Source organism: Patagioenas fasciata, chromosome 19 (genome assembly GCF_037038585.1).
Source record: "Patagioenas fasciata isolate bPatFas1 chromosome 19, bPatFas1.hap1, whole genome shotgun sequence".
In the NCBI taxonomy this organism is placed as follows: Eukaryota; Metazoa; Chordata; class Aves; order Columbiformes; family Columbidae; genus Patagioenas; species Patagioenas fasciata.
Window position 1 is genome coordinate 8,673,483 of NC_092538.1, and position 1,001,051 is coordinate 9,674,533.

Consider the following 1,001,051-nt stretch of genomic DNA (forward strand, 5'->3'; position numbering starts at 1 on the left):
TGCGGGCGTTCAGCTCCGAGCTCTGTCAATCACCCGCCTGTCACTGGGAGGGAGCCCGAAAAGCGCCGCCGCCGTCCCCGTTTGCCACGGAATGAAGGTATTTAGGCAGTTTCCAAAGCTAACATCTATTTTGCAGACAGATGTGCGTGCCACAGCCGCCCTCCGCACACGCCTGTAATCGAAACCATTAAGTTCCCGCTCCCCCCGCGCCTGGAGCCGCGTTGCGCTCGCCATGCGCGGTCTGGGTAGGACACAAGCGGCGCGGCAGATTACCAGGTGAAATTGGCTTTTACCTCTCCCCCATCCTTCTCAGACACTTCCCTGCCAAACTTCAGCTTTCAAGTCGGCACTCAAAGAAACTCTCTCTGCGTGTAAAAGGCCTCTTGCTGCCTTTTAAATTGGCTAATGTTTGGCAGAAAAACCGAATAGCGGGTACAGTTATTTAGTGCCTTCATTACTCGCTGCCTGGAGACCTTCTCTGATATCAGCGGCTCCTGTTTACTCAGGGTGTGCTTGTGTCTGCTTCTGCCTGTCTTTTTGGGTAGGTGATGACCTGTAGGAGCTCACGGTGACACATCACAGCCTCACGTCCCAGGAAGGTGTCTTTTCTTGGGACAAACCCCATCCCCTGTGCTGGGAATGAACACCCTCCCTTGCCCCAACGGCTTCGTGTGCACTGGCACCGGTTAAAAGACGAGGAGCGGTGTTCTTCCAACACGCCGTGTTGTTAACATCCAGCTGGGATGTGAAAATCACTTCTAGGTTTATATCTCTAAATATTGCGAGCCTGATACCACCATCTTCAAGAAGGGAAGGAACAGCAAGCCGACTCCTGTCAGTTTGGTAGAGCATATTTATAACTCAAATGCTAATTCTTGCTCTTGACTCATAATAGCTTCTGAATTCTGAATCTTTAAATTCCGGATCTCATGTTTTGAGGTTAATCCATTCAGATAGATTGGGAAGCAGAATTTATAATTTGGAGAAGTAATGTCAGTCCTCCTTTGCTTCAGCCAGTCATTTCATGTTGGCAATAGGTCCCACCAGCAACCCAATACTTGACCCTTCCTTATAGACTAGTCAAACCCAACATATTCATTTTATCTGACTTGATATTGCAGGTTCCTTTGCACTCACACCTTGGCCCGTAAGCTTAAGAGTCGCAATATGTGGCTGTCAGCAAACTTGCCTGATTCCGATTTAACTCATTCAGCTTATTGTGAGCCATAACCTATTTTCCGTGCTGTCTCCAAGTGTAGAGCTTCTGCAAAGAGATTAATAAGACAAAATATATATGTATAATCTTAATTTTCGAACCTCTCCCATGCAGCAATGCAGACTTAAGGGGTTTGAAGAAAGGAATGGTGTTACTATACTGATCAGTGGACGTGGCCTTAGGCATTGGTCCTTAAGCCAGACTTTGCAGTAGGAAGCCTGTATCATTGCACCTCTTGCTGATGCTAAAGCTCCAGGAGCTGCCTTCACCTTTTCTTGACTTGCTCTCGTTATACTTTGGTCTTGTATCAGAGTGCGGGGAGAACAGTTATTACTAAGCAAGACTTAAGAAAAAGAGTAACTGTATTTTGATTAGAATTTCAATTACCATGTTTGGAAGCAAATACAAAAACACAAAGCAACGAACATGAATTTCTTCTGAAACTTTAAAACTTTCCAGTGTTCTGTTTTGTTTTGTTTCCCCCCCCAGTTAACAAAACCGGTGAAAGATCACAGCGTTCTCATGATCCCTGTTAGTGGCATTTCCTATGACTAATGAGATGTCATCTGGAGTTAATGATGGGTCCGGTCCCCAAGCAGCAACCTCTTCTCATGCTCTTGCCTCCTATTTTTTGAGCAGTTTGAGGACTTTTGGGATCTCCCAGCTCACGTTTCTCATTGAATTTGCCAGCTAATCCACCTCTCCTGCTTGGCACAGTTAACTTTTAGTCGCAATATTTTGTGTCTCGCAGAAGCAAGTTTTAATTGTGCTACGGAAGTCCCATCCTGCCAATAGTTCATTAGACTCCATGCGATGCTCCAACTGAAGAATAGTCTCTCTGGGTTAGCATCATCTGCCAACACACCCTTCTTCTTGGATCGCTGTCAGACGAATTGATAAAAGAATATTTCTGGATGGAGCCAAGAAGTACTGAGGGTGAGATACAACAGTCTACAGGCTTCCAGACAAATGAGCGAAAACCAGGGGAAGCGATAATTCTGCATTCAGGAGTCGCAGGCATGGCAGGAGCTTTGGAAGGGCTAGATTAAAATGGAGCTATTTTTCTTCTGGAAATAGGAAGAAGGGATTTGGTGCCCGTCAGAAGCAAAGCCTCCCCTATTCAGGCAGGGAGCTCAATTCTCTGCAACAGTTTCTTGAGGAGCCGGGGAGCAGCCGCAGTGCCTGATCAATAGGCAGAATCCGGAGGTTCCTAATACATCCCTAATACACTCACGGTAATTAACTCTGAGTTACCAGGTGTATATATGAAACCCTTAAAAGATCACCCGAGGATTTAACAAACCCTTTTGTGGAGCTAAATGTCACCTGGGGTCTTTGTAGAGCTGGTGGTGACCCTGGTTTGCATCAGCCGGGCAAGCGAGCTCTGTGCTGCTGTGAAAGCTGAAGGTGATCTGGCAGCGCAGCCACCGGAATAACCCTGGGAAATAGGGGTTTGGGGCTGTAAACCTTGTTTCAGTGATCTCCGAAGAGCTTCTCATCCTGGACGATAAGTCATCATGCCTGTCTTTAAAAAAAAGTCTGGCTCAGCTATTGCCTGCGTAAAATCACCTTTGTTTATCGTGCATTTTCTAATGGATCAAGCAGAGAGTAAGATTTAAATGAGTAATTATCGTGCAGAAGGCGCAGGGTAAATGGACCCATTCCGCTGGCTGCTCTGCCCTTTTGGCCGCTCTCTGAGCACAAGACACGTCCCTGGGCGAGCGGCTGGGTTCAGACCGGCAGATCTTGGCAGCTCCCGCGCCTTTTCTTTAGAAGCGCTGTTGCTGCTAGAGATCTGCCTAAGCAACCTTAAATCAGCTTAAATTATTGGTACAACCCAAGCAAAAACAGGGACTTAGAGTTTATTGATCTTTATTTTATTTGTTGGTGTTTTGGTTTGGTTTGTTTCCTTTTTTTTTTCCTTAACTCAGAAAGGTGAGAAGCGCGGAACCCGGGCTTAGATTTCAATCCCGATAACTTAATACAGGGATTTTTAACTTGATGTCCCTCCAAAAACCGTCCCTTCGGAAAGCCACCGGTGCTTCTTCCGGAGCCAGCAGGTGGAGCTTGAAGAATAGCATCATTTTCCAACCCCATTTGTGCTCCAGCCCATTGAGTGGGAGCTATCTGTGCTGAAATCCTGATTGAATAAAAATTGTTCATTATGCAAACTGTCTGGTTCAGTACACAGAGGCAGCCCCCAGGCACAGACCCCAAGTAGCTGCTTTCTCTTTCCCCAGATTAAAACATATGAACTGCTTTGATGTAATCTTATAACAAAGCCTAATGGAAATTTTATATCCTCTGAAGTTGACTGTCATTTCTCATTGCCCGGCTTCTTCTGTCCTATTAATACTACGATCCATGGAGCCGTAGCTGAACTTGCACTCTTTTTGCTCTCAAACACGGGATGCTTCCCCAGCCATGTTTAAGTTTTTATTTACGTTTAAATACTGTTATATTACATTACGGTATGTTTAATCCCTTGTTTTTTCCATGGCTATTTATCATTTTAATGGAACGCTACAGAATATTACATTGTGCAATGTGTTTAAATTGATAAATTGTATTAGGAAAATATTGGATAGGATTTTTAATGGTAAGTGGGGCTTTAGTAGATATATTTTCTCATTAGTGGACTAACTGCACACAGACTGCATGAGGCTGGAATGTTAAGGATTTTGGGATAAGCTATATTTATGACTTATTTGACTAATTAACGCACCATTTTATCACAAAGTTCTTCCCAGACTTTGCTGAGCGGGATGAAGGAGGAAAACTTGCCCCAGTGCAGTTACTCTACAACATCAGTTGCCATAACAACTTCATGCAATACTATATTTTTACTTGAAATTCCTTTTAAGACTCAGTTGCTGTAATAATTTGTTTCAGCTGCTAAAAGGCATGTTTCTCTTTGTGGTGGTTTCAAGGCTCTCATTACAGTAACAAAAAAGTGGTTGTGTTAATATAGACTCTTTTCATTTCAACATATGCAAAAGTTCAATAGACTCCAAAAATAGAATTAAAGGGTGGAGGTGATGAATCTGCTATAAAATCTCTTCCAGTCTTTAGGAAAGAGGAATGGGCTTAGCTGGGGAAGGTGAACTTTATTAACAGCCTTAAGGAGAGATGCTGCTGCTGCTGCTCCGTGCTCGTAATTATTGCACCCGATGGGAATCTAAAAATGCAACTTCACGTTTTATATCCCACTGCCTTGCATCAGGCCCATGCCACTTCTCTTCAATGGGAGACCGAGGGTGTGTTTGCTCTTCAAAGCAGTTGAGGCGTCAGCCAGTCATTTCAGTGATGCTCTTGCTATTTGAGTAATGGGTGAAGCTGACTCTGAAGTCTTCGTTCAGGAGGAGAACAGCAGAAAAGAGCTTTGGCTTCTCTTAATGTATCTGCTCCTTTAATTCATTAAATAATCACCTCACACCGAATGTATATTGTCTAGGTTTTGGCCACGGGCACACTAGAAGTGTAAAAACAATTTTCAGGCAGCCTGGAGTGTCGTCTGATTTCTGATTCCGACGTTAATTTAGTGGAAGGCGAGGAGTGCATGATAAGACAGTTGCTTGCTTTTATTTTTAACCCTTTCCCATAGTTTCGGTGACTGTTGCTTTCTGCCAGGAGCAGGCTGTGTTGTAGCTGCCTCTGCCCATTAAGCCCAGCCTTGCGTTGTTTTAAATCCCCCATCTGGCTTTTGGCATCACACGGTCGAACCAGTGATTCCTCAAACAAGTTCTTGTTCTAGTTCAGCATATGGAGCCTATTTCTATGGGTACCAGGCAAATAACAAAGTTTTAAGCTATTTGGTTGACTGAGGCGATCAAAATACAGCTTCTTTTCCATCGTCTCCAGGTTTTTCAGGTCCGTGAGGAGATGTCCTGGTGGCATTGCTGCTCCTGGGGACAATGCAGAGGGGAATCTGCTGTCTCCAAAGCTGTGGGAGCTGAGCTGGTGTTTTGATTTTGGCACTATTCAAGTGCCAAAGAACTGTGGCCTTTCTAATAAAGCCCTTTTGGAGCGGCGTTGCGCTATTGGGGGTAATGAAACCGCTTTTCTTCCAGGGCAGAACAAGTGCATTTGCTCTCTGGAACTGGAGAGATGCAGAGAGCCTAAGTCCACATTTACGTCTTGGCTTCAGAGTATGGAGAGAAAGAAAGAGAAAACAGCAAACCTCTTAAAATCTGTATAGATCCCACCACTCCATCTCTTTGACATTATTCGGAACCCTGCTCTGCTGTTTTATAGATCTCCAGCTTCTGATACACTCACGACTCTCTGCTTTTCCCTGCGCTGCTGGTCTTTTTTACCCCCTTTTCTAACCCTGATTGTCCATGCTGAATTGAAATGGCTAAACAGTCGTGTTTTGCATCCGTCCTCTCCGGCCGGTTCCAACCACGACCCTTGGATTTTTAATAACAGCAGAGATGATGGTCATTTAACGCAGCCCCCTGCCTGCAGCAAAATCCTCATCAAGGCTTTCCTGCAGCCTCCCTCAGGCAGCTCATCCCGTTGTTTAATTGTCTTTATGCTTTCTCACAGCTTCGTATTTTTAACTGTATTTCCCTCAAACTGCAACTGTGGTTTGGTTGTGGCTCAGGAGAGTGACCCCTTTACAACTCGGTGTCTGTCAGCCCTGGCTGTGAAATTTGGGCTGGGCAAATTATTTTGGGTGAGTAGAGATGATAGAAAAGGGCATGTCTCACCATGAAAGATGAATCATTCCTTTGCCTTTTACTCCTTGTTGTAGTAACATTATTCCTGAGGAATTTTTTGCTATTTATGTGATTGTCAGATGCAATTCCGTCAGAATTACAAAGGGATTCAGCACGAATTAGTGGCCACTTAACGTTATAGAAAGCTGCAATGTAAATGTACTCCATGATCTCATCTACAACTCAGCCCTGAGCGGATGCTTCAAGGTAGATTTTTTTTGTCTGAAGTGGTCATAAATTGCAACCAGTCATTGGACTCCCTCCAGTCCTAGAGCAATTACTGGGCCAGTTCAGCTGAAGGGTTTCATCAGGTGTTTTACTAGCAGGATTTTATTTCACTAAATGAACATCTCCTAAAGAACCGGGAATGTAATATTTACACGTTAAAGTGCTGCTGTAATGGCACTGCATTTAACTTCACTAGGAGACCAGGAATCCCGTGGTAAAATGCCTGATAACTGCTGCATTTACCAGGGGAATGAATTTATAGCGGTCGAATTCCTCCGGCAGAACAAAGGGCTGTATTATGAAAGCACCTTCTTCTCGCTGACAAAAGCTTTGAGCCAGTCCCAGTTCTTGCTCTAGGAGATGGTGCTGCGGTGTTTTGCATCATTGCAGTTGTTGCCTTGCCCAACTGCCTGGCAATATTTTGGATAAAAAAGGGGAGGGGAGATTTAATCCTTCTGTTTTACCTTCTGCAGGTAGTGTATGACTTGATGTCATCTGGAAATTTTGGGAGAGGTTCTCCATGGAGAGTGGCTCGGTACATGGAGTGGTGATGTACGTGGGACTCAAATCCACCTTGTCCAGCCTGGGGTACCTGTGATGCGGATACAGAGGTTTCCAAAGACCGTCCCTCATCCCTGGACCCGCTTTCCATGGCTGGGGCTTGGGAGGAGCACGGTTGCACCACAACCCCATGCCGTCTTTACTCCTGGCTTGTATTAGCCACCTCTGTATAAATAACTTGTGTTTAGCTACGCAGCTTCCCCTTCCCTCGATTTTTTTCCATTGGTATTAATAGTGGCTAATTATTGCTTTTACTATTGGGTCATGTGTTGTAAATACACTCAATGCGCCGCGCATCCCGTGTGAGCTGGCTTGTGTGCTAATGCCTGGATTCTGCCTCTTAACATGCAGCCTAATTGCCGGCTTGCATGGCGCTGCCTGACACGCTATTTTTTGGGATAATTGCTCCCAAAGTCTTAGCATTTTAATGGAGCCGACATTACGTGGTCTAGCTAAAAATTGTTCCAAACAAACCTTGGGTCCTATCCCAGAAGAAATCATGTCAAAGCTTTCTGGGAAAAGCGGGAAGGTTTTCTTTCCTCCTCCTCTCTTCCTCCTCCTCTCTTCCTCCTCCTCTCTTCCTCCTCCTCTCTTCCTCCTCCTCTCTTCCTCCTCCTCTCTTCTTCCTCCTCTCTTCCTCCTCCTCTCTTCCTCCTCCTCTCTTCCTCCTCCTCTCTTCCTCCTCCTCTCTTCCTCCTCCTCTCTTCCTCCTCCTCTCTTCCTCCTCCTCTCTTCACCTCTCTGTGCTGGGAATCCCCTCGGAGCAGAGCGCCGCGACAGCCCCGGCCATGGCTCTGCTGCATCCATGGATGGCTGCGAGATGAGTCAGTGACAACCTGGTCACTAGTGAAAAATCTTTTTAATTATTTAAGAGGAGGTAAATGCCTGCTCTTATTGGTATGGGCATAAGCTGTAGCTTTGCTAATTTTCCTCTTTAATCTCTCCTGGAAGAGCTGAGCGCCTGCTCTCCATGGCGTTGTGTTTCCCTAAAGAAAGATGCTTTGAAGAAGCTGGTTCCCTGCTCGAGATGTTGATGCGAGCGTGTCCCTCTGCAAACAAGTTTCAGGCTTTTACCCTAAAAGCACTTGAGGGTTATTTGTGAGTGTAATGTCAAGACAGCCTAATGGGAGATCTGTGCCCCGTTCAGTTTTAAGCTGCGCAGCACTGTGAGCTTCCCAGGTGCGATGTTAGTGCTGATTTCGCCTTTTTCTCCCCTTTCTGTCTGGTAGATGGAATGAAGCAAAGCCCCGCTTTGCCTTTCCCAAGGAGACTGTCTCCTCTGCTGACGGCTCCGAAATAAACGTTCCCGTTTATGGGACCTTTATCTTCCCCCTCCCAGGCCAATAACGCAGAGGCTGCTCCTTCGCAAAGGGAGTATTTGTGCGGAGATGGGTTTGCTTCAGCAGCCGATGTGCACGCGTAGCTGTATTGCTGCAAAACAGCTAATTTTCCTGCCTTTCCCGCTCTTTGGGGCAGAGTGGAACATATGTGCTGTTATCTCTTAATTCTTCTGTGGAGCATTAGGACTAATAAAAACCTTTTCAGGGTTTCTGATGTGAGAAGCGGCTGATGTTGCATGCTAAGAAACAAAGACTGGTTTAAAAAAACTTCTTCCAGTAACAGCAATGGCAAAAAAAGCCCGTGACCCCCTCCCGTGGCAGGTGACACTCTTCTTTGCTTGACTAATTGCATCGGGGCTGCGTACCTAGGTGGTAACGAGGGACTTGAGCGCCGGGGCACCCTTTAAATAACAGAACATTGAAGCGTCACTGCTTTCATGTTTGTCTACTTGCTTCTAATTACTGAAGGCAGCTGACTTTAAAGCATAGGTTATTTCCTCCCCTTCCTGCGGTGGGGTCATAACAGCTTGTTTATAGGCTCCGAAGCTGGTTTTGCTGCACAGATTGTGACTTTAAATAGAAGGTTGCTAAGAGTGAGGTAAGGGTGCCGGGAGAAATGAGCTTTCTCCAAACAAGTCACTTGGTATTTAGGGGAGATGAGAGCAGCAGGCAAAACAGCATCAGCGGGGAGGTGAAGGATGGGCGGCTATCGTTGGCGGTCGGTGTAACAAGATATATAAATATATATATGTAGGTATATATGTTCTTTTAGAAAGCAGAGGGTAGTGTGACTGAGCTTGCTGTGTCCTGGGGAAACCTCTCCCAGGGTTTTCCTGGACCAGCTCACGAGACTGTACCATTACGAGTTATTTATTCATCCTCAGTAAATGCCAGTAGCTCCTGTTTGGCGTTGGGCTGAATATCAAAAAAGTTGATTCATTGACTTAAAAAACAAAACAAAACCTACACCGGACAAATGCTAGAAAATATGTGTTGGTAAAGAGGTGGACTGAGTGATGAACATATTTTCTATCTCTTATTTCTCTGACTCATATGGCCCTAGCTCAGCACAGATTTTATTATCTTATCAAACAATTAATTACCTACATCCTTTAATTTCATATATATACAGTTTGAGATTGTTGTTTTTGTCTTCAGATGCCTCTTATCCTCTCCCCAGTAGACTGTTGCTGCTAAATAGATGGGATTATTTTCTTGGTGGCCATGCCATATTTATTTATGCATTTAAGCCTGCTCTAGGAGTTGGGGTGCAGATGACTATCAGAGCATCAAATTTAGCTTTACCCCCTTGGATTTAGTCCCTGGCAGGCTTCTGCTAAAGTCTTGGAAAGAAAAATTCATTAGATGAACCTTAGTATGATTTTTCCATGGCTTTGATTTTAATCAAAGTGCGGATTTGAAATTGTTTTATCATTAGAATCTGTTGACTGGATGTCAGCGCGAAGCAATTCCCCCCTCCTGGTGCAGAGACGCATCCTGTGTGTTTAGGTAAATCCCAGCCCGAGCGAGCGGAACAGCGGGAAGGGCAGAAATCAGCCTCTGAGGCTTGTGAGCGCGCTGCAGGCTGATGTCTTCCTGCGTTTCAAGGACCCAAGTTCAATTGCAAGGCAGTTATTCTGCTTATCCATAATGGGCAAACCAATCAATTAAAATGGTCCGTTCCTAAGCTGCTGCAGAAGGGAAGGCTTGTTTTGAATACCTCCCTTACGAGGTCTGAATGATGTGATTTAAACATAACATCCTTTTATCTCCAAATCTGCAGAATCAAGGCAGTGTGTTTTACCCAGGTACCTGGGAGCATAGGGAAGAGAGAAATTCAGGGGAAGCTCTTTAGTAGGTTACTAAGGAGTGTTTTTGCATAAGGTGATGGAGTTGGTTGTCTCCGAAGACCAATTTACACAAGCCCCAGCGACTGCAGTGAGTCTGTAACTCCCAAACCTCTGGGCTGTGGCTCAGCATCCGAACAGGAGATGCTGCAGGGAGCAGGAAGGGAGCTGGAGGAGGGTTGGCTGCGCCTGATGAACCTGTTCTACCCGAAGAATATGAAGCCTGCGTGTTTAAGAGCTTGTGTGCCTGTGTTTTCTGTAACGCTTCAGATCCACCCTGGGTGTATGCGTTTGAATTTTAAAGGGTTTTGCTTTCCAGGTCAATGCGGTGCCTAACTCAGACCCAACTTCCTTGTGAATGAAAAATAAAGTATATCTAGTAAGGTCGTCTGCGTGCTGCTTCGGTTGAGGCTGTTGGGGTACACTGACCGCAGCAGCATCCTCCGGGTGAGGACAGGGTTTAGCTCCTGAGATTGCAGGTAACCCCCCTGCACGGCCAAAACCCACCGCGTGACAGACGGCAATTTTCTTTGCTTGCGGGAAGGACGAGGTCAGAGCGTCCTGTCCCCAGGACTGGTATAAATAGAGAGTAATTGGGCTGGAATTGGTGGTTGCAGTGATGTAAGGAATGGTGTAAGGCAGAGGTGAAGCCAGACCCTAATGACAGCTTCTGCCTGCTCGCTGAATTCTGCATAGAGATCAGCACTTCCAGCAACAAAAGAAAGTAGGTCAGTGGCAGGTCCCCCTCCCCGCCTGCGCGCTGGAAGCACATGTGTTGGATTACACGCCTGCAGATTGAAGCAGGAGTGACTGTGATGATTTTTCTTTTCCTTTGGGAAGGTGCATGTAAAAGCAATTTGGTGCTTTACGACGTGCTGGTGCAGTCGCTCTCACCATGTGGTTTTTCCTGGAGCCGCCGCATCCCTGATGCTTGGGGAGCTAGGGGACCTGTTTGCATGCGAATATTGGGGGGGTGGGAGCTGCACCTGTTCCCCAGCAGCTCATCTGTGGTTTGGGGAGGGTGCGAGGCTGGTGGCAGCACTCGGGTGTTCTCCTGGTCCCTGCCCATCCCCTGGTACCCTGCTCCTCTGCCTTTCCTCGTCTTGCCGCAGCCGCGCAACTCCAGTTCCACTCGAACGATTACCCGACACGTTAATTGGGACTCCCGCTATGATTAAAAAGAAATTTCAGATTAAACCCGCCATGCTGTATAGCTCAGGAAGAAAACATCTCTTTATAAACACAGCAGGAATGTGGGGACTCCATTATTATTATTTTCTTTTAACTTTGAAGAAACTGGCTCTCACTGCTGTTTTGACCACAAGGAGACAAGTGCGGCAGTCGCTCTGCTATGGTCAAAGCTAAGCGGAAGGGATGCTTGCAGGGAGATAAAATTGCAGGGTGTTTTTTCTTCTTTTTTTTTTCCTTAATGTGATAATCATAATGGATTTATCTCTGCAGACTTCAGATCCTGTCTACCTGGGTCTCTGCAGGCTCCGCCACTCTTGGGCAGAGCTCAGAGGAACTTGTAGGCTGGACAAACCAGGTGAGCGGGCAAGTATGGTCCCAGCTCCGAGGAGCAGAATATGGTATTTGGTATTAATGGTATTTAATTTGCTACACAACCTTTGCAGTGCTGTAGTTGGCCAGCTCTGAAAGCATTTTCAGCTCGTTGTGTCCCTGGGGAAGGTCCTCAGATGAGCAGCGTTTGGTTGTTGGTGCTGCCTTGTTCATTGGAAGGACACGATGGCCAGGTGAAGCGTTTTGAGACTAACAGTGACTTCTTAAACCCTCACATATTTGCTCTATTTACTTTCAATTTGGAAGGCTGTAATGAAGTTTGCAGTTGCAATCCAACCCTCCTCCATCTTCTGATGGAGAATATCATCTGAGGATGTCTTCTCCTCAAAGGAAGCTTTCCGCGTGCCATGTTTCAAGTAGGACCCGCTGTCAATCCCGTTCTGCTGAGCTCCTGCCCAACAGGGAGCCACAGGGATCCTCACCCTGCCCATCACACAGCGTGGACCACTCCAGCCCTTCCACAGCAGGAGATAAGTGTGGACGTTCAATACCCGGAGCATGAAACGCTGCAGGTCTGTGGCTCTCTGTTTTGCCTTCACTCTGCGCTGGACTCCCTGAGTCGGTAGGCGAGGGCAGCAGTAGATTATCCCCCCACTCCCTCTATTTTTTTTCCCTTTAAATTTACCTTTTAGTGTTGCAGCTGAAGCAGCATGAGGTGAGTAAACTCCGCTGCTCAAAGTAAGAGTGGATAAGCTCAGTTTACTTGTATTTATTCATGACTTCCCCACTCCACTGGGGCCTGAAAATCAGAGCCAAAAGGAACTGCAGTGAAAATTGGCCTACATGCAATGGCTTTAAATAATCTGCCCTTTTGCTCTAGTTCTGTGTCGAGATGTGCTGGAAGCCTGAGGAGCTGGGATTTGACTTGATGTAGGAGCTGCTTTTTGTTTTCTTGCGCTGGTGTTCGAAGCTGCTGTTGGTTTTCTGTATATAGTGTAACTTGGGGGAAGTTACACAGCAGGAGGGAAGAAAAAATCTATTTGAGAATTGCTGTGTTTAGTGCATGACTTGAAATTATCAGAATCGGCACAGACAATGAATTAGCTTTTATTTCCAAAGATGTGAAAAATAAGAAAGAGAGCAAAAAGAAATGAAGTGATTAGTGTGTGTGTTGCAAATATTGACACGCAGGGAAAGGGTATTATATCGGACTAAAAAACATAATTCTGCTGTTAATAGTGAATTATTGTTTGCACTTGTGTTTGTGCCGACTGTTAAGGCAAATGTGATTCCCAGATGCCGCATGGCACACGCACGTGTCTGACACTCGCACCCGTCGGGGAAGAAGTCACGCAAGCCAGCGCAGAGCCGGGTGTGCGGGATGAGGCTCAGCCTCAGCATCCGAGCAGAAATAGAAATGGATCCATCTGCAAACCAGGTCATTGCTGCTCTTGCGCTTTTTCTCTTGGGCCCCCTCGAATCACATCATGATTTGTTTCTCCCCCCACAGTTCCCTGCAGCTGGGATTACTTTTCATGTACTCTGCTCACATAATTGCCTCTAATAATTTCTCAGCTGGCTTTCCTTCATTCCGGAGTCAAATATGACCACCTTTTCCTTTTATTTTCCCCCTTTACAAGGCAGCACGCACCCGCTCCAGCCTGCACGTATGCTCTTCTTCCCGCTGTTCCTCATCTCTCACCATTTTAATCTTGAAAGTCCCCATCTCCCTTCCCAGAGATCCAGCCAGGCAATGGCGAGTGGTTGTTCATCCTCGGTGTCCTGTGCAAATCACACATGCCTGGTGTCTTTGACCGTTCCCAGTGCTGCTGCCCACCTGGGTACCACAGAGAAGGGGCTTCTACGTCGTGGGATGATGGAGCATCAGAAGTGATGCTGTAAGGCAGGGTTGCCCTGCATTTCCCAACACACCTGCATTATATCTGGATGCTTGCACCAAAATTTAAGGGCAGTGCTGTGCTGATACTCACAGCACATGCAGAGGGGTATTTCAGAGGTTTCCCATGTTTTCTCTGCGGAAAACCCTTCCAGCTGCCCGAGGAACCCGGTGGTTGGGGTCCCGTTGCGCCAGCTGAAGCACCAGCAAGTCGAGGCAGGCTGTCAGCATCCCGCGGTATATTTAGTGCAGGTTTAACAGGGGCTCCATCTGTGTGTGTTCTCTTGTTTCCTTTTGCTTTCTACGTGCTAAGTAGATGCAGGAAGGAGTCGAGAAGCCTTCCCGCTATGGCAAGGATGCGGTTTCGCCACTCTGTGTGCCGCTCTCCTTTGCAGGGCTGCTTCCTCGAGCAAGAAAGTGCTTTAGAAAAGCATTAGCATGAGAACTGGAGGGGAGCAAGTATCCCAGGGTCTTCTTCTATCAGGAATCCCGGATAATGGGGTAAGGTTTCTCAAACAACAGGGATTCTCCTGGAGCACAGGGGACACAGGCTGTGAAATGGGACCCTGCGGACTCTGTGCCAATGGGTTTTGCAGGTTTGGTCCTTCTCAAGACCCTTTGGCAGGGTACGTGCCAAAAGGGTCTCTCTGCTTTTCCTTTAATTTTTAAAATTTTTTTGTTTTAGAATGAGGTTAATGCACGAGTTGAAAATAATACGGATACCGTGTAAACTCCCAGGAGGGTTACACGGGGCTTATTCTGAGGACATGCAAGGCAGTTCATGAGACAACTCACCTAGAAATGCTTCTGTAGAGAAGACCTGTGGAAACCAAGACCTTTGATTACAGGAAATTCTGGCTGTGGAAGGACTGACTGAGGGGAATAACTATGAAAACCTTTTCCAGAGAGAGCAATTTGTATGCACTATTGAGAAATCAGGTCTGCGAGAAATTTCACTAGGTCTGTAGGAAAAAAAATGTAACCAAGTCACGCTGTTAGGCTTGAAGTGGAGGTGTTAAATCTCGGCTGTGAGGTGGGGACGGTGCAGCACAAAGTCCTGTGCTGAGGATGCTGTGGTACCTGCCCAACGTGGGGGGGTTCAGATGAAGCTGGTGCAGCTCAAATTGAAGCAAACAAACTCCATCTCTGGGGATGGCAACCCTTGGTGGGAGCGGGATCTGCTTCTCCTGAAAATAAAGTGTACGGAGGTGGGGAAGAAACGGAAATCTTTCCAGGCGAGTCAGCAAATCGCTGAGAGATTCGTTATTCTGGAATGGACTCAGAAATCCGCAGTTTGTCATAGGAACAATTTCATATTTTAGTAGAAGTCTTTTGCTTTTGACCCTGCATGGCAGAGCAGCCTCTGAAAAGCAAGAGGTGAACTTTTACGGTTTCCATCTGATTTTGGTTTTCCTCCCTCTCGATTTTACTTTTTTAATCTTCTGACCCCTGGGCAGGTTCATGGGGGTGCAGCAGGACCTGCTTTTGTCAGGATGGAAGTGACAAAGGTGGACACCATTCCCAGAGATGTTCTGGTGGCCAGAACATTATTATTAATCACGATTTGGTATTTAGGCAGCAACAAAGTGTTGGCTGTAAGTACAAAATAGCCCCCATCTCCTGCAGCTTCCTGGTGCCCGCAATGCCTTTTGTCCCTGAGCGAGATCAAGGGCTGGGGTGCGAAACACTGACTTGTTCCCAGACCCAGGGTCACTTTCCCTGGGGGATGACCTGAGTCTTTTCATTTGAATGAGATGTGTAACTTTAAACCTATGATTTAGCATCACCCTTTCGCTGGAAAATACAGAATTTAAAGCAGGGTTTTGTGAGAAAGAGGCTGCCAAAAAAAAAAAAAAGAGAGAGAGAAAGAAAAGAAATAGAAAGGAAATTTTGAGTAATTTTGGGAAGTCTTTCACAAAGCGGATGGAAAACGACCCCTGCCTGACCCTGTGCCTCTCTGCGGCGCAAGGGCTTTGACAACTGAGTCCCTGAGAGCGGGGAGCACAGTAAGCTGTCCATAAATCAAAAGCACCAAGACTATCAAATTTGTTTATTACTTGGGGTTGTGCTGCTGTGTTCCAGTCGTGTAGCTATTTTGTTTCGTTTCTTCTAGCTATGCTCCCAAAAAAAAAACCCCAACAGATTTGTTGGAACATAACTGTACTATTCTTTTTATCCTTTCATTTTTTTAATTATTTTTTTTTTAAATTCTATATTTTTTCCAGAGCTGTGGTAGAGCTGGTGGTGTTAATGTTCTGCAGCAGGAGTGAAATAACCTGGAGATGCGCAGCGCGAGCAGGGGCGTGTGCCCTAAATAGGAGGGTTAAACAGGGCTTGTTCTGAGGAAAGCAGTAATTGCAGCTTGCGTGAAGCTGTAATATTCTTTTGTGCATTATTTACCCAGGAACATCTGCTAATACATATACATTCTCTGGTGCGTGTAAACAACTTGTGCAGGAAGAGGATTAGGAGATTTATAAAAAAATTAGAAGCAAGTTAAAAGGGCAATTAGAAGAGCAGAAAGAGATATTGAGCAGTGAATTAGGGAGGATATTTTAACACACAATCAGAGCTTCCCGAGACGTATTCAGAGCAGAGAGAAGGTAAAAGAGAAAATTGGCCAATTACGAAATGATAGTGGGGAATTGGTGACATGGGAGAAGGTAATGGCTGATTTGTTAAACAGTTATTTTGATTCTGTTTTCACAAAGGAGGAAGAGGATGGAGGGCAGCTCCGGAAAGGACTCGGGTTGTGCGGGTGAGGGTGGGGACGAGCCGAGGAGCCTGCAGAGAGATAAAGATGCGTCTGCGGAGCGGCTGGGCGTGGGGAGAATTCCACCCATATTTACAGGCTGGGAAGGATTTCAGTGAGCGTCTCCTCACAGCAATGAGCTGGGTAGCGAGAGACTTGTGTTAGAACATTTGCTTTTGTTCCCCTAATTGGCTGCTTTTGAGTGGGGGTCAGGGACTGAGGTGGTCACTGAGATGAAAGATCCTTCTCCCCTTTAAAGGAGAGAGGAGGATGAAGGGTATGGTGAGATGCTGAGATGGACGGGGATTCTGGAGGGGTGCTGTTCCTGGGGCTAGAATAATAGAATCACTTTGGTTGGAAGATACCATCAAGATCATAGAGTCCAACTATTAACCCAGCACTGGCACTAACCCATGTCCTTGAGAGCCTCATCTCCCTGTCTGTTCAACCCCTCCAGGGATGGTGACTCCACCACTGCCCTGGGCAGCCTGTTCCAATGCCCAACAACCCTTTCTGGGAAGAAACTGTTCCCAGGATCCAGTCTAAACCTCCCCTGGTGCAACTCGAGGCACTTTTTATTCAGGTAGAGAGTGGGTTTGGCTCACTGGCAATGCCAGCGTGCCACCTTCCAAAAACACATATTGCAGAACGTGAGCACTGCTGCAGTCATCTGTCTCCTGTTTGCACAGCTGCTTTTGCTTCCACCTGGAACCCACAAACTCCACCACGGTCAGCAATGCAGGAGCTGTAATCACCCTTCCCATCGTCTGGTGTCAGTGGTGATGTGCTTCAGGAGTTGTGAGCTTGGGAGCTGCTGGGTGTGTTAAGAGACAGAAGAGGGGCTGGTGGCAGATAGCAATGATATCAACATACAAGTCCTCAGGGAGATAGGGAGAGATGGAAAGGGAAATATTCCTGGTCATGCAATGGAGAATGTGATCTTGGGAAGTGTTACTGAGGGTGTGGCTGAGGCTAAGACAGGGGAGGATTTAAGGAAGGGTGAACTGGAAGTGACACAAAAAGTGTTATTTAGCTTATGAGAAACATGAAGTGATGGTTTTGTTATGCTCTGGCTCTCTGAAAGTGGGTACATGTTGCAGAGCAGCTTTTTCAGACAGAGGAAACAATTTGGAAGTGATGCTGGGGTGGGTTCAAGTGCTGTCCGGGAAGCGATGGGGAATATTGGAGAAAATACTGACTTGTGGTGTTGGTTTAGACTGATAAACTAAAAAATTATTCTCAATATCCGGGAGGTGTTTGGTTTTCATCCTGGCTGGGAGGATAAAAGAGATGCAGTGTCATATGGTTTGTGTTTTGAAAGCATGTATGAAAAGCTCCGTATTAGCAATTACAGCATGAAACTGTGGAAAAGTGTACAATGGAGAGAAAATTGGCTCTGACTCAGGAAACGGGATTCTGCTGCCGGGGATGTGTTTCCAGAGGCACAGTCTGGGGTCTCTTCTGGGTTCTCAGCTGTTTATTTTTATTAATGGAAAGGATTTGTACGAACAGCCCAAAGTTACAGCATTAAAGCTCACTGAGGCAATCAGGTAAATAAGGGCAAGGCAGCCACACCGACAGGGCTCGTCTCGTCTGCCAGAGCCGTGCGTGGTGTGGGCGGCAGCCCAGGGAATGCTAAGGGAACGGGAAACCGATGAGCAAACAAATGCTCAAGTGACACGTTTCCCAAGGGAGGTGTTTGGAGCTCGCAGCCGAGCTGCAGGGAGCTACCGGCAGTGTCTCACCACGTTGGCAATGGGCAGCTTGTCTGCTCGACCCCGGAGAGGGGAATCCGTGAATGTCCAGGTTGAGATTGTGACAGTGAATGGCACCAGTTCACAGCTCATTCCCCTCACTGAGAAGGGGAACGGTGGCGTGGCCAGGGGACCTAGGCAGAGCTGTGGCACATGGAGGGGTTTGGGTTTATAGAATCACAGAATTGTTTAGGTTGGAAAAGACCCTTAAGATCATGGAGTCCAACCATTAACCCAACACTGAGAAGTCCACCTCTAAATCATGTCCCTAAACACCTCATCTACACATCTTCTAAACCTCTCCAGGGATGATGACTCCACCAATGCCCTGGGAAGCCTGTTCCAATGCTCAATTCAGTGAAGAAATTTTTTCTAATATCCAATCTAAACTTCCCCTGGCGCAACTCCCCATTTCCTCTCGTCCTGTTGCTTGTTCCTTGGGAGAAGAGATCAACACCCTCCATGCTCCAAGCTCCTTTCAGGCAGTTCAGAGATCAGAAGGTCTCCCCTCAGCTCCTGTTCTCCAGGCTGAACCCCCCGGCTCCCTCAGCCGCTCCCATCACACTTGTACTCCAGCCCCTTCCCCAGCTCCGTTCCCTTCTCTGAACTTGCTCCAGCATCTCAAGGGCTTTCTTGGTGTGAGGGGCCCAAAATTGACCCCAGAATTCAAGGTTTGGCTTCAGCAGTGCCCAGTCCAGGGGGATGGTCACTGCCCTGGTCCTACTGGCCACACCAGTGCTGATACAAGCCAGGATGCTGGTGGCCTTCTTGGCCAACTGGGCACATGCTGGCTCATGTTCAGCCACTGTCAACCAACACCCCCTGGTCCTTTTCTGCCAGGCAGCTTTCTAGCCAGTCTTCCCTGAGCCTGTAGCACTGCCTGGGATTGTTGTGACCCAAGTGCAGGACCTGGCACTTGGCCGTGTTGAACCTTATACAATTGATCTCAACCCATTGATCCAGCTGGTCCAAACAGGAGCTCAACATGATGCTTGTCATCACCCCGGGGGTTCAGCCTTTCACCCCAGGGACCTCTCTGTCAAACCTGTGGTCTTTGGCAGTGATTCTAACTAAATCCCAAATTTCTCCAACTTATCCCCAGCCTGAGCCAGACTCACTCTGGCAAGTCGTGGTTATACCTGTGTCCGCTCGACTGGAGAGATATTTGCTTTGAGGTTGTGGGAGTGCTGCTTTGGGGATTTATGCCAGCCCTCAGAGCAACATTCAAAATGCATGAAGACATGCTGTATGAAGGGATTGGGGGAAAAACACACAAGAGTGAACCAGGGGCCATGGTAGAGCTGAACCATGCAGATGGGAAGTTAGTTATTGAGGCTAAGTGTCAGAGCATGCCATAAAAATTTAGTTTGTCCTCAAAGAGCTGTGGTCGTGGAGGAAGGATGGGCATGGGGAGGGACAACAGCGAAGGGGAAGGCAGAAGGAACATCAGAAACCTATAGTCCATGTCAAGTGACATCTCCTATTTAGCACTGTATCATGTCTCCCTTCTGGTTTTTAAACAGTAGCCTTTATTGCTAGGAGTTAGAGCGCTTGATTGACAAGGTTTGTAATACACCGTGGAGTTGCCTTTATTTTTCCTACATGTTAAAGGGAAAGATACTAAAAATACAATTATGGTTTTGAGCCAGGCATAGTCTGTTCTAATATAATTCATCTCAAATACTATCCATCGTTCCTGCTGCACCCAAATCATTTATAAAACATTAGCATCTCCTGTGCTGACATTTTACTCCCATATTACAGGAGTTACACACAGACTTAAAAAAATTAATAAAGTGCTTCTCTTCTTCATTCTCCCACTGAGAGCTTTGATTTCCAGAGTATGAAACGAAATAACCAACATAACAACATTCTCCACTTCTAAGGGACAGTGCCAGACTCATTCAGTTGCTATTGGTTATAGAGAGTAGGACGTGAGGGAGCTATTTCGGATCATGGATTATTTGTTCTGGCTGCATTGGGCATCCCTTTAGTGGAGCTTTAGAGCCCTGTAGACACAAAACTTTGGGTAGGAGCTGGAAGGGAGAGCGCTTGATGAAGTAACCTCTTCCTTTCTCCTCCCAGTTACTCCTGCTATTGCCCAAGAAGGATGTTTAAAAGCAAATCAGCCAAGCCCCTGCTCATCTTTGTTTGAGAGATGGACAGAAGATGCCATTCCAGCCCAGTTTCCCACTTCAAAATAAGTGCATTGGAGAATTTTCTTCTTATTTTTTGTCTTGGGAGTTTCCCTTTTCATTTCCAGATACCTCCGGAGGATCTGCCACTGTGTAAACACCATTTCCCTGTCCCCAGAGGGGTTGGGACAGTGGATTTCTGAGCTGGCCTGTTCTTCCTGAAATTAGTGGTGTGTCTGATGGAAACCATGAACTCCTGCCTTTAGGCTTTCCAGCTATGGGCTAGAAATGTGCCACTGCCAGTGGGATACCATTACAAAATGAAACACAGGCTTTTCTTGTCCAAGATCACTTTTATTTCCCTTGTTTCATTAACTTCAGTGTCTGTTTGGTCTCACACACCCACGCTGACAGGGAAGTCACACCAACTGCAGAATTCGGGCAACACCTCTCCGAGCCCATGGGCACCATCGGTGCTGCCGCCGGCTCTGCCGTGTCCCCAACCAGCAAACACATTGCTCCGCCACGGGATTTAATTCGGGATGAGGGGAACAAGCAGATATGCTCCCTCTCCTCCACCTCACCACAACCCCCTTTGTATGACTGTCTTGGACCATTTATTTTTCTTTCCTACCGTGGACCAGAAACCCTGGGCACTGCGCTTCTCGCCGGTCCCCCATGAGCTGTAGTTTCTTCCTTCTCTGACTCTCCCCACGACACAACCTTGTTCCTTTTAAGAAACAAAAACTCTCCTGACGCTGTCAGGACTATCTGCAGCCTGGGAACTGCTCCTTGCTGCCCCAGTGAAAACCTTAGTCCAGCTATAAAGGTCCTCACGCCACTGACATGGCTGGGAAGCCCCTCTCTGCCCCCAGCCCCACGAATGCCCCTCTGCTCCCCGGGGCCTCGCAGCGCTCTCCGGAGACAGAGCTCTATGGCTCTATTTATTTGGACTAATTAATCTCTTTCTCCCCCTGGTTACAAATTAAGATGTAAGGGTGAGTTTTGGCTCTCTGGATATGGACTTTGCTGCATCACATACAACCTTCCCCCCCCACCCCTCCCGAAGTTTAGTGCTCTGAATTGCTGAGAACATTGGTCCGCCGTGGTTCCCCCGCGCGCGCTCAGCCCGCCCGATGGCTTTCAGCATCTGTAGGCACTGCTGCCGGTTTGTTTTCTTCGAGGAAAAACAAAAATCATATACTGGTCTGCTATAAATTCAATGATACAATCCTTAGTTCTGAAGATATAGTTTCCATATAGTTTATAAACATTATAAGACATACATATGGATAATTGAGGGGAAGGGGGGCAGCCTGTGCATTTGTTGGGTTTGGTTGTTTTTCAGATGTGTGAGCATGGTTACAAAAAAACGCACCTCCTGTAGGTACCTCATTTCTTTAAGTGTTGGGTTTCTTGGTTTTTTGTTTGTTTAATTCCACCTCTAATCAGTCTTTCCTTTGGTTGTTGGCTACTCCAAGCCCAGCAGGCAAGCCCTGTTCTGCTGTAATGCCTGAGATATTCAGGGGTTTGAGATTGTCTTCTAAGTGATTCCCAGCCAACCTTGGCCTCTGGGTTTGGAGCCAAAAGGGCTAAAACGTGGGAGAACCAATGTCCTTATTACATCGGTATCAGTGTCCTTGCACTCACTTTCAGAGAAACAGTGTAGGCTTAATTGGTGATCATTTTTTACAGCAATTATGTTCCTTTCGGTAATTGGAGGGGTCATTCAGAGCGCTCTCAAATGAACAGGATTTCACAAGAGCATGGATACAGTCCATTTGTCCGGTTGTTGTCACCAATGAATTGGCTACCATCCCTCTTATCTGGGTTTTTGTAAGGTTGGCTTTTTGTTGTTGTTGTAGGTGCTCGGTTAGGCTGTTTTGTGACAAGGAGTGATAATGCCTTTTTAATCCGCTCCCGCTGCGTTCGGCACAGTCCGCCTTGGCAGCCCGGCCGGGCACGGAGAGACCGTCAAGATGCCGAGACAACGTTCTTCCCTTCACCAGGCCAACGCTTGCCACGTACAAAAAAAGAAGAAGAAAAGAAACTCTGGTCCTTTGTAGATTGGTGGCAGTACAGAATCGCTCCATCCGCAGCCGGGGGCTCAGCGGATGACAGCCGCTAAGACCATCATGAAAACCAGGAGCGATGCCCTGAGCCCCGGGCAGCCGGCTGCCTGCTGGACCCCGCTGGGGGGGCGGATGGGTGTCCGCCGGGTACACTTACCCTTACGTTTAGGGGAGAGCGTTGGCATCACCCCAAAACTGAATTTGTGCTGATAATCAGGCACATAGTCTGGAACCTCCTGCCCGTTTTTCCGTGGCCCCAAGGACACCGGTTTCGAGGTTCGGTTACGGCTTTTGTGGCTGGTGCAGTTCTTGCCGGGTTTGCGATAGCCCGGCCGGGAGCTGGGGGGACCGGCGGGCTGGCTGCTGTGCAAACCATTCTCGGCCCCTCTCTCCTTCCCCTTCTCCTTGGAGGAGTGGTGAGGGTGGTGGGTTTTGGAGGCTCCTCTGTCTGATGTGGAAAAAGTATGTGTTTTTATCTGATGGAGGGACTCGGACCCCGAACAGTTCCTAAAGTCTTCTGCCCTTAGCACCTTGAGGTCCTTGCCGTGCATCTGCTCGGGGGACTCGCAGATCACGCTGGAGCTGGAGCCTCGGAACCTGTGCAGCCATTCCCAGAGCGAACGGGCTTTGCAATCGCAGCTCCACGGGTTCCCGTTCAGCCTGAGAAACTCCAGGGCTCCCAGGTGGGCCAGGCAGTCCCCCTGCAGCTCCGAGAGGCTGTTGTTGAACAGGAAAAGGGTGGTCAATCTTCGGAGGTCATGAAAAGCCCGTCTGTGAATCCACTGTAGCTGATTTTGATGGATGAGCAGCCTATCCAAGTTTATTAATCCCCTGAACGTGTTCTGATGGAGGCTCCAGAGCTTGTTTCCATGGAGAAAAAGATGGCTGAGGTTAACCAAGTCAACAAAAATATCATCCTGAAGGAACTCGATGTGGTTGTCTTGCAGGTAAAGGTATTGCAGGTTGTGGAGGCCACCAAATATCCCGCTGGGGAGGGAGCTCAGCCCGCACTTGTACAGATACAAGGCATGGAGTTTCACCAGCCCTTGGAAAGTGTCTGCAGCCAAAGCCCTTAAGTAGCGGTTGTCCCCCAGGTCCAGCTCTTCCAGGTTGACAAACCCATCGAAGGTGTTGGGATCAATGAAGGTGATGTTGTTGGAGTAGATCCAGAGGGTGACCATGGAGGGGCTGAAGTGGCCCCGGAGCAGCAAGGTGATCTGGTTGTTCTGGAGGAAGATCCTCTCGCTGTCCTCGGGGATGCCCTCGGGGATGGTGACGAAGTTGTGAGCCTGGCAGCTGACGGTCATGGGGGACGGGTAGCACACGCAGTCAGTGGGGCAGCCCAGGGCGCTGGGCACCTTCAGCCCCAGCAGCACCAGCAGCAGCTCTGCAAACCCCCCTGTGCAGAGAGAGGGGACAGCGGCATCAGCGGGGACACGTGCACCCCCCACCCACCCATCGCCGGGTGAAAAACACCCCAAATTGACTCAGCCCTCCTCTCCGTTTGTGAATTACGTGGCTGTGATGGGTGGGCTCATCACCCATGGTAGTTTAAACGTGTTGGATGGAGCACTCCCTGCCTCCTCGCCCTGCCTGCAACAGGCAGGCAGTTGTGCTCCCAGCCTCAAGCAGGCAGGAGAAATTTTCTCCGGGGAATTTGTGCCGGCAGCGCAGGCAGCAAAGCCCTTTGCCTGCAGGTAGGCAGCGGAGTCGGGGGAAATGCCGTTGTGCAAATATGTGAGAGCAAACAGAGGAGATGCAAACCCTCACAGGTGTCTACCCCTCCTGTAATGCAGCTCTTAAATCACCCGCGCTTACGTATCAGACAGGAAAAGGTACAGAGCTTCAGTAATTCCCAGCAAATCACTTAAAATTCCCTGTGAGCAGCACATCTGCACAGCACAACCAACTCCCCCAAAGGCGCAGCCCCATCCCCACCGTCTCCTTTTACTACAGTTGTCAGACATCACCATCCACCCTGAAAACCAAGCGATTTACAGGAAAAATATCTTGTCAGCAGTTGGTGGAAAAGGCTGAGCTGAAAAACTCCGTTTGGAAGTGGGATGCTTAGACATATTTTTAAATGGATGTCCTGTGGCAAAGCATATTGCATCCTCTAATGCTACAGCATGTGCTGGTGACCAGGGCTTTCTTGCTGCGGAGAAGAAGCGGCGAGCAAGGCAATAATCATCCCCTCCCTCTGCTCAGCTCAACGAGTGCTGATTTTGCCGCCCCATTCCCGTCTCGCTCCCACTCCTCGCACCAGGCTTGCTTTCAGGCTATTCCTTCTGCGCCAAGCGGCTTTTCAGACTCATTGCACCAGGCTTGTCATTTCTCATTCAGCTTTTCCTTCTAGATTTGGCTTTTCCCTCTTACACGCAAAATTTGCTCATGTCTAATGAATTCTGCCTCTGGACTTTACAGGGGAAAAGGAGTAACATCGGAGCAGCGTACAGCTGCCGGTGCCATCCTGCCCACGAGTCCTCGCCTTGCACTCGACTTGTAATAATCTGAAAAACAAGAGTGGAAGTGGAGTTCATCTCTAATTACTCCATGTCATTATCACCAGCTAATCCATGAGCCTGGACCCCGTGGGCTTTTACAGTCCCTCTTTTCAGCGCCTACAGCTGAATACAAGTGGAAGGCAAAAAAAACCCTCACTGTTTTCTTGTTAATTGTGTTTGAAATATAACTCTGTGGTTATCGTTGCCTTTTGCCTGGTGTAGAGATCTATTACCATACAGTTAACAGAAGGTGACCCGTCCATCTGGACCCATCCTTTCAACACAAAGTTGTCACATTTTTAGATAAACTAGGTTATTCAGACTCTCCATAAATCACCAGTAAGAGGCAGTCATCTCTGACTGGGCTGTTAATTAAACAAAAAATAGCACTGCAAGCCAAAGTGTTGGACCAAGCCTTGGCTGTGCTGAGAAGGGGGCAACTTCCTCCAGGCGCTGCCCTTCAGGAATTAAACACCGGCTACCAGGAGGGATGTCTCATTCCTGCATGGCTGCCAGAAAGGGGCTGTAAGTCAGGAACGTTTAATTTGCAACAACTCCTACGGCTGTGTAGGAAAAAAAGAACGTTCTCCAAGTCACCGCCGTAGCATTTTGGCTTTGCTGTCGTGCCTTTGTGATGAGAGAGGGGCTGTGCTGGTGGGAGCATCGTGCCAGCGCTGACTACCGAGAGCTCCCTGCCAAAACTGGAGCCCTCGCTGCAACTCGCCGCGCGAGCTCAGCCTGGGAAACAGCGGTATCTTGAGAATACTGTGATTATCTGAGTGCCAGATAACAATGGTGAAGATAAAGCTACATTTGCTGATACATTCTGCTGGGTTTTTTTACTCATGGATGTACTTCGCCAAGGTGGGATGGCTTCACGTTCCCCGTCTTACCTCAGTGACACTGAAGCACAAAACCTTCTGTAGGTCTTATGTTTATTAGTAAAATCCTGCCAGGCACAAGCACTGTGACGATCTCCCACATGCAGAGTCTGTTATTGCAAATACCAAATCACAAGAGCCTGAATCAATAAACCATCTCCCAGCTATAAGCAGCAGGTTGGAAGATTACATATTGCTTCCAAACAACGGTTTTATGCGCTCTTCCGTGACACGACAGTTGCCAGGCTAACGGGATTACTGACGAGAGGTGGAGCCGGGCAGGGATCTCGGAGCAGACACGATTTCACGTCTAGGGACGGCGATGACAGGCGGCTGTTAGCAACGTGTGGCAATGGACGAAGGCAGCTCGGGTCTCTCCCTGGAGCACGGCCAAGGTAGAGGCTCCTGTCGAAAGGGAGCGCGGTGTTTAGCGGCTCCCTGCCTGCAGCGATAACTCGGGAGGTAAAGGTCAGAGGGAACTGAGTCCATCTCTTTAATTAACAGGCATTCGTTAGTTAATAGCTGGAGTTCCCATGGAGAGGGAGACGTGACTCCTGTGGTTGTGGATGGCAGTGGGGAAAGGCCAGTGTGCTACTGGTTCTCAGCTTCCCAAGAGTAAGACAGCAGGAAGAAAGGGCAGGGATGTGTCTCTATGTATGTGCTGTGTCTCAGGGGTAAGGAGAAGGGGGATATAGGAGGATGAATACTTAGAAAAAATAACAATTAGGTGGGCAGGACTTGGAGAGAAGAAACCTAAGGACTCCCCAGTGGATGCACTATGGGCACATGGTCTCATCAAGGATGCCTTCCCTCCGTGACTGTAAAACCTGCCAATTGCCTAGTGCTGTGAGGAGATGCTCCTGGGATGCTCTGGGCTTGGTCACCATTTAGATTTGCAAATGAGACCCCTAAGGAACATAGAGGCTATGGTCGCTGAGCCATGAAGCTCTAGAGCCTGGTGTCACCAGTGTTGTGATGACCAGAAGCCAAGTCCCACCGGGTTGAGCGGTTGGGTGTTGCTGGGCTTCCCAGGCTGGAAAGTGCCATCAGGAGCTTCCCACAAGGTCCCAGCCCAGCTCCTTGAGAGTTAGACCCTACCTAACTGGTTGAACTAGTTATTCCTAACACAGTCCTTTCAGCTTCATCTTGCAAAGGTTGCGAGGCAGATGGAGGGTCACCAGCACGTGTGTCAGGGCTCACTGGGGAGAGAGAGCTTCAAAAGCCACACAGAAAAATCAGCAGAAACCTGCCGGTAAAGTGAATAAAAACAAAGCCCTGCTGACACGGATAAAAACAGCAAGGGGGTGTTTATCTCCTGGCTTTCTCCCACCGATGCGCTGTGTCACCCCGGCTGCTGCTCGCAGTGTCCTTCTGCCGCCTCCTGCTTTGGATTGAGGTTTCAGTGATTGGAATGAATTCGTCCAACTGTCCAAACCATTTCCCATGTAGAATCTCTCTAATTGGGCATTAATTAGGCATCAGTTAATGAATGCTTGAAATAATTTATCTTTGGATACGTCCAGTTTGCAGTCTTACTTTTAACAGCATTAGACTCATTATTAGATTAACATCATTATAAATGTTCTCCATTACCTGCTTGTTTCCATTGTCTTAGCCTTATTACTGAGAGTGAAAATCACTCCTCCCGCATGCATTATTGATGAGTAAGGACTTTCTATATGTAGCACGGGATTAATTGTTATACAGCGTAATGCATTTAGTGTGAAGCCTCAATTTGAACAAGAGCTGAAAGCGGCCAGAAGAATGCAGACGCCCGGAGCCAGCGCGATCGGCCAGACACAGCACATCTCTCCCCAGCCCAAACCAGGTTCCTCCTGAGCCAATGCCAGCACAGGAAGGTTGTTTTTGTTAAAAAAAAAAAAGCTGGTTTGATACTCTGGATAAGAGGGGGGAGGTTTGAAGGGTTACAATACTTCTTTGCCACCACAGCAGGGACACTGGCCCCATGGCACCAGAGAGCAGGGTGCACCTGTGCCAGTAGTCTTCTTGCATTTTAAGGTTTTTAAGGCCTTGGTTTATTTAGGAAGATGTAATCCTACTTATTTGCATTAGGGGTCTCAGGCTCAAGGGGAAAAAAAGAATCACTTAGGACAAGGATAGATGCTTCATCCCCAAGGGGGATGCACCTGCAGAGTCCCCCGAAAGCATCCCTGCCTGTGAGCCCTCGCCACCCCCTGCCTGTTCCCTCTTTGCGAGCTGCTTTTCTCAGATGGAAGCTTTCAGCCCTCCACCCGGCCAAGCTTATACGGGTCATGGCCCATCTAATTCTCCATCCGGCAGGATCTGGTCTGGAGGATGGAGCAGGTTGCTCCTCTTTCAAATCTCCCCTAAACCACCATCTGCTTTGGGAGACCCATCTTAGCTCATGTCTACATGGAACTTGACTGCCTACTTACTGTGGCCATTACCGGTGCTGCTCAAGCTGTTAGATTTATAAGCTCTTTAGAGCAAAGCCCTCGACTTCTGGTTGCTGATTTATGTATCTTTACTGCCATAAAACACTATGTATAGCTACTACATAATATAAATAATAATACTTAACCAGAGCAAGCTACAAGTGGGGACAAAGCATCTGGCTTCTGCTTGCAGCTGGTGTTATCAAAAAGGCAGCAGCCTACTCATCACTCACCCTCATCTGAGGCCAAATTCACACCTGGTGTAACAGCACCATGTCTCTGCCAGTGAGCTCCGGGGAGAGATTTTCCTGCCCCATGCACACTCTGGATCTACCAAAAAAATGCTTCCAGATCCACCCTGAGTGAACAGGGGCACAAAGAGACAACTATGACCCCCAGGGGAAAAGAAACTTTTAAACTTGGGAACTAACTCAGAATGGGACATTCTCAGGGCCACAGAGGTTCTCTAGGGAGAAAAAGAAGCCTCAAATGTTCACAATTTCATCTGCCAAGTGAAGGACGATGACAGGCCAGGCCAGAGCAGTGACGGCAACGGGGCACGAGCCATGATTGAAACTTCCGATCTGGGACGGTTCGACAAAGCGGTGTCAGACCCATGTTTAGTAGCTGCGGGGGTTTTTTCCCCCCTTTCTTTTCTTTCTTTTTGCAACACAGAGGATAAAACAAACAAGCCCATCCTGACTGTCACAAAGACGAAATTCCCCAGCGAGCAGCAGCTTGCTGTCAGCCTCTCCGCAAAGCCCTGTCGGCGCAGCCCCGTGGTCCTGCAGCGCTCGGCAGCAGCATCCTCAGTGGGTTCGCTCCCCGCAGCATCGGCTGCAGACACGGCGCAGGGCTTTGCTTTCTGCATGAGCTGCCTTTCAGCCCTAGAGTGGCAACCACCCATCCACCTTCATCATTACTCTTTTTTTTCCTTTGCGAACGGTGTCATAAATAACTGACAGATCCCAGCTGTTTGGAGTTATGGTTTCTGATGGAGTGACAGCTGCTCCCAATCCCCCAGTCATCACCCCGGCAGTTCTGGAACATTTCAGCAACATAAAAATCATTGGAGATAATTTCGGTTTTGCATAATTTGGTTAGGCAAGCTGTGATTTAATGGCAATTATGACCTCCGAGGCAGAAGATGAGCTTGGAGGCTACCGGCTTCACACAACTTTAGCTCAGGGTGCAGCATCAGGGATGTTCCAGGGAGAAGGTACTACAAGAAAAAAACCCTTCTCCACCAGCTGGAAATTGCCTTTCTTCCCTGGCAAGAGGAAAGGCTGTTCCCAGAGAAAGAAGCATACAAGGAAATTGGAAAGAAATATATCTCAGGAAAGCTTTGGGAAGAGGCTGGTGCCAAAAGATGCCTCGGGAGGGACCTTTTAAAGAAAAGCCAGGAAAAGACTTTAGCCTGGGGAGTGCTGTAGCCCCTACAAACCCGCCTGGGTCACCAGAATCTCATGTGTTAACTGAGATGTTGGGGCTATCCGACAATAAAAGCAAATTCTCTGCATGCAACAGAGACAGGAGAGCCAGCAGCACGGGGAATGGGCCATGCCCTTTGCCATCCTCTCTTACGGGGTTTCTCCTGTTCTGAGCTGTGTTTTCTCCTCTCCAGATGCTTCTCTGCCATCCCAGAGCTCCCTGGTTTGCATTTTTCCAGCAGGGACCGACAGAGCAAACCCTTGGTCAGTTAAGGATGGAGAACTGTGCTCAGGAGCTCCGAGGGCATCATGGTGCTTCTGGCTTGGGGCTTGCAGGGGAGCAAAATGTCACTTTACAGCAGAAGTGGCTTTTGTCTGAAGCTGAGAAGGTCCAATGTTCCTCCCCTCCATCACTGCTCTCACTCAGCCTGGAGTTTGCAGTGAGCTTAAGCTCAGAGCAGGGACCTAGGATCAGCAGCACCCCAAAATCAAGTCCTTTAGGACACTGCAGGTTCATTTTACATTTGCTGACCTGGTATCTGGAGCTATTCACCTTCTTCCACCAAAGTCAAGGCCAAGGTCACCTGGAAGTTTCTGGATGGTGGTCATTAACTCCTATTGCAGTTTGAAACCAGACCATAAATTTCATAGTGTAATAATGTAAAAATCAATAACTCTGTTTGAAACAATAGCTTTGTCTTCCATTTCAGCCAGCTCTGATATCTCCCCACGGACCACGTCCCTCTGAATCACACAAATAAAGAGAGAGGAGCGATGGGTGGTGGGGCGGCTGCTCTCCTGCCAGGTGCCCGGCCCCTCTGTCATTACAGATTCAATTAGTTAATTTATTCCTCTCTCACAGTTAAACTCGAGGATGATTTAAAAGGGAGAAAGAAAAAGAAAGGAGCCTTTTATGCTCAGTCTCTTTGACATCCTGTCCGATACAGCGTCCCTGAGGCTTTCCATGCCAGGGATGCCCAAGCCCCCGCTGCCCATCACCAAAACCCAAAACAATCCTGGGAAGATGGCAGCACCGACTCACACAAGCATTAAAATAAAATCAAGTCTGTTCTTTTCCAGCTCTGGCTTTCAGGCCGAAGGAGGTCTGGCTTCCTTTGCTTGCTTGTTTTCCGTTGTTTGCTGTAGCACCGACTTGAAAATATACATCGAGAGGCAGGATTGTCTTTCACATGTTGGTGGATGTGTGATCCTCAAAAACAAATTAGCACCGATTCACTTCTATATAGAGTGCAGCCATCAGGGAATCACTGCTGAATTCACAGTGAAGGAAAGTAATAATGCTTCCAGCACGCTAATCCTCTCCAAGAGCAGCCCCTGAACTCTCTCCCGGTGCTGGAGGCACCACTGGAAATTACAACTGTACTGAAAAAAATAATAAATAAATATAGAAATTGGCAGGGTTTGTGCTGGTCCAGAGGATTTGTACCCTAATGTGGAACTCCCTGTTTAATTAGCACTCCTCTCTGTGTCTGCATCTCCTCATCCCGCTGCTCCAGCTAACAGAAAGAGGGGGATAAAAGAAAGGAGGGCAACAGTGGAAGTGGCTGTGGGATTGGAAACACAGCTGTAGAAACTTGTTTAATGTAAATGTTTGTTTCAGGACTAACATATGCAGAAACAGAGTGTAGAGAGTGTTTTCCCTCTGTGATCTGCTCTGTTTAACCCTGGTTTGCAGAACCCCTTCCACGGTTGCGATGCCCTGGGAGTGCAGCTGCAGGCAGATGCTGCTGGACCTACAGCTGCAGGCATGGGGCACAAACCCGATACCCAGCATCTGGGAGAAGGTTATTTGAAGCAGAGCCTGGGCTGATAGAAGTTTCAGTTGGAGGTGACCTACAATGATCATCTGGTCAAGCTGCCAGACCACTTCAGGACTGACCAAAAGTTAAACCATGATATTTAGGGCATTTTGCCCAAATGCCTCTTAAACAGGGACAGGTTTGGGGCACCAACCACCTCTCTAGGAAGCCTGTTCCAGTGTTTGACCACCCTCTCAGTAAAAAATTGCTTCCTAATGTCCAGTTTAAACCTCCCCTTGCGCAGCTTTGAACCATTCCACATGTCCTGTCCCTGGATACCAGGGAGAAGAGCTCATCTTCTTTTCTTGACTCTCCTTTCCCTGCTACTGGAGGGTTTATTGTGCCCCTGTGTCTCATCCCATCACACATGATGGAGCAGCATCTCAAAAGCCACTGGGACCTTCCCAGAGGAGAGACAATGCCAGAAAGAAATGACACATTTCTCTTTACACACGGAGGAGTCGAATCCTTGGGTCCTGCCGTGGCTGGAGGTGTCGATGGGCACCAGGATGCTCCTGCTCCTCCAGGAGAGGACAGTGTGGCCCAGGACACCCTGAGCATGGCGTGTAGGGATATCACAGGATTTCAGGCACAGCCAGGGGCTTCACCAGCTCTTGGCACTGCCATCCTGACCCCCAGCAGGCACTGGGCATCCTCTGCTGGTCCCCAGGACAGGGTGGTGGGACACGCCTGCAAAGCCAGGACAGGAATTGGCGAAGGACAGAGACATCTTGAGGTCCTTGAGAAGGGACTAATAATTCCAATTTCCCCCGAGGAGAGAGAAATACAGGAGGATGACTTGAGCTTAGTGGATTGTCTGAGGCATCTCAGGGGATCATCAGATACTTCCACTCCCTTTTTGTCCTGAGGTGACAAGTTTTTCCTTCCCATTCACAGAAATGCAAAGTAGTTCATTCATAGCAGTAATAAGGACGGTGTCCTTTGTAAAACAGCCCGGCAAGCGAGGTGCTTTACAGCAAAACAATTGCAGATGAAATGACAAAACGCACCCAAGATGAGCACCAGCCAGATTGGTATCAAATGCTGAACAAGCTCATGTGTAGGGAAAGCAGATTCACCAGCTCAATTCCCTGCCAGCGGCTGGCTCGGACCTACAGAGCTTCTTTAGGATCAGAAATACAGCCAGAAGAGAGCAAAAGTGAGATGGAAGAGCAAAGTGACAGCTGCCTGGGCTCCCAGTGCACACTTGGCTGCCCTGCCATCCAGCCCACGTCTGCAGGAGATGCAAAAACTGGGATTTCTCATCAGAAAATCAGGGATGCACGGGATGGACCTTCCCCTGGATGGAGCAGGGAATGGATGGTGGCCCGAAACAGGAAGGCAAAGAGCCCTTCTGCGATGTTTTTGTGCTGGCACAGCTAATAGGGAGAGCATCAGCTCTACGAACGTGTAATCCCGCTGAGGTCCCGACCCCAGCGGTGTCCTGTGCCGTTGAGATCCACAAGCCAATTACATACCGTGCCGCGTGGGCTCCCTTTCATCCCCTTTCAGCCTTTCTGCATTTCAGAGTGACTGGATGTCCTTGTGTTTGGTGGAGAAGAGGGCAAATTGGAGCCTGTCATGTATCTTCTTCCCCATTCAGGCACATCGTTCTGCCTGCAGCAGGGGGGAAGGAGACTGACGGGCAGGCATCAAAGCCACCAGCTCTGTCACATTTTCTTCCCATTAAAAAAACAACAAAAAAAAAAAAAAAAAAAAAAAAAAACAAACCAAAAAAAGCAATGGCACCAGCTGGAGCCCAGCCCACAGCCTTGCATCTTTCTCCTGCACCCGAAATGAGCAGCAGCACCTTTCCCCAGGCCCTCAGTCTCCTCTCAGGGTGGATGCACGATGCTACAAGCCCTCCAAGTGAACATCCCCGCGGGTCGGCAGCCAAGCGAGCATCACAGACACCAGCAAAAACCCCGATTCTGGTGGAGACGAGTGTGAGCACGCTGGGTGAGGAGTGCAGCTGCCTTTCAGAGACCTCTCCTGTGCTTTGCACTGAACTTTTTACCAGCTCGTGAAAAGCACAGTGATAAAAGCCGAGCGGTGTGAAGAGCTGCGCTCCATCACCCGCCCCGCGCCTCGCATGGGGTTTGTTAGGAGGTTTAATGAGCCGTTGGGGAGATGGCACATCCCCGGTTAGATGTCGGGCATCGTTGTGCTCCCACACGGCTCTCGGGGCGCAGGGGGATGTGGGAAAGCTCTAGGATGGAGGGACTTTGCCAAGCCCCTGAATCTGTACAGTTGGACGGCTGGAGCGGTGGGGAGCTGGGAATTAATGTGCAAGCGATGAATGCGGTTGGGGCACGACACTTTGCTAATATCCTGCTTTGTCTGGCTCTAATGCCAGCATTTCATCCCAAAATATCCCCCCGCGCAACCCCCTCCGGGAGCAGACTTCATGGAGATGCTGCACATGCCCCAGCACCGCACAAGTGCCTGCATTAAAAGCTTAATAAAAATATCTTGTTAACGGGATGCGTTGCCATCACCAGTGGCTTGCGAGCTCGCTGCCGATCTCTGCACCTTGAACGCAGCAAGGCCAAGTAATTACGGGATGGGGGCTGCAAGGTCTCGACAGTCTAATTTCTATTAATTATAGCCCACGTGCAATCCAGTCACAGCAGAAAGGGGAGATGGGCTGTGATGGTAAATCGCTGCGGGGGCTGGGAAAGGAAGGGGAGATGCTGAAAGATGCTAGGAAGTGGTACTTGCTCTGCACCTGGGGCGGGCTGGAGGGCAAGGAAGGGGATGTGGCCCCCGCCCCCAAACCAGGTCTATTATTTAGGTCGTTTAACTGATGGGGAAGGATGATGATGGGTTTTGTGACTGGAGGGCCAGGAAAAGTACTCAAGATAGAAGAGGGGGGTGTGGGAATTGAGATGATGCTCACAATGGCTGTGACCTGCAACCACGCAGCGGGGCTGAAGGGCAGCGTATGGGCAGGGAGGTGCTGTCTGAGCAGCCAAAACCCCCCTAAATGTGGAGAGGGGCGAGAAGGAGACCAGTTCTGCCTCTCTGCTGGTTCCAGCCATTTCCTACTGCTTTAGGAGCCAATTACAAACTCCAAGCCAATGTCCCTGCTTTCCCCGTGACTGGCAGAGCTCCTGCTCAGTGCTGGGATGCACAGGCTGGACCTCACAGCCTCAAAATTTCCAGTAGGAATAGAAACTGCTGCAGAGAAATGCTGTAAGACGAAGAGAAGCAGGGAACAGCCGAGCAGTGAGAGCATCCGACCTGGCTGTACTGGGGTAGGGCTGGGGGATGCAGGGGGGCATCGACACCCATTTTTTGGAGCTGCCGAGTCAGCAGAAGCCAGGGGCTGCAGGATGGCCACAGGGTTCCCTTCCGCTGGCTCACAGAGCACAGAAGGGATTTGCTTTGGGCGCTGCCTTCAAAAGCAATTCTGCTCCCTGCGCAGTGAACAAGCATCCTTTCCTCCCCCTCCCAGTTTGCCAGTATCCTTCTGGGACTGGGCAGGCCATGCGAACTGGTCTGTGGGAACTGGACACAGCCTGTGGGAACGCAGCGCTGCTCAATGATGCTCAGCCAGGCTGTTCCTAAAATACACAACCCGTCCCCAAAGGAGCACCTCTGATGGATGATGGATGGCTCAGCTCCTGCCAAAGGCACTGGGGGGATGTGGGGGGTCAGATGCTCTCCCCCCGGCCCTGCTGCCCTTCCCAATGCTGTCAGGGGCTGCAGCCACGTCGGTGCGAGGGTCCCAGTGCCAGGGTGCTGGTATCAGGGTCTCGGCCACGGGCACATGGTCCCGACTCGGCAGCAGCCGAAATGGCCACACTGGCTGCTGCGGGGAGATATTTATGGCGAGATGCAACAGGCCTGGCTGTATGGAGCGACGGGGATGTTTTACCCCCGGCCTCCTCACGTCGTGTTGCTTAAATGCATGTTTTGCAAAGTTAAAACAAATCGCAAACAGCAGAAATGGGTTTTGTTGTTGGGATTTTTTTAGGAGGAAAAGAGAAAAAGGAAGATCTTGGCAGAAGGATAAAGGAAGGCAACTGAAATGCTCATTAAAACTGAGGGGCTCCATTTCCCTGTCCAAGTGGCCACATTTTCTCCGGAGGCTCCTGGATGCTTTGAAATGCCTTGTCAGACAAAGCCTTTCATCCTACCTGGTTCTGGCTAAATTCACGGACCCAGACATTTTTGCTGGAAACAGGAAAGAGGGAGCAAGTCCGTTCTGACTTTTCACTTCCCATCTGATCGCTGTTGATACAATTTATTCCTATGACAGCATCTGCTGCTTTCATGGGTTTTTTCATTCTGAAGTACAACTCGTCTTTGTTAGTCCCATTTTCGAGCCTTTCATCATTTGAGTCACAACATAAAAGGCATTTAAACACTCCTGCTTGGAAACCGGGCTGGGGGAGAGGGCGGGAGCAGGGAGATGCCACGTGTCCCCAGCCCCAGCCCTCCACCGGTACAGGATGGGGTGTCCCAGGGTGCTGTGGCCCCGCTGTGCTCCACCCATGCCTCACACCGAGGCTGGTGGTGATGGAGCATCATGTTTCCATTTGACACTGATGCTGTGGAGTTCAGATGTGGCTTTTAGGTGTGGGTTCATGTAGAACCCCACATCCCACGTCTCTGCTGGGGCAGCATCCACCACCCGCCCGAGCTCTGCCCTCCTTGCCGCCGGTGTTCCCAGGGGTCCTGTCCCCTCCTCATCAGACAAACCTCTCATTAAACAACTAATTGCCTTTTGCTGCTGCACTTGCAGCCCAGGCTGTGATGTACAGGGAGTCTCTGCCACCCCTCGCTGTCACCCAAACCCCCTCTGAGCTCGCTGGGGCTTTTTGTCCCTACCAGTGCCAGCAGATTCCACTCTGCCCAGTATCTGCCCAGCTGCTGGAGGCACCGGGGAGTTCACAGCTCCCCACAGAGACCCAGCAGAGTCTAATAATAGCACTGTAGTGTCGCACCAGCAGAGAGCTGGAACAGCAACGTCTGGCAGGGAGAGGCCACCGCTGGCTGCCTGCGCCTGCCTGCGCTCCTGCCTGCTCGGCTGGAAGAGAAGAGATTCCTGGGAACCCCCACCCTGCGCAGCCCCGCTCCCCCTGCAGCCCCCGCTGCAGCTGACAGCGACTCTCACGCTACAAGGATTCCCGGCCAAAAGCATTGTAGCTTACACCGCTCCCCAGAACCCTCCCCACGCAAAATCAGATGGCACTGGGCTCTGCCCCTGTGCCAGGATCCAGCAGAGAAGCCGGCGGAGCCACTGGGTGGGCAGCACCTACCCCACCGTGGCCCCACCTTGGTGCTGGTGAGAGCATCCTTGGGGTACAGTGGCCTGTCCCCCTCCCACTTTAATTCCCCTGACATATTCTTCATTCCTGTAAGTGCCAAGCTCCTGCCAGCCTCCAACAGGCTTCCTTCGGGGGCACTTAGAAGAAACCCCCGCCAAATTTTCTTGTGCTGTCACTCTCCCGGTAAGGGCACAGAACAGCCCCCATGTGCTGCAAGTGATGTCGGCACCAGAGCATCCTTGAGCAACATCCCCCATCCCATCCAGCATCTCTCGTCCTTCCCTGGATCCCGTCCTACAGGCTCCTGGCTCGTCCCCCCGCTCCCAGGAAAGTGAGTGCAGCTGCAAACCGCACTGCCGTTTATTGGAATAACCTTTCAGGTTTCATTTAGCGCCACTCACTTCCCACCCCACCTTCCCACCGTCAGCACTTTGCTAATTGCAACTTTTAACTCGTTGTGCCCAGGAAGCTCGAGAGCAGCCACTGCCATAAGGACATGGGGTCCCTCTGCTCCCCCTCCAACAAATGAAGGGCCAACCTAACGAAGGGTCGTGCGGGCGAACACCACATCAACCGCAGCACATACGGTCCTGATCCTGTTCCCAGCTCACCCCATGAGCTTCCCACTTCGGGAAAAGAGCAACACACCCCAGCAGACCAAAAATCCCAGGCGAGATCCTGGCTGTCGCCTGGGAGCGTAAATCAGCGCATGGCTGGGCGGGGAGGAGGTGAAAGATCCCGACGGCGATCCGAGCGCGCTGTCTGCCTGAGACTTATTACATTATGGCTCTCAAGTTCACCATCTGAGCCCGGCGCAGCGGAGACCGTGGCCAGGAGGGAGGCGGGTTACAGCCCCCTAATTCAATCAAGGGACAGAGGCGATGGCACAGGAGCTGCGGGAGAAGAGCCGTCGCTGTCGATATGGAGAGACTGAGGCTTCGGCAGCCTTCCCGGACAGCTCTGCCCTCCGGACACTCCCAGCCCCACAGCTTCTAGCACAAAGAGAAAACAGGCCAAGAAATGAGTGTTTCAGGAGAGCCAGAGGTGTTTTTTACATAAGTCTGAGAAGCAGGAAAGGAGAAACATGAAGTGTCATTTCCCAACTAATACTGTGAACTGTGAGTGTGACTGAAACTTGGGGAGGGTTTGCATCATGGGGACACATGTTTCTGCGCTGCCCAGGGGTTCAGGTACCACGGTGATGTGCGGGGCATCAGCACTTCGACAGCTACGCAGGGAGATGAGGACAGAGGGACACAATCGGATGAGAGAGAGAGAGAGAGAGGAGGGAGCTGGGAAGGTGGATGCTTTCCCTGAAAGTATTTACAAGGTCAATGATTAAAAGTAGAGCAGAGTGAGGATTTGGTTCAGGTAAGGGAGTCAGACCATGCCAGGATGCTCAGCAGGAGGAAAGCAAATGCCTGGCCCCCGCACCAGCGCTGAATTACCCAGCCGGGGGCTACATGAGCCACCGAGACAAGGTCACGGTCCCACCAGAGCGGCGAGGGCGGCGCAGGAGCTCTGGCTGGGCCGGCTGCTGCCTCTGCGGCAGCAAATTCAATTGTGCTGAATAACCGAATGGAACAAAATCCAGCAAGGCAATAAAACCGCCGGGTGTCTTGTTCACCTGAAGCCAAGCAAGTGTGAGCAGCCGGGTTTGTGGAGGCACTGGCGTGGCCTCTGTGTGTAACCTCAACACTGGGGAGCCCGGCAAGGCACATTTTGAGCAGCCTTTTGGGTGCTTTCCATGGGTGACAGGTCACCCTGTTGCTACCAAGGCTCCCAGGGAGAGGAGTGGGACCAGCGGATTTCTGAGCAAGGGAGCTATACCGATTCCTTAAGAAACATGGAGGCAAAATCCAATGGTGCAGCATCCACAGCTGCCATTAACCTGTCTGTGTCCTCTCATGGATGCCCGTTCCTCTCCACCTGACAGCCGGGCTGCCCAGCACACACTGTCCCAGTCACCCAGGGGTTTTATTTCTGCCTGTGCAGTGGCACAACCACCGCTGAATGGTGCTGCTGTTGTTTCTCTGGTGCTTGGCCCTGCTTCCAAAATGGAAAACCAGCCAAACATCACTTGGGGAGCCACAGCAGGGGTTATCAAAGCAGGAGAAATGGCCACTGGCACACGGTGATGGCTGCAAGAGGAGCTGCTGGAGAAAATTGCAGCTCCAAACCCCAAACCAGAGGCCAGGAAACAAAACGGCATTGGAGGGGTTTTGGGATAGTTGTCATTCAGCTTGTAGCATCGTCTCTGGCCAGCATAGCCGAGCAGGACGGCGCGCTCACAGTGCATGGCAGGGCTCTGAACACTAACCCAACGGCAGCTTTTGCCACCAGTTTCAGACACACGGACAGGTTTGTGTCACAGAATGACAGAATCATTGCAGTTGGAAGAGACTCTCAAGATCATCGAGTCCAATCGTTAACCCAACACTGGCACTACCCCATGTCCCCGAGACCCTCATTTCCGCATCTGTTCAACCCCTCCAGGGATGGTGACTCCACCACTGCCCTGGGCAGCCTGTTCCAATGTCCAACAACCCTTTCTGGGAAGAAACTGTTCCCAGGATCCAATCTAAACCTCCCCTGGTGCAACTTGAGGCTGTTTCCTCTCATCCTGGAGCTCGTTCCTTGGGAGCAGAGCCCAACCCCTCCCGGTTCCAAGCTCCTTTCAGGCAGTTCAGAGATCAGAAGGTCTCCCCTCAGCTCCTGTTCTCCAGGCTGAACCCCTCAGGTCCTTCAGCTGCTCCCATCACACTTGTGCTCCAGCCCCTTCCCCAGCTCCATTCCCTTCTGTGAACTCACTCCAGCACCTCAAGGACTTTCTTGTGAGGGTCAGTGTGTGGCCAGGCAGCTGTTAGTGGGGTCTGCGCCACCAGGCATTCAGCCAGAGACCCCATCAGTGTTTGCAGGGGGCAGAGGCAGCATCTGGACCCCCATCCCTCAGCTCCATCTCACCCCAGCCCACAGAGCGGCTGCAAACGAGCTGATTGCGAGAGGAAGGGAGAGGAGAGGTGGGAAGAGGGGAGGAGGCAGAGCCAGCCCCACCAACCACCTCGCCTCTCTGCATCCCAGCTCCATTTGCAGATTTATTAAATTGAGAGCCAATTTCGACATCATTTCTTTCAAGCAGCTCCACCTCGCAGGTGTGCGGAATTTGTTTGAGATAAAGAAAACTATTACAGAGAGACAGCAATCTTCAAAGACCACCTCGGAGACCTGAGAGAAATAAAAACACTAGCCCGTGCAAATGTGCAATTAAGTTTCAAAATACTCGTGCTCCATGAAAAGCTCCGTCCCTGCAGAGAACAGGCCTTTAAGGCAATTTTCCCAAACCCTATTCAGCATTCACTCAAAAACGCCTTTTAAAAACAACATGTGATTTTTTTTCCCTCCCTGCCTCACTCCTCCTCCCCCTCGCACTTGCTCCATTGCTTCCAGGTGGGACCCAGACAGCTCCGGTGGGAACACAGTCCCTTCCCCTTTGGTGGGGGACGTGGGGTCCCATCTGTGCCGGGTACAGCTCCATCCCATCCTCCGGTCCTGTCAGATCCACAAACCAGGAATTTTTAGAGACGGGTTTGTTATTCAGGGAGAACCAAACATCGGTCCGGCTCTACCTGGGGATGGTTTGCTGGCTATTCCCAACTGCTGGAGCTTTGAATCCCTTATTCATGGGTCACTCTATGCTCGGTGATTAATTAAAAATGCGTAATTAACCTGTGGAACGCAGTGCCACAAGGTATCGGGCAGGCCAAGAGCTTAGCGGGATTGGGGGGAGGATTATATGTTTAAATGGATAATGAGAACATCTGCTGGTACATTAGCAGGGATCAAGCAGAATTAGGAAGAAGAGCCCAGCTCATCGCTGCTGTGGGGTGCGGGGGGGCACCCCCAGGGGTGGCTTGAGGGGGGCACCACCGGCCTGGCCCCCAACTACAGCAGAGATGCCAACAGTGCTGTGCACGCTTGGGAAGTGAAATTTTGGGGCTGAGCAGGTCACTCAACAGGTCCCCGCAGCAGCAGCTCCTTGCCAGAGCTCACAACCCAACAGCCCCCTCTTGTTCCCAGAGGCCAGTGGGATGCCGGGGGCTGACCCCTGAGGACACCCCAATTAATTCAGCCATAACGTCATTAAAACCCCAGGAGAGCATCAACCAGCTGCAGCACCTCCTGCAAACACCACCCGCTTGCACGCAAGGCTTTGCAGTGAGCTCTGAAGTTAAAGCATGCAACCACAACACCAAGGAACGTGCAGGAGACTCACGCCCAAGCCTCGGCCAAGCTGGACATGCAGTGTAGTCCAGCTACAGGGCACATGGCCCACACAGGGACAGTTGCTGGAGGTCTCCAGACACCACATAGCTGAGCCTGGCATGGACCCTTCTGCCTGTCGCAGCACCCTCCATCCACCCCAGGCTCCACAGACATCTCTCACCATCCCCCCTCGTGCGGGTGGCACAGACCACTTGCTTTGCTTTGTTTTGTTCCCCCAGCCCTAGAAGTTTTCTTAGAAAAGCCTGGCAGAGAAGCCAGCAACTACAGAGCCAACTCTGGGCTGACGGCAGGATTATTAAATCCCCATCCGCAATCCTCTCTAGGTTCAAGCAGCTGCTCTTTCGCATCGTAAATCTGCCGCTCCATCATTAGCGCTAACTTATGGTTGTGCAAGGCCTGGGAATCATGACGTGTCAGGATGCAGATGCGCTTGAGGACTCTCAGCAACATCCCCAAGACCTGGGGGGATCCCCAGCCCTTCACCCCATGGCACGGCCAGGGTGATGCCAGGTCCCTGACGTGGCTCCGGCTTTGCAGCAGCTCGGGGCAAGGAGGGAAACATTCCCTGCCTGGGGGAGATGCTGGAGCCCAGGGGATGCTCAGCCTTCCCGGTGGGACCCCAGATGCTCTCACTGTCCCTTTGTAGCATTTTGGAGGTGACGTTGTGGACACAGCACCAGATGGGGCGACCGGTGGCATTTTGGGTGCCATGGTCCCCCCTGGCCTCGCTGCCCGTCCCCTGGGATGTGGCGGCTGCAGCACATCGTGCTCAGCTTGTCGAGTGCGAAAGGGACCTGCTGGGCCAGGGTTAATCTCGTTGTCACACTTTCCCTCCTTCTTGCTGGCTCGGCGCGCTTTGACCCGCTGTGAAATTGTGGCCAACAGCACTGAATATTTTAAGAGCAGCAATGCAGTCATGGCCGCGCGGCGGAGCAGCAAGGCAGGCCGGGAGCTGGGCTGGGCCCTTGCCTCCCCCCTACCACCGCCAACCCATTAGCACAGTTCAGGGAAACCTAAAAAATTCAAAAGACACTGAAATATGCAGCATTTTGCTCTCTCTGGAAATGACGCGCTTGGCTTCCCAGATGCTCCGGAGTAGGAGGTTGTAAATAAGCGGCTTTGTGGTACGCGGGATGTTGCCAATGGGGCTGTAGGTGGCTGCAGAGCCCAGACTGACACCCCGGTCCCTGTCCTGGCCCTCAATGGGGACACATCCATGCTTAGGCTGGGGACTGCTCTGTGCCTGCCAGGCACCGGTGCCCATCCTCACTAGTGTGGTGAGGAGGTATTGGCCACTAAAGGACCTTCATCGCTCCATCCTCAGCCTCTGCCAGCTGCTCTCTGTCCCCTTCTTCCTGGAACAGCCCCTCACCGCTTCCCTCGGCCGAGCAGCCGGCTGGGACGCGGGTGCCGCAGGACCCAATGCAAACGCCTGTCCTCAGCACTTCTGCTATCTGGGACACAGCAGAGCAGCAGCAGCAAGGAATTAAAAAAAAAAAAAAGAAAAAAAAAGCAGCCTTATTTGCATAAATTTCCCAAAAAGAGGAGCCAGAGCCCGAGCCTGGAGAGCCAGGGCAGCAGCAAGCACCTGCCGGGGACCAGCAGAGCTGATAGTGAGTACGATAAGGAATAGGGGAGCATTGCCTGGACAAGGGCACACTTTGCCACTTGGTCCCTGCATGCCCCCAAAGTGCTGCCCTGGGACTCAACACCCCACCCGGGAGTGACATTGGGACATTTTTTGCATTCAGGTCTTAAGAGGGCAGATTAATCGCCGTGTGCTGGATCTGTCACGCGCAGGGATATATATTCTTCTCAGAATTTACAAGTAGTTCTATCTGAGAAATAAACAACCAGAGATAAAAATTACATTGTCACCGTGCAGGTGTGATCGATGGAAGAGACAAGCCCTCGGAGGTGCCACCGGCAAAACCCGCCCAGGGAGCACCGGCCCCCGAGGCAGCCGGGAGATGCTGAAAAGACCTGGGAAAAGGTGGTGGGATGCACTTCACTGACCCAGGCCCTTCGTGTCCCGGTCCCAAAGGCTGGGGTAGGTGGGGATGGCCACCTAGGCCATTTCCAAGAAAGGGAAGACACCAAACACAATGCTGGTGACGAGTGACCATGAGAAGCCCCCGCAAGGCAGCTGTGGGAAGGATGCCCGGGGCAGAGCACTCAGTAGTGGAAGGGGCTGCAGCCTCAGGGTCAGCTCCTGTAAAACCCTCTCAGGTCCCTTCTCAAGCCCTCAACCCTCCACTTGGGCATAATTCCAAGGTCAGAAGCAGAGACGGGCAGGCGGCCACCCACAGCCCTCAGGGACCAAAGTGCAAGGAGGATTCACGCAGTTTACACCAGGTCCCTTTTTAGTTTGATTTCTCCTTCATCTTTCTCAGCTTCCTGTGGCTGCATCAGCTTTGGCCTGGCTTGTCATGGAGCGCATCGCTCGCCTGGGTCACTATCGCTCCCTGGGGAGGGACAGACATCAGCTCCTTCATAGCTTAAATCTGAAGTTGCACTGGAAGCGGTCAAAAAGCTCTGTGCGGATCCTCTGCCCATCTTTTAGCATCCTGAGGAGCCAGGACCTGGCTCAACCTGCCAGGATGGAGATCCCAAAACCAGCTCAGGCAGCCCGGCAGCCGGTCCCACAACTGCCTTCGGTCTATTAATAAACTCGTAGCAGCTGGTGGAGCCTCCGCCAAGCCGGTCCTTGGGATTTATCCACATTGCTCTGCCTTATCAGCCATGGTTTTCACAAGCACTTAAATTCAGGAGGAAAAGGAAAAAGTGAAATCAGATAGAAATGCAGGTCTGTTTGCTGTTTTCTCCAATGAAATGGTTCTGGGTAAACAGCAGACGCCTTTGATGAAATCCCAGCAGGCTTAAACAATAAAGCTGGTTACAAACTCAATCTGGCGCAGATATCAGATCTGAAATTGTTTCAAAAAAAACATGTCAACATTTTCTAATGCTGCTGCAAAAACTTCCTCGGCACCTTGCCACAAACCTGCATCTGTGACGTGGGACCTGCGCCGCTGTCCCGGCTGCCACCGCTGTCACCGCCGTGCTTCCCACAGGGAGCCCTGTCCCGGTCCTTCTGCACCCCCCGCCTGCCCGGAGAACCCCGAGCTGTAAGAAGATGTTCGGTAGCACCTTGCAGACGTGAGATGGTCCCCAGGCTGCCAGGGAAGGAGCTTCCCCACTCCACGGTTGGGTGCACCAGGTTGCTTTCCTGCTGTAAATCCAGTTGCTGTCCCCAGGTGCAGCCTGGCCAGGGCTTCGTGGTGCTGGAGGTCTGGCAGGGTTGGACGAGGAGCGTCAGGCAGGGCAGCCATTACTCTCATCCCATGCTGGGGACAGCATTCAGCCCCAGGTTCATCCCAGGTGCCACCAAGGACAATTGACTTTTCCACAGAAAAACAATTTGCAAAGCGCTCATGGTGGCAGAGAAGCGCAGTCAGATGCTCCTCTGGAGTTTTGTCTCCAGTGTGTCACCTCTGCGTCCCGCTGGGAAAACACAGAATCACGGAATTTTCTGAGCTGGAAGAGACCCACAAGAATCATCCAGTCCAAAATTCACACCATGTGGCTGAGGGCGTTGTCCAAATGCTTCTTGAGTATCGTCAGGGCTGCAGGATGAGGTCATGCGGTGCTGCGAGGGTCCACCCGATGGGATGCCTGGCCAAGGGCACGGCTCAGCCCCACTCCTAAACCCACGGCACAGGCTGGAGGACACAATGGGGGCTTGTCCAGCGGAGGTCAGCTGTGTCAGGGCAACAGATAGTTCAGCAGCTTCCATTAGTGAATGCCCCTCTGTCGGTGTTGGCGTCAGAGCAACAGGGACCATCCGAACTCAGAGCACACGTGGAGCCAGAGTGGGATGAGGCAGGTCCCACGTTGGCATCACCAGGGTGAGCTTGCCAGCCCCTCAGCATCAGTGCTTTCCAAACGGCGTCAGAGCCCGGGGTCTCCATCAGTGCCCAGGGTCTTTGGGGGACACCAGAGGACACAGGTCCCCCACAGGAAGCAAAGCGTGGGGACAAGAGGCGGCGAGTCTGGTTACACCATGAGCAGGGACAGCATCTTGGCACTGGGTAGGAAAACAGCACCAGCTCTGGGGGTGTCTGGGAACCCCACCTGGGCTCTGCACCCCCATCCATGAGGGAGCTGTTCCCTGAGTGCAGGGACAGACACCGGCTTTCCGCATCGGACCCAGCCTTTTGCACACCACATCCTGACCCCAGCCCGGAGCTGATGCCTGACAGATCTTGTGCCCTGTGTGGCAGCAGAACAAGGGAGGGCGACAGCTGCGCTGGAGCAGCAGAGCCCTCATCCCTCCCGGGAGCCTGAGAGGACAAAGGGGATGCAGAAAGGAAAAGCAGGACAGGGGAAGGAGGAGGAGGGCAGGCAGCCCTGGGAGAAGTGGGGGGCCGAACCCCAGCTCCAGGGCAGCATGGGGTGGGGGGGGATGTGGAGGAGCTGCCCCCCCTGCAGAGGTTGCCTTGGCCATCGATCCTCGCTGCACTCAGGCTCATTAGGGCCGGGGAGCTGCTGCGAGCGGCTGGCGGAGGAGACAGACGGGGGGAGCGCTCGCCGTGGCTCCCTGGATCGTATTAAATATTTACTTTGTTTTGTTTTGTTTTTTCCCAGCTATATTGATCAGAGATGGAGTGCGGGGGGGGCAGTCGGATGCTGGGAGGGAAGAGCAGAGGCAAAGACTGAGCTGGAAAATGGGGACTGACCCTGCCAGGGTGCTCCCAAAAGCTGCACCCACCCCCCACAAGAGCAGCCAGTGCTGTCCCCTCACCACAGAGCTGTTCCTCCCAGAGCCCTTCGTGTCCCCCGGGGTTGGGATCAGCATCACCAGCACAGGGGGACTGCAGCGGGACGGCTCCCCCTCCCCATCCCATGTCAGCCCCATCTCAAGGTATGCAGGACCAGGGGATGCCCAATGCAACAGCACCTGGTGGCAGGGGGTGTCCCCCCTCCGGGGGCCAGGAGGTGCCCCCCATGGCCAGGCTGGGCCTCGGGAGCGGCCACGCAGCCAGTGCTGTTTCTATTTTGAGAGGAGCTCTACTGGAAAAGGAACAAAAGCTGAGGGAAGCTATAAATAGCCACCTCCTTCACACCAGCGCCTCCTTCGCCCAAGCATCCCGCGGCCAGGGGTCCTACTGCATGTCCCACACTCAGCCCTGCCGTCACTGCCCCCCCCCACCGTTTTCAGTCCAACATCCCCATCCAAAAACCAGAGGGAATAAAGCGCTGGGGAATATGTGCTGCCGGAGCAGAACTGGCTCTGCACAGCGGTTTGCCAAGTTGCCCGGCGGCCCTGCCAGGCTCCCAGGGGATTTGCTGCTGCCCAGCCAGGTTTTGCACCCAAAAACACCCCATGGGACCAGATTCAGCCTCCTGGGGATGCTCCTCACCCCAGCCCAGCCCTCCCTGGCCCTGGCTGCGGCTGGCAGGGAGCAGGAAGAGCTGAGTGGCTCGGGCAGACCTACTTTCAAGGCTTTAATCCTTTTTGCTTAAAGGATCTTTTTTTTTTTTACCCTCTCTTTTTTTTCCCCTTTTTTTTCCTTTTTTTTTTTTCTTTCCACACGGCAAGGATGGGGTCTGATCAGAGGAGAGACGCAGGGAGCTGACAAGCTGCGGAGTACGGAGAGAAAGGAGAAAGAAATACATATTTATTACCCTCAATTATTAAAAAATAGATAGCAGCAGATCTTAGGCCCTGGCAGAGGCACTGCAGAGCCGTTTGTCTGAGGACTATTTTGTTTTTAAAATTCCATTGAAATTATAATACACCGGCCTTGTTAGCACAAACACCCCGGCACATCCCTACCGAGGAGGGATCGTCCTGGCCCCTCTCCTGGATCTAGGGTGCTACCCGGGGGGGCGGCTGCATCCATCACCCCATTGGATGCTGAATTTGCAGGCAGATAGGAGGCAGGGAGAGCTCCTGGCGGGGCTGGCAGCCTTTTCCCCCCTCTGCCTTCACACCGGGGGATCAGAGGGGCTCTGCCCCATGCAAGTGCATCCCCATGTCCAGATGCTCACTGATGCTCAGCTGGGTGAAGGTCTTGTGGACAAGAGCTCGCTCGGGCCACCCCAATCTCAGCACGGGGCCAAAAAGCACTGGGATATTCTCCGTGTATGAAGACAAGGGTTGAACCCCTCACATGACAACATGGGGGTCCTGTGGCCACAGGGCCGGGGTTTCTCACAGCAAACCAGTGCAAGGGCTGGTGCAAACACAGCTGGAAGAAAAAAAAAGGAAGCGGTTCCCAAGTGCGGCACTCGGCGCTGGCGGAGCCGCTGGCACCTCCCCTCCGCTTGCAGGGCTGCCTCCGTGAGAAGCCGTGGCAGCCAAATTCCCTCCTGCCGCCACTCCCCGGTAAACAACACCCGCAGCCTCCCCGTGTGATGGTGATATGGGGACTTGGGGTGCAACTGGAGCATTTCCAAAGCCCTCCGGCTCTGGTGGCCCGTTCTCCCCATGGCTGGGCACCACTTGGATGTGCTGGACCACCACAGCCCCCCAGCCCGCCATGCCATCCCCTCTCCAGGGACAAAACCCACTGCCGTCCTATATCACCAGAGAGAGAGGCAGCTCCAAGTGCAACCAGCTTTCAGCGCTGGGAGTCAGTGGGGTGGTCACACCACTATCAGTCCAGGCAGAAGTACCACAAAAAGCTGCTCGCCAAAGCTGGGCTGGCTCCGAGCCGCTGTGCCAGCATCGCCGGGAAGCAAGCAGCCGGCGGGCACATGTGCTGTTAAAGAAGAAAAGGAGCTTTCTACACCAAATGGAGCATTTTCTGCTTAATAACACCCCAATCCTAATCTGCGCAAAGAAGATTGCCCCCTGCATCTCCCCATCCTGCATCTGCCGCTTGCTGCTGCCCGCACCAACCACGTGGGCAGCGCCGTGGCTGCCGGATCGGCACATGGTGTGTGCCAAACCATGCCCTGTCCTCAGTTGAATGAGCAGGAGAAAGACCAGCCACAGGCGATGCCCAGCGCTTGGCGCAGGCGCTTCTTCCACCAGTGCCGAGCCCCATCAGCACCGAGCCTCCATCCTTTGTCATCAGTAAAAACAATATTCCTAAAAGTGTCCCCCTTGATTGCCGGGTGGCAGGCACAGGGCTGTGGGTTTCCATGGCGATACCATTCTGCAGGGATGGTACAGGGGATCAGCTCTTCCTCAGTTTGAGAGTTGGGACATAGTGCCAGCATCCGGAGAGGGGACAGCACCAGTGGTGCTGCTGGCGAAGGGACCTGGGGCCAAGCTGGATCGTTCCTCCTTGGGCTCAGGCAGCGTCACCCAAAATAGTAAGGAAGAAGCACCCTCACCAGAGAGGACAAGGATGTTTCTGCTTCCCAGCAGTGCCCTGCACCCTCTCTGCCCACATTGACACATGAAACCCTGGCTCCTCCTCACTGAGCCCCACCAGCGTCCCACTTGCTGCCAGCCCCACAGCTCTGCCCCACAGCTCTGCTCCACTTATTGCCTCCACTCTCAAATCACCAGCCTCCCTGAGATGTCAGGGCAGCACCACACCCGTCCCAACTCGCTGGGAACCCAAACAACAGCCACCATTGCCTGTGCAGCAGCACCTCGCCTGCCTGCTGCTGCCTGCTGCTCCACCAAAGTGCTTTTAAAGACATAATCTGCTGTTAATAACCAGTTTATACGAAATGCAGCTAAACCCTGGGATTGCACTTTGCAAACAAAACCCAAGTTTTCTGCTGTTTGGGGGCAGCTGGAGCAGCTCCCCGGGGCAGGGATGCGGGGTAGTGTCCCCCTGGGGTGCCCCAATGTGAGGCAGCGTGGGATGGGCTGCTTCCCCCAGTGATGTGGGGCTGAAGCAGCCGTGTCCAGGGCCACTCCTCTGCAAGGGGAGGATTTGCCTCTGTGCTGCTCCAGGGCTGTCTGGTGTCACCACCGAGAGCTGGGAACACCCCAATGGACCCCCTTGGGGACACCTTGATGGGGGGTGGCCCTGGCCACACCTGGCCAAAGCCATGTCCCTCCAGGCTCCTGTGCTTCCCTGCCTGGTTTTTGCTTCCAAATTAGGTTTTGGCTTTTGCTGCCAAAAACCAGCAGCTGTGTTCAGCAGCCTGAGTCTCTGCCCAGCCCCGGGGCCACAACGTCCTACCCGTGGCCTCATCCTGCAAACCACGGGGACCCACTGCCCATGGCTCTGGCCAATGCTGCCAGCTCCAGCACCTCCAGGTGCCTGCAGGAAAGGTGGGTGTGAAATCACACCGGAAAAAATGCATATTTTTACATCTCCCTGGCAGGTTCACTGGTGTTTATAGGGCAGCGCTTCGAGGCCACCTGGAGTGTCACCCACAGCCTTTGGGCACCCAGATGGGACTGCGGGGCACCGGGTGCAGCACTTTCGGCAAAAGGTGGGAATAACATTCAGCCGAGCGTGGCCACAGCTCTGACCCTGCCAGGCTCCATCAGTGCGGATCACTGAGCAGCGACGGCTCCTTCACATCCTGGCTCCGGCTCCAAGTCCAGGCAAGTCTCGCCTGCCCGAGTCCCCCTCGTTCCCCCCCAGCCCCACCGCACGGACAGCCTGGGCCACATCCTGACCACCCCCTCCTTAGCCACCCCCTTGTTTCACCGGGCACAGAGAGCTTGTGGCTTCCTCTCAGCTCTTTAGGAAATTAAACTTTTATAAGCAGAAAGGTTTCTGGGCTCTCAGCTCCCCAGTGCAGGAACCGCAGCCCGGCCTGTGCCTGCACTCTGCCCACTGGCTGCTGCCCTGCAGGGAGGGACAGGGGCTGGATGCCCCATCGATGGGCTGAGTGATGACGGTGACAGAGATGTGACGCCCGTGACCTTGGTGTCATCCTTGACCTGGAAATCTCCTTCTCCTGCATCGCCAGCGTTGTGCTCCTGCCCGCGGCCACCTTCGGCAAGGTGCACAGTGCAGTGCTGGTCCCATCATCACCAACAGCCAGGCTGGAGCTGCACCCCATGCTGTCACCCACTGCCATGCCAATGATGACATCCCAGTGCCCTAAATCCACCTTGAATCCCACTTGGGCTGCCTGCTGCTTCTGCAGCTGGAGCTCACAGGGTGCAGGAGGCCAAAAATGTCCCCAGGCACCGCAGCGCTGCCCGGGCTGCACCACCTCCCATTCTGCCACAAGCAGCTTTACCCCACGAGGTACTGCACGAAGCTGTCCCCCTGCAAGCAGGCGCATGGATCTGCTTCCCCTGGCGACATCACCCACAGCTCCCTCAAGCCCTGCCACATCCCCCAGCCCTGAGTCCAACCCTAATTCCTGGCAGCAGGACGGGGATGGTGGTGGCAGTGCCACCATCAGCCTCCCACCAGCACAGCCTCATGCTGATGTGTCCCTCAATAAAACCAGTCACCTCCTGAGCCCCACAGAAGGGTTTGGCCCCAGCCCCACAGCTCAGTGGCAGCTCTCCCCATCTCCACAAGCCCACATATGGGGTGTCCCCTCTGCACCCCACACAGGGCAAATACCGGGGACACCTGGCCATGGCGAACCAGAGAGGGGAGAGGCTCTCGGTGGGACGGAGGCCTCCTCTAACTGCCTGTTGAATTATTCAGGAATGGCATTAACTTATAAATGAGTGTGTTTGACTGATTTTGTGGTTGATGTACAGATAAATTCTAATGAAAGACAGCTACAAGATTTTAAATTATTAATTAGACTGCCACTTAACAAAGCCTATTTGGCACTCTATTTCCTTGCTTAACAAGACAAAAACTTTAAGAATAGGTTTTGCATTAGCCCACAGGCTCCTCAATTTGCATTTTGTTTTTCTAGCTTCAGAAATGAAAGCTGTAGATCTTGACCTTAACAGGCTACCCCTGGTAGGATGAAACTCTGCCAGTAGCTCTTTCGCTTGCCTCCGCCTCGAGCTACCAGTTTCCCAGCCTGGATGATGCTTTTCCTCCAGCTGGCAGCACCGGAGCTGGGAACCGGGTTTGCTCCAAGGGCTTAGGGTTTATTCTCAAGACTGCCAGCCCGGTTGGGTTAATACGCCGAACAAAGCTGAGGCGGGAGCCGGAGAGAGAAGCATCCAAGCGCGAGGCCCCGCAGCCGCAAGGTGACATTCCCTCCAGCGGGAAAAAGCATCCCTGGGGTGGCAGTGGGGGTCCTGCCATGCCACGGGGTCTGTGCCACGATGTGGGAGGTTACGGGGGGCCACAGGTGCAGCGTTTGCACCTTCTCCTGCTGCCAGAGCCTCGCCGCAGAGGAGCATGTGGTGGTGGTGGTGAGGGCTGGGCCTGGGGCTGAGTGGTTGCCCCCTCCCTGGGGTGTAGGACGGGAGTGGAGGGTCTGGCCGGGGTCACCCCACACAGCATCACTGTCCCCAGCATCTCCCCAGGACCTGCCTGGCCACAGCGGGGCTCGAGGTCCTGCCCCCTCCTCCCACCCTGGACCCCCCGGGGAGGGTCAGCTTCAACTCCCGGTGTGATGTCAAAAAGCGCTCCTATGATGTCCCAGGCGGTTGCCATGGAAATAGCGTGATGTCACAGCGGAGCGGATCTCCTCGGGGGGGGCGGAACGGGACGGCTGGCCCCAACTTCCCCGCCGAACCCCTCGCGTCCTCTGGTGAGCCCCGTTTCTCTTTCCCTCACCCCAGTAGATGAGCACCGATCCTCCAGGGACTCACCATGGCCACGGGACTCGCCGTGCCCCGGTGTCCCCCCGCGCCCGCCGCAGCTCCGCTGCCTCCGGGACCCGCCATCCTCCGGTGCCCGCGGGACCCGCCGCGTCCCCGGTCCTGCGGGACCCGGCGCCCGCCGTGCGTCCCCCACACTTCTCCCGATCCCCTCCCTCCCCGCCGCGCTGCGCTCCCGCCGTGCGCCACCGGTGCCGCTCCCCGGGGATCCCGGGGTGTGCTCGAGCCTCGGTGGCGGCGGCGGCGCCGGTAACGCGGCGGCGGCGGGGGGCGCCCGGCGGCGCGGCCCCAACTTCGGCGGGGAGACAAACTTCGGGGCCGGTCCCGCTGCCCCCAGTGCCCGCGGTAGCCGGTGCCCTCCCGGTGCGGCGCTCACCTTGGCGGAGCATCTTGAAGCCGGGGCGGGCGCGGTCTCCCGGCGGCGGCGGCGGCGCTTAGAGCCGCGGGCGCGGCGGCGGCGAGCGGTAACGGCGGCGGCAGCGGTGGCTGCTGCTGCACCGGGAATACGGAGCCGGGGCCCGGGCGAACGGCCCCCGCGGGGGCATGGCGGGCCGAGCCGCAGCGGCACCGGGGAGCGCCGGCCCCGGAGCACCGGGGAGCGCCGGCCGCGCCTCTGCTCGCCGCGCGTCCCGCCGCCGGCTTTTAGGGGGGAGCCGCCCCCTCGGGGCTGGGGCCGCCACCGCCCCCCACCCCCTCGGGACGAGACTATAAAGGGGTGCCCGGTGCCGATGCCGCGCTGCCTGCAGCGGCGGGCAGGGCTGGGCAGGGCGGGGCGGGGCAGCGACGGGGCGGGTAGGGCTGGGCAGGGCTGGGCGAGCCCGACCGGGCCCCCCCTTCATCCGCCGCCGCCGCCGCCTCTCCCGCCTCCCGTGGACAGTTCGTGAAAGTGCCGCTGCTCCCGTTCCCCCCCCGCCCCAGCGCCCTCCACCCCACGGGGCCCATGGCCCAGCGCCGCTCCGCCGGGATTCTGTCGTCCCCCCGGGACCTGCTGTCACCCCCGCCCCATCGCCATCCCCTCCGCTCCCCGCTCGGTGCTCCGGTACTCCACCAGGGCTCTGCCGCCCCTTCGCGCGTGCCGGGATCCCGGCTGTCTCCGCTGACCCGTCTGTCCAGCACCGTCCCTGCCGTCCCCACCGTTCCCTCTGCTCTGCGCCCTCCGCCTCGCGGTGTCCCGGTGTCCTGCCGTGGTTCCGCCGCTCGATTGGGGTCCCTGCTGTCCCCGCTGTCCCCTCCGTCCCGGCATCGTCCGTGCCGCCTCCCACGGGTTCCCTGCTGGTACCCACTGGCCCTTATCGTCTCCCTCGCCCTACCGGGTCCCTGCTCTCCCACCGGGGTCACGGATGCCTCACCGGGAGTTCTGCTGTCCTCTCTGCGCCCCAGCCCCTGCTGTCCCCCCCGTCTCTGCTGTCCCCACACCCCACAGGGCTTCCGACACCCTATCGGGGCCCCGCTGTTTGTGGACGGTCCTCCCGCCCCGTCCTCACTGCTCCACCAGGAGAGCTACTGTCCCCATCGTCTCCCCGGAGTCCCCGCGGGTCTCCGCTGCCTCCTCGGTCCCCTGCCGCCCCCGGGGGTGCCCGCGACCCCCGGGTTCTGCCTATCCCACGCCTCGCAGACACTTGGCTTCTGCCCCGAGACACGGGTAGCGGGGGACATGGACCCGTCATCACGGCCTCGGCGTCCCCGTTAACGTGCGACCGGTAGCCCCGCGTCTGCAAGCACCGGGGCGAAACGCGGCGGGACCACGGCCTCGCCATGAAGAGGGGGAGCCCCGTCATCACAACGTTTGGCACAGCGGCCCGTCGGGACCGTGCCCGGGACCCATCGATTCCCCCGTTCCGTCGGGGGGCCCGGCGGGCGCGCTCCCGCACTCGATCTCTTCGTCCAGCGACTGCTCTGGCCTAGCGCGGGGCTCGCTTAGTGCTGCCTTCCCGCCCTCACGTGCTCCAGAGCCATGGCGGCCTCCGTGGCGGGCGGCAGCGCGGCTCCGGTTTCCACCACAGGTGGGCAAGGCCGGGTCAGCGCCGCGTTCCCGGTGCCGCTACCGGAGGCTATTTCGGTTTCCAGGGTGAGGGAGGCCGGGCCGGCGGCGGGGGAGGCCGGGACGGTGGCAGAGCCACCGTCCCGGCCTCCCCCGCCGCCGGCCCGACCCAGCTGGCCCTTTGCCGGTTGTACCGTGGGCCGTGCGGGGAGGGTTTGGTGGCTCATGAGTGTCGGTGTTGGGCTGGAAATAGTGAATAATCCCCCTGCTGTCACTCCCCCGCCGCTCTCCGGCTTCGGCGAGCTGTAAGGGGGCGGTTGCTGGCGGGGGCCGATTTCGGGTTTGGTTCACCCGCTGCTGTTGCTTTTTTTCCCCTCCACACCCCGGTGGGATAACGGGATCCTCTTGATGGGGCAGAAGGAACCCCCGAGAGTGCCCTGTGGATGGGCCATGGAGTTTGTGGCCAGTGCCCCCCACCTCCAGCTCCCCTCATAGGGCTTCACGTAGTTCCAGTGATGTTCTCTAAGCAAAAAAAGGTGTTTTCCCCCCAAAAGTGCCAGAGATCTGCCCCATTGTGAAGGGCAGGATTCCACCTCCTCCTTCTCCTGCCTGCTCGTCCCCTGGGGTGGCCTGAGGGCGGCAAGAATATCGGTGGTTTGTTGGGATACGGGGTATGCTGCCCTCCAGGTTGCTTCTTCAAGCCACCCCATTTGTCCCGCAGCCCGAGGACCCACACGGCGAGCGGCGCAGCAGATCCCTGAGGAGATACTCGCTAACGCAGAGCTGCAGGAGGCAGCAGAGGCTTTGCCCCGAAACTACAACTTTGAGATCCCCAAGACCATCTGGCGGATCCGGCAGGCTCGGGCCAGGAGGGGTGAGCGGTGGCCCCGGGGACAAGGGATTTAGGGACTGCAGTGTGTTTGGAGTAGCTGAGCTTCGTGGTGGGGAGGGGACCTGTTTGGGACGGGGCGTGGGGCGGGTGAGACATGGGCAGGGATGGTGCTGAGCTGCTCAGCGTGCCCCAGTGTGTTTAGACTTTGTCTCAGTGAGCTCTGCTCCCCTCGGGGGGGGTTAATAGATCTGTATCTCTGGATTATAATCGCATTGGACAGCACAGGTTGAGCTGCGCGGACCTGTCAGCCTGCGAGATGTGTCTGGGATGCCAGCCAGGTCCCTGCTGCTCTCCTCGCTCCCTGCGCTTCTGTGCCATGCTGCCAGGGCTGGGCAGGGGGAGCCCCACACTGCCCAGCTCTGGGGGCTGAGGGGGAGCTGGGCCACTCTGTGCCCTTGTCTGAAGCTTTCCTGGGGGCCTTGGGGGTTGCTGAAGCCTCGGGGGGGTACAGAGTGGCCATGGTGGTCCCAGAACAGGTGCTGCGGTGCTGCGAGGTGACACCAGGACTGTCCCCTCCCCAGCGTGCTCATCCCAGTGCAGCTGAGCCGGCTCTCAGTGTGTGATCCGCTACAGGCATCAGGGTATGGAGCCTCCCCCTCTGTCTCCAAGTGTCACCAGTGTCCCCACCCTCGCTTCACACGCAGGCAGGAGCTGCTCCCAGGGTTTTGCAGTGCAAGGCGGGTACAGGCAGAGCCAGATATGAAATGCTGTGTCCACTGGGGAATGTCTCTGCCTTCTACCACCGAGCTGGCAGGAGCTGGCAGGTGTCACAGGGGAGAAGGGATGCTCTGGGAGCTGCTGTCTGAGCCAGTCCCCGCTGTGAGGCCGAGAGGCTGAAGGCTGCGGGGCCGCGGGGTCCAGCCCGGCTGCGGCACAGGAGGCAGAGCTGCCCATCAGGTCCCGGTGAGGCCACCCAGCCGTGCCACTCTGGCTTTTGATGCTGTGTTTTGCTGCTTGGCACCTCCTAATTAAATGTAAATATGCGGCTGGGATTTAGGCTTCAGAGCTGGGAGCGGAGCCCATCAGGCAGCCAGCCGTGCTGGGATTTAGAAATCTGCACGTTGAGAGCCCAGCCAGGGGCTCGTTGCTGGGGGAACGCAGCCTCCTGCCGGGCTGCAGCCAACCCTGCCTGCACCTTGCCTGCGGGGAGGTGGGGGGGCTGGGGTGTCACCCCCTGTCCCCATAGTGCCGTGCCAGTGGGGAGTGACCCAGCTACCTCCTACCAGCCCCTCGTTGAGGGAGGCAAAGCCGTTTGCAGGTCTGCTTGTTGGCGGCTGTCTGGGCTGGAGGGCCGTCCCCAAGGGGCTCGGGGACACTGGGACCATGAGCTGCCTGGCCTTGCCAGGTCAGGCAGGGGCTGAGAAAGCAGGTGCAGCTTTCCATGGGTTGGAGCAGGGTGAGATTAGCCCAGTTTGGTCCAGGACTTGGGCTTGACAGCGCAGAGATTTCTATTGGCAGGGGATCTGGAGAGGATGTTTGAATAGATATCGCTGGAGCTGGATAGCTTAGTGGGATCGGGAGGTGAAACAACAATAGGATTGTTCACCTCCTCCTCTCATCTCCCCCAGCGTGGTCTCTGCTCCTTCCCACCACCCCAGGGCAGCCTGGGGGGACACACAGCGGGTTCCTGGCTGAATCCCAGGCACGGGGCAGCCCAGCTGGGCTGCAGAGGCTTGTACCCATCTGCGAGGAGGGAGCAAACCTGGAAACATTATTTTGCTGATGAATAAATTCCTGCTAGGCACAACGCTGTGGTTTTGCCAGCCACCGTCCCAAAATGGGGAGAGAAGCAGGGAGGGGAGGTGTGGAGAAGGACAGCAAGGACTATCAAAGGTCTGGAACAGCTTCTGTACAAGGAGAGATTAAATAGATTCAGATCCTTTAGCTGGAAAAAAGGCGAACGAAAGGGGATATGTTGGAGGGATATAGAATTGTGAACGATGTGGAGAGGCTGAATAGAGGATGATTATTCACTCTTTCTTGTACCGGGAGAACCAGGGGCACACGTTTACATTATTAGGAGCAGATTTAAAATAAACAGAAAAAGGTACCTTTTCCTGTGCAGCACATAATTAAAATCTGGAACTCATTACTGCGATAAGCGGGAGAGACCAGCAGTGTCAGTAGGTTCAAAAAGGGGTGAGGTGTGTGCGTGGGGACTGGCGCAAGCAGGGAGAATGGACACGGCCCGCGGCAGGACCACGTGCACCTCAGCTGCCAGAGCCCCTGGGAGCTTTAGCCAGTTTCTGGCTGTTTTGGGGAGGGTCATTCCTGCAGCTGCCGCCCAAGGTGTGTGCATTGTCCCTGGGGTCTGATGCCCAGGTCCCTGTTTCAGGGTGTCCCTTTCGACCCCTCCTAACCCCGGGGCTGTTTCTCTTCCCAGTGGCCCTACAGATGCCAGAGGGGCTCCTCATGTTCGCCTGCACCATCGCAGACATCATTGAGCGGTAAGGCAATGGCTTTTCCATGCTTCCTCGCATGGCTCCTCCAGGGACTGGTGAGGGGTGGAGCTGCTGCCGGGAACGGGGAGGCTGCTGGGCAGGATGAGGTCTGGTGCTACAGCTGAGGGCGTGCAGGGGGCCCCAGTGCCACTGCCCTCGCAGTGAGATTTCTGGGCAGGCACAGAAGGCGCTGCTGCCGTGTGGCGGGTCGCAGGGACCTGCTGCCAGTCCTGGGGACAGGGACACTGCGCTGGCCTGGCCCTCACTGCCGGTCACTGCTCTGCTGGGAGTCACGCTCAACATGTCAAGTCCCTCGCGGGGGTGACGGAACCCAGGAGCCGCTGTGATAACAACTAGCTGATGCCAGCTCAGTGCCTGCGCACTTGCCCTGCTCTGCCTGGAGAGGCCTGAGGCCATGATGATGGCCCAGAGGGGGTGACTGCAAGTGGCAGGTGACCCCTTCCCCACGGCTCCTCTCCTGATTTTTGGTGCTGTTTGGGAAGTGAGGTTGGAGATACCGGAGAGGAGCTGGGCTTTGCAGCGGCAGCGCATGCAGGAACTGGCCGTAATCTCTGCCGAGCGCGTCTCCCTCCCTGCCTGCTGGCTTTCCCCCCACTGCTCCCTCCCCAGCCCCTCTCTGTTTTCGCACAGTAAATTAGTGCTAATGGCACCATGTGCCGCATCTGCCATCGGGGTCATGGCACTCATTAATAACCTGCCTTCCCAGGGTGGGCAGGCTCGTCTCCCCCTGCCAACAGGCAAACAGCCGCTGCTGCCGTGCGGGGTGGGGAGGTTGCCGTGCCCGTGGGCTTTGTCCTCGCTTTGCCATCGTTCCCCCCGTGGGACTGCGGCAGCCCCACACTCGCACTGGGTGAGGGAGCAGTGGGAAGGTGCGTGCGGGCAGGGGACGGGTGTGGGGGGCAGAGGGGACGGGTGCGAGCGCGGGCGGCTCGGCGTGGGCTTGTCCCTTTAAGTGGAGCTGCCGCCTCTCCGGCTTTGGCACCCAGCCGCTTTCATGTCTCCGACTTCAAAGGCAGTGGATTAAGGGGCTCTTTTATCCGAATGAAACCTTAAGCCCCACTTCCCGGTGGATGCCGGCGTGCCGGTGGATGCCAGGGTGCTGGCGTCCTTGCGGGGCTCACCCTCCCTGCCCGGAGGGTTCCGCAGGGCTGTGGGGGTGCTGGGTGCCAGGATGGGGTGTGTGGGTGGAAGGTGGGTGCTGTGTGGGGAGAGGTGCCTGGCTGAGAGCGGGGACATGGCAGCAGCAATGGGTTGGTGGCTGGATCCAGATGGTTTCGAAGCCGTGTCCTTCCCTCACTGCCACCACATAGCACCCAGAAGACACCCCACGGGAGCACTGGGTGCCAGCTGTGATTCTGAGTGGGGACGTGGCTGCGGGCAGGAGTGAGCCCAGCCCTGTCCCTTCTCTCTTGGGGACACTGGGAACCCGGTTACATTGCCGTAGGTGATGTGTGAATCGGCAGGTGTCCTCGTTAGCGCCTGCCTCTTCCTGCTATTAATATTCATCGCCGGCATTAATGTGGAATCGCGGCTCAGCTGCCCGCTCCTGCTGGCCCTCCTCACCCGGCACCGGGGCCGGACGAGCCTCCGACGTGACAGGAATCGCTGCAGCCGCCTGCTCTGGCAGTGGCTTCCATGGCCAAGCTGGGGACAGGTGCTTGGGGTACCATTGTCCCTGGGGTGGTGTGTCCCTTTTCCACTGGGGACAGAAGGGATCTGATGGCTGAGTGTGCCAGGGGTACCTGTGCCCACTAGGAGCATTGCTCAGCAAGCAGCCCCTCTCCCCAGCCCATCCCCGCAGCCTCCTGCCCCCTCCTTGCCGCTGGAAGTTGGGCCCTGGGAGTGCCAGCCCCTGTGTGATCTGGTGACAGCTTCAGAACCAGGGCTGGTGCCCCCAGGGTGACAGTGCCCATCCCCGTGTGTTCTGGTCCAACCAGAGCCGTGCCTCCTGCCACTCAGATGGAATATTTATCCCGTTTGCTGGAGCTCAGGGCAGACCCGGTGCTTTCTGTGGGTCTGTTTGTCCCCATGCAAGGGAATGACAGTGTCACCATGTTTGTCCCCATTGCGGTGGGGACAAGAAGAGGAGTGGGCTGCCACGTGGGGACCCTCCGTCACACCATCTGGGCTCCCCAACGCTGCACTGGCACTTGGCAAGCCTCGCAGGGTTGCGGGGATGAAGATGTAGCTGAAGTGTCAGAGCCGCTACCTCCATAAGGCCGGTGGGGTACTTTAGCCTGGAGCCTTTGAAATGAAGAGTGAACTGACAGCATTGACCGGTGTGAGGCCCAGTTAATTAGCGTTAATAGGTTTGTCATTACCGAAGGTGTGCTGGGGCGAGCGGCCAGCTGAGGGGGGGGCGGCGGAGCTGGGGTCCGCTGAGCTGGCGGGGCGGTGGGCTGCCGAAACCGCATCACGACGCTCTGGCAGCACCTTCCAAATTGGCTCCGTTTGTCACGGCTGATGTAATTTGGCAGAGGGGAGCTCGTGCTGTGTGGAGAGGCGCGTGGGGGGAGCTCGGACTGCGGCTTGGGGAGGGGGCCAGCCCCCCAGCCCACCCACCGTCGTGCTGGGGAGGCAGCAGCAGTGCCCCCTGCACCACCGGCTTCTTGAGAGGGGACGCAGCCAGGAGCAGCCCCCTCCTCTCCCCGCACTGGGGCTGAAGCAGACGGATCAGCTGGGCTTTTGATTCCGTGTTAATAAAGTCGGCTGTCAGGCTCCGCAGCTGCTAATCCTTCCGTCTCCCCGTGCCGCAACAGGGCGAGTGGCTCCTGCTAATCAGCCATGGCTCGGTGGTGGGGACGGATGATGGCGGGGGGGGGTGGACCAGGGACATCCTGATGCCCACACAGGCTGCGCCGCCATGGCCTTGACACCTCCCAGCACCCCAGTGGTTTGTGAGTGTCCGTGCCAGGCGGTGCTGGGGGTGTGCAGAGCAGCTCAGTGACCACGCCGTGGTGTGCCCAGCAGCGTACGGGGACATTTTAGAGTAACAGGGGGTCTTGAATCATCTCTGCTTGAGCAGCAAAGAGTTAAACATCATGCACACAGCCCAGCAGTTCTGGAGTGGCTTGAAATGTCCCACCATGGCCATGGGCTGTGACAGCAAGGATGAAGACACCCGGGTACCTTGTGGGCTGTCCCCTCGTGGAGCTGGCAGGTGGCAGGACAAGGGCACCAGGTTCCCTGGTCAGGCAGATCTGTCCGGTGCCACTGAGTGCTGTGGCACCGTGTGCTGTGGCATCACTGGAGATCCCAAAGGGCTGTCATGGGACACTAATGCAGGTCAGGGTGTGGCTGTGACAGCGCAGTGCCGTAGCCCCCCAGCCGACACCGCCGTCCCTTCTCCCCTTGTCCTTTAAGCACAACCCGGCGGCACTGGCAGCGTGGTGCAGCACGCTGCGCAGGGGAATTTAATCACCATCATTAACTGCACAACATCATCATTAGGGAGAATGAAGTTCTCACTTCATTGGAGATGTTTAAAACCTCAACTCTGGCGGTGACGGTGTCGGGGGGACTGGGCAGAGGGGAGTGTGGGGGGTCGATAGAGCTGTCACCTCTCAGGCCGGGCATGTGCTAGCACAGGTGCAGTGACCTGGGCACACCATGTGCCTGTGCCACCTCCTTATGTCCCTGTGGAGCCTGGGGAGCTGCCATTGATGGGCAATGCCATGGCCCAGCTGTGGGGAAGAGGGGACAGGCAGTATCTGGGTGCAGGATGGTTGTGGTGGCTTTGCCACCACCATGCACTTGGCCCTTGGTTTGCCTTGCTTTGGTATTTTTTGGCAACTACAGGCCTAGCAGAGTTGGGGTGCCCCTGGGATGTGCCCCCTGGGAGGATGGGGTTGGCCCTGGCACCTCCAGTGAGGACAGAGGGGGGTCCCCTGAGGGGAGGGGACACAGCCAGAGGTGGTTGGTTGTTCCTGGGGGGCTATGGAGGCACGCACCTCTCCCCATCCTGACCCCCTTGCAGATGCTCCATGGGGCTCTGCGCTACCCACAGTCGGTGATTGCCCATCCAGCAAAATTGCAAACTCATTATTTTAATTACGTGCAGCCTTCCTGTGCTAATGAAGTTGGGAGTTTGGTAATGGGGCTTGGTGATGGGCTTCTCTGCTAATTAAGCTCATTGTTCTCAGCTGGGGCTGTGCTCAGTTCCTACACCCTGGGCCAGGCTGGGCTTAGGTGCTGCAGGGCAGGCAGAGGCTGTGGGGTTTGTGGGGTGATTGTGGGGTTCTGCCATCCCCGGGGGACATGGCGTGGGCTGTTCCCAGGGCATAACCCTCTTGCTTATACCCAGGCATTTCTGGGCAGGGAGGTGACATCATGCCCCAGTGTCACCGTGCTGCGATGGGCCACGTGCAGGTGAGGCGGGTGGCTGAAGCGAGGGGCAGCTGGCTCCATGTCCCAGCTCCATGTCCCAGACCCCAGTGGGACACACAGGCACCCAGCGTCTCAGTGCTGGTCCCCTCTGTCCCCTCTGTGCCAAGGGCTGGTGCTGCCAGCCACGGTGGACACATCAGGGCTCAGGACTCGTCTTTACTGGGGAGCGTCTCTGCTTCACGAGGTGAGGACCAGCACGGTATCACTCACAGGCTGCTGCGGTGTCAGGGGACCCCATGCTCTTGCTACCAGCAAACGCTCTCATTTATTTGTCGAAGAACCAGGATAAATCAGGGCTACTCTAGCCCGATGCCTGTGCTTGGGTGACAGGGACTGGCTACCCCATGCTTGGGGGCATGCTGGCCCTGCATGTGCCTGTTTGTCCTAGCATTTTCAGCCCCAAAACTTGTTCCTGGGTTGTTGTCGCCTCCATTCTGTGCTGACCAGGGGAGGGGGGACTGGGAGGGTCTGGGGGTCCCTGTGGCTGGGATCGGGGTGCATCCTGCCAGCACTGGGCATGGTGCTTATAAATGGGATTTTGGGAGCCATCTGTTTAAAGGAGGAGATAATGAATTAAGGGGAGATGAGAAAAATGCTAAGGCCGCGCGGTTTTTCAGAATGAGCTGGGGTTTGCGGGACGGAAAAGATGAATAACCTCCCCACGTGTTCAATATTCATGAGCTCCCAGCTGTAGTGAGCAGCTCAGTGCTGGGTGGGGACAGCCCCGTCACCGTGTCCTCCCAGCTAGGCTGGCACGCCTCTGGGACCCATCCGTGGCCATGACGAGCTGTGTGGACACGGAACACCCGCAAGGATGTTCCCATGCCTGCTCCTCACCCGCATCCCAGTCCGGTCTGGTTGGTGAGCGGCTCCCCAGTCCGTGTCAGAGGCAGGTGGCTGCTAATTGACATTTCCTTCCTCTGTAGTTTGATGAAAGGCTCTGTCGACACCAAACTGATTAAAACATCAAGGGGAGGCCCCCACGCTTGCCTTTGATTTGTCTCAGGGGACGATTCCTGCTCCGCTTGACCGGCCAGCGTGGCCAGTGTGGGTGACCCAAGTGCCATCCTGGGGCCTCTGCACCTCTCCTGCCGGCACCCTTCCAACCTCGATGGCAGCTTTTTTGGGCTTCTAGCTCACCAGGCATCATCCCACAATGTCTTTGCTTCTTGCTGGGCTGTGGTTCTGCTCCCCACATCAGGACAGTTCCCCATGGCTGGGCTCAGCCCCCTCTCTCCCACATCCAGCCCGCTGCAGTCCCGCACGGTGGGCAGGGGCCACGGACGCCTCCGCCAGCCTCTGCCCTCCTCCCTCCGCCGTTGCTATTTCACTTTCTTGCTCTTCACCCCCAGGGACTTTCTCTGGGGTTTGGGCCAATTTGCATACATTTTAATCTATAAAAAATTAAGCGGCGCTGGCTGCCGCTCTGAGTCAGACCTCCCCGTCCTGAATCTTAAGGAGCTGAATAATTTTCCACTTTTGCTGAGATGTGTGGAGTCTGATTCATGTTCATCTCATCACCTCTCATTAGAGGAGGGGGCTGGGGGCTCGGGGGGGGTGGGGAAGAGACTTCTCGAACCTTCACCAGTAGCCCCCAGCCCCACAGTGCAGCTGTGCAGGCAGCAGAGGAGCCGTCCTCCCATCCAGGCCACTCTGGCAGCAAGAGACCGCGGGACTTGGGTGCTGGCAAGGATCTGGTCCATCTGACAGTTCCCAACCATGTCCCCAGCCCTTGGGACGCTGTGAGGAGCAGGAGATGCCAGGGCTGGATGCGGGTGGCGGTGATGGCTTTGCCACTTCTCTGGGGCTGCTCTGACAGAGCTGCTCCCCTGTCCCTCTCCCCGGGTGCTGACGGATGGGCCGGAGCTGTTAATATTCAGCACGCTCCGCCATTTCTCCACCTTCTGCCATCTGCCCAGCTCTGCCCACCATTTCTATTCTTGCCGCCGACGTAACGCTCCCTGCCTGGTTCTTGGGGGGGAGTGTGCGGGACCCTGGCCCCCAGCCAGCACCGGGGGGTGATGCTGTGCTGGGACACCCACCTCCCCGGCCCCTTCGCCCCGTTCCAGCAGCAGGGGGGACCCTGCTGGCACCAAGCTACAGCCGCAGGTGCGACCTCAGCGTAAATGAGGAATTAGCATCTGGTTTAAGCAACCCCTCCGGGCGCGGGGCTTTGTCATCGCGATACCTGCTTTCATCCCTAAACTACCACGGAGGCTCCCCGGGAAGTCAGCCAAGCTAATAATCCCTCGAAACGGTGTAATAAAATACCCAGAAAGGTGGTGCCTATAAATCATGCCAGAGCCCTGGCTCTGCCGCCTGGTGCTGGTGTGTGCCCCTCCGCTGGCTGACGAGCACCAAGTGGGCTTGCGCTGGAGTGCCGGGATGCCGAAGCAGGGCTGGGGCACAGGTGGGGGTGCTTTTCCTCACCAAGTGCCAGCAAAACACCTGCTGCTCCTGGAGCACACCCCGCTTGGCCAAACCGGCACCAGGCTGGGGTGCACCAGGTTGCACAGTGCCTGGGTGCAGCGGGATGGTGGCTCAGCCGGTCTGACTGGCATGGCTGGGGACGCCAGAGTAACTGCTCTGCCCATCCTGATGGCGCTGGTCCCCGGGGTCGGCTGGCAGGAGCGGCGGCACCACACTGCACCGGGTCTCCCTCTGCTCCGCTCTCCGCTGGAGCATTAGGAAGCTGGCAGCGTATTGTTTGATGAGCAGATAATCCGCTGAATTGCAAACAGCTTTACCCAATTGAAGAGGCGGATTACCGCTCTCCAGCTTAATCATGTTGACATCTCGGAGAGTAGCCAGTGCTCGTCCTCTTTGGCATGTGGCGAAGGGCTCGATGGCAGCATGGGATCCCCTGGTAGCGGCATGCCACGGGGGTTAGGATGTGGGCTGTGGTGACAGCAGCCAGCTGTGACCCTCACCCTTGTGCCTCCTTGCAGGTTCACAGACGCAGAGGCGGTGGTGATGGGCGACGTGACCTACGGTGCATGCTGCGTGGATGACTACACGGCCCGGGCCCTGGGCGCTGACTTCTTGGTGCATTACGGACACAGCTGCCTGAGTAGGTGACACTGGGCCCCCAGGGCACTGCTGAGGTGGCACTGCACAGGCGGTGCTGCTGCCACCGTGCTGTACCGAGCGGCTCCCCGCTCCGCTGGACGCCAGCTCGGAGACTTAGCACCAACGGCTAATCCCTTCCCAAAATTATTTCAGTTCTCCAGCCGCAGTTACTGGTTTTGGACAGGGCCGGGCTGGCTGGGTTGCTTCCTGCGGGCAGGTTTTAGGGGTGGCTGGTTGTGCTCATCCTGCTTGGCCACGCACTGCCACGGCACCCAAATCGCAGCCTGCATGCCTGAGAGCGGAGCAGCACAGTGCTGCCAGGGCTTGGCACAGCCCTGCTCACCCAGGAGCCACTGATGGGGATGGGCTGCTCTCACCCCCCCACCCTCCAGCTGTGGGCTTTGAGGGGAAGTCAGGAGCCACAGCCTGGGGGTCCTGCTCATGCTGGGGTCCTGCTCACCCCGGTGTCAGCGTAGGACCGGGGAAGGCGGCTTTGCGAGTGCAGCGCAGGCTGGGCGGGGAAGGGAGGAGGAGGAGGCTGTGTGCTCCCCAGGCGGACGGTACTCTGGATCCAGTTGCCATGGAAACTGCGCTGCTGTCCCAGATGCTGCTAACTTTGAAGTCCACCCAGGATGGAATCAGCCCAAAAATAACAATAAGACGCTCTGGGTTTTTTAAGGTGGATCGACAGAATTGCCGTAGCGAGCGGCAGGCGCGTGTATCCCTGCTGCCAGCACGCTCCCGGCACCCTGAACGTTTATGGGGCTGTATAAATGGGTTTGAAGAATTGTGTCAGGCTCCGTATGAAATACTGACTCCTCAGATGAGAACTCAGTCCCGAAAGCCGTGCCAGTGTGAGCATTCACGGTGATAAATATCTGTGCTAGGTGCTTTGTTACGGAAGGAGTGTTATGGGCACCAGTGGAACAGGGAATATAAAACCCCTGGTTTGTAGCCTGTTGTTACAGGAACGAACAGCAGGAAGGGGAGGAAGGGGCCGTATCCAGTGGTGCCCCATGGCCCTTGCCTGCACCGGGCTGGATGAGTCACCCGACACCCTGGGGTGCCCTCAGGGTGCTAAGAGGGTGCTGGGCTCCTTTTGGGCTGCTCATGGTGCTCCTGGCACTGGCTTGGTGCTATTGTCTTCACCGGGAGCCCTGTGGCCGAAGGTGGGTGCGTCCCCACGCAGACGCCTCCTTCTCCCTCCCAGCCCCAAGTGCCCCACGGGAGGGAGTAATTTGCACTTAGTTGTGATCAGGTGAAGAGTACCAAAATGGGAAGTGAACACGGAGCTGTGGATCGATGTGGACTCTGTGTACTTTAATTATTCACTTAATCGTGGTGACACAGGCTTCTTAGCACTGGGGGTAATTAGATTTGTGTTCATTGATTCCCCAGGCTGCCATTATCTGGAGAGAAACGAGCGGGTGCTCTCCACAGCTCCCATCTGCACCCCGTGCCTGGGCTGCCAGGGTGGTTGGGGTGCAGGGAGCCCCACCAACATATTTTATGCCTCCAGCTGCAGACAGCAGCATCCAGGGGCTCACTGGCACCCCAGCTGTCCCCCACACTCACACCCTCTTCCTTACTCTCACCAGTTCCCATTGACACCACGCAGGGGCTGAAGATGCTCTACGTGTTCGTGGACATCAAGATTGACACATCCCATTTCCTTGAGACCATTCGCTTCAACTTCACAGCAGGCACCTCCCTGGCCCTCGTCAGCACCATCCAGTTCGTCTCCACGGTGCAGGTGAGATGGGGAACCCTGGCAGTGCGGGATGGGGCTTGTGTCTCCCCCGCAACTTTGGCCCTGGCTCAGTCCCTCAGTGGCCCAGCTCCAAGTGCTGGTTCCCCTCTGACGAGTCGCTGCAATAATATGCTGCTGCCGTTATGTTGATCAAGTACTTTGTAATAACTCTGATCAATGTTTCATGGCGGCGCCCCTCCCTGCCCCGCTGGGAGCTGCTCTGTAAATGTCAGGGCAGGTGGTGGAGCACTTGGCATTTTGATGCAGTGCTGGCAGTGGCATGGGAAGCTCCGGCGGGTCTGTCTGTCTGCCCCGGAACGGCCGGCTAGGCAGGACGGGAGGAGATGAATGAGCCTCTTGAGCCATGTCTATCTAAACACGGGGCTATCGAAGCGTTAAGCATTTTCCCTTGTCTTTTAATTGATATGTTGGCTGAGCCTCGCTGAGCATCTCGGCTGTGCGGGGCCGTTACCCTCCGTGACGGTGCCGCGGCGAGCAGATCGGCTCCCCCCACTACCACCGTGCTGGGGCATGGCGGCACAGCCATTGCCACTGGTGGCCCATGGAGCTGGCACCGCCAGGACCGGGGTGTCCCCAGGGGTCCCCAGCAGTGCGGGGGGCCACCGTCCTCAGCCACACTGTGTGCTGCGGTCTGACCCCACATCTCCCACAGGCAGCAGCACAGGAGCTGCGCTCCCAGTACAAGGTATCTGTACCCCAGTGCAAACCACTGTCCCCAGGGGAGATCCTGGGCTGCACGTCACCCCGGCTCGCCCAGGACACAGACGCCATTGTGTAAGTACCCAAAACCTCCTGCCTGTACCCCCTGCCTTGCCCTGGGGTGGTTCTGGGGGCGGAAGGGGGATGTCCACAGGCTGGGACGGGCTCCCCTCCCCATGCTGCTTTGGGTGGCGTGTGTTCATAGCACTGAAGAAATAATTGAGTCGTATATCAGAATAGATAATAGATGGAAGGGCGGGTGGATAATTGGAAAAGACAAATGGCTGGGGCCCAACATCACAGCAACATTAATTTTATTTAAGGACAGCAAATTAGAGGGAGCACTTCGCTTCCTATCACCTAATTATTTTAGGTAATGGAAATGCTTAATGTACTGTGAATACAGTGCGCTGCAGAATAAATAAATACAAGGACCCCACCCTTGGGGGGAGCTGGGGAGCCCGGGTGCAGGTTTGGACCCTGCCGAGCCCCTTCTCACCCACCCTGCTGGGAGCCAATGGCACCAGCGCCTTGCCGAGCATGGATGTGCAGGGAGCCAGGGGTCGGTGGGGGCTCCAGCTTCACCTGAGCTGTGCGGGGATCTGGGGGAGTGGTGCTGCTTTCCACCCCTCCCCAAAGAGACTGGGAGCAGGCAGGGACAGCTGTGCTGGCACCGCATCAGTGAGAGTGGCTCCTTCCCAACGCTGGAGGGGCCGCAGTGTGGTACCGACTGGTTGCCCATCCAGGTGCCTGTAGCTGGTGTACCTGCGTCCTCCCCGCCTTATTATTTTCTTCTTTCCCCCGTCTCTGGGGCTAACTTTTGCAGACAAATTAGCTTTGATCTCCCAAAATGTCATTCTCCAATTAAGGGCAAAATCTAGTCAAGTTTTACGTCTGAATTCATTTTCCAAGCCCTCACTCCATTAGGGCAGCTGAATGAAAGGCTTTGAAATGTAATTGCTGACTTGAAATCCGATTAGAAATGGAAGCAGCAACGTCCAGAACCAGCCATTGAGATGGAGCAGCTCCCGGCTGCCCCACGCCAATGTGGGCATCCCTCCTCGCCCTGACTGCAGCCGCCTCTCCTGCCCCGCTGTGCTGGGGGCTGCTCAGGGACGGGCTGTGCCGCTGCTCCCCGGTCCTAGTGCCGGAGCTCGGGCTCCCAGCATCTCCGCACACTGCGGTGTGAGAATCTGGCGGGCACATGGATGATGAGGCTGCACCTCAAATCCTGGGGTCAGTTTTGGACCCCTCATGACAACAAAGCCCTTGAGATGCTGGAGTCAGTTCAGGAAAGGGAGCAGAGCTGGGGAAGGGGCTGGGTGGAGCACAAGTGTGATGGGAGCGGCTGAGGGACCTGGGGGATTCAGCCTGGAGAGGAGGAGGCTGAGGGGAGATCTTCCCGCTCTCTGCAACTGCCTGAAAGGAGGTTGGAGCATGGAGGGGGTTGGGCTCTTCTCCACAGTAACAAGCCATAGGACAAGAGGAAATGGCTTCAAGTTGCACCTGGGGAGGTTTAGATTGGATATTGGGAACGATTTCTTCCTGGAAGGGGCTGTTGGGCATTGGAACAGGCTGCCCAGGGCAGTGGTGGAGTCACCATCCCTGGAGGGGTTGAACAGATGCGGAAATGAGGGTCTCGGGGACATGGGGTAGTACCAGGGTTGGGTCAGCGATTGGACTCAATGATCTCGAGGGTCTCTTCCAACCACAATGATTCTATGGGTGCCACCATTTCCCATGTGCTTCAGCTCTCCCTCCCCTCTCAACAGGTATTTGGGCGACGGGCGCTTCCACTTGGAGTCCATCATGATCACCAACCCAGGGATACCTGCCTACAGGTACGGGCACCCACTCTCCTCCCCACAACCCCACAATGGGGGGCACCTCAGCTCCCCTAGCACGCCAGGGACCAGTTCAGCCCCCCGTGCACCCCAAGAGCACCCCAGGGCTGGACAGGCAGATGCCTGCAGCAGGCACAGGCAGGCGGGGGGGCCGCGGGGCGGGCGAGGAGGTGCGAAGGGGAGATGAACGCCGGCCATTTACTCCAGCTGAATATAAACATTTTGACAAGTACCTGTGAAAGCTCGTGGAGGTGCAGCCATTAAAGCCTGGCTGCTGCAGGCAGAGGCCATAAAGCGTGATGATGAGGCCGCTGAAAGCAGATGAAATATCAGGAGTGAAAGGCTGGGCCCATTTGGCGAAATCTGAATTTCTTAGTAGGTCGTTTGTTACTAACGGGAGGCGCGCGTCAGGTTTATGGCGCTGGGGAAGCTGCTGAAACCCGAGTGGGATTTGATTAAAATTCTCCTCGTCAAACAAAGCAACAAATCAAAGATTTCTTCATAATTGATGAGCCAGGATCGGGGGGAAAGCTGAGTGCGGAGCCGAGCGCTCAGCCCAGGATGTGCCGGGCACTGGGGGGCTGCGGTGGGACACTTGCCTTGTCCCTGTCCTTGTCCCCTCTCTGCACCTTAACAAGCTGGTTGAGCCCTGCATCAGGCAGGGAGAGAGATGCTGTGAGGGGTAATTAGTGCTAATGAAGAACAGGCACCATTAGAGGCCAGCATGGAGGGGTGCAGGTGGATTATGGGGTGTGTGTGACCCCAGCTCTGCTTTGCAGGTACGATCCCTACAGCAAGGTCTTCTCCGAGGAGCACTACAGCCACGACCGCATGCACCGCGCTCGGCAGGACGCCATCCGCACAGCCACCCGTGCCCACTGCTGGGGACTCATCTTGGGCACTTTGGGGCGTCAGGGCTCCCCTGGCATCCTGCAGGTACCGGCCCCCTCCCCATGGTCCCCACCTGGGCACCAGGTGCTGCTCCTGGCTATGGGGAAGCACTGAGGAGCGATGGCACCATCGGCACAACAGCCTCGCTACCAGGGCAAGGGTGGACCTGCTGGTGGCCTGTCGGTTGCCACTGGCTGGGGTCTGCATGTCCCCAAGCCAAGCGGGCAGGGCAATTAGCAGCAGATGAAGGAGACTGGCCAAGGACTCATTAAACCTGCTCCTCGCTGGGCAGAGCTGGCCAGCCTCAAAGACCCCCCTGTGCAGCCAGCTCAGCAATTAATTCCCTGGGTTTGTTTTAATTGGATGAACTTCTGATCGGGTTCACCATCCCTGCTCAGCCACCGTGCTGGTGCTTTCTGCACCCCAGCAGGCGGGGGGAGCGAGACCCTGGTGTCCTGCCCCAGGGCAGTGGGGTGCCCCGGGCACAGCAGCCCTGCTCGCACCCTGAACTTTTTGGGGAGCTGCAGGTGAGATTTGGGGCTGCAGGTGAGATTTGGGGAAGCACAAGGATTCATGGGCAGAGAAGGATGGCAAGGTCCAAGCAGCCACTGTCCCGCTGTGTCCCCGAGGAGGAGGGGACAAGGACATCTGTGGCCCTTCCTGGGCCGCTGCTCTTCTCCTGCAGCCCTGGCTGTGGCCAGCACACACGGGTGTCCCAGGGAAGGCAGCCACTAATGAGAACAGATTGTTGTCATTGAGCAGTAATTACTTCATTAGGTTGAGGCACGCGCTGGGGAGAGCTGCATGTGAGCTGGGGCCACAGCCCACGGTCCCTGTCACTGCCCCTGCCAAGGGGACATTGCCATAGGGCCCCCACAAGGGGTCTGATGGCCAGGAAGGAGTTGCAGACAGGGTTTGGGGGGCTTGCCAGGGGCATCAATCTGTGCCCCTCTGACCCCCTCGGGTGTCTTTTGCTCTGCAGCACCTGGAGTCGCGTCTCCGTGCCCTGGGCCGGCCCTTCGTGCGGGTGCTGCTCTCTGAGATCTTCCCCAGCAAGCTGAAGCTCTTCCCCGACGTGGATGCGTGAGTGGTGCCAGCCCCCCGCCCTGGTGCCCACAGGATGCCCCATCCCTCTCCAGGCCTCTGATTCCCACTGGAAGCCATCCCTGTCACATCTGTTGTGCTGTCACTGTGCCCACTCCACTTCCTTTGGAGGGGGACTCTGTGGGGCTTCATTGCAGCTTGTTCTTCCCAAAATGCTCGTCCCCACCGGTTGCCACGTGTTTCCCTTCCAGGTGGGTGCAGGTGGCCTGTCCCCGGCTCTCCATCGACTGGGGAGAAGCCTTCAGCAAGCCGCTGCTGACACCCTACGAGGTGAGCACCCCCCTCGCATTTTGTGGGACCAGCCCTGGCTTGGGGTGATGCACCAGAGCTGCAGTGCCAGGACGGAGACACCCCTGTATCTCCTGTCCCCTCCTCTCCCCATCTGTGCTCCATGCACAGCCGGGGTGTGCTGCTGGGATTTCCACTCTCTTGAGAAACCAGTGGGATTCCTGGTGCCGTGAGCTTCGCCCCAGCAGTGCCCTGCCCAGCACACCCATTCACTACGCTGGGACCTCTCCCGGCACCACCAACTTCCCCCCGCCACAGGCACTGCACCAACTCAGCTCCTTGTCCCCTCTGCAGGCTGCGGTAGCTCTCCAGGACATCGAGTGGCAGCAGCCGTACCCCATGGACTTCTACGCCAGCCAGTCCCTGGGGCCGTGGACTGTGAACCATGCCGGCACACAGCCCTCGCGCCGTGCCCGACCAGCCCAGGTGGGTAGCAGGGTGTCACCAGAGCACGAGATGTCACTGAGGCAGCAGGTCCCTGCTCTGTCTCTTTGCCTTCAGTGGCTGTGCAGGATGGAGGTGGTGGGCGGTATGAGCATTGATGCCGGTTGAACGCCTGGTGCCGTATTTTGCTGTCCTGGTGCCGTGTGGCCAAAGCGCCACCTTGTGTCTTTGCTCCTGGTGAACGGTAATGGGTCTGGTGCCAGCCCAATGGGGGTACACACAAGCGTCCCCCAGCCGTGTCCCATGCAGTGCTACGGGCTGAGCACGGGCAGGCTCAGCACAGGTTGGGCAGGGGCCCCATCCTGACCCTGCTCTCCCCACTGCAGGCGCAGCCACCCGCACCTCCCAGCACAGTGCGGGGAGAGGAGACACCGAGCACCAGTAGCCCCGCAGCCTCCTGAGCGCAACCTGCACCCCATCCTGCTGCTGCCTTGGAGGGACAGAGGCACCAGTCTCCCCCCAGAGGGTAAGCACCACCGATGCTTCCCGGTGTTGGCACCAGAATGGATGGGGATGCACCCCGGACCTTGACTACACCGCTGTCCGCAAGGACCGTCCCGGCTGCCCGCGGGGAGTGGCTCCTTGCGAGGCCGGGCCGTGCTGCAGGTGTGTGCCCCTGCACCTCACTGCAGCACTGCAGGGTTAACCCAGGGCCAGGCTGAATAGTTCTTTGTAATCTCCCCTTTTTTTTGCAGCTTTGTGGGTGAGATGATGAGCAGTTTGAGGGCGACACTGTGTGCATGAGGTGCCTTCAGAGACTTGAGTAATTCAGATTTAGGGTTCCTCAGCCACCGGCATTGTCTACAGAGCACACAGCTCCTGCAGCTGTTACACCCCAAAGGTTTGTGGTCTTAATATTCCTGGTAAAAGAGATTAAGCCAACCTTCCAGCTGGTCTGGGTCTAGAAAATGATCATGACTCTGGCAGTGCCAGGGCTTGTGTTCATTTTGGGAATGAAATGTCTGTGCTTGTTCAGCGTGCGTGTGTTGGGAGTTCTTTTGAATTTTCCTCTGTGCAAGGTGCCTCTGTGAACAAGAAAATCTTATCAATACATTTTGTGCTCTGATCTTTTCCAGAAACACACGGAAATGGTTATTGTTACAATTACAGGTGTCCTACTTGCCTGCTGCTGGGGCAGGCTGGGCTCCCCAGTCTGCAGCCCAGAGGCTCTCCAACCATGGCCATATAGTTGGTAAAAGAGAGAAATTGGATGAAACTACTTAATTTTTCCCCCTGCTTGCACAGCGCCAGGAGCAGAACAGCAGCCAAGCAGTGTGGTGCCCACACCGGGAGGGATGGAGGATGCTGTGGTGCAGGAGCGCAGGGGACAGGGGACATGTTCATGCAGGCGGAAAGAGGCCTGTGAGCTGCTGCAGGTTAAAACCAGCCTGGGTCTCATGGCTGTGAGCTTTTTACCATCCAGTTTGTTGCCAGTTACACAGCAGGAGGACCTGGCTGTGAGCTGGGGGGGCTGGTGATGCTCAGGCAGCGCCTGCCCGCTTTGTCACTTTGCAGAGCAGCCCTGGGCAGGCTGTGTCACATCTGTGCTACATGCTGGGGTGACGTGGATATGTGGGGTGTCTGTCACTGTCTTGGGGACGCCAGAGGCTGTTTTTAGGGGAGGATGGATGCGGCTTTGGGCTGCACCCGGCTGCAGCAGCAGCTCCTGGGAGCAAGGCTGAAAGCGTCCAGCCATGACAAAGCACCGGGGCCTTTGTCTCTCAGATGCTGGGGAAGAACGGTGGCAGGCAGCGCTTCACCAACTTGCTGCTCGTTAGCTGTTTAATTATCACAGAGCTACAGCTCGCTGTGATGCTCTCCTGGGTCAGCATCCCACACCAACCTCAAGCAGCTCCGCAGGGCGGTGCGGAGGAGGCACTGCAGCTGTGGCTGCTGCCTGCAGCCCTGCGGAGCGATGCTGCCCGGCCGCCCGCACTGCGGTCCCGCAGCACCCGCCGGCATCTCACGCTCCCGGGGGGAGCTCTGCTGCAGCTCGCCGGTGCGGTGGGGAGGGAAGGAACCCCAGCAGGCGGTGAGTGCACGGAACGGTGGCAGCTCTGTAGGAAGCTCTGTCTGGGGAGTTGTGGAGGGGTGTTGAGGGATGGGGTGCTCTCAGCTGGGGTGCTATAGCCCCTGTGTCCTCTTCACAGGGTGTGTGAAAAGATGGTTCCTGCACCTGTTTAAACAAATTAATAAAAACAAATAAACGTGATCCGCGTTGGCAAGAGGTGCCTGTGTGGGCGCTGGGGGGAGAGAAGTGAGTGGCTCCTGCGGCTGTTGGGGGGGTTGCCCTGGGAATCCTGCCCCTCACAGATCCAGGTCTGTTCCTGTGCTGCGCACAGAGGTGGCCTTGGGGACAGACCAACCAAGGTCCTCTCCCTCCCTCAGCTTGGCGCCAGGGTTTTCCTCTTCACCCCGCCCCCCCGCAGGGCCCAGAGGAGTTGTTTTTTTCCCCAAAAACGGTGTGTGGTGGTTGCAGATCCCAAGTGATGGGCACTGCTAGGAGGTTAGAGAGTGAGCCTGGGTGGCAGATGTGACATTGGTCTGGGGCCCAGGAGCCCTGGAGACAGCCACCGGTGTTATCCAGCAGCACCGGGAACCTGGATGTTTTGGCAGGGGTGGGCTTTACCCCTCTGCCCCCAAGACGGGACCATTTCCATCCCCCAGCAGCCATCAGAGCCCCCTGCATGGCTCCAGTGGCAGGTAGGGCCCTGCCCAGGGTTCGGGGCTCAGCAGGATATGGCTTTGCTCTGCCCCCCAAGCTGAGCAGAACCCCCAGGCCTCTCCCAGTGTCCCAGGGAGGGCAGGAGAAAACCAGCAGGAGCAGAGATGCTGCCAGCACCAGTCTCCCTGCAAACATCCCCTGCCTCCTCCCCAGCTCCACGGCTGACTCAGGTCTCCCCCTTCTGCCCACCCTGCGCGGAGGCTCCCGTGGGCAGTGCTGGAAAAGGCGATGTCTTGCCGAGCCCAGCATCGGGTGCGGATTTTACCGGAGTTCAAGCCTTACTCATCTCACGTTCCTCCTCCCCTGTCTCCATGAGCAGGGCCTGGCACAGGTGGCTGGGGAGGGGCACTCCGGGAAGGTGAGGTGTTTGGCAGACGGTGACACAATGCAGCTTCCCCCGGAGCCTGCCCAGCTGCTGCCAGCGGCACAGGCAGGGGAGAGCCGGGGGCCATCCCCAGGCCCCACTGCCGGAGCAGGACCGAGCCTTTGGGAACAGCCCCCCCCTTCCCCACTTCACCCGCAGAAGCTTCCAGTTGTGGCTGAGTCACTCCCGCTGTAGCTCCTTCTCTCCTTGTTTTGGATGGAAGTTTTCCATGGAAACCCACGCTGGGTCGGGCCGCGGGCTGGGATAAACACGGCTGAATCACCGAAGGCCGTTTCGCCAAGAGCTGTCAGATGGCAACAACAGCGCGTGCGGGCAGCCAGGGGTGGCAGGCAGCTGCCCTGCCTGTTGTGGGGGGAGCAGAAGCACTTTGCCCCCAACCAGCCCCCCAGCACACCCCAAATTCCCGTCGTACCAGCATGGTACAGGTGTTCCTGGCAAAGCCGGTAATGAGTCGCAGGCTTCAGCCAGAAGCTGTTTTTTGAGGCCATGTGCTCTCCCGGGAATGCACAGAGAAATCCTGGCATGGGGACCCCATTGGGGACCTTCGCTGCAGCAGGGACTCTGCAGGATGGTGGCTGCTGGAGGTCTCTGGGGAAGAGGCTTCCCACCCTCCTGGCCGTGTGCAGGAACACTTGCCGAAGCGCTGGAAATGAGGCCAAGGTAAGGCAGTGTTTGTGCCGGGCCTGTGCCCTGCTGAGCACCATCCTGCCATAGAAATGGCACGTAACAGCTTGCCCATGGCATGCACCGTGTTCCTTCCCGGCACCACCGCGATCTCTGTGCTGAGGAGGAGCATGGGAGCTCGGTGGCCTCTGCCCCAAACTGACAGCTGGCTCTAGTCTGGCGGCTTGGAAATACCTTTGGAAGCCCAGTCCCGGTGTCAAGAAATCCAGGATATTTTTAAGGACTCTGGAAGAAAAACTAATTCCGGGTTTCAGCAGGAGAGTCTTGGCCTTCAAAACAACAACAGTACAGCTGGAGCCTTCCCGTGGCTGGAGCGTGGGGTCCGAGGAGCTGCGGTGCTGCCCATGGGACATGCCCTGAGGGTGCCTTGGAAGAGACCCAGATGTTGCTGTGTCCTGGAACTCGTTGTGCTGCTGTTACCACTGCCCACCCTGGGCACAAGCAAGAAGAATTTTCCACGAGACAGAGGGTGGTTTTCATGGCACAGCTGTGCCAGGCCGCAGTGCGCTGTGCCAAATGCAGCTGCGGCTTCACCTGAGTGCTGACAAGGCTGCCCAAAAATCCCCTTCCTAGAGGTGTGTGATGCATGGCCCGTCACCAGCGATGGCAAAAGCGGGAGGCAAAGGGGACCCACAGGAGATGGGGCAGCACACGGCAGAGACCTGGTGCCTGCAATATCCCCCTGCCTGTGCCTGCTCTGTCACACCATGGCCCTGCTGGCCCCTGGGGACTTTGCGGTGGCCATACCTGTATGGGTAAGACCAGATGCAGGACCCTGATGGGTGGATGCTCCTAATGGGGCTGCTCTGGGAAGGGGGACCGTGGGCAGGAGACCCTGCCTGGCACAGCTCCTATTGGGGTTTAGGTGGCCCCAGTGAGTGCCGACTGACACAGCTCCTATTGGGGTTTAGGTGGCCCCAGTGAGTGCCCAGGGACACCCATGGGAGCCCCATGCCAGGGTTGCAGCACCCCTCGGGCTGCAGGTCCTTGTTTGGGGGCTGTGTTGCTGTCCTGCTGTGGCCACCCTCACCCTGCCTGGGCCTGTCCTTCCCAGTCCCTGCACCCGTCTCCCCTCTGGGGACTCTGCAGTCGCTGTGCCCTTTCCAGCCCCACCACCACCTTTGGAGCTTTGGGTCCCGGGTGCCCCCTGCGAGGGGCCCTGCCTGGCCGGCACTGGTTGCTGCCGGCTGCCGAGGGCCTGGTGCCCGGTGTCGGGGCAGGCCGGGCCGCTCTGACTTCGCCGCTCAGGAATCTCCTTGGCTGCGCCGGGCGGGTTGTGCAACCTGCGACCGCCCCCGGCTGCCGCCCGCCCCGGCCCGGGCCGTCCCGTCGGACCGCACTCAGTCCCCGCCGCGCCAGCCCCGCCGCCGGGCCGCGCTCCGCTCCCGGGAACGGCCCGTTATCCCCCTCCCCGCCGCAGCACCTCGCACACCGGTGACGTGGGGGGACGGGGAATGGAGACGGGACCGCGGCTGACGCGCTCCGGGAGCTGCTTCCAGATGCGGCGGGACGACCCCGGAGTTGGCAGCCCCGGAGCGGCCCCGCCGGGAGGGCAGGTGAGGGGCTGCGGGGCGGGAGGGCAGGATGGGGGCGTCAAGGTGGGGGTCCCCACCGTGCCCGCTGCCCGAGGAGGAGCCGCTCGGCGCCCGCCCCCCCGAACAGTAAGAGTTGATGTGCGGCGAGCTGCACCCTGCATGTGAGCTCCTACTGCCCCGGGAGGCGGGCCGCCCCCGACGGGACCCTCGCCGACCCCCGCCCGCCCCCTCCTCCGCTGCCTCCGGTGCCCCCGGCGGGTGGGGTGGGGGCCGGTGCTGCCCGCGGTGCGAGTGCGCCGGGCCCGGCGACCATGGCTGTAGACTGTTACCCCCCCAGCGGCACAGTAACAATCTAAAGCCACGGTCGCCCGGGCGGCGTCGGGGGGAGGGGGACGGGATGGGGGGGCAGCCGGTGCCTTGGCGACGGCGAGGAGGCGGCCCCGCCACCGCAGCGAGTGCGCCCGACCCCCCTCCCGCAGCGCGGGGGGAGGCTGCCGGTGCTGGGAGGAGGGTGTCGGTAGCATGCTCCCTCCCCCCCCGCCACCCTCCTCCCTCCCACGCGTGTGGACTCCCCCTACCTGGGCTGCAGCGGGAAGGGGGGGCGTCCGCCGTGGGGGGCTCGGTGTCTGCGGGCGGGGAAAGAGAGAGCGGGTCAGGCGGGCACCGGGACAACCCCAACCACCCCCCACCCCGCCCCGCCACGCCGCCTCTCACCCCCCCGGCGGGGAGCGCTCAGCACCACGGACAGCTCCCGCGCCCCCCCGGCGCTGCGGCTGGGCCGGTGCCGGTGCCGGTGCCGGCGGTGGGTCATGCTTCAGTAGCCATGACTGTAGACTGTTACTGTCCTGTCCCTACGCAGCAGTAAGCAGTCTAGAGCCAAGGTGCCGACGCGCTGACTCGGGCTCTCCTCGACGGGGTCTCCGCGCTCTTCCGATGCCCCGGGAGCAGCACCGGGGTGAAGGCGATCGACCCTCCCCGGGCTGCGGGACTGGCAACACCCGGGGTGCGGGGGAACCCGAGGGTGGTGGGGAGGGGGTGCTGGGCACGGAGACACGGCGGGTTGGGGCTGGAAGGGGGGGCTCCCGTCGGGGGATGGATCCAGAGAGGCTCGGAACGGGAGACAGCGGGCGCCGCTGTCACCCGCAGAGAGGGGGGGGACGGACACACGGATGCGGTTCCTCACCTCTCCTCGCCCCCCCCGCAACCCCCGCAAGGTGCGTGGTCCGGGCCTCGCCGTGCGCCCCCCCGGGGCGGCTCCGCGCACAACGCCCGCCCCCGCGCACCGCCCCCGCCGGCGCCGCGCCCCGGCCCCGCCGCCCCCGCCGCCCCCCCGCCGCCCGGCCCCACACGTGGGGCTGCGCCAGGCGGTACCGCACGGCCCCGACCCGCCGCGAAGCCCCACCACGGCCCCAGTCCTCCCGTCCGTGTCCATATCTCCCGCCCCCGGTGCGGACAGGTGCAGCGCCCGGTGCCGCGGGGCACCGCTACCCGCTCCCGCCTCCGCACCGGGCTCCGTCGCTGCTTACCTGGGGGCCACCCCTGCCGGTGCCTTACCTCCTGCGGGCCCCGGCGCATTCCTGCCCGGGCCCGGGGCCCCGCGGCTCCCGGCGGGGAACGGCGCCGGTGTCGGTGCTGCGCTGTCCGCAGCGCGCGGGGCTTTTATAGGATCGGGCTCGTAGTAACGGGGATCTCGGCTCATTCATAGAAAAGCATCAACCTACACAATGACGTGAGCGCTACGTCAGCGAGGAAATTTAGGGAACGGGAAGACGCTACTATTTATATCAGCGCGGGGGGAGGACAGCGGCCCGGAGTTGGGCAGGGGGTCCGGGCTGCACCGGGAACCCGGACCCCCAGGGACCCTCCTGGCGCCCCTGGGCCCCCCAGGGCCCCCCCGGGCCCCGGCTCCTCGAGGTGTGCAGAGAAGCAGCACCTGACACCCCACATCCCTCCTTCACTTGTCCCAAGACCCAGTGTGCACCCATCCAGGTAGGAGCAGAGGGGCCTCGAGGGCTGCGGTGTGGGGCACCCCCTTTCCCAGCCTCTGGGTGCCTGCCCAGCATACCCACAGGGACCCAGGGCACCCATCACCCCCTCACCACCCCACTAGGTCCAGTTCATGATTTTACTGTAGGGCTGATGATTTGGGGCTTTCTGGGACCTCCAGTTATGGGAAGGAGTTGCACAGGTCCCCAGGGGTGCCCACACATGGGTACCAGCCTGGGGGTGCCACCTGCACCTCCCATCCATGATGAAGTCCTGGGCAGCAACTCCCACCTGCCCCCAGTAAGGACCCCATCTGTCCGATGCCGTGAGCACCCATGGGCGCCAGCCCAGCGCCCTGCAGGAGGATGGGACAGCACAGAGTGGTGTGTGGGGTGAATTTAGAGTACCGGGTGGGGGAAACACCACATTGCATCATTGTTCTGCCCTCACTCCTCCAGCCTTACAGTGCGACCTGGCCCACACTTCCACCAGCACTGGGTCCCCCAAAAGCCATCAGTGCCCCATAGACATGTTGTGACTTTGGGGCTGAATTATTTTGCTCTCCCCCAACACACAAGTGCCACTTCCATGCAAGACTGGTCTAGAGCTGTATCTGGGCAGGGGGGGATGGACCTTGGGGGTATCCTCTCCCCCCCAACCCTTATGCATCCATCCATTCCCCCCCTGCACCCCATTCCTGCTGGAGCCTTCTGACCTCACTCTGCTCTGGCGAAGCATCATACCGGTCGCCACAGCAACAGCGGCGTTGTCATTGACAGCAGCATCCGCGCCCGCCAGCATCCGCCGCTGCGCAAGGCCGCACGCTGCTATGGGGGCTCAGTCCACATTCCCCCCCCTGCACCTTATTCCTCACTTACACCCCCAAAATCCTGCAGAGAGGTTCAAGGAATACACCCCCCCTCTAAAAAATAAACAGCACCAATATGTCCCCCACCCTCCATCAACCGCCTAGTTTAGGATACTGCCATCCCCCAAAACTCAACCCACCCCGCGGATATGGGGAGGGGGTGTCCCCTCCCTTTATTTCCCGTTCGGGGCTCTCCAGTTCAGGTGTGTTGAAGCGAGGGGGGGGCGGCTCGCTGCCGCAGCGCTCCCCGCCGCAACCGTGACTCAGCCCCGGGATTAGTCAGCAACCGGGGCCGGCCCACCCGCAACCGGCTGCGCAGCTTCGCCGCCGCCCCCTCCGGTGCCGCTCCGCCCCCCCGCTCCCGCCCCGGTCCCCCCGACGCGCACCAGAGGTGCGCGTCGGGGGGACCGGGGCGAGAGCGGGGGAGCGAGCGACCCCCGAGTGGGGTATAGTGGCGGGTGGGGGGGGGGGTGGGTCGCATCCCCGCTTGTGGCCCTTTGCTGCCATCTCGTGGGCGGCTGCAGCCGTCGCGGGGCGGGGGGGGGGTGTTGTGGGTGGAGAAGGGGTTGGTCACCCGTGGGGCTTGGTGGATGAGGAGGTGTTGCCACATGAGGAAATGGGGAGGGGGTCCCATCGTGCTCACGAAGCGTCAACTGAAAGGGAAGTGATCCCATCGCTCCAGTAGGTATCAATCAGAAAGGGGCTTCTCTTCCCTCCCTTGTTTCAGCATCACCCCACAAGAAAGGGGTCCCATCGCCCCACCAAACATCACCTGAAAGGGATGGAGAGCTGTCACATCACCAAGCGTCACTCCACAAGGATAGGCTCTTCACCTGCCTGAGTGTCACCCTACTACTGTCCCCATCGCTCCACCAAAACTCACTCCACAAGAAAGGGGTCCTGTTGTCCCATGAAAAATTGCCTCACAGGGATGGGTGTCTTTGACTGATAATTGCTGCACAAGGAAGGGGTCCCACTGCCCTCTGAAGCATCGTCTGAAAAGGAAGGAGTCCCATCACCCCACCAAGTGTCACCCCACAAGGAAGTGGTCCTACTGCTCCACAAAATGTCACTTAGCAGGGATGGGTGCCCTTGTTTGACTTGAGTGTCACCTCACAAGGAAAGGGTCCTACTGTTGCAGAAAGCATCACATCACAGAGAAGGGATCTCATTACCTCTCTCCCCAAGTTATCACCCCACTGGAAGTGTTCCTCACCCAACCTGAGCATTGTCCCACAAGGAACGGATCCCATGAAACATCACCTTGCAGGGATGGGTGCCCTGGTCTGGCTGAGCCTCACCCCACAAGGTGCCCTTGGGGCAAAGGAGGTGAACGGTGCCCTGGCAGCTTAGGAAAAACATTGCCAGCAGGTGGAGGGAGGGGACCCTGCTCTGCTCTGCTCTGGGGAGGCCACTCCTGGAGTGCTGGGTCCAGTGCTGGGTCTCCCAGTACAAGAGAGACGTGGAATATACTGGAGAGTCCAGTGAAGACCCCTGAGAAGATTAAAGAATTGGAGCACCTTTCTTATGAGGAGAGGCTGATAGAGCTGGGACTACTCAACCTGGGGAAGGCTCAGGGGATCTATCAATGCATGTACGTACCTGGAGGGAGGGTGCAGAGGACAGAGCCAGGCTCAGCGTGGTGTCCAGGGGCAGCCGGCACAGACTAAACCACAGAGCTTCTCTCCAACCATTGGGAAACGCTTTTCCAGTGTGAGGGAAGATATGGCACAGGCTGCCCAAGGAGGTGGTAGAGTCCTCATCCTTGGACATACCCCAAAGCCACCTGGGCATGGTCCTGGGAAACCAGCTCTGGGTGGCCCTGCTTTGAGCAGAGGGTTGGCTGGTGGCTTCCTGAGGACCCTCCCAGCCTCAACCACTGTGTGATTCTGTCCCTCATGCACCTGAGCATCCCCCAAAAAGAAAGGGTCCTACTGCCCTGTGAAATATCACCTTGCAGGGATAGGTGCCCTGTCTGACCAAACATCACCCTGCAAGAAAGGGTCCCCCTAGCCTCTAGCATGACCCCACAAAGAAGGGGTCTCATTGCTGCATCAAACATCACTCCACAGAGAAAAGCCCCCCACCCACCATCATCATCACCATCAACCCACAAGGAAGGGGTCCCCTTGCCCCCCAAGATGGCACATCAGCTGTGGGCTGTGCTGGAGGGAGCAGCCACCCCAGTCTGGCCACTCCAGGGGCTGTGATGTGTCAGGGGGGGCTCTGCCCTTTTCACACCTCACAGTGATCTTCTCATGTTGGGGGGACTGTGCACCCCAGGAGCAACCAGCAGGGTCCTGTGGCTGTCCCCATCCTCTCTTTGCAGCAGGCAGGGCTCAGTACAGGCATCCCCACCGCCCTACCTGGCTCCGGGAGCTGGCCAGGAGGTGGGCAGCACCGATCTGCGCCCAGCCTGGTGCAGCTCAGTGCTGTCATGAGTTTCACAGCCTCAGCCCAGCACAGGAAGACGGGACATGCATGCCCCTGCAAGCGCAGGGGCCGTGGCGGTGGAGCACGGGGGACTGCTGTACCCCGGCACCACAGGGAAAATGAAGTGCGAGCTGCCAGCAGGGACTGCAGGCTCCTGGCGGTGCCGGATGCGGCCCGGCTGGCCAACGCGCCGTAATCGAAGACATGTGTGTGGGCTTTGGGGAGAGGCTGCGCTGGGAAACAGGGCCCTGTGGAGACCGGGGGGCTGTATCCTGTCCAAAAGCCCAGGTCCCACATGAAGCCAGGCATGCGAACGCGATCCAAACCACAGCTGGATTTGAACCGAATCTCCCAGCATCTGGGCTAATTTGCTGCAACTTTGATTGATCGTGGGGAGGGGGCACAGGCGGGAGACACTCCAGCTCAGACCTCCCAACAGAGCCAATGACTTAACCAGAGCTGGTTCCAATCTGCTCAGCACATTGAGGCGAAAATGCCCTTTTCCCTGCGCGCTCCCCTTCGCCGGCGCTGGCTCTGCCTGCGGCCCCGCAGCCTGGCTGTCCCCGTCCCTTGGGGCTGAGCATGTGCCACGGGTCCCCAGGGAACTGCAGGCAGGTTTTGAGCTCTCTGGGTGCAGGATGCAGACGCAGAAGCCACATCAGCCCTTCTGGAGCTCACCTTAGGGTCCCTCCAGAAGGTAGAGCAGGGCAGGAGGGGGGAATATGAATGAATCCAACCCCCTTCTACCTGTCCCAGCATCCTGCGGGCACCGACTCATCCCTCTGAGAGGCTGAGAATGAGAGAGGAGCTGCCAAAGAGGGTGGTAAAGGTGAAGGTTTTTCCATTCCGCTCCCTCAGTCGCTGCCCCAAGGGCTCGGCGTCACTCAGCAGGTAGCTGGGGCAGCCCGGGGTCCCGGCCGGCCCCGGGGGAGGCAGCTGTCTGGGAGCCGCTCGCTGCCGTGATTTATACAGCACAGCCCCATAAATTACCAGGACGGAGCCCGCGGGAGCCATCGCTCACAGCGACGTCCAGAGCTCGCTGCCAGAACCTGAAACACTTCCAGCCGTTAATTGAAGAGGGAGAAAAAAAAAAGGGGGGGGGGCTGGAAATTAGCACCCGGGGAGTTGGGATTAAACCACGGCTCTGTAACGAGGAGTCGCCTGTGTCCGGCTCTCAGGATCCCGATGCTCCCTGTGGGCACGAGCCCAGGACGGGGAGTGGGGAGGAGGATTTCTGAGCCGGTGCCTGGGATGTGCACACTGCAGAGTCCCCACGGGCAGTGTCACCCTGACCTGGTCCCCATGGGGGCATTCCCGTAGTGAGCTGGGGCACCCTGGATCCAAAGGGAATCTGAGGAGGAGTTCCAGTTGAGTGATGCTGAGCTGGGATGGTCACAACGACCAGTGACACGCACCATCTCTGCCAGCACCCAAATTCAGGACTGGCCAAACCCTGCCCAGGGGCTGGGGACGGTGGTTGGGACAGCACTGTGGGGGTCCCACAGTGGTGACAAGTGCTCCAAGACCCCCACAGTGCTGTCCTAGTCACCATCCCCAGCCTCTGGACCCAACACTGGCTCCCACTCATCAAGGGACCAGGGTTGTGGGGTGAAAACCCAAGAGCAGCCGGGTGGCCCCAGCTGGGAGGGGTGGCCAACACCTGGGGTGCTCTGCTCAGGTTGGGGGTGCCATCGAGTTCCTCCCCCGGATTAGCGGCTGGCCCGGAGGTGCCCATCGCGACGCTTTGCTGTACAAGGAGGTTGTGTAAGAGGCCGTGAGAAATGAGAAGTGAAAGTGCGAAGCGAGAGGCGGCTCTCCCCGCGCCAAGGGGGGGTCCCCAGGCTGCACCCCTGGCCCTGCGGCCTCTTTAGGGGCGGCTGGAGGGCTGAAGCAAGGGGAAACGTGGCGCTATGTCCCACTCACCTCCTCCTCCTCCCAAACCACCACAAGCCCCCGGCCCACCCCGAGCCGCCGCTGCCGCACATCTGGGCGCCAGCGCTGTGCATCCCCCCCACCTCGCCTTTTTGCCCTCCCTCACCGGCAACAAATTAGGGCCGGCTGCGTCCCCCCCCCAAAAAAAAAAAAACAACCCTTCTCCACATCACCTGCACCCATTTGGGTCCCCCCCAAAGCACGGAGAGCACCCACTCCACCGCCCCCACTCACTGGGTGTTGCCACCCCCACCCTCCCTTGTATCAGCACCCATCCCTCGGGTGGGGCAGCAAACACAGCAGGGCCCCCCCCCCAACTTTTATCCTTCCCCACCGCCCGCCCCGTCGGGTCCTACCGCGCACCTGCGCAGGGAGGAGCCGCCTCCGGTAACCGGGGGGGGCGTGGAGCGCACCGGAGCCGCTAGATGGCGCCCAGCGAACGGTACCGACGGGGGGGTACATCAGCTTCTGCCCGAGCCACCGAGAGGGGCCCGGAGCCCCGGAGGGGCTGGGTCCGGGCCCCCCTCGGTGGCTCCAGGCAAAGGTTGATGTCCCAAGGATGGAGACCCTCGAGGGGACGGCGGGGTGGGGGCGTGAGGAGACCAGGAGGGGGGAAAAGGAGTTCGGAGAAGGAGGAGGAGACCGGGATGGGGAGGGAGGGAGGGAGGGGAGAGAAGAGGGGCGGGGGGGGCCCGGCTTGTCGGTGCCCCGCCCGGGGATGGGAGGAGGAAAACCTCCCGCCGTCCCTTTAACAGCCAGCGGCGCTGCTCGGAGTTCAGGCCGGGGTCAGGGGGAGTTCGCAGCCCGGGTTTCACCTCCGAGCTGGCGGCGTCGGGAACCCCGAGGAACCGCTGCTGCTTCTTCCATCACCTTCTCCTCTTCCTCCTCCTCTTCTTCCTCCTCCCGTTCCGTAGGACCGGCCGGGAGCGCGGGGTATGGAGGAGCAGCAGCAGCAAAGGAGGAGGAGGGTGGAGGGGAACAGCAACCGGCGGCGGCCCCCCCGGGGCTGAGCCATGAGAGTTCATCGAGACCTCGGCTGGTTGGCGGAGGCCACCGGACGCCCAGGTAAAGGGGAGAGGAGAACCCCCTCAAAGAAATTTAAAAATAGGGAAAAGAAAACCAAAACCCCTAAAAAGCAGCTCCGCGGGCGCTTGGCTTTACCCACCTGGGCGGGGGGGGACCGGCACCGGAGCGGAGGCGGGGAGGGGAGGTCCCGCTTCCCCCCACCCCCCGGCTGTCCCCTCGCTTACCTCGCAGAGAGGGGGAGAGGAAACGGGGGCGGGGGGGCACCCGGGGGGGCACGGGCGGCCGCGTCCCGGGACCGGGGCGCATAAGAGCCGGGACAGCGGCGCTGCGCAGGTAACGGCGGGCGGCGGCCCCGGGAGGGCGGGCGGGCGGACGAGCGGGGGGTACCGGCCCGGTTTCCACCGCCCCTCTTTTCCTCCGGCAGGTGGGCGCGGGGGTGCCGGGGCGCGGCGCTGGCGGCGGCGGCGGGTGATGTCACTTTCTCCAAAAACCTCCGGGGGTTTTCACCCCCCTCCCGCCCCCCCGGCCCGCCGAGAAGCGAGCCCCCATATAAGTGGTGGCACCGGCCAGGCGGCCGCGCAGAGCGGCCGGGACGCGACAGCGTACGGGGCTGGGGGCTGAGCCCCGAGCCCCCCACCACGCATGGGCTGAGCTCCCCGACGTGAGGGTCGAGCCCCCCACGTGTGGGCCGAGCGGCCGGGGCCGTTTGCGACGCTGACGGGGCGGTGTGTTGCAGGGCGGCGGGCGAGGAGCGGGATGCTGGACGCCATGGAGGTGCCGAGCCACTCGCGGCAGCTGCTGCTGCAGCTGAACACGCAGCGCACCAAGGGCTTCCTGTGCGACGTGATCATCGTGGTGCAGAACGCGCTCTTCCGCGCACACAAGAACATCCTGGCGGCCAGCAGCGCCTACCTCAAGTCGCTGGTGGTGCACGACAACCTGCTCAACCTGGACCACGAGATGGTGAGCCCCGGCATCTTTCGGCTCATCCTTGACTTCATCTACACCGGCCGCCTGGCCGAGTGTGAGCCGGGCGGCGAGCAGAGCCTGGGCGCTGTGCTGGCCGCCGCCAGCTACCTCCAGATCCCCGGCTTGGTGGCCCTTTGCAAAAAGAAGCTGAAACGTAGTGGCAAGTACTGCCACCTGCGCGGGGGCTACGCGCCCTACAAACTGGGACGGGGACTGCGTGCCACCACGCCGGTCATCCAGGCCTGCTACTCGGGGACGCCGCGGCCCGTGGACCTGCCACCCGTGGAGCCAGCAGCGCCGCTCAACACACAATGCGGGGAGCTGTACGCCTCAGCCGCGCAGGGAGCCCCGCTGCACCCCCATGGGCTGTGCCCCCCCGAACGCCACTGCTCACCGCCCTGCGGCCTTGACCTCTCCAAGAAGAGCCCCACCGGCCCCTCTGCCCAGCTCCTGCCCACCGACCGCCTGCTGCCTGGCGAGCCCCGCGAGCCCTCGCTGCCCCCGCGGCACGACAGCCCCCCGGTCAGCGCCGGCCTCTTGGCCAGTCACGCCGCCGCCTACAAGGACTCCCCGCCGGGCGGCGAGCCGGGGGGGCACCCCCATGCCCCCGACCCCTTCCGCAGCACGCCACCCTGCGCCGAGCCCCCGCTGCCCCGCGCTGACGGACGCGAGTTGATGTACCGCTGGATGAAGCATGAGCCCCTGGGCCCCTACCTGGACGAGGGGGAGGCGGAGAAGGAGCTGGAGCGGGAGGAAAAGGCCGAGTCGCCGCCTGCAGCACCGCAGCCCCGCTACCCCAGCGTGGAGAGCAACGACCTGGAGCCTGATAACAGCACGAGTGAGGAGACGGGCAGCAGCGAGGGCCCCTCGCCCGGCGACGCGTTGGACCGCTACTGCAATCACCTGGGCTACGAGCCGGAGAGCCTGGGCGACAACCTGTACGTCTGCATCCCCTGCGGCAAGGGCTTCCCCAGCTCCGAGCAGCTCAACGCCCACGTGGAGGCCCACAACGAAGAGGAGCTCTATCACAAGGCTGCGGCCGAGCAGGCTGTGCCCTTCCTGGACAAGGGTGGCCCGGGGCTGGGTGACATCCTGCGGCCCTACCGCTGCTCCTCCTGTGACAAGTCCTACAAGGACCCAGCCACGCTGCGGCAGCACGAGAAGACGCACTGGTTGACGCGCCCCTACCCCTGCACCATCTGCGGCAAGAAGTTCACGCAACGTGGCACCATGACCCGCCACATGCGCAGCCACCTCGGCCTCAAGCCCTTCGCCTGTGACGCCTGCGGGATGCGTTTCACCCGCCAGTACCGCCTGACCGAGCACATGCGCATCCACTCGGGCGAGAAGCCCTACGAGTGCCAGGTGTGCGGCGGGAAGTTCGCTCAGCAGCGCAACCTCATCAGCCACATGAAGATGCACGCGGCCGGCCCTGATGGCAAAGCCAAGCTGGACTTCCCCGACAGCGTCTACGCCATGGCCCGCCTCACCGCCGACCAACTGGGGCTCAAGCAGGAGAAGGCGGCCGAGCTGCTCTCCCACACCTCGCACTTCCTCAGTGACCCCAAGGCCATGGAGAGCCTCTACCCGCTGGCCAAGTTCACGGCCGAGCACCTGGGGCTGAGCCAGGACAAGGCGGCCGAGGTGCTGGTGCAGGCTCCACACCTCCACGCCGAGGCCGCCCGGACCATAGAGCGATACTCGCCCCCCTAGCGCCGGCCCAGCCGGGGGGTGTGGGGGCCACTGGACTCCCCTTGCTGCCCCGTGTGGAGCTGGGGTGGGCGAGAGGCAGTGGGTGCTCGCCCCCCGGCGCTGCCGATGACCCTGGAGAACTCGCTTGTAGCGGAAGGTCCCATGAGAGCTGCCCCGGGACGGCTGGACGACACATCCCGTGACGAGCACCCCGGCCTGTCCAGGAGAAGCCGATAATTCAGGGACTGACCTCGCGGCGTGGCCCCCCCCTCACCGCAGGGGGCTGCTGGGCCCCCGGCATCGGGCTGGGAGCGAAGCACAAGCTGTGAGGCCGGGCTGCACCCCGAGGCTTTGGAGGACATGAGCCCGCTCCTTACCTCAGGGCTGACCCCGGGCGGGGGGACGCCCTCGGCACTGCCAGCATCGCCACGGCCCCACGCTGGGACCCGCCGGTGCTCGGTTCTGCTGCGACGGGACCGGACTGTGCCGCCCCGACCGCCGCGGGCCCGTGAGTACGTTCGCCCACCGTGGCCGGAGCAACAGCTCTGAGCTGCCGTCCAAGCGGGAGCAGCGAGCGCGGCCATGCTGGGGTTGGGGGGGTGGGTGCTCTGGCCAAACACCCTCCCCAGGCCATGCTGGGAGCTCAGGACAGACTGACAGAGGGGGCCGGGAGGGTCTGAGCAGCAGGCGCAGGGCGAGGGGATGGCGGTTGGGTCCAGGCTGGGGAATCACAATGCTCCTCGCCCCGGAGCAAGCACTGACCCCTGGGCTGAACCCCGCGGCTCGGCCCCCGGCACCCCATATTTTTGGGAGCTGGGGCAGGGCCTGTCACAGACTGAGCCCCTGGGCCCTGCTCCAGCAGGCACCTCGCCATCAGGGATGCCCGGGGGGGCCCTGGGGAGACCCCAAGGACCCGGTGGCTTCACCCTCAGGCAGCCACTCGCCTTGATGATTTTTTTTTAATTTTATTTTTTTTTTGCCAAAGATGCCCGTCCCCAGCATGGCCAGGCCGGGCCGGGGCGTTCGTGACAAAGACAAAGCGGTCAGGTTTGTCAGCTACAGGGGGTGGGCAGGGGCTGTGGGAGGGGGGTCAGAGCTGAGGGCGACACGGGGCTGTCCCAGGCTGGGCTGTGGTGACCCAGGGCCAAACCCCACTCTGGGGCACCCCTTGCCACGACTGTCCCCCCCTCTCCTGCTTTCTGCTCGGTGTGGGTGAACCTCCCCCGGCCTGGACCCCCCCAGCCCGTGCCCTGACCCCTCCACCTGGGGCTAATGTGAAGCTTCTCCCCTCCCCACGCCCCCTCCTCTCCTTTGCACATGAGGCCCTCGGGTGGCCACCAGCAGCGACTGTCCCCGGCCTCGCAGCCACTGTGCCTTAGCCTGAGCTGGGGGGAGTCCCCCTCGCCCCCCCGGGCACCCCAGGGCTGGCAGGGTCCCTCTGGAGCTGCTGTGGGGCAAGCAGCGGCAGCAGCACCCAAAGCACAGCTGGCAGTGCCCAGCAGGGCCACCGGACCCCTGTATCACGTCCGATTTGTACACGGGCTCCTCGCCCTTTATTTTTTTCTATAGTCGAAACCGAACAAGCAATAAAGTGACATTAACACATGTGGCTTCATGTCCTTCTCTGGGTGGGGTGGGGTGGTTGGAGGGGAGCTGGGGGGCTTTGCTGTGCAGCTGGTTTGCCTGGAGCCCCCCCAGCTCAGGGGGAAGCAGCAGCTGCAGGTGGGACGGAGCCCCCGCCATCCTTGCAAACACAAACGCGTCCCGCTGCTGTCCCTCCCCTAGCCCCCCACACCCCAACCTCGACAGCAACTCACCCGCCGACAGCAAAAGAAACAACACACTGCACGGACAAGTGTTTAATACTAAAAATTATTAAAACCATCTTAACAAAATAGCCCGAACGTGGCTGCTTCCCCCAGACACAGGCTCCCTGCGGGGGCACGGGGCAGCAGCCTGGCACGGATGGCCCCAGGCTCGGGAACTCAAACCCACGAGCCCCCTGCTCCACTCATCCTTGTGCCAGCCGGTCTGGTGGCAGCAACCTGTCCCATGGCACGGTGTCCCGCAGAGCTGGTGGGACCCCAGGAAGGGCCTTGCAAAGCAGCCCTGGGGCAGCTCTGTTCGAAAACAAAACCATTTAAACACACATGGCGTGGAGGAGAAGGCAAAGTCTGTGGGCACCGAACCGGGGTGTGGGTGCTGTGTGTGCCATGGTGACAGCTCCCTGTGTCCTGCATGGTGTGTGCACCACGAAGTCTCTGTCCAACAGGCTCTGCCCCGCAGCACAGACCCTCCTGCATGCTGCCGAGCTCAGGGTGTTCATCTGGCACAGGTCGCGAGCACAAACCTGCTTGTCTTCGCCGCTGTGTTGTGCAGCCCCCATGGGCGCTGCCAAGTCTCCGAGCCCGGCGGTGGCCCTCGCTGTGAGGCCGGGCAGCTGGCGCAGGGGTAACGCTGGGCTTCCTGACACACACACTGGGTCCCAGCCGCCCACGCAGGAAAGGAAAACGCTGGGCTCCGTCCCACCGCTTCCTCCGCCACCTTTGACGCTTCCCTCCCATGGCTGCGGCACCCCAGCGGGGAGTGGGGATGGCAGCGGGGTCACTCCCACCCTATGCTCATGGGACTGGGACTTGACAGAGCTCCAGGGGCTATGGTTTGGGGGTTAATGCTCCCTCTTAAGCTTCTGTATCTGGTGCACTAACTGGGCTGGGGAAAAGGGGACTTGGCGGTGGGACAACATGGTGTGGAAGGGGCTCAGCAATGCCCTGATCCTGCACTGGCTCCTGGTGCCGAGGTAGCGGGGTCTCTTCACAGCTCCCTCCACGGGGAAGGGGCAACTCGAGAGGGGACCCTCCCAGCTGGGCAAGCAGCAGGGATTGCCTGGGCTCTCTGCAGCCCTGCTCGGCCCTGCAGCCACAGGCAGAAGCTGAATCTCACACGCGAGAGGAGCCTGTGGCGATGTGAGGACACACGGGACCTGTGGGACAGCTGGTCGTGGGGTCCTGGGGATTCAGAGGATTTTGTTAGCTGCGCGCTGAGTGTTAGCTTGAAAATGCGCATAAAGGTAGCAGGGTGGGACTCAGGGGTTTGCGGGAGGAGGGAAGGGGCAGGTAATGGTTGGGGTGGGCAGGGGAGCAGAACAGAAAGCAGCTGTGGGGGGAACTGAGGGTATTCAAAGCCTCCCCTCAGCAAAGCAGGCAGGGCACACACCTGAAAACTAACCTCTACTGAAATCTGAAGTGAAACTCAACAAGCAAACCCTGCACCAGAGAGAGGACAAGCTCCTCTGCAAGCAGCACCCCCGGCATGGGGGGGGCACAGGGTGGGGAAAGGAACAGGCTGGGGCAGGAGAGCACCTGCCCCTGAAGTCCATGGCCTCTCCGAGGGGCACAACATAGACTAAGCAATCCCAAAGTCTGCGCTGGCGTGTCCCCATCTCTGCCCTACGCAGCTACAAACCCAAAGAGCCACCAACTTGTGACTCGAGCTCTCTGCAACCCAAGCAAACCAAGCAAAAGGCTGGTGACCCAGCACGGGCTCACCCCAAAGCTTCCCTCACCAGTGGGGCTCGCCTGCTCCGCTCTGGCGCTGCCCCAAAGCTGGTGGGACCCTCAACGGCCCAACCTCCACGTGAACCATCCACAGCAATGACCTTCCCAGCTGGTCTGCCCTCGGGGTGGGGGGCCCTTCGCGGCACGGCCATTCTGGGGTGGGTTGAAGACGTGGCGTTTATTGTTCATGGTGGGCTGGACGGTGGTGGCGGCGCATGGCGAGGGCTGCTGGAGCCGGTCTCCCACCGTAAGAAGCTGCGTGACTCGCTCAGGGGCTGTTCAGCCCCGCTCGGCCCCCTCAGCCCTCCTGGGCCCACTTGAGGAAGGTGGGGATGTCCCGCACCGGCACGTTGCGGGTCAACGCTTTGACTCGTAGGTTCCGGTCATCCGTCAGCAAAACCACTTCCCTGAGCAAACGGATGGGATCATCTGCAACGACAGGGAGAATGGCGTGAAGCTCAGACCTCCCCTCTCTGCCCCGGCCCTTGCATCCATCCCATGCCGTGCTGTCCCCACTCTGCACCCTGGGCATGGCAGGGCCACCCAGCAGCGCTCCCCGCTCCCTGCCAAGGCTTCCCAGCACAGCTCGGAGACGACACTTCATCTCGAAGGCTGTGTTCTCCCCGCCGTGCACTGGCCGGGGGATGATTTGTGATCTCTGCCCACGGCCCCACGCTGCCCGCAGGGGCTGGGGTGCCGTGCCGCGGGCAGGGAAGAGGAGGTTCCTCTGCCTGACCCAGGCCAGGAAGACAGTCCACGACCCTGGCTCCAGCAGGAAGCTGGTGCTATTATTCTGGTGATCTCATTATAAGATCTTAAAACCAACCCTTATTTTTTAAGAAGCTTTTTTTGGAGTCCGCCACTGACAATTGAGGCGTTTCTGGCTGGGGCTCAGACAGCCAGAGAGAGTTGAAGCCTGAGAAAGAACCGAAGGGATCTTGCCCCCAGATGGATAAGCTGCCCTGCACGCAACGTGCCGGGCTGGGATGTGGGAGCCACGCTTACGTGTGTGCGAAGCAGGGGAAGCATATGGGGTATGTGTAAGCAGCTGGGTCCTGTGACCAGAGAACTGTTCCTATGAGCACAGGAAACACAGTGCCTCCAAGCCAGGACGGGAATGGAAAAAACAGAGTTTATGGGAGCTCAACATGGGCCCAGATTGGCTGCACGGGGAGCGGCAGGACGAGGGGAAGGGGAGGGTGGCCAGGAACGCGGGCTACGGTCACAGTGTTGGGGATGAGAATGGTGGGACGAACACCCTGGCCAGCCCGTACTGGGAGGAAGAGGAGCGGGGGCTCGGCCGGAGTGCCGAAGGCTGCTGAAAGCGGGATTGGGAGGTTTTGTGCGGACACTTTAAGAAATGTGTAACAATAAACATCCTCTGCTCCGCGCCGGTGACGCGCCTCCTTGTTACAAACCAGAGGCTGTCAGCTTGTCAGGCCCCATTCCCCATAATCCACATGATTTCAAAATTCAGCATCATTTGCACATAAACATTTGGTGACGGTTTCTCTGTGGATCTGACAAGTTAAGCTGCTAAGAATTCGCACTGACAAATGTGGGTTGATTTCTTGGGCAGCTGCTGATGAGATTCCCATCCCCACTGCCCTGGCAACAGCCTGGGGACTGTCTGGTCCCAGCACACGCGGCCGATGCCAATCGAGCCTTGGGGGAAAAGGGCCCTGGACAGGAGGGCCCAGGGCTCACGGGGAGGAGGCTCTTTCTGGCCCTTTGTCACCACTGCTGGCACCATAAAAGGGCTCTGTGGACATTCACAGTGGGCTTCTCACAGGTTGGGGCATCCCCAGAGTGTGGTGAGGTGCACATTTGGCAAAGTGGTGGGAGGGCCACAGCCTGAGGCTGGCTGGAGGCAGGAGGTGGCACTTGGGTGTCGAAAGAGGCAAAATGTGTGAGAGATAGGCTCCAGGGACCATGAAAGAGAAATGAGAAGAGTCTGTGGAATGCAACAGAGAAGGGACAAAGAGGAGGTGAGGACTTTCTACCTTTGTTGGTGGGCATGAAATCCTTGGCCTTGTCATTGCAATAGTGGAGGCAGCAGGACAGAATCAGGTCGTCATTGTTGCCCTGGAAGAAAAGGGCAACGTTACCCTTGGCAGGAGAAGACCAGCAACCCTGCCATCTCCCGACTTCTGCGCTGCCTCGCGACACTGTGCTGCAGCTCAGGTGCAAAGGTGGGGACAGAGCTCCCCCCTGCCCAAAGCTCACAGACCCCACGGTCCCTGGTTTCCCCCAAGGAGGTGGTGACAAAGACCCTCCAGCCCTTGGCATTGCTGCCCCCCCGTCCTGTCCTCCTGGGCTGCCGATGACCCTCACCTGCTGGCCCGTGGTGTCTTCGCTGCGGAAGGAGATGGACTCCAGCTCATTGCCTCGGCTGGTCAGAGCCCTCAAGCAGTTGTCTCGGCTCTCGAATCGCTCTTCCAGGAACTCGATGGACTTCCTGGCTCTCTCCTGCACTTGGCGGGCATAACCTGCGGCGCGGTGCTCCATCTCTGGGCCCTTGGCCAGGCCATCCAGCTCGTTTATCACTTCAAACAGGAAGAGGAGGTACAGTTACTGTGGGACAAGGTGCTCCCGTGACCGCTGCTGGAGCATGCAAGTTGGCAAGGCCTCAGGGCCGGGGCACTGGGAGCTGGCTCAGGAAATCTGGGTTCAGCTGCCGCAGTGTCCCTGCGCTCCCGGACTTGGCTGTGGGTCTGGAAAAGCTTTGCTGCCTTCCACCCCCGTGGGTCACCTGGCTCAGCCCTGAGAGCGCAGGCACCTCAGCCCTGCAGGTAACACTCCCAACGGGCACCTCGCTCTGCTCTGCAAGACACTGGGACCGCTGCTGTGCCCCCCTCCCCACGCTCCTGCCTCACACCCGATGACACCTCTGTGTGTGCCCGAGGGTGGTAGAAAACCAGTCTCCTGTAGCTGCTCCTCTGCCTCTGGGCACAGCGATGGCCGGCAGCCCCGCGCCTCCTGCCCCGCATCGCGCCTCTCTGCTCCCCACGCTGACAGTAGACACAAAAAGCTGCTGCCCTCCTGACACAGGGTCATGCGTGGGAGCAGGCAGTTCCCACTCTGGCGCCGTTTCCCACGCATGTCCTGGCCCCGTTTTCCCACCTGGAGCTGCCGTCCCAGGCTCCCGGCAGGGGACACATGCTCTCCAACACCTCACCCATCTGGGTTCGCACATCTGTCCTGACACATGCTGATCAAGATGAGCCTGGGACTAGGCAGATTCCCAGCCTGTTCGCCTCACCTAAAGCCCACCAAGCCTCAGAGCCTCCCATAGTCCTGCCAAGCTACCAGGAACCCACTCCAGTCCCCCGAGCCCAGCAGAAGCCCAGGGGACCCCAGCAGAGGGACCCACCCTCCAGCTGCTGGAAGAGCCGCTCTGTCACACAACGAGCACGCTGGTGCCAGCGAGATTCTGCCCAGGAGGCCACCAGTGAGGCCAGGGCACCCGAGCGTGCAGCCAGATATGCGCACCGGCATCCTAGCCCGCGATCGCGCACTGGGCTGTGTGTGCGCGGGGCCGGGCGGGCGAGAGAGCTGGTGTGCACGTGTGTGTGCGAGGGAGCCTCTGCGCGCACAGCGTGTGTTTTAGCCATGGCTTCATTTCTGAAGATTGTTTCCGAGCCTGGAGCCAAGTCCTGAGTTCAAGTGGGAACTATGCATTCCTTGGGGGTTCGGGGAGAGAGCTCGGGGTCTGAGGCCTCTCCCCAGTGCTGTGAATCACTGCCCGGGGAGCCTGCGTGATCGCTCTGTTCCATGGTGAGACTGGCACTCACTGTCTGGGTATTCAAATTAAAGCTGCATGGAGCTGCTTCACTCTTTGCCAGCCGGCAACTCTTCTTGCTACCGACCTGATGCTGCCATTTCCACACAATGCACGGCTGAGCCCGGGGTGGGGGGGAGCCATGCAAGAACGGAACATCAAACAGGAAAAGCTGGTATTCCCTCCCGAAATCCGCCTTCCTGCTTCCAAGCTAAACAGGCTTCAAAGGGGAGGCTTGTTTGTGCTTCTGCACCAGGCCTGGCTTCTCCACGGCGGGGTCAGCCTCAAGGAGCACGGAGCAGGTTAAAGAGCAAGAGAAACAAACCCAACGCGAAGCCGAAGGCTTAACCCCTTGATGCATCTCCAGGAAGAGCAGGGAGGAGCGCCCCGTGCCAAGGGAAGGGCATCGCATGGATCTCCAGTCCGGTGATGGGGTACAGCACCACAGGTCACCTCAGGGGACGGGTTCCCCCTGACCACGCCTGGGTTTCAGCACTGATGGCTTTGCTGGGGGACACCGGGGAATTTGACCGACAGCCGGTGTGGACAAGGGAGTCGCTGGCTTCAGGGTGCTCCAGCAGCAGCAGGGGAGGTTCATGTAGGTAGTGGGAGATGAGATACTCTGTCCATCCCATGATGGGCTGTGCAGGGAGGCAGCAGGACAGTGGAACTTGCCCCAGGAACGCCTCCTGATCAGGCTGCTCACCCCATGGGGACGGGTAGCAGCTGGATGCTGGCTCTGGGGCAGGCAGAGCTGTCTGCTGGACACCAGGAATTGAGAAGGAAGCCTCATAAAGGCTTGGAGGGCAGGTACCCCCGTGTGCCACAGGCCAGGAAGTTGGCACGAGTGCACACGTTGTTGCCTGGATGCTGGAGATGCTCACGGGACAGACCTGCCCCGCACATCCCAGGGCTGTGGCTGGGACAGGGTAGCCTGTGGATTCTGCAAAGCTCAGCCCTGTTCCTGCCCTGTCCTCTTCTGCTGTCCCCGAGGATCCTCAGGATGCCAGGCTGGCACCGGGATGTGCTGGAGTGACACTGGCCGGAGAAACACTACCTCCAGCCCGGAGCGCGATCAAACAATCAGAGCAAAGGCATCTACCCAAATCCTCCCGCCACCCTGGGAGACCACCCAGCAGCACAGCCGTTATCTGCCAGGGTGAGTGTTTACCAATAACGGGAACCAGCTTGCTGTTTTACTGCGAGCTTTATAAGGATAAAATGAAGGGCTGGGCTTGAGCAGCTCTGAGACACTGGGACACAGACCGGCCATTTGCTCCGGCTGCCTAAGCCCCAGCTCAGCTGGGATAAGCTATCTGCTCTGATTGTTTAACAATTCCTCCTCCTCGCTCCCTCCAAAATTCCCTCCAAATCCTGTTTAACACCCATCTGCCTCTCCCAGCCCCTGGCACCCCTAAATGCACCAGTAGGACTCTGCTGAGTGCCGTGGGCAGGAAGGGAGAAGGGCGACACGGGATGAAGGAACCGCATCCACAGCTGGGATGAGATGGGACAGGACAGTCACCAGCCCCATGGCACGAGCCGATCGGCTGCAGACCACACAGGCACTGTGGACATGTGGGGCATGGAGAGAGGGAGCTGGCACGGGGGGACAACCCGCGCCAGGGAAAGGGGGAAGCCCCTGCCATAGCGCTAACCCTACTCACCGATCAGGGGCACCACCAGGATGAATTTCCTGCAGTCCAGCAGCGTCCGCAAACCGCTGAGGTGGTCGATGAAACCATTAGTGTCTGGGACCAGGAAGACGGGTCTGATCTCCAGCTCCATCTGCCTCATTTGACTCTGGTCTTTCAGCACGGCCTGGAGGAGGAGGACACATGATGAGTAAGTGGGATGTCAACCCTACGACCTGTGGACCCTGAGAGCAGAAAATAAGCCTGGCTTATCTTATCCAGGTAGGCAAGTGTCCCACAGCGACGGTATCGAGTGAAGAAGACCCACAGGAGGCTGCATCCATCCCACCTGCACACCTCAAACACTGAGTCTTGCAGGTCCGCAGCACACACGAGTGGGATGGTGAAATCCTTCAAGAGAGCAAACAGCGCTGTCCACGCTCTGGGGAGAACTGGAAGCAGCCTTGAAATGAAGGTGTTTTGGGAATTGTTCCGTTTAGGGGACTGGCAGTTGCCAGGACAATCTGCACCGGTGCCAAGAGACTGACCCTGATAGAGAACAGCAGAGAGGACAGGGGGCTAGAGGATGGGGGTTCTGGGGCTTCACATGGCAATGGCTCAAGGCGGCAACAGCCAAAATAAACCAGTTTGGGACACACAAGTGCTGCCAATGGCATCCTAGCACAGGGACCTCAAGCAGGCAGCCAGAGGGAAGGTCTGTGGGGTGGTGATGCTTGGCTGAGTGTCCCACTTGCTGTCCCACCAGCTTCTGCACGTGCCTGGCCTTTTCCAGCTCCATCCAGCTGGGACACCAGGTGGGTTCCAGCCCTGAAAACTCCCAGTCCTGTCCTTGGCTGAGCCCTTTGCACCCGCTGGAGACCAGAGATGCTCACACTCACACAAGGAGGGTCTGCTGGGTCTCATGAGCAAACCTCCAGGGTTGCACCTGGACCTCTGGACAATGCCGGTTGTCAAAACAGGACCCAAGAGCTCACATATTAATTTTGACGCTATCGAAGGACTTGGGCTCTTTAGAAAGTCACAGGCTTAAAAAACTCAGGATGCTATTCTAGTGCTTCCTCTGCTTAAAAATAGCTTCCCTGGACTGGCTGATGTTTGTTGCCTCTAATAGGAACCGGTCACCCATGGAGCGCAGCGGCACGGCTGCAGAACACATCCACCACACAAACCCTCGCGACAGCGGCCTCGCACCCACAAGACAGGCCTTGGGGACAGGAGGTGACCGCCGACCCTGTTCTGCCCAATGTTCTGGGGAGCTCCCCCCTGCTCGGGGTGAGGATCCCACCCCTCCTGCAGTCATGCCAAAGCCTCGAAGGCGCCCGGGAATGACGAGCTGCACGGGCCAGCAGTGGCCATGGAAAGAAGTGGGTTTTTTTAATCCATTTCCAAGTGTTGTCATCTGGCTTTAAATCAAGGCGGCTTGACGCTGCCACCTCCCACAAGTGTCTCCAGGCAAGAGCGGCAACCAGAACCTCACCACGTGCCTCCCGCCCTCCCCCTGGCAGCGCTGGGGCCGTGGCTCCCGTCATCTTGAGGGGTGATGGGCAGAGTGGGGAGCACGCCGGGTCCCATCTGCTGCACAGCAGAGTGAGGATGCACGTTCCCTATCGCACAGGGACAGCTGTGATGGCACCAGTGTCCCCAGACAGATGCTGCCATGGGCAGCCACATGCCAGATAGCGTCCCTGTCCTAGCCCAGTGAGATGCTGGCACTGCCCAGTGGCACGGGAACCCTGTGTTGGCAATCCCGGCATGGCACTGTGCCTCACGTGGCAGGGGGCAGCAGGTGGGGGTCTCTCCCCAGGGTTTTGGGGTGCAGGAGGTGACGCCCCTGGGAGACACCAGGTGAGCTCCACCAAGCTCCTCCTGCCATGGGGAGATGGAGAAGGGCCCCACTGGCTGAGGCAAAGATCCAGAGTGAAGTGGCACATCCCTCAAAGAGGGTCAATGGCCCCAAACTTGCAGGAACGGGGGGTGAAACCATGTGGCCTCCAATAGGTGACAACGGCCCTATGCCAGCAAGGGCCGGTAGCAGGAGGGGACCCCCACTTGTGCCCCAATACGGCTCCCCAACCCCAGGCCTCATCCCTGTCCATGCAGGCAACCTCAGGAGCACGGTTCGAGTGGGAAGCTCACCTACCCCTCCGGCCGAGGGGCGCGGGGGTGACAGCACCCTCGTGTGTGGCATTTGCCCCGGCAGCTCTCACAGACTGTACCCGGCCAATTCCTGGCAGCCGCAAGCGACGCCTGTGCCGGCCGTCACGTCCCATTCCGCTCGCCGGGCCGCCCGGTGAGAGAAGGACACAGGATGCGCCGGGAGTGAAAGAGCGAGGTCGGCGGGGAGCGTGCCAAGTCCCCGCGCACAGCTCCGGGCCGCTCGGGGAGCCAGAGGGAAACTCGCCTTTGCAGAGTTCAGAGGCCGGCAGTGAGATTTATTTTTGTTTGTGTGAGTAAAAGGCTGCAGAAGCCTCCGGCCAAGGGGTTTTGGGGGGGCTCGTGGGGGGGGAGAGGAGTGGCCTGTGATTCATGCGGACGCTGGCTGGCCCAGTGCCAGGCGTGAAAAGGAGCCCATGTGCGGGGAACCGGGGAGGCGAGTGCCGCGTTAACCCTTCTGCTGGTCTGTGGGGGTCCCGTGGGGAGGGAGGGGTATGGGGATGCAGATTGGGATCACTGTGTCTGGGGTCTGGCTTCTGTGCTGCCACCACTGCCAAAACTCGAGCTGCCGGTTCCACTGTGCCTTGGTTTCCCCGATGTGAGGACAGGGAGATGGTGACCTGTGTACCCCACCGAGAGGTGAGGTTTGGAGAAGACCCTGGCGCGGTTACAACAGTGGAGGTACAGCCTTGCCCTGGCCCAAGTGCTTTCGGACAGCAGGATTTTAACCTTCTTGGGGTTAAACACGCTGCACGGCACAGTGGCAGAGTGACCTCACAGTGCTGGATGTAACAGGGGATCTCTGAGGTTGGGGGCCCCCAGACCAGGCAGTTCCCACTCTCCTGCCTCCTGCACCCCCATGCTGCGGCACCCAGAGCTGCTCCCGTCCCCTGCTCGGCCGTGGGGGCTTCTCCCAGGAGCTGGGCCCGAGGTGGCTCCCCCGGCTGCCCCAGCTGGTGGCAGCACTGAGATCACACACTCCTGCACGCACAGTCCCAAATTCCCAGCTCATCCATCAGCCGGGATCACCTGGAGGATTCCCCGGAAGCCACTACCCAGCCAGAGGGGCTTCCAGCGGAGACAGGGTCCCCCCAAGAGCCAGGCCACCATCTCCTGCAGGGTGACAGGGGCAGAGCTGAGGGGCTCCAACATAAACGCAGGATAGGAGTGGGCTCCACATCAGCCCCCTGGGGTTCCGCAGACAGACCCCAGAGCTGCTCTGCCTGCAATGCCAGGCTGGTGGAGCCGAATCCCGGCAGAACCGGGTGCCCCGCCACCTTCGGGAAGGGTCGCACAGGGTCATGCTGCTCTGCCAGGACAGATGGACTGTCACCTTCCTGCCACCAACCCTCCTGCCCTGACCCGCTCTCCAACCGCAGGGTAACTCCAGCACCGCTGCCCCTTCCAGCCCCGCACGCTCTGCGGGGATCAGCGGTGGATTTTCCAGGGTCGAGAGAACAATGCCTCTCTTCGTCTCTGCTCCGGGGTTTCCTCCTCCCAAGGTTTGTCTCCAGCATCTTCCTCAGGAGTAAACGTGCCCCGTGCCTGGTAGCAAAGCGGGGCCGCCGCCGTGGCGGAGCCGCCGTGGGTGGGTGTGCGTTTTCCGCAGGCAGCAGGCACCGGCTCCCAGGCAGGTGCGTGTCGGCGCGTGTGCGCCCGCGGCATTGTTCCTGCGCGCCGAGGAGAGCGTGAATGGGATCCGGCTAAATTTAGCCACTTACTCACGCTCCCGCCACAAAAGAAGCGGTTGCATCTTAAAGGGGGCGGCCGTTCCGTGGGCTCAGAAGGGACAGGAGAGTGGTTATTTTGGGAAGACATGTCATAATTGGCCGCCCCGGTTAAAGCTGCTTCTGTAATGCTGAGCAAAACAATAGCAGCATCCAGAGGAAGAGCCTGTTATGTTTCAGGTGGGATGTTTTCAACCGGTCAGGAAACTCGACCGCTCCCAGCGCACAGCGGCGGCACAAAGGACAGGGGACGCCGAACAGCATGGACCAAGGGCCTGGCCAAGCGGCGGGGGTGGCCGGGAGCACCCTGGGGACACAGCCCTGCCCGAGAACGCCGCCTGCCCCGGCAGCACCGCTGCCGCCTCCTCTTGTCCACCTGCCTGCCTGGCCTCTCATCCTTCCCAATATCTGGATGGCATCCAGGTACGTGCCTGGTGTTTCACCTCGTCCTGCTGCATGGCTGCTGTCACCAGGCTGTGACATGGGGCTGGCAGGTGAAGGAGCGCAGTGGAGCCCAAATTCCCCTCTCAGGTGTAAAGGTGACCCCAGCACTGGTTGTAATGAGGACCCACAGGGCTGCCAGCTGCTGTAGCAAATTTGGGACATGCGTCGGGTGGTTGATCTCCATCAGCTCCAGAGTTGGGCTGCAAGAGGTGGGGAGCGTGGCAAAGGCAGGGACAGCGCAAGAAAACCCGCTGGGGAGAGGACGTGAATTCAGCTGCGAGAAACACAACTCTGCAAGTCCCAGGTGAGGCCGTGACACCGCGCTCCCCTTGGGCAGAGAAAGAGAACGGATGGCCAAGAGATGAAGGCTCCAGCACACCCTGTCACAGACTCTAGGGGAGGCAGCCGCAGCACCTGGGCTCTCCAGACCCGAGTCCCCATCACCGCACGAGCACGGCCACATGGCCACGCACAGAGAGCTGAGGCTCTCAGTCATGCTGAGACATGAGCCGCATCTGCTGGTCTTGGACAAACACACAGAGATGTGGCTTGTCCCCAGGATAATGAAAGGGGGACTCAGAGAGCAATCGACGCGTGAACTCCTTAGGTGAGCAGTGAATGAGAGAAATAGGCTGTAACAGAGAAGGCAGAGGGTCCCCAGGAAAAACAAAATCTCTTGGAAGAGATCAGAAAGGTCAAGGATCACAGGCCAAGAGAGGGAAAGTGGGGGGACGGGATGCTGAGCTGGCTCCAACCTGGCCTCTCCATGCAGCACTTTCCACCCGAGCTCCTCTGCCTGCGCGGTCCATACCAGGGCAGGAGAGCAGCGGGGCCGGCACACATGTTCTGCTCCGGGCTGTTCCCAGCGAGCTACAGGCTGGATGACTTTACCCAAAACCCCAAGGACCTCTCCTCCACCCCACGCCTTCAGCCTCCAACTGCACCTCAGCTCTCAGCTGTGCAGCCCCTCGAGCTGCCCACACCCTCGATTTGACCTCTCTCCGCCTGCGAGCATCGGCCCCAGCACGGCCGGGGAGGAAGGGAGGAGCACGCCAGGGGAATGGGGAGAGAAAGCCCCTGACAGCATCAGGCAGCCCCCACTCTCCCCGCAGAATGGGCAGCGGCCATCCCGGGGGGGCCCGGCTGCAGCTGGGCTGGTGGCCGGGTTCGGGATCTGCTGCACTGCCCTCCCCGAACACGTGCAGTTCCTGTTTGCTGTGTCTGTACAAGGCGGTGGGAAGTGGGGAATTTACTTACACCTCCCGCTTAACAACCCTGGGAGGCTGGAAGGCTTCAGGCCGCTTTAATTTACAGCCCATCTCTGCAATCTCTCCCCTCGTTCGCTGCTGCTTTTCTTCCTCCTTGTATTAATGCGACCCAGGTACCTGCCAACAATAATGGACTCGCTTGCGGGGGCGGCCCCTTTCCCTCCCGGCACAACTTTCTACCTTTGCCTTGATATGAATTGCTCCAAATTCAAATGAAAAAAAAAGAAAAAAGAAAAAAGGCAAAATCTGCGAGGTTTGGGGTGGGTTTGGAAAAGTGAAGCGCAGTGGTTCTGGGCCCGGCGCCAGTAGCCGGAGGGTACACATGTGCACTCTCCCAGTAGGGCCTTCAGCAGCCCTGTTTTACAACCACCTCGGCACACACTGCAGAGTTCACGCATATGGCCAGACAGATGTGTCTGGCTTACGTTCAAGGCTGGAAAATGAAGAATTATGGAAGTGAAGGGCCCTGGGCATTAGAGAGGGCGGAGGTGAGGGGGAGGGGAGCCAGGGAGAATTTTTTCCTCTGCTGAGAAATCCTCATCTGGGCTGCGAGGCTGGAGGAAGAGGGGTTTGAGTGAGGCAGCCAACAGCCATGCATGTGAGATTGCTCTTAAAGCAACAGCGTGCACCGCCAGGCATCTGCTCCCAGTCCAACCAGTTGACTTCACCAGCTCCCACTGGGAAACGTGCTCAGCTCCAGCCTGGGCCAGGCCAGGATCACCTGTATCCCCTCTGTTTGTCCCCATAACGATGGCAACGCTTTGCAAGCGGCGCTCTGGCTGCAGCAGCCGTTTGCAGACTTATTTTTCCTGCTGCTGGCTCTCACATGAACTCTGCCGTTCACGTCCCACCCTCTCCCCCATCTGCCTGTGCCCCGCTGCACAGAAAAGCTGATTTCTCACTGAGTTTTGCTGCCCCAGGCAGGGGACAGCCCGTTGCTGGGCATGCGTTGCCTTAAAGCCACCAGCCCAGGGCTCCTGGCTGTGCCGGCAGCTCCACAGAGAAGCTATGTGTGGCTTCACAAGGGTCCCAGGAGTCCCCAGAACATTTATCTCAGGGCCTGGAAGGGCAGGTCTTACCCTGGGTGGAGACAGTAACACTGATTTGGTACTTTCCACCAAAGGCAAAGCTCAGCTTGCTGCTGGGTTTCATGGAGGCAGCGCAGGGCACCTACACCGGGCTACAGGACGTCCTGAGAGGCCACTGGTCCTGCAGCGTGGCAGGGAAAGGGCTGCGCACCATCGGCACAGCGAGGCGGGATCAGCCCACACACAAAAGCAAAGCAGCTCCTCAGCCTGTCCTACCTGAATCTTGTCTTGCCGACGCTGCTGCTCAGCGACCTTCCTGGCCAGGGCTTGTTTCTTGGCTCTGAGCTCCTTGATGTCCATCTCTCCTCCACTGCCTTCAGCCTCAGAATCATCTTCATAGGCCTCAATCCTCACATCATCTTCCTTCTTCCAGGAAATGCAGAAAGACAGAAAAAAAAACAGGAGAGAAGTCATTGTAAGGGATGCTGGTGGCAGGTAGTGTGTAATTTCTGCTCTCTTCCTTCCAGCACACAAATCCCTGCCGGGCAGGGTCCATCACCACCTGCTGATGGGCAACTGACTATTTCTAAACATCCAAAAGAAGTAAGCAAAATAAATAAATAGTAAACATCCAGGAAATGACAAGGTTAGACAGGAGGTAATGGGGCAAGGAAGGCAGCAACCAGGCAGGGCAGGGGCAGCCCTGCTTAAAGATCTGTTTCTAAAATCAAACACTTCCTTCACCTTGGAAAACTCTTCCTACTGCCTTGGGTGAGTCACTGATGTTTTATAGGCTTCAGTTCTGTAAAACCACAATATGTCCCTGTCTCTCTCCCTTTGCCTGGTTGTTTAGGTTGCACATGCCTTGGAGCAAATGCTGCTTCTCCCCACCAGCCTGGACTGGGGCTGTATGGGCTGCCCTAACACTGCTGCCTTGTCCCAGGCCAGGCACATGAACTGGTCATCTTGACAGAAAACTTGGATCCACAAATGCACGAGACCAAGGAGCCTGTTCCCTGTCTCCGTTTTCATTTCTGAATAGGTCAGAGTGATTCCTGCACCCACCCCAAAACTTCCAGCTGGGCTGGAACAGATGTTTTAGGAGATGCTCAATCTTGATTTTAAAGCTCCACATGATGGAGAATCTGCTGCGTCTCGAGGTCAGTAATTTCAACAGTTAATTACTTCCTCTGTTAACATTTGCATCCCACTTCTAGTCGGCCTTTGCCACGCTCCTGCTGGCCGGGAACCTTGTCATTGCCGAACTGAAGGGTCCCTGGTTCTCCAGTCTCCTGCCTGCCCAGGCACTTCTGGACTATGTTGCATCCTCTCCTAGAGACCCTTCCCAGGGAGACCTTGCCCAGTATGCCTGAACTGGCGACCACAACATGAGTCATGCTGCTCCTACCCCACCTGATGGCCACGTTGACCCTTCCCTGCGCACCCAAATCTCCATGACACAGGAGAGTGGAAGGTGGTGGCGTGTGTTTAACTGGGGATCAGCGACAAGCCAGTTCCACCTCCAGCTTCGCTGCTCTCCCTGGTAGCTCCTTGCCCAAAGGGGAGACCACAAGTCCCTGTTCCTCAACACGTGTCCCACCGGTAGCTGCCTGCAGGCTTGTGCTGCCCACAAACTGTGTCGCTGATCAGACAGACCCTTGTCTCGCCCAGACCTCCCTGCTCGCCAGTGCGGTGACCATGGACCTTCCCAAGCCCCCGCATTACCGATCTCCCCTTCCCTGCACAAAAGCCAAGGGTTGGGATGGGGTTCGGAAGAGTTCCCAGGTGGGACCTGGGCAGAAGGACCTGCTCTGAGGGCTTCAGGGGATGGATCCTGCACAAAAGGATCCCCTGGATGGACAAGAGCACCGCTACACACCCTGTGCTGGCTGCCATGGCACGTGTCAGCAGGAGGGACTCAGGCAGGAGCTCGTGGTCTTAATTCAGAACAAGCCGAGCACTGCGCAGTTGCGTACCCAACCGTTTCACCCAGACCACACACCCGCCCGGCCACAGAACCACGTACTCTTCTCTCCTTGTGACTTTTTAGCCATGGGAAGGAGGAAGATGGAGCCCTCAGGCTCACTTCCCTCTGCTGGGACAGCCTGGACCACAGGGGACAGGGGATGCTGCCAGAGACAGCGTCGCACAAGGGCCTCGGGATCTGCTCGCCCAGGCTGGTGGTGGTCACGCTGGCGAGCTGGGAGCTCCTGTGTGATTGGAGCCCAAGAAGGAAGCTCCAGGGTTGCACAATGAGCCCACGCAGAGGTTCCCACAGCCAGAGACTGTGGGGATGGGGCAGGAGGGAGCTGTGCTCCATCCCGTGTTTGTTCACAGGAGAACAGGGCCTTCCCTGTCATGACACTGGGTAGAACCTGAAGATCCCCCCATATCATGTACTTTTGGTGGTGTCAACATGAAAAGATCCTGCACCTTATCACTGAATCACAGAATAGTTTGGGTTGAAGGGACCTTCAGAGCTCATCCAGTGCCACCCCTGCCATGAGCAGGGACATCTTCACCAGCTCAGGTTGCTCAGAGCCCCGTCCAGCCTGGCCTGGGATGTCCCCAGGGATGGTTCATCCACCACCTCTCTGGGCAACCTGAGCCAGGCTCTCACCACCCTCAATGCAAAAAATGTCTTCCTCATGTCTGGTCTGAATCTCTTCTTCTTTAGTTTAAAACCATCACTCCTTGTCCTTCTCCAGAAGAGGACGAGGGCCCAGGTCTCCCACCTTACAGAGACTTCTCTTGCTGTCTGGGGTTTTGCTCTGAGCCTCGGTGCGAAAAAAACACCTAAAATCTGCTCCCTGCTCAGTCAGAGCCGGCTGCTGGGACCAAGACGGTGCCGAGCACGTTCTTGCTCTGGGTTCCTCTGGCTATCATCACTCTGGGGTGTGCAGGGCCATGGGTCACCCGGTGCTGGCAGAGGCAAGGTAACGTCCCCTGCACGGGGTGACACATCCTTTGGCTCTGCAGCACTTGGCCCCAGCACAGGGAGGGGACCTGGAGTGAGCTTGGGCAGCTCTGGGCCACCCAGCTGCCCGCTCCCAACGCCTCTGCCCCTCTCTCCTGTTTCCTTGGCCTTTCCAACTGTAAAATTAAACAGAAGAAAAGAGTCAACCTGCAGAGCGGTTGGCAGGGCCCTTAAACACACACATGGAGCCTGGAGTGAAGCAAGGGCCTACAGGAACAAGCAAGGGCAGAAAAACAAGAGTTGAATTCCTTAATCACATCAGGATGTGAGAGGCAGGGGAGGGACGGGGCGCCAATGTCAGCTCTTCCTGTACGTGTGCTGGAGGCTGGAGCTCAGGCCTCCGCCGCAACGAGCTCCACGGCTTATAAACTTGATCCTGAAGCTGAACCCTGACACCCCCTCGCCCACCTCCTCTCTAGGGGCCGTGGTGCTGCACGTTATTAAAGCTCCCCCCCGATTCGGGTATGAAAAAGCAGCATCTGGAACTCATAGAAGATAGAGGCATGCGGGGCGGACTGGCAGGAAAGGGCACGAGCAAAGTACACTCTGGAGACAAGGGCTGTGCACCATTTGCCCCCCCGCTTTGCCTACCCCCATAAAATGCACATGCAGCTATGCCGGCTATAAATAGCGGGAGCTGCAGGGCAGGCAGCGGCTGGGCCCCACAGGGGTGATTCTTCCTTCACCGAGGCGCGCTCTTCCCGCACGGTACCTGATCTTCCAGTTGTTTTCCCTCTTGGCTTCCCATTTCCTTTCCCATGGCGTCTGGGACGGGTGCCACTGACACATATTTTCCACCCTTGAATGCCAGCAAAGGCTCTTCTTGTCCACAAAGGGCTTCCAGGAAATACTTCAGAACTGTGACCCTCTTGCAGTCGGCTGCAATAACCTACAGGGTGAGGACGAGGGGGTTGGGGGCAGAAAAAGGAAAACAAAGTCAGTGCAAAGGGGAGGTGGATGGGCAACGCCTGGGGGAAACATTTGGGGCTAGAAGACCCAGTGGGATGTGTGAGGTGCCTCCTTTCTTCTAAACAGGGATGGAAGGGGTCTGCCCATGCCTCGTGGCCTGGGGACCAGGGAAAAGGAGGCAGGTGAAGATGTGACATCCAGCACTGCTTTGTGTCTTGTCTTGCCCGCTCTGTGCACCCCAGGGTTGCCAGGGGGCAGCCAGCTCCCTGCCCAGCCCCACCAAATGGGGAGAAGTCCTGCTGAAGTGTGAGAAATGAATGATGTGGTCTACCCTTACTGTTTTTGTTTTGCCTCCATCACCAGATTCCACCCTCCCAAAGCTGGGGAGGGATGCAGGTGTCCGAGAGGGCAGGTGGGGGCATTTGAGAAAAGCCAAACCCCTCCTCACCTCCAGCCTGACCCCGGCCTATGGGTCCATCTCACAGACCAACTGGGGAGCCCTGTCAGGGAGGCTGGGATGGATCTGGTGAGAAGGAAACTCAATAGCTTGGGTAATTACCCAATTTATGAGGCTCTTAAATGGAGTTTCCAGAGCACGGGAGCCCGGTGGCTCCACGGCACCGTCCCATGTGCCACAGCCTCTGCCGGCACCTCCACCCCAGCGCAGACCTCGTCCCCTCGCAGCTGGGCTCTGCACCTGCAGAGCTGGCCCTGGTGCTTCCTGCTCACCAGCATCACCGGATTTATGGGGAGAAAGTCAGCAAACGGGGACTGGAATTGACGCATGCTATGGAGACAAAATATGTTGATGCCCAAGTTCCTCCTGTCCCACCAAACCACCCTGGTTTTGTTCTGCAGCCTCAGAGACCCCAAAAAAGGAGGGAATCCCAAAACTGGGGAGGGGCCCAGACCCCACAGAAGCGACTCAGCCACGCACCAGGGACGCTGCCTGCTCTCCCCTGCATGCTCACACCGTATGATACCAATGCCGCATGACTCGGTACCGGCTTAGCAGAGCCCAGCTTAGCAGAGCCTGGCTTAGCAGAGCCCAGCTCCTCACCCTGTCGTGCTGAGCCGAGCACCGGGCTGGCAGCGACACACGGCTGTGCCGCACCAGGCAGCCGTGAGAGGAAACTTCTGCTCTTCCACCACGCTGCCAGTTTCCTCTCTGCGGGCTAATTTTAACCACCGTGCTGCCGTAAGTGTGTGTCAAAAACCTGACCCTCCTCTGACCTCCAACCTCCCACCCCGGCTACCGCCAGAGCGAGACACCCACACAGACCAGAAGCCGGGGCCACCTCTGTTTGAAGCTGTGTCCCCCCTGGGTCCCCGTGTCCCCCCATACCTGCACCCAAAGGCAGAGGGGGAGGACAAGCCTCTTCCTCCCCTCAGGACGCAGTTGATACTGCAGAGGGGTTGCAAGCAGCATGATGGCAAGAAGGTATTATTTCAGGGAGCAAGAGACCCGCAACTGCTGATTCTGCTCCTAAAAAGGGGGACAGAGGGGAGCAAAGGATGAGGTGACATAGCCCAGCAGCCTCAGGAGCAGGTTGGGTTGATGGGGACTTTTCCCAGGAAAACCCTTTGCTGTTTGGGAAGTGCAGTCATAAGTAACCTCGGCAAGTGTCACCGAAGGAACATTTCCACCCTCCTGGCTCTCCTTTAGGAACGATTCTGCGCAGGGGAAAGTCAGAAGGAAAGAGAACGAGAGCAAAGTGGGAATGGCTGTCATGGGAAACATCCCTTCCCGGGCTGCAGCGGCCCTGGGGGAAGTGGTGGAAACCTCAGCGCCTGCTTCATCCCCAGCTCGACGGGCCAAGGCTGCGGAGACCCGGCCTGACTCACACGGGGTGACTTCAGCCCAGGGATTTTCCAGTCCTGGTATAAGCAGTTCCCTCGTGCCCGGGCTGGGCGAGCGAAGCACCCACTGCCGCCGGCACAGCTGCGCGGACGTGCCGGTGCCAGCACCGAGAGCAGCAGCATTGGGAAAAGGGATGCAGGAACCAGCTGGCTAGAGATGGCCACCCCATCCCAACGCCATTCCCGAGGGATTTCTCAAGACGCCTCTAGAAATACAAGCCATTGCATCTAGTTTAGGAGCCGTGAGGTTTTCGCGTGTGCATGAAGGGCTGGGTGCTGACACAGCTGCGGCGCAGCCATCCCTGCACAGCAGAGCCTTAAATCTCGCTGTCAGAGCCTCCTGGATTGGGAGGGATGAAGAGCTGCTTTCACCCGTGGCTGGGGACAAGGGCAGGTGGGTTTGCTGCTTTTCCTCCCCTGAAGAAGAAACAATTAGGAAACATCAGATTTCCTGCCAAGCCAGCACAGCCCGATGTTTAAATTCAGCTCATCTGCTGGGGAGAAAAGAGCCCAGCTGAAGGCCCATGACATAATGCCACAGCAACTCATCTCGTGAACACATTTTTCCAGCCCACATGAATAAAAAAACAGGGAAGGAGCAAAAAAATGCTCCGCACATCCCCGTCACGTGCAGCCCTGCTCGGGGAGGACGCGGCAGAGCCCCGGGACGCCTGCAGCCGGGCTGTCCCCAGCCTCTGAGGTGCTGGGAAAGAAGTGACCTGTGAGTGGCACCCAGGTCTTTCTCGAACGGCGGAGAAGGACCTTGCGTGCCACCGAGCAACCCGCTTTTGTCAGAAACTTCCTGTTTCGGAGTGGAAACGTGAGAGCCCGCGGCAGCGCCGGGATGCCCAGGGTGGCAGGGATGGCCCTGAAGGTGTTTGCAGGCTCTCGTGGCGATTCCTCATGGTGAGGATGCCGAGAGCCATGCCCAACCTTCCCAAAGGAATGGTCATGTACAGAGTGACACTGTGTTGAAGCATTTGGTGGGGAACAGAGCCACTCGGCGTGCCCTTCCCCCTCTAACCATGCAGCGAGGCAGCAGGAACCGAAAGCCTGGCTTCGAGTCATCGCCGGGTATTAAAATAGGCCTGACATGCACGCAGCCGCTCTCAAAGGAAAACTGAAACTGAGAATTGCTGAAGTGGTCTGGTGCCCCCGCCCGTGACCTGGGCTCAGTTCCCCAGGGGTGCGAGCGGCCGAGGCATTGCCGAGCCCCTCGCCACCGCGGTGCCTCTCGGGGACACGTGGCTGGGGACCAGGCGTGGGGCGGAGGTGGCTTCGGCTGCAGCAGCCCCGATTGCCAGCCTGATTTCATCGTGCTCGGAGACAAGAGGTTTCTAATCTCCTGCTGCATCAGCCAGGCTAACCACCAGCTCCCAGCACCAGCCACCACCGGCGGCTTCTGGGGCACGCTGACAAGGCTCCTTAGCGCTGCGAATTCCTGGGTCATACATTAACATACTAATCATTGAGTAAGCCACAGCAGGACACACGTTAACACACACTAACTGCCAGTGGAGACCCACCGGGCTGCGCATTAACCGTACCAGCTGGTGGAACTTCAAAGCCACTTTGTGGGGCCAGTGCTACCAGCACCCCGCGTGTGTCTCCTCCTGCCAATGGCCAGCAGAGTCTCCAGGTCTAACAATGGGTCCCCAGATCTAACAACACTGATCACCTCCACGGCCTTGGCTATTTTTCCCCTGCAGATAAAACAGCTTGAAGGGAAAAGCTTCCTCGAGGGCGAGGACTCCCACAGGCACCTGGCTTGAAGGAGATGCAGCCCGGACTACAACATGTGTCCTCCAGGAGATTTCAGGGGAGGGAGAGGACTGGCTCCAAAAGCTGCGGGTGTTGTGCTGCACGCACCTGGTGCTGGCAGGGTGACACAAGCAGAAACCAGCCACGGTCTCGCTTTGGGTCAGAGATGCGCCTGGAGCCGGGGGGGACACAGCCCCTCTGCCCCCAGCGCCGGCCCCGCTGCTCCGCACACGGTTCTCCCGCAGCTGAGCAAATCGCTGTCACACCCACCGCCGCCTTCAATCAGCTTTTACAACTTGTTAATTTTACGCAGCGTCCTAAAGAGCAAATAACTGGGAGGCAGGAATGCAGACTCCTCCAGTGAGTCCAAAGAGCCTCCGGCAGCCAAATCAGCTGGCCAGGGGAACCCCGCGCAGCCTCGGGGACCTGCCACATCCTGGGGGGACTCAGTCCGGAGAGGGCTGCCCCGTACCCACGGCAGCCTCTGGCAATGCCATGTGGCATGTGGAGAGACCCTGGCAGCTTCTTTCTCAGCAAAATCTTAAATTCCGTAAGCAACCAAAGCTGCGGCTTTGGAGGAGGGTTTGCTTGGAGGACGGGCTGCCATTGCCGGCTCTACATTCCTGCGTTCAAGGGGGAGACACGAGCACATCCTGACAGCTGGATTCAGAAGGGGAAAAGGACATGAGAAGTTTGAGTCATAGCACGGAGAGATCCCATCCCAGATTCGGAGACGGGAACGGGATAGGAGCGGGGACTCAGAGCCAAGCTCCAGCACAACCCAGCGTGGGGATAACACTGTTTTTGCTGCATCGGTTTAAACACAGCTTAGCTGAAGTAGCTGAATGATGCTGAAACCAAGTGAGCCCCAAACAATCTACACCATGCAGTGTCTACACGGCTGAGCTGAAACATTTGCACTGACCCTGCTAAAACATCCAGCCATGGCTAAATGCCTCCCGGTGCCCTGCGCAGCCTCCTCCCGTCCCTGGGGAGCCAGCTCGGAGGCGGCCCAGCGTGCTGGAGGAGGAGCAGAGAGCTCGCTAAGGTCTCATCCTTTCTGGGTTTTCATCTAGCAGGCTGGCACCAAGGCTGGGCTGGGTTTAACCCTCGACTTAGCACAGCTTCTCTGGGCTCGTTCCCTAGGCAGGATGTGGCCCGAGGACCCCCTCACCCTGCCCCAAATTCAGCGTGTGGGGGGGTTTGGCCACCTGGGTCGGGAGGACCGAAGTGTCCGTCATGGCTGGGCAGCGGCGCTCGCAGCTGGATCGCAACCTTGGTTTCTGCAGCTGGGGGCTGACTTCAGCCACAGCTGCTCTCAGAGAAACCTCTGCGACTGATCCCACCAACCAGCTCGGTGGATGCGGCTCCCACATGTCTGCAGCCCTGTGCGTGGCCTGAGAGAGCGACTGTGGCTGCAGCAGGGCACAAATCAAGGAACCAATATCCCCAATGTGTCCCGCTGCTGCCCTGGCTCTGCCCTGGTGCCAGCCTGGCACCAACCATGGGGAAAGGATCCACCACATCCACATCTAACGCTGTCTCACAGTACAGAAGTGCATCAGAAAATCCTCAGGGAGGGCAGAGAAAGTCAGAGAAGAACCACTTCAGTTGCTTTTCACTGCTGGAGAACCATTTTCTCTGCAAAGCAAGGGCTCCTCAAAGAGAAAGTGTTAGGCCATATTTAGCCAAAGCTCTCTCCCAGCAGGCTGAGCCTTGCAGAGAGGCAGAGCTCCAGGCGCTGCACCAAGGCCCTCAGTCTCAAGACGAGTCACGGCAGCAGATGTGCTCTCGACCTGGCCAACTTCTCCGTCTTTCCAGCCCTGGCCCATGTTGCTCAGCCACGACTGGCCTTTAAAACTGGAAAACAGCACGGAAAGGGAGCCAACTGCCCACCATCACTAGGCTTTGCTGGGCTAAGCCCAGCCTTGCTTGTTCCGCACAGTGATGCAAAGACGTAGGGATGATATAAAGGTGCAAAGCGGTAGATCAGAGTCATCCAACGCTTGTCAGAGACCAGAAGCAGCCCTGAGCAGCCTGGGAAGATTCCTACCATGGAAGTCCTCAAACTGCACCCATGGCACTGGTACCTGTCCCCATGTGCAGCTGTAGGACATGAAGGTGAAAACCAGCGACAGGGAGAAGCTGTGAGCAGCTCTGGGGCTTGGAGCTCAACAAGACCCCCCCCCGCCAAGAAGGGGATCCCTGCCCATGGAGCAGAGCCCTCTCCAGAGCTGTCTGTCTGCCAGGGGCCAGTTCTCTCTCCCTGACTGGCACCTAGTGGCTGTGGGGCAGGAATACAGACTGAATTTTTACCGATCTAGGCCAGAAGACACTTAAAAACCCCGCATGGAAAACCCATGCTGCCACAGGTCGCAGCCTACATCCCTCAAACCCTCCACGCTGCGGCACAGCCTGGCACTGCCCCACAAAACATCTCACAGCTCCTCTCAACTTGTCCCTTCCTTGATGACAGCTCAACACAAGGCTGGGGAAAGCTGCTTGTCCACTCTGTGGCTTCTGTGGAAGAGTCAACACTAAAGTCGCCCGAAGCAGATGCTCTGGATGGAAAGTCATTCTCCAGACCCCTCCTGAGCTCAGGACAAGGCAGAGGTCTGGCTGGAGCTGCCAGCCCAGGACCAACTGCTGCTCTGAAGCTACGCAGCCCAGAGAGGAAAGTTTCTGATGGTTTCCAAGCCAAGCTTCTGGCTTTGGCTGATGCTTGGAAAGACTTGCCCTGATGTCTTATTCACCTGTTAAATGTGCTAAAGAACTTTTCTGTCAGTTCCTCTCTCCAGTGAGCAGCATTTGCAGGAGGGAGCAGTTGGCTCCAGGTTGCATCCAACACCTGGTAGGCAGGAGGCAGGTGGTCAGCTTTTTTAACTTTACCCCCAGCAGCAGTATGAGAGAAAACCATGAAGTCCCAGGGAAGGAGATGGGGTACAGGAGATCTCCACAGAGTGATGGAGATGTTTCATCTGGTTTGTGAGCGTGGTTCCTGCCTGGTTCTCATTGTGTCCTCAGGCATCGCTGCCAACAGCTCAGCGAGAGCTACAGGCTTCCCCACATTGCAAAACGTTGCCTCCAGTAAGACACTGCAAGAATTTCTGCAGGAATTTCCATCGGAGAAAGCATTTGCTTCCGCTCCCCATGGTGCCCCAGCACTGGGCAAACTGATCCCCGTAGCTGTGAAACACCCGGAGCATTTCGTTTCAATTGTTTGTCAGGAGAACATGGGGCTAAAAAGTCACAGCTTTGAAAGAGGCCTGTGAAGGAGGTAGATGACTCCAGGAGATACAGCGAGTCACGGCCAGGGATGACCTGTTACAGCCATCTTGATGCTCTCCTCTCTCCCACCCCAGCTCCCAGCACATCCCCAAACCTCCCAGAATCCACAGAATAAAGTGAAGACAAGTCTGAAGGAGCCTGCTCTGCTCCTTCTTTGCAGGTCCTACTAACCAGGGACGAGCAGTCCCTGACGGGCTGCCCCAAGCCCGCAGTCCCAGGCTGGGGAAGGGGGAAGGCAAGATCCCAAGATCCGTATCCTCGGTGAAGCCGATGTGGCACCACCATCAGCTTTCGCAGGGCACGGGCTGTTCTCCCTGCTGTGAGAGTCTCCAGTCTTTTCCTTTTCAGGGACTGGGGGGAATTTATTTCCTCTGCCATTTCGGAGGATGCCTGCCTTGCCAGAGATTGTTTTGCAGAGTTAAGAAAGATAAGAAAGTGGTTAGCAGGCTCTTCGGCGGAGGAAGGGAGGATTGCTTAGTAAGGGAAAGGGGACGGCTCGGCTCTCGGCAGACACACGCTGCCCTTCCTCTGAGGCCACCGCTCCAGGGGACGCTGGGGACGGGGACGGTCCATCCCCACACCTCTCCGTCCCCAGCACCTCTCGGGTCCATTTGCTCGTGGGGCCACCCTAAGACCAGAGAAGCTGTTCCTGTGCCAGGGTTAGGATCTGCCTCTCCTGGAATTCGGGAAATGTGGCTGACAAACGTTCAATCCAACATCTCGACCGCAAATCTCAATGTGCTCTTGCAACAGCAAGAGCCCTTTTTTCACAGGGCGCGTGGAAAACGCTGCAACCTCCCCGTTTCAGAAAGCATCCCTCACCGGGGTGTTTTTATGGAGCAAGCCCTGAAGATGCACAACTGCTGAGCGCGTCCGTCCCTGGCACAGCAAGACATTGCAGCACTATGGGGAGGTTCAGCCCAGCACCCCCCAGACCCTACACCCACCCCCAATCCAGGCACTCTCTGAACAGATAAAGGCGTCGTGTACTGAACAAGCATTTTGCTTTCACTGATAGGACGAGCTCTTACGCAAGGACTTCCCCACGGAGATCTGCCCCGTGATTTGACCCACAGAGCAACTCGGTGATTCCTGTCCCACGGGATAAGACACTGTGGTAGCAGAGGGCTGAGACGGTGGGAAGTTGGGTGGTGGAAGGAAAAGAGTTACAACACGGGAGCCGGGGAAGTGGGCATGAGGTTCTACAGTATGAAAATAGCAAAAAAAAGGTGTAAACCAGAGCTCACCCTTCCAGCATCCACCTGCCCTGCCCGCAGCGGTCACCTCTCGCCCTTCCAGCGTCAACTCTGCCACAGGCAGCGAGGAAACCGCTGCGTTCGTCGGTAACACGCGTGGCACGGTGGACTGTTTGTCAGTAACACCCAGGGCACGGCAGACTGCCACCCCCGAGGTGTTAACAGCCCACCGTGTCCCTCACCAACCTGACTTCTGCCCTCGGCAGTGGGAGCGAGAGGAGAGGTACGAGCTGCAATATTCTGCCTGGTCCTGGCAGAGCCGCCCGGGAAGCCATTTCTGTGAGTTTACACAGCTTATACGTTCTCCATGCAGTTCCTGGACGCCTTCCATCGCAGATGAGAGTTTTATGTCGAATTTTAAGTTTGACCACAAATATTTAAACTTCCTTGGACCACAAATGCTGTATCTTCTTTGTGGTTGAGCTGGCACCAAATGAGTATTTACAGATCCCTATATGTCTGTCTGTCATTTAAATATCTTGCAGAGGTGCCAAAAGCTTCAAAAGTGGGGGGGCTCCTCAGGCAGACCCCCCATTCCTCCTCTCTGCCCTTGGTTACTCGGCCTGGGCAAGGAAGAGGCGCAGACCCTGGCCAAGCCCTTGCCGAGGGCACAAATGCTTCTGGGCTGAGTATTTCGTACTCACACTCTATTAAGCTTTTCAGAGAATGTCATCTGAGATCCTTCCATAACTTCCACGGCTCCTTGCCCTGGTAGATATTTGAACTGGGATGAAAGTCTTTGGAATTTTCTCCTCTTCTTTTAGGAAACTTGGGATTTCTGAGTCTACGGGAGACTGTTTTAACGAGAACCGCCAGAACCCCCTGAAGCAGCTCAGCTCCCACCTGGCCGCTGCTCGCAGCCTCCCCGCGGGTGTTTTCACTTCCCCAAACACAAGCGATTCTCAGAGGGTGACAATCCTGACTTGCTGAACTGGGATCCCACTCTAGGGAAACTGGTTAGAGTGGTTTGTCTCAGTGGCAGAACGATAGCGACTCCAGGGCAGGCCGTTTGGCCAGGAAAACGCAATCAAACAAACACCGTACGAGGTCCCTGTAAGCACCCTGTGCCGAAAGAACTCGGCGTTGCCATCGCATGGAGCTGGATGGGGAGCAGAGAGCTGAGGGTCCCGGAGATGACACCCAACCAGGGGGGTTGTCTTATGGGGACCAACAGCCCGCAAACTTGAGTCAGGTTGCATGTGTTTAATTTCCTTATGACTTTTTAGTCTAAGACACAAATTGGATGCTTGCACCACCGATTTTAGGGGAGTTTTCAACACGTAGCGGTGCGGTAGACACTGCTCCTGCAATGTTACTCTTCCCACCCCAGGGACTCAAGTCACCAGCCAGTCGTGCCAGCACTCAGGGAGCTCCCCTGCATGTCCCACATCCCTGGGAGCCACAGAAAGATTGCATGCCCTGGGGCAAAAATCTGCAGTGACGGCTGCCCACATCAGAGGAAACAGATACCTGAGTCAGAGCAACGCGATGAGAAACCGCTGCTCCACAAACCAGAAGCCAGACTGAGCAATGTCAGCGCCAAAGCTGCCCCAGCACTGCTGGGGGGCTCGGGGCATGCCGGCTGCCCTCGGCTTTGGAAGCTGAAAGAGAAGCAGCTTTGCTTTGAACCAACAAGCAAAGCTCACGAGAACTGGCAGCGAGCAGGGCCAGGGCTGCTGCGTGCAGGGAGGTTCCTCTGACTGTTGGCTCTTCTGCCGGGGCCGCCGATAAATTCCCTTGAAAACAGAAGGGTGGGGATACGGAAGGCAATGTAACACCAGCAGAAAAATGCCACCACAGCTCGGTCAGCTGCGACACCGCAGCCCCAGAGATCTCAGCAATACTGGCATTTCCACCCACCGCAAGAACCACACTGGCAGCGCGCTCCCGGCAGCGCAGGGCAGAGTGGGAAGCAGCTTGCGCCGCTTCCAGCAGCCACTTCAGGGAGGGACAAATGCCGGTATTTTGCTTTACAGTGAAATGCTGCCACTTAGGGGACTCCCGATGACGTTCGTGTGTGCCTGAGAGCCCATGTCCTCTTCCAGGAGGGGCTGCTCTGAGCGAGACACGCTCCGTTACCCGACCAGAGAGGTAACTTCATGCCCTGGATGGGAGCTCCAACCCGTGCGGATCCTGCTCTGCCTCCAAGGCAGCAGCGAGCACAGCTCTGCTACTTATACCCAATCCTCAGCTCTTTTGGCAGATGATTAATGGCCTGAGCCTCACAGTCACTCGCTTCCAGCCGGGCTGAGAGCTGCAAACACACCTAGAGAAGGGAAGGAGGAATTGGAAGGGTGGCTGGTCAGCAAGAGGAAAACTATTCGCTGCGTCTTTGTTTTCTGCAGAGCTCCTCCTCCCGGGAGCGGGATGCTGAGCACAGAGCAGGGCCCCTGCCCCGAAACGGAGCAGCTGAACCAGAACAATAAGGGTGGGGATTCTGGATGGGTCCCGACAAGTGGGGTGGGCTGGAGCGGGGGCACCGATCCATCCTTTTGACTTCATTCACACTTACAGCTGCATTAGAGACATTTCCTGAAAGCACAGTAGGAAGAGAGGGGTATTCGCTCACTCCACCCTCCATCTAACACTGTCCTCGCGATCCAGCCGTGCACCCAGAGCCAATTTTGGCCTCTGGCAGAGCCACAGGCCAGACATTACAAGCGCTGGTGTGAGCAGCGCAGGTCCCCACCCGATGAGCAGCACACAGACTTAGAGCAGAGAGGAGGGGTGCTGCAGCCAGCAAAAAAAAGATAATAAATCATCTATGTAGGGAAATACAGAGTGTCTGAGCATGTCCAAGGTGGCCCTGGAGGTGACAAGGAGGTGTCAACAGTAGGATTGGCATTTGGCTTCGGGACAAGGAAAGGTGCAGCCACCAGTTGATGCCACGTGAAACGAGGCAAAGCTCCTCCTGCAAAAGAAAGGAGCCACAATGCTCCCACCCCGGGGGTGACCGTACCGCCCCGTCTACAGCACGTCACCTCCCGATGATGCCATGACCTGCACCGCCGAGCAGAGGATTGAAAACAGCACAGCGAGCCCTGCGCCTGACTCACCGCAGCCTGGGAGCGCGCGCGGCCCCGGCGCATTGTGATCCTGCATGGTGAGCCTGAAAAACAACTTCTTTTTTTCTTCTGAAAAACAAGAAACCAGCTGCCCTCCTCCAAATCTGGAGTTACTCAGCCTGACTCACACCAAGGCTCTCCTGGCGCTGCCGGCAGAGCCTGCGCGTACCTGGATGGGCTGTGCAGGCTGCGCTGGTGATACCCAGCGCATCGCACACCTGGACCTGCGGCACTTCCCCGAGCGCCTGCGACACCAGCTTGCTGCAGTCAAGTTAATTATTTTCAGCTTCAAACTTCAACCATTTTTGGTGAATCCCCAAATGTAAAAAAACAAAACAAAAAAAGGAGAGTATAATTTTTTTTTTTTTAAATGGGAAAAGTATTTCTTTCATTCTCCCATAACACAAATCCAGCAAACATGAAAAACATGAACTAAAACCAAAGCTCAGACATCACATCTGGGGAGAGACCAAGCATGGAAAATTTTAATCCAAAGGTTAATGTTTGGGAAGCTCCGAGTGTGTGAAAAGAGGGGTTAGATGGGTGCTGCTCCGCGGCTCGAACAGTTGTTGCCGCCAAGTGGTGGCTTTCAAACGGTGCCTGCCCGCCCCAGCCCAGGCACTCGGGGTCAGAAGCTAAAATAGAAAACAACTGAAATCATTGCGAGCAAACAAACAGGCAGATCAGATGCTGGAAAAGCCAAGCGAGGAAGGAGCCAGCAGCGTGAAACGCAGCTCGAGCCCTGTGACTGCAAACAGCCTCTGGACTTGCCGTGGTGAACTGCACCAAACCTTGTGACAGGGGTGGCCTGGCCACCTCCTCCTGCTCCCCTGAGCTCTCCTGTGCTACCTCTGCTGCTTGCAGACCACTTGACAGCCCAGTGCCACCCCTGTCACCTCCATCTCCTTCGCTCGCTGCTCTGCAGGATCACACTCCAGTGGTTATCACAGCTTGGGTTGTTTTTTTTATCACCCAGCAGCCTGAAACTTCACCCTTCTCACCCAGAACAACCATTTCCCAGCCAAGCACAGTGCACCCCACTCTTTGCCTTCACCCCAGCCCATGCACCCCTGCACCTGCCCGGAGCAGCACGTCCCTCCTGCCCTGCACCCCAAACTGCTGGGCTCCTGTACCCCCACTCCCGCTGCACATCTGCCCTTTGCGCTTGTGTTGCTGTTCTCCCCACATCCTGCCTTCCAAATGTCTTTGTCTTCATCTTCTGCATTAGATTATGCCCTTTCCAGGCTGCTCCTTCCAGACACTAGAAATCTCTCTCTCCCCAGATATAACAGAATAGCATCCTAATTGCCTTTGTCAGGGACGGGGCCATGCTTGTGAAATTGCCACGTCTGCTTGCAGGGCTGTATCACCAACAATAGCTTAAAAGCTACAGGAGTTTCAGCGTCGAGTCCTCCCACACTTAACTAAACACAAAGGGAAGGGACCACATGTCTGCAAAGCTGCCATGCCAGGTGGGTCGCAGCCCGGCTCCCCGGGGGTGGGAAGGGAAGGGACGGCACTGGCGGGCGTGAGAGCATCCGGCAGAGCCGCATCGCTCGCCACGGCTTATTTACAGCATCCAGAGGGATGCTGGAGGGGACACGTCCTGGGATCAGCCCAGGCAGAGCTGCCCCCTAAGATAGCAAGAGACAGGCTCCAAAGAGCTGCAGCATCCCTGGGTTGCTATGGTTGCATCCTGCAACATACCTGGGTCCCTACCTGGGTACCTGGGTCTCTACGTGGGTCACTGTCACTTCCTGCAAGTGCCCCAGTAGCTCCTTCCCAGACAAATGCCTCCTGGAGCCACAGCAAGGTTTGATTTTCAGTCCATTGCTGAGGGACACAACAGAAAATGACTGTGTCCTGCTGCAGAGGGAGGAGGAGAGCGATGTCTCCCAAATAGTTGGTACATCACACATTGCTCCCCCCAGGATGGTGGTGCTGGCCACAGAAGCACAATAAGGAGGAGAGTGTGGGTGGATGGTGGGGTTTAGCTCCAAAGATGCAAATTTTGGATGGGCGCAATGCTGCTGAAGACATCAGACAGAACCAGGTTGCTGGGGAACACACAGACATGGACCAGAGAAGGGGAGAGGAGAAATCAGTTGTTAGCAGAGAATCTCTGCAAAAAGGTGGGAAAAGCACAAAGTAGCGTACAAAAATGTAAACGAGCCTTTAACAAACCACTGGATAACCCAGCTCCAGACCAGTTCTGTGTGTATAGGACCCCAAAATCCAGGCACCTCTCACGCAGCTCCTCAACTACACTCCTCTCTCTGCAAGGAGAAACCTAAATCTGCTCATGACTAACAGCATAAGCACAAAGATAAAGAGAGGGGAAAAAAACAGAAGTGAGGTTGAGAGAAACACTAGGGATCTCTGCAGACACTGAATATTTCTCTAAGCTTAGCCCAGAAAAAGGGCTCTGTGAAGAAAACATGCAGAACACCTCCATCCAGGCCAGGGCGGCAGCTGCAGGGGAAGGACCGACAGGAATGATGATGCCAAGGGAAGACCCCGAGGAGATGCTGAAGGGAAATTGTTGCAGGGCTCACCTGCACAGGCAGGGGAAAGGTGTGATGAGAAACACGAACAGAACTGGCAAAGACAGGGCTCGGGACTGGGCTCCCCAGGGGTTCGTGCTCACAGCAGCGTGTGCGAGCACGTCGAGAGGAGTCCCAGCAAAGGGACCCGCTCCAGCTGCCCATGGACCAGAGCTCCTGCTCTTCAGCCCTCCAGCCAAGTCGGGGGGAAATGTAATCAGAGCAATTTCTATTAGCAAGAATATAAAGACTTGGAAGCTCTGGGCTGTCTCTTGACAACTAATTAATTACCAGGTAGCATCCCCTTGAAGCTGCCAACACAGCACATGCAAGTTCCAGCATGATTTAGGGCGAGAGATGAACTTTACAATAAACTCTAGAATTTTACTTCATCTCCCGCCACCATCTGAGATCCTGGGGGAACAGGAAGGGGTGGCAAGAGGCAAACGCTGAAGCCATCTGGGATCATCATTAACTCCTTCACTCGTGGCCTCTGAAACAAAATGCCGACTGCGCTGGGAGCAGCAGCTTCAAGCCAGATGAGAGCTCCTTGTATTCTCAGTTTCTTGAATGTTCTCCTGCCAGTCTCTGCAATCGTGTGCCCACCCCTTTTGCAGCCCCCTCACCCATCTCACAAGGCTCCTGGTTTTGGCTGTCAGGGCAGCCACTATTAAGAGCAGAAATTCTATTTCAAATGGCTTTAGGTGGTATTTTCTTTGCTAACAGCAAGAAAAAGGAGTAAGTGAAGAAGTCTGTCAAGAAAGCAGAGAAAAGGACAAGAGGACACAGTGACTATTGCTGGCAGAGCTTTTTTGGAAAACACAGAAAAACCCCACAATGGCAGAAGGTGTCGTATCTGAACCCCGGGGACCAAGAGCTGGAGCTTATGGACCTGGCTGGTCAGTGCCATGCCTGGTCCCTCATCTCCGACCATGTCCCACCGCCTGCTCCTGTCAGCAGAGCATCACTTTCTAGTTGATTAGTTCCTAATTATTACAGGACTGGTCCATCAGGGCAGTCACGGAGCTATGTGCTATGTCCCCACACAACTACACCGTGCTGGAGGAGTCTCCCCACTTCAGGCAACCAGATTGTGCTGCCATGAGCCTCTCCTCCCCTCTGAGCCCAGGACTAAGGGACCAAAACCTCACACCAGAGGGCTGGTTTTGTCTGTGCTCAGGGTGGTGTGAGATTAACCACCAGCAGCACGTGAGGACAGCGGTAAGTTTGAGGCCTGCCTTGAGGAGACATTTTACCTGTGATAACTGTCCCACCTCACCACTGGAGACAACCCCGGGAGCCAGGTGGGCAGCTTTCGGGACCAGAACCCTCCAACTCCTTGCTCTGGGTCACAGCTCTACTGGCGGCCGTGGATTTCTTCCTTAGACACCACGACAGCCACAGGTCATCTTGCTCAGGTGCAAATGTTCTAGGCTAAGCCAAAACATTTATTTTTCAGACTTACTTGATCTAAGTCCAAAAACTGAGATGACATCAAAGAGCCCATTGAGTAGATCCCCTCCAGAAATACGCAGGGACTTTACCTCCTTAGTACAAACACGGCTCCCCTGAAGACTTCCTGGGAACAGCTGAAGCAGCATCGCACTTCAAAAACCAGCCTGCACATCACAGGGGTGAGGGGGAGCTCAGTTCTGGCCCAGGATTGTTGACAACCATTTCAAAGCCCATGAAGGATCACACACAAAAATTGTCACAGCCCTTGGGGGGGAACAAAATTATCTTTGTCCCCAGGAGATGGGTTGTAAAGGCAATGGCAGGGCAGGAGCTGTCACATGAAGCAGTCAAGGAGAGCATGCAGTCTGATTGAAAGGAAAGAGAAGAACATTTAGATGATGGAGCAGTTTACCCCTTCTGGAAGTGGTTGGTGATGTTTACCATGAGCTACAAAGAGTGATGTCCCTTCAGGATTTCAACCCGTGCTGAAAGAACCCATCTTCTTCTGAGGGATGGCAACCGCCAGCAGCTCTGTTCCTGCTGCAGCCCCCAGCTCGGCTCTGTCACTGAGGTCACTTCCAGAGGGACAGAGGAGACCTGCAGGAGCCCAGGCTCAGCCATGACACCAGGTGACAACCAGGAGATAATGCCACTTCCTGGAAGAACTGGAACTGATGTGCAAATAATGAGAGAAAAATGTGGGGCGAGGGAGGGTTAAGGAGAGATTAGTCTGGGGCACACTCTGGGAGATACACAATGTGAAGTATGAGGGCAAAGGAAATGAAAACTGGAAACTCAAACATAGTCAAGAATCCAATCCCAGCCTGGGCAGGAAGTTTACACTCTGCTTCTAAATATACATGTTTTTAAATCAACAAGCTTTCTTGTTCCTCAACTCTACTGTACAACCACACGGGAGAACTGTGGGGATAAAGGCACTGCCAAGCTCTGCCTGGCGAGGCTGGTTGTCCCCAACAGTGACAGTGCAGGGGATGGACACCCCTGCCATGACTCAGAGCAGGGCAGCAAAGGCAGGATCCCGAGGAAGCTCCAGGAGAGCAGGATTTTCAGCTCCAAGCACCCTGCTGAGCACCCAGCCCCTGGCAGACAGGCTCTCCTGTGGTCTCACGTGCCACGTCCACAGACCACGGGGAGGAGAGGAACCGATAACCTGTGAGCACCACTCAGATGTGGTGCCTCTTTCCTTCCTGCTCTCTGGCCACTGCATTCACGCTCAGCAGTCGCATAGTCACATATTTTTTTAATTTGATATAATTATCTCCTAGAAATTACTGTACACAGCCTCTTGGGATCTAAAGCAATTAAGTGAAGATAAATTTCTTTCATGGAGCAAGCTGTCAAACGATGAAGCAATTTCATTCCCCATTTGAAGTGGAAGCTTTGGGTCATGCATGGTTTATTTGAAACAATGCCATCACCTAAAGCTGCTGATCTTATCTGTCTCCCTCTGTCTCTCCATTTCAAACTGCTGAAGATGTGCAGCGTGGCACTGCCTGAAGTGATGACATCTGGCACCAGGCCAGCTGCAGAAACAAGCTGCTCCTCCCCGAGTCGGAGTGCAAGAGGCCAAACATTCCTATTAAAAAGGGGGAAACCGAGGTGAAATCTGGGAAGAGCTGAAAAGTGGGAATCCTGCCTGAGGGAACAGGAGACCCACGAGCTGCAGAGGAGCGAAGTGGCTGCAGGAAGGGGCAGCGCTGCCCGAGAGAGGACGGGAGCACGTAGCGCATCTCCGAGGGTTAACAGGCAATGATGCTTCCTCTTCAACACCAGACTGTCCCAAAGCCATCTAAACTGGGATTCGAGAACTTCATCACCACAAGGAATGGTTCATGTGCTTCTGGCTGCATGAGGAGTGACACGGCAGGACAGAAATTATACCTGTTAGCACATACATGCTATGTCTCTCGTGAGTTACAGCAAATTCTCTCCTGTCCTCACGTTTCACCATGCCAAGATGTTTCATTTTAGATGAAAAAACCCACATAAAACATAAAATAATTCATTTAAATAAACCGTTCTCCAAAGCAGCATTTTTTATCCTGAGAAGGGGAGGATGGCCAGAGATGCTGTGGAGTAGAGGGGCCATGATGAGGACTCCACTCTCTTCACAGGTTCAGCGCTGAAGATGCTCAGATCCTCCCAGGGGAGGAAGGAATGAATGGTCCACTCCCCACAGGACATGGGCATCAGCCAGGCCAAGCTTTGGATCCTCAGGCAACCTAAAGGTGCCACCCTGCCAGCTGAACAACCTTAACTACTGAGAACAAAAAGGCAGAAGACACCAAAAAGAACGAGTCTTTGCCCACCCTTCTGTTTAACAACTGCTCTGTCTACACACTTGCAATGATACAATCATCCAACGCACCCGTACGGATATTCACTCCCGTTCCCACCTACCCAAATCCATCCACACAACTCCCTTCCAGCTCTCCAGACTACAAGGATTTCTCTTTATCACTCCGGCATTTCCCATGTGATTGAGCCTCTTGTATGTTTAGCGGGTACCACATACATGAGGTGCCCTCCACGCTGATACCTGTGGATCTCTCCTTTCCCGTGCCAGGGTAGTCCCTAAAGAGCAGCTCTCGACCACAGGGAAGGCGGTGAGGACACTTGTGTCTAAAAATGTTGAAGCTGCAGCTGTGATAACAGGCAACTACTGAGCAGATTCAGCTCCCCTGGACCAGACTGAAAGGAGCATTTCCATCCATCAGGTTTCTGCAAAGCTCAGATCAAAATGGATCAAATCATTGTTCATTTGGACAGATGCTGAACTAAAAGAACTACCAGTACTAGAGGGAGCTAACAATGCAAGCTGGCAAAGGGTGAAAGTTCAAGAAGCATCTAGGTGACTTCAGAGTCCCTTCAAAAGGGACGTGCCACATCTCTGGCAGCTGGTAGGCTCCGAAAATGCACATCAGCAGCTGTGTCACGTCCCTGATGCTCTCTGAAGTGCTGCCCCGCAGCCACTTCTCCACGGGAAACATGCGTATGGACCAGGTATCAGGTGAACGGACACAGCGTTAAAAGGATGCAACAAACTCTCTGTCTATAAAATCTTTCCTTCAATAATGGATGCTATCACACACATCACATCATTTCTGCTTAAGGAACCAAAATGTAAATCTGTTCTGTTGTTCACAAACCCAGCAGACCAGGTAGGCAACAGCTTCTCAGACCTCAGAAAACATCTTTGTCTCCATACTAAGAATTCGTGCTTATATATGCATCTACCTATCTCAAGTACAGTGAAGTTTTGGGAAAGCTTAAAAAAAATAAATCAACAAAATCACTAGATGGAAATACTATTATTGTCTCTATTCAATACAAACTTATAGAGAAATATTTGTTACATATGGTGGAGAAAACGTTTTATGTAAAATGCTGGTATGCAAAACATTATGGCAAATGTTGTTAATTTAAATAAATTATGGCTTTTACCTTATGTTTAAGGAAATATATGCAAATATGTTATGGGGAAAATTTTGATTGAGTTATCTGGATTAAATATCCAGCATTTTTGGTGTCCCACCACAGATGCAGTTAGACCAGCAGCAGTAACGTCGCTCATGCGAGGCATATGTTAGGGAAGAATTTTAACGCTTCCCAGTGAACCCTCACTTAATACCCGCTCGTTTTCCTCAGGGAGGCGGGTGGCCTGGGGCTGAAACGCTGGGTATCAGGGGTTTGTTCTCATCCTGAAGCTGAGGCTTCCTGTGGGACTCGGGTCAGTCCCTCGGCCTCGCGTACCTCTGTTGCCAATCTCCAACGAGGAAATTGCTTTTCCTTCTGTCATAACGTGTTGTGGAGATACGTTCATTAATGCCTGGGAAGTGCTTTGACTTCAATGACGGCGAGAAAAGAAAACAATAAATAAGATGGTGGTGGTGTCTTCTCTTTCTGATTTGGGATGTGACAGCACGAGGACACCGAGGGTCACAGCTCCAGCCCAGCAGGACCTGGGCTCTCCGTCCTCGCCCAGATTCAGCCCGGTATCCGCGGATGGATCCGGCATCCACAAAAACACCACAAGGTCCGGCTGGGAGCAGAAACGTGGGGAGCAGACTCCAAGCTCAATGACAGAGGTCACCTTCCGTCTCCCGTAGAGACAGAGTAGATCCCCATCTGTTATTTGGGCTGACCACTCCCTGCATTCCACCCAGTCCACTTCTCTGGCCAGCTTCCCAGGACGTGGATCTTTCTTATTCAGGATAACAATGAGGAGTTATTAATTGGGTCTTTTTTCAGGTTTCCTGAGGTCCTTCCAAATGCTGCGTTGGTGGATACCACAGCCGTCCTTGTCTTCAGCAGGGATGTTTTCAGCATTTCACTTGGTCAACGACAAAAATATAAGTAGTGCTATGAAACAGGATCACCCCAAAGCCAAGGCAGGGTCATAGATGAAGAGTCAGATCCAGGACTGAGTTTAATACCTGAGCGCAAGGTCTGAGCAGTGGATCCAGCAGGCAAAGCATGAGGCAGAGAGGTAACCCCGAGTCTCAGGGCCCTCCTGCACATTAAGTCTTGAGCACCACAAAGATGGCCCAAGGTGAGGCCACGCTTCATGTCCACGGTCTGTCTCAGCCAGCCAGAGAAGCCTTTCCATTTCCTCAAGGTTTACTCTGGGTAGCAATAAGAGATGGCTCATTGGGAGGGGATCCAGCGTTAATGGTGATTTAATGAGGCCTTTCAATGTTCTTGCAGGCTCATCAGCAAATTCCACCAGGTCTGGACTCTTAATATGTCATTCTGAGTACACTAAAGTTAGTGAATACCTCTTTTATAGCCAGAACCATGCACTATCTGTGTCTGACGTCTTGCCAAGGTGTGGTAGGTTTTGTGCCATTAGGGTGCTGGTGTGGCAGAAGTGAGGCCATTACCTGCTCAAAAACCCCAAGGGAATCCAAGGGTGCCAGCAGCGCATGCCAAGGAGGACACTTCATGGAATGATTCTCCTTTCCTACGTCACTCCACTGATGCTGACTCTGGGAACAGGCGGTCAGCGAGTTTCTTGAACAGGACATTTCCCGTCTCTTAAGAGTCCATCCCGAACCTCTGCAGGCAGCTTTTAGGACCGAAGAAGACTGAACACAAATAAGTTCTTTGTCTTGTAACATAAACCTGGCCTGACAATGACAGAAGCGAGGATGTTTGACAACAAGCATCATCTGATCCACAAGAAATGATCCAACGCTGCCTGAAACCAGGCATGGAATGAGGCTGATTTATCCTGTCAGGCTGTGCCTTGAGCTGATGATCACATCACACTCCCAGAAAACAATTTAAAAGAGCCTTTTGCTGACACCAGAGCCAAACTGTGCAGCACTGGCTGAGGAACCACACACGTGCTGGTACACGTGCACAGCTCACGCCCAAGCTGATTCACTTGGAGCCGACAAAGTGGCTAAAGCACCCGATCCAAGCCCAGCTTGGAGGAGTGGTAGAGGTGGATCCAAAGCTGGGAGAAGGCAGGGAAGGAAAGGGTGGAAACGTCACGAGTCACTTGAGCAAATTCCCCATGGCTTCCCCACGCACCGAGGTGTTGCTCGCTCCCTCCGGGTGCCAGGAAAGGCATCACAGGGGCAGCGAACGTTGTTTCCACCAACAGCTGGTTCTTCCCTTCCTGCTTCCCCCCCAAGAGATGGGTCTGCCTGGAAGGCAACACCTCCTACTTCCCTGCAAGCCATGTCCAGACCGCAAAGCCACCCTCATGCTCGCAAACAGGCTCATTAAGAGAACACGTGTAACTGGATCTTAACACGTTGGCAGGTGGTTCCTCACCTTGTAGTGAGACTGCAGTTCCCACACAGCAGCTCTCAGCTTCAGGATGGAGGTAAAGCAGCAGGACCCCAGCTCTGTAGAGGGCTGGCTAGAGGTACTGTTAGATCATAGAATGGTTTGGGTTGGAAGGGACCTTCAAAGCTTCCCCAGTGCCACCCCTGCCATGAGCAGGGACATCTTCACCAGCTCAGGTTGCTCAGAGCCCTGTCCAGCCTGGCCTGGGATGTCTCCAGGGATGGAGCATCCACCACCTCTGGGCAACCTAGGACAGTGTTTCACCACCCCCAGCGTAAAATATTTCCTCCTTACGTTTGACCTGAATCTCCCCTCCTTTAGTTTAAAACCATCATCCCTTGTCCTATCACAACAGGCCCTGCTAAAAAGTCTGTCCCCATCTTCCTTATCGGTCCCTTTTAAGTACAGGAAGGCCCCAATAAGGTCTCCCCAGAGCTTCTCTTCTCCAGCTGAACACCCCAACTCTCTCAGCCTGTCCTCCCAGCAGAGCTGTTCCAGCCTCGGATCATTTCTGGGGCTCCTCTGGCCCCTCTCCAACAGGTCCACGTGTGCCCTGTGCTGAGGAACCAGAGCTGGACGCAGGACTCCAGGTGGGGTCTCACCAGAGGTCCGTTCCTCCTCAGCATCACGCAGGCCTGGCCAGGGCTATGCGATCTGTTAACGCTTGGCTGTGGCAAAGTGGCTGCAGAGCTCTGAGCTCCTGCTGCTTTCAACACTGTGTCTGCAGCTCGGTGCCACAGCCGTGTGTCGTCAGGCAGGCAGCTGTCCCCAGCCCGAGCGCTCTGCACGGCTGGGACGAGAGGATGTGAACAGCCAGTATGCCCCAGAGACTGCAGTGCACAGGATACGGAGTGGATTAAAATCTGGTCAACAGAGGTCTTAAAATGTCAGCGTAAACAGGAGAGCAGTCCTGGCGGGACCACGGGGAAGCTTGCTTGGGCTTATGCCGCTTAACAATAGGTTCAGTGACCTGAACAAAGAAAACCTTTACTGATAAAGCCTGGAGAATAGACACCGTCTCCTACCCTCTCAATCTTTGAAGAGAGCAATTCACCAACAGAGAAAAAAAAATCTCAAAATCACTCAGTTACCTACTCTCGAGCAAACAACGCACTGTCTAGTACAGCTAAATGCAACGTTGTCCCTGTAGGAGCAAAGGTTGTGGGATGCTGGTAGTGTCTGGTGGGGATGAGAAGAGCGGCAGAGCACAGTGGTCACTTGTCCCTCCAAGCTGGTGCAGCAGCTCACAGAGCAACACGTGGAGCCTGGGCAGGCACAGCTCTCAAACACCACGAGAACGGCGCAGGGGATCCAAACCATCACATCTCTCACTCCATCTACTCAGTTTATCAAAAGACGGGGACGAGGGGACACATTTATATACCGGGGTCAGAGATGCAATGGAGGACTTCTCAACCTACAGCAAAACTCAATTAGTGGAAACTGAGACAAAACAAATTTAGCCTGGAAATAACGCATGCGTTTCACAGGGATTAAAATCGGTTCCTGAAGCAATTTGCTGAAGATCTGGATGGGTTTCCTACTAGACCTGCTCTTACTCCCTTGGAAACTTCCCTGTGTTTTCCTGAAGGAGAAGGGATCGGAGGAGATGGCCACAGTTCACCAGGGTCTGGGGGCTCTCCCGGGCTGGGTTTTCCACCTCCAGGACTGACACAGGCTCTTTGAAGAGGGGAGTTTCTGACCTGTACATTCTTCCCAGCAGCTCCCTGATGTTCAAAGCCCCTTGCTGACAGACAGGCAGGTGTGCCTGTGACAGCGGCCACCTCCCCAAAACCCGGCACGGGGGCGGGAGAGCAGCCCCCACCCCAAGACAGAGCCCTAGGCAAGGCACGGGGGAGTACTCCAAACCCAGCTGTGACATTTCCTTTCACCTCTACCTGTACAGCTGTTTCCTACAGGGTTGCAGCCTCGAGTGAGATGTGTGAGGCTTCTGTAGGTGCTTGGGAACAAGACGGAACAGAAACGCTTCACACCTGGCCCCAAAATTGCAGCACGCTGGAAGGGAGCCAACATCAACTGGCAGAGTACCAGTGGCGATGGACATCAATTAAGCAGCCTGTCATCCTCAGACTGCAGGGTTTTCTTTTTGCAATCTGCATCGCTCCTTAAGCCTTCAGCAGCACCAGCGCCGGAGTTTTCCAGATGGGATCATTTCCCTCGGATTCCACTCGCTAGATTTATAGCAGTATTTTTTTTTCTTTTTAAACCCACTCCCCTCTCTTTTAAGAGCTTGAACTATTATTCCACATTGCGGATTTCTCCAGGGCTGTATTCAGTGTCCTCATGCAGCGCTAGGGCTTGTTTGCAATGAGTTCCCTTCACCTTCAGCTGGAGAAACGTAGTTTTAAGAATATGCTCAAAACCCCCTTGGCTTAAAGAGCGACTGAAAACCAGGACCAAACAGTAAGTGACCAGTCCACCTCTCTGGAAGATGCACTGCACAGCCCAAGGAGATGCAGCAGCAGACACCAGGATGGTACTTGCACCCATTTCTGTGAAGATATATTTAAAACAGCAAAACAGACACCAATATACCCTCCTCTGCCACCCTAACCTGGGGACATGGACCCAGTTTGACACATCCCACTGTGCTAATGACACCTGGCAAAGGCAAAGCACAAATGCCAAGGATGGACGAGGACTTCAAAGCAGGTCATGTTCTGCCCGCTACCTTTGCGGTGGCATAAAATCCAACCTCTCCTCATCACCCGATGACATCATCTTCCAACATGGCCCATAATTTAGCCTAATTGCCTTTTACAATCCAAAGGCACCACATGAAAGGGAAGGTCGAGGCTGGGATGGAGTTCAGATACTGGTCAGAAAATGTAAACATTTCTAAATTTGCCGTCTCGGGGCTGCCAGCTCCTGCCAAGTCCCCGCTCCGAGCGGGGCTGCCCGGGGCAGCATCCTTCACTGCTTGTTTGGAAACCGAGGCAGGCAGGAATGGAAGGAGTTTTTCAAGGATGACTCCTCCCTGGACTCTACTGCTTGGGGCTCCGATCTCTGCTCACAGTTTCCCTTTTCCTCTCTGGATCAAACTCCAAGCTGGAAGCTCTCGCTCTCATGGGTTGAGCGCGTTTGCCTGCCAGTTGGAGGGAGATGCTCAAGGGCTATGGAATGGGAATATGGAAAGGATGCTGAGAAAACAGTTACATTTGCTCACTGGGGTTTTCTGTTTGCTTACAAAGAGTTTGTGCTCTCACAGTCCTGGTCTTGCTACCTTTTCTCTGATGCCTTGCAAGAAGTCCTCCCAAAATCACTGTACTGTGGCCACCCTAACGTGGATTGCATCCCTGGCATTCCAGGAGTCATCAGGTCTCAGAAAGGATCAAACGCCTGGTGTTTAGATGTGTGACAGAACTCCGAGAGCTGTTCCTCCTGGGGTGGCTGCTCCAAGAAGCATCAGACAGGACTACACACTGCCGAGAGATATCGGCAAGTTTTAAGAAGACTGAAATACTGTAGATAAGCGAATAATAAGACAGGACTAATTTTAGCCCAAGCCTACTATGAAAGGCTCTTAGATAGCTAATTCAAAGGTTACCAGCTCTGCAGATCTAGAGCAACTAGAGAGAGGTCAAATCTGGAGTGTCCACCTGAGCTGGACAGCACAGAGGAAAGATTTGTGTTTTCTAAGGAGCACAAAGTTTGGATTTTAGGCTATCTGCACTGACAGCTGAGGAGTGCAAAGAGCAGGAAGCAAGTCCTTGTGAAACAAGAACTGCCGCAAGTGTGTGAAGCAAACTGGCCACCCTGGAGCTGGAGGAGCAGCGCGGTACCTGGCTGTAAAATATTGCTGGTTATTGTTCAGAACCTTGCATTTTAGAGCTTTCGTTTGCCTGCTGAGGTGAGGCAGGGTTGAGGCTGAGTGGTGAGTATCTGAGACAGTCCACTCCACACATGAGCATGCACATGAGGGGGAAAAAAAGTGCCTTTCTGTTTCAGAGGAGGGAACCACAGTGACTAGCCCTATAAGCATATGTATTAATCATGCACCGTCTGGTTTTAATCCACACACTGCTGATCCTGCGTCTCACTGTATTGTTATCAGGGGAAGGAGTATTTCTCCTCAATCTTATTCACCAGCCAAAAGCCTGAAAATGCAAAAAACACATTTGTGAAGTGCCTTCCCAAGGACCCTGGGCCCCGAACCTGGTGAGCTGGGGCTGCTGCCTTTTTATTGGCGTTTAAAAACCTTTTATTAACGTGTGTCAGGGCTGGGGGAGGAGAGAGAAGCTCAGGTTTCAGGACCCCCCATGCAGAGAGGTTTATTGTGGGAAGGGACATTAACACTTTCTCCTCCGCGTCTCCCTGGCTGGGGCAGTGCGTGGGCTGCGGGCGCAGGTTTGGGTGACGCACGGGTCGAGCCCATGCAGAGCTTGCAGGGATGCAGGCGATCGTGTGCCTGCGCGGAGGGGAAGGACCTCCCTGCTCTGCTGCGTGCCGGGTGATCCGCGGTCTCTTCCAGCCTCGCCATCACGGAGCAGGACGCTCCCAAGGCAAGAGGGTCCAGCAGGAGCTGAGGAGCCCAGGACATGCCCCAGGGCTGCACAAGACCAGACCCACACAGCTCAGACGCACCACGACTTGCTTAACCTCAACACGACCCAAGTGTTTTCCATTACTGCTGCTCAGAGCAGCACCACCTGATGAATCCACAGTTATCACCATTTTTTCTTCCCGATCCCTAACTCAGCCGTGCTGCTGTTCCCTGCTCTCTCCTCGGGTACAATCCTGGCAGCATCTCCTTCAGCTGCGAATGCTGCAGACACCAGTCTGACAGCTCAGGCACCAGGCTGCATAGTTTGCTGTTGACTGGTACGTTCGATGGTGTTCCATCCCACAAGCTGCAATGGATATCTGCCCAACATACGCCCAGGAAAACATCACCAAGTTCTGCTCACCCCCGAGCCAGCTTTTGTTGGTTACAGCTTCAGCGACAGCGCAGGAGACGATGGGAAGCTCTAAGTGTCACACTGGCTCCAGGAGGAATCCGAACGCACAGCTTCATGGCAGCGAATAGAGTCAGAACATTTTCACTCAAAATAAGAGCCAGGCCAAATGCTCAAAAACTTGCTGAGAAATTCTGGCTGAATACTGCGCTCCATCTGCTAAATGGGACGCGGAGAACAGAAAGAAGCGGCAAGCAGAGTGCTTGTCCTATACAGCTTACAAAACAACCATCCTCCTGGTGAAGCCAATAACCTAACACCATTTTAAATCCAATACTCTCCAGTCTTGCCTTTCAACAGATTCATTTCCTCCAAAATTTTACAAATTCGTTAAAAGCAATACGGTGCAAAAGCACAGAGTAAGGATTTGGAGCATCAGCAAGCAAGGTGAGATATCATCCTTGCTGTAGAAAGCCTACCATCTCTTCCTAGCCATGCAAGTGATAGGAAAGGTGTCACAGCGAGCTTCCCAGAGCCACTCTGGCACACCAGAGCCCTCCTCCCAGCTCACAGACATTCAGAGGTGCCATAGAAAGAGCAGAACGTTTTCTTTGCCTCTTCAGCAAACAACTGTCAGGAACACGGGCTGAAAACTGGGCCAAGACTGAGAACGTGAGAGAAAGATTGGGTGCAAAAAACCAACTCCTGCTAAACGGCAGTGGAAAATCAGCACTGTAAAGAGCTCTTGCTGCACGGAGATAGCATTTCTCACCTGCTCGCAGCTCGGTCAACCGGCAACCAACTAGAAGCACCCAAAAAATGTGAAAGTGCGTGCAATGTAGCTGGATGTGGAATGCGGGAGGCTCAGGGTCCCCTCGTGCCACCACGCTCAGCACGGACACGGCCCCTTCCACTCCAAACAGCCCAGAGGTGCATCTGCTGAGGGGTCACGTCCATCTGGGCTCTGCACGCTGAAGGGAGGGCAGGGAGCAGATGGTGGACAGGGGCACCGCACACAAAGGTCCTGTGGTTAAGTTGAATTTGGGGCTTCTTTACAGGAAAGTGGCTTTTTGTATTTTGCTCACAGTCATTCGTGAAAGACACATGGGTTCGTGTCTCTCAGTTGTACCTCCCTGGCTTGGTCTACACTGCAACATCCCACTTCTGAAGAGTCAAATAATTGACCTCCTTAATACTGCAGAAGGAGAAGGTTTCTGCAACAAGGTAGTTCTTTGACTGTAATGACACAGCTGCCACTCCAGCCCCTTTCTACAGTATTACCGAATCTCAGAAAATGGGGTAGAAGCATCCAAAGAGGTCACTTTGCCTCCTTCTCCAAGGCATTCGCCTCCACCCGAGTTGTACCTCAGAGAGGCACCCAGCCTGCTTTTAAAAATCTCCATGGCTGAAGAGATTCTGCAGAATTGCTAAGGAGGCTGCTTTCAAGTGCTTAACTACCCAAAGGTATGAAGCCTTTCCTAAAGTCTAGCCCTAATCTATTTTGCTGCCATTTGTGCCCATTCCTTCCTGTGCTTTTCAGCATGCAGCTGGACAACAGCTTGTTCTCCTCCTCTCTGCAACAGCTCACCGCATTTTCCCTGAATTTCCTCTAGACTAAAAAGCCCCAGTTCTTCCAATCCCTTCTTGGAAGCCAGGCTTTTGAGATCTCTGCTCTGTCTCACTGGCCTCCCCTTAAACCCTCTTGGGTCTCCTCTGCAAAGTGAATACACACACCTGCTGTTTCACCAGTTTGACCATTAATGAGAACACTGGTCAGTATGGGATTGAGAAGAGACCTTGCGGAACCTGTGGCTTTTGCTCAGCATGTCCTGGGTAGTGCTGGTACCAGTGGGCTCCTCCGTCTACCTGTGTGTGATGTGTTTGGTGTGTAAAGCAGAGCCCAGGAGACAGGACAACACAACTGACACACAATCAGACCTGAGCGAACACCCCAGCTGGGTGGGATCACGGTTCCAGAGTCAACTCCTTTCAAACCAAACAAGACCTACAGAGGTAGCAAAAAAGAATAAAGAAAGAAAAGGAGGATGGACACAGCCAGGCCTGGCTTCTTCTCTCTGGGATCAATGTTGCTGTTTCAGCAGAGCTGAGCTGGTACCACTGTGCCTGATAATCCCGGATCGTGGGGTGGCTGCTGCTGTGCTGTGAAGGGCACCGGCTCCCGCCAGTCATGTACAATTTGTTTATAAAGCACCAGAACCAAAGGGAGCCAAGACAGCGAGAAAACACAGCTCAGGTGTAGCTATAGGACAAAGATATGTCTCTTCTTCTACACACAAGTGCAAGTGCCTGGCAGGGCAGGTAGATGGCACTCCGAATAAACCGGTGTGTGGTTAGAAGAGGCAGAGTGCAGGGAATACCGACCCCCGCCAACAAGTTATGGGGCACCAGACCGGGCCGCTCAGTCACCTACCTGGCTGCTGGGGGCTCTGGGGTGGGGCTGCTGGGGAAGGAGTCCCAGTGGGACTGTCCCAGTGAGACTGTCCCCAGCAGAACCCCACGACAGCCCACAGCACACGCTGGGAGAACAGGCTACCTTAGGGTAGCAACAGCTTGCTTGTTATTTTAACCTGTTCAAACAGAGGCTTGAAAATCCGTTTTTCCACAGTGACTTCCTGGACTGAGGTGCTTCCCCAAACTGGGAGGGCTCTCAGTTTTACTGGGACTCTGTTTCCCCTCTGCCGCGGGCAGCGCTGCGAGCACGGGCAGGGCAGACAGAGAAGTGAAACAGAAATCTGCGCCTCTTGGGTCCCTCTGTGACAAAAGGTCCTAAATTTCTCACCGTCATTTTGGGAAAGCGTCAAGAAGAAGCGGCACACGGGAAGGCACACTGCCACCGTCACACGCTGCCCCTGCACGGAAACCAGCTCCACTTCTCCTCCCGTAGCACCAACCGCTCGGGGAAGGCAACGCTGTGGCTTCCCCAGATGAGCAGCGTTTCTGGTGCTGCGATTCTGCCTCCAAGCAGGAAACTGTTGAGAGCCACTCTCATCCTGCCGTGCCTCGGAGGGCACGCAAAACAAATGCCATTGTGCCTCTTCCATCCCCCATCAGGTTCAGACACACTCTGCAAGTGCAGCCCCCGCCTGGCTCCCCAGGTCCCTCCTGGCCAGGTGGTGGCAGAGAGCAGACCCAAAACCCCACATCAACAAGGGAACTGATTTCATTATTCTAAAAACAAACAGCCAAAGGAAAGTTCAGGCTAGAATGGGCTCCTAGAGCAAAGAAAGGAAAATAGAGAGAGGGCAGTGGGGAATGCTTCATATTCCTAAAAGCCTTTTGTACGTTAACACATGGTGTCTGCTTCTCTCTAGTCACCTATTTATCACTCTCCTCTTTAGAGAAGGAAAAAAGTCCTGGCTGCCTTCCTAAGGCAGAGTTTTGTGGCCGGGGGGAGGGGGAGGGTGCTTTAAGCATGATGCAAACCATTTGGAGTGCACTGAGAGCACTGCCAACACAAGCTGCACTATTTAAACAAGTGAGGAAATGATCGTATATACAACATGCCAGCGAGCACACACACACCAGAGGAAGTCGAGAGGGGTTTTCATGACACAGAGCTGGATGTCAGCGGCTGAAAGGTCGATATTTTCCCTTAACACCCTTCTCAATGACTTAATCGTGTTCCGTTTGCACAGAAAACTTCCCAAGAATAAAAAGTCTGGAGGAATCGAAGGGGGGATGTTTGGCCTACTGCTGACCTTGTCCGAGGTCCTCTCCACGTAGCAGGGCTCCTGGGGGGCGACCAGCAGGGGAACGAAGCCCGAGAGCAGCCGATCCTCTTCCAGGCTAAGCAGGGCAAGGTCGTCATCTGGGTCCTTGTACAAGGGCACCTCCGACTGATTCACTGTGGTCAGTATGTTACAGAAGTCAGCCAGCGTCGCCCACACATCTACTGAGACCCTGGGAGAACGAGGAGAGACGTGAGCAATTTGGGGCTGGAATGCGCTGGGAGTTGCCTGCAACGCTGCAGCGAATACCAGAGAGGTGAGGCGAGGCGAGGCACGCCACCGCCGCGGCGAACCGACCCCACCGGGAGGGCTCCAGCCACAGCTGCACTGGCACCGAACCCGGGAGGGCTCCGAAACCCTCGGCCCCGAGCGCCGACACCAGCCTCCCCATCCCCCGGGATGGGGATGGATCGCGGGATCTCGCCCTTCCCGCTGCTCTGCCCGCTCCCGAGCGGGGAGCAGCTTCCCCATGCAGCGCCCAGATCACTCCAGATGGGAGAAATGCTGCTTTTTACCCAATTTTAAAGCCTGCTGGGAGGACAGACTGAGACCCTGCATTGGGATCGGGGTAAAAGAGGCACCTGGAGGGCTCCAGCCCAGCACACCCTCTCAGCCTGGCTATTTTCTGCTACAATCACGTGTTGCAGCAGGAGATTTTTTTAGTTAAACCCCAGCCACAGGGAGGTTAAGCCGTGTTTTGCTTCTGGCCAGGGTTTCAACACTTTGCGAGTGACCTGCAAAGCTGCCTCTGCGGTGTCTCACCTTGCCGGAGCGGCAGTGCTGGGTGTGAACACAAGGCCCTGGACCCCTCCCCGTGCATCCCCGTCACACGTCGCACACCCTGGGGAGGGCCAGCGATGGGGAATCAGGCAACAAGCACGGGGGCACCACACCGACCAGGCTGCCTCGTACCGCGTTTCCCCCTCTTGTTTCTCAAAGCACTCACGTTGAGGTTTTTTTAGTGCATATACCAGAATAAAAGCAGGGAATAGGGGAAACTGGGGTTGATCTGCTTCTGGTGGTAGTGAGGAAGGCCGGTCCTCCTCCCCACACCCCTGGGGCACTGAAAAGCGTGGAGCGGCCCCAGCATCACCGGAGCCGCAGCAGTGACCAGCCCAGGGCTGGCGGGAGGGAGGCCCCTGCTCTTTGAACCGCTCCAGGTGGACAGAGTCTGCGCTCGGTTATTTACGGGAATCAATGTACCAGGAAAAGCACGCTGAAATGAAACATCTTGTTTTCAAGAGCGTCCTGGGAGCCAGGCAGAATGAGGAGCCATTAATCAAAGCCCGGCACGTAATCAGCACACATGTAACGCAGAGTCGCCCACGTCCCTCCGCCAGCCCCAGCCCGCACGCTGCAGAGAAGAGGTTCTTCAAAACCCTCTGCGCACAGACACCAGGAGCTGGGTTCATTCACAAAGCTCCATCGCTTGGCTCAGCCAGGTCTGGCTGTCAGAAATGTTTAAATATGGAAAAAAATAAACAGTTGCAACACTTTTTTTTTTGGAGGGATCTGTCCGAGGCCCTTTGTGATGTAATGGGAAACGCTGCGTTTGTGCTACCAGCTGGAAAATAAACAGAGCTGCGAGGGTTAAAAGGAACTGAACTTTCCACGACCCCTATCTGCAAAAGAAGAAAATAATAAGAGGAATGATCCACTGCCCCACAGCTCTGATAGTTTATCCTCCGGCCCAGGCTGCAGAGACAAGCACCGGATGCGATAGGGCTGCTCTGGGCCACCTCCAAGGCAGCTCTGCCCATGGGAGATGCGCAGGGCTTGGGAGGCTCAGTCCCCCCCAGTGCCCTGCTGGCAACGGGGCTGGGCTGCCTGAGCACGGTCACATCGCACTGGTGGGACCATGCCAGGATGGAGGAGGTGGAAATGCTGTTGGCATCGGCGGGGAGAAGATTGGGGAGAATACCTGAAGCCACTGGGGAGGGTTAGATGTGAGGAAGAACTTCTGAACAATGAGGATGGTGAGAGCCTGGGCCAGATTTCCCAGAGAGGTGGTGGATGAACCATCCCTGGAGACATCCCAGGCCAGGCTGGACGGGGCTCTGAGCAACCTGAGCTGGTGAAGATGTCCCTGCTCATGGCAGGTGTGGCACTGGATGAGCTTTGAAGGTCCCTTCCAACCCAACTATTCTGTGATTCTATGAAGGAGCGCAGAGGGGTGTTGGGAGCAGGTGCTGATGCAGAGGACACCTCCAGGAAGCTGGGCCAGCCAGGTGCACAGGGCTGGGGCAGAGAAGAAGGGAAAGAAACACATCACTGACACTTCGCCTCTGTTGCCCAAGAAAGAGAGCTGCAGGCAATGGATGGATGTAACCGGTGAGGGCAGCAGTAGGATGCTGGGCAGGACTGGGATCCACGGCGGGGCAGGGGTGGCGAAGCACAGATGAAGCACAGAAGCCGTCTCCCTCCACAGAGCTTGGCACCCACGTCAGAAAAACACCATGTGCACAGTCATCGAGCTGCTAACACCCTTGCAGTCACCCAGCCCAATGTCCCCCTTCCTCCCCCACCACAGCTGCCAGACCCCCAGGACAGCCCCTCACCCCCCTGAGTGTGAGAGCAGTCCCTGTCACTTTACCCCCTTCATCCCCAGCTCCCTACAGCCTCATGGTGCCTCGCCACATCTGTCATTCACACTGGACGTGTTAGGTTTCTACCCTGGGCTTCCTTCAGTCAAACCACAGACGGTGCTGGCTCTCCAGGCAGCAAGATCTCACTGCAGTGCAACCCCCAGCAGCTCCGTGCCAGCGCTGGCAGCACCCTCTCACACACAACACCCTGCAGAGCCTTCAAAAAGCCAACAAAGAAGAAGGTGTTGGTGTTTCTGCTCTGGTTTTCTCCTGCAATACAGAGGGAGCACTGCAGAGAGCAAATCTGGACAGTCTTCTGCCTTCCTCTCAGCTGCAGCTCCTCCTGTGCAGTGAATCTCCCAGCACTGGCCTCACCAAGCTCATTTATCCACCAGCAAAGCCAGCAAGGGCTAATGGCTCATGTGGACACCACACAGCCCAGTGGGACACCTCCTGGGACCTGCACTTGCCCCAGAAGGTCACGCAACCCTGGGGAGCCCCGTCAGGCGCCTTCTCCCTGCTGCCCCTTCCCAGGACACCACCAGGGCCACCTCCAGGCGTTTCTGGTTTATGTCACCCACCAGTGCTGCTCTGCAAAGCCACGGCAGGTCCAGGTGCCTGCATATGCACACTGCCACAACTTCGGGGTCCCTCTGTGGAGGGAGGCCCCGAATTACTGACACCGAGCCCAGGCACACAGCCCCAGGTACAGGGATGAGGCTCCCAGAGCTTTTAACCGAGGAAGTGAGAAGGGGGTTAGCGCGAGGTCTTTCCTCAGAACGGGGGGTTCATTCACTTCCCCGCAGACACATTTTACATTTGCTTATTCCACTAGGAGAGGAAAAAAAAATAAGAGTTAATTTCTTTTTTATTGCCTCAGGATTCCAGGTTTAATGTAGCTGTCAGTGTGAGCGCAGCCCAGCTGCACGCCGACAGGACACAGCCCGGCCAGAGGACGCTGAGAGCGTCACACAAGCGCAGCCGAGCGCGCAGGGGCTGGAGCTCAGCCCCGGGGCAGAGCACGGCCACGGTGAGACCGGGGATGGCTCCTGCCAAAGAGGGATGCCCATGATGGGGATGCATCGCTGCGAGGCAAAAATCACACACCGAAATGTGGGGCAAGCTGAGGCCGGTGCAGGGAGATGGGCATGGGAGTGAGCCTGATGCTCGCCGGATCCCTGCCGGCTGCGGTGCTGCGCCGGCGCTCGCCACCATCTTCAGCAGGGCTGCGGGCTGCCTGGTGATTAATATCAAGCACAATGACCCCATGTTACAAGCCCGCGGGGGCCTGTGGAGGTGGCCGTTTCCTGTGTAATACCAGCTTGTTTAAACACTAACAGTCCAACTCCACAGCTGCAGAACAAACCCGGAAAGCACGGCGCAGAAGAAGCGCTGCATTGTGCTCCCCGGCCGCCCAGATGGCAAACGCCTCGGGCTCCTGAGCTCCTGGGGCCAGGCGATGGGCACCCATCGGTGCCCACCCCAGCTCCTGCACACACCGAGTGCTCCACGTCCCCCTCCTGGGTCTCCTCTTCCAGCCCATGGGAAGCCAAACTAAAAGCAGCTCCTCTGTAAGGAACGAATGAGGTTCGTGGGGGGAGCTATTCCCAAAAGGCATTCACCAACCCTGCCCTGGACTCAGAGCTGGTCACAGCCCCTTTGCCCCGTGGCACCAGTGATCTCCCCCACTCTGCCCTGCACATTGTCCCTTTGGCCGGCCAGGTGTCTGCAAACCATTTCCCTCCTGGGAACCTGCCTTGGGAACCAGAGGGATGCTGTTCTCTCCAGGAAAGGTGCAGAGTCCTCCCAGCCAGCCCTGCCTCACCATAGCCCCCTTCCCCATGGAGCCTTTTCGCTCCAGCTTCACTCAACTTCACCTTCATTCTCAGCCAGGTTTACACCGCCGAGACACCTCTGAATCCTCGCTTTGATGTCTCGATAGGGAAACTCTGGTGGGCCAGCATTACTAATTAAAGCTGAGATCTGCAAAAGGCATTTTTCATTTATTCTCCGGCAAACTCCAGCAAGGTCTTGGCACCCGAGGCTCTGTCCATCTGTCCCAGTGGGAGCTGCCATCTCAGTGACACTTCTCCACAAGAGCGATGTGATGAGAGCGATCTGGCAGATCTCTCTGGGAAGGTAAGCTCTAGAATGTGCTCAGAGCTTTTGGATTTAATTTAATACTTGGTTTAAATTAACCATTTTTAAATGCTTGCAGACAGTCTCCACAAACCGAGAGGCCCTTCACTCCAGCATGGAAGGAGCACAGATTTGCCAGGGTCAGCCCTACGGCAGTTTGTCTGTCTAGCCAGTGGCTTCCTCATCGATTCTCACACTTCGTTTAGCAGTGGATTAATTGCAGCAACAAAGAAGAGTAAGGAGAAGCTTTGCTCTCCCCTGCCCAGCCCTCTTCACCCATCTCAGCCCCTCAGCCAGATGTCCCAAAAGGAGATGGATTCACTTGAACGACAGCAGCCTCCTTGGAGATCTGCCTTGTGCCCCATCTGCTGCTGATATCTCCGCCTTAGGAGATCCACCCTGCTCCTCAGAACGCTGCTTTTCCACCCTAATCTCTACAAATTACTTCTGGGGACAGTTGATCTGAAAGATGCTGCTCCAACCCACTTGCATATGGCAATGCAACTGCTTTAAATGACCTCCTGTTCAGACCTCAGCACAATGTTTGCCATGAAACGTGCACATCTGAATTCATCTTAAGATGCAGAAGTGACTGTCGCCTGCTGCAAGAAAACCTGGTCCAGCCACACAATCCCTGAGCCACAGGACACAGCTGCTCTGAAGCAGAGATGTCCATGCTGAGGTTTACCTTCTGTTCTAGAAACACCTGAGAAAAGAGCCACAGATAATTCACTGAGCCCCTCTCACAAATAGGTAGAAGGAACCTCATCTAGGTGTTCCTGCTCCAGCAGGGGGATTGGACTAGATGATCTTTCGAGGTCCCTTCCAATGCCTGACATTCTGTGATTCTGTGACACCCCCCACCTCTCAAATACACAGAGCAGCCCCAGGGCAGGGATCCAGGCAGCCCGTCACCTCCCCATGGCCTTCTGGCCTCAAAACATGTCCCAGCGCATCCTCTGAGCCACAGTGACCACACAGATGTGGCTGAGAGCTCGATGAACACGCCAGAGCAAGGAGGGGGAGCTTGGGGAAAGGTGCAGCTTCTCATTCAGCTTGAATTTGGAACCGCTGAGCCCTCAGCTAGGGAGGGGATGCCTGCTAGGAGCCAGGGTTCATTCCCAAGCCCTCGCCAAGGAAAGGACCCCGAAGACACAGCCTCCGGAGCCTCCCACCCCACTCCGCAGAGCCCACTCTGCAGCCGCGCGTCGGCTTTCGGCAGCGCTCACCCCTCACACCTTTCCCTCCGCCTCTGTCCAAGGGGGAAAAGCAGCGAGCTGAGGAATTTGGTGTGGGCTTTCTTTCTTTTTTATATTTTTTTTTTATTGTAAGGACTCAAATCCAGCAGTGTGATAAATGCATCCGAGCTACAATTAGGAAGATATATAGCATCAGAACGCGAAGGTCTGGGCAGCGTGGTGAAACGCGGGCTCTCCAGAGCCCCAGCTATGTTTCCCATTATGTAACCCTGGTCATGGGCAGACAGCCAGACTCCAAATGAAAAAGAGACTCTGGCTTGGCACCGTTTCTATTTTCCTATCCTCATTCGGGGTCAGCACAGTGTCATACAGCTGCAGAGAAAGCTCCGGGGATTAAACCTGGGAAAGACTCCAAGACCAGGACCTGGGTTCAAGTACCAGCTGAAAGCAATAAACCAACTGCCACAGCTGGGCTGAGTTTAGACGTTCTCAAAAATCCCCCCAGCTCTCTTCCCTTACTAAAAACGAGCGATCGTGAACATGGCAAACGCGGTGTGAGCGGAGGCCTCGGGACATGCAGCCCCAGGTTTTAGGCTCTGGTGGAGCCTTGACAAGCTGCCCCGCTGGCCCCGAGCCCAGCCCGTCATTCTGGCAGCGGCGCTGGCCCCGGACGAGCTGCACTTTGATGCAAGCTCTGGGCCAGGCCTTTGCTCCTAAGGGGCTGCCAGGTGGGTATGGGGCCTGTTTTTTCCAGAAGCTTTAGCACATTTGTGGCATCATTGCAGGGTGCTTCTGTGCTTTGAGTGGTTTTTTTTTACCATCCCTTTTCTGCGCTCACTGACAGCAATGGCTGCATGGCGCTGGGAGGTGGTTTCAGTGTGTCCAACCAGCTTCTCCAATGGCACTGGTGGGGACCTCGTGGCACTGTGAGGCACAGAGCATGTGTGGAACGACACAGTTCCCTTACTCAATTGTGCAACTTGGCATCTGCACTTGCTCCTCGGATGCTCTCCCCGCTCCCAAGCTCACCCTGCCCATAAACCTTGCCTTACTCCAACACACCTGCTGCTCTGACCCAGGTCTCACTTCCAAAATTTCTTTGAAGCTGCTCCTATCTAAACCCCCAGACCCAGTGACTCTACCTGGTTACTGAACAGCCCCCAGGCTTGTGTCAATAGAGCCAAAACAGCAACCCAGTGCTCCCCTCTTCCCCACCTCCAGGGAAAGCGTTGCAAGCCCCAGGTCATGCCCAAGAGCGGAGCCAGTTCCCTGCTACTCCTCACTACCCACATCTCCAGGGAAGCTCAGCCGCTGCTGTCCCACAGTCCTGGGCCACCAACACCTGGCCATGCGATGCTGGGTGCACACTAGAGATCTGGGCTGGAGAAGCAGCTCATCTCCTCACTAGGGATAAGCCAAAGAGCTCTGGGATGGAGGAGCTGGCAGCCAACATGAGGAAGGTTGTCCATGGCCCAGAGCATGGGCACGGTGGGACAAGAGGGGCTGCTCAGCCACCCTTCGTGGAGAAGACAAGGTAGGGAAGCCATTGGACTCCTGCTACAAGCTGAAGACCCTCATTCCTCCACCCGGCAGACCTTGTAGAGCAAAGCCCCCCAACCCACACTCCCTGTTCCCCAAAAAGCCATGGACCACAGGCTGGGCGGCCACCACCACCTTCTACCACCCTGATGGGTGAGCGGGAGCCGCCGGCACCTGTTCCGGCAGCCCCGGGGGGACACGGTCCCGCAGAATGGGGAGGCAGCTCGTCCCGTGGAAGGCGCCGAGCCCTGGCTGTGCAAACCCGATCAGAAATTCCATCTCGAGGCTGCCCGTCGCCAAGGGCTCAGCAGCTCCCAGCACAAGAGGAAGGGGGGGATTGGTGCAGGCGCTTTCACGTGACAGATCCCAGTTTGAGTTCCTGCCCAAAGATGGGCAGCAGTTCACATGAGCAGGCAGCGGTCCCACACCGAGCAGCCGACAAACAGAAAACAGACTCCATCTCCACAAAATGAGGCCCAGAACTTCCTGTGTGAGATTTCCATTTCCTCAGCCAAATGAAAAAGAACTAGAGTAAGAGGCAATAAACTAGGAGAGCAGGACTGGACCTGACGCATGGAGCGGGGACCCATTAATGGTTAAGCCACTTTGCTGGATTACTCTTAATGCGCCTTCCCATCACCCTGGGTTCTGGCTCCTTTGGATTAACAATAAGACGTGATTTCAGGCTCTGGATCCGGAGTACCGGAGGCAGATGGAAAATCCTGCGGGAAAGCAGTTACGGAGCATGCTCAGACACTGTTTCGCATACTCCATACTTGGCCCCTTCACTTGATTTTCTGTCCAAAAATATGCAAATTGCCTAGTCCGCATTATGGACTAATGGGCTGGAATTGGCCAGTTTGGAAAATTAACCCTTTTGTGCGTTGCAGGGGTAGAGACAAGCTGTTTCTGAAGCAGAAGGGAGGCGACTTTGGAGCTCCAGGAACGGGCAAGCTGCTCCGGGTCAGCCCAGCCTGACTAAGGTTAACCTGATTCTGTTAAAAAAAAGGCAATGACACCTTGTCATTTGTTCTGGAAATGGACTTTCCTCTTGCAGAGAGGAAGGTCCTGCCTGTTCAGCTGGCTGGGCCTGCAGAACGTGTAAAGGAGATGTATCACAACAAAAGCAGAGGCGCATCCTAAGCGGAAAGTAAAAATCCAGCTCATGGGACGTTTTCTAGCACATGGAAGCAAAGAGCACCTGCCAGGCCCCTGCAGAGACACTTCAACCCCACTGACATCAGTGAAGAAAGTCCACACCGAACTGCGTGTCACAGCCAGGAGTGAGCGTGAGCGAGGGGGAAAGGCGGCACGAGGGGCCCAAGGAGGGAGCAGACAGCAGAAGACAGAGCAGAGGATGCACGTACTGTTTGGGGAGCTCCAGAGAGGTCGGAGGAGGATTCCAGGTGTCCGGGTGTCCGAGCATCCAGTCTGACCAGACCTTCACACTGGGGAGCAGCTCCTTTAGGTCCTGGGGCAAGGTAGAGACCTTGATGTCATCTTCCTCATCCTCCTGCTCCACCTCTTGTGGCTGAACTGCAAATACAAGACGTGAGAGCTGAGGCCGCTCACCAAAGCCCTGAGCCAGGCTCAGGCAGGGACAGGGGATGCACAACACGGATCCCAACATCCCAGTCTTGGACACACAAGGGAAAAGCCACAACCCACACCATGTGCAGAGCCAGATCTGTTCTATCTACGTGGATTGGCCTGGGGGACAAGCTGGGACACCTGTGACCCTTTTTATTGAGGGCAGTGGGACGCTAGTGCACCAGTCACAGAGACAGGATCCTAAGGTCCCGGTTTTGGGAAGTTTCCCAATAGCTGGCAGAAAGGATGCCCTGTGTCCATCCTTTTTTTCCAGTTGTTTTTGCCTGCATGCATCAGGGGTTTTCACGCCAGATGATTCAGCTGTAACCTGGGCACAGCTTGGGACACTGCGGGGAAACCCAAGTGCCCCAGCAGATGGGAAGGGCTGTACAAAATAACAGGGAATGAGGGTCTGAACCCCACCGGCTGCCTCGCGAGCAGCTGCGTGGATGCTGCCAGTAACCCCTTACCTGGCGCGCATTCCCGCAGCAGGCTGGTGCATCTCCTCACCAAGAGGGCAAACATGGAGAGCCCTAGGGCCGTGGCCTGTTCCTGGATGACGGAGCGGCAGTCCTCCGAGATGCACTCTAGGAGACAGAGACGGGATTCAGTGGGGAGCAGGGCAGTGCTCCTTCGTGCTTTGCCTTCGCAGCCTCCCCCTCTGCATCGCACACAAGGCAAGGATCTCCACAAGGCTGAGCGATTCCCCAGCTCACACCTCTCCTGGGCTCAACTGCTCCATGTAGGGAGGAAAAAGGTGGTGAGTAGCTGCTCTGGAGCGAGAAGTGGCTGTGGTCATGCTGCCCATGTCATGCCTGACACCACCTTGTGTGCTGAGCCAGCCCAACCGAGCCGGCACTCAGGGCTTCCAGCACAGAAGCCGCTGCTTGGAGCTGATGCTTTCCCCTGAAGGAGGGGGGTATGTTTAAGTGTTAAAAGGGTAATTAGCTGCATGTTTGATCTTTGTCCCTGCTGGAGTTTTAACCTCAGCAGCTGAGGAGGGGGGCTCCTCCCATTAGTTCACCAGTCACACAACAGCTTGTCAAGAAAGCTTAAATTGAAGCTGTTACTCAAGTAGATGCCACACGACCACAGCTCTTCCAAACAGAGCCGGCTCAGAGTGAGAGCAAATCCCCCCGGCACATCTACACCCAGCCAGAAACCACTTCTGAGGCTGCTGGGAGCAGCGGGGAGCTGGCTCGAGGGAACTGCCTGGAGCTGGGCGTGGGTTCCATTTAGTGATGCTGAGAGCAGCGTGGGGCATTGCCAGCCTGCTCGACTCGCTCAGGCACCGCACTGCCTGTTCCCAGAAGGTTTTAAATCCCTCTGGGCAGCCTCTGCCCTCCGAATCCCCTCTGCCCCCCAGTTCACACCCTCCCTTGAGATGTGGGGGGGAGCAGCTGGCTGGGGGCTTGTTCAGAGGGAGGCAGGGAAGCGGCGTGGGGAGAACAGAGATGCTCCCTGGTGGGATGTGATGCTCTGGCACTGCTTGGGGGTCTCCAAGCAGCCCGTGCTCATGCAGGCTCCTCTGCCACAGCCCCTCGCTGGCTTGCACACCGCTTCCAGCCCTCACCCTGCAGCCATGGGGAGAAAAGCTGCTGCAAACCAGGTGAAGGATTTGCACAGGGAACACTAACACGTACATACTGACTCCCCAGCACCTCCGCCACAGCCACGAGCATCAGTTTCGAGGAGAAGGTGGTGGAAGCTGAACTCCCCTGATGCGGCAGAGCAGGGATTTTGGGCAAAGGGCAAGAGGATTAAAGCAAGACATTGAGACCCTGTTCCAGCTGGGGCTGGCAAAACACCTGAGGCACAGAGAACAAACGCGGGGTTTTTAAGCGCAAATTATTTCAGAGCGATGGGGTGGGGAGGTTAAAAACAACCAGAAAAAGACTAAAGCACACCTAGAAAACATGGGAAAAAAATAGGACGGAGGTCTGTAGGCTTGATTTGGCCAGTTCCTACAGCTGCCAGTGAGATCAGCACCCAGTGGGGAGACCCCCAAGGGTAACCCGGGGTGGCACAGAGGCGCCTTGGTAGCTGAATCTGGGTGCTCTGCTCCCCGAACCAGGGCTGAGGCGATGCCGCAGGGCAATGGTAGAAAGCGCCGTATTGTAAGGTCTGTCAACTTTTGGAGGAAATATAAAACTAAAGATGTGACCACTCTGGGACAGTAAATCTCTTTCATGAAGCCTTTCCCACAATTAAGAGTGTTAGTCTCAGTGCTCTGGCCACAGTCCAGTTGAAGAAATTACAGTCGTCTTCCCCATGTTCCCTCCTCCCGTGCTCGGGCAAGAGCCCGGACTCTCTTCACCTCCCACCTTAAACAGGCACACAACAAGACCTCGGCTGCCGCACCTGAGTCTGGTGGTTTCCCCGGGTGGGTAAAAAGCTCTGGGCATTTCAGCAGGACCCCCCCACTTTGGGGGAAGCACCCCAGGGACTCTGGGCACTGTGCTCAAGCCAGACTGGCAGTCACCCCCAAGCTGGGCTGGAGCAAAAGCTGAGTCCTCCCCCTCCAAAAAAGGCAAAGCCTAAAAAGGCGTTCGTGATGCTGAGGGTCACGAGTGCTGCCGCAGCACTGATGGACTTCAGAGGTCAGCTCCCCAGACGCACAGGGGGTGCAGGAGAAGCCAAACTACAGCATCAGGTCCGCAGGCAATCCCGCATCCCATCCCTGCAGGCAGTCACCAAAAACGTGCTGCCAGGGACACTGCGAGGTGGCATCGCTGACATCCCATCATCTAAAGCTGCCATAAACCTGCACTACGCTTCCTCCCCTGAAACCCCAATTCGGCTGTAATCAGATAACCCTCCTGTACCAACACCCAGCCACGCTGCGCAGCCGGGGCACGGTATGGAGGTGGTCAGGCCGACTACAGACACAAATCACATGTAAAAGAAGTCACCACGAGGTCACGGGGCCCGGAGGTGGTCAGAGATGAGGCTCCTCTGTGCCACCAGCAGCCGCAGCAGCGACACTCTGCAGGAAATCGTCCAGCACAACAGCAGGTTGTGCACCAGCAACCACAACACATTCCCCCTCCACCTTCTCCCCTCGCAACCAGGCAAATCACAGAATAGCTGGGTTGGAAGGGACCTTCAGAGCTCATCCAGTGCCACCCCTGCCATGAGCAGGGACATCTTCACCAGCTCAGGTTGCTCAGAGCCCCGTCCAGCTTGGTCTGGGATGTCTCCAGGGATGGTTCATCCACCACCTCTCTGGCCAACCCGGGCCAGGCTCTCACGACCCTCATTGAAAATATTTCTTCCTTATCTCTAGCCCAAATCTCCCTCTTCTAGTTTAAAACCATTACAAATGTCCCTGTCAATGCCGGCACCAGTTAAACAGCTCCTGTCACCACGTCACCTCACAGCTCTCGTCTGCGCAGAACCAGATCCCGCAGCTCGTCGGGGTTAGAAATGTCACCTTTCAGCTGTGCCATCGCCATCAAAGCCGCTGTGTGGGGGGAGAGGAGGGTGGGTAAAGCTGGCACTGCTACCTAAATAACTGCTCGTTAAACCACAGCTTAAGGTCAAGGCTTCAGAACTCGCAGCGTTTGCAGCCAAGACTGACTCGGGTATCGACGTACGCTCACCGCACGCTGCACCAACACATGGAGCCACACTGCAGACACGGCAGGGAGCTGAGCCAGCCTAAAAACCCACCTTCTGGGAGCTTGCTTAAGCTGGGTCTGTTTCTCGGTCACTTGCAGCCCCGTATTAGCTACACCAGCAAAACTCTTGAGGTACGTGCATCGCTGCACAGGGCTAAGAAGGAGCGGGCAGAGCATTTTCAAGCAGGAATATCATCAAACACTTTGCAGCCCGAAACAACCTGGGTAATTTACATTACCGCACACTTCAGAGGCTGAATTTGCCTCAAAGATCTGTCTGTCTGCACCTGAAAAATAAGCAAGAGCCCTGCAGCCCTCTGCAAACCCACCACAGAGTTCGGGGCTCCAGATGCTGGACCGGTCAGCGGGACATGAACTCTGACAGTTTTTTGCAGGCAGGGTTTGAGCACCGTGTTATTAGGCCTGCCTGACACCAAGCCACTCATAAGACCCTTTTTGCAATTGGCTCAGACTTTAACTATCAGAGTTGAATTTTCCGTGCTGGGTGCTTGTCTCAGCCCGAATTCTTCCGGAAATTTTTAGCCAAAAGAGTTCGGCGAGTTGTGAGAATGAGGCTAGGAAACAAGATAGAGGCTTACCCTTGTTAGAAAAAAAGCACAACCTTTTCCTTGAGCTAATCTAGCAACTGCAAATCCTGGAAAGGGGACCTGAGATTTTGCTGCAGAATAACCTTTTTAACAGAGAGTTTTCATGTCCTACTAGAAATCTGTCCACACTTGGCCAAGCTATAAACATCTGAAACACAGCAGTTTTTCCATATTCAATCGGAATTCATTTCAGCAGCTAAAATCTTCTACGATTTCACCTCCCTGAGCATGCTCCATCTTCCTTACATCGAACCGCCCTTACACCTCACCCGCCTTACGCTCAGCACAGCAACTGCCCTGCTCCCATCCTGCACGTGGGGACCTCTGAAAAATTGTCCTTGTCCTCGTCACTGCTGCTTGCTGCGAGCTGGAGATCGGACCCAGACTCCTCCAGCTGGCGCCCAGGCTATCTGCTCTGAAGCAGAGCCCAAGAGCGAGAGGAGGGAGAGGGGATAGGATGGAAAAAATGGGAACTGATGACTGCGAGCGCAGAGAAAAATCACCTGGGAATCTGGGATGGGTGGTTTTTCTGAAGATCATGAAAACCCTCTGAACTGCAGAAGTGTTCTCCCTGTTTCTTTGCATGTAGGAAAGAGTGTTTGGTTTTTCAGAGGGGTACTGGTGTGCATGAAGAGGCTGTTTTTCTACCAGGAGGCAGTTTCCTTTGCGGAGAGCGGGGTGGGTCGGCCGGCAGCGGCAGCACCTTCTGCGAGCCTGTCCCTGGGATCAGCCGCGTCCCGTGCAGGGGCTGCGAGATTTGCTCCGACCCAGCCAGAAGCAGGATCCGACCTGGGCTTTCTGCAGCCATAAATCTACCTGCTTCGCACAGGGTAGGGTGCATGAGGAGGGGGGAGAGAGAGATGGAGAGAACAGGGACTTTTGTAGCGGGGAGAAATTTGTGTTTCTCTGAGAACATTATATTCATGGAAAACATAAACCAACTGTCGTCAAAGTCGTCTGAGCTCAGGAAATGGAGCGGCCGGGAGAAGGCTGCCATGTGGCCGGATGTTATGTATTTCTAATTAGTGCTATACATCTTTCAGCAGCGAGTGTCCTTTTGCTGGGAAACACAACGCGCTGCCCTTGTTATTGTAACTGTCAGAGAGTGCTTAAACAGATAATCTCCAGGAAAAGTGATAAACACATCCCCTCTCCCACTAGGGTGTGCAAAACAGCAATGCCAAAGCTCTATTAGGGCAACGCAACCAGCCGCAGGAAATGGGAATGGGAAAAGAGCAGGCGATGCGAGGAACGGCCGCCTCCGAGGAGAGGGAGCTGCTGGAGGAAGCTTCTCGCGGCCGCTCGAGCGCCATGTGCCGAAGGAAATCCTGCGAGGGACAATCGGGGCAGAGTGAGGGCGGGACAGGTGGCCTTGGCTGGGGGCACCGGTGGGGACGGGGCAGGGGGTGCAGAGGAGGGCAGCGGTGCGAGTCTCAGCAACCCCCGAGCGAGCAGCACACACGCTCCTGCGGCCGTCCCCGCTAACACAACGCAAGAGCTGAATCTTGCACTGTCAAAACAAGCCAATGAGCGTTAAGAGTCCCAAAGGAGATTGGATTCCTTCGATTCAGGCAACCGGACCACTCTAAGCCAAAGTTTGAGAGGATCCAGCGAGTCAGTTTCCATGCTGGCCTCCCTGTCCTAACCTGAGTTGCAGCTCCGGACCAGGACGTCTGGAGTGACAGCGGCAGCAAGCGTCCCCACAGCAGCAGGGATGGGCTTTGCTCCCGGGGAACAACAGATAAATCCACCTTCCTTGGTGACACAGTAAAGAAACAGACGCCAAGGCAACCGACCGAACGGGTCACCAGACACAATCCCGAGGATGGCAAAACTGTCCAGGGCAGTGGTGGAGTCATCATCCCTGGAGGTGCTTAAAAGGCATTTAGACCAGGTTTGTAGGGACGTTTAGTGCTAGAGTTTGGTTAGGTTATGGTTGGACTTATTGATCCTTAAGGTCTCTTCCAACTGAAATGATTCTACGATTCTAAAACAGGAGCCAGGAGGTGGAGGAGCTCGGGGATGGGTGAGCGGTGCCTAAAGCACCAGCTGATGTGTCAGCAGCTCGGGGCACAGACAACTGATTCACCAGCCGCTGCTGCCCTGCGGGCAAGAAGACAGAAGAAGACAGAGGCCAGGCACCTCCACGCTGACACCACCTGAAAGCAATTGCTTTGTTCTCTTATCGCCCAGACACAGAAGCGTTTTCCCTGTGAGTCACCCTCCGCCAGACATGGCATTGGCAGCGCCGTGGGGCAGCCCGCCGGGGTGGGGACGTCTGCGGGGAGCACCCGGTCCAGGCAGCTGGTCCTGCTGCTGCGGTGGAGACCTCACACAGCCGACAGGAATACGAAGCAGCAAAGCCAGGAGGATGCTCACAGCTGTGGGGGCATTTCCCGACACCCCCTCGCAGAGGACCTGTGAGTCATGGGCACTCCCACCTCTCCACTGGGAACTGGCGAGTCACACACACACACTCATCTGCCCCTGAAAGAGCCTGGGAACCCGGAGGCACTCGCTGAGTCCTGGCTAATACCCTGCAAAGAGCCTTGGAATGATGATGGGCAGCTTTCTGGAAAGATGCTCCCCAATTCTGGATCTACAGGCAGCAGACATGATGGCAGCCCCAGTCCTTCCAGTACAGCCCAGCGGCCGAGCTGAACACCACCTGCAGCACGCAGGGCTGAATCCCTTCAGATCGCAGTGATAACCTGGATGCCCCAAATCCACCTTCCCACACTGACCTCTCCCCACGGAGAGGTAAGAAGGACCTGGGGGGGTCTCGGCTGCAGCGCCCAGACACGCGGCAGCACCGGGGAACTCGCCGCATGTGTTCCCAAAGCAGCCGGGGCAGCCCAGGAGCTCCCTCTGCTCCACGCTGAAACCCCGTCTTGTCCGAGGGAGGGAAGGAGGGAGGCCGAGGAGGCGAGGAATGCCGGGGGCCTGGGGAGGATGGAGCAGCTCTCCCTGTGGAAGCCATTAGATATTCAACACTTCATTTGTTTCCAGCCGTCCTGGACTGCAGCGCGGGGCTCGAGGACGGGAGGCTCTTCTCTGACGTAACCAGGAAGCAGCTGCAAAATTAAGGAATCCCTCATGACATCATAAAAAGGGTCGATGGTTTACAGGGGAAGGTATAAAAATTAATGACATATTCCCACCCGAAGCAGCAAGCCTGCCCGGGAGCCACAGGGGAAGCCGTGCTCTGCTGACGGGATGGCTCCGTGCTGCCAGCTCCCTCCGGTTGCTCCGGGGACAGCTCTGACCGTCCCCAAGCCCCGGATTCACATGCAGGGCTGGATTCTTGCACCTGGGGCACGATAACCAGCTCCGTACATCCTTCCTGACCCTCGTGAACAGAGCTTAAGGCTGGGCAAGGGAATGACTTCAGAGACAGCCTTCTTGCCTACTCAGGGCTGGCCAGCAGTCACTAATGAAGAATATCATTTTGAAGTGACTCAGGGAGAGACAGTTATTCATTTTCACAGGGACATGTGCACAGTGTGTCCCCAGCACCCCAGTTTCTGCAGCCCTGGAAGACCAGCAGGTCCTGCAGAAGGAGGTCAGGGTGGTGGCACCTGGGCTAGGACAGAAAGAATGACATTAGCCCTCGAGGACAAGCACAGAGCCATTTCCACTTGAAAAGGGAAAAGGATAGTGGTTTAAAATTAACTGCAGCCTTTTCCAGGAAATATCAGTGGAAAGAAGCAGCCATTTTTAGAAATGTTATTCTCAGAAATTTCCTGAAAAGACCCATCAGTCAAAACACAGATTGAAGCCATTTCCACTTGCACTCAGCAGCACTGGGAGCTCTCCCTCTGCGCTCAGGGTGCCTGACCCGGCTGGCAGGGCCAGGACCCTGCTCGGCACCCCTGGCCCCAGCGAGGCCGCAGGAGTCAGGTTTGCGTGTCCATCACCCCAGGCAGTGTCACAAACACTTCTCCTGCCCAGAGAGCCGGTTCCTACTTTCACCAGCCCCATTCGCACAGGGACACGCCAGTCCCAGACCATCACAGCTACAGCAAAGGCACCTACAGTCTCACCCACACCGGCAAAGCCCGCAGAATCACCAGATAAACTATTATTTCTCAGCGCTGCCTTCGCCAGTGCCGCTCCAAGTGGCTGAGCTAATGCTAGGACTTAGGACACAGGCACAGCAAAACCTTCCCTAGCCTTGAGATTCTGCAAGAGCCGCTGGTTCTGCTGCCAACAACTGACAGCTACACGAATTCGACCTGTCTGGCAGCTAAAAGGCTGGCAAAGCCACACATACGTAACTCCTGGCAAGCTCGTAAGAAAGCGTGTCCCTCCAAGCTGGACAGGCAGCTCATCAGTGTGTATAAAGCTCCAGACCAGCCTGGCACCAGCTGCCTCTGGCACCAGCTGCCTCTTGCACAAGCAGGATGGGCCTGAAGTGGCTGCAAAGGGTCCAAAGGCGAGCAGGGCTCAGTACGTGTGGAAAAAACAGGGAATTCTGCACCAAAATGCGAAAAAATGTGGATGATGGGAATGTAGAAGGGAAGTAGGGGCACTGCAGTGAAGCAGGATGATGCAGCCTGGTACAAGAAAACCCCTGACGGCCTGTCCTCTGTTTGGTAGATCTGTCAGCCTGTCTGCACAGCCCAAGCCATGAACCTCACCCCGAAAACGCCAGGGAGGCCAGCATGCTCTGCGGGACATGTGCTCGGGGGAACGGGCTGCCACGGGAGCCAGCATGGCACGCTGCTACCAGCATCCCACCCAGGAGCTGCATGCGCTCGACTGTAATAGTGTCAGATGTTATTTACAACGGGGGAGGAGGTGTGAACAGAGCTTCCCAAGAGATTTACTCCAGCCCCAAGTGAAGTTTTACTAGGACTATGGCAGCAAATACAAGACAGCCTTTTCCACCCCCCCGGCCCCGTGCTGGAGGTGGGCACGTCTTTGGCAGCAAATGCAAACTGACAGCCCGGAACGTGCCCCCTCTGCTGCGAACCTCGGTGAGCGCTTTAAGCCTGGAGTAAAAGTTAAGAAGAGCCTGCAGACAGGCGTGTTCGGAGAAAGCAGCATTTGATGGGGCAGGAACAGCAAAGCGCGGAGCTTCCATTTCAACACATTCACTGGTTTGCTGCTCTTCTTTTGACCGCTTCCTGAGGGACCAGAGCATCAGTGTGTCACTTCACAAAGCAAGTGCCAAAATGTAAAGTGAAACCCATGTCCCCCCCCCAGCTCCAGGGATTCAGTAAATCCCAGGGTCCCCATGGGATGCCCGCAGGCCTGAACTGTCTCCTCACCTCCCGCCCCTGCCCAGTCTCCCCAGCAGCCCCCCAGCACCAGGACAGCCCTCCGAGCGGGGCACAGCCCAGCCGCTGTGCCTACAGTCAAGCTTACCTAACACTTTCCACTTTCCATTGTGAGACCCTGGTTTTAATTCCTAACAACTTTGCCAAACTTTAACCATTTAGGCTGCAAATCCTTCAGGCCAAAAGCTTTCTTCGAGCTAAATTTATTGGGAAAATTTCAACTACAAAGGTTCAGCCATTTGCCAGAATGAGGTTAGGGAAAATATATTGTTCTTCTCAAGTTAAAAATTCTTTTGACCATTTCAACAAAATCCCTAGCACCTTCACACTTTTGAGCAGGAACCAGAAGTTTGGCAGGGGACAGCAGTGGGGTCTGGGTGTGCCTTCTGCCACCTCCGGCCAGCCTTGCTTTGCCAAGGGAAGCAAGAGCACCCTGTGGAAATTCGGGTGCTCATTATCAGCACTCACGTGCCACTCCAAGCAAAGCAGCAGCTGGTTCGTCTGCTCAGACAGGCGAGGGAAGCAGCAGCCAAAGCAGGACGGAGAGTGGAGAGGGTAGGTAGAAATGGGAGACAAAGCAGCACAACGGAGGTGACAGCATAGCAGCCCCTTCCCCACGTCCCCAGGCTGCTCTGGTGTGCACGGAGGGTGACAACGTTCCTGCCCTGGCAGAGGCTGGTGTGGTGAATCGAGATTTACACACCAGCCCAGGATCCCGGTTGAGGTCAGTCCTGTTCCATGGGGGAGCTTGGTTTTCTAAAAACAATAGGAATTACATGTACAAAAACCATTACATGAACACAAAGTTGAGCACCGTAAGGTCGGGAACACCAGCCCTAGAGCCATCTATGCAACTTTGAGTTAACTCCATCACACTTCTGCATTACGAGGTAGTCCTAATGACATATCACTTTTTCTCCTCTCAGATTACCATTGTCAGTCGGCACAGAAAATTAACAGTCAGCAGAGACCCTCCTGCAGAGCTTTCTGATGTATTCAGTAAAGCTGAGGGTTGCAGGACAAGGTCATGTTTTGGGGATTAAGGTGGCTCAGTGCTATCCTGGAGCACTAGATTCTGTCCTTGCCTTGGTCATGAACTTCCAGGGGGATCCAGAAATCACCTCAACCACTCTTAGCATTCGTGGTCAGTGTTTGCGTGTCCCCCACTCGTTGGCCGGCCATGGTGACACAGAGAGGATGGAATCTGCAGACACTGGGCAACTCTGCTTTGAATACAAACAAATGCAGCTCCTGAAAGACCATGTTTTTAGAAGAAATCTCCTGCATTTCAAGGTGAGCAGTCAAAAACCTGTTATTTTCCTTAAGTGCATTTCCCCATCTGTACAGGCTAGAGGTACCATGCACAAAGACATCCAAACCCAAGATGCCTTAAGACAGACACCAGTGATTTTACACTATCCAATTATTTGGAACCTGAACCTTTTAGCTTTTCCTATGGCACTGAACATGATGATAACACTTAATCAGCAACTTCTCTGGAAACCTCCCACGTGAAGGGAAAGGGATTTTACAAGCGAAAGGACAACAGGAAAACTGAGGTCGGGATCTCTTTGCCACGTCATCATCTCGTCCATCACAGGAGCCTTTATCTGCATTACACCGCACCTCAAGTGCGTGGAGGTGCTGACGAGCAGAGGCTCCGGGGTTTGCCGTGTTTGGAAACAACCCCTCGCAGCCCTGTTGGTGAGGACACAGCCGGATTCACCCACCCGACCTCTCGTGGTGAACGGGAGCTGCTGTCTCCTGCAGAAATTCCGAGTGGTGTCACGCAAAGGGAGGTTTCTCAGGTGTCACGCCAGCAATTCCCTACGGGAAGGGCTGAGACCACGGGCACAAACCCGCAGCACACAGAAACCATTCCAGGACGTTTAACATCCGAGTGGCCACGCTAGAAAACACGATCTCAGTGCTCCAACAACTGATGTGTAGCCGGAGCCTCGTGTCCCAAAACCCCGCGCAGACTGCAGCACGCACACCCACACCGGTTATTGAGCCCCCGCCGCCACGGGACTCAGTAACTAAAAAGCCTCAACCTTCTACATTTCACTAACAAGCATAAGACTTAACAGTTTTATGCCAAATTCCTCTTTTCCCCTGTGATTTGAGAGAGGATTGGCAGGGCCCTGAGGTTCACTGCAGCTCCCGTTGCTGCACAGCTCCCAGCAATGCAAAAGCTGCACCCATGGGTGGGAGGCTCAGCCCCGGGGTGCCCCAGCACCCCCTTTTATTTGCAGCTACACCTCCTGCCATGAGGGCACGAGGGAGCCGCGGGCTCCCGTACAGCCAGAGCTGCTGCGTTTCCTGCAGAGATTTGAAAACCTGTTGCAGTTCCAAAGCGAGCTTCGATTTCACTGTGACCAGCAGCTCCGAGACTCATAGTTACTATACAGCCGAATAAAATATTTTTTCATAAATTTAACGCCAGCATGTCTGTGTTTGGAAACTTTGAAAATCCATGTTGTATGGTTTACTGCACTGGAAAAGGTGCCAACAGAGTTTCAAAGGAAGGGAAGTGTATAACTGTTTCCTTTCAAATGCATTTTCCAATGGGATCCATTGAGGGAAAAGGCTGGAACTAACTAAAACATTATTAAAATCTGTTATGAAAAGAGACAGAGAGATGGAAAAAGATAGACAAAAGCTCCAATACACAGTCGAAAGGGAGGGAGGGAGACAGGCAGTGAGAAAGGGGATATGGGCAGAAAGGCACTTTGGGTGGGGAAAATGGGGCGAGACGGGGAGATTTAACTGGCAGTCGCCCTTCGTGGTTTCATATTATTGCAAATCAATTGATCAGGATCTCAAGTGCTGCTGGCCCGGTGGCACACGGCGAACCACAGAGCTGGCTGCAAGCGCAGCGCTCGCGAACTGCTGACCTTCAGTTTTCAAACCAAAAATATTCTTTGGGAAACAGCTACACCAGGTTCCAACCCTGGGGGCTGCCAAGCAAAAAACAAGCACTACTAACCTGAAGTAACACCCTCATCCCTTTCATCAAACCACCAGGACTAGTAACCTGAAGTAACTCCCTGATTCAACCAGCAGTAACCAAGCGTGACATGTGTGCAGGGGCTCGGCTCTTTCCTCCTCCCCGAGCGGTTAATTCTCCAATCGCTGACACCGACCGTCGCGATGAGCCCGCGGGACGCTCCGACGCGCTGGCCACATTCGAGCTGCTCTAACAAAGTCTATAAACACCAAAGGGATCGGGTCTGTATAGCGTGGTCACGGTCCGCGTCCAAAACCACCACTCCAGGCACAGCCCTGGGTTTGCTGCCCTGCCAGTGAAGGGGGAACTGAAAGAGGCTGAAAACATACATTTTGTCAAGTATTTCAGTGTCCTGGAGATCGGGGGCCTGACCGGGGATGGAGCCGGGTCTCTGCTGCTCTGCCAGGCTTCAAAGAGCCAGGCCAGGGGTGGGCAGAGCTCGGCGTGTGCCTGCAGAGCTCCAGGCCGGGGTTCTGCGGGGCGTAGTAACCGTGGGCTGTAGCACACATGTCGAGGGATGAGGGGAAAAAAATAAACAGACAGACAAAAGAATGAGGATGCTCTGCCAATTCCAATTGTGCAGCTTTTATTTTAAATGCTTATCAAGCTGAGAAAGAGCAGAGTTCTTGGAAAACAAGGTTTCCTTTCTTCCCATGCCAGTGTCAAACGCCCTCAAGGACGGGTACAGCACAGGCGCTCGCTGCCGGCCGCCCGCTCCGCAGCAGCCGCCGTCCCCATCCCATCCCACCGTCCTCGGGAAGGGTTTGCAAGAAACAGCCCCAACCCTTCTGGTAAAAAGATCTGTGATTTTTTTTTTTTAAATATATATATATTTTTTTTTATTAATCTCCAATCTGGCTGGGTTCAAATTATGGCCAATTACCCACCAACACTTCTCGCTAATAAAATAAATTTTTACGGGCCCTAATTACTGCTTTCGGCGAACTGCTCTGCAGGAAGCTGAAAGGCTGCGGCTCTCTCCAGACGGCAGCAGACAGTAAAGCAAAGCACCCGCGAGTAAAAGCGGAGTAAAGCGGCGAGTGACTCAGAGGAGGGCGGGGGGGAAGAAACGCTCGCGCCCGGCTGGAGCGTGAGACGCGCCGGTGGATCGGACGCCGTGTGCCGTGCGTACGGGGCTGCGGGGACGGCCGTCAGGTCCCCGTCAGCCGCGGTACCAACCACCTGTGACGTAAGGCCGGTCCCGGGGACCAGAGCGACGGCCGCCGGGTATCTGCAGACGCAAACCGGCGAGGCCGTTCGATTTGGAAATGGCCGCGGCGATCACGTGCGGCAGAGACGGAGCTGCCTCCTGTCGCGGCTCCGGGGACCGGCCCTCGGAGTGGGGTCACCCCCTGTTTGCTGCGGGGGACGGAGGGGAAGCGGCTTCTCAGCCCAGCTGCCACCTTTGGTTTTCTCCATTGCAAACACACTTAATTGAAGGAGACAGAAATAGCAGAAAGGTAGAAAATTCCTCTAAAAACATGAAATATCCAGCTTGCTCCCAGCTACACACACACTCCTGCTCACCAGTGCAGCGCAGCCCCAAAGGGCTCCCTGAGCGTGAAAAACGAGCAGGAACCCACTGGGTGACTAAACCCGCAGCCAGACACCCCCCGGTTCACCCCCCGCTCCGCTGCAGCAGCCGGGAACACCCTCCGTGGCAAAACCACCGTCCCACGGCGCTGCCGGCCCACGCAACCCGGGCTGCTGGAGTCTCTCAAAGCGGAGCTGCCACGCAGGTATCCAGGCTCAGCTGGGGAAACGCGGCTCTGCGAGATTGATTAATCTTTTTCTCGTTTTTTTTTCCCCTTTCTTAACCAGGATTACTTTAATTTTCGAGGCCTAATGGAGTCCAGCTGCGATGGGGAGGCAGCGCTGCAGTAGTACAGACACAGACCTTACACGCTGGTGCAAACTCGTACAACGTTCGGCACACGCACGCGCGCACACAAAACCCTATAAAAAGGATGCACTGCGGCGGGATATTTTTAGTCTTGACAATACGGCACTAAAAATACAACTTTGCTAGTACATCACTACAGAAATATTCCCAGTGTCCATTCAGGAACGGTTTAAAACATTTATTTTTGTTTCCTTTTGCAATGGTCAGAGAGGAGGGAGAAAATAGAAACTCATTGATAAGAGGAAACGAGAGAGACATGAAAAATTGAAAACTACCTAAAAGCTCATGGAGAGGTTTATTTTATTAGTTCTTAATAAATATCTTGCAGATTTCCTCAGGAAATACACCAGATCACATGTAAAATAGTTTGGTACTGATGTCAACTGTGTCAGCATATGAAATCTATTAGGGTGAAGCCACAGCAGGGTGATCAGCGTGCTGAAAAACTGCACGGCACCGAGGCGAGGGGGGGCGGGGGGAATCTCATGGCCCTTCCAAATTCTTCGAGAGGTAAAAAAGTCAGCCAAGACGCAGAGAGAGAGAAAAAAAAGATCCCACATCCTGCTTTGCGCTGCCAGCAATGTGAAGTGCCCAGAGATTAATTCTATGTCTGGCCTGGAAATGTGACTTTAAAGCATTGGAGGGAGCAGGGAGGAGGAGGAGGAGAGAGGAACGAGAAGGCCAGGCGAAGCGGGACTGGCACCGTGCCACCGACGTCCCCCCCCTCCTTTCCTTTCCCAAGCCGTGTTTCAACGTAGACAGCAGTAAAACCCCAACAGACGGCAGCTCCCGGGGCTGCCAGGGCCTCGCACCAGCTGGGGCGCGTCTCCCGCTCCCCGCAGATGGGCCCGGAGCATCGTTTCCGCCTCGCCTGCTCCCAGAGACGCACACCAGCCCATGTGGCGGCATTTTCGCCGCTCCCCGCCACGGCCCTGCGCGCCGGTGGGGCCCCCCGGGCGGGACGAGTCCCGGTCCCAGCACCAGGCACGAGGTCTTGTCAGACCTTGGCTCCCCGGGCTCCGGTTCTGAAGGGTTTATGCTGTTCCCAACCCACCTTTGGCAGCCGGAGCCTCTTTCTCCATCTCGGTGCCATTACCGGGAGAGCAGGCGCTGCTTACGCAAGATTCGCCCGCTCGGCTCCCTGCACCGGAATTCACCGGGGCTGGGTCAGGGGACCACATGCTCCCAGGAGAGAGAAACCCCAGAGGTGAACCCATCCCTATGGGGCACCTCCCTCCCACCCCACGGTGACACACTCCTGTCTGCCTCTTGTCCCACCCCAGGAGATCTGGAGCACACACCAGAGACTTGTGCCAACCTTGGGGACAGACAAATCACTTGTGCCCTCTCCATGTCACCTATAAGACAGCCCTACGGTCACGTTAACCACAGCCATCATGAGCAACATCAATCAGAAATAAGCCTTCAATGAGAGAAGGGTCATGTACCTTCAGTGCTGTCACCTGGCTGGGGTTTATCTGCCATGGTCCACACTGGCTGTGAAGATGGTCTGAGCATCACGTTAGCCAGGGTGACTCCTGAAGGTAACACGCTCAACAAGTCATAGAATCACAGAATAGTTTGGTTGGAAGGGACCTTCAAAGCTCTCCCAGTGCCACCCCTGCCATGAGCAGGGACATCTTCACCAGCTCAGGTTGCTCAGAGCCCCGTCCAGCCTGGCCTGGGATGTCCCCAGGGATGGTTCATCCACCACCTCTCTGGGCAACCTGGGCCAGGCTCTCACCACCCTCATTGCAAGAAATTTCTTTCTCACATCTGCCTGAACCTCCCCTTTTTTAGCTCAAAACCATCATCCCTTGTCCTATCGCAACAGGCCCTGCTGAAAGTCTGTCCCCATCTTTCTCATTGGCCCCTTTTATTTACTGAAAAGCTGCTTTAAGTCCTCACCTTTCTCCTGACCATCACTTAGCCCAGTGCCGTGCTGCCGAGAACCTGGGGTACACGCAGCCGCGGGCAGACCCTAATCACGGAAAATAGAAGTTTTCCACAGGTAAACCTGTGTGGGGTCACCTCCTAGCTGCAGATACACTTCAGAGTGGAAACACAGCCTTGGCTCTGCCACGGTTCCTGACCTCAGCATCAAGGCAAGAAGAGATGCCAACGAGCCCCTGAGGGTGCTCACTCGCAGCTGAAGTCCCCCCAGCACCGGGCACCCAATTCCCCACGAGCAGACGCAGGCAGGACGGAGCTGGCAGGGGATGAGCCCACAGCACCCATGGGGCAGTCCCTGGGAAGGATGCAACCCTCACCGAGCTGGCAGCCTGCGCCCAAACCCGCAGAGGGCACGGGGCGGGCAGCCCTCCCTGCCTACACCTGGCAGGCTATAAAACAGCCCCGTAAGCTCAATCAGGAGTTTTACAACTTCACAAAGCACCATAATTAGCCTAATTATACAACGTTCTCTGAGAGAATTAAGCAGAAATACAGTAATTGACTTGGTGCTGCTTAGAAGCACGAGGAAATCAAAGGCGCAACGCACATTAAAGAGTCAGAAACATCTCTTTAAAAGCGAGAGGATTTCCTGTCACGGTGCAAACATCTAAAGCTTCAGCAAAGCTGTTGCACCTGGTGCAACCCGGTTCCCTGGCACCCCACTTTTCTCCACCACCAAAGCAGGGGTGAGGCAGAGCCCCAGGACAGCTGCCTTGGGCACCTCCCTTCTCATTTTACAGCAGGACAGACGGACACCGCGTGCCAGCGCTCCATTTCCTGCCCTTCATTTTATACAGCGACGCTGCTTCTTCATCGAAATAGTGGTTTTGTTTCGGCGTTCACAGAGCTGGCCCGTCCCCCTCCGACATGACCTCGCCTGTCACCGGCTCTGTCCCAACTCGCTGCTCAGGCTGCCGAAGCTTGGCTGGAGAGCGGACTCGAGCTTTGTGATTACAAATCACTTCCCCTCTGTTTGTTGCCCTGAAATGAGATCTCAGCATCACTCTGCGTTTGGTGGAACAGCTTCAAGGGCAGACGTAAGGATCTGCTCGTGTGACAGGCAGAGCGGGCAGAAGCCCCCAGCGAGCTCATCTGACACTGCTCGACGGGGACTTCTGCTGTATTTCAGTCCAAGGGCAGGACTAGAGAGTCTGACACACCAGCACGCACTTGGTTTCGCTGGAAACCTTTCCTTTCCCTGCCACAAAGCCCTACTCGATCTTTTTTGCCTCCGAAGCCAACGTCTAGATTTCAGAAACCTGAACTGCGAGTGGAAATTCCCTGCAGCGCGTTGATTATTGCATCTCCTGCTGGCACTTGGGGCAAGGGGAAAAAAAAGTCACATGGCTTTCTGGACACACGTTTCGCTGAGGAGTCTTGCATCAGAGGGCAGAAGCCAGCAGCCAGGAAAATAACTCCAATTACGGTAAATAAATCCCCAAATATGTGACAATCTGCCTTTTAAACAGGAAACAGAGGGGAATAAGCAAAGGAAGACTTTGGTCTAAACATTGCTGCCACCAGCCTCAAGAGCCCAAGAGCGAGACTCTGAAGACGCATCTGGGCCAAGAGCATTTTACCTGAACTTTGCTGATACGTCTCAAGTCCGAGACAGCTTCCTTCCCTGAAAGGAAAGGCGCCGACAGTTCCCAGCAACTGTGCCAACCTCCAACACTCCCAAGGGCTCAGAGGAGAAGCTCTGGAGGGTTTCTGCCACCTCCGGACATGGACGTGTCCCTCAGGAGGCTCAGCATGAGCCAGCAGCTCAGAGCAGGAAGCCTCGCGGCTCCCAAGATGAGCAACGCAGGTATCGCCCCCCGCATCACTTCAACCCTGTTCTGCTCACACGGCCAAAGTCTGGGCAGCACGAGGATGCAGCGAGTTGCAGACATCACTCAATAAGAGGTTGAGTATAAAAGCCCCTTCGCAGTGACATCTCAGCAAGCAGAGAGCCCCACGTAAACCAGGCAGCACAGGGAGGGACGGACACCAGCCCCTGCCAGCTCTCCTCTGGGTTTCCTCTCCCAATTACAACTCAAACCCTAAGCCAATAACAGCAGCAACACAAAGGGAGGGGGGAAAGCAAATTTAATAGCCAATTCTTCCAACCTTAAGGCTTTGGGAAGTGTTATGTCTTAGCAGCACCTCGCTAAAGACAGCACTGCCTGGTCTCCCAGGGAAAGGCAGCAGCGACTGCCAGGTGCACACTGGTGACCTCGGTGCAGACACTTCAGTCCACACTTACTGTATGACAGCCAGAGCCCTGAGAAAACCACTTATGAAACTGCTCAGCTCCATCCTCCTTACAGAGTGGGCCGCGTTTGCATGACAAACCCGAGTCCCCTGAGCAGGTGGAGGGACCTCAGGCTCTGCTCTGACTGCAGATGCTCAGCCTCCCCCTGACACAGCCCTGCAACGCGGCATCTTCATCGATTTCCCAGTTATTGCACCCAAAGCTGTCAGGGCGCGCAGAGCCGCCTGCTCGAAGGTGCCAGCTGGGCCCTCGTGAAGTGCATATTTACCACGGGAATCAGCAGAAAAAGATTCAGTTCTGCCCCCCCAGACAGGGGAAGATCAAGTTGCTGCTTCTGCTATCTACAGCCTGAGGTTTATTAAGCTTTGTCTTGTGCCTAATTTTAAAACCCTACCAAACCACGGCAGCCGTCCACAGTACTGCTTTATTTTTAAACTCGCTCAAATACACTGGACTCCCCTGAATTCAACTCCCAGCACCTTTTATCTATCCTAATATGTAAGATGTGGTTAGAGCCTCATAAGCAGCCATTGACATGCGGTTGCAGCAGAAGAGCAGCACACGCTTCTGCTGAGACGTTTTCTGGTGCCGCAGTGAGCTCTTTGAGCAAAGCTCGGACCAAGCATCAGAAACCAAACAAGAACCATGGAGATGGTCAGAGTTGAGGTTCTGCTGAGGACAGACACCACCACCCTCTGCAGCATCTCCGGGGATATTTTAAGGGTTCACATTTTAGCTCACAAGCCCAAGCAGCTGCGGTCAGCAAAGCGAAACACGCTCCATCCAGCGCAGGGCCGTGCACGGCAGGAGGATGGCAGCAGAGCAGGCTGCTGGTTATAAAAGCACAGACAGATTTCAGGGGGTCCTTTGCGTTTCATGTGTCCTCTCCAGCCAGGCTGGGCTGCTGAACACACGTGCAAACCGCAAGTCCTGTACCTGCTTAGAAGGTGCAGTTGATTTGCGCTAAGCTGTGGGTGCTTTCTTGTGTCTATCATGACGATTTGGGCAAGATCAACATCTCAGAAGCTGGTGTAGGTCTTCAAGGAGCAAGCAGGACCGTGCACATCAGCAAACCCTTGCAAAGGCTGTAGTCAGCGGACACTCACTGTGTAAGAGTGGTTCTCTGTGCAGCACCAACCTACTCTACATTGCTGTGAGGACACTGGTGTGGCAGCACAAAGGGGACAGACACTGCAGGGAGTGGGATGTGAATCCTTTATCTACACGAGCCTTCACAGTTTCCCAGCCAAGCCTATCTCGCACAGAAAACCGAACCACGTTCCACTCGAGATGACAGAGCCAGGAGGGTTGCGAACCAAAGCCCAGCCTGACCCTGCCACCCTGTCTGTCGCCCAACCCTCCCCACGTCCCACAAAAGCTTTGAGACTGCAGGTCTTTCTCCTCACCCACGGGTGAGCAGACACCCTACAGGCAGGTCACCCTGCCGTGCCATAACTTCCCTCCGCTTGAAACACAAACCACTTTCCCAACCTTCAGCTCGAGCCGTGCGCTTTGCCAGAACCTCCCCGTTGCCTCCGTGCCCCGACTCTGCTCAGCCCCAGGGGGATGCAACTTCATTCCCTCCATGTGCTGAGGATGCACATATGGCAGCTCCCTCCCCTCTCCGCTTCCACCTAAGCCCGACCTCCTAACAACCTCCACCCGGCACAACGCGACCGGCCCGGGGAGTGCCAGAAGGCATCCAGGTGCTGCAGCCTGATGCTTCACACCCGCAGCCAGCCAAATTTGCTGGGATTTCCGGGAAACGTCTCTAGGGTGCCCCGTGCTGCTGCACCCCCACTTTGGTGTGCGCTTGTTTGGAATGCGGGGCCGTCAGGAGGGGTGTGGGGGGGGGAGAGGGGAAGTTATTCTGGTGGTGGCCTATGAATAACATCCAGTGATTTATAGGAAGTATAATCCAATAATACAGTAAAATAAAACAGTGTGTCTGAGATGGGTTTGATTCCAGGAATTATAAAACAAATTATTAAAGAGAGAGAGAAAGAAAAAAAAGCCTCAGAGAGGCCAGATTGGAGTAAATTGGGCACAGATGGGCTGGGAGGGGGTTTCTCTCCCCTCACCGAGATGCCCCTGCTGCAAGCACGGCTTCAATTAGTCTTTTCAGAAACCAACGTTTTATTTCCCCAAATTACAGAATTAAAAAAAAAAAAAAAAAATTAAAATTCTTGGAGTGTTTGTGGTTGGGGATAAAGGGATCCATGCTTCTCTGTTAGTTGGTTATGCAGATGGCTACCAAACTGTTAAACGGGCCACCCCACAAAGGTCCCGCCCCAGCCAGAGCCCAGGATGGCCCAAAACATTGGTTGCCACCTCTGTCCCGTGATGGAAAGCTCCAGCAACCGCACATCCTTGCCACAGAGAGTGCCCATCTCTCTCTGCCTCCCTCCCCTGGGTGGGCCCTTCTCACCTCCTGGGTTTGAGGTCTACGAGAAGCTTTTTCACACCATGAGCGCTCCTGCCAGGAGGTCAGGGGAGGCCTCATGACTCCAGGGACAACGTGGAGAGCGGCTCCCTTGGAGGAAGATGCCGTTTGATGCCAAACAGCGGGGGAAGTACTTCATGTGGGAATTCTTTGGCTTCCTCTGTCAGCGAAAACAAGAGTCCCGATCCATCTCCCAGGGTCTTCCCATTGCTGTGCGGCTGCTCAGACCAGCTCCGGCGCGCCTGGCGCTGTCCCTGGGGACAAGCTCAGCTGCCTGTGTTGGGAATGGACCACGGCGCTCTGACTGCACCAGGCACAGACCACAGGGCTCTGCCCGCACTCACCCGAGCCCTTGGGCACATGCTGCAGGGTCCGGGTAGCCGGGGGCTGCAGCATTGACCTGCGTGGGAGGAGGCTGCAAAACGCCACGTGCTGCTCGCAGTTGGTTGGGTCTGAAAGCAGTTTAAACACCCCACTGCACCCCAAAATAGTCAGCCCATTGGAAGAGCACACTGTGACCTCGCATAGACTGATTTACAAAAGAGCGGCAGCCGCGAGGAGCTGGAGACACGCGGGAGGACGCATTGGAAGTGCAATATGGGAGACGCACGCTGGGGCAAGGACACCCCAAGAGACTACAGCTGACCCATGGCAGAGCAAACAAAAATGAGTAAAAAGCAAAAAGCAGCAAATAGAAACTGCTGTGCACAAGTTCCAAACCTCCCATGCTGCCTGTTGCCTCACTGAAGGCATTGGGACAGACTGAGTGAAATCTGCTACGAAAGCTGAGATGGGGCAGGACAGGTGTCTGGTGTAAGCCTGAGGAAGAGAGAGATGCTTATTAAAGCATTTCACTGTTCCAGTTTCCTTTTTCTCAATACCTCAATCTGTGATTAAAAGTCTGTGTTCCTGGACATAAAACTTCGTAGAAGTTCCCCACACAGAGCCTGTTTGCCGGCAACACCACCCCACAACTGCACACACCACTGAACACCAGCACAAGGGATTCATTAGACACCAGGCATGGGGCAAGCAAGCAAGTTTACAAGTTTCTCAGGCGTATCTGGGGCTCCAGAGACCTGGAAATACACGGCAGGAGAGGGAGGGAGCAGCTATCCCTGCTGAGAACTGCCCCGGACAGCACGGCAGAGCCTCTGCTCATAGACAGACCTCCCCTGTCGGCCCTAAGCCCCCAGATCTCCTCCTGCTACCGCAGCTGAAGGTCAGACAGGCCCATGCGATGAGAAGGACACAGACACACTGCACTCCCAGATTTGCAAAAGGATTTCAGTAGGAGGAGATCTCTGGAGGTCGTTCGGTCCAACCGTAAAGTTAGATCCAGGCTTACAGAGCTGAAGCAGCCAAGCTCTGAATACGGCAAGCTCTCAGCTCCCCGGTAAAGCTTCCTGGCAACTGGGATACCGGCAGGGTGGGACCGCTGCTCCCTGCGCCCTCCCACGCACCCGCAGGGGCGGATGGGTCCCCTCGCACCCGCTCCCGCCGCTGCCCGTGCTACCGCAGCCCCGGGAGTGACTCATGTGCTGGGAAATGCAAACCCGCACCTTCCCGACAGCTGCTCCTGCCCTACGCTCCAGCCAGTCCCTCTGCCCACAGCATCCCACATGCTGGGGAAGGAGCCAACATCCTCGCTGCGTGCTGGGCACTTGGTAATAACTCAGCAAATATCCTTGCTTGTCTTTTAAACTCCAGGTCCTCTGCATCTTTTTTTCCCTTCTGCACCCAGCTCTTCACAGTGTCAGCACTGAGCCCGCCCTGGGCTGTGCCAGCACGCCGCACACAAGCGCTTGGAGACCACCAGAGCGTTCGCTTTGCCAGCAATATTTTAGAGTCACCAGAGCAAGGAGCCCTCAGGGAAATCCCCACAGGGCGCAGAGGCATCAGATGGCAGCCGCAGTGCCATCTGACCTGGGGGCATTTCACAACCACCATCACCTGCTCTGCGCACAACCTGCTGTCCCCAGCAGCGACCTGTTTGCTTTCTGCCGAGATCCAGCTGGCAGCTGCCCACGTGTGAGGCAGAAAACTCTGACAATACTTATTTTCCACATCAGATAAAAAGTGCTCCCCTTTTTGTCACTCACACACATCACAACTCGGCTGCAGATGGGAGAGCAGAACCCAGTGGTCCAAAGCTGGGATCGCTTCCAGCTCTGCCACAGGGGCTCGCTGTACGGCACAGACTAACCTCTTCCTCTCTTCACCACCAGCTCCCGTCTGCGGCACAGACACCGCTATTAATATACCTACCGGGGGGCGGCACAGAGGCATTTGCTTATAATCGTAAAGTACTTTGCAGCTTAAAGATAAACACGCCAGCACTGGTTGGCATCAAGCAGGCACGAGGGCCAGGCGGCCTTGGCAGCAGGACTGACGGCTCCCCAGGGCTTCCCCAGGGCTTCCCCAGGGAGGGGAAGGTGCCGGCAAGACTGGCTGGGCAGCGGACACGGCGCACGGGAGCCACTTCCCAGCCCTCCGGCCGACGCCGGTTCGCTCCATCAGCTGACCTTGGCCACTAACCACCAGCCTGACAAGTGGCCAACTGGCTCACGAGGGAAAAAATCTTCCAGCAGCAGCTCTCTGGGGTTCAACCTGACCAGCCGCGTGGTAGCTTTGACTGAAATCCATCAGTTGGAGGCCTTCATCTTTCGGATGTAAATCCCAAGCTATCAGCATGTGAAATGCTGTTCCCTCCCACCAGGGAGTGCATCCCCATCCCTGCTCCTATCGTGTGGCTGAGACAGAGCTGGGTGCCTGCTGTGTGTTGGGGGCACCACAGGGAGAAACACATCCCCTGGAAACACAATTAGGAGAGATTCTGGTTTGGTGGCATCTCTGCTGACCAACACATTAAACCCAACAACGGCTGAGACCTCACACAGCATCCTGGGTGGATGGAGGAGACTTACTGACTCAACTTCCAGGGAATGCGATGTCTGCTCACTCCTCAGACACCTCAGTTAGCTCCATCGAGGCCCAGCCACGATTCCTTTGCTGTCCCTACACACACCAACACCCCCAGGCATCCAACCACCACCTCCGCTTTGCCATCCATCACCAGCTGGTGAGTCCCCCACCCTTCCCCATGAGCACCTCAGCAGTACAAAGAGCGACTTGATCCCCAGCGCGGTTCCCCTGACGCAGCACGTGGTACCTTTGGGCTGGGAGTTGTACACCGCAAACATGTTGATGGCCACAAGTTGGAGCATGCGGGTGCTTCCGATGGGAGGGGGGCTGTGCTGCAGCAGGACCTGGAACTCCCTCAGGACCTCCTCGGCCACCGCAGGGAAAGTCTCCATCCTGCAGACAGAGAGAGGCTGTAGAGTGCAGGCTGAGCCCCAGGGCACAGCTCACCCAGTGTCATGTCTCCCAGGGAAGGGGGGACACCCTGGGGTGATGTCTCCCCTCCAGGAGCTGTGGGGAACGAAGGTGCAGGCTGCGATGCAGGCAGCTGAAGTCTTCCTGAGAGAGGGATTGCTCTGTGACCAACAGGCAGCATTCCTTTGGCAGGAAAACACGGCCTTTATGAGTCATTTCTGACCAACCATTTTTTTCTACTGACTTCTACCAATCTGGGAGGGGTGCCAAGAGGCCAACGGCTCACTTGGACCAGGAGCAGCCCGTGGGACTCGCGAGCAACCCGGGCTGCAGCAAATGGCACACGCTGGTGCCACATTGCGGATGTGGCAATTCCAGTGCACTGAACATTGGCCAGAGCTCTTCCTCCAGAAGAACGGTGCCTGTCCCTGAGTTATTACTGCAGGATCACATCCCATGGCACTGAGCCTCATCCCCTGCAGGCTACACACTCCCTGACAGTGTGATTGAGCCCCTAAACTTCATCACTTAAAGCCCCACAGGACAGGGAGTCGCAGACTAATGACTGGCTTCATCTAGCTGCTGGAAACGACAAAGCTGGAGCGGGTCCCTCAGCACACGGAGCTGCTGTCGCTCGTCAGGACGCAGCAGCTGGGGATGGGGTGTGCTTTCAGCACCGCTCACAAGCGCCCACGGAAATCTGACACGTTTATCCTACTCTTTATCTGACATCACTAAGGGAATTTAGCTGAGGTTACTTATCAGAGCTGTTGGATCCTCAGCAACCTCCCAGCTGAAGTGGGGTCAAAAACTGATTGTAAAGAAGAGCACAGTCAATTCACAGAAATGACTGAGATACAGCTGCCCATAACAGCCCTCCCAAAGAGAGTCCTCACCTCATATCGCACAAAGACAACTTTATAACCAAGAAGCTGCCAAAAACCTTGGAAACTATTGGGGGGTGAAAAGGTCCTCCTGTCCCATTGCCTCCTCCGCTGAGCTTGCTGTGTTCTTGCTCCTACACTAGAAAAAGCCACAGCTAAACCCCGTAAGAATGAATATCCACTTCACAGCAAGTTCCCACTCCAGCTACCAGCGACATTAAACTGGTGTGCCCACATGGGAGCGAGGGAGCCAAAATCCACAGCGGGTGATGCATCTGGAGCTGGGGCAAGCAACTTCAGGGGCCTCCATCGCCATTTCCTCTATCTTCCCCCGAGAGATTCAGATCTTGTGATATCAGCACGCTACAGGCTGGATTAGCAAAGCCACTTCTGGTAACCCACATGGGCAATTCTGCTGGGCTTCCCCAACAGACTTTCAGGAGAGTAATCGGCTCTATTTTTAAAGACAGAAATGGTTTTCTTCTCAGCCATATTTCACAGATTCCTTTCAACAACAGCTCTGCCTGGCACAGGGATACCCTCTCCCCAGGCACTGTTTGCTGGAGCAGTTTAAAGTGTCCGTTACCTTCCCACAAACACGAGCTGTAACAAAAAGGCCCCTCACAATTTATAGCTGTGCACAACGAAGCAGCTCCACCGGTACAAAAGCGCTGCTCCCCCTCGAAGAGGCAACTTCCTTGGATTTGGGGCACAGCCAGAGAACTAGAGCAAACTGCTTCTAAATACTTCCTAATTTTGAGAAATCTCAGACCACATCCAGCAACATCCTCCCAGGGCAGACAGGACACTGGGGATGGAGGAGCTCTTCGCAGGATGGGTTGTAACTGAGGAGATGAAGATTATTGCCATGGAAAAACAACAAGAAGGAGCGAGGGCTTCCTCAGCCGCACCAGCTGTGCTTTGATATCGCAGCACATCTGGAACAGCACGCAGTAACCCCACTGAGCTCAGAACCAGCAGGTCAGAAGCAGAGCGGAAGCTTTTAATAAATTGCTTACCTGTGGTTTTAGGAGCAAAAGAGTCCAATTAGGACAACATCACCTTTTCTGTACCTTTTACAGATAAATCACTGAAGATCTTGCCCAAAGAGGACTCAAACATTCCTCACCTTCTACCTATTTTAAGTGTGGGAGCTGTTTAACAGGGTTGGATGATTTTCTCTTCCCGTGTCATGGTATTACTTTCTAGTTCCTTTCTAAGTACTTCAGGGGATATTCTACCATTAAATATACTTGAGTTTTCTAAATGACTGTCCTGGGAAGCAACCGCCGCATCCTAAATTCACAAAAGTCTCAGGAGCCAAATGTGCAAGCAATCTCTGCAGCATCCCCATTAATCCCCTGCTGGCACGCATTCAACCGGCGCTCGGCCGCGAGCACGGTCCCACAGAGCCCAGGACCAGCAGCTCCCCGGACGCTCTGCCCTCCGGTACAGATGCCCTGCAGTTACCAAACCTTTTTCGTGGGCTTTTGAAGCTTTTCTCCTCTTTGCCTGTGGGCAGGAGGACATCCAGCTCTGCCTCCTCACTGCAGGCAGGTAACCAGTGCCTTGTGACTCTGGGAGAGATCAGCAGCACCGGCAGCAAGCGGATTGCTCTCTCCCTGGCCCTCAGACAATCAGATCGCCAGCAAATTGGCCAGCGCAGCTCCTGCTTCTCATTGCTTGATGAAGGGTCCGATGTCATGCACGTGTAACCGCAGAAAGCATGTTGGATGGAGCAAGCGCTGAGGTTTCAGGATGCACAGCAGGGTCAGTGCTGTGTCCTGCACTGCTGTGCTTCCCTGCTCCAGGGGTGAAAGGGGACAGGTAGAGGCAGGGAACTGTACCTCTGAGTCAAAAAAACAACAGGAGGGACAAGATACCACTTTGCACTGCACTAAGTGGCCAGGAAATGGTCTCTCAACCCTGTAACTTGTAGCCATTAGTTCCACAAGAGACTAAAAGAGCCAACAGAGCTCATGAGATTACATCTGCTGAGGAGGCATTGGCCATCTCAAGCAGAGACCACCACTGCCAGAGACCATCTGAAAGCACGCGAGGTCTCTACGACACCTGCCCCATCACAGGACAGCAAGGGCCCGTCTGGACCCACAGTGGGGACAGACCAATCGGCAGTGAGGCCTAGCTCTGCTCTCTGGGTCAGATGGATGTCCCCTAGGCCAGGATTTCAACCCAAGTCTAAATCAAGCTTGCTCTGCTTCAGGGGTAGCTCTTCAATTCCTTGAAACTAGTTTCTGACAGACGTTGCCAAGGGTACCTTGTATAAACCTGTTCTCACAGCCAGGGCACCTCTCAGCTATGAGGCTTTCATGGAAACGGCAGCGAGGAGGTGAAGGGCAAGGCTTGTCTCGACACGATCTGGATGGCAGCTTTCTGCCACCGCATGGTTCTGTCCTGACGGCTTCGTGCTCCTCGCAGATGGCAGCGACCAAGAGCCCCCCAGAGCCACCTCTCTGCTGGCTAAGAGTGGGGAAAATGGGAGAAGGGGATAAAACCAGAAATTAAGAGGGACAGAGCATGGTTAGGTGATGGGAGAGAGAGAAAACAGCTCCTAGTCGCTCTCGTGTATGTAACACCCGGTTGGGCTCAGCCTCTGCCAGAGCGTCCCGGTGCACGGGCAGGACTGGGCCTTGAGGTGGGGGAAGAAAAAAGCCCAAACAATAACCAGTGCGGATGGGAGGGCGGGTAAGGAGAATAAGAACCAGGAGGCTAGGCCTGCAAGAATTCACACCCTGTGCCCTCAGCTCCAAACACAGCTTAGTTGCTAACAATATTAAATTCCAAAAAGACTTGTAATGTAGGAAAATAAAATAAACATCCTGCACACTTACCCAATCCTGGTAAACAGCTTCCCATGGGCATGGAGAAAACTGAGGATGAACCTTTTGTTCAGCTGCATGGGAAAAAAAACAAAAAAAGAAAGAGAGAGAGGAGAAAACAATTAAACTCTCTCCGATTTCCTGTGAATTAAGAATGTCCCCAGTGACAGAAGAACCTGGCCGGGATGCTGGGGGTGGCACTGGAGATGGGAACCAAATGGACATGCCCAAACTCTTACAAACTCCCCGCACGGAGCCATCGGCAAGTGCCAAACAGCTGGAGCAGCGATGGAGGCACAGCGCCCTCTGCCGGCCCCGGGACACCGGCCCAACAGGTCCGGATCCTCCGCCCCGGGAGGCCGCAGCACAGCCCGGCCTAAGGGCTCGTGTGAAACGAGTCCCCAAAGGGCGAAACCCACAATTAACCAAAGGAAGCCGGTGTCCGCGGTGTGGGGGGAGTGGGGTGTCCGCACCAGAGGTTTGGTGGAGAAACAGCGACGCGGCGAGCTCACAGCACAGCCAGGAGCAGCTTTCGGGAGCAAAGGGGTACTGGGGTGATGCTGCATCCCTTCCTTTAAACCCAGGAGGCCCTGAAAGTCTGCAGCAGCGATGCTGCCATTGAGTTACCTAAGCATCACTGAGCTCAGGAGATGCAGGGGGAGGTGGCATGATGACAGCGCGATGGCACAATGATGGCATGATTGCACCATGATGGCATGATGGCAGCTTCCCACCCTGCTCAGAATCACAGAATCATAGAATAATTTGGTTGGAAAGGACCTTCCAAGCTCATCCAGTGCAACCCCTGCCACGAGCAGGGACATCTTCACCCAGCTCAGGCTGCTCAGAGCCCGTTCCAGCCTGGCCTGGGATGTCCCCAGGGATGGCATTAGGTGCAGCAACACCAAAACCTGACTTGAATAATCACTTGCTGCTGCTCTACATCAGCTCTGCCAGCTCAGGCTTTCCCAGTGCTTATCTAAAAGGCTTTGAAGAAGACTGTGGGTGGTTAAGTTGTCACTTTGCCTGGCCCTGGAGGTGGCTGTGTCACAGCAGGAGTGGACTGGTCTCGCTCTTACCTTCTCCACAGCGAGCAGCTTTCCCTCCCGCGCCTGCAGAGCCTCAGCGTGGTGAGAAAAGCCAGGCCCTGAGCACCGTGCAGGGAGACACTGACCAGAAGCGACCCAGCCCAAGCACCGCTGCTCTGCTCCCATTCACACATGGTTTTTATAGCTTGGATCCCTCTATAAAGGTCAGTGATGCCACCTCCATTTACGGGGGGAACAGGTACGGAGGCAAGGCTGTGACAATGGCCGGACAGACACATGCAGAACAGGCACCAGTCAGTGCCTCCGGGCAGCACAGAGCTCCCCGCCAGGCCTGGCCGCAGGGTACGGTTATCACGGGCAGTCCCAGCTCTGTGTCACCTTCCACCCTCATCTGCTGAACCCCTTGGCTCACGCCATGACTTACGCCAGCTGCTCGGCGAGGTGTAATTAACCCGGGCTGCATTCCCAGAGGACCCATGCAGGAGAATGATGCCCTGCTGCAGAGTCGCTCCTGGGCCATGTGCGAGTTTAAACATAAAACCTGTCTCATAAAACAAGCCAGACCAATTAAACTGGCCCCCGCAGCAAGGGGTTCTTGCTTACTCACTATTTTACTGCTGCCCTAAAGAGCCCTTTCCACTGGAACTCAACTTTATTTGCCACCATTTTATTAACTCTGCAGATGAAACCCAGAAGAGACTGGGGAATACTGGGACAGCACGGCAAAGCCCTTATTCACTCTGTCAGCAAAGCCTGATAGAGCCACTTCTCCACCGCCCTCCAAGGCAGCTCAGAGCTCGAAACGGTTAACATACACTTTTTTTTTTCAGGAAGTAGAAAGCTGGTTTGTGACCAGCCCCGCGGCTCCAGCCGCAATCACATACCCTGACAGAGACATAGCCTAACAAGTCCGAGCCTTGCTGGAGTGGTGGGCAAGAGCTGGAGAAGGGGTCCATGCTCTGGGCTCTCTGATGGGGGATACAGAAAAAGACCTCATGGCCTGACCCATCTCTACTGGAAAGCCTGTCGCCATGCTGATGAGCAGAGCTGCACATGGGGGAAAAGAAGAAATCGGGGCAGAAGTTTTTCTCCAAGGTCCACATTCACCCACAGCCCCAGGTGCCCTCACCCTGCAATCCCCACGCTGCTTTACTGGCAGCAGGGGAGAACCAAAACTCCCCACCTTGAATGGGAAGTGACTCCCGCGCTCGGCTCCGGGAAGGCTCATCAGGATCTCGGCTTCACCCCCGTCTTCTGAGAGCAAGTTTCACGCTCAGCCTTTTCACTCACAATCCCAAGGAGCAACGAGTCACACTCCATAAGAACCAGTGCCGAATTGGGACATAGATATGTGCATACATATACATACAACATACTTTTTTAAAGGAAGCAGGATACCTGCCTCTAGGAAAGAAGCACGTTTCATACCTCTTGCCAACTTAAGCACAAACCCAGCAAGCCCAGGCAGAGACCTGTGTGCCCCAGCACTGTGGCATCTCAAGCAGGCACCTCTCGTGCTCCTTTCATCACTTTTTCTCTCACAGCCTCAAGGTTTTGATGAGCTCATCACTTAACTTTGGACCTTTCATCTCCGAGTTCACGCTGAGGCCACGGGCTGCTTTGACTGGGCTTCTCTCTGAATGACTCCTTCTTTAGTGACTCACCTGTCCCTCAGTCTCCGGGAGCCCTCCCTGCTTCTCCTGTCAAACGCTGCTTCTCACGCCAAAAGGGAAACAGTGACTTCCACCGAGCTGCCCAGATTCGGAGCAGAAAGAGAAGTCCCCTAATCTGCTGTTCTGCATTCGCATGGCGGAGAGGAACGCTTCCCCACAGCCCTGCCGGTGCGCTCACCACCCTCATGGTCCCACCGCAAGTCCTGCGACAACTCCCTGCCTGCATCTCGCTCCCTGCGCAGTCCAAGTTTCCCAAAACTGGTCCTTGTGCCCATGTCAGGGCTCACAGCGCTGCCCTTTGCAGACAGGTTTGCTCCTTGGGATGGGGAAGCAAATCTGGCTGTTCCCAGTCGGTCACCTGGGAAGAGCCCACCAAGCAAGGCTTATACAACAACGAAACTATGTCAAAAAATGGATTTTTTTGGCCCTTCCAGTTGAAAAGTGGGCATCACAGATATGGAAGTTATGAGCATATAGTGAAGGCATTAGTTATAAAAACAAACCAGCTGTCAAGAAGAAGAAGGGGTCCCTGCACACAGTAGTGCCTGAAGCTGAAAACAGCTGTTTGGGCTGTCATGAGTCAGCATGTGCAGACAGACTAAATCCACCTGGGAAGAGGCAACCTCACCAGAGGAAGCAGCCCACTGCTGCTCGGGGAGCATTCACACACCGCGCTGCCAACCAAACTGGATTTGTTACCATGGAAGAAATCAACAGTGACTAACAAACCTCTCACGGAGCAGCTGAGCGCAGAGATAGCAACGGCCCTGGAACAGCCAGCTCAAATCACCACGAGGCCACGCGGAGTACGGCCTGACAGCACGCAGAACAGAGGCGGTCAGACAGCTTCAGGAAAGGTTTCTCATGTCTTGAGCCAGAAAAGACAAAAGCAAGACCCAGCCTCAAGAGACCGACCAAAAAGGGTTGAAAATGCGTCTCCCACCCCAGCACAGGAACACTGGAAACATCCCCGGGGTGCACAGGACAAGCAGTACCACAACCCATGATGTGACACGGAGCTGCCATGTTCAAACCCAGCACAGATCCATTTGGCTCACGGCGAGGAGCTCACAAAGCTTTGGCACCTGAGCATCAGTCCCAGCTGTGAAGGAGGCACCAAATAAGGGAAGGATTCTGGAGCGGCCACTCCTGGGGAAAAAGTGTTTCAAGTTAAAAATTGTTACTTCAGGTTTGGAAGTAAATTTCAGGATCTGGTCTTTATCAAGGGAGGCAAACTTTCTTCAACATCAGCAAAGCATCTGTGGAGCAGAAAGTGGTGTCAGAGTCAAAATAGGCTGCAAAAGACAAGTCCATTAATCAAGAGACCAGATGCAAAGCTGCCTGTAACAAATGCACTGTTTCCACTGGTGTGGAATGGACTGGAGCACAGCGGAACATTCTCCTGGGTCCAGGGGTCTCCTCAGTGACAAGAGGTTGGGACACAGACCACAGAGCCACACAGCTCTGCTCCAAAACATGTAACACACTCATCCCAAGTATTAAATAACATCCCAGCACCCAAACCATGCCACATTCTCACTCACAGCTCAAAAGCTTGATGAACCATGTTAATAATTCCTGTTTTTCACCTGCCCTGCAGCCAGCCTTACAAAGCTGAGCCCGAGCCTTTATCCCACGCTGTCCCAAAGCTGCAGGGCTCAGCTCTGGAGGGTGTTTGCCGCAGCAGTGTCTCACTGACATAACACAGAGCACTGATACAGCTTCCTGAAAAGCCCAGGATGCTGCAGTGGGCTCGACTGGCAAGATACCAGCAGGAGGTTTGTTTTTCGATGCAGTTGCAATTGCACCTGTAACAGTAAAGTGCTGGTGGGAAGTGTTTGGTGCAAACAGCTACCTACACAAAGGAGAAGAGACAAAAGGGCTATTAAGATTGTCTGGCATTTTTGCAGTATTTACAAAGTACCTGCAGAGCTGTGGGCAAATTCCAGTTGGGCTAATTACTGTAATCATTCCTCTTCATATACCACCTGCAACCACAAATGGATACTGAGCTCTCCTTGGCTCCTTCTTGCCACATGCAGGTTTCTGTTCAGCAGTCGCAACGTCCTGCCCTGAACCGGATTAATTTCTATAACGTTAGAAGCAATTCCAGTAAGAGTCCTGAATACTCTATATCGGGCGCTGCACAAATGTCAAATCCAATCTGCTATGACACGGGATAAAGAGGGAACCCTGATGTACCGTGGCCTTGAGGCATGCAAAATGAATTTACAGGTAAAGAGACCTTGAGACACCCGTGCAGCTTCCTCATCTTTTGCAGGGCAGCAGCTCCACGACACATCTCACGGTTGTAAGAGTTACAAGTCAGCAACCCAGCAAGAGAAAAAGAGGCATTTAGGAAGCAACTCAGCAAAACCAACGAGCTTTTGATTTTTTCCTTCATCACTGCGGGGAGCAGGTGAGATGAGACACATAAGCGAGAAAATAGTGCACTTTAATAACGTAAAAATCAAGCAGTAGTAACTTGACTGGTTCCAGAACAAATATCTGACCTATAAACAAATTCAGCATTATTTAATAACAAATTTACTAGCAGAAGCTTTAATTTAAGGAAAACAGGTCGAATAGAATATTTATGTGCGTGTTATTTCCTTTCCAACCAAAACCGTATCTAAGTTTGGTTTCTATGAATTAGTAATATGCAACATTCTTGAAAAATACATTACCATTAAAGAGATTAAAAACTGATTCAGTAAGCCCTGAAAAAGCAGGGGTCTTCAGGGGCCCTCACTGAACTGGATGGAAAGAGGTTGGTAGAGACTCCCTGCCAATGCTTTTCATCAACGAACCGAAAGGAAATTCTGCTGTCAAACTGCCTGTAACACAAAGGCAAAAGGAGCAGTAACGATGGCTACAGCCACAAGGTTATTATAATCGCTTCAAAATCTGCGATTTTCCAGCATCAAATGTCATGTTGTGCCTCTGGGATTATGTCAAATTAAATCTGCAGGAGACTGTGCCCAAAGTAGCTTCTCCGGAGAGGCTCTAGGGACTACAGTGGTTAAATTCCAATGAAAAGTCCAGTAAAAAGGGTTAACGCGTCCCTTAGACGCATGAGTAGAGCACTGGACAGCACATTTACATCTATATACGGCAGCGGCGAGGCTGACACTGAAATACTGCACCCAGTTCTAGTGCCCTTATTTCAAAAAGGATGCTGAAAAATTGGCACGGGTCAAAAAAACAGCCATAAAAGTGATTAGAAGGCTAGAAATGATGTCTTACAGTGAAAAACTTAAAACAGCTCAATCTGTTCAGTGTGTCAAAAAAGACTGGGAGGCGATTTGATTGCAGGGTGTGAAGTGCCTCCGTGGTACTTAAGGGTTCTTTACACAGAATAGCAAAGCACAAGAACAAACTGGAAACGTTCACTCTGGAAACAAGGTGTAAGCATTTCAGAACCAGCACAATTATCACTGGAATGAACTCCCCAGGAAAAGGGTGGATTCTCAAGGTTGGATGTCTTTCTGGAAGTTTAGCTTTAGCCAAACACAAGTTATTTGGCCTCATACAGGAGTAGCAGGGTGAAATTTAAGGACCTGCGATATACAGGAGATCAGACTAGATGATCTAATGGTCCCTGCTGGCTATAAACTCTATGAATCTATGCAAACATGCCAGAGAGTCCTCAGCTGAGATATCAAGTTAACTTTCAACACAAAACTTTGTACAAATTGGCTCTGGTGCTGCAGGTCATTTAGGATACAAGCTCAGCTCTTCCAGGCTGCAGCTGGTTAAGCGCAGAACAGGCGATGACCCAGGCAGAGCCGTTCTCTGGACAGCAGGTAAGCAGGAGGCCACATGCTGAAGCAGCCACAATCAGCAAAAAAACCCAGCTGAAACACGTACCGCTTGCCAGGAGACAGCATCCCCTTCCTGTGACAGAAAAATGACACTGAGCAATGTGTGATGAGCTCTGGTCACAAGAGATCTCCTGTTAATGTAGCTCAGGGTGTTGTCAGCCTTCTTCACTACTCCGGAGTACATTATTTGTGGGGTTGAAGCACAAAGGAGAGAGATAATATGAGAAATTAAGAAAGGTGAAGACTGAAGAGTTCTAACCCTGAAAGGCTTGGGATGGAGTTAGGCCAGCAGAGAAGACATTTGGACGACAGGCTGAGCAAAGGCAGAGCTTTCCAGAAGGATGACAGCATTATCGCACGCAACCTTCGCTCTCCCAGCTGGGCTAACAGCAGCTGCTCCCAGGCAGCCCGTGTCCAAAGCTCCTACAACCTGGAGGTCATTCTGCACCTTGTTGCATCCCTGGAGCAGTTCTGGAGCCTTCGGTCCTACCTGAGCAGCACAACCCAGGGTGTGAAGGCATATCCCTCTGCACTGTGAATCACGCAGCAAAGAAATCTGCTGGAGAGGAAGAGTAGAGCCAAGGACAGAGGAAATGACACAGATTCCAGCAGGTTCCACTCCCTGATCCTCCGGAAGGAAGTTTCTTTCCTAATACCCACCTCCACAGTGGATGCGAAGCCTGTCTGGAAATGGCTCATTCAATATCGAATAGAAATAAACATTCCCCGTGGCAGAATTAAGAGGTTTGGCTGCAGAATATGAGGTGCCCATCCCAAAAAAGCAAGCGTACAGCAGACAGCAGAAAAAGTTGGCCTCGGCCAACTTCGGACAAAGATCAAGGTTAGACTAACAAAAGACAAATCACCGCTCTGGGAAATTTCCCAACTCTGCTATTAGGCATTTTACTTCCTTTACCCGTACTGCCAATTCTGGCAATATTCTCATCCAAAGTGCAAACTCTCCCTCCCAACATCACCCCGCAGCATCAAACCCGCCACCACGAGCAAGGCTCGATGTGCAGCAGCAGGAGGGGGTTTGGTTACACACAAATCCCCAGCTGATCAGCACCAGCAGGAGAGGAAATGAGGAAAGAGTGACTGACAGGGAAAGGCGGTTTCTGGATGATTGTACTTGGGTTTAGAGTCTGAGAAGCTTGTTGGAACTTGAAGTGTTGCCCCCCTGACCACAGCCTCTCTGAGCAGTGGGATACAGCAGAGCCCCTCACACAGGCACAAGCCACTGATGTCCTTGTAGCGCTCCCAGCTCGGATCCACCTCCATACTTCTACACACGTTAATTAGCACCAGATGCCTGTTACCGGAAGGAGAACATGTCAGTGTCTCTTCCATTCAAGTAATATTAGTTCCTGCCTTGTTCTTTACACTTAAATAAAACCACCAACATTGTCTAAAATGAAAAGGAAAAAAGAAATATCATCACCAACTTCTGGAAACTCTTACCAATAGCTCAGCCTTCACTTTCTGGGTAGTGACAAAAGGTCAAGTTGCGCTGGAAAGCAACATGTGGGTTCTACAAGACACGCGTGCACAGGCTAAATTGGTAAAACTGAGCTCTGGGAGCTTCAGTGGAGCAGCACTGAGCAACTACAGCACATCACGAGCCCAGGCAAGGGGCAATGGCATTTCTTGTAGGATCACTAGTGCAGGAACTGCAGCTGAGATTATTTTTTAGCAGCATTTAAAGTAAAAAAAACCCAGCGTTTATTAAAAAAAATTGCAGGGAGGGTGCACAACTGGCAGACTAAAAAAATAAGCCAGTGCTAAGTTGCATGGCTGAATGTCACGTCTCAAACCCCAGAGAGGCTAGGAGTGTGGTTTTAGTGTTTAACCAGTTTCAACTGCAGCCTGGCACTCTTTTACTTCCTCTGCAGAGAAGCCTTCTCACTGCTAGGGGAACGAAACAAAACCTTACCATGTGAAACGAAACGGCTAGAGTAAAAATAAAGCCTCAAGGTGGTTTAGTGACCGAGGTCATATTAGGAGGCAGAGGGGCTGCAGGCTGGGGAAAGCACTGAGAAACACTCACGCTGCCAACCGAGAAAGAGATTACAGAAAACGAGGCAGGGCAGAGAATGAACGCGAGTCCAGCAGCGAAGAGGCTGAGAAATCTCTTTCGCACGGCATCAGCTCCCCCGTGCTCAAAACAGTTTGTAAACCGTTTCCTAAACACAAAGGGAAAAAACCCCAGACCTAGTCCTGACCTCCACGAATGAGTAACCAAATCTGACGGGTTCCTGCGAGCTCGCAGGGTGAGGAAAGAAGGCAGGACTGAGGGAACTGCAGGTTTCTCCCTCTCAGGTCCCGCTTTGGGCACACAAATTCAGGATGCAACATCTCCTACTGCTTTTCCAGGTGGGTGGTGGATAAAGGATGGAAGTAAGGAGGAACAGCTGATTGCTGGTGCCATTCCCATCCTCAAGAGCTTCTCTGCCTGTTTTGTGCCGCAGGGAGGCTCAGCAGAGGCTCGCAGTGCTGCAGAGGTGTGAACAGAATACAGCATCAGGCTGGAGGGGAAGCTCTGCCTTCCTGTGACAGCCAGGACAGACCAAAATACAACAGATGGGGTCACTCATGTCATGTACAAGGGAGCACCTACCCATAGCAAGAGACAAACTTCTCGACTTAATGCAAGGTGCAGATAGCAGCCTGACCCAAGGCCTCGCTGTAAGACTTTGTGTATATCCTGCTACCAGCTCGTGTGCTGAGAAGAGAGGGAACACTCCCTCGTGTTCCCCTCCCTTTGCGGACACACCTATGCCACTGCTCTGGTGCAGCTCAGGTGTTTAATGGGCGTGAGAAATGGTTTCAGTAGAAATAACTGCTGAGCATCTCTGGGAGCTGCTGGTCCGGTGGTTTCCATCCCCTCCACTCTTTGCACAGGCACAGTATTGGGTAAAAAAACCCTGAAAGCAGGCAAGAGTCAGCACTGGTTTTTGGGGCATCATGTGCAGCCCACAGGGTCCCCCTTTTGGGGGGACATGTCTTGGCAGTGGGGGGAACGCAGGCACACCTGCACTTCCACGCTGCCCGTCTAAACCAGGGCACAGCCCCAGCTGCCTGGATTTACCTTCCAGATCAGAGGCTCCTAAAAAAGCACCATTCTGAGCACTTTGCCCACCTGACACTATGGAGGTAGCAAATGGGGGAGCCCAGCAGGGATTATTCACGAGTCTGCCCAGAAAAGGTCAGTCTTTCACTGTCCTGAGGAAAAGCACCCAGCCACGCTGGCAGCGCCGAGAAACCCTCCAAAGCCTGGAGATTCAGGACAGACACTCCAGAAACAACGAGTTCTCCAAGCAGCATCTTATCCACACACCTATATGGAAGAACAACCACCATTATAGCAATATAGCATTTCCACTGTTGCCTGTCACTTATTTCGCGTCACATGGAATGGAAAAAGAGTAACAAGGTGAGAAAAGAGTTGAGTGTGAAGGGAGCCGCTTGCAGTAAACAGGGCTGTCTCTGTGGCGTATTTGCACGAGCCAAGCTGGGCCACGCTCACAGGCACCCGCCTCGCACCACAACAGCCTTTTAACAAACCAGAAGCTCGTAGGGACCACGGGTGGTGACATCAAGGTGAACCCAGCTCTGAATACACAGGTCACCAGCATCCCGCACGTGATCGGTCCCAGCAAAGGACAGGCTGATGGAGCAAAGTGGCCGAGAAACCCCCAGCCTGAGAAACAGGAAGGTTCCTGCAGCTGACATGGAGGGCTGAGACAAGAGATCTCGACTCCAGCCTTAGCTTTTCTAAGAGCTTTTTGGGTGGCCCTATCAAACTTTTGATGGCTCTACAAGACTGACCTCTCACGAAGAGGTTAGACTTAATTCTCTAATGATGCTGAAGTATTCGGACATCTGGAGAGAAGAATTATTCAATTACTGGTGTGGCTGTTGTGCCAAGGGAAAAGCTCTCTTCCCTCATCTTAGCTGCAGTGATGGAGTAATCTTCATTAGTGCACACACTCTGCGTGATAACACGAGGAAATATCCACTGCAGAGCACAGGCAGCGGGCAACAGCAACTGTGGGAACCTTAACTCAGCATTTCCTGACAGGGGTGATTAAAATCTCAAACTCAGTGTAATATTAACACTTTCTCAAGAGGTTGACAGCACGTTTGCCCTGTTTACTTTACCAATTCACCGTCTGCACAGTAAGCTGCGTACGGTACTATCAGATTTAAGATCAATAAGGACCCACGGCAAGTGAAACCAGTGGCAGAGAAGACATGGCAGAGACTCAGCTCTTCAGCTCACTTTGCCCTGTCCAGCTGTTTTTAAAAAAGCAACACAAGCTCATTGGTTCAGCCTCCTTTTTTGCATTTCTGATTGGAATCCCACATGAAGTGACCCAACACTGCCAGGTCACCAGGGCACTGGCTCAGCCTGGACTCCCCTGCCATTGCACACCCAGAAACACGCAAAGAAACCACAGAGAACAGCCACTCACAGAATGAAACCCCAAAAGACTGCAGGTATAACGGACAAAGCCTGATGCACGAAACAGGCAGGCTACAACCCAAACACTCCTTCAGCTCACTTTGAAACTGTCCCACATGTTCGGTGACAGCAGCGCCAAATCCAGATATGGAGGAATGGGCCAAAAGGAGGAGCGTGCCCCTCGGTGTGGACGGATGGTCCGTTCTTACAGTTCCATCTTCCTAGAAAACATGATGTAGCAAACTGTGAAAGCAGTGGCTATGCCAAGCCTCTACCTAACCACAGAGTGCCAGGGCAAAGCGTCAGCACTGCATGTCACCTTCCCTCGTCACAGCAACGGCCACAGTGCGAGCTGGCCTTCTGCAGACTTGCCATCACACTTTACTAACTGCATCCAGTTGCCTCCTAACCCTGAAATAAAGTAATGATGTGTCTTCTTACAGAAGGAAAAATGAAGTCAGCACCGAGAGGAGATGTGTAAGCATGTGCTGAGCAGACGCGCTGCTCGCTGACAGGGACAGCGTGCGCATCAGCAGCTCCTGGGAGAGGAACTGTGCAGCATCTCCCTGCCACGTGTGCCACGTCACAGGGCTGGCACCTGACTGTCTGCACAATCAAGCAAGCGCTCACTGAGGACAGAAAACATCCCAAACCAATACATTGTCACCAATGAACAGCATCTCCACAGTAAAAACACCTTTGGCTTGGGCTGGCTTTGAAGGAAGAGCCTCTTTCCTACACCTCTGCCCTGTACGAGTCCAGCGCAGTCAGGGTCTACACTCGTGGTGGTGTTGCATCTGCTTCTGAAAGCTGAACACTGCCATTCTACCCTGCAAAATTGCACTCTGTGGCCCAGAAATAGCTGCTGTAAAGACCAATACCCAAGGAACTACCTGCAGAGCTGTCAGTACAAACAAAAGAACACGGCTCGTCTCAGTCTTTTCAAGGGCTAAAGCTGTCAAGGAAGGGACCAAGGAGGCGGCGACACAGTTTAGACTCATTTCCCCCAAATGACACATAAGCGCTGGCACACGTCCCCTGGGAGAAGAGCTGTTCCCGTCTGCCCGGCTGCAGGACGTGGGGCAGAGGGGCTGCCAGGACCAAGGCTGCTGCCGGTCCCTGGCGCAGGCAGGGACCTTGCGAGGCCAAACAGTGCCACACCGTGGCAACGCACGGGCTGCTGCGCTCCTTTCTGTAGGAGAAAACACCCAGAGACGTGAGTCAGAGGGTGAGAGGCTGTAGCTTCAAGCAGCGAGGAGTCCAGAGCTTCCTGAAGAGCTGCTGTCTTTATCCAGCCCAGAGCTTCACAGCACGGGAGCTTTGGCAGAGACACAGGCTTAAGGCTTCCTTGTCACCTGGTTATTTTCAGTGCAGATCAGTTGGTGAGATGGCCACACCACGGTCCCATCAGCAATTGTGCCAACACGAGTACAGTGCGTCACCACAGCAGTCAGTGCCCGAACCTGCACCCTCAGCTCCCCCTTTTGCCATTAAATTTCTGATTGTCTGGCCTCTCCACGATCAGAAAGCCTGTGCTTTCAGCGAGCCAACATTTCAAACAGATGAAGAAATCAAGACTAATGGTAGTAATCAGACACACAATCTGTACAGGCATTGGCAGCGACCTGCACTTCAGAGAGCACAGCCCCCCGGTGAACAGACCCAGGGCCAGCTCTAGCAAACAGCACTGCACTATAATAAACAACGAGACATCACCAACCCTCACTTTGCTAAGCCGTTACACCGTCTCACATGGGAGGACTGCCAAAGAGAAACCCCTAGTGCCTCAAAAACACTCACAGCATCTTATGTCAAACCATCTTCATCAATGATTTATGGAGAGGCTAAAGCTTGGCATGCTCCTTTCAATGATGCTGAGGAAGCAAAGGTCTCCAGAAGAGAAGCTGAGGAGAGGGAAAACAACCAAGGGCAGTAACATCTTAAAAATGCTGCAGCTGTGTGCCAGAGCTTATCTTTCAAAGCTCCAAGACTTCACCCCAGTTCCACCCAGCTGAAGTCACACATGAGTTCTAAAAGTGCAATCGTGTCTGAGCAGCTCCGGGCCCCGCAGTGTGTGGAGAAGGTCTCCCCAGCTCTGCTAAACTCGCATCCTTAACAGCCATTTTAGGACAGGCAGCCCAGAGCTCCCTGGCAAGTTCTCCTGCAAGCCGCATGTGCCAAAGCAGCGCAAGGATTCCTAGAGGATGAGCTCCCGACCACCACTGCCTGCGCCTGCATTCCTCTGCCTGACAAACAGAGTTCATGGGCTCTTCTCGCAAGGTACACAGCTCCAACAGACTTGGAGATGTTGTCTTATTTTTTTCTTTGAAATCCTTGCAAAAAAAAGCAATAATCTGGCCTCTTAGCAGAACAGGTAATACAAATAAAACACCTATAATGGAAATTGAACCCACAGTTTTCACATATCCAGTGCAAACCTCGAACCATCTGGCACTGGGACAAGTGATCCACTTCCAGAACAAGCCTCTGAGCTTACAGGGTCACTGTTAACCCCGGTCTGCAGCATCTGACCTTATTTCCCACCAGCAACCTCACCCAAGTTAGAGCCCTCAGCAGAGGCATTTTACAGCTTCTTCTGCTTGTGCCTCTCCTTTTCCAGATCAGCCACGCCAGCACACGCTGCCAAGAAATGGATGGTAACAACATGCCTTAAACATGAGAGGCACGAGGTCACCAGCTCCGCAGCCTGACCCAGGCACAGCTCCCATAGGGGAAGCCAAAACACTGGAAAATTTAGCAACAGGAAAGCAAAACAGATCCAGTGTCATTCCGCTGCATTCCAAACACATGACACCAAAGCCAACTGCCGCCTCCTGCAGTACTCACGTCGCTGGGGCTGAGGTTCCCAAGACCGTTGTCCTGTTCGGAATCCCTGCCGGACTCGTGGCCCTGGGAGGAGCGGGGGTGTGAAGGATGGATCCAGATCTCCAGCCGCGTGGCATCATCTCCAACTTGTCGCAACATGGGTTTCTTGCCCTTCCCCCGGCGGCTGGGGCTCAGATCCAGCACCTGATGTTTTCTCTGCTCCATCTGCTCAGCCTAGGGAGACAGGACAGATTCAGTTCACCCAGGGATCACAGTTCAGGAAAAGTATATAATTTCAATCACATGGAGAAATTAGCCCTTCCCCTTGCTTCAGAACCACAGTAACTCACTGACAGGTCCAGAATTTAGCTTCTGATACTACAGGACAGTGCAGGTGAGAGGTTTTCAACTCCAGTTGCCCCAAGACAGGAGCAGCTGTGTCCAGTTCTAGCAGTGTGTGGCAGCCAAGGTGCTGCATCTTTGATTTGGGGCGACCCTCTGGGGCGCAAAGGGACTTCGGCCTCTCTTGCCCACCCCTGTGGGGCACCTCTGGGATAACGCCATGATCATGCTACACGCCTAGGCCATGCTGCAAACTACAGCAACCTACAGCCCTCTCTGAGCTTAGCTGTTTTACAGTTTTTGAACCAGAAACAAGAGATTGAGCTGCCCAAACAACCCCAAAAGGAGTCTGAGGAGAGGCAGAAAGGTCACCATCATTCTAAAGACTGCGTCTCTCATCCAACTCTCAACACGGAATTTCTTACAAGTAGGTAAGCGGTGACTCCAAGTCCAAAAGCCCCGTCACCCTCCTCTCTGGATTCTCCCACAGCTCTCCAGTATGGAAGAACCAGCACAGGCAGCTGCTCCAAGACTCACCTTGCGTTTCGTCTCTTCGAACAGACTCATGAGGCTCTCCTTGGCCGTGAGGATCGGGTTGCTGGCAGCCAGACTGCGCATGTAATAGTAGACAGCATCCAGCTTTCTCCTCTGCAAAAACACAACCAGACTCAGAGCTGCCACTGATTCTGGGGCATTCAGAGCCAAGCTCCCACATACTTTGCCTTCCTGCCCCTCAAATATACATGGCCTCTCCCTCTGCACCACCAGGGACAGACAGACAGGCTGAGGAACAGTATGAAAAGCAGGACCTTGAACTCTCCATCCACATCCACAGCTACCTACAACCACCAGCACAAAGCACAAGCCCTGTGCCAGGGTTAGGGAGGGTAGGTGATGCTGCAGCCTGTGGACTCACCTGTTTCAGCCCCAAAGCTGCTAGAAAAACCATCAACCCAGTGGCTCACACAAAACAGTCTTTTAGCAGACATCACGATAAAGGACAACAGCTTAAATACTGAACTCCTGATGGCTCAGGAAATAACTCTTTTCAACATTACCATGAATGTGGCAACGACTCCACAGGAGTTTCACAAAGAAGAGGTCCCAGCCTGACACCTCCATTATCTGCTGTCACATCTTCCTTGAAGCAAGTTTTAGGGCATGGCTGGAGCAGCCAGCAAAACTCAAACCTAAGAAAGTCGCATGTGGATGTCGCTTAGACCAGTGCCCATAGGTTCAGCGAAGACACAGCAAACAGGAACAGCATCTTCTTTGGAGCATGGTCTTGAGCACAGAAATCTCACGCACAACTCGACACACAACCCACTTTTAAAACATCTGCACTCTCAGCAGCCCACTGAACAGTCCCCAAAATGCCAATAGCCTGAGGGAGTAGTGTGTACCTAACAAAGCTGCCTGGAGCCACAGCAGCTGTGATTCACACAGCACATCCTGCCATAAGTCTTTTCTTTTTTTTAAAAAACACCCAAACATCTGGGAGCACTGCCCTAAACAATGCCTTTCTCCACCAGATGGAATCTCACAGCCATCCCAGAGGCTCCTCCTGCGCTTGCGACATCCTTGCCTGATGAGCATCTTACCGTGTAGATGGCCAGAAGTGCCAGCTGGTTGTACGGGCGGCCGTTTTTGGGAGCAATTTGCTGAGCCTTCAGGTACCAGCTGAAGAACAGAAGAACAAGACAGAAAATGTTACTGAAAGGACACCAGGCTGCCTTCCTTGCTGTTAAAGGTGAAAATTCCCCCTGCACCACAGCACTGGCAGTCCCGCAGGGGACAGGCCCTTTGCACAAGTGCCCTCTGCCTGCAAGAGCCTGCACAGGCAGCGAGGCTGCACCAGCCTGGGGAGGCACAGCATGAGAGGGGGGGCACATACAACTGCAGAAATAAACCTTCTTGGCTCAGCCTGAAGATGAGCGTTTAGCCAGATCCTGCCAGCGCTCTGCCCCATGCAGCCTCAGGAACAGAGAACAGGCTCTTCAGGAAACATTTCTCCCTCAGTCACCTTTTTAGCTCCATGGCAGCTGGGGCCAAACTTCTTGCTCAGCTCATTCTAGGCACATGGTTTAGTGCTAGAGTTATGTTATGGCTGGACTCAATGATCCTGAGGGTCTCTTCCAACTGAAACGACTCTATGATTCTATTTCCAACATTTTCAAGATACTTAATCATCACAAAAGCAGAGGCATCCATCCAGTGGCAGTCCATTCACCCCTCCATTGTCCTATTTTCCCTCCACTGTATTATCCACTCTCTGGCTTATATCATGCCACACAGATCCACCAACACTGTTCAGGTACATCATGAACCTGCTATGTTTCCGTCAGTCCCCTCGAGATATCACCATATTTCTCGACGCCCACAGACTCCAAAAGGGGCAGCTTTCCCTGCTCTGTTCTCCTGAACTCTACAGATTTCAGGGCTCCATTCCCTACATTGGTCTCATTGGCCCCCCCTTCATCAATTTTCACTTCAGGAAAAAAAAAAAAAAAAATCAGAAAAACAAGAATGACAAGAAACAAATGCAGTAATTCCCGATGCAGCTGGAACATATGGACACATGGGAACCTCTCCTAGCTGTAAAGCTACCAGAAAATACGAGCCATTCTGCCAGCCTCAACAGCACAAACCCTCCCAGCACGGGACAACTTCCACACTAGCTGTCTGCAGTGAGACTGGATCTGCTGGTTTGCTCCCTGGGACAGCAGAACAGGCCAGGATTCATCCTTCAGCTTCACAGGAGAGAGCTCTTTGGCTAGGGGCAAGTTTAAGCATGAAATGAGATGCATCCCTTGTAGACAGAAGAAGAGCTGTGCTCAGTTCCCCAGTCAATAACAATACCTGCGGGCCTTTCCGTAGTTCGCAGTGTCATTGGCTTGTTCTCGGTATCGGCAAATGTCCCCTTGGCAAATCATACACCTCTGAGCACTGATCAGCGCGTACTTCACCTGCAAAGAAGCATTCAGCACATCGTGTGGGACCTGCATGGCCCTGGTTGGCACCCTGGGAGCACCCAGGGACTGCAGAGAGCTACGAGGAGGTCACCGACACACCGAAGGTCTCACAAAAGGGCAGCAGAATGACACGACAAGGCTCCATGGCACTGGTTCAGCATTTGCAGGGGCAAGCCAATCCCCTAAACACCTCCTCTTGTACAACGACATCCCATCTCTCTCCAGAAGAGAGATTTTCAGGCCATGACCAATTTGAAGACAGATGTTAGACAAATCCAGCTCTCTGGGAATGGAGTTGGACTAAAATATCCATTCCCAGCTGTCGCTTGCACCTGCACTCACAGCTCAGGGCAATACGCTGTCAAGTGCCAGGGAGGCAGCGCAACTGTGAGCTTTCCTCATTCATTATTCCAGATTCCACAGGCAGAAATAAGAGATGTTCAGTACCTAAAGCGAAGCCAGGGCACCTTGGGACACTTCTTTCCTTTAATTAGCCCTGGTCACAGAGCTGGTACAAAAAAAGTTGTTCTTTGCAAAAGAAGCTGAGAAATGTTAACATACCAGAGTTTGTTCAAGAAGTTCTCTAACAGCTAAGAAAGATTCCCTGCAAACATAGTGACATCTGCTCCGAGTACAGCTGCCTGCCTCTTGGCAAGGGCAGCACGCTGAGTTCAGCATACTGTATACGATTAACCGGAGGAGAAATCTCCAGGAGGAAGCCGACCTACCATTTTCCTCAGAGGTTTGGTGCGGATGGCCATGCCGTCCATGTAGTCCTCTAGCTTGAACTGGTATGACACTTGCAGCTTCTGGAGCAGCCCGTCAAAAAAAGAAGTGCCCTGCAAAACACACACGTACTCGGGTGTTACACTCCTTCTGAGAGCGAGCACAAAATCACCACACCATCCCTGCCACCTGCAAGAAAGAAGGTCCCTCTCCATGAGGTTTGGGCTGTTTCTCTTGGGAAAACAACGAGGGGGTCAGAGGATCTTCAACCTCAGAGCTTTTTTAAAGACTGAGCAGACAAAATCAAGACAAATCTGATTGAGGAGTCCTGCTTTGAGCAGGAGGTTGCACTAAAACTCTCCAGCAGTCCCTTCCCACCAACCTATTTCTACAAAACACATCCTCTCGGATCACAGACTCACAGATCCGTCAACCTGCCTTCTACTAAGAGTAAACTGAGCTGCACCGTTTAACGGAATGACTTTTAAGCAAATTGGATAAAGATGTCACAAATCTCCAGGAATGCTTCTGTTTATTTCCAGTTCAGGGCATTCATTTCATTTTAGCTTAAGTCAATTTCAAATTAAGGTAAAACACACCAAAACAAGCCTGGTTTAAATTAAAACAGATGTCCACCTGGATCTACACCTGCCACAATAAATCATAATCTGTCTGCGCATTTTCCTCGCACAAGCGTGGCCCAAGGCGCAGAGATATGAGAAAGATCAAGAAGTGTGTCCAGTGACACCAACCCATTCTAAACACCTGCCAATTCTACCCAAAGGTTTAGTGGAGTTTGGGATGTTTCTCTCTTCTTACCTCATCTAGAAGCTGGAGCAGTTTGTTCCGAATTTCTTGGGCATTTTCTCCTTGAGGATCCTTGAGAAGCTGCCGGAATTTCTCAATCACCTGGTAAAACGCATTCTTCCACAGCAGTTGGTCCACGTTCTGGGTATCGGAGAATTCAATATCCATCAGGATGCATCGTTCGTACAGCTGCAGCATCTCCACCCTATGGTGAAACACAATCCACGGTCAACACAACAGCAACTGCCCAACCTGATCCTGAGCTGCCAGGGATATGTCCCAAGTCACCAGCTGCTCTTTGCCCAACAAGCACGAGATGCCAGCAGTTCAGCGGGCTCGTACACTGGGGCAAAGTGATGCTTTTACACGAGTCCATCTGACCAGCAGTACTTGCTTCAAGTAGACATATCCCATCCTGCAGTCCACAGCACAAGTCCCCAAAACACAGTACAAGCCCTGAAATGAGCTCACCTGCTGAATTTGCTGCCAGTCAGCTCTGAAAATAAGTCTCCAGGGAAGCCCCCAGAGACATGGAAGTCACAAGTAAACGTGAAAGATGCCAAGCAGAAATGTGCTGCTGCCACGTTAAAATAACTACCCTCCAGTGCACCACTGTCACTTTCCTCTCGCTAGCTGAGGTCACCAGGCCACTTCCATGGGACTGCTGTATGTCACAGAGTGTCAGGAGGAAAACTACCCGGCGCCTCAAAGGTGCCGTTGCAGTTACACGGCATCAGGAACCCACGCAACGCTTCAGAAGCACGAGCCAACAGTCGCCGCCCCTGAAGCCCGTGATGCAAATTAGAGAGCAGAGAAGCGAGGGCAGAAAATGAAGCAGAAGTCCCCCAGTAAATACTGAAAGCATGTGAGAGCGCTGGAACCAAGAGAGACCAGCTCCAGTAAGGGCAAAAAGAACCCAAGAGCTGCAGCAGGTGCTCGTCCTGCTCCCTCACATCCCTGTGACGCAGGCACAGAATTCCACAACCACAATAAGCCGTGGCTTGGCTCCCAGCTCAGACAAACGATATCTTTGCCTGCAGTTTCCTTCCGATACCCACAGAGCACTGGTACATGACAGTCCCAGCACAGCAAAAGCCAGCGAGCCACTGCCCCATCTCCAGATCTCTGAGACACAGAATCATAGAATCATTTTGGCTGGAAGAGACCCTCACGATCATTGAGTCCAACCATTAACCCAACACTGATACTACCCCATGTCCCTGAGAACCTCATCTCCACATCTGTTCAACCCCTCCAGGGATGGTGACTCCACCACTGCCCTGGGCAGCCTGTTCCAATGCCCAACAACCCTTTGGGGAAGAAATTGTTCCCAAGATCCAACCTGAACCTCCTCAGGTGCAACTTGAGGCCATTTCCTCTCATCCTATTGCTTGTTACTCAGGAGAAGAACCCAACACCCTCCATGCTCCAAGCTCTCTTCAAGAAGTTCAGAGATCAGGTCTCCCCTCAGCTCCTGTTCTCCATGCTGAACCCCCCCAGTCCCTTAGCTGCTCCCATCACACTTGTGCTCCAGCCCCTTCACCTTCTCTCAACTCACTCCAGCACCTCAAGGGCTTTCTTCTAGTATACCAGTATCTCCAGCCTACCAAATGCCAAAGGAGCCCGATTTTCACGATAATCATTCTGATAGTTCATCCTGGAAACTGCTCGGACCCTCCCCTCTACAACATAGTCACAAACCTGAGCTGGGCCATCTTCTCCAGCCCCTCTGGGCTGATGCGGTCTCTGGAAAGTAGATTGCTGAGCTGTTGCTCCTGATTCCCAGCCTCACGGAGGAGTTTGCTGAGCTCCTGCTGTTGCATGCTCCTCATCTGCTGCTCCATCTCAGGACTCAGAGGAGCTGGAGGCACAGGGCCGCACAGGTACTGCCCCGCCTGGCCAGGGTACCCAGGGAAATAGGTTCCTGGATACACGCCGTTGCTTGGACCCATAGGATATGGCAGGGAGTACCCGCCGTAAGGATACTGGGGGCCCTGACCGGCAGCCCGAGGGTAATAGTAGGGGTTGTCAGAGTTTTGGAACTTATAGTAGGACGCCTGGGCCTGGCGGGCTTCCCCCCAGGAGGTGGGGCTCACTTCATCGTCCGTGTCTAGGAAGTGAAGCTGAGCAGTTTGGCTCTTCAGGGCGGGTTTTTGGTCCGGGTTGTTCGGGTCCCACAGCCTGCGAGCGGTGCCGCCTCGGCCCCGGCTTCGGGGGCCTTTACTGCCAGCACCGCCCAGCAGGAGCCTGGGCCCGGGGTGACCAGGTTCGGGGGAGCCGGCAGTGCTGGCAGAGAGGTCCGTGTTGGCAGGGAGGAACAGAATCCCACGGCCCCTCCCTTGGGGCTCTCTGCTCCGGCTCCTCTCCTCGCAAGTCTCTGAGTCATTGCCACCAACAAACGCCTTCAGGGGCTTTTTTTTATCTGTATCTGCCAAGCTGACATCCCTGTTCATAGTCTTGCTGTCAAACGTGACTCGAAAGGGTCCCTTGACTTCCCTGCCGTTGCTGCTCCACTCGTTCTCGCTCCTACAAGCTCGACTCTGCTCTGAATGCTTCTTCTTGTCCAAATTCCTGCTGGAGACGTATGCTTCAGCCTCATTGATTCTGTCATCGTCCAAGGAGTCGGTGGAGGACGCAGAGAGCTGCTTCCTAGGACGGATTCTTTCCCTTGCACGCTCCTGTCGCCTCTCCATCCCATCCACGAGCGAGGCTCCATCTACGCTGTTGTTGCTTCCAGCTGAGCTCGTGCTGCAGGTGCGGTACCGGCTCCGGCGCTTGTCAGAGCGGGAGTAGCGTTTGGTGGAGCCCACTTTCCCCTGTGTCACCTCATCGCTGGTTCTCCTCATCCTGTCGCTTCGCTCTGCTCGTCTTCCTTTTTCTCCCCTGGAGGTTCTGACTCCTTCCCCAGCCTGGCTGCCCTCTCTATCCTCCTTGCTTGATTTGGTTCTCCTGTTGTTGTCTTTTCTGGTGCCTTTCTCGGTTTCCTCATCTCTCTCAATTTTCAGCTGCTCCATTTTACTAGTGACCTCCTCAGCTGCTGACCACAGGGCCGGTTCTTTAGCAGCTGAGTGCAAGCGTTTTCCAGGCTGGTAGATCTGCTGATCTGGCTTCTTGGTCCTCCTGGTGGTCTTGGGACACCACTCATCCGCAGCAGGCTGCTTGGAGGAGTTCTCCTGGCTCTGAAGACCGCCTTTAGTCTCTGTCTCTTCATTTTCCTGCGAAGGACCATTCTGCTTGGGGCCATCACCTTTGCTGAAATCCTCCATGACTGGAGCTCGTCCTCCAAAAGAGCCCTTGTCGCTGGCACTCTCCTCAGCTCTGCTCCACTCCTTCTCCGAGGCCTCGTGCTTTGGTGGCACAAGTTTGCTCCTCAGGCGGGAGAGGCCAGGCTTGTAAATCTCCAGGTCTGGGCGCCTGTTGTCCTTGCGATGCCTCGGCTCCTTCGCTTCCTTCACGTTTTCTGAGGAAAAATAGAAAGAAGAAAGTTATTCCCACCACAAACCACCTAAGGACAAAAAGCTACGACAAATATTCAAGGAAAAACATTAAATAACAGTAAAGAGCCTGATACCCCTAGGGCAGGTCCAAGATAATAGACCTGAAATCCTCCGTCGAGGTTGACAGGAAATCACAGAGCAAGAGTAGGAAATGAGAAACTACAATAATGCTGACCAAATTCTTGGCCTCATTCACTTACATCCCACAACAGTTTTGCTCAAAGGGACAGCAACCTGAGAAGCTACAGATAAAGCACAACGCAAGACTCTAACGCGCACATGCAAGAACCAGGTGTAAAGTTTTAGGTTTACAGCTTTCAGCAGCAGCTATAGGAACCTTTCTGCTGCCTTCCCAAGTAGCAAGTGATGGGATAAGAGGAAATGGCCTTTAGTTGCACCAGGGGAGGTTTAGATTGGGTATTAGGAAAACAACATTTCTGGAAAAGGCTGTTGGGTATTGGAACAGGCTGCCCAGGGCATCGTGGAGTCACCATCCTAGGAGGTGTTTAAAAGGCATTTAGATAAGGTTTTTATGGACATGATTTAGTTCTAGATTTAGGTTATAGTTGGTCTCGATGATCCTGAGAGTCTCTTCCAACCAAAATGACTCTACATACAAAAACCCACCAGCAAGCAGAGCCCAAAGCCGGAGCCCAACGCATCACCCAACGTTTCAGCCCAGCCGGGCCGTTACGCGCTGCATTTCCTCAACTTTTCCTTCCTGCCGGTAACCGGCACCGGCTCCGCTCCGCACACTCGGAGCCGCCGCTCCCGGGGCCGGACCCGGCGCCGCAGGAGCTCCCGAGGGGCCGAGACCGACCCGCCCTGGGGCAGTCCGCTGCCTCCCAGCGGCCCCACTCTCTGCGCGCCCGCGTTCGTGTTCCCTCACCCGGGCGACAACCGTGTCCGGGGCGACGCGGGCCCGGCGGGGGACAGCCCACACCCCAACCACCCCCGGGCAGGTGCCGCTGCAGGGAGGAGGGGAGACCCAAGCAGAGGCTCCCGGCTCCCACCACCGATCCTCCGGCCCCCGCCGCCCCCTCACCTCGCCCGCCGGCAGCCGCGGCGCGGGCCTGCGCCGCCACCATGTCCCGCAGCTCGGCGGCCGAGACGCGGACGCGCTCCAGCCCGTCCGCCATCTTCCCTCCGCCGGGGGCGGGGCGGGCGGGCGGACGGCGGCCGCGCAGGGCCAAAAACACAGCGGCGCGCATGCGCGTTGGCCCCCGCGCAGGGCCGAACACATGGCGGGGCCAAGTCTGGCCGATGTGCGGGCGGCGGAGCGGAGGCTGCGGGGCCGTCTGCACCGCACCCCGGTGCTCACCTGCCGCGGCATGGACCGCCTGGCCGGCCGGAGGCTGCTCTTTAAGTGCGAGCTGTTCCAAAGGACAGGCTCCTTCAAGGTGCGCGGGGGCGGTTCCAGCCCTCGGCCCGGTGCTCGGTCCCCGGCCAGCCCCGGGGCGCAGATCTTTTCTTGCGCTGCAGAAACCCGCTTTCCGCTGGCACCCACCAGCTTTCGAAGCTCCTGCCACCCTACACGGGGACCCCGGCGCTTCCCCGGGCACTGGGTGGGCTGGAAGGCCGGGGATTCCCCGCCTGCAGCGGCACCGAGGGGGCTGCACTCTCCTTGCAGATCCGCGGCGCCCTGAACGCGGTCAGGAGCCTGGTTGAGGACAGCGAGCGCGCTGGACGGGACCTGCCCCGAGCTGTCGTGACACACAGCAGCGGGAATCACGGCCAGGCGCTCGCCTGCGCTGCCCAGGCAGAAGGTAACGCGTCCCCCCAGCTCCAAGCCCGGAGAGCAGCCGGGCACAGGGCTGGCAGAGCAGTTCCCTGGGCAGAGGCAGCACCAGGAGCCCCGTTCTGCCACCCCTGGGGATGAGCAGCAGTGTCCCTCTCCTGAACACAGGCTGGCACAGGCAAGGTACAACCCATTCCTGCAGCTTTCTGGCAGTTGGATTTGTCTTCTCTTCCATCATGCAGGGATTCCTGCCCACATTGTGGTGCCCCACACAGCCTCACGCTGTAAGCAAGATGCCATCCGCTCCTATGGTGCCACGCTGGTGCCCTGCGAGCCCAGTGACACAGTAAGGGACTAAGAAACTGGCCAGGGACACGGCCCAAACAGACTGGAGAGGTGACAGCACCTGCACTCTTTCTCTTAGTCCAGAGCAGGGACAGCTGCTCATGTTGTCCAGAGGACAGGAGGAATCCTGGTGCACCCCAACCAGGACCCAGCGGTGATCGCGGGACAGGGCACTATCGCGCTGGAGGTGCTGGAGCAGGTGAGAGAAATGCACAACCCAGGGCTCTGCACAGCAAAAAGGGGGGACACGACGTGCCAGGAGCACTCGTGCTTCCTTTCTGTGCAGGCACCCGAGGTAAACGCGGTGGTGGTTCCCGTGGGAGGCGGAGGAATGATTGCGGGAATAGCAGTTGCCATCAAGGTAGGTGACAGCTGCATCTCCCCATGTGAAGAGCAGGGCTCCCAGGACAGCTGAGGAAATCTCGGGGTGCCTGGGGTCTGCACAGCAGCAGCGTGGAACACTCAGCCGCTGCACACACACAAGGTAGTTGCAACCATGTGGCTCCTCCCGCTCTGTGCAGGCTCTGAGACCAGATGTGAAAGTGTTTGCGGCCGAGCCGCGCAACGCGGACGACTGTTACCAGTCCAAGGTAAGGGGGGAGCTGACCCCCAACCTTCACCCGCCCGATACCATCGCAGATGCCGTTAAAACCAGCATCGGACCAAACACGTGGCCCATCATCAGGGATTTGGTCGATGACGTCCTGACTGTCTCAGAGGAAGAAATCAAGGTAAACGTTCCCAGCTCGCTTCTCATAGTAGCTGCCAGCAGGCAGCTGCCTCCATTCCTGCCCTGCCCCTCCCCCTCTCACCCCTCTGCCCTCCCAGAGCAGCACAAGCCCCTGCACCCCACTGCAGCTGCACAACACCCCGTCTCCAGCTGGAAGGGGTTGGCAGAAGTTCCACTCTCCCTTCCCAGAGCGCTGCAGGGAGACGTGCACAGGCCGTGCCCTCCGCAGCCCCGGAACAGCCTGCGCTGGCTGCTGGAGTGACAGCTGCTGCTCTGTCCCGACAGCGAGCCACGCGGCTGGTGTGGGAAAGGATGAAGCTGCTGATCGAGCCAACCGCGGGTGTGGGAGTGGCGGCTGTGCTCTCAGAGCAGTTCCAGGCAGTCCCCAGGGACGTGGAGAATGTTTGCATCGTGCTGTGTGGGGGAAACGTGGACCTGAGCTCCCTGACCTGGCTCACAGACCTCCCTGGGAAAGCGGAATGAGAACACAGCGATGTCTAAAGCAACGGAAACCTCGCTCTGGGTTTGCACAGTCTGGTTTGTGCACTACTATAAAAACAGATGAACAACCCCAAGCCTTCGAAAGTTTTTGTGGAGGGATAAGGGAAGCTGGCATTGGTCCCTACAGCACTTGCTCCCAAAGCAGAGTCACTACTGAGAGACCTGGAAACAAAGCAGTGCTTGTTTTCCTCTCCCCAGCTGCTACTTCAATTTTCTTTCTCAGCATCAACAATAAATCCCAGCAAACTCATCCTCAAAACAGCAAAATCCCCGCACCCACCACTATGGCAGGTCACAAGGGACACACAACAACCCCAGAGAGACACAGAGTTCAAAAAACAAGGGGTGCGCATAGCCTCCCCATTTGGCCTCCAGAGCCAGCCACCACCAAAACACAGGCACTTAGCTGTTTCGGAAAACGTTTTCCATTAAAATAAATAGCTCTAGCTGGTACCTGAGCAGCAGCTTGTGAGACAGCCACCCCTGTACAGACCCCAGCAGCAATACGTCCAAGAGGTGAGCACTGTCCTCACTGTGCACGAGCTGAGAACAGTGTTCTGGGAGCTAAGGCACAAACCAGACGCTCATTCCATTTCCACCTCCTGCACCGGCAGCGTGCTCTCACTCCTCACCCATGGTACAGGCTCCGGAACATGTGGATCGTAAGTCCATTTAGGAAAAACACGCTTGTAAAGGTTCAGCAGCACCGTGTCCTGGGACTTGAGCTGTCCATCAAAATGGCACTTCATGTGGCCATGGGTCCCTAGGCAGAGAGCACAAGAGGCCATCAGTTGTCTCTCCTGCCCTGCAGGACCACGTCCTGCTCAGCACCACAGAGAAACACAGAACCAGACCTACCTAATGGCTCCTTGATGTGTCCTCTACGACCCCACTTTGTCCTCAGCTCCACTGGCTTAAACCACATCACGTCCTCTGGGGGTGAAAACACGAGAGGCAGGTAAGAAAACTGACGTGGCTGCACCAACACGACCGCTCCCATGGGGCAGAAGTCCTGCTGTGTCCCATCTTCCCACCACGCAGACAGGCCATACCTCTGTTAAAGAACATGTATCGCACGACAGCTGTCTTGGCAAAGATCTTGAAAGGATGGCCACTGAGCACCAGCCGCTTGATGACGATTCTGTCGGGGTCCACGGAAAGCAGAGAACCCGTGGCGATGAGGTCATGCATTGCTGCAAGGCAGAGTCACTAACACACCAGGACAAGGCGCCTCCGTCACCTCCCTCAACACAACTCCCTTCCCCAAATGGTTCCAGGGCCAGAGCAACCCCATAGCAAGGACAACCAAAGGTGCTAGTGATATCAGAGATGGAAATGCGTTAATCTTCTCAAACAGCACGAAGGGGACAGCTTTTTCAAGTCATAGTTCCTGGATAGATGTACTAAGTGGGGTATGGGAAGGGCCAGCTGATGTTTGTTTCCCAGATGCCACTTCTCAACTCACCATTACTTCTCTGCTTAAAAAGCAGCACTGAAGCAGGAGGGAAAGTGATGGGAGCGTAAACAGTCACCACCAGGGCAGCATCTGGGCGCAGGAAACGCTCCAGCTTGTGTTTGTCAGCTAGGACAGAACAGCAATGGTCAAGTTCAGGCCAAGAGCAATGCTCAGAGCTCTAGGAAACACCCCTGAGCCCATTGTTCCCTGGCAAACAGGCCCTGAGCTTCAAGAAAACAGGTGACAAACACCTCTCCTCTGCTGGCAGAGGGTATCCAGAAGCAAAGATGATCCTTCGAGCTACCAGCTCACTGTGCGGATCCTCCCACCACCTTGCCTGGACCAGGGAGCCACCCTGCCCAAGCCCACCCACTCCTCACTATTTAATTCCTCCCCTGGAAGCCTCAGAGCCTAGAAGTGAGTCTTCAGAAGAGTCCTTCAGCCAGGTTCAGACACCATGGCTAAGACATCACAGGCTTCCTGCCCTAGGAACACCCCCAGCCCCATTCCATCACAAACCTGAGGTGTGCTGGGAGAACAGGGGGGATGCTCGGAAGCGCCTGAACCCACAGTGAAAGATCAGCTCCTCCTTTGCCCTCACTGGCTCACTGTTGCTCGGGTGTCGACGCACCAGGAAATTCAACACGGACATCTGCAGGAGAGGCAGCAGCGTGAGGGGCTGGCGAGCGATGGTGGATGGAGCAGAAAGCAACAGGACATTGCAGAGACGAATGCCCTTGACAGTGGCTTCCCAAAGGAGCGCTGTCACCAAAGCAGACATCTCAGCCAGGCTTGGGCACCCAAGCCTAAACACCCCTTGCAGCTTCAGCCTGCTCTCACCAAAGGGAAGGTCCTACTTGGAAATGCAAGCAATGTGGGGAGATTTCAGCCCAAACCCTCAGCAGCCAGAGCCTCTCCAACCCATGCAGCCTGAAGGAATCAGACAAGGAGCTGCACACCTACAAGATATCAGCAAGGCTGTACTTAGTCACCTTTTGCTCATGGGGAAGCAGCGAGAACAGAACTAAGGGCTTCCCTTCTTTGAAGCTCTCCATCACCGAGACAGGAACGTTGCAGATGTGAAGTGTAACGTACCAGCCAACCTGCCAAGAGAGGATCGGTTGTGAATACTTCTCTCAAAAAAGAAGCATCAGAAGTGCCAGGGTTAGAGAAGGAATCCAGGAGAATAATATCATCTGAACTCATGGCCTCATGCCCAGAACCAGCCAGCTGATCCACCCAGCCTCCTCCCTGATAAGTCTTTCCTATTAGAAGCAAGGGAACGTGGTAGGGGAAGAGATCAGCAAGAGAAAAGGGAGCTACCGAGGCTCCTTCTGTCTCCTCTTTCTCTATTTTCCGGAAGAGGTGCTTTCTGGTTCTGGAGAAGTCCTGGAACTGGAAAATCCTGGCATAATCCCTTGGGAGATTCTCTTTGGGGTCCCATGGAGAAGTCCGGAAGCTCTTCAGCCCCCTGTACTTCTGGAACCTACAGGACAGATAACAGGAAAGACAAACCACTTCACCCATCAAGGTGTGCGGCCAGCACCTTCTGTGGTCTGTCACCTTCAGAGAGGACAAAAGAAGCAAAGCAAAGCTTCTCAGAAAAAGATCTTAGTGCAGAGAGAACTTGAAACAGCAGCCAGGTCCCCAAACAACCTTCCCTTGCATCAGGGCTCTGCCATCCTCTTCCCTCTCCCTGCACAGGCCCATCCACTGCCCCCCAACTTCTGCATCCCCTGGAAGCCTCAGAGCCTGAGGATGCATCTTCAGAAGAATCCTTCAGCCAGGTTCAGACACCATGGCTCGGACATCACAGGCTTCCTGCCCCATCTCACCAAACCAGACAGAAGGGCACCTCCCAGCTCCTCTCCCAGCAAAGTAACCTCTTTCTTACCGGACTCTGGCAGGGACGTCACGTGGCGTGTCCACCTCATCTGGAAACATTTCATCCATTCTCTCCTGTTTGTATTTCTCCAGCATCTGCTCATCTTCCTCCATCTTCTCATCGTACTGGTCATCCCGCAGGCACTCAGAAACGGTCATGGTCTCGCATTCCTCTTCTGCAGGCTCTTCCTCACCACTGCTCTCCCCCTCCTGACACACAGGACAGCACAGAGTCCATGAGCACGCATGCTGTTCATGTCCAGGCAGCACCACAAATCCTACATGAATTGTGACCCAAGCTACACCAGAGTCCCTCATTTCAATATCTAACAAGCCACAGAAGCAACATGATACACATGAGAAACTTAACAATGGAAACCCAGGCAAGTCCTGGCTCTGAGCAAGGAGGAAGGACAGGATTGTCCTGGGATATGTGGTGGTGCCCTGGAAATCACCTGTAGTATCAGCTCTTGGAGGTACCTGGGAAACTGCCTCTTCCATCATGTCATCATCCACGTCATCATCATCGTCGTCGTCATCATCATCTTTTTCACTGCCCTCTTCTCCATCATCCACAATCCAGGCAGCCTGGTACTTGGAAGTGCCTTTGGGGACCTTTACCAACCTCCTGTTTGCCTTCAGAGAAGCTGTAAGATTTCCCACCAATAATTAACCCAGGAACAATTCTCCTTTCCCTCAGAAACTTTTACACCAGGAGAGCAAAGATCAGCTCTAGACCAGAATTGCTGTTTCCCAGCACAGAACTTGTCAGAGCGCAGAAAAGGCAGCTGAAATGTAACTCTGCCAACTGCCAGGCAAAGCACACAGCCTGCTAGTGAAGTGACGGGACAAGGAATGGAAGCCCTGGATTCCCAACTACCATGTTTCTTCACAGCCATCCCAGTAACACAGGGTTTCTAACAACCCTCTTAACAGGGACAAGGAAAAGGTGAAGCAGTATTGCTGCTACTCACCCTCTGCTTCTTGCAGTTCTTCTTCAGTAGGCCATGTCTGCTCCCCTTCCATAGGGTCAGGAATCACTTCTGACTGCAAAGACTCCTGCTTGTGTGGATCCACCTTCATCAGGACTTTAACGTCTTCCTCCATCTCATTGGTACCGTTTACAGAGTCATCCTGAAAGGCAAGAGCAGAGTTCCCAGCTGTGAATACACGTAACTGAAGGTAGCAATCAGTCTGAAATGAAACTCCCTTTGCTGTCATGTTCATTATGTCGTAATATAACATTCGTTACGTGCTGTGGGCAAGCACCAGACACAGCCCTGCTGGCTCTGGTACAACTCCCCCTGACCACATACACCCAGTTGTATTTTCCTGATGGAAGTTCACAAACATCATGTTATAACAGAAGCACAAAGCCCTGACCTCCCCCACGCACATACCTCCATGTCCTGACTCCTCTTCTGTCCTTTAACCACACGGGGGTTCAAAGAGAGAGGGTCAGGGGGCGCATCCACCTGGCTCATCTGGAAGTCTCCATGTCCCACGATATGCACCAGGCTGTTCACGTCAAGGGTCTGTCCCCGGACGAAGCCGGACACCTTCAAGGTCCCAACTAGGTCACTCTCCTGGCCAGGCACAAACTCAGCAGTGTAAGCAAGCAGGTGAGCCCGCCGGTCCCGAAAAGCGAGATGCCGCTGCTTCTGGGTGGCGAGGTGTCTCAGCAGCAGCGAGGATTCCTGCTCCGTGTTCAGGGGGAACAACTTGGCCTCAGGAAAGCGCTTCTCAATGGCTTTGGCAAGTTTCTTCCTGGCATCTATCCGCTTCTTCGGTGGCAAGTCGGTGCCCCCTGGGACAGCAAGAGCTACCAAGCAGCGAGTAGAACAGAGTTCAGGATGGTAAAACTTCCAACACCCCTTTTACCAAGCATCAACACAAACTCAGACATCAGCAACCCAAATAACCAAAGGGATTCACACCACGGGGTACAAAGACAGCATCACCCATTCAAAAGTACAATCAGGACAGAAAAACCTGTCTGTAGAGTTAACACTTTGAGCATAGATGACACCACGGAGATAAGGACCCAGGAACTGAACTTAGCAGGAAAGCACCTGAATTCCTGCGCTCTGCACAGCCGAATAACTGCTACAACACTGAGCACCACCACGCACCCAAAGCACATAAACACCCCTTTTATCTCCAACACTCCCCACCAGGGCAGTAGCACAAGACAGCATGAGAACGGCATTAACCCAGCTGATCAGTGCTCAGAAACAGGTGGTCAAAGACCTGTGATCACCTCTTAACATATGAAGCTTTTAATTACTGCAACAGCAAATTCCCATCAAGCACCCCCTCAGCCCCCACTACAAGCCCTGAATGTTTCTCACTCCCTCACCATAAGTGGGGAGCCCCTGCGCAAAGAGGCAGGAGAGGCAGTGCTCCCCTGCACTGTCCCAGCCATCCACAGCATCCAGGATGAACAGGAGGGAGTCGGCAACCTTCGCTAGGTCCAAGACAGCGTGAAGATCCCCTACACACAAAATACATCTGTTACTGGGGCTGGCAGGGGTACAGAGCCAAGAACCACAGCGACAACAGCGTTTCCTCACCTGTCTGTGCTGTCACGAAGCGCCAGCGCTGCTTGAGTCGGGGGCAGAGGAGTGCAAAGCCGCCAGCTTTCCCCTCATCCACATGGACAACAGCCGAGTCCTGGCTCTGCAGCAGGCGGAGGGTGTCGTGGGCTGCAGCCCTGCAGTGCAGCGGCACCACAACCACGAGGTGTGGGGGCCCATCCCGGCTGCCCAAGCTCCGCTTCTCTGCCAGCACCTGTGGGCACAACTGCAGAGCATGAACCCTGGCCCCGATCCAGTTCCTATCCTGCCTCTCCTATCAACACCAGATCCCTCAGCAGCTCAACCCAAAGCTGCTCTGTCCTGTAACACTTTGCTTGCCTGATAAAAGGAAAAAAACTCTTTTGGAAACCTCTAGGCACAATATAACAAGACTAGGCATAACACGAACTCAATAGAGAAACAATAGCTATGTAGAGACTGGACGTGAGGCAAAGCGCAATGTCCTTGGTTTGCAAGCTGGGAAAGTGGAATGTTCTTGCTTGCCCCCAACCGAACACACCCAAGCAGCCATTCCTCTGCCTAGCGCAGCTCCCGATCCCCCCACAAAGCCCCGAACTGGCCCGGTCCCCAGGGACACCCCCACACGAGGGCCCCCACCAGCCCCTTCACAATGACCAGAACCGACCCGTTTCCAGCTCCCCCTGCAACATCAGCACAGCCCCGGCTCCCCCAGCGCCCTCACCGCCTCCTTGCGCTGCCGCCGGAGCTGCAGCGCCTGGTGCCGCCGGTCCACCCGGCTGAGGTCACGGAGCCGCCGGCGGGGCTGGGCCTTGACGGAGACGCGGCCTGCGGGGAGAGAGCGGTAAGGAAGGAAATCCGGCGAGGGAGCCGGCGGGGAAGGCGTCCAGTCCCGCCCGCCTCACCTCCAGCGCGGCGCTGCGAGGCCCCGCTGTGCTTCCCGCCCTTGTGCGCCTTGTTCTGCTGCTTCAGCGGCCCGGGCCGGTGCGCGCCCGCAGCCACCATGCTGCCTCCTCGCCGCCTCCGCCACGCTTCCGTTGGCGTCACTTCCGGCGCCGCGGGGCACGCCGGGAAGGCGGAGCGCACCCCGCTGAGATGGCGGGGGGGGTTGGGGATGGCTGCGGAGGGGGAGCAGCGGCCGGTCCGGCCCCGCGGGGAGGAGAGGGCGGGAGAGCAGCGCTGCGGGGCCGGTCCGGCCCCAGAGCCGGTGCGGGGAGCGGGGGTGGTGCCCGGCGGAAGGAAGGAGAGACGGGAGTGACAGCCGTTCCGCAGCACTTTATTGCGGGGATTTTACAGAGGGAGCAGAGAGGGCCCGTCCACGCACTGCGGGAAGAAGCGGTTGAGGAAAGGCCCAGCCCAGGCGCGGCTCTTCCCCCTCGGCCAAGAGCCATGGAGGGGAAACGTTCCCACACTCCCCGTGTCACTTCGTCACCGCAGCGCTGGCACCTCGGCTCTTAAGATGTTCCCCAGCGAAGAACAAGACGTTATCCAGCCAAGAACACGTGTTCTGGGCTCAAGGCCTCAGCTGCACCCTGTGCCGGTGACACCAAACACACCTGGCGCTGGCAGAGCCCCAGGCCCCTGCGGTCACTCACAGTGACACTACCAGAAACTCCCCAGCCCCTCTGAAACAAGGGCAGGCAAGGAACAGGGTTAAACATTTACCATAGTGTTGCACTTGGCAGCAAAGCTGCAGTTGGTAACCCAGGGGAGAGGAAGGGCAGCTGCCACCCCGACTGAGCAATTACACAGGAGGGAAAAGTGGGTTCTACAGGTCCCCGCTCCCTCAGATTGGGGGTGTCAGTCCCCCCTTCTCCTCTGCAAAGAAACCAGCATGATGGTGGCAACGTGGGTCTGTTCTTTATGGATCCTTTTCTACCCCTACAAGCAGGCTGACAGCTGAACCTTTCCATTTTACATATTGCAGATAGCATGTCCTGCCTGACAGGAAGGAAGACGCAAAATTCAGAGACCAGTGACATGTAAATACTGTTTAAGCAGTAGAAATGAAGTCCCTCCGTAACAGGGACCCACTGGCTGCAGGACAGCACATGAGTCTCTCCTATTATCACTTCCAAAGGCCGTTTGTCCCTCAGCCAAGGTGGCCCACAGCCATGCCACCGCACTGCCACACACACAGAGGCTGCTCAGAGAGCATAACAAAGCTACCTCTCGGAAAAACAACTGTCCTGGGAGTGTTACACCTTGTTATTTAAGCAAGACCAAGGAAAGGAGCAAGGTTTGAAATGTTTTCTGCCCAGGGGTCCACAAAGCCAACTACCTCTGCCCCTGCAAGTCACCCAGAGGCAGCCAGAAGGGACCCACCAGGGAGGCAGATGTGTCTCCAGATCTCTGCAACTCTCAGAGCTGCCCTGTGTTGTAAAAAGAGCTCACACCTGATCTGCACTATGGACCGGGCCCTTCGCACGTACAATTAGAATTCCCACCAATCCATACATCAAAAGCCTACAGCTGTTTCACTGACCTATGCGGTTCCACAGGGCCCTCCACGCACACCACCAAAACCACCAAAAACCACAACCCGTGAGCTGAGCCAGAAGGAGCAGAAAGCCAAGCACAACCTCATGGCAGCTTAACACAAGCTTTTCCTGCCAAAGCAGGAACCAAGGAAACACGGTCACAGCCACAGCGAGAACGGGGAAGTGCCCCCAGGCAGGCGGGACACGTCCCTGCGGCAACCAAGTCCTGGCAGGGGTGAGACCCCTTCAGCTCTCCCGTGCTACTCCGACATGCAGCCCGGTGCTCCGTGCACACGAAGCAGCGTGACAGCTGCTCAGCACCACCTGCCAACCCGCCTGCCCCCACAGCGCTCTGTTCTCTGACACAACAGGCTCCCGGGCTGCTCTCCCACGCGCTGGCTAAACCCCACAAAGCAGCTGCATTGCGGGAAGGCTGAGCTCCCATTCCTGCTCCCAAAACATCCTCGCTGCTGCCTTCTGAAGTGGCAAGAAGCCTGGGCTGACACTGCTTCGTATGTAAATGAAGGGGGAGCAACAAGCCAGGACAAGCTGGATGCAAAGCCTGGGCCTTGGTTTATAAAGGAAGACTGGTTGCAACTGGAAGGGCCAGTTTATTAGAGAAACCTCACATTGCAGAGAATTCACAACACATTGGGAAGGGTCCGGGGCTGCTGTGGCGCCGGTTTTCTGCAGCAGCACAGGTTTACATCCCCTCGCTGAGGGAAGGGTTAACTGGAACACAGCTTATGTTTACAAGGAGCCTGAGAGAGCCAGTATTAGAGTTCAAAAAAAGCCTCCCCGTTAGACAACAGTTAAAACAAAAATGGTTTAAAATGTTTAAAAGCTCCGTGTTCTTGTTTGCAGCATAATGGGGAGGCAAAGGTCTACAACACACACAGGTCTCTGGGGCTCGGCGCTCGGTCTGCTCTACCAGTGAAGGCCGGAGGGGGGGGTCTTCTCATCTTTGTTGCTTTCCAGAGAAAAGGGTGGGATTCGGACATCAAAGTGGGAGCCATCAGGCCTCTCAAATCGAAAAGTGCCCCTGCAAAATAATGGCAGAGATCACGCTGAGGCCGAGGACAAACACAGCTGGAAGCTAAAGCAGTGAGCTCTTCCATGTCCTGTGCGGGGACTCCGGGGCTGCGTTTGCAAGGCTGGTCCAGCAAGTGCAATCAGTTCAGCAGCCAGGACACCTGCCTGCCAGGGTGACTCATTTATTGGGAGATTCCCGAGCAGTTTACATCACATAGGGACATTTCCCGAATAAAGATGTCACGATTGGAGCCTCCAGGAGGTAAGCGCGCTCCAAGCATCTGTGACAGTGTTTACCTAACTCCCACCCCACAGGAGGCAGAACCAGCTGAGCTATTTTTACAAACTGATTACACGTAAATTCAGATTCGTATTTTTTGGCAGAAGCTCCACTGGGTAAGAAGTCTGCGACAATGCGAAATCCCACCATAGATGTAATTTGGAATAGCTTCTGCTTTGCATTTCAGAACTGAATCTGCCTGTCCTTGTGCAAACAAAGAACTTTTACTGCCCTGAACTACAGACAACTGTACTGCACAACATGAGGTGGGCAGGATGATCATCGAGATAAACTGACAGGTTCTCATGAAGGAGAGGATGCAATTGAACACCATAACTCCAGCTGAGCAGCTTCTGAGCTGCAGAAACTTTGTCTCCTCTTTCAGGATTAATGCAGAGAGGGAAAAACTACTAAATGAGCTGGTTTTATTCCTCAGGGTATGTGATAGAGCAGTTTGAAATGCATTAACATGGAAAACAAGGGTGTATCCTATAAGCAAAGAGCTGCTCCCTTGCTTTTCCCAACTCAAAGGCAGTACCAAGGCAGCTTAACTCAGATTTACTTTAAAAATACAGGCCAGAAAGACCTGTGGCACAGAAGGCAGGAGGTGACTGTGCATTCTTGTCAACTAAGAGATGACACTAAATGCGTTAACCCAGCTGAAACGCAAATGGGGAAATTGCTTCAACCCTGTGGCACAGGAGAAGAACAACTCTGCTGAGCATGTTCCAAACTGCGCTTACAGAAGTGGGGACTTGACCACCAGTTAGACTGAAGGCCTTATCTGACCTAAATGGGGAATAACCTCATGTATGAATTCCTTGTGGGCACAGAACTGCACAGCTTCACTCAGGGACAGAATCGAAGGCCAGACTTCTCTAGAAAGAGATGATACCGGTGCAGACATCCCTGCTGCCCAGGGAAACACCGGCAAGAAGCTTTGCCTCTTGCACCAGGGACAGAAAGGGACAGAAAGGAAGAACAGCAGCAGATGACAGAGAACTGCTTTGTGTCTATTCAAATCCAGTCTAGCACAGACCACAGAATGAGGATAGATCAGCCTGGAACCTCTCTTGGTGCAGAGAACCAACAGACGCTATCGCTAACTGATACACTGCTACAGAGAAGCTCAGGGAAGTTTTAACTATCAAATATATTTCATCCACTTCCACCCACCTTTCAGCCGTAACTCCAGACTGCAAACTGCGTCCCAGCTCAGCACGGGGTCCTATAGCTAAAGCACTACTGCAGTAATAAGCGCTCCTTACCACATGTGACCACTGGATGCCTGCAGGGAGACGTGACTGCTGTACTGAAACGCCGGCTGTTCTTTGGATAAAACTGGCTCCTGAGAAGACAAAAGACCACTCTGCATCAGCAATGGATCTTCACATTTCTCCACAGACAGGCAGCAATGGGAAACTTATATAGCGAGAAGAAAGACGGGGGGAATCCACATCTGAGCATCACTACCAATTACACAGCAAACAACTCACCCAGCGAGTAGTGCCAGAATCAGGTATTATTCTAGTTTTCCCATTACTGATCATTTAGGATCATTCTCTATTGCTCAGTGTGTTTCAGTTCATGCATACTAACAAGAGATTAAAAGCTCACATGATTTTGTTTTCATTGCCAGCTTCCTATTCCTTCCTGCCCACTAACCAACTTACTGGCAAATCAACCCAAGCAAGAGAACTCCAGCAAAGAGCTGCGCTTCCCAAAACTCGCCACACGATACCTACCCTTCCTACAACGCCGCGGCCCCTGACCGTTTCCAAGGTGCCAGACAGGCTAAATATCCTCCAGTGTCGTTCTCGGAGTTGTACAACTTCGCTGTCAAGGTTCTCCAAGCGAATACAGTAGCGCCACTGGACAGAAGAAAGATTATTATCAAGAACTGGAATCAGCCACGAACAGTCGATAACCCGTAGGCAATACTGGGAAACAGTTGCCAGGCAAGGGCTACTCTCCCTCAGAGCTTATCACACAGCAATGATGCCACGGCAAATAAAACTCCTTCCCTTTAGCTGCTTGGTGAAATAGAAGGCACTTACCCAGTAGACATGGGAATTCTGGGCTTCCTGTCAAAAGAAACAAAAGACTTTAGCAGCTGCCCTTCAGTGTTCAGTGCCAAAACCTCTTCAGCTGTCAGTGGGGCACGAGCATGGGGGCTCTCACTCCGTGCCAGACTGACGCAGACAGCTCACATGAGCACAGACAGCTGCTCTGTGAAGCAGTGACAGCCCGCACTGCCCCTGCTCTAGACATGTAATCGTGAGATGAGAGATTTGCAAGGATCTCATGACCACAGAGGGTTGGTCTCCATGTTAATTACGCACTTTCTACAGATCTAGAAACATCCGTTTCCTGGCCTTCGGGCACCTGTTTTTCTGACGAGCTTAGGACAAACATCAGTTGGGCTCCACAGAAGCTGCAATTCCACACCAAGACCTCCACCTGCCACAGTGCAGAGGAACTTGGTGCCAGCCATTACACACATGCCCATTTGTGACTGAGGCAGTAAAGGACCATTTCCTCAATTATTCCTCATATTCTTCAATATCTTGCTAACACTGCTCTGAAGAACAGTACAGGGTATTTCCCATCCTACAAATAACACGCAAAAGCCGAGTTGCAGGAGCTGTTCTCCAAAAATGCACGACAAAACAGTTTCGTGTTCATACCTCTGTTGAACATAATGACAACGAAACCACAACTGTGATTAAAAAGTCACTTCTCCAGTAAGCAGAAGGTCAGTAAACTGGTCATAGAAAAACATGCAAGTTAAACAGATCACAGAACTAAAACAGCAACGTGCAACACAGACCTACCCTCATGCCCATATAGAAGGGGATGACGGTGACACGGATGTTCTCGGTGGTTTCTCGGTGCACATCAGAGAGCTCGAGCCACGGGTGGTTCTTCTCCTGCCACGCACACAGCGTATCCCTGGCTACAAAAGGTGGAACTGTGGGGAAGGAAAGATGAGAGTGGATGAGGAGAGGCGTACTGTAACCGGAGTGCTCTCCCCTCAAAGCAACTCCTTTCTCATAGTTCCAAAAATTATTTAAAGGAGGCTTTACAGCAACAAACTCCAAAACAGACCATGAGTTTTACACCGTATCCAAGACGGTGGGTTCTGGGTACTTGTTATCAAGTACCTCAGGCATCTCCATCTGAAAAGCTTCCTCTGAAGGCAGAATTTACCTTTCGTTTGGTCGTACATGAGAAACCTCTCAAAGAGCTCATGCTGGATGGGCACTTGATCAGTGGAGCTGTAGGGAAGAATATCTTCATGGCTTACGTAGTCTAAACCTGAAAAAGAAACCCCAAAAGTGACTGAATTTGCTAAGCAAAGAGCAGGTCAGATGACCTCTGACAGAGAAATGGATCACACTACTGAGATGTTAAGGATTTTGGTGGCAGCAGCCAAAATCACAGGCAAGAATGGAGGAAAAAAGCCAGTAATAACCCTTGGCAGCGTTTTCCTGCAAGACGTCCACAGAATGATTTCTCTGATAAAGACACACTGCGAGGGAAGGGACCACACTGCCACAAAAGGACTTCGGGCAGGAAATGCACAGGACAGGAGGAAACCTGGTAATAAAGCAGAAGAGCCCATTTGCCCCAGGGTGTGCGCATGGGATCCGTGTCTCAAGACCTCAAAGCAGCCATGCCTGTGTCCGATCGGAGTCTGCCCAACTTCCAGCCGTCCAAAACGGCTTCATGTACGTACTTCAGGTATCTCAGTTATTCTGTTGTTTCTAGCACAGCCCCAAGCCACAGCCAAACCCACTATGGCAGCACCCTGCAGGAGCTGCTGCTTCACTGGCAGAAATTGGCTGTTGGTGACATTTCTGACCTCACCTCAGGATAATCCACATCTGCCCAGAGGTTACAGGTGCGTTTTCCTTACCTGGTATGGCATAGAGGGCTCTGCTGTCATCGTGATTAGCCAGGAACGTCACTGCTTCCGTCTGTGATCTCTGGGACTGAGAAAAAGGGAGGTTCACGTCAGTATGGATCGTTGTGGGCCAGTTTCCAGCCACATTTGTTTACTATTGTGGTTTCTAAAGCATGTAACGTTTATTTTATTTAACCAATTCACATCTAGTTCTCCACTCAAATAAGTGAAGAACATTCTCAGTGCTGCAACCCACATTCATAATGACCCGTGTGCAGCAGAAAAGGAACACTAACTGGGGAAATGTTGTCCAAAAAACAGACATATGACATTCTAATTATCTTTCTAAGGGAAAATATGACTTGAAGAACAAATTTGTTCTAAAATTCTAAACAATTAAGTTAGCCATCAAAGCCATTTTCTTTCAGTGCCTGTCCATCTAAAGCATTTCTATAGAAGACATTAGAGTTTCAATACCAAGATTATTGGTTACTTACTATATGTGGACAATCCCGGGCATCTATTAACACCTGATAGTAAGTGTGCGTTTTGCCCTTGACCTCTTTAGAACCATGGCCTGCTGCGTTCTCGCTTCTAAAAAGAAAAGCAGAGCACTGAGCTCAAGCACGGGAGGACAGCAAAGTGTCGTTACCAGGACCAAACATGTTGATAAACAATGATTAAAAAAACCCCAAAATACATTTCATAGTCTGTAATCATTCAGTTCCAGCCGAATGAAACTCATGTCTGACACCTGCACAATGACAGATGAGCAGAGATGACAATCAACAGTGTTTGTTACAGGCACAACAGCTCTGTTTCCAGACAGAAAGACAGTAACGGTACAACAGCATATAAACCAGTACAAATCCTTACTTCTCTGTGACAGGAGAGGCCACGTCTCGATCATAAAGCCTGGCTTGCCATGGAAACAGGACTATTCCTCGATAGCCAAACACACTGTGAAGAAATAGCTGAAAGGAACAAATAATTGCATTTGAATAAATGGCAAGCTTTAATCAACTTAGATGCAACAGAAAACATGAAGTCAAAAGCCCTCTTCTGATAATGTTTAAAAAAATAACCTGTTAACTGAGGTAAAACTAGAAATATTTACAAAGGGTATGAATGCGTAGGATGGGAATAGAGGGAAAATCACCACTGTGCGAACCCAGAGCAAAAACAAAAAGGGAACATAAACAGTGTGGGATGAGAGCAGAAATTTATGTCACCTCTATCCCAGAAGAGCAAATGACTAAACCAGTAATAAAGTAACAGAATGGCAGAAGTGCAGAAAGGAGATCAACATGGTAGAGACCACTCAGGATCACAGAAACAGATGCATGAGTCACAAGCACAGGAATGACAAGTTTAGTTGTTATTTCTCCAACTCAGTGACTGTCTCTTTTGCTTCTAAAGAAAGAAAACCCTTAAGTAAAACCAGCAGAGCAAATGCCATTGTAGCAGCGGTTGTGTCATGCTACAGATTCTTATCAACTTGCTGCTGTCAGATGACTGACAAACTGCAGACACAGCAGTGACAACGAGCACCAAACCGTGAAACTTCTGGCCTTCTGCTACAGCACAGCAGCCTCCTTGTGGGTAAATCACAGCCACCCGTCTCTGTGGGACAAGCCTGCAGGGTCAGCTCGGCTCCCCAGAACCGCTCACCTGTCCTGTCTCATATTTGCCATGCTGCTTTGGTGCCTCAAACACTCCCACAGGCTCCAGCACTTTGCCCTCTGCCCGGTTTCTAGGAGCAGAGAAGGGGTTTTTGGGGTGTGTAAGGCCAAGCCAGCTCCCAGGCCAGGGAGCACACAGCCCCCCAGGCACAGCCCCCACAGGTACCACACACCCCCCAGGATCCCCAGTACACACTGGGTTGCCCAGTCACCCCTTTCCCTGCCTCTCACCCCTTTCCCAACACCCTGAACGCCCCCTGCCCAGTTGCCCCTTTAGCCCAATCCCCCCACATCCCTGCCCCAGTTACCTCAACAGCCCCCAACTCCTTCCCAGTCTCCCCACAACGAAGCAACACTCCCAACCCCCACATCCACCCCAAACACCCCTCCAAGGCCCCTCACCCCACCTCCAAACACCCCCTCGCAGCCCCCCACCGCCTGCCTTCCCCAGCCCTCCCTTCACCCTCTAACCCGCCCCCCCGGGCCCAGCCCCCCCCAGCCCAGGCCTTACCGCGACGAGAGGTGCCGCCTCGGCAGCAACAGCGGCGGCAGAACCGCGGCTCTCCCCGCGCCCAGGGACCGCAGCCCGCGGGCCGGGGGCGGTTCCCAGAGCGGCAGCGCCCGGGCCCGGCACCGGCCCAGCGCCGCCGCCACGTACCGCCGCGCCGCGCAGCCCGACATCCCGCGGCCGGGCCGACCCCGCCGCCAGCCCACAATGCACAGCGCGCCCCCCCTCCGCTTCCCGGCAGCCCCGGCGGGGCGGGCAGCGGCGCTCTAGCCCGCCGCCGCGCTCTATGGTACTTCGTGTCGCCTAGGCGACGGCGGCCGGGCAAGATGGCGTCGGCGCTGCGGGCCGGGCGGCGGCTGCGGAGGGCGGTGGAGGGTGACGAGCTGGCGGGGCTGCCCGCCGGGCTGCGGGCCGAGCTGGAGGCCGCACTGGCGTCCGAAAGCGCCCTGGTGCCCTTCAGCCTGCTGCGGAGCCTGCACGCCGCGCTGCGGGAGGCAGGTAGGCCGCGCCACTCCGGGAGCCACAGGCCGTGACAGGCCGGGCCGCCGGTAACCGACCCTTCCCCGCAGAGTCCCCGCTGTACCTACACGAGCTCCTGGAAGGCAGCGAGATCCACCTGCCCGAGGTGCCGGTCCCGCCGCGGGTAGGTGAGGGCCGGGCAGGGCCGCGGGAGGTGGCGGCTGCCCCGGCCCTACAGCCGCTCTGCCCATCCCCAGAACCCCGAGCTGGTGGCCCGGCTGGAGCGGATAAAGGCCAAGCTGGCCAACGAGGAGTACCGGCGGATGACCCGCAACGTCACCGGCCAGGTGAGCGGCACCCTCTGTCACCTGCTGTCAGGGTTCAGTGCTCAAGAGCGTGGGCGAGAGCAACATGACAGATGACAAAGGAAACCTGCCCCTTGCAGTGCGTGTGGTATGGAGGGAATGTGGGCAGGGACCTGAGGAGTGCACACTGTAAATGCACGGGGACAACAGATACAGGGGTGAGGGCAGAGGTAACTGAGATGGTGGAACAGGAGAGATACTGACGTCTGGGAACAGCTCTGTGTGCCAGAGACCTCCCTTTTTGATCTGGGAGACTGAGCATGTATGGTAAATGTTTTACTGGGAGCATCTGTGCTGCCTTTTTCTGAACAGTTACGTTTTCCTCATAGTTTTAAAATGAGATCGTTTATGTCAAGGTAAAAGCTGAAAAAACAAGGTAATACTTGGGCACTCATTCTTTCTTTGGAAGCGCTGAGATCTTTTGGCACAGTGAGTGTTTGGACAAGCCAACGTTCCTTCTCAATGTCATTGAATCAGACCACAAACATAAACCCAGACAAACCCGGTGCTGTGGCACTGCTGCTCCCCCACAGCCCAACGAACCGCTGCCAGGGCCCCCGGCAGCCCCCCGAACTTCTGAGTCTTAAGGACAGGACAGGGCATCGGTGTTGCTTTTATTATGCAGTTAACATTAAAATACAACAAATCATGAGTTGTTTTAATTCCTTCTTTTAGGAGATGAATGGGACATTGGCTGAATTTGGGAGGCAAGGTGAGTGGCTGCCTGTCCTGCTGACGCCTGGCAGCGTGTACCTCCAGGGCAGTCCTGGGCACAACCGCATCACGAGCTGTTCTCTCAGACAGCCCTTCCCTCTCTGAGTATCTCACCAAAGGTTTTAATGCACAACAGTGTTGCTCGAGTCAAGGAGCAGCCTGTTGGTTTTTCTTATAAATATTTCTGGAGGCATAAAGCATTCTGGAGCATCGCTGTAGCCCAGCTGAGGCAGCCGCGGGCAGGCTCCATCAGCGGGGTGACAGCTTGTTCCCTACCTGGCTCTCCCAGCCTTACCTAAAGCTTCTCCTCCTTCTCTCCAGTTCGCTCTGTTAAAGCTGTTGTCATCACCATATTCAACTTCTTTGTCACCGTGGCGGCCGCCTTTGCCTGCACATACCTGGGCAGCCAGTACATCTTCGCGGAGACCGCAGCGGTGAGTGAGCCTTGGCCTCAGAGTGGCAGACGCACTCCTCAGCGCAGGCAGCAGCTCCAGGCAAACACGGGGTCACTTCTCTCTCTTTTTGTGTCCCCAGCGCGTCCTCTCAGCAGTAATTGTGGCCTCAGTTGTTGGCTTGGCTGAGCTGTACGTGATGGTGCGGACCCTCGAAGGGGACCTTGGCAAACTATGATCGGACGTGTCCTCCTGAACTATGGCCCTCGCTCTGGAGGCTTTCGCCCTCCCCAGGAGTCATTAATTTGGGGCAGGTTTATCTTCTACCATCTGTTTGTACCTGCTGCTGCTACTGGGAAGAGCCCGCTGCTTTCCTCAGGCCTCGTCCTTTGCTTCCCGCTCCTTAACGTTCCTGAAACGAATCATGGATTAAAAATCCCGCAGCTGCGGAACAGAAGAGGGAGCAGCTGTGGACTCTCATCACCCAGCACAAAGGGACATAGCTGTGCTGTTCCCATTCTCCTGTGAAGCTGCTGTCTGTTTAGCCTGAAAATAAATAATGTTGCGTGTTTGCAACCTTCATACTGCCTGATGGGAGCTGTCTGTTGACCTGATGCCTAAAAGACACCACGGCGAGCTGAGAATCTTCGTTCTCTCTCTGCATCCCACATCCTGCTCCTGCCCGCTCCCTCACTGCTCCTGCCTGCTCCTGCATCCAGTGTCGGTGTTTTGGGGAGGAGCACTAGCCCATGCCGTGGGGTGCAGCAGAGCCCCCCACAGGCAGACAAAGCAGCAAGGGGCACGTGGCTCTACCTCGCCTGCCAAAGAGTGCCCAGCTTTTGTCGGTGGGGTGGGGACATACTGGGGGCTTCTTGGGTGCCATAGAACAGGTCGGCACTGCCGCGATGGCACCACCAGGCACTGTGGACCGGACACCTGCCGGGTGGGCAGCCTGCCAGGGCCGGACACAGTGATTAATGCTCTGATGGCAGCTAAGCCCCTCTGCAAACGCGCTTTAATATCCGATACAGGGGGATCTACCAGCACCTGCGAACGTGCCTGCGGATTAGGGGCGGCCGCGCAACAATCATCCGTGGATACAGCCCCAGATTAAGGTATATTTTTCCAGAAGATTAGTCGGTATTAGGGGGCTGATGAGGAGTTGGGCCCGCCACAGCCGCACCAGCATTTAGGATATTGGATGACATCCTCGGGACCTCTGGGATCACCAGTAATTCCACACCCTGATGAAATTATAGTGCTAAGCTGGGGGGGCCCCCAGTGCTGGGAGGGTCCCTGGTGCCACGGGGGGTCCCCATCACGGCTATGGCTCTCCCAGGTTGGTGATGGCCGCACTGTAGATGAGGTCAGAGATGGAGGCCAGTGAGGTGGGGAGGCTCCGAGCGGGACTGTGGGCTCCCGGCGGAGGGAGGACAGGGGTCGGGCTCATGGCAGTGCCATCGGGGGGTGCAGCAGGGGGACCCCTCTCCCCAGGTGGTGGCAGCGGCGGTAGCGGTGGTGGCTCTGGTTTGGTGCTGCGGATCCTGCGGGCACGGCGGTTCTGGAACCAGACCTGGACCGGGTTGGGGGGACACCGTGAGACACCAGCAGCAGCCCCAATGGGGCAGCCCTGTGGAGGAGGGGGGTCCCAGCCCCGGGAAGGGGGTCCCGTCTGTGCTCACCTGGATCTTGGCCTCGGGCAGCTGGGTGAGCTCGGCCAGGCGCTCCCGGGTGGCGATGTCCGGGTAGGGCACGGCGGCGAAGGCCCGCTCCAGCTCCGACAGCTGCCCCCGGCTGAACGTGGTTCGCCGACGCTTCCGCGGCCCCCCCGGGCAGGGACACGGCCCCGGGGCACCGGTCTTCCCCGCCACCCGCCCACCGCCCGGCCCGCCCGCCCCGTCGTGAAAGCGGAGCAGCGGCTGGGGGGCGCGGGAGGTGCCCGGGGCCGCGCTCATCCTGCCCGGTTGCCCCGGCCCCGCCGCCGCCGCCCCGGCTTTTATCCGCCCCGAACTCTCCCCCCCTGCACCGGGCTGGGACCGCCCCGAGCGGGAGGCGCTGCCCCCCTCTCTAAGCCTTTCCCCGGCTGCTCCCGGGGCCGGTCCCTACTCCACATCCCCCGGCTGCCCCGGAGACGGTTCCCCCCCAGCATCCCCGGGAACCAGTCACCCCACCAGCTGCCCGTACTGGTCTCCCTTCCCGCTGCCGTCTGGCACGATGGGGCCCGTGAGCATCCCGGGGCTCAGAGAGGGCTCGGGGGAGGGCCGGTGTCGGTGGGTCCAGGACCCCCAGCTGGTGCGGGAGTCCGGGGTCCCCAGCGCCCCCTTCCCGGCGCCCAGGGCCGAGGTTCCACCGCCCGCCCCCCCAGCTCCACCTCGCCCCCCGCCGTGCTGCCGCCGCTCTCCCGCGGGGCCGGCACCGGTCAATGTTTAACCGGAGCGGCGGTACCTGTTGTGCGGGGCAGCCCGGGCTGGCTGGCGGTGGATCCTGCCGGGACCGGCCGGGCACTGCGGGCACCCCGATTGTGGGGTGCTGGGGGGCTAATGGAACCGGAGGGGGAGCGGGGTTGGGAACCCCGGCCGGGTGCACGATCCAAAACGCTCCCACGGAGCCAGGAGAGACTGTAAGTTGATGGGGACGTGAGGGGGTGGAGGCCACTCTGCGTTGGAGCAGGCAGGGGCTGCGCAGTGACTGCTGCCAGCTCTTCCCAGCCAGGACAGTCGCCTGGGCAGTCGGCGGGGGGCTGGCACCCCAGAAAGGCTGGGGGGAACGGGACAGTCCCTCTGCAGGGACATGGGGGGACATCTCGTTCTGTCCTCTGCCAGGCCCCAGGGCACAGTGAGGACAGGAGGACGGCGTGAGCACAGTGCAACTGTGGGCCCTGCTGCCCTGGTCCCTGGGGTGCCTGTGGGCAGGTCCCCCAGCTGGGGGGCACCCAGTGCCCCACTGCCCTCTGTTGCCCAAAGGAGCCCTGGAGAGGAGCGGGACGGCCCTGCAGTGGGCAGAGAGACACGTTTGAGAGTGGTGCTGAGGTAAGGGGGGACATGGAGGGCTCGGGGACACAGCGGGGACCAGTTTTGCTCCTGCCTGGGGCAGGGGCACAGTGGGACTCCCCGTGGTCCCCATGCAGTGACACTTCTGTGTCCCCATCCCACCTTACACCATTAGGGTCCGGCCACTGACCCGCACAGAGATACAGCGAGGTGACCGACGGGTTGTGCACAGCCTTGGTGATGGCACCATCCATGTAAGTGTCATCTTCCAACTGGGGTCCAGGGGGGGCTACAGCTCCCCCTGAGCTGCCACCATCCCTGTGCCCAGGTGAGCGCACCCAGGCACAATGCCACCTTCGGGTTCAACGCTGTGTTCGATGCGGGCACCTCCCAAGAGGCCGTGTTCGAAGGCAGTGGGATGAGGCAACTGGTGGAGCTGGCAATAGATGGGTGAGTCCTGTTGAGACTCCTGCAGACCCCAGCCAACCCTACACTCCCTGCACTGCACCTGTCCAGGCCTCACTGTTGCATCTGCACTGCTGGGACTGTGCCGGGAGGTGGCATCCCTGTGCCACCGCCTGGGGCCATGCCTGAGGCTCAGCATCTTCCCCAGCTTCTCCTGCACCATCTTTGCCTTTGGGCAGACTGGCTCGGGGAAAACCTACACCCTGATGGGACCCTTCACCCAGGTACAACACCATCCCGATACCTGACCTGATCCCGATGGTGGGATGGGCTCTTCTCATCCAGTCCTGGGCACTGTGTGGGTGGGAGGAGGTGGGTGCCAAAGCAGTGTGACCATTCACCCTCTTGGTGTCTCTGCAGAATGAAACCCGGCCAGCGGCCCCAGGGCTGCTGGGGCTGATGCAGAGATCCTTTGCCTGCCTCCTGGAGCAGAGCCAGAGCTGCAGCTCTGACCTGGCTCTAAGTGCCTCCTACCTGGAGATCTACAATGAGCAGGTAAGCACTCACCTGGTCACCCAACCCAGCCCCCCGGCACTCCGTGCCCTTGCTCCCCTGCCTCTGCTGTACCCACAGGTCCGGGACCTGCTGAGCCCTGGGCCACCGTGTGTTCTGCCCCTGCGCTGGAGCAAAACCTGTGGCTTCTATGTGGAGAACCAACTCAGTGTGGACTTCGAGAGCCTGGAGACCATCACTGAGCTGCTTCTGCAAGGTGCTGAGCCATGGGCACAGGGCTGGGGCCATTGAGGAGCATGTTCAGGGGGTGCTGGACCTGGTGTGGGGGTTCTCAGCCCCCCCTAGATGTGTGCCTGGGACTGGTGGGGCTCTGACAGCAGCCAAGAAGGGCAGCTCCCCGTCCTGCCGCAGAGCCCAGGCAGGCTGGTGTCTGGCAGGGGTGGGCAGTGTGTGCTGTCCCAGGGCATCATGCCCCCCTGCAGCTGCTTATCCACCTCCTCGGGCAGGATCTCAGAGGCGACGGACCTCGGCACACGCCCTCAACAGGCACTCGAGCCGCAGCCACGCTGTTCTGACCATCCACGTCCGCAGCCGAGCCGTGAGCACGTGTCCTGCTCCAGGCACATGGGGAGGGCTTGGGGGAACCAGGGGTCTTTGTGGGGATGCAAAAAGCCACAGGGTCAAGGTCACGTCCTCCTTCCCAAAGATGCGTTGGTGGGGCTGGGGGGAGCAGCAGGGAGCCAAATCCCAGACACAGGGGTTGGGACGCTGCTGTGGGCCATGGGAAAGGGGTGAGGAGGGACCAGAGCATCACCCCCCAACATGGGTCCCCCAGCCCAGCACCCGCCCCAGCAAGCAGGGCACACTGTGCTTTGTGGACCTGGCTGGCAGCGAGCGGGTGAAGGAGACTGGCTCCAGCGGGGAGCTCTCCGTGGAGGCCAACAACATCAACCGCAGCCTCCTGGCGCTGGGTAAGTCAGTGGACCCCTGCTATGGAAGCACAAGCTGCTGGTCCCCATCAGAGCCCTATTGCACCCCCTGCGGCTCATCCTCCGCTAGGACACTGCATCTCCCTGCTGGCCAAATCCCAAGGGAAGCGGACGCACATTCCCTACCGGGACAGCAAGCTCACCCGGCTGCTGGCCCGCTCCCTGGGCGGCTCAGGAGTCACCCTGATGGTACGTGCACAGAGGAGGGTGGGCAGGGGTGCGTGGAGCTGCGAGGCACCAGGGTCTCGTCCCACGGTGGGGAAGGCTGGAGGGGTACAGGTGATCCCCTGTCTGGCAGCTCACCTCGGCTCTCGCTCACCGGCAGGTTGCCTGCATCTCCCCATCCTCGCGCTGCCTCTCGGAGACGCTGAGCACGCTGCACTATGCCAGCCGGGCCCGGAAAGTCACCACCAGACCCACGGCCAACAGGGTACAGCAGGTGGGAATGCAGGCAGGGTGCTCTGTCCTGCTGCTGTGACCCCCCTGAGCCACCCCCTTTGCTCTCAGGTATCCCGGGTAAAGCTGCTGCAAACCTTGGAGGAAGAAATCCATGCCCTGCAGCTGGAAAACCTCTCCCTGCGCCAGCAGCTGTGCCTGCCCAGGGTGCCAATGAAGAGCATGGAGGTCCCAGGGACCCCATTGAGGCCAGGGGCATGGCCAGGCTGGGGAGGCAGGTACGGCTCCTTGGGGATGTGTAACTGTCCTCTTGAAGGGCAGCTCCTGGCGGAGGGAGCCCCAGCCTGGCCCAGCCTCTATGGCCTCCTGCGGGACTTCGTGGTGGAGAACGAGCAGCTGAGGTATGGGGGGACACACGTGGGACCCGTGAGCAGGGGCTCAAGGGCTGGTGGGGCAGCCAGAGCCCCGGGCTGGGCAGCACTACATCAGCCAGTCTCTCCTGGGGGCTCCCCATCGCTGGGCAGGGCTCAGAGGTTCATCCGAGGCTGCTAATGCTCTGTCCTGCTTCCTCACTGCTCCTCAGGCAGCCCCGGCTGTCCCCAGACCCCAGCAGTGACATCTCAGCTGGCCCAAACCACAGAGCCGCCCACAGCTCCTGTGACAGCCAGCCTTTGCTCCAGAGTGCTCGCACACCCTGTGTCCCCCACGGCCACCCCACAAGGCTCCGACAGCCCGACGCGACACCCGTCTCTGCCACCCGGCTGCCAGCGAGCGTGGGGGGCCCTGGACTCCATGGGCACCCTCATGTGGGGCTGTGCCTGTGGCAGGGTGAGGATGCACAACCCACCCCCCCACTGCCTCCTGCCAGCCGCCCCAGCTGTTCCCAGTGCTGCCCTGGGCTGGCCGATGCCATCATGTCCCAGGTATGGCCCCAGGGGTCTCTTCTGATGGGGGTGGCACAGTGTGGCACAGCAGCCTGACCACCTTGCTGACCCCTCAGACGCTGCCAGGGCCCCCAATACCACAGCCAGTCCCCCCCGAGGGGAGCACCGGTGTCATGCCACCTGGCCAGGAGGACGTGGGTCTGCTTGGGTCCCATCAGCTCCCCAGGCTCTCCCAGCTGCCACAAAGGAAGCGGTGAGAGCCACCCCCCTGGGCATCAGCTGCAGCTCAGGAAGCCCCTGGGGTTACAGGGTGTGGGGGGACAGTGGGCTGGGGGGTTGATTCATGTGTCTTCACAGCAGGAGCCGAGGCAAGAGCAGGAGCTCGTCTCAGCAGCACCAGCTTCCCCGGGAGCTGCTGGGCTCCGTGCGCTGTCCGAGCCCTGAGGGAAGGGTCATCCCTTCGGCACCACCGTGGCCGGGATTTTCAGAGCCGAGAGGTGAGCAGGGCAGTGGGGGGAGGTCTCAGATGGGGTCCCTCAGAGATGGGCACCCATTCCCAACCCAGCCGCTTGTGCATGGGGCTGTGGACCTGATCCCGGGAGATCTGATCCCGCTGGCTCCTGGCTGGCAGCTGCTGGCACCGTCCCTCTCCACCAGTGGGAAGAGGCACTGGACTGGCTGGTCGAGCACATCTGAGCAGCCGTGCCATGGCCGGGGCCAGCAGCGGGGACTTGGCACAGCCCACGCACAGTTCTTACACCTGGGAGAACAAACGCACCCCTTGGGGACACAGGGATCTTGGACTACAAGGACTGCACAGACCATGGGATGGATGAACGGACAGACAGATGGCTCTGCAGCCTGCACAGCGCTCACGGTTTATTTCTGGCTAGCTAGGAGCTGTGCTGCTGGCCGCTGTGGCGGCGGCTGCTCAGGTGCTCTCCTCCCCAGGCTGTGGGCAGTCCAGCCAGTACTGGGCGATGGAGCGTGGGTAGCGGGGATGCACCAGGTCCACACGCTTGGTGCGCAGGTTCACGCGGTAATACTTGTCTGGGAGGAAGGGGAGACGGCAGTCAGGGCTGTGGGGAGCTGCCAGCCCTCGCTGCCAGCCCTGGGCACCTTCCCACCGCATCCTCAGCTCAGGGATATTGCAGAGCAAGAGGAAACCTCCCCCTGCCACGGCAGCCCTGGTTCTGCATCTCACCCAGACCCTGCCGCCCCAGACTCACCTCCTACAAAGAAGTAGACGCTCTGGAGGGTCTCGCACTTGGAGCCCGACAGCCAGTCGCTTTCGACACCCGCGGAGTCGGAGTCATTTTCCAGCCAGCCCCAGAAACCCAAATTCAGTGACCGGTGGTTCTTGTACCTCTTGCGCTGGCGGCGAGACTTCCTCCTGCGGGGCTGGTGGGAGGCCACGTAGATCCTGCCGGCCATGGCGGCATCCAGCCGGCTGGGCACCCCCCGCCAGTCCCGGCTGATGTACCGCGGGCTGCTGGCCCCAGCTGGCAAAGAGACAGAGGGAGAGTCAGAGGGGCAGCGAGGTGTGGGGGTGACCCCAGCCCCATAGGCAGCCCCCAGGACCCACTCTGAGACCCACAGGGACACTCCAAAGGTTCCCAGTGTGGATGGAAATGTGTGATGGGGACACAGACCGAGCAGAGCCAGGAGTAGCCCCTCACTCCACCCTTGGCTGGGATCAGCCCTGTGCTGCTGAGCTCCTTCTCTCCAGTTTTCATTTCTCTTGCTCAGGGCTGGGGTTTTGCTCTGGCATCTCCACTGGGAATAAACAATCCCCAATAGTGACGCTGTGGTGCAAGATGGCTGGTGATGGGCTGGGTAGTGCGTGCAGAGGATGGGATTTAGGATGCTGTGGGAGATGCAGCTGTGGCCAGGAGGATTCCTGTCACAGCCTGGGCTCCTGCCCAGCACAGTGGCTCATCCAGCCTGCCTGCGCCCCCCGCATCGCTCCCTCTCCCCGGGTGCCTGCACTCCTCGCGCCCGGTCAGTGCAAGATGTATTGGCACCAGTTCGGCCCTTACTCTTCCTGCCACCGAAGAGGATATGGAAAACGTCCTCCCAGCTGTCGCGGTTCATGAAGGCGTAGTGGTTGAACACGGTGGAGGGGGAGGACTTCTCGCAGTCAGCCTGCGTCGGCTGCTGGGCAAAGTCGTAGGACCAGTAGTACTTGTCTGGGAGAAGATGGATGCACAGGGCATTAGCGGGGGACACACACTTGAGGAGTAGCAGTATGGAATCACAGAATCATTTTGGTTGGAAGAGACCCTCAAGATCATCGAGTCCAACCATTAACCCAACACTAGCACTAAACCATGTCCCTAAGAACCTCCCCTCCAGGAATGGTGACTCCACCACTGCCCTGGGCAGCCTGTTCCAATGCTCAACAGCCCTTTCTGGGAAGAAACTGTTCCCAAGATCCAATCTAAACCTCCCCTGGTGCAACTTGAGGCTGTTTCCTCTCATCCTGGACCTCGTTCCTTGGGAGCAGAGCCCAACCCCTCCCGGCTCCAAGCTCCTTTCAGGCAGTTCAGAGATCAGAAGGTCTCCCCTCAGCTCCTGTTCTCCAGGCTGAATCCCCCAGGTCCCTCAGCCGCTCCCATCACACTTGTGCTCCAGCCCCTTCCCCAGCTCCGTTCCCTTCTCTCAACTCACTCCAGCACCTCAAGATCTTTCTTGTCATGAGGAGCCCAAAACTGACCCCAGAATTTGAGGTGTGGCCTCCCCAGTGCCCTGTATAGGGGAGCAGTAGCCAGAGGGGTGTCTTGCCCATGGCCACTGGTACCAGGCTCTTCCCGGGAACAGGAGGGCTGCACCCCTTACCCTTGAAGAAGTAGACCCTCTCGTTGCCATGGTAGCTGTGTGCAGGGAGGGCGAAGGCGGCATCGATGCTGTTTGGGATGCCCTCAAAGCCCTCAGAGATGTTGCGGGGGTATCCAGGGTCCAGGGCTCCGTCGTCAAAGCGCCAGTACTGGCTCCCCTGGGGGGTGTGGGGCAGAGGGGGGTCAGGGGGCTGGGTGCAGCATCCCCCAGCTGAGGGTCCGCCAGGGGGAGCAAGCGGAGGCTGGGAAGCCCTGTGGTGAGGCTGTGGCTGCCTGGGGCCCCAGACAGGCACAGGAATTTGGGGATATCTGGCAGCCACTGTGTCTGTTTGCACATAGAGGTGCCAGGATAGGTTCAGGGCTGTGCCAACTGCCCCAGGAGCACCCCCAGCCCTGCAGGCAGGCTCCTGCCTACCTTGAACAGGTAAGTCTTGCCCTGGCAGTTGATGCGTGTGAAGGCTGCATCGATGGGGCCCTCGATGCCCCAGACATCGCTGATGAGCTTGGGGTAGCCGGGCCGCACGCTGGTCTCGTCCAGCTCATAGAAGTACTTCCCTGGGGAGAGAGAAGAGGTGGGAGCGGCAGGAGTGACCACAGCCACCAGCATCGGGTGACAGCACAGCAGCATGTCCCACATCCCCCAGAAAGGTCCCCGAGGTACCTCGGAAAGCGTAAAGGGAACCATTCTTCAGGTCGGTGAAGGCATTGAACGGTTTCCCGCTGCACAGCTCCTCTGGCTCCTCCGTGGGGTCCCACTCCCCGAGCCCATCTGCTGTGGTGCTGGGCGCCTCCTCCACAGGCGCCTCCGTCAGTGTCTCCTCGGGGCCCGGCTCGCTCTCTGGTGTGGGCTGCACCGGCAGTGGGGTCGTGGGCAGCTCTGTAGGGGCTGCCTCGGTGCTCGGCTCCGTGCCGAGGTCGACGGTGAGGTTGTAGTCAAGGTAGTCATCCTCCGGCAAGGCGAACACATCTCCCCGGGTCACTGCGGGAGGGAGCAGGTTGGTCCCCACCAGCCCTGGGGGTCTCCCACGGGGTCTGGGTGTGGGAGGTGTTTGCTCCCAAGAAATACGGATTTGCACAGACGCCCGGGGGCCCACGCTGCAGGCAGCAGTGAGCCGGCTGCCAAAAACCCCCAGTGCCGCAGCACCCCCAGCACCGAATCCTGTCGCTGACCTCCCCCTGCAGACATTGTGGGTGCAGAGCTGACCCAGCACAGACCCTCTGAGCCCCCACAGTGCTGGGCACCCAAAGCCACCCCAGCAGCCCCTGCTCGGCAGTGGGGTGGCCGCGGGGCCAGTACCTTTGGCTTTGCAGGCAGTGGAGTAGTCGCTGCAGCAGCTCTGGTAGTACACACAGAGGGTGTCGCACTGGCACTTGCGCCGCGCGTCGAAGCCATCGTCACAGTGGCCCTCGCAGGAATCTGCAAGAGTCGACGGTCAGTGCAGGAGGAGGAACATGGGGTGGGCAGCGGGGCCTGTGCCTCCTCCCCAGCTGAGCCCCAGAGGTGAAAGTAAATGAGGGTATGATCCTTTTGGGGGGACCCCACCTCTCCACAGGTACCCTGGGGGCCGCAGCAGCACCTCTCAGTGCTCCTGCTGGGATGGGAGCCCCAGACCAGGCTGTGCCAGGGTCCCAGCTCCGCACTGGTACTCCAGCTGTAGCACAGCCAGTGATTTGGAGGTGTAGCCAATGTGGCCAGTGGCCACGGCCACCACCTGGTCCCCTCCTCACCCTGCCCGGTCCCCCGAGCCCTTCCACCAGCCCAGGAGCCACACTCGCTCTATCTCCACACTGATTGCAAGTGGGGGCCACCCAGCACAGGGTTGGTGGCTCCAGCTCACCTTCAGCAGCACGGGCAGCAGCAAGCAGGGCCAGCGCGAGCGCTGCCAAGAGCGGCTTCATCCTGGACAGCCGGGAGCGCAGCCCTCCTGTGACTGCTGCGGCCAGGGCTGCCGCATCCACTGTTTGCTCAGCCTGCCCTGGGGGGAGAGAACAAACAGGCCAAGGTCAGAACAGAGAGGAAGGGGGCAGAGACTCTCTCCCATGGGCAGCCCATGCCGAGCTGGGTGCATTTTGGAGGGGGACAGGGCTCCCCACACATGCAGGCAGCTCTGAGAGCCGCTGGCTGTGTCTTGACTGCCAGAGTGTGGGGGACAGAGCGGGCAGAGCCAGGAACCAGCTCTGAGGTCCTGTCACACTTATTTCACAGCAAAGTCACGATACTGAAGTTCCCAGCCTCCATCTCAAGTGGGGCTGTTTCCCAGTGTGGCCCCAGCAGGACAAAACCCTAAGGAGAGCAGACAAGGGAGCAGCGCTGAGGGGGCAAAGGGAAAAGCCCTGGGCTTATGCTCGCCCAAAATGTCACCTTTTTGGAGGACTTGCTCTTGGGATTTTGGCTGTCTCAATGTCAGCAAGGCTGGGAGCAGAGCTGAGGAGCCCCAAGGCTCAGGCCAGGGATGGGGCAGGTGCTATGGCTGAGCACGGGGACCAGGGGACAGGGGTGAGTGTCCAGGAGGGAGCGCAGGAGCCCTCTGCACTTTCACTGCAGTCGGCAAACAAAAACCTGTGTATTTTGTTCTTGTCGTTCCTGTCATTCTGTTTCCGACCAATCTTTTTGGTTACTAATTAATGTTGACTCAGCTCTTTCGACAGCCCCTGATAACTCTGCGATGTTTATTTAGTCCGGGGCAAGGAGCAAACACAAATGAGGCTATAGAGATAGCACCTCTGGCTGCCCCTGCTGCTGTGGCACTGGTGGGGCAGGAGCTCAGTAGGGTCTGTCTGGGCTCTGTGGGGCCTATCCCAGCCCCAGGGCCGGAGAGGTGCAGCTCTGGGCTTTAACGGAATCATAGAATCATAGAGCAGTTTGGGTTGGAAGCGATCTTCAAAGTTCCAACCACCCTCCCATGGGCAGCGACATCTTCACCAGCTCAGGTTGTTCAGAGCCCCATCCAGGCTGGCCTGGGATGGGGCATCCACCACCTCTCTGGGCAACCTGGGCCAGTGTTTTAATAAGTGATAGGAGATTTAGGGAGAGAAGAAAACCAAGCAGGGTTCCCACTTCTCCAGGGGCCTCACCTCTGCCAGCTCAGACACAGGCAATTCCCGGCATTGGCTGCTCCCACCTTTGCTGCAAAGAGCTTTGATTTGGTGTTGAGAGAGGCATTTAAGGCATTTCCACTCAGAAAGCCCTGGTGAGTCTGGGGTAGCCACCAGACATGGGCTGTGGGGGCAGGACTTCTCCTGCAGCCCCATCGCCCCCTCCTTGTCCCCTGGCCTCAGCTGTGGCAGGGCTGGCGGTGTCCCCAGGTGCACTAAAGCTTTGCCCCATCCCCATGAAATGGGGGGGACAAGTGCCCTGAGAGGGCTCAGGCTGGCAGGAGGCTCGGGCAGGGGCAGAGAGGGGCTGGGCAGTGTCTGAGCTGCTTTTGCTGATCGGCTGAGACAAAGCTCCCTCCTGCTGCTCCAGGCTCCTGATCGCCAGCAAACAGAGAAGCCAAGGCTTGCCCAGCCCGTCCCTGGCTGCCCTGCTCAAAGCACGGCCGGAGAGCACGGGAGGGGGCTGGTTGGGGTAACAGGGTCCTGGGAAGCCCTTGCAGCTGAGGGGAGCACAGGGGATGGGGCTGATCCCCCAGGACAGGGCTGGGAAGCCCTGGTACCCCAAGAGCCCAGGCTGCCAGGGCTGGAGACCCCTCTCAAAAAGCAAACCAAATTAAAGCAAAGCAGAACTACAGCAAAGCTCAGCTTTCTGGGCTTGTCAGAACAAGCCTAAGAGAACAGTTTGAATTCTGCCTGCCACAAAGAGCAGCCTCCTCTGAGGCAGCCAACCCCTCCACTGTGCTGCATCACAACGCTCGTTGTTACCCCCAGTTAATAATAATTTATCAGGAATATCCTTACTGGTTCTGTGCTGAGCTGCTCCTGCAGCACTGGGCCGCTCGGGTCGCCTTGTTTGCCGTCCTTTGTTGCGACTTGTTATCCCTTTCCTCTGTCTGTCCCTCCGTAGTGGATTCAGAGAGGATTAAAACCGACTCTGTGGCATCAAAACATCAACTTGAATTTAAGTCTTAGTCTGAGCTGGCAACAACCTGGCTTAGGAGCCAAGGATTTAAGTTGCTCCTCCCAACAGAGGCAAGAAGTATCCAAAGCTTTTCTGCCCTGAGCACATCCGGCCTGGAAAAAAAAACGAAAAAAGGAAAATAAAAGGCCCCCGGGCTGCCTCTGCTCTTTCTTTTATCATGCAAATCCCGAGCCCACCCAGAAGAGCTGCTCTGAATTTGCATCGTGCAAAGGGAGCTATTTACCCCCCTGCACTGATACCAGAAGAGTTCAAAATGCAGTGGCAGGGCAGCCACAACCACACTGTGCCCATGGCCACGGCCACTGCTGTGCCTGACTCTTTATTTCTACCCTGTGCCCCCATCGCTACTCACAGAGGGTCCAGTGATACCTGCTGCAAAAGCAGCTTGGGGGTCCCTGCTGTTGCAGAGGTGACCACGGCAGCTCGGGCAAGGGGGGACATGAGCCGTGGGGACAGCGGGACAAACCGCAGCTCAGGCTGGGGGCTGTGGAAGGAGGGGTGTGGGGTCTGGCAGAGCATCTGCAGCGAGGAGGGGGATGCTGCTGCCCGGACAGGAGCCCCTCCTTGGCGAGGCGGCGCCTGCGCGGGTGACATCAGCCCCTGCGGACCTGAGATGCTGAGCCTGGCTCTGAGAAGACAGCTCCTGCCACCGCTTCCAGCTCCGCATCCCGGCAGGGCAGGGAGGGGATAGGGTGCTGGCAGCCCAGCCGACCGCGGGCCAGCTCTGTGTCCCCTCCAGCACATCCTCTCCAGTCACGTCGGGGCCCCCCACCAGCCTGGTGGCCCAGCCCAGGTGCTCCCAGTGGGCGGGTGACCGAGGATGCTGCGCTAGGAGCTGCTGATGGTGCTCACCCTGCTCATCTCCCTCTATAAACTCTGCCGGTTCTTCGCCATGGCGGGTGTGGAGCGTCTGGCCGTGCCTGAGTGCGTGAGCCAGGCGGGGAGCTGGGCCGGTGGGGGCAGCTCCTGGGAGCACCGGGAGGTCTCCCCCGGTGTGAACAGCGATGTGCGGGCAGCTCTGGACCGCATCCTGCCTGCTCTGCACCGCGCCATCGCCCGCGCCAAGCAGGCGGCCGGCCCCGCGGAGCTGAGAAAGGCCATCGCCGAGGTCTTCCAGCTGGTGGAGGAAGCCTGGGGGATGCCCACGCTGGGGAGGGACGTGGCCAAGGCGGTGTGCGACGTGATCCGGCTGGAGGGGGGACTGGACCTGCTGCTGAACCTGCTGTACACGGCGGAGCTGGAGACCAAGTGCCAGGCGGGGAAACTCCTGGAGCAGATCCTGGTGGCAGAAAACAGGTGAGTGTGCAGAGCCGCCCCCCGGCACGGGCACAGCCCTCCCCACCGCAGGCCTGAGCACAGCAGGGACTTCCTCACCCATCCCACCCACACCCCCCCAGATTTCCCCGCTCTGGGTGCTCCCGGTGCATCAAACTCCCTTGGTTCCGCAGGGTGTCCCCCCACACTTGCCACCTCTACAAGGGGGTCCCCAACTTGCTGATCACACCCAGCAATGGCACAACCTGCCCCCGCCACCATGGCTGGTGGGAGGAGGATCAGCCCCAGCTCATGGGATGCTGGTGAGGACTGGGGTGTTCCCATCAGCCACCTTCAGCTTGGGGCCACCCAGATGTGCCCAAATACCCTTCATGGCTGAGCTGGGTCCATTTGCCTGGCCCAGAGCATCTGAGCCCTAGGATGAGACATGACCCCCCCCTTAGCCATAACCACAGCAGGAGGGGGATGAAGCCGATTCCCAGAGAATTTCAGCTGCTGACCAGAGCTGGAGTGAGGCCAGAAGGAGGGGGTTGGTCCGTCGGTGGCCCTCGGAGCCCCCCCAGCTTGTGGCCCCTAGTTCAGAGGCTGGAGATGTGGGTGCTGCGCCCCAGGACAGGTGAGAGGCGTTGGGCTGGCTCTGTGTGTGTGTCTGAGGGTGAATGTGCACACGTGGCACCCAACACATCTTCATGCACAGCACCTCACCCTTTACACACCGTGAACACGCGCTACACGCACCGACAGGCAAAAAAACCCAACAGATAAGTCAGGAAAGTCCATTAGAGCGGAATTAATCGCAGGAAACATTGCTGGCACGGTCTTTTTCCAGCACTTAGCTTCCTGGTGAGGGAAAGCAGCTGCTGGAGTCACCGTCTCTGCTTCAGGAGCAGTTCTTGGGCCAGGGTCTCATATCAACCATGGGTCCCCAGCCCCTTGTTCCCCTCCATCAACCTCCAGCAATGTCTGGGAGGTCCAAACCTCTGGCTTAGAGACCTCTCGCAGCATCTGTGCTCAGTCAGACCGGTCCTGGCTCCATCCCACATCCCCAGGGAGTCAGGGACCCAGCGGGGCTGCGTTTGCTATCCAGCCCCATTGCCGAGCCCGGGCCCAGAGCCAGTCCCAGCCTGAGAGCTTTTTTCCCAGAGCTCTGCACAGTGTTTGCTGCCAAATCCACCCCAAGGTCAGCGTGGGCCATGTGGGCCACAGGCTTCCCAGAAATGTTTTTCCCGTGTGCCAGCACGGAGAGGCTGCCGTGCCCTCACCCCGCATCGCGTTGGTGCCTCGGGAGCGGAGCAGATCCATTGCGGCACTAAACGGGTCATTTCTAAGGCCAGAGATGGAGCTGCCCCTTCATCCCGGGCAGGCTCATGGCAAGGCTGGGGGGAGTCCATTGTTTCCCCCTTCCTTGCTCTACACTTTTAGGACCTAGCCCCATGCAGGCATCGTTTCAAGAGTGTCCTCATGGCATGGGGCTCAAGGCATGGTGGCCGAGTGGCAGCTGGTGCCCCCGGGCTCTTCCTGTCCTCTTCTAGGAGAGTACAGGATTGCAGAAATAAACAGCTTTTCTCCAAGCTGCCATCTTGGGACAGGCAGATCCCCATCTCTTGCACGGCCCCATGGCCAGTTCTATGTGGCAGGTGTGAACACCCGGTCCTGGGCTTGGCACCGAGCTGGAGGGCAGCCAGAGGACGGCTCTGCTTAGACACAAATGAGTTTTCACCCCTGAACACCAAGCAGCTCATACACACCCAGTAAAGCTGACAAAGCTGATCAATTTGTAGCCTACCACTAGCCTACCCTGCACTGTTAATTGCTACATATATCTTACCTCGAGCTCGAGCCTCTGGTGTGGTGGCCCTGGGCTATGCACCACTTGTTCTGTCCCATCACAAGCTCTTCCATTAGACCCACACAGGTTCTTTCTACACCAGCCTGTTACCTCTCGCTACCCATGTCCCATGGGGAAACACCTGGCTGTCATGGGCAAATGCCACCGAAGCACAGGGGAGTTCTCACACCAGTCACTGCTCTCACTCCCTTCATGGCCATCTGCCCCTCACCATGCTGTGCATCCCCTCCCTGCAGGGATCGCATCGCTCGCATCGGTCTGGGAGTGATTCTGAACTTAGCCAAGCAGCGAGACGTTCCCCAGCTGGCGCAGAGCGTCTCCGGTATACTGGAGCACATGTTCAAACACACCGAGGAGACCTGTTTCGAGCTCATCTCTGACGGAGGCCTGGATGCCATCCTGTACTGGTGCCGCTGGACGGACCCCATTGTGCTGCGGCACTGCGCCATGGCCTTGGCCAACTGCGCCATGTACGGCGGGCAGGCCAACCAGCGCCTGATGATCGAGAAGAGGACGGCAGAGTGGCTTTTCCCGCTGGTCTTCTCCAGGGATGATGAACTAATCCGCCTGCATGCGTGCCTGGCCATCACGGTGCTGGCCACCAACAAGGAGATAGAGAAGGAGGTGGAGCGCTCGGGGACGCTGGCTCTGGTGGAGCCGTTCATCGCCTCGCTGGACCCGGAGCAGTTCGCCTGTGAGATGCTGGGCAGCAGTGACAACAGGCAGGGCAGGACGGCGGACGATCTGCAGCGGCTGGTGGCCTTGCTGGACAGCTCGCGGCTGGAAGCGCAGTGCATCGCTGCCTTCTACCTCTGCATGGAGGCTGCCATCAAAACCAGGCAGAAGAAAGCAAAGGTAAAGGGTAGGTTGACCTGCAGGAAGCAGGTGTGAAAGGGCAGGGGTGCCACAACCGCACCTTGGTGTCCTTTGCTCCCCTTTGAGCTCACTGAGTACCCTGTTTTTGACTGGCCTGGCACAGGTTGTGCAGAGGAGGAGCAAAAGCAAAGTGTCATCTCCCTGCTTTTCATCCCCAGATTTTCAGTGAGATTGGGGCTACGCAGAGCCTGAAGAGGGTAGTGTGCTACTCCACCAGCAGCACCACCTCCTCCCTGGCCAAAAAGGTGCTGCGCATGATAGGGGAGGAGGTTCCTCGGCGCATCCTGCCCACGGTTCCCAACTGGAAGCCCTGCGAGGTGCAGACGTGGCTGCAGCAGATCGGATTCAACAAATACTGCCAGAGCTTCCTGGTAGGGCTGTGTGCTGGGGAAGGGACACCTGGATGGGCCCTTTTTCCCCATCTTGCAGCAGAGGTGTAAGCATCTCACCCAACAGCTTTTCCTGGGACCTTTCCAGCCTGGGTTTCTCTTGGCAGGACCACCAGGTGGATGGGGACATTCTCCTGAGGCTGACAGAGGAGGAGCTGCAGGAGGATTTGGGGATGGACTCCAGCATCACTCGGAAGAGGTAGGACCCCCAGCAGGGAACGCCAGCCTTTCCCATGGTTATCACCACGGTGGCAGAGCCAGGGAGGAGATCTGTGCCTTTCTTCTCTTGCAAATGCAAGAATAGAGATCCTGAGAACGCAACACCTGGACTACCAGGGCTTTTCCAGTGCCAAATGCAGTCCCAGAGGGATTCCTGCACTGGGGCCAATGCACTGGAGAGGTGTGGGGTGGCAAGAGACCACATATGGCACAGGGGACCTGGGATCCTGCAAGTTACCCAGGAAGATGGGAACTTACCCGAGATTCTCCTTGCTCAGTTGAGCTCCTCATACCTCCATGTCCTGAGGACCAACTCTCCCCCAGTCACACTGTCTCTTTGTCTTTACCTCACTCTTCACCACGACATGTAGCTGCGTTCTCTCCTGTGCAGGTAAAAAACGTGGTACCAAATGTCTCCAGGTCCTGCCTGGTCCAGCAGCCTCCCCTCCCCACTCCACACTTTCATTTCTTTCTCTGCCAGGTTTTTCCGGGAGCTGACAGAGCTGAAGACCTTCGCAAACTATTCCACCTGCGACCGCAGCAACCTGGCCGACTGGCTGGGCGGCGTCGACCCCAAGTTCCGCCAGTACACGTACAACCTGCTGACGTGCGGCATCAACCGCAACTTCTTGCACCGGGTGACGGAGCAGCAGCTGCAGGAGGACTGTCACATCAACACGGGCTTCCACCGCGTCCGCATCCTCACTGCTGCACGGGGTGCGGGTCCTGCTCGCTGCGCCAGAGCAGGAGGGTGGGGACAAGTATTGAGGGTTGTTTGGCATGAGCTGTTGGGTATTTTTAACTTGTGGTTGCTGTTTGTTCTGCCTAGAAACGCTTCACTCCCCTATAACGCTGCAAACTGCCTCGGATGGGACTGATGTATTTATCAGCTACCGGAGGAGCACCGGGTCGCAGCTGGCCAGGTGAGTCCTGCAGGTAACAGCACGGTGCTGGGCTGCAGCCCAGAGTGAAGGCTGGCGATCATAGAATCATAGAATCATAGAATGGTTTGGGTTGGAAGGAACATTCCAAGCCCATCCAGTGCCACCCCTGCCATGAGCAGGGACATCTTCACCAGCTCAGGTTGCTCAGAGCCCCGTCCAGCCTGGCCTGGGATGTCCCCAGGGATGGTTCATCCACCACGTCTCTGGCCAACCTGGTACAGTGTTTCACCACCCTCAGCATAAAACACAAGTTGTGGGAAGAGTGTGGAGCCAGGAGAGCTGCAGCAGGGAGGAAGGAGAGGCTGCCAAAAGCTGTGATGCAAACGGGGACAGCACGTGCCGTAAGCTGTGTGGTGGACGGGCTAATTCCCAGTCCTGTCACTGCCACCCTGTCCCTCTTTGTCACTGACTTACTCTTTTCCACGCTGTCCTCTCTGGGAACCTCTTCACTGCTCCTCTGTCTCATCACAGCTTGGCCAACATAGTGGGAAAGCGTACAAAACCCGGGTGCTGGCATCAGCTCTCCTCATGGTGCTGTGCCCTCTTGCCACCAGCCTGCTGAAGGTCCACCTGCAGCTGCACGGCTTCAGCGTGTTCATCGATGTGGAGAAGCTGGAGGCGGGGAAGTTTGAGGACAAGCTGATCCAGAGCGTCATGAGCGCCCGCAATTTTGTGCTGGTCCTTTCACCAAACGCGCTGGATAAATGCATGGGAGACCCCGAGTGCAAGGACTGGGTGCACAAGGTAGGAGATGCCATCACATGGGAGCTTGGTGAATGCTGGAGCAGAAAAGGGCTGGTGATGGGCTGACATGGGCCACGGGTTGAGCATGTGCGCGTTCCCACAGGAGATTGTGACAGCCTTGGACTCTGGAAAGAACATTGTACCTGTTACAGACCATTTTGAGTGGCCTGACCCAGAAACCCTTCCTGAAGACATGAGGGCTGTCCTGAAATTTAATGGTATCAAGTAAGTAACAGGAACCTGTGCCACGTGGTGCCTTGGTACCTGGAGAGAAAAGCTTACATAAGCAGTAACAAAGAACACAAGGCAATTGGGAGAAACAGATGAGGGAGACAAAAGCGGACAAAGGGGAGGTGAGTCACTTGGAGCATTCCTGAACAGAAAGTGAACAAAGGTCCCACCATAACCCTTTGATTGTTTTTGTCCTTGGGGCTCCTCTGGATAAGGGATCCCCTCACTCAGTCACCGCTCAGATGATATCGGTCCTTGTGCCCATCCGTCCAGGCAGGAGGGGTGCTGGAGGGTTTCACAGCTCACTCGGGCTCTGCTCACCTCACTGCCATCCCAGCCCTCTCATAGCCCTCCACCCCAGCAGGGCACGGGGAAGAGGCTTTCCCGAGACATCCAGCGTTCCACCATTGTCCATGGGGAGAAGGCTACTGGAGAGCTGGGCTGGGGAGAGGGGCCTCTGGCTCCCGACTCAAACACACCGAGCTGTCTCATGGCATCTTGTGCAATGGAAATATTAACTCAAATTTTCCCTTCAAATGCAGATGGTCCCACGAGTACCAGGAGGCCACAATCGACAAAATCATTCGCTTTCTCCAGGGCCGTTCGTCGCGGGACTCCTCGGCTGGGTCGGAGAATGGCCTGGACTGTTTGCCCTCCCTGGGGCAGACCTAGAACCAGCACAGTGGCCTCATCCCCTCTAGAGACCTTCCAGGTGACCCCTTTTTTATGCAGGTCCAAATTTCTCCCTCTAGATTTTTTTCCCTATCTTAGTACCCTGGCTTGAGACGAGGTCTGTGGCTCATCAACCTCCCCTTCACCCTTCAAATGCAAACCCCTGACGCTAAAAGGCCAGTACTCACTTGTACAGTGCCTGGTGAGCCAAGCCAGGATAGAGTCTGGGATGGACAAGTTGTCTTTCAGGAGCTGACACTGTCCAGGCCCCAAAAAGGGCTGCAGCTTCCCCCAGAAGCGTGTCTGAAGAGGAGGGATCTTCCAAGGACCAAAAACTGGGGAATTGGTGAGGGCGCATGGCAAGAGGAGACGGGAGATGGAAGAGCAGTGGAGAGGGAACGGTCTGTAAGCATCGTGTGGCCTCTGCTGGGTGCCGCGGGAACGTCGTTGTGGTCAGGAGCTGAGAGCAGGAAAGGGCAAATAAAAGCTAAGCCATACCAAAATCCCCGTGTTTGGGAAAGATAACGCACAGAGGCCTTTTGAACTGCTCAGCAGCAGCTTTCCCTTTCCCAGTAATGTCCGTTTATCACACGAGCTTACTCGCTCCTCAAGCGCCTTTCACCTCCTAATGCTGCAAAACCACTTTGTGCTCTTAACTCTGGCTATGGAAGTTTGGGTTTAGATCATGTGAAGGTTCAGCAGAGTCTTTGCAAAAAGTACTTTTAAAAACAAGCTCCTTTCCTCCATCTGATATCCCAGCTTCGCCACTTTATCAGGAGGCTGGATTGTGAGTCTGGAAAAACATATATCCATGCACATCCAGAGATGCCGATTGCTGTACTATACTTGTAGCTATTTACGCTGGTTGTACTTTATTCTGTTGTTGGTGCTCCACAGCAGATCTCCTGTGGTCTGTTCCTTCACACAGCATCTCTTTGCTGATGAGCACCCACCCCTTGCTGAGCTCCTCAGGGTTGTTCCTACTCTCTGCTGGATGCACCAACCAGCAATTGTTTCTTTCTGCCAACCTCTTCTCAACACCCACCAGGTCTTTTTGCAGCTACTCACCTTGAAACATCAGGAAAGAGCGAGGTCGATGCGAAGGGCAGGTGGAGGCTGGTAGGTGTGAGGAACCACAGGCACCCTGACCCAGCTCCCTGAATTCTGCACTCCCAGCCCCGTCCCGCTGCTCACACCTGCTCAGAAGCTCAGCAGGCTTCTCAACAATGCCTTGTTTTGTAATTAGGACCAGAAATCGCAGCTCCTACCTGAGCTTGTCTTCTTTTTTTTCCAACATAAAGTAAATAATGCAGCAAGACGTCCTTGTTCAGACACGCGCAGGTAAGGAGAGCGAGCTGTGCCCAGGGCACACCAGCCTGCCCTGACGCTGCAGAAGCAGCAAGTTCCTCTGCCTGTCTGTGCTCAAGAAATCAACTCTTTCAGGAGGTAATGAGGGGTCTCAGCCACCTTGTCCTCCTCCTGGCTCCTCCCAGAGCCTCGCTGCTTGCTTTGACTGTAGGAACACAAACATGCTTCCTTTTGGCTCAGATCCATGAACATTTGAGGGAAAAAAAAAAAGTTTAATTTTTGTGCTTAAGCACAGTTTTATGGATAGTTCTTATCAGCTCACGGTTAATAGCATCTTTACTCTCCACTGAAAGTTTAATGGCTGCATCTGCCCAGCATTTATCAGAAATAAAAATCTATCTAATCTCCAGATTAAATAACAGGCAGGCAGCAGATGAGCCCAAAGGTGAATCTGTGGAAGGATAAAAGGCACTTGCAAGCTGTTTCAGAGAAAGGCTTGAGTACCTGATGGGATGTCAAGGCCTCCATGGCCACTGAGTCCCACACAAACAGTCCTGAGTAAGGTTATTGTTTCCCAGGAGCTCTCTAGCAATTAACCTGCTCACCCATCGTTCAACGTAGGGATTTAGTTCTTCTCAACAGCTGAGGCATCTCACCTGCAACGAGATCCCATCTCACACTCCAGCCACCCAGACGTGCCTCTTCCTGTTTTTCCATCGTTATCTTCGCCTTAATGAACTTGCCCTGCTCCTAACAAAACATCCCACACTCGCCCCTTCCCATCAGTCTCAAGGAAATGAATCCTGTTATCATCCTTCCTCTTGCCTTTGCTATGTCATATCAGAAATGTTTCAAGTTGTTCTCCCAGACATGATTAATAAATTGGGTTTATACTCTTAAATCCCCACTTCTTTTCTGTCTGTGTCACACACTTCTCCCCCTGTAGCCTTCTCACACTGGCTCTTGAACAGAACCGACATTCTCCAGCACCATCCTCACACTCAGCTTTGCATGGATTGGTGTAGCTCACTGCATCCCACAGTCACGACGTGTGGATCGTGTATTTGCTTCATGGTTGTAGTTCTTGGAGAACAGCCTAGAAAAACATAATGGCTCCTATTGAATTTCTCCTCTGCAAGCGCACTGACACAAACAGGCATGCAGGGCCATGACATGGGTCTCCCTTCACTGCACAATGCTGAGCAGCTGCTGGCCCTGGCATCCACAGAGTCTGGCAGTAGAGAGGACGTAGTTCACAATCAGTTCAGCTACAAACACCTAACGCACACTCGCAGAATGTCCCGTTCCCCAGGGAGGCTAATTCTGGCCTCAGCCCATCAATCAGACACCCAACTCCTGTGTCTGCTGGCAAAACCACACAGACCAAGTGGTGTAACAGCATGTTCTTAAATCCTCCCTACTTCACCTCATGCTCCTCTGCTTAATTCTCCCACTTTTATCACACAAAGCCATCTATCAGCATTTCACATTTACTGCACATTGAAGGATATGTTACAGACTAAGTGCTCCCACAAGCTTTGCTGTGGTGGTCAGAAAAAACAAGCTTGGGCTGCTTCCGAGTCCCAAACCTGCATTATTCCTGACTCAGGACTCCCACATGCTCAGACTCGACAAGGCAGATGACTTTCAGCTGCTGCTTCTTTACTGCAGGGTCTTCAATAAAGGAAGAATGAGACAAGGACAAATGACATCAACAACTGTATGAGAAGAGCTATCTTTTTATGAACCATAAAGGAGAATGGAGCGTTTATGCATTCTGAAAGTAACATGTCTGCTAAGCAGTTTCACAGTTAAGGACATTATTGCATGCATCTGAACAGCGGGTACAAAGCAATCTACACAGAACTGCTTCTTTATGGCACTTTGAAGAACACAGGATTGAGGCAATACAGTTAATGTTTTGGAAAGAACAATTATGAACACCATGAACATGGGGTTTGCTTGGTAGCATCAACATATTCCAAGAATGGCCATAAAAGTGAGGTCACTTACACAAAATTATGTCCCATACTGAGTTAGTTCTTTAAGTATTAATTAGTTAATTCCCTGTATCAATATAACCAAAACAATTTATCTCTGTAGACACTAGTCCTGTCCCCATACCAGCCCGCCCTGACAGCACTGTGTATCGATGAGGAAGGATGGCTTCTGGCTCTGCCAAAAGCACAGCAGTGATTCCATGTGACACTTGGGGCCTCACATTTATAACATAATGGTCTTCAGTTAGGAAGGAGTGATTTTGTCAATTTTAGCCTTAACTTCATAAGTTTTGTCAACTGTCAATTCAGGAACCTACCCAGCTCCTTAATTTTTTCCCACAAGTCACCACTTCTCAAAAGGACCTTCAAAATCCTGGGCTGAGCTGCAGACCGTCAGGCAGGACATGCCGCTGCACTCCTCTCTGCAAGCACTTCAGGTATTAGATTCTCTCTCCAGGATGCCTCTGACTTGTGAAGCCAAAGCCAGCTCGGTCAGTAAGGACAGCAATAGCATTCCTCCGCTAAACTGCTGCTCATCACAAGGATTTCTGAAGCAGCCTAGTCTAGCACACAATGTTTGTGTGACTTTTATTGACAATACACTGATTCGGAGCACAGATCCTCCTCAGCAGCACGCTGTCGGACTGCCTCTGCTTCAGACTTGCCCTGCAGATTTTGGTCTGGGCCTCACTCACACCAGCAACTCATCTGCTGCACCCTGTAGTACTGAGAAGGGAATATTGTTTTGTAATTAAACCAGAATTCAGTCTTCTCTCACCACTAAAAACATGCCACAGAATCTTTCCTCCCAGCCAAACCACTAACTGGCCTTGCAAATGGCCAACAACAGCTTTTACTCTTGACTGGGTTTTGGACCTCTTGGGTTTTCTCTGACAGATGAGCCAACACAATAGTGAAGAGGCATTTACATCTGCAAATCAAGTTCCTGTGGGTAGTCAGAGCCATGATTTCCAACTATTTGGCATTTAAAAATCAGTAAGGACAAGCAGGGTGTCCCTCCCACACTAGTCTGTCCTTCAAGAGAAGAATAAAGAGCAGTTTGCAGATGGACGCCACCGAGCTGGCCAGCTCCTTGTTGCTAAGTTGCTGCTCAGCCGTCTGCAGGAGTCAGGGAAGCATCCGAGAAGTGACTGTAGTCATGGTTTGAGTCCCAGATTTCTATCCACCTAAGAAAGAATGAACAGTTAGAGCTTACGAAGGCACACTGGGATCTTACTGAATGAAATGAGTTTTAAAGTTTCAAAGGAACAGAACAAAATGACCCTGCCAGGAGCTGCTGTACTTCTATTGCAAATCCCAACACATTCTCCCTCCCAGGACTTACCAGGGGACTTTTGTTTTCTATCATGACACAACTTTTGCTTTAATTAGTAAAGAAAGCACAGGAAGAGAGACTGCTAAAAGAGCTCCAACTCTCCCATAAAGGAGGACTTTCAAATTCAACTCCAGATTTTGATTCCACTCTGACGGTGGAATGAGACTTTGAAGCATGTTGAATGTTGGCAGCCACACTACTTGGGCAGTAGGTTTACCACTGGGATTCAGATGTCAGAAGACATGGACCTTCACCTCTGCTTACTGGGGCACTAAACACCTTCCCGGAAGCATAATTGCAAATACATCTCAAGAACTGAGAGTCTCTATCTTGAGTAAATAGTATTTTTCATGTTATACTTCCCAGGCCCTATAGCTCAGTTTAGAAATTTGAAGTAAATTTACCCAATAACAGCTGCTGGAATGAGAAGAATTATAGCCCCGAAGAGAAATGGGAATCCCCTCATGAAGTGCAAGGTTGCAGGGTAGAGAGAGTTGAACACTCCTGCAGCCACGAGTGAACACAGCGCTTCCAAGCAGGCAACAGACGCAAAGAGAGCACCTGGAAGAGATATATCAGAGGTTAATGGAGAGACGGCCCTGCCTGTAAACATCTTAAACACATCACCTCCTTCAGTGGGATTCTGAGTTTTTCTATGAGTTTGCACCAGAAAACCAGTGTCTGCGTTACCAGGTGTGGTAAGCCAGAGCTGGGAGCCTGGATCAGGCACACTGTGCTGGCCTGACAGACCAAACCTGGCAAGCTCAGCTCCTCTGCAGCCAGGACTACCTCACTGAGCTCCAGAACTCATTATCACCAGAGCTGGCCAGGGATATTAAATATCGTTTGGATTGCAAATGCTTTTGATAAGGCTATACAGATCTGTTTACTGCCAAGCACATCTTATCACTTGTTAAACATTAAGTGCAGGAGAAGACTGCACTTCAAAAATTTAGCACCATAAATGTGATATCGAGTGCACACCACCTTCACCCAATATAAGAAACACAAATTACGCAAAGGCACCTTTCAATCTTTCCCACCTCGATTCCCTCCTTCCCTCTGCCTGCCTGTGCCTAAACCTGTGCAGTGTTTAACAAGTGCAAGGTCTTGAAACAAATTACTGGAAGAAAGGCAAATACGCTCCTCCTACAGGTTATCCATGATCTTTCACCATGGTCAATGATTTAACCCTCTAACCACATTGGGTTTCTTCCTACTGTTACTGATCTACAGAAAAGTCAGGAAAATCATGATTTTCTGCTAATGATACAACCTATTTTAACTCTCGCTCCTTGTACAAGCTTTGGAAACAAATAGATGGAAGAAAGAACTATTCCTGAGCCTGAATGCAGTACTTTTCATCAGGCTTTTCTTCTCTTGTTCTCATCTTGAAAATGTAGCAAGTCTTAATGGATGAAAACTGACAATTATGCTGAAAAAATAAAATGTTACCCTGGGCCTGGGGGTGAATACAGGGGCACAGGAGTCTAAAGGAGCCAGGGAAGTCCTAACCTCCCAAAGTTGTCTGGTCTCAGTGTTCGGAGAAGACAGTTTCAGGACCTGGGTTAAGCACACTGGCCCACTCCTTACCCTGTTCAGTCTCGCTGACCAGCTTGGAGAGCCTGGCTCTGATGACTGGAGTGGCTGCCATGGAAAGGAACAGAAGCCCATAACCTGTAGGCAAGATAAAGCACATTAGAGAAAGCTCAGCTGAAAAAAAAAAAAAGGATTTGAAGTCAGTCATAGAAATCTGCAGCTCTAGACAGTTTCTCCCTGCTATATTTAGACGCAAATCACACTCCTGCATCTTACAGTGCATTTCAGTCTGTGTCTGTAGTATAATACAGCTTCTGGGAAATCTAATATTCTAGGAACTACGTGGTTGCACTTTCAACTTCAGTGTTTGGTCAGCTTTGCTGTTACCGAGCCACACTTTTGTTGGCACATGGGCTGCACTGGAGGCAGAACTTCCTCCACATGCTTGAACTCCCTGAAGCATACTGCCCTTCTGCATCTACTGGCATCACTAAGCCAAAAACCTGGATATAGGGATTTAAGGACTCAGCATCACCTGTAAACATCAGTGGTGTTGTAGTAGCAAGAGAAATCACCACCAGTCCCGAAATATTGGAGAATAATCCTATTTCTGCCACCCAGGTGTCTTCGAGGCAGAGCTGTAGCAGCCGCAGCCCTCCCAGGCTGCTCAGGTAGGTCAGGTAACTGGCGGCTGAGCCGTACCCGATGAGATCAGCAGCCCAGCAGAGAGGGGAACCAAGCTCGTACAGAACAAAGAGGTCCTTGGTTCCAAAATGTACCGTCACAAGAAGAAAGAAAGCCAGGGAATAAAGAGCAAGCTGCTGCCTGGAGCTCCGGTGTTCTGAGGCCGTGTACAGCCTGTAGACAGCTTTGTAATGACTGAGCGTGAACAGCTTGGCTGGTTTCTGCTGCTTCACCGATTCCTGAAGACAGAAAGCCGCGTAGAGAGCGGCAGCGAGACTGGCAGCAAGCACAAGCCAAAAGGGGTTGATGTACCCCTGAGCCTTGCGCCACTGGCCACCGCCAATGCTGGCCAGCATGCCCGCAATGCCGAGGCACGCCTCAAGGACAGCCACGCGGAATGTACGTGCACGTTTGTCGCTGGTGTCGGCCACGTAGGCAAAGCAGCTGGCCAGGATCAGGTTGTAGTCTCCCATGAGGCCACTCAAGATGCGCCCAAGGAGAAAGTAGGCAACGTGCAGCTGCAGGTACATGACGAGAAGGTAGATGGCCGCTTGCACAGCCATCCCCACTGCTGGCAGGATGAGCGCAGGACGACGGCCCACACTGTCGCTCCATGGTCCAAAGAGAGTCACGGAAAAGAGACCAACGAAGAAGCCTCCTAGGTTGATATAGAGGTTCCAGTGGGAGACCAGCACTTCCACCTCCTGCAAAAGAAACGGGCATCTAAGACTGTGCGCCAGAGGCCCCCAACGCTGCCCCGGAGCACCCTGGACCCCTCCAGCCCCGCAACCACTCTCCCACCTGCTGCAGAGGGTCATCACTGGTGCTGCCATTCCCGCAGCTAGAGGGGCTGGTGGCGTTGGGGCTGTAGCCGTGCTCGGTCCCCAGCCGGTCCCACAGGTACTGTGTGGCAAGCGGGCCCTGCAGGCTGAGGGACAGGGTGGCCAGGAAGAGGACCGGCTCGACGTTGGCGAGCGGCGGGCAGCGGCGGACAGGGGACAGCGGCGGCGCGGCCATGGCGGTGGGGGCGGGCAGCGGAGCGCTCCGCCCGGGACAGGCGGCCCCGGCCCCGCCCCGGGAACCGGGGGCTCCCAGCGGTTGTGGTTCGTTTTCCTGCAAAAGGAGGAAGGGATCCGCTCCGCCTTTGCGTGGCAAACAAGGAGATCCGGAGGCAGGGCTCGGCTCTTGCAGCCCTGTGAATAGAATCACAGAATCATTTTGCCTGAAGAGATCCTTAAGATCATCCAGTCCAACCATAACCTAAATCTAGCACTAAACCATGTCCCTAAGAACCTCATCTATACATCTTTTAAATGTGGCTTTCAACTCCGGGTGTGTTATTTATTGAATTTAAACTTAAAACCTGATCTTTTTCTTATCTCCAAAGAAAGGAAAAGTTATAATCAGCATTTTTAACACACTAGAACCTGATGATGCTGTTTCTTGTGAGCAATATGCCTAAATCAAGCCTGCAAGAGAGCTGTGAGTCTGCAGCTCTGGCAACTGAAACCCCGCTGTTTTCAGTCATAAACACGTTATTGGAAGGAAACAAATCCCAACAGAGAAGGCATAAGAAAGCAAAAGAGCAGAAGCTCTTAGTGGAGTTGACATCAGGTGGCTTTGTGCCTGTGCTTCTCTTTTTCTCTCTGCTTGAGTAAGCTATAAACAGAGCTGAAAAAATTATACCAATAAAATGGAAAGGTTATCATTTATCTGAAGCGTGCACTTGCATGATCTACCAAATAAAGATATCAAAGTAACAATAACAAGACACTCCCTTTGGAATTCAAAACTTCCATTCCATTCCTGTGTATTTACAGAGCCAAGTAATTCAGTGCTTGTATTTTAGAAGAGGTCTTGCAACTGGGACAAGAATTGCTGGCAATTTCACAATAGCACTTGATTTTTTTTCCCCCCTCAATACACCTTGCAAGATAGCAAAGCTGGGCATATAAACCTGGAAGATCAGGTGAAAAAAATAGGCCAATGTTTGCAAAGCAATGCACTAGAGCCAAGTCTTTCCCAACCCACTGAGATATAACAGTTATTAGGTTACATCTTTGGCCTTCAGCCTTTCTTTCAACCCACTGAGCTGTCACGTGGGAGGAACTGAGTTCTGACCAAATCTTCACATTTCCCTTTTTGCTCTTTGAATAGAAGAAAACAGAATTGTCATGAGGGTCAGGCTGGGATTGCACAGAGACGTGTGACCCTGCTCGCAGGGGCTAAGGACTGCAAGTCCCTTTCTGCACAGGGACTTGATGTGACATCTGGTGACAGGAGCTCTGCTCTAGTGGATTTTGCTACCCAAAGAATTCCTCAGCAGATACAATGATGTTTACGTAACGTTTTATGTAGATGTTTCTAATCTCTATATTTGAGTATTACAGGTGCAGATGTGTTGTTCAGTACTCTACATATTTTTAAAACTATTTTCAACCTATTTTAGGGGGAGCCATTTCTCTTTTCTACAAGAGGAATAACAGTACCTATTCAAAGAAGGCATTACTAAAGACAAAAATAGTAATATTTTTTTAAACAAAGCGTCGACCATTTCAGGCTGCTTTTAATAAACCTACTTGGTCCACAAGGAGTTAATTTGCTCCTGGATTTACCGGTTATCAGGAAGATTGTCTTAAGAACGTTCCTGATCTGACACTCTTGCTGTCCCCTCCCTTCTTTGTTCTCTTCCTTCTTTCACCGATTACAGTTCCAAAAACAACACCCAACCTCCTGAGGTCAATGGTTAATATTCCCGAGTGTTTATATAGTCTCCAGCAGCAGCTCTCAAGCCTCTCAGCGCTGGGCTAGGTCCAGCACCATGGCTGGCTTCTGGCAGATGACCCTGGCCTTCAGGAAATACCTGATCATAGTGCTTGTACCCCTCTTGTTTCTTCCTCTGCCTCTGGCTGTTCCTACCAAGGTAAGAATTTTTTAAATTGAATTTGAGAGCCAAATCTCTCCTTGGAGTTGTTCCTTTTAAGTGACAGAGCTGAAGAGAACATAGAGATTCCTTCTCACTTCACAGAATCGCCCTTCGTTTATTGTTCAAAGAGCTTTTTGTCCAAGCAGCCCCCTTTGGCTGGTGGAGCAACATAAAAGCAATAGGACACGGATGAACAGTTACATCTGTGACCGCGTATTCTAGAAGAATGCCCAGTGACATGCAATTTCTTAACTTTTGCTTTGCACCTAACTGATTTAGCAAAGGCCCTTCTATTCTGAAGCTCATACGTGTCAGCCTAAGTTACAATCTAAGGTTCAGTTTTAACCCCCTTTCTCATTTTCTAGAAGTATTCAGTTCACATCTTACTTGAATTTTTTCCTTGTTGTTGTTGCCAGCTAGAAGAGAGATTTTTCTTGGTCAGACAGACAAGTCATTCTAACACATAAGGATAAAATAATGTGTATTCCACTCTGGCCTCAGCCTGCCTGCTTGTCTCCCAGTCCCTGCTGCCTCCCAGTTTCTAGTCTCCTTCACCAAGCTTCATTCTTCACTGGCTCTTCTCTGTCTTTTTGTGCAGCTTGTTCCAAAGCTCCTTCTTCCTCTCAGCTCTTTTTCTGAATGTTATCAGAGATTTTGGAGCTATGACCAGAGGACCACAAGCAAGAATGATAGCGTGGCACTGGTCTGAGGTAAAATGTAGGGACTGATCAGGCGTGTCATCCCATTTCCTTGCTATGCAAATAAAATAGCTTAAACTATCACTTAAAAGCTTACTAAGAAGAAAAACAGAAAAAGTACCTTTTTGCTAGTTAACTTTCCACAGGCAAAACAGTTACAAAAGTTACAAGAGATCTGGATCAGAAAAGTTCTAAGTAGCCAGAAAGAGGGATATACTTTTTTGTCCCGAGGCCACGTGTTCAAACTTACTTGCTAGAGTCATTGTCACCATACAATAAATCCTTGGTGTTGCCTGGGGAATGATTTGGCAGTCTTGGTTCAGTTCCTCTTTGAAAATGACTCTCTCTGGTTTCTATGTAGTCAGCTACAACACAAAAATTAAAAGATCCTGGACTTTTCCCTTTGCAATCTGTAAGAAGATTTCTTGTGTTAGAATTGTGCCTGTGGTACTGCTGAGCAGGAAAAGCTGGTACCTCAGCATGCAGAGCTGTAAGCAGACAAGTTACGGGATACAATTTCACATTTTTCTATTCTGCCGAGCTATTAACCTGTCCTATAATGACACAGTACTGGACACAAAACTATTACAAATGAGAGCAAACAATGCTAAAGATTTTGTCTAAAGCCAAAGGAATGTCGTTACAGGACAACTGACTTTGTGAAATGCCTTATTCTGACTTTTACTGAGAGCCTGTTCACAGCAGGCTGGAGAATACCACTGTGCGTATGATATGTTCCATATGTTGCTAAGGTCTCTCAAAAGTCACCCATTGGCATCTCTTAACAACAGAAATGGGAGAAAAAGGAACATCAAAATGGGAAATTGCTTTCAGTGCTTGATGGGATGTACAAATAAGGTTCTTACTGCTCTCATTCAAAAATAAGGCTCAAAAAGGCACCACTTCATCTCTTCATGAATGTCTTTTAGTTTTACTTCTTGTACCCTGCTCCTTTGGTAATTTATCACCCAGGTTGCTATCTATCTTCCTTTCCCCCAGATTACTCGGTTCCCCTGCTCAACCTTTCCCTTCACCAGCTCTGTAACTTCCACATCATGTTCACAAGTTCCAAGTGTGTTCTAAAGCATCACAAGTCTGATTCTGCCAGACACTATTCCAGCTCCTTGGTTTGCTTCTCTGTAATCTTCATTGTTTTCTCAATAAGCACCACTACATTTTCATTCGTACTGTCCAGTATATTTTTGTGGACAACCTTGATCCAAGACCACACAACCACTTTTTTCATCCCTTGGATTTGCTGGTGCTCATTATCGTGCTAGTTCCAAATCACGGGCAACACTATAACCTGCAATGTTACGTTTTCTTGCTTTCTTCATCAGCCCAGCCACGTAAAAATCTGTTGTGACATCTTGTTTAGAATTTTTTTAGTGTATGAGACTGAGTTAAATATTTTTACGTAGGATTTGGAGTGGTTGTCCAAAGCAGAACTAAATCAATGTTTTCTCAGACCAAAAAAAAGGAGTAACATGAAATAAAGGATCATACTTTCCTCAAAGAAATAAGTCATAGTCAGTGGAAGCTGAAACTGATCTGTGACCGGTTTGTCAGTGAGCCTTTCAAAATCTGTATTAAGCTAAAAATCCAATGAAAAATAGATAAAAGTATTTACGGCACAAGGAATCCAGGCTGTTGAAATTAGTTGGGGTTCATCTGGGTCATGTCCTGAAACATGCAGAGAAAAAAGGTGGAGAAACCTTGACTGGGTCGGTAACTATTTCTGCAACTCAAAGACAGAAATATATAGAAAGAAAATACCATCATCAGCAAAATCAAGAAGTCTGTGCAGGGGCTGCCAATTCCTTATCATGAAGGGTTAAAAGTCACTGATTTGTTTCTTTTCCTAAGCTTCTTGTTTCTCTCTGTTGGAGACCCCAACCTTTTCCTCACAGTTCTGACGAGGTTGTCGAATAATTTGTCATTTGATTAGGATCTGCACAGGTAGGAGGATAGACGGGAAAGATAGAAAATAACATTTTCTCAAATCCCTTTATCAGATAATGAACACAATTATGGGCTGTTGCCTTCTCAAAGCCTAAGTGAGCTGTACAGTCTGTCCTGATTGCATGTACTCTTCTGTCAGGAGGCCCGATGTGGTTACACTATCATCGTCATGGCCCTGTTTTGGTGCACGGAAGCCCTGCCGTTGGCTGTCACAGCTCTTTTTCCTGTCCTGCTGTTCCCACTAATGAACATCATGGATTCAACAACAGTAAGAGATCTCTATGTGTGTTTGCCTGTGTATTTATTGGTCAGCTTCTGTTATTCTGGGAATATTTCCAGGGTGATTTCTAGACTGTAGTGCAAAGAAGAGAAAATTGCACTGTAGTTACAGAGGGAATATTCTGTCCTCTCTGTGGAACGCAACTTGCATGAGCTCAGAATGAACTCTGGGTGGAGGCACAAATCTGAAATCAAAGAAAATTCACTGTCTAGATCCAATCCATACTTACTGCGTGATAATGTGTCTGGGTCAAGATCCTCCATCAGAAGGTGCCTTCTCTCTGAGCATCAGTTTCGTGTCACTATTTTCTTTCCCATGTTCCATGTTCCAGGTCTGCCAGGAGTACCTGAAGGACACCAATATGCTTTTTATTGGGGGACTGCTGATGGCCATTGCTATTGAGAACTGGCAGCTGCACAAGCGCATTGCTCTGCGAGTCTTGCTTATCACTGGTGTCAGACCAGCCCTGTGAGTAACAGTCGTGAAAACGCTGTGGGATAAAGGACTTTATGGCATTAGTTCCTATCTCAGAGTTGCCTGTAGCCTCCTATGTGAATCTGCAAACCATATCCTACAAACGCTTTTCTACAGTCCAAGTAAGTTAGAGCCTGAACAAACCTTGCAAATGAGCATCCTTTGTTGTGTTACAGACCTGGTGCCTTTTTTTTTTTTTTTTAATTCCAAATGGCTTTAGGTAGAGAAATACCAGAGAGTCAATTCTGAGAAGAGAAGGGTGCTGCCAGGCTTGGCCAGAAGCACAGCTTTAGATAATCAGGAAAGACTGCAGCTGAAACACAGAACACACACACTGTCTAGCCGTTACACTGATTGCAAAGAGAAGAGAAAGTGTGGGGATGCTTGTTTTGAAATGACAAATGTTTACCAGACTAGAACTGTAAGCTATGCAGAGGCTACATGGTCCTATTTAATTTGTCTCCGATCAAAAGAGGGAATACAGGAGGAAATTGCAAAGCAATAGAATAAAAATGCATATAAGATAAAACCCTTTTCATTTAATACCTAATCTACATCTCATCTAAAGAATAATTTTGAGACAAATAACAGAGTAATACCAAAACAAGGATTAGACTTTTATATGAGTAAGAAGTGAATCTTGAATAGAGGTGGGATAAAATTACAAAAAAAAAAAAAAAAAAAAAAAGGAAATTAAAAAAAAATAAGAGATCATCTTCCTTATGGCTTAAACTGATTGCCATTTGGGATCAAATTCAGCTTGCAGTTCCTCTTCAGAATATATTACAATACATTGACATGTGTTACTGAGATGGTATGTCTCAATACAGAATGCAGAATAAGCAGGATACTGACTAGATGAACTGTTTGCTCCAAGATACCAGCTTCCACTTTCCTAGTCATAAGAATGTAAAAGCACAATTGGTTGAAATTGCACAAAGGAAATAATGTGAAATCTTACTGTGCCATTCACAAAGCAGACCAGGGTAAGAAGAAGCGCTATGTGTGAATTTAACAACAACAACAACAACAACGAAAAAAAGGGCATTGCAGCCCTGAGTTCTGAGCAGACTATTTAAAACCTTTTCATTTCAGACTTCTCATGGGTTTCATGATTGTGACCGCCTTCCTGTCGATGTGGATCAGCAACACTGCCACCACCGCCATGATGGTCCCAATTGGACAAGCAGTGTTGGAACAGTTGCAAAAGTCTGAAGCGGAGTCTAGTACAGCTGGCCAAGTGTCTGAAAACATCAATAAAGCTTTTGAACTGCAGGAAGAAGCAACTAAACCAGAGAGCTCCAAAGAAACAGAGAAAAAAGGTGAGTGGGTCATGGCGTGTTTTACTCTTTGGAGTAACGGAGGATGACCTGATGCTTTTCTTCACGGTCATTATAGTTGCAAGAAAATGCTAAATGCGGAATGTACCTAACTGTATCAAACAGCATTTACGATGCTCTTCCATGAACCAGACGAAAGCACAATAAGACTTGGCTGAAGTTAGAAATAGATTGAAAATATGAGGCAATGATAATCAATCAATTAAACAACAAAATATATAAAGTCTACTTTATCTGAAGCCTTTACATTTGGCTTGATATTTCTCTATATATTTTAGTTCAATTATTATCTACTGTGTAACTTACCAGATAAAATAGGGAGTTTCCAAGGGAAAATTTCTGGCCTATTTCACGCCAGAAGGTTAGGGATTAAAATGATCTTTCTAATCCAAAGATACAGAATCACAAAATAATATTTCTTTCCCGGCTGCCTTGCCCTCACCCCATCTTTGAGACGACTCAGGTGTTTCTGAATATAAATCTCAGTGCTGGTACAGAACAAGTTCCCCTCAGTCCAGCTCCTCTGACTCTGTTGTACCTCCCTGAATTCTCGCCTCTCTCCCCACCGTGTGCAGTTCGGACCTTGCCGTAGTTCACTGAGAAGTGTCAGCAGTGTGTTCAGACTTTATCACACATTTCAAATTCTATTCCTCTCAAAAAAACAGAAGATCAAATAATTAACAATGTCAAACAACAAATGAAGAAACCTTGCTCCTTCAGCTCTGATCCCATTGTGTCATAGCCTCGAACTACTGAATTATGCAGGCACAAGATCTCTCCCTTTCCGATCTATAACTCTTTTGTTTCTGTCTTGAGATGTAGGAAATAGTCATGTCCTGACAGTCGAGGAAGATAAAAAGAGAAATGAAAATCTGCTAGACGAGAAACACAAGCAATTCAGCAAGGGGATGTCTCTCTGTATTTGTTACTCAGCCAGTATCGGAGGGATTGCAACTCTGACCGGGACAACACCGAATCTGATACTGCAGGGACAAGTTGCTGAGTAAGTTGGGTTGAATTTGGGATTACAGACCCACTAAACTGCCTCATTCTGCTCACTTCCAGCCAGCACAGAGAAGGAAAATATCAGTTCGGTAACTTTGTTGGGAAGTTAGCTTATATTCCTTAGTAGGCGTCTCAGGACTCCACTTCTCTGAATCATTAATTAAATACAGAGGGGAGTGCAGAATCTTGGATACTAACAGCCATCTGCATTTCACAGGCTCTTTCCTAACAATGGCAATGTCATCAACTTTGCCTCTTGGTTCTCCTTTGCCTTCCCCACCATGATCGTGTTACTGGTTTTGGCATGGATTTGGCTGCAGATACTGTACTTGGGCTTTAAGTAAGTAATTTACAGACTGTGATACAGCTGACAGGCCTGTTATGAAGTCTTTATTACATGTTATAACACAAGTGACACTTCTACTGATGAGCCTAAGCTTGAAAGTCAGAAAGTGAGAAAGTCCTCACAGATAACAGAACAGAGACTAGCAGAACAGCATACCAAGTATCTGCTCAAATACTGCAACATTTTCTCCAAGAAACCTGATCAAATCCCAGCTAAATATACTCTGCAGCTGAAAATAGGAAGTTATAACTGCATGTAACTATTCTGCAGAGTTGCTTTCATGTCCTGAAAGATTGTTGTGCTTCAAACCAGGAAACTGATTTCTACATAGAGCTGGTAAATACCTTTGTGACGGGAGCTTCTGCAGACCCAGAGGATTAGTATTGTGCCAGTTCCCGATGCTCATCACTCCACACAACCAGCTTGCGCTACCTACCTGTTTCATACTTAGCCTATCACTTCTGTATTATCCTCGACCTTTCTTTTAACTAGAAAGAGCTCTACGACACCTTTAAGGGGTAGGAAGCTTCTCTCTGATCACCTTGCCAACGCTCAGTACAACGCAGTTACTATACACCACCTATGGCTGCTCATGCCGATAGTAATTTATATATAATTTCTATGTGCATATATCAATACATTTAAAAGACAATACAACTGAGTATAAAATCTGGATTATCAACTCTGAGGATATCTGGCAAATTTCTCTGATATTTCTTGTCCATTTTTTTCTAGTTTTCGGAAGAATTTTGGTTGTGCTGCAAGTGCCTCTGAAAAGGCCAAGGAGCAACATGCCTATAACATTATAAAGGAAGAGAGCAACAAATTGGGCTCAATGAAATTTCCAGAAATAGCAGTTTTGATCCTCTTCGTACTATTGGTACTGCTCTGGTTTACACGAGACCCCGGGTTTATACCAGGTTGGGCAACAGTTCTTTTCAACAAAAATGATATAAGGTATCACCACTTTTCCTCCTCACTTTGAACAAAAATTAAGTAGGCTATATTTCATAAAAATGAAAACAACAGCTCGACTAAATTTCTGACTGATCTGTTGCAGCTATGTCACTGACACTACAGTTGCCATCTTCATTTCAGTTCTGTTGTTCATCATCCCTTCCAAGATTTCTAACAAAGACAGAGACAATCAACCAGGTAAGTTTACCAAAGGCATCAAAAATCAACTGTCAGAATAGCTTTTTGAATGTAGAAGATTTACATTTTAGATTTACAAAGGAAATTTCAAACATTAAAGAAGATTGCAAACTGCTCTTCCTGCATAGCTATATCTGTATGCTTTAGGCTAGGCAAACATGTATCCCATCAAAGTTCTCTGTTTCTTGTAATTTAACTAAGCAGGAAACTCATACCCCAGCAGTGTTACAGACACTAGTATACAGAGATATAAAAGCTTCTGAAGCTGGAATCTACAGGAGACTTAACAGAAACAGATACAGTTCTGTAGAAATGTTGCTATACTTTTAATTCGCTCTTACCTTTATTCTACTACGCCTCTTGGAGCAGCCAGAGATCATTCATTAGTATTTTTGCAAGTCAAGTTTTAAAATCCGTGTTGAGGCTTCCATCACTTGATTTAGGAGATAATTCCACAGTCTACTTGATGTTGCTGACAGAAGTGTTTCCTGATGTTCAGACAAACTCACCTCCCATCAAGAAGTCCTCCTTTTTTCAGGGAATGTAACATGACTTCTAAAATTTTTTTTTTATTTTAGGCAGCAAGTCAAATATCCGAGCACCTCCAGCTCTCTTGGACTGGAAAACAGTTCAACAGAAAATGCCATGGAACATTGTGTTTTTGCTGGGAGGTGGCTTTGCCTTAGCCAAAGGCAGCGAGGTAGCATTCCTTTGCTCACCTGGTATTTCCTGGGCATTTTTCATCTCGCTTTTCAGGCATGCTCTCCCAGAACACAAGAGGGCACTCTAGTAGCACCAAACGCACATTTCCTCAGCTAGTGGCAGCAAGACAGATTTCACCACCCTCAGGAGGAGTCCTGGGATTAGAACAGATCTATTTCTTCCCCAGTCTACTATCCTGACAGCCCTCTTTCCTCTGTTACAGGAATCTGGTCTGTCTTCATGGTTAGGTTCCAAACTGACTCCTCTGCAGCAAATCCCTCATCCGGCTATTGCTCTCCTGTTGTGCCTCCTTGTTGCCATGTTCACCGAATGCACCAGCAATGTGGCCACCACTACCCTCTTTCTCCCTATTCTGGCTTCAATGGTAAGTTCCAGCATTTCAAAATACTCTGATAAGAACAGCTTTTGACTCTGCTCCAAGCATACATTTGCTCAATTATAAAATCTAACTGGCTGACATAGCAAAGCACTGGTTTGTATATATGATCAGACTTAAAAATATGTATGTGCATGCATATATATTCACATACACTGAGCTTTCTAAAATCATTGCTGCTGAAAAACAAAGGGATTAAATTCATTGGCATATGAGCCTTTGCCTTCTGGCCTAGACGACCTCATGAGGTCACTGCCAGCTGTACTTGTTTTTTCTGATTTGTTCTGCATGGAGACAGCAGCAGCATTTCCTTCCCTGCAACATTCCATTACTGTATTTCACTCGACCACTGGCCTTCCAGAAGGCTCTGAAGGCAATAGCATTAGTCAGGCTCTATGACCTAATTCAGACTTTTGCATTTCCACAGGAGATTCCTGTTGCTGGGTTAGACACAGTTCTGCTGTGTGAAAAGCTGTTTCCAGATAGAAACTGGAATAAGTTCCACCAAAATCTTTCTGCATAGGCCACAGACTCCAGCAGACTGCTAAACTGATCAACTCACCTTCAGAGATTGGGCTACCCTGTTTCCTCTGATAACTTTGTTCTTAACCAGTTTGAAGCCACTCTACTTTTTTTTTCATTTATTTGCGCCTGGTTTTAATGTTGAGTACAACAGTTATTATTAATTTATACTGCAGCAGTGATCAGAATCCACAACCAGGAACACAAAGCACTGATCACAAAAATAAATTCTTGCATTTGCTGCAAAAAGACATTGGCTACAATTTTCTAAAGCAGAACCAAAATATGGGTGGCTGCAGCGTTTGCGAAAGAACAAGGTTCCTGACATGGACAAATACAATCAGTCTTCTGCCAAAAGATTTCTATGCATTTTTGTGTATCAAAACCATCATCTTTGTTCTCTTTTCTTGCACAGGCTGAAGCAATCTGCCTCAATCCACTCTATGTCATGCTGCCCTGTACACTTTCTGCATCATTGGCGTTCATGCTCCCAGTGGCCACTCCTCCTAATGCCATCGTCTTCTCATATGGACAACTCAAAGTTATAGATATGGTGAGAAAAAGCACATTCTTTTTAGAGTTGTTAGATCTTCCCTTTTTCTGATATTGGTTCTTCTTGAAAGAGTGTTAGAAAACTCACTGTACTCAGCTAAAGTCGAGTGGGAAGAAGAATGTATGTGTGAATTAATAAAGGGTCACGCTGACTCTACACAGAGCTTTATAAAGATGCTACTGACCTTTTGAAAAAACACCCAAGGCCTCTTGAAGATGTTCCAACAAGAGCTTGCTGTCAATGAGAAATGGCAACGTCGAATTGTTTGAAAAGCCCAAAAGTAAATCATAGGGATACCAAAGAGTCCTGTCATCCTGAGAGCCCTCCTGCAGGGACAGGGGGAGGCCTAACACATCTCACTAGGCTGCCCTGATGCCTTTTCTCAGGGTGTTAAGGAAAGACAGACAAGGACGCCACATCTCTTGATAACTTTCCTAATTTATAATTAATGCAAGAAGAAATCCAAAGTAACTTTAGACAGATGCCAGGTCAGAAGAGAAAGTCCTACATAAGTGGATTAAAAGGACTTCAGGGCTTCTAGTTTAAGAGTTATCTAATGGAAACACATTTTCCCCTAATACAAATTATATTTGTGAAGAAAACCAGCTTAAATGTAATTTGATGGAGTTCTCATGGAATTGTGAAAAAAGGCCAAAGATAAAACCTAACCATACAAACAACTCTAATCAGCAGGGAAGGAAAAAAGTACTCAGTTCAACTAATAATGCTTTTCTTTTATAATTCTAGGCCAAAGCTGGGTTTATGCTCAACATCTTAGGAGTTCTGACAATAAGTCTAGCCCTCAACACCTGGACTTCATCTTTGTTCCAACTGCAAACTTTCCCATCTTGGGCAAATAAGACAGGTAAATGCCCATAAAATGGAGAGGTGAAGGAACCACCAGCTGTTTCTGTCAGAACTGCAATGAGAGCAAGACCATGATCTGCACAAGTTTTGCCAATGCAGCAGTTAAGAGACAGGCACATTCTGTTGAAAAGGACAAGCCACCTACAAGCAAAATCATTCAGTTGACAGCAGCAATAAAATTGCCTAAAAGCGCTGTTTAGCAGGCAATTTTGTTACCCCAGCAGTATGAAAATGTAACCTTTGGCTTTTCAACTGTTCTGGGTATCTTTAGATTTTCTGTCTCTGCAGGGGTACATTTTCCCCAAGCACTAACGACTTCTCAAGCTCTACCTGTGAAGTTTGAAATCTGCAGTGAGAAAGAAGACAGAGGTGTGTATATAAAAGGAAGGAGAGAGACTCTATGTACCTGATTTCATGCACATATCTGTATATTGTCACAACTAAAATGAATATTCGCCTGTATATGAGTATACAGGCCTCTGTGTATACGTACAAAATGTACATGATTGTTATAAACTCTGTGGGCATTCACAGCAAGGCGTGTGTTGGATGATTACAGACAAATCACATCCTGTCAGCCCGTTTTACTACTTTGAAACATATTTATTTGCAGTCCACTTCTGAATGTAAAAGACTGTATTTTCCTAGGACATCTGTCCCATTGTTATTTATGTAAGATTACAGCCTGTAAGGTCATGATAGGAATAGCAATATTGTCTTGAGAAGGGGAGAATCCATGTGTCCTAAAATATATATGATCAAATTAAAGATTTTTTTTTTTATGAACCTCCCGTGTTATGGAGATTTTTCCTGTTATATATGACTGCTTCTACTTCTGTCTTCCATGGAGCAACTGCTTGTCTGTGTGCTTCCTTAAAATATCTTTAAATAACCAGAGAAGATAGCATAATTGATTTTCTCTTACCATTAAGGTAATAATTACTTTATTACTAAGAGTCCAATTTTCTTGGACTCTCAAAACCAAGATCTTCCTTTTCAAAAGTCCCTTATACTGTTTAATTCCTATTCTGCTGGAAGTGACTTTCAGTAGAACATAGACTCCTAATAACCAAACTGACAAAGATACTGGAGTATCTAAAGACACTTTGCTAAATCAAGTGCTTAGTACCATAAAGGAGGCTGGGTTCAGACATCAGTTATGTGGGGCCCTGAACTTTGCACTAAATACTTTGTTCTGTTGTTTCCTGCCTAAGTTTAGCACAAAGTCTATTGCAGTTCTGAAATCCCACTTGAACCCTACTGGTTCAATGAGTGAATTTCACTCTAAAATAGCATACACGCTCTTCAAAATCTTTCTTGTTACTTTCTCTATGCTAATTATTAGGAGACGAGGACAAATTGCAGAGTATATTTTATTTATAAAATGTTAGAACTGACTGACCTGCAGTAGGTTCTTTCCAGTTCCAACTGTCAAGACAATTCCGGTATCTGTTGATAACTGATTCCCTCTCACTGGCCTGAGAAGCACAGTTGCTCTGGAAAAAATCACTGTGTCAGGAAGAATAGTCTGGTAGAAACCCTCCAGTGGCTTTGAAAGATAGTGTTTTGATTTGATATGTGATAGGGATCCAACAGAATATCCACAGCACAAGAAGGAAGGACATTTATTCTGTTTTGCTAATGAGCTCCTGGGTAACTGATTTCAATCACATAATGACTTGCTCAGGTCACTGCTAAACCATTCACCTTTCCCTTTGCATTTACATCTATCAAATAACATCCATAACCATCTAAATATTTTCATTATCCTCCTCACTGTGGGTCTGAGTACCTAATGAAATGACAAACTCAAGCAGATGATTTGCTGCAGACCTCTCCCTTCTTCACTCTTTGTCTGCAGCATCAGGGCAGTGTGCATAGCTTTTGTTTGCTTTTTGCTTTCTTTGAAATACTTGCACATAGTTTACATGTCCTTCTAAACTACTGCTTAGCTAAGCAGGAAATGTTGAATTCTTACAACATTTCCCATCAGCCTCTCCTTTCCAGCCCTTTAAAACTGTGCTATGATTCTTTGAAGTCTTTTCTATTAGTCTACATTATTCAGAGGCTGTGGTGTGCATAAGCACATGCAGGAGCACAGGTGCAATCTTTATGGCAATCTCAAGAAGAAAGCAGAGACACATCAAGTAGCACAGAATGTCATAGGGCCAATGCAATAATGCTGGGTGTTCCATGTTAATTAGCATGTATGAGTATATAAAGGTTGGAGACTTACCAGAAAATGGCTGCAGCGAAAGTTACTCAAGGGGTAGACAAATGCCCAGCTTCCAGAAGAAGACTGGTGAAAAGCTGCAATCTGTAGACAGAGAATAAAAGCTAACAATAATACTGGGACATAAAGAGGACAGAAAATTTCATTAACAGTTTCCACCTCGAAGTGATGGTAGCAGCAAGTACGCACTGGGCAGTTTATTGCCTCGGGTGTGTCTGAGAGCAGGACTAGTTGAGGTACAACTAAATATAGTGTACTTGTGCAAAACCCAATAACACTATTGAAAATGTTAATAATTTTCTAAGCAAAGCAGGTAGAAAGTGTTTCTAAGCCCCATTATTACACAGATCACCTTTGAAGGGTGGTTCCCCATTACGTTTCCAGATATTGCCCTCAAGGAGTGGCTCAATTTCCCATTGTATGATCAAATTTCACAATCTTCTGTGAAACTGCCAGCTCAGCACCTGCTGTAGTTAGGTGTGATTTCCAATGCAGCTCTTCATTTCAGAGTTGACACTGAGTTTGTTTTACATATGGGTTGTAAGTGATAAATTTGTTAACAAGAAGGGGATGTCTGCTTTCTTGCCTCCCTTCTCTAAAGAGCAAGGGCCGTACAAAACCACAAAATGCAGGTTTCCCACAGTATATGCCAGTGAGTAAGTGGGTGACTCGCAGTCACCTCCTCTATTTTCCCTGGAGTTATGGTGCTGCCTTGCCCAGACACACAAACACACACGTTCTACAGGCACACGCATGTACATCAAGAGAACGTGAAGGACTTATCCTGGTAAACATATAAATTTATATAACACAGGACCCCAGCAGAAAACCAGGTGAATCTCAAGCAGGCTAATACAACAATGAAAAGAGCTTGCCTTTGAGGAAGGCACTTCAGAGACATCTTGACAGAAATTTGTACAGTGGCATGTAAGTGATGCAAGAGTCACTTCATTGAGCCCTGAAATCATAAACAGACTTAACAGAACACATGACACTTTTAAAGCCAAAACAGGATAAATCCTGCGTGTCTTTTTAATCTTCCAGTTGGTTTGGAAAAAGCAAAAATGTGCTCCCAGTCACTTAAAAGCTATTAAAATTAATTTCAAGGAAGTCTTATGGTATAGCACTGAAACCCTAAAATATATCCAGATCTTACAATGTAATTCCTAAGCTTTCATTAAAAAACAAACACCACCACAATACAAACACGAACAAACTTGCTTTGAAGGAAGTGTTATATGATGGACGTAAAATAATTCTCAAAAAGATGACAAATATTTTCAGAAAACAAAATACCAGTCAACAGAAAACAAAGGTCCTGTGTTTTATCCAACAGTCATCAGCATGTATGTAAATAAGGACCTTTCTGCAGAAGCTGTAAAAGCAGTTCCACTCTCTGCCCTGGAGGTAATTCCTCCCTCAGTTAACATGTTAGCAGTAGTGTGCATCTTAGTCCAAAACTCAAACTCTCACCATTTGGCATATTTGTTCTAGGAACACAACTCTTTGCTCTCAATAAGCATGTTGGTTTTAGTGCTTCCAAAGGCAGAAACACTTTAGAATTTCTGCAATGATGAATAATCAAATAAAGAGCATAAATAGAAATACAAGGGCTTAGGAAATACATAACTTTAAATCATCAAAGAATTTCACAACCCTCAGTTTTTTTCCAACACGGAACCAATAAAACTATTTACAACTTGATTCACTGAACTTTATGATTTGAGTTAGTAATGGTGAAGGTGCCAAGGTCTGGAAATGAAGTGGTTTGAATATACTAATCACCTGGTGTCCAAAATAACAACTGTTTAATAGAACTTAATCACTACTGTCAATGGCATGCATTTTCTCCTATTAAAGAAACACTTAATATTATTTATCCTTTAATCATACCAACAGACCGAAAACGTGCCATCTAGTGGCTGCAGACACTTCACCAGGCCATGCCCAAGGTTCTTACATCCAGGCCAAGCACCCAGTCTGGCATTGATCTTCCGCAGAAAATATCCTTAAATAGGTACGGAGAAAGTAATGGAAGAAGAGGAACAATTTTCAAAGACAGCGCATGACACCATCACTGCAAAATTAGAAGTACATTAAAAAACTCAGCTAAATAAAAATGTATTCAAATTGTCAAAGAGGAAAAAAACACACAGAAAGCTGACTTGAAAACAGAGAGGGACACAGTTAATTCAAGGGATCAACCCATATATATTGTTCTGCATTATTTGGATCAGACCAGCCACAACTGCTGCAAGGCTCGATCTTGTAGGCCTCCGTAAGGTATCTATCTTGATAAAGCACTAGTCATGACTACTTTTAGATACTACTGTACTTGAAATATTAACTACAATCAATTAAAACATCAAAACTTTACTCTGCTTTAGGTTTATCCTATTCAGCCGACTCCAGCTGAGCATTCAGGTTTTCTTGCCATCCAGCAGCATTGCAGGAATCTCCTCTCTTCCCTTGACCCCTGCCTAGTCTATGAGAGGCAGAACAATTTCAAGTTTTCCCAGTACCCACCACTGGGATGTTGGGCTTTCCACTCTTTGGAAGGGAAGGGAAAGCCCTAGGACACCAAATATCATTAATTCTGCTGATTACAGAGCTCCTAAATTCTTACTATAAAGCAAAAGGAAAAGCGGACAGCGATATCCGTGAAACTAACGCCCATATTAAAATGGAATTGCACAACGTCAGAAGTGGAAGTTGTGTGCAAAAGCAGAAGGGCATAGAGTCTTGGTATGGTTTGCTGTTACGACACCAGTTTTCCTGGTCATCTATCAAAGGGACCTTAGCCAGTGGGTAGTAGTTACTCTGGGGCAGTTGTAGTGACCGCAAATGGAAAGTCACATTTCCCTTTTTGCTGTAGGATTATCCTGATGAGACTTGCCAGAAAATTCAAAAGGATCCTCTTTATTTTTGTCTGTCACCTGAAGGGAGTTTGAATTTTCCTCCTTATTCTTACCTCTGGCAATATCATTCCTGCTACATGAAACATGCAATCATAAATCATTTGCCTGCATTGCAGATAACACGGTTGTACAATACAAGCTTCCTCACACCTGTGCTTTTTCTTTTCTCCTTAGACCTAAGCAAGCGGTGTTGTGGTATCAGGAGCTACAACTGAAGAAATAATAATCTCAGAAGATACTACCTAGCCAACCTGAAATCATTTTTGTAATTCCTTTAGTGTTACCTCTTTATCCAGGCTACATAGAAAACAGCAACATCAACAGAATTTGTTCAGATGACTTTCAGAAACTGGACTGCTCAATGTAACTTGCAAGTGTAGGGATGAACACAGAACAGTTTTTCCTCTAATTAGCAGCACAAGCCAATGACCACAGCAAGCGCTACAGTCCTCCTGAACAGTCACAACAGAAAGATCAGAGAATGAACAGAAAAAACAAACACTACTTTCATGCGCTCATGCAGTATCTCTTCATTTAAGATGCTCTGACAGTTGATAGAAAGCATGGTGTATGGACAAGACAAGAACCAATTTCTGAAATATATTCAGAAGTACAGTTGCCAGGGGGCAGGTGCTGTCTGCCATCCTGGCTCCAGAAACAAGACTTTCTCCCAGTGTACATGGGGGTGTGGAAGTGCAGGAGTTCAGACTGTATGTTTCTATATTTTGGCAGAGATACCATAAGAAGAAAAAACCATGCAGTTTATTAGCCTAGAAGAAAAATCTTTGGTCTGTTTACACTGTAACCACACACCTGTATCTCAGAAATACGAGCCAATTGATGGGGAAAGGGGAGGGGTCTGAAATATCTGGTTTCCTCTGCACCAGGTGCAGTCAAATATGTAATATCTTTCTAGCCACTATTTTGAATCTGTGCCACTTTTGGCCGACTGTACCTGCTGAACAGCCCCTGCAGGGAATGACTCCAAAACATGCCCATGCTCTCTGCTCCAGCAAGATCAGTCCTTACCTGGAGCCCTGGCGGATGCGTACATAAGTCAGCCAAATCCCAAAACCATTCTAGCACAGCTGCAGCTCCACAGAAAGACGAAAATACTAAATCTTGCACTAAACTATGGTATTGACTGATTTTCCTTACAGGACGCACCGCTTTCTGTTGCTGCCAGTTTACATTTTCATTTTTACAGGACATAAATGTGGCATTAAGGAAATTTGTTTTCTTGTCTCAGTGCAGCTGTATGATAAAACATCAAGGTAAGGGACAGAGACAAAGCTGGGCAAGAAGGCTGGCTTGTCTCCTGAGTACTTCAAAGCGTAATACAGTAAAATCCAGTTGGATTAACTGTAACTGATCTAAGTGCCTACTTCTCCGGAATATGATTGTTTCATATTCCTGGGCAAACAGGGAAGAAGCAAAGCAGGTTATATATAAAAAGAATAAAATGGATTTATTTTTTTTTCTACAAGAACGAATTTCTTTGTAACATGAGAACAACAGAAGAACGCGCTTGATGTTTGCTAAGACAGCAGCCACAGGAATAAGAACAAAGCAGCTGCTATTGCAATACCGATTATGTGAGACCAATGTACCACTGGCCATGAAAACAGCAAATTTATTTTCTAGCTCTATTCTTTTGAATTAATTTATTCTCTTTAGTAACATGTGACATGAAATTATCCAGTATTTACTGGAGCAGAATGTGAAACTGTTTAAGAAAGTATGTTTTGCCACACGATACATGACAAAGCAAAAGGCGTGACATGCTTTATCAACTGTTCCATACAGATAGCGATGGGTGGAACTGGACTGTGCTGCTCCAGAGGGACAGATGATATTGCCCATACCAAAATGCACGTGGCATTTCTGTATTTTTTTAAATTATATCCGACTGCATGCAACCCTACAAACATAGATCTTCATTGGGAAAGAATATTTAGTATTCTTAGGTGGTGATTAACATGGACTGTAAGTTAGAGTTTACAAAGATGATAAATCTTTAATTCACACAAAAAGTAGGGTAATAAAGATTAGAAGGAAGAGCTTGAGAGGGAGGGAAAGATACCTTCGTATCTAACTTAGGCTGCTAACACACTCAAATTGCAATAGGTCTGACAACAAAATCTTTCCAAAGTCAGTATGTTTCAGCTAAAGATTTCAAAATAGTCAGATGCCGTACACACCGTGTTAGTGAAAAGAATTATCAAACGTGTGCTACAGCAGAATGCCTGGTTTTTCTTTAAATCTTACTCGGATTATTTTTTGTCATGAAAGTACCACCTGCATCTTTGGCACTTGCAAAAATACCATGTATGGCACCACCTGCCAGACTAATAATAATAATTAGAAATGTAATAAACTGTTCATTGGCAAGGTAACAAATTGTCTTATCCTTTGAAAGTCACACTGGCCTGAGGCAATTCCTCAGAGACATTGGCCACTGATGTCACAAGAGCCTGAGTGAAAGGCATAGTGTGAAAAAAAAAAAAAAAAAGAGACAAAAACAAGAAAGAAAAATTAAAAAACCAAGGGCAAAGAGACATTCAAGCAATATAGAGCAGCTATGAAATACTTCATTAAGACGACGAAGCATTTTTAACTGAATTTAGAATGAAAATTTCACTAGCAATTACTTTTTATGCTCCTTAATTCTTTTCATCTTTTGTACAACTATCTTTCAAAAAATAATTTGCACCAAATGCCTTCTGTAGTGGGTTACTCCAACTCTTGTATCTCATGCAACTAATTTAAAATCTGGAAGTCTCAGATCAATAATTCTCTCACTGAGGCTCCTCTAAGGGCTAAAGCAATCTCGCTTTGTCTGCCAAATAGGAATTAATGGCCTGTTTAGTGTTTTTACCTCCCATTATAACCTTCCATTTGAACAGACCACACAACTTCACATTGCTTGTTTTCTAAGAGTGTTTAAAAGCATTCTCAGCAATGAAAATGTGGTTTCATGTTTTCATGACCTTACAGCGTTTATGTCCCTCTTCAGTGCAATATATTTTAACCCTAAAAATCCATTTTCAGCTTCTAAAATGTAAAAGCCCTCCAGAAATTTGTGAACTTCAAAATTTTCTTCAGTCCAAGCTCTTCTATGAATATATGTAGGCATTCAAAAGAACGCAGCTACCAGGTCCGGGCTTACAGAGAACTGAAGAGAAGAAAATCAAGTCATAAACGCTGCATAAGCACTTCTTTCTGAGGCTTCTGATGATTTCACAGTCCTGGTAAGTCATCTAGGAGGGGCCCATGCCAGGCAGCAGCCTGCTTTTGTTCTTTGCTTTGTACTAAGAAGGGAGGGACATTGCTGAGGTATACCACTTTGAGTATTTATATGATTCATTCCTTCTTTCATTTAATCATTTTCTAGTTTCTAAGATAATACTTCTGGGATGATTTCAACTGCTGTTTGCAGAAGCAAAAGGTTTTATGTTTTCCACTATTGTGTGTGAAGATAAAGATGAAGGAAGAATTGCCTAAGCAAGATGTGAAAAAGTCTTGGACAGGATGGTGGAAACCTCTCTCGCGTAGTTCTGATTACTGACATGATGGCTCTTAAGTCTTGCCTACAGGAGCTCAGAACCCTGACTGACAGCCAGCTACAGCTCCAGAACATCCAGCTGAATGTGTTGCAGATTTCCCCAAATCCAAGCAATTCCCCAGACTGTGTCAAATAATTCATTCCAGGCTGTGTTTGCATTATAATTCTTAGGAAAACCCAAGTATTCCAGTCTTTTTGAATGTCCCAGGCAAACTCTTCCCACTTTTTCTTTCTGTTTCAAAATCAAGATAATATTAATAGCTGGTACAAACTGAAATAACACCTTGGAGTGGTGATGTTAAGCACCGGTCAGCTTTGCCTATAAATACTGTCGATATAACTATGTTCTCTTAATGAGCTTCTAAGAAACACACATTCCTACAACTAAATTTGAGTTGTACTCCTAAAACAATTTTTCCCCAATATGAGCCTACTAATCCTGTTTATGCAGCTCTATTTAATGTTGTCGGTGTATTTTCGGAAGCTTGGGACAAATGTTCCACCAGAGTCTCTGGAAGTGGAGAAATGCTAAAAGGTTGTGCATGTATTGGCACCAGCCGCTTATGGAGCACCGTAGTCAGGAACATCCAAGCACACTCCAAGAAAGGAAGAAGACAGACCAGTTGTACTGGTTGTTAGACATGGTTAAGAGGGGAAAAAAAAATAAAGGAACACAACAGACACACACACTTCTGCCAAGCCAGTTATAAGAAGATAATCATGTGCTAGCCTAAGCCTTTGGCAGGAGCAAAACACTGTTAGCTGTCTTCTAGTTAGCTAAATATTAATCATCCTGTTTAGAATCAATCATGTCACTAACTGGTTAGAAACTTGGTTAAAGGTTGTGGTACAGAGAAGGTGTACTGTTTTACCTCTAGCTGCAGCATTCCTAGACTATACAGAAAATACGCTGAGTAAGGCAAATATAGAAGCAATGTTCCCGTTGTTAGCAAATTCTTAAGGTTTTTGAAAGGGATATAGCAGGTTCTGCAAGTCAAGAAGCACAGCAGGTTCTGAGTGCACCCCGCTGTTCTGAGCACTACACGAGAGATCCTCAAACAATTCTAAACAGATTCTCTTCAGCGGAACGGTACAAGAATACGCTGTGTTTCATCTTGGGTTGCGAAGTATGTAAGTACAGTAAACTGCTAACATGCTTCATCTGTACCACAAAGCAACATCGCATGTCATTCACAAACAAATGTTGTTTCTAAGCTCTGTCACAGCTCCAGAAAGGATGCTGCATGTTCATGACAGAATGGAGGAACAGACAAGCAAATAGCCTGAGAACTAAAAGATGCACACTATTTGGAGTAGGTGTGGGTTATTCAACACCTTTGAAATCATCTTGCAGCTCAAAATAAATGGAAAATAAGAAGAGCAGGCAGCAAGCCTTAGCAGCAATAAGATGAAGTAATGTATGAGTGATCATTTCATTGCTTATGCCTTAGTGCTAAGCAGCCAAACCTGCATAACGTATTCAAAATCATGATTGTGACAGGATTGGGTTTGGAAGACTCATACAGTTCAAAGGCCTCACTTGTAGCTCCACATGTTCTTGAAACTCCCACAGTCCCTCAGGGCCTTAAAACCAGAACGCAATGCATTCTCCTTTGAATCTCATGTGGTCTGACCTTTGGAAAGTCCTATTTAGATAGAGGAGTTAGAGGTGACTAGACAGAGCATCAGCCAATTGTTCTTTTCTCTCCAATATCAGTACCAAAGTTTCTAGTGCCATTGTCAGGTGGCCTAATGAAATACTTCTAGGATTCAGTCACCTGTCTTCTGACATTGGCCGTGCTCTTGTACATTCTTAACTTTGGCAGAGAATGTATTCATCAAATTACCATGCTCCAGAAGCTGATGTAAGGTAGACTTTCTCCTTATTACTGTCATGTCACCAAAACTCCCCCAACAGCCTCGCTCTGCACAACAGCCAAAAATGAAGAAGCTGTAAGACCAAACAAAGAGAGCCTGCCAACCTAGCACTTATCCAGCAGCTTCAGGCTAGGAAAGCTTTCTCTCTTTCTGTTAATCTCATAACAAAAAAGGGAAGAAAACCACAAACAACCGTTTCTGAAGTGCAATGTCAACAAAAAAAAGGAAAGTTGACAGAATGCTGCCAGCTCTTCACAAATCACATTCTGTGAGAAGAAAGTTTATGATACATTACAGGACGTTTCAACCTGATTCTGAGGTCTGAAACTTATTTACAGTGATCAGCTCCAAGGGGGAATCAGCATTCCTCCCTGAGTACAGGAGAAAGGTCCAGCCACCCTGGAATGATAAGGATCCTGAACATGGTATATGATACTGAGTAGTTCTAAGGAACAACTAACTGTGAGGAGAAACAGAGATTAAGACTGAGATGCTGGGCTAATGGAGTAATAAATATCATTCTACTGTATTGAAAATTGCATACTAACAGTAGCCTTGTCAAAAAAGTAAAACAAAACATATTGCTAGAGAACGCTATAACACGTCTAGATCACCTACCTGACTTTCACCCAGAGCAGAAAGGCAGAGAGTCAAGTCTAACATCACATCCTGAGCTCATCATCATTTCTAAAAACAAAACAATAAGAGCTTATAGTGGCTGTCACATTGCTACAGGTGCTATGCTTTATAGACAACACTAAATCACTGGTCAGCCTCACCTCCATCCCTGGGAAACTGATGGAACAACTTATCCTTGGTGCCATCTCAAGGCATATCAGGGATAAGAGGGTCATTAGGGGCAGTCAAGACGGCTTCACCAAGGGGAAGTCGTGCTTGACCAACCTCATTGACTTTTATGAGGACATAACAAGATGGATGGATGATGGCAGAGCGGCAGACGTGGTCTACCTTGACTTGAGTAAGGCATCTGACACAGTCTCCCACAGCATCCTCACAGCTAAACTGAGGGAGTGCAGTCTGGACGATTGGGTAGTGAGGTGGACTGCAACCTGTCTGAAGGGAAGAAACCAGAGAGTCGTGGTCAATGGGGCAGAGTCCAGCTGGAGGTCTGGATCTAGTGGAGTCCCTCAGGGGTCAGTACTGGGGCCGATATTATTCAATATACTCATCAATGATTTGGCTGAGGGAATAGAGTGCACTATCAGCAAGTTTGCTGATGACATCAAGCTGGGAGGAGTGGCTGACAGGCCAGAAGGCTGTGCTGCCATCCAGAGACCTGGACAGGCTGGAGAGTTGGGCAGGGAAAAATTTAATGAAATATAACACGGGCAAGCGTAGAGTCCTGCATCTGAGCAGGAACAACCCCAGGTTCCAGTATAAGTTGGGGAATGATCTATTAGAGAGCAGCATAGGGGAAAGGGACCTGGGGGTCCTGGTGGACAGCAGGGTGGCCATGAGCCAGCACTGGGTCCTTGTGGCCAGGAAGGCCAATGGCATCCTGGGGTGGATTAGAAGAGGGGTGGTTAGTAGGTCCAGAAAGGTTCTCCTGCCCCTCTACTCTGCTCTGGTGAGACCACATCTGGAATATTGGGTCCAGTTCTGAGCCCCTCAGTTCCAGAAGGACAGGGAACTGCTGGAGAGAGTCCAGCGCAGGGCAACAAAGATGCTGAAGGGAGTGGAGCCATCTCCCATGTGAGGAAAGGCTGAGGGAGCTGGAGCTCTTGAGCTTGGAGGAGACAGAGGGGTGACTGCATTAATGTTTACAGATATCTAAAGGGTGAGTGTCAGGAGGATGGAGCCAGGCTCTTCTTGGTGACAACCAATGGTAGGACAAGGGGTAATGGGTTCAAACTGGAACACAAAAGGTTCCACTGAAATTTGAGAAGAAACTTCTCACTAAGGGTGACAGACACTGGCCCAGGCTGCCCAGGGAGGTTGTGGAGTCTCCTTCTCTGCAGACATTCAAATCCACCTGGACGCCTTCCTGTGTAACCTCATCTGGGTGTTCCTGCTCCAGCAGGGGGATTGGACTGGATGATTTTTCGAGGTCCCTTCCAATCCCTGACATTCTGTGATATTTCAGATATAATAATGGTTCTTCATATTTTAAGGCTAAACAATTAACAAACAGAAAATTCTGCAAATGCCAACAAAAAAACATCTTATGGGTGTGCCAGATTTGGAGGTTATAATTCACATCTCCCTGCTGAATTTTATCCTTCAGTCTTTCAAGTGAACACTGCAACGCACTATAAGCTGTAACAAGGACAGGGCGAAAGACAGATATATTTTGTCAAAAGAAGAGGCTCAGAAGGGAATGAGAATGATACTCTCTTAAATATATCAAATGCTAACATGGATAACTTCAGTTTACCAGTGTGTTTTTCTAGACACAGTAAACTACCAGATAAATGCACTTGGGATTATTTGTTAGGGACCAAAATGGGCTGAAGAGTATGTAGGTTAAATCAAGGTGTGTATTCCCTAGGGATATCTCAGAAGATAAAAAGCCAGCCCTGACTACTATTTAAAGGCAGCACAGCAGACGGTTAAGTTACACCCAGGTGTGTCTTCCCTCCGGTGATCCCAAAGGAGAGATGCAAGTCCACTTTTCCTATTTAATGGTGGCAGAATAGCTGGTTAGATTACGTTTTAAGTAATTTTGTAAGCTTACCATCCAAATGTTAGGATTCAAAAATTGTAAGCCTACAAAGCTATTTACGATAACAAATACTGCTGCCATCACTGCATAATAAAATATAAACAATGTATTTAAAATAAGCAATTATCCCACTACTAAATTAAATAAGAATATTTTATCGAATGAATGAATTTATGCTCTAGCTGGGCACAAAATGAAGTTCATAAGGAGAACTACTCACTGACAAGTTTCCAGATCAACAAGACAATTCTTATCAATTTGAAATAGCAGGAGGGGTTTATAATGAGGTCAAGAGTGGTTTTCCATATAAAGGGAGCCCAAGAACATGTAATGTTAAAATTGATCAAACATTCTCAATTGAACACCAAGTGTCATACCCACCTTTGAGTTTGTTCTGATGTAAGCCTCTTGATCTCTTCTGTTCTTCGCTTGTGGTGTATGGCTTCATCTCCTGAAGACCAGACTGCTTTAGTTCAAAAAAACTCTTCAAGCTGACTATGAGATATCTGTAAGGAGAAAAAAATAGTAATAATTAAAAAAAAAAAAAAACCACACACAAAACCCACTACTTCAAATTCTACAAAACTATTCTGCCACTCAAAAGGATAAACACTACAAAGCAGTGCTGCTAGGAGGGCTGTGCTCTTTGTGTCTGCAGAAGTGGATGTTGATATAAGGCTGTGATACACACTGGGAAGAAACAGGAAAAGTCTGCGGCAAATACTGACACCCCCCTTTCCTCTAGGTATTTCTTCCTGATAGTTATCCCAGGAAACAAGAGATAACACTTGCCAGTCAGTGGTTCACTTTCATTCAGCATCTTATCTCTGCACTGCAATCGACCTGTGACGCCAGCTCAAGTAAACACACCCAACAAGTTAATGTGAAACGAGCTAACTTAGGTACCAATAACTACAGAGCTAATTGAGGTGCCAATAACTACAGAGCTGCAGTAGTCTGCATTTCAAGGCAGGCTTAATAATCAGGCCATTAGCCTACTCTGGTTCTGGGCTACTGCAGTTAGTACCTAAGTTACTAACATAAAAACAGATCAGATTTGTCTTTCTCAACCATCAGAGTAAGAATCGTAAATTAAAAGTAGTGCAGAATTTGGGAATAATTAAGTAAAGATGTTGCCCAAACCATCTCAGAATTTCCCCTGCCAGCTTTAGACATGTAACCCTGAGGAACATTAAATCTGAAAGGCCTTGGAAAGGACAAGTAATTATCCAGCACTATCTTTGAGATCTTCCAGACAGGAAAGAGCATATCCACCAACACTCCATGCCGCTATCTCTGTAAGATCCAGCAGATAAATTGACAAGGTCTTCATTTCTAGTAGCAAAAGTTCCTGGAAGATCTAATAAAAATCAAATTGGCAAATTCTTGACAGGAAATAATTCATCCCAAGTGAAAACATGTCTTTTCTTCCACCAGTCCTATTATTGTGACAGGTGGATGCTTTGGTAGATCTTTTCTCTTACAACTCTCTGTAAAGTATTCTGCAGCAGGAATCACAAAAACACTTCATGAATAGCATGAACTTAACATGAATATATATCTGTCCTCCAAAGCAGAGAACATGTTTTTATCACAGTTTCAAGACATTATTCAGTATCTTACCATAATCATGGGAGATAAACATGGGTGTACCTATACAATAACTTGGGGGCCGCAAAGATGTTTCTACTGTTTTGTGGAATGATGATAATTATATTTAGCACTCATTCAAGGCTTTTCATCTTCAAAGCACTTTACAAACATTAATTAATCCTCACAACACCCTATGAGGTAGGTAAGTATTATTACAGTAGGTGTGATCAGGTTTGTGTAGGGGACTGTAGAGTGTGCACAAAAGCAGGTAAGGGCAGCAGAAATACATATTCCTGCTATTGCACATTTAAACTCATATTCCTCTCTACATATTTGCACACAAAAACCAAACCCCTCCACATAAACACATATAAACACATGCCCACACAAACGCACACTCCTCCAAAGTAGCTCTATTTTTATGACTGCGCTAAGGCGCTCTGTTTTGGGGAAGGAATATTACCTTGAGTATACTGGTCTTGTAGTGTTCCAACATTTAAATGGTGTAAGATGTTTTTTGCTTTCTATGGTGCAGCCCCAGTTTCTTTCCATGATGAAAAGTTCAGACTGTAAAAATGTAAGAAAGACACCTATTTCTGGTCACTGAATGCTTCCTGATAGTATGGCAAAATCCACACCAGGAAGGAGTGTTTTTAATAACCACAGGTGGATAATAGGCTTGCAAAACACAGATGGGTATTTTAAATAAAAAGAAAAACAGAGAGGTTGAGAGGGAGCACTCACTTTCCAGACAGAGCTCAATACCTGCCCAACTTCTCTGAAGAATTACTAAGAGAACAAGGAAAAAAAAAAACCTGCAGCTTAGTCATATTTGTATTCTTATTAAATGCAGGACTGCCTGAGGCGAACAAGAGCTGATATCATAATTATTGGCTTGCCTAGCCAGCTGCCTTCTCTCACCTGATGTAAGATCAGATCTTTCCAGCCTTTGGAGGCTCTGTACCGCTGAGCCTCCACTCTCTCTGCAAGGCTGTTTGAATGACCTAATCCTGTCCTGGAGCAGCAGCACGCCGTTTTGCTTCAGTAAAAAGGTAAGAGGAAACCTCTGACAACTTCATACGGCTTTTTAGAATTCAGCCGTGAAAGCCAAACGGAAGGGGGAGCAGAACTCTTTTGCCTTGGCTCATCTATTTAATCTGAAGTCCCTGAGGCTGACTTTGAAGAACTTCAAGCTGAGGGAAGGGGAAGGTCAGCACCTACATCCCGTTCCTCAGCAACTCCCAGAGGTATTTATCAGCTGCGAGTGAAGAGTAGCAAGAGAAGGAGTCAAGAAAACAGCAGGTAAGTTAACAGATCCATTGGTCTAGTGCTGGGAGAAATGAAGACTGTAGGTGATTTCCCAAAGGAAAGAAAAATAGCTCTTCTTGTCTCGGGTGTATACCAGCTTAACTTAAGCTACTTTCTGTTCCACAGTCACAAAGAAAGCTGAAAAGAAAGGGAATTAAATAACAAAAAGGCAAATCAAGAAAAGTATCAAAAAAAAGTGGGAAGTCTCATGTCTCACAGATTCATAATAGATTTCAAAAGTTTCCAATGGCAAATGGAAAACTTGGGAAGTTATCTGTTTTCAAATCAAGCTTGCTTTTACTATGGTCTCTGTTTTAACTATGTTACTTTTGCATCATGTGTTTTGTAGTAGTTGATGAAAAAATTGTTGAGACTTACTCCTATATTGAAAGGTGTCCTAAGTGACATCCAGACAGAAGCCAGGATGTGTTAACTGCAGAAATGACTGAATTCGAGTACTGCAAATGGAAATTTGTTTCTTATTTTTTTACATGCACAGGACTTATATAACTTTCTTTTCACATCTTAGTTTCAGACTGTTAGATTTCCAGCCAGAAAGGAACTGTTTGTGTTAGAAACACAATAATTATCAAACCTATAAATAACAAGAAGTCAATATTCACTCTTGGTCCTCCTGCATATTTACCGGACATCAGATTAAATCTTGGGGAATTAGACTTTATTCTAGAAATGTTTCAGTTTGGTTTGTTGGAATTGTATGTTTCTAACTTGAATACTGATATGAGCCAGGTTGAACTGGATGAGTTTTAGGCTGAAAATGTATGTATCTTACTCATAACTTACTATGAGCATAGGAAAACAAAAATATTAAATATTTAGGGTGCATATTTCTTAAGGAGGAAAGGATTGTGTCCTTTACTTTCAGCCAGGTGATGCCTGTATTACATATGCAGCCAAGAAAATATACAACTAAAGCACATTGTTTACCATGCATCCTGGTGAGGGGGGATGAACATGGGTAGAACTAGTAGTAATGTATATGAAATAAGGGGTTACATCCTGGTAATTTGAGTATCTACACTCTGCCCCAAATGTTAAAATACAGTGTGAGAAAGTACTGGCTCATACATGAGCACAGATACTTTATAATATTGCTGTGTTCCTAGATACAACTAGAGCCACGTGTTACTTACTGAGACAGGAGTCAGTCGAGTACTCCAGAGAGTAAATGGAAATATCTGTACGCCATGTGCTAGGTGTGATACAGGAATCTGCCAGGAACACATGAAGACATTTGCCATTACTGCAAAACACTGAGCAGAAAGAGGGACATCTACATAAAGCAATGTCTTTCTGACCCATTCCTTGTAACAGCAGGCTTTGTCTTTTTTAGGAGAATAGCTTGCTACTCAAATACAGTTTTTTGAGGGGGACAGGGAGAAAAACATATTAAAAAAAAACCAAACACATTTTGTAAAAACATAAATAAAAAGAAAACATAATTGTTTAGGATTCCTGGAAACTAAATATTAACCACAACACCATTCTTAACTTTTTGGCTGCAAACTCCAGAAATTTAACGCAAGAAGTGGTGTCATGCAGCACTACTTTCAGTCATTAAATCACTCCCATAACCTGGTTTCATAGGCTGTTAAATGGCCAAGGACAAGAAGAGAGTGACATGGCCTCCAAAAAAAAATCTGAAACAGAAATTTCCAGGTCCTGCAAAAAATACTGGTAGTTGATTCACGTTAGAACCAGAAGGGGCCTTTGATTACAGCCCAGAGTGACCACAGCTAGATCTGAAATGGGAAGTTCTGCAGTCATCCATGTAATAAAATTTAGAAAGCATAAAGTTACAAACAAACAAACAAAAAACCCCATACATAAACACCCACCATGTATTCAGCCTTTAAAAGGTAGGGACTGTGTAATGAAGAATTCTTGCATGTACTACTCTGTCCTGCTTATAAACCCAACAATTATAGATGCAAAATACTCTAGCAGCTTACACCTCACTCATGCAGACACTTTGGAAGCTGGCTCTCTCTGTCTCCATTAGAAAGGAAAAATGTCTGTTTGGATGTGGCATAAAAAACCCAGGATTTGATAGGTCAGTGTCTATAAGGCACAGAAAACATAAATGGAGATAACTTCCAAGCAGACAGGATTTAATGTTTGTGGCCATGTCCTCTGTTTTTACTCAGAAAGCCTGAACTTTATGATTTGCGTCAAACACACCTCTCTGCTCTCCTGCACCTCAAAAGTCATTAGCTCAAAATACAAAGAGATTCATTATGAAGATAATGCAGATTAAGAGAGAGGTACAAATAAAATCCTGCTCTTGTACATCTGTGAGCATGGCTAGGGCCACATCTTTCCAAGGCAACTCTTCATTTAGTTATGGTTTGAAAGCGGTTCTCAGAAGCTACGCAAGGTGGAAAGAGGCTGGAATATCCTGAGTAGGAGCCCACTTGTAAATCACCACAGAATGGCATCATCCTGTCGGCCGTAGGAAGCAGAGCTGTGAGGTGCTGCTCTTTCTTCTGAGTCACTATTGAATCAGTACCCCAACACAGTGCTAAAGACAGGCTGCTGCTTACATAAAGGACCAAAAGCAAAGTCCTGGTTAATGCAATTTATCAAAGACACTACAACACTTTAAATAAGATTAAGGAAATAATTAACCCTTTTGCCACATTTCAAATATAAATTCAAGTCATGCCCTCATAACCACAGCGACCTGCTTGCTACTTCCCTAACTTGCTCCTCACCCCACAAACAGCCTGTTTTTTTGTTGTTTTCTTTTTAATCAATTAAGTCCTGTCCAACACAGCCCATTTTTTGCACCCTTCTTGTGCAACTAAGCCTCCTGGTCATACACAAGATGCTACCAGTGGTTTCTTCCACAATGCCCAGAAACTCAGCGTAATCCAGCACGCCGTGCTTGCCGCTTCTTGCAAACACCCTCTTCCCAAGGGGCCTATGTGCCACTCTTCTTCCTTCAAACCAACATTTAGAAGAGCCACATATTCCAAACAGCTGCGATAGAATATATTATTCTTCATTTTATTTGGGATGGAAGATCTTTAGAGTTGTTCACAGAACGTTACCTTTTGCATTATATAAACAAAATAATAATTTATAAGATTATTTAGAAGTATTTTTCCTAAATTCCCTAACATTTTGAAATGAAACCTGCATTCCTTGTGCCACGTTAAATGTTGTCAAGTATTGAAGGGAGCTGCTAAACATGTGGTTAGTAAAGTGATCCCTGTTTAGCCTTTACAAATCTCAACAGTGTCTTTTGAGGCTTAGTAAATATATGTAAAATCACTTTAAGATGTTTGGATGAGACAGGGCTACTGCAATCCAGAGCATTATTATCTTTCTGTTGGTGAAGTGCTCAGAAATGAATGAAGCATATAGGGTGAGGTTCCATCAGAGTCATGTAATGAAGCAAAACATGCTGTCATTTTAACCCAATTTGTTTCCCTCTGTACTGCTGCCTCACCAGTTTGTTCAAACCTCTCAAAGGAGCTCATCTAGTGTCAGCTTACAACTTCCACACCTAGCCCGTACTTTACTCCTGGAATGGGTAGGTATCCCTGCCCTGCAAACTCTTAACTGCTGGTTCAACAGACCTGCCAGGACAGGTCCCTGCAACATTCCCCTCTGTGGGCAAATGGTAGGATGCCAGAAATATTAGACAGGAACCTGTTCTCCCAGGAATGTAAGTAATTCATAGAAGGAAATAATTTACCATTTTCCCAGCTGGAATAATTAAACAGCTAGGCACTGTCCTCCCAAGCTGCAGAAAAGAACAAACGAGAAGGGGAGAAAAAAAAGGGCTGGGATGTCCTGCAATATATTATAAATTCTCTTCCAGACTAAAGAACTTCAGTTCTGTAACTCCTTCCTCATCAGCCACATTTTCTAAGCCACTGACCATTTTCACTCCTCTCCTATGAACTCCAAATTGGAGTCCATTGTTTCAAAATGCAGTGACCAAAATTGGATACAAACCTTCAGTCAATATTAACCAACACCAAGAGGAGTTAACTTCACAAATCCACAGAATATACCTCTGTAAGCACCTTACACCTGCCAGCACAGCTGCCTTTTTCATTACGGCATGATGTGGCTGGATTTAGGTTCAGCTCGTAACCCATGAAAACCTCAAGATCTCTTTTGCAGAACTGCTACCTAGTCACTTGTTCTCTTTCACTATCTGCAGGGTTTATTATTCCTGTCTAGATGTTAAACTTAGTTATTATTTAACTGCATTTTACTTTCTTCAAACCATTTTTCCTGACTCCTTTTGAGTATCAGTCCTGTCCTCTAAATACATATGCAAAGCTTTCCATCCTCATGCTGTCTCCAAATCTGATTAGTGCTCCTCTCTAGTCTGTCATTCAAGTCACTAGTGAAAATACCAGGTACTGTCATACTCTTCAGAAATCCACTCAAAACACCCTTTCATTCTGACAACAAACAGTAACTACTCGTAATGCTTATTCGACCCAGATTTACTTTCTCTCTACCAGAGATTTATCTAAAATAATTTTTTTTAGTTTGCTTAAGAGAACATCATGGGAGACAGCACAGAAGCCTCACTCATGTCAAGCTGCTTTACCTGTACACCTGCTCCTCTTCTTGCCAGGCCAGTCCCCAGGGAAACCACAGTGCTGTGACAATTCCTTAGTAAATTCATAAGGGCTTTTACTTTCGCCTTTTTTCCCTAGCTTGGTTGTCAGCATTTTTAAAAATTTTGTACTTTTCTGGGAACTAAAGTTAAATCTTCCATCTGTAATTCTCTCATAATTTGTAGTTTCAAGACAGGTGCTATATTTACCGCCTTTCAGCCTTGTGATACAACATCCATACCCAGCAAATTCTCAGGGACAAAGACCTGCAGCTCTGTAGTTACTTCAGCCCATTCTCTAAATTCACTAGAATGAAATTAATTTGGGCCACTGAACCCAAAGACGTCAAAAAGCCTCTGCCCTGTCCTCCGGGAGGTGAGAACACATGTATTCTTCAATGTATGAGATCAGAGGCAAACATTAATATTCCAGAATTTCTCATACTCTGACTTGGCATTGCCCCGTTAGTTTTCCATTGTGCTTTAAGGTCACTAATTAATGTATGCCCTACTTTTCCACCCAGGAATAGATTTGGGCTGGTTTTTTATTTCTTTGAAATGCAAAGTGTCTAGAGAGCACCTGATCTGCCACATGGGTTTGGGGTCTGCTTTGTGACATCTGAATTCTGTTTTGGTAACATGCAGGAAATACTGTTGTCTAACATCTTTTATAAGAACCTCTCAAAGCACTGAAAAATTACATACTAGGGCAAACATTATCAAGATTAGCCATTAATTGAAGGTACTCTGTTTAGGATAGTCTGCCCATAGTCTTCTGAGGTGTTGAGCAACAATATTATATTATTTAAATCTATGGAAATTTACTGTCCATAGGTACACATCAGTTCAGTACACAGCATAAAATACTTGTACTCATATGGAAAAACTCTTTACTTCACAAAATTTTCATTCAGTGGCTAAGACTCAATAGAAATCTAGTGATGTTTTCCTAGATTTCTGTCTGTTCTCATGTAGGTGAGAACACGTTGCAGCCTAATTTGACATCCATTGACTAGCAGTAGTTTTCAGCAGGCAAACTTAACTGCCAGAAAACAAATGGGGCACAGCTTAATTCAGTCACACCTGTTTTTTTCCTCCCTAACCCTATAAAAAACCAACAGGCAACTGTTTTCAACAGGGAAAATAAGCCAGATTTATCTATGCATATGTACATAGGACTGCAAAGGGGATTGCAAAATTTGGCTCAAAGTGATGGTGTTCCTTGCTGTTGAAAGTCTCCACAGAAAGTCATTTTAAAAGAGATATTCAACAAAAATAGGAAAAGATCATGTATACACAAATAGAAGCTCTTCCCACATGTAAAGACATTGTTAAACTGCAAGATTTGAGAAAGAATGACAAAGTAAAATTTAAGAGAGAATGAAAATGTGGAAACTAGAAATATATTGGACTGCGAACTGGCTGAAGGGAAGAAGCCAGAGAGTCGTGGTCAATGGGGCAGAGTCCAGTTGGAGGCCTGGATCCAGTGCAGTGCCTCAGGGGTCAGTACTCGGGCCGGTATTATTCAATCTATTCATCAATGATTTGGACGAGGGAATAGAGTGCACTATCAGCAAGTTTGCTGATGACACCAAGCTGGGAGGAGTGGCTGACACTGGAAGCTGTGCTGCCATCCAGAGACCTGGACAGGCTAGAGAGTTGGGCAGGGAAAAAATGAATGAAATATAACACGGGCAAGTGTAGAGTCTTGCATCTGGGTAGGAACAACCCCAGGTTCCAGTATAAGTTGGGGAATGACCTATTAGAGAGCAGCGTAGGGGAAAGGGACCTGGGGGTCCTGGTGGACAGCAGGATGACCATGAGCCAGCACTGGGCCCTTGTGGCCAAGAAGGCCAATGGCAACCTGGAGTGGATTAGAAGGGGGGTGGTCAGTAGGTCAGAGAGGTTCTCCTGCCCCTCTACTGTGCCCTGGTGAGACCACACCTGGAATATTGTGTCCAGTTCTGAGTCCCTCAGTTCCAGAAGGACAGGGAACTGCTGGAGAGAGTCCAGTGCAGGGCAACAAAGATGCTGAAGGGAGTGGAGCCATCTCCCATGTGAGGAAAGGCTGAGGAGGCTGGGGCTCTTTAGGTTGGAGTAACTACTAATGTAAAAATATGCATTCTTGACAAAATAAAAATTGCAATTCTTGTACACTCACTATTCTAGTAGCACCAAGTTTCACAAAAAAATGTAAGATATGCCAAGAATCATGATAAGAAAAGTGACAACTATCAATATTTAGCTTGGAAAGAGAGAAATAAAGGAATACTTTACAGATAACCGAATAGAGAACCCATATGAAGAATTCTTTTGCCCTAGCAGGTCAGATTTGATGATGTGTTCATTAGTGACCTTCACTGTTCAAACAAACATGCACGTTTCTTGTAACAGACATGGGGCCTAGATTTCCCTGACAGAAGAAATTAGGCATGTGCTTTTGATTTTTTACCTGTTTTCCTGCTGAAACTCTTTACTTTAATCCAGCTGACCCTGCACCGAGCAGCGGGAGTTGGACTACACAATTTCCTGAGGTCCCTTCCAGCCTCAGCTTTCCTGTGAATCTTTCCAATGGTATTTCTGCTAAACAGATCTTGTTACGAAGTAGAAACGAGAGCTGGGAAAACCAAGCACCTTATAGCTCCGCTCTACAGACTCCCAGCTGCAGAGAAAAATGGTCTTTGACCATAGGATAAGATCTGCCAGAGGAAGCTGCTGTGACCACAACACAAGTTGACAAAGAAAGCAAAGGATGAGGTTGCTTCCAGTAGCTGGCTGACCTCTTTACCAACAAAGAATAACTAAAGCTGACAAAAGCTTCTATAGCCTGTAGTCCCTCACAATTCTATAATATTACAAATTTTGTCCCGTACTTGTTTAGTCAATCTGAGAAAGCTACACCAGTAGAATGAGTGAAAAAGTGTATTACACATAGAGGTACTTAAAAGGAAGGAAAATACTGAGCTGTTGCTGTTATCAATTCTGATACAGATCCGTGGGGCTTTTACAAAATATATTTATATTTTAATATATTAATATTTTTCTCCTGAAATTATTATTCTGAGGACAGAGTTAGCAATAATATAAAACTGTACTTCTAGTCCCTTAATGAATATTCTTTATCAGCTGTGCTTTAAGCATTAAAAACAAACACCTATAAAATGTCTCATTTACATTATTTTTTATGTATTAGAAAACAGAATGGTTTTTGTAGCACGTTTAGTTTTACATCTCTTTGTTTAATGTGGTAATCCCCTAAGATCAGTTAATTATGTTTTATGTACCACTGAAATTCAATATTTTAAGAAGAGAAATGAGCATAGATTCAAGCTCTTTCTATCTAGCTGCTCCCAAAAATATAAGATTCCATTTCAATAAAAGAGTTAATTTTTCAAGCTAATGAGAGAATGGACAAAATCCCTGTTAGAGGGGCCATGGATCCACCAAGAAGAATCTCTTGTGCTTCATAAGCTGCATGATGATATATGCACAGCAAATGCAACAGGAGTACTGGGGAAAAACATGGGGTTGATAAGATTCCTGTTTAATTTTAGCCCTTTTCTTGTTTTTAATTTTCTTCTCTATTCAGAATTTTTGTAACAGCATGAAGTATGTGTATTAAATTCAATACACTTGCTTAAATGATGCTTCCTTAATGAAACAGATACTGTTTATTCAGACTGTTTATTGTGAAATGCTGCACACGCAGTTTTTGGACGTTTGCTGTTTCTGTGAAATTCCTTTCCTTTATTTCAAGGGTGTTATTACCTCATGTTTTGTGGCTAACGAAATCTCTATTTTCTAAAGTCACTGGGCCTTCATATAAGTGAGGGGTGGAGAGGGCTACTCGTTGTGTAATAGAACTGAATTTCTGCTAAAAAAGCTGTGAACTTCACATTTTCTATGTTTTATTTAATGTAGTTTTAGGGATGCTTTAATACTTTGCCATAAGATATTTTAATTAACCATAATTTGGGACAGAAAGAATTAAAAGTATATTTGTTGTCTCAGTTACCAACATAGAAGACACACTTACCCTGAAGCAATCCCCTCAGGAGATGGACAGACACACAGAAAGACAGAATTCGGAATTTGCTAAGAAACAGTGGAAAGTAGATGTGCTATTTTGAGTACATATATAGCTCTTAAAGGAGATTCTCTGTTGCTTTAGATATTCATCAAAAAGTTGAAATATTCAAGAATGGAAAAGACTACTCTCATGGCCTCCATTTCTTAGATGCTCTACCACTAGAATACTTCAGAGATTTAAGCCCTGAAGAGGGGTATGCACATCACAAATTTCCGCATTTTCTTTACAGTGATTTTGCTGAGCACAGGGACCATTATTTAGTTAGTGCTGCTCTCCTGGTCACTCAGACAATGGCCAAATTTACCAAAAAAACGAATAAAAAAGCACCTCCTATTTCACAAGGCAGATGGAGCTGGCTGAAAAGTTCATCCTAGATGAACAAATCACATTATGTTGCCAAAATTTTGCATCAAGCATTTATGTCATACTGGCTTGAGCAATGTGCTTTTAAACAAACAAAACCGGGGGAAGAAACTTAGCTTTGTTTTGCTCTTCTTCTAGACGAAACAGTTTTCACAAAGCCTGAAGAATTTTGCTGGAAGAATTAAAATCACATAAGATGAAGAAGTAAAATTAACTGAAAAATCAAATAGCTGTTCTTTATATTTTGCTTTTAACAGTAAGAAAGCAGTGCTTATGAAACAGAATTGGGCTCTGGGAAAACATAGGGACTGGGAAAACAGGCGGGTGTAGCAGAGGAGTACTTGGAGAGTGGGGAGGGTAAAGGGGCAGAACAACCACTGGTCACTTTGCAGCACAGCAGAGAGAAGGTTAATTGGGTGAATGAACTTTGGTACAACTTAGTCCATCAGATATGGCCATATTTACAGTATTTAGAGACTCTTACGCTGGTCTCATATAACTGTAGGTTATATGAGCCTATTCTCTCAACTTCCCTCATTTTCAGATCTTCCTCCCTGAGAACTCTCTTTGTATTAACAGCAGACATTATGTTTTCCAAGGCTTACAAAGAATGAACATAATCCTCCCTGAAAAGTTTAATGACTATATGCACGACTTCTTGTTTTGTTCACCATATTAGATTTGCGTAGGGGAAAGGGACCTGGGGGTCCTGGTGGACAGCAGGATGACCATGAGCCAGCACTGGGCCCTTGTGGCCAGGAAGGCCAATGGCATCCTGGGGTGGATTAGAAGGGGGGTGGTCAGTAGGTCAGAGAGGTTCTCCTGCCCCTCTACTCTGCCCTGGTGAGACCACACCTGGAATATTGTGTCCACTTCTGGGCCCATCAGTTCCAGAAGGACAGGGAACTGCTGGAGAGAGTCCAGCGCAGGGCAACAAAGATGCTGAAGGGAATGGAGCATCTCCCGTGTGAGGAAAGGCTGAGGGAGCTGGAGCTCTGGAGCTTGGAGAAGAGGAGACTGAGGGGTGACCTCATTAATGTTCACAGATATCTAAAGGGTGAGTGTCAGGAGGATGGAGCCAGGCTCTTCTCGGTGACAACCAGTGATAGGACAAGGGGTAATGGGTTCAAACTGGAACACAAGAGGTTCCACTTAAATTTGAGAAGAAACTTCTTCTCAGTAAGGGTGACAGACACTGGATCAGGCTGCCCAGGGAGGTTGTGGAGTCTCCTTCTCTGCAGACATTCAAAACCCACCTGGACACCTTCCTGTGTAACCTCATCTAGGTGTTCCTGCTCTGGCAGGGGGATTGGACTAGATGGTCTTTCGAGGTCCCTTCCAATCCCTAACATTCTGTGATTCTGTGCTTTTTCTTCTCCCTCTCTCCTGTCTTCCTAATTTCAAATCACTTGTATCTCATCTTGTTCTCAGCAGTTATTCCTTCCTGAAGGATTAACGTATTTGTATGCTACTCATTTTGCAAAACAATGTCAGCCCATATTTTCTCTTAAGGTTCTTTAATCTCCAAACTGCCCCTCATTTATTCTTCAGTCTGCCTGTCTGTCTGTCTCTTGCTCCTCCTGGTATTCCAAAGACAATGCTTTAAATTACAAAACTCACTTCTCAACTTGATGCTGGGCTGTGAATAACTTTGTAATTTTGGGGGCAGGAAGAGAAGACTGTTGGGATAATCATGCATTTTCCTTTCTATTTTTCTACCCTATTTTTTTTCCTCTCTCCATTTTCTCTAACCAAAGTGTTTGCTTCTGCAACTCTGTCTCTCTGGAAACACTACCTTTTACACTGCAGTGAATTCATGCAATTGAAACATTAAGCATTCTCTGATTTTATGTGTTTAAAATAGCATGCAATGCAGTGCACATGATACCAAAAAACATCCATCCTGGGTGAAACCAAAGGCACATCTGTCCCGGTATCCTCTTTCCAGCAATGGACAACATTAAATGCCTGGAGAAAAGCACAGAAAGAGCAAACACAGTTTGCAAGTCACAGACCTCTTAATTCAGAGCTGCTGTCCATCTATTTAATAAGCCACAATGGATTTTCCTTTCCACGAACCTGTCCAGTCACCCCTTGAATCCATACAAGCTTTGACATCTACAGCACCCTGTGGTAGGGACTTGCACAGCTGAGCTACATGCTGTGCAAGAACCACCTCGTTTTGACAGTTTTGAATCTCCATCCTGCCAGGCTCATGTAATGGTCTACAGCTGTTGAATTAGAAGAAGTCTGCCTTCAATGCCTGCTCACCCTCCCCACGCCACTTGGGATTTAACACATCTCTTCCATTCTTTCACCACCAACAACTACCAAAGCTGACTTATTCATTGTATGGATGCTGGTCCAGATCGTTATTGTCATTGAGCTGACATTTTCATGGAACCATCCATCATTACTCTTTCCTCAGTTTTGATGGCCAGCTAAATACCTTTTTTTTTCCCCCCAAAAAACAACAAACAAACAAAAAACCCACACACACACACAAAAAAAAGAAGTCAGGATTGCTTTTTGGTAAACAATGTTTCGTGTTTCTCTTTAGATTTACCTATAAGGTTAAATGCCCCATCACTGAATCTCATCATGTCTTTTTCCTCTTTCTCCCATCTAATCTTCATCATAACTATTCAGATAACACTATCATCTGCAAATTTTGTCATGGTTACTTTTCATCTCTTTTTCCAGGTTGTCTGTGAATACATTAAGCAAGACAAAGTCTCAGCAGACCCCTAAAGATCACCCCCAGTACTGGTGACCTCCTTCCTTGTCAAAACTGATCACTCTCCTTCACCCTTCGTTTTCTACCCTTTAACCAAATATTTATCCATGCATAGATCTTTCCTGTGGATATTCAGGATTTCAGTGGAAAGTTTCCTTAAAACCGGGTGACGGAGCATCTTGTCAAAAGCTTTTTGGTAACCTAAGCAAACTACCAGCCCAACTTCTGCAGTACACCTGTTTGAAACACTTGAACATGCTAGTCAGTATTGACCACGGCACATATAAAAACAAAACTTCGGTTTTGTAGACAGAAAGGTTATTGCTAGGACTGGAAGGTGCGTTTCCTCCTAAGAAATAAGGACCATTCTCCATTACCTGTTCCTCCATCTTTACCACTTTACATGCAACACTTTTCATGCATGCCTAGGAATAGGTGTCAGCAGAATACATCACTCCAAATCAGCTGTGCTTCTATGAGCTAGCTGAATTACTTACCAGTTGCTAGGTGGATCCTGAAAATCCTTTGATCTTAAGGAGCCAAAGCAGAAGCTTGAGTCTTGGGGTTTTTTTTTGTTTTTTCTTTTCAAAGGTTTCTCCAGAAACTAAATGCTTGACCTAGTGCTGCATTACCTCTGACTGCATCCAACTTCTTTTCTTCACTGAGAGACTTAGAGGTCACTGTCAACTAGACTGCATAACCCAGACTAAACATGCAAAACAAGTACAAACAGCAGTTTGCACTGATTCAGTTTAATTCAACGTAAAACCAATAGAAACTGTTCCAATGAAAACTGTGACTTGCAGCAGCTTTGCCTGCTAACATTAAGGACCCAAAATAGGCAGTAACAGGTGAAATTCCTCTCTGTATACATGTATTGTAGTCAGACATTTCCAAAGCAAAACCACTGCAGTCACATAGCCCCTCTACTTGGTTATCTGTCTCTGCTGTTTCTCTACTTAGCACATCACTGCTCAGTGAATCAGTCATTCAAAGTTTTTTGGGTTTTGGTTTTTTTTTTGAACATACTCAGCTTACGACTGTGTAAATAAGATTCCCAAATCCATTCCTCAGATCAAATAAAGGTAATTACAGAGCTTACTGTGGGCGATTCCCAGTGGGAGGGTGGGAGTGGCCACGGGTGGGGCTGCAAGGTGAATACTGTACATGCACAACAGAGAAAATGGGAATGTACCACACCCATCATAAAACATGCTGCCACAGCCAGCAACAGAAACCATTAGGGTGGATCATCATACACACCTTCTCATAAAGACAGAAAGATGGCATGAGATCCCAAGATGAACTCTCAAGTCACAGGGAGATGAGCGTGACTCACTGAGAGAGAAAAGGAACGTAAAACAAATTATGAGACTACTGAAGAATCTGTGCCATGTGTCCCCCTCGCTCCCCCCACATGAAGTTCCCCACAGAGGATTAACAGGCTACAACACATGGCATACAGCCCTTAAGCCATCAATAGGGAACATCTTACAATTAATCACATTTATTACACTGGCAGCAAGGAAAAGGGCCACAACATGTTACATGTCAGGTACAGAGTAGCTGACAATTCCCGACCCACGTTACTTATGGCATTCAGTGGTTCTCATGGTTTGAAACATCAACCAATCTCAACTCTTAGCATGTCTTTAAAACCAACTGACATTTCCCTTTCAATTAAAAAGTAATGGCGAACAGTAAAAAAGAGATAGAAAATATTGTGGATAGTCCCTAGAACTGGAACAGCCAAAGCAGAAGGGACAGGGATACTTTGGAATACCTCAAAAGAACTAATGTGAGAGAAGAAAGAAAAGTGACATGGATTTTATTGCAGGGAGAGGAAAGGAAAGAGGATGGATAAAGGAATACTTAGGAGACAACCTGCATAATGATAAGAAAAAGGGACACTGAAGAAAACAAAAGATTATATGAAACAGGGCTATAAAAACATTAAGAGTGAAGCACAGATGAAGGAACTGTGAGATACCTGGAAAAAAACAAAGCAGTAATTCCCAAGCGTATTCTCCTAGCTTTCAGCAATCGGTAGTTTGTGAATTTATCTCTTTATCTATTGTCCAATTTAATGGCTGTAGCTGCTTTGTCATTGCTTCTTCCTATGATTTTTTTAATAAGTCACACGACTGTACTGACAGCTTTACTATACTTGTTGCATCTATACATGGCCAGTCCCCAGATCCAGTGCAGAGTAAAACTTTGCTTTGAATTCAGCACGGGGAATTCAGTTACATACTCGTTATGATCAGGCCGTGAACAGGCTACGCCGTTATCTCTTGTGCTGGTTTGACCTGTCAACCAAGTTGGTTATTCATGAAAGAATCACAGAGTTTCTGTATCATATTAACTACTTCAACTCTTGGAACTGTGTTTGACTTCATGCTTAGATGTCTAGTATAAAGCAATGAAATTTCATACTCCTCATTCAGGAAACAGCACAATCATTCATCCAGAAAACAGGACAGAATATGCAAAGGATAGGGGTTTGAAAATACCATCAGAGTTGCAAAGCCGGTAGGGAGAGCTAACATCTTTTTTTATTAGGTTAACTGCTGTAGTTGGAAAGATGTATTAGTGTTTATTATGAGGAAATATTATGAGGAAAAAGGTGTGGGGAATACCAAGTTCAAATGACAAGCTCATTCACCTTCTCAACTAATTTTTTTCCATGCTTAGCTTCTGTTCAGTGCTGAGTTCTCTTTCTGCTGAGCTCATTACAGTGGTTCAACACCTGTGAGGGACTTTTCTCTATCAAGGGCTTCCCAAAAGATGGGTCTGCCCAGGCTACAAGAAATATGGAAGTTCTTAGAGTGTTTTTCTCAGTCACACTGCATGAATTTGTAGTATGTTTTCTATTACTGCATGAATGAATCCTTCAGCATTAGAGATAAAATATATACCCAAAATGAACAGGATATGCAATGCAGCTGAGGGGAAACTTGAGTAGAATCTACACTTCTAAGGAGTTCTGAAAACCAACTGCCTACATGTAAACTCACCCGGTGTTGTAACATTCGGGTTATTCACATCACTTTCAGAATAACTGTTTCATAGGAATTGATTCACATGGAGACACAGAACATCAGGCAAACTGTAATGCAGCTGTAGCCAAAGCCTCTTTCCACCTCGACAGTTACTATTAAGAGGGTAGGAAACACATGCCATGTAATATGATGCAGAGAGGGTCTCATGGTTGCAAACTTTCTTCACCCATACTTGAGATTATCACTGCACCAGCCCTGATGAATTAAGCTTATTTTCCACATGCTCTCACTAAATACGTAAAAGTTATTTAAAGAGATAGCTCACAAACAGATCTAAATTCAGAAGAGTAGAAATACAATCCTTACAAGTTCTGCAAAAGCTATTTAAATCTCCTGTAATCAAGATCCAATACATTTTATAATGAGAAGCAATAAAGCAGCACGAAATTGATGTGGCTAAACCACAGTTTTCCTGAAAATGTCTTCTAAAAATAGGGTAAGCCTTAGTGGCAAGAGTGTTAGAGATGAACAAAGCAATCATAGCTATCACCAACCAAGATCCAGCACAACCTTCAGCGTCAATCTGTCAGGAATAAGCTTAGAAAGAAGGTCTTGCATTCATTGTGAGCCACAAAAAATTCTGATTCTCATTAAAAAATTATTTTCATTCTGAAAGTTTCCTATATAAATAATTACACTTAAAAATATTCCTATATGCATAGAAAATTTTAGCCACAAAATTTTGGTCACTTCTACAATATCTGGAACTTGACATTATTGGGGGAGAGATTTTTAACTATAAACTGAAAAGTGGCATTCTAAACCCTCATGGCTTCTCTGACTCCTTTCTCATAAAGGACTCAGGAAAAAAAAAATCCCAAATAGTTATTTCTTTCCTGCACTGGAAAACATCAGTGTGACCTGGAGAGGAAAAATATGATTTAGTGTTCTGGGGAGGGGGCAGAGAAGAAAGTAGATGAGACAAGCCTGTGTCAAGCAAGGATCAGTGAGCTGCCTAAGGCACGCATGCAGAATGAATTACGAATTGGGGAACATCCAAACACACCTTCCTCTCATGAAAACTGATCTCAGCCCCAAGGGATGGATGGATGGAGAGGGCATTTACAGTAACATCCAGCGTTGAGAGCGGTTCGGGTTGCTCCAACGGCCCAGTGCCGAGCGCTGGTCAAGTGTATCACCGGCAAAACGCCCTCCGCTATCCAGAAAAGACACAAAACCAATAATTGTTTAAACTATGGATCGCTGCCACATGACTTCAGTCATGCAGAGCTAATAGATCAGCTGCTGCTACCTGGCTTATCCAAACACTCAGCTGAGGTTACAGTTTCTCACTATTTTCTTTTTTTAAAGATAGTTATCTTATCATAGGAGCCTAGGATTGTCACGCAACATTTACAAAAGTAAAAATGACATGGGTTGGGGAGGAATGGTTCCAGCTACATCTGGCATAATCAGACACTATTTTCCAAATAAAAGCATCATTGTTTTCTTTAACAAGCCCTATGTCTAAGCAACCAACAATTTCCTTAAGTTCTTCGTCTCCCCGGAGCCATTTATTGTAAATGATTTATTGTAATCCGGATTATTGACAAACTCCACTGACAGTAATTTCTTCTCTCTTAAGGAAGATTTGTCAGTAAGTGATCTGATTTCCCTTTGCTAAAATCTATATTAACAATGCAAAGTGTTTTTTTTCCTCATATATTATTTCCACAGAATAAAGTTGTTCTCTCTAAGGTACATTTTAAAAACAAAAGGCAAGATTTAAAGAACAATAACAAAGATTTTTCAGTATGTTAATTTGGCAGTTTCTACTGATCTGTATTCATAGTCTGCTGTGATACATATTGGTGAAAGTAAAGTCACAAATGGCTTCTAGAGTGAGAAGTTTGGACTCCAAGAAAAAATGAGAAAGTCAGAAGTACACAGCCAGAGGTTTTTCTTTCACAGCAAGACATAATAGGGTGAAATCGGTGTGCTCGGCTCGCTCTCTGAAATGCCTGTACACCAATGCGTGCAGCATGGGGAATAAGCAGGAGGAGTTAGAAACCTGTGTTAGGGCAGGAGATTATGACCTAGTGGCAATTACGGAGACATGGTGGGACAGCACACATGACTGGAATGTGGTCATGGATGGCTATGTCCTTTTCAGGAAAGACAGGCCAGCCAGGCCTGGTGGTGGAGTTGCTCTTTATGTGAGAGAGCAACTACAATCTATTGAGTATTGTCCAGGCATGGATGAGAAGCGAGTTGAGAGTCTATGGTGAAAGTTAAGGGGCAGGCTGGCAAGGGTGATACTTTTGTGGGCGTCTATTACAGGCCACCAGATCAGGGTGAGGAAGTCGATGAAGCCTTCTACAGACAGCTGAGAGCAGCCTCACAATCACAGGCCCTGGTTGTGTTGGGGGATTTTAACTCCCCTGATGTTTGTTGGAAGGACTGCTCGGCCAGCCAGCCACAGTCCGGGAGGTTCCTCCAGTGCCTTGACAATAACTTTCTGATGCAAAGGGTGGAGGAGCCGACTAGAAGAGGTGCATTGCTGGACCTCATCCTCACTAACAAGGAGGGTCTGCTTGAAGCGGTAAAGGTTGAGGGCTGCCTTGGTTGCAGCGACCATGACATGGTGGAGTTCAGGATCTCATGTGGCAGGAGCAGGATAGCAAGCAGAATTGCAACCCTGGATTTCAGCAGGGCAAACTTTGGCCTTCTCAGGCAATTGCTAGGGGAAATCCCATGGGCAAGGCTGCTTGAAGGTAAAGGGGCCCAAGATGGTTAGTGTTCAGGGACTGTTTCTGCCAGGCACAAGATCAGAGCATTTTTTTCCCAACACATGGCAGATAAAACTAACACCAGAGGCAATGTAGGCCCACTGATGAACGAGGTGTCCTGAGGAGCCCCGTACCACTGAGGCCCCAGAGGAAGACAGGACAATGGAGGAGTTTGCCTCAGTTGATGAGGACTGGGTTAGGGAGCAGTTAGGCAATCTGGACATCCATCAATCCATGGGTCCAGACGGGATGCACCCACAGGTGCTGAGGGAGCTGGCTGAGGTCATTGCTGGACCGCTCTCCATCATCTTTGCCAAGTGTTGGGAAACGGGAGAGGTGCCTGAGGACTGGAGGAAAGCAGATGTCACTCCAGTCTTCAAATAAGGGCAGGAAGGAAGACCCGGGTAACTATAGACCAGTCAGCCTCACCTCCATCCCTGGGAAACTGATGGAACGACTTCTCCTTGGTGCCATCTCAAGGCATAACAGAGATAAGAGGGTCATTAGGAGCAGTCAACATGGCTTCACCAAGGGGAAGTTGTGCTTGACCAACCTCATTGACTTTTATGAGGACATAAGATGGATGGATGACGGCAGAGCAGCAGACGTGGTCTACCTTGACTTGAGTAAGGCATCTGACACAGTCTCCCACAGCTAAACTGAGGGAGCTGCTTGAGAATGGTGCCAATCTTAATGTTAAGACTGAAAACAGCACTGTGATCATAGATTTGGGATTCTTCCTCAGATGGGACATCCCCTTGACATGGATTCTTGACAATGGCATTAAATAACCGCCATTGAATGCAGATTATCAGCTCAACATTATTTTAGTACAAGGCTGCTTCTCATTCAATATTCAGTAAAATATTTTCACTATGAAGGGGAGAATTTTTATAGTATTAAAATAACAGTAAGACTCCTCCTTTCCTACCAGCCTCCATGAGACAGCAAAAGGAAATTCATAAGCAGAACCTGGTGAACATCTTAGAGAGGAGGGACGATAGTAATTTGGTTATCCTGGACCTTTTGTATTTACTGTCCAAATAACCATAAGAACATAAAAGCTTCAGGAATTATTATACTTTATCACACTTTTGACTTACCTATTTTCTTATTTCCATTAACCTGATTTTCTTGAAATCAAGCTCCTCCTTTTCTTTATTTGTGACCATGTGTCAAATGTCTCTTGCAATGCAGAAGTCATTAGTCAAGAATCGGAACTATACAATAGCTTTTTAATAAAATTCTAATGCTTAAGACCACAAATTAGGCAGCTGGGTTGACAATCTGCAGTATAAAGGAAGGTCAGATGCAGCTTTGTATAACCTGAAGTGGGAAACCAGCATTAAGAGGATAGACAGTGTGGAACACTTACAAATATACACACACATCTATTTCCTAGTTGTCAGTTTTCCCACCTGCTCCTTTTAAGATGCACGTCAGTCAGAAGTGCGCCTCCTCATCAGCCTCCAGTTAAGCTACTGGGAGAGGAATCTGCACCCAAGAGATTTCTGAACTTTATCTAACATCATTTTTTCCTGATATACTACTACAGGTCTCACACCTGATTTCCAAGCCCCATTGTGCTTTATCCCCTTGGGCAGCGCAGTCTCGCTCATCATAAATACAGATTTCTCTTTGAACTCTAAGGGCAAAAAAGGTTTTCCACATTTTTAAGTGATATATCTTTGTTAACCAAACCTAATAAACCCCTTAGCTATTTACCTAACAGCCATTTAAACGCGTGGCAAAGACTTTGCAAATTAACTCTTGACGTACAGTGGCGTTTTCTCCCTGACTTGTACACCTGAAACCTAAACTCTGAACACAGGACATTTTTACATAGATACACACTTGGTGCAGCATTATGTGCATGACATAAGAAGAGGATGTGAGTCCTCCTTTTGCAGTTTTACTGTATGGTTACAATTAACAAGGACTAGGAAAAAAACATGATAGAAAACAAAATACTAGAAGATAAAATTTGTTCCTCCTAATCCAAAGAATACCATCAGATATGTCTCATATATCCAGAGATCAAAGATTGGGAACTTGAAAGGAGATACAACTCACAAAAATAGGTATGGAATGATGAAGCAATTTACATATCTCAGATACATTTAATCATGCAAAACAGAACAAAAAGGCTGAAGGGATTGGTACTAATAGAAAACTAGGAGCAAAAATATAAGTCTGTAGTAACTCTCAATCTAAGTAATCATAGCCTGAAAAAGCCTTTTCTTTTCTCTGGTCTCACTGAAAGCAATGAGATTGCATTTATATAGCAATCTCTCAATAAAGCAGTATCACTAAATTTGCATGACCCCAAAGCAACACATTTTCATTAATTTATGAACCTATAGAAAACAAAATAATTACTTATTTTGTAAGAATTGTGCAGTGAATCGATATAAACTCTATCACATCTTCACTGTAATTGCAGCTACACAACATTTCTTTGAAAGCTAAAGATTCAACTGTATTAGGAACGCTACAGGATGGGTTATTGTCCAGCTGCACATCTAACACTGTCTAGTCAACTGCATGTAAGATGGTTTCTTTCACAGTTCAACTTATTTACTGTAATTTGGTTCTGTCTTAACAGGATTTCTATCTGCTGTGGATTTGGTAATGGTTTCACTACTCCAAGATCAATCTAATATTAAATTTTCTTCTTCGGACACTCTGGAAAGGGACCAACAAGACCTCATGAAGACACAAGGGGATTCAGTATCCCCAGTTCAGCAAACTGTGAGTAAGATGCCCCATTTCTGTTTCTCTTTCTTCAGAGGCACAAGTTTGGATAGAATATTCAACAATTGCTGTGCTAAATCAGATTCATGTGAAAAGCCAAAAGTGTTATGAGGTCAGATTTGCTTTCTGCAGGAACCTATGACAGAACATAACATTAACAGCTTTGACACACAGACCCACACGTAAACGAATGAAAAAGCTGCACCATGTTCCACTCCGCAGAAAGCACGGCCTTTTACACCAGCTTCCCTTTGGGACTTCTTGAAATCTGGTTCTTCCACGAAGGCAGATACTCTATCATCTGCTCTCCTAAAATACTGGAAGACCAACTTGGATTTAGAGGAGGGAAGAGAAAAGGGACCACTTGATAGTCTGGTCTGCAGAATATTACATTTTCCCCTTCACTGAACACCATAACCTGCCCTTGGATTTACACATATCTTCTCAAATGGCACCCAAGTTGCTACTCATCCTTGATAGCAGGGAAAACATGCATAATTTCTAAACTGAATGTGCTCAGCTTCAGGATCAAGCCACTAGTTCTTGTTAAGCCTTTCTCTTCTAGATTAAAGAGCACTTTGGAAGCTATTATTTTCTTTTTGCTAAAGTGTAAAAGGGAAGGGAGGAGATGAGACAGGAAGACGGCTAGAATATCCACCTAGAGCCTGCCTGTCTCACCAAATGAGTGTGGCTATGTTAATGAAAGGAAGTGATGTAACGAGCAACGTATCTGGCAGCCTGTAACACCATCAGATAATGAGATAAAGCTTATTTGACTAAACTTGTATATGACAAGACTTGCACTTATCATATTCCTGTCATTTAATCTTCCGTCACATGATCATGCACTGTCTTCTCCCTGAAACTGTCAGACTAACCAGTCAATAGTTACCTAAGACACCCTGTTTTTCCAAGATACCTGCACAAATTATGATTACTTCAGTCTTTTCGATGCTTTTATTAATTTAGTTTTGGATATCAAGTAACCAGAAAACCCCTGAGACCTTTTATGGCTTCTCTGCATGAAGGTGGTTAAGACGAATCATTTTATACTTCTCATCAATAATATTTTTCATGTACTTTTTTTTTTTTTTTACAAATAATATTTGCTCACACTAATCCTAAATAAATGGCAATAATTCATTGCAGGATAACCTCAGTTATAATTGCCAACCGTACGAGTCAGACGGCAGGACAGAAAGGAAGAGTTCAGAGTCTTCTCACAGCCCCAGCCCTGCTTCTCCAGCCCAGGATCAAATTCATGGCAGATATCCCACAAACCAAGGAATACACTGTGGCAAGAACAAATTTAAAGCATCTTTCAGTACTGAAAAGTTCAGACGGTACAGTTACGAGGAAAGTACTGTAGGAAATTACGACAGGTTTCTCAAGAGCAGCAGAAACCCCTTTCACCCTTACAAGAGGCAGATCAGCGAAGACGTCTTCCAGGAAGCACATCAAGCGCTCCCACCAGAAGCTTCACCCTTCAAAAATGCTACAAGCATCAATGGTTTTGAGGGTCTACCAGGATCTGCAGGTCCTGACGAGTCAGAGTCATTTCCTACACACATTCCAAACACCTCTACAGAACAACCATGGTGTAACAGCCTCCAATACAGCACCACAGGTCAAGATCACAGTTCACAAGTCATGGTAAGTATTTTTTTCCCTTTTTTTTTTTTTCCTGTTTTCAATGGCAAAAATATACTTTTGGAATGTTTTCTAATCTATTAATGTGACTACGTGGACATCTAGTCTCTTGTCAAGTTGCAGCCTAGAGCTCAGGCTAGACATCCATATTTATTTGTCAAAGTTATCTATTTTATGGCCTTTCCCTACTGAAAAACAGCCTTCAGAAAGGTGCACAAGGACACAATACTTTCCACTAGACACGATGCATGAATCCTAAATATCCAAATTCTTCCAGACAACAGGTTTTGTATCAGTAGTTGTCCTCAACTGGTGTTTTCAAGGGACAAAAGTTCACAAAACCGTATTTTTCAAGCATGAGGACGCATGTATCAGATTCGTTACAACACCTGACCTGCATTTTTCTGGACACAAATAGAACAGAAACTCTAAGACATCAGTACTACTTAAAATTAAATATGTTTATGGCATGTGCAGTGTAAAGGTACCTGGGCTACTCCATATACTAGACAGAGGCAACTGCTTGTTTAGGGCAGCCCAGAGATCCCTGAAATGCAAGGTAAATACTACCCTCCAGTATCTCCACAGGGTATCTCTGCTGTGATTCAAAGCGTGAAGTGTATCTTCATAATCTAGTGCAGACAAAAGCAATGTCTATATCTGCCAGGAGAGGGCCCTAACCACTGGTTCTAAATTGCTGTGAGGCAAAGAATTCGATGGTTACCAAAAGAAAGAGGGGCTAAAAAAAAGTCTTGATTGGATTAATTCACCAGGGAATGGAGGGATGTTGTCAGGGTACATACCTGGGTATTTAAGCCATTCAAGTCAAGGAGGAAATTGATCTAAATCTCTGATTTCCTGGATGAATACTCATCTGTATTCTCCTCTGCCACGTCTTTCCTGTGCATCATAGCCATCACCCTCTAACTAATGACAAAACTGCAGTGTCAGCTTGCGGTATTGATAGTCTGCAAGATAAAATTCAATGAGTATGAAAAAGAGAGAGATATGGAGACACACATGCATGCTCAGGAATAAAAGCTAGAATATGCAGTTTGTGTGTGTGGTGAAAAAGGATAAACAGAAACTGACATTTTCTGAATTGCTCTTTGTAGGAAAATTGACTGGGATTTCCTTTTTTCAAGCAGCAATTATATAAATGCAGGAAACAATGTTTCTTCTTGTACCAGTAGTATATAAAACAAATTCTATGTAACACTTACTGTGACAGAAACAAAGACAAGTCAGAACAGTAACTAACAGAATTATTCTATTTTAAACAGAGGTGTTTTCTCTAATAACTCTTTCCTTAAATACTTTCTAGCAGGATTCAGACATGAAGCTTAGGACATCCCCACTGGATGGGCAGCCTGGTTTGTACTGCTATCAGCCTCAAATGCAGCAGATGTATTGCCCCTCACATCCCTTCCATCAGGTCAGTACGATACGTAAACAAAAATCCCCTCTTATTTCTAGCGCTATAATGGTGTAGTAGTTATGGCAATAATACAAAGTGATAGATGAAAACACTGCCTACTAGATTTGTGTTTGTATGGCCATGTTTCTACACAAACATTTTGTTTACAACAATGAGATCTCAAAAGAACCACATTTAAATGGCATTTTTAAATGGTCAGCCAGAGGAAAAACAAACAAAAACACCTTGTAGAAATTGGATCTTCGTACTGCTTATATATATTTTCACCATTATGCTCAAGAAAATTTGCTTTGAAACCAGATAAATTATATTATTAACATAGCTGTCGGTGACCATATACTTAAAATTCAGACCAAATATAGAAAAACATCTTTAAAGCAAAATTTTAACAGCAAGATTATGTTTGCTTTCCTTGCGCTTGACAGCACACACATACCTTTTGCAATCTTTTGACTGTTACATCATCCCCAGTGAAAGATTATTCAGCTGAAGCATAATTGAAAATAATGCTGCTGATGCATGTGAATGCACAATATTAAGGTTGTTCTTCCGTAATGTAACTATATTATTAATACTAAACATGCACAGGAGTAACTGACACCTTTTTCCTGAGTGTGTTTAGATGTCAGTTGAATACATGTCAGTTCATATTTTCAAAGCAGTATGCAGACATTATCTTTGTAAAATCACACATATAGATTAATCTAACATATGACCCTAGTACATATTTATAGAGAGCCTCATGGAGAGCCTCCAAGACTTCTATGGCCTTTCTGAACTTCTGGGACAGTTGAAACAATCAACAGGACAGTGTGGGTCAATAAGCACCCTCAAGTACCAAAACTCACATGCAGTAAACTTCTAAAATCAGGTTCCTATTACTGTCACCTTGCTCTTCCTGCTCCCTCAGCTCTGGCCTGCCCCTGTCCACTAACTGGACCTTGCATTTACATCAGCTTAGCAACTCAGGGGCACAGAGGTTCTTCTCCAACAAGGTGTTGCACAAGGACAGACCAACTTGCTTATGGCACCCAGGTACTACTGAGTTCAAATAGTTTCAATATCAAGGGTTTTTTGTACCTGCTGTCCTCAGTGGGTAGCCTTGCAAAACTTGCAAAGCATAGAGATGCTAGGTACATGTGGGAAGTCACAGATAACACTACCATCCTAACTTACAATTTGATTGATTTTACTACTGTTATTTTAGAAGAAAAGGGTCCCAAATGAAGGGCTAATTTGCCACAAAAGTTTTGCTGCAAACATAAACTAGTTCCCCACTAGAACTGCGGTACAGACCTTGTGATGTGCCACAGCACCACACACCTCACACACAGTAAAAATGTGAGTTTTCTGCTTTAGCAGAAACTCTGGTTAGCTTTTTAATTCATCTGGATATTTTAAAATTTCTTTATTCAGTCCAAAGTAGGCACCTTTCCCCTGTCACTGCTGATTTGATACCAGTATTATTACTATACGTTGACATTAACCACATTCAAAAAACCTACAAAATCAAAGCTGAAACACACCTTCTGGGAGTTGCCAGGCAAGACACAACAAGCACTAAGAGGGAAGTCTTCCATCCACCTGCAGGCTGGCACTGTGATAGATTTCCTGCATGCAGTAGGTTTCTGTCAGACTTTTCAATATTTGTGCTTCTTAATGTTACTATAGTAAAAGTTTGGCAACATGTTCTACTACTCAGAGGGAAAAAACAGTGGGTATAAGCAGCCAAAGTCATAACAGGTAGAATTGCTGTCCGTGTGCCATGATCAGATACTAGGAAATGAAAGAACATGCAATAAAAGCAGAGAAGTGGAATAATATTTTTTCTGCATGAAGCAGCTCCAGTATTAATATTTCAGTAAGGCATTTGACACAGTTTCCCACAGCATCCTCACAGCTAAACTGAGGGAGTGCGGTCTGGATGACTGGGTAGTGAGGTGGACTGGGAACCGGCTGAAGAAGTCAGAGAGTCGTAGTCAATGGGACAGAGTCCAGCTGGAGGCCTGGATCTAGTGCAGTGCCTCAGGGGTCAGTACTAGGGCCGATATTATTCAATATATTCATCAATGATTTGGATGAGGGAATAGAGTGCACTATCAGCAAGTTTGCTGATGACACCAAGCTGGGAGGAGTGGCTGACAGGCCAGAAGGCTGTGCTGCCATCCAGAGACCTGGACAGGCTGGAGAGTTGGGCGGGGAAAAACTTAATTAAATATAACAAGGGAAAGTGTAGAGTCTTGCATTTGGGTAGGAACAACCCCAGCTTCCATTATAAATTGGGGAATGACCTATTAGAAAGCAGCACAGGGTAAAGGGACCTGGGGGTCCTGGTGGACAGCAGGATGACCATGAGCCAGCACTGGGCCCCTGTGGCCAGGAAGGCCAATGGCATCCTGGGGTGGATTAGAAGGGGGGTGGTCAGTAGGTCAGAGAGGTTCTCCTGCCCCTCTACTCTGCCCTGGTGAGACCACATCTGGAATATTGTGTCCAGTTCTGGGCCCATCAGTTCCAGAAGGACAGGGAACTGCTGGTAAGAGTCCAGAGCAGGACAACAATGATGATGGAATGGAGCATCTCCCTTATGAGGAAAGGCTGAGGGAGCTGGAGCTCTGGAGCTTGCAGAAGAGGAGACTGAGGGGTGACCCTATTGATGTTTACAGATATCTAAAGGGTGAGTGTCACAAGGATGGAGCCAGGCTCTTCTCGGTGACAACCAACGGTAGGACAAGGGGTAATGGGTTCAAACTGGAACACAAGAGGTGCCACTTAAATTTAAGAAGAAACTTCTTCTCAGTAAGGGTGACAGACACTGGATCAGGCTGCCCACCAGGGAGGTTGTGGAGTCTCCTACTCTGCAAACATTCAAAACCCGCCTGGACGCCTTCCTGTGTAACCTCATCTGGGTGTTCCTGCTCTGGCAGGGGGACTGGACTGGATGATCTTTTGAGATCACTTCCAATCCCTAACATTCTGTTATTTACATTTTAAATTTGAATGGAGCAGAGAAATTTAAATCACTAGGAAGTTACACTCAAGAGAATGAAGTGAAGGATGTTCAAACTACACCTCATGTTTCATTAGAGGGATGAGAGAGATCAACACCTTCATTAATTTTGTCCAAATGATAAAATGGCTTCACCTTCCCCTTTGCTGGACACAAGGCAAATGACTCACAAGAAAAATTACTTCTTATTGACCTAAAAGAAACAGCAGACACTTACTGAAGTCACTTACCCACCCACTGTAAAACACGGACACCTTTTATGCCAGTTGCGTGACTGTAAAACCAGCTCAAGCCTGTCATACCAGACCATTCCCTGGCCTCTGTTCCCTCAAAAAGGACTAATGAAACCAATAAAACAGAAATAATCCTTCAAACGCCCAGCTCTTGTCTTTGGTGATGACATCCCGACCAGTCCAACCTTAGCATCGCTTCCTTTCAAAGAGCCACTGAAACCAATAAAATCGAAACTATTGTATGAACTGACCAGTTTTCTACTCTGGTGGAAAATCTGCACAAATGCAACAAAACAGGCAGCACAGAACCACACATGGAAATTAGCTCACAGCTGTTCTGGAAACTGCAGTTTTGCCTGTTATTTAACAAGGCAGGACATGATTAATTATGTGCATCTCATTTCTTTCATCCTGCTTACTGTAGCAAACAAATGAGTGTATTCGGTATGTTTTTTCCATGTTCCATTTCAGGCAGTTTCATGTTAGAAAGATAAAAGCAAACAGGCAAAAACTCAAGCAACAACAATAAAATTATGGAGAAACTGAAATATATTATTCAGAATCCAGAATAAATAAACTGTGAACATTTTGCAAGCACACAATAACTCTTCACAGGCATTTTAAGGGGATAAAGATCAAGAGCAAGAGAAACTATTGGTCCAAAAATAGGAACAACAGTAGGAAACTAAAGAGATATATAAACTAATTACCTAGAAAATTTTTCCAACAAGTCTGGAAAGCTACATTATAAATCTTTCAGAAGAATCATAAAAACCTCATGACCCGGGACTTCTAGATGTAAGCAGTAAAACACCAGAACAGGGCTCAGCAATCTTTGAGTACTAGGGAAGGCATGCAGGTAGATTTTTTTAATAGCATATGACACGACTCCTAATTTTGGCCATGCCCTAGCCCTGGTATCTCGAAAGATTCATCTGTAGGAGGCAGAAATTCCTCTTGCACTGAGCTCTGAGTTCAGCGGGAGCCTTTGCCTCACAGAGAGCCAACTGATGGTATCTCACCTTAGCAGAGTAGAATTTCTTTGTTCTTGAAAGTTGCTTGCTGGTAGGTTTAAACTGTAATTTGGAAGAGAAAAATATGTGACCAAATGCTGTGTTTAAAAATTGACAGCAAACCTACAGAAACTCTGATGCAATCAAGGTTTTCTATATATTTTCTCCCCCTTTTCACATATTTTTTGGCATTAGCATATTTCTGTCTCTCTAATCTCTTGAAGAGATAACTGAGCATTTCAGTCTCAGGGTTCTGCTGCTTGTCCCAAGGGGTGGGCTGAAGGTAGCACAAATGCTATCTGATTTTAGGTGTCCCAGCTATTCTCTTCAGCTTTTTGGTATAGAAAATGGAGAAAAAGAAGCTGCTTGAGGTAGTAGGTAACAGCATTTAAGCTCCTGGCCTTTTGGAGAGACCCGTTTGTTGTCATTGACTACGAGAGAACCATTGACACTGAAGCCTCACAGCACAAGTCAGGCAATATGAAAATCCATCTGGGCTGGCAAAGGAAGAAATCTCTCCTATGCCCCTCTCCAGACCCACCATCACTAACCTAGTCTATAGCATATCCACTTTAATATATATTCTGCTGCCATTGGTTCACTACAGCTTTTGTTGTTTGGGTTTTTTATTGCCTTGCTCAATAACAGCAAATAGAATGGACGTGTTGAGATGCTAATTCTCTTGGGAATTAATTTTCCACACTTTGAATTTTTGTCTTGTTGTATCCCTCTCTACCTAAAAACACAACAACAACAACAACAAAAAATACACAGAAAATCAAAGAAGGCTCCATCAAAACTTTCCTGTTCCTTCCTATATTTTTAGTGGTGTTACTTAATAAGCTAATTTTCCAATGCCACACGCTGTTTGAAGTACCTTATTCTGGTTTGGTCTTTCAATTTATGTATAGAAAATTATACCATTGATTTATTTGCCTGCATGGGGCAATGTTCAGGGGGCAGCAGAGCAGGCTAAGATACTTCAACTGGAAAAGAGATGGCCAAAGGAAGATATGCTTTAGATCTATAAAATTATTAATTATCTGGAGACAATTAATAGCATGCAGTTACTCCTATTTTTCACAAGAACTCAGTAGCATAACACACAATAATAAAAGAAAGCATACTTCAATTTGAATCACATTGCAACAGGTTCTGGTAGCAGCCAACATCAGTGAGTTCTTCTTCATACATGCCTCACTTCTACTTCTTCAGCATCAACTAGTAATATTATTGTTTCGGAATACTGTGCAAGAATGAATTTAGGTCTGACTTGGCATGACAGCTAATAAATGTAGGCAGAGGACAATACCCTAAGAACTAAATAGTTTAATACTGTTACTAAGAAATATTTTTTAGAGCTTGTTGCTAAGCCAAGTAACATATTTTTTATTGTGCCATCAGTATCCCTCAGGAGGCAGCTATCCTCTGACTTACATTACTTCTTCGCACTACCCTTACCAAAGAATTGCTCCTCAAAGCAGTCAAGAATCCCAGCAGCCTCTATTTCCCAAACCCATCTACTCCTACAGGTAACAATATATTTTTTCAACCTATGATGTTACAGGAAATACACTGTTTACCCATGGCCTATTTCTAGTGTAATTTGCAATAACGTGCTTATTCTTATTTGTCGTGCTCCTGGTGTGCTCCGTCCTGTTTGCATGAATCACAAGATGTTCCAGACTCTGGGGTCAATGCAGAGGAAAATGAAATGTTTTAAAGCATGTGAACAGCTCTGAGCACCCCCACAAAAGCTAGATGTTTCTCTAATACAAAATCTTAAGTGTTGCAAATTTCATCAGACAACACCAATCACACTTAGCTGTCTTTTACAGGACTTGTATTTAAACTATTTTTTTTTCACTAGAGCAAGAAAATGCCTAGAAAACATATCAAACATGCAAGTCAGCACACAGGTTTAGCCCCAAATAGCAGTCTAACAAAGTAGATCAGACAATTAAATTTTAATTATACCTTCTGTCAATATTGATATTCTCTTTGTGGCCTTTACCAGTTTAGGCAATCAAACACAACCTCAAATAAATACACACTAGCAGGATTTGAAGGCTGTAGTCTTGATTACACTTTCTATTACTTTATGTTAAACCCAGGTTGGACTTTCTACACACACTTTGAGGAGATTGCTTATAAACAACTGAGTGAAAACCTTAAGTACCACCTGTATTCACATTATGACAGTGAAAGCCAGAGTAGTTACTCTGGCTTATTATGAAATATAGCCTTCTTTTTTTTTTCTGCTTCTGAGGAAGCATGCAGAACAGGCTAAAATACTTTTCTTTTTCTCCCTAAAGCATCCTGATCTTCATGGCACTCAAAAACAGCAAGACAGGGAGTTTGCCTGTCAGTGAGATTTACAATTTCATGACGGAACACTTTCCTTACTTTAAGGTGAGTTCCATGGGGAGGGCGGAAAAAATTAAGATCACACTCTAAGCTTACCTGGCAGCAGAGGGAATAAGGGTGAGGATTCAATCTATGAAAAGGGATACTTTCTTAGTAGATTAATACAAAATCAGTTATATACTACACACCTTCATGATCACAAACGACCCAGCATTTTAGGCCTAGGCAGAAAGATTGACATGAAACGTGGTAATATTTAACAAAATTATATTAAGAACTGTTCTGATTTAGAGTTTGTGTAGATAACAAGTGGCCATTCCTCAGTAAAAACTCACAGAAAGGATAAATATTTTTAAAAACACATCCATTCCTTCCTCTCAGATCTCAAATACAGGCAAAACTGGTCTTGTGGCTTCCTCTGCCATCAACAGCACCTCCAGACTCATGTGGAAGCAGAGGTTCAAGGTTATCTTGCTCTGTTCTGGAGCTGGGACATCCGTCTTGGGCAACTTCATCACTTGCATGCACTGTACAAATAAAAGTATAATATGTGATAAATGGTACTAAGCTCATAATTACAGAGTAATGGTGGTGAAGGCAAGGGTGTACTGTTTGCAGCAGATATTATTGAAATTCAGATCCGTGCTGTAAGAGAATGGTTTGATGCACATGGAACACAAGTGGAAAAAGATTAGTCAGCACACAATCCAAGAGCAGAGACGTCACAGTTAAGATTTGTAAAAGAGCTATAATAGAATAATCAACTGCAGCTCAAAACAGAGCTTTATTACTGCTGATTCTTCAAAAACATCTCACTAGACGTCCAGATCAGGTGACCCACAAGTGTGAGCAAGGCCCAAAAATGAAAATATTATGCTTATGGGCACTAAGCCCTGTCTACCTCTGGTCTTTACAGCAGCCCACAGTATTATCAATATATGGTAAAATCTAATATCCTCTAACCTCCCTTTTTGGAGAGACTTCAGCAAGATAAGGTCATATAAAAGTCAACAAAGAACATTTTGTTATTGCTACTAGAACTCACTGAAGAGCAGGATACAACAGGGGAGGGGAAGCAATTTAAGCTGGAGAGAAAGAGTACAAGTGTACACAGAGCCTTGCTGGAAGACATTAGATGATACAAGCCTAGTCAAATTAACTTGTATTCGCTGCCACAGCAAATTCAGTTTCTATGATGCAACAATCTCATTTCTAGTTGAAACAGAGCAACCCAACTCCTACGTCCTTAAAAAAAAAAAAAAAAATCTACACAGCTAAAGCTGAATTACTCTTTGATGTACCTCTCCCTTCTCTTGAGACCTAGATTTAAAGAGAAAGGGTTTTGCAAGATCACCGAACCCTTTAAACTTCAAGAGGTGGTCAGGATCAATGGGTCTGCACAATAATATTCTTTGCTTGTCATCCTTTTTTTTTTTTGGTAGTGATTAGCAAGTCTAACAGAAAGCTTTAATCTTGTTAATTGGAGTTATTACTAGTGGTCCAAGAGGTTAGAAAGGTCTGTGGTCTGATGGAATTTAGAGCAGCAAGTATTCTCTTGCAGTGTCCAATTCCACACAGCTTTGTCCACAGTACGTTGAATGCAGAAACCACAGGAGTGAGCCAGAGCAAGGAGATTCCAACTCTACAAGAGCAACTTCAGTAACCAAAGCTCAGTTCATAAACAGACAATCAAATATTAACTTAAACTGGTGACATGAACTGGTGAATTGTAACACGAACACACTGCTGGAGTGTTCCTCCAGGGCCTGACTGGGTAAACGGCTATTTTTCAGTGCTCAGCAATACTGAGTTTAACGCAAGAACCTGTTCAACTCTTGGCAGTAGTCTCCAGAATAATCCGTGTACTTCTTGCTCTTACGTTTTTAAAACTATCTCACAGTTTACACCCCCACACATTCTGAAAACCTCTGAGAAACACATGCCACTCCCATCTGCTCTGGTGCCTAGCAGAAACACTAATTATCCTGTCTAGATACACACAGAGGCATATGCAGCCTCATGTGCAGGGCAAGAAACATGAATATTCTGCTCATTCAATAGCTGAGTACACATCTTACCTAGGAGGAGTGGTTTTATTTACTTTTAGAACTGCCAGAAAGCAACTGCAAGGGAAAAAAAAATCTGATTCATCACCTTCAGTATTACCCTATGGCAAAAAAAGAGTTTTAAAAGATTTGTTGGGTTTTTTTTGTTTGGTTGGGGTTTTTTTTTTGTTTGTTTTCTTTTATTGTTGTCGCACCTATAGGACTGGCTAACAGAACAGTGAAATGCTGACATCAGGTGGGCCAAAAGGGTAGAAACTGTGCTGCTATGAAGAGAAAGTAATTTCTTTTTCAGTGAATAACACGTATTTGACTTCCACAACCAATTCTTTTTTAAACTAAGAAAGCAAGTATTAAATTTGACCCTCAAATTATTCAGTTAGGCTATTAACACTAACCCACAAGGTAGTCCTTCATGACAAGCTAGGAAATAATTGATTTTACATTTGTGGTAACAGTGGAATTTCTGTCCAAGTATGTTCAAAAATTCATGGTGTACCATATGAAAGCAAAAACGGACACAAGTCCATTTATAAAATATTATCTTAGGGGAAATCTGTTACAGAAGTTCTTCTCTCATCTCTCCAAATGCAGATGTTTTGGAAAGAATATAATTTGACTGACACAGGTAAAGCTACAGTATTTTTTTTTAAATTGGTCTTACCACGACATGGGAAGTTGAGCTGGACTAGCAGTTGCATCGATTACAATACATTTTGGTTTCTCAGATTGATTCCTACCACTATGTAGCAAGTCATTTTTCACAGAATCACAGAATGTTAGGGATTGGAAGTGATCTCAAAAGATCATCCAGTCCAATCCCCCTGCCGGAGCAAGAACACCCAGATGAGGTTACACAGGAAGGCGTCCAGGCGGGTTTTGAATGTCTCCAGAGTAGGAGACTCCACAACCTCCCTGGGCAGCCTGTTCCAGTGTCTGCCACCCCTACTGAGAAGAAGTTTCTTCTCAAATTTCAGTGGAACCTCTTGTGTTCCAGTTTGAACCCATTACTCCTTGTCATGTCATTGGTTGTCACCAAGAAGAGTCTGGCTCCATCCTCGTGACATTGACCCTTTACATATCTGTAAACATTAATGAGGTCACCCCTCAGTCTCCTCTTCTCCAAGCTCAAGAGCCCCAGCTTCCTCAGCCTTTCCTCATAAGGGAGATGCTCCACTCCTTAGTTTTATCTGCCATGTATTGGCAAAAGCTCTTCCTGTTGTCCTTGACCCCTCTCACCAGGTTTAATTCTAAGGAGGCCTTAGCTTTCCTAGTTGCCTCCCTACACCCTCTGACAACAGCCTTATATTCTCCCCAAGTGGCCAGCCCCTCCTTCCGTGATCTATAAACTCTCCTCTACCACTTGAGCATACCCAGCAGTTCCCTGTGTAACCACACAGCCCTGCTCCCTTTTTTGGTTTGCCTTTTTTTTTTTTTTTTTTTTTTTTTAAGATTAAATTGCAGTGACAATGAGCTAAGACAGTTCTACTCAGATATGCAACAAATAGCATTGTACGGTACCTACCAAAAGAAAAGTAAGGAAGTGACACATCAGGAATTTACTATAGGAATCTTCTGATCTGAACAAGTATACCCATTAGCAAAGCCTTAACATGATGCACAGTATTGTCTGGCTGCATGACTAAGCAAGCAGAAACGAGTGAAATCAAATAAACAAACACCAGGCAAACTCATGTGCAATAAAAGGATACAATGTCATTTCTTCAAGATCAGTATCTCAGACAAGTAAGCAAACAGGCATTTCCCATCAGAATCTGAACATGACCATTGTGCTGGGTATTTCCCCCTTCATCCCTTACAGCAATACTCATTTTCAAAGTTATTTTACATGCAATTTGGGGGGAGGAAATGTTTGTAAAACTTATATTGTATAAACAGAGGGAAGATTTTTTTTTTTGCACCAGGTTCTCTTTTCATTCTTGCAGTTGAATGCAAAACTGTCCTCAGGGAAAGGAGGGAATTTTGTTTCTCTCATTGATCAGTAACTGCCTAAATAAAAATAAAATAACCACTTTAATGAAGCTTATATGTATTGTTCAGGCTACAGAAAAGTCCAGCTTCTACTACTGAGTTAAAAATAAACACAAAGCAAAAAGTTGCAGTGATCAGATGTAGAAACCTGCATCTCATCCATGGGGCTTGTGATTAAACAATTTGGTTATACAACAGAATTAGCCAGCATATAAAGCTACACCTACAGTAACCTGCTAAAATTATTTTGAAGCCTGCCCAGACACTTAATCTGAGTCCAACTCACATGTAGCCCTTCCATTAAGTGAATTTTTTCTAGGTGTTCCAAAATAGACTAAGAAGGTAGATTTCTGTTAGCTCACAGTTCTAGAATCTAATTCTTTACACAGTCAACTACTACAATTTGAAAATTCACCCTTAAAAATCCAGCAGCCACTCTGACAAAGTCAACCTTCTTGTTTAGGAGATCAGTTGCTATTTTATCTGATTCCTCCCTTCCCACACAACATGACAATAACATTTTTGTGGCTTCCTTCTAATGTACAAGTTTCATATTGTAGAAAGTATAAACTAAACAGCTTTTCTTATAACCTCATCAATCAAAACAGAGAAATATATTTGGATTTTTTTTTTTTCCTGGAAGTTCCATTCTTAGATCAGATTTGTTTTTTCAGACAGCTCCCGATGGCTGGAAGAACTCTGTACGCCACAACTTATCCTTGAACAAATGCTTTGAGAAAGTTGAAAACAAGTCGGGCAATTCTTCTCGGAAAGGCTGTTTGTGGGCTCTGAATCCAGCCAAAATTGATAAGATGCAAGAGGAGCTTCAGAAATGGAAGAGGAAAGACCCAGTTGCTGTGAGGAAGAGTATGGCAAAACCAGGTCAGTAATTTATTAGTGTCTTGAGTTCTCAAACTGTGGTTCCCTGAACTTTTCTTTCCAATAGCCTCTAAGCTGTATAAGAGAATTTATACATTGTTTAGGAAAGCATTTGAGATTTTCCTGGTTATAAAGCAACTGGCAAAGTAATTAAAATATATATATATATTTTTTTTTTTAAGGCAGAATTAAATAAGCTGTGGTTTTGCAGGAGTGCTTGCAAATCGGCACAAAGATGCCCCACCAAGAAAACAATCTCTCTTGACATGTTGTTAAACTTCAGTCAACACTGAATAGGTACTATAGAACAAAATCTGAAATTAACTGGTAAGTGTTGATCAATCATCCATTTTTTCTTGTTTTGTAGAAGAACTCGACACACTGATAGGCGACAAAAGTGAAAAGCTAAGATCTTCAGCCGTGTCCTGCAGCCCAACCGGTGTTGCAAATGCATCCCTTTCCAGACAGATGGCAGTCCAGCCCCACTCCTTGTGCCAGCCCTCTCTTTCCTCCGGTGTTCCACAGCCGTTACAGAGCATCCACGCACCAGGAGCTCTACATGTCAAGAACCCATTACCAAATCTGCTCGGCGGGCAGCAAACTGCGTGCTATACATCACCGCAGGGTTTTCCTCAAATCTCAAGTACATTAATGCAACAGTCACCCGACCCTCAGACCCTTTTTCCTTCTGGGGAGGCTCAAAGTGAACTCAGAACTCAGCCCAGCATCACACAGGATTCGCCGGTGCCGGCGCAGAGCCCCCCCAGCTGCGGGGGGAAGCTGCTGCCCGAGCCCCCCACAGCCAGGACGGTGCAGGACACGCTCATGCAGGAGGGGGATCTCAGCAACGACATCGATGCTCTTAATCCATCCCTGACTGATTTTGATCTCCAAGGTAGGTATCCAAGGCATTTCTATTTGGAAGAGTCAGGCTTGTTCTATTACCAGGTTACATTTTGCACAATATGGAGTTTTGCATTATGCCTTTAAAAAGTTTCCCAAGAAAGCTAAAAATTTACACTCAGCTTAAAAAAGTCTCTTACTTACGCCTGACTATGCTGATATTAAATACTCCAATACAGTATTTAGAAGGTAGTTTTTTAAATTCAGGTATCTTTTCCACTGAAAACTACTCAAGCACAATTATTTGGTGCATATCAAGAGAATTGTCATGTGAGGAGCACAAAGAGAGATAATTCTGATTGAATTTTCATTTCTTGTGACTTATCAGATCAATTGCATATCCGGCAATTTAGTTTGCAATTCACAGAACACAACATCATTAGAATACAAGAAGTCCAGTCATGCAGTAATATTATTTGCAGATTTGTCCCATAAAATGCAATTAGCTCTTCCATATCTTATGGAGGCAATTTCCCCTTTCAAAATTAGTGTGGTGGTTTTTTTTTTTCCAAATAGGAGTTATGCTTCATAAAGATACATTTGCAACAGAATCTCACCAATTATAATGTGACATAATTTTCTTAAATTAATGCTGTTTTCTCCCAGATTTAAATTTATTATAGAGACAGACAAATAATAGCTGAACGACCTTTTTCCTTTCTCAATCACAAGTGATTAAGAGTACCTACACACACAGCACATATAACTGTATAGTTATGACTTCTCCCATAACACAATGTTTCAAAAAGCATATATAAAGGAAGCTGAATCAATCCACTTTGTTTAATTATAGGCAATCTTTGGGAGGAGCTGAAAGACGACAGCCTAGCTGTGGATCCTCTAGTTCTCATCTCCTCATCCCCAACGTCTTCCCAGTGTTTCCCTTCCCACTGCCAGATGGAGAGCAGCAGCAGCACCAACACCAGCATCCAGAATGGAACCGCGCACAGCAACGTCCCTGACCTGCAGCTCACTACTCTTTACTCTGCCTTCATGGAAGTGGATACAGTGTCTCCCGCCTACCTAAATAATTCCGGATCCAAACCTATAGCACTAATGTGAACCACACACCAACTTAATCATTAGTATTATTTTGTCTAAATCCAGTCCTAACCATCACACACACTTATCCATCTGATTTATGCCAGCTGAAACTGTGTCCACCGGAATAAATATAATCTTTTTCCAGAACTCACCCACAGGATATGTAGCTTTACTACGATAATTTTCTACAGATCTGTACTAAAAATGGTTTTTAACTATTTAAAGATTATATTGTTAACAGCTGGACTGGTCAACACCATTTTAATCAAGCCACTCATCTTCTGCATCTCCCAGAAACAAATTACTATAGGAGGAAAACAAACTATTGACTTTTTTTTTTTTTTAATGAAAGCTGCTTGCAAATGAACATAGAAGTCAAAGCAAACAATAATGTAACTTATTTCCTCGATCAAATGATGTCAACAACATCTGCCATAGAAAACTCAAAAAAAAAATCTGCATATTAAAACATTTACGGTCCCCTTGAAAGTTCTGTGTTTTGAGAAACAAGAACATAAACTAAAAGATCTGCAAGTATTAGAAGACAGAGGACTAGATGCTGACAGACAAAATCAAAGCAACAAATATACTTTACTGTGTTTAAAAATAAATTTAAGACTCTGTTTTTTTAATAAAAAAGAACAAAACAATTTAGTAGAACTTTTACTTGGCTGGAAATTATTCACATTCATTCCTCTATTTTTATCCACATAAGCTGAACAGTAAGATGACCTATTCAACCATTAAATCAAGAATTTGAAGAATTCTAACTAAAAAAGAGAACAATATTGTTGCAGTTAGCCAAATGCAGAGACCATCTCTATTTTAACATCTGACACATCCAATAGGGTTTAGTATAATGCTGAACTAGCCCTTGCATGAGGATAGTGTCTGGCTCCTAACATGAACTAAACTGAGGCATTTCAGGAGCCAGTTTCTCAGGAACACACTTTTCTCTCTGATTTACCACAAAGTTGCTGTTGTGACATGGCAGAACAGTGTTTCATTTCAAGTGAAGCAGTCTAAAACAAGGCATTTCGAGTAGGAACCTTTAACACCACTAAGGAAAATAGTCTACAGACCCAAAATGTCTGAAATGATCTCTCTATTCACATATTATGGAAATTCAGAAGAAACTAAGGAGGTTACATTTGAGTCAGACTGGGTCACTTACACTATGAAAAAGCAGCAAGGAATTCCAAAGAACAGAACAGACCAGGTAGAACAGTGAGATAGTATTAAAACAAATGCATGCAGGTTTGAAGAGCCTGCTCTGTCACAGCAAGGTGGGAGCACTGCCAGTTAAGGCTGAAGCCAAATGCAGGTTCCAGTCTACAGCCTCAACTGTGCCTACTAGCCCAGGCTTAAACCAAAATCAGATTAGGGGCAGATAGAGAAGATTAAGGAAGAGCACATGTGATGCAACTCTGTAATCCCTTTAGGCAGCTATCAAGAAATGCTCACTTCACTTGAGCCCCTCTTCCTCTGCATTCCTGCAAACAGAATATGCAGAGTGAAAAATGCAGTCAAGTTTGCCAAGCTGTTCTATGCAAAAAACAAACAAACAAACAAATGAAAAACCAACAACAAACACAAATCAAAAACCAGTAGAGATATGCAAACAACCTAAAGTGAGGTGAATCAATTCTTGACCATTCTAACATTTAGATAAAGAAATAATGAAAAAATTAATATGCTGCATCATTAGAAATGTGCATATTAAATTATAAACCTAAAGCATATAGTAAGTATAAAGCTGCTAGACATTATATTCAAGGTAATTTAAAGAGTTACCAGGTTACAAATAAATACCTAGCAAAGCAATAATATATATCCCAGATGCCTTTTTTGAAAAAATAATCAAACAAATATATATCCTCATAAAACCATGCAGTGAGGAAAAGCAAAACCAACCCATCCCCTGCTCTGCACTCCAGCAGCATGTTTTAGTGTCCCTGCTGACTCTGCAGCACACAGCAACTATTACTCCTTGAAGTATATCAACACCATTCCTAAGTGAAAAATAATAATAATATTGGGTAATAAGATTACTGACAAATATTAGACTCTTTACAGCAGATCTGTAATAAAATATTTGTGATTAAAGCAAATCCATGGCACATGAAAAATCTTTTAAAATTGACAATATGATTCTGGACAACATTTCACCAAGATAAGCTACATATCTATTACAGGAACTTCAGATTCACAAATTTTAAATCAAGAAAAGCTAACCCCCTCTTTCTGTGTTAAAGACTTATAATTTATGGGCATATACAATTAATTTACTACTTGTAAATTCATACGTGTCATTCATATACTCTGAGATCTGTGTTTAACAGGCCAGGGAATTCTCTCCAATGCAACAATATATCCCATGCTTGTGACCACACATGTGATTCTGAGGTGGAACAGGAGGAAGAAACAGAGAAACCTAAGTGTCATAGTGTATCCTGTATTTTTCCTGGTAGTGAGTCTTTGAAGAACAAACAGACACGAAGAACAAAAGGGAAAAGAACACTTCAACATGTTTTTTCTTGTGTTTTGCTTGCCATTCTTGACATACTGTATCTACACAAGAGACTTGTCCTCCCTGTATAATCATAAAGTTATTTATTCTAAGCATCTTAAAGTATTTTCTCCAATATATTCCATATTTAACATGGTTGGACATTTCATATAAGTTAAAAGTCATTACTTTATATTTCGTATATTAAAAAAGAAAAAAAAAAAAGACTGCAAGTTATTAACTACTATAAGTTGTCTAGGTCTCCCCCACCCCCCGCCCTCCCTTTAGGCTTTTACATCTATAATTCTATTTTCTTGCTTCAGCTTAGCATTAGTGATTCTAGTACACACAAAAAAAAATTTCATTGAAATAAGGATGCACAAGAAAAAGGTCATACCATAAATTACAATTCCGAAACAACTACTTTTAAAAAATAAAAAACTGTTCTCCATCATCTTTGCCAAGAGGAGACTGGGGGGTGACCTCATTAATGTTTACAGATATATAAAGGCTTAGTGTCAGGAGGATGGAGCCAGGCTCTTCTCGGTGACAACCAGTGATAGGACAAGGGGTAATGGGTTCAAACTGGAACACAAAAGGTTCCACTGAAATTTGAGAAGAAACAACTTCTCAGTGAGGGTGACAGACACTGGACCAGGCTGCCCAGGGAGGTTGTGGAGTCTCCTACTCTGCAGACATTCAAAAGCCACCTGGACGCCTTCCTGTGTAACCTCATCTGGGTGTTCCTGCTCTGGCAGGGGGATTGCACTGGATGAGCTTTCAAGGTCTCTTCCAATCCCTGACATTCTGGGATTCTGTATTTAACTGCTTTTATTTAATTTTATACAGAAGAATATTCCTTATCTTGTGCAAGTACTTTTAAAGTAATTTTTGACACAGTCACTGATAGCACAGTAAACATTTTCTTAGAACTTGTAGAGCTGGTGATACCTTACTTCGTTTCTGCCATAAGAGTTTTGCACACATCACAAACCTACTGAAGATTTATTTGCATTAAAGACCATTTTAGTAGTACTCTGAAAACAGGAGGAGAAAGGAGGAAAAGAAAGAAGTTTTCCCAGTCCAAGGCTAGCAACGTTTGCTTAATCAGCCTAAACCAAACACATTATGCAAACAGCTATTTCTGTCTATGGAAAAAAAAAAAAAAAAAAAACAAACACAAAACCGAACACACTTACGTGTAATTACCATAAAAATATCATATTACTGAACAGAAGAAAGTGTTCATTGTTGCCCTCTCCAACATATGATTCGGAAAGATGTGCATGCTAAACTTTGGGATTTATTAGTTTAACCTTCTTTTTTAATTGTATATTTCGTTTAGACCTCGGAAAATTCAAATAGTAGCAATTCACATTGGAACTATGTTGTCAAGCTCTCTGTTCTTGAGTTGAGCTCAAATTTACTGTCACAAGACTTTTGGCTAAAGTAAGCTGCCTCCCCTATGTTTTCCTATTCTTGGTATAAAAACATTGCCCCTGAAGATTCATTTGCTTTTCTTTATACTGTTCTATGTAGATACATTCATATCTGTGCACAATCTTTCAAAACCCTGACACAGCACTAAGCTACTTAAAACCAAGGGTGATTGATAAGTCTTACGGAATACAAGTATTAAATAGCACGTCAGTGTTACTTTATGTCTCTAACTCTGTACACAAAGCCTGAAGAGTGCAGCTGACTTAGTGGCACTTTCAAATAAATTTAAACTATCAGCTGAGACAAATGCTTGGATTCCAGAACTCAGTTTCTGACCTCTTAATCCATTTCTAGTCTAACACCAAAAAAAAAACCCAACCCACCACAAATCACTATCTGAAGAAGAACTATATGGTTCACCATGCATCCTCTCACTGCAATAATATAAACGGAAGTTTTAAATTAGTGTTTCCCACATGTAGCCATAGCAAAAAAATTGAGAACTACTGCTTTGTTCTTCACTAAAATAATGGAGTTAGTTCATAAAATAAAATTTAAATCCAGTCCTTCCAAGAAGTACAAAAGGGCAAATTTTTTGTTGTCCATACAAAGAAACAAAGACACACAAACAATACTTGTTTACACTGAAAATAAACACCATTACTGCATCAGCATTTATTTTCCCTGGCTGCTTCTCAGTCAGCTGGCACAGATACCAGATATCAACATAACAAATACTGAATGGATGATGAACTGTCGGGTCTCAGCAAACAGCCATCAATATGAAATCGTCACCAAATAAGGGCCCTCCCCAGTGGTGGGAAGCTAGGAGTCAGTGCTGTTGAGCACACTGTAATAATAACTTCTTTGTCTTATCTCCACATCAACACTGGGCACCTTTCTAGTAGCCTTTACTTACAGATTTCTAAGGTTGGGCTAAATAGAGTGAGGGGCACATATGCAGGAGAAAGCCAGCCAACCCAGCCGCCTTTTCTAGGATTAATCTCTTCAAACCAACAAAGGCCAAAAGGTACCAACAAGCCCTGGAATTAGTTTCCAAGGACTAATGAGTTCACACCAACTTTGCTGCAAATAATTTTTATGACTAGAAAGTGCTCTATGTGCTTCAAAGCCAACAAATGCTGATGAACAGACTGCAGGTGCTACTAAACCTCCCTAATTCAGCCATCTTAGCTGTACTGAAGGCTTCCTATTCTGGATCTATCGATTTTTGACCCGGGCACAGGGGAGGTGAGTAAAGCCATTGAACACTTATTCCTTAGAACACCGACTAGGCCCAGCTGCACACCAAAGACCGCCGTTGGCCGCATTACTAATTTTTTTCATTCACATGACCGTCAACGGAAAATTAATTACGTCAACTAACGAGCAGCAGGCACCAGCGAGGTGGACGGCAGCCTTCCAAGTGCACCCCTGAGGTGATTTACCGAGACCCACCTCGCCGGCAACGCCTCCCCGCCGCTCGGCCGGGCGCCGTGCCCGCGGAGCCGCCCCCTTCCTCCGGCCCTGTCGCTTCCCGGGAGCCGCCTCCCTTACGACAGCGACCGGCCCAGAGACCGGCGACAGCGACCGGCTGTGGGGGTCCTCGGTTCACACAGCGCATGACCGCGGGCGGGGGGCGCCCAGACCCGCCCGCTGATTGGCCGCGGGTGGGGTTTTGAAGGAGAAGGCGGGAAGGGCCGTTGGGCGCGCGCGGGGCGCTCGCCACCTCACGGCGCCACCACAGCCCCGGGCCAGGAGGGGCCGCGACTTGTGGTGCCGGGAAGAGGCGCGTTAAGTGAAGGTGAAAGGCCTGGCAGCGGGCGGGGATGAGTAATGAGCTAAACCCGAGGCAGGTGTGGCTCGGCATTTCCTACAGGCTTTGCTTTCCTCTCCAGGGAGGTGGCTGCCCGGAAGATTTGTGCTGTTAAAGTGCCTGCAAGTGGCCACGCACCGAGTTCTCTGCAAGTCGGTAACAAAACGCACCAAGAGAAGGGAATTTACACGATTCGGATGAACAAAGAATTTTAAGGTCTCGCTCATGAGGCAGCTACTGAATAGCTTAATTTCAACCACATGAATAAGCCCAGCATGTTTGTGCTTGTCTGAGGCACCAGACTTAAATGATTACTTAAGGCATTCATTATGCTTACCTGTAACTCCATGACTTTAGAACATCAAAAAAAAGCAAACAAACAAACAAAAGTACAGAGAAATATTTTGCACCAAATATCTAGTTAATCTAAAGAGATAAACCACAATGCTTTTAGTGCAAGGTTTTACTTGGACTGGAAATTACCTTTCTCATGTTAACTTCACTTAAAGAAATTCAAATGTTAGCTGAAATAATAGTCTTTAACATGATCTAAGTGGTGACATTTGTGTTTCCTGCAAGCGCCTCTTGCCAGAGAGCCACAGGAAGCGTACGGATATATTTGTCAGCTGCAAAAAACCACTTCTGAACTGTTATTTCAAATTTAGTTTATGAGAAGTGCCAGCTGATGAACTCCAGTGGGGGAACAGGATATGTTGGTGCTAAGGAGACTTGGCACGTCTGGGGCAGAAAGTTTTATTTCCTCTGAATTTGTAACCAGGTCTCCATGTACACTTTAATTTTAGTGGACGTAGAGTGCCCTCTGTTCTCCCGACTTATGAAACTGTACGGACATCAAAGCAGTCATCAGGTTTAATTAGACACTTAATTATATAGAAGGGTGGTAATGTATGCATTTGGGAAATAAAAACATGATTTTCAAAACCAGGTGAATGCCAGTGAACAGAGCAACATTCGCATAACTGGTCTGCTGTGCCTTTCGCAACATCATTCATAAAGAAAATAGTTTGGGTTTGAGTTTTTCTTGTAGTGTGGGTTTTTGTTTTGTTTTGTTTTTTAGTGAAAGAGGTTCTAGATATTTCTAGCATGTAGTGAAGCACACCTTTTATAGCTGAAACAGGGTCTCTGTACTCATGTTCAAAGGATGCTTTGTACACCCATCTGAACTATAAAGATGATAAAGTGTCCAGGTTGCTTACTATTCCCCTCTTCTGATTCATAGTAGCAAAAACTGAAAGTGTTTACAACAATTCCATATGTGTTAACTTCCTTTCATAAAGTAAATTTCATTATGTGTTTTCCATATTGCTGTTCCTGACTTTCCTGCCTGTTTTTATTTCTTGCTACAAGTTACTTTCATATGCAAGATTCGTTAACATGTTTTACACCCTCTACTAGAATAATGAAATTATTATTAAATAAAATGGGCCTTTGTTATTTAAGATCCTATGTCAGTTTTCAAAATAATGACCGGGAATCATCCAACTGCAATTATACTCTACCTACCTAAATTCTCTTTGTAGTTTTAATTAAAATACATTATCCAGCATGATTTCACCTCCTATTTAAGGTTCTTGTACAGCACTGTGTAAGGAAAGAAAAAATCTCTGTAAAGCAGTTACTCCTTTTTGTGGACTTAAATAGTTAGAATAAATACCTTTGTTTTATCTTAGCATGCAATGACAGACTTTAGTAATGTCTAAAATTTTCTTTAAAAATAAGGTATATGGTCTTAAAGCTATACATTGGGAAACTTGGAATAGTGTATCACTGAGAGGCGTTCTTACCACAGTTAGGAAATGTTAAGGGAATGAAAGTCACAGATAGAAACAATGACACAAGAATTAAAAGCATGGTGCAAACACCTAAGATCATAGAATCACTGAATCGACTGGGTTGGAAAAGACCTCAGAGATCATCAAGTCCAACCCTTGGTCCAACTCCAGTCCATTTACTAGATCATGGCACTAAGTGCCATGTCCAATCTCAGTTTAAAAACCTCCAGGGACGGTGAGTCCAGCACCTCCCTGGGCAGCCATTCCAATGCCTGACCACTCTCTCTGGAAAGAATTTCTAATATCCAGCCTAAATTATCTCCAGGATGATTAGGCATATTTATTAATAAATAAGACTGACATGCTAGCTAAGAAAAAAAAAAAGTATTGGTAATACAAAATAAGGAACACTAATTCATTAATTTTGGCAGACATTTAGCACAGGAAAATTTTCTTTTGAATTTGGAGGTGGGTTTTTGGTTGGTTGGTTGGTTGGGGTTTTTTAAAGCTTCTCTTCAACCTCAGAAGTTTTTAAACCAGTCCAGGTAATTATACTTAAGCATGAAAATCAGAGAGACTGTTTAAGCTGCCTTATTACAGTTATTAGTACTGATTTTGCTATCTCTTCTGTTCAGGTATTCAGTGAAATTAACATCTGGTCCTTTCAAGAATTCTAAGAAAATAGGTCAGAAGCTTCTAGTTGTTCGGGTAATTCTGAGTGCAAGCTTAATCAGGAGAGAGCATCTAACCACAGAGAACCTGTACAGGCAAAACCAGAAACTCAGAAACCATCCTCCAATTCAGGAGAACCTGTAAGAGAACTGATGTCAAAGCCTGAGTATATCTTCATTGCAGATTTCAGATGAGTAATATCCAAACAAGCCATGTTACAAACCTGTGCTCGGGTCATCACCTCATTGCAGAATTCAGCGCAGGTATTTCATGCAGGTCCAAGTAATAGTCCAGAAGTTAAAGCCTTCTATTAATAAATTTCCCCTGCAAGATCCAGTACACAATAATTGTTCTGATGGGTACTGTGTCACTAAGACATTGCCATAATTCTGATGAGGAATCAAATGAGTTACAGGAGATATTTTCAAACAAAAACATTGTCCTTTTTTTCCTCTGAGAATAGGCAAGTTGTTCTGCTTCACAGAAAGAAATACAGAGATATTTCTGGGAATTTTTGACTAAAATGTCAAAAAAAAAAAATCAGGAGAGAATTACCCCAGTACAACTCACTTCCATTTGAGTAGATATTTCTGGTTTAGTCAATATAGGAGAGACAGCAATTGCGGGTGTCATATTAATTTCAAAAATTGATTCTCCATAGTGCAGCCAGCAGATTTTTTGAAAGAAAAACCTGGTGCATAACTGATCTGTGAAACAACTAAGTTCTGTTCATATACTTTGAAAATTATTTTAATTATGCCCCACGATATTTTCACCAATCAGAAAGCTGATTCCTATTTGAACAGTTTTAATTCGTTTTACTCACATAACTATGCAAACCACTGAAGTGTTTTTACATGTGCATTGTTTGGTTTATAAACATCAAAAAGTGAAGCTAGTTACATAAATTTGCACAAACCTGGAGTTCAGATATTGATGGAAGATACCTCAATGAAAATGTAAATGTTTTTCATGCACTAATATAAACATTGAAATAAAATAGACAATCACCTCCATTTTGAGGATCAATAATTTATTTAGTTTTATTTCTTACATTTTGTCATTTGTTACAGGAGAAGAAACACTTGCTAATGAAAGTGACGTGGTTTTTAACCATTTTCCAAGATAATGGAAAAAGTTGAGCATATTTGCTAGTATGCACATTTATGACTAAGCTGCCAATATTAAATAATTTTAAGCAAGTGTACTCCCTATTTAATCCTTGTATAAATTAATTTTAGTACTCTCCTTCTCCTACAGGAAGACTAAATTTGTAGCATCTAATTTTCTTTATCCTGAAGTCTCAATCTTTGCTCTCGCTACTTATCTATCTGCAAACAAGTCAAACGGATGAGTTACTGAAGCCAAAGCCACAGAAGTGGATTTGGTGCCAAGGTTCCTTTTTCTCCTGGCAGCCTACCCAGTTTCCTACTGTCCCAAAAGGAAACAAAAGACTCCCAGTTTTCTGAAAACCAGATTTTCTGCATGACAGTGCATTGCATTGCCACTAAATGGGCCACAGTGGATGTTCTGAGAGGAAACAAATCAGGTAACTTACAAGATACAAAGAATTATAAATGAACCTGGTAAAAATGTTTCTAACATTTTCCCAATGGTATATTAACAAGAATCCTACTTTCCTTCCACAAAAAATATATATTTTTTATAAATACATTTTAATACAGACAATTCTGAGTCTATGCAAAAAAGTCAATGTCACATTCAAACAGGTTTTCTCAGTGTAGCATTAAGAGACGAGCAGACATCACAGCAGGCGTTAGCACAGTGATTCTAGGGAGGCAGTGAACTACAGCTTGTGAACAGATACACAAACACACAACTTCAGACTGTCCTGTGATTTAGAAAACAACTGCGCTGCACTTGAGGCCTGGAATATCACACTCTTCAAATATATTTCCATGTTTAGAAAATGATATGAACTGTCAATAAGATCTAACATCTGGTTAATATTGAAACATTTGTATCAACATAGGTAGTGCTTGTGCTTGGGGGTACTGAAAAGTACTGCTAACAGAGCTACCAGCTATCTCAAACTCAAAAGAAAAAGCATTTACACTTACCACGACCTTAAAGCTCTTTATTCCAATTAGCTGAAATTAACTGTTTTCCTGTCCTTATTCCTCTCCCTCATTTTTTCCTAAAGATAACTTTTATCACTAGAGTCAATCCATGTAAAACCTGCCTAGCTTTTGTACGACACATACAGTTCTAGTTGCTCTCCACACCCAGGGGATAGCAATAATATCTATAGTTTCACTCCTAACCAGATCTAATTAAAATTGGGCTGTTAACAATAATTTTTCAGGTTATGAATAATTAATAGAAAATTTATGTAATACTTAGTACAAAAGTTGAATATTAGCATTTTCTTACCTTAAATAGCCCTGAATAATCTTTGCATTAATTGAGTTCCCTTTGATTTTTGTCATGAAGACTGGAATCTAGTGTTCGTTGGTCAACATGTAGCACTATTCTCAATATACTTCAATAGTCCATTTGCTCAAAATGGAGGAACTTGGAACTTGGTAGCTTGCAATGTTTCACTTCCTTAGCTATCAATCTTAAAAAATTTTGTGCTGTAACCTAAACTCACTGCATTTTCTTTAGCAAACTGAATCCTCTCTCAGAAGTAAAGAAAGCCAAGTCAAATACAAATGGTAACACACTGAATAGTACCACAACCCCAAGAAGAGCACAAACACCTCCCTGTTCTTAGGCGGATGGTTACATTTGGAACCATTTGTAGTTCTGTTTGACTTAGGCTGTGACTACAAAGATGTTCATTGCAACTGGAAACGGTATTTTATAAAAATTATTACAATCACACCTATCTGAGGCTAACATATAATGTTCCACTTAAACTCACAGAATTAGACATGGAGACATCAAGTATTTATAGAAATATCTACAAACTGCAACTGCCTTTTGTTTTTTTTTAAGTATCAGTGAACTGACCTTTAGAGTAAGGGTTTCATGACAACAGGCTACCCCCACAGCCTTCACAGGTTTTGTTTTGCATACAGTAGTTTACTTGTTTGATATAGCTACCTCTTTGCACTTCTGTCTTTCTAAGAAGTGCATACTGAAAAACTTGGGCAAAATTGCCCTTAAACTTCTTACAAAGTCTGAAAAGAGAACTTGTGCTAAATTTTTGCTGTGCCTTGAAGTCCTACGTTATCAGAATTACTCTTTCATCTATATTAATAGTCAATGCAAAACTTTGTTAAAAAAAGGGAAAACACTGGCATAACATTCTTCAAATTCAGATACAAATGAAAAACTGGAAATTCCACACTCCCCAGCTGCCCTGGACAAATGAAAGTGTTGCTCTAAGAAGCAGTGCTGAAGCCCTTGTCTTAGTATTGAACAGATATGAAAGAAAATAGACACACAAAACATACAGCATGAATAGGCTGGATGTTAGCTATGTAAAAATTTTAAATAAAGCTAAAATCCTTCAATGTTTCCTGATTATTCTGCAGTCAGTTTGCAAAAAAATGAAATTAATGGAAAATGGGAGGTTCAAAGACCCTCAGGGCTATTTTGCCTTCACCTGAAATTTAACAGGATTGTACCCAATTAAAAATAGCTCTGTCAGTGAACCACTGCTCTTCCTTGCAAGGTTCAGTGTTTCCAAGATTAAACAGAATATGACATAGAAGGAACAAAACTAAAGGATGAGATAGTTATTCAAAGAACTAATCTAAAGGTGAAACTTGCTTTTGCAAGATGTTACACTTAACATTTTCAGCTGGGTGTACAAGTAAAATTGACCATGTCTTTGAAGCATTCACAAAGAGAAACAAACAAACAAAACTCTGTATTTGCAGCCGTCCACTCAGGTGGTTTTTCAGATCACATTCTTTGAGAAAGCAATCGCATCCTAAAAGATACTTGAGGGCAAAAACATAGATCCACAAAATTAGGGCAAAATCCCCCAGGTCCCAGAAGGCCATTTGCAAAGCAGACGCTTCAAGAATTTAGGGAGGTGGCATCCAAAGATCATTTAGCCTTGTAGAACCACTTAAAGTTCTGAAGAACTGGGTCTGCATCAAAGCTCCCAAGAGACAAGACTGGCAAATTTAGTCATGAAACTCCTACTGTGGCAAGAGAGTCCGTGGTTTGCGGATCCTTGTCCAGTTGACGCTGTGGACAACTGCACGGAAGGGGTTGGAATCCCTGACGGCTTCGCTGGGAAAGGGGAGGCCAGCGCAGGCCGGCTGTCCGTCCCGTGCTCAAGGTCCTCCACTGTACGAATAATCTGCCTTGTTGTGCATCACGAGCTTGTTGTCTACAAAGTAGAAACTGTCCGACTGTGTCTCATATGGATGAAGGATCATCTCTTGAACTGCAGGGGGGGAGGGAGAAAAAAAAAGACAATAAAATTAATCATGTTACACAGAAGCCCTGCTGAGGGAATGCTCTGCACTGGATTTCAGTTACATTTAGTAGCAGCAAACTCATCAAGTGAAAAAAAAAAACAAAACTAAAATAGGAATCTACCCAAACCATCCGTTGATAGTATCTTTTAAAGAACTCTAACATAAACTAAGTATCTTAAGGCAGCACACAAAGTGTAGGTGCTCTACCTAACCTCAAAACAATATCATACTAGAGTCTGGGTGGCTTTTTTCTTTTCTTTTGTTTAAAAAAAAAAAAAAGGGATAAAATGGCAAACTCAAATTTATTCTATTATGTCAATAAGTAAGCAGCAGTGCATCATTGTATTTTCCAAAGACTGAAGTATTAGTGCTGACATATGTGATTAGGGGTTGTAAAGAATATAAAAATCACACAGATTAAGTACTGGTGCTATTGGGCTTTGGGAGAGAGGAGAGGAAATAAAAGTTATGTTCATAATAAAACTCAAACCTCTCAAGCTATCAATATAGCACATCAAACATTAAAACAGAACATAACATTTAAGTCACCCATTTATTGGATGTCCTTTTAATCCTAGGTTTCTGGTTGTTTTATAATACAATTATCATTTTTCTCCCTGACACCGAAACTTCTCTTTTATGAATTTATGTCTGGCGGGTGACAAGACAGGTGCTACTAGAAAACAAAATCTGTATTAACACAGATACAAAACTACCTTGAAGTGTTTGACCCTACCCACTTTCTACAGAGAGCTCTTAAGTAAGAGTTTCCTCAAAAGATCTGAGATTAACGTCACTGCGTGGTAACCCAGTAATTAAGGATTGCTTACTGAGGTCCTCAGAGAGCTGCGGGAACTCATAGATGTGCTCACAAGTGTTTTTACTGCTGGGGATGCAGAACCCAAATTCAAAATCAAAACTCTTAAGCAATTGATCCCGGAAGTAATGCCTCTCAATCATGCGGAAGTTGTTAATGGGTTTGTCCCCTACAGTGAACTCCACCCTGAAAAAAAGGACAAAATTTACATGAGCTTTCTTCCTAAACAAGATTTTTCAGGCAGAAGAGAGCTTTTCTAAAAGAAAAAGAAAGCCAAAAATATAAAAATAATGGTACTAACCAAATTACAATTTCCTCTTAAAGCATGCTACAGGGACACAATGTGGCATGACAAATCATGGATGATACTGTATTTTGATTCTTTTTACTCAAGGAATAAAAGACATGCAAGACAATTAAACTCATCTTCAGTGAAGAAAAGATCCCTCCAGCTTCACTAGGTAACTCACTAGAATGAGTAGTAGAGTCAGTAGTAAGTTAGTAGTAATAGCGTAGTTAGTAGTAACCACTACTAACTTTTACTAAAGAAACAATACACACTGTCACCTGCATTAGTGTAGCAATAACATTGGCCTAAGGCTTTACAGAAAGCTATTTTAGGTGTCACATTCTGCTGTGGTTTACTGAGGGAGACAAGCAGCACTACCACACAGATCAGACATCGTTCTGGTGCCTAAAGTGTCAAACATTCCTTCACCATTTCAGGTGCATCTATAGATTAATGGTTTTTGGGGGAATGCAACACGGAAGGCTGCAGACACACATTCCAAAACTGGCAGAGCTTCTGACAAACAAACTGTAACACACAGAAAACAGCTGGAATATCAGAGTACTCCATCCACCTTATTTAGCCCCTTTTAGCATTAATCTCTTCAGCGTCATGCCTATCATGAGGTAAATAAACAAGATAAAGGGATGGAGAAAGCAAAGCATCCAAAGATGTTTGGAGAGCCTCATAATTACAAAAGATCCCTATTATGTCAACTTCCTGACAGGATCAACAAGCAAGAGCCACTTTTTATAAGATTTCGGTTGTTTCCTATAGTAGAAAAAGTAGCACAGGAGCAATTACTTACGTGGCTCCCACTTGCCGAAGTCTGAGAAAAGCTGGAGTAAACTGATAGCGTACAAACCGTCCAGCATTGGGGTCAATGTCCTTCTTGTCATTGTGTTCACGTTCTGGAAAAGCACAAAGTCACAGTCATCTGAGGAACAGAAACCCAGTGAAAATACTTGTAATGGTACATTACTGAGTCATTTAAACCAGCAAATTACTCTGAGGAAGCTGCTGATGTGCTCACCCTCTTCCTGTCCTCTCTAAGGCATCCACTACTGGTCACTCCAAGACATAGCATTGAGAAATGGTCTTTTGGTTTGACACACTTCTTGTCTTCTGATGTGACTTACTGCTCCTACCTTTGATTCAGGACTGCAGCGCGACTCTGAACAAGCCGCTTCACCTCAGCACATCTGGTTTGCTACCTCTAAGCTACAGAAAACTTTCCCTCACCTGCAGGGAGATGGGTAAGATTGAAAAGACTGCTTGACCAGGAAAAGAACAGTTGCCCCAGGGTTTTATCACCACTGGCAACGGGTAACAATTCGCTGGTTACAAGTAACGCCTAAAAAATTATGGGGGGAAAAAAAAGGCAAGCAAATTTTCAGTCTGTCTAATTTGTACAATTAACAAAGTTTCTCCCTTTTAGAAATACTATTTTCATGACTCGTGAGTGAAAGATGATAGACTAACAAACTATGTACAGGGGGACTCACTCTAGCTGATGAAGAGCCAAGAAAGGAGCACACAGTGACCTCCTCCTTCTCCTCCTCTGCTTCTGTTTACAACATCCATCTGTCCTTTCTCATCACAGATGGCAGCCCTAAGAATATGGCAGCAACGAGTTCTGTTCACTGTGCTGATGCAAAGGGACACTTCTGTATTTCTGCTCCAGGCTGGGACTCAACTCTCTTGCAATTCAGAGCATCTTATATTTTTGGGAAGTGTATTGAGTAAAACAAGTGGGAAAAGGCAAAAGGAAGTGGACACCAGCATTTGTTTGTTCATGAAAACAGCATTTTTTGTGTGCACCCACCTGAAGCTGCTGGTTTGGTGATTTCAAACAAGACCGTGCCAGATTCCATGTCGCGGATTTTGAACCTGGTGAAGTCTATCTTGTAAACATTTTCCTCTGGAGTGCACAAATAATCTGCAGAGGAAAACAAATTTAAGTGAAGGCTGCCCAGAATTACCAGGTATTTCTGGTTACTCCTTGGAGGTCACGGGCAGCAGCAAGAGCAGCCCAAATGCCATCTCCACTACTACCCCGTTTTTAATCCAAATCTCACATCCTCAAAGACAGTCCCTGTTCTGAACACCTCCACCACCTTGCTTGGACAGGACAGGGAAAAGGCTTCTCTCCCCCAGCATTCAGAGGTCATCACCTTTTTCCAACCCTCTGCCAGCATCTTCTGTATCCATTCCCCCTCAAGGTATTGAGAACAGCTAGCACCTCCATCAAATCCAAGCCTTTTCCCTGTAAGAGGCTTTGCCTGTTTTAAAAACTGCCCTCTGGCAGAATGCAAGTGCTAAGCAGCTTTGTGAGCACTAAGCCTGCGCTTAACTGGAACAGGAGCGTCCTCCTCCCTTGTGCCACCTCCCCTGTCCCCAGCCTTCTGCAGACAAAGGACGCCTCTTTTCTCCACCCATGCTCATCCCATGCAAGGACTTTTTTTCCCCCTCAGCATTTAAAATGGTCCTGAAGCCTTTCCCTGTCCTAGGAAAAGTCTGGGAACAGAGCCGTTCTCTGCTTTCACCAAAGCCGGTATTTTGGGGAGAAAGAAAGTCCTTGTTTCTGGCTTCAGCCTCACTGCACATCAGCCTGGGCATCAGCTCCTCTAAGGGAAAAAGCAGTGGTGCTTCTTTTCCACCGCATGTATAAGCACAGACTGAAAGCAGCTCCAATAACTTACTTTACCCTGACAAATCTAAATAAATGTTGTATATATACAAACCAGGTTAGCTTTTGAACAACCATGTACCTGTACATTGTAGACAATTTGTTTTGGAAGTTCTAAGGTGAAACTAACACTTTAACATTCTAATTCTAAGCTTTTTCTCAGCTATTAATTCATGCTGTTAGTCTGAGTTAATCACTTGTTTCTGTCTGCTTTCCTATTTCTAAAATTCAACTACATCCCTTCACCTAAGGCTTATTCATTGAATATATGAAAGCAAGTTACAGTGTACTCGGAGATCATACCTGCCCATTACAGCCCCTGCTTCAGCACCGGTGTAACAAATCAGGTACCCATATTATGGGTGGGCGTTATGGTTCTTGGGCAGTGGTTAGCACACCCCATAGATATGGGGTTAATAAAGGATTGTTGTGGTGTAGTAAGAGAACACCTCAAACCCACGCATTGCAACCACCAGACAGCAAGGCTCTCATGCTGGGATCTGTAATTACAGAAATCCAGCCCCTCTCTAGCGAGGGACAAAGATAAGCTGCAGTCAGCACTACGGAAAATTGCTCCTGGGCGCTGCCGAGCACGAACTGCACATCCAGCACTCGGATCTTCCTGGAAGCCTTTTATTCTTTGCAAATCTCCTTAAGTTGGAGAACTGTCTGAGTGCTCACTGGCACAAGGAACAGAGGTGTTAAATGTACTCTCTGGAGGGTTTTACTGCTCTCCATCACTACCACCAGACGGCGAATGCTACAAGGACGTGGGCTTTAAGAGCGGGGACTGTGTTCAAAGCATCTCTGGCATTTGGCAGGGAGGTTTCCCTTTCCTATCAACATGACACAAAGGAAACCTAACACCAGTACCCACACTGTCAGAAAGAACAAGATAAAAGCTCAACTTTTTTACTACAAGAAAATGCAAGCCTATTGTTAAACACAACAGCCTAACAACTGCACAAAATCTTATTTTCTGTCTTTAACGGTAGCGAGGAAGATGGGACAGAAATTTAGATCAACCCCTTGCCTTAAGCCCCAGCGCTCAACAATCCTCAGGCAGATGTCCCACAATTACACAATGATTTTAGGTTCTAACACATCAGCCGACCCAAATCCTTAACCCGTCCCACAACTTCCCTGCTCCAAGCAGCTGCATGCAAAGCACAAATTGACGGGAGCCGGCACAGCTTCCCGCAGCCTCAGCTACCCCTGCCATGTCCCATGGCCACACTGGGACCAGCTGCTCCCCACAAAGGCGAGGGATGTACCCGAACAGGCTGGCGGTCGCCTGGGTGCCCGGGACACCTTCCCTAGAGCATGCAGGCGAAGTTTGAAGCCGTGTTTGTCTGCAAGTTAATAATTAAGTGTTTTTCCTTCTGCAGAATTCCTGCCCATCCAGCACCATGGCAACAGCTTTATCCCCCTCATTGGCAGCAGCGTTGCTGCAGTAACAGTGTCCATGACTCATCTGGAGGAGCGGAGAGCCAAGCAGAGCCACCAAAGAGGAGTAAACCCCGGGCAGAATCCCCACCAGGCTCCTGCTCATTGATGTCTGCATCCCTGCACTACATTTTCCAACTCTTTATGCACTGAAAATATTTTAAACCTTTTTTTTCAATTAAATCTACATGCCGGTATCTAAGTCTAACTGGATGACATCTGGGAAGATCAGCTGCTAGCATACTGCAATCAATTGTTATTTCCTTCTCTGGCAGTGCCCAGTCTCCTAGCAAGAAAAAAAGGGTGGTGTATATTCCTCTCAGCCTCTGTTAAACTTGCTTCTGCAATTTCTGTTTGAAAGAAAAAAAAAATATATCAAAGTAGCCACGTGGTGTTTTTTTCCCATATATAACAGGAGCCTGCGGCTACACTGGCAGGTCTTATTGGGAATGAGCTGCTCGGAATTGGCAGATACTTCTGCTTAGCTGAGCACTGTCAAATTTGCTAATCTCACCCCATACATACTTATTTTTAAACTACTGTAGGGCCCAGTTGCCCACACTTCCTGTGACGCACTTACATGTATCAGCTGCTTTCATTACCCTAATTCACCGGCACCAAAATTTGGGGCAGGGAGGAAGCATCCCTGTCTATTTCAGTTAGACACAAGACAGCTCAAACCTCCATCGACTGAAAGGGATCGTTACAAGAAAGGTGAGCTTGGTGTCTCAGGAAAGAATATTTTCTCATTTCTTCCACTTGCCCACAGGTTGCATTGTTTCCCCATTAGTAACCAAATAATCACGGTATCTCCCTGAACAAGCCCTCGGTACTCATCTGATTGACAGTGAGCATGCTCACAACATGGGATGAAGGGATGAACACATCAGCACTGTCTTAGGAAACCCAAGAGATTGGTTTTTGTCCTGCATTACTCCCTGCAAAAACAGGTCGAAAAGAGGGACATTTCCTACTCTTTCCTAAAGCACAGGGAATTGCTCTATCCCAGACCCCCACACCCAAGCTTTGCCTGGAAAGAATTCACCAACCGAGTTGAACTTGTTCTCAGATTAAAGAGCAAACCCTTACAACTTGCCCAGACCTGGTATTAGCAGCTACTTCTCACTCACACATCACTATTCCTCACTATTCCTGCCAGTGCCTCTGCAGCATCTTTCCCATAATCTTTGTATTGTGTCCAAAGATCTGTAACTCCCCCGTTAGAGATGTTTTCAATCTTAAGAGCTACCATGGCTTTTAAGTCTGGAAGGTGATGGACTTCTGAGCCGGACACCATGGTTTCCTTCATGAATTTTCCTATTCCCTTTGTCTGAAAAAGTGATTCCAAAAAATCCCCGAACAGCAATCTGTAGCAAGGCATTCATTAAGAGGTCTCTAGCTTTGTTATCAGAAACCGTGGATGCTCATTGCCTGTTTGCAGTTCTGAGGTGGTACCTCTGCTTGTCCAGAGAAGAGCGGGTTCTCACCCAGGAAACCTTCCTCCCCTCCCCAAAACAGCCCAGATTTCAAAAGAAACCAGGAAAACAGCCTAGACAATGAGAGAGACACTGCTCTCTTGTGAGCAACGATGCATTGTGAACCCTGGCACATATTTCCAGCCATATATTTTAGGGAGCTGGTGTTACAAAGGAGCAGAAAAGGTGAGGGATAATACATTGCCAGATAATATAAGAAGAAAGATAACGAAAGCACTTTCTCCTCCTGCCCTCTCCCTGTTATTTCAGTTATCCAGTGGATGAGATTAAGGTGTTTGATCCTCGTCAGAGAAAGCTAAAAGTCGATCCTGTATTTCCAGATTTCCTTTGCAACCACCCCACACCAGGCCCATTTTACCAAGAGGATTTAATGGGCCATGGGGTTAGCAGCACGCATCATGCTCCTTTCAGGATCCCTTCTCCTTCTCTGCACCCAGGAGGAGGCACGTGTCCCCCTCACAGACATTGCAGATATTTCCGTGGTGCTCATCAGAGCGTCTAAGCTCAGATCAGGCAGCTCCTATTTTAAGGCTTTAATAGCCCGCAAAGGAAAGCAGAGCCTATCTGGGCTAAGGAAGAACTCAAAATCTGGTCATGAAAATGGGTCTAAATCAGGATGATGCTGTACAAGAAACTGATGCAACAGCAGTGATTTGTAATAGGCACGTCTCTCCCCAACACAGACAATAACAAGAATATGGGGAATGAGAAGGCTCCTGTCGCTATGCCGGCCTCTTTCTTAACATGCGTTAGTCAACAAGGTCAGGAGCTATTTTGCAGACAACTCCCAAGACATAAACCAGGTATAAAGCAAAGACAACTGCAGACGAATTGCTGGGAGCTGGAGATTAGGAGATTATCAGATTGAAGAGTCTCAGGAGGAAGCAAGCAAAAAATAGCACAAACCCCGTGAAGATGCAGAGCGGTGACGCAGGACAGAGTGCAAGACCTCGAGGGGAAGGCAGGGCAAGTTTCAAGCGGCATTGATATGCCTGCTTAGACAACCGGAGTGCAATTAAAGAAAAAAATAAACCATTTCCCTCTGCCTCAGCAGTTCAAGTCTTGTAAAGAGAGGGGCAGAGAAGCTAAACCAGACAGGATCCATTCCTAAAGCCACGGGGTTTGGGTAAGTGAAGACGGAGGGAGGCACCTGCAGCCCACCACCCTGCTCTGTAATTAAACTGCTAGGAATGCCCCAGAGGAACAATCTCACACCAGGAGGATCCCACAGGAGTTTTTCTGCAGCAGCACTTTTACTGACCGTGTGAATGATGCAGAGGGGAGCAGCCCTGCAGGCTCTGAGCTGGGGCATCTACCAAGATCCCCATTGCCCATCAGAGGTACCCACCAGCAGCACAGAGTCCTTTTGCATGGCTCACACACCTCCCAGACTCTGCTTTTTCTGCTCATCTTTTTTTCTTTTATTTTTTTAAGCTAGAGTTTTCCAGACTTCACCCTCTCACAATTAATTCGATCACAGCCCTCCAGGTCTCATTAAGGAAGGATGAAGCTGCTCTTCTCCTCCATCCCCAAGGCATCCAAACACTTTTCTTCCCCCTTGCTCATGCTGATCGCAGAGTCTGGAACCACACGCACAACATTAACCAAATCAGTTCACTTTGTTTTTACACAGGGCTAAGCCAAAGCCCTGCTCAAACCACCAGGCTGATCCCCCAGCTTTCCTCTTCCCTTCACCATTTCCACCAGGGATGGCCCAAACCCACAACACTGGCAGAAGGAGGAACACGCTCAGCTGCCAGCCCGGCACCCTGTGCTACGCACACGCCATGTGTGCTGCCCCTGGAAAGCTAACAGTCCATATTGTACCGCCAGACTGCTAAAAAAAAAACCCTTTCATCTACACAACACTTCGAGCTGCACGTTATCACAAAGCCTTGAAAAGGTTCATAACATGTGGTGTTGCTGAGGAAAGAAGTCGTGGTGAGAGCAGCTTGACACAGCTCTGGGATATCGCTCTGCCACGAGAGATCAGCACATCAAAATGCTTTTACACATCACAGCCCTGGACAACTCAGAACAGTGATTCATTAACCTCCTCGCAAACACCCTCAGCTCATCAGAGCTCCCAATGCGATAAATTTTCCCAATTAACAGGGGAAAGGAAGGAAAAGTCATGGTCCAGGAGAAGCTTTGAAAATTGATTTGTATGCATCAGCTTCCCATTAATGCTACAGGGAAACTGGTATGAAAGTCACCCGCGAAGGGTCTGCCCCGGGCGACCCGCCCAGGCAGCGCTCTGCCAAGCGGCCTTTAGCTAAAGCTGCTAAGAGCAGCCTCAGAGAAATCCTAAATGGCAGCTCGGGGAAGAGATTAGTTTCAGAAATGATTAAGTCTGTGTTTCTTATTTTTAGATTTTGTTTTGTAATTGTTTCCAAGTATGTAATCAATTATTTAACCCTTTGGTTTGCTAAAATTAAATAAGCTTTAGAATAAAGCTTAAAGTGTAAGATTTAATGTAGCGTGACAGGCAAACTGTACAGGTACCTGAGGCTGTGATAAGCGGAGCAGTCTCAAAGGCTGAAGCTCTCCTTGTTACGTATCTGTTTGAAGGCTGGTACTATTGCCCACTGGCACAAGGGGGCTGTAATATCTTCTTTCTGCTGATGGCTCTAACCCCAAAGATGGAGAAAGAAATTAAAAGCTCTGCTTGAATTAACCTTGCACAGTGTGACCCAGCCAAGCTGCGAGGTGCAGGATGGTCAAAGACACAGGGGACAGTGCTGGGGACAACAGGGCCCAGCTCCTCCACTGGCTCCACAGGGCAGGACATGGTGCTGACAGACACCGACATCCCCAAAACTGCAGACGGATCACTCTGATCCTCAGCTGTTTTGGTAATTAATTGTAATTTGAACTGAGCTCTGCCTCGCTCCTTTGCTAATCCTAAATTTATCATGTCATAAGGTTTTTCCTCTTCTTGTAACTGCGGTTGTGTGAGCAAGTAACAAATCTCGCTAATTGCAAATAAAATGGTTCATTCGCCTTACACGTAATCCAGCTGGAGCGGTGCCAGAGCCAGCTCAGCCTAAAGGCCCAGATATTCCACAGCAGCACCCCAGATCCATCAGGCTGGACCCCCACGTGCCCGGAAACGCTCTGGCTCTAGAGCTGCTGGACAATCTAGCGTTGCAAGGACATAGCATATGCAGGGCAGTTTGCACAACTCCCCTTTAAGCTTATTAGAAGCACATTAAGAGCAGTGCCCAGCTGGCTCTCCTGGCTGGTTACAGACGGCGTTTCTCAGGGTTGGCAATAAACACATTTTGGCCACAGAGCCACGTCCTGCACCTGCACTGTCCCTACCTGAGACATGTCCCGTTGGGTCATTCGTCAGCTGTACCTGTTGGAAGAGGAATGCACCGCTGTGCTTCAGGATGGAAAACCAAGGGCTTTCCCTAGACCCAAAGCAGGGCTAATGGCCTGCCTTGCACACTGCCTGCACGCTGCCTGCACGCTGCCTGCACGCTGCCTGCTCAACACACAGCAACCACAAGCAGCAGTTTGGTTTCCCAGAGCCTCAGCTCTACCAAGGCTGAAGGATGAGCAGATTTCCCCAGTGTATCAGGAAGCATCCAGGAGCTCTGCAGCTGGCAGAACAAGCACAAAATGGCAAAACCTGGCTCCAAAAGAGCATCTTTGAGATCAGCACACCCCAGGCACGGGCAGGGCTAGAAGGGCCCTCCCAGGTGTGAGCGCAAAACCACAGGCAGCCACGCTATGGAGTCCCTTTTGTAAGCAGACCCATCCTGCGCTCCATACAGTAGCTGGGATTCTGTCTCTCCCCACACAAGCCTTTCAGAAACACACAGGCTACTCGTGGTGTAAACATTTCTAAACCACGTGTTCCTGCAGTGCCAAGCCCTCATCTAACATGGTTCATCCTGGGCTTTTTTTACTGAAGTGGTGTTAAAACATGGCCAGACCACCTTGGGTCCCCGGGCAGCACCCAGCTCGCCCGCAGTCCCTCGACAGTGTGAGCTACTGCGGAACTGGCCCACGAGTTTGGATAAAGATTAATTATATCCCATGTGGAACCACAGGAGAAGTCCAGGGCACCAGGACATTTCTGCTGCAACCCCATCACCAATTCCCTCTTCAACTTTGAATGGTCTGGAGCACCACAACTTTGGGCATCAAACCCAGAACTGCTGAAATAGAACATGGTATTTGCCCCAACTCAGCATCTCCAAGGGAGGGGTTGGGGTAGCCGTGAACTCCCGTCCCACAGTCTGGTCTTTCCTCCTCCCTGCAGCACCCTCTGGAACAGTCTGACGTTGGTATTTCTGGCAATCTGTTTTTAAGAGCTTTCTGTGGCCCACAGAAATGAGTAAAGGCCACAGAATGTCCCAAATAATCATTACATGTTAAGGATCAGAAAAACATTCTTGTACCTTTGCTCTCTGTGTTAAACCCACCAGGTGGAAAACTGAGCTTGAGAAGGGGTGCTGCAAAATATCGCTGGGTAGTAAGATACAGTAAGTCCAAAGTGGATATGTTAAATACCTGTATCCCCAAATGCACACTGAGGATTTCAGGTGCAGAGAGCATTTGCTGGCTCCCATGTACCCAGCCAAGCACTTCTCACAGTTCTTGTTTGGCATGGCACATCTGCACCCCTTGTGCTACCCCCATTATCATATGTTGTCCATTTTCCTCGTACTCCAGAGCGTGCGAACCCATGGTTGGAAGCGGCAGGCTCCCAGCCAGTGACCAGCTCCTCTTCCCTTATCAAGAGCCACGCACACGCATCATCCACGCTGGCCGGAGAGATGCCATGTGGGATCTGCACGCCCCAGGTACGAGGGTGTGTGGTGGCCATGTGCCCCTCCAGCCACGACTGCCGAAGGCAGGGACACACAGACTACCATAAAGCAAACGTGCAAAGTGCTTTACGTGGCCATCACTTGGATCACCATCTGACTGCTGTTCCTCTGAGTATGTGGGCAGCACACTCCAGCGCCTGCCGCACAGCCCTGCCTGCTACGGGCAGGGGATTGCTGGGCCTGGGCAGAGAATCACACAGCTGCATCTCAGCAGAGCATTTCGGGTCAGAGAAGGGGACTCAAGAACCACTCAGCTTCAGTAGCCCCTCTCTCAGAGAAGCCTCCAAAACCCCTTCCTGAGGGCTAACACCAAGTCCCCACAGGGCTTTCCTCCCACCCTCCCTTCCACCCTGCTCACCACACACACACCAACGCTCACAGCCGCAGCCTTCCTCTCCAGGGCTTGTCACGCCGCACAGCCCTGGCCTGCGACACGAAACCTGCTCTAATGCCACATCAGAAAGCGCTCGAAGGCGAAGAGGAGCATCGCCGGGCACCCAGGGCACCCCCTCCTCCCTGCCAGCGCTCCTGTCCCCCTGCCCAACCTGCTGCCTGCAGAGATGACCCAAAGGTCCCAGGACATGCAAAAAGACTTTTTTTGGGGGCCAGCGGGGCAGGCTGGGCACCGCTATGGCCAGGCTGGCCTGAAGCACATGCCTTCTCCCAGCCCGGCGTGCTGCAATCCTGACAGGTCCAACGCAGCCACCACCACACCGCTGGTCCCAACCGAGCAGTTCTGCCAAGCACGACAAACCCTCCCCCAGCACGTCCCCCTGCCTGCGTCCCCTGAGGATGCTCCGGCAACAAGCAATGCTATATTGGGAACAAGGGAAACTGGGGGGCTGCAGGATGGGGCTGCAGTGAAGCCCCTCTGTGCTGCAGCCATTGATTCAGCCTGACCCCCCCAGCCTCACCGCAGTGGGGACAAGCCGGGGGCTCAGCTTGGCCCAGCCTTGAACAAAGATACAGAGATGCAGGAGAAGGGTGATGGGGAGAGCACCAGGGAGCAGCCCACCGCTGACCTTCCATCCCGGGGACCGGAGGCTGCCCACCGCTTGTGCATCTCCGGGGCGGCGGCGGGAGCTGCATCCCCAGCCCCGGGTCCGGGCATCCCCTGGGGGAGGACCGGTCCCTGGTCCTTAGGTGGTCCCCAGACCTCAGCGGTGCCACATCCCCAGCCGGACCGTGTTCCCTACGGGACCGTGTCCCCTGCGTTACCGCATCCCTGCTCCTTGTCCCCTGGGGAGGGGGGCCGGCTCCTCCTGGCCCCCTTCCCCCGCCGGTGAACCCCTCGCCAGCCACAAAGGGGACACGGTCCCTATCCCCTGCACCCCCGGCTCAGCCCCTCTCACCGCCCCGTCCCGCATCCCCCATCCCGAGCACCCACCGCTGGTGACCCGCTGCAGCCCCAGCACGTCGTCGGGCCCGATGAGCGTCTTACGGCCCAGCTCCTCCTCGGTCCGCGCCGCCGCCGCCCCGGCCCCGGCCCCGCCGCTCTTCTTCACCTTCATGGCCCCGCCGCCGCCGCCGGTGTGAGCGGCCCTGGCCCCGCTGCGCTCCGCCGCCGGCCCCGCCGCACCGGGAGGGGCATCGCCGCCCCGCCCGCCCCGGGACCCGCCCCCCGCCCGCCACAGCGCCGCCCGGCACCGGGAGGGGGGTACGGGCCCCCCCGGCTGCTGCGGGAGTGTCTGAGCATCCCCCGCCAAACGCTCGTCATAGGGGGCAGAGCCCAGAGGTGTCCCCAGGAGACCCCGGGGAAACAGCCCCTCCGAACCGCGGGGGTTGGGAGAACAGACCCTCTGCCTGCCCCACATCCATAACGGGGGGGCATAATCACCCCCCAAGAGCCTCAGGCTGATGTACTGACTGGAGGAGCTGGGCCCCATTAAGGTGTAATTGCCACACTACCCCTCAACAGGAGACAGGCCCCAACGGCTGAACCCCATATGTGCATAGGCTAAAATAGCCATAAGACAGGAGCCAGACCCCAAAAAACAATTCGGGGGTACAGAGGTTGGCAGCTGGGCCAGGGGAAGGCAGGGTGAGGGGCAGACACAGAGGGCTAATGGCAGGGCAGGAAAGCCACACAGCTCCACACCAACTCCCCGCACCACCAGATTTTGTTTTTTATTTATACAGCAGCTCGTTCTGAACACAGTGCAGGGCCAGGGGGACATGCAGGGAGACCCCCCCAACCTCCTCCTGGATCTCAGCAGTTCTGGGTGCAAGACTCAGGACCCAGATCAAGAGCATCTCCCCCACCCCACCAAGCAACCTCTCTTCCCCCTCCTGCATTTTGGCCACAGCTGACCTAAGGTAAGGTGCCAGGCCTGGCCCTGCTACCATTCTTGGGCCACAGGTCCATGACAACACACTCCATGAGTTGGGGACAGCCCCAGCCCTAAGACAGCACCAGCACACTGGGCTCAGTCCATCTTGGTGGCCTCAGTCCATCTTGGTGGCCTCAGTCCATCTTGGTGGGCTCCTTCTTACGCTGCCTGGTCTCCCGGACAATCTTGGCCAAGGAGAGGAGAATGGGGACAGCCATGGGCAGGAAGAGCGGGATGTAGATGGCAAATTTCTGGTCATCAGGGAAGTAGAGGAGATGGAGGAGTGATGGGTCAAAGAACGCACGCTCTGAGGAGGTAACCGCCTTCTTGCTGGCCTGGAAAGCCGAGTGCAGGTGGCCCAGGGACAACTTGGCTACAGCAGTCTGGGCTGAGGCCACCGCTTGGTACACCTGTTGGGGAACACCACCAATGGTCAGTTTCTGGCCACAGAGGACAACAAAAACAAGTGTGGGAGCCTTGCTTCCACCACCACTGCAGTGAGAGCTCACGGTCTGCACAGGGACAGTGATACCTAGGCCCCCTCCCCATCTCAGGGTGCCCCCACCCTACCTCAGAGGCAACATCATCTTTGATGACAATGTTCCCGATCTTGTCCAGGAGCTGGGCCAGTGAGGTCAGGGTGGTGGACACAGTGGCGATGTTCTCCAGGGTGTGGGCCCAGAGCAGGCGGTCCAGCTCCCAGTCGGCCAGGCCCTCATTCCCTGGGCTCTCCAGCAAGAACTCAGGGGGCAGCTCCTCACGAGATAACCCAAACAGTAACCTGGGAGCAGAAGGGACGGTCTCAGCCCACATCACATGTTTGCAGGCCCACACATGCTCCTGCTCTTCCCCTGCCCTGGTGTGTTCAGTTCTGGCAGGTCTCAACCACACCTAACGGTCTCCTGTATGTGGGAAAGCTCAAGAGAAGCCTCCTACCTCAGGAGATGGGAGATACACCAGCACCCCTGGCTAAAGAGCAGTGCTGGTCAGTGGTCAGCACCAACAAGGACACAAAAAGCCACCTCAGCCTCCCAGAGCCCACAGAGGTACAGCCTGCTCTGACCCAGCGATTTCCACATATGCCAGGAAACCACACAGAGGCCCAGGGAGGGAAGAACGAGTGCATCCTCACCGCAGCTGGGCCAGGAAAATCTCCATCACTCGCACCATGTCCACGTCCACGTGCAGCGGAAGGGAGGCTTGTGGAGAAGCAGGGGCTTCAACATTGTAAACCTGCAGGAGAGCATGTCAGCGAGGCACAGCCAGAGCCCTGGGGCTGGGAATGCGGAGCTGCCGCATTGTCTGGGCATCACCAGCACCCCCACGGCTCCGTACCATGATGCCACCCCAGCGGGGGCTGTGGAAGGCGTTGGTGCTCACTGGGGCTCCATCCTTGTCCTGGATGTACAGGGGAGAGTGGGAGCGCTCTGGCACATAAAGCAGGAAGTTCAGCACGGGGTAGAGTGAGGCAGCACTGGAGCCTGCAGTGGGACAGAGTCAAAGAACCCCCGAGTACAGCAAGTCTCGGTCACCCTCGCTCCCATCTGGCGCTGGCAGGGCACGGTGCTGTGGGGGAAAGGGATACAGGCCCCAGCATGGCTGTCCACCCCACCCTCAGCAAATCCCAGTCCTGTGAGAGCCAGATCAGGAGCACAGAGCTCACCCAGTCGGGCTTCCACTGGGTTGATGACGTGTGGGAGGCTGTGGGCACTCAGGAGGAAGCTGGAGGACTCCTTGTCAAAGCGTGGTGTCACTCCTAGAACGGCGTAGTACAGGATCTGCAGGCAAAGACGTTGCCAGCAGAGAAGCACATCCTGGGGCACCTGGCAAGGCCACAATTGGGGGCTCCCCATCGCCTCCCACAGCCCTCACCTGCGAGTCAACAGAGAAGTTGGCCACCAAGCTCAGCTTGTCCAGGATGGGCTGCACGTAGCGGTTCACGGCATGCTCGATGTCCCAGTGCACAGCATGGGACTTGGGGTCGGGGTTCAGCAGGCTGAAGGTGATCTCGTACCCTGCCAAGGACCCACTGCCTGTGAGGCGCTGGCATGCCCGCCACCTGGCAATGCCAAGGCTGGGCTGGTGGCCATGACACAGCTCCCAGGAGCGGCAGAACCCAATCCCCTCCTCCCTGGCCCTGATCCCCTCCTCCTTGGCCCTCCCCAAGTGGAATCACACAGAAGTGACTCAACATGCAGCAATGGTAGCATGGATCCTGGCCCAGAGCAACTGCCACAGGCAGAGGGAAGACCCTGGAGGCTGTTACCCCAGAAAGCATCCCTGGATGTCACAGGCACAGCAGGAACAGTGGCTCCCCAAGAGTCAGCAGGTTTCCCCCAGGTCAAGAAACAGGGCTGGGGTGCACGTCCGTACCCAGGCTGGATTTCAAGTGCCGTCGGGTGTCAGGGCCGAGCTGGCCATCGGGCACACGGTCTGAGAGGACAGCGGCAATGGAGCTGGCCGTGAAGGACATCACCTGCGTGAGCTGCCGGAGGTGCGTGCGGAGGGCGGCCAGGCCCCCGCCAGCCTTCACCAGGGCACTGCGGTGCTTCCCCACGTACACACTGATGCCCTGCAGAAAGAGAAGGGATGAGGGCTGGCTGGGAGCAGGGCTGGGTCCTGACAACATGCTGGAATAGAGCCTGGTGACGGATGCCTCCCCCAGGGCACCTCTGATGGGCAAAGTTTGCAGCCACTGGCACCCCAGGGTGCTGCTCCCTACCTGAGGCAGGAGAGAGGAGGTTTCAGGGACCACGTACACAGTCAGAGAGCCCAAAGAAGCATCCTGCAGCGGGTGCAGAGCAGCATCAGCCTCTGGGAAAGATGAAGGTGTTAGCAGGATTGCGAATTTCACTCCAGTCCCCATCCCACCCTGAGACACAGCAAAGCCAAGTCCTCTCTGCTCAACCAGACTCCAAAAGAGAAGCCTTTGCTCCCACAGAGCTGCCCCAGCTACCTCAGTCCCTCATCCTGGTACCTCGTGCAGTAGCCACATCCAGCGCTGCCTCTTCCTGAGCTGTGGTGCCGCGATAGACCATCTCGTATCGGGACATGACACTGGTTCTCACTGTGGGGGAGAAAGTGTGGGTGATGCTGTGAGTCCTAGGACTTTGTAGGGACTAAGAGGGACACGGGACAGCCCCAGGGGGACACATGCCACAAGGTTCTCTAGGCTTGTCCCAGTTTCCAAGGGCTGCCGTGACCAGGGAGGGGGGCAGTTCTCTTCCCTGTAGCACCCAGAGCCCTTGCTGTCCCCTCTGCTCCCCTGTACCGCCAGCTCAGGACACAATGACGCTGCGAACATGGACTGGGGTGCGGGAAGCCCCGAGTTGACAGCGGTAACAGCTTCCCAGGGACAGAAGGGACCCCCTGGGCAAGCACAAGACCACCCCAGAGAGGTAGGACAGCAGAAGGGGGCTCTCACCGTTCACAGAGATGTCCATCTCCTCCACATCCCTGAACGGCAGCGGCCTCGGCAGGTCCCCGGGCACCGACCCCGGGGCGAACACCACGGCGACGGGCACCGCCAGCTGCACCTGAGCGGGGGCAGCGTCAGCCCGGGCTCCGCACCCCGGGACCCGCCGCCCCCGGGCCCCCCGGGGCGCTCACCGGCAGCTGGCCCAGCCCCGCGATGTCCGCGTAGGGCAGCGCGGCGCGGTACGTCTCGGTCGTTCTCCACCACAGCGGCAGCCCCAGCACCACGGCGATGGCCGCGAAGGACAGGGCGGCCCGCCGGCCCCGCGCCCGCTCTGCGGGGACAGCGCTCAGCACCGGCCCGGCTCCCCGGGGCCGCGGCGGGGAGCGGGGGACAGCGAGCGGACACGCGGGCGCCGCCGGTACCTGCTTCATCCGCCGTTGTCACCGCCGCCGCCGCCGCCATCTTCACTTCCCGGAGCAGCCGCGGGGAGGCGGGACCCGCGCTCAGCCCAGCCATTCAGAGAGCCCAGTCCTCACGACAGCCAATAGAAGTGGAGGGCGGAGCGCGGCTGTTCAGACGGGCCGGTAGAAGAACCAATCGGAGAGCGGTACCCGCCCTGAGGAGGCGGGCTTTGTCTGCATGGCGTGTACGGGTGCCGCGGAGGGACAAACGGTGCCCGCGCGGGCGCTGCACGTGTGTGCAGCGCCGAGCACACACGGAGGTGGAAATGGGGTGTAAGGGGAGAACAGGGGCTCCCCAGGGGCTCGTCACCCGCCCCATGGCCCACAGGGAGAGCCCAGCCACCCCTCCCACCTTCCAGAGCCCCATGATGGGTATGGTGGGCTGAGACAAGACACAACTCATTGCACGAGTAGGCACAAGAGGCTGCGGGTGCTGCCCTGAGCCCGGGCGGGGAGGGCACAGCCCGGGATGTGTCAGCAAGCGGTCCCCAGGTGCCTTGCGGTGAGGAAGGAGGCGGCACAGCGCTGTCTCTACCGTTTATTCGTTGTTAGGCTATTTGGTACACGGGGTGCACACGGCGAACACAACACAGGCGCCCCAAGGGCGGCAGCGACCAGGACTGCGAAGCTACGGCAGGGCAGGGGCACCCCCAGGCCTCTCCTCCTGCCCCCCACACGGCCAGGCCTCCCCCTCCCCAGGCCTGGCCAGAGCCCCCCGCCAAAGGGGCACCAGGGCAGCTCCCTCCGGGGGCCGGTAACCCAGGCCCCCCACTCCATCTGCAGACATGGCTGCGTGGGGACTGACCCACAGGGCACGTTCCACTTCCCCTCCCCACGTGGCGGCTCCCCTGGGTGCTGGGGTGGAAGCGGGGCGTGAGCAGTGGCGGGGAGGGGGCCAGGGCGGGGGCCGGGGCCGGTGGGGCACCCGGCCGGGGCTCAGTACGCGTGGTTGGCCACGTAGAGGGACTGCCCGGCGGCCCCCGAGTCGTCCCCGCTGCCCTCGTACTTGCCCAGCGCCGCCAGCCCATTCACCTGCGGGGAAAGGAAACGTCAGTGGCCCCTCTGGGGTACGGCCCTTGGGGTCCCCCAGTCCCTGGGGACACAGCCTTCAGGGTCTTCCAACTTATGGAGACACAGTCTCAGTTATCCCCTATGCCTCTGCAACAACACAGCCCTTGGCATCCCCCTCCCAAGGGGACAGAGCCCTCAGTATCCCACATCTCACAGGGCACAACCCTTGGTGTCCCCTGTCATCCTATGGGATGTGGCTTTTGGTATTTCTCTTCCCATCAGGACAGAGCCCTCGACGTCCCATCTCATCCTAGGGGGCACAGCCCATCCCACAGGGAAATGGCCCTTGGCATCCCCCATTCCCCTCGGGGGATGCAGTCCTCACTGTCCCCCATCCCACACAGAGACAATCCTCAGTGTCCGTCCCATGGGGACCACGGTCCTTGACATCCTGTGTCACGTGGGCCATGGCCCTTGGTGTCTCCTGTCACCCCATGGGACATAACCTTCAACATCCCCCATCTCAAGGGGCACAGTCACTGCTACACTCCCTCCCATGGGGACACAGCCCATGTCCCCATCACCCCACTGCGATGCAGCCCTCAGCACCCCTGTCCTGCGAGGGTCACCCCCATCACCTCTGCGCGCTTGACGAACTCCTCGGTGGCGGCGGTGGCATTGTCCCGCTGCCCGCGCCACGCACTGAGCGCCGACGCCTGCAGCGCCCGTCCGTAGGAGAAGGTGAGGGCCCATGGCCGCATCAGTGGGCATGTGTTGATGGCGTTGAGGTTGATGGAAGCCTCCTCCTCACTCTGACCCCCAGACAGGAAGGTGACACCTGCAGAGAGCAGGGTTATGGAAACAGGGGGATCACAGGGTATTCCCCTCCTGGTCCCTGCTATGTCCCAGCGCCGGTACCTGGCACAGCTGGGGGCACAGTGCGGCGCAGGGCAGTGACGGTGGCCATGGCGATCTCCTCGGGGCTGTACTTGGTGGGGCAGGAGTGCCCAGGGGTCACCATGTTGGGCTTCAGCAGAGTGCCCTCCAGGTAGACATGGTGGTCGCTCAGTGCCTTGTAGACAGCTGCCAGCACCTGGACAGGACAGGCAGAATGGTGTCCCCAGCATGGCATGGTGCCTGGCATGGTGCCTGCCCTGCTGCCCGCCCCACTGCTGCCCACCCCACTGCTCACCTTCTCCGTCACGTACTGGCACCGCTTGAGGTCATGGTCACCATCAGGCAGGATCTCTGGCTCCACAATGGGCACAATACCGTTCTGCAAACACCAGGCAGATCCCATCACAGGGACGTCCCTGGGCATCCCTCTGGCCCCATGGCATTGTGGGCCAATGCCTGAACGTGGGGGCTGATGCTCAGCCCTGAGGCTCAATGTCCACCCTTGCCAGTGATGCCAGTCCCAGTGGAGAGACATTTTGCCCCTTGAGGTGATGCCCAACCCCATGTAGCAACACCTGGCCCCACAGGTGATGCCCATCCCATGAGGCAATGCATGGTCCTGGGGGTCAATGCCCATCCACATGAGGTGTTACCCAGCCCATGGGTCAATGTCCAACCCCATGGGGTGATACCCAGGCAAGGGGGAAATGCTCAATGGATCTATGCCCACCCCGGTGGGGCAACACCTGGTCCCTTAACTCAACACCCATCCCATGGGGCAATGCCAAGCCACAGACACAGACCTGCTGGCAGATGCTGGCGTAGCGTGCCAGGACGTTGGCGTTCTCCATGATGGCGAGCGCGGAGGGGGTGTTGTCACTGATCTTCAGCACGCAGCGCCACTTGGCAAAGTCGGCCCCATCCTTCTTGTACTGGGCACAGCGCTCCGACAGCCCGTCCAGACCTGGGGGGCAGCACATCAGCACCGCAGCCCTGAACCCTGTGGCCCTCACTCCCCTACCCACTCCACCTACCCTGTGTGGTGGTCTCGCCATCTGTCCCAGCCAGCGGCACAACACCCTTGTCCACCTGCAGAGGGAAGGGGAAGGCAGCGCTGAGCCACATCAGCACCCCCCAAACACCCTCAGCATCCCACAGACCCACCAGACACCCCCCGCACCTTGATGCCCACGACGATGCCCTTGTCCTTGATCATCTGGACGAACGGGGTGCCATCATCAGCCTTCTGGTACATAGTCTCGTGGAAGAAGATGACGCCCCCGATGCATTTCTTCACCCGACTGTCAGCACTGAAGAGGATCTGGCGGTACAGCCGGCGGTTCTCCTCTGTGTTCTCCACCCCGATCTGGTTGAGGCGCTTCGCCATGCTCCCTGCGGGCACCCAGCACCCTCATCAGCCTCAGGCGTGGGGAAAAAGAGGTGGTGGGACGCATCTCCCCAACACTGACCTACGGATTCATCGGCAGCCAAGATGCCCTTCCCCGGGGCCACGATACGCAGGGCGATGTCCGACAGCTCCTTCTTCTGCTCGGCCGTCAGCGCGGGGTATTGGTGCGTCATGGTGGCGGTGGCTGCGAGCGGACGGGGGCTGAGTCACGCGCCGGCGGGGTGCCCCCCCCAACCGCCACGTACCCCCCATCCTGCGGGGACCGGGGACCCCCGTGGGGCTGAGCCCCCCGGCCCTGCCCATCAGCGGGGGGGGGCGCGTTGCATAAGCAGGCAGCGAGCAGGCAGCTGCCCTCGCCCCGGGACGGGCAGGGCCTCGTGGAGGATGCCGGGGAGCTCCCAGCCATTTTGCTGCCTGCTCGCCCGCCCCCAGCCCAGCCATCTTGCGGGAGCACAGCTCCGCGGGGGGCCGGGGCAGAGCCCGGGGGGGCCGGGGATGGAGATACCCCAGGGCCGGGGATACCCGGGGTGGGATGAACGCGGGGGGTGGCGATACGCGGGGATGGGGATACTGGGGGGGAGTGGAAATACCCCGGGAATGGCGCTACCTGGGGAGGGAGAGAGCCCCGGGGCGCACTCCCCGGGGCTGGGGGTCCCCGGGGTGTGGGTACCCCCGCGATGGCGCTGCCGCGGGGCCGGGGATGCCCCACCGAGCCGGTTCTTTCCCCGGAGCGGCGATCTCCCGGCGGCCACCGCCTGGGCTCGGGCTGCGCCAGTGCCGGGGGTGTCTCCGAGTTCCCCCCACCCCCTCAACACCCCCATGTCCGGGGCTCCCTCTGCCCCAGAGCCCCCCCAACCCTGCCCGACCCCCGGGATGCCGGCGGCGCCACACGGACACACCCCGGAGCGCCGGCGGGGCTGCCGGCTTCCATCGCCGCGGTCCCTGGGCTGCACCCCCGGCTGCTCCCCCCACTCCCGCGGTTCCCGGCTCCCCCTTACCGTGCAGGGCAGGCGGCTGAGCGGACTGCGGGCTGCGCGCTCCGGCCCCGCGGTAAATGGGGCTGCGGTGCCGCAGAGCTACGTGACCGGTGGGGCGGCACCCGGCAGGACCGGCCCCCCCAGCCGGCTCCGCCCCCCCCGCCGCCGCACGTATCCCTCCCGGCGACGATTCCTGTTGCTGGTGGGGATCCGAGGGCGACAATCCCGGGGCTGGAGACCCCGCTGTGCCGCCACTTTGCACCCCCCGGCTGCTGGTGGGGACCCCTCTGTGTGTGTCCCCCCAGCCAGGGACCCAGCTGAGTCACCCTCTGCATGGGTAGGGACCCCCACGCCACCCAGGCACCCCAATGTGCCACCCCCTGGTGCTGCTGGAGACCCCTCTGTGCCACGGACCCTGCCGTGTCATTCCTGCCTATGGGTAGGGAGTCGTCCTACCACCCCCTTGCCACTGCTGCGGACCCCGCTGTGCCACCCTATTGCCACCACCAGCTACAGACAGGGACCTTCCCCTCATCACCCCTGAGCCACGGACCACATTGTGCCACCCCCAGGCTGGGGACGCCACTGTGTCACCTCTGCTACGGGGGGCCGAGTCCCATCAGAGCACAGCCCTGGATCCAGTGTGGATCAGCCCAGGACATCGCGGGGGCTCCTACAGGAACGCAGTCCCTCCCGAAAAAGCTGCCCTCCACCCACGCAGGGACAACAGCAGTGTCCCCGCTCACCCCACGGGGCCGGCTGCCAGGGCCGGGTTCCGCTGAATCCCCGCCGTAAAAGGAGGGCTCAGCCGCCTCACATGGCGCTAATCCAGGGAGAGGAGCGCATCATCCCCCGCATCCCAGAGCCGGGCACAGCCTGGGGCACCCCACTGCCGACTTCACATCTCAGGGGGTCCTATCTGACCCCCCACCAGCAAGGTGACGGTCACAGTGGGAAGAGAGGCAATACCAGGGAGCAGCAAGTGTTGCTTCCCTGTGAGCCACCCACACACCCGGTAAGCAGAAGTGCAATCATAAACACCTCCATTTACTGGGTGCGGGGGTAAATAAAGGTGCCAGTATGCTTGGCACAGGGCAGCAAGGCTGCGATAGAGGGCAGGGGAAGGTGATTCACCCCCCGGCAGCAGAAACAGGCCATTAAAAACCAGAGCACTTGTTTGAACACTGCTATTTTGGGCTGCACTGGGGGAGGGAGGTGCCGCCTGGCCCCCATGGCAGCAAAGAGCATCCTTGGGGTCAGGAACACTGGGAGGTGGTTCCCGCAGGAGATGCCCCAGTAGGGAAGGAGGGAGATGAGGCTGAGCTGTGCTGGGAGCCGGGGGGGCCCCGAGGGAGCCCCCTCCATGTAGCAGCAGGGGCCAAGGGGGGGCTGGGAGCAGGAGCTGGCAGAGTTCCCAGTGCCTGGCAGACAGCACTAGCTGCAACCCAGGGGATGCTGTGTGCTGGAGTGGGGGGGGAACCATCCCCACACAACAGGCATGTGGCCCATGGCCCCATGCTGGGGGTACAAGACTCAGCCTCCCATCCCCTCCAAAGTGGAAGCGGGAGGGGGGTGCAGAGGGAATCTAGGACAGGAGGAGGAGCGGGGCCCGGGGAGGGAAGGTAGGTCAGCCCGGGTGCTGCTGGGGCCGCGGGGTGGGAGCCTGGGGAGCGCAACACCTTATTGAGACCAAGTGCTGGCGGGGGGGGGTGCATGTTCCTCGCCAAGGAGGAGAGGCCCTGGGGTGGCAGAGAGCCCTGCTCACGGCCTCGTGACAGGGAGCGGGCACAGCCGGCACAGGCTGGATGAGTTGTCCCCACCCAGGGCAACAGAAGCTTCCTGGATCCATGTACCAGACAGGGTGAAAGCCAACAAAACTTTATTAAATAAATTACAGCATTAAGAACAGGCAGGACAGGAGGGAGATTTCATGCTACAGGCTACAGCGGCTCAGTGGCTTCCTTGCTGACACTGGCTGGTTTCAGGCCCAAGTACCGCAGGAGGCTGTGGAACTCCTGACAACCCGTTGCCACGTCAGGGATGGCCATCAGGACCTGGGGACAGTGTTAGCGACAGCGTTTGGGATGAGGGTTGGCGTTGCTGTAAGTCACAGCAAGGGCAAGAGCGGTGGACCACAAACCTCACCTCCTTCATCTTCTCCTGCATCTCCTCATGGGTCCTCAGCACTTTACGGGTGTGATTGAGCCTCAGCTCCAGCTCTCGGATCTGCGGTGGGAAATGTTTGTCAGGAGCCTGCCTCAAAAGGGGGCAAAGGAGAGGGGACTACACCCCCCTCGAAGCTCCTCATACCTGTTCCAGGTACTTGTTAGAGAGCAGCAGATTCTCATCCTCCTTCTCCAGGAGCAGCAGCCGCAGTTTGTCCACCTGCAAAGAGCTCACCATCAGGAACAGTCACGCGGTGGGGAGCTCCCTTGCCACCCCACCAGTCACCTGCTCAATGACTGAGCTCTGGAGAGGTCCCCTGGCCACAGAGGGATGGTGACATGGAGCCCTGAGCCCTGGCAGCCCCTCAGCCTCACCTCTTGCCGCAGCAGGACCCGCTCCTGGACGTAGACAGCATCCACCTTGTGCTCCTGCCCCCGCATCTCCTCCCACAGCACCTTGGCCTCCGTCTCTGCACGCTGGAGCGAGCGTTTCAGCTGGGAGATCTCTCCCTTCAGCCTCTGCAGAGGAAACGGAGATGCTGAGAGGGGTCCCATGTCTGGCACCACCCAGAAACACAGCCCAGCCAGGTCCCCCTCACACACCGTGACTTCCCCACTCTTGTCGATGAGCTGCAACATCTTCTCTTCCTGCTGTTTCACCACATCCTGCAACTCCTTCTCGTTCTGTGGCGGGAAAGAAGTGGTGTCAGGCAGTGTCCAGCACCAGCCACCCCCAGCACCTCGTCTGGGAGTGGGTTTTCTCATGTTTGAGAAGGTCAGATGAGCCAGAACACCCATGGGGCATCACCAGAGCTGGTCACCCAGATTTCTCTGTGTCCTAGATCAGTGCCTGTCCCAGTTTGGCTCTGCCTTGGGGTGAGCACTGGCCCAATTCTGGCACCGGCTCACCTCTAGCTTGCCCCTCAGTGTCTTATTCAGCTTGGCAATGGTGGCAGCCTGGGCGTCTATCTTCTCCTGGCTCTCCGCTGTCAATGTCTCCAGCTGGAGCTGCAGGTCGGAGCTGGGAGAGGACAGTGGGGCTGAGCACGGTGGCCAGGACTAAACCGCTTCCTGGGCATCCCAACAGCCCTGTGGTGGAGAGGCCAACCACCCAGCCCCAAAAAGCCCTTCTAGCCATGGCAGGAGAGGTCTAATCCAGAGCTGGGATGAGTAGCAGGCCTCCAACAGGCTGCCCACAGGAGATACTGTGCCCAATATAGTGGTGGCCGTGCCTGGTCCTTGACACGAGACACCACCGAACTCACATCTCAGTCTGCAGCGCCTTGAACTCGCTCTGCTCCAGCTCCTGGATGCGGCAGCTCAGCATGGTGAGGCTGGAGACCACGGCTCGCAGCTCCTTCACACTTTCCAGCAGACCTTCCTCAGGTTCTGTGGGCAGGGTATGGAGGGAACATCAGCTCCAGGGGACACAGAGCCAAGCAGAAGGGCATTCCTGCTCATCCCCCTGTGCAGGCAGCCCTGCAGCTTTGGAGCAGGGTCCAGGGCAGGGTGACAGCCCCCAGTACCTATTGGCTTTGGTGTAGAGGCAGGTTTGTCCTTGGTAAGTGCACTCCCACCTCTGGTGGCCTCATCGGCATCTGCAAGAGAGAAGGCAGACGCACTGTGACCAGCTCTGCATGCTGCAGGGAGCACAACCAGCACTCACCCACACTCCTGTCCTTCCTGGGGAGCACAGAGAAGAGCCTGGCTGCTTGCAGGAGGGACAGCAGCCAGGGTGCAAGGTATGGCCATCACCCAGCCCATGTCTGCCATGAGGGAACAACCAGGGAATCCACAGGGAATGGCAGGGGATAGCACTGGGATGTCCTCACCAGTGCACATCCCCAGCACGGGATGGAAAGATCCCCATCCCCACAAGGGGACTCCAGCACACAGCCAGTGAGTGCCAGCTCACCTTTCCCCGACACGGCTTTCAGGACGCTGCCCACGAAGGAGCTCCCGCCATGGTAGGGGGTGTGAGACGCCGGCGTGCGGCAGGCGGGGGTCCAGGCACGGCGAGGGGTCTGCCAGCCCGGTGTCCGCCAGCCCGGCGTCCGTGGAGCCGGGGTCCAGGCCCTGCTTCTTGATGGGGCATCATCATCCTTTGGAGAGGAGGGAAGAGAATTGCTGGAGTGCAGCTTGTGACAGCTCTGCATCACCCCAGCAAGTTGGGGGGGGGTCTCAAAGTCAGGCCATGGAGAGCCACAAGGGTCTGACATCCCTCCAGCCACCACCTTGTCCTTGCCCCCAGGGCAGGGCTCCTACCTCCTCTTGCAGAGCAGCCCTGAGGCAGTCAGCGAGCTCCTGCAGCCGCATCTGGCTCTCAGTGATGTCCTTAGAGCACCAGGAAACTTTGTTCCTCTTGAGCTGCAAGTCAAGGAGCTCAGTCTTGGTGTTCTCCAGCTCCTGGCCCAGGGCAGCGTGCTCATTCCTGTGGGATGGCATCAGCCTCAGCAGGAGCTGTGTTCCTCCTCCTCCTCTGCGTAGGAGGTGCATGTTTCCCACACCTGCCTCCCAACATGACCCAGCAGGGTGCAAACCCTACAGATTTAGGCAGTTTCCCCCAAGATGGGGTCTGCTGGGCTTCCCTACAGCCCCTTCCACCAGCAGAACAGTGACCAGAGCCGCAACACCATGTCCTCCCTACCCCCCCCACCCCCCAATAGATGCTCAGTTTCCCAAAACAGAGGGGTTTGAGCGGGGTCGGTACCGCAGGCGCTGGTGAGACTCCATCAGCTCCTCGTACTGCAGGTTGTGCTCCTGCAGGGCGGCCGTGGTGAACTTCAGCTTGGCCTCTGCATCCAGCAGCTGCGTGTGGGACATGCGGTTCTCCTGGTCAAGGAACTATAAAAGCAGGGGGCGAGATATGGCTGTGAGTGACCAGACAGACCTGAGAGCACCCACTGGGACCCCCAGTACGGTCCCTCCCACACCACAGGGTGTGGTTTCCAGTTGGAATCAGAGAATCATTTTGGTTGTAAGAGACTCTCAGGATCATCAAGTCCAACTGTTAACCCAACACTAAAACCTGTCCCTAAAAACCTCATCAATGTGTCTGTTCAGCCCCTCCAGGGATGGTGACTCCACCACTGTCCTGGGCAGCCTGTTCCAATGCCTGATAATCCTTTCCATTAAGAAATTTTTCCGAATATCCAACCTAAACGTCCCCTGGCACAACTTGAGGCCATTTCCTCTTGTCCTATCACTTACTACTTGGCAGAAGTGACCAATACTCTCCATGCTCCAACCTCCTTTCAAGCAGTTGCAGACAGTGAGGAGGTCTCCCCTCAGCCTCCTTTTCTCCAGACTAAACAGCTCCATTTCCCTCAGCCTCTTAAATCAGTGGCAGCTTTACCCCAGCAGACCAGCGCCTGCAGACCGGTTGTTTACCGGGGACACAGGACAGGCTGTGGGACAGCACCATGCCTGCAGCCAGGGGAATTATCCCTGCGAGCTGTCCTTCCTCCCCAGAGATCACCGCCGGGCAGGGCAGAGAGCAGCGCTACGTGCGGGATGTCAACCGCGCTCATCCCCGCCGCGGGAGGGCTAATCCTGCTCCTGGCCGCCCGCCAGCGTTCCCACGAGGCCATGACAGGGACCAGCAGCGCATGACAGTGCAGGCAGGGTCAGGCGGCTCCTACCTCCCGGCTCTCGGTCATCTCCCGCAGGTCGTGGCGCAGCCCGTTGCACTCCTGCTGCAGGGTGTCCCTCTCCTGCACCAGCCTGCGGGGACAGGACATGGTCAGGGGGTGTCACACTTTGGGGACAAGGGGTGGCAGGAGGTGGCTGGGATGGGGGCACAGTGCTCAGACCCACCAGGCCATCTCCTCCTGCTGCTTCTTGTTCTCCTGCTGCAGCGCATCCCGCGTCTGCTCCAGGTTGGCCAGATTCATCCTCAGGGAGTTCAGGTCTACAAAGGGCAGAGTCATCAGTACAGGGGGGACACGGCAATGGGAATGGGGACAGCTCCAGCCCCCACGTCACAGAATCACAGAGCAGTTGGAATTGGAAGGGACATATCGAGATCATCCAGTCTAACCGCCCTGCTAAAGCAGGGTCACCAGAGCAGATCACACAGGAATGCGCCCAGGCGGGTTTTGAATATCTCCATGGACAGCCTATTTCAGTGCCTGCCAACCCTTTCCAGGAAGAAATTCCTCCTCAAAGTAAAGAATTTTCTCCTCATATTCAGGGGAACCTCCTACGCTTCAGTCCGTGCCTGTGGCCCCTCATCCTGCCATTGGGCAACACTATAAAGAGTATGGTCCCATCCTCTTGACACCCACCCTTGCGATACTTATAAGCATTGATAAAATCCCTCTCAGCCTTCTCCAGGCTGAACAGCCCATCTCTCTCAGTCTTTCCTCATAAGAAAGATGCTCCACACCACTCAGCATCTTTGCAGCCCTCGGCTGGACTCCCTCCAGTCACGTCACCCACCCCTACCTGCATTAAGGTGTGAATTGGCCGCCGTCAGCTGCTCCAGCTGAGCCACCGCATCCTGCAGGGCCACAGAGGTCTCCTCCAGCTGGAAGGACACCTGCAGAAACACGGTGACATCCAGACTCACTTTGGGCTACTCTTCCCTGTGGGGTGTTCCCACACCAAGGGGTGCCCCAAGTCACCCTGTGCCTGGGGACAGCCAGGCTGCAGGGGAGCACCCCAAACACCACACTGCACCAGGCACCCCCCTATACCTGCTCCTTGGCTTGAAGAGCTTCGTCCTCTCGCTGCCTCATGGCATCCTGCTCCTCCAGGCAGCTCCGCAGCTTGCCGGGCACACTCTGCAGCACAGCCCGGCACCGCGACACCAGGGCCCTCGCCTGCTCCCGCTGCCAGGGGACAGGACAGAGCTGAGCTCGGCACAGCCACGCCAGCAGCTCTGCCCAGCTGTGTGACCAGGGATGGGTCTGGCAGCCAGACTGCCCGTGGTACCCAGGGCATAACGTGCTCTGGGATTGAGCAAAGTGGCACCAGCCTGGAGGTGAGAGACTGAGCCCACCACCAATCCCCCCTTACCTCCATATCCAGGGCTCTCCTTTCCTCCTCCAGATTTGCAAAGGTGATGTCTATGAACTCCCTGAAGGGCTGAGCCTCAGCAGCCAGGGATGCCTGTGGACAGGTCAGTGTCACCACAGTAGAAGAATCACAGAACCAGAATCATTTGGTTGGAAGAGACCCTCAAGATCATTGAGTGCAACCATTAACCTAACACTGGCACTAACCTATGTCCCTGAGAGCCTCATCTCCATGTTCATTCAACCCCTCTAGGGATGGTGACTCCACCACTGCCCTGGGCAGCCTGTTCCAATGCCCAACAACCCTTTCTATTAAGAAATTGTTCCCAATATCCAACCTGAACCTCCCCCGGTGCAACTTGAGGCCACTTCCTCTCATCCTATCGCTTGGTCCTTGGGACAAGACACCAACACCCTCCATGCTTCAACCTCCTTTCAGGCAGTTGTAGAGAGCGAGGTCTCCCCTCAGCTCCTGTTCTTCAGGCTAAACAGTCAATGGCCATGGAGGGAGGTGAGCACCAGCCTCAAGGCCAGATCTGCAGCAGCTTCCCAGAAGCCTCACCAAGAAACCTCTGGTAGACTCCAGCCCATTGCAGAGCATCACCCAAGCCCAGGACATGGGATGCCCATCCAGCCCATGGGAGGAGGCAGCTGGAGGTGTCCGCTTGGTACCTGCTGGTCGATGGCATCTGCCAGCAGCGTGCCCAGCTCTCGCTGTGAGGCCAGGCTCTGGTCGCGGGCGCTGATCCGGGCGCTGGCGTGGGCACGGAAAGCCTCAAGGAAGCGGTCGCCCTGCCGAGGGAAAGATGCTGCTCCACGCACGGCATCACGCGAGAGGCAGCTCCCAGGAACTGCCCCCACATGCTGCTGCAGCCCAGGGTTTCTGCTTCCAGCGGGACACAGCCCAAGCCAAGAACCCATTCCCAGAGCTCCAGCCACCCCAGGAGCCAAAGCCCTCCAGTGCATCAGGATTTTTTTTCCCTGGATGCCAAAGAGCTTCCCCTCCACCAAGATGGGCAGAAATGCAAGATGCCTCATGTAAGGCATAGGTACAACAGCACCTGCCCTGATCCTCCCCTGCCTGCCCCTCTACCTGCTCCTTGGCTCGAAGAGCTTCATCCGCTTGCTGCCTCATGGCATCCCGCTCCTCCAGGCAGCTCCGCAGCTTGCCGGGCACGCTCTGCAGCACAGCCCGGCATCGCGACACCAGGGCCCTCGCCTGCTCCCGCTGCAAGGGAAGACGGCACCGGGAGGCACTGATACAGCTGATGGTTGCCAGATGTGCCGGCATCACCAGCATCTCCTGAAAGCCAAGGGAGAGGGGTCCAGCCTGGCTGTACAGGGTCTCACCTCCTGGGCAAGGGCTCCCTGCTCATCCTGCAAGCTCTGAAACGCAGAATCTGCAATGCCCCGAAACAGGAGGAACTGGTTGCTCCAGGCACTCTGGGGGAGGGACAAGGACATCGGTGTTCAGGCAGTGCTCCAGGGCAGTGCCAGGCACACATACTCTGTGCCAGCACACATACCCCGTGCCCAGTTGAGACCTGGCACGCTCATCACGTGCTAAGACGCACCGTCCCCGTGGCAGCCAGCTCCAGCTCCCGCTGCAGGTCCTGCTCCGCTACCCGCTGCCGCTGCAGAGCCTCCGTTTTCCTCCGCAGCTCGAGGTAGAGGTTGTGGTAGATCTCCTCCTCCTGAGGACACCCCACCAGAGCAGAGTGGGTTTCACACCAGCCTCACTCCACCTTGGGGTCCAGCGAGAGCCATTTGGCTGTGACACCTCCCATCCCTCCCCCTCATCATGCATGCCAGAGATGTTTCCTGGCCCAAAAACTTAAAATCCAGCAAACTCAGCAGGTCGAGCCAGGTGTGATAACACAGCTGGAGTGCTGTTGTGCTGTAGCAGCCATGCTTTACTTCCACTCCACCAGGCTGCAGTCCAGCCATGGCCACCGTTCTGCCAGCAGCACCATCACAGCACCAAGGCCATGGAAAAAAGGGCAGCATCACCCAGATGAGGATTCTTACCCCTTTGGGGTGGGTGATGTCCGTCTGCGTGAGCACATCCCTCTGCTCGGCCGGCCCCACGCCTGGCAGCAGCCACTGGCTCTCCTGCAAGCTGCGCAGCTGGAGCGAGAGTGCTTCGATGATGATGAGGGTGCTCTCCAGCCGCCCCTCCAGCTCTGCCCGCGGCAGGGACTTCAGCTGCTCCCGGGGACAGCTGGGGACAAAGAGAAGGCTTGGGGCAGGGACAGCCCGCAGGTGCCACCACCCTGTCTGGGGGGATGTGTGCCCACTTACTGCCAGAGCAGAGAATCTGTTTCGGCAGCGCTGTCCTTGGCGCAGCGCAGGCCACCTGTGGATGTGTTCATGCTCCTCTCCTGCAGATCCCGGGGGGTCATGAAGGTGCCAGTGACCATGGTAGGCACAGGGGTGATGCTGGTGCCGGCGACCACAGTGGGCACGGGGGTGATGCTGGTACTGGCAACTGCGGTGGGCACGGGGGTGACGCTGGTACCGGCGACCGCGGTGGGCACGGGGGTGACGCTGGTACCGGCGACCGCGGTGGGCACGGGGGTGACGCTGGTACCGGCGACCGCGGTGGGCACGGGGGTGACGCTGGTACCGGCGACCGCGGTGGGCACGGGGGTGACGCTGGTACCGGCGACCGCGGTGGGCACGGGGGTGACGCTGGTACCGGTGTCCCGCCATGGTACAGACAGCGGCAGGCTGTGCCGCAGGGAGTCCAGCAGGGATGAAGCGTTGAGGCTCTTCTCCAGCCACACCAGTGGCAACGTCCAGGACACGGTACTCGTGGCCACCTCGGGTGAGGGGGTGGCTATTGCCTCTGACCCAGTGTGCTCTGACCTAGCTGCCTCGGTGGGAGCAGGGCCCTGCTCTGGGGGGGCAGGGTCTGGGGACTCAGCTCCTTTTGGGGTGTCTTGGCAAAGTGAGAGACCCACAGTCCCATCTCCAGCTGGGAGTTCGGGGGCCACAGGGCTGCAGGAAAGGTCAGCGGGCACCACCCGCCAGCCCTGGAAGGGAGCTGCCTGTGGGGTGGAGCTGGTGCCGGGGGGGCCAGGGGTGCCAGGTGCTAAAGTGGTGCTGCCCAAGGAGTTTGGGGTGTAAGACACAGAGTTGATGATGCCAGGGGGCCCTGGGGTGATGGTACTGGGGGGCTCCAGGGTACACAACTCTGGGACTGGGCTGCATGGGGGGGCTGGCATGGTGCTGCTGGGGGGCTCTGGGGTGCAGGCACCCAGGACAGGGCTGCATGGGGGGGCCAGCACGGCACTGCCAGGGTGCTCTGGGGTGCAGGGCCTCAAGACTGGGCTGCACAGGGGGGCCGGCACAGTGCTGCTGGGGAGCTCCGGCGTGCAGGACCCCGGGATGGGGCTGCACAGCAGTGCTGGCACAGTGCTGCTGGGGGACTCTGAGATGGGGCTGCACAGATGGGCTGGCACAGTGCTGCTGGGGGGCTCTGAGATGGGGCTGCACAGATGGGCTAGCACAGTGCTGCTGGGGGGCTCTGAGATGGGGCTGCACAGATGGGCTGGCACAGTGCTGCTGGGGGCCTCTGAGATGGGGCTGCACAGATGGGCTGGCACGGTGCTGCTGGGGGGCTCTGGGGTGCAGGACCCCGAAGGTGGGATGCACCCGGGGGCTGGCACAGTGCTGCTGGGGGACTCTGGGGTGCAAGACCCCGAAGGTGGGATGCACCCAGGGGCTGGCACGGTGCTGCTGGGGGACTCTGGGGTGCAGGACCCTAAAGGTGAGATGCACCCGGGGGCTGGCACGGTGCTGTTGGGAGGCTCCTGGGTGCAGAGTCCTGGAGGGGAACTGCCAGGGGGCTCCAAGCTGGTGCTTCTGGGGGACTCTGTGGCACTGGGCACCCAGATGGGACTCCCAAGGGTCTCCAAGGTGCTGGGCCCCAGGGTGGGAGTCCCAGGGGGCTCTGGGATGATGCTGCTGGGGGACCCCGGGGTGCAAGGCACTAGGGTGGAGCTGCTGTGGGGGAGCAGGAGAGCATTTCTGGGGGGTCTTGAGGTACTGTTGGGGGGCCTCCGGGTGCAGGACACTGGGGTGGCGCAGTCACGGTCCTACAGGACATTTGGGGTGGTTGGAGAGGGGTCAGGGCTGCCCTGCCCTTCTCCCCAGCACCCCGTAGACATTTGCCCCAGTATCCCCATTTCCCCCACTCCAGAAGATATACCCGTCCTCACACCGCCCTAGTACCCCATCCCAGTATTCCCAGTTCCAGTACACCCCGGCAACCCGCGCTCCCGCCTCCCCAGTCCCTTCCCTCCCCCAATTCCCCTCCCGCCCCCGCACCGACCTTGAGCCGCAGGCGGCGGAACAGCGGAGTGAGGTTGGTGCGCTCGGTGCCGGGCTGCAGCCGCAGCTCCTGCAGCGGGGTACGGGGGGGCCGCTGCTGCGCCTGGGGGGGAAACGGGGCACCTGGGGTCACCGGCGGCACCACCGACGGCACCACCCCCACTCGTGTACCGGGAGAGCTCCGGCCCGCACCAGACCCGCCGCCCCCTAGCCACCTCCGGGCAGCCCCGCACGGTCGAGCCGCCCCACCGGGACCGTCCCCGACCGCTGGAGCTCACGCCACCGCCCCACGGGAACGCCAGAACCGGGGACGCCAGAACCGGGGACGCCAGAACCGGGGACGCCAGAACCGGGGACGCCAGAACCGGGGACGCCCCCCCACCTGCCCCATGCCGAGTCCCGCACTCACGGCGGGGGTCCTGGCTGCCCGCATGGCCCCACTCCCGGTATCGGTATCGCTATCGGTCTGGGTCCTGGTCCCGGTCCGGTCCCGGCGCTCCCCGCGCGCTGCCGCCGTCGCCCGTTTGAAAACGACGCGCCGCTCTGATTGGCTGCTCCGCGTGTACGTCACTCCACAGAGGGAGCTGTTAGAGGCGGGGCTATGAGCGGCGTTAGGCGGGAAGGTGGGCGTGGCTGAAGACAAGATCCCGCCCCCTCACGGTGTCGCGCGGCGGGGGCGTGTGCAGCGCCGAGCACGGGGCGCAGCGGGGGCGCGCAGCCTTTTTTGGGGGAAAACGGGTCAAACTTCCCCTGGGGGAATCAGCCCTGCACGGCCCTCCAGACCTTCCCCGACCCCTTCCCTAGAAGAGGGGGGACCAGCCCCCCGCATCCTCCCGGGGGTCCCGTAGTCAGGGCAGCATCCGCAGCGGTGCCCGCGGCTCTCGGGTTTATTGCTCCCGCGGTGAGAGGTACAGAGTTGGGGTACGGGGGGACCCAGCCCAGCGGAGTCCAACACGCTGCTGGGGTGGGGAGGAATGTCCCTGAGCGATGCCGGGGGTCCTGGCCGTGGTGGCTCAGCCAGGCCAGGGCCGGCCCGGGGGGGCGGCAAGGTCACAGTCGAAGTCAGCGAAGGTGGCGGGGTCGGGCGGGGGCTGCTCCTGGGGGCGTGGGGCCACTGCCACCGCCACCGGGTCCTTCTGCAGCAGCTCAGCGTCGAAGGCGACCCCGCGGAAGAAGGGGTGACCCTGGAAGTGGTGGAGGTAGCGCAGACGGCGCAGGGGGTTGTGGCACAGCAGCTGGGAACAGATTGAGGACAGTGAGTGGTGGGGACCTCAGCATCCGGCCTGGGGGGCCCAGTGGTGATCCCACCATCCAGGTGGGAGGGCTACCTCAGCGAGCAGCCGGGCCAGCGCGGGGCTGAGTGCAGGTGGGCTCTCATAGCTGCTCTGCTTGACACGCTCCAGCATGGCTACGTGGTCCCCTGCCGGTGCCACGGGGAACTGGGGGCGCAGGGAGCACATTTAGGGGCTCCATGGCGTGCCCCTGGCCCCCATCCCCACCCTAGTCCTCACCTCCCCACTGGCCAGGGCGAACAGCAGCACTCCTAGGGACCACCAGTCGGCTGCATGGCTGTAGGGCCCCCCGCTCAGCACCTCGGGGGCTGCAGGGATGAGCGGGTGAGCACCTGGGGGGCCGTGCCTCCCCACCGCAGCCCCCTGCTGCCCCCTTACCCATGTACTGCAGAGTGCCGCAGATGGTGTGGGCTCGCTCGCCCCACCGCAGGTGCCGGGACAGCCCGAAGTCAGTGAGCTTGAGGTGTCCTGTGGGGTAAGCACCATGGGAGGACCCATGGATGGGGTGTCCCCATGGACAGGACATCCCCATGGATGGGGTGTCCCCTGGCCAGTGCCACCAGACTCTTACCTCTCTCATCCAGGAGGATGTTCTCCATCTGAAACGAGACATGAGCTGGGGTGGCCTTTCCATGTCAGCGGGTTCAGAGACCCCCCACACTATCCTCCAGCCCCCTGTCCCTGCTGCCACCCACCTTCACATCTCTGTGCATGATGCCCAGGTCATGGAGGTACACTGGGGAGAAGACAGAGCTGTCAGTGCAGAGGATCCCCTTTGGGCACAGTGTCCACTGCCACCCCCATGGCACCAGCACCCCCTGGCGATGGCTGACCCTGCGCACATGTCCCCAGCAGTGGGGTTGGTGGTGGCTGTTCCCAGCATGGCAAGTCACTCACCAAGCACCAGCACCAGCTCAGCAGCGAACAGGCGGACGGTGGCCTCGGCGAAGCGCCCGGCGGCACGCCACAGCGCGTGCAGGTCTCCGGTGCTGCAGTAGGTGCACACTGCGGGCACGGGTGACGTGCCTTACCCACAGGCTGCCCTATGGGGATGGGCTGGCACAAGGGGCATGGACACCAGGGTGGCATGGGCACGGGAGGCTAGCTGGGTCACTGGGGGTGTGCACCAAGGTGACATGGACACTGTGGCCACTTACCAGGGTGAAAGAAGCATTGCAGCCATAAGGGCAGCAAGCAGGACCACACTGGGACCAAGGGGGCACAAGCATCAATATGGGCACCAGGACCATGTACTTAGGTGACATGAGCATGACTAAGGTGGCACTGGAGCATGCAAATACCAGGGACATGTACCACACTGACATGGGCACTAGAGCCTTGTGGGCACTGGGATTGTGCAAGCACCAGGGCCCACATGAGCTCCAGTGTGGCACAGGCACCATGGCCACACAGGTACCAATGTGGCATGGTCCCCAGGGTCACACACAGGCAGTGGGAACACACAAGCTATATGAGCATCGAGGTGGCACAGCCATCCGGGCCACCAGGGCAATGCAGGGGCTGGGATGCCTCTTGCACCCCCACACTGGTCCCTGCCCTGCTGTGACTTTTCCCCATCCCTGTGTCCTCATCCCTGTCCCCATGGTGGGTGCAGGATGGGCACCAGCAGCCGAGCGCCTGGATCCCTGCAGGGCAGCGGGCAGCGCGGGGGGAGCATGCGCGTGTGCGGGGACACGTGTGCAGGCAGCGGGGACACGTGCGTGGGCGGGGGGGCTGGGGCGAGCCCGCAGGCAGATGGTCACTCACTGATGAAGAGGTGGCGCTGGCCCTGCCAGCTGTCCCCCAGCCCATGAACAAACGGGTGCCTGACCTGTCTCTGGGGACACAAAGCAGAGAGAGTGAGTGGCCCCCGGGACACGGGGCCAGAGGGGGTTGGGGACCCTGCTCCTGCCACCCTCCCTCTGCAGCCTCAGTGGCCTCCTGCCATCCCCATGGCCACCCCAAACCCCACCACGGGCTGGGCGCTCCCCCTAACCTGGATGCTGACTTCTTCCTTGCACTGTTTGAGGGTATCACGGCGCAGCACCTCCACTTTAGGCATGACCTGGGGGGACAAGGGGATGTCAGGGAGGGACCAAGGGCAGGTAGGGGCACCCATGGGCCCTGGGGGCAGCACCCACCTTCACAGCGCAGACCTTCTCCCGCCCACAGTCCAGCACTTTGAGGATGGTCCCGAAGGAGCCTTTGGCCACAAACCCTAGGATCTGGGGGTGAGGGGCAGCAGGGTCTGAGCACCCCATGGAGATGGGTTCGGGGTGCAGGGTGTGGGGTCCTGTGGGGGGTGAGGTGGCAGAGGGCACCCAAGATGGGTGATGGGGACACATGAGGACCAGGAGGACCCAACAGGGAGCCCAGTGGGATGAGTGGGGACCCCATATGGGATACCATGGGGACGGGGAACCTCATTGGGGCGCACAGGGACCCTGATAGAATGCACAGAGACTCGACACAGAGCACAAGGACCGGGTGGAGGTAGAGGGGGACCCGGCAAAGGTAGAAGGGGACCAGGGGGGACGGCCAGGGACGCCGGTAGGATGCTCAGGGATCCGGCACGGCGGGTGAGAAGAGCTGGTAAGACGGTCGGCAACCCCAGGATGGCGGCACAGCATGCACGGACGGAACGGGAGGACGCTCCGGGCTCTGGGGGATCCCGGTAGGAGGTGCAGGGACCCCAGGAGGACGTGAGGGTACCCCAGTAGGACGTGCAGGGACCCTGGGAGGACGTGAGGGGACCTCGGCACGGGGTGCGAGGGGACCCGTTGGGGTACTCGGGGCTGCCACGGTGGGATCCGCAGACTCCTCGGGAGGACGGTCGAGGGTCCCCGTTAGGATGCACCGGGTTCCCAGTAGGAGAATGGGGGCCCCAGGACGGCACCTTGAGCTGCTGCTGGCGGGCGGAGGGGCGGACGGGGAACTCCGGCAGGAAAAGCGAAACGAGCTGCGGCAGCGGCCACCCGGGCAGCGGCGGCTCCTCGGCCGGTCCCCGGGGTGCCAGGGCGCGCACCGACCCCGGTACCGGCACCGGCCCGGCGCGGCCCAGCAGCGCCCGCACCCACGACCCCACGGCGCGGCCCTACGGAACCGGGGGACGCGTCAGAGGGGCGGCGGGGGTACCCCGGGGGAACTCCGGGGTGGGGGGTGCCCGGGACCGGAGGGGACCCCCCGCCCCACACGCACCTCGGGGGGCCGCACCGGGGCTGGGCCGGGACCGCTGCTCGTAGCTCCCATCGCGGCGCCGCCCGGCCGCGCCCCGGGCCCCGGTAATCCGCCGCCTTACATAACCCCGCCGCCCCGCCCCGCCCCGCCCCGCCCGCCGCGACCACCCCCCGCCCCGGGGCCGGGCACCGCGGCTGCCCCCTCGCACCGGGATAACCCTGTAGTGGGGCTCCCCCGTGCAACGGGTGCCCATCCCGGGACACCCACCCGTGACTGATCCCCCCGTGCTTCTGGGCAGAGCACACCCTCCGGGACACCCCTTGCACAATTTGGGGTTCCCCTTTTAGCCACTTATCCTCCCTTTGTGCACCCCAATTGCCGCAGCACCCCCTGCCACGGGGCAGCCGGTGGGCACCCACAGCCCCCGCTGAGCCCCGTCACAGCCCTGGCCACCACCGGGCTCACTGAGACCAGAGAGGAACAAGCACCTGGGCTTGAGCCCCGGGCTATGTGAATGCTGCAAGAGAACCCCAAGCCCCCAAAGCAGGTACCCATAGCAAGCCCCCAGGGAAGGGGAGGAGGTGAAGCCACAGCAGGCAGAGGGGATGGTGAATGAGGAGGCGAGCAACACACCACTGACTCTAGACTGTTCCAAATTAAAAACTCTTTATTTAAACTCTCTCCCAGTCCCCTTTCTCCCAGCCCGGAGCGATCCTGCTGCTTCACCAGGCCCCAGGGCCAGGCCCAGCACCCGCACAGCAGGGAGGGGGGAAGCTTGCAGGAACCCTTGGCACAGGGGGGCTGTGCCCCACAAAATGGCCCAGAGCACGCTGTGCCCCACACCCCCATGCTGCTGCACCCCTGCCCCACAGCCACAGGGCTGCCGAGGGCCTGCGCATGGCTAACCCCCACCTCGGGCATCACCGCGCAGAGCAGGGCGGCCCCCAGGCATAGGGGTGTCCCCCGGGAGTCGGGGAGCACGGGGCACCCCAGTCCCTTCCCGGCCAGCCGGGTGCTGCTATCATTTGCGCCTGCCGAAGATCGACTTCTTGCTGGGGTTCTTCTCACCCACGCTCAGCCCGATGAGCAGACGTGCCTTCTCGTCCTCCTCCTGCTGCTGGATGGTCCCATCTGATTTGTTCTCCAGCTTCCCCCTGGCCTCTGCACCTGCTGCCGGCTTGAGACGTAGCTTCTCTTTGATCACCTGCCCCAGGATTTAGGGGGTTCAGCATTCCACAGCTGCACCCAGGCCCCAGAGAACGTGCTGCAGCCATGGGGTTACCACTGTCCTGGGCAAAGCAGCTCCAGCACCACCTGTGAGCAGGAAGGAGGGACCGCAGGATGGGGTCCCACCTACCTGTGCCACCAAGGCTTTGCGGCTGTCCCTCTTCACCGCCATGGCAAAATCCAGCCACGTCCATGTGTTGTTGTGGTACTCCAGGCACGGCAGCACCAGGTTCAGGTCGCCCCAGTCCACGCTGTTCTTCTCGCCCTGGGTGACAGGGGTGTCAGGCAGCATGGGACGATGTTCCCTTCCCAGCACGTCCCGTCCCGTCCCGCCAGCCCCGCACCTTGTAGCTGACGCAGAGTGGCACCTGCGGGATCTTGATGTAGATGAAGGAGTTGTTCATAGCCGCACGCTCCTTCATCTTGTCGATGTCATCCACAGGATGCTGGGGACAGAACAGGAGCTGTGAGCAGAAGGGGAGGAGAGGGGACACAGCCAGGAACCAGCAGGAAAGGGACAGCTGGGCACAAGGCCACGGCATTGCTTCACCAAGGAGAGGTGAGAGCAGCTCTGGCACAGTGTTAGGAAAATGAGATGCTGCAGGGATCACATCAAGCGTGCAGGTGCTTGGTTGTAAGGGATGTGAATCCTCATGGTGGGAGGGAGCAGGAGAAAATCGACAGGCAAGCTGGTGAGGACACGGCTGTCCAGCCCTGCCATCGAGGGAGAACAGCCTGGCTGCACAGGTGGGCTCTCCCACCTTCCTCCCTCAAGGCAGCAGCAGGTACCTCGGGTGTTTTTCGGAACGATCTTCTGACGCCTGATGTCCGATTCAGTCCCTGAGCGACTCCCTTCCCTGGACCCAGCGAGTCATCAGCCACAATCAGCTGCCGCGGCTTCACCACAGGGATCCCTGGAACAAACAGGGTGGGGAGCGGTGGCTGGTGTCCGGCTGGGGGACAGCTGTCACCCAGACCCCCCCGCAACGGCTCCCTGCCCACAAGGGAGACCACACGTCCCTGTTCCTCAACACATGGCCCGCCAGCAGCTGCCTCCAAACATATCCTGGCCGCACAGCCAGGGCTGCTCAGGGACATCACATCCGAAGAGGAGGGTGAGCATGAGCCACTCACCTGTTGTCACCAACTTGGACTTGTCTTCCTCATCCCCCACCTCCTCCTCTTCCACATTGCGGCCGGGGAAGAAGAAACCCATCATCCTGTGGAAGAACTGGTGGGTGAGCTGAATGGTGAGGGGTACCACGTTCACCTGCGGGGAGAGAGGCACGTCAGAGCCGGGCACACGCTGCCCATGTCCCACAGAGACACTGTCACCTCCCAGCCTGACCATGGCACCTCGAAATGCTCCTTGATGGAGATGCCTCCCACAGGCGGCCGGACTTTGCTGAAGATCCTCAGTGCCAGCTGCCGGCCGGACTGGCAGGAGCTCTGGGGACGCAGCACCACCTGCAGGGAAGAGGATGGGTGGCCAGGGTAAGGACAGGCCACCCCTGGGTCCCCAGGGTGCAGGGTTGCTCCCCAAGGCTGCCACTTGCCTTGTACACAGCGTTGGGCAGGAGGTTGTTCATCGTGACCCAGCCCAGCTCCAGCAGATGCTCTGCGGTGTCGTCAGACTTGTTGACCTGCACACACAGACCCGTCGGCCCCACACGTCCTGGTCCCTGGCTCAGGGGCTGTGGATGCCACCAGCCACCCCGGTACCTTGCTGTAGAGGAAGCGCTGGAGCTCCAGCTCGGCGATGCCCAGCTGCCCATCTTCCTCGGTCAGGCGCCAGCGTGCCTGGGCGAAGTAGAACTCAGTCCGCCGCGCCACGCTCACGTCCTCCGGCTGCTTTCGCAGCTCCATCTTGTTAGCTCGCTGGAGCTGGAAGTCCTTGAAGCACCTGCAGCAGAGATGGGAGCACTGGGATGCAGCACTCCTGCAGTAAGGGAGACACAATGCTGGGGAAACCAGAGATCACCCCTACCTGATCAGGATGTTCAGCTCCTCACTCTCCAGTTGCAGGTCAGCTTTCTCCTGGCTCAGCTGCTGCTGCAGCCTGTGGTTGAGGTCGAGCAAGCTCTCGTTTTTGCTGTCATCCTGCAAGGACTGAAGGACAGACAACCCTCAGCACCCTCTGTCCTGGAGCAGGGGCTCTGGAGAGCCAGGCCCTGCTGGAATGCAGGCTCACCTTCACGTTGGAGTACATCTGCTTCTCCAGCTGCCGGATCTGGGCGACGTGCTGCCTCACGGCCTCTTGCAGGTGCAGGATACTGCTACGTTGCTCCTCGGGGTTGCTGGAGATTTCCAGCTGGAAGCGCACCCGTTGTTTCTTCTCACTGTGCTCCTGGACAGAGGGACAGGGGAAGGTTAGGGTTGCCCTGGGTGCAGCGACGGACATGGTGACCAGAAGCCTGGTGAGTACCTTGCGTTTGGGCTCCACATGCAGCAGCAGGTTGTTGACTATGTCGAGGATCATGGCATACTGTGCAGGGTTGGTGGAGATCTCCAGGTCATGGTGGATCAGCGTGAATGTATCCACAGCTCCTGCACGGACATGCAAAGGGCAAGTGGGGCCTCAGCGTGGCCAGAAATGGGATGCATGTGGGGGGCAGCCAGAGATGGAGAGGGATGGGGAGTAAGCCAAGGTGGTTACACTGGCTCCAGCAGCCACAGCATGTCTAGCATCATCTGGTGCATGGCCATGGGGCTGGGGAACCCTCCTATATGCACCCTTCTGATCTCAGCGGGGCGAGGACAGACCATCCCTGGACTTAACCAGCACCAGTAGGTCAGCCCAGAGCTCTGACCCCCCGCGACATACTCCCTGGGGGTACCCACCCTCCTGTTTCTTCAGCAGATCCTCCTTCTCCTGGTTGACGGGAGTCTCGGGGGGCTTTATCTGCGTGGCCAGCTCCGGGTCGATGTCGTGGCTGTAGCTGATGTAGTACATGCGGCAGCTGCAGCGAGAGATGATCCTCTGCACTTGCTGGGTCTGCTGGGCTTCCGAGGGCTGGTTCCAGTCTGGGGACAGGCAGGGGGACCATGGTCTGCATGCCACGTCCTGGCTTATTGGGGACCCCGTGGCACAGGGCAACAGGCCAGGATCACATGAGTGGTTTTGGGGTTGGCATTACCTGTGGTGGTGCTGACCATGCCACCCACCGCCTGCCCGCTCTCCATCAGCTCCTGCACCGAGTCCAGGCTCCGTTGCCGATGCTCCTCAATATTTTTCACCTGGGGACACAAGGAGGCATGGCTGGCTGTCCCTGCTCTCCTGCCCTGGCTGGGGCACTGCCAGCGCTGCCTGTCCCCCATCAGAGCCCCCCACAGCTGCTCACCTCCAGCCAGAGCTGCCCATGCTCCCTCTCAGTGGGGCTGCTTTCTGTCGTGGCGAAATACTGCATGCCGTCCAGCAAGCAGGTCCAGGATGTCTTCTGCTTCAGTGTGTCCCCGTACCAGGCAGGGTGGTGCTGGCACTGCAGCAGCTGGGCTTTCGCAGCAGACACAATCACGCAGCCCTCCGTCTCTGCACCGCGCAGAACCATCTGTGGGGGGAGAGAGAGACCCTGGGGGGCAGACAAGCCCTTCTGGGGCAGGAACGGCCCCTCTCTCAGCGAGGCCGTGGGGACAGGCAGGTACCTGGCAGTTGACCAGCTCGATGAGGCAGTTGCGGTTGTAGATGTCGTCGGTTTGGCAGGCAGCGATGCCGCACAGCTGCTCGCTCGCCCCCGATTCCTCCTCCGTGAAGACCACGAACTTGTCTGTCTCCTCAATGAGCTTCTGCAGCATGTAAGCGCCTGAGGAAGGAGAAAAGGTCAATGTGAGGCTGTGGGGCGGCTGGCTGAGGGTGACGAGGTGAGGGCAGGCACAGCTTTGGGTTTCCCCTCGCTCACCCCCTGAGGAGGCTCTCTCAGGACGGCCGCTGGTGATGGGAGCGGTGACTCTGGCAGGGACAGAGTGAGCAGAGAGCGGGCCCCGCTTCAGCTTCTTGGCTTGGAGCTGCGTGTCAATCTTCAGCCCCTTCAGAGCCTCGGTGGACAGGTTGCGCTTGAGCACAGCCGCTTTCTTGTAGCCATCGTAGAGGCCGAAGGCGATGTCCCGGTTGGTGGTGGTCCAGGACGCCCGCAGGTCCACCAAGTGCAGCTGGTGTGTGTGGAAACCATCGTCCCCATCCCGCAGGGGCAGCTCCTGGGCATGGAAGGTCAGAAGCTCAGTATGGCAAAGTCACCCCCAGCCCCTGCCCACGGGCCTTACACACGGCTGGGAGTCATAGAATCACAGAATCATTTGGGTTGGAAGAGACCTCAAGATCATAGAGTCCAATCACTGAACCAACACCAGCACTACACTGTAAGAACCTCATCTGGTGACTCCACCACTGCCCTGGGCAGCCTGTTCCAATGCCTGACAATGCTTCCCATGAAGAAATTATTTACAATATCCAATCTGAACCTCCCCTGGTACAACTTCAGGCCGTTTCCATCCTATTGCTTGTTACTTGGGAGAAGAGACCAACACCCTCCATGCTCCAACCTCCTTTCAGGCAGTTGCAGAGAGCAAGAAGGTTTTCCTCAGCTTCTGTTCTCCAGCTGACCCCCCAGGTCCCTCAGCCACTCCCATCACACTTGTGCTCCATCCAGCCCCTTCCCCATCTCCGTTCCCTTCTCTGAACTCACTCGACCCCCCAGGCAGAGTGTGGGGACGAGAGCCAGGGGAACCACCCCAGAACCATCACCAGGGACACTGTGGCTGGAACAAGATATCCCTTTGGCCAGGTGCTTGGGAGATCAGAGGCCCTGCAGGTTTGCCTCCTCTACAGCCAAATCCCTCCTCCATTGCACTCAAAGATGAAGGTCCCCTTGTTCCAGGGAGATGCCACCAGGCCAGCACAGGCTGGGTTACACCTGCTGTGCCCCATGCGTTTGCAGCGGTACCTCCTCAGCCGTGCGGTTGCTGTGCCGCTGATAGGTGAGGGAGGAGAGGCTCAGCAGATGGGTTTTCTTCACCAGGGTGTCGAGCCGGTGGTCGGCGTTCTCATCGCAAGTGGAGGCCATGAGGTGCACAGTAACCTGGCTCAGGTCGCTCACCATCTGCGTGATGCTCCACTCCGAAATCAGGCGTCGCATCACCGTGCCAGCTGGCGGACAGGGACAGCGGTTGGCCGGGGGCCCTGCCCTGCCTGGAAACACTGCCGGGGGGGCCCCCACTCACCTTGTGGGATGAGCCGCTGGGTGCCACGAGTGAAGATGTGCCCCTGGCAGCACTCCACCTGGATCCCCCGCTGCTGGGCAAAGGAGGCCCAGTAATGCACCTGCGAGGGAGCAGAGAGCAGGGGCTGAGAGCCCAGCGCAGGCAGAGCTGGGGGGGTAACACCAGACCCCCACCCCCAGAACTTGCCTGCAGCTGGGGGAAGAGCGCGGTGTAAGACAACTGCTTGTAATGCTGCCCCAGCTTCTTCTTACTGGGTTTCATGTTGTTGAAGAGCTTCCCGCGGCAGATGGGGCGCGTCACGCTGGTCCACGTGGCCCAAAAATTCTGCATCCAGCGGAGGGTGCTGCTGTAGAGCAGGATCCGGGGCTGGGAGTGCTCTGAGAAGAAACCAGCCATCAGTCAGCACTGCAGGGACATGGCAGCACCCAACCCTAAATGAGCACGCCCTGTCCCGTCCCCCTTGGAGTCCCAAGGTGCCGTCACCAACCCTCGCTGGGCCGCGTCAGGTCCATCCGGATGGAGAGGTTGAGGTTCTCGGAGCGGAAGGCACGGTAGGAATCGTACTGCTGCCCCACCGGCACCTCGGGCAGGAACTCGGGGGAGCGCAGCACCACGCCGTGGTGGTCGTGGGGGTTCCCGTGGCACAGCCACTGCAGGTCCAGCGTCATGCACAGGTCGGGCAGGTGCAGGAAGCAGCAGTCGTCATACCTGGATGGGGAACAAGACCCCGGTCACCCATCCAGCTCTGGTGGCAACTCCCACACTCCCAGGCCCACACGCACTTGGAGGCCGTCCGGACATTGACATCCAGGTTGCCCTTGAAGACGAACTGCCCGGGTTTCCAGTGGAAGGAGAGGTGGCTCCATTCCCAGTGCATGTTCTCCGTGGTATTGTAGGGATCCTGCAAGGACAAGCGTGGGGGAAGCAGGTGTGAGTCGGCTCCACGTTGCACTCAGCTCCCAGACCCCCCGGCACCCACCTCGGTGGCCAGCTGGTGCAGGTTGGCTTGTTCAATGTCCATGTGCCAGTCCCCATGGAAGAGAAGGCGGCTCTTGTCCCACCAGGGCAATGGGGCACTGGGGTCCTCTGAAGGCTTGGTGAGGAGATCCACGCACTGTCCGATCAGGGTCCAGGCCGGGTCCCAGCAAGGTCCCCACACGATGGTGTACTGGGAGATCTCCGCTGGGGACACAGAGGTTGGCTCGGTCCTTCGGATACCCACACAACCCCATCCCCACCCTGGCACAGAGCCCTCCTGCTCTTACAGTGGAAATCGTGGTAGAACTTCAAGGGTGGCATGTTCCTCTCCACCATCGCGTCCCCCCAGGGCAGCCCCAGCTTCAGGACCTGGCGGCGGCGGGAGCAGGGCTGGCCACACTGCTCGGCTCCGATCAGCCGGCCCGAGAGCTGCCAGTTCCGGATCTCAAAGAGGTAGCGAGGGTAGTCCCGGATCCGCACTGCAGGGAGAGGGGGAGCTGAGAGATGGGCAGCAAAGGGACACTGCCCTGGTCCCCCACTCTAGGCCATAGCAGGAGCCACTGTCCTGTCACATCTCCACACCCTTCCCACTCCCTTGAATGTCCAAAAATTATAGAATAGAATCACAGAATGGTTTGGGTTGGAAGGGACCTTCAAAGCTCCCCCAGTGCCACCTCTGCCATGAGCAGGGACATCTTCACCAGCTCAGGTTGCTCAGAGCCCCGTCCAGACTGGCCTGGGATCTCTCCAGGGATGGAGCATCTACCACTTCTCTGGGAAATGGGCCAGGGTTTCACCACTTTCAGTGTAAAAAATTTCATTCTCACATCCAGTTTGAATCTCCCCTCGAGTTTAAAAACATCACCCCTTGTTCTATAGCAACAGGCCCTGCTAAACGTCTGTCCCTATCTTCCTTATCAGCCCCTTTTTAGTAGAAAAGGCCACAATAAGGTCTCCCTGGAGCTTCTCTTCTCCAGGCTGAACACCCCAACTCTCAGCTTGTCCTCCCAGCAGAGCTGTTCCAGCCTTGGATCATTTCTGTGGCTCCTCTGGCCCCTCTCCAACAGGTTCACGTGTGTCCTGTGCTGAGGAACCAGAGCTGGGAGCCCAGGACACGCAGCCACCGTGCTGCCCTCCACAGGCACTCTCATGTGAAGTAACTCACCAAAGAAGCTGCCAACTCTGCCCTTCATCATGCGGCACCACTGAGTGACCATCTCCAAACCCTCGGGAGGGAATGGGCTGACGCTGTCCACGTCCCTCATCTGCTCCAAAACCCTCTCCGTGCCATGGAAGGACTCGTCAGCCATGGCCACCAGCTCCAAATGGGCAAGGGTCCAGGTGAGGAGGGCTCTCCGCATTGGCGTGTTGGCATAGAGGCGCCGTGAGCGCTGGATGTAGATCTCAATGTTCTTCTTCTCCAGCGAGGCGTAGAGCTCCTCGATCTTGCGGGCGGGCAGCAGCTCCCCATGCTGCTTGCGCAGCGCGGCCACCTTGGCATCCAGCAGCTGCAACCGCTTGGCGCTCTCCTTGCTCTCGTCCTTCATCAGCTCGTAGTTGTCTCGTAACTTCACCTCGAAGACGTCATCCAGGAAGACCCAGGAGAAATGCGTCACTTTGAGCAGGAGGTCGGGAGGCAGCGCGGTGCTGGTGGGCTGCCCACGCCGGTGCAAACCTTTCAGCCACTTCTGCACCCCTACGGCAGCATCCAGCGTGTGGGAGAAGTCGTACTGGTAGGGGAACTCAATGGTCACGCTGGCAAAGGAGAAGGCCCAGCCACGGTTGCGGAGGGTGCGGAGGGTGGGGAAGGCGCAGCGGTGCAGGATGACCTCCTCCAGCTCCGGCAGCAGCTTCACCTCCACCTCCTTGAAGCTGAAGATGCTGTGTCCGTCAAAGCCGGCGGCCAGCTCGGGGCAGTAGCCGTGCAGGGCACCGCCGTGCCAGCTCACCAAGGTCCTTTCAGCAGCCAGGCTGATGTAGTTGGCTTCGGAGACAAAGGCTGTGAGCTTGGCAGAGCTCAGCTCCAGTGACAGGGACAGCAGTCTTTTAGGGGGGGTCCCATCTGGCTGGAGAGGCCCCGGTGGCTCAGTCGGGGTGGCCGAGTGGGATGTTGGGCTCTCTGGGGACAGGGAGGGAGGTGTCCCACGGCCAAGGGCGCTCTGCAAGGCTTGGTGGCACTGCAGGGTGGCCAGGGTGTGATGGTACAAGTGCATGTGGTCGGGGGGGCTCCACAGCACCGCCAGCCCCTCGCCGCACTGCACCTACAGTGGAGAGAGCCAGGAGGCACCAGGTCACTGCCGGGTCCAGCACAGCCCCGTTCTCTCTAGCATCCTTCAATGCCAACCAGTCCAACTCCTGCCCCATCCAGCCCAGTCCCACCAGTACAGGATAAAGCAGAAAACCAAGGGTCACACTAACCTCCAAGGAGCGGATGCTGCTGTGGTAGGTGACAGAGAGCATGGGGAGGTTTGCCATGGGGTTGGGGATGGCGGGAGCTTTGCAACATGGCTGCATTTTCTCCGTGATGCTCTTCACCAAGGCCAGCACCATGCCCTGGACACTGACGGTACAGCTCTCGGCACTCCCCAGGACAGTGAGTGTGTCCAGCCGCAGCTCCAGGGCACCTGAAGAGATGGCATGTCAGTGCTGGAGGCGCGGAGAAAACACATCGTGATGTGCCAGGTTCCTCTGAGCGCAGAGGCTGTGCCAGGACAGCCATGTGCAGTCACCCTGGATGCTACTTACCCACCAGGGCTGAGAGCGTGAAAAGGTTCACATCCTCCACCTTCAGATCCACCTTCCAGAGCAGCCCCCAGGGCTCGCTTGAGGCAGAGGACGGCTTCTTGGCAAGCTCAGCTCCACTGGGCTGTGGGCAGAACAGGGGCAGGACCCTGGCCAGGCACTCGGTGCAGGTGTCTGACGACTCCACTTGCAACCCCCGGATGGTGCAGTCCAGGAAAAGTGTGTCCGACTGGGTGCTGGACATGCCCAGGGGCTGGTTGTAACTGCCCTGCAAGGACAAACAGGACAATGACTCTCAGGCTGCAGGATGTCCCCATGCCACCACGCACCCCTGTAACACCTGTGTGGAGTTGCAGACAGGTAGCTCCCTGCTGAGAGCCACCCCTCTCCCCCTCGGCTCGCCCCTCACCTGCAGGTTGAAGGAGTCGAGGATGAGGGCTTCTCCCCACACGTGCATGTTGGGGGGATGCGGGGCACGCTGGATGTGCGAGTCGTTGCCCACACGCCAGCAGAGGTGGTCCACGGCCAGCACGGCTCTCTGGTGCACACTCTGCGGTCGCAGGTGCTGGTAGTCTGCGGGCAGAGAGGAGGGTGAGTGCAGGCAGGGCTCACCACTGCACACACAGCTGTCCCCAAACAGGGACAACCCAGACACAGCCAGGCCAGAGTCACAGCCCCTGGCCTGACACAGACACGAGGAAGCACATGCCAGCCTGTACCTGCAGAGACGGAGTTGAAGCCCAAGGCAAAGGGTGGCGTGTCCCCCAGCTGCACCGACACATTGACGTTGGACAGCGAGGCAGACAGGATGATGGGCGCTATGATTTGGGGATAGCTCCTGCACAGGACAAGCAGTGATACGCTGTTACTGGGGACACTGCGTGTCACAGGGGTTCCCTGATCACCTGCCACACTCCATATCAGCCTCCCCGTCCCATGGGCTGTGAGCAGGGCAGAGAAGGTGCTGGGTGCCCAGGAACCCTGCCAGAGCGCGACAGGCAAAAGGAAACAAGCTGAGATAGCAGCAGCTGTGCTGAGGCCAAATTTACCTTCCCTTGTGCCTTTGGCTGGGAACAGGTACCGCCCGGCACCCATATTCCTGTGTCAAGAGGCCCAGCCAGTGCGAAAATTCTTGGTGGCGGTAGTGGATGATGCACGTGTTGAGCAGCACAGCAGCTGAGAGGTCAATGGCTGTGACCTAGAGCAGGGAGAGGGGCCGGGTGGCAAAAAATAACTCGTGCCAGGAGTTGAACCAGACCACCCACTCTGGGGGCCAGGAGTGTGCCCAGCACTCACTCACCTGCACACTGGTCTTCAAGGAGTTGAGGCACACGATGCGCTGGCGGCTCTGGGAGAGGAGAAGGCCGTCTGGAGAGAGAAGAGCTGAAGTGAGAGGTAGTGGGGGGCAGCAGCCCCGTCCCAGGGGTGCCCTCCTGGCTACTTGCCCTCCAGCTGGAGTTCTACACTCATTTGGTCCAGGTCTGAGGTGGGTGTGAAGTTGCGCAGCGGGATCTGCTCCTCCTCGCGCTGATAAAGAAACTGTAGTAGCTTCAGGCTCCAGGTGAGGTGTCTGTAAGAAGTGGGGAGTCACAGCCAGAAGGGAACTACACTGTCACGTCCCCCATCTTCCTGTCTCTCATCCCCAGCTGACTAGCACACTGGCACAAAGACACCAGCCGGTGCCCAGCTGCAGCCCAGTGCTCTCGTCCCATCAGCAGAGGATCCCATCGGGCTTTCCTGCCAGAGAACCAGCTCACATCCCTTCCTGCCTCCCCAGAAGCCCAGCCCCAGGCCAAGCTCTGTCCTTCCCACTGGGGTGGGCTCCAGGACTCACTCTCTGCAGTCTGGCAGAGCACAGAATGGTACAATTGTCCCCAAGTCCCTGTCCCCAGCGCTGGTTTGGGCTAGGACAACCTCCACCTGCCTCTTTACCTCTTCTGGCTGTTCATAGACAGCACCGTGCTGGTGTTCTCCAGCTTCACCTCCACCCTCCTGGGGATGAGCTGCAGCATGTCCCTGCTTAGCAGCGACAGGGCCTTCAGGGGCTCCCCTGGGCCTGGAGAGAGACACACAGTGTCACACGAAGGCTGTGGGGACTGCGAGCCCCTGCCCAGGGCTTGTCCCTGTCCCCGTCCCTGACCTGGGCTGGGCTGTTCCCCCGCGCTGCTGCGCTGGGCAGTGATACGGTGCAGCAGCGGGCTGGAGAAGAGCCCTTCGTGCAGCTCTGCCTGCAGCGTCTGGACGCGCAGCCTGACGCCCGCCGGTCGCCACTTGTTGCTGAACTCCAGGGAGAGGGACAGCGCCAGGGCCAGCTCTGCCAGGCAGGTGTCATCCTGCACGGGGACACGGAGTGCACAGGAATCACCCAACTCCCTGCCGGTGGGTGCTGCAGGTGAAGCACTGGGCACAGCGCAGAGCCCACAGCCTTGCAGCATCGCCCAGCCTTGGGGACAGGCTGGAATGGGTCCTTGGGGTATTCCAGGGCCTTGAATTTCTCCCTTCCCCAGCACTCACCAGTTGGCTGCTCCGGAGCACTTTGCTGTTCACCTTGGTCAGGCTCACCTCGCAGGTCAGGCTAGGGAGGAAAGAGAACAGACAGAGCCTGCAGGTCCTGCTGTCACCAAACCGAGCCTCTGACACCCCTTCTCTGGGGGACATCAGGACCCAAAGTCCCTGCTTCAGATCCTCCCAAAAGCAGAGCACTTCCTAGCTCTGTGCACAGTGCAGCAACTCAAAATTCACACAACACAAAATTTGAGCTTCCCGTGAAGGGAAAGGAGACCAAGCCACCCTTGGAGAAGGTTAATGTGTCATGTCACAGGTGATGTGGGATGCTGCTGAAGTGAGACACAAGGGAGCCTGGCTGGGGTTGGAGGAGCCTCCCTGTCCCCTGGGGCCCAGGGCTGGGGGAACAGAGCAGGATGTGAGCACAGCGTTACCTCTTCCCATCACCATTCAGGAGGAGACGGGTCTTGCTGGCCTGGATGTGCCAGAGAGACTCTGAGGTGGCCACGTGCAGAACGATGACGTTGATGGAGTCCATGTGGATGGAAAAGAGCTGGGGGAGAAGGCACCATGAGGGACATCCAACAGCAGCACAGCCCACAAAAGCCTTGCACTGAGCCAGCATCTCACCTGGCTGAGGAGCCTCAGCAGGGAGGGTTTACGGGTCAGGTCTGCTCTGCTTTTATTTCCATCAGCTTCTCTGGGAGCCTCTGGAATGGATGGCTGTAACCCAGGGCCCTTCTGGAGATCTGTGCGGATTCGCACCTCGCCCAAACACAGCTCAAAGTAGAGCCTGTGGAAGAACAGCACGGGCAACTCTTACAAGAGGCTGTACATGGCACACCCAGCCCCATCACCAGGGCTGCCCCCTGTCCAAAGACACATAGGACCAGCGCAAGAACATCCACAAGACAGTGCCACCCCAAAGAAGGGTGCTTTAGTCCCACACGGAGCAGACCACGGGGACACAGACACTGCAGAAAGGTGTAAAGGCAACAGAACTACAGTCAGCGGGACCAGGGATGAGCCAGACCCCCCAAAGAGCGCAGGGAGGGAGCTGGGGTGCGGGTACGTACGGCAGCTCCCGGCTCAGTTTACTGGAGATCCAAACGTTGTCAATCTCCTGCAAGGATGCACAGGTGGGTCAGAGAGAAAACAACTTGGTGCTGCCCTGTGATGCTCATCCTGACTTTCCTGCTGTGCTCCTGTCATGCATGGAGAATCGGGGAGCACCCAAAAACCCCAAGTTTGGCCATGGGAGGAAGGGCCTGGCAGCAGCTACGGGGCTGCACGACAGGAATTTGGCTGCAGTGACTTGCCAGTCTGGAAAGGACCGCAGTGTCCCACCTGTCCTCGTGTGCCCGTGACAGCCCCTCACCCCGGTACCCACCACAGTCTGCTGCACCCGCTGGAACTTGAGGCTGATGTTCTGGGCCCAGAAGAAGCCGAAGGAGCCGATTTTCAGCTCCGCATGAAGCTTCTGCTGGCACCAGGTGATGGCCAGGCGACACACCAGCCACCTGTGGGGACAGGGGACAGCTGGGGTCACCCCCCTGGCTGGGGCAGGGACCAGCTTTGCCCTTCAAGCTCCAGCACCCACAGCTGGACGGGGGCTCCCTGGGCAGAACCCCAGGCTGGGGCACAGACCCTGCAGGGTCACCCCCCCAGCCCTGAGGGTCCCCTTGGACCCCCACACCCACCCCTGCGGGCTCCCCAGGACTCCTGTGAGCCCCCAAGCCCCTAATACCCCTCCCAACCCCCCCAATGCCCTGCACAACCCCCCAAACCCCCGCAGGCTCCCCACACCCCTTCTCCCCCAGCCCCCTGAGCCACCCCAAACTCCTCACACCCCAAAACCCTCATTGTCCCCCCTTAACCCATGCTGAACCCCCCCGCACCCCCAAAACCTCACCCCCAGCCCTGGGTCCCCCCACACCCCTGGCAGCCCCTGTGGCCCCCTGACATCCCCCCGAAACCCCTGCGGACCCCCGTGCACGGCCCTTTTGACCCTAACAGCCCCACCCCCAAGTCCTGCTACCCTCAAACCCCTACAGTCCCCCCTCCAACCGCCTGGGTCTCCCCGCAGCCCCGTTACCGCCCCCCCCGGAGCTTCCCCCGCCCTGACCGCGCCAGCAGCGCCAGCCCGGTGAGCAGCGCCACGACGACGAGGCCGAGCAGGGCGGCGGGCAGCGGCATGGCGGCCCCGGCCCGGTGTGAGCGTCCGTGTGTCCCCCGCTCCCGGTACCGCCACCGCGGGGCCGACCGCCCGCGCACCCGGAGTGGCCGCTGGGAGGGGCGGGGCGGGGCCGAGCGGCGGGGCCGAGCGGTGCTTGCCCGGAGTGAGCGGCAGCGCCGCGCCTGGGCCGGGAGGGGGATATTTGGGGGGGGTACCGGATCCGCCCGCCCCCCAGCACCGTTCAATGCCGTCACGACCCGCACAAACAGGCACACGACAGAGGATTCAGCTCTTTTATGGTCCCGGGTCCTCACCACGCACAGGGAGAGGTTTGGGGTACACTGTGGGGTGCAGCTCCTGTGGGGGGGTCCTGGCTGGAGGGAGCTGCAAGGGACGGGTTGTGGAGTTTGCGAATGTGCTCTGGGTCAGGTCTGGATGTGGGGCTTGGCTCTGGGTCAAGTCTGGACATTAGGATCCACTTTGGGCTGGATTTAGGTCACAGAGACCCAGTTCATGTTGGATCTTGGGCTGGGCTTTGGGTCAGGTCTGGACATTAGGATCTGCCTTGGGCTGGATTTAGGACTTGGGGACCTGCTTCAGATTGGATCTTGGACACTGGGCTCTGCTTTCAATCAGATCTGGACATTAGGATTCTGTTTGGGCTGGATTTAGGACATGAGGACCTGGTTCATGTTGGATGTTTGGCTCAGCTTTGAACTGGATTTGGAATGTGGGACCTGCTTTGTGCTGGATCTCAGATGCTGGGCTCTGCTTTGGGTCAGGTCTGGACACTAGGATCTGCTTTGGGTCAGGTTTAGACATTAGGACCTGCTTTGGGGTGGATTTAGGACTTGGGGAACCTGCTTCATGTTGGATCTTGGACGTTGGGCTCTGCTTTTGGTCAGGTTTGGACATTGGGATCTGCCTTGTGTTGGATTTGGGGGTCTGCACTCTGGTGTGTGTCAGACCCAGGTGGGTACAGGGGCTGTACTCCGGGTTGAGCTATCCCAAATGCCACAGGGCAGCACCCAGCAGCTCAGTGTCAGTCTGACTGTCCGTCACAACTCAGCGTGGTACTGCTCCGCTTTGAAGACGTCACTGGGCTGCATAAAGATGCCCTCCATCACCTTCCAGTAGTTGTTCTGGCTGGAGGCGGCCATGCCATGCACCTCCTTCTGCCCGTGGATGGGCCGCCCGTACTGCTCGCCCGTCACCGAGAGGAAGACCTCGGTGGAGGCGTGCTGGAAGCGCACCTCGCCGTCCCGCGCCCAGTACGTCCCACTGCAAACCACGGTCCAGTCGTCCAGGTAGTCGCCCTCGCCGGCCTCTCCAAATGCGCTCACCTCCTGTGGGTGAAAAACAGCTTGTTTGGGGGCTGGGATGAAGAGATGGGGGACCACGCTGAGCTGGACCCAGAGGGCAAGGAGGGGTGGGGGCAGAGGAAAGGGCTGGGTCTTGGGGATAAAGTGGGGGACCTCAGTGTGATTGGGGCTTAGCTGGGACTTGGAGAGCCTGGTTGGGACTTAATGGGGGCAAGGAGGAGCTGATAGGGAGGGAGGAACAAAGTGGGACTCGTAGGGACATAGGGGACCCAGTTTGGACTAGGGAAAAAGACAGAGCTAGCAGGGACACAGGGGACGCATCTGGGACTGGGAGGGATAGGGAAAATGTGGTAGGGACCGGGGAAGAAGGTGAGACTGGTTGGGACCAGGGAACAAGACAACTGGTAGGGACAGAGGGGACAAGGGGGACCCAGTCAGCACTGGCGGAGACAAGGAAAACCCAGTGGGGACCCAGCAGGTCCAGGGTGACAAGGGGGATCTGGGTGACAAGGCGGACTCGATTGTTCCTGGGGAAAGGGGCTGGGCCCAGGGGACAAGTTGGGGCTCCCCGTTGAGGCCGGGGTCCCGGCGGGTACCTGGTTCCCGGAGAGCGGGGAGGCAAAGCGGTGGCTGTGCAGGTTGCGGCCGGTGCCCAGGTGGGTCAGGCGGATCTGCTGCCCGCACCGCACCGGCCGGCCCCGCTCGCACACGGCCGCCGTGCGGCCCCGCACCCGCCAATAGCTGTTCCCGTCATCCGCGGCCGACACCCCGGTCACCGACTGCTGCCCGCTGCCTGCGGAGAGGGAGAACCGCGCTCAGCCCCGGCCCGACCCGTAAGGAGGTAAAGCGGGGGATGTGCGTCCCGTTACCGGAGCCGTAGCGCACGTCGTGCGAGTGCAGGCGGACATTGTGCCGCACGTTGAGCAGTTTCACCACGGAGCCGCAGGTGACAGGCCCGGAGCCGCCGCGAACCGCCGAGCCCAGCGCCAGCACCAGGACCAGCACCGGCAGCAGCACCGCCGGCACCATTCCGCCGCCGGAAGCGGAAGTGGCGCCGCTCACGCCCGCCCGGAGGTCGCCGCTCGTCTGCTCCGCCCCCCTCGCTCGCCGCCGCCGCCGCGGAGGCCTCCATTTTCCCTCGGCGCCTCGGGTAAGGCCGCGCCGGGCGGCACCGGGGCTGCGCCGGGCCGGAGGAGAGCGAGCGGTTGCGGGGGCGGGGACCGGCAGGGTTCGCGTCACCCCCTGCGGGTTGGGGGGGCCCGTTGCCAGGGGAACCACGGGGCCGCTGCCAGGGGAACGACGCGGACGCTCGGGGCCCGGGGCGGCTCCGAGGCCTCCGGGGGTGGCTGGCTGGCTGCGGCGGGCCTGGGCCCCGGTAAGGGCGTTAAGGACGGCTCGGTGCTTGGCGTTGGGCTGGGCCGCGGGGCCCCATTGTGGGGGATGAAGGCAGCGGCGGCTCCTCCGCTCCCGGGTGGGGCTGGCGTCGGCGGGAGCTCCCGGGGCGGAGACCCGGTGGGGCCTGCGGGGGGAGCCGGGCCGGGCAGCGCCGGGGGAGCCCGGGCGGGGGGCAGAGGGTTGGGGCTGCTCCCCCCGCGGACACGAGGGGCCCGGAGCCCCTGCCCTCCCGGCTCCCCCGTGACAGAGCCCCGGGGCTGCGGGACATCGGTGACACGGCAGGAAAAGCCGGTGGATGCGAGGGGATGGGCACGGAGAGCCTCGGCCTGGCTCTGCTGGGAGGAGGGAAGGGGTCTGACCGCTGTTTCTCGGGTGCGCCCGTGGTCCAGCTTGTTCTGCAGGTGCGATTCCCAGAGCCCTGGTTTGGCTTTGCAAACTGCTGACAAGGTTCTCCGTGAAAAGCCGAGAGGCAGCAGCATGGGAAGGCCCTTTGGGGGATTAATACCTGCCTGAAGGGTGTCGAAGAAAGGGTAGGGACAAATGATTGGTGCTCACGGTGGAGTGAGGTTATTGTGGAGCTTCACAGTCATCTTTGCTGCCTTTTTTTGTTTGTTTCTGAATATGGTGATGTGGTGAAGGAAAGTTTAATCCTGAATTATTTAGGATCGCTGTGGGAAATTGTAGAGACCAGATAATACTGAATGTCTGAGTGCTAGTGTGGGAAATGAGATACGGTGGCAACGGGTGTAATGAAGGTAACAAACACCACAGCAATTGACTCTACATCAGCTTTTACTATTCAGGAAAGAGCTGTTGGTGTCTCATCAATTGTTTCTTTTAAAACATTACTTCAACACCCCGCCATAGTCTAAAAAGGATATTTTGGAATTACTTTAAAGGAGCAGTGAACAAAGCAGAAAACATTCATTACTCTGCTGCATAAATCGTTGGCAGTTTGTGCCTGGATGTTATTGGCAGCTCTGGTTTGCTCATCTCAAAAGAGCAGGACTGGAAAAGGTGTGGGGCAGGGGTGGTGCAGATGAACAGGTTTCCAGACAAACAAAATATTTGTTTCCTCACCTTAGGGGCAAAGCTTGCTGACAGGAGACATGATGCAGGTGTGTGAAGTCATGGGCAGGTCAGGGAAAGCGAGGAGGGAACATCGATTTTCTGTTTCTTACAGGAAATTATGATGCAGCAGGTCTAAAATAAGCAGGCGGAAGTGCTTTTTTGCACAACATATCATTAAACTGTGACACTCTGCCACGTTATGTTCTACTGCCTGAGAGCGTTGGGGGCGGTGGGACCAACAGGGAGCATTAAAACTAACGAAGCAGGTATGGGAAGTTCCTGAGCTGCAGTGGCTGTGCTGTCTGGACTTTCCCTGTTGCAGTGTCGTTGGTCTCCAGACATTGTTTTGCTCTGTGTTCCTTCGCGCACCCACCACCAAGGAGGATGGCAATGTCTGGTTTAGGTCCTGACTTCAGAAGTTGGTCAAACAGCTATACAAACTGGATACAAAACTATATGTTGCTGATGAAAAGAGCGCTCTGCTCAGGGTCATCCCAGTTGAAAGGAGCCTGTGGACTCTGGACAGTTGTGACCTTAAGCTGAGCAAAGTGCGGCTGCCCCTGGTCGAGAACCGAGGTCGTGTAATCACTCAGCCCCGAGCTGCTCCGGCATCGCCGCCGGGCGAGCCACGTCATGCTGGAGCTGCCTCGCTCGCAGCTTTGCTCTTGTCTTTGGTCCATCTTGATCAATGTCTGGTGGCCATGAGATATCTTTGGGGTAAAGCTATATGTATATATCACCTACAGGAGCTTGTGTACAGGTAAGTGTGCAGGATTAGGCATTGTCTACCTGACTTTTTGGTGCTCTGGTGCAATTTAGTGCTCGCTCCCATGCTGTGGCAATCTCTGACCCTCTCCTGGGAGTGTTACAGGAGCAAGGATGTGGCTCCGAGGAGAGGCCCAGAGCTTGATACACCTGGGCTGACCCAATGCTCCTTAGCCCGGAGTCCCTGCCTGCCTCCCTGTCCTGTTTTATTTCAAATAAAGGCCTCTCTGGAGCGAAGGGTGGGAGATGCACCTTTAGTTCACACCTGAATCAGCGTCTCCTTGGTAACAGCTGCCCTTGCATCCCTTTGCCACGCAAAGTGACATCCCTACTGTCCCAAGGTGCCTTTTGTTGGAGCGGAAATCACCGGGTTTTGTGGGTGGTTGGCTTGTGTGGAACCTGCTCAGCCACATCATTAAATGGGATGGTTTTCCTAAATCCGAGCTGTTCCCCGCGTCCAGACAGATTTGATTTGATGTGAAGTGAAATTGCCAGTAAATGGTAGAATAAGCAATGAGGAAGAAAGTTGGAATTGTGAGGAAAATGTTTCACTGACAGAGAATAGTGAAATTTTAAATGGTGCTATGACGAGGGGTTAGTGTGTTGATCATGGACAGGAGTGAACTGAGGTTATTACACTTGGAAATACTCTAGGAATAGCCACTTAGCCTGCAGTTTTGTATATGTTAATGCACCCTGATAGATACATGTAGAAGAATTGGTGAGGAAGTGTGAAGTTGACATAATATTCATACACAGGTTGGAAAAGATATCAATTCCTGTTCCTATTGCCTGTAGTTACACAATTCATCGGTGGCATTTGCTTCAGGAACACATTTAACTAACATCTGTACCGCTTTCCAAAGCGTGATTTCTGAGAGGGATGCTGAAATACATACAATTTTTACAGTGTCCTCTCAAGAATGGGACTCTCTAACAGAGAAATAAGTCCCTGGTTTTCTCAAAGTCGTCGTGTTTGTGCACCAGATGTGTGGATCTTGGGGCAGAACATGAAGTTCCATACGCGAGAAGTGTCATGGAAAAGCCTTGATCAGGTTGTTCCGTATGGGGTTGATTCTCTTCAGCTGTTTGTTTGCAATGGGTAAATGATGACGGGAACGTTTTGAAGCGTGTTTGTTTAGATACCGTTCCCTGGCATATGGGATTGTTTTCTCATCTTTTTTTTTTCTTTCATGTTAAATTACCTCAGATGTAATTTATAAGTGTGGATAGTGTGAGGGAAGATGCTGTTTGTGCACAGCCGAGGAGTCTCAGCAGATAACCATTTACATCAGATGTAATTTAATATGGAGGTTTTGGCTTTAGATCTGACACCTCCTCTGAGCTGCTTTTTGTCCCTTCGCAAAGGCTGGTACTTCCTCCTGGGCTGGCGTTTTCATCTTCACAGCCATTTGTGGAATTGGTTTATTTTTTATTATAGCTGACTTCTGTGAGCTTCTGTTGGTTTTGTGTCTGTAAAAAGGAACTAAAAAAAAAAAGTCCTTTGAAAATTTTAAAAATCACAGCAAGTTCTGTAACCACAAGAAGCGGAAAGTTCAGAGAAACAGAACTTGAGCAGTGTCTTTACAGACACACACTTTCCATTGTGCCAAGTTTGATTTATTCTACTTCCAGAAACCTCAGTTGGGGAGAAACCTGAAATAAAAGGTTCTGGATATAAAAACCCATCCCGTTTCTGTAGCCTCTTGTTACTTCCCAATCTCAGTACAGAGGCCTCTGAGCTGGAACACCCCGGCAGTGGCTCCGACTGTGTGGGTCGATGGAACTGGGGAGCCCCAGCACCTCTCCTGTGGCTGCTCCGCGGGCTCTGCAGAGCCTCACTAACAGCCTGTGACTGCAGCTCCCTCAAGGCCCTTTTCAGGGTCATTCTGGCTTCATTAACTGAGTGAGGATTAATCATATTAGATCCTAATTGGCTGGACTGTGTGCCCAACACTGTGCAGTGTCGGTGGCAGTGTGGGGTTGCTTTCATGGCCGCGTGGGAGAGTGTGGATGGGGTGAAGGGCTTTGGCTGCGTGCGCCATTTCAGCCGCAGCCGGGAGCTCGGCCGTGTAACAAACGGTGCTGTGACAGGCCCTGTTCTACTCACCGAGACACGGGCTGACAGGACCTGGCAGCACTTGGTTGCTCCTTTGCTTGCCTAATTTCTGGTGACAGGGATGTCCAGGCAGGGTGGACACTGGGTAATTCACAGCCTTGACAGATAGTTTGAGACCCTCTTTCCTTGGCTGTGCTCTCTCCAGAACCCAGCAGGGGAATGTGCTTGTGTTTTGCTTGCTCAGCTGATGTGATGGATGTCTCCTCTCCCCCAGTTCTGTGCAGCCGTGTGAGACGCTGCAGCCATGTCTGACTTCGTAGAAAGCGAAGCGGAGGAGTCGGAGGAGGAGTACAACCAGGATGGGGAGGTTGTGCCCAGAGTAACCAAGAAATTTGTGGAGGAAGATGAGGATGGTGAGTCTGGCTGTCTGTCCTGAGTTTGCTGAATTCTCTGTGTGCCTCGCTGCTCTATTTTACATCTCATGACTCTGCAGATGGAGCAGTAACTGTGCTATAATAGCATGGCCATCTGTACTCAATAATCTCAGTTGTTTAAGTGCTTCCGTTCCTCAAAGTGCTTACATGGTTTTTATATTTGGCAATAGAAAATACACTACTTCACCCCTGTGGGACTTGCAGTCACATAATTGGACAGTAAACAGTAAAAGCAGAGGAATTCTCCCAGTGTGACCACTCCACCTGTTCCCTCTGCAGAGAGAACATGAGATAAGAAGTGGGATTCTGGCATGAACAGCTGGCTGGGTTCTGTGTCAGTAAAAGTGCTCAGTGATAACACTCTGCCTGAATAGTGTGAAGGAAGATGTTTGTACAGAGCTGAGAAGGAGTCTCAGCAGATAACCAATGAGTACATGTCTAATACTTGCTGCTCTCCACCAGATGAGGAAGAGGAGGAAATGAATCTCGATGACCAAGATGAGCAGGGGAACTTGAAAGGATTCATTAACGATGATGACGATGAGGAGGAGGAAGAGGAGGAAGAAGGCAGTGACTCTGGAGACTCTGAGGATGATGTTGGCCACAAAAAGAGAAAGCGCAGTAAGTTTTATGGTGATTGTTCAGAGCAGGCCACAACATAACGCTCTCACACTGCCCTGGGTGTCTGCATGGGCTCGGGAAGCTATACCTGTCACACTGAGTGGTCCGTTCCCAGATTAGTGAAGGGGGACTGTAACTTATCGTTACTTTCTTCTCATAGCTTTTGATGACCGCCTGGAGGATGATGATTTTGACCTCATTGAAGAGAACTTGGGCGTTAAAGTCAAAAGAGTGAGTTGTGTTCCTGTGCTGCTGCTCAGGGAGGAATTTCAGTTCTGAGTGTCTGTTTGAGGGATTCTGTGCACTAACAAACCTGTTTACTTGCAGCAAAAATTCAGACGTGTGCGAAAAATGTCCGATGATGAGGATGATGAAGAGGAAGACTATGGGAAGGAAGAACATGAGAAGGAAGCCATTGCTGAAGAAATCTTTCAGGATGGGGAAGGCGAGGAGGGAGGAGAAGCTGTTGAAGCTCCTGTTGCTCCACCAGAAGAGGAAGAGGAGGAGGAGGAAGATGAATCGGGTGAGTATGGATTGTCAGTTACATTCAAAGTTTGTCCAAGGATTAAAGCACAGGTATGAAGTTAAGACTTTCTCTGAGCTAGAAGTAACCAAAGGCTGTAGCCGTGTAATGGTAAAGCTCTTGTCTCATTAGTACAGTCTTTAGAATTAAATTTTTCTGGGTGGCAGGTTTAGTTTGCCTGTCTAAACCGCTTTGCCCAGAAGCACATGACGTGCTGAGGTGTTGAATGTCTCCTCTAAGCTGCCTCCAAAATGAGAATGCTTCAAAAGAAGGAACTCAAGGCACTGTTTAGTACCTAGGAATGTCTGAGGTCAGTGTAGGAGATGCTGTGGGCAGCTGGGCAAATCAGCAGCCAGTGGCAGCCAAAGCCTGTGGTGGAGGATCACAGCTGCAATGGCTGAACTGAGATTTGTCAGAGCTACCAGTTGAATATGCGAATGTCCTGACCACTAAATTGCTTCTCAATGTTCAGACATTGATGACTTCATTGTGGATGATGATGGACAACCTCTGAAGAAGCCAAAATGGAGAAAGAAGCTCCCTGGATACACAGATGCGTAAGTATTGATTGGAAATTGGCCTGGAGCCTCAAAACCAGTACTCAGCTTACTTGATTCTTGCAACTGTAGAGTGATTCAGCTTGTGGTTGGATACCACGGCTCTCTTTCCCCAAAGGAACCTGGTAAATTTAAACATGGAGCTTTCAGTGAAATTTCTTAAATTCCTGACTCCTTCCATTCTTGCCTGTTTTTTTTACAGGGATACCAAAAATTGTCCCTTAAGAGAAGTATTTGCATGTAAAGCTCAGAGTTGTGTACCTATCCATGATTTTTTAGCGTAGGTGAAAAATAAAGCTTAGACTTAGGTGCTCTGGCCACTTCTGTGTGGCTACAAAGATGTTTTGTGATGGCACCATGGGGCTGAACGATAGTTTTTGCCTTCCAGTGCTTTGCAGGAAGCCCAGGAAATCTTCGGTGTGGACTTTGACTATGATGAGTTTGAGAAGTACAATGAGTATGATGAGGAGATGGAGGAGGAATATGAGTACGAGGATGAAGAAGCCGAAGGCGAGACCCGTGTACGACCCAAAAAGACTACCAAGAAGCGCGTCAGTCGGCGTAGCATCTTTGAGATGTACGAGCCCAGTGAGCTGGAGAGCAGTCACCTAACGGACCAGGACAACGAGATCCGCATGACGGACATGCCTGAGAGGTTCCAGGTGAGGAAAGAGGGTGCTGGTCTGCAGGCAGAAAACATTTCGGCTCCCAGCAAGCACAACAGGCCTGGGAGCTGCAGACCAGCTGGCTGGATTTTGGCATTTCTTTTTCCCTCTTGGAAAATCCCGCCTTTCAAAGGTATAGACTGAAACTCCACCTGCAAAGATAACACTGTGAGCTGTTGTAGCTGTGTAAGCCTGGTTTTGGCACTGATCACAATTTCTCTTTGGCCACTGGGTGCCAGTATTGCACTCCTGGAAGTGATGCAGGGCTTGTGCTCTGCTGTGGGTGTGGGAGGTAGTGAGACCCCATAGGCAACCTGCAGCTCAAAACGATAATTTCCATGCTTCTGGAAATTATTCCAGAAGCAGGGCCCGATGTTGCACATACCTCTGCTCATCCTGTTGTCTTCTCGCAGTTGCGATCCATCCCAGTGAAGAATGCTGAAGATGATGAGCTGGAGGAAGAAGCTGACTGGATTTACAGAAACGCATTTGCGACACCCACCATCTCTTTGCAGGTAAAGGACTACACCTGGGACTTCTGTCCTAAGAGGACTTGAAAGTGATGGAGGTTTCCAGCCTGTAGACATTGTTCCAGAAGTCTGCTCCAGGAATCTCCTCCTTGTTCCAGGAATGTGTGCCCACTATACCTTTTTTTCTGGTTTTCTGGTTTTGAGCACGTCATTTTACATGCAAATATAATCAGTTTTGCATCCATAAAACAGGACAAAAAGGAACGCAGAGAACTTGCAAGAGTGATTGAAAGATCTCTGAGCCACTGTGCACTGAGGGCTAAACTAGTATTAGCCACAATCTGCTCAGTTACATTGGCCAGATCATGCTTCTCTATTTTTCTTTAAGCCAGTCAGGCCTACGATGCTTTTCTGTGGTCCGAAATCAGAGTGTGTAGTTAAACCTGCATTTCCAGCTACCAAAAGCACCACTGTTTTCCAACCTTTGCTGGTATTTTGGGGGCCAGCTCAGGAATACGATCAACATGATGTATTTCTTCTTTTAGGAAAGTTCTGACTACCTTGACCGTGGACAAGCCAGCAGCAGCTTCAGCCGCAAGGGGCCCAGCACCATCCAGAAGATTAAAGAAGCCCTGAATTTCATGAGAAATCAACATTTTGAGGTAATTCACAACTCGGCTTCTTTGCCAGGGTAAGGCCTGTGTTTCTGTTTCCCCATCCTGACAGGATTAGCAGGGGGGCTGCTGGAAGCACTTAGAGCAGCAAACTAGAAGAGGCTGAGATACCGTACCTGGTTGTCTCCCCTGTGACAAAACGGTGCTTCATTGGAAAGTGCAGCTCATCGTGTGTGAGCTGTGGCAATACACGTATTTTAAGACCCATTTGATGAGGCTGATGCTGTTGTATTTCCCTTGATCCTTGAGAAATTGATGCTAAATGAAGCGCAGGAATTTCAGTCTCTTCAGCCTTGCTTGGTCCATTCAGCCTATTCCCTGAGGTGTTACCTGAATGTTGCAGGAGCTTCTGGGTATATGTGGTGTATTCTTTGGTGGGACAGCTGGTTCTTCCACATGGAACAGGGGCATTCTCTGAACTCCTGGCTGCCAGGAACAGCCCAGTCTCCTGCACGGTGGTGATGAGTCTCATTTCTGACCCAGGTCCCATTCATCGCGTTCTACAGAAAGGAGTATGTGGAGCCAGAGCTGCACATCAACGATCTGTGGAGGGTCTGGCAGTGGGATGAGAAGGTGAGGAATGTTTCCAAGCTTGGCTGTGGATGAAGATTTTGCTAATTATTTTTATATGACAAATATCCAAAGATCCTGGTAGCCTGTGTTTAGGAAGGGAGGAGACAGATGTGACACACCACTATGGTGCATGTGACGGCAAGTCTTTGTTCTCATATTAGTGGACCCAGCTGAAGATCCGCAAGCAGAACCTGACACGTCTGTTTGAGAAGATGCAGGCCTATCAGTACGAACAAATCTCTGCGGACCCAGACAAGCCCTTGGCTGATGGAATAAGGGCCCTTGACACTACTGACATGGAGAGGTATGGCACTGTGACTTTCTTATATTAATTCCAAAACAACTCAAAATGTGCATTAACTTGCCCAAATAGCGCAGAATCTCTGACTGCTGCAACCCATTGACTTTAGCCTCCCTACAAAGCCATTAATGAGAAATATTTAAAACTCTTTTGGAAGATGAGCCCAAACGCTCCCTCTGCCTGGTCTATACCAGAGCCAGTTCCCCAAGTGCTCTGACCGTGGTTGGGCTGCGGGCAGGGTGTAACGTGCTGGCTTTACGTGCCATAGGCTGAAGGACGTGCAGTCCACGGATGAGCTGAAGGACGTGTATAATCACTTCCTGCTGTACTATGGGCGAGACATCCCCAAGATGCAGAATGCTGCCAAGGCTGCTCGAAAGAAGCAAAAGCGCATCCGAGAGGATGGTGAAGAGGAGGAAGGTTTGTCCCCAGACTTAATAGACTCCTAATTGTGGGCTGTTTGAAAATCCTGGTTCAAAAGAGTAGTAAAGAAGTCTGTTGCAAAGCCCATTTGTTTGCAGAGAGCATCTCTGCTGTTTGCTTCTATCTCAAGTTAATCTCAGCTCTTCCAGGCATCGCTGAAAATGTTTAAAGTTTGTCACACAAGGTGCTGCTTTTCTGATGGACTGAATACCATCCCTCATGGCAGAGGCCAAAGCAAGGATCAGCCACCTTGATGTGTGCTTTAACACGCAACTCAGGGATACTGCTATTAAAACTGCAAAAGAGTGAAACTGAAGAGAACGTTTTCAGGGTGGTTTTCTAACCCTGGATAGTTTTAAGGCTACTGTGACCTTTAAGGTGTGTTTGTGGAATTTAGGGGCTCTTCTGCACGATGTAGGTTGTGTTTGATCCCTTCGCTGTGCTGTAACAGCCTGCAGCTGTCTGGATGCTTCTGTAAAGAGTCCTCACTAAATGTATCCTTCCCATAGGTGAAGGGGAGGACGCAGAAGACGATGAGCAGAAAGGGCCGGAGCTGAAGCAGGCGTCCCGTCGGGATATGTACACCATCTGCCAGACAGCTGGGCTGGGTAAGGGCTGTGTTCTGTCGTGCTGAGCTTGCTGTGGCCTGGCTCACCTGTAGAAGGACAACTGGTAGTTTCACTCAGTATAAGCTGCAGTACCCTTGTCCTCATTATTTTTGTGTTTTGTTTTGTTTTCCTAGATGGCCTGGCTAAGAAATTTGGTCTGACACCTGAGCAGTTTGGAGAGAATCTCCGAGACAGTTACCAGCGTCATGAGACAGAGCAGTTCCCTGCAGAGCCCCTGGAGCTGGCCAAGGATTATGTGTGTAGGTCAGTGGCGGGGGAACTGCGTTGATGTTGTGTAGATGTGACACAGAGGAGGGCATGTGGGGACATTCTCAAGTCCTAAACCTTCACATTGCCTTTTTGCTTTTATAGTCAATTCCCAAGCCCTGAAGCAGTGCTGGAAGGAGCCCGCTACATGGTGGCTTTGCAAATAGCCAGAGAGCCTTTGGTCAGACAGGTCCTGAGACAGACTTTCCAAGAAAGAGCTAAAATCAACATTTCACCAACCAAAAAGGGGAAGAAGGTAAGGAAGGGAACTCTGACTCTGTGGGTCAGTTCAGGGAAGGATCTAAATAGCATACAGATGCTCATTTTTGCATCTGAAAACTTCTCCCATGTCAGTGGCAACTCTGAATAAATCTTAGAGCAACATGTGAGCTGGGCTGTTGTAGAAGCCAGCTCAGCAGCACGCTGTGTTTTGAGATGTTGCCTTGAATTATTGAAACAGTCTCTTTTTCTCTGGGACTGGGAACGAATTCCACTGTGTCCTGCTGGGGAGGGAAATGCAGACTGGCAGGCATAGAGATGAGGGGGTATTGAATGAAAACCATTGTCTGCTACAGTCTACAGAGGGGTCTTTCTTCACGAATGCCCTGCATGCGTGGTGACTGTCTCTCCTCTCTCCCAGGATGTTGATGAAGCCCACTATGCCTATTCCTTTAAATACTTGAAGAACAAGCCTGTGAAGGAGCTGCGAGATGACCAGTTCCTGAAAATGAGCCTGGCAGAGGAGGAGGGACTGCTGACTATAGATATCAGCATTGACATGAAAGGAGTGGAGGGGTGAGTCCTCACTGGCTATGCCATCCTTGCCTTGGCAGAGCTCGTTCATTCAGTGCTGCTGTGTTGCTAGAGCTCCTCTGTAACCCAGACTGCTCCTGGAAATCATGGCCTTTTGGTTTCCTGCCCCTTAAAGCCAAGTGGTCTCTCAGAGTCTTGCTCTTTTCTTCAATGTAATGAAAACTTTAGCAGATATCTGGCTTGTTCATTTGAAGGCAAACTCTGAAGCCTTTAGGATTTTTGTGAAAGATTATGGTTGTTTCCCAGCCACCCTCACTGTTTGGCTCCTTGAGTCCTTCCCTGCACACTCGAGTAGCCACGCTGTGCATTGTGGGTGTGCTGGCCTGGCTGTGGGCTGCCCCGTGTTGCACTGATCAGGCCTCTCTGTGCAGCCAGCACAGCGTTCAGCTGTGATCTCTGTAACAGCAGAGCTTTGGCATCTGAAGGAGTGTTTGAAGGGAGGATTGGGTCATCCCTACATTTTCCAGGCAGCTCACTGAATCTTCAATACTGCTATTACATCCCTGGGCAGGAATCACCAGTGATGGTGCTAATGCAGGTGTTGGAGCCCTTCTGTATCTCCACCTCTCATTTCTTGCAGTTACGGTAGTGACCAGACATACTTTGATGAAATCAAACAGTTCTATTATCGGGATGAGTTCAGCCACCAGGTGCAAGAGTGGAACCGGCAGCGTACGATGGCCATTGAGCGCTCCCTCAACCAGTTCCTCTATGTGCAGATGGCTAAAGAGTTGAAGAACAAGCTGTTGGTGGAGGCCAAGGAGTACGTCCTCAAGGTGAGAAGGGAGACGGGTGGGTTTAAGTCAGAACTGGGTTGCAAATGCTAACTGACCTGCAGTGTGCTGGAGATTGCTGCTGATGGGCCGTACCGCAGGCTCTTGGGAAGGAGGAGGAAGCAGGCGGGGGTGCGAGTCTGGTTCTTTCCCAAGGATGGAGAAAAAGCAGATATCTTGGTGGGAGGGAGAAGAGCTGGTCCCAATCCTGGCAGAATAGACTGTCTTGCTGCCTTGAGCAGTCCACGGCTTTCCTCCTGGAGAAGGGCCGTGCCAAAGCACCTGCAGTGGATTTTCTCACTCTCCCCTTCTCTGTTGTACCAGGCTTGCAGTCGGAAACTGTACAACTGGCTCAAAGTAGCTTCATACCGTCCTGATCAACAAGTGGAGGAAGATGATGATTTCATGGATGAAAACCAAGGGAAGGGGATTCGAGTGCTGGGCATTGCATTTTCTTCAGCCAGGTAGAAGGAAAGGAGTTTCCTCTGGATCCATGTACAGGTTTATCAATCCTCCGTGTCTGAGTGATGTCTGTTTTGCAGGGACCACCCCGTGTTTTGTGCCCTTGTTAATGGAGAGGGTGAGGTTACAGACTTCCTCCGGCTGCCGCATTTCACAAAGAGAAGGAACGCCTGGCGTGAGGAAGAGAGGGAGAAGAAGGTGAGACTTGGTGTGGCTGTTGTCAAGATGAATGTCTGCATGTCACTTCTGGTACCATGTGATCCAGTGTGGGCCAGAGAAGAATAGTCAGTTTGAAGACAGCTCAGGCCTTGTCACTCTTGCTTGCAAAAATACTGCGTTTTCCCCACCCTGTGATTATTCTGGTAGAACAGTTGCTTCCAGTTGCATTCCAATTCATCTCTTTTGCTCCTCTACAGGGAGTGACAGAGCCTTGTCATTCCCAGATTCTACTGGTTGGGAGTTTGTGAGCTTCTGTGGTCTCAGCTACAGAAATTTCCCGTTTCCATGATCACATTGTAACAGTGAGAAGGTGTGGGATCTGTTGGAGCTTGGATCAGACTTTTGACTTCCATTCCCTACTTGCACTGATTTTCTGTAACAACAGTGTGATGCCATGAGTCTTTCCTCTGCAGAGCTTTCCTGTTTGTCCTTACAGTTGTCAGAGCTGCAAGGCCAGCCAGTGGAAAAGGCGTTTAGCCATGGTCGTGTCATGGTGGCAGTGGGGGAGGATTTGTCCTGTGAAATAGGAACCTAGGACTGGTAGCTAGCTCAATACAGAAACCCTCTAGCTTTTCCATTATGACCTGTCTCAACTTTCCTTTCCAGGCCCAGGATATTGAAACCTTGAAAAAATTCCTCCTGAACAAGAAGCCTCACGTGGTGACAATTGCGGGCGAGAACAGGTCAGATGGTGTTTCTTCCACTTCCCAGTTTCTTTGCCATCCTTTCCTCTTGCCTGTCTACATTTCACTGTTTCTGTCTGTGGTGTGAGCTAACCCCCTGGGGTTATGTCCCTAAGTGATTCCAGGACCCAGCTTTGTGCTGTCCCCTCAATCCCCTTGGCTGTTTCTCCGTAGGGATGCTCAGATGCTGATGGAGGATGTAAAGAGAATTGTTCATGAGCTGGATCAAGGGCAGCAGCTGTCCTCTATTGGTGTGGAGCTGGTGGACAATGAGCTGGCCATTCTCTACATGAACAGCAAGAAGTCTGAGGTGAACCTTCTGTTATTCCAGCTGTCCCTTAGTCTTGTCACTCATTTGTGCTGTCTCATCCTCCATTTGTTGCATTGGCCTTGCCTTGTATCATCTGCTGCCTCATGTGATCCATCTAGACAGTGACGTACTGGTCTTTGGATCAAGGCAAAACATTTTACTTAGGCTACCCTGCAGAGATCAGTGCCAGCAGATGTACAAATTTAATATTAATGTAGACTAAAATGCATCTTGCTCAACAGAGTGGATGGAGTTGTTCTATTCCTGGTTGCAGCAGAGTTCCTGGGAGACTTTGACCTCAGCTCTCTTTGTGTTGAGCACCAAATGCTTCTCTTGTTCCATTCTCTATCTGATGTGTCTTTGCTACTTGTGCTATAAAGTGTGAAAACACCAATGAGGGTTTTCCGTGATTCTTTGGCCTCTTGCAGAATGAATTCCGGGATTACCCACCACTGCTGCGTCAAGCCGTGTCCCTTGCACGCCGCATTCAGGACCCCCTCATAGAGTTTGCCCAGGTCTGCAGCTCTGATGAGGATATTCTCTGCCTGAAACTCCACCCTCTGCAGGTAACTTTTCCTTGTGAGATCCTTGGGCAAGGAAGAAATTTCTCTGCAAATGAAAGTAGCCTAGAAGGCCTGGGACAGTTAGTTGTCGAAGAAAAGTATTCCGAATTGAACTGGTGCAAGTTCTGCCGATTCTATGCCATATTCGGGATACAGCACCTTTTCTTTTGCCTCCTTTGGTTCATCTGCCTCCTGCCTTTAGGCTGTTCTTGGGGCTGAGGTGCAGTACAGCTCCTGAAAGCCAGTCTGTTATGTTGGGCTTAGCTTGCTTATGGCAGAGCGTCGCACGCGTCTCTGTGCAAGCTTAATGCCTCTCCTTTCTGGCAGGAACACGTGGTGAAGGAGGAACTGCTGAATGCCCTCTACTGCGAATTCATAAACCGTGTGAACGAGGTGGGAGTGGATGTCAATCGGGCAATTGCTCACCCTCACAGCCAGGCTTTGCTGCAGTACGTGTGTGGCCTGGGACCACGCAAAGGCACTCACCTGCTAAAGGTAAGGCAGCTTCCGTCCCTGCCTACAAAACCAAAACACATCACCAATAATGTGTGAGTTGGCCTGGTGACAGTGCTGTTACGGGCTGAGTCAGGATCCCGTATGCCAGATGCAGCTGACAGGTCCATTGATGTGTGTTTTAGTACGTGTTACCTCACTGCACCTGACCCCAAGGCTCTGCTTGGACTTAGGTCCTTGATAGACCTGCGCAACTCAGCAAATCCATCAGTCCTAGTGAGCTCCTTAACCCGCAGGAACAGATGCACTGTTACAGTATCAAGACACCTCCATACTGTAGAAAACATGAGGCAAAAAGCCAACACTTTTCCTGAGAGTTGGAGCTGTTCCATGTGGAGTCACTCCCTCTCATATGATGTTGAGACACAGGCAGGGGGCAACAATTTCTGAGCTGTGATGGGCTGGATTATGTCAGATGTTTTAACACTGTGGTGTCTGGTGTGAGTCCTCTGCCTTTCCCAGAGAACCATTCTGTTCAAATGGCAAAGTTTATACAATGACCTCTCTCTCTAGATCTTAAAACAAAACAACACACGTCTGGAGAACAGGACCCAGCTGGTTACGATGTGTCACATGGGACCCAAGGTGTTCATCAACTGCGCTGGCTTCATCAAAATCGACACGGCGTCGCTGGGCGATAGGTGGGTATTGGGGGCGTTCGATGTTGTAGGGGGTGTGGAATTAGTGTGAGCAACAGGCTGAAGCAATCTTGTTCCATGGAATCCATGTTCCCAGGAATTTCTGTGTGGCCCCTCTGGTCTCTGGCCAAGTTCAAGTATTGCTGCTTATTAATCCGATTCTTAAGGGCAGCTAAACTCGCATAGCAATGTGAGATGCCGAACATTAATTATATAGCATGCTATGGTTTGAAAGACCCTTTGTGGTCAAGAGGAACTAAACTAAAACCAGTTGTGCCCTAACGTTGTCACCGTGCATGTCTGTCAGTAAACTGTGTGCACTTTTAGTTTCTGCCTAGTCCTGTCATCAGTATTTTATTTTTCTGAAGTTTCAAACTTGAGGCATAACTTGACAATTTAGCTTCCTCTTAAACTAGTAGCAATACTGGGAAGTTTGTGAGCAGCTGTGGCACACAGTGGTGAAATGTAGATAGCATCCAAAATGCCCGGTTGTATCTTTACAGTACAGGAGCTGCAGGTTGGAATTTGTCTTATCTTGCCTTGGCTCCTGTTGATTTAGCAGTGAAGGATTTGTTGTGTCCTTTTCAGAGTAGTTTGTTCCACTGAGGGCAGCAGTGACAAAGCAGCCACACAGCCTGTAGTGATGCTCAACGGTGTGATTTGCTGTTGAGCTGAAGGAGGTGACTCTGGAACTCTGCAGAGTTCTTATCTAAACATTGCTTTGGTTTTATTTCAGTACCGATTCCTACATCGAAGTCCTAGATGGGTCTAGAGTCCATCCTGAAACCTACGAATGGGCAAGAAAAATGGCAGTGGATGCCTTAGAATATGATGAGTCGGCAGAAGATGCTAATCCTGCAGGAGCTCTAGAGGAGATCTTAGAAAACCCCGAGCGTCTGAAAGACCTGGATCTCGATGCCTTTGCTGAAGAACTGGAAAGACAGGTGTGCTGGGGGCTCCTGGTGCTGAGCAACAGAGGGAAAGCTCTGCTGTCCAGTTTCTTAAGTTTTATAGCTGGTGACCCTTATCCTTCTTAGGAGTTGAGCATTTAGCTGCTGCTGTTCTGTAAACAGCCACGAGTATTCAGTGTTTGACAATGGCATGTGGTAAATGCTTACAGAAAGTACACTTTGGTACTTTTGACCTTCTCAGCATCCTCTGACTGAGCTCCACAGTTTGATGGTACCCTGTGCATTCCTCTTTTTTTAAATTTGCTGTTCGATGAGTTCCTTGAGCTCTTTCATAACTTATACTGATTCCCCATTTACCTCCTTCCTGCTGCTAATGGCTTTATAACCTTTGAATACCACACAGGGCTATGGTGACAAGCACATCACTTTATATGACATTCGAGCTGAACTAAGCTGCAGGTACAAGGACCTGAGAACTCCATACCGTTCTCCAAACACAGAAGAGGTCTTCAACATGCTGACCAAAGAAACTCCGGAGACTTTTTATATAGGTACATCCCTGTTTACTGGGAGGGCTCCGATGGTTTCTGTCATCCTAAGTTGACTTAGGATGTGTAGAGGTGGAGCAGAAGGATCTTGGTGAGGGTGATACTGGGACAGTGCTGTGGTTGCATCTACACAAAGCAGCTTCTTAAGTACCTGGGTAATCTAACACCTTCATGCACAGTGGCCTTAGATGGAGGGAACTGCCCAGCCCTGCAGTTGCCTTTCAGTTTTTCATTCCTTCTTTCTCCTCTCCCATTATGTTGCAGGTAAAATGATCATCTGCAATGTGACCGGGATAGCCCACAGGCGGCCACAGGGAGAAAGCTACGACCAGGCGATACGGAACGATGAAACTGGCCTTTGGCAGTGTCCTTTCTGTCAGCAGGATAACTTCCCAGAGCTCAGCGAGGTGCGGCTGCTTCTCCTTTGTCAGGAGTCTGCTATCGGCAGGCTTGGGCATTTGTAGGGTTCTTGGAGACTAGTATCAGAGCCAAGATTGTGGCTGCAGTGCCCAGGATGCTGACCTGAATGTGTGGCCTTTGGCTGCCGATATAATCTGTTCCAGTTTTGACTAATTGCTTCAGTATAGGTTTGACAGATCCTTTTTTGGCAGCATTGTGGATTTGAGCAAACTGGGCTAAGCGTGCAATGGGCCTGGGGCTAAGCCGACCAGTTTGTTGCAAATACATAAAGCAGGCTTGTTTGTGATCTAGGATTGCGTTTTACACAGAGAAACTGCCTGTGACACTGAGAACAGAAGGTTGTTCTGCCACCTTCTCAATTTTAAGAACTTATCTGGACTCCCCGCTGCTTAATGCAGCTGTACTTTACGTCTCTTCTAAACATTACTGAATTCCAGCCTTCATAATCCGTGACTTTAAAACCCTATAGCATTCATTAGAAACCAGCCCTAGCTGCACGCTTGTGTTCAGGGTCTGAAAATGTTCTGACCTTCCTGGTTGCAAAGCCCCATAAACTGAGCAGAACCAAAGTAGGAAGATTGCGTTCCTGGGTAGCATTCACTGAGGTTCTCTGTCCCCTGCCCTTCCTCAGGTCTCTGCTGGCTGCAGAAGTTTTGCCAAGACAGTTTTTAGACCTGTTTGAGTGTGAACTGCTGGGGCTATTGTGTTTCCATGCTGAATGACTTTTACTTTTGTCTTGCTCAAGGTTTGGAACCACTTTGACAGCGGTTCCTGCCCGGGTCAGGCCATTGGAGTGAAGACACGCCTGGATAATGGTGTCGCTGGCTTCATTCCAACAAAATTTCTCAGTGATAAGGTGGTCAAGCGGCCAGAAGAAAGGGTGAAGGTAAGAAAGCAGTGAATTTTCACATATCCAGGAAGAACTGGAAGAGCCCGGAGCCAATACCAAAAATGCAGAGTTTGGTTGATAACATTGTTCCCTAAATGACTTTTCAAACCTTATTTTCATTTAAGGACCTTAAAGCAACAGCAAGTTCAAGTTCTGTTTAGTGTCCTTCTCCCACAGTGCAAATCTCTCTTGACAGCTGGTGAGAACCATGTTAATCAGTTAACATGTTGCACTGCGGGAGGATTTATTATAGTCTGGCTAAAGTCTGGGTTTAGGAGACCAGAAGGCATTCTAATGCGGAGCTGCCCTTTGTTTCTGGCTTTCTAAAGAGTTCACAGAAGTGCTGTCAAATATGCAAGGGTCACTTTCTGTCTCATAGCTTTTTCTGCTGTCTCCATTCATTTATGGAGGTCATCAGTTACTGGTCTTGCTCAGGACAGGGATGGGGGTTCTGAAAGAAACAGAATCGCGTATTTTTGTCACATGATAAAATAGAGGTTTAACATCTTTGCTGTCCTTTGGAATCCCCCTGACAGTCCGTACAGGTGATGGATAATCCTGTAAGCTCAGAGGTCTCTTAGCAGTTCTTTAAAGAGCCATTATTAATTAACTTTAGCACGGTTAACTGGACTAAGACATTGCAGTCTTTGTGGTGGTATTTTCCCATTTAAGCAGAGGAGTCCTTTGGGTGTCTTCCACTCTGTTTCTGAACAGATTTAACTGCTTTCTTGCACATCATGAAGTCTAGTTTCGTTGCACAGTTACCTAAAATAGTAAACTTTAGTCATCCTTCACCTCCAGGCATGCAGTTTTCTGTGAGGTATGGGGCATAGGTAGTAAACATACTGGAGAACTGCCAGTTTTTCTTTTATCTCTTTCAATTCTAGTCATCTTGGGAATCACTTGATTTTTAGTTTGTATGGAAGGATCACTTTTAAGGTTGTATCAATCTGATGTGGGGGAGGCCGGTGTATCTGCCAGACTTGCTGATCAGCTCTGCCTGCCCCTCTGCTGTAGGTGGGAATGACCGTTCACTGCAGGATTATGAAGATTGACATTGAGAAGTTCAGTGCAGACCTGACCTGCAGGACCTCAGACCTGATGGATAAGAACAATGAGTGGAAACTGCCTAAAGACACCTACTACGATTTTGACTCTGAGGCAGCAGATCACAAACAGGAAGAAGACCTGAAAAGAAAGCAGCAGCGGACAAGTGAGTCTCTGACTTTTCTCTCCCTCGTGATGCCAGTCTTCCCAGGGCACTTCAGGAGAATAAGTGCAATCAGGCATACACTTGGAATAAAGCAGTTCCTCTTGGAAACCTAAACACTCCGCTTTGTCCCCTAGCGTACATCAAGAGAGTAATTGCTCACCCATCATTCCACAACATTAGCTTCAAGCAAGCTGAGAAGATGATGGAGACCATGGACCAAGGGGATGTGATTATTCGGCCAAGTAGCAAAGGGGAAAACCACCTGACTGTCACCTGGAAGGTGAACGATGGCATTTACCAGCATGTGGATGTCCGAGAAGAGGGCAAGGAGAATGCCTTCAGCCTGGGCTCCACACTTTGGATTAACACAGAGGTAGGAGCCCTGCAGAATGTGCTTGGGAAGGAGAATTACCTATTTAGTAGGGACAGACTGGCACAGCCTTTCCATCCTTGCAGCTGCTTTCAGGCTGTTGGAGAGTAATTCCCATTGCAGTTCTCCAGATCCTTAGACAATACTCAGCTCTCTTTTTTTTTTTCTTAAAGCATCCAGCCTTTCTATGCAGAATGTATGACTGAGAGCTGTATACTAGAATGAGAGTTCCTCATCATGCACCCTAAATACCTCTTTACATGTGTTTGTTCAAAGGAGTTTGAAGACCTGGATGAAATTGTTGCTCGCTATGTCCAGCCAATGGCTTCTTTTGCCAGGGACCTGTTGAATCACAAATACTATCAGGACTGCAATGGTGGAGACAAGAAGGTGAGCCTGTCCCAGGCTGTGGTGGCTTGTGTGGGAGATATAGGAATGTTATCTAAATTTATTTTTCTCAGCACAGTTCTTAAAGTGTTTGAGTCTGGCATGAGCTGCTGCTGGACTGAGCTCTCTCATTTTCCTCTTATTGCTTGGGGCTTAGCAGTCTCTTCCCAGCTGTAGGTTTTAGGATAATTCTGTCTGGGAGCAGTGGAGTTAGGACAGCAATGGGAGTGTGGTGTGCTACAGCATGCCAGAGCAGCAAGTTGCCCTGCCAGCAAATATCACTGAGAGTATTGGCTTTCTGTGACCTGGTGACATTTGTGCACCAATGCTGCACAGAAACAAGACCATTGGTGTGGAGATTGTTGGGTTGCTGGCCTCGGGGCTGGGGGGAAAAAGGGCTGACCACAGCTTGGAGGGAGATATCTGTGAGCTATGTGTGTTGCTAAAAATGCAGGCTCTTCTTGAGCATTTCTCTTCCTCTCTCTCTAATTAGAAGCTGGAAGAGTTACTCATAAAGACCAAGAAAGAGAAGCCAACATTTATTCCCTACTTTATCAGTGCCTGTAAAGATCTACCTGGCAAATTCCTCTTGGGATACCAGCCTCGAGGCAAACCAAGGTAAGTGAGAGGCGAGCGCGGCAGCTGCAGTACTGCCAGTGCCACACCTCAGCTTATTGCAGCCAGTTTCTCTTCCAGCTCTGTCAGTCACACCTCCCCTTACACAGGATTTGGCCTCTTGACGGTAGAGGATCCATGTCGAGCAGTAAATCTCGACCAGGAGATCCCCACGTTTCTAACCAGCTGGCTGCAGCAAGCAGTGCTGCCCTTGGAGGGCAGGCAGTGGGATATAGGCAGTAATTGATAGATTTTGCATGGAAAGGCATGGTATTTGGGAGCAATAGTTTGACAACAAAATGCAAGTGGCTTGAGCAGGTCTATCTGTTTGTTATCAGCACGGCCATTGCCTGAGTTTGTAGGTCTCATCTGTTCTGACTGAGCTGTTAGTGTGAGGGTGCTGTATGGTGGCAGGTGTGTCTCTGAAGCAGCCTGTCATCTCCTGTGCTCTCCTGCATTTGCTGCTCCTCACAGGATAGAGTACGTGACAGTGACTCCAGAAGGATTCCGCTACCGGGGCCAGGTCTTCCCCACTGTGAATGGACTGTTCCGATGGTTTAAGGATCATTATCAGGACCCTGTTCCAGGTGAGCATCCCAAAAACTGAGCGCTTTGGATATTTGTTGTATGTGGGAAGTTTCAGAGCAATCCTCAAGTGTTTGGCTTCTGTGGACCCATTGAGAGTTCTCCTGAGAGATAATCTTTGAGCCAAGTGGGCCATGCAGCAAAGGCCGGGCTTGTCCCATTCCTCTGCTGTAGCCTTCCCCACCACACAACCCTCACATACCATTTGATGGTGAAATAGCATCTTGCCAGTGCAAGTGCTGCCTGCATTTTTTCAAATCCTGAGCTTTAGGCCAACAGCAGCTCTTCTGCGAGAACTTACCCATTTCTCTTGGTTTGTCTTTTACGCAGGTATTACCCCCAGCAGTAGCAGTCGGACCAGGACTCCAGCCTCCATTAACGCTACTCCAGCTAACATTAACCTGGCAGGTCAGTGCGGGCCTTTCCCGCTTGAAATTGGGATCTGAACTTATCCAAACTCGGCTTTGTCTAACACGATGGGTTTTTCTTGCAGACCTGACCCGTGCAGTGAATGCTCTACCACAGAACATGACCTCCCAGATGTTCAGTGCCATCGCCGCCGTGACAGGCCAAGGACAGAACCCAAATGCCACCCCTGCGCAGTGGGCATCCAGCCAGTACGGCTACGGAGGCAGCGGAGGTGGCAGCAGCGCGTATCACGTAGGTGTTGCTTAAGTTTCTGAGAGGACGTGCTGTGTGGCTTCTCCCCGCTGTTAGAAATTGTCCTGGCGTGGCCTCCGCGGGGAGCCTTTGGGGGTTACGCGTTGCCTGGGACCATCCAGTCCCAGTTGTGTACCTGACTCTTGAACCGGGTTTCTTCTTGCCTCCTGTGGCTGAGGAAGCGAGGCACGTTTCAACTCTGCTCTAGGCAGAGCTGAAGCAAGAAGCAAATTGGTCTGGCCCCCAAGGAATGTGGCAGGGTGGAGAGGTGGGATCCAGCGGTGAGGACGCACAACCTGCGGATTGTGCCCCAGAATTGGCAACGTGAGCTGCCAGTGGAAGAGATTAGCTGTGAAACTATGCGCTGAGTTTGCAGGGCTTTTCAGCTCAGCGTGCTAATCTCTGAGCGGCACCGGCAGGCGAACACCTCAGCCTGACCGAACACCCCAAGGCTTTGCAAGGAATAAGATGGAATTGGACAGTTTTGGCTCATGCTGAAGCCTTTCCTCGTGTGCTGGTGCCAACCTCCTCCCAGCTCCCCAGCTGACCCCTTGGCTAAGTCCAGCTGCAGGGCTGAGGTGCCTGGGTACAAGAAATGCACCCAGTTGTTAGACCTAGTGAAGAGGTGCTGCAAGACAAGGCTTGCATGGAGGAATGATCCTTAGACCACCTTGGGAGGCTTTCATGGAGTTTGGCACAGTAAATGCTGAGCTGGGGATGGGCGGGATCTGTGGATAAGCAATGTATTAATCAAGACAATCTGAAGGAGAAGGGAGGTGAACACTGGGAGGCAAAGAGACCAAGCACTCCATTGGGCAAAAAGTGAACCAGCCAGCTTGGGATGTGGCAAGGAGCCATGTCAGGAGCTGCTGTGCCCTTTCTTTGGCCCATTGGGGGGTCATTATCTGTTCTTCATGCCCAGTGCAGGACATAATTTCTGCCAGCTTGCCCCAAGTGTCTCTCGTGCCCGTCTCTCTTACAGTCCTTACCTTTCTTGGCTTCAGCGTCTCCCCTGTCAGCCCATGTGGGATGAAGAAGGAAGGCAGGCTGCGCTGGCCCTCCTTCCCCACTTGGGTGGGCAATCGGAGGCTCTCAGGGGAACAAATGTCCTGTGCTCAGCATGGTGGTGTTCTTCCTGCCATGCAGCCCCCTATTCCTGAGCGATAGTCCCCGCAAGCCTCTCCTTGCCCAGACAAGGGGCTCCAGCAGGACTGGGACTGTAGCACGGGCATGCAGCAGCCTGCTGCGCCGGCAGGGCCCTGCAGAACGTGCCAGCCCTCTGCCCTGCAGCCCGACAGGGTTTGTCCTCTGTCCTCTAACAACCTCTGCTCTCTGCAGGTCTTCACGACTCCCGCACAGCAACCAGTGGCCACCCCTCTGATGACCCCCAGTTACTCCTACACTACCCCCAGCCAGCCGATTACGACGCCCCAGTATCAGCTCCAGGCCAACACGACACCCCAGTCCTCCCAGTCACAACCATCATCCAGCTCCAGGCAGAGGCAGCAGCCAAAGTGAGTGGCTCTGGTGTTGAGTGCACGTATCCATCTGTGTCCCATGTTGAGTGCTTTTGTTGATTTTTGTGGAACCAGTGTGGTGGGGTTGCCTTGCACCTTCCTGCATGGGACCCTGGGGGAGGAAGGGCAGGGGATGAAGAGGTTGAGAGCAGCCCTGCAGAGAAAGACACAGGGGTCCTGGTGGAGGAAAGGCTGGATATGAGCCAGCAACGTGTGCTTGCCAAAAGGCCAATTGTATCTTGGGTTGCGTCGAAAGGAGCGTGGGCAGAAGGTCAAGGGAGGGGATTCTGCCCCTCTGCTCTGCTCTGGTGAGACCCCCCTGCAGTGCTGGTCCAGCTCTGGTTCCTCAGCACAGGACACACATGGACCTGTTGGAGAGGGGCCAGGGGAGCCACAGAAATTATCTGAGGCTGGAACAGCTCTGCTGGGAGGACAGGCTGAGAGAGTTGCGGGGTTCAACTGGAGAAGAGAAGATCCAGGGAGACATTACTGCGGTCTTTCAGTGCTTAAAAGGGGCCAATAAGAAAGATGGGGACAGACTTTTTAGCAGGGCCTGTTGTGATAGAACAAGGGGTGATGGTTTTAAACTCAAGGAGAGGAGATTCAGGCCAGACATGAGGAAGAAATTTTTAACAATGAGGGTGGTGAGAGCTTGGCCCAGGTTGCCCAGAGAGGTGGTGGATGAACCATCCCTGGAGACATCCCAGGCCAGGCTGGATGGGGCTCTGAGCAACCTGAGCTGGTGAAGATGTCCCTGCTCATGGCAGGGGTGGCACTGGGGGAGCTGGGAAGGTCCCTTCCAACCCAGACTACTCTATGACTCTACAAAACTCTCCCGCTGATGTGTCTCACCTCCTCTCCATGCCGTTGCAGGACCAACAGTCACGCTGCGATCGACTGGGGGAAGATGGCCGAGCAGTGGCTCCAGGAGAAGGAGGCTGAACGGAGGAAACAGAAGCAGAGGTTGACTCCTCGCCCATCACCCAGCCCCATGATCGAGAGCACACCCATGTCCATCGCTGGGGATGCCACACCGCTGCTGGATGAGATGGATCGATAGGTCATGCTGCATCTGACCCGGAGCCTCCGTGCTCTTCTCCAGGAAGGGGAATGGAGACTAACCAGTGGCAAACAACTTCCCTTCCCTTAGCCACGTAACTCCTGTTTTATACGTTGTGACATGGTGGGAAATGACTTGTGGTGATGCGCACCTGAGCGAACAGATAAACTTGGCAGGGTTGGTCTAAATATATATACTATATATAAATATATCATAGGAAGGGACACTGCAGCGACCTCTGCCTTTTGGGCCCTGGTTCACCACTTTGGAAGCTCAGCAACGTAACACTGAGGTCAAGTGAGCCTGTCCTTTTAGGTGCGCAGCACTCTGCTTTCGCCACAGAGACTGGAAAACAAACTTGGCTGCAAGTACAGACCGTCGGCCTGGAGTGAGCCCGTTCCATTTGGATTCTTGCAAACCCTGACTGTCACCTCTCCTTGTCCTGAGTGCACAAAGCAAAGTCACGGGGGTTATGGCGAGCAAACCGGAGTTCTCAAAAAGTTTCTGTTGTTTGCTTCATATTTTCTTGCGTTACAGCCTCTGCGGAGTCTGTGCCAACCCCCAGCTGTGTTGACAGGGGTCTAGCACAGCAGCTCTGGGACTTGGGGTCTTGCCGGAGAGAAACGCACTGTCATACCAAAGGCTTGCTCTCTCCTCTGGCTTCTTTTGGAACAATATTTATTTAGTTTTGATTTATTTTTTTTAATCAGACTGCGAAGCTAAACGCCAGCCAACGGCAGCTTTTCTGAGCCCAGGCCGGACACGTGGGCTAAAATGCTGCAAGAGCAGCTGCTCCTGTGGTGGAGAACGCGAAAGCAGCCGGGAGTGCATGGCGTCCTCCTCCGTACCCGCTTAACCCTGCCCAGTTGTAACCATGAGGGGTGAATAAATAGTGTTTCTACCGAATGCTAGTTGAGAGGTTTTCTGCCTGCACCCTGTGCTGCCTGCCCTCTCCTCTTAGCGATGGATTTGCTTGGAAGCAACATTAAATGGTGAAAGTCGATGCTCCTTCTTCCTTTGTTGCTTGGAGTTGCCCTCTGTGTGCTGAAACTTCTGCGGAAAAGCTGATTTCTGTTGAGCTGACAAAGAATAATGTTTAATTTGGAATGTGTCGTATAGAGACATCGCCCTGCCAGCCGGGCACCTTCCTGGAGCCCCACGTCTCTCATGGGCTGGGAGAGGTACTGGGGGGCCTGGGAGGGGGCAGCGGATGGAGATAACCTGTGTTGTGTCAGAAACAGCCGCTGCAGCATTGCAGAGCGACCGCCGGCGCTGAGAGCCATTTCTGAACTGGAAAGTTCCTGCTGCACACACTTTAGCCTCTCCCGCTTTGTTAGTAGGGATTTTCTATGGAAGCAGAGCCTTTGTTCCTTCCAAGGGCTCCTGCTTTGCCTCCTCTCGCTAGGAAATGAGCACGAACAAGCAGATCTTAAGAAACAAAGATCTTTTTTTTGCATGTAAATGCTCCTGAAGAATGGCAGCGACCCGGGAGACAAAGCAAAACTGTTCCCACAGGGAAGCGCAGGTCCTGGCTTCCATGCCATCATCTCCACAGTACTGAAGGGTAACACGGTCGTGTTCCTCCCCAGACACCGCGTGGGCTGGAGGAGCCTTTCCGGGGCCCACAGCTGCCAGAGGTTGCAGATGTACTAACTTTACGCTATTTTTTTATTTTATGAAACTCTGTATGATGGGAATTTGATTTGGAGCAGCTCCTTACCCAGGGATGTGTCAGACCCATACGGGAGGGGGTTAGTTGTGCGTTGTTGGCTCCTTTTTGGCTGTCTTTGGTTTTAGTTTTCCCTTGCCATCAATAAAAATTCTACTTTTTGGGAAGCTGCCCGCATGCCCTATGTCTGTGCTTCCTGCGGGGACACAGTGCTTGCCACAAGGACTTTGCACCCATTAGCAGTGCTCGGGAAGGTGCAATGCCTCGCTACAACCTTGGTATTTCCCCCTGGGCTCTCGTGATCCGTTTATTTCGGGGATTTAGGGTTGCACCTCCAGGAACAGTGGGGTTTGCACATGGCAGCTCCACTCTCCATATCTCGGTGCCGCTGATCTCCCCAGGCTGGCGTTGGCAGAACAGGAGACAGCGCTCGGCTCCTGTTGCTTCAGCTTTTTCCCAATTCTGGAATTTGATGCTGGGATGGGAAGATCTTGCTACCGGCCTCAGCGAGTAGGAGAGGGGATGCTGTGCTGAGCCACGCTCCTTGCTTGGAGGCCTTTTGCAGGAGTTGGTGGCAATGCCCCAACTCTGGCCGCTGCCTCAAAACCTTCAGCACAGGAATCCAGTTATCAGAGTCAGGCTGTGATCACTGACCGCCATGTGGGGACACAGGGAGCATCTGCCTTTGTCCCAGGGCTGGAAAAGCTTCTATTGTCCCTCTGCAAAGGCATTTGAGGAGCCTCCAGGCAGGGACAAAGCCCCTGCTGCTCGCTGCCATTGCTGGGGGCTGGAGAAGGAGCTGCTGGGGGAGCACGGTGCTTCTCCCAGCCTGGGAAAAGGTTAAGCAGAGGAGAGAGCTGGGGTGATGTGGTTCATTAACTGGTCCTCCAGAGAAATACAGCCCTGGGGGGCTGGAACTCAACCCTCTGTGGCAGGGTGGTGAAAATCAGGGCTCTGGACAGGAGCTGTTACCCCAGCCAGGGCGGCAACTCGCCATCCCTGGTGCCCAGGAAGGTGACACGAGCGGGCGGGAGCAACGAGGGACGGCTCAAACCCACTCACTGCCCTTTTCTTTCTTGCACAGAGGTTTTCCCCCGGCACAGGTTGGCTCTGGCGCCCTGTGGAGCTGTGCCCTGGGACCAGCCCAGTGCTGGCTCACAGGTGCTCCCCTCCTGTGCCTCCATAAATGGGATCAGCCCCGGGATTCCCCTGGGTCCCCCCAGGGTGACCCTTCCTCCCCACAGACACAGACCCAGCATCACACCATCTGCTCGAGCCACCACCTTTATTACACAGCCCAGACCTGCGCGGGGCGAGGAGGGAGTCAGGTCCGCAGCCTCGGCTCTTGCGTAGGCTCTGCCTCAGCTTTGCTTTTCAGCCTCTTCTTTCTGTATCTCTCCTTCCTCCTCCTCTTCCTGCTGATGGTGGGGACCGGGGATGGAGGGGCTGGGGCTGGTTCCCTGCCCAATTCCCCCCATGCTGGACCGTCGCTCAGGATGGCATTGGCTTCCTCCAAATCTGGCAACGGGACCCGTGGGTCCTGCGCAGTGGGGGCAGCGGCTGCAGGACGGCTCAGCTCCCTGTTTTCAGAAAGACCTTTCTTTTTCAGACCTTTCCCCTTCCTTTTCTTGTCTTTCTTCTTCCCCTTCCTCTCTTTCTTGGCTGCCTTGCGGGGGATCAGCGGGCGGGCAGGTGCTGGAATGGTTCCTTCACCCACGCTGCTCCACGGGGGGCTCAGAGGGACCCCCTCAGGCCTCGCTGCCCGGTCGATCAGCTCCCCGCCGAACTCATACAGCACGGGCTCCCTGGGCACTGCGACGGCCACCGTGTTGTACGCCTTGCACCTGCGGAGAGCACAGGGTGAGCTGAGCCCCCGCAAGGCTTTGTGGGGACGATCCCTGCAGTGGGGGCACTCACCAGACGTAGAGGTAGGGCTCCACGCACTCCTCCTTGTAGGTGAACTCGAAGCAGGGCACCTGGATGACGTTGAAGAAGGCCTGGCCCACCACCCGCGACGCCGTGTCGTTCACCTGGCGCAGGCACTCCTTCAACCTGCCGTGGGGCACAGCGGGGTGAGGGGGGCCGGGAGGGGCTGGGACGCCCCCAGGGATGGGGGGACGCTGTGGGGCACAGTTGGGCGCAGGGCTGCTCACCGGCGGTCGCAGTCGCAGTGGCTGATGGTGTGCCAGCGCAGGTTGCGGTACCCGTAGCGGGCGGTGAAGGGGTGGATAACGTGCTGGCAGTGGTCATGGTCCCGGCAGCACCGGTCTGTGTCCCGGTGTTCCCCTGCAGGGAAGGCACAGGGTGCAGGTAGGGCTGGGGCTAGGTGGGGTTGGGATTAGGGCTGGACTGGGGTTGAGCTGGGCTAGGACTGGGATCAGAATTAGATCAGACTAAGAGAGGACTGGGATCAGACTGGGATGGGTAGGTGCTGGGATTGGACTGTCACTTGGATGGGGAGAAGGTTGACACCAGGATGGGGACTGGGGCTGCACCAGCACCACGGTGGGGATGAGACTGGGACTAGGCTGAGATCAGAGTGGGGACCAGGACTGAGCCAGGATAAAAAGAGAGTAGGCTGGGATCAGGAAGGAACAGGGAGTGGACCAGGTTGGACCAGTGCTGGTATGGGGACTGGACTTATGTGGACCAGGACTGGATGAGCACTGGGATAGGGACCAGGCTGGGGACAATGATGTGTGGGGATCAGGATGGACCAGCACTGTGATAGGGACTAAAGAGAGACAAACAGCTGGACTGGGACTGCAGCAGCACTGGGATGAGGTCTGAGCTGGGAGAGATATGGACAGAACTAGCACACGGATGGGGACTGGACTGGGATGGATGGGGACTGACCCAGCACTGGGATGGGGACTTGGACTGGGGCTGGGGTGGGGTAGAGCAGCACTGGGGATGGAATGGAATGGGATGGGATGGGGTGGGATGGGATGGGATGGGATGGGATGGGATGGGATGGGATGGGATGGGATGGGGTGGGATGGGGTGGGATGGGGTGGGATGGGGTGGGATGGGGTGGTGACAGGTAGCAGCAGCCCCGCCGCCCTTACCCAGCTGCTCGTAGGTATCCGCGTTGGTGCCCGCTCCGCACCACAGCGTTCCGGGGTAGGTGAGCCCGCGGCGGGCGCGGGGCCGTCCCGGCGGGGCCGCTCCGGTGCCGGGGGCCGCTCCAGGGCTGGCTGCCAGCAGGAGGAGGAGGAGGAGGCGACAGAGCATCCCCGGGTCGCACATGGCACCGACCCGCCCGCCGCCGTGGAGCCGCCTTATAGAGCCCCGCAGCCCGCCCCCGCGGGGCGGCCCGGCCCGGCCCGGCTCCGTGCGGCGCTGCCCGGAGAGCCGGGATGCTGGAGCCGCTGCCCGGAGCCGCGGCGCATTCCGGGTCCCGCGACCCGCGGGGAAGGGGTTACCCCTCCCGGTGGGGCCGGGCCCCGTTGCTGTGGCAGCCGGTGGGGTGATGTGCCGGGGCCGGTAACGCGCCGGCCACAACGCGCCCGCCCCGTGACGCACCGGCCCCCGCACGACCCCCGGCCCCGGAGCGGCCCTCGACGGGAGATGTTCCTGTGGCCTCGTGTCCCGATCCGCGGATGCTCCTGCAGCCCCATGTCCCGAGCCACAGGTGCTCCTGTGCTCCCCCATCCCTGTCCCACAGATACTCCATTAAAGTCCATGTCCCTGTCCTATGGATGCTCACTGCAGCCCCACATCCCCATCCCAGTGACAGTCCCTGTTACTCCACATCCTCATCCCAGTGATGGTCCCTGCAGCCCCACATCCCCGTCCCAGAGATGGTCCCTGTTACCCCAGGACCTCATCCCTTGGCTGCCCCACAGTGCCTTTCACAGGGGCAGCCCCGGTGCCCTATGCCCAGCAGGGCTGGCAGCCACACACGCCCAGCGGGTCCCAACACAGCTGCCAGGACTCGCCCCCTTTGGCTGGTTCCACCACCACAGAGCCCATTGACAATCTGGACGCAGAGCTGGCACAGTGGGTGGCCAAGGGAGCCAGGGCTCAGTGAGGCAGGATGGTGCCTGGACTCCCCAGTGAGTACGTGCACAGCCTCTCAAAGTCCCTGCACTGCCCAAAACCTCAGAGGCTATGGGGCTGCATGCTGAGCATCACCCCAGCTTGCTGACCCTTGCACCCACGGGGTGCCAAGGGCATCATGCTGCCCGTGCTGCTCCTGGTGCCAGCGCTGGGTGCTGGAGACACTCACGCAGGGCGTGAACACCCCTGCCTTGGTGCTCCCACCACCCAACAGCCTGGCCAGGACAGCAGAGCCCGGCGGGGGGACATTGCCGGCCTGCAGGCAGCGCTCCTGCCTGGCACCCGCCCAGGGCCCAGCTGGCCAAGGGTGCTGACGGGTGCCCGGTGCCGCAGGGGCTGTCCCCGCTCAGCTGTCGCTGTCTGTGACGCTCCCTGTGACGGTCCCGCTCGGCTCAGCCCTACCACCAGCACCCAGGTACGGAGCCGACCCAGGCGCGCTGGGACCCCGGGGTGCCCACGTGTGGGTGCAGATGGGGAGGGTGGGGGGCACCAAGCCACAGGGAGCCCGGAGAGGACTCTGTGTGGGGGGGTCTCAACCCTGATGCACGCTCAGTGCTTGCAGAGCCTGAGGTCCCCACGCATGGACCTGTGCCACGTCCCCACCACCCGGGAGAAGGGCTGGTACCTGGCGCTGATGGCTCCCAATGTCAAGGGTCCAAACTACGCCTGGCTGGACCCCTCCCGGCTCTACTGCCACCCGCAAGTACTCAACACCCGGGGCAGAGGGCACCTGTGGAGGTGCTGGGGTGGGCTGCATCTCCACAGGGTTGTTGGGGCACCTGGCTGTGCCCATGGGCACCAGCACATGGGCTGTGGGTGCCCATAATGGGCTGCAGGCACCCAGCACCGCCGCTCTCCCCTCAGGGCTTGCAGGACTGTGTGGCCGACCTGCTGCAGCCCTTCCAGGGAGACCCCATTGACATGGTGGCCGGCATCGATGCCATGGGCTTCATCCTGGGTGAGCAGGGATGCGGGTGAGCCCAGGGTCCCCGTCCTTCAGCCCTGCAGGGTCTGATGGTGCCGTGTCCCTCCCCCAGGTGCTGCTGCTGCCACCACACTGCGGAAAGGCTTCCTGGCCGTTCGCAAAGCTGGGCACCTCTGCGTGCAGACGCTGGAGCAGCCCTACAGCGACTACTCGGGCCGGGAGAAGGTGATGGAGGTCCGCACTGACACCATCTCTCCGGGTGAGCCAGTGGGACGCTTCCATTGTGGGGTGGGGTGGCCAGCATGGGCACCGGGCGCTCAGCCACAGCCTCTGCTCCCTCCCAGGTCTGCGCATCCTCCTCGTGGACCAGTGGGTGGAAACCGGGGGCACCATGCGAGCGGCCATCCAGCTGGTGGAGCGGCTGGGAGGGGTTGTGGCAGGTAGGAGGGGGGTGCCAGGGTACCCCGGGGTGCACCCATGGGTGCAGCAGGAACTCTGCCCTGTACCCTGGGATGGCCGGTGCTGATCCCTGCCTTGTCTTGCAGGTGTCGCTGCCATCTGCATTGAGGACAGTGAGGGCGGGCGGTGGATCCAGGAGCGCTACAAGTGCTCCCACTGTGTCCCTCCCCGCCTGCAGCCCCGCTTCAACCGCCACCAGCTGGGCTGGGAATGACGAGGGGCTGGGAATGATGAGGGGCTGGCACCCCACGTGTCGCCCTATGTTGCGCAGGGCTGCTGGTTCCTTGGGGCAGGGCATCTACCACCCCATTTAGCTTTCATCATACATGAGATGGTAACCCCCGCTTGGTGGCAGTTGTCCTCCCCTGGCTGCGTCCCCCTGCCGCCCCACAAGACTGGGGGGCCACACCCAGGGGCAGCCGCAGTTGGCCTTGGCCCCCAACCTCACACCTTTGTTAAAAAGCATAAAAAAGGTTTTATTAAGATAAATGAGAACCCGAGAGCATTTGCCCCTGCGAGCAGTGCCTGGGTTTGCATAGCTGAGCGAGCCACATGGGTGCTCCTGCCCACGCGGCTGTGGGTCCCCAGGCAGATGGGGGGCCGGGGGTGGCAGGGCTGGCTACTGGGGGCCAGCCGAGGCCACCCCTCTTTGGTCCAGAGGTGTGAGCACCTGGGGGGGCCGGGGGCTGCCACCTCACTGGCAGCACTTGGGTTTCTTGCGGGGCGCTGACAGGTACAGGTCGCTCTCGTTGCTGCTGATCCCTGAAGGGGCACAGGGAGGGTGGGTGTGGGATAAAGGGGGGACACCCGTGTGGGGACAGCTCGGGGTACTCACGCACGGTGTCGCCGATCTTGCGGGCGCTGCTGCGCTCCAGCTCGGCCAGGACGCTGCTCTCAAAGGTCAGCGCTGCCACGCGGAAGAAGAAATCCCGCACATTCTCTCCTGCCCCGTGGGAGGAGACCCCCTGAGTGTCCCCTCGCCCAGCCGGATCTTGGGGTCTGCACCCCCCCACCTGGGCTGGGACCCACCGGTGAGTGAGGAGACAGCCCAGTACTCTGCCTGCATCTCCTGGGCCACCTTCAGAGCATCCTTCTCCATCAGGCTGTACTGCGCCGGCGTCTGCCACCGGGTGACAGGATGGTGGGTGGGTGACAGGGACAGCCCCGCCGAGCCGGGGCACAGGGAGCTCGTGGGATGGGGGACACACTCACGCTCAGGTCCTTCTTGGAGCCCACCAAGAAGAGGATGACGTTGGATGGGTCATTCTCCTTCAGGGCATCAGCCAGCCACTGCCTGCGGGGGCCACTGTCACCGGCCGGTGGCCAAGTGCTGCCCTCTCGCTCGCACGCTGCAGCATCGCCGGCAGCCCCGCACCCTCCTGCCCGGCTGTTGCCCCACAACCATCCCTACCACCCCCCACGCTCAACCTCAGTCCCACCTGATCCCCTTGCCCATGTGCCACCTACCGCGTGTGCTCCAGGGATGCCACGTCGTTGACATCAAAGACGATGACGATGGCTGGAGGGGGTAAAAGGAGGGGTGAGATGGGGACAGGGGCAGCCGGTGGGGGTGGGACGTGGTGGGGGCCTCACCTTGCGCTCCCCGGTAGTAGGTGGAGGCGATGCACTTGAAGCGCTCCTGGCCGGCCGTGTCCCACCTGGGGGGTGCGGGGGGTGAGGGGGGCTGTGGGGTGCACAGGGAAGGGGTTGGCACCTACTCACAGCTGCAGGCTGAAGGGCACCCCCAGCACCTCGAACCGCTCCATCTCAAAATCGACTCCAATGGTCGCCTTGTAGTTCTTGTCAAAGGTGTCCTTGCAAAAGCTGGAGGGGGGGAAGGGTGTCAACAGCCCCCCAGTTCACCCTCCTCCACGACCTACCCTTGGGGGCTCAGTGCCCCCACCCTGAGGGTGCCCAGCACCAGGGTCCAGCCAGAATCAGGCTCGAACCAAAGTGCTTCTGTCCTTTGTGGGGGGGCCTCTTGCCCTCCCTCCCCTGCAGACCCTCCCCAGGGGGGTCCCGTTACCGGTTGATCAGGCAGGTCTTCCCCACCGAGAGGTCCCCCACCACGATGATCTTGGAGATCTTGAACCTGCCGAGCAGGAGGACACGTGGCCACTCGGCGGGGGCGGGGGGTCCCCGCCTGCCCCCCCCAGCCGGCTATGGGGACAGAAGAGTTCGTGGGGTGGATGGGTGTCACCCGCAGCCCCCCGTGTCCTGCAGTGCCCTGCAGCCCGGCTCTCCCGCCCCACCGCCAGTCGCAGCACAGCTTGGACCCTCTTTCCCCCCCCTCCGCACCAAATTCCTGCGCCGTGACGCAGGGCTCGGCACACGGGCAACGCCGGCAGCCACGCGGCGTCAGGGACCCCCCACGTGGGGCTGGTGGGGCCGTGGGCCACTCGTCACCAGCTCCCCCATCCAGCCCTAGGGTGGGGGCCCCCAAATCGCCCCAAACTCACCCCACCGTGCCCGTCCGCTGCTCCTGGCAGGCGCTGGCCACCCCGGGGTGGAAGGCGGGGCGGGCGTGCAGGGCGGCCTCCTTCCGAAAACACTGGCAGGAGGGACAAAGGGGGACACCGGGGTGAGCACGGGGCTCAGCGAGGCCACCCCCTGGGTCACTGTTGTCCCCCCTGCTCACCGGGGGCAGGTCGGCAATGACCCTGTCCCTGCGGACCGGAGCCAGCATGTTCATTGTCCCGCGGGGATGCCTGGGTGGCCGGGGGGAGAGGGGACAGGCCAAGGGCCACTGTGAGGCCTGGGGACAGAGGGAGCGGTGATGTCCCCGTATCCCAGCTGTCCCCATGCAGTGTCCCTGATTGTAACTGTCCCTGTGCCCTCAAGCAGGGCTGTCCCCCTATCCCAATTGTCTCTACATCCCTATGTCCTGGCTGTCCCCATATCCCCAGGTATAGCGGTCCCTGTGTCACAGTCACCCAAAGATCTCTGAGTGTGGCTGTCCCCACATCCCAGCTGTCCCTGTGTGCCAGTGCATACCCCATCCCTGTGCATGGCTCTCCCCTTGTCCCAACTGTCACCACAGCCCAAGTGTGCCATTCCAAGGTATGGTTGTCTCCATGTCCCAGCTGTCCCCATGTCCCCAGATGTGGCTGTCCCCATGTCCCAGCCATCCCTACATCCCTGCACACCAAGGTACCAGTGTCCCTGTGTCCCAGCTGTCCCCACATCCCAAGTGTGGCATCCCAGTGCGCGACCATCCCTGTGTCACGCTGGTCCCCGTGTCCCCAAGTGTGACTCTCCCAACATCCCATGCATCCCCAAGTCACCGTGCCCCACCGGTCCCCATGTCCCCATGCATGCCTGTCCATGTGTCCTGTTCATCCCCGTGTCCCACCTGTATGCCTGTCTCCTTGTCCCACCCGTCCCCACGTGTGCCTGTCCCCGTGTCCCCCCATCCCATTCGCGCCCATTCTCATGTCCCCACACCCCCGCGTGTGCGTGTCCCCGGGTCCCCCACCCCGTGTCCCCCGTGCACAGTCCCCACCATCCCCAAGCACATTCCCCAGCCGCAACCCTGTCCACGGCCAAGCCCGCCCCGCCCCGCCCCGGTGCCCTCGGCGGGGGAACATGCAGCGGGTCCCCGTTCCAGCGAACCTCCCGGCTCCGGTAGCGGTGCTCGGCGCCGCCCGCCCAGCCCCGGACAAACCGGCGTTGTGGCTCCTCCCCCGCGGGGGCGGGGCCGGGAACTCGGTTCCTCCGGGGCCGGGCCACCGCGCTGCAGCCCACGCGATGTGACCCCGGTAACCGCCACACCGGGCTCGTCCAGCCCCGCCGGCGGGGCGGCAGCGTGGGGGGCCAGCGGCAGGACTACAACCCCCATGAGGCCCCGCGGCGCGGGAACACACTTGCGCATGCGCACAGGAGGCAACGGACCAGCACTACCATTCCCGGCGTGCCCCGCGGCGCCGCGAGAGTTGATGTGGCGAAGGGAAGTCTCGCGAGGTTTGGCGCTATAAGCCCGTGCGCGGCGGGGCGGTCGGCCCCTTTCCGCTCCCGCCCGGCCAGGATGGCGCCGAAGGCCAAGAAGGAGGGTGAGCGCTGCGGGCCCGGGGCTGCGCGGCGGCGGCGGGAGGCCGCGCAGAGGCGACCCCCGGTGCGCGGGTGTTCGCGGGGAGGCCGGGCAGAGCGGGACGGGGGCTGATGGAGGGTTGCGGCGCGATGCTGGACCGCGAACACGTGGAGGGGCCTGCACCGGCGGCACGGCCCGGTTTGTGTGGAGGAGGCGGGGGGATCAAGGACCCTCAGGGTGTATGGGGTGTGAGGGGACTGGGGAGGGAATGAGTTTCTTAAGCCGCTGGTGAGGTGGGAGCCTGTTTTTTTGCGGGGGAAGGGGGCAGTTTTAGCCCCCTTGGGCGCTTTGGGTGGTCTTGGCTGGGTGAGGGAGCGTGGGCCACTCGGAGGGTCCTGTTCGTTGAGCTGTGTGATGGGGAATCCATGGCCCGGTGGGGCAGGTGGGGGAGGGTGTTGTGCAAACCCTGGTTGTGCTGACTGAGCCGTTGTCACAGCTGTGCCTCCGAAGACAGAAGCAAAGGCGAAGGCGCTGAAGGCCAAGAAGGCCGTCCTGAAGGGGGTCCACAGCCACAAGAAGAAGAAGATCCGCACATCGCCCACTTTCCGCAGGCCCAAGACCCTGCGACTGCGGCGGCAGCCCAAGTACCCCCGGAAAAGCGCTCCACGGAGAAACAAGTATGTGTGAGGTGTTGGGCTCTGCCCTGCCCAGGGCTTTATGGGGTGGGGACCTGCGTCCTTTTGGAGGTCCCAGGGTGACACTTTGCCAGTATGCTATCCTGGGAGCTGAGCTTCACCTAGGTGACAGAGTGGTGGGCGTTTGGGGTGCAGGTGATGATTTAAAGCGACCAAAGCCTGAGAGTTCGTGATTAGAGCTTTTATTTGGTAGCTGATGCACCCCAGACTTTCTTAGGTGGCAGCTCTGGTATTTGAAAACCCTTGAAGTGCAGAGGTGGCTTCTGCCAGCCTTCTGCTAACCACAGGGTTTGTCTTCTGCAGGCTGGACCATTACGCCATTATCAAGTTCCCTTTGACCACAGAGTCTGCAATGAAGAAGATAGAGGACAACAACACTCTGGTTTTCATCGTTGATGTCAAGGCAAACAAGCACCAGATCAAACAGGCTGTTAAGAAGCTGTATGATATCGATGTGGCCAAGGTCAACACATTGATTAGGTGAGAAAAGAGGGAGAGCAGGTCATTGGTGGGTGCCTTTAGCAGAAAATGTGAACGTCAGCAGTTGTGGGTGTTCACGCTGAGTGTGGGATTAAGCTCCGTAGCATTTTCAGTGTTAAAGTTTTGAGAAATGCAAATTGTGACTGAACACATCTCAGTGGAAGTGGGAAATGTTGGTAGACCTGAGGGCTGGCTACATCAGGGAGCACTTTGAACACCCAGCAAGTCTTGTGCAAGTGATGTAAACGTTTTTTTTACCACTGAATAAAGTGATGTTTCCAAAGGAACCACTGATGCACACTGTTGTAGCAGGAAGGTGGGACAGGTGGGAGGAGTTGTGCCTCTGTTCTGATGCCTCCTCTTCCTCCCTAGGCCTGATGGGGAGAAGAAGGCTTATGTCCGACTGGCTCCAGATTACGATGCGCTGGATGTAGCCAACAAGGTGAGAAATCTTTGAAGCTCCCGTTAGCTGCCTTGTATGTTCTGCATCTGGTTGTTCTTCCTGGCATACAGGTACTAGTGCTTCGAGCATGGTGGCACTTCTGTGGAGTGTCCTCATAGTTAGACAGGATTTGAGTGTTCAGAAGTGAGAGCACATGCTCTAGCAAAGCGCAGTTCTGCCTGGAAAGTGGTGAGGTTAAGTGGGAAAAGTTATGGAGAGAGAATTGCTGCTGTTCTCCAGTCCTCCATGGAGTGGCTCCACAGGACCACAGCAGCTTCTGGGTTGAAACAGCATTTGTCCTCACAGTGTTCTTGGCCAGCACTGCTGGCAGCTCATTAGAATGGGGGGGAATGACGCCAGCGGCACGGCTGCGCTGCTGGCTGGGGCAAAAGAGGGGGTTTACTGGGCAGGTGGCTGCATCTGGAAGTGGCCAACAGTTTAGTCCTCATGGTGGAGGCAGCCGTGATACAAACTAGGGGAATGTGGCTCAGCGCAAGGGTCACTGCAGAATAAATGCATAAAGCAGTTGTGTAAGGCACTAGGGCAAGTCTGGGAGGAAGAAGCCTTTCTTGGGAGGAGAGGAATCCTGGGGAGCTGCAGCAATGGCTGTGGTGGAGGCTCTGCCTTTCCGCCACTGTAACATCTGTTTTAACGTGCTTTCCTTCTTTGCAGATCGGAATCATCTAAACTGCATCCACCAAGGACTGTACAGACAGGATAATAAACCCTGTGACACCACTGAGGGGCTCGTGTGTTTTGTGACAGCATAGCCTGTGCCAAAGAGAGTGCACCGCAAACTTTTGGGGCTTTGTTTCAGTAAAGGGGGTTCCTCCCTCCCTCACTGGCACTGCGTGGGCAGAGCTCACTGCACTGCGAGAAGATTGCACAGGCTGGCAGTGCTGTCTTGTGGCTGGGGTCTCCTGGATCGCTGACGTGTTCTTGGCTGTGGGTAGATAAGAGGTGATGCTCCCCAAATCTCGATGTCTCTGTTTAGTTACCTGACGCTTCGGGTTTTCTCCTGCATTTTGTTGCCTTGTGTAATTAGCATGTGCTTGTGATTGGCATTATCGGAGTCCTACAAAGCTTTGTGGAGCTGATGGGTGCCCAGGAGGCAGGTAGTAGCTGCAGCAAAAACACGTTCATGGTTCAGATCGGGCACAAGCGGAGCATTGCACCATTTTCAGAGTGTATCAACTATTTGCTTATGCTGCAGGCTTCACTTGACGAAGCCCTCAAGCTAATACCACCGGGGCTTCGTGTGTTTTTTGTGTTTTCCTGGCATGATCCCTTTTCCTTGCACTGCAGTGTGCAAATCGCACCCTGATTTCCCTGGTACTGTTACAGTTGTGTTGCCTGTAACCCCACATGGTTCACAGCCCTCATCAGGGCTGTTTGCAAATGAGCTGCTATTGCTGCCTCGGCAGTCTTGTGCTTCCTGAAGTTTCTAGATGAAACCGGCTTTTCAGAGCAGAGAGTCACAAGAATGTGGAGCGCTGGGTGAGTAGGTGAAGCACGGCCAAGCCTTCAGGAGTATTTCATCCTAAGTATGTGGTTGGACTTGACTGCGATGGTGAAAGCTGTGAGCAAATATTGATTGATGTAATTGAGCTCTTGGGCAGTGGGGACACAGAGTTCTTTTGAGCCTTTTGCGGGGGAGGTGGGGGGTGGCAGAGTCCTGGGCAGAGTGGTGGATGGAAAGGGGGGTCTGTCCCAACTGCTGCTGCTCTGGGGACCTTGGGGTGAAGATCTACCACAAAATCTGTGTGCAGGCAGAGCTTGGCTGCTGTCAGCTGGGGTTGGCAGTGGGGGCTGCCTGAAAGCACCTGCTTTCTCCCTGTGTCCTGAGGAGTGCTTGGCTGGGCTAGGAGGGAGGTGATGCTCCTGCCTGCTCTAACGGCTCAGAAACTGCCTGGAGGGAAGAGTTGCAGCTTCCCTGGACCGCAGTCCCTCTCCTGACCCTGATCCAGCTCTGGAAGCACCCTGGGCACAGCCCAGAACCTGGAGCTCACCCCAACCTGGGGCTCAGGGACATGAGACTCTGAAAGTGAGGGCTGTTGGCCAGTTTTGTGGGGCCAGATGAGGCTGAACAACAGGTCTGTGACACGGCCCTGCTGCTGAGAGTGCGGTGGTGCCAGGCCCTGGGACACCCCGCTCGCTCCTGAACCTGATGTTCTGCACGTCTTTGGGGTTCAGGGCACCAGCCCAACCATGGCCTGGGCACAGCCTGGGAAGGGGACAAGCAGCAGCAGGGTCTCTGTGGGTCTACCTGAGCCTTGTGCATCTCCCCAGCTGTAGTCACCCCCAGAAAGATGTAGGGAAGAAGTGCCCCTCTTGTAGCAAAGCCTGCAGGTATGTGCTGTGGCGCGGAGGTGGGGAGGGATCTCACATCAGTGTGACTTGCAGTATGCCTTCACCCTGTGCCTGGTGGCTGCTGCCGTCTGGCGCTCAGCTTCCCTGCGCTTGCCTCTTGCTCTGGGCTGGCAGCCAGCCCAACCTGCTGCTGCCCCAGCCCAGCCAGCGATGCTGTGGGGAGGTGCTGTGGCTGGAAGTCAGGAGGGGAACAGGACAGAGCCAGGCTCTTTGCTTTGGGAAGCTTTGTCATGCCTGAGCCTTCCACACTGCTGTGAGGGCAGTGGGAGTGTGGGCTGGTCCCCTGAGTCTGTGACCTGCCTGGGCAGAGCCATGTCCAGTATGTGCGGAGAGACAAGGGGGAAGGTGTGGAGATCCAGGTGAGGGGAAACAGATTTGGGCTTGATTGTGTGGGGTGGTTGCAGATGGAGTCTGCGCAGAGGCTGAGCTGTTGGGATGTGCGGCAGAGGGCAAGGTGCTGCCCTGCTTGTGCTTTGAGTGAGGAGGTGTCAAAGTGGGGGGTTGGAGCTGGTCCCTGCCCATGCAGCATCCCGAATATCTGATCCATCTGGAGCCTGGGCAGGATCCCGGCCCTGTGGGGTGTTTACCAGCTCCCTGGAGGGAGCGTGGTTCCCCCACCACTTCCACTTCGTCACCAGCTTATTTCAACCACAGCTCCTGGCTCCGCCTGAGCTGCTGGTGGGGTTTTTGGGATGGAACCTGCCCTGCACAGCAGAGGCTGGGCAGGAGTCCCTCTAAGCCCCACTGCTTTCTGCCAGCCTGGTGCGATCCCGGCGCTGTCACGTCAGCAGGATTTGCCGCTCTGGTGCTCCACAGGACCGGCTGGGCCAGTTCTGGCCCTGCTCCCCCAGGGAGCTGAAGCCCTTCTCACCTCCCAGCTGCTCTGGGGGGGCTGCTGGAGGGGTCCAGCACACGCGCAGGGGGCTGGGGCTGTGCTGTGCTGGTGAAGGTTGCTCCAGGGGGATGCGAGCATGCAGCAGTTCCAGGAAGAGCCTGTGGCCTCACATGGCTTCCCCCTGCCAGCTCCACTTCACGTGGCTGCCTGGTGAGTCACACAGCCCTGCCAGGCTCCCCGGTGCTAGGCAGGCAGGCTGGGGACCCCGGCAAGGCTCGGTACCTCTCCTGGCTCCCTTCCCCTGCTCCCCAAACAGCCCTGGCTCTCTGGAAGAGCAGATGAGGAGTGGAGGGACCCATCTGTGGGAGAGATGGGGCCTTGCTGTTCAGGGCTCAGCACGGTGCAGGTGGGCTGGCAGGACCCAGCAGGCTTGAGTGCATCCCTGGAGGGTCCCTAGAACAAAGAGAGTGGCAGAAATGTGCCCCCTCCCTCCCCAGGGACTGCCAGCCCTCAGCTGGGAACAGAGGCACAACCTTTTCCGTAGCCCTGTCTCACCCACCCCGACACAGAAAAGCTGGCACAGGCGTGCTGCGGCAGCAGTAAATAGACCGACTTTAATGCACGTTAACACCCAACATCACTGTGGGAAGGATTTGTCCTTTCCCTTACAACCTTCTCAGGCCACCAGCTGTGAAACGCAGCTGCCCCTGGCCCCCCAGCTGCCTGCACAGAAGCCGGCTTGGGCTGCTTCTCCATTGGCCATGCCCCAGCTTCAGCAGCATCCCCACAGCTTGGTGAGGCTGTTGGGCTGGTCCAGCAGGGAAGAGCTTTTAGGCTGCAGAGAGGGTGAAGGCAGGGCCCGGGGCCAGGGAGTGAGCCCTAAGGCACATCAGAGCAGGTTTGGAGAGCCCAAAACCTCCAGGAGCTGGAGCCCGGTTCCCCCTCACCGCACACATCTCAGTCTATCAGAAACTTCTCACCATCCACGTCTCTCCCCGCAGAGCCCTTGTGTAGGGAGGGGCAAAAATCGGAGCGGAGGAGGCGAGAGAAGTACATGAGGATCATGGCATCGAGCAGCAGGAGGTTGGTGGTGAGGAAGGCACCCTGGCCCTGGATCTCCACGTAGCGGACGAAATACCAGGTGAGGTAAACCTGTGGCGCCAGGCGGAAGATGAAGTACATCACCAGGTTGACGTACTTGTTGGCCTTGTAGAGCGCCGGGGAAGGCACGTTGCTCATCTTCAGCAGCATGCGGAAGGTGAGAAAGATGTTGCTCACCTCCACCAGCAGCAGCAGCACCGCCGCCACCATGAAACGGCCTGTGATGATGAGCGAGACGAAGGCAGAGATGGCCTGGGAGGGTGGGGGAAGACACAGCAGGGTCAGCTCTCCCCCACTGTGGGGGGGAGTCCATCCTTGCTGGGGTTTTGTCATACATAGCGCTGCTCCCTGCTGCCCAGAGATCCCAACAGACCCCCAGGCACCTGGGCTAAGGGAAAACCAGTCTGGAGAGCCCGTTCCCCTGGGATCAGCTATACCTCCTTGTGCTGGGGAGCTGGGACCAGCCTCCAGCTCTTTCCCTCACCCGGTGCGGCAACCTGTCTGACTCCCGGCACTCAGAGCCAACACTGGCAGGCATCCTGCCCTGCCAGGCGCCCTCGCCTTGATGCGCAGCCAGGGCGAGGCGGAGGGAAGGGCTCCAGCTTGCCCCACCGTAGCGCTCAAAACCTGCATGGGCTGAGCCCCGGGGGCTGTACTCACCATGGCGTGGTGCACCAGGTACTCCCAAGATGAGCGGGACTGGTGGCTGAAGATGATGTCAAGGCTGTCGTGGATGAAGTAGCCTGTGGGATGAGAGAGAACTGAGGGGGTCTGGCTTGTGCATCATGACCCGATGTGGTAAGGGGGAGCAGCGAGGAGGGGGAAGGTGGCATGACTGTGTGCCAGGTGTGGGGAACGCCTCTGGCCTGGCTCAGTGTTGGGAAAGGGCCAGGCCCTGGGGCTGGCAGCCTGGGAGCTCTGTGTTTGTGGCTAAAACAGGAAGCACAGAGATTTGCTCGGCGATTGAGCCGATGGCTCAGCCCAGGTGGGTGGGCTGGGTGAGGCTGAAAAGGCATAGCCTGGTGGGGTGGCCACGGCCATCGCCCTGCCTGGCCCCTTACCTGAGGAGAAGCAGACCAGCAGGTGCCCTGAGACACTGTAGCCATCCTCGATGTTGGAGAGCAGTTCCGGGGAGTGCCAGAGGCTGCGGGAGAGGAGGGAAGGGGGGGTCACTTGGGTACCAATGCAGGTTACCGAGATGGGAATGTGGGGACCCCGACCCTCCCTCCCCGTGCCTCCTCCCCTGGGGGCAGCGCCCAGGGTCGTGCTCTCGCTGGGGCTCGAAGCCCCGGTCAGGATGTGCCCCATGCCCCTGCCTGCAACCCGCGGTACCTGAAGAGGGCCCATAGCCCGGCCGACACGGAGTGTACGAAAGAGACCAGGAGGTTCCACCAGCGCCAGGCGCGGCCGGGGCGGCTCCGCACGGCGGCGGGCTGGGGCAGGGCCAGTGCCGCCCGCCGCAGCGCTGCGAAGATCGCCACGCTGCCGCCCACCAGCGCCGCCGAAGCCGCCCGCCACCCCGGGCCCATCGCGCCCCGCTCCGCCGGGCCGGGACAAGCGGCGGCGGGGCGGGCGGGGCCGGCGGGCGGGGCCGGGATGTCCACGCCTCCCATGCCTGACCACGCCTCCCATGCCTGACCACGCCTCCCACCCTTGGCCACGCCTCTTATCCTTAGCCACGCCTCCTCCGTTTGACCGCGCCTGCGCGGGAGGTGGCGTGCGGGGGGGGGTGTGGGCATAGGTGTGCATGTGCGCGCGTGGCTTTGCACGCACGTGTGCAAGGCGCTGCTCGTGTCTCTGGATGGTGTTGCACGGGGTGTGGCGCTTGTTTCTGCTGAGCGCTGTGTGTGTGCGAGGCGTTGCACGCGTGGGCGTCAGGTGTTGCACACGTGCAGGGCGTTGCACGTGTGCACCGAGCAGCACAGGAGCGGAGGCACAACGCTTTGCGCAGCTGTGCTGTGCCCTGCACATCTGTGCCGGTACCGCACAGCTGGCGTGGGGCGCGCACATCTGTCCTGGGCTGCCTGGGGGGTGGTGGCGCTAGGCACAGTGAGGATACCGGGGAAACCAGCGTGCCGTGGAAAAATGGTGGATAAATGGGTTGGGAGCGCAGCGGCTGGGTGTGCGCAGCGAGCTCCCACAGTCCGCACGGACACATGGGGGGGAACGGGGCGAGGTGGGGAAAGCAGGTGCCCCCGAACATCAGTATGGCAGCGGGGTGAGGCCGGTTCTGCGGGCACCGCGGCACGGCTGGTTCCCGTGTGGTGGCCCTGCCCCATCGCTGTCCCCGCACCGGGCTCTGGCTGACCCCCCGCCCCGCGGCGGGCCGGACTGGGTGTCGCTAGATGGCAGCATGGCCACGTGGCCTGGGGGTGGCACTGCCACCGCTGTCCCAGCTCCAGGACAGGAGCAGCCACTTCTGTGTGCAGGGCACAGAGCCCCCTCCGTGCTATGGGTGCCCCCATGGCCGGCTCGAGGGGTGCTCGTGGTCCTGGGGGTCTAAAGCGGGTTGTGGGGGCCAGTGAGGGGACCCCTTTGTGCCTGGCCCGCCGGAATGGGTGCGCCCCAGACTCGGGGCTGTGGGGCAGGAGGCTGCTGCAGGCACCGCCGCTCTTTGGGGGTGCGGGGCGTTCTGCTGGTACCCCCAAGGCTGGGGGCGGCAGGTCCAGGGCACCCCAAACCCCCATCCCATGGTGCTGCCCAAGGGGACCTGGCTCCCCGTGAAACTGGGGGGCCCAGCCAGGCCGCCTAGGGCTGGCATCATCCGCTCTCCCGGCCGAATCCCATCCCCCCGCAGCTCCTACACGAATGATGCTGGGGACGGGCGCGGCCCGCGGTGTTTTGTCCTCCCGCGGCCGCCGTAGCGGCTCCCGGAAGTGTCTCCATGGAGACAGGAGGAGCTCGGGTCAGGCCGGGGCGGTGATGGAGAAATACGAGCGGATCCGGGTGGTGGGGAGAGGGGCCTTCGGGTGAGGGCGGCCCCGTGGCACCGGGCGTGGGGGATGTGGGGGGGGTCTCGAAGCCTTTTTACCGCGGCAACGCGTGTGTGGGGAGCGCCGGCTGTGTGGCACCGCGGGGTGGGAGACCGCAAGCCCCATTACCATGGCAACAAGGCGCACGGGCCCTATCGCCATGGCAACGGGGAGGTCAGCCGGCGTGTGGCACCCTGGACGGGGGGAGTCCAAGCCCTGGTTGTTTCCATGGCGATAGGGTGGCTTGGCACTGGGTGTGTGACATCCCGGGGGGGGTGTGTGGATTGCAGGCCCTATTACCATGGCAAGGGGGGGTGCAGGGGCCATGTGTCACTACAGGGTGGTGGCCAGGCCCTGTCGTCCCCCCCCCCCCACTGCTGAGGCCCTGTCCCCATCCCACAGCATCGTGCACCTGTGCCTGCGCAAGGCCGACCAGAAGCTGGTGATCCTGAAGCAGATCCCGGTGGAGCAGATGAGCAAGGACGAGCGGCTGGCGGCGCAGAACGAGTGCCAGGTCCTCAAGCTGCTCAGCCACCCCAATGTCATTGAGTACTACGAGAACTTCCTGGAGGACAAGGCGCTCATGATTGCCATGGAATATGCCCCAGGTGTGCCCTGATCTCCTCAACAGGTCTGGGGCATGCCAAGCCCTCAGCTCGCCTTGGGTCAGGCTGCTGTGGCCTTGTGTTGTGGTTTTGGTAAAGATCCCACACCTTGGACCACCAAAGAGTCCAAACATGTGTCTGGAACAGACGTTGTAGAAAAGGATCTGAGGGTCCTGGTGGGCACCCAGTTGATTGTGAGTCAAGTGACTGATCATTGGCACAAGTTGTCCAGAGATGTGGAGTTGCCATCCTTGGAGATATTCAACAGACAGGTCATGGTCCTGGGTAACCAGCTCTTTGTGTCCCTGCTTGATCATGGGACTGGACCAGAGAACCTCCCGATGTCCCTTCTACCCTCAACTGCTGTGTGATTCTGTGATGATCTGCTTTACACCTGCTAATCATGTCAGAAACAGAGATATTCCTATCACCTCTGTCACTGATAAGTGTGCTGCTATCTGCCCTTGGTTTACATTTCACAAACATTTCTCTTGATCAGCTCTCAGCCATGCTGCTGGTCCCACAGCTCTGTGTGGGAAAGTGTGACTTCTAATGAGATTTGCTGTGGAATTTAAGATGAAATCAACATTTGCATGAGGGTTCATTAAAAGTTGTGCCTGAGACGTGAACCTGGACCTCCCCTTCTCGACAGGGGCCTCTCAGTGCCACATGGCCTCTCGGACTGCAAGAATTCTCTTGTGCGGAACAGGCTTATCTTGTTCTGCCATCGAGGTTTATGTCCTTCTCCAAGAGCTGTAATTTTAGTGTTTCTTTTCCTGCTGCCTTTGACACTGTGTCAACAGTAACTTCTCTCTTGCTGTTTCTTTGTCCCACCAACTGTGCAGCTATTGTTCTCTGCACGGTCCCAGGAGTGTTGGAGGATGGTGCTGCGTGTCCCACCAGGCTGTGTTTTTTCCCATGCACATGGCTTGTTAAGACATCTGTGGCTAATTCTCCCCAGCTTTTAGGCCAGGTTTGCACTGCCCTGTGCAGCCACCCTTGCTGACAGCCCTTTGTTGTTGTTTTCAGGGGGCACATTAGCCGAGTTTATACATAAGCGCTGTAACTCCTTGCTGGATGAGGACACCATCCTGCACTTCTTCGTGCAGATCCTCCTGGCTCTTCACCACGTGCACACCAAGCAGATCCTGCACCGTGACCTGAAGACTCAGAACATCCTCTTGGACAAACATCGCATGATTGTCAAGATCGGAGACTTTGGTATCTCGAAAATCTTGAGCAGCAAGAGTAAAGCCTACACGGTGAGTGGCCTGGCTTTGCAAGTGAACTGCTGACCAAAATTCTGGACTTGTCTCACGATAGACTCTTGGAAGCTGCTGTAGGTAGCGAGGTTGGATGTAGCCCACTTGCAGTAGGCCCCATCCATGTTTCACATGCTGCTTTGCTCCTTGGAGTTTATATGGGCTGATGTCTTCATGCCCAAGTTTGTTGCAGCTCTGTGGGCTGCAAAAAGGTGAGAAAAGATCTGCTTGCCCACACCTGGGAGAGGATGGGGTGTCTAGGTCCACTGGTGAGGGTTCCTCCCACTGTCAGAGGGGATGAATGGTGTTTGCAGGCTTGTCTGACACATATTTGGCAACTGAATTCCTGCCTGTTCTCTGCTGTCCTGCTTTGTTGTAATCTCTTCTTTCTGCTTGAGACTTCAGTATCATTTCCCACCTGGTCTAATCTGACTAGACGTTCATATCACTCTCATTGCTCTGGGCTCTGATGCTCTCATGCGGATAGGATCAAAATTAGAGGTAATCTCTGTGCAAGGGAGGTACCTCTGTGCAAGGGAGGTCTCTGGAAAGGCAAATCCTCCTGTTTTTCACTGAGATTGTCAGCCAGATGTTGACACCAGGGAACAGAAGCCCAGCTCCACTAAGCTTTGGTTGGTGGTGCTCTAGCCAGTCTGCGCACTGGGCTCTAAACTGAGCCTTTCTCCTTCCACCTCCCTGCCCCAGTTTCACAGCATCATGGCAGATTTCGGTCTCTTCTAGGTTGTGGGAACTCCGTGCTACATCTCCCCAGAGCTCTGTGAAGGGAAGCCTTACAACCAGAAGAGCGATATCTGGGCTTTGGGCTGTGTGCTGTATGAACTCGCCAGCCTCAAGAGGGCTTTCGAAGCTGCGGTAAGAGGGATATATGGTTTACACTAAACACAGGGAGCTGTGGCCTCTTACAGAGGTGAAAATGTGTGCTTGGATCCCTCTTCTCGCTGAGCCTGAAGGCGTGAAGGCGTGAAGACAGAGGCTGAGAACTTGTTGCTCCTTGGCCTTGCCTCTGACCACCCAGCCACTGTATGTATCTCTCTTGTTTTTCTCTCCAGAATCTTCCTGCCTTAGTATTGAAGATCATGAGTGGGACGTTTGCCCCAATATCGGATAGATACAGCCCCGACCTGCGCCAGCTCATCCTCAGCATGCTGAACCTGGATCCTTCCAAGCGGCCCCAGCTGAATGAAATCATGGCTCAAGCCATCTGCATTCGGCCCCTTCTGAACCTCTACACTGACGTGGGCAGTGTCAAAATGAGAAGGCAAGTGACACTGCCACCTCAATGTCCCCTGAGAGGGGCTGCCACAGCCCACGACAAGTCTGATGGGCTCACTGTCTCCGTTGTGAGCTCTGAAAAGATTGTCCCCGTGCAGCTCCTGCGTTACTCAACGTGCAGCTGCTGTGGGTTGAGCGTGGCCCTGTGGCTCGGGGCCACAGCAGGTGTGGGCTTGTTGTGGCAGTAACAGTGAATAGAGAGTTGTGAGCTCAGGGGGAAGCAAACTGATGCCAACTCCCCTCTCTCAGGTGGTTCAAAGCACCTACTGAGGTAATTCTTCGGGCTATTCAGCTGTGGCTTATGCTGTAGCTCTGCCTGGACCTTCTGTGATCCAGGACTCCGCAGGACCTTTGGGGCTGAGCTGACATTAAGGACTGGATTTTGGTTTGGCAGGCCTGAAAAACCCTTGGCTCCAGTGCCGACAGTGACCCACAGCCGGACGGGGGGACGAGTGAGCAGCGCCAGGCCGAGGGGTGAGTCCTGGCATGGTGTGATCAACACAGCTCTTGGGAAGGACGCTTTCCCTTGGATGTCAGGGGTCAGGGAGGCACTTGAGCTTCTGGAGAGAGGAATTTAAGAGACATCACCTTCCCTGAGTCCTGGAGGAGCCCACAGGCACTGTGACTCTGGGGACCAAGCAGCTCTCTGGGTTTTCAACCCTTGAATCAAGTTCCTGGGGGTGCTGAGGGGGCATGTCCCAGCACAGGGCAATGCAAGTGGCACTGGTAACAATTAGCTAGAGCTGTTGTGTTGCCACTTCCCTCAATTCTGGGATAAAATACAAGGAGCTTTCCCCATGTGCTTCTCTCAGCCCTGTCTGGGAGTTCCCCAGCAGCCCCTGGATGGCTGGTGGTGTTTCTTTTCCTGAGGAGAACCAGGGATCCATGTTGATGATTTCTCTTTGACCTGCAGGTGTTCGAGGCGGTTCAGCCAGGACAGGAATTCCTCCTCCACTGTCATCCATCTACACCTGGGGGAGCGGGATCACCACCCCGCTCCGCCTGCCCATGCTCAACACCGAGGTGGTGCAGGTGTCTGCTGGACGGACACAGAAGGCCGGGGTCACCAAATCGGGGCGGCTCATCATGTGGGAGGTGAGCGATGGGGAGCCTGGGGCAGGCAGTGGTTGTGGAACCCTCGGGGGTGTGATTTCTGAGGAGGAGACATTTCTGCTCTTTACACCGCTGTGTGCCCCAGGACCGCAGTCCCGTCCAGGGTGTAGGTGACACTGCTGAGCCTGTGGGAAGGGACTCATCTGCGTTGTCCAACCCCGCTCTTGGTGCGCAAAGGTGCAGAAGCTGACATGGCCTCTCTCCGCCAGGCTCCCCCCATGGGTGCTGCGGGAGGCCCTTCTCTCCCAGGAGCCACTGAGCAGCTCCAGCCTCAGTTTGTGTCCCGCTTTCTGGAGGGACAGTCCGGTGTGACCATCAAACATGTGTCCTGCGGTGATCTCTTCACAGCTTGCCTCACAGGTGAGCCGCTGCCTCCTGCCTTCTCCTGGCCGAGTCCCAGCCCGTTGGGGTTGGCAGCTGCTTTTGCAAATGCAGCGTGACGGCCTGGGGAGCCAGATCAGAGCGAAACATGAGAGGAGCACTGGGCTGGGGTGACACAAAGGCCTTTGTGACCCATAGCATCAGGTGGGGGTCAGAAATGGCAGGCATGGGCTTCCTATGATGCCACACTGGTCAACTTGTTCCCAAAGGTCTGTCTGTTTTGGGGAGGGCCACAAATCTCCTCTTGTTTGTTGTCCCGGCTTTGCCAGTGTCACCTGCAGCCAGAACTGGCCTGGACAGTGGGGGCCGCAGTGTGAGGAGTGTCAAGGTAGTTCAGCCTTTCTCTGTCACGCACTCTGAGTGTGACACAGACACAAGCAGTGACCAGTGGTGACTGGTGGTGTAGAGAGAAGTCACCATGATCTTCTGCATGGCCAGTTGTCCTCAGCCACAGGCAGGCAGGATCTGGAGCCCTCTCAGAGTGGGCCAGGAAAAGTTCCAAGTGGGAGGGGAGCGCACACACCAGTCTGAGGCCATGTTTGTGGAACAAATCCCTCCCAGTGGTCCTGTGGGAGCCCTGTTTGCACTTCTGCTGGGGATCATGGCACCAAATGACAGATATGCACCCGGAAAACTCAGTAGGCATGTGTTTGTCCTCCCTCTCCATGGCATTTCCTGCCACCCTTTGGCTGGGTGGCTGCTCAGTGAACACCTCTGTGTATTTAACACCTTGACAGACGGTGGAGTTAGCAGCTCCTGCGTACACAGCTGCAATAATGTTATCTCAGTGCTCTCCTATCATCTGCTGTTTGTTTGCTGAGCTGTCGCAGCATATCAAGGCTGCTGCTCTCTGGAAGGTTGCTGAAGGGCTCTGGTTCCCCCAGCAAGTTATGGGTCAGAATGGGTCCAAACAGAGCGGCTGTCCCGGGAGCCATGGCCAGCTCCACAGGCTGTGCCTGCCTTGCAGGGCTCCACGTGTGCCTGTAACACAACTTCTTTCTGCTTTTTCAGATAGGGGGATAATCATGACCTTCGGCAGCGGCAGCAATGGCTGTTTGGGGCATGGAAACTTCACGGACGTAAGCCAGGTTGGTTGTGGAGTGGTGGGCGTGCTGTCCCCCCAGGGTAAAGGATAAATCGTGCCTTTCTTGACACGTGAGTGGGCTCATCCCAGCTCCGGGGATGTGCATCCCAGGCGTGCTCTGGCATCTGACCCTCCTCCCCCTCCTTCCCCTGTCACTGCGGGTTTTAAAACACCCAACCTGCCGCTTTCTTTTTTTCTCCTCCTCTACACAATGATCCCTTTGAGCGTGGGGGAAGTCAAGAGCTGCCTTGTGGTTGCTGTTGGCAGGCTCCCAGCTTGGAGCCTGCCTCCAATCACACACCTGCCTGCTTCACTCTTGGCCTGCAGCTGCCAGGGTTCACTGAGAAAAGTTATTTTTCAAAAGAGCCAGTATTTAAAGAAGAGCTGTGTGTTTCCGATTGGCTTGAACACCAGGGCTGAGGGCCCATTCCTCCCTTCCAGCTTCTTCCTCGCCTGCTCTCGGATGTGGCAGCAGCCGATGGCTTCCAGCCGAGCCCAGGGACTGGTGCCATTTGTCACCGTGGTCAGCTGGCTCATTCGTTCCTGCTCCATCCGGAGCTGAGCTGCTCAGTGCTTATTGCTGGGGAGGGGAGACCAGTTGGGAGCAGCAGCCAGATCCCAACAAATGGTGCTTTTCACTTGAAGAAGATAATGAGAATGAGGCTCGCTGTGGCGAGGTGTCAGATCTAACAGCAGGTCACAGCAGGGGCTGGGCAAAATGTAGAGATCCTGGCCTCTCCTCACCCTAACGAATATGCAGCCGATAGCTCACAGCTCCTCTGCACTAGAGCTTTTCAGCCAGCGTACCCTGCACCAAGCCCCTGCCTGCTCAGAGTGTGTGTTAACAGCCCCTGGCACTCCCCGTGTGAGCAGGGGGGCGAATCCCAACCCTTTGGCTGATTTCCTCTCCAAACCGTTGCGCTGGCTGCTTTCTTCCGCCCCAGAGATGTTTGTGCTATCTTCTGTGCTGTGTGCACGTAGTCTCTAAACCCTTTGAAGACTGTTTGGAACACAAAAAAAAAAGCCAAATTCTCTGGTGTTTGTGTTGGATGAAAACTGGGATGCTGCCAGCGCTTGTGTTGAGGCTGGGGGGGCCGGGTGGGAGGGATGGGAGCAGCCGGGCAGGCTGGGAGGTCTCGGCTGACGGCTGCTGTTCTTCCCCTGCCAGCCCAAGATCGTGGAGGCCCTGCTGGGCTACGAGATGGTGCAGGTGGCCTGTGGCGCATCTCACGTTCTGGCAGTTTCCAACGAACGGGAAGTGTTTGCCTGGGGCAGGGGGGATAATGGTAAGAGATGTCTTGCTTTGCAAAACAGGGCTTGTGCTTTCCATTGCCTGTTCCCACTCCGCTCGCCAGCCCCGCTTGCCCGCAGTCCTCTCCAGATGTGCCAGGTTAGGTGGGTGTGGAAAAGTTGCAGCTGCTTCACCGCATACCAGGGCCCCCACGCTTTGGGTTTTGCTGCCTTTCCTGGTGATGGGTCCCAGGCTGGGCTCTATGTCGATGCCATTGTTCATGGGGGTGTGCTCAGGTTGTGTGTTGCCATCAGCTGTGTCCCACTCTGCTCCTTTTGCCAGGTCGGCTCGGGCTGGGGACGCTGGAGTGCCACAACTCCCCCCAGCAGGTCACAGTCCCCCCAGAGCACGAGGCTCAAAGGGTCATCTGCGGCATCGATTCCTCCATGGTCCTCACAGTCAAGAACCAGATTCTTGCTTGTGGGAGCAACAGGTAAGGGGGTGAAGGTCAGTGCTCCAGAGCTTGTCCGCAGCCTCCTGAGCCTGTCCAGCCCAGGAAGAGGGAGCGGGAGGCTCTAGAAAACATCTCTGTGTGATCCTACTTCCCAGCATCTTGCTGCTGGGGCAGGATTTGTCTCTGGGGTATCTGTACCAGGCTGCATTCAGCCAGCTCTAAACTGTGCTTTTCCCCATGCAGGTGTAACAAGCTGGGCCTAGATAGGATCAGCTCAGCAGAGGAGCCTTCTGCAGAGGACCAGGTGGAAGAAGCCACCACGTTCATGTGTGCCCAGTCATCCCCTTTGAACCAGGAGCCGATTGTGTGTGCTGATATTGGTACAGCACACTCAGCTGCAGTCACAGGTGAGGGGTGTGTGCCCAAATCCTTGAGGGGGACACCTATATTTTCACTGTTCTCCTCCTGCCTCTGGTTCCCATGGACAGAGGCCTCACAGAGGCTCAAGAGGCATCATACTCTTGATGTTGGAGCTTTGTGGAGCAGGATGTTCAGAATATCAGAGAGCAATGGCCTTCAGGGGCTTCAGTGCATCCTCAGTTGAAACCCGGTTGTTTTTCTCCTCTCTGTTCTCAGCTTCTGGCCAGTGTTACACCTTTGGAAGCAACCAGCATGGGCAACTGGGCACCAACTCGGGCCGCAACAGCCGTGTACCACACCTGGTTGTGGGGCTCCAGGCAATGAAGGTCACCGTCGTGGCTTGTGGGGATGCCTTCACCGTGGCCATTGGAGCAGGTGAGGCTGAAGCCCCTATGTCCTGGGCTGCAGCAGGATCTGGCTTTCCTCTGCCTGTAATCCATGCTGTGGCCAAGGCAGCCCCTGGAGACAGCCCAGAGTGGCACTGGGGGGCTCAGAGGCGTTTGCTGGTGAGCTCTGCGTGCAGCAAGATGTGTATATGCTTCTGCAGATGGCGAGGTGTGCACGTGGGGGAAAGGAGCCAGGGGACGCCTGGGCAGGAGGGACGAGGAAACGGGAACCCCAAGGCCAGTGCAGCTGGAGGAGACGCATCCATACCTGGTGACCTCTGTAGCCTGCTGCCACGGGAACACACTGCTGGCAGTAAAGCGTGAGTAGAGGCGTCGTTACTGCGATTCCTGCCCTGAGGACCCAGCCAAACACAATGCCTTATGACCAAAGCTGTACTGAGTAACCCTGGCACATAAGCTCTGTGTTATTCTAGTCCCTCTAGAGCTGTAGATGAACAGAAAATAACTCGAAGCCCATAAAAATTCCCCCCCTATACAGCACGGTGACCCTGCTGCTTACACAGGGCTGGGAGAGCAGAGGGATGGCAGAGACGGTCTCCTGCACTCCTAGACAGGTGGGCTGGTCAAGCTGTTATCGGTGGGGTGCTGGTGTGCTGGCAGTCCACCGAGTATCCAAAAAGAGCAGCTCTCTAATTGATGCTGCTGAAATAGAAGCTGAGATTTGAGGCGTCATTTTGGCTGCTGGCTTTCCATTGTGGTTTGGAAAAGATAGTGATGGTTTTGTGGTTCTTCTCTGCTCGGGCCAAAAGCAGCATCGTTGAGTGGTTAAAACGTGCCCATGGCGTGACCTGCCCTTCCGTTGCCTGGATGTAGGATGGGAGCCTGGCCCAGACTGCTGGAGGGGCCTTTCTTCCTCCTCTGTCGGGCTGATTATGGCCTTGGTGCTGGGCTGAGGGATTCCAGTCCCAGCCCACTTCAAGGAGGCTAATTACACCCCGGAGGGGAGGAGGCCCAGCTGACTGCCCTGGCGCAGCAGAATAGACCCTGGTTCCCGTTCTTTCCCTGCAAGTGCCGAGCTCTCACGTGATGTGTGCTGCCACGTGAAGGGGACGGGGAATGGCTGAGTCCCCAGGCTTGGGAACAAGCAGAGCATTTGTCATGGGAGTAAAAGGGTTTTGTTTCTGCAGGAAGGCTGCAGGCTGCTCGCCCCTTCCGCTGCCGGAGTCACCCTGTGCCCTGCGGCAGCTGGTTTGTGGGCTCCCACCTGCAGCTCTGTAAGAGTGGGGGCTCAGCACGTAGCCCCACTGCTGTCCCCCTGCACTGCCCCATCCAAAACCTTGACCCACCTTCCGGGTACTGGAAGGACAAACTCAGCAGCAGCGGTGTCAGGGCAGCAGCGTTGCCTGCTCCCGTGTCTCTCAGTGACCGGGGTGCAAAAAGCGCTGAGAGCTCTGGAAAAAGCTCCGTTCTGACTCTGGACTTTCACACAGCTCAGTCTGCCTGGAAACCTCTCCAGAGAGAGCACGAGAACTGGTGACATGTTTGATGTCATTGCTGCTGTCAGCTCTGGCTGTGATCTGGCCTGGAGAAGGTGCTGGCACAGGCGAGTGATGTTCCCTCTTTGGTGTGGCAGTGCAGCATCATTCTGCTGTTTTCAATTCTGTTTTTAACTGCCTTGGGCTTGTGCCAGCTTTATTGCGAGGCCGCTGCTGCGCCCTTCTCTCAATCCCACTGCAAACAGAGGAATAACTGGGAGAAGCTGGGTGTGCTGGAGAGGAGGGTACAAGCCCCAGGAGGTTGCATTTCAACTGCTTGTGCCACTTCTGAGGTCTTGCAGCAGCTTCCTCAAGCAGTGGGACAGAGATTATGGTGCCCATATGTTGGGTGTCTGGCCTGTGTGGGGCAGAGCACTGCTCCCTGTAGCTTCATCACGATGGCAACTTACAGCTTATCCTTAGTCCTTGCCCTTTGTGTTTCAGCTGCCGCAGAAGAGTCGCCTTCCCAGTGAGTCTGAGTTGAGAGGGGCCGTATCCAGCCTCATGGAGCTCCAGCCTGGCTTGGACCTGCATCCTCAGACTCGGGAGCTCCTCAGCTGCGCTCCAAAGGCAGCGACCTGGAAACAGGGAGCTCTGAACGATGGTTCCCACGGAACCGGAGCTGGTCTCGCTTGTTAAATCAACGCTGCGAACCTCCAGTGCCTTAAGCTGCTGCCCTGGACCTGCCGTGGGACGGACATCCCCGGAGCTGCGGTGCTGTGTTCAGGGGTTTGTGCTGGGGCTCTGGCCCTCCCTGCTGGAAGTGCCTGTGTAGAAGGGTGAGGAGCACAGAGGTTGTTTTCCTCCGTGGAAACTGTCTCTGGTTACAAAGCCCAGGCTGACAGCTCGGTGTCTGAGAGAACTGTCAGCCTTTGCGCAGCGGTGTCTGGAGTTAGGGCCCCAGGCGCTGCGCTGGGTGACTAAGTGCAAACCTCTTTTCTAATTAGAGAAGTCTGTCCTTTCCCATCCCCCCCCCCCCACTTTAAAACATTTCACCCATTTGTTGAGCTGTTCATCATGCTTTTGAGGGTCCCGGCTTGCACGGCTGGCCGAACCCAGCACGAGCAGCCCTGCTCGCTCTGCCGAAATGCCGCCTGGAGCTTTCCAATTACAGCCTCCCCTGGCCCCAGGAGCTCACCGGAGGATCCTCCAGCTGACATTTGTCCTCAGGCCCCTAAATCCTGCTGCTGACCAGCTCCCAGGCTTCCAGCTGAGCTAGTGGAAAGCAGCAAAACACAGTGAGCAATTGTCAGTAATTGAAATTTTTTAACCCACATCTCCCCAGGGAGATGATGAGTTTTCACCAAGGATCCTTTCTGCAGGCAGGAGGGGGCACATCACGGTGTCACAGGCACGAGTTACATTTTTCATCTCCAGAAGGGTCGTTTCCTTTCCTTTTTTTTCCCTCCTCTTTTCTTTTTTTAACTTACATCTGCCCTGGGCCATTTTTTGATGAGCTTCTGTCTCTGATCTGTCTGACATTGCAAATGCTCTTGCCTTTCACATCCATCTTTGTGCTGTTGCCAATCTGTTGTGTATAAAGTCAATGCTTTCATAAGCTGGCTGAGATGAAATCTCTCTAATTATTTTTGTGATTCTTTCCTGTTTTCAATGAGGGAAACCTCGCCGGGCTCCGGTAGGAGCCGACTGATCCTTCTGTCGTGTGAAAGGTGATGAATTTCTGCTGTTCTCTTGCTTTTTCCTCCCAGGTTCTGGCTGTAAGGGAACCAGCAGAGGCGTGTGCAGCCCTGACTGCAGACGCGGCCTCCCTGTTTGGCTCCTGGCGGGGTGGGTGTGCGGGGTTTTTCCCTGCCGTTTTTGTTTCTTGTGGAGCTGCCTTTTCAGGCGGTTACACCCTGCTATCCCAGGAAGCTGCCTCAGTGTTCAAAGGCTCTGCCAGTCCTTTGGCACTCGCCTTGTGCTGCGGGTTACAGGGACGGCTCCCGCAGCCCAGTGTCAGTGTTGGGGAACATGTTCTCGGCTCCCAGACTGTCCTGGGCATTGGGGTAATTGCAGGGCTGGGTTAAATTGCCTCCAAGCCCCTCTGGGATGCTGCGTGTCCTACTTGCACTGAGCTGGTGGCAGCACCAGCTCCCACAGCAACAGATTTCTCTTGGCTGTGTTGTGCTCAGCTCTCGGAGTCCCCTTGCCCCACACCACGTGTAAAATACATCCCATAAGATCACTGATCTGCTGGTGTTGGGTGGGTTGGTTTATGGCTTAATGATGCCTTTGCATGGCAGGGCTGGGGCTGGAGGTGTCACTGGCTTGAATATTGGGACCCTTTGCTCTGGACGGGGGTACCAGTACAGACCAGTGTGCTTTGTGCTGGGCTGGGGGCTCACGACAAGGGCTGTAGCCCTCGGGATTTCGCAGCCTGTGTGCTTGGTGCATGAGTTCAGCTGTGAAGCCCAGCGAGATGATTTGAATAATTTAATACCGGGCTGTGACCAAGACTGGAGAAAAGGGTAAAGGAAACAAAGAGGCCCCCAGCCCCGAGCAACAATAGCTCTTGAAACGACAAGCTGAGGCATGTCCGCACTGCCGGAGGCAGAGAGCAGCCTGGGCAAATAGGCCAGTTGCATTCCTCACGTCTGCTGCTTTGTTTCCCTGCAGAAGCTCCTGGTGCAAACTGCAGGTCTCAGGGCTTCTCCCTTCATCCATGTTTTGTTCTGGTGGTGGATCAACCGCGTCCCCGTGGCTCTTCCCGCTGAGGAAGGCAGGGACAGAAGGGAGCGGGCAGGGAGGTGATGCGGGGGTGAGGCTGCCTGGGCTTGTGCATCCCGGCCGGCGTGGTCCCCTCTGGTCATCGTCACCCAGGGAAAGCCCGACCCCATTGCTGTGCTTGTTAAGATCCTGCGGACCTAGGGCCACCGCTGCCAGCAGGAAACAGCCCAAACTGCCGGCATATCCCCCAGCTGATTCGATTTGATTCTTGCACCTCTGTTGTGGTCGTATCCCCGTTCCCACCAGGCTTGGCAGAAGGTTTGGTTATTGTCTGTCTGTCCAGCCACCTCGCTGCCCTCACCTCTCACCTTTCCTGGGCACAAGTGCCCAGAAGCAGGGACAGGAGTCTCCCCACTCCTTTCCCTGGGGCTCCTTCCCCACCTTAACACTAGAAGCTGGAGCGTTGGTTTTCTATGCCTCCCGTTTAAGTTAAATCCGAGGCCGAGGGCTGGAGCGGGGGTGCAGGGCAGGGAGAGGCTGGGGGAAGGAGGCAGGAGGCCTCCCCGAGCCCAGATGGGTTCAAGGACGGACCCATCACTGGGGACAGCGAACATATCGAACATATCGCCTGCACAAAGGGAATTGCCCTGCCCGGAGGTTGAGTGTCGCCTTTGTGCGAGACAAACGCCCGGCTGTGATGTTGAGTGTGGGGAGGGCTTGGTGAGGGAGAGGGGAAAAGGAGGAGATCTTTGTTTGCAGGGTCTGACACCTCCCAGCCGTCCTGCCGGCACAGCCAGCGCCTTCTGATGGTTTTGTCAGCTCCTGGCTAATTAGCGGAGATGCTCTTTAGTGAGGTTAGGAAAGAAAAATTTTTAAAACATCAAAGAGAAGCAGTAAATAGTGATAGAACTCAGCTCTGTTTCACGCCCGTCGTCAGAGACAAAGCCTTCCTAAGCTTGCAGGAGCGGTGTGTCCTGTGCCTTCTGTTGGGGGGGGGCCTGAGAGTCCCATCGCCCCGTGGGCCTGCCCTTCTGTCCTGAACCTGGTCCCACAGCCGTGTCCAGGGGTGGTTTTTAGCCAGGGCCAGATCGGAGCGTGTTGGGGCGGGTGTCTGGGGCAGCGTGCTGTCGGGAGGCCAGCCTGGCTCCAGGGCGCGCTGGGCTTAGCGGCAGAACCAGACGGACCGATCCTGCCCTGGGGGGTTCACGTCTCTGAGCAAACCAGGACGGGAACATCTCAGCTCCAGTCTGGCACCCCCGTGACAGCTCGGAGGTGCCCAGTGCACCCCTCTGCTCTCTCTGCTGTTGGCCGCTGACATTTGTTTCACGTGTTGGGTTTCCAGGCTCTCTGGGAGCTGGTTAAAGTTTAGCTTGCTGCTCTCCGCCATTGAGCAGGCTGCCAGCTATTCATATCCCTCGGAAAAGACTCCACCGTGGCTGTTCACCCTTCATGTACCCCAGTACAGGCTGCCCTGCTATTTGGGTGTCAGGAGCTAAAGCCAGTGGCAGGGTAACCCCAGAAATCAGCCACCCATCCCCTTCTTGGCAGCTCCGGCAGCGTGAACAGGCTGCCTGCCTTCCCCCGGGCTGCTGGAGGGTTTTATTTTAAGCAGAGCCTCTCGGGGAGATGAGTAACGTGAGCTCCTTGAGTGACAAGTGATAGAGCTTGACTTGCTTAGCGTGTCCCCCAGGAATCCCTCTCCTCTGCCATTTGCTAATTGAAAACTGCTAACATTTGGGTCTGGAGCAACTGCCGCCTTTAATGGGGAGCGGGGCTGGGGCGTGCGTTGGTGGGACTAACACATGCTCGCAGGCTGTCATCTGCTCGTCTCCATCTCTAGGGAAAGGGGCAAATATTCCCATATGCTGCTCTGGTTTCTGAAAGAGTGAAGTGGGGGCTGGAGCCAGACGGGTTTTTCTTTTATTCTCCCTCCTCCAAGCCCTTGCTGGAAGGTTGGAAACCCCCGGGCTGGGGGGCTGCTGTTGGCTGCAGCCTGGGACATGAGCTCTGAGCAGGATGAAGCCACAGGAGCGTGTGTGCCCCCTGTTCCTGTGGGGGGGTCAGGGCAGACCCTCCATGTCCTGCTCTGTGTTGCACCCTGCCATGGGTGCTGGTTGGGACACGGGTGCGTGAACTGTCCCCCCAGGCCTCTCTCCGGGCTGTGTGTGTGAGTGTGGCACCCCTGGGGCACCTCGGGCTGAGCCAGCGCTGCCAAGGAGGGGACACAGGGTCAGCAAGGTCAGCACTGAGTGTCCCCAGTCCCAGAGCCAAAGCCCAGCCCTGGGTCAGGGGAGGCTGTGGCTGGGTGCGGGGGGGATCTGCAGGTTGTGCACAAGCCCCCGGGGTTACTGTGGCCAGTGTGATGCTCCCCAAACCCTTGGGGTGACTGTGCTCAGTGTGGTGGGTCCCAAACCCGCCAGGGTGACTGTGCCTGGTGTGATGCTCCCCTACTGCCTGGGGTGACTGTGATGGATGCAGTGGGTCCCCAAACCCCTGGGGTGACTGTGCCCAGTGCGGCTGGGTCCCAAACCCCCCCGGGGTGATTGTGCCCGGTGCGGTGGGTCCGCCCCCAACCCGGAGAGCCCATTCCCGACCCGCTGCTCCCCGCACGCCCGGGATGTCGGGGCCGCCCCAACCCCCTCGGTGGGGCGGGAGGCGGAGCGGGAGGCGGTGTCGGTGCCCGGCCCCGGTTGCGGGGCGGTGTCAGGCCGGTTCCACCGCCCCGTCCGGCCCCCGGGCGGAGCCGGGCGCGGAGCGCGGAGCCGAGCGGGGCGCGGAGGAGGCGAGCGGGGCGCGGGGCGGCGGGATGCCGGGCTACGACTACAAGCTGCTGGAGCGGCCGCGGCGGCGGGTGCTGTGCCCGCTCTGCGGGAAGCCCATGCGGGAGCCCGTCCGCGTCTCCACCTGCGGCCACCGCTTCTGCGACACCTGCCTGCAGGAGTTCCTCAGGTGAGCCCCGCCGTGACGTCACGGCCGCCCCGCCATGACGTCAAACCGCGCACCCCTTCCTCCATGGAGCGCCCCGGTCTTTCCCCCCAACCCGGGATTCCGCGCCCCGGGGGGCAGCGAGGGGTCCCCCCGCCCCAAACCGGCCCCAGGCGCCGCTGCCGGGTGTGGGGCCGCCCTGCGCGCCGGGGAGCTCCGGGGAGGGGCGCGGGGTGCCCCGGGGTGTGGGTGCCTCGGGCTGGGGAGGGGTGCGGGGTGCCCGGGGGTGCGGGTGCTCCGGGGTGCGGGTGCTCCGGGGTGCGGGATGCCTCGCGGTGTCCCGGGGCAGGGAGAGGGTGCGGCGCGCACCCAGCCCGTGGCAGCCGCCCCGCGGGGTGCAGCGGCCCGTGGCCCCTCTCGGTGAGGAGGAGGAAGAGAAGCGCCGGGTGAAGCCCCGAGCGGCGAGTTTCGAGCGCTTGCAAAGATTTGTGCTTAACTCCTTCCTGCCTCGGCCCTACCGGAGGAAGCGATCAGGGGGTGTGTGGGGGGAGCTCCGGCAACCCCCCCACACCGTGAGCACGACCCGGCCGTGGGTGCGGGCTGGGAGCGAGAGGACGGGGCCCCTTCCCACCCCGCTGCGGTTTGGCAGCCCTGGCCCAGGTACCGGCAGCCGATGGGGCCGGTGCTGCCCGGTTGTTGGTTGCGGGGCCGGGGGTCCCACAGTGGCACAGCGAGGGGGTGTCCGTGCTCCCCGGGCTGGGCATGTGGCGGTGCGAAGCGTCACCCCAGGTCCCAATTTCCGCTGCCGCCTCCAGCAGCGCCTCACCCCGCCGAGGCGACCTTTGCTCGGGCTGGGGGCCCCGCAGGCACCGTCACCGTGGCCAGTTTCTGCGAAACCGGGCGTTCCCCGGGGCCCGTGCCAGGCAGCGCCTCCGCTCCCCTCCCGCACCCGAGCCGCGGGCACCTCGGCTCTACCAGGGCGCCGGACACTGGGGTCCCCACACTGAACCCTTCCTGTTTGCACCGGATCAGGTTTGGGAGATCTCACGGGCTGAGCCGTCCAGCCCTGACGCGGTGCTGGCTGGGCTGGGTGCTGGGGCGAGTGCCAGGAGGTGCTGGGGCTCCCCGCTGTCACCTTGCTGCACCCCGGCACACCGCGAAGGTCAGAGGCAAGGACGGTCCCCCGAGCGCTGCCTCAGCACATTCCCTGCCTGGCCAAGCGTGAGGAATGGGGAGGCTTTGTCGGGGATTAGGCGCTGGCTGTGGGTCGCAATCCCGCTTCCCCACCAGCCCCGACACCCCAACACCGTGCACAGGGTTCAGCAGCACCAGCTGCCCCCAGAAAGGTGGCAGGGTGATGCCAGCCGTGGGGTGATGCTGGCCATGGGGTGATGTCAGCCATGGGCTCCCCGGAAAGGGCTGGGTGCCCAGCCCCAGTGCGGAGCAGTTCATTCCAGCGGGTTCCTGGTGACTCTCAGGGCAACACCCGCTGCAAACAGCTGGGGCGTGCAGCAGGGCTGGATGTAGCCGTGCCCCATCGGGGTCACGCCACGCAGCATTGGGCTGGTTTTCCTGGGGGTCACTTGGCCCCCCCAGCACAGGGGTGGTGGCTGCAGGGGTTGTCACCGTGCCGTGCCCGGGCATCCCAGGCCAGCGCGTGCCAGGCAGCTCTGCTGGCTCTGTCGCGCCGTCTCGCATCCGCTTGGCAGCCCCGGTCGAGGCCGTGCCGGCGCCTGCCAAGGGCAAGCAGTGATTAGATGTGCAGGGGGTGCGGATGGGCAGGGTGACCTCGTGGCTTTGTCCACAGCCACCTCAGGGACACCAGAGCCCAGGGGTCCCTGTGTGTCCCTGCAGTGTGTCCCTGCAGGCAGCACCCATGGTGTTCCGCCCCATTGTCCCTAGGGGGTGGTGTATGGGGTGCCACCCTCACATGTCCCCAGGCACAGTGTCATGAGGGCCAGCGGTGATGGTGGCTCCTGGCCAGCCGTGTCATGGGCCAGGCTACCTGTTTGACTCCATCCTGTCCCTCTGCTCCGTGCTGCCTCTCCACATGTTGGGGCTGAGCAGAACCATTCCCACCCTGGGGACAGCTCTCAGGAGGAGCACCCTGTCCTGGGGACCTAGTGGGATGAGGACCTCTCTAGGGCCGCTGCCTGTCCCCCTGTCCTGTCTCACCGTGGTGGCTGGTGGGGCCGTTTCCTGCAGAGTGGAAGCCCCGGGGCCACACATCCGGGCTGCACATCTGGCGCCCAGCTGTTGTCCCCTCCCTCCTCATTGGGCCCCAGCACCTGGGGCTGCAGGCGCCCATGGCCTCCGCCAGCACCGCTCTTGGCCAGCCGCCGGCACCCTGCCGTAATCCCCGGGGACCGCAGCGGCGAGGGGGCTGCGGGCTCCAGATGGTGCCGCTCGCAGCGGCTGGCCCAGGCCCCGGGGACCGCGGCCGCCGTGCCGGGCTGGGGGGGAGGAGGGGGCTGCCGGGGGGGGATGTCTGGCAAGGGCATTTCCCAGCTCAGACAGATGGAGCAGGATTAGAGCTGCAGCTCCCCGAGGGCCGCGGCTGGATTTGGCATGGGGTGAGCACTTAGCGTTGGAAGGGCAGCGCTGACATCCTGGGGCGGGATGGTGGGGACCCTATGGGACATAGTTGCTGTGTTACTGGTGACACTTCGTCCATCAGCTCCGAGTGATCCTGACCCCTCTCTGTGTCTTGCAGCGAAGGCGTCTTCAAGTGCCCGGAGGACCAGCTACCCCTGGACTATGCCAAGGTGAGTGAGCCTGGCATGTGGCCGGGGTACCCGCTCCGAGGGGATGTCCCCATCACTGGGGTACCCGCTCCGAGGGGATGTCCCCATCACCGGGTACCCCCTCTGAGGGGACGCCCCCATCACCCGTGCCCCCGCCAAGGAGCCGTCCCTGGGCCACGCACACCCGCCTGGCACAGCCACGCCGGCCTGGCACGGGCGCCCGTGCGGAAGCAAAAGCCCTTTGTGCTGTGGGGCCGGGGAACGGAAACCCGCTCCCGACAAAGGGCACTTGTTCGTGTGCCGGCGGGGGGATCCGGCCCCGGGCAACGTGCCTGCGGCTACCAGCCAGGCTGGGCTGGGGGTCCGTGTGCCCCCCAGCCTGGCGTGGGATGCTGATTCCCCAGCACTGCCTCCCCAGATCTACCCCGACCCGGAGCTGGAGGCGCAGGTGCTGAGCCTGACCATCCGCTGCATCCACAGCGAGGAGGGCTGCCGCTGGACCGGGCTCATCAAGCACCTCCAGGTAGGGTCCGGCAGGATGGGGGGGCTGAGGCTCCACCCCTCAGACACCCCCTCACCATCCCTGCACCCCCCAGGCCCATCTTGGCACCTGCGGCTTCAACGTCATCCCCTGCCCCAACCGCTGCAGCGCCAAGCTGAGCCGCCGGGACCTGCCCGAGCACGTCCAGCACGGCTGCCCCAAGCGCCGGGTCAAGTGCGAGTTCTGTGCCAGCGACTTCACCGGGGAGGCCTTCGAGGTGGGCAATGGGGTGGGGGGAATCGTGCCGGGGGGCATGGCTGTGGTGGGGGCACTATGGGGGACACAGCTGGCAGGGGTGTCGTGGGGGACGTGGAGGCACCATTGGGGTATAGCCAGGTTGGGGGGTGCAATGTGGGGTGCAGTGTGGCCATGGGGGGCCCAGATGGGATGCAGGGAACCATGGGGGCCATAACCTAGCCATGGGGACAGAACCTGGGTGGAAGAGACCATGCAGGTGCAACTGGTCTGTAGGGACAGAGCCAGGCTGGGGGACACTACGGGGTCACCGCATGGCCCCATCCCTGGCCGGGCTGGCCAGTGTGGGCAGCCGGAGGGTGACGATGCTGCCGCGGTCCCCAGGGCCACCAGGGCACGTGTCCCCAGGAGAGCGTGTACTGCGAGAACAAGTGTGGGGCCCGCATGATGCGGCGGCTGCTGTCCCAGCACGCGCTGGCCGAGTGCCCCAAGCGCACCCAGCCCTGCACCTACTGCGCCAAGGAGTTCGTCTTCGACACCATCCAGGTGAGATGGGACCCGTGGGGACCCTCGTCCTGCTGGCTCCCTGCACCAGCTGATGGCCGCTCTTTGTCCCCAGAACCACCAGTACCAGTGTCCCCGGTATCCCGTGCCCTGCCCCAACCAGTGCGGGGTGCCCAGCATCCCCCGGGAGGACCTGCCCACGCACCTCAAGGAGAGCTGCAGCACTGCCATGCTGCTCTGCCCCTTCAAGGACGCTGGCTGCAAGCACCGGGTGAGTGTGTCCCCAGCCCTATGCTGGCACCCCTGTCCCCACCCCACTCTGGCATCCTTGTGCCATCCCCACCACAGCATGGCTGTGCCCCAGAGCATCCCCACACCATTCCTGCCGTGACGTCTGTCCTGCCCCCTGTGGTGTCCCTGTCCTGCTCTGTCCCATACATGTTGTCCACATCCTTCTCCTGCCTCACCCCTGTGTCACTTTGCACCCAGGTGTCCCCATGCCATCCCAACCAGGAGTCCCTGTGCCACCCGTGTCCCCACGGCATCCCTGTGCCATCCTGCTCCAGCACCCTTGCACCCCAATGCCATCCCCACTGCATCCTTCTCCTGTCCTGTCCCACCCCATGTCCCCACACTGTCCCATGTCCCCGGCACCCCTCCCCGCTGATGGTCCTGCTGTCCCCGCAGTGCCCCAAGCTGGCCATGGGCCGACACCTGGAGGAGAGCACCAAGGCGCACCTGGGCATGGTGTGCGCCCTGGTGAGCCGGCAGCGGCAGGAGATCCTGGAGCTGCGGCGGGACGTGGAGGAGCTGTCGGTGAGCAGCGATGGGACCCTCATCTGGAAGATCTCCGACTACACCCGCAAGCTGCAGGAGGCCAAAGCCCGCAGCAACTACGAGTTCTTCAGCCCCCCTTTCTACACCCACAAGTACGGCTACAAGCTCCAGGTCTCGGCGTTCCTCAACGGCAACGGGAGCGGGGAGAGCAGCCACCTCTCCGTCTACATCCGCGTGCTGCCGGGGGAGTACGACAACCTGCTGGAGTGGCCCTTCTCCTACCGCGTCACCTTCTCCTTGCTGGACCAGAGCGACCCTTCGCTCTCCAAGCCCCAGCACATCACCGAGACCTTCCACCCCGATCCCAACTGGAAAAACTTCCAGAAGCCGGGGGCTTCGCGCAGCTCCCTGGACGAGAGCACCCTGGGCTTCGGCTACCCCAAGTTCATCTCCCACGAGGACATCAAGAAGCGCAACTACGTGCGGGACAACGCCATCTTCATCAAAGCCTCGGTGGAGATCCCTCAGAAGATCCTGGCCTGAGCCCCGGTGCCCCAGGGGGGACAGAACACGAGCCGGGGGTGTCCCTGGTGGTGCTGAGCCCCTGCCCGCAGCCAGTGTCCCTGGCTTGGTGACGCTGCTGTGGTTGCAGCCAGCGGCTCTCAGGAAGGGAGGGGACGGGGCTGTCCCCCCCACATCCCTCCCGGGGCTGGGACCGCACTGGGCAGCCCCTTCTCAGGTGCCTGGGGGTGCCGGGGGGCTGGGCCCCCCAAAAGCCCCTCACTGGGGCACCCAGCAGCCCCCCCCAAGCCTCGCTGGGGACTCCGCGGGACCCCACTGCCCAGAGCCATATTTTGTAAGCTGGTGCCCCCCGGGAGCACTGTTGTTATTTATTACCCGGGCTGGAGCCGCTGCCCCCTCTCTACGTCTTTTTTTTTCCAATAAACTTTTATTGTATTTATTATGGCCGCATGCACCTCCTTCCACCCGGCTGGGGACGGGGTGGGGGGACCCCACCGGCACAGGGGTGCTGGCGGTGCAGCCGCGGGTGCTGGGGACAGGGACAGCCGGGCTGGGGGCACGGCGGGGTGTGGGGGGGTAATCCCTGACCCACATCCCACCAGCAGATGGGCTCAGATGGAGCCGGTTAATTCGGTAATCGCCGGGGTGGGGGTGTCCCAGGCCTAGGTGCTGTTGTCCTGCAGCCCCCTCCAGCCCCTTTTAGTGCTGGGGCAATTAGAGCTGGGGGAGAGGCAGGGGTGCAGAGCAGGGTGTGCAGTGCTGGGCATAGGAGGGGGCGTTTTGGAGGGGCTGGTTGGATCAGGCCCCAGGTGTATCCCCCAAATCACCCAGCAGCAATGCGGGTGGGGGGGGTCGTCATCTCTGCAGACTAATCCCACAATTGCATTAGTGCAGCCCTAGTTTAACATAATTAGCTCATAATTAGCTGCACCCCAGGGCCCTGGTGGGACCCCAGGCAGCTGGCTGATGCCGGCCCATTCTGCTGCCCAGCGCCAGGGCTGGTGGCCATTGCCAGTCCTACACTGGAGCCAAATGAAGTCCGTGCTGGTGCCTGACGCCCTCCCATTGTGTGCCCGTACCCATACCGGTCTGTACTGGTGCCCGTACCAGTCTGTACTGGTGCCGGTACCAGGGCCCTGCGGCTGCTCCAGCTCCCCCCGGTGGTACCAAACCCACCCACACCCCCAGTTTTACTGTTCCATGGAGCATCAACCGCTGCTCTGCCGGGACAAAGCAAGAGAGGAGACCCCAGAACGCGAGGGAAAAACAGCAGCCAGCGTCTGACCTGCTGGTGTTCTTCTAGATGTACTTCATAGTTTCAGATTTTTTATATTTATTATATATTTAGATATGTATATATATATATATATTTTTTTTTTTTTTTCATGTATACACACACGCACTTTATGCCCCCCCCCGCCCCGCCCCCTACATCAAGGTATTGTCAGCCTCTTATTGCACCCCAGTTACCTGAAAAATAAGTTAAAAAAACCCCAAAGTCCTCCGATTATTTACAAACTAAAAGCTTCAGCTCTGGTGCTGCAGTGACACTGGTGCTGTGCTGACACCGGTGCTGTGGTGACACCAGTGCTGCAGTGACACCGGTGCTGCGGTGACACCAGTGCTATGGTGATACTGGTGCTGAGGTCACACCGGTGCTGCGGTGACACCGGTGCTGAGGTGACACCGGTGGCAGCTCCTGGCTACGTTGGCGAAATCCCTGCACCGGGAACCGAGAGGAAAAAGCAACGCAGGACCCCAGGGATGTGCCCCTGCCCTGCATCCTCTGCTTCCCCTGCTTTGTGTGGGTTTTTTTTAATATTATCTTTTCTTTCTTTAAAATTTTTAAAAATTAATTATTTTTTTAAATTATTATTTTTAAATTCATTTTTACAATTTTAATTGCCCCCTCTTGGACGGGAACCCTGAAGCTCACCATCCGGTGCTCCTCTCCAGCAGCTCCCAGCTCCGGTTCGCGCCCCACGACGGCTCCACTGGCACCGCATCCCCGCATTGGAAATGTCAGCGGGATCCTGGAGCACCTCTTAACCTTCACGTGTAACGGGGGAAAACAATCCCCCGCAGACCCGTGCTGTGAGCAGGAGGTGATGCTCTTCATCTTCATGGAGGAGAGGGAGGAAAAAAACCATAATCAATTTACTACTAAATTTAGCCTCAAGTATAAAGTTTAAAAATAAACATCCTGGAAATTTGTTGAAGGTTTATTCTAGAAGCCCAGGACCCGCCAGCTCGGACACTGGCTGGGTGCTTCACAGGATGCTCAAGCCAGAGAGGAAGGTGTTAGTAAATAATTAATATTAAATAAATCAAGGAAGCCCGCGGCCCAGACGGCGGGGGTTTAAGTCCCCAAATACATTAGCAATGCCTTTATCTATCTAAAAACCAAACCTTTTTAACGCCTTATAAAACCTTTGGGGTGCAGTTGGGGGGGATTTTGGCAAAACCACGTACTGTGCAATGCAGTAGAGCCTTGATTTGTGCTGGTTGTTGAAGCTGCTTAACCGAGGCAGCTAAACCAGATGGTAATAGCTCACCAGGAGAAAAAAATGTCATACAAATTCAATTTTCACGTCCTTTATTAAAAACCCACCAGGCTCCCACCCCTCCCCAGCCCTTTGTGTCCCTAGGGCTGAGGGGTTTTACAGTGAGACCATAGATCTTGGTGTGATTTCACTTCAGTGCTAGCGCATCTCCTCAGCTCCAGCCAGCCCAGCTGAATTAACACTTTGTGCCCAATTGCCTTGAAATTAACTTAAACCAATTAGATAAACTACTCCAGTAATTTTATTGCAGTTTGGCCTTGGAGAGCATTGGAAAAGCAGCCTGACATGAGTGAGCCAAAATGCGACGAGTTGACTTCAAAGTGTCCCTTTACTTTGGCTCCTCCGCTCTTGGGGACCCTCCATGCTCTTCACATCAGCATTTCTTCCATCTCAATTTTTTTGCAGCATCTGCAGCAGTTGCTCCTCTCCAAACAGGCTCCATCACGAGAACACGTGCCGCTGGTTTTTGGTGGTGACATCTCAGCGTGTCACCCACCTTGGGTCAAACTCAACATTCGCATCCTCCCAGCATCTACCAGGGTATGGCGAGCTCAGTGTAGGAGGTAAAGATCAAACATGGGAATTAAACCTTTAGAAAAAACCAGAACAATACTATTTGGCCCTAAAGGAGATGTTTCAAAGGGTTGAAGCTCACTCTGCCATCAGCCTTCAGCTTATTGTGGCTGCAGGTGACTCCTTGGTGCTGCTGAAGTCCCCACGGGCTCATTATGGCACTAGAGCTTCGCTCCGGTAAACAGGTTCGAGCAGCCGCAAAGAGGATGTAGAAGTTTCCCGAAGAGGCTTTGCAGAAGCGATTCCTCTCGTTGGGGGACAAAGACACCAGTACTGCAGGAGCTCCAGCGAAGGGATGAGGCTGGGCAGAGACAGCCCGTCCCAGCTGAGCTTAGCTGGGCTAAGCCGCCTGTTTAGCCCAAATTCCTGGAAAAGCATGTTGGAACTAAGTACGCTTCTTAGTATTTGGGAACAGCACAGAAGGGATTAGTTTGCTTGTTTTTCACACTCTGATGTTTGCAGCGAGCACAGATATGGGGTTTGAGTTGTGTTGTTCTTAGAGATGAAAGCACACAGTTCATCCCCAAAACCAGATGGATCATCACTGGAAAGAGAAAACCCCCACACCTCCTGTCTTCCAGAAAGGGTCTACAAATGTTATGAATCCCCTTCAAAATATTTAGCATTACGTTATTAAGTAAAACTCCGGGTTTACCACACACACTTTGAAGGGCAGCAGGTTCTAGGTCCAGCTTTTGGAGCAGCCCTGTGTCTCCCCGAGATGTTTCCCTCCTGGCCAGGGAGAGCAGAAATTTCGGGCACAGGACAGCCCTAATCCTCACAAACGTGGTCACAAATCTCTCCGAATTCACCTTGACAAGACTTAAACCACTCGACTCCTCTTTTTAATTATTTCACCACTTCTCCGGCTCTGAGATTTTTGCCGTTTCCCACACCTGAATGCAGAAGAGCAGCCGGGCTGCACCCAACACATTTGTACCCCAGAAACCCATGGAGACCCTTCCCCAAATTCCCTTTGGGACACACACCCACCCCCTTCTCCTTGTCCTGCTGCCCACAGCCCCACCAGCCTGACACAGAACCAGCAGAAGGGCACAGGGTCGAGGTCTCTCTTTCATACCCACAGCACATAAGCGGCAACATTTATAATAAGTTTGTGGTTTAATGAAATACAGCAGCAATTCCCAGTTCTCTCCCCAGCAAACGTTTCTGTTTGGTTTCTACGGGAGCGGCCGAGTCCCACGGAGACACCTTTCACATGGTAAGCTCAAAGAAAATTCACGAAGCGTCTTTATAAAACATTAACTTCGGGTTGTAACAAACCAGGCTTGCGATTTAACAGCTTCAAAGCTTCTGCTGGAAAGACAAGACACGTCAGAGATGGAAGGTTCCTCATGGAAGAGTCTTCACTGCTTCCATGTTTATCCTTCCTCGGATCTAATGCCCCTCTCCACCTGGCAACGGGGTTGCCAAAAAAACCTATTAAATAATATTCTGCTAAATCAGTGTGGTCGCGTAAAAGGGACGGATTTTGGCGCTGATGAGTTGAGGCTTGTGCCTCTTCTGCTCCTCCCTTTGTCCCCTCAGGGAGGGACAGGGACACGTCTGGACCCCCACGCCGCATATTCGGTGTTTGCTCCCAAAAGCTGTACCTGGGAATGGGGCGGGTCAGCGTGTTTCTCTTTACAGAAGATGTGAGGAGAGCCCATCAGCACCAGTTTGCTGCTGCCGGGATGAAAAGGGTTGGCTTAAAGAAAAATCTCACTCCTAGAACAACAGGAAATATTTCAGTATATTTTAATAGTAAAATGACTCCTATTTTTCAAGCCATGTCCCACCTGGATGAGTCGTGGGAGTATTTTTGCTCCCCAATCCTGCTGTACTGGGACAAAGTCTCAGAGGTTGTGGAACCCCCCACAGCCGCTGCCATCGCACCCCAACACCTCCCAGCACCGAAACCACCAACACCACAACACAGGACTCGACTCGGCCTCGCAGGAGAAGAGCAGGAGGAAAAACCACCAAAAAAATCAGTTTTTAATAACAGTCTGGGTTGAGATTCGTAGCAGGCTAGTGAACAGAGGAGATGCCAGTATTTTATTTAGTAAAAAGGCAGGTATCCAGGTAGCCGAACACCTTACAGGAACTCGCAGGGAAGGGTAAAGTCGTCGCACAGCCCTGGGTGGGATGGGAGGAGACGGGGAAGACGATGGGAGAGGGGAAGGGAAGGGAAGGGAAGCGGCTTCAGACTGAGCCGCGGGTCCCCATAGAACGTGTTCTGACAAATATTGCATGAAAAGCCTCAGGGTTTTAGTTCTTTCATAGATGTATATTTACCAGTTTTCACAAAGACTGCAGGAATACGATTATAAACAATAAATTAGGACTTCATGTTGCTATCATTTGGCATAACACAATCAGGCAATTTTTTTCCTTTTTAAATATAAGGCAACACAAGCCAACACATAATTTAATCCGTCTTTAGTCAAATTGCTTAACTTTGCTAAAGAGTTACCACTAAAGAACGGTTTATAGTACACTTAAAAGAATTTAAATAATGACATGATATAAGTGTACTAACTTACGCGAGGAGTCAGAAAACGTACTCTGCTAAGCTTGGAAACCTAAATATTTGTTACAGCCCAGGACTACACATCTAAATTAAAAAAATACAAATAAATGTTGTCTAATTTTTCCATTTACGAAAAACTTTGAAGGATCTCTAGCCAACTATGACGCCACTTCAAAACTTCTTTTTTTTTTTTATATTTTTTTTTTAAATTTTGTATGATGTCTTTAAGATTTTAAACCATGCTCGTTAAGGAAATTTCAAGGAGCAAATACTTAAGGCTTTGTTTCTTCCAAGGGCTGTGAGGGAGGCCAGTGGATGGCGGAGGCCAAGTGGGTTCACCCATACACAATGCTACTCAAACCCACACTACCAGGCGACATTCATACAGAAATATTACACTTAAAAGTTACAGTGTAGAGCAATATTTTTAGCCAGTGTACATATAAAGAATCAATGCATTTTTTTTTAATTATTATTATTATTATTTTTTTTAATTTCCAAACTTGATTGTGATCATTATGTTCAAGTATTAGTCTCATTAACAGAGATGAGAAATTTTCTACTTACAACAAATTTGGCTGTTAGAAAGGAAAAGGGACGTTCCGGTACGCTGAGGAGAACAAGACGCTGAGGTTACTCAATAGTTAGTGTCCTGCGGTCACTGACTCGACTAGGAAGTGACATGGAAAAGGAACAGAAGGAGTTTAGGCACCGAGACCCCAGGAAAAAGGGACGCTAAAAACAGCCCCCCTAATTCCCAGAGAGGAGAATTGTTCCGTTAAACCTGCTGTGGCGTTTTGATGGAGAGGAACACGGGACCGTTGGTCCCGCAGTGGCTCGTGAGCAGAGCTTCGCTTCACATCAAGGGCCTCCCATCCTGGCGAAAACCACTCGTTGCACCGGAGACGAGCTCGAGTTACGTCTCCTTGCCCTGAAATTAAATTCTAGCTACCGGAGAAGCGGCTGAACCCTTTTTGGAGTTGTCAGTGGGTCTGGATTCCCTTCGCGTCGGGACAGCCAGACTCCTAGCAGCAAGGGGTTCAGACAAAGTCGGCTCTTAGGTTGGCGAGAGGAGAGCGGGAAAGGGAAATACGATGCAGAAAACACTGCAGCTACGCTGCCTGCACCTTAAAACCGCCATTCCCCCCTCCTCCATACCCTGTCCGCAAACAAAAAACGTGTCCAAAGAATCTGCCAGAGACTTTTGACTTTGGACAAAGTCTAAAGGATAAAAACGTGGGCGTCTCGGCATGAAATAGTTGAAAAGCTTCTTCCTATATTAATGCCTAAATACATACCCCTAGCTAGCTCTTTTCAAACGTAGGCTTCTCTTTCAATTAAATAGGCCTCTAGACAGTGCAAATGGTCAATGTTTAATGCATTAATGAAACGGGCTTTCGAGCTGAAAATAAGCCCCGCTTCCTGACAAATTCTGTTGCTCTTAATCTTCAGAGGAAATTGAGATGGAAATTTAAGCAGCTACGCTACCTCGCTCTTGATGGAGCCGGCGAACAGATGCGACTGCGAAACCCTGCAGCAACTCAACATCAGTCCGGCAAGGAGCTGCTAAGCAGAAGGCAAAAGCTGCACAAAGGGGATTCTGCGGTGAGGAAACAGCTGTGGCGTGAAGTAGTGTAATGAAATTCTTTGAAACAAAAGGCATGTTAAATATTTGATGTATAAAGGAGATAGATAACACGTAAGCAAAGCTTTTAAATATACAGTATGTCTTCTTCCAATGGTTACTATAATGATCACACAAGTTTGCAAGTTAAAAACGCCTTGCTTATTAATTAAAATTAAGACTAAACCTATAATTTTTTGTCTGTGAAAGTGACGGCAGCCTATCTATACCCTGGGTGTTGAATATGAAGATTTCGACTATCGGTTGGTTCAGGTGCTCGGTTCATGGGAGGCCGATGGACTTTTCCCAGCACGGCCATGCTCTGATCTCTGAAGCAGGACTGCTGGTAGTCCCCGCTTAGGTAATCCATGGTCTGCATCACATTATTCTGGCTGGATGGGCCAGCTCCAGCTCTGTAATGAGTTCCTCCTGCACAATCGAGCGGTGCTCCCGCTGGCTGTCCCCCGTGGAAAGGCATGGCGAGGTCCTGGGACCCAGAGCTGTCACTGTTGGGCGTGGGCAGAATGTTATTCCAGATGGGCTGGAAATAGTGCCCGTTGGTGTATGGCAAAGGTCCCTGCAACCCGTTCACGGGCGGAGAAGGCGTGGGCTTCTCCATGGGGGGCTTCAAGCTGAAGGACTGGCCCATGCACAGTTCTTGAGGATAGTTGGAGGTTTTGCCAGGAAAGCTCTGCCCCGCCATCTCCCTCGGAGGGGGTTTCCCCGCCAGCGCAGTGGGCCCAGCAGCATCCCCGCACATTTGCTGCAGATGCGCAAGCTGGTGCTGGTTCCACGCGACTGATTTGATTTCGTTCTGGTAGGCGGGCGGCACTCTGTTAATATTCACCATGGGCACGTTAACAGAGGCAGGAGGGATAGCAGCAGCAGCATGATCTACAGGGTTCACTACACAGGAAGGCATGGGCGTAGGGACATTGTGAGTAGATACCCTGGTACTTGCATTGATAAGCAGGTTGCGACTTATAGGGCTGGGGTTTGCGATCTGTCCCTCACAGACTGAGGTAGTGCTAATGCCAGCTCTGGCCTGGCAGAACTGGTTAATCTGGTGCACAATGCTGCTCAGGTCCGGTGGCTGGTTCTGCTGCAGGGTGGCAGCCATAGAGAGGGGAATGGTTGAGGTAGACACGGTCACATTCGGCGGCGCGTCTGCATCCGGCATCTTTCTGCTTCCATGTAAACCTGGCTGCAGCAAAGGATTCGGGGGGTGCTGCAGAGTCTGGTGTGCCATGGGCTGCGGGTGCTGCAAGCCCTGCGGCTGCTGCATGTTCTGAGGGTGCGGCAGCGCCTGTGGTATCCCCTGAGGGTGCGGTAAGCTTTGTGGCTGGGGTATCCCCTGAGGGTGCTGCAAAGTCTGTGGCTGCGGGATGCTCTGGGGGTGCGGCAAAGTCTGTGCGTGCTGGAGAGCCTGCTGGCGAGCAAGCGCCTGGGGGTGGTGGGTTAAAGTGCTTGGTGCAACGTACGGCGTGGACGGGGGGTTCATCATCGCTTCCGGCAGCAGGCGCGTGCGGGTCCCGTCAAAGTCTTTGATAATGCCTTTCGCTGGAGATTTGACTATCGCCAGCAGGCCTGTTTTTGTGGTGGCCTGAGACGGGTAGGGACTGTACCTCTGGCCCGAAGTATCAAGTCCGTTCACAGTACGGCGTATGTGTTTCCTCTGGGGAACCTTGACACTGTTTGGAAAAATTTTTATAGTCAGTGGGTTGTTGGCGACCTTCTTAGCATAAGCATCCAATTCTGCTGGGGTAGGATACTGTGCAGATCTCATTTTCTGTGTAGTGTCCCCTGCGGAGAAAGGAAATTCGTCAGTATCAATTCTGGTAACCAAGGGATCAACCCCAGGGCAAGACAGTTGCACAACAAGGGTAGAAAATCTCCAAGGAATCAAGAAGCAAGAACTTCATCTTCCCAGACCAGAGGATCATGTACCAGATACCTCATTCCATTCAATACACCTGGGGATCAGCACAGCCTCCTGTTCAGCTTAAAGCAAGACCTGCCCAGGGGAGCAAACCAAACCAGTGTTCTCAGCAGAGCGTGTTTACAGCTGGACAAAACCAGGTATCATGCTATAAACATGGGACTGCCTGCAGCTGGAAATACTTCTTATGGCTTGCAGTGGTGGGCCAGTTTCTATTCTCTTAATTTAACGCTGCCTCCCCATGGCTCTTCAAGCCATTCTCAGTCTCTTTACCGTGTAATTCAACATCAGAAAGTTATGAATTAAACATTAAACCCATGTAATGCTGAGGTGGGAACCATACGAAGCACTTCAGCTCAAGCCTCCATTTACATCTGAGCTCTTTTCTAGACGCTGACATCTGAAAGCACTTTGTGCTTTATGTCCATTAGGAAGCCCTTGTCAGGCCAAGTTCAGCAAATGGAAGGAGGCTACATGTGCATTATTTTATGGCTGGCAATTATTTCTTCTGCTGAATTTTCAGTGTGGCACCTTGCTAAGGACAGCATCCTCATATCACACGGCGAAATTATGTGATTACCTCACAAGATTAAAAGCATGCTACTCCCCAGACACAGACAAAAGATTTCTGGAGACAGGTGTGGTTTCTCTTCTTCCAATTTACCAGACACCTACCTTGCCCACAAGCTCCAAGTGCTTCTGAAAGGATCTTCAGAAATCTCGGGAAATGCTTGTGCCTCTCTCACTATAATCATATCCCAAGCAGAGAGCTGGGCAGCTCCCCTACCACAGCTCTGCTGCTTAAATCCTATGGGACTTGTGCTTGAGAAGCAATTTTATAATCCTCAAATAATGGCTTGTAGCTTTGACAACACAATTTTGCTTTTGCCTTTTTTGTTTGTTTGTTTGTTTTCCTCACCTTGCGAACAGTTCACTGGAAATAAAACCACCCATCCTTTTGGCTAAAATGTTCAGTGTCCCCATGCCATCTGCTGCCGTGCTGGAAGAAATGCAGCAGCCAGCTCCTCCAGAGCCCCCCAGCCGGCCCTTTGACCTGAGGAAATCTAATGCTCCAGTGAAGAGCTTGATGCTCCTGGGCAAACAGCCCTTCCTTTTGAAACCCCACCTCTGATTCTTTTAAGTAAATTGCCTCTAAAAGGCTTCTCAGCTACACTCAAAGTGCCAGCCATTTCTCCCTCTTTGCAGCTTCCAGTCTTCACAGGTGAGGGAGAGCCGCCCCGCACTAAGGGCACCCACTTTCAGAAAGGGGCAGAAAGTGGAAAACAGGATTGATATCAAAAGAATGGATAATGATTAAAATATTGAGAATATATTTTGTGAAATAAGCAGCTTTGCAAGCAGGCTGTCTTGCACCTTCAGCAAGCACATACCGCAGCACCGGTTATACTCTGTGTGCCATCTGAACACTGGCACGTACCACCCGTTTTTGTAATCAAAGGAAATGTTTGTTAAATATTAACCTGAGCATCCTCTCTGTTCATACCCCTGGTTTCTATCTGTCCTTCCGAGAGAGCTGCTCTGTCCCTAGCGGAAAGAAGAGCCTCCAAACGGACTCTGCCATCCACCCTCTCACAACAGCCAAGGTCCTTGTGAACTCCCAGCCTTTATTTTCAGCGTTGCTCACGCTCGTTAAGTTCCATTTCTTCCCCAAGAGACGGCCCTTGCAGCTCACCATGAACCAGAGAAGAGTCGTCAACAACGGACAAAGGAATCCTCTCCTGTCTGGTTTATGTTACTGTTCTTGTCAGGTCAAGCTTTTATTTTCGCATGAAAAATTAAGCTGATACTTTAAGACACATTTACCATGAGAATTTCCCAGCCTGGTTTACAATTCTACAGGTGTATAAGCAAAGTAGGTGGTAAATGTACAACACTGAACAGATACACTAAATATTTCTTTATTCAAGTTCCCTTTTATTCAAGGGAACAGTAATGGAAGCTTTTAGAAAGCAACTAAAACATCAGTGTTTGAACAGGCTGCAGCTATAGGTTACAACACACCTGTAATCCCCAAAATGGAAGAACGCCTCCCTCTGATGAGAGAAAATAACCCCAAATAGCACACCAAGTTTGGGATCCTATCGCGTGGCATCTTTCAAATCCCTGGGACAGGAGCTTCTGAAACCAACCACCATTCAAACGGAGCCTGTTTTGCATACAGCAAAGATTATGGTCCTTTTACCATGGACTAACTCAGCCGTTCTACCTAGGACTGATCAAGGTGGAGTATTTCCATAGTTCCCAATGTGCTGCTTAAAATGTTCTTTGCTACTAGTTCCATAGGAAAGACTCAACGATTAGAATAATTAAAGCAACAAAAAATTAGGAGGAAGGCATTACACAGTGAGTAAGTCTGAATATTCCATACAAATACCCTACAAACCCGTAAAGAACGATAAGGTCTGGTTACTAAGTGAATGGAAAAATAGCCAGAATAGACTGAAAGAAAATTCTGGTATTAGAATACGCATTGTTTGTGTGCAAATGCAAGAATCGGGCCATAAAATGAGGCAGAGGATGGCAGATGAACAAGCTACGTTAAGAAAACAATGGGATGAGCTGCACCAAGTTACCTAACGGTAAATGCAAGGCACAAGACTTCTGCTGAAAAGCAATTATTTCATGTTTACTATAAAGTAAAGCTGTGCATATGAGCAATTACCCCATAAACTGGTGAGCTGCAAGTTCATATTCCCGCTGGTCCCGTGGCAACCAATTAATCCGGTCACATTCCTGTGCGCGTCTCACCGATGGAGCTATTTTTATTATGAAATGATGTATTTCTCTGCCTCACCTCAACACTGATGTAACATCTTTTAAGTGCATTTCACATTAAGGCTTTAAAAACCCACTGCTTTTAAAACTGCCTATGGTTAATTTTTTGTTAACATTAAAGAAAATACAAACAGGCCTTCAGGATTCCTACCCTAACGGGAGCATCCACCTTGGGACAAGTGAAAAACAGCTGTGCCCACCTTCTGCATCACAATCTCACCTGCAGCAGCTTCCCCCTCACCGGTGGAAATGACTCTATTTTACCTGATAACCCCATATTCAGTTCCAACCTGCTCTTCTCTCTTTTATTCCTCTCCCACAAAAGTCCTCCAAGAAGCACCTTTTACCTTAACTTTGCAGAACTGTCACAAAAAATCACCCTTTTTCTCCCAGTGATCGGTTTCTAAAGGAAAAACTACGTGCATATCAATCTCCAAAATGCTCACTGCACAGACCAGCTTTGAGAAAAAACGCCTCTTATTTGAAAGTGAATAAGAAAAAAATATATATCATTAACTAATGTGGATTTTTAAGCATTAACAAAAAGTCTGATCCAGAAAACCACACTTAAAAATTATTAATACAAACACTGTAAGTCTATATCACGTGGAGTTCCGTGTCTTTTATAAAAGCAACAGCACTAATATTAAAGCCCACTTCCAACCCTCCATCAAAAGTCACAAATCACCGTTCATTACGAATGCTCATTAACTCAGCTTTCCCCTGGCCAGGGGCTGGAGTTCTTGTGCATACACAGAGTGGAGAAAAATGCACCCATTATTCTTACACACGTGCAGCGGGGGTGAGCAAGGTCTGCATGAGCAGTTCCATTTTCCACACACGTCGGACCAAACTGGAACAGCTGAGCGTTACCAGTGCCTGCCAGCGATTTCATGTCCTAAATTCTGTCTAAATGCAGTACCTGAAGCTCTTCACTAAGCAGAAAACAGCGATGCTCTCAGCATGGGGATAAGCAGTTCTCAAACAGGATCAGGTACCACCAGGTTAAGAAAATACCCACATACTACCTCGTAAATGTGTAATTAGCAAATACCTGATTTATGCACAGCTACCCTCACGTGAACATCAATAATTTGCTTTCAAAACTGAGCCTTCCGAGCCACCAAAGAAACTCCACGTAATGCGAGGACCTAAACACATCCTTACCACGACGGCCTATCTTTTGAACAACCATTTTTCACTCAGCAAAGCTCAAACTGGAAATGGAAAACAAAAAGAGACAGCCCAGTTTCAGGCCATCTAAGGAAGTCCTTTGGTGAGTAAAGATTTTTACTGTTGCTGAAAGTGTCGTTACAATTACCGAGCCCATGGAGCTGGCGTCAATGCTGTGAGGGAGCACGTGTGTACGTGGGCAGTGTCACTCACCTCTGGCAGGGCTTTAAGCATGTCACCCTTAACTGCAAGATTATCTTACCTATTGTCAGTAGTGCCACAACATAATAACAATTTTAGCTATAACTGAAGTGTAAATTACTTGGTGTAAAAGCGCAACGAGTCCACCAGCAAAGTGAGGGTACAGAGAGCTCCCAATGCCCATTTCAAATGCAAGAGACAGGTCACAGCCCTCAGAACCAAGTACACGGATCTGATGTAGAAACCTCGGTATTTCTGAAATTTCAGCTCATCAATGTGCAACTTCAGTGATAAAGGAGACAGAGTAAGATTTAAAAAAATCTCTAGCCAGCAAATTTGAATTCCCAAGTGTAAGTTCTTAAAAATATGGTACAACTATCAAAAAATGTCTGAAGTTTTAAAAAGGAATTATCAGAGCACTCTGCAGACGTATTTTCAGAGGCACCAAAGAGACATCAGAAAGACGACAGAAACTTTGAACTTCAGTAATTTGGGCTAGATCACTAATATTTGTAATATATGTCCCAGGTATGTAGAACACAGAGCTGCTGACCTCAAAAGGTTTGCATTAGCCTGATTCAACTTTTATTGGTGTCTATGAGTAATTAAAGGAACAAAGTGAAAAAGAGTCAGGAGAAAGCTGTGTTAAGAAGTCAGCTGGCACGCTTTTAGCACAAAATGTTTTCAGCAAAGAGGCACAAATCTCTCAGAAATCTTGCTTGCGTTTCGTCTTGCTGTGGTTAAAATTAACCTTTATAAAGCCGGGGAGGGGGGAGAGCTTGCTGCACACATGGGAACCTCCACAGCGATTTCTCAGAGCCCTTCTTGATGGATGCCTTGAAGGCATAACAAAAGAAAGACTCTAACATTAAATAGTGTTTCCACTGTATCCTAAATGTTTATGTCACAGCTGTACCAGAGAGCCAGATTTAACAGTTAACCACATCCTGCAGACAAAACGTCACTCACATTTCTGAAGTCCAGTGTTCATCTGCGTGTAAGAAAGAAGCTGAAAGGAGAGGTCGCCTGGTCCTGGCAGACAGGCCAGCATGGCAGACAGGCACTAACACAACATGGGCCATTCACTCCTCTGCACACTGCAACAACAGAGAGACAATTCAAAGTTATAACACAAGGAGGAACAGAGAAAAGAAAGCGGCACAGAGCCGTCCCTGGGTGAAGGCCTGACCAAGCACAGATGCGCAGCCACTGCTCCGGCCCTTGCCGCATCTCGTAAGGGCAATGGAAACACTTCAAGAAGTGGGTCAGCTGCAGGGTTAAAACGAAAATAGCTGTCTCGCTCTCCTCTGCTGCTTGACACATAACTCTGTCCTCAGATTTCAAAGGTGGTTGTTACGAATGGTAAAGAAACCACCATCGTTCATTTTACTATATATTGAAATGTGCTGGCTATCTACCAGGTATAGCCAAAGCAAGCCCTCTGGAGAAATCCTGTCAGCTGCTCTTTTACATTTAATAAAAAGACATGGCATGCATAAATTGAAGGCAAAGTATGTAGCGCTCTGCCTTGTGGCAAGATTAAGCTGCATGCTACAGCTTGTAATTTCTGTGGTCCATTAGGCTGCAAGATGAATGGCTACAACTTCCTTCATTTCACAGGAGACTCGCTAACCCGCGCGGCTCCGGGTTAGACAAACTGCAAGACGTGCCTCCTGCACAAAGGAGCGGCAGAGGTGCCACCAACCCGTACCGCAGAGGCTCAGCATTTGGGAAATCAAACCTCAAAACGAACGCACGGAGCACTAAAGCTCTTTATATGTGAACGCTGCACAGCTACCCTCAAATCCCATTGTCAGTGTACAGATACAAGGGGGTTTCCAGCAACAAAACTAACGCAGGCTCAAAATCTCCCCACATTAGCAGAGAAATATGAGTTGGAACAAGGTCTCTAGAGGCTGCCTGGTCTAAGCCCCTGCTCAAATCTCCCCTGCCACGAGCACTTTAGAAACAGGGAAACGGGGTGTCTGAGTCAAGTTGAAGAAACCAGTTGACTTCTCCTCCCTGCCCAGATCTCTGCAAGCATCGGTGCCGCTATACAGGGAGTGCTTCTGCCAAAACACCTCAGGAGCAGCTAGAATAGCTTGGTGTAGTATATGGCCCCCCAAACTTATAGGAGATGATGGCTTAAAAATTAATTCAGTGATTGTTTCAAAACTCCAATTAAAACGAAGATCGAGACAAGTGAAAGCTCAAGACTGGCACAAGAGGCCACGGCTGCAGGAATCTCGTAGAAGACGCTTCTGAAGGAGTCGCACAATGATGTGAAGGTTTTGGACGACACCCGACGTGGCAGCGCCGCCTTCACTTCCAGAGAGCTCCAAAAGCCGATTTCTCTGCAGGGCTGTTTTAAAGACTTTAATTTGAAACCTAACCTCAGAACACCATCACAAGTCAGACCGTGCAAGGAACACCTGCACCCGCACAGCCAACAGTGTGGGCTTAAAGCTTTCCCGTCGCACAGCAATTACTCTCTGTATGTAATTAATTAGCTCCATGTTTGCATGCATCTCCTCAGTTCAACACGCAAATGCTGATCAAACCAACGGCCGAGAAATCTTGTGCGAATATTAATTTACAAAAACTTGTGCATCTTCCCTGTGTGAGCGCTCTCGGAAGCAGACGGAGCATTGCTGACCGAGTCTGCTGGGTGCCTGCGTGACTAACAATTAAAAATAGTTTTGGGCATTGAATGCCGGCTTGACGGCTCCATCTATTGCCCATTCATCCCAACCGCTCAGAGCAGCAGCCAGTCAGTGCCACCACAAACAAGCACGCGACCTCGCCACGCCGTAGGGACCACAGCACAACAAACAAAATGAGTTTACATCACTCTTCATTTCATCTCTAGGAGACAGTAGCGATCTGCGCTACTAGAATTTCAACATATGTAGTTGTAGAACGTTGTAAAGTAGGTCTAAACCCAGATTTTCTTCTCACCCTCTGCAGCAGGTGGAGTTCTTGGAGTCTTTCAGGTGTTCAGAAATTATGACTGAAGACCTGTCACATTCACAGCTTAAAGGAATTGCTTTAGGAACTAGAAAGTTGCTCGACCTTTATAGATGAGGTTCATCCGTGGCTGTAAGTACACCATGTTCAGTGGAACTTCGCAAACAGCCTGCGGGCAGCAGTTTCTTGCCCCAAATTATGCCCAGCAAGACGAAAACGACAAAACAAGAACCCAGCCCCTTTTAATCAGAAGACAAAACCACTGCGAGATGCCAGAGCTTTACCTGAGTAAGCAACAGAAATACCCACAGTCAGCAAGAAAAAAAACCAGTAATTGTATTTTCCTTTTTTCCTCATTTCATCAACTTCAAAAGACTGGCAAAAACAAGACCTATTTCTCAGTGAAAAGCAGACAAACAAAATTAAGAGCCTTCACTGTAGTCAGAAAACCATCAGATCACACCATTCCCGTATTCACCTGAGCATCTCCCTTTCAGTCCAGTAACGTCTGATGCCATTTCTCCCCGTCCCTGCACCACCAAAGGAGCTCAGCGTCTAAAACATCACTGAACCACTGGCAAGTTTGTGTGCAGCCCCGAAAGAGAGAAAAGCGCTTTGTGGTGCAGTACTGAGCTCATTGTGTTCTTTGACTGAACAAGTAGCACCTCCAACAGCAAGATACACGCAGGGTTTGCTCACCTGCTCCATCATTAACGCTTGTTGAAGCCTGAACGTGGTGACTCTTTGGGGGAGTCTCTTGCTGAAGTGCCACGGAGAGGCTCAGCGCCACAAACACGGCCATAAACAGGGTAACGGCACATTAGGAGAGGGAACAAGTGATTAAAAGTGGTCACAGCATCCAACTCAGAATAGTTGGGCTTCTGTAATAAGACAGCCGTATTTCCTTGAAGGTCAAAACAGGTATTTACAGCAGCTTTAGCTCCAATACAGAGAGTAATGTTTTAGAGAGGGCTATAAAGGCAAGTTGTTCCCGCAGGCACATAATCATTTCAGGTGATGGCAAAGGTCCATAAAAGACTGGGGTGGCAATAATCATTTTAAAGGAAATACTGGACCTAGAAAAATCATTTTAACTAAAGCATAAAATCATTCTTTTAGCTTGATTTGCAATAACCAAATTGAGGCCATCTAGGTCACTGCTGAGCATTAAAAAAAGAAATTCAGACTTATGTAGAAGTGCTGACCACAACACCGTCGCTGAATTCCAGACTATAATTAAAATCCTGCTCCAATTTTTATTCTCTGTGAAATTAATATAATTTTTCAAAACAGAGATCTCAGTATTTAGAAGCAAATTCATTTGAAATATCTTCACAAACAAGTCAATTTTTTTTTTGTTAGAAATTAATTTGCATTTATTCCCTTTGAGATGCTCAGCACCTGAGTACTACTTTCTGACCCGACTCTGAACAAGCTATCACAGACAAATCCAACATACCACCCAGCTAAAATGAACCAAAATCCCCCGCACGGGCTGTGTTTGGGATTGAGGTGAGTATTAACGGCTGTTTCAAACCATTATGCACGGGCCCAGGTCGGCAGCGCAGGATCCTGACGCAAAACCGCATCATCCCCTCCTGCACTCGGCTTTATTGCTTCTAATTAGTCCAGAGTAGGAGATAAACCCAACTTGGCACGTAGAGACTTCTCGACTTGGCTCCACGGCGGCAACTTGTGTGGGCACCAGCACCTGCAAAGCTCCCCACGGTGTTCCTGCCCCAGCCTTTCCCAGGATGGGCCATGTGTTACTGGGGGGACTGGAATGGATGCGGTGAACTGGGAGCCAAGGGGTTTTTTGTCTCAGTAACACTCATCTAAACCAGTCAGCTTTGGTACCCAGCAACAGAGGGCTGCTGTAAAACCTTTAAAGGTTTTAAATTGTATTTTCAACTGTTTCTGTATACTGCCAAACACAGCACAACGAGCTTTGTCTTGAAAATATCTATAAAAAGATAAATTACATTCCTAGAGGAAAACAATCTTTAGATTGGACTAAATAAATAAATACCCCTCTTTGAAGTGATTTTAATCTAATCTGGCTGCAGGATATAATCTTAGCAGCACACGTACTGCAGGATGCTCTATTAAATAGTTAGCAGGTTTAGACACATGAACTGATTTTTTTAATCTTGTAAGAATTATTAATAATTAAACCAAAGCATGCTAAGCTTAAGAGGGATTTGCAGTGCTTGGGATTTGGGGGGTAACTGTCACATCCCCACAATGACTGTCATATTCAGCCTCACCTGCACGAGTGGTTTTTGGTGCAGGCTGCACCGATTTCAGAGTCAGTCCTGTCACTACAAAGGCACATGGGGTGAGACAGAAAAACCCACCTGGGGTTTGCCCAGGGACACCCTCCCTCTAGAGCTAAGAATCAGTTCTTGTAAAATTTACCATGATATTGCCTTTCTCGACTAAGAATATATAGTATTTTCTGGCTGATATTCGAAGATTACTATTGCCTCTGCCAGACCCAGTGCTCAGGCCAGGGGAGACTTTTACCAGCTAGAGTAAAACCCAGGTGTAAAGCAATTCGGTGCTAGGAAACCTCTAACACAGATTTATCATTGTATAAACACGCCACACATGCAGTTATTGCAAAGTTTTTAAATATACCAGTCTCCTTAGCTCTCAAGAGGCCTTACAGGGTAAGCGCACAAAGGAAACACTCCCCACAAACCATCCCCGGTCTATGAAATATGGGAAACTGAGCTGGTTTAGATGACAGCGAGCCGCTGAAGTTTAAAGTTGGGTTCCTGAAAGTAAACATGCATGTTTGAAATTCCACGATTAACTGTGGGCTTGTTCACAAAGCTCGGGGCTGGGAGGAAGCAGGAGCATCTACCCACACACAAAAGAAAAGCTCCAAACTATTCCAAGTTTCCAGCACCCTGGGGTCCCGTAAGCCGTGCGAGGGTTGTTAAGCGCTTGTGGCTGGGCTGATACGCTTCGCCTCTCCTCGTTATTCACAGGGCAGCCCCGTGAAATTCCCTCACTGCCGGCGGGGTTCACAGCAACCCCCAAGTGCACGCAGCACATTCCCAGTTCAGCATATACACACGCTGCAAATAAAAACAAAAACTAACTTGGGCTTGTGAAGTTTCTTTGGTACAAATGTCTGTAAGACCTTGCCAGGAAACATAATTGAATCTGGGCCAATTTTCATGCTCCAAGGGAAACCCGGTGTCTCATTTACCCCCCAGCAGGCTGCTCAAGACCAAATGAGACTCATTCCTTTTCCATCTCCCAAAGTAACCTAAAATCTAGGGCTTTCAAATATTTGTTTGTGTCAACAGCAGATGCTGAACACTCCCCCCGCCTTCAACCTCAGCATTCAATACGATTCCTTCCAGTCATTCGTAACTGGCTTGACAGTGTCTAGACTAATCCTGCAGGCTTCCTGCCTTTCTCCAGCCCTAAAATTCCCTTTTATTTTTGGGCACTTACCAGAATGGCCCTTTCCTGGGCCTGCTGAAGAGTCAGAGATAAATCTTACCATTTCCTGGAACAAAATTACCAAACTAGCTCTGTATTCATTGCCGGCCAGGATCACATCCTCCTAATGTTTTATAAATGGAAAACTGCAAAATAATGCGCAGAGAGGTAGTCTTTTGAAACGGCAATAAATCACAATAACGTTGAGTGTACTTGGGGATAAATAAATAGGAAGACTGAACAATAGAAAGTCGTTTTTTGTAACAAGTGGAGTGCACCGTCAGCACCTGCCAGCACAGGACCTTTTGGCTTTCGGCATTCAGGTGGACCTTTTGTAGAGCCCTGCAACAGTTTCGATCACAATCAATTTTTGCTTCTTGCAGTTTAATTAACTATGATTTTGCTTGTAAAGCATTTCACCTTTTGGGCTGACCTTCATTTATAATGTCACTTGGGCAACGAAATTAAATAGTTTGGAGGGGAAGGCAGAGAGAATTTAAACGCACGTGGGGTGCTTGGGGAGGCACGTGCTGCAGCACAGCTCTGCTGCCCTCCCCGAGCTGGGACGGCAATGCTCAACGAGGAATAAAACAAAGAAATATCGAGGTAGCAGCACTTAAATGGAATATTGTTCATATCACACGCCTCACGCCCAAGGGTCAGTGCTAAAGGCTTCCAGGTTGGCAATTCTGAACGGGATGTAGTGCAGTGAAAAAAGCCAAGGCGGGCAGGTAGCGCCATGTGTGACATCGGATTCACTCTTTGGATAAAGCACCAGCAAGCTCAAGGTTATGATCTCAGAGTTTAAAAAGCCTTTTTTTAGGTTGGTCCCAAGAGATTATTATAAAACACAGCACTACGCATTTGCTGAAGAGCAGAACAGTTGGCTGTAATTGTAAGATGGATTTTTACATAGCTTCTGACCTTTCATCTAATTGAGGCCTAAAGAAGAAAAAAAAGAGGAAAAGCTACACGTCACTTCAGTTATTGAAATCCATCAAGCTCAGACTTTAGCCTTGGGATAATCACAGCCAAAAAATTGACTTGCAAGTAATTATCACTGCTATCTGCAATAAAAGTTAATTGGACATAATTGAACTAAAGCCCTAATCTGAATGAAGCTGTTGCTGGCAAGACGCCTGCTCCTGCCTGCACTTTGCCAACCCAACTGCCAGCAGTCAAATGGACAAACCCGAGGCTGCTCCTGCAGTCTGCAAATCACCATTTTGCAAACAGCTCGTTAGCTGGGCCAAGATAAAGCCATTAAGAGGGCCCATCCTCACCAAACACACCCTTCCACAATACTCAAACACCTCCGAGGTGTAGTTTCCAAGACAAGTTTCAGTTTTAGCGACCTCTTAATTACATGGACTGAAACGTAAGATTCGTGTCACAAGATGCTGGTTTCATCAGCCCCGAACGCTGTTAATACCAGTACAAATAATGTACTTTTTGAGCACGTCAAGATACCAACTCAAAAGGTTTTCAGCGCAGATAATTTACCACCTTCATGCAGTTCAATAGCCTTTCCTGTTGCAGGACCAGCTCCTTTCATCTCGGCAGCGGAGCAGACAATTAGCTGCTTTTTGTGCTCGGCTCATGCAGGTGGCTGGGGGAAGGGAGCCTCAAACCAAATTCCTGCTGATTCGTCTATTTATATTTTGCATTTTTGTTAACTAACAGACCAGAAAGCGGTCGTCATCCCCCATACTACTTTAGAACTTCCTTCCAATTTTAATTATTAACACTCTACCCTTCAAACAAAGCATATCGAAGCACTTAACAAACATTACCAAAGCCACATAACCACTCTGAAATGGGCAAAAATTGCACACAACTCCCTTTACAGAGCCTTAAGATTTTCTGACCAGATTTATGACAGAAGACTGGTCTCCTGATTATGGGCTAGCCTGCGACAGAAGAGATCAAGGGAGGCATCCAGCTCACCACAGGTTCCTGATGTAATTTTGGATGAAGCATTTAATCACCCGATGCCACGGTTGCTCCTCGTTACAAGGGCAGCAGCGGGTGACAGTTCTCTACCACTGGAGAAGACCGTGAAGATAAATGAAAGTGCGCAGCATTCAATACCACCTTGACTTCTCATGTCAGGCTTACAAGGTCATGGTCGAGCAGTCTCTGGGGAGAACTGGACACGGACCATCCTTCCCTCTCCTCAGCACCATTTGCTCACCCCGGCTCCTCTGCATTTTCGTGCCTCAGAACAGAACTTCTTAGCTCAAGAAAGCTGCAACAGAGAACCAGTGACATCAATTCCCTTTCATGACCCAAATCAGTGGCTTATTTTACTTCGCTCAAAGCTCTCACCTCTTTTTAAGTCTATTTTTAGATTTAACTCCGTATTCTGCAACATGGCAGGAGGTGACAGACAACAAAGGCGTAAGTAGGTCCTGCCAGGTGTTGTGAGCTGCTTCCAAGGCGAAGGAAAGATGGAGAAAAGACAAGTCAGGACGATTGTAGGGCCTGGCCAAAGCTTCAAAGGAGTATTTCTGGCTGTGCTTGAAACACAGATGCTAGTGGTCAGTTGTGAGACAGACGAGATACTACCTTTACCATGGGAACATATGCAAGAAATAGGAAAATTGACCTGCCCGAAGTCAAAAGCGATTTGAATAACTTTGTATCTGCCTCCTCTGAATTTTCACTACACTAAAGCTCCCTGACCTTTAATTAATTCTCCTTCTCCTTTTATATGGTTACTTGCAACTCCAAGTTTTTAATGTTGTACTGGTGGGAAATAGGGATGAAGAAAACAGTCTGGGATGTATCTTAGTTATGTTTCACAGTGCATAAATCCGCACAGTCATTTAGGAGAGCGAGCAAAGGATGCTACAGTGAAACTGCAGCAGTTAAGAGCAGAGGTCAGGTACATAGAGCATTGTCATCAAGATCACAACTTGCGTAGGATACTAGGTTTACATTTGTACTTCCAAAATGCAAGAGAGACTCCTTACCCATCACTGTAATATTCATAGAAGATACAATTTCCTTCAACAAGATACTGGGAGGCACAAACAAACATTCCTTCCTCCAAAGCATCCACTATCCTCAGGGCAAACTAAACCCACTTTCTTCCTACATGCATCCATAATATCGCAGCAGCTACAAAACACAGAACAGACTTACAGATACGAGTGTGCGTGTTTTCCCGTGAACATGACGGGATTAAGGCTGAGATGACTTCCATCCAAAGCAAACCCAGAGCAGCCCAGCAACTACCGAACTACAGGATGCTGCTCACACACACCCCGAGGGAGGCACCACGCGTTCTCACCAACAGACATTCTCCATCCTCGTACGCAACTTCCTTCTGCCTTCAAGTGATAAGAAACCAAAATACACACTGACCCCTTTCCCATCGTTTGCAGTTATAACCTCAACATCGCCAGCAAGAGCGCACAGTGCAGCGGGGTAATGTGCAGCTTTCCTACGTGTTCGATGGCTGGGAGGAGCAGGAGGTTGTAATTCTGGGGTTTACTTTGCCACAAAGGACACGCAAGAGCTGGGAGCTTCCTCATGCCACTCTGGGCCAGAATTCCTCCCTCTCGACTCTCTTGCCCACCCAGACCTGAAAAGGAAACTTAAGTACAGCAAAGTGCTGTCCAGGCAAAGGGGAAAGGAAACATGAAATAATTCCCTCTCCAGCAGCTGCTTTGCACAGATTGCCATTATCATTATCTTCTCTCATTCCACACTTACTCTGTAAAAGCCCAGAATTTAAGTCTTAATCGTGACTTACAGAAATCCTTGCGGCTGCACATGACAGAAGTATGACAGTTTTTCCTTCTAAAATATCGTTAGAAGTTACAGATTATGACAGTTCCCTGAGGAGGAAAGTATCTATCTTCCCCTGTTTATTACAAGCTGATTATTTTTAAAAACCTATTTTTTCAGAGCTAACTTTGAACAAATTTTACCTTTATGCAACACACAAACAACAAGCCAGACATTTGTTAAGATACCGAAAAATATACTTCAAGTCCTGTTTTAAAAATAGATGCACTTGAGAAATATTTGCAAATAAGATGAGGCAGAATGAATTCGATTTCATACAGAACAAAAAACTGAACTTGCATATTAAGAAAAAGATAAAGAGTGATTCACTTGCAGACCAGGTGTGTTGGTGGTGTGTGAACACAGGTGGGCAGGCTCACAGGGCGGATGGATTTAAGTTTGCGTTGGTTACGCACGTGTACCATTTTGACTTGTACAATTACACTAACAGTTGTTTGGTTTACTGTTTAGCTCTTTGGATACTGAATTAAGGTCCCACCTCTGGTAGAAAATTTAACAGCCTATTTGCAAAGTAAATGGAGAAATATATGGCAGATTTTTATTTAAGATACAAAACTGAAGATCTCAGGCTCACTGTGCACAGTGCTAGAGTTTCCTACCAGACCATGAACACATCAGCTCTTAGATCCATGTTTTACCATTTGTAAGGGCAAGATAAGACCTCCTTCTGTAGCTGGAGATATTGTGCAGCCTGCTGTAAAGATGAAAAGCATTCTAAGAACCTCTAACAGAGGCTGCAACACAAGTACAAAACACTCACCAGCAGAAAATACAAGCCATCAGGTGAATACCAAAGAGCTGGAGCAGACACCGGGATTGCATTTTCCCATCAACCTTCAGAATGTGGTGCTGGTGTCCTGCTGGTTTGTCCTGACACAGACCTAGCATCCTTATCAATCTTCCAAAAAACTCAAAGGCCATCTCACAACAACCCAACAGAAGAAAGGACAAGAAATACATTAATTGTGAGCTACTGGAAAAAGTCTCTGCTATTCTCAGCACTTTCCTGAGAAGCATGAAAACCAACCAGCTGCACGACTGGCAGCTCAAACAGCCTCAGGGAAAGCAACATGAGTGTGCAAGATGTTTTCAAAACCTCTGCACGCCACAGCACCAGAGATTTTTGTCTGCAGGCCTGATAAAATGCTTCAGCATGACCTCACCTGATTCCTCTAGCAGCCGCCAACAAACCGCCTTTCTCCAAAGTTTACATTCACAAAAGATTTCTTTTTTCTCTTCTACTGACTACAGGTGAGCAGATCTGTGTTTGCTTTTGTGCATCTTTCCTCGTCCACACTTGCCTTGCTCTTTAAAAATAAAGCAAACACCACCACACATACAGCAATAAATAGATTGTGCAGACAGGACGCAGAGGCAGCTGTAAGGGTATTACAGTCAGCGAGACATCCCTTCGCATGGTAAACACAACCTGGCTGTGTGGGTGAGAACAAATGCTGCTCCTGCAGCCCGTACGACTGCACCTCACCACAAACACAGCGCGAACCTGCCCGCACGGGCGCTGTGCTCCCGGAACCCTCCGTGGTGTGTCCTGTGCTGAAAGGCAGCACATCCCCTCTGAACACTGTGCCGGAGTCTGGTCAAGTGTCTACTCCAGACAGTTACTCAGGCAATCCCCGAAGTATTGCTTGATTTTAATTTCCAACTTGTCTTTCTAACCACAGAATTGCTGCAGTCAACAAATTCAAAAGGCAAATTTTTCTACCTTCAATGAACTGCATTAGTACTGTTTATGTGATTGATAAACACACTACAGAAGCCGTAATTAATGTATTTTTTCCTTGGAAGACAAACTGAACCCTTTTGCGCTCAGACACTTAATGAAAAGCAATTTATCAACTTGCTTTGAATAGCTGAACCTGACTCCTTAATGCAGAAAGAAACGCGGTTTGCTTTAAGCGCTACTACTCTGAAAAAGTAATGCGTACTGCAACATTACGAATGCCATCAGACATGGATCGGATTTTGATCAGGATGACAGCGACCACAGCGCTCATCTTGCTGAGAAACAGGGTATGATTTAGCACGGCTTAGCTGGGATCCTTTCCCCCGGAATGCCGTCAAACAGGAGGTTTGCAGATGTGTTTTTCCAGGGCGAAGGTCGGTAGTGCTTTTTTTGAGGACACCAAATTCCAAATTCTCCCACGCTGGCACGGTCAGGAGTCTCCTCACCGCACCTTCATTGGGAAGCAGCATCTCAGCGTATTTCAGCTTGGACATGTGTTCAGCTGCTCACAAAGCGGACAAAAATAAAGTGCTTACAGAGTGTTTGAATGCTAATTTCTCAATTTCAGTGTTGCTTCGTATACTTGACATACGCAAAAAAAAAAAGCATCTAGTAGGAAATGCTTGACATCACAGAAAATTTCATGTTGGTATTAACCGCTGGGGGGATTAATCAACGTTCAAAGCCTAAAATCTAAACTTGCATTTCTGGGAGTATAGGCTACGGATTTCCAATACAGAAACAGGTCTGTATTCCATGTGGCAGACTTAACGGAAGGATTACATATTTCCATTGCACATGTAAGTCTGTTTCCCATTCCTGCAGTGTCTTGCTCTCTTCCATTTGTCTTTTGATGCAGATAAAAGCCAACGCAGATTGCAACTACTGATACAGAGAAAGGTGCAAGACACAGTGTGCCTTTGGACTAAGGGAAAAAAAAGGACTCAGGTCCGGACTGCTAGAGTGTGTCAAGAGATTGTCTTTGAAACTAGAAAACTAGAAATGAAAGCGCTGCGTTTTTATTTGATTTGATCAAAGCGACTGGAGGGGAGGGGGAAAAATCACATCCTACAGAGGCAGGCTGAAATTTAACTACTTCACACATAATGTGGGACCAGCTGATCCCATGCAGACATAAATAAAGAGAGAAAACAAAGAGGTAAAGTCACTCTCGCTTTGAATACGTCGCTTCCACAGATCGTTGCGCTTCAGGGTCTGCCGAGGAGCAACAGGAACCCATTTCAAAGCCAGAGGAAGCATGTACCCAGCACTCTCTCCACGGGCACATTTTCAGTCTCCAGTGAAGAGCAAAGGAGAAGAGCAAATTGGAGAAAAACATACTCCAAATGTAAAGGCTATTTGAATAAATAACCTGTGTGACACTGCTTCACCGATCCGACTGTGGGACACTAGCAAACCGTGGCAATCTTCCGGAGGAGGGCTTTGTACTGCCAGCTGCAAAGGGACAAGACCATAATTCTCCTTGAACGGAGCATCCACTCCGGTATGGACTCAGCATCGGCAGAATGAGGCTTTGCAGAGCTACAAATCACAGTACAGATCCCAAAGAAACAGATACCTCTAGCTGCCACGTTCCCTACCAGAAAGGATTTTAAACATCTTCTGGATAGGCTGTGTGCTCGTGGAAATTTCTAACAGCAGAGGGTGAACCATTTAGATCACCTCCAGGCTGAAACGATCTAGGTCTTTGCCTTTCACTAAAAATTCAGCAGAAGTCATTTTAACAAGTGCAGTAGACAACAGTCTTGTAGAGGAGATCAAAAAGCTCTCCAGATGTTTATTTAAAATGAAATTCAGAAGCCAGTATAAACCAGATTTTAAACACTGAATAATCCTTATCAAATTTGCATGAGAAAAAACAGGAAAAAGGTTTCATCCTGCCACTCTGAAACTCTCCAGGAACATGCAGGGTTGGATTTTGTTCCTAGACTCTTCAGATAAGAATTCAAAATATGAACAGCCCCACGCTGCAATCTGAATGTTTATCCTTTGTGTTATACGCTTTGATGGATGCTCAACACACACATATGGGGGCATCCCGTGTGAAGGAACCTTTGACCTTCCTCATCAAGATTATTCAAAATTATGGACTGAAACGTGTCTAAAACTGTCAGTCCTAAATCTTGAACTTCTTCTCATCTTGCTGTTTCATTGAATGCCTCCTGATTGTGCAAAAGTAGAATGTTCAGATGTCAATCTAAGTAGCTTGGGTGTTATGCTGACAATGTCTCTGGAGAGAGGCAGAGAAGAGAGGACAGATTTCCAATAGCTCAGATGCTTCTCTGTAAGGAAAGCTGCTACACAGCAAGAGAGATAAATGAAGAGGGAAAGGAACACGCCAGAGAACTTTTACCAAGGTGACATCAGGATGCTGAACACCACCCATCTGCAGGGGAAGATTTAGATGCCTGTTCCACTACATATATCCATCCGCTTGCTGGCAACAGCAGCCCTCATTAAACCGAAACAGTTCTAACCATGAAAGATGGATATTGGGAAGACTATATTTGCTAACAAATACAAAAGGAAAACCAACAGAACCAGTCCTGGATGGGTGCCCTCTGCAGCAAAACACAGCCCCATTGTGCACGCAGAGCCCCTGCACGACTCGGGAACAGGCAACACCGGCTATCCCAGCCTGAAGGGTGGACGACTCTGCTCTACCAACACTGGCGGCTCCTCGCTTGCAGCTGAGAGGAGATTCTGGACCCATTCAGACCAAAGCAGAACTGGAACCCTATCAGGAGCAGGAGCTTTTATGACTCTGCTGCTATGTGGGGTCACCTACACGTTGCAGTTCCTCATGGCTTTGAAATCAGGGCTGTGGACATTTGGCAGGTTGCTGCAGACAGACCATGACACGAAGAAAAAGCCCTGCACCCAAAATATTATATCGGTTACTGCTGCGCCCTTAACAAGAGCATTTCTTGCCCGTTTCAGCGATCTGAAAGACATGCTGGGCAAAATTTCAAGCTATGACAAAGTGATCTTATCACTTCTGTGCTGTTCTTGCTACACAAGCCCCTGATTCAGCAGCATGTAATAAAATCTTCATTTGCATGAAAAGCACTCGCTGATCACAAAGTCTTCTGTTCGACAGTCCTCTATCCATCTACAGCGTGAAGATGCCAGCACCACCGTCATTTTGCTGGTGACTAAGGTGGAATATTTGATTTATGCTTTATTTGGAGAAGCTCTTTACATTTTAATACAACCTTTTCCTAAAATTGTTAACAGTATTTTGGGATAACACAAAAGCTGCACACATCCAAACTATGCAAGCACTGCAAAGTTCACATACTACACTTTCACCTGCACTTTTAATAACCGTGCCACCTGAGGGACATTTTGTATCAGCACATGGTGACCATAAACAGTTCTAGAATGCCTTTAGCACTCAAGAAGTCCAGTTTTTTCCAGTTTGCATTTACAGTGTTCAGTGTCACGACATATAGCACTCACAGGATATATTTCAAACGAAAGGAAGGTGTAGCCATGCAAAGAACAATGCTCTGCCCGCAACAAGATTAATTGCTGTCATGGGAAACCAATAAAAACAAGTATCCTGCTATCTTTCTTTACAAAGAGACTGTTAAAGCTTAACTATGGTAGGAAACTTTTTCCTTTGGACTAAATCATGAGCCTAATGTATGTGGGTGACACACACACCCCGACATACGCGGTTAATTGGCTGTCTCCTGATGCTGTGGGAGAAAGCCCATGTCAGGGACAGGTTGGAGCCTTCATACGATCAGCCCGTGCCCTCTCCTGATGCGAGAGATCTCACCCAGCCCAGCCCTAGCACCCTGACAGGTAACACCACCTCCCACTTCCAGCCAAAATTAATTACGTCCCACCTATGCACCCCAAAATCACACCAGGCTCTGAGCAAACTCAGTCAAAACAGAAATACCTTTAATCACGTCAGCAGCGCGGTCCCCATTTAGAAACCTTTTCTTTCATGTTCATCCGGTGCCAGAACGTTATGATGTACGCTGAGCTGATCCAGGAACGGTGCTAATGATGCTGCTGCCTCCCGTTTCTCACTGAACATCTAACTTAGCGCATGGCCACGCAGTGACAGCCCTGAGACAACACACACTTTAAAGTGGGCAGCTCAGCAACACATGTACGCTGAATTTTTGCAGGAGCTATTCTAAGCTGCTTTGCTAGCAATTTCTGGCCAGTACAGTTTGAAAGCGCACGGTTCTGGCCCGCACAAAGAGCAGACCTGTAAATGACATCTTGAGGATTAAGCTGATTGAGATGCAATTTGCCTAGCAACCATTCATTAAGCAGAGTTCAGAAACAGGCCAGCAATCTATTCCACCTCCTTATCTGAGCAGTAAACAGATAACAGTCTCTACTGTGTCCTCTACCCTCTGGTTCAGACACATTGTAAACAGATTTTTCAGAAGTTTAAACTCCTACGGTAAATCTTGGAGAACAATCCTACTCTCCAAACACGAGGGATTCGGTTCCACCAAGTGCCTTACAAACACGAAATGGCTCTAGAACGAGGGTGATGAAATCAAATTGCGAATGCAGTTGCAGTTCCCGTGCCTGCAGTATTCTCACACATCTAGCACTAAAAGCCCATCCTAGTCATTAAAAAACCCCAACCTTAATCACATAAGCATTTGGCATTGCTATTCTGATCACTAAAAAAACTCAATAAAAATCTTATTCCCTTCCTTCATCTTCTGGAAGGAATCGATTGGCGCTTCCAGAGTCTTTCATAGAGGTTCCCCCTTCAGAGAAGAAAACAAAAGTCACGTCCTCCCTCCCATTAAGCATTTTTCCCTCATAAAATAAGCAAGACAACGTAAATGTCATCAATGAAAATCAAACCAGCTATTTGAGCCTGAAGAATTTAGCTGAAAAGATTAAGCGAAATCATGATTTTGCATAACTGTTTCCCTGCAAGAAACATCTGATAATAGCCCATTCTGCTCCAAAATTGAACAACAAAGATCAGCACGGACATATTTAAGATTATATACCTGAACAGTTCTCCTTTGGTGTACAGCTCTTCTGGGAAATCACTGTGACATACAGCACGCTATTACAATTAAATATGCAAGAAAAAAGAATTAAACTGACTATGAATAATTAATACTCTATAAGACTATTTCATAAGGAAAGTCTGGCTGAATATTCCCACAGATGAGATATACCTAAACACAAGGCACATCAGAGCTGGTTGCTTTACTTTTATGATGGAGTCTAAAAGAGTGAGTAACTTTATGGCTGCTACTCAATCCAAGGAAGGTGCCAGTTATCCGTGCCTCCCTTCTCCTGCTTGCCTGTCAAGCTCCAGAAAAGCTGGGAGAAATCCAAGTGTTGCAATAGTTGCTGCACTGCTCATCTACATCTCGGAGGCAACAGGCTTCCCAAACACTTCCCATTAAAAAGCATAAAGCAATTATCTGACTTCCTAGCAGAGAGAATAAAGCAAATATGATGCAACAATTGACTTACATGATAAGATCAGGCTAAGGTTGTGAGAAAAAACAATTAAAAAGGTTTGCAAGAGCTAAGGAATGCAGCTTACTTTCTTAACGAGAAAGATAGCATCAACTCACAGAGCAGACCTTCCTGTTTCAGGTTTACTGTTTCAGAAGCTACAGAGCATCAACTGTAGCAAAGCCACAGTTGGTGGCTGGGTACAAACTCTCCATCTCCAGCACAACTCTCCTTTTTTAGCTCCTAGTGAAAATGGCAATTAAAAATATGATTGTTTGTTTGTGTTCACCCATAGAGACCTTAAACTGCTGAAATGAATATTTACCGAAATCCTTATACAGTTGGTATTCACGTGCTGGCATTCTCCAGCAGGCCCCGCTCAGGTCAGCTCTGTGCCGATCACCACACACCACACTTGTTGCACACATTTAGCTGGAAATCCCCAGTTTATCCAAGCAGCATAGCGTACAAACACACCACTGCAGAGTGCTACTTTTGGAGATACGCATTTGAAATGCAACCGACATTTGTGATTGCTGAAGTGGAACAGGGCGCCACGGCTGTGTTTGCTGAAGGTGACAGCCCCACAAAGATGTATCCCCCAGCTCAAAGCCCCACGCTGCTCCAGCTGCTGGCTCCGCCACGAGGGTCTCGCTCCTGCAGGATCCAACGTTCTCCTCCTTCAGAGCAAACACAAACTGGGGGTATTTCTGCACAAGGCAAAGTCATGTTAGAAGTATGCTGGCTTAATATTAATTTTCTATTAAAAATTAATAGGATTAAATGAAGCTCGTGAGCCGGCAGGCACCAAGACAGTTATTTTGCTGACACACGCGTTGCCCGGAGGAGCGGGATGCGAAGGGCGGTCTGCAGCATTTCTGCAAGATGGTGGGTATAGGGTCCACGTGTGGGCCAAGAGAGATGGTGGGGGGCTCTTCCCCCTGGCCAGAAACTGATGGGGAAGATGGAGCCCCTAAAGAGATCACCCTGGTGAAAACCCCAGTGTCTTCTCACTGGAGATCCAGCCTTCTGGGCGTTGGCTCTGATCCTCACCCATTGCCCGCGTGCCCCTTTCTTGCTGCCAGAATTAATCCCCTCGCCAATGAGCATCACACAAACACCCAGAGTTTACATAAGCCAAGTTTAACCTTCAGTCCCTATTAATGTTAACAGAATAGAAAAAAATTAACCACGACGCAACAAAAGAAGTCTGTATCTGCATTTCTAATTATACAACGAAACACACCACGTGGCAATATTTCCAAGCACCTTGCTGGGAATAAAACAGCCGATGGACTACAGCTTCCATTTCGAGCAGTGGATGCAAGAGCCACTGGCATCGAGGTTGTCAGCGTTAAGGGATGAGGATGTAAGAACTAAGGAAAATAAAGTGACGTAAGTCATCAACGATAACAAAAATGTTAATAATTAGAAGAACAGTCACCTTAAAAATTTAAAATTTTATGATCTCTCCTACTTTTTTAATGCTTTAGCCTACTTTTTCCAACCTAATTTGCATGATCAAAATAGGCCTCCTGCCAGGAAGCATTAAAATGGCAGCCCCCCCATTGAGACAAAACTCCCTTCACCATACGAGACTGAAGGACTAATAACTATTCCTAAAAACATTTTAAATCCATTAATGTTGTTTAGTAAACATTTATTTAGAATTAGTGCAGCTATCAGGATTTGCTTTATCATGCTCTACTAAAGCATTTTCTAAGAGCCTTTGATGGAGGAGCAGGTACCATACAAACAATCTCCAACCCTCGTGCTCCTGCTCTGCACTGCTCTCAATGTTTTTCCACCCAAAAAGCCCAAAGCATTCTCCAATATCAACCAGACAATTCCCAACAGCTTTTTGGAGCTCCGGGCTGGAAACACCCCACCATAGAACAGCCAGACTGGAGTATATCAACCCAAATGACCTCTATACCTGGCAATTAATTCTATCTGCTGAAAAAAAAAAACAGGCTAGTACAATAGTAATATAAATCCCAATATTACTGATGTACTGAAGATTCAGATTCTGGTACAAATATATGGTGCTTTATACCAATTTATCTGAGCTATGTGTTATCCTTTCAGTGCCATCTGCACAAAACCAGAGCTTTATCTAAGCTTTGGAAACTAAAATAAATCATTTTCTCCGTATCTGTAATCTTGTCGGAGACAGACACCACAAACTCGAGAGCTGGCTAGTGCAGGCTTGTCTAGTTAGAAATGAAATTATATCCACATCAATATGATTTATTTTTAATAAAAAATAAGGCAAAACAGACCCTGAATATCAAAATAGTTTCAGTCGGCACCCGCCCAGCCCACAGAAAGACATAATATAGGGTGTTAAACTGTCAAAACAAACCTGGGATTGGCACTGTCATTTCTACTAATAAGAAACACCACAATCAAGAGATACATTTTAATTGCCACACAGAATGAGAAGTGCCTGCTCATTCTGATAGCCGAAACTCAACGAATCTAAACGCTGATCCCCCAACACAGCCCACGATTCGGGAAACGTGAGTCCCACAAGACCCCTTGTTTCTACCTTTGGAAGTCACCAAACGCGAGTAGATATATTATTACCTTCTTCAAAAGCATCGCAAACAAGAGAAATTAATTTCTTCTGGTTGAATACATTCTCCAACCAGTAGCCGTGGCTAAAGGTTCATACAGGATCACTGAAAACACCAAAACTGGTTTATTTTCTTATACAGAGTGACTTTTAAAATCTGAATTCACTGCTGTGAGATTGCAATGGATTTTATTTGGCAAGTCAAGCCGTCCAAAGCACAGATTATAAAAAATAAACACTAAACATTTTTAGATCTAACTTTCCTCTACAGACTGCATTTTATGCGCTTTCACTGGAAATGTTACATCAGAATAAAATCAGATTTAATTGGCTCTTAAATAACTGAACAGCCACTTTAATTTTATTTCAATGGCAATAATTCATAAATCAAGCAGCTGAAATTCTAGCACAGAATGACAAGTAAATAGAGCAGAACACACTGAAGCAGAGCACGAACGCCACACGGTGAAAGGTGATTTTTCTTAAACCGCGTGCGTCACCATTTTATGGACATGGCAAAGCTACCGCCGCATAAATACTTAGAGCTCAAATCTGTCAGCCCTGGGATGCTCCACAGTTTATCAGCAATACCTGCTCGACAAAGGCCAAGGGTTGGGATGGTCCTTGCCCAACTGGCTGGGATTTTAACCACGGATGCAATTTCCCTCACGCACACTAGATGGAAGTATGCAAAATCTTAATTCTTTCCTGCCTCAACTTCAATTTAAGTGGTTGAAAACGTTACATTGTACTGTCACATTTTGAGTTGTCACTCTTTGGGTTCTTCATCAGCAACTTCACTCATTGGTAATCTGTAATTAAGAAGACGACCTGAGATATTTAACTAAGCTGTGTTGGAAATGAATAGTAAATAGGAGAGAATATACATCAGAAATATTGAGTGTATTATCCAGGTTAACTTCTAAAGTACATGCATTCCATTTCAAGAGTATTTAAACAATAGTCACTAATGAGATCCTTCAGAGAAACTCAAGTCACATTTTTGAAACATTAAGATGATTTTAACAAAATAACAATTGTAAAAAAAAAAAATACCTGTCAATGAATAGAAAGAAACAGGGACTAGAAAAAGTATAAAAGGCTTCATAAACGCTCTTACAGTTTTGACTGGAAACCCCCCCAAATTTCTAGAAAATACTGGGATATATAGGGAGGAAGAGTCACCCGAAGTCTCGCAGGACAAGCGAAACACAAATCAGAGCAGCAAAACTGAATGGGATTAAATTACACACAAATTCTGGAAACGATCTTAAAAGCGACTTGTTCCAAAACAAGCCATTTCTACATCTAAACACTCAAGAGTTCACAGGCAGGAAAACTAAGAATCAGGCAATGGTGTGAGCAGGAAAAAGGCGTTGGAAGGGCTGTTTTCCCTTTCCTGCTCTGCCCTTGTCACGTATTGATTTTCCTCCACGCTCATTCACAAATGCTGAGCATAGTTGTGAACAATTTGAAGTCAAAGGATGCATGAATTAACAGCTCTAGGAACACATTCCCCTTTCTAGGCAAAAGCTGGGAGCTTTTCTATAGCTGAGGAAAGCAAACCAACCTAGAATCAGAACGGACTGATGCGCTGGAAGAGAAGGGCAACCAAATACCTAATTTTCCCGTCCACAACAAAGCCAAAGCGCGCGACGTTCCTCCAGCTCAGAAGACAAAAAATAAGGAAAAGGATGAACGAAAAACAAATGCTGAAGAAGGATAAAGCAGGCATGAAGAGCTCCCCTTTCCAGATGTTAAAAAGTCTGCTTTTTCCATTCCAAATTTTAAAAAAAGATTAGCACAGGAGGAAGTTTACTTTGGAGAGCGGGAGCATCTGTGTATTTTTTTTTTAAAGGTTCATACAATGCTATTTCCATCCAACAGAATTTAAACTATATATACACATGGTATTGGGTCAAGAGAGCAATCGTAGGATGTTTCTCAAAGCGTTCAGCGTGCAGAAACTGCCGATGGAGAGGAACAAGGCACAGGAAAGGGCAAGTCCTCAGGTTTAACAACGCGCCGGCAAGAGGGGGAGAGCAGGATACGACAAAGGATACGCGGGGGTCAGGAAATGAAAAATAAAGTCTACAACACTGAACTCTTGCCTTATGCAATATTTGATCAAGTAAAAACAGACACGACTTTTTTTGTCCACTGCCCTATAGCAACAAGTAATTTTTCTCCACCAGGTCCACCATATATGAAGAAATCACCTGGGAAGGCTGTGTGTGGCCACCACCTTGGCTGTGAAGGAGATGGACCAAGTACAAGAAATGATAGAAATGACAGAGAACAACTGGATGGCAGATCCACGCTGACCAGCAAAGCACATCGTTTCACCTATTTCCATCCTCTCTCACATGGTTCCCAAATTAGAAACAATCAGAATCTTGCTGGAAACAATATACGGCACCTTAATTGGGTTGGTGGCGCTACAGACGTCAGCAGCGTATCACTTGGTGGATCATTTTTGACTTTTAAAAAAATACTAAAAATAGCTTCACTTTCATGGTTCACCTTTTCTACATTACTACAGACATTGTAAGAAATCAAAAAACCTCGCTCATTGCACACCAAAGATGCCACAGAGCCCGCTCCTGGTGGACGCTGGATCCGTCACTTAATCCAACAGAATTTTACTTAAAGGTTTGTCTCAGACATGTTGCGTTTACAGAAAACCTGTTTTCTAACACATTTCCCTATAGCATACCCATCAATGCATCTATTCAAAAGCCTGGAGCAGTTTAGTTATCTCCAAATACATCAATTATCCAGATGTTCAGCTCCACTGCTCCACGTACAACACCGTCCAGACTCAGCATCGCTGCACAGGACTTGACCCAGCACACCCCCTAGTACTACACCCCATTATTTGGTACCACAGCCAGACCACAGCCAAACTACACTATTGTGAAATTCATTCAGTAACGAAATGTCAGAGTTTTCCTGACGATTCCTGGAAACTTGGACTAATCCGAAAACACAGTATAAACAAGTTAAGCAATGGGAATACATCAACTATGCTTAATTCCTGAGCATGACGGGAGAATAATTAGAGCAACAACACACCAAATACAAAATGAGCAGGGAGGCATGAAGAGACATCCAGACAGAATGCACCGAAATAAGGAAAAGGCGTCTATAGGGTCTGCGAAGATGAACCAGCCATGAGCCACAGTCACTGCCAGTTTTTCAAATGCCTATTTAAATTAAATTACTAAAAACATGTAAACTGTCAGGCGAGGAACACGCAAGTCCCTGTCAGCTCCAGGTGTAGGCAAGACCTAAGCCAAGCTAGGACTATTTGGAATAGTAGGCTTAGCTTTTGAGGAACACAACCCATTTGGGCAAAGCGAAAACCAACTTTTCTGATGCCAGTTAGCAGAACGCCTTTTCAGGAGCTTTGTTGCTAAGAAGCTGAATCAGTATTTGTAAAGCAATGTTTTTTAGAATGAAAAAAGATGAATAGTGTGACAAACTCGTTTTAGCATTCAGATTCAAATTAATGATCTGCTATCGAAAGAAAAATCGCTCAAAGATTGTGATGGTTAAGATTTTAATACGAGTCACCAAATGCAATGGGAAAATGAGAACAGGGTATGCCACACAAGGAATACAAACTGAAATTATTCACTTAACTTCCAAGTTTGAAAACATTTAAAGTGCTGAAAACTGAAAGCAGAGAGTTAATACCCTCCCATACAGATGCACAGAACTGTGAAACCTTTACTCATCTTAAGGAGCATATTACCCCATAAACAGCCCCAGAGGAGTCAGCAGGCCCAGCTTACAGTCCACAACACGACAGAGTGACCTGTTACTTGACTGCTGGGTGTAGCATTTCAGTGAACTACATGTTCTTAAAGCAATTATTTAAACTTTCTGATCATCTCTTAAATAAATCAAGTCAGGCTGGTGCATTTAGTAACTCCATAAATCCCAGAATCCTGGAAGTTAGCAAGCTTTGGAGATATACAGAACGGACATTACTTCATCTCACATCTTCATAAATCAGTAGCTCACTATTACCCCACTGAAGATGAACAAGCCTATAGGATACAAAATGCTTCTGCAATGGAGGCTTTGGGTTGGGGAAAGTCAGGGCAACACCAAAGAAGAGAAAAGATAAATGGACAAACCATGGTGAAAAAGAAAAGTATTGCCCCGGGGAGGAAACACCTATAAAGTTTATATCCCACATCCAGGAATTTCAGCACGTGAAGGTGAAGATCCACCAGCCTGTGTTTCCGGGAAATACAGACACTTCCATCCTTGACAAAATCCTTACTCGCCTCTTGATCTGGTAACACTTCCCAGAAACAAACGTAAATATAAAAGATTATGTATCAGAGGACAACTTGAAACAAATACAAATAAGACTTAAATGAAGGCAAATATCCAAGTTACAGAGAACATAAGGGTTCCTTAATTTTATATTTGGAGAAAAAACCAATACTATATGGACATTCTCCAACATTTTTTAATGCTATTAACAGAAATAGTACCCCAGGCTGTGCTCAAGCAGAAAAAAAGCGTGAAACCGTTTGCAATGTGAAGTGAAATGGGGATCAAAAATACCATCTTATTAAATGGTATTTATTTGGTGCTAAGCACTCTGTTTATTCAGTTGAAAAGTTCACAAAATGACTGAAGGGTAACCGCAAATAAGGTCACTACTTAATGTCACCATCAAAGCTGATGCTTAACAGAATTTAAGCACTTGCCTTTTCTTTTATCTCAGCACAAAATGAGATTTTTCTTTTCTTTTACGCTTCAAAAGCCATGTAAGGTAACAAAATATACGCCAAGCATGAAGGAACAGAGAGCACGCCAGCATCTTTCAGCAATCATCTTTCCCTTGTCATCCATTATGTCAGATTTATCTATTTTTGCTTAATTCTTTTTCCAGCAATACACATCCTTCCTCTCTCTAGACTATCAGGCTGGCTGGGCTTTAACTCAATATGCCTTCTTAAAATAGTTGAGAAATATTGAAAATATTTGAAGTGATGCTTGTAAATTACAGCCTATTCATCAATCCATCTTCAAGCTCCAGCTTGACCTGTGACTCGCCCTGAGAAGGGTCAATCTCTGATCTCTTCACCTCAGAAATCCTACATTGCAGTGTAAATATGATTTTAAAAATTCATAGCCTTTCTTTTATGGAAGCATTTCCTCCGAAAGCTTAGATCCTGTATTTATTTCAAATCTTACCCTCGGTTTGTTCTGACATACACTTGCTTTTGACCCAAACCTTCCTCTAGTAAAAATGACTGGTCAGTTGATTCGCTGCTGCTCGCTTTGTGTTGTCGCTGCCTTCATTTTGTTTTCCAGAGTTTTCAGTAGCTCTGGGCAGGCTGTACAGGACACCAGACCCACCTGCACGCTCTCCCTGCACCCTTCACTCCCCAGGCTGCTCTTCAGCTCCAGTATCTCTAAAATGCTTCAACAGTGTCTTTCCCCACTGCTTTATGTATTTACTTAAACACTCTAACAAGCTCAAAATCTTCAGGTGGGGAAAAAATACAGAAATACACACACTGAAAGGAAAAAAGCAGCTATCATCACTATATTCCCTTACTGCCTACGTAGCAGCGATCACAGAATTTTCTCAGCCGGCTGCTGAATCAGACGAAGTTTCTACAGAGCGCACACACACAAAATCACGGAGCCTGACACGTCCAGCAGGATTTATTCAGCCACAAAGTCATCGCTGTTGCTCCGGCACAAATGACATCACTCGGGAACCCAACCTCATGTCCTGAGGACAACAAAGAAGTGGGTTTGTACAATAAAAAGGTAGAAGTATTGCTGTAAAAAGTTTTCCAAATAAACTTGGGTTTTCTGGAGACATCGTGTTTAAAAAAAAGAAGAATTAGGGCTATTACAAGAAGTGAGTGCAATGAATTGTTACTGGACTAACTAACCTGCATCTGCAATTTATTCTAAAACTTGTAGCGAGCAATTAGAGGCGATACCAAGAGGAGGATAAAACGTGTCTGTCAGCCCTCGCAGGTGCTGCTCTGGGAAGCTCTTACGCTGCAGAACCAAAAGGATTTAAGTACTTTTGCCTGCACGAGTGGACCGAACACAGGGAAGTCAAGCTCTGCAGTTTTCTCCACGCTCGCGTTACGGTGCCTGAAAAACGTTCGGTAGCAAATAGGGACGGCGGCGAATTTATTAACGATACCTCTCGCAAAAGGGCACTTTCCTCGGGAAAGAATTACACAAAGGATTTGCACCCATCGCAACCGCAACCCCCCCTTTTTTTTTTCCCCTGAATTTCGCATTTCTCTGTCGCGACGCCTGACGTGTTATCGCGATTCCCGCAGTGTTTGATACCGAGGGAAAGGCGCTGGAGAGCCCCGGGGGAGGGGGGCAGAGGGGCCTGGGTGTCCCCTCACAAGGACGAGCCGGGAGCTCCGGGCTGAGGGGACGAGGCCCCGGGGAGGGGGGGGCGGGTGGGCCGGGGCCGCTCCCGGGGTGCGGCGGAGGGACGGGACGGGGGGGCCGGCGGAGCCGCTCTGTCGCGACAGGGGGGAGGGTCACGACAGCGGGGGGCACCTCACGCCGCCTCAGAGAGTGGGGGGAGGGGACACCCGGGAAGGACAATGAGGCGGAGGGGGGGGGGGTGCTGGCCGCGCCGGTCCCGCCGCTCAGCGGGGTGGCTCAGCCCCGCCTCGTACTTACTCTCGGTGCCCCTGCCCGGGCCTCATGGCGCCGCCGCCGCTGTGCCCGTGCCGGCCCCGCCGCGCGCCGCCGCCCGCTCTCCGCCGTGGTGGCTGCGCCAGCCGCTCCCGCGCACGCGCGCCGCCCGCCAACGGCCCCGCCGCCCCGCCCCCCCCGCGCGTGCGCCGCCGCCGCCGGAGGGGGAGAGGGGGGAGGGGCCGGGAGAGCCGCGCCGCGCCGCCCCCTTGCGGTGCCGGGGACACAACGCGGGGCAGGGGGGGGGGTCCCGTCCTCACTACCGGACCAACACCTCCGCGAATCCCCCCGGCCGCCTTCCCGAAGCCAATGAAAACCCCTTCCCCGCCGCAGGAGAGCGGCTGTTTGCAGCGGTGCCACTGGCTTGCAATGGGCTACTTAACCTAATTATCCCAACTCATTAATAAGGAGGTCGGGAAGGCAAGAGACTTCACCCATTCCCACACCAGGAGCTTTTCCTTTGCCCCCAGGAGCCGTCATCACTTGGGTGCTCAGCTCCATCCGGGAGCCATCATCACTTGGGTGCTCAGCTCCATCCCATCTCCTGCCCGGGAAGTGGCTCTGTGGTGACACGGTGACATCCTGACCTCTGCGCACACAGAGGGAATGGCCACCCCCTCACACCACCACCCGCTGAAACACCCCCAACCCCTCAAAACAAGCTTACTCGGCTTTTTTTCCCTGCAAGGTGTAACCTTCAGAAGCCACGGATCAGGAAATGGGATCTAGAAAAACAAGGGAAGACAGAAAAGTGTTCTGGTTTTAGTCGGAATAGAACGGGTGGAAGGTGGCGGCGCTGGGGTGTTGCTGACAGGGAGGAAAAAAGGAGATGAGAACAATCGCTTGTGCTGGGACCTCGTTTTATTGCAAGGAAAATACAAAAGTGGGACAGAAGCGTTCAAGGGACCATGGCATCTTCTGCTCAGGGGAAACAGAGCAGGAGAATGCGCAGCTCCGGTGGCTTCTGAGCCCAATTTCAGGGGATCTTGCATTCCTGAGGGTTGAAGCCTTCAGCAGCTCAGACACAGGCAGGTAAAACATCTGTGTCACGTTGCACCAGAGAGGGACGGTGGGCAAAGGATTTACCGGGCGGGTTTGGGCTCCAGGCAGGAGCAGAGTCCCCAGCAGACCCCACCAGATCTCCCTGTTTAACTGCCAGGGCAGCAGTTTGGGGCCACCGTGCTCTGGGATGTTCATTTATAACCCGGAATTCTGGCAAGAAACTACTCAGTGCTCCCAGCACTTGAGCACAGTGCCGTACAGAGATGAAATTCCCACTCTGGGCTTCTCTTCAGCTGCAACAGCCAGTTTGGGCCACTTCCACAAAGAATAATATATTCTACTTCAGCCCGCTACACCAACTCCATCATCCTTTGTTTCTGGACTGAACAAAGGTGCCAAGATACCCGCAGGGGAACACAGGTCCAGTTTCTCCACGTGACCAGAGAGCTCAAGCGTTGTTATATCATACACAGAGTTCAACTCTTCACCTCCACCTGGAGCCTCAAGCGGACATCACACAGGAAAACGTTCATCAGGTCCTGGCCAGCCTCCTGGACAATCCTGCTGATGACCTTCCCTCCTCTTCCAATCAACATTGTCTGCATGAAAACCCAGAGAGAAAAATCACCATGCTCATTCTTACATCACCCAAAAAACCCACGGTGCAGCCACAGAAGCAATTAAAGGAGATAGAGCAGTTGGAGAAATCCCAAAAATCAAACCGTGGGCAACTTCAGAAAGGTGCGAGCTGTTCCCAAACAACCTGCGATCGTGTTAGGAGACCCCACAAATGAGGGAGAGTGGATCACAGCGAGAACATGGAACCTCCTTCCATGCTCCCCAGCACTTCATCTCTCTTCTGTTACTCACCATGTGGGACTTTCTCGGGACTAAGAGCTTCTGCGCGATGAGGAGCTCCCCGCTCGGTCCTTCCTCCCACATCTCAGTCACCTGGAACAGCAAACGCACGCTCAGTAGTTCTGCAAAGCACCTCAGGAACAGCAAACGCTGCCGCCTCAGAGGTGACAGCTCAACTCCCGGACACCAACACACAAGGGTGGCCCTTTCGAACACCCAAAGGTTCTCCCAGCACCTGACACGCAAGTTCCAAGTCACCCCACGGGGCCTGTAAAGCATCTGGCAGATTTCACAAATTCAAACAAAGTGATTCTCAGAACACAGTCTGATATTTCCAATGAAACGGCTGATAGGCAAGTCTGCTTGTGCACTCTTCCCACCTGAATCACACTGTAGGGCACTTCCAGGGGCAGGTACTCCAAGATCTTCTCCCTGATGATGTTATTGCAGATCTCTTGAGGCGACTGGCTGGTCAAAACGCTGCTGTGAAACTCCCAGGCGCCTGGCTTGGCTTGCAGCAGGAGGTACCGCTGTGAGCACAAAACACACAGCGCACCCGTCAGCCGTCACATACCGCGCTCACGGTGCCACCAGCCCCTGCGCTCATCTCGCAGCGAGTCACTACGAGGACACTGCTGCTCGTCAGGCATCGGGGCAGTAGTTTAGTATCTTTGGTGGGCAAAGGAGAAAGGGAAGCTTCTGAAACTCAAATCCTGCCAGAGGGTTCTACCTCCCCAGAGCCATTTGCATGAGTTATAAAAGTCCAGTGTCCCTTGGAGCTGAAAGATAATGCTTCATCACTATAAACAGGCTGCTGTTTGGAGAGCCCCAAGTAAGAGTTCTGTACAGAAAACTCCAGAGATACTGTACAGACGTACTCCACATCAACAGGTGACACTTCCCCTGACTCCAGGTCAAGAACAGCAGCTCTGCCACCTCCTCACAGGAGATGAGGCTCAGCACAAAGTACTGGGGTCCCACAAGAGTAAGATCACAGCAGTCTCAGAGCACACCAGAAGTTCAGACCACACTTACCTTGAGCGTATCCACCTCCTCCCCACAGAGAGCTGCCAGCATGAAGATCTCCTGGAAGAACGGCCAGCCTTTCATGTTTTTTAGATCTCTGGGTCCATAGTGCTTTGGCTGTTGCACTTCTTCTGTCCCAAGACGGGACTCGGAAGCCTTCACATCACTGCTGTTGTCCCAGGTGTTGTCCCCCTTCTCAGGGGAAGAAGCCCGAGTGATTTGCACAGGAGACCTTGCTGAAGAACTGGAATTATCTTTAAATGCAGAACTCACTTCCAGTTTCTTTCCGTTTACAATTCCCTCTGTCAGCTCAGTTACTAGCTCCAGCAGGATGAACTTATTCTTTAGCAGATCCACCTAATGGGAGAGAGGGAGGTGTCAGGAGTTTGTCCTAAATGAGGTTGGCAGCTGGGCCCTGGATCTGGAGGAACCAGAATAAACCACTGAGGGGAGGCCGCTGCTGCAGGACGAGGCTTCTGCGACAGAACCAGATGGTTTTCTAAGCAGAGGCCAAACCAGAGTGTGTTGGCAGTTCCTGCATAGTTTGTCCAAACGTTGTCAGTTTGACACCAACCCCAGCTCCCATTCTCAGGCTGATTTCAATCCCAATCTGCAGCACGTAGCTTCAGGGATACACACACAGACACTTAAACATACGGGAGTAGAGGGGGAAACTGGTGTCTTTTAACACACTCGGACTCAGGGACCTGAAAACATGTTGTTGCTGATGCTGGGTGCTGTCTGATGACACCGGTGTAATGTTCTGCAGGGGTGGAAAGAAAAAGCTCCTTGTTTACCTTGTTCAGAACCAGGACACTGGGGATTTGGGGAAACTGAGACAGACACTTCAGCACCTCCTTGCTCAGAGAGTTTCGCGTCCAGTGATCCGACACATCCACCAAAACCAGAACTGCCAGAAAAGAGTGAGGGAAATATAATGAACCCACATTTTCCCAAATGTTCATTTTCAGCTTCTCTACCATCTGTGGTCACTTTCCTGCTGCCACTACTTCTCTTTCTTCTACAGGAGAGGACACAGATAGAACCAAAAAGAAGTATTTTAATTCATAAAACAATAAAATGCAGTTTACACCTGTCACCCCAACAACACCACACATGCTAAAACTCAACATCCAAGCCCAATTATCAACCCAAGCTGCCTCCCTTCATCACCAGGTAATTCTTATCCCCTCCTCAGCTCAGTATTTCAAACCTTTTCACTGCCCTTCCCTCCTCCCTCCCAGTTCGTGCTCCCAGGGCTGCCTGTGCTGCCCAGTGAACACCCCGATACCAAGGCTGTAAACTTCTGTGGCAGATAAAAGCTTTGCCTTGATCGAAGAAGAGCTGAGTACCCACCTAAATCTGCGTGTTTCATGCTGTCCCACGGGTCTGTCAGCATGGCTTCCTCTAATTTATGTCTGAAAGACAAACATGAGTAAGCCAGACACACTCAATCACAACTGTCTTGCTTCCCCTCAAAGGGGGAGAAAACCAGAGTTTTCATCATCCCAGCTGACACAAAGCTGCTTTACGGGCTGTAACACCCCTTATTACATGCACAATCAAACATAAAAGAGCTCAAGAAACTCCACAGGCTCTCCATGCTACTGAAATTGGAACAAAACTAAGTTCAGAGGCCAAAATAAGGTTAAAAACATACATTCCTGTCACTCCTATTTTACAAACTCAGCACAGTGAAAATAATTCTCTGGTTTTATTGAACCTTGACAGACACAACCCCCGACTCTGCACACAGCCATGGCGATACCTTTTGGCTTTACAGGGATTAGTGAGGCCAGGTGTATCCAGAATGATCTAGAAAGAGGAAAGACAGATCTTGTAAGTTTGCATTTATTGGCCAGGCTGAAACTGATACTTGCACAACTAGAACTTGACCCCATGGGATACAAATGAGAAAAAGCTGCACTTTCTGGTTAATGCTCCCCACTGGCACAGGCAGGAGCAGGCCTGGAGACTCACCAGCTGCGTGTCCTCGTGTGTGACGACACCTCGGGCTTTGCACCGGGTTGTGTGCACTTTCTGAGAGACAGGGAAAACCTGTAAGATATAAAACACATTACACTGCCAGAATACACCAAACAAAGCAACTCAGCAGCCTGAACACATTGCTGCAGCCCAGCTTTACCTTTCTGCCCAAGAGCTGATTACAGAGCGTGGACTTCCCAGCGTTGGGTGCACCGATGATGGCGATTCTTAAAACCTTGGGGTTCTGGGGCTGGTCAGGCCGACCCTGTAACAGCCGATCTTGCTCCTCTGCCAAAGGAAAGAAGGAGCTCGGACGCTGCTAAACCCCGCAGTGCGTCAGGACCGTCCATCCCAGCACAGGGATCCAGGCGGCAGCCGGTATCACTCACCTTTGCTGGTGGCAACAGGCGGTGGGTGCTGGCCCAGGGCACTGCTTGGCTTCTCGGTGGGGATGCCCAGGATGCTGCCCAGCGCGGAGCTGCTGCCGCTCCAACGGGCTGGGATCGCGGTGACCCATGGGGGACAGCTCACCGGGACACGGGCTGGAAGGGCAGCAGCATGTGCTACATGTAAGGAATATTTAAAGAAGAAATGTTGATTTTACAAAACTAGGGACCTGGCACCTGACCCCAGCCAGGGGGGAAGGTCTGAGAGACAGACTACGAATCTTTAATGTAAAAGTCTCTTTTAACTAATTCCAGAATACATACTGATATCTGTATTTGAAAGGTTCATCTAGGGGGAAGATTAGCCAAGGAGTCAGGAATCCATATTCTAAATAGATCGATAAGGGGAAGGGAGTTGTTACAATTGGAAATGAAATACGTAAACATCAGGTAGTCTGTAAACCCTGCAGTACCCAACAGGGGAACAAGGGAGGGATATTGCAGCTGGGATTGGGGGGGATTTAAGCACAGCCTTTTTGCCATTAGGTAGAGCACCCGATCTTACAAAATCGTTATTAAAATACGCTTTGCTGAGAGATCCTGCCTGGGCCTATTATATTTGCAAGGTAATTGTTTCCTACGCTACATACACCGAAACCACCCCAAAATTGATCCGTCCCTTTCCTGCCCACCCTGCAGCCCCCGGTCAGCGGTGCCCCCTCCCCCAGGGCCACGGCCCCGCTCCGCGGCGACCCCGCCACCCGGCTGCCGCACAGACGCGCCCCGCGGCTTCCCCGGTCTCACGCCCGCCGCCTCACGGCCCCGGCCGCCCCCGGAGCGAGGCCTCGGCCCCGGCCGCGCCCGCCCCACCTGTGCCCAGCAGGAGCGGCCCCGCCGCGGCGGCTCCCGCAGCCCAGCGCACGACCCGGGCCGCCGCCGAACGCAGCGCCGCGGGCGCCGCCATGTTGCCCCGCGGGGCAGGCTGGGAGCGCCAGCAGCACCCGCCCTCATTGGTGCAAAGCGGGGGAGCGTAGAGAGTAGGCGGGTGGGACCAGCGCGCCGCTCCCCACCGCAGGGGGTTGTGGGGAGGAAGCGGGTGGGCTGGGCTGGAATGGGCGGGGAGATGGGCGGGGAGGCGGGAGCGCCCCCTGCCGGCCCCGCCGCGCGGCGTAGAGTGTGCTCCCAGTGCTCCCAGTGCCCACAGCGCTCCCAGCGCCCCCAGTGCTCCCAGTGTCCCCAGTGCCCCCAGTGCTCCCAGTGCTCCCAGTGTCCCCAGTGCCCCCAGTGCTCCCAGTGCTCCCAGTGTCCCCAGTGTCCCCCGTGCCCCCAGTGCTCCCAGTGTCCCCAGTGCCCCCAGTGCCCGCAGTGTCCCCAGTGTCTCCGTTGCCCCCGATGCCCCCCGTGCTCCCAGTGTCCCCAGTGCCCCCAATGCCTCAGTGACCCCAGTGATCCCACCACACAGCTCAGTGAGCCCCGGTGCCCTCTACAACACACCCCAGTGTGTCCCAGTGAGCCCAGTGTGTCCCAGCGCTTTCTGCAACACTCCTCAGTCCATCTCAGTGCACCCCAGGATGCCCAGTGCCCCCCCACAGCACACCCCATGCATCCAACTATTGCCCCATGCTCCCCAGTGAGCACCAGTGCTCCCAGTTCCCCTCTTCAATGCAACCCTGTGCACCCCCGCAACCCCAATACTCCCCAAATTTTCCCAGTGTCCTCCACAAGACATTCTGATGCCTCCCAGTTCTCCCCAGTATCCCCTACAATACACCCCAGTGCACTCTGGTACCCCCTGCACCCCTGTGACCCCTCCACCTCAATGTTCCCTCCCTTGCCCTGCACCCCCTGAGCCCTCCCAGTACACCCCAGTACACCTCAGTACACCCCAGTGACCCAGCCCAGCCACTGGGCCGCCATCCCCAGGGGACACAGTGAAGAAGGACAGATGGAGTCACAGTGCCATAACCACCTTTATTGCCCCATGTCTGAGCCCCTGGCTCCATCGCTGTGTTCACGCTGTGACATGTCGTCTTGTGCCATGTCATGCCATGCCGTGTCATGCCGTGTCATGCCATGCCGTGTCACACCATGTCGTGCCGCACGCCCAGCCGTCGGCAGAACCGTTACCATTACTAAACACAGTAATGGTAACGGTTTCCCCGCCAGCCGTGGGTCCTTGGCTGCACCTGGAGATGCCCACCCTGTCCCTTTCCTGTGTCCCCTGCCCCCTCCCCGTGTCCCCCATCCCTCCGTGCCCCACATTGTCGTGGTCCCACGTGGCGGCCGGGCCGGTCGGCGGGTGCAGCCCCGGGGAGTACATCATCTATACTGTAGTGTCTCATAGCCGACTTACAGTATACGATGATATCCTGCCCAGGGGAGCAGGCAGTGTCCCAAAGGGGGCCCGTGGGGGCAGCTCCTGTGTGGGGGCACAGCGCGGTCAGGGAGCACAGCACCAGGGCCACCACCCCAAACCTCAGCATCCCCTCTACCCTGTCCCCCCAATCCTACCATCCCAGAGCAGGACAGAGGTTCCCAACAGCCCCCCCACTCCAGCACCCCCCAGGCCCTGCCCCCAGTCCCCCAGTCCTGCTGCCCCAGAGTGGGATGAAGGTTCCAAATACCGCCCCCCCCAGCACCCCCTTAATGCATCCTTATCCTCCCCATCCACCACCCTGTAGCAGGACAGAGGTTCCCAACAGCCCCCCCAATCCTTACATCCCCCCTTCCTCCTCCTTGTTACCCCCCAAATCCCAGCACCCTGGAGTAGCTCCCCAGGGGTGACACCTACCTATGGGGGTGGCACTGGGGCTCTGCAGGGTCTGCACCCGCCTTATAAAACCTGCTCTGCCTCATCTGCATATCTCACATCTGCCCCGCACAGCTGGACGGGGCCCCTTAACCCCTTCATGCCTGGGGGGGGCACAGCCCCAAGCAGCTCCCCCCAGCCTGGCACAGTCCATGGGGGGCTTGGGGGTGTTTTTTTTGGGGGGGCTGGCCCCCAGTCCTCCTGATCAACCCCACCAGGATGGTCTCTCCCCATAGGTGTGGGGACCCAAAACTGGGAGCTCCCCATTGCAAACTGGTCCCCAGTCGCTGGACAGGGGCTTTGGACATGGCAGGGTGGGGGACCCATGGGGCTTGGGGAGATCATGGGGGGACATGTGAGTGCCGGGGGTCACCCCCAGATGAGGTATAACATGTGGGTATAGGGAGCTTGTGTCCCCCAGGGTGGGTGACCCCCAAAGCGCCGTGTCCCCTGGCCATTGGTGCTGCCCTGAGGAACGTGTCCCCTGGCAGCGTGTCCATCCCACCCCAAAAGGATGTGTCCCCCAGCCCTGCGTGAGCCTGGAGGGACATGTCCCCTGGGAGCATGTGTCCCCTGCCTGCGTGTCCCCCCGCTCAGGGGAAAGTGTCCTTGGAGGGATGGATCCCCCCGCTGTGTGTCCTCAAAGGACATGTCCCCAAGTGTGTCCCCAAGAGAGCTCTGTCACCTCAATGCACACAATCCTGGTCGTAATTGTCCCCTGGCCACGTGTGTCCCCAAATGTCTGCAGCCCCTGGCCATGAGTACCACCCGCCTGTGCATGACCCTGGTCATACATGTCCCCAGCCATGTGTGTCCCCACAGGACCATGTCCCGCAGCCAGCCGTGCCACCGCGCAGGGTTGTTTGCTCCAGGACGCGTTCCTGGAACCCGCCTGCCGGGAGGTGATAACCCGCACCGGCACCGGCTGCGTGGGGGCCATGATAAGCAGCAGCGCCTGGCTATCGGGGACCTGCCCTGGCACGCAAGGTGTCCCCAGACCCGCTGTCACCGCTGGGTGACAGGAGCAGGGGCAGCATCACCCACACTCCCCCCAGCCTGGCCAGGCCCCGGCAGGAGGCGGCACTGGGTCAAGCCCCAGGACCAGCTTGTCCCTGGGCAAGAAGACACCTGGACTTGGGGGCTATAAGGGACCAACCTCTCCTGTCTGTGACCCAGAGGTGTCCTGGGGGAGGCTGTAATGCTCCCCAAACTGTAGCACTGGCACCCCAGCACCCAGAGCAGAGGAAAAGTGCCCCCAGGAGTACCCCAAGCCCATGGGATTGTCCCCATCGTGGCTGGTGGCTTCTCTGTACCTACCGCACCCAAGGGCAGCCCTGCTCTGGGGCTCTGCACCCCACAGGGCAGAGGTGGCCTAAGTGTCCCTCAGGCTGTCACCATGGAGCTGGTGTGGAGACTCCAGGTGCCACAAACGTCCCCCCAGCTGTGCTGGGGCAGCGTGTCTGGCTGCAGATATCGAGTGGCCGGGGGCTGCCAAGCTGTCCCCACCCTGCCTATCTGCAGGGCCACCCTGCTGCGGGGTGTGTGTGACAGGGCCATTTGTCCTGGCCAGCCCTGGGGGGACACAGAGGGTCCTGAGGGCAGGAGGGATCCACCTTTGCCCCGGGGACGGCAGTGCTGCAACCCCCCTGCGCCAGCCCCATTGCTGCTGTCACTGCTCCCGCTCCCAGGCTGACCCCAAGGACGGGTACCCCAGAATCACCCTGCTGTCCCCCAGTGTCCCTAAGGGTGTGCAGGGCTGGGACAGGGACACCAGACCCACGAGGTGCAGGGGGACACTGGGCTGCTCAGGGCTGGCAGCAGAGCTGGGGGAAGCACAAGCTGCTGTCACCAACCATAACCTAACCTAACTCTGGCACTAAACCACATCCATAGGAACGTTTAAATGCCCTTTAAACCCCTGCAGGGACGGTGACTCCACCATACCCTGGGCAGCCTGGATATTGGCTGTCGGGCATCAGAACAATCTAAACCTCCCTTGGTGCAACTTGAGGCCATTTCTTCTTGTCCTGTCACTTGCTACTTGGGAGAAGAGACCAACCCCCTCCATGCTCCAAGCTCCTTTCAGGCAGTTCAGAGATCAGAAGGTCTCCCCTCAGCTCCTGTTCTCCAGTTGAACCCCACAGGTCCCTCAAGCAGTCGAGTACCCGTGGGGACACGTTGGGGAACACGAGTGCAGGAGGCACAAGACGAGAGCCAAGGCAGGTGGTGACACAGCTTTATTATCGTACAGCAGTGACAGTGGCGGGACACAGGCACACACACGCACACATGCAGATAGGGCGCCTCGCCCGGCACGCCCGCCGGCAAGCGCCAGATCAGTGCCAGGGGCTGATAACCCAGGTCCTCCCCACCCCAGCGGCAGGGAGGGGGACACGGTCCCCATAGCACCCATACCCGGTCACTCCTGGCAAAGGGACTGACTGTCAGGAGGGCAGAGCGAGACCCAGGTCCCTGCACCCACCTGGTGACAACGGGGGTGACACCAAGTGAAGGAGCCAGCGGAGGGACCCCCGGTCTCCCCCAGGCTGATTTCACATGTTGGTTTGGCTGCTACAGCCACACTGAGCCCAGGTAACGAGACAGGCAGCAAAAGTACACGGGCCAGCACAGGGCCCTGGTGGCACTATGGAAAGCACAGGACACACACAGGGGACAAGCTTTTTCACATTGTCACTTGGCAGCAAAGTCACTGGCCACAGGAGGCAGGGGGAGTGATGCTGGGGCATCAGCAATGCGTCCTGGGGTGTCCTCGGCCAGCACAGCTGCTTGTCACAGCCTCATGGCCACTGTCCCAGCCCCAGGAGGAGCCTGTCCCCCAGAAGTGCCCTGCCTGGTCCCCCATCTCCCTCTGACCCGTTTGTCAAGGGCGAGATGTACCACATTCCTTGGGGACAGCAGCCTCATGGCCCCACCTCCCCCTGGGAGGATGGTGTGGCTTTGGCACAATGCTGTTTTTTGGCATTCCCGGTGGTGGGACCTTCCCAAGTCCGGCTCAGAGCAGGGCTGAGCTGGGCTTGCTCCACTAATGCTCCATCAACCTCCCAGAGCTCTCCCACCTCCACATCCCGAGGGAAGGCAGCATGGGAGCAGTGCCCGATTGTCACCCTCCCGGGGTGACTGCCACCTCCGGGAAGCACAGGACCGCCAGTACCACAGGGAGACAGTGGCATGGGGAAAGCTGGCCACAAAACCAGCCTGTGGGATGGCGGAGAGCCCCAGGGAGGGGGGTCCTGGCCATTCTCTTCCCCCAGCTCTGCTCTCCAATGCTCCACATCCTGCCGAACCTCTGCTCCCAGCTCCGGGTGGCTGCCCGAGGACAGAGAACAGCAGAACACCGGGATTACAACACCAGAAAAGCTGCCGGTTGTAACTGAGGGTTGGATCCAAACCCCTGGCCTGATACAATATATAGTTAATTACAAAATAAATCCCTTCCCATCCTTTGTAATAAAAAGAGCAGCTGATTGGACATGCATCTTTCTGGCCCTACAAAATAAGGCACCAGAGCTTAAAAATGAAACTCTGATTGTCTTTGATATAAAAGGAATTCCCACGCGTTGAAGGCAGTTCATGTCTGAGTGCATAACATGGAGTGATGTTCACCAGCTTTGGGTTGGCCTCACTCCTGGGTCCCGGTGAGTTTCTGGATCAGGGGAATCTACAGGAGGGGGATAGAGAAGCTGTTAGGGCCGGAGGAGGGAGCTGCCGGCGCCCTGGGGCAGGACAGGGCTGCGGAAGAAGCGGCTCCACACGAGTTGGAAAGATTCCAGGCAAGTCCTTGTGCGCCAAGAGCCGCAGGAATCGCCAGCGGCCGCTCCCTGGCTCACCTTTGTGAGATCCACGCCGGTGATGGCCCGCACGGACGCGGGGATCTCGGCCAGCAGATGGTTCACCTCAGACACCGCGCTGTTGCTCTCTCCACTGAGAATAAGGATCTCGTCCACTCTGGAGAGGGGAGCAGCCACTTTGGCAGCGATCTGGGGAGGCAAGGAAGGAGGGTGGGATGAGCAGAGAGCTGAGGAGCTGCTGGGTGAGGCCCCTGAACACCATGTGGGACTTCTCTGTGCCCCCAGGAGACCTGGTCCAGCCTGAGAAAGCCCCAGCGCTTGCCCAGAGCAGGGAGAAGCTGCTCCTTCCTCACCTCAGGCAGCGCATCCAGCACCAGAGCCAACTTGGCAGCTTCTCCATACTGCTGGAGCGCTTCGGCCTTCAGCTTCATCCCCTTGGCCTCCGCCATCCCGATGGCCTCGATCACAAAAGCCTCTGCTTCTCCAATCTTGCGGATCTTTTCTGCCTCCGCCTGAGCAAGGAGGACTTTCTGCACCCTGGAGAGGGAAACCCAGCCCTCCAGCAGCCCGGATCCCCGCAGAGCACCCAGCACCACTTCCCGCCCTCCCACAGCCACGTGCCTGCCCCACAGAGAGCCCACGAGCTGGTCCTCGCTCCCACCTTGCCCCAGCCCAGCATTAAGCCGGGCTCAGGGCTGGGCCAGGCCACGGGCTCACTCACTTCTCGCCCTCGGCGATCTGCTGGATACGGTAGGCTTCAGCCTCGGCCGGCCGCTTCACAGTGGCGATCAGCTCCTTCTCCTTTCGGATGACCTCCTTCTCTTCGATTTCGATCTGCTTCTTGCGCTCCACCACCTCGATTTCAATTTCTTCCTGGCGGATCTTCTGCTGCTCCCGGGCACTCTGGAGCTCGTAGGCCAGCTGGGCCTCCGCTGTCTGCACAGGAGAGATGAGAGTCATAGAACCATGGAATCTTTTTGGCTGGAAGAGACCTTCAAGGTCATCAAGTCCAACTGTTAACCCAACCCTGGTACTACCCCACATCGCTGAGAACCTCTCCTCTGGGTCCGTTCAACCCCTCCAGGGATGGTGACTCCACCACTGCCCTGGGCAGCCTGTTGCATGACAACTCTTTCTGGGAATAAATTTTTCCTAATATCCAATCTAAACCTTCCCTGGTGCAACCTGAGGCTGTTTCCTTTTGTCCCATTGCTTGTTCTTTGGGAGAAGAGACCAACACCCTCCATGCTCCAACCTCCTTTCAGGCAGTTCAGAGATCAGAAGGTCTCTCCTCAGCTCCTGTTCTCCAGCTGAACCCCCCAGGTCCCTCAGCCGTTCCCATCACACGTGTGCTCCAGCCCCTCACCAGCTCCGTTCCCTTCTCTGAACAGCGCTGGGCTGTCACACACCTCTCACCTTAATGTTGACCTCCTCAGTGAAGGCAGCTTTCTGCAATTCAAAAGCCCGTTTGGAATCTGCTATTTTGGTATCTGCCATGAATTTGACATCCAGCATTTCCTTCTTGCATTCTGCCTCCTGCAGAGAGGAAACAAGAGAGCAAAGCTCCAGCGTGTGCAGCTGGAGAAAACCGGGCTACTCTGGGGAAGCCCAGCAGGTCTCCGGACTCACCCGAATGCCAGCGTCTCGCTCGGCTTCCGCCACGCCGATATCTGCGTCCCTCCTGACAGCCGCGGTCTGCGTCTTCCCCAGGGAGCTCAGGTAATCCACTTTATCATAGACATCCTGGAGAGGGGAAGAGAAGCCACAACCATGTCAAACGAGCCGCTCCATCTCGCTCCAAGCTCAAAGCAACCACTATGTGCTCAGGCCAGGCTCAGAAAGAGCCATGTCACTGCCAAACAGAAACAGGCACGACAGGGAGACGTGGGGCTCCCGACATCTCCCCTCGGACTCCCCGGGGGCTCAGATGTCAGTGAGCTCTCCCCACCAGCCTAGCTGTGTTCACAGAGTCAGGTCCTGGGTGCTCTTTGCCCAGCTCCCTGGACACAGGACACGCTGTGGGGGCTGTCACAGGAGCTACCTGGGCACAGCAGAGGAGCCAGGGCCAGGCTCCGTTGTGCTGCTTCTGATCCCTAAAATCGGTGCTGCACAGCAACCCGCACCTGGGCGTACCTTGATGGTGAAGCTCAGGATCTCGATACCCATGCGACCCACGTCGGGAGCAGCCACCTCCCGCACCAGCTTGGCAAACTGATCCCTGTCCTGGTAGATCTGCTCCACCGTCAGGGTGCCTGCCGAGGGGAGGAAGGCAAAGCGCTTTATTTGAAATAAGCAACGCAACGGTGCAGGTCTAAGCTCGGCAACATCCTCAGTGCTCCTAATCTCTTCAGGTTTGGGCACAAGGACGCAATCCTCTGCCCAGGCCCAGCAGTGCAGACCGACATCAGTCTCACAAGCACCGCACACACCTGAACCCCCAGGGACTCCGACATCTCTTGCTGCAGGCACCGAAAACTCACTTATCACAACACCCAGCAACACAGCAGGAGGGGAGGAACAATCTAAGATGCCACCTCTGCAGACAGCGGAGGAATCACCCGTTGCAGCTGCTGCGGTGGCAGCAACACAGCTGGGACCAGTCCGCAGAGAAGGGACAAAGATACCCAAGGTGTCTTCAAGACATGTGAACCCCTTCGCACCTAGGATGGAGCGCAGATGCCCCTCCAGCGTCTGAAGGATCACGTTCTTCACATCCTGCACGTTCTTCCCCAAGAACTGCTCACAGGCCACAGCCAGGAGCTCCTTCTCCGTCATTATCTTCACCTGGAGACAGGAGACAAAACCAAAGGGGCTTAAGGTGCCTGTCTGATTAGGGACAAGCACCCAACAGCAGCAGCAGCAGCACCACCACCGAGCTGCCAGGCCCCTGTGCCACTGATGGTCCAGGGGATCGTGCTGAGCTGTCACCAGGCTGAGCTGCCACCCAGCTGAGCCAGGCCACTGGATCAGCCCGGCCCTGCAAGTCCCACCTGATGAGAGCTCGACCACAGAGCTCTGAACCACCAGCTCAGAGCACCAACACCAGACCAAGGAGGAGGGGGCTCTCTGTTACTACCCCTGGCCAAAAGCCATTTTGTTACCTTTCTCTTTCTCCTCTTTCACTAGAAATGATTTTTCTGACATAGGAAAGGCAGAGAACAAGGAAGAGTCTGAAATGCCCAAGGACCAGCTTGGGAACAGGGGCTCCACTCAGCATTCTCTGTAGGGAGAGGTGAGACGTGATGGCCGTAGCACACTGGTCTGTCCCGCTCGGGGCTGGGAACTCCTTGTCACCCTCTGTGGTGACCCCCGTGTGCCACAGCCAGGACCTGGTTGTCCCACTCTGTGCGGTCAGTCTGGCATCGATCCCCAGAGCTGGGACACCATGTTCACCTCCTGTGGTCAGAGCCAGATGTAAAAACACCCCCAGGTCCAGACAAGGCAGGGTATCAAGATGGTCCTGCTGGCCATGGGGCTGCTTTTCAAAGGCAAAGCGGGTTAAAAATCCCTGCGGGGTGTGTTAGGCAGGGATGTGTGCTCGTGGAGCTCTATAGGGTCCAGCTATGAGGAGAAACAACCCACCAAGGTGACAGCTCCTGGCAGCCAGGTCCTGTCTGGGGGCTCAGGCAAAGCCTGGACACAGGGACGTCTGTGTGTCCAGCAGCACTGCAGAAGGGAGCACACCCACAGCAGCACATCTGGGTGCTGAGGAGGTCCCACAGCACCCTCTGATGGACACATCTGGGCTGGGCAGTGCCTCCTGTGCCACCAGATGCGGGTGGCAGCCTCTGTCCTGTCCCACTACCTGGACCTGCTGGTACCTGTGATGCCAGCATGGCCCCCACTCTGAGACCCTGACGGGTCCACAGCTCACAGACCTCAACCTGCCACCCACGGGGCTGTGTTTCGGGGTCAAACTGCTGGCAAAAGCAACACAACTATTTCTTGACAAAGCCTAGTCTGAAACGATCCCGCAGCCCAATTTCCTACCTTTGCTTCTCAGGCTGAGTCCCCCCATCAAAACACCAAACAGAACCTCAGGCCAGCGTGGCAACCCTCTCCTGCTTTGTCCCCAAGGCTTTTTGGCTCCTTATAGGGCCAGGCCACCACGGGTTTTGTCCCTGAACCCCGAGCACCTTCTACACAAGTTGTGAGAGCTGCTGGTGCAGCTGCACCCGGGAGCGTGAGCCCCGCACACGGCAGCAAACACCCAAACCAATGAGACTCAGCAGCAACGTTTATGGTGCATCTGCCAGCAATTCCACCTCTCGTAACAAACCCACCCTTCGGGCGCTACGGAGAGGACAGAGCAGGATGTTCATTAGGAGAGTCCCTGCGGTAATTAACGGGAGCAAGGAACAATCCTGCCTCTGCTAATAAAGCCAGCCCACACGAGCCCGGCTATCTGCTCAGTACGGACATTACCCAACAAAGCAAAGGTTGCACAAAACAAAACGTGGTTGAGCGATCTGCGCTCAGCCTGTTTCATTTCAGACAGGGCGCCGCGACGCTCGGTGCCTCTTCAAATGTCATTCACGTCAGAGAGGGAATCAGAGCCTGGATAAAACAATCCCAGCTGGAGGATCGATACCACCGCACCCAGCCCCAGCAAGCACAGCGAGGGGCGAGCAGAGACAGTCCAGTTAGTTCCAGGCTTCGAAAAATGATACAGAAGGATAAAAAGCCCAGCGTGGCCCAGGGCAGCAGCACCAGCCAGCGTAGGTGAGTCCTCGTTACACCTCTCTTCAAAAAAATAACAGCATCCTTATGCACATTAAGCATTTTTATTACAGCAAACATTTTAAAAGCTGCTTCTCTAGTAATAATTTGTTTGGGGTTTTTTTGCTCAAGCTCTTTAAAGAAAAATGTTTGCCTCAAAAGTACTGCTGCACAATGAAGGCAACCTCTGCCATGCACATCCCCAGCTGCCTCAAGCCGGCTTTCTGCATGGGAATTCCACAAGCCTAAACCTCCAAAATGAACAGGCAGTGGAAAAAAATGAACAGTGAGAGAATAACATGAATGACGATGAACTGGGAGCTGCATTATTAAATCAAGGCACCTCGTGATCCAGCTTTCTGCTGCCACTGCCCAGCCTGGACCACTTTGCAGGCAACAGAAGGATGTCCCAAAACAAGGTCAAAGGGAAGGCTGGCTGCTCAGAAACACCTTTTCCAAACACAGAAGCAAAAGCCCACAGATTTGTGAAACGCATGCAAGGGGAGACATGGGTCCATGCAAAGACCACTGTGATTACGGGACACACGAGCAGATAAACGGATCTAAAGAACTGAAAAACTGACAAGGAGGGTGGTCACACCAATTAAAGCCAGGAGAGCCCAAGGGGCCCGCTCCTGTGCCAGGGCTCTTGTGCGAAGCCGCGTTCCCCAACAGCAGGAGGGTGATGGATTATCTGCTGTTGAGTCACAGTCCTGGCCCTTCCGCCCATGCGTGACAGTCCAGAAATGGCTCCGGGCTGAATCTGCATCCCGAGTTACGCACGGACACACACACGGCTCCTCTGCAACGTCAGAGCAAAGCAACAAACCTCGGGAGGAATCAGCTGCTCTGGAAGGCGCTGGGTGAAATCTGTCAAGCGCTTGGTCTCACAAGGGCTGGGGCAGCCAGGGTGCTGTTCCCCAGGGGGTGTTTCTGTGGGATTTTTGGTCACATCGCTGCAGGGAACGTGGCAGCAACCTCTGCTGCAACAACAGACCTGGACGTGCCTCAGGCACACGGCGACGGCAGCCTCGTGTGCACTTTGAGAATCGCTGTCTGGGTTTTATACACCCAGAACGAGCTGTCAGGAGCAATTTTCAATCAAAGCATCCAGCTGCCTAGTCGGGAGTTACATTCTGTCAAGAGCGAACAGCATTTTCTTCCCAGCGTCCTCCCCAAGGCAGGATGTGGTCACGGGGACAGATTCTGTGTCAGGGCTGCAGACCTTGGAGTCTGAGAAACGCACGTGTTTCACTGTGTTATCAGAAACAACAAGAGATGTTTTTCCTGTATGAAAGCAGCTTGAGAGAATCAAAATTCAATCCAAGCCAGAAATTTTTACACACAAATTTCAGTGCCTGGAGGAACCAAGTTCTTTCTTTAAGCTTTAACTCACCACAAAGAATTACAAGATCAACGTGCTAACAGTAACAATCCAAAGCAATATAACGCTCGACACCACCTCAGGAGCGAATGGCTCGGTCCTGTGGGGTCACACGCAGCTCCAGGGGCACCGCAGCACAGCGGCATTTCACAAGCAGGTCACGGCACCCACACACAACTCATTTGCCACGTGGACAAACGAGACATCAGAAAAAGCAGAATGAATTTGAGGAGGAGAGGTCACAAATCCCTTCACAACACGGGACATGCTGTAGTGTGTTTGAACCAAGGAGGACAGCGTGGTTTTGTACAAGAACTAGTTTCAGAGCAGTTGGTTTCTGTTCCTGGACAACAGCAACCTCTTAAGGGGGAAAACCAGACGTTAAGATAGAGACATGCATTCCTGAAATGATGTTTTGGAGTTACTGTACCTGTGCCACACCTGTGACAGTTAAAGCTACCCCCTCCGCCGTCTCTACGTCCTCACACCTGGGCTGTAACGTCATTATCTCTAGGGAAATCCTGCCAAAAAACGTAAAATATTTGCACGTTTCCAGGTAACACACACTCAGCTCTTCCCCTCACATCTCCTGCCCCAGGCCACAGCTGCACTCACCACTGGCAATGTCAGACAGGCACAGAACGCAGCCGATGGACAAGTCACTTTGGCCAAGAAATAGATTTTCACATGATGTTTAAAGGTAATTTATCAGCAGAGAAAGGCTGGGAGCCAGACTGGAAACAATACTGTGACCCTTTCCCTTCTGCTGGGCCAGCCAGGGGCTCGCTGTGCACGCTGCCCAACGCTGCGGCAGCTCCTGCCCTTCCTGGCTGGTGTCACCAGTTTCAAAGCACAGCATGGACCTGGGACACCCCCCTCTGACCCCATTGCCACCCCCGGTCCTTGGGAAAACCTGTTGCTGATGCTGCAAGAGGCAGCCCTGCCTTTGCCCTCACTGGGTGAACATTAATGCAGAGCTACGCTCTGATCTGGATCACCTCTCCCGGTATTTTTCCTACATCTCGTGACCCAAAAGCAGACAGAATTGAGTCTCCAGCTCTTCAGGGCCATGTCTGTATGGTACCAGGCACCCAGGGACAGATCCTGCAGCTCCGGAGCTTTCACAACCATCCAAGGTGGGCCGGAGGAACCTTGGCCAAATGAGGTAATCTGCAGGTCACAATTTGGTAAAACAAGAGACACTTTGCCGTGGCAGGTTCTGTTTCAAGAAGCGAAGCCTGGCTCTCGTGTCAGCTGTAACAGCGTTGGGAGTGGGGACAGGGAGCCATAGGGCACAGAGCTGCTGTCAGTAAACGTCAGGTCAGACCTCTGAACGCGAAGGGGCTGCTCCCTGCACACCCAGTCGCTCCAGCGTCGGCTGCAGGTCCTCAATGTACCTCTGCAAGTTCATGCCCGCCTTGGCCACTGTCCTAATTAAACTGGCACACAAGCTGGGAGCTGATAAAACAGATCCCACCGTCCAGGACGTGCACAGGCATTTTTTGCCGTATGCATTCAATCAGCTAGTGCAGGATTTTAGCCTCCTGAAGACCTAATTTGTGTTTGAATTTAATTGCAATACTGTGTTGCTTCCTATCTGTCAAGTCACAGGGATGTTTGGTAATTCCCATTACACCAGCTCATAACTGCTCCCAGTGCAAACGCTAGTCCTGTATGTCGCAACTCATCTGAGGTCTCAATGCTGTACTTTCAAACGTGACAACATCCAAAACGGGCACTGTCTCCACGCAGAAGAAGAAGGGTTGAGTGCAAACTCACATTCACAACTGGGGAGGCAGGCACAGCCGCAATCTCCCCACACGTGAACAGGTTTCCTTTGGAAATGGCACAAAACCTGCCCTGAATGCTGTGCAGAACCCAGCCTGGCCTGGCTGTGGCTCCACACAAAAGCAGGTTATTCTGCTCTCCACTGAGCACACGAAGGAAACAGTGCTGCCAAGGAAAGGGTTACGGCCGGAGCAAACCTCCGCAGTGTTATCAGGAGCCAGTACAGCAATGCTGAATTTGGAATTTGGCAAGTAGCATCTGTCTGCATTACCTATAAACTGTGGAGTGCACCCCAGGGCAAGCGCCAGAGAAGGGGAAGGAGAGGAGGGTGCTGAGATTGCAACTTTCCCATTACAAAACCATTAGTTTTTATGTTATCCTGCTGCTGCTGCTGCTGTTGCTGCTGCTCAAAACAGAGGGATAAACAGTTAGACATGATGTTAGGATGTTAGGTGGATTATTACCTGTGCAACCCCTGTTACGTACAGTGGGACCCCCTCCGACGTCTCAATATTCTCACAGCGACAGAGGATGGTCATAACCTCCAAAGACACTCTGAGCAGCGAGGAATAAGGGTAGGACAGCAAATACACAGAGCAGTTATCAGAGAGTAAAACACTCATTGCAAAGGATAGATGAGACTTTCAGGCTTTAGCTTTTCCCACTCCAGTTTGTCTTCCTCCCACCGTGCAACTCCGGACCTCTGTAACACTGGGACAGAGCAGGTTCCCTCGTCACGGTGGGGAGTTCACAGCGTTTAGCTGCTTCTTTTAACGAGGCTGAACGGGCTACAGGGTCTGATCTCCACCCTGCGTCCTCTAAGTCACCGCAGACCAAACTGAACGGTGTATCCCGCCTGGGCTGCCATCCCGGAGCCAGCTGGCATGCTCTGCTGGAGTCATCTTCACGCACAGAAAGTTCCTTTCTGTAATAATTTAGATGTTTCTCTGCCAACATTTAAGAGGGGACAGAAAACTGAAAAATTCCAGAGACCCAGCCACCCACCCCTGGCTAATGATGAGTGAAGGTGCTTCCAAGTGTTGTCCTGAGAAGCGGAATAAAACCATTTGGTTCCCCTATAAGACTGAGCTGCTCTCCCTCTGCTTTTATTTCTGACCCTTAAACAGGACAGGATTGTTTTTCTCCTTTATTTTCCCAGTGCTGCAGCGGGATCGGAGCCCAGCACCCTGGTTGTGGTACCTGGCTGGATGCCGCTGCCAGCACAATTGCTGCTGTCTCTCTTTGGCTTTCAGCACCGGCAGCTCCAGAAGAGATGTCCTAATTTTGGAGGAGAAAATCTGCCTCACTCTTCATGTTAATGCAGCAGGCTCCATCTGCGGCACAGCTTACGGGAAGGGCTCTGTTCTCAAAAAGGAGAATTAAGCCCCATATCCCATGGCATGAACTGGGGGTACAGATTTTAAAGTAAAATATTGTTTGGGTGCTGGCATTGCCATCAAGAGCCCTGTTTGCTAAATAACGCACAGAGCTCTGCCATAGGACAGCTCATCCTAGCAAGCAGTTCTTGGCCCTGGACTCAACCCTTTGCTTAACTTAATAAGTCAGCCTCCCAAATACATCTGGTATCTCCCACACTCAGCAGGACAAGGTCCTGCGCTGGCCTCTGGGCTTCTCACACAACAAATGGAGGAACATAAACCATTTCTTCTCAAATTAACGGTTCTCCCAATGAGATGCCTCACAAAAAAAAAAAAAAAATCGGTAATTAAGCTTGTCTGGATCAAACACTGTGCACACAAGCCGGGTCTTTCCTTCCCCTCCAACCTTGTGTGGGTGTTGTAGGAGAGCCAGGGCTAAAGCAGCAGCCGTGAGCTGAATCTCTTCATGCACCCGGAGCAGCGTGACGGGCTCTTGTAGCCATCCTGACCACCAGCCCCAGGGAGAGGAGCTGAGGGGGCCGGGAGGCAGTTTCAGCAGCAGCTGGGATGCTTCGGAAGGAGCTGAGCTGCCCAATGTTTGGGTGAACGGCAGCTACGCTGGGGTGTGATCTGCAGAGCGAGGGCAGCAACGTGCTCGCTTTGCTGCTGGCAACATATGAACAGAGGAAAGAGGTGGCAAGATAAGGCAATAAGGGTTAACTACAACCTCTGGCTGTCACTTAGCACAAAAACCCAAAAGTCACGTCTTTATCCTCCTTCTCTATTATTATTTTTTTTCTTTTACACAGATGGAGGAAACCTGCAGCAGTGAGCACGAGGGAGGTGTTAGGAGAGGGTAACACTCCTGCAGATCCTACAGACGAAGAGCTACGTTAGCAGGACAGCAGCACGACCACAGCGTGTTAGTTCAGAGAAGCAGCAAGCAAAATCCACCACTGAGCAAAGGGAGAGAATGGAAATCCCGGGGATTTACACAGGAACACAGCCCGTTCCCGAGGTGAGAGCAGCCGGCACATCTTTAGGAAAAGAGATTCAAGAAGAGAGGTGGCACGGGCCCAGTGCATGCCAAATGTCTTTGTTACTGGGTGAGAGTTTGGGCCATACTGGGCAGAACTCAGCTCCTTTGGTGAGAGCCTGGGAGCTGCGGAGCTCTGCGAAGGCAGCACGGGAGAGCAGGGCTCTCACCTTCCCCAGTGCGGCAAGGAACACCCTGACCAGCCAGGCTATGGCCCTCTCAGCTTGGTGGGCTACAGGTAACTCAAAACCATCCAAAAACGGAAAAAAAACCCAAACCTGACTGCCTTGGGTTTGAGGGGAGGTGTGGACAGAGTGGCCATTTGAAAAGCACTTCAGCTGAAAGCACAGGATTCAGTTTTTTGGTCTTTTGCAGTGTGACGCCCAACTGTCCCCACAAAATGAGTCAGCGCAGAACTCCCCCAACCAGTGATTTTATTTTGCATGTTGATGATCATTGTTTGCTGTCAGGTTATGTCGTGGACAACCTCAGCACACCACTCGCAGCACAGGATGGCCAGAAGCTGCGGGGTTGTGAGTGACCCTGTGTCCCCCACGCACCGGGGCACAAAACGAGGAACACACTGCTGTGTTGTACGTGAGGCAGACGCCCTCCAAAGCACCGCTCGCAGCCAGACGCAGCAGGCTGGGCTGATGCTTATCCGTGATTTCATTTGCTCTGCCCACTTCTGCATTCCTAAAGATGCTGCTGACAGCCCCACTGGGATGGCTTGGCCTAACTCCCGCTCCAAAACCACCAATAATAGGGGTTTCCTTACCTTTGGGTGTCAGTGATGCACCACCAAGCCCAGGCCCAGCCTCCGTATACGTACTGCTTTACATCGGAGCCGCAGCAGCCACCTGCAGCATAAAGAGATGTTGGGGTTACACACACACATTGGCCTAAGTCAGGGAAAAACCCGCACCCAGCCTGAGCCACGAGCAGAACAACTTCACAACCAGCCCACGGATGCAGAGGAAGGAGCATCCCAGGGGGTCATCTGCAACATGACCCAGAAGAGTCCAAGCGTGTTCACAGCGTCTGATAAACGTCAAACACAGAAACCCCTTTCCCAGATCCACAGCAGCCCTGAACACCCTTCGGTCGGCCGTAACCCCACACTCCCACCTTCATGGCCCTCACACGGGCATTTTACAAGGCAACCTTTTTTCAGAATTGCCTTATATAATTGGAAAATAGTATTTGCCATAATTCAGTATGACGAACAATAATACACAGAAAGCTACTGTATTTCAAAGCAGTGTTTTATTTTAGTTTTGTGAAGCAGTTCAAGCACTTTTAAGCAACCAAACCCATTGTGAGTACACAGTTATTTATCTTCAACCGTGATGCACCAGCTCCGTCATGGAAAGTCATGTAAGAAACCCATCTCCTTTCCCTCACTGACTGCAAACCACCCTTAAACCCACCAAAAGGCTAGCAGGTCGGTGTTGGAGGTGGGAAGAACCCTTGAGCTCCCCCAAAACACCTAGTCCTGGCTCATGCCATCCATAATCACACTCATCACACTTATCCCTTCCAAGAGATGCAATGATCATTAAGTTGGCTGCAACAAGTCAAAACGAAGCACAGGCAGCACAGGGCCCTCTGTCCTCCCCATCTTCCTCAGGCATTTCAGCTGATAGCAGAAGATGGCCGAGATACCACCTGCTCCACCAGCTTTCACACAATGCCCTTCATAAACCTCACCTACAATTCTTCACCCTCCGATGTCAGTAGGAAGCGAACACAAACGGGAGATAGATTTACACACATTTTCAGGTCTCCTGTGCTCCACAGCCTAGAGGAATGTTCTCCCGCCACCTCTGGAGAGGTTCTGCCAGTAGCTGGAAGGCTCTTTTGGCCAGGCAAGGAGGTCTAGAAGCTGATGATACAATATCCTGCAGCATATTAACCGCGATGCCTTTTAATGCTGCGTGGAGGACGTGAGCCTGGCGAGCTCAGCCTTTCAGCCAGGTCCTTGTTGGCCAGGAACGGGAAGGGTGGTGCTCCTGGCAGTCGGGAAAAGCAGCTCCTCATGGAAATGCATTTTATTTCACAGCGTCTACGCGGTCATTAACTACCGAACCTCTGGTAATCACTTCATAATAATGTGCTGAGAAAACACGGCACTATAAACCCACTGTTGTTACAAGAACACGCCTTTCCACACACATTTCTTCTGCACCCACACTTGCTTCCCAGCACTGCACAACATCACTGCACGGCAGAGTTTACTAAGCTAGACTGCATGTCAAAAAGCGTTCAAAGCTTCAGAAAAAACAGGGAAAACGAACACATTAAATGGAGCAGGATGCCAGACGGCTGCTTTCCTGCAAGCCGGACGTCTGAGCGCAGCAGAGCTCCGTCCTGGCAACGCAAGTCAGCTGAGCTGAATGCTCGTCTTTCCTCGCAGCCCTGCAGCCGCTTTCCTGAGCGAGTGAAAAAAGAACCAACACAGCAAAACCTTTGCAAGTCTGAAGAATAAACCCTCCCGCACAACGAGATTTGGCAGAGAAATCGCCTTTCCCAGCTATAATACACCCACTGTTCCGGTAGCTTGGGTCTCACAGCCGCTTGGCCATTGCTGCCACAAACGTCCCCGTGTCTGTTCCGGGGCCGTCACAAACGGAGGATTCACGGCTGTGGAGCTGCCGTCCAGCTTGGCCCCCTCCCAAACGAAGGGGTCTCACATTAGAGCAAGAATTCCCAGAGCCAGGAGAAAGTACATGGTCTGTTTTGCCTTTTCTTTTTTAAAAAGTGATTAATCATTAATCACTTGGGGGGCTGCAGATGAACGGAGCTTTCAGCAGACGCAGGAAGCTGCTGCCCTGATGGACGGCATGCAAGGGAGAACGGGAGCACCAACAGTCACGGGGACACGGGGCCCCAAACGTCAAAGGCAGCTTTGCGGGACAATCTGAGGTTGTGAACGAGCTCTGTGTTGTTTGCTCTCCCGAGGTAAACTGAGGCAATGAACCCATATTTTGGCAGGAAGTGGTGAGCATTCCGAAATCAGGTCACAGTAAACAGGTCACTACGATAACGCGATAAGTATATTCCTTCCCAGAAAGTGTTGCAAACTGAAGACAAGAACGGAGTAGACGCTGCTGCTTTTACCTGCACTGGTGCAGGGGTCTCCTCCTCCAGCAGGACTCACCACCCAAACTTGGAATAAACAGCTTGGTCCAGTCGGAGAGGAGCGGGGTTTGTTGGAGAAACAGCCCCGTGCTGGGAAGTCTTGGGGCGCTAACGAGCGAGTGCGGGAAGATGAGGGAAAATTTGATAATTGGAAGCATTTATTGACAAAAGACATAATGCAGAGGAGAGAAAACGGCAAAAGCATACATAAAGAAAATCATATACTAAAGCAGGGTCTAGGCTAAAATCAGTGTCTGGATTCTTAGGTCCTGCTGTGCATATAAATTAGGGTTTGTTCCCACACAGAAACGGCATGAGATTAACAAAAAATAATTTTATAAGATGCAGAGTTCTGAGTTGAATCCATAAAATCCTTTGACGGTCACTACAGCAGATGAAAGCAGATGATGTTGGCTTGTTTTGGATGTAATCTGGACCCTCTCCTCCTGTTCCATCTTCATGCAATCGACTGTTCTCCCCCAGGTGTAGCTTTCTGCATTTCTCCTTGAACTGCACCGTGTTTCTTTCAGAGCATTCGGTCAATCTGTCGAGATAATTTTGATTCTAATCCAGTTCTTCAAAGCTCTAAAATCCACTCCCAGCTCAGTACCGTTCGCAAACTCAATAAGCACATTCTTGATTCCATTATCTAAGCCAGCACAAGGAACTTACTTGATAAACCCTCTCAGCTGAACAGTGAGCCACTGTCAAGGTCCCTGGCAATGGTTTCCTGAGCAGTTTCATATTAATTTTAAAGTATCTGAGAAACCAGTTCCTCCTTGCACTGCGGACTGAGGGCCTCTTGAAGGAAGGGTTTGCAGAGCTTGAAGAAGACTTTATTTCAGGTTTTCAAAATGTAGAGAAGTACCATAAAACCAGCACAGTCACACTGGCCCAAAATCATGGCCAGCTCCTCTTGTGGGAATAAGAAGGATGCAGCAACAGGATGTGAGAGCTCAGGGCAGTCCTGGGAAGGGTTAACTACCCCTGACTGCTGGGGTGCGGCAGGAAATGTTTACACAGAACTGGAATTAACTGCAGGCTCTTCTTTTACTTTGGCAGAGATGGAGGAGCACCAAAGGGTGCTGCACTACCTTGAGAAACTGGGCTGGACAGCACTTCTCAAGCTGATTTCTGAGAAACCAGAAGAGAGTCTAAAAGCCTCAGTAAATGCATGGGGTACGATATCTGCTGCTGCTTCTGCCCTGGAGTGCTGCCCCACCTGAGAGGGAAGGCAGATCAGCTGGGCACGGCTCGTACTCAGAAAATACACATTGGTTCTTCTAGGCATTCACCAGCAAGGTATTTATTTCAGCACACTCCTATAAAACAAAGCGAGGTTGACCGGCCTGCAACTCCCCTGACTTTTTTCTCCTTTTCTCCTTAATTTTGGCAGCCTGTTCTGACCCAGAAACACAGTAGCTCTTATCCATCTCCAGGTGCTCACCTTGAAGCTTGGTTGCTGGCGGGTGTCACTCTCGTGTGTCCCCACTACAGAGATTTGGGCAACGCCATGTACTGATGGGAGCTGTAGGGTGAGCAGGGCTGTTATAAATTACATCTCCTAATGATGAGACTCTACAGAAATACTACAGCATTGTATTTTAAAATTAGCAGATCCATCCTTAGCCACCAAAGCCATGTTTGACCAGACTGTAACCCCAAACCAGCCCTATGCATCTGAGACAACCTATTTAGCTGGTGTGAACATTCGGGTATCAGGATGAAGAGCTACTTTGTGCATCTCCCCAAAAACTGGACTGCACTTGGAGAGGACTCAGTGATGGGCCCCGCGCCTGCCAAAGGGACAGAGCTTGCGCCAAACCTCACTGGGAGGCTCCCAACGCTGCTACCCCCCAGCAAAGCTGGACCCACGTTCCAGAGAGACCATCGTCACCTCCACAGGGCTTTGTGGAGCGTCCTCACAAAGCCTGGGCTCCGCGTTTCACGGACGGATTGGCTAACGCGGCGCAGTTTCTTAGACGGAGATGGGTGTTGCTCAAGAGGGGACGGACGTGGAGCGCTGACCTGTGTCCAGCAGGCAGTTTCCCAAATAAGGCTGCGGAGCTCCTGCACGCACAGACGTTCCCAAGGCTCAGTTGCTCCTTCCACACTGGAGGAACTCAAGTGTCTCACAAGAAAGTGAAAAGAAAGAGCACAACTCCTCAGAACAAGCCCCACGTGCCGGGGGTACATGACCAAGCTTCCTTCAAGAGGCATAGGTGTTATACATTTACAATACAGAAAACTTTCCAATCCGCTCCTTGATTTGAAGGTGCCTTCCCACAAAGTGAAGTCTTTCAATTAACTGTATGACAATTCAAGGCTGCAAGCCAAAGGCCTGTTTTTAACGTTACTTGCTGTTGGTTTATTTGTCCGTTCTGCCTCTCTCTCCAAATCCATCTTAATATCACACAAATAAATGCTGGCTCCCACGGGCCTCTCTGCTTTTCCCTGGAGGGACACAGCTCAAGTTCCTGGAACTACAACTGCTTGTAGCTACACGCCTCCCCCTAACACTCTGGCATTCACTCTGCACACAGTGCAGCGGAGCCGCGGGGCTCTGCAGAGCTCCCACCACCCTGGGGCTCAGGGACCACACTCCGAGGAGAAACAAGTGTTTGCAGAGTGCGACGAGCAGTGACAGAGGAAAATCCACGTCTGGTGGCGGCACCGAACCCCACTCAGACTTGCAGAGCCTGGCGTGATCCACGCTCCCTTCCCAGAACGTGGCCGCACACCCAGGAGCGTCCTCTGCTCGCTGCTCCCAGCTGTGGGAAGCGAAACGCTTGGAACCGCGAGCAGATGCCACAAATTCCTGTTGGCTCACCCCACAAGCCATGTTTTGTAAACTTCAGAGCTAAACAGAAGCAAACCCAAGTAATGAAGGCCGAAGAGCATCCCAGCACACCTGGAGCACGGCTTCCCGATTCCTCCTGCTGGACGCAGCTTTTCACCCAGTGGTGCCGATTTTACCGGGGGTCTCTTGGCGGGGCAGCGCAGCATCGGCTCTGGACCCCAGCTGGGAACTGCAGAGATGTGCAGAACACCAGGAAAGCTGCAAGAAACACTGCTGCTCCAGGCAGCGGGTGGGTGCGGTTTGTAACTCCTCAGAAGCAGCCGCCGCAGCGAGCGTGTTTGTTTCCAAAACTGCAGCCTGCTCCTGGCATCTCCTCAGCAATTCCCGTAACAGGTCTGTTATCCAAGAGATGAACTGATAACGAACCGGCCAGAAACAAGTGCCACAGCCTGCTGGAGGATTCCGCTCCAAAAACATAACAACGTAGCTTTACACGCACCGCAATGCTGTGATTGTAGCACATCCTTGACATTCACCGACCTTTTCTCCCAGGTGAGTTTAGGTTTGAGCATCATAGTGCCCGTCACAAAACTAGTCCAGCGTTGGCAGGGTGTAACATGACTCAGAGCACACGAAGTTACAAACACCTGTATCTAACATGGTTATTACCTTGTACACGGCCTCAGCCGCTCACACAGAGTGAAGCATTCAGCCCTTACAAGCAAGTCATTACATCACCTAACGGTAATTAAGTCTTGTCCGCAGGCAGCACAGTCTGTACCAAAGTGCACTCTGGAGCTTCAGCGGAGCATTGGAGCCGCTACAGGTTGAACCAGACACAGGGGATTCCACTCCTGGTTTATTTAAGCCTAACCTAAGCGACCAGCTCACCTGCTGATAATATCACCTGTACCCGGTGGTCGTGGAGAAGCCGGGTGACGTGCTAGGAACGGAGCAGCAGTAGGACACGAGGAATGGGAAAATGGGAAGGGACCCCTCTGCCCCCCCAGCAAAGCCAACCAGCCCCCCAGGAGCAGGTTTTTGGGAGCCGCCTGACATCGCCCGCTGTGGCCGCACCGGAGTGTGCTCCTGGCACCGGCCCCTCGCCCCTCGACCCTGGCCTGGGGACCCCTCCCCAGAGCCCCCACCCAGGGCACCCGCTTGGCAGGGACACCCCCAACCAACACTGCAAGGTCCCCTGGTGACAGGGACCCCCCCCTCTAGGAAGGACCTCCCACCCCAGCATCCCAGTCCTGCTTCAGGGGATCCCCCCAACAAAACACCCCCAAACCCACACCCCCCACCAACCCCCAGGGTGCCCCCCAGGCAGGGACCCTCCCCACAGCCCCTCCATGACAGGGATACCCCCCATGACACGGACACCCCCTCCCCACCCCAAAGCCCCGTCAGGACAGGGACCCCTCCCGCCTGAGGGTCCCTTCACAGCCAGGGATCCACCGGGGTCCCCCAAGGAGACCCCAACCCCAAATTCCCTCGGGGACCCCCATGACAGGGACCCCTCAGACCCCCGAGCCCCTGCGAGGCCCCGGCCGTACCTGACACCACCAGCGCCTCGTTGGGCCCCACCGTGTGGCAGTTGCCCATCGCGTCCCCCGGTGCCGCCACCGCCCCGCCGCCCGCTCCCACAACCCCCCGCGCAGCCCCGCCCCGCCCCCGCGCGCGGCGGGCGTGACCCGCGGGCGCCGCCATGTTGGGAAGGTCAGCGCCGCACCGCGCCACGCCCCGGGGGCGGGGCCGAGACCCCGGCGCTGCCGCCGCCATGTTGGGTGCCGCGTGTCGGCGCGCGCGCGGTAACATGGGGCACGCGCGTGCGCACTGCGGCGCGTGCGGCAGTGAGCGTGCAAAGGGGGGGGTGTGCAAGGGGTGGATGTGCACTGCAGCATCTGTATGGGTGTGCGAGCGGGGCGGGTGTGCATGGGTGTGTTCGGGGGGGCGTGCACTGCGGTGTATGAGTGTGCAAGGGGGGGTGTATGCACTACAACCCATGTGGGTGTGCAAGGGGGGGGGCTGAGCACCGCAGCATGTGAATCGGTGCGCAAGGGGGAGTGTGTGCACTGCAACGTGTGCGTGAGCGTGCAAGTGGTGGGTGTGCACTTGAGTGGGTGTGCACGGGTGGGTGTGCACTGCAGCACGTGCATAGGTGTACAAGGGGGTGTGTTTGCACTGTGCTATGTGTGTGAGTGTGCAAGAGGGTGTGTGCACTGCAGTGCATGTGTGAGTATGCAGGAGGAGGGGGTGTGTGTGTGCACTGCAGTGTGTACTGCAGCACGTGGGTGTTTGTGTGTGTGCAAGGCACGGTGTGCACTGCAGTGTGCACGTGCAGGACCAGCCATGCTGACTGCAGCGTGTGCACAGGCGTGCAAGGCAGAGCAGCTTTGCTGCAGGGGCCGGGCAAGGCGTGCTGCACTGCTTGTGCACACGCGTGTGCAGGGCACGCTGCACTGTACAACGCACACGCGCTGCACGGGGACGCCCCACGGTGCTGCAGCCGTGCTGGGGCAGGAAGCCGAGTGTGCCCCCCCAAACACGGACATGCTGCCCCCACTCAGCACCGTTTTGCCCTGGGGCAACACAGGAGCCAACAACCAACCTCCTCCCTTCCACCACCGTCACTTTTATTGCCCCAAATCTCTGGGGGCTGCTGAGGGGCTCCCCCCGTCCCCCCCCAGCCCCACCATCCTCTCGCTGGCCTCCCAGAGCGCCCGGGCCAGCCGGTCGTCGCGGGCTGGCGGCCACGGCTCCCGCGGGCGGCAGTCGGCGAAGTATCGGCCGCTGAAGCGCTCCAGGCCGGGCTGCGCCGCGCAGTGCACGGGCGTCTCGGCGCCCTCGGCCGCGTCGCGGAAGAAGAGCCAGGCCAGCGGCAGGAGAAGCGGCTTCAGCCACAGCGGCGCGTGGCGGAACAGATCGGTGTTGACGAACCCTGGGGTGGGAGGAAGCGGCCGCGTCGCACCCCGGCTCCCGGCGGGGAAGGGACCCACGCGGGAGCTGGTTGCTTTGCTGGGATATATGGGAGTGGGTGTGCAAGGGTGGTTTTGGCACGAGGAGCTCTGCTGGGGGTTGTTCCTGCGCCAGGTCTGGCCTTGCGAGGCTGGTGGTGTGCGGGGTGCTCCGTGTGAAAATAGGAGCTCTGTGCAAAGGTGCGCTGTGCAAACGGATGCTTCGTGCAAAGGGGCACACCGTGCACAGAGACACCACGCAAAGGGACACTCCTGCCAAGGGCCACACCATGCACAGAGACACTGCACAAAGGGACACTCCTGTAAAGGGGACACCATGCACAGACACCGTGCAAAGGGACACTCCTGCAAGGGGACACCATGCACGGACACTGCGCAAAGGGACACTCCTGCCAAGGGCCACACCATGCACAGAGACACTGCACAAAGGGACACTCCTGTAAAGGGGACACCATGCACAGACACCGTGCAAAGGGACACTCCTGCAAGGGGACACCATGCACGGACACTGCGCAAAGGGACACTCCTGCCAAGGGCCACACCATGCACAGGGACACTGCGCAAAGGGACACTCCTGCAAGGGGACACCATGCACAGACATCGCGCAAAGGGACACTCCTGCAAAGGGACACCATGCACAGACACTGCGCAAAGGGACACTCCTGCCAAGGGCCACACCATGCACAGGGGCACCGCGCAAAGGGCCATTCCTGCAAAGTGACACCATGCACAGAGACACTGCGCGAAGTGCCACACTTTGCAAAGGGGTATTTCACACAAAGGACATGCTTTGCAACAAGCTCATTGTGCAAAGGTTGCAGTACACAAAGGGACGTTCCGTGCAAGGGGATGCTCTGTGTGCAGGAATTCTCCGTGCGAAGGCTGCGCCGTGCAAGAAGCGCACCATGCGAAGGCAGCCCTGCGCACAGAGCTGCTCCGGGTGAGGATTCTCTGCACGACGGGGCACTCTCTGCAAAGAACACCCCACGCAAATGCTGACAGCGAGCCCACCCCGTCCTGCTGTCCCCAGCTCCGGGTCCCTACCTGGGTGCACGGCGTAGCAGGTCACCTGGGTGTCCTGCAGGCGCGTGGCCAGCTCGCGGGCGTGCAGCACGTTGGCCAGTTTGCTGTCGCAGTAGTCCTGGAAGGTTGACAGCAGCCCAGGGGGTGGGCGGCCCAGGGTGTTGGGGCGCAGGCGGCCGGCGCAGTGGGCCTGGGAGGCCACGATGACCACGCGGCTGGGCGCGCTGTCCTGCAGCCGCGGCAGCAGCAGCTGCGTGAGCAGGAAATGGCCCAGGTGGTTCACCTGGAAGCATAGGCTGAATCCATCCTCGGTCGTGCCCCCGGCGCTCACCCCTGCAACAGAGGCAATGGCAGCCCATGGGGGTGCTCTGGGGGTGCAGGGGGATGGTGGGGGTCCCAGCACTCACCCGCATTGTTGATGAGGATGTGCAGGTGGGGCTCCTGGCGAAGGAAGGCGCTGGCGAAGGCTCGTACGGAGCGCAGGCTGGCCAGGTCCAGCTGCATGAACCGCACCTCTGCGTTCCCCGTCTCCTGTGGGCACAGCGCAGCCTGGGGCAGGGCCGGGGGGGTCTGGGGGCACCCTCCCTGGGCCAGGGGCTGCATCTGGCTGGGGGGTTCTGGGGGCTGGATCTGGCCAGGGTGAGGGGGCTGCAGGGTGCCCTGGGCTGCGTTGTGTTAGGTGTGGCTGGGGGTGCCCTGGAGGTCTCTTGGGGAGGACCTGGGGATGTATCATGGGGGTACCCCTGGGGTGCCCAGAGATGCTCATGGGGGTGTCCTGGAGATGCCCAAGGGGTGTCCCATGGGGGTGTCCTGGCCAGTGCCCTGGGGGTGCTTTCGGTGCCCACGTGACATCCTGTGATGTCCCTCCCATGTCTCTGGGTGCCCTGGGATGCAGCGGGGTGTCCTGAGGGTGCCCACAGCAGTGCCGGGCTGTCCCCCAGGGGTGTACCGGGGGGTGCCGGTGCCGCGGCGCTCACCGTGCGGATGCGGCGGGCGGCCGCCTCCCCCCGCAGGGCGCTCCGGGCCGCCAGCACCACGCGGGCCCCCCCGCGGGCCAGCTCCAGCGCCGTGGCCGCGCCGATGCCGCCGCTTCCCCCTGCGGAGCGGAGCAGAGCGCGGCGGTGAGCGCGGGGCCGGGCCGCACCGTGGCCGCTACCGGTACCGGGGCCGTTCGGCGCAGTGCCCGGCGCTCACCGGTGACGATGGCGGTGCGGCCGCGCAGCGCAGGGGGGGCGCGGGGCGGCGGGACGCGGCGCAGCCCGTGGCGGAGCAGCGTGTAAACACACAGCAGCAGCCCCACCGCCAGCAGCGCCCACCCCATCCCGCACCGACACCCGCACCGGCACCGCCCCGCCCCGGCCCCCGCCTCCCCGGGGCGGGACGCAGGACGGGGACACGGGGCCGCGCCCGCTCCTTTCGCAACCGGAGCGCGGGGTTATCGGCGGCGGTTCGCAAAGCCTTTTGTTTGCGGAAGGAATGAGTTCGCTGCCCCCGGTCGGAGCAGAGGGAGGAGGGACGGGGGGAGGACGAAGTGTGGGTCAGCGCAGCCTCCGAACTGCAAAGCGCTGCAAGCACCGAGCACCGGGAGGCGGCCGGTGCACCGAATGGTGTTTTAAGGGATTGGGGCGCGGGCTGCCCCCCACACCCCACTGCTCCTGCCCGGAGAGGTGGCAGATGCTCCATCCCTGGAACCATTCAAGGCCAGGTTGGATCTGATGCAGTTGAAGATGTCCCTGCTCAGTGCTGGAGCAGACAACCTTAGACTCATTTTGGACTCTAGCACTAACCCATGTCCCTGAGAACCTCATCTAAACGCCTTTTAAACCCCTCCAGGGATGGTGACTCCAGCACTGCCCTGGGCAGCCTGTTCCAATGCCCAACAGCCCTTTCCGGGAAGAATTCTTTCCTTTTTCAAAGTTCCCTCCCAACCCAAACTATTCCATGGTTCTGTGACCTCCCTGTCCCCATCCTGGGCCACCGACATCCTCCCACAGCCCCAGGTTGTGGTGACAAGAGTTAAGACAGTCAAGAAAACAGAATGTGAAGTATTTTTTTTTTATATACAGAATACAGGAAAGTTTCTGTAAAGTCTAAAACGTTACAATTACTATGTACAGTGGAACTAGCTGTTCTGCTGCGGGGAGGTGGCATATAAACAAAAGAGACAGACAGGTTACGACAAACGATCTGCTACAATAGACAATTTGAGGAACGTCATACCACATGTAGCACTGTACACAGCTTTAAAACATTGAAAAATGCCATCACTGATGTATTTACACAGAATCCAACACTTTTCCTTATTTGAAATAAAAATAGGATGGACACCAGGAAAAGAACTCATTTCTCACTGCCCATAATACACAGTAGCTACTTGTAGTGCAACCATAGCAGGGAGGGATGGGAAAAATAACTGTGGGAAGAAGAGTGCTTCTTTACATTAAATAAAACAATGATATTGTATAGATTTGCTGTATGAAAACTGTATTTCTCTTTTAATATAAAACTATTGTCACTGGCACAAAATAGAACAAGTTTCTGATTATTTTACAACTGCATGGGAACTACCTGTCAGAGAGAGTCCTGGAGTCAGACAGCGGTCACCCCTCGCTCTGACACGTCCTGCTCTCACTGCAGTTTTTTTTCCTTTTAAAATGAAATGTATAGTACAAATATATGTGCAAATGCCCCTAAAACTTGAGCAAAAAAGAAAAATTAAAAAAAGTTAAACGTTCTTCATTTCATGCAAACGGCGTGAGAACAGTCTCTGGGCCGACATAGAAAAAGATCCCACCTCGGTTTGTACATTTTTGCATTGCAAGAGTCTGAGGGTGTTTGTTTCCTTAACTCCAAAGCTCTCTTCCTAAAATTCCTAAGGAACGGAGTTGGACCGCAGCACGGGCACCTGGTGGGGTTTCAGAGAAAGCTTCTCCTCCAAGTCCATGTCTTGTACTAAGGCAGTGTCCCCCTTGGGCTGTTTGGTCGCAAATTCAGTGATGCTAAAAACAAACTGCAGGCAGCCCAGCTTGATGTAACTGCCGTGGTGGAGCAGGGCTGTCCCCTCCCAGCCGGCCCCGCTGCCCCCGATTAGGCTGGAGCTGCTGGCTTTGCAGTTACAGGGTTTCTGATGCTGCCCTTGCGCCTGCGAATTCATCACAGCGGCTTCTTCGTGCGGCTCCTCCTCCTGTTTTCTGCTTTTATGTCGTTCTAGAAAAACAAAACAAAACAACCTGTAAGATTTGAGCAGGTCAGCAGCAGCTTGTTTTTCTCAGGGGTGAGATCGTCCAGCCCCTGATAAAAGGGAAACTGGAATCTCCCTGGAGCTGTAGAGGCATTTACACATGGAGAGAGCAGGAATAAGCCATGCGATGTGATGCCTTCAGCACAGCCCAGATCGCTTCTGCGCAGCCTGGGAGGGAGGACATGCGTGAGGAAGCCCCTCAGTCCAGCTCTGAACTGGATTTCATCAGCTGGAGCTGCTGTCAGGCAGGGCTGGAGCCTGGTTAACTCCAGCACCGGAGCCAGGAGTGGGGTTAACGCTCCCCAGGGCCGCAGAGGAAGGTCTGGGGTGTAACCCAGGCTGAGGCCGCAGGAGAGGCTCCTCTTTTGCCAGAGGTGAACCAACCGCCGCGGAACAAGGGGCACCAACAAGGAATTGATCTGCACCCGCTCCCGTCCCCCTCTGATCGCTCCCCATGGTGTTAACGTGGGGCTGGTGCTGCCTCAACACTCACTTATCACGCTCTGCACTTTGGCAACAATACTGCTGGGAGGAGTGGGCGTCATCTTCTCCGAGAAGTCACACGAATACAGAACGTTGTCCACCGTCGTCCCATGCTCACTGTAGTTCAACAGCTCGTAATGTTTCGTATTCTGAAAAATAGAAAAATAAAATAAAAGGGAAGAGGAGGGAATCGAGACACCAAGTCAGGAAGGCTTCTGCCTGTCCACCCCTCAGAGCATGGAAATGAACTACCGCTGTTGATGGTTAAATAAGAGCAGTTAAAACACCCTCTGGGTTCAGAGACCACCAACCCGAGCCTTGTGCATGGCTCACGCTCACAATGCAGCTGCCTTCCCAGCAAGAGCTGCTTCCCAGGGTGCTCCCCGCAGGGACACAGGGCCCAAACAGATCTGGAGTGGGTTCTACCCACTGCACTTGGACCAACAGATCTTTCGGAAACGGGGATTCAAGCCGATTCTCACAAAGGCACACTAGACTTAGCCCAAGCCCTGCGCCTAGCAGGAAAGAGCTGTGCTTTGGGAAGTCAAGATGGCAAGAGGGCTGGCAGCGTGCTGCAGCAGCCGCGAGGTAAGAGACGGTCTGGGATTTACAGGCCTCTCGCTGAAACGCCGGGGGATGTCACCGTGACGCACAGCGTTACACCCGCAGCGCCACGCTCAGCTGAGCTGCGCGGAGGATGTTGGCAGAGCGGAGATTTCAGGTGAGCTCAGGGGAATGATCTGAGGGCTGGAGACCTTGTTCCCCCAGGGACTAGAGAGCTTTAATCAAGTTACAAAACCTCCCCATGCACAGGGGAGTAAGTTTTCAAGTAACCTGCTTGACTGTGGAGACCAAGGCCAAGCATGAGCTGCCAATGGCCAGAAACAGCAGACAGAGCTCAGGAGGGGGAATTGTCCCTGCAGAGTGACACAAACACAGGAGTCCTGCTGGAGTACGGATGAAGTTCAGTGCCTAGAACCTGGTTTAGGACTGACCACTGTGAGGAGATGCTTCAACACAGATTTAAGGTCTGGATCCTGTTACTGAGTGTGTTCCGTAGCCTGTAGTGCACTGGAGGACTGGCTGAAGCCGGCTGTGGGTTAATCCTGGATCCTGCTCAGTAGCTTGACAAATGGCGATATAAAAGACTCTATCTTGCTTCAAAGACTATTTCCATGCTAAGGGACATCTCCAGCGGCGCTTTTATTGGCAGACCCACTGGTCTGTTTGCTTCAAGAACAGACTAATCTCTGGACTGTAGTTAAGAAGCAACTGTAGAGCTGTGTTTATGCTGAGAGCTTAACTGACATTTTGGTTAAATAAATAATTTACACAGAGTAGCGCAGATGGGCACGAACAATCTGCACCACCACCACACCTGAAAGCAAGAGACTTGGAGCAGTTCCCTGTTTTGTTCCAGTTGAGGCTTAATGTAGACACGTCAAGTTTAGCTTTCATTAACAACGCAGCTGGATCAAAAAGTATTGAGCCATTTCTATTATTATTTTGTTTTGTCCCTAGACACCAGCAGTGACAGAGCTTGCTTGTGGTCAGTCTTTGTCCCCAGGCAGTTCGCTCAGAGAAATCATGCTGGCAGAGCTCTGCGCTTCAGAAAGGGGTTTGACAGAAAACGCTGACGCAGCCTTCACTGGAGTGAAACCATTCACAGCCCCAGCTCTCACTTTGTAGTCCACAAAGGAGCACGGCACAAAGACAACCTGCTGCCTGCATCTCCAGCTCCCACCGCCGTGCATGCCAAATGATAAAAATAATTAAAAAAAACCCACTCAGGCACTCACCTCATCGTAGAATATGCAGGCGTGTTTGCCAGACACATAGTTACAGTGACCGTAGCTTGTAAGGCACACATCCATATCAGCTCCTGTCAACAGGGAGGACAAAACAGGCTCAGTTCGTTTCAGAAAAAAAGATCTGTCAGGCAGCAGAGAACAACAGACAGAATTAAACTTCAATTAGCAAAACAACAGGGGAGCAACTGCCTTTGTCCGTGCTTCCAGGACTGCATGAATAATGCTGCGATAAGCCACTGAACAACAAAGTTTCGGTGGGGGAAGGGAAGGCGAGCAGCTCCATGAAGGTTGAAGAGCATTTCGCAGTTACTGGTCTGCCCAGGGCAGCCAGGGAATCTAAGCACAAAGAAATGAAACCTGCAAACAAACAGTAACTCTTCTCGCCCTCAGTCAGGCGTTAATCTCCAGGAAAGCCAGTCCTGTTGATTCTCACACTAGTCTGGTTACAAAGGTACAACCCCACCAAAATTCAAGTGGATGACCAATTTCCAGGTTTCTTGGTAGCAAAGAATCCCAGCAAGAGCGGCCACAATGGGTCTTGTTTTCTTCAACACCCACTTGGCAAACACTTCGGGAGGGTCAGGGAGAACCACCCTGATTTCTGAAAGGTCAGGGCAGGGAAAAGCTGCTCACCTGTCCCAATGTAGAGGGTTCGATAGCACATATTGACTGCACCCCCTAAGCCCATCAGAGGATAGAACACCGCCCGGGCTTGCACTTCCTTTCTTTGCGCTGCAAGATAAAAAAGAAATTACTTGAACAATGTTATCGGTTTGGAAGGCGGCTTGACGCCAGTGTCCCCAGCGCCAGACTCTCCAGAAAGCACAGATGCCAAGGAAGATGCAGTCAGCTTTGGCCTAAACTCCAATTCCCAACCCTCTAGAAATGTTTGTGCATTAAACATCTTTTTGCCACTCATCAGAGAAAATTGCTCTCTCCAGCAACCCACACAAGCCGTGCAATTGGGGGAGCGCTAATACGGCGTGTGCACAATGGAGCCACGCTGAGGAAAACACAAGCCTCCAGCTTCTCTCTTAATCCCTTCCACTTTGGGTAATCAAAGAGGTGAGTCTTGCTGTCAAAGTGCTACTTAAAAAAAATACTGGTGCTGGTGAATGTCACCAACCTCACAGCTGTGGTTTCACTTCTAGCAAAGCCGCAGGGAAAACACAGGAGTTGTCCAAGGACCAACCCAGCCCCCGGGACAGGACAATTTACTGGTCCCTACGGTGCTGGATCCATCATTCCTGTCCAAAAAGGGCGATGGGTTAAGAGAATCAATCTGCCTTCTGACAGACTGCTGCGGAATTGCCAGAGCAGCACAGAACGCGGCTCAGCCCGGTGCTGTGTCCTGCAGCTGCATTCAAAGAAGACCCACAAAGCATTTAGGGAATGCAGCGATGCTACAGCAGCAAGCTGAGCAGTTTCAGAAGGTGGTTCCTGACTGCTAACAGACTTGCAAAGATCTTATCTTGGATATTTACCCCCAGGCCTAGCAGAGGAGGAGCAGACAACTGCTATCACAACAGTCCAGTCCAGTTAGTGCTTGAAAGCAGATTAAATTGGCTGCATGTGGAGGAACATGAAGCCACGTTCCTCCTGCTGCTTCAGATGTTAGCATGTGATACCAGTGACCACAAACACAACAAGTTGGACTCAGAAATCTGGAGATTTGCAACAGAAGGACAGGTTTCTCCCCATTATTTGTATTAGTTGCAGTTAGTGATTCAGCTGGACAGTGACATTATTCTGAACGGGCAGTGACAATGCCACACATATATTCTGTGCCCCGGTTCCTCCTGTTCATGCACTTGTCTCATAAGCAAATTCTCCAGAAAGAGAGCAGGAATTCATCTATTTCTCTTGCCCATCCCAAAGGTGAGGAAGAAAAAAAAATAGCAGCCGAACCTTCCCATCTCTTGCTTATTCTAAGATGAATAAAACACAACTTCAACAAGGATTTCCAGCAGAAAATCAGAAGATACTGAAAGTATTTCCATTGCCATAATTAATAAATTATTAAGCAGAAGGACATGAAGGAGTTTCTGGTCAATGGTTATTCAGAGTGGGGGATGAGAGGAAAGAAACATGAAAGGTCGCATCAGACAGACAGCAGAAGAAAAGGGAGATCTTCCAGGAAAAGGCAAGGGAGTGTCAAACAGCTACAAACCAGCTATTCTAGGGCTGCTCTTACCTTCGATGTGGTTTCCCACAGGAGACTGCTGATGGGAACCACCGCTGCTCGCTAGAGACTGAGCTTTGGAGGGAAAGAGCTGATGTATTCTCTGCAAGGCCAGAAATTTGATCAGCTGCTCATCCAGCATGTTTATCTCAATCTCTGTTAATAAACAAAAAGCAATTAGTTATTAATGGAAAAGGTGCAGTCTGAGTTGCAGTGGATTTAACCGTCCTGCTTTCCAACTTGCCATTTGCTTCAACAGCAGAGACGTGACAAATCCAGAATCTCACACAGATGGGGGGTCTATTACTTCACATCATCTCCTGCAAGCAGCGTGCGAGGAGAATGCCAGCAATGGCCAGAGAGCTACAACTCGGGCAGCAAGCTGAAGTTTAGGGGAACAGGGACTGATAAGTTGAAAATCAGCCGTTTTGGCTCAGAATCAACAGGTCTGCAGAGACGGACATCGTGCCCCTTTGGGCAATGGGTTGGGACCTTCTTGTGAAGCTCCATTATTTGGTAACCACCTTGGAAGCCACTACAGGCTTCTTGAGTCACACGGGGTCAATTAAACCAAACGGGGCAACTCAGACAATATTATCAATGAACTTTAAAGCAGATCGGTGGCTGATAGCTTTGAAGTATTTATATTTGTGAAGCCTAACAGAAGTCTGCTTTCTGACAGCAAGCAGGCTGGGTAACTTCTTCCAAGAGCTTTCTCCACATGGACAACAGTTAAAACATCAAACAGAAGCAGCAGAGCTTCAATCCCCTTTCCCGACAGCGGGGAGGTCGTCTGGGCCAGCTGAGCAGTCAGGGTTCACCCAAGAAAAGAGGGTTGCAATGCCAGAAAGGCTGTTCTTCCGATGGAGGAGTCTCTGGCAACAGCCTCATTTTGCTACTGACAACGGCTGTTCAGCAATCTCCTCCTCCCAAAGTCATTCCGCTAAGGTTTGGTATTTCTTGCCAAATACAACAAAAGGAAAGTAAAAAAAACCCCAACGGGCCAGTCTAGGAAAAGACTGACAGAAGCAGGAATAAATTGGGAAATTAACTGACCCATGAGAGCATCACCACTCAGGTGACCGCTCGCCCACACGATCTATCGCTGCTGGACTTTGCACCCGAGGGAGCAGCTCGGGGTTGCAGCTGCCACAGCAGGGCAGGGCTGCAGGTTTCTGCATGCGAATTCCACCTGGAAAGCCGCCCGGGCAGTGGCTTTGTGATCCTTCCCTAGAAAAGCTGCAGGCAGCAACATTTCACTGGCCTTGCTGCCTTGGCAACACTACAAGCAAGGAAGCATGTGACATATTTAAGGGCATATTTAATGTATATCCAACTGCACCCTCACCTGACTGCAACCCTTCTTTATCTCTGGAACCTTTCCTTAAGCAGAGAGCGAATGCTCCAGGGAAGCACACACACAGGGCTGGTAGAGACTGATAACGAACTGAATACTCACCGCCATCCATAAACGCTTTCAGGGAACTGCTGAGGTCCAACGTAGCTGCAGAGTTTGAAGTGAGCGATGAGGGTAAAGCGCTTCCTATGGACAAGGTGTTGGGACTGACCTTACCATCTACAGAGAAAGATGGTGCAGAGAAGATATATCACCATGACGTTCGTGAGATATGCATCCAGCCCTCGGGCTGCTCTTCGCTTCCAAGCTGCTCAGAATGACTAATTTTGCTCATAGTTGTGCTTTGTAAAGGGTCTCAATTAGAGGCCACGAGCTTTATTTTGCTCGCAAAAGGACCTCCGTGTGTCTCCACCAGAGCTCTGCTTCTCATCTCCGGCCGTGGAGGAATTCTAGACCTACATATTTAAGCTCCTACTCCCTGTTTGAAGCAGCAGCAATGACAGACTGTAAGTGGCATCATAAACCAGAGACTGGGAAGATGAGCATCAAGTCCCCAGGAGCTTGGAGAGCTTGCTAAACCTAAAGACACTTGGCAAGTAGCTTGTCTAAGTCTGAACATGCCTAAAAAGTACAACTGGCACGTTTTTATTTCTGCTCGCTTATCGAGGGTGGTGAGAGCCTGGCCCAGGTTGCCCAGAGAGGTAGTGGATGAACCATCCCTGGGGACATCCCAGGCCAGACTGGACGGGGCTCTGAGCAACCTGAGCTGGTGAAGATGTCCCTGCTCATCGCAGGGGTGGCACTGGATGAGCTTTGAAGGTCCCTCCAACCCAAACCACCCTGTGACTCTATTAGAAGTTTGAGGTGTGCTTCACTGTCTAGTAAGGATGTGCCAGTCAGAAGCAGGTTTTATTATTTACAAAATAAAATCCCACTGCTTTGGCAGTGACCATGCAGCTGAAAGAGGCAATGGCAAATGCCAGGAAACAAAATCCCTTTAACGCACTGTTGATATCAGATCTTCTTGGGTTGGTTTGCCTAGAAGTAGAGCTACTATGAGGCCGAAATTTATGGAAAAAAACCGTCATGAATTATTTGTGGTTTTGTACTCAGCAACAAAATTTGCACACCGTAATTTAAGATTTGTTATAAATACATATATGCATTGTGTTAGAGGAAAATCTGAATATTTACACCTTTCCCAAGAGACATTGCATCAAAAAGATGTGCTAAGCTGCATTTTGCAGAATGCAAGCTTTGCGCCAAAAGCAACTGTTTAACGCCCTAAGTAACTGATGCGAGGCAAAGCTTAGTAGTTACTCAATAAGGAATTTTAAACAGAATAGTAAAGACATGTTGCCTCTGTTGCTTGCAATCATCAGATCTGAGCTGCTCAGCTGTGGGAGGAGTGACAGACAGGAGCTGTCACCCTCCCTGCACAAAGGGTTTGCTAATCTGGGTGCTGAGCTGGGGCAGGGAAGAGGAAGAGAATGCTTCAAGTGAAAGCTTATTCCAGCTACATCTGAGTTATGGGCAGTCACTCTGACTTCAACATCTATCAACACCTCTGATTTGATGTTTCTATACCGAAGAATGGGTATATACACTTGAACAGCAAGGTTTTTGGGTACAACTAGGACAGAAATGGCTGATCCAAGTCCATAACTACCCTGTGATCTCAGGCCAGCAGATACTGAACACAGCACAGCTCCCCAGGGCCACACTGCTCTGACATCACGGCTGCGCAGCTCGAGGCTTCAAACTGGTCTGGACTGGGGACAAACCATCGCCAGGACAGTCACCGTGCACAGAGATCACAGGTGCCACACAGCTGCTCTCCTTGAGTAGTTCTACTCTGTGCTCGAACCAGCATTTTAAAATAAATCGGTAGTTTTAAAGCAGAATTGGAGCAGCCAGCTGTTTAAACAGCAGCCAATGGATTTAAAACTGCTGTTGCTCTCCAGAATTAAACTGATCTATCCTGCTTTTCTCAGGACAGAATTCCCATCTCAAGTGTAGCAGAAATAAGACATCCCATGGCTCCCATGAAGGGCCCCAAGACAGAGGAGAGTTGAGAAACGTCTCCCAGCTCTCCACAGAAAGCCCAATTCCCAGTTAAACGTGGACATTACGCTAGAGCCTTGAGGTTCAAATTAACATTTAGCTTTAACAATTTCTCAGCCCCGGGGGGGCGGCCAGAGCAGCCGTTCAGCACGTACCTGAAGGTGGTGCTGGTGAACAGAATCTGTTTGTGGACCCGACAGCAGAGATGCCGTCGGCCGCGGCCTGCGGAGGGGTGACAGCTCTGGTGGCCGTCAGAGGGGAGCCCATGGAGCGCAGCTCCGCCGACAGCGGCGGCCCGATCTGCGTCTGCGCGTTCTTCCTTTGCAAAGTGCTGGTGGTCTCCAGGCTGGCACAGGAGCTCGATATGGACGTCGGCATACTCGTGACCGGCGCAGAACCCCTTTGTGCACAAGAAACGGGCCCTGCTACGTTCTCCGTTTTGACGATGGTTCCGATGGTGTGATTCAGAAGTCCGCAAGTGGCTGGGGGCGTGAGGGGCCGAGGCCACGTTTGACGATGGGACAAAACAGGTATTGTGTTACCAGATCCGATCAGCCTCTGGGAGTCAGTCAACTGTGCTGAAGGTTTGGACGAAACGCCATAGAAATGAGGACCGTTCACTTTAATGTCAGAGGCTGTCGGCCCATTCGAAGTCCCGCAAGAAGACACCTTCTTGGACTTATCTATACACGAGCTGCAGTTGACATCTTCCTGTGACAAAGTCTGCTGGGATTGCGAGGAGCTCAAGGAATTCTGGGTGGTGATCCCTGAGGTGCAGGATGACATGGAATAGAGGGAAGGTGTGGGTGCCTTGTCAGCTGCCTGGTAAGGGTTGGCGAGTGAGCCGTCTGCCACAATAACAGGCTTAATATCAGCCTTCTCTGTTTGTTCAGAGTCCCAAAGCGAAGTCATCTGCTTAGCAGATAAATGTTTCAATATGCTGCACTGGAGCGCAACAACACTACAGAGCCACTGGAAAGAAGAAAAAAGTCACAGGTTATCTCCACAGGCAAACCACGCTCCAGACCTCAACAGTTACTGCATCGTTCATGAGAAATTCAGCTGCCTCGCGGCGCTGCCGACTGCTCTGACGCAGCCGGGAACGACAGCACCTGCTCTGATGCTCATCTAGAATCAGGAGAGAATTTGTCTAGAGGTACGAAAGCGCAGCTGAAATTAGGTATTGTTCATCTCTGTGGTGGGGACAGTACACAGAGGAGCTGTGATTAAAGGAGGGAGAAGGCAGCATAGGCACTTCCACAACCCCAAACTCTTTCCTCTTTTATTAAGTGTTGCAATTCTTCGGCTTGTTACAAACGCACCTTGCACTAATATGGGCTCCAATCCTCCAGTTTAGTGCTGCAAAGAAATACTGACCTACCCCATGCTACTGGGAGTCACCTGCCAAAGCTGGGCTGGAGAACACCTTTCCTTTTATGCAAGGTAGAGCAAGACCAAAAGATTTACTCAAAGTCTGAAGCTCCGTGGTGAATGAGCACCTGCCACACAGAAGAATTCCCCTGAGCTAACCGAAGGACTCAACTGCGCCACTGACTGCAAAACAACATGTTTTTGCGTTGTTGAATGCGCCAAGAAGTTTCATACGAGATTTAAACACTCATTTGACCTTGGTTTAAAAGTCCAGTTCAACCAGCAATAAAAAGCAGTGCAGAAATGTGACATTAATGTACAAACAAGCGTGTCTGAGAGCAGCCTTACATAATCAAAGTGGAAAGTATTTCCCCTCAGCCAGAATGTAAAAACGACATATAGACAGAAAGCCCTCGACTCCACTCTTAAGGCCAGAACATTATTTGACACTTCAGGGAAGTGGTGAAATGAGGAGCGTTACATTTCACCCAGAAAGCCAAAACGAAGGTTTTTTTAATGGGCAAGAGGGTCAGAAACAAAACAAGTTATCACCTTCAGACATGATTTTGAGACTGGTTTCCTAGACAACTGCTCTGATCACGGCTGAAATGGAAGAGGATCTTTGTACCAAAGCAACTACAGACACAGAGTCCAAGCATTTGACTTCATTTACCTCCTGTTGTTCTGTCTGGCTGGCTAAGTGCTCAGTGTTCAGAAGGTGCTTCTGCAAGGGTTCCTCGGGGATCCCGTTACAGATCAGCTCGCCATCTCTAATTGCTGCAGGCGCAAGTAACGGGGGTGGAAGCCGATATTGGGACTTTATAGCATCAGGAACCTACATTGTAGAGAAAGAAGATCACACATGAGAACAATTACTCAAGAATGACTAGTTAAACAAAGTGCCTAACCAGCACTGCGCTCTGTGTTTGCTGCTTTCTGACCCAAAGGAGCCCTGCAGACAACACATTAGAAGTTTGAGTAGCTTAAATTGATGCAGCTATGCTGAAATTAATAGGTTTTATTCCCTTAGGTCAGGCGTGACTTCAGCAGAACGCAGTGGCTACAGCATAAAAGAAGTCATGCAAAAAAGGGCAAGTAAGAAGGGAAACCCGTGTGGCATTTTTCAGGCATTCTGGCAGTAAATACTCTTTGGGGTTTAACACAGAACATGCAGCAGCCCCAGTGCTGACTGTAGGGCCACCTTCGGTAGGTTTTGTGTTGTACTTTCTAAGCTTGTGCTAGATTTAAATCTTGTAATAGCAGAAAAGGTTTCATAAATCCTATGTGTAGTGAAGAGTAACTGCTGACTCCCAGGCCTCTCACCAACACATTCCTTCAGACCTCACCCTCTGCCTCCTGCCCCAAGCAGCTCTCCCCGCAGGCCGTGCTGGTTTCCCTTCCAAACTAGAACACATACGTGGGGATTTTCACCACCAGCTACTCGTTTACACATACCTTCAAACCTTTTCTCTTTACTGATTGAAGAACTCTGCGATTCGGAGGATGTTTCTTATGGATTCGGTTTAAGAAATCCACTTTGACAACGTGCTGAGATATGGTGTCCTGGAACCGGTCAAATACTCGGCACCGATTACTCAAGGTCAAGTTCTTCTGGTTCAGCTGGGTGATCAGATAATGCCACAGGAGTTAGGGATCTGCGGGTCACTCTAATGTACCCTAAGACTTTCCTAACGTCTCGTAGCACTGGCAGTACAGCATCAGCTCAGCTTTAGACTATTTGTTTCCTGCAGCACAAACCATTTCTGTTAAGGGGCACATTGCTGGAGATGAATACCTAAGCATTTAGAGGCCGACTAAGCAGCATCAATGCTCTCAGAAGCAGTTTGTCTGGGCACAAGCCTTTTGTTTCAGCCCCCTGTTTCCTGAGTATTTAAGTCTCAAGTACACTGCTTTTCCACAAAATGAAAACTCCCTCTTGGAATGAAAGTTTTTTGGGTTACGCATGCAAAGAATTACTTCCCCTATTTGTAGCACTGTGCTGCTTTGTATCACAGTCCTGGAAGCTCATCTAGATCTTAAGGAGTCCAGTCCGAAAACTAGACAAGCTGTCAGTGAGCCGCAATCTAAGCTGTCAGCTTCAGTTACAGGAAGGAGTTCCCCCATCTTTATATTTTATTGCAGATAGCAGCATCATATTCCTTTGGAGAGTGCGTTGCTTGCAGCAGGAGCTTTACAAGCGATACAGGGAGCAATAAGAGCTCAGAAGCTGTTTTACATTTGTTGTACTTTGTCCTTTAATGGACCTGCCAGGTTCCACTCCAGCTCCATACTGCAATCATAGCCCTGCTTACCACCACGTGTTCTATGTGATTTGGGCACATCCATCTACCCAGAGGCATGGCAGTAAGCGGTGGCTCCAGACAATCCATGTGGAACAGGAGCGGGCAATAATCACACTGAATTAGAGGTGCCACTCTGCAGCTCCTGCAAAGAGAGAGCCTTATCTTACTTCCCATACAGAGTATAGAATATAAACCAAACACACAGACAAACTCAACCAACCACTTGGGCTTATCTCTCCCCACCAATTCCCCTGCATCTAAAATTAGGCTTCAGATTTGTAACTTGATCTATAGGGTCCTTCTGCAAGACCCACTCAAGGCAAAAGGACTTGCCCTGGCACACGAGGGTTTCTCAGTGCACAAGAGGCCATTGCTGTAAAGCTGTAAGCACCCATCAGATTCGCATAAGCAACTTTTCAAGTTGACCTTGTGCGTTAGTTCTGAGTGGTTTCGTTTAGAGCAGAATTCAGAGATCGAAAGGGAATCTCAGATTTAGGTTATGATTTTCCTCAGATGAATCATGGGTGAAGTCGGGATATTTACTTCAACAAGATGTTCACAGAACAAGTCTCAAACTCCAAAAAGCTACTAAATCTGATTCCCCGAGCTTTAAAGAAGTCTTCACTCTATGTATGACAACGTCATCAGTTGTTCTCCACCTGAGTCCCAGCTCACTTGCAGAAACTCACTGACTGGGTTCCCGAAATAAAGCTTTTCATTTTCACCAACATGTTGAATTGGGATTTGGGCATTTTTTAAGCATTTATAAAAAGCAGCAGTATTTTGTACTGGTTTTAAGATCTACTATTTCAGCACAATATTCCTATTTGCCTCGGGCTTATATCTCTATTTCCTAAAGGTCACCTCCTTGCATACTTCCTTCACGAATCATAAACAGATGCCACTTTTCTAAATGACCATCACTTTAGAATTTTTCTTAGTAGAAAAATACTGAAGATGAGACAGCTTACTCTCTTCAGGCTACATTTTAAAACCTTTTACAGTCATGCAGGGCTGTAAAAAATTATGATTATACCCCCATTTGTTTAGAGGACTGTAAACAACTAATGAAGGAGAATGGGAACTACTTGTTTTCGGTAAGAACTTTGCCCCTGTGAAGGATTCAGCTACACCAAACAGCTTCCATGGAAAAGTCACGTACCTGTTGCATGTGAAACAGACTTTCACTGGCAAGGGAACCAAACCATTGTGGTCTAACTCATGTTGTGCTTTCTTGACATTCTTTCCTGTGGTTTCTTCCTTTCTTCTCCTCTTACTAGTACCTGAAAGTAAATTTTAAAAGGCTTTGGGTTACCCACATAGTAGAGATTTGCCTTCTGGTAGATACATAAGGCAGAGGCAAACAGAAAAGGCAGAGAGAGCTGCTTTACAAACCCTTATCAACCTCTAAATCCAGCCTTAAGTGACAAGAGGCTGGCTTTAAAAGCAGTTATATTTAATACTTAATCATTTCGGTGACATCTTATACGTTAAGTCATTACTTTCTTACTAGATCATCACATCATAAACCAGAGACAAGTATTTTGACAACTGGAAGTTTTTTTCTTCAGATCAATGATCTAGACTAAGGTGACAACAGTAAATAAAGCACCTTTTACAAGCGCTGATGGAGACGCGGTGCATAGCAGCAGCCCCACAGCTCAGGGGTACGTCTGCACCCCGTGTTCACCACCGAGCTTCACCGGAGCCACAACCACCCCAGAGTCGAGAGGGAAAAGAGGCCAGATGGCAGCAGGACGCAACCGCGGACGCCTTCACCAACGTGAGAGGAGCCACCGCTCACCTGGAAGTGCTGTGGTGCAGGTCAGTTCATTCGGCAACTGGAACTGCGTTGGGTTCCTTTCCATGGCAGCAGCAATAAGAAGCTCAAACGGTCGCTTCAGCTGGGGCTGCCCACAGTCCATTTCTGCAATGGCAGAGTCATCATCCACGTCAATTATGTCCTCATCGACATCATTCTGCTCTGAGTTGGGGGTCTCGGTGCTGGCATTGGATGTGGGAGTGCCAGGCCGGCTCGCTCTCCTTTCCAAGATCCTGGCATGCGCATTAGCCCTGATGCTGCTGCTAGACCTGTCCAACAGGTCTGCGTCACTGGTGGGGGAGGTGGTCCTTTTCCCAGATTTGTCCACCAATCCATTTACCTGCCCCAGCTCTTTCTTCTGTTCTCGCTTCTGCACGACATGAATAGGCAGGCTTATCATGGAGGCCACAAACAAAGCACATCAACCTCGACAAATATGCAATCGAAGACAAAGAGCATCTGAAAAGGCTTGAGCCACTTACTACAACTTCCCCCGCGAAGTCATTAAAGCTTTGACCTAGCGAAAAAGAATTGATTGCAATGTACAGATGACAAAACAGCTGAAGGGAACCACGCAGGGGGAAGAAAATGAGCATGTCTCTCTCTCCTTTCAGGATAGCCGTATTTGAGTCCAGATCAGGACAACATTTCACAGCATCTAGTCCTAAATTCTTGAGGAATCAGCCAACTCTCTGCCAACACTGAGAAATTCCATGCAGACCATTCATTGTCAATGCAGTCTATTAACCCTGGCAGCGCATCCGAACCCGTTATGGAACAAGAAGGTCAGCTCGAGAACAGAGGCACAATATACAAACACTGCTCTGCTATCTCTTGACCACAGGAATCTCAAACAAGGTGAGCAGGGAACTGCAGCAGAGGAAACAATACACTGGGATCACCACAAGACCCAGTCCCTGCCAGCATCACCACTATGGATGAACCAGCCAACCCACTAAAATGGTCTGTGAAAGGAGCCAAGTGTTATCAGGCCATTTTTAACACAGAAAAGTTGAGGATATTTTAACCTCTTTCAAAATTTTATTTCTTAAATTTGCGACCTTCATTTTTACTGTTGGCAGATGGCTGAACAGTACCCTGGAAACATAACAAGGCAATCGCTTCAGGAACAAAAGGCTGAGCGTAACAGTTTTCTTCCAATCTGTTTTGGGTGTCACTTCAAGGGAACACAGTTGCTAGATAGTTTGGTGCAGTTTCTAAGCCCTCTGCTATGCAGTCTTACGTAGTCACAGCAATAAGATGTTTACATTGTGCAAGACAGCTTCCTGGAGAAAGAGCATCAGGGGAAAAAATAAAAGAAGGCACAATCTTGCCCAATCATCTCCTCCCCATCCTGTTCAACAGCCCAGGAAATCATAACTCACTGTGATTTCACCCTCTGCTGATGTGCAACTGCTGTGAAGTCACACTTCTAAGAAACACACATTAACCAGAATCGCAGCCCCGATGCCAAAGCTGCGTTAACGTGAGTCCCATTTCGCCCGCTCAGCTGTTCCCGTCCCCCTGTGCCTCAGCTCTTCCCGCTTCCCACAAGTGGGGGCAAGGAAAACAGTTTTAAAAGGCGCAGCTTGCCAAGAACACAGCGGGCACCTCCGTTTTGGTTCCTAGGTTAAAAATACCAGGAGGGTCTCATTGAGACCCCTGAGTTTTCTTTAAGCCCGTTCCTAACAAGCCCTTTACAAGTGCAAACACAAAGAGCAGCTCCGGTGGAACACACACACATGCTATGGGGAGAGGAAGGTATAAACCACAAGTTTCAAAGGGGCAGTCGGAAGGGCAGGGATCACTCTATTCGAGAGGTTTTACCTTGCGGCGTACGGTGCAGCGGTGACACATCCACTCCCCCGGAGGCAGCATCTCCTCGCTGAGCGGAGGGTTGCTGCAAGAGAAACACAAAGCAACGCTTTACTGTTATTTCTGGAACGCCTCTGCCCACACACACGCAGCCCAGGGCAGGGCAGCTCTGCGGGTTCCGCTCCCAGAAGTTCCTCCTTTTCTTTACGGCGATGCTCCGTGGTTTCGGTCCCCCATACGTCCACTTAGACGTCTCTAAACAGGTTCTGTTCCACGACACCCATCTCAACTCCACCATGCAGCGCGCTCCACCGTTTCATAAGACGGTCATAGAATCAAATAGCAAAGATAAATGGAGGATTCACTTGTGCGCAACACATAGACCTCCCTCCTAACACCAACACCTCCTTAAATAACTCAATTACTCCACGTTAGACTACACAGATTCCCGTGCAGCAAGCACACTCGCATATCTATGCATTTCCATCCCTTGAATTTGCAGAGTGAGTCCGATCTAACCAGCTGCCATGAAGCCTTCCCACTGCTTCTCATGTACTCCATCCCTAATGCTGGAAACCACTTTCTATCTCAAGACAACCCAAATACTCTTAGACGTGTCACCATACCCAGCTTGCCTTGGCTATGAAGCGAAAGATACATCCTACTCACATGGATCTGCACTTACTATAAAAGCTGTATCACATCAAAATGACATCCTCATTTTGCTGCTAGAAATAAACCAAATCAAATTAGATGAAGGAGTAAGGAGGACTATTTTGAGAAACACTTTTCCTCGGTTAAAGGCAGAGCAGCATATGCTAGATGATACACTTTCCTTACAGATCTTACTACTATCTCAAGTACTTTCCGACACCTCTTTATTATGATGATTTGTTATTTCAGCAAACTGCTGACTGTTGCGGGAAAAGTGTACATGCTGTCAGATAAACAGCTAGTTACCACACGGTGTAGCTTTAAACTGTGCTTTTAAAACTTTGCCTGCTGATGCTAGAGACAGCTGCATTGCAAGCCTGATCTCTTGTGCTGAGCACCCCACGGATGCATCACCGCAGGACCTGGAAGCTCCATGTCCCACTAACCAGCAAACGGGGCACAACGGATCCAGCTGGGACCGACTGGGTTACAAGGGATTGAGCAGCAGGGTGGCCACACCAGCAAGGAGCTTACGAGACGTGCCCAAAAGCCAGGCTGTGGTTCGTTTAGGAGTCTCTATACGTTGCATCTACAGTCAAACATCAAACCAAACCCACGTTGAGCATGAACAAGTCTCCAGCACCGACAAGTCAGACAGGGTAAGACAAAATTTGTTGGCCTGCAATAGCTGTGCTTTGCAGCAAAGGGAGAGGCCGTCTTCCTCGAAAAATCTTGCTCCTAGCACAGGGAAATGGCTCAGGATCCCAGCCCAGGCTCCCGAGCTGGAGCTGTAAAAACAAACACGCTTCCTTTGTTTAAACAGTCCCGGTGAGCCCTTCGCCGGCAGAAACCGCGCACAGGTAGCGCAGCCAGGCCGGCGTCACGCTCCGGCCCGCGGGACCGATGGAAGAACCGCAGCAAGAACCAAACTGGTAATAACCTCGGCATTTCTGGTGTCGGGCTCGGGGGAATTCAGTCGAGCCAACACATCTGGCAGCCATTTTGAGGAGGAGCGCAGGGTTTCAGAGGCCTCCGTGTTCCAGGCGCTCCAGAAACGCAGCGCTCGGCACACGCGCCATCGTACCTGCAGCTTCTGGTTCTCATTTCCTGCAGGACTTGGATGAACACGAGATCAGGCTCTAGACTACACCAAAGCTCAGCTACTGGCTGCTTTGCATGAAGTCGCAAATATTTGGCTCAAACAGTAACTTCCCCCCCTCGCCCCAAATTAATCTTTTGCTAATTGAAGTGGGGAACAGGGGCTGGAAGGAGGAGAGTAACAAATGGTCCCCGTGTGCTTGCTGGGAAATAAATCCAAGTCCTGAGGTGGATCCAATAGCTCAGGTTTTAATCCTGTTGGAAAACGAGCTCTTAGATCTGCAGCTACAGCAAGTACAGATTCATCGGGCTCGTTCCCCCTCCCAGCACCCCAGGGGAAAGAAAAAACATAAAAAGCCCTACAGATTTTGATTTGTTCATAGTGAATTTCAGCCCTCTGAAGCTACTGCCGAGCACGCCCGAACCGCTGGGAACACGTCTGCCCATCCAGCGCCGCGGCGTGCCAGGCGCCTCCGGTTATTTGTTTTAAAACTGTTACCTCAATCTTACGCATTTTACAATGAAACAATTAATACCACGGCGAATCCCGGGAGCTGCCTGGAAGAGTTAGAACAGGTTTCTTCTTAAGTGCATATGTTATTGTCCCATTTGTTATGTCTGAATTATCTGCTCAATAACCATGAGATCCTACATACACCGTACTCTCAAATGACGGCTTAGAGAAGCATTTTAACGAGCGCTGCTACCCAAAGGGCTGGGGAAGGAGGGGGAAAGATCAGTTTCAGACCAGCAGCAAGGTCTGAGCTCTCAGACTACCCTCCGAGGTTTTTTTGCTTGCTCTCCAGGCCTAACTGCTATAGCGAGTGTATTAAAAGACAGATTCTGCTTCTCCTGGTTAATGAACTGTTCATCAAGGCGGCTCGCTGCACTAACAAAGACTGATGAGCGCTGTTCCGGCACCGCTGGGCTCCCCGCGAGCAGAGCGCGCGTCCTGGGCCCCCGCAGAATGCCGGGAAGCGCTAACGAACGCCGTTTTAATTGACTAGTTACGACCGCATTCTTCAACCTTTTACTGTAAGCGTAAGAGAAACTGATTTTTAAATCCGAACAGGGAACTTGCTCTTCATACCCAAGGTAAGAATGAGGAGTCTGGCAGGAGCGCCCCGGCCGTTTTCTGCCCATCTTTCATGGGTTCATCAGCACACACATCTCCAGCCCTTGGTGTCCACGGCCAACAGGACCTGGAATTGTACAGCACCAACTTTATCTTCCGCTGCAACACGTCTCCTTTCGACTATGCGCCAATCCGTGGTACCGCTCCATACAATTTGGCTGAACCTTCATTTTAGAAAGTTTCCTCTTTTATCATCACAGGCAAGAGTGGTGGCCAGTGCTGTTTTACCTGGATGGTTTGGGGTGACCTGATCAAAGCTGCTCAGCAGAATACACTTCTGAATTTAAGACAAAGACAGCTCCGAAGAAGCAAGTGTGACTTTCAAAGTTAATATCTATACAAATACCTGGAAGACCAGCTCTTATAAAGCCTCTGAAAATTAAAGGGGATGTTAATTACTGCCTCTTCAAAAGAAACAACACTGATACAAGGTCATTTGCCATAATACTAGTCTCATTGCTTCTTCTAAAAAAGTTAAATACCATCTCCCAAAATTCATACCGGATCTGTGGTGTCAAGACTTGCTCTTATAAACTTTTGGATGAGCTCCCATGGTCAGAACATTATGCAAAGCCTCTCTTAAATAAAATTTAAATGGCGAAGATGAAATTTTTAAAAATCTCCAAGAGTCATCCATATATTAGGAGCTTTTATCAAGCAAACAATAGCATGAAGCTACTTGGCTTTTCAATTTCACACTCCGGAGCTCTCATACATCAGATGCCTGTTGTTAGTCCAAATCCCATAAGTACTCTTCACTTTGCTGACCTCAATAAATAAGTAAACAAACGCTCAAAGGAATGGCACCTTCTTCAATACAAACTGGGCCAGAGCTCCCAAAGGAACCAGTGAGAAGCTGACCTGAAGTTATTTACACATTCCTAGTGGCATCTTCCCCGGAGGGGACATCGATGGCACCAAGAGCAGCTCCGGACCCATCAGGCTACAGCTGGAAAACAAAGCGGTGTCTGGCAAATCTTTCTTGGACTTGTCTTTGATGGCGGTTGTTGTCAACAATCAGACTTTGATATGTTTTTGTGAAAATATTGTTAATAGTAAGCCCACAAAAAAAAAAATGTAGGCAAGGACGTTTTTCCTTCTCAGGAATCTCATTATTAACTTACCAAGACTCAATGACAGGCTTATAATGAAGGATGCTGGTTACATTTGCCAGTTAGAGTAAGGAAAAAGGCTTTCGGCTCTTCTATGGGCCTCCTATTTATCCCGGTGATGGATAGAGCTACAGCTGCTCTACCAGCTCCATAAAGAACAAGGCTCCCTGGCTTCCTACGGCAGGGCCGCCACGAAGACAAACCGGGGAACCAGCCTCGCTGCTGGCGCGGGACAAGCGCCCCATTGAGAAAGGCAGAACGTTGCATCACTTACAAATTCAGTTATTTTACTGCGCCCAAGTGACACACTTCTGCTCACAGCTGCTCCGAAACCCTGCGGGAGGACCACACCTGGAACCCAGCGCCGGGAGCCTCTACCTTATCCATAATAAAAGCCCCACTAAACAATTAACAGCTGCAGCCCGTTCCCAGTTCCATTGCACTCTCTCACCTTCCTATTGCGACCACTGGATTAAACAAGAGTTTACTCTGTTCTGAAGACAGAATTCAGACCTGGCGGATGGTTCTGAGAACACTGGCAGCCCTCTCCTCTATCCCGGCAGCGTCAGGATTATTCCTCAGCACAAACTACTCAAGGCAGGTCTATGAGTTCTACATGGAGAAAGCCACGACACTCAGGAGTACAAAATACATTCTTCCTGATGAAGCTGAAGATTTCTCAAGCACCAAAGCAGAGAGGACAAAATGTCAGGTAAGCCCAGCTTAATTTCTGTTCTTCAGAGACCTATAAGCATGGCCTGATCACATTAACACTTAGAGAGTTTCAGGAACTTTCTGGTCTTGATCAGGCTCACATGTTTTATAAGTTGTACCTACTCAAAGCCAGTAGTGCAGTTCACATTAACTACAGAGCATCGGCCACTACACTTCTATCTGCGCTGCAATTCTTTCTCCTGAGGGAAGGAGTGGGAAAAAACCTCAATAGCAGTCAGCATAACTTCATTTATATTGAAGTGAAAGTCTTGAGCATGCATATAAAATGTTTTAAATTACTAACATCCAGCAAGGAGACCTGGACATCACTGGAGAGGTCAGTACAGCTGCCACCATGCAAGGAAAGGAACCAAAATGACCAGTTATGCCATCACCTGGAACGCTGCATCCCCTTAGCACGCATCCTTCCAACAGCACGGCCAGGGGTGAAAATAAGGATTCAGCAACAGAGAACAGAAGCAGGATTGAAACAACATTATGTGGCCACACAGAGAGAAACACTGGGAATCAAAAAAGTTCCCTCCAACGTGATGAAGTAGAACTTTTTTTTGGTCTCGAACCTAACAAGCAGGAGAGTCCAATAAACTGGATAAGCTGCGCGTAAACATGTGATCACCTGATGTAATTAGTTACTTCTATTTATAGAAAGAACCTGGCCCACAGAGACCATTCCCTAGACAACTCTTTAGTTATTAACCTCGTTAACAGCTGACAATAAATTAAAGGAAGTATTGTTTTTTTAGGATATTAAATCTCCATATATATATAGATAGATAGATAGAAGAGCTCTATGTAAATAATTATGCATCTGCACTGCACTGAGATTTTTTTTAATTAAAGTTTGTTTGGTTATGAACTCTGATATTTGGGATGTAACCGCTAGCTTTGCATTTATAAGGACAAATCATGGAAGTCAGTAGGAAGACTTGTTGACTTTGGAAAATTTGGGTCAGACCCAGAAATTCAGGCATTCTGCACATCCTGACTCTGGTTTCTTTCCTGTGCACTCACGCCTGTGCTGCAGACAATAGTAACAATAGCCCGAATTCAATGTCCAGATTCATTATTGAGTGTTCAGATCTTTATAACACCCTCTTCTTAACAGATTAGAAGTCATCTTCTCAAAGCAGGATGACACGCAGGGCAGCATCAGGGAAAAGAAAGAGGGCTGAGGAACAACACAGCTCTTGTGAGAATCACTTCATCCAATTTTGTCTTTAAAGAACAATAAATGAAGAGACATCTCCGGTGGGGAAAAGAAAAATATAATCAAAACACAGGTCTGAGAGGTTTCCGAGAAGTGAACACATTCAGCCCCAGCCATACCGAATGTGTTCAAAGGAGATGGGGGTGAAAGGACAGAAGCAATAAGGTGGAAAAAAGGAAAGCAGCACATCAGAAGAGGATGAAGGACAGACCCATAAAGCAAAAGCGTGCATTTGTCTTCACACGGGCACAAGGGAAGCAGAATCCTGACATCTACGTGTGGACCAGGCTTTCCCAAAAATACTGGGGAGGAGAGGGGAAAGAGTAACAATAGAAATATCCACTAAAAAAACCCCTTAAAGCACATTATAAATTCTTTTCCGGATCACCTTCACATCCTGCTCCTGCTGCTATTCTAGACGGAGATCGCCGGGAAGTCCACGTGACGCCTTGCCCAAAGCCAGAGCCTGCACAGGCAGGTGTTTCACACCAATCACCGGCGCCTGCCAGAAATCCAGCGTGGGGTTTTCAGCCGGCTCAATCGCATCCTTGGGCCGCTGCTTTCTGCAGGGTTCAAAGTCGGAAATCTCCAGCTCCATCTAGTTTACTTCAAGCGACTCGTGCAGAGCAGACGTCAGCAGAACTGGGTTAGAGTTGGGTTCAGGCGCTAGATTTCCCCCAGCTGGCTGAGATGCTCTTTGCCTTTTGTACTCAAGATCTGACACACCAACTGGAAAAATGATTTATAGAATTTTTTCTTCTTCACTTTTTTGGTTATAGGGAGCATTTACTCCATACCCTAACAAGGTATGTAATTGCGTTACAACTGATATCCGTCAACCCCCTTATTAAAGAGAAGGTAAGGCACTATTTTTACTCGGCTTACAGAGTTACTGGATACTGCAGCATTCCTCCGAGGAAGCTGGACAGACATCTAGCGAGCGGTGGAGTTGGAGGCAGCGTAAATCGACTACTGCAGGAAGAAAAAGCCAGTTCTGACAATCTGACCATGTCACAAAAATCACAAGTTGAGCCAGTAACCTGACGTGGCAAGATGCTTTTTGCTTACACTCACTCATTTCAAATCCAGCACTTCATACCCCTGTAACAAAGCCATATTATACTCTCTGATACATTAGCATTTTCACGAGTCCAAGCTTACTTCCTGACTGGTTTAAAAAATAACAAACCCCACAACAGGTACATCCTTCTTACATGTGATTTATATTGCAACAGGCAGCACTCCCTAAATATTCAGACTTTGTAACAAGTGCTTTCAGGAAGATACACTTCTTTCCTACTCCTTTTCTTCAGAGCAGGTTCCTGCTATTTGCCACCGACACAAGGATTAATAAGGGCTCCAGAGCACAGGAAAAACTCAAGAACCTGGCACGTATCGGCGAGTCAGTCTAGCAATAAAAACAGTTTAACATCCACTTGTGTGGGTCAATAAACAGAAGAACTGCTGTTAGCGCCTCTACTGTGTGGAAAAACTGTTTCAGTATCGGTGCTGCAACCGAAATCTCGAATTGGCTCAGCCTGTCCCGCACACGGAGCCCTGTCCCCTGTGCAGGTGGTTCTTCACACCACAACAGCACCTACAACCCAAGGCAAAAAGGTCAGTTTCACAGGGAAAATAATCCATCTTTGGTACTGACCTTTAGTATATAAACACAGTTCTGTTGCTGCCAACAGTATGGGGGCTCCCCCCACCCAAAATGTCCTTCACACCCGCTGTAACTGAAGCACAGCGGGCGTCAGACGTGCTGGTCACGACTTGCTTCCCATTCCCTACTTCCACCTGAAGCAACACTGCGAAATGGAGAGAGAGGGGAGAATTCTGAGAGCACTTCATGCTATAAACACAGTAGCCCTCCCATTGCTGGCTATAGGATCCACAGGCAGCTGGCTGCACAACCTTAACAACGCCGAGCTTGTACGTGATAAAAAGACACACGTTAAACAGAGGTGAATATATTTATGAGATAGCGCTAAGATTTCCATAACAAACAGTAATTAGTAGATTGGTATTATGAATCTAATCCAATTAAGAATTTCCTTTGCAAATGCCTGGAGGAGCTGGAATTCCTCTGGGAAGACCTTTCCACGTTTTGCAAGGCTCCTGTGAGTCACGCCTGCAGGTCTGAGACACTGGGAAAGACCAGGGAACAAAGCCCTGAGCTCTACCTCGAATCCAGCCAGTGAATTTGGGGAGGCCACTCAAAACCAGGCCCCGCACCAGCACAAAAAAAGGACTCCTCAGTTCCACAAGTCCCACTCAGCATAAAATTGGCACTTTCCCAAGCAAAAGGACAAAACAGCAGAGAACTTTGCTTATTAACAGGCTCGCACCGTGCCCTTTTAAACAGCTTCAGATCCCTACGGATGTTGGGCGTAACGCTACTCTGTACAGCAGCCGCGGCTGGAGACAAAGACTAAGTTAAGCAGTTAAATGTTGACTTTGACAGAATCCTAACTCTCTGCTCCCACCGCTTTCCGCTGATGCTGAGAACGGCGGCAGCAATTCGCAGCTTGGTCTGAATGCCCAGCTCTTGCCCACGCTGCAAAATCCGCTCATGCTCAGCTTAACACAAGCAACACGCACACGCAGGTGAGAATCGTGGCTTGCAAGTCCCAAAATTTGATTAGTTCATCAAATTCTTATTGTGGAAGGTTTTCTGGTGCCCTCAGCTTACACCCGTAGATTTAGGTTGACCTTATCTGCCTTTGCATCGAGAGATTTAGGACAAAACAAGGAGAGCAAAGGAGCTCATTGGTACAACTTTGCTGAAGAGAACTGCCAAGACTGATCGTGTTACCACATCTGCAGACACATGCGCAGTCACCCTCACACAGAGAAACGGAGCCAGCGCGATTGCTTCCTTCTGGTTTAGGACTGAGACTACACTGGCCCTGGCTACCAAAACATCAGAATCAAAGATACGTACAAATAAAAGTTGTTGGCGTTCTTAAAAAAAGTATATTGTTTTAACAAACTACCAGTTAAGATACATTTAACTCAATGTTTGAAATGGAACAGTTTGCTCTCTGTTCTTTAAGATGCAATTACATGCATATTAAAGCAGGTTTTTGCCAGTCGTTTAATGGGGAAAAAAAAACCCAAACTAAACAGAAAGCCTCACAATCAAAACTTCCTGCAATGAAACGACAAACTTTTTTGAAGCTGTCAGAAGCACCAGTGTGTAAGAGCTACAACACATATAACTTGATGTATTGAAACCCCGCTCCTCTGCAGCTCACTGTTAGGCCTGAAGTTAAGCCAGCACCTTCCTGGGCATCCCTGACTCCTTCAGCCCATTCAAAGCTCCACCTGAAACTCCTGGGGCAGGCAAAGATGCCCATTAACGGAAGGATTAGCTAAGACAATGGACGGGCTGATGTTTCCCTCCCCTCACACAGAATGGATATTTGAATAAAAAACCCCAAGCTAGACCAAATGCCAAGATAAGGCAGGACAATTTAGACCTGAATAAGGCAGGGAAAGAGTTATTGCCGTGTCCTGCCAGCCAAATGCAACTTTTTTTCCATTCTTTGTGTAAAGCACTTAACTGACCTGACTCATAGAAAATATGCAAAACTCCAGCTAGTTCAGCTTCCTCTGCTGCTCCAGTTCTTTGACAACCAGCTGCCAAAGCAGGGGCGAAACGCAGCCAAACGCTCCAAATATAATCACGAAGCGGCGAAAAGTTTGATGGAGCTACCAGGCCCCAGTACAGATGCAGAGAACCTCTCCCAGCAGCTCCTGGAAGCCTTTTTGCTGGGCAGTGCTGCAAAACTGGCACCGTCTCTTTACCGTAAGCGGCAGCTTTAGGCAACCCGGGTCACTTTGCCATTCACAGCCAGCAGCGAGCGATTTGTAAGAACGGCAGCATTCAGCAAGGTTAGCGATTTTGGGCTCCTCCAACCAGAAACTCGGGCAGTGAGAGTTTAAAAAAAAAAAGAAACAGAGAAAAAACAAACACGAAACTGTTCTGTGTTAGTTCTTTCTCCCTCCTGTTGTCACTCCCCTCCCCCAGCTTGTTAACTAAACTTTTCCTCTCCCAGGGATCTTTCTAATCCTTCCGCGAAGCTGTAATGAATTTGCAACATCAGTCACTTTGCGAATGTGAATCAAGTTTACGGCGAGCTCAAGAAAATAAGGGGAATTCTAACAATCGCGCAGCCAGGAGGACGTAAACGGGGAAGAATAGCAGAAGTAGTGGAAAATTGGTTTTTCAATCATGTAAAGGAGGAGCGTACAGCATTCCCAGGGGCCTGGGTTAAGGCAGAACACCAGAATGAAAATGCACGCTGCACCATTTCCCAAAGCAGCAGGTCATGGGCAAACAGCATAACAAAAACCAGACTTCAGCTAAAAAAGCTCACGTTCTGTTTTCAAGAAATATTAGGGACAGAAAAAAAAACCTCTCTGGAAAGTCAAACCTGAAGACAGTCACCTGACTATGACATTAATCCAAGTATGTTGGAACTAAGTATCTGGAAGGGATTTCACACTTCCCTGTATCCTGCCCACCACGCCAGTTTATCTGCAGCCGGGCTGGTGGCAATAATGGACTTTCACGGCACCTATAAGAGTGTTACACTGAACTAGTGATTCTGAAACAGAGTTGTGAGAAGAACTGACACCCAACAGATGAATCGGGAAGCCACGTCCACCCACGTTAATTCAGGAGAGCAGTCGTTCCCACAGCGTATCAACAACACTTGTTGTTTACCACCGCAGAAGTGTAAAACTATCAGGCTCGGAAAGTTTTGGCGGTTTTGGTCGCGCACCTTCTGTTTTCTGCAGAAGACAAGAGGTTTAGGTGCTAAATTGAAGTTGAGGCAAACTGGTGAAGCCAACTTGCTTGCTACAGGTTTAAACAACACGATACAGAGGAGCCTTCTCTACACAGGAAGAAACAAAACCCGTTTATGGGCCACTGAGCTGCGTTTACTCCTGGGTTTGTCCCCAGCCTACTGCGCGTGACTTGGGCCGATCACACCCGCGTCATTCATTTTCTTTTATAATATGGCCTCTCCTATACGGCTTTAATCAATTGATTACAAATCCTACACCAATTAAGAGCTGCTCTTCTTTTTTCTTTTTCTATATTGATAATAAACGCAATCTGGTATTAAAGCTTACAATAAATATTTAAAGAACAGGTAAGCTGTCGACGCAATCCAGCTAGTATGCCCCAGCAGTATACTTAAGCTGCTATTCAAATGACTTAAAACAAGCATTGTGTTATAGCTGCTGTTCTTTAAATAAAATAAAGGAGGCAGAAAGGAAGTTGCAAGTGCTGCCTTTAAGCTTCAGTTTGTATTCAGAAGTTTACTCTAAGCAAGATGTAGGAGGCAAAGGGAAGAAAACATGAAAACAAAACCTGAGCATCCCTTTGAAGCAACCTGGTTCCATTGAAGGCCTTGACTGAATGACGGACAGAGCTCCATGAGCAGGGGGGCAGAGCTGGGCCCAAACCAGAGGCCTTTAGACCAAGCCTATCCAGCACCGCTCCAGACCGAGCCTCCTCCTGCAGCAGAGTCTGGACTGCTGTCAAAATGATCGTCCGAGAGATACCCCAGGGAAGGCAACAAATATGGTGAGAAAGCATGACCAGGATTGCCCCTTCCATTTCTGTTCTGAAGGCTGACTAGTTAGCCAAATACGTACTTTTTAATAATTATAACGCAACTAACCTGAGTACAGCCAAAGCTTTACAAATATCTGACTTACATGGCTCGCTAACTGTAAGAAACTTGTCAAATCAAGACATGAAATTCAGCCAGATTTAGCCTCGCACAAAGCGGTCACATTTACAGTCGGGACTAACTATGATTCCAAGTCAATCAGGAAACTCTACAGCGTTAGTCACAGCTCCTCCATCTCAAAACGTGCAGTTTTAGACAACGCTCGAGCCTCATTAAGAGAAAGCTCAGGACGTGTTCAGTACCATCTGGGAGCAAACACCGAGTTTTAAGCACCTACATCCAATAGAAGAAAAAAAACACCTTAAATCATAGCTCACCAAGGAGGCTAGGCAAAAAAAATTAATAATAATTAGCATTGTCTTAGTAAATATTAGAGGATCTGCACCACCACCAGTAGCACTTCCTCAGGGTAGGAGGGATGATGTCATGGCTGCACGCTACAGCATTGTCGGTTCATCTGACTGCACGCTGCTAACGGGACACTCCCTACAGACCTGTGACCGCACACTCAGTTTTCCTGGTATCAGCAATCAGTTTAATAAGAGTTCAGAGACCTGCAATTAGCACATAAACGCGGTATAACCACCAAGCAAAAGAAAAAAATAAAAACAGGGAAAAAAAATAAAAAAGCAAGGAGGAGACAGCTGTAACAGGGTGGCAAACAAAGCTCCAAAGCATGAAAGAGAGAAAGGAATGTGGTTAAAAAATCTCCCCTAAGGAACAGTACTCTGCACGCCCAAGCTCCAGCTGTTTGACTTGCCCTGTTCCCTCCTCCACTCCATTATCCACCCTGGCTGCTCTAATTTAACACAAACCGCCCGCCTGCGCCAACTCTTGGAGGGGAGATTCGGGTGAAGCAGCTTTGAATGTGTCTGGGCTCCCGGTGCAGAAAGGTAAAAAACTTTGGGGCAGAAAGTTGAGGCGCCTTTGGCGGGTCGCTTTGTGCCCAGAGCTCAGGGAGCTGCGAGAGAAGGCAGCGGAGTCCTTCCCCGCTGCAGCCTCCGCCGACCAGAGCTCTGCCACCGCCTCCACGCGCGCCTCGACACCCAGATTTGCACGCAGAAAGATCTGCCTTCATCAACAAAGCCACTCAACTCCCGGCAAGGGGACCCAGCTGCCCCCCAGTTCGCGGCAGTCACCCCCACGGAGGAGACAAGCAGGTCTGAAGAGTCAGGAGGAAGGAAAAAATGGAGGGAAAGGAATAAAACCGGCCAATTTTAAAGTCTGGAGGCGTGGATTTCCACAGGGAAGGTATTTTCACGTTGGAGATACTGGGGGGAGGGCCGCGAGGGTTTGGAAGTCATATATGCAGCCAAAATGGCGCTGAGAATAAAAATATAATTTAAAGGAAGGTCGCCATATTGTAAACAGTGAGGCAGGGAGACACAGAGACAGCAACCTCCATTATTCCCAGCAGCTGCAGCAGCACGGAAGCGCTGGGAACGTCAGGCCTGGCGCGGAGACACCACCGCCGCTTCCCGCCCCCCCTGGGCAGGACTCTCCGGAGACCCCCCCCAAAGCAAAGCACCCTTACAGAAGGGTGAGGAGGGGAAGTTTTTTTGCCTGGGGGCTGGGGAGTTGCAAGGTTGGGATGGGGCAGCAGCAAAGCAGCCAGGCCCGCGCAGCCAGCAGTCTCGCTCCTCCTCTTGGCTGCTACTCAGCACAAAAAGAAAGGCGGGTGCTGGACCCCCCACCCCCGGAGAAAGCGGTGAGGGGGCTTTTTGCCTTGGCTGCTCAGAGGGATGGACCCAAGCGGGGTGTGCAGCTCCTTTTTGTCCCTGCCCAGGACGGTGTCCCCCCTGTCTCCAGAAAAGCAGGGACCTAACAGGAAGCGGGAGCTGCCCAACGGAGGGAAGGATCTGCTGGGACAGCCAACCGGGGGGACAGCGGCGAGCCTTACCAGCACTGGAGGTGGAAAGCGGCGGGGCAGTGATCGCAGCACAGCAGATCCCCTCCTTCCTTGCAGCTATCGCAGCTATCGTGGTTAGTGGCCCTGCCACTTCGCCTGGGCTCCTTCTCAAGCCTCCTGCTCTTCTTCTCCCCATCTTCGCTCTTGGGGGGAGCCAGGAGGGCTTGGATTTGCTGCACACGGACGGACAGACAAGACAGAAAGGGGCTCTGAGGGGCTGGGATGGACCCTGACCCCGAGCGCCCTTCTCCCGGCTGCTGGACTGGGGAGAGCGGCCCCGGGCCCGCCGCGGGGGACACGGGGCCTGTGTCGGGTCCGCCCCACCCGCCGGCCCCGTGTCCGGGAAGGCCTCTCCCGGGGATTGGGCGAGACGCCTCGGTCCCTCCGCGCTTCCTTGTATGGCCACGGGGCTCCGGAGGGGGGGCGGGGGGGTCCCCTCACCATCCTGCAGCCCCGCGGCCTCCCCCGGCCGGGCCTCCCCCCCGCCGCGGCCCGGGCCTCACCTCCATGAGCCCCCCGGAGGTGTCCAGGTCGTAGACGATCGTCTTGGTCTCCATCTTCTCCCACATTCATCCAGCCCGGGAGCGGCCCCGAGAGCCCCCCCCCGCAGCGAGAGGGAGCGGAGCGGGGGGTGGAGGGCGGGGGTGGCCCCTCAGCGGCGGCGGCTCCGCGACGAGGAGGGGGCGGCGGGAGAGGGCGGCGGGGCCTAGCCCACGGGCCGCTGCGGCTTGCCCGTCGTCCTCCTCCTCCTCCAGCCGGGCCCGGGGGCGGCTGCGGGGGTCCCCGCGCCCGCTGCCATGCCGCGCAAGGGGGGGGATGGAGGGGGCGGCGCAGCCCCGCGCCCGCCGCCGCCGCACACGCACCGCGCACGCACCACACACAGGCGGCGCCGACGCTCAGGGCCCCGCCGCCGCCGCCGCGCCGCCCGCGCATGCGCAGACCGCGCCCCGCCGCCCGGGGGGGATCCCCCCGCCCTCCCCGCCGCCCCGCGCGCACGCGCGGCCCCGCGCCGCCGCCCCTCCCCCCCCCCGCCGCCTCCCGCTCTCGGCCCTGGCGCGGCGGGGGGGGGAACGGGGGGAGCGCACGCCCCGCTATTGCGCAGGCGCGCCGCTGGCACCGCCCCCCCGTTGCGCTTGACTGGCTCCGCCCTCTTCCCGCGCAGGCGCGCCAAGGCTCTGCGCAGGCGCGGGAGAGGCGGGGCGAAAGGACGGCGGTGCGCAGGCGCGTGGCTGCCGTCACGTCCCGGGACCGGGGGGAGGAGCGAGGCTGTGGGTGACGTCACGACGCAGGGCGGGGCGGCGGGGCCCGCCCGCCGGCAGGGGGCGCACGGGGAGTGGCGCGCCCGTGCGGAGGGGGCGGGATTCTGGTCGTGACGTAATCTCGGCGGAGGCCACGCCTCTTAAAGGCGCACTGCTCTCCCCGGCTGAGTGTGGCGGGAATAGGCCGCACGGGGGGGGTGGAGGATGGAGGATGGTGTCTGGGGGCGCAGGGTGGGGTGCAGGCGTCAGGGTGGGGGCTCAGGGGTCACTCTTGTGGGGAGGGTGCAGCCCCGTCCGGGCTGCCCCGCCCGGCTGAGGAAGACGCCACCGCTTCTTCTAAAACACCAGTTTTATTAATGAAACAACCAAAAGATGGGGGGGGCACCCTCTCCAGACCGTGGGGGGGCACGGCTGGGGCCGGGGCCGAGGCCACCAGCCCGGGCGGGACGCGGCGGGGGGCACAGCCATGCCCGGTGCCCCCGTGCCTCCCCGTCCCCCCGGGCTGGCAGCCCGGACCCGGCCCTGCTGGGGTACCGGGACGTGCGGGGAGGTCACGCCCGTGGCGGAGGGGACGCCCTGGGGAGGGTGAAGCAAGCGTGGGGGCCGAGGGGACGCAGCATGCTCGGGGCACGGTGGGGGGACACGACCCTGCCTGGCGGTGCTGAGAGACACGGGGGTGCAGGGGGGGCCAGGCCCTGTGCTGGGGGTGGGCGAGGGGTGGGGGGGTGCACCCCCATGGCCACCCCAGCCCCCTGGTCCCTCCCCGGGGTTCTGCAGGACATCCTGCTGCCCCCTCCGTGTTGAAGCCCCGGGGAGCCCTATCCTCACCTGGGGAGTTCCCGCAGCCTCACTCCCCCTGCCCAGGTCCCTCCTCCATCACAGGGGGCTGGGGGGCTGCTGTGCCCCTGTGGGGGCCGGGCGGCTGGATGGGGCCCCCACTGGCTCAGCATCCCAAAGCCTGGGGTGGGGGGTCAGGTGACAGTGGGGCTCGGGCAGACCCCGCGGGGGTCCGGGTGGGCTGGGGGTGACAAGGGGGTGGCCAGTGCCCTGGTCTGTCCCACCGAGCGCTTGGCCTGTGTCTCCTCGGGAGAGGTGTGCCCGGCCCATGCGGGGGGCCGGTGGGCACGGGGGGGCCCAGGAGGGGTGGTTGCAGCGCCCAGCTCCGCGCTGCCCGCGCCTAGATGGACACCTCATATTCCCTGGTCTCCTGCAAAGAAAACAGACTGCGAGGGGTTGGACACCCGGTGGTGCAGCGGGGCGCCCGGGCCAGGGACGGGGCATCTCCCACATCATAAGGCTTTGAGGGGACATGCTAGATCACAAGTGGCCCTGGGGGTGCACGTCCCATCCTGTGTGTGGTCCCTGGATGGATGTCCTGTCTAATGCATGGTCCCTGGGATAGGTGTCCCAGCTGGTGTGTGGTCCCCAGGATACATATCCTGCCCTGTGCGTGGGCCCTGGATGACTGTCCCATCTCATGAGTGGTCCCTGGATGGATGTCACATCCTTTGCGTGAGCCCTGTGTGGATGTCCCATCCCATTTGTGGTCCCTGGATTGATGTCCATCATGTAACTGGTCCCTGGTTAGGTGTCCCATCCTCGGCATGGTCCCTGTATTGATGTCCCAGCCCATGTGTGGTCCCTGGATCAATGTCCCATCCAGTGCAGGGTCCCTGGATGGATGTCCTATCCCATGCATGGTTCCTGGAGCACACGTCCCCATCCATGCCTGTCCCACCCCACACACATCCCCTGGCACACATGGCCCGTATGATGAAGAGTCCCTGGGGTGCCCAGCCCCATCCAGGGGAGCACAGGGGCCAGTTACTTACTCCTGTCTCGTAGGTGGGGTTGTCAAAAGCCGACTCCACGGTGATGTGGTCGTAGGGGTGGGAGCCAGTGAGGGGCAGCTGCAGGGCCGGCTTCCCCTGGAGCCTACAGGGAGAGGGCAGCTGGGACAGCTGGGGGGCTGGGGGGACCCGCTGGGGGGACAGGGACCACCCGGCCACTCACTTGGAGAAGTAGAGATAAATGCCCCCGATGAGCAGGGCCACCACCAGCACGGGCAGGAAGACGGCGATGGCGACATTGGTGCCCTCCAGTGCCGTCCCGGAGGGCACGGCCTTGGCCACGGCTGCCCAGGAGAGCAAGTGTTCACCGAGGGGGCACCCCACATCGGCTGCACCCCAGGGTGCCCATCCACACCCTGACACCCCAGGCAGCCCCGGCAAAGCGTCACCCTTACCATCCAGGTTGCGGTTGCTGTAAAACTCATCGTAGGAGGCTGGAGGAGGTGGGAAAAAGGAAGCTGGCATCAGTGGCAAGAAGCGGGGTGCCAGGGGGATGCTGGGGTGGTGGGGGGTCCACTCACCCGCCTTGCAGATGGGGGGTGACCCGCTCCAGCGCGAGGGGTGCCCGGGCAGGCAGTGCAGGCTGCCCTCGCCCAGCAGCGCCCGGCCAGCGGTGCAGGAGAAGCGTAAGGTGGCTCCCGCCGGGTACAACCGCCGCTCAGGGCTCTGCCGCCCGCCCGCCGGCACACCGGGGTTGTGGCAAGGCTCATATGTCTCCGCTGTGGTGCAGGAACACAGTGGCATCAGCGCATGTTGCTGGTGCCAGGGACATGCCCAGGGAGGGGGTACCCAACTCACGGATGCACTTGGGGAGACGGTCGCTCCACTTGGGTCCCCCCGCGATGCGATCATGGCAGGTGAGGGTCCCGGCACCCGCCAGGATGTAGCCCTTGTCACAGATGTACTGCACAGTGGATCCCACTGGGAATTTAGGGCTAGAGACCACCCTGCGGCTGTGCTCGGCATCCCCGGGGTCCCGGCAGGAGGTCACTGCGGGCGGGAGGGACAGTGGTGACAGCAGCCACCGGAGATGTGCCATAGGACAAGGGGGACACTGGTGGGTGCCACTCACCCCTCTCGCAGGAGGGCAGGTCACCACTCCACGTCAGGTCCCAGTGGCACATCAGGAGGTCGGTGCCGGCCAGCTGGAAACCAGGGTAGCAATGGTAGGTGACCACGGTGCCGTGGAGCAGCTCCGGCTGTGAGGACGTCTTCCAGCCATTGGCGATGTCTGGCAGCTCGGGGCAGGTGTCATTACGGGGGACCTCTGTAGGGACAGTGGGGTGAGCGGGGTGGTGGGGACACTGGGGACACCAGGGACACCATCCCACTATGGGGCTCACCAGAGAAGTGGATGACAAAGCCTTGACGATAGGCAAAGGCACCGGCACCGGGGTCGGACTGGAACTGGACAGTGACATCGGCACTGGAGGCGTAGAGCTTGAACCGGCCACGGGCGCCCGTGTACTGGCCCAGGATACGCGCCGTCAGGTCGTCCCCATCGTAGAAAGTCAGCACGTCCCCCGTGCCCAACCGCAGCCTGGGGTGGGGGGGCCATGAGGCGGGGGGTGCATGAACCCCCTGTCCACCCGTCCCTGGTTGTCCCTACACTTACACGCGGACGTCCAGCATGACACGCTTGTCCTCGTCCACATGCAGCCCCCAGATGCAGTCCTGGCCCTTGCCGTACGCCTCCGGCCAGTTGGGTGACAGCACAACGCCAGCCGTGTCCGTCAGCTCCCCGCTGCACACCGCTGCGGGCACACACCGGGTTTGGCACCGCCACGGGGAGAGCAGCCATGGCACCCCCCGGCACCCACCACCCTGTGTCCAGCACCCACTGCAGCCCCCCAGCTCCAGCACCCACCATCCCTGTTGGCTCTGACTCCAGCACACATCATGACACGGTGGCTCCAGCATCCATTGCAGCCCATCCCCAGCTCCAGCACCCACAGCAATTCCCAGTTCCAGTGCCAACAGCAACCCCCAGCTCCAGCACCCAGTGAACCTCCATCTCCAGCCCCCGTCTCCGCGTCCCCGGTGCCCACCACGGCACGCCGGCTCAGTCTCATTCCACTGTGGGTCGTTGGGGTCGACGCATTCAATGATGGTGGAGCCCTGCTCCAGCGTGTAGCCGGGGTCGCAGGTGAACTCCACTGTGGTGCCCACGGGGTACCGGGGGTCACTGGCCGTGAAATTCCCATACTTGACAAAGGGCTCATAGCAATGTCCCTGCTCGAAGGCTGTGGGAACAGGGGTGAAGGTCTGTGGGGGCCAGGGGATGCAAGGATGCTCAGGTGCCCCCCTATGCCCTGGTGCCGTACCCTCGTAGCGCAGTGCCATGCCTGCGGCGGCCCCGCTGCTGTCGGTGGTGAGCTCCACAAAGAAGTGGCGCCCGGTGCTGAGCAGCCCCTCGATGGGCAGGTACTCCACCTCGTAGGAGTCGTACACTGGCGGTGCCTCCACGTTGTTGCCGTTGCGGATGATGAGCCTGCCAGGCAGGGCAGGAGCTGAGTGCTGTGCCAGCCATGGCCAATAACATCCCTGGGCACGGATAGTAGTGCCCAGCCCTGGCCATGGCCAACAGCACCCATCCTTGGGCCTGGACAATGGTATCTTCCTTGAACATGGCCAACAGCACCCATCCATGGGCATGGCCACTGACACCCACCCTTGAACGTGGCCTATGCTTGGTGCAGGGCTCCCCAACACTGCCCCCACCCCCTGCATCCCCCCTGCCCCACGGTCAAACCTGTCGTCGTCCTCAGCCAACGAGACCTTCTCGAAGTGGAGGTGCAGGCGGTGGCCAGCGGGCGCCTCCAGCAGCCAGTGGCACGTCAGGTTGTTGCTGTAGTTCCCAGGGAAGCCAGGCGAGATGATGCGTCCCACCGTGGCATTTCGGACCACCCCGCCGCACGTCGCTGTGGGAGAGGGGCCATCAGCGGTCGGTTGTGCAGGCTTTACCAGGTCCCCCAGGGCCGGCACTTACCGAGGCAGAGGGGCTCGCGGGCGCTCCAGAAGGGACGGGTGGCGTTGCGGCAGACGAGCCGGCGGGCACCTTGCAGCTGGTAGCCAGCGGCGCAGCGGAACCGGGCGTCCCCGCCAGGGTGCAGGCTGCTGACCGACACCTCCCCAAACCCCGGCCGTGCCGGGAAGGGGCAGCTCAGCAGGTAGGCTGGGGACAGGTGGCGGCTGTTAGTTTTTTGGGGGACAGACCCCTTGAGGACCCCAGCTCACCCCTCACCCACCCCCCCGGAGCGCCTGGGTGCTGCAGGGTTGGGTGACACGCTGCCTACGGCTGCCGGTAATGATGCTAAATGAGCCCGTAATTACTCACACCAATTAGATCTCCATTAGCGTTGCGTTCTTCGCCTGCTAGGTGCCTGCTTAACCCGCCAGTGGCACAGATAAACTCCACCGTGCATTGCCAGGCTACGAATTAGCACCAGAGCCCCTCGGGGGGTGCGGGGGGGTCTGTGCCGGCAGTGGAGCTGCCCCATACCTTGGTAGTGGAAGCAGTAGGAGCCAGGGCTGGGGGGCCGGGGGCTCTGGAAGCGGAGGGTGAGGAGGTTGGCAGGGCTGCGGATGACCTGGCCCCGCAGCAGGAAGGACTCGTTGGCCAGGAGGGTGGGCTCCAGCCCCCCCATGCTCTCCACTGTCAGCGTCTCCCCTTCGGCCAGGCTGATGTTGTGGACCTGCCGGGGACAGCCAGGTGTCACTGTCCTGACATCACCCCGGCACCGGTTCCGAGCCACTCCTTGGGCAGCTTGACAGCGCGCTGGGGCTTGTCTGTGCGGGGCAGCGCCATTCGAACACAGGTAAGAGCACCATAAATCATCCTGCGGTGCAAAGAGCAGCTCCACCAGAGCACCACGGGCCCGTGCCGACAGCCAGGCGTGTGCTCCAGCCCTCCGGAGCAATTTGCTATTAATGATGTTAATTAAGCGGTGCTGTGCGGTGATGAGCAAACACTGCTGTGTGAGCTGGAGGAGGAGCAGGGGCTGACGATGGAGCTGCTGCCTCCGGCTCACCACCGGCGTTCAGCAAACCTCGGTGCTGCCCCGCAACAGCTCAAGTGGTGGGGACACACAGCCACGTGTCACCGATGGGAGCCGCACATGGCCGCGGCACCGCGGGAGCTGCCGCCAGCCTCTGCTCCTGGCGGATCACAGAGTCGTTGTGGCTGGAAGAGACCCTCGAGATCACTGAGTCCAACAGTTAACCCAACGCTGGCACTAACCCATGTCCCTGGGAGCTTCATCTCCATGTCTGTTAAACCCCTTCAGTGACGGTGACTCCACCACTGCCCTGGGCAGCCTCTTCCAGTGCTTCACAACCCTTTCCATGAAGAAATTGTTCCCAATATCTATACTAAACCTCCCCAGCACAACTTTAGGCCATTTCCTCCCATCCTATGGCTTGTTACTTGGGAGAAGAGAACAACCCCTGCTTGCTACAACCTCCTTTGAGGCAGTTGCAGAGAGAAAGGAGGTCTCCCCTCAGTGTCCTTTTCTCCAGGCTGAACCCCCCAATGTCGATGGGTGCTGGGTTTTCCTGGCTCCACAACACAGCATTGCACCTGTCAGTGTTGATTACACCTTCTCCATCAGTGCTTCGGTAATTAAATCCTGCATTGCTTCTTTGGTGATGGGCGCCAGCCACAGCAGCTCGTGGTCACGGGGCTCCCACCAGCTCGTGCGCCCATGTCCATGCCCTGAACTGGCTCTCCTGCCTCCAGGACACGGGGACAGGGACAGGACTGCCTGTTTGCTGCACTGCGTATGGCCACACAGCTGCGGCATGGAGCAGGGGACAGGCCATGCTTGCCTGCAGACACTTGTCACCACATCCCACCCGCAGCCCCCCACTCACCTTGAGCTCCACACCGTAGCCAGGATAGACAGAGACGGTGTAGGTGCAGTCCAGGCTGACATCATAGGGGACAGCGGCTGGCTCTGGGGACACCAGCCAGCCCTCGGGACCCGCCAGTGTCCGGTTGCAAGGGGCTGGTGACAGAGGAGACCCCAGCTCAGCCACACTTCATCCCAACTCCCCCCAGCTTCCTCCCCAGCACTCACCTGGTCCCTGCAGCGTGGTGACAGTGGTGGTGGTGATGGTGGAGGTGGTGGTAGTTCCCTCCTCATCCCCAGGGACCACAGTGGCCCCAGCGTGGGATCCCAGGGACATGCCAGGGGTGGCAGGTGCCTGGCTGGGGGACACAGGGACCAACTCTGGCACCCCGAGGGGGGACCATGAGGGATTGGCAGCTGGCACGACCCCCCATGCCTCTCCCCATGGCCCTGGGTGTCCTGCTGGCGTGGTCAGTGGGTCGGTGGGGAAGGCGGCCCTGGGCAGGGCGGGGGTGCGCGGGGGGGGCTCGGGGACTGGGGGGCCGGGGTCTGGCTGGAGAGCATCAGCAGGCAGGAGGGGACCAGGGTCACCGGGCAGGAATGGTGCCTGGCCCAGGTAGTCCTTCTTCAGGAAGGCTTCATGCAGCAGGTCCTCCAACAGCGGGTGGTGGTTGAGGAGCTTCAACGTGGGCGCCGTGCTGACAAAACGAGCCTCTGCCTCCCGCTCCGCCGGCGTGGGCAGTGCCGTGGGCTCCCCTTCGGCCTCAGCGCTCTCCCCGGCTTTCCTCGCCACCCCGTTGAAGCCTGGGTAGAGGAGATAACATGGGGTGCTGGGGACCCTTGGACTGATGCTGCATCAGAGAGGGATGCTACACTGGAGACCAATGCTTCATTCTGGACCAGTGATGCACCATGGACTGATGCTGCAGCATGGGCTGATCCCTGCTGGATCAGTCCCACACCATCCCCTCTCCCGGGGGGCGCGCAGCCCCCCAGCCCGACCGTGCCACGGCCAGGGGCTGCCACCGCAGCACCCATGTCCCTCCATGGGCCCAGTGCAGGGCTGTGATAGCACGTGGGCGCATCTTGCTGCTGTGCACAGACGCTGATGACACGATACTGCCAATTAACGGGTAATTATACCGATCCGTAGCAGGGCAGGGCCCTGCGAAGATTAATTACTCTGCGACTGCCACTTTTAAGGGACTATTAACAGACATTAGCTTGGGTGAGCAGTGCTGGGGAAGCCACTAGGTGCTGGCAGGTGTCCCCACCACCCACTCTGTGTCCCCACTGCCCCAGGACAGTGACAATGTCCTGGGCACGACGAGTACCCAACCATACCAGCTCCAAAAGCTTCACTTGCCCCCCAGCAAGGCCAGAATTATTTTTTAATAGGATCCATTTATTAGAACATAAAAGTTAATGAGTTTATACTGAAGGGCGCCAAAATCTCTTTTAGGCTTTAATAGCAGATTAGTGCTCGGAGCCGGGCCCTGCGCTGCTCACAAGCCACCACGGCCACCCTGTGCAGCGATGGCTGGAGCAGAGACACCCCAGCCCCCTGCACCCCTCTGCCCATGGTCTCAGCTGCCCGGGGTGCTGGGGAGTGCAGTGGTCCCCATTGGGGCTGCTGGTGAGGCTGGATCCCATGGTAAAGCTCCTACAGCAGGTGCCATCCAGGTGCTGCGGCACCCTTGGCTGGCTGAGTACCACAGGATGCTCCTGGCGGTAGGGGATGCTCTGGGTACCACGGGATACTCTGGGTACCACAGGATACTCCTGGGACTGGGGGATGCTCAGGCCTGGGAATGCTCTTGGCCCTTGGGGGATGCAGGATGCTCAGGGCACTATGGGAAGGCAGCAGGTGCCCAGATGTTGCCACCTGTGCCCAGATGTTACCACCCACGCCCCTCAAGCACCACACGATTAGAGCTTCCACCTCCACAGATGTCTCTAAGCAGTTTACCTCCAGTGGCCGTGCCACAGCTGTGTCCCTCCCATGCCCCCAAGGTGACCAAGAGCTGGTGACATGGGACCCTGCTACCCAGCACCCACTCCTCTGGGACCTGGCACCCAGCAGGGACCCCCCAAGGGCTCAGGGCAGGACCACCAAGTCCCCACCAGCCAGGTGCTCTCTGGGGACCCTCTGCATGCGTGGTACGTGCCCACTGCTGCAGCCGGACCTGGGCCCTAATCCCTCGCATCAGCTTTGCTGGGCGGGAGTCTATTAACGGCAGCCGGGAGCTGGGGAGACGCCAGAGACTAATCCGGCTGCGGCGGGCGGCTGCCCCCACAGCGGGAATCGATGCTGCCTGCTGTCACAAATAAATAAATAAGGCAACACGTGGCCTCCCGGGGAACACGGATCAATGCTGCCCGACGAGAAAGCAAAAACACAGCGCCTGGCGCCATGGAGGGGACAGGGCATGGCCCTCAGCTGCCCCAGGAGTGTCACAGCCCCATGGCGTGATGGTGCTCAGTGCCTCGGTTTCCCCATCTGTAAAAGAGGGCAGGCAGCGGGTGGTGGCAGCTGAGTCCCCGGTCTCTTGCCCAGTGCAGGGGGAGGGCAGGGGTTGGGTTTGCAGGACTCCAGGTTTATTTTCCAATTTAAAATCTAATCTGGCTTTGCCCCCGCGTCTGGGGCCAGCAACTGTGATGAATGAGCTGTCAGGCAGCCAGTGCCACGCTTCCCCACCATGGCCCCCCTTGTCCCCAGACCCCCTTAAACCACCCCAGCCCTCTTGGCCAGCACAGGATGGGGGATGTGTCTGGTTGACGCCAGACTCCCACCTCTGTCCCCTGCCCTGTCGTCCTGGGGAGGGGGATCCCTGGCAGGGAAGGGGGCACCCGCTGGCTGGGGGTGCCCTGTGGGCAGGAGCAGGCAGGGAATGAGGTGGGGTGGGCTGGTGTAGGCAGCGTGAGAGTACAGGCAGCATCAGGGTGCAGGCAGGGATGGGTGGGTGGATGAACAGGTGCACACAGACAGCGTGAGGATGCAGGCAGGGGCGGGTGGGCATAGGCAGGTGCAGGCAGGGGCGGGTGGGTGCAGGCAGGCACAGGCAGGTGCAGGCAGGCGCAGGCAGGGCTGTGCAGCCCCGCTCCCCGTGCCGCCCAGCCAACACCACCTCCACACAGCCAAACCAACAGCACCTGGCGTGGCAAGCTGGGCACCCCACTGGCATCAGTGGGCACCCAGCTGGCACCTATGCTGACACCCATGTCCTACCAGCCTGTGGCCTCCTCCCCAGCATAACCAGTGAGCCCAGAGACTCACAGCCAAAAAGGGTGGGACCCAAGGGGCTGCCCCAGTACCACTGCCGGCAAGCACGGCTACCAGCTCCAGCGGCTGCCAGAGGAACTCGACTTTAATATTCATGGCGGCACTGGCGGGGAAGCATTTGACCTTGTATGTTTTGCGATTCTCCTTGAATTGAACAGTCATTTACCCGCTGACACATGTCACATGTCGCTGCAACTGGTTCCCTGGAGCATCACGGCGGTGGCGGCCGAGCGCCGGCTGCCATACTGAACACCGAGCCCCCAGCATCACCTGCACTGGGTGGGCGCCAGGGCAGAGCCCAGGGGGCACGAGGGTACCCATCTGCAGGGATTTCCTCCCTCCCCAGCCGGTGGGGGCTGGCAATGCCCCCATCCCCTCCTTGCCACCCACGGCCCGTGTCAACCCACTTCCCCCACTCTCCCTGCGGAGTTAATACGTTTGTACAGCAATTTCCCTGAATGGCAGCAGTGAGAAATGGCATGTCTGCTGTTATTTCAGACCTGAGCGCTAGAGCCAGGCAGTGCCATGTCCACCCTCCCTATGCCAGCAGCATCAAATCAGTTCCCCCGGCTCTGTGATGGAGCCACCACTGCCGGGCAGCACCCACTCTGTGCCACCCATGGCACAGGTGCCAGCCCCCACGGGGCTCTGTGCCAACTCAGAGCTCCCCAGGACCCAGTGTTATTCCCTGCCCTGGGATAACCAGGGTGGCAGAGGAGACACTCGGTCCATGGGGCACCCCTGGGCGCTGGGGGGTGCCTGCTTGGCACAGGATGCAGGCGGGGAGAGCAGAGCTGCGTTGCCCTCCCAGCTCCTCTTCCCTCCGCCCACCGCCGGCGACATTAATTGAAATCCAGTTGCGGGAGGCGAGCGAGACCTCGCCGGGCTCTGCGTTGGGCTGCTCAGCCATGTTATCGTTCCCACAGACGCTATTCCCTCACAGCGGGCGGGAAGCGTGGAGCATCACCTGCTGCTCCTGCCACAGCCAGCTGCCCCCAGTGCCCCCTTGGGAATTCAACACAAGCATCCCCCTGCAGCAGACCCCCTACCCTGCCTCCTCACTGCACTCCGTGTAGGATGAACCATCCAGTTCTGGAAGCTGGCAAAGGCAGATGCTACAGCCACATCCCCCCACCGGAGCCCACCCTGCCCAGGCACAGTCTCTGTGCATCGCTCAGCACTGGCTGATCTGGCATTTCAAGCACCTCTCTCCATTTTTCACATGGTCACAGTGGCGCTCTCGCAGCTGATTAATATTTGATCCCTTCAGCACAGCTCGTTACTGCATTTAAATTATATCTGTAATAACCCCTGCCTACATGGCGAGCATGCAGGCCGGCTCCTGCTGCCTCTCCCGCAGGCGAGGGATCGAGCACACCCCCAACCCCGGCCAACGGGACCCTCCGATGCAGGACATGGCGAGCGGTGCCAGCTCTCGGCACGAGGCACACAACAGGGAACCAGGCAGATGGAGACACCCCCAGCTGCCTCCGACAGGTCCAGGCAGCCCCTTCACCCACTCAAGGATGCTCATGGTGGCAGAGGTGACGGTCGCCAGCTGGCCCTGTCCCCCTGCAGCCGGAGGAAGGGAGGGATGCTGCTGCTCTGGAGCTGCTGCCTGTGACTGGAAGGAATCCATTACCTCCCTGGTTATAGGCAGCTTTCAGAGGCAATCTTTCAATTGTGCGCATTTAAAGAATTGATTGGAGGTGAAATTATCCTCTCCTGCCGGAGCCAGCAGAGACACAACTTCATCAGGCTCCCCCAGGGGCTGCCTGCGCTCAGGGGGGGACTCGGCGGCCTGGGGTCAGCCCCGGTCCCCACCCCAGCACAGGGCTGCAAACTGGCTGACACAGCCCTGGCTAGGCTCCTGCCAGTCTGGGGGTCCCACCAGTGGCACAAGGGGTGTCCCCCCACTGCTCCACACTGGATCTGGGGGTGCCCTTGCCGTGCCCTTGCCCAGGCACCTCTGCATCCCATCTCCCCCCATGACCCCCTTGCCCTTCCTGGCACAGCACTGGGTGCTGAATCTGTCCCCACTGGCACTAACCCGCAGCCAGCCCTGCAGTGATGAGGATCCCAGGGGACGTGGGAGGCAGCTGGCCCAGCCCACACCCCACGTCCCCATGGGGCAGTCCTGCCCTCCCGCCCTCCAGCTTAAGAGCATTATCCAGATAATCCTGGCCTGGCAGCACAGCAGCGTGGTGGTGATGAACTCCTCTGAGGCACGCAGGGGACGAGCACACACGCTGTTAATTACTGTAGCAGACGCCTGCTTCCTTCCCCGTCCCCCTCCTCACACCGAGACCTCAACCAGCACCCGCATCCCCAGGAACATCATGTCCCCCAGATGCATCAACCCTGTCGACACAGCATAGCTCATGGGGGCACAGACAGACCCTGTGTCCCCACCATGACCCACGCTGCTTCCCGTTACCCCAGGCTGCCAGGACCCCAAATTACAAGGAGCTCCCTTGAGCATGGTGAAGATGACCCTGCAAAAAGCCAGGCCTGCTACAGCTTTGGAGAGTAGGGGAAAGGAGGCATGGTGGGCCAGAGTGGAGGGAGCTGTGCCCAACACCATGCCCCCCAGTTTTACCAGCACCAGGGGGCCCAGACCCCACTTTCTGCTGGGGCAAGCCCCCATGGGCACTGGGGATGGAGCTGCCCCATGCTGGGACAGGCCTGCAGGTCACCACATAGGGTGACAGAGAGAGACAGGATCAGACTGCATTGCCAGCACCCAGGGGGACATTTCTAATCCCCCTGGTTTGGGGGTCTGAGATACCCGATGTCCCTCAACCCCATGTCCGATCTCCACCACTCACTAGCCCATCAATGCCAATTCAAGGCCATGGTGACACCAAGCGTGACAATGCTGCACAGAAATTGGGGTGCTGGGCTGGGAGACCTGTGTGATGTGAGATGATGAGAGGGTGGGGGAGCCCCACGTGCACCTCCCAATGCTGGCAGCACATGGAGGGGCACAGGCTGGACAGGACCCCACAGCTCCCAGCCCTGAGAAGAGCTCAGCACCTCCCAGGGCATCCCTACCTCTAACACTCTGGGAAATACACATACAGAGTTTAATTAACTTTATTGATATTCAGAAATTAGGGGACTGACTAGAGGTAATTGCTCATTAGAAATCATTAAACTGACACGGTAAGCACCAGCCTCCCTCAGTGGAAGCCTGCCCTGCCCAGGGCCCTGTTCCCAGGGCAGAGACAGGGACACAGCCCCCCCCCCCACCTGCCCCTCCATCTTCATCGCCCCACAGCAGGGCAGGAGATGGGGGTGCCATGGCTTTGCTCCACTTGCTGCCCTGCGGAGGGTCCCCCATACACCTTCCCATGCAAGAGGGCCGTGGCAGCAGCCCTGGGGGGCAGACTGAGACTGGAATAGCAGCAGGCACAGGGCCACGGTGCCCTTCCCCGGCTGGGCTTGACTGCCAGATGGGGAGTTTATGTAACTCCCCGCACGGCTGCTGCCTGCAGCTCGGCTGAGCCGTGCTCTGTGCCTGCACCCCGCTGCCTGCACCCCGCTGGGGACAGCAGGGCCAGACCACCACCCACTCCTCCCCCTGTGCACACTGCGCACCACCAGCATGGCCACACTGGACCAGGACAACCCAAGCTGCGGCGGGTCTCCAATCCTGTTTTTTAGGGCAGTGGAGCCGCAAGGCGTCGAGGCTGCAGGGCTGCCCATGCTCCGGGGTGGCAGAGCCAAGGAGGCGAGCCGGGTGTTGGCTGCTCTCCTTAGGAAAGACCAACACCTGTGATTCTTGCATCTCCCTTACACCTTCCCCAGAGCCAGAGGGGTCACCTCAACCGAGGTGGGGGGTTGGAGAAGCCCTGGTCCCCAACACCCCCAAGCCCCATCAGTGGGGACCGCACAGAAGGACCGGTTCAGAGCCCACTGCTGGGCACGGCCGGCCGGGGGTGGTTCAAAGGGCTCGGCAGCCGGGGGAAGGGGTCTCGCCGGGCGGTGCCGTGTCTGCCCAGCCCCCGGTGCAGCGGTGCCCGCCCCCCCCCCCTCGCCGATAATACCGACAGAGGGGCTGTCGCTGGAGCCCGCCGGGGGCGGCGTTGCACCAACCCGGCTGCAAACGGCTCTGCGCGCTCCCGGCGGCTCCCGCTCCCGGCGCCACCGGGGTGTGTGCGGGGGACGGATAACGCGGGGCGGGGGTTGGGGGGGGCGGAATTCTCGCTTCACCGGAGGAAGCGCCCCCGCCGCACCGGGGGCGAGCGCAAGTTGGCAAAGTTTAGCGGCGACAGAGCGGGGCTGGGGACACCGTTAGCGGGGGTGGTTGGTGTGAATGGGGAGGGGGGTGACCTGGATGGCGGGGGGGTTACCGGGGGGTCGGTGCTTACCGTCGGCCGGTGCGTGGAGCAGCGCGGCGAGGAGCGGCAGGAGCAGGGCGGGCGGCGGCGAGCCCATGGCCGGCGGCGGTCAGCACCGCGGACAGCTCCGCTGCGGGCACGGCCGCGCCGTAACGCTCCGAGCGCTGCGCCCGCCAATCCCGGGCCGGGGGGGGCTCACCGCCTCCCCCCTCCTCGCACCGTGCCGTAATGCTCCGAGTGCGGCGCCCGCCAATCCCGGGCCATGGGGGGGGTGCGTCTCCACCCCCCCCCCACCGTAATGCTCTGAGAGCGGCGCCCGTCAATCCTGCAGGCTGGGAAGGGGGGCTCCTCCCTGCCGCCCCCTCCCTCGCGCTCTTCGCCGTAACTCTCCGAGTGCGGCGCCTGCGAATGCTGGGAGGTGAAGGCTGGGGGAGGGAGGTCTACTCCGTCCCCAAATACCGGTACCCACCCGGGCTGAGAAAGCCACCGTGAGCCTCGGGAAAAGTCCTCGGTGCTCACCCCATCATATCCTGCTTCCCCCTATTGCCGGTCACCCGTGCTGAGCCCTCCAGGATGCCAAACCACATGCAGCCCCCAGCCTCAGGAGTCCCCCATCTGCTCCTCCCCATCCCTAAATAGCCTCAGTTGGGGCTGGGCTCATCATCCCCCAAACAGGGAAACCTAGGCTAAGGGCAGCCCTCGCAGCTGGGCTCAGTGCAAAGCCGGGGGGCCTGTATGTCGAGGGGCTGAAATTCCCTCTCCAGCCCCCCAACTCGGGGTGCCGCTCCCCTGGGATGGGCGGGGGGCAGCCAGCCCTGCAGCAGGCAGATGGCGTTGGCACCAGCACTGTGCAGCTCTGCGCTGGCTGCCGGGCGGCTCTTGCGTATGTTAAAAATAAAAAATAATAAAAAAAACCCAAACAAACCAGCTCTTTGTTTAATAACCCCCTCCCCATCTCCATGAAAGCCCAGATGGCTTCTCCTCTCTGCGCTGACACTGTGCGCAGCAGTGTTCCCCCACAACCCGGCCAGCCCCGGCTGCAAACGCGGCCCACGCAAGCAGCACCGGGTGGGTTTGTATTTTTAATCCCAGGCCCCGCTTTGCCGAAATGCACCGCTTCTGCCACAGAGAACAGCAAACCACGCACTGCACGCCTTGGCACAGAGGAAAGAGCAGCGGCCAGCCCCGCGGCACGGGCTGTGACCACCAGCCCCACAGCTGCGGTGGGAGTGGGGCACGCAGCGATGCTGTGGGTCTTCTCATCCCGGGGGGCCTGCAGAACCGGGGGGGGGCAACTGGCGCTCCCGCCAAGCACTTCCAATATTAAACCCAAAACTTTAATCTGCCAGTAGCTCCATCAATGTTTAATGCACCAAAGCCCTGGTAGGGCTTGGAAGATGGGCATTTTGAGGCCAAATTGGAGTTTCTAATATTATGATATTCAAATAATTTTAATCCACTTGATGCTTCCCCAGGCACGTACCTGGACTGCTAATGAGGGGCTGCCTTTGGTGCCTGTTGGTTTTGACACAAAGCAAACAAACGCTTTGCAGATGCCTTCAAAGCATTGGGGATGATGAGAGCTGGGAGGTAAATGGGGGCAAGCGCAGCTGAAGCCAGCACAGGGCGGCCAGGGTGGGGGGGAAAACTTCACACTCCCTGCAGCCACACGGCTCCCTGGGGAGCAACGCTGCTCCTTAATTATTCGTTAAGTGTTGGCTGCACTTGCTGGAGGATGAGGATGGGACAGTCCAGCCTGCAGTGCTGGTGGGGATGACGATGGGGGAACTGCAGCTGCCATCCCAATGTGCAGGGGGTACAGGGGGTGCAGGGGGTGCAGCGAGTGCAATGGATGCAAAGAGTGCAATGGGTGCAGGGGATGCAATGGGTGCAGGGGGTGCAATGGGTGCAGGGGGTGCAGGGCCCAGCAGGCAGCAAGCGGCTGCTGAGCCCTGCCTGGCCTTGGCCAAAGCTCCTCATTCCCACTTTCTCCAGCCCCACATGGATCTGGGCGGGGGGGGCTCCCACAGCGTGTGCCAGGCTGTTCCCCAAGCCCCAGTGCCAGCCCCGAGTGTTCCCATCCATCCCCCCAGTCCATGGGAATATTCCGTTTTCCCCATGCTCTCGGCAGGGCTCTCCTGACCTGCGCCGGCTGCTTTAGGAAACCGATTCCTTCCTGCCACGAGCGTTGCCTCTGGTTCATCTAAACCCAGATCAAGAGGACAAGGGCAGGGATGGAGGACACCGGGCACAGCACTCAGGGTAGCCCCAAAAACCTCATCCCGAGGCAAGATGAGCCCTTTGCGGGATCTGGGGGTGCAGATGTCCCCAGTGAGTGGGGTCAGCCCTGGTTGGGGGTCATCTGTGGAGTGATAACAATGGCTTGAGGGATCCTGCTGAGCCCTGGGGACACCTGCTGGGGCACGGCTGTCACCTCCAGCGCTGGTGACTGTCCCTGCATGTCACTGATGGCCTCCTTGGTTTTGTAGCAGCACAAGCAAGGCTTTTCCAGCCCGATCTATTAACACGCCTTTAGCGGGAGAGGAGTTCATTTTTGCCATTTAACGTTTCACGGATAATTAATTATTCTTCATCTTTCCCAGTAAAAAAAGGAAGAGCAGGTAGAGAGGCTGTTCAAAGCAAAAAAAAAAAAAAAGCAAGTTGAAACCCAGGGAAATTGGTGAATTATTTGTAACATCAAAGGCGAGGGAGGATGCGCTGATTTAATGGGGCACCGCACGATGCAGAGCCTGGGGCATCGCGGTGATGCTGAGGCTGGTGTGAACTCATTGCAGCAGTGGTAGCTGCACAGGTGAGGGGCCCTGGTGGGGAGCCCACCCCTGACCTGCACCCCATCCGCCTCCTCTCACCTCCCCATCGCCGTGTGCTGCCGGTTCTGCCTTTGCACAGTGCCGGGGTGTCCCTGTGACCCAGCTGGACACCGTGGCTGGCGGGGCTGGAAATCCCCCCCCAGCCCAGCACAGGCCTCCCACGCTCCCTGATGCTTCATCCATCACTGGAGGCGAGCAGGAAAATAAATAATGATATTTAACATTTCATAATAACGACAATTAACCGGTAAATAATGCCTTTTACACCACAAAAGCGAGAGTAAATTAATTCCCCTAATTAGCTGTCAGGCAGCGTGGGGCAGTGGCAGGCAAAGCCAGCAGCCCCTGACTGCATGATGGCCCCTTCATGCGTCGCTGAGTGTCCCCACACCCCCAGTCACCCCCAAAACTGTGCAGGTTTGTGAAACCCATGGCAGCGGTGGGACACGGGGCTCTGCGCCGCATCCCGGCTGCTCCAGCCGGCCCTAAATCACGCCGATCTCCCATTAAAAAGAATAGCAACAACAACAAAAGATGGCAACAAAATAGTTTATGGCTGTAATAAATTGTGCCAGAGGAAAAAAAGATCTGTTTTCCTTGCAGCGAGTGGGGGGTTTCCCATTGGCACACAAAAGGGAGCGTTATGGAAACCAGCATCCCACCGCAGCCAGGGAAGGAAACTGGGATTTATTGGAAACAATTTGCCATCAGATTTATCCCACCCGCTGGAGCTGGTCCCTCTGGTGATGCTTTGGGGCTGAGGGTCCTTGCTGCAGTGGAGGGGAGGACAATGGGGGGTCCTGCGGTCCCCTGTCTCCATGGGGACTGGAGGGCAGGCAAAGCTCCACCACTCGCTTGGCTTGGCCGGACTCTGCCCTGTCCCTCCCCTTGGCTCGGCTCCCGGCTGCCTGCGGGGACAGGGACGGGACGAGGACAGACATGGCTGCCCGCAGCCAGGCCCTGAAGGCCACCTACGACGCCATCGTCATCGGGGCTGGCATCCAGGGCTCCTTCGCCGCCTACCACCTGGCCCAGCGTCACAGGGACACCCTCTTGCTGGAGCAGGTACCAGCGGCCCCAACCCTGCCGTGTCCCTTGTCCCACTGTGTCCCCAGCTCCGACATCCCAGAGTGGGCACCTGCAGACCTGGCCGCCCTCTGCCATGGCACGGACCAGAGCCGCTGCCAGCACCCCTGTGTCCCCAGTGCCAGGACCCCCACGTCACCAGTGCCAAGACCCCCATGTCCCTGTTGCCAAGACCCCCACATCCCCAGTGCCAGGACCTCCATGTCCTGCCATTCCCCAGCGCCGTACCTGGCAGGCTGGACTGTGTCCCCAGGTCCCCGCTGTGGCACAGCACCAGTGCACACGGAGCCAGTGGGGTTGTGGGGTGGTGGTGGCCATGGTCACCCCCATGTCTCTCCCGCCCCACAGTTCATCCTACCCCACTCACGGGGCAGCTCACACGGGCAGAGCCGCATCACCCGCAGCACCTACTCCCAGGCACACTACGCACGCATGATGCCCGACAGCTTTGGGCTCTGGCGGCGGCTGGGGGACGAGGCCGGTACCAACCTCTACAGGTGACGGGGATGGGGACGCAGCCCCACCGGGCACCGTCCCCTCCCCGCGGGGCTGGGGGCTGTGGCTGCAGCGCTGGGCAGGATGAGCTTCCCTGGCTGGCAGCTGTCGGCTCCGGGTAATTTATGGGGCTCCATAAGGAAGCGCCATTAAGGAAATGAGCATCTAAACGATCCCCTGCTGCTGGGGTCAGGGCTGATGGCGCTTGCTGTATTTAGGGGGGGTGAGTGTGATGCCAGCATCCAGACCCCCCCATGCTCCACCCCCTGTGCCCTTGCCCAGCGTCCCACCACAGGGTGCCCTTGCACTGGGATGCAGCACATCCTGAGCATCACCAGTGCCACTGGACCTCGGTTTCCCCCAGTGGTAAAGTGCGGGGGCATCTGAATGGGGAGAGGGCGATGGGTGAGCTGATGTGGCTGTTGGGGTGCAGGCAAACAGGGCTGGTGGTGCTGGGCCCGGCGGGTGACCCGGCGCTGGAGGGCTGCCGGCGCAGCCTGGGTGCCGGTGACATCCTCGACACCACGGCGCTGGCCCAGCGCTTCCCCGGCCTGCAGCTCCAGCCTGGCGAGGTGGCCCTGTGGGACAGCACCGGCGGGGTGCTCTTTGCTGACCGGGCACTGCGGGCGGTGCAGGTGGGTGCTGCCAAGGGATGGGATGGGGTTTCCCCAGCTTTGTCCCTGTAACCGCCTCCTGTCACCATCCACTCCCCAGGACATCTTTCGCCAGCACGGGGGCACCCTGCAGGATGGGGAGAAGGTGCTGCGCATTGAACCTGGGGATGTGCTCACCGTCACCACCACCGCCGGGGTGTACCGAGCCCCCCGGCTCATCATCGCAGCTGGAGCCTGGACCAGTGCTCTGGTGGCACCCCTGGGTCTCCGTCTGCCGCTGCAGGTAAGGGGCGGTGGCACCACAGGGTGGCACGGCCACGGCCAGGGCTAATGCTGTGACTCCAGCCCCTGCGCATCGACGTCTGCTACTGGAGGGAGAAGGAGCCGGGGACCCCCAGCAAAGACAGAGCCAGTCCCTGCTTCATAGCGCTGGGGCTGAGCGAAGCCCCCCACAGCATCTATGGACTGCCCGCACTCGAGTACCCAGGGCTGGTGAAGGTGAGCATGGCACGGCGGTGGCGCGGGGATCCCCTGGCCAGCCCCCCTGACCGGCTGTCCCCTAGGTGTGCTACCATCATGGCAGCCCCGTTGACCCTGAGGAGCGGGACCGGATCCCCGCAGATGCCCCCCGCCCTTATGTTGGCCTCCTGAGCAGCTTCATCAGCAGGTACCTGCCCAGGCTGGAGCCCCAGCCGGCCGTGGTGGAGACCTGCCTCTACACGGTGAGAACCCCCCAGGAGCGGGACCCAGGCGTCCGGGGCCCCAAACCCTTCCCCATCCCAAGGTGGACCTTGCCATCCCACCCCCCCCACCTTGAGTCCAGGAGAGCACCCCTGGCCCCACACCCTCACACCGTGGCTCCCCCAGAACACCCCAGATGAAGATTACATCCTGGACCGGCACCCCAAGTTCAGCAACATCATCATCGGGGCCGGCTTTTCGGGTAGGCAAGAGCACGCCCCCCGGCACCCCAGAGCTGGTCAGGACTGTGGGGGTGCCTGTGTCCCCATATCCCCGTCCCTCCGCAGGCCACGGGTTCAAGCTGGCGCCAGTGGTGGGGAAGCTGCTGTGTGAGCTGAGCCTGGGCGAGGAGCCGTCCCACAGCATGGCCGCCTTCACCATCACCCGCTTCCCCGGCGTGCTCCAGCCTGAGCTGTAGATGCGGGGCCTTGGCCATGCCTGTGTGGCATCACACTGTCCTGTAGCTGTGTCCCTGTGATCCCATGTCCTTACACCCTGGTGTGCCAGCACCTCCCACCCCTGCATCCCTGTATCTCCAACTCCCTGCACCCTGGTGTCCCAATATACTGCACATCCCGCTACCCTGCATCCTCATCTCTGTACTCACCACCACAGCACCAGCACCCAGCAGCCATCTGTGCACCCCAGCACCACTCCATCCCCACATCCCAACACTCCTGCATCCCCATACCCTGCACCCTGCATCCTGACAATGCAGCAACCCAGCACTCCTGCATCCTTGCATCCCAGCATCCCGGTACCCTGAATCTCTCCATCCCTGTATCCCAGCATCCTGGTACCCTGTCTCTCCACATCCCAGCATCCCCATCTCCCCGCATCCCAACATCCCGTATGCCGCACGGTGCCAAGCCATCTCTGCCAAGCGCCCGCTCCCTGGAAACAAATTAAGGCGCTTTGTCAGCCTCATGAAGATGGAGCTGGAACAGCGCAGAGAGACACACTCGCTTAGGAGTCAAGTTAAATGTTTTAATGTTAAATGTGCCATTTTATTATCATTAGATCGCTCCCACTTAATGAAAGCGCATTAGCGCAGCGTGGCTTTATGGCAGCGAGTGCCGAGCTCAGCCCATTTGTTTCCAAGAGATGGTGTGGAAAGGGATCAAATGACCTGGTTTGCTGGGGTCCCAGGAGTGGGGGGGAGCCCCAGGGTGTCCCTGGGGTGGGAGGGGGCAGCACCCAGCCAAGGCCGGTGGGTGCTGGAGCAGAGGCCGAGCCGCGGCCAGCGATGCACATCATCTCCTCCATGTTAAATAATTAACGCCGGCAGGCAGAGGGCTCCCATCGCTGCTGCTCATCTGCATATTTATGAAGACTGATAACTGATTCAGTGCCAGCACCCACGAGGGCCGTCTCCCCCTCCCACCCCCAGCACCCGTGGGTGCAGCAGGCTCGGGAAAGGTGCCAGGCTTGGCCTCTCCATGCAGCCATGGATGTTCACCAGAGCTGGACCTGTCCCGTCAGACCCCACCACCACCCAAATACCCCTCCGAAATGGGGTGACACCCCCGGCATGTGGAGCAGGCAGCAGCCGGAGTCGTCAGCCAGAAATGACGTTTATTTTCATACTGAAAGTAAAGGGGGTGGAGGGGACGCACAGCTGGGCTAGTGCAAAACAACCAGGTGGGGTGGGGGGTGATGACAAGCTGGGGGTGCACAGGACCCTGTCCCCACGTCCCCATCCCGGCTGCGGGGCGGCTGCTCCCCAGGGCCCGGCCAGCGAGAAACGTCTTTGGCTCAACTAAAAAGGGTTTAACAGGGAAGAGGGGTGCCCGAGGTGGGGGAGTTTAAGTTATAAAATAAGGAGCCAGCAGGCACTGAGGAATAAACCCGGGTGCCGGAGCTGCCGGCTCTGCCACCTGGGACAGACGGGGGTGGGAGGGTGGGGGCTGCAGCCAGCGAGCCCCCAGGCTGCACCCCCCAGGACTGAGGGGGGTGGCTGCATGTCTCCCCCCATCCCAGTGCAGAAGAAATACCGGCTGCCTGGGGCGGCCCCGTGGAGCTGAGTGTTCCTGGGGTGACGGGACGGGCTGTGGGGGCTAGGCGGGGGTCTCGGCGGCCCGGCTCTCTGCCTCGCTGGGGGAGCTGCGGGAGGAGCGGCGTGTCCCTTCCCCGGCGTCCTGCTCCTCGTCCCAGCGGTCGTAGGCGAAGGAGTGCCGGGAACCTGGGGGGCTGTGTGGGAGAAAGCGGGGTTAGTGGGGTTGGGGGGGCTGCAGTGACACGGCAGGGCTCTGCTGAGGGACATATCCCCCCCCGGCTGCACCAGGAGCTGCGAGGAGCCGGCACGACAGCGGGCAGCTGGATAGAGCCTCCATCACCACCTTGTTTATTATTGCTGAGAAAGCGGGAGCACGCTCCACTGCGACTGACCCCGACCTGCCCGGGGGCTGCCAGCCCCACGGGCTCAGAAAACGGCTCATGGGACCTCAGCCCACCGTGCGAGGGTCCCGGTCACACCAGAGCCTGGTGCTGGTGGTGTTTTGTGCCCCCCAGATCGCATGATACTTCACTGGCACCGGAACGGGCAGCTTGACCGCAAACACATTTCCAAAAGGCTTTTTTCCCTTCCTCCAGCACTTCTCCCATTGGAGCCAACAGAAAAGATGGGACCCACTTCAAAATCACTGCCAGCGAGCCCAGGTGCACCCCGGGCCGCACGCATGCTCTCCTCTCCACCACCACCCAGGGTGCAGAGCCCCAAAACCCCACAGAGCACGGCTGTCTGTACCTCGATTTCCTGTCACAGACACCCCACACAGCACAGGGCAGTGGGATGCGGCTGCCCCGAGAATCACCTCCGAGCCCCAACCACCCCGCGCTCACACACTGCAGCGGGTGCGTGTTAGTGCCCGTCCTGCTCCTCCTGCCCCTTCGGGACCCACCACAATCCCTGGGGCGCAGCGAATCCCCCAGGGTGAGCAGGGATGCCACACCACCCCGAAAACCCTGACATTTCCTGAAGGAATCAATTCAGCTGCATCTTGGCTGGTGCTGGGGAGCTGGGGAGGGATTAGTGCTTCCCGCCGTCCCGCAGCCGCTAATCCCGAACACAGCACGTCCTGGCAGCACGGGCAGCTGCCGGTCCTGCCGCGGCCACACCGGGGATGCTCCACGCGGCTGAGATGCATCAGGGATGCCCTGCAGCTCCCAAAAGCCGGGCTGGCTGTGGGCACAGTGGGGTGCCCCATCCCAGGGTGCCCGGCGGAGGTGGGCTCCATGCCCAGAGCCAGGTGAGGGTTAGAACGAGCGGTTAGTGGCACACAGGGAGGTTCATGCTGCACGGCACACACTGCCCCCACCTCCTGCCTCAGTCGCTCTCGGGTCGGTACAGGTACTTCATCATCAGGCTGTCCACCTGCTTCTTCCGCTGCTTCTCCTCCTTTTTGCCCCGGCCGGGGCGTCCCGGCTCCTCGCCCCCCACCGCCCGCGGGCCCTTCTTGACACTGGAGGTGCTGCGGTAGGAGCTGGTGGAGCCGGAGGAGGAATCGGAGGAGGAATCGGAGGAGGAAGCCGAATCGGATGATGACTGCTGCTTCTTCTTCTTCTTCTTGGATTTCTTCTTGGACTTCTTAGCGTGCTTCTTGGCGCTCTTCTTCTTCCGCTCCTCCTCTTCCTCGGAGGAGCCCGAGCTGCTGCGGCGCCGGCCGGAGCGCCGGGAAAAGTCGAGGGCGGATGCGGAGCGGCGGAGGCTGCCGGGGGGGCGGTCGGCGGCGCCCAGGGGGGCCGCGCTCCGCACGCTCCTCACACTCCGTCTGTCATCCCCCGAGTCGGCCTCGGGGCTGGAGCAGCCCCCGGCCCGCGCCGGGCGGTAGCTCAGCACCTCCTGGATGGCGGCTTCCAGGTCGGGGTCGAGGTAGGAGCGGTGCCCCACCGGGCGGGCATCCCTAGGAGACCCCTCCTCGGAGGCAGCACTGCGGGGCCGGGGGGGCACAGAGAAGCTGCGCCCCAGGGGGGGCTGCCCGCGGGACCCCTCGTCTGCCTCCTCCAGACGGCTGCGGGCCAGGGAGAGCCGCGATTCGGGGCGACCCTCCGGCCCCCCGCGCCGGCTCCGCAAGCTCCCAGGGCTGGAGAGGGCAAAGCTCAGCACTGAGCCCCCCTCGTCCCCCTCATCCCCATCCTCCAGCCCGCGCCAGGAGGCGGAGGAGGCCCGGCTCACCGGGGCAGAGGCGACAGAGGCTTTGTCACCATCAGCCGCCGAGAGGGACCAACGCTTGCCCAGCCCTTGCCGAGCGCGGCTGCTGGCGTCGGCGAAAGCGCGGGCGATGACGGCCGCCCGGTCCTCGGGCTCGCCGGCCCGGGCCGCCCTGCGGGCAGCGCGCTCGGGGGACGCCGGTCGCTCACTGAGCGTGTTGAAGAGCGTCTGCTCGTCCCCATGGCCACCTATGGAGTCCTTGAGGCTCGGCCGCTTCCTATAGCTGAGGCAGCTCAACACTGACACCGGCCGCTCCTCGGCCTCGGGACCCTCCGGCGGGACTGACCTGCACCGGCAGCACCACAGCCCCAGCACACACCGGGGAAACAAGAGAGACACGGAGATAAGCGGGCAGGAGAGGCGGCGAGGCAGCCTCGGTAATTTGCGTCAGCGGGAAATAGCATCGTTGGAAAAATGTCATGTAAATGGGGGAATTGTTCTAGCCCGGCACTTTGATTCCCCTTTAAAGTGTTGCGTTCAATTTAATTCATTGTCGGCTACCTGGAGCCGCTGTGTTTGATTCTCGACTTCAGAAAAGGTGGAATTATCTCCAGTAACAAAATGTTTTACATCTGCACCACTGAATAAATTAAACCAATTAAGAAAAACCAGCTCAGATCTTTCTCCCTTGCTTGGCAGAGAAGGGGGAGCCCCCTGGGACTCCCGGAGCCCTGCTAGGAAATTGGGTTTGGATAAAAGCAATCTGTGCTCCGCAGGCGAGCAGGGCTGCGTGCCCCAGCCCCACGCTGCGGGGGGGCACCTGGGCATGTCCCCCACCTCTGCCGGGGGCTGTGGGGGCAGCCAGTGTTTGCTGAGGATGCAGTGGAGCTGCAGAGGACAGGAGGATGCAGGGGGATGCAGCCCCAGAGCTGGGGGATGATGCCCAGGGCTGGAGCCTGATACCGCACCCGTCGGGGGAGGCAGATGGGGTCTGGGCTGCAGATGCCCGTGTACCTCTGGGGTGGGTCCCCGTGCTGCAGTGGCTGCGGTGCCGTGGGTGGGATGCTGGGGATGGGGACCCTGGGACTGGGGACAAGCGTCCCCCATGGAGACTGAGCCACTCACCGGCATTAACCCCTCCCTGGTTGTCCGCCAGCCCACACCATCCTTTCCCAGCCCTGCACCCACCTGCTGCCCTTCAGGCTGCCGTCATCCGAGAGCGCTTTGGAGGAGCCTTTGTTCTTGGAGAGCCAGGACTTCACCCCGTCCACGCGCTCCTCCAGCTCCGAGTCCACGTCCGAGTCACCGTCGCTGCCGGAGGAGCAGGTCGGGGTGGGAGAAAAGCGAGAGGTGAGCAGGGGGCAGGGAGAGTTTGGGCGCTGGGGAGGTGAAATTCAGCTGACAGGTGCCAAACCTCCCCAGCACCCCATCCCACGGTCCTGCTCCATCTCCCAAAGCACAACCTGTGTGCATATGGCTCAACCTGCCTGCTAGGGGCACAGCCATGCCACACACCCCCTGTACCCCCAAATCTCCCCCGTGCCCAGCAAAGAGGCTCCTGCACGCTCAACATCCCCCTGCACGGCTGTGGGGCTGGAGAGATAAGACAGCGGGGCCGGTGTTGGGGCAGCAGGCTGGGAACAGCTCCAGAAATCCGGGAGATTTCCAGCTCCGGGGCTGGGAAGGATATAAGTGGGTTCGTTTTATAGGCCACCATCGAGTGCAAAATTACAGCGAGGAAGAGCGATGTTGATGGCCCTGGGTAAACAGGAGTTTAGCAGGCAGAACAGGAACAACTCCGGCAAGGCGGGCGCAGGAGCGCAGGGAATAGATTTACGGCCCTGCCGTGCTGGAGAACCCCTGATTTACATGCCAGCATAAAAAAAAAGCCCTATCTGGCTTAAACCATCTAATTTATAACAGCCGTTCGTAACCATATTGATTGCCTTTAGAAAGAAGGTGCCGTATGCATTGCAAAATCCATTCCTCCACGTTAAAAGCATCCCTGTATAAATCTCCCTGAATACCCAACTGCTGACTGCTTTCATTAGGGTTACGGCAGGGCCGGCGGGATCTATAAGGAAATCAAAGCGGCTCGGCCCCCTCTCTCCCCACGCCGCTGCCGGCTGGCATGACGCGAGGGCTCCGAGCAAGCCGCTGCTGGGGCAGGAATATATCACATCATCTTAAACAGCCGTTTTATCTGCCCGGCTTTGGGCTTATTCCCTGCCTGGGGACAGCGGCAGACGGCACAGGGGACAGGCTGGGATAGACCCTGAATACGCTCGATAAATTCAAAGCAATAAGCCGCACTCCATCACGTGCGTCTCCCTCCACTGTAATACATCCAGGCAACGCTCAGCTTGGAAAAAAACCCCACAAAACCAAAAAAAACATCAACAACAAAAAACACAGAATGACAACAAAACAAAAAACAACAACACGCCCCGTAAACAAACTCGGGGGGCATCTGAGGTTTCATAACCGGTGGAATTAAACTCCACATCAAATGCAATTTAAGTCTGGGCGAGCGTGCTGTTAGTTTAGCAAGATGTGGGTCACGGGGCAGTGACCATGACAGGGAATATTAATTGTGGGGCTCCATCACAGCTCCACGCCGACACACTCGTCATTAACCATGCTGGAGCATCACCCCCCGCCCTGGCCCAGGGGCCTGTCCCTTGTCCCCTGTCCCCCGCGCGGACGCGGTTCCATGCAGTGGATGCGGTTACGTGCCGCAGGCGCGGTTAGGGCATGCGGAGCTGGGCCAGCAGCATGCGGGACCCCGGCCCGCGGGGGTGAGGTGGGGGTTAGGGGAGGGGGGGAAGGAAAGAGGAGCTCCTCACAGTTTACTCTTTCTTTTCTGATATTTTGCCACCATGTCCTGCAAACTGGGAGGGGTTGGGGGGGTTGGAGGGGGGAGAAACACAACAAAAAGAAATCAAACGAAGGAAATTAAAAAAAAAAGAAAAAAGAGCAAGTGGGTGAGGAAATAATGGGGTGGGGAGGGACAAATTAAATGGTGGGGAAGGGCTAAGGGAAATGTGGCTGCCCTGCACCCCTGGCATGGGGCTGCACTTGGCTGGATTCCAGCATCTTGGACTGGATCCCACTATCCCAGGTCAGGCTGAATCCCAGTATCCTGGGCTGGGCTGGATTCCAGCAACCCGAGCTGGGCTGGATCCCAGTATCCGGAGCCAGGCTGGATCCCAGCACCCCAGAGCTCCTGCCAGCCTGCGCTGCTCTGGCTCCTGGGGGTCCCCAGGCTGTTTCCAGCTGGAACAGTCCTGGCTGTATTTTGGGCACCTCTACAAGTGGGTGAAGCTGCACGGGGGCTGCGGGTGGAGGGAGGGACGGACGCACGGATGCACGGACTGATGCACGTGTGCATGGGTGCACAATGCATGAATGGAGGGATGCACGGGTGCACAGCCAGATGCACGTGTGCACGATGCATGGATAGACAAATGGACAGACCTGCCAGGGCCAGGCAGAGCCCAGGGGTCCCCGTGGCACTTCAGAAGTGGAAGGAGAAGCGGTGAGCCCCGGTGACGTGCCCTGCGTGGGAGCCAGGCGCTCTCACCTGTTGATGAGGTCCTCATTGCTGTCACTCTCCATCTCATCCTCGATGGCTGCCTGCAGGTCCCCGATGCGCTTGAAGGCCAGTTTCAGGTCTGCCTGCAGGCTCTGGTTGGCGGCTTCCAGGCTCTCCAGGTCCATCTCCTGCAGGGAGGGAATGGGGTGAGCCCATTACCCCCAGGAAACCCCCACGTCCCCATGCCTGTCCTCGTCACGGGTGCCTCACCAGCTCGTGCTTCTTGCGGCTGGCTTCTGCCTCCTTCTTGGCCAGCTCGCCCATCTCCTCCTTGACATCGCGGAGCTGCCGCTGCAGCCGCTTGTTCTGCTCCTTCTCCCGGTTCTCGGCGGCTGCGCGCTGGTCCCGCTCCTCCGTCAGCTTCTCCATGTTCTCCTTCAGCCGCGTGGCCAGGCTCTGCGGAGCAATGGGGTCACCCCAGATCCCCCATGGATCCCCCCACCCTGCAGCAACACCCCCCAAGGGCTCACGCAAGGACAGATCTCAACCCTATGGATGTCCACAAGGAGATGGAGGAGAAACATCCTCCCACCCAGGGCCAGGGAAGGGGCAGAACAACCAGCGGGTGCTTTGCCGAATTGGAAAAATAGATTTAACTGTGTGTGAAGTAATTACAGCGTGTAACGTAGGGAAAAAATAGCTCTCGTTCTCTCTCAGCCGCTGAGCCAGCCGCTGCATATTTATGGCCCCGGCAGAGAGAGCGGGGAAGGGAAATAACAGCCAGGAAAATATTAAGAGGAGAGCTAAGCTGCTCCGCTCCCCCGGCAGAGCTGCAAAGGCAGAATATAAAGCAGGCGGCGTTTAGCGGGGCCGGGAGAGTCTATAATTTCCCTAAGTCAATGCAGGGAAATAGCAGCACTTTGCCGGGCTGGGCGGTGGATTATTGTTATCAGCGCTTGCCGGGAGCGTTCCCTGCAGGGACGAGGACAGGCTGCTGGCAGGGGAGGGCAGCGGTGTGGGGAGGAGATATTGGGGATGCGCTCGGGGAGCCCCTGGGCAGCTTCGCATCATGATCCCGCTGCATCCCAGTCCCAGGACCCACTTCCAGGCGCTTGACTTGCGTCCGCTCGAACTCCAGCCTGGTCTCCAGCTCCCGGATCTTGGCCTCTTGCCGGCTCACCAGCGACTTGTCCACCATGGATTGCTCCAGGAACTCCAGCTGGCTCTGCAGGCCTTGCAGCTGCAGGGGAGGCACAGCCTCAGCATTGACCACCACCCTCAAAGTCTCTCACCACGTTGCCCTGGGGCAGAGCTGCTGGCCACACTGTCCTCATCCCAACAGAGAGCTCCCCATGGAGCTCCGCACCCCACAGGGTGTGGGACCCTCCAAAGTGTGGGCAGCGGGTGTCTGGGTGCCACTGCCGCCTTCACTTGGGGTGCATGTCCAATGTCGGTGCTCCCTACCTTCTCCTGCAGCTCCTGCTTCTCCTTGTTGACCTCCTCGAGCTGCGCCTGCAGGTCGTTCATCTGCGCCAGGTCCCGGGACGCCTGTGGGACACACCAGAGTGTCAGCAGGGACCCCACCGTGCCAGCTCCCAGAAGGGCGTTTATGGGGGGGTGGTGGTGCCACAGCTGCTGTTTCCCCCTCACCTGGGCCACGGCCGCCTTGTGCTTCTTCATCAGCTCATTCATGTCCTCCTGGTCCTCCTCCAGCCGACTCTGCACCTCGTTCTTCTCCCGCTGCAGCCGGCTCAGCTGCTCCTCCAGCTGTAGGGAGACACCTGCGTCTCCTGCTGCACCCCGGGGAGAGGGGTGCCCACCCCCAAAACCATCCCGAATGGCATGGGGTCACCCTGCCCTGCTGCTGGGGGTCTCCCATTGGGTGCAGGTGGGACATGACCCCACCACGGTGCATGGCATCCCAAAGCCGCTTACTGCTGCCTTGGCCTTGGCGAGGTCATCGATCTGCAGGTGAAGGTCCTCGATCTCCACCTCCATGGACTTGCGGGCCTTGACAGCAGCTGCGCAGGTGAACTCCGACTCCTCCAGCTGCAGGGACACAGCTCAGCACCCAGACAGGGGATGGGAACACCCCATGTCCCTCAAGGGCTGCAGTTTTGGGGGGGTCTGGATGCACACCTGGTTCTTGAGCTGGGTGATCTCCCTCTTGCTGGGCGCGTTGTTCTTCAGGTGGTCCAGCATGATCTGTGCGTCGGCCAGCAGCGCCTTCGTCCTCTTCAGGTCCCGGCGCAGGCGCTTCTCCGTCTCGAAGTCCCGCTGGTTGGCCTGTGGTGGAGGGGACAACGTGCCAGGGCACCCACCCCATCACGGCCACCTCAGGGTTCCCAAAGCGAAACACTTGCCTGGCTGCCCTGCACCCTACCTGCTCGCTGAAGGCAGATAACTTGCTCTCCAGCTCCCGCTTCTCTCTCAGCACCTTCTGCTTGTCCTCATATTCCTCTTCCAGCTGCACCTCCATCTGCTTCAGCTGGGGGACAGTGACCACGGCCCAGTCAGGATGGCCAAAAGGGGCCAGGACATCCCCTTTGCATGTCCCCACATACTGGGGACACAGGATGACCCCACCAGCTGGGTGTTTGTGCAACCAGCGGTGCAGAGCCCGGCGTGCGCTGGCCCGGGCAGCAGAGGGACCGGTTGGACCTGCCAGGCCAGCAGAGCTGGGCCGTGGCCGTGTGGGAGCGTTGGGTGCCGGGTGCTGCGTGACGGTGCCCAGATGGCAGCTCCCAGCACCCGCCTGGGGCACGGGGCCCCATCCTGGACCCTCCTCGCACAGAGGGGCTGCAGCTGAGCCCTACCTTCTTCTGGCACGACTGCCGAATCTCCTCCACCTCCTCATCGCGGCTCTCCACCTCCTTGGCGTGGGTCTGCCGCAGCCGCTCCATCTCCATCTCCAGCCGCAGCTTGGCCTGAAAATGAGGGGGACACAGTCAGAGCTAAGGGGACATGGGGACCCCACACACCATCCTCTGGGCGCCGCTCACCCGGAAAAAACCCCATTCCGAGTCTGACTGGGCCACCCGCCCCACGGCAACGTGCCGGGCCATGGCACGGAGGGCCGGGAGCCGCAGCGGTGCCTGGCCCAACGCCGGGCTGAGGGCGAACGCCTCCGCTTCCCGGGCAAGCCCGGCCCAGGTAATAACAGCCCTGCCCGAAACTACCCCACCCAGAAACCCCGCCCCTCCCCGCCGTACCTGCTCCAGCATCTGGATGGTCCCAGCCTGCTCGTCCAGTTCCTCCTCCTGGTCTTTGACCTTCGCCTCCAGGTCCCGCAGCTGCTTCTTCACCTTGGCCAGAGACGCCTCATCCTTCGACTCCTGGGAGGAGATGTCCTGCAGCTCCGCCTCCAGCGCCTCTGCCTTCTGTGTCAGCCCTGTGATCTCCGAGTCCTTGTCCTGGCAATAAGGGGGGGGGTCACCGGGAGCTGGGGGTGTCTGCTGGCCATGGGGCTGGGGAGGGGATGGGGGGACACTCACCTCCAGCAGCTGCTTGAGGCCGAAGACCTCGGCCACCAGCACGTCCTTCTCGCGGCTCAGCTTCTCCCGCTGCAGCCTCTCCCGCTGGGCCTCGTCGTGCGCCTGCGAGAGCTCGCTGTCGAATCTGCGTGGGGACAGCGGGGCTCAGCACCGCGACACGGCACCGGGAACCGGTCACCAGCACCGCGCCACCTGCACCACGCCGAGCGTCCCCGTCCCACGGCAGCAGGCACTGAGTTCTCGTTTGAAATGGGCTGTTGATAAGCCTTTAATTGGTGGCACGCTGGTGTGGAGTGACTTGGAGAAACTCCTCCCAACACCTTTGCTCAGCAGCTGATGGAGAACGGGGTGCCTGCTGTGCAGACTCCAAAGACGCCAGCAGGGTCATGGCTACTAACGGTGGGGATTTGACTATGTGGTGGCAGCAGGGGACACTGCACCCTCCAAGCAGGACACAGAGGGGCTGCAGGACATGGAGGGGCTGCAATGCCCAGGGCGGGTCTCCAGCAAAGACAGGCTCTTGCAGCAGCTCAGCGCCCCCAGCCACAGCCTGGTGCAGTGGTCCCACATGTGATGGCACCCGTCCCATCCCCGGAGGGGACATGAGCCCACAGCAGGAGGGGGCTCAGCACAGCCTGGAGCTGGGCAGCAGCGGGACAGCCTCTCCCAGTGCCCCTGGGATGGGATCAGCTGGGTTTGCTCCAAAGTCACTGCCTTTGGGGCTTGGAAAACAACCCCACACTTGAGTTTGTGACCTGCGTTAAACACCCTGGCAGCTAATCCCCATTTTTACTTGTGCTGGGTAATAAACAGCTGCATTAGCACAGACTCCAATCCACGGAAATTGAAATTAATTAGATTGGATTCTCTTGCTGTATTTGTGTGTGTGATCATTACCATAATGAGATGAAAGCGTCCCTGCTGCTTAATAACGTTAAACTTTGGGGCTGGGAAAGGGGATGGGACAAGACCAAGCACTGAGCAGAGCATGAACAACCTCCAGTGTGGGACATGGTCCCACACGGGGGGGATCACTTGGCTCTGGAACCCCCAAAAGGGCATTGGGGTCCCCCCCACAATGAACACATCTGATCCGGGCAGCCCCATCCCGCCAGAGATGCCTCAGCCAAGCAGGAGCTGGTGAAGTGCCCAAATCCCTGCTAAAATGGTAATGCCGCTTTGCAAGAGGCTCAGCGTGCGGCGAGAATGTCACCCCCCAGGCGTGTCACCGCCAGCGCGCGGTCCCCAACCTCCGCTGCTTCTTTTCCAGGTCGTGGTTGCGCCCTTGCTGTCCCTCGAGGTGCAGTTTGGTGTCCTGCAGCTCGGCGGCCAAGCGCTGGCACTTCTTCTTCAGCTGCTGCAGCGCCCGCTGGCTCTCCTCGCTGTCTGCCTGCAGGTCTGCCAGCTGCGGGCAGGAGCGGGCAGGGCGGTCAGGGCTCTGGGAAGCCACTACGTCCCCACTGCCGTGGCCACACGCTCCCTATGTGCAGCTCCGAGCAGGCAGCGACTGCCCACCCCCTGGCCACCCCACCCGGGGGTCCCCAGAGCCCCCCACTCACCCTGCGCTCCAGCTGCCTCTTGCCCTGCTGCTCCACCTCCAGCTTGTCCTCCAGCTCCTGCTGCAGCCGCTTCTTGGTGAAGTCGATCTCCCGCACCGCTCGCTCGTATTTCAGCCGCCATTCGCCACCTGTGTGGGGAAATGGGGTCACCCAGGGGCTGCATGGAGTGCTGTGGGGCCCCAGGGGTAGGTCATGCCACCGTGGAGAGGGGGGTGACGTGACCATGGGGCACCCCAGGGTGTGCTGGCAATGAGAACCGGAGGCGGGACAGTACCTGAATCGTCATCATCAAGCTCCCCGTTGAGCTCGGCCGCCCGGATGAGCCGAGCCTCCATCACCTCCATCTCCATCGACTCCATCTGCTTCTTCAGAGCATCGTACTTGGCCTGGGAGGGGACACAGCCATGGTGAACACTGCGGGGAGCCGAGAGACACCGCAAGGCTGGGGAGCGGCGCGTGTACCTGCAGGTCCTTCATCTCCTTCTCAGCTCGCAGCCTCTCGGCTGTCTCGGCGTCCAGCAGCTGGGAAGCTGACTCGCCAGTGTTTCGTTCGTCCGTCAGCTCCGACGTCAGCTCTGTGATCTGGGTGGAGCGGGGGGAGCAGGACCGTGGGCCGGGGCAGGCGCCGGGGTGGGATGGTACAGCACCGCAGCCCCTCCCGGAGCCAGCGAGGACCTACCCTGCTCTCCAGGCGGTCGCTGTTGAGCCGGAGCTCGTTCCGCTCCTTCTCCACCTTCTCGAGTTTGCTCTTCAGCTGCTGGATCTCTTCCTGCAACAGAGCGGGCGGTGAGGGAGGGGGCAGGCGCAAGAGGGAGAGGTTGGAAGGCAGGAGCCTGGCAGGTCTCTGCACCCCCCCATTCCCCCCAGCACTGGGTGGGGGCTCCCGGAGGCAGGGGCCGCTCTCCCCTGCCAAGGGCTGGGCAGGGACTTTCCCCAACCCGCTCCACCGTCGTGTTGACTCCAACCCCATAAATGGTGTTGGAACGCCAGGCAGCTCTGGTGAAGCCGCACAGGGGTCCCCACACCCCTCTGGGAGACTGGGTGGGAGGAAACCCACCCACTGCAGCTCACCAAAGGGCTGGGGACCCACCGGGATGCCCGAGGATCACCGGGGCAGTGTGCCCGCTTCAAGCACATCTTTCTGACCCCTCCTCTGGCGCCAGCACAGGCTGGGGGGGGCAGGAGGGGGCCCAGGTACCCCCACTCTGGGCACCTGTCCTTGGCAGGTTGAGCTGAAAGCTGAGCCAGGCAGCAGCTTTGTGCTGGGTGGGGGCACGAGTGTCTGGTTGCCAGCGCAGCGCGGAGCCCCCGCATCTGCCTCTCGGCACAGGGTTTCATTTCCATTCTCTGCGCCTCGTAATTGGGCTCACGCACCAGCCGGCTCCCGGGATGCTAATGACATACTGAGTCGCAAACTAGGGAGCAATTTGAGCCTGGTGCTGGTGGGGCACAGGGCAGCCACGGTCCTGCAGCCCACCATGAGCTCCTGCATCCCACTGACAGCTCCTGCATCCCACCGACAGCTCCCGCACCCCACCGACAGCTCCTGCATCCCACCGACAGCTCCTGCACCCCACTCTGCCCCAGGGCCCTGCCCAGGATCAAGACTCCCCCAAGCTCCCCCGCCCCATCCAGCTCTTTCCACCTCGGCACAGAGATACCCACGTCTTTGCCGCGGATCTGCTCCTCGGTGAGCTGCACCTCGATGAGGGGCCGCACGGTGGTGAAGAGCTTCCACCACGGCCAGTCCTTCACCCCCTTGTTCTTCTTGATGTTCTTCTGCACGCACCGAATGGCCAAATCCTGGATCTGTGCAGGGGACGGTGTCAGCACGGGGTGCCGCCGGTGGGGCAAAGCAGGGGGGTGGGTGCTCAGCACCCCTGCCAGCACCCCAGCATGCTCCCCTTCATTAGCATTTGGGCTAATTGCACCCAGATTATCTGCTGTTTGATTCCCTCCAGCCCCTCAAAACGCTGATCTTGCGGCAGGCGAGGCGCTGCCGAGATGCCTACTTTACATCCTCTTTAATAATAGAAGTGGGAGGCAAAACGTTGCTTCATCCCACCGTGGCGATGCCCAGCGCCCTTCCCGCCGGTTCCCCTTGGCCCCCCGGCCCCCGCCTTGGCCCCCCACGGCTCCCCACGGCTGGAGGCGGGAGGAGGAGGTGCTGGCCCAGGCAGCGGCAGAAAAGCTGCACTGCCCATTTTAGGCGAAATTGTGCAGCGGAGTGGGGAGGGGAGAGTCGCTGGGACGAACCTTCCTCTTCTTGAAGTGCTGCCGTGCCAGGAAGCCCCTGCACGCCGCCTGGAACAGGGTGATGTTCTTGCTGGTCTGCGTGTCCCGCTGCTCCTCCAGCCTGGCCAGAGACCCAGCTCGGAAAAACACCTGTGGGAGGGGAGCGGGGTGAGATGCCGATGGGTGCTGGCATCTCTCTGGCCATGCTGTGCCACCCTCCTGCCACACCGGCTGGTGGGGACACGTCTGTCCCCTCTGCAGCCACTGGTCCTGTCCCACTGTGGGGGTTTTATTCCCCAGGTATCAGGAATGCTGTAGGTGGGAGCAAACAGCGCTGCCCTTGCGCTGCGCACCATGCCATGTCGCGCTGAATCATGCTGAGCCATGCCATGTATCCCTGCCCTGTGCCACCCACCCCTGCCCTGTGCCACCACCAGCACCTGCAGACACCATCTGGCACCATACCCGGCTCAAGCCCATGTGGTAGCTGCTCTTCTCGAGGTCCAGTGATTCCAGGAGTTCCTCCACTGCCTGCAGGGATGGAGAGGTGTTAGGGCTGGGCTGTCAGCACCCCAAGGTGCAAGGGACCCCCGGGGTGCAGGGGACCCCAGACCGCAGCACCCACCCCAGCGCAGGGCACATACCCGCTTCTCGTCCACCACGATGTAGTTGCGCCCGTGCTTCTTGGTCAGGTGTGGGGCCAGGACATCAAAGCGCCGCCTGAACTCCGCAAACACCATGTGGTCGGGGTACCCTGGGGGGCAGCAAGGGAGAGAGGGGCTGCGGGGGCAGCCGGGACACCCAGGGATGGCCAGGCACAGCCCTGCGTGCCCTGTCATGTTTTAGGGGAGCGGATGGGGTCACACCACAGGGCGCAAGTTTCTCTTGCGGCTGGGCACAGCCAGAGCGCCCTGACCCTCCCCGGGAGGTTTTCCTTGGCTGTGTCTTCCAGCAATTTTGGCCAGGATCTGGGGCAACAGCAGCCAGCTCCTGCCTCAAGGGGAGCGCAGGCACACGTGTTGCCTGTGCAAGCAAACAGGCTCCTCCGGCTCCGCTCTGAGCCACAGCCAACTTCTGCATCAGGCTCGCAGCGCTGAGCCTCCACATCTTAATTAAGAACGGGGTATTGATGGGGACGCTGACCCCGCCACAGCCAGTTGGCTGCGGCCATCGATCCGGGAGGTGCGCAGGCAGCGTCAGTTCCCGATGGCGGCAGGAATGGCCCAGCCTCCAGGCAATAAACCCTTGGCTGGGCTGCACTTATCGATAAAAGCTGAGCACGACTTGGAGTCCCTTGCCCTGATGGGACAGGGGACGGCTGCCAGCAAGAGAGCTGCCAGGAGCCAGCGGCACCAGCGGAGACACCCAATTAAGGCCATGCCTGTCCCCAGCGTAGATAACAGCTCCGTGGAGATGGGGATGGGGCCAGGATCACCGGGGAGGGGCACGGCTGGCAGTCACGGGGCTCAGAGCAAAGGCATGTGCCAAATGGGTTCCTGGGGGGGAGGTTGGCTCCCCAGGGAGGAGATGCAGCCGGGACCCCCACCGCATCCATCCCGGCAGCAGGATGTGCACTGCAGCCCCTGCATGCCCTCGGCCGGGTGCTGGCAGTGCGGCTCACCTTGGCGGTACATGCGGAGGGCATCGAGCAGGCGGGAGCCGCGGAGCTGGGCGCGCAGGAGGGGCACGTCCAGCTGCATGAGCCCGGCCTCGCAGTGCTCTGCCGGCAGCTCCAGCTCACTGCCGCTCACCCGCCGGCACGGCAGAGCCCGGGGGTCCCCGCCACCCCCCGCCGCCTTGGGTAGGAAGCAGTGCACAAAGTGCAGCTTGGACTTCTTGATGCTGTCGATGAGGGCATCCTGTGGGCACAGGAGAGTAGGGTGAGCGGTGACACGCAGCAGTGCCCCAGCCAGACCTGGGAAACCCCCTCTTTGCGCCCCGTTACTCACCACTTGCAACTTGATCTGGATGCAGAGGGACTTCTTCTTGACGGCGGCCACACCGGTGGTGAAGGTCTTGCGCATGCTGGTGGCCCGGCGCAGGGCCAGCTGCGACCCCCCCTCCAGCCCCGCCACTGAGCCTGACAGCACCAGTGCCGACCCGCCACGGCCGGCAAACAGGCTGCTGATCACCTTCCTGCAGGGCACGGAGGGGACGTCACCCCCCAAAATCACCTCTTCCCCCGTGCCATGCCCCCTTCCCACCCTGGGACCCCACATACTTCTGCGACTCCTGCAGCAGGACGGAGGCGTTTTGGGAGGCCGGGTTGTGCTTGACATGGTTGAGCCAGCCTGTGGCATCGTACTCCACCCAGTTGGTCCCTGAGCTGTGGCCCAGGAGGAAGTGCCGGGGCTTGTCACTGGGGAGCAGTGGGTTGTGCCCTGTGGGGAGACACGGCATTGCTGAGGATCGGTGCTTTGCAGATGCATGGCCCCACCGTTCCAGCCCCCACTCTGACCTTTCTTGCCCCCTTCCTGGGGGCCGTAGTAGGAGAAGAGCCGCTCCAGCAAGGTGTCTTCATTGCCACCCGGCTGCAGCGCCTCCTCCTCCAGCAGCCACAGCAGCCCCCGTGCCTCGTCCGTGCGGGCCAGTGACCGGACCTGCGGGTGACACTGCGCTCGTACCTGGCCTGGCACCCCAGTGTCCCCTGGGGCAGGCACGAGGGGGACAGGGGATCTGGGCGACCCAGAGAACATGTAATCTTGGCCACTGTCAGCAGCAAGGCAGAGCAGCACCACGCGAGAGGCTCTGCTTAACGGATACCCCGCAGGGAAAGAGTCCGTATGTCCCACTCTGGGCAGCGAGACACTCAATGGGAGACTGAGGTACCCACAGGCTGAACCCCAGCAAAGGGCTGGGGGATGCACCAGGGATGTGGCTGCACCCACTCTGGCAGCCACACGATCATTGCTCAGCATTTGGGACAGCATCTCTGTGTCCCAAAGGCCAGGAAAGCTGCCTGGCCGCTGCCCAATGCTACAAACTGCCATAACACAGCCACAGCGAAGTGCAGCAGGTTCTTACCAGTGCCTGGTGTGAGGGCTGGTCTACAGCAGCTACAGAGCCGGAGAAGCTGGGCTCGGCGTCGGCCAGGGCGAGTTCTATGTTCTCCTGGGGAGGGGGGACAGAGGGACAGTCAGTGCTGGTGCAGCCGGGGAGCAGGGACAGGGATTAGCACTGGTCAGTTCTCCCCATCACCAGCACCTGCAGCCACCCCACCACCTCCCACCCTGGCACGTTCACAGGCAGAGCTGCCCGGCTGGGGCTGGAATCACAGAATCATTTTGGTTGGAAGAGACCCTCAAGATCACCAAGTCCAACCATTAACCCAACACTGTTGCTAAACTGCGTCCCTAAGAACCTCATCTCCGTGTCTGTTCAATGCCTCCAGGGATGGTGACTCCACCACTGCCCTGGGCAGCCTGTTCCGGTGCCCAACAACCCTTTCTGGGAAGAAATGTTTCCTCATATCCAATCTGAACCTCCCCTGCTGGCAGGAGATGCTCATGCAGAGAGAGGAGTGGAGGGCAGGAGGGGAGGAGGTGATGGCAGCCCCCGGTGTCCCCGATACCTCTTTGTATCGCTCCAGCTCGTGGGCGAAGGTGCGCTGGTGGAAGAGGAGCTGCAGGCGCTCCTGAGCGTAGTTGTGGCAGAGCTCCTCAAAGGTGCCCCCCCGGCTCTGCCCCGCCAGCTCAGGGTTTTGCGCCCCAGGGGTGTCCACCACTGTCACCGAGCACACCGAGTGCTGGCTCGACTTCAGCGCCCTGCAGGGGACAAGGGGATACAGTGGGGTGAGTGGGTGCTGCTGGGACCCCCCCCAGTTCTCCCCCCAGCCCCCTCAAGCACATACCTGTTGAGAAGGGAGATGAGGAGGGTGAAGAGCTCCGAGTACAAGCCGGCCACCATGCCCTCTAAGCACTCCAGTGCCGTCAGCTTCGGACCTGCCCAAGGCAACCCTGAGCATCCCCAGCACCATGTCCCCGGGGCCACCCGCTGTCCCCGCCACCCCTCACCCTACCTGTGCCTCCCTCACCCAGCGGAGGGTCGTCAGGGCCCTGTCGAAAGGACGTGGATCGCTGCAGGGTGCCCTTGGGCTGGTGCTTGAAGGTGGCAGAGGAAAGTTCCTCCAGGCTGCAGCCCAGCAGGTACGCGGCTTTCTGAGCCCACTCATGCCGGGCAAACTGCTTCCTCCCACCTGCAGGGTGGGTAAAGGGGCTCAGCGCCAGCCAGGGCATCCCCCCAAATCAGGGGGGTCTCCAGCCAGACCTGGGACAGTCTCAGGTGGGGATGCTGTGCAGAGCAGGACCATGTGGCCAGCATCAGTGAGCCAGGAATCATGGAACAGTTTGTGTTGGAAGGGACCTTCCCATCTCCCCCAGTGCCACCCCTGCCATGAGCAGGGACATCTTCACCAGCTCAGGTTGCCCAGAGCCCCGTCCAGCCTGGCCTGGGATGTCTCCAGGGATGCTTCATCCACCACCTCTCTGGGCAACCTGGGCCAGGCTCTCACCACCCTCAGTTTAAAATGTTGTTCCTCATATCTATCCTGAACCTTCCCTCCTTTAGTTTAAAACTGTCCCCTTGTCCTATAGCAACAGGCCCTGCTAAAAAATCTGTCCCCATCTTTCTTATACGTCCCTTTTAAGGACTGTGTGTTTCGGGGTCTGATTAGAGGAGATGGGGGTGAACGGCTTTGTGTCTCTGCAGGGCTGAGCCCAGAGCCTCGCCGTGGGTTAGGGAGCGGGGGTGACCCCTCTCTGCTGCTGCCTGGAGACCCCCAAGCCCTGTGATGGCGTGGGGCACTGAGCTGCCCCAGCATGGGGACACAGCCGTGCTCGGCCACATGCAGTGAACAGCCCCACTGCGATGTGGCAGGACAGACCGTGGCTGCCAGACACAACAACATGGGGAGGGCAGGGGAGGTGTGAGCAGGTTAATGGTGACACGCAGGGACAGGACAATCGGAAGGCGGTAGCACGTGGGAAGGGGAAGACAGAAATACGCGCACGGAGAACAAGACTTTACCTTCGTCGGCGTCTGCATTGCAAAAGGGCAGCATGCACATGCAAACAGAGACAGGGGTTAGAAACAACAGGACACGGCAGTGCGGACACGCGGCACGGGGATGCCCTCCTGCCGAAACACGCCAGGCGCAGGCACTGCCACGCCACACGCATGCCGAGCCTGGTCCCCCCCAAGGTATCGGCGCAGTGAGACAGAGTGACCCGGTGTGGGGGCCCTTCCCCTGGGATCCCCAGCCACACCGTGGGCAGCTCAGCTCTGCCCTGGAACATGGGAGCCGCTGGCAGATCCAGCGCGGCACGAGCAGCAAGGGGCCAAGGAAATGGGGACTGGAGCAGCTGAGAAGGCTCTGAGTATCCCCAGTGCCCACAAGATGTGGGGAGCTCCAGGAGCAGCACAGAGTTGGGGCTGGGATGCTCGCTCCAAGCAGGATGCAGGGATGCTCCCCCGACCAAGATTTGGGGTTCCCTCCCTCAGCACACCCCCATGAAAAGGTTTTGGAGCCTCCAGAGCATCCCGGCGCGGTGGCTGCAGCAGGTCCCTGCTGCCCTCTAGTGCTCTGCAGCACCCCAGGGCCAGCGCTGCACCCCACTGAGTCTTGGCACTCCAGCAGCATCCCAAGCCCACATTTCAACCCCCAAACCAGCACCACATGGCACCACCCAGAGCAGATTCCCCTCCCCCCCGGCTCTGATTACCGGCTCTGTCTGCCAGCAGCTCTGTGGGGAGGAGGAGGGGAAGAGGTGTTACACCAGGGATGGGGGGGACACAACCCCCTCAAATCCCTCGGCCCCATCCAGGCCCCTGGTCCCCCAGTTTGGTAGATGCCAGCCCAGGGTCTGGGGCTGCTCGATTCCCGCTGGCTGGTGGGACCATCCCAACTGAGGGGGCAAAACCAGGTGCTCCAGAGTCCCTGGGGTACAGGGCACTGTCCAAAAACACAGCCCCAAAACACCCCTCCAGAGTTTGGCCGAGCTGGGGGGACTGTTTGCAAGGCTCCAAGGTGCTGGTGATCACTCTGGGACCCCATGCAGCCATCAGTCCCAAGCCTCGGCTCATTAATGCTCCCAGCCCTGAGCAGCTCGTTACCTTTGGTGGCCCCAGCAGCCCCCAGATGATAAATGGCCCCCAGGATGAGCCAGAAGGCTTTCTGCTCCTCGCTGGAGATGCCCATCACCTTCATGGCAGCCTGGAGCTTGTTGAACTGCTGCGTTGCCTTCTGCTTTTCCTCTGGCTGTGGAGAACAACGGGAGCCATCGGTGTGGGAGCCTGGCTCTGCCTCCCCCTGCACCCCAATTGGGCAGGGACCCCCTCCCCCCAACCCCCAGCCCCATAACAGTCACCTTAGAGAGGGGCACAATGCCAAAGACATTGTTCTCTGCCAGGTGGTTGAAGTGAAGCTCGGTCCTGTGAGGACAAACACCAACATCAGCCCCATGCGGGAGACCCCAGAGATCCCCCGGGCTGGGGGCCGTGTCCTGCCCGCCCAGCTCACCGCAGGGCACTGTCGGAGCAGGCCAGCAGGTAGTAGAAGACGTTGAAGGTGGACTCGTTGGCCGGACGCCTGGCGACACGCAGCTTCTCCAGCAGCAGCGTCTAGCAGAGGTGGGAAGGTTGGGAACTGTCCCCAAGGGCTGCGCTCCCACTGAGACCCCCCTGGCCCACCCCAGCCTCAGCCCTATTGCCAGCCTAGGGTCCCCACGGAGACGTGGGGGTCTTGCACCCACTGCAGGGCATTTTACGAATGTAAACATTGTGTAAGTGACCCGTGAGCATCCTCTCTCCTGGGGTGTCTGCTACTACAGGAGCATGAAGCAGCTCTGTGGAATTCTAAGGGCTCTGCTGTTACCACAGAGAGATGGACACCCTGATATGGGGGCTAATTCAAGCATGGAATTGATCTGATCCGCGCATGTCTGGGTACGAACAAAGATGAGACGGGGATGCTTGGCTGCTAAGCGCTGCAAGCACGGTGGGGGTCTGCAGTAGAGCTCGGGGGCTGGCACACAGCGGGAGAAATGCCCTGGTGAGGATGGACCAGGTCCCGTGCCGAAGGGGCCACCCCGGTGAGGATGGACCAGGTCCCGTGCCGAAGGGGCCACCCCGGTGAGGATGGCCCAGCTCCCGTGCCAAGGGGGCCACTCTAGTGAGGATGGATCAGCTCCTGTGCCGAGGGGGCCACTCTAGTGAGGATGGATCAGCTCCTGTGCCGAGGGGGCCACCCTGGTGAGGATGGACCAGCTCCCATGCCAAGGGGGGCCACCCCGGCCCCCTCACCTGTACAGAGGCAGATGCCACCTGCCCAGCCTGGTCGAAGTCCAGAGAGATGATCTGGGAGAAGCGGGTGGCATTGCTGTTCATGCCAGTGCTGCTATTGCCAAAAGCCTCCAGGACGGTGTAGAGAGCCTGCCACTTCTCCGCTGCGGGAAGAGAAGCGGGGCGGTGGGGTGCAGGGGCTGTGTGGGGGGCAGCCAGAGCCGGCACCAACAGTTGGGCAAACACTGCTGCTCCTGCGCCGTGCTCCGTGCCGCGGCAGCCCTCAAGAGCGCGGTAAAGGCACCGGCGTGAGACGGTGAAAGCGCACCGTGTGCCGTGGCGTGTGTTCAGCCACCGCTGGCGGCTGTGACCGCAAAGCAAGGGTTGTGCGCAGGCAGCACAGGGACCGCGCGCCCCACCAGGGACTCACCGGAGAAGACCTTGCCGGTGCTGCCGGCGATGGTGGCGAGGTACTGGACGAGGTGCTGGCAGTTGGTGGTTTTGCCGCTGCCGCTGGCACCCAGCAGCACGATCGCCTGGTCCTGGCGGCTCATCAGCATGCTACGGTAGGCAGCCTGGGCCACCGCGTAGATGTGTGGGGACATGTCCTCCCTACGGCAGCCTTTGAACATGTGCATGACCTGGGGAGAGGGAGAAGCAGGTGAATGATAGAACAGTTTGGGTGGAAGGGACCTTCCCATCTCCCCCAGTGCCAGCCCTGCCATGAGCAGGGACATCTTCACCAGCTCAGAGCCCCGTCCAGCCTGGCCTGGGATGTCTCCAGGGATGGGGCATCCACCACCTCTCTGGCCAGCCCTCTGCGCGGTGGCACGGCTCCCAGATGCCTGTCCCCTCCAGTCCCCGCCCCCGGCAGTGTGGTCACCTTCTCAGAGTACATGGAGGGGGAGCTCAGCGGGTTGATGATGACCATGGTGGGGCCGGCGTAGGTGTGCAGGAGGTTGCTGCCGTAGCGCTGCCGCAGCGTGTGCAGGACGCTGGACTCATTGAGGTAGAGGAGGCTGGCGAGGTCCTCCACGCGGTCACAGGACGGGGGGTTCGCCTGGCAGCAAAGTAGTGGGGGCATCAGGCGGGGAATGGGGGTCCGCCCTGCCGTCCCCCGCCCTGTGGCCCTACCTTCTCCACGTCGTCCTCCTCCACCTCCAGGACGGTGCCATCGTGGTCCAGCTTCACCTTCACCTTGCCCTCGGGCAGGGGGCTGCCCTCCTCCAGCCGCAGCTGGTTACCTGCGAGGGGCACGGGGTGCTCAGTGGGGACCCGGGGACACCGCAGCCGGGCCGGGGCACTCGCTGTGCCGCAGCAAGGACGGGGCAGCACAGGGCTGACTCCCGACTCACCCAAGGAGAAGCCATCCCTGTGCACCAGCCACACCTTCTCAGTCTCGTACCAGGCCTCCTCGGCCGCGATCTGCTCCTCCGTCTTGGCCTGTGGGATGGCAGGATGTGGGGTGGTCGTGGTCACCTGATCCCCCTCATCTCACCCCCAGCCCTCCCAGCACATGTCCCCGTCTTGTCTGCTGTCCCCAGGGACCCCCATGGGCTCAGGGCTGCAGAGACCCTCAGGGCCCTGCCATGGCTTGGGGCAAACGCGAAGCCATGTTAGCCCATAAGCACATTCACTATCGTCACCGCGGGCAAGCCAGGAGGGGCTGAGCTCCCAAATTGAGCCCAGAGAGCAGGCACCCCTGCCAGGCACGTGCTGGGATGCAGGGACACCGGGCATGCTGAGGACACGCTGCAGGGACACACTGTAAGGACACAGGACACGCTAAAAGAACATAACGGAGGGACACAGGACGTGGCACAGTGACGGCACAGTACTGTGGCATGGGAAATACTGGGTTGGTGTGGCTGGCAGAGCTGGGACATCCCTGTCACACAGGAGCAGGGTGAAGCCCAAAGCCAAACCTGAGCTGCAGCAAGGACAGGGCCGCTGGGGACCGTCAGGGCATCATCTGCGTGACCCTGGCGAGGCCAAGAGACAGGGTGAGGGCAAGAAGGGTTGATCTCCGCCCCGCAGATGGCACAGAAAGTGGCGAGGGGGGAAGCGAGCAGGGGCGAAGTGCCATCATGTCAAACCCCATGAGCACTCCCCGTGAGGGCCACCGCTGTGGCCAGCAGAGCAGCAGGTCCAGCACAGCAGCACTGGGGATGCACGGAGCCAGGAAGGACATCGGCCATGAGGTCCCACCACTACAGCCCCCAGGGCTGGGGGACACTGTGCCAACCTGCTGTGAGCTCCACCAGCACCGTGCACTGCGGCTGCTCCGGTACGAGCCGCTTGTCCTGCCTGTGCCGGGTGCTCTGCCCCTTCCCATCCTGCCCTGTGCCCCATCCTGCCCCAGCTGTGCTACTGCCACCAACAGCACCCTCCTGGGACCCCCAGATTGTTGGCACGGCCTCGCTGGGGAGGGACACCGGGGCCCGGCCACCCCGGCACCCTGTGGCCCCGCGGGAAAGCCTTACGCTCCAGCACGAGGCGCGGGCGCAGACGCCAGCCCAGCGGCAGACAGAGGATGGCGGGGGGTCGCTGGCGGAGGCAGAGGGCTCCTGAGGACGGGAGTACGGTACCTGGCTGGGGGCCGAGGCGGAGGCAGTGGGGTCCAGCTAACGGCAGCGAGGAAGAAGAGAAAGGAGAAGAGAGGAGGTGAGAGGCAGAGAGCAGAAGCAGCAGCAGCACCGCGACACGCCACGAGGCCCCAGCATGGCCACAGTCCCCACAGCACCACCTGGGCATCATCCCAGCTACCAGCAGCCGTGCCCAGGCTGCCACAGGGCTGTCACCAGTGGGAACAGCTGGACATTGCAGCTCCCCACAGCCAGGCACACTGGTCTGGGCAGTGATCCCCAAAACCACCAGCAGCCCCAGTCATCCATCCATCCCCTGCTGTTGATGCCACCCACAGAGGGGGACCACGGGACTGGTAGCCAAGCACAGGGGCACGATCACCTCCCTGTCCCCAGGTGGGTGGCACACAAGCGCCAACGCCCCTGGAATTACAGAAGTGTTGAAGATCCTCTCCAGACGGCGCTGCGCCTCCTCCGATGGGCTCAGTCGGGACGCGGGGCCGGGGGCAGCCTGGAGACACAGCACTGTCAGCACCGGGCCGGCTGCCCCGCAGCCCCTGCAGCCCCAGCACTCGCAGCACGCAGATGCCAGAGGGGCTACCACAAAGGCTTTCCTGGCTAGTGCTTGGGGCAGGTACCGGGGCAAAGGCTGGCGCAGACCCACTGACGCTGGCACAGCCGGGGTACCAGCAGGTACCCACAGTGCCCAGGGATCCAGATCCCCACTCCCACACACCTGCTGCGGAGGTGCCGGGGCAGTTTTCACAGGGGTTGGACGCTTCTCGCCGGCATGCAGCTTCTTCTCCACATGAGCCGGGGGGAGACAAGGGGCAGCGTGATGGAGCAGTCGCAGCACACACAACTGACCCAAAAAGTGTCCCCCCGCCCAGCACTGCACACCCCAAAACCACTGCAAACCATGCGGGTGAGCTCACACCATGCCGCGCCAGGCGGCACAACCATGCCACTGTGTTAGAGTATCCCCCGCCGTGTACACACCGGTACCTTGTGCCTCTCCAGGGCGGTGGGTTTTGGAGCCTTTGCTGGCTCCGTTTTCCCTCCCGAAGGCTGCACCAGTGGCTCTGGCTTGGCTTCGGCACCCGGGGACAGGGACGGCTTCGCGTCCCCTCCAGCCGGCTCGGGGGACTTCTCCTCCCTCCTGTCCCCCGGTCGGAGCCGTGGCCGGTGCTCTTTGGTTTTGCCCTTTGCCATGAGGGTTTTGAGCCCCGCTGAGATCTCATCCTTGGGCTCTGGCTTGGCGGGGGCTGCCAGCACAGTGGGGGGAGGTGGCGGTGCAGGGGGTGCCGGCACAGTGGGACGGCTGGATTCCTCCTTCCTGGGGGGTGGCACTGGCTCGGGAGACTTGGTGTCTCGCCCCGGCTCCTTGGCATTGCCAGTGTCCTCCCCCGGCAGGACTTTGCGAACCACCTTGCGCACCACACGGACCACCCTGCGGCGGGACAGCCCCTGGCCATCGTCCCCCTGCACCTCGGTGGCCGGGGCCTCCAGCCCGTTCACCGCCGCCCCGTTCAGCACCGGCTCTGGGCTCTTCCCTCGCCCAGGGGGCAGCTCGGGGCTCTTCGGGAGCTCAGGATTTGGAGGCTCAGGATTTGGAGGCTCAGGATTCGGGGGTGCAGACGCCGCATCCTTCGAGCTCTCTGACTGCAGCCACAATGACAACGGTGTGAGCGGGGGCTCTGGGGGTGCGGTGCCTGCCACCACAAGCACCTGCTGCTTGGGACACAGTGGTGCCCAGGGGACAGCGGAGCAGTGCTCCCGGCCAGACTCCAGCACCAAGGGTTGCAGCACTCAGGTCCCTTTCCCAGCCAACCTACAGATCCCACTGGGCACCAGAGCTGGGAGTGATGGTGACATCCCTGTCCCCACACACAGGAAGAAGCACTAGGGGGTGATCTGTGCACTGACAGCCTAGAATTTCCCCCAAAAACCCCCACCACCCTCCATGTGCTGCCCTGGAGCAGCCACTGGTGCTCCCAAGGGACCAGGGGGAGATGCTGAGCTCACGACCCTCTGTGCTGTCCCCAGATCCTGGCACAGGGTCCGTCTCCACTGACGACGTGTCCCATCCCCAACACAGCTCCACCCTGCCCGTGCCCTGCAACACTTACAGCCCCGTCCTCCTTCCCGGGTCTTTTCACAGCTAAAGACTTGTCCTCGTCCTTGACCTGAGGGTCAGACAAACAAGAGGAGCAGGTTTCACCCCACCGCGGGGCCTCGCTGCTGGAAAAGCCCCGTGGTCCAGGAAAAGCCACCGGGACTATCACTGCATGCCAGGAGGGCAAGAGGCTGCTCCATGAAACAGCCCCGATCTGCAGCCCGGTGTGAGCCCATGGCCCCAGCGCAGCCCCAGGGACAAGGACACGTGTCCCGCCAGGCTTCCCAGCCGCCAAAAACTGCAAAGCTGGGAGGGGAAAGCGCTCTGCCCCCCCGGCCCGGGCCCTCTCCTCGCGTGCAGCGGGTGAGCTGGTACACGGAGCCCCACCGCTGCTCCCCGCGGGGGCTCTGCCCTTCTGCACGTCACCCCAGCAGGTGTCACAGCACGTTTTAAGTGTCACCAGCTAATCTCCGCGGCAGCCGTGCCGTGGGACATGCAATCTCCCTGCCAAACTGGGGGTCTCTTGGGGGTGGTTGGACAAATCCTCCAGTGCCCTGGGCCACGTTTGCGAGCACCAGGGCTCGGCCACGGCATCATGTGGTGCACCCCACGGGCAGCGCACCCCAATTCGCCATTGCACCCCAACTCGCCATTGCACAGCTCGGGGCTGGCCGGTGGCACCAGCACACATGGCCAAGGTGGCTCATGCCATGTTAGAGGCTGCACCAGCCACTTGCAAACCTCGTTAGTGATGGTGTTAGTCACAGCATGCACGGCGGTGTTGGTGACCGCAGCCATGCCATGGTGGGGCACAGGGCAGCTCCCCGTTTACTCAGCGTGGCTCCCGGTGCGGTAAGAGGATGGGAGCGTGGCTCCAAATGTGGTGCCAGCACTGGGTAAACTGGGGGAGCTGGCCAGCAGCGTGTGGCAGCATGACCCGAATGTGGGGTGCAGGCAAACGCGCGAAAGACTTCCCTTCTGCTCCCAGAACGCAAACCGGGATGAAAACGCCATGGCGATGTCTCATGGAGCCGCAGCCCTGGCTGGGGAGAGACCGAGAGGTGAGACAGGCCGGGGCCGGCACGCAGGACACCAAACCACGGCAGAGTGTACGAACACTTGCCCTTCCTGCTGCCTCCGGGGGCACAGCGCCCTCAGGAATGGGGTCCCACCTGGCCTTGCTCAGTGTACGAACAGGCAGCGCCTACAGGAATGGCCCTGGGGACAAACAGGCGGCCAGGCTGAGACACAACAAAACTCATTGTGCAAAAAAAGCCCCGTTAGTCAGGCCGCAGGACCGTGCCCCACTGTCCCCCGGCCAGGCCAGCCCGCTGCGGTAAGCACATGCCAGGGTGAGGAAAGGGATATTTTCTGCCCTGGGTAGGCTGCTCATCCTGACAGCCGGGGTTTATTCTGAGCCTGACCCTGTGCCAGCCCCGGTGGGGACCCACCGTCCCGGTTGGTGCCACGCTCTGAAACCCAAAGGGGATCACACCCAGGGCTGTTGGGGAGAAATACCTGTCCCAGGCCATGCACAGCACAGAGGAGCACCTGGCCATCGAACCAACCCACCCGTCAGGGGCACGTCACCCCATCACAGACAGGTCCCCTGTCCCCTCCCTGTCACCCAAGCATGAAATGACAGTGCCTGGAGCATGGGCTGGGCACAAGGGTCCTGAGATGAACCTGCCCATGGGTCAGAGCCCCCAGACTCTCAGCCTATGGCGCTGCCACCTCCTCACAGCCCAGCACCACCCCAGAGGTCCCTGCAGAGCACCGGTGTCGGGGCAGAGGGTCGGGGTACCCAGAGGGTTGCAAGAAACTGCCCCTGGCTGCCACAGTACCCCAGGGGCGGGTGCACCCTCATGGCCCCCAACCTTGATGTTGGGACTGGCCCCCACATGCCCCCCTCATGCCATGCTGGTCACTCTGGGGGTCCCCACCTTACCGCAGGGTCGGGGCGAGCGGGGAGCGGGGTTTCTGCCGGCGCAGCGCGGTGGGAGAGGCACTGGTGGGGCAGCAGCCAGCGGCGCAGGGACAGCTGGGCTGATAGGGCCACCCTAAAAATAGCCGAGGAATGTGAGGGCCCCACCGGCGCGCGCAGCAGCCGCGGGTGTGCCGGGGGGGACACGCGGGCAGCGGGGCCTCGCCGCCACCGCCATGGCCGCTGCCGGAGGAAGTGATGTGGGCTGGCGGCAGCCCAGGGCCGCGGGGGGGAACTGCCCGGCCTCCGTCCCACCGCTGCCCCGGGGGAGCGGGGAAGGATGGGGCGAGCCCAGGAGGTGCTGTGCTGCAAGGGACAGGGTTGCGGGCTCCTGCAGCCAGGGTGCTCAGTGTTGTATCGGACGGTGCCGCCCTGACACCGCTTGCTCCTCTCTTGGCTTTGCCATGAACACAACGGCCCCCACAAAACGCTCCTGGGGACAGACAGCCTCCTGCCCCAAGGTGAGGGCTGGCACTGCAGATGTGTGCCGGCCTGGCAGCCTCCGGCACAGCGTGATAGCCCCACGGTAATGCCGCTTTTGTGGCAAAGCTGCCTCGGGAGGATTGAGGTCTCCCTGGAAACAGCGGGAGCGGGGCGAGGGGCCGGGGGCCTCCCCGCGCGGGGCCTGCCGGGAGGAGGCCGGTGGCAGGGAGCCAGGGATGCTGGCGGCACGGAGGGGACGCGATGACCACCTGGGCACGGTGGGCACTCCAGCCAGTGCCTGAGCAGGTCTCTGCCTGACCCTGGGGATGAAGACGTGCCCTGAGCCAAAAACCGCTTGTCCCCAGGGTCCCTTGGGATGCCCACGCCAGGGACAAGCAGTGCTGTCCCCACACCGAGAGCAGAAGAGCCAAACCAATCGCCCCATGGATGAAACACGGACAAAAGGAGAAAGTGCCTCTGGCGCGACGGGAGTCCCACAGCCCACACCCCATGTCCCCCTGCCTCCTCACACCCCCGCTCCAGTGGGACACGGCAAAGATCTGGCACTCAGCCACACCATGGCACGGTGGCCTTGCATCCAGGGGACAGTGACCACCAAGGCGCCCGTGGCTGGCGGGCGAGCATGGCACACGGGGTCTGCTGGCGCGGGGCCGGATGCCTGTGGTCCCACCAACGCGCTGGAGCAGTCGGAGGCGTTTCTGGAATATTTCTGCCCGGCCGGCGCACGCCTGGGCCCTGTCAGAGGAATTTCGCCAGTAAATAAATAAATACAAGCACAGAGTCGAGCCAGCCTGGCTGCCCCGCCTGGGAGCAGGGCTGGGACACGGGGGGTAGTGCCACCCAGTCCCCAATGCCCAGCCACGCTGTGCCACCGGCCAGCCCTCCATGCACCCCACAGCACCACGGGGGTGCCAAGAGCCCCCCAAGACAGGGTGGGTGCTGCCCCTGCCCAGCTGCAGCGTGGGTCTGTGGGGCAGGGACAGCTTGGTGCTGCCCCCGCTGAGGGGGTTGAACCCCCAGGGGTATGGAGGGAGCCCGGCACCATCCCTGTTCCAGCCGGGAAAGAGCTTCCAGAACAACAGCCCAAAATATGTCTATAATTTCCTGTTTCAAAAAGGATCATTTTTATTTAAATTAGGACCAGAAACATTCCAGGGAGCTTAGCGGGGCCTGGGGGAGAGCTGGGCCTCCCTGTGTGCCGGCACCTTGCACGGTCCTGCCAGGTGAGGGACCCCAACCCTGCACCACGGCTTCAGCTCCCCAGCACCGGCAAAGCCATGGCACGTCCCCCCGTGCACCCCTGCACCGCACAGACGGAACGCAGCACCCTGCAACAAGAGGAGCCCGCACCACAGTGACACCCCAGGATGCCACAACACAGTCACTGCCACCTCTCTGGCCGATGCCATCAAAATGCGTCAGGACCCGGTGCGAGGCCGCACGCTGCAGCATCTCCCCCACAGCCCCAAGGGCACCGGTGCCTCCTCGTCCCCTCTCAGCCGCAGCACTGCACTCTGGCTGGGCACAGCCCCCACGCACTGGCTTTGAACACACACCTGCCCCCATGGCAGCGCGCAGGGGTGACAGCCGTTGCCCCCCAGCCCCACGGGGCTATCTCCCCAGGGGTTATCCCACTGGCACAGCCGCACTGCCCGGTGACGCCTGCCACGCTCTGGGGAGCAGCTGCCAGAAAGTTGGCGCTCCCGCTCGGCACAGATTCCACACCACAGCACCGGTGCTTCCTTGGGAAGCACATGGAACCCCACAGCCACCACCATGGCCTCATTGCGGCCACCCTCGCTCTGTCCCGGCCACCACCCCACAGGGACAGAGCCTCCCTGGTGCAGGTGATCTGCTTGGCAGGTACAGGCACCACCCTCTCCCTAAAGAAGTCTTAAAAATACACTAAACAAGCCCAGTTACAAACTAAACCAACACCGCGCTGCTGCACCCCTTGCCACCATGGAGGGGGTCCAGCCCTGCAGGCTGTCGGCATTTGGGATCCTCCGTGGGGACACTGGGGAGCCTGCGGCAGGGTCAGCAGAGCTGGCGGCTCACGCGGGAGATGTGGGTCACCCAGCCATTAAGTTTCTATTTATACAGCACCAGCCGCACAGGCAGGGCTGCGCACGCCGCCGGCAGCTCCTGTCCCCCAGCACACCGTGGGGGATCCCAGCCGGGGGAGGCTGATGCAGGCAGTGGGACAGGCAGTGCCGCTCCTGCAAAGCAGCACCAGAGATTTCCTGGCAGTGAGGAGCAAAGCTGCTTTCCCTACTGGACTGTGCTCCCTCAGCAAAGGGATAGGGACAGACTTCCCGATGAGATGCAGAGCTGGGCTCTCCCGGAGCCCCACAGGCAGGAGTAAGACTAAACCCAGCAGCACCCTGAGCATTTTGGGGGTAAAACCCACCGATGCCAGTTCGCAAACCCACCCTTGCAGCCACTCAGCTGCTCTGGGCATGGGCGGGCATCACTCCTACATCCCAGCCATGACCTCCCGCTCCTCCCTGCTCATCGCTCCCTGTTAGAGTACCCGTGGCACCCATCAGTTCCCAGGGGTGCTGCCAACCCAAACACCCGCCATGAGGATGCTGGCAGCCGGCAGAAACCCAGGGCACCGGCTCCACGGCGAGAACGGTGTTACTCACATCCCAGGCAGCGCGGCGTGTCCCGTGGCCGCCCCGCAGCCAGCAGCGGCTCAGCTCGCTCAGCTCCAGGATGGGCTGCACCTTCAGCTGCACCGTCTCCCCCGACTGCCGGATCATCTCCACAATCTCGTCCCGGGATTTGTTCTCCACATTCCGCCCGTTGATCTCCACCAATCGGTCACCCGGCACCAACCCCAGCGCCAAGTCTTTGGTGCCGGCTCCCGGTTCGGCGAAGTGCACGACGCGCCGGTACACCTGCCCGTCGGGCGCCCGGTCCAGCATGGTGGTGCGGCGTAGGGAGAAACCAAAATCGCCGGTGTTGCGCCTCTGCAGCTCCAGCTGCCGCGGAGGAGGGGGCTGTGGGGGCACCACGGCAGGCAGCCGCAGCTCGGCAGGGAACTTCTTGCCGATAAGCTCCGGCACCCTGGCGCGCGGGGAGGCGGCAGGAGGGGTGTGGGGGTGTCCTGGGGGAGCCCCTTGCTTGGTGAGCTGCGTCTCCAGCGTGCGCACCTCCACCTGTGGGGAGGGGGCCGCCGAGTGCTCAGAAGGGGTGGATGTCTCCGAGGTGCTCTCATCCCGGCTCTTCTGGGAGAAGGAGAAGCGTTTCACGATCATCTGGGAGTTCTGCTTGGCCAACGAGCCAAACTTGGCTGCTCGCTGCAGCACTGAGCCCTTGAAGTTGGCATCGTCCACCTTGAGGTCATCACTGGAGCTGGCTGTGCTCAGGTGCCCCGAGTCCAAGATGACGCTGCCCCGGTTGCTGTCAGAGTCGATGTCCGTGAGGTGCAGGTCAGAGCCGCTGGCCACCTTGATGGGAATGGGGTTGGAGATCTCCAGGCGGGTCTTGGAGTCCCGTTTGGAGGCACGGTTGAGGTTGAAGAAGCCACGGCGCATGCTCATCTCCTCTAGGCTCTTGAGCTCGGCCGCCGACATCCGCTCCTTCTTCTCCTTCTTTTCCTTCTTCTCCTTTCGGGCCCCATCCTTCTCTTTGTCCTTCTTCATCAGGTTGAACATGGTGGAGGGGGCTCAGGGCCGCTAGCCCCGGCAGCAGGGCGCTGGGTTGGGGCGCTGGTCACGGCACGGCCGTCTGCCTGCAGGACACACCGGCAAAAGCACCATCAGACAGCGGCACTGCCAACACCCACCCCACCTAACGCATCACCCCCAGCCCTGTCCCCGTGTCCCCACCCTCCCTGGGGACAGGATCACCGCAGGGCTCTGGGCTGCCCCGGTCATTGTGTCATTGCCCTGGCTGGGCATCAAGTCCCAGGGGTACAGCAAGGGTGGCCCCGTGGTGCCCCAAAAGAAGCCCAGCAGCCTGGCACCCCACACCAGCACCGGGGCTGATGATGGGCAAGACCCCCAGGATCTCCGGAAGCTGAGGAGCTGTTTTGGAGCAGCACAGGTGGTGGGGAGGATGGCACCCCGGCTGTATTTGCAGCGGTTACCGCTGGCAGGGATGCTCCCCAGGCAAAACTGCCCGTCCCTGGGGAGACATCAAGCTGGTTGAAAAACCCCTTGTCAAAGAAAGAGGACTCTCTGCCACTTGTCCCAGCCCCAGCCACAGCAAAGACGTGCAGGACAGCCGGGGGCACTGTCCCCACCGGGGAGGGAGCTGGAAACACGTCCCTAAGCGAAGGTTGTCCTAATAAACAGGAACCTGTAAAATCACATCCCTCCCAAACACTGATAAGTGTCTATTTTTAGCCAGGGCGACACAGAAACTCGTGACGCCGCTGGCGACCTCCAGGAACAGTCGTTCTTTCATTCGGGCATCCCGTGCCGGGGGAGGAGCACCCAGACGGTGGCAAAACTGCAGCCTGGCAGAAACCCTGGCCTCTCCGAAAACCCTGCGTGTACCCAGCGCCCGGGGGCACCCACAGCCTCACCCCACATGGGGCTGCTATGGGACTCGTCTGCCCCCAGGGAAACCACTGCCCACCAGACCCCCCCGACCTCCATGGAGCACTCAGGTTGCCAATAAACAATTCCAAACCGGAGCAGGCGGCTGGCAGCACCGCGGGGACGGGCTGACAGCTATATATAACGGGGCAGGAAGCCGCGCAGGAACTTAACCTCGGCACAAAGGACAACAGGAAAACTCCCTGCGTTCAAAGCATCTGCTTTAGAGCTCTCCGATGGGCGCGGGGATGAGGTTTGGGTAACCCATGGGGACGGGCAGAGCTGCCCACGCTGGAAGCGCAGGCTCTGCGGGCACCCTGGGGTGCATGGATGCCATGCTGTGCCATGCCAAGCTGCACCTCAGCTCCAGCGCAGCACCAGTGCTGCAGCACCACTGCCTGAGCCACCTCCCTGCAAAGGCACGCGGTCCCCGCTGCCCCTGAGCGCACCCGCTGGGACACGGGGAACCCGGCCTCCCCTTGGCAAAGCCACATGGGTTGAGGGGACGGCAGGGACTGCCCAAACCCTGACGTCCCTCAGGGCCAAGACAGGAGCGCACGTGCCCAGAAGACACCCGGCCGCACGGCAGGCAAGGACAGGGCTCTGCAAGCCACAGCACAGGTGTGCGATACAGCCGAGGCGGTGAGGGGATCTGTCAGAGGGACAGGGTCAGGTACGCAGCATGGCCAGGCAGCCACATTAACCAGCTGAGCCTCCTGCCCTCGGCAAGAGGGGCAGCCAAGGCTCTGCCCACACCACTCAGCCCCGCAGCTCTGCCTGTTCTGCCTTCCCCTGCAGCACCCAGGGCTTTGCCCAGACCCACAGCCAGGACCTGGGCTTTAGGACCCCAAAACGCGTGAAAACGAGCCAGCTCCTTCCTCCTCTCCCAGAAACGCCGGCTGCAGGCGACCTGCTGACCTGAGCCTCCTTCCCCTGACCTGCAGCAGGTGCTGCTGGCAAAGGGCCCCACAGCTGCTCCATGGTGGGGGCTGCTCTCCATCGGCTACTCCACGGTGGTGCTGGGGCCTCAGCACAGACAACAGCAGGGAGGGAACAACCTACACCCATCCCCACCCCCCCACCATGACATGTGCCACTGGTACCCCCAGCTGCCTGGGCATCCCCGAAGCAGTGCTGCCAGAGGGATGCAGACAGGGCTGCACCCCCAGGAGCACCCCATGCTTACCCCAAGGCAGGGAGGGGGCTGCCAGGACCCCTTCCTGAGTCGGGGGGACCCTCGGGAGCAGAGCCGCTCCCCAGGCAGGTGCCGGTTAGAGCCGCGGTGCTGGGAGGCGGGCAGCAGGCGCGCTCTTTGTCCTCGGTGGTTTCTCTCCCCCGCACACAAGCTCCTTCCCAGCCTTTGTACGCTCAACAAAAAGGGGGAACAAGCGTTACCATCTGCATCGTTAATCAGGCAGCGCCAGCAGCCAGTGGCCCGGCCACATGTGCCCCACGCGAGGCTACCGCTGGCAGGAGCAGTACAGGGGGCACAGGAGCCTCATGGGCTGGGGTGAACACCCCAACATCGCCCCTGTACTGGCATCCCCGGGTTTCCTCCCTTTTCCCCGAGGAGGCTCCCACCACGGCACGCACCGGGGATGCCGGATGGGTGCAGCCTGACGCCGCGAGCTGGAGGCGGCTGCCGAGCGTCTCTTGCTCCTGAATCAGACCCAACGCGCCTTCCCGGACTCAGCCCAGGCTCGCTCTGGGATTACCCAGCGCCAGGCGTGTTCGGGGCAGTGGCGTGCATGAGCCATGACAGGGGAGGGAGAGGAGCCTGCAGGCACCGGCTGTGCCCGGGAACACATGCAAGGACACTGCTGTGACACCTGGGCTGGCAGGGGACAACAGATGTCACCTTGAAAGGGCCAGTTGCCAGAAAGGAAGACCCAAATCGAGGCACCCAAACCCAAAATCCTTCCTGGAGCCCCCAGGCAGGAGCTGGGAGAGGGGGACGCAACTCGCCCCGGTGCCCCCTGCCAGGGCGCCGGGAGCTCCAGGCGGGAAGGAAGGCGTTCACTGAAACTCCAGGCCTCTCCTTCCCTCCCCAGACGCAATCTCGTCCGACACGCTTCTGCGCAGGGACCTGCAGCGCAAGTTTCCCGGCCGTCTGCCCTCCCCGCGGTGCCGGAGGTAGGGCCGCGCTCACTCATCGCTCTGGCACAGGAGCTGGCAGCTGCCGCCTCCTTGTGCACACCGTGCTGGGGCACCCCGGCTGTGCCCGGACGATGCCAGGGAGTGGGTAGCGCTGCAGCAATGCCCAGCAGCCAGCCCGGCCCTCATACAGGGCAGAGGGGGGTGACCTGCGTGACGGCTCCTCGCCTCCCTGCCAGACACATGTTTTCCGCAGAACAAGGAAATGTAGGGGTTTTCCAAACCCTTCTGCACTGCCTGGCCTTACGGACAATGCTGGGCTTCGTCAGGAGAAAAACAACTCCGGGTTTACCCGAGTCACAGCCGGGATATGCCGCCAGGCTTCCTCCAAAGCAGGATTTTGAGTCCTCCTGCCACAGGAACCCCACGTCAAGCAGCAAAGGATCCAGCCTGGCTTCAAAGTGTCACCCCGAGTCAGCGGTGGAGGCTGGGACGGTGCACAGGGTGCATGCATGGGGTGAAAGCACCCACCTCGCCCCAAAGCCAGACAATAAAACAGCCTGAGTCTCCTTACAAAACAGAGGTGGGAGGGCAGCAATCGCTGCCAGGCTCTGCTGGGTGGGAGCAAAAGTGGGAGACAATTTAGTGACCAGCTTGTGGGGAGGAAAGGTGGGTCACAGCCCTGTCGCCATCGGACACGTCCCTCCCCCACTGCCTGTTTCTAGCCCCAAACTTGCAGCCTGACGCCCCACATGGCCCAGCCCACAGCAAAGGTGACGGCTTGAGCTGTGGCTCGTCAGCGGGCAAAGTTCAGGGCTGTCACAGGCGCTGCAGGAACGCTGGGCTCCCGACAGAGAACGGGGGGTAGGCGCTGCTGGGTGGGGGATCCTCAGTGCCGGGGTGCCAGGGCCAGCCTGGAGCGCGGCAACGCTGGCCGTTGCACACCCTTGTACAGCCGCCGTGGGCCCAGACTTTTCTGTAATTGCCCTAAGTTTAGCTCCGGCGCTCGTTGACCAGAAGATTTGCATCTCACAGGCCGGCTGGAAACCACACTATTTCTGGACGCGCGTTCCAGCCCTCACCCGACGCTCTATATATTCCTCCCCAGGCAAATGAACATGCAGGCAGGCGCCGTGGCAGCCACAGGCCCCACGAGCCCCCGACACCCCCAGCCCAGCCTGCTGCAAGGCCACCCACCCCCATTGTGTCACCCAAAAGAGACCCAGGTGTCAGTGCTGCCAGCCCTGGTGGCGATGCAGTTAATGGTGAGCCGGGTAATGGGTTCGGATGCAATTCCCCGGCAGTGCGGGAAAGGCTCAGGCCAGTGGTTTCTCCCTGGAAGCAGGACCAGCCCTGAGGAGCCCTGCGGCGGGTGCTGGGGCACCCCACATGGGGTACCCTGCAGGGACAGGCTGGCTGTCCCCACAGAGGGTGCATGCCCACCCTGTGGGCACAGCTGCCCCCACAACAACCCTCAGCCACCCCTGGCAGGGTGCAGACACCTCCAGCACCCCGCAGTGTGTTGTAAACACACAGGTGCTGCAATGCAACGGGCGGGGGGGGCACACACAAACAGAGCCCACAGCGCGACGCGGGCCAAGCAGAAGGTGACACAGTGGGGCTGGCACACACATGCACGCACACATGCACATACACACACATGCACATACACACACGCACACACAGACACTGCAAGACACCGGGCGATGCACAAGCACAGGCGCTGCCAGACAACAGCGGGCCCTGCGCACACGCACAGCCCGCAGCAGCACCGGGGGGGCACACGCGAACACACACGCACCGGTTGTGCAACGCCGGCGGGGACACGGGCACACGCACGGACACGGCCCGGCTCGGCCCGGCCGGGGGGCGATGCAGGCGCAGCCCGGCCCGGCCCACACCGGGCGCTGTGTGCCCGCGGCCCTGCCCCGGGGCCGGTACCGGTGGCGGCGGCGGCGCGGCGCGGCGGGTACTCACCCAGCGGCGGCGGAGCGGGCCCGGTGCTGGCGGTGCCGGGCCCCGGCGGCGGCGCGGGGCGGGGCGGCTCCGCACCGGGGCGGGAACTGCCGGCTCTGCGCGCGCCGCCCGCCGCGCCGGGCGCGGCTCCGCTCGGCACGGAACGGCACGGGGCGGGGTGGCACGGCATTAATCGGCCCGGGATGGAACGGAACGGCACGGAACGGCGGCGTCCGGCCCAGCCGGGAACGTTCGGGCGCTGCGATAAGCAGCCCCGGTGCGCACCGCGGCCCCGCCCGTAGCGCACCCCCAAGATCCACACTGCGGGTGCGCACACGGGACCGGCGCACCGGTGTGACACACACCCCCGGTGCACACGCAGCTGGGGTGCACCCTGCAGCGCACCTTCTCGGGTGTGCACACAAGTGGGGTGTGCACGCACACACACACCCCGCGACGCACACGGGAACACACGCACAGTCACTTTAGAACAGCTGGTGTACACACACACAAACACACACTGTGTGCTCACACCCCCGGTGAGCACACAGCAACACACCCCTGCAACACACACACACACCGGGCATCACAACACACACACGCGCTGGAAAACACACTCTCATGCCGTGCACTCACACTGGTGCACACACAGCCCTGTGCGCTGCAACCATGCACACACGCTCCCGGGGTTCCCCTTTTCAGAAGGATCTGATCAGGAGTCGTGCCTGATCCACCATGGGGAGAGCTTCAGGCTGCCGGAGCAGCGTGGCCGGTCCCCACCGGTGGCTGCACAGCCTGGGAACACAAAGTAGGATGTGGTGGACCTGCAGAGCTGTTCTGTGGCCAGTGCTTCTCCCCACACCGCCTGTCCCCAGGGAGTTCTGTGAGCACACAGCAGCCAGAGTGTTCAGGATGGTTCCTAGCTGCCTTGGCCAGGAGACAGCACGTCATTAATGATGAGCATCTCTCAGAGAGCTCAGCAGCAAGAGCCGCAAAGCTTCTGCTGCACCTCTTCCACTCATGTCCAGTTTCGGGACATCACATCAGGGTCAGTCAGATACAGCTAAAATCCTGCACCCCCCCCCAGCCTCACACAGCGTGAAGGGCAGTGGCAACTGCCTGTAGGACAGACGAACTCAGGGCAAGCCCCTCAGTTTCTGTGCTTGGACATCCTCCATTGCCATCAGAAGCTCCCACTGTCCAGCCCTCAGCACAGAGCAGCTCTGCAGCAGCAAACGTCTCCTCCACAAGCATTGGGAATCGCACTGGCTTCACCCCCTGCTCTTCGGACATACTTGCCCGGGTGTCACAAGCCCTTGTACCCTCACAGACATAGGGCTGCCTGTGATTTCCAGCCTACAACACGTGCCCAGGACACGGCCCTGATGTGGCAGCAGAGCAGCACACATGCAGGAGCATGGTGAGCGGAAGCTGGGAGCCGTGCAAGGAGCCCTACGCTGTGCCCTGGGCTGAGGGACGTGGTGGTGGAGGAAATGCGGCCCTTGCAGCGGCAGACGCCGTCTGCTTTTGTCACCCTTTCCTTTGTCCCAGGCATGTGGCACCAAGCGCAGGGAGCCACAGCCATCCAGAGAGCAGTGATGGGGATGGGTGAGCTGGAGGGGAGCCAGAGTCCCGGCTCCGCTGCCAGGAGGGTTTTCTGGCTGCACTGGCGAGGGGACACACCGTGCAACTGTGCCTGCATCCTGCCTCCGCGGCACAGGCGGGTGAACAGCCGGTTACAGCCCGTGGCTGTTCCTGCTTCCTTATCACACCGGGCAGGCAGTGGTGGGACTGATGCCGGTTGGAACCGCCAAGCTGTGGGGCAGCGTGGGGTCCCCGGTGTCTCACACAGCCCTGCCACGAGCAGCCACCCAGCAGGGCCAGCCTCCTGCTGCCCAGCAAGGTGTTCAGGTGCCCATGCCCACAAGATCCCGTCCAAAATCAGTCCCTTCCCGGGACTGGGCTGTCCTGAGCAGCTCTCTCCCCGGCACGAGGTTTCACAGGCACCAGCAAACCCCCACACAAGGCAAGTCTCCATGTTGCCCAGAGCTTTCTAGGGAGAAGCGGGACAGAGCTCCGGTGCCAGCGGTGCTCCGTGGTGGCCCGGCAGGTGCAGACGGCTGACCGGAGCAGAGAGGGCCCCGAGCTGGGCTGGGAAGCATCTGTTTTGCAGCACCGCGGGGTTCCCTAAGTAGGTCACTGCTTTTTTATAGTCTCTGGGATCTAGAAAAACCGGTTGTTCCAGACAACCCGTGGACCCAACAGCATCGTCACAGCAGCAGCTCCCCAGGTCCCTCCAGATCTTCCCCAGGGGTGACCTGCCCCACCAGCAGGGCTTGGTGTGAGCTGGGAGAGCGGATGGGGAGCCCACCATGCCCCGAGTCGTGCCCCAGGGTCCTGCTCTCTGCTGAGGGTGACATGCCTGACCTGGGGTCTTCAGGGCGGCTTTCCCCCCACTCTGTTCCTGGCCTGGGATGGCTGCTCCTCCAGGGACCGTTTGCAGCCAGAGCCAAGGTGTTTCCCTCGCAAGGGGAGCTGGGTGCCCATGTGGGGTGTATGGGGGTGCGTGGCGCCGTGCAGCCCCTGCACATGCCGCACACCCGCATGCGCCGGCTGCGGCGCAGCCTGCTCAGGGTGAGCTCTCCCTCTAGTGGCACTGGCTCCTGGCAAAGCCTCCGCACCACCGGGGCGGCCAAAGCCACGACCAGGGCATGTTGAGTGACGGGAAGGAGCCGGGGAACGGGCTCCAGCCTGGCATCCCCCTTGCAGCCAGGGGTGCACATGGCGGGGCGCACAGGGAGGGTGCCCAGCAGCTTTGCAGGAGTGTTCCTGCCAGCAGACCCATATTTTGGCAGCCCCACAGAGGGCAGGTGGGCCTTCTCCCTTTCCCTGACCCCACATTTATTCGGACATAGCAGCACAGTCAGCCTGGAGCCGGTGTCAGGCCTCAGGGGTGTAGCCCCACTTTGCTTCCCAGTGATCCCCCAGCTCCGCCAACCCCATCCCCGTGCAGCGCCCAGGCTCCGGCACAGTGCATGGCAGCAGCCGGCGAGGGGAAAGGCCCCACAAGCCCCGGCTTCCCCCCGCCATGTGGAGGGGACCCCTGGTACCCCGCTGAACCCCCTTGGGCTGGGCTGGGTGGGTGCCGTCCCTGCAGCTCAGCCCCGTCAGTGTCCCCCGGGCCGGGCGCCAGGCTGTGCCGCGGGCAGCGCTGACGGGGCGCTTTGTTTTGTGCCGGCCGCCCGGCGGGGAGACAAAAGGGGCAGTCAGACGCGGGCAGCGCATTGTGCCGGCAGCCATGCGCTGAGGCAGCAGCCCGCGCCGCCCCGCTCGCCTCGTGACCCCCGATGGCCCCGGGCCTGCACCCACCATGGCACCCCGGGCCTGCAGCACCCACCCCGCCGGGGCCCTGCCGTGGGGAAGGGGGAGCAGGGCCTGGTTGCCATGGTTATGGCGATGCCTGAGGGCTAGGGGTGCCTCGTTACCATGGTTACCGCAGGCCTGAGGCCTCCCAGGCCCATGGCGGCTCCCCCCACGCACAGGAGCATGGTGGTGGCAGCGCTGTGTGGAGCTGGGGGGCACGAACCAGGGCTCAGCGTGGCCATGGGGACATGGCCGTGGGGAGGAGCAGCCTTGCAGGCCCCCTTGCCCGCCATGAGGCTGCGGTGGGAGGAGGGTGTCCACACCAACGTGGACAACGGCAGTGCCTGGTGGCCACCCAGCGGAGCCCACCGCCCGCCAGGTCGCACCAGGAGGGCACTGCTCCGTCCCCCATGCCAGCCAGCGCTAGGGCCAGGCCAGCCCCGCGCTCGCCCCATGACGGTGCGGTGCATTGCCCCTGGAAAATGCCAGAGCAGTCAAACTGTTGAGTCATTTGTGCCCAAGATTATCTGTGCAAACAGCCGGCCCGATTATTTTTTTTTTATTATCATCAATTATTTTTTTTATCCTTTTCCCTAAGAATGTGGCTCAGACCATGGGGATGAGCAGCTGAAATCTCTGGGGATCAGCGGGACAATGCCAGAGCAAGCATTGTGCTGACGGCTCTGCAAACGCTGGCACCAGCTCCCGGCCAGCAGCACCCTATAAAAGCTGAGCCGCTGAAGTAGGCAAACATTACATGGGCGAAGCAGCAGTAACTGCCTGAGCTAGGTGAGTCCTGGGACCCATTCGCACCTCTCCCACCTTGCCCGCTGCCGCCGGCCGGCCGGGCAGACACCCTTCCTCCTGCCTGGTGGCAAAAGACACCCAGAGGGACCGACGCCGTTCCCCGTGGCAAAAGACAGGCTCACATGTCCCTGCTGGCAGCCAGGGTGGCTGAGAGCCCCTCTATCACGGGGTACCCCACCCCGGGCACCCGCCTGGCCCCGGGGATGGCAAGCGGTTGGCATCTCCCACCGTGAGCTGCGGCCACCCATGGGAGCTCACCATGGGTGCCAGTGCAGGGAGAGGGGGGCAGGCGGGGCTGTTTGGCACTGCCAGGCATGGGGCAGCCTGTGCCCAACCTGCAGCTCCCATCTCAGCTCAGGGGTGGTTTTGCTGGCGATGGTCTGGCCTCGGGGAAGGAGAACGGGGAGCTGGGCACGGTGCCCCATCGGGTGTGAGGGCTCTGTGCTGTGCCTGGGAGGAGGGAAGGGACACCGTGGCAGCGAGAAGGGAGCACCCTGCGTTGGACGTGCCCCAGAGCTCCTTGCCGTGCCCCCACCCCAACTCACGGCTAGCAAAAGGGTCTTGCTGAGACTGGGGTGCCTTGTCCCCAGCAGCAGCACAGCTGCCTCAGAACAGGCGCCATGGGCAGCGGGTGCAGAGCAAACAGTGTTTCTTTCCTTCTCCAGACACCGTTCCAGCAGCAAAGATGGCTCAGACAAACCCTCTGCCTGTCCCCATGGGCCCATGGAAGGTATGTCCTCGCACCCCCTGTATCTTGCCTTTCCTGGTGCGCAGGTGTGGGGCAGGGAGAGCGGCAAAGCCAGTCATGGGGGGCACAGGGGGCAGCGAGGCGGGGGGAGCACAGAAATCAGGGTTTCTCTGTTCTCTGCCCATGGGAACGTGCCTCCCACCTGCTCAAACACCTCCTGGGTGTTTCATCAGCCTCTTTGCAGGACCCTGGCCCAGCCGTGCCCTGTTCTTACTAGTCGCGTTGTGCCAGGCAGCTCCAGCATCCCCCAGAGCCGCCCGCTGGTGTTCGCCCTCCCCAGTTGGTGCAGGCAGAGCAACCAGGGCAGGCAGGCATGGGGACTGCAAACGGGGCGGTGGGCACAGCGGAGCAAGGTGGGGAGCAGCCCCGAGGGGTCTGGCAATAGCTTTGGGGACACAGTTTGAGGAGGGAGCCGAAAGGGAGAGGAGAAGCACATGCACAAGCATGGCGCACCCCACTGAAACCCATGGCGGGAGAGGAAAGCCTCAGCCGAAGCCCCCCAGGGAGTTCCCCCTCGCCCTTTCCCCCGTTAATCCTCTTTGCCCTAGAGCGTTCGGAGCAGAGGCCGGGAGAACCGCCAGCCACAGCCCTGCCACCCGCCCGTCCCAGAAGGGCTCCGCTCCTCTCTCCGGATGGCACCGCTGCCCCGGGAACTGATCTCCGCAGGGGTGAGCAGGAGAGCGGAGCGGGGCCGGCGTGCGGCTCCCCGGACACCAAGGCAGGGCACGGCGGGGCCAGCAGCGCATGGACGTGCGGAGGCGTGCGGGGCTGCGTCCCAGCCCAGAGGGTGCTCGGTGCAGCCTCCGCTGGCTCTCACCCAGACAGAGCGTGACCCCAAGAGATGCTGAATCACCTGGGGATGCTGCTGAGCAGTTCCCAACTCGGCAGCTCGCTCTCTGTTCCAGATCACTGTGTACGACCAAGAAAACTTCCAGGGCAAGAGGATGGAGTTCACTTCAGCCTGTCCCAACATCATGGAATGCGGCTTCGACAACATCCGCTCCCTGAAGGTGGAGTGTGGCGCGTGAGTACCGGGCTGCCAGCAGTGGGGATGCTTTCCCAGGGGGGCTGGTGTGGTGAGGGGTGCCTGAGCGTGAAGCAGGGCTGGTTTTGCTCAGCTGGAGCCAAGCACTGCAGCTGTGGGAAGCCAGACACAGGGGATCCCACCCTGCCAGGGTAGAGCCGCCAGCCCGGGGCAGCACTGACACAGACACTGCCAGGGCCAGGGGACAGTGACAACACTTCTGGCATCACCCAAATCTTCCTCCCGCAGTCTGGGAGCAGCCAGGTTTGGAGCTCCCCAGTGCCCTGCAGAGATGCTGCCCAAGGATGCGGCAAAGATCAGTGCTCAGTGACTGGCTCTTGAGCTCAACCTGATCCCCGTCCGCCTGCGTGACCCCATGAAACACCATGCCTAAGAACCGCTTTTCATGGCCCAGAGCCAGAGCAGAACCTTCCCGCAGCCTGCACTGGGCTGTCCCAGTCGCTGCCAGGGGTGGGGAGGGATCCAGGCTTCTCCGGCGCACGGGAATCTTCCCCGGCACAGGCACAACATCTCCCGCGCTGCTCCCAGACGCCGTGTGTGCGGAGCGGTCCCCACGGCGAGCATCCCGCTGGGGCCGGGGAAGCAGACGAGATAGATTTGTGCTGCTATATTTAGGATTTGTAATGCTAATGGGATTACAGTGGCATGCGTGCTCGGGCTGTAATCAGCTCACTGCTCCAGTTGACGTGTTCCTGATCAGGCTGGTCACCTTGCATGGGGAGCCTGACCACAGGACGCAGGATCAGGGCTCAAGTTTTGGTCAGCGGCAAGAGGCCCTCGACCCCTCAGCACCCCACGTACCCCATAAGCAGGGGGTCTGTGGGCTGCACAGCCTGTGCCACCATCCTTCCAGCCTCCAGCCCAACCTCTGCCCCCCGCCTCCACTCTGCTGTCCTATCCCCAATCTCTCTAAGGGGATGTGCTCAGGAGAGGTCCCCACGCTGGGGACAGGCAGGCTCTGGCACGTGTCCTGCAAGGCGGAGGCAACGCGCTCACCCCTCTGTATTTTCAGCAAAGTGAGGGACCCAGAAAGGGGAAAGGCAACCGCTCCCTGCCCACAGCCAGGTGGGTTCTGCCTGGTTTGAGCATTAGGAATTCAGGTCTTTCCAGCTGAGCCAGGTTGTAAGCGAGAAACAAGTAAGAAATGAGGCCTTTGGGAGAGAAGGGCAGCTGTGGGTGTCCTGCGGCATCCTGAAGTGATTCCGGTCTGCATTTACAACCGCAGAGCGTTTGGGGAAAGCGAGCCACCCTGGCAGGCTGGGCCCCTTGAGGGAGGGACCCTGCCACCCGCCGCAGCCGGGGACACCGGAGCTGCCGTGTGGGCAGCCTCCCAGGCACCAGAGGTGGTGACACGCTCCCGGCGGCTCTGCCCACAGCCAGCACCGCTTCCTTTCCTCCCAGACTTGTGGGCAAACACCAGACCCCAACCTCCTCCTTGCACCTACATCCATACCCGGAGCAGGACGTCCAGAGCTGCCGCAGGAAGCCCTGGCAGCCCTTGATCTGTTTCGTTGTTTTGCAGCTGGGTCGGTTATGAGCACACCGGCTTCTGCGGGCAGCAGTTCATCCTGGAGAGGGGCGAGTACCCGCGCTGGGACGCCTGGAGCGGCAGCAACGCCTACCACATCGAGCGCCTGATGTCCTTCCGCCCCGTCTGCTCCGCTGTGAGTGTCCTGGCTGCAACGGAGCTCTCGCAGCTCTGATCCTATTAAAATGTCCCAGGCATTAGCACTAGGACAAGAGAATGGGTTAGGAAGTGCAAACGCAGCTGTGCCAGGGGCTCTGCAGGTGGCAGGGGCTCCTTGGGGAGCTCAGCTCTCCCGCCATGCCCAGCGGGATTTGCTGTTGCTGTCCTGTTTCCTGAAACTTTTAAGGGAGCTTCTGGGCCAGCTGTACAGGAGCAGAGCTCAGGACAGCCAGCCTGACAGTAGCTGTGCCACGGCTGTCACTGACACCTCCCAGGCTGAGCCCAGCGTCACCCTGTTGAGCACCCCACACACCCAGGCTTTGGAAACCCCAACCCTGGGGGGGCTGAACACCTCCCACCCTCAGGCTGCGCACACAACCCAGGAAACCCCCTGAGCAATGCCCTAGGGAGGGACAGCCATCGTCCTGCTGTCCCCATCCACACCGGAGAGGGAGAACCACCTCACCCCCTGCTCTCCACCCCCCAGAATCACAAGGAATCCAAGATCACCCTCTTCGAGAAAGACAACTTCATCGGCCGCCAGTGGGAGATCAGTGACGACTACCCCTCGCTGCAGGCCATGGGCTGGGCCAACAACGAAGTGGGCTCCATGAAGATCCAGTACGGCGCGTAAGTGATGGGCGAATGGCCGCAAGCAGCGGGGACAACTCGCTGCCATCGCTGTGCTACCACAGCGGGAGGGGGGACACCCCATAACCCCCCAGCTTACCACTTGTCCCCTCATGGCCACCCAATGACTGTTTTTCTTCCAGCTGGGTTTGCTACCAGTATCCCGGGTACCGTGGCTACCAGTACGTCCTGGAGGCCGACCACCACGGAGGAGACTACAAGCACTGGAGGGAGTGGGGTTCGCACGCCCAGACCTCCCAGATCCAATCCATCCGGCGTGTCCAGCAGTAGCTCCCCACCTTCCAGCACATCTTTGCAAGGTTTCTAAAGCTCACTGGCTCCCTCTTGGTGCTAATCCTCCCCTCCCAAAATAACCACCCCTTCTCGTACCGTGACTGCTTATGGAACACCAACCCCCACCGGTACCAACTGCCACAATTGCCAATAAATGTGACTGAAAGAAAAAGATAAACCAGCTTGGTGGGTGTTTGCTGTTGTGTGTTTGGGATTGAAGCTGCACATCCTGGTAGCGGGGATCAGATTCTCCCGTGCCCAGTTCACACAGGACTAAAGCCCCGTGACACCGAGGCAAGTTCATCCCGACGGTGTCACACGCACAGACACAGCAGCCAAACCCTTGGCCATGGCAGCTCTTGCAGCCATGTGGGGCCTCCTTTCACAGAATCCCAGAATGTCAGGGGTTGGAAGGGACCTGGAAAGCTCATCCAGTGCAATCCCCCCATGGAGCAGGAACACCCAGCTGAGGTTCCACAGGAAGGTGTCCAGGCGGGTTTGAATGTCTGCAGAGAAGGAGACTCCACAACCCCCCTGGGCAGCCTGGGCCAGTGTCTGTCACCCTCACTGAGAAGAAGTTTCTTCTCAAATTTCAGTGGAACCTCTTGTGTTCCAGTTTGAACCCATTACCCCTTGTCCTATCATTGGTTGTCACCGAGAAGAGCCTGGCTCCATCCTCCTGACACTCACCCTTTAGATATCTGTGAACATTAATGAGGTCACCCCTCAGTCTCCTCTTCTCCAGCTCCAGAGCCCCAGCTCCCTCAGCCTTTCCTCACACGGGAGATGCTCCACTCCCTTAATTTCCTCCTGCCCTCCCCTTCCCCAGGCAAGGTAAAGGCCCCCCCAGCCCCCTGAGCCCCCCCAGAACCAGGCACCCCATACACGCAGCCTGTGCTGCTCCAGGGCCACCAGCCCAAGGGACTAAAAGTGGAGCCGTCACCCACACAGCATCCCCGGGCCAAGGGAAGGTCCCTGAGCGCCGCAAAGAAAGTCACGCCGACACCCACAAACTTTAAAATTTTTATTCAACAATTTACATCACTTATTGTCTGTCTTAACGTATTCCATCTACACAAATTTCTTTTTTTTTTTTTTTCTCCTGATAAAATAATAAAATTTGGATAAATTTTGAAGACCTGTTGGTGCAGAATAAACAAAATTTCAGTTTTTTTTTTTTTTTAAACATTTAGTGTGAAATATGACATCATTGGTAAAGATACATCATGCCATTACAGCTCATGGACATTGCCTATCCTTACAGTCCGTGACATCGCCCAGACCAGCGCAAGGGGCCGCGCCAGACGCAGCTACAGCAGGTTCTACATTAACCCTTCCAGCCTCTCACACTGGGACAACGCCGCCGTTCCCAGCTGGGCACACGGGGTGCGTCAACTCATCGGAAATACGGGGAGGGGAGGGAAAATAAAGACAATAATAAAGAAAAACCCAAAGACCACCTTTACCGATCCGTGTGGTCTCGCACACCGCAACATCAACGTCAAAGTGGGGCTGCCCCTCCACGGGTCAGAGGTAAATCAGCTCCTGAGCGGGCAGAGCACAAACCCCTTGCAGCGATTTTAATACACACCAGGAAACCCAATGAAATGAGAACTTATCGACGGGGGGGCGGGAGAGGAGGCGGCTCCAGCCCCAGCTCGTGGTTGTGTTTTGCACCACCCTTAACACTGAAATATTCTGGGGAGGGGGGGAGAGAGGGGCATCCACCCCCCAGTAAACAAGTTGAGGACCTTCAGAGGCTCACGAACCGCTGGAGGTGTGTTAAGTACACGTGTGATGGTAGATAGAAAAGCAGCCCTGTTCTGTATGAAAAAAAGCTGTCAAGTTAGTACAAATTTCTGCCACGGCGAAGGGAACACGAGGAGAAAAGTCAGCGTACCTCTCCCAGCACAGAACCCCGACTCGCACACGAAGGCTCCAGGCCAACAACAGATTTCCCAAGGCGGCACCTGCGATCCGCCGCGTGAAAACAAACCCAAAGTGAAGCGGTGGGGAAGCCCGTCCCCCCGCCTCCCGGTGGGGACACACGGCGGCAGGGTGCTCTGGGGTAACCGTGACGTTCAGAAGGCTCCGGTTCGCCCACGCCGCGGCGGGCTCGTCGCCGTCCCCTCCCCATCGCCAGCCGGGACCACTCGAGGAAAAGGGGCACTCGCCCATCCGACAGCACAAAGGGATCCGAAACACAAGCCACACGCCCCGCTCCCTCCAATTCAATTACTAAAGTAGGCTCTTTTAAAATAAAAAAATAATATATATATTTATATAGCTATATAGAGACAGAAAAAGCAAAGGAGAAAGATAGGCTACCAAAAAAAACCTAAGGAGTGGCAGTTTCCTGCTACAGCTGTCAGCAAAGAACTGTCACCTTACATCATGCCCTCCGAGATGGTGAAGATAATGCAGGTAATGACAGCACGGGAATGCAAAAGAGGGCAGATAAGTCACTTCTGGTAATGAGACACAAATTAAACTTTCAAAACATGTGCATAGCTTTATTCATCTGCTTCAAACTAACCTTTTCACGGAGCTTCAGCGAAACCCGAGTGTGCAAAATGCATTCTAAAAAATAATGCAAGCAAGCTTTCACATTTACAGTGGCAGAAGTACAGAAAGACCGGGACAGGAATCACACGTTGGGGCGAGCGGGGAGAGATGAAGAAACAAGAATTGCACAGCTTCGCATTCTGAGGGGCTGACTGCAAAGAGGCGTTTCTACTTTGTTAACTTGAAGCAAAGCGTGTTTACTGCTCCCTTACAAACACAACCCTATGGTAACAAGAACCACAACCTGGAGGGGGAATAAACCCCCTGGTAACGGGGTCCTGGTGCCACGGAGAGCCCCAACTCCAGAGCAAAGCCGGTTCCAGACCGCCATTTATTCTGGCTTTGCAAAGCATGGCGATGCTTGTTTTTGCCTGCAGAACAGCAAAGCAGCTTCTCTTCCTCTTTCTCTCCTCCCGACTCCCCTCTGAAGTTGCAGAAAACGGCTCATGTAAGGAAAGGGAAAGGTGCCACCCCGCAGGACATCGTCCCCAAACCGTGAGACGGCCACTGCACAGGCTCGGGCCCAAGTCTCACCCCGCTGCGATGGGTCACAGGGACAGTGACAACCCCTCGACCATCACGGGGACAGTAACAACAACCCCTCGACCGTCACGGGGACAGTAACGACCCCTCGACCGTCACGGGGACAGTGACGACCCCTCGACCGTCACTTCGCATCCGCAGCTCACGCAGACTCTCCCCAGCAAACCTAACCACACACGCAAGGCACGTTTAGTCAGATGTACACACACTCGTGTGTGCGTAGAAGAGCAAACGCTGGCAAAAAAATAATAATAATAATAATTAAAAAAACAATGCTGAATAAACTAATTAAGCAGGCAGAGTTCTGGCCTATAGTATTTACACACTATTTTCCAGGCAGCTGTAATCCCCAAGCATTTTTCCTATACGATTTCAGACTTTCCTTGCTCTTCCCTCACCTTACAGAGGTACTCTATTGTCCTAAAGGATCTTTTCTAAAGAGTCAAGTAAATTCCCTTGGTTTCCTGCAGTAAACTCGTCCTTCGGGGCGCACGGCCCGGTGTGACCCACGGGGACAAGGGGGTCTGGACCTGCAGCAGCCCCGTGGTGCAGCGACACCCCCTCCTCTGCCCCCAAGACGTGGTTTTCCCTCAGAAAACAGGCAATTCTGGGCACCCACCGCTCCGTATGGGCAGGAAGGAGACCATTAATACTGCTGGTTAACGTCACATTGAGTAAAGCATTCAAATGATCTTTTATTTTTCAGAGATGAGCGATTTCCTTCCATAGATTCAAATAGAAAACAATATTAGAACCGGAGACACGACAATTAGCCGACTGAGATTTTTCTACCTTACAAGCTACTCGGGCATCTTTCCTGCACCACCGGCCATGGAGGAAGGAGAAGCTGAAAACCTCAGGGATTTGCGCTACCCTTCCAATAGCAGCTTGAGAAAAGGAAGGCGAGAAAGACAAAAAAAACCCTAATAAAAGGAAAAAGCACAGTGTTCTCTCAAGTTAAGAGTTCTCCTTTGCTTGCGTTTGCATAGAAATTCCCGTAGGTCAGCACCAAAATCAGGTCACCCCTCTCGTCCACCCCGCCGCCCCCAGTTTTAGTGGCTGTCACACGAGGGTTCAACTATCCGCAGAGGAACTATATGGTCACGTAACAAAAGGAAAACGAAAAGTGCATCACACATTCTTGATTTTCAGGGTTACTTATAGCAGCAGCAGCAGCATTAATCCAAGACAACGAACAGTTGTAGATTCATCCTTAAACGCAGCAACACTTAATGAAATGTCTTCAGGGAAGGTTGGAAGAGGGTCCTTCTCAAAAGGATAAGAGGAAAATTAGACTATTCCGTACGGACAAAAAGGAGATAAAACCAAAATTAAAGACACAATCTTATTTACATTTTAAAAAGAAAAAAAACATTCTTGTTAAAATATCTTTACAACACCTAAGCAAAAAAAATATGTATTTTAAGAATAAAGCAGAAACTCCTAAAGCAGTATCCGTTTTTGGAACCCTTATTTAGCACCTGAGGAAAGACTGTACGGAAAGCAGACAGGGGGTGTTTTTTTGTTGGTTTTGTTCGTTTTTTAAGAAAACCGTAAGTTGTGTTTTTCCTACATGTCGTATGTTCGCAGTACACAAGTTTCATACCACAGAAAGAAATGAAATAGGGGTTTTTTTTGTATATTTTTTTAAAGATACTCTACTCATTAATAAGGCTGTAGAAAAGGGATACTGCTATCTTACAGAATGGCTTTAGAGCTCTGGACACCTTATACGAAGCTTTCTGATTAACAGTCAAGATAAACCCAGCTCAGCATCCCCTGGGGAAAGGCCAGGGGTGACAGGACACCCCGAGCGGGTGTCCCTGAGGCCACCGCGGGGCTCTCGTCCCCAACAGGTGTCCCCGTCCTCGGTGTCGCTTTCGGGACCCGGCGCAGGACGCGAGGCAGCCAGCCCTGCCCTGTGGTGCAACGTGGGTTGTGCAAACCTTTCAAGCTTGGGCAGCGCTGGAAGGCTCTTCTGCCCGGGTTCCTGCTCCTCAACCGCTTGTGCTGGGGGTATTTTCATATGAAAAAACAAGTGGGCAAAGCTAAAATGACTCCGACTTCACGCTCGCGCTCCTCCAGCCCCGCTCCTGCCTTACGCACCGGTGTGAAACGTGTAGCAGCTTAAATCAGGCACAGCCTTGTTCTCTCCACTCCCGACCTCGACCACCTCCCTTTGTAAACAGCCTCTGTAAGGAGAACAAATCAATATGGACCTACAGACAGAAAAATCTCCCAGGGACGAGACTCCCGAAAGCTTCGGACACCATCGCGATTTACGGAAAACTTGGAATCAAGAGGAAAAACTGGATGCACAGGAAAACTACCGGTCACGCACAGTCCTGAAATACACCCGGGAACACCCTGCTCCCCGAGTCACCACCGGCCACTCTGGGAAGGACGCTATCGTGCTACCGTAACGTTCTCTTGAAGGTGAAAAGCACTAATTACACACAACTGAGGACAATTTCCACCTCTCTTTTTCCAACCAGGAACCTATTTTCCTTTTGGTTTAGCCAGCAACACACCCGCTCCCAGCTACCAAATAGCTGGCGCACCCACAACCTCACGGGTACTGGGTGTTTTCTCCACATTCCAAAGAAGTTCACGGTGGCTACGAAAGGCAAGCTAAGGATTTACAGTTCAGAAAGGGCGACGGTTTGAAGCGGGTTAGCGACAGAAACCGTGGCCTGGAGCTAAACCCGCTTTGTCAAAGAGACGAGAGATTCCTAACATCGAAAACAGGTTTCGCGAACAACTGAGGTGGGTTTGAACCAAACCCAAACTCCGAGCGAACCTTGAAAGCCATGCCGTGCCAACCCCAGGCAGGCGGAGCAGGAACCAGCGGAGAGGCTGAAGGTCCCCAAAGCACCGTCACCAGGAGCAGCTTTTAAACCATCTCTTGGAGCGGGCAAATCGCTCCCTGCTGCACCGAGAAGGCAGATCCCGCGCTGGATGGATCTGGCTGGGGTTCCCAGGCCAGTTTCTGCTGCACGAGACCCTGTAGAAAGAGAAGGGTCCGGACCTGGGGGCAGAGGAGCCATGGGGAAGGAGCACAGGAGCAAGAACAGCCCCTCAGCCCCTGCCTGCGCAGGAGTCCTCCCTCCAACAGGAGAAAAGGGACCACCAGACCCACAACGGGAACAGAAACGGGAGAGAAGCCTTAACCTGAATTAGTATCTTCAGAGCTCATAAAAAAATAGCTCACGATCTCACCCCCAGCGCCACTTTCTGATACTACACATATGTAAGGGTTGGTTTTTTGTTTGTTTGTTTTCAAACTTGCTGTACTCAGTGTAATGAGGACAATGGCACAGATACCGCGCTCTGGCTCTCCTCGGGCCAGGAAGATGCTGGGGAGGCACCGGAGCTCCTCGCCCCCCACGTGCGCCCCTGGGGGTGCAGACCCGGGCGGGGGAAGGGGGCGGCTGCACCCCCTCCCAGGCTCTATTTGGTTTATGCTACAGTACTAATACTCTGAGTCAAACAAAAACAAAACATGAGACTTATCAGTAACACCTCAGCATTATTTCAATGTGCTAAATTAGTCACAGCTCAATTTCAGGTTGGGTTTTTTTTTACTTTTTTTTTTTCTCTTTTTTATAAGTTTACACAAAAATAATCAGAAAACAGATTAAATCTGAAGATATTTTTAATAAGTGCTCAGTAAAGAATTGTGTGAGGACTTCAGGGAGGAACAGGGCGAGTTACACCAGGAAGTTTCTTCCTGGCTCCAGGCAACACTCTACCCCAAAACCACCCAGTAAGCCGGGGCTATGGGAGCTCGGAGAGATGACTCCTAACTGCACACAGCATGGACAGACAGACAGACATCTGGAGAGAGAGGATGGTCAGAAACAGAGCAGAGGGGGCGTTTCTGCATGGGGACCAGGCGCGGTGAGGAAAAGCAGCAGGGACGAACACCGGGGACAAACCAACCCCCCCCAGCACTCAGAACTGTGGTTTGCGTTATTTTTTTTTTCCTTTTTGTCTTTTTCAGCACTTCTTTTGCTATCAACAGACAGACAGGACCAGGCCGAGGTGAGCATCCGCAAATATTCAGCAAGACTGGGATCCTCCTAAAGGCGCGGGGTCCGGCTCAAGCCGCGTTATTGCTGTTTGGCTTCTGCATCGCGCCAGTGCTGAGCGCGGACCCACGGACGGGACAGCGCGGACCCCAGTGAAGCAAAACAGGGTTTGGTTTTATATATGTATATATATATATATGTATTTTTTTTTCCTTTTTTAGTATTTTTCTTTTAATGGAACCCAGACCTTAAGGCGACAAGTGACTACACAAGGCAAATAAATACACAGCAGAGCCTTAAAGCCAGTAAAACAAACTGGGAACTTTGCTATTCGCCATCAGCTTTTGGAAAATAATAATAATAATTAAAAACAAAAGAACATGTCTTCCACCTTAATCTTTCCAGACCCACCATCCAGTTTGTTAACACTTTAAAGCTCAGGAACACCTCTTGGGTGGCAGAACCGGAGGTGATTCCGACTTTTGGCAAAGCGGTTGAGACACTCGACAGAATTAAAGTAACGGGAACGCCGGAGGACTGGATGTCGGGCACATCTGTAAACACGTTACACGTCTGAAAGTGAACACGCACCTGTGACGGTGGGACAGTTTATAGGTGAAACAGAGCTATTTGCAACTGGCCAACCACACGTTTCCGAACCCAGACTGATACAACACGTGATTACTATATAGTATCACACTACGGTATTATACTATATAGTATTTTATACGTAAAATGGAGTTAGGTAATCCATAGTCAAACTTTAAAAACTAAGCAGGGCGGAAAGCGAACCATCTTACAAAAGGGACAGAATGAAGTTTTGTTGTCCCACCATGAACCTAAGCGTCTCGTTCAGGAACAATCTTATTAAAAGGATAAAAACAATTAAGAAACGCATGCTACATACTCCTAGTTAACAAAAAAAGTGGATATATCTAAGCACAAGGGGTAAGCAAGAGTTTTGGGCTTATCTGCTTCCTGTAATGCCCCCATAGGGTCCAGTTTAAGTTAGGAGACACCAACTGCCCACATACACATTACCCAGTCACAAAGGCTCAGGATGAGCGCTGGGGTGTGGAGCTCGGGTGGGTCAGAAAACCCATTTTTGCTTCATTCACCCATCTCTTGCACCGGACCCTGTGAACTTCCAACCTTCCAAAATAAACCCGGAATATCTACCAGACCCCAGGACGTTTGGACGCGCGACACAAGCAGCAATGGGACATGGGGACAGCGCCGGAGCTGCTCGGCCTCCTCTACCGCTGCCGGGAAGCTCTTCCTCTCCTTGGGATATATATCTCTCTATATATTTTTTTAAAATTTTTAAATTATTATTTTAATTCCTAAGTCCTCCATTTTTTTTTTTTGTAATAAAATATACTTTTATTAAGAGATCATTAGAAGCAGAGCCCGGAAATACACAGACTGCGGTAAAATATAAAAGAGCGTTTCCAAGGGGCAGGTGCGGGAAGCCCAGCCATTGCCGTTCTATGGGCAGATTGAAAAGGATTCCAATTCCCATTTCTTTTTTTTTTTCTTTTCTTTTTTATCCTTTTTTTTAATTTTTTTTTTTTTTAAGAGAAAAATAATTCGAGAAGGGTGAACGGCAGCAGAACTCAATTCCTCTTCAGTTTTCCAATGAAAATGGGAAAAACAATCCAGCACATTTAGTGTTAGGAGACAGACACAGCAAATATGAAGCACCTATATGAAGCAGATATTTCTTTTGCTCCCAGTATTACAATGGCATTAAACTGTGGGAACAGCGGGTATTTTTGTTGGGTTTTTTATCCATATTAAACGCCTAAACACGTTGCTTATTTCTGCATGTTATCCTTTAAAATGAAACAACACTTGAGCTGCAATAGTCCAATGTGTAACCGGAGCCAGGTCAACTGTGCGGCTTCACCATGCATCCTAGAACTGCAGCATTACCGTCTTTCCCCCAGAAGAATGATGCTTTAAGACAATATCCCAGCATAGGATTGGCTGCTTTAATCCTGGCAAAACATGCGGATTATAATTCTCTGGAATAAAACCAAACTCTGCAAACTTCAAGGCGTTTTCTCCAGCATTCAATGGAAAACAAAACAGGAAAGAAAATAAACCCCAAACAAACACACAAAGAGAGGGGGTGGAAGGGGAGATGGAGGATGGTGAATCATCCCGATTTCCCTGTGATTAGTGTGTCACTACAGTCACAGAACAAGAAACAGAGACCTTGTCAAGTGGAAATGCCTCTCCAGTGGGTTGCTGTGGCCCACGTAGACGACAGCAGGAGCTTTAGAACCGGGCTTGTAAATTGAGTCTGTGTTCGTTAATCACTTGCATTCACTCTTTAAACAAAAAGAAAACGAAACGGAAAAAAAAAACCAACAAACCAACAAAAAGAAAAAAATCTATTCAGTACCGGAGATTAAATAATCACGTGTGTAGTCTCGTTGAAATAAATTTTTGATTCCTTAAGAAGTCTAATTACTTTCAGTTGCCATTTTTAAATAACTATATATATATTTGTATATATTATCCTGTGATTCTAGGTATGGTTCCTCTGCTGCACTGAAGATTTAGAAGGAGCATAAAAGCCTTTTGTCCCCCACGAACAGCACAAATGCTGCAGACAGGTTAGAACAGGCAGTCTCGTCTTGCTACCTTCATTGATCCGGGCGATCCATGGCTTCATCGTAAATGATTATCCTTTTGGGATCTGGAAAGAAAGCAAAATCCTAAGTTTTCAACAAGCGACTTTGCAGACCCGTGGCTGCAGATGTTCACAAGAGATCTGCAAAGTACTCGGCCATTAATAAACTTCTCCTTAGGACCCCCAATACACAACGGGAAGAAGTCATTTCATCTGATCTGGCACTTTTTATTGCTCTTTTAGAGACTCTGCTGCTCTCTGAACCCCCAACCATTGTGGTAAACCCGACTTAGCGACCCAAAGCACGGATCAACCCAGTGCCAGCAGGCACCGAAGAACTAAACTCGGGCATCTCTGGACACCGAGACGACCCATCCCAACAAACAGAGCAACGCGGTTTGTGTATTCTTTCCAATATCCTTACCTTGCTTCTGCAAATTCCAAACCGATTCCATTTCTGTGGAGGCAAAACAAGAAGACCACTGTTATTACGCAGATTTATGTTGCCATTAGAAGCAATTCCAAACGTATTTTAATTTTCTGAGCGCAGCACAACACCGCTGCAGTTGTGCTGATGCTTTCAGACAAACCCGGCCCCATACAAACCCCATCTACCCAGAGCCCAGCCCACAGGATTGCACAAATTTGACGTGAACGATCCAGCAATAAAAGGCAGAGAAACGGCTGTAACACGGTCTGATGGCCAAACCGAGCATCAGAAACATCACCGCCATCCTCCACTCCTACAAATCACAACCTCAACTTCAGCCTTCGCTATTCCAATGCCGCTTCCCACGTTACAGCCTCGACGAGTAGCCCGGAGATGTGATTTTTAGGAGTTGGTGCTTAGTGCGTGTGAAATCGGACCCACTGGACAAAGCAAGTTCCTCACGGTTCACGGCTCTGCAAACATCGCCGCCAAACCGCTGCCAACACAGCCCCCAAAACCGAGGTGCGGTGCTCGAGACGTCGGCTGCAGCCCCTTCCCCACTTGGCCTCTGCAACACACTCGGGGGCTGGAGACAAACAAACCCTCTCCAATTCTCGCTGGAACAGCAGATGCTTCTGTTTGCCTAAGAAATAACAGCAAAGTGAAATGCTCTTCTTGTTCACGTGAACAAACAGAAGGCTCTTCCCTTTAAAATGTCCCCAAAATAACGTCACATCTTTAGAGACTGATTCAAAATAACTACAGTTAGCCGCTACCAAGCTGGAATTTTGCGAGCTGGAATATTTATAATACACAAAGTATACGCTGCGTCCAAATTTAAAAGAAAAAACTATAGAAGAGGAGCGTTTGGTAGGAACACAACCTGCAAGAACAACCTTTCCCTCCTGCCAGAAAGGAGAGTGACAAGATCTCAGTAGGGGCTAAGAACAGAGAAGGGCAATGGATTATTAAGCTGGACAGTATGTGCAGTAAAGCACAAAACAAGGCAATAAGTAAACTGACCCTCATGGGAAAGGAAGAAGAAAAAACCCTACAAAACCCATGGCCTCAGCAGGACGTGTACCAAGCGTCACCTCCATCAATCGCTCGGATGTTCGCGTCCCTTCTCCAAGCCTTTATCTGTCCTTTGTCCGCTACAACCTCAAGCTCCCCGGGGCAGGAAATTGCACACAAGTAAATACAGCCAGCCCTCTCTGCACAATTAAGTCTTTTGTAGGAAGGCCCTGACAAAATTTTATGGGGTCTGTTTATTTCTGTACCACGATAATAACAGCAATACTTTGCACTTTCATCGAGGAACCCCAAGTGCTTTGGGAACAGTAACCAGCCTCTGGGATATCAGCGACCTGGCAAGGGAATAACTCCCTCATCCCACGGATGCAGATTCCCCAGAAGTAAAATGAACCAGCTACTAAAATTACCTCCAGCAGAGCTAGTTTTCCATTCAGTGAAGGCAGATGCATCATTTCCTAACTGCTAAAGAACATCACTTACTTCAACAGCTGCTCCCTAAGGCAGGGCGGGCGTAGAAAAACACTCTCAAGATGTTGGTTCCTCCACATCAGAGCATCAAATACAAGCAGAGGTTGAAGCTTTGCCCACTACTGTATCTCCATGCAAAAGACCACCCTTGCTTTTGTGCCACCACATCCTCCTAGCCTCACTGGACACAAGAACTCGAATTGCTCATATTAAGATGTATCTGACAATAGGACAGCGAGATACTATCAAAAAAATAACAGAAACTTTAAGTTACCAAAATTCTGTAACAAACAAAAAACGCCCCCGCACACACCTTTTCCGAGTTTAAACAATCTTGCTTCTCCTTCAGAAAAAGACATAGGAGAGAGGGTGTTGGTGTAAAGCATCCTGTAAATCCCAGACACCCGGACACATTGGCTGGCAGATGCTTGGCCTGAAAATGCTACAAAACCAAACGGCATCAGCCAACTCGCTGCAAAACTGTTACTGAGGATAATCTGCTGTCAGAAGGGCAAGAACAAGGTCTCCCCTCTACCTGGCCAGCAGCATGTGGATACAGGACAGCACAGGTTAAGCATACTTACCAATGAAACAACAGAGCAGCAGGGGTGGAAATCTGAGGCTAACTGCAACACAGAACTGGCTTCAATCTTAAGACATGATTCTATGGTTGTTTTACTTGGTAATACCTTAGAGTGAGTTTTCCTCCCGCTTCTGGATTGGTTACAGGCTGTGGCCACCTGCGGTGGTCCCGAGAGGCTGTGACAGGCAGCAGTGGCGGACAGACCCGAGTGACCAACCCGGCAGCTCAGCAGAACCACCGCGGCACAAGGCCCAGCTCCAAACCAAGGCAGCAAGCACATGGACGCAGGGTGGAGGAAAAGGCAGCCCCCACAAGCCGATCGTGCTGAGGTCCCAAACCTTCTTTGGGTTCAAAGAGCTCTTTTCTTGAGCTCACTTTCACCGGATGAAGCTTCCAGGGCAAGTTGGATAAGAACTCTCAGCATCGCTCATCCCGGCATGGGAAACGGGGTGTCCCCACCACCACTCTGAGCCCACCTCTCATACGCCGACCCAAACCCCGATACTGCCGCTTCCCAAAGCAGGTCAAGACCTGACCAACAGACAGGGGTCACCGTTCCCAAAACGAGACACGTGGCCGGGAAATGGCCCAATTCCTTCTCAGCAAACTCCAACCCAGCTGGAGAAAACGCCACCAACAAACTCTTGCACAACCCAGCATCAACGCCAGCCCTGCTGCGAGCCAGGGGCAGAACTGGGTCACCTCCCGTGCCGTGTCCAACCTCATGTTTTCCAGGATTTGTTACAATTAGCCAGCCTCTCCACAGCCTCCCGGTTCGCTGAGGGTTCGACAGCCCCAGCCACAACCACCTAACAAGCTCCAGGGAGAAAGAAACACTTTTTCTGGGGATCAGCAGCAAAACAAAGGGTCGGTGGCAGACGGCTTTGATGTCAGGAACAGACCAAGGCACGCTCTGGTGAATTGCAGTGGGATTCCTCATAGGTCAATAAACTTTATAGCAGGACTGGTACATAACCTTGGAGGGGAAAGAAGGCTTTCCGTGATAACTTGGGAAAACAGGCACTTTTATGCACATTTTCCTTGCTAGAGAGCCAAACAGAAGTGGCTGCATAATGCCATGGTATTAGTTCTTTGTGCTTATAAATCTAACATACAACCTGACAATGGTCTCTAAAATGAAAAGCTAAGAGAAAACAACAAAGAGAGACCATCCTCACCTGATTTTTCTGTTTCTATCTGCAGGACATAACAATTAAGTGAGAAGATTGCCCCAGAAACAAAGCAAAGATTAACAATTCAATGCTGTGGAGATTCATCTCTGTATCGAATACACTGTACTCATCCTGACAACTGGAAAAGGCAGAGCCTTGAAGGATAATTAAATCAGCTTTTGCCCCACAGCTCAGGCCCCACAAGACCATAAGCAGACTGAGATCCCACCCCTTCCCACCAAGGGGGATGGGAAAACAAGGCCTTTTTTTTCTTTTCCTGATGTAAAGGATGAAAATTGCTGAATTCACAGCTCTGCTATTTCTTCTGACCCAGTTCACCATTCCAGCAAACGCCACTCCTGGCTGGCCCACGCTGCCTCGCTCTATTTTCCATCCTGCTCTTCTGCTTCTTCATGCGAGCAGAGACGCTGGCGCAACCGAGACGCTGAGAAGGAACAAAGCGGCACAGGCAGAAACCTGGGGGGCAAGACCCAAGAGGAAAACACCGAATTCTCCTCCTCTCCACCTATGTGGTCTTCGCTACTGCACAGGTGAACCGGAGACCTCGCGGATCTGCTTTTTAGCTAAGGACAAGCAAAATACTGAGTTTCCCAGCACAAGGTTTGCCATGCAGAGCCTGGAAGGTTGCAACTGTTTAAACATGACGCAATTCTGCAAAGCGTTGACAATTATTCCAATATGAAATATTTAAACCAGCTGTCTTTAAAAGGAGGATTAAAGCAGTCAGAAGAGACTGATTTTAACAGAAGTGAAGCTGAGATACACCCCAGCCTCCTCTTCTGAAGGACTGAAAAAGAAATCGGTGAGGACCAGGTTTACCTCCAGAAGATGAAGATTTCAGCAATGCTACACCAAGGCAGGAGCTCAGTTCTAACCTAGATAGGGACAATGTCTCTAAGTGAAAGCATCACTCCTTCCTGGTCCTTCCAGCCTCCCATACCAAGCTACTGTCCCTGCCTCTAACCAGACAAACAGCCCACCAGTGCTCAACTAAATCAGATCTACCTTGCTAAATCAGGTGTGTCACCCGTGAGCGTCTCAAGGCAGCGTCACGAACGCTGAGCGGCACGGGCTGTCAACGAAGGCAGCCGCGCTGAAGGATCCTGTTTTACAGTCAAGCAGATCAGGTGAGCATGGGAGTCTCCCTGCCCTTTAAAGACAAGAAAGAAAAACACGGCACAGGGGCACAGAGGAAACCGGCACAAAAAGCATCCAAGAGAAGAGGAGGGTGCATCATCAGCCTTGCCAGCGTGTTCCCAGTGCCTCAGCTTCTGGGGAAAAAACACACAGAAACGAGCACGGCTTCCCCCACCGGGACCTCGCCCTGCTCTGCAGCCACCCGGCCGCACACCCTTGTCACCGCACACACAGCCCTGGCACCGCACACTGGCTTTAAACAGGGTCACTGTGCCAGAACAGCCCACCCTGCGCGCTCCCTCCTCCATCCGTCCTCCCCAGGGAAGCTGTGAAGCAATTACGATCCATAATGCCCCTTGCAGTCACTGGGCAAACCGTGCCCAGCAAAGCCTGGTTTGCTGGAACAAAACTACTGAGCAAGCTGGAGGGCTTCCCATGGTCTGTTTACAGTCCAAGATGAGGATCCACACAACCTGGTCACTGCTACAGACACCGGCAGCGTAAACGAGGGCACAAGCTTGGAACAGACGGGTCAAAGCATGGCAACCGCTTGTGCTGGAGCCCGCTCCTCGCTGCAACAGCCACAGCTCTGACCCTGCACCACGGGCAGCTTGCACCGGTGGGACCCACCAGAGCTCCACGCTCCCCCCGTCCTCGCCCTGCAATCGGTTCTCTTTGTGTTCATAACCCCAGAGGCAGTGCAGATTTGAAGATCAAACTACTGAGATTTTGCTCAAAAGCAAACAGATCGATGCAAAGAGGGAGAAGTTCATTCTCCTCTCGAAATCAAAACCAAACATGAGGATCCGGACGCCCAGGACACCCTTGCACTGGCCCAGGAAAACCTTTACGCTCTCAACATGCAGCTTGTGAAAAATAAAGCGAGTGAAATAATTCCTTTGCTATTGCAGAGGAACTGGCTGGTTAGGAGCAGGAGCTCAGGAAAACAGCCCAAGATAAACGGAGAGCGGTGTGGGAATTAACCGCTGCTCTGCTGTGCCGCAAACACAGCCCGGCAGCTCCGTTCTCCAAACGTTTTGCAGTACACGGTGCCACGGGAGCTCACCCGCAGGGTCACGGCTGTGAGGAGGGGATTTCTCCACCTGCATGGGGCAGAGCTTTGCAAATCTAAACACGGGGTTTTCAGATAGAAGCAGTGACAGGAATTGCAAAAAATGCTGTTCCTCCCAATATCCCTTAACCCAACTCAACCCAAAGGACTCAACACACAGAGAAATGCAGCACACATCATCATCACAGAGGACTTACCAGGCTAGCCTAATCTCCTGCTTTGTAAACCAGCAATAGAACCCAAGCAGGAGAAAGGCAGGCTCAAGCTGTTTGGAGCAGCCTTATCATCTGACATCACTGATTAGCAACATTTATCATCTTTCACCCCTAAGTAACACCTTGAAGTTGGTACAAACACAGCTTGAAAAACAAATGGGCACAGAGCTGTGGTGGGGCAGGAACCTTTTCCCCAGGGCATCACAAGGGCGCTTGCTCAAGAGCATTCACACGCAGAACCGTGAAAAGAGCAGAAAACATCATTTTTTAAAGAGCGCTTTAGGTGTCCATTCTTGCCATCAAACGTGATTAACTCCTGTGTTTAGGAGAACTAAACCAGACTTTGAAGTTAACACCTCGTTAAGAGGACATGGGAAGGGAGTGTTCTTTATTTTCCTGTTGTTACTATTGTTTCACTGGGGTCTTTCACACAGCCAGTGCAAACTGATGAGTCCTGCAGCAGAGCTGCTTTGCTACAAGTTCAGGCTGACAAAAACAAAGGGAGACAGATTTAAGTGTTAGAAAAATTTGCAAACTGTTAAAAAGAGGACTGCCCAGGCCCTGACACCATGCTCTAGTTCCTGCTACACCCATTTTCTGATGAGAAACTGGGATTTAGGCTGCAGGCAGATACAAGAAATGAGAACGGAAAGCTTCCTTTAATACTGGAATAGACTGAGCAGAGAGTAGAGGATGAAGACCCAGATAAAATCAACTGAGGAACACTCTTCTCGAGAATCCTAGAGTTTAAAATGTTAACATCTTGAGACTGTGATAACCTGGAAAAATATGTGGAGTTATTATTTTTAAATGACCGGGCTCACTGTTACCAAAGGAAAGCATCAACGATTCTGTGTGCTACACAAAGACTTTGTGAACAGGTAACTTAAGAACTTGGCAGTGGGTCAAAACACAACACATTTGCCAACGGCACCAAAATCCCAGCCCCTCTGCAGAGGGGAGGAAGATGTTATCCACATACATATGTGGAAGAGTAAACAAAAAATGGATGATCACCTTTTTCCCTTCAGGGAGAGAGAAGGGGGTCAATGAAAAAGGAACTGTCCCTGTGTTTATCAGGGACAGGGAAGAAACACGGTGACAAAAGGGAACATGCAGCTGGGCTCCCGCTAACACCAAACCAGGACCAGCAGCCAAGACCTCACTGTGTCTGGGGTTGAGGCCGAAGCAGAAAGCAAGACATCCCACAGGCTTCCCTTTCCTTGTTCCCACTTTAAAGCATCTGTATCACGTTTGAGCCATTTTAGTCTCAAAAAAAACCCCAAAACCGGAAAAAAAGGAGCTGGGTTACAAAGGGCTCCATGAAAGCAATAAAATCCGAAAGGTGTGGCCTACAAAGACGATGAGAGAATTCAATCTGCAGCTTGCAGTAGAATTGATAAGCACAGATTTGCCTTCTGCTGGCAGCGGAAAAGTGTGGATGTGGGGTTTGCTTAGAAAAATAACATAAATCACACCATGTAAAGCCACGGGCATCTTTTTCTTCCTTCCAAGCCGTGATTTCATGGCCCAATCTGCCCAGGGGAGAAACTGCAACACTTCGGAGGTAGAGGTGTGAGTACAGACTATGATGCCTTTTCAGTGACAGAATTTCACCTGGGAAAGCTGGAACACAGCAGGTGAATTTACACACTTAACTCCTTCTGTGCTGAGAGGCTCAGGAGGACCTGCTCATTCCATAGGAATTAAAATGTAAAAGACACCAGCTAAGGATCACCCCATCGACATCACTCAGCTTGTCCACAGGAATGGGGAAACGAACACCTCTAACATTAATTAAACAACCATTCGAATAACTTTCTCAAACTATTATTGCCACTAGAGCTACGTAAGCCAAAAGTTCATTTTTAAACCAACCAGAGTTGCTGTAAGGAACACATCATGTTAGAATATTGCACTTAAAAGAATAAAATAGAAAAGAGAACACCCTTAGGCAGCAAGTTAAGCCATTACCTTTAGTGTGATATAGAATAGCAGCCCTCAGGTCAAAAGAACCCCAGCTATCTTTCCTTTCTAGGCCTCTCTGGTACCTCTGTTCTTTGGCGGAGGCTAGCAAATTGTTCGTAGGAGAGGCCAGAGGATTCTCCATTTCATAGTCTTTTGAAAGAAACACTAAAGCACCTTGGCTACCGGTGTCTGCCTTTTGTAGGTCACCTGTGTGATGCGACTCCAAAGCTAAGACACCACCCTCAACAGCAGTCCCAGGCTTAAGAATAGCACTAAGAATTTGAGGGCTAGTCCGTTTATCCAGCTCGTAAGCCTTGGGAAACACAGGTTGTTCAGTTCCTGAGGGAATGATTTCAGCACACTGTGAAACCAAAGTGCCAGGATATTCCCCTTGAAATGTCACTTCCATTAACTGATTCTCCGCAGATTTCCCCACAACAGTTTCAGGGCCGGCGCTGGGCTCATTTATGAAAGACAAGCCCCACTGATTCTGGAAGATATCTCCCAGATTCTGCTGATTTGTCTGCGATGGGAAATCGACTTGCGCTGCACCCAGAAGCACAGTTTGCATATTTGAAGGGTAGATAAAAAGGCTAGATTTCTTTTGTTCGAGAGCTGTTGAAGTTGTACTCATGTCCTGGAGTCCTGACTCGGAGGAGGTTGATGGTAGGGTACTAGCAGCAGATGCGAGCAGTGGCTGGGTCCCTGGGGAATAGACGTTTCCATCGGTCCCTGCGAGAATCGGCCCGTTGGAGAAGCTGGCAGAAGTCACAGATTTCATAGCAGACATGGGGACTTGGGACAGTCGACTTGATGTTTGGGCCTGAGTTTCCCCGGCAGATGATGAAGATGACGAAGACGACGTGGATGGGGTTTGCGCTGCTTTGTTGAGGTTTTCTTTAACTTTACTTGCATAACTTATTTTGGGAACAATTTTAGCACTGCTATTGTCCACTGGAAAAACTGGGGGCGGTTTAAATAAGGTCCATGAGTCCTCTTTAGACGTAGCCGACGATGCGTGCTTTCCTTTGGGCCGGTCATCAAACTTCTTGCTGCTAATCCCAGGTTTGGCATCAGAGTTCTTTCGCTGTACGTCCCCAAGCCCAGGCTTTCCCCGGCCTGCTCCACCAGCCCCAGCCTCATATTTCCAAACAGGTTTAGTATTTTCAATTCGGTTCCCCTTTTGTTCACTACAATCAGGCTTGAAACTCTCAAGTTCCTGTTTTAAGGTCGGAGCGCTGACCTCCTGTTGCATTATTTTGTCCTGTACTAGATTCAAGTTCTCACAACCCTTGGCACTGTTGCGCCTGCCTTTCCGTTTTTTAGGCGTAGTATATCCACTCTCAGAGCCGCTACCATCGTTATCGGCCCCTTTCCCTACGTAGCCATTCGTGATGTAGCTAGAATTATTGGTTACCACGCCGTTTGGAATAGACACTCCCTCTGGCTTGTCTGAGGACTGGCTTTCTCTGTGTTTGTTTTCATAGGACTTCTCATTCTTTTTGTCCACGCTATTTTTCTGAATGAAGTTCTTGGTTTTAATTCCAGCTTTACCCAAAGCATTGGCCTTCACGGTCTGCTTTGGGGTGGCCGTAGTGTCTACGAGCTGCTGGCTGCCATTGGGTACCCTGGGTCCTGGGGTGGCGGCTTCATCAGAGCACAGGCCCTTTAATGACACTTCTCTTTCTCCTGCGTTACCATTTAGCTCTCCGTAGCCTAGAAGAAAGCCAAAAACAACAAAAGGCAAGAATTACAATGTGAAACGTTAAACTTCTGATTGCAGAAAGCTGTAATCAGCCCCAAACATATTCAGTTTCCTCAAACAGACATCTTAAAATAGGAAAATATCTCATCTCTGATGTACAAGAGCAAATGCTTATTTGCTGGAAACTGTGGCAAGAAGGTTTAAGCAGAAAGCACCAGCAGCTACTGACTCTCGCATACAACAGGGTGATGTACAAATAACAAAACACAGCAGAGGAATATACAGATACTATGCAAAGAAAATATCCTGTACAAAAGATCACGGTCAAGCTATTTCATCAGCTACTATTTCCAAGTCATACAGAGGAAGGAAAATTAATTCCCAGGATGCTTCAAGGCAGAGGGACCCGCTGCCTTTGCTGCAAGGTTTGCTGAGGTTCAGAATCCACGCTGTGAACAAGGGCCTATTGCTATCATCTCCATCAGCTCACAAGCCTGCGACACCAGCAGCCTCCTGCTCACCCTCCTCACAAGCGCCTCTAATAAAGAGAAAAAAAGGCAGTTTTCCAAAAGGACACGTGCAAGTCCAGTTGGAAGTTGCACCTCCTCACTCCATTTCAAAATAGCAACCAACACCTCCCCACGTGTGCTCTTTAGCTGCAGAAAGGTGCTACACCTGGGAAGAAGTGGATCCCTGCAAGCACCGTGCAGCACCGCTGGCCTCCTGCCCACCCAGAAACCCTGGCGCTCCAGAGCCCTGGGAGACACGAGCAGTGCAGCACTGGCTGAGGGCTCCTGCTTATCAAACCCCGACATTACACTGTATTCTCAGCTGTCCTTTTTGCTTTTTAAGTCCATTTCTAGGCTTTATGGTTCTGAAGCGGATCTTGAGAGCGCAATTCCAGTGCAACCCCAGTGGAGCTGGAAGCCCGGGACAGCCTGAACTGAACCAACTCACCTTCCACAACCTCTTGTTTTTTAAATCTCTGGCCAGAGACCCATTGCTTCCTAGGACCCCAGCTACACCACCCCAAGAGAAGCTTTGAAGCCCCGCTGAGCACATTGTACCCAGCTCAACAAGCAGAGCCCAGCAGTGGCCGGAGCACAGGGACTCCCTCCTCCTGGAAAAGTCCTTGTTCCTCTGACTCATCCCACCTCCCGCAACCACTGACCCACCTAAAGCTCCATGTGCAGCCAGGGTGGCACAAAGTCAGCACAGCCCACGGAGTCCCCCCAAAAAGGAGAGTGGGCAAAACTCCAGCTCGGAAAAGGAATGTTTTTGTTGTTGCCGATGTTATTGAAATTAACTGCTATACTAAAAATGATTGTTATCCTCGCATCCTGGAGAGTCAGATGTCTGGCAGATGTAACTGCTCAAGTTCTCTGGAAGTCGGGAACACAAGAATCCTTGTAGGAATCTTTACAGAAATTCCGCAACTAAGTTTGCTGAGAGGGATCAAAAAGGATTTTACTGCACACAAGTATCTGTAACCACCACGACTGCCGCTGTAACTTTCAACTGTGCTGTTAAGAATATTAACCGTAAATACTTCATCCCAAAGAAAACCGATGGGATGGGATTCTCAGCTGAGTCAAGGGCAAAAAACCCAAATATTTCAGAAGAGCATGCTGAGGAAATCTTCTCAAGAGCAACGTTATAGCTGACCTTGTATGACTCAAGACTTCTGACACCACTTGTTAATGAAACAAAACAGTAAGAGTGGTCATAAGACCACTGCAGATGAGGAGCATGAGAATAAGATGAAGAACAAAATCCATTTCAGTAAGTCAGTGTGTCAGCAGTTTCTAGTTCCAATTTTCAAGTATTCACAACTCAGCTGCCTGAGTTTTCTCCAAACCAACACTTGGCACAGCTGGCTCTGGGCTGGACACACAAGAGCCACGACCAAAATTTAGGGTGGGGGGGAAAAAAGAGTCAAAAGGAACAGGTGAAGAGTATTCGGCAACCTCACAAACCGTTTCACAGCTGGAGAGGGAGGGGTGTCAGAGTAAGCGCATATGAAAAACCCGGCACCCTGCAAGCGGTGAAATGACTAGTCAACTTATTTTTGCCCAGTAACTTATTTTAGAGTCCGTCTGATGAGGTCGCTCCCCTCCCCGCTCCAGCGGCCGCACAGGGGGCACCGTGCCCGGCCTTGGGCGCCCCCGGCCCCACCGCCCTTCCCACCCCCCGCCCGCTTATGTAAGGGAAACATTTCAAGGAAAAAAATAAATATACATATAATTCTGTCTGTTGCAGTAATCGCGCACTTGCTGTGAACCCACACAAGCCCCCCAAAGGGGATTTTGGTCAGATACACAATAGCCCCCCAGGAATAAGATGCGGGCTCCGAGCCTGCCCGGGAGCAGCCCCCCCACACCCCATAGCCGGGGCAGCCCGGTCACCGCCTCTGCGGCGGTACCGCCCGGCACAGCCCCTCTCCGGCCGGCCCGCGGAGCAGCCCCGTCCCCCGCCGGTGGCCGGGGGGCTGCAGCCCGAGGCCCCCGGGCTGGGCCCCGCCAGGCCGCGCCGCCTCCCCGCCGCCGGCGCCGGGCCCCTCTGTCTTATCTGACTCATTGATTTTTACGCTCATCAATTTTTAACCAGCGCCTCGCCCCCCCACCGCCCCCCGGCTCGGCGCGGCCCGGGCGGGGGGCAGCGGCCCCGGGGCGGCGCGGCCCGGCCCCACGTGCCCGGCGGGCGGCGGCGGCACCGGCCGGGCCCCGCGGCTCCCGCAGCCGCGCCGGCCCCAACATGGCGGACAGGAAGCGGCCCCAGCGCGGCGGAGAAGCTTCCAGCCGGGCCGGGGGAGGAGGAGGCGGAGGAGGAGGGCCCCGCCGCCGCCCCGCGAAGGTCACAGGCCCCGGCCCGCCACCCGCCCGCCCCGACCTGCTCTCCGCTTCGGCGTCTCCTGGTGCTGCGGGCCGCCGTGCTTGTGCTCGTGTCGGAGCGGCGGCTTGGGCTGGGCTCGGCCGTCGGGCGGCGGCAGGTAGGCGCTCTGCGAATGGTGGTGGTGGTGGCCGTAGTAGTAGTAATGGTGGTGATGGTGGTGGTGGGGCTGCTCCTCCATGGGGGGCGGCTGAGCGGGGCCGGGCCGGGCTGGGCGCTCGCTGCTGGGCCGTGCGGCTCCGGCGTTGGGACGCGGCTGGCGCGGGGAAGGCGGCGGACTGGCAGCGCCCGCCCTGCAATCAGCGAGCGGCGCCGCCGCGACCGCCCCCCGCCCCGCCCGGCGGAAAAGGAAGCGCCGGCGGAGAGGAGAGAGGAGAGGCGGTGGGGGGAGACCTGGCCCGGCCATCGCGGCGCGTCCCGGGCGGACCCCGCCCGGCCGCCCCCCTCCCTCCCCAGGGGCAGCGGCAGGTGAGGCCGCGCTGCCGGTAGACGGGGCCGCCTTGGGGTGTGTGCGCTTCCCCCCGCGAACACGGCCGAGGCGGGAAGAGGGGCCACGCTGAGGCCAGCTCCTTCCCCTGCCCTCGCCGCTGAGTCAGGCTCCGGAGCCTGGCGAGCAGCCCCGCGGCTCCGCTTCCACAGAAGCGGGGCGTTTCGTAACCCGGCGCCGGAGAGGAGCGGAGTGTGGCCCAACCGGGCTTCGCTGCGGGGGCACCCGGGAGGAGGGCGGCTCGGAGTGCAGCGAAGCCGCGTTTTACCGTAACCGAGCGGATAAACCGCGCCCCGCCGCAAGCCGGCGGCTGCAGCAGGCAAGGGCTGTTGCAATAGGGCCAGGGCCACGTTGGAGGGGATTTGGTCAGGGACGTGAAGCAGGAAAACCGTGACCTGCCGGGTGTACAGCCGTAGTCACGGAGAACCCGGCAGCGGCAGCAGCGCCTCGGAAAGGCGCCGGGTTGAGCTGCGGAGCTCCCGCCGGAGCCCCCGCTCCGCTCTCGGGCTGCTCCCGCCGGAGCCCCCGCTCCGCTCTCGGGCTGCTCCCGGCGGAGCCCCCGCTCCGCTCTCGGGCTGTCCCCGCCGCAGCCCCCGCTCCGCTCCCGGGCTGTCCCCGCCGGAGCCCCCGCTCCGCTCCCGGGCTGTCCCCGCCGCAGCCCCCGCTCTGCTCCCGGGCTGTCCCCGCCGCAGCCCCCGCTCCGCTCCCGGGCTGTCCCCGCCGCAGCCCCCGCTCTGCTCCCGGGCTGTCCCCGCCGCAGCCCCCGCTCCGCTCCTGGACTGTCCCCGCCGCAGCCCCCGCTCCGCTCCCGGGCTGTCCCCACAGCGCGGACAGACCCCGCCACCCTTCCCGACCTCGTCCCAGCACAGTGTATATTCAGTACCAGCTCTGGAGTTGGGGGAAAAAGGTTCCAACAAATACTTCTGGGAGAAGCATTGGAGATTTTGACTGATGCTTGGCAAAAAGTCACAGCCAGGTCGTTGCAAAGGAAAAGCAAAAGACAACTTGAAACTTGACAAACCATTTCAAACCTCTGGTAATCCCCGCTGGACCATGTTCCAAGGGGTGTCTGGCAGCTAAATGATCTGAACTCCTGCCTCTGCTCTGAGCAAGCTCCACCGCGGGAGAAAAAGGCCAGCGAGACTTTTCCCTCAAATTGCCACTTGGGCCAACAGCTCCTGGTTCCCTCCTCAACACCCCAACAGAGCCCAAACAGACCCAGGGATTCTCCACCGACATCCAGGCAGCACCAAGACAAAAGGGGTTTGATTTGAACACAGAGCAGCAAGGAACCGAGGCAGAAGTTAATTAGGAGGGTAAGAAAAGGGCAGAGAGACATGGGGAGACCCAAGGGTAACACATATAACCTGGAGTCAGAGTCCTGCTCCAAGTTACTGCTCTGGTGTGATTAACTGCCTCCAAATACTCAGTGTGCACTGCAGCAAACAGGGAGGAAAAGTGACAAAAATCATGATCATGCACAAAAAGAATAAACAGGCTGCATAGACACTCTTAAAACCAGTATTTCCTTGCTTCTCAGGCCTTGCACTTGCAGCTTTAATGCCGATCTGTATTTTTCTTTTTGGATTTTAATAAAGTAAATGAAATGCATCTAGAAAGCCCTGTCAGACTTTGGCTCTGTTCTGCTGGGCACTGTACAAAAGAGATTTTACAGTTCCCGAGTTTTATTTCAATAAACAGTTTGAAGTTTATGCCTCAAGCACAGCTTACCACTCCACCCTCCTCTTTAATACATAGGAGGTAAAACTTTTCTTACCAGAAATCCAACTTCTACAATAATATAGAGAATTCTTTCTTTTGAGATTTGAGGTGCTGGAACCATCATGAGTTCTGAGCCAAACTGGCCCCACAGTTTACATTTCTTTCAGCACCATGCAAAGCAATTTAAAATGCAGCAAAACATTTAAGCGAGCAGCTGTGAACTTTGGGCTTTACCTGTGTTCTCAGGAATAACGGTCCTTTGAAATGCTGACTCATAGAGTGACCTCACATTGCTTAGGAGACAAGTCTTAAAATGAGGAGTCAGGTTTTAATCACAGTTGACATTTTATTGGTGGCTTGGAAGAATTTATTTTTAATATAAGGAATTAGCTTGAAGACATAAACTTCAAAAACCCTGGGGAAAGTAAAGAATTAGGGACAAATCAGCTCTGCAGACATGTATACCAGAGATCTAGATAGAGAGGGCAGTGGGTTGCCTCTTCATGAAAGACTATTTTGCTGCAAAGAGGCATGTTGTCAGTATTACATTATCTAAAGCTTTCAAAAACAGTTTAAAAAAATCCAAAATAAGGGGGGTTCTCTCCTTTAGAGCGCAGAGATGTGTTGTAAAGCTACTACAAGTTCCAGAGTGCAGTGCTGCATGTGGCCTGGTGTCTCCTACCTGCCACGCTGGGACGCGTAGTTTCAAGAAGCTCTATGTCATATTAATCCCATCATTAGTGCAATGCTGCGCTGGTTACGCTGCGTATTAATATTGAATGGTTGTTTGGGATGCGTTCTCTGGAGCTGCGGAAAAGGGAAACTAAAGGCTTTGGTGCCGCCTCATCTGCAGTTCCCCCTCCCACTGCTCTCTGAGTTTGGCAAGCCAGCAGGGGCTCAAGCAAGGAAAGGGGTAATTTTCCTTGGAATTCCACACCCTGTGCCAAATATTCCCACATCTAGGGACAAAATTTGGTACAGCCAACGTAACTTCTAGCTCAGTAATTTATTCAAAGCTTTATTTTACAAAGCTTTGAAGTAGATGGCTTTTCGGAGAACCTGCCATTTAAAGCTGCAAAATGAAGACAGCAAAGAATGAATCAACTGCTACAGAAATCATGAGAAAGTTTTCCTGGAGAGTCTGACCTGAGATGAGTTTTGAATTCATGTGAAAATGCAATTAAACTGAGAAGCTATTCCAGTGATTTTTCTAAGAAGAAATAATTTCCTTTCAAACCAGTTCTCTTCTAGGCACTACACTTAACTTCCATTAAGTGTTTTCAGGTAAGTTAAAACTGAAATTATAAAATTAATCCTTGAAAAGAAGAATGCTAGTATTGTAATATTTCTTGCGTCCATGTCCTGCTTTAAGACTCAAAATTGGGAAACACCAAAATTAGCATATTTATAGATATTGGGAAAGGCTCATACAAAAAGAATGTGTGGCATTTATTTACCTATTTTTTCTACAATGTTTTCACTTCTAGCAAGAGTTCAGACTTGCAAAATGCTCTATATTCCAATATATCCAACCTAACAAAGCATTCAAGCAGTTGTTTAGTTCCAGATACGTTTATAACCACACTACTCAAAACCTTTCTACATTTGGCCCCTGAAAGCTGAAGCATTTCAGCACGATGCAGTTGTGATTTACCAGGTGACATTCAAGTGCTGGAGGAAGACTCAGGTCTCAGAAGCAGTTTAGTCAGGATGGATAATGGGGGTGACAATGCTCCTTGGAGCCTTTGGTGTGACCAGGGTCCGGCTGTCCTCACGGTCCCAGCCGTCACAATTCTGCTCAGGTAAGGCGCAGCCTCTCCCTGAGTCCATTTCTGTACTGTGCTGTGTACATTATTTATAACTACAAAGCCAGTCTCTGTAAAGACTTCTCTCTAGAGACAGTTTGATAGTAGACTTTGGGTTAGAGGTCTTAAAAAGCAGAAAAAAATATATATAACCCCTAACTGAATTGTAGGAATGGATACTGTGAACACTCATCTTCCTACCTCTAACAATTTAAGCATTTTCATCTAATAGCACATGCTGAATTTAGAATTTTTTTTCTTCTAAAAATTTAACTTCCAAGAGCCATAAGCACACTACATTAATCCTTCATTCACTCTCCAGAAAATTAAGGCAGCCCAGCACCGAAAATAACCATAGGGCATAGTTTTGTGAGGCAGCAAACCTGACATAAGAGCCAGCGGCTCCCCCAGGCGAAGGTGGGCTCTCCCTCTGCCCTGCCCTCCCAGCAGCACCGGTGCTTCTCTGAGCCTGTTTGAGAAATAAAACTAAAAGGCAGCTCTTCAAATGAAAACATGCACATTCTTATTCTGGTTAAGCTTCCTGAACTGTTTGAGGAGCCAGACAAATATTAATGCCCTTAAGAACGGGCTGTAACTAGAGCAAGTTGGGAGCTGCCTTCCACAGCCAGGCCAGCTGCAGGGACGACCCCTTCTGGGAACCGGGCAGTGGGGACACAGCTGGGGCTGCAGCCACTCAAGCCATCTAATTTTGTTTTGCTCATATTTGTGAGTCAATCCCCTCGAGTGTCTGAAGAGGGATGGCGTGACCACCCTTCAAAGTGTTTTGAACAAGCTGTAACAGAATGGCTCTGACCAGCAGGACCTCCTTCTGGTGGCTACATCATTGTTTAATAGGACGAGATCTGAGGAACGTCCCCTGTTGTAAACACATTGAAGTGTTCACACAGGCATGAGTAACATCTGCTGCCCATATCTGCATGAAAAATTGTTTACTAGAGTGCAATCCTATAAACTGAAAGCAGCTTCTTGGACACATTTAAAAAGCAGCACAGGAGGCAGGCTAGCAGGTCGGCCTCAGCCAAGTGTCTCATCGTTGTCTGGGATTTTAGGGAATCCTGGCTCTGGCCTCTCAGGCGGTTCTGGATCTCCTCCTGCTCCCCAGGATCATTGCAGGGACCACGGAGAAACCCGGACAAACCCCTCCCAAGGTGCTCTTGCAAAAAGTGCCCTGCTGTCAGCGTTAGGACCTGAGGCACGGGCAGGGCAGCCCGGCTGACACGGGAGTGTGTCAGTCACTGCGGGCAGGAGACTTTGACCTCTGGAAGACAAACGAGAAAAAGCTCAATCCACAAATCCCAGGCACTTTTTATCTTGTTATACAACACAACGGTCGCAAGGTCCGCTGGTCACATTTCATTCTCATTGCGTTTGGATACCAAACACATTATTTTGAAACAGGGATTTTTTTTAATTATCATTTTTAAAATATGCATTGGGTATGTCTGCATCTGGCACGTGAGGACTTCAAATACTTGTGTTTGGACTCATGGTTTCCAACCTATTGAATCTGGAAGGGCTATTATTTGAGTTATTACAAAGATTGCCATTTCATTATGTGACACAGGGCAATAACGGTTGACTACAAGATCAAGGATTGAGAAGAACCCTTGTCTGAAAGAAAATTAAAAAGACCAGGACCATTCAGCCCCAGGGGAGTGAAGGTATTACAGAATGCATAGCCTAGAGATAGCAGTTTGAGAACTTTTGTTCACCTTATCTCAAAACATGGAAACACAAGAACATGAAGGGGAAAAAAAAAAAGGTAAATTAAAAGATAAGCAACCACTGTTTAACGCTTTGCATAAAATATATGTGGAATTCACTGACATGCAACATTGTGAAGAGCAAGGTATTGTTAGTATTCTCAAAGGATGGGCACAATTCAGCTAAAAAGAAATATTGAACATCTAAAATTGAGGTTTTAGAAGGATTATCATCAATTGTTCTTCAGGGCACAAGTGAGCTTCTACTTCTTAGGATTTAAAAGGAGATTTCTGCCAGGTATCCAGTACTTGCAGAGCTCAAATAGAAGTGGGGGGCAAATTTACTCATCATAAAACCACCTACACCAAAGAATTCATGAACTGAATATAAACTAGACAGCTGATGGCTCTGGCTGGACAGGGAGGAAAACACAAGGCACCAGTGACCTTTAAGGACTGGCAAGGCAAGCAAGGGTCACTGTGCAGCAGATGCCTGCTGGTATCGAGATGCCACAGGAACATTCTTGCATCCTCATCTTAGTGGATCTTTGTGCCAATTCAGAATATTCAGATGTTTTAGTAACCAGAAGTGACAGCCCTGCAGAAGTCAAAGGTAACTCTGACCTCATCTTTAGCCCTGCTTCCTTATCTTGGAATCTGGTCCGTGGTGCCACTCTTGTTCTCCCACAGTTTCCTTTATTTCACTGCTTACCTGCTCCTAAGGACCGAGTTACAGGACAAAGGATATTCGCAGCAAAGGGTTTGTGGAACAGCTATTCTGGCACAGCTCCCCAGGTGGAGATACAGCTCATATAGGCAAAAGAACTCACTAAACCATCTCCTTAAAAGGCAAACTACACCGTCAGAATAAATCATCTCTACGTCTTTGCTTTTTGCATGCCATCGCTGCTGCGGGGCTAGGTCTGGGATTTTCACATTCCAACCTGCATAACTGTTCTGGCAAGTCTGGTAGTTCCTTGACCAGGAAGACAAGATGCACCAAGAAAATAAATGAAAAAGAAAAAAAGAGCTTGTTTTGTTTTCTTGTACATATTGAAAGAGAAGAATGAATGAATGAGCCACAGGCGCTGGCTCTGTTAACAAGGGGAAAGGGGACTGTGTCCAGAAGTCACCTCGGGGTTGTAAAACAGCAGTTGAATAGCAGTTCACAGCAACCCTTACTAAAGTGTTTATTTACTACATGTATGGAACAAGAATATTATGCCCTAATGAAGCTATAGTGAAAAAGAAGTAAAATCCAAAGACATAACATAAACAACTCATCTAGAGTTGATCCAGAATTCTAGATAGAAGATTCGCACTCGACTGGAAAGTAGCCTAAGAATTCATACACCAAGTCCAATTAATAATAATAGTCGTTCTTCATTATAGTCTTTGCACTGCAGTAGACCTCATGTTGGCCCTAGGAAGGGATATGAGTCAATCCTTGACTAACTGGCTCTGATTCACTAAGGAACCAACATATATAAAATCATTCAAGATAAAAAAATGCTAAGGTTTGCCTCACTGATAATTTACCTAATGGCTGCTAAGACTGAAGTAATAAGAGTGAGATGAGAGAGAACAGCACTACATTGCTATGGAAACCAGGATTTTCAAAATACCTTTGCAGAACTGAGGCTGCAGATCTAAAATAATCCATGCTGTTTTCGATGTCCCCTCCCTTTTGCCATGAGATCCGTCCAGGTTGACCAGCCAGGCAGAGGCAAAAAGCTTGCATGTGGTCACATAAGACATCCTGTGGCTCGTGTTGCTTATTTCAGTGCAGGTACAGACCGTGAACAGAAACCTCAGTGTCTGGTCTCTTACCTGTACAATTTCGGGAGCCTTCCTGCCATGCAACCGGTCTGGCCAGGCCAATGCAAAATTAATCCATAACCACTTGAAGGGTGAAGTGTTACCTTTATCCCACTGTACTGATAATCCCAAATATTTGCAGAGTCCTTTTATTTTTTCTTTTAAAATTTCAAGTAAATTAAGACAACACAATATATAAAGGTTTGTGAAGTTCTAATTTCCTTACACTAGGAAACTCCTTACCCTGCAAATGTCTCCACTGCAGCTACTGTTCAGGGTATCCAGTCCTTTGCTCCCTGTTAGTGCTGTTTTGGAACGACATTTGGTAACTGCCCCACTTGCACCTGGGCAAAAGGTTTCTCATTTTAAACACACACCCCATCTACCTTGTGCCGTCTCGCCAACTGCTGCTGTAAACGAGTCTGAGCTCTAGAAATGCTGACTCACAGGACTCTGGAAAATATTTAGAGCTGCTGAAGAAGTGAAGCTCTGCAGGTTTGCTGCTCTTCGTCCTTATCTGTGAGCCCCTTGCCATGAGAGGCTGTAACGAAGGACCTTGATTCCCCAGAGGAGGCAAAGAGTAGGTACTTGTTTCCTAAAGATAGCCCAGATTCCTTCGAATTCCCAGTGGCTAGCTGGTAATTGCAGGCAGGGGAAGAAACCCCCCAGTGCTTACAGCCACAGGGCTCCAGATGGGAGATAATGGCTCCTGGGTCAGCGCTCTTGCTCAATGCAGCATTGCTCACTTCAGTGAACTTCCTGGGACACAGTCAAATTCCTTTAAAATGCCTCAGTATCTGCTATGGAAGGTTATTCTTTACTTACAGACTTTACTGAACCGGATTTAGTTCCGATTCCTGCCCTCAGCAGAGCTGAGTCAGTGCAGACAGGCACATCACTGTTTGCTTTGGGAGGGTTTGCCACCAATCGAGACCCAGGCAAGCAGCACCGGTTGCAAATTACGGTTTAGCGTGGGCATGTCGGCACAGGTGAGGTGAGCGATCGGCACAGGCGAGGAGAGCGACCTGCGCGCTCGCTGAGCTGTGGGGACGGTGGAGAGCGGTGTGGGGAGATGCGCGCTATCTAGCCGGGAGCCAGTCTGGGTACATTCTGCCCGTGTTAGCACACTGCTGCACCCAAACTAATCGGCTCTGGGTTTTATCCAAATGACAAGCTGACTACCCACGACATCAACAGCCTGTTTTCCCCACTGGGAAATGACCTCCTGTTGCAAAAGACAGAGCATTTAGGGAAACAAAGTTTTATACCCACACAATTCACGTGGCAAATAACAGTCCAGAAAGCCTAAGAAGCGCGACTGCCTGGGATGGGCAGGTTGCTGAGCTGCCTCCTCCTCCCATTACCTACGCAGCTCATTTGCAAAGAAGCAAAGGCTGATGAGCTACATTTACCAGCTGGGCAGGGCAGACCAGGGAGCAACTCTCACTGAATGGAAGGAGCTGTATTGCAGCGCTCAGGAATGACTGTGCTAAATGGTTGTGGGAGTGGTGTTGAGTTGATTTTACCTTTAACCTATTCTAACTACAGTCCGCAGTCCTTGTGGCCTATAGCTTCCAATTGCACTGGAAGCACACAGCTAGGGACGCAGAGCATCCTTTGTTATTGGCAGCTTTCAGCTGAGCTTCGCTGTGCGTCAAATGAAATCCTTAGCGAGCTGATCTTGCCCAGAATTCTCTCCATAACTGTCAATTTGGAGATGCATTTGGCTGACGTCTCCCTCTTTCAGGGCAACAGGAGCCATTTTGCACAGGTGGAGGCTGGGGCTGGTCCTATAAGGCTCTCACGCTAGCTTAAGAGAACAGTAACTACAGTGCTTTCGCCCTATTTAACGTGCTTGCTCAAAGCAAACCCGAGTTCCTATCAATCCTTCATCTCAGATAACTGCTGTTACGATGAAGATGGCCCTATTGAAGAACAGATCAGATCATAAATGCAGAACAGCTGGTTAAGCAGAACGCAAGGAAAAGCAGCAACGATGTTGCTGGGCAGAGAAAAGCATTGCAAGAGCTTGCAGATAGCCTCCTTTCTCCAGAGGCACATGCGCGCTGCTATCATTCTGTCACATTTCTCTCAAGCTTCCTGGTAGCAGCATCAGCAAGTGTGTTCTGTCACATCTGACTGGCTACAGGACTCCGTCCTCGTCTGACAGTAATGACCTGGCCTCAATTTTCACAGTTTTGTCACCTCCTTCCTCTCTTTCAGCACTGTAAAAAATCACCAGGCATGAAACCTGCAGCACAAAGGCAACTCTGGCTAGCGCAGCCCGCTGCAGCGCAGCTCCCTCGGCAGCACAGGCGGCCGCAGGCATGGCAAACCTCTCCTAACCTACATTCGATTCCCGTAATGTTTCAAATCAGGCACTTCCAAACTTGGCTGAGACTTATCTCCACGGCCAGACTCAGTATACACAACAGAGACTCAAACTCGGAGGATTGCGGTGAGCAGCTTTGCTCCTTTGGTAAAATGGAAAGCTTTACAACAACAGACAGTTCAACCCCATAAAAACAGCCTTTTTTTGTTTTGGCCTGAGAACAAATATCGAAATCCCCCTAGAACTAAGGGCTATCCAGATTTCTCTCCATGCAAATCACACTGCAAAGGATCAGCTCTCTGGTTGAATGGCTACAGCAAAACACGCTTGGCATTGCCCTGGCCGTAGCCTCCGATCTGACATGGGCAGTGTTCACTGTCTGGAAGTGAGAAGTAAGAAACACGCTGCTGTTGGCTGACCGGCCAGTCCAGTGACACATCCCAACATGAGCCACAACGAGACAGCAATGGGCAGACTGATGCTTCCTAAACATCATGGAAACCAAACCCCAGGGAGAAGTTGTCTGTGCAGAGTATCTTGGTCAGTGGCAGAGAGTCTGCCCCAGCTTACATGTTTTTGTGCATCTCTCTTGCTGCACCCTCCTTAGTCCTTTCCCACCCCTTATCACTTCTCTTTCCTCAAGGCTGCTTAGCTTAATTAAACTGCTGCTGTTCTACCTCTATTTACCCAGTTCTACCTGCACTGAATGGCAGCAAGAGTGCTCTCCCACTGATGTCACCACTACCTTTAAGAAAAAAGCTGACCTGCAAGCTATTTTTAGCCACATTGTAAAGGTGTGGAGCTATTTTGGTCACATCTCTGTAGTGGAAGCTGCAGGACGCTGACAGGCTCTGTGTTAGCCTAGGGCAACAGGGGCTTTAACTGTGAATGAGAATGGCTTGTGACTTTGCACTACGCTTCTCTGCCCTTCCTGTGCCACAGAACTTCACACCAAGATTTGATTTCTCATCATTTTCGATAAGATCAACACATCTTCCTGAGTCCTGCTGGCATACCAGGCTCTGCAGAGCCTTTCACAGTTGTCCTCTAGGCCTGTCGAAGGTGCTATTTATTCTGTGGGCTCCCTTGCTCCCATTTGCCTCACTTGCTAGGAGAAGACAGGTACAATTATGAGTCCACAAAGACACTGGACAAGATTTTTATCAATGATCCTTTGCATCAGACCTTTGCAAAAGATCAATAAACATTAGGCTAGTGCCTGCTGAGAAGTCGGGCACACGTGATTCTGTGGAGGTAGAAGAAAGAGCAGAAAGGAACCGTTTGCACAGCAACACGTTGTTCTGAGTGCAGCCTGATGCCTGGGAGCTCTGGGGTACCTCCAGGGCATGGAGCAGAAGTGTTCTCTAGAGCGCCCAAGGGCTGGTTGCCAAGCTCACAGCAGGCGCAAAGCACGGGCAGAGTTGAGGCCAAGGCAACTGGATTTAATAGAATTAAACCCACAGATACAAAAGAAAGCTTGAATGATGTGAAATATGAAGTCAATGAGAGAAAATACTGAAACTGATGTGTTTAGGACAAGGACAGATGAGTCAGATCTATAAAGGGGGAACAAGGGAGTAACTATATGCAAGATTTTGAACAGATATCAGCCGTCCGTCCCCAGGAAATTCCTCTTAGGGCTGAAAACTCCTCTTAGGACTACTGCTGTCTTCAGCTATAGAGCAGGTTTTCCCAAGACACTTCAGAGAGGTGCACAACTCTTAATACCGCATCCCATTTGGGGCAAGCCCCTCATGCGGCAAGAGGAACCAGAGTCTCATCAAGTCAGACTTCAAAGTCTCTCTCATGTATTTTCCCCCGAACTTCCTTCTAAAGGTTCTTCTTTAAGATTTCTGACACCAAACCTAGATCCTGCTCCTAAGGTGAGCCACTCCTTACTCTGCTGACGCAACTGGCATCTGTTTTCATGAGTCAGCAGAACCGACATCTCTCCTCCACCCGCTAACACGATGGACTGTCCCAGGCAAACACTGGCAACCTGTTGCAAACAGAGATTTGATTTACAGAGCATCACTGTGTTTCACTGGGTATTTCAGCGGAAGGAGCTACTTTAACTCATTTGGTCCCAGGCAAGCGCTAATCTGTCCATGCTCTATACGTTACGATTTTCATGCCAGTGAAATGAGCCGTTAATATGCAATATTTAACATATTACGTAAATTTCAGTTGGTTTAGTAAGAATTCAACATTTTAGTCAATAGGTGGAAATGGCACAGACAGAGTAATATTGTTTAATATGATGTTATTTTAGCAGGATGGAACGGAACTGCCGCAGTTCAGATCAGACACAGAGATGTGTCCAGCAGCAATATGTCAAGACCTGTTGGCTCAAAAAGCTCAGTGAAGTGTTTTGCGTTTCAGTTTCTCCCAGAGCTACGCACAAAACCAATGCAGCAAGCGTTACATAGTGAAAATGTTCTGGTGAGATCAAAGAAGACAGCAACATGTTGCATTCGTTCCCTGCTGAGCTTCAGCAGCCTTGGCCTGGGACCCTGAGCCAGGGTAACAAACACAGCGGGACAAGAGTGCCTGACAGAAGGGACAGAACTGATAAGGTGTCAGCTCCTGTGCAGTGGGCCCATGCTCCTGCTAGCGGAGCTTTGCCAGCACAGGGAGTTACTGGTTTACCTTTCATCACCTGTCTAGATCCTTATCCATTTTCACACAATTTATCCTACTGCGAGAGCTTTACCAGAATGATCACTTGCCTCCACCAGCTATTTAATGAAGACATCATATCACCATCTCCACAATGTAGATATTTTACTAGTAAATATAAAGAAAACGCGTTTTTCAATATTCCTACACCTGCTCTATTTCCTGGTATGGAAACGCCCGGCATACAGTAACAAATCAGAGGCAGCTCACCCCACAGACGTAGTCAGAGGTTGTCCACCAATTGTGTGGATCCAGACATGCACATAACGTGCAAGTGCAGTTGTTCCAAGTCTCCTCTAGGGAGTGCAGTCGTAAAGGAAGAAATGAAATCTGCAGCACACCCGCCAGCTGGTAATCGGTGACTCAGGATATTCAGGCAGTCACAAATGGTGTCTGTCCATCGCCAGCTGAACACAGGGAGCAGCAATAAGGTTGGAGCCTGATGCAAGAGCAGGATTCTACTAGAACCTGAGGTATGCTTTGGTACGTGAAAGAGAAGGCTGTCAAGGCACTGAAAATCAACATGTAAATTGAGCAATGGGAGTTAAAATATTGGATCAATCATTTAACCCAACACACCCATAGCTAAACGCAGTGTGGATGGCACCGCTACGGGGCTTCCATCTCTTGCCTGCTAGTATATCGTGCTGTATATTCATCGGATCACCCAGGGAAGACATGCTCAGTCTCAACACATCATTTAGGCCCTGGCCTCTGTGCAAAGAACAGCAGAGACATTCATTTCTAGAACTAGTTTTATTTTATATGTATGTGCACATCTCTGTGCTAGAAACTGGGCAGAGCCATCAAGTTATTTCACTCTGGAATTACAGCTAACCAGCTAGTGTCTGGCTGATCTTTGTGGTAAGGATCATAAGGTTACCTGTTTCCTCCTCATAAATTGCATGCGTGCCTCACCTTCCTTAAAGAAGCACCAGAACATAAAATGAAGCTGTTCAGAACAGGATCTTTGCCTCCACCAACAAACAAAAACTCAAAAACCTACAAACCCAGAAACATATGTTCCCAGTCTCAAGGGAAAAAAACAAGAAGCAAAACAAAACAACAAAACACCAAACAAAAACAACCACCAAAAAATAGAGAATGCAGAAATCATAATACTGAGCATTTGAGGCAAAGCGTAAGAGAACTAACTTGCCAGGTGAGAGTCTGAATAGGAGGCGCAGGGCTGCAGCAGGGACACAACTACATTCAGACAGGTGCCAGGTCCATCCCACAGCGCAGGACACAGCAACTTCTGCAGTAACTGGCTGTTTTGTGACAAAGCAGCCCTGTTGCGTTTCCTAAGGACAATCCCTTCACGTCACCAGGATGGCACACCTTTCAAAGCAGAGTGTCTTTCCATCCTGTTATACCAGCCACTCTTGACTTTTCCAAGTACTACGTAAGAAGCTGCTGTCACAATTATTAGGGGTTGCACAGTGATCCACTGAGGCAGAGATCTTTTGCAAGATTCTTGCTCTCTCACAGGCTCTGGGCTCCTCATCAGAGCCAGTGAGGAGCAGCAGATCTGAGGACAGCAGGTTTCGGAAGCCAAGATGCAGCAACCATCGCTACTTTTATGGATAAAGCTGCCAGGCTGGCAAAAGAAGGACAGACAATCACATATTCTAAGGACAGCAACTGGAGTGGTGGCCGGGGATTTCACTTTCAGCCAGGTGTTCACATGGCAGCAGGTACCTGTGGGACAACGCCAGCCTTGTATTTTAGAGACTAAAAGTTCCCTCTGTAGCAGGTGAGAGGACGAGAGCTTCTGCTGTGCCTGTTACTCGATGCGGGTTCTGCAATTCAAATGCCAGCAGCTGGCTCAGTTTAGACTGAGCAGCATTGCCAGTATCTGCCAGTGTGTAACAGCCCATGGGAAGGAGCGGCACCGAACACAAGCTTCGTGTTTACTCAGCAAGCACCAGCTGAAGAGAACCATCTGATTTCTGAACTCCTGGTGCCTCCCACTTTTTCTCTCATCATCACTATATATCTAAGCTACACACATAAGGTACCACAAGCTAATTCACCAATCCACTCCCTTTGACAGCCCCTCTTGCTGTTTCCTCACCCATCTCCCTCAACCAGCATTCCAGAAGCCCCATGTGCTGACATAAGAAAAAGAGAAAAAGCCTTTAGAACCCGTGAGAAACAAAAAGGAACCATCAGCTCTTTCTCACCCTTGCAAATAACAGAGCATCTACGTCCTGACCCATCCCACCTACTCTTCAGTTTTCCCCACCAGCATCGATTTCTATTGCTGTCTTGAATAGTTACAGGTGCTTTTTAATAGAAGCACGGGAAAGGCAAAATTAGCATTAAGAGATCCTCAGAATATTTCTGGTGAGGGCACATCTGGTTTCTTAGAACTCAGAACTTCATTCTCCACCTATTTAGGATTCCCACACTAGATTACAACCTGCCTTCACGTATGACATGTTGGAGCTTTCAATGAGGTCACACCAGACACTGACAAGCACTGATCGGTGAGTCATGCTGCAGTAGCCAGAAATACTAGCAACAGATTTGTTAATCTGTATGCAGTCTAACTCTTTTTCTGGTCTAGAATCTTATTCAAGAGTAGAACACAGTGTCTCAGAGATAGGGCACTGCAGAACTGTTGAAGAGCAAGGCCGTATCTTCACAACTGTTTTACAAATTATAATTAGTTCTTTGGGAGTATGTTCACAACAACGCAAAAAATGTGTTGTTTTACCTATAAAATGGAAGATGAAGATCCAGATTGGGTCAACAGCAGAGCTGTTTATTGCAGATCACTGGAAAAGCAGCCATGCTAATTAGGAATCTAAGGGTTCTCAGCAAAGTTCCACCAACTCTTGCTCCAGCAGTCTAAATCATCACCTCCAGCAAGCTTCTCTTCTTGGGGCTACTTCTGTACCAGATGTAAATACACATCTGCACACCAGCAAATCTAGCACAAAGGCCAGTGTAGTAACAGGATTTTTGACTTCGATTTGAGATAAGGCATAAACTAGCAGGGACGCCCGTGGAGAAGGACTAGACAACAGCAACATCCTGAGCTGCCACAGCAAAATTCAGTGGAGCTTGTCCATGAAAGCTTTGGAAGTATGGCAAGAGGGACACAGAAAATCATGGAACAAGTGAGGTGTGGGGACCAAGTGCCAGACAGTGGAAAAAGTTTCTTCATTTTGGCTAAACTACTGGACAGCCAGAAAGAGAATCAATCAGAAAAATGAGAGGTAAAGTAAATCTGAAAGAAATTCTGTAGAGGGAGAACAAAGAAATAAGGTGCTGTTGTAGTCTCATTGCTACAAAGCTAAATTAAGCTTCCTAAGTCAAGCAGAGAAATAATTATTTAAAATTTCTATTCAGAAGATAGCATGAGCAGCAAATGACAGGAGAACAACTAAGAGAAGGTACCTTCTCTCAGAGAAAGAAAACCACCTGGAGATTGCATAACTATAATGAGTTTCCTCCCAGTTTCACATTATTAGTCACCTTTCACCCTTCTCTGCCAAAGGCCTCTTCTTACCCATCCTTCCAAGGGCCAGAGCCAAGACACAAGCTTTTCCTGTGCTGCTTCTTTCCATCAGTCACTCTCCAAGGTCAAGGCCTTCACAATACTGATCCTTGCTGCCCATTCCAGCCATTTTGAACCGACTCCAGAGTAAAACCCTTTTCAGCGCTGCCATGGGGTTTGAAATGCTCAAACAGACCCTCCTTATACTCAGTTGTCATGGCCTGGAAACACAGTCAGTTTTTGGACCAACATATTTTGACTTTGCTGTTAAAAAAGAGTAAACAAAATGGTTATCTACAACTGTATTTAAGAGATACCCCAACACCCTGCTTATCTTTAAGCATCCCATCTGATTTATCAAAGTACAGTGCATCTTGTGCTGTATCGGTCACAACACATTGCACTGATATTGTGGAGCTACTTCCAACATCAGTTCATTTAGCATGTATGTTATAAGCTATGTATAAAAAAAGCACCTGCAAAATGACAGTTTAGTCAGCTCATTGTCATTCCCTGGCAGAGAAAGGTAAAAGAATTCCTGGGTGTCCCTGGGCAACATGGATTATGAAAGACCCTGAAATCAATCAGAGAAAACACACATCTGGCAAAAAGAGAACTTTTTTTCAAGTTCTGAAAATATTTCAAAGCCAAACCATTGCAGATATCCATCGAGGAGCCCTCTCCAGCAGCAGATGTGCCTACCGAGCGTCCCCTGGAAACCTGTTTGACACAGGTGGAAATGACCTACTGGCATTTATTTGTAATTGCCCAGCATGGCACTTGCTGAGGAAGGAAAAGCTGTTGAGTCACACTGCAAGCCACTTTTCCACTTTTGTCTGCTTGCCCAGAGGGTAGAGTGGGACAGTCAGAGGGCTGAGATTCTGTTTATGCCTCTGACACCGATTTCCCATCTGACCTTGGTAAGTACTTCTTCTGCCACAGTTTCCCCGTTTCTTAATAGATAAAACCACTCCCTTGACTCATGGGACAATCACAAGGGCACAGCAAGGAATAAGTTTGTTTATCTAACAAAAGGTAAGAGAGAAGAGCAAAGTATTATTATTGTAGTCATATAATACAAAAGTGGCTATATAGTAACATTAGTATTGCTTCATTTTTGTCATTATGACATGAACTGTCAGAGGGATTGTCTGACATGGTATCTTAATCCCAGTGAATGCACTGAAGTGTTTACCTCGTTGATGCAAAACCAGATTACACCAGTCTAGAAGACTCTACTTCATTTATTTTGACCAGCCTTTCTCTAGAACACGTTTTTCCTGTATAACCTTGTAACCCATAATAATGGCCCAAACTACACTGTAGGAAAGAGGGCAGGCTTCATGAGCCAGTAAAAGCAAAACAATCCCTCGCTTGTGCATTTCACAACTATTCACACACTAAAAAACACACAAAGTGCTTATTTTCTTCGACAGAGAACATCTAAACATCTCAATGCTGTGAAATAATCAAAAAACCTCCATAATTTGGCTAAATAACATTCTGCTTCTAAGAAAACAAATTTCCTAAAAGAAAAGTGTTGACAACTGCAGTTCATCACCGCTATCATAATTAATAACCACATTTCATTGGTTCAAGTTCTACAATTTATTCTAAAATTTACAATTGTGTGCTTAAAAGAAGGCCAGATTAAAGCAGCAGGTGGACTGAAGGCTAAGGAAGGTGTGACTGTGATTATAACAGCTGCAACGCTGCCCTAATCACACTTTTATCTTTCTTATCTACTAGAAGTATTTATAAAGCAATGATTACTGTATTAGGCCCCATCACTGCTCTGAGTTAGTTCTGAACCAGCACCTTCATGTTGCTGTAAGAAGTTTATGCTGCTAAAGGTGTTGTCATTCTGCTGAGACAGAAAGCCAAGCTTCTCATCACTTAAAGTCATTAAAAAAATAAACTATGACACTTCTAAAGAAGTAGGGGTGTTAACCCCAATGTCCTGGCCAAATTCCCAGCTTGAGTAATTACAGTGTGCCTTGAATAAATTCTTGCCACAGTTTCCGTTGGACATAGCATTGTTCTCTACTTCCTCTCCTACAATATTATGGAGTACTGGTGTGTGCTCTTAAAGGCCCTGACTACACTGAGAAGTTGTATGGGTCTACCCCAGGACCAGCTTTGTGGCAGAACATTGGAAATGATGTGTTGAAACCAGTTCTGCCCATTAGCTGAACCACCAGGCAATCTGTAATTTTTATTTATTGATGTTCTGGCACCTCCTTCAGATGGAATTAACTTAGGGTATAGCTATCTGATAGAAAAACTGGTGCAAATCCCAGATGCAGACATACATAAACCTGTTAAATTCTTCTATAAATGACCTAAATTGCATCAGGAAATTAGCAAACTAAGCTAAACTAATTTAACCTTCTAGATGCCTACTATGGTCATCAGAGAAGACAGCAAGAGCACACCTAATAGCACAGGGCTAGCAAAGCATGCTAAAATGCACCTCTTCAGTGGCAATAGTTTTCATACTCTCTGTTCCTTCAGAATTTCAGTAGACATTTTCCAAAACGGTGGTCCACAGATAATACTGTTTATTTTTGAAGCAATCACTGAATACGTGTCAAATGCAGATCTAATATTTTAAGTCATTTACTTGCTAGTTAATGGTAAAGCATTATTCACATTTTTCTTCAGCCACTGTTAGAGACTCTAAGGATCTTTACCTAAAGCTATCATTATCTTTTTATATGTATAACACAAAGAGCTGAGGCCCAGACTCTCTGCTGGCATTTGATGGGTTAGTGCCATGGACCTCAATATCTGAAGCTTTTACTCTCATAATTCATGAAACTCAAAGGCAATTTATCTGCAAAAAGTAGTACAAGATTAAGATTCAGAAGAACCTGATTCTTAATTCTGCCTTATGACACCCTGGGCAGATCATGCCCTCTTACTTCTCCATTTAGTTCTCCTATCATCAAAAGTAAACTATACCCACTAATTTGACAAAACAAGTATAAAACCACATTTATATTGATAGGCCATGCTAAGCAGATTTGTGTTAAACACCATTGTTCTAACATTTGAAAACACAAATATTTACCTTGCGAGTATGTCCTTAATTTCCCCAGAAGCATGCTTCCAAACCCATATTATTTTAGCAGACAAAAACTGTAGTTTCAGAAAGTAGATGGTTTTATTTTTGTGCCATTACAAAAATGCCTTTTAACTTGTCAAACGATACGCTACAAATATTGTTGGCAGATGAATGAAACCAAGTTTCCAGTCATAGCTGCCAACTTCAAGGTTGAGATAATCAGATAAACCTTTAGTTTGCCTCTCCCAATACTTAAAACAGCATATGTTCAAAATCATCCACATTTGTCTTTTCCTATTGCGATTTGAAGAGACACAAGTATCAAACTATGTGTCAAGTTCGCAAAACTCTAGATGTGGTCCACAATTATTACAGCGAACCTCTGTTCTCAACGTTCCTTTGGTTTCCCCATCCCAGGTTAAACAAGCCCCAGCAGTTCTGCTTGTCTGAAGGTAAATGCAAAGTTTACATAAATAGCATCCAGCTTCATCCTCAATGCCTACTGGATACAAAGCCTTCTTATGATATAAAATACCGGTTAGTTTATAGGAAAATAGGATGGAAGTTTGTTTCATTTGTTTTATTACAGCAGTATCAGTAATACTGGATTTACAGAATTGTACTATTTCATACTGGGGACACCTCAAAACTGTGAATATTTGCAGGGTACTTTGTAGCTGAGAACACTGTCCCTTCAGGTATAATATTGAATTTAAAAGTGGAAGCAATCTCTACAACCACACTTTTCACAAACTTTGTGTCTTACATAACTGTTTCTGTTAATTTATTATCAGGATGTCAGTACAAATTGTTATTTTGATGATTCTTTGCCCCCATACTTCTGAAAGGGAAAGCAACTATAAACACAGGGGAGACTGACCTCCGTGATTTCCTCTGTTCAGACAGGAGCACAATGCACAAGAAGAGGTGGGCTGCTTAGAATTCCTCCAGCTGTAATCTGTAGTAAAAACAAATAAACAAATATGTGACTACAAGATGCGATAATTAATCCCCACATGGAGCCAACATTATCTCTAGTTCATAGATGGAGACACCAAAGCACACAAAAGCTCAACAACCCACCAAGCTCAAAACCCACCAGTGAGAGCCAAGACTACAGTTCAAGAGGCCATGTGCTTGGTCTGTGAAATTGTATTTTTTCCCCCTCTTCTGGCCATAAACTGGGTACAGTTTGGCCAAGAGCAGACAGCCTGAACTGCGCCCATTTGGTCAGGCCAGTTGCACAAGGGTTAGCACACACAGACACCTACCACCTCCTGGGGTCACCGCCTGGAGCTGAGCTGCTCCCAGCCAGCAAGGCGGCTCCATCCTCACCTCCAGCTGGCCTGGCCCAAACCCACCCTCTCTGCCACACCTGACCCCCAACAAGCTCCCCTGCCCTCGTTCTTCATCACCCAGGCCCCACCTGCCACATCCCCAAGCTCTCCTTCTCCCCAATCCTCCCCAAAGCCCCCAGCTAAGCTTCCTGCCTTTCACAGAATCACAAAATGTCAGGGATTCAAAGGAGACCTCAAAAGATCATTCAGTCCCATCCCCCTGCTGGAGCAGGAACACCCAGATGAGGTTACACAGGAACCTGGTGGGTTTGAATGTCTCCAGAGCAGGAGACTCCACAGCCTCCCTGGGCAGCCTGGTCCAGTGTCTGTCACCCTCACTGAGAAGAAGTTTCTTCTCATATTTAAGTGGAACCTCCTGTGCTCCAGTTTGTACCCATTGCCCCTTTCCTCAGTTTCGCCATTCCCCCTCAAGCCTCCCGCCCTCAGCAGCCCTGCTGGGCTCTTGTGGCCTCAGCAGCACCCCCCAACCATCTTCTCTCTCTGGCTCCCCCAAACCCTCTCCCTCACACTCCCCTCTATACCCCTCACAGACCCTCCCGGTTCCCTCTACTCCCTCAGAGCCCCCTGGCCCGAACTGCCCCCGCACAGCGCCCTGTCCGTGCCCCGTAGTTCGCCCCACACGGCCCTCACAGTCCAGCCGCCCCACAACTGCCCCGGCCGCCCCTCCCGGCCCCGCCTTCCCCAACCACCGCCCCCCGCCCCTCCCGCCGGCCGCGGTGCTGGGGGGGGAAGAGGGCGGCGAAGTCTCGCGAGAGGGGCGGGCGGGGGCCGCTGGCTGCGGGCAGCGCGGAGCGGCGGCGACGGAGCGAGCCGGAGCCCGGGCGGCGCTGAGGGGAGGCGGCAGGCAGGCAGGCAGCCATCCCGGCGCGGTGCGGCCCGGCCGAGGGACCCGCTCCGCCGCGGCAGGCACGGCCGGCGCCGCCCGCCCTCCCGCACGCCGTGCCCCCGCGGCGCGGCGCGGCCTGGCCGCGGCTCGGCGAGCGGGGCCCAGGCGGCGGCGGCTGGGCGCTCCGCCGCGCCTGCCCTGCCATCTTAGGTGGCGTGCCCCGCCGCCTTTGTGCCCGCCGCGCCCGGGCACCCGCGGGGGCCGGGCCCGACGCCCCTCCGGGGGCGCCTCCCCCCGCGGGGCCGCCGCCCCTTGCCCCGCTCCTCCTCCTCCTCGTCCTCCGCGGGGGGCCGACCGGCGCTCCCAGCCCGGCTGCGGCGGAGGGTAAGGCGGGCACCGCGGCGGGGGGCTCGGCCGGGGCGGGTCGGCGGCGGGGGCGCCCCCGGGAGGGGTGAGGGAGAGGAAGGAGCGGGGAGGGGGGGAGCGGCCCGGTGGGGCCGGCGCCTCCCCCGCCGCGCTCTGCGGCAGTGCCGCAGGACTCGGGGCTGCCGCCTCCCTCGGCCCCGGCGGCGGGCGCTGAACACCGGCGGGGGAGCGGGAGGCGAAATGGCGCTTCCCGCGGAGGGGCGGCCGCCACCGGCGGGGTGTTCCCCGCGGCCGGCGCTGTCAGGGGCCGCCAGAGGCCTAGGGCTGGGGCCGGGCTCCGGCTCCCCCCGGCCAGGCGTGCCCTGCGCTTCGGGCCCTTTTTGTCTGCGCGGCTCCGGGGGCTTCGGCGGCCGAGCCCGGAGCCCCCGAGGGGCTGGGGGTCCCTCTGAGACCGCCGCGGATCCCTGCCCTCTTTTTTTATTCCCCCCCCCCCCCCCCCTATTTTTTTTTCCCTCCTTCCCCCGAGCTCTCTTCCCTACCTCTCGCTTCTCCCCAAGTGGTGAGTTTTCAGTGTAAATACCATTTTTATGCGATGCTGGTGTGGGATTTGGATGAAAGTGACCTATTTTAAAGACCTTTTTTTATTGCATCCCCTCAGCAATGCATGTGGCGGCCGATTCCGTTAGCCACATAGCGTTTCCCAACCATTTTAATTTGTCAGATTAAAACATCTCATGGAGGCTAGATCTCTGTAACCCGCGTGTGGGCTTGTCTTTAGAAATATCGTTCAGCCTGCTTTGCTGCAAGCAGCTTTGGAGCATTAGGGTTCACCTTTGTCACTGTGAAAGCAGAAATAAATATAAACGCGATACCTGGGTGCTGTAATGTGCAGTTGTACCATTGTGTTGGGCGCGGTACAAGAAATGAGGCGGGGGGGAAACCAAGGATTAAAATGGTTGTTGTCGAATGTAGATCTTTATATGTCTTAGGAAAGATGACAGAACGGTATTAGCCTTGAGGACTTGCATGTATTTTCTTTAGAAAAATGCATCGTGTTTATCGTGCTTGTCTTTGCTGCTTATCACGGTATGGAATATTTCATTAGGTGGCATTTTAGTGGCCAAGTTGGTTAAATAGCAGTTGCATTAGCTAGTTGAACAAATTGTGTCCTTCATCTTTGGCTATTGCATTTTGAGAGCCCTTACAGCAGTGTGTCCATGCATGCCAAAGGCGGATTAATAAGATGTTACCTAAAGGTTTGGATGTTATTGATTCTTTACTATTAATGCTATTTATAGTGCATTTGAGATGACTCTTGTTTTGTGTATTTGGATAAAGGTTATCAGCTTGGAATGCTTCAAATGAAATGTTCCCAAAATACCAGCCCTAATGCTATGTATATATATATTGTTGGTTAGTATAGTTCAGATCTCCAGTCTCTGAAAAAAGCTTTAGTAGAGAGCACATCATAATAGTGAAAACATGGTGGAAAGCTGTGATATATTTTGACACCACTGAAGGTTTGTTTTCATATTTCAGGATTACAGAATAACAACTTCTGTTGCAATAAACATGATTTTAGATACGTTTTTCTTGCAACTACTTGGAGCCTACATTTTCCTTGCCTTTGTGTCTGTTCATAGTGAGTGTGTCATAGTTTTTGTTACTTATGTCCAAGGGCGAACCTAATCAACGATTGATTTGAGCCTTCATATTAGATTCTCCACAACATTGGCCTAGTTCTGACTGGTACGTTTGCCATTTTTAGGACTCCTTTTCCTTTTATCTGTAGACTCAAATACATTGATAAACTTGTACCTTAAATTTGTCCTTTGAACTTGGGAGAATGTTTTTCTCCTCTGTTAAGAATGTCTCACTGAAGAGAAAGTAGTTCTGGTAGAACAGCTTAAATTGAATTTAATCCTGTTGAAAAACAACTGCCTGAAGTAAAAACTCCTTGGATAGTTTGATATTTTTTTGCTTTTTAACTAGGCTGAAATTAAGTGCTGCATGTGGAGGACCAGATGTTGGCGTTAAAATTATGTACAGATAAGGTGACTTAGGCCTCACGTTAGGCTATGGGAAAAAGTTATTTATCATATGTCCTTCCATTATATTCTGGTGTAAGCTAAGCTGGAGAATTTTAAATGTTTACTTCCATCTAAATACCATTTCCATTTGTGCAGCTTTCATCTTTGCTTATCCATTATAATTCATCAGTTTTTCTCACCAGAATAACATATTTTTAATGAGTTGTAAGACAACCTCAGTTTTTATGCTTGGTGAGATACATTAGAAGAGAAGCAAATATCACACTAATAATTACATCTTCAGATGTATCCTCATAGTGGATTTCCTGCAATGAGGATGTTTTGTAGAGAACAATAGATATGGCAGTGAATTCAGAGATTTGTTTTAAAGATGTTGTGGGTGGCTGACACTGGTAGGGAGTTCCACTTGGACACAACACTCACACTCAACAGGAGCATTAGGTGGTTTCCAGGTACTTTTTTTTCAGGTGCTAATTCTCTTTCTAGCAAAGGTAGAGTGGATGTCTTGCTGCTGTTGTCTCTCCTGTCTCTTCTGCAAGGATATACTCCTGACCCAACAGAGTAGAGACTACAGTCATACGCCTCCTGTGAGTTTGACAGTATAGATGTTCGGTCAAATAAAATGTTTAGGGTTGGTCTGATGATTTGTGATGCAGAAGTGGTAAGGAAGTTATGATAAATATCACTTGTCTTATTCTGTTCTCAGTGTATTTTGGAGACACTTGCATAATCATGAAGATCCTATCTTAGAAATGTTTTCTGTTGTGTTTCTGTTAATATTAAAATCATGTAAACAACATAGTGTTATGTTGAAGCGCACACTAGAAACCATAAAAATCTTCGGTGTTACCAGTGGTGATCCAGGCTCTTGTCTTTGGAATTACAGAGCTTATGGGTGGCCCTTACCTTTTTTCTGTTCAAATATGTTATAGAACATGAAGATTTTTTAGTTGTATTTCCTTTTGTGAACCTGGACAAAGGGAAGAGCTTAACTTCAACTCTGGCCTAGAACCATGTCTGAATGAGAAAGTGACCCTGGGTCCAACAGGATTTGATTAAGGGTGACACAATGTCCTCCCTCAGTGAACCGTGTTTGGGACAAGCTCACCCATAGCAGGACAGAGAGGCCCAACTTGGTATCTTCTAGGACTGGGGACTGTCCTTTCTTTTATAGCTCCTGAACGTGTCTTACTGATCTGCACAAACTGCTCATTCCTGACCGACATGACGCAGGATGAAACCCCGGGCTGTGTGGTCTGGTGCTCACTGGTGAGTTCCTCTTGCACTGGAAGCTGATTTGGGTGCGTGGTCCCATCCTCCACCTGCTTTTCCATCTATGTCATTCCTGCACTGAGCCACACCACCAGAAAGCAAAATATAAGGAAAAATGCAGTTTTTTGCCAAGCTGATGACCTGAAAGGGCTCAGAGACAGCACAAGGGCCTGAGCCGCACCGCGGCAGCCACCAATTCCATTATTTTGTGCTGCCGTGGAACCACAGCTTGTTCAAAGAGAAATGGAGACAGAGGTGGTCGGTGGCACCTTTTTCTAAACTTGTAGCAGTTGGGTTTCAAGATTCTTTGTTTTCATTGTTCTTTTGACATACTGAGGGGTTGCTCATCACTCATTGATTCTGTGTGGAGAAGACTCTAGAAGAAATCCAATGGATAAAGGGTCAGAAAACCACTAATCCCCTCATGTGGAGCTCCAGAGGGAGCTCAGCTGTGCAGAGCAGAGTCCTTCCTGTGAAAGCAGAACTTGAAATACAAAAACATGAAATCAGAGGTGAAGTGCGAAGTGTCCAAGGGGAGAAAAGTGTGCACAAAACAAGAGGAAAGGATGGAGAGCTGCTTAAAAGCATAGTTGGCTTTTAGACACTGTATTCCCTCCTCCTTGTCTAAGTGCTCATTTACAGTACAAAACATGGAGGAAGACGAACTCTCCGAAGGTCTTTAGGAACACAATGGACATTAGAGAAGACAATGGGTGCTCCAAAAGTGGTTTTTAAACAAATATGTGGTGATCATTGGAATGACAGTATTTTTTTTAATTACCGAAGAGAAGCTATTGAGAACTTGTAATACTTGGTGAGAAATTAGTGCATTGACAATTTTTTTTTTACATCCTGCCAAATCTTTTCTTTGCCAGAAGAGAAGGCAAGGTGGCCACTGTAAACCTAGCATGAAATAGCCAAAGCAACAGTAAGTTTTGTTTAAACGGAAAAGTTTCTCCAGTTTAATCAGAGCTTGCTGAGCCAAACTACACAGAATTAGTTACACACCTACGTTGCAGCCTGGAGATGAGGTTTTCCCTCTCTTAGCGGTCCGGTGAGGACAGCCCAACACGAGTTACAGTGATGATGACTTCTTAATAGGACTGGACAGTAGCTGATAGTTTTGCCTGCTATATTGCTTGGCTAGAGACAGTTTTGATTTTTCTCTAGGGGTCAGGATGGGGTGACAGCATGAGATTTACATATTGAATATTGTCCTTAGAATGGAAAAGGCTGGAAATGTTTTGTTTTGGGGCAAACTTAGATCTTGAGGAAAGAAGTAAAGATCACAGAACTCTGAAGCTGGCAGGCTCTGCATTTTTGTGTGCCTGTGATCTTCCACTGACCCTTATGACAGCCCTGGCTACCGCCATGCCAATGTTTTCTTTAGAGTGAGATGTAGTTTTATAAAACCAGTTTTCTCCTACGCTCATCAAGTGCAGCGTGTTTACGGGACAGCCTGCCCTCCAAATGGGCTGAGTGATGCCTGTGAACTTAGGTTGAAGCTTTCACTGCATGTCAGTGATGTCAAGCCGTGTTGGAAAGGTAAATTTTGATGTTTCGTGTTAATCTCGGAGATTCTTGCTTATGGCTTTCAGACTGAAAGCCAACATATATTATACCTGAATTCTTAAAATGTGAATAAAGTTGCTTTCAGCCTTTTTCTTAGTTCAGATAAACTTCAGACCCCCCTTTTTGTCCCCGTTCAGTCTGCTGCAATTCACTGAGCATCAGTAGATTTGGGTTTGGAGGGGTTAGATCCTTTAGTCCTCATTGCATCACTGGTTCAGCTTCACTTCATTCTGATCTGGCTGATTCCTAACCTGTGCAAAGCTTTGGGATCCAGGACCATGGGAAAGTGGAATATGCGAATGCAAGTATGTTGAAAGGGTAGGGAACGTTTCTTGTAACAGTTTTTGGCTTGTTCCCCATCCATGTGTTCAGTCTGTTTTCCACACATCCAGCAATCCTTCCTCTTCCCTGACAAACCGCTGCTCAAAGGCAATAACAGACCCACGAGCCTGTTCCCAGAGAATTGTTGTATTGGGATTTCTTGGAAAGAATCGCATGCGGTGTTGCACATGTTTGTTATTTTTGCCTCCCTCCCCCTTCTTAATATGCAATTCTTATTGCCCGCCTCAGTCCCCTTTTAATTGGTGCCTGTCACTCCCTCCCCCAGCCGAGGAGATGAGAAGAGAGGTTATTTTTGCTAACGCGGTTTCTCAAATAGGCCATGAGTAGACAGTAAGTAGTGCAGTAACTTTCTCCATGGGAAACCATCGGTTATTAGGATTTCTCAAGCTGTGACCCAGTGGTAGTGCAACATGTTTCTTCTTCAGTTCTGGCTTGCAGTTGTCACCAGCACCAGCTCCTCCCAGTTCCCGCTTCCTTGTAACCCAACCTGAATCAAGATTGTGGGATTTGGATGTGCTTTGCTGCTGCTGCTCTGCGTGTTTGGGTCGGCTCTGTTCCCCGCAAACCGTACGCCGTGAGCTTTGCTTTTTGGCTTTGCCTGTTCCAAAGAGCAGTTGACAGTTGTTAAAATCAGTTCTGGGCCAGGCATGATTTGATGCAATTAAACTGTGTTAAATATGTTCCAGAACTGTTTCTTGGCCTAGATAGCAAACTAGTTAAACGCTGGGTTTGGAATCTATTTGTGTACGATGTGGCCCTGTGCCCCAGGTGGGCTCTGCAAGGGTCACACAGAATCCGTGCCCAGCACCTGATCATCTGCCTCTAAATCCACCACCCCACCGTATTTCCGTGGCCTTTTTTATTACTCTTTGCACCTTGAAGTCTTGTCTTGAGAATTATGTACCAGACTAACTGTAGTAATGTGGTTTCACCTCCCATAAAGACTTAACTGTGTTGCAGTGATATGATTTTCCCTTGCATCAACTGAACTGGTACAAACCCCACTATACTTGCCTAGTGTGTTGGCAGGCTCCTAGATTGAGGGTTTCATGAAGGTTTTCAACTTTAATTATAAAAGAGGGTAAACTAGGCCTTCACAAAACTTCATGTTGGCTTTTAGAAGCTTGTATCAAAGTTGGGAAAGAAATAATGATACCCTTCAGAGGCAGTGCCTTACTAAGAATGCCAAGCTCCATTCTTCTTATGGGTTGCTTGCCATATAGGCAAACCCTGAACTCTTACCTGGGTTTTTGGCTTAATTTTTCTTCTTCCCTTTCCACACAAACCCCCCTCTACCCGATGCTTTGAAGTATTTCAAACTAGGTTAGTCGCTGGCTGGAGGTGTGTGGTAGAACCTCCTGTTAATTCTTGCTGGGACCTGCCCGTTCTGCAGCAAGAATGCAGGCGAACCCATCTGAATGCTGATCATCTGTTCTTTGTGGAGGATTGTTTTTCCTTCATTTGACACAATACACGGGCAGAAGAATCCCAGGGCATCTCCATTCCAAAAGCCACGCCAAGCGCCCAGAGCCCTGGAGGAAAGGGGCTTCCCGAGGATGCTTGCTCTGAGTTTCGCTGATCGCATGACAATCGCTGGAGAGATTTCCCCCTCCCGCTATCAGAAGGTGTTGCTGTGGGCCGCTCGCTCAGAAGTTGACCACATTCTTACCAGATGAACCTACACAGCAGTCCCGAACTGACCAGAGTCTGCAAAATTTCCCTCTGTTGCTGCCTGGGAGGGCAGAGCACAGGGTCCCAAACATTAAGCTGTGGTCTATACTCATACTTTTTATCTAAAGTAAAATGTTATGGAAGAAGCAAGGCGTCATCCTCACCATTACTTTTGATTTCATTGCAAGACTGACATTTTAAATCTGTTTGTGAAAATGAGATTGGGCAAAAGATTTGTTCCTGAATGGACCCTAACAAGGAAAGCGCTTTGGATACTAGACTAACATGAAAATAGTTCCCTTGTAAAGAACGTGTTTTACCTTGACTAGCTCACAATTAGTCAAAAAGAATGTAAAGAACTCATAAATAATAATAATTTGCCAGTTTATTGAAAACTATTTGTCATGGAGTTTTGGATGCGCGCTGTTTTTTTTAAAAAAATGTTTTTAAGAGTCCCTACACTTCCAAAATATTTTAATGGTAGGTGCTTTTTGTTGAATAGCCCCTATGTCTTGAAAAGATTAATTCACACAGTATTTTAAGCATCTTGTATTTTCCCATGTTGCGGGAACTGGTGATTGTGGGTGACTCTGCAGTTTGACCATCACTGGGGGCTCTGGGCTCTTCCCCCAGCGGCTGGTCCAGTACCGGGGGTGTGATCCTCGTTTGGATAGTCTTCCCTGGTATTGAAAATCAATTACTGTAGTGACTATAAATCAGTATAATCACCACGCTTTTGTAGGTATTACAAATATTTTTATGTTTAAATAGCAATAGCTGTCATTAATATTAATATGATGAGAAATAAAATATTAATACACAAATAGAAATTTAAGTAAGCTGTAACACAGAAATATTATCTTACATATGTGATGTTTTTATATTTTTCTCTGAGTTGGCAGCATAATAATAGTAATTCCCAGTTCTTAATTTCATCCATAAAGCTCAGGGTATTTTAAACTAATGATGAATGCATATCTATTTTTCACATTTACAAGGTGGAGATGCTGAAGTGCAGATGGAGCGAGTGATTTGGCGAGTGTAGCTGGTGGCAGAGGTAGAAGAATTTGTCCCCCTGGTCCCCAGTTAGCATCTGAGTGCAGGACCGCGGTCCCTCCCGGGCTGGGAAGTGGAGGAGCTGCTGCGTTTTCTGTGTGCGGGTGGAACAGCTCAGGGCTCCGCGTTCGGCAGCACCACCGTCCCAGATCTCGTCCTGAAAGTCTGGCTGCCCTACTAATAATGCAGGGGATTTTTTTGGTCATTGTTTCATCGTATGAGCACTATGTAGATTTTTCTTATCATAGTGGCAGTTTAGTGCTTTCATGAATGAGCTGGCTAAATCTTGAAATTCGTAATATATGTGACTTGTTGCCTGACTTTTTTTTTGTTTTTATTTTTCAAAATAAATCTGAAAGTGACCTTTAGTGTGTTGTAGGCCAATCCTTGAACCTGATGAACAACAAACTTAAATATTTTCATTTGGGAATCAGTCATGTGCAAGGATAACTTGGGATTGCTCTCCTAAGTAAAAATCATTGCAAGACTTGGGGATTGTCTGGACATCCTTATGGAGATCTGTGGATGCAGAGCGTATCGTTTTATCCTGTTTGTGCAGCCCCTTCTACAGCTGCATCTCACATCGTCTTGGGGTCTGGTCACTGTGTAGTGCAAACACACGGGGCTGTTTTCTGTGAAAGGCTGAACGTGTTCTCATGGGCGCGCGGGGAGGGAAGAGCTTCGATCCCATGTCCACATCGGGGATCTGTGAGCGTTGCCGAGCGAGCGATTGCTCAGCTCCTCATGAGTCAATTCCATCTAGAGTCTACCTTCACAGTCCCTGCAGAGAGGTTTGCAGTGTCAATATTCATTTAAAGCACATTGATGCAGTACAATTGCTAGGGCTCATTTGGAAATAATAAAGCTAAGGTTTTTGTTGCTTCAATCATGTTATTTTTAAACTAGAATAACCCCAAGAGCATAAAAACCTTGAGTACCTGTGTGGAAGTGCCCTATATTTTGGGACCTTGGTTTTCTGAGGGGTCTTTATTCAGTGTTGCCACAGCCATGGAGTATGAAATTCAGCAAGTTTTCTCAAAGATCTGCTTTCAGCTTTGGAACTTACGTTACCTGTGCTGGTTTGAAATAGTTCATACCTGTTTATCATGAGCATTGCAAAATCTACCTACCTATTTACATAGGTGTTGGGGAAACAAGGATGATAGGAACTAGGATGAGTGGTATGAGCAGCATGAGTGGAAGGAGAGGATGGTGTGAGTTGTGATTCTACTTGTCTGCTCATTTTCTGGTTTGGAGGCATCGAGCACCTGCTGATTTAGGGGTTTTCTGTATGTGATTTCGTGCCCGTGATTAGCATTTCTAAGGACGTGACACATACGGTCTCACCACTAAAATACCTTCTGTACATACATAAACAGAAAATTAGAGAGATGGTCACTGTCCGTCTGTCCTGACTGGTCTCCAGGGCAATCCCAGCAGGACTCTGCACGCTGCGCTGGGCCTGTGTGATACCACAGATCTCGGACTTCAAACTGAAGAGTAAAATTCCTTCTCCGAGTGGAGTCACCACCTCCTTTTGATGCTCCCCTAATGGCAGTTGCATGTCTCATTTTCTTTCTCGTTAGTCACCGAGGCAGGAGATTGAGATATTTAGATAGCATGTTCCAGTGTCTTACTGTTCAAAGTCTTAAAGTCAAACTCTAGAGGGAACTTCAGCTGCTTCACCGAAATCTGTAATTGCACTTTATCTGAAATCAACCATTTGTTACGCCGGAATTTCTCAAGGTAGATGATGAATGGTAATAACAGGACTTGGGAGGTGGGCGAGATCCTGGACAATGACAGCTTTTAAAAATCTCTTTCTGGACAAGATCTCAGAAGGATACCTGGTTAGTTGATGTCATTGTTGGAGCATTGTCCCTATGTTAATAGTGAGGCTATGTTTGTTTTACTGCTTTGAGAAATTATTAGTATTCTGTCTGAATGGAGCAGGCCGCTAATACTGATTAGCTTGTGCATAAGGTAGAGATGGCAATCTCCTTAATTTTGTATTTAATTTGTAAAAAATGGCAGCAAAGAGCTATCAAATTGTCACCATTGTGCCGTTCAGTAGCTATCAGAGGAACCATGTGACACTGGGTGTTTAATATCTTCCCCTTCCATAATTCTTTTTTCGTACTTTTTTAATTTCTTTGCTGGTTTTTGTCATTGCTGTTTAAAATTAAGTCATAAATTGTTAGGAGCAAGCAAAACAGTCTTGTACCATCTACTTTGGTGTCTTGAATCTCCAAGAAGCATCCTGGAGATTTGCTTCTAAGCTTTTACGCCTATTTCTCACTCACAACCTGTGATTTCCGAGCTTGCCAGTCACGTCAATCTGTCGAGTTCAGGTATTCCATGAAGGGTGAATCTTGTGACGTGGAGCAGTCAGTTCACGTGCTCTGGCATGGGCCTTGCCTGGGTTTTAATGAACACAGACAAGGTTTGAATGGCTCTTTGGTGCAAAAGCGTGTTTCTGTCCCTCTGCAGGTGCTGCGGCGTCCGTGCACACACACCTCCCGCTCCTCTGGCTCTGCTGTAGCGCATGCACTTGCTCTGCCAGAAAGGTGCTTCTTAGAATGCTTCCCTCATATAGAAGAAATAACTTTATAAAGCCTTGAAGTAAGAGTGTTTTCCAATTTACAGCAACTTAAACTTGCTATGCTCCGCTTTGTTTCATCATGGGAAAAGCCGCTTGCTTGTATAACTCAAAAGCAACAATAAAACAGACATAAACAAGCACAAAGCGTAGCATTCAAGTTGTCTTTATAGGCAGACAGTAAGTACACACCTTTTAACTCGGTTCTGCCTGGCCTGGAATGCGTCAGGACTGTCGCCGTCCCCATCTGGATGTGCCGCTCTCTGGACTAGGGAGCTGACTTGAGGATTCGTTTACCCCTGGTCACGTTGAGTTTTGAGTTGTGCGGGAGCGGAGCTGTCGTTCTGGTGGAGGGAAAGCCGCTTCCCTCCCGTGTGGGGTTTTTTTGGGAGGTGTGATATCATCATTCTGCAAGGTCTGCGCCGCCAAGTCCTCCAGGAAAACAAAGCGGGGGGACGAGACCTGAATGTCAAGTGCAAAAAACCAAGCAGATCTGATTCTTCCTCTCCCCCCTCCCACTTTTTCTTTGAAAGGGGCTTTCAAGCTGACTTTATACAACAGGAATTAGCTTAATAGAAAAAAAAGAGAGTGAGAAAAGCACAGATATTCTTGTCAGGTCTTACTGTCCAGTTCTCAAAAATAACTTCTTGCCTTGCTGGATTTGATGCATATTATGTGCCAGATGCAAATATATGGACATTTTGTATATACCGAAGTCCTCCTTGCTTCAGGGATGTCTTGTAATGTCACCTTTCTCTGTTTTTTACTATTTTGGAGATATTTGAATAATCACTGCACGGTGACTACTTGTCACACCTGTGTTAGTTTCTACCAGAGAACTGTTCCGTCTGCTTCAGTTGGGAGCAACCAAAACCAGTTGTAGGACGGATAGAACCAGGCTGATTTTTTTTGTTCAAGCCCGTGAAATTTAATATAAATGAGTATCTGAGTTCTTCCTTCTTTCCTGGAGCCCTTTCATGGCCCAGCAGCTTTCGTGCAGGTTGTTTGCTGTACCGAGCAACACGGTTCATATAAACACGGACAGGTTTATTAGTTTTGAGGCTGGAGCTTTAGATGTTCTCTCACTCAAAATGACTTTGCAAAATACTCTGCAGAGAGGTGTTTTTAGGTATTTGGCGACTATAAACTGAGAATTGGTTGTGAGAGGAGAGGCTGGTGGTCCAGATGTAGTAAGAACTTCAGTGCAATGAGCAGCACTGGAGCTGATATTCCTTGTCCCGTTGTGTTTGGGAACCCTAATGACATCTTGGTCGCCATTCATAGCTTGTGTCCATAAAGTAACTACTGTTTTCTGGCAGGGCATGGTGAGTTCTCGGTAGCTCCGTGTCCAGCTGGGCTGTGTGGCTGATCCGCATGCACGAGGAGGGAGCAGTTCTTGCTTTTTGCTGGTGGCTTGTTAGGGCAGTATCTGCCCAAGCTATCAGGAGGTTGTCCTACTTTCCCAGCCCAAAAATCCAGCATCGTTAAATTGTAAAACAGACACCTGACTTTCCCATTGTTTATTGGCCAACAGAAGCAGTCAGCAAATAGATTTTACTTTAATAAAGGAAATATCGCTAGAAACCTTACTGGTTTCATTTTTTAATTATTACTAGTCTGTTCCTACTGACAAACAAAAGGTGTAATCCATTATTCCAGGCCGCTGAAAAAGGGGCTTCCAATTGCCAGGTATGAAATGATGCTGCTTGTTCAGTTACCGGTAGGAAACGGCGTGTGAGATGTTTCAGAATCTACAAAGGAGAAAGTTCTTTGTACATGTGAATTTAGTATTCACAAAAGGTGCCAGATTGACAGCCCTGGGAGATTGTGGAGATTGGAATTCTATTTATCCCTGGAGTAGGTGCAGTGCAGACTGCAATAGTGCAAAATTTTCCTGTATTATTCTGCTGTTCCACCCTCCCAGTGCCCTTCCCAGCAGCTTTTAGGGGCGAGTGTCTCCTCCTGTCTCTGGGCCCCTTCAAATAGTTGGCTACCAAAAGGCTGCGAGTGCGAGGGTGGGTATTTTTGTGAGTGGTGTGGGTACTTGTCTCCTGAAATCCAAACAGATGTGAAAGGAATTTGGTAACATCTGCCTGTAAACAGGCACTGGAGCAGGGGCAGCCTTCAGCCCCCGCCTGCATGCAGACTGGGACCAGTGGTCATAATTCTGTTATTCACTGACTTAGCCGTTCTTCTGCAAAGGTTTAACACTCTGTCTAGGGATAATTGTAATTCCGTTGAGGTAGAAGATAATAAAATAGGTAAATAATACTGCTCCTTATTTTTATAGGTTAGGCACTGGGCGAAACTTGAAACGCAGACTCTGTGTATTTAGTGGTTGGCACAAGAACTGTGCCATCAGACCTTTCTGTCCTTTCTGTGAGCGTGTGTGGTCTTGGACAGGTCACCTCTTAGACACATAGTTTATGTGTTTGTAAGGTAAGAGTGTTTACTGCAGCTCTACTAAGGGCTCAGCACATGCCAGTGCTTTCCAAGCCTTGGTAATGAACGTGCAGGTCAGATGTGACATTGTGAGTTTTGGCAGTTGAATAACATCCTCTTAGGAGAGCGTAGTAACTTGTAGTGATCAGGCCTCTGGTCTTTCCACGCTTTTCCAGAACCAGCATAAGACCTCAGAAATAGCAAAGAACCTGCGAATGGAGCAGTTGCAGGTGTGGTTTGCATCCCGGGGAGCTGACAGGTTGGTCACGCAGAGCCCTCCTCGCTCCGCAGGCTGCGAAACCAGTGGCCGGAGTCGTGAGCGGCTTTCTTCCTCTCTGTGGACACCACGTTTGAATACCACAGACTGATGATATTTAAGCTTCAGAATGAATGGTCTTCACTGCAGAGAGGTGACTTTATTTTACTTTTTGCCAACAATTAAATGCCGTCATCGCCAGTGTAAACCATCGCTTCCCTCACAAAAGGAAAAGCTCTTTGGAAAAGCTTCTGCTTTTCACCAGGACAAAATTTCTAATACAGTTTCTCAGTATAAAATATCTACGGCGTGATAAAATCTGAACACGCATAGCTGTCATTAATTAAACTGGATTTTAGGTAATGACTGATTGTCCTCTCATGCACTCTTTTAAAATTCTGTAAGTTTTCTTAAAATTTAAGTGAAAAATGCTGCAGATTTTTCTGCCTCGGAAGGAGGACAAGTTCACTGTGGGTGTAGCTGTGTACAGGGCAGATTCTTAAGTATTACACTGCAAGGGAGAGGAGCATTTTAAAGGAACCTGAAGAGACATGGTGACAGTGTTGAAACTCTAATGCAGCCGACTTCTCTTGTTTTGTCTGAAAATGTTTGCTGAACTCTCCAGGGAAATGGGAGGATCTCTGGGAGGTGTCAGTCAGAGGAGTGTAGCGGTTTGTGTGTTGTCGAGAAAGCATCCCAAACCGTGTTTCTGGAAAACTAAACCAAAACAAACAAATAAAACCACCACCAAAAATATAAAACCACCACCAAAACAAACCAGCAGGTGATTTATTTTTTAAAGTTTCCAATGTCCCCTTGGCAAGGTTTGTTCTGCTGCTCTCTGGGGACGATTCTCATGGTTGTCCTTGTCCCCTGCTGCTTCACTTCCATGCCCCAACAGAGCCAGACCCCTGTGTCACATCCTCATAGGCAATCCTAAGGAAGCCCTTCAGACCATACAGCTTAATCGTGTTGCAGCTATGCCTTGTGGTTGTGGCTCTGGGTGGTCGTTTTAATCAGGGTCAGTCACCATCCCTCGTTAGGTGGTGCGGTTGTGTGCCCGAGGAGCACGGTTTGGCTTTGACCCAGCCCCTGCTTTCTGCAGCCCGGAGACTCCTCACGACAGCCACCGCTGCCGCCCAGCAAGGCCCAGACTGATCCCTGCCAGGGCTCAATGCAGAGGAGAAGTAGAAGATTATTTAAATTGGCTTTTTATTTGCAACACCATTCCTTTGCTACATCTCTCAAAGATCGGGTCAGTCTCGGAAAAGTCACCTGTTGTCACCTTTCTGTCACACTCACCTCATGCAAAAGCTGAGGCTGGAGTCCTTGGAACAGCCGGGACAACCTTGTTTTCAGAAACTGTGAGAGCTGGTTCTACCATATCTCCATTAACGTTTTATTTAAAGGCACAAAAAATAGTTTTGTCCATCGATGGAAGCAATCAAATTATTTTTCACCTCAACTGAAGGGTAGGAGTGCAAATGGTTGCTGATTATTTCTTTTTCATTCATTTGCTTTTGTGAATGATTGCTGAGAACAGCTGGATTAAGCGGCTTTGTGCGTGAGCACACAAAGAACCCATGAAATGTAAAGGTGTTTGGATCTGTGCTGTTGGAATAGACCAATTCCTGATTACAGTTTTCTGTCACATTTAGGATGGATGTGTTCCTACTTGAGCTGAAATTGCCTTTTCAGTCTTAAAATACTTTAATGCTTTCTAGGTACATTCAAGCGACTTAAGCTGTTTCCTCCTCACTTCAGGCCAGGAGAAGTGCTGTATTTCTTGCTTGGGAGCTGAAGCTGGTGTACAGGAGGAATTTCTTCTAAATACTCCAGTAAGAGTCAGCCTGGGTAGGATGGACGTTGGGCATTAAAACCTGCTTTGTGGGCCTGGTTTCTGAATGACTGTTCCAGGTATTTGCTTCAGGTGCAGATGCTGACCTACCTCTTTCATCCCTTGTACTCGGGACAATTAGTAATACTGCTGAAACCAGAAAAGAGGCAGATAATGGTTTTGAAGCAGGTTTTTGGAGGAAATACGTAGTCATTTACCTTCTGTGTGTGCACAGCGATGTATCGACTTAACCTGTCTTTCTGGTGGAGAGGCAGGCAAGCAACAGGGTGTCTAAGTCCGTGATTTGATGGACTTTTTAGTAAACCTGCAGAGAGAGATCTGCTGAATTCAGTGGGTATATTCCACTGCAGTGGATTCCACTCTTCATTTCTATAGTGTTTGCAGATGCTGGTGTTAAGAGAAAACAGCGCTTGAGCATTCCATGCGTGCATCTTCCCCCTGGTGATGTATGTATAGAATAGCGATACAGGCAGGTAAAGCACAAAGGTTAACTTGTTTTATACGAGTTCTTTCGAGATGCAGATTCTCTTTGTATTTGCAAATCACCTCCTGGAACAGGGGCTTATCCTTTAGTGGGACCCTTGGGGTGCTCTTACAGTGGGATGTGCAGTGCTAATATTAATAAGAGAGTAAACCAGCGCTATGCGTTGCTCAGGTATTTTGCAGCTCCTGGTGCTGAGCAGGCAGTTATCCTCTGAGAGCAGCTGAAGATGCTCCAGCCCTGGGCTATAGGAGATCAGAAGGACTTTTCCTTGCAAGAGAGGCTCCTCTTGTTCCCAGTTCCTAGACCGTCGGGAATCTCTGTCCTGCGCTCAGTGAATCATTCCTGGAGAGCACCCAGGCAGTGTGGAGGAGGAAAATGCCTGGTGGGAATGCAGGAGGGATGAAAGTTGGATGGGAGAGGAGCGATGAAAATATGTCAGGACAGGAGTAAAGTGCAGACTGGGGCTGCAGAGGGGTTGGAGAGGAAGGAGCTGCAGCTGGTGGAGAAATGGAGCCGGGGGTTTGCAGGAGAGGAGATGGGGAGGGAGGCAGCAAGCGAAGATGGGTTGGCAAGGGGGGTGGCAGTCTGAATTCTGACACCGTCTAATTTTGGAGTGCTTGCCTTTGTAACCTTAATAATTTTGTTCTAATACACTAGATACAAAAATTACGTTTGATGTTCTGAGGAACTTGGTTACTATGGTAATGGGTATATAAGTACATAGGAGATAAGATGTCAGCAAACGGAACCGCTGTGGTGTAGCACACAGACCGGTGGCTGCCTGAACCTGGGAAGCAGGAGAGGAAACTTCTGCTTCAGCCTTGTCCCTCGCCGCGGGGATGTCTGTTGCTGGGCAAAAGGGATCTCGGAGCTTCTACAATTAATCTTCCGGGTTTATGGAATTTCAAAAGACGTGCCCAGAATTCCTGGGTAAACAGACCATGTGCTGGGACGGTGAGGTCTCTGCTCCCACCTGGAGGTGCAGGACCACGAGCACATGGGATGCACTTGGCCTTGCATCCACCCTCTCCTGGGATGTAGGACAGATTTTGGGCAGTGCGGCTGATACTTAAAGTCTTTGCCAGCAGCTGTTGTATTCCTTACAGCAGCATCATTTTGCACAGTTGGGGAAGGTGATGGGGAGCAAGAGCATCCTGGGCAGTGTCAGAAGGAAAAGCAGACCAGCTGCTGACGGTGGAATGGAGAGGACAGTGGTTCTCACACGCTTCTTGTCCCATCCCCTTTTTCAGCTAAAAAGACACATATTTTATCTCTTTACTTGTGCTTATCCCTTAATGTTGAAAAGGGAAGAAAACTGTTTAAACTTTTAAGGACAGTGTGGGCAAAAGAGTAGATCAGTGCGAACTGACAAGTGAATACAAACTGTAAATCAGTCTTAATCATCTCTTAATCTTAAATTGGTTCCTAATCGTAATAGGAGTGGGTTTCTGGAGCAGCCTTGTAATCGGAGTAGTGGCTTTGAGAAGTTCTTGGGAGTTGGTTATTATTTGATGATTGAATTCTATTATATAGTTGCTTAAAATAGCAGGAACAGGACTTAAGAGGACCCTCAGTGCTATGGTGGTAATTGTCCAGTTGAGACACATTCTGTGTCTGAGCCACTGCTACCTAAACAGTTTTGTATATTAGTTGAAATGAGTGTTTTCCCCATAAAAGCAGATAAAACTCATCAAATTAAAAGGTGTGCTTGTTATCTTAATACACACTGAAAAGTATTTTTTATTTGAAGTGGAAGGCATAAAGAGAAGTAACCTAGACCTCGCCAAACCCACTGGAGAAGCATTTCTTCAAGTAGGTAACATAGTGAAAAAGGTGGGTTTTGGTTTGTTGTTGTTTGCTTTTGGTTATTTGACTCATCCTGTTGCTGCGTGCTGTTTGAAAAATGGTTCTGCTCAGTCATGTGGAGACAGGAAAACTAAATACTCAACCTGAGCTTCAGTAAAACTGGACAAATTGACCTTTTTCATGACAAAGTATTTTTTGATGATGCTTGTTTGACCCTAGAAGAGTAGCAATACAAAAATTGTCACTCAGAATCTAAGGCATCGCCTGCCTGGTCCTGTCCTCTGTTCCCGGCAGCGGCAGCAATGGGATGTTTCAGCAGAAGTGCCAGGAGCGCTCAGGATGCCTTACCTGACCTGTCTGGGGATGTTCTGACTCCTGCACATGTTTAATTTAAACACCAATGTTTGTGTCACTCAGTACCTTGCAGTAATTTCTCCAGATTAATTTTGCTCTTTATAGCTCGTTCGGTTGAATTCCTTCACTCTGTTACATAGATGTTGCTCTTATGTCTTATGGACTCTCCTTGTGTTCTTGGAGTCCGAGCACCTGCCATGACCTTCTTATGTAGGATTTGGAACTCTGACACCTTTTCAGGCTTAGCTTGTCTTCTTGGGCATTGATGACTTCTTATTTCTGAGGCCTTTTTGCACTGTACTTTTATTTAATTGCTAGATATGAGTGAAGAATAACAGCCAGGAGCAGACCATGGCAGAGATTTCGTTAACGTATTATCAAAAATTCTATATTTTCCAAATTGATTAATGTCATTTGTTTTGTTTTGTTTTAAAAGTCTGTCATTGTATAACTATGCAGTTATTTCCATTGAGCTGTCTGCACAAGACTCAGCTCCGAGTTGTGTTTAGTTTATGAGTAGGTATGTGCTTGATCATTCTTTACTTTTTTGAGCTTTCATCTCCTGCCTTCTTGTTCGCTCACGTTGGTTCTTGAGGTTCCTGTGTACTTTCTGATACTGTCAGCTACCCTCACTAAAACTTGTCATGTTCCTTTCCCTACTGTTCCAGATCTTAAACGCAAATATTATGCAGGTTCTGCACGGTACCCGTGGTCGCTCTGGTTGCAAAGGCCTTTTCCCTTGCTGAAAAAGTGTAGTTATGTATCTGACCTCTTGCTTTTTTTCAGTTTTGTATCAGTATTTCAACTCAGCGTTCAGAGGTGATGTTTCTGTTCTCCACCTATGACTAATTAATACTCATCCTGATTTTGTATACAAGACTGCCCACTTCTTTTTTAATATCCTTTTGAGTTGTTCTGTTATTTTAATGACACATAGCCTAGTGCATAAATGTTTGGCTTGTTAGTTCTTGGTGTATCGCAGTCACCGAGCGATTAGCATGTTACTTCCACTAATTATTCGTTCAATTAATTCTCCAATTTGGCTGCAGCCCTTGTGAGGAGCTTCTGTGGAGCAGCAGCTGTTGGAAGGAGACAGTTGTGACAAAAGCAAACGTCACTGGAGCTACGTCAGACTCAGGGCAGCTACTTACTCATCTCCATAGGTCAGTGATGTTTAATGTATGAGTTTATTGAAGGACCAGGTTTGTTGATGTGCGGTCTGTGACAGCACCGTACCTTACACCCGCCCATCGGCTTTGTGCAGATAATTTACCTGTTCCCCGTGCCTCCTGCGTGGCTTTTTCCAGCGCAGCAGTGGAGCAGGCTGGGTGACCGCCTGGGGCTTCTCGCTGTCACACCTTGGCTTCTAACATTATTCCCACACTGGCTTTCACTTGGATTTTTCCATTTGTATTTGACTTTATTTTCTACCTCAGGTTCTTCCTACCAGCTTCAGTTTCACCAGGTCCACTTGCTCAAATAAGAGTCTGAGCTGTGGCCTGGGGAGGGTGGGACAGATTGGGCTGGATGTGTGCATCCTGTGTTCTCCTGCACCCCAGTGAATTCAGTTCCAAGCTCAATTTAAACATATTTATTTTCCAACTTATCAGACGTAAAGGCTTTCAGTATTTCCTTTCAGACCACCTTTCTAAACCTGTGTGTGATACCACTACTTTTTAATTACTTTTTTTTCTCAAAGGTGATTATCTATATTGTGAGTGTAGTAGCTTATTTCTGAGTTATTTATGCTTAATCTAAAATAGCTAATTTGCTTATGCCTACTATATTTATTATTCTGGGCCAAAATTGCTTAGGGGTCAAGAAAAGGGTTTTTTAGTCTCAAGTCCCATTAGGGTATCTGACTAATATTTTTAGGTTTTTTTGATGGGCAGCAGGAGTTTCCCGGTATTTTGGCCTCTAGACTTAATTGACTCATCAGCTGGCTGCTCATTAACCTCTTCCTGGCCCGTGTGCTGCCAGCACAGCGTGTCCTGCACTGGCATCGTCACAACGTACGCTCTACAGTCCCAAAGTTGTAGGTGATTTAGTCACAGAATGCGCATTAATGCCGTGCTTCACATCGTAAAGGAAAAGACTTGGCAACAACTATGAACTTAATTAATTGCAAAAGAAGGGGGACAGAAGATTTCATTTTTTCCAGTTGCCTTCCTCATAGCTTTGCTAGCCTAAGGAATTACTAAATTTAGAGCTGACCTTCTTAATAAATGTACCAGAACTATCACAAGTGGAGACATTTGGGAGATGTTAGCGTTGAATGTGGCAGGGAACGGTTCGCGCTTCTTGGATGTTCATGACATAGGTCTTTGAGAAGTGAATGCTGGCTGTTCTTCAGCTGTTCTGTAGGTCTAACTGTTGATCCCATGGGATGTTTTGTTTCAAGTAGGAGAAAAATATACAGGATGCATCTCGGCATTAATATTTCTTTCAGGTGCATCAGTAATGTCTTTTATTTGCATGATGTGGTAGACTCAGTGGTAGATTTGGTGTTTCTCAAGTGACGTTGTAAAACTTGCTGATTAACAAAACTACTATTTTCAGGAGTACTGTTAGCATTGGGTATATTCGTGTTTGTTTATAACTGGCATATGTAACTTGTCAAAATATATTTAGTTTGCTCAGAATATCTGTCTTTACACAGAGTTATCTTTTCCACTCCTTGGAAAACTGGGAAGATGGTAGAAATAATCAGAAATACAGAAAACCATTTTCTTTGTGTTTTAAGTGGCAAGCACAGGATAATTATTGCACTGCTGGCTTTACTGCTGATGTGGATCAGCCCAACAAACATTTACACCCAGAAACACAGATCCTGGGCTCATCAACGGGAGTTTGGGAAACGTCGCTTTCCACCCCTTTTGCTGGTGGTGTTCCTGGAAAGCAAACAGCCAGAACGGCTCGGGGGGATCAGAAGGTGCTGGGGTGAGTAATTCCAAGAGCTGATGATGGACATTTTAGTGTCAGAATCTTGAGAGGAAATCAAAGTAAGCCACACAGTCTGCAAGAGCATGTATAGGAAACGCAAGCACTACTCTCACATAAAAGTGTCTTCCTAAGGCTATTCTGTGAAGAAGTAGAATACAAGAGAAAATACAGGTGGAGAAGCAGAGAAAGAAAGAAAAATATCTGCAAAGAGATTTTTCCAGGGTAGAACCATTCCTCAAAGATGGTTTTAAAAGACATTGAAAAAGGAATCTTGCTGGAGTGGTAGGGTTGCGCTTTGTCAGGCAAAGAAGAATTTACCGTCTTGGGGAAGAAAAGCCTGTTTGAACAGAGGTTCTACCACAATTCACCACAATACCCAGGTGCAGATTCATCTTATCCTTCTAGTCTGTTCCTTCTGGAAATACACAGAGGAGGGAATGTGGAAGATACAAAGGGGGACAGCATTTGATGACCATTCTCTTGTAAAGTGCTGCAGGGGGATCTCGGTTCATGTGCAGCTCTGTTGTCACACAGCTCTACGCGGGCTTGGGGACCACACAAAATGCTCCATGCTGGCACAACGCAAGGTGTGGAGGGTCCAGCGTGTCTCTGAGATCTCCCCCGCTTCAGGCTTTGGCAGCAGAAGGGGCTCCTGCCTCAGGGACCGGCCACTCTTGGTTTTCCCTTCCCCTGGGGATGGCAGAAGGCAGAGGAGCATCTCCGGACAGAAGCTTGAGACTGAAAAGCAACGTAGAACAGAGCAACACCTCCACGGGGCTTTCCGTGGTCTGCAGTTCCTTCCACAATCCAGTTTTCTCAGCCCATTCCAGGTGTCTTTGTTCTTGTGGCTGGCACTGTTTCAGGATGGTTTCCTTTTTTAATCACTTTTGTGACAGCGCTTTGGGGTTTCTTTTTCTGAATATTAAGCGTGTTTTAACAGTGTCTTGTAGAACACCATTCATCCACACCTCCCTTTTCCTTCATGACAGATAGTCCTAGTGGATCCAAGTGTACAAAAAAGAGTGATTTTAAGATAATTAAGGCAAGTTTGTTACTTTGTCAACGTTTTTTAATCAGAGTTGTAGCTCACTAGTAAGTGGTAAAACTAAGTTAGCAGGATCCCACGGGAGATGGTCCCCAAGTGCCTCTTTGCCCCTTTTTCAGGGCACAAACGGAGCTAAATGCCACTATTTCATTTCTGGAATATTTTTTCCCCCCTTAATTACCACTCTAGGAAGATTTCCAAATTGCAGAAGTAGGAGGAGAAATAGTACCGTGTTGTTAGCTTGGTGGGAGAAGCTTACCCAAGCACGCAAGTGGTCTGTGGTGTGTGGTTTCATATGAATCGAGTGACTGAAATTGCCGTTCGTTCCGAGAGGCTTGGAGATGGCAGTCGACTTTCCATTGTGATAGTCACCTAGAATACAACTGTCTCGGTACCATCTGCCGCGGTGTAACTGAGCATGGACGGGAAGCGGATTTTTAGCTGTCGGAGGAAACTGTCGCCTTCTGCTGTGAGCGGAGTCACTCGCGTTCCCGAGTGCGATGCAAGACTTGCTTGGCTATTGAGTCAACTAGGTGGGCCAGAGCCTGGGTTAAGAGAGGTTTTAAGGGATGTCCGCAACACTTTGTGGGTTAGCAGGGCATTTTTTTGAAGTTAAATATGTTGATTCCTCAAAACTTCATTTATACAGATGGAGTGTGCTGCTTTTTAATGCTGATAATCTACAAGCAAGCCTATATGGTGATTGTCACATTTTGGTTTCTACAAACTTTTGAACCATCTTAAAGAACTACAGCTTTGATGCGCTTATGTTTAGTGTAACTTAATACCTTCTGGTCACCGTCACGGGCACTGGGTTGCTCTGGATGTGAACTTGAGAAATAACACAATGGATCGGTGGAAATCTCAGCTTTGCAGGGAAGGTTAACTACACTACTACATGAAAACGGTTGTCGATGACACTGACAGCCATCAGGTATTTTACTGTGGACAGATTTTAATTTCTCTGAGGTCTCTGGAGGATAAGGCTTAAATATACACTTGAAATATGGCAGCTGAGCATTAGGAGCTTGGCTCGTTGTGCTCTGCAGGATCCCGGGGTTGTTAGTCACAGGGCTGGGTCCTCCTGGAGCCGCAGGTGACAGGGCAGGGAGGCACAAAACTGCGGAGAGGTCAGGTCCTGCCCCATCCTCGTCTTCAGCTTCCTCCTGTCCGTGGTTCGGGGTGTGTTCCCTGAATACAGCTGTCATTACAAGGACTGTAACGTCCGATTGACTCATAGACTTTTGTGGATGAGGTTTCTGCTAACTGGTAGTTGTTCAGATGAAAGTAATTTGATAAAACATTTTGGCCTGGAATTGGTGTAATTTACACTATTAAATTGCAGCTACTAACTAAAAGTAGTTAGTTAGCCTACTACATGGAAATGGTTGGTGCAGTCTTGTGCTTTGGTCGTTCCCTGGTTTATTTTGAATCTTTTTCATATTCCTACCTCACCTCGCAGGTCTAAGTACCAGTAGTTGTATTTATGCAATTGATCTAGTTACCGGTAGTTCTATTTATGCAATGCAATATTCTCTTTCTGTATGAGTGACAGCTGGGAAAAACTGTGGCATTTATTTTCTCTAATTTTAGCAACCCGCAGGGTGGTTTGTAGGTGGGCTGCGTGTTCACCCAGCAGATATGGGCACAGCAGAGGTGACATGTCCCCTTCACAGGGCCTCTCCCTTGGCCACAACCAGGATCCAGCCACCTGATGGAGCTGAGGTGAGGTGACCAGTCCCATCCCTTGGGAACGATGGTGTTTAACAGTATAGCTGCACCGAGCCAGAAACACCTGTAGCAACTCTACTGGTGGAAGAATGTAAGATACATAAGTACAACTTGACCGTAATTTAGAAAACCAGCTGCCTGCTGGTAGGTGATTTAATTTTCCTTGCAGTTTAATTGCAGAGGTTTTTTTATAATCTTAACTCATCTGTATTTTTAACACATTTAAAATAATGCAATAATGACATTGAATGCTGCTTTTCCTGACTTCACTTCCATTTCCCCAAAGTGTTGAGGTGTCGTTATTGTGAGGCAGGAGGCAGAACATCTTGGCTGTGCCTGTTGTCTGGGTGAAAAGACAACTGAAGGAATGGAATGTTGTAGCATCCATAAAAAATGGGAGCACTTTTTAAAGTGAGACTGTGTAAAGCTTTCTTATGGATGGAAATTACATTAATGCATTTTATTGTTCCATCTAAGCAGATCAAATGATAAGCATAGTGTCGCATACACATTTGTGACTGTTCTGTTAAATAGGTTTTAATACTTAATGTTTTTATTCTCGTGGATTTCAAAGCAGCGATTATTTCTAAGAGTGCAGATAATTAAATTTGCCTCGATGCTCTCAGGATTGGGGGGGAAAGGCTGTGTGTCCAGGTGTATCACAGCAGATGAGCTCTGCTCCGATGTGCTCTTCGCAGTGCCCAGTTGCGTTCCACTCCGTGTTGTCAATGAGCCTGGTAGGACTTTTAGCAGCGGTAAAAAGTGTTGCTCGTTGGTGGCATTGCAGAGCCGTGCTCCGAAACGACGCCAGGAACGAGTCTGGTGGCTGGTTTGGCATGGGGGGTAGGTGGGGAGGGGGAAAAGCCGTAATCCATGTGAGCTGCGCGCGGGTTCCTCCTCGGCGCGGCTCTGGCACGCAGGCTCGCTCCGGCCACACGTGACGCTGGGCCATATTAGCAGGTTTATCCAAGCCGAGCCCCTCTGACTAACAGATGTAGGGAAAAGGGCATTCTGGGATTGCAGCAGTTGCTTTGGAACAACAATGTCCTTTTTGTAAGAATCTGATGCTTCTTAAAAGATGGAACATGACATCATTACCGTCGATCCAAGAAACATTCCTTCAATAATACTGAGTGTGCTCTGGTTATCAGCTCCCTTCCCCCAACTCCTTTCTCGCGCTTTTCTGACTGATGCTTTTTGTCTATTGTTTCGTTGGGGGCTGTAAATGTGAAACAGTTGTTTTTCAGTGTTATGTGCTTGTTAGAGCTGGAATCAAGTGGAATATTGTTGGCTTATTGGAAAGAAAAGAAAGAAAAATAACAAAAATCCCCAACTTTTCTTCCAGTCTTCATAAGCATAGCATGCTGCAGGTACGGGCTGAATTGAAGCTAATTATTTCCCTTCCCACACGGTGTTAGTTGCTGCGTTATGCAACGGAAGGTGGAGATATCGCAGTCGTGTTCTGTGCATCTCGGCTCCGTTGGCAGCCGGTGTGTCGTGCGCTGGTGCTTTGACGGCTCCTGCAATGATCCTGCATCGATACAAAATGTGTGTGTACATGCTCATGAGTGCAGTACAGCACTTGTGAATAGCTGTGTGTACATATATATATATATATATATGTTTTTATATTGGGTGCACCACTGGGATTTGAACGTCATTATTCCCCTGAGAGCGGGCTATCATGGAAACACATCTTGGGTTGCATTATAAATCTTTCTGAATGCTGCCTGCTTGGAGGAAAGCTCTGAAAATGCTGGATTTCACTTCCCTGTGTTCTCTCTCCCACTCATGTCTTCAGCAGAAAAACTGGAGGCTCTTGCAGACTTCACCACCAGGTACGTCCTGGCTGCCTCTCGCCCCATCGCGCTCTCCTTGCAGCGATGTGATTTATCTGAAGTCGGGAGGAGCAGGCGGCCGGGGGCGCTTGCACACACAGGAGCTGTGCAGAGCGCACCACTGAGCAGAAACGTGCAGGAGGATCTTTCTCCATTCTTGTAGGAATTGCTCCGCCGGGAGAGGAAAACAAATGGTTCATTGATGGTCTAGAGGCTTGGAGAAAGGTGGAGTTTATAGTGCCCACAAAAGGAGGAGACAAGGACAGGGCCTTCTAATACACTGGTTAAACTCAAGTTTATCTTATTTTTTTTTCTTGATTATGAAGATATAAAACTATTATTTTGAAGATGGGATAAGAAATATGAATTTAAAAAGCACTAGTTGTGACCAGACAAGCATTTTTGGAAAGAAGTGAGCTGTGTGATTAGCTCTTTGCCAGCAGCACAGAATTGTTTTTACTGGTGACAAATTGCAGGGGATTGAGAGGAAATCCCAATATGCAGGCTCTTCCTTTACAAGGCAAAAAAAAAGGTGTGTTTTAATTGTAATAGTCCTTTGGCTTCACCTGTTGTAAAGATACCGTGAGATTTTAGCACAACTCAGAATACTTTTATTCTGGATAGATTCCAAGACACACTTGGAGTAAATGAAAGCAAACGCACAGTGCACACAGAAAAGGTTTTATACGTTCCCTGTGGCTGAAGTTGCAGGTCCCCTGAAGAAAGTGGTTGCCAATGGGCTACTGTAGAAGGCTGTATTGAGTGTTATTGCAATTACAATGTTCACCTCTGCTTGAGCAGAATAGAAGGACTTGCGTCGTGTGTGGAAGTGGGTTCTGGATGCTGTTCCTCTAAGGAAGGGGGTTGCAAAATAAAACTCTGAAGAGCAGGCAATTTAAGGTAGAGCTTGCGAATTTAGATAAGAGAAGCAAACAAAAAGGACCATGAGTTATTTACTTGTGGATGGAGAAGTTTTAGAAAGGTTTCTGCGTGTGTGCTGAAATAAATTGATCACTGACTGCTTCTTAACTTCTGTACAATTGCAGAAGAAAAAGGCACTGAGCTGAATTTAAAAGGTGTAAATAGAGATTGGTAAATGACAGTGGGGGTTTGTACAACCGCATGTGTACCATGTATCTTCTCTTGCAAAGATCATTTTATATACATATATATATACACATTATATATATATATGCAATTGTGTCTTCCACTTTGCAAAGTCCGAAGGACACTCTTCAGAGGGAGGTATCAAGGTAAAATGGGCTCGCTGGTGCCCAACGGGCTGTTGCTGCAGGTCAGAGAGGTTCTGCTGACCGCTCCGCACGGAATGGGGCTCATTTAGCGCCTCGATTTTGGTTTGTGTTCTGTAGCGATGCTTGGCCGCGGTCACAGCGGGACTGTGACATTATCCCAGCAGACAGGTTGTGTCGCTTCACACAACAGGGATCCTCGCTCTGGAGGAAGGGGAAGCCGTAGCTTTGTTTCTAGCTCTTTGGGAAGAGGATAATCAGTGAAGGATTGCGATCTTTTTCTTGCAGTAATCCATGCTGAAGAGGCTCCATTCATACAGATGAACCAAGGGTTGAGGCAGCACTTTAAACCCAGATAGTCGGTCGGCTCTGTGCCCAGCAGGATGCCATCAACCAGCCGAGCGGGCAGCCTGAAGGACCCAGAAATCGCAGAGCTCTTCTTCAAAGAAGATCCAGAAAAGCTCTTCACAGATCTCCGAGAGATTGGCCATGGAAGCTTCGGAGCAGTTTATTTTGTAAGTAGTTCCGTGACTTCTGAATTTTAGCTGTGTCTCTTTTCACCTTTAAACTGTGGCCATAGGCTTTTTTGAACATATTGAAGAACAGAAACTGCTGTGAATCTTTCAAGATGCTGTTTGGGGCAGAAATGTTTTCTTGTGTGTCTGTGCAGTCTCAGTCCATTCACAGAGTTGCACTATCTGTAAGGTGCTTGCATGCAAACTGAAAAGAAAAATTGGTAACGTGGCCCTTGCCTCCTGCTTTTAGGTACATCGTTATGCTGCAAGCAGGGATTTATCTGCAAATTAAAACATGGATTTCTGCTCCATCAGTTCTGACTGGCAATGTGGTTCTCTTGGTCTGATGGTCTCCTTATCATCTCTGGTCCCTTGAGAGAAATTGAGTTCTCTCCCTTCCTGCATACCCCCAGGCTCCCTTAAAACCACTCGTTGTGTTGGACACCTCAGTGTTGGTGCTTTTGTGTCATTTGTCCCGTCACATCCTTCCTCACTGCAGGCAAGAGCCCCAGTATTCACCTGCATAAAACTTACCTGATCTGAACATCTGGACAGCAGGATTTTCCCATCCCAGCGCTGGGATGTCTCCGGTAACCAAAGTGCAAACGGCGAGACCTTCATTAAAAAACCATTTTCCTCAGAAAACCTTTTCACATTTATAATTATAGGAGGTGTGGCCAAACCTACCAATTTCTCTCCAGAAAACCATTTGTGTCAGTATTTTATGAGATGCCTATTCATTGTTAATAATTGCAGCAGACCACGTTGGGAACCTTCCAGCACAAATTTAATGCAGCACAGATGAACTAATTAGGAAAAGCTTCTTAATTTTGTTCCCTGCTTAAAACAACGAGCCTGCACTGTCTGGGAACAGATCTGGGGGAGGACGTGTTTTCTAACGCAATTTACTCACCTGCGGCCTCTACTTCATCTCATTTACTCACTTTGGTTAAAGAGTTGGGTATGAAAGGAGGGAACTGACAAATCTTCCCAAACGCCATCAAGAAGCTGCCCCGTGGCGCTTGCTGACTGCCTGAATTTGTAGTTGGAATAAGGGCAGATTGCTGTTACCAGCTCCTTCTGCAAGCAGATCAAAAGTAAGAGGTCATTCATTTCTAGACCATTCTTTTTATTTTTCCCTGCCGTTTTCCACTACAAATTCATTATACGTTGATGTTTATCCACTAAAGAATGTGATTATTTGATGGTGTTTGGATTGTGCTGTTTTGACGGAAAGTGCGTCTAATTTGGCACTTGCAAAAATACAAGAGTAAGCAGCACATCGCACTGTTCCAGCCCATTTGGGGGCTTTATTTTTGCCATTAAGATAGAGTTTCCAACAAAGAAGATGCCCTGTTGCTATTTCTGTGTTATGAAGTTTTAACCTCGAAGTTTGGTGTTGTATTCTGGTATGTTTTTACTAGTAGCAGGTCCAAGATCTTGAATCTGAAACTGTTTCATGTAATGTACTCAATACCTCCAACAAGCCCAAAAGATGAGTAAGACAACGTGGAGAGAGAAATTTAACATAAATTAAATAAGCGCAAAACCCTGAGGTAGAGAAGTGTGCATATTGTGTCATTTATTCCTCTGTAAAGCTAGGGAAAAATCTTCAGTTTCTTTCTCAAGATTTCCATTCTGCTAATGCAAACAATTAAACTTTCTCTAATCAATGTAATATTGGATTGGAGTTAATAACCGCACATTGCCAAAGCTGGTGACGTACCCCACCTTTGCTTTGCTCACACTTTGCTTGTAGCGCTGCTGCAGTTCCTCTGGTCGCCAGACGCTGACCCTTTGTGTGGAGTTTGCAGAGGAAAGCTGGGTATATCTGTAAATATCTGCCATAAGCGAGCCTCGTTCATTTAGATGATTTAGGTTCGCTGGCCTCGTAACATCCTCATGGCTTTTGTCTGGGAACCGTCTTCTTCCAGTTATTCAGGATCACGAGGAAACTAAAAAAGCGAATGAAACGCTGTGATTTTTTGTATTCATGGGGTGTCAGGTGAGCTGGTTCTTTCCCAGCCCCACAGTATTGGGGGTGCTCGCTGGGGTTTTCTCACACACGACACCCCCACCACCTGGCTGCTTTCATTGCATGCAGCCTAGGCCAAAAATGTTGATGATAAATAGATGTGGGAGTCATTAACATGTGGAAAAATCCATATATTCTTCACATTTCCCCCTGCCTTTTTAAAAATGCAGTTCAGTCTTTCGTTGTTAGTTGTATTTACCTTTCAGCAATGATCCCAAGAAGGGGTGATATACTTAGCCAGTTATCATGTAATGTAAATTTAATAGGAGTGTTCACTCTTATTTCTTTCTTTGTTATATCCTGCAGTGGCAGCAAGTTTGTATTTTGTTGTTTGGGAGTTTTTTCTTTGTTTTGTTTTTCATTTCATAATTGACATGAATTCTGCTGGTTCACCTCATGGTTTTAGTTTCTTAGAAACTGCAAGTCTGGCACCTTTGAATCACTTTGGTATTATCCTTAGCCTGCTCTGCAATGTAATAATAGCTTTGGTTTGACACAGGAAACCTGCTGCACTGAACACTGCAGATGGAGCCGAGGAATAACCCACTCGCTTTTGTTAGAGCTGCGTTCTTTCTGCTCTACTCGAGTCTTTTGCTGGCCTGTTTTATTGCAATTCTTCACTGGTTTTGAATGTTTCGGAGATTGGCTCTAATTAGTAAGGATCTAGGTAGAATTTTATTCTTCCTTTTTTGTCTCAAAACTCAAAAATAGTCGTTGTCCCCAACCTCAGTGGTGCTGCGGTATCAGTGAGACAGTGGGAAGGATTCTCTCAAACAGAAAGAAAACTAAAAATAGCATTGGTTCAATCTTATCATAACTGGTTGAAATAAAGACTGACAGGGAATTCTGGGAATCTCTTTTTAATGAACAACAGAATTAAAACACAACTGAAAAACCTTTTTACAAAAGGCAGAGTCCCCGTACTTCATTAATCCATGTTCTCATAGGCTGTGCGTGATCGTCCGAATGTACCAAAAATCGGCGTTTTCATCGGGCATCAGTGAATGCTGCGATGCGCGTTATTTTGATTTATATCTGTTGACTTTGTATCCAAGTTGATGATTCCTAGAGAGACTCAGAGGTCTTTTCCTCCACCGCACCCCTGTGCTGCTGAAATCCTTAGGAGAGAAGCTGAGTCTTGATGGAGCATCTTTCCTGGGGGGGTCAATGAGCCCTGGCTTCAGTGCTGAATGAAACAAAACTTCTTGTCTAGTCTTACCTTGAATTGTTGCTGTCTGAAGTCAGCAGGTGTGAAAAACCACCTACATTTATTGTGCAGTGTAAATAATCATATTATTTGGTCTGAGACAGTGAAAATCTGAACGGGAATGTGAAGATGGGTCCCTTAGGTCGCTGCTATCCCTGTATCATCTGCTTCCCTTGAAAACGCAGCAGGCAATTTGGGGGAACGCTGGGGAGAAAACTGCCCGTGTCTGCAGTTGTATCTCCTGCACATCCTGTGGCATCTTCGCTTGTGTTTGGGATGGAGCAAAGGGGTTTGGTTGGAATGGACCTGGGCAGGGAGGGAAATCAATGTAAGGAAAAATCTGTTCCCCTTGAATTAGAGCTGCTTTTATAAGCTGTGATTTTCAGTTTAAAACTGACGGCATTCAGCTCCTGCAGAGCCTTACTGAACGCCGAGCGTGGAAAGTTGTCCTACCTTGTCTCGCAAACAGGAGGGGATCTTGAACTTCAGGAGGAAGTTTCTAATAGATGCAGGAGTCAGATGCTCTGTGAAAGTTAAGGGAGAAAGACTTGTCATTGCTTCACTGTATGTTTGATTTACATCTTCTGGGAAATCATGATCTGAAGGAACTGATGCATCGTGTTTTCGTGTTCCAGGCACGTGATGTGCGCACCAATGAAGTGGTGGCCATCAAGAAAATGTCATATAGTGGGAAGCAGTCCAACGAGGTATGTAGAACGTGTTGCATATTAAATCTTGACCGTTGCAAATACTTGCTATATGGGATGATTTTAATTAACCTGGGTTACAGCAGGAGGAATTTTCCTATAACTGTAAAGGTGAATGAGGGGACTGTGCAAACAAAACAAATTGGTTTATTGTTCACAGTGCGTTTCTACCTAATCTGCTCCTGGAAAAGATGAGTGGGACTCATTGCTTCTGGGCATAAGGGGCTCTTTTATGGGACCACATAAATGTGTAGAGAGCAGAAAATGAAATTTAAAATGGTAGGTTTGTATGTTAGAATGTCTTGTTGCCCTTAAACTTTCAAAATACCTTTTAAAATAACCGTGTTGCTTAGTGGGCAAAGGAATAATAGCAGTGGATGCAGTAGTGAAAGACTGAGAGGGAATCTTGCTGATAAAAATCATAAGGCAGAATGCATCCTCCTCTGGACCGACTGTGCTGATGAACTAAAACAAAAGCAAAGCAGCGGCGAATGAATGAGTGTGAAAATCTGAACAGCGGCATAATTACGGCAGAGCTGCCGGAGCGGGGGATTGAGGCAGCCTTTGCAGAGAGGTCTGTAAAAGTAGGCCGCTGAGATTTAAATGTTAAGTGTTTTCATGGCCACCCCAGATGTGTGGTTTTTCCCTAGGACGCTTAACAGAGATAATTGATTTTATACTTCAAATGTTTAAGTGCTAATACAGCTTCTTGAGAAGCCCACCGTGACACGAACAGCCGAGCCGGTGTTATTTCTGGTAAACGACATCCGTCAAATCGCGGCATGATTTTTCAGCAGAAGTATTTATTGCAACCGTGTTGTTCAAGGCACTTACGGGTCCCTCCCTCCGTTCTCTATATCCCAGTCTCAGGAGCAGTCCTGCTCCGATGAGTTGGACTAACAGCTCGCTGCTTTCTGCGCCTTTTGTGCATTGATCACGGGCGCTGGGGGAGCTGAACCATTCCTTCCATTCTGTGTGGGAGGTGGAGGTGGCAGTGTCTCTCCAGCAGTCCTCAATTCCCGCTTCAGAGTTAAATTTGCGATGCGTGTTTCTATTTTGTCACTGCGGTGACTTGTTTAACTGTGTACTGAAGAAAGAATAATTTGTACTTACTACTTGTCCTACTGTTTTAATTACTGTGAGCTATAAATACGCTATTCACATGAATGAAACAAACTGTGCATGCTTCAGAAATAGCTTTTGTTTGTCTTCAATGCGTATGTTTCTTTATTTTAAAGAAAGTAATAAGACCAGGATTAAAACACTTTCTATTTTACTTCTGTATTTATTTGTTTTGTTCAGAAGTTTGCTGGAGTTGCGCTTTAGCCTATGTAAAGAAAATTGATTAAGGGCATTCTGGTCTCATTTATATTTACTTTGGTTTCATAATAAGATTTTACTACTGGTGGGACCAATTATTCTCTAAAATAAGGACATCTTTAATTCTAAGAATAACTTTAAAACCTTTGAAATACGTAGTACTGTTCTCTTAATGGGATCTCGGGGCTTTTTTTTACACAGGAAATCATGAATATGTCTTGACTAATATATCACCTCTCTCTTCCCAACATAGAAGTTCAGTGTAGTGCTTTCTTGGTTTGGCTTTCATTGGTTAGTACTTCATTGCCTTTGAGGCTGAGGGTAACAGGCACACGAGTCGTTCTCATCCTGGGACGCAGGTGTCGGTGTGAGAGTTTATGCTGGTGAAGCTGCATTCGTGCCGTTCTCACCAAGTCTCTGGTGTTGGGAAATGCTCAGGCAGCTGCCTCACTTGGATCTGCCGTGTTCCCTGCTTTAATTTGCTTCTCTAACCATAACATTTTCATTGTGGAGGATCTGGGTTTTGTACGTGTTTTCCAAAGCACTTGGATACATGGGACCTCTGTCACAGAATCACTGAATCGACTGGGTTGGAAAAGACCTCAGAGATCATAGAGTCCAACCCTTGGTCCAACTCCAGTTAATTTACTAGATCATGGCACTAAGTGCCATGTCCAGTCTCAGTTTAAGAACCTCCAGGGCCGGTGAGTCCAGCACCTCCCTGGGCAGCCATTCCAATGCTGACCACTCTCTCTGCAAAGAATTGCTTTCTAATATCCAGCCTAAATTTCCCCTGGCAGAGTTGAAGCCCATGCCCCCTTGTCCTATTGCTGACTGCCTGGGAGAAGAGCCCAATCCCCACCTGGCTAGAACTGCCCTTCAGGTCGTTCTAGAGAGTGCTGAGCTCACCCCTAAGCCTCCTCTTCTCCAGACTGAACAAGCCCAGCTCCCTCAGCCTCTCCCCATGGGTCTTGTGTTCAAGTCCCTTCCCCAGTCTTGTTGCTCTTCTCTGGACCCGCTCCAGCACTTCAATCTCTTTCCTGAACTGAGGGGCCCAGAACTGAACACAATACTCCAGGTGTGGCCTCCCTAATGCAGAGCACAGGGGAAAGATCACTGCCCTTGTCCTGATGACCACACTTATTTTGATATAGGACAGGACACCATTGGCCTTCTTGGCCACCTGGGCACACTGTTGGCTTATGTTGAGCTTCCTGTCCATTAGTCCCCCCAGGTCCCTTTCTGCCTGACTGCTCTCCAGCCACTCTGTGCCCAGCCTGGAGCGCCACAGGGTGTTGTTGTGGCCAAAGTGCAGGACCCAGCACTTGGCCGTGTTGAACTTATCCCATTGGAATCAACTCATTTTTCCAGTCTGTCCAGATCCTTCTGCAAAGCGCTCTTACCTTCCAGCAGGTCGACACTCCCTCCCAACTTGGTGTCAACAGCAAATTTGCTGCTGATGGTCTCAATCCCCTCATCTAAATCATCAATAAAGGTGTTCAACAGGACTGGACCCAACACTGACCCAGCAAATGGGAGGATTTGGTGTTTCCCTCCAAGGGGAGGAATGGCAGTGTCTAGGCATGCGTTAGAAAATGACATTTTGGCCTCTTCTGTACTTTAAAGTCGCACTGACAGAGCTCCCCTTATTATAAACTTGAGGTTTGCTTTATCTTTTTATTATTTCACTCCTTCAGAACCATGTCCTTATTTAATAGGTGACTCATTTTAGTTCAGTCCTTGTAAAGACTAAACTAGTAATGGAGAATCATTATGAAGAATGTAGTCAGATATTTGGTGGCTGATAAATGGAGCATCATCCAGTGTAATATAGTTACTAGTAGGGATAGGTCTGTATGTCTACAGGAGTTCAGTGGGAGACAGCTGATCCTGCCGAAGGACACTTATCATCCACATCTCTTTCAGGTTGCGATGTATGTTTGATTTGACAACAGAAATGGTATCCCTTAAAAAAGGATTGCTGCTTTTTTCAGGATTTGCTCAGATATTAAGTGTTTACTGGTATATCCTATACATACACATCAAATATTAGATTGAGGAGAGATCTGTAGACTCCTCCCATACAGCTTAATCAATCACCTTCTGTTGTGGATCCTTTGAGGTGTTAAGCAGTGAACATCATGGTGTTGATGTAAATTTATTTTGATTTGGAACCTTAAGATGATTTTGCCTCTTAAATAATTAAATGACATACTAAATTAACAACCGAAAAAAAGGTAACAGTTTTATAACATCTTTCTGTTCCTTTTATTTTCTACAGAAATGGCAGGATATTATTAAGGAAGTCAAGTTCCTCCAAAGAATAAAACACCCTAACAGTATAGAATACAAAGGCTGCTATTTGCGGGAGCATACAGCATGGGTAAGCATCTGCTGCGCTCTGCGGTTCTCTTGCCGTGGTTAAGGACACTTTAAATAATCTCCAGCTGCTTTCAAGAGGCACCTGAACACTCAGATGAGCAAAGCCAAGGATCTTACAGCTGCTCAGCAAACTGAGTGTAGGTTTTGGAAACAAGATGTAGGGAAATTTTCACCTGCAGAGTAAGGTGATTGGGTTGTTGTTCTTGAGTATTTAGCTTGATGGATGAGTGTTTGAAATAAATAGTAATGGGGGAGTCCAGCAAATTTATCTGTCACTTTTCTCACTGTAAGGAAAGGTGAGACTTTAACAACGTGTTTGTTGAGTAGTAGCTGTTGAGTAATCACTGAGTAGTAACAATTCAATACTTCACAGGTTAACAGAACGTGTTCCAGAAGCAAGTGTTCGTTTGTACTTTAATGCAATAGGTTAGAATTCCTATTGATAAATGTAATTAAAGTATATTTTGAGTCATTACTATTTTTATTATTTACCTAAATTCTTCCATTGTATATTGTTTACTACTGTTGTTATTTGTGTGTGTGTGTGTTGAGGCAACAAAACCGACCAGCTGGTTTTATCTCTGGCTGTCATCTCCTAATTAATTTATTACATTTGATTTAAACAAAAAAAACCCCAAACCTCCCAAGCTAAATTGGGTTTGAGGTTTTTGTGCATAAAAAACATGTGTGTAGGAATAGATGGGATTGACTATGAAGAGAAAGCATTTCGTCAAACAAAAAGTGGGATGTTCGCATCTCATTGACGAAGTTTATGTAGCACAATATACAAAAGAAATCATATTGTTGAAGTAATAGTTTCATTTGTAAGTGCTACTGTTCATGTATTAGCTTCAATAAATCTGTAGGACAAAGTTTTAGTGTCTTTTTTATTTTTGAAATCTCACTGGGACAAAATCTTAAGTAAATCCTGAAATAGCCGTTTAATACTCTGATAAGCTTGTTAACTGCAGTTTAACATTCCTGTTAAGTACGTGCGTATAAAATAAGGTAGGTAATATAACACATAATTCGTTAGGAAGATGCATTTGCCTGCCTTACAAGTTTGTTGTGTGTTGCTGTGCTAATTGCAGTGATTGCTGAGCTGTCCTGTGGGCCGGGTCAGGGTGACAGGGATGGGAGGGGGCTCGTGTCAGAACCCGCATTGTGCGCACCTGTGCTCATTTCTAGATAGCAATCTAGAAAACGTGCATTCTAGAGATCTTCTAACAACTATTTGGATTTCTTCCCCTACAGCTTGTTATGGAATATTGTTTAGGATCAGCATCAGACTTACTAGAAGGTATGTCATGCACGTTTATTTGCTTGCAAGTCAGAAGTGTAGTACTGAAGTGGGAGGGTACGGCGTCACAGATTGTCCCTGAGTATATAGTTTTATTTGGCCACAGAGTGTGTGCAAACAGTTGTGTTTTTCCAAATTCGTGCATGTCTGTAGCGGTTTTTCTATAGAATATTCGCTTTCCCAGGTGTCTGCTTTCTCCTTGGTTCCTATTGTTTTAAAGTTGTCAGTCAGCCATTTATTTTCTTCTGAGTTTTAGGTTCTTTTGTCATGACAGTTCAAGATGTATTTCTGAAAACGCTGGCTGTTGATCCTAATGCTTACTAACAACTGTAGGCCTGTGGACTAAAATAGAGTTTTCCTTTATGAGGTCTTTGTTAAATGGTCATTTTTCTATCAGGCTTCTTGAAGTGAACTTTCTTGGAAGATGTATGTGTGGGCAGTGAGTTGTTAATCTCCTTTCCTTGCCAGAAGTGTTTCAGGACAAAAGGCCAGAGAGTCATCTGTATTGCTGCAGTTTATTTATTCATGTGTGAATTGCCGTGAAGTTCTAGGGTTTGTAATTTAGCTTCATTAAAGAAAAATCAAATATTGAGTCTCAAATAGGTATTTGGGAGAATGGTCACAGAACTGGCAGGAATGTCGTTTATGGTTGCAAAGTAGTCTCTTTTGGATAGTAAATAGCTGCCGTTTTACAGTCAGAAGATTACATCTCATTATCGAATGTACTCTGCGCTGCGAAACTATTCTTACGTTGGCTTTTCATACCAAACCTAGTAAAAATGAAGTTTTAGTGTTTTCTCTCTGTTTACATTGTTAACACTACGCACTTGCATGCTGAAAACTGCCTTGTTTTGTTTAATATTGAATTTCAAATAAATTCTTTCCTTAAGTTCATAAAAAGCCATTGCAAGAAGTGGAAATAGCAGCAATTACCCATGGTGCTCTCCAGGGATTAGCATACTTGCATTCTCACAATATGATCCATAGGTAAGTGGTTATACTTCTGTTGTCTTACATGCTTACAGGTAATTTACTTGTTGATTGCATCTCCTTCATCCCAAAGTCGATATTTGCAAGCAGAGATTTTCTTTTCGCAGTGTCTGGATGCTCCCAAACTAGAGATTTAAAGCAGTCACATACTAGCAAGTTATGTATCTCCTTACATAGTTCATTGTTCATAATTTCTGTAGAATTGCTTTGAATCCACTCAGCTTTTCAGTACTTGACACAACACCGGTTTTTCGTTGGAGCAGGGAATAGCCAGGCAGGTTGAGCTCACTGGAATAGCGTGTAACAACTGCGGGGCAGAGATTGCTGGGGAGGGGGGCAGCACTAATGCTTGAAAAATCAGTTTTACATGAACACACGTGTTGAGCAGCACACGGTAAGCACGGGATGCACATGTTCTGTGTGTTTTTAGTACCTGCTGCATTTCAGTAGGATGAAGGGTTTGAATAGTTACATTACTAGGACTTTCTGAAGAACGTTTTATAAAGGACATAGCTGGTTTAGAAGGTTTTACTGTGCTGCATATGAAGCTTATCCAGGTGTGATATGTTAAGCTGATTTTTAAGACAAACTAGATTCTAAGATCAAGAGCCACGTTAAACTATTAACCTAAAGGCTAAAGCTTTTTGTATTTGGAGGAAGTGTGGGTATTCTGCAGCTTGAACATGTGTGAACTGGTGTGTTTTGTACTCAGTCCTATAGATGGTTTTCTCTTTTCGGAGAGGAATAATACTGACATTTATATTCTATAACCAGAGATATCAAGGCAGGAAACATCCTGCTGACAGAGCCAGGACAGGTGAAACTTGCTGACTTTGGGTCTGCTTCCATAGCATCTCCTGCCAACTCATTTGTGGGGACGCCATATTGGTAAGCCAAGAGTTTCACGCATTTCTGGCTTTGTGAACTAAAAGGATCATTTATTGGGTATTTAAGATGCTTGGGCTTTATTGGACCTAGCTTTGTAATCTTCCGGTTGCGGTAGCAATAAAATGTACTTTGCAAAAAAAGATTAAATAGTAATTAGACTCTGACTTCAAGAAACTATGAACCCTTGTTCGCAAAAAGTAATAAAAATATTTTGTCGTTTTACTTTACCTCACTTTAACCGGTCGATTAAATCATCTGTAATATCTTTTAATCACTCCCCCCAGTGGTTTTAACAATTCTTATGCTCTCACCGTGTCTGGTTGTTGAAATAACTAAAGTGTTTTTTCTTTCATAGGAAAGGCCAGGTTCATTGAACAAAACCCTTTGCAGATCCCTTGTATGCTTTTGATCTCTTACACCTAATCTGTGGTGTTTACACAACTGCATGCTATAATTATTTCACCAGAACTGGCCAACCAGCTGAACGGTTGGAAATGCGGGAGGGTGAGAAGGTGATGCTGCTGTAACCTAAAAAAGCAGGAGAAATGTGTCCCTCTGTAGGCTCGTTCTAGAGAGGGAGCCTGGGCTTTGTTCCCTGTGTCCCATGCTCATGCCTCATACCATGGGGAGTGATTCATTCACGGTAGCTGAAATCAGTAAACCAGCCTGTTTCCTTGAAATACTGATGATGATAACGTGTTCCGTGGCCCAGAATTTTATGAGCACCGATTTCCTTTTCTAGGATGGCCCCAGAAGTGATTTTAGCCATGGATGAAGGGCAGTATGATGGCAAAGTAGATGTTTGGTCTCTTGGAATTACCTGTATTGAGTTAGGTAAGTTATTTTCTTTGAGAATGTATAAAACGGAGTTATTTAACCCCTATTCACCTGCATTGCAGTGCAGGTAAATAGGGATTCCTTCCTTGTCTGGGTTTCTCTGGGACTTGCGTTTTAGAGGAAAGAGCTAAATGTGCTCTCTAGAATTCAAGCCAAGTCTCCAATTTGATGTTTATTGAACTGGTGTTTTCATTACCCAGAGAAAAAGTGTTATATAGACAAAGGAAATAGCCCAGCTATTTCACTAAAGGTGTTCGTATTCTATGAAAGAGGCAGTTAACTTTTGAACTGAAAAACAGTGTATTTGCTGAACCCCTTTAGAAATGAACCAGTAAAAGTGCCAGTGTGAAAAATATATGTAGTGTTATAAGTTTATATTGTTTGCATGAAAACTTAAGGTATATTAACAAGTCGTGCAGCGGTGACGTTTGGGATAAGTGGACAGCTTCAAAGCTGTGTTCAGTGCTTGTTGTCGCTTGTGAATAGATTTGGCTGGAAAATATCTTCTTTAAAAAAAAAAAAACAGGTAGGGAATAATCCAGTTTTGAAGCGGTCACCTGTAAATCAAACACAAGAGAAACAACAGCACTGCCATTACAATGGACTCTTTAAATCAGGATATCAGTTTTAAAGGACTGTGTTTGTATGGCGTTCTATTTAAATTTAACATGCAGTGTTTTCTTGGCACAAAAATACACTTGTGGAGCACAGCGCTGCCCAGGTGTGAGTCAGACCCAGCTCTGTGGAAGCACGGAGCTCTCAGTTTGTCTCAGGCCATGTCGCTCACCGGGGTCCGTCCTGCCCTCCTTGTCACATCCCATCGCCCCGGGCAGCCCGAGCTCTCACAACACGCTAATCCATGCAAACCGCACAGTTTAGCTAAAAACACTGTCTGGCATTCCAAACTGTCAACTTCATTTTCTTCCAGGAGGTGAAATAGATTCTTCAGAGCAGAGATTTTTTTTGGGGGGGTGGGTTACCCATATAAAGCCAAGTGGAAGGGGTGTGACTGTCATGACAGCCCTGCTCGGAGCGCAGTGAGGAGACTTGGCCGGCTGCAGGAATGCGGTGAGCTCATGGCCACCACACCCCCGGGTGCCTTCCCTTTTTGCAAGATGAAGCATTTAGGCTTCATCTACGGCTTCCAGTGTCGGTGGGAGGTGAGACTAGGTCAGGGCGGTAGAGCGTGGTAGGCTGGGTCGGTGCGGTTATCTCATTTGTGTTGGTTTGAATAAGCATGGGAAGAAAGCAGGAAAAATGAGGTGTCTGCTAGGCTTCTCAAATTATCACTTAGTCTTGGAAATGGCCTCATTGAGGGCTCAGTTTCAGCGTTTCCTGAAGGTTTCTGTTTTATTCAGGTTGAGTTAAGACGAAAAAAAAAGCTACAGAGAAGAGTCAGTTGAAGTAGTTTAAGGGGTCAGTTAAAATAGTTTAATGGATAATCAGTCTGATCCTCGATAGCAGCAGCTAGTTATCTGGCAGATTAGAGAAGGTAAAGTGCCACATTTGAGGAAAGGCTTAACTCCTCAATTTATCCGTTCTGAGGAATTTGTAGGGCTTAGTCCATCCTGTGATAGCTGTGAGTGACCCGTGATCTCTGCGTAGCTTACTGCTACTACTCGACTCAAAATTGAAAAGCAGAATGAGAAAATAGCAATGTTGTTTGTTTGTTTGGGTCTTGCTGTTTGTGGGTTTGTTTTTGTTTGTGTGGGGGTTTTTTTGTTGTTGTTGGTTTTAAATTCTTTTCAGGAAGGAAAGCTTTCTGTTGCATTTTCACTTGTGTAGGAACATCCTCATGGCCTGATCAGCTTTTCCAGAGTGTTTATGGCAAGGCTGAGCTTCATAGGTTCACCCCATAAACATTCTGATGAAGCTTCAATTTTGTTGTTACAGTGAGATCATATCCTTCCTCATTAAGCTTTCATGCTGTGTCAGTCTATAAGAGTAACACAAGCTCGGAAAAGAGAGAAGAGCCAAGGAGAATGCAACTCTCAAAATAGTCTAAAGAGTTGGCCTGTTCTGACTTCCTGCCCATGTGCTTAGTCAGTTAAGTGCGATTTGCTGGTGGTTGTAACCAGCTTTTTCATCACCGCTCTCCTGCTAGAATTAAGTATTTGTTAGCTTTTTAGCAATTGTAGTTTAGAAAAAACAAAGAGAGGGAGAAGAGAGGATATGAAATCAAGAATGCTTAGTGGCTAAACACCGAGTACAGAGCTTACTGTTAACTTACTCCTATTTTAGTACATTACAATGAGTCAGAGAACTCAACTATGATAAACCACGTAATTGAAAAGCTTGAGAGGACAAGGCATTTGATCTTCAAAGCGCTTTCATCTTCTGCAATGGTATAGGACACATGCCAACATATCTGTCTGATTGCAGGGTAGGGTTGGTTTGGGGTTCCGTGCTCAGGCAATAGTGATTCTGCTGATGTGGTTTTCTTTTTAAAGGGATGTAAACTGTAAAAGAGCGAAAACATGAGACTATCTTCCTATATAAAAACTATTTTCTTTTGTGTGTAGCGGAAAGGAAGCCTCCTTTGTTTAATATGAACGCAATGAGTGCCTTATATCACATAGCGCAGAATGAATCCCCTACACTCCAGTCTAATGAATGGTGAGTATTACTGAGGGAGGAATGTTGCAGGGAATTGCTGTAAATGGAGTGCTTTGTCATGTTCTTGAAATGGCTGGATTCCTGTTGGGAGGATGTGAGCTGGAAGGTCCCTATGAAGTTCACTATACATTTTATATAGAAAAGTGACCGATTACTAAATATGCATTTTAGACTCTAGAATGTAGTAGAAGCTGGAAGAACGTCGGATCCTGTAAAAAATTCAGTTCATGGGTCAGTAAACTTTCAAAGCTCCCTTGCTAGCCAAAAATGTGGGGTTTAGTGTTTTTTAATCACAAACCACACTGTCAGTTCCTAAATCCTGTTTTGTTGAAGTGCCGCTTTGCAAGTTGAAGATGCTGCTTGTGTGTGGCAAGTGTCGGTGGCGTAAACTTCAGAAGAATAAAGCACAGTAGTCAAATGTTGTGCCTCCCAGCCTCAACAACTGGCTTTTGAAACAGCAAACGCAGTAAACTAATTTCCAAAGTTACAAACTTCCTGACTGTGTTTTTCTGAGCCATAGTCCTCAGCCTCTAGCATAATACATTGTACCTTATTTTTAGAAATGCTGAGATTTTTCTGGTCAGGCCGTTTCACACCCTGGTGCTTGACAAAACATTCAACTCATTTTCTGCGTTTTTCTGACCAAAAAATGCAATAATTTGATTTACTGAAAAACTGCAGTAGCAACACCCCCCATTACGTGGTGGGCAGGGGGGAGCAGTGGGGGAGGAAAGAAATAAACCCCATACAGCTGATGTGCTGCTCTTTTCAGGGTATAACCCTGCCCTTCTGAAGACTCGTGTTCAGAGAAGGAAAGGGCAAAATACAGAATTTCAGCTTGCAGAAGGAGAGAAGTTACTAAACAAATGATGACCTTAAGTCTCGCTTGTGACAGATTGCACAATAGAGCAGAGGTTGTGTCTGAGTGGCCAAAGGCATTTTGGGAATTGTGCATTGACGGTTTGTGGGTGAAACACCTGGGCACAGAGGTGGGATGGGGCAGGGGCTCTGCTCGGACCTTGTGGAGTTTGTGCCATATAGAATCGGATGGGATAGATGTTCTCACAGAGATATGTGGGTGTCTGTCTTTATGCGGAACTTCCCTTCCTCTTGAATTGCCTCAAATTTTTGCATTCTTAAGCTGAAACGTTTTGTCTGAAAGCTGAAATTAAAGGGGTTTACCTACTAGTAGCAGTGGGCTTTGGCTTGGCTCGGGATGTCAGAGGCTGTAGTGTGAAGTGCTGGATCCGTGTGGTTTCTCCCCACTCTTCCTTCCAGCAGTGCCCAAATGTTAATGTCTTGATTCCTTAATGAGCTTTGGAAAATAAACAGGGTTGTTAACTCAGATGTTTGTTTGGTTTATTGTTTTGTTCTTTTTTTCCTCTTGCCACAGGTCTGATTATTTTCGAAACTTCGTAGATTCTTGCCTCCAGAAAATTCCTCAAGACAGGCCTACATCGGAGGAGCTTCTGAAGGTGGGTTTGCTTGTCCTTTTTGTTTTCCACATGCTATTTAAAAGGGTCCGTGCCCTGTGACACTCCTATCTCACCTACCGTACTGGGTTATGGTTAACGATGCTCTCTGCCTGTTGCCTTTGAACCGAGGAGGATGCTGAGCTGGTGGTCCCGCTTTACTGCCCCTTTGCAGGGTCTTGAGTGATCCCCAGGTGACTCTCCAAGCCAGCCTTGTTCTCATCATCAGAGAACCCCAGCGAGTGACACTGAGTGAGCACCAACTTGTCAGGAGTTTCAGTTTCTTAAGCTCAGTCTATCCTTCCAGTGATTATAATTAATCCTGACAGAGCCGCCATGCCTTAGTTAACAAATACCTTTCGTTACTTCCCGCTTTATTCTATGCTATATATACACCCATAAAGGCTTTTTATCCTCTCCCATCCCTATGTGCTTTACATGTAGAACTGAAATCCGCTGTTCTAATAGTATCCCTGGGGGAACGGGAGCAGAGGAGAGCAGGCTTTTCCCCCATACTTTTCCTTGACATGAATAAGCCGTCTGCAGGTTTTCTCCTGCTTTATTTCTTACCCTTTATTTTCTTCGTTTGTGCTCCTGTGTGGTTCAGATACTTGATTTTCCTTGCTCTTGTCTGGAAACAAAGCCGATGTGGTAGATCGTTGCAAAAAGCTGACGTGTTCCTAAGTGAACGCAGCTTGCGCACAAGTTCGGTGGTAGAGCTGCTTTGTTGTGTGACTTTGATGGATTTCCTTTGTGGCATCAGGTGGCATTCAGGATTTTGCTAACTTGTCATTCATTCTCTTCGCAGTGCCCGTGACAGTATTTTTGGGGATTTTTATCCCGGCCATGTTTTGTGTTAAACAGCAATTTTCCAAAATTGGGCATTACCGGGAAATGGATGCTATTTATGAAGGTTTTATCATCACCTTTTTACACGTTTTTGCTTAAAAGGTTCTGAGGACTTTTGCCTCTTTAAAAACTGTGTATTCAGAAAGCGAACACAATTATCCAGTGAAGGTTTTGGTGTGGGTGTGTAGTCCTGCCACTTCAGAACTCTGCAGATTGGTTTTATTTTGAGCGTTGCACTGCAATTAAAGAGAACAGTGATGGAAATTAAACGTTTGTGAATGTATTCCTTCCATGTCTATAGTCTGAAGCAGCTGCACGCCACTTTGCAGGGACAGGTAGGGAATGTGACATGTTGGAAATGGCAACGCAGTTCTCCAAAGGAACAAAATGAAACTAGCGGTGGTGTTAATAATGACTCATGCTTGCACAGCACATTTCAGATGAAGGCTGCAAAAGCTGCTTCTGACATACACAGCCAAGACTTGTTTTACCTATTGGCAAAACGTAACCACCTTTGCAGTGAAATGCAGTGAATATCCCCCAAAAAGGCACGTAACGTGGCTCATGGTGTTAGGACCAGGCTTGAAGGTTCGCTGTTTTATGACTTAGAGCTGTATGTCGAATGTTTGACTCTCAAGCTTTTCTAAACAGGCGAATGGCTTTTATAGCAAGAGTATCTCATGAGTTAATTAACATTTGGTTAGAGATCTTTAACCAGTCTAACACCTTTAGCATTTGTATGTTATTTGTTACCCTTCCCCCTCTAAACCACAAGTAGATAACGTCTCTAAATATCCCAATCCCAGAAGTCTAGGTTTAAACCAAGCCCGTTTTCATGGTACGTGAAATACCATTTCTGGATTGTTTTGGGTTTTGTGGGTTTTTTTTACTGCTTTATTTTTTGGTGGATGTTTCCCATCAGAAGGCGTTTGTTCTGAAATCTGTCTGGATCGTGAAGTCTAAAACCAACACCAATGTAAGGTGTGAAGGTGTCCTCCTCCTGTGCGGGGAACAGGGCTAACAAACCCAACTAGAGCTCATAGTGTGTCCTCAAAGCATGTGCACAAGAGGTTACTCACCTATTTGTGTGTTCTACAGCACATGTTTGTTCTTCGGGAGCGGCCAGAAACAGTGTTAATAGACTTGATTCAGAGAACAAAGGATGCGGTGAGAGAACTGGACAACCTGCAGTACCGTAAGATGAAGAAGCTCCTCTTCCAGGAGGCGCACAACGGCCCTGCAGTCGAAACCCAGGAGGAGGAGGAGGTGAGAGAAACTTTGGATTCCATCAGTGAAACAGAGAATGATGCTGTCGTTTAAATACCCCCAGCTCAGATATTGCTAAGACGAAGGGAGGCTGTTCGCACACCCGACTGTAAGCTCTGCCTTCCTCCCCGCGCTCAGAATAACGCTACCTCAAGGCACGGACAAGGACAAACAGGGTAGATTCCTTGTGCTGGCGAGAAGCTGTGCCGTTTGTTCATGCTTGGGCTGTCAGCTTCCAGTTCTGTAAATCCAGGCTTGCCTTGCCTGTTTATAAGGCTTTGTGAGGGCTGTTTCAGCAACTGCAGTTAACCTCTATTTCAAGCATATATACAAGGCCCTTGACAGTCTTCTGGTTTTGTCTGGAGAATGTTGTTCTAAGACATAGAAATTTGTACTTGGTTTATTTTTTTAAGAAAAAAGTCATTAAGGAAATGAATTGTTCTTCTTTGGGTTGTGTGCTGCAATCACCATGCAGAAATTGAGACTGAATTGCAGTTCTGTCATAGACAGAAAGGCACCGTGCGAGGTGCAGGGTCCCAGCTGAGCACTGGGATGATGCTGGTGTCAGAACGGTTTCTGGTGCCGCGCTGCTGCTGATATGTGATAGAGTTCAGCTTGTTAACAGACTCGCTGGTGAAAAGAATCTGACATCAGCCAGTTAATCTTGACAAGGTTGATTCCTTTTCTCCCCAGCATCCCACTAGAGAAATGCGTTGTGGCAATGCCTGGAGGGTGGGAACTGCCGTGACACGGCGGGTGGATGCCTTTAGAAAGGAAACAAGTGAATGTTTCATTCGGTAGTGTCCACAGATACAACTGCGATGGATTTGGATTTTCTTAATAATCCCTTTCTCCTAGGAACAAGATCACGGTGTCGGCAGGACAGGAACGGTCAATAGTGTCGGGAGTAATCAGTCCATTCCTAGTATGTCTATCAGTGCCAGTAGCCAAAGCAGTAGTGTTAACAGTCTTCCAGATGCCTCGGATGATAAGAGCGAACTGGATATGATGGAGGGGGACCACACCGTGATGTCAAATAGCTCTGTCATTCATTTAAAGCCGGTAAGCATTGGATTTTTACTGGATAACTTTGAAGGTGTAAAATGGGGAGGGTATTTGGTTGACACAATGACAAAAAGTCGAGTGCTTCCTATCCTAAGACATTATTTTGAGGTTCTAATGTCGTGCCCCAAATATATTAATGTGCATGGGAAACTTAGGAAGGTCACTGTAAAAACTGTTTATTCCTGTTGATTTCAGTAACAATTACTAGTTGAATTGTTTCAAAAGCAGTTTGCATTACCGTGAGGAGTCAGAATGACAGGTTCTGAATAGGTTTGTTAATATTTAGCGGATGCCCTTAATTTGCAGAACACCGCTTCATGGGACAAAAGGATGCGAACCTTCCCTCTTTTTACCTCCTAGTTATTGAATTCTCAGAGACAACACCTACAGCAGTGGTTGAAATCTGTTCCTGAAGCACAAAGCATCCCAATGCTTGAATATTTGGTTAATGAACAAAGATGCATAGAAAGGGCAACGCAGCACTCTGGCCATGGCAAAGGCGTGAAACTCTTCCCGTGTTATCCCCGAAGGATGAAGCGGGTCCCGCTGAACCGTGCTGCGCTCGCTGCCGAGGGGTTATCGCACCCTCTCTCAAAGCAGGAGCGTTCCCCTGCCTAATGAGAGGTGTGGTTAGAATGTTTTGTTCTTTGCTCAGATATGCAACAGACGCAGGTATTTCCTCGGGGAGTTCATTAGGATATCATATCTAACTACTAATCGCTCTGCGATGAATGACAAACTCAAAATAAGAATGCAGAATACACCGTGACAAATTTAAAGATTTGCTTTGAGGTGTTTCTGTCGTGGGCGTAATGAAAATCTTCCTCTGTCTTTCAGGGTTACAAAGATGTTGTTTTTGCCTTTCAGACCTGATATAATCTACTTTCTAGCTTTTATGTTTTGGTGAAGTAAACATTCTTGGTCTTCAGTTTTCCATTGATTTTTCTCATTTTCAGCTTTAATTAGTAATTTTCCTCCTAGTGATAAAAATGTGCAGTGGAATTTTCACAAGCAGGGATCCTAGATCAGAGTACACTCCTTCATCCAACTTATTGGCATGAGGACTACTGAATGTAAAATGCTTTTGTTTTGTTTCCTTTTAAATGTCTTTTGAACCAGACCGAAATAAAAATCTCGAGTAACACAGATTCTCTTTATTCTCTCACATTAATATTTGCTGATAAGGAGGAAGAAAACTACAGAGAGGAGTCAGATCCTCGAACAAGGGCATCAGAACCCCAGTCTCCTCCCCAAGTATCTCGCCACAAGTCTCATTATCGCAACCGAGAGCACTTTGCTACTATACGCACAGCATCGCTGGTACGTTCAGGTTTGATTTTGATTAAGTTGTATAGGAAGGAATGCCTTTGAACGTGTATAGCACTATGAAACTACTTAGAGCTATTAGGATTACATCAGGATACAAGCTGTCCTCGTTGACCAAGATATTATCACTGAAATAGTTAATTTAATAAAAGCTTAAATGCAACACCTATGCAAATGTAATTTGTGTGCATTAGATGTTTTCAAAACCAGTGTACCTAGTACAATGCAGAAAAGTTTATCATAGTAAACTGGGGTTTATTTTCATATGCATATTATGTATATACACACATTCATATTACAGTGGGCTAAAAAGACATTTAGTAACAGTTTTAAAACAGTTGCACTGTTTTTCTGCGGGAGCTCGTGTGACCGTGTCTTCCACAGCAGAATTCAGTTTCTCATCTGCTCTGCTGCCATTAGAACACGTGCGTTTCTTTACAACAAAATGATATTTCTTTACTGAGGTGTTTTTTGGTGTTGGTTTGGTTTTTTGGGTTTTTTTTTGCTTGAAGATTACTGAAAAGCAGATTAAGCAGCATTAACTTACTTGGCCCGATGTGGTTATCTTCCTAGGTGACAAGGCAAATGCAGGAACATGAGCAAGACTCTGAACTGCGAGAGCAGATGTCTGGCTATAAACGTATGAGACGGCAACACCAGAAGCAACTGATGGCATTAGAGAACAAACTGAAGGCAGAGATGGACGAGCATCGCCTCAGGTTGGACAAAGATCTCGAAACACAGCGTAACAATTTTGCTGCAGAAATGGAAAAACTGATTAAAAAGCACCAAGCAGCCATGGAAAAAGAGGTAGGAGATTACAGTTTGTTCATTACATTGAATTGTCCACTTCCCCTCACTGATGAAGAGATGACATTGTAGTCTCTTACATGTCTGTTTTCAGGAACCAAGCAAATTGCTAATTAGAAAAAGGCTAATACATCACCTCCTTACACTAAGGGGTTTATGTAACTAGAGGAAAGGTATGTCCTCCATCACAGTGTGTTATCCTAAATGTTAGTGTACTGACCCCAGAGAAAATACCATAAGGTTTTTCTCTTCTTTATGCCATGTATATGCTGTCAATAACTGACGGCCATTGAGTTTTACAGAGGCAGAGAAATTTGCCCGCTACGCTTAAGCGTTCACCATCTAGTTCCTTATGGATATGGGGGTTTTATGGTTTTAAATAATTGATAATGAAGTGGTGCCACCTACAACGATCATTATTGGTTCTTAGTTCATCTTGAATCTCTTGGTGGAGGGCTAAGGTACAGTTCGACTTCAATCAGAAGGTATTGACTTGGTTAGGCAAGACGAGCAGAGCAATAGGGCTGAGGAGACGAGGGACTGGAAAAGGGCTCCTGCTGGATGCCTTGATGAGGGTGGAAAGAGAAGAGAGTGAGGGCAAGTTCCCGAGACTTGTGCTTATTCATCGTGGTGAGTATCGTGGTGACTGTACCCCAAGTTCTGGGGCTCGGGGCTCAAACAGAGCGTGAGCCATAATCCATTGGGGCTTGAACTGATTTGCTGCTGGATTTGCCATAGGCTAAAGTGATGGCCAATGAAGAAAAGAAGTTTCAACAGCATATTCAGGCCCAACAGAAAAAAGAGTTGAACAGTTTCCTGGAGTCCCAGAAGAGAGAATATAAACTCCGTAAAGAGCAGCTGAAAGAGGTAACTCGTCTGTAGTGAGAAACTTGAACCAATAGTGGAGTGTACGATACAGCGTGAGAGCAATGAACGTTCAGAAATCAGCGTGCGCTGTGCACAAGGGATCTTTGGATTGCAGCAAGTCCTGCATTTCATGAGCAGAGTCCTGTGTTTATTTTTATACCTTTGACTTTAGAAGGTTTATTGGTACCTAAATGTTCATCTTGTAAATGTACGAATTTCTCCATTGTTTAATATTGCTTTTTAGCCAAAACCATGAAAATTTGGCAATCCTAAGGAATGAAGAAAGGTAACTGAAGAAAGGTCATGAGTATTTTTCTCGTACCTTATTGCTGCAGATATTGACCATGCACTGCAGCAGTTAGTGAAGTTTCTTACCACTTCCATGATATTTCTGTAGCAGCAAGAAAACAGAACAGCAATGATGACGTGCAGGTTTTTTTTAAGGAAAATATCTGTACAACACTATCCATGGAGAAAGTTGTGCAATAGTTCAGTAATCGCTGTATTGTAGTGAATATCATGACCTTTGTGAAAGGCAGAGAAACTGTAGAATCAAACTTGCTGATTCTTTTTGTGGAGTGACTGAAACCATAAAGACTATAAATAATTTTATTTGAAAGAACCGTTTAGTGTTCAACCATCAACTTGTGTGACGCAAGTTTGGAAGTTACTCCAAAGGGGAACATTCCCAAACATAGACATTTCCCAGGAGAAAGAAAGGCTTAAGAGCAGCAGAGCCAAGAAAGATCTCACAAAAACTATAGGAGCGTGGGCTCTTTATAATAACATAGAATCTTTTTCTGAGTGGGCAGTAGATCACAGGGCACCAAGAAACACCAAGGAAATATAGAGCAGTTCTGTCTCATACTTAAGTTGAAACACATCGTGACAAGTCCAGTTACTGTATGGACATCTCTAGTGCGGAGTTCAAGTAGGTCTTATGCAAAAGATGCTTCAAGCTGTATATTGAATTTAATACAAATGTGGAAACTGACATTCCACCTGTGAACTTCTTAATATTGTTCCTATATTCTAATGTGCTTCATGCAGCTGGAGTTTCATATGAACAACATTTGTAAATGAGGATAGTGATGTTTTCCTTCTCTCACTCCTTTGGGAGCCTGTAAAAACGCTTCTCAGGCAGTAAGGAAGGATCTCCAAGTGGCTTTGCGTCCAGTGGCAAACCATCATTTTTATGTTTTGAGCTAATATGGATGTCTGGAAACTGTGGGCATGAACCAGCCTTTTGACAGGTTAAAATGGCCAATGCAAAGTTGTAGTTAAATTTGCTCCACTGTGAATTGTCTCCTGGCGTTCCCTTAGATATACGATAGGATGCGTTTTTGCAGAGGCTGGGATGGTGCCGGCCGTGAGAAGACAAGGTAGATTGGGCAGGTCCATCCAGTTGTTCAGGGCCAAGGAGCTCAGTGTGACTCTTCCCCAATTAATGACCTTGCTCTTACCAGGAGCTGAATGAAAACCAGAGCACTCCAAAGAAGGAGAAGCAGGAGTGGCTCTCCAAGCAGAAGGAGAACATCCAGCATTTCCAGGCGGAGGAAGAAGCCAACCTGCTGAGGCGTCAGAGGCAGTACTTGGAGCTGGAGTGTCGCCGCTTTAAGAGACGGATGCTCCTTGGCCGCCACAATCTGGAGCAGGATCTGGTTCGAGAGGTAAGAGACCAAGCAGAGATGAGATCTGGAACCACCTGTGTGAAACGTACCTCACAGGAGCACCTTCCGTCCACCTCCAATCTCGCTGAAGTGTTAATTACCACATCTGAAGGCTTTTTTTTGGTAAAATAATGGTTTGATATGTTTTGCAATGCCGTCTGGCTTTGCAAAGCCCTATGGCTTTTAGGGAGTCGTGCAAAATCAAATGTTAACATTAGTGCCCTACAGTGGGAGAATTGTTGGAGCAAAAAGTCAGCAGACACAACACAGTTACAGTCCTTTCCAGAAAGTGTTTACTCTGAATCCTGTTGAGCATCTAGAACAGGAAGAAGAAAAGTGAAATGAGGAAGGAAAAATTACCGGTGGCGGTGCTGTCTGCTCCTGATAAGATGTAGAAACTCTGTGCTCTGTCCTCAAGTGCCTTGGAAAGAGAGAAATGCCCTTGTGAACAAAGCGAAATGTCACGTTGTGGACGGAAATCCAACTAAGTACAAAGAATCTCATAATTCCCTCTGTCCTCCCATTAGGAGCTGAACAAAAGGCAGACGCAGAAGGACCTGGAGCACGCCATGCTGCTGCGCCAGCACGAGTCCATGCAGGAGCTGGAGTTCCGCCATCTCAGCACCATCCAGAAGATGCGCTGCGAGCTGATCCGACTCCAGCACCAGACCGAGCTCACCAACCAGCTGGAATACAACAAGCGCCGGGAGCGGGAGCTGAGGCGCAAGCACGTCATGGAGGTCCGGCAGCAGCCCAAGAGCCTCAAGGTACCTATGGGATTGGGGCGCAAGCTGCTGGGGGTGGTGGAACAGCGCTGTGTGGCGGCTCAGTTCTCATTTGGGGGTCCAAGGTCTTTTGGAGCTCGTGAATTTGCAGAGGTGTCTCACTTTGTAACAAATACCTTTTTAAAAAAGCGTTATTCGTCAGGTTGTGCAACTACCGCCCTGCGAGCATCGTGTGTATGAACCACAGCAGTGGCGGTCGGGGTTGCAGTGCGTTGTAGGCAGGCCATAGCAGCACGATTCCCTCATTTTGTTTGAGAAACTATTGTTCTCAGCAACATGCCTTCCTTTTTGTGGTAGTTTAAAATGCATTTAATCTTTACAGTGCCCTTTTTTCTCCTCTTCTTCCTCCTTTTCTGATCCTTCTCTCCCCCCATATATAAGAAGAAAATATATTTTTCTGTAATGAAACAATGTCATAAAAAAAAAAGCTTTGTATTCCTGTGCACATCAAAACTGAACTGTGCTATTGGTCTTGGCCAGCACACCTGATTGTTGTTTTTATATTAAGGCTGGTGAGCTAGAAAGTGTGAGGGGAAGAGAGCGAGACGCCGGCCAACAGCAGCGTCCCCGGGAGCTCCTGGGCTGACCTTTGCTGCGTTGTGCTCCTCATGGGTTTCTCGCGCTGCCCTTGGAACTGCGGTCGCTGACCAGAACTGTAGGGCCCCTCTAATTGAGGCTTTTAGTGTTTTCATTCTAAGCCTTCACTTCATCCAAAGAAGCCCAGTGGTTTATTCTGAAGTGTCTGAGAAGGGACTATCAGGCCTTTCACAAAGCTTCCTGGAACGTTTACTTTGAGAAGGCAGATTTCTTCTCTCCACCCAGTGTTTAGCTGCGCCAGTAACAAGATGAGTGTATGGCATACTGAGCATGGGGTTTCTTTGTTGTTCTAGGTCTTTCTTCTTCACCTGACTTAGTTTTCACCACCTGCAAGTTATCTTCTTACAGAGAAAATAACCAACTTGAAAATAGAAATAAATACCTGATTTGTCAATATTAGAATAATACTAAACAGTGAAAACTCAGCTCGTGAGAACAAGGGACCATCAGATCGCTGTTGAGAGTCTCCAAGGATATAGTGTATAAATAGCTGATGACTTCACGGGGAAGCTGCGCTGCACTCTGGGCTGAATAAAACTGAAGCAGCTGTATTAGGCTGATCCTTCTGAGATTAGCATGAATGAGTTCTGCCTCCCCAAGGTGATGCGGTGCGAACACGGGTGGGCAGCACGTCCGTCCTCCGCCCCTTGCGGCAGGCGGGACAGCAGGATCCTCATCTCAGCCGCCCCGTCCCCTCTGCAGCCCCTGCCCTGTGCAGCGAGGACAGGGCTGGACCGTCTGCACAGGGCATGGGAAGTGTGTGCTTGATTTGTGTGGCTGTTCTGTGATTAGCGAAGGATTTCAGGCTTGAGCTGTCAGTCCAGCGCCTTCGCGTACACCCAGTGCTAATAATGCAGCCTGCTGGACAACCGTTCGGTTTGTAGCACAATCCCCTCTTTATTGAGGCTGTTCCCTTGCATTAATTCTTCTCTTGCTTCTGGCCAATGCAGACAAGTATTCTTATTTGACTAGATAATTTGACTATTTATTCAGTTTCTCTCCTCAGCAACGTTTTCCCTCGAGGGCACATGTTTCAGGCTTTCCCTTTGTTATTTAGTGAGGTCCTTTGTCCTGAAAACAGACTTTTAACGGTCAGTGTCTGTTGCCGCTATTACAGCACCAGAAGGGCTCATAACCAGAATTCACCCTTCAGTGAAAACTGCTCTGTTATTATTTCGAGAGTGTTAATTGTGATGCAAATACCTTCTTGCTGGTATTTCACAATACTAGGGGTCAAAACGCTCTTGTCAGAAGTCTGACTGGAAATCTTACCCCTCCCTTCTGTTTCCTGTTGTTGAAGCCTTTGGGTTGGAAGCCTGTAAACAGAGTCTGGTGTCCAAGTGAGACTTCACAGACAGTGAGGATAAAATAGATTGTTGGTGTTTTGCTGTGACCAAGTCCCTGATGGGAACGTGTAACCTGCTGACGCTTTCCTTAGGGGCAGGGCGAAACAACCTTAAAGGTTTCCTGGAGGGAAGTAGCTTCCGATGACCTTAGAAAGAGTAAAAGTGATGTATTGCTCTCCGTGGTATGTGTTTTGGTTTGAATGAAACCCACTTTTGTCCTGCTTTCAGCATCAACTTAGTGGAATTGTTGGTTTATGCAGCAAAGCTGATGATGTCTAAATGGGGCTGGATGTATCGTCTGATCCCACAGCATCTTTCTGGGTGGCTCCAAGTGCTGCGCTTGTCACCTGCGCTGCTGAGCCTGGAGCTGGTGCCAGGAGCTGACACCCCAGAGCTCTTCCACCTTACTCAAGAGACACAAATCTGTTTCTGCCCCCAGTGCTTTAGGATTTGACCATGGTGACTGACAGTGGGAACGGCACAGAGTGATGCTGACTGCCCTGATTTAGGGTTTTATTTAGTTTTTCTTACCATGGTGAACTTGACTATCTGTCAGTTGACCACCATCACTCGTCACTTGTGAGTTTTGCTTAGTTAGAAGCATCCCTGCCAGCCCTTCTGTAGGAACATACGGGGAACTCCACAACACGCTCCTTTTCAGGGTCTTAAAACACTTAGCCAGTGTTATCCCTCACAAGCTGCTCTGGAGGCAGGTAAGGCAGGTGAAAGGAAAAAGAGTAATAATTAAATTTCCTCAAGGTCATACAACAAAATCGGATCCAGGTACCTTTTCGGGATTAACCTCTCCAGCCCTGTGTGCAATCACCAAGTTATGTCTCTAAACAATACAGAGATGCTAGCAAAGTGCAAAGGAAAAACTCAATCCCCAGGAACCCTCCACTGGGGCTGGGGAATTGTTTTGTTTGCTAGACTAGCACAGTGCTGATGTTGCTTGTGGTGAACATCTTCAAGCATCTGATCTTTCCCAGCCATTTTTTGAGTATCTTTATGAAAAGCAGGGTCGTAATATCAAGGGTTAGCATACATCTTCATCAAACCCTCAATGGAAAAAGTGTTGCTCTTTTTCCCTGTCCCTTCCCATGCACCAGATCTGCTTCTTTCCATGACATTAAGTACTGTTCATATATATGTGCCATAGTCATGTGTAAGTATGGCTTTCGGTGCTAATAAATATTAGTCCTGTCCCTCAAGAACTTTTCTTGAAAAGCAACACCCAGGGCTGGATCCAGTCCAGTGACAAATGTGAGGCTCTTTGTGCAGAGACAGCTGTATTTAGGCTGCAGCTTTGTTACAAAAGTGTCTGTATTGTAATTGTTTCGCACAGTAGCAGTGTCAAAGCAGCTGCAGCAATAGTCATTGCCTCTTGTCTATTTTGCTTCCCTCCTTGCACTGTAGATGTTAATATACATTTGTGGATTCTTGAACTCATATCCTTAATGTAATCCTAAATATCCATTTGAATGGATATTTCTCCCATTTGAAACACGCTGTTTTTTTCTTTGTTTGTGTCCCCTCCATCTTTCCAGTCAAAAGAACTACAGATAAAGAAGCAGTTTCAGGATACATGCAAGATCCAAACCAGACAGTACAAAGCACTGAGAAACCATCTGCTGGAGACCACGCCAAAGAGTGAACATAAAGCTGTCCTCAAACGGCTCAAGGAGGAGCAGACGCGGAAGCTGGCTATCCTGGCTGAGCAGTATGATCACAGCATTAATGAAATGCTCTCCACACAAGCTGTGAGTCGCCTCCGAGGGACCCAGGGTTCCTCAGCCAAATTGGGATGTTTGCATTGGTTAAAATCTGTATCCTGACAGCAGGCTAGCTGCTTCCTTGCCACACGCGCCATACCCAGCACAGTCATTCCTCTGTACTCAAAAAGCAGCGTTCAAAGGCGGAGCAAAGAGGTATCACCCCCTTCACGGAGGTTGAAGTTGAAGCTGCTGTTGCAGAGATGCAAAGTGATGCATCTGTGTGGCCACAGGACTGCTTTGGCATAAAGTCTGACAACATAAATGTCCCCGTCACAGCATCATTAAGTAATGTGCAGCTTGCTGTCTTAAGTTATTTAGGTTTTGGTTTGTCAGTGATACCAACCGAAGGGTGTCCCACTGGTGGAAAATGCTCATTGAGTCATGGAGGAGACCAGACTTTCGAATGTAAATCTGAAATAATGCTTAAAGTGTTGTGAAAGTTCTGTGACTCCTTTAAGAGATTCCCTCTTTAAGGAATGACCGCATGAGCAGTGCTTTGAGTCCTTGCTACAACTGAATGTGCAGTTTTCTTTGCACTTCCTCCATATTGCATCCTGCTCACATCACTCTGCACAAATTTGATGCTGTGAGGCAGGGTAGCTGTCTTAATTTATATATGGAAAGGTTAAAAGTTCAGTATCATATGCTGTTAGGTTGATGTAATTATATTTTTGTGCCCAAAGTCCTGCATTGGCAGGAATATGGACTTGAATCTCCTGTGTACAGGTAATTGGTTAATCCAGTTGAACAGAGCAAGAGATTTTCTCTTTGCCTCTAGCAAAAGGAGAGCTGTGGATGTTGGCACCTCCAGCAGTCTGGTCTCTGCAGGATGGATCGTGGTTCCTGAGGCGCCACTGCTCATCAGCATCACTTGCATCAGTGCTGTGGGCTCACTGTCACCGCTCTTTGTCACTATAGGTCCTCTGTTCAGTGAAACGAAGTACAATAGAGACCAGTTGTATTGCTAAGAAAACAAAGTCCCATCCCATTCTCTCCCCCTCCTCACAGTCCTCCCCCTGTGTGTCATGAGTGGTTACCCCATAGTGAAACGTCTCTATTGTCTGTCTTTCCCAGCTGCGTTTGGATGAAGCACAGGAAGCAGAGTGCCAGGTTTTGAAGATGCAGCTGCAGCAAGAATTGGAGCTGCTGAATGCATATCAGAGTAAAATCAAGATGCAGGCAGAGGCCCAGCATGATCGGGAGCTGCGTGATCTTGAACAGAGGGTATCCCTCCGTCGGGCCCTCCTTGAGCAGAAGGTAAATGGGCAGACGAGCATCGTGAGCGCGCTCCATATTTCAGATCTTAAATTGCACTGCGCTTAACGATAGGGGGAGAAATTGCTTTTACCTTGCTGCGTATAGCAGCACAGCTCACTTGGGTATTTGCCTCTCTGGGATGATAGCTCAGTGACACAAAGGCCAAACTTTCTGCCAGCTCAGCCGTCCTGCGTGAGCAGCTTCTGGCTGGGATAGAGCTGCGTGAAGCGTGCCAGAGGGAGCCGTGCCGCTCTGGGCAGAAGGGAAAGGGAACTGTTCTTTCTGTCTCTGAGCTGCAGATGAGCTTCCCCAGCTCATTAGAGGACAGACAATAACAACCTAAAGCGAGAGGATTTTTTGAAGTTTGTCATGATATCAGCAGTAGGTATCTTTGGAGAGGGAGGCGGGATGTAAAATGTATTTGAGACTCTGTGTTTTATGGTAATATTATTTTACTGCAGATCTGTTCCATTTGTCAGTCTGTGGAGACCAGGCTGCAGCTTCCCTGTAAATTCATCCTTGTTATGGAAATGCTGCTGTGTGCAGCGTTTCCCTGAGCAAACTGAAGCAGCCAGACCCAGGGGAATGGGTGACCTGCTGCTCCCCAGCTTTCAGTTTGTACTTGGCTGTGTGTTTTAAGGTGCTCCTTGTTGAAGTTTGCTTTTCTATGCAGTGCCAGACATGTGGTGTGTATAGAAATGTCAGTGACCTATGCAAACCAGGGGAAGGGTAATGCACCAGTCAGGGAAAGGAAATACACAATCTGCCTTCATCCTGCAAATGTTTTCTCCTTTGATTCACCCTGTGGGTGTCAGCCGTCGCCATTCACGCGACAGTTCCCAACTTTGCTGATCGGCAGTTATTAAATTAGGGCAATTACTCTGTGGCCTTAAGGTTCTTCACACTCCAGTTCTCCCAGAGGTGAACAGATGGATGCTGGGCTGACAGAGGGACCTCATCAGAATAAAACTGCTCCACCTCATGGTCAGCCAGGGGAGCATCTCCAAGAAGCCAGTACAGTCCTAGTGAGCTTTGGCCTCCCGCAAATAGACTTGAATCTCTGAAAGTAATTGAATTTGTGAAAACACAGCTCTGGTGTGGAGCTCACTTGTGCAATAGCTGTCTTTAGACCCTATCACGAGTTATTTTGCTCCCGTCCAGAAGAGGACAGCTCCATCACAGCCCTGCACTGGAGGGTGTGTTGTGCTGGACATGCATTGCCCTCTGGTGGCATCATCTGCCGAGAGCCGGCTGCTGGTCGTTGCTTCTGCTCTGTGGGAGCAGCGTGTGTTGCATCGCATGCAGTGTTATATTAGAAGTTGAAGTGAGGCCAGCAACTTAAGAAAAGCACACATGAACCGGTAGTAATGTTGTATAAGTATTTAAGTGTGGACAAGGATTGAAGTGTCTGTGCACAGAAAGCCCTTGCAAAGCATTTGGCAACAGTAGTGGGGTAGAAAACTTAGCAATGCTACATCATAGAAAAAGTGATAAAATTAAGAGGTAACAAAATTTTTCTGCATGTGTTCTCATGCCCTGTGTGTCCCTGTGTGACTACTGCATTAGAATGACAGAAGATTGGATGGTTTTCCACCTTCCCCAGGTGGGAGCCTTTCTTCAGCAGTACATGCAGTGCTGTCACATTGCAACTCTCAAAGTCACAGACCCGCGATGAGGCTGTTTCTTGCTGGGGGTACAGTCACTTAGCAGCAACCCAAGGGAAAAGATGTGGGTGCAAAGGCAGATGTGTCCTCCTTTTGCAAGGGTGTTCTGTGTGGGAAGGAGCGTTGTTTTGTTTTTGTAAGAATTAAGAGTTGCGAGTACTCTGGTGTGGGTCGCTCAGCCATGTCGCCTGGTATTTACGTGCCTGTGCTAAACGGGAACTGGCAGCCAGAGAAAGGGCAGGTGTGTGCGCAGGATGAATGTCTGAATTTATATTCACAAAAATATACGTAGCCTGTGGCAAAGTCAGTCCTTGAAGTTCAATAATAAGCCAGGTTCCAGAAGTTGGAGCGTGCATAGGACTCTGCTTCCTTCTCAGCGCAGTGCTCTCTATTTTTGCTGGTGCCCATCACCATAGTAACTCAGCAGAGCACAGATGTGACTTAGGCTGAGCAGGGGGTAGCCAGGCCCATCAACATGCCAGTAACTGAACCGCTGTACAAGCAATCGCCTGATGCTGTGCTTGTGTTGCACCAGTAATGAGTGTGTCCCAAGAGCATCTTTAGAAGACTTCAGATTCACACATCCCCTTCCCACATGCCTCAGACACCCCATCCTGCATCCTGAGGTCATTTCTAAGTGATGTCACTTCACTGTGGTGTGTCGGGTGTACCTTGCTGTGAAGTTCATCGACACTAAGTCCCGTGTGTTACGCTGTCACGAAGCCTGAAAACTCAGCAGCTGAAGACGCTGTAGTTCTGGAGAAGGAAGGGGAGGATTCTGCTTAGATAGCAGGACTGGAAAAAGCAAGTGGAGCATTTTAAAGAGCTAATGTTAGAGATGGCACCTTCCTCCTGTTCTGCCTTTTCCAAGGTAGCTGACCAGTGTGTGGCTTTCGGGGGGAGCAAGGCTGCTCTGCGGAGTCGGTGTCAGTGCTGAGAATCAGGCAAGTGGGTAAGGCTGTTTCTGAAAGCCCCAAATGGCTCAGGAGATGACTCACGCTGGAGCAGATTGTTTCCTAAATTCCAGATGAAATCATGGTGCTTATTCCCTGACTAAGACAAGAGCGTTTACAAGTACAGCACTCTGCCCAGTACCTCAGCACAGACCAAGATAACACCTCTTGGCCGCGATGCTGCTGGCAGCAGGGGAGATGCCACTGAGCTATGATAAAAGTCTTGGCTGCTGCTTTTTACCCATTTGGTCTTTTTCACCGAGGCCAAAAGTAGATTTTTCAGTGCTGGCAAGAAGATAATCGAGTGATTCTTCAGTTCTCCCCCTGACTGATTTCAATAAAAAAGGCTTTCAGCCCTGTCTGAGAGGTGGCAGGAGGCCGTAGCCCCATGTTTTTGTACTTAGAGAGCTGATCCCAGTGCCCCTACCACAGTACCATTGGAAACCAATTTGGAACAGCGTTATGGGCAAGGAATTGGAGTTGCCAGCTTGCGTATCATGTAGCTAATAGTCTGCCCCACAGTTCAAACATCACTGCCTGCTTTTGTCAGCCACACCCACTGGAGAAAATTTCAGGGTAATGAAACATGAAAAACCAATTCAGGAAAGGGGTGGATAAGAGGAGATAAGCGTGAGGTAAGAAAATCTGACCAGTGAACGTTGGAGAGGAAACTGAGTGTGAGCTCATACATTGAATCCTGGAGAAAAACAGCAGTTGTCATCATCAGGTTCAGCTATAAACAGTGCAGGTCACATTAAACTGTGCTGGCAGGTATTTGACTTGATGGGCACTGTGCTTGGCTGTGTCTGAAGATGCTTTCCCAGCAGACTTCTATGGAAGCTGTAGACTTTGCTACATGTTAAACAATTAACCCATGTCAAGCTGTTACTATCACTGCAAACTTTGGATTTGTGTCCCTAAAACTTCTGTATTTGCCAGGGAACAGGGACCAAGCCCCTCCAACTGGTGTTCACCGTGCTTTGGCATGTGCGGGTCTGTGGGACTTACCCTTTTGTGTTGAGAACAGGTTGCGTGTCAGTGGGCATCTGATATGGATCCAGTCTCATGTAGAAACGTGGGGAGGAGGTTCTGCGTGCGCTTGCTGTTACAGGTCCTTCAGAGACCGGAAGCTGTGCCTGTAAAGGAGTCTTGTTGCTACACACTGTCTCTTCTTTTTTTCCTTCCCAGATTGAGGAGGAGATGCTGGCGTTGCAGAACGAGCGTACCGAACGGATACGAAGCCTGCTGGAGCGTCAAGCTCGCGAGATCGAAGCCTTTGACTCAGAAAGCATGAGGCTAGGTTTTAGTAATATGGTTCTTTCTAATCTCTCCCCCGAGGCGTTCAGCCACAGCTACCCGGGAGCTTCTGGCTGGTCCCACAATCCTACTGGGGGTGCAGGACCTCACTGGGGTCATCCCATGGGTGGCCCACCACAAGCTTGGGGCCATCCAATGCAAGGTGGACCCCAGCCATGGGGTCACCCCTCGGGGCCCATGCAGGGGGTGCCTCGAAGTAGTGCTATAGGGGTCCGCAACAGCCCCCAGGCTCTGAGGCGGACAGCTTCTGGGGGACGGACGGAACAGGGCATGAGCAGGAGCACAAGTGTTACTTCACAAATATCCAATGGTTCACACATGTCTTATACATAACTTAAACAATAACTGAGGGTGGCAATTCCACTGGAGCTGTCTGCCTACAGAAACTGCCTACAGACACCAGCCCAGCAGCCTCCTCAGTGCGGTGCTGACGTGTGGAAGCTGGGTGCACATGGAATATTGTATTCATTTTGTAAAGCATTACGTTTTGTGTTTACTAACTGGGATGTCATAGTATTTGGCTGCAGGGTTTGGGGGGGTGGTTTTTTGTTGTGTTTGTTTTTGTTTTTTGTTTTCTTTTTTGTTTTTGTTTTTGGTTTTTTTTTCATTTTTACTTTTTGGAGGGGTCTTGGGAGGGCGTCTGAGAAATATATGCAATTAGAAGAGTTGGCTGGTGGTCGTCACACTGACAGGACAGAAGGGGCTCAGACTGCCCTCGTCACGCCATCCGTAGGAAGTCTGAGGGAGAACGGAGACCTCCTCCCATGTCCATAAATTTCGAACTGCCACCCTGCAAAAACCAGGCGAGCTGCCTTTAAACCAACATCCAGGGGAGGAACAGCTGGATCTTCTGTTCCGTTTTTATTTTGTCATGAAATTGGATACATTTCTAGGGTATTGCCTCTGCCAGGAGGCGTTTTCAAAGACTCGTAGGTGAGGAAGAAGGGTGAGAAGAGAGGCCAAGAGACCCCAGGGCTCAGCAGGGCCCTTCTGCCCAAGTGCCCGCTCCGTGTGGTGTCAGAAGGGACGTTCTCTCAGAAGGCACTGATCAGCTTCCCGAGAAGCGTGTGGGTGAACGTGGCTGGAGGGAACAGGCTAGAAATGTTCAAAATGATGATTCCCGCTTTGGCACTCCCTGACTGTGCTGCTGGTAGCTCAGACGAGGTTGGGCAGAGGAGCGTAAATAATGCACTTGTACAGCTAATACTGTGACATCTCATCTTAGCTAAGCATCAGGATAATTCTTGGAGCCCAGCGTAGTCCTTTTTGCTCCATTCAGAAACGTTTAGACTTTCAGCCAATCAATCTCAAATGCCAGAGGTATTTTGAAGGATGCCATAGTCACAAAATGCCATTGATCGGGTTTTTCATTATCACACTACATCCACCAATTTATTACCTTTTTGGCTTGTTGCAATTTCCTGTTTACATGTAGAGTGTAGCCAACTGTTTAAATGTTTAGTTGCCACAGTGTACCAGGAGGAGCTGAGCCAATGACTTTCCCAGCTGATGACTAACCCACATCACCACTGTAGATCTGGCTGCATGTGAGGCTCCTTTTTTTATTACTTTCGTTGCTGCAATACTTCACAGCTTTTACAGTCCCTCGAGATGCTGTGGTATTTCGGCAGCATATCACGCTGAACCGTGCGAGAAGGCACTACTTCCAGAGGCTCCTTGGAGCTGCTGTACTACTGAAAGGAAGCAAAGGAGGTTGTGAAATCCAGACGGCGATAAAGGGGTCAGGGAGTTTGGTTAACCGAATGACTTTGTGGCATCGTGTCATCCCTTAGTGCTGGGAACCGGAGATGTCCCCACGTGCCGCGTCGGGCCGGGGCTGGGGAAGGAGCAGGTAGATGAAGTTTGGCTTGAGGCAAAGATTTCCATCTTGGGGACTGACCAGCCAGGGTTCTTTGTAAATGTTTTTCCTTGCACACTAATCATCTTGAAGAAAACACTAGCTGCTAACTCTAGGATTTGCCTTTAATATGTTTATAGGGCTCAAAAGCAAGGTTTTCCGAATGTGTTTGTCCATGTGACATATTTATATAGTAAATAGTGTCTCGCTGCTGTTCAGTACTCTCAACGGGGCGACGTTCTTTCGTTAGCTCAATTAACATCCACTCCCAGTCCTTAACTCTCTGCCAGTGTCCAGTGAATCCAACTGGGATTTCTAGCGTCTTGACGTAGCATATCACTCTAATCAAAGATGGAAACTACCAAAATACGTTCGAGCAGCCCCTTAGGAAGGAGCTTTGTAGTACTAGCAGTTGATGGAAGCCTGGGGTGAGGCGGTGGTCCCATGGAGGTGACTCTGGTTGTCTCCCTCTGGGGCAAGTGGTGACCGCGAATTATCCTGTCCTTTCCTCTGCTATGTTTTCATGTGGAATTGGATGTTTTAGGGTCATTCTTTTGCATTGCGGTGTTGTTGGAATGCAGCGAAACTGACTTAGGAAAGGTACCTGTGTTTTCCTTGGGGTTAGAAAGACAAAAACGAAAGGAAAGGCCAAGATTGTGTTTGTATTGGGATTTACTGTGAGTGTGGAGGGTGCGCCCAGAGCTCGGTGCTGACACGGCGTTTTGAAGTTCAGCTCCTCTATCACGAACAGCAGCGTTGGGGACAGGCTATACCTGCAAGTTCAGTGGGTTCATTCTTTTGCTTCTGTTACGGTTTGAATTTGGTCAAAGTCTCTGGCTTAAATTGAGCTACTTCAACAGAATTCTCTCAACCCATCTCTTTGTGTAATGTCGAGCATGACTGAATGCTGAATCCAAATGATGGCTATCCCATATTGGCTTTTTTGTATTCAAAAAGAATTGTGTAGTAACCATTTTTACATGTATATCATGTGCAGACCTGGACTATTCCAACAAGTTAATATTTTAATTAAAATAGTTTGCAAAAACTGATTCAGATCAACTGGTCTAAATGTGTGTGTCCCTGTGTGTATGTGGGGGAAGGAAAGCTGTCCCGAACAAGCCTGATGTCCAGAGAAAACGCCCCGTTACATAGCCAGAGGGACTCAGGGTCAGGCTGTGCCTTGGAGGTGTGTGAGGAGGCCCTTGGTGTTGAGAATTTTAATGTATCTCGGGTGTATTTCTGAGATACATTAACAGCTACAGGCCGGAGAGACGCAAACGCTCTCTGAATCAGTTTGCAAACTCTGTTTTTAAAAGTAAGACCAATGACTCCATATTGTCTATAGCAGTCATGTCCTAACCCTCGTTTTAAAAATACTGTAAATTGTGGAAACTACTCCAGTACCTCAGCAAAGATGTTGTTACATCTCTTATGTTCGTATTTCACACTGGGGAAGCTCGTCTGTACGGACTGCTTTATAAACTTTATTGCGGTATTTTCGTCAGCTTAACCCCCTGAAATCTGTTACTCTGTGGTTGTTTCACTTTCTCCTTTGCAAAGACCTAAAGTTCCAATGTAGTTTAGCCCACAGATGAAAATAACAGAGGAGCCAGCGTTCTCACCTTTTTCTGATTTGAATTTCTTTTTGATTTTATTTAACCAAACCCAGCGGAAGGGGCCGCGTTCTCCTTGTTCTCCGTAGTCCCAGGGAGGCAGCGCCGCCTCTCCCGTCCCTGTCGAGCGTTTCGTGCTCTGTCCCTCGGCCGTGGCGCTGAAATGGAGACCCCAGCTCCATTTCACCTGCGCTCGCCGTGAGCTCCAAAGGGGTTGAAGGATTGAATGTGGTACGATACCGAGCTTCCCACAGAAATCCCCTGCGGCCAGGCTGGCATCGCTCCGTATCCCGCCCCGGAAGAGCGCAGGTTGCACACCTGGGGGTGCAGCCTGGGGATATGGGGACGATGCTGTAAATTAACCCTCCACCCCCAGGGAAAAGGCACTCGAGGCTGCCCTGTCCCCGTGACCCTGCTTACGTGCCATTTCTTGAGAGGCAATAAATTGTATTGTACCACTGTCTACCATTACTCCGTTGAATACGCACATCTCTCTGGATATATATATATGGTATCTCATTTGTATATATTTATATACTCGGTATGTGTGTGTGGGTATACGCACACACACATCACGCTGTGCATTTCTGTCAGGGCACTTCAGTTCTGCTGTTCTTTAGCGCTCCTGTTCGTCAGCAAAAGCAGCCTCTGCAGCAGGGCACGTACGCCTGCGCGAGACTGAGCTCAGTCTAAAGCCCTCGCTTTAAATCCTGCCCCGCTAAGTGTAGCTTGCTCGTTGTGGGGCGCGGGAGGGCAGGCCGGCTGCTCCGGGTGTGCTGTGGAGGACACCAGAGAGCTCCCAGAGGGTACCAGAAAGTCAGAAGACAGCGGAGAAGAAAACAAGATGGTATAGGGATAGGAAAGGAGTTGAGGGGTGCTGGGGAGGGGGCTGAGCGCCGGGTCCCTGGCTGTGAAAGACCACAAGCCCGGCACAGTCTTGGCACTGTGCACCGGCACTAACTTTTGGCATTCCTGAGTTCAAGCCACCGCTGACTCTGAACGCTGTCTACCCTTGTGTGCGCCTGATAACTGGGGCAGGGTGTGTGGAGGGTCAAAGGAGAAGCTAAATTGGAAGATTTAAAATAAATGCGTATGTGTACAACGTATATGTACGTATATGCACATAGAGGGACATTTTTGGTCCGTTCTTTATTCTGCTCAGGCAAGTGTGTTTTGCTATTCGAGTCCACTACGCAGAGGACAGCGTTGTTCTCCTGGGCGCTTGCTCTGTGTTTCTAGTGGATCTTGTCCTGGTCCTTCCTCATAGCGGAGGAACCAGCACTGTGCTGGACACCACACACTCCTGAAGCTGTGAAGACCCTTCTAAACCTTCTCCTTTGTCCTCTGCAGACCTCATCTTAGTGAGACATCTGCCGGTTTGGGAGATAAATGGTTCTTGCAGTGTCAAGTCACAGATGTTCACCCAGCTGTGACATTTACCCCCCTGGGGAAGCCCGGCCAGCTCAGCAGCACACGAACCATGGGCTCGCTTCTTTGTGCTACCAGACAAATTTGGAGGCAATTTTCCCCCGTCCCTTTTGGAAGGTCTCTTGTGAGCTTTTTAGGCGAGGCTGGGGTTTGGTTGGGACGTCCTTACCCTTTCACAGTGACCAGTGTCATCTCGAGCCGTGCTCCTGCCGTGGGGCAGTGAGCCTGGAGCCCGTGCCAGAGATGGAGGAGCAGTGGATGCTCAGACAGGGACAATGGTCAGTGTCCCTCTGCAGTGTTTGCTTCAGTTTGCACTTTTATGAGTTGGTTGAGCCAGAGTCTGTTGAGAAACACTTGTGAGGCGCTTTGGGGGGGTTGTGGATAGTTGTTTACAGCCAAAACAAAAGCAGCTGATAGATGTAGTGGTCATAGCAAACATCACCCCACCAGGGAGCGATGGCAGCAGATAACCCTGGTTCCTCTTGCACAATGAGGTCCAGGCAGCTGCGTCCCTGCCCTGCCCGCGCTTTGCTGGGGGAGGAAAGGCCTTTGTCAGCTAGAGAGGGACTTAGGAAATCGGATTTGCTGGCAAACAAGCACCTTAACCACCGAGCTATGGGTCCCGATACTTGCACTTCACCTGAAGGCTCGTTTTGCGGGGGGAGAAGGCGGTTTGGTACGTGACTGTTGGCTTTGCACCCGGCTGGCGTCCTCAGAACATCGTAAAGCCATGTCGTAGGGAAAACAAATGACAGCCTCGGCATCGGTTCCCTCTCTCCTTGCTTTCTGTGAGTGCACACACTGAGTCCAGGAACCAGGAGGAGCGAGCGTTGCCCCCATGGATGTGAACAAACGTGGGGGGGATCATCCCCCCCGCCTCACCCCTCCGGTCCCCTGCCCCGCTCCCCACCCCTGAGTACGGGTACCTCAGAACATGCACAGTTTGAATTTTCACTGACAATTAGTTTAATTATTGTGAGTGAAAAGCATTGTAATTACCTGTAAATATGTAGTTAACAAATTGACCTAGTTTCTGTATTTTTTAAGTTTTTGTACTAAAATTTCTAGATACAGTATGTGCCAGCTAGCAAAAAGCTACTGTAATTGCCAGTCGTAGTTCCGCATGCGTCTGATCCCCGAGACTTGTCCCAGTGATGCTGTGAGGAATTGTGCTTCGGTACCGTGAGCTGGGGAGGTGCCGCAGGGGCGCTGGGGGCACCGGATTTCGGCCCCCAGCCCCCGGCCGGGTTTTCCGCCCTGTGTCGCCTCCTTCCCTTCGGCGTCGTGGGCAGCGCGAGGGACGGAGCGGCGTTAGCTCCCCTGGAGCCGAACTCAACGGGAACCGAGTTCAGGTTCCTCGCTGCGGTTTAGTACCGGCTTACGACTATGTTTTTCAACCTTTCTTGAAATGATCTCTTTTCCCCTTCCGGCCGCTTTTGTCTTAAACCCGAGTTCATCTAAGCCTACTAGAGGAAAAAAAAAAAAGAAATATGACTTTCATTTGAGATTGTTGCCTGCTTTTAGTGCCAGGATCGCGCATTTCTATGGCAACTCTGAGCGCAGCAGAGCTGAGCCATCAGCGCAGGGTTGTTAACAACCTGAAGCACGGCGCTGCTGCCGCCGCACGGCTCCGGCAAAGCCCGACTGCGGATGCCGAGGGTGACGTTTTGGGTGCGAGGGTCGGGGTGTCGCTGCCCCCGGCCTGACCTGCGCTCCCAGGCTTGAAGGACGGACCTGTGCTCCGTGTCTTGTGGCAGAGGCGAGTCCTGAATATCTCTGCTGAGTGTCCCGGGAAGCGGCGAGCGGAGCGTGGGTCTGCTTGTCCGGGGCTCGTAGGGGACGGGAGCTTGTGAGGATTCCAGGATCAGAGAAGGTGAAGCGTTTGTGTGCGTACGGGTTTGGCTTCTGGCAAGCAAACCACCCCCTTCCTTTCTTCAGCTTTTCTTCCCTCCTCGCCCCCCGCGGCTCTTCCCCCTGCTTGCTTGGAACAGGAACGTTTTTTTACCTGCCTAAAGACAGCTTAAAGATATGGGGGGGGGGGCAGCCCTGATGTAAATAATTAACGTTACAAAGTGAAGTGTGTATAACATAAAAGGCTACAGCCCTTTGGTGACTTGTAAATGCTTGAGGAGGTGGTTGTGGTGAGAGGGGAGGGACGGGGGACCTGCCCGGGGCTCTGAGCCACCTGCCCCATGGACTGGTCGGGAAGGGGGGACCCCCGTGTACCCCCGTGTGCCCCCCGGTGCCTTCGCCGTGGGAACCCCCTTGGTTTAGTGGATGGGAAGGTAGCGTAACGTGTGTGATACGGATAGGAGAGCTGTGTGAGGTGTGTATAGTGTACATTTTTTACAAATAGCTTGCTTGTATTGTGAAGATTTTAAAGACGAACTTGAGAATTCTAGCCTAACTATTAACACAAGTTTTAACATCAGTTACCCCACTGGGTTCAGAGCCTCTTGAATGTATATTCCTTTTTGTAACCTAAATGACCTATTCTTCTACCAGTCAGCCAGACATCCTATTTATATTTTTAATTTTATATATATTACTTTCCATTTGTTTTCATTATTTCCAGCATGTTTCTGGGTTTGGTTTTTGTTTGTTTGGGGGTTTTGTTTTGTTTCTTTATTGCACAAGCATTGTGTGAAGTCAAGGAACTGGTAACTCAAACCTGGGGTTTTCCAACCTGTTCTCCCCCCCTTCCTCTCCTCCACCCCCATGGTTTGGGTTTGTTTTAATCCGCCAACAATTTGGGGTTTTCTGGGCTGGGATGCAGCGGGTGGGTGGAGGGGATGCCTATTTTCCATTTGCAGCTTCTGTGCAAACGCCAGCTCTTTTGCCAGTCAACTAAAGAAACGCTTCACTTGCTGGTTGCTTTAAAAAAAAGGAAAAAAAAAGAAAAAAAGGTAAAAAAAATATAAAAATTTAAAAAATGTAACCTTATCAGTCGGACGTAGCCCATGGCGGGAGGAGGGGAAGTGCACACCTGTAGCCACACAACTTGAGCTTTGGCTGTGAACAAAAGCGAAGCTTTTCTGGCGAGCGGGTCAGAGGATTTGGCCGGACACCGGCCCTGCGCTCGGGCTCGCTCGGACCCCCGGGTGCCCATCGTTGGGGTCCGGGTGCCCATCATTGGGGTCCGGGTGCCCATCGTTGGGGTCCGGGTGCCCATCACTGGGGTCCGGGTGCCCATCGTTGGGGTCCGGGTGCCCATCACTGGGGTCCGGGTGCCCATCACTGGGGTCCAGGTGCCCATCATTGGGGTCCAGGTGCCCGTTGCTGGGATCCGGGTGCCCATCGTTGGGGTCCGGGTGCCCATCACTGGGGTCCGGGTGCCTATCACTGGGGTCCGGGTGCCCATCACTGGGGTCTGCACACCCGAGAGCTGCCTGCTGATGGCTGGAAAGCTGCTGCTGCTTTTCCTCTCCTCCTCCTCCTCTTCCTCCTCCTCTCCCTGCAGAGGTCCAGCTCCCCAACAAGAGCTCGCCCAGCGCCGTCAGCTCTGGGGCATCATCCAGACAAAGCAAAGCCCGGCGGCTGCGGTGCCGGGGGAGGCACCGGCTGGGCCGTTCTGTGCCACAGAGCGTTAGGTAGAGAAACAAACAAAACCACAAAAACCCACACATATCTGCTGTTTTACTATGAACACTGGTCTGAGGTTTCCAGGCCCAGCACCACGGTGATGGGCCGCGAAGGATTTAACCAGGGGAATTAAACTCCTTCCTGCTTCTGTGTCTGGTAGCACCAGCTGGTATGAGTGAATCTACAGGTGTGCGTTTTCCTTCTTGTAGAAAATGCCACGAGCACTAACTGGTAAGGATTAATGTACAGTATATTGTCAGTATTCTGGTATTCTTCTGGTTCAACATACATTATAGCTCATATATAACCTGTATTAATTGTATAGATTGTGCATTTAAAGCTGTTACCAAGTTGTCAGAAAATAAGAGAAGAGAAAACAAAAAAAAATAAGGTCATATGTAATATTTTGTTTGTAAGTATCCTTTGTATCATAGCAAAGGAAATGTTAAAAAAAAATCAACTGTAATAAAGTAATTTTAGTACACGGAGTGTCTGCCTGCCCCTCTGAGCCCCCCGGCACCGGGCTACCGGGTGTACGACCTCTGCCAGGTGAAGACGGGGGGCTCGACAGTGGGACCCCCTGACCTGCGGGGCCGTGGTGGCCCCTTCCTCTTCTCCTCGGCCCGCAGGAACTCGGCCATGGCCTTGAAATACTCCAGCACGACCTCGTGTCCCCAGCAGCGTCCCTGTCCCTGCCGGGGGAAGCCGCAGTGTCCCCCCCGGGGGGTGAGCAGCAGGAAGAAGTAGGGACTGCTGCGGAAGAGCTCGGTGGGGAGGCTGCGGGCCGGGGGGCCGCGCACGGGGTCGTCGGCGCTGCAGATGCACAGCACCGGCACGGCCGCCTCGTCGGCGTCGCGCAGGGGCTCGTTGCGCTCCCAGTAGGTGTCCCAGCTGGTGGGGCGGCTCTTGGTCCGGCAGAAGAGCGTTTCCTCCAGCTCCCGCAGCGAGCGGCTGCGCAGCAGCCTGTCCACGTCCACCGCCTCGGACAGGGACCCCGCGTACCTGCGGGGACGGGGCGGCTGCCGTGGGGACGCTGACACCCTAAGTGACCACCGTGGGGGTGGCCTCGAGCCCCCTGCAGCTGGGTTGGGGGTCCCATCCCAGCGCCTTGCTGGGGATGCTGGGGGTCCCTGCAGCGCAGCCTGTGCCAGCCCGGGCGCCATGGCAACGGGAGGCAGCCAGCGCTCGGCTCTGTTGCCGTGACAGCAGCGTTTGCAATGGGTATCGGGAAATGGGGGGGGACACCCTGCTGCCCACCCTCCCCACTGCCACCTGGCCAGCAGAATTTACCCCCCCACAGCACTCCGTCCCTGCAGTAAACACTGCCGGGATGCACCCCCCGGGCGCTGCTGAGGCTTGACCTGGTGCCTGTTTGCGCCAAAGTTTTAGGGGGTTATCTGCTGTTTTTCTGGACCTCATTTGTCCACGAGTGGGGCCCCATGATCAGCACTGCCTGGGGAGGTGCCGCTTGCTCAAGGTCTTGGCACAGGGCGGTTTGTGTCCCGTCCCAGCCCACGCTGGCGCTTGGCCCACTCCAGTGCAGCTGTTTTGGGCAATGGGGACACAGCGCATGGAGGGGAAGGTGGGGGGGGGCAGCTGCCACAGCGCCCCTGCCAGGCCACGGCGTTGGTCATGGACACCCCTCTGCCCCCACAGGGCAGACGCCTGGGGTTGGGGCAAGGGGGTGGCCAACCCTGCTCAGTTCCCTTTGCTGGGCTCCAGAGCAGCACCGGGGCTTTGCCAACCCACCCGTCTGCCAGCTGGGGACCCCGAGATGCTGCCACAGCCCCGGCGGTGGCCGAGCCGGCCCTGCAGCAGCTGGCTCATTGCTGGTGTTCATTAACCAGCGCGTTTTGCTGCTCTCAGCACCTCTGCCCCCACGCTGCGCTCCCGGTGCTGCCAGCGGCACCGCCTGCATACACCCACCCCCGGGGATGGCCGAGGGACTCCCGGGGCACCCCTCCCCACACCCCCATGCCCAAGGGTCCCCACTAACCTGCTGAGTCCCTGCTTGAGGTGCAGAAGCAGCGGCCACTCGTAGAGCCAGGGCATCCCAGCCTCGAACCAGTCCCGGCCGCTGAAGACGGGGGAGAGGCAAGCGGCGGCGGCCAGGCGGCTGGAGGAGCCGCTCTCCCCCAGGTAGGCGAGCAGCAGCCCCGAGCCCGAGCCCTCGCTGACGGCCAGCAGCGGGGCCGTGGGGTGCCGGCAGCGCAGGTACGTCACCGCCTCCCGCAGGTCCCTGGGGTCCCCGAAGGGCTGGAACCGGGGCGTGGTGAGGGGGCAGCCGTTGTGCCCCCGGCGGTTGAAGATGACAGGGACGAAGCCCCGCTCCAGCGCCCGCAGCCCCAGCTGCAGCAGCGCCCCGGTCACCTTCCCAGCGGCGTTGGGGATGAGCAGCAGCACAGGGCTGGGGTCCCCCCCACCAGCACCCATGGTTCCCCACGGCCCCACCAGCCAGTCCAGGGCCACCAGCCCGGTGTCGGGCAGCTGCAGGAGCTCCCGGGCCAGCACCGGCTCCGGCTCAGGTGGCTGCAGGAGCTGCCACAGCATCTGGAGCTGTGGCCAGCGCGGCCACGACCAGCGGCCCCCCCGCAGCACCACCGACCGCCCCAAGCTCCGCACCAGGTGCTGAGCCAGTGCCGAGGGCTTGCACAGCAGCCGGCAGCGCCACAAGCCGTCCTTAGCGATGAGGGGGATCCCCTCCTCTTCCTCCTCACCCCAGGCTCCAGGCACCTCCAGCCTTCCTGCCCAAAGGCACCGGGCCAGGAGGCCCAGGCCAGCGAGCACCACAGCCACAGCCACCAAACCCTCGGGGGACACCATGGGGGCAGCGGCTCCCGGTGCTCGGCAGGTTCCCAGAGCGATGGCGGGGCCGTGCTGGGGAAGCCCGGCCCCGGGGCTGGGCGAGCGGCGGGGCTGTGACGGGGACAGCGTGACCAGCGCTGGGGCCAAGGGGACTGGGTGAAACGGGAGGAACATGTGGCCAAGTCCTGCCTGGCGCCGGGGAGGGGGGGAACCCCCTCCAGCCACGCCCCAAGCGGGGGCCAGGACCCCCCCATTGCCGCAGGAGCCGGGGCCCGTGCAATGCTCACACCTTTATTGATACAAATGTACAAGGACACATCTTACAGTAGGGAGCGCAGCCCCGGGGTTGGGGGGCAGGACGCCCAGGGAGGGGTCCCATGGGCGCCCCGGTCCAGTGTAATGCTGCGGGGGGCCCCAGGGGTACCGACCGCCCAGCGAGGGGCTTTGTGGGGAGGCGGAGGGTACATGGCCACCGCCGCCACGGACAGCTACACAGGCTATGTACAGGATAAGTTAGGCGCGTGCCACGGGGCGGGCAGGGGTCTGTACAGGGGGACGTGGGCACCCACGCCGCAGGCTGAGCACCAGCTCCTCGGCGACACGGGGGGGCACAGGGGGGCTCGCCCCACGCCCCAGCTCCCCACGGGCTAAAGGCCACTTGCAGCCACGCTCACCCCGGGTGCCGGAGGGGAGGGAGAAACGGAGAGCGCGGGGCCGGGGAGGGGCGGGGGGACGCGGGTCAGTGCTCACTGCTTCTTCTCACGGGTGGTGATGGTGACCAGCTGCTTGGCGGCCTTGGCGATGTCGTAGGCACACTGGATGACCTGCTGGGTCAGGAGCTGGTAGTCCACGGCGGCACCTGGCTCGGGGGGCACGGTCTTGCGGCACTCGCTCTGCAGCCGGTAGGCGCTGGCGTTGAGCAGCCGCAGGGAGCTCCGCACCGTCTCCAGCGCCGGTTTCTGCAGCGGGGCAGAGAAGCAGCGTCAGGATGTGTGTCAAGGGGGCATTGACAGTGCCTGGTAGGGAACCAGCACCCCTCCTACCTTGGGGAAGAGCGATGCCATCTCTGTCACAGCTGAGTGGATCTTCTCTGAGCAGGGCACAAAGCTGGGGACAAGCAGAAGGGGTGAGCATGGGTGGAGGTGATGGCTCCCAACCATGGGGTGGCAGGGATGGCCCCATGTGAACACAGCCCCCGGGGAGCAGGGGGTTCCAGAGGGACCCCGTGGCTGTGCCCCAGCCCTACCTGTCGTGCTTGGACTCCTGCGCTGCCCGCAGCAGCTCCTGGATGTTCTTGGTGACCTGCTCCGTTTTGAGGATGACGTCCTCCGTGCTGGGCAGCCCAGCGTCCAGCTCCCCGTCCAGCGGGTCCAGCTCGTGCGGGAAGTCCTCATCCTTGCTCAGCTCCACAAACCGCTTCCCCTCCATGCTGCGGGGACCCACCAGGCCCTTGGGCTCAGCACCAGCCCCGTGTCCCCATGTCCCCAGCGCAGTCCTCAGCCCCGGCACTCACCTGATCAGGGCTTCACCCGCCTGTGTGTTGTCGTAGTCGCTGTCGGTGCCACTGCCGTGCCGGTCCAGCTTGCTCTGGAGGGAAAAGGAGCAGCGTCAGGCCCTGCAGAGCCGTGTCCCCATGCAGGGCTGGGGTCCCCCCACCCCAGAATCTTCCCCCCACCCCTGGTACGTCACCATGTGCCGGGCACCATCAGGCGGGCAGGAGAGCAGCGGGGAGGATGGGGGAAAGGGCACCGAGGAGGCAGACGGACCTTTCCGGATCTGGAGAGGGAAGAGAGGGGAAGCGGGTGCTCAACAGGGTGTGGAGGGGTCCGGAGCCAACTCCGATGACGTGCAGGGGAGGACGAGCACAGGGGACACCACCGCCCTGCATGCAGGAACATCCTGTGGCCACTGTCCCACGGGGAGGTCCCCAGCCTGATCCGGGGGGTGCAGGGCAATTGGGGGATGGGATGGCCCAGGAAAGTGCGGGAGCCACATCCCGGGAAGGTGGCAGCCACTGTGTCCCATGCAGGAGCCGCCCCCACTGCGGCCCCCTTACCCGGTACACGCTGGCCGGGATGTGCATGGAGTACAGAGCCTCGTCCTCCACCTCCTGGTGACACATGAAAGGTTACGGCCCCGTGGGGATGGACCCCAGCACCCTGTGGGGCCGGGGGAGTTGTTGCACCCCAAAAAACGCCCACCCGCCCACCCCAGCACACTCACACCGGTGCCGAAGGGCTGCAGCCGCGTCACCAGCTCCTCCACCGGCTGCCCGAAGGGTTTCAGCGCCGAGCCCGGCTCATACATGGAGAAGGCCTGGCGGTCCCGGCGGTGCGGGGGGGCCGTGCCCGGGGGGTGCCCGTGCTCTGGCCGCTCGCTGGGGGCCGGGGTTGGGTGCGTGGGGCCCGTCTGCTGCCGGATCTGTGTGTTCTCTGCCTGCAGCTTGTGGATCTGCGCCGGTGGAGGGGGAAGGAGGCATCAGCGGGAAGGGGGGGATACACCAAGGGAGGTCCCGCCGGCCCCGCACCCACCTCACGCTGCAGCCGGCGCAGCTCATCGCTCAGGCTGTTGTTCACCTTCATCAGCTGCTGCACCTTGGCCTCGGAGGCGGCCAGAGCTTTCTTCACCTCCAGGTACTCCTGCAGCGTGATGGGGCCATCCGACAGGTCTGAGGAATCCATGCTCTGTGGGGAGAGGGACTCAGCACCAGGACCCCAGAGCTGGGGGGCGTGCAGGGTGGGGGTCCGGGGCTCACCCTGGCACGGTTGTTGCGGGAAGCGTTGCGCAGCAGCTCCTGGTCCGTGTCCTCGTCGGAGGCGACGCTGTCGTAGTCGTGCTGGTCGTCCAGGTCACTCTGGCTCCGCAGTGAGTAGTCGAGGGCGTCTGGGGGAGGGCAGAGGGGTGCTGAGCACAGGTCGGGGGGGTGCTTGGCCCCCCCCCACTGCCCCCCATCTCTCACCTGTGGGGCTCAGCAGACTCTTCCCTTGCTGCCGGCGCTTGGCTTCCCCGAGGATGTCGATGAGCAAGGTGGCAAACTCCCTGGCGTTGAACCTGGCCAGCTTCTGCCGGCCCTGGGAAGGCGGAGGGGAAAGGGGGTGAGCAGAGGTCTGGGTGCAAGGCGGGGAATCCCATCCCGGGTGGAGGTTCACCTGGTTGCGCGTGGCCGAGTACTCGGGGTTGACCGGGAGGAAGGGGACAGCGCTGCGCTCTGTCACCAGCGTGCTGTGGTTCTGCGTCGTCAGCCAGACTGCGGGCAGGCACAGCTGTCAGCGCCCGGGGGGCTGCAGGGGCCGGACCCCCCGGGAGGGAAGGGGTTGCAGGGCCCGGGGCCGGCAGCGGAGCCGGCAGGACGCAGGCGCGGGCGCGGGGCCAACCTGCCGGGGCTGGGAGAGGAGCCCAACCCGGCTGACGGGAATCGCCTCCCCCGGACGCCCCGCGGGGCTGGGATCCCCCCTGCGCCCCCCAGCCGGGACCCCTCACTCCTCGCCCTTTGGGGCACCAGCCCTGTGCCCCCCCAGCCAGTGCGCAGAGGGTTTGGCGTGCCTGTCAGTGCCAACCCTGCCATGGAAATGAGGTGTCCCCCACCCCACCAGCCCCCAGCCCAAGGGCACCCCTCCGGGCTAAGCCCCTGTCCCTGGGGGGTCCCAGCACCCACCTCCAGCAACACCCCAGCCCCGGCGCCCAGCGGTGGTCCCTCACGCCGAGAAAAGCTCCTCGGCCAGAGGAATGAGGAAGGAGGGGCCTGCGGTCCCAGCGGACACGGATCCAGATTGGGGGGGAGCTCTGGGCTCAGCCACGGCCCCGCTGGCTGCTCCTCCCTGCGCCGGACGCCCAACCCAGCCCCAGCCCTGGGGGGCTGCACCCCGCGCCCCCGCTCACCTGCGTCGTTCTCCCGGCGGTCCACCTCATCGTACACATCCATGGCCAGCTCCTCGAAGAGGCGGTTGCTGAGCTGCAGCGGGATGGGAGACGGCATCAGGCAGGATGGGGGGAGTGGATGGGACCCCCTCAGCCCTGCCCAGCCCCCACTCACCGCCTGCAGCTTCTTCTTGGCTGCCTTGGCCAACTCCGAGAGGTCCAGGCTGGGGGGGCGCAGGGAGGCGGGAGACACAAAGTAGGGGTTAATCCCAGCCCATCCCCACTGAATCGGTCCCCAGCTGCACCCCACCATGACAGGGACCCCTCCCCGGGCATTGGGGGCTTCACCAAATAGGGCTGGCAGGCAGGCACAGGGGGATAATGTGGCAGGGGGAGAGCAGGACCCCCCTCCCCGGGTGCCCCCGGTGCCAGGCTGGGCTGAGCGGCCAGGGCTGCAGGGGGGGCCCGCGTCGGCGGCACGGGGGTGCCCCCGGAGCCGAGAGCCGAGCGGACAATACCTCTGTGCCATGCACTTTGGGCGCACCCTGCGCTCCGGAGAAGGCAGCGGAGGGAAGAACAGGATAAAGGCGGATGTTAAACACGTGGGCATGTGGAACCCCCCCACCCCACCCCCTGGGGATTCTCCAGCGCCGGTCACAGGGAGGTGACCAGGGTCCCCTCCTCGGCCCAGCGGGGACAATTAGGGGTGACACGGGACAGGGCAGCGGGGCCGCGGGTGCCGGGCATTCACCTGTCGGCCATCTGCGGGATGATGTAGTGCCCGTTCTTGTGGTCTGCGCAAAGAGAGGGGTGGTGAGCAGGGCCCTGCGCCCCCCCAGGGCTGAGCCCACACCCTGGGGACCCCCGCACTCACCCGGCTTCCTGCCGCAGAGGTAAAAGGCCAGTCGGTCGGTCAGCTCGTACTGGCACTCCACCAGTCGCTCTGCCAGCTCGTGCTGGGCTGCCTGCCTGTGAGAGCACGGGCAGGGGTGATGCCCATCCTGGTGGGGGGTGCAGGCAGGGGTGACCCCCCCTTTCCCACCCTCACCTGGCATAGTCGATGGGGGTCCGGCCATTCACATCGGGTGCCCCAGGGTCGGCGCCGTAGACCACCAGCAGCTCTGCCTGCAGGATCTGGCCCGCCTTGGCAGCCACGTGCAGCGGTGTGGTGCCCTTCTCCTGCGGGCACGGGCGGGCTCAGCCCCACAGTGTGCCCACGGGACAGGGCTCTGGGACCCCCCCGAAGCCCAGCACTGTCCCCAGGGACCCCCATGATCCCCACCGGCGCTCACCGGGTGGAAGAAGTTGGCCTGGGCGCCCAGTGAGAGCAGACGCAGGCAGGTCTCCAGGTTGCCTGTCCGCACACTCGAGTGCAATTGCTGAGGAAGGGAGAGGTGGGTAAGGGGGGGATCTGTCCCCACCACCAGTGGGGGTTCCATGCACCCCTATCCCACACCCCACCTTGCTGAGGTCCTTCGCAGTGACACCATCGTCATCCCGGCAGGGCAGCTTGTGGACAAAAGCCAGCATCTGGTACTTGGCGCGGATGAACTCTGACTTGGTGGGGCTGGCAGGGGTGGCAGGGAGTAAGGAGGGGGTGCCTGACCAGCACAGACCCCCACCCCACGCCATGGGGGACACTTACTGCACTTTGTCCTGGGGGTTTGCCTTCCGGCGCCCGCTCTGCACCTGGGCTGGATCCAGCAGTGAGTGCTCCCAGATGGAGTTTGCCCCATTGCTTGCCAAGGTGTGCACCATCTGTGGGGGGCAGGCAGGGTCTGGTGGGTGTTGGGGGACCCTGTGTGTCCCCTCCCCTGTGTCCCCATGGGGTCAGCACCCACCTGGAGCAGGGTGGCAGGCCAGGGGCTGTGGCGAAGGTGCTTGACGATGGAGATGTGGCGGCCCAGGCTGCGATGGACGCTGCAACACTCGTCACAGATGAGCACCCCGCGGTTGATGGAGGCCCAGCCGGGGTCTATGGGGTGGCACGGGGGTGTCACCGGCTGTCCCCGCTGTTGCGGCCCCCTCCCCACGTGGTCCCCTCCTCATCCACCCCACTGCTGCCGGGGGGTGGGGGGATGCGTTGCCACAGCAACCATTTCCCTGGCGATGGCGAGGGGCTCAGCCCATCGCCAGGGGAAACCCACAGGTTTCCCATAGCAACCAGGCACCAGCCAAAAGCAGGGAGCAGGATTTGGCCTCCCCCATCAGGAGGGCGGCCGGTGGCAGGGACGATGCCAGCCCCATGGCAGCACATTCTGAGCAGGGCACCATGACCTGCCGCAGCACTCGCTGAGCCCACACACCCCCTGATCCCCTGGCTGGGCATTCGGGGGGCTCCCGGATGGGGTCAGTGTGACCCCAGTGGGTGGGCACCCCCAGCCCGTGGCTTCCCATGTCTGCTGGTCACCAGCTCTACAGTCTTGGCACCCACCCCAGGCCGGCCCCACAGGGCACCCCGGCTCTCAGGGCAGGTGTCACAGCCCCCCCACGCTGCCATACCCCCCCACCCCGGCTGCCGGCCCCAGCCCGACCGACTGGAGGCCTTTGTATCCCTGCCGGGAACAAAGGGCCGTTTGAGTGGCCACGCCGTCCCCGTGCTGGCACTGGCCCCGGCACCCACGGGGGCCCTGCTCCCAGCCGGGTGGCAGCCCCCAAAACCCGCACCCCAAAATGGGTCCTGGGACTGGGTCCAGCCCCGTGGGGTGGCTGTGGGGCTGCAACTGTCCCCAGTTGCACTGAGGGCAGGATGTGGGGTCCCCCACTGGGTCACAGCCCCTTCCCATGACACACAGCCAGGCACAGGGTGACGATGCCAAACCCTCCCCGGGCACTGCAGGGGAGCCCTGCCAGCCTCTGCCCAGCCCCACCACCCCTTGTTTCTGTAGGTCCTACACAAACACCATGCTGCCCCACGGGAGGGGGGAGCCCCGAGCCTGGAGGGGCAGAGCCCAAGGTGGTGGCAGCACTGGCCGGCTGTGATGGCTCCGAGGGGGTGACGGTGGCCCCACGACCCCGCAGAGGAAGGTGTGCAGGCGGCCAGGCCTCCCCCTGCTTCCTTCCTCCCCACGAACTCCCAGTCCCCCTCCCCAAGCCCCCCACAGAGCCCTGGGGACCCTGTTTTGGGTGTCACTCAGCCCTCCAGTGCTGCAGTGCCCCAGGGCTGAGCTGGGGTGGCTTTGGGGAGTGGTGGCCCCCCCAGCCTGGCAGCCCAGCACACACAGATGGCAGAGCCTTGGCAGCCGGCGCGGCGGCATCTGTGCCTTCGCGTCCGCTGCCCACGGAGGCCGCCGGGAACAGGACGCTCTGCGCAGGGGGAGCGGGTCAGCAAGGCTGCCTGTGGCCCCGCAACCAGGCGGATCTGGGGTACCCCCCGGGCAGCACCCCATCCTGCTGCAGGGGCAGCTGGGATGCAGCGGGATGCAGGTGGACAAGGTGGTGGCTCTGGGATGGGGACACCTCAAACCCTGGGAGGATCCTGGAGCCCAAGGGAGCTCTCGGCACCTCCATCCTTTCACTCAGATGCAGGGTGATGCCAGGACCCCCTGCACTCGTCCCCATATTGGTGATGGGAGGGCTGGAGCCAGCTGGCGACCCCGCACAAAGCCAGTGGAGCGGATCAAGCCAAGGGTGCCCGGGTAGAGGGGCCAGGGCACCCCACAAGCACCCCACCACGCCAGGCCAGCCAGTGCATCCCTGGTGACGGCAAAGAGTGCTGCCGGCATGGTAGGAAACGGCCTCTGGACTTTATAACTCATTTCCTCACATGGCTGCCGGGTGATAAGAGATTGGAAGAAACTGGTTTCCATTTTCCCCGCCCTGGCCGGGAGCCTCGGCACCGCCCCAGGCACCCCTGCACCCACCAGCACGGGGGACGCACCCGGAGGCAGGGCAGCCCCGCGCCCACGCGTGCCGCTGTCTTTCCTGGCAGGATCCGGCCCTTGGCACGTGGCCGGAATAATTTCGGCACAGCCTTGGCCCATGGGCAGCTTTTTGGGGCTGGCTTGGAGCAAGCCTTGACGCTGGGCCCCGTTCATTCATCGCCATGGGGTTGCTCAGGCTGGTTTAGGGGTCCTGCCCTGCTGTGGACAAAGTTTGAGGGTCCAGCTCCACCGTGACGCCCACGGGCTCATGTCTAGTGTGGGGCCTGCAGGCACTGGCACTGCCAGGGATGGGAATCATCTTGCCCAGGCTCAGGCTCTGGCTTGCAGCACGCTGCCTGCACTGCCGAGCCCACATCGGGCCAGCAGGGGTGCTGGCAGCAGGGTGCTGCGATCGCAGGAGGGTGTCCCCCCTCCATCCTGCCATTTGCAGGGTCCTCGGTGCTGCTGCCACCGACCGGCACATCCCCAGTCTGCACCAGCAGCCCCCACGCTGAAGGGTGCGAGGGCTGTGGGTGGTGCACAGGGGGCATTGGGGGCACGCTGGATGCACCAGGGCGGCACTGCGGAGGGCACCGAGGCTTACCAGGGTCACATCTGGGGTGTACTGGGAGGATCCTGGGGGGAAAAGGGGGTGCACCAAGGAGGCCCCAGGGGGTGTGCACTGGGGGCACATCAGAGGGTTCCTGGGGGCAGAGCAGGGGACTCAGCGGGGGTCCCTGGGGTGTGCACCGCAGGGTGCAGAGTGGACTCACCGCGGGGATCCTGTGGTGCACCAGAGGGTGCAAAGAGACCTCGCTGTGGGGTGCAGGAGATGCAAAAGGGGTTCCTGGGAGCACACCGGGGGGCTGCACCCCAGGGTTCATGGGGATGTAATGGGGTGCACCACGGGGTGCAGAGGAGGGTGCCGCGGCCGTACCGGGGGGGCACAAGGCAAGGCTGCCGGGCAGGCTCCGGGGGGCAGCACGAGGTGTGATGGGCCCCTCCGGGGGGGCGCAGGAGCCTGGCGGGGGGATGGGGCGTAGCGGAGACGTATCGGGGGGTCCGGGGCCGGTGCCGGGGGGGGCGGCCCTTACCTGGGGCGCTGCAGTCGGCGCACACCTCCGCCCGCGGCGCCTTCCGGGACATCCTCAGCGGCGAGGCGGGCCCGGGCCCGGGCCTCTGCGCCAGCGTGGGGCGGCGGCGCCCCCGGACCCGCCGGGGGAGCGGGGGGCCGGGCGGCGGGGCGGGGCGGGGGCGGCGGGGGCCCGGGGCCGCGGCGCGCCGGGGGCTGCCGGCTGCTCCCAGCGCCCGGCGGCTCCGCAGGAAGCGGCGCAGGCCCGGCCCCGGCGGAGGAGGGGCCGCACCGCCCCCGCCCCGCCACCGGCAGCACCGCCGCGACCGCCCCGCACCGGCACCGGCACCGCCCCGCACCGCGCCGGCACCGCACCCGCACCGCGCCGCTCCCGCACCAACACCTGCATCCGCACCCACAGCAGCACCCGCCCCCTGCACAGCCGGCTCCTGCGCCCGGTCCTGCTCCCGCTCCCAGCCCTGGACGGACCCTGATCCCGGTCCCAGTCCCGGTTCTGGGTGTCCGCCCCCGTTCTGGTTCCAACGCTCAGCACGCCCTGCCTGGTGCTGCACAGCCCAGCCTCCTCCTGGGCATCTTCCTGGTCCTGCTCCTGAGCATCCCCTTGATCCTGCTCCTGGTCCTGCTCCTGAATATCCCCTAGTCCTGGTTTGGGGCACGTGCCTGTTCCTGGGCACCCCCTGGTCCTGATCGCAGCCCCAGTCCAGGACAATGCACTGGGGATGAGTGGGGTGGGTTGTAACCTCCTTGGGGTGTTCAGCAAGGGATTTTGGGATGCGTGGGGGGACTGGGACCCATTTGGGCTCTGTTTCCTTCTCTGGGATCCCACAAGCACTTGCAGCAGCTGGGGACACCCCAGTGTCACCATAGGGGCCCTGCAGGCAGCTGAGAAAGTCAGACCCTGGTGGCATGGCCACCCCAGGCAGGAGCCACCAGCTCGGGGTCATATCCTGCACCTCACCACCATGGACCAGGCTGTATGGCCTGCGCCACGGGTGACCTCACCGCTGGTTGCCCGGGAGACGGCTCATGACGTCATGGGGCAGCAGGGCTGGCGGGGAGATGGGGGATGCTGTGTGGGGACCAGGGCTGGGGGATGCGACCACCGCCACCTTTGTCATGGCTGAGTGGAGAATAATAACAAGGGGGATGCACCGCCCGGCAGTAGCCCCATGGCAGGGTGGGGGGCAGCAGGGTGGAGGGCCAGGAGCGGGGCGCCGGCAGGAGGCCGAGACGGCCGGCGGAGGCCCAGCCTCGCATTGTTCTCGGGCGGCAGCCGGAAAATGCGACGCCCGCCCCGGAGAAACGCAGGCGGAAAAGGAAACGGGGCTGGGGGCCCGCGCCTGCTACTGCCCGGGGTGGGGGGGGGGGCTTGGGCTCCCCCGCCTGACCCCTGCGTGGACCCCGCCAGGCCCCCTTCACCCCTGCTCCGTCTTGTGCCCGGACCTGCTGACCCATGCGGGGAGCGGGGGTCAGCCGGGAGGGGGGAAATCAGCCTGGGGGGTGACTTGGAGGGGGTCTGAGTGCCGGCGGGGTGACCCTTCGCAGCCACCCCCGCTGAGTCGGGGGCCGCGGTGACAGAACAGCAGTGCGGGGAGGCGGGGGGCGGCGAAGAGGAGGAGGATGAAGGGGGCGATGCCGGACAGAACGACTACAAGTCCCATGAGGCCGGGCGGTACGGGGGGGCGCTGGGGAAGCACCGGGCGGGAGGTGCCGTGCCCGCCCCGCCCCGCGCCCCCCCTGCCCCGCTCCGCCCCGCGCCGCGCCCGCCGCGCCGCTCCAGCATGCACGGAGGATGCTCGCGTCTTGCTCAGGCAGGAAGGGGCCGGAGGGCAGGTACCCGCTGCACTACCTCGTCTGGCACAACCGCGCCCGCGACCTGGACCGGGAGCTCAGCGCCAAGCAGGTGGGGCGGCGACGGGGGGGGCACCGCCGGTACGGCTCGGTTCGGCTCGGCGCTGATGCAATGCTGCCGGGATGCAGCCGGGCTTCTGCTAGGGGCTGGAATGAGGATGGAGATGAAGATGATGATAGGGATGGGCTGCCTTTCAGGTCTGGCATGGCTCTGGGGGTGTCGTGTGTCCCCTTGCACTCCAGGACTGTGCCAACTGCCCCCGGGACTGGCACAGAGCGGTGGGTGCCACCCGCGGGTCCCCTGCATCCGCTGGCACACGCAGCCCCAAGCATCCGTCCCCACGTGTGCCCGGCTCCCTGCTAGGCCTCTGTGGGTCCCTATCACCCCAAACCCTGTGGCACTTCTTGGGGTGCTTGTAAGCCCTGCTGGGGTGCAACCCCCAGCTCCCCACCCTCAGGCTGAGCCCCTCTCGGGGGAGACACAGGGCCCTGATGCTGCCGGGGTGCAGAACCCCAGCCCCTGGATGCCAAGCAGGTTCTTCACAGGGTGAGGGGACCCACTGTGCCCTTCAGCCTGGGAGCTCTCCCAGCCAGCTGGTGACAGAGTGGGGCCATGGGCATGTCTCCAGGCAGGTTCCCAGCCTCCCTCTCCCCAGTGGCATCGCATTTCAGGTAATTAAAACCCAACCCCGAAGACACTGGAAACCGCAGGCACTGGAGGGAGGCCGACCATGAGGCTGTGCCAAGCATCCCTGCTCCCCCAGCCCAGCTCCCGGCACCCTGGGGTGCTGAGGGCCATGCTGGATGGACCCTGGTGATGCATGAAAGGGGAGGGGGCAGCTGTGCTGCGATGCTCCTGCTGGGATGCAGGCGATGGCTCCCGCCACACCCGCCTCCATTGTGGGGGCCAGCTCGGGGGGGCTGCGCCGGCATCGCCCTGGCCCCCCACCATTGCCGGTGGTTTTGTTTCCGTGGTAATTCGGGGTCATTTTTCCCAGGAGCCCGGCGCGGCACAGATCAAAGCTGGGTGCAGGCAGCAGCGGCGACGGCTCGGTGGGCACGGGGAGATGCAGGGGCTGCGAGGGTGGCTCTGGCCCTGCTCGCCTGCAGAGGGGGTTTCTAACCCACCCCCCAAGCCTGGCCAGTGGAGGGGCTCTGCCATGGCCCCCCACCACCCCTCTTTACAGGGCAAGACCAAAGCCAGCTCTGTGTTAGCGCCAGGGATTCACGGGGGGCCCACGGGTGCTGCAGGTCAAACCCCAGGGTAGGTGGGGGTTTGGAAGCAGGTGGGGGCCAGCCCAGGCTGAACCCACCACCTTTGTCCAGGGCATCTGCGGACAAGGCTCAGCCTTTCTCCTGGCCAGAGCATCCCCTGGGTAACTGGGTTGGAGCTGGTGCTGTGTGCTGCTGGGGGCTGGGTGTCCCCCTGCCCGGGGGCTCTGCTCTCCAACCACCCCAGGGACCTGCATAGGGACAGTGGCACCCCCAGGGTCACCCCCCACTCCATGTGCAGCTGTTTGGGGTTGGGAAATGCTGAGGCAGCTGGCAGCATTGCTCCTCTCTTTGTCCCCATAAGGGCCCTGTGTGGGTCACCCCTGAATTGTCAGCATGAGGTCCTTGTCCACGCTTGTCTCCACCTGGGGAGCGAGGGCCAGCGGGTGCCTGTGGCAGGGACAGCATGAGGACTTGGAAAGCAGTGACACAGAGCTTGTTGTGTCAGGACACCCCACACTGCAGCCTGCCCCATCACGCATGGCAGAGACCTGGGACCACCTCTGTGCACTGTCTCATGTCCCCTGCTGCCACTTGGGAGCAGGTGCTGGGTCCATGCCCACGCTGAGGTCCCCCACCTCGGTGACAACCCCGGCGGAGGGGCCATGCTGTGCCATGCGCCTGCCTGGCGCAGGAGGAGGAGCGGCTGAGCTGTGGTGCTGTGCTGAACTGCTGCCACCCCAAAACCATCCCCATCCCTGTCCCCATGCCCGGTGGGTGTCACAGCCCCAGGACGGGCAGCACTTGGTGCTCTGTGCCACAGCCCCCGAGCTGGAGCCATGCCAGCACCAGGGCCTGGGATCGAGCTCTTGCTGGCAAAAACTGGGTCATGCCATGTCCCCTTGGGGTTGCTCCATGTGCCCGGAGCAGGGACCCTCATCTCGCCTGGTGCTGGGGCACGGCTGCGGCTCGGGAGCCCAGCTGAGCCTGCAGCACCCATCCTCCGGCTAGGGGGTGATTGCTTTAATTAGAGTCATTTCATTAGCGCAATTAAGAAGCAGCAGTCGCCTGGAGAGTGTTAGAGCAGCATGCTGGCTCCTGGGGAACTGGGGGGTTGTTTTGCTGTGGCAGTGTGGGCAGCCTGGGGAGCCCCCAGGGAGGAGGGACATGGGGATGTCCACAACCTGGGCAGGGATGGAGACATCCCTGAGACAGAGGGACAGCAGGACATGCCCAAGAGAAAGATGAGGACTTGCTGTGGGCATCAGAGAGCTCACACTCTGAGCTCTCACCCCACCCCTGCCCAGCCCCAAACACCTCCAGGATGCCCAGTCCCAGCTCACACCTTTGGATGCTGCACCCCACATTTGTGCTCCCAGGAGCACACCCAAACTCGTGCCCTGATTTGGGGTTCGTCCCCACTGCCTCCTGCCCCAGCAGCATCCAACTGTTCCTCTCCAGGCACAAGGATTCTGCTCTGGCTGGGTGCTGGGGATCAGAGGCTGAGCCTCCCCTGCCACTTCATCAAGCCCCAAGCTGTACCCCCATCCCTGGGTGCGATGCTGCACCTTGTGTGGGGAGCAGAGCCCATGGGTGCTCGTGGCACCCACCACGGCTGCTGGCAGGCGAGGGATTCCTTGGGGCTGGCTGGGCGCCAGGCTCCGGGCTTGGCACAAACAACGGCAGCCCCAGCGTGCAGCTCCCCGGGGCCCGGGGATCCTCCAGCAGCCGCTCCGCTCACGCAGCCGCCCACCCCCGGCTCAGGCAGGGGAACACGTGCGCCCGCCGCAGCCCACGTCGTCGCCCGCCGCGCTCCCAGCCCCGGCGCAGGGGGTGCTGCCGGCAGCTGCTGCCTGGCAACTGGGCAGCAGCCCCCCCCACTTCAAATCCCAGAGGTGGGGGGTTTTCCCGAGCTTGCAGCTGCATTGAGCCGTGCAGAACTTCCATGCGCTGCACCAGGGGCATCCATGGTCCCCACTGCCCCTGCTCTGTGTTTGTGTGGTGGGTGCAGCCCAGCCTGACCGTGCCGAGCTGTGCCGGGCACTGGTAGCACCACCGCACTCTCCCTGCCCTCCCCATGGAGCTGGTGGTGGCTGCCGGGAGCAGGGGGAGCTTTTTGGGGTGCATTGCATGTGCATCTCATAGGGGAGCACAGGGATGGGGATGCTCTCTGAGATACCAGCAAATGTTTGCTGCTTTCCCTGGCTGCTCTGTCTGGCAGCCTTGTGTCTGCAAGAGGGTGTGGGGGGCAAGGTCCAGCCACCCCTGTGTCCCCTGAGCCTCACAACCTCCTGGCAGGCCGACATTGAGCAGCTGGACCCCCGAGGACGCACCCCGCTGCACCTGGCCACCACGCTGGGCCACCTCGAGTGCGCCAGGGTGCTGCTGAAGCATGGCGCTGACGTGGGCAAGGAGAACCGCAGCGGCTGGACAGGTGAGGAGGGGGACTCGCTGCTTTGGTCGGCCATCAGGCTGCCCGGGCATGGGCACGGGCATGGGCACGCTCAACCTGGTGCTGCAGCTCCCAAGAGACAGCTCTCACCGTGGTGCATGCATGTGTCTCCTGTGCAGTGGCAGGCCGTGCCGTGCCACCCCCTGGTCACTGCTCCTCTCTGCCCCGCAGTCCTGCAGGAGGCTGTGAGCACCCGTGACCTGGAGCTGGTGCAGCTGGTCCTGCGCTACCGGGACTACCAGAGAGCCATCAAACGCCTGGCTGGGATCCCCATCCTGCTAGAGAAGCTGCGCAAGGTACGTCCCTCTGGAGGGGCTATCAGGACAGGATTGGGGACCCCGGCCATGGGCTCCTCATGACCCTGCCACGCTCTCCGCAGGCCCAGGACTTCTACGTGGAGATGAAGTGGGAGTTCACCAGCTGGGGTAAGCTCAGGGCAGAGCGCGGCACGGGGAGCAGGAGTTTCCTGCCAGAGCCTTCCCCACCTCTGGCACTGCCCCCAGCCCCAGCATCAGTCCCCATCCCCAGGGTGGGGGGCGCCTGTCCTCTTGTTTCCCTACACCCCAAGCTTGCAGACCCCCCTCCTGCCAAGCTGCTGGGTTCTCGGGCACATCTCCCACCCAGCTCAGTGCTGGCAGCCCCCCCGGGGTTGCAGCGTGGCCCCATCGCTGGCTGGGCTATCGGTGTCTCTCCCCAGTGCCACTGGTGTCCAAGATCTGCCCCAGCGACACCTACAAGGTGTGGAAGAGTGGCCAGAACCTGCGGGTGGACACCACGCTGCTGGGCTTTGACCATATGACATGGCAGCGGGGCAACCGCAGCTTCGTATTTCGGGGACAAGGTGAGCTGGCACCCAGGTGTCCCACCTTGCCGGGGAGCACCAGGAGAGCCCCTTGGCACTGCAGCAGGGCTGGGTGACATGGTGGGGACCGTGGTAGATTGGCTACCAGGAAAAATTTCTCATGGGAAGGGTTGTCAAGCACTGGAACAGGCTGCCCTGTGGTGGAGTCACCATCCCTGGAGGTGTTTGAAAGATGTAGAGATGAGGTTCTTAGGGACATGGGTCAGTGCCAGAGTTAGGTTATGATTGGCCTCGATCTTGAGGGTCTCTTCCAACCAAAATGATCCTATGTGGTTGTCCCTGTGTACTCTGACCTCCCCCTTCCCCCAGACACCAGCGCGGTGGTGATGGAGATTGACCACGACCGGAGGGTGGTCTACTCGGAGACCCTGGCCCTGGCTGGCCACGACCAGGAGGTGCTGCTGGCTGCTGTGCAGCCCACTGAGGAACAGGTGATGGGGCGGCTGACCGCCCCCGTCGTCACCACCCAGCTCGACACCAAGAACATTGCTTTCGAGAGGTGGGCTGGGGCAGCACCAAGACCACCTTCCCCACCTGCAGTGATGTGCAGCCTCCCAGGGTCCTCAGACCCTGGGCTGTTCAAATGAGACCATCATGGTGCTTTGTGTCACCCCAGGAACAAGTCTGGGATCCTGGGCTGGAGAAGTGAAAAGACTGAAATGGTGAATGGGTACGAGGCCAAGGTGAGGGGCAGGGGGATTTGAGCCTCCTGGGGGAGTTACAGCTGGTTTGGGGGGGATATCCATCTCTGGTGGCATCCATCCCTGGTGTTTCCCCTCTTTGGCCAGGTCTATGGTGCGTCCAACGTGGAGCTGATCACGCGGACGCGGACTGAGCACCTCTCAGACCAGCACAAGGGCAAGAGCAAAGGTGGAGTCAGTGGGGGTTGGCGGGGGGACAGGAGGCTGCCCCGGCTCCAGTCCTCACCCCGCCTCTCCCACAGGCAGCAAGACCCCCCTGCAATCCTTCCTGGGCATCGCCGAGCAGCACGTGGGGCCCAACAATGGGGTGAGTGTTCTGGGAGTCACGGTGGGTGGGGGGCCCCGTGGCCAGACCCCACTGTTACCCCACCGAGGTGTCCCGCAGACGCTGATCACACAGACTCTGAGCCACGCCAACCCCACCGCCATCACCCCCGAGGAGTACTTCAACCCCAACTTCGAGCTGGGCAACAGGGACATGGGGCGACCCATGGAGCTCACCACCAAGACACAGAAGTGAGGGGGGAAGGAGCAGATTGGGGACCCTCCCCTTGTTGTCCCCCCCCGGGGGTGCAGGCAGGGGTCCCCAGCCCGGCGCCTGTCCCCGGCAGGTTCAAGGCGAAGCTGTGGCTGTGCGAGGACCACCCGCTGTCCCTCTGCGAGCAGGTTGCCCCCATCATTGACCTCATGGCAATAAGCAACGCACTCTTCGCCAAACTGCGGGACTTCATCACCCTGCGCCTCCCGCCCGGCTTCCCCGTCAAGATTGGTACAGGAAGGGGTGTCTTTGCCACCGGGGTGGGTAGCGCAGCCAGCTTCCCTCCCTGCTTTTTTTTTCCGTTTCATACAGAGATACCCATCTTCCACATCCTCAATGCCCGCATCACCTTCGGAAACCTCAACGGGTGCGACGAGCCCGTCAGCTCCCTGCGGCACAGCCCCAGCAGCGAGGCGCCCTCGCCCAGCAGTGACTCCTCCAGCGTCAGCAGCTCCAGCTCCCTGAGTATGTGCCGTGGGGGGGAAACACAGCTGGCGGGGTAGGGGGGACACCGGCCATGCTGATCCCTGTGATCTCCCCACAGCCTCGTGCCGGGCGTGCGAGATGGACCCGGCGCTATTTGAGGTGCCGCGGGGGTACAGCGTGGTGGGCACCCACCAGGACACCCTGCGGGAGGACGAGGACGACCTGCTGCAGTTTGCCATCCAGCAGAGCCTGCTGGAAGCGGGCAGCGAGTACGACCAGGTGGGCACTGCCACCCCCCCGCCTCCTCCTGTCCCCCTCCCAGCTGGGGAACCCGCTGCCCATGCTGTCCTGGTGCTGCCCCAGGATGCTCACCCCACCTTGCCCCATCCCTGCATCCCACGGCGCAGGGGCAGAGTTCATGGCGGGGGTGTAGGTTTTGGGTTGCTGGGGGGTGATGCCACCCTCCAAGCACCCGTCTGCCACCGGCCGCAGGTCACCATTTGGGAAGCGCTGACCAACAGCAAACCGGGCACCCACCCCATGTCGCACGAGAGCCGCCGAGGAGACAGGTTGGTAAGGTCCAGCCAGCCCCCCCGGGAAAAGCGGGAGCGGGTGCTGGTCCCACAGGGACCCCCGCTGAGGCCCTGCCACCCCCCAGGACTCCCCAGCACACGGCAGCCCCCCAGCCCCCTGTCAGCCCGGCCCCGGGGGGCGGTGGCGGGGGGTCCAGCACCCTGTTCCCCAGCTACGCGGAGCAGCTGCGCTTGGCCATGGCGCTGTCGGCGCGGGAGCAGGAGGAGGCCGAGCGCCGGACGCGCCAGGAGGAAGAGGAGCTGCAGCGGATCCTGCAGCTCTCGCTGACGGAGAAGTGACCCCGCATCCCCACTGAGCCCCCCCCGACCCTAGTGGGGATGGGGACGTGGCCGGCGCTGTGTATGGGGGCACGGAGCGGGGTGGGGGGAGCCAGCCCAAGCACTGTGGAGGGGAAATGGGGAGGGGGGTGGTGCAGGATTTGGCCCTGGCATGGGGGAGATCATCCCCATAGCTGGGGTGGAATTGGGGTGCAGGGGGATGCACACCCAGCAGCAGGACAGGGTGGGTGGGGGTGACAGCCCTGCAGGGACCAGGGGGGGCAACCCCACAGACTGTACTGCCCCACTGGAATAGCCCTGTGGGCTGCTGCTCGGCCCCTTGCACCGGGAAGGCAGTGGGGGGCACATCTTACCCCAGATGGGGGGGCTGCCAGCTGTGTGGGGTCCCAGGGAGCCCCCAGAGCTGGGGGTCTCCAGCCAGCCCCCTCAGCCCCCTGCCCAGGCGCTACCAAGTGCACTTACCCTGGGAGCTGCTCTGCCTGCCAATGCGGGGGCGGCTCAGCCCAACTGCACCCCACAGCCAGCACGGGGCTGCATGGCTGCCCCCCACCCCAGCTTGGGGGTCGGCCGGGGCAGCTGAGGGGGTGTCTGTGAAAAGTCACCCAGTGCCACTCTCCCTTAGCCCCTGCTCGCACGCCCTGCCCCGCTTGGAAGCCCCCCCTTGGCAGTGCTGCACCCCCTTATCCTGGGCACTGACCCCGAAAGAAACCTTACGACAAATGGTGCTAACCCCTGCCCCCCCGACCCGGGCTGCTCCTCCTTTGCACATGGGGGGCCGGGGGCTGCGGGGGGGACCAGGCTCGCTCCCCTGGGACTTTTCACAGCTGGTGGACCCCCCCACGCACCCCACAAGCGACGTCTGGGCCAAGGCTGAGGGAGCCCGAGCAGCTCCGTCCGCTGCCAACACCAATAAATGCTCTTTAATGTTTGTCTCTCTCGGCCTCTCTCTGCCTGCACCGAGGCCATGCGGGCAGTGGGGTGCAGGCAGGGGCCCCCCCAGTGTGGTGGTCCCACGTCCCTGGTACACGCCACGTGGCCACAGGTGGCCGAGCCCTTTATTAAAAGGGGACCCAGGAGCAAAGAGCTGGTTGGGAACACCCAGCGGAGTGGGCAATGGGGCGGAGGGAGGCGAGGGGTTAATGCGGACGTAGCACCATACCCAAGCACATCCTGGCCGGGGGGCTGGCAGCCCCCTTGTCTTGGGAGGATGCTGGCACCCAGCTGGCAGGTCCCCGAGGAGGGATGCTCAGCAGCCCCAGCCTGTGAGTACCAAAGCAGGACCCCCCCGGGTGCTGCAGCGCAGTGCTGATGTGCTGGGCCACCCCATGAGCAGGGTGCGAATGATACTGGTGGGGTCAGAATCCAACCCCCTCCCTGCAGCCTTGGATCCTGGGGAAAGAACATGGCTCTGGGCTCCTGCCCTCTGCGGGGACTTGGCTTTAATCCCTGGGGGGGCCAGGACAGTCCTCGCCCTGCCCATGGCCGCCGCGCTAGTCCGTGCCGTTGGTGAACTGGCAGAGTTTGTTCTCCAGGTCGGAGATGCGCTTCTCCTGCGCTTGGACTGTCTCCTTCAGGACACGGATCTGCTCCAGCACCTCCTCTAAGGCTGACTGCTGGGGGGGGGACATAGGTGGGGTCACTAGGGAGTCCCCTCTGGCCCCCTCACCCCACCCCAGTTGGGGGGGACACCCCCACCACCACATCCCCATCCCCAAGGGCACTCACGGAGAAGTCAGAGTCGCAGGTGGACTGGCTGCGGCGGGGGCCTGGGGGAGGCTTGTTGTCCAAGATGTTCTTCTTGACCACCTTCAGCTCCCGGTTCTTGACGGGGACGTAGCCGTCCCGCAGCGAGATGAGGATGGGTTCTGCGTCCTTCCCCGACAACCACTCGTCTGCCTCCAGGGCTGGCTCAGGGCCCGGTGTGTCGGGGTACAGGTCATCCTGGAAGAGGTCTGACTGCAGGGAGGGGAGATCACGGTGAGATCGGGTGTCCCCCCCCAAACCTCAGATCTCCCATCTCCCCTGGGACCCCCATGGACTCACCTTGCGCGGCACCGTCATGACGATGGGCTCGCACTTGCGCTCGTGCAGCTTGAAGAACCTGCGTGGGACAGGGGTGGTCAGGGTCCAGCTGCGCCCCCGACCTCTCCACCTTCCCCCAGAGTCCCCCGGGCTCTCACCTGGCGATCTCGCACTTGCTGACATCCAGCCCGCGCTTCGGCATGAAGCCCATGCCCCGCTGTGGCTCCTTGCTGCTGTAGGTGTTCAGGTAGTGCACGTAGGGCGCCTCGTCCGTGATCTCAAAGTACCGGATGCTGCTGTCACCCTGTGGGCATGGGGACGGGTGTCAGCTGGCCCTGGCACCCCCAGGGATGGAGTGGCATGGGGGGGATGCACCCCAGGGCGTTACCTTCCCGCAGAGGTAGACGATGCTGGAGTCAGAGTCGTAGAAGGGCAGCAGGACCCCGTTGCTCGTGTCCATCTCCTGCAGGGCGATGGGCTCCTCGAAGTTCTTCTGCGGGGCCGGAGCGGGGGGTGGGGGTGAGCAGTGACCCGAAACCCCCACCACGTTAGTCACACACGTTAGCCACAGCACACTGCGGGGACGGGGCTCGTCCCCCTGGGGTACACAACCCCTGGGCAGGCAGCTTGGCACACCCCCCTGCCCGCTCCTGCTTACCTGCACAACTGAGTGCACCCAGCCTGCCCCCCCAGCACTCCCAGCCCCCTCCCCATGCCCGGCACAGCACGGCACACTTGGGAACTTGGCATTTTTGGGGAGGTAGATGCAGCAGGCACCGCATTGCAGGGTGGAGGGGGGAAGAGGGTTTTTGGGGGGCCAAGTTCCGGGGGCAGCACTCCATGCGGCCTCGTTACCGGGTCCCACAAGCCCAGCTCCCGCTGGCTCATTCTGGTAAAGCCCGTGGTAAAGATGTGTCCTTCCCGCGTGAAGACGGCCCGCACGGGCCTCAGCCCTTCGTGGGGGGCAAACCTCTCCTGGGGGGAGGGGGAGAGAGTCAGCATGGAGTATGGGAGGGAGGGGAAACGAGGGGGTCCGGATCTGTCCCCCGAAAGAGCCGCTGAGTCCTGCTGCTGGGCAGTGTACGAGTGTCCCAGGGTGCACGTGCTGCTGGAGAGCATCCCCATCACCCGGCTCGTCCCCGGCTCTGCGGGGTCCCCGGGGCGGCGCTGGCCGGGCGGGAGCCGCCGTCTCGTACCAGGTCCCAGAGGCCCAGCTGCCGCTCACTCATCTTGCTGAAGCCGGTGGTGAAGATCTTGCCATCGGCCATGAAGATGGCGCGGATGGGGCGGGCGCCGTCGTGAGGTTTGTCTTTCTCCTGCGCCGGCCGTTAGCGGGTTAAAACCAAAGACAGAGACGCGTGGGTGCGGGTGGTTAGTAGGGTCAGGCAGGCACGGGGGGGGACCCCACGGTGGGATGATGGGGGGGACACAGCGGGGACACTCACCGCCACAATCTGCTGCTTGCGGGGGTCGATGACACGGACCTTCTTGTCCTTGCAGGTGGTGACGAGGAGGCTGCCGTTGCGGTTCCAGCCCACGTTGTAGATGAGGTCAGTGTGCATGTCCTCCAGCGCCAGCAGCATCTCCCCGGTGCCCACGTTCCAGAGGATCACCAGGTTGTCACAGCCTGCAGAAGACCCCTGGGTTGGACATTGTCACCCCCACAGATCCCACCCAACCCCAGGGATGGTGACCCAGGCCCCCCTTACCTGCGCTGAGCAGGACGTTGCGGGCAGTGGGGTGCCACGAGATGATGCCCACCCGCTTGGAATGTCCCTCCAGTGTCACAACCGGGTCTGTGATGTTGCGCACGGGGACGTAGTCGGGGACCTGCCACACCTGGCAGGGGATGGAGACCGGGGTGTGAGGCGGTGGGGATCACCCCGCGGGTGAGCGCTAAGCGGCTGAGGGCTCTGGAGCCAATTAAACTCATCGTTAATCCTGGCTCAGCCTGTGGGGAGGGTGGTGAGGAGACTGCAGCAGCGCCTCCATCCTGGGGTGCATTCCCAGTACTTGGGGTGCTGTGGGCACAAGGAGGGGGTCACAGCCAGGGTGCAGCCCCCAGCCACCCACCCAACTATTCCTGGGTGCTGAGTCGCCGGGACGGGTATATTTAGCACAAACTGCTGCATCATGGAGAGAGCAGCAGCCGCCAGCGCGAACGCATGGCACCGCGGCTAAAAATAGCCCAGTGACACTTTGCAGGCGGTGAAGGGGGGGGGATGCTCTGTGCCGCCCCCCCAGCTCCCGCTGCCCCCTCCCACCTGGGGTCCGTCCCCTCACCATAACTGTGGTGTCCTCGGAGGCGCTGGCGATGACGTTGTCGTTGTGGGGACACCAGTCGATGTCCAGCACGGGCGCCGTGTGCCCTGTCACCAGCGGGTAGTTCTTGTCCACCCGTCCTGTCTGCAATGTCGAGGTGCTGAGATGAGTCCCCAGCAGCTGGGGTGGGGGCCCTGCCAGGTGCCCCCCAGGCCCCAGCCTGGCCACCACATGACATAGGCAGGGACACACAGAGGGCCCTGGTGGTGGCCAGGGCTTTGCACCCCCCTCGAAGGGGGAAACCGAGGCATGCAGCGGGAATAGGGCTCATTTAGCATGAGGCCCCGTAGGGACACGGAGGGGAGTGTGTCCTGGCAGAAGTTGTGTTGTGTCCCCTCTGGTGACAAGGAGGGGCAGGGAGGGTGTCCTCAGCCCCTCTGCTGGGGTGGGCAGGGCAGACCCCCCTCCCACTGGGACTGTTCCTGGGCATCGCGTGTTCCTGGGGAATTTGAGCTGGGGAAAAAACAGCTGGGGGTTCCCACATTACCTCGGTTGCCCCTGAGACATCACCTTGCACAGGTGTTGATGAGCACCCCAGGTTGTCCCTGCCTGAGTCCCCACATGAGGATGGGAATATTGGGGCAAAGCAATGCCCCCTGTGAGCTGGACCACAGCAGCCCCCCAAAAGCAGAGCCCACCACCATGTCCCCTCCAACACATGCCGGGGAGGGCCAGAACCCAGCAGCCTCGCCACTCACCTTGGAGAGGGGCAGGACGATGAATGCCCCCCCGCCGCCAGACTCCACGATGATGGCCACAAACTTGGGGTTGACGGCACAGAAGGAGCTGTCCCACGTCACCTTGGAGACACGGATGTCCTCGTACATCTGGTCAGCCTTCACCGGCTGCCCAAAGACGTGCCGGAATTTGCTCTGTCGCACCACGCGGCGGCTCATGGCTGGGGAGGTGCAGGGTCAGGCCATGACTCCCCCACACTTGCACAGCCTGGAGGGGTTTTTGGCCCCTTGGGCCTCATGCTCTGAGAGAGCCCCCTACCCTGGGCACAGGGGGAAGCCTGGGGACATGGAAATGGTGGGGGATGAGAGTGCAGGATGGTGCTCCATGTGGCCCTGACCCCACAGCAAGGACTGGGGGCAGCCCTGGTGCAGGGGGGTGTGGGTGCTGCAAGTGCTGGGGATGGGCATCCCACATCTGGAGACGCTGCACAGCTGGGGGACACGGCCGTGCCATGATGTGCAGCTGTGCCATGCCCCACGGCTGGCACTGGGGTTGGCACATGAGCAGCTGCAATGGAGAAGTGGGGCTGAGGGGAGTTTGGGGTGGACACGGAGGTGCATGCACCGGGTCACAGCTTGTCCCCTTGTGTCCCATCCTGCATCGCTGGCCTGAGGTCACCTGGTTCAACGCAGCACCCAGGAGGGAGGTGGTGCCTCCAGCGTTGCCCACCCCTTGCCTCCCCTCACAGGGCCCTGCCCTGGGGCTCCATGTTTGCCACCCACTCTGTCCCCCAAACCACTCGCCTGGCACTGACCCTGCGTGAGGCCTGGACCCAGCACAGCCAGACAGCCCCATGGGCACACCAGGGTGCAGAGAAGACCCCCTGTGCTCAGCACAGCCCCAGCGGGGTCTCCAGCCCATGGCCACAGTCAGACACACTGCGCACAATCACCCATCTCCATCGAGAGCTGCTCCTGGGACCTGCCTGAGGGACACTGAGCCCCTCGGGACCCCAAAACCTCTGGAGCTGGGACTTTGCAGCACCCACGAGCTACTGACCGCCCTGGGGACTCCCCTGCGCTCTTTTGGAGCTTCAGCCACTGCCAGTGGCCATATCCAGTCACCAAACCACAGCCGGGAGGGCCGGGCACCGCTGCCCTGTGGGGTCGCTGCAGGCAGACGTAGGAGCACATCTGCTCCTCCATGTCCCAGCCGGTGGCTTTTGGCCAGGCCACGTGCAGTGCCAAGCCAAGCCACATCTGCCCGGTCCCTGGACGTTGCCAGGAGTCCCCGTGGCCCTTCAGCATCACCCCTGACCTGGCAGAGCTGGTGTGGGTCAGAGCCAGGTGCTGAGGGGGCCCAGAGCCCTGCTATTGAGAGGGGCTGCACACCGGCACCACTGGTGTCACCCACATGGCCCCAGGCACAGTCCCCAGCCCTGCGGAGGAGTGAGGGCGTTCCTCAGGAACACCCTCTAGGTATTTTGCAGCACCTCATCCATCGCTAGTGTGAGCAGAACTTGGGGTGCAGACTGGGCCAGGGAGGGGGTGATGGCCTGGCCGGCTGGGCAGAGTGCAGGTAGGGTACAGGCAGGGTGCGGGCAGGATGTGGGGTTCAGGAAAGGTGCAGGTGAGGTGCAGATGTGGTGTAGGCAGAGTTGAGTGGGGTGCAGGCAATGTGTAGGGTGCAGGCTGGGTTGGGCAGGGTGCAGGTGGGGTGCAAGTGGAGTTGTACAGAGAACAGGCAGAGTGGAATGGGGTGCAGGCAGGGTGCAGGCAAGGGTGAATCAGGTGCAGGCAGGGGTGAATCAGGTGCAGGCAGGGTGCGAACAGGGTGCGAACAGGGTGCTAACGGTCTTCAGGCAGAGTGCAAAGCAGAGTGCTAACGGTCTAGAGATGGGGTGCTAGCGAGCCGCAGGCATGACAGCTGATGGGGTGCAGACGGGGTGTTAGCGGGGTGCAGGCACGATACGGGCAGGGCTCAGGTGGGGTCGGATGGGGCGCTAACGGAGCAGGCGGGGTGCAGGTGGGGTGCGAGCAGCGTGCAGGCGGGGTCAGGCGGGGTGCCGGCGGGGTACGGGCGGGATCCAGGCAGGGTGCAGGCAAGGTGCAAAGCCCGATACAGGCAGAACAGCCCCGCTCCCCGCTCCGCGCTCCCGGCCGTGCCATTACGTTGCCACAATTGAATCCGCAGCGGCTGCTCGGGAACGACCAGAGGTCACTTTCCAAATATAGCCATCTCCTGCCGGGCGGCGGGCGGCCGAGGGCCCGGGGAGCCCGGGGAGCCGCAGCCCAGCGCCCCGCCATCCCCTCCCTCCCTCCCTCCCGGTACCCGCCGTCGGCCCCGGCTCCCCCCGTGCCCCGGCTCCCACCTGCGCTCCGCGGCTCCTGCGCGCTGCGGGCGCGCCCGGCGCTGCGCCCCGCTCGACTCCGCCCGGCTCGGCCCGGCCCCGCTGCGCTCCCCTCGGCCCGGCCCGGCCCGGCCCCGCTCCGCTCCGCCCGGCGCCGCTGGGCTCGGCACCGCGCAGTGCCGCTGCCGCAGAGAACAGCTGAGCCGAGCCGGGCGCCGGGGCCGGCACAGCCCCCCCGCGCAGGCACCGGGAGGGAGCGGGGGGGCCCGGCCCGGCCCCGCCTGCCCCCGCACCCTGCCCGGCCCCCGAGCTGCCCCCCCGCCCGGCTCTGCCCGCAGGGATGGGGGCGGCTGGGGCACAGCCAGCCCTCAGTCCCTTCCTGGAACTGGGGGGGCTGAGGGTGCTCGCAGTGCACGGGAGCCCCTCGCGGGGGCAGGAGAAGCCCCTCTGTCCCCTCCTGCCAGGCAGCATCTTCCTAAAGCACTGGAGGAAACCAAAGGGAGGGCCAGCCCTCAGCACCCCCGGGCCACCATCACCCCGGGGGTCACCTCTGCCCAGGACTTGAGTGGGACACGGGGCTGCTGGGCATCTCATGGGGCTGCTGGGCATCTCATGGGGCTGCGACCCTTCGGTGGGTCCCCCCGTGCCCTGCAGCCAGGCCAGCCCCACAGAGGTCATGGTCATGGGCAGGCCCTGGGGCCCCTGACACCCACAGCACCCTGTGGCCTTGCTGCCTCCTGCCCGGGGAGCAAGGCGGGGTGCAACCCCATTGGGGTGAGCCCACATCAGCCCCAGCCCTGATGGCGGGATGGTTACAGGCACATTCAGAAGCCAGATTTGGAATTTAGCAGAGCCCAGCCCCGCAGGGATGCCCTGGCCCAAGGGGATTAAGGGATTGTAGGGCTCAGGGACCTGTGGGAGGGGAGCCATGGTTCCTGGAAAGGCAGCAAAGCCCTGGACCCTACAAGGGCACCGCGCAGAGCTGCACGAGCATTGGCTGAGCCGGGCAGGAAGGGGCCACTGGCAAAAAGTCAGGGGAAAGGTGACATCCTTGCTCACCCAGCCAAAGGGTGGGAGGGAGGGGGCTGCAGAGGCACCCCCTGCCTGCTGCGTCCCACCATGGCCCAGGCTCACTATGCCCTTAGACCCTGGGGATGAAGTGAGCCCCATGTCTCAACTCCAGTCCACATCCCTAGCAAGCAGAGAAGCCCTAGGAGGCATTTCCCCAGTCTGTGCTGGGGGGCAGAGGGAGGGACAGGGCACCCCAGGGACACTGCCAGCCCCACCATGTCCCTCAGCGATGGCCCTGCAGCCCTGGTGCCCGCTCAGCCCTGGCCCATCAGGAGCTCCGTGCAGGGACAGCGAGGCTGAGCTCCGGGAGATTTGGCTCTCTCCGTATCCCCGTGCTCACAGCAAGACCAGAAGGAACCTGCAGAGACCTTTGTGCCACGCTTGCCTGACATGACAGGGGACACGGAGGAGCAAAGCCAACTCACCTGAGATGGGCTGTTCCCCAACATAGACATCCACTTGGGCCACAATTATTCAGTGCTTAGGTTCAGCTCAGCTCCTGGGCTGGCCATAGTGGGTCTGGTCCAGGGTCTGGCTGAAACCTCACATCCCCTTGGAGCTCAAGCGCCAGGACCCTCCTCGCAGCTCCTCCACCTGCAGCAGTGCAGGGAGGGCACCCACAGCATGCCACATGTCACATACACAACCCTGGCATGTCCCCTGCGACTGCGGCAGGATCTGGAAGAGCATCTTGCTGGGGAGCACGGCTCCTCAGCCCCTGCACGGATTGCTTGGGACAGGATGGATCCATCTTCACTTTTGGCAGGAGACGTGAGTGAACAGCCCCGCTCCAGCTGCTCCGATCCTGTTGCCGCCCCGCGCTCCGGCAGCTCCGGATCACTCACCACCCCCAGCCCCGACCCCAAACAGGAGGCAGCGTGCCCGTGTCATCTTCAAAATAAAACTTTATTAATTCGGTAACAAGAACATTGAATCTGCACATCAGTGCACAAGTTCACATTTAAAAACAGCTGAGCACATCAGTCATAAAGTCTTTAGGGGGAAAGGAGACGATCCCAGCCACCGAGGAAGATGCAGGAGGGGCAGACAGAACCGCTCCCCTCCCTGTTTGCAACTGCACCGCCAGCCGTCCCCGAGGGGTCACGATCCAGCACACGGTGCGGCCGGACTGCCCGGCCCTGGGGTGATCCCTACAGCACACAAATATCACATCTCTATACAGGAAAAGGCACTGGCACCTGCTTTCGTGCCAACAGAGGGGTCTGCAGCACAGGCAGGCTGTTAGCACCTCTGGCAGCGCTGCCGGAGGGCGACCGAGAACCCCTGCCCAGCCCGGGCCAGTGCCAGGCCAGCGCCCACCTCTGCCCGCACCAGCAAGGGCTTGGGGGTCCCTCCCTTAGGGAGAACCATGGGGGTTTGCATGGAGCTGGAACCAGATTAAGGCAGGATGGGAGCGCGGGACCTGCCACCGGGCCAGGAGAGCTGCGGGGGTCTCGGAGCCTGTGCCGATTCCCAGCGGCTCGCTCCTCCCAAGAGGTCCCCGGAGCAGCCAGAGCTGGGCTGGGACACCTTCCACCAGGCCTTTGCTGGCAAGAGGGACACGGAGCTAATCCCTGTCCCGTTTAACATCCAAGTGAGCCAGAAGCAGCATCACCTGCTGACCCGCTGGGACCGTGCCCCCAGGAAAGGGCCGAAAGGGGAAAGATTTGTACATGTCACAACTTCTCAAGCAGACCGGGCACACACACGCACACACACACCATCGAGTGCAACAGAACGCAGTGTAAAAACCAGTTTCACGCACACGCTATCCGTTTGTGCAAGGCTCACACGTTACAGTACAGCCGGAGATGGGGCGGGCAAGGGAGAGGCGATGGCTGAGATATTGTACAGGAGTCAATGTAAACAATAAAGCGTCCTCCGAGAGGGCTTTGCAAGAGACCAAAGGAACAGTTGCTTTGTACAAAAATGCCCTTAGAAAAACACGTTTCTCCTAAAACCCCTCTATCAGTGAGGCCCAGTGCCCTGGAGGTTCTGCTCCCACCCATCTGGAAAGGTGCTGCTCCCCAGTGCTCCGTGGGCCACAAGCAGCTCTTGGGGGGTGGCCACAGGGACCAGGAGCGAGCCACCACCCACCCATGAGCCACCAGCATGGAGAAGGGACAATCGTCCCCAGGTAGAGAGCCCTGACGCCAGGGACTTGGTGGCTTCACTACCCCTCCAGCCCATTTTCCCCTCCCTGCCACCAGGTCAGAGCCTCCAGACCTCCGAGGCCTTCATAACTCTGCAAGAGAACCAACCACCTTCCCCAAGTCCCTCCACCTGTCCACAGGCTTCCCAGAGAAAAACACACAGTTGTGCTGGCCCAGAGCCGAGGACAAGGGGACAGCAAAGCACCTCCCCACAGGGGCCTTTGCTCCCCAGCTGAAGCACCCGGACAGCAGCAGAGCATTGGAAAGCAGCAGCATTTCTGGTCTGCACAGAAGAACCTTCCTATAGGACATTTCCTCTGAGATCAAGCAGAGCAAAGAAACCTGATCTCCTTCCTCCTCCTCTTTCTCAAGGAACAAATGATACACAGGGTTTTCCCCTCCCAAGCAGATCCTTGTCACCAGGACAAGGTGCCAGCCAAGCACGCTCCCTCCAACGCAGGACAGGCGTGGTGGCACCTCGTCCTTTCTGCCCACAGAGAGGCAGACACATCTCTGTGGTCAGGAGTGGTGGGCAGCAGGGTCTGGTGAGGTTTGCGGGGGAGGCAAGGACTGAAATCGTCCTTCACAAGATGACATGAGCCACTTGGCCTTTCCAGACTGCCTGCCCGGCTCCAAAGCCAGCTGGAGCTGGCTAGGAGAAGCCAAATGTTTTTCAGTGTCCCAAAGAAGTATCCAGCCTCCTGGGCCAAGGACTTGGGTGACTTGCAGTGGCATGCTATTTGACCCAGGATGGGGGCTGCTGGGCTACTCCGGGCTGGGCTCCAGCCTGCAGCTAGCGGGGTGACAACCTGCCCCAAAGGCACGACGTGCCATGCTGCTGCTGGAGAAGCACAGGCTCACGGCCCCATGCCCAGGCTGGGGACACCGGGCTCCACGGAGCAGGGTAGGAAGAACCCTGGGAGCTACAGGAAGGCAGTGAGGTGGGATTACCTTGCAAACTGCTGCAGGAAAGCTGGGGGCTACAGACACCCACCCCCCCAGGGCAGACACGCTGCTTCCCAATGCTCTGCAATGCCCTGATGCCATGTGCTCCTCTCCGGCTCAAAACGAGCTCATCCGATCGGAGCCTGCGAGGCTCTGCAGCACCAGCGTTGCTTTCCAGGCACGGCCTTTGCTGCTCCTCCCACACCATGTCCTCTCCATGCTGGGCTTTCAGCAGCTGGAGCCATCCTGCATCTTCGCTCCTCCCTGAAGGGCAGGTCTGGGCCAGAGCCAAGCACCAGCTCAGACACGCTCTTGTGCTCCAGACCTGCCACAGGGCCCACAGACAGGACCCAGAGCTCTCCTGCCACCACCAGGTGCCTTTCTCCCTGCTCCGACTGCACCCGCACCATCCGCTGATATGCACGGCTGGAAATGAGGAGCTTTGATTTAGCCAAACTGCTTGGGAACCATACAATAATTTGTTGGAATTTGGAGCAGACCCCTCAAACACGGGTTCTCCGGGGAAGTAAGAACCTGCAGAACGGCTCGGAGCAGCTCACGGCTTTTGATTTCTGAAACGCAGCTTCAAGAGCGAGGGAGATGGCAGATGTGCAGTCCCCTCCCGCAGCGGGGTAAAGGGGTTTCCTGCAGGACACATTTGGCAAAGGCTGGCACCGAGGCTCACTTTTGGAAAGGGAAGACAGCTTACAATGTCAAATCCACTCCCATTTCTGTGCAGGTTACAATGAACAGCACTGAGTTTGAGTCAGGTGGGTTTGTCTTCCAGTTTACAGAATGCAGTCTTGCCCTTAAAAAAAGAAAAAAGGAAAAACCAACATAGAAACAACAACAAAAAACCTCTCTATAAATACCATATAGACAATTTAGGAAAAAAAGAAGAAAAAAAACTTCCAGAAAAGATCTTCCCTCCGGGTCAAGTGTTGGGAGTGACAGCAGAGAGGACAGAGCTTTGCATTCAGTAGGGGCAATGCGTCGTGTAACAAAACAGCCTCTGGGTTTGGGAGCGACCAGAAGCGCGGCCGAGGGGACAGGAAAGTCCAGAGCATGGGACAGGAACAACTTCTGGGCAGAGGGGAGGCAGCAGGAGGGCAGAGGACAGATGATATGGCCATGAACTTGGAAGGCCCACAGCAGTATTCAAGTAATGAGGCATTTGTTTTAAAAGAACACTCTGGCTTTGGGGGTTCTCCTCCTCCCACCTGCGGGTCTAGGGCAGGTGAGGCTCCACCTCACCACAAAACGGGTTTTCAGAGCCCATCCGTGGGGAGGATTCACCCTGGATTCACCCCGTGTGCTCCTCTCGGGGATGCACTGAGCACAGGGGGTTTGTCCTGAAGCAGCTTTGTGATTGTGGAGTTCCAGTTTGCAGAAATAAAAGAAAGGCCAAATAAAGGGACCTTGGCACAGCCTTCACATTTACGGGGGCTCTCACCCCAACGACCGCCCAGCACCATTTTGAGGCATGGGGAGAATTCAAGTTAGGAGCTAGGACCTGGTTCTAAGCAAAACTCCACCTTGCCGAAGCAAGCCAACATCAATATTTGCATCATAAAGGTGTTCTTTTAAAACAAACTAACAACAACAAAACACATTTGAGGTTATCCGAGTTATAAAACTTAAAAAAAACCCACACAGTCCTGCAGTCAGAGTCACACACAGAAGAACCAACCCACACCTACATGCGCCAGGAACAGTAAAATGACAATATATATAAAATTAACCAATAAAGTGCATGTTCCTCATATTACACCTGCCCCTCGCGTGAACGCAACACCACGGCTTCTCGGTAAGAAATCACAGCCGAGGGCTCAGCATCACATCGTATTGTAGAGGGGATTGGTTGTCCGCTTTTTATCACCGGTCTTTTTGAGCCTCCTCAGAGGGTGAGTTCTGCCGTGCTGCTGCCGGGGGCCGACAGCCAGACCTCGAGCCGGGGACAAGGAGTCCAGGACCTGCACCTGGAGCAGCGGAGGACCCTCCTCGGAGCCTGTCCATGCGGGATCCGCGCTGGAAAACAAGCTTTGCTGGCTGGAGCTGCACTCTTTGGCGTACTGAGCTAGCGGCCGCTCCACCGGCTTGCTCTGGGCAATGCACTCGGCTGTTCTGAGCTGTTCCACAAAATGCTTAGCGGGCTCTGGGGAGGAGAGGCGATGCTTTCCACACGCGCTTTCTGAGCCCCTCTCCAACCTTCCCCCGCGAAAACCTCGACCGAGGGCAACGCAGGTAAAAAGCACCGGGTTGGCGTCAGAAGAGGTCGACTCCCTCTCGGATAAGTCGTCCTTGGAGAGGTCCAGGCAGTCCAGTTTAGCCAAGGATGCCGAGCGTTTCATGTGGGAGGGTGTGGTGAGCCCGGCGTGCCGGATCCGAGCCTCTATTTCCTTTGCTCGCTGCTTGACCAGCCCGGGGCTGTTGCTGCGCTCGCCCACGCTGTGGCTGCTGGAGCTGTGGGGGAGGCCGTAGCATAGAAAAGAGATGTCCAGAAGGTCCATGTCTTCAGCGCGTTGGGTGGTGAATTCCTCGCCGCTCAGCTGCCTCGAGGTGCCGGCACCTCCCCTGCAGAGAGGTTTGGGGCTGTCCCTGAATGGGAGAGTCGCATCTCCCTCAATGCCGCCCGGTGTGACCGGCTCATCGTCTGTGCTCGTGCTCTGCTCAGTGACGCCCTCCAGGTGAATCACACAGGGGTAAGAAGAGCGATGTACACTGGCCAAAGGCGTGGAGCTCAACTGCGCGGAGGGGGAAGCAGCACCGGGGTGAACAGATAACCCACCACCTTCCCCACCGGTGGCCTGTTTGTGTACCGTGTGCTCCGGCAGCGAGGGATTTACCAGCGTCAGAGCTCTGGGATATCTCAGTGCCTTCTCCGAGCACAACGAAGGGTTCAAGTTTTCATCTAAAGATGGGACGGCCGTGGCCAGCCCTCCCTGCTCACAGCTTGTGTCTGTGGACTTGACCGTGGGAGTGTATTCAATGATTTCAATTCTCTTTGGGAGGTGGGAGGGCAGGGATGGCTCCTCCGTCCCATCAAACGAGACCACTGTCCTGCGCTCCTGTGCCATTCCCTCCTGCCCTGCGCTGGGCTCTGCGGGCAGGGACTCCTGCGCGGGGGACACGAGGGGCACGGGCAGCACCCCCTCAGCGCCCAGATCCTGTGTCTTGTCACCGTCCAGAGCCAGCTCCAGGGACGGTTCCTCGCTCTTCCCCCGTGGCAGGAGCTCGGCAGCGGGAGGGTCATTCCTGGAGTTCTTGCGGGTGGGTAAGACGCAGGCCGGGGACGTGTGCTGGTGCTCTTGCTCCTGCCTCAAGCGCTCCTCAAACTCCAGGGTGGCTCGTCGGACGGAGCCGGGGCACCACTTGGGCTCGGGGTTGATGGAGCCACGAGGCTCTTGCTGCTCCCCGCCGGGGCTGCTTTCCTCCGTGTTGGATTTACCAGAAGACGGCTGCAGTGAGGAGGCAGCTTCTTGCTCAGCTTGCAGAGGATCTTTCTCCTTTTCCTGGTGTCCAGCACTGGCTCCTTCACTTTGCTCCACCCTTTCTGACACCCAAATCGCCTCCACGGGCAGGTCGTGCACCGTGTTCCTCTTTGGTGTCTGGATGAGGTTGGCTGAACTCTCTTTCTGCTGGGCAGGTCCTGCTCCCTGGTTGATTGACTCGATCTCCGTGATGATTTCCTTCACAGAGATGGCATTTTCCGAGTGGGACCTCGTGAGATGGCCTGGGGCAGGCAGCTCAGGGACCTCCTGCAACACAGAAACAGGAGAATTACAAAGTGGACCAGTTGTGCTGATACAGAGCAAACGGCAGTGGCTTAAAGGAAATGGGGTGCACGTCCCCAGAGGAACAAAAAGCACACGTGCCCATATGTGGCGACAGACTGTAAGTACCTCGATCACTAACATAGCAGCAATATTGTCTCTGGGACTGCACTTAACATATTTCGGGCAGGATTTTCACCTAGACTGAGATTTAAGAATTTTTATTTAATTGCCATGAATTCCAAAGGAAATTTAGCCTTTTTTTAAAATAAAGAAAAATCCAGTTAACAAAAAAAATAATCCTAACACTGCTGAAAGAGCAGTTTGGAAAAGAAGATTCTGCTCACGTACAGCAGTGAACAGAAGTACAGCATAAAGAATGACCAAGCGCTGAAATGCTCTGGTTTCCCAAAGGAAAATGGCCAGAGATGCTCCTCCATCCACACAGACGCTCTTCCTGCCAAATCACTGGAGAAAGCGGTGCCCTATTATATTTGGAAGAGCCTTATTGCCTCACGTGGAGATGGAAAAGATTCAAGCAATGCAGCGTGGAATTTAAATAAGAGAGGCTCCCAGAAAACCATGGCCCCGGACAACATCAATCCCTGCAGGGTACAAAGCAATTCTAGAAGAAAGGTACCTCTGCTCAGAGGTTACTAAATTTTGTCAGGAATCTCTCTCTACCCAGGAGAGAAGTGAGCCCTGCAATGCCAAATGCCATCAGCCCAGAACTGGAGAGGCTCTTTCTTCCCCCATCAGTGGAAGTTCTACATCTGCCTTGATTCACTATCCCAAGGCTGGTGCTTCCCAGCCAGGGAAAGGTGCCTTTTTGTCCCATTCTTTGGTAGAATTATCCGCTCAGATAAACATCGGCGCAGGTTCGGGATGCTGGGCTGGCCCCGGCTGTTCAGCTGTGTTAATGGGTCAAGTGCCACCAACCTGCTCTGCTGATGCACTGCTCAAAAATAAGTTTCTCACGAGAACAGCACAGCAGGTCAGGGCAAGGTCGACTCAACCAATGCCCCACCACGGCCAGTACACAGATGTTTACGGAGAAAGTGCACAAGGGGGCAAGTATCTAAAAGCAAAGGGGAAGCATCTAGCAATCCCTCCCCAAACAGCTGCTCCGTTTGAGCAGCAGTTCCTCAAAAAAAAGACAATTCTTTTAACCTTTTGTTGTTCCTCGTCTGTGGAAGAGTCATCTGACGCCTGAGGACAGTTTCCAGAGCTGTTCCTTCGAGCATCTGTACCCCCATCCGCAGTGGGGGGCACTTCCAGCACCGGCACCTTGGAGACCCCGTTCCTGCCACCGCCTTGTTCCTCTGTCCTGGAGTGGGAGCAGGTGCGTGACCGGTTCTCCTGGGAAAGCTCCACGAATTTCTCCAAAGCGCTGAAGAAATCAATCCTGTCTGTACTGAGGTCTGACACTTCGGGCTGGGGATTCTGTTGGAGACTCGGGGAATTTTGGTTTGGGGATTGGGGAAAGTCCTTTAAACACGAAGTGAATTCTTCCATAGGAACCAAGTGCACATTCATATCAGGCTTAAGGGCATCTTTTTCTAGATCGTCCACTGTCAAATCGGGAAACTCTGTTATTTCCAAGGGGTGCTGGAGCTGCATTAAGGCCTCAGAGGCATGGCAGTTATCAGGGGGGACAGAGTCTACACAACAACCTGCTCTACAGCCGTTGATGTTGTTCAGGTTCAGCTTGTCTTCCATCTGCTCAGCATGGAGGTCTCGACACGTAAACTCTAAGTGGATTCTTCTCTCCTTCACACACATCTCCTCAATCATGTTTGCATCCTCGGGGAGCTGCTGCTCCCTGCCCAGCTCGGCCGAGTAGACGGGAGACATGGGCTGCTGGTTGTCGTTGGTCTTGGCCTCCGAGATCTGGTCGGCCGAGGTGGTGATCTCCTTCTTGTTCAGCTCCAGCCCAGACTTGCAGATGGGCTCATGGTGGTCCGAGAGGTCACTGTCTGAGTGCGAGCGCCACAGTTTGTTATGTCGCTGTTTGCTGCAGGAAAAAAAGAAATGGAAACATTCAGTAGTGTTTTCACACACCAGGGCCAGACCCACCTTGGTGTAAAAGGATGAAAAGCTGCACCAAAAAACAGCCATTGAACAACCGCAGCTTCACCTGAACAGTCCAGGGCCAAACCTGCTGCTGGAGAAGCTCACCCAGTAAAAAGCCAGTTTCCAGTAGCCAAATCCCACCATGCTGCTCTGCTCCACACACACGTATCCCCCAGCAGGATTTTATCGGTGTACTCAATAAACACAACGTTTCACTGACTGCAGAGTTTGTTCCTTTCCCAGCCAGCATTTCCATTTGCTAGCAGGTGAGCAATGGCCAGAAGAGTCAGGGTTCCTAGTCCTGGACATGAGTGGACGATGGACACTGAATTAAATCCCATTTCCCTTGTGGCTCCTTCTTTGAATAGTGCCAGTGATCAATAACTGGGCTCTGGTAACCAAGGGAGTGGGGTGAGCGGACGCGGGGGTGTGTAAAACACAAAGACATCCTCAAACAGCCACCAAGCAGCCCAAAACACCACCTGCCTTTCACAGGAAGGAAACTCAAGAGCTCTCCAGCTCCTGGAAAGCCCCTTTAGGAAGGTCTGAGCAGTCACAAGGCCAAGCAACTGCCACCTTCCTTATGTCCACCTGCCAAAAAAGCCCAGCCCGTGGCCCTGGGCTTACAGACGGCAAAGGAGGCGAGCTGTCCCAGCGAAGGCTGCGAGGGCTCTACCGAGTGACCACGGGCTGTGCTTCCACCGTTTGCCCCTAGGAGGAGAGCAGATACCACAGAAAGGTCCTTGGATCTACAGGAGACCTTGCAAAATCTCTCCGGTCCCCTGCCAGCGTGAGCAGGCGCTCCCAGACATGTCTGTTGGCTGCAGTAAGTTAATTAACAGACGCTACTGAACTAATTACAATATACCTGTTTAATTTTGGGTGCCCAACAGCTAAGGAAAATAATTCCTCACGGATTTTGCTTTCTAACCCCATAATCAGCTACAACCTTTGTGTAGGACATAGGGCAGAATCGGGTCCTTTCAGAGGAGAGCAGGGCAAACGGTGTTGCTCTGGGGGTCTCTAATGGGTTTGGGAGCGAAGTCTGACAGGGGCAGCAGCACCAGGGCTGGCTGGGAAGCAGGTTGTTGCTGACGTTCCATATGAGACACCAATGATTTCCCACATCTCTGCTCACGTGGCCTGGGGAGAAGTTGTTTTTGTTTTCTGGTGCTTCAGTGCTCAAATCCAGCGCTCAGCTGCACATCTGATTCCACAAGTCATAACCACCCTCCTGCACGAACAAAGCAAACCTGCCCAGCACAGCCCTGACCTGAGAATCGAAACGGATGGCAACAACCGCTGGGAGAGGTGGGTTGGATTTACTCGGAACCTCACACTCCTCCAGCCTTACAACCCGCAAGTGCTAAAAGCAGGAGCTCATGTCCCTTCCCGGGCAGTCCAACTATTGCTATTGATCCACAAGTTGCACAGGGGATCCCAAACACCGTTTTTCTGTAACTTATCCATAACTAATAAAAGAAACAGGGCTGGCTCAGCTTCTTTTTTTCTGTGTCTATCACCATAGGGAGGGGACAGTTTAAATAACCCCAAGAAGCATGACAGTCCCAAAGAGCAAAACACACTTGTTTTGACTAAAAGCAAGCAGGGGGTTTACATTTTGCAGGTGGAAAACATATCTCAGTTGCTATAATCCCAACACAAAACCGTAACTAGATAGCGTGAGCACATGGCTGCCCTCACATACCTTCCCTCTGAAATCGGAGCTGTCACATGAACATCAATCTGTTGTTGTTTTGGTGTTTTTCTTTTTAACCTGTCCTGGAATACCACAGCAATAAAAAAGGCAGCTGGAGGGCAAAGCTAATTAACACAGAGAAGAAAGAGGAGAAAAGGTAATTTGGAGCTGAGAAAGGAACCGCATAAAGCGGGACCATTTCTGCAGCAGAGAGGCCATTCCTTGCTTCAGTGAAGCTTCATTTACTGCAGGCTTTTCAGTCCTACACACACAGCTGTAATGCACTGCTCTTGCATTTTTTAAAGCCTCCCAAGTAATCCCGTTCGTGCCGTTCCATGGGGACTCGCAGAGTAGGTCAGCAGCAGTGGGGTGCTCGAGTAGGAGGGGAACAACTCACCATATAAATTACAACAGCAACAAAGACTTGACTCCTTAACCAAATGTTTGTAATGGGGGGCTTTGCAGGTGTGTCACCAACTACCAGACTGACAGATCACCTACACCAGCTGCAGGGCTTGAAGATGTGACACACCAGCTGCCACCAGCCCAGGGCTCCTCACAGGTGTTCACCAAACCGTCACACAGTACCCTGATGTGCTTTTCCATCTGAAAAGCTTTTCTTCCATCCAGTTTACCCCAGTGAGATTTAATCTCCCACCTGTAGCACAGCACACTGGTCAGGTCAGCTCTAGCCCAGAGTTAAGCACCGACCTTTATTAATTGGTGCCAGCAGCACATTTGGTGTCACACAAGGCACCAAAGACAGGTGTGGGGTTTGTCTCAAAGGGTTTCAGTCCAGAAGAGCACAATTTTCTTAAAGTATCTATTCCACTGTGATCTATCCTGAGACTTGATACTACTTGGCCACTTTTTCAGAGAGAAAGAGTCATTACAGCAGTCAGTGTTTGGGGAGCGGGGGGAGGATGGCAGAGATGGGGACAGGTGGAGCACAAGGATCCTGTGCGTTCACCTGATCAGGGAATAAGCTGGGAGGAAACCTCAGGCTGCTCATCTGTACAAAGAGGGAAATAAGCAGCACATTTCAGCGACGGGAGGAGTTTACACCAGGGGTTTGGTGTAAAAATAGGGAATCCAGACCTGGCCCAGCAGCAGAGATAGCGAGACTGCTGGGTGCAGGTGGAGAGCAAAGGAGGAGCGATAACTCCTTAGCACAGAAAAAGGGAAGGGACGTCTTCACAAGTCGGTAGGACAGACTCAAAGGGACAAAACCAAGCAGAGGACAGAGGTGAGAAGTGTGGCCTAAAGAGAGCACGAGTACCTCAGGTGCTGTAAAGAAAGGGCAGGCACCTTTCAACAGAACCAAGAAGCTATGAGATAATTAATTTGGTCAAAACAGGCTAAGAGCCACCTCCTGCAGCAGGAGGCTCAGCTGGGGCAATTCTGCTTGCTTCAGATCAGCTCCCTGGCAAAGCACACCACGATCCTAACCAAAATACCGTAATCTGGCGAAACACAGAGTATCACTACCTCCTTCCAGCCGATCACGTGAAGATATTGCTTCACACAGCTTACAAGTGGATTTCTCAGAAACATGCAATATTTACGTCTTCTCACTAATCGGGTGATAGGCTGAGGATTACAACACACTCGCCCAGACCCAGGCCCAGCTCCAGCCCAGCCTCAGGACTGCACACAGGAATCAAAACCGCTGTTGCAATGCACAGAACATCCCGTCCCCTCCTCTAACACCAACACTTACTGGCGGGATCTAAATAAAGCCAGACCAGCTGCTGAGGAGGGGCATGTTCAACAGGGAACTGCAAGGCTGAGACAAAGCGAGTTCCCTGCCAAGTGATGTTTCAAGCTACAGGGACATCAGTTATCCCCACTGGAGTCCGCACAGCTCTGAATGCTGCATTCGGATGGCAGTTCACAGGATGCTAGTCTCCAAAAACCAGCCACCCTAGAAGCCAAATAGCCTCCTAAAAGCTCTTTATTACACTTATTTTCCTAGGCTCAGCTGAGATAACCCCGGAAAACAGAGTGCTGTCTTCTCACAAGACAACCACGAGCTTACTTAACACGGTGACAGAAGTTCTAATTAAAATAATGGAGTCAATAGTTTGTTATGCCTTAACAGGGGTAATCCGGGTGATTCCGCTCACCTGGCCAGCAGGATCCCTTGGTATTCCTCCAGCTGCCGCATGAAGCTGGGGTTGGGCTTGGTGACGGTGCGCCGCTCCTTCACGTAGTCGTACGCCCTGTCCAGGTTCCAGCCGTACTCCTTCATGGCGTAGGCGATCACCGTGGACGCCGAGCGGCTCACCCCCATCTTGCAGTGCACCAGGCACTTGGAACCGTTCTTCCTGGAGCAGGAGAAAGACAAAGAGGGTCGTTAAACAGAAAACACAGCCTCTGAGAAGCTTGAGAAAATAGCAAAATTCTCTACTAGAGCATTATCAAACACATTTTGAAGTCTCTGGGATGCGAGCTGATAATCCAATTTGCAAATTGGAGCAAGACATGCGAGCAAAGTGAAGAACAATACCTTAATATTCTTAACAGATTTTGTTACAACAGCTCTTCTGAAGTTTTTATGACAAACTGGACAAACATTGGTTGTTTGCTGATATTATGAAGACTGCTAAAGACTAATACAGCATCCCTGAACTCAGCCCAAACAGACTCCTTCTATCAAGCCGTGTTCCAAATAAAAACAGCATCTATCACACAAACGTGGTGTCCCAGTTTAGAAACACGTCCCTGGAAGGTCCTGAGCAGTTCTGCAACAACAGGCAGGACAAAGAAAGGGGTACCATAACTGCCTGAATTTGGGAGAAGATTAACTTGCATCTCACCTCATACGTTGTACCAAGGCCCAATCGTTTAAACCCCAATGGAAAATATTCTGGGCAGGATAGTACTTCTGAGAATGACAACACTTCAAAAATCAATATTTATGGGAATAGGATAATGTCTTTTAAAGAAACCACCTTAAATAAGTCTCTAATAACTTGTTCAAAAGAGCCAATATTCAAACAATGCTGTGAGAAACTGCAAGCGCTGTCTAAGAGATGACAGGCTTCTATAATGGAAATAATACTTTAAAGGTAACACATGCCAATCTGCTTTCTGAGCAGTTTTCCCTGAAGAAGGCTGCTGAATTAACTGGAGACAGTTCATATAACTGGGATGCAGTTCTCTGCAGTAAAAAGGCCCTACTTTCTGCATCCCCTATCGGATTACTCACTGTGACAGCTCAGAGACCTGCACAGACATCTCCTCCTGTTAACGGGAAGAGTTTGCTCTGGAGCATTACGCTACAATAAATCATCTTCAGACTGTGGGCTTCATCAGACAACCTTACAATGTATGGAACAACTTATGCTTATGTTCGGTTTATGAAGTTTTGCTTCTTACTTTTATTAAACTCTACTTGATTTGTTACTGCTCTTTCCTCCCACCGGTATCTCTGCAGATCCATTGAATTTCCTAAGCACAGGCAAACAACTACATAGACTACACAACGGAAATGCTTTGATCCTAGGTAGGCAAGGAAGAATAGCAGTGAAGAAAATCAGTAGTAAAATATAAAATGCTTAGCATGCATCTTCTAAACGTGTTTGTTCTGAAAAGACTTACTTTGCCTTTGAGATGAATTTGTAGGTGTCATTCCAGTAAGCCAGAAGATCAGTTGCTTCTTCATCATATACCCGAATATTATGGTATTCGAAGAGCCCAGGGAAGAAGTTATCTATTTCTCGAGTCACATTCAAAATATACCGCACCCTGCATGGAAACAGACGGCAGATAAAAATGCCGAGTGAGCAGGACACAGCAAGTTCAGAGAGGTATCACAGCTGCTACACAACAGCCTTGGGTTGGCGAGTGGCAAAACTCGAAGCACTTGAAGTTGCAGTCTTGACCATACCTCCTTGGGAATCGGAACTCGGGGCAAGGAAGTAGCAGCTACACAGACAAAAGGTTTTGCTGAGCAATTTAGAGCCCAGCCTCTGATAAAAGGGCTTCCATCCACACTGGAGAGAAACCTCCTCGATAGTATGTCAGGTTATTCTGCTTGCTCGCGTCTCTCTATTTTAAGTGCAACACTTGTGTCACAGAATCTCCTGCAAAGACTGTTCGTGTTTCAGCAATTTCTCAAAGCCTCTTTGTGAATCTCTCCTCCTGCTGCACCACCACCAAAGGAGGATTGAAGACATAAGCTCACAAGCAACACCAGAGTTAAACAAATGCATAAATAACTACAGAGAGATGTAACAGACAATGAGCCACTGGGAAGGATTTATTTCTTATCCCTCATTTTTCTGAAAACTGCTAGAGAAAGCATATGGTATTTAGGTACACTATATATAGTATTTTGAGTCCTCAGGGTTACTTGTAAGATGCTTATGAACCGGGCTCATGCTGGGATATCAGACAGAACAAGAAGACCGCAAGGGAGTGCCATCCCCCCTCCCCAGCAGGTACAAAATCACTGGCAGTCAGTACCCATCTGACCCAAGGAAACTGCAGCAGATCCTGAGCTGAATGGGAAGAGTCAATGCTATCAACTGAGTTCAGCAGAGTGATTAGTTTTTTCCACTGGCTTGGCACAAATAATGATTTAATTGCAAAATCTTGGTGCTTAGATCCACCTGGCCTAGAGAAAGGACACTCAGCTTAAGTTGGAGAGGTAGAAAGGGGCAGCAGACAGAGGAACCCATCAGTGCTGAGCCCAAGAGCTACAGGACTTTCCTTCCTCCTGGGTCCCGCTCAAAGAAACAAATGCTCTTTTACATATTTTCCTTCCTGCCGCAGTCCGGAGGTCCAGACTCCAAAGTGCCTCTGTAACCCTGAGACCTCAGCCCAGAACAACGGGCTGGAGCAGAGGGCACAGAGCCAGCTACGCAGCGTCCAGTGCAGTAACTGCAGCTTTTTGCTACTTACAGCTATGAGATTGCTGCCTGCCTTTGTTCGCCAAGGAGATGTCAGTCAAGGTCAGGGAACAAGATGCTTTTACTTTAGGGTGCCTGTTTGTGGGACGCAGAGTTTGGAGGAAGCAAGAGCTTGTTCAGATCTGTTCAGATCTTTAGTAAGACTCAGATTACACAGCAGGTAGGGAATAGAGTTTATTGCACAGACAAGTGTGAAGGCCAGGCTCTTGCTTTTAAGCTGATGACCTGAAGCTACTTACCCTCTGTTCTGCAAGTCTTCCAAATTGGAGGCATTCCATTCCGAGCCCTGCAGGGAAAATACGCAAAGGGACACATGAGGCAGAAGGAAGGTACGGCCAGCTGGCTGGTGGAGCAGGGACTGTCAGCGGAGAACGGGGGAAGGAAGCTGGTCAGACAAGTGTTGGGGAACAAGGGGGCTTCTGAGCAAAGGTGAACGCAGAAGAGCGGTAACAGGGCTGATGTTCACAACCTTATCTCGCTCCATTAACCAGATCTGTTCTGAAGCAACAGGCAGCTCTGCAGGCAGGAGCCCAGCACCATATGCTGGCACTTCCTGCAAACTGCTGACAAATGAACCTCGGCAGAGATGAGAACACCCCGCCCTCTCCCTGGAGGCTGCTGCCAGCTCTACCCCACAGAAGGGAGACTGCGGGCGTTTAAAACCATCCAGGTGCTCTTCATACGTGAAACACCCATCTCGCACATCAAAGGCAGCTACACTATAAGCTCACTTGGATTACACCTCTTCTCCCCATCATCTCTTCTCCTCTTCCAAGCCTGTGTGAACAGAGGAACACACGCATTTAACCCTGCTGTGCCTACCCTACCCCACCAGACTTAGCTTCACGTTGCCTCTTTCTGGCCAAGGAAGAATAATTTAATTCAGGCCTGGGAACCACCAGCTTCCACAGGCACGGAGAACAATGCCAGAGCAGTGAAAGCCTTTTCTCCTGTCCTTTGATCCACAACCACCAACATCACCAGGTCTCTTATTTCCTGCTTATTTATTGTAGGGTTCCCAAAGCGGGATCCCACAGGGCTCTTGCCTCCACCTGGAAGGAAACAGTTCCATGCCTCCCAGAGACCTCGCTGTACGACTTTGCCTTGCAGCACGCACACTCCTGAAATGAGCTGCTGCCCAGCGCCCGCAGCACCGCTCCTCACCGCAGATGGCTGCTTTGCACACATTAGCCACAGCCCTTCTCCTCGCTGCTGCCTGCAAGCCTCATTTTAAAGGTCTCGTTCCCATTAAATGCATTCAGAGCCAAGACTCCAAGCCCTGCAGCCTGTAACACGTCTCCCTTTCTGGAGAACACAGAGTCTGCAAAAAAAAAATCATCCATTACGTTGTAAGTACTTTAAGTTTCCTGGCTCTACCACACCACAATTTCTTGGGAGCACTCGGATTAACATCCATCATCCCTTCTGAGCCATGGCACTACGCTTAGGAGACCGGGAGAGGCTCTCTCCATTTGGAAAGACCAGCTGGGCCAAGAGCAGTGGCTTTGTTTCAAGTTGAGCCAAGCTCACAGGCTAGACAGCCCAACCAAACCTGCGTCTGTGGCTCCAGGGCTGGGAAATCCAATGGAGCGCTGACTCACCAGGAAGAGGTGCAGGAATTAGACAGGCCCCAGCAGCAACAAAAGGCAAGTAAGCAAGCAAACCATGAAAAGGCAAAATGTTTATGTTTCCTTAAGTGACTTATCTCCAGGATTCTTTGTTAAGCTCCTCTGTTCCTCCTGGATCATGTGAACCCAAGAGCTTTCCATGTTACACGAGCGTCATTCCACCTAAATCTTACACATCTCTCCCAGGAGCTCCCATCCTCAGCCGTAATCATGCCCTTCCCAAACACACAGATACTACGAGATCTTGGTGTGTGGGTACACTGGACAGTTAAAGCTACAAACCTGGTCTTACATCAATGGGAACAGCCCTGAAAAGTAGTCAGAATTAAGACTTTCTCCCTTCTGGTGAAGTTTAGTGAAGCCAAGAAGCCAGGCTGTTCCTGTTCAACAGCACTAGTGTCCTGGGTCTTGCTTTAGAGTGCACGACCCCAGGATCGGCCACACTCTCCTTCAGAGCTCCTTTTAACACAGAGGAAAGTTGAGGTGTGTTTACTCTTGAATTCACTGTTAGACTTACCAAAAAGACATGATCAAATATCTGCGTGGGGCTGTCCATCTGCCCAAGGATCACTATCATTTCATTGTCAATGAACTCTTTGAACTCCCGCAGGTTACACACCATCTGCATCTCCAGCTCCGTGCGAATCTGGGTGGGGAGGAGGAACGCACATGAAGGTTTTGTTCTGGCCTTTCTTCACAGCATTGAGTACAGAGCTCTCCAGTTTGCACAACAGCACCTCCAGTGCTGCTTCCTCACCACTCACCTCTTTTGACGTGATGTTCTCCAAGTCTTTTTGCATCATGATCTCCCTTAACTTGGTCTTAATTAGCCGTTCTGTGCGTTCCCGCTCGGTTGGGCTATCAGAAGAAAGCAAGAGAGTCACCGGGAGGGAAAACAAACTGGACTCATGGCACTTTTTACACAGGTATTCTACAGACTGGGCACTCTGCAGAGTCTCAGATACTCATAGTACTTCCCCCAGGCTCATCCTCAGCTGGAGAGAATTCAGGTGACTATAAAGCCCAGTTTAGATTCCCAGTTGTATATGAAAGACACCAACTGAATGCTCCTAATCCAGTGTAGTCATCCAGAGAACCTCTGGTATTTGGTAAAATTTAAATTGGGAAAGCTGCATTATACTCTCTGGAGCAATATCTAAGCCTCCCCCTACCTTTCTTGGGAAGGTAACAGCTCCACAGCTCCTTACATGGAGAGAAGAGGGCAGCTAAGCCTGTGCGCATTCCTCCAGCCTCTGCTGCCAGGGGCCTTATCACCAGCTGCAAAAATAGCCCGACTAACACCAGGGGAAGTTGCAACAGCGCAGCAGCACAGAGCTGGCTCACCCAGCACCTTTGGAAGCAGTGACATCTCCCACCACCTTTCTGTGTCTCTGGAAGGCTGTCAGCACGGCAACCGGACAGACACGTCTCTGCTTTACCAGTGTCCAACTGGCGGTTCACAAAGATCGTGAAAGTTCCTGGTCCTTTTAACCTCACTCATTATTTCAGGACTCAATTAAGAGAATGCTGTCTAGGTGCCCCAGGAAATAATTAAATTGCTGCCACCGGGGAAAGGGTGGGTTAGATAAAATTTATATATGAAAAGCTACAAGAGAATATTAACCTGACAGCCTGCCAAAACTTTTCAGCTACCCTCCTTGTACATTAAAAAACAATCAAGTGTGAAGACCTCTTCACAGCTGAACAACTGCTCAGCATTATTATTCACTCACTGAACTCCAACAACAGGAAATACCTGAGAGCATAAATCAACCAATGGCACTGTTATACTGGGAAAGCTATTGAAGTCATTTCTCCTTCTGCACATCAGGCAACTAAACTCTCACACTCAGCATCACATCTGGACACAGATCACTTTGAGGTTATACGGTATCAGTACCATCAACATATACTAATTACTGGGGTTGTAAATGTTGAATGTTGATACAGCCTATAAATTTTGCCTTTCCAAACTGTCTCCCCATCTACCTCACACACTGCTTTGGACCACACAGCACCACACATCTTAGAAATTGGCTGGAGACAGCATGGGACCTCTCAACTCTCCTGCTCCACACTTGCAGAGCTCCTCAGAATGAAGAGAAAACCGCACTGCTCTTTGTCCCCATTCTGGCGTGTACCAGCTGGATGCCCACAAAGATGCATGGTCTCAGAAGCCCATACATAAACACTTCACAGCAAAATGAACTGAGAAAGGAAAAAAAAGGACCATTTTACTCTAAACATGTGCTCAGACACATGTCAGCATTAAGAGTAAAGTCCAGAGAAACCTGCTCCTTCCAGGAGACACGAGGTCTGGAACCCAGAGGACAAAACCAGCGAAGAGGAAGGCCTAGGTATTAGGATACACCACATCCCTCACTAGTAACATTTGATTTACCTTGAAAGATCAAAGATCTGTGAGCCTAAAGCCCAAGATAAGCAACCAGACTGAAAACAGAGGCTGGAGAAGATGCAAGGGAGTCCCAGGAGGGCTAAACTTTCAGTGCTGCTGTTTACCTAACCAGGGGTCCATTTATTACCCAGAACAGGAAACTTCTCCTCATTAATACCTAATTAAGAGTAACTTCTTGTGGAATCTTTCCTTTTTTTGGGAGACTGCAGTGCCTGACAGCCAAGCGCTTCGGCTCAGGGGAGCCAGACCAACTTACACATCCGTGAACAGCGCGGGCGAGTCGGGCCGGTGGGACTGGACATCTTGCATGGCATTCCACTCGTTGACCGATGACTGGTCAGAGTTGATATGGCTCTCATAGTAACTGACCCACGTGAGGAAGAGGCTCCCTGGGTAGTAATTGTTGCTCCGCGCTACCTCGCAAGCTTTATGTAAACTCTGCAGAGCCGACCTAGAAAGGGAAAAATACTCACGGAATTATAATTTCTTCCTCAGGTTGGTACTGAGCACAAAGCAGCAGCCGAATCCAGGATGCTGCTCACGTCCCATCAGTTGGTACAAACTCAGTGCTGTATGTGACAGCCCAGAGCAGGAGGCTGTCCCCAAGGGGGTGGGTAACCACACGCTGCAAGAGCCTCTGCATCTTAACCATGCCAAGACAAGCCCGGATAGCAGCAAAGGTGCCCACAATTCAGAGGACACCTGTGTCTCTGGCTCTAAGAACTGCTACAGCTGCTTAAGCCATCACTAAGATGCAGAGAGCTCTTGTTCAAGGCAGGGTGCTCTGACAGCTCCTACTGCAGGTGCAAACACCCAGAAGTGAGACACAGAGAGCTGCACAATCAAGAGCTGAGGAGTTGACTTTACTGAGCTGTTCAGGTGTCCTCCCTCCCTCACTGCACCAGTGATGTCAGAATTTTCTTCAGCTGCTGCTGGGAAACAAATCCCCCTCTCCTATTTTTAGCTTGTTTTAAATCTTTGACTGGGATCAGAAGGATCCAGGTCAAAATCACTGGTGTGACACAGTAGCATGACACCCTGACAGGGGATGTATTTCTGCAATGCAAAGCAGCTTGTGCCAGAAATACTTTCATGGCCACTACATTCTTACACGAACCACCCTAAAAGGAATGAAAAATGCAGGCAGCTTCTCTTTCCTTCTCGCTATCACAATGAACATGCCCCACCGGAGACAGAGACTCCTAAAATACGCACAGTGGGTATTTCCTTATTTACGACTAATAAAAAGAAACATTTCAAACACATGCTCAAGGCAACTCTGCTTCGCAGGGATTCAGCAGCCCCTTGCAAGGAAAATTCCTTCCTGCCCCCAGCTGAGCTGAAGGTGCAGTTGCAGCAGAATTATAAACTCACTGCTGTATACCAGCACTTGCATGGGTTTTTTTTCCCTTGGGAAGGAAGTTTGATACCAAAGGATACTGAAGGAGACTTCTGGATGCTTGAGTAGGTCTCAAGATACCAATAATACAAAGCAACACCTGGCTTTTAAAAGCTCAAGCAGCCAAAACACCTTGGAAAAAGGATCACTGGGACGGATCATAGTAAGTACTCACCACATTGCCTGTACAGACACTGGCTTGAATATATGAACCCTGTTATCTGTCGATACGCTGAACCCTCTGGAGAGAGGAAAAGAAGCACAGTAAAAATGTGTCCCAAAAGCCACTGTTCAGTTAATAACTGACAGTTTGTAGCATGTTAGAACAGCAGAGGACTAGCCCTATGCACACACTGAGTTCAGCTAGCCAACAGATCAAAATAGCGCACTAAAAGCTCTAAGATAACTTCTTTAAGCAGCTGCTGTTTGGGAACGAAACTAAGGCGGTGGGACGGTGCTGGGCTGTGCTGTTTACCTTGGCAACACAAACTCAGTGCCACAGCTGGGAGCAACAGAGTCCAGCTAAAGTGATCCTGGGGCAGCTACCAAGGAAAGAAAAGTCATTCCACGCACTGCACTGGACAGCCCTTGTAACTGGCCCCAACAGGAGGCTGCAAGTCAGGTGTCTATTTGGCAGAGAAACATCATTCTTATTTTATGTTCTTCTGAACACTGCCTGCTGCAAGCGTGATGGAGGAACGCATAATAGGATCCCTTTAAGGAGCTTTCACTACACACCCACTCGCCAGTGAAAGCTCCTTTACGCCAGCTTAAACATACAGACAAGCCACTGTCTCGGTGCGTGTTTATTCACAGATAAGTCAATTATTGGTCTTTGCTGCTACAATAACCATGATTTAGGGCCTTTGAGCCTCCTAACCCGATACAGGTCAACAGCAGGAGGTCTGCTGGACCCAATCGCTCGATCCTTCTCCATACACCATGTTGTAATCTCACGCCTTGACTCAGGACACAGAACAGACACTCACCCATCCCCGTCCAGGTGGATCAAGGTGTCGCTCCACAGCGGCAGCACCAAGCCCATTGTGCAAGTGCTACTGTAGTAAGAAAGAGAAGGTCAGCCCATCTGCCACAGCACCATGTTATCATTCTAATTTCACAGCAATGGTTGAGTATTTCTGTTCCCATTAGAAACAAACAAACAAACAGAAAAATCCCATTGGTGCTTCAGGGACAAAGAGTGTCAGTGTTGTTCTACAGGTGTCTGGCAAGGATCATCACCCATAGGGTACAGGAACATTCTTTCAAGCAAGCTTAAAGGGTTAACACATGTCCAGGAGAGGAGCAAACAGGACTCAGGAGCAGCAAGCTTTGTGTGGAATGTCAGAAGGGGCTCAGAGTCTCCAGTCAGCTCAAGGCTTTCTTTACAGATTAGTCCCTCTCAGGCTCAAGCGGTTTGGTTCCAGCTCTGATTTTGCAATCCACAGCTTTGTTTTCCTCTTTGTCCCTCAGCCACAGCTGCTGGGACCTGGGATGGGTACGGTGTCACAGCAGGGTGACCGGCAGCACGGCAGGTTCGCAGCCACAGCCTGTCACCCGCTGGCGACTCCTGCCCCTTCGCCGCCCTCCCACACCCCGAGGATGAGCAGGACCGGAGCTCAGACACCTCTTGGCAACCTCGCTCCTCTCACAGTTGCTCCGACCTCTTTGCCCTCACAGTCACCTGCTTTCTGTGAGGCTGAGCAAAAAGCCAAGTTAAAAGCAGAAATCAAGTGAAATAAAAAAGGCAGCGGTGGGGGAACCCTAAGAAAACCTGTGCCAGGTTGTCAAATGAAAAAGCTGAATGTCTTAAAGTTGTCAAATAAACCATATTCAATTCATCAACTTGAAAAAGAACCGAATTTAACTGCTGCTTCTTCTAATGCTTTGCACTAATTCTCTCAAATTTCCACAAGACTCAACACCCCCAGTCTCTGCAGCTCATGAGAAGAGGGTGAGACTCGAGGCTTCAGAAGGGTCAACAGACACGAAGCCCCGTAAACGCACACCCCTCGCAGCAACCGGTGCCCAGCGCAGGGAGACATCGCAGCACGCAGCTATTTCTGTTGACAACATGAGATGAGCTCATGGAAAGATGTGTTTCTAAAAGGCTTCCCAAGGTGGCCACGGTATTTTTAGTGATACTGTTCAGCAAGCGCTTATCAGAGACCATAGCAACAAGTCTACATTGAGTTATAAATACCAAGTGGGCTAGGGGAGGGCGTATCAGACTGACCATCCAGAATCTCAGTAACTCTAGCAGAAAGCTAAAATGACCCCGCTATGTTATTAGAGGCTGAATACCAGTGAGCTCTCAGTTATCAAAGGTGGCTGTGCTGGTGTATCACAGCCAACAGCAACCTCCAAACTCACACCAACCTGTGCAAGGACAAGTTATTCTTACCCTACTGCAAGAGCATCTCTGAGTTACAGCTGGGCACATGTGCCAGGGAGCAGAAGCCAGGGGCAGCATCGAGCTGGTCCCCCTTTTTGGCAGGCGTCACTTGAGCTAAGCACCCAAATCAAGGCACTTGAAATGAAGCATGGTGGCTGTTGTGATTGGCAGGCTGTTTGGAAGGCCATTTCTTAGCAGCTTAACAGCTAAAAAAGATTTTCTAGTGACCCTGGTAACTACTTGAAGGCAACTCATTCCTGTAGCAGTTGTGCTAGAACAGAGTGTGTGTATGAAACCTTCCAAAATGGTGCAAATATCCAGGTTTTTCTTTCCCTGTATAGGCCAAAACTGATTTACGACCCTTTAAAAGAGCCACGTGCCCCCCTGCTCTCTCCAAAGTGCCCAGTGCCCCTTTTTAAACCCAAAGCTTTTGCCCGTGAAGCTGGTGGGGTGCTGTCTCCTGGCTTATAGTCACTCCAGCAGCAAAAGCTGCTTCCCAGCCACATTCTGCAGCTGTTTGGAGAGGTCAGCAGCAACTTCAATTAATGAAGCAAAAGCACTAAACCCTGCTGACATGCTGATGTCTGGGGAGCACACATGTTGTGCAAGATCTGCCATCAGCAACCCTGACATTCCGATCAGGCCCTTTGTGCCATGACCTGGGCAAGGGGCTTCCTGACAGTCAATTTCTTATTAGCTGCTCTGCTGAACCCTGATGTGCAGCTTCTCTAATTGCAGCTTTTTCTCTCGTTGCATGCAAGTTGTCCTTGTTTCTGGTGTGCAGATGCAGGGCTTAGGGACTTCACCATTTTGACACAGTTGAGGGCACTTAGCATCCTCACAGCAGCCTGAGACTCAGAGGAATGGAGAAAACACTGAGCTGTGCAGTTGCCTTCCCATTTGCCACCTCCTTTCAAGAAATAAAAAGGGTATTGTGGATCTCAGGAAAGGTATCAGGCTGGAAAATCTGAAGCAGTCTGTCCCCAGAAAGCACATACACCAGACAGTGGTTTCTACACTCAACATGTGGGTGAACACAAGCACTTCCCCACCTGGACGCTGTGAGTACCTGTCATTGGAAGAGAAATCCATTCCCAGGACAATGCTCTCTTCGGTGTCTTGTCTGCCGTTGGTGGACACCACCACCATGTATCTAGTGCGGTTCTGGTAGGTACTTTCCAGTCTTACAGCCTGAGGAAAGGAAGGGGAGAGATCAGCAGAGCAGCCAGCAAAATACACACCATTTCTTTGACAAGCCACCTTTTCATGCTGAGTGCCAGGCGCAGAAGCAGTGATGCAGTTTGCACTAGTATGGACGGTCCGTACTCCTCAGCTGGTACTGAATGTGCTCTTCACCTCTCGGAGGGCTTTGTCCAAAGAGCTGGAGCTTTCCTTTAAGCTACTGTGTGCTGCAACAGCTCCAACAAGACTTTCACCAACTTCCCAGACAGCTGGAGAACCAGGATCTAATTGACACGTGGTTCCCTGCTGGTCCTTTGCATTTTTCCAGCAGCTCCCCAGTGCAGAAGCAGCCCGACTGCCTTACAGCTGGCATGATTTCCCTATTCCTGAGGTGTACCCATGGCTGGATTTGGATTGAGAAGAGGTAACAAGTTGTCAGGCTTCACTGCTCCTACCACAAACACGTGCACCCTAGGGCCAAAAGAGAGATCTAGCAGGATGTCTGAATTTCACCCCAAACTCCCCCAAAAATCAAATACTGACAGCATTCAGAAAGCGGCTGTGCAACTAAGTTGTGGGCATCACACCAACACTGAGGCTCCTGAAGGGCTACACTGAAGCCTGATGCTCCTCCAGAAGCCACGAGGAAGCGAGAACTGAAGTAACGCCAGCAAGACTTGGTACGGCCAGGCTGCTGGTTAGTGAGGAGCCCACAGAAAGAGCCCATCAGGTTTTGCCTATGAACATCTGCAGTAGGCAGTCTTGCAACACTTTTTGGACTCCATTCCAAGCCATTTGCAGTTATTTCAGTCACAGGATCCCAACTAGAGAAACTAGGACATCCCTAGAAAGGAAGTGTCTTAATTATGTATACTGCATCCTAACTTTGGATGGCCTAATCCAACCCCAAGACACTGTCTGGTTTCAGTGTTTACCTTGGTGTTAAACTGCTTCTTAGACTTTGAGCAGAGCCTACAGAGAGCAAACATGGGCAAGAAGGAGCCGTCACCTGCCTGCTGCAACGGGACTCAGTTGCTCAACTCCCCGCGACCCAACGGTTGAAGGTCGAAGCAGAGTTTGACATCCTTTGCAAACTGAACCCGAAATTCCTCAATCACCAGCAGCCCTCCTGACCCACTGCTTGAGTAGACACTTCTTGGTGGCCCACAGGAGGTCATGGCTCAGAACAGCTTACCAGTCATTTTACCCTTAAAAAAAGCTCACAAAATAACTATTGCGTAGGATCTCTCAATAGTCTGCTTTTCCCAACATGCTCCTTTAGTTCTAACTTGGTTTTGAGGCCAGAACAACATGTTCCGCCTCAGACGAAGCCTCCTCTGACCTTCTCACACCTCACTTTCCAATTAGCCAGTAATTCTAGGCCACGGGATGTGGCAGAGTCCACCGCAAAGGTTAAAACAGCGCACGGCAGTGAGGACAGAGCTCGCCGTTTCACCGGAGGGCTCTGCCGCGGGGGACGATGCTGAGAGCGGCAGGGAAAGCATCCCAGTGGTGTTGCAGGGAGCGGCAGCTCTAGTGACGGGGGTGGAACAGCAAGTGCAGGCAGGAGATGGTGCTGACTTCTAGACTTGTCCAATGGGACTGAAGACGAACAGAAACTACCCAGATGCTGATGCTAGCAGACAGATGTGCTCTGTACAGCGAGAGACTGTGCCCCACCCCATCTCTTTAGGATAAGTCATGCTAAAACCAGCCTTGTTTTCCTTCTTGCTCCTTGAGTCACTGGGATTCCTTTGGAAACATGGAGGATCAAAGCGGTCAGGCCTTCAAGGTGGGAAGAGCCAAAGACAGTTGTTTCTACAACTAACCACTTGTAGCAGAACAGAAAGGGTGCTCTTCAACCTAGAAGAGCAAGCAGTCACCAAGGTCTTGGTGGTTAATGGCATTATCTACAGTAGGAACCAAACCTCAAACAGAAACAAAGATGTGCAGGTGAACAACAGCTGCCCTGTGTCTTGGGCACCCACACATGAGCTCTGTTCTGCTTCTCTTGAGGACAGTCCAGCAACAAGAGGATTAACACAATTTAATTTACTTCACTAAACCAATTTGGCCAGCAGTAACGGGAGATGTGGTCTTAGCACAAGACCCTTTAGAACAGGGCTAGACAAGCAGCAGCCAAAGGTCACGTTGCTTCTAGTCACTATGGTGGGATTTCCTGAGGACCACTTAAGAGACCCTACTGATCTTATACTGGTACCTTTGCTCTCATGGATGGATAAAAAAAAACCTGCCAATAGCTCCAACAGAAACAAGAGTTGTTCCAAATTTTAAGCTTAGGTTTATAGAGGATTAGATTCCTCTGCTGCCCTCTGAGCTGTGAAGTCTGCCCCCCGAATGACAGCAGCCAACACAAGAGGGGAATGCATTTCTCTCAGCACTGTTTATATTTCAAATCTCATTTGTATCTATTATTTTATAAGAGAGTCTATTGCAGCTCTGCACACTCTTCGTTCGTCAAGAATCAATTAAATTCAAGTAGACTATCGAACTTAACCTCATGCAAGATTTCAGCATTCCAAACGCAGCTCTGAACAAAAGGGTTTATGTCTCAGCCCACAAAGTCCTTATTCAGCTGTTAAGGCTAATTTGTCCCAAATCACACAATGTAGCCACTGATATTGCTGAACAATGACTTGTTCAATAGCTTCCAATGTTCTAACCCTGGCTCAGATTCTGAAAAGCACCAAGAACCCCCATCCCCATCACTTTCACTGAAATTTTAGGGACAGCAAGGTGCACCTGACAAAGCTCAGGAGTAGGTCCTTTAGTTTGCTTACAAAGATTGTTTATGGCAAACTATTTTCTACATTCATTTTTAAAGTTAAAGCATTCCATAGTAACCTTGGCTGTTTCTTAGCTATACTTGTCAGATCAGTCCAGCTCCAGCACAGCTCAGGAGGACTCAGCAAACCAGAGGTGCCAGAAGACACTTGTGATGCTGGCAATCCTGCTTTGGGCGTACGTTGCTAAGATGCACCAAGACAACACAGGAAAGAAACTTCAGGCTATTGAGTGATGAGAGATACAGATACACTGCAGTCGTGCCTGACCTTGTAGAGCACTTCCACATGTCCTAAACAAAATTCCTCGCTGCTCTTCTTTAGCTTCTGGAGGTCTTTAGGACAGCACACCAATGCTATAAACAGCAATACCTAATTTTCTTTACATCATTATAGAAGGCAACAACCCAGAAAAGCAGGAAGATAAGGTTCACTATACGTGCATATCCACATGGGGGTCCTGCCTGCTCCTTCCTGATAAGCCACGGTCTTTTGGGACACAGCAAGTTAGGAGAGCAGAGTGAGGAACACAACTGAACTAAAGTGGAAGGGCAGGTGTTCACGCTGGTCAGAGATAACTGATTTAAACAGGACACCAAGCTGACGTACCCAGCTTCTCTGGTAATTATTGGAGTACTTTTTGAGAGCATAAGTACTCAGTGCTTGGTTCAGACAAAGGTACTTGTAGCCATGCGATCTGTCTCACTAAACAACCAAATAAGCAGGCCTTTCATAATTAGATGCTTTCCTGCCTTTGTGGTTGCAAAGAAACCCCAAACCTGCCAATGAAACCACTCAAACACACACGCACCACCGCTTTCATGAATTACACAGGTGTATTTGTCAAGTGGAACTTAACCTTTATATTCGTTAACAGCAGATAAGCAAAAAGCCAACCTACCAGTCTGATGTTGTCTTCTGGGCGGAGCAGTATGAACATGGCCTGCAGGTGCTGCTGGAGATCCCCTGCGGGAAGGAGGGAAAGGTGAATGTACAAAAATAGCTTTAAATCACATGCAAGTTCCTGGCTGTCCAGCCAGAGCAAACGTCCACCAGGAAACCTGACACGTCACCATGAGCGTTGTCACTTCCACCCACTCAGAGATAACAAAGCCCCATCTCTTAGTCAGCTGCTCTTTGCTCCATGTGCTCACCTGTTCCTGTCTTGCCACGCTCTCTCCCACTAAATCCTGTGGGCTTTTTAAGAGGTCCTGTTCACTTGTCTTTGGTAGCTTGAAATGAAAGATGCTTCACCTCGGTTTCTCCCTACCCAAGGCATAACAGTTCCTACCTACTGCCGCCAGTAACTTAACGTCAGGAGCCAGTTTAACAGACAAAGTTTCCAGAGTTTGAAAAAGAAAACACCGCCAGGACTACCAGATTATCTCAATACTTAAAAACAAGAGAGGAAGTTTCTAAGGCGACCCTTTCTGCAAGGGTCAGTCATGGAGCTCCACTGTCTCCCATCCCCAGAAAGTTCATTGCCCTTCTCCCCATTCCCCACCTGCCCTGCCAGCCCTGGTTGCTCCAGAGTTGGAAACCAATGTATGGCTTCCTTGGCCAGCTTTAATCTACATTTTCAGCCCCAAACACACAAGGCATTTTGTAAGCTTCCTGGATTAAGAAAGAGCAAAGGAAAGGTTTTAACGTGCCAGAATCAGCACAAAGATATCACATCCTGTCCTGTGAAGAGCTGTCGCTTTGCTGGCATTCACCGCACGATTGCTGCTTCCTATCACATTGTCCAGCGACAAGCAGATGCTTTTGTTTCCTTCTGAGCTGGCAGGCGAGGTGCAAAGCATCAGCTAGGGTGGGATCTCTAAAGTGATTTACAGTATCCCAGAGATGGCGAAAGCCCCGGGGAAGTTGCATCCTTTTCTGGCCTCCAGCGTTGTTGGAGCACAACAGCAAGGCCACCAGCCTGAGAATTGCCAGGTGGCCTGGGGCACAGGACCACCCAGAGCAGCATGGACAGCTGGTACCATATCTAGTCCATCTGCCAATGAGTGATTTCCATTGCTGAAGATGATATGATTAAAGAAATGGGTGTGAGCATTAATTATTTCCTGCTACACATTTATTCTTTATGCTGGATTCTAGCACCTCCAATGAATTAGGGAGGGAGGTGGGGAAGGGTAGCCAGCCTTCCTAGGAAACGCTCTTGTAGCCACTTGAAACACTATTGCACCCATAGGCAGCAATTTCATACTGGAAAGTTATGTCCGCTCTCCACCCCTCTTCTAATTCAGTGTGCCAGAGATCAGTCACAACACACACGGGATGGAAGTTGAGCACCGATTATCGGAGCCCAGGAAAGGAGAGTTTTCTTTGCCACACGCTCGCTGCCGAAGGCTGCACTCTCTACACCACTGGTTTAATCTTGGAAGGCAACACATTGATCCCTTGGTGTCTTGGTCTGCTGGTATATATTGTATATTAGAAGAGCCCACAGAAAAGAGAGATGGTGCACACTCATACAAATGTCTCTTTTCAGTGAAATCTCCAAGCACCATAAAAAAATATATATATATATATTCACATCACTTGACAAGCAGGGAAACTGAGGAAAGGACAAGCACTGATGCCTCATTAAATCTCACCCCGTAAGTTGAAGAGACAGGAATAGAAAGAATCTTCTAAGAACAAAAATCCCATCCCTTAGGCAACCCAGCCTCTTCAGTACAAAACATCTTGCTGTAAGCAATTACAACACACCGGGTTTGCTTTCTTGGCAACCTGGCTCCTAAAAGCTCTGGGTTGATTAGATGAGCAAGTGTTTTCCACCAAGGTCTCCAGCCCCCACGCAAGCTGATCAGGCAACAAGAGACTTGAAAGCTGTTTGTGCTGCCTTGCACAGGTTCACACGGAAACACATCCAGTGCGCCTGCTCTGCGAGGTACAGCCAAGACACCAACTGGTAATTCATGCATCTCACTCAAAGCAATTTGGGTACTGCTTGTACTATGTCTGTGTGGACGTAATGAATCACCTTTGGACTTAAATTCTTTCTATAAAGATGTTTGTAAACAGATTTTGAGGTGGACCAGTCACCAGGTATGTAACTCTGCCAGGTGTAGAGCTGAATGGTATCAAAGAAATCTACACCTGGAACCAAACCAAATCACCTTTTGCTGGTCAATTTTTGGCAAGGAGAGTTGATTCTAGCCTCTCTGTCTCATCCACAAAAGTCTGAAGGTCTCAGTGTTGGTTTTCTCCTGCTGATGGTTTAATGGAACAGAAAACCCTGCACTATCTGATGCCTGAAAAATGCCATCAGTTAATAAGCACCATAAGCACAATGAAAAGCAACCTACTCTGAAATGTTTGAGTTTCATTATTCAGGCTGACTTTTCAAACAAAGAGTCCAAGCAAAAACACAAACCAAACTTTCAGCAGATAAAGAGGGCGGGATTATGACCAACTCCGTCTTATTCACTCTGCTCACATGTCTGAAAAGTCACACCAACTTTGCTCAGAGGTTTCTCCACCACCACGTAGAGGTGTCTCCTCCCTCTCTTCTATAACAACCGGTTACTTTCTGATCAGGAAGCACAATTACTCATGCTATATCACAACCCAGTTTCCCAGTGCAATGCATGAAGGTTTGGATGGCAATACTCCAGCCTTGCTCTCACACAAAAATTACAGGATGATATTTGGGGGGCAGTTGTTCTCCACTCCCCGTGATATCATGACTGCTGCCCCGCTGTCACTCATCGGTTTGATTGTACAGTATAAACAAAAGGGTATGGAAGCCTTTTTTTCTATCAGTATTAAATATCGCAGCCTTGAGACTACAGGTCTGGCTTTAATACACAGCTGGTGTAAACAGAAACGTGTGTCGTCTGGTGAGAACCAGCTCCAGAAGGTGTCCTGGGGAACAGGAGCGAGCAGACCAGGCTCAGCACTGGAGTGACACGGTACCTGCGTGTTTGTTGCGCCGGTGACTGATCCTGGGGGTGGACGAGCCATTTCCTCGCGGCAGGAAGAGCGCGGCACCTTTCACGGTCAGGAAGCTCTCACTGATGCTGTAAGGGGAGAGACAAACAAACGACGAGGATAAATCTATATTGCCTTTAAAAGGAGAAACGCAAGGGAACAAGCAAGGTTCAAAGGCATTGAATGCACGCTCTGTTCTTCTGCAAGGAAAGTGATTTACACTGAATTATTTTGTTGGTAAAGAACTCCTCACCTCATATAAATACTGCAAACATAACTGAGAACAACATAAACACAAAAACACTGAACACAAGAACATACGCCTGGTGCCGTTTTGCCTGCAGAGGTGGAACCTGAGCTGGCAGACGGGATTAACCTATGGCTATATTTTCATTTGAAAGTCAAGATGAGAGATCCACATTTCTAAATGGTGATTAATACAGCGAGCCCACGCATCTCTATAATTGCGGATTCTGTTAACCCTGTGCTTTGCGGTTCAGACGCAGCTGATGCCCTGCAGAAACAAATGTCTCCCTTCAGCAGTGTACATAACAGATTAAGAAATCATGAAACTACTGTCTATGAGTTGTGTGATAATTAACTCTCAAAGACTTAGAAATTAAACGCAGAACTGTAACGCTGATGAATTCAAACATCACTTCCTGCCTTGATTTTGCCCTTTCTGAAGGCACAGGAGGAGAGAGGTTTGTGGAAAAGGGCAATGAAGAGTTCGCAAGTTCTGTGGAACAGCTGATGTTTTAAAAGTGTCTGCCAGCAGTTTTCTAATGGCTGTGGTTCATGGAAAAGGAGAGACACGCTACAGATTTTGCAATTAAGCCATCCTGTTGCATACTTCAGGGGTTCCTGCTTTCCTCAGAATTGATAAGACAGTCATACAAGGTTCAAAAAAAGCCAGAAACAATTCCACAGTCAACAGGATGGTTGATGCATATGGTAAGACAGGATGGGAGAGTCCCTGGCACCACGTACCCCAGCAGCTCCGCGCCTCGAGAGACGCGTTGGCTTGCTCTCTGCAACTCACCAAGGGACTAGATCTTAGTTCCTTTCTCTGCTTAAACAAATACCAAAACTAATTATTTATTCCCTTCCTTTCAGAGACAAGGACTGGGAAATAATAATAGAGTAAAAACCCCCGCCATCTATTTGAAGAAATTCCATGTCGCAAATGCAGGTGAAGGCTGGAACACGCCAAATCGCCACCTTCACGGCTTCTTCTGCTCTGCTATCAGCTGCCACCAGCCCTGGGGACCTTCTGGTGGCTGCTCAAAGGCATTTGGGAGCCTCAGCACGACTGAAAACAGCATCACAGGGAGATTAAATATGACCAAGAACCAGCAGACAGCACATGACACGAGCCCCTGATCTTCTAGTTTCACGATTCGAGTTTGACCGCTTTAGCAATTGGTTTTGTCAACTATGTTTTTATTGCTACAAGGATTAGAAAAGCTTGTGTTAAAGCTGCATTTCCCCCTAACCCCAAGCACATTTCTGGGCACCTCTCCATTGTCCTGGTGGGGATATGAAAATCCAACTTGCAGAGCTCCAGCAGAGCAGATACGCACACTCAAAGGCCTTTTTTGAGGTTGTAGCGCATCCCAATGTTGAGACGGTACTGCCTGTCATAACCCCAGCACTCCTCCTCACTCACTAAGTTTCTCCCAGGACTACCTTCTAAAACTAAACCAAAAGTCAAATATGCACTGGATGCTTCAAAAAACCCCAGAATTTTAAAAAGGAAAAAAATAAATCACTCATCACAAGTTAAAATGGATCAGAGATATTCACCTACACTAAAGTTTAAAACAAAACACAAAATATTAAATCCACTGGGCACACTGAGCACAGACCCTTCTCATATAAAATGTTTTGACTGAGTCTTTCTAGCTTTTGGTGACAAACAGATCCCCTGAAAGCTGCAAGATACACAGTTTCTTAAAGCCTGAACTGAACACCAAGTTACCCCAAAGCCCTTGACTTTAAAAAGAGCGCGAAGACGTTCTTGCTTTCTCCAGCCTTTACAATCTCACTACAGAGGCAAATTAATTTCAAGCTGCACAGGAGGAGGAGAAATTCAGCAGTCACAGCCAGTTTGCACATCGTTCATTTTATCAGCAAAGCCAACAACTGCCATTAGCAACCCTTTAGCCTGTGCCTGAGGTTTCCCCAGAAGGCTGAATTAGCAACTATTTTTAGTGGATAAAGCAGCACCGAACCGAAGAGCTGGGAGGTTAAACATTTTCTCACTCCCATCACTTTCTCTTATCATCAGCGCTCGGCTTTCGGTCACCTGCCCGGAAAGGAAACACGGGCAAAACTCAAGCCATTCCCACCAGGTACATCCTTCCACCTCCTCTCCTAAGGCCAACAAGAGCCTTGTTTTGGGCCACTAACCATGAACAAGTTTGACTTGGTAAGAGTAGGGAAAGAGAATGTAATTGTCCATGGGACAGGGCGGAACAGCTGAAGAATGTGGCAAAGCAAATAATTCTTGTAGAGCAGGAGGTCAAGCAGGCAGCGCCTCAGGTAGGGATGGCCATCGGCACGGGTGGGAGAAGAGCAGATGGGTGGTGACAAGAGCCTCGTCCTTAGGCCAGTTACAGCTCTGGGGACACTCAGTGCATGGACAAGGGCACAGCACATCATTGGCACTCTCAGCATCACCTCCCACGAACTCCCAACACCACACACATCAGCATCCAGCACAGCATCCTGGCAAAAAAATACCATAATGCACAAACACACATCCAAGCCCTTGCTCCAAGATTCAAGCAGGAAAGAAGATCTTGGGAGGAAAAGCAAAAAGTTTATAGGAAAGTCCAAACAGCTGTAATAATAACTGCCAGTGAAGCTTCACACTGCTCCTTTGGGAGGGAGTGCACATCTGTGCATTGTGCTTCTCACCTGCACCCGCTCAGCTCTATCGCCCTCCTTTAATCGATAAGCTGCAAAACAGTAAACCAAGAAAAAGAGCAAACTTGAGACGCTCGCAGGAGCGGCGCAGCAGGCGCCAACGCTCAGCTCGCTCCCGAGGCCGCGGAGCGAGGGCAGCCGGGGACACGGAGCACAGCTCACGCAGCACGCCAGGACTCGCCCTGCAGGAGCAGCGACTCCAGCGGCAGCTCACTGCGCCTGGCGTGGAAACGGTGACAGCAGGGCAGGCCGAGCAGCCTGCTGGTTTCTGAGCACCTCAAGGCATTTCCCTCCACCTTCCTGCTTCCCTTCCTGCACAGGCCAACGCGGTGTACGGGCTCCACGACCGGCTCTCACTATCAGCCTCCCCCAGACTTTACCCGGCCACAAGAAAAGCCCTGGTTCATGAAGCATCCATCACTTCCCCAGCCATGGGTGTGACGGTGTTGGAAATAGTGCAGCTTGGCAGCCAAGCGCATTTCTCCATCGAACCATCACACACCTCCAGCATCCCTCCCTAGCGAAGAGCTTAACTCTTTCACCTTTGTTGCCATTTGTTTTTCAATAAACAATATCTCTATTTCCCTTGCTTACTTTTTAAAGCACCTGGTTTAATAACTGCCAAGAGCATTAATAAGGTATGTAGAGGAGAGCAATGTTTGGCTTTCAGTTTGAAGCCTTTGCTCCTGGGCAAGGGAGAAAGGCACCTGATTCTCTTCACAGAGAGGCCAGAACCCAGGGTTGTATAAAGCAAAGTGGTGCCAGGCACTAATAAAAATAATAATAAAAAACCCCCAGAAAACTAAAAACCCACCACAACAGGGAAATGAAAAACACAAGGATAACTCAGGACCGCTCTACACTGACATTTGCATTAACAGGGTCAGCTGGCAGCACACACAGACAAGTCCAGGCATCTCCGATATCCGAAATAGCAACAAACCCAGTGCAGAGCAAAACAAGGGCCACGACTTACCGAAAAGGGCTCTGTAACAATGTCAACAGAGGTGACAACACCGAGGGCCGGGAGGGAAAGGGGAAGCGGTTCTCCGACAAAGAACGTCTCTCGCCACTCAGCGCTTTTGCAACTTAAGAAACGGTACGAGGAGAAAAACAAAGCAAGCGTGGGAACCCAGGCCCTCGCAGATGTTTGACGCAAACGGCATTTTTAGCAACATCTGCATTTCTGTCCTTTTTTTATTGAGAAAAAGGAACTGTCTACAGGCACTTCCTCTGCCCCGAGGTGGGGCTCCCTGGGGACATCGCTCAGCTGCAGTGACACAGGCACAAGCACAGAATGATTTGCAATGCCAGCGGGAACTTGTTTGTACTGACTTATCTATGATCCCTTCCCACCGTAGCCAAGTCTTCTTATCCCTGGCTTTGGTCTCTGATATGACATCTGCTGAAGCTGGGCTAGGACAACTTAGTTTGCTAGAAGGTGAGGACTGTGGGTGTGAATCTGAACTCTAAAGGCACTGCAACTCCAAGGCAATCCCTTTATCTTCTCCAAGTGAGGAAGCAGTTTATATACAGAGAGGGTATTACTTGCAAAAGGGAGCACTGAGGAGCATGGTTGTGTCTGCAAGAGCAACCACTTCATATGCACAAAACCACCACACAGATGCAGTTTCAGAGATGGGATCTAACCAGCCTCCGGTCATCCAACAAGGCCATAAGGAGTGTTGACACCCACTCAACACCCTCCTGAGTTAACAGTCTGCGAGTCAAGCCCACTACTGGAAAAATCAAAATGTACACATGCCACCAGCACTCCTCCGGCACCACGATCGCTTGACTTGAGCTCCAAAAACCTTTTTGTGAACTTCAGAGTCAAAGCAGCTTGGGCAGCCTGTGTACGCTGGTGAGAGCAGTGGCATCCTTTGGAGGTGGCACAGAAGACAACCACTCTGGGCTGGGAAACTCATCCCTGCCAGAGGTGCCCCTCTGCCAGCAAGGGGAGCAGGGACAGCTGCTGTTTGCAGCCACAATGGTTCTGCCCCATGCCGGAGACAACCACAACCATTCCTGTGCCTCCCGGTGCGCCCAGCCCCGCTCTGCGGGAGCCGACCTTTGGACTCCCATCAACCGTATTCCCTCGCAGGTAGGGCTGGGATTTATTGTTACAGGCACCGGGAAGGAGGCTGCATTTTAAGCTGGACTCCAAAAGACATTTTATCATTTCTGATAAAAGTCAAAGTGTGCGTGGGCTTCCCATTCCTCTCATGCACCCCTGGCCTACGAATGAACCAGCTCAACAACATACAAACCCGTAAGTGAAGGCAATGCGGGCAGAGTGCAGGCAGGAGCTCGGCGCTGCCTTCCCAGCAGTTCCGGGTCGCATTTCCCCGGGGTGCTGCTGAACGTGAGCCCCTCGAGGGACACACAGAGCCCTCCCTGAGCCACCTCGCTGCCCAGCCCAGCTCCAGCGCTTCTTGCCAGCACTCGGCAGCCCCGGAGCCGCGAGCGAACGGCCTCGTGCCAAACTTGAGCAGCTCATAGGCGAGACGCACCAGCTCGTGATGCTGAAACCGCCACCGAAACGCAGCCCAGGCTGGGATGCCCCGCTGCAGCACGGATCGGCAGGTAATTATTTCAAGGAATAGGAACTTGGGCGCAGACTGTATGATTCATCACGGCAATGACCAACAGTTATGCAAGGACGGATAGAAGGTGTCACACACTGAAACGTACTCATTTCCCACGGAGCACATAGAGCAAAAAGCTTTACTGACTGTACCTTGCTGCACAACACCAAGGGCATCGCAGCAAGGTGCAGTCAGCCTGCAAGGCGGCTTCAGAGAATCCACCCGGAGAGAAAGAAGAATATTCCAAAAAGCAACAGCAAAACAAGTTGTGCAAGCAAATCTCTGACGTGCTCTGGAATTCGAGACCGATGATATGCACAAAATAATCTCCACAGTCCAAGCACGGTGGTTCATGTACTAGAAAGCGGGCGGCTAACACAATTAGGATGCTTATTGAGAAATCCAGGCACTTGGTGTTTACAGAAGAAATCTGATTCTATGCACTTTTTACGCAAGAGACCCAGACCGGAAGCGAGACCATGAAAGGAATTTGTTTTACATGATAGTCCCCAAAGGCTTCTAGGTCTCCAAGTCAAGACATTCCCAGATTAAAGCCCTACATGACATTCTTCTTGCACTATATACTGTTTAAATATCCACGGGCATTAATGCATACCATCGGGTTCACAGAGCAGGACACACACCCACGGGAGTGCTCCGCAGTGTTTTACCACCATATGCCGTCCTACCAGCTCAGTCTGTCCAACATCAGCCAGCTGCTGCACTATGAATAAAATGCCTCAGAAATACATTCCTAAAACACTTTAACCAACATCCGACAGCTTCATAAGGAGACGCTATCGCGTCAAGGATCAGAAAACAAACAAACCCCAAAAAAACAAAAACCAAGCAGCTTTTTGGTTAGTTATCTTCAGAAAGAGCACCCCTCTGATTGACATGTGCTTATCTTTTTTTCCTGTCTGAATTAACAAAGTCCATGTTGATCATCTTTACATCCCACAGAAAACTCGTCCGCCACCCGAGTTTGAAAGCACATTTCTTTTTAAACCTCAAACACTACCTGACACATCCTCAAGTGGTTGGTTAACAAGCCTGAAAGGTCACTCCCCACCGATGTTTAAGACAGGGTATTTTATGACTAATTTTCACTCCGATCTCCCCGCACGTGCCCAGTTCATCACCGTTACAGACCTGACCATGTTTGGCCTGACTGGCAGCACCCGCGAGAAGGAACCCTGTGCTTTAAATACGCCCGTAACACAAGTCACAGGAGACACGCTGAGGTCAACACGCTGTCCCCTCCACTCAGCAGCCAAGTCCAGGGGCATCTATATTTAGCCAAAATATGCCCAGCACTTTGGAGATGGAAGGAGCCCACTGGTTTGCCTGAACCCCCGCCAGCGCTGGGACGGGACAGGCTGACCAGGAGCTGGCGAGGGCGCTGGCACCCGCTCAAACTGGGGCACCCTGCGCACCCACAGAGGTTGGGCTGCCTGGGGAAGCGGCCCCGTGCCAGGACTCGGCTCTGTAACCATCCCGACACCCGCGGCGGGGCATGGGATGGGGGAATTGTGCCGGGGAAGCAGCCTGGCTCTGCTCGCAGCCTCCTTGCCTGCCCTCGGTAAATATATTAATGGACCCCTGTAAATAGAGCACCAAAACAAGGACCACTCTGTCTGCGCACAAAGAAATCAATGCTGAATAATAAGCCTTTTCCTCTGTGCTAAAAAGAAGCAGATGCTTGTTTACCAAAAGCATTAAATAAAAAAAAAATCATCAAGAGGCTGTTGGATTTAACTTGTAAAAAAAAAATAGAAGGAAGTTATTTGTTCAGTATTTTAAGTTCTGCAGCACTCAGCACTTTCAATTTTATCTCGTTCTTACTGCAGCCTCCCCACGCACGGGGCTCTCTGATCCCTAAAGGAGTTTCCAGCAGGAACAGTAACATCGGTTTAGGACTGACTGTCCCTTTAGATTAGCAAAACCGACAGTCAGCGCTAACCGGCAACGCGAGATGGTTGTGAACTGTTTCAGAGAGAACAGCCACGTGCCAGATTTCTTTCAATAGGTTTTGATTTGAAATTGGAAGTCACAGGGAGCTTTACCTGTTGTGCTGATAGGGCCCATAACCAGGCGATTGATCTGCTCACCACTGCAAATACACCAGTGTGGTTTATAGAGCAAAGCCACAACTGAGGGAATGCAAACTATAGAGTGGCTGTGAATAGTGACTTGAAATTTTAATCAGCTAGTAGAGAGAAAACAAAGCCAAAGGATCAGAAACATTTCATAGTTGGAATAGTTTAATGGATTCCTGTGTCTTTTCTTCAACACTTACGACAGTCCTTAGCATAAGCAAAGTTAACACAAAGTTCAGGTTCAATTTAAAGCTGCAAACCAAGGAAGAAATACAGCATCACTTTGAGTTAATTGACCCAACACGGCGGGGAATGGGGTAACCCAGCCTGTAAAGATGTTCTGCTCCCCAACAGATGGGGACACACTGCCTTGTCCCCTGATGCTCAGAGCACACAGCCAAGAGAAGGACGTCAACATTCCCCTGGTGTACGTGACAATCAGTTGCTTGATCCGTCAGGAAAAGCTCTCAAATCAGACTGTGCGATGTAATTATGATGCATTTCAAAATGCAGACTCAGCATCGCTTTCCAACCCAACTCTTCCCCCCGCAGATGCCGAGTTCTTCCTGGAGACAACGTCCCTTGTGACTCTGCTTTTTCTTTTGGCTCTCTGAATAGGGATCAGCTTACCAGGAGCCCTTTATTCCTGAAATAATTTCCATTAATCACTCACCATACACCACTTTAAACAGAAGCTGACACACTGTGGATGCCTAACACCACCACAGCATCTCCCCACTTACATAGAGGCTGAAACGAAGGGCAGCCCAAGGGGCAAAAGGAATCGGGGGATTTCTACGCAGCAGACAAGTGAACTTCTTCAAACTGCTCCTGAGCATTGCATTGTTTTTATACAGACCCCCGCAAGCTTTAAATAAAAGCAGGGAAGCAGCACCACTTGAACCATCCACACTTCACTATACCTGCTCACAAAACAAGTAAATAAAAGGTGACACAGCAATCCGCATCGTCTTGAAGCATCACCCCGCAGTTTTGCCTTTGTGACTCCTCAGTGCAGCTGCAAATTAACTTACTCTTTTAGCACCTTAACGTGACTTTCAGCTTAACTTCAAATGTATTTAAGGAGTTTGTAACTCCATATAAAAACCCTGCAAAGTTTTGCTGGCTAAGATTCAGAGTGGAAACGCATTAAATAAAGTTTTAATTTACAAGAGCCTGAACTCTGAAGAGCAGAGATTCCAGATGTGTTTAACCCTGCAAAAGACAGGTGCTAAATTTCATCAGAATTTGCACTTTAGGCAGTTCGGCAGCCAATTTCCAGTGGTTAACTCAGGTCTTCGTGTTTCCTAAAAGCATGCAAACCCCTTTAAAAACCACACATTAAAGCAGAAAGACCAATGGAATACTAAACACTGCTGAATATCACAGATCCAGCAAAGTCTCTAACAGGAACAGGGTGTACTTTAGGGAAAAGGCTCTTAAACGGCTTTTTAAAAGGTTCTAGAACAGGTATTTGCTTAATTTCAAGCTAGAGAGCCTCTCATAAAACATTTCATGATGTACTTGAAGGAGCTAAGGACAAAAAAGTCAGGAACATTACAAAGGCATCGAGGTTTTGCTCTGTGCTGGGAAACTCGGTGATGTCCTGCCCCATCTCCATAGGTCCCACGGAGCATCCATCCCGTGCTCCTCGGCCCTGCTTGTCCACCAGGCCCATGAATCCTCCTCCCTTCATGTTCTCACAACTGTCTCCTCCTGGCAAACCAACAGGAGGGTTAGAAATGGTGCTGACAATTTGTTTTTATTTAGACTAACCAGCTTTCAGTCTTTGCAACACAGAGGAATGCAGCTGTTCCACTTCGCGGTTGTTTTTTGATTTCTCCATCTCTTTTACAAAGCAAATAAAGAAAAAACAAAACAAACAACCCTACCGATAACAACAACATAAAAGCCGGTGACAAACTCCTCACACACCGCTACATAATGAGCCTTAAAAAAGAAAGAACAAAAATTCTGGGTTCATTTTCAAGCAGCACGGAGCTGCAGGCGAGGAAGAGGTGGCTGAGCCGAGACCAGGTGACAACCCCTCAAAACGTCCCCTTGGGACACCGCAAGAACCGAGGCTGTGGGACAAGAGGCTCAGATGAGCAATTTGTTCTCTTCGCGCTGGTGAACAAGCACAGGGAGGGAGGAAATACAGCACAGTTCGTTATACACGGTAACGTTGGTGTACGGATAATTAAGTCTAAGCTCAGCTCAAGAGTGCTCTGCAGGGGTCCCAACCCACCCTCGGCACTTCAAAGGGACCAAGGGACGCACTCACTCTGATTTATCTCTGTGCCTCCAACAAGAGCCTTATCAAGAAATTCATATGTAACCCATGTGCACTTTCCTGGTGAAACACTGGAAATTTAAGGGAGTGTGAACCAAGGCCAGAGCTGTGGCGACCCCAGGCCGCTGGGACAACAGGGACCTCATTAAGCCACTTGTGAGAAGTGTGTGAACAAACCATGGACTTCACTACTAAGTGACAAAGATCATTTGTTTAAAAGAAAAGGACTAAAATTATGGTTCAGCACTCGGTGGATTTAGCCTACTTGTAACAAAGGTGTTTTGAGAGAAAGCATACTTCTTAAATGGCTTATTACAAATAAACCCAGAGACCCCAAAGGGCTGAACACAATGTTGATGAGGGCCAGATAAGTACTGGATCAACAGGAAAATGCACTGAACGAGAGCCTGTGGCCTTAATATACCTAGAAACACCCACATTTGAAAAGCTGCTGATGCCAAGAAGCGCTGGCCCTACACAGAGAGCTCACGGGCTGGATTCCTGCATCACTCGCAGCCTTCACGAACGCTTCATTTTACCATTAATCTCTCCAGGTTTTTCTCCTCCCCAACCTCCCTCATCTGCAGCCGATGTCCTTGAACGAGAAGGTTTCTCTGTCACAAAACACTGGGTTAATCCCACACAACGCAGTAATAGGCGGCTGCAGAACAACTATTGCCAGCCTCCAGTTACTTCCCAAGTTGCCGAATTTAAGCTCTGATCCCAGTGCACACGCAGAGCAAAGGGGATGGATCCTCAGAACATTTCAGCAAAAGCACAAGGATTCAGAATTAATGACAGGAGGGAATTTTCCCCCACGTGTGTGTGTGTCCTCAGCCAGCTGCTGCAAAACACCATGGCTGGAAACCCAAGTTGCAGATTTGCTCTGCACACATTACACTGGAGAAAAAATATTTGCTGAACTAGTTTTAGGCTCATATGGGCTGATAATTTAAATGCTGTTTGTCAGAGCGATGCAGAGGAGACGGAGCCTATTGCAGAATGGGATGCAACATTTTAAACTTTCTCCGACCCCCTAAACACGGGTTAGAAGCAACATTTCGAGAAAGTTAGCCTGAAGTTGTTTAAAAACCAATGAAGTAATATTTTAGCCAGGGGCTCTGTGATAAAGGTACAAGGAAGTACAGTCATGCAAAAGAAAATCCCAGCTGGTCTATTCACTGGCCCCAAAAGGTCCTTTTCTGCTGATAATCTCGCTCGGGTCCTTCTGCTTTGTAGTCTGTAGAAAAATCCCAAGTATTTCCAGAGACTGGAACATCTGCAGAAGTTTCAAGAAAACACAGAATCTCAGAGGCAACTCTACCATTCACAACCTTTCAAAACATGAACCTGGCAGCCCAGCAGCGTGGGCTTCCTAACTAAAACATATTGCTTAAAGAACAGGGTATGTGTGTGGGGGGCTTGTCCTTGAACGTTAGTTTGCCGCTCAGGTTTTGATTTTACATCCGATAACCATCTCTGTCTCTGTTCCAACCCCCTACCAGGAAGGATCGGTGAGACAAATACTCAGAGCTTCCAGGGGAATCAAAGGAAAAGCCAAACAGGAAAAGTAGTAATGAACAATACAGCCCTGGCTTAGTTAATGATCAACTTTGGAGCACACAGTACACTACTTTTACCCAATCACCAAAACTTATTTGCGTGGGTTTTGATAACCAGCAGGTTGTAAGAGGCCTTTTACTCATTGCATTTGTGTTATCGCAATCGGCAAAGAAATAAAAAGATGAGAAATCCCCCCCAGTGTGGTTGAGTCACCAGGTTCTCCTGCCCCCCCACTCCCTGGGGAGCACAGTGCTGTGTCCTACAGCCACACAAACCCAGCACACCGCACGCCAACCAAACCCAGCACACCGCACGCCAACCAAACCCAGCACACCGCACGCCAACGGGAACACAGCGCTGTGTCCTACAGCCACACAGACCCAGCACACCACACACCAACCAAACCCAGCACACCGCACGCCAACCAAACCCAGCACACCGCACGCCAACCAAACCCAGCACACCGCACGCCAACGGGAACACAGCGCTGCATCCTGCAGGATGCAAACCCCATCACTCAACACACCCAACGGGAACACAGTGCTGTGTCCTGCAGGACACAAACCCAGCACACAACACACCAACCAAACCCAGCACACAACACACCAACGGGAACACAGTGCTGTGTCCTGCAGGACACAAACCCAGCACACAACACACCAACGGGAACACAGCGCTGCTGTCATCCCCACTGATCCCACCACCCCTACAAGAGCTGACGAGATCACCAACTTCTTCCCATATTTCAAGCGCCTTCAACCAGAGGGACCCTCAGTCAACTCCAGCCACAGCTGATGGTGGTAGCGGGAATCACTCTGCTATCTGCCAGGCTTTTGAGCAGCTGTTTCAAAGCATCTCCTCGTCAGCTCTCAGATAGCATCGACTCTCAGCACAATGGTAAAATGCTTACAATGGTACAAAGGCAATTAAAGATTTCCAATAACACGCTGCTCAGAGGATTACGGTCTAATTGCTGAACGGTCAAGGTTTTCGGCAGCAATAAGATTGCAAGCAGATAAAAAGGTTGTGAGGTTTCACATACGATAGATAAATAAATAAGCAGCTCTTCAAACAATGGTAAGAGCAGCCACACACCTAAGTTCCTGACTTGGCATAACTTAAAATTAGGTGGTCATGAAATACCCTCACATGAAGGCCAGAGCTGCGTGACAAAGGTAAATGAAAGGGGTGGGGAGGCTTGGCACAAACAGGAGGCAACACAATGAGCCCGAGTCACCTGGTGGTGTAATTCAGCGTGGTTTGTAATTACCTGCACAGCCTGTAACTTCCTCTGACGTTGTGAAGTGTTGTTCCTTCACGCTATGCAGAAAAAGGTTTGTCACTTCCACAAAAACTGATTATGTGAGACAGCAACAGGCTGATAAGCCAAGTCTGCGAGGACGTTTTGTGGCTACCTTTAACCTTTAGCTGAAAATAATCCTGTTTAACTTGTAGGGTTTATTTAAGAGCTCCAAGATACACCCACAACACTCTGAAGAAACTCTATTCAAGCTCCTTTTTCTTCCCCCAAACTTTAAAATACTTATGAAAACTATCAGTTAACATCTTATAATAGAAAACAGATTAATATAAAGAGAACCATGGAAAGTAGCAAGCATATTCATGTTTGTAGATCCATCTGGCTCTTAAAGTGTTGGAGGATGAAGGAGTAAACAGTACTGGAGTGTTTTAACATGTGCTCAATGGGAGCCGAGGGAAAGCCATCGCTGCTGCTTTGCAGAAAGACATCAAATATTTAAATACATAAAAATCACACAAAAATGGCAGGGGGAGCGTGGGCAGCAAAGCTGGGTGGCTCATCCTCAGGTGCAAAAGAGAGGCCAAACACCCATGTGCATCTTCAGCACCCGCTCACTGCTGAGCACCGGCCGGGCCGCAGAGGAAGGATGCGGCTGGGTCTTCCCAAACCCCGAGCGAGCACCCTGATGGCTGGACAATCCTGCTTTGCCACTGAGATAAAGAGGAAAAGTGAGACAGAGGAACCAGGCGCTATCACAGGGACACGGAAAAAACACTCCTGGGACACAACAATGAATGAGATACCGAAAACTTGGCCAACGGTAGAGGAAGCGGCTGCAGGCAGGAAGAGCTGATCTGTGGCCATTCCTCTGTGTTTCTGCTGTTAAAAATCCTCTGCTATAAGCAAACTGCGTGAAGTTTTGCCTTGTTCTGTCTATTTTTTCCCCATCAACTGCCTTAGAGTTTTAGTAGACCACAGTAAATTTTGAATCCTGCACACAACTAAACTAGTAAATCAGCACAATCCCCACTAGGTTCAATGAGAGTAGCAAGACTTTCTGGAATGAGTTACAACTACAGATTCTGAGCATTTTGCTAAAAACAAGCCTCTCGGATATTATTGAAATCCTTGTGAACCTGAAATAAATTAGACCCGGAGCAGCTGACTACAGTACTGACTAAAAAGTGTCAACACAAGAGTAATTTCTGCTGATCTCTGAAAGCCAGAGCTGATTAGCCAAATACATCTAAAAAATACACTGAAACAGAAGTTCCTGATAACATTTGGGTCACTACTGCCCTTCTCATTCCATAGAGAACACATTTTTAGCACAGTAAAACAACAAAAGCTGGATTTTAGGTCTTGCCCATGATAAAATAAGGACACTTATTATTAATCAGCATTTGTGAACTTGTGATTAGGATTCTAAATTTAAAAATATTTATTATGCCAGCCACAGCACTGTCCTGATCGAGAATTCTATCAAAATATTAACCCAGCGCTCAAGCATTTTGCAAATATTTATGCGTGGGCCAAAAGCTCTGTTATTCTCATGCTTATTAATCTTCCCTTCCAGGAGGCAAAGGACGGCCTAAGCTCCTCTGATAACTCAGTTATCTCTCCTTCCAGAAAAGGAAAGGGTGGTTCTTCCAAGCCGGTGGCAATTTAAACTATTAGTAGATACCAGACGGCAGAGATGAGCAGGGTTTCCCCTTTCTTTTGATCCCTTTCCATACCCTATCAAATTGTGGGTTAAGTGTTTGAGCAGTGCATTAAATAAACATCTTAAAATGACTTAAATTGTTACCTAGCTACGTAAGATGCCCTGGTAAATCATCTTGAGTTGTAAGGAAATGTTTCGGCCTATAGTAGGTTGGGTTTTTACCCCACAATTCCAGAATTAGTGCTACTTCCCAGGGCGTATCCAGTTTGCATCCTCGCTTCCACAGAACAGTTTGTGTGTATCACTGTTAAACACACGCTATCAGCAACCACCGGGAGAACCGTAATGTTCACGGGCAGCACTGCGAGCGGAAAAGAAAAATAACTAATTACAAGCATTTTGGGTAGAGTACGAAAGGCTCAGAGAGACTTAACTAAACTGATTACCAACTACAGCAGTGATTGCTTATGCTCAAAAAAGAGGCCACAGAGTCCCAGGACTTATTTCCATATCAAGCGTAAGCAGGGATATCTACTAAAGACCTCGTAAGTGCAAAGCAGCTCAATTTCTAGCAGGAGCTTCTTGCAACAAGAACACGCTTCAGGTGGGACCCAGCATTTTATCCGACTATCTTTAAGTCTTTCATGATGTTTCCAAGAGATAAAGCAGCCGTTGGTTTCTTTAAAGAAATATCAAGCATGATTAGACCACAGCGACCATCTCTCTGAGAGCCTTATCTCCCACCCCATAGCAGCCAGTTCTCTCCTTAATCCTTGCAGCCAAACCCCACCAACTCAGGCAGGCACTGTTAATGGTCTACAAATTAAATTATTATTGGCATCTACATTTCAAAGGAGGGTGTGCAGCTGGAGAGACTGATTTTTCAAGCGGTCTAGTAAGGGGCACACAGACACAGTCCGCACTTCATAGCTGCCCAAGACTAACAGTACCTAAAAACCGGCAATCGGCTCATGTCTCTCCCTCATGATCTGCAGGTGCTGAGTGTAAAGTCTCAGTCCTGCTCCTATTGCACCGACCCCAAATCCGCAGCCCCTATCTGCCACCTTGTGATAAGCCAAAACAAGAGATCAACTACAGGGGCTAATCTCTGCTTTAAGAGAGGGCCAAGGTACATGGTCCCCGGAAGCCTGCACCCCACTGCCACCGGCTGCAGGGGCAGCCAGGGGAGCGAGGGACAGCCGGGATCCGACCCGCACCGGGACCCGAGAACCGGCAGCTCAGCCGAGAGGACGCGCAGACCCGAGTTTCCCCTGGGCAGCTCCTCTACAAAACTGCTCAAAACGCTTGGCTGGGACCCAGAGTTTTTGTAGGAAAACAAAACAAAACCAAACCAAACAGGCGAATCAGCGGTAACAGAGAACCGGGCAGCCCCGCGGTGCCGGTGCCCGTGCCCCCGGTGCCGGCTCCGCGGCCACAGGCAAGTTTGCCCGAAGGGAACCTGCGGCGGAGCCAACTACCGAGAGCGGAGAAAGCGCAACCGAGGCGGCCGCCCGGCACACCGGGGACCCGGCGGCAGGCAGGGCAGGCGGAGCGGGACCCAGGGTGCAGGCGGAGGGGAGGCTTTGCCGGTCGGTGCCGGTCTCACCCGGTACTCACAGCTGGGCGATGGCGCCCTGGGAGATCACGGCGTTGTCGGAGAAGTAGGGGATCATCGCGGCTCCCGGCCGAGGCGGCCGCCCTGCCCCGCGGCATCGGGAGCTCCACCGTTCTGCCCCCCCAGGCCGCCGCGCTCCCGCCGCCCCCGCCCAGTGCGCAGGAGCGGCCCCGGCTGCGGGAGGGACCGGGAGGGACCCGCCCCGGCCCGGCCCGCACGTGGCGGCGGGGCAGGGACTGGGGACACGGAACGGGGACACAGAACGGGGACAGGGGCGCTCTGGGGCCGGGTTTGACCGCTGGTTCCCCCAGGAGAGAGGGAAGAGGGGACACTGCCAAGCGTGGCTTTTAAAAATTCTCTTTCCTCCCCCCTTTCCCCCCCCAAAAAAAAAAATCTAGGGCAGAAAAGCCGGGAAAGGCTGCAAATTTTGACACTGGGTTTGAAGCAGCACATCAAAAGATTTTCTTTGCGAAAGGCAGGCAGCGACAATTCGGGTGCCGAGGAAACGACCTTAATTTCTCTCCTGCAGAAGATGGGGAAATAGTTCTTGGCAATAAGTTTCATATGCAGAGACTTGACGACTTGTTTTCTGCCAAAGGAGAAGAGAAGCAGCTGCCTTTCACTGCTATTTAATCTTTAGCTCCATCACCCCTCAGGAGAAAAGGAAGAAAGGAAGTTCTTTAGAACAAAAATCTTGTTCTCTGGCTGCTGGGAATTCAGATGTAACAGCACAAGGGAAAGTTAATCCAGTTTTCCAGTGGGGAGAGTTGGGGGGCAAGCTGCCCCATCCAGTCTTGCACCAACTGTCTGTTCCAGATCTGCATTTTTCAGCCCACGACGAGTGTGGGAAAACAACCGAGAAACCTTGGAAGCTGGCTCAGTTTTCTGTTTCCCATAGGAATGCAGGACATCCCAGCACAGAGGGACACAAATAATACACAATTCTTAAACTGTCTGGTGCGGATGGCACAGCTCAGACCCCGTCACACGGCACAAGTGAGGTGGTCATGGACAATGTAAGTTTAAACACGTGTACTTAATTAATCACACCTACTCAATAGCAAAATTGCTGGGGTGTCACTGCAGAACTGCCCCTATGATCAGGCAGCCAAAAGCAAGCTTCATCTAGGGTTTCCTTCCAACTATGAGCTCAAACTTTCAGAGAAGCAGAGAGGGGTTGAAAAACAGTATGATGGCAACTGCTTCAGGTCTGAGACTTCATAAGAGCAAGACGGGCACTTGTCTGAAATGTCTCAGCCAACCCCACTTCAGCGATTCCCAGAGGAAAGGACAGAGCAGCAGGACTGGTGATTCTGCAGGTTTGCTAGAATGTGGTTTGGTTGCATTAATTTAAGCAATGTCATCTCACATAGCCAAGAGCACATCTCTGGTAATGGTTCCTCACAGCTGTAAGGAAAACGCAGTGCCAGCTTGCTGCAGTGCCAAGAAAAATCATTTCGTTAGGCAGAAATGAAGTCAGTTGCAAGAAGCAATGGAAAAATCAGGACATTAGAGAAATAGAGGGTAACTCAATCCTTCCAGAGGTCAAGAGACTGGCAAGAACCTCATATTCAGTAGTAACACATGCCACACATTCATAGACTGAAAAACAAACCCAGAACTTGTATTCTAATTAGTAACTTAAGGGCTTTACTCAAGCACTGTAGAAGAATAAATGCACTTAGATACTGCCTGGACAGATGTCAGATTTCTTACATGCAACTAACATCACAAAGGCAAGTCCTTCAAAACTGCTAAAAACCAAGTGCAGTGATGAACTACAAACAACACTCTGAACGCAGATACTTAATGGATAATAGATTTGTGAATTAATTAGTCCTGGATTAATATAATGATGCACTGCATCTCCAAATGCTAGGAGACCCAATGCTGATAAGAATATCCCAGCTTTTCTTTTTTTGAACCTTTAAAAAACAGGAGTAAGAAATGGTCGAGTAAGTTCATATGTTGAAATCTGCACTAATAAAAGGTGTTGGAGTGTTTTTGTTGCCACCAGGATGGAAAGGCCAGCCTGAGGCAACAGTGAGAGTCACATTTCAGTTCCCACTGTCCATTTGTACAGCACGTGCTGTTTTCATATTCTGCGTTTAAAACCAGACTTAAGGAACAAACATATTTCTTTGTCCAAGTTTCATTCTACATTTAGACATGAGCAAGAAGTACGAATAACTGGATCCCTCGGCATGCAGGAGCAAGGAGCAGGCAGAGCAAAGGGGCTTTGAGGGGATGGACAACGAGCTGGAGTTGAAGGCAGCAGGTTGCAAAACAGCCAAGAAACTGCTCCTGGTTGGCAGCAGGTGCGCCCTGCTGGACTGACACCGGGGGATTTCGAGTGCACGACACTGCAGTGCTGACAGGTGACAGTTTAAATCACCACCATGCTGCAAGCGAGCATGTGAGCACAGCCATTCATCACTGTGTGACAAGATGTAAATAAGTCTGTCGGGGGTCTCAAGCGCTTCCCAGCCCAGTGCATGAAATGAGACTTTTCTGTAGGGAAAAAGGCCCTGCCTGGCTGAGTTTGGGGCGGCATTTTGTGCTCCCCAGGAGCTCACAGGATTAGCAGGGCCGGCGGCAAAACCCACGGTGTCTGCACTTGGTACAACACAGCCCTTGTTGGGCAACAGGACTTGACTTAACCTTTGAGCACTGCAAAAACTACTAAACTACAGTTACACAGGTCAGGCAAGACACGCTGTAAAAAGGGTAAACCTGGGGGAAGCACTCCCATAACGTTCAAGGTAAAGGGAACAGTGGGATGTTGTCAGGCGCAGGAATTTTGGCCTAAATCTATTAGCATCAGTGTAATACATAAGGCAATGCACAACACAGACCCATGTTTTCAGGGGATTATTATAACAAAAAATTGTGAAGTTGCTGCGTTAGGCAAACAAACCACCCCCTCCCCATCACATCCTCTGTGCTCAGCCACCTTCACCGCGCACATGGAAAGTTTGTTCTTTACTGCTGGGCAGCTGTTTCCGCTGTCGTTTATGAAAAGTTACTCAATTTTGAAAACAACACCTCGCTGCTGGAGCCTTGCACAGGCACCGCCGCGCAGAGCAGAGGTAGCCAGTTCATTTCCGTGTGCAGAGGTGGGGCCCAGCGCTTTGTTTTTCTCACCCGAGCTAAACTCAATCTTTCCCCGCAAAGACACGTGTCTCGGTATCATGTCTGATGGGGAAAACGGGTCCTAAGGGGGAGCTACGAAGAATATGGTGCTACACTCCAGCTGTTTGAGGCTCAAAGGGTCCAATGCCTCTGTTTTTTCGGTGGGAGGCCAGTTAATTCAGCCTTTTGCAGTGAGGACGTGTGACTGAGCAATGAGCAGAGTCTAGAGATGAATCCGAGGGGATTAAGAGTCCAAACAGATGACTTATCCAAGGAGAGCCTTAAATTAGCACAGTAAACCTGTACACAGGTAGACACGGATCTGTCGAGAGAGCAGAACCTCCTGCGCTCATCTCTTACGGCTGACTCCCCCTTTGGAGGGAGAAGATGATCTGTCAAGTCTTCTGGCCATTTTTACCATGGGAGACAAAGCCTACTGCATTATGTAGTTTAATTTATCAGGAAAACACAGAGGCATTTCAGTAGCAGCGATCAGAAACAAGCCAACGCATGCAGGGCAGAATGAGATATAGCAAAGAAACAAAGCTTTCGCAGTGAGGAAGAGGCATGCCACCCACCACGGCAGCACTCACAGCTGTGGTACACACGGTAAGGGAAATTTAACGAAGTAATTATAAAGGAACCCATATCTAGTTAAAAAGAAAAAAAAAAGAAAAGGCGGGGGGAGGCAGGAACAGGGAGAGCACGCAAAACTACACTTGAATCCTGAAGAACCAGTCAGAACAGGAAGCCGCATTCTAAATTTGGTTATTTAAGCTGTCAAAGAGTATTTCTGTTTCCAGCTCTTGAGCAAAGAAATCAGACGGGCACAGGGGTGGAGTGATAAGCATCGCAGAAAGAACAAAACCCCGCTTTTAGAGCCCGTTTGGTCAGTTGCCCATCATGATCAATGATTAGGCTTCTTAGCTGAGAATTCAACACCTATTTTGCAATATTATCACTTCATTAAACCCTTCCCTCACAAACCCCACACCCAATCATTGTATAGCGTACTTATCATCAAATCTTAGAGGGTCTGACACAAAGAGGTCAATGCTCAATTACACCCGTTGTACAAGCGCAGAAGCAAATAACATTGAAGGGACCTGAGCAACTCTTGCTGCAACATCTTCTCCCACAGCCACCTCCTGCTTTCTGCCTTCCACTCGCATCCGGGCAATTCAAGAAGAGTTTAGAAGAAACCAGTTCTTTGGATGCAAAAACTACAAGGTATCCTGTTTGCACAGCAAACTGCTCAGGATGCAAACATTCACATCACTACTAAAAAGTTAATCCAGACCCTTGCAAACTGTTACAAGGCTGCTCCAAGTCCAGCAAGGAAGAAACGTGCCTGAATGACAAGTCTGAGATCATTCAATAGGTAATGTGTTATTTCAGTGACCTCTGGAAGTACTGAAATCCTCTGAACTGTCAAACCCACACCCCTAATTTTATAAAGGAACGTTGTTGATCCAAAGATACCAAAGAGCTGAATGGCAACAAGTCCTCCAGAAACCCTGGTCCAGATGCTCAAAATACATTTAAGTGCCTGAAATCCACGCAGAGCTGAAAACTCTGAGGATTCATGTTTAACTTTGAAGCCTTGCCAAGGTGTCCTACCAGGAAAGGGACCAGAACAGCTATTTTGGAGTTTCCCTTTCTATTTACAACAGGAATCCTTCCTTAGATTCCTCCAGCTCAGAGCACCTGGTCCACGCTCAGCAGGAGACACAAGCACATATGGAATCTTGGAATCTTCGCTCACCGCTGAAGACAGAGCACAGGTTGATGGGGCAGCTCTCCTGGGCTTGCTCAGTGCTGAGCAGAACCTTCCCGGAGCTGACGGATCTGACCCACCTTCATTCCTTTATTTCCCAGTTTGTTTTTGCCTCATTCCTCATTCTCCTCTGTTCACACACTTACAATGACAAATTTAAAAAACCTGTTTCTAAGCATTCCTATTTTAGCGCGCTCCCTGCTATAGCATCGTATGTTTACTTGGTAATTTGGTAATGCAACGATTTTAAGTCTGCTTGATCCTTCAGCGTGATGATCGCATCTGAAGTCATCTTCACATTGTTGTGATCCGCAGGTATGTAATCGGACTGGACCGAGCACGTTGTAACGACAGACACAGACCTCGCAGTGAACCAGCCCTGCGGATATCTGTTCCTAATCTAACAAACCCAGGTTTTACTACAAGTGCTACGCCTTTGCTCACACTCTGGTGATAAAACACCCGGTGTTCAGAAATGAAGACCATGGACCCACTTTCGCGACCCGCAATGTGTGGCCCCCAGAACTTTTCCTGGTGGTCAGCAGGGCTGGCAGATGAACAGAACAGTCCTTTATCTCCCTATAACATACTCCACCAGCAGCTGCAGTAAATGCCACAGAAAGACTAAGCTGTCACTGAAAGGAAAGGCAGAAAGATGGATTCAGGAAACACGTTCTAAAGATAAGGTTCATACTACAAGAGCTCAGTAATCTCCGGCATGGATAAACACCAGCTTTCCTGCACGCCACACACACAGTCCCCTCTTACTCAAGATCTGGAGTTAACAAACTGCGTTGCACACCCATTAGAAGATCCAGCTACTGTTCAAGTACTAACAACATAAATGTTTGACAGCTGCAGCAGCAAGCAAAGGAAGGTTTAATCACTAGAACTCATAGCACATGGTTTTTGGAAGTCCCTCCTGTAGCATAAAATATGCTCAAGGATAACCAAAGTGTGAGCAACCTCAGCAGCACCAAATGGCGCTGATACACATCTCCAAAAGTCACGACGACACAGGATGCTGAAGGTTCACACATCTCGATGCGGACTGCAAATGAGCTTTCTGAAGTGCAGTCAAATCCATATCACAGAATCACTCCCCATACGTCTGCTGTTATCATCAGGGAGTGCAAAGCCTACAAAGGGTCTCCATTTAACAATCAAACAAGTTGGCTTATGATTTATTGAGCTGTTGCCCTATACAAGGAAACACATGCACCAATTCCACCTCCTATCTGAAAAGAACTTTTACACAGTTATAAACCATGAGCTCCTGCACTGGACTGTTGTCTTCCTCTCCTAAAACAAAGGTATTTACTCACAGCTTGAAACCTTGAGGCATCTTGGCACATCCAGCTGTTATCATGGTAATAATCTGATTTGCTTTCCTTCCCAGTTTATTCCTGGAAGGAACTATTTTGACTAAAAAAAACCAAACCAGAAGGTAAATGTACCTCAGCTGCAAAAGGTGGTGTGAGTTGGGGCTTTTTGTTCCCTTTTTTTACCCCTCTCCTGCCCACACCCGAAGATGGGAGGACAAGCACTTTAAAAGAATATTTTCAGGTAACAAACTCCAGGTTTCAAGCAGGACCTAATCACTTTCTATGGCACTTGAAGGACTGGCTCCTCAGCTTTACCTGAGCAAATGGACTTTAGTCGGACCAAGCACCAGGCCATAAAAGTTCAAAGAATTCCTCTACTAGGCAATACAGTTTACTCAGTTCTACATGCAGCAGTGACTGTGCAGCCTCAAATGCTGAATTTCAGCAACCAGAGCTGGTTCAAGGCCCACGGAAGCAGTAAATTCACAGATAGTGTGGAAATAGAGGGACAATTTAAATCATAAACCCAAAAAGCAGATTCTGACAGCAAATCCAACACAGACTGTAGCACCACTGCTACCCCGGGCCCTGGAGATGTCATTTGTCACCAAAACAAAGATGCTGAATCCTTGCAACCTCGGCGGAGAGCGCACAAAACCTGAATGTCACTACGTCAGTTGGTGTAAACGCCACTCGAAACTCGATGCACATGCATTTTAGGTAAGTTTTAACAACATTGGGATGACGTGAAGAGATTGTTCACACAGATGCTTCATTAAGAGTATATTCAGCGTGGTAGCAGCACGTCTGGGGACAGCAGGAGAGATGTCAGGCCAGCTAGCTGTGCAGCCTCCAGACAGCCTAATAAAAACGTCTAGGAGGTAGCTATGAAGGTAATAAATGTAATAAATAGATTGTTCAGGACATCTGCTTATGCAGTATTCTGTCTCAGCCCCATTAGCCAAGAGTTACACAGGCGACAGGGACCGGCTGGATCAGGGACTCCAGAGCAAGAACCCAGACCCACATCAGGAGTTTGGGGATCTCACAAATAAACTGCAAAAATGGTCAGAGGTACGGCAGAGACCCCCCAGGGCTCCCCCAGAGCTGGGGCGCGAGGAAAAGGAATTCCAGAAGCCAAGCTGTTTCTCACCTATTTGCTCAGCTTTAGGTATTTGCAGTATTAATTTGCCGTGGTTTTTAGTAACGGATGGAAGCCTTTATAAAAATTAGGTCCATGTTTGTGCTACCCAAGTATTTTCCTCAAGTAGGAAAGCAAAGCATTCCTCTTTGCATCAGCACAAGAGAGTTTGCAAGAAAATACCATCTGAAGCACATGAACCATGCGGAGCACATGAACTCTCTGTGCATCTAATAGTTCTTTCCATCTTTTGCAGAAAAGCTTTAAGTGGATTCTGCTAACTCACAAAGCAGAAAACTCCTCATTCCGTGATGGTGCTGGCAGAAGTGGCCTTGTGGCGAGTGCAGACCTGTCGTGTCGTTTGCTCTGTAAAGCAGGTTTAAGTTTAAACAGCATTTTCACATACTTCTCCCATGTCTGTGTGACTTGAGTCCAGGCGATCACAGTCCTCTGTGAGCGAATAGGTCGGCACCCAGACAGATGATTTGCTTCAGGTACGATGATCTTGATGTACCTACCTACTGTTTGAAGCTCATTTCTCCATCTCTCTGGAGGACGTTTAGTTTGGTTGCTCTTCACAACTTCCGCTCAACAAGCCCACAGTCACTCCCACTGTCACACTGACAGTCTTTTCTGCACCTTCCCCTTCACCTCAATATGTAACCCCTCTCTCATCAGTGTGAAAAGATAACTTCTTGTGTTAAGTTGCTGCTGTTTATCTAGAAATCACTAGGCACAGGACTGGCAATGCTGTTGAGCTGGATCTAAGTGGAATATTTGTCTCATTTGAGACAGCAATCCCTCAACTGCCCAGGGACACGGGGGCTTGCGGATGGACATGGAGACTGTACAAAATTGTCTTCCAGACTGATTGCTGCAAAAACCTTTTGACACCAAATATGTCTACCTGCTTATGTCTTAAGCTAATTCTCTTGCAAGCATTAACATCTCTATGAACTAAAACCCTATTTAATAAATACTGAAAAGTTATTTCATTAACCCAAACATGCTTTAGCCACAGCAGTACTCTTGCATTTAATGTCCATTTAAGGGGATGAGTCTGGGCACGCTTGATGCCGACCATACTACCCTGAGGTAGTGTCTGAGCAAATTACACCTAAGTGCAGGAGGCGAAAGGACTTCTTGTCAGAAGAATTTTACAAATAGCAAAAATCCCACCCCAAAAACTGACTGTAGCTCCAGCCAGGTCACCCGAATTGTGCCTCAGGAGAACTTCCCCGGCGCGGCCTTGTCCGGGCAGGCAATAGGAATGTCAGGCCGCTGCAGAGCGCTATGGCGGTGACATCGCAGCTGATGTCACCTTGCTTTTAAAGCTAATCTCAGTCCGTTGCCTTTTCACTGTCTGGATTTTTAATAGCTACTGCTTGCTGTGTTCCCTTGAAAACTGGGGATTAGATAGACTCAAAAGTTGTTTACAGACAACTGCTGCTCCTCCACAGCAGGACTGCAGGTTGTCCACTTACCACGTTCGACTGTATTATTTTTATCCTGCTGCAATCAGACACATTTAACACCCAGCCCCTTGTCTTCCCTAAAAAGGATCTTGGTTTCAGTTCGCTTTCTGACCCCAGCAACAGGAGTCACGGAGTTCAGATCACATCAACAGCAGGTTGTCATTTCCTACCCCAGGAAGTTTATTTCAAATATATCTTTAAAAACGTTCATCTCAAACCTAACCTAAAATTGTTGCTAAGTGTCCACAACAATTAAATACCTCCCATCCCCTCCAATACATTATGTATATTGAGATCAAGTCATGAGTTGATCTTGTGACTGCTGGAAGGCTAAGAGTGAAATTAAAAATCAGAGTTTAGCTGAGTTCAGTTTGAGCCTTTGGGAATTGTGCTTTCCAGCTTTCCTCTCAGTCATGAAAACTGTAAAATGAAGAAACAGCAATTCTTCTATCATCATTTAAGGGCAGAAGACTGGAGGAAACAGACCAGTCACCTTTCCTGGGCCACACAATCACAAGACTACACTGAAATAATGGGAATGTGCAAGCAGGACAGCTTTTGCTTTTGCAGATTCATCCAAGTTGGCCCCAAACCCAAAGCCCAAATTTTGTTCAGGCCTTTTAAATACTAGAACTTACGGCTTTTGTTGTTACCTAGTGACACAACATTAAGAGAAGAATTTTAACAGCCAAAGAACTCATACATACATACATATATATATTTTTACATTTAGTGTGTAATCTGACTTTTCCTGTTTCCTGCTGCAGCAACCCCTTTACTGGGAACATCATTTAGGTCATAGTGAACTATACTTTTCATTAAGGTGCACATAAGACAGTTCTTCAACATTAACAACAGGCAGAAAATGCCAGAACAACAACAAACCCCCCTGGGGAGCATTTCCCATAGAAAGGCGTCCTCGAGGACTCCTACGAGCCTCAAGTGACAATCTTACCTTCTGGGCTGGGACCGGCATTCTTCTTCCCCACTGTCTGCCTCCTGCATACATAGGAAAGGAGAAAAAAGTTAATATTCTTTAATATATGCAGAATCCAAAGAGTCGCGTTTCACCGGTTTGATTGCAGAAGGCAGCAGAAACTCAAGCTCTCCCTGCTGCATGTGGCTGTCACTGCGCAGGAACTCACTTTCTGCTCAGCTGTCACTTCATGTTCTCTCCAAACCTCTTTAAATACTCTACATTACAAGAATTTTTGCCGCTGCAGGATTTAACGTGCTTCTGCGTGGACTTCCCATGACCCTGCCAAACAAGGCAGGCCAAGAGCCAAAGACATATTTTACTTCTGGGCAAAAAACTCTGGGTTTTTTATTACCTTTATATAGATCATATTAATTCATAGTCCAGTGTCAGCAATCAAGTGTAAGAATCCACAAAACCAGCAAGTAATAACCCTGCCAAATAGGGCTGGGTGAGCGCAGATAGACTAGAAAGTCGAAATTTGACACATTATGTTGCTTTGCATGCAAAACTAATACACACAATTTCTAATATGCTGTGGAATCTTCCTAGGCTTTCCTACTAAAGCCCAAAGCAATAACCTCCACAGAGAGATCTCAGCAATTAACTCCACTTCAGAGTAGATTTACATGTGCACTGCCAGGCACTGGCTGGATACGGGCAGGAGAGCAAGGGAAGCGATGGGAGAGGGAGAGATTCTGGAATAGACACATATACAAAACCTACAGCCACTAACACATTAAAGCATCAAGCTCAGAAAAGGGGAGGAGCGGAAAAGTTAAGTTTCTCTAAGATAACCATATAAACAGATGATTTTTTCCCCGAGAATCTTCTCACCTACATTATTTGTGTTTCTTGCATGCAAAGCTCATGTTCGGTTCACTTTTTAATACAGAGTTAAATGCAGAGACTCCTGCTGGATTCTCTGTTCCTCTCTCTCCTATACAAGACCTGCAGGATGAGGACTCGGATCTTTGAAGGGTCAACTCAGTCAACTATCATCAGCTCGATTAAACTGAGAAAGACACCAGCACCACAGTTCCCATCACTTGGCTTTGCCCGATACCCAAACCCACCCCACGGCTTTGGGGTGCAGGACCTGATGTAACAGCCTCACGGCATTTGGGTGTTGGTGTTAGATGGGGATGACAAACTCGAGCCTAAGAAAGACACTAGAACCACAACACCTTTCATTCAGGATGCTGCATCACCTTAAGGCCCTGCTGTGCTAAATGTCTTAAAGAAGATCGGCAAAACAAGAAACTGGAATCCAGCATCAGGTGTGCAGTTGGATTCTGTTGAACAAGTTATTTATCCTCAAGTCCTTCTGAAAACACCATTAACTGCTATGGGTGTGTTTGTTATAGCTGGAACTTCTTAGATCCCGGCCATGCACAAGCTCTGGTGTGTTCCTTGTGGGTTGACACAAAAAGTTGACTTGGGGGAGCAAGAAGAAGAGGCCAGAGGGAAGAGGAAGAGGTTTTATTACATGCAGGGTAGCTACAGACACGATGGGGTTTTTGAGTAAGTCAAAACAGCTCAAAAGCATGTATTTGGCTAGAGAACAAGTTCCTCAAACCCACAGTAAGCTAAAACAACTGAAAGAGTACTTGAAATCTTTATTGTGCTGTTCAGAAATCTGAGCTATGCAAACATTTTTAGTATTATAATGAATGGCCATTTTCACACGCCAAAAAAATCCTTGTAGCAGCAAGTGGCAAGCCTGGTAGGCCATAGCCAGAAGTTCCACAAATGACAGGAGAAGATCCTGAAATACACAGATCATTATTATCCCAGCTCCACTCACAATTCAGCCCTCAAGAGCTCAGCGTGGAGAGGTCAGACAGGGCCCAGCCCCTCACCACCTGTCTCTGCTGAAGCTCTTACAGGATCTCTTTAATATGAGGCATAAATGTATCAGATTCGTGTGAGAAACACGTGTATTACAGAACTGTAAACAAGTGCAATCTGAGCAAGAGATCCATCGCCAGTACCTGGAACAAAACCAACCTTCTCTCATCTCCAGTAGCTTCCTCCTCCTCCTCCTCTCACCAGCAACTCTGACCGCCTGCAGCCTGCGGCTTCCCTGCGTCTCATATTTTGTCCTGGTATTTACAAAGTGGTCAGACTTAGATACCTGAATCATCTTCACCCCATCAACTATCTCCTTTGCAAATGCATCCACACCTTCTCACGGACAGAGGGCATTCAGTATGAAAGATATTCCATATTTCGCACATCCCACCACTACTATTTCTCCTCTTCCATAAATCCATGTCACCATCCAGTGTATACCATACCTGTCCTACAGTTCTCTGCACTTTGTTCTGGTCACCATGTAATTCTGCAGTTGTAAAACATCACAAAAACCTTATTAACCATCAGCCAAAACTAAGCTGCAATGACAAGTCACCCCACTAGAGGGGAGGGCAGGACAGAGAAGTGTCCAACGCATGGCCAAGTGCAAGCTTGGGTGAAGGAAATGACTCCAATATTGACACAACAACTAAAACAAGCACCTTCACATTTTCCAGCCATTTTCAGTTCGTTTCCAACAAGGAGGAAGCACTGCTGCCAGTGCAACAATTCATCAACCAAAAAGTGGCTCAACATCTGGAAACATCCCTTTCTGAGGACATCTTTGAGAAGGCAGTTCGCACTTGGAGAAGAAACACGCGTGCACAGCATCCTTGGACACTGAAACCAGCCATCTGGAGATGTGACCCGTGACACTGACCCTTAGCACTGGTGGCAGCAAGAGCCCTGAATCTTGCCATGGGTTCCCCGTGCTGTAACCACAGCAATAAGCGCGAGGCACAGCAGCGATTTGCAGATCTCTGGTGCTCAGAGCAGCCTCTCCAGCAGCCCGCGAGGCGGAGGAAGCCGAGCAGCACTGATGAGCTCCAGAGGGAGTCCTGCCCTGCTTTCCTTGACCAGAAACAGAGGCCTCGGGGGAAATGGAAGGAATGAGTCGCATAGCTCTAAACTAGGCCACGATATTAAATGCCGTTTAAAGTGAAAGATGAAAAATTCCATCTCTGCTCCTTTCAGGCCATGTAGGACAGAATATGCAAAACATTAATCCTGTTTGTGCTTTGATCCGCTGCCAACTATCTGTCATCAAAAGGGCAAGGGAGAGGAGAGACAATTTTGAGTGCTATTCTGTTCTATACAATGGGAGTCACTCCATGTCACGCAAACAATTCTGCTCCTACAAATCTCCTTTTTGCAGACTGATGTAATGATAAACAAGATTCAATCTGCATTCTTACGTAGACGGACTGGAGCTGTCTGCCTGTATTTAACATCAGGAACATCACAGCAAGTTCTTTTACTGTAAGAGATATGATTATTAGCACAAGTCATGCATCTCACATTCACTACATTTCTATTAACCAAGGAACATTTCACACAGGCTACACCCTAAAAATATATCTTTCAAACCTTAAAAGAGATTCCAGTTTGATAAGTGGTTGCTACATATGACTCTATGCCAACATACCCGGTTGTATAGACAATGCCTGGGAAGTGTTTTTATCAGAAGCTGAGAGGTCACAGCCGTCGCTATCGAGAGAGCACTGACAATTTGGGCAGCACAAAGATTGCAGTTTTCATCTCGCAAGTCAACGTTTTGCTCACAGCTGTGACATACACACTTCAGACACTACAGAACTTTTTCCCTTCTCCATTTTCTAAATCTTGGCTGGGTGTTGCTTTTTGGATGAGCAACTTCATTATTTTCAGTGTTCTGTACACTTTTCCCTTTCACAGGAATCCTCTGCACAACAACCCCCAGCAGTGAGTGATCCCGAATTCCTCATGGGAAGGCAGAACCAAGAGATGGATGCGAAACTACTGTCATTTCACGAAGCTCTTAATTTTCAAAGTCAGTATTGTTTGTTTTTAAAAAGATCCTTATTAGTAGGGGCAGAGTGGCCTTGTGCAAGAGTAGGAATGCAGAAGCTATTTTGTGAGAAACTACATGAGACAAAGAACTTGAAGCCTTTTCACCTCTCCTAGGGAAGTGCAACTGGCAGCTTCTTATCTATACAACAGAAACTTAGTTAATATAGATCTCCCAAAACCCGCAGCAAGATTCAGCCATAGCCATGCCATCAGAGAGGCTTTTCACTTAACATTATCAAGCCACCATCATGTGAACAACTCTGGACCCAGTCTCAAAGGAGGCACCACAAAGAAAAGGCTTGTAATTAAATGAGCAATCTTCTAGTTCTCTGCCCACTCTTCCTTGGCCAGATCCCATCCAGTTGTTCAAACACACACTAAGCGCCTCTGAGCTGAACATGACCTTTCCTGGGGAGAAGGCAGCTGCTTCAGTCAAATCAGAGGTTGTGCATCCAGGCACCGATCCAGTTGTTAAACCATGCAAACACTACACTGATTCTCCAGTGTATCTTTCTTTAGGTTACAGCCGTGCAGCGAGTTGCAAGCTGTTCCCTATGAGAGTTCTCCTTGTGTGTCAGCAAGTATTGAGCAAGCCGGTACAAAAGCCACCCTTCCTCCGCTATTACCCAACGTGTGGGTAACCCAGCGTGGTTGAGTATTGCAGAGAAGGTGGCCTGACTGCAGCCGCAGCCTCTCCTCTAATGCAACACAACTCACCTACAGATAAGAGCATCCACTTCAGATTCCTTAGGGCTCAACTCTTGACACATGCACAAGGTGACATTAGAGATGCCCTGGGGTATCTGACATCTGCACAGGACTGGCATTAGGTGCCCAAAGAAGCAAATGAATAGAGGCCTGTGAAGTCCAAAGGACAGGGATGTGATCACACAGAACTGAATTTCAACACCTTCCAAGATGATGTAGTTGACAGATGCCTATTCAACAGCAGACCCTGCACAAGGCTGGTCCTATCAATAATCTCAAATCATCTGCTGGAACAAAGTAAGACAAATGTTCGAGTCAGATTGCCAAATATCTATTACACATTTCTGTAGCAGAGAGACTTTCATACAGTAGTCTGAGTTGTATCAATCTCTTAAATAAACTGTGCTAGCAAAAAGCCCACACATACTGCATTTGCAGTAAGGCTGAAGTGCCAGCAACAACACTCTGGCTGGTAAAAGAAACAAGGGCTGACTCCAAAACCTGGGCTGATAAAAGGTTCCCTTTTTCCTTGCAAAAAAGTCCAAGACTACACACAAATCCACCAGCTAGAGCTTCCAGGGGGATGTGGAATGGTACCGGGTACCATTTCCAGCCTGTGTCCAGTACCAGTTTGGTACTAAAAAGGGTGATTTGACCACCAACAAACAGGCAACCAGAGTTTACAAGTTCCCCAGCTGCAACGTGGAGAACAAAGACAACCAGAAACCTGCAGCAGTTTGTAGGAACCAATTTATTTGGCATTTTATGGAAACCACCTTCTCGGCAGCAATATACAAGTACTCCCATACAGAGGACAGGTCTCAAAGCTGAACTGAAAACCAGTTCACTTCAGAATATTTGGTCTCTGGAGATGGTTAACCTTCACCATTATTAGAAATTATGAAACTAATTAAAAGAAAGTCACCTAGCATGCTCCAGAAAGCTACCCTAGAGCTCATAAGCACCTTTTGAATACTTACATATGCCATCAAACGCTTTTTAAAAATAGAAGCTGCTATCAGGAAGCCTTTAAGTCTGACATAAAAGCTGAGCAAACCAGGCTGCCAATGGGAAACAGTGGAACTGCGCTGTGTTTTTATGGTGCTGTTACCTCTGCAAAGCTACCGGGATACGGGGTAAACAAGCAGCTTTCTCCAGCCGTTTCGCCCTCACCCATCGCTATTTGCATGAAGTGTTTTGAATGAACACTGTTTTCCTCCTCGCGGTTCTTCTGTGTTTGAGGTTCCACAGAAGCAATAGCTGTCTGCAGCCGAGCGTTCATTCGGAGGTTGGCATTCCTTCGGGATTGTTTTCTCTATCACTTTGCTGTGTCAGTAATTGGGATATTTAGGTCAAAGACAATGCACTCCTGCTCTAGAGAGAGAAAAGAACAAGTTCCTTCTGAAAGCTTTCATCTTCCTGCTGGAGCCGAGAGATGTATGCAAACCTTGTTTAGATTGGGCCTCACTGAAAACTGCAGAAATAAAACTCAGACACTTGAAGACAAAAATTAGAAGCCTCCAACTGGTACAACAAGAGTCAGGATGAGAAATCCAGTGTGACACAGCCTGCTACACGACACCACAAGAACAGATTATAAAGGAGATTACTGTCAACTGAATTTCTGCAATGAAATAAGCTTGCCTGATGGGGAGTACAACAGCTTTGCCTTAATCACGGGGACGCACCCAAGGGGAAAAAATAATACAAACATCACGGATACACATTCATATTAAATACCCCTACACTGAAAGAGTATCATACATAACTTCTCTCTAAACCTGTGTAGTAGCAGATCATCTCTAGACCTTACAACAAGAAAGAAAATATATGTATTATCTGTTCAGACCTTTCCTCTAACTTTTCAAAGGCCTTTCAGCATCACGGAACTATGACAGAAAAGGCAGATACTTGAAATAACTATGATGCTTTGCCAGATTTAATGCCTCCCAGCATCTTGAAGATACCTGCTTAATCTCCTTTTTGGCAAAGTTAATGAAGTTGTCCACTGTAAATCTTAAAATCTAGAAGCATTTGTTTCCCTACAACAATAATAAACGCTTACGGTAATGGGACAAGTGTGAGAAAACTCACTCGCTGTTTACACACAAGCACCAAAGCTCCAGTTTTCATACTGGGAGCTGTTGCTGACGTCAAGGGGATGGTTTGACTGAGACCAAGTCACAGATACATGTGTGTATGCGGGTGAATCTCAGGACAGGGCTTCTACACAACAAACAGGCTGTGATTAAAACGAAATCCCTGCACCACAGCTTACCGCAATGAGCAGCCGCTCATTATCCATTCATGCAGGGTGACACATCTACATCCATTAAATTGTCCCTATGCAATTAGAAAGCATGGACACTCACACCTCGGACTCTCTCCGGTCGCTACCTGTTCATCCACAGACCTTGCTCAACCTTCCAGTGCCCTCGAGAGCTCCCAGGAGCAGCAGGGCCATGTGCAGCTCCTCACCCAGGGCTGGCACCTTCACCTTAGAACCTGGGCCTGTTTCCAGCTGGGACAGAGTCTCCTCAACTGCTGCAGTGATTAAAAACCAGCTAGAACTAACCAAGGCTGAAGGAGCCTGAAAAGCAAACAGGCTAATGAGCCATATGCAGAGAAGGTGGAGACCTGGAACTGCAGCTGATCATCTTTTATCATTCATGAGCGACACTATTACACTTTACAAGGAATAAGGACATAGACCAGACAACACCAGCTTCTGGTTTAAGGCAGTAAGCCAGTTTCCCATTCAAAACCCACTAAAGGTGCTTTTGGAAGATGGAAAGGGTTGGTTTTCACTCCTCGTACTGAAGGGCTATTCAAGAGGAGGAGGGTGGAAGGAAGGGAGGTACACTGCACAGGGAAGGCTCTTTGTCTTGCAATCAGCCATCTTCCTGTTCGCATCCAGTTCACCTTGGTGCACACTCACAGCAGCCGCATTTCTATCCCTGCTGCCGTTATCTCCATGAAAACCAGGGGACCAGCTCAAGTTACAACTCCAGAGCTTTGACTCTTCCCAGAACGTGTAGTAGGGTCACTAAACCAATGCAGATTCACCTGCATCTTATATGAAATATATTATTCCCATAATGGGACAAGCATAGAGCTATCTGGATACCATTCCTATCTATGTCATAACTGTAGCTACAGAATAAAGCTGCACCAGTGCAGCTTATATCTATATAAAAGTCTAATTCAGGGTCAGCAGCAGCATAACCAGGCAGGAGCTTTTCATTTTGACACTTTGCCTTAAACCACGCAGAAGAAAGCACATGCAGCCATTTATGAGACACACTCAAACCGCATCTTCGCCCCACACGGGCTCAGCCGCTCTCCCTTAAAGCAAAGGGGCTCCAACCCACGAGGAGAACGTCAGAAGAGACTCTCACCCACTCGGCTCCTCCGAGATCCAACCCCCGCGAGCTCCCGTCAGATCTGCCCTTTACGTAATAAACGTACGACACGGGGGATGAATTAGGAGCAGCGCAGAATCTTCATGACCTACGTGAACTCTAATTGCCTTTGGTCTACTACAACAATAATTAAAGAATCATTTTCTGGATGAAAAAATGTTTCAAAGTGGGGAGTTATTTAACACTTAAGAAGGTGAAATGAAGGCTCTGAGAAGGAAGCAGAGCAACGCTCAGTCTTTTCAAATTCCATGATACTCAACCTCTAAGAAAGCAATATGGAGGGGAAGTCATTAATATTTCAAATTCTTAACATTGATTAATCTGAATCTGTGCTCAATGATACAATTAGAAGTTGCAAATTGTTACCTAGCATTTGTGAGAAAAACAATAAAAAAAGATGTATCCAAGGAAGCCCATTGTACAGCGTGTGTGGATGCAGCAGCATCTGCGCTGGCACTCGCGGGCTGCTCTTGCGTAACCCGATTCAGGCAGGAGCGCAGCCGGGGAGCCTCTGCTCCATCGCAGTGACAGATCTAGAACAGAAGCGGCTGGGAGAGGTTTAACAGCAGGAGTTTAGACTGTATCAGAAGAGGAATTGGCAGGAGAGTCTTTTCACCTCTACCCTCCGTTTGGGTAAGGAAAAAAAGCCCTGAGTGTTTCAGGCAAAACTTCAAAAGGAATTACTGGGACAGCTTGCTGTACATGCAGGACGCAGAGTCTCGGGGGAGCAGAGGGAAAGGAACGCCTGAAGATATTCCCTGGCAAGACGCTGCAGAAAGAATCACAAGGTACGAAGCGTACTCCATGTTCACATCCCCCATCCCCGGGGCGCAGAACAGCTCCCAGCTGCCCCACTTCTGCCAGGGGACCCCTGCTACTAAAACTAACACATAATGGTTATAAACTACCCAGAACCGCTCACATCTTCAAAAATACACCCAGGTATAAGTCTCATGCTGTTGGAACTTAAGCGAACACGCTGAACCATTTTGTTGCCTGATACAGGCTGGTTTACAGGCTCTTTGTATGCTTTCTCCACAGTACAGCGCTCACTGTGCTCCCACCGCACTGCATGCCCACAGCCAGCTGGAGATCCACGGCTCTAAGCAGCTTCCGAGGGACCAAAAAAAAAGGCAGCAAATGTAACGACACCTCCTCCAACAAGGGCTGAACAAAAAAAGAAAGGAAAATGAATCTGAGGAGTAGAACAGGGTTTTCTGGATGAGTCAAATAGGAGTAGAACAAAGTTGCATAACGACTGCCCCTTGACTTTTGTTATTTCTCCCAGCCAGCTCCTCCAAAAAATCTATTTGTTATTGTTTATTTGGGTATCAGTCCAAATTGCTGTGGGAGGAGAGAAAAGGAAAAAAAGAAATGCTGTCAAGCTATTAATTCCAGTACTGTAGTCATCTAGCGCTCTCCATTTATTAACAAATCAGTGTCCTGTTTACTGCAAAACTCTCTAGAGCCTGGAAGTTAAATACAAGAAAAGCAGATCTTAATTAGTCTCTTGCAAAAGTGACTCCAGCATTGATTGTCCTCGGCCAGGATGAGTTCTGCCTTTGCTTATTTCTCCACCCAGACCAGCGGTGTTGTTCCACACTCTCCAGGGACAGCAGGCACAGGAGGGGCCGCAGCCCCTGAGATTTAAACCTCTGCACAACATTCTATTGCAATACAGGCCAGGCTGTGCCAAAAGCCAGGAGCGACTGCGGCCACCGTGCTCCCATTCTCCCAGGATAGAAGTCACATTCCTACACGTGTACATCAGTAACAGAAGAAAAAACTGTACTAAACCAGAATGTTATGTTTGGTTATTTTCCCTTCTCAGGATGCAAGTATCACTGTCAGAAGGGGACACGTTTCCGTACAGCCACTTGCCCTCACTCTCTCCGTGCCAAACGTGGCTATTCCCAGGAACAGGGATGGCCCATGCAAAAGCCCCCTGTCCAGAACAGCCTTTAATGACAGGACAGAAATGCTGTGCCAAAGGCAAAGGAACCACAGTGGTCTTGGCACCAGACTGAATTCGCCTGACCCCTGGAAGTTCAATAGATGCATCAGATTTGTGGCCCTGTGGTACTTGTCTATATAATCCCGGTCTCTTTTGTACCATCTGTTTCCCCTTCGGCAGACTGGCCATTAGAGACACAATGCTAGAACTCATGTCTCCTTAGTAACAGGTTTTTGTTGATCTCTCCCGCGCCTCCCAATCTTTCTATCAATCCTGTAATCTACCAGGATTTTCCCTGCAGGGGATGCGTAACAGCATCAGCGGAAAAAAATATATGGGACAACAGAAACACTTCAGGGCAAGGGTAGAATGTGTAAAAGGGGAGTGCACGAAGTTAGAAGAGCTACAGGTCCATCGAAACCAGATGTTTCGGAACCAGCCACCAAAACACCTTCTGAGTGCCAGGCTTAAGATCTCACCAAAGCACTTCAAGAGTTTTTCTTACAGAGGTGCCAGCTATGAACGGTTTCCAATCAATACACAAGTTTGAGGAGAAAAAACCCTGCATCCCTAAGACCACTTTCTCTAATGCCTCAGAGGGAAAAATGCTGCCAATCTCAACACTAGGCAGGTAAGGAAGGACCATATTTCCAGTCTATAGAGACGGGCTCTCTTACAGCTGCTTCAAAGTCTGTGATTGCTGGCTGCCTTTGGTTCCTTAATCCCTAAATCCCCACACTCTCTTCTTGAGGTTAATCCAGTTAAAACTCTCCCTTGCCTTTGGCTGGTGCCTTGCATAAATAACCACCTGAAGAGTGGAGCTGCAGAAGCCAATGCTCAGAGCCTGACGCTTCCTTTGTCCTGATGTAAGAGAGAACGTAGAACAAGTACTTACTGCCTATGCCAGAAAAGGAAATCAAGATTAGCTAGGTAAAGGCAAAAGGCACTCCTTATGGATTGTTTAAGTCAGCAGGAATCAATCATCCAGTCCAATCCAAATCCCCCAGTCGCTTTCTGCCTTAAGATAACTAGAAACAGGTTTATACTAAGATAAAGCAGCCTTAAACCAGTGTAAGCCCTTATGTGAAAATCCTTCTTTTTGTGAGGAGAGGAGAACTTGCCTTCGAGGTCAGCTCTAAATGAGATGGCTATACAATTATAGTCACAGAGGCTGTGGGGTATTTGGGAAAGCAACACTGGTCAGCAAAAGAAAAATCACTTCTTTAGGCTTTGCCTGGCTGATCTGGCCCAGCCAGGTCCCTCAGCACTGAACCCTGGGCAGGAGAGCGGAGGCAGCTCCCGGAGCGGGCAGCACAGCCCGGCACGCAGACCATGAGCACCAGGCATCAACAGTCTAACGCAGTTACAACGTATATTCGCCCCACGTGATAACCAAAACACAACCAGTGAAAATGCAGAGGAATCCCAAGAAGAGTCTTGCCCACTCCCTGCTACAGCACAGAGCGAGCGAGGACAAGCGGCTGTATGAAAGCGTGTCCCTTTGCACTTGTTCCCTGGGAGGGAGCCCTGTGTAACCTGGCACTGTCCCCCCGGGCAGGCAGCGAGCAGTTCCAAGAGAAAGCCTTAAGCTGGGAGAGGCTTTCCGTCAGTGACCCGCCGGAGCACACAGATCCTGCCCCTGCAGCCCCCCCGTGTGTCTGTGTGTCTTATTCCCACCGTGAAGCTGGGCCAGAGGCTCTGGAACCACACACATGGCTGGGGAACAGCAAACGCTGCACGTGTGCTCCCTGGTGCCTGCCAGGCTCTTCAGCTGGGCACCGGAGCCAGGACACGGACCAGCAGCTCTTTGTGCTCCTGGTCATTCACAACCAAGAGTAGCAGAAATCTGGTTTTGAGGACAGTTTATCAGCCCAGTCCTTCCAAAATCCTCAGTTTCGGGGGTAGTGAGAATGAACAACCCCATCGGTTTCCTTGTCTAACCACAGGGACACAGCAAGCAGAATATGCTTCTGCTTCCCAGGCTACAGCAGTTACCCCACACCTGCTAATCTCCGTGTAAGACGACAAAGCAAGGAGCAAGATGCCTGCACAGCTCTGAGCTGCATTACATTTCTAACTCCATTCACGCAGATCTGGAAAGCTGCCGCTCAGACTCTGGTGGATATTTAAATGCTCATTCTGAATGGCCGATTAGTCAGAAGTGGAATGTTTCTGCATTCACGGAGTAGCTATTTTAAGACTACATTATGCACTCTGCTGCCATTAATAGGTACACTTATTAAAAAAAAAAAAGGAAAGGCGTTACACCCAGCAAGGCATTTGCGGGCTGCATGTACAAACACCCAGCGCAAGGAAAGCTACTGAATTCTCTTACTGACAAGCCACACTTTTCTTCACAGCTCAAGAGACCACCGCGTCACTAGGCTTTCCAAATCCCGAGGGAACAAGTCACCGCGGTCACTGGCCACCTCTGCTCTGGGCCCCTCAACCTGCATCTTCACAGAGATATAAACACAGCTACAGAAGTCACCAAAGCTAAACACAGCTACTGCAGCATCTCAGGTGTCCTGCAGCTCTGAGGAGGCTGACCCAGATCTCTTATCCACACACCAGTTTCCCCGCTCGTGTTGCCCACGCCCTCCAGCGCTGCCTTCGCTCAGCGATAACAAGTGCACATCTGCATCCCGCCGGCACCTCTGGATGCCCTTCCAGGCCTTGGAGTCCCACAGGTATTTGAAAAGCTGAAGCTTCACAAGAACTTGTTTTGGAGTAAGTCAAGAACTCCCACGTTTCTTAAGCTAACAAAGCTCAAATTATTAAATGCTGTCGAGCTCTTATGAAAGCCAAAGACAATTTTAGGAAAAATACACACTCGTGTTTGGTCAAGATCCACCAGCCTCCCAATCTCTCTTACATGCATTAGGATTGCAGCTGTACCCATAAAGCTCACAAACAATCACCCATTGACTGTAACATCCAGGTTTGTTCTGTCCTCTCCAAGCCTGAGCCGCGATATCAGGGTTTTATCAATGTGGTTTTCTGAGAAGAGGGATTGGAGGAGCTGAGAAGGGAAGTATGAATACAAACACTTAGCCAAACGCCACATGTAAGTTGCACGCCAATGGCACAAGGCATATTATTTTCATTTCAAAAAACAATAATCTCAAGACAGGCCAGATTCAGTGTGAAGAGTCAGTTTTCTGTCAACAGTTTTGCTTTTGCTAACAGGTTTATACAGATCATTTTTAAGATCAAAGCCTTAGAATCCAAAAGGTACATGTATAATAAATCTCATTAAAACCAGAGCAGGTCAGCCCTCAGATGAACTTAAGCTGTAGATCCTTCTAATGCTCTTGAAGAAAACTTGGGTGACCAGCCAAATGAGGATTCCCTCTGCTCACAGATCCACATCTTCTGAGCCAAGTGGAAATGCTGTATGAGCTGAGCAAACAGAGTTTTGTGTGTGGGTTGTGGTTTGTTTTTTTTCTTTTTAAAACAATGTGAAGAGCAAGCAAAAAGCCCCAAATTATGAAGCAACAAATAGTACAGTCAGAGCTGAGAAAAAATATCCAGTTTGGAGGAAAAAAGCTGATACAAAAACCAGTGAATGCAACTGATGTTACTTCGATGTTGGATTCAAATCTGAAGAAATGCATTAGCCCACACAGACATTAAAAGTCAAAAAAATCTAATAGTATGTGGACTAGAGCACAGCCCATCTGCTGAAAACCAAAAGCTACTGAAGATGGGCAGCGTTACTGCCAGGGCATCCACATGCAAAGACTTCGGTGCCCTAAACACCTTCAGCTGACATTCACCTCTCCTGTAAAGACTTGACCTGAAACCGTTCAGAACATCAATTTATATCCAACAGCAGTCGCTGTACCAAAGGCAGTGGAAACAGAGCACTGGACAGCAGTAGCAGCACATGTGTGTGTGAAAAACAGTATTACACAGTGTTAAGGGAGGAAATTAAAGCTAAATAAAAGGATGGTCATGCTTGAAAGCATGGCTTAAAACAAACCTAACATGAAGTCCAGTCTTCAGCCCTCGGAGGGCCAGGCTTCCCTGTGCGGAGGCGGGATGGACACAGACATCGCACACCGGCGCTGGGAGCTGTGCACAGGCTCAGTAACAGCACTTCCAGTGCTCAAAACCTTTGGCCCTTATGGAGAAACAGTAAACTCTTGGCACACATACAGTCATTTCTACTTTGTTTGTTTCACTGCAGTAATAAAAATATTGCTTTCCAGATGCCACAGCTGATATACGCAAAATGTGGAACAGAGTAGGTGATTTCCAGCTTTCTTGGTTGAAGCACACACCCCTTACCAAGGGATTGTTTCTTTTTGGAAAAGGATAGTAAGAAAAAAAACCCAGCTCTTACTGCAGAAACCATTTCTGTGAAAATATGGAAGAGGCAGAAAATCCTGGATTGTATTTAACTAGTGAACAAGGTCACAAATTAAGTAGTCTGAGAATTTCTGGTATCTTAGCCCTCGAATAGTCCCCCTTTTTTCCACCCCCTTCACTACTTAGCTCAAAACACAACACCAACAAGAACACATGATCCCTGCATTGGTACGGGCAGATACACGGCTGAAGTCACAGGAGCACATTCTTCAGGGCTCATGAACCATCACATGACGAACATCACAAGAAGCCAATTTACTAACACAATTTAAACTTTAAGAAGTTAAGAATAATAATAAAAAACATTATGGAAAGATATCTCAGGAAGGGAGGAGCCACACTTGAAAAGAGAGCAGCAAAGTTCTCGTGTTATCTGAAACTTAGGATTTCTAGGGCTAGAGAAGTGAGCTAGTATTGCTCAGAATGCCCTAATATATACTTCTAGTTGCAAGGCTTACATCAAATAAAAAAGGTGATCAGCAGTCAGGGAAGACCTTATCAATAAGGCTGTCACAAACGTACAAATATTTGAATTTAACTGCACAGACTAGAGCTAAAACTTTTCTGATTCTGCACATTTGAAAACCAGGAGTCTGTTCATGTGCTATAAAGCTTATAGGCAAGAGTGTGCAGTGGATGCACTCGACCCCCTCCAGCCAAATCAACATGTAACCCCCAATCCTTCTCCTCAGCTGTCAAGAAGTACTGACAGCTATTCAGAAGAAAACGTACAAGGTCTGCTTCCAACTCCAACCAATAAAAGCAGAACCACCTCTTAGTACGATGGCCCTGTACAAACTGATTTTCACACTTCTACAGCCTGTATTGATTTCCATACCAGAACAAACAAACTTGGGTTTTATTTCGTATGAGCCACTTTCACAGGAAAAGTCTCAAAGCCATACTGACATTTTATCCTGACAATTTAATTAGGAATTTGTCCAATCCTGGGATCCTGAAGGCTCTTCACTGGCTAAAAATGTTACAATGATCTGCAGGGCCACTATCAAACAGATCACAGCAGACTCATCCTTGGGATTAAGTCATCTCTATTTGCGAAGCCTTATGTGATGATCTGTCTGTTACAGAGCATAAGTACTGCCTGAAAGCCTCTTCAAGGCCTTCGCCACCATCTGTGAATTACATTATTAACAACGGTATGAACTTCCTAAGAGCATCTGGTTCCCTCCCCACCCCCTTTTCAAATCACTGAGAGCTCTTCAGCATCAAAACAGGCAGGGATGAAGCTGTTCTCCTCCTCTCCCTCTCTCCCCACCACCAGCGGGGGATGGATGGGGCTCAGGTCTCCATTTCCATGCCTTACACGTATTCTGGACAACTCTTGCTGTTGTTAAATCAAGACGAATGAAAACGTCAAAGTGATGCGGGTACCGCAGGCATTTTACTGGGAAAGAGAGAAGTTTATTTCATCATTTTGCAGCATGCCCATGATGAGGGACTGCACAGTGCTAGCCCAAGACCTCACTTCTCACCTGCATGATCCCCAAAGTTAACAAAAATCAGGCAGCAGACACTAAGCCAGCTTGAATAGTCACCGCTGTACCTAACTTTCTAGATGCAAAAAATACGTTGTCATCCCAGTCCTCCCCACCAAGGATGTTTTGGAAGCTTATTCAGAAAACATGGCAGCTTCTTGTGAACAAGGAGTAGGAAGAGACAACGTCACCCCAGACATGGAGCATGAGTTCACATCCACCAGCCCCCTGGGCTACTCCAAGGGGTCATTTACTCTTGCAGGAACAGAGTTTTGACCACCTAATTTTCTGCTGCTTGCTCTTCAAATCCAGCTTCTTTTCTTGCTCTACACATAGGGCTTTTAAGAGCTTCTCGTCATCTCAACGTCCTGTATACATTATCAGCAGTTTTTCCGTTCAGTTTTTCACAGTGTAATTCTTTAGATCATAATTTAGGCAACACTGTTAAATCCCTGTAAGATACAGCACCTTCCTCTGTCTTAAGTTAGCAGCAGTATTTCTTGAAAGAAAAGAGCAATATTATGGCCAGCTCAATAAAGACTTCTATTCAGCAGGAAGCAGCATCCAAACCAAACAATCCTGTAATGTGCAATAACAGGCAGAAAATACTGGGGGGGGGGAGGGAGATAATGTTTCTGCACAAATTCACATGAAACTCTTCTTCTAACTTACTGTTTCTTGTTGTGCCCATATTTCAAATAAATAAATAGTCAGGCACATGCTGAGATGCCTGGACACTAACATCTAGAACATACACCTACTGTAATTACAGGTAAATACAGAATTTCTTCAAGTCTACAAGATAACGTTTATTCGGGGGCACTGTTGCTCTGATGTGCTGCCTGAATGCACAACTTTGTGCAGATTATAAGAGAAAATACACGGTTACTGCTGAGCTCAAGCTACAGAGGGGAGGAAGCTGAGTGCACACAGAAGCTTTTCTCCAGGATGGTTCTGCCAAGTTTTAATATTATTTTGGTCATGACAAGTCACTCTGCTTTGGGTGGTGGGTCTGGCTGAAGATGAACCACTACCCAGACTCCTGGGAATGGACACAGCTGGTTTTTTGTGCTGCCATTTAAGCAAGTTCTATTAAGAGAGCCTGCTTAATAAGAGTCTTAAACTCTTACTCCCTATAACTTAATGGGAGGGATGAAGACAGAAGAAAAGCAAAGAAACTGGCAAGTCTTGGAGCAAATTAGTGGCAATTAGAGATGGACTCTGCCAAGCTCAGCTCCCAACATACAGTGGGACCACAGCATCCTACCAAAAAGATTTTAGGATTATAACATTGATATCTGGAATGACAACAGCTAAAACTGGCATGAATTTCCACCTTTCAAAGAGTATGTACAGGTGATCGTATAATCGAATTAGCTAATATTTTGCTAAATCGGTGCATTGAATATCACCCAATGAGCTCATGTTTGGAGGCGGCTCAATGCCTCACTTCTAGGACTGATGTCAGTGTCACATGCTTGGAGAGGCTCAGTCTGCAGCTGGATATTTTAAAGCCTTCTATTAGGAGTAGAGAAAAGTCAGCGGATTTCAACAGCATCAAGTAATGAATTTGTGTTTTATCATAACAATTTAGCCACCAGACCCAGCTGTCAATATGTCTGTGAGAATATCAGGCCATTTCGGGCAGTTCCCCTTCCCTCCACTTAAAGCCTTTAGATGGAAACTGAAGAATGCAGCAACTAAGTTATTTCAACAGAGAAAGTCGTGTTTCAACAGAAAAGGAAATCAACCGAAAGACAAGGAAACAGGAAACTCTCACTGATTCTGACTGGCTGCAATAAAATGATTAACCATTGAGAGGCTAAACTCATCAGTTGTAAAAATAAACAATAGCAGGGCAAAAGGTGTTGGGCATCAGCAGCACAAAAGCTTCAGGCAGTAACATTCAACCCTACATTCAAATCCCGTTCACTCACAGACCAACTGGGAAGTCGCGTTTTATTTTGACATAATACAGGGACATCACTGAAGTTGGGTGGCAAGTGTTCATGCAGTATCTGTGAAGCCTCCCGCGCTCTGATGCTCGGTGTTTGCACTTTGCACCAACACGTAGGAATAGGTTTTTGCATTACAGAAATAAGCAGTGTCTTCATTGTGTGACTGCATGCGACTCTTTTTGAGAAAAACAATGCTCAAGTACAAGGAGCGTTGTGTGCATCAGGCTACAGAGTGGGTGGCAGTGGTGTTGTCAGAAAGCACTCAGTGTCGCTTACCTCCACGCCCATTGACTTCAGTAGAGGGTTACATACGAATAGTCTCTGAAGATGAAGCTGAAGTGTTCCCTAACCCGTGGCACTGTCCATACACTATACTTAAGAAAGAGACAAAACAAAAAAAACCATAGAAATGAAGCAGCATGAAATTGTAGCTTTTTTAAAAGACTCTTACAAGTCCCCATTCCAGTTAAGAAATGGGACTGTACACTCATCCGTTCTGAGCAAGCCCTTCATCACACTGCCCGAACCTTTCCCATTTCTAGAGCGCAAGATGAGAACCATGGTGACTGACTGCACGTTTACATTGCTCCCAAAAGACCTCAGGTGAAGATGCCTTAGAGCTCCACGTTCTGTTAAACTGTTCAGCGAGACTAGAGAGTTCAGTGAGGGTCTGTATGAAAACACAGTGCCTCACATGTAGCACAGGATCTTCCTTCACAGAAGTTCACAAGCTCTGAATATGTTTCAAGTGCAATTCACTTCACCCTCATCCAGGCTACAGGTTGCATTTGTAATAGTTTAAAGAACAGGAGAGTCAAAGGCAAGAAGCCCTGAACTGCCGTGAGTGCGAAGCCCCATGCACAGCATTGCCAGAGCAAGGAACAGCTCAGGTGCCTCCAGAGAAGCCTCAGGTGTCTCCAGAAGGACCAAGCACTTGAACTTCAGTGTGTGAAACACACGCTGCTTGTGCTGCATGAACCTACAGCTGGATAAAGACATTTGGTGTACAGACTGCAGTTGAGGTCGGGGAAGGTTATTGTAACCGAGACAAACTGCCTCACAGTTACTAGCGGTTAACTCCCAGAGGCTTGTGACTTATTTTCAGTCTAGTTTTTATCCTGGGCATTCAGTCGAAGAAAGAAGAGACTAAAGGAAATCACAAAATCCTTATGTGTGCATGCTCTTATTTAGCTGCTTGTGGTTCAGTAAAACATTCCCTGTCAGTTTAAGATGAGACTTATGCAGGGCACCTTCAAGGTTTTAAAGTGAGCAGAACGCACCCTTAATGCCAAATGATGCCATTTTCAGCAGAACTCCATTTTTTCCAGAGGTTTGAAGCAACTTGGCAGTTGTACGCAGCCCAGATCAGTCTGCACATTTTTCTCTCCCCTTCTTTTTTTTAAATTTAGACTTAATGTAGCATGTACTCTCAGGAAGGTTTACAATGCAGCGTTTTGTAGTTAACTTGCTCCAAGCTGGGCCACTGCCAGGTTGTTATCAATGACATTTTAAAGCAGATGAATGAAGTTCTTATTACAGTGACAAGTAGAATTGTGATATGGCACATGCATACACTGAAAGAAGAGAGCTTGCTATTAGTTTGTCAGGTTAATAAATAAACAGTGATTTGATGAATAAAAGCCTTTTATTAGGAAACAAAAGAAGAAAAATTAATATTTATAAAGCTTTAGTGGTTTAGAGTACCCTTTAAAATTAGATTATTCCATTTCAGTCAGAGCCACCATCATGAATTAGAGATTCTTGAGCACAGCTTCGCCTTCTAATTCTCTTATCATAGCAGTGCAACCCAGAACACAAAGCTCTGCTTTCCCAACAGGCCCAGGCCAGGCCTGTTTCACTCCTTCCCACTTTGAGATTGAGAATACCGAAGGCTCACGGCAACAAACGTGTCTGTAACGTCTTCAGGACTCCAGCTAAAGGCTGCACCTGTTGGAAGAGCTGCTGGTTCCTTATCACAGCGGGAGGTTCTCACGTTTTACACAGCGCGTTTCCACACCACACACAGGCACTGAAACCAAGCCAAGCGGAGCGACGCCAACGTTGGCAAAGCCGCCTGCTATCAGAAGTCAGCTGCGAATCACTTCCCATCCTCTGCCCCCAGAAAAGATTCTTCACTAATACCCTGTTGATATCTCGTAATCACGTTGGGGTTTTTCAGTATTTCCCACAGCATGTGCAAAGAAGCGTTCGCCATCAAAGCGAAGTTTAAGAAGAGTCAAGTATGTTCAGGGTGTCCTGCTTCACAGCAAGCAAATGAAATTCTGACAAATACGGATTGCTTCTCCCTTCAAGCCATCTTCGTGCTGACCCTCTTTGGCTCAAGGCGTTTCTGTGCTCACCTATCCTAAAACCAAACTTGCAAGTTTAAACTTCAAGCTAAGTAGTTCTGGTTTGAGTTTTCTTTTAGGGTTGATTTGGGGTTTTTTGGGGGGGGTGTTTGAAGGAGTGGGGTTGTGTTTGGTTGTGGGTTTTTTTCTTTATTTTAAATGAGGCACATCTCAAGCCTAGAATCAAGACGTGATCAATCCCTCAAGCTTAAAAATCTATTTTGGCTCATGACATCTTCTCCTCAAACAGTAAAAAGACGTAAAACTTCTCCCTTCTCCTCAAGGGGAAGTCAAGTTTGAACTTCCTTACTTATAACAGAATCAGATAGAAACTGCCCCAAAATAACCATCTCAGCTATCTACAGTCAACACGAACAGATCTGAGTTAAACAGAGCTTTCTCCAGACAAGAACAGTTTCTGGTATATGTGTAAAAGAGAAAAAATCCACTTCAAAGACCAGAAGTGTAGGTTGCAGAAGCCTGTGGCACAGTTGTTATCTTTGCAGAAAGCACGAGTTGAGATCAGGGATCTGTAAAGTATATGTGAAAAATATTCATTTCACCCACTAAGACTGTACAAACTCTATTCCAGTCGTACTATAAACGTTAACTGATCGTGCCTCCCTTGCCTTAAAGTTTATATAACTATGCTCAACTTTTGGGAAGGCATCTGAAAATATGCCACGCTCATATTAGCTTGCCCTGATAATCTCTTTTATTTAAGATCCAGGAGCAGAGCAGCAGCTGCACAGAAGGACAATTCAATTCACTCCCAGCCACCACACGGCAAAGCGCTGATGGACACAGGGGCAGGCTGACACAAAAAGGAAGAGATAACATATTAATATATGATTTCCATGGGCAACCGTACTGACAAGTTTATGCAATATTACACTTGACCCACACAACAGGGGAGATTCATTTAATTGTCGAAATTCAGGCTTACACATTCTATTAAGTGCTGCACAACCACAATACTACCCAACGAGGAAGAAATGCCAAAAAAGAACAAAAAAGCCTAAGTTGTCCTGTTTCACTTCACTTTTTGAAGTCACAAGCTCGCTACCCCACATATGCACAACTCAGCTGAAAACAAAAACAGAGGAAACTCCCAGTAATGAAACTTGGTAGATGTTACACAAGAAAAACACTTGTTCAGAAAGTGAATTAAGTCTTTGTCAACCATTCTGCAATTTTAAAAGGCAAAGGAGAAAGCTGTCATTTCAAGGTTTACCCTTCACTCAGGAATACAATATAATATGGCAGCTAGGTAACTGTTTCATACCGCATTTTGAAGCACTGTATTTAAATACGGTGGTTGCAGCACCATCTGAAGAACATGCCCAGAGTTGTTTCTCTTTAAACTATTTTAAACTGTTGAGGAGGACTGTGGAAAGGAAAACAAAAAGACAACAACAAAAATAATCAATCCTTATTCCAGAAACACCTTTATTTTGTCACCTAGCATTTCCTCTTGCAACCAGGTTTAGCTCCCGTCTGTGGGTCAGAGCTGAGTCACTTCCCTGCTTGCCCCCCAGCTATTTATGAGCTACATTTTCAGTGTGGCACCCCATTTCCTACAGAAGATGCTTCAGAACTCAGGACTACTCCAGAAGAAACAGCAGACCCCAAAGGACACTTGCTGCCCTGCATGAAGCTCACAGACAACCGCGGAACCCCCTGCTCCTGCACATCAACATCAGCACACAGAGTTCTATTCTTTTAATTACACTTTGCTCAGGACTGGCCCGTTCCTGCCTGAGCAAGACCTCCCAAATTTTTTTCAGACAGAGGGACAGCAGCCCACAGGTTTTCCACATGCAAGTGAAGGTTACAGGCTTTTATTTTTAAATGCCTGGACCGTGTCACTCTGCACATTTAACAGCATTCAGCAGCTTCAGAGATTCGTGGGAAACTCCAGTGTCAGACGGATTAAGCCAAAGGGTTGGTGCTGCATCACGCCGAAGACCGAGACTATCTCCAACTAACAACAAAGCTCTCCTTTGGAAAACAAAGCGTTTTACACATGCAAGGCATATGCCCTATCCCTCTCATCATCACACTAAAATGTGTAGAGATGAAAAGCTTAAAGTGTTGTGTTTTGTTTTCCTAAGAATCCTAACACACACGTTTCTCAGATGTTAGCTATTGAAGCTAAAACAATCCAGTTGAACAAGTCTTCAATGTTCTTGCGGCAATTTTAAATGTGATAATTCTGTTCATCAAAACCAAAAGGGACATGGTAGCAGCCAGCAAGAGTAATGGGAGAACCACAGTCCCCTGCGACAGGACCAGTTTTCCACATCAAAATCCACATCTCAGATATTTAATTCAGTTAAAAGTTGAAGACAAATGTGCCAAGCTCAGCAGCTGTTGCCTTTGTGCTAAGGAGGTATTGAGATCTACCAACTGAAGGGAGTATCCCTCAAACAACCCCTCACTGTCCATCCTTCCCCAACCACTTCCTATCGCTTCTCCTCTGTTCTAAGAGGGAAAGCAAATCCTTGGATTTAGAACCTGCTCCAACCTCCCTTTGGGGCATCCCCACTCCTGCAGCAGCAAAGTTACAGGCACACTAACAGAAGCAGCCTGCAAATTGTTTCTTAATGAGAAAGTATCATACAGTGGAAAGCTCAGGCACCCCAGCCACCTCCTAAGCTCTGGTATGAGCTCAGCACAGGGACAGTGCGATCTGTGATAAAAAGTTATTTCAAAGTAGGTCAGATGAAATATTCTGATGTCTTTGATTACTTCAATACAAGAAGTTTGCACTGTAGCCTTAAGTTCCTTCCTAATTTCACCTTGAAACAGCCTACACTGATGCAGCAACTTCATCCTTTCCCTGAAGCCTTGGTTGAGGAGCTCCTTGGGAGAAGTAGGACTTTCATACCCAAACGCAGCGAGCAGCCACAAGCAAAATGCATTTGAGCGAGTGTCACGGGCGTTTCGTTTACCAAGGCCATAAGAAGTTCACGTCACAGGGTATTTGCCAGGAGTTTCGTGATTGCTGGCACACACAGCAAGGGTGCGTCTCACCATGGAAGCAACAAGCTGTTTAACTGTGTGACTCATCTTATAGCAACGTTTTATGCCTTCTGAGAGGAGATCAGCCTGCAATGAGCAACACTGATAAGATGCATATTCAGAGCAATTCTATTTGGGCAAAAAGCTATGGACACATTCAAAATTGCATATGCCAAAGCCTGTCCAAATGCTAAATCACATAACACAAACATTGCAATACTATACTGCTGCAATAAGACATTTTGCAGATGGTTGACAGTGATCTAATCAATTTATACAGCCCAACTCAGAAATGCAAAAAAAAAGGTTTTTAGCCTTCATAAATGTTTATCCCTTAAAAGAGAGTGCTCTAGAGGAACAGCTTCCAGCCAAAAGGTAAGAAACCCTTTCTGTCTTGGAAGAAGTCAGTAATTTAAACAATAGGTATCACCTGTTCCTTCTCTGCTTCCAAGATTGCCCCAACAGCTTCACTGTCACTATCTAATAAACAAATTAAAAGGATGTTCAGGCAATCAATGGAATGGAGAGGAGGTTCCTCTTAAATTCACAGGATGAACTACACAACTCAAAGACTTGGAGCAGGCAGTCGACAAGCCTGGTGCTCTCATTTTGCAAGGCTAGTTTGTCTAAAACAGCAGCCACGGAAGACCAGCACCTTAGTACGCGGCAGTTACAAGGACAGTAAAAACTTCAAGTCAGTGTCGAACTCAAAAAGTACAAGAGCATTTCTGAAGTCTTCTCGTCCAGCACATTCTTGCAAGGACAGCAAGAGCTCCCAGTGTCCAGATGTTGCCGAGAGCCAGAACAGCCTTCCAGCGCAGCGCAGTTGCATGGTGGCACTGGGAGGATGTGGTTTGCTGGGACCGAAGAATGAAAGCTTGAGCTGCAGGCTGTGATCAGGGAGCAGCTACACTGAGCTAAGCTGCCTAAAGGCTATTTTCTTTTTAATTTCCCAAGACAAAATAGTTGCAGCTATAGATCTTTCAGGATTTTTTTCCAGGAACTGGAAATCCTCAGCCATTACCCCTCCCTGAAGTCAGCCCTCTCACACTAAAATACTTCCAGACTGCTTTTTCAATGGCAGTCTTCACTCAAAATACCATTCTCCACTTAAGAAAACATATCATTGACTCTCAGCATAGCTGTAGATATTACAGGACCCTGCCCTCTTCAACCTTTTTTCATTGCTTAAACAGAAAGAATCAATATTGGTCAGATAATGACTCATTACAGTATCACAGGCTATTTGCATTTTCAAATTACAAGCTACTTTTCAAAATACAAGAATTTATGTACTAGACCGCAAGAGGAGAAAACTTCCATGTGTATTTCACTCAGTTTCAATCTAACTTCATATTTCAAAGGATGCAACTGAGCTGTATAGTTGTTTTATCTAAAGTGCATCAAATGGCATCATGGTCAGTGGAATTAAAAAAATAAGGTGAAATAAGTACAAAGACAAAATTTCCCTTTTAACCTAAAAATGGCCATTAAGTCAGCACTGACAAAGTCCTACAAATAACTTCCCCATAAATAGGTGGGAAAATATTTCCTGTATGTTCCACCAGCAAGGAGCTCTGAAGCAAAACATGACAGAGACTCCCAGACACATTTGCAGGACTCTGCTTCCTGCTTAAGCTGTTCTCCTGGGATTAAGGAGGGGAAGTCAAACGGCTTAGGTTTTCATTTGCTTTAAACTTCTTTTTTTACTGTGTATTTTAGAACAATATACGCAGCACAGTCTCTCTTTCTGGGTCAGTCGCTTCCTTCCAATAAAAGCGAATTGTCTCCCTGAGGGTAGGGAAGACAAGTGAGCTGCAAGAGCAGTCACGGCCACGTTGCCTGACCAGCTTCTTCACTCCTCAGCAGAGAGATGTAACAGACAAAGGAAAAACAGCACTTAAAAGAAATTACAGATTTTTTGGGTTTTTTTTTAGAACTGTGCATAAAAATAATCTAAAAGGCCAAGTTTCAATAGACTATTTCCCAACACAGAGAATTATCAAAAGTCTTTTGGAAAGTTACAATGAGTATTACACACTGCTCCCATCATCATGAGGGCACTGAAATGAAGGTGCTAGAAGGGAAGGATGCCAAAGCCCTACCACTTGACTAGATACTGTCCTAAGAGACAGAGAATATGACAGATATTTGGAAGTAGGGTTGAAGAATCTGGGATGCAGAGAAAAAAAGCAACAGGCTAGATTTTTTACATTTTACTGTAGTACTGTCCCACCTTCTGCCATTTTCTGCTAACACAGCATGTCAGGAGACAACTGTTCTGCTGTAGAGAACATTGCAGTCTTATTTCTCAAAAGTGGCTGCATAACCAAAAGCCAAAACCAACAGATAGCAGAAGTCTGGACAGACAATTAAGGGAATTTTACAAGTCATCAAGCGACCAGAGGGCTGTAAATGTATAATCAACACTTTGCATGAACTACCCTGAAATGAATGGTCATGAGAGGCTCTATAGCAATGAGAACAAGATAAAACCTATAAATAAAAGCCATCCAATTTCAGAGTGATTCAGATCAGCTATTCCCCTGAATCCGTATGAGCCAATTATAGCTGTTTATAGGGCATACTTAATGCAAAAATTTGGTTTGAGGACATCAATTTCACCCTTTCTCCTTGTCTGAGAAGTTCTAAAGCAAAGATTCATAAACCAATTTAAAAGATAATCCATTTCTGTCCTCAAAATTCTTAGTGACCTGGAAACAGAATTAGACATAGCCATATGGTTGCACACCAACATGCTTCTTCCTTGCCCACAAGCTGTAACAGCAAACTTCCAGTAGTTACCAGATAATCTTTGTTCAGAAACAGACAGGTTTCAGGCAGCAAGTTAGACCCTTACACTACTCATAGATATTATTTAGCAAGAAGAGTTTTCATTTAAAGATGTAACTTGGAACTAGAGTTATCAGTCCATATAGAAGGAAGCTACCACAAACAGTTTACAACAAATAGGTTGAAACAATTACACTTAATACTAAAAGAATAAAGTCCCCCTGAAGTCCTCAAGGATCTGTAAGAATGGCAAATGTCACAAGCTTGTAGGACCAAAGCTTTCCAAAAAAGGTGACTGCGCTCTTCACAAACCCTTACCAGCCTAGGAAGGATCATCATCTGAAATGATATTTAAAGTTCTGATTAAGAAACAACTGCTTTGTGACAGAGGAGGAACACACACAAGCTCAACAAAATTCTGACAGTAGGATGGAGAAACAACCAACCCCAGCTATGTAACAAGAGGCCAAAAGGGCAGTCAAAACCCTGAAGTGTGGTTAGGAAGCTGTAACAGGAAATGCAGAAGTACTCGAATAATGGCAGTTAAGGGCAGAATATGATTAATATCATTTCCACTTTAGACTGCAAGAGAAGTCTGAGAAAGTAGAAGTACTTATGAGAAGCAGAACCACACCAGGACATGGTCACACACTTATTTTTCGCATAGGGCACCAAGGATTTACAGAGAGCATTGGTACAGATTATGCCTCCGTACTACGAGATTGAAGAAAGAGAACACAGATAAACATACTGAAAGCTGCATTCTCTGGATTTATCAGACCTGCAGGGAGTTGTTTATATATTTAAAAAACTAAGTAGTGTTCAAAAATCAGAACGGTTTCAATTTAATTGGCTGGGAAACAGCCTTGCTGTTCCAGATGGGAAAGCCTTGTAGAATACAACTAATTTTTCATATATATCAAATATTTAACAAAGGAAGATGTTATGCATCCAAGTAGGAGAAAGAATGAAGATGCCAAGAGACACCTACCTATTTCCACAAGATGTCTTAAATACAAGAAATACATGAGAAAAGGAATAGTGGAAAGGATGAAGAAGTCAAAAAGGAGAAACAACCTCTGAAGTAATGCAGCACATTAATATTCATAGCAGAGGAATATAAGCAAAATTAATCTGTGTTGCTAAATAAACATAACTTAGTAGAGACACGGGAATGAAAGGGAAAAAAAGTGTTCTGACAGCTAAATTGCTGTCAGGGCAGGCAGGACCTGTCAAGTAGCTGATCTAGTTTCAGAAGAGATTACCTAACACAAGGAGAAATATTTTCAGCGTAGTTGGCTTTTTCATCCTCCCCGCATGAGGGAAGCAACTGGGATTTCAACTCTTTTCCGCTCCAAACATTTGCAAACCAGACATGACACCAGTGACAATGTATGAGGTTTTTTAAGGAAAAAAGCTAACTGAGAACTAAGCATACAGAAAGTGACAGCGAGCTCACTGTTTTATTCCTCATCCTTAGTTGTATCAGAAACAAGCCACATAATCGGTAGGCAGGAGTTTAAGGGGTTAACATGCAAGATTTTACAATACAGAAGTACTAAAACAACAGCCCATCCCGAGTTTAAAGAGCATGGAAAGCAGAAAGTCTGTCCAGCCGCCTGCCCTGCTTCCTGACTCAGGGCAAGGAGGGAACATCTGCTCCTGCACATCTCACCCTGAGACTGGAAACACGGCCTTGCTGGGGCTGTCTGTGGCTTGACAGTCTCTTATGATCGTAAGATTATAAGCAATATTCGGAAAAGGGGAAAAAATAATCATAAAAAAAAAATCTTAGCTCTTCGCAAAGGCAGGGCCGCGTACTGGAGATACCCAGAGGGGACTGTCAGATTAAATCATCCTGAAACAGCCGCAGCCCGAACAATGTCAGTTTGCCTCCACACACAGCTCCCGCCTCTCTCCCACCGCACACGGCGGAAACAAAATTAAACCAGACCGCTTTATTCGGGCAGCTCCGCGATGCCGATGGGGCAGCAGCACCTTGACAGAGGGGCTGGGGCTCTGCCCAGGACCCTGTGGGAAGCACCCGGGCCGCGGTGCCCTGGAGGGCTGGCACCGCGGAGCCCCACCGGCTCCCCCGGCCCCAGCCCGGGCCTGCTGAGGGGCACCCGGGTCCCCCGCCTCTCCCCTCGCTTGTCACCAGGCCACAGCGACGCACCCGCGACGCCAGGGCCCCGCGGGGTGTCCGGCCCCGCTCCCCCCACACGGAGCTGTCAGGGCCCGGCGACCGGCGGGAACGGGGTGGGTGGGGGGGGTGGAAGCAGCGCGAGCGGTCTCGCGCGCGCATGCGCACCGCCGCGCGCCGGACCCTAACGGCCACCAACCGCCGCGCTCCCCTCCAGCGCCGGGCGGGCGGCTCGCGGGCGGACTCACCGAGGCGCAGGGGCTGGAGGTGGCGCTGGGGGTAGGAGAGCGCTGCACCGTGACCAGAGCCATCGAGGCGCGGCGGGAACCCCCCCCGTCCGGCCGGCGGGGGCCTTACTCCATGGCGAGTGCCGGCGGCGGGAGGGCGGGGAGGGGGAGCGGAGGTGGCGCGGCGCCGGCCGCAGGGGGCAGCAGCTCCACGCGCGCCAACGGCCTCTCACCGACTGAGGCGCGCGGGGGCTGGGCCGGCCGGGCACAATAAGGCGCCAGGGCGCATGCGCCACCTGTCAGCGCGGCCCCGCCCCCGCGCCGCGGCGGAGCGTTAACCCCTGCGGGCCTGGCCGGTGTGTGAGGGGGTGTCCTCGTCGTTCCGTCTGAGGTGAGTTTAGTGATGTGTGGCAGCCGGGCTGCGGCCACCCGGAACATGTCTCCTAGCAGGGCGCTCTGGTGTGTAAAAGTGGTGGGTTTCGGAATCTTGTCCCGCTGGGAGGTGTAATGATGTGTGTGACACCGTATTCTGTGAGAACGGGCCTTGATGCGCACACGCTAGCTTTTGTAGAATCATAGAATCATTTCGGTTGGAAGAGACCCTCAGGATCATCAAGTCCAACCATAACCTAACTCTAGCACTAACCCATGTCCCTGAGAACCTCATCTAAACACCTTTTAAACTCCTCCAGGGATGGTGACTCCACCACTGCCCTGGGCAACCTGTTCCAATGCCCAACAGCCCTTTCTGGGAAGAATTTTTTCCTAATATCCAATCTAAACCTCCCCTGGTGCAACTTGAGGCCATTTCCTCTTGTCCTGTCACTTGCTACTTGGGAGAAAAGACCAACCCCCTCCATGCTCCAAGCTCCTTTCAGGCAGTTCAGAGATCAGAAGGTCTCCCCTCAGCTCCTGTTCTCCCCTCAGCTGCTCCCATCACACTTGTGCTCCAGCCCCTCGCCAGCTTCATCACCTCCTCTGCACTTCAATGTCCTTATGATGAGGGGCCCTTGGATTAGGGGGCAACAGTAACTCAGTAACAAAACCACCGTATTAGAACTGTGTGTACATCAATGCACAAGCCCAAACACCAAAAAACTAGTCTAATAAGTATACACAACATTTAAAGCCCTCAAACATCCCCAGAATGCAATAGTGCTTGGCAGTTTGGGTTCTGAGACGAAGGACCAAGCACTATTGTGCTTTGTTTTGGAGTTTCTGCCTGGTGCCACCAAATTAGTGGCAATGTTGGCAAGGAGGTAACTGGGATCGAGAAATGTTGTGGACATCTAATGCCAACACTACATAGGATAAACAGAAGCCAGTCTAAACATTAAACAGAGCAAACTCTTCTTTGTCAAGAGTGTATATTACCCATTGATTCTTTTCAAGCACTTGGTCCATATTGCTTTTATCTGCTCCTCTGACTGACAGTGCTGTACTTTTGCCCCTGTAAATCTCAGCACCAGAGAAGCCACGTGGAAGCTCTTTAGATTATTCCCCAGTGTCCCACAGTCAAAATACTGAGCTCTGGTAGCTGGGCTTTGCTGAAATACAGAAGTCTGGCTCCCTAATGAGGCATTTTGCCTCCTGGTGGACAAGAGACGCTGAAGAACAGGCTCCCTAAGCTGCACTAAAGCTGGGTTTACAGAGTGCACTGTGCAGCAAGCCAGGATCTTAAACCGTGAGTCTGAAAGAACCTCAAGTGGGATCTGAGCACACAGGGAGAATAAACAAAACCCAGAGGTAAAGAAAGAGTCATTGTCCTGCAATATTTATAGGAAGTGTGCTAGCACAGCATTTGATTTATGGCATAGAGGTCAAGAAAATGCCTTTCAGACCCCTTTTAAGTTAGTATCCCCAAAGTTCTGCTAGCTGGACAGAAGGCCATGTGGATGGAGAGGTTTTGCCATGATTTTCAGCTGAAACAGGAGTCACATTTGAGAATTGCAAAGCTTTTTCTTCTCTGGCCTATGGCAGGAATCTTAATGTTATTCACCTTTCTCTAAAGCATAATATCCAGGCTGTTGGTTTGTTTCGCACAAATGGATTCCTGCAGATAATAGAGGTGCTTCAAGGCATCTGTTCAGATATGTCTGTGTTGATGCAGAGGGTAGGTGGGAGACTACAAGTTCCCAGAGTATTCTAGCAGTTTCCTCACCTGGGACTGGTGTTTTACTCTGGATTTTGAGCAAAAGCCATCCAGCATTTACTATCAAGAAAGGATTATTTAAACCAGCTTCCAAAATAGAATTTTGTGTAATTTTCGTATAGCTCTTCCAGGTATTTGAACAGCAAGCACCTTTAAAAAACATTTACCACAAGTAAATAATGGAGGTGCTATCTACAGTTCGCCAAAGGTCTAACATATCTGTTATTAATGATGATAATCACAAATCGCAATGGTTCTCCGAGCCATTAGAAAGGTATAATTTGCATGTGCAATGGTTTTTAGCAGCAGAATTTAAATGTGGTGGAGGAGGAAGCTGTAAGGCAGATGTATCCTGATTGAAAAGAACAATTAGAGGGTGGCCTGTGGTCACAGCATCATGGTTGGTACAAAAAAGAGACTGGAAGTCTGTGGCCTTATTCTTCCCCGCCCTGAAAGTGCTGTGGTCAGCACTTCCAGCTTCAGCCCAGTGTATCCCTCAAAGGGTGCGAAGTGAGGTTTGTGTGTATTTCCAAAACTGACTTATTTTATCTTTTTAATACCCTGCAAACATTACTCTGGCTAACACAACTTATTTTTGCTTTTATTGCATAATATTGGCGTCAGCTGCAAAAGGCAACAGAGTGCTCCCAAAATGTATTTTACAGAGAAAAACAAAAAAAAGATAGAAGAGGCAATTCCAGCAAAACATCTGTGCTGACATATTCAGCCCATTATTTTGTCAACAGTGCAAGTATTTGATGGCATAATAAAAGGATACACTTTGCTTAGCAAAAACATTAAGGGATAACAGCCAAGTTAAATAGGGTGCGATTAAAGGTTTTCTTAACCCACGGGATTCCACTTCCAGAAAAATAAAAATAGAACAATTTGCATCCCTCCTTCCAAGTTCAATTTGTATGCTCTTGTTTGGGGGTTAAAAAAATCATTTTAAGAAAAGGAAGAATATTTTTTAAAATTTATGTTTCATGATGAAAAATTTTGTAAGTTAATCAGAATAGGAACAAAATTCTGAATTGCAGAAGGGAAAAATCAAGCCCACCTGGGAGAAGAGATAACAGGAGTTAATCATGCGCAAACTGCTCTGAGGGGAAAAGAGCACAATCTAGTTTAAAGCCTCGTTTTCAATTATTCCTGTGCACTAATTTTCTGCTTCATTTTATTGACATAATTGATGTTATACTTCAACACATCTTGGAAATAGGCTGCAATGAGCATATTTCCTTCTGATACATGTTTTTTCAAAAACATAGCAAAGATATAATTTGTTGCAGTGTATTTTTCACATGAAAGTTGACTTATATGGTTTTTGTGGGGGTTTTTTTGTACTATGTTTCCTCTCTGCAAGCAAATACTGAATTCTAAAATCAAGTCAGTATTGTAGTGTCCACCGCATGTAACTACACTGGTACGCTTGGCATTCCAGTGCTACTTGAGACTGTCCAGAAGAAATGCTTTTTTCAGAAGGATACTTAGCACAGATGGCCAAAGGTATCTATAGAAGTTACAACCATATAATCTTTTCTGAAATGTGTGCAGGACTACATAGAGGAAAATAAATGTTCCTGGGTAAGACACCAGGAATTTCTGTAGCGTCCTACTTTCCAGAAAAGACAGTATAAAAATAAAATAAAAATTGAGGCTTTTGACCATCCACTAAAGTACAGTTGTTATTGCAATTTCTGAGCAAATTTCTTCCTTGTACAAAACCTGTACACAGCATGCACACTTCTTAACCTCTATAGTAGGTGTTAGGAACAAAACTAAATGGTATTTTAAGGGCAGCATAAATGTTGTACTGGGTTTATACTGGGACTCCAGGTGCATGTCATGTAGAGCTATTTCCAAGTCCAGAGTTTTACAAATTAATTATTCTTTACCTTGGTGTTGTGAGTGCTGTAATAAATAGCAAGTGACTTGATGAAGGTGACAAAATGGCATTTTTCAGTCTGCAATTAAAACTCCAGAGTTCCTCAACTAGAGAACAAATGTGACTCTGACAGTTGACTGTATCAGATTTGGGAAAAAAATCTGCTATTTCTATGAAACCTGCTTTATTTCAAGCTTTGGAACAAGCTCGGCTATAGATGTTTTTGTCTTTTCCTTTCTCCTTTCCCTGTTACATATTATCCTTCACGAATATATGAGAAATTAGTAAAGGAGATTTATCAAATTGGTTTAGATTCAGATCTGAGGGCAGTCTAACAAAATGGCACCATAAACTCCCCTGTTAGCATTGTACATGTTTTTCCTGCAACACGGCTTCAAAGCAACACAGTTCTTTACAAAAAGAAAGAGCCTGAAATTTTCTAAATCTAGTTTGTAATTATTTTTATCTCTTAGATTCTCACATCTGGTTAATACAGTCTCAGCTCATCTTGTAATGGACTTGCGACAGTTCTGGACTTTGTGAACCTTGAATCTGAAGGTAAACGTCCTGTCACTGGGCACCTGTGGATTGTCTCTCTGATTATTTGTGCCCTTAATGTTTTCTGTTGCTATTCATAGTCTTTTTTTATTTTATTTTCAGTCATGTGATGCAATGATCTAAGTTGAGTACAGAAGAGTCTGTTGGGCTGCCAAAGCCAAAAGACAACCTACAGCAATTCTGAGTTGTGGAAGAGACATAGCAACCTTTGGGATTATTGCTTAGCAACTGCAAACACACAGAGGAGTAAAACTCACAGCCAGGATCCACAGCAGGTCTGAGAAATCCCTAATTCACTTTAAGATTTTTAATGGTTGAGAACAGATGGGCATATATTAAATTCCTGTTCATTTGCAAAGCCACTTCGAAAGCAGGAGGACTAAGATCTATTTTGATACGTGCTCCAAAGGTAAGAAAAACAGTTCTTCAAAGCTTCAGAAAGCTTTCATTTTTTTTTTTAGTTGAAAAGATCACGTATGAATAGGGTGTACATTGGACTCATTGTGATTGGTGAGATAAACATGCTCTATGTAGTCTTTCCTGGCCCTATCCCACCCATCCACATCCCCTAACAGAATAACAATGAAACCATAAAAGTCTTATTTATGAGCAGATTTGGATTTTGTGCAGAAAACAGAGAGATAATGTTCTTGTACCTGCAGGGATTCCAGTAAGACTATTTCTCTCACAGAAAAGGAGGCAGGAAAGTGGCATCCTACTAAATAATGAAAAGCTTATCTTGCCTTCAGCTTGAACAAAGGCTTACAGGAAACTTTATATCACATTTCAAATTTCCTGGGTGTTTCTCAAGCTGGTCTCTGTGTACCATGCTCACTGTTATTCGGACAATCAAGCCTCCGCTTGGGAATACCAGAGGCCTCCAGAGCCCCTTATGCTGTGGGCCAAATTTTCAACTAATGTAAATCAGCACTGAGGTTTATGAGCCAGTGGAGGTGTGTCCCTGTAATCCTCAACAAATTCCAAGTTTCGGGGCCTGAATCTAGCACTGCTTTGTTGTTTATTTTAGCAGGTTTTATGTTCTTTTGTACCTTCTTAGTCTTCTTTACCTGTCCTGCATTAAAACAGTGGGCGTAGTTCTCTGTGCCCTGCTTCCATTCTTGGAGTTATGTGAATGCCGTGGAATTGAGATAGAACAGTCACAGTCAGTTGTTTTTTATCTTGTTTTGTTTGTTCAGAGGCATAGGGATACTTTATAAACATTTACTAATTCTCAAAACCATCTTAACAAATGGCTGAGAGCAGGGTAGAAAATATATTCATCATCATTCTGTATCAGCCACCTCATAAAGCAGAGTGCAATTGTCACTTTAACATTGCACAGAAACTGCAGAGCGGTTTCATAAAGGATGTTAAAAAATAACATAAGTATTTGAAACTGCAAGAACAGTTTATTTTGGCACAACAAAACCAGCTGATTTGGAATGTGACCAGAACATTTGGTTAACAACCTGCTTTGAACCAGAAAGAGTCTGATTTTACAGCTTATTGAAAGAAACTCACCTAAGCAAGGAACAAGTTGACACGGCTGACTGCTTTCCCTTTCTACCTTTATAAATCTGGACACCTTTACAGCTTGTGTCCTTCAGTGGCAAAACCAGCTACCTTCTTCAAACCTTCTATGTGCATCAGGCAGGCAGCTTGATTCATAAATCCATCTCACTCCCCAGCAGGTAATCAACTTTGAAAACAAATTACCAGATGATGCCAACAAGCCCATTGAAAAAACAGACATAGAAATTTAGTGCTATGAAGCATCCTACCTATCCAAGTGCTATTTGGACTCGAATGATGCTTATGAACCAGAAGGTCAGCGTATTAGTAATGACATTTGTGTGCCAGGAGGGCTGTAGATCACAGTTATGCATTTCTTGGAAGGCTGAACTCTCTTCAGAACAGCTACAGATGCTTAAATATGAAGAGCAAAACATATCAAAAGCAATAGTATTGCTATGGATACTGAAAGGCTTTTGTGAAAAGCGCTTTTAAATAAGACCTTGAGAAGGATAGTGTGGCACAAAGTTCAGAGTGGAGTTTCATCTTTAATTTGGAAAGGCGTTAGCCAGGCTCTCTCTATTAGTATCACCCTTCCCTTGCTGTTGTTGAACACTGAGCTGGGTTTTTTGCAGCATGTTGGTGAATTTTCATGCTTTGAATCAAGTAGTTTGGCAACATTATGCTCCATTCTGTACATGTAAGTCCCATTGCAGATGCAGTTATGCGTGGAGACATATAGCAATGGGTTTTGAATTGTGCCTTGTGAGCAGACGAGTTTCTTCATGATATTTCACAGAACAGTGAAATATTCCACAGAAGAAAACAGTGGAGTTGGAGAAATTGTAAAGGAGATATCTGCTTCTCTCTGTAGGTCTGTCTTGTACAGAATAATCTACAAGATTAAATGCTTGTGAACAGCTTAATTACAGAGTTTATGGTATAGAGTTTCCCTTTCTGTAGGAGCTCTGCTGACCCATACACCTGTGTCCTTGTTACCTTAACGAAATGTCCAGAGTTAAAAATAGTTTCTGAAATTGAAATTTAGTAGTCTATGGGATAAGCTTCCTCACTGTTTTTCACAGCTACAGAAAAGATGGAGCAGAAGAAGGCATGCAGATGGAGAAATCTTGCTCCCAGGCATCTGGTGTTTTCCATTACTTGCTTCCTTTGTCTCATATCCACTGGATTTCCTGGAGGCGTGGAATGAGACCTGAAGGGAAATAATGATACTGGGGGTAAGAGGAATCCACTGGTTAGAACTGGGGGACAAGGCTTCCGAGCTCTGCTCACCGCTTGGTTTCTGAGTCTCTAAATGACCTGGAATTAATCACTTCTGTGTCTCAGTTTCTTCTCCCATAAGAAAGGAACACACTTATTTAGTTGCTCTGTCTCTAAGGGCTGTCATGATACATAATTAATCTTTATAAATCATTTACTGAACTTTGAAGTAAAGTGGCTGTATTTATTTAAGAGTACAAAGCAGCAGTAACAGACTAAAAAGGAACATAGAAAAAGAATATTAGTCAATTCCTAACAACAGACTTTCTTCCTCCTGTGGCATCTGCTAGGACACTGCTGCATTTCTGGCTTTGTATAACATTCTGCTTTTGTTCATTGTCGCAGTGACTGAGGGATGGCTGCTCAGCCAGAAGAAGCAGCAGGTCTAAAACATCCCAGACTTGGAGAAAATAATACGACTGCCAGAGAAATGAAGAGAAATCAGGGGAGTGATGAGCTTCCCTGTCTCGGTAATTATGCTCTGTGGAAAGAGTGTTTTTATGAAAAGGTACAGCAGAGGTGTCTGAGTCTGCAGGAGGCAAAGGTGAAGATGATTCATGCACAAAAGGCAAAGGAAGAAAAGGTAAAAAAGAGAGAACCCTGTGACTGGCTGCCCAGAGAGTGGTTCAGTGAAGAGACAGAGTCACTAGATACTCGCATCTATTTGCTTGACAAACTCCTACCAACATTAATCCCAGGAGTGGAAAAACTGTTAATGGAAGTGGAGAGAAAGAATGTGCTTGCACCAGACAAAGAACCAACTGAATTCAACCCCATTATTTTTCTCGGAGAGTATCTGATGAGACATAACCCTCAGTATGGTGTTTCTACAAAACCAGGCCCATACCTGAGAGGAATGAAGATGGTCACGAAGGAGATAAAAACTAAGATGCCAGGTACAGCATCAGAGAGGTGAGAGACTTGAAAGTGTGGCTGGTCACAAAACCAGAGCTGGTGTCTGTTTTACCAAAGGAACGGTGTGACTGCAGCCATAGCTGTAGCAGGTTTTGCATATCTGCTGGTAGTACTATCATGGGATTTGCATTCTTGGCAGCTCAGGATTTACATATTTGTGATGGCTGGATTGTGGGATTTGCATGAGATTCTTAAACCGCAGCAGCACAGAGGATTTTACTGACACCCTGTAACATTGAGGCTCGTAATGTGAATCACTGGCTTTCTAAACAGGAAAAAAGCATTACAAGAGAGATGCTCGTCTGTGCTCAAAATCACATAAACACCAGAAAGAATGGGGTGAAATTCTGGCCCCAGTGAAGCTCCTGGGAGCCTTGACAGTCACCTTGAGGGAGGGCAGGATTTCACCACAGATTCTTCTGGGAAGGTTACCTTTCCTCAGTGAGCACTCCCATGCCACCTCCAGCTTCTCCTTAACTGCCACCTGACAGGGAGTTGAGACATGCAGGAGAACAGATGGGAGAAATTCCGTATCCAAATGAATTGATCCTTGAAACAGAGACTTTATTTATCCGGGCATGATAGTCCTTCAGTCTGAGTCACCCATCCTGGCTCTTCCTGAAGAAACATATTTCATTCTGCAGGGAGAAGTCACCCTCGCTGCCATCTTATCTTTTCTGGAAATGTCTAATACTGAAATGAGCTCACTTTAAAAGGGGTGCCCAGCACTGTTAGAGCCTGTTTTGTCATTATTGTCTAGGGAGGAAACATTTTGTCCCACACCAGGGACACCAGGCAGAGGATGCAGCTCTGTGATGGTTTAGGGCCCTAGAAATAAATGCAAAACCACAGCACAGTACAGGTGCAGCATGTGATGTAACTTGTGCTGGGCACTGCCCAAACTGATCACCAGAGCACCTTGGCAACTCCCAGCATGGCCTTTGCTCTGCTGTCACCTTGCAGACCGCTCCCAAGGAGAAAGACAATCCAAAGGACATCTACACAAAAAATTATTGATGTCATTATAAATATGAAGGTAAAATTTATCATTGTTTAAACTACACAGACTAGGAGAGCTGTAGAGATTATTTTCCCCTAAATGTCTGTTGTATACAAGAGACTGTCTCCACATGCACGTATCTGACACTCAGGTTATTTTTTCAAATGCATAGTTACACTAGATTTCAGGAGATGATACATGTCAGAGTGTAAATATTGTCACCTCCTTGGAGCTGCCCTCTGAAAACATAGACTCCTAGTATCTAGTCCAATAGCCATACTAGTAATTTTGTGCCACAAACATCAAATATTTCTTTGGAAAAAAAATCTACTTGTACTAAAAGGACAAGAGTTTCAGTAAGAATGTATTTCCTTTCATTTTGTTCTTCATGGTAAGCTTAATCTGTCTTAAATATGTTTATGATGGTATCTTTCTAAACCATATTCCCATGTCCTACAGGCTGGCCAGCATGAAGTCTGAGGCAGAAAGCATACGTAAGGAAAGGCAGCAGGTGGAAAATATGAAGGCTCAGGTGAAGGAGATGAGAAAGGAGGTGCTGGCAATTCAGTTCAAGGAGTGGACGGTGGATGTCAGTGGCAGAATACCAGTCGCACTGGTAACTAGGGGTTATCCTTGATAACACACTGCTGGGATTATTCCAGACAGGAGGAAAAGGAAGATTGTGATAGTTCAGTCTGCCCCGGCATGGCAGCACGGAGCACAGGGATGGGCAATGGCTCTGACTCTTAGGGTCGAGGTGCAGGTCAGTGTCTACCACTCAGCCCCACCAAGCCCTGATTCTCCACAAGCACATGGAAGGTTGCGATGTGTTCCCCACAGTGGTCCTGGGAAGCTAAATGCCCCACAAGGTACTCATACATTCCCGAGGTTGTTGAATATGCAAGGCGTCACTGGATGTCCTTCTCTGCAGCTTGTTATCCCTCAGAATTCCCTTGAAAAGGTCCAGGGCAGCCACTCTTGCTCTCCTGTGTCTTCCATTAAATATTCTTTCTACCCCTGCAACTCATACAAATTGATACTGCAGCTCATAACAAATGAGATTTGCAGAAATCATAGTACATCTCCTGGTACAAGGCCCGTGGGAAACAGTCCTGTGGTTACACACAGCACAACACAGACAAGGTCTACATTTAACAGAGCCCACCTATGTGAGATAAGAAGCATTGCTGGCCCACATGACTGATTATTCTGGGTGATTTATTTTAGTAATGTACTGTTGTCTGCATGAAACAGGCCTTTGACTATTACCTTGATTTGTAGGTTCAGAGTGCCCTGAGGTCTTTTCTCGATGTCATTGCTTCTATTCCCACAGATGCGGGAAAAGGTAAGTTTTTATTGTGTCTCCTTTAGTTTTATTTCTGTGGTCTGATTTCTGATGAAAACTGTGAGCAGCGAATGGATTTGATAATACAGAAAGAATTGCTAAGGATAGTTACACCAGCTAGGTTATTAACCACAAATCTTCAGACAGATTGGAAAGGGACTGAACTACTGTGTGGTTCATTAATATGATCTTGAAAAGTACAGAGAGAAGTGAAAAAAATCTTTTGGAGAGACAGAAAGATCAGATGCAGGCCCTTCACACTTACAGCCTGCATTAGCCATTGCCATGCGCTTACCACGATTTATAGGAATCACTGTAAAAACCTCCTTCATCTACTGTATCCCATGGTGTTCCTTGTCTCTGGGAGGTCTTGGAAATCCCATGGACAGCTTGGCATACTGGGAGGTGTGGAGGAAAGGTAGGATCGAAAAAATTAAGGTCTGACAACGTTGTTACCTTTTATGGTTTCAGAGACAATGCCAAAGCTTACCTAACGCTCCACCAAATCACACATCTTGTCTGGCCATTCCCTTTGCCAGTCCCAGGCGTGCCACAGCACAAGGGCCTCTGTGTCAGAGCACTCAGCACAGAAAGGATTTCCATAAGCCCTGTCCACTTCATAGTTTACACTTGACCTCCCTGAATAATGATCATTGAATAGATGGAACCAGGACCATTGAAGTGGCAACGCGCAGCCTGCTGCCAGCCCTTTACATCCATAGCCTGTAATGATCACCAATAATAACAAATCTGCCTTTGCTGGAAGATGCGATGATGGGCAGGGAACCTCCAGAGCCCATTTCTGTGTGCTGCAGGAGTCACCTCTGCCCTTGCTCAGCCCTCTCTGTATTAGAGTTGCTCCTCTGAGTAATTATCCTAGATCTGTAGTACATTGTGTGAATGCCCAACACAGCCTCATGCTCCTGCTGTGGTGGCTGCGGTTCTCGAGGGTGAACAGATCCTGAGATGTAGAAGAAAGGAGAGAAAAATAATCCCAACAGAAACAGCATGTCTGTACTCAAAGACCTCATTCAGAAATCTATGTAGACATTTGACATATCTTCTCAGTTCCAATACAGCAGCCCAGAAGCTGACCAAAATGTAGTTTTGAGTATCATAAGCAGTAAAAATATTCCCACAGAGCTTCTTGGGAAAATTGCTATGATTGTCAGATTCCAGTCTTACAAAGCACCTGACGGGGAGTTTATGTCCCCAGAATTTTAAGGCAGTTTTGTCTGTTTTTTTAAATAAAATAATTTGCTTCCCTCACATAATTAGCTGGAAGTACTGTAAAAAACATTGCAATTTGCACCAACATATGTCAAGAATAAATATGACCATACTGTTCTGAATAGGTAAGTGTGGATTCTCAACAACTGGAAGGTGTAAGAATCAGATTTAAATAGCGTCTACATAATCAGATACTTTAGCTACTGTGTAAGATAGCCTCAAATAAGTGTAATCCAACATAAGAGGAACGTTAATGTAACATATAGTGTGCAGAATATGTGTACAATATGCAAAACCACAACTGTTTGCTTTCTAAACCAATATCCCTTCATTTTTTACTAGCAATCTATGTCAAGAAGCTGGAAATCATAGACACATTGGGGAAAAAAGTAAACATAGATGAATTCGCAGAGGTGAGAGATGAAATAAGAGCATCTGATTCAGAATATGATGTGTATCACAAAGTAGTAGAATTTCCCTGGGGACAGCTGAGTAAGTGAAAGGCATCGCTTTTCCAGCATCCCAGGTAACTGGTTATATGAGGACATTTCATGTTCCATCTCCATATCCATCCTCTGCTGTTATAACACTTCCGTTCTGGCCAGCAGGAGGGACATATGACATCCCTCTCAGTCCCTTTTTAGGATGCTAAAGCCCTGAATCACCTGTGAATTCAGATTTTGCGTTGGCTGCTCAAGGGAGGTTTCAGGCTTCCAATATAACCATTAGCCTGAAGTAATTAGTACTGTCCCAAAGTATTGGTATTTCTGGTTATGTTCTATTAACCATAGAAAAACCTAACAAGTGATGAACTGGGATGAGAAACTGTACCATTTTTGCCCTGAACTATTACTGACCTGAACGATAACCAAACTGCAACAAGTGTCATAAATGTGCAAGAAGCATAACCAGGCTGAAAAATACACGGTTTTAAAATCAAAAGCTGTCACTGAGAAACATCAGAAGTGCATTTTTAACTCACCAGAATCAATAAGTGTAGTTAGAAGTTTCACCCTGTTACTCTACTCTTCATCAGTTTGAAAACAACAAAATCAGTTCAAACCACATTTACTAAAAAACTCTTCAGGCCAAGACTTTGCCAGCCATTTCTACCTACGATAGAGCTAAATTTTATGGCTGGGTAATTAAACCTGTGAAAAGAGATGTTTAGAATAGAAATAATGACAGCCCCTCAATTGCAGCAGTGCGAGTGCGTGCTGTTACAATAATTAAGACCAGAGTATAAAGCAGCTGTGCAGAGACTAGTTTCAAGCAACCATGTGTGATTTTCGTGCCTTCTTTGCTCTCAGGAGACTCTCATGTTCGTTATTTTGCACTGAGATGCATTTTTATGATAACTTGTTGAAGGCTTTTTTAAGCATGAAATGAGGTATTTTTAAATTTATCCTCAGAATAACTGCATTTAATTAAGAAAACTATTGTGGATAATGGGAACCCAGAGAATTGCCTTTGTCACTGAAATGAAGCATCAATCCATAACCCCTATGGTATATGTATAAGCACTGAATGAATTCATGCTCCATTAGCATTAGAAAAATGTTGTAAAATATATTTTGTGTACTCTTTATTTTAACTCAATTAAAGATATGACAACAGAGATCACAAGTACAAAAGACACGGACTGTCAAGCTGTCTGATTTACCAGCCAGTGCAACGCTGTTCTCAGAATATATTCTCTGATGCTTTTTCCAATTGGGTTTTAATTGGGTCAAATGATGAGGTTTTCATCACTTCCCTTGGGAACTGCTCTGTGACCACAGGCCTCGCTCTCCGGACAGGGCTGTTTCTAATCCTCAGCTACAATTTACCTTTGTTCATCAGTTTGTATCGTCCACCAAAACCAGAACAAGGGAGGATCTTCCTCCACACTGACCTGGGCGCTTTCACATGTGGAAAGCATTGCTTTTTAATGGACCTTAACATTAAATGGCGCTTTTTTTTTCCTTCCTTGAATTCACTGCAGCTTTGGGTTACTTAAAGGCTGTTAGAAACTCAGTGGAGACCTCACACGTTGTTGTTGTTGGGTTTCAGGTGTTTTTTCGGACGTGCAAAACAGTGGCTGTTGAATTTTTACATCTTTTGTGACAAGCTCATGGGGTCGTTTATATTAAAAGTGTTTAAATCCCAGAGACCAGTCCTTGATAGTTTATTTCACAGGCTTTGTTCTCTGACATGCGGAACCCCCACCAATCTGACACAAAGCTGCTGACACCAAGGGAAATACTCACATTGCCTTTTTAGGGTCAGAATCTGGCTTTAAAGGTGAGGTTATTTTTCGTGATTGCATGTGGCTTACCTGATTTCTGTTGAGATCAGCAGGAACAAAAAGAAAAGATCCATTGTTCTTGATGATAATGTGTTCACGAACTACAGCAACGTCTCGCACTGGATAGCAAGAAGGAAGTGTGCCAGTTTTCTTCTGATGGGTGTCAAAATCTCTTGGTTAATAATAAATAAATGGATGCATGTTATGTGTACAGTTCTTTACACAGTAGAGTGCTTTACACATATCATTTAAGAAAAGCTTATGATTCTACGATAGTTCCTCCTGCCCACATAGCTGAACATACTCTTCGAGGAGATTTTCTGTGGAGCTGTTAGACAGCAGTATTAGTACACAAGCCTTTGGATGTGTCATCAAGATGACATATAAAATAACAAGCTTCTTGCCCAACCTGCCTCCTCCCAGCTGCTGTCATCTTTAAGTTCATCTGTCACAGGGTTCCGGGTTGTAATAGCTCTGAAAATCTTGTCGCCTAGATCTGCCACCTTCTCGCCAACCCACCTACATCCTCTCTTTAATGCTGAAATGCAGAAAAAACACACATTGCCTTAGGAGTCCTTCTTTCCCACCAGCCACCCCTCAGGCCACCGGCTGCTGCTTTTCTGCTCTTCCTCTCTTCTCCACTTGTCCCACATACTTGGATATTATGCAATATAGACATGAATAATAATAACATATATTAATATTTCAGTTTCTTAATGCCTGTGCGGCATTTCAGCAAGCCCAAGATGTTCTACTGTTTATGTCAGGTATCCATACTCTAAAAATGGGATAATGGGAAACATTCTGTGTTTTGCAGATTCCTCCTGTTAGCTGTATGGGCTCCCTGTTCTGGTGGCTGGCTCCAGAAACCTGCTATAATAATTCAGCACAGGCTTTGGGATTGTGGTTTGTTCGGATGGCCATTATTATTTATGTCATGCACACCACATTTTTAGAACCATATTGCTTTTGCTCATAAAAACCACATGACTATAAATCCAAAGTGTTAAAGTGTCTCCAAGGCTAGAACTTAAAATAAATCTCAAGTCAGTAGTATTCCCGGTGTCAGAGGACTTAGGTGACAGCAGGCTCATTTTCAAAAGGTTCTTTCCTTTTTTTTTTTTTTTTAATTGTATCCAGGCTGATTCTCTAAATACTGAAATTGTGGGCAGTGGTCATTTAGTGGCATTAGAGAGTTAAATGACTCAGCTCTGCAAAAACTAGTGGCTCAAAATGCCTCCCTAGGAGCAGTCAGGAATAGTAACTGCGGCAGAACACCATGGAGAACTTATACCTTCCCTGAGATAACCCAGGGTAAGCGCTGACATTTCATAGGGGGGATTCCAATCCAGCACCTTGGAACCTCTGAACATTACAAGCAACCTCTAGGCCAGAAAAGGAACTGCTCAATGTGCATTTGTGCAGTGCCCAGTGCAGCAGCATCTCAGGCTTGCTTGGAGAATATTGCTACTTCTTGAAAGAAAGAACAAAGTAGGCAGTGTAGCATCCACACACCAAGTTTGCATTACGTTAGCAGATTAAACTACGGATTCACATGTATTTCATTGCATGCAATAGATTTTTTAAAGTTCAAATAAAGGTGAAAATACTTGAAGAAAGCTAACCATTTACCCTACTGCTTTCTCTCCATAGTATGTCCATTCCTACACTGAACATTTTTCAGATGACATGTTCCAAGAAATCCTGAAGCATTTCTCTCAGTGCGCTGAAGACTTCAAAGAAGCAATAAGACATGATATGTGGAGGCAGATGTTTACTGATCTCTTCCTAGATTGTGATTCTAGAAAGGTAGGCAAAGCAGCTCTCAACCTCATTTCAGTGTGGTGATGCTTCCAGTTTGGTATTTCTCTGGGTCACTGTCTAACTGACGACTTGGGTCTGAAGTTTGATGATTCTGGAGAAGAAATGAACCATGAACTTTACTACTTCTGATCATTACCTCTTCCTACAGCACATTCAGAATGTTTGGGTGCTAATTTGTCTATTCAACCATACTTCAGAAAAGATAACCCGGTATAGATAGACCTTAACAAATGTGCACATTACTGCAATAGTAGCATATATTGTGTTAATTGTGTTGCATTTATTTATACACCTTTAGGGCTTCTATCAATAATCTCATAATAGTTTAAATATAAAATGTGAAATTATCTTTACAACCTCTCAGAGAAAAGTGCTGTGAACTTCAGCCGCTGTTAATGGGTAGGAAATTAAAATACAATGAGTCAGTTACGGAGCTGGAAAGGGAACTCGAAAGCCATAATTTGGTTTTCAGTAGCTCTAAACTCTATTGGCCTCTGAATACACCTCCATCCCCATTGGAAAAAAAAAAAAGGCAGCAGCTAGACTTATTAGAAAACTAGTGAGTAGTAGGAGCCGAAGAATCAATGGCACAAGCTATTGCTAAAAACTTGGGCTTCATCAAAAAAGTACGGTACCTATTCTGAGTAGCTTCAGTTCGCCAGTTGCTGGCTCCTACACAGCAGAGAGTTGCCATAATCTTACCGTTTCCTCCCCTACATAAATTATATCTTCCATCCAGCACTCCTCCAGTGATGTTTACAGCATGCCTACCCAGAATGAACCCTGCTCTGCAATCTCATGCTAATAATGTCATTACCTCTCAGAGAATGGAATTACACAGCATGTTTCAACACCAATGGTGTGCTTTAGAGAATAGCAGGCAAGCTGCTGTTTCAGGGCTGAGGAAAGAAATGTGTCTGCTGCTAACTGAGCAGAAGACATTTCATTTCTTATTGCTCTGTCAAGAAGAGCTATGATGGATCCTCCTGGGTGGAGTAACATGTAAAGCCGAGTCGTGTCTTTTCCATGTGTTTTGAAAGGATTCCTTCTTTCCCTTTCATGTTTTAATGTGACTTTCATCCTATTATTTCTGTGGCAGTAATCACCATCTCCATCATCTCCATGCTACTAATCCCAGTGGAACCTTGGAGGCAAAGAGCCAAAAATTCTAGCACATCATAACAAGAGTGAGCAGCGATCAGCACAGCTGTTGTGGCCCAGAAAGACATGATCAGAGCACAAACATGGTTTCTAGCCTCGCTCTGCAAACTGAGTTCACTAAGCTGTAGTATGGGCCACACAGTTCTTTCAAACTCGACCTGGTTTCTTTTGTATCGCTCTAATAAGTCCTGCTGTACTGTACCCACAGGCAAGATAAAAGATGCAAACTAACTCGAGGACTTGTACCACTTGAGAGCAATCCTTTACTTGTAGTGCTCATTCTGCAAAGCACAGCGAAGCAGTTGTTTCAGTTCCTAATTTCCATGTGTTGGGCAGCAGGCAGTTATTCCAGTCTGCATGGTGAGCATGGCTGGCTGCCTCCCTGCCTTGCAATTAGGGCCAGGGAGCTGAGAAAGCAGTGTTTAAATTACAGTCAAATTAGAAGGTATCCACATGATCATTATGATGATTTCAAATGCACGCAGCCAGCAGGATGGCAGCTCGGCGAGAACAGCCTGGACTATACAGTGCAGCAGAAACTTTCCAGGACAATACCAGGACACAGCTGAATCACTTCTTAATGCCCAAACTTGGACTCAATGATCTCAAAGGTCTTTTCCAACCAAAATGATTCTACAATTCTATGAAAAAGCCAATAACTATGTGAATTTTAATTTATTGTCTCTCTGTGCTCATGTGTATCAAGTATAGTTTCTTTTATACATTATAATAGAATCTGCATTAGTTTTCAGGGACTTTTTAAGCCTGCAACTGAATTTAGTCTGAGATGAGTTTTCAAACTAATGGGGTTGGAGACACTTCTGATTACCTTTCTGGCAGAACAGCAACAGAAAAGTCTGCTGTCTCGTGGCCTTTTCTGAGTGTCTGTATTCCCATCTTACTCGCTAACAAGCATATTGTGGTATTCAAGCTATACACACCACATTTCCAGAAAAACAATCGAGCCGTTAAGCCCTGACCTATCACTGATTAAATGGCAAGTCTGGTTTAGTCTGTGTTGCTAAAGGAATTACTCATAGATCACAGAGCGTTGCTGAAAACAACCGAGAATCATCACCTGCCAATATCGAGGTGACAAGAAAATTGGGTCAACATGTTTCAACTCTCCAGCCACTAAAGCTGGCACTAGTTCAAAGTGGAGACAAGTTTTGGATGGTTGTACAAACACAGATGGTTTGCTGTTATTTCTAGGGGCTGCTGTACCTGTCCTGCCAACAAGACCGCACGAAGGGCTGATGGGCAGGAATCTTTCATCAGCCTCCCCAGTCACACACAAAGTACAAAGAAACATGACCTTTCGAGTCAATTTAGGAACCCAGAAAGACAGCGTAACTAGGTATAGGACCTTGGGAATAGTTTTCATGTTGTAATGCGCCTCTTTTCTATAGATAGCTTTGCTGTGATGACATTTGTTGTTCCAAACCCACACATGGCTGAAATTCAACTGTAATTTCCAGCATATTTTTGCCAGCAGGAATTAAGTTACAAGAGTCTGAAACACTAAAACCAGACTGGACAGCAGGTTACATTTCTGTTCCCATCCTTTCCTCAGAAACTGCAAAAAGCTTTCAGTTGCCTTTAGAGGTGTTACAGTAACAGAAAATGTGATGTATTCACTTAGTTTTAGCATTAACCTCCTTGGGAGGCACTTCACCTCCAGGTGATGGGTGTCTCTCAGTTGTTTTCAAATCCACTGTTCCTCACGTTAATACCGTTAATTACAGTTTTAGATTATAAGCAACACAGTCACCTTGCATTCATTTCCAGAAAAGAGCAGCAAACTTCTTCCCTTATTTCTTCAGCCTAAGGGCAGGGAAAGTTCACAAGGAATCGAAAGCTCAGATCATTTTACATTTTGCGGTCTTTAAGAGCAAAATGTGAAAAGGAAATCAATAATTCAGTTGGAAAGCTGCTTGCTACAAATAATGAACTTAAGTAAATCTGCTCTCTAATTAACTACTGTATTTCACTAGTGGGAGGGATATTACAAAGGTGGCAGGACTGAAATAATGACAACAGGAATTCATCATTAAATGGAAAGCTTGCAATCGCTTAGATTTGCTTCACTTTTTAAACTCGCAATTTCCTGATTGGAAATGACCCGTTTAATTGTCTTTTCCTGGTTTTAGTGTCTGCACACAGTCACCCTGAGCAACAAGGACTTGATAAACTCTGCATGTTCCTCTGCACTGGAATTACAGATATCTCTCTTACCTCTGTGCTCAAATGTGTATGAATTTTTAAAGGAAATTAGGGAGGTTGTCATAATAGCTCAGATTTTTGGACTAATTATTTTCCCAGGCAGTTGCCAGTATGTAATGCTTCAAAGGAAATGATGGGGCATAAAAGCAAACAACAACGTGCCGTCACTAACATAATACAGCACAGCCCATAATATGTGAAAATTCTTCCATAGTGCTGTCAGGCAATCAATATCTGTCCTGGAAGTGGGAAATGTTGAAGCTTTGATCTTTACACGAAGAACTCCTTTGGCAGAAGTGGTTACAATCATCTAACTGTAATTTGTCAAGAACATGCAAGAGGATGTGCCCACAAAGTAATATGTATGAGGAGTTGCAGCTCAGCCCAGAGAATGAAGTTTTCCCTCCATGAAATAAATTCACTTCTTTGAAATTTGTACTGATGTTCTGGTAATGGATAATTTTCAATCACAGGTAATTCTTAGCTAATGGTGCCTTTGTAGGGCTGCAAGTGTAATCCCCAAGAAGCACAGGAAAATAACAATAATTGTAATCTTTTTGTCTAGGTTGGTCTCCTAGACAGACAAAAAATACTTGCACTCCTCATAGACTTCTATGACAGAAGCCCGGTGATCATGAAAAGGAGATTCCATAACCCAAGACAGTGTAAGTATCTGGGGTGTTTTAATTGTGGTTAAATCATTAGGAGGTAACATGGGGTTGTGTAGTTAATATGTGTTTTATAAGGATTACCAGAAATGGCCAGTGCCTAAAAAAGTACCCAAGTGAATGCTGTGACCTATACGCCAGAATCTGCAAAGATGTTTTGCAAACTGTGTTGCCGTGTTCAGAAATCCAAAGGTTTTCCTTCCTACAAAATTCTGAAGTACTTTTTGGACGTAGGATTAAAGGAAGACTACTTTTCCCAAAACAATTGTTCTTTCTTCCCTGGCAATAATAGAGGTTAATTTTATGTTTAGACTAAAATTTCTCTAGAAACATGGAAAGATCAAGAAGAAACGCAGAGAATCATCTCAATGAAAGTAAAATAATTTAAAGATACTGGACATTAATGAATTGCTAAAACCAAATGCAATGGAAATTGCAGCTTTCCCTCTTAGTATGGAGAATTATGAAACCTGATACTTATTTCAAAAGAAATACGATGCAATCCACAATAACAAGGGCAGTTCTCTGCAGGCAAAGACATTATTCTGAAGTTTTGTGTTGCTGAGATGCGTATTTGCAGAAGGTGCTTTCTGAGAGTTGTATTTCCTATGGAATAGCTTTTCTGGTTTTAAATCCTTATGCCATACTAGAGAACATAAACCCAATGCAAACTATCAAAGTATCAATGTTTTTTTTCTATTTTAGGGCCAATAATTGAGCTGCAAGAGATTGAGCTTGTGGATTTATGGGGAGTCCTTGATGACCAGGAAGTTTGTGAGGAATTCAGTGAAAAGTTGGTCTTGTCTCAAACAGAAATTTCTGAGGGAGAGATTTTAGCATATCAACCTACGTCAGAGGTGAAAAGCGCTGAATTTGAAGATAATGATTTGGGTGGAGACACAAAACATAGTGAGAAATCCAGTTTTCAGGAAGACATTGAAACTGCAAGGCAAAGTGAGTCTGCAAGTGCAGACAGACAAGAGGAAGATTTCCCAGGATCTGACTCCACTGGGTACAGTCTGAGGAGAGATGGAGAACCTGGATCAGAAAAACAAGTGGAGGAAGAGGAATTTAGCCTGGATACAAAGCCTGATACAGAAATAAATATGGAAGAAGATCATCCTATCTCAGAGAGAGAACCTGGCACAGAAGGGCAAGTTAGTCTGGAAGAAGACAATGGCATTGCAGATACAACGAACATGACTGCAAGACCAACACCTGAAGCTACAGCCGTGACCTCAGAGGACAAAGCTGTGGCAGACATGGAAGAGGACAAAGCTGTGGCAGACATGGATGTCATTGCTTCAGAACAGGATGCTCCAGTTGCAGAGGCTGTGAAAGAAACTCCTGCAAGAAAAGAGAGTTTTTCCAGGCAGTGTGGCAGCCAGTTTGGCCGACAAACCAGCTCAGAGACAAGACTGAAGGATGAGGACCTTCTGCAAGACCGGAATAAAGGTAAAGCGTTCTCCTTTATTCTGGTTTAACGATAGGTGTGTTTTTAATCCATTTCAAAATTAATGAAAGTGTGTGAGTGATTTCTGAATGCATAAGGACATAAGCTTTGATATCTTCTCAGCATGGTGTTTTCTGCCAGGGTTTGAGTGTGTTGCTCTCACAGGACAGCAGGTGAGTCACTTTGCTGGCGATCTGTATTCAAGGCACTGAGCAGACACTTTAATTCAAGTAGGGAGTTTCTGAAGCAGCAGCATTTTTCTAGTAAAGAGAAACTTTATGTTCTGTTTCACTCTGTAATATTAGCATAGCAAGACAGGAGCCTGATTATGTTAAATATAGAAGTTACTTTTAGTCATTTTTAGACTGTGATTGCCCATAAGGAGACATATTATTGGATCATATACCAGGAACCTTTTATTATAATCTCTCACTGTCCTTCCAAAGGAATATCATAGTTCTCAATTGTGTACAAAGGTTCTTGTTCTAGGGAGGCTATGGTCAGGAAACTGTGTGTCTCATAAGAGGTACTTTCTTAAACATTCTAGAAGAACCAACTTCCTTGCCAGCGTCCTGTGAATACACTCATTTGTCACAGTTTAAAACATTGCAAGAACTGAGTTTATGTTGCCAGGGCAGTCTAGTCACAGACTTCCTATATAAAGAGCTGTAAAGCTCATGGTACAGCCCGCTGGTACCTACAGCTTAACCTGTCATTCAGCCAGTCCCCGGATGTGCATCCTGCGTTGTTTGGGACATGCCATACTTCAATTTCAGAGCAGATTCCCACCCTGTTCTCGCAGAAACAATGGTGTGGTCGTACAATGCTCTTTGAGGGAAAGGTGGATGGAAACAAGGAGTCTAAATAGCGTTTTGAACCCACCTTGGAAAATAATTTAGCTTGTTACTCTTGCTACAATGGATATTTGTAGCTGGGATTAAGCAATGTAACATTCACCAGGTGAATTTCAGGAAGCAGTATTTCCAGACAGTAAAAATAAATAGCTACTGATAATAAGGGTAACTCCAGAGTCACAGAGGTAGATTTTACATATTGATCAGCAGGATGCTCAGAATAGTAAACTCTGGTTCACATAAGATTTCTTTTTAAAATTGCAGGTCCAGCACCCCGAGACGGACAGGATTCTCTAGCTGAAGCTGGCCAGGAGTCTGAAGTGCCGTGGTCAGGTGACTGTTCTCATCTGCTTCAGAAACTATAGCTTGGATATATGTGTTTAACGGCTTTTAGAAAAGCTGTATCTGTGTCCTTTTTACAAGCTTATATCATTACAAGGTGTATTTTATCTTCCATCAGGTGATCTTCTGACTCTAGACCTAAGTTGCAGGTATAGCAGCTACGGGGGGAGAATTCCAGAGGACTGGAAGTGTGAGGCCACTAGATTTCCAGGTATTTGGTCACAAAGTTGTGTGTTCAGTTGTGCACATAGTGGCTGGCAGTGTCTGCAGACATGCCAGTACCGCTGTGAGCTGAAACTCTGAGCAAGAACACAAACACTAATTCCTGAAGCTGACTTCAAGGTGTCAGCAGTGTTGTCTTTGTGTCAGAAGGCTCCTTGCTGTAGACCAGTAATTTCAGCTCACCTGTATTCGGGGATTTGACCTGGCTGTATGATAGCATCCATGCTAGACTGCAGCATAAGTCTGAAGAGATGCTATTAGAAAAGTATAAGCAGAGTAAGGCCTGTAGTCTGCATTCAGCCACACTTACAGCAGGTAGGAAGTGCAGGATTCAGGACTGTGTTGATATGTGCCATGCGGCTGGTTTTAAAGCAGCATTTGGCTTCCTGCGACACACTGTGATTTCTGCCTTTCAGACTTAGGTCCCGCCATGGCAGAGATTCAGAACCGCTGGGCTTCTCATACTAGGAGTGCCTTTGATGAAAGCTGCCTCAACCTGCCCCAGTTTGTACAGCTCATGGAGACATTTGTTGGTGAAGACATTTCTCTGCCTACTCTGAAGAGGCTTAATGCATTTATCAAAGAAGAATACAAACAGACAGAGGAGGAAAAAATAGAACAGCTAGAAAAAGTAAATATTGATAAGCTTTGCTGATCCCACGTCCAAACAAAAAACAAGCATATGCCTACAGACTCTGACAAAGTCAACTTTTCATCTCATGCTGGCAGAGCTATTCACTTGCAGCCTTGCATTCTTTGCTTCTTCAGGAGACCTTTTACCCCTTTGTTTTCATATGGATCCTCCCTCCCTAGCCTGTAGCTCTAGAAGTGATGACAGACTCATCCTGTAAGAGGTTGTCTGTCTGTTCTAGACCTGGACTGAGTGGGACAACAGGTTGATAGTTAATTGTGAAAGAGCTCAAAACATTCCATTCTGCTTATTCACCTTTATAATGGCCAAGAACCTGATCTCTGACCTACTGCACTGGCATGTGCCTATGAGGTTGTGGATGTTTTGGGGAGGATTTTAAAAGAAGTGTGTTTGGTTTTGCTGTGTGCAAGGCTGTATGTGAATGTGCACATGATTCTTTGTGTTTGAGTTACAAGGTGCTGTTGCACTGTGTTGAAAATATATATTCCCCTTCAGCAATATCCTCATGCCCCATATCCCTTCAGCGTACAGATGTATTTTGTGGTGGGTCTGTCCATAGTAGCATTTCTAGCTGTATTTTCCACAGACTTCTTTCTAGCTTCCCTCTGTGCTGCTGACCTAATTTGGATGAGATATTGGATCTGACGGCTCTGCTGTCCTCACACTGAACACAACACACACTGCCAGTATTTTGGCCTTTGAGAGAATTGCAGTCCAGCCATTTATCACTGTGGGCTGTGCAAAGACTGGGTTTAAAGGACAAATTGTACATGCATTTGCTTGGAGGCCACACACTTCAGGGCAGCACCAGCAAAATAACAATGTGCAGAAACACAAACTGTCACATCTTCAGGTGTCACTAACAAGGCTGTGGTTAGTTCTTGCTAGGAAGACATTGGTATTCTGGGAAACTTACCTGAGTTGATCTCACCTTAGATCCAGCACAGGCTTCATTTTTTCACTGAGAAATAACCCTCTGCAGTGCTGGTTCTGCCTGGTAAAACTGAACTGTCAGCTGTGTTGTTTCCAAATATCACCCAGGTTTAATGATTCATCTCCAGGTCTGAGCTGTGTATTTATGGAATTGCCCTGGCCCATAGGAAATCCTGTATTTTCCATATTTGTGTAGACACTGAGCATCAGTGTCCAGGGCTTATCAAAGACCAGCTGTTCCTCTGTTGTAGGTTCACCACGTCTCTCGCTTGGCCCAACGGAAACTGCTTTTGGAGGCACTTTTCGAAAAGTGGGACAGCAATGCATCTGGGTTTCTGGACCTAGAAGAGGTAGATGCTGTTCTAAGCACATTCAAGGAAGGGATGGAAAAAGAGGCCTTGAGGAAGGGTAAGGAAACAGCTCTGCTCTGAGAGAACAATGTCAACACAGTAGGCCTTGAACCATTCAACGACAGTGCTAATGAAGTTGTTGGCAAGCACCAGTCATTTTTTGTTTTCGCAAGCAGTCATAAGCATAAAAGGTATAATGTATAAAATGAAAAGGAGCAGTTATCCAGACCTACTTGTCAATGCATAGCTCCATCCTCTCCTCCTGTACGAGACGCCCCTGCGACAGTTTCCCAGTCAGAAAGGTAGTACACTGGTTGCATGACGTTACAATGTGCTGAAAAATTATTCAGGTGTAACATGCAATATATAGTTGTAATATGGCAGTGAAAAACACACGTAAAGCCTGAGTTCTGCCACATGTTACTGAAAATGGCTCATTTTGGCAAGAGCCAAAATCTCTTTATCCTTTAGCTCACTTGTGGCAGCTGGTGGGGTGGGGAGGACACCAGCATGCTATGCTTAATTGTCTCCTGGCTGCAAGGCCACAGAAGAAACTGGCGGTTTACAGCTCTCTTTTATTCAAAGCATGCCAGAACACCCACAGAAATATGGAAGGACACAGTCCCTTCCATGCAGGGCTCGTAAACTGAAGGACAAATACATAGAAAGAGAGTATAGCAAAATCAATACCACCTACAAGCAACATAAAACTATTTCTAGCAGCTTCAACTTAATATCTCAAAGATATCGTGGAACAAGCAGGTTTGGGGGAAGGGTTCACAGACATTGCAGTCCTCCTGAGTGAAAAGTGGGTGGGATTATTTGAGTTCCCTTGTGAGTGAAAAGCATAACATTACAGATAGAATGGAGAAAAAATTCCTTATGCTGTGGTTCAGTAATGAAGGCACTGATCATGCCATGTTCAACTTCATGTGTATTTCTTTCTTCGTCTCTTTCTTCAAAGAGGGGAAAAAGTGGAGGTGAAAATCCAAACATTTTTATACCATCAACAAAATCTCCATGCTACTTTTGTCAGAAAATCAGAAATTAAATTTAAAAATACTGGATCTCCTTTAGATGATGGGCAGGATAAGACAGCATCAACAGTCAGCTCCACCATGATTTGGGCCGGTTGGTACTTGCTACTTCTGTGGCTAAAATCAGTGATAAAATGCCCCTGAGTTCTGGGGGGGAAGGAGGAGGCTCCCAGCTCCCAGAAACCCCCGTGTCTTGGGTGCACTGGGAGCAATCAGGGCAGCTCCCTGCTGTTCTTGTGCATCATTAATCAAAGCATTTTCTATTACACTGTTCCTTATAGACCGCTGTATGTATTGATCACAAAACACTCCCTGCTTAACAGCAAAGTCACACTTCTACCTATCTATCTTTGCTTGCTTAGTTCGCTAGTAGGAAGCGGCTTGATGAATAACTCTCTTTACTTCTTTGGGTCCAACGGGATTTGAAATCAGGATGCAGATAAAAAAAAGGATGAAAGTGTTAGTGAGAGCAGTGCTCAGGAAAGGCACTGCCAGGAGCATGATCAGACAAGCACAGCCTGGGCAGAGCAGCCGTAAATCGCGGGTTTGCAGAGCCAGGCAGCTGCTGCACTTTCCACAGCCTGGGCAAGAGCACCCCCGTGAGCCCAGAGCTGCAGCCTGGGGAGCGCCAGGGCTGGGAAAACAGGTACAGGGGTTGAACTGCTCTGTTAGTAACATCTGAATAGAAATCGATGGGGTAAATTTACATTTTCATGCTCAGTCTCTTAGGATTGCAAATCTGAGATGAGTCCCATTTGTCTCCAGGACCTCTGGGCAAATTGGAAGTTTGTGAATCAGAGTGAGTAGATACAGGACAGAGATTCTTGAGAATCACAATTTGACCCTCGTGGCATTCCTCATTCCTCCTTCTCCAAGCAAAAGTCAACACTGCCAGACCTTTCTACTGCAACTTATTTGCCCATATTTGCACCAGCTCAGCTGGAATCCCTGGGACATGAAAAAGGGGACAGGGGCACAGCTCCTCCCCTGGCCTTGTGCAAGATGGGAAGACGCAACCTCCATGCAGTCGTCTTTACTCCTTCACTACCCTGGGAGTTAACTGCCTTTTACACATTTTTCATACTAATTTATTCTTCTAAACCCAGTATTTTTTGTAACAGCTCTCTTTCTCCTTCTGCTGTCCATGTCTTATTTTCTCTTCCTTTTACCAGTGAAGAAACACCTTTGCTCCTGTTACCCAGAGCTCAGCAGAGCAGGGAAGCTGTCCCCAGAGGCATTCCAGCTCTTCCTTGAGTTATTTGTGTCTGAGTTTGCTGGTGATAAGGATGAAGCTATTGATAACTTGGTGGAATTTCTGACCGAAAGCATAAAACGAAGTCACATGGAGAGCCTGCAAAGCTTAACCAGGAGGAAATGGCTGCACGATATCCAGCAAGCAGCTGAGACCAGCGGAGCAAACATGGACCCAGTTTACAAAGCCGTGTTTAAGGCCCTCTTGCAGGTACACATCCCAGGGAGCCCGAGACCATGTTGTGGTTGTGACACTGATTTCAAACCCTGATGCATTTGAGTGGAACTTGCAGATAGCATGGGAAGCTGCTCTGGGGTGGGTTTCCTTTTGCTTTTCTGCACTTTGCTGATGTTCAGGAAAGCCAAGGGTTGTGCACAGAAAGAATCACAGGTCAGATCTGCAACCCACAGATTCTCATCCATGCTCTGCCAATGCAGAATGCATTTCATGGATACTTATGTCTCACTTTTTGAAGGGCTGACTCAGATCAAATCTGTAAATCCGTAGTTCTAGTTTTGGAGCGTCTGAAATGAAACACAGCAGACTCAGTTTGGGATAAAGATGGTTAATTTGTAGTGGGGATAGTTTCATTTTTAACTTGCAGCTGCAACTTTAGGTGTTTGTCCTCACTGTTAAAGCTCCCTGAAAGCAAACTTTTCTCATGGTAGCTGAAGTGTTCTGACAGTATTGTACAGATTTCTAATTGCAACTCTGGCAGTTGTTTGTCTGATTGTTCCAAAGGAATCTCCTATTGGAGAAGAAATCCATAGGAGTTTTGCTTAGGCACAGGTTGTAATTAGGGATTATTTTTATATTAACTGTTTCCCATTAACAGCAGGAAAAAAGAAATCCCGTTTTCCTTGCCAATCAAAATACAAAGGGTTTTTGCTTGTAACAGGGTGTACCGGTCAGACGCAATCACAGCACAGACACACGTGTCATGCAGTTGGTGCGTGACATACGAAATCAGTGACCCAGAACCGCATCTCAGCAAAAAATGAGACAAGTGCTAAGTACATGAAATAAGTGTAATGGCCAGTGGCTAATGTACATAATGTAATGGGAAACATTTGGTTGCTAGGATGCAGAAGCCCATGGGGATAACAAGAAGATCAGTGCATATATTGCCCTTTTGGAAGAGAACTGGCTCTCACCAGAGCGGGGACAGGCTCTCCTGCACTATGTGGCATGTACCACAGATGACGCTCCATATGTTTTAAACCAGATACTTTACAGGGATATGAAAGGAGTCAGGTAAGAAAGGCTCCAAGTAACTATTCCTTTTTCTTAACAATATTTGGAATGTAGGGGTGCCAGGCAGTCTTTGGGGTGCACTGGAAACAGAGGTTGAGAGAGTACTTGGGAGAAGAAATCCCCTCAGGGACCGCTGTGGAATGATTCATTATTGTACACATGCCCTTATACTTTGCATGGTCTATTTAGAACTGCTCTGTTTGGGATTTCACTCCTTTCCTTTGGGAGATTAGCTCACAGTCTAATAAATCTTATCCTTTAGCAAAAGTCTATTCTATTGAGCCTATGTTTTCTTCTTTAAAAATTAATTCCCTTACACCAGGCTACATCCATAGGATATTTTTTGAGAACAATGCCTTTCCTTCCCTAGTGTTTACACTATAAACAGCTTTCACGTCTCTTTACTTCTCATTTCCAAAAGCTAGACATGTTTGTCTTTTTCTTTAAATATTGCTTCTTCTAACCTGTAAAACGTAACTGCTGTTCACTTCTGTATTCCCCTTCATTACATTCATTAGTTGATGTTTTAAAGATGTCCTAAGGATGAAAAGTGCCTCATTTATTACCACTGTCTTTGGGATGCAAGTGATAAATGTGGGATTTCTGGGTGTGATTGGAGTAAGGAGCTAACACCTTCAGTCTCTGATGCTAAAAAGCTGGGAGAGATCAAAGCTGCAGTATTTATGGCTTTGCTAGAGGTTTTCTGCTGCTCTTAACAAACCTCCTCACAAGTTTATTGTTCAGTTTTGAAGCTGTTGAAGGGGGAAAGCCAATCCATGTGCCAGCAGTTCAGCTCCACGGAAATATCCACTTTTGGAACTACAACCGCCCAGTGGAGGAGAGAAAAGGTTCATTCCTGGTACTGCCGTTGCACGATGCTCACTGGAGAGTCTTTGGCATTCTAGGACTTGACACCCTTCGGGACCAGTGTGAGAAAACCATCTTTCTGACCCATGAGATCAGTTTCTATCAGGTTTGTTAGACCGCTCTTCAAAAAACTGTGTAGGCACCACCTGAATTTTACATTTTTGTTCTGAGTAAATGTAAGATGTACAACTACGAAAAGAATTGTGGGCCCCTTTTTACTGTAGATGGTGAAAGTGGTGTGAGCAGAACACCTTATCAATATCTTACTGATTAGCAACTTATCTGTAATTGATTGTGAGGTATCATTTCATCAATAATTTATTGAAGCATCTCCTGACTAGTAAGTTAATTGCATTTTTGTGCAAAACCCAAAGATACTAGCTTTTATTTCCTGGAGCTCTGACCCTCATATTTGTGTTTGTTCCCATAAAGTACCATGAAACCTTACTTTTTACATGGTGGACTAATTATAAGCAACAGCAGTGGGGATTTCTTTGGAATGCTCTTTAAGATCAGCCTCGCTGTGGATGCATCATCTGGGCAGCAGGGAGCGCAGCAAGCAAACATTATCAGTCGGTTTGGCTATCTCGACTGAAAACAGCTCTGTCTAGTTAAGGACTTGGCTGTGACCCAGGTACACCTTACAGCCTGATTTGATAAAGGACAATTCACAATAACTTTTCAGCTTTACAAGTTCTATTTAAGTAACTCGTTACAACCATTTTGCTTCATTTTGCTGCATGAACGCTTCCCCAGCTTTTCCCCCACATCATATGGAACTGTCTGGCTCATTTAGAGGATTCTGTTTTCACAGGGAGTTGCTCATGCATTCAGCAAAGCCTATCACCATATCTTCACACTGGAAAAAGTGCTACGAATGGCAGTTACTGCTCTGGACTGGTTGTATCCCAGGGCACCCAGCATCCACGCTGTTACTGTGTACCTGGTGGAGCCTGGCAAGGACAAGGTACGCAGATTCCTGCAGTGAAAAGGCCTGTAATGCTCGGGGGCTGACAAGGCTCCTTCAGTGAGGACTTGGCATTTCTAGCTGCCTGTGGTTTCCCAGTGGTTTTATCATAAAGACTAAAGCCTGCCTGAGATTCTTCTGTGCAACAAAAGGGCTACATAGAGACGGGAGGTTCCCTCTGTAAAGGAGGCCACTCTTCGTCCTTTTCGTTTTGTGCGTGTCAAAATTATTCTATTTTATAGGGAAAAGAATGTCCTAGCTAATGTATTAGCTCTTTATTCTGAACTAATGTCGGCAGCCGAGATGTAAATGGAGCTCGGGAAGTGGCTGCTCCCAATTAGCTGGCTTGTGAAGGCAGCCCCCTCCCTGCAGATTGGGTTCCAGTTGTGCAGCAGGCGCTTGGGCCCTGGGAAGCTTGTCACTTCACACACAAGCGAGTAAAGAAGATGAAAAGTGTATGCAATATTTAGGACTGATCCCATGTCATCGCAAAGTCTGTATGACATCTGCTGTAGCCATAATTCAGCTGCTTCCTCTGATAAGCATGGTTTATGTTGGCAGTTTTCTGTTGTCATTCCCAGCTCTGCACTGTTCCCTCGCTGGCTGCCTGATAGCCAGGTCATTTGTTCCCCTCTGCAGTGTCAAGGGACACTGGTACAAACATGACATGAGAAAGAGGACTGCAAGGGCATGTGGAAAAGGAGGGAAACCTCTTCCTGGCCTGTGGGGCTTCCTTGGTGTGGAGCATGGGAATGGATTACATAGTCTGGCTGAGGGTGGTCCAAGGCACGTTCTTCATGCATCTTGAGCAAAACACTCCAGGAATAAAACCAAGCATTGTTGGGAGATGTCTTTAAACAGCCCATTGCACTTAAATGTACATAGGAGTTTCCTTTAAGAAATAAACAATTTCCTCCCTCTCCAAGCTTCAAAATGGCTGTTCCCTCCCTGCATGCAGCTAAACCTCCTGTTTCTCTCTGGCAGACACGGGACTATGCTCTGTGCAAGATGATTACCACAGATAATACAGGACAAAAAGAAATTCATAGCTCTCCTGTTGTTCTCCTCAGAAAAGAAAACCTCCTAAGGTAGGCTCCAGCACCTGCGAGAGTGCCTGGCTGTAGTTCTCTTGCTATCAAGGCTTCTGGTGTGTTTGCATGGGATGCTGAATTATGAAGGAGTGAGAATTATTTTCTCTTTGAGTTAGACCTGCAAAAATTTACCTTCCAACTGAATGCTTACCAGCTGAGCTGCCGAGCCAACTCTACATCTGTTGTGAAAGGTTTAGTAATGTAATACCTTTGTTTTAACAACAAGATATGAATGGCATCTGACTAAAAGATGCTAAATAAATCACCAAAAGAAACCAGAATGGGAAAGTGTAGTAGATTTTCCTCTCTTTCCTCTCATTTCAGAGATTACCTGTTTAAGTGCATAGACAGTTCAGGAGTCATTCGCACTTGTGTCTTTGGAGAGCACCACATTGCAGTACCTCTCCGTGACCTATCAGGACAAGCTCTTGGGATATTTGATATCAGTGTCAGACAACACCAGAAATTACCACCTCATGAACACAAAGACCTGCAGAAAATGTTAAAGATGGCCCAAGCTGCCTGCTCTGAGATACTGAAGATATCTGCAGAGGAAACAGAACCAGCCTATGTACTGGGTATTGTGCACACAGAGCCAAGATAGGGGTTTTTAGGGGTGAAATTAGGAGTCTGAGTAAAACCATATCTAAAGTATCATTTCTACAAATATGGAAAGACAGATATTAATACAAACCTTTGATACATATAAACTACTCCTACGTTAAACAGAACTTTTAGAGTTTGGCTGTAGTTCACAGGATATTTTGTGCCTAAGTCTCACTGAAATCACAGATGTGAAGCAAGGTGCTTTGTTGCCTTCAAGGATCAAGGGTGTTTTCCTCAGAACCACTCCGACTAAGATCAAAAGAATTTGAATGTCACTTGCCCCTGAGGCAAGTTTTGTCTCCTTCTCAAACACATACCCATTTTTAAAAGTTTCATAGGCTGTGTACAAACCAATCAGTCAAGGAGACAAAGAGTTAATCAGAAAGAGGACAGAGCCTTTTGGTCAGTAACGTAAGTCTTGAGTAGCGGATGCTTCTGAGAAACTTCTTGAAAGGCTTGCTTTTGATTCCAGAGGCAGAACACGTAGCAAAGTTGAGGCATGGAGAGATTCTGTTCCACCGGTTCATGCTGCAGGACCTGCGCGAGTGTGTCCGGAAACTCAATGCTGAGAGCTTTGCTGAAATAAAGAGCTGTGCAGAACCGCCAGCCCTGGTCCATACCATAGTTAAGGCCGTGCTGTTGCTCTTCCATCCAGACTGGAAGGGCTCAGAGAAGACTGAGAACTGGAGTCAGTGTATTCTGGTGAGATCTCAAAATGTTAAGACTGTTTTCTGTTCTTTCTCCCCCAAGAAGATATAGCTGAATTTTCCAAGGGTGAATTGGCAGTGAAATAATGCATTGCCTTACAGATTTCCTGTACGCTTGACTTAGCCATCTTTAATTCTGAAACCCTTTCTTAAGTTTGTCACTGCCACCTGACACTTTTTGTTCTCTGTATTGCAGAATCTTGATGACAATTTGATTCAGGAGATTTATTGTTTTGATCCAACTGCTGCATCTGTGCAGGTTCAAGCAGAGCTGCTGCTGGACTGCATCACTGGTAAATATTATAAACTAATTGTGAGATTACCAGCTATGGCTCAGCAATGAAACAGTGTCAGTGGGAACCCTCAGCTGAGTGCTTTTAAGGTCCTTACTTCAGAAATTAACTTTGATTTCACAATAAGCAACAGATAAGGAGTCCTAAATATCTGCAGTCTTTTTTGGAAAATTCAGCCTATTAAATTTAGAATTAAAGTTCACTGCCTTAAGGAAAGGGGAGCAGATCAGCTTTGAAACGTACCAGAACAAGCGATCTCCTTGTCAACCTCCAGATAAACATATTAAGAATGATGGTTCTTTTGGCAAGTAAATCTACCTCAGAACTCCATGCCCTGCTCTCAGGACTGACCCAGCTCCAAACAGCAACACAATTGTGGAGGACAGTGCGAGTTCTCTTTGTAAACACCATCTGCCAGGTACTTTTTATAATACACTCACTGGCCTTATACAGGAGCTGCGTTTCAGTCTCTTTCTCGCCTTTAATTATTATAAGCTTTTTTGGTGCCAGAGCACTCAAGAGGCTATTATTATTTGCAATATCTCTGCAAGAGAAATGACTGTTGTTCTTGTTGAGATCTCTCCCTTGATGATCTAATGCCAGCCCGAGAGGCCTGTTAAAAATCAAATGTGGAGAAGAGTTGTTAATTTAGCAGGGGATATTTATCAACAGTACTCAGCCTACTGATGAACAGTAAGCACTTAATGCAGTCGTAGCTCCTTTTCATACGTTCTCCCTGTATATATTAAAATAATTGACTGGAGAGAATGAAGCAGGCCCAGAGCATCCTGTCTCCCTCCAGTTAGGGATGTAGCTGTAACTAAAATAAAACAGCTGGTATGCTCTAAAAGGTTTCCCAGGATGGAACTTATTTTGAGAGAGTAGTGTCAGATCAGTGGTGTGAAGTGTAATTCAGTTACAGAAATTCCTTTAAAATGAACATCAGTGTTCATACATGGTGTCTGTTGTATTACAGCACACATACATGGAACATATGGGCATTATCCAAAGCAGAGCACAAAACAACCTACACTCTACCAACACAGCAACATTTAATGCTGTGATTCTGTGATGACCTTTAACAGCATTTAGTAAAAGAGCTTTGAAGGATAATTATTCTTAAAACAAATGTGAGCTTGGAAAAAACACACTTTTTACATTTTTAATTATGAAATGTGTAGCATTAAAATACAGCAGAGCACTTGATACATCAGGGGACCTACCACAATACAAAATAAATTCCAATAAAAGAGCAGCAGTCCTGTGCTTGCCCATTCACTGTCACACCAGCGCTGTGTGCTTTCCAGAGCATCACCATTTTCCAGGCTGGAATTACTGCATCTGGGGAAAGCTCCGCTGCTGGGATGATCTTTTCTGTTCAGTCTCGTGGTAACACCACTCACGCTTTTAACCTGGCTTTTGGAATTACCTCTTTGTGTGTTGCAGGTGTCCCCAGCGCGGCGGTGTGGCAGCACGGCTGGGTCCCAGCTGAGCACCTGCACCATTGGGTCCGCACCTGCCTGTCGCTGGCAGAGATCGCCAGGAGCCTGCGCAGCAAAAAGCCTCCGTCTTCAGCCCCTCTGCGCGCCCAGTTCTCCTGTGCCTCCGATTAAACATCGTCACTCCTCATCTAACCCTGGTGATTCTGGCACTTGACATCTTTCCTTCAACTGACTGTTGCTGTATTTTTTTCATGCATAGCTACAAAGCATTTGTTATTAAGATGACAGGAAGTCTGTAAGGGATTATTAAGAAAAAGCAATACAAACATTAAAGGAAGTAATTTTGCTGGTATAACTACTGCATTTTAAAAGCTTGATTAAAAGGTTTTGTTGTTTTGTTTTGTGTTTGGGGTTTTTTTAAATTAATTCTGATGGGAAAAAGAGACAGGGACAAGTTTATGATTTCCAAGCTACAATACTCATGAATGATACAGCAAAATCTTTCAAGATTCAGTTTCCTTAAATGACCTTTTAGGTATAATTTTAAGTGAAAGTTGTTAATCAGCATTTTGTAAAGTTCTTTTTGAACATGTTGCAGAGAAGCCCTACACTTTTCATTATAGCAAAAAAAAAAAAGCTTTCTTATTGGGATGAAGCTTGAGATTACAGCCAACTCAATGTCGGCTGCAAGATTTCATCTTTCCAATAACGTTTCTTTTGGCAGAATCACTTTTTCAATAAATATTTGGGAAATTAAACTCCTCTTTCTTTCTTTAGTCAGCAACAAGCGATGTCTCCAGGTAGCTGATGACTGGCAGGGGCTCGGTGGCTTCTCACCCCCCGGCCCGGGGGAGCAGCGGCCACCGGCTGCCGCGGGGCGGGCTGCCCGGGGGCTTTTCCCGGGCCCTTTCCCGCCGCCGGGGCCTGAGGAGCTGCCGGCTGCTCCAGCTCGGCTCGGTTCGGCTGGGTTCCGCTCCCCTCGGAGCGACGCGGCCCGCCCGCAACAGCCCTTCCGTATCGGCACTTTCGCCACTCGCAAAGGAGCCGTTAAAAAACTCATCCCCGCCTCCGGTGCTCTCCGCCGGCTCTCTGCTTCCCCTCTGGAGCGGGACCACCGCTCGGTACGGCGGGAGGCGCGGGGGCGGCGGAGGAGGCGGCTCGGTCGTGAGGAATCTGCGGCCGCGGAACGGCAGGCGGCTCTACCTGGCGACGGCAGCGGCCGGGACAAGATGGCGGCGCTGGGCAAGCAGTGAGTGGCGGTGGAGCGGGGGCTGGGGGCTTCCGCCGCCGGGCTCCTCGGGGCGGGGGGTCCGACCGGGCCCGGCTCCGCGGGGCAGCGGCTGGGGGGCGCTTGGGGCCGCCGTTGATGGCGGGCGGACACGCGGCCCTGGCTCGGGCCGAGCTCTGACACAACCAGCCGCCCGGGCCGCAGGAGGGGGGCTGACGTTTATCTCCCGTGTAGCCTCGCTGTGCTGGCCTGAATTTAAGACCGTGTTTCCTAAAAACAAAACCCCAAACAGTGGGAAGGCACTGGAGGCTGCTGCGGTGTTGTGGGGCGGAGATTTCACCCTTAGGAAGCAGAATCTCCTCAGGATTCCTACACAACCCGCGGGGCAGCTGCTGCCTCCCCGAGCAGCGGCCTCACGGGGCCCGGCCGGACTGCGGGTCCGCTCCCGGTTCCCCGCGGGTCGGTTCCGTGTGGGGCCGCGGTTCGATTCCCGGCTCCCCGCGGGTCGGTTCTCGGGTCCCCGCGGCGGGTCAGGGGCAGCTGTTGGGGCGGGTTCAGAACGCACGGAAGCAAATCGTTTGTCACCATGATGATGTAGAACCCACGGCATCATGGGGTTCTCCAGCTCAACGCTAAAGGCTGGACGAGCTGTTTTCTCAGGGATGGACTCAGGGAAAGGCAGGTGGGGGAGAAATTCCAGATTTGGAGATCGTTACCAAAACATAGGGAGTGTTTCTGAGCAGAGACATTGCATCTGTAGCTAATCAACATGACCTAAACTGACTGTACGTCTTTTGCTCTGGCTGTATTTGTGGATTGATGGTTGACGTTGCCATGCAAAATAGGTGAACTTCTTATTGCCCCAGCAAACGTATTTACAGAATAGTGCCTAGTGGAAACTGAGACTAAATCTCTGGTGGTTAAACTGTAGTAATTTCTTATTTCTCCAAGGAAGGGAAGAAAAAATCGCTCAGAGAACTCTGGGCAAGAGGGATTTGTGGCCCCGTTTAGGAAGATCATGGGATCCAGAAACTTTGCATGGAAAAAGACAGGGATGGCTCTGGGAGAAGCTGGCAAGTGTGTGGCAAGGCTGAGTGCACTGCAGGAAATGCTGCTCACATCTGTACTTCATACGTTGTGTTGGCACTGATCTTTTATTGCTAAAATTATGAATGGTAGATTTTTTGGTTTGGAGCGTGGTATATGTTTTGTTGTAAGAAATGTTAAAGGTAACTTTTAATTTTTTTCCCTAGATATGGACTCATTATGCCCAAAAAATTGCCACAGAAAAATCTTGCTTCGAAGAAGCTCTCAGTGTTTGCAGATGACTCTGACGAAGAGGTCAGTTCAACAATTTTCTTCCGAAATTTGCTCCATATTCTGCAATTTATTTGTTTATAATCCTTAATGCCTACATCACCTTGGATGCGTGTGTTATCATTTTGGATTTGGATGTGAAATATGATCTGTGGTTTTTATAGGGCAAGTTACACACATGTGGTAACTTGATTGTTAGTTACTTTATGTCAGTTCTTGCAAAAGTTGATCATAAGTGGCAACTTGTTTGCAAGAATTACCAGTATCTAGCTCCTAAAGAATCACTTAACATGGAACTGCCTCCGTGGGGCTTATGGTACTTAGAGGAAACACAGAGGACAGGTCTTCAATCCCATCTCTTTCCTCAGTGCTCTCAGGGGGTCTGTCCCTCCACTTGAGCTCATAGCTCTACAGAGAGGCTTTCCTTTAAATACAGCTAACGGAGATGACAGCGGATCCGCCGTCCTCAAGGGCAGGTGCACTTTCCCCCTCGGTTTGGGATTTGGTGTCTTTCTCTGCATCAAGGGACTGACCCCACATTTTCAAGATCCCAGGACTGAGCTTGAATTAATCTCTTGTAATTAAACATGACGCAGGAGGACTGTCAACATTCCCAAGTATGGGGCTATCCTGTGTTTTTTCTCTTCTTATTTTCTTTTAATACGTAAACATTAAAGCAAAATAACGAATGCTAATAATTCTAATAACAATAATGTGTGATACTGCCTGCTAACTTCTAGCTTAACAGACCAGGTATCCTCCCTTTCAGAAAGGCTGACAGATGCACTACCAGAGCAACTCTTAAAAGTTGTCATGCTCATCAGTATGGTACATACCCAGCAAAAAGTAATAATCTCATAACTGCCTTTATCGAAGAAGATCATTTTTTAAAAAAAGCAAAATTACTTTATTAGTTCAATAATAATTTCAGACCTTTTCGAGATAAGGAGCAGCATTTGGGAGGGGTTTCATTTCCTGTCTGGTACCTTATCAGTCAGAACTACATCTCAAATGTCTGGAGATTATGTATTTTTAACTGAACTCTAATAAAGTTTGTGCTGGGAAATCTGCACACCTGACTTGGTCTGTGATTATGTAGTAGATACCAAACTTTTGCTCCCTCCCCCCCCCCTTTTTTTTTTAATGTTACTATGCATTTTTCATTAAGATTTTGCCTTTGCCTTTACTGAAGGAATTTGAAAGTTGAGTTTTGGTGTTGGTTTTGCTTTCCCGTGGCTAAGCACACTCAGGGATGTTAGTTGCTGATGAAGATGATCTTTGGGTTTGTTCATAAGAAACAGAACATCTGGGATGGAAATTCTCTTGAAATACAATATTGACTGGGAAACAGTAGAACAGGTGATCAGAGTTACTTCTGGCCAATATAGTTCTGAATTATTTGCCTTCATAATGAGCAGTTGTTGCTGTCTTTAAAAACTGGGGGTGAGGTTGTTAGCCCTAGGAAAGCCTGTTGGAGAGAGTAGGTGTTACGACAACAAACTGTGATCTGCTAGAAGTAAGTTTCCATTCCGGCTTGCTGGTTTTTGTGATATAACCATTTTTTTTTCCAAAAATATTATTCCCTTATGCTCGTTTCGCATTTTCAGAGCTGGCTTGTCAGTATTCCCAGTGCACTGTTCCACGTTCTGTTTTATCTTTGGAATTTAGTTGAAAGTCTCACTACGGTACAGCAGATTAAATTTCTGTTTCCTGATTGTATCAGAATGACCCAACATACATTCATGTACCTCACCAGCCTTTCAAAACTGATTTGTTGCTACGGGATGTAAAGTGTAGCTGGAAAAATAACTGTACATAGACGACAGCAGGTGCTAAATCCAGGAGAGAGATCGAGGAGTCAGTGTGGATAGTGCTGTGAGGGCATCAGCTTGATTTGGTGGGGTTTTTTCAGTGACCGTCCAAAAGAAAAATGGAATGTTTAAGCAGGCACAGAGGAAGAAACTGAAAACAAGCAGAAAACTCTATCCTGTTGTTGGTCTTGCATACAGATCCTTCTATTCACTTTGCAACTTAGCAAAGGATGACTAAAGTATGACTAAAAATAAAAAGATAGGCAAAGTGATGAGTATTTATGGTGACCAGCATTTATGCAATAGTTTTCATGCAAAATAAGGCTAAGTAGACTAAAGGGGCTCTTAGAAATGAGGTTACTGAGGAGATGGAAGTGCTGGGGAATAGCTCCAGAGGATGTATGTAAAACCAAGAATGATTCACAGAAAGTAAAGTGATTTTACCATTTCCCATAGTATGAGCTGTAGGGTGTATTATGGAATTACAAAGTAACTTGTTTAATATGAACAAAAGGAAGTTGGGGCTTTTTCTCCATACAGTGTACAATTAAGTTGTGGAACTCATTGCCACAGGATATCGTGGCATGGCCAAAAATAAAAATTGATTGAGAAATGATGAGTCAAATGGAGGGATGCTCCTGGCGTCAAACAATGGTCCAGGTGCATCCTCCCGTTCAGGAAGTCCCTGAACTCCAAGTTGCTGGAAGCCAGGAGGGAATGCCCAGGAAAGCTCATTCTGTACGTGACTTTTCTTCATGGTATTTCTCTCAATCAACTCATAGCCATGGCTTGTGGAGTGTATGAAGTGAGATTAATTTGTTGCCCGACCTGATTCTTTTTTTAATTTTCCTTTTGAAGGCTTGAGTCTCATGTACATTTAGTGAGTGTTTGTTCCCAGGCCGTATTGGATAATATAGGTCTCTATGAGGGCAAGCCCTAATGATTCACCACTAGATACATATACATGGAGTGTAAGTAGCTTGTTTTAAGATGTTTTGATACCAAAGTGTCATGAATCCAAAGATCTCACAGTCTGAGATTCCTTATCTGATGTGAGAATGAAGTGAGCAGAGTCACAGCTCAGCCTTTCAGAGACTGAACCACACAGGGCCACAAACTTGGGGTGAGATCTGTAGAAACACAGGCAGGTATCTACACCTGAGTTCCTTGAGCTCCTGTACAGTCAGTAGAGATGCAGCTACTTCTGGGACACAGATTATCTCCTTCTAAAGTAGACACCTAAAATCAGAGACATACGTCTTGCTCCGGAAATGCCTGTTTCTCACCCTTTCACAATAAGGTGTTCTTGGACTAGCTAGCTCAGTATAAATGTAAACTTTTGGCTGATATTTCTGTTCTTCTTTCACTTGCTGATCAAATAGATCTCCAAATTATTCTGCTGTTGCTCTTTGGTCAAGTATTTTCCTGCGAGTCCAGTTAAAACTAGATGGTTGTAGTGAGAGATTAAAATCAAACTACATATAATCTGCCTGACATCACTGAAGGATTTCATTTCCCTTTCAAATGTATTTCATGTTAAACAAAGGTAATTTATTTTATGTCTACTGCGAAACAGCAGGTAGAGAATTCAAAAGGGCAGTGTTAAAGGGCAAAGCCCCCCCCTGGGTGTTTCATAACAGATTATGTTAGAGCAGAAGCATCTTTTGGTTTTAAAAAAGGGATGGAGTGATGTCTTGTGTTGTCTAGCACTAAGTACCACCCTGGGGTTTTGGTAGCAACCACAAATGGTTTCCTTAGGAGGCCAACTGTGCAGGTAGTGTGAGGAACTCCATTAGTAATAGCTGTTATGTCAGAATTTGTTGGTCTCGTACTTCTTCTGGTAGTCAGTGGGGGACAAATAAGTCAGGCATCTCACACGTACTTTGAGAGCATCCGTTACAGTAGTTGTGACATTTTTTACAAGACATTCTCAGCTTCAGAATTTTGAAGTTAGCTTTTTTGTATAAAGCTGTAAATTGATGACATACTGTCAGGATTTGAACATAGCTGAGACGAACCAAAAACATTGCTCAGTAGCTTGAGTGTTCTTCTTTGCCTATGGAGGAGCAACGTGAAGAAGGCATTTTAAGAAGTAACTTACAAGGGGTCCTTACCTGCGGGATAAAAATAAGGAGGTAGTTCAAGCACTTAAGATACCTGAAGGGAAAGAAATGGAAGAGAACAGTGAGAAATGGTAGTAGATTGGGGTAATTTATTTTATTACTGTATTTTCTTTTTCTTTTCAACCTTTTCCATTGTGTACAATGGTCTCATAGGGCCGGTAGACTATGGAGTCTCGTTTCTAAGAGTTTTTTGGTTTGCATGGGCTCTGTGTAGTTGCACAGGAGAGGGTTAAAACATTTTCTCCTTCTAGAAAATATTAAGCTATAAGCTTTGTGCTTCAGAAGAATAGCTTGACTGCAGGGAAAGAGCAAGTATGAGACAGATTGCTGAGTTTAGAGGGCCTCTAATAAATGGGCAGTTGATAAGTAAAAACAATACGAAAGAACAGGCAGTTCTCATCTGTCAGAGCTCATGGCACAACAGGAAATTGTCACCCATAAACCACTACAGAAGGTGTTTGTTTTTTGTAAACTTACTGCCACTAGACAAACAAACTGCAGGTGGACTTCTTTACAATTATATGTACAATAATGAGGATTATATATTACTTTTGTGTTTATGTAATCTTTGTAGATCAACATGTTTATTTCATGTAGGCAGACCAGGACAAGAGTCTAAGCAGTGTTTCAGGTATTTTGGTGGAATAAAGCTCATTGTGTAAAAATAACTGCAGAACCTGTTTTGTCTTTTACTGAGCCCTTGCTTTCAGGCATAATGCAGGGGAGATTCCATACTGTTCGGGTACCTTTCTGTAAAACCAGCGTGAGAGTGCCTGATAAAGGAAACCTTCAGTGATGACCCTTGATATGTTGAGCAGAGAACCACGTTCTTCCCCAAGAGCCAGCAGGAAGTCTGGGTCTTCTGTGTAATGCTGCTGTGTGTTCTACTGCCAACTTGAAGTAGTTGTTTATATTAACAAATTTATACTGACTCATTTATGGCTTAAAAATGAAGTACAGTATATGAAATATTTCTCAACATTAGCTCTTCGATCTTTAAAGCTCGAGTTAAACACTAACTGAATGAAGCCAGGATTCCTGTAGACTGTTTTAAACAAATTAATCTGCTGTGCACTTCCCCAGCCCACCAGCCAACCAGCTGAATAAATAAATAGTAGGTTAGATTCAGTTCTAGTCCAAATAATCAGCAGGCTGCTGTATGCAGAGCGTGGTCCCTGATACCACAGCGAACTCTCTGTGTGTTGCTGTTGCCTCCCAAGCTCAGCTTTCTAAAGCCTCAAGTGGGGTCTCCGTCCTTACCTGCTCATCTGCAGCTGCGTGAAGGAGAGAGGCTGCTTTCTAGTGGTGAGCATCACCGAATCAGTGCAGGGTTTTTCTTCCATGGAAGTGCACATCACACTTTCCCTTTATCACTGTGTTTCAGCCACAAGGTTTCACATTGAAAGCAGAGGTGGATTTTATCGAAGTCTGCATGGAGCAGTTAGAGCACCAGAAAAAGTTGGAATAGGAACCCTTTCCAGTTCCGATTTTTACTTGACCATCTCTCACTTGGAGTGGGCTAAGAAAGAATATTTTGAATATTCTCTGTCTCATTTTTTCTGATTGTAGTATTACTTACAAAAGTAAGTCCTAGCGTGTTTATGGGAAGTGAGCAAAGGTCTGAGTGTCTAGAGCTGTTCATTAGAATGGTAGAAAAACAATATGAGCTGGGTCAATGTAATTAATTTCATTCCTGCAATATTTCCTTCTTGTAGCCATCTGTTGGTGAAAGTCTTCAGAAAGAAGCATTGAAAAAACAAGCAATGAAACAGGTAAGATGGCGTGGGGACTCTTCATGCCTGTGGCAGATCAAAAAATCACTGCATCCCTTCTCTTTTGTTAAATAATTGCAGAAACATAATTGTGCAACTTCAGAATTAGAGTTACCCTTTAAAAATACAACATAATTTTATGATTTTGTGCATTGCGCTTTGCAGCACAAGAGTTTCTTTGAAACGTGGCTTGAAATTCTCAGAGCATTTCCTCTATCTAATGGATGGGGTTATACTACAATCCAGGAATAAAATGTTTGAAAATAGTAAAAGATTCATGCTTATTTTTTGTATTATTCCTTCTCCTCCCATCTTTTTTGTTTCAGACTAAATTAGAGATTCAGAAGGCTTTGGAGGAGGATGCTACAGTGTACGAGTATGACAGTATTTATGATGAAATGCAGCAGAAGAAGAAAGAAAGTAATGCCAGCTTGTTATCTGGAAAAGATGACAAAAAGGTCGATACTTGAAAATGTATGCTGTCTGTCTTATCTCTGCATGTTTGGAATAACTATGATTGATTAACTTTTAAGCTTTGCCAAATGCATTTTCTCATGGGGCCTACAAGTACTGTGCTCAAATCCTGTTACATAAGGTAGTAATTTGCAAGAATTTTGGCAAAACTGTTAGTTCATCAGATACACCAGAGTCCTGATCCAGTGGCATTCTGCAGGGTGGCAGGCTACAAGTTTCCCACCCAGTTGATGTACATATAGCACATCTTTCTGTGTATTTCTGACAAGAATGTTACAGTGGGATCATAGGATTAGAGGCAACAATACTACTTCTGATAACAAAGACTCTTTGGTTATTAAGCCAATGAACATAAGTTGTCCCTCCTCGCTCACTAGTGTGCTTATGGAAGGATTGTCAGAAGGCTAAAGTAATTAACTTTCATTAGGGAAACGTGAGCAGATTTCCACAGCCTTGTTTCAACGCATGGTGGAATTATCCTGACAAGTGATATTTTCATTGTCACTGGCTCTGTTTCATTTGAAAGCTCTGGTCAGGTTATGTGGGTATAACAGGAAACTTCCCCTCCCTTAGAGCACTGGAGAAGCAAGACCTGTACAAGGGATGGGAAACCAAAAAGAATAGAACTTCACTCAGAGGAAAAATAATCCTAGTCAAAGATGGGCTGAATGTTTTAATTGAGTACAACAACCTCTTTTGCTGGTGGGAAGCATGCCGTGTTAGTGCTCTGAAGGGGGATGGCAGCTGTCAAACAGTAGGAGAATACATTAGACCAGCTTCTGTCTGTTTTCTTCCATTACAATCGTTCTTCAACATCTCCAGCAAGCCCAGTTTGTGTTTTCTCAGCCACCTTAATTCTCTCTCAGCATTGTACCTTTTTTCCTCCTATTTTAGCCCAGATACATCCAACATATCCTCAAAGCAGCTGAGATTCGAAAGAAGGAACAAGAAAAAAGAATGGAAAGAAAAATTCAGAAGGAGCGTGAAATGGAAGGAGAAGAGTTTGCTGACAAAGAGGCTTTTGTGACTTCAGCCTATAAGAAGAAGCTGCAAGAAAGGGCTGAGGAGGAGGAAAGAGAAAGAAGACAGGCAGCTCTCGAGGGTAAGGGTCACACTGAAATAATTCTCTTTAAAATGAAGTATGGGCTTGTATGTGATTTACAATATTGTGATCTGCTCTTTCTGTGAGGCTTGAGATAATTAAAATTAAAAAAAGGAGCAGATAGGAGACACTGAGTCAGATCCCACTTTGTTTTCCTTTGCACACATTGCTGAAGGAACAGAGGAAGCTCCGCTGTTTGTGTGTCAGTACTATTTCGTTGCTATGTTTACTTTTTGAGGACGTGTCAGTTGTTAAGAAGGAGTTGTAAGCCTGGGGTACAGTGGTGCTTACACTCCTTACTGCAGACGTTCTGTACAGCGTCCCAGGAATAGGTGTAAAGAATAGGATCTAGGATCATAAGATAAATCAGGTTGGAGGGGACCTCTGGAGGTCACCTGTTCCAGCCGCCTCCTCAAAGCCCAGTCTGCTATGAGGTCAAACCAAGTTGCTCTGAGCTTTTAAACCTCCAGGGTGGAGCTGGCAGTCTTGGTGGTGTCTTTACCAGTTGTGAGTTGGGTCTGATGAGCATTTGTGTCGCAGTAAATCCAACCTTACCTTCTTTCTTTTAGCATACATGGATGTGACCAAACAGAAGGATCTCAGCGGATTTTACAGACATCTTTTAAACCAGACAGTAGGGGAAGAAGAGATGCCTAAATGCAGCTTCCCTGAAGCCAGGTAGGATGTGATTCCAGAAGGCTTTCTCATATTAACCAGCTTCTGGCTGCTTGTGATTCCAGACTCACTGGAACACTAAGAATTACGCAGAGAGTACTAAACCACTGGGAGGGTAAGCTGATTACTTCATTTAGCCAATTAACTGAATTCTTTGGAAAGTGTCTAGTGCTCCTCAGTGGTAGAGTATAAGGCAAACAAGCAGGAGTGGGATACCATTAAAAAGTATCAAGAGGACAGTCATACTTGCAATGCTGCCTGGTATTCTAACCTGTATTTACTGTGCTTTACATAATATTTGGCAGTATGTTTCAAGTTATATATTTTGAATCATTAGATGGAGGCTACACTTACTTAACTGTAGTCATTTTTCTAGATAAATTCAGCAGCTCGCATGCACCAGTGAACCAGATATGGATACTTAATAGAAATTCTTTGCACTGGATTCCTAGAACCTGAGCCACAGATAGACTCGTTTTCTTAGACTTTTCAGCAGCGTCTTTTGCTTAAGTCCTGACCAGAAGTCAGTTTGTAGAAAAGTCTGAGATCTCACAGAACCACGGTCTATGTAACGTTGTTTTTTCTTTTTTAACATAAAAATTGTAGGATCAAGGAAGAAAAATCTGAGAGCTGTCATGATGAATCCAACCAAAGGAACAAATGCCCATCTGAAAGGGAAAGACTGAAGCCCTCTGCTAAGAAAGAGAATAATCCAGATGCTGATACTGACTTAGAAGCTGATAGTAGTGATGATGATAAGAGACATAAAAATAGTAAAGTAAATTTGAAAGAGAAGAAAAGGAGAGAGAGCTCCGTGAGCAGTGAAGAGGAGGTCAAACGTCACAGGAGCCAGAGACGTTCCAGGTCACCAAGCTCGTCCAGTGTGGAGGAAGAGCCGCGCACAAAAGCCCAAACAAATCATCTTGCGAAGAGGGGAGAGAGCAGACCAAGCAGAAGGGGAAATGAGGAGCAATACAGGGAAAAAGATTATGAAAGAAGTAGGACTCATGAAAGGGATCACCAAAGGGAGAAGGAAGAACGCCATAGATACGGGGATCACACTAGTAAAGATAACTACAGGAGGAGGGAGGAGCAAGATGATCAACAAAGGGGAAAGGAAAGAAGAGAGAGGGAAGGACATGGCAGAGAATGGAGGAAGACGAAGGAGAGAGAAGTGAAGGGCTCAGAAAAGGAACGAGAGAAAGACAGAATAAGAAATGGTAAAGATAGGTATAATGACAGAGAGAAGGAGAGAGGAGAGAAATCCAGAGAAAAGGAAGATCGTGTGAAGGAGAGGAGAGAGAAACATGGTAGTGATGAAAAGAAATACAGAGAAAGGAGGGAAAGTACCCCTACATCTTCAGAAAAAGATGGAGAGACTGATTTGGAAAAAGAGAGAAAGGGAAAAGAGAGAGAGGTGGATGAGAAGGGAAGATCCGGCTCTGAAATCTCGTCTGAGCAGAAACGTAAAGCTGGAGAAGGGGAGAAAGAACAAGCACAGAAACCATCTGAGAGCATGAGCAAATTTGCCAAACGGAGCAATGAAGAGACAGTGATGTCGGCAAGGGACCGCTACCTGGCGAGGCAAATGGCACGTGTCGGTACTAAATCCTACATTGAGAAGGAGGAAGATTAATGTCCCTGTGGTGGACAGGAACACTTACTTGGTCTGTCAACCAAGAGGAACAGCCATTGCTGCGTGGACTCTTGTACAGACATAAAAGTGTATCCTAGATATTTATTCTTGACTTTTATTGAAGAAATGTTGTGTACCATAGCAGAAGAACGACTTTTGAAATGGATTAATGGATCACTTGATACACACCCTTAATCTGTTTATATTAAATTTGGCTGACTCTGTCCACCCTGCCCTTCAGTACTGAATCCTTGGTATTTGAAGATAATTGGACAGACCTCGGAGTGGTAAAACATGAGGTGAGAACGTCCCCCCAGCAGCCTCTGCTCCTGTCAGCAGCTGAAACAGTGAGAAACAGACCCATGAAAGTAGGAAAAGAGCAAGAAAAGCAGCCTGAATAATAACCTAGGAGATTTCTGTACGTAGTATGGTGTTTTGTAAGTTAAATGCATATTGACATGAATTTTGTGTTTATGTGTGGGCTTTGGTTTTGGGGACCTGATGTACAGAAACAAATAAAGTGTAAGATACGTACTGGATCTAATGTGTGGGTCTTTTGTAATGCTTGTGTTATTTTACTGCATTTTTTGGTGTGAAATAAGGTATATGAATTTTTTATGTGTATTACAGTCATATCTGTTTATTCTACTGGAAGTAATAGTTTAGATTTGCCGGTCTGTCTGTTCAACGCTTCATAATCAATAGTGAAGTTATCTCCAAGCTGCAACTTGGTAAGTAGGATATCTGACAGTGGTTGTAGTTTTTATATTACATTTTCAACACTTTTTCTTTCATCTTGTTTCATAGTGAATTTGTCACTTTTATGCTACAGTAAGGTAATTTAATGTTAAAAAAAGATTTTGAGATTGGTGTTTCTGTGATATTTCGTTCAACTTATTAACGAGACAAAAGGTGAGTAAAATTAAATGCCAAGCTTGCCAGTTTACAGAGCCTTGAAACGGGCTGCGTTTTGTATGTCAGCTAATTGAGTAGCTAAGCATTCAATCCAAGTGTGTTTGTTTTTGCTGTTCTGTCTAAACAAATGCAGCGTGCGCTGGTTCCTCCTTTGGCATGGAGTGAAAGAGTATTTAGCAATGGGCTGAGATTCCAGACACTAAAGGAAATCCTCTGCGTTTTGTCCAAGAGGCCTTGTTGGTGTAAGTAAGCCGGACTAGATATTCTGCTTTTTATTGGGATTGAGCCTTATCTTTGCTCTTCCCATGAGAGAGAGGCACAAGAGACGCCTACAGATGGATTATGAATATTAAATTTATTACAATAACAGTTTACAGTACAAGGCACATACTGATGACTTACAATCAGCTTGCAACACTTGTAACTAAACAGCCGCATAAATTAATACATGTGCATCGTGTACAAGTTGGAGGGAATACTTAGTTCTGTACAGCTAGAACTCTATAGTTTAACTTCTCTTTGCTTAAAAGGCAAACATGGTCCTAATTTACCAGTTTCATAAATTCCTTTTCAGAATCCAGGGTGGGATACACTGGTGTGATGGGTAAGTGGAAGGTCAGCTGAAGAGGAGGGATTTGTTTGCCTCAAAACACTTTTAATTGCAGTGCAGCCCATTTGGTATCAATATAACCAGGTTTTGTACAAAACCAATGTTTAATGTCTGGCTACCTGATAGATATGGGTTACTCTAAATATTTTCAGAGGGATATGTAAAAGGAAGAAAAAAGAATCAATGATAAAAACAAATTACATTAATTTCTCAATATTTCAACCACTCGGCTAAACAGAGATACTAAAAAATGAACTTAAATAACAAGATTTAGAAAACTTCAAACCAGTCTGCCTTATAACAAAGGAAAAAGAAAGGAGAGAGGAACTAAACTGCCTTGTTAGTTCAGGTTTTATAGAACAAAAACATGGATGTGTTTTATCTTTGTATTCAGGAAAAGCCTTTTAAATCCACTCGTGGAGAGCTTCCTTGCTCCCTGTTCTTGTAAAGACTCAATTATCCTACCAAAAAGAGAGCAAAGATCTAACATCACAAATGATCTCTTGGGCTGTCCATTTCTAAAAGTATTTTTCTTGTGACTTTGCATGTCTACATTACTTTTGTATCTTTAAATCATTTTAGGAACTTGGCAGCTGCGGTTACGTTTGGAGAGCACGTGTATGCGTATAATGCAGAGGGGTGAGCATGTGCATGGATGTTCTTTGCATATCATATAAACACTTCTGATGAGGGTCGGTCCTACTGAACTCTGTTCAACTTCTTGCTAAAAAGTTCCCCTCCTTTTCCTCTCTTTTTCCTGTTCAGGCTGAAAACCAAATGCCTTCACGTTAGAATATGGGCTTATAAATCATCAAAGTAGGTTTGTCTGGTTCGTTAAATGCAGTTTTGGCAGCCAAAAGGATTATTCCAAACTTTAGCTTTCTACTAGGAAAGAATAGAAAGACTCACAGGCTCCAGCAAATGTTAGGTGTGAAATTAAATAAAAACCAACCAAACCAACCCAACACGAAGCAAAGCAGAGAAGCAGATCTTCGGGATTCCGCTTTTTGGCGTGAGAACTCGAAAAAATTCATTGTTGGTCTGTAGTTTCTTTGGGGCAAATGTAGGTCTGTCAGGACGATTTTGTGACTGTCTAGCGAAAAACAATTAATAGAAACTTTTACCATATACAAAATGCGGTAAATGAAAGCAGGATAATGCTACCACGTGTGCGTGCTAATGTACGCAGAGCTGTGTATCACACTGCTCAGGATTGTTTCCTCTTCCTCTGCTCCACTACAAACCTGGGGATTGAAGAATTGACTATTTTTTTCCTAGCTTATAAACCCCTGTGTTACTTGAATAACGTGTGGCTATCAGGAATATTGTTGTATTTTTCAAAGTAGTTTAAGCAATTAGAACCTTAGAAGCGAATACGACATTGCCCGGTATGAACAATCACACGGAGGAAGCTACGGGAGCACCGCCACAGCCCGGGGATCCTGCACCTAATCCTGCCCACCGGTACTCATCCTGGAGCGGCTTACGCATCCGTGCAGCCTTCCAACAGCCCCAGTTTCCACGCAGTGGTGCTCTCATGGACACAGACATCCTCAGGAGTCCAGAATGGATGAGTTCTCAGTTCGGTCTGGTGAGAAGTGCACAGTAGATCTCATTGAATTGCTTGGACAAATGTGCTGGAGGCACCATGTCTCCAAACGCCCGTGGTCAGTGCCGCAGCCTCCGCAAAAACCTCCTCTACTTGTCGTCTCAGCTGGAAATGTGATTCTTTAGGGAGGAGAGCACGGGGAAAGTGACATTTTGTGCTCCCCGCTCTGCCCCCAGCAAACGGGTGAGCTTACACCACGTCCATGCGGATGTCTCCAAAAGGAATTTCTGTAGCTGTTTCTGGACTAATGCTTTTCAGAATACGCTGTTGGAAATAAACGACTATTAGAAATCAATTCATTTTAGAGATAATACATAATATGTCAGACAATTTGAAAGATTTTTTTAATATTACTTTAGTTTGAGTTACGCCTCCCGAACTATGACACAAGGGTATTTCAGGCTTCTGTTAGCACGATGAGGATGTAAAGTGCTATAGAAGTGTGCAGCATTATTTTTTTAATTATTTCTAATGTATCATTTGAATCAAGGTTGGACAGGTGTCGTACTAATGCTTTAGGACTTCACAGCTTACTTGGATACCCTGAACCAACTGATATTCTTTCTAAATTGGTATTTACTTGAAATCCCCAAAATATCATCACAGGTTACCACAGATTTATGGCAGAGAAAACTTAACGGAGTGTGGGGGAGAAAAAGAAGCTGGTTCCTACATTATACCCAAGGGAACCAACCTTTCACTGCCTCATTCACATGATACTGTGTGTCTAGGAAAAGCCTTCAGTTCACCAGAGCTCAAAAAATTTACTTGCTTTAATATTATATTAATATGTTAGTGGTCTCAGTAAGACCTGGGGAGATTTGTGAATGGCTCCGAATGGGCAGAAGACAATTGGTTGTCTAGGAAGAAAACAGCAATAATCCTCAAATCCCAGCTCATCAGACCCTAGAAAAATATATATGAAATATTTATAGGAATCACTTCTTTCCTAATAGTCAAAGAAAAGCCTCAGAGCATCCTGGATACCTCCTTCAGTGTTCCTGGGGTGCTGAGCAGCCGGTACACCATGTAGATGGGAATACAGATGACGGAAGAGGTTCCTATGCAATAACCCACTACTGTGGTCCAGTAGGGATAATCGTAATCAAACAGCCGCAGCTCAGGAGGGTTGGACAGAAAGCTGCAGGTGACGAACTGAGAAAGAAAGAAAGAAAGAGAGGAAAGCATGAATACGTAGATTTTGATGGCGCAAATGTATTTGGGGGAACTCTGTGTCCCAGCGTAGCATTGAACTAAAAAAATGAGTAGGACTTAAGGATTAAACATATGTCGACAGTGAAAAAATCCTAAATGGCATTAGTATGGATTACAAAATTTACTAGCAAAATTTCCATACAGAAATAACATACGGCCTCTGGGCTTTCCTTAGTTTAGTTTCCACAGAAAATACAAATAGCTCTGCCTAGCGACCACATCACCAGAGCTGCACTCCTGTGTTTCCAATTCTGAATTATAGATTTATAAAGGTTGTGATTAACTGCTGTAAATTCTAAGTGAAATATTCTGAAGTTGCCAGTCAGCAGTTGCTGAGAGAGCATATTTAATTATCTTGGTGTTCCTCCCCAGACAGTATGTTTTGTAGCTTCATTTTGCTGAGGTAAATGTAAAGCAACAAAACAAAGTCACTTTGCTTAGCAGAGGGAAGGGGGGGAGTCATTCAGAACCCAATTCTGCACTCGAGCTTTTAGAATTCTTAAGGATTACCATTGTCCGATCATCATTTTCTTGTGCCGGAAAGAAAAAGCCATAAAGCAAACTCACCAGAAGGAAGATGGGACTAATCGCTACCCAGCAAACCCGCCAGTACCAGCCGGGGGTGAAGCCCAGCATCTCCTTCACGTCGCTGCAGAACTGGGTGATGCCTGTGGAGCCAAGCGGGATGAGAGCGGTGACCGCAGGTACAAGGTTTTCATGAGCAGACACGCAGCGTCTCGCATGCACAGCAAATACATTCAGAATTCATCGTGATAGACTCTTATTCCTATAACTTGTAATTATATTAAATCCTTAATTATTCGGAATCATAGCTCTGGTTACTTTTAGATGTCACTATACTCCTATCAGGGAAAAAATAGTAATAGTTCTCACAAATTGGGTAATTGGTGAGTTAATGGAAAGGTTTTGTAAGCTTTTTCTGGAGACAGCAGTGGTGTTGTCTGCAGGAACAGCGGACGCGCTGCGCTGCAGACGCTCAGGGATTTTGGCTCGTGTTTGTCAGCGTGACAGCAGACGTACCGTAGAACCAGGACACAGCAACCGCCTCCAGGAACACCACGGTTAGCACAGCCGGACCAGTGGCGTACTCTTCAAACAGTTTCACCACAAACGCGCCTCCCTGGAAAGGAGATCATGTTATCAGTGAACCGAAGATCCAGCGGCGGAAATCCTGTAACGCTGCTGTTTATTTTTGCCTTCATCTGAGCATTCACAGATGGGCAGCTTGGTCGGTTCTGTCGCTTTGTGGCTGTTCTGCCAGTGAAACCCTTGAGCTGTGGGTCTGCTCCCTCCCTCTGAGCATCTTTCACCAGCGGGGCTGCCCTGTGGAAAAGCTACAAGTGAATCTGCTGGCAGCTCCAGCTGGATTTCAATGAACCAGTGAGATCTGGTGGGGACGATGGGGTGGCTCTGCATCCCTTCTGTGATGGCATCTTCTTTATCCAACGTGAGTCATAGTTACTGAACAGGAAATAAATAAGGTGTTTCTTTGCTTTCTTTCCCTTTGGGATCTAGAATCATGAACTCTATGTCTTGGAAAAGAACTACATCTTTTACAGCAAACACTTTAAATGAGAAGGAAGTTGCGCATAAAAGAACAAGTGGAGTGAAATGTGACAGGAAAGCAAAGTATTTTTTCCTTGTCCCTTATGATCGTTACACTCATTATTCAAAATGTTGTTGCTTGTGAGAACGAAATCCCACAAGCCACACAGGGACTGTGTGGTGTGACTGATCATTATTTCTGGCCTGATTTGATGAGGAAAATCCAGGAAATTCATTGCTAGAGATTGTTAGAGAACAGCAGCAATTACAGCATTTTCTAGGAGTTAATTTTTATGTTTTTATATATATATACACATCTATTTATATTCTTTTTAAACATAGAGCATCTGAGAACAAGTAAACCATGTACCAAGTGTGGAAGGTCACTTACTGATTCAGCAGGTGTGGCAAGGGCTGCATCGTTTATGATGTGCAGCTCGTTAGAGTTTTGCTGGATTGCAATAGGATCACTTTGCAACACATTTCTTAGTGAGAGCTACTGTTCACATTCATATTCCAAATATAGATTTCTCATGCATAAAGAAAATAGGCTGGAAATTTAGTCTGATTTCTTGAAACTCTCTTAAAAACAATACTGCCCTCTCCAAGGTGTCATTTGCAGGAAACTGCCAGTAAGGAAAGCTGAGGAATGGGTGAAATACTTACAAATGTCAGGGTCGCTAACGACCCCAAAAAGCAAATGATGATCAGAATAAGAACAAACAATTCCCTGCGCTTGCTCCAGACATGTGGGAATTCATCCAGCACTCCGGTGATCACTCCCTCCAGTCCTGCAAACTGAAAGACATGGACAAGTCACTGGAAAAATCGAGGCCGCTTTTACCTGCTTTAAAGTGTGTTTGAGTGCTTAAAGGAGCTTTAAAGCTTTGAACACCGGTGCTTTATTCTGCTTGTAGACTTGGGGTGACTATTGCTTAGTCTTTCTTCAGAGCTTTTAAACCTTTTAAGGTGGGGATTTAGTCTTCATGTGTCTGTGGGAAGTGCCTGTGACCCAGAGGCAGTTCTGCGCTACAAGCAGTAGTTCTGTATTGCAAGTAATAGTGGTAGGTGGCTCAGCAGAACCAAGGCTGTGAAATCAGCTGGAAGGAGCTGATTCTCAATCTAAAAACAGGGTCACACGGCGAGTTTTTTAGAACATCTCCTTTCGCAGTTGAGAACCACCTCCAGTTCCCACCTTTCAAACCCAATTAGAGTGAAAAAAGCCTAGAATTGATTTGTAAATTTACAAGACAGAAGGAGCCTGGAAGGCTGCGTTCAATCAGGTGTTTATGAACCAAGTGCTTTGGTTGTGTTTCCAGGTCTGTTACGAATTGTCACAATATGACTCTGAAAAATCACTTCATTTTAGGTCAAAATTGAGTCCTAGTTGCTGTCTTACAGAAGGCACATGGAGATAGCAATCATGCTTTAAACCCTTTTGTGATGGTGTAATATTTGTAATTGTTTCTTCTGATGTTTGCAGGGCTAAGTCCGTACACTAAACATCCGCAGTCTCGCCAACCGTCTACTCACTGTGCTGTCTAATCCCAGCGTGAGCAACATCAGGAAGAAGATGATGGCGAAGAAGGTGGAAGCGGGCATGTTTGCAATGGCCTCGGCGTACGTGATGAAGAGAAGGCTGGGTCCTGGCGGTAGAACAGAGAATTAGAGGTAACTTAGTGCGGACAGGCTGTTTCACTGGTCCGTGTTGTCTTTGAGGGGGAAACATCTCCCCCAGGCTGTTTTGCAGTGAGCAGTTACCCCCATGCCCATGAAGCTGCACGCAATATGACTTCTATTTATGGAATAACTTTTTAGCTGTACCATGCATTTATAACAGTGCCCTGAATTACGTATTAAATATTTTGCATAAGTTGGGCTGCTCTCAATCTAGGAGATAATATACAGATATATTCTATTTTAGAAGCCGTATGAGAGTTGTGCACAAAAAGCTGGCCTACCGGTATCTTTGGCGACCTCTGAAACATCTTCATTCCTCATCTCAGCCATGTATCCCAGCACAGTGAAAATAACAAACCCGGACACGAAACTGGTCACACTGTTCACGGTGCTGGTAACCAGAGCATCTCTGCAACACAAGACCTAACTCATATCAGGGCTTCAGCATCCGCTAGAAAGGGTCATCTACTACCAGATGGAGTGAGTTATTGATCTGGAGACACTCCTACAAAAACTAGGGGAATATAATGAAAAGAACAAGCAGCAGATTTGAAATAAACTAGAATAGGCACAAGAGAGAATAAATGTTATAGATTGCAGGTTCTTTCAATAAGGACTTTTTTCTGTTACACTTTGGTCTGATCTGTATGCACGCAGGTCTGATAATTCAGTGCCCTTCAACAGTACTATGTCTCTTTTTCCTAAATACCCACAGTTACATTTTTTTTAACTCAAGTTTACTTATATAATAAGGAAGAACTCACTGGTAGCAGTTGTTATGGAATTTGTTGTAGCTGGCATAAGCCAACAGGACCCCAAAACCTGGACCAAGGGAGAAAAAAATCTGAGCTGCTGCATCCACCCAAACCTGGAAAATATTGGAGATCAAGAATAAAATGACACGAAACAGATCAGATGAGTTTGGCATATTCAGAATATCACCTAGGCCTACAAAACCATGTTTTACTAGTCTGCCTATGTCCTGATCCTGGTCTAACAAACATGTTGTTTAGAGAGTATGTTGAAATGCGACTATTTACTGTAGATATGTCAGAGTTGTAAAGCTCCACTATAATTCTAGTGCCTATGCTGTGCTTATTGTATCTCTTCACACTGTTCTAAGTACTTGCAGTTTCATTTCTGACAGCACTTTTGATTAATTCACAGTGATTCGCTTGTAATCAGTATAACACAAGTTTTGCAATGTATAGAGAACATAGTATCCATGATTTTGCAGTGGGCTTGGCCAAAATTCCTCCCAGCTGTGTGTGCTGTGGAGTAGTCCTGTGTTTGGCTGTGTGCCCTCCAGGCTAAATAACAGATGATCGGTGCCCAGACTTTTCCTGGATTTAATGGAAATACATGACAGTGTGGATGCAGTTCTAGTCCTTGGCCTCAATCCAGCTTTGTTGTAGCCATGACAGATCCAAGTGCGACGACCCTGTTATGAAAAGCCTGTTGTACTTGAAAAGTGGCCACAGCCTGCACGAGCAGTGTTCCTAAAGTGCAATATCTGAAGGTGGAAGTCTTAATTCATTTATCCTCTTTTGATTGATACATGGAGTTCATTACAGCTCGTTTCTAATATTCCCTTCCATGGTGCGAGGCCATCCTGTATCAACCACAGACACAGCTCTGTCACCGTCCGGCACACAGATTGCAATCTCCTGTCCTCACTTCAGATCCTTCCAATACAATATCAATGCCCTTTATTGCTTTTTCAGAAGATGTGGTCTCTTATTGGAGATGCTGTTTTATCAGAGACTGGTGTCTTTTCATTTCCTCTTTATTCAAAACTCTCCATATCAGCTGGGCAGCAGCAGACTTGCAAACATTAGAATTTTTAATCTTTGTATTTGTAGTATTTATTGCTTTGGGGTTTTTCCATCACTCTCCTCACCAGACACTTTCACAGGCAGTGAAATAAACCCAGCCTTGAGCCTGATGGACAACTTGTCATCCAGAGTTAAAAGCTGGATATGTACTGGAATGCCCGGGGTTGTTGGTTAGCTCAGTCTTGTCCTCATTCCTCCTTTCTTTTCAAGTCTTGGTGGTGTATGCAGGCCTAACTGATTTATCTCTTCTCCACATGCACTTGCAGAGATTACTGAGTCACATTTCAGTTGGTGGCTGCAGAGCTGCCCAAGCTCGTCAAAGGATGGAGATCTGACCTTTCAACTCTCATAACCCATGCTATTTAAATACGGGCAACTGTGGACAGCGTTGGGCTGTGGAAAAGTCTGCCCAAGTGTGTAACGATCCCCTCACAGCCAAAAAAATACAGCTAAACCAGTTGTTAGGTCTTAGTAAATTTAGTTTGTTCAGTATGACTGCCATAATAAGGGATTTTGGAGCAGCGTATCAGCAATCGTAGCTTCTCACTCAGTGTCAGGCCGTTCACCATTTTCCTGGCAAAAAAAACCTGTTTGGTCACTCGTTTTCTTTCTAATCATATCACTAATTCTATTCAACCACTGTATGGAAACCCTACTGTAAGTTCAAGCCAAACTGATGGACTTTATAATCTTCTTCAAAAAAATCTTTATAATTACGGACAGAATAGCATGACCGTTTGAACAAAAATATGAAGTCAGGCTTGTAAGTCAATGCTAAGACATGGCTTAATCACGCCCTATGCTGAGAATAGACATTGAAATATATACATGCTGGTAGGCTGAAAGGAAATCTCTACCCTTTTATAACATTTTTTACCTCTGTGGCCAGGAGCTTCTGCCAGTCGGGTTTCAGGTAGTAGAGGACACCTCTCCAAGCCCCGGGCAAAGTTGCTCCTCTCACGAGCAGGATGAAGAGGATGATGTATGGGAACGTGGCAGTCACCCACACCACCTGCCAGGGGGAACAGGAACACAGTGTTTGCTGTGGGTAGAAATTTAACAGCTTATTGTAACTCTGAGCATTTATAACATCTTCATGTGAACTTCTCAGAAGGTCTGTGAACTGTCACTTTGTACATCTATTCCCATGCTTGCTCTCGGCAGGGTTCTTGCCCAGAGAACACTGCCATTAACTTACTATTGTTATATATTACTCAGATAAGAGTAGCGGTCACTCTACACCCTTCCCAAATACATGAGCCTAGAATCCCCATCATGAAGACAGCCTGAGATAATTCTATGTCAAGTTAATTGGCTCCTTTAGAACTGCTGCTAGACTATACTGTACCAAGTGGGTTTGTCTTGCTTTTGCATTCACCTTGCCAGATGTTTTGACCCCTTTCCAGATGCTGAAGTATACAATGGTGAAGATTAACAACAAACAGAGGGTCAGTTGCCAGCTAATGCCCCCCAGGTCATCCAGCCCATCGGACCTGTGCACCTGTAGAACTTGGCGGCTGAAAGAGGAAAGAAAAGCACAGTATAGATATTTTTTTAATAAATACTTATGTTAAATATACTTTGAACAGTCCCATAGTGTGGTCTGAGCACTAAAAGTAGTCCTGAGTCTGTGATAAGTAGCCTTCAGAGTCATGTTATTTTGGATTTAATTAAAAGCTTGATATTGATACACCGGTGGTGATCAATGATAAGTGATGAGAGCTGGTTGGGAACTTCTGATCTAAAATTCAGAGCACCCACCCATACACCCTAAGCTCACATACGCCTACAAGGATTTAGTTATTTGAACACTTCAGAAAAGGGTATAATGAATAAAGAGCCCTGCTCCCCCTCCAAAGAAGAGCTCGCTACGTGTTCCACCATTCTCTCTGATATTCCTGTCCTCACTTACATGCACTTACGTATAAAATTCTTCAGCGGGAGAGATGGAGTGCAGGGACCAGCTGACGTTGTCCTTGCTGAAGTAGTTGGTGCAGTTGCCTGTGTTCCAAGCGTTTGTGCAGGTTGTCCACGGCAGCTCCGCCGTGAAGGACGATATGAGGTAGTAAAAGGCCCAAGCCATAATGGTGTTGTAGTAGGAGGCTACGTAAAGATCTATTATACAGATGGCAAAGCCAATTCCTAGTAAGGCAGGAAATAATTATGTGAAGTGGGTGTAAGTTTTAGGCCAAAAAAAAGAGGAAGGAATTAGTTATCACATCAACTGCAATTAGTAACTAAGGCAGCTCTACACGTACCCCTCAAGTGTTTAGAACACTGGAATTTCTTGTGGCTTTGGAAACCCTCAGGCTCCAGTTCCAAAAAAGCATCTTTAATCAAGACACAATGTGCTTATATAGGGGTTTTTTCATCAATTCCTAAATTCCTGGAATTTAGAAGTAGGCCTCTTGCACTCAGTAAATAAAAAGACAAGAGCAGAGCTAAAACAGGGGGAGCAAGACCAAATGAGCATATAGAACAGGCCCTTCTCCTCTAAAAGAGTCTGGACAGACGAGGCTGAAGATGGGGAATAATTCCTTTTAATATCTTTGCAATAGAAATACTGGATCTTTATTCTTTCCTGGTTTAAATTTTGCATTGGATTCACTTAATTAATTACATTTTTTGTTTATTCTTTTGGTATATTCAGGCTTGGGTCAGAGCAAGTGGACAGGCGTCTACCTCATCAGTCTGAGAGCTGCACATCGTATGTGTTCACGAGAGTGCACACACGCCTCTGCAGATGAACGTAAAGTTGTATCAAAGCTTTCTTTGTAAAGCCAAAATCTTGTATAGAACAAGACTTGCTTTGTTTTATGAGCTTTTCAGATTTTTGTTTGACAAATGTCACCATTATAGGAAAATCTTCCAGTCATTCAGAAAGTTCCTGGTAATTTTCCATTTCCTTTCATTACCTTTGAATATAGGACATATTTTTCTCCAGATTGAAATACACCCATTCCTGTGGTACTGTCCTAGCGCTAGTTCCATATAGAAGAGAGGAATCCCTCCAAAGATGGCCATGATTGCATACGGAATGAGGAACGCCCCTGCAAGAAAGCAAGCAGACGGTTATAAGTCCTCATAGGACTTCTCTTCCAACAGTACCAACACTCCCCAAACAACGGTTCCCTTTATCCCACGGGGAAAATGTGCATCCCCCCCAACCAGTGTGCCAAACTGAATTACTGTGGGCTTTCTCCTAAGAGTAACTACTCAGCAGTGTGAATAAGAAGCAACACTCAGGCCAGAATTCTCCATTTGTGTAACAGGGATATGTAGGATTCTCTAAGGCTGTAACGCCTCCAATGGGTACAATTGTGAGGTGGGCTACAGATAATGAATTAATTCAGTAAAATGCACTGGTTACATCTGGGTAACGAAAGTAATTTCCAAGATCTCCTTGATCAGATCTATATCTTGGCTTGAAATGTCAGTGAGTAGCAGACCTAGCGTGATGAGCATTTTGACGTGTTGGTTTATCTGGTTTTAAATACTCCTTGGGACAGCGATTGGGTCTATTCTCTTAGAAGGTGTTTTTGCACCTAACCAGCTCTCAGCTTCTAGTTGTACCGATTTTTTTTAATCTTGCCGAACGGTTTTTTACTATCTCAATGTATCTAGTTATCCTGTCCCAGTATTTAAATTTTCCAGTCTGCTTGCAAAGTAATTTCTCCTTTGCCATTTGTTAGACGTGAAGTTAAAATACGCCCCTAAACTCATCGACCTGTAAGCAAGGAGGTTCAGCAATAAGGAGCAGAACACAGAACTACTCACTGACCTCCTCCGTTTTGGTAGCAGATATAAGGGAATCTCCACACGTTCCCCAGATCCACCGCGTATCCGATGACGGAGAGCAGAAAGTCTATTTTTTTACTCCAGGTCTCCCTGTCTTCCAGCTCCATGAGCTGCTGCTGCCCCTCTGCCCCGCAGGCGGTGGAGCTGGAGGTGGTGGTGGCCGCCGGGGCCGTGCACTGGGCACCTTCCGCCTCCCCCATCCCATTGCAGGGAACGGAGCTCTGAACCCCTGAATAACCATTGGAGATCTGAGCTGCCTCCCCTTTATCTCCCTGGCTGGGATGGACTTTATTGCCATCCTCCACCAGCCGTAGGGCAGATTTAGGGTTCCTGACCAGAAGTCCGTTTTCTTTGCAATCTTCTCCTTCGTTACAGTCCGAGACATCTTTCTTGGAAGTTAGCGGCTCGGTCTCATTGCTTGTTGCCTTTTTTTCCATCTTTTTTCAGAGATTTGTTCTGATCACTTGCAGACAGATGGCAGCACAGGGTCCCCTTCTGGCTTGTCTTCCCACGCTTTTATTCCCAGCACTTTTAGAATTCCTCTTCCATATTTAAATCCATCAGACTGAAGACACAAACACCATCTAAGGAATGAAAAATAGTTAAAAATCCATGACAGGGCTTACTGATGGTAACTTTCAAGTTACAACTGACTGATTATGTGATCGAAGTGCTTTTGGAAGTAATTAACCATCATAACGTGCAATGGGAGTCATTTAGCAGATAATCCATTCAGGGTTTCGGATGGAGAAGGGAAGGAAGCAGTTGGCCTCTTCTACACCAGGAGTCTGTGTACCTGCCTTAGAACCACTGGGGCACATCCACTGAACTTTGTGCACTGTTGGACAAGTCGGGGCGGTCACGGTGCCGCTCTGTTCTGGTAACTCGCTCTCCTTTGGCCGCTGGTTTCACACCCAGGGAGGTCATGGAACTCCCAGTTTGTAAAAATAAGGGTGGAGTTTAGTGCAACTTGTATTTTCGTTTTCGTAAGTTCATCCTGTGACTTCTGCTCGCATTATCTAGATTCACCCAGTATGAAGGGCAAAGAATTAAACAAATATGAGGTGGCAATTGATATACAAATTACATTTTGTGACCAGAAATCCCGCGGTGTCTGCTGTGTTTAGTAGACCTAGAAGGCTTAAACAAAAGTTTAGAGAAGTATTTAAATCTCAGTGGTTTTACACCAATTAACTCTCGAGGCTCAGCCAACGCTAATGATTCAGGAATAGCAGCAGGTGCTGCTGTCCAGTGCCGGCAAACAAACAGGCACCGGGAGACTCCCTTCCTAAGGGCTACAAGAATAACCCAGGGGAAACAAACCATTCAGAACTGGGAAGAAAAGAAGAAAAAAGTATAAAGTGCTGGCTTTTTCCTCCAGGACAAAAAGAAAAGGAAAATAATGGTGATTTCGTGGGTCGTGTTTTGTTTTCTGCTCACTTATTCAGGCAATGGAAATGCCCTTACTCAACAAAACCTTGTAATAGGAGCTAATCCTCTGTGCTGTAAATTCCCCGGGGTTAGTAACCTTGCTTTATAGCTAGCAAAATGTTACACAATATACAAGATGCCACCACAGATTAAATTATTATAATTACATTGGATTTTTTATTCCCAAAGCATTTTACCACAGTAGATATCATTGTCACATCCTAGCAGAAGAATAAGCATTATTTCACTTTTAACTGTTGGAAAAAAAACTAAAGCAGAGAGAGGGGATTATTTGCTCATTGCTAGAATTTGATCATTGCCAGAGCTATTAAAACTCGAGTTTTCCAGCTTTCAGCCTTGTGCAAACACTGTTAAACCGCTTCCGAAACATTTGTCAGTGTGCGCAGGAGAATGAAGGTTATTGAGCTGCAGAGCAAACAGGAGGATGTTCTGGAGATAAACGTCACTTTCAGGTGTTGTTTATCACTTTCAGAAACCTCTAGTTTTTCTGTTGTTACCCAGATAATGTTATTTTCACCATATATCTGGAATTGCCTCATTAATAATGAATTCTTACAAGAGCAGTACTTTGCTACCATTAGTTAATCATCCACAAAGACCGAAACATCTTCTAAGAGGAAAATACTACGGCAAAGAACAGGAGTTTGCTTTACCTGCAAGGCTATGAAAACTGAGTCTTTGGAGTCCAAAACCTTCCAAATGTCCCAAAAGAGATGTAGATGGAAACAGTCTGGAAACATGAAAACCCCAGGAGAGGCCACCGCGTTGTATAGAGCATGTTAATACACGGTAGGAATATGGAAAAGTAACCTGATCCTCCTGGACTTTACACCTCTCACTCATAAATGGGAAAACAGAAAGTATGTTGATTTAACTGCATTATCTCTTGAGACTGGATTTTCCATACCTGAGACTTAAACTCTTCATGTATTTCTAAAACACTCTATTTCTGCACATTGACACTTCCTGGCACTTTCTTTACGGAGGTCATTGAATATATTGTTCATTTCCTGGAGCTGTGACAATCAAGATAGCTGTCCTATCCCGATCTAAGCTCCTTCTGGTCTTCTGCAGACCAGAGGAAAGAAACATCGCATCATTTGAGATATTTTTTGTAGAACTTTCATTACTTTGAGCATCAAACATGCAAAATGACTTGCGAGCTTTCAGGGGCTTCAACTGGAATTTGAACTGTTCCTTTCTGAAAGAGAATTACAGCTCGAGAGCTGTAGTCTCTGACACTGAAGTCTCCAGTGCCAGGCTTTACAGCTACACTGTGGTGTTCCCAGCGACACAGTTGGCGCAGGAAACCAGAACAGTTATAGGATCAGAAGATTTCATCACACTGTAAAAATCTGGCAGAATGTACTTTTTCTTCCCTCATTACAATTCAAGAAAAAAAGAAGATACCTGAAGTAATTGTAAGCACCACAAGCAGCTGCAGAACTAGAGCTCTTGGGGCTGAGAAATAAGATTTCCAGGGGAAAAATTATGCTATTAAGGATTTGCCCCCATCAGCCTCCACTTCACCTCTCTGCACCCAACTCTCAGTTGTTACATGACGGTAGTGAATTATGTAAGAAATGGCAGCTTATTACCTATTTTCAATCTGAGCTGTTGCAATGTTTGCTCCTGTATAATTACACATTGGCTTCTTATCACCAACATAATTAGCTACGGAACTAAAAAAAAATAATCAGTGCCTTTGTGTCATTTTGATCCGTAGATGTGACTTTGCCCCATTGAGAGGCCCTATGTGTCTGCTCGTTTTCTCTCTCTGGTAGCTCTGAGCAGAGACGATTGAGGGCGGTTTCCATCCCCATCGTGCTGCCCGGGAGCACAGAAGGTTCGGTGCTGCCGGGTGACCCCGGGCTGTGCTCCGGAGAACACCCGGTAACAACCAGCGCGTCCTCCACGACCGTTCCCTGCTCTGCTGAAAACACCAGGACGGATAATTCAAGACGTGTTTCTGTGAGCTTGGCTGAAGTCACCAATGCAGTTCAGGTAACACAAATATTAATTTAATTATAGTTTTTGTTACTGCCATACAGAGCTAATCTTGAACCAGCAGTGGAGATGCAAATGTCACAGAATCCCAGAATGTCAGGGGTTGGAAGGGCCCTGGAAAGCTCATCCAGTGCAATCCCCCCCGGAGCAGGAACACCCAGCTGAGGTTCCACAGGAAGGTGTCCAGGCGGGTTTGAATGTCTGCAGAGAAGGAGACTCCACAACCTCCCTGGGCAGCCTGGGCCAGGCTCTGACACCCTCACCATGAAGAAGTTTCTTCTCAAATTCAAATTGAACCTCTTGTGTTCCAGTTTGAACCCATTACCCCTTGTCCTACCATTGGTTGTCACCGAGAAGAGCCTGGCTCCATCCTCCTGACACTCACCCTTTAGATATCTGTAAACATTAATGAGGTCCCCCCTCCGTCTCCTCTTCTCCAGCTCCAGAACCCCAGCTCCCTCAGCCTTTCCTCACACGGGAGATGCTCCACTCCCTTCAGCATCTTTGTTGCCCTGCGCTGGACTCTCTCCAGCAGTTCCCTGTCCTTCTGGAACTGAGGGGCCATGTCCCTTGATGCGCAAAACTGACTCCTCTGCCTATCAATCCTCAAGGAGCATCACTGTCCTGGGTCCAGTTCTTTCTAACCCTTCATGGATCACCAGCCTGGTCATTTCTTGAGGCACACGGTGACCTCTGGCGGCACTGTGGGAATCCCTTTCCTTTAGTGCTCTGCCACGCAGTCAACCAAATCTTTCCAGCATTGTAAAAATTATCCTCCTGTTCTCTATATTTTCTTAAAGGACAAAATTGACTTTTATCTAGGAGATTTAAACAATTAAGTTGAGGTGAGGCAAAGAGATGCTTCAAGGGAGACACATCTTAATGCTTTAAGTGACCAGGAGGATATTTTGAGGTGAGGCAGAACTAACTCCCCAAATTCCTCAGCACAAGGCTTGTCCAGTGTCACTCTGCATGACTGCAGAAACCACTACTTGTCTCCAAATCAAATACATTTTAACTCGCACAGTTGCAAAATGCGTATATTTGCATATATTTCCCTTCATACTACTTAGTTTTGTAAAGCGGTGCTTGCTGGAGTAGCAGCCGCCGGTCACAGCTGCATTCCTGGAGCCAAAGCCCCTTCACCGCTGTGGCTCCCCGGTTACACGCCAGCGCTTGCAAAGACAAAGCCCTTTGAACTCTTTAACACAAAGTGCCAGCCCACGCTGCTGGCAAACAGAACCAAACGTTAACATGATTTCTGTTAACTTGACCTAAATCTCACTTTTATCACAAAGCATTTAAGGTTGTTAAAATTATGCAGCAGCTTGGCGGCGTATTACACCTTGCAATAAAGGCGCAGTTCACACAGGCAGTTGTATGTACATGGAAAGAGTCCAAGGAAATTACTTTTATCTCGAAAATAAAGAAGTTTCTATGACAAGATAGAAATCACATATCCCACCCAGGGAAAGGCTGTGCTCTTTGTCTGTAGGTATTTTTGTCACTTCTGAGCCACAACATCAACTGTAACCCTGCGACAGCCAAGTACCTGCGTGTTTCCAGGTACCGGACTCTGATAAACACAGCAGTAAACACTTCTGATCTTCAGCCCTATCTCCTCACACAGCCCCAGTCTGGTTTTGGGCAGGAGGGGGGGGACGTGACCTGGATGACAAAGAACCTTGTAAAGCTTATTCCACACTCTTGCGTGCTAGCGAGGGCCTGTTTATCTGCATTTCTAGCGTGAAGGAGTACAGAGGCTTCATATTTTTCCTCTGATCTTTTGCGCAGGTAAACCTTTAATCAAAATTATTACAGGACAGTTCAGATGCTCCCATACTGCGGGGAGCTGTTAGGAAACAAGAATTTCTACCAGTTAGATCTTGAAACTAGATTGCACTAGGTTATGATTAATTTTACCTGCTGTTTGTCATAGATGAGTCACTTTTAGAGTTCATAATGCAAAAAAATCACCGCCTTTTGCTTTCGAATGTGTTCACGTACACTGATTTCATTGAAAAATGAGTACCTAGGATATCTTTTTCTATTAGCTTGCTTCCATGAGGCAAGCTAGATCGTATTTCAGATGTCAAAACCTGATCTATTTGTAAATACAGAGCAGGATGATACAGAGTCCCAGCTTTGGTAGAGCTGCCAGTAACCACAGATCAGAGGTGCTGGGTGCAGAGCAGGTACGAGGTGATTTCCAGACCACCCTCAACAACTGAAAAATGATTTCTCCAAGGTTTTTTTCCAGCTATGCTTTTCTAGTCTAGTTTTAGAAAATCAAAATGGACTTTGGATAAAGAGTGGTCAAAACCCACTGAAATTAATGGGTACAGTGAATTATTTCTGCACATAGCAGGTCTGATCCCAGTGCCAGTGGTTTTGTGTGTAACTGGACTGGGTGCTTCTGCACATCACCGTAATATGTGAGTAGTTTATAAGTAAACGTGCACTATGTAGATGACAAAATGGGTCCTGTATATGGATATTTGCAGTTCTCTGGGGCTTACTCACATTACTAAACCAGAGCAGAATTGTGCTCCACAAGGAGCCCCAATGAGACAATGACCCTTCTGGGAGAATAAAAGGCGACTTACCCAAGGGAGAAGGGCAGAAGCCGGGAGCTCTCCCCAGTTAACCCCTGTGTTCCCAGACAAGGAAAACAGAGGTCAGGTGTGAAAAAGGGGCTTCTAAAAGTGATAGTATTGGGGGAATAGAAACCTGTACTCTGAGGTTTATGTCGTAATCTTGTCCATGTTTCAGTCTGAAGTTAACAAGTCAGCAGGAGGGATTTTACCTTTAAAGATTTGTTGAGAAGACAGATGCTGTATCGTATTGGGAACGCTGCCAAACTGATGTCAGTCACTTAAAGAGCAGAGCGGGGAGAAAATGCATCTTTACGGCTCGAGAGTGTCCATATGTAGTGCAAGGAAACAGATAAGCTCAAAGGGAATGATATTCCTTTTGTATTCTTCCTCAAATTATATATATACACTCAGAGGAAGAGTCATAACACAAGAATATGACTACACAGAGCACTTTTCCTGAGTATCTCTCTGCACAGGCAAATTAATGGGCACAGAAGACCTGTTTGCAGACACCAGTCATATGTGCCAACATGCATGGACTTATGTTTGTGATGTTTTCATCTAAAGACAGTACAGAAAGTCACTGTTGTTTCCTGAAGATGTTTCTTTGAAGGAGACTTAGTGGCTACCTCCAAATTCCAGCCCCTTCATTCAGGCTCCAAGCTCTACGTAAGTTCTTGATGAAACACTTATCCCATAGATGGGCTTCCTTGTGCTGTATAAATTCTATAAGATACAGATTGCCAGATCAACAGAGCCGCAAACACGCAGTTTTGGAAAAGAGGTAAAACATTAGAATGAGAAAGGACACCAGGATATACAATGAATATTTCTTTCGGCTCTTAATACTGCTCATAATGAAAGCTCGGTGGTTTATATTTCCATGGAGGAAGGCAGGGAAGAGCTTTAATACACTGCACGTTTCCACGTGTGGGAATAATTTAAGGGTTTTACTAAATTCCAGGTTTGGGGCAGTTTTTCTCAATTTATATAACTGTTTGAACCTCATCACACCCTGTCCAATTAGAAAATGGACCCACAAGAGTCATTTGCTGTGTGCCAAGCTTAACAAAGTACTGTCCAAGAAAATTGTGTTCAATTCACTCATCAAAAGCCCCAGAAGACGAAGCCCAAGTGTGTGAGACCTTCCCTGGGAAAATGCCTGACAGCTAAAAACCCACATTAAAACTCTACGAGGTTTCCAAGAATCCAGACCCATTAACTGCACGGTCCTTTTCCCCCCAGGCTTTCCTAACACATCAAACCATGTTTTCCATGACTATATGTTCAGTTACATTGCATTCCTCACTTACATTTCCATATTACTTAGCAAACCAGCCCAGCAAGCCGGTTGGTTTCGGCAGTCAACACGATTGACTATAAATATACACTCTTCACATTTATTACTTACAATAAAACTGTCCCATTGAGTCAGACAATTTACTGTGCTGGAACAGTTTACCTTTTAAAATAGAACTTCATATGGTTAATAAAGCTTACTTTACCCTTTTAAAATAAGTAACAGTTTGCATTGATTTTTCTTCCTTCAAATTCTGCTTATTTCACCTTATAGTTTAATGGGGTTTTTTTCTGTAATTTTAAAATAAACTTTACATTCATAATGCAATGATGTGGGCTGCCAAAACTCTTACTTCTAATTGTCATAACATGTTCTGCTACAGGTATTTGACTCCCAACATTCACAATGTGCCCGAACAAGACGGAGAGCATGTAACATCCACAAAGCAAGAACAAGCACCCAAAGTTTGAAAAATCAAAGCAAACTTTCACCCAAAAAATCAATGTATCTTTTTCCCCTCAAAGCTTTCTTAGATGTACATTTTCCAGATGTTTCAGAAATTACTCCAAGACCTTAAAAGTTATTTTAAAATGAAACAAAATGGAGTATACATATGTTAGACTGTCATTAGTATTTCAGATTTTATAAGCCAAGCTGAAAGAGGCAACAAGTGGAAGTTAATGAAGTCTCTGCTCATTTCGGAAGGTTGGCTCCGAAAACAGCCATCTAGGAGTCTAAATTCCACCAAATACTTTAGATAATGTTTTAAAAACAAAATCATATAGTACCTGTGTTGCGGATGGGTCGGAAGCGCCTCCCTTGGAGTTATCCAAGCTCAAGTAACCTTCACCCACATTGACTCGGGAGTCTCGGGAACTCAGCCCCTCGGCGAGGTTTTTGTACCCCAATCCCCTCACATGGTCTGATTGCCAGATAATCTGCTGCCAAAGAGCTCTTTAAGAATTTTTGCGTCACTTTAGCCAAATAAAGTTGATGTTTCACCGGGGCTGCAGCTCAGTTTTCCTCCTAGAGGTGGGTGCCTACATCTGCCTGCTCTGCTGGGCTCGGGAGAGCAGGATCCAATGAAGGCAGAGGCAGAAGGAGGGAAGCATTTCTACCCAGGGACAGTTTTGCCGGCTGTTGTTCCAGCTATAAATAACAGGAGGAGGAGGATGATGGAGCCAAACGGAAGTTTTGAGGCAGTCAGTAAATTATAAGTTTGCAGGTGGGTCTGTAGATTACAGAAAGATAGGAAGGACTGGGGTGTTGTCACAATAAAAGGGCTTGGAAGGATTAATTTCTATTGCTGAGCGCTTGCATTATTTTAATAAAGAAATAAGATTTGGTTTTGTTTTAAAGCGTTAAGCACAAATTCCTTTAAGAGCGTTTTGCGGTATAAGCTCAGCAAGTAATTTCCTTTCTCCCTATCGCTCCTCACAATATCTCAACCTCTGACACGCGCTTTTTGCTCCGGGTTCTTTCACCCGGGGTTTATTCATCCCTAGACTTTACAATTTGTTTATAAAAAGCCATAAATCACAGGTCAAAATCGTGCCGTAGTTTAGGTGGCGGGTTTGGAGGGGGGGGAAAGCAGAACGGGGACAAGAATAGCTGATTGTTAGAGAAACAGCAGCTTTGCTGTGAAGCGGTTGCCGGTTTTCAGAGCCTTGTTCCAAACAGCTGAAAAGGAAAACTCTGCAAACCGAAAAGCGCAGGGATATAAGGAGCACTCGGCTTTTTCTGCCTCGCTGGCAGCAGCACCGCGTTTGCACCATCTCAAGGGCAGCGCGGGTATTGCAATTACAAGCATTAAGGACACGTGTATTCAAGTCAGTTTTGCTTTCCCCAAAATCTTGTGGGCAACGTATTTAAAAGGTTTTGTCAAATTAAGTTTGTCGCCTTCAGTTGCTTTAGAGATTCATTGTTGTTTTAGTGAAAATAGCAATATCTAACTCATCTCTCTGGGTTGTTGAATTCCCCTCCCGTGCTTTTCTTTCCAAAATAAACAGTTTTGGTCTTGTTACTCTCCACTTATCTGCAGGCAGGAAAAACCCCACAAGCTGGTCTCCTCGCATATTAAAATAATTCATAACCTTCCCGTTTTGTCCCACTCTGAAGGGTTTGCACAGACAGAGACCATTGTGCCCCACTCACTAAACCTTCACAACGTGCAATATTTTAGTGCCCGAGTGTCCATCTGTGCATCAGACATCGTGCTTCGGAAATCAGGCCCTTTCCTTCTTGGAGGGCAGAGGGTACAGGGAGAGGTTTCCCACTCACCACATTAGGATGGATTTCCCAAACTCACTTTTTCTATCCTTTTACAAGAAATAAATTCTATTCTGCACTTTGGGTCCCTCCGCTCTTTACATAATTATATGTGTGGTTTGGTGTGTTTTCCTTTGAGGTTTTTCTCCACCTTATTCTTTGCTTAGAGTGGGTTTATTTCACAAGTTCCGAAGCGCTATCGCACACCCTTCATCTCGGTCAATCCTCACAGTTAAACTGCTTTCATCTGCTCACATCAGTGGCACCTGATGTCAGTATTCAGTTGTTTTCGTAGGGCATACAAAGCTCTGATGTGAAAACCAGCATATGAAGAACACAAAACCAGCTTTCATGACTTATTCTGGCCTTTTGGTTCAGTCGATACTTCGTTTGTTCTTTCATTAATGCCTTCTGCAGCAGCATGGGGTTTGTTTTAATTTCTTGCCAAACAGTCTGGAGCCTTTGGAGCATAATATGAAAAACAGGCTTGAGATTTCACACGGGCCACTCAGCTTTGTGACTCTTATTTACCCAACACGCAAAAGACTTTCAGGTCCTGTACCAAATCAGCTCCAAAATGTCATGAAATCTTCTGTGCATTAGCAGGTGGAATCTTAATGATTTAGGGAAACTATAAAAAAACAACAGGAGGAAGAAACTGGACTTCACACAACTTCCAGCACTTCCATAGATCTCCACAGACAACACAGCAGTGGATCCCAGTTACCAGTGCCAGCACCAGAATGGGAAGAAGAATCCATCAAATTACCTGATAACAGTAGTACACAGAATCTCACAGAATCCCAGAATGTCAGGGGTTGGAAGGGACCTGGAAAGCTCATCCAGTGCAATCCCCCCATGGAGCAGGAACACCCAGCTGAGGTTCCACAGGAAGGTGTCCAGGCGGGTTTGAATGTCTGCAGAGAAGGAGACTCCACAGCCTCCCTGGGCAGCCTGGGCCACGCTCTGGCACCCTCACTGAGAACAAGTCTCTTCTCAAATTTAAGTGGAACCTCTTGTGTTCCAGTTTGAACCCATTACCCCTTGTCCTACCGTTGGTTGTCACCGAGAAGAGCCTGGCTCCATCCTCCTGACACTCACCCTTTAGATATCTGTAAACATTAATGAGGTCACCCCTCAGTCTCCTCTTCTCCAGCTCCAGAGCCCCAGCTCCCTCAGCCTTTCCTCACACGGGAGATGCTCCACTCCCTTCAGCATCTTGGTGGCTGCGCTGGACTCTCTCCAGCAGTTCCCTGTCCTTCTGGAACTGAGGGGCCACAACTGGACACAATATTCCAGGTGTGGTACCAGCTGTACCAAGAAAAGATTAGTAATAATTCTGCAAGCATGTCTGATTCACTGCCAGTAAGAGGATAGGAACAATCTTCCAAATAACACAAATCCTAAAATATTTATTTGTCCCCATCTTTTGCTTAGTTAGGAACCAGACTACATTTAGAAATTATTACGATTGGCTTTGGGATGAAAGAAATTCCGATTGTCCTTCCCTGCTATTCCCTAAGCTGGCTGTGCTGGGATCTCCATCAGGAGCTGGATGGGCCTTGGGGCAGTTTTGCTGTTTCCTCTACAACTGTTTGAGAAAGCACTTGGGTGGAGAAACCGAGTTCTGAAAACCTACAAATGCCACCACACACCCCCTCTCCTCCTGCCTCTGCCTTCTCTTAGTTAGCAGAGGTTATTATTTGCTGACTTTCATCCAGACCTGAGATAGCTGACTTTTATAGCATTATCTACCAATGTTTTCTACCTGTCAGAGGAGCCGTCTTCGAATGATGACATGAAAACAACGCGGGTTTGTTGGCAAACTGGAAAAGGAAGCTGTTACTTGGCCGGTTTCCCAACAATCTTAAGGATCCAGCCCATTTGCCCTAAGATACAACAGTGTGATTTATGGATGACAAAGGCACCTACTTCACAAGAGCACACAGCTATTGATTCCTACCAAAAGCACAGGACTGGTTTTCATGGGCTATCATCAGAGAACATCCCACCCAATATTTCGCCAGCTTTGAATTAGTGTCATTAGCATGAATGTCAGAACCGCTTGTTCAACCACCCTCGAAGAAACAGAGCTCTCACCTTGACATGCGTGTTTCCATTCCTGTTCCCCATCCTTTCTCACAGAGAACTTATAAAATTGCTGGGCATAAAGGCAAAACTTTCTGCCAGATTGGCTTCGTTTCCTATAACGTGTTTTAGCTATGTGGATTTTCTGCAATTATTTAAAGGAAAGGAAAACAACATACTATTGTATAAGCTGTACGGGGAAATATCTGGGCAAGAGCTGCAGAGATAAGCACACGCTGGACAATATATTAAATACTCAGATTAACAAAAACTGGCTTGGAAACAATTTTTAATTTGTCAGACTCAATCCCCATCAGTGCTGCCATGGGCAAAACCGTTAAACTCCAGAGAAAAAGTTCACTCTTTGGCTGCATAAAGGAAATAGAACTGGTGTAATGGCATTAGCAGAAAGATTTTTTTGAAAGACTAAAATACTGACCTTTTGGAAAAAAAACCCTCCCAAAACAACACATGCATTAGTCATAATCAAAATATTGTGCTGACTACAGCTTCCCAAGGGATTTGGCTTCGTTTCAGAGCCACCAGAGTTCAGCATTGAGTACAAGGCTGTTTACTCGCCTTGATGCAAGTAACACAGCGTGAGGCAGAGATTGTGCATCAGACCCATAAAGCCAAGGGGGACCCCAAAGATCACCTGGTCCCTCTCTTTGCAAACACCCACACACAAATGCCATTTCTGACATGTTCTTCTGTAACCTGTTCTTAAAGATCCCTGACAACAGAGGCATCACACATCCGCAGGCAATCTATTCCAGTTCTTCACTATTTTTGGCACCAGAAAGCTTTTAATAATCTCACTCAGTCTTGCTGCAGTTGGAGCCCATGACTTTCTGATCAATTTATTATAAGCAGTGTGAACAAAATTCCCTTCTTTAAAGCATCCATTCACAAATTAAGATAACAGAACGTCTCCCCTCTTTTCTGAGTAACCACCACGGTTCTTTCAGCCTTCTACTGATCGCAGTCTCTGACCCTCTGATGGTTCTCACCACCCTTCTCTACGTTTGTTCTGCATCGTCCCCGAGGTGCAGCCCCCAAAACCAGGTACCGCAGCTCCAGCTCGCTCCCCAACAGGGTCACCTCACATACACTGCAGGTTATTTCTGTTTATACAGCCCAATATTACACTATTTTCTACAAGAGTATGTGATCAACCATGGTATTTTTATGGTTCTCCACACCACTCAGAATTATTTAACACTTGTTCCACGTGCTCTGCTTGCATACCCAGCTCCTCCTGGCTCAGCACTGTTCCTTCCATGATACATGCTCGTGTGGTTTGATAGAGATCACAGAGTGTAAATCAGAAATGGTGGGAAGATATTTCATGATAACCTGATAACTGAATATGACCAATCAACTATTCAACAATATCCTCACAGGTACGCCTGAACTTCCACAAAATGAACCACTCATGATGCACGCTGCTGCCTGTCAATGCTGTAGGAAGCAGAGATCATCTCCCCATCCTGAACCACAGAAAAAGATCAGAGCATTGAACTTGGAGTCTTCTAGATTAGGAAAATACACTGCAGAGGCACTTTGTGGTCTTGCTCGTCACCATTGCTACTGGAAAAGGTGAGCTGAGAGCAGCAGCCGCTTGCTCCCGTATCCTCACAGCTCTTGAGACAACAGAAAACCTTTTGACACAAGTCTGGGGTAATACGAGCTGAACTTCACTAGTAGGGAATCAAATGATGGTATCGCTGTGCTGCCAAGGTGCGTTCTGTACACCTCCAGAACAGCTTTGCTACCTTTGCAGGGGATATTGCAAAGGGCACAGACTCTTAAAACAACATTCGAGGGCAGCAACCACCACCTCCTGCTGCTGTTCCACACCAGATTCCCTTATCTAACCAGCACTCCTGCCCACTTCAGGAAATGTTAATCACAGCAGGTTGAATCATCTTTGATGACTTTTAGACAAATCCTAATCTGGATTTAGTTTAGCAGGTAACACAGACATGATTGAGCTTGGCATTTTTAATACATGTTCATATGCACATATATACACACAGTTGTATAACTAGCAGAAGATACATGTTCATAATCATGTAATAACTTCCTACCTCTGTAGCCCAAATGGAAGAAAAGTCAAACCAAGTTGTGGAGAACCACGGCCACACCAAACATCCTTTTCTTACTTGCATCTGCTACCTATGGCAGTCATGTTGCAGTGTGGTTATTTACCCTCACCCTCTTATTTGTCGATGACTAAATCCAGTAACAAACAGGAAAATTGTCAGGGACACAAAGCCCACCATTTCGGCATGATTTAAATCCAAGGATTAGTAACGTGCTTGAAGTCTGAGTGCCTGTAGCACATGAGATACTATGTTTGTGTTTCTTTGTTCAGTAGTGTCATGGAGGAACCCCAAAAGTCCATTTAGACAGGCAATAAGCTCCAAACAGACTTTAACCAGAACTGTTTAGCAGAAAGCCAGCTAGAAAGTGGCTTATCAAAAATTATTCAGCACTCCAACACTGATTCCAGTGAGCTCAGTTACTACACAGCTGATTCCAACTCAAGGGATCACATCACAAAGCTCTAGGGTGATGATTTAGTGTGCATCTTCACACTTTTTCACAAAGCGAGGATTCTCAGGGATACCCAGATCACTTACCAGTTGGGTGAGGTGTCTCAGTCCTCAAGGAACATTCCTTGTTGGCCAGTCTGAGGAGAAGCAGCTTCCACTGCAGACCTGGTGCTCCAAGGAGACCAGTTCAGTGGGGTCCCCAGCAGCTCCAAGGAGACCAGTTCAATGGGGTCCCCATGACTCAAGGGTCCTGTCTGTGGATGACGGGGCCTGTGCACAACCATAGTGGTCCATCAGCCTACAAGTTTGCTTTTTTAGGGGGTAAAGGGATACTTGTGGTAGATGCAGACCCCAGTAAGAGGAGCATCTTTGACTACTGAGTCCATAAAGCAGCATATTTCCCTATTTCACATTCTGGCTCAGTTTGTGGGTCACTAATATCCTTTCATGTCATTAGTTACAGGAGGCTCATTTAAAAAAAGACAACAGAACTGTAACAGTCACTTTAGAAAGTGTTTATTCAAAAGCTTCATAGCACCATCTTGGTTTTTTTAAAACATCCAAATAAAATGCAGCAATTAAAACGTTTTTTCCTGTTGAGCATGACACTAACTCCACCTGTGAACATACTTACGGTTGTTCTTGCTAATGTAACTGAAAAATAGCGCTCCTGTGCACACAGACATAGCACCAGGCCTTGATATGGATTATCCAGTCCTAGCTCAATAATGGAAGAATAAAACCAACTGGAAACCTCAAGGAAACAATTTGACTGGAAAACTTTCTAAAGGTAATTTTTAGCAGTTTCAAATTCTTATTCCCCTCCAAAACATCAGCAAAACTAAAAATGTGAATATATAAAATACTTTGGGCATTATTTATGGTATGAGTCAGACCATGGATAGTTAATTCATGAGTATCTTGATGTATTTGTTCTAACAATCACCTAGCTGTTAATTCTAAAGGGCCTTTTAAGGCCAGCTTTTCTAAGGAAAACACTGGTCAAAATAATTCTACTGTTACTATGCTGATTATTATTAAAAATGTAAAGGTAAAAATCAAAACCTGCCATTGACAGCACTTGTAATACATTTTCATTATGAGTTTTTTCCTTATCCCTTTTAGTTTTGTGGAGTAGCCTGTCTGAGAGCTTTATTCGGCCAAGTCAGTAAAGCGCTATTTCCCAAAGGTCTTTAACTTACATTTCAAGAGTACAGACCATGCTGAGTGCCTGGTCACATTAGCATTTGGCTATGGCTTCCGACCACTGGAATTCTCTATTGCATCTACTTCTGGTTGACCGTTAAGAGGCAAATATGCTGTAATTCACTTGGCTAAAGCCCCCATAGGGTCCCAGGCTGGCAAAACGATGGGGTCCTGCTGCATCACTGCCATGATGTCATCTGGTACGTGCTTCTTATCCACCACAACTTCATACACGTACTCAGAAAACCAGTCATCGGTCATGATCAGGTAACCTGGAATGAAAACAGTTCATTACAACACAACCATTACCAGGACAGTGGAGCAGTCACATATATAAGTTTCACCTGTGAATGAGGCATTGAACAGGACCTAGTCATACTTGGTATCTCAAGACCAATCACATATAGGCTAATCGGATGTACTTCATGTGCACTGAAAGATCAAGAAGCCTGTTATGAAAATCAAGACCCAGGATATCCATCATCTACGGTTCCTCTGTTAAAGCAGGCATTGAGAATACCCAAGTGAATTACAGCACCTTAAGAAAAGTAGTTAAGGCAGAATGTAAAGTGATGTGTGTAACTTTACAAGTTCCAGGATTTTGTTAAGAAAAAGGAAGCTTTCCAGGTGAATATCCAAGCCAGCTTCGGCTTAAGAAAACATTTAGTTCTTGCAGTAAAAGGAAGCCATCTGCCTTCCTCAAACATAAAGCCATCTAAACCACACCTTAGCTGAACTAAATCTTAATTTTCTCCCTTAATATAATACAGAGAATTTCAGCGAACAGGCTTTGAACTAGGGGAGTGGAAATCACATTTAGAGTATCTCAGGTTTCAGCAGAACGCTATCATTGGAAGCAAACTACTCAAGGTGGACTGCAAATAAGAGTGGCTGGGAGAAAGCATTTAGAAGACAGATGAGAAGGCTTTATGTAATAAAGTTCCTCGTGTTCTTATACAGTATCATCACACAATCAAATGAAACAAGAAAATGTCCAAAGAATATGGACAATAAATGCATCTATCTACACCATCTTGTTTCTAAAGCAAGAGATCAGATAATTCCCATAAATTAAAAACCCTATCAATTGTAATCCAAGCTAGAAGCCATTTTGGAAACACTGCCAAAGGGAGCTGCCTTGATTATTCTCTCCCCAGGATATGAGTTCTTGGGACACACAAAAACCTCTCACTCCCAAGAGCCAACAAGTAATTGCACCCTGAGAGGATAATGAACTGTGCTGCTGACATCCTGTATCTCGGAGCTTGACAGCGCTGATTAGGATCGCAGCGTCTGAACGAGAAGGAAGCGTCAAGCAGAACTTCAGACCATGCAAATAAGGTCACTCTTTGAGAAGGCCTGTGCCCACCAGCACAATGAGAGCCCTTATCGATTTCTTCATTAAAAAGAGACACGTTATATGCAGCAATACATCTACCTATGAGCCTGCCAGCCAGGTAACAGGAGTGAAAAAGGAACGGAAAAGTTTATTGCATTTCTGTGCAGGGTACACAGAGTTTTACCTCGGGTAATTTATAAATTGCTTCTACTCGCACCATTTGTGTGTTAAGGTCAGAATGTGGAAAAACTGGGAACAGCATCATCGTGTTGTAACAGAACACAGCACCGACCTCAAAACCACACTCCTCTGTATATGAGGCTGGTCCTCATTTCTCTAACTTACCCTCAGGAAAACCTGAAAACGCAGCATTTGAAAACTACTGAGCTGCTGGTGGGTCAGGGATGGGTGGCCTGTGAGTTATTGCCTAACCCAGCTCATATTACCCAGGCACCTGAAAATAAAGACCATGAAAGTTCCCAAAGGACCTGGTACAAGCCACTCTGTGCTTGTGCCATAACTCCTCCACAGGGAGAACAAACTAACAGAGCCTCTCATAGCGTGTTTATAGGATGATACATACATATATAGACACTAAATATCTGCAGTTAAACTCTTGAAACATGAAGAGTATGTATGCAACAGCCAGCAAAAGAGACTAAAAAAGTCAAAAGGGAGCTGGACATTTATCACAAGAAAGCTCTTTTCCTGCCAAAACAAGCAGATGGACCCCTACCAAATGGATGTGATAACATGATTTAGCATTCCCCTCTTGCTTGCTTTTAAAAAAAGATATCCGATGGGATAAGCCGGGTTCAAAGTTAGGTAATGATGTACTGTGTCTCCAGAACAAAAGAGTAAGCAGAATAATTAAACTTGCCTGCACGGCTGACAAAGCGCCAGTAACACACAGAAAGGAAGTATTTGACTGGGAAGTGACTTTTTTACCTCAAAAAAAAAAAACAACCAATGTTTGTCAGCAGCTGTGTCCATTCCTTGAGGAAAAACAGACATGATTCCAAGAAACACTTTTACAACAGATATCAATATAATTACTACATATTTAGGGTAGGCAATGCTGTTCCCAGGGCCTCCCTTTCTCCAGCACAAGCGCTACCACAAGAATTCAGCTCTGCCCATTCCACATAGTGTGAGCAATAAACTGCATCCCACGATACCCAAACCAGGAGTCACAGTCCTGGTCATTCTGCACCATGCAAATCTGGGGAAACGGGAATTATCTGGCACATCAGACTGCGCTCAGAGCAAAGCAAGAGGGACCCCGCGTGAAAACACACTTCAATTTCCTACCAACAATAAGTCATTTGTTTAATTGTTTTTTAATGAGTGAAAGTCTATTCCCTGGTGTTCTGTTGTAGGCTGTGCCCTTTATCAACCTGTCCAACAAATAATGGAGTTGGGGATTACTTGTATCCCCCACACGCAACTGGGCCCCAACTGGGATGTGCCAAGTTTAACATCATTGTTGGCCGCCTCTTCAGTGATGTGGATCCTGGGTCTCTGCACTGGACTTACCCAAGTCCTTAAAAAGGCAGATAAGATAAAAATAACAAAACACCCACAACACAGCCAGACAGACTCAGTGGCACAGCAGGACAGACGGCAAATCCTCACCCTCCTACACCAGCTGGTACTGGACACTGAAGGCTGAAAGAGCAGGGCAGGAAGGGGATGAAATCTGCCAAGTTACCTCTTCTAATGTTTGAGAATGAGCTCTGAAGGATACAGCCATTTGCCTTTAGCTCAGTGTGTGGTTTGGTTATACCCAAGAAAATCATTCAGGGAGTCACCTCCCTGAAAAAGTAGTCAAATGAAGTCAAGCTTCATAGATCTGATGGGGTTTTCTGTCAAGGCACTTCTCCAGGAAACTCCCCAACCAAAACAAGCCACAGACAGTGAGCAAGACTCTCCAGGGACCACGGCCTCCACCAGAACACCACAGATAAGTGGCAGTGACTCAGAAGAGTTCACATAGATGGCATGCACACAACTTGTGCGTACAAGGGTTTATCCAAGTCACGCTGGGGTCCTGTTACACTTCAAGGGAACAACTAGCTCCTCTTTAACGGCTCTAGAAGAACTCATTCTTGAAAAGTGAGCCCATATTTAGAAAAGAGCTAACGGCTACAGAAGGTAAACTGTTACAGCAAACCAAGTAAGCTGGCAAACAAGTTCAAAGTAAAACTCTAAGGCTAGGTGACTGGCTTCATTTAGTGTTATTTCTAACTTAGCCTGAGGCACGACATTTCTTTCATTTCTAGTTGCTGTAGCTTTTTATTTTGGATTCCATGTCCGAAGTGAAGAAAGCCAAAAGCACAGCAGGTCTCTACACGCATCAATCACAGCACAGCACCGCCGCTGCTCCGCGACGGCTCCGGCCCCGTCACACCAGCACAGCACCGCCGCTGCTCCGCGACGGCTCCGTCCCCGTCACACCAGCACAGCACCGCCGCTGCTCCGCGACGGCTCCGGCCCCGTCACACCAGCACAGCACCGCCGCTGCTCCGCGACGGCTCAGCAGGCACAACTGCTACTGGCGGCGTCAGGTTTCTGTCTGCCACGCTGCCCTTTGGAAGCAGAAGCCGGTATCCTGAAATTGAGCCCAGCTTTTCTCCAGTTCTAATAAAGAACAACTCTGAACCTTGGCCAAGAGCACATACAGCTACACAGTCAAAGGTGTTGACAGACACCTGTTAACTTCAGAGTTTGGAGCACTAACCAAAGTCCACGCTGAGTGGCTGTAAAGCAAGTCAAGTAAGGCGCTTCCTTCCTGGACACTTTACCACTAGTAGCATCTAACATCAAACCAAGTATCTGGAGTGTCTCAAAACAAAGTGTTCTGACAATAAGGGCACAACTAACTAGGCATTTTAGTATATTATCTATTATACATAGAGCTGCTTCACAAAATTATTAATTTGGTTTTGGAGACAAGTTTTGATATTACTTTTTAGATAAGAAGGCTAATCAATACAACATTTCAAAGTACATTTTATACTGTCCCATTGAGCCTTGAAGGTAGAAAGTACACATACTGTCACTGTTATGTCAAAATTAAATATTGTTATTGAACTACTTCGCTGTGAGTGTCTATAGCTAACTCAGAACAGACACCACTGCAAGACCACATGAGTTCAGTTTCCTGTTATCATGACTATAAATCACTTTACCTTTATTACCACGGTCTTCACCCCAGGAGTTTTCCACTCTCCATTTTTCAAACGCATCTTCTTGCCCATCCTGTGACAGAACAAGTCGATGGTTGTTCAGTAGTGAAGGACCAGGTGAGTTTACAGCAGCCAACCCTTCCAAGTCTAAATCCAGCATCAGCAAAACAGAGCTCAACTCCTAGAAGTCTACAGTTTTCAGGCAACTGTTTCTTGCTAATTGTTGGAGAAATACAGTTTTTGAAAATACTTGTTTACCTACTTACATAAAGTAGGAGGAAATGTGGCCAAGAAGAGAGCTTGCAATAAATATTTTAACCAAGAAGCTTAAGTTTAACTAAATTCAAGTCTGGACTTCACTGACTTGACAGATTTTAAGCAGCCTCCTCTATCACCTATCAAAACTTTGGGCCTTCTGAAACACAGAGTGGACAACTGGCTTGAACCAGGAATCAGAGGGAAGGAACATGGACAATGAAGCAACTGTAATTTAGAGCAGTGTTAATAAGAGCAAGTGCAAGCACTCAGAGGATCTGAAGGATACAGCTCCAAGCCTGGTGCTTCAAGAGATACACAAGGCTCCTAATGAGCATGAAGTAATTGACTTCATGTCCAGCAGTATTTTAGCCTGCATTGTGTGTACCTGAACCTGGTTCAAATCTACCGAGTACAGCAGAGCACTGAAAACAACTTCATGTGCTCGCTGTGCCAAAGCGAACTGTTGCTTCCGTCAAGCAGCCTCTCCTAAGGAAACAGAGGGTCCCTTGAGGAACCAAAGAATAGTTATTCTTTCGCTACTGAAATATTTTTAAATACAAAAAAATAACCTGCAAAACACCCTATAAATGCATTTTTAATATGCAATGGAATATTGCTGTATTGCTTCTATTCTCCCTTAAAAAATATAGGGCAGTCATTAAAGTAAGACACTTGAGAGCCACCAGACTAGGGATAAGTCAACTCTCGATGCTTTCAGACAGAAACCAGGATAAATATGTTCATGTACATTAAGTTTTTAACCAAAAGGTGCATTTAATCCACATCAGTTTTTCATGTTGTAAAATTGTAATAGGATTTTTTAAATCTTCAAAGCCTTTTTATAAAGTAGGTAAATCCAAAATATTACATTTTACAACTCAGTTTATCAAAGCCGCTTTAGATTAAGTTAAGGTTTAATATAAGACAACATGTTCAAATAAAAAGTAGAAACAACTTAGTCCATTTCTGAATGTGGAAAAGCCTCTAAATGCTGGACTTGTCTAGGATAATTTCTTCTAAACAATTTTTTGATTTTAGAGATACCATCCATCTACACACATTCTTTATCAGGTCACATTTTACATAACTACACATTTAAGTGTGCAAAAGAATGAATTTAAAGATAAAGACCACAGACTGTAGTGGCCAATGAAGTACAGCCAGTAACTGGCTACAGTCAATACAAACATACACACTTCAGCTGTGAATGGATAAATAGGCTTTAAACACCAGAAAGGCAGTTTTCAATTTTTAACAATCTGGCACACAAAACAGAAGTGGTAAGAGCCCAGAACATAGAATACAACAGGACAAGTTATACTGAACTGTAAAATATAACTCGGAAAAATTCTTATGACTCAGCAATCCCATTTCAAGTGCTCAAACTTAAGAGCTCAAACTCTTTCAGTTCTATACAAGCTGTTATTTCTCCAGCCAAGGTCACATTGGACAGGAAGAGATCACTTCAAAGAAACTTTAATAGTGACAACTTCTGGAAATACATGGAAAACATCAACACTGTGAAAATTTACATCTTGAGGTTATCTGCATAGTTCTTCTACCTCATATGCGCTTTGTTATAGTGCCAGGAGCTGATTTAGTTGTGGATTCATCTGTCTGCCACAGAGCTATTTTGGACACTGTTTTCCTCCCCTAATTACAAGCAGGTCAGAGGGGTCCCATGCCAGGGAGCTGCAGGAGGTGAACACTGCTGCAAAGTGCCTCCTGCTGGTACTTTCACAGAAGGAGCTCCATGCTGTAAAATACAGATTGGACTAACCCACGGTAGAAAATACTTGCTGTCATACTGAGTGTCTTGCTCAGCACAATGCATCAAAATCTGTATTTAAAATCAGTTAATACAGGTCTTCTGATATCTTCAAAATAGAAGCTGACTTCTCTCCTATAAAAGTTGGTGGGCAGGAGAGAAACCCTTGACTTGTCCAAAATTCTCGCCTCCTTTTTAAATATTTATAGTTCTGAACAGTCAGACACAAACAACGCAGGGAGAATAGACAACCTAGGCCTTGTGTTGCGACATACAGGCTGAGCTCCAACATTAGAGCTTACACACTGCGAGCCAGCCCAGAGCACAAACAAGCTGCCAGAATATTCAAATACATCTGTGCAAACACAGAACTCCAGGAGGGACACTGTACCTTCTCGGTGACAGCAGTCAGGACCATGGCGTGGGTCATCAGGGATTCTCCAAAGATTAACCGTTCTGCTTTGTTCATGTTCTTGACAGAGACACCGAACACCAGCTCATGGTTGTATCTGTTAGAAAGTCACATAAGCAACATCAAAAAGGACACAGAATTCTCACTAGTAAATCAGAGCATCTGTAGACTGTGCTGTCCCAGGAACCAGTGCACAGATGTACAAATTCAGCTATTTTTAGTGTCAGAACTGATCCCTTTAGGAGTTTTTCGCCAAATACCAGACAATTCAAATAAATAAGAATATTTAACAACCACTTGTAGTGCATCTTAAATGATTTAAATTTTAGCTAATGATTTCCCTTGCTGCTGAATTACTTAAATATAGTCTTTTGGGGTATATAATCCAAAGTCTGTACAAATTAGTTTATTAAACAGTGGTGTCCTAGCCAAGTATCCCAAATGCTATTGTTTCGACTTTCTACTTACATATTCAAGTCATTGATTCCCAGCTTGCCATAGAAGTGCTTTGCAACATCACAGCCGAACCACACAGCCTACAAATAAAAGGCAGAATCACGTCTAGGCCATATCCCAGTGAGTTTTACATCACGAGAGGTGTACCATGCCATTCGTGAAGAGAAACCAAACCAACCTCGCCATCCTTAATAGATGCTGCTGCTAGTTTTTTCAAGACATCAACAGGCTGGTTGTTATAGAGTGTTTTCCTCCCTCCTACCATGTTGCCCAGGTACTCCACCGTGTACAGCCTGTTGTACGGGTTCTGAGGTCGAGGATCATTCACTAGACAAACCTGCCAAAAACCAAGATGTCATAAATAAAGGTGCAACTTAACTGAAATCTTTTGAAGTGAATCTAGATGGATTTCTGAGAACTGCTTTTGTCCCAGCCAGCAGTCTGTCCCATCAGCAAACAAACCCTCGGCTGAAATACCAGGTTTAAGGTTTTAAGTTCACCTCATAACTGTGGCATAGCAGCTTCGCATGTTACCCCTGCTCTCTAATGGCTGTCTTATGGCATCTTGTGACTGATTTGATTGTTACATATTCTATCATTACAAAATGACATGGAAGTGCAATGCAAGATCATGGTTAATTGAAGGGTAGAGCATAAACAGGTGAATAAACCCAGGGCCACCTGTGACTTGTGCAAGCAGCACCTGTCACACATGGTGCAGTTACAGGGGCAACAGTACACCTGCAACTGTGGAAAATAAGTAGCTTAACAGGAAAAAAGACAACAAACAAGAACCACACAAAACCAAACAACAACAACAAGAGATCTTGGGAAGCTACTGCCTTTGAGCAGCCCAACCTTGTCCTCCATGTTGAAGTAAGGCTTCACATGCTCATTGTAGAACTGGACAGGTGTCATTGGGCCGTACTTGTGGTAGGTCTTCTCCTTATCCCGGAACTCCCAGCAGAAGGTCTCCGGAGGGTTCCCCAGGCAAGTACTCACTATTCTGAATACCTGCCCAGAGAAGCAAACAGTGTGAACTTGCCAAAACACATGGGTCTGGCTCTCCTACCACAGCAATGCCACCGGTGAATTGATTTCTCCATATGAGATCCAGCTAGAGAAATGGGATCTTAACATCCACCTTTGAAGAACACAAATAAACATACACATGTGAACTATTTGCATTCAGCTCTGGAAATCTAAATGTTTCAACAGCTCAAAACCCATCTGAAAGGCCACAGGAAAAAATGTCTCTCCATTCTCACACTCCATTCTCAGGTAAACCATCAGGCAAAACAAAAGCTTAAGGTTGAACACAAATTCCAGCTTATCATAGGAAGGCAGCAGCCAAAAGCAAAAGCCAATACACTGCCTGGTCTCATTCCAACATTTAAGTAATTCTGAAGCTCCTCCAACAAGATACTTTTCCAGTGCAAGAGAAACTTCACCCAAACTGATTCTAGAAAGGTTTAAGTATTTGGCACATGCAGGGACAAACCTGACCTTATAATGTACATACAGCAAAGCATTTTCTCCCAGTGTTTCCCCTGTACTAATCCTTTCCCCCCCCCCCTATAATATTCATTTGGATTTCAAAAGCCTATAAAAATCTTCTCATCCATTTTAATACTTTAAACAATGCCTTGGTTTAGGGTTGAGCTGGCATGTTCTGGAATTTAATTCAAGATTCCTGCCTGCTGACTGTGACATCCTTCACAGTTGACAGCATTCTATTGATTTTTAGCACAAAAAGTTGACCATATTTCAAGTAATCAGCTTCCCTATAAATCAGAATATGAATCAGCACTTAAAAATCACTACTGTACTTTCTCACAAGGCTGATCATAAACTGTGCCAACTCATAGGTAGCATAACCAGATGACTGTCTGTAGGAATATTTAGCAGGACCTGCCACAGGTACTACAGGGACAGAAAACTGAATTGTATTTAAATAGGCATGAATCTGTTGAGTCCAGCTAACACTGATCTACTTCAGCTCTGTCCAAGTCCTGAGCACAAGTCTTATTTGCAAGGAACCAATAGGTTATTCAAAATAAGGGGAGTCAAATCTCAGCTGCACCTTCTGCATGGACACCCAAGGCCTGTGGTTTGCGCCAGCTCTCTGGGGCTCTCAGCAGATTTCCACAGGGAGGGGATACACCACCCTCCCCAGAGCTGACTTACTCTTTCTGGAGCCAGTTGAGCTGATTCACATGTATCCCAAGGCTCCATAAGAACCAGTTTTGTGCTAAATTGCGCTCTGTGCCGATGGCAAAAGCAGTGCAATGTTCATGCTAAGTACCACTATTTGGCTGTGAACAAAATAGAAATAAAGGTGTTCTTGTTCCAAGCAGTTTAAGAAAACAAGTGAAGAGATTAATTACAGGTTGAAACAAGGGTGTGGGCTTAATGCTCTTACTGGAGGAACTCACACATTAATTTCTCAACAAATACACTAAAGAGCAAATGTAAATTCCTAAGCTACTATAAATATTTAGTTTTGCACAGACAGCATAAAAGGTAGCATTTGCTGTAGCTACACCCACATTACCTCCAATAACCCCAAGTGATAAGAGGTGAGGCCACGAAAACAAAATAAGCAAGAAAGGTGCTTAAAAGGATGAAAACGAGCAGGCAGCCTCCAGCCAGAGGAAGGAAAGTGATGGAGACACAAGTCTCAAGTTCGGAGGCAGCAGAGCCTGGGAAGGGCCTCCCTCAATTGTTTTGTCACCACACCCATCATGGGCCATCTCTCAGTATCTCACAAGCTTCCCCTATCAATAAATAAAAAAAGGAGACATCTTTAAAAAGTGATCTATATCACTCTAGTGACAACTAGAACCAAGATAAGGCAAAGCCATACTGGCCTATGTTAAAAACCAAAATGAGCGAGGAGGGCAAAAGGACACTCCTGATAAGGAAGAATGTACAAAGAACAGTAAAGGAAGAAGAATTCAATCACATGCACCACACTGATTTCAACTTCTGACCTGCTATGCGCTGGTTTGATAAGAAGAATGTTTATACAGTTCTGGAGTGAATATTTAATCTTGTGTCCCAGTACGACTGCCCCATTTTAGCCAAAGCACTGCCTCCCTGCATGAGCAAACCAAGGCTTGCTATGTGAATAAAACTTCACAGAACTAACCCAAGTTCTGCTTTACACATACAAAAATAGAGGCAGTACCACTGATACACATATAAACACATGAAATAAAAGAGCAGTCTAACCTCTAAAACTAAGTGGTTTTAAAGTACACAAGACGGTGCAACTGCATGCTTCAACTATAATTGTTTTTGAACATAAATCCACTTAAGTTGCAAAGCACCACAAGAGGAAATACTGTGTTAACTTGAGATCAATACTTGTATTTAGTTGAACTGCCTGAAGCTTTACAGAAATATCCCAAGGTAGATTCTGCCTAAAACTGATGTTTACTGGATTGCAGAAAAAACACAACCAAAAAAATTGATTTCTTGAGTCACCTAAAGACAGACATGGAAACCACTGTGTCACTTCGCATTGTATGTTGGAGAAATAAATGAAATATGTACTTTTTAAAAAATTGATGCACTTTCCCATACTAAAACAGTCTGAACTTTTGAAGTTGCTTTTGGGTATTGTATGAGAACTAGTGAATAAGAAAAATGGCACATGCCGCTGTCACATCCAGCGTGACCAGACAGAGGGCCAGCCCTACACACACAGGGCACACTGCAGATTTGTTGACTGATTATCTTGATAAGAGTTCATTTGCACAGCCAGAAACTGAGGCTGTGATTCCTTCCCCCACCGCCCCCCAGCACAGCTGGATTCAGCCCTGTGTTACACTCACATCTCTTCCATTATGCAGGACCCCTTTTGTTGTTCTCTTCTGCTCTCTTGTGGAGAATTTCTGCAACAACACTTGTGCTGTGAGATTTCACATTCAAACCATCAGAATGTGATTTTCAACCTGCCTCTTTCCTACTGTTTATAAAAGCCTGACAGGCCACTATTTTGATTTCTCTTGAGATACAAAATGCTGCTTTCCTACAGAAAGGGGGCCGATGTCCCCATAAAATATAGTCCTGGAACCTATAAATTCAAGATTTGTCTGGAAGCACTAGAAAAATTCAGGATGACATAAACAACAAGACAATTCAAAAACATTCACTTGAATACCTCCAAGCGTGCTGTCATACAAAACATTCCTAGTTCAACAAACAAAGGCACTTGTTTTGGCTGATCCAATAGCTACAAGGCAATACTAAGCAAAAAATCTCATCCATTCTGGCCTCATGTTCCAAGAAGATTCATCTCACACTATATATTTACCTCTTCTATCATAGTGTCCATCGCACAACAAAGTTCTGCTTTATTTGTTCCGGTTTCCACCATATTTCTTAGCCGCAAACAGTATTCTCTCATCTGTTTAAAAAGAAAGTCATTTTACTCTAAGGGTATGAAAGGTGTCACCTCATCAGGTTTTAGGACTTCCTATCTGGTTGTTTCCAGCACCTATTTTTCTCTTCATAATGCATTTTCAAAATGAGAACAAAATCCCTTTCAGAAGCCTTTGTTAGATGCTCTTTAAAAAAATAGAGACAATTGGATTATTTAAAAGATCACCAAGAAATTAATAAATAAGTTATTTTTTGTTTAACTCTGTTTTCCAAGCACTGATTTGAAGCTTACAGCCATTATCTTTCAATGCTTGATTTCCCTGGGTTCTGTAACCGCAGCATAGCGCAACATTCACACGCATTACCGCCTCTGTGACTCACAGAGAACAGACTGGCTTCGTACTGTAAAATTTATTTTGCAATTCTAATGCATAATTGATCTCTTGGTTGGTAAAAAGAACAGCGCATTTCTCCACGGCCCACAGAGCTGCAGGACGAGCAGCACACGCTTCCCATTACTGTCACCATCCATAAGGCCGGGAGCAGTGAGTGGGGCTCCCACAAGACCAGCTGGTTTGCGATGTTCAAGACAAGAATAACATTAACACCCATCATTGTGTCTGAGCTCATTTAAGCACATATTCTACATTTTTCACGTGGACTTCAGCAGGCAATTTTCCCTGAGCATGTAGTATGTGAACTGGAAAAAATAATCAAAGCCCATTAAAAAAACGAACACGCTAATTGCCTTTTTATCTGGCTACCTTCAGTAGCACCTTCCCAGATTAGTTCATTTCTGTAGTTCAGGGAGCAAGCTTACACCTTCCTTCAGACAAAGCTGCACAATTCTATACTGAAAACTGATATTTAAAATTCAGTGTTCTGAAAATGCCCTTTTTCTCTTTTTTCATCAAATTTGGCAGTAATGTCTAGAAACCTTGGCATACTGGTACATGAAATATTGAGAAGGTGGAAAAAAGTCACTTAGATGCCAAGTGCTAGTTTTGCAGAAATAGACTTAATCAGCCACACATAAAGAATTAACTCATTGGAAATTCGAGGATTAGAAACAATTGCTATGAAAATCACGTGAGGTACTTTCAAGCTCCTGAAGCCCAGCCACGGCCATCCTGTTTCAAGATGAATTTGTGAGACTTTAGGCTGCTTTTTGAATAAAAGCAAGTTAAGTTGCTGAGATGCACTTAATACCATGGTCAATGAAGAGAAATTAAGGTGGCTAGAACACTTGGAACAGGTTGATTCCCCTCCCCTTCACTATATCACTTAATTTTTACCTTATGATTCAAGATCTCATTCATCCTTCTAGTAGCCTCTGTGGTATGAGACTCCGGGAAGTATTTCTTGGGGACAACACCATACTTTTCTAAAAGCAAGTAATAAAGCTATGGGTTAACAACTGTCTTCCTGACACAGTAGATGCTAGTGCTTCCACTTATACCCATGTAAAAGCTAAATATTGTTGGGTTTGTGTAGAGATTATAAGGCAGTCTTATTTAAGCTGCAATGTTGCAAGACTCTGGATGTAACAACAGCAGCATCCAAAATTCTCTGCCCTGATTAAATATTTATAAGAATTGCATGAAAAAAAATAGTAACCTCCAGGCTTCAAAGAAACAAATCCCTTTTGTGATTGTAAACTTACATTATTGGTCTATTGATTTACAAAGGCATCACATTGTTTCACAACAAATTAAAACAAATGCCAGTGTAATTCAGATACAGAGAATTATCTCCTTAATCAGCCTAAGGATGATCCCACTTACACAGGATCTTCGCAAGACCAGCATTGCCACATTCCACATCACTTCCTTCTCACTGATCTTGATACCATCTTTCTCCAGGCTGCAACTCTGTAGTTTTGCTTCTGCCTTGTAGACACACCCTGCTCTAGCAATATTTTTTTCCTTACCATCTGCCCTACAAATTGTATACATGAATGTAAACAGTGTCACATCAATGACTGAAGTAAAAGGGGGCTGAACCTTTTTAGTAAATGAAAACTCTGCGGTATCTAATTACTTCTGTTGATTTGAGTTTCTATCATCAGCAATATGCAAGAGTGAAGATGCCACACAAGATTTAAGCCTGGCATTTAAAAGGTCTTTGATTAAAAAAACATAGCGGCCAATGGCTTTATATTCCTTAGCAAACTTTCAAGTCTCAAACTATCTCCTCATCTACATAATTCCTCATCTCAAATCACTCTGCAATTTCAGGAAGGGCTCTTAGTGACCAATTCTCTTACCGATAATGTTAACCAACATGTCCCACTGGCCACCATCATTCGTGGGGTTGGTGAGCAGGTACTGTATCAGTCTTCCTTCCACAGGCTCCTTTTTCTGAGCTGTTTCCACATAGGCATTTAAAAAATAGTAACAACGTTCAACCTGGGACAGATGGGAAAAACATTTTAAGTGTGACACTGTACATTAATTCATTCCTGAGTTTTCAGTTCTCGCAAAGTCTTTACTAGATGAAGCCAGCTTCTGTTCATCCACTGAAGTTCTTATTCTCCCTCTAGTATTCCAGGGTTTATGATATAATCTTATTTCTGTCATAGACCAAATATTTAGGAGTTAGAACAGAGCTTGAGGGTAGGGGAAGAGGAAACACGAAACAGAAGTTATGCAATGAAGCCTGGCTCAAACTATTTTCTCTGTTTCCCCTTCATAGAATACAGTGGGCACAGAGTTTGCAGATCAGTAGATCACAAACATGACTAAAAGGTCAGCTACAGTCATGTTTCCCCTAAACCTCCTATGAGTAGCTTTTGAAATACACACAACACTTGCAAAAAGCCTTTTACTACTCCAAACATCAACATCTTGACAGCTAACTTCTCAGCCTGGAAGTCCTCACTTTGCTTGACCCACATTTAAAATACATATTTAAATAATACATTTCCTATATGGATTGTTAAAATAGTCCAGCCTAAACAAAATTTTGTTCCAGTATTAATACCTGATCAATAAGCCATCCTAGCACAACCCATGACCCGCACTACAGTACCTTATCCCAGAAAAAGAGATAGGACTGGCTGAATTCAAACTCCTCGATGTTGTATTTCTTCATGAAAGGCAGACGCATTGCATTGAGACAGGAAAAGATCCAACATCTCCCTGAGGGATAAAGCAACAAGAATTAAAACTGGAGCGTTTAAGAGCTGCATAAGACTTGTTTAAAACACAAGATTTGTGGGGGACTACAGTGGGTCTGTGGATTCCCTGACAGAGGGTATGGGAACAGAGATTGACCTTGAAGATAAGAAGAGAGTAGAAGAGTATCTGGAGATATCAAGGTGTACCCATGAGAAAAAAAAGGAGTAAAAGAGTAACACTGACAACAGCAAAATTAGCCAATGATATGTTACTATTGCAGCCTGTAACCAATAGCAAAAAGACACATAAGCCGGTGAAAACTACATAAAAAGGCATTTGTGGCAATAACTGGAGACTGCTGTTTGTACATAAGAACTCTGTCTATGTTGTTTGTCCATCTCAACTGCAACAAAGATTCACGACACAGTTCTGCCTCAAGCTTTTGGCCACTGGGATTGTAAAACACCAAAAAGTTCATTATAAGCTCAGAAATGTTTTACTGCAAATGCACGTGTCTTGTGATACACAGAGGGAAAGACAAGCAAACGCTGCGAGTCTAACGGGTGTAATTAACTCAAGCGGATGCAGCAGGGACCCCGTTTTGCCAGGACTGAAACAGCCACAGCTCGCAGCGGCACAGTCACCACAACACCGTTCACCCCCCAGCCTCCCCCAGCCCAGGGGCTGCACCCCGGTCCCCAGAGCCCCTTACCGGAGTTCTTCTGGTTGGTGACGGGCTTGCCCTCGTTGGGCACGGCGTGCTGGAACACCTGCACCGTGTCCTGCACCACCTGCCGCTGCAGACACACCTCCAGCGGGTCGCTCACCGTCGCCACGTTCTGGGCCAGCACGAACTGCGGCTCGGCCCGCAGCCGCCGGGTGAAGGCCGCGGCCTTCTCGGTGCTTAGCCCTGGGGGCCGCGGGGCAGCCGTCACCGCCGGGGCCCCCGGTACCGACACCCCCCCCCACCTTCACCCACAGCACCCGTTACCCCAGCAACCGCCTCCTCCCCCCCCCCGCATCGCTCAGGTAACGGAGCGTCTCCCCCCACCCCCCCGCGGTAATTCCGCATCCCCCCGCGCCCCTTGTCCCGGTAACGTCCCCCCCCTCACGGACAGACCCCCCCGCCCGTTGCTCCGGTAACCGCCAGGCCCCGCCCCTCACCGCGAGCATTCATGGCACTGGCGGCTCGAGCTCCCAAAGCGGAAAACGCCGCTCAACAACCGGGCCCAGGCGGAAGCGGCTCTTATAGCCCCGGCACCGGAAGCAGGAAGAGGGGCCCTCACGCAGCCCCCGGGGCGGGGCTCGGCGCGGGGGCGGGGGCGGGGCTCAGACTGTTGCGCGCCTCAGCGCCGCCGCGCGGGGGCGCCGGGGGCTCGGTGCGCTCATCCTCCCGGGCCGCCGGTTCGAGAACGTTCAACGCCAAGAGCGAGGAGAGGTTGAATGTGCGATAGGTTGGTGCAGCCATATAAAACAGAACATCTCACAGCGCCGCAGAAGGACGTGTTTCTTTTCTGGTGGCTGTCGCTGCTGATTTGAACTGCTGCTGTCTCTGCTGTCCGCAGGCCGGCTGTAGGGATCAGTCCCCTGGGAAGAAGGGAGCTGAGCCTGTATTTTGGTGAATTGGCAGAAGAATTGAAACGTTGGTCCCTGAAGAAGATCCCCAAGCCACTCTTACACATGGAAATACGTGAACATTCTGCGGTGCTGCCTGAGGTGGCCCCGAGGAGCTGCGGTGCTGGAGCTGCGGTGCTGGAGCTGCGGTGCTGGCGCAGCTGCGTTCAGTCAGCACTCTGGGTGAGGGAGGCACCACTGGAGCATCCCCATCCCTCTGCCCTACAGTGTCACTGCCACTTAACGGGAGGGCTTGAATGGGTTTCCACAGCAGGAGGTGTTGAGCTGGGCGCCTGAGCTGGCACCAACATTGCATGGCGATGAGCATCAGTCAAGGACAGGCTGCGGGTGACGCCACGGAGGCTCCCAGCCGAGTACCAGCCCTGCTGTCCTGCATGTTGGCACATCACGGGCTCAAATCAATTTACTGCACACGCTGTTTATTGATGGTATTAGCAATGTACCATTCTGAGCCAGGATGAGACCTTAAAAGCTTTGCCAGGACCTTGAGAAAAATGCTTGAGTGGCGCATTAGCTAGGGGGAGGGATGGAGATGTTTTCCTGCTGTGCTGGAAGATTCACAATGAAGTTCCTACTGTGTATTATTGGGTGCCTGGGGCTTCTCCAAGCCCTGAGCTCTTGCCCAGGGAAAAGAGCAGGTGCAACAGCAGCACGAGGTGCCAGGCAGGTTCTGCCCCAGCCAACAGGACCGAGATGCCCACAGGGTCCCCAGGAAGGGGCAGCAGGTTGGTGGCACTGCTGTGGAATGACACCCTAGGATGGGGCCAAGAAAGCGGCTGCCAGCTCAAGACTTCTCTTTATTCCTGCATCCACATCACGATCGGTGGCAACCGAGTATGGATTCCTCTAAGCGATGGACAGCACACACACCTGAATGCAGGTGGATACTTTTTAGGAATAAGCACAGAGGGAAGATTTAGCAAGAGCGCAGGCAGCCCACCCCCCGAGGCAGCGCTCTAAGTGGTAGGTTGGAACGAACAGATGCAAAGAACCACTTATCTTTTGGAAAGACTTTATAAACTTGACCCAAACAAACATGTTTCAGTGATTTATGTTACCATCTCGCGCAAAGCGCTTTTCTTCCACTGCTAGAAATGATGTTTTCTGGGTATGCACAGGAACCTTGTGGTCTTTACCTGCAGCAAAATGAAAAGAAGAAATGAAAAATCACGCATTATGTAAAAAACCAAACCAAGTGAGCTGAATTCACCTGGGCTGCATTCAGCTCCAGAAAGCTTTCAGCAGACTGGGGATGCGCTGGTTTTCCCCACTGTGTTTGTTTGCACACAGGTGTAACCAGGACCATGGGTGTTGGGCAGGAGCTGTGGGATCTGTGTGTCCTGCCATGCTCCATGGACCACAGGAGATGTTTCCCAGCCAGAGCAAGAGCTCAGAAACTCAGAATAGCTGAGTTACCCTGCTGAGTACCCTTTTCTTTCCCAGGTTCTGCCAAGGCTTAAAGAAGGGCTTTCATTTGGAAGCTGCACAAATAAGCAGTCTCATACTTACAGTGCTGTTTCACTTGATCTTTTGAAGCACTGAAAACAAAGAAACAGTCTTGTTATCTTTTATAGTTCCTGGCCATAAAGATATTTTTCCTAATATCTTGTAAGGGTGCAATACTTTACACCTTAAAATAGATAATATTCGATTTACCTAGTGGTAATTGTAAAGCAGAAGGTAGGACATAGCAGTTCTCTAACAGTGGAAAGCAACACTACAAAGTAGCATAGAAAAGGCTGAAAGAACAAGGGCTTTGCAGAAAAAAATACTATTATTTTCCTGAGAAACTAGAGCATTCCATACCTTACAAATTTTATCTCTTCGAGCCACAATTCCAAAAAGTATCGTGAGTGCAACCACCACAACAGCAGCAATAACAGCCTCCGTGGGAAAAACGGATTTTTTGTCTGTCAAGAGGGAGAAGAGGTTGAATGTGCGATAGATTGGTACAGGCATATAAAATAAGACGTTTCACAGCAGTGCAGAAGGACGTATTTCTTGTGGCTGTCGCTGCTGATTTGAACTGCTGCTCTCTCTGCTGTCCAGAGGCCAGCTGTAGGGATCAGTCCCCTGGGAAGAAGGGAGCTGAGCCTGTATTTTGGTGAATTGATGGAAGAACTGAAACATTGGTCCCTGAAGAAGATCCCCAGGACACCCTTACGCATGAAAATACGTGTCCAGCCATACCATGGACACAGGTAACGTTGATTTCCTCCCTATTCTGAGAGCACAGTAATGAGCAGGGTGGGGAATGGATGCCTGGTGGGTCTTGGTCACCTTGTGTCACCTAAGACTTGAGCATTCAGCCTCCACAAAGGCTACAGTCACTTCTGGAGGACTCTCTCTTGCCTTAAGCGGCTCTTTCAGCATGACCGAATATTATAGTTGGAGTAAGAAACTTCAAGTGAGACCTAAGGTGCTTTGAACAACGCTTGAATGTGCCCTGTCAGCGTGGCAGGTGACGGCGGGATGAGCCCGCCTCAGGTTGCGCTTGCCAAACGCCTCTGAATAACAGGTAGAGCTGGAAAGGCCCCTTCTGGCACAAGGAGAGCTCCTTCTGCCACTATGCCCTCAGAAGTTAGCGCGGGGTATTTACCACATTCCACTTACACCTCTCAGTATAAATGGATTGCTATCATTATGAAAGATAATGGAGAGTTATTTGTAAAGCTGATTGCTTAGCACGAGCCTTGTTACCTTCAACTGTCAGGTGGAAATCCTTTCTGTCCTCTCCCCATAGAGACTGCAGCACGCAGCTGTAGGTCCCGTTGTCAGACTTCTGTGCTGTTGTGATCTGGAGCTGAAAGACCTCGCTAGTGTGGTACACCTCGTAACGGCTTTCCTCTAGGGTCAGGATGGTGTTGTTCTTATACCAAGTTGCTTGGGCTTGAGGGTTGGATTTGGCATTGCAGGACAGAGTCACATCTTTGTCTTCTTCGACTTGGAGGGACTCTTCTCCAGACAGCTGGGGACGAACTGTTCACAGTAATGCAGTTCAACAGGTCATTAATAACGCTGCTCACTATTTAACACAAATTCAGTTCTCTTTACACATCCCTTGTGCACTTTGTTCAATGGTGTAACACACCATGGTTGTGCAGCCCTTCACGATCCCCAGGAAATCAGCCTTAGTCACTCCCAGGACTCCTCTGCCCTGACTTGTATCCTGGCTGGAGGCAGATCCAGCACATCCACCCACCCCCTATAAAAAGAGACATTAGATCAGGCCATAAGCACCACTGTGGAAAGGGAGTGCCTTATCACGTGAGCTATCTCCTCCTAAACGCATTTTTTCTTGGTGAAAACAGCGTTCAAGGGTGCAAAACACCCCGCCTTCAGCTGGCGCCCACACACCGAGGTGCTTGACCCCTGATTTCGTCCCACCCTGCAATTCCACACAGATATCTGCCACTGCAACTCACACTGGACATCCAGGGTCACAGACACCTGGACAGATTCGTCCCGAGCCAGCCTGCAGGTGAAGGTGACTCCGTTGTCGGACACGGTGACCGGGGATATGCAGACGTTACTGATGTTCACTTTATTCTCATCGGTCAGATTCACTTGCCCATCTCCTCGGTACCAGAGCAGCTCCTCATCCTGGCTGCTGTTCTGTACGAGGCAGGAGAGGGAGATGGAATAGTCAAGGGATGTGGTCAGGGAGAAGTCAGCAGTTTGGTCATTGACAGACAGTTCTAAACCTGCAAAAGAAGGAGAATGAGGGCACTAAGCATCCTACGCTGTACCCATCCCACAAAAGCTGTCTTGCTAGCTTCTCCAGGCCTCCACCTTGGAGGAGGGACTGAATTTCAGACTTCAGTCTAACAGATGTTTTCAGATGGGACTTAAGTTTTTTGAGACAAGAAGTCATCTTTGTCACAAAGCTCCCTTCATGGTTATTTAAAATAAGTCAGGCTTTTGCAGCTGACTGTAAGAACACCAAAGCCTGACCGGTAATAAGTTCTGAAAACCAGCAGTGACCACGTAAAGCTCAGCAAAAGATCATCCCCCTCCTGCCAGTCTCGCTCACCCTCTCGCTGCAGATCACCGTTGCAGCATAACCGTGCCCTCTGGTTTTGTGCCCACAATTTGATGTGCTGGTTTTTGGTTGGAGCTGAATGAATTTGAGAGCATAAAGTATTTAATCAGCCCCCCCAGCTGTACCCCAGCCAGTCTGAGTCCAGCTGTTGGAGAGTTGCAGTTTGTCTAATGTACAAACCTCAGGACATATTAAATGAAGAACCAGTAGAGGAAATACATTTTTATAATGGGCTGAAACTTGCTACTGGAGCCTGTGTCATAGGTTAATGAACTCAAAGTATAGCTCAGAATACAAAGGCGCTATAGCCCTGTGAATATAAAATGTCTGAAGCTCCTTGTCTCTTCCCTGGTGTTCCCAGGTGGCCAAAGCTCTCACACTTTTCACTTCTTGGAGCAAGTTTGAGAACGGTGGCCTCGTCATCCCTGCACAGCTGCTGCAGTGGTGTTGGGAAATGCTGAAGTTTCCCTTCTCTGCCTCTCAAAACCTGGTTTTCAGACAGTCCTGGGGGGATGAGCTCCAGAACATCTGAAAGCCACGATGCTGCTGTGGCACATCACCCCGGGCACTGCCCAGCCCCGCAGAGTTTCGCTGACGTGATGGGGCTTGGAAAAAGCCACAACAGGTTTTTTTCCATTGCTTACCTGTGGCTACGTGTGCCAAAAAGCCAACGGCAAGGACTGCGAGGCTGCTGCTCTGTGCCATCTCGGAGGAGCCCAGCTGGCGTCTGTCGGAAAGAAGGTCACAGTGTTTCTCCCTCCGCTCGGGGCTCGCAGGGGTTAATTGCTCACTGCCATCAGACACCCTGGGGAGAGCCCTTACAGACAGGGATGGGGTCCACAGGGAATAAAATACATCGATTTGTTGCAGGATCTTCTCCAGTGCAGCGCAGAATCGAGATTTATGTCTCTAATCTCTGTTACATGAGTTAATTGTCTCCAATCAACTGTCTATCAGGGAAACTCGTCTCTGGGACTTGTAGCACTGGACTTACCTTGGGAAGAGTCTCTGGAGAGGCTGTTTCTGCTGAGAAATGCGCAGCTCTTTCCCCTCCTTATTTATAAGGTTTGACTTTTAATATTTTATGGCAGCTCAGTAAGAAGTGAGTCCATAAAATGGGTTCAAGGCCTCGTTCAGTTCCTGAATTTCTGAGCTCCCAGAACACTGAAAATAGTATTTACTGGGCTCTGCTGTCTGTTTTATGAGACTTACCGAGGCAATGAGTAACTAATAAGAGAGTTCCTGCATCAGCTATAAAGAACTTCAGCCAAAAATAATACTTTTTCCCTCTCAGCTTTCTGGGTGTTCACGATACTGTTTCAAGCCATAGGAAGTTTATACTGAATTATCCTACAGCTGCAGTAGACCGTGGTTTGCCCCTTCCTGCCCAAAGCTCTGTCACCATGTCCTCCTTTGACTGGAGGGTGAGAAAATATACGGATTCAGGCTTTGAACTGCTTGTTGGCAGAGGAGGGAGCAGAGACGCTCTCCTGCTCACCGGTGTGACCATGGGTGCTCCCATGGTCAGCTCAGCCCTCGGGCACCCCAGTGTAAACCTGGGGTCCCCTGGCTGCAAGGACACCTGTGTGCAGGGGCTGCGTGTCTGCGGAAGGCACAACCAAAGCGCTCGGCTATGAGGAAAAGCATCTGAAATTGCAGACATTGCGGGATGATGGTGACGTGGTTGCAAACGATGGGGTCCGCACAGCCTCCAGACCGTGTTGTCACCGCTGTCATTGTCCCCACAGGCACAGGGCACGTCACTCGTTGGGAATTGCCTCAGCAGAGCCATAAAGTGCATTTCATGAGCAGGAGGAGCCCGGGGCATGTTTTTATTTGCCTGTGGACACAGTGGCCCAGCTCAGCAGAGCAGAGGTGGGCAGCGGGGGCTGGCTGGACACAGAACACACGAGCATAAAGCACTATTTATTTGCAGGGCTGTTGCAAACAGGGGTCACCTTTGAGTGTTAATATGTTTTTTTCTGTGTTCATTGGTTTACCCTTAAAACTAACAGGGAATCATTTTCAGTTAAAAAAAAATGTGGACAAAAGTCCCTTAAAGGGGCAGTATCAAGCCCGCCTTTTAGTAAACTGCTCGTTTAGAAATTAGTGTCCAGCCTTTAACTCACATTTTAGCTTCGAACTCAATTTAAGAAATCTTAAGAAGTAAATCTATCTTATTCCACCGTTTTTAGGAAGTTGTATGTATCCTTGTAGCATTTGACTAAATCTTGGCTCATGATCCAGTACAAACTTCAATCAAATGCTCTTCCTAAGAGCAAAGTGATCTTTGTGGTTTGATATTAAGCTGAGTTGAAATAGAGGGAGAGGTAAAGGGGCTGGCAAACGGCTCATGAGCTCCTGCCAAGACGTGAGCCAAAGACATGAGAGCACAATGATAATCCCGGAGAAGGAGGAGGTGTTTACAGTAAGGGAGGATGTAAAGAAGGAAAGTATGGAGTTTGGGGGCGTTGTTTTAGTTTAGAGTTGAGAGTAAGGCAAAAAATGGTCAGGCAGCAGCTGTTGTGTGGTGGGTTTGTCAGGATGCAAGGCACAGCACCAGGTGAGACCTGGGAACAGGTCTGTCCCGTGTTTGTGGCAGGTCTGTGTGATGGGCAGAAACGTAAGCTCAGGTTCCTCTGGTTTTTTAAATGAGCAGTGGCCTGTTTTGCAGCGGGCTTTGAGATCAGCTGAAGGGAGACGGGAAAAGCAAGGTGGTACTCGGCCAGAGGGAGTGAAAGGCAGCATCTTTACACTCATAACTACTGTCACAACGTCTTTTCACACTTTTTATACAGGGCGTAATTATCTTGTGGGTGGCTAATTATGGAGGTCTAGTGTTTTGTAGGTTGCATTATCCACCTCTCCATTACATTAGGGAGGGATGCAAAGAATGTAAAGCAGCCACCGATGACACAGACTGGGAGGAACCTCTTCAGTGAGGCTGATACTCTGGAACTCTCCACGGCACAGCATCCAGCGCTCTCGTTTGAGGTATTTGGACCGGGCGCTGTTGGGCTGTATGAGACAGACCATGGGTGAGAGCCAGAGTAATCCACAGCACCGGTTCCTGCTTGTCATCCTGATGGCAACGCTGGACCAACAAACCCAGAATAAGGCTGCTGTTAAAGATGCCCCTGAACAGCCCAAAGGGAATTAATTAATAAACACCCATCTATTCCTGGGTGTAATCCAAGCCTTAGAAACCTGAGAAGAGAAGATTTAGAATGTGATTGGGCAAACGTTTCTTTTCCACTGGGTCTCTTGACCTCCAACTCCAAGCTTCCCAGCAGTTTGGGTTCCACTTGGACCGCTGCATTTTCACCGGCAGACAAGAACTTGATTTATACTCAGCAGCGTTGTGAGGGCTGAAGATTGCTCTTGAAGGCTGGGGCATAGCAGGATCTGCACAGACGTGTGGAAGCCGGGGATCATTATCTATGTGCTGGTTGTCAGGCAAACAATGCCTCTAACACGACTGTAATCCTGCTCCAGAAAACATGTTTCTGCAACAGTGCCCAAGGCTCTGCTCAAAGGCTGCTCCTGCCTTCCTCCTCATTGTGGTTCCCCGCTCCTAATCCCTTTTTAATATGCGGTGCTATGTGTTTTGCAACAATTCCATTGTTGGAGAATGACTGTAACACCCAAACCCACTGCCTCCGCTTGCCAGATGTGGGGGCTGGAAAGCGAGGCTGTCAGGGAATGCTCCTTGAACTTGCTCAACCCTCCTGCTCCCTCCCACAAAACCTATTTTTTCAAAGTATAAGTATTATGAGGATGCGATGTGCCCTGATTTCCCAGCCCTCACATATTTTCCACTGTTGAGATGGACAGATCTTGAGTATTTTTTTCATAATTTTGTTAAGGATTCTCTTTTCTGATGGTCCTTCTATAAAAGGTTCCACACTCTGCCATTGAACACAGAGGAATGGTAACCGATTTTTATTCTTGGGAAGGAATAAGAATAATGAAAAGAGTACTAAACCAGTGAACATTTTGAAATTTTAAAGAAATTGCTTAGAGGGCATTAAACATTCAAATGAAAAGCAGGCATTGATGAAGAAACAGACCTTGAGATAAATAAAGCAGAAGAGAAGCCTTCAGGAAGGCGAAGCTCCAGCACAAGTGTTGGACACGGATGCCATCTACTGGGTACCCATCCCAGGAGCTGGTTTGTGTCCAGGAGGGAGGAAAGTCACCTCTGGGAGCCCTGGAAGTAGGATGAGATCCCTGGAAACACGATGAGATCCCTGGAAACAGGGTAAGGTCCCTGTGATCACCATGGCAGGAGCTCAGAGGCAGTAAATCCTGCAGAAGGCTAAAGCAATGCCACGCACATGGACAGGTCTGTCCAAACCTTTGGGCTCAGAGAGGAGCAGGAGGAGGCATTTCTGAGATGGTAATTCCCCTCGTGTCTTTCGTGTGCGCTGTGGGAAGTCCCTGTGGAGTCTGTGCTCCTAGTGAGGCAACAAGGAACCATATCCTGGGCTTTTGCTGTTATTACTATATTCGTATTTCTCTTTCAGAAGTGGCTTAGAGAACCTCAGTTATTGCTTTACATTTTTTTTCCTGGATCTTTTAAACTCTCCTTCTTTTCAGTGATGGCAAGAAATGGAGCCACGTTCCAGGAGGGCAAGTCTGACCTTGTAATCAAGAGCAATGAGGCGCTTGTCAATGTTTCCCATGCTGTGAAGAATCCAAAGACTGCAGAAACTCAAGGGACTGTAGGTGAAGCCTCACCAAACTGCTGCAGTGCAGGACACACAGCTGCTCATTACACCGGTCAGCACTGCTCCCACTTTCCCAGCCGCTCTGAGTTACATCCAGCACTGGTGGGTGCCCACAGTCACCAATTCTGACTTAGGAGACTAAAGATAGCACGCTAGCGTGGCTGTTACTGTCCTACTCTGAGAAATATGGTCTCAAATAAAAGGAAGTGCGAAAGGAACCTGGCATTAAATTAGCAATATTGGTCCCCTGCAGGACATAAAAGTGACTTATCTCTATTAAATTCCACTTAAATGTTGGCCCTTGGATTTTCCCACCTAGGGAGTTAGTAGCTTTCAGCTTTAACACCCAGCAGCACTCAGGGAAATTATTACTATTAGTCTTTGCTTTGCATCATCCACTCATGAAACTCCATTTTCTACCTGATCAAACCAATTTGCAAGGCGGTTTCCCGCCCCAGCCACGGGGTAAGTCTGTATCATAGCAGGGATTATCTGCCAGCTTTCCATTACTTTGCTGTTTTCCTGGACAGAAAACACGGCTCTGCCACTGATGGGCTGGACTTAAGGGGGTTTTGTTTCCTCTGGGTAACAAAAATAACTGAGGACGATGCTAAGCCTAATCTTGCCTGATTTAGATCCTCTCAGTTGACCAGTACAGGACATTCCCTTGCAGTATCCCCAGATCTCCCTCTATCTCAAGACTATTCTGCTGTGGCTGCTCTGCAGCCTGGACCTCAGATATTTTTGTCTACCTAGGAACTTTCATCACCAGTCGGATTTCTTGGAAGTGCTCTGCTGGAAAACCAAGTGCTGATTTGATCTTGTGAAGTGCTGCCAAACAATATTAGCAGTTTTAACTTCCCTGCTGTGGCGTCATCTCTCGTTCCCTCTGCAAGGAATCTGCAAAGACTCAGCTGCTCCATCTTTCTAGTTCACGGGGAACCATTTGCTCCCAATCTTCAGGAGGAAACCGCGCTCCTTCTCTGTGGCTGGAACCACTGCAGTGTTTTGTAAGGCAAAAGCCACAGACCTTGAGTAACCAGCTCAAAGTGCCATGGCTACAGTCTCAGCAAGCACAGGAACAGGGCAGAACCGAGGAGGAGGAGGAAAAAGAGGAGGAGGCTTCTTGCCTTGGCCGTCCCTAATCTACAGCCTTGCTCACCCAGGGGTCCGGAAGGCAAAGCTCTTTCAGGTTGGCCCATTGAAATGAGAAGGTTTTGTTGTTACTGGCTGCTGAGAAAATCAGTGGATGACTCATCAGCCTTCTGCCACATGCTGCTTTTACAATTGGTTTGTTGAAATTCCAGACAACAGGGCTTTTATCAGCTAAAAAGGGAAATGAGCTCAGTTACCCTGTGTAAATCCAGAGCAATTTATTTGTAGACTGAGGATTTAAACCTATGTCACGGTGATCACTTCTGGACAGCCAAATTCCCTCTTGATGTTCCTTTTCCCTTTAGGTTTAGGAACGTCTTGATGACCAAGGTCTTTTGGCTTTTCCAGTTTAATTAGATCTGGGGCATCTTTTTGATGGATAATCCCTGTTCCCTGCTTGTTCCTCTCCTAATGACTGCACAGTGCAGATGAGCCCCAAGAAAGAGAAGCCAAATTACTCTGCTTTTCCTCAGAGCCCTCTTGATGCTGTACCACGCTTAGCTTACACAAAAGTTTGCATCATCAGATCCCTCACGCAAAGGATCCCGGAATTCAGTGAGATGAAGGAGTCATTCCACGGACGGTTCCCCTGAAAACCAGCCTTACGCGCTTGTGTCTCCCACAGGAAATGCCAGAGCTGGGAAGCAGATGTGCACATCAGATACTACTGACGAGTCAAACAGGAATCAACAAGACCCGCTGTCCGAGATGGCGGCTGTCAACACTATGGACTGTAACACACTTTTTGCAGAGCAATCTGTTCATTATCGTCTCACCTGCCTCAAAAAAGGAATTAGCAAAGATCTGAATGGAGGAAATCCCAAAGTATTAGTTCTAGATCTCCTCAGGCATACAGTTCTGCAGAACAGCAATGTGCAATACAAAACAGCAGTGTTAAAATGTCTTTAACTCCCCAGAGGAGTCTGAGCTGGTAGCGCAGTCAGGGCAGGACATAAGCGCTTCCCTCCAGGAAGGCGAGGACTGGGAGCGGCACTTTGGCCCCTGTGAACTGCAGCTTGCCACCACGCCAAGGCAAAAGGCCACCCGCTCCTTCTGCCTCCAGCCGTGGTCATGTTTGGTGTTTCTCCACCTTGGCTTTATCTTTTGGAGAAGATGCTGCTGCAACAGCATGTTGTGACACCCCTCTGAAGTGTGGGGAGCATCTCCATGTGCTGGGCTTTGCCCTCTGTATCCAATAACTCAGGCTAGGGTTATTATTCATATCCACCGCACTGGTGAGCGCTGTGGGCAGGCTCCATGGACCCCTGCCGTGCTCCTGCGGAGCTTTCAGGAAGGGAAACACCGAGTGCCGAAAGCCAAAGGCCGCTTTCTTCCGAGGGATGAAAAAAGATCACGTCTTCAAAGAGTACAAGTGGGTTCTCGCCGCCTCCTCCCGCTCCCAGCTCGGCCCCAGCGCCCCCGACCCCGCTCCGTGCGCGTCCCCCTCCGCGGCGGCGGGACCAGGGGCAGCGCGGGCCACGGAATGGGCGCGGCCGGCAGGGGGCGCCGCGGCGCTCCCTAGACCCCGCCCCATCGCGACGTAGCTCCCCCTGCCGCTTCTCATTGGTCAGTCACTGCCTCGCCCTAGCGGCTTGTTCCCCCCGGCCGTCGCTCATTGGCGGGCGGCGGAAGGACCGTCCACTCGTGGGCGGGGAGAGCGGCACAGCCTCCTCCCGCTGCCCGGCGGCTCGGTGGAGCGGTGAGGCCGGGCGTGCGGCGGGGCCATGGCGAGCGCGGCGCGGGGGCTGGGCCGGCGGGGGCTGCTGCTCCCGCTGCTCTGCGCGCTGCTGCTGGGCCCGGCCCGCGCCGCACACATCAAGAAGGCGGAGGCGGCAGCGGCGGCGCCCGGCGAGGCGCTGCGGTACCTGCACTCGGCCGAGCTGGGCGAGGCGCTGCGGGCGCTGGCGGCTGCGGCCCCCCCGGGCCTGGCGCGACTGTTCAGCATCGGCGAGTCGGTGGAGAAGCGGCCCCTGTGGGTGCTGCGCCTGACGGCGGGACAGGAGCCGGAGCGGCCCGGCGAGGAGCCCGGCGGCGCGGCCCTGCCCGGCCGGCCGCAGGTGAAGCTGGTGGGGAACATGCACGGGGACGAGCCGCTGGCGCGGCCGCTGCTGCTCCGCCTGGCGCAGGAGCTGGTGCGGGGCTGGGCCAGCGGCGAGGAGCGCATCGGCCGCCTGCTCAACACCACCGACCTCTACCTGCTGCCCAGCCTCAATCCCGACGGCTTCGAACGCGCCCGCGAAGGCGACTGCGGCGGCGGGGACGGCGCGGAGGGCGGCCGGGAGAACAGCCGCGGCCGCGACCTCAACCGCAGCTTCCCCGACCAGTTCGAGGCATCCGAGCCCGACCTGGAGCCCGTGCCCGAGGTGCGAGCCCTCATCGCCTGGATGCGCCGCAACAAGTGAGTGCGGCCCGGCTCGGCCTCTGTCCGCTTCCCCCCTGGCCGGCATGGTCGGCCCCGTGCTCCGGGAAAGGGGAGACCCGCGGTTCTGCTCCCTGGGAGCTTCACCATGTTCCCAGCCTTTCCTAGTGCTTCCTAGCAGGCTGGAAGGGGGAAAGCCATTTCCCCCCTTGCTTCTCCCCAGCCTGCCTCCTGTGCTGAGTTGGCCCTTTATCACAGCCAGGGACAGCCCTGCACCCAGTGACCGGGCTGTAACGCGGATGCTGGCCAGTGTGTGCGGGAGAGCGGTTCAGTAGCTGCAGTTTGCTGGGCACTTGCCAGGGAGCCACGCTAGCCCCACTGGGCACAACCCGTGCCCTGCACGCACCCTGGCCTCCGTGGCCATCTGCGCGTCTCCCTTCTCTGGGAGCCCGCAGCTGGAAACTTCTGCTCGTCCACTTCATCTTGAGCTCGTCTGTGGGTCTTGCCCTTGGGGCTGATAATGCTTTCACCATGAGCTGCGGGATGCTTGAAATATTTGGGGTTAAGTGTATAGTTGGTCTGTGTACAAACACATTAACAGAGATTTGTCTTGTACAGGGCTTCCCCCATCTTTGTGTTTCATGGAAAGTTCCCTGGATTTAGCAATAATGGTCTGTGCAGCAGCGTTTCCAAATACAGGGCCTGCTCCTGCGGCACTTTTCCCCTTCTGTGCTGTTGAAGCATGCAGGACCGGGCCTTCAGCTCTCACCATCCAAGGGCAGAACGGTGGGAAGCTGCTGTGACCGGAGTGGGGCAGCCCGGAAGGGGAGACGGTGTCTGTGGAGCCCAGCCCCGCTTTGTGACCCTGGGACAGCCCTAGAAATCGCAGTGGCCATGCTGGGCATTTTCTCTTCATTTGCTGTGTGTTCTTCTTTAGACAACTGTGGAAGGTCCAAACCAGTAAGGTCAACACAAACAGCCATGTGAAGTTGTGCAGAGAAATCCAGAGTGTAAAGTCTGATCGGATATGAGCAACACACTGAACTGTGGCCCTTCTCCCAAACTGGGGATAGAGAGAGAAACGCATAAGGGATGGCTGGTGGCCACAGTGCGCTGTGGGGCTGTTGGTTGGATCCAACCATCACACACAATGTTCAAATTTGCCTAATGTTTGCTCAGTTTCAGGGAACAAAATTTGCTTGGACAAACTACTAAAATTTGGTGGACGATGGTGGCTGTAGGGATTATTGCTCTAGAGGAATTTCATGAACTGCACCAGTCATTGCTTGTCCTCAGAATAGTTTAGGACAACTCTGATGCAACGGTTTGCACCAAAATCCCTCCTGACTTGGTTCAGCTCAAAATTGGTTGCTAGGGGAATTCTTGCACATTCTTAATATCATTTTGAAAATTCCTTGTGCTTTTTATTTTTTGCAAGTGTTTGAGGTGGGCTTTGCGTGTGAGCCAGGGTGAAATGGGAAGAACATGGTGCTCTGTGCATGCCTCTGCCTGGCAGCACCAGTTAATGCTGGTACAATTGTTAGGCTAACATAGCCACTGTTAGAAAAATGGATGGGTAAACACAACTGTTTGATTAAAAGAAGAGATAGTGAGTGTAATGCAATTTGTGTGTGCTATTTTAAGCAAGGCAAAAGTATTGGTCACATTACCTCTGCTCGGAAACTAAATCCTGTTTGACTGAGGGAGGAGAGCAATTTTTCCTCTCAGTGCTGTATTTGATGAAAAGAGGAAGAGCAGAGACAATTACCTTTGGAATTCATTGAAATGCTTATGCTGCCTGTGATCAAATTAAAGTGTGATGTAGGGCATGCCGTGCTATATTTTCTGACTTGGCTTTTTAACTGCTCTGTCCCACATCCAGATTTAATTTTTGCAAGTCAGTTCTGTTGTACATACCAAGTGTTGCTCAGAGCTTGACGAAGAGCCGTGTACATCGCTTTATGCACAGGCCTCTGCTTGTCTGTCATCACATTTGAGGATTTTATCTTAGTCTGCAGCATGAAACTTGCTACATCACCATTAATGCCAGATGTCAGTTTGGGGGGAGAATAAACCCATCCTGAGAGTTGGTTTATTGCAAAAATCTGCTGACTTCCCACTGTGCTCCCCCTTGGATGCTGTTCAGACCCACTGACAGTCCTGCTCACTGTGTCAGAGGTTGGTGTTAATACGAGGGGATGTGTCTCCCAGGACAGCGTGTCTTTTTGTCCAACAGTAGCCTACTTGGTGTCAGACAAGTGTGTATCTGTTAAGTAGCCTTGCTGTAGTTGCAGCTCCACAGGCTGGTGGAGCAGGGTCTGATTGTTTCCTCTTCCAAAACCACGTTACTGCTGGGCAGCTTGTTCAGTGCACACATTTTGCTTCGTTGATCCAAATAGAGTTTGGAGGCTGCTCAGAACACATTTTGGGTGGGAAGGCAGCAGAATAACTGGTTGGATGGCTGTAGCTGACTTCCTGTTGCAATTGTTCCAGTATGACCCTTTTTTTTCCCCCTTTTCTTCTCCTTTCCAACCTCAGGTTTCTGCTCTCTGGCAATCTGCATGGTGGCTCAGTAGTTGCAAGCTATCCCTATGATGACTCTCCCACACACAAGCCCACAGGAGTCTACAGTAAATCAGCTGATGACGAAGTGTTCAAATATTTGGCCAAAGCTTATGCGTCACATCACCCCATCATGAGAACTGGCAAACCCAATTGCCCTGGCGAGGAGGGAGAGACCTTCCAAGATGGTATCACAAACGGGGCCCAGTGGTATGATGTAGAAGGTAAGTTGTGGTGGCGAATTGCTCTAACAGAGTGTCTGACAGCTTCTTGTTCCCCCTGGGAGGTTGACATCCAAACCTGTGGTGATTATCACAGAGGAAAGGACGGTGGGTGAAGTGATATTTTTAGCTTTGAATGTGTTCTAGCAGCTTCAAATGAAGGAAAGCGGCATCACAGGCACACCAGTAAGTGCCTGATGAATCACAGCTTGGGAGATGTTCATAGGGAAGAGATCACAGCAGACTGGAGGGCTCTTCCTGACCTTGTTAGATGATGGAGAGTTACCCTGTGTGCGGGAGGGTTCATTTGCCAGATGAATTGTTATTGGGTCTCCAGACAGTTATTAGATTTTGATCCAGGAAAGAGGAAACTATTGGTAAAGGTATTAAACTAATTCTAATATTCTATGAGGTTTTTTAACCTCCAAACTTGTAAATTTGTAACTGATTATAGAATAGCCTGCTGTAAAACTACGTGAAATGATTTAAATGCATGCTCTGAGCTAACTTAGCTGCCCTTGCTGGGGAAGCTGGCTGCTCTGCTGTTAGACCTGTGCAGATGGCAACAACCAGCACGGCCCGTTCTCATCCGCCAGTGCAGCAGGATCTAGAAGGGATCCAAAGTTCGGTCTGCTGGGGCTTCTAGTAGAGCTCCCATTCCCTCTATCAGGCAGCTGCTTTGGAGGTGATCTAAATATAAGCAAATTACCGCCCAGTGCCCCCACTCTGTTTATGTGAAGGTGTCTGGCTTGGCTCAGCCGCGCAGTGGGCTGCTCTGTGTGCGTTGGTTTTGCTGAAAATGGGATTTAAATGACAGTTTATGTGATGAGATGCTCTTGTGGAAAAGACACTGTGGGCTGGCGGGAAGAGAAATCTTGGCCGTGTCATTAGAAGAAGTTACGCCACGGCCGTGCCCCCTCAGCGGATGTTGTACAACCGTGGCCTCGCCAGACAGCGCAGAAACTTCTGCGGTGAGGACACAACCAAAACCTTGCATAAATGCTGCGGAGAAGTTGCTTTGGTTTGCTCTGCTTTCCCTTGTGCTAGGGCTGAGGGATGATGTGCTGAGCAAGCGGTGCCATCCAATGTTGTTTATCTTTGAGAGCTTACTACTTAACAAATTCTAATAACAAAGTGTCTTTCCAAAACAAAGGCTTCAGGTCTGCCTCCTTTCTTAACCCTGCATCCACCTTGCTTGGGAATGAGGGAGAGAGATCCATTATTGGGCCTGAACACATCACTTCGGTGCTGGAGGAGGAAGTCTCGATTTCAGCGGTGGCTGAATCATTCCCCAGGATTTCACTGGTCAAATAAGATGCCGTGTTTAAACAAGATGTGGGTTTTATCTCTTTCTTTAGCAGCTGTGTCCTTCCCTCCGCCCTGCCGAGCGCACCAGCCCTGGTGTTTGCTGGCTCAAGGTTCACTCTGCTGCTATGAAAAGTCCAGCAGGAGAAAAGTTTGTGTAGTCTGGTGAATTTGTTTGTGAGGGAACAGGATATCCTGGATGATCTGTGCTGCCGTGTTCTGGTGGCAGTTGTTACCGGCAAACATGTCAGCCGGGAGGTTTGTCAGCTGCAGCTCTAAGGTTTTCTGGCCTCGTAAAGAAGTGGGATGAGTGCTTTGAAGGGAAGGTGGTTCCAGAGCTTTGGACCTGTGTTCCCCTGCCCGCAGGGAGATGCATTTTTTGCTGCAGCATTAACTTCTTCATCCTCCTGCGAGGATGTGAGACCTGGCTAGTGGCCTTTGGGGTCACCTTTGCCTTGCCAGTGAGCAGAGCAGAGGTTTCACCTACTTTCCTTTCACAGGAAACAGCGAGGTGTGAAATGAAAACCAGTTTGCTCGGTGCTGCTATCGCTGTGGTTTATCTTATGTGCAATAGCCTCCAGCTTCTGTGACAAGCCACGATCTTGGGCTCAGCGCTGAGGGCTCTGGGCGATTCGGAGGCAGGTTCATAGGGAGCACCCACTGACACCGGCCCTCAGAATGGAGCATTGCTGAGGCTGGCACACCTGTGTGTTTTTTCCCCAAAGTGGTAATTTATATCTTATTGCTGTTGAAGTTGCACACGTGGAGGATGATGGCAGCCCTTGGAGCACCTCCAGCGCTGAGGAGTTCACATAGAGCGTTACTTGCGGGAAGGGCATGGGTGAACTAACAGATATCGCTGAGGCCAGTGCATGTGTATGTTGATTCTGCATGAAGTTACTGTGTCCCGTTGGGGTTTTAGGTGTTAACATTAGTTTTTAGTGGTGGATGAAGGGGAGTCAATTGTATTCTGCGTATGACAGAAGCAGCAAAACCATCAGGATGGCTGTATTGAGTCATCTGGATCGCTCAGCTCTGCGCCAAGATCTGCTGAGGTTTGTTCTCGGACCGGGAGACCTTTCCCAGTGATTGCAGAATTTAAATGTGTGGTAAAATGGGGCTGGGGAAACCCCAGTACCCTGTGGGAGCTCCGGGCTGGGCTCCAGAGAACGAGAGCACACGGTTCTGTGAACGGTGCAGGACGTGTGCTTGTGACCTGTTGATCAGGTTGTGCCAGGAGAGACCGTGAAGGCTGCATGTGAAGTAAAGCCAGGAAAAACAAAGAACTGAGAACATGATGTCTCAACAGGTGGGAATTTTCCTGCCACATTTTATCATGTGAAATCAAACATGCTGGAAAGCAAACGGCCTCATTGTCCTGGAGTTACCAGTTCAGGTTTATCCTGGTGCCAGACCCCATTAACTTTGATTTGAGTTTGCAAACAAACTCTTACGTGTGTCAAACCGAGGTGGCAAGTACAAACCACTGTGGTAATTGTTAAGGTCAAATGTGTGCAGGGGAAGATGGATCTCCGCCAGATGGCTGAATTTGGCTTCTTTATTCCAGCTGCTATAGATAAGCACAGCTGTGATGGGGATGCTTTTTAGAGGCTATCTCTGGTGTGCATGCTCTTACTCTTCCTTCCTTTTTAACCTCTTGGGGTTTTAACTACCAAGTGACTGGTTCAGATCAAGAAAATACGTGCAAGTCTGGGCTGGTGTATGGTCCAGGTGATGCCTGGAAAGCAGTTAAGACACTGTTTAAGCCTTACCTGTGGGAAGGACACGCTTGCCTTTGTTTTGTAAAGAGACAAATTCGGAAGTTGAATTCAACATAATGTACAACAGGGTATGTTGTGGGCAGCCTTGGACAGTCTTGTTGTTATTTGCAATCCCTTACTAAAAGTTCTTTTCCTTACTGGTTTGACTGTGATGTCCAAGTGTTTGAGGTGTTTCTGGTGTCAATCGGAAGGTGCTTCTCAGGTTGAAAGTGGATTTATGTTACGTGTGTGCTTACTAGGGTGTTTTAACTGTGGTTACTGACCACACTGAGCTGCCGAACAGCTTTCAGTGGCATCAGACTCAGAGCGGTTAAAATGAGTGCTGAGAACAGCGGGTGCTCATGGCATCGCTGGGGTGGCTTCTGCTTCCTGGGCATGGCAGCAGGAGATTGCACAGTGAGAGCTCTGGTACAAGTTTTCAGCTCTGTCTTTCTGGGATATGCACAGTTTGCTGCCCTTTTGTGTTTGTGTGAAATTCTGGTTGCAGATTTTTCTGTCTTCTTGCGAACAGTATTGGCTTGATGGTTCGAGGGTCTGATGCTTCTTTTCACACCTAATGTGAACTGCTGGGTGGTGGTGCAGCTCCTGGGGCCACCCTGCCCTCTTCTTATCGCCCCGAGAAGGCTGCAGGGCTGTGCGCTGCAGCTCTGGGAGCTGGAGCATGAAACCTCACCTCCTCTGAGTTTTATTGAGTGCAGATTAATGGACCAAAACATTCTCTGGCTGCTGCTGGTGCTCACCCTGGTCTCATGCTACGAGACAATCGGTTCTGTCCACAGAATAAGCCACTTGTGCCACGTATTTAATCACGTCTCTAGCTTGCTTTGTGCTGTCTGCTCCCTCTGCAGAGCAGACAGGACCGTTTCTCTGCTTTAACTTAGCTGCAGGTCTCTTATCTCCTAATGTCTGCTCCAGTGAGAGCTGGAATTGAAAAGGTTTCTGCAGAATGCAGTTTGAAAATATTCCTGGCTGGCCTGGAAGGCCTCTCTTGGCATGTGCTCTATTTATGGTATCTGGATCCCCAGGCTTGACTCTAGAGAGCTGCGTTCTCTGCCTGCCGTGGAGCCTGGCGGGGAGCAGCGGGAGGCTCGTCCGCCTGAAACTCTGCAGCACTTGTGCTGCAAGAGCTCCGGGATCCTTGCCCAAAGTGCAGTCCCGACGCTCAAGGAGTGGGATGGAGCAAGAGGGAGATTTGTTCTGAGCATTTTTGTGACCTGCTGCAAGCTGGGGACTGACTTGCTGTGGCTGTAGGCTGCTCACTTTTGCATTGCTTTCCTCACCGGTAAAATAGATGTGATGCTTCGTTGGAAGAATGAAGCTTTAACAGTGCGGGCTGAAAGACACCCTGTGATTAAAAAAATGCTGGAATAAATCCTGCAAGTTATCCCAGATATTACCCAAACAGACAGGTAGAGTAGAAGCACTGTAGTCTGACAGTCCTCTGCCTTGGGTGTGCTTTATCTGCTCTGCTCCTTGAAGATATTGCTCTGCTAAGGGTAGGCTGCCTGTAAGTCTCTCTTTACACCTCCAGATCTTCTGCACAGCCAGGAGAGGCTGTGCAGATGGTATATGGAAAAATATGTAATTCCATATGCTGTAAAAATAACTGTCCTGCTCTGCAGTGGGGCCGTGTGAAGGCCAAATATGTGCAGCGGATAGAATCTGAGTTTTCAATCATGCAATGGACTACTTTCTCAAAGAGACAGTTTTACCAAAATTGATGTAGCAAGCTCTGATTTAGTCCGTTGCTGCTCTATTATGGGTGAGCATCTGTCCTAAATTTCCTTGAGTGGCAGATGAAGCACTAAATATGCTTCATAATGGCTCCGGTTTACGTATGGGTGTTTTCAAATGCATTAGCGTCCTGCTATGAACAGATGGTTATAGGCTGGCAAATTGTTTCACTCTGCCTGGTGTTTACTGGTGAGAGAGCAGCCCGCTGTGGGTTATTTTTCTGAGCCTGGTAACAGGAGCTGAATAAAACCGAGTATGTATCAGATTTGCAGGCCTTGTTCCTCTAACCTCTTGAACAGAGTTGGAGAGTTTTAAAGCCCTCAAATGCTTTTTGGCTCCTTGTGCTGGACAGAAAGGTCTCTTTCCTGTTTTGATCGCAGCCCGTGCACAAGCTGCAATGCTCTTTCTGGTGGCAAGTGACGTTTGATTCATCACAACAAAAGCTTCATGTTCCCTTGGCAGGAGGCTCCCGGAAGAATTGAGAGGAACTGGGACGTCTTTGATGTGGTACCATCCCACATACATTCCCAGGGGTCTGTTCTAAATCCTACGTTATGCTGTCAGTCCATTTCCACGTTACCCCGGTGTGGTGGGGCTACTAAATTCAGAGCAGCGATCCCAGGACGGTGAATGCTCACAGCCACCACATTGGTTAAAGACTCCTCTGCTTGTCGAAGCGCTGCTGATAGCTTTTCCTGGCTGTGCATTAACACAGCCGCTGCAAATGCCAGGGAGCGGATTTGCCTCATGGGGCTGCCGAGCTCATCCAGGAGGGACCCCCTGCCTGTGCCCAGTGTCTGGGTGACACTGGTGGCAGTTGTTCAGTCTTTGGGCCGAGTGGTCTCAGGTGCTGCTGTGCAGGTTGGGAAGTGGTGGCCAAGGCCGTGGCACACCCGTCTGTCCAGGTTGTAACTGAATAAGGTTGTGTAACCCAAAAGATACCATCAGTATGCATAAAACTTATTGTGGTACATTTTCCATACTGACACAGCAGCCTGATTTGCTGGTGGTGGTGGGAACGATCCTCTCATGTGGCCATGACATCTGGCTACAGTCATGTGGTGGGATATGTCAGGGTGACTCCCAAACCTGTTTCGCAGACTTGTGGTGGTTTTGGAATGTCCTTTTTACTATTGAAGACTCCCGTGAATGTTTAGAGGGCTGAACATTTGCAGTCTTCAGCAGCATGCTGGAGTCTGAGCTCCAGATCCTGAGTGTTGATACCTGCAGAGCTCACATCCTGCTGGTACATTATTCATTCCTGTTTGAGAAACAGGTTTGCTTGCTGAGGGTTGGACGTAAACTTCAGCAAATGGGGTCAGGACACTTGCTGGAACAAGGTGACATTTTTGTTCCATAGCAGTGCCTGTGGTTTCTCTGAAGAATGGCAAGATGAGCTTAATGCTGGGAAATAACTGTGTGCAATCCTGTTTTGTGGTGCTCATGGAGGGTTGGTTGGTTTAATGCTAAGCTAGCAAGCTGTCCCCAGGTGCTGCAACATCCTTAAATTAATTGAGACTCCTGCCTTAAAGAGGAAATGTGGGACTTGGCTGGTGACTTGGCTGCAGGGCTCAGGGAAAAGAGCAGGTTTCCCAGGTGGACAGATCTGTGTCCTGTTCTCTTGTGGGACGTGGCTGCGATGGGGTCACAGGAGTCCTCAGCAGTGAGGGAGGTGTCACTGCCCTCCCAGATCCGAGGAGAGTTTCCTGAAGGTGACTTGGACTTGCTGCAGCTCTTTGCATGCTGTCACCATATCAGATCTTGCCAGACTTTCTGCTCTAAAGCAAATTGAGACTTTCAGATAAGGAGTTGGAGGAAAGGAGCAGCCTGAGGGTGCAGAGAATGGGAAGCATTGGCCTTGAGTTTTGCTGAGGGTTTTTGGGAGAACAGCTGTGTGGTCCTTGAAACTTTCGACATGCAGATTCAAGCTGCCACCTCCCAGCTTGATAGTCTGCTGTGTTCCTTTGTGTCTGAGGCTTGAAGCTCATTTTGGGTAGATTAATGTCTCTTGCAGAAAAAACCTCACAAATCTAAAGGTGGCTTGGAGTGCACAGCAAAAGGACTTGGCAGCAGTAATGTTCAAACTCCAGTGTGCCTGCCCTGGCCCCCTGGATTTGTAGTGTCTGGAAAATGTCTTCCCAGTGAGATGAACCCTTATGGATTTCCAAGTGCTGTGCTGCCGAGTTCAGCTGGCAGAGCAGTGAGACAAAAGGGACTGTCATCTCTGAGCTGCCTGTGGCTGATTTGAGCGACCCAGCGTGCTGGTTACTGGGAGAAACAGAGCTCGGTTTCCCCCAGCACCGGTGCTCACCGCAATCTGATCTGACTTTTCTCCTCAGGTTGTTCACTCAGGAGCTAGGACAGCATCGTGGTGACATGCCAGGAGGGCTGAAGGACAGGGAAAAATGTGCATCGCATAGCGGGATGTCTGTGTGTTGCTCTTAAGACATGTCTCTGCCTTGTTTTCTCAGGGGGGATGCAGGATTACAACTACGTGTGGGCCAACTGCTTTGAGATCACGTTGGAGCTGTCCTGCTGCAAATATCCACCGACCTCCGAGCTTCAGCAGGAGTGGGAGAACAACCGGGAGTCTCTCCTTGCTTTCATCGAGAAGGTGGTTTGGGCTGTGACGGGGTGTGGGGGCAGTGGCTGTAAAACCCGCGTGTCCACGGTGGGCTGAGAGCACCACGTTCAGCTGCTCCTGTGGCTTTGTTTGCTGCGTGTGGTGACACAACTGCTGCCGTTGCCGTGCAGAGGTCTGTGGCTACAAAGCTGCTGTGTATCTCTGTGGTTTCGCCACAGTTCCCACATCCTCCACGACAGCGGAACTCCGCTCAGAGGGGCCTCGTGGGGTGCGGTGTTAAACAGAGAGACCGATCAGTGCAGTTCTCACCGAGTGATGCAGCGTACCTGTGTGTCCTCCATGCTGTGAACCTTCAAAAGCATCAACATTGCTGAGACCTTGGCTTGCAGAGTCCTCTGCCAGGCTGTCTCCCATGTATGAGTTGAGTAGGTGACAGTGTCTTCAGCCAATCTCTTGCATTGTTTTCCTCAGGTCCACATCGGTGTGAAAGGCTTTGTGAGGGATGCAGTCACTGGAGATGGCCTGGAGAATGCGACCATTGTTGTTGCTGGTATTGCTCATAACATCACAGCAGGGAAATTTGGGGATTACCACCGACTGCTTGTGCCTGGGACCTACAACGTGACCGCAGTTGTAATGGGGTAATGTCTCTGGGGCAGCCTGTGTCCATACTGCCAACCGCTCATGTTCCTTCACTTGATTTCTTTCCCCAAACCATCTTGTTGTGTATTTAAGGGGCTTGTCTGGAAGCTGCAGCAGTAAAGGACTCCAGCTTAGAGCTGCAACTGTGTTTGTTCACCCCGTGCCCTGCTGCAGCAGGGTGCTGGTGGATGCACAGCATTTCTGTCACCTTTGATTGCTTGTATCAACCTACATCTTCTTGGACAAAGGAAGGCAGTGGAGTAGAGTCACCTCGGTCAGAGTTTGTGTTGTCTCAAGTCTGGGTGTGAACGTGGAGCTTGCCCCTAGGCCAGCCCTGTGTTACACTGTGGCTTCTTCTGCTGTAAGCAGGAGCATTTGCCTCTGTGACAGAGCAAGGACAGCAGCCCAGTTGGGTCTGGGGGCACTGGGATGAGTCCAGTCAACTTGTTCACTGGTGCATCTCTCACATAGTCATTGATATCCCAGTACGTTTGGGCTGGGAGGGGTAGGCTGGAGTGGTGTAGAGGCTGCAGGGAGTTTTGGTGTCTGTTCTGCAGAGGCTCCTTGCTAAAACAACTTGTTTTTTTTTCACAGTTACACACCAGTGACTAAAGAGAACATCGAGGTGAAGGAAGGAGCTGCAACAGAAGTGGATTTCTCCTTGCAGCCAGTTGTCATGCCACTAGGCCTTAACGTCACACAGTTCACAGCAACGCCTGCTCCTGTCTCTACCGTCACCCCCACCCCTGTGCCCGCAGAACCCCCAAGCCCAACCTCTCTCCATCAACCCGTCCAACCTGTGGACTTCCGCCACCATCACTTCTCAGACATGGAGATCTTTCTGCGGCGATACGCCAGCGAGTACCCCAACATAACCCGGCTCTACTCTGTGGGCAAGTCGGTGGAGCTGCGTGAGCTCTATGTCATGGAGATCTCAGACAACCCTGGCAACCATGAACCAGGTAATGTGGGAAATGCTGCCTGAGAGAGTAACGCTCAGGGTACTGAGATGTCTCCAAGCTTTAATGTAGTGTTTATAATTGCCTCTCTGGTGTGGCCATGTGTCTGCAGGTGAGCCAGAGTTCAAGTACATCGGTAACATGCATGGGAATGAAGTTGTGGGGCGAGAACTTCTCCTGAACCTCATTGAGTACCTCTGCAAGAACTTTGGCACAGACCCTGAGGTGACCGACCTGGTCCAGAGCACACGGATCCACATCATGCCATCCATGAACCCCGATGGCTATGAGAAGTCCCAGGAAGGTATTGCTGTCTGTGCTGAAACATCTGTGGGGTTTCTAGCTCTGAGAACAAGCCTTTGGGTTCAGGGCACCTCTCTGAGAAATCTGGAAGCTTTGCTGGAGCAGAGTCGCTCTTGACACTGGGAGGCTGGCAAAAAGGTTTGTGTGCTATGGCATGAGTTGGCAGACGCCGCATCGCATGGTGCAGGCAGCCAACTGATGCTTGAAGCTCTTGAAAGAGCTCTGGCACTTCAGCAGCGCTATATGCTGCCCCTGTGTGGGTCCCCTTATGGTTTGTGGCTATCCAAAGGCTTATTTTAAAAAAAAGACATTCCTTTGACACAGCTCATACTTGTTGTGCTTTGGTCCATGCTCTTAATAACATGTGATGTGGGAGCCAGGCTGTCTGCAGAGCGCTTGTCCAAGGATAATATAGACTTTTATCATGATGTTGAAATTGGCAAAAACATCCTTCAGGGAAGTCCTTAAAACCGCGTGGCTCTTGCAGATTGGCAGGGCAGAGTCTGTCCGGAACGATTTTCTGGAAGCAGAGCTCTTGCTTGGGTTTAACAAAGAACTTGTCTGGCTGGTTTGAGAAGGGGAGCTCTGAGGTTTCTGCGGTTGTGACATCCGGCTGCTGGGATTGTTCACGGTTCGCTGCCTTTCTGCGAGTTGTGGTCTGACTGGCACTGAGAACCTGTGCAAACAGCCGCTGAAAGGGCCCTCGAACATCTCTGGGCACAGAGCAGTGTGGGTGTCCCCTGTAGGAAACCAGCACTGTTGTGCTTTCTGCTCTCTTCCATTAATTGATAGTTGTAAGCTCTGTAGTTCAGTGCAGGGGCTTCATCCTCTTAAGTGGGAACTCGCACAGGGCTCAAGCTTAAACTTGTGTTTAATTTTCAGGAGACAGAGGAGGTACTGTTGGCAGAAACAACAGCAACAACTACGACCTGAATCGGAACTTCCCAGATCAGTTCTTCCATGTGGTAGACCCTCCACAGCCAGAAACTCTTGCTGTCATGACCTGGTTGAAGACGTACCCGTTTGTGCTCTCCGCAAACCTGCACGGAGGTACGGCAGCCAGACCGAGCTCTTTCCTTTGCACCGAGGTTCGAGGGGTGGGAGTTTGCAGGACCATCTCCACGGTGTTCCAGACGTGAACTGAGGAGCTCTCACAGAGCTCTCTGCCCCGGCATTGCTGCGGAATGGCCAGGTTCCTGTAACGGGGGTAAAGCCATTTCCAAAGGGCACAATGAGTAAACCAAACCTTTTGTTCGTGCTGCTGGAAGACTGATCAGAAGCTGGAAACAAAAGTTGAAAAGTGTGTCCCCAAGCTCATTTGTAGGGTGTGTAAGAGGTTTCTGGGAGGATCACAACCACTTCTCTGAAGGGAGTACATGCGTTGGGGAGTAGTTGGCTTGTTGCCTGTTGGGAGATGGGAATGAATTGTGTCAGCAGCTGGGTCTGGGAATGTGTGCAGCGCTGTGGCTGCTGGAGTCTTTGTAGTATTTATAAAATGAAGGGAATTAGATATAATCCTGAGGGTTCCCTGCTTCAAACTGCATGGCGGAACTATGAAATTTGCTGTAATTTAATTATCTTTTTGGAGTGATCTAAATTAAGTCTCTGTATTACAGCTCATTCCCTAGACAGTTTGTCTGCTGCCTGGTAGCTGTGGTAGCTTGCAGGTGGTTGCTTTGTGTGTGTTTAATTTTGTAGAAGTGCTGTGTGTGGGTACGAGGGAGCTGGCCGGGCTCCAGTGGCGCTGGTGACTGGGGTTCCAGGATGCTATTAGTACAACTTGCTTAGGGAAAGCATCAGGAAGCCAGAGACGTTATAATCTGTCAGAGCTTGCAATAAACTCCAGAAGGCTGAAAAACTACAGCAGTTGGGCCAAGGGCACTATGCATGTTGTAGGAAATTGCTCCCCTTGCTTTCTGTCCTCTGTGAAAGCGATTACAAGGTTGTGCTCATCCCTCCTCTTTGTAAGAGCCAAACCTTTGATGTGTGGTGGCTTGTGTTCACCTTCCCAACTGGGTGGGGCCTTATCTCTTCCTGTGCTTTTGTTGTCTCTTCTAGCCACTGGGCATAATGCTTTGTTTAATGCCAAGTCTTGAGAAAGACAACACTTGGCATTCTTGGGAGAAAAGGAAAATCTTCCCCTATTAGGCTGAGAGATCACTTGGAAAGCATGCAAGTACAAGTCAAAGCTTGTTTCCCCTGCAGGTTCTCTGGTGGTTAATTACCCTTTTGATGATGATGAACAAGGAGTAGCCGTATACAGTAGATCCCCAGATGATGCTGTGTTTCAGCAGCTGGCACTTTCCTACTCCAAGGTAAAACTGTAACGGGAAATGGGCACATCCTGCTGGGTTCACTCCTGATGGCGTCGGGACCCTCGAAGGTGTGGGCGCTGTGTGCCCACGTGAACCTCTGTGTTTGGTAACCCCAAACGTGTGATTAATGTTAGAACAAAAGTGCCAGTGACTGTCAAGTGCAGAGACTCAGCTTCGTGTGTTGCATCTTGTTTTTTAGGAAAACAGAAAGATGTATCAGGGAAGCCCTTGTAAGGATATGTACCCCACCGAGTACTTCCCCCATGGCATCACTAATGGGGCTCACTGGTACAATGTTCCAGGTAAAGTAGACCTTAAATCTTTTGCAGTGTTTGTTCTCCAAGTTAATGCATGTGCAGCTTAAAGAATTTAGTCTGATCAGTCACAAACTCTGCATTGGTCAACCCAGGTTACTGCAGCTTAGGTTTCTTTTATAATCCCTGAAATAATGCACCCAGATAAAGTTATTCCTGAGGGAAGGAATTTATAATGTAGTTTTTCTGGCTATTAGCAAAATGGTTTCCTGAAATTTTACAGCAGTATACTAGCATGAAAGGTATTTACAAGAAGGATGGTTATTTGTCTACTATTCTGGCATCCCTTTGAAGACTGAGTCTTGCCCTGTGTAAAAGCCTGCTCTCTTCAGCTATAAAATGCATACTGTAGTTTGTACTTCATCTTTCTCAATCTGATATATACTTTTTGGTTTTAAGCGGTAGTACAATTGCCTTCAGGAGACCTTGTCATAACGTTTCTTACATTCCTGTTGTAGGTGGGATGCAAGACTGGAATTACTTACATACAAACTGCTTTGAAGTGACCATTGAGTTGGGCTGCGTGAAATATCCAAAAGCTGAGGACCTGCCAAAGTACTGGGAGCAGAACCGCCGATCTCTCCTCCAATTCATGAAGCAGGTGAGACACTTTGACCCCAAAATATTGTGCGAGCTGCCCCTGGGGTTTGTGTTAGATGTACGAGAACGAACAGGTTAATCTATGTGCTGAAGCAAGTGCTGCTTCCTGGCCAGGCTTGGTACCTGTTCCACAGAAACCATCCCCATTGGAACATGTCTCAACTCCCCTCCTCCTCAACACACCAAAAATCTATGACTCACTGATCCTTGTGGGTCCCTTCCAACTCAGGACATTCTATGATTCTATGCAAACAGCAGCCGGGTGATGGAGGTGTGGGTTTTTCATTTCCCACTACCTTGGTTTTCCCTTGCCTGGGGTGGCCTTTTTGCACTGTCCCCATCTGAGTGGGGGCTGGTGGTTGCGTTGTGCATCTGGGCCATGCAAACAAAGGTGTGGAGTGGAGAGCGATGTGGTGGCACCCTGAGGCAAACAATTGCTTATTGTACTCAGCAGGTGCTCTTTGTCCACGCCAGCTGCTGGTGAGTCTAACCTTGAAGCCTTTTGGAACGTGTTGCTCCTCTGGGAATGCTGAATGTCCTGGGCTGGGAGCTGGTGGGATGTGGGTGTCAGTGACCCCACAGCGATGTGTGGGGTGGGAAGATGAGCACGGGCTGGTGCTCAGTAGGGCTCCGGCTCTGTGCTCAGGTTCACCGCGGTGTCTGGGGATTTGTGCTGGACGCCACAGACGGAAGAGGCATTCTGAACGCCACCATCAGCGTTGCCGAGATCGACCACCCGGTGACCACGTACAAAGATGGAGACTTCTGGCGCCTCTTGGTCCAGGGGACGTACAAAATCACAGCGTCTGCCCGAGGGTGAGCGAGCCACGGCACGAGGAGCTAACAGCTGCATGAGTGACTTCCCAGTCAGGAGTAGTCCCATCGCCTCTGCCTGCAGCAGATGCAGGTGTGGGTGGTCTTCTTGCCCTCTGGCCTGGGCAAAGGCAGCAATGTGATGCTACCCTGATGTCCAAGACAGCTCACCTGGTGCTGGGGTACAATCCAAATCTTCTCTTGTTTGCAGATGGGGAAGGAGTTGATAACTTAGTGTGTTTAGGGGAAATTCTCTTGCAGGCAGCTGCTCGCAGAAATGACCTCATCACTTCAACCACTGCCAAAACCTTTGGGTTAAAGCAGTCCTGCCAGTCTGCCACGTAACCCTGCAACACCTGAGCCAAAATCAGCTCGACACCATGTTGGGCCCTGGGCTGCTCCTGGTCCTCCTTCCATTCCCATGTCCCTTAGAAATGTTCCTGCTCTTTGTTTTTATGCTTTGTGCTTTTGGGGGGAGCAGTAGCAGTCCCACACAAGCATCTAGTCAGGAAGGGGGGGTGGCTTGTTGTGTGAGGTCTTGAACCCCTGACGTCTCCTTGTGCCTTCTCTTCCCTGGGTAGGTATGATCCAGTCACTAAGACGGTGGAAGTTGGCAGCAAAGGTGGGGTGCAAGTCAACTTCACTCTTTCACGGACAGACATCAAAGTGCAGGAGGGGAAGATACCAGTCTTGAACACACCAGACACCAGCGACCCCAACGAGAAGGAGTTTGAGACCCTAATCAAAGACCTGTCTGCTGAGAACGGCCTGGAGCACCTCCTGCTCACCTCCTCGGGGGATGTCCCTCCTTACCGATACCGCCCCTACAAGGACCTCTCCGAGTTCCTCCGAGCCCTCTATCTGAACTACCCCCTCATCACCAATCTCACCAGGTGAAAACTCAAAGCAGCAGAGCTCAGCTCCTCCCCAAGCAGCAGCCCGTGGTGGGGAGGCAGTGAAATAAGGAGCAGTCAACATAGAGCAGAGATGGGGAGTGTGTTCCTCCCCTTCCCTGTGAACCCAAGTTTGATGGAGCCCCATGTACAAGGGCATGGTGGCAGAGCAGGCACTCGCAGATCCATCCGTGTGCTTTTTCCTGAGACATCGTTTTACTGGCTTAAACCTGGGGTGCTGTTGGTTCCGCAGGGGAGCCTGGCACTGACATTGTTGTCCCAAGTTTCTGCAAATACCTCTTGTTCCATACTGTTTCCTCCCTTTTCCACGTCCTTTCTGACATCCAATCTGCTAAAGAGTCCCCAGCAAGTGATCAGATTTGACTTGCACATCTCAAATGGCCTTTTTTGATTGTCTGCCTTAAGATTTTAATTCAATAGTGGGAGACACATTGCATTAGCTTGACCTGAGCCAAGGTCTCTGCCCCCCATGCAGGAGACCAGCTGTCTGCAGTCCTCTGCTTTCTTTTGTGACCGGTCACACTTATCCTCTCTCAACTTTATAAAGCACAAATCTCTTTGTCCCAGGACCTCATTTGCTTGTTGTTACCAGGCACAACATGCTCATGTGCTGTCCCTGCTGGTGCCAAGGCTGCTTTTCTGATCTGTAGCCTCTATTGTCCCTCCAGTTGCATCAGCCTGGATTGTGTTCCCTGCTTTGCTTGCCTTCAGTTTGCTAACTTAACGATGCGACTGTAGCAACAACTTCTGCGTTACTGGAAACAGGCCTGCTTTTGTCCCCCAAACTGAGTGCTTTATAAATTAATTTGATGTCCAGATGTACCTGGCTCTGAAGGAAAACAAAACAACAAAACCAAAACAAACCACCAACCAGCAAAAAACCACCAACCAAATAAAAAGCTCATCGGAAGCACAAAGGCATTTAGCAGTTCCACGTTTATGGTGATGTTATAGGCTATATAGAGATATACAAAGCATTGGACAACCTGTACATTTGAGCTAGATAGATTCTTGCGCAGATGCTTGTGTTCAAACTGATGTTCTTAGTGGATGTGGTTCAGTGCTGCTGCAGGTATCCCATGGTGAGGTTGTGTTCTGTGTGCAATGTGTGTTTGTAGCCTCATGGAGGCAGGCAGCGGTTCTTTTGCACACTGTGATTTCTCCACGAGGCTGGGCTGGGGATGCTGCTCAGTTCCCGAGCTAATGCTGTGATTTCTTATCTCTTGGCAGTTTGGGTCAGAGCGTCGAGTTCCGTCAGATCTGGTCCCTCGAAATCTCCAACAAACCAAATCAGTCTGAGCCTGAGGAGCCAAAGATCCGCTTCGTTGCCGGTATTCACGGAAATGCTCCCGTTGGTACGGAGCTGCTCCTGGCACTGGCAGAATTCCTTTGCATGAACTACAAGAAGAACGCTGCTGTTACAAAGGTGAGAAGCCAATGCGAGGGACCATCTTGGAGCCCTCCAGTTATATCTTGAGAAGTCAGTGCTCACTGGGAGAGACTTGTTTTGTTAACAGTGCCTTGTGGGTTGCGGTAATCACACATGTAATGGGGAGGTGTTGTGAAACCCATGGGCTGGTGGGAACCTCTGGCTGCTGATACCAATATAAGCAGCAGCTCCTAGGATGAGATCCAGGCAAATGAAATGTACAGAAAACGAACCCTACTAATTGCACTTCATGTACTGTTTCTCCTCCTTTTCTGCAGCTGATTGACCGAACTCGGATCGTGATTGTGCCTTCCCTGAATCCAGACGGACGTGAGGTAGCACAGGAGAGAGGCTGCACGTCGAAGATAGGCCAGACTAACGCTCACGGCAGAGATCTCGACACAGACTTCCCAAGTAAAGCAAACTAAAGCAAAGTGGTGTGTAGCGTCCCTGTAGAAATGCTGCTGTAGAACTCTCCTGTGAGCTGCTCTAGGGTTGGGTATAGTTGTTTGGTTACAGGGCTACCAGTAAAGAGAGCAGCACTCCTGTCCTAGAGCCCAGGCAGCACAGCTGCTGGGAAGCTTCCAAAGCTTGGATCTAACTTACAGATGGTAATTTGCCGTCTCTTTATCTGCAAGGAAAAGACAAAGCAGTGTTCTTTAGGAATAGTCCAGAGGTCGGACAAGGCCTAATGTATTTTTCCTGATAACTGATTTATTTCAACCCCTCATTTCTGAAAAATGCCTTCTGTTCATTCTCCCCAGAAACAGTCTCCTTTTTTTAATGCTTTTCTGGTTTCCATGTAAGTGCTTGCTGTATTCATAGCACTGTATCAGTGCTGTGCTCACCCTTCCTGCGCACAGTGTTCTCTCTGACCAGGTTGGGCTGGGATCATCCCAAGTGCTTTCTTAAGAAAATGTCGGTTCAGTGCCATTGAGAGAGCAAAACCGCACGAAATACCCTCTGCATCACAAAAATAAATAGCTTGGGCAAACAGTGATGTGTCATGTTTGTTTAGTTTAGCAGATGAATTCACCCCATGGGCAGTGTGGACTAGGTGGTCAGGTGCATCTGCTGAGATCTAACAAGTACCTTTCAATACATGCAGCAGACTTAATTTCAGACATAAACAAAGAATGTACTTCCCTTTTCTATTTGTTGTTCTGATTTACAGGCAATTACTCCCGGTACTCGGGGACACGAGAGCCTGAGACCAAAGCCATCATAGAGAACTTGATATTGAAGCAGGATTTCAGCCTCTCCGTTGCACTAGATGGAGGATCCCTGCTTGTCACTTACCCGTATGACAAACCGGAGCAGACAGGTATGACCAGCTCCTCCAGGGCCCTGCACACACCATTACCTCAGGCTGTCTCTGCAGAAGTTCATTTGACCACATGGTGTAAGAGTTTCTTGCACTGGTGGTGTTCTGTAGCCTCCTTTTGTGTTCAGCCCTTCGTATGTGGAGTTGACAGTCTATAAATAAAGCTATAAAACCTCACAGGATTCAGCCACAGATCAGAACAATTTCTGTCCCTACAACAGTATTTCAACCTTTCCTCTGTCAAAGCCGGTCTACAGTCTGCTTTTGATACCACCCCTCAGTGTCAGAGGAAATCTGGAATGCCTCTGAAACAATGTGTGTCACTGGTTAGAATGGGGTTAGAATGGGAATCTGCCTCCCCAGTGAACAAGAGTTGCAATCTCAGAGTCTCACGTTTCTCTTTATAGTGGAGAACAAAGAAACACTGAAGCATTTGGCATCTCAGTATGCAAACAACCATCCGCTGATGCATTTGGGCCAGCCAGGCTGTCCAAACAAGTCAGGTATGTTTGATTGAATCCTTTAACCCCTGTGAGCTTGTGCTGGACTCTGCTAGAGCCGATCCGTCTGACAGCTCTGTTCTTGCTCTCACAGATGAAACTATTCCTGGTGGTGTGATCCAGGGCTCCGAATGGCACAGTCACCTGGGAAGTATGAAGGTACAAGGTTTTCCATCTCTACTAAACAAGCATTAAAAAGCATATTTGTTCTGATGTCTGGACAACACTTCCCCACTTCCAGCTGCACTTTGCAAAACTTTCTAAATACCACTTATTTTATTGTAACTGTGGTTTCGGGGTTTTTTTGCAGGACTTCAGCGTTACGTTTGGTCATTGTCCTGAGATCACTGTTTATACCAGCTGCTGTTACTTCCCGAGCGCGGGGCAGCTTCCCAGCCTGTGGGCAGAGCACAGGAAATCCCTCCTCAGCATGCTGGTGGAGGTGAGCGCCCTGGGTCCGTGGGAGGAGATCCTGGCAAGGAGTGGAGGTGGTGGGGAGGGGGAGAGGAAGAGAGCGGTACAGAGAGTCTTTGTGGTTTTATTGGTGCTCTGTAATTACAGATGGTCAAAATTTAGACTGCAGGAGGAATGGCTTGAACAAAGGCAGCAAGTGACCAGGAAATGTGTTGACATGAGAGTTAAACATCTGCTCTGTTTTGGCTCTTTTGGTGGGCTGAGCAGTCCTTGCAGTATTGTGCGCTTTTATTTATTGTGGGGGATGGAGAATGGGCTGTGTTCTGAGGGGAGGATTATCCTATTTTGTTACAAATGTGCTTGGATCTGAACGTGAAGTGTTTGAAATACTTTATTTCAGGTTCATAAGGGAGTCCATGGGTTTGTCCAAGACAAGAGTGGCAAGGCAATTTCTAAAGCCACCATTGTTCTTAATGACGGTTTGAGGGTCTACACTAAAGAAGGCGGCTATTTCCATGTGCTGGTGGCTCCAGGTTTGCATAACATCAACGCCATAGCCGACGGGTACCAGCAGAAGCACGTCAAGGTATATTAATGTCTATATTTGGGATCTTCAGCCCATTCCCTGTCATATAAAAGCATCTCCAGTTTAGGCTCTGCCTTGTTGTCTGTGTTTAGCTGCCAATTATGTGCTCAAAGTAGTTGTTTTCTGCCATTATATTAACATAATGCAAGGAGAAGAATTTCCCAGGATGGCAGGGTTGTTTCAGGCAGTAGCTTTTCTTTCCATTGCGCTTGTCTTGGTGGTCCTGCCCTGCTCAGCAAGTACCTCCCTTGTCTGGACACTTAACAGAGGTCTAAGCTTTGAGACAACCTGAGCTCTCATATCTTTCTGCAGGTCTTGGTACGTCATGATGCGCCCAGCTCTGTGTTCATTGTATTTGACACGGAAAACAGGATATTTGGGCTGCCAAGGGAGCTGGTTGTAACTGTTGCAGGTAAAGTGACACTTGGAGCTTGGCTTTCTGCACTGGTTCACACTGACAATCACTCTTCACCAAACTGGAAAAGTAGCGTGAGGTCTTCAAGAGGAAAGCAAGAGATGGTTGAACGCATGATTGGCCTTGCAAACTGGTCCAACAGCCCGTGGATGTGGTGATGCTGGGCTGGCAGGTGGGAGGGAGGAAGCAGAGAGTGTTGCAGGGGTCTGAAGGTTCCAGAAGGGACGTTGAGATGCCTGCAATGGGAAGAGCCTGTTTGTGCATAGAGCTGGGACCTGGGAGATCTTGCTTCTTCCCCAAGGTTTCTTTTGGGTGGTGTGGCACCAGTTAAGCATTAAGACTTGTATATTTTTTGTGTTGAGATGGCTGTTCCTGGAGAGGGTAGAGTTTATACCCAGTAGTCTGCAGAGGAGCTCAGTGCTGCTATCATAGGCTGTGAGCACAGAAAATAAAGCCAGTGCAGCGCTGCTCTGGGAGCAGGTCTCTTGCATGGTGTGTTTTCTGTGGCCTAGGAGGAGGGAGCAGGGTCACAGTGAAGTGAGGAAAGTGGTTGTGACTGTAGAAGGGAAGCGAGTGGTGGCAAGCCCAAGTCTCTGGGTTTTGGGAACATGGCATTAACTGTAATGTCTTCTTTCTGGTAGGTGCAAGTATGTCTGCTCTGGTCCTCACCGCCTGTATCATCTGGTGTGTCTGCTCAATTAAGTCCAACAGACACAAGGATGGTTTCCACCGCCTCCGGCAGCATCACGACGATTATGAGGACGAAATCCGCATGATGTCCACCAGCTCAAAGAAATCCCTCCTGAGCCATGAATTCCAGGATGAAACGGACACTGAGGAGGAAACATTGTACTCCAGCAAACACTGACACCTCCAGGCAGGACAGGAGGTTCCCATGGACCAGACCCAGTGGTGGAGGGCGATCCCTGTGGTTCAGTTCTGAAGCATTAGCTTGTCCTCCAGAGGTGTGGGTGGCAGCTCCCGACTTCCCTCTACTGTTTGCCGTTCCTGTTGATGTGCAAATCAGTGGGAGCTGGAGGCTGGGTTTGGGCTAAGAACAGGGCTTGTTACATTTTTTGAGTCAAGATCTGGAGGTTCACATGACATTGTTTGAAAGGCAACTTAACAGGGTGGCCAGCAGAGTTCCTTGCACTTCCCCAGCATCTCACCACAGTGAGCAGATGGTGGGGAAGTGCCCCAAGACCTGCATGGGGTCATAGTTACAACACTCCAAAGCAGCTTCTCTACCTGTTTTGATTTTGTGTTTTCCACTCTGTGCTTGGGGGAAGCCAGATCCTTCACTTGACTCCACGTTCTGCAGAGCAGCCCTCGGGTAAAGACTGGTACTTGGTTCTCAGCTGCTCCCTTGGAGCTTTTCCCCACCATGAGATGCTGTGGCCTGCTCTGATCTGCAGTGGTTGTGGAGCACATCTGCTGTGTTGCTAGTTCCAGGCAGTGACTTGGTGTCCTGAAAGCTGGGGGAGAATGCATCCATTCTTGATGTGAGCTGGAGAGAGGAGTGAATGTCAGAGCTTTGGCAAACTCTTGACAAAGTTCAGTTGCTTGCCAGCTCTGCAGTAGTGCTGTTCCTGACTTCTGGGGAAGAAAACAAACTTTATCCCCATCACCCCGAGTTGCTTCTCATTTGTGTAGTAGACCTGGTGTTTGGGGTCTCATGTTAGTGTTAAAACAGCAGAATGTCTGGAACACCAGCCAAAGGTTGTTCTCAGCAAATGGATAGACTGGCTGTGGTGGATACTATAGAAAAGCAACCAGACTCCACCTGATAAAATTTCCTCTAGTCCACCACTATTCAGGAGGAAACAGTGAAATCTGACCACTGCTTTTTATTTGAGCATTATTGGAGCTGCAGGGAGAGGTCATAGGAGTATCCATGGCCCAACTTCAGTCTTAAATTTTGAAGAAAAGCCGCACTATTTGCCATTGTCCACCTCATACTATTTAGTGATCAGAGCACTTTGGAAACACCCCTTTCGTCAAGCTCTGGTGATGGTGGGCAGCAAAACAGCCTGCTGGCTTGGCTCTGCTCTGCTACTGCAGTATCGCTGAAGTCTGTAGCAAGAGCTCCACCTGCTTGTGTGTCTGCGATTGTGTCCACTGCTGCTGGGGCCGGGCAAGGCGTGAGGAAAGGCTGAACCGCTGTGCTGAAAGAGAAGGGAAAAGCAGCCAAATTCTGTTTCATAGCAGAAGGGTGGAGAGAGGAGCCACAGCGTGTGTCCCCAAGACACATTAGTTTGGTGTGGGTGTCCAGAAGGGAAGAATGGCTGAAACGTTTCATTTCTAAAGCCTCTATATGCATCTCTGACATACCTGTGTGCTCTGGGCAGAAGGCTGGGGTTAGAATAGGCACTTATTTTCTTGCTGCTCATTTTCTTTTTGAATTCTTGCCCCACTGACCTGGAGCCTGGTGCAGCAATGTCTTGGGGATCTCGTTTGCCCTGAGCTGATCTGTTCTCCAGCAGCCCTGGGAGATGAACGAGTGAAACCTGCGTGTGGTGTCTCTGGGCAGTGTTTGCAGCCAAACGTCTGGCGGGGTCTGTGCTGCCGGGCTCTGACCTGGTCTCCTCTCGGGGAAAAGCACAGCAGGTTCCCCCGTTGACAGCTCTCGGGCCATGGCACCCGGGGCAGGAGCTGTTCCTCACCTCTGCGTGGGGTAGATGCCATTCCCAAACATCCCTGTGGCTGTGCTGCCGTGCTCATCGTCTCAGCTGAATTTGTGCAGCTATTTGGAGGGACAAAGATAACCCTTACACACCAGTACACCGTACTCCCTCTTCCACAGGAAATTATATTGCAAAAAACGTAAGATCTGGTTGGGGAGGTGTGCTGAGAACAGGGAGGTGAGGCTGTGCCCTAATCTCTGAACTTTTCCTGCTTCTGAGGGCTCTAACAAGACACACATCTTGGGGTTTATATTAAAGTTGAGTTTGCAAACAGCTCTTGGGGCTCTGGGCTTCGTTCATCCTGGCAGCAGGTGATGGACCGGGCTGGCCTTGCTTTGTCCCACTAGCAATAGATCTCGTTAGGAATCGGCCCTTTCCCTCTGCGAGTGCATTTTGCAATTAGTGTGGAGTAGCCGCATCTTTTTAAAGTGAGTGGATTTGAGATGTTTTGCAAGTGTGTGAGACTTTTCTACGAGCAGGACCCACTGGGGTGTCTGGCTCTCGCTCCATTAGCGCCGGGGCCGTTTGTCGCCGGTGTCCCGAAGGCAGAAACAGCCTCCCCTTGTCCTTTGTCTGCCTGTCCATCCGTCCATGCGCAGGCGCTCCTGTCCCGGTTCTGGCAAGGAGCCGGTCCCCTGCGGGTGCTTGTTCCCGGAGCGTGTCGGTCCGTGCACTGTGCCTTCAAATGTACATTTTTAAAAGGGACTTGAATCTCCTGGCGGCGGGACGGGGCGGCGGGAGGCTCTGCCCTCAGCCGGCCTCTGTTTTTTACCTGTATACCGAGATCCAATAATCTGTATAAAACTATTTTGATGTCCACCTGGCGTGTCTCGTCCTTCCTCCAGCGGGCGATTGGGGCTCGGGGCTGCGGGGAGGGGCCTCGGGACCGGGGGCGCGGGGCCGCTGAACCGCCGGGGGGCGCTGCGGCGGGAGGGCCGCCCGTCCCGTGAGGCACCGGTGCTTGCAGGAAGACGCTCTGGCCCGCCTCTCTCGGCTGACGTTGGACAACAAAGATGGCGGCGGGGAGCAGCAACTACTGGGAAGGCGAGTGGGGCCTGAGGGCGGCGGGGATGGGGCGGCCGCGGGGCCCTCCCGGCGCTCAGCTCCACCCGGGCAGCGCCGAACCGCTGCCGAGTCCCCTCTGCCCGCCTCGGGGGGGTTCGGAGCCCCGCGAGCCTGGAGGCTGCGGTGGCCCCGTGGGCCCCTCAGTCATGAGGCGGCGGAGCCGGGGAGGCCCGGGGGCCCGCGGGGAGGGGGCGGCACCCGGCGCTGGACCCTCCCGGTTGTGTCGGTTGGAGCCTGCGGGTGTTCAGCCGTGCCCCACCCTTTCAGCCTGGGGGGCTCCCTCGTTCTGTGAGGGCTCCGCCACGTCCCCCATTCCCCGCGGGGTTCCCTCTGGGGCTCCCGAGCGCTCTGTGCCAGCTCCGCTTGACAGAACCTCGGGAAGTCGCGTCCCCCCCAAAAGCTGAGGGTCCCCGTGCGGGTTTGTGACTTCTCCCCCGCTCTCGGCCGCCCTGTGCAGATCTCAGGAAGCAAGCAAGGCAGCTGGAGAACGAGCTGGACCTGAAGCTGGTCTCCTTCAGCAAACTCTGCACCAGCTACAGCGGCGCCCGAGACGGAAGGCGCGACAGGTATAGGTACTAGCCCATTTCTTTATGTTTTAAATGCTGCTTGTGGCGCTTGGTTTGTTTTTATAATTTACTTAATGCTGGTCCCACCTGTGGCTTTTATGTTTAAGCTTCTTAAGAAGCTCATTTCAGCATTTCTTGGTGCTGGCCTTGATGGAATATCAAGCGATATTGGCATGTGAGTCAGAAAGGTGTGTGGGCTGCAGCGCTGCTTCGTGAGAGCACATGTGTCACTTGGGGGAAGCTGAATTTAAACTTTAGTCTGTAAACGTGAGGTTAGTGTGTGAACTAATGATACAACTTTTTAACGCATTGCCTTATTTTCCAGTTTTTCTTGTATTAAACTAGCAGAGGGGTTTTCAGGGACTTTGCTATTAGGGGAATTGAGCCTTGTGTCTCCCAGGTGTGATCCCTGTTTTAAAGGTAAGGGAGGTGGAGCACTGAGCAGCTGTGTCTGATCCAAGGTTACGCAGGTGACCAGCCCTCCCTTCAGGAGTCATCGCTGTTTCTTTCTGGCTTTCTCCTAAGATGAATAGTAATAGTGAGAGCAATATATATGTTTTTTATATATAAACTTGATACATATGTATGTGTGTGTATATACATATATATATTAATAGTTTCTGTTTGCTTTAGGCAGATTCATGTTTGATTAAATAATTAGTATGATAAAACTTCTCAGGTCTTCAGTGTATGGGCTAGAGTTGAAGTCTTTCCTGCATTTCCACAGCACTAATTAGCAATTTCTCTGTCCCTGTGCACAACCTTTAAAAACTGCCATTCTTTGCTTATTAGCTGTGGGTCAAACACTGTGTGTCTGTGAGTGTGACTACTGTATGTATGTCTGTTTATATTTTTACTTATTTACTTCATTTGATGATTGAATCAGTTTTGAGCCTTTCCATGAATTTCTGGTTCTGGAAGCGTGAGAGGGCGCCAAAAATGATCATGTTACTCATGAATCAGAGTCCTAGTGTGTCTCTGGTTTCTAGCTCAATGCTGTTACTTGCCATGTAATCTAATTGGTTTAGTTATTTTTGCTGCCCTGTATAAAATTGACTTCTCTAGTGACGGTGTCCTACCAAAGCAAAGAGTAGACTCTGAAAGGCATTAGTTGTCATACGTGCAAACTGGTGTACTAAGTGTTGTGCTTCTATTCTGTTGCTTAGATATGACTTCTCATGGTGGTTTTAGCTTACCTTAAAAAGCAGAAGGAAGCTGTACTGTATGTAATTGTGATAAAATGTGTGGTTTGTGTTGCTCTGTAGAACATTGACTACTTAATAGGTCAGTGGGTTGTCCTAGCGCTGTTATTAAGGTGTGATAATGCAGCTGGTGTAACATGCTAATAGTGCAGTGCTCCCTCCTGCCAATAAATACCTAAATCAAGTTTAAAAGCTGGGGAGGGAAGGGCATTGGTCCTGGGTAAGTGCTGACAGTAGACAAGTGTTTGGTGTCATATGTACCAAGGAGAGGTGGTATTTTCCCCATGTGGTGCATGCCTCTAAGTTTTATCTGAACTAGTAACACCGTATGAGAATAGAATGTCATATTCTAGGCTTAATTCATCCCTCTGGGAAACTAGGTAGTGGAGCTTGCCACCACCTAACACCAGTGTTTTCTTATTACTTGCATTCATGAGAAGATATCCTACTTTTCAGTAACTGCTCTTCTTCTTTTTCCTTAGCTCTGACACAACTCCTCTCTTAAATGGATCAAGCCAGGACAGAATGTTTGAGACCATGGCTGTGGAGATTGAACAACTTCTGGGAAAGGTAACTCAAGTTACTCCAGTTTTACTTCCCCATCCAGGATGTATTGCAGTACAGGTTTCTGTGATGAACATTAGGAAATACTAGTGAGTGACAGACAAGTGTTCCTGAAGGTCTGTCCTTAGAGCCAGCTCCTTCACCTTACGCATTGTAACTGTCCTACAAGAATAAACTATTTCATGGTTTGCTTTTTCTTTTTTTGCTTCCTCTAGCTTACTGGGATAAATGACAAAATGGCAGAATACACAAACAGTGCAGGAGTCCCGTCCCTGAATGCTGCACTGATGCACACGTTACAGCGTCATAGAGACATATTGCAGGTAACAAGTGCTTTTGTTTTGTTGCTTTGTTTGGGATAATTATTAGCAGTGTTGATATCGCTGTATGCTTGAATATCTTACCAGAACATTTAAATTCCACTGATCCATCTCTACATTTCTTCTCTCCAGGTACCCCAATTAGTGAACTCTGAGTTGAAAAAATAGCATTTTTTATGTCACGTTGGTGACTAGCACCTAGCTAAGAAGGAACAGTAAAACATTCAAACTTACATGGGTATCTTCTATATAGCAAAGGGGGAAGTGTACTGTAGCGAACTGTCTGGTCTCTGTGGTGTGTCACATAACAATATGAGAGGTAACATCACATTTAAGATAAGAAAATACAACTACTGTAAGAGCCGAAATTTAAAATACTTTGCATGAACTTCCAAGCATTTTTGATGTTAATTTCTTGCAGGTAATGTCTTGCAGTTGATGTTAGAGAACAGCTAGCATTTTATAAAGATGGTTTGATCTTGAGTATATCGTATTGTGAAATCGATCTCAGGATCCTAATTTCAGAGTAATTGTTTTATTACAGGATTATACGCATGAATTCCACAAAACCAAAGCGAACTTTTTGGCAATACGAGAAAGGGAGAATCTGCTGGGATCAGTACGAAAAGATATTGAGTAAGTCAGATTGTGTGTTGCAGTGATGGTGCGGGACTGCCCTTGGAGGACAGAGGTGGAAACAAACCCTCCTGTAGGAGAATACTTGACATGGCTTATTTGTCTGTGCTCTGAATAAAGCGAAAAAAAGCAACTTGAGTTCACAGCTCTTATTAAGGTTGTAATAAGATGCTGTTTTGTTTTGTTTGGTTTTTAACTATGAAAAGGAACTCATGTTTTTAAAGTAAAACTATTAAGCTATGCCGAATCACTTTAAAAGTGTCTTAACATCACTGGAACTTTTCTATTTGGTCACTTCAGAGTAACACAACTCGATATGTATGTAAATAAGTTCATGTTGTCTACTGAAAAGCCTCTGGAAAAAATGCTTTTCAATTTTTTTTTAAATGAATTTTAGATCTTATAAAAGTGGATCTGGCGTGAATAACAGAAGAACAGAACTCTTCCTGAAGGAACACGAGCACCTTCGAAAGTAGGTGGTGTTTGTTATTTACTTAGGTAAATAAGTAGGTGCCTGACTTTTCTTGGAGGTGAAACATTCTGAATTTCAAGTATGTGTGAAAACTTTGTCTGTTTGTAGATATATATGTTCACAATGGATGCCTTGCACTATGTATTCTATGACAGTGCTGCTGCTTACGCAGCTAGAGAAATATTTATTGCTTACACCGACTGCAAAATGCGTATAGTAGGTAGTAGTGAGGGTAGTTTTTGGAGATTTTGACTTGAGGATCTTGTCAACACTACGTGACATCTCCATGTTGTCTTCAAGGGCCTTTTGCAAGTCACTTGTGACTTTGACTTCATGCTTGGCCTCCTCTCCTAAGGAAGTAGATGTTTTATAGTATACTAACAGGGATAAGGGTTAAAAACAAACCCCATTTTCTGCCGTCAGGACAAGCAGCGCATTCCGGTGGAAGAGCCCTGGAAGGTTCATGTTTTCTAGATAGTCCAGGAGTCGCACTGATGTTCATCCCTCTGTGCTCTTGACTGTAGTCATGCACAACCTCAACCTTGCACAAGAGGGCAGGCTTTCATTTAAAATAAATCGAAAATGACCTGTGGCTTTCTCAAATGTGCTTTTAAAAAGATAACTTCAGCTTCTAGCCAGAACTGCACAAAAGGCTTTTACAGGAAGTTAAAACCAAATTCTTTGATTGTGGCTTACCCCCACTTTATCCTTGATTTTTCTTTAATATCTTTAAAACTTAAAAATTAATGTATTTAAAGCTTGAATTATGACTTTCGTTAAGGTGAATTTATTATTAGAAATGTATGATCAGGAAATGTAAGGTTTCCAGAAACAAAACAAACAACAAACAAACCACAGCACGCACACCAAAAAAAACCTCAAACCAAACAAAAAATCCCCAACAACGGTCTTAATATTATGGAGGTCAGTGTTATCTGAAACGCTCTATCTTTCATATATATTTTTATTGGAGGGGTAGTAAATACTTTTATATCGTTGGCATTTTGTTAAAGAAAACTACAAATGAAATCTTTCTGGAGCTGTAAAATATACGTCCAAGAAACTGACATTCCTGCGAGTTCACTATTTTGAGAAGTTTGAAACAAGAGAGAAACTGAAACCATTTTGTAAACATTTTGCATGTGTCTTCAGAATTTGAGCCCAGCGTTCATTGAGGCATCCATTACTTTGGTCTCTTTAAACACACTAAATCCTCCAGTACGATTTTAGGATAAAAATGCATGAAAAATAGAATTTTAAAAGGCAGTTCAGAAACAGTTAAACCATCCTCTAGGTGGTTATTTGAAAATGTCAAGGCTTTAAAAAAAACAACACTGAGACAAAGAAAACAAGAAATAAGCGTGACTTGGGGATCTTTAGGAAGCGGGGCCAGAACTAATGATGGAATCCTGTTGCAAGGTGCAGATAACTGTAAGGTGTATGAAGAAATGTGGTGTAGAAGCAGAAGAGAAACTTGGCGAGAAATCAAAGCTTGCAAGATGTTCAAAACTTCTGAATTGAGAATCAGTAAGCTCAGAAATAGACACTGGCAGAGGAAATCATTAGAGACTTTCAACATATTTGTCTTCAGAGAAAGCAATTAATGAGATGGTAGTGCCAAAAAGCTGTAAAAACTAGCAAAAGGGCCCAAAAAATCACCAGGAGCTGCAGATTACACCAAACATGTTCCTAGGATAAACTGACAAGCTTTGTGTGAGTCTTTATGCTGAATATTTGCAGCACAGTAAATCATGGTGCTAGACTAATTGATAAAACTATATTATTGATATATATATATAGTCACAAAGACACAACAGTAAAAATTCAAATGTAGTTTCAGTGGAATTGCGAGGCCTATGAAAAGAGCTTGTAAAATGGAGATGGGAACATAAGCGTATTACTATTATATGCTGCAAAGTAATGAAATAATGCCACAGGAATGATATATTCATATCAAATAATTGGAATGTTCGCTTGGTCTTGACCCTGCTTAATTTATGACATTAAGTACTTTAACCTATTACATATTTATTCCATGAGGTGGTAATGGAGAACATCTGAGCTATTACCCACTGCAGAACACCAGACTCATCTGTCGGCCTTTTGCTTTATGTGCTACCATGTGAGACTTGAGTTGAGTCTTGGTGGCGTTTTCCCAGAGTGCTCTTTAAAACATGCGGTGGGGTTGTCTGTGGTGGGGTCTCACTTGGGAGTAAGAGGAGAGAGAGAATTTAAGGATCGTTTTACCTACATCTGGAAACAAATTAATGTCTAAATTTTTTAATAAAAATGTTAACACTGGTTAATTGAAATGAGGCTGGAAGACAGGTCTCGTCGAATATTGATGCCCTGTTAATATTTGTACCTAATACCTCAGATCTTATGTCAGATGCTTAAGGAAATACCCGGTCTAGCACGGTCGTGTTTGTGGTAGATTTTTGAATGCTTGTTTTCTTGGGTCTGTGCCATTCAGTAAAGGTGTTTGTCTCATCTTTGCTGTTTGTATACTTTTGGCCAGGGAGGTAAAGAAGCCATCCTTTTCTTTTGTAATACTGTTTTCCATCTAAAGAGAACAATTTTGATGAGTAGACCTAGCTTAGCATTTTAAAAACTGCTCTGAAAAGTGCTGCCTCAGAGAGAGTCCTGTCACTTTGGTATTTGCCCTGAGAAATTCTGCAGTTATTGATGAGTTATAGTCTAAGTCAGCAAAGGAGGGACTAATGTGGTTGATTAAATTCGCAATATTGCATCTGCGAGTGAAAATTTCCCTTGTGTTAGTGCTTGCGTTGTGTGTGCGTGATATATCAGGTGAATTTGTGTGAAAATTGATAAAGGCTTCCAATATTTAGGTAGAAATTACAGATTTTTTTAGCTATTATGAATTCCTAGCAAAATTAGTTGAAAACCACACCACTTACTGTTCACCAGCACTTGCTGTCGTAGCTTTGTTCTCCTGTTTCAGGACCACTGTATGACAGCGCTTTATTACTCAACTCCAGTGCTCAAAAATGAGTGATTTTTCCTTTCCCGAAGCAGGAGCCTGTGCAGGTACCGTGAGCTGCGTTTTTAATTGAAAGAGAAAAGAGGAATAAGAGAAGTGAGCAACAGAAATAACGGGAATCTGCAGCAGTTGTGTAATGGTGCTATTAATAATACATACCTGATTCACGGAGATGATTAGGATAAATGAATGTTTGTGCAGTACTTCATATATGTGAAGTATTCTGAAGTACTAAATATTGTTATTACTGTTGCGTTTCATTTTGCAGCAGAACTATTTCAAATTTCCTGTTGTTGGGGCAGAAATGGCGACATTTAGTAAAGAATAATCACCGGGAAACTGCTTTCAGACTTTGTTTGTACTACAGTCCAGATCTTAATAGAGGGAGTGACTTGTTGTCCGTTTTTCCTCTGAATATTGGTATTGCTTACAAATTTCCACTTTGGTACCGATTTGCACAGAAAAGTCAGCTTAATGAGACACTGGGGGTTTTTGATTCTAGGTTTGTTGATCTGGGAGCAAGCGACCGCTTTTCTGCCTTCATTCGGTTTCCTTTTCTTTGTTACCCCTGTTCTTTGCTCTGCACACCCTGACTTCCATTCGCTGTGCTGTTGCTGCTCAGGTTCCCCTGGATTTCAGCGGGCATTCGGTGTTGGATTAAATCAGAAGAACTGCTGTTGTCCCCTTTTGTCCCCTCCCTCGCCTCCAGTGGCAGGGGACACACACAGATGCCTGGGCAGTAACTGCTCCAGCTCACACGGGGTTCACCGCCGCTTCTCCTTCGTCTTCTCTTGGAAAGAAAGAGACTGTAGGAAAACCAGCTAATTCACTAATTCCCTCTTCCTTCCCAAGGTGGCTGGGGAAGCCGCAGGGAGGGAGGAGCGCAATGAGCCACTTCCATGGGCGCCTACTCTGCAGCCTCACGACTGCTCAGCTCCGCTTTCCTCAGGCCCAATAAGGGGGTTTTTTAATCACAAAACTTGCCTCTAAATGAAGCTTTTTTTTTTTCATGTCATAGCAGAATATGGTGTTCTCATCACTTCATTTTCTTAATGCAGATTTTAACTGAAGCAGCACCTGATAATGAATAATTTTCTTTGCTTTATCAGGGTTATGAGTAAACAAAACGGACTCTGTTATAAAAGGCCAGTCCGTGCTATCCATGGCCGTGCTTTGGACTGTTTGCCAAGAAGCCCCGATACGGTGTAATTTGGCTGCAGGTTTGCAGTGCAGTGGTAATGGAAGGCTGCAGCACTTTGTCTATTGAACTGGAAGGTACAGTGCAAGGAGAGATTGAGGAATCCGAGTTAAAATGCTTCTCTGCCGACCGTTAATTGCAAGAGCTCTGGCAATGGTGTGTCACTGTTTTCCCAAACGCGGTTAAATAGCGTTGACTTGTTTGTTTCTGGAATAGGGAAGTTTGGGGAAACTATTGCGTTAAAAGTGCGTGGTGGTGCCTCAGCTAGCCAGTGACTGTGGTAATTAATTACCTTACTGACTGATTGACCATTGAATATCCAAAACACGGGCTTTTTGGGTAGGGCTATGATCTCTGTCTGACTTGCAGCACATATAAAATGGTTCTCAAGGAAGGGATTTGAACCAAGGAGGATTTTTAGTATTGTAAAAGCTTAGAGGTGCACAACGGTTTACACTCTAATCCCGTTTCAAAATAGAATTCTGGCTTTTTCTTTCTGCTTCATCTCCTGTTAATGCGGGGTTTTCTCAGGTGCAGTCATGCATCAGTGATTCCTTCCTTTAGCCTTGTATGTGTGTGGAACTGAAGGGGTTTTATTTCCCAGCCTGCTGGCAGAACCTCTATCTCTTGCAGATTCGTGGCAGAATGACACGAGGCCACTTAATAAGTGGCTGGATTGGCTTCCCTGTGACAGCCCCAGACTGAACGTGAGACTTGGACCTATCACACACTTAACTGCAACACCAGGCTGAGCACAGCTTACCTGTTTTCTTATTTTGATAGTAAGTCCTGCTCAGCGAGGGAGACGGTTCGTGTCTTCTGGAAAAAAAGAAGCTGCACTGCCCGTTGTGTGGCTGCAATTATATGGCTGCATGAGCAAGTTATTGAAGCAGTTTAATGAGAATTTGGGGAGGTTCAAAGCTTGCAGGCAATGAAGGAAGATGCTCTTCTGGGTATCGTTATTATTTATAAATAACTTAATAAAAGAACATGAAAATCAGCCAAGCTCTTCAGGATTTAAAAGAGGTTTTCCCTCTAAAAATAGCTTGTGCTTCATTAGAGTAAAATCAACTAGTGCTTTTCATCTTCCTGTGCTGTATTTAGGACTTTAAAAACCAAACCTACCCCAAAGCACTGAACCGAAGATAATACTGGTCTCACAAGGTTTATTTGCAGGTTTTCCTTATGGTTGGACTGGTGTAAAACTACTGTAATTGATTAATTTCCCTAACGTTGGTGACTGTTGTGAAACAGCACTATGCCCTTGATTTGGGGAGAGGGAGGGATATAAAACAACACTTCAAACTTCAGAGCTCTGTGTTTGCCTCTGAAGTTTGTTGCTCCTTTCAGAAATAAACAAGTCAGTGATGTATGTTTTATTTGTTTTTAGCTTTCCTTTCAACACTGTTTCTTAACTAGGGCAGCATTCCCCCTCCCCGAGGTCTGTATTGAAATTAGGACTTTGACAAATATGAAATCCTTCATACATGGGTTGGTTCTGAAAAGTAGGTGCCTCATTTGAACAGAATCAACAATTGTGAGGTTTTATGGAATTTATTTTGTGGAATCTGAGGATCACTTATTATTCTAATGCAGCATGGCATTTTTTTTTATTGGGGTGGCTGTGAACTTAATTATTCTTTAAGACCAGAAGTACTTGCATATTATTTGCCATTGGAACCACCAAGCTGTTGAATGTTGTTTCATGTATTATGGATATGTTAAATAGGGATTATTTCCATTTTTCTCAAAAACAGGGTGTTCCTCTGGAAAAGTTATCGTATTACTGTATAAAAGCCCTTCTTGAGTTTATTTAATTTGAGCCTCTGTACTAATGCATCAGGATGATGTTCTCATCATTCTTAGCTGCTGCGTGGTAGGCTGTGCAGATACCTCATGTGTTTTACCAGTGGTTTGATGAAGGACGTTGCCTCCCATCTACTGAGGATACTTTCAATGAAATCCATGCTGGTGAGCAGCACTAGATCCAGTTCCCACCAAAGCATGTCTGTTGCTTGATAACAAAATTTTGCTTAGAGCTTTTCAAGGCCCTTAGTTTTGTTGTCAAGTGAAAGATGCAGAATGCTCTCCTCTCACTGGAGAGACTTATTTATGTTGAGTATAGTTGCAATTCTGGAAGAACACACCTTGTTTGGTCTTAGATGAAAAGACAAGCCTAAGAATGCAGTGAAATTGAGTCAAATTGAGATCTTCATCCACTAATGAATTGCATCCTGAATTTGGGTTGCAGACGTTTTAAATAAACGTAGCGTGCCCTCTAAATTTTGAACCACAGCTCTTCTTTATATTGTATAGTTAACTATGCAGTTTTAGGAATTATTGAATGAAACCAGATTAACAAGCAGGTGGATAGTTGTAGCATTGGGTACTTCAGCCACGTCCTGGATGAAAGCCATGTAGTTTTCTACATCTACCAAACACAGCCCCAAAACCGCCGGAGGTGAAGACGCAGTTAGGAAGCAGAATACATTTCTATCAATGTGTATTTTAGGGTTTTATACTAAATTAAAATTGGATTGTCATCCTAGGGATAACTGTCACTTCAGATCTGTGTTAGCTTCACCGGAAATTAAAAATGTACTAATTACAAAGTTGTTTGTAAGATAGGGCTCTCCTGGAAGGTATTCCCCCGTGTGTTCTCTTTTCTTGGTTACTTAGGAGTATGTGTGCAGAACAGTGTTTTAGCTTTGTCTAGCTTTAGTCAAGAACCACTGAGCTAGAAAAGTGCCACAATATCATTTTTTGTCAGATCAGTGTTGGATTTTGAAGGCTGTTCCTACTTGTATACATTTCCAAGTGGTGCTTGGCTTTGAGGGTTTTTTTCGCTTTAGTTCAAGGTATAATCTAAATTATATGTTTTAATCCAGAGGAAATAATGAAAACAGCTCTCCCACTGAATGCTGGTTCTGCACACAGCGTGTAAAATTTGAGGAAATGCCGATATAGTCCATTAGTAAGTTACTGGAATTGTTCTGACAGTTGTGGTTACTGATAATGACTTCCAGTAAGGCCTGCTCTCCATTCATTTACTCTGTTCCTATGGGTAATAGGGAGCAATTACACGGGAGGGTCAGTCTGTCCAGGAAGGTTCACAACCATGAATAAAGCCTCTGGAAACCTCCGGAAAGCTCCTCATGTGGCTGGTGGTGCCATCCAGGCATTGGCTTTCTGGGCACTAATAGGCAACCAGCTGCTGAGCTTCATTTAGAGGATTGGAGCTGTTTTCATTTTCAGTTTTTAACTGCGTTCTTGGGGCAAACTGTACACTGCAGATTGTTGAGGAGGCTCTTATTTCCTTATAGATTTGCTTGAAAGGAAGAAGTATTGCTGTTGTTCAACCTCTTGGGACTCTCCAACATCAGACACTCTCCAGTAGTCTATGTGCCAAAGAGCTTTCTTGGCTAACTCCTCTTTTTGCAGAAACATTTCTTTCACTCTTGCTAATTCCCAGACAAGTCCATGGAGTTCAGTGAGGGTGCAGACTGTGCCCTTTGGAAATCCAGAAGAAAGAACCCGTTGGTGTTCTCGGACCTGTGAAGATGGATCTGTGGGTTTGGGGGTCTCCAGCATCACTGGTGTTTGCCTGCATCCATTAAATTGTCCTTTAAACTGAGTTGGAACAACTTACCTTTTGATTGGTTGTGGTGCAACTGTAAACATGTTTACAGGTGTTGGCTGAAAAAGAAGTACTTAGCTTATCTTAAGTCCAAATTGATAAGCTATTGAGATATTTACTTAATGATGTAACTGGGAGTCCAATTTTTAGTGAATTTTGTGCTGTAGCATTGCAGAGTGGAGGGTGGAGAGAGCTACCACCAGTTTATTTTACTGGAGATCCTTTAGCAGATTCTTCCCTAGAGGGACAAGCATGCCTCTTGCATGTTTCTGATACACGATGTACACGTGAACCATCCGGAAAGACATTTAACACCAAATAATGTGGGTTAACTCCTGCAGAAATAAAGGTAACTTGCATGTTTAGAGTTTGTAGGTGTGTTGTTTTTGTTCCTTTGGAGCAAATCTATACATTGACTTAGTGCTCACGTTTGTACTGGTTTTAAGTTCGATTGCTGTAGGCTCTTATTTCATCCTGCCTACTGCAACAGAGAGCATGAAAACATTTTATCTCCTTAGCATCTAGATTTATGCTTTAATTAACATATCAAGGAAACCCATGGAAGAGAGCGGTTTGCGTTGATACTTGAACCTTTCTCTGTTTTCAGAATGGTTTCTGTGGGCAAGCTTTTCATCCCTGGAAATGCGTATTTTACTTCACAGCTTTGTTTTTGGCCAGCTAGCTCTTCTCGTGCTGGAAATGCAAGATGTAGTCAAACATTCATTCCCTGTATTGTGCATTCATTGCAGGTGCTACTTCTGTTCTTTTGTAAATACAGGAGTAAATTTTGTGTTGTCTACACAGTCCTCTAGTGTAAATTTTCTCTCCTTGGGTGTTGTGTACCCCAGGTGTGTTTGTCTCACTTGTGTTGGGTCTCAGGCCATGAGTAAGTTCTACACCAATTTTTGTCTTCATTAGCGACTGCAGGAAACTCCAAACTTGCTAAGCAGCTCCAGTGCAATTCACTTTGACACTGATTCAAATCAAGCTTGAGATGTCTTGTGAAACCTGGAATATCTTGTTTGTGGTCACAGGAAAAAAAAGCTGTGTTCTGCTTAATGATCTTCAGAATCGTTTAGATTGTAAGGTACAGTGATGGCAAGCAGGAAAAATGAGTTGGAGCTGGGTTTTTGTGTGTGCACAGTGTTTCTTTCACTTGTTAGGTGTGATTACTATGATGGAAATAACTGACAGTATAGGTCTGATTTGCTTCATCATAATCTGTATATTTGTATTAGAATATCAAGTATGTTTCCAGTATTTGCGCTCCTGGAAGCTCCTCCACGTTGCCTGGTGATCCAGGACTGTGCAAACACACAAGTTGTAGTGCAGGCAGTTTGAGGGAGCCGAGCCTAGAGATTAATCCTGCGGTTAGAGAAAGAACCAAGTACAATTATTGTTTCTGCAATTATTCTTTATGAAAGCAAGAAAAGAGTTATCAAGTGCCACATTAGTTTATTCTAGAGGGAGTTTCCCTAATACTTTTAAATCATTCTTTGTCATAACGTTGCCCTTAATTTTACCTGAAGGGTTTAAAGTGCGTTGTTGAGTTGTGTGCAGATGAGTCGTATTGCTGTACCTTGTTTCTGGCAAGTGCTTGTGTTGGATATTTAGCTAATAAGTCAGCAGCAAAATATATGGGTAAGGGAGAATCCCAGTCCTCACCTGGGTAATCATCTCTATGACTGAATTTTAACTACTGGCATGGAGATTGGCTTTAAAAAGGACAACATAATATGCTTGCTTTAGTTGTGAAAGCTTGATGTGATGGGCATGCTTCTTTTTTATCCTAAAGGCATATTGCACTTAATTTTTGCTTTGGATTCATTTACCTGTCTGCATATTTAAATGACAAACTGCACCATCTTTTCTGAAGCCAGCAGTTGCCGAGAGGCCTGATTATTTCATTTGCATGCCTGCCGCTCTTGGATTTGTGCCATTTGTTACAGTAGGTGGTTGCCTCAGCATCTTTCAGCGTTTCTTTCGTATAGTATTTTTAAATGGCTTTGTGAAAGTGCCATCTGTCTCGACAGGTGAAAATGCAGAGCTTATTGAAACTAATGGCAAATCAGATTAATATTGCCCAGAACCATCGTTTGCTTGCTTGGCTGTTCGTGAAGTCATGTCCACTGGATTTGTTGTCTTTGCTTGGAAGGCAGAAGAACAAAGTCAAGAGAAGTCGTGTTAAGTAAACCTGTGTGCTTCCCAGCTATTTAGTACAGACCTAAGAGTTAGTTCAGTCTGCTCTTATCTACACATCAGGCATTCTGTTGAAAATTCACCTGCTGTGTCTTGAGAAACATTGATCTTATGACTTCCAATGCCTGTTAAATGCCTTGTGTTGACATTTGCATCCAATGCCCATGTTTATTGATATTGAGAACTGTTTATTACTGGGCTTATACATTTCTATTAACTTCTGCCTGTCGTCATTTTACAGGTAGCTACATTTCCAGGGTTTATTTTTCTGTATGCCTATACATACATAAATCAAAATAATGCAGTATAATATAATTAAATGTGAAGCTTTTAATACTTCACAGAATCACAGAATGTTAGGGATTGGAAGGGACCTCAAAAGGTCATCTAGTCCAATCCCGATTAAGTAATAAAACAGCCTAACTACAGCTTTCTCTACCATAAAAAGCAGTCGGTGTTTTGCTGCAAATGGACAATCCTGATTTTTTGTGCTCTGAAAACCTTGGAGAACATCCTAGTTCGCTTAAGGTCTCCAAATGTGTTCAACTTCCCTGTCATCTTCAGTTCATCAAAATGAAAATAATTCATAATAATTCATCAGCTAAATGGACAAAGAGCTGGTAATGCTGGTGATGATTTTTCCAGGGTAGGTGGTGCTGTTTGTTTTGTGTTTGTAGGGTTTTGTGTTTGTTTGTTTTTAATAGGACTCTTCTAGCAATGTTTTGTTCCACAGAATTTTTAGAACTGTGATTTATTTCCAGCTGGGCTGCTGATATATTTTTGTTGTTAATAAATACCTTCTTTAAATGATGCATTCTTGTGCACCATTCTTGCTTTTCAGGCCGTTTTCTGATGGTTTTGCAGTTTATTCTTATTATGCACTGCCCACACATAACACTTGTCTGTTAGAGACTATCTATATGAAAGGCACATTCTCAGCTGAATTTTGTTATCTTTGAAAATCAGCAATTACAGAGATCTTTAATGCATCACTTTTCCATTCTGCTTGCCTTGGGGACATCATCAGATGCTGTAAGACTTGAGACTGCTTACATTATTTTGTGTACACTACTATGGTGTTTTACTTCTCTGTGCCAGTGGTAATAAATACCACACAGCGCAGTGAACTCAAGTGGGTTTATTTGATTAAACCAATGTACTTGCAACTGATGTGAATCTTTGGAGTTGGGCAGGGAAAAATGTAATGAAATATAACAAGGGAAAGTGTGGAGTCTTGTAGCTGGGTAGGAACAACCCCAGGTTCCAGTATAAGTTGGGGAATGACCTATTAGAGAGCAGCATAGGGGAAAGGGACCTGGGGGTCCTGGGGACAGCAGGGTGACCATGAGCCAGCACTGGGCCCTTGTGGCCAGGAAGGCCAATGGTACCTGGAGTGGGTTAGAAGGGGGTGGTCAGTAGGTCAGAGAGGTTCTCCTGCCCCTCTACTCTGCCCTGGTGAGACCACATCTGGAATATTGTGTCCAGTTGTGGCCCCTCAGTTCCAGAAGGACAGGGAACTGCTGGAGAGAGTCCAGCACAGGGCAACAAAGATGCTGAAGGGAGTGGAGCATCTCCCGTGTGAGGAAAGGCTGAGGGAGCTGGGGCTCTGGAGCTGGAGAAGAGGAGACTGAGGGGGGACCTCATTAATGGTTACAGATATCTAAAGGGTGAGTGTCAGGAGGATGGAGCCAGGCTCTTCTCGGTGACAACCAATGGTAGGACAAGGGGTAGTGGGTTCAAACTGGAACACAGGAGGTTCCACTTAAATATGAGAAGAAACTTCTTCTCAGTAAGGCTGTATTTTAGGCAGTCCTCCCAGCAATGCTACATAGAAACCCAGTTCACATGTGGCGGCGAGGGGGAAGAGGCGCGTGTTATCGAGGTCTTTCTCTTGCAGATGGTGTGTGTTCTGTTCCCCACAAGCATCGTTTAATTCTTACCCAACTGGCATTACTATAGAAAGAATTTGCCTTGTTAACCACCGTAAAACAGCGTTTGGTAAAGCAGCTCTGAAGCGGCGTTTTGAGGTGTTATTACCTGGAACCAACTCTCACGTTTTATATTTAATTATGTTTTTTGAAGGTGTGGGCAAGGAATGACCAGGATTAAAAAGTTGTAAAATTAGGTGCTTTCTTCTCTGATATTCCTTTCCAAACTGTCTTGGGCACCTTGTACACATAAATTAGTTATCATTAATTAGCCACGAGTCATGGAGCCCATTCCCCTTTTTCTGTCCTCTCGGTGCTTTGTGTTCTCCTGTGCATCTGCTCCTGCAGGCCCTGAGGAATTGCGGCTCCCGAGGCCACGACGAGGATCTTCTCCAAAAACTTTCATTATATTTACCAAATCTATGTAGTAGCAAAAAGTGACAGCATCCTGAAATAAGACATTCTAAGGGCAGATTTGTTAAGGTTTGTTTTATAGAGATCATTGTTTTCATAATCTAAAATAATACTTAGTGCTTGTTACTTTTTTTAACCTCATTTTTTTCCTTTTGGCTTTCAGCTCAGATCGACTGATAGAAGAAACAATAAGGTAGGAATGAACTTAATAATTTTCATTATCTTCTGTACAATCAGAGTTTATATTTAATTGTGTCTAAAGATATCAGTCATTTTATTTATACAATAACTGTATTGTTTACGACTCGCAGTATTACAAGGAAGTGGTGGTGTGGTATGGTATTTTCCTATTCAATGTTGATGTAATGGTGTGGCTTAAATATTTGATTCATGTGCATTTCTGTTTAAGGGTGAATAGCCCCTACAAAACAAAGGGGGTGATGGAGCAGAGTGAATCTCAGGTTGAGCTGTTAAGGCCTTTTCCAGTAGTCAAGCTGTTTCTTCTCACAGCAACGCTCTTCTACAACACAATTTTCTGTAATCCTTCAAGTATTTGGCACCCTACTGTGCAGCTGATATAGGTGATGGCTTTTACCACTAGAGCTTCGGAGGTTATTGCTGTTGTATAGTTGTTTATGTGTGTTGTGGCTTTTTTTTTTTACATGGTTTGAATACTTGAATGTTCTCTAACTGATCTAGAAACTTTAGAACTGTAGCATCATGAATTACTTTTATCATCTGTGCCTGTCCCGCTTTTCCATTGAACTCTGGGATTTTGCAAACCAATAATTCAGAGTGCCCAACCTAATGGTTTTAAATTTTAGATTATTGCTTTAAAAAAACAAAAGGAAGAAAGATACACTTTCAGATAATGCATGTACTGGCATAAGGCATCAAGAAGAGTAGTTAGAGGTGCTCTGTGTCCATTAAGGGCTGGCTAGCTTAAGGGCACAGTGGGCTCAGTATAATTAACACGGTGGAAAAATGTGTTAAACCACATTAATGTGCAGTGATGAACCAGAAGCGGTCGGTCCAATAATCTCTGAAAATGTTGACATAATCTCACTGCAGCCTTGTAAAGATATTTGCCAAACTTGGCACAGTTACTATGAATATTTGTTTTACTTTGGGTTCTAGTCCTTTCCTGATAAATACTCCTCTCCTTTATTGCTTTGCTTCCATGCTTGTAGCCCTACTTTTTCATCTCATAAAAATGCTTAATGTTTGTTGAATCTCTTTTTTGCTGCTGCTCCAGTAACTAGAGCATTAAACAGCATATGGTGATTTATTAAGCTTAATATCCTGCAAAATGACTCAGATTGTATGATTTGAGCTCTTCGCCTCACCTCTTGATGACTTGTCATCAGAGAAGCTGGAGTTCGTGCGTGTGTGATAAGTGAAACCTCCGTGTCGATTCACCCATGCAAGGGAACGCAGAACAGGGCAGGTACTCAAATACTCATCAGGTTGCTCCATCAGTTCCGAACCTGCTCAGGGGCCCTGTGGTGCCATCAGCGGGTGTCCTGATGGATTAAAAAATGGTTTGAGTTTCATTTGCGTGACCTGCAGACCCACGGTTGACTACAAATCGTCTGTCTCCACAGTGGCAGCTTCTCACGCAATGGTCCCCAACACGCAGCTTAGGTCAGAGCTCCTTGGCGCTCTCTGCTGAAAAATTCCTTCTGATAGGAAATGTACTTCGATTTTTTTAGAAGGCTGGATTTCAGCAGTCTTTGTTGCACCGTATTTTATCTGTAGTAAACCAACTTCTTCTTGTAACCCTTGCCAAAAATGTCCTGCGTTTCTTTTTGTAGAAAAAGAGCTTGTTTAGTAACTACATTGAGCAGGAAATGTAAGTCCATTTGTATCATCTTAATTCAATTTCGGCTCTGTCAAAACCAAGGTGAATTTTTTGTTTTACTCTTTTTCTTGTCATCCCCCGTAATTGCAAATGTTCAGGTATGGTATTAATTGGTAATAAATGCTACTGCATTTCAGGTGAATTTACCAGACAGATATTTCCCCAGCTTCTGATAATCAATTGCTTTACATGTTGTAAAGCAAGTAAAAGAGGGAATTGTGCAGGGGGAGCTGTTTGAATACGGATTCATTGGGTGAAGTGAGATGTAATTACCTTATTCTGGCTACCAATACTGCTCTGTCTTCAGGGTTTACATCTACTGTAGTTCATTACTCATTATTTGGGTGTAATTCAGGAAGTTAAATCACTTTATTTTTTGAATGGTCGTTATTAAGCAGGGGTTCTAGGCACTGGAAAGCATTTTTCTGTGTGTGCAGAGGCTTTTGTTGAGAAGCTGGACACCGGTGACCCCGTGGCAGCGCTGACTGTGGAAGCCTTGATCCAACATTTTATAGAGACAAGAAACACACGTGCAAGAGAACTGATGGGCAGCTAAGCTGAAATTATTCAGTAACTAAAGCGATAAGTAGTGCTGTCATTCCAGGTGTTTCGTTAGACCTAAACTTTTAACCAATGTTTAAATTAATGACGTGAGATGGGTTCTTACTGCAGCATATTTCTTTCTAGAAACGAGTGGGATGTGATACTTTGTACTGCAGTTCTTTGGGAACAGTGCTCGCTTGTCTTGGCCATATTTAAATACAAGCATAGATTTTGTTTAATATGTTTGGTGTTCTCAGGTTTTCATTTGCAAACATTATCACTTCTCCAAAATAGCAAGTGATTTTTTTCTTGTTTTCCAACAACTTATATTTTTAGATTGGCTCAGCTTGATTTTTTTTCCATAGTTTTGCATTTACAGCGTGACAAGTTCTTAGGGTTTTATTGTAATACTGTTTCTGAGACCTGATCCAGGCTGATTTTTTTTTAGTGCTTGAATATTAACAGATTGGACTATTCCACTTCTATGCTGAAGGCAGACTAAAACCATAGATTTAATTTAAAAAATATCACCTTACATATTTAGAGTATTTCTTTAGGTAATGATTAGGATGCAATAAAAGGGGGGAAAATCACTTGCATTGAATCTTGACTTTACAGAATAGAAAGGCACGAATTAGATTTTGAGACTTAGCTCTTTTCAGAAGATCCTTGCCAGAGTGCCAAGGCAAAATCACCTGCGTTTCTGGGGGAATGTTCCTTTTGTTTTCATCTTGGGCTTCATCAAAAGACACAGAATCACAGAATTGTAGGGATTGGAAGGGACCTGGAAAGCTCATCCAGTGCAATCCCCCGCCGGAGCAGGAACACCCAGCTGAGGTTCCACAGGAAGGTGTCCAGGCGGGTTTGAATGTCTGCAGAGAAGGAGACTCCACAACCTCCCTGGGCAGCCTGGGCCAGGCTCTGACACCCTCACTGAGAAGAAGTTTCTTCTCAAATTTAAGTGGAACCTTTTGTGTTCCAGTTTGAACCCGTTACCCCTTGTCCTTTCATTGGTTGTCACTGAGAAGAGCCTGGCTCCATCCTCCTGACACTCACCCTTTAGATATCTGTAAACATTAATGAGGTCACCCCTCAGTCTCCTCCAGCTCCAGAGCCCCAGCTCCCTCAGCCTTTCCTCACACGGGAGATGCTCCACTCCCTTCAGCATCTTTGTTGCCCTGCGCTGGACTCTCTCCAGCAGTTCCCTGTCCTTCTGGAACTGAGGGGCCACAACTGGACACAATATTCCAGGTGTGGTCTCCCCAGGGCAGAGTAGAGGGGCAGGAGAACCTCTCTGACCTACTGACCACCCCTGGGTGCGGCGGCGTGCGCCTGTTGTCCCCGCTGTGTCGGGAGGCAGAGTCTGTTGGATCGCTTGAGCCTACCCAGGGTTCGAGTCCCGGAGCGCGGGACAAATATCAGTTTTTAACTTTTGAAGGGAAGTTTGGTTTCTTGCGTACCCACAGCGCTCCTGAGCATTCAAGGACAAACTTGAAATGCAAGTGAAATTTTGAGGAAATACGCTGCAAGCTCAGAAATTTGTGATGCTCCTTATCGTGGAAGAGATGGGTGGGCTCTTTTTGGCTGTGACTGTGGCCTTACCTAGGAGATATTTCCTTAGTAGTGCAGCAATCTTTGATGTACTTCAGCAGTGCTTTAATGTTAAATATAGAGAGCAGGATACCATCTGGTTTTAGGAACTTGGTTTACACCCAAGTGTAGCAGTTCAAGCCAGTGCAGCGCTGGGAACAGTTCATGCTGGTTTCCAAATGAAACGTTAAATCAAGGTCATCTTGATTCCAGTAAAATGCATTTAATCTTTCATTGTAAATTTTGTCTGGAAGTTTCAAAACAGAATAAAAAATGTATCCTTGATTTGGGGAGATTATGGTGTTGAGTAACTAAATGGGGCCAATATTGTGAATGGGAACAATATGATTAATTCTCTAAAAAAAATAACGCGTTTGTCAGTGGAGAAATGGCAACAATATGTCAGTGAGCATATGTTAGGGATGGGAATGAAACCAAAACTGTCTAATGAAGGATATGAGGAAGCTGCAATACTTAGGACTGAACAAGACAAATCTGTGGACATATCCCTGGAGCTGTTTTCTGGGACTGCTTGAATTTCATAGTCTCATTTACTGATATAAAGGCTTAGAGAAACCAGCTCATGTTTGGAGTGATCAAATTATACATGAAGAGCAGTGCTTTCTGCTTGAATTTTGACTTGTTAATGGTAGCTAGAAGCCAGTTAAACTCTTCTTCATGGATATCACAATTACATTTCGTTACTAGACCATATCGTAATAAAAATGGTAATCACTACGGTTGTTTTTTTTCTTCAGAACATTTCGGTAAAACCTCGTCTGCTGAGCTGTATTTTTCAAAATACTGAGTAAAAGAAATTAAGAAGGTTCCAGTCTTGTAACACGTCAACTTAAACAGTTACATCCTGCCTTTTAATGTGGAATGGACAGTTTCTCTCCTCAGATGTTAAAGCAGGAACCTTGTGTTCCATGATAACCTGTGATAATTATTTGCAAAGGCATTTTGGAAGTGTCTCAGGAACACTTTATATCCTGGCAATCATCTCATATTTTCACTTCTGTAAATTAGTGGATGCCTTAATGAATCATTCGATGCCTCTAGAGGAGAGTTTATAGATCGTGGAAGGAGGGGCTGGCCACTTGGGGAGAATCTAAGGCTGCTGTCAGAGGGTGTAGGGAGGCAACTAGGAAAGCTAAGGCCTCCTTAGAATTAAACCTGGTGAGAGGGGTCAAGGACAACAGGAAGAGCTTTTTCCAATCCGTGGCAGATCAAACTAACACCAGAGGCAATGTAGGCCCACTGATGAACGAGGTGGGTGCCCTGGTGACAGAAGATACAGAGAAGGCAGAGTTACTGAACGCTTCTTTGTCTCTGTCTACTCTGCCGAGGCTGTCCTGAGGATCCCGTACCGCTGAGGCCCCAGAGGAAGGCAGGACAATGTTAAGGACTTTGCCTGGGTTGATGAGGACTGGGTTAGGGAGCAGTTAGGCAATCTGGACATCCATCAATCCATGGGTCCGGATGGGATGCACCCGCGGGTGCTGAGGGAGCTGGCTGAGGTCATTGCTGGACCATTCTCCATCATCTTTGCCAAGTCTTGGGAAACAGGAGAGGTGCCTGAGGACTGGAGGAAAGCAAATGTCACTCCAGTCTTCTTAGACACATATGCACTGTTGGGGTAGGCAATGATAGAGTTCTTTTTCTTCTTTTCCTCCAGCTTCATTTTTACTTTCTTTTCTTGGAATTTTAATTGTATTTAAATATCGTCAAAGACCTGGTGACCCTTTGTCCCAGCTTGATTGTCCAGAAAGCTGGCGTACAAAGCTCCGTGAGCTGTCTGGGGTCTCAAACAGCACGTTCACTTTGCATGTTGATTTTTAATTGTGAGTCAGCTCTTATTTGCTTAATACTCCTGTAACCATCATATCCTGATGGCAGACAAGAAGTTTCATCTGCTGTCCAGAGTGACAGTAATTATGGGGCTTCTGTGATTAAACAAACTCCTGAATTTCAAACTCCTGCCAAACCTTTAGGTTTGCTTGTAATGTAGTGACAGTTTGTGTTGGGGTTAGGGGAGATACGCCAAAACCCTGCCTGTTTCAAGAAATCACAGTGTTTCCAGTTGTTAATGGCTTATATAAAAGAGAAATCATTTAAGTGTCAAGGATAGAGATTAAGGGAGGAAATGTGGTTTCATTCATATTGCTTCAGCTCATTCATTGTTCTCCACAGAAGCGTTGCCTGCCTGCTTTCCTTGTCTCGGAGCTGTAGATTATTCTTAGCACCAACAACTTGATCCACTCTTTTTTTTTTCTCTTCTCCAGCATTGCCATGGCAACTAAAGAAAATATGACTTCGCAGAGAGGGATGTTGAAGTCAATACAAAGCAAGATGAATACCTTGGCTAGTATCCTTTCCTAAAAATTCGTGCTGCCGCTGCATAAGAAGAGGTACAGTAACATTTTTCACTCTGTCACTTGGCGATCAAAATGCTTTGCGATGTGAGTGGCTGCATAACCTGTAGTGGTGGCGTCATTAGTGACAGACAGATGATGTTTTTACCAGTCTCACTTCATAATGTGACTGGAGCATCTTAATGATGAATGTGGTGAATAAGTTGTTTTTACTTAAATTCAAATACGACACATAGATCAATGTAGCTTAATTTTTAAGCAGAGATCTGCAATGGCGTTTTGTGGCCTTCCCTGGCGTATGTTTTTGTAAAGGTATAATTTCATTTTACTTCTTGCCTTTTGCTTTCAAGCCTGTCCAGAACTGAAGCTTGTTATGGTTTACAGCTAAGAGTATGCCCTTGTCTGTCACAGTCTTGTGGATGTTAAGATTTTGGCTTGTTGGTTTCTTTTCATACTTTGTGCTCATGGCTAAAGAACGTGCTGGATTGTCAAGTCATGCATGTTTGTCATTTTCCCACTTACTCTTTCCTTTCTGTCAGAAGGGCCAAAAGAGCAACATTAGTATCATTTGATTAGACAGATTACATCCTGAAGAGATGTATCTTGGTAAGCCAGAAATTTCATTACAGTTCTTAGCAACTGGCAAGAACAACAAAAAAAACTCGATAAGCTTTGGCCTTAATAGATCCTTGGTTCCAAAGACACGAAGCTCTGAAACTTATTATCTTGTTGGCAGTTGTATTTTGTACATTAAAAGATAGATTTACATCCTTATGATTTTACAGTAGGAGGGGTTCTCCCTTACGTGCTGTACTTGAGCAGTGTGTAGTCATGCAACGTACATGATTTTCTCACTCAAATGCCTTTGGTTGTTCCCTTCACCAGTAACACAATTCCATTAAACAAACTCCACAGATGGTTTATATAACTGCCCCATTTTTAATTCATTCTCATTTAAACACAATTATTAAAAGTAACTAAGCCTCACGTATTTGAGATTAAAGTTCATCAAACGCTGGTAATTTCGGTGATCAGGTGATGAATTCCGTGTAAATGTGAACTCTGAGCTGTTCTGTTCTCTCTTTAATCTGTCTGTCTGTCATTAGTGAAGTACAGCTGTAATCCTGCTAACTGTCATCTAGGGGGTTTTATGCATCTGCTTTCTCCAGCTTGGGAGTAGTTCTGCGTTTCTTGCAGCATCGGGATTTCCACACACAGACTTTGGGGCTCATTAGTGAAGAGGCCGTTTGCTGATATGCCCTTGACTCAGACTCCTTAAAGATCGGTTTCCTGCAGTGAACAGCCTGATTCAAAGGATCAACCTTCGGAAACGACGAGATTCCCTCATCTTGGGTGCCGTTATCGGCATCTGTACCATCTTACTGCTTCTATACGCTTTTCATTGATGGATGTTCCCCCACGGACTCTGCTAAACTCATCACCACCATCCCTCTGCCCCCCAAATCGAGGAAAAGTGAGTGGGGGACACAACAGACTTCACACAGCCGGCTCGGTGTGGCCGGGGTGTCACCGTGACGTCTGGAGCTTGTGACAGTAGAGAGCAACACTGGTTTGGGGTTGAAGCTGCAGTGTTTCTCCTTCCCTGCCATACATCTTCCTTTGGTTACATTTTCTGGGATTTGTTTGTCTTTAATTCCCTTTCTCACTGCAAGGTAGGTGAATACGGGATGCTTACCAGGACGGGTGGAACCGTTTCTGTGTCTGGTGTTGGCTGGTAGGTGGCAAAAGATGGTTGTGCTTGCCTGGGGTGGAAACTCCTCAGGAAGCCGGTTTCCTCCATAGGCCAAGCACAATACCGAACACAGAATATTGCAGCTTTAAGCCATCAGGTTGCTTTACTACTAAATACATGTTCTGCAATTCTTTTTTAACTCATGGTTGAGATACTAGTTATTTCTGCATAATTTGTGCTGTGGCAACTGTGCTTCACACCAATTCCTCGAAGTAAAAAAAGGGTTGTTCGGTTTACTTTTTGCACAGAATACGAATAAACTACCCTCTGAGGAACATTTGTAAGGTTTCTTGTGGCTTTAAAGGGACTGATAAGTCCCTCCTTGTAAAAAGGGAGCACAGTGTCCCAGCAGCTCTTCACTGTAGTGTTCAGTCATCTGAAAAGTGACCAAACGTGAGCTCACCAAAAGTAGTCTTTTGGGTGTAAATACTTGGATTTTGGCTGGCATCATAAAGGTCTTTGTAAAGACACGAGAAACAGTTTGAAAAGTCTATATTGTAATTTAGATAAAGTTATTCTAATAGCGTTAATATTTTTACACTGCAAGTAGGATATAATCTAAACTGTCAATTGGAAGTGATGATGGTTATACCTGAGGCAAACGTGTCTGCGTGCAAAATTTTTGGACATAACTCCTCATAGTAAAGAGTTGAATGTATGAATAGCGAAACAAGTATTATTTACCATTATCTGGGAGTAAAGACAGATTTTTGTCCAGATGTGCAACATGAATCCTGTTGTGTCTGCATCTCTAAACAAAGCTGGCGTCAGGAATGGCTTCGGCAGCGCAGATTTACAAATTGTACAGATTTTTCTGCTCTTTCAACCGCCCTTTCCCATCTGTCATATCATAACCCAATACATTCAAACTGAGGCACTGAAATATCTTTTTAAGAACTTGATTAACTCATTTCACAATCAATTCACAGTGCTCCGAACAGATTTCACCTGTCCCATTACCCACACATGTCAGATACTCTCCAGGTTCTTTTCTGGAACAGAATCTAGCAGGACAGACACGGTTTTTACTGCTTTTGATAGTGTCTGTGAAGTACCTGTTGGTTGGAATAGACACTTGTGCCTGTGTGTGAGCAAAACAATACCGTTGCTCCTAAAATATTTGTATGGATTTAAAGGCTTATTTGCAGATTAATAACTTTGTGCTAAAAAGTCGACAAAAACATGTAATCAGCCACCTCATCAGTGGGATTAGAAAGCATTTGGAATTATTACGTATAAAATTGTGGGGCTTTTATTTTAAATAAAGGGTGGTTATTTGGTTGACTTGGGATGTTTCTGGTTGGAAAGGAAATGTTTATTACAGGGGTTTATGAAAAGCCTTGATGGATAAAGGAGATTTATTAATGAATCTGTGTTGGGAGATCAAACCTGTTCTCCCTGATGCTTCTTCTCTGATTCCACCACCACCCTAAGGGACCGTGATCAGCAGCTCTGCTTCTGTTTAGGATTTGTAGGATATGGTTGCTATATAGTTGGCAATATGAGATCTGCAGTACCGTAAATAAATCCATTTATTTAATCTTATAACCAGTCTTTTTACTGGACTGAATTGATTATTTGGTGCATATATTTAATCTTATTGTGTGAAAAAGCTGCTATGGAAAATATGTAGATTGTAATAAATATGTAAACATAACTGATTTTTTTCATGTTATGAAAATGTTATGGAGGAACTGATATATTTTAGTATAAATTAATGGAAATGTGCTGAATTATCTCTGATAAAGCTTTACTGGAAACGGCTTCAGCGTTGGCAACCCCTCCATGGTTTTTATTTGTGTTGGTTTCAAGAGGAGAGGTTTTGTGTTGAAAAATGCATTTAATTAACCTTGTAGTTTCCCCTTCATCACTTTGCAGCGCTCTGGCAACACAAGCGGGCGTTGGGTGTTTGCACGTAGCCAAGAGGAAGGACTCGCTCATTCCCCTTAACATCTCTAATAACATGGACTCATAGGGCAACGGACGGTAAATGAAAAATGTCAAGCCCCAGAGCGTAGGTTTGTGTGTCCCCTGGTGCTAAACTTGTCCGCTACGTTTTTCTTTCCGTGTGGTTCCTCTTGCTCTGAGGAAAACAAATGTGGTTAAAGAATTCTCATTTCTGCAATTCCTGGCAAAGCTGCACTTTCGTAGCTCAGCCGAATAGAATCGTGCTAAGAAAATTATCGCTAAACCATACAAGCGAAGCAAGTAAATCCATAATATTTCTACAGGGCACGTTTCCCCCACACATACTCTTTTTAAATTTCTGCTTTATTCTTGCCAAGACACAAGCGCTTGTTTAAACCTGTCCTGCAACCCCTTAGCCACGCATCACAGCATAGGTGATCGTATTGATAAGTTTGATGCCACACTTCACATAGATATGAATACTTTCTATCCTTGCTCTTTGACTTTATTTTTTACACGTTTATCTGATCTTTGCGCAGGGGAACTGCCGGGTCCAGCCAGGGCTTTGCCGTCCTCTGTGTCTCTGGGACCAAACGCTGTGGTGCTGCTGGTAATGGGAGAGTTTGCCCTTCCTGGAAAGGCACAACACTTTTTATTAACCGATATTGGCTTCAGGAGCTTTCAATTACCCAAGTGCGGTATAAATTCTGGCTGGATTCATTACACTGAATAATCAACTAGAATTTTTCATTTGTCGTTTTCAAAGTCCTTTCTTTAGGGCAGTTGTGAGGTTCCTGTGAGGAGGAGTCAGTTCCTTGCTGGGTGTTGAAACCGAAAGAGCAAAAGTAGATATTTGAGGTGATGTGAAAGTTTCAGGTGAATTGTCACCAGCTCGAGCTCCGGGGCTGCTTCCTGGAGCTCCCCCAGAGCTGCTGCACAGGAGCAGAGTCTGCTCCACCACTTGGGCTTGTCTAACTCATTCAGTCGGGACTGTTTAACTCTCTAAACCCTGCAGCTTGATGCATAACCTATTCCTATTTTTACTTCTTTGTTTTTTAAATTCCCAAAGCTTTCGTTTGAAACAGGAGGGAGAGGTAACAGCCGTATCACTTCTGGAGGAGGAAATGATTCTGAAACTCCTACTTAGAACACTATGGGCTTACGAAACCCCTCAGAGCGGTGGTTCTGCTGACCACAAGAACAGAGAAAACCTGAGCCATAGCCCAGCTGCGAGTCCTCCCTGTGTCCTGGATCTCTCCCATCACCTGGGTAGTTGAAGCCAGTGTGGTGCTTTCCATTCCAAATACATAAGCAGTCGTTGGTCTGTCTACTACTGAGTAAGGAAAGCAGTTTAAATAAACATTCTTTCGAGACTAAAAGAAACCCTTCCTGGCAAAATAGCCCAGTCCAGACCCTTGTAAGTGAGTTTCTGATTGCACTTTCTGATTTTGGGCTTTTCATATAGCTTCGTGAAACTTATTTTATTGTAACTGTAATTATTTTTGTTCTCACCTATTGTGCATTCTCTGTATGTAATTAAAAAAAAAAAAAAGCTTTGATATGTAATTTAATAATAAATTAGAATTCTAAGCAAGGTGCTTGGTTCTTTCCCCATGACAGTCTTTGTCTACCTAAACTTCAGGGAGGATGCAGAGAAGATTTCACGTCTCTGGTTTGGGTTTGTCCCAGGTCAGTTTGTTGTCCATTTTTGTACCAAGTACCAGATGGAGCATTTCCTGACCCGAAGGGCCGGGTTTGGTGGGTCCTGTTCCTGCCTGCAGACCTGGACTCCCCTTCGGCTTCCAGCGTCCGCATCGGAAGGGTCTGAATATCTGAATACAGTCACCACTTTTTTTCCTGCTGTTCTTTGGCAGACAGAACAAGGATGCTTTTCTTCAGAGGTAAGCTTTAAAACATTTTTAGATATCCATAGTATAAAACATTTAATTCCCGAATGCACACCGAAACTGATGTTGATCTAAGAGCCTTCTCCGCATAAGGTGCTTTCCCCAGATTTTCAGTAGCTTGGTACTTTGTTTTTACCCCCTTCTGCAATCGCAACACAGACACT

At 51.3% G+C, this 1,001,051-nt stretch overlaps 51 protein-coding genes, 1 long non-coding RNA gene and 4 other non-coding genes across 140 annotated transcripts; 24 read left to right on the top strand and 32 right to left on the bottom strand.

Moving 5' to 3' along the window:
- Positions 1-20,305: 20,305 nt before the first annotated feature.
- RTN4RL1 (reticulon 4 receptor like 1) lies at positions 20,306-52,086 on the bottom strand. Its single transcript, XM_065853241.2, has 2 exons — positions 51,708-52,086; positions 20,306-23,443 (listed from the first exon to the last, which is right to left on the bottom strand). The coding sequence occupies exons 1-2, from the start codon at positions 51,718-51,720 to the stop codon at positions 22,080-22,082; spliced, it is 1,377 nt and encodes a 458-aa protein (XP_065709313.1). The 5' UTR covers positions 51,721-52,086; the 3' UTR covers positions 20,306-22,079.
- A 1,146-nt stretch (positions 52,087-53,232) lies between these two features.
- Positions 53,233-71,763, top strand: DPH1 (diphthamide biosynthesis 1). The gene is made up of 12 exons (XM_065853242.2): positions 53,233-53,334; positions 54,034-54,186; positions 56,588-56,651; positions 64,001-64,122; positions 65,720-65,874; positions 66,545-66,666; positions 68,364-68,432; positions 69,215-69,371; positions 70,309-70,409; positions 70,622-70,700; positions 71,013-71,144; positions 71,489-71,763. Exons 1-12 carry the CDS (start codon positions 53,286-53,288, stop codon positions 71,561-71,563), a joined length of 1,278 nt encoding a protein of 425 aa, XP_065709314.1. The 5' UTR covers positions 53,233-53,285; the 3' UTR covers positions 71,564-71,763.
- Positions 71,764-84,442: 12,679 nt separating this feature from the next.
- HIC1 (HIC ZBTB transcriptional repressor 1) lies at positions 84,443-89,002 on the top strand. Its single transcript, XM_065853261.2, has 2 exons — positions 84,443-84,775; positions 85,473-89,002. Exons 1-2 carry the CDS (start codon positions 84,724-84,726, stop codon positions 87,416-87,418), a joined length of 1,998 nt encoding a protein of 665 aa, XP_065709333.1. The 5' UTR covers positions 84,443-84,723; the 3' UTR covers positions 87,419-89,002.
- Positions 89,003-89,241: 239 nt separating this feature from the next.
- SMG6 (SMG6 nonsense mediated mRNA decay factor) lies at positions 89,242-197,131 on the bottom strand. Of its 2 annotated transcripts, none has more exons than XM_065853202.2 (19): positions 197,022-197,131; positions 194,181-195,939; positions 192,492-192,684; positions 191,675-191,785; positions 190,834-190,940; positions 189,576-189,654; positions 188,512-188,622; positions 187,654-187,866; positions 173,808-173,869; positions 169,908-170,053; positions 146,133-146,249; positions 145,440-145,608; positions 136,581-136,782; positions 106,701-106,877; positions 103,288-103,434; positions 96,403-96,556; positions 93,289-93,500; positions 92,958-93,039; positions 89,242-91,383 (listed from the first exon to the last, which is right to left on the bottom strand). In XM_065853202.2, the coding sequence occupies exons 1-19, from the start codon at positions 197,113-197,115 to the stop codon at positions 91,253-91,255; spliced, it is 4,266 nt and encodes a 1,421-aa protein (XP_065709274.1). In that variant the 5' UTR covers positions 197,116-197,131; the 3' UTR covers positions 89,242-91,252. The 2 variants fall into 2 exon arrangements, with proteins under 2 accessions (XP_065709274.1, XP_065709273.1); XM_065853201.2 differs by having other exon boundaries at positions 103,288-103,437.
- A 77-nt stretch (positions 197,132-197,208) lies between these two features.
- On the top strand, positions 197,209-199,364 carry SRR (serine racemase). 4 transcript variants are annotated; one of them, XM_071817074.1, is made up of 7 exons: positions 197,209-197,376; positions 197,607-197,742; positions 197,957-198,060; positions 198,139-198,258; positions 198,346-198,420; positions 198,581-198,790; positions 198,979-199,364. In XM_071817074.1, the coding sequence occupies exons 1-7, from the start codon at positions 197,218-197,220 to the stop codon at positions 199,270-199,272; spliced, it is 1,098 nt and encodes a 365-aa protein (XP_071673175.1). In that variant the 5' UTR covers positions 197,209-197,217; the 3' UTR covers positions 199,273-199,364. The 4 variants fall into 4 exon arrangements, with proteins under 4 accessions (XP_071673175.1, XP_065709432.2, XP_065709431.1 ...); XM_065853360.2 differs by having other exon boundaries at positions 199,075-199,364; XM_065853359.2 differs by having other exon boundaries at positions 198,139-198,420.
- Positions 199,365-199,692: 328 nt separating this feature from the next.
- On the bottom strand, positions 199,693-208,122 carry TSR1 (TSR1 ribosome maturation factor). 2 transcript variants are annotated; one of them, XM_071817069.1, is made up of 16 exons: positions 206,425-208,122; positions 206,091-206,380; positions 205,910-206,013; positions 205,204-205,420; positions 204,990-205,124; positions 204,031-204,452; positions 203,605-203,764; positions 203,111-203,277; positions 202,641-202,840; positions 202,070-202,232; positions 201,739-201,849; positions 201,266-201,398; positions 200,756-200,872; positions 200,343-200,483; positions 200,149-200,223; positions 199,693-200,053 (listed from the first exon to the last, which is right to left on the bottom strand). In XM_071817069.1, exons 1-16 carry the CDS (start codon positions 206,574-206,576, stop codon positions 199,875-199,877), a joined length of 2,766 nt encoding a protein of 921 aa, XP_071673170.1. In that variant the 5' UTR covers positions 206,577-208,122; the 3' UTR covers positions 199,693-199,874. The 2 variants fall into 2 exon arrangements, with proteins under 2 accessions (XP_071673170.1, XP_065709430.1); XM_065853358.2 differs by having other exon boundaries at positions 206,091-206,430.
- On the bottom strand, positions 201,138-201,230 carry LOC136110272 (small nucleolar RNA SNORD91 family). Its single transcript, XR_010652591.1, has one exon. It is a non-coding gene; the product is annotated as a small nucleolar RNA SNORD91 family (small nucleolar RNA).
- On the bottom strand, positions 202,479-202,571 carry LOC136110273 (small nucleolar RNA SNORD91 family). The gene has a single exon (XR_010652592.1). It is a non-coding gene; the product is annotated as a small nucleolar RNA SNORD91 family (small nucleolar RNA).
- A 134-nt stretch (positions 208,123-208,256) lies between the features above and the next one.
- On the bottom strand, positions 208,257-215,282 carry POLDIP2 (DNA polymerase delta interacting protein 2). Its single transcript, XM_065852979.2, has 11 exons — positions 215,078-215,282; positions 214,556-214,637; positions 213,761-213,858; positions 213,382-213,478; positions 212,897-212,972; positions 212,188-212,295; positions 211,812-211,948; positions 211,035-211,061; positions 210,723-210,848; positions 210,246-210,325; positions 208,257-208,707 (listed from the first exon to the last, which is right to left on the bottom strand). Exons 1-11 carry the CDS (start codon positions 215,245-215,247, stop codon positions 208,593-208,595), a joined length of 1,116 nt encoding a protein of 371 aa, XP_065709051.1. The 5' UTR covers positions 215,248-215,282; the 3' UTR covers positions 208,257-208,592.
- A 73-nt stretch (positions 215,283-215,355) lies between these two features.
- Positions 215,356-217,586, top strand: VMA12 (vacuolar ATPase assembly factor VMA12). 2 transcript variants are annotated; one of them, XM_065852980.2, is made up of 6 exons: positions 215,360-215,572; positions 215,644-215,717; positions 215,791-215,880; positions 216,574-216,610; positions 216,934-217,046; positions 217,147-217,586. In XM_065852980.2, the coding sequence occupies exons 1-6, from the start codon at positions 215,401-215,403 to the stop codon at positions 217,240-217,242; spliced, it is 582 nt and encodes a 193-aa protein (XP_065709052.1). In that variant the 5' UTR covers positions 215,360-215,400; the 3' UTR covers positions 217,243-217,586. The 2 variants fall into 2 exon arrangements, with proteins under 2 accessions (XP_071673178.1, XP_065709052.1); XM_071817077.1 differs by having other exon boundaries at positions 215,356-215,572; positions 216,934-217,586.
- Positions 217,587-217,710: 124 nt separating this feature from the next.
- KIF12 (kinesin family member 12) lies at positions 217,711-224,017 on the top strand. 9 transcript variants are annotated; one of them, XM_071817067.1, is made up of 16 exons: positions 217,711-217,947; positions 218,036-218,119; positions 219,827-220,033; positions 220,170-220,248; positions 220,323-220,444; positions 220,608-220,683; positions 220,820-220,954; positions 221,033-221,168; positions 221,419-221,883; positions 221,972-222,090; positions 222,227-222,331; positions 222,409-222,698; positions 222,881-223,220; positions 223,298-223,434; positions 223,539-223,678; positions 223,839-224,017. In XM_071817067.1, exons 1-16 carry the CDS (start codon positions 217,754-217,756, stop codon positions 224,015-224,017), a joined length of 2,808 nt encoding a protein of 935 aa, XP_071673168.1. In that variant the 5' UTR covers positions 217,711-217,753. The 9 variants fall into 9 exon arrangements, 8 of the variants coding, with proteins under 8 accessions (XP_071673168.1, XP_071673165.1, XP_071673166.1 ...); XM_071817068.1 differs by lacking the exons at positions 217,711-217,947; positions 218,036-218,119 and adding an exon at positions 219,050-219,624 and having other exon boundaries at positions 221,419-221,510; positions 221,748-221,883; XM_071817062.1 differs by lacking the exons at positions 217,711-217,947; positions 218,036-218,119 and adding an exon at positions 219,046-219,624 and having other exon boundaries at positions 220,820-221,168; positions 221,419-221,510; positions 221,748-221,883; positions 222,227-222,340; positions 223,813-223,998.
- On the bottom strand, positions 224,015-230,106 carry VTN (vitronectin). The gene is made up of 9 exons (XM_065852978.2): positions 229,916-230,106; positions 227,857-227,994; positions 227,316-227,435; positions 226,680-226,997; positions 226,434-226,573; positions 226,020-226,176; positions 225,221-225,370; positions 224,411-224,683; positions 224,015-224,231 (listed from the first exon to the last, which is right to left on the bottom strand). The coding sequence occupies exons 2-9, from the start codon at positions 227,915-227,917 to the stop codon at positions 224,113-224,115; spliced, it is 1,338 nt and encodes a 445-aa protein (XP_065709050.1). The 5' UTR covers positions 227,918-227,994; positions 229,916-230,106; the 3' UTR covers positions 224,015-224,112.
- Positions 230,107-230,665: 559 nt separating this feature from the next.
- Positions 230,666-237,441, top strand: SARM1 (sterile alpha and TIR motif containing 1). Its single transcript, XM_065852967.2, has 9 exons — positions 230,666-231,392; positions 233,457-234,075; positions 234,255-234,467; positions 234,593-234,684; positions 235,186-235,421; positions 235,534-235,627; positions 236,203-236,392; positions 236,496-236,617; positions 237,166-237,441. Exons 1-9 carry the CDS (start codon positions 230,938-230,940, stop codon positions 237,293-237,295), a joined length of 2,151 nt encoding a protein of 716 aa, XP_065709039.1. The 5' UTR covers positions 230,666-230,937; the 3' UTR covers positions 237,296-237,441.
- Positions 237,442-240,326: 2,885 nt separating this feature from the next.
- SLC46A1 (solute carrier family 46 member 1) lies at positions 240,327-316,052 on the bottom strand. The gene is given in 20 exon segments (XM_071817073.1): positions 240,327-241,790; positions 242,344-242,500; positions 243,533-243,616; positions 244,014-244,866; positions 244,964-245,227; positions 245,229-245,355; positions 248,037-248,151; positions 250,258-250,374; positions 258,792-258,885; positions 259,626-259,706; positions 260,498-260,580; positions 261,524-261,630; positions 268,602-268,670; positions 271,048-271,172; positions 272,723-272,826; positions 274,722-274,799; positions 296,362-296,526; positions 301,259-301,312; positions 303,952-304,143; positions 315,905-316,052. Coding segments are annotated over 8 exon segments (1,710 nt in total). The 5' UTR covers positions 250,292-250,374; positions 258,792-258,885; positions 259,626-259,706; positions 260,498-260,580; positions 261,524-261,630; positions 268,602-268,670; positions 271,048-271,172; positions 272,723-272,826; positions 274,722-274,799; positions 296,362-296,526; positions 301,259-301,312; positions 303,952-304,143; positions 315,905-316,052; the 3' UTR covers positions 240,327-241,714.
- Positions 246,878-258,145, top strand: SLC13A2 (solute carrier family 13 member 2). 2 transcript variants are annotated; one of them, XM_071817070.1, is made up of 12 exons: positions 246,878-247,085; positions 249,888-250,016; positions 250,360-250,496; positions 251,598-251,824; positions 252,659-252,845; positions 253,065-253,187; positions 253,929-254,150; positions 254,254-254,348; positions 254,927-255,048; positions 255,274-255,435; positions 256,385-256,522; positions 257,270-258,145. In XM_071817070.1, the coding sequence occupies exons 1-12, from the start codon at positions 246,984-246,986 to the stop codon at positions 257,399-257,401; spliced, it is 1,776 nt and encodes a 591-aa protein (XP_071673171.1). In that variant the 5' UTR covers positions 246,878-246,983; the 3' UTR covers positions 257,402-258,145. The 2 variants fall into 2 exon arrangements, with proteins under 2 accessions (XP_071673171.1, XP_071673173.1); XM_071817072.1 differs by having other exon boundaries at positions 252,665-252,845.
- Positions 293,786-311,070, top strand: FOXN1 (forkhead box N1). Its single transcript, XM_065852969.2, has 8 exons — positions 293,786-293,905; positions 295,058-295,561; positions 296,883-296,993; positions 302,654-302,781; positions 303,565-303,661; positions 308,346-308,553; positions 308,918-309,445; positions 310,247-311,070. The coding sequence occupies exons 1-8, from the start codon at positions 293,786-293,788 to the stop codon at positions 310,513-310,515; spliced, it is 1,965 nt and encodes a 654-aa protein (XP_065709041.1). The 3' UTR covers positions 310,516-311,070.
- An 85-nt stretch (positions 316,053-316,137) lies between the features above and the next one.
- On the top strand, positions 316,138-319,505 carry LOC136110140 (uncharacterized). Its single transcript, XR_010652579.2, has 3 exons — positions 316,138-316,250; positions 316,345-316,478; positions 318,691-319,505. It is a non-coding gene; the product is annotated as an uncharacterized lncRNA (long non-coding RNA).
- Positions 319,506-319,743: 238 nt separating this feature from the next.
- Positions 319,744-336,275, bottom strand: UNC119 (unc-119 lipid binding chaperone). The gene is made up of 5 exons (XM_065853340.2): positions 336,099-336,275; positions 326,062-326,175; positions 325,045-325,147; positions 323,961-324,133; positions 319,744-323,096 (listed from the first exon to the last, which is right to left on the bottom strand). Exons 1-5 carry the CDS (start codon positions 336,220-336,222, stop codon positions 322,984-322,986), a joined length of 627 nt encoding a protein of 208 aa, XP_065709412.1. The 5' UTR covers positions 336,223-336,275; the 3' UTR covers positions 319,744-322,983.
- Positions 336,276-337,059: 784 nt separating this feature from the next.
- Positions 337,060-341,002, bottom strand: PIGS (phosphatidylinositol glycan anchor biosynthesis class S). The gene is made up of 12 exons (XM_065853147.2): positions 340,882-341,002; positions 340,651-340,790; positions 340,466-340,577; positions 340,019-340,108; positions 339,764-339,855; positions 339,415-339,613; positions 338,914-339,056; positions 338,705-338,819; positions 338,377-338,522; positions 338,174-338,274; positions 337,612-337,822; positions 337,060-337,451 (listed from the first exon to the last, which is right to left on the bottom strand). The coding sequence occupies exons 1-12, from the start codon at positions 340,973-340,975 to the stop codon at positions 337,176-337,178; spliced, it is 1,719 nt and encodes a 572-aa protein (XP_065709219.1). The 5' UTR covers positions 340,976-341,002; the 3' UTR covers positions 337,060-337,175.
- Positions 341,003-341,444: 442 nt separating this feature from the next.
- Positions 341,445-345,373, bottom strand: ALDOC (aldolase, fructose-bisphosphate C). The gene is made up of 9 exons (XM_065853351.2): positions 345,235-345,373; positions 344,298-344,420; positions 344,009-344,220; positions 343,863-343,917; positions 343,632-343,792; positions 343,124-343,207; positions 342,850-343,024; positions 342,570-342,769; positions 341,445-341,952 (listed from the first exon to the last, which is right to left on the bottom strand). The coding sequence occupies exons 2-9, from the start codon at positions 344,407-344,409 to the stop codon at positions 341,857-341,859; spliced, it is 1,095 nt and encodes a 364-aa protein (XP_065709423.1). The 5' UTR covers positions 344,410-344,420; positions 345,235-345,373; the 3' UTR covers positions 341,445-341,856.
- A 1,702-nt stretch (positions 345,374-347,075) lies between these two features.
- On the bottom strand, positions 347,076-357,298 carry SPAG5 (sperm associated antigen 5). 2 transcript variants are annotated; one of them, XM_065853397.2, is made up of 24 exons: positions 357,141-357,298; positions 356,733-356,834; positions 354,698-356,496; positions 354,425-354,617; positions 353,971-354,090; positions 353,747-353,839; positions 353,490-353,624; positions 353,069-353,188; positions 352,398-352,490; positions 352,076-352,210; positions 351,825-351,918; positions 351,195-351,288; positions 351,020-351,101; positions 350,089-350,222; positions 349,644-349,809; positions 349,294-349,480; positions 348,905-348,976; positions 348,644-348,767; positions 348,288-348,399; positions 347,982-348,062; positions 347,754-347,897; positions 347,524-347,598; positions 347,359-347,439; positions 347,076-347,267 (listed from the first exon to the last, which is right to left on the bottom strand). In XM_065853397.2, the coding sequence occupies exons 1-24, from the start codon at positions 357,162-357,164 to the stop codon at positions 347,154-347,156; spliced, it is 4,374 nt and encodes a 1,457-aa protein (XP_065709469.1). In that variant the 5' UTR covers positions 357,165-357,298; the 3' UTR covers positions 347,076-347,153. The 2 variants fall into 2 exon arrangements, with proteins under 2 accessions (XP_065709469.1, XP_071673016.1); XM_071816915.1 differs by having other exon boundaries at positions 357,114-357,298.
- A 304-nt stretch (positions 357,299-357,602) lies between these two features.
- On the bottom strand, positions 357,603-361,272 carry RSKR (ribosomal protein S6 kinase related). Its single transcript, XM_065853343.2, has 12 exons — positions 361,222-361,272; positions 360,920-361,117; positions 360,165-360,248; positions 360,020-360,088; positions 359,791-359,860; positions 358,921-359,028; positions 358,719-358,759; positions 358,595-358,622; positions 358,402-358,491; positions 358,243-358,331; positions 358,060-358,170; positions 357,603-357,966 (listed from the first exon to the last, which is right to left on the bottom strand). The coding sequence occupies exons 1-12, from the start codon at positions 361,270-361,272 to the stop codon at positions 357,745-357,747; spliced, it is 1,161 nt and encodes a 386-aa protein (XP_065709415.1). The 3' UTR covers positions 357,603-357,744.
- Positions 361,273-361,849: 577 nt separating this feature from the next.
- BLTP2 (bridge-like lipid transfer protein family member 2) lies at positions 361,850-376,150 on the bottom strand. Its single transcript, XM_065853151.2, has 39 exons — positions 375,992-376,150; positions 375,257-375,386; positions 374,943-374,989; positions 374,497-374,659; positions 374,301-374,419; positions 373,876-373,936; positions 373,502-373,694; positions 373,294-373,417; positions 372,807-372,931; positions 372,662-372,729; positions 372,411-372,559; positions 372,081-372,199; positions 371,771-371,934; positions 371,365-371,629; positions 371,038-371,243; positions 369,785-370,880; positions 368,907-369,098; positions 368,621-368,823; positions 368,424-368,542; positions 368,129-368,349; positions 367,828-368,018; positions 367,642-367,741; positions 367,365-367,567; positions 366,324-366,618; positions 366,070-366,227; positions 365,769-365,975; positions 365,565-365,664; positions 365,269-365,451; positions 364,853-364,974; positions 364,619-364,774; positions 364,415-364,536; positions 364,150-364,330; positions 363,984-364,070; positions 363,784-363,894; positions 363,562-363,697; positions 363,217-363,341; positions 362,772-362,873; positions 362,558-362,692; positions 361,850-362,404 (listed from the first exon to the last, which is right to left on the bottom strand). The coding sequence occupies exons 1-39, from the start codon at positions 376,060-376,062 to the stop codon at positions 362,222-362,224; spliced, it is 6,732 nt and encodes a 2,243-aa protein (XP_065709223.1). The 5' UTR covers positions 376,063-376,150; the 3' UTR covers positions 361,850-362,221.
- A 171-nt stretch (positions 376,151-376,321) lies between these two features.
- Positions 376,322-378,393, bottom strand: SDF2 (stromal cell derived factor 2). The gene is made up of 3 exons (XM_065853154.2): positions 378,234-378,393; positions 377,961-378,157; positions 376,322-377,388 (listed from the first exon to the last, which is right to left on the bottom strand). The coding sequence occupies exons 1-3, from the start codon at positions 378,391-378,393 to the stop codon at positions 377,101-377,103; spliced, it is 645 nt and encodes a 214-aa protein (XP_065709226.1). The 3' UTR covers positions 376,322-377,100.
- On the top strand, positions 378,394-404,755 carry SUPT6H (SPT6 homolog, histone chaperone and transcription elongation factor). Of its 3 annotated transcripts, none has more exons than XM_065853152.2 (37): positions 378,394-378,514; positions 382,929-383,067; positions 383,551-383,709; positions 383,870-383,940; positions 384,037-384,232; positions 384,705-384,789; positions 385,178-385,451; positions 385,868-385,969; positions 386,470-386,586; positions 387,082-387,171; positions 387,333-387,475; positions 387,741-387,892; positions 388,405-388,503; positions 388,638-388,767; positions 388,876-389,026; positions 389,411-389,565; positions 390,164-390,359; positions 390,681-390,820; positions 390,899-391,016; positions 391,644-391,720; positions 391,895-392,030; positions 392,459-392,596; positions 392,921-393,088; positions 393,620-393,747; positions 394,481-394,688; positions 395,059-395,206; positions 395,468-395,610; positions 396,369-396,509; positions 397,530-397,725; positions 397,860-398,098; positions 398,372-398,485; positions 398,976-399,100; positions 399,572-399,684; positions 400,013-400,090; positions 400,176-400,342; positions 401,681-401,856; positions 402,733-404,755. In XM_065853152.2, the coding sequence occupies exons 2-37, from the start codon at positions 382,959-382,961 to the stop codon at positions 402,917-402,919; spliced, it is 5,169 nt and encodes a 1,722-aa protein (XP_065709224.1). In that variant the 5' UTR covers positions 378,394-378,514; positions 382,929-382,958; the 3' UTR covers positions 402,920-404,755. The 3 variants fall into 3 exon arrangements, with proteins under 3 accessions (XP_065709224.1, XP_065709225.1, XP_071673181.1); XM_065853153.2 differs by lacking the exon at positions 378,394-378,514 and adding an exon at positions 378,633-378,739; XM_071817080.1 differs by lacking the exon at positions 378,394-378,514 and adding an exon at positions 379,265-379,289.
- Positions 404,756-405,861: 1,106 nt separating this feature from the next.
- Positions 405,862-408,283, bottom strand: PROCA1 (protein interacting with cyclin A1). The gene is made up of 4 exons (XM_065853461.2): positions 407,657-408,283; positions 406,742-406,874; positions 406,506-406,640; positions 405,862-406,432 (listed from the first exon to the last, which is right to left on the bottom strand). The coding sequence occupies exons 1-4, from the start codon at positions 408,240-408,242 to the stop codon at positions 405,913-405,915; spliced, it is 1,374 nt and encodes a 457-aa protein (XP_065709533.1). The 5' UTR covers positions 408,243-408,283; the 3' UTR covers positions 405,862-405,912.
- A 923-nt stretch (positions 408,284-409,206) lies between these two features.
- LOC136109843 (adenine phosphoribosyltransferase-like) lies at positions 409,207-410,501 on the top strand. Its single transcript, XM_065852771.2, has 5 exons — positions 409,207-409,353; positions 409,515-409,608; positions 409,688-409,834; positions 409,920-410,015; positions 410,121-410,501. Exons 1-5 carry the CDS (start codon positions 409,231-409,233, stop codon positions 410,246-410,248), a joined length of 588 nt encoding a protein of 195 aa, XP_065708843.1. The 5' UTR covers positions 409,207-409,230; the 3' UTR covers positions 410,249-410,501.
- Positions 410,445-413,809, bottom strand: RAB34 (RAB34, member RAS oncogene family). Of its 5 annotated transcripts, none has more exons than XM_071816938.1 (11): positions 413,647-413,809; positions 412,673-412,742; positions 412,494-412,585; positions 412,061-412,126; positions 411,757-411,858; positions 411,628-411,692; positions 411,502-411,553; positions 411,247-411,328; positions 411,064-411,154; positions 410,874-410,977; positions 410,445-410,796 (listed from the first exon to the last, which is right to left on the bottom strand). In XM_071816938.1, exons 2-11 carry the CDS (start codon positions 412,724-412,726, stop codon positions 410,479-410,481), a joined length of 1,026 nt encoding a protein of 341 aa, XP_071673039.1. In that variant the 5' UTR covers positions 412,727-412,742; positions 413,647-413,809; the 3' UTR covers positions 410,445-410,478. The 5 variants fall into 5 exon arrangements, with proteins under 5 accessions (XP_071673039.1, XP_071673038.1, XP_071673036.1 ...); XM_071816937.1 differs by having other exon boundaries at positions 412,673-412,789; XM_065853347.2 differs by lacking the exon at positions 413,647-413,809 and having other exon boundaries at positions 410,486-410,796; positions 410,870-410,977; positions 412,673-413,359.
- Positions 413,810-413,951: 142 nt separating this feature from the next.
- RPL23A (ribosomal protein L23a) lies at positions 413,952-416,416 on the top strand. The gene is made up of 5 exons (XM_065853350.2): positions 413,952-414,083; positions 414,558-414,738; positions 415,060-415,236; positions 415,609-415,678; positions 416,351-416,416. The coding sequence occupies exons 1-5, from the start codon at positions 414,059-414,061 to the stop codon at positions 416,363-416,365; spliced, it is 468 nt and encodes a 155-aa protein (XP_065709422.1). The 5' UTR covers positions 413,952-414,058; the 3' UTR covers positions 416,366-416,416.
- On the top strand, positions 414,885-414,959 carry LOC136110277 (small nucleolar RNA Z17). Its single transcript, XR_010652596.1, has one exon. It is a non-coding gene; the product is annotated as a small nucleolar RNA Z17 (small nucleolar RNA).
- LOC136110276 (small nucleolar RNA SNORD42) lies at positions 415,467-415,535 on the top strand. The gene has a single exon (XR_010652595.1). It is a non-coding gene; the product is annotated as a small nucleolar RNA SNORD42 (small nucleolar RNA).
- A 3,056-nt stretch (positions 416,417-419,472) lies between the features above and the next one.
- On the bottom strand, positions 419,473-421,573 carry TLCD1 (TLC domain containing 1). The gene is made up of 4 exons (XM_065853383.2): positions 421,317-421,573; positions 421,046-421,128; positions 420,645-420,727; positions 419,473-420,236 (listed from the first exon to the last, which is right to left on the bottom strand). The coding sequence occupies exons 1-4, from the start codon at positions 421,511-421,513 to the stop codon at positions 419,841-419,843; spliced, it is 759 nt and encodes a 252-aa protein (XP_065709455.1). The 5' UTR covers positions 421,514-421,573; the 3' UTR covers positions 419,473-419,840.
- Positions 419,838-434,255, top strand: NEK8 (NIMA related kinase 8). Of its 4 annotated transcripts, none has more exons than XM_071816924.1 (15): positions 419,838-420,024; positions 423,359-423,564; positions 424,591-424,823; positions 425,565-425,696; positions 425,894-426,102; positions 426,511-426,590; positions 427,030-427,211; positions 427,439-427,589; positions 428,622-428,698; positions 429,863-429,980; positions 430,268-430,418; positions 430,623-430,786; positions 431,016-431,174; positions 431,347-431,505; positions 433,126-434,255. In XM_071816924.1, the coding sequence occupies exons 2-15, from the start codon at positions 423,429-423,431 to the stop codon at positions 433,152-433,154; spliced, it is 1,980 nt and encodes a 659-aa protein (XP_071673025.1). In that variant the 5' UTR covers positions 419,838-420,024; positions 423,359-423,428; the 3' UTR covers positions 433,155-434,255. The 4 variants fall into 4 exon arrangements, with proteins under 4 accessions (XP_071673025.1, XP_071673024.1, XP_071673026.1 ...); XM_071816923.1 differs by lacking the exon at positions 419,838-420,024 and adding an exon at positions 420,269-420,782; XM_071816925.1 differs by lacking the exons at positions 419,838-420,024; positions 433,126-434,255 and adding exons at positions 422,633-422,953; positions 432,334-432,836.
- Positions 434,256-438,094: 3,839 nt separating this feature from the next.
- Positions 438,095-443,996, top strand: TRAF4 (TNF receptor associated factor 4). Its single transcript, XM_065853176.2, has 7 exons — positions 438,095-438,297; positions 440,987-441,038; positions 441,436-441,540; positions 441,614-441,775; positions 442,138-442,299; positions 442,373-442,528; positions 442,945-443,996. The coding sequence occupies exons 1-7, from the start codon at positions 438,155-438,157 to the stop codon at positions 443,575-443,577; spliced, it is 1,413 nt and encodes a 470-aa protein (XP_065709248.1). The 5' UTR covers positions 438,095-438,154; the 3' UTR covers positions 443,578-443,996.
- Positions 443,997-447,796: 3,800 nt separating this feature from the next.
- On the bottom strand, positions 447,797-483,817 carry FAM222B (family with sequence similarity 222 member B). 8 transcript variants are annotated; one of them, XR_011741886.1, is made up of 5 exons: positions 483,707-483,817; positions 457,929-458,056; positions 449,794-452,653; positions 448,307-448,421; positions 447,797-448,007 (listed from the first exon to the last, which is right to left on the bottom strand). XR_011741886.1 is itself a non-coding variant. In XM_071816873.1 (5 exons), the coding sequence occupies exons 4-5, from the start codon at positions 458,008-458,010 to the stop codon at positions 451,071-451,073; spliced, it is 1,665 nt and encodes a 554-aa protein (XP_071672974.1). In that variant the 5' UTR covers positions 458,011-458,056; positions 472,880-473,052; positions 473,970-474,028; positions 474,758-475,110; the 3' UTR covers positions 448,436-451,070. The 8 variants fall into 8 exon arrangements, 5 of the variants coding, with proteins under 5 accessions (XP_071672974.1, XP_071672976.1, XP_065709380.1 ...); XR_011741885.1 differs by having other exon boundaries at positions 447,797-448,010; XM_071816873.1 differs by lacking the exons at positions 447,797-448,007; positions 448,307-448,421; positions 483,707-483,817 and adding exons at positions 472,880-473,052; positions 473,970-474,028; positions 474,758-475,110 and having other exon boundaries at positions 448,436-452,653.
- Positions 483,818-484,564: 747 nt separating this feature from the next.
- ERAL1 (Era like 12S mitochondrial rRNA chaperone 1) lies at positions 484,565-490,002 on the bottom strand. Of its 3 annotated transcripts, none has more exons than XM_065853465.2 (11): positions 489,850-490,002; positions 488,983-489,156; positions 488,754-488,881; positions 488,588-488,665; positions 488,376-488,422; positions 487,964-488,025; positions 487,405-487,517; positions 486,617-486,964; positions 485,962-486,111; positions 485,594-485,674; positions 484,565-485,322 (listed from the first exon to the last, which is right to left on the bottom strand). In XM_065853465.2, the coding sequence occupies exons 1-11, from the start codon at positions 489,941-489,943 to the stop codon at positions 485,200-485,202; spliced, it is 1,398 nt and encodes a 465-aa protein (XP_065709537.1). In that variant the 5' UTR covers positions 489,944-490,002; the 3' UTR covers positions 484,565-485,199. The 3 variants fall into 3 exon arrangements, with proteins under 3 accessions (XP_065709537.1, XP_065709538.1, XP_071673082.1); XM_065853466.2 differs by having other exon boundaries at positions 488,983-489,135; positions 489,850-489,965; XM_071816981.1 differs by lacking the exon at positions 489,850-490,002 and adding an exon at positions 489,304-489,656.
- A 4,005-nt stretch (positions 490,003-494,007) lies between these two features.
- Positions 494,008-517,199, bottom strand: FLOT2 (flotillin 2). Of its 10 annotated transcripts, none has more exons than XM_065852919.2 (14): positions 517,040-517,199; positions 516,823-516,941; positions 516,253-516,376; positions 515,867-516,178; positions 506,682-506,763; positions 502,131-502,221; positions 498,258-498,381; positions 497,731-497,849; positions 497,227-497,340; positions 497,014-497,133; positions 496,319-496,533; positions 495,951-496,134; positions 495,637-495,786; positions 494,008-495,467 (listed from the first exon to the last, which is right to left on the bottom strand). In XM_065852919.2, exons 1-14 carry the CDS (start codon positions 517,164-517,166, stop codon positions 495,429-495,431), a joined length of 1,920 nt encoding a protein of 639 aa, XP_065708991.1. In that variant the 5' UTR covers positions 517,167-517,199; the 3' UTR covers positions 494,008-495,428. The 10 variants fall into 10 exon arrangements, with proteins under 10 accessions (XP_065708991.1, XP_071673293.1, XP_071673291.1 ...); XM_071817192.1 differs by lacking the exons at positions 515,867-516,178; positions 516,253-516,376; positions 516,823-516,941; positions 517,040-517,199 and adding exons at positions 510,492-510,572; positions 511,073-511,175; positions 511,956-512,787; positions 513,401-513,483; XM_071817190.1 differs by lacking the exons at positions 515,867-516,178; positions 516,253-516,376; positions 516,823-516,941; positions 517,040-517,199 and adding exons at positions 510,492-511,175; positions 511,956-512,787; positions 513,401-513,483.
- A 685-nt stretch (positions 517,200-517,884) lies between these two features.
- PHF12 (PHD finger protein 12) lies at positions 517,885-548,761 on the bottom strand. Its single transcript, XM_065853188.2, has 15 exons — positions 548,362-548,761; positions 547,850-548,031; positions 534,307-534,379; positions 532,462-532,849; positions 531,820-531,940; positions 530,667-530,799; positions 529,810-529,974; positions 529,028-529,189; positions 527,139-527,955; positions 525,022-525,138; positions 523,575-523,718; positions 522,014-522,112; positions 521,369-521,451; positions 519,580-519,718; positions 517,885-519,052 (listed from the first exon to the last, which is right to left on the bottom strand). Exons 1-15 carry the CDS (start codon positions 548,425-548,427, stop codon positions 518,718-518,720), a joined length of 3,024 nt encoding a protein of 1,007 aa, XP_065709260.1. The 5' UTR covers positions 548,428-548,761; the 3' UTR covers positions 517,885-518,717.
- Positions 548,762-549,448: 687 nt separating this feature from the next.
- Positions 549,449-563,632, bottom strand: SEZ6 (seizure related 6 homolog). 2 transcript variants are annotated; one of them, XM_065853437.2, is made up of 17 exons: positions 563,474-563,632; positions 556,046-556,621; positions 555,840-555,973; positions 554,470-554,662; positions 553,957-554,142; positions 553,720-553,888; positions 553,292-553,458; positions 553,016-553,210; positions 552,583-552,721; positions 552,311-552,507; positions 552,040-552,234; positions 551,766-551,957; positions 551,489-551,686; positions 551,363-551,401; positions 551,131-551,251; positions 550,950-551,052; positions 549,449-550,340 (listed from the first exon to the last, which is right to left on the bottom strand). In XM_065853437.2, exons 1-17 carry the CDS (start codon positions 563,538-563,540, stop codon positions 550,308-550,310), a joined length of 2,904 nt encoding a protein of 967 aa, XP_065709509.1. In that variant the 5' UTR covers positions 563,541-563,632; the 3' UTR covers positions 549,449-550,307. The 2 variants fall into 2 exon arrangements, with proteins under 2 accessions (XP_065709509.1, XP_065709510.1); XM_065853438.2 differs by having other exon boundaries at positions 549,449-550,324; positions 563,474-563,631.
- Positions 563,633-567,166: 3,534 nt separating this feature from the next.
- Positions 567,167-569,791, top strand: PIPOX (pipecolic acid and sarcosine oxidase). The gene is made up of 8 exons (XM_065853034.2): positions 567,167-567,339; positions 567,709-567,857; positions 568,289-568,490; positions 568,570-568,752; positions 568,815-568,967; positions 569,033-569,191; positions 569,337-569,412; positions 569,498-569,791. Exons 1-8 carry the CDS (start codon positions 567,214-567,216, stop codon positions 569,626-569,628), a joined length of 1,179 nt encoding a protein of 392 aa, XP_065709106.1. The 5' UTR covers positions 567,167-567,213; the 3' UTR covers positions 569,629-569,791.
- Positions 569,792-570,768: 977 nt separating this feature from the next.
- Positions 570,769-607,358, bottom strand: MYO18A (myosin XVIIIA). 21 transcript variants are annotated; one of them, XM_065853024.2, is made up of 49 exons: positions 601,239-601,370; positions 597,137-597,205; positions 596,176-596,231; positions 595,052-595,708; positions 594,783-594,845; positions 594,480-594,557; positions 593,945-594,085; positions 593,387-593,443; positions 592,817-592,904; positions 592,596-592,705; positions 592,345-592,521; positions 591,892-592,102; positions 591,483-591,625; positions 590,701-590,801; positions 590,549-590,612; positions 590,295-590,439; positions 589,209-589,220; positions 588,202-588,378; positions 588,034-588,124; positions 587,755-587,947; positions 587,208-587,294; positions 586,642-586,783; positions 586,405-586,564; positions 586,133-586,319; positions 585,805-586,042; positions 584,828-584,937; positions 584,649-584,714; positions 584,205-584,333; positions 583,614-583,757; positions 582,628-582,717; positions 582,411-582,530; positions 582,223-582,334; positions 581,949-582,076; positions 581,640-581,794; positions 580,390-580,513; positions 580,108-580,308; positions 579,712-579,822; positions 579,279-579,383; positions 579,035-579,181; positions 578,831-578,944; positions 578,546-578,662; positions 578,360-578,443; positions 577,998-578,135; positions 577,166-577,351; positions 576,944-577,083; positions 576,207-576,251; positions 574,549-574,671; positions 572,528-573,706; positions 571,263-571,400 (listed from the first exon to the last, which is right to left on the bottom strand). In XM_065853024.2, the coding sequence occupies exons 2-48, from the start codon at positions 597,174-597,176 to the stop codon at positions 572,536-572,538; spliced, it is 7,278 nt and encodes a 2,425-aa protein (XP_065709096.1). In that variant the 5' UTR covers positions 597,177-597,205; positions 601,239-601,370; the 3' UTR covers positions 571,263-571,400; positions 572,528-572,535. The 21 variants fall into 21 exon arrangements, with proteins under 21 accessions (XP_065709105.1, XP_065709096.1, XP_065709094.1 ...); XM_065853022.2 differs by lacking the exon at positions 601,239-601,370 and adding an exon at positions 598,111-598,215; XM_065853023.2 differs by lacking the exon at positions 601,239-601,370 and adding an exon at positions 597,286-597,378.
- A 4,672-nt stretch (positions 607,359-612,030) lies between these two features.
- CRYBA1 (crystallin beta A1) lies at positions 612,031-615,930 on the top strand. 2 transcript variants are annotated; one of them, XM_071816950.1, is made up of 6 exons: positions 612,031-612,090; positions 612,657-612,776; positions 613,014-613,132; positions 614,676-614,817; positions 615,328-615,470; positions 615,614-615,930. In XM_071816950.1, exons 1-6 carry the CDS (start codon positions 612,046-612,048, stop codon positions 615,759-615,761), a joined length of 717 nt encoding a protein of 238 aa, XP_071673051.1. In that variant the 5' UTR covers positions 612,031-612,045; the 3' UTR covers positions 615,762-615,930. The 2 variants fall into 2 exon arrangements, with proteins under 2 accessions (XP_071673051.1, XP_065709374.1); XM_065853302.2 differs by lacking the exon at positions 612,657-612,776.
- Positions 615,931-616,774: 844 nt separating this feature from the next.
- On the bottom strand, positions 616,775-658,794 carry NUFIP2 (nuclear FMR1 interacting protein 2). 2 transcript variants are annotated; one of them, XM_065852868.2, is made up of 5 exons: positions 658,653-658,794; positions 658,262-658,339; positions 633,652-635,361; positions 625,969-626,001; positions 616,775-625,610 (listed from the first exon to the last, which is right to left on the bottom strand). In XM_065852868.2, exons 1-5 carry the CDS (start codon positions 658,708-658,710, stop codon positions 625,558-625,560), a joined length of 1,932 nt encoding a protein of 643 aa, XP_065708940.1. In that variant the 5' UTR covers positions 658,711-658,794; the 3' UTR covers positions 616,775-625,557. The 2 variants fall into 2 exon arrangements, with proteins under 2 accessions (XP_065708940.1, XP_065708939.1); XM_065852867.2 differs by lacking the exons at positions 658,262-658,339; positions 658,653-658,794 and adding an exon at positions 638,240-638,536.
- Positions 658,795-659,789: 995 nt separating this feature from the next.
- On the top strand, positions 659,790-723,227 carry TAOK1 (TAO kinase 1). Of its 2 annotated transcripts, none has more exons than XM_065853315.2 (20): positions 659,790-659,949; positions 686,790-687,016; positions 690,894-690,965; positions 694,567-694,668; positions 695,922-695,967; positions 696,858-696,954; positions 697,732-697,845; positions 698,588-698,679; positions 701,205-701,298; positions 702,692-702,773; positions 704,718-704,885; positions 705,744-705,947; positions 707,136-707,270; positions 707,850-708,086; positions 708,825-708,953; positions 710,420-710,623; positions 711,151-711,390; positions 714,899-715,111; positions 716,201-716,383; positions 720,189-723,227. In XM_065853315.2, the coding sequence occupies exons 2-20, from the start codon at positions 686,885-686,887 to the stop codon at positions 720,648-720,650; spliced, it is 3,006 nt and encodes a 1,001-aa protein (XP_065709387.1). In that variant the 5' UTR covers positions 659,790-659,949; positions 686,790-686,884; the 3' UTR covers positions 720,651-723,227. The 2 variants fall into 2 exon arrangements, with proteins under 2 accessions (XP_065709387.1, XP_065709388.1); XM_065853316.2 differs by lacking the exon at positions 659,790-659,949 and adding an exon at positions 663,231-663,251.
- Positions 723,228-729,033: 5,806 nt separating this feature from the next.
- Positions 729,034-731,811, bottom strand: ABHD15 (abhydrolase domain containing 15). Its single transcript, XM_065853317.2, has 2 exons — positions 730,798-731,811; positions 729,034-729,803 (listed from the first exon to the last, which is right to left on the bottom strand). The coding sequence occupies exons 1-2, from the start codon at positions 731,778-731,780 to the stop codon at positions 729,326-729,328; spliced, it is 1,461 nt and encodes a 486-aa protein (XP_065709389.2). The 5' UTR covers positions 731,781-731,811; the 3' UTR covers positions 729,034-729,325.
- A 70-nt stretch (positions 731,812-731,881) lies between these two features.
- Positions 731,882-740,574, bottom strand: GIT1 (GIT ArfGAP 1). Of its 4 annotated transcripts, XM_065853335.2 has the most exons (22): positions 740,422-740,574; positions 737,306-737,439; positions 737,110-737,222; positions 736,926-737,031; positions 736,757-736,843; positions 736,513-736,643; positions 736,339-736,433; positions 736,216-736,258; positions 735,983-736,009; positions 735,640-735,688; positions 735,486-735,558; positions 734,756-734,853; positions 734,566-734,677; positions 734,362-734,489; positions 734,138-734,290; positions 733,830-734,057; positions 733,663-733,716; positions 733,296-733,382; positions 733,120-733,193; positions 732,853-733,035; positions 732,650-732,713; positions 731,882-732,565 (listed from the first exon to the last, which is right to left on the bottom strand). In XM_065853335.2, the coding sequence occupies exons 1-22, from the start codon at positions 740,471-740,473 to the stop codon at positions 732,353-732,355; spliced, it is 2,304 nt and encodes a 767-aa protein (XP_065709407.1). In that variant the 5' UTR covers positions 740,474-740,574; the 3' UTR covers positions 731,882-732,352. The 4 variants fall into 4 exon arrangements, with proteins under 4 accessions (XP_065709407.1, XP_065709408.1, XP_065709410.1 ...); XM_065853336.2 differs by lacking the exon at positions 735,983-736,009; XM_065853338.2 differs by lacking the exon at positions 733,663-733,716.
- A 1,451-nt stretch (positions 740,575-742,025) lies between these two features.
- On the top strand, positions 742,026-750,262 carry ANKRD13B (ankyrin repeat domain 13B). Its single transcript, XM_065853108.2, is given in 16 exon segments — positions 742,026-742,165; positions 742,167-742,323; positions 745,782-745,917; positions 746,107-746,231; positions 746,315-746,360; positions 746,633-746,776; positions 747,107-747,296; positions 747,414-747,480; positions 747,586-747,667; positions 747,741-747,805; positions 747,884-748,014; positions 748,110-748,267; positions 748,349-748,501; positions 748,581-748,741; positions 748,955-749,031; positions 749,121-750,262. Coding segments are annotated over 16 exon segments (2,031 nt in total). The 5' UTR covers positions 742,026-742,040; the 3' UTR covers positions 749,335-750,262.
- A 94-nt stretch (positions 750,263-750,356) lies between these two features.
- On the bottom strand, positions 750,357-756,913 carry CORO6 (coronin 6). 6 transcript variants are annotated; one of them, XM_065853106.2, is made up of 12 exons: positions 756,728-756,913; positions 754,377-754,576; positions 753,640-753,762; positions 753,066-753,195; positions 752,802-752,983; positions 752,553-752,672; positions 752,212-752,331; positions 751,745-751,849; positions 751,515-751,660; positions 751,378-751,435; positions 751,060-751,290; positions 750,357-750,947 (listed from the first exon to the last, which is right to left on the bottom strand). In XM_065853106.2, the coding sequence occupies exons 2-12, from the start codon at positions 754,572-754,574 to the stop codon at positions 750,825-750,827; spliced, it is 1,536 nt and encodes a 511-aa protein (XP_065709178.1). In that variant the 5' UTR covers positions 754,575-754,576; positions 756,728-756,913; the 3' UTR covers positions 750,357-750,824. The 6 variants fall into 6 exon arrangements, with proteins under 6 accessions (XP_065709178.1, XP_065709174.1, XP_065709176.1 ...); XM_065853102.2 differs by lacking the exon at positions 752,212-752,331 and having other exon boundaries at positions 756,728-756,911; XM_065853104.2 differs by lacking the exon at positions 752,212-752,331 and having other exon boundaries at positions 750,357-750,944; positions 756,728-756,910.
- Positions 756,914-758,664: 1,751 nt separating this feature from the next.
- On the bottom strand, positions 758,665-843,443 carry SSH2 (slingshot protein phosphatase 2). 4 transcript variants are annotated; one of them, XM_071816989.1, is made up of 16 exons: positions 843,313-843,417; positions 833,033-833,125; positions 814,918-814,961; positions 789,085-789,188; positions 786,062-786,126; positions 782,244-782,365; positions 779,769-779,837; positions 778,955-779,020; positions 777,637-777,831; positions 775,729-775,822; positions 775,482-775,610; positions 773,576-773,622; positions 772,024-772,170; positions 770,547-770,747; positions 765,819-766,662; positions 758,665-764,633 (listed from the first exon to the last, which is right to left on the bottom strand). In XM_071816989.1, exons 2-16 carry the CDS (start codon positions 833,042-833,044, stop codon positions 762,711-762,713), a joined length of 4,062 nt encoding a protein of 1,353 aa, XP_071673090.1. In that variant the 5' UTR covers positions 833,045-833,125; positions 843,313-843,417; the 3' UTR covers positions 758,665-762,710. The 4 variants fall into 4 exon arrangements, with proteins under 4 accessions (XP_071673090.1, XP_065709549.1, XP_071673089.1 ...); XM_065853477.2 differs by lacking the exon at positions 833,033-833,125 and having other exon boundaries at positions 843,313-843,443; XM_071816988.1 differs by lacking the exons at positions 814,918-814,961; positions 833,033-833,125; positions 843,313-843,417 and adding exons at positions 798,279-798,433; positions 805,115-805,159.
- EFCAB5 (EF-hand calcium binding domain 5) lies at positions 843,249-878,400 on the top strand. Of its 5 annotated transcripts, none has more exons than XM_071816990.1 (23): positions 843,249-843,343; positions 847,805-847,889; positions 847,992-848,164; positions 851,028-851,594; positions 853,057-853,213; positions 853,879-853,942; positions 855,515-855,585; positions 859,113-859,268; positions 863,233-863,332; positions 864,041-864,790; positions 865,907-865,975; positions 866,103-866,195; positions 866,623-866,837; positions 868,043-868,199; positions 870,351-870,640; positions 871,512-871,684; positions 872,429-872,657; positions 873,366-873,518; positions 874,503-874,606; positions 874,934-875,187; positions 875,688-875,917; positions 876,119-876,215; positions 877,662-878,399. In XM_071816990.1, the coding sequence occupies exons 4-23, from the start codon at positions 851,038-851,040 to the stop codon at positions 877,826-877,828; spliced, it is 4,086 nt and encodes a 1,361-aa protein (XP_071673091.1). In that variant the 5' UTR covers positions 843,249-843,343; positions 847,805-847,889; positions 847,992-848,164; positions 851,028-851,037; the 3' UTR covers positions 877,829-878,399. The 5 variants fall into 5 exon arrangements, with proteins under 5 accessions (XP_071673091.1, XP_071673092.1, XP_065709551.1 ...); XM_071816991.1 differs by lacking the exon at positions 843,249-843,343 and adding an exon at positions 843,525-843,682 and having other exon boundaries at positions 847,992-848,298; XM_065853479.2 differs by lacking the exon at positions 843,249-843,343 and adding an exon at positions 843,526-843,682.
- Positions 878,401-878,797: 397 nt separating this feature from the next.
- Positions 878,798-890,334, top strand: NSRP1 (nuclear speckle splicing regulatory protein 1). The gene is made up of 7 exons (XM_065853382.2): positions 878,798-878,906; positions 880,139-880,226; positions 885,852-885,908; positions 886,235-886,366; positions 887,277-887,484; positions 888,054-888,162; positions 888,766-890,334. Exons 1-7 carry the CDS (start codon positions 878,887-878,889, stop codon positions 889,793-889,795), a joined length of 1,644 nt encoding a protein of 547 aa, XP_065709454.1. The 5' UTR covers positions 878,798-878,886; the 3' UTR covers positions 889,796-890,334.
- Positions 890,335-891,046: 712 nt separating this feature from the next.
- SLC6A4 (solute carrier family 6 member 4) lies at positions 891,047-911,795 on the bottom strand. Its single transcript, XM_065853262.2, has 14 exons — positions 911,168-911,795; positions 903,007-903,607; positions 902,141-902,275; positions 901,148-901,367; positions 900,604-900,742; positions 900,103-900,237; positions 898,155-898,258; positions 897,672-897,799; positions 897,244-897,356; positions 896,377-896,508; positions 895,186-895,285; positions 894,712-894,812; positions 893,917-894,084; positions 891,047-893,193 (listed from the first exon to the last, which is right to left on the bottom strand). Exons 2-14 carry the CDS (start codon positions 903,458-903,460, stop codon positions 893,119-893,121), a joined length of 2,004 nt encoding a protein of 667 aa, XP_065709334.1. The 5' UTR covers positions 903,461-903,607; positions 911,168-911,795; the 3' UTR covers positions 891,047-893,118.
- Positions 911,796-917,793: 5,998 nt separating this feature from the next.
- Positions 917,794-934,705, bottom strand: BLMH (bleomycin hydrolase). Its single transcript, XM_065853229.2, has 12 exons — positions 934,593-934,705; positions 934,141-934,338; positions 933,340-933,449; positions 932,576-932,717; positions 931,605-931,693; positions 930,242-930,334; positions 926,779-926,934; positions 926,099-926,257; positions 925,933-926,000; positions 925,444-925,561; positions 923,030-923,099; positions 917,794-918,771 (listed from the first exon to the last, which is right to left on the bottom strand). The coding sequence occupies exons 1-12, from the start codon at positions 934,603-934,605 to the stop codon at positions 918,620-918,622; spliced, it is 1,368 nt and encodes a 455-aa protein (XP_065709301.1). The 5' UTR covers positions 934,606-934,705; the 3' UTR covers positions 917,794-918,619.
- A 1,778-nt stretch (positions 934,706-936,483) lies between these two features.
- Positions 936,484-940,393, bottom strand: TMIGD1 (transmembrane and immunoglobulin domain containing 1). The gene is made up of 6 exons (XM_065853410.2): positions 940,100-940,393; positions 939,750-939,832; positions 938,489-938,767; positions 937,764-938,042; positions 936,870-936,973; positions 936,484-936,601 (listed from the first exon to the last, which is right to left on the bottom strand). The coding sequence occupies exons 2-6, from the start codon at positions 939,808-939,810 to the stop codon at positions 936,569-936,571; spliced, it is 756 nt and encodes a 251-aa protein (XP_065709482.1). The 5' UTR covers positions 939,811-939,832; positions 940,100-940,393; the 3' UTR covers positions 936,484-936,568.
- Positions 940,394-946,683: 6,290 nt separating this feature from the next.
- CPD (carboxypeptidase D) lies at positions 946,684-972,567 on the top strand. Its single transcript, XM_065852845.2, has 21 exons — positions 946,684-947,388; positions 949,888-950,135; positions 957,424-957,566; positions 958,008-958,177; positions 958,773-959,140; positions 959,250-959,441; positions 960,323-960,490; positions 961,646-961,755; positions 961,955-962,057; positions 962,528-962,670; positions 963,316-963,485; positions 964,064-964,375; positions 965,627-965,822; positions 966,104-966,239; positions 967,000-967,149; positions 967,557-967,652; positions 967,744-967,808; positions 967,960-968,091; positions 968,464-968,649; positions 968,962-969,061; positions 969,706-972,567. Exons 1-21 carry the CDS (start codon positions 946,715-946,717, stop codon positions 969,930-969,932), a joined length of 4,089 nt encoding a protein of 1,362 aa, XP_065708917.1. The 5' UTR covers positions 946,684-946,714; the 3' UTR covers positions 969,933-972,567.
- A 158-nt stretch (positions 972,568-972,725) lies between these two features.
- GOSR1 (golgi SNAP receptor complex member 1) lies at positions 972,726-998,834 on the top strand. 3 transcript variants are annotated; one of them, XM_065853239.2, is made up of 9 exons: positions 972,726-972,792; positions 973,271-973,385; positions 975,064-975,151; positions 975,361-975,468; positions 976,010-976,101; positions 976,499-976,573; positions 989,114-989,143; positions 995,230-995,312; positions 996,601-998,834. In XM_065853239.2, exons 1-9 carry the CDS (start codon positions 972,762-972,764, stop codon positions 996,723-996,725), a joined length of 747 nt encoding a protein of 248 aa, XP_065709311.1. In that variant the 5' UTR covers positions 972,726-972,761; the 3' UTR covers positions 996,726-998,834. The 3 variants fall into 3 exon arrangements, with proteins under 3 accessions (XP_065709311.1, XP_065709312.1, XP_071672930.1); XM_065853240.2 differs by having other exon boundaries at positions 973,271-973,379; XM_071816829.1 differs by lacking the exon at positions 996,601-998,834 and adding an exon at positions 996,517-996,587 and having other exon boundaries at positions 995,230-995,355.
- The last annotated feature ends 2,217 nt before the right edge of the window (positions 998,835-1,001,051 follow it).

Bases quoted from the DNA above. Each gene is read 5' to 3' on its own strand.
- DPH1 (XM_065853242.2), top strand. From the start codon at position 53,286: ATGGCGGCCTCCGTGGCGGGCGGCAGCGCGGCTCCGGTTTCCACCACA. The intron at 65,875-66,544 runs GTGAGATGGGGA...CATCTCCCACAG, and splicing joins AGTTCGTCTCCACGGTGCAG to GCAGCAGCACAGGAGCTGCG. The intron at 69,372-70,308 runs GTACCGGCCCCC...TTTGCTCTGCAG, and splicing joins GCTCCCCTGGCATCCTGCAG to CACCTGGAGTCGCGTCTCCG.
- HIC1 (XM_065853261.2), top strand. From the start codon at position 84,724: ATGAGAGTTCATCGAGACCTCGGCTGGTTGGCGGAGGCCACCGGACGC. The intron at 84,776-85,472 runs GTAAAGGGGAGA...GGTGTGTTGCAG, and splicing joins GGAGGCCACCGGACGCCCAG to GGCGGCGGGCGAGGAGCGGG.
- SMG6 (XM_065853201.2), bottom strand. From the start codon at position 197,115: ATGGCGGACGGGCTGGAGCGCGTCCGCGTCTCGGCCGCCGAGCTGCGG. The intron at 106,878-136,580 runs GTCAGCAGTAGG...CTCACCCTGTAG, and splicing joins TGGAGAGGACCTCGGACAAG to GTTATTGCAGCCGACTGCAA. The intron at 93,040-93,288 runs GTGAGGGTCATC...CTTTTCTTCCAG, and splicing joins AAGACACCACGGGCCAGCAG to GGCAACAATGACGACCTGAT.
- SRR (XM_065853359.2), top strand. From the start codon at position 197,218: ATGGCGGGGCCAAGTCTGGCCGATGTGCGGGCGGCGGAGCGGAGGCTG. The intron at 197,377-197,606 runs GTGCGCGGGGGC...CTCTCCTTGCAG, and splicing joins AAAGGACAGGCTCCTTCAAG to ATCCGCGGCGCCCTGAACGC. The intron at 197,743-197,956 runs GTAACGCGTCCC...TCCATCATGCAG, and splicing joins CTGCGCTGCCCAGGCAGAAG to GGATTCCTGCCCACATTGTG.
- TSR1 (XM_071817069.1), bottom strand. From the start codon at position 206,576: ATGGCTCTTGGCCGAGGGGGAAGAGCCGCGCCTGGGCTGGGCCTTTCC. The intron at 206,014-206,090 runs GTGAGGCGGGCG...CTCTCCCCGCAG, and splicing joins CTCGCAGCGCCGCGCTGGAG to GCCGCGTCTCCGTCAAGGCC. The intron at 205,125-205,203 runs GTGAGGAAACGC...TTTTGTGTGTAG, and splicing joins CTTCGTGACAGCACAGACAG to GGGATCTTCACGCTGTCTTG.
- POLDIP2 (XM_065852979.2), bottom strand. From the start codon at position 215,247: ATGTCGGGCTGCGCGGCGCGGCGGTACGTGGCGGCGGCGCTGGGCCGG. The intron at 214,638-215,077 runs GTAAGGCCTGGG...CTCTGCTCCTAG, and splicing joins AGGCGGCACCTCTCGTCGCG to AAACCGGGCAGAGGGCAAAG. The intron at 213,859-214,555 runs GTGAGCGGTTCT...TGTTCCTTTCAG, and splicing joins GCAAATATGAGACAGGACAG to CTATTTCTTCACAGTGTGTT.
- VMA12 (XM_071817077.1), top strand. From the start codon at position 215,401: ATGGCGTCGGCGCTGCGGGCCGGGCGGCGGCTGCGGAGGGCGGTGGAG. The intron at 215,718-215,790 runs GTAGGTGAGGGC...GCCCATCCCCAG, and splicing joins AGGTGCCGGTCCCGCCGCGG to AACCCCGAGCTGGTGGCCCG. The intron at 216,611-216,933 runs GTGAGTGGCTGC...CCTTCTCTCCAG, and splicing joins GGCTGAATTTGGGAGGCAAG to TTCGCTCTGTTAAAGCTGTT.
- KIF12 (XM_071817063.1), top strand. From the start codon at position 218,366: ATGAGGTCAGAGATGGAGGCCAGTGAGGTGGGGAGGCTCCGAGCGGGA. The intron at 221,511-221,747 runs GTGAGCACGTGT...TGGGTCCCCCAG, and splicing joins TCCACGTCCGCAGCCGAGCC to CCCAGCACCCGCCCCAGCAA. The intron at 222,091-222,226 runs GTACGTGCACAG...GCTCACCGGCAG, and splicing joins GCTCAGGAGTCACCCTGATG to GTTGCCTGCATCTCCCCATC.
- VTN (XM_065852978.2), bottom strand. From the start codon at position 227,917: ATGAAGCCGCTCTTGGCAGCGCTCGCGCTGGCCCTGCTTGCTGCTGCC. The intron at 226,574-226,679 runs GTACCTCGGGGA...CTCTCTCCCCAG, and splicing joins TTCCCTTTACGCTTTCCGAG to GGAAGTACTTCTATGAGCTG. The intron at 224,232-224,410 runs GTGAGTCTGGGG...CCTTCCTCCCAG, and splicing joins CGTCTACTTCTTTGTAGGAG to ACAAGTATTACCGCGTGAAC.
- SARM1 (XM_065852967.2), top strand. From the start codon at position 230,938: ATGGTGCTCACCCTGCTCATCTCCCTCTATAAACTCTGCCGGTTCTTC. The intron at 234,685-235,185 runs GTAGGACCCCCA...TTTCTCTGCCAG, and splicing joins TCCAGCATCACTCGGAAGAG to GTTTTTCCGGGAGCTGACAG. The intron at 235,628-236,202 runs GTGAGTCCTGCA...TCTTGCCACCAG, and splicing joins ACCGGGTCGCAGCTGGCCAG to CCTGCTGAAGGTCCACCTGC.
- SLC13A2 (XM_071817070.1), top strand. From the start codon at position 246,984: ATGGCTGGCTTCTGGCAGATGACCCTGGCCTTCAGGAAATACCTGATC. The intron at 253,188-253,928 runs GTAAGTAATTTA...ATTTTTTTCTAG, and splicing joins ATACTGTACTTGGGCTTTAA to TTTTCGGAAGAATTTTGGTT. The intron at 255,049-255,273 runs GTAGCATTCCTT...CCTCTGTTACAG, and splicing joins CCTTAGCCAAAGGCAGCGAG to GAATCTGGTCTGTCTTCATG.
- FOXN1 (XM_065852969.2), top strand. From the start codon at position 293,786: ATGGTTTCACTACTCCAAGATCAATCTAATATTAAATTTTCTTCTTCG. The intron at 293,906-295,057 runs GTGAGTAAGATG...AATTCATTGCAG, and splicing joins TATCCCCAGTTCAGCAAACT to GATAACCTCAGTTATAATTG. The intron at 303,662-308,345 runs GTGAGTTCCATG...TTGTTTTTTCAG, and splicing joins AACACTTTCCTTACTTTAAG to ACAGCTCCCGATGGCTGGAA.
- UNC119 (XM_065853340.2), bottom strand. From the start codon at position 336,222: ATGAAGGTGAAGAAGAGCGGCGGGGCCGGGGCCGGGGCGGCGGCGGCG. The intron at 325,148-326,061 runs GTGGGTGCACAC...GTGCTTTTCCAG, and splicing joins CACCAAACCAGCAGCTTCAG to AACGTGAACACAATGACAAG. The intron at 323,097-323,960 runs GTAAGCAATCCT...CCCCCCCTGCAG, and splicing joins GCAGCTCTCTGAGGACCTCA to TTCAAGAGATGATCCTTCAT.
- PIGS (XM_065853147.2), bottom strand. From the start codon at position 340,975: ATGGCTGGGCTGAGCGCGGGTCCCGCCTCCCCGCGGCTGCTCCGGGAA. The intron at 339,614-339,763 runs GTAGGGAGCAGC...CTCTTTCTGCAG, and splicing joins CCTCCTCTCTCCTGCCTCAG to GGCATCAGTGTGTACGTGGG. The intron at 338,523-338,704 runs GTGAGCTCTGTG...GTCCCACTGCAG, and splicing joins CCCAGTGGAAGCCCGACTGG to GCTCCAGTGCTGCCTCACTC.
- ALDOC (XM_065853351.2), bottom strand. From the start codon at position 344,409: ATGACGCACCAATACCCCGCGCTGACGGCCGAGCAGAAGAAGGAGCTG. The intron at 343,918-344,008 runs GTGCGGGGGGTG...TTCCCTCTGCAG, and splicing joins GCATCGTCGTGGGCATCAAG to GTGGACAAGGGTGTTGTGCC. The intron at 342,770-342,849 runs GTACCGGCGCTG...TGCTCTCTGCAG, and splicing joins TGTGCCCCCAGCTGTGCCAG to GTGTCACCTTCCTGTCTGGG.
- SPAG5 (XM_071816915.1), bottom strand. From the start codon at position 357,164: ATGCGGGCAGCCAGGACCCCCGCCGTGAGTGCGGGACTCGGCATGGGG. The intron at 354,618-354,697 runs GTAAGTGGGCAC...CTTTGTCCCCAG, and splicing joins ACAGATTCTCTGCTCTGGCA to CTGTCCCCGGGAGCAGCTGA. The intron at 353,625-353,746 runs GTGAGACCCTGT...CTTCCCTTGCAG, and splicing joins AGGGAGCCCTTGCCCAGGAG to CGGGAGCAGGCGAGGGCCCT.
- RSKR (XM_065853343.2), bottom strand. From the start codon at position 361,272: ATGGGAGCTACGAGCAGCGGTCCCGGCCCAGCCCCGGTGCGGCCCCCC. The intron at 360,089-360,164 runs GTGGGTGCTGCC...TTGTCCCCCCAG, and splicing joins AGAAGGTCTGCGCTGTGAAG to GTCATGCCTAAAGTGGAGGT. The intron at 358,760-358,920 runs GTGAGTGACTTG...TCTTCTCCCCAG, and splicing joins TGAGCTGGTGCTGGTGCTTG to TGTACCTCCATGACCTGGGC.
- BLTP2 (XM_065853151.2), bottom strand. From the start codon at position 376,062: ATGCCGCTGCCCGCCGCCCTGCTCGGCCTCGTCGTCGTGGCGCTGCTC. The intron at 366,228-366,323 runs GTGAGCGAGGGG...CTCCTTCCTCAG, and splicing joins TGAGAGAGCCTCCTCAGGGG to GCGCTTACATGCTGCAGAAG. The intron at 365,665-365,768 runs GTGAGCAGCTGT...TTGTGTCCCCAG, and splicing joins ATGGGCAGCTCTGGCTGGAG to GTGAAAAATATTGAGGAGCA.
- SDF2 (XM_065853154.2), bottom strand. From the start codon at position 378,393: ATGGTGCCGGCGGTGCTGCTGCCGGTGCTGGTCCTGGTGCTGGCGCTG. The intron at 378,158-378,233 runs GTAACGGGACGC...CCCTCTCCGCAG, and splicing joins CGACGTGCGCTACGGCTCCG to GCAGCGGGCAGCAGTCGGTG. The intron at 377,389-377,960 runs GTACCCGCCGGG...TTTCACCCACAG, and splicing joins CCCCGCTCTCCGGGAACCAG to GAGGTGAGCGCATTTGGAGA.
- SUPT6H (XM_065853152.2), top strand. From the start codon at position 382,959: ATGTCTGACTTCGTAGAAAGCGAAGCGGAGGAGTCGGAGGAGGAGTAC. The intron at 388,504-388,637 runs GTAAGGGCTGTG...TTGTTTTCCTAG, and splicing joins CTGCCAGACAGCTGGGCTGG to ATGGCCTGGCTAAGAAATTT. The intron at 397,726-397,859 runs GTGAGTCTCTGA...TTTGTCCCCTAG, and splicing joins AAGAAAGCAGCAGCGGACAA to CGTACATCAAGAGAGTAATT.
- PROCA1 (XM_065853461.2), bottom strand. From the start codon at position 408,242: ATGGGGGAGCACAGGAGCACCTGTGGCTCGGGACATGGGGCTGCAGGA. The intron at 406,875-407,656 runs GTAAGGGCGGCG...CCTTCCCTGCAG, and splicing joins GGATACCTACGAGCAGCTGG to GGGAACACCGGGACACAGAC. The intron at 406,433-406,505 runs GTGAGTGCCCCC...TGCTCTCCGCAG, and splicing joins GAGCCCTACCTCTACGTCTG to GTGCAAGGCGTACAACACGG.
- LOC136109843 (XM_065852771.2), top strand. From the start codon at position 409,231: ATGGACCTGTGCCACGTCCCCACCACCCGGGAGAAGGGCTGGTACCTG. The intron at 409,354-409,514 runs GTACTCAACACC...CTCTCCCCTCAG, and splicing joins GGCTCTACTGCCACCCGCAA to GGCTTGCAGGACTGTGTGGC. The intron at 409,835-409,919 runs GTGAGCCAGTGG...GCTCCCTCCCAG, and splicing joins CACTGACACCATCTCTCCGG to GTCTGCGCATCCTCCTCGTG.
- RAB34 (XM_071816935.1), bottom strand. From the start codon at position 412,837: ATGGGGACAGCTGGGATACGGGGACATCACCGCTCCCTCTGTCCCCAG. The intron at 411,859-412,493 runs GTGAGTTTGGGG...CCCCCCCTCCAG, and splicing joins CAGCGGACGGGCACGGTGGG to CTTTTGCAAGGACACCTTTG. The intron at 411,329-411,501 runs GTAGGTGGCACA...TGGCCCCCGCAG, and splicing joins GCATCCCTGGAGCACACGCG to GCAGTGGCTGGCTGATGCCC.
- RPL23A (XM_065853350.2), top strand. From the start codon at position 414,059: ATGGCGCCGAAGGCCAAGAAGGAGG. The intron at 414,739-415,059 runs GTATGTGTGAGG...TGTCTTCTGCAG, and splicing joins AGCGCTCCACGGAGAAACAA to GCTGGACCATTACGCCATTA. The intron at 415,237-415,608 runs GTGAGAAAAGAG...CTTCCTCCCTAG, and splicing joins AAGGTCAACACATTGATTAG to GCCTGATGGGGAGAAGAAGG.
- TLCD1 (XM_065853383.2), bottom strand. From the start codon at position 421,513: ATGGGCCCGGGGTGGCGGGCGGCTTCGGCGGCGCTGGTGGGCGGCAGC. The intron at 420,728-421,045 runs GTAAGGGGCCAG...CTCATCCCACAG, and splicing joins GCTGGTCTGCTTCTCCTCAG to GCTACTTCATCCACGACAGC. The intron at 420,237-420,644 runs GTGAGTACAGCC...CCACCCTCCCAG, and splicing joins ACCTGGTGCACCACGCCATG to GCCATCTCTGCCTTCGTCTC.
- NEK8 (XM_071816925.1), top strand. From the start codon at position 422,793: ATGATGCTGGGGACGGGCGCGGCCCGCGGTGTTTTGTCCTCCCGCGGC. The intron at 424,824-425,564 runs GTGAGTGGCCTG...GGTCTCTTCTAG, and splicing joins GCAAGAGTAAAGCCTACACG to GTTGTGGGAACTCCGTGCTA. The intron at 428,699-429,862 runs GTTGGTTGTGGA...TTCCCCTGCCAG, and splicing joins ACTTCACGGACGTAAGCCAG to CCCAAGATCGTGGAGGCCCT.
- TRAF4 (XM_065853176.2), top strand. From the start codon at position 438,155: ATGCCGGGCTACGACTACAAGCTGCTGGAGCGGCCGCGGCGGCGGGTG. The intron at 441,541-441,613 runs GTAGGGTCCGGC...TGCACCCCCCAG, and splicing joins GGCTCATCAAGCACCTCCAG to GCCCATCTTGGCACCTGCGG. The intron at 441,776-442,137 runs GTGGGCAATGGG...CGCGGTCCCCAG, and splicing joins TCACCGGGGAGGCCTTCGAG to GGCCACCAGGGCACGTGTCC.
- FAM222B (XM_065853308.2), bottom strand. From the start codon at position 458,010: ATGCTGGCCTGTCTGCCAGGACCAGGCGACCTCTCCTTTCAGCTTCTT. The intron at 452,654-457,928 runs GTGAGTGACGTT...CTTTCTCCGCAG, and splicing joins GAACACTGGACTTCAGAAAT to GGGACACTACACAGAAAATG.
- ERAL1 (XM_065853465.2), bottom strand. From the start codon at position 489,943: ATGGCGGCGCCCGCGGCGCTGCGTTCGGCGGCGGCCCGGGTCGTGCGC. The intron at 485,675-485,961 runs GTGGGAAGAGTG...TTGCTGTTCCAG, and splicing joins TGCCCTACAGTGTGATTCAG to GTGACTGAGATGTGGGAGGA. The intron at 485,323-485,593 runs GTGAGTAACAGA...GTTTTCATGCAG, and splicing joins TCCCGAGAAAGTCCCACATG to ACAATGTTGATTGGAAGAGG.
- FLOT2 (XM_065852919.2), bottom strand. From the start codon at position 517,166: ATGGGGTGGGCGCTGCTGGCGGTGGGGCTGCTGCTGTGTGTTTACACG. The intron at 516,942-517,039 runs GTGAGCGCCGGG...TCCGCTCCGCAG, and splicing joins CCGCACCGCCATCGTCACCG to GGGGAAGCGGCGGCATCGGC. The intron at 506,764-515,866 runs GTAGGGACCCGG...TTTATGCTGCAG, and splicing joins CTGCTACGCCGTGCACCCAG to GTGGCTGCTGCGGCTCCGAT.
- PHF12 (XM_065853188.2), bottom strand. From the start codon at position 548,427: ATGTGGGAGAAGATGGAGACCAAGACGATCGTCTACGACCTGGACACC. The intron at 529,975-530,666 runs GTAAGCAGGGCT...CTGATCACCCAG, and splicing joins ATCACATAGAACACGTGGTG to CTGAACCAGAAGAACTTGAC. The intron at 529,190-529,809 runs GTATGTGTAAAC...TCTACAATGTAG, and splicing joins TAAAGAGAAAAGGTTTGAAG to GTTCCTGATGCTATAAAGTC.
- SEZ6 (XM_065853437.2), bottom strand. From the start codon at position 563,540: ATGGGCTCGCCGCCGCCCGCCCTGCTCCTGCCGCTCCTCGCCGCGCTG. The intron at 553,211-553,291 runs GTACGGCACCAG...CTGTTCCCACAG, and splicing joins CATGGCACTGCGCTACGAGG to CCTTCGAGCAGGGACATTGC. The intron at 551,687-551,765 runs GTGAGTTGGGTA...CCTGCACCACAG, and splicing joins CCGTCTCCCCAAGTGCATCC to CGGAGACATATGAGCCTTGC.
- PIPOX (XM_065853034.2), top strand. From the start codon at position 567,214: ATGGCTGCCCGCAGCCAGGCCCTGAAGGCCACCTACGACGCCATCGTC. The intron at 567,340-567,708 runs GTACCAGCGGCC...CCCGCCCCACAG, and splicing joins ACACCCTCTTGCTGGAGCAG to TTCATCCTACCCCACTCACG. The intron at 568,753-568,814 runs GTAAGGGGCGGT...CTGTGACTCCAG, and splicing joins GTCTCCGTCTGCCGCTGCAG to CCCCTGCGCATCGACGTCTG.
- MYO18A (XM_065853019.2), bottom strand. From the start codon at position 602,252: ATGTTCAACCTGATGAAGAAGGACAAAGAGAAGGATGGGGCCCGAAAG. The intron at 584,938-585,804 runs GTGAGCCGCACT...GCTGCCCCCCAG, and splicing joins CCTCCGCATGTACCGCCAAG to GGTACCCCGACCACATGGTG. The intron at 578,444-578,545 runs GTGAGGGGGAAA...TGTGTCCCACAG, and splicing joins ACAAGGCGGCCGTGGCCCAG to GCGTCCCGGGACCTGGCGCA.
- CRYBA1 (XM_071816950.1), top strand. From the start codon at position 612,046: ATGGCTCAGACAAACCCTCTGCCTGTCCCCATGGGCCCATGGAAG. The intron at 612,777-613,013 runs GTGAGCAGGAGA...TCTCTGTTCCAG, and splicing joins GGGAACTGATCTCCGCAGGG to ATCACTGTGTACGACCAAGA. The intron at 615,471-615,613 runs GTAAGTGATGGG...TTTTTCTTCCAG, and splicing joins ATGAAGATCCAGTACGGCGC to CTGGGTTTGCTACCAGTATC.
- NUFIP2 (XM_065852867.2), bottom strand. From the start codon at position 638,420: ATGGAGGAGCAGCCCCACCACCACCATCACCACCATTACTACTACTAC. The intron at 635,362-638,239 runs GTCGGGGCGGGC...GCTTTCTTCTAG, and splicing joins GACGCCGAAGCGGAGAGCAG to GCTACGGAGAGCTAAATGGT. The intron at 626,002-633,651 runs GTAATGGCTTAA...TTGCCTCCACAG, and splicing joins TATTCTATATCACACTAAAG to AAATGGAATCGGTTTGGAAT.
- TAOK1 (XM_065853315.2), top strand. From the start codon at position 686,885: ATGCCATCAACCAGCCGAGCGGGCAGCCTGAAGGACCCAGAAATCGCA. The intron at 695,968-696,857 runs GTATGTCATGCA...TCTTTCCTTAAG, and splicing joins AGCATCAGACTTACTAGAAG to TTCATAAAAAGCCATTGCAA. The intron at 708,954-710,419 runs GTAACTCGTCTG...TGCTCTTACCAG, and splicing joins GTAAAGAGCAGCTGAAAGAG to GAGCTGAATGAAAACCAGAG.
- ABHD15 (XM_065853317.2), bottom strand. From the start codon at position 731,780: ATGTTCCTCCCGTTTCACCCAGTCCCCTTGGCCCCAGCGCTGGTCACG. The intron at 729,804-730,797 runs GTTAGTGGGGAC...CCGTCCCCGCAG, and splicing joins CTCAAGCAGGGACTCAGCAG to GTACGCGGGGTCCCTGTCCG.
- GIT1 (XM_065853335.2), bottom strand. From the start codon at position 740,473: ATGTCCCGGAAGGCGCCGCGGGCGGAGGTGTGCGCCGACTGCAGCGCC. The intron at 733,717-733,829 runs GTGAGTGTGCTG...ATGTGTCACCAG, and splicing joins TGCAGCCCTTCGGCACCGGT to GAGGTGGAGGACGAGGCTCT. The intron at 733,383-733,662 runs GTAAGGGGGCCG...TTCCCTCTCCAG, and splicing joins TCCCGGCCAGCGTGTACCGG to ATCCGGAAAGGTCCGTCTGC.
- CORO6 (XM_065853106.2), bottom strand. From the start codon at position 754,574: ATGAGCCGCCGCGTGGTGCGACAGAGCAAATTCCGGCACGTCTTTGGG. The intron at 752,673-752,801 runs GTGAGTGTCCCC...CGGCCGGCGCAG, and splicing joins GCAAGCAGCAGATTGTGGCG to GAGAAAGACAAACCTCACGA. The intron at 751,291-751,377 runs GTGAGTCCATGG...CCCTCCCTGCAG, and splicing joins TCATGACGGTGCCGCGCAAG to TCAGACCTCTTCCAGGATGA.
- SSH2 (XM_065853477.2), bottom strand. From the start codon at position 843,375: ATGGCTCTGGTCACGGTGCAGCGCTCTCCTACCCCCAGCGCCACCTCC. The intron at 786,127-789,084 runs GTACCGTGTCAC...TCCTTCCCGCAG, and splicing joins CCGGCGCAACAAACACGCAG to GGGATCTCCAGCAGCACCTG. The intron at 782,366-786,061 runs GTAGGTTGGCTT...TCCTTTCCTCAG, and splicing joins CAGAAGACAACATCAGACTG to GCTGTAAGACTGGAAAGTAC.
- EFCAB5 (XM_071816990.1), top strand. From the start codon at position 851,038: ATGGCTGCTCAGCCAGAAGAAGCAGCAGGTCTAAAACATCCCAGACTT. The intron at 864,791-865,906 runs GTAAAGCGTTCT...TTAAAATTGCAG, and splicing joins TCTGCAAGACCGGAATAAAG to GTCCAGCACCCCGAGACGGA. The intron at 871,685-872,428 runs GTAAGAAAGGCT...TTTATTGTTCAG, and splicing joins AGGGATATGAAAGGAGTCAG to TTTTGAAGCTGTTGAAGGGG.
- NSRP1 (XM_065853382.2), top strand. From the start codon at position 878,887: ATGGCGGCGCTGGGCAAGCA. The intron at 880,227-885,851 runs GTCAGTTCAACA...TCCTTCTTGTAG, and splicing joins CAGATGACTCTGACGAAGAG to CCATCTGTTGGTGAAAGTCT. The intron at 887,485-888,053 runs GTAAGGGTCACA...TCTTTCTTTTAG, and splicing joins AAGACAGGCAGCTCTCGAGG to CATACATGGATGTGACCAAA.
- SLC6A4 (XM_065853262.2), bottom strand. From the start codon at position 903,460: ATGGAAAAAAAGGCAACAAGCAATGAGACCGAGCCGCTAACTTCCAAG. The intron at 902,276-903,006 runs GTCAGTGAGTAG...GCTTTCTTGCAG, and splicing joins CTGCTACCAAAACGGAGGAG to GGGCGTTCCTCATTCCGTAT. The intron at 893,194-893,916 runs GTATCCAGGATG...TATTTCCAACAG, and splicing joins CCCCAGGAACACTGAAGGAG to CGTATTCTGAAAAGCATTAG.
- BLMH (XM_065853229.2), bottom strand. The intron at 931,694-932,575 runs GTAAGAGAATTG...ACTTGCTTTTAG, and splicing joins CATGTTGGTTAACATTATCG to AAAAGTATGGTGTTGTCCCC. The intron at 930,335-931,604 runs GTAAAAATTAAG...CTTTTTAAACAG, and splicing joins ATGAGATCTTGAATCATAAG to ATGAGAGAATACTGTTTGCG.
- TMIGD1 (XM_065853410.2), bottom strand. From the start codon at position 939,810: ATGGCACAGAGCAGCAGCCTCGCAGTCCTTGCCGTTGGCTTTTTGGCA. The intron at 938,768-939,749 runs GTAAGCAATGGA...CTTCTTTTGCAG, and splicing joins TTTGGCACACGTAGCCACAG to GTTTAGAACTGTCTGTCAAT. The intron at 936,602-936,869 runs GTATGGAATGCT...CTTTGTTTTCAG, and splicing joins GAAGAGATAAAATTTGTAAG to TGCTTCAAAAGATCAAGTGA.
- CPD (XM_065852845.2), top strand. From the start codon at position 946,715: ATGGCGAGCGCGGCGCGGGGGCTGGGCCGGCGGGGGCTGCTGCTCCCG. The intron at 958,178-958,772 runs GTAATGTCTCTG...TTTTTTTCACAG, and splicing joins GTGACCGCAGTTGTAATGGG to TTACACACCAGTGACTAAAG. The intron at 959,141-959,249 runs GTAATGTGGGAA...ATGTGTCTGCAG, and splicing joins CCCTGGCAACCATGAACCAG to GTGAGCCAGAGTTCAAGTAC.
- GOSR1 (XM_065853239.2), top strand. From the start codon at position 972,762: ATGGCGGCGGGGAGCAGCAACTACTGGGAAG. The intron at 976,102-976,498 runs GTAAGTCAGATT...AATGAATTTTAG, and splicing joins TCAGTACGAAAAGATATTGA to ATCTTATAAAAGTGGATCTG. The intron at 976,574-989,113 runs GTAGGTGGTGTT...TTTGGCTTTCAG, and splicing joins GAACACGAGCACCTTCGAAA to CTCAGATCGACTGATAGAAG.